This window comes from Polypterus senegalus, chromosome 15 (genome assembly GCF_016835505.1).
Source record: "Polypterus senegalus isolate Bchr_013 chromosome 15, ASM1683550v1, whole genome shotgun sequence".
In the NCBI taxonomy this organism is placed as follows: domain Eukaryota; kingdom Metazoa; phylum Chordata; class Cladistia; order Polypteriformes; family Polypteridae; genus Polypterus; species Polypterus senegalus.
In genome coordinates, this window is record NC_053168.1 from 71,711,851 (window position 1) to 72,835,375 (window position 1,123,525).

Genomic DNA, 1,123,525 nt, shown 5'->3' on the forward strand with positions numbered 1-1,123,525 from the left:
CATGTCCATAAAAGAGTCCGGATGAATACTGCCATTTTACATCTGAGATTTTAATCTATACTAATAAAAGGCAAAGCCCTCACTCACTCACTCACTCACTCACTCACTCACTCACTCACTGACTCATCACTAATTCTCCAACTTCCCGTGTGGGTGGAAGGCTGAAATTTGGCAGGTTCATTCCTTACAGCTTCCTTACAAAAGTTGGGCAGGTTTTATATCGAAATTCTACGCGTAATGGTCATAACTGGAAGCAGTTTTTCTCCATTTACTGTAATGGAGATGAGCTTCAACGCCGTGGGGGCGGAGTTTCGTGTGACATCATCACGCCTCCCACGTAATCACGCAGTACATAGAAAACCAGGAAGAGCTCAAAAAAGCGCTTAAGAAAACATGCATTATATAATTGAGAAGGCAGCGAAACAATAAGAAGCGAGCGAGTGACATATACAACCATGTTCATGAGTTCTGCTACTTCGGAAACGAAGCACGATGTAAACCTACACTTTAAATTAAGTTCATAGACAGGCTGCCGCTGGCGTTTGTAATTTAGTGCCTGCCCATATAAGGCCGTCCGTCAGCGGCAATCCAATAGCAAACTCCCACTAAATATTCACGGGTGAAGGACTGTGTTTATGGAGAGGAAGATGAGATGGTCAGGGTGGTGTTTGACACAAACTCAGCGAAACTGCGAGAGAAAGTTTTAAGTGCCAGGACTAAGGTAACATTAAATACAGCCATGGACATAGCACGAGATGGCACCAGCACAGCTGGGAACCTTCGATGCATGTACACCGAGCGGCTCACGTGAACTGACGCAGTGCACAGATAAAGGCAACAGTTCCAAAAGAGCTGAACAAAACCGAATTACACAATTGAAAAGGCAGCAAAAATATGAAGCGTCTGATAAGCATATTCATAAATCCAGCTACTGCGGAAACAAAGCACACGGTGGAAAAAGTCAATGTCCGCTAAAGGAAGACAGTGTAAAAAAACCCGTGCATGCAGTGTGTCAGGTCTCAGATAAAGAAGAAGACGAGCTGTTTATTGATGCAGTAAGAAGCGAATCGATGAAAGAAACCTGTCATCTTTACAGCGATTGACAAACACGGAATGTAACTTGAACACAACACATCCTACAAATACGAACCTGATTGAAAGAAATAATGATAATCAAATCCTTGATGACAGCAACACTCAGTAACACTCACAAAACAAATACTGTATATTGACAGTCATGTTACGTTATTTTTAAAATGTTCCCTTTTCTTTTCTAGCTTTTTTAACACACTACTTCTCGCTGCGATCGCGGGTATATATATATGTATATATATATCCCGATCTACATACTCGAATAATGGATACTTTATTAGCCATCAATGATTGTTTTGGTAAAGCCATACTCAGTGTATTCATTAGATGAGCGGTAAAAAGTAAGAGCGAGGGAGGATGACTTATTGAGGCATGCAGGCTGTAGTCTTGCGTCAACTCTATCTGAATTGCGCGATCACATTTCAAAAATATATCTTTTCAAGTTCTATTTAGTCCATATTTGTCAAACTCAAGGGCCACGGGCCACATCCGGCCCGGCATGTAATTATATCCGCCCGAGATCATTTTATATACTGTATTATTGTTATTAATGGCCCAGGTATATGAAGCGCTGGTAACACAATAAACTACAGATCCCATAATGCAGCGCTTCAGCTGCCTTGCCGAACACTTACCACGTTAATCAAGTCTAGCTTATGATGCTGCAAGTTATTGCGAAGCTAGCTCACACGATGCTGAGAGAAAAGTTCATTCTGAAAATAGAGCCTTTAAAAAGCGATGGGAGGCTGAGTTTATGTTTACTGAACCCGTGTGTCTCATTTGTGGAGCTAATGTGGCTGTAATTACAGAATTTAATCTAAGACAAAACATCAGGGTAACCTGAATGCAATGCACAAGATACAGAAAGCAGAATAATTAAATAAGAATCTGACACTTCAGCGGACGTTTTACCGTGCACAATCACAAAGTGATTTCAAGTGAAGCTGCTTTTATGGGAGACACAAATGCACCAGTGCAATTTGCCCCACTTTCCCTGTTGCCAAGTAATGTTAAACCAAGTCGTCACTATGGTGTTCCCAAATACGCACTTTGCTGATAAACTGGCGCACTGAGTTTGCACGGCGCTTTGGTGACTTTGAAGAACAAAAAGTCCGTCTACATGCGGCTCGAACCTTGTGCATGTTTGGTAGCACATATCTGTGTGAGAAGCTCTTCTCAGTGATAAAGACTAACAAAACAGCACACAGGAGTCGCCTCACTGATGAGCACCTGCAATCCATCCTGAGAATCTCCACAACACAGAACCTCACACCAAACATAAACGAACCTGTGGCCAAAAAAAGATGCCAGGCGTCCAGCTCTAAAATGACATATGAGCAAAGACAACTGAATGATTTGATTTGTTATTGCTGAAAGGAACACATTTTATTTATATTTCCAGGTTTTGTTATGCAGCATGTTCATATTTGAATTTGTATAATTTTGACAGGATATATTTTTATGGAGAGCAAAATCTTTTGGGATATTTAAAATCTAAGTTTATTTTTATATAAAATTACATAAGAGTAAAGAAATTTGAATGTTTCTTCTTTTAATGTTTACTTTATTTCTAACTTGTATAATTTAGACAGGATATATTTTTATGGAGAGCAAAATATTATAAGTTGTTTAAGGTTTGAGTTGATTTTTTAATAATTATAATAATATTCCTGTCTGTCTACCAAAGATATTTCTGTCGACTAAATAAAAATTCCTTCTATTTAAAATTTAAATAGAACTTGAACAAATCTGATAGTTCATAATATCCACAGACTTGCACGTAAGGCGGAGTCATCCGTTTTAACAAGCAGCGTATTGCACTGATCCGAAATAGCTGTGTGTATATATATGTAGATATGTATGTATATGTATATATATGTTTATATATGTGTGTGTGTATGTATGTATATATATGTATTTGTGTGTATATATGTATGTGTGTATGTATTTATGTGTGTGTGTATATGTATGTGTATATATGTAGATATATATATGTATGTATATATGTGTATATGTATAGATATGTATATATATATGTTTATGTGTGTGTGTGTAAATATATATATATGACAACAACACTCATCACTCACAACAGTGACAAAACAATTACATTGACAATCATGTTACGTTATTTTCAAAATGTTTCCTTTTCTTTTCATTGCTTCTTTAACACACTACTTCTCCGCTGCGAAGCGCGGGTATTTTGCTAGTATATATATATATATATATACAGTATATATATAAGAGCATTCTTCAAAACCATGTTCACTGTCACACATCACGGCTTTTTGACATGGAGTGTCGTCTTCAGACAGAAATAAATCATCAACTTCATAGAGGAATTCCACAGAGTTGCATGATAGGGCAATTAAATTTAAACAGCATTTCTTAGAAATCATAATTGATTATAGACTCGCTGGTGGAACAAGTAGATCAGCTTCAGCCCTTCTCTGGAGCACTCTAACCTTTTAAAGAAATGAATCCTCTTCAGCAGATACCTATATAGATATGCTTATTAATGCACTTTTGATTCAGGGTTCTGTAATCGAATAAGGCAATGATATTACTACTGTAATAAATTTTACTTCATTTGGCTGAGAGTATTTACGAATGAAACACAAGTATGTATATATGAAATACACAGTACAAATAACAATGTAACAACAGATAATTACAAATGTTGAGGCCATATATACCGGGTCTTGAGTTTAAATAAGTTAAATTTGTGCATGAAAATAATCAACCTTTGGTCTTATTGGCACGTAAGTACAGGACAATACAGGGCTAAGTGCAGGCAGGAAAATGTCTTGAACAGTAATGACTGGAACAGCTCAATGAGCACATGACGCCATATTGGTCCTACTATCAATTATGCTAACCTAACGGCATATAATATTTCAAGTGAAATAATATCATCATGAGAACATTTTGGCCAACGCAATAATTAGTTACACAAAGTGTATATGGATTTCACTAATTAACTATTTTATGCATTCACTCTGGCAGTGATTTGTCTGTGCCACCACCACCTGATCAAAGTCCTGTGCAGCCATCAGTGATGTGTGAATGAAAGTTGATACCCCAACTTGCCACGATGCCCACTGCATCGAATCTTCTAATATGACGCCTAAAAGAACAATTTAAGAACATTTAATGCCCAGTGAGTGCTGGGTGGTCTTTTGGTCAGGAACTCCTACAGATTGTGTTTATTTTTTTCTCCAGCTTAACTGGATTTTCAACAGTTTTTTCTGTCCACCCTGGCCATCTGACCTTATCATCGAACCCGTGTTTAATCATTTAAAAAGCAAATCTATATTTTACCCTTTGAATACTGTTCTTCCCAGCATTTTGGCACTGTAACCCTAACCTTCCCTGAAGTTTCAACAATTTCAAAAAACAAAACTTTTTTTATTTTATTTTATTTTTATTTATTTAAACAATTTTATATAATGATTATATGATGATAAGCCATAATGTTATAACAAAAGATTGATACTATAGAACAAGTCTCACACAGTCTCACAGTTTTTAGCATTTCCTTTTCTACCATTCATTGTAAGGACCTAAGACTAAAACTGTACCTTTGAGTAATATGCAGTTTTTTGTGCCAGAAGCAAAGCACAAGATCACTTAACACAATTTTCACTATCTTCTGGTGGATCTCCCTGTGTCTTACTGCTCCACGGGACTCTTGCTTCTGACATGAAGCAGCTGAACTCCATCGGGTGCAACCCACTCCAGGGACAGTGGCAGGTGGAAAGTTTAATTGGGGAGGTGGACCTGTCACACCATAACGCAAATATCCTAAGATGAGCTTATGGAGGAAAGAAACCTCCCATGGAGCAGAAGGGCAAAAGCTCTCTTTGCCTTCTTGTACGTCTCTGTGCGTAAGCATCTATTGTTCTGAGTTGATAAAGTACAACTGAAATCCTTTCCATTTTCTCCTTGAAACCTAAAAGAAAAAATGAAACTGACCTACATCTATATAAGTAATGTAACAGCATAGTTAACTAGTGGTATATTATGTACATGATCTCATATAGGTATTGTGGCCAGCCAGGTAATAATGACAGAGAGATGTACCAGCCTTTCAAGACTGCGGTGGACTGCAAGATTTAGGGTGTAGAGTAGTATAACAGTAGCACAGCATAACAGATATGTGTAGCCTATTATTTGGGACAGTGGGGTTATGACGATAGACAGGTGGGTTGTAACACTGGCCTTTGGGGTATATACTGCAATGCTGCCTACCCAAGAACCAGCCTGCTGGGTTCAAAGGTTAAGGACTATATGTCTCTTAATTATATATTGCTCAAAAAAATTGAACACTTTTTAATCAGAGTATAGAATCAAGTCAATGAAACTTCTGGGATATTGATCTGGTCAGTTAAGTAGCAGAAGGGGTTGTTAATCAGTTTAAGCTGCTTTGGTGTTAATGAAATTAACAACAGGTGCACTAGACTCTGTACTGACCCCTACTCTCTCTTCTGTTTCTTTTTCCGGTTTCTATGTGGTGGCGGCCTGCACCACCACCACCTACTCAAGGCATCATGATGCTCCAACATTGATGGACTGGAAGCCAGAGGTCTACGTGACCATCATCATCAAGTCCTTCCATGAGAACCCTGAATACAAAGAGGACTGTTTCATTTATGTTAGGTAGATTGCCCAGAGGGGACTGGGCGGTCTCTTGGTTTGGAATCCCTGCAAATTTTATTTTTTTTCTCCAGCCGTCTGGAGTTTGTTTTTTCTGTCCACCCTGGTCATCGGACCTTACTTATTCTTTGTTAATTAATGTTGACTTATTTTTATTTTTTATTGTGTCTTCTATTTTTCTATTCTTCATTTTGTAAAGCACTTTGAGCTACATTTTGTTGTATGAAAATGTGCTATATAAATAAATGTTGTTGTTGTTGTTGTTGTAGAGGGGCAACAAAGAGATGACCCCCAAAACAGGAATAGTTTAACAGGTGGAGGCTATTGACATTTTTCCCTCCTCATCTTTTATGACTGTTTTTTCACTAGTTTTTCATTTGACTACGGTCAATGTCACTACTGTCACCACGAGGTGATACATGGACCCTACAGAGGTTGCACAGGTAGTCCGACTTCTCCAGGATGGCACATCAATACGTGCCATTGCCAGAAGGTTTGCTGTGTCTCCCTGCACAGTCTCAAGGGCATGGACGAGATTCCAGGAGACAGGCGGATACTCTAGGAGAGCTGGACAGGGCTGTAGAAGTTCCTTAACCCATCATCAGGACTGGGCAAGAAGGAACTGGATGAGCACTGCCAGAGCCCTACAAAATGACCTCCAGCAGGATACTGGAGTGAATGTCTCTGACCAAATAATTAGAAACAGACTTCATGAGAGTGACCTGGGGGCCCAACATTCTCTAGTGTGCCCTGTGCTCACTGCCCGGCACCACAGAGCTTGATTGGCATTTGCCATAGAATACCAGAATTGGCAGGTCCACCACTGGTGCCCTGTGCTTTTCACAGATGAGAGCAGGTTCACCCTGAGCACATGTGACAGACGTGAAAGGGTCTGGAGAAGCCGTGGAGAATTTTATGTTGCCTGTAACATTGTTCAGCATGACCAGTTTGGTTGTGGGTCAGTGATGGTCTGGGGAGGCATATCCATGGAGGGACACACAGACCTCTATCGGCTAGACAACGGCACCTTGATTGCCATTAGGTATTGAGATGAAATCTTTGGACCCGTTGTCAGACCCTATGCTGGTGCGGTTGGCCCTGGGTTCCTCCTGTTGCACGACAATGCGCAGCCTCATGTGGCGAGAGTATGCAGGCAGTTCCTGGAGGATGAAGGAATACCATTGACTGGCCCCCACGCTCGCCTGACCTAAATCCAATAGAACACCTCTGTTATGTTTCAGTCCAACTGATGCTGCCAGGTTGCACCTCAGATCGACCAGGAGCTTAGTGATGTCCTGGTCCAGATCTGGGAGGAGATTCCCCCAGGACACTATCTGTCGTCTCATTAGGATCATGCCCCTCTGATGTTGTCAGACATGCATACAAGCACGTGGGGACCATACAAACTACTAAGTACAATTTTGAGTTGCTGCAATGAAATTTCAGCAAAATGGACTCGCCTGCCGCATCATTTTTTTACTTTTATTTTTGTGGTGTCTTTGAATTCAGCCCTCTGTTGGTTGATAATTTTCTTTCCCATCAAATGATGTGGCATCTTTTCGTTCCTAACACATTACCCAGCCTATATCAGTATAGATATCCAGAATGATTTTTCCCTTTGAGACCTGATGTGTTTTCATAGTGTTCCTTTAATTTTTTTGAGCAGTTTTATATCTATCTTATGTATGTGCTTTACTTATCTTTTATATAAAAGATAGATAGATAGATAGATAGATAGATAGATAGATAGATAGATAGATAGATAGATAGATAGATAGATAGATAGATAGATAGATAGATACTTTATTAATCCCAAGAGGAAATTCACAATTTAGTACTCTCAACTAATTTAAATAGTTTTTTCTTTGCTTGTAAATATTTTTGACACCCTGCAAAGCACTTTGACATGCTTTATATGAGATTGTGCTTTAGAAATAAATGTTGTTGTCAGTTGATTTTACCAGATAATAAAAAGTGGTCATTGGCTATATGACAAAGTATGGGAAGACAGTGTGTAGATTTTAAGTATTACAAATTTATCATGTCAAATCATAATAACCCACTATACAGTAGATTAAAAATGTGAAAAGTACTATTATACATTTTACAGATTTTAAAATTTATATTTGGAATAATATAAATCTCATCTCACTGTAGCAGGAAGTTTTGCTTTTGGTCACTGTATTTATAGAAATCAATACTTAATGATAATTCTAAGATTATTTTTTTCTTGCTTCAGGTTAGACTAACAGCAAACGTGTCTGACTTTTGTCTGTAAAAAGGAGCATTGATTTCTGGGTCAGGATTCTACTTGTCTGAAACCTGGAATACAAGAGCTTAACTTGAAATTCACCTTGTGAACACATAAGCAAGGTTATCATTCAAAGTTGGCTTGATGGAAAAGAAAATCTTTCAAAAGTCTTTCAGAAATTGATGCATTTTTTTATTCAAGTCAAACCTCTTAAATGGTAAGGCCTGTTCTCTGTGATATAAAGAGCTAAATGAAATGGCAACATTGATGGTTTTCAGAGCACAAAAAAACCTGGAAGGTTCTTGAATGGAAAGATGTTAGTAATACGATAACAGCATTATTTGGTAGTCCCAATAAGCAGATATGTTCATAAGATGTATTCTACTTCCACGTTCATTTCCAGGCATAGGTTTTAAGAAATCTAATTACAAGCTATTTATTTATTTATTGGGTAGACTTACTGTATTTGATATTCAGTTTATTCTCTCCATTTGCACCCACAATTGTCTCAGTACATTATGTCATGTAGTTGACGGAGCTCAAGACATGCAGCACGGTTATGACAGTCCTTTGGCTGCAAAACATTCCATAGCAGTTGCAAATGCATTAGTGACAGATTCATATTCAAAATTGCTCATTGCACCTCATACTTCCACTATAGTACTCTCATTCATTATTAGTATTGACCATTTATTATTTTTTGCTGCCTTAACATACAGTATATGTATAAGCATATTTTAACTGTTTCCAAATTCTCCTAAATAGTGGTTGACAGCTTTGGCCTTGGTTGGCAGCACTTCATCTTTTCAAGTATTGTCCAAATATTAAATAAAAAATGGAATATGTGTCTCCCTCTCTCTCTCTTACTATACTGGATTGGATGAAACCTTAGGGCATAACAAGGAGAAAGAAAAGCACAGGTAAGAATCTCTGCCAATCAAGAAAAACAATTTCGACAAGTAAATGGATTACCAACAACTTGGTGACCATTGGAAAAACTATGTTCTTAGGCAAAACAGTGACCCCTAAAAGCAAACAGGTAATGATAGTGGATGGAAATATGAAGGAAAACATTATTGTGCAAGTTGACTTGTTTTCCACATAACGTTAATAAGTGGGACTGAATTGTTTCTATTGGGATTGCACCATCTTCCTGTCTTATGTGTTCTGTGCTTTCCAGTCTGATATCAATGTCACTCAGTACTTATCTTTAATAATTACGGCATTGTTTTTAGAGCTTTGTTCTTTTTTGTATTTGTTCAGTTTTTTTACTTTAAATCAACTGAATTAGCATGACCCATTATTTAAGTTTATCTTGGGGTGGGCTGCAGGTGTAATTGTATATGAATATAACCATCATGTTAGGTATACAGGGAGTGTTGAGCAGACTACTGAATATACAGTCGTTAATGTATTCAGATTTGTATTCTGATTAAATACTCAAAATGTGTAACTTTAAAACCACCATCTTTGCCTGTTATGATTGTTCTATTGTTGGCCTGAAGTCTATTGAGACCTGTTTTATGGAGTCCACCTTTCAATTTTGTCAGCCTAATTCAAGTATACTGGAGGCTGCCCCAAAACCTCTTCCTGTGTCTGTCCAATCTTTTCACAGCATATAACCTACATACATTCTCATGTGTTCTTTAAATAAAATAAAGGATAATTAGCCATTATTAGCTGTTCGGAGGAGCAGACTATTTATGTTAACAAGCCTGTGACAGGATATAAGTACCAGCATTACCTATTCAGAATACAAAAGTAAGTATTCAGGATTCAGGACCTGGTATGTTTCTAACAATGTATTCAAGAATACAGTTACTTTATAAAATTTGGTGTAAATATAAATTATGGCTGACTGTTGTCACACACGTGCACTTGGGGATCAGCTTACAGGCTTAGTTGATGACAATATTTCCCTGGACCACCTGGGGGTGGTTACTATAATGGTATATCTTCTTCTTTTCTTGTAGAAAGAAAGATTGAAGGACCGACATCCATGACGTCACTTCTGGGTACCAACCAACTGTACCCGTCTCTTCCTCCGAGAAACCATCACAGCTGAAGATACCGCCATTTTGGGGCAGACTCGATTTCCACACGAATAAGCACTGTACCACTTATTTTATTTTGCACCTTTTATGCACCTTTCAACATACATGGTTTGCCTTTGGGTGCCCTAGACCCTTTATGAGAATCTTTTCTGTTTTCTCTTACACTGTGCACACCAAGGTATTTGTGCAGATCACCATAAGCTACATAAGGAGAAGACATGTTAAAAAAATGATAGTTAGGTCTATTAAAACAAGCTTATAATCCAAGTGAATGAAGGAAATCAGGCTGTAGGTCAAAAAAGTTAAAAGCAAGGTAATACAATGAAACAATCCAATAAGGGAAAATAAAAAAAATAAATAAAAAAGTCCTAAGGAGGAACCCAAAGCAGAAAAAAATAGTTAAGAAATTGAACAGTAGAATACAGATCAAAAACACACAAAAAAGACAAAATCAAGAGGCGCTCTTGGTAATAGCTGTTGTAAAGGTATTAACACTAATATTCAAGCAAAGGTACTAACTTTGACTTCCTTCTGATTTTCATTGCTCTTCTATTATGTGCTTGCCATAATAAAAGATGCAGGAGGGCCAAAGCTTGGAAGCATTCCTGGATTTTCCTAGCTTTTGTTGCAGTCATGGCTCTCAATCCAAATGTATTTGGAGAATGGAAGGAAACTGCTGCAGACACAGGAAGAACATGCAAACTCCACACAGGGACGACCCAGGATGCAAACCCTGGTCTCCCTAAGGCAGAAATGCTACCACTGTGCCATTGTGCTGCTTTCTAAAACTTCATCAATTAATACATTCATTTTTTTAAACTAGTCCTGCGGTGGGTTGGCACCCTGCCCAGGATTGGTTCCTGCCTTGTGCCCTGTGTTGGCTGGGATTGGCCCCAGCAGACCCCCCGTGACCCCGTATTCAGATTCAGCGGGTTAGAAAATGGATGGATGGATGGATGGATTTTTTTAAACTAAGCTTGGTGGATTGACCCTTGTAAGAGCATAGACGCTAGGCAGTACCATTGCCCCTTTTTCCCAACAGACAGACGCAGGACACAGGTTAAAATACCAAGAAGCTGTTTAATTTCTTTTTCCTTCTTGTACAGTGCCCCAAGCACCTCCGTCACAATAAACAAGCAATGAACCACCAATAATTCAATCAATCGCAATATTCTCTCCTCCACCCCTCCCACCAAGCTCTGTCCTACTCCTCCCGACTCCGCCTCACTTGCTGGGTCTCCAGCAGTCCTTTATATAGTTCCTTGACCTGGAAGTGCTTCTGTTCTTCCTCCTGCATGACTTGCCAGCACGTCAGATGGAAAATCCCAATTTATTATTTATCCTGGAAGTACTTTGGTGCTTATGTTCTTACGACCTCCTAATACTTCCAGGCTGCAAGGGAAGCATGAGTCCCCAGAACCTTTCACAGCTTCCCCTGGCGGTACCCATGGCACCAAACAGGGCTGAGAAACCAGACTCCAAGTTACAGGATGCCCTGAGGGAATCCGGGACACCGCTACACTCCAGGGGAGCTGCCAGTGTCCTGGAAAAGCTGCCTTCCCCCATCCTGCCATCTCAGGGGTGTCATGGCAGGGTTGTGTAAATTTACTTATTTTTGTTCATACAGTACAAGTTTAATGAACATGTAGTTTCCCAATTTCCCAATTTGCACAATTCTTATCTCATCTTCCCATCCACTTTGACTGGTGGGGTCAAGGTATTTGCACAATTAAAGGTGGAAATTAATAGGTGTATTGTTTTTAAGCATGCCTTTTTCTAAATGCGCACAAGTAATAAACAATGAAAAAATAAATGTTAATGCTCTTTGTTGACAAAATGCATAACCTTAATAATCAGATTAAGAGCAAATAACAAAAAAAAAAATGTTATTCCGATATTGGGAATTAGGAGATTGTGATTTTCTGACTTTGGGCATAGTAGAATGACATGATTAGGGTAAATAAAGTGAAACTATTAAAAACAATTAAGATTTTAATCAGGTAATATCACTATTTTTTAATTTTTTTTGGTTTAAGTTAATTACTCTAAATATTATTTCCCCCATTCAACATACAGGGATTCTGCATTACAAAGTTTCCTATCTTAACCTTTAATGTTAAAAAAAAGTCAATAAAATTATTTGCGTGAACAATAGCATCTCCCACCTAATATTCTCTTTCTAAAAGAAAGATCCTGGGATTTATATATGATTTTTTGAGAAAGTAGGTGAAGTACAAGTGCTGTATACAAATATTTGTATAATTTGTGTAATGTTTGTATGAAAATGTGCTCTAGAAATAAGTGACCTTGGGTTTGTGAAAGGCGCTCTATAAATGCAACCTATTATTATTATTAATCATGGAAATCCACAGGCAACTTGACAAAATACAGAATACTAGTTGGTTGCCCTGGTATATTTGTATAAATAGGTTAAGGTATTTATGTTTTTTAAATGTTGACCCTTTTGTCAGTGCTGGCTGAAATGTAAGCAATGTCTACAATACCTCTTTTTCAAATTCCACACAGTGTTCAGACGCCATTTAAAGGGTAAGAGAGTGTTAGGTTATTTGTAGAGTTCAAGTCCATGGAGGTCATGCTGGAGATTTATAATGGACTAGTAAGGCCTCATCTGGTGTACTGGGTGCAGTTTTAGTCTCCAGGCTACAAAAAGGACATAGCAGCACTAGAAGAGGTCCAGAGAAGAGCAACTTTAGCGCTACAGTGGATGAATTAGGAAGAAAGATTAAAAGAGCTGAGCCTTATCAGTAAAAGCAAAAAGTGATTAAGAGATGACATGACTGAAGTGTTTAAAATTATGAAGGGAATTGGTAAAGTGTAATGAAATTGTGACTTTAAAATGAGGTCCTTAAAGTGCAAAATTAACAAATAAAAATAATGTTTAACAAGAACACAATTGGTTGTTAAGGTAAAATTCTGCACAAACAGGAAGCTTCACAAAGAAAACTGTAGACACATTGAATAAGTTACCAAGTAGAATGGTAGACAGTAGGACTCTCGATACCTTCAAAACTAGGCTTCATTTTTTTAGATGAATTAAGTGGATAGGACTGGTGAGTTTTGTTGGGCTGAATAACCTGTTCTCGTCTGAATCATTCAAATGTTCTAATGATAACTATCAATTTCTCTGCTCTCTTTGTGTATGATTGAATTTCATAAGTACAGTAACTCCTTGCTGGCTTGGAACCATGTGCATTACTTCTTTGTAATTCCTGGCTTCAAAAACTGATGTTTAATCTCACATTAATAGACTAGATGGCTTGTTGAACAGCTGAATCACTGAAATCTAAATAATATGCCCAACTCATTACCATCAGCTGAACTTTTTTTGCCATCATGTCATGATTTGTTTTTTCACCACCTAAACCCTCCTTTGCAACCTTGTTTCTTGATAAATCTTTTGAAAGCCTTAAAGTCTAGATCTTAAGGTGTAAAAACATATGCAAGCAAAATTTTATGATCTTTGACTCTAGAGTGATCCATTTTTTAAGTCCCACTCCACCTCATTACAACCGTCTTTCCCTCCATTACAGTCATGCATCCTGATGAAAGTTTTAAAGTGCCATGTAGCCTGGATTTTAAACTGCTTCACTTTTATCATATGTGCAAAATTTTATTAATACAGTCTTAGCTGTTTTGGAACAATGTGCAGTTTTTGCTTCCTACAACCCAACCCCTGGATAACAATCATGTGTCCAAATTACATTTGTGAAATGCCACATTGCCTGTATTTTAAGTTATATCGACGGTAACCTATGAGGTCCTTAATGTGCAAAACAAACATATAAAACCAAACAAAGCCGAAAATTTCAAAAGACAAAGGGTAGCCTACTATGATTTTATTTATATACAGTGTAAGATTCTAGGAGTTGCTGTTGCCCCTTTTAACCCAACAGACAGACACACTGAACACAAGGTAAAATGACCAAGAAGGTATTTCATTCTTTTTCTTCTTGTTACAGTGCCCAGAAGCACCTCTGCCACCATAAACAGGCAAATCCAATAATAGATAGATAGATAGATAGATAGATAGATAGATAGATAGATAGATAGATAGATAGATAGATAGATAACTTTATTAATCCCAATGGGAAATTCACATAATCCAGCAGCAGTATACTGATACAAAGAAACAATATTAAATTAATAATAATAATACAATGGATCATCACAAATATCTCATCACAAATAACATAACACTCTCTACCTCCCAACTCTGGCTCACTTGCTGGGTCTCCAACAGTCCTTTATATAGTGTCTGACCCGGAAGTGCTTCGGTTCTTCTGTCCATGTGACATTCCCACACTTCCAGGTCAGCTGGAGAAGTTGAGTTTCCTGTCAGCCTGGAAGTGCTTTGGAACTTCTGTCCCCGTGACTCAACAGTACTTCCGGGCTATGGAAAAGATATGAGTCTCCAAGTCCCCCTGCAGCGTCTCCCGGTGGCACCCACGGCATCCAGCAGGGTTGAGAAGCCAAACTCCACATTCCATGGCACCCTGCGGTAATCTGGGGTACTGCTATGCTACAGGGACATCACCATCTGGTGTCTTGGGGGAGGAAGTGACCCTCCGTAGCTGCTCTTCCCCATCTTTCTCCTCTTTGGGCATCCCGGCTGGGTTGAGCAGCCGGCCGGCCCCCACAACAAGCATAATAGCACAGTTCATTAAGATTGCCTCTAAGAAATAATCTCACTTTTATTGCACACTGTATAAATGAACACAAAAATGTACTCAGATTAAAGAAGGCCTCCAAAATAACAATTTTTAAATCTCCAGGTTAATTAAAAGAGTGGTTGAGTTAAACTAGCTTTGTTTCATTGGAAGATGTACTAATATTCACGTTGGTCAGTTGTAGCGATCTGATTCTGCTTTTGAATTATTGCTTCTGTTATAAATTGTTTTCTAATAAAAGTGCCAAGTCTACAAGGTTTGTAAATTAGAGCACATATCTTAACTTATTAGCTTACCCTTAATTTCCACACATATAATATTAAATATCGAGTAAGTAAAGCTTGATCATTTTGCTGCTATCTCCTGCCCAAATTTTAAATTCAGTGGAACAGTACACACCTCTCCTGCATTTTACATTCTAGGTCTGTTTTAAATATAATGTACAAATGTCAACCAGCTGAGGAAATGAAGTCTGATTAACACAACAGTGCAGTGACAATCCTGTGACTAGAAGACTGGATGCGAAAGAAAACTGCGAACATTGCAGATCTTTAGCCACAGGATTACCCACTCCTATTATTGGCATTCAGTGTAACTTTTGGATTGAATGTCATAAATATTCTTGTCATTTCTAGTTATAATTTGGATTAGCTGTGTTAATGGAGCTAAAGTTAACCTACTGTAAAAGCAGCCTCTGTGCTGTAGGATGAAATCTAGATGGTCCAACAAGAAGTTATTAAAATAAATTTTGCATTACAGGTAGTCTCCAGGTTACTGACCTACAACTTACGAACGGGGTCACAGCTGCGACGCATGCACCTCAGTAACTGCCGCTCTGTCATCTTCGGCCTGGGGACACTGCAAGCGGTGGCTGGATGGAGGCTGGAAGGGAACGATTTTGCTGCTCGCGCAGTGTAGTGTCCCTCGGGCGGCTCCATAGTCCATAGTCATCGGGGCCACAGCTATCGCTTGTGTGCAGGTCGGAGGCTTGATGGGGCGGTTTGCTGCCTGCCCAATATGCTGTTGCAGCTACTGCTCCTGACTGGATGCAGGCTGAATGAAGTGGAGGGGAGCATTTCACTGCCTGCCCACCACACACAGCTGCCCCATTCGTTCTCGGTGGGCGGCTGGTAATGCTGCAAGCGGTGATCCGGTTGTGGCTGAATGGAGGCCATTGAGGGTGAATGGGGCGGCGGGGTTAGCATTGTAGTGTGCCTTTGGTGGCTGCCTATTGAAGTGGGGCAGTGGTGGGCAATTCACTACCTGCCTTTGGCCGCACCGTTTGTTCTCAGTGGGCGGACGCTGCAGGCAGCATACTGTAGTGGAGGTGACTGTGTGGTGGGTGGGTGGTGAACCGCACCTTGCCACCCCCATTCATTCTCAATAGTAAGCCTGCTTGTACTGTTGCGCACATAGCAGGAAGTTGTCTCTTGTTAGTACATCAGACTTTTTTTTTTTTTTTTTATTAATTTTATTACAATCCATACACAGCAATCAAGTTTTTACAAAAAGAAGAATTAAGTTAAGAACAGATCGATCCCCACCCCTGAGAGAGAGAGCAAGCCAAACTGGGTAAAATTTAAGGCTTGTAAACATACCTAAATTAATAAATTCTCTGTGCTTTATAAACTTATTTTAAAATATTACTGATTAGATCCTGCCATGTTTTGAAAAACGTCTGTACGGATCCTCTAACTGAGTATTTGATTTTTTCCAATTTCAAATAATATAACACATCAGTTTCCCACTGACTTAAAAGAGGAAAGTTTGGGTTCTTTCAGTTTATCAGAATGAGTCTGCGTGCCAAGAGTGTAGTAAATGCAATCATAATTTGTTTGTCCTTCTCCACTTTAAGCTCCTCTGGAAGAACCCCAAACACAGCTGTTAATGGGTTAGGAGGGATTGTGAGTCCAAGGCTGTCTGAAAGGTAATTAAAAATTTTTGTCCAGAATAATGCTAATTTGGTGCAGGCCCAGAACATGTGACCCAGTGAGGCTGGGGCTTGGTTGCAACGTTCGCAGGTTGGATCATGCCCTGGAAACATTTTGGAGAGTTTTAGTCGAGACAGATGTGCTCGATATATAATTTTGAGTTGTATAATTGTATGCTTTGCGCATATGGAGCTTGAGTGAATTCTCTGCATTGTTAATTTCCACTCCTTTTCTGATATATTAATTGAAAGATCTAAAGGAAGGGATTGTAAAATGATTTTATATATTGTAGAGATGGAGTCTAAGTCCTTGAGATTGGGCAATATTTTTTCCAGCATTGATGAGGGTGCAAGATGAGGAAAATCTGGAAGGTTCTGTTTAACAAAGTACCTGATTTGAAGATAGTAAAAGAAATGTGTAGCTGGAATGTTAAATTTGGAATGTAATTGTTCATAGGATGCAAAGACGTTGTCTATATAAAGATCTCTAAGCAAGTTAATTCCAATTTTTTCCAGATATTAAAAACTGCATATGTTTGTGAAGGTTGAAAGAGGTGGTTCTCTTGCAGGGTGCCACAGATAGAAGCTTCTCCGTCTTAAAATGCTTTCTACATTGGTTCCAGATTCTAAGTGAGTGGAGCACAATTGGGTTATTAGTATATTGCCGATAGCGTGTGTTTATTGGAGCACAGAGCAAGGAATACAAAGAAGTACTGCAGGATTTTACTTCTATTGCGGTCCAAGCCTGTGTATGTTCTTCTATTTATGTCCAGGTTCTTATCACCTGTATATTTGCCGCCCAGTAATAAAACTGGAAGTTAGGTAGAGCCATGCCACCTTCTGCCTTTTGTCTTTGTAGGGTCGCTCTTTTGATGCATGGATGTTTTGAATTCCAAATAAATGAGGTTATTGTTGAATCTAACTGCTTAAAGAATGATTTATTAATGTATATTGGGATGTTTTGAAATAAAAAAGGGCTTAGGAAGAATATTCATCTTAACAGTGTTAATTCTTCCAGCTAGTGTGAGATGAAGAGTTGACCATCTATGCAAGTCTTGTTTAATTTTTTCCATGCAGACGGCAAAATTTTGCTGATATAGAGCTTTATGTTTACTTGTAATGTTTACCCCTAGGTATTTAAACTGTTCTGCAATGATAAAAGGTAGGGTGTCTAATCTAATATTATATGCTTGAGAATTCACTGGAAAGAGTACACTTTTATTCAGATTAATTCTGAGACCAGAGAGCTTTTGAAATTCTGTGAGTGCTGCTAAGACTGCAGGCACAGAATTTTCTGGGTCCGAAATATACAGTACCATATCATCTGCATACAGTATAATGAGATTTTCTCTTCCAGTCCTTCTCTGCTAATCCCCTTTATCTGATCAGTATTTCAACAATGTATTGCCAGTGGTTCAATGGCAATCGCAAACAGCAGCGTGACAAGGGCATCCTTGTCTAGTGCCACGTTCTAGTTTAAAGTAGTCTGAGCAAATGTTATTGATGCAAACTGAAGCTTCTGGGTTAGTATACAGTAATTTAATCCATGCACAAATGTTTGGGCCAAACCCAAACTTCTCCAATATAGTAAAAAGGTATTTCCATTCAATCATGTCGAATGCTTTTTCTGCATCCAATGATAATAATATTTCTGGGGTGTTTGATTTAGTTGGTGAGTATATTACATTAAACAGGCGTTGAAGATTTGAAGATAAGTGTCGGCCCCTAATAAATCCAGTTTGGTCTTGTGATATTACCGAGGGGAGCACTTTCTCCATCCTTCTGGCTATGATTTTAGAGAGTATTTTAACATCGTTATTCAGAAGTGAAATTGGTCTGTATGATGCACATTGTAATAAGTCCTTATTTTGTTTTGGAAAGACAGTGATTAATGCTTGGCGAAAGGTTTGTGGAAGAAATTGGTTATCTCTGGCTTCTGTAAATGTTGCTAATAGAAGGGGAGCTAGCTGAGTACATCAGACATTTTGACGATGGGTGCCTTCCTGCTATGATAGCGTGTATAGTGCTGTGCAGAAGAACTCATCTTAACCTTTTTGTCTTCACCCTTCAACAATGTCTCTGAAACACAAATCTGATGCAAATGCTGGTGATACAGTAAAGAAGAGAAAAACCATCACCATTGAAAATAAAGTAGAAATAATAAAAAGGTCAGAGAGAGGAGTATTTGGTTACAGTTGGTCAACAATAGCATTTATTAAAATAATGTACCTGTTCCAACTTACATACAAATTCAACTTAAGTGCAAACCTACAGTCCCTATCTTGTACGTAACCCGGGGACTGCCTGTACTTAGTTTTGAGAAGATCTGAACACAAGTACATGTATATACAGTACAGGTGCATAACTAATTAGATAAACATAGAATTTATGTTTCTCAAAGAGCACAATTGGGAGGGCATAGTTCTCAGTTTTTAGAATTTAAAATTGTGATTGCCATAGGATAAAAAACATCTGCAAATCTTTTTGTTCTATCTTTAATGCTCTTGTACTGCCTTGTGGAGGGTAGTTACATGAACAGTGAGTGGCCAGTATAGGAAGGGTTTTTAATGATTTTACTGACTCTGTAGAGGCATTGGGCACTGGTGGTCTCTTCCAGGGATGGCAGAGAGCAGCCAATGATTTTCTCTGATATGAATATTAACCTCTGCGGGGCTTTCCTGTCTTCTACTTTACAACCAGGATGCCACGTTGAAATATAGTATGCTAGAACATTCTTGATGGTTGAGCAGTAGAAGGTCAACGGCAGCTTCCCCTTTATTTCCAGTCTCAGGAAATGCAGTTGCTGCACCTCCAGAGTGTTTGCTGTCCATGTTTCTCAGAAATGCAAGTTCCCAGGAACTTAAAGGAGGTGACCCTCTCCATCCGGTCCCCATTGATGTATAGATGGGCTGACTCTGCTCTGTGTCTCGTGAAGTCAATGAGCAACTCTTTAGTTTTGCAAGTGTTGAGGGTCTGGATGGCATAACAAACAAGAACAAAAATGCAAACAAAAAGTGAAAAGTGATAACAAAATCATCCATTCAATAACAGGGTGACACATCTTTATCAAATTTTGACCAAAGTATTTAAAATTTAAATGAAAAAATCCTTATTATTTAGTAAGGATTTTATTGTATAAATGCTCAAGCGTCAACCATATTAGAAAACATCAATGTTTAATTCTGTTTTAAACTTTGCCAACTGATGACCAGGCTAACTAAACCCATTTGCACATGTGTCATTCATGTAATATCTGTTTCAAAAACAAAAAGGAATGTTGGAGAAATACTGATGTGTTCTTGTCCCCAAAACATTTGGTTGGATAACTCAGAAAAAATAAATTCAGCTCTGGAAATGACTGGTTTGGCAGAACCCAAACAAGCCATAGAATTAAATAATGGATTTCATTAACAGCTAGGTGGGAAATTAGTCACTGGCTGCTGAAATAGTTTTTATAGAGCTAAGTTTGTTCAGAATGCCGCTGCAAAAATTAATACAAGAACAAAAAAATATGAACACATAACTCCAGTTCCTAAGTCCTTACAATGGCTTCTGGTTATGTTTAGAGCAGATTTCAAAATCCTCCTTTTAACATATGAAGCCTTGAACAGATAAAGCCCTGCTTATTAATCTGAACTTTTCATCAGTGGCGTAGCTAGGGGTGGGCAGAGGGGGCGGGCCGCCCCAGGCAGCACATTTTTAGGGGTGGCATTATTAGCCATAAGGCTCAGTACATTTCATGTGTAAGCTGCAGGGTTTGGAAAAATATCACTCATGAATGAAAAAAGTAAAATCATCTGATTTATATCCACAAATACTTCAAAAATAATTTTCAGACTGTCCTTCTGTGATGACATCAGACACAGCAGTTGAAATTTATGAGGCAATAACAAAAATAAACATAAACATTACACCGATAATAATTTCTAGGAAGATAAACAGATAATTTACAATTTATAATTCAATCTGAATGCGTTCTTGTTCTGCGCACAAAACATTCCCACCTATTACTTGTACACTACACTGGTTCTAGTTTTCACAGCGTAATTATATTAAACTAATAATTAGAGCACGGCTTATCAGTGCATCTATACTAAATTCTTGTTTAGTTGAAGCTTATAAATAATAATATGTGAAAAATGATTGCTGTTTCTCTATATATGAATACAGCTATGCAAAATTTATCTTAATTTTTCTCTATATATTCTTTTAATTTTCTATTTAAATAGGTTAACATATCCAGATATGTTGGAGGGTGGCAAATTGAAGCACCGCCCCGAACGGCATGAACTGTAGCTACGCCACTGCTTTTCCTTACTTAAAAACCAGAGTGCACATTATGATCTCAAGATGCCAGCCTGCTTATGATTCCAAGGATTAACACAATAACAGTGGGAGGTTGAGCTTTGAGTTACAAGTTCTCGAATCTGTGGAAGGGTTTGCCTGCTACTATAAGAGGTGCTCCTTCAGTCTCTTGTTTTTACATCCAGGCTGAAGACTCACTACTTACTTACTCACTACATACCCTGAGTTAAACTGCTAATTAGTTCTGCATGCTCCATCTTTGCTGTTAGTCATTAGTATAAAAGTAATATGAAATTTATAAACTGTTACTAACCTCTCCTATTTTGTTTCTTTTCTCAGGATCCTCAACTGCCAAGTACTTTGTCGGCCATGGAAAAATCATCAGAGATAAAGAAGCACTGGAATCCTAAGGTAGAAGGGTCCTTTCATCAGATTGGCAGGCCTGCACTGACTCACCTGTAGAATGGGAGACGGTGGCTTGTTGGCTGAGGTCTCCAGGGCTCTGTGCCTGGCTTGTTTGGCTCCTTTTCTGCAATCTGACAATGGTTCTGCAATTAGCTGACGGCCAGATATTGTTGTTTTTCATTTATGTTAATTAGTTTCTACTTTGTTTTTGATGTATTGTAATATATCTGTATTCTTGTCTATGATAGTTCTGTATTTAGTGAGTGGTATAATCCATTCTTGCAATTTGCCTTGAGAGTTGTTATGGTGCTCCTCGCCTGCACTTGGTGAGGAGCTCTGCGCAAGAGGAAAGTAGTTTTTACTATTGTATTTCTGAGGTGGCCATCTAGCTCTGTGAAGAGGATTACTTGTGTTCTTTTTTGGGTATTGTATTTTTTGACACCCATTGTAGGCCCAACCTACCTGGAAGTGAGTCTCTCTCTATGAATTGCGTTTATTAAGATTTTCTTCCATTTTTTTCCCCTACAAGTGTGTTTGTTTCGGGAGTTGCTTGTTTTTTTATGGAATCAAAGGCGATAGGGTTGTCAAAAGGTAGCCTGTAAAAGTCATTCCTTGTGTGATTTTGGGTTACATAAGAAATGCATTGTTGCTGTTGTTGTCAGAATGAAAAATTGTTGGGACTCCTGAGTTTTCTGGTCATCTGTTAACTTGTTTTGCATCTCTTTACTGTTTGGCAGCCAACTAGGGCAGCAAACGGTTAGGCAAGTCAAACATAATTAAGACAAAAGAATTATTGTAAATTAGCAGCAGTAACTGGTTACTAATGAAGAAGGTGGCTGGAATGAAAACCTGCAGCTACTGTGGCCCTCCAGGATCTGAGTCTAACAACTCTGCTATACACTCACAAATACAATAAAATTAGTACACAAAGTAATGTGTAACGAAAACACACACGTGACGGCAAACGCAAAAATACCATGCAATGTATAGTAGTACTAGCAGCAATAGCAATATTATGGTGTAAGTAGAGTACTGAGAAATTTTTACTTAAATGTTGTGAGATGCACATGATGGAGAGTAGAACTAAGGGAAATTGGTGGCGCAAACCCGGACACCCCGTGTATTGCCTTATCCAAAAAACCTAACAAAAATGAGAGCTCAGTTGTGCAACTGAAAAAGGCACAACAGTTGTCTTCCTAGCTTTCTTGAATAAATTGGCTTTCTCATGCAGGTCTGGGTTGGTAAACTTATTCATGTGGGACTGCATTCTTTAGACTTCTGGGAGGCTTTGATTTTATATCTTTCCCACTGGAAGAGGGATGGATTGGCTGATGGTAGGTGTGGATTAGGTGCCGTCACTTTTCAGAGATACAGAGGAGAAAAGAAATGGCATTGTTCGAGATGGCGCCCACTCCTGCCACAAAGGGGTATTGCATATCTTGTCTGAGCCTGGATGTTGATTCTCAGGTGCACTTGTGTGACAATGTCCAGACTATATGGAATATACTGACAACTTCCGAAACATTGATAAATAAAAATGCACTAAAAGAGATACAGTAGCTCCATTTTTTTAATAGAAAACACAAATACTCTTACCAGACATTCACATATGGTGATTATGAGAGGGTGCTTAATAAACAGAGAGACAAGATTTTAAATTAAACATGCTGGTCACAATTTACCAAATCAGTTTAAATCCATTTTTTTATATACTGAAGTGTTAATAAATCAGTCAATGACCTGGTCTTGAGGTGATGGTCCTTCATTCAAAATGAAGATTAGTGAACTAAACTCCAAGGAGGTGAAACCAGAAGGAGAGGACTTTCAAGTCTCTTTTTGGGTTGTGCCCTGGTGCCAGTTGTCCTTTGTGAGTATGGCTCTGCTGGACACTTGGCACAGCTGCTTCCCTCTCATGGATGTGTGCCAGACAGCAAACTTAAAATTGCTTCCTGTAAAGAACTGAACAGGCTTTGAAGTATTCCAGATCGTGAGGTTTTTCTTGTGCTGCCTGTTAGTTTTAAGTGAAGAACCTGAGTGATTTGTAATAGGATACCAAAAGTATTAAATGCTCTATTGAAGTTTCAGGGCTTGTAAAGACCAGAAATCAGGACAAATCATGTGAAACATTTTTCACTGTTAATAAAACCAATACAGAATCAGAGAATGAAATGGACAATTTTTAAGAAAAATTATAAAAAAATAGGTTGTTTATGTGTTCACATCCTGTATAATGGGAGCTGTAACTGTGCTCAAATTTAACCATTTACATTCCAAATCATTCACAGAGATATTTTTCTCCACCTGACATCAATAGAAGTGATTACAATTAGCCTTGTTGGATTTCCCTGAAGGTTTTTTGGTTGTATTATGCAGTGATAACCTTAGACTTAATCTAACAGGATATATGTGACCTTATTGCTGAGAAGTATAGATCAGGAGAAGATTATAAGGGGATTTTGAAGGCATTACACATATCGAGGCACATTTTGAAGATCATCATTAAATGCAAACAATACAGCACTACCAGTCAATTGCAAAGATCCGTCCATAACAGGTGACCAGACAAGGAGAACGCACATCATGTAGGCTACCAGGAGCACAATGGCAATCTTAAAGGAGTCTAAGGAATTTATGTTAGTAAGTGGCCAATCAATGCATATTACATCCATTTCTCATAATTGGCATAGGTCTGAACTATAAGGAAGGATGATCAGATGCAGCCTGTTTTTCTAAAAAAAGAAAATATAAGCCTATATAAATAAGAAGCCACTGATTATTCTCTGGTTATGTCAGCATTTGTGTACAATTTACATATAGTAATACTGCTCCATTTTTGTTCTGTCTCTCTCTCTCTCTCTCTCTTTCTCTGACTCTCTCTATCTCACACACACACACACACACACTCACCTGTTGGACAGGATAAGGGGCAACAATATACCTTTTAAGCAGTTTCATTATCATAAAGCTATATATGCATAGTAAAGATAAATTGAAAGTCATACATAAATGGGAGAAAAAAAAGAGCTGTGCACCTAATATTATCTTTTAGAATTATAATTAAATATATTTACCGTACCTTGGTTTCTGCATGCCATTTGAAGATTGATTATGTTGTTGTCCAAAATTACAGTAATATAATTTAGAAATTATACACAGGAATAATGACTCTGTAGGCTATGGAAAAAAACCCACACAGAATGTAGTAGGCCACATGTAGGTGATGTTAAGGGAAAAACTATCATATGATTTCAGTGGGCATCTGTCATTAAATAACTACGTCTGCGCTACAGCCTGCCTGACTGATTAATCAGGTTCCAGATCTGATCAGCCAATAATGGGGATCAGTAACCTAACTGGCAGAAGTGATGCTGATCAGGGTCGATGAAGTGTCAGCATTTTCAGTAAGGGAGGTCATCAAAATGCATTGGATCGCGGTGTGATCCTCAAAGTGAAGGTAAGTGCAGCTGAGAAAGTTCCTGATTTCATACAGTAAGTAAACCTTATTTGTTCTTTGTGCTGGCGAATCCCAAACAGGTTTTGTAAAAGAACTGAGTGGGCTGCATAAACATGTGCATCTGTCTCTGTTGTTTTTGTCAGAATTGAAAAAAACTGTCACAAGTACAGCACCTGATCTTTAACTGTTATTCCGTTTGCATGACAAATTTATAATATGTTATGGTAGATGCACGTTATCATTAACAATTTCTGAAAGGCAGAAACTACTTGGTGGCTGCGCAGCTCACAGCCTGCAATTCTGAACAAGCTTAGTTTTACTCAGGAGTTTGAGGAATTGGAGATGTTGAAGTATTTTAGTGCTTAGACTATATGAAACATTAGAAATGATTGCTCTACCAATAATAAAGACCCTATTAATAATAGGATTTTCCAAGGCTGTCAGATTATATAAAAATGTGGTTTGAATACTCAAATTAAAAAAAAGTAAATCTTTGAATATATATGAAAGTAGGCTACATGAATGTTTGTATTTAACATGCATTTGAATGCTTTATTATTATTAATAGTTAATTATTATTTATAATTAATAATAAGAATATGTCCATTAAGTCCGTGTGCAATTTAAAATAGTTGTAACTTTGCAAGTATATGTGATAGAGAGAATTCATAAAAAGGATTAGAAAGTTTTATTTTTGCCATATCTGGGGAACTGAAAATCCACATGAGTCTTTTGAACATGAAAGAGATTCTCCTAAAGTTGATGTGTGGCGTGCTTTGGTAAAAAATTGAATCGTAGCGCCATTCTTTTTAGAAGGGCGTGTTGCTAATGGTGATAGCTACTTAGAAATCTTGCAAAATTAGTTTATTCCTCAACTTGAACAATTAGGACTGATAGAGAATACAGTAATTCAACAAGAGGGTGTGCCTTGTCACTTTGCTTTGCATCTTGCAAGTTTCGACATGAGAAATTCCCTAACAGAAGGATTGGAAGCGGTGGACTATTTTCTTCGCCTCCATATTCGCCAGATTTGACTCCATTGGATTTCTTTTTATGGGGACATGTGAAAACTAATGTTTATTCAACCAAACCTCGATCTTTAGAAGACTTGCGAGCTAGGATAATTGATGAGATGGCTAGTATTACTGAAAATTAACTTGAAAATGTTTTCTGAGAACTACAGAATAGTATTACCCTTTGTATTAGTAATGATGGTGGACATGTTGAAAATTAACAAGAAGAATAAAAAATTTAAGTGTTTCTTCTTTCTAATCCTTTTTATAGATTCCTTCTATCACATATACTTACAAAGTTACAACTATTTTAAATTGCACACAGACTTTATGGACACCCTGTTTTGCATTTTTGCGTCCAGTATGTTTAATGAAATATGGAGCGCTAATGACTTGTGCACTTCAGCCTTCATTTAAAATAAATCACCCATCACAAAAATGGGATTTTCTCTGCATGGAATGGGAAATGTTCAAAGAGAAATTTGAAACCATAACACTTTACATGCCTGTATGTATATGTGAAACTCATACAATATCGCTCCTGATTACTTCAACACATTAAAAACACTTGTTACTTTAGTTTCCCACACCTCATCCTGCCCTCCACTCCACTATTTGCCTTTCTGATGGTCTCTGTTCAGGCAAAGTGATATTAGTCTTATCCATCCTCATCAGTGCCAAGTGAGCAGGTGCTCACTGTTATTGGCAACATTTATGAGGGCAAGAAGAGAATTCTCGATGGTGCAAATGCAGAGAAGCTGTGTTTCCTGCTATATAACAGCCATGTAATGAAATGGTAGTATTAGTATGACTATGTTACTCATATTAGCTGCCCTTTACAATAGTTGAGTTTTATTGTTTTATTTATTGTTTTGTAAACAACACAAAAATTTTAAATATAGTATTGTTTCACAATTTTGAATACTGTCTTAAATTATACGGACATAGTTTAATTCAGTTGTATTGTTATGGTTATATATACTGTTATTATTTAATTTTCTGAATAATTGTTAATTGACATTTTTGTACGTAGTTAAAACAATTTAATTTGCATGCATGTTTTGTTATAAAATATAAAACATTTATTCAAATATTTTTGTACTTCATTTTATTTTGTTGGTCCCAGGATGACTGGCTATTTATCGGTCACTAATATCGCTTATCACATCTCATAGATTCTTTTTATTGGAATTGCTATTGATGGCAAATATTTTTTGATCAGTTCGGCTCTATTCTGCATGTGATTAATAATAAGTTGCATTTATAGAGCGCCTTTCACAAACCCAAGGCTGCTTTACATACAGAGTAAAAAAAATCACAGAGAAGACAAAAAGTCGTAGAACAGGAAAGGTTTAAATTGAGATTTATAGGTGTTGAAAGAGGAGCAATCTCTGAGAGACTGAGGAAGAGAGTTCCAGAGTTGAGGGGCCATAGCACTGAAGGACCTGCCTCCCAGTGTAGAGAGTCTGGTGTGTGGGACAGTAAGGAGATTACTGCGCGAGGACCTGAGAGAGCAACAAGGAGTGTAAGAAACTAGGAGCTGAGTGAGGTAGAGAGGGGCAAGGTTATGTAGGGCTTTTAAGTTGAGAAGCCGAATCTTGAATTTAATCCTTGATGGCACCGGTAACCAGTGAAGTTGGGAGAGAACAGGGGAGATGTGAGTAAAACACTTTCAGTTTGTTTGCCAGCAATGCCTATAAAAGTATGTTTTGATTACACATGACATATGAAAATAATATGAATGGAGTATTCATGTGCTGTTGGTGCACATTTTGAATCACTGGAGATGCAAACAGATCAGATGATTATAGAGCATACTGACAGCTCTGCCGCTATATCAGACACTTGGCACTAGTTTGTGCAGAAAATCCATGATACCAACCATGGCAGAATGTAACCATTGAAGAAAATGAACTATACACACAAAAGTACATTCTAAAAAAATTTTTTTTTTAAAGGCACGTTATGGTTCTTTACTGGGTTGTGTGGATCCTTGTAAAAGCTATCGCTTGACAAAGCACTATTTCATTCTGGAAAGGGTTCTTTGCATATGATGTTGGTTCTGTGTACTTTGAAAAATACTGAACATGGTAGGCTACATGGTAGGCTGCCTTTCAGGAAACCGATAGATGAAAAATCTGGACTTAGCCTGTGTTACTGTATGCACCATGAGTTCTTTTAATATCAGGAACCCATTGGGATTTAACAAATCTGTTGCAATCTTTACATGGAAAAATGTACTGTATGGACCGGTTACAGGTTTAAAAAAATAAAGGTTCTCCCTTAAACCTTAATGTGGATGGGTCGTTTGTGAATCAAACATGGTTCCCCTATGAAGCCACAACACTTCTCTTGTGAAAAGAATGTAGATAAATGCCATCAACTCAAAGAGGGACAGGCAAGTTTGATCTACCACGTGAACATCACTGAGAGAATAAAACTGAATAATAAAAAAAACAAGCACTAACTATTACACGTATTTAATTTATACCGGGTGGTATTGACTCAAATCAAATGTATGTTTTTATATAATAATAATATTAATAATAATAGCAGCTCAATACTCAAAGCACCCGGTCTCAAACCCAGGACCTTTGGGTTATAAGGCAGTGGTTCTTACTTCTGCACCATTCAAGAACACGTATAAACTCCCTGTCGATTGACAGTTGAGCTTGGATTTTTAACTCATTGACAGCAACACGTAAATCAAATGTTTTTTTTCTTTGGTTATATTCTTGAATAAAATTGCATGTGTTTATTTGATATTTGGACTAAAGTCTTCACACATTATATACTTCATGTCATTATTAGTATAACATGGAAAAAGTTTGTGCTTTAAGTATGTGTTCAGTATTTCTTGCTCGGCATTTCCTTTCATCCTACACTTACCCAGATCTTTGTAGACAAAGAACACACATCAAATCCATGTATTCCAAATAACGATATACTGTATTATTTACCCTATACAACTTCAGGAACCTCACACACAGATAAGGAGCCTTGGCTTGAGCTGGGAGAACTTTTTGCTTGTGAGCTGGGCTCCGTCAAGACAAGGGATGGGACAGCAGGCTGCTTGCTGCTTGTGCTGATCGACATATTTACAAAACAAAAGACGCTGACAGAGAGGTGCGAAGGGATTTAAGGTTGGCCAGAATTACGAGTTTTTTCGTAGGCTTCAGGAATTCTGGTGTTATGGGCTGGTAATGCCAGTGTGGCACATTACCACAGGGCACCTGTGGAAAGTGTACAACACTCCATCCATGGCTTGCTGCGAGCAGATGAACAATCAGGAAACTCACCTCAAGAAAGCAGTACCAAGAATTTGTGACAAAATGTATTGTTTCCAGTTTACTTTTGTTATCACAAGCATTCCTCAGAAACATTTGTTTTCATGTTTGGACCTGGCCCCATCACCTGCATTTTAAGACAAGAGAAGAGGCAAGGTTTTTTTTTTTGAATGTATAAATAATGCTTTACTTTAGAATACAATTTTATGTGGCAAATAATTATAAACTATGACAGTTAAGAAATAATATTAACTTGAAAAATACCAAACTAATCCTGTAAAGGCCTCACCTAGTTAAAGTACTGAGGCATCCCGTACTGATGGCAAACTCTTTAGCCACCTAGAAACAACAATTCAGCCCAAATGTCCCAGGGTATCCCAGAACATGCATCCTTGACTTTCTTTTTAGTTTCGCTGACAGTTTTATTCTCAACTGGCAGCACTGTTTTTTGATGATGTAGTAAAACAGATGGTATCAGCATTTGAGAAGCATGCAGAAATAAATGCTTATTTTTTTTCATTCTTAAATAAAAAACATTTGATGTATCATCAGCTGGCACATTTGGTATGACCATGTCTTATCAATTGGACTGAAATTGTGTGAGTTATGTTTTTTGGCTTGTTATAAATCCTTTTTTTTGTGTGATGTTAAAATAATGTTCTGTGCTCTTTAAAGGTTTCACTATTCTGTGTTGTTTGTGGGAGGAGTCTCAAAAGGTGGGACCACCCTGATGTCAGCACTCCTGAACTCTCCCTAAGTGTATTTAATACCAGTGATGGGCATTTTGATTCAGTTTATGAACTGATTCTTTTGAACTACCTATTTAAGAGATTAAATTCTTTTGATTCATTTGATTCACTTTTAGGGATTGCTTCTACTCTGGTTCCAAACCCATTCTCATTTCATCACAAGTCAGTCAGAGAGTCAGTCAGTCATTATCCAGCCGGCAGTAAGTCGAACCCGTTTCCAGTGAGAGTTGGACTCCGCCAGGGCTGCCCTTTGTCACCGATTCTGTTCATAACTTTTATGGACAGAATTTCTAGGCGCAGCCAGGGTGTTGAAGGGGTCCGGTTTGGTGGACTCAGGATTGGGTAACTGCTTTTTGCAGATGATGTTGTCCTGTTTGCTTCATCAGGCCGTGATCTTCAGCTCTCTCTGGATCGGTTCGCAGCTGAGTGTGAAGCGGCTGATGAGAATCAGCATCCGAGACCATGGTCCTCAGCCGGAAAAGGGTGGAATGCCCTCTCAGGGGAGAGATCCTACCCCAAGTGGAGGAGTTCAAGTATCTCGGGGTCTTGTTCACGAGTGAGGGAAGAATGGAGCGTGAGATCGACAGGCGGATCGGTGCAGCATCCGCAGTGATGCGGGCTCTGCATCGGTCTGTCGTGGTGAAAAAGGAGCTGAGCCGTAAGGCAAAGCTCTCAATTTACCAGTCGATCTACCTTCCTACCCTCACCTATGGTCATGAGCTATGGGTAGTGACCGAAAGAACGAGATCGCGAATACAAGCGGCTGAAATGAGTTTCCTCCGCAGGGTGTCTGGGCTTTCCCTTAAAGATAGGGTGAGAAGCTCAGTCATCCGGGAGGGGCTCAGAGTAGAGCCACTGCTCCTCCGCATCGAGAGGAGTCAGATGAGGTGGCTCGGGCATCTGATCAGGATGCCTCCTGGACGCCTCCCTGGTGAGGTGTTCCGGGCACGTCCAACCGGGAGGAGGCCCCGGGAAGACCCAGGACACGCTGGAGGGACTATGTCTCCCGGCTGGCCTGGGAACGCCTTGGGATTCTCCCGGAAGAGCTGGAAGAAGTGGCCGGGAGAGGGAAGTCTGGGCCTCTCTGCTTAAGCTGCTGCCCCCGCGACCCGTTCTCGGATAAGCGGAAGAGAATGGATGGATGGATGGAAAAATGGTTATTCAAAAATAAAAATATCGAATCGTTCACAAATCGCCCATCACTAATTTAAACTAAAGGAGACAGCAGACGGGTAGGAATTATGTATTGTTAGTATCGTTTTTATGATTGGATATTTCTGCTTTTTTGATTATTCTTTGCTTGTTTTAAGAATTCTGATTACTGGACTGTGCATTGGGACTTTGCTTGCTTAGAATTATCTTTTAGGTAACACTTTTTGCTTCTTTTTGAACATTTGTGGAATTTCTGCTTAATATTTATTTATTTATAAGGATTCCTTGCTTAGTGCATCTCTTCATCCAAAGTGTTTTACGATGTCCTTCTTTGAGAGGCACTTTGATATATCAGACATTTAAGTTTATTTTTGGGGGTTAAATCCTTTTTAGTCCTGAAAAGCCTGAGGTAGGCCAGTGGAGTTGGATTAAGCCTGTTGGGGTTATGCCTTAACCTGGCAGGAGAAGGAGGCTTGGCCCAGTCAGTGAAGCCTTTATGGGTTTACGATTACTTGAGGTGAACAAAATGAGAGGGTGGCTAGAAGCAAAGTGATGGTGATCTAATTAGAGTACTTAGGCTGTTAATGGAGAAGAAGGTAAACAAATGTAGTCTAGTTTGTTGCAAGCCATGGATTTAGTGAACAATATACCTAAATATTATCAGACCACCATATCTCCCCACCAAAATACAAAGTACTTGCACAAGTTCATCAAAAGATGACCAACTTCATCAAAAGATTGTAAAGTCAGGAAACCAGGTTACAAAGGCTGGTAGACATGCCTATTCTTGATAAACCTAAGCCATTTACATGCTGGAAAGACAGTGAACAGAAGATAGACAGGATGCAAGATTTTGTATGTTTAAGACTAAATGTGTATTAAGTATGAATGGTGGCCTGAAGATTTCTTATGTATGCCCAAAATGCAGAGTAGCACTGGTGGACACTTGAATCTGTTCTCAATAGGGACACCACTTTGTAGGTTTATGGCATAGCTCCAAGGCCACGGTCTACAGAAAAAAATTAACTGTAGCCATATTTGAAGATTTATTTTTGAGAGAACCAAAAGGGGATAGTTTTTGGTGGGACATCTGAAAGGAAAGTAGGTCAGCTGCTCTTTATCACAATTTATGGATCTGAGGTCCTTAATACAAGAAGACTCTCAATGCCTATAGGTGATTATGTTCTGCTAAGGTAAGGCATTGTACTGTATTTTTTCCAGCGTATGTTTACCTTTTTTCCTGAAATGAATGCTTTCTGTTTTTAAGCATTCTCTGTCCATGTCCGCACTGAACTTTGCTCAGTCGTCTGAACTATTGAAGACATAGAGAGAATTATACTTCCTCATGGGATTGTTTGACTGTCAGGAACCTACATTTTAAGTAACAGCTAAGGACAGAACTGTAGTACTGTCAAATGTCATGCCTGAAGAACTGCAGAATTATTTATGTGGCAGGACTGAGACTGACATAGACTGGTTACAGGCTCTGAAGAGCAATACATTGTTATTCTATAGATGCACTGAAATGGACTGGGACTACTTCCTACTTCCCTGCAAGCTCATTCAATTTACATAAGTGCACCACTCTCTCAACAATATTTGTGTCTCAGGTAGTCATTCTTTGTATTTGTATTTGTTCACCTTGCATCACTTGAATTTTATGCACATTTTCAATAGTTTATACCCTATCAATGTGTTCTGTGGCATGATCTAAAGTTATTTGTTGTGATTTTATTACTCACATTACTGCATGCATAAAATTAAACAATGCATCATGGTAGCACTGTAGTTCGTCCTACGACGTCACAAGCTGGATTCTTATCCTTCCTATACAATGTCTGTGTGAAGTTTGAGTTTTACTACAGGCACTGCAGTTTTGCTCTTGTCTCACAAAGATGTTTATGTTAGTTGAAGACCACCTCTAAACTTCCTTGGTATGTGTTACCAGTATAGGCTTCTGCCCACAATGGCTCTGGATTGAATGAGAAAATATGCATATTTGCATTTGTGTGTTTGTGGGGCCTTCCTGCATTGTTGGGAATTAAAATAATCAGGGCGTTATATTTTTATTTTTTTCTACATGCTCTTGTGAATATGAAGAATGAGGTAACCAGAAAGAGCATTGACTGTTACATGGATGTTGCAGTGTGGTCGCTGTAATTGGCTTCATTCACCTGTCTGTTATCTTTTTTGAGTGACCTTAACTGTAAGGATTGATTGCTCTGCTCCTCATGGCACCTTCACCCCTTGGGTATTATTGTATTATAACTGGTTGGAGCTTATTGTTAGACACAACTAGAGAGAAGCCACTGCTTTATATTTAAAGAGCACTCTTTGTAACGCGTTCCCCCAGGACGAGCTGCAAGTTGTATGGAGTATGTACTGAATGTACTTAGTATGCTTTTCGTACATGGATTGAAAACAGGAAAAAAAAAGATGTGGCGGCATCGACTAACATAAGGAACACTGACTGACGACTTGCAGACTACGAGCTGCTTTGATCCCCAAGGACGAGAGGAGATCCGATCTCACTTTTGGAAGAAACAGCAGCGGGCAGACCACAGAAGCTCCCAAAGCGCAAAAACGCCCACACAACGTCTACCCAAACAGACAGCGAGGCAAGGAATCTCCGTTCATCTACACACTGCCCTACCGATTAATCCAGAAGAACGGATACGGGCAGAAAGTCGTTCAATTTATAAAGGCATAAAGATGCCGCTTCCTCCAGTTACCCGTGCATTCGGTCGCTCCCAATCTCCCGTTATTTGCGTGCGGTTTTCTGATCACACGCCTCGCCCTAGTGGCACCGAACTATTACACGAGGTTTGCCTCTCAGTCATCTCTAAAGCGTAAGCCTATGAGAAAATGAAGGAAAGCAAAAATGTGACGCTGAATAGTTGCATGCAGCATTGAGGAACTGCCAGTAATATGTCTCTCCATAGCAAAGCCATGTTTTCATTCTCAAAATTAGAATATAAACTGTATTTTACGTGCAAGTATATACTACTAAAAAACAAAGATGAACCATCTAAAAACCATTGCTCTTTGCTAACACGATCCCTTTGGGGAAGTTACCGCATCTCTTTTAGACAACTGATGAGAGATTGAACAATCCCTGCTTACTTTGTGACAGACAGACGCAACGCCCTCTTGCGGACTTTATTTACTTTAACCATCCAATCGTTAGGGATGGAGGGCGGGAACTATCAGGGAAGCGCGTGTGTTTTTTTTCCCCAGGAGAATCCCAAAAATGACATCCAGGCTAAAGCGGAGAAGGCAGGCTGCAAGAGCTGCTGATGTGCAGACCATTCTCTAGCAGTTTTTTTTTTCGTTGAACGAGTTGTAAAGTTTTAATCGCTGACTGGTTTTGTGTTAGAAACGCTGCTTTTTTAGGAGGAATTAAAAAAACAAAAGATGAATCGTGCAGGTTCGGAAACGTGAGGAAAAGTAAGAGGATCGATGCATCTTTGGAACGTGTATTGTTTGCAAAATACATTTCCTGTGTTTGACAGCCAAAGAAAGAGAGGAGGAGGAGTAGAAAAAAAGAAGACTCTCGCTTTCAAAGTTATAATTGTGGATAATCACATTTCTTTAAAAAATATTTTTCTTTAAAAAATTGCTTAGAACCGGATCTGTTTCTGAAAGTGTCCTCTTCAGTTTTGCTTCTAACTATTTTAAAGGAAGGTTACAGTACAAATGTGCGACTTGATGCCATCAACACAGCCTACCGAAAAAATTGGCAAAATGAAAAAACTGAGAAGAACTTTATCGGAGAGTTTTAGCCGAATTGGTAAGTATATCCGATTATTACATCTTTTTGTAGAATGTTACCGGCTTCATGCGAACGAAGACTTCTAACAAAGCGATGAATATCGTTATCAGCCACATTGAGCGCAATGCCAGACAGTCCCATGTTAAGTTTACTTGATGACTGCAGACTTTAGTTAAATATTTACTTATATTTTATGTGCTATATCGCATCCTGTTCCGATCATGAAAATATATTTTTAATCAAACTCAGATTAAGAATTTAAATCATACTTTATTTTTAGGTGTCTACTTAAAACTGTGTTTAGTGTTTTGCCATCAAAGCCTAAACTAAGTGTTATAGAGAAAAGTCTTTCAGAATCATTACAGTTACATTTTCCTCATTTATTTCTAAAGCGTCAAGTAAAAGGATAATGAGGTACGTTTATTATAGGGCGGCAGCAAGAATTAGCCACTGTTTCAGTTGTGTGTTTTTGCATCAGGTTTACTTAACGTGAAGCTCTGTTTGTCGTATATAGCGCCTTTCATATCAGGCATTTGCGTGTGTCAGTGTATTTGACTATCATACAGACTTCTGTTACAAAAGAACCAATGTACACTGTTGAGTATCACACTAGGTTAGCCTATAAATAAAAATGTGTCAGGCCACTTCCACAAGTATTCTCATTCCATTTTATATCAGGAAACCATAACACGAACAGCTAATCTCTTTGCACTCTTGCTTAACTCATATAATGATAAGTTATAGGCAAAAGCTTATATCTCACTGTTTTCTCAGCTCACTTATTTGAAGTTTATGTTCGCGAGCCCAAGGCAGGAACCAACTCTGGTCAGACGCCAATCCGTCGTAGCACACTGAACCACACACCCACTCGGGGCCAGTTTGGTGTTGCCAGTTAACGTGTCCTGCACGATCTTGTGTTGTATATACTGGTGCAAATGCTTGTGCAGAGGACGGGAGAAAGTGCAAACAGATTAGAAATCAGTTCTCGTGGAAATGGGAGGCAATCGTAACAACAATGCGTTGCTTTGCAGATCTCTCTGTCGGTCTGTATGACTTACAAGGATCTATCTATCTATCTATCTATCTATCTATCTATCTATCTATCTATCTATCTATCTATCTATCTATCTATCTATCTTATCTATCTTATTTCTGTCTGGTCTTGTGTCATCTTGTCAATAAACAGTGGATTAATGGAGGGAGGGTGAAGCGGAAAGGGAAATTATTCCGCTAATAGCTCATCGCTGAAGGACCGCTATAATGAATAAAGAGGTAGCAAAACATCGAAAAATAAACAACGCTAAAGAACATAACCCACCTGATAAAAGTTGCGTAAAACGTAGGAATAATGAAACTATCATATAGATCTAAATTACAGTAATTTAGAAAGTCAATTAAAGTGACACTTATACGGCAAATTGGCATTTATGCCGGGGTGGCGATGTAATGTTTGTTTGGAAATATAAATACATTATAGCCAAACGAAATGGAAGACGATTTTCCAATAATGCAGTTACGCTTCACGCATTTGGAATTGCTGCTGAGGCGAAGTTCTGTGAATTAAAACGAGCGCTAAGCATTTCTGTGTTTGAACTAGTTGACTTCACAGCCTTTTTCTTTTCTTTGTCGGTGACAACTAAATTATGGATTTGAAGAATTTGGAGGAAAACTTTGAAGAGTCGTGAATTATGATCTCAGTGTCTGAGTAGGTGTTGATGTTTGAGTGCTGTTCGATTTGAACTCTTCGTTTCCAAACTTTCCTTGTCCTTATCTGCCCTTTTTCTTTATTCCTTCCTGAACTGCACTCTGAGCTTAACCTATGTCTGCTGCAAGTCGATACATCATTTTATTGGACAGTATTGTTTATCACAGTATAATACGTTTGTAGAAGCAGTAATCCATGAATTATTTACAAATTTAGTATGTTGTCAGAAGTGTATATTTAGCTGGTTAATACTCAAATAATAGATGCAGTATTTCTGCCACCAAGCTAGTTGTCATAGAAATGTGCCTGTGATTACAGGTACCTGATCTGTGATCAGCACATTACTGCAAATCATTTTTTACGTTCTAAATTCATTTTAAAAGGCCAATGAATAAACTACCTGAAAGCTATATGTAATCAAGAGGAAAACATATGATGGCTGCGTTTTTCTTTATTTTGTGCTGTTTCCATGTTTATGATCAATGTTAGACGAGGCGACAGGATAGTATTACTTATTACAACTGCTGCCCACTGTTATTACTTCTGGCTTCAGCTTAATAAAGTGTATTTTATTCGAATTGTGATAACGGAAGGTTATAGTTACAGCTGGTATACTGCAATAGTATTTTTTTTAACTCATTTGTGCATTGCTTTCACATTTCCCATGTAAATAAAATACTTATAGGATAACATTTGAAAAAAAATCATAAAATAAAAGTATTAAAGAGAAACACAGAATGCTAAATTGGACTGAGATGGAAATACTCAGACCCAACATAAATATACCCATAAATGTTTAAAGTGGAGGTCTTCGTTAATGTGATTAATGAATGAGTGCATCAAAGGATATAAATGACATGATCAGGTCAGGTAAAGCACTGACTGCTATAGCTGGCACCTTAGAGAGAACACCTAATATGTGAACCAAACCTCCTGTGTCCATACATTGATTCTTATCAGTGACATGGACTCATTTGAAGCAGTGATAAATGTTAGAAGGACAGTATTAGTATGGGAGGCCTCTGCAATGATTGATCTGATAGGGTAATGACCGTGACACTCTAGAGTATTTTTTCTGAATTCTTCCAAACTTTTTTTTTTTTTTTACAAATTTAGGAAATTGCACAGACAATTAAATAAACAATCACTGTAGTGAATACATTGTTTTCACCATCATTTTTTTATGGTAAGGAACGCTGCCGTTAAGGAACATGGTCCCATTTGTTTAATCTATATAAGCCTTTTTAAAGTGCAGCCTAGCATCGAATTACATATTTTAATATAAAGGCCATTTATCCTTCTACTTATTCATTCAGTAGACCTGGTTTATCCTCGTTCTTATGTATGATGGGGAGTCTTAGCCAGTCCTTTGTAGCTAGTAGTGCAACACATAAGCAGACCTGGAAAGTGGACAGTCAGTCCTGAGGTAATAATTGTTTGTTAAAAAATAGGTTTATTTTTAAGAGCACTTGACCTAATCAAGAAGCTATTACTGCGTTTTAGAAAGCAATTGATAATCAGGTACCATTCACATCACAATGTCACATCCTTGTTTTATTTCTGTTATTTTACAGTGGAGATCTTTGTACAAGAAAACAAATGCCAGTTTCTCACTTTAAAATGTGCTCGCTTACCTTCCTCTTCCTCTTAATTTTTTTTCCCACTTCTGCATGGGGTTGATGTTTTATATGATTCGGAGTGTTTTTTATCAGTTTTTCATAACTGCCTCTATCCCAGTTGGTGACCTGAGGTGGTTAGTCTGTAATATTCTGTAATATTTAAGATTTTCTTTACTTTTTCATTATTTGCTGTATTCATATTATTATGTTTTTATTTGTTACTGCATAATCATCATTTTTGCTCCACTGTAGTGTCCTTTTTAACATTTTCAGCCAGGGTTGCTTTGTACAAAGTCTTTCTTCCACTGTTACAGAACATGGTTTTGACTTCCAATTAAAATAATTTGATGTGTTAAGAATATTGATGTCCCTACATACAGCTGTGCTTTTAGCAGAATATAATGCAGACCAAAATTTTATTGTACGGAGTGAAATTTAAGAATCAAAATGTATTTTGTCTTATGAGCTGCACTTGGAGCACAAATATGGTCAAAAAGCACAAAGTCATTATCTCTCTACAGCAAAATCTACAAGAGAGATTTTTCTCTAAATCAATAGGCTTCTAGCAGTCTACAGTGCTAACAACCAGGACAGGTTTCATGTGGATTGACAGATCCATTTTTATGCTATTATGCCAACAGAATTATATCCTGACACACAGACAGACAGCACTTTGGGAATGGAAAATTCATGTTTTAGTGGTGGCTAAAATGTGCAAAACCATACATCTAACTATAAATATATATACACTGTATATTTTAGTGTGATGAGTAAGACAAAAAATAGTTGCGGTGCAAATGGACAAACCCCATTTAATTTGAAAAAAAAAAAAAAAACTAAACAAAAACACAAACATGATGGTGTTTTTATTTTTCTTGTGGAAACACTGTTCCACCATTTCCCACATGCACAGCACAGTCCAAAGCACATTAAGCACAATAAAAGCATCAAGCACTTTGTCTTTGCCTTCTCTTCTGTTCTCTCTCTCTCTCTCTCGCTCTCTATCTCCTGCCTCCACTTATCCTAACAAGTGTTGTCCTCTCCGTCTTGACTCTGCCTCCTGGATCAGAGACGATGGGCTCCTTTTAGTCTTCACCAGGATGTAGTCCTGGTGGCCTGTTATTGTAGCCTGAAAGCACTTTCAGGTGAGGCAGAAGCCTGACAAACTAATGCTTCACAGTCCCTGCAGCACCCCCTGGCGGCACGCACGAAACCCAACAGGGCTGATTTACAGAACTCCAATTTCCATGATGCCCTGTGGGAAAGCATGGCACCGCTGCAACCCGGGGGGGCTGTCATCTAACATTCCGGGGGAGATAATGCTCTGTATGTGTTCTCTCCCCTGGTCCTTACATGAAATAGGTGTCCTTGTCACTGGCCGTCCACCACTATCTATCTATCTATCTATCTATCTATCTATCTATCTATCTATCTATCTATCTATCTATCTATCTATCTATCTATCTATCTATACACAAAAAGTTAGATCTATGTTCAAAAAGTTTCCGCACTTTTGTATTTTCGTTGGAAACTGTGAAGGTAGGAGTAGTAATTGGGCATTAAAAAGTTGGTATGACGCTAGGAAAATTGCATCGCAAAGGAAGGCAAGTATATAGAAGAGTGATGTAATTTGTTTTTATAAATTCTTTATAAATAGAGTTCAAAAAATTGCAGAAACTTTTTGAACGTCCCTCGTATATATACATACGCACCCACACACACATACATATATATGATCAAGACCTTCCGAACCCCACCTTACTAATCCACACCTAACCCCCCCTTACAACCTCGCCCTCCATCCCCACCCTTCGCCAGGTATATGTTGCCTTTGATTCCTGTATGTCTAGTCATTTTCCTCTAATGATGAGACCTGTCAGGTTGTTGAAAGCTTAGGAATAAAAAACTATTTATGCGGATCTGGACGATCTGGATGACTTTGATTTATGCAGGGACGATTCCAGTTCGGCGCAAAGGCAATTCTTCATGTCGTCAGTTCGCATACTTCTCGATGGTCCGGGATTTTTCAGCTGATTTTCTATGTAATAAACTTAATAAGTTATAGCATAATGAAAATTGCATAATTAGATCTGGACCATATATATATATATATATATATATATATATATATATATATATATATATATATATATATATATATATATATTGTGGAGGACTGCCGGCTTTGTGCTCCGGCCCTCATCCCCAGGCCGCCAGGAGGAGCTCTCCCGACAGCAGGATCGTGCCCCGAGTTCCAGCAGGGCCTTATGGATTATGTAGTATTTTTACACAGCCCTGCTGGATACCTTGGGGGCCACCAGGAGTCGCTGTGGGGGGACTTATGGGCTTTTTTCTGCCTTATGACCAGGGAGTATGTCACGGTCATGTGATGGGAAGGAACGACGTGCTCCCGGGTTGAAGTAAAGGACTGATTGCCCTGACCTAGAATGAATAAGGAACTGTGGACTGTTGGGACAGGAACACCTCCGGGACAGGGGCTATAAAAGGGCGGTGCCTCAGTCCAGACAATGAGCTGAGCTGGGAGGTAGAGGAGCAAGTGTCTGGGTGAGGAGGAGAGTTTATTGTTGGAGAGAATAGTGTTGTTTTGAATGAGTAGTGTGGAGGATGCTTTGTGCACATTGTTATTAAACAATAAAAAGTCTTGGACTTTTACCTGGTGTCTGGAGTTGTACCTGAGGGTTCAAGGGAGCACTAGCGCCCCACTATATATATATATATATATATATATATATATATATATATATATATATATATATATATATATATATATATATATATATACACATACATACACACACACATACATACAGTATATATTCAGACTGAGTTTATATATATATGTATATTTTGAAGTTATCATGTCAATGATATTGCATCCTGGCTCTTGACACACAAACACACACGCACACACAGACATCATCGTGACAGTTGTCAAACTATGTTCAGGGATGCCTAAAATTCAAAATTATGTTGAAAATTCAAAGATAATATTTTTGACTTTAGTGTAATGCTTTCCCTGTATAGAAATTCAAACTGGAGTGTAGTAAAATACGAGGACTATATGAAGGGAAAGTAAAAATTCTTGTCATGCAGCCTTTGAAAGAAACACAATTTTGAACTGTAAAAACGTGTTCATTTCAAAACTAAAATGTTTTATACTTTTTGTGAAAATGTTTCTTTAAAGAAGATTACATGAATGTGCTATCACTGTTTCTAAAACAAACTTTTGGGAAAGAGTTGCTAAGGCTGTTTGTGTTTAGATGCACTGATATCAGGGAATTGGAAATACTGTATAAAATATTTGACAGGAAGCTAATTTTGTGTGGCTTGTGACAACAGTGGGCTTCAGTTTGCCAACATTAAGAGGTTTCCCCTAACATTGAAGTGATTGTGCCTTAAACTGTGTGCTTAAAAATGTTGGCTGGGACCTAGTGGCATATTTGTCATGGACAGTAATTCTTTGTTAGGTTCTGACATTAAGTGATTAATTTTGCTTTGTCTAGGTAACACTCTGTCCTCAATTACTTGCATTATGACTATTATTCTAGCCTTTAGCAGCAATATTATGAAGAGGCATGTTGTAAATAACAGACTTATGAAAAGATTTAAGTTTTAAAATTGACGTTATGCTGTTTTTTTAACTCACTCAAAATCTCCCTTTTCTTTCCATATCAGCATAGTTTTGCATTTTATGATGTATGTATTCTTTTTGGTTCCTGTTCTGTGCCTTTCTTAAAAGGAAGATGCACTGATTGGAATCTTTGAGAATATCTATCAGACTTGCCAGTTATATTTTCTAAAATGATTTCATTGTTCAGAAGGCCTTCCACAATGTCATTTTTCATGTCAACAGTGATTTGCTTTCAGCCTAACTCAGCATGCATTGAATAAGCCCAGTTGTGCTAAGTAAACAGCTAAATTGGTTCTGCATCAGCTTCTGAGGTCAAAGACCAAAGCAAGAAAGAAGTAGCAGCTCATGAAAACAACACTCAGATTCATTGGCTACAAAATCCTGCATTTCAGAATGTAGTTGGAATCTTTACATCCATCTTGCTTCTAACAGTTTTTAGATCCTTTCATTCTTATTAGGATCACACAGCCAAGGAGCAAATCTGTCAATATTCATTCCTTCTTTATTTAGATTAAATATTTATTTATCTATTTAGCCTGTTGGGTAGCCCTAGAATGCTGCTTAAAAAGGACAATTCTTTGCCTTCTTGTAGTAATCAATGCATATTTTGTACTTTATTATGCTATTTACTGTACAGTAATTATGAATCATACTTTATAGAGAAAGCAGTGAATTAAATTAATCTCAGAGGATAAAATGAAAAAGCAGTGCAATGCTGTGTTGCAGGGAAAATTCAAATGAAAGAGTATAAAGAATCTGCATTATGAAATGATGAGAAGCAAAGCACTGTAAAAGTAAAACAATATGCAGACTTTGTTTATATAGTGCTATCCTTGTTGTGCACCATCTCATTCTTCTTTACCTGGGCAGGTTGAAATTTTAAAAGACTAAAAAAACATTTTCTGATTTTGCACTAATGTTGAGGGAAGTACTTGACCAAGGACAAAGGATTAACCAGAGACAGACATTAAGCCTACAACCTTATTAATTTTAGTCCATCGCCTTAAACACACAGTTTAGAAATGATGAAGTAACATTGCAAGGTTGTATTTTGAACACTGTGAAGAAGATGGGCTCCTTCTTAACAGCATGTAGTCCATCCAATGTCCATTAGTTATACCCATTTATTCCGGATCGGTGTTTTTGAAGGCAGAGCATGTTTCAAGCCAACCAACTATGGACAGGACCTCAACTCAACTCAAGGCACAGTCACTCACACACACTACAACAGGGCAAATTTAGAATCACTAGCAAAAATAAACACATACATCTGTGGAATGTGGTAAGAATCAAGGGAAAAAATTGTGGAGTTTTATTGGTAATGGGTAAAGAGAGATTGTTTTAGAGAAGTGTGTGGGGCTTTATATAAACTTTAGTTGCTACTATTATAATTAACTTAACTCTTATTTACAGTACTAGAAAATGGCATTATTACGTTTTGTATCTCACAGTTTTTCTATACTCACACCCTACTATATTCTATCAAAATTCCATCTGAAGAAATTTTAGAGATAGCGTTACATATTTTAAGTCTTCTTTAAATCTTTTAGAAAAATCTCTGAATTATAATGTAGCTTCTAAGCAAGCCACTGTGGACAATGTGTACATGCTTGTTCATATGCAAAAAGCTCATGCAAGGACTACAAATAAGTTTTGAAGTCAAGTTAAGCTTATTATAATGTGCAGATTTGTTTGACCTGGCGCATCACAAACATTAACAATGCTTTTACAAATGGCATGTAGCAGAGCCATAGGCACAACTAGTAGGTATATGTATATACAGGCGAATTTCTCGTTATATGTATATACAGCCCCTGCGAATTTCTCGTATCTAGAACAAACTTCCCCATTGAAAATAATGGAAATCCAGTTAATCCGTTCCGCACCCCCAAAAATATCAACATAAAAATCAATTTTCCTAACAAATAACACTGATAAATAATACATTAAAGTGGAACCTCGGTTTGCAAGTAACTTGGTTTACGAGTGTTTTGCAAGACAAGCTAAATTTTTAAATTAATTTTGACTTGATAAAACGAGCGATGTCTTGCAATACAAGTAGTATGGATACACTTTGTCTGCTGAGCGTCATGTGAGCATAACTGAGCTGATGGTTCTTCTCTCTCGTGCATCTCTCTCTCCTTATCTCTCTCGCTTGCGCACGCGTCTCTCTCTCTCTCTCTCATATCTCTCTCGCTTGCTCACGCGCCTCTCTCTCTCCTTATCTCTCTCGCTTGTGCATGCGTCTCTCTCTCTCTCTCTCCTTATCTCTCTTGCTCGTGTCTCTCTCTTTCTCTTTATCTCTCTCGCTTGCTCACGCGCGCCTCTCTCTCTCCTTATCTCGCTCGCTTGCTTGCGCGCGCGCCTCTCTCTCTCCTCTTGAGGGCAATCGTCTCCTATTCTCCGTCTGCATGTCCGCGATATTTTTGGATACGCTTATACAGCAAACTGCTACAGCAAAACAATGAAATCACAAGTGCACAAACGCATAGATCCTCACATTACGGGAGAACAAGGAACACTGAGTGAGCTGATGGGCTGGCAGAGTCAGCTTGGGTGAATCCCCGAGGCGGATCGGAAAACGCATAACCACAGCCTAGCTCGTGGCTTGTTATGCGAGCCAATGCTCGTATTTAGATCCAAATTTTTCGCACATACTTTCCTCTTATGTTGAATTTCTCGTATACAGAGGTGATCGTATCTAGAGGTTCCACTGTATATATATATATATATATATATATAGTAGCAAAATACCCACACTTCGCAGCAGAGAAGTAGTGTGTTGAAGAAGTTATGAAAAAGAAAAGGGAACATTTTAAAAATAACGTAACATGATTGTCAATGTAATTGTTTTGTCACTGTTATGAGTGTTGCTGTCATCAAGGATTTGGTTATCATTATTTCTTTCAATCAGGTTCGTATTTGGAGGATGTGTTGTGTTCAAGTTACATTCCGTGTTTGTCAATCGTTGCAAAGATAACAGGTTTCATTCATCGAAGTGTTCACCACCCAAATCGCTACTTGTGAATCTAAGATGTTTAACAGGCATTCCCGGTATTAACTTGTGGATTTGCCTGCGAATATTTAGCAGCAGCGTGTCTATGAACTTGTGGAATTGCCTGCGAGTATTTAGCGACAGCGTCTCTATGAACTTGTGGATTTGCCTGTGAGTATTTAGCGGCAGCATCTCTATTAAGTTGTGGATTTGCCTGCGAGTATTTAGCAAACAGCATGTCTATTAACTTGTGGATTTTTCTGAGAGTATTTTGGCGGCAGCGTCACAAAGTTTTTTCCGTCTAGCTGCATCAGAAAATGTACTTTTTTACTGTTTTCTCACAACTTGGATTGCTGCTGTCATAATCGGTTTGAGTTTCATGGTTTGTTTCAATTACGTTAGTATTTGCCGGACTTGTGTTGAAGTGACATTCAGCATCTGTCAAGCGTTGTAAGCATACAACCGGCTTCATCTATAACTTCGCATCCAGCTTTTGAGAGTTGAAACATTCATAAACATCAAAGTGTCCACTGCTCAAATCGTCACCTGTGAATCTAAGATGTTTAAGAGGCATTGGCGGTTCTCCAAAGGTGTAAAATATTTGGCCATTTCGGTTCACTTGATAGTGACAACCAAACAATTCAGCGGCAGCCATCAACTCACATGCAGAAGCATAGGTGAAGGGCTTAAGCATTTCACTCTTATAGTGCCCCTGTGTAGTATGATTATCTCCTGTATCGTCATCAGTCCACACCTTGAACCTGTCCCAGTCATTCAATACATAAGACACAATGTTCCTCCGGATATCAAGATTAAGCCTGATATGGCTGTGCCATATGTAACACAGAGAATGTAAAAGGCTGGCCGCATCTCCGGGCATGGAAACCACTCGGTAAGTGACAGTTCTTTGATCGATGGTGATCACCTTGATAGACATGTTAATGGGGGTACGGTTGAAACGATAAAGGAAATGGGTACCAGAACAGTAAACTAAGTCTAAAATACCTACACAATAACTATAATCGTAATAAACAAACAATAAAACAGCAGAGAAGCCATGGATTAAATAAAAAGGCTGCAGTTATCAGCAGGGAGATGTGAATACCGTGGCGAACCAAGGAAGGGAATGAAGAGACCGGAGTGAAGGGCGGCCTTATATGGGCAGGCAGTCAATTACAAGGGAGGCGTGTGGATGGGGGATGCAATATAGGTAGGCAGCCAACTATGTGGCAGGCATGGTGATGGGGGACGCAATGCCACAAGGAAATGGGTACCTGAACAGTAAACTAAGTCTAAACTACCTACACAATTACTATAATCATAATAAACGAACAATAAAACAGCGGAGAAGCCGTGGATTAAATAAAAAGGCTGCAGTTATCAGCAGGGAGACGTGAATACCGTGGTGAAGCAAAGAAGGGAATGAAGAGACCGGAGTGACGGACGGCCTTATATAGGCAGGCAGCCAACTACGTGGGAGGCGTGGTGATGGGGACGCATTGCCGCCTCACACGGCGACCGAGCTGCAGGCTATGGACGTATATATGTACGTAAGTAGGATTCAATTATGACCGTTACGCGTCGAATTTCGAAATGAAACCTACTTAACTTTTGTAGTAACCTGTAAGGAATGAGCCTGCCAAATTTCAGCCTTCTACCTACACGGGAAGTTGGAGAATTAGTGATGAGTGAGTGAGTGAGTGAGTCAGTCAGTCAGTGAGTCTACTAGTTGTGTATGGTCATGCTATAAAAAGTTTTGCCTCCTAGAAACTATTGAAATCATCAGAAAAACAATAGAAATGCAAAGTCGGTGGTTTCGTATTGTGGACATGCTCGCCCCTTTGTCTATCAGCAGCTAAGTGAATTTCTCTCTCATTTGTCTTTCCTCTGTGGTTTGATTTTGGTGACAGAGTCGCTTTCTTTCAGCTTCATGCTGTAGCTACGTCCTTCTTTCTTCTTCTGACTCATTAACGGGGCTGCCTTGCCGGCTCTTTGAGCTTCATGCTGTAGCTTCTCACTTCCTGGCCGGATAGGCATTCAGACACACTTCCATGCAGAGACATTTATATATAAGACTAGAGGGCTCCGCCCCTTGCTCGCTTCGCTTGCCAACCCCTGTGTTTGGTTAATCGGATATACAATTTTAAAAGCTTTTTTTTTCTTTGGAATTGTTTCAATTTCATTATTTGCACTTTTACTTTAAAGCTTTATTAAAAAACAATATTTGGAATGACCTTTTCTTCAAGATCACATTGAATTTTGATTCCATTTTTGGAGATACATTGTGACAATGCAACATATAACTGCCCATGAGTGAATATTGTTTCTTTTTCTCTAATAAATAATCCGACTTTTTCTAATGTTTGTCCCTGTGATTTGTTAATTGTCATAGCAAAAGCTATTCTCACGGAAAAGTGTAAACATTTTAATATGAATGGCATAGAAAGATCTCCTTTGGTGTATAATGTTATTCGCGGAATTTATACTACATTACCTTCCTTGTCACCTGTTAAAATTTGCATCGCTTCTCCGTGATCATAAATATACTGTACACCTGACCGAATTATGTTTTCTTTGAAATTAAACTTTCTGTGCTGGCTGGGATTGGCTACAGCAGACCCCGTGACCCTGTGTTAGGATATAGCGGGTTGGGAAATGACTGACTGACTGACTGTTTGTGGATTTCACTTTTCCCAAATATCAAATCATTTAATTCTCTTGGATATGCCTCCTCATTGTTAAGAAACAATACTTTTCCCTGATGGCAACACGAATTAGACGATCTACAAATCTCTGACTTCAAAGCCTTACAATATTTTCATACTTCTGACATGTCACCTATGTCCACATATTCAATCTCAATTTGCCTTTCCGTTATTTCACTGAGTAATAATTTCTCTTTTGTAGTGCTAATGCGATCTTTATCTTGTTTTGATATTTTTGAGTTTTTCTGCTTTTATATTCTGTAACTTGCTCTGTACAGGGTGGTCCAGATCTAATTATGCAGATCCAGATCATCTGGATGACTTTGATTTATGTGGTGATGATTCCAGTTCGGCGCAAAGACAATTCTTCATGTCGTCAGTTCGCACACTTCTTGATGGTCCGGGATTTTTTGGGTGATTTTCTATGTACAGTAATGCCTCCTCGATCGTGGGGGTTGCATTCCAGAACCCCCCGCAATAGATGAAAATCCGCGAAGTAGAAACCATATGTTTGTATGGTTATTTTTATATATTTTAAGCCCTTATAAACTCTCCCACTCTGTTAACATTATTAGAGCCCTCTAGACATGAAATAACACCCTTTAGTCAAAAGTTTAAACTGTGCTCTATGACAAGACAGAGATGACAGTTCTTTCTCACAATTAAGAGAATGCAACCATATCTTCTCTTCAAAGAAGTGCCGTCAGAGAGAGAGAGCGAGATAAAAGCAAACAATCAAAAAATCAATACGTGCTTTTAAGTATGATGAAGCACCGCGATAAAGCGGCATTTTGTAGAGGAGCGTCCGTATCCTCTAGGCAAACAGCCTCTGTTCAAACAGCCCCTCTGCTCACACCCCCTCCGTCAGGCAGAGAAAGTGAGAGAGACAGAAAAAAGCAAACAATCAAGCACCGCGCAGGAAGCACATTGTATATCATTGAGGAGTTTTATTTAATATGCTCTGATTGGGTAGCTTCTAAGCCATCCGCCAACAGCGTCCCTTGTATGAAATCAACTGGGCAAACAAACTGAGGAAGCATGTACCATAAATTAAAAGACCCATTGTCCGCAGAAAGCCGTGAACCAGCGAAAAATCCGTGATATATATTTAGATATGCTTACATTTAAAATCCGCGATAGAGTGAAGCCGCGAAAGTCGAAGCGCGATATAGCGAGGGATTACTGTAATAAACTTAATAAGTTATAGCGTAATGAAAATTGCATAATTAGATCTGGACCACCCTATATGTACTGTATATCGCGCCTACGTTTTTGTGTGTCTTTTGAATTCCACTGTTTTCATTATCTCTAACCTGATGTGTTTTGCCTCCTCGTATGTGAACCTGTTTATGACGTTTTACTTTGTTTTCTAGTCTTTGCCTTTTATTTCTGACCTTGCTTTGTCCTGCTAATTTTTCAATTACACCTGGTCCTGACGATTACTTTCTTTTTGTTTGTGCTATTGCGATCTTTACTATTTTACTTGAACAATCGCCGACTTCGTAACCCCAAACAACTTTCGAGCACCCTCTCCAACTCCTCCTTCCCCGGGTCTTGCCCCCCTTACCGCATCAATCAATACCCTGCTATCAGTCTTCCGTGCTGTACTCCGCCCTTCCCCTATCAGACCTAAGAGTCACTTAAAACAAAAAAGGCTTCAACCTGGCTGGGACACTACAATACTTTCAAACTTAACTGATTTCATATTCTTTACCTTTTTCTGCATGTGTATCGCACCATCATTTGTCTGAGCCTTTCGAATTCCACTGCTTTCATAATCTCTTATCTGCCTTTTTTTGTCTCCAACGCTTTTGGGTCGCTTTTATCCGCGCTGCTCTTTCTTCTTTGCTTAGTCGTTGACGTTTCATCTAGAATGTATTGTCCTTATACACTTTATATGTGCTGAGAGCATGGTATCTGTGTGTACTACATGCCTTTACACAACTGAGTGTTTTGCTGGCCGTGCTCTTATTTGATATTGGTTGCAAGTGGGGTGTGTCTTGCAAGAACCTCATGTTCCACGTCCCCGCGAGACAGTCCTGGGACAATGTCTTCGCACCAAGTCCCATGTTTACGGTCCCCGCAAGACGCTCTGTGGCCAGTCTCTTTCGTCTTGCGGGTCTTTTAAGTGTCTTCCGAGAACTTCCAAGAAAATCACGTCTTGTTGTCTTTCCTTTCCAGGATTGTTTTTATAATAGAGAGATATACGTGTATATGAATATGTGTATAAATGTAGGGAGCACTGCTGGGAGATGAGCTCCCTAATAAGTGGGACTTCCATATGACCCGGAAGTACTTCCATCAGGCAGTGGCCCTGGCACTGGAAGTACTCCTGGGTCATTAATAAAAGGGACCGCACTTCCTTCTCCAAGCTGGGAGGACATAACACAACACTTGACTGGAGGAGAGCAGTTCAGTGATGAGAAAATTGTGGTTTGTATAATGATTTATTTGAATCCAAGCGAGATTTCAACCTTTCGAAGCACCTCTGGAAATCGTTTTTTGTCAGTGTGTTCAAGACGTTGGTTGTTACCGCTTGGATCTCCTCCACCGTCTCAAATCAATCTGCATCCCTTGAGCCTCATCCTAATCTTAGGAAATACAAATAAAACAGACAACGCTAAATCAGGGGAGTATGGAGGGTGGGGAATGGCAGTAAACTTTGTAGAAGCCAAAAATTCGTGCACAGTCAGAGATGTGTGAGCTGGTGTGTTGTCGTGATGCAAAAGAAGTGACTTGTCAGCCCACATCTGAGGACGTGTTTGGCGAATTTGATTTCGCAAATGCCTTAGAACATCCCTGTAGAATGCTCCATTCACCGTCTGTCCTTGTGGCACAAATTCCTTGTGGATGACACCCTTCACATCAAAGAAGCAAATGAGCATTGACTTGGTGTTGCTGTGAACTTGTCAAGCTTTTTTGGGTCTTTCAAATCACTCATTTTCACGAACAACCCTTCACAGACACAACTGAAGTTTAAATGAGAACTGTGAGTTGAAAAACAACTGTGCTGACGTTATAAAACGTGATAACAGCTCTCAAGGAAAACTTGAACTGCTATCTTGTGGCAATTGATATAACCAAACCCTTCCAGCTGCAGAATAAATGCACTCTGGGAACTTTTGGATCTCACCTCGTGTATATATATATATATATATATATATATATATATATATATATATATATATATATATATATATATATATATATAGATATATATATATAGTGACAGACAGGGGGCGCTATCGTTCCCTTGAACCCTCCAATCAAATGTCAGACACCAAATAAAAGTCCAAATGTTGACTTTATTAATTCTGCACAGTGAACAAAGCATCCTCTCCTCCACAATACTCATAAACAAACACCACTCCCAGATGCGTTGCCCTACTACCACCCAGCTCAGCTCGCTGTCTGGGAGCTGCCACAGTATTTTATATTCCCTGACCCGGAAGTGGTCCCAATCCCCAGTCCACAGATTCTTTATCACTTCCTGGGTCAGGTACAAGTCCTTTTCTTCACCCTGGAAGTACGTCGCTTCTGCTGTCGCTCTGCCTGTGACGCACTTCCGGGTTATAGGGCACACATGATTCTCTATGCCTCCCTGCAGCGTCCTCTGTTGGCCCCTGGGGTATCCAGCAGGTTTGTAAGGGAAAACTCCATAGTCCATGATTCCCTGCTGGCATCCGGGGCACCTCCATGCTGCAGGGAGAGCTCCATCTGATCACAATATACATATATATATATATATATATATATATATATATATATATATATATATATATATATATATATATGTACTGTCACTTTAGAGCCCTGAATTGATCTGAACCAGATTCCAAAATGTCAGTGATGAATAAAAAATTGCGTAATATGTAGCATGGTAGTAATACACAAAGCACAGATTAGTTACATGGGAACATGAAGTATATTTTGTGATATAAAGTATGTTATTGTGTGTGTATTGTGATGTTACAGGTTAAGTCTTTAATGAAGAACATTTTTAACCTGTAGAACAGTTCTCTGAATGTTGAATTTGTGTTGATCCTATAATATTACACACATCCAAACGGTACAAGGTGAAAACAGTGTGCTATAATGGAAAACAATTACGGCTTTAACTGGCTTTTGTACATGAGACCACCAAGAGATACTGTATTTTTCATTTTGCATTACTCCATGAAATTTCCATTGTTGATTGAATAAGTGAGTGATACTTGGAATTGTTGTGTCATCTGTACTTATTTTAAATGCTCATATTAATGCAGCTTGTTAAGAACAATTTACATACTGCTTCTTATTAAGCCTAAACTAGAAGATCTCGAAGCATAACATGATATATAATCCTCAAAGGATTTCTGAATTCAAGATGTAGGTTTAATTGTAATGAATATCAATTTTATAAAATTAATATACAAACTAACAAGCATATATTTTTCATTGAATATTCAGGAAGGATTTAGCTTAATATGCATAGTATTAACGTCAGTTCTTTTGGAGATTTCTGCATTAGTATCTGTCTATTTTCTGGGTACTGCTCTGTTGATCCCTAGTGATTTAGGAGGGTTTATTGTGTTGATTGTAAATCTGTCAATGAATTTTTGTTAAAAATATTATTAAACATAATTAGGAGGCCACACACATAGCTTGTGGAACTTATATGGTTTTGCTTGGTCTATTCCTTTTTCATCTTCTAACATGTATCACTTATTTCATTTAGTGTTTAGTAGGTAGAAGTTTTCAAACATTTTATTTTATTCAGTTTTATAGAAGGTTATGAATATGTGAACTTTGATAGAGACTCAGGTTAGCACTCTCTACTCCTCCTAGTTACAGAAGCATAAAGTTGACTCTTAGTTTGGTCACTCTTTGTGTGGAGTATTAATGGGCTTTCCCATATCTTTGTTGTTTCTCTGGGTAGTCTGATTTTCTTCTCACTTTTGAAAACTACATGCTTGGTTAGTCGGAGAGTCCAAATTGTCCCAGTATGAGTAAAAGGTTGTGTGTGTGTGTGCGTGAGTGTTCCTTGCAAGGGACTGGTGTGCTGCCCTTGCCTGATTCCTGCCTTGGAATCCTACAAAACGGATGAATGGATGGATGTATAGGATTTCTCATTGAAATATGATGGCTTGAATTCTATTCAAGAGCCTACTTACAGTATGCCTTTTTTAGAATTATTTATTTCAATACTAGGGGGCTTTGCTACACACTAGTCTCTTTGCAGTTCTGCTGCTCGCATATGGGGTTGTGGAAGTACAATTTAAACAGATTTTAATTTTCATGTGAAGTGTTACATTTGCATCCACACAACGTATAACTGCTCGTGATTGCATTTCGTTTCTTTCTCTCTATTAAATAAAATTACTTTTTCGAATTGTTTAATACAAATGGAATATCAAGATCTCCTTTGTTGTCTAATGTTATCCACGGGAGATCTACTACATTACCTTTCTTGGATACATCCTTCTTTCTACAGTAATTCGTGCGGTGGAAGACCGGATGGTGTTAATGGTTCTAGATATTCTTCGTGATATTGTAAGTTGTTGTTTTCATCTTCTGCACAATCACTACCAACTGTTTCAGCCTTGTCTATTGATACTAGGGGTGGGCGGCATGACCAAAATTATATATCACGGTACTTTTCTAAATTATCCCGGTTTCACGGTATTCAATGGTATTTTTTTCCCATGCATGAGTGGATGCTAACCATATTTTCCAGAGCAATTACTGCAGTAGACTGGCTAAGAATAACCTATTCCACTGTCATGAGCATTGTACAAAAAAAAACATTTTAATGTGCACACAGGTATTAATTCAGGTTTGCATGGCCCCATAAAGTAATAGTTTTCAAGGGGGTGGCACTAATGAAGAGGAGGAATCACACTGCATGACAGATGCAGTCAAAATATAGAACCTGTTTATTGAACAAATTTTGCAAAAACTTAAACTATAATTTTGACAACGTTTTTACAACCATCCGAAGAGGCATTTAGACATAGTAAAATATTCACAGGTGCTTGTCAAAAGTTGTATTGCACAGAGCATGTCTTAGAAAAGGAATAAATAGTAAATATTTTTTGTAAACCAGCTACATTTTTTGTTAATGTTAACAATCTCTGTCCACTGACACATTAAAGTGTCTTTTTAAACAACTTTACCATCATTAAACTGCATAATATTTAAACTAATAAATAATAACAATAAAATAATAATAGTGCAACTTCCAGTAATAATACTATTACATCAAGACTTCAAGCCCAGGTGCATTACACAGTATTCACCAAATAAAAATAAAATAAAACAAGTTCAACTTGGAGATGACATCTTTACCAACTGAACCATCATTTAGGCAAATTGCATTAATATGGACCTTGCTTCAAGCTCAGCTATATACATAAATAAAACTGCAACTTTCATTTATAATGCTATTTGTGGTATAGCCCTACGGAATCGTATTAGGGCCATGGTGAAGAAAAAAAAAATATGGACACAGGGATGAAAAAAACAAAGTATATGTCGAGAATAGTGTTGACACGTTGAATTTATTCTCGACATTTCCACTTTAATTTTGATGCTTATGTCGAGATTAAAGTCGACATTTCCACTTTATTCTCGCTGTTTATGTTGAGGTTAAAGTCGACATTTCCACTTTATTCTCATTGTTTTATAATTAAAGTAGAATGTCGTAAACTAAACTTCATCCTAAAATAAATGTTTAATTTACTAGATTTTCTCAAACCCCGTCATAAGTTAATGTAGCACATGAAATGCTTTGTGTTAAGTAACTAAGAGGAGGCGCCGGCAGCGATCACTGCACAGAATCCATTCACTTCATGATATTCCTGCTGTCTGAAAATTTAGAATGCTAAGATATATACTTGATATCATTTTCATGATGAAATGGATTAAAGCAGGTATTAAATATACACAGTAGTGTGGCGGTAGTCGCAGGGGTCCCTAGGTGTATGTTCAGTGTAGAGAACTTTATGGCAGGTGTGATGAGGCTCCAAAAAACTGGCTGTATGAATGGGTATCTCACAGGATTAACTTAAATATTGTGTAAATGTTGGGTTTGTGATCTGGTGGTCAGAAACACGAACACAGAATTCAATGGATGTTCTTCTGAGCGGGCTTTCTTTATTGCATGTGTGCTGTCTGTCTGATGTATCAAACCTTCAGGTCCTATCCTTCCTTTTTCTTTCTCCATCTAACCAATCACCACACAATAAACGTCTTTGTGAAATTACAACTAGTTATAAACTTAGTCCACGAAGTGTTCAGAATTTTAAAAAATCTTCATTACACATGATTAATTATGCCATCCATTTAGGGTTGTGTCTATCCCAGCAAGCATTGTGTGCGAGGTTTTAGCAAATCCTGAACGCCAGCACATCACAGGGTGAATATGAGCATAACAGGGTCAATATAGCATTACAAAACCCCACATCCTACCTGACTTTGAAAGGAAACTGAAGCACACCAAGTAAACCCACCAGAAAAACATGCAAATTCAAGGCAGGGTACACCTGAGACCCCCTTGCTGTGAGGCAGCAGTGTAACCTCCACACCGCCGTGCCCCCACATGATTAATACATGCTTTAATGCATTTCATCATGAAAATTATATGAAGTATTTACCTTAGCATTGTAAATGTTCAGGGAGCATGAATATCATGAAGTGAATGTATTCTGTGCGGCGACCGATGCCTCCTCAGTACAAGAGGAAGTCAGTTTAAGAAGCACGTACCAATCTGACATGGCTCTGGGAACACTTAACACAGAGCATTTAATGTGCTATGTAACTTATGATGGGGTTTGAGAAAATCTAGTAAATTAAATATTCATTTTATGATTAAGTTTAGTTTATGATGTTCTACTTTAATGACAAATTGCGAGAATAAAAGTCAACATGTCGACTTTATTCTCGTCATAAGCGTCAAGATTAAAGTGGAAATGTTGAGAATAAAGTCAACGTGTCGTCACATTATTACACAGTACCCAGGTACATTACACTGTATTGAAAAAAAATAAAACAAGTACAACTTGGCTTGCAGTATTATCCAGTAGTATAGAAACAGTATTCACACATTTGAACATAATGGTCCACATCTGACCTTTTAAAACCAACGTATCTCCAGGCAATGGACGTGACTCCTTTTTTTTTCAGCAAAAGTTCTTCTGTGTCAACATGTTCAACTTTATCGTCAGCTACAGCTTCAATTTCAGAATGTTCTCTGTCCATTTTCACCACGCATTACCTACACTACCGCATGTACTCCGTTGTATGCCTATTTAGCGCTGTAGCAGTGAAAAAGAGCCCCCGTGCAACACCTCCACTAACACATGCACTCCATTGTATGTGATTAGCGGTGTAGCAGTGAAAAAGGTCCCCCCTTGAACAGTTTCTCTCTGTTCTGAATGACGTTTAGGTAATTTAAACCGGTGTTGCGGTATTAGAAAAATCCATATCATAACAAAAATAAAAGACGGTTTTCGGTATGAACCGGTATACTGCCCAGCACTAATTGATACACATTTAACCATTTTGCCGTGTTACCGATTGACATTTTTGGTGTAAATTTCATTTGACTTCCTCGTTTCTAGGTGCTAGGATTACCCATGTACTAATTTTTTCTGTTGATAACCCTTTGTGATGAAATTCTTCAATAAGATATGGACATAATACGTCTTCTTTATTTGGGAGCTTAAAGTGAGAAACACGTTAAAATTTATAAGAGCTGAGAGCGCAGGAAGTGTGTCTGACAAAAGCATTCACAAGACTGAGAGGTGAGAGTACTGTGGTCTTGTTTAAAAATGGTTGCTAGGAGGGTGTGACTTTTAAAAATATGGCAATATTCTTGTCTTGCAGGACTTGAAAAAATCTTTTCCAAAAAGTCTAATTTCGTCTCCTAAAATGTCTTGTCATGTCAAAAGATTTTTTTCTATAATAGAGAGATATTTCTTTGGTTTTTTTGTTTAGCCCTATGTAGTCTCGTTTCATGGCATTCCTTTTAATTGACGATTATGAAGAAAAACCTTGATTTCTATGAAAAGAAAGATTGATCTGTTTATTTATTGTATAATGCATGTATTAAAGCATGAATCAAACAGTGTGATAGTGCAGTGGTTACCACTGTTACCAAACAGCTCCAGAGTGCTAGGTTTGAAATGCTATTCAGGCTCTGACTGTGTGTAGTTTGTATATTGTCCATGCAAAATGTTTTCTGGATGCCCAATTCTTCCTCCCACTTCATCAGAAGTGTGTCTTGCATTGGAATGGTGCCTAATGTGGGGTCAGTTCATGCTGGTTTAGGTTCTAGTCCATGTGATCCTGTATTAGAATAGACTGCTTTGATATTAGATGGATATGGTGGACTCATCCATAAATTCCAAAGCAGATGTGACATTTTCACACAAAAGCAGTAGAATATAAGTCTTTGTCATTTTCAGTGCTTATAGGTAACAACTCCTATTCCCAATAATACATTTTCCAAAGCATTATAATACAAGCTGAATTGTTTTTGGATTTCAAATGAATGAAAGTGAAGTGCATGAATTGTTATATACTGTATAAGTTACTTTTATCATGCTTGCCTGTAACAACATGTTTGTAACACAGTACTAATGTTAAACTATTTTGATATTTGTAGAATCTTTAACATGTTTTTAGTTTGGCATCTGTGTACCACAGGATTTCTCAATAGTAAAGGTATGAAAATGTTCTGTGCCTAAAAATACAGTAGCACTTGATTTCAGATGCATGCCCTTCACTTATTTAGAGCCCAGTAGCATTAAGTTTCATGCTTCTGGTGAGGGTGCAGGGGATCTGAGAGTGCAGACCTGAGAGTGCTTCTCTGTGTTATATTTCACCCAGGGTTTCTCCCCTTTTTTTACCTTTCTTGCTTATATTTGATTCATTTGTTTATGTTAATTATTTTCATTATTCTGTGTTCTTTAATGTTGTGCATTTTTTAATCCTTATGTGTCTTTGCTTTTTCAGTTATCTTCCATGTGTTTTGTGGGAGGTTCCCCAAGGGGCAGGGCCTCCTGTACATCTCCATCAAGCGGCTGCCTTTAACCTTATAAAAGCTGAGGGAACAAACAGCCCCTTGTGGTTCATTGTATGCACTTAGCATTGATGAGTTCTCTGTGATTTTTGCTGTGCTTCTGTGATTATTTGGACTTTGACCTCTTTTGCTCTGTTTTTTGGCCTTTCTGTGGATATTGGAACTTGTTTGCTAATAGATTTTCCTGTTTTTGAAGGCCAGCCTGTGTCTTTTGTGCACCTTGGATCTGCTTTTGTCACATTTATGAAAATAAACAAGTTATTTTATAATCATTTTTTGTTTACCCTTTGTTACACAAGCCGGAGGTTGACTTACATATCCTCTTGTGGTGTTTTTGCATCATTTTTTTTTTGCCATTTTGTGTGGAGGGTCTCCCAAGTTAATGACATTCTGCAGCTGGATGCTTAGAGTGTATCTAAATTAGAACTATATGTGTTTTCTGGATTTGTTACTTATAAAGTGATGATCATTGCTTTTACTTTTAAAGTGTGGCATTTAGTTGTGTACTGATATCTTTAAACAGTATTACAACATAAAGAGACAAAGCAACAAGTAATCTTTGTTCACACACTTTCTTTGCTGCTGTGCTGATATAATCATGTTATCTTTATATAATGGCTAGCTGTCCTCCATGGCTCCGCCTGTTTAGTAGTGAAACAGGACAAACTTTAAAACAATAAACAAACAGGTATCACTAGCTAAGCAGAGGCAAGGTACACTCCAAAACGTGGCCAGAGGTAGACCGACTTGAACGGAGGTTGGCGTGTGAGTGAGGAGGGCCCGGCCTGGCTCCCCATTCCTTTCGTCACTCTTCTCTCCCCACCTTGGCCTGCAGCCTCTGTTTTGGATTAGCGTGAATGTATCACTCCTGCTATGATACTTAGCGTGATGAGTGAAGTCGCAAAATCAACCGGAATGTTCAAGCAAATTATGGAAATAAACCCTATCTAAATCTGCAGTTCTCTCGTGAAAAGTGGAAAGACATATGGACAGATGTTAAATTTTATATAACAATATATAGAGATGGAGCAGCCTGAGTTTCTGATAGCTTTAGTATGACCGGCTATTTCTATAAATGGAATAAAAAAATCTTAGAAATCATTTGAAATTGAAAAATCTTGTTTCTGTTTTCTTTGTTGGAGTGTAAATGACCTATAATTTTGTATTTGCGATGGTTATTCTGTTTTAATGTTTTGAAATACTTGTTTTAATTCTTTTTAAAAAATGAAAGTGTACAGCAAAAGGATTTTGTGCAGGCTGTTTGTCCACTAGTGGATGGATGTTGGTGTGTTTTTATCTGTTCATTTCATTGGGATCAAATGATCAGCCCTGTTTTTGAGTACCATATATATTTGCGTTGAAGTCGCGTCTTGAACCTCCGAAAAATCGATCATAAAATCAGACCCCAACTTATACGCCTGTTCAAAAATACGACACTTTTTTTTTTTTTTACATCTTCTTGCTTCTTCCAAAGGGCGGCACGGTGGCGCAGTGGTAGCGCTGCTGCCTCGCAGTTAGGAGACCCGGGTTCGCTTCCCGGGTCCTCCCTGCGTGGAGTTTGCATGTTCTCCCGTGTCTGCGTGGGTTTCCTCCGGGCGCTCGGTTTCCTCCCACAATCCAAAGACATGCAGGTTAGGTGGATTGGCGATTCTAAATTGGCCCTAGTGTGTGCTTGGTGTGTTTGTGTGTGTCCTGCGGTGGGTTGGCACCCTGCCCAGGATTGGTTCCTGCCTTGTGCCCTGTGTTGGCTGGGATTGGCTCCAGCAGACCCCCGTGACCCTGTATTCGGATTCAGCGGGTTAGAAAATGGATGGATGGATGGATGGATGCTTCTTCCAATCTCGCACCAGTTTCTCAGATACATTGAATTTTGTTGCAGCAGCGCAGTTACCAATTTCTTTTGCAACTTTTATTTTCAAATCAGATTAATGTTTTCTTCTGATGGAACACTCCATCGTAGATAAGGGATGCTCTTACGATAAAGGTGTATGAGGGTGCAAGATACAAAAAACACAAAACAGTGCAAACGTTGCTTCGGAATAGTTCGGGTATTACCATGTGGTCATTTCTATAGAAAAAAAGGCAGTGTGCTCTGTGGTTACTCTCTTAGGTGGGTGTTACCATATCATAATCTCTTGGACCAATAATGTGAGTGGGAGAACTTAAATGTGAGTATATGCAGTAAATGTAAAATAACATTCCAAACCAGCTTAATCCAGTTTAGGGTCGCAGGTGCTATAGTCAATACAGGGAGCATCGGGTGACACCAGTCTATTACAGGGCACAAACTTGGGTACACCTACACTGGGCCATGTCAAGATTAATATAACATGCCCATTTCTCTGGATATGTGGGAGAAACACTGCGGATGCTGGGAGGAATAACTATGCATACATAGAAAAAACATGCAACTCCACAACAAAAAACAGTTAAGTGTATCACTCTGAGACCAAAGTCTTAAGCAAAATACTCTAAAGCAGATACAGGAGTTGACTTAAATTATGCTCCCAATAAAATCCCAAAATTTCACATATCTGTATAAAATATAAAACCCATGAATACAGCACAAAGTGAGAACATACAAGCTGTACAGCTGGATGCATGATTTGAATGAAGACAACAAGTCTAACCACTGAGCTTCTGTGCTCCTCTTATAAGTAAAATGTACCTTAATTCAAAAAAAAATCTTTAAAATGTATTTTGGATAGAGAACATGCCCAGGGTGTGATCTTATTCCAGCAATGTTTCAGCAATGTTACAGCTTTGAGTTTTGCAGCTTAGTATTGTCAGTGAGTAAATAAATAAAGGTCTAAAAGGGAAAAGCTGTTTGTTTCTGTGATGAAACATATAAAAGAAGAATAAAAATGTGGTTTATTTAATAGTTTGAAAGCTTTTTCTTCCTGGAATAGGAACAGAGTTGTGATGCAAAGGTTTCATTTAAGTTTTTGCATATAATATTTTACAAACGATTTAGTACAACATTTCATTATTCATTTACTGTATGATGGGATGTTGCTGCAAGACTAAGAATAAAAAAAATCCTTGTTCTTTTATTGTGCATCTTGTAATCATATAATTGGTATAATAAGGATAATTAATTATTAATGCTTTGTCAAGCCCTTGCCCCTACTTGCAACCTTCTAGTTTGTATTTTGAAATGCTTTGGTATAAGCCATTACATTAACAAAAAATAACTAATGGAATGGCAGTCTGAAACATGTTAGTATAGTGGTTAGCACTGATCCCTGAAGTCTTCAGGTCCGTGGGTTCAGTTATTGGCCCATCTTGCGTCTGTATGGATTTTGCATACTATGCTTATTTCATAAGTTTTCTTTTGGGACAGAGGTATACAGCCTCATCAAATAGGCAATGGCATGGTTTGGGTGCCAATTAGCATAACATAACATTCTTAAACCCACTTAATCCACTTCAGGATCGTGGGAAGCCAGCAGCAGCCCTGGCAGCATCAAGCACAAGGATAAGGCACCAGTCTAGTGTCACATTGCAATTGTAAATTACCCCAATATGAAGGAGTTTCAGTATATGTGCGAAAGGGCTCTGTGATGGACTGGTAGGTTACTGTTGGTGCTGTTGATACAGAATGTAACTGTCTGTGACTCGGTAAAAAATGTGGATTTAGAACGGCAATCATGGAAGTCTGCTGTATGTAATGACTTAAATGCCTATGTATTTATTACATTTCACTAATATATGTTTTTTTTTTGTTTTTAAGCTTTCAAAAAAGATGACAGCGGCTTTGACGAGGTAAGAACTATTTAAACTTTAAAAGTTTTTAAAAAGATAATATTGAAAAAAACATTGGCAATATATTATTTTTTGCATTGTATATTTATGAGACTGCATTGCTGAATTATATTGCGAAGGATACTGATGTAGATTTTTAACGTAATTGGTAAAATACAGTTAACTTTGGCTTCCTCTGCATTTGATTTGTTAAGGTATCTGTGAAGAAACTTTTTAAAATGTGCTCTTTGTCATATATGCACAGAATTAGTGTTTTCAGTTTTACACCATAAAGTTCATTATCATCTTGTGCCACACAATTTCAAAATATCAAGGAAAATACCAAAATAAAATATGCAAAATGTCTGTATGATGTATGCCTTTTGCATACAGTCCCTCTGTTTTGATGTGATTTGGAGCTTAAACATACTTCAATCTGACCAGTTTGTTTCGCTTTCTTGAACAAATGGCCATAAGACCCAGAGGTCCCAGAATCACAGACAAAGATTTTAGTGTATTGTGCAAGAACTTTCAGACAACCTGGAAATGCATGACACTTTTTTTTGAACGAAATTATTGTATTTTATTCCCCGAGGATGTACTTCACTTTGACTGCCAGTTCAACTCTGTCTTTGGTGTTTTTCGCATCTGTAAAACCTCACTGACATCATCAGTTCATAGATAGCCTTTTTCCATCAACTTGTTTGTAAACTGAAAATCATGACCATCAACATTTTTTGCTTACAAATTTTTGTTTCTTTACAAGAGAGTTCTGTCAATGGTTTTGCAGTATAATTGATACTTGCACTATAATGCTAAATAAAATGATAGACAAGTTAGAAAACAAAGAATATATAAACCAAAATTCAGAAACTGAATTTTTTGTGTGCACCATTTTGTAACTTGCTTTTTGCCTTGAAATCCTTTAAGGTAATTTTGGTATATGAAGTATTTGGATAGATTACTCTTAAAAATAAATAATTAAGCATACATAATTCCACTCTGTGATGGGCTGGCATGTTCTCCAGATTTTTTGGACTTACTCTCGGTGTTGCTGGTAAAGACATTGTCTCCCTGCAATGCAGAACTGGATAAGGTGGCTAGAAAACTGATGGATGGAAAAGTGTTTTCAAGGCTAATCATTTACACTTACATACAAATAATTCTCTGGTTATGAAGCTATGCTAAATAAATAATTTCATTTGAGCGCTATCTCTATGTACTTTCTCTATGTGTCTTGACTCGTTGTGAATTTTTCTTGTCTGTAGCCCGCTTAAACTTGAGTGTGTTATGTTAATTGGCAACCATAAATTATCCAGATGTGAGTTTGTGTGTGGCATCCAGCCCAGTCATGGCAGGTTCCTGTCTTGGATGTAGTGCTTATGTGATAGGGTCTGGTTCCTCACAATCCTAAAATTCGATTCAGTAGGTTTGGAGGAGGAGGAGGAGGAGGTTAGGAGCACACGCTGATACAGCGCATTGCCACACCCACCACATGACAAACCACCTCAGGATCCCAGATTAGGACCAGCCATGAAACGGGTGACACCTCAGCAACACACTAGTTCAGATGGAGTGGGACAGCGTGAGGTTTTTTACAGTGGCCGGAGTGCCAATTCTGCCACCAACCCCCAAGTTCTTCCCTGGAGGTTGGAGGGCCTACATGCAGGGCTGGATGCAGATTAACATCATACCCAGGACAGAGAAATTGTAGGTTAAGGGCCTTGCTCAAGCACCCTGCAGAGTAGAGTCACTTTTGGTGTTTTACGGGATTCGAACCAGCAACCTTCAGATTATCGATGCAGATCCCAAGCCTCAGAGCCACCACTCTTCCCGATGTGGAGATGGGTCGATGTTAAATAAAATTCTTGTTAATGATGGTGTATCCTAATGACATTTCAAGGAAGTTATTTAAAAAAGAAAAATTATTAAAGATTTTTTGATATCAGGAAAAAAAGCATCATCCGTTAATTGACGCATAGAAATCAGATTCAGTGGTTTGATGGCTGCAGTAAAAGGATTAATTTGAAATTACTGTATATATAACAGAAAAAAAAAACTGGTTCTTATAGTTTGTACATCTTCTTTCTGGAGAAATTTGATATGTTGGTAATATTACTAATGTGATACAAGACATCCATCCCTTCTTTTTCTTTTTCTGCTACATCTTAAAAATGCATTTTTGGTTGAATTAATGTGAAATACGTTTCTACTGGGATGAATATGAAGCTGCAGAGATCAAATCACCAGGAGATCTAACTAATTATAATTATACTTTGTCTCTGGACCTTCCTCCTATGAGTTTAAAGCCCTAGCTACTGAGTAGCATGACCTGTCCAAATACCCACATTCATATACTGTCCACCAAACTCTTCCTTCACTGCTAGTCTCTTCATACCAGTCTGACTCAGACTTCTTTTCCTTTCATCAGTTCAGCTCTTGCCAGCCAAATATTCATGCCCCGGATTCACATTTTTTTGTGCTCCCTGACGTCCCGGTACTCATGAGCCTTCCTTATGGGTTGGGTCTTCATGGCAGCACTCTAGCTGCTTCTTTCCTTACTCGACTGTGCACAATCTACAGACCAGAAGATCCTGCCAACTCAACTACTTACATTTTTTATGGTGCTAATGCTCCTGCTTATAATACTTGCAAGGTTCCCCACATGTACGCTATACGTCCTTCTGGCAGTGACCGCACTATTGTAATTACAGCCCTGTACAGCTCTGTTCCTGTCCTTTATCAGCCTAAAGTAATTACAGTTTCAGTCCTAACCAGTTCCTCCACCATAAACCTACCTGCGGCACTTTGAGAAATCACAAGAAATGCTATAGGCCAGCTTGATGTTAACAAGGTCAAGTAAAAATCCAGGCAGTAAATATAGCTGACAAGAGTTAACCAGGTTGGTTAGGTGTTATGAAGTTAGAACTAAATACTGTCACCCTTGATTTAAAAATATGCTTGATATTTTTTCACGGTGTTTGGTTTAGGTTACTGCAGCCTTTTGAATACTGATAGCAATAAGCAATGAAGAAAATGATAGTATAAGGAGCAATACCAAAAATATGTTAAATATAGCAACAATTTTAAAAATAGATAAATAATATAGTGTAATACATTTTGGGGATGTCTGTCTCACTATTTTATAGCTGCAGTTTACAGACTTGTTGCAGTATCTTATTATTTTTTTTGTTAAATGTATATATTTTCTGAATGGGTATGACTATTTAATAACTGCATATAAATTAAACTATATACAGATATTACAAACATGTGTAGCCTTCTGTTTGTTAAAGAGTGATAAGCTACAGCACTTAATGGTTTAAAAAAGATTGTTATATATTTTCCCCCAATACAATTAAATATGCCGTCATAGGCCAGCTTACAGCTTTGCAGATGAATAAGGCACAACAGATGTTCCATCGAAATGAATACGCTGCAAAACCACACAACAAGTTTTAGAGTCAGTCCTCAAAAGTAAGGCTGCTTGGTAATCCGCAGACAATCAAACATACATGTTGTCACCTTCAGCCAATCACTTTGTCTTATACTGTCATCATGCATTATCTTTTCCATATTTATCTTCTTTGAATTGGCCAGCTGTTCCCATCATCCTTGAACTCCTTCTACCTGAGCCCGAGCACTCTTAAAGAGATAGGTAACCCACTTGGCCACCGTAATACGTAGCAGGGTGCCATGTTTACATTAATATGCCTGACAGAGGGCGGCGCAGTGGGTAGCGCTGCTGCCTTGCAGGTAGGTGACCCGGGTTCACTTCCCGGATCCTCCCTGCTTGGAGTTTGCATGTTCTCCCCGTGTCTGTGTGGGTTTCATCTGGGTGCTCTGGTTTCCTCCCACAAAGACATGCAGGTTAGGTACATTGGCGATCCTAAAATTGTCCCTAGTGTGTGTGTGCCCTGCGGTGGGCTGGTGACCTGCCCGGGGTTTGTTTTTTTACTGCCTTGCGCCCTGTGTTGGCTGAGATTGGCTCCAGCAGATCCCCGTGACCCTGTAGTTAGGATATAGCAGGTTGGATAATGGATGGATGGATGGATGCCTGACAGACCAGGGAACATTTATTTAGTTAGCAAATACCAGATTCAGGTGTCCCTGCTGCCTACTTAAGTCCCAGCATACACTTAAAAAGATACATACGTGATCACGTGATACATAGCAGGGGGCCACATTTTCTTTAATAGGCCTGACGGACTTGGGAATGTTTATTTAATTAGTAAATGTTCCCACACTGACCTGTTCCTATTTCAGTGGCCCTGAAGTTTTTTAATTCTGGAACATGACCTATAAACATAAGCACTACTGATTCTGACAATATTTAATTTACCCAACTTGCTCTCAGTTGCTCTCAATCCTTTCCTAGTGCCATTGGGGCAATTGTGCAATTGTATTGTTACACAGTTTGTCATAGTATGTTATGCAAAGCATAGTAAATAGAATAGAATTTCTATTCTTTGGTTAACCTTGGATAATAAAGTCACTGAACTGTCTACAGAACTGAGTAGATAGCTTCAGGAATGACACATTTATAAGGAGCTAAGAAGAATGGCTGTTGCATGTTTCTGTCTGTCATCACATGCACATCAGGTGCGAGTTTATATCAGAATGAATACTTTTTGATTGTGAAAATAATCTGAAAGGATTTTTTCAAACTGTGTCTTACAATATGACTATTGTCAAACCAAATATGCATTGTTAACAGGGTATGTGTTAGAAGTGTGGAAACATTCTTGAATTGATTGGGAGCTAAATTAAAAGCACTACCAATTTAATTTATTTTGCTGATGCTAAAATAAAGTCTCAACATTTCAGCATTAATATGCTTAACAGCTGGATACAACAATTTTTTTGCAAAAAAAAAAAAAACTTCCACTGTATGTTATGTGTGCTAGACTCACAAACCTAGCTTCATCACCACATTTTACAAACCACAATGAAAAAGGACATTCAGTGACATCTCACTGCTGAATCTACATACTTTAGGCAGATTGTTCTCCCAGCTCACATTGCTTTAGTTCAAAGCAGATTATAAAATGAAGGGAGGCATTGCAGTTTGGACAATAACCAGATCCAGCACTGATAAATAACCCTGTGCTATACCCCTAGGATGTTCTTTGAAGAGAAAAGCAATAAATAGCCCTGGTCGTGCTTATGAAGCTTTTTCTTATCAGGAGTGGAGTCAATCAAAAAAGACCCTGATTACTTTTCTACCCCTGCTCGGATTTGGGTAATACTTTTGGCACAAAAAGGAGTAGAAAGAAGCCTTTCTGTTACAGCAGTATTGCGGTTTTGTGACCACTGAACTGATTTGTATTTCTAAAAAGAGACAGAAAAAGCAGTTGAACTGGAACTGCAACAGTGACTTAATATATGTCTGTGGTCTAACATTATTGAGCAAGCTCTTTGAACAGCCAAACAGCTTAGCTTTCTTGCTAACGGGAGTGATACAAATTATTTCTGCTGTAAGTAACAGTCCTGACATTGCTAACAGACTGTGACCCTGGCCCATTACCAAACCTCACAGAAGAACCGTCATGTTTCACTGATCTAAATGAATCGCTTTTGCTATTTGTTTAAATTACACTAATTGCAGGCGGCCACTCTCTTCACTTCTTCATAGTTATTCAGCGTGAACCCTCCTAGAGAAATATAGTACAATTCTAATTAACTCATTTTCAATGCACAGATTTCAAAAACTTAACCCAATGATAGGAGGAAATATATCTAAGCTACAAACTGCCATCAGTGGCCTCACTGCTGAAGCTGCTTTGTTTTGTATTTTTGATTTTGTTTTTGGAGATGTCTCTTCTCTGATAAATTATATGCAGCAGGCAGCCTTGCCATAGCCTTCAAAAGAGCCGCTCAGCTGTGCCTTGCTGTCTTCATCAAGACATCACCTTTGAGACAGGATGTTATTCATCACATTTAGCTCACTGCTATGCAGATATATCAGCTTTTTTGGAGTTTTATCTTTTTGTGGTAAATATATCAAAAAATATCAAATACCTTCAGATAATTCTCAATACTCTTTTTTGCATATTCTTACGACTGAAAAAGTTTACAATATCAGTGACATGTTGTAAAAGATAAGGAAAAAAATTGAAAACAGATGCTTAAATAGGAGTACACTCCAAATTATAAAGTAATATGATATTAGATTATATCCCCAAACTCACTTTGGAAAAAGCAATTCTTCCACAGTAGAGCCTGTCCCGACAGCATCTGGTACAAGTCTGGGACTATCCTGGAACTGTTCATTTAAGGGTCCAAATAAATCTCATACCCAGGACCAATTTGTAATTGCAGGTTGACATAGCATGCACATCTTTGTGGTGGGGAAACTCAGGCAAGCAATGACAAAATGTGCAAACTTTACGCAGACAACAATTAGATGTGGGATTCAAACTGACTATCCCCTCCCAGTTGGAATGTGAGATGGGATGATAATGAGCTCAGGATGTCTCATCCAGTGGTGTAGCCTCACGAGCCCCAACCTTGTTTTATAATCTGTGATACTGTCTGTGTGGATATCGAATGTTTTTTTTTCCCCATGTATGTTTCTTAAAGCAATTCCTGATTCTCAACACAGTCCAAGGGTCACCTGGCATCTTTAAATTTTGTCTGAAAATGTGTGACTGTGCTATGCACCTGTGGTGGCACAGAAAATTCAGGCTGTGTACTGGACTTTCATTGACGTTTAGGGCAGATTTATAAATGGCACCTATTGCTGACAAGGATAAGCACGTTTGGGTGGAATTAATTATTATTTTTCTTTGGATAGCATATAAGAACATTAAGAAATCTAAATATGTTCATGATTTCTGTATTTGATTCATTGGTACAATTCCATGTTCCCTTTTGGAATGTTCAGCTACTGCTATTGTGTCAAGAAAGAAAGGCTTACTCATGCATTGAGAGCCCAAATGGACCCAAAGCTACTCCTAATCACTGAAAATGCGGTGTCATTTGCCTGGGGTTTTCCTGACTTCTTCCACTTTAGCCAACATTGATGGAACATTAATCCATTAAATCTAATTTCCACATCCAAGCTTTATGTTATGTGGCACACATAACAGTCAAATGAATTTGCTGAAGGGGAACCTAAACCTGACATATATCGGCTTGTCATGTGTGATCAAGTAAAGCAGCTTTTCTCTTGAACTGTTCCTCACACAGAGGCCATGGTTAAGGTAGCTAAAGTCTAGCATGGATTCCAATTTTAGACCATAGTTTAAAGACATATTGTCATGTCAGCCAGTGATTCTAAATTATAGTAGAGGAATTGATGACACATTGATTAGAGCCTACTGATAGCTCAAGTAAACACAGTTCAAATCTCAGTCCAGTCACTGTCTATGTTTTCATTATTCTTTTGCCTTAATTTCTCATTCTAAATACATGGCCTTTAGGTTAGTTGGTGACACTAAAGTGTTTAAATGTGCACAGTGCAGTCCACCCTACTTGGGTGCATTACATCTTGCCAAGAGACCTGTTTGGCTTGAGATTGTCAAGACCTGCATAAGGTGGTAAAGGTGGCACAGAATATCATCATCACCCAGCTGCCACCAACTGAAGATATACACAACACTCACTCACTAAAGGCAAACAGGATTATTAAAAACCACAGCCTTCCTGCACATCCTTTTCTCATTCCTCCTTTCTGGTAAATGATACAGAGCCATTAGCAGTGCACCAGTAAATTCAGGGATAGCTTCTACCCACAGATTGTAAGATTGTCAAAATAGTCAACCATAAGAATTCAAATATTTTAAAATAACAGACAGTGTGTATAAATATATATAAGGTCAACTATATACAGTAACTATATCTATGTATATACATTGTAATAAACAGGCAGTAAGAGTAAGATGTTTGAGGCACCCATAGGTCAACCCTGTATAACCAGAATCTCAAAAAAGAGAAAATAACACGAGTAACAATGTTACGAGACATCTTTTCAGATGGGTGTTTTGTTTCGACTGCCAAAGATGATGGTTCTTCTGGCTATGAGGTTTTCCGGCAGGAAGAGGTAGGTCCAGGCAGATGGACACAGAAAGTGACACCTATGGTGGAAAATTCATCAGTCTTACTGTCTGTAGAGGGAGGAAAAGAACAGGCCAACTCCTGGAGCAGTGGAAAATTACTGTCACCAGAGCCCTTAAACTCTCCCCCATGCACATGTGTATGACAATATATATATGCAGTGCTCTCCACTATTATTGGCACCCCTTGTAAAAAATTAGTAAGAAGGATTAGAAAAAAAATCCCAGTCTACACTGAAAAAATTAGAAACATCTGACTTTTAATTGAAACAAGTTCATTTTAAGAAAAACAAGGCCCTCATCAAGAAATCAAGATTCAGGGATGCCCCTGCTGCATATGTTCTGGGGGAGCAACCATGGGCAGCTCAATACCTCTCCCCAGGACGCTTGGTTGCAGCCTCCCTGGCCGATGGTGATTCCTCAACCTCCCGCATAGCTTCATGGGAGATGGAGTCCTCCACAGCCTGGTTGGGAGCTGGGGTGGCCGGTTGGGGGTGCTGCCTGGAATCAACAGCCCGGCTGGACGAGTCTTCAGCTCCACTCGGAAGTGCAATCAGGACCAGGTGGGCTATAAAAGGGGCCGGCTACCACCACTCGGGAGCCAGTCGGGAACAGGAGGACTAAGCTTGAGGAGGAGTGGTGGTATAAAGAGTGGGTCTGTTGTGGGTCTTGTTGTGCTTTGGGACTGTGTATTGCCTGTGGGGTTCGCGAGGAAGACGTGCCCCACAGGTGAAGGAAATAAAAGTTTGTTTATTTTTATACGTGCCTCCGTGTCCATCTGTGTTGGGTCAGGAGCCTATGTAGCGCCTTTGTTACTATATATATATATATAGTTTCGCTCGCCAACTCCTGTGTTTGGTTAACCACGTACACAATTTAAAGAGATTGTTATTTTCATGGGAATTGTTACATTTACATTATTTTCACTTTTACTTTAAAACCAGTTTAAACAATATTTGGAATGAACTAATTTTCAAGATCGCATTGAATTTTGATTCCGTGTTTGGATTTACATTGTAACAACGCAACGTATAACTGCCCGTGAGTGAATATCGTTTCCTTCTCTCTAATAAATAAACTGACTTTTTTGAATGTTTGTCCCTGTGAATTGTTAATTGTCCTAGCAAAAGCTTTTCTCACAGGAATCTGTAAACGTTTTAATACGAATGGCATATCAAGCTCTCCTTTGGTGTCTAATGTTATTTATGGAATATGTATTACATTACCTTTCTTGTCGCCTGTTAAAATTTTACGTTAGAATTGTTCAACCAATTTTTAATACAATTAATGTTGTTCCATTGCATAGTCCATCACTCAGACATAAATTACGCAATAACATTATGATACATCCTTCTTTCAACAGTAATGTGGCAGGTGGAAGACCAGATGGTGTTAATGCTTGTAGATATTCTATGGGATATTGTAAATTGATGTTTTCATCTTCCACATGAACACCACCAACTGCTTCAGCATAGTCTACTGATACGCATTTAATCAATTTGCCATGTAACCAATCGACAATTTTCACATTAGTTAGGTTGACTTCATCGTTTCTTGCTGCCATATTTAGATGAATGGGTGATTTTAAACTGGATCTTTGTAAGTGTGTATGTTCATAAGGTATCCCTTTAATGTATTGGTGTCTGTCTTGATAAGTGCCGGAATGTACTTGATGACCGTGGTCTTGTTTGAAAATAGTTGTAAGGAGGGCGTGACTTGAAAGAATCTCATGGTAAAAGTCTCCGTCTCACAGGACTTCCTTCCAAAAAGTCTCTTTAAAAAGTTACATCTCGTTGCAGGATTTTTTTATTACAATTGAGATATATATGTATATATATACTGTATATATATATACTAGCTGAAATACCCAGCATTGCCCGGGAGGAAAATAAAGTTTTTTTTAAATAGTTTGAGAAAAGCATAATTAAAAAAAAACAAAACTTTAAAAATAAAAGTAATTTAATAAACAATAAACCTGGGTTTGTTTCCCGGGTCCTCCCAGTGTGGAGTTTGCATGTTCTCCCCGTGTCTGCGTGGGTTTTCTGCAGTGGGCTGGCGCCTTGCCCGGGGTTTGTTTTCTGCCTTGCATCCTGTGTTGACTGGGATTGGCTCCAGCAGACCCCCGTGACCCTGTAGTTAGGATATAGCGGGTTGGATAATGGATGGATGGATAAAGGCTCACTAATGTGCTTGTCTTTCGGTGTTGTATGTATGTCATCATCCAGTTGATGTTTGGAACCAGCCAACTGTATTTAATTTGAAAAGCAACAGGGGCGCGGTGGTGCTCAAACGTAAGGAATGCTGGCAGTCGCCTCCAGTTCACCCTCTGGTGGTCGTTCTGAGTGTCAACTGAATGATAACATGCATACAAGACTGCAAGATTATCCCCCCACCCTACCCAGAATGGAGTAGGTTAGGGCTGATTTCACCCTACAGTATTTTTAGACGACCAATGAGGAACATGTGTACCAAGTTTCATGAAAATCACACCCGGCCGTTCAGACATGATGCTGGAACATACATACACACGTTGACTTTTATATATATACAGTATACTGTATATATATATATATATATATATATATATATATATATATATATATATATATTACAGTATATATATATAGATATTGTTTTTTTTTTTTAAGTGTGAATTGCAATCTGATTATTAGGTGGTTACCTAACAGGTAACACTTGTGGTTGGTCAGCCAGTTGGCAAACATCTGCCACATCCTCTCAGTTGTGAGAGCAGCCCCTATATGTGATACAGTATCTGTCAAATAATTCAAAGAGTATATGACACATGTTTCGTCCTTATTGGGGCTCATCAGGCGTATGCACTTTTGCTTCCTCTTACGGGGATATAACCTTCTCTGTAAGCTTCTGAGGTGATGCCTCTGACGCTGTGACATGGCGGCTGGTTTGCTTATTTGGCAGGATGCAGAATTGCGTGCGCCCCAATAAGGGCGAAACATGTGTTGTGTACTGTTTTACGCTTAGAATTTTATTTATGTTTTTGTGGTGTTGTTTTATAAGCTGCTATGAGGAGACATGAAAGCATGAATTTCATTGTACTATGTATACATGACAATAAATGTGATTTGACTTAAGTAAGTGTGAGTGTGCGTGTATGAGTAGGCCCTGTGATGCACTGTCATCCCTTTCAGGGCTACTTCCTGTTTTGCATTAGATGCTACTAGAATGTACTCTTGTTCCTGAATTGAATTCAGGGAGTATGAAAAGGATCGATAGACTCTGCGATATGTGTATAAATATGCCTTCTTGTACCTTTCAAGAATGTTATGTGACCAGTTGGATTCACCAGCGAGCCTCTAAACCCCAGACACATATGACCAAACTCAACTTTGCGTTGAAATACACTAGTATTTAATTCCAGCAGTACTTCACATACAAAAAATAGGCAAAAAATTAACACAGTCAATAACCTCAGTCACAAAGTATGCTTCCTTCTCTACTCCTCACACTGAGTATCGCCTGCTGCCTCCTTACTCTGACTCTCCAAGCAAGGGCAGTGGGCTCCTTTTAAGGTAAACCCAGGAGCACCCTCTGTCATCCCTCAGTAATTCCTATAGAGCTGCACTTCCGCACTACCAGGTCCCATGCAGCCGTGCGGGTGTCCAAACTGGGACACTGTATGAGGGGAATATCCCACCTTTAATAGTAGGGGATGAACTGCTCCCTGCCATCCTCTCTTGCTGGTTTCTGTAGCTTTTCAGTGTCCCAATCAGGATGGGAATCATAAGATTTCCCAAATGGGTATTACCCCCATTTAGTATGACATCCTGGCTGGGTAAGGAAACCGTGGGACACCCATCTGTCCTCTGGGGCATCTACAGTTCCATCTTATGTTTATCATTGTTATTATAGAATCAGGCTCTCTGTAACATTTAACTGGATGAATGGGTCAGAAAATGGAGTCTTTGGATGTTAATATAGCTTTGTCCAGATTACGTTCCGGATTACTAACTGTGGTGCAGCTGCATTGGTGTCAAAGACCTCATTAGAGTGTTGCTAGTCTATAGAACCTCCATATGGGGCCTATCTGGGGGCAAGCAGGTTTAAACATTTCCTTAGGGCAGCTGTTTTTACTACTCCCACTGGGGTCTTTTAGATTTCAGAGTGGGTATTCCTTGTTAATTCCTGCTGGCAGAAGCAAATGTGAAAATAGAAACATACAGTGACCCAACGAAATATTTTTTTTTGAATACTACAGTTTCTAGAGCAGTTAGAATCTTCATTAGCTTTTACTCTTTTTAAACTGGTTTTGTTTTCTTACTTTTTATACGGTTAAAACAATGGCTTGCACTGCTGCCTTAAGGATGCTGTGTTTGAAACCATGCCCAGTTACTGTATGTGTGGAGTTTGCATGTGGACTCTTTATGTTTTTCTTCAGGCACTGTGGTATTACTCTTACATCTCAAATACATGCATGATAATTTTAAATTGGCCTCATTGGGAGGGCATTTGAGTGAACCTAATGATTGACTGGCACCCCATCCAGCATTCCTATATTGTGCCTGATTCTTTTGGGACAGACTTCTGCTCCCTGTGATTCTGATTTGGATAAACTAATACTGTATTAAGAATGTTATATTATTTCATATGTGCCTATGAGAGTTGCTTCATTTAACTCCTCTTATAATCTTGTTTGTTGCTTCACCCAACATTTTGTTGCCTACATAGCCTAGGTGCTATGTAATGACTGATGTGGTTGAGTTTTAAAATGATTGATATACTCCAGATTTAACAGAAGGGTTTGTTTTTCATTTTTTCTCAGGTTTTTGACCTGTAAAAAAAGGCAGTAAGGTATCTCAGGCTGCCCTTATTGTTATAGTAATGTACCATGTTAGCCATTTATGGATGCAATGAGAAGTGAAGTAAAATGATACCTTTTTTTGGCGAACTGAGTAGATTACAATATGAAAGCTTTTGAGGCAGCTCAGGCCCCTTTTTTGGGCAAAGTAAAGTTGAGCTGATTTGAATTGAATTGAAGAGGGGGGCTTGAATGCACCTCGCCTAATGAAAGGCTCTGAACTGCCTCGAAAGCTTGTATATTGTACTCTCAAGCTGTCCTTAAAAAGTCTGTTCTGTTCATATTCTTCTTATGCCCAATCTGAGGCACACATATATACTTGTAACTTGCTCAGGAATCAATGGATCTTGATAGAATTGTAACCTAAGTAATACTCAACTGGATTGTGGTTCATTGAATCCAGAACACAGTCAGTATAAAGTAGGTACATGAAGAAGTGCAGATTTCAATCCTCAATCCATTTTCTATACCCAATGAACCAGAGCAGGGCAGCTGGAGCCATTTCTAGCAAGCTTTAAGTACAAGGCAGGAAAAATCCTTTAACAGGGCACATACAAACATCACATCAGAGGCCAATTTAGCTTTTCCAATACACCTACCCCTCATATTTTTGAAAGGAAACCAGTGAACCCTGAGGAAACTCGTGTAGATGGGGAGTACATGAAAACTCCATGCAAGGAGCACCTGAGACTTAACCAAGGCCACCTTGTTGTGAGGGAACTATACTTTCATTTAATTAGTTATTCACATATGACATATTGTCATTGTTTCACATTTCTCAAGATCTGTTTGTACATTTAACTAGATCCTTCCAAAATAAATTATCCATATACAAAGTATATAGATAGCTTCCATTCAAGATTTCTACAATATTAAACCTGTAAAAGCAATAATAATAAAAAGACAATGTTTGATATTCTGGCTATCAATATTGGTCTTTTGTAAAGCTTTCTTTATGAACATCTTTAACTTGCAGGATTGTGACAGTTTTTTGTTTGAACTCTTTCTTCAGCAACCTAGGCCATTCACTGGGACTCTGAAAATACTAAAATTAAAGTAGATTAAAACTAAAGAAGATTTTAAAAATAATAAATTAAGGAGATAACATCAGAATATTTACCAATCAGTTATCCTAGTTACCTCTAAGCTCCCAAACATGCTTACCACATTCTTGTATTCAACAATTTCTAGCACTGGTTACCTTAATTCTCTGATAGTAAACCTTATAACACCAAACCTTGGGACTATTAATACCAAAACCACACCATGAAGAGGGAGAGTCATCTTTCCTGGAATCAAGGTCAGGGCCCAGTTCACCTTATCTCCCAAAGTGTTGTACCTAATTGTGGACTTTAAACATATTGCATTACACTCAAACCTGACTCAGAGCTTCCACCTCTCAAACGTATTTCCATTAGATGCTGTCAGAAATATAGCCCAGTAAGCTTTAATGTCATTCACAGGTAAATTAATGGAAGGAATTATTAAGGAGAAGATTGAGTGGAGCATGGAAAGAACAGAAACTTTAAACAGTCAGCATGAACTCAGGTGGGGAAGTAGTGGTTTACTAATATCCTGGAATTGTCTGAGAAAACAACAAAAGATACACTCAGAGATGTGCATATGACATCATTTATCTTGACTTTCAGAAAACATTCGAGAAGGTACCATATGAGTTGGGCACCAAACTAAAAGAAGTACAGGTTCAGGGTATAGTGCATAAATGGATGCAGAATTGGCTAAAAAATAGTAAGCAGAGGGTTATGTTGTGAGGAACCTTATCAAAATTGGGCATTGTTAAGAGTGGTGTCCCTCAGGGGTCAGTACTGAGGCATTTGCTCTTTTTAATATATATAAATGATCTGAACAGGAATATAAATAACAAACTGGTTAAGTTTGCAAATGTTACCAAACTAGGTCAACATACAGATAATCTAGAACTTACTGAATCATTACTTACAGAGGGACTTGGATAGAATACAGACTTGGGCAGATTTGTGACGGATGAAATTTAATGTCAGTGAAAGTATTACATATAGGAAGTAGAAATGTTAGGTTTGCATACACAATGACAGGTCTCAAAATTAAAAGTACACCTTATGAGAAGGATTTAGGAGTCGTTGTGGACTTGACACTATCAACTTCCAGACAATGTTCAGAAGCCATTAAGAATGTTAACAGAATGTTAGGTTATATAGCACGATGCATGGAGTTCAAGTCCAAGGAGGATATACTCAACCTTTATAACACACTGGTGAGGCCTCATCTGGAGTACTGTGTGCAGTTTTGGTCTCCAGGCTACAAAAAGGACATATCAGGGCTAGAGAATGTCCAGAGAAGATTACCTAGGCTGACTCCTGGACCTGCAGTTTTGAAGGAGTTCAACCTTTTTGGTTAAATCAAATGCAGTTTAAGAGGTGACATGAATGTGAAGTTTTTAAAATTATGAAAGGAATTAGTATAGTGGATCCTGGCTGATACATTAAAATTAATTTAACAAGAACACGATGGTCCACAGTTATAACCTTGCTAAGGGTAAATGTCACACAAATGTTAGAAAGTTTTTCTTCATGCAGATCCATCAACACATGGAAGTAGTGTTAACAAGTAGTATGGTAGACTATAGGACTTAGGGGCATTCAACCCTCGACTTGATGTTAGTTTGGAGGAATTTAGTGGATAGCATTAGTGAGCTTTGTGCGCTAAATGGCCTATTCTTTTTGGAATTTTTCTAATGTTTTAATGCTTGTGTAAACTTTTTACATGATTCCCGCATCCATTAGCACATTCTTATAGAAAGCTTTAATGTCTAGTGGGCAACCTTGAAGACACTCTGTCTGACATATAAAGGACCCAAAATGTATTCAGCGGACATTGCCGTTGGATTTCTGGTGCAGAGCTTCACGATAATCTATTTGTGTCTACTTTTACGGATCAAATAGCCTCAACATTGAAATCTAAACTGAAAAATGGCTGCCATTAAAAAAATAAATTCTGTCTGTTTACTTCTTTTTCTAGCTCCTATATTTCTCTTTTTTCTCTAATGATTTGTGTTTTTCTTTTGTTTTGTATTTTTAGTATATTCTTTATTTAAATTTAAAAAACGTGATGATAGTGAAATGTTATAAATTATTAGCCATAGTACCTATCGAAGAGTGGTAATAAAATAAATTAAATATATTTGCCCTATATGTTCCTTCAATGCCTTTCCTCTATATTTGCGTGTGTGAACATCTCTTAGCCAGCGCTCCCTCTTTCAAGCTCATGCCTGTTTCTCTGACTCTGTTATTATTTTTGAGGCACCTTCCTCGTCCCTGTCTAGTTTCATACTTGCAGTATTCTCTCAGTGTCTCTTACGCCTTTACTTCTCCTCCTGAGTGACATGCTCACACATCCTCTTTTTTCTCACCAAAGCCAAACTAAATAACCACAGTAAAGCCAAACTCTCCAATCAGATTGCTCATAAGTACTGTACACACAGATCTTAGTTTTTTAGTATAAAGTAGGTTTGTAGACACTTCTAACTAGGAAAAACAGTCCTAAAAAGTGAAAGTTGAATTGATTAATTGAGTGGCCTCTGTTACTAATTCTGACATACATCGAAGCAAACATTCTGTGTATGCCATTTCCCAGACAGTAAACTAATCTCATCAATCAATCAATCAACATTTATTTATATAGCACATATTCATACAAAAAAATGTAGCTCAAAGTGCTTTACAAAATGAATAGAAAAATAGAAGACACAATAAAAAATAAACGCAAGTCAACATTAATTAACATAGAATAAGTAAGGTCCAATGGCCAGGGTGGACAGAAAAAAAAAAACAAAAAACTCCAAAAGCTGGAGAAAAAAAATAAAATCTGTAGGGGTTCCAGACCAAGAGACCACCCAGTCCCCTCTGGGCATGTCCTAAGTGTTGTCTCTGTGCTGAAATTCTTAAAACCAACTCGTGAAATGCCTTAATAGTGGGGAGTCTTGTATACTATGGTTTTTAAAATGCACTGTTTTTCTGTCCTGGAAAGAGCACTCAGTAATGAAAAGTAACTTATTTACCCTTAGCTGTTACCTTTTCTTTCTGTTTTACCATATAAGGTAATCTTTTTACAGTGGTTCTTTGCAGCACTTTACTGATTTCATTTTAACTATTGTAAAAGACAAAAAATAAGATACTCAAAGACTTACTTAGTCAATCAATAACAAATAGTCTCTTTAGTCTCTTTAATTACTGACCCATCTATTCGGTGATTTGTTAGAGGTAATTCAGGCTAATTAGTCTTTCAATCCATTGTAGGGTCCACAGACTGGCAAATGCACCCACTGGAGTAATTTGGTGTCATTGGCTAGTCTATCAGCATTCGTGAGCACCTTAAATGGTGTCCCTTTGGGGACAAGTAATTGTATCAGGGACTTAACAGCTGCTTCATCAAAGACACCAAGTCATCTTCATGAATATTAAAACATTCTTGATTTCAAATACTTTTCTTTCATTCAACTTTATGTCAGTTTTTATATTATAATTTCTCTGCATTCATTTTAATTTGATAATCATCATATCATGTTTTGGAAACAGTGTAACAGAAAATTTTGCCCAACCTCAAAATATTTCTCTTTATAGGCATGTATTTAAAACAAAACTAGCATTCCTAAAAAGAGCACTAGTAATAATGTAATACTTTAAACATTCCCAGATGTGTTTTTATTTTATGAAAAGAAAATGTGATGACTGGCTTACTAAATTAATTAAGCTCAATGTTTGAAGCAAGACAAAGCAACCTGTCCTATTGTTTAAGCTGTTCATGTTCAGCCCAGTTCAGTTCATGACTGACATATATAATAAAGTGCTCTGTTTGCTAAGGCAGCCAAAGGGTATAAGAGAATGCTATGATTTCGATTTGGAGCAAGGATGGACTGCTTGAGGATAAATCAGAAATAAATGGGACTTGGCAGTTAGGGTCTGCTGGAGGACTTTGCTTGTAAATTTTGATGAAAATTCTTGGTACACGTTTGGGTTATGATTGTGCTTTGATGTTTCCTGTTATGACCTTAGCTTTGGTTTCCCTACATCTCTTCTGGTTCTACTCCTAAAGTGCTAGTAATCCGCATTTAGTGTTATGCTTTGTACTGAGAAAGGTGGATTGAAAAATGGGGATGACTGGGAAATGCATGCCAAAGGTGAAGTCCAAACCACAGATCTGTTCTGTCATTTACTTTCACTAAAATGCTCAACAAAGAATCATAGTCAGGAAGCAAATCAAAGAATGAAAAACTTTAATAACCGTATGTCTGATGCGCTAGTTAGAAATGTAGAGTTTTTTCTCAGTTCTTGTGCCTAATGCTGGTGACACATAACACAGTTTCTTGTTGAAATAATGTCATACTTAATGACTACTGTTACTGGATCTCAATGTCTTCAGATTGTCAGATTACAGGACTAGGAGTCACAGGGAATGACAAACTCAGTGCAGACTTTTCAACACAGTCTACATTTCCAAAGTATCATGAGTTTGGAGTGTTCTGACAGCCAGTAAAATACAACTTAATAGCATTTGTGCATGTATTGTTTTTTTTATTGTGTTTTTGTAAATGTGAGACGTCAAAGATACAAAACTCTCTTCAGTTTGCGCGGTGCAAAACACCCATGATCCTTCTGTCCTGTTGAGTGTGTTGAGTGTGTTGCATGCATTGCTTTCCTGGTGTGTGCTCATTCACAAGTCTGCCCTTACAACTTAAGACAACAATAACAAAATTTATTACTATAACACATTTTCATGCATAGGATATACATGTAGATCAAAGTGCTTAATAAAATGTGAAAATAAAATAAAATAAAAACAAATTTAATAACAAGAATAATAATGAATAAATAACAAAAACAGGCTTACATAAAAATAGATATGTAATTAGTAGAAAGGTAGAGCCCTTCTGTATAGTATCATAGTCTAAAGATGAGTGCGATGGTAGGTCAGATGGCCGTGAGGACAGAACAAAGAAGAAAAAACAAAATCTGCAGGAGTTTCAAGGCCAAAAGACCATCCATCCCCCCCAGGCATTCTACCAAACATAAATTTACTTAAGTCGCTCCTCAATGTTTCCAGGCTTCATCCAAGAGGATTCGATGCAGAAGGTCTTGTGGACAGCCGTAGCACCCATTTGTTAAACAAGCTGCTGTTTTTGTTCCACTGAAGTTCAGCGACCTCTTTACTCTCCTCTCCATTGCTTCATCATGTACTAACCTTAACAATGCTTTTGTTATTCTGTTAGTTAGAATTGACTTTGAATTATTGATAAACTGATAACCAATCAGTGGTGTCAACTACTATTCTAATCACACACAAGCCTTATCACAATTTGAACCCTGGACACACTGGAAGCTGTTGCGGAAAAGTGGATGATGGCAAAAGTGGATGCCATCATAAAAAATCCTCTACACCCCTTCCAGGAGGCTCTCTCTTGGAAAACATTTAGCCACAGGCTCATTCTACCACGGTGTGCTAATAAACGCCTCTGAGAGTATTTTCTGCCCACTGCAGTCAGGCAATTCAATACTTCCACCGAATGTGTTTGTTAAATTTATTTATTTATTTGTTTGTTGTAAACGCTAGGGGTCGCTGTTGCCCCCGTTAACCCCAACAGACAGACGCTCTGGACACCGAGTAAATGTCCCAAGAAGTATTTTAATATTTTTCCTTCTTAGCGACAGTGCCTTAAGCACCACAGCCACAAATAAACACAAGTAAATCATACAATAAACACAATTCTCTCTCTAACTCTCCTCCACACCTACCAGCAAACTTTGTCCACCTCCAACTAACTCTGGCTCGCTTGCTGGGCTTACAGCAGTCCTTTAAATAGTCCTTCACCCAGAAGTGCTTCTATTCTTCCATTCACGTGTCTAATGAAGAACTTGCTGTTTTCTTCAGCTCAGGAGTACTTCAGGGCTATGGATGAGGTATGGCTCCTCTGGTCCTCTCTCAGCTCCTCCTGGCGGCACGCATGTTACAGTGCTGGGATACCAAACTCCAAGTCCCAGGATGCCTTGCGGGAATCCAGGGCACTGCTACCCTCCAGAGGAGCTGCCATCAAGTGTTTTGGGAGAGACAGTATCCAAACGTCAATGCCTTCCTCCATCCTTTCATCCTTTGGGCGTCCCGGCCAGGTTGAGCTGTCGGCCATCCATCACATTATCTATCGATTGATTGGCTGTATTTACTATCCTGAGAGTCTGTATCCTTTTTTTTATGCTGTATGCATTTGAATTTCCCCATCGGATTAATAAAGTTTATCCAATCTAATTTTTGCTGCTATCATTTATTAGCTTTTAAGTAATATTCTATGTTTTCTCTCTATCTTAGGCAGATTAATAATAATGATATTATTATTATTATCCATCCATCCATCCATCCATTCTCTTCCGCTTATCCGAGGTCGGGTCGCGGGGGCAGCAGCTTAAGCAGAGAGGCCCAGACTTCCCTCTCCCCGCCACTTCTTCCAGCTCTTCCGGGAGAATCCCAAAGCGTTCCCAGGCCAGCCGGGAGACATAGTCCCTCCAGCGTGTCCTGGGTCTTCCCCGGGGCCTCCTCCCGGTTGGACGTGCCCGGAACACCTCACCAGGGAGGCGTCCAGGAGGCATCCTGATCAGATGCCCGAGCCACCTCATTTGACTCCTCTCGATGCGGAGGAGCAGCGGCTCTACTCTGAGCCCCTCCCGGATGACTGAGCTTCTCACCCTATCTTTAAGGGAAAGCCCAGACACCCTGCGGAGGAAACTCATTTCAGCCGCTTGTATTTGCGATCTCGTTCTTTCGGTCACTACCCATAGCTCATGACCATAGGTGAGGGTAGGAAGGTAGATCGACTGGTAAATTGAGAGCTTTGCCTTACGGCTCAGCTCCTTTTCACCACGACAGACCGATGCAGAGCCCGCATCACTGCGGATGCCGCACCGATCCGCCTGTCGATCTCACGCTCCATTCTTCCCTCACTCGTGAACAAGACCCCGAGATACTTGAACTCCTCCACTTGGGGCAGGATCTCTCCCCCAACCCTGAGAGGGCACTCCACCCTTTTCCGGCTGAGGACCATGCTCTCGGATTTGGAGGTGCTGATTCTCATCCCAGCCGCTTCACACTCAGCTGCGAACCGATCCAGAGAGAGCTGAAGATCACGGCCTGATGAAGCAAACAGGACAACATCATCTACAAAAAGCAGTGACCCAATCCTGAGTCCACCAAACCGACCCCTTCAACACCCTGGTTGCGCTTAGAAATTCTGTCCATAAAAGTTATGAACAGAATCGGTGACAAAGGGCAGCCCTGGCGCAGTCCAACTCTCACTGGAAACGGGCTCGACTTACTGCCGGCAATGCGGACCAAGCTCTGACACCGTTGTACAGAGACCGAACAGCTCTTATCAGGGGTCCGTACCCCATACTCCCGAGCACCCCCACAGGATTCCCGAGGGACACGGTCGAATGCCTTTTCCAAGTCCACAAAACACATGTAGACCGGTCGGGCAAACTCCCATGCACCCTCCAGAACTCTGCTAAGGGTGAAGAGCTGGTCCACTGTTCGCGACCAGGACGAAAACCACACTGTTCCTCCTGAATCCGAGGTTCGACTATCCGACGGACCCTCCTCTCCAGAACCCCCGAATAGACTTTTCCAGGGAGGCTGAGGAGTGTGATCCCTCTATAGTTGGAACACACCCTCCGTCCCCTTTTAAAGAGGGGACCACCACCCCGGTCTGCCAATCCAGAGGCACTGTCCCCGATGACCATGCGAAGTTGCAGAGCGTGTCAACCAAGACAGTCCTACAACATCCAGAGCCTTAAGGAACTCCGGGCGTATCTCATCCACCCCCGGGGCCCTGCCACCAAGGAGTTTTTTGACCACCTCGGTGACTTCAGTCCCAGAGATGGGAGAGCCCACCTCAGAGTCCCCAGGCTCTGCTTCCTCATTGGAAGGCATGTTAGTGGGATTGAGGAGGTCTTCGAAGTACTCCTCCCACCGACCCCAACGTCCCGAAGTGAGGTCAGCAGCGCACCATCCCCACTATATACGGTGTTGACACTGCACTGCTTCCCTCCTGAGACGCCGGACGGTGGACCAGAATCTCCTCGGCCGTCCGAAGTCGTTCTCCATGGCCTCTCCAAACTCCTCCCATGCCCGAAGTTTTGCCTCAGCAACAACGAAGCCGCGTTCGCTTGGCCTGCCGGTACCTATCAGCTGCCTCCAGAGACCCACAGGACAAAAAAGTCCTATAGGACTCCTTCTTCAGCTTGACAGCATCCCTCACGCCGGTGTCCACCAACGGGTTCGGGGATTGCCGCCACGACAGGCACCGACCACCTTGCGGCCACAGCTCCGTCAGCCGCCTCAACAATAGAGGCACGGAACATGGCCCATTCGACTCAATGTCCCCCACCTCCCTCGGGACGTGGTTGAAGTTCTGCCGGAGGTGGGAGTTGAAGCTACTTCTGACAGGAGACTCTGCCAGCCGCTCCCAGCAGACCCTCACAACACGCTTGGGCCTACCAGGTCTGACCGCATCTTCCCCACCATCGAAGCCAACTCACCACCAGGTGGTGATCAGTTGACAGCTCCGCCCCTCTCTTCACCCGAGTGTCCAAGACATATGGCCGCAAGTCCGACGACACGACCACAAAGTCGATCATCGACCTGAGGCCTAGGGTGTCCTGGTGCCAAGTGCACATATGAACACCCTTATGCTTGAACATGGTGTTCGTTATGGACAATCCGTGGCGAGCACAGAAGTCCAATAACAAAACACCGCTCGGGTTCAGATCGGGGGGGCCATTCCTCCCAATCACGCCCTTCCAGGTCTCACTGTCATTGCCCACGTGAGCATTGAAGTCTCCCAGCAAAACGAGGGAATCCCAGAAGGTATGCCCTCTAGCAACCCTCCAGAGACTCCAAAAGGGTGGATACTCCAAACTGCTGTTCGGGCGATACGCACAAACAACAGTCAGGACCCTTCCCCCCACCCGAAGGCGGAGGGAGGCCACCCTCTCGCCCACGGGTAAACCCCAATGCACAGGCTCCAGTGGGGGCAATAAGTATGCCCACACCTGCTCGGCGCCTCCACCGGGGGCAACTCCAGAGTGGTAGAGAGTCCAGCCCCTCTCAAGGAGATTGGTTCCAGAGTCCAAGCTGTGCGTCGAGGCGAGTCCGACTATATCTAGCCGGAACCTCTCGACCTCGCGCACTAGCTCAGGCTCCTTCCCCTTCAGAGAGGTGACATTCCACGCCCCAAGAGCCAGTTTCTGTAGCCGAGGATCAGACCGCCAAGGTCCCGCCTTCGGCCACCACCCAACTCACATTGCACCCAACCTCCTTGGCCCCTCCCATAGGTGGTGAGCCCATGGGGAGGAGGACCCACATTACCTCTTCGGGCTGTGCCCGGCCGAGCCCCATGGGTGCAGGCCCGCCACCAGGGCTCGCCATCGAGCCCCACCTCCAGGCCTGGCTCCAGAGGGGGCCCGTGACCAGCGTCCGGCAAGGGAAAACGTTGTCCCAGTTTTATTTTTCATTGGAGGTTTATTGAACCGCTCTTTGTCTCATCCCTCACCCAGGACCAGTTTGCCTTGGTGGTTCTACCAGGCATAAAGCCCCGGACAACATAGCTCCTAGGATCATTGGGACACGCAAACCCCTCCACCACGATAAGGTGACGGTTCAAGGAGGAGTATTATTATTATTATTATTATTAACTTCTACCTTCAGTCAATGCCAGATGGGTTAGTTCAGAGACATTACTGTTATTAACAAATGCTGTTATTATCATAATTAAACTGTTGCTTCAACACATAGGGGTGGAGTGGTGGCTCTGAGGCTAGGGATATTCGAATCTCATAAACACCAGAAGTAACTCTACTCTGTTGGCCCCTCAACAAGGCCCTTAAACTGCAATTGCTTCGTCCTGGGCATGATGTTAATCTGCATCCAGACCTATAAGCAGGTCCTCCAACTTAAAGGGAAAACTTGGGGGTTGGTAAAAAACCTCACACTGTTCCAGTAGGATGCTGAGATGTCACCTGTTGCACTCAGGTCCCAATCCAGGTGGTTCATCGTGTGGTGGGCGCAACAACACACTATCAGTACATGCTTCCAACCTCCTCTCACATACATATGTGGTAAGTTGTTCGGCTGCAATGAATGAGCCATTCATTTTACTAAGTGTCATGGTTAATATATTTTAACGGCTGTTTATTACTTGTAAGTGACTGTGGTCCGACCTCTGTAACTGATAGAAAACTAATTTGCTTAGCTGCAAGAGTTCACGATGAACTGAGTAATCACAAAAGTATAGCAGTAACAAGCTGTATTTGTAGCTGTTAATTTTTAGATGTTTCAAAGTGTCTTTCCTTTGAAAGCAAAGTAGAATCTCATGCATTATTAAATGTAGCTATTTTGGAAGCTCAACTTCTTATACACATTTGATAACCTTAGAATTTTTTTTTTCTGATTTAGTTTTTGATATTTATTCATTATTATTCTTCTTACTTAATTTGTTTTTATTTTCTTTTAGCTATTTCTTTGACATTTCATTAAGCACTTTGATCTACGGGTATATCCTATGCATGAAAATGTGTTATAGTAATACATTTAGTTATTGTTTTAAGTTGTAAGGGCAGACTTGTGAATGAGCACACACCAGGAAGGCAATGCATGCAACACACTCAATTAGTGCTGATTAAAACATGACAGGAAGAGGCATTTGTAATAAAGATGATTGAGGGGATTATAATAATAATAGATAATTATTTACATTTATATAGAACTTCTCTCCACCAATATGTGACACCTGCCTGGATGATGCAATAGCAGCCATTATTGCACCAGTACATGGGTCAGTACATTACTGTTAGGTGGTGAAGTGGTGAGACAGAGGTAGCTAACTAGAGACAGAAGATGATTGGGGGACATAATGTTTAGTTAATGGAGGGCAATTTAGCTAGAACATCAGGATACACTCTACTCTTTTTGAAAGATTCCTAGGTATCTTTAATGACTACAGTCATGTCTCACATATATCATCCGAAGGACGGCACCATATTTACAGCAAAGTGTCGTTGTCACTACACTGGGGCTTTGGTATCCACATATAGACCAAAAAGGTAAGCACCAAAGGAGCCTCAACATCACTTCTTCCAGCTGCAACCCGAGGTTTTCTTAGGTGGTCTCCCATCATAGTACTGACCAGGCCCAAACATACTTGGCTCCTGTAAGAATCTTATAGAACCTTAAATCAGTGTTTGCACTCAGAATTTGGACACTTGCATTGTTTCATTAAAACAAATGAGAAAAAAATATAACCTTTTGTGACAGATTAAATATATGCAAGACTTTAGGGCTCATTGTCTCACAACAATTGCATCAATCCATTTATTCCAGGTGCAAGGTTTCATGGGGTGAGAGCTAATGTCAGATACATGAACTGGGCACCAGTCCATTATACGGTACATTTACTGTTTGTCCTAACCAACATTTATACCCACCCAACCACAGAGAGGAAAACTGGCACATGCAGAGTAAAACTATATATATACAGTGGTGTGAAAAACTATTTGCCCCCTTCCTGATTTCTTATTCTTTTGCATGTTTGTCACACAAAATGTTTCTGATCATCAAACACATGTAACCATTAGTCAAATATAATACAAGTTGGCCCACTCATCTTTGCAGAATTGTTGTAATTCAGCTTTAATTGAGGGTTTTCTAGCATGAACCGCCTTTTTAAGGTCATGCCATAGCATCTCAATTGGATTCAGGTCAGGACTTTCACTAGGCCACTCCAAAGTCTTCATTTTGTTTTTCTTCAGCCATTCAGAGGTGGATTTGCTGCTGTGTTTTGGGTCAAAATTGAGACGAGCCCTAATGTTCTTTTTGCTTAACAGTGGTTTGCGTCTTGGAAATCTGCCATGCAGGCCGTTTTTGCCCAGTCTCTTTCTTATGGTGGAGTCGTGAACACTGACCTTAATTGAGGCAAGTGAGGCCTGCAGTTCTTTAGACGTTGTCCTGGGGTCTTTTGTGACCTCTCGGATGAGTCATCTCTGCGCTCTTGGGGTAATTTTGGTCGGCCGGCCACTCCTGGGAAGGTTCACCACTGTTCCATGTTTTTGCCATTTGTGGATAATGGCTCTCACTGTGGTTCGCTGGAGTCCCAAAGCTTTAGAAATGGCTTTATAACCTTTACCAGACTGACAGATCTCAATTACTTCTGTTCTCATTTGTTCCTGAATTTCTTTGGATCTTGGCATGATGTCTAGCTTTTGAGGTGCTTTTGGTCTACTTCTCTGTGTCAGGCAGCTCCTATTTAAGTGATTTCTTGATTGAAACAGGTGTGGCAGTAATCAGGCCTGGGGGTGGCTACGGAAATTGAACTCAGGTGTGATACACCACAGTTAGGTTATTTTTTAACAAGGGGGCAATTATTTTTTCACACAGGGCCATGTAGGTTTGGATTTTTTCTCCCTAAATAATAAAAACCATCATTTAAAAACTGCATTTTGTGTTTACTTGTGTTATATTTGACTAATGGTTAAATGTGCTTGATGATCAGAAACATTTTGTGTGACAAACATGCAAAAGAATAAGAAATCAGGAAGGGGGCAAATAGTTTTTCACACCACTGTATGTGGTAAGAACATGCATCACACAGAGCATGACTGAGCCGAGATTTAAACCTAGACTCCTACAGCTGTGAGGCAGCCATCCAAATAACATTTTTCAATTATGTACAAATTCACTTTCATAGATTTCTGTCTAATAAGTGATTTGTTTTAGTAATAAAAATGGTTATCACAAAAAAAAAACTAAAACCTTCTTTTCTACTACATAGGTTGTCTTCTTTTTACTGTGAAATTGACTTTGCAGAACGCTAACAAAATCAAATTTAAAATTGTAATACCAAAGCTGTTTGGAGCAAAATGTGTGGACACACACACACACACACACACACACACACACATATACAGATGAATGCACACACAGTGGAAGATGTGCGAACTTTACTATTAACAACCTTTCCTATTTCAAAATGTGCCAGACAGTTGACACTTCAGATAACAGATGCTGCTTGTCTTCTGTCTTGCTCAAAAACATACTACTGTAAAAGATTAGCGAGTGCTGCTGAGTTTTCTCCCTTTAAACCACAGGATTTGCTTGCGTCTGATTGCATGAGGCATGGGATCAATGCTCTCCTTTCTGCATTAATGTCATCTGATATTAAGGCCTTGTTGTATTGGGCACTGCTGTGAAGGAATAAATTGCTACCAGTTAGTAGTGAAGAGATTTATATTAGATATCTTGTTATCTAATTAGATAGCACTCTCTGAAACAAGCCTGTTCTTTTTTTGGACAACTTGAAGTGACATGATAGCTTTTGATACTTGAAAGCATTTCTACTGTTTTAACAGAATGCGTGCTTTGTTCATTTTAGTGGTTCTTAGACTTGCACCAGGTTAGCAATTAAGGATAAATAAAAAATGCTGAACAATTACTCCAAAACTACATGATTGACCTTAAAACCTAACACTTGCTCCTCAAGCCTTCTCTATTACTTTTCTGGGATGCGTTTGTAAAACTGTAAAGTGTAAAAGCTAATCTGCTATGTGTTTCTTCCCCTATTCTGTGTTGTCCACATTATCTTTTATGACCAAAAACTGTCTTTCTAGAACCAAACACAGCATTTGATGCTCTGTTCTTACCCAGGCATCTGATATCAGTTTTAAATGTGAATCCAAATTGATTGCATGAAGCTAAATGATAGAACGTTTTGATGGATGAACACATATAAGTTAACAGAGGGCATAATTAAATGCTAGATTTTAAATGAATTTAAATGTAAGTGTAGCTAGCATAATATACTGGAGGGAAAGGAAAGTTTTCAGGCACAATTTAATCAGAATCTGACTGATGCAACCTTATGGGCATACATAAGAATCGTTTATCCATCAATTGTCAAATGTGCTTATTTCATTTTAGGGCTGAGGAGTGGAGGAGCCATTGCTGGCCACATTAAGTGCCATTAAAAAGGAACGATGAGCAGGGAACCGAATGATTCCTTCATTTTTTTTTTTTGCTTTAATTATAAGTAGGTGACATTTTTACTTATTGATCGGTATTAAGTATACTTGCATAATTAGAAAGGCAGAAATCAACCCTGGATAGGATTCCAGTTGATACCTTACAGTCAAGCAATAAAATAATAAGTATATCACAAAATAAATTCTCATACAAATGACTTAACAATAAAATCTGGTGGTTCTCCAAGGATTATTATCACACAGTAATTATTTTCAATGCTCTGTAGACCATTAATAATAATAATAATGGTTCTTTACATTTATATAGTACTTTTCTCACTACTCCAAACACTTTACATAGAGACTGGGGGGCCACTTCAACCACCACCAATGTGCAGAATCCACCCTAACGATGCGACGGCAGCCATTTTGTGCCAGTATGCTCACCTCACATTAGCTCTTAGGTAGTTAAGGGGAGGGACAGCCAATTAGAAACAGAGAATGAGTCGGTAGCCAAAATGACTAGTCCACGGAGGGCAATTTAGCTAGGACATCAGGATACACCCTGCTGTTTATGAAGGTTGTTCAATAATCTTTAATAACCACAGAGAGTCAGGACCTCAGATTTGCACCTCATCTGAAAGATGGTGCCATTTTTTATTGCACAGTGTCCTCGTCACAGCACTGGGATCACAATTCAGATCACAGGGTAGGCACCCTTTGTTGGCTTCTCCTATAACTCTTTGATCAATCAATCATTCTGTTTTCATTTTAAGAAGGTACATTTAATAACGAAGACAGGCTTAAAGTGCATTACAAAGTAATTTAGATTACTGTCGTAAAGATGTAATTGTTACTAATAACAGTGGTGTCGAGGATTGCTCAGTTTTACAAAGAGTCGTTTTTTCTATTACAGTAAATATTTCCCAATTGAAAAGAATTTAGATGACAGAAATATCTAGACTGGCAATCTTTGCAGGTGTAGTCTTTGTTGTTCAATTTCAAAAATGTTTGCCTCTGTAATAAATATTCTAGACATGAGTTCTTTTGAAATGGTGAGGTCATGTGTGATAGATGACACTTCATAAAACATTCACCCCTGCTGTTAACCAGTTAAACTGAAATGACATTTTATTACTCTGTAATATAGGACAAAAATAGCAATGCTGATGTTCTGAAAGAAGTTTGAATGCAGTCAGAATTCATAATATGTACTGTTGCTACATTTCTTTAGAATTAACCAGTACATTTGGAAAGGTCATGTGAAACTGAAAATGAAGAATGGGTCTCATCTCCTTAAATGGATAATTGTGAACTTCCCAGGACCAAAAAATATGTGAAGCATGCAAGAGGAAAAGGAGTCATTTCCTGTGGTGTAAAATTAGCCTTCCAGAGATATTTCATTTTTCTGAATTATAACTGTGACATAGTGGTATAACATCTGCCATTAAAAACATAAAGTACAGCAAAGGATGTCTGCTTTTCCTTATTCATTTTTTTATGATTAAGAATCTTTGAATTTGAATAAGATGATTCAGTCTGGGTGAAACACGAATTGGAGAGATGTCTGCAGTCTTTCTATTGGCATAATGTTTAATTCTTCTGAACAGGACAATGCAGTGGACAGTAAGTGTAACTGTGAGGAGGCTGAGGGGTTGTGCTTGTTTTGGCTGTAACAGCTTTGTAGTTTTCAGTATGCATTTGCTATGCGCGTGAGGCCAGCTGTAAAAAGCCAAACAAGTGAAATCCTCCTGCTACTCAGTTCACTTTCATCAGAGCCTTAGCACCACCCTAAAGTACCTCAGTAACCCTGTGTAACTTTAGAATATTAGCACTCCTCCAGATGAAAACAGGAAGGTTTAACATATCCGTCTTCCTACTGTATGAATACCAATTATCAGCCCCCTAGGGTCACAGCACAACTTTCCCATGTTGCTTGAATCCACGCCAGCTGCCTTGTTTCAACGGATCTTTACTGCCAGCTTGCACTAGACTAGTTGGTGAAGGGGTATCACAAAGATAAAAACAGATTGCTCCTCATCTTTACCCTGTAGTGTGTTATAGCCGTATAATGTGTACTTGTCACCTCGAAATGTGTTTTTCATTTTGCATCTTATCCACAAAGTAAGTCGATTCAAGCATTTTGTGGAGTCAGATTACAGTTTCCATGGAAGAAATTACTAGAGTCAAGTTGGCCTTTATTAGGTTATGTGGTAAGGGCTAAAAGTGATAATTGGATGGAAATGCTTATGGAAATATTTGTAAGGTAATCTTGTAAAATTAGGCTTGCCAATACCTTAACCAGCCCTGGTTTTTCTGCATGACTCTTTTAAATAATTTTCTTCAAGTTTTCAGGCCACATCCTGCATTTTGCTCTGCTCATTATTCTTCAGAAGACTTCAGCATAATCAATAGTAAAACAAGTCAAATACAATAAACCTCTGCACCAGATCAAGCCAGAGGATTGTTCAAATGATTAAGAAAGAAGGACTTGAAAAAGAGCATTGATTGGCCTGAATGCAAAGCTGCTCCCCTTTATCTTTTTATCAATTCATTTTTACATGTGAAGTGCAGGCAAATTAAGAGGACTTTCATAGGTCCACACAGAGTGTCTGTGATGAATTTTGTAGCTGCAACTTTTCTAAAAATGCATATACCCTGTATATATATACAGTGGTGTGAAAAACTATTTGCCCCCTTCCTGATTTCTTATTCTTTTGCATGTTTGTCACACAAAATGTTTCTGATCATCAAGCACATTTAACCATTAGTCAAATATAACACAAGTAAACACAAAATGCAGTTTTTAAATGATGGTTTTTATTATTTAGGGAGAAAAAAAATCCAAACCTACATGGCCCTGTGTGAAAAAATAATTGCCCCCTTGTTAAAAAATAACCTAACTGTGGTGTATTACACCTGAGTTCAATTTCCGTAGCCACCCCCAGGCCTGATTACTGCCACACCTGTTTCAATCAAGAAATCACTTAAATAGGAGCTGCCTGACACAGAGAAGTAGACCAAAAGCACCTCAAAAGCTAGACATCATGCCAAGATCCAAAGAAATTCAGGAACAAATGAGAACAGAAGTAATTGAGATCTATCAGTCTGGTAAAGGTTATAAAGCCATTTCTAAAGCTTTGGGACTCCAGCGAACCACAGTGAGAGCCATTATCCACAAATGGCAAAAACATGGAACAGTGGTGAACCTTCCCAGGAGTGGCCGGCTGACCAAAATTACCCCAAGAGCGCAGAGACGACTCATCCGAGAGGTCACAAAAGACCTCAGGACAACGTCTAAAGAACTGCAGGCCTCACTTGCCTCAATTAAGGTCAGTGTTCACGACTCCACCATAAGAAAGAGACTGGGCAAAAACGGCCTGCATGGCAGATTTTCAAGAAGCAAACCACTGTTAAGCAAAAAGAACATTAGGGCTTGTCTCAATTTTGCTAAGAAACATCTCAATGATTGCCAAGACTTTTGGGAAAATACCTTGTGGACTGATGAGACAAAAGTTGAACTTTTTGGAAGGCAAATGTCCCGCTACATCTGGCGAAAAGGAACACAGCATTTCAGAAAAAGAACATCATACCAACAGTAAAATATGGTGGTGGTGGTGTGATGGTCTGGGGTTGTTTTGCTGCTTCAGGACCTGGAAGGCTTGCTGTGATAGATGGAACCATGAATTCTATTGTCTACCAAAAAATCCTGTAGGAGAATGTCCGGCCATCTGTTCACAACTCAAGCTGAAGCGATCTTGGTGCTGCAACAGGACAATGACCCAAAACACACCAGCAAATCCACCTCTGAATGGCTGAAGAAAACAAAATGAAGACTTTGGAGTGGCCTAGTGAAAGTCCTGACCTGAATCCAATTGAGATGCTATGGCATGACCTTAAAAAGGCGGTTCATGCTAGAAAACCCTCAAATAAAGCTGAATTACAACAATTCTGCAAAGATGAGTGGGCCAAAATTCCTCCAGAGCGCTGTAAAAGACTCATTGCAAGTTATCGCAACCAGTTATTAGGTTCAGGGGGCAATTACTTTTTCACACAGGGCCATGTAGGTTTGGATTTTTTCTCCCTAAATAATAAAACCATCATTTAAAAACTGCATTTTGTGTTTACTTGTGTTATATTTGACTAATGGTTAAATGTGTTTGATGATCAGAAACATTTTGTGTGACAAACATGCAAAAGAATAAGAAATCAGGAAGGGGGCAAATAGTTTTTACACCACTGTATATATATATATATATATATATATATATATATATATATTGTCACACACGTGTGCATGGGAAGCAGCTGAAGGGCTTAGACAATACTGTTTATACATCTGCCCAGGGCGGGTACGCTGACGCTCTTTCTGAGTTCTCTGCAGGTCTTACCCGGAAATCCCACCAGGAGCCGCCATTTCCAGGAAGGACACACCACCTCCGGTTCCGCCCCAAGAATGAGGTCACTTCCGGTTCCGCCCCAAGGGTGATGTCACTTCCAGTTCCGCCCAGAGGACGACATCATTTCCGCCCTCTGAGCTATAAAGCTCACTGCCTTTGCTTAGGCAGGCAGTTCTGTTTTGGACTCTGTTGTGTAACAACTGTTTAAATATGCCTCAAAGACTTTTGCAGCCGGAAACCGATTAAACGGGTGGCTGCCCCAAACCTTTCACGCCTCTGGTCTCCATCTTACAGTGGCGTAGTCGGCAGGATGGTGTCCCGATGAACCGGGACACGAACTTCATGGAACCAGGTGGGTGAGTACCGGGCCGAAGTTTCAGGGCAGGGAGTGCCGGAGGGTCAGGAAGGACGCGGTGCAGGCTCTGCTCCATGAGCATAACCCGGGCTGACCACCCATCTCGTGGAGAAGGTAGAGGGGACCCACAGGCGTGGGCTGGCTTCTGGGGAACACACGAGTGGCTCAGTATGCTCTCCTTGGCAGGAAAGCCGAGCTGCCCATCGGGACCAAGGTCCCTGTTAACGATGGGTTGTCCCCAGGCTGGCAGGTGAAGAAATAATAAACTGGGAGTTTAACCCAACAAAGGGCTGTCAGAGCAGGCTATGGCTCTCTGGCAACAGGTGGGTGAGTGGCTACGCCATTTGAGTTGACCCCTACAAATAGTGCAGCAAGTGGCCTGTTTTTGCTGCTAAAAGCTACCCAGGAATTTGCCCAGCCGCCTGGGGCGAATTCCATTCTATGGACGAGCTGCTCAAACCTTGCAACCCAGAGGCCGGCTGTGAAACCTGGGAGGCAGAACAGCCGCTCTGTGGACTACCGGGAGCTATGTCCTACTAAAGCAGTCCCTTCCACGCAATCCAGAGCCTGTTCAAGTCGCCGGGCCGCCTGGCTTGCGACCTGTCGGGAACAAGGCGGACCGTAGGGGACAATGGCGGGTTGTTTGTGTGCCCTTAGCAATCCCTGGCGGATAAACATACGGGGAGCTTATTATTAATGGACATAAATAACAGCGCTGTTCGATTCCAGCAGTAACGTGTCTGTCGTTGCTCGCCGTTTTATTCTACCGCAACAGTGGATTAAAAAGAAGACCAGTCTAAAATGTATACACGGAGATATTCGCTCGTACAATACCGCCCGGTGTTACGTATGTCTCGGAGGAACCCTTCGGCGGCTTACCGTAGCGGTACACCCGGATCCTCCGCTTCCGTAATCCTCGGGCGGACTGGTCTGACAGTAACGCGTAGTTTAGAAAGCATTCCCAAAAGCTTTTGGCCTCGTTATAGATGATAAAGACTCATCTCAAGCTGCTTCCACACCGTAATCAGCCGACAGGGAGTGGGGCGGTAGGCCAAGAGAGTGACGAAGATACTCCCGGACCGTCGCGGGCTACTACGCCATCCACTAGCGCCCGCAGCGAGGGAGGATTCTCCGCCTTGAGGTCAGACCGACCCGCTCTCTGAGTTGCACTTTCAGTTTAGAGCGACTCCGGCTTCTTTCAAGAGAGAACAGTGGAATGACGACTCTCTGAAGCACATAAAGAATGCAGTGGTTCTCGTTAACGCCAACGACGATTTGCCCATGCCACAGGGACCTCACTTTGTCATGGATAATGAATTATTGTATCGGGTTGCTGAACATGAGGGGAAGGTCCGAAGTTGTTGCTAGTCCCGCGGACCTACCGGCGGCAGGTTTGCGAAGTTAGCCCACTCTCACCTTCTTGGAGGCCATCTCGCCCGATAAAACATTAGAGCGCATTAAGCTCCGTTTTTTTTGGCCGGGGATTAATGAGGAGGTTCGCCGCTTTTGCATTTCCTGCCCGGAGTGTCAACTGCGGCAAATTCCTAGGAAGGACCGTGCTCCTCTGATTCCCCTTCCCCTTATTGACGCTCCCTTTGACAGGATTGGGGTGGATATAGTAGGACCCTGGAGCCCTCAGCCCGAGGATATAAATATATACTCGCCCTCGTGGATTATGCAACCCGATTCCCTGAAGCCGCTCCATTGCGCCGCTACCACTAAAAATATTGCACGGAACTAGTAGGAGTCTTTTCACGTGGGCATTCCTAGAGAAGTCCTGACGGACCAAGGAACGCCTTTCACCTCGGAAACGCTCAAGGAGACTGCCAAGTTACTGAAAATAAAGCATTTAAAACCTCGTGTATCATCCTCAAACCGATGGGCTAGTGGAGAGATTCAATCAAACTCTAAAGCAAATGCTACGTAAGGAAGTCAGCAAGGATGGGAGGAATTGGGACCAACTCCTCCCCTTGTCCTCTTTGCCTACCGGAAGTCCTCAAGCCTCTACGGGTTCTCTCCCTTTGAATTACTATATGGAAGACAGCCCCGGGCTTATTAGATATTTTAAAAGAGGGCTGGGAAGGGGAGGCACAGCCCTCCACTAACATTTTGGAGTATATCGCCCAGTTGCGCGATAGATTTGATGTAATAAGACCTATACTAAAAAGTCATATCGAGGAGGCACAATCAGCACAGGCCCGCCTGTATGACCGTGGCACGACTCTCCGGGAGTTCCAACCGGGGATCGCCATGGTATTGGTTCCTACTTCACACTCTAAACTGCTCGCACATTGGCTAGGCCCCTCTGAAATTAAGGAGAGGAAGGGATTGGTCGACTATTTGGTGAAACAGCCCAATCGCCACCAGCTGAGCGAATATATCATGTAAACCTGCTGAAACCGTGGAAGGAGAGGGATCCCGATCCCTCCTCCGACAGCCCTGCTCTCTTCGGAAGTAAGTGCCCTTAATTTCGCGAACAGCTATCTCCCAGACAGAGACAGGAGCTCAAGCAGCTATCCGCCGTCCCAGAGGTGGTAAGTGAACAACCAGGTCGGACCTCTCTGATTGCGCGACATAGTGACTGACCCGGGGGTGATCGTCCGTGAGCGACCCTACAGACTCCCGGAGGCAAAGAAAGTAGAAGTGGAACTGGAAATCAAGCGAATGCTGGCACTAGGAGTGATCGAGGAAAGTAGTAGTCCCTGGTCCAGCCCCATCGCCTTGATTGCTAAGCCTGACGGCAGTTGGAGGTTTTGCAATGACTTCCGCCGGCTCAACCAAGTTTCCGATTTGATGCTTATCCCATGCCTCGCGTGGACGACCTCCTCGAGACTGGGACCAGCCAAATTCTTGACTACACTTGACATGACAAAGGGGTACTGGCAGGTTCCTTTAACGGAGTCCGAAGGAAAAACCGCTTAGCACTCCTAGCGGACACTGGCAGTATCGTGTCCTTCCATTCGGGTTACACGGGCCTGCGACTTTTCAGCGCCTGGTGGACAAAGTGCTCCGCCCCATAACTCGCTCTGTGCTGCCTATCTGGATGACGTTGTCATCTATTCCAGCACCTGGAAGGAGCACATACAGCAGGTCACAGCAGTATTACGGACATTGGGAGAGGCGGGCTCGCATCAACCCCAAGAAATGTTACTTGGGTTGAGAGAAGCCAAATATTTGGGCTACCTAGTGGGCGGGTACTGTGAGGCCACAGTGTTCCAAGTTGCAAGCCATAATGGCCTGGCCCGTCCAAAACCAAGCGGCAAGTCCAATCCTTTCTCGGTTTGGCGGGTACTACCGCCGGTTTGTGCCTCGCTTCTCCGAGAGAGGCGCCTTGACCGACTTGACAAAGAAAAGAGCTCCTAATACGGTGGTATGGTCTGATAAAGCGGGGCTGCATTCAGTGACTTAAAAGGGCTCTGACTTCAGCACCTATCTTAATCTCCCCTAACTTCTCTCTCCCTTTTGTCCTCCAGACGGACGCCGGACACAGGCTTGGGAGCCGTGTTGAGCCAAAGCGCCGACGGTGTTGAACACCCGTTATGTACCTGAGCGGAAACTGTTGGACCGGGAGACCAGGTACGCGGCGGTGGAGAAGGAGGCTTTGGCGATCAAATGGGCGTGACGCAGCTGCGGTACTACCTCTTGGGTCGCGTGTTCACTCTGGTGACGGATCATGCGCCTTTAAAGTGGATGGCCCTTCACAGGGAGTCGAATCCGCGGGTCACGAGGTGGTTTCTTGACCTGCAGCAGTACAAATATACGCTCGCTCATCGACAGGGGTCCCTTCATGCCAACGCCGATGCCCTCTCCCGGCCCACGACCTCGGTGCAGGTCGCCCGACCCACGGGTCTGGGCTGAGGGGAGTCTTGTCACACACGTGTGCATGGGAAGCAGCTGAAGGGCTTAGACAATACTGTTTATACATCTGCCCAGGGCGGGTACGCTGACGCTCTTTCTGAGTTCTCTGCAGGTCTTACCCGGAAATCCCACCAGGAGCCGCCATTTCCAGGAAGGACACATCACCTCCGGTTCCGCCCCAAGAATGAGGTCACTTCGGTTCCGCCCCAAGGGTGATGTCACTTCCAGTTCCGCCCAGAGGACGACATCATTTCCGCCCTCTGAGCTATAAAGCTCACTGCCTTTGCTTAGGCAGGCAGTTCTGTTTTGGACTCTGTTGTGTAACAACTGTTTAAATATGCCTCAAAGACTTTTGCAGCCGGGAAACCGAATTAAACGGGTGGCTGCCCCAAACCTTCTACGCCTCTGGTCTCCTCATCTTACAATATATATATATATATATATATATATATATATATATATATATATATATATATATTGTGAAGGACAGCCGGGTCCCATGCCTGGCAGGGACGCCCCTGCTGCTTATGTTCCGGGGGAGCCGCCATGGACAGTCCAGTACCTCCCCCGGGACGCTTGGTGGCAGCCTCCCTGGCCAACGGTGTTTTCCCAACCACCCGCAGGGCTCCATGGGAGATGAAGTCCTCAACAGCTTGGTTGGGGCCCAGCGTGGCCGCTAGGGGGAGCTGCCTGCTTCCCACAGCCCGGCTGGACGAGCCTTCAGCCCCACCCGGAAGGGCAATTAGGACCAGGTGGTTAATCACCTGGAACGCTTCCGGGTGGGCTATAAAAGGGCCCAGCCAACACCACTCGGAGAGCCAGAGTTGGGAGGAAGGAGACGAAGCTTGTCTGGGAGGAGTGGTGGAGAATTGTGGTTTGTGAGTTTTGTGCCTGGTGATTTTGGGACTGTATTTGGGCTGTATGGCACGGGGAAGACGTGTCACACAGCTGAAGGAAAATAAAAGGCGTTGTACTTTTTATACGTGCCTCCGTGTCTTTCTGTGTCGGGCCAGGCGCCTATATAGCGCCTTTTCTATAATATATATATATATATATATTGTGAGACATGCCCGGACACCACCAGACTGACACCACATCTTTACACAAAGCAAGCGCTTATTTAATATAGTCACGCACAACACAAAGTGCTCCCAGCAACAAACACTCCTAGCACGGGCCTTTCTCACACTGTCCTTGGACGTCCTTTCCCTCTTTCCATGGGAGCTTCGTCCTGCTCCCACTCCCGACTCTAGCTCACTGATTGTATGGAGACAGCCCGTTATACCCACCTGGATGTGCTCCAGGTGCTTGATGACATCCTTCTGCCAGCACTTCCTGGTGTGGCGGAACTGCTTCCCTTGCACCTGGAAGCACTCCGGGAGTCCCTGGAAGGGTCTTCCTCCATCTTCCCGGGTGTGGCAGAAGTGAACGTTTCCCAGGCTCCATGAGGCTTGGGGCGCCTCCCGATCCAGGGTGGTTGCCCCCTCGTTGCCCCCTCGTGGCCCAGAGGACGCATGTGCCACCTCCCAGTCCTTCCAGGCATCCCGTCTGGGTCTGTCCCCCAGCCTCCTGTGACTCATGAACAAAAAACTACTTTTGATACGTGATTCATTTTCTCCTTTGTGGATGTCCAGCTGCAAATATGCAAACTGTATCACAGACCTTCTCTTCCATATATATATATATATATATATATATATATATATATATATATATATATATATATATATATATATATATATATATATATATATATATATATATATATATATATATATATATATATATATATATATATATATATATATATATATATATATATAGGGCGCACGGTGGCAGTGGTAGCACTGCTGCCTCGCAGTTAGGAGACCCAGGTTCACTTCCGGGTCCTCCCTGCGTGGAGTTTGCGTGTTCTCCCGTGTCTGCGTGGGTTTCCTCCGGAGCTCCGGTTTCCTCCCACAATCCAAAGACATGCAGGTTAGGTGGATTGGCGATTCTAAATTGGCCCTAGTGTGTGCTTGGTGTGTGGGTGTGTTTGTGTGTGTCCTGCGGTGGGTTGGCACCCTGCCCAGGATTGGTTCCTGCCTTGTGCCCTGTGTTGGCTGGGATTGGCTCCAGCAGACCCCCGTGACCCTATTTGGATTCAGCGGGTTAGAAAATGGATGGATATATATATATATATATATATATATATATATATATAAGGCTACAGGTCCCTGATTAACACAATAACTGTAAGATAAGAAATTCTTAGTTATTTGCAGGGATCAATCTCATATCCAACCAAGAGGCTCAGAAAAATCCAACCTCGCAAAAACGTTCATATAATCACAAAAGAAAAATGAAGAAAACTGCAATGAAGTTTCACATTTAATAGTTGAAAAGGGAAATATTAGTACTGTGGAGAATAGTGCAGCTGGTGGCATTTTCAAATGAAAATTGATGACATTATAGTTAACATTCTGTCTATCCTTTTTGTCTTGATCGTATTTATGTATGTCATTAGTATTCTATAAAATTCTCTCTTCTTATATGTACTATCATAATAACTGTGTTATCCATTCCACATGAAAAATGAATTTGGTTGCAGAATACATGCCTTAATTACTACTAGTACTTACATATACGTTATTTATTTTGGTAATATGCAACAATTTTAACGGCTTCCTATTTGGCAGCATAGTTACCGTGTCTTGGTTGCAGGTCCAAGCAAGTGTTGGGTTGATAATTAAAATTTTCACTCCAATACCGATACCAGCTTTTGCACTTCAGTACTGGTATCAAAACAGGATTGTAGCAGACCCCAACAAATACCCCTTAGGGCTCACCTCTGCTTTTCCCACCCCAGGCTTTCTGCTCCGCCACACTCTGCTTGCCCAAACTTGGAGACATCCTGCGAGTGCTGCTAAATGCATATTCTAATCGGGATGTTTGCAAACAAGCTGATATACACGCATAACGAAGACCAAGAGAGTGGTTCTAGCATGCTAATATACAAGCATTACTTCAAAGAACTGGGGTACATTTTGAAGGGTAAGGGATGGCGAGACATTTCCTTGTTGATCAGAGTATGAGATACCTCTAGGCAACTGTTTACCTCTGCTGTTAAAATTAGCATGATGCTTGTATAATACCATTTTGAAAATGTGGTATTTTGGGACGTTTTCAGTACCGGCATACTGCACAGCACTAATCCTGAACCTGGCACTGTCTGAATCATCCATTTCCATGTAGTTTTTCTTATGCCTTCCTAAAGATGTACTGATTTTAATGACAGACACCTTTGTTTAGGCAGCCCAGGCATGGTTGAGTTGGCTCTTTGAAGAACTAATGCTTTGTACAGAAACTCAACAGATTCTGCCTTGATTTCAACGCTGCTAGGATGGGTTCTGGTTCCCTGTGAGCTCCTATTGGAATAAAATGGTTCTGGGAACAAATATATTGAAATATTTGTTATAGAAATCATTCTTTACATCATTTTGTTTAGTTCATGTGTTCAAAAAACTTAAACAGCCTGTAGTGGCAGTTATGTTTGGCTGGATTCAAGTCAGCCTCTGTTCACACAAAGCGATAATGTTACATTTACAATTCCTCTAACAGTGTTACTTGGAGTAATATCAGATTAGAGACAACACTCTGTCAAGAAAAATCTTGTGTGATCTCTCACACTCTATTGCTGGCTTGTTGTCTTATCTTACTCATTTGCAAGAATCTTATTTCGAATTCAAAAGCTAAGTATGAAAATTGTCAAAACAATTTTACTTTGTCAGGAATAGTACTTTTAGAACATTGTAAGTATTCATTAATATTGTATTCAAATAAAACAGAAAGTCCTCTAGTAAGCTTGTTGATGTTCCAACATATAGGAAGTATTATGGTATATTGGCGTTTTTGTTCACATACTTCTACAAATTACATAGGGGAAGGGTGCTGATATTGATTTGATTTAAACTAATGAAATGTAGAATGTACAGAAGTAGCATTGATTGAATTCATGTTTGTTCTGAGTCTAATTCATTGTAATATCATAAATTCATAAATTAATGCAATTAAACAAATAAAATGAGACTGAGATTTTCTCTGCATAAATAAAAAGAAAGAAAAACACTTCAATCTAAATATCTTCAATAAAACCAAAGAAAAATCATTCTTGACAGGCCTAGTCATACATTTCCCTGATGAGAAAATGTCTTTATTTTAAATTTCATTATTAACTGTGAAACTGATCCTGTCCAGTGTAATATTTCTCAGAAAATAATACACTGCTTAAAGCCATGTTCCCTTAGGAGAGCAGCAGAACCATGTGTTGGTCCCCAGCTCCCACACAAATGTTTTTTGCAATTATATATTTGTATTAATGCTACAGAAACATTCAAATTTATTTTTTTAATTGTTTGGGCACTACCCTAGTGAAGAGTGTGCTTATTCTAACCTCAGGTTTCTTTTCACTTTAGAAAGATATGAGTGTTAGATTAACTGGCAGCTCTGAATTAGCATAGTGACTGCATTGCCCTGCAATATAATGAGACCTCATCTAGGTTGGTTCCTGGAATACACTCCCTGATAACAGAATATAGAAAAATGAATGAATGAATTATTAGTATTATTTTTTTTTTTGCAAAATCATAAGAGATTATGTACAAATTTGAAGGAAGATAGTGAGAATATAACACTTATGTGGATGTTGTGTCAGTATAATTCTAAGATGTGGTCTGATAGATACTAGACACGTAAATAATCTGATCAAGAATCACCTGAATTTAAGACGTGACGATGAACACGCTGGAAGGAGAGAGGTGAAGAGGATGATGTCAAAATTGGAGACCATTATAAAAAAAATTATACTCATCTTATTCATTTTGTGTTGTCCCAGAGCACCTTCAACCATTGATTTGTTCCACCGTGGTCTGCTAAAAAGTGCTCTTTATTTGCCCACAGCAATCAGACTGTATAATGAATGCCTCTTCCCACGTCGTCTTCACCTTAGTCAGCTAATGTATAACAGACAAACTGCCACAGGGACAGCATTTGTTTCCAGAATTTTATTGTTATGTTTTGTGCATACATTTGGGTTTTGCTATTTTTTATGACCTGTGTGGGTGGGGAAGCAGGGGAATTTCCCGTTGAGTATTATTAAAGCACATCTATCTATCTATCTATCTATCTATCTATCTATCTATCTATCTATCTATCTATCTATCTATCTATCTAGAAGTAGTACATTTGATTTGAAGCAGTAAATATTATGAAAATATACATTTTTCAAAAAGTTACACTATTGATTTCTGTATATAATTATTTAATAAGGTCCAGTGCTTTTGCTGTTAAATTTAAATGAATTATGAGTTGAATTTTAGAATGTGTGTAAGTGGATGCTATGATGGATTAGTGTTCAAGCATTCCCAGCCTTGTGTTAATTTTTACTATGAACTCCAGATCATTGCAATAGTGAATTAGATGAACCTTATTTGAAAATACAGAATTTGACTGTGAGTAAATCCTGTGGTCTCATAATTAGGTGGCTCATTGTTGAAATGGAGAGCTCTACACCACCTTTGTCATGGGATTTTACCAAGGCCAGCATTTTGTTGCAACTCTACAAGAGACATGTTAAGAAAATCTACTCCAGCTGGCCTGCCCTTATTGCACTGCAGGCACTTTTCACATTGAATAATTCAGAAGTGAAAAAAGGGCAGTGTTTCTTAGTAAGTGTTAAGAAATAGGAAGTTTCCCCAAAGCTTTACAAATTTTAAAGCAATAAAAAAATTCTTTCTTTCTTTCTTTCTTTCTTTCTTTCTTTCTTTCTTTCTTTCTTTCTTTTCTTTCTTTCTTTCTGCCTACATGGTGATCCTTAGATTTCCCCAAATAAACCCCCCACCATGTCTGTAAGCCTGTTGTGTGAACATGGGGCTTTGTCCACCTCATGTTGCTGAAACGTGAAATCTATGAACCCAAGAAGTGTAAGAAATCCCATTTGCACTACAACAGCTACAGCAGGGTACCATAACAAGGACAATGTGGCATTCCTGTATACGCCTGTGAATATAAAGTGCTGTTTTTACCTCTGTTCCTTTAGGCAGCACAGTTGTTTTTTTGTAAGGAAATTCCTAAATCCTGTTCTATTAGAAGGAAATACTTCATGAGACTTGCTGCTCATTGGAAATTTATGTGGTTCCAAGTGTGTGTGGTCCTTTTCAAAGCTAATAAGAAGAGAATAAAGACCATTCAAAGATTGAAAACAGCCTTTACATTTGCTGAAGTTAAATACAATTTTTACAATGTCAATGTGCTTTAAGCCAATTAATGTGGATTTGGAAATTCCGCACTTTATTGTGTTGTGGATTTAATCTTAAATGGGTAAATTTCCATTTTTGCCCATAAATCTACACTCAGTAACTCATAATGACACAGTGAAAACATTTTTTCATTATGCTTGAGATATGCCTAGAACTTGAGTGGAATCCACCTTTGGCAAACTGAATTGAATAGACATAGTTTATAAAGGCATGGACCTGTGTATATAAGTTCCTAAAATTCACACTTCATGCAATGACACAAATCAAGCCATGAAGTCCAAGGAACAATTTCTATATACATCTGTAATCAAATTCTGGTGTGACATAGATCAGGGCAATGGTATAAACCCTAAAGCTTTGCTTCCAGGAGCACAATGGCCTCAATAATTGTGAAATGGAAGAAGTTTGAAACTACCAGGAGTCTTCTTAGAGATGACCGTATGGCAGAACTGAGTAGATGGGCAGAAGGGGCCTTGCTCAGGGAGTTGACCAAGAACCCAATGGTTGCTCTAACACAGCTTCAGAAGTCTTCTTCTGAGATGGGAGTACCTTTAAGAAAAGACTATATGAGCAGCACTCCATCAATCAGGTATGGGGGTGCTTCTCAGGAACAGGGATAGGGAGACTGGTCAGAATTGAGGGAAGAGTAAATGCAGCCAAATACAGAGAGGTACTTGATCAAAACCTGTTCCAGAGTGCATGTGACTTCAGACCGGTATGATGGCTCACTTTGTAGCACTACAGTGACCCGAAGCTTACAGCCAAGTCAGTACTGGTGTGGCTTAGGGATAAGTCTCTAACTATCCTTGAGTGGCCCAGTCAAAGCTCAGACATTAACCCCCATAGAACATGTATGGAGAGACCTAAAGAGCCCAGTTTACAAACACGTCCCATCTAATCTAATGGGGCTTGAGAGGATTACCCAGAAACAATGGCATAAATTGCCTAAATCTGGATGTGCAAAGCTTGCAGAAATGTACCTAAAGAGATTTTAATTGCTGCCTATGGGGCTTATACAATGTACTGAATTAAGTGTCTGGATACATAAATAAAAGAGAGATTTCAGTTTTTGATTTTAATAGATTTCCAAACTATACTAAAATATGTTTTCACTTTTGTCTTTATGGGATATTGAGTGTAGACTTATAGGCAAAATGGCAAATATATCTGTTTAAAATTAAATCTACAACACAGCAAAGTGCAGAGAAAGTGAAGGGGTCTGAATACTTTCAGACTCCACTGTATCTTCTTTTTCGCTGGCATTCTCATTTAGAACCATCTTTATAAGATAAAACTAAACTATTTAGATTTTCACTGATGACTTTTTCCCTCATCATAGCCAACAGCCTAATGTATGTTTTCTTATATTCTCTCAATATTTAATGAATTTTGCAGACTGTGAAGGCTAGTAAGTGAGTTATGTTGTTTTTAAAATAATCTGGCATTCTAGGAAGGTGCTGTATAAAGTAATGATTCATTGAAAAGTAAAACATTATTTCTAAGATGCCAATCGAAAAATTGTAATAATTTTCTCTCACAGTATTAGTGCGTGTCTCAACTTTTATCTATACCTTTATGTTGATTTTACTTGATGTTACCAGTTCAGACGATTCAACTAACTGTAATTTTACTTAAAGGGCTGGTAGGTCAGGAGTGTGGCACAGTGATTAGCAGTGCTGCCTTACAGCTCCAGAGGACTGGATTTGAATTCCTGTCTAAGCAATGTTTGTGTGAAATCTGCATGTTCTCCCCCTTGTCTGCTCGGGTGGTCCACTCTCACATCCCAAAGAAGTGCATAGTTGGTTGAGTGAGTGAGTGCTCTGTGCGGTGGACAGTGAAGGTTCCTTTCCTGGTTTAGCTGCTCCCTGGATAGGCTTTGGCTCCTTGCTACCCAGAATTAGATTTGTTTGGCTGAAAATGATTGGATGGATGGTAAGTCAGGACACGAGTAGACAATTCTGCAATTTTCTTTTCACTGCTAAACTGATTTATGTGATGAATCTGGATGTGCAAGCTAGAAACTGGGTACACAGTAAAAGGTGATTTAATTTAAAATTTCATTCCTTTTTATATAGGTCTTGGAGTGTCATAACGTCCTTTGAGTTTTGGTTGCTTTAAGGGGAAACCCTTCTTTGTGGAGGGCAGTTGCCACAACAGGGACTGGTGCTGTCTGATTCTTCCTCCATGTTGAAGAGATGGCACTGTTTTGGCTGAAAGGGTGATCATAACAATACGCACTTGTTAAAGTTTGCATAGATGTCACTTCCCACTCTCTCCACCCAGTATGTTCAAGAAAAACTCTATAAAGGAGAAATATATGCATATTTTGGGCAGTGGCTGTGAAATGTGCTTAGTTGGTGCATGTCCAGGTAATTTAATATACTGAAAGCAGAGATGTGATTCTCTCTATTGCAACCCATCACAGTATTTACAAATGATGGCCACCCATTGTGACAAATACTTTTAATGTTCTGTGCAGCTAAAGTTGAGGTTTATTCTAGGAAAGACACAGTTACTTACCTGCAGAGATGTTTCTTCTACCTTTAACCTTTTTTCACATCATGATACCACCCTTTCACTTCATTTTATGGTAGTTTGTATAGAGTAAATTATGAAAGAATGAGGAAAGCATATATAGAGGAGGGAGTAGGTTAAGTAAGGAAGCTGCAGATATATGCCACGTGAGAGAAGTGTAAAGATACGTGCAATTTTCCAAATCGTCTGACACCTATCTGAGAAGCAGGGTATGCAACTGATACACGGTTTCCGGATGAAAATTCTTGTACGTGTTAGTAAAAGTGCTTGTCTTTAGTTGTGTACGGTATTTCTTCAGCTGTCAATGTAGTCTTCATGTCTGTAGGCGAGTCAATACTAAATCTTATTTTTAAGTTCATGTTAATATAACTAAAGCTGCACTTTCTACCAGAAAGGTATTGAGGAATTGTGACCATGATGCCTCATTTCTGTTTTATAATAAATTCTAACAGTGCATACTTATTGCTTATCTTGCCGTGTCGAAGAATCCCGTGAAGTTCTCAGAACAAAGCCACAGGCAAAATAATTTCCCAAAAGAAACTTCTTAAGCTTGTAATGATTTTTTTGTGTGATTTCCACATATAAATGTACAAATTTGGGTTAAGGTTACTTGCTGTAATATTTTCCTATAACCGTGTATTAGAAAGGGTGGCTTTGGAAAATTAATAATTGAATGAATGTGAATGAATGTGGTAGCCAAAAACTACTTTTGACCTGTGCCATCTATTGCATTCTAACTCTGGATGTCAACCTCCAGGCTCTTCCACAAGGGGAATAGCTTGTTTATACACTATATGTATAAAGTGGGCCAAATGTTTGTGGATACCTAACCATCAAACCTATACTGTATGTGCTTGTTGGACATCCCATTCCAAAACCATAGCCATTATTTTGGAGTAGCCCTGTACCCCCACCTTGTAACGATAACAGCATCTGTTCTTTTGGGAAAGATTTCCACTAGATTTTGGAGTGCCCATTTGGCCAAAAGAACGTTTGTGGTGTCAGATGTTGATTTTGAATAAGAAGTTCAATTCAGACAAACCCAAAGGTGTTCAATGGGGTTGTGGTCAGGGATCTTCCTCCACACCTAACCATGTCTTTATGGACCTGTCTTTGTACACAAGGACACAATCATGCTGAAACAGAAAAGGGCCTTCCCTAAACTGTTGCCAAAAAGCTGGAAATTAATTGTCTAAAATGTCTTTGTATTGCCACGCTTGGGTCACAGATTTGCACAGAAAAACAGGAGGTTGTAGAAACAGGAACTTTATTTAAACACTGCAAACAAACATCTGTTTCTTTTTCAAAAGTTTAAACGTGCTCCATGACAAGTCAGAGATGACAGTTCCGCCAGGAGCAGAGAATGTCAGAGAGAGAGAGAGAGAAAGAGAGATAAGCAAACAATCAATTCCAAATCTGCCAAATCCCGTGCAGGCTTTTAAGAAAGCGGAATACCGCGCTAGAGGCTTATCAGGCTACAGAGCCGCCAATAAGGTAAGGAGCAATGTGAAGGTAGTCTGTCAAGGTTTTTCAGGGGTTTTCCCAGGAACGTCTGTATTCTCTGAGGGTGCAATCAGCCCCCCACCTCACAGTATGTTGTAGGATTAACAGTACCCTTCTCTGGAACCAAGGGGGCTACCCCAGACATGGAAAATCAGTCCAAGATCATTATCTTTCATCCACCAAACTTTAACAATCCAGAAGGTAGCGTTCACCAAACCAAGATTCATCAGTCAGACTGGCTGATAGTGAAGCGTGATTCCCCTCTGCAGAGAATACTTTTCCATCGCTCCTAACTCCAATGTGGTGCTGTACTTTACACCACTCAGGTCAATTCTTGGCATTGTGCATGGTGATCTTAGGCTTGTGTGTAGCTGCTCAGTCATGGCAATCCATGTTATGTGCTGATGTTGCTTGCAGAGACAGTTTGGAACTCTCCTGTGAGTGATGCAACAGAAGATAGGTGATTTTTATGCATAATGTACTTCAGCACTCTGTGGCCACCATCGTGGCTGATTTGTTGTTGCTTTTAGATGCCTCCACTTCACAATAATAGTAAATATCTGTACAGTTAACCAGGTAGATCTGGCAACCCAAAAAGTTCATTTACTGACTTGTGGAAAAGGTGGAATCCTATGAAAGTGCGTGCCTAGTGTACGACCCAGTCTACTGCCAGTATTTATCAATGGAGATTACATGGCTATGTGATTGATTTTATGCACCTTTTAGCTGAAACACCTGAACTCAATAATCTGACATACTTCTGACCATATGGTATATCTGGTAAAGGTTTTGTGCTTACAACATTTGAGTCTCACACATAAAATACTAAAATATTTTTCTAGTTAACTGGTAAAGCTTGCAAGCTTGCAAGTCCTATGGTAATGCACTAGTGGTTCAAACCAGATTTATTGTTGGATTACGAAAATGAATTAATGAATGGAATAATCATCACCAGTATCATCAACGTGTTGCTCCCATTTTCCACACCAGCAATGTAGGTAATTGTCTGGGGCCCCTGATTGGGAGGGGGCTACTAAGGACATCCATTATTCATAGGTACTCATTGCAATGACAAATTGCCACAACCCCACTTGAAAGCATAGCACTGACCCTCTATAGCAGCACAATCGCAAACCTCTCTAAGGGACACCCTAATCTCTATTGTGAAAGTGTTTAGTAATGGTAAATGGAATCTGAGCAAAAACTGGATTGACTTGGTTTGTTTAGACAATGCGACCATTACTGATTTGGCTTCAGTCAGTCACTCCAGACCTTTCTGTAGTCCCGTGTTCAGCCAAAAGCAACAGCGCTATTTCAGCCACAGGGTGAATGAGTAACAGTAAGACGAGGGTGTAACACATTAAAATTTTGTCTCTCGGTATTCTTGGCTCTTTCTGTCACTGTTGCCTCTGGTGAGAGAAATTTTTCATATTTAGAGCTGATTAAATCTTACTTGAGATCTTCCACGTGCCAGGAATTTACATATATATACTGTTTTTCACTACATTAAAATAAAGGGTTTGTGTTTATTTAATCATCATGGTTGATCCTATTAATTTACATTTTGTACTTGTCACAAAAACCAGACATAAGAGCAGTGGCATAGCGTGGGTGTCAGCCGCCCGGGGTGGAGGAAAATTCTTCTTTAGGTATTTCAATTTAAAAGACTAAAATATACAGTAATTCTTTGCCGCCCCCTAAAAGTGCCGCCTGGGGCAGGCCGCCCCCACTACGCCAGACCACTGCATAAGAGTCATAAAAAGGTTTGGGGCAGCCACCTGTATATTGGTATCCTGGCTGCAAAGTTGCAAAATGTATAAGAGCAGTGATGTGCACAAAACCGAGTCCAAAACAGAACTGAGGGAATAGGGAAAAGGTGGAGGCTTTTAAAGGGGAAGACAGGAAGTGAGATCAAAGGGGTCAGGTTCATAGGGGTCTTCAGCCATAGGCTCGAGCCTGGACGTGACATCACAGGAGCCAGAGCTGGCAAGGTCTTCTTCCATAGGCTCGGACCCGGAAATGACGTCAAGAGGGTCAGGTGGAATCTCCTGTGAATGGTCTGCAGGAAAGGGAGAAAAAGAGTCAGCGCACTCTGCCACACCCTGGTCTGATTCGTAAATTGCCTTTACTCAAGCCCTTTAGCTGCCTCCCCCATGTGCACGTGTGTGACACACTAAAATTATGGTAATAAATTTTAACATATTGAGTCTTGGGGTGGGTGAGTTGGATGGCCCCGTTGAGTTTTTTTGCCTGGGACCTCCAGAGTCCCTTTGATCACCTCTGGCTCCAGGGAAGCTGAAGTCTATCCCAATAGCATTTAATATAGTAGAAAAATGAATAGTGTTTGTCACACAATATACTGTACTTAGGTTCACACCCTTATGCAATAGTAAAGCTTGCAGTTAATTTAGTATTTCTTATGTAAGAAAACAGTTTCATCTATGGAAAACATAGACAACAACAACAACAACAACATTTATTTATATAGCACATTTTCATACAAACAGTAGCTCAAAGTGCTTTACATATTAAAGAATAGAAAAATGAAAGACACAATTATAAAACAAAATAAATCAACATTAACATCGAATAAGAGTAAGGTTCAATGGCCAGGGGGGACAGAAAAAACAAAAAAACTCCAGACGGCTGGAGAAAAAATAAAAATAAAATCGACAAACCGAAAAGGATTATGTAAAGCCAAATACGGACAGCAAGTTTGATATGGCATATGAATGAATATGCCAGACCATATTTATTAAAAATAAACTACACTCTACTTCCAAATACTGGACCCATCCTTAACCCATTTATTCAATATATGAAGTGAATTCTTATATTCTACTCCTGTTGTGGTAAACCTCCCATCTGGGCTTTACTATGGTTGTGGGCAATTCGGTGCTTATCTAAGTCAACATACTATCCTCTGTTACACTACAGATATGCTCCTGCAGTAAAGAATAAGTGAGCAAGTCATGCTCACAGATAAATCCAATTAAAGAGAAGCTCTATCTTAAGAAACATTACAAGCTATCTTACCAGTTTAGTTAAATGTTTGACGAGACAATTGAAATAATCAAACCATCAGCTATATTTTGTGAGTAACTACAACTTTCCTTGGAGCTCAGTTTGATATATAAGTAAACTGAAAGTCACTTTACTTACTACACAGAGGTTGGTCAATTGTAAAAGCACTTTATACAATGCTTATTAAATTAAAAGTTTATTTTCTTTGTTTAATTTGCTTATTGCTTTGGGCCACACTCGGACTGCATCTTGCTTATAAAACTGTGCAAAATAACTAGATACATGTCCCATATTTACATTTGGTTTACTGTATTTATTATTAAACTATACATGTATAAATCTAATAACTTGCCATACAGTATATTGTACTTATAACTTGTAATTGGACATGTAAAAGGGTGCTAGGTCAAGACCGTTATTGCAGCCAACAGAGAAGGCCTTGTTAAATGGATTGAGCCGTATGTGGCTTGACCTTGGAACAGATAGTTTTAGCAACGTGCAAATAGTAGGGGGTGTAAAACCTCAGATACACAAGACCCAACACAACCATGGGTTTAATAAAATTAATTTTTAGTCCACACAGGTCAGTTATTACAATTTATTGTAGCCAATGCACAGACTAAATTGTTTGTGCTGTCACTTTTCTCTCTCTCTGTCTTTGCCCTTCTCTCCTGCAGTCCTTATTCTGACTCTGACTCCTGGATGTGGGAGGCTACTCCTTTTATATAAAACCTGGGAGCACTTCTGGTGAACTGATACTGGGAATTCTTCTTAGTATGTCTGGAGCCTGGTGAATTACAACTTATACATACTCTCAGTGTCCCCTGGCAACACCCATGGGCTCCAACAGGGTTGACCAAAAGAACTACAATTCCCAGTATGCCTGGCATGTCTCTGTAGTCCCAGGAGGGCTGCCATGTATGGTGTTGGGGAGGACAATATCCTGAATAAATTGTCTTCCACAATATTAGCATTCTGGCCGGGTAAAGATTCCAGTTTTGCTCCAGCCAGGATGCCAGTCCCAGCGTGCATCTCTCTCACAAAGGGCAATAGTAGTGGGCATGGTAGTAGCATAGAGGAGATGCAAGGGATTGGTAGTGAGAACCTTGGAAGCAGTCACACCTTGGGTAAATTGAAATAGAAGGAGGCTGAGGAATAAAGGCAAGTACAGTACAAGAGGAGTCCCTTGCATCTCATATAACGTTTTTACGTTGCCTTTTTACCAGATATTATGAACAAAACACTATATACATTTGAATTAAAACTTAAATGTGTGTTTTCTGTTATTCCTCCAAACATTTTCTTTCTCTGCTCTGTACGGGTATACCAAGGGAGTTGCAATGAATATTTCCTCCCTCAGGATAAGAATGTTCTTAACAGTGTATAAGTAACAGTTTGACAATTCTGTTTTCTAGCACTTGGCAAATTGAATGCATGCCTAATCAAGTAAACTGACTGCCTTGACGTGCTCATTGTGTGTGAAGGTGACTAATAATAAATATAATAATGCATTTTATTTATATAGCATCTTTCCCATGCTTAAGGCACTACTTCTCAGTTAACTAATGTTATGACTAAGTTACAAAAATAAAAAATCAAATAATATGAATGTGCTTTGCCATTTGTCTTATTTTTTTCACAGTTGCTAATGGTGATAAGATATAAATGTATGTCATCTATGTGCAGTGACATTGTTGAAATTGCTTTTCGATTCCTATATCAAATGGTCTATTCAGAACAAGGTATAGCAAACATTCACATGGAAAGACATCTCGTAACATTTCAATTCACCCAGGTAAGATGAACAGTTAAATTATTTTTTTGGTCATTCACTGAAGTCCATATCCAAAATCTAAATCTCTACCTGTTATCCAAGAGTTGCTGAAAGGCTTTTAATTTTAACTCTTGAACCCTTCAGCCACAGGAATAATACTTATTTGAGATGACATATATTTTAGAATACAATACAGTTTCTTACAAATATTTTTTTTTACAGTGACAGCCCAAGCAGGCTCATGACTTTAATAAGCTCACACAGCAAGGCAGGTGCAGGGATTGAACCGGCAACCTTATCAGTTCAGTACTCTACCAAGTAGGCCACAATGCTTTCTTTTCTGCCTGTCTTAATTATATAAAATCCCTTTCATAGTCCACAGCAAGCATTTTACTGTTCAGTTTACATTAAATCACAACAAGTGGTGCCTGTGTTATATAATGCCAGAAATGTACAGCAGAATCACCAAGATAAGACATTCATTAGGCAGGAAAAACAAAAGAGAAAAAAATGTCACAGTTTGTGCCTTGGTTTGATTAATGAAGCAGTGTAAAAGTTTAAATATGGGTGCTGATGGAGTTTCAAAGAGTTGGCATTCTTGAAAGTCAGAGATATTTTGCTTGTCCTCTTGGAGACCTTCATTTTTTAAATTGTGCAGTGTTGTACATGAACAAACATTTTCATTACCAAATAGTAATCAGAGGCAAAATTCTGTTTTACTATCCAATTGTAATGTACAGAAATTTGACTCCTTTCTTTCATCCGACCCTTGAGGACTGGGCAGTGCATTGGAGAATCACAAGTAACCAGAAGGTACTGGGAAAACTGAAGCACATCATTGTGTCACTTCCAAACTATTTCTTTACTTGCTGGATAAAGTGACTCATGTCCAGCTGCTCAGACAGTTTATGAAGAGTCATATTGTTGAATACATCTTCATGCCTTATTTAAATTTTTTTTTAGTATGGAAACAATATTGTTTATTGTTCATTTAATCTGCTTAAAAGTTAAAACAGATTACTTTGCTTTTTCTATAGTATGTGCTGCATATCTTCTTATACTCATATTAGACATGAAGTGAAAAAAGAACCTTTCTGTTTTTCCACCCAATCGTCCATTTTCAAACTTGCTTAATCCAGTTTAGAGTTTCAACTTCAGGCACAGGGCCAGAACCAGCTCTGGGCAAGATGGCCATTATGTGTAGCTGCAGAAAAAAGTGTATGTTTTTTAAAAGAGATTTTTTTTCCAAGGCTTCATGTGATCGTTACATTCTTTTGGAAGGGGCTTAGTGTTAACACTTGTCTATTGGTAGGAGTTTATAAAAGGACCAAGGATGCCTTTACTTTATGTATGCCCTATGACTTCATTTTTGCTTGTTCTAGTTCACTGAATATTCAAACTGTATTTCAGACTGGTAATTAACTATTGATGTTTATTAATTATTAGTTTAGTTTTTTTTTTTTTTTTATAGTTTTTTGTTTTTATTTATATTTGTATTGGCAGTGTAAGCCTGTGCTGTAAAAAGTCCGGGGTCCTAGAAACTATTGAAATTGTCAGAAAAAAATTGAAATGTAGAGATGTCAGGTAATTGAAAGGAACTAATCTGGGCATCTCTCTCCTAGGAGGATTCATTTTGCCGACTTGCTCGCCTCTCTTGTGCATTAGTGGCATTAGGAAAAGTAAAAGGGATACCATTTTTCCAAAGTTGGAGGCTAAGTGACTTTGTCTTTCTTCTGAGGTTTCGTTTAGCTGACGTGCTGGCCTCGCTTGTGTTATTAGCGGCTAAGCCTCGGAGGCAGAGCCCTTACCCTGACTCCATCTCTCACTTCCGGGTCAGACAGACACACACACTTCCACGTGTAGACGTTTATATATAAGATTCGTAAATTCAAACATAGAAAAACATGGATAATTTTTTGCAGAGTGAATATCTGCAGCCTTGACATAATGCAGATCATCATAGGAAAAAAAACCTGAAAATCTGATTAATTCTTGCTATTACTTCATATACGTAGTTATAGATGGCACCCCTGTGCAGCAGTCATTTCTAATACTTTACTGTTCCAGAGGCTGTGGTTCCATGTGCGGCCCAATCACTGCCTTTGTGGAATTTGCACATTCTTCCTGTATCTGTGTTGGTTTACTCCAAATTTTTTAGTTTTCTCACATTTCCTAAAAATGTGTCCTAGGTAAAATTGGACCTCAGGAATAAAAAATAGACTGTATTCACTTCTGAAGCTGAGGATTGTCTGTGTAGAGCTTATAGGCTTTCCTTGTGTCAGTAGGTTTTCTCCTGGTACTTTGGTTTTCTTCCTGCCCCCCAAACAATGTGCAGGTTAGAATAACTGATATCTTTATATTAGGCTGGGGACGGCACGGTGGCGCAGTGGTAGCACTGCTGCCTCGCAGTTAGGAGACCCGGGTTCACCTCCCGGGTCCTCCCTGCGTGGAGCTTGCATGTTCTCCCCGTGTCTGCGTGGGTTTCCTCCGGGCGCTCCGGTTTCCTCCCACAGTCCAAAGACATGCCAGTTAGGTGGATTTGTGATTCTAAATTGGCCGTAGTGTGTGCTTGGTGCGTGGGTGTGTTTGTGTGTGTCCTGCGGTGGGTTGGCACCCTTCCTAGGATTGGTTCCTGCCGACTGCCCTGAGTTGGCTGGGATTGGCTCCGGCAGACCCCCATGACCCTGTGTTCGGATTCAGTGGGTTGGAAGATGGATGGATTGATATTAGGCTGGTGTAGCTGAGTGTGAGCATACACATGAGTGTGCCCTACATTGGACTGGTGTCTTTCCCAGTGTTAGTTTGCACCTTGTGTTTATTGCTGCTAAGAGGGCTTCTCGCTTCCATTAACCTAAATTGGATTTAAAGAGTTTTATGAATGGATAGGTGATTGGAGATTGTGGTGAAGTGAGGTAAAGGTCAGAGTTTTGAAATAAAAAGAGTGTACTCAGGCTTGAGGAAGAAGTGGAGTGGTATTGGGGGAATTGGTGGAACACACTTCATTTGCAGATGCGTGTAGCTCGGCTGGTTTCCTCATTACCTCTCTGTTGTTGTAATTAAGGCACCTACATGCACAGTAGTATAAGGGCCGAGGGGGGCTCAGTAGACTACAGGGAGAGAGATCAAACATGGATAGAAAAAAAATGAAAAAACGGAGACCAGGAGGTTAAAGTAAAGGGAAAGAAAGAAAGAAAGAAAGAAAGAAAGGCATGATCAAGGCTGCGCCATTGTTGTAGTGGGAAGACCAGTAGTCAGGAATGATGCCCCAGGTGGAGTGAGTAGATGGCGCTTAGAGGGAAGGGTTGTTGGTGTTGAGCACCCAAGGTGTTGAGCTACTCCTGCTGAATGCCAAGAGATGGCAGCTGAATAATTCCATACTGAGAGATGGTGGTGTGGACATAATCCTGAATTGGATTTAGTGGATTGGAGAATCATGTTATGTACCAGACTTATTTGATATGATAATTGAATTATCTCTAGACGATTTTGCAGGGCCATAATATCCAATCACATTGCCTTATTATGTTACGATCCCATCTGCCGTGCCAGAGTAACTGTGAGAAAAGAACAGTCTCTCGATGAGGAAGTCATGGCTGGGGTTAGGACATACATGTGTGAAAATGTCATTGATGGGGAGGAAAAACACAAGAATTTGTTATTGAATAAGGAGTAACTTTCATGTAATACCTGTGTGTATAGCACCACATCTGAAAGACTGTTCACAGTACAGTGGGTAATCCATGGGTAATATATATATATATACTGTAAATGGAAAATATTCTCATTTTCACAAGAACACATAAAGGTGGCTCAGATTCACAACTTGTCTATTCATTCTCTTTTTTCTTTCTTGTATTGGGTCAAAACAAGACTTTTTACTTGATTTGGCAAGTAATGCTATATAATTTTTTCGTCGTATGCTATTGAAGGTGTATTGGTCAATTGAAGTTTTTTAGGAAACACAGCAAGTAAATTAAAAAGGCTCATTCAATATTAGTTGCCTCACAAATATGTTTTTTTACCTGAATTCTTTTAAGATTCATTCCAGTTACATAAATATGTTGCATGATGAAGCTTGACTGTGCCACTCAGTGACTGTACTGTAGGTGGTATTTTTCCTTCTGGACAATTACATAAATATTCGTGATTTTCTTCCTAAAGACAAATCATCACCAACTGAAAAGTCAGTATCACACAAGACTATTATGTTATAAAAAACTTACCGTTCTCTCACTACATTAATCAGAGATGTTTCATTCATTTTTAAAAACTGGCCTTTGTTATTTGTTGAGTTGATTTTTTTCTTCCATTAACCATGGGAAGATCTTTACTGAGCCTAGTGTGAGTAAGAGTGCCTTGTCATTTCACAATGCCTAAATTAGAGTTACTGGGAGCTTTATGTTCTGTAGTGTTTGCCTGGAGCTTATTAAGTTGTCAAGAGCCGTTTGTTGGAAGACAGATACCCTATGAAGTGAGTAGTCAGTGACTTCTGGCATAGCTCTAACGTGTGATTGGCTAGTGAGCTGAATGCATTGGTGTGCCATGAAAATGTATCTTGCTGTCAGAATATGCACAAAGATACTGTATCACATTTGCTAAAAACAATCAGTGAGTGCTTTTAATCAGAGCAAATAGATTTTCAATGAGAAACTACTGCCCTGCCTTTATCCAAAGGCCTGTGTAATATTCATTTAAAAGTGGCAGAAATAATTAAATCCTTTTTGTAATTAGTTATTTTAAAGGAAACAACTTAGTTTAAGAGGGTTGTTTTCTGTAAAGTGCGGCATTCTAAAAAATATTTTTTAATAGATAGTGCTCCGCAAAGATCTAAAGCAGATCATTGTATTACTGAAGTTCCAGTTTTATTAATGGGTTGTGAATAGTCATACTTTTAGACTATGGAACTAATCCAAAGGTACCAGAACAGCACCTATGTGGTAAACTTTATAAAGGAAATCTTGTTTTGTTTTGTGCATTAATAGTTTTCACCCATTTACCAGCAATCCAGAAGTGCATCACTCAATAAAAATATGAACCAAAATAGGAAACACCTTAAACTAGAGATGGTATTCTCTGCTGCTCCAGTGCACAACAATTATATATCTGAGCCATCTTTGACATACATAGTGTTTAAATCATAGAAGTCATTTATTATCCAGACTTTCAGAGACATCTAAGTTGACAATGTGATTGCATCCTTTGGTTAGCTGCTGTACATGTCACATATGGAGATTCCATCAACACACTCAGTTATTATATACAAATTTAAAACTTTTGTCAATATATACTGTGAACTTGCCCGACACAGACAGGCCTAACTTATTTACAGAATTATTTACAATAATTTCATATTCTCAGATATAGTCACATGCATGTGCAAATTTTATCTGGTAATCATGCTAATATTGACAGTATTTCTAGACTTTATCGACAAAATTTATAGTGACCATTCCACACAGTATTAGGCAAAGCTGGATAAAGGGTTACCTCATTTAATATCTGAGACATTGAAATGGAAGTATCTTATTCCTAACATGCATTCTACTTTAATCTATGTGAAGCATAGTGTAATTCAGGTTAAAATCATACATCACACACATCTTTAAGACTAAAATGATGACAATCTACTAGGAACAGGAATCCTATGAATGATGTCATCTTAATCCAGCCTTGTTAAATATTGGCTGTAATGGTAGAAGTGGCAATGATTTTAAAGTAAGGGACCAGAAGTAAGTAACCAGAAACTCAAACAATCAACAATTCAAAGCAAACTCTAATAGGTAGTGGGGTAGAAATGTATCCTTTAGCAGGACAAGTCGGTAATTAGGCAGGAGAAAAGGTTGTCCATCTGCATCATTTATTACTCTTCAGCTAATTATAACAATGCAGATTCTTGCTTCATGTTCTGTTCTTACTTTTATGGAGCCTCTTAAATTCGACACCATCGGTAATGTAACCAGATGAGCTGGACAATGAGGACACCAAACAAAGCAAGGGGCAAAGTGTAAACAGTGCTTTTGTTAACATTTTATATTAACATTTTATTTTATTTTAGGGTTAGGGTTATACCACACTAATGCTTGAACAGGGAGCATTCTTCTACAGCACGATCAGAATGGCCAGAGAAAAAAAGGATACAGGTTAATTTTATAAACTATTGAATTTACATACAGCGTCAATCAATGCATACATTTTATTCTTTGTTATTTATTGGTTTACACTGAAATAACTTATATAAAATGAAAATCTTTTTTATTCTTATTATTCTCATATCCTTTGAGTTGAGTCACCATCCTTGAAATTTCTGTTCATTCTGGTTGTTCGCAGGACTTCTGCTGACTTTTTTTTTAGTTACAGTATGTCTTAGTCATCTTTCAGTACACTTTGTGTATTACATACATTTTAGTCTTTGTTTTTCACTTGACCTTAATCTGGTCTGGTTACCTGATATGCCTGATGTTATTTATTTAAGATGAATGCTACTGTATATTTTAATATGGAAAGCATATCAAAACACTTTATCCTAAATGACTAGGCGATCCCTAAGTCAATTTTTTCTTCCCCAGTAGTCAAATAAATTCCAAATAAGGTATTCAAACAACAATGAAAGCATGAGAGAAATGCTTAGGTTATCCACTATTTTGGACAATCACAAAGTGTATGATGCTGACTTTTACATGCTTGACCCAGTGATATCACACACAGCACAATTCCGGATAACCCGACCTAGCAATGATGTAGAAAACAGTAAAGAAATTATCAAAAAAGGGTGATGTTTTTCAAAAAATAAAATAGCTTAGCTGGATAATTCATTTTATCTTTAACATCATAACTCAGAAAAAATATAAGTGATAAATATGAACTGCATATGTTTCAGAAGTCAAGTATAAACATATACTTTTTTAAGTGAAACCCAATGGAAAAGCCAGAAAAAATTAAATAGTACCTTTGATTGTAACACATTAGGTCACAATATGGGAGGGTTTCACAGTAACACCATCGTGGGGAAAAATATTCATATATTTATTAGAAGCAGCTGGGGCTTCATGTATACACAATATGTACGCACAGAAAGGTTGCGTAAGAACGTTTCCATGTTCAAATCGCGATGTATAAAACCTAAACTTGGCGTAAAGCCACGCACATTTCTACGGTACCTCATACCCTGTCGTACACAAGTTCTCCGCTTGGTTTTGCAGACTGCCGGCACCCAGCGTCAAGGCAGCACTGCTGTTCCTGTGTGGTTTATCTTTCTTTCTTATATCCACATTCCTGATGCGGCTTTATAAATACACTGAAATTAACCGCATACTGTTTATTAGTGTAATGCATTTGACTGTAATTAACTTGTAACAATATAATGGTCCAGGGAATAGCCATAGTATTCCAAATACCATAACTGCTTTAGTGTTGTTACTCTCACTGCGCCTTCTTCTTTTTCTTCTTTCAGCTTCTCCCGTTAGGGGTTGCCAAAGCGGATCATCTTTTTCCATATTATTCTCACTGCACCACTTGGAGTATTTATATCACTGTATCTGAGTGGGGAATCACAGCAGCAGCTGATCGGAAAGAGAATTATTGGGATGCAGCATCAAGCATACGCTGCCTCAGCCACAGCAAAATGCCTTTCCTGTACGGATCTCGTGGTTCAGAAACAGTTTCATCCCAAGAACTCTAAATGCAATCAATCAGTCCATCATGTGCTCCTTGTAGAACTGTTTGTACTTATAAGTACAATCACCTCACTGTAAACTTGCACTACAGTTATAATATTGCATAACCTACGCCACTTTATAAAGCGCGTATTTACATATGATGACAATATCATCTTTAAGATGAAATGCAGCAAAATATGTTGATTATATTATACAGATAAAACTTTAACTTCATTTAAATAATCTGTATTGTTAATAATTAAACATATGAGGACACGGTGCCACAGCGCTAGCAAGTTCACGGATTGATCCTACCTCGTGCTATTCTTGCTGGGCTGGCACGACACTGGAAGGAAAGATAGATAGAATTATTAAACATATACTATGAAGATATTTCAATGTTGTAATCTTACAGATGGCTAAATGTCTGTTACAGAGCTGATTGTGTGGCGATTGGGTATTTGGAGAAAGAAAAGTAAGGACAGTAATTGGAGGTTAGTACGTTTGAAAAAAACAGTACTACTGCAATAATTTCATCTAAGGTCGCGCACAATCACCGCACCATCGTGTCCCCATGTTAAATAACATGCTTTCATTCCTATCATCATGAAAAAGATATCACATATACATCTCAGTATTTTAATTATTCAGAGAGCTATAATATTACAAATGTAATGGATTCTGTGTCCTGTTGGAGAAAGAGAAAGCGTGGAAACACATAGTGATTCACACACATAGTGCACATAGAAGATCAAATACAAAACAAAGCATTTAACATGCTACTTTAGTTATAATGGGATTTAAGAAACTAGTAAATTAAACGATTTTAAGATGAAGTTTATGATATTCTACTTTAATGACAAAATAAACTATGTGATTAAAGAGGAAATTTCGAGATTAAAGTTGACATTTCGTGCTTTTTTCCCACTGTGTGTCTATTTTTTTTTTCTCTGTACCCTAATAAGCTTTCATATGACACTCAGACGGTGGGCTAAGACTAGCCTTTTCACGGCGACTTCGATATCTGACAACTTCTTTTTTATTTCGGGCACTGTGTGACTTTGTAAACTTGAGCATTTGAGTTTCTCCGATACGCTATGTCACTCGATCAACTTCCTTTTGCTGATTATACCACTGTTTAAACCAACAAATAGTATGTTTTTCCTTGCCTCCACTTGGTATTCGCTGAAATTCTTGTATTTTCCCCCGTGCTTTTCCCATTGTCTTTTCACAGAACATTGAGCTTAAGGGCTATTTATTTTGATTTGCATATTCAAAGAGGCGTAATTCTGGGAGGAGTTGGGGCGGGACAGCAGGCGCGTGCACAAGCGTTACTTTTCACGCTGATCGGGATTTATGTAGCGGAAGAACATGGAGATTCCTGCATCTGGATTTTTCTGTGTGTACGCACATTCCCGCTTTTGCACTTACGCCTTGTTATAGTGTGAGTTCTACGCCATTATACATGAGGCCCCTGGACTCATAATTGATCCTGATATCCTAATAGCATTATTTTGAGTAACATCGGATGAGATAAGGTTATGTGACAATAAATTTACGGTGATCTCCAACACCACACTGCTCATGAGCCAACTTATCTTGCTTCCGACCCACTCTCTAGAACTCAGCTGGAATGCAGTTTTTTGTATTATTTTAAAGCAGAAACAAAATAAAAATTCCTAACAAGTTATGGTGTAAACATTTTTCAAAATCTGGCAAATATAACTAATACTGTTTAAAAATTGCACTTCTGGCCTCAGCCTGTGACTCTTTTTTTGTCATCATTAGATGTTTTAATGTATACTACCTATCAAGAACAGGTAACAGAATAATTAAAAAATATTTGCTGTCTTTGCCCTATGTGTAGTTTCAAGGCCTGTATTTGCTCTGTATTTGTGTGTGTCTCAATACCTCTTCTCCAGCATTACGTCTTTTGAGCGTGTTCCTGTAGGGTCTTTGAGGTGCTGTTTTCATCCCCTGTTTGGTTTTATACTTGCTGTTTTTGAAGGCGACTTTCTTTCTTTCTTTCTTTCTTTCTTTCTTTCTTTCTTTCTTTCTTTATTTATACTAATGCACTGCACAAGTTGTTCTTTAACCCTTGGTTGACTGAATTTGCTGGGCAAAGCTGAGGACTTAACTAGATCATTCTGTTGGAGGATGGCTTTTATACAAGGTGTTTTTTATTTTCCCTTTATGAAAACGTTTAGGATAAAGATACAGCAGGACATCAATTCTGAGAAACAGATATCCATAGTTGCTAAATAATTTCTTTTATTTTATACTTTTATTTTTACTTTTATTTTAGCTTAAGTTATAGTGGATCATGTATACCAGGCCTGTCAACTTTCATGGTGGACATCACTGAAAAAAGTCAGAATGGCACTGTAGCAAGAAAACCATTTACGATAATTACCATATATACTCTCGTTCAAGTTCTCCTGCGGATAAGTCGGAACTTGATTTTACCGTATAATTTCTTGTATTTTAGAATTTCGGTCGTATAAATTGAATGCTTCTACATGCTTCCGTTAGGTCAGATTATCTCAGGGCACAACGTGAGCTACCACAGCTATGCTGATGACACACAGCTGTACTTATCAATAGCTCCTGATGACCCTGATTCTATTGATTCACTAACAGAATGTCTGACTAGTATCTCAGAATGGATGAATAGTAATTTTCTCAAGTTAAATAAAGAGAAAACTGAAGTTTTGGTGATCAGCAATAATGGATACAATGAGGCTATTAGAAATAAACTGGATACATTAGGATTAAAAGTCAAGACGGAGGTAAAAAGTTTAGGGGTGATTGTTGACTGTAATCTGAATTTTAAATCACATATTAATCAGATCATTAGGACAGCATTTTTTCACTTAAGAAACATAAGTAAAGTTAGACCTCTTATATCACTGAAAGATGCTGAGAAATTAGTTCACGCATTTGTTTTCAGTAGACTAGATTACTGTAACGCACTCCTCTCAGGACTACCCAAAAAAGATATAAATCGTTTGCAACTAGTGCAGAATGCAGCTGCTAGAATCCTAACTAGGAAAAGAAAATCCGAACACATTTCTCCAGTTTTAATGTCACTACACTGGTTACCTGTGTCATTCAGGATTGACTTTAAAATTCTGCTTATGGTTTATAAAGCCTTAAATAATCTCGCCCCATCTTATATATCGGAATGTCTGACACCTTATATTCCAAATCGTAACCTCAGATCCTCAAATGAGTGTCTCTTTAGAATTCCAAGAACAAAACTTAAAAGAAGTGGTGAGGCGGCCTTCTGCTGTTATGCACCTAAAATCTGGAATAGCCTGCCAATAGGAATTCGCCAGGCTGATACAGTAGAGCACTTTAAAACATGGCTGAAAACACATTACTTTAACATGGCCTTTTTATAACTTCATTTTAATCGTAATTTAACTTAATCCTGATACTCTATATGTTCAATCTCCTCAAAATAACTATTCATGGTGGCTCTAAAATTGGTACTGACCCCTACTCTCTTTTCTGTTTCTTTTTCCGGTTTCTTTGTGGTGGTGGCCTGCGCCACCTCCACCTACTCAAAGCTTCATGATGCTCAAACAATGATGGACAGATTAAAAGGCAGAAGTCTACGTGACCATCATCATCATCAAGCCCTTCCGTGAGAATCCTAAATCCAAACAGGACTGTTTCATTTATGTTAGGTAGAATGCCCAGAGGGGACTGGGCGGTCTCATGGTCTGGAATCCCTACAGATTTTATTTTTTTCTCCAGCCACCTGGAGTTTTTTTTGTTTTTTTCTGTCCCCCCTGGCCATTGAACCTTACTCTTATTCAATGTAAATGTTGATTTATTTTGCATTATAATTGTGTCTTTCATTTTTCTAATCTTTAATATGTAAAGCACTTTGAGCTACTGTTTATATGAAAATGTGCTATATAAATAAATGTTGTTGTTGTTGTTGTTGAATGCGGAAAACTCACACTATTGGTCCAGGAGATTATGATATGCTAACGCCCACCTGTGAGAGTAACCACTGAGCACACTGCCTTTTTTACCAATTTATTGTGCCTACATGACCACATGGTAATAACTGAACTATTCCGAAGTGATGTTTGCACTGTTTGGTGTTTTTTGTGTCTCACACCCTCATACACCTCTATTATAAGGGCATCTCTTATCTACGATGGAGCATTCGATTAGAAGAAAATATGAAGCTGGTTTTAAATTTAAAGTTGTTGAAGTAGCGAAAGAAATTGGTAACTGCGCTGCTGTAACAAAATTCGATGTGTCTGAGAAACTGGTACGAGACTGGAGGAAGCAAGAAGATGTTAAAAAAAACGTGTCGTATTTTCGAACGGGTGTATAAGTTGGGGTCTGATTTTATGATCAATTTTTCGGGTTTCAAGATCTGACTTATATGCGAGTATATGTACATTATGTAAAGAAACAACAACATTGTGTAGTCCAATAGTAATTTTTAAAAGTGATGAGGGGAAAAATCAGATTCCTAACTATTAATTAGCCCTTTTCACACTTCCATATTTCTTAGTAGGTAAACTCTTATGGTTATCGAAAATAATAGTAGAATTATGAAACAAGACCTTCTGTGTTCACATTTCAAAACAAACAGAACCTTACCTGATTTTACAGCTTTTAGATTGATGAAGCACAGGATCGAACATTGATCCCATTAATCAAAAGTGGGGAAGAATCCAATATTTTTATGATTGTAGCTGAACCTCCGATCTGAGTACAAAAAGATTGCATCCTGCCTTAAAATTGACGGTATGTCAAGCCTTTTAACTATATCAGCTTTGGCAAGTGCTTGTCTTGGAGTTAGAGTGTACACTGATTGTAAAACACCATACCAGGTAAGTACCTCCTTAAAGGAATACAGCTATGCAATGACAAGTGCTCCAGGTTAGTGTACACAGCGTTACATAACATAACTGTGATGTGCTTAAATCAGTTTTTTTCTGAACAATAATATAAACCATGCGATTAAAACCACATCTAATCCTGTATGTCCATGCATTTAATAGCAGGGGCTTAATTACTCATATACAACAAACATAAAAAACCTCTTGAAGCAATAGGAAGTTAAATGGACACCACATAAACATAGAACAAATACAGTTAATTTGTAAGATTTCAGCTAAATTACCTTGTTTATTCTATATTACAATATATTGACATCTGTCAAAATGGTTAAAAAATAAAACAGATTAGTTGAAACTGTTAGCATACAGGCACATGAAAGTCAACAAACTTACATTGGGAATTATAGGAGAGTTCCTCCATGAAAAAAGTATGGCCTTTGTCCAGTTTTGATATTACTGTTGTCGGGTGCTTTTCAACAATATTTCATATATTGCTAATATCAATTTTTGGAAGTGAAAAGAGTGGTGGAGTAAACACGATCCATTGCTGGACGTCAATTAGGAAGTAGTTTTATCTGTCAATGTGTCACTTCTGACTTTTGCAAAAAGAGCTAATTGTTCATTATTGTGATGGCCAACACTTTAGCATGTCACTGTCTCAGATTTATAGGTCAATGATGCTTTTCTCGGCTGGAATTATTTCTGTTAAGACTTTGCAAAGGATCATGCTCATTCAATCCATGGACAATTCATCAGGTAAGTTAGTGAAGCTAAAATGTTTCGGTGAGTAGTTTATGGTTGTCTGCCGTGCATTTCAGAGTGATGTTGTGACCAGAAACAACACTCTTGTATGACATAAGCATTTTTTTTAAAGAGACTGTGAAATATTACGTTTTTAGGTACCAGGGTTGATTTTTCGTTACTTTTTTTCTTATCTTTAACACAGTTATGTTAAAGGAATCTTTGTATACAATTGTCACAGTTTAAGATTTACTGACACAATTCTTTTTTTTAATTTTCTTATAAGCGTGAATGTTTAACACTGTGATGATGGCACATTATCTTAGTTTCACAACTTTGCTTTTGACTGGCTGTTCTGTTTCAAACACATAACAAGAATCATGTTTAAGGTCTTGCCAATCATTTCATAGCAATAAGTCACTCTTACTGTAGAAAAACAGTTCTCTTGACTGCCAACTTTAACTGAGAAGACTTCTCTGAGGAGTCAGAATATTTCTTTGGAAGCAGCTGAAATTAGGTGGGACCCTTCTGCTGTGAAGATAGTGTAGAATTATTGAAGTATATTATTACATTTTTATGGCAGAGGAAACACATTTTACTTGTTTACTTTTCACATAACCTCTGTATTTTCATTACCTTCAAATGCTATAGATTTTAGAGCCATGATCTGAAATGCCCAACCATCCATTCTTTGTTGAACCTGATTAAACAAGTCCAGGGTTAGTGGGGCTGGTACATGTTGAATAGCAGGTTCGATAGGCATTCATAAAAGTATGCTGAAATAAATTATACTGTTGAAATGCTTTGTGTTTTTATTTATAGCTAAAAAGTACAATTATGACCAACTGTTAAAGTACAAGAAGAAGAGAATTCATGGAACACTACACTCAGCGGCATATGATCACAAGTCTTGTCATATGATAAAAATTCTTCTCTAAAGAGAAGAACGTCAGTAAACCTTTATACAGCAAAGCTCCCTTTAAGCTCTCACCCTTCTTCTAGCTGCTAACAGTCTGGCTGTCAAGAAAGAATACAGCTAGTCTCCAGTGTATCTTGGTTTGACCTTACAAGTTCCAAAACTGTCACTAAGAGCATTATGACTGGAGGAAACCTTCTCCTTGCTGTTTGACTCACTTCCTTTTCATTACGAAGTTCAAAGCAGATCACTCCAATAAAGAGCATTAGTCACCAAGAATAAAAGGAAGCACAATGACATGTTGGCTGCTGTCTTTTATAAACCTTAAGAGTATCACTCAGCCACTCACTCATCTCTACGTCACTCTTTATGATTATAGATGCATGCACTTTGACACCAATTATTGTAATAGTACCCTGCAACAGTTTTGGAGGAATGGTCATTTCTTGGTCTGAATTTGCTGGGCTTGCCAGTCCTGGACAAATTAGCAATCATTTGAAATCTATACCACTTGTAAATGATTTGACTTTCAGTGGAATGATTGATTTCAAATAATTTGGTGATCTTTTATAAGTTTATATATCCTTTGCAAGTCTCATAGGCACCCACAACCTTCCTTCTGAAGGCCTTAGAGAGCTCTTTTTAACTTGGCATGATGACGCCTCACACATCAATAGCAAAGACAACACCAAACCATTGATATGTGTGGTTCAACTAAGACTCCCAGAGGAAGTTCTAATCATTGGTTCCTAACCTGGAACAGTTCATTCTAATTTTACGGCTCTGAGGTTCTGATAAGTGTAGGAGTATACTTATTTTTTCCATGTGACAGATCTGCATTTTTGTTAATTTAGATTATGCAAATGAATACATCATGTTAATTTTATGTGTCATTTGTTCAGTTATTTCACCATTCTCAGTAGGCACTCTTTACATGAAGATCTGTTTGCCTGTTCAAATATATTGAAAAAGTCAACAATTTCTATGGGGTTTACTTCTTTTTTCACATGACTGTAGCTAGGCAGAAATGTTATGGTTTTTAAACAGGTTAATTATTTACCAGGCCCCTGGAAGTGACTCAGCTACCCACACTTGTCCCCTCTTACCTTTGAGGGTCAGAGACCAGGTATTGTGACAGACCTTGTGCTTCACATGCGGTTTTAGCACAATATGCATTTTTCGTTAATGCTCTAATGATCAGTTGTTTTCAAAGCACAGCAGGCACTTTTTGTTCAGGTATTAATCTGTTTTGTACAAATAACAGGATTACAATATCAGTTGAGGTTTACAGTTTCCATGTGCAAGGTCTAAACATCACATTTCTTTTTTCACCAAGCATTTATTATTGGTTTCAATATTTTACATTTATTTACAGAAAGGTTTAATAATATGGTATAATTTTTAGATTTTGAAGAGCAATAATCATTTCAAGGTGGTTTCCATGTCAGTTTGTGCCAAAGGGGATGCTCTAAACCAAAGGCATCCTTGAACCAAATAAAGACACAAAATGGCCAAATGTTTAAAAACGGGAGAAATTTATTATGAAGGAAGATGAAAAAAAAAACACTAGATACAAGAGCAGGGAAAATAATACATAAAAATAATAAAAGACTTAATGTCCTACAGGACCTCCTATACACATAGGGTCTGGAACAAGAGGCTAAATAAACACAGCCAAACTGACAGAAGTTGGTGGTTCAAAAGAAGCAATACCATACCTTGGGCTAGGCAGCTACAAAAGGACCTGTAGTGAAAAATGGAGAAAGTTACGCATTTGCTGAAGGATTTGAAGCCAAGCTGGAATTGTAAATACTGCTTAGTATATCTTTTGTGACAGGCGCCTGGCGTCCATGCCCAGCCGGGACGCCTCTGCACGCTGTATTCAGGGTGAGCAGCCCTGGACAGTGCAATACCTCCCTCTGGATGCTAGATGGCCGCCCCCCTGGGCTGATGTAGTGCCTCGGTCTCCCACAGGGCTCCCTGGAAATTGGAGTTGGGGGCAGCCTTGTTGGGTCCCGCAGGTACCGCCAGGGGGTGCTGTGTTTGGGACTCCTGAGCCCGTGTGGGCAACAGCTTCATCACACCTGGAAGTGCCGCCGGATCTTGGTGATCAAACACCTGGAGCACTTCTGGGTGACCTATAAAAGGGAGCCAGCAACCACCACTCATCGGCCAGAGTCGGGTGGAGGAGGACAAGGTTGCGAGGGAGGAGTGGTGGTGCCAGGGAAGAGAAGAGTGTTTGTGCTTGTGCTGTACTGGTGTTTGTGACTGTGTTGTGGCTGGGGGGATTACGGGGAAGACGTGCCCTCCAGCTGAAGAATAATAAAAATCCTTTTATTTTACACGTGCCTCGCATGTCCAATCTGTGTCGGATAAGGCACTATATAGTGCCCTTTACACTTTAAAATATTGTGGTATGCAGTTTTATAGTTTAAGCATCATAAGTTCAATTGCCATATCTGGACACTGTCTGGTGTACTTTCTTCCCTTGCTAATTTTATGAGCAGTGCTCTTCTAATTTAAATTCTGAAGTACAATTATGCTGTACCCGCTCATGAGCACATGAGGACCCCACCCAACTCTTTGGATTGTATTGCGCCATACTTTGCCACACCATGCCATGCCACCACTCACAGTTGCACAAGGGATCAGATGCCACCGAATCACAGCACATGATCTTTCACAGGGGACCACTCTTCAATTGAATGTCAATGAATCATGCTGGGCCACACAATGCCACCGCTTGCAGGTTCACTGTTCCACTTCACTGTTTCCGAGTATGTCAGTTTTTGACTTGAATGCCAGAAATCTGTTGTATAGGTTGATTCGACTCTGTGTGAATTGTTAAGGTGCATTTGTATTCCCTGTCCTGGTTTGCTTCCTGCCCTGTGCCCAGGGCAACTAGGAAGAGTGTTTTTTGTTCTTGCCTTGTGCCCAACCTACCCAAATCCCAAATGTGACGGTCTGGATGTAAGCAGGTTAGAAAATGACATGATTATATATTCAGGTAGCACCTTAAATGCATTACTTTACACAAAACATTTTTTCTTTTGTTACTCAAAATGGTTAAAACAATGAAACTTGCTTTAACTGTGCCATTCCATGAAACATGTGTCCAGGAAGCCATGATCAGTCTACAGTGTACATCAGCCACTTTAAAAAACCTTTAAGTGTTTTCAGTAACCCTTTAATTAGAACACTATACTACTACTTTGTTACTTTACTGCCATACTAATATCGTTACAATATAGGGCCATAAGTAGTCATATTTCTATTAGATTTCACTGACAAAGTAAAAGAAAACACACATACATAATCAATAGACTTTTATTGAAGACATTTGAGATCAAGTATAGTATTTTTAAAAACTTTTCTTTTTTATCTTTATGTAAAAAAACATGAGGCATCCATATATTCTCACCATGTAACACGTAAATGTACATAATTGATATGTACAGTGTGGTCAATTGATAATTGTAGGAAATTATATTATTTAAATTTGGCATGCTTGTTAACCTATATCATTAAATCTATTGAACTGCATTGCTTGCCTACAGTAGGAAAGACACTGTATATATGTCTAGTTCTTGCCTTTAGTGAATGGTAACATTTTGTTGATGGTAATAACTGAAAGAGATGATTCTTGGCTGAGTGTAGTGTTTAATTGTATTCCCAGCAGATTTTCTGATCTGTATCATATTGAGGACCTCAATGGAGTCCAGTTTCAGGCCTAAAATCTTTTCTGCGGTCCAAATAACACTCTTCAGTTTGTTTTGAGTGAGCAGATGCAATGCCATACAAAATTGTTATGGAGAAAGGATGCTTTCAATGACAGCTCAATTGAATTGTACCAGCACTGATTGCGACAGATTAAACTTTTTAAGTTGATGGAGAAACAACATATGCTGCTGTGCTTTTTTTGATAAGAGCAGTTATGCTTTCATCCCAGTTCAGACTTTGAGTGATAGTTGTGCCAAGAAATGTAAATGATTCCCACCTCTTAGCAGTGACATCATTTATAACTAGGGTAGGAGTTGAGGAGTATCTCCTTCAATCCACAATCATTTCTACTATTCTCAGGAAATTCAAATTAAGATTGTCGTGGGTGTTCCAACTGGCCTGTTGATCCACCTCCCCCTGGTGTGGCACATCATTCATTAGCAGTTTAACTGAGAAGACAGACCACAGACCTAAAGGGGCCCTAACTGTGAAGTCGTCTTCACTGTTTAATATATGCTCCTTAGAAAGTCAAAGATCCAGGGACATGAGGCACAGTCCATATTCACAGTGAGAAGTTTGCTGTGGAGAAGCTCTGGTATGGTAGTGTTTAATGCAGAACTGAAATCTACAAATAAAATCCTGGCATAAGTAGCTAAGTTGTCTAAATGCTGCAAATGTGGTGGAGAGCCATGTTTACTGCATCCTCAACTGACCTGTTAGCACTGTACATAAACTATTGTGAGTCAAGCAGAGAGTTTGTGACAGATCTGAGATGTTGAAGAACCAAACATTCAAATATTTTAATTATCACAATGGTCAGCAACACTGGCCTGTAATCATTTAGACGGGAAATAGTTTGTTTCTGGAGCACAGGGATGATTGTGGATTCCTTGTAACAGACAGGGACTTTGCATTGAGCCAAAAAATTTGTGAAAATTTCTGTGAATACAGGTGCTTACTGATCAGAACAATGTCTCAGTATGAAAGGAGACATGGACGAGAAACTATACAATGTATCTGACTCTGAAAGATCAAACAGACCTCAAGGTCAGAAATATGTACAGGGGAGGCACACTTGGAACAAGAGAATGATAAGTCAGGGGGTTTAAAGTCTTGAGTGTTGGAAGGGGAATTAAAAGTTAATCACCTGGTCAGGTAGAGAGGGATTACAGTAGTCTTTATGTTAAATTGGGTCCTTGCTTTTTTACCCAGTAATCACTTATAAAGCATTCCAGACAGAGGAACAATCATTGTTGGAGAAATTCTTTCCTAGCTTGACCATATATTTGCTTTTGACACCCTTAATGGCTTTGTGTAGTTGATATTTAACCTCTTTGTAAGCAGCCTTATCCTGTAACCTTATTTCCTGTTTAGCTTTTCATAACTTTTTCATATTTTTAGAAAACCATAGTGTGTAATCATTGTATTTGGTGATTATTTCAGTTGGAATACAGATTTCTGGACAAAAATGTATATAAGAAGTAACTGTGTCTGTATATTCATCTAATCCATCAGAGGCATTTCTGAATACCTGTCGTAATACAAGTCCAGTGGGTATTTTGATAGTTTCATTTATTATTGATTTTAACATGTGTTTAGCATGACCCTGTGGTTTAACTGCGGACAAATGGCTTGCACGTGAATACATACAGACATAGGGATTTAGTTAATTATTGGAGGAAAGGTGGAGAGTTAAATTAATTAGCTTGCTGGACTTGCTATAAGAGGGTGGGTCAGTGCTAGAGATGAAACTAGGAGGAAGAGAGAATGGAAGATGAATAAAAAGAGAGAACAAGCAATCAAATATTCGGATGCAAAAGAACAGGATATGCAACATGGGTTCTGTTGAGAAGAAGGAGGACCATGGCCATGTAGAGGTTTCAGAGCGTGGTGATGTTGCATCTGCGGAACAGTGGAGCAGATGAACTAACAGAGATAGCCCACAGGGACATAAGTGGATCCACAGTATGGGGTTATCTGTAGGGAGGAGAAGGTTCCTTGGTGAGGTGAGGGTTAGTGGCTGAGGTGGCATTTGGGTCTGCAGGTATTGGCCGATGTGGCAGAATGGGAAATGTTGGACTAGCGAGTTGGATTTTAGAGGATATCCTGATGAGGGAAGGAGTACATCATGAAGGATTGCTGAGATTTTACAAATATGTATTTATTTATTTATTGGAGCACTCAAACACATTGTTTTGTTTTAAAGGCATGATTTTAAAGAAGACTGTGGTTGGGCAGTGGAAAGACAGACTGGAGACAGTCGAAATGTTGGGATGCCAACCAGGTCGTCCCTTTTAATTGTCACAAGAAGAAACAAACAAAAATGAAAAATAATGAAAAAACACGGCAATGCGCTATTTCTGATCAGGGATTTCTCCTTCTTTAAAGACTTTTGAGAGTCACGTGCTCCGCTGTTCAGGTCTTCCGGCAAAAGACGCCTTTTTCTTGGTCGCCGCTTCTTTTATAGTGAAACTTCCGGACAGGGCAAGGTTAAGTGCCCTTACTAGATGGCTTCTCGGAGCTGTGAGGGAAGAAGAACAACAGGACAAAGTCAGCGGTAGCCTCCCCTCTCGTCATGGCGGGTTATTGCATACCATTCCCCGGCCCTCAGAGGAGTCCTCCGATGCCCATGCGTGACAAAGACATACTTATTGATTTAATGAATGCATCATTGCAATTTTGGACACTTCTTTGTTTAACAAATTTTTGCTATACATTTCAACTAAAGCCTTGCCTTTATACTCACTTTTCCTGCTCCATCTCGCTACCTGACTACTGATGCCTCAGCTGAAGGTGGTGCCAATGGCTGCCACCATGGGACATCACAATACCTCCCAGAGTAGAATCCAGTCCATCCTGCAGTCCTTCCACAGCTGTGGAAATCTGACATGTTAAACATTGCTCCATTCAGTTTACATTCATTAAGTGTATTTCAGCACAGCACGCTGTACACTAATTACAAATAAATTATTGTTAAAATATAACAAAAAAGGCACTGCACTGTGCTAAAAAGTGTGTTCAGTTTTCTTTCTAGAATTTATCTTGAGTGACTCATATGCAGCCGAGTAAATTAAGAAAAGTTTTTGTTCACCAGATATTAACTATGAAGTAGCTACTTCCTCTAGATTTGTTTTAAGGCCTTCACCAGACGTTTGCTCTTAACAGCAAACACTCTTAACAGCTGACAAATTGAATTGAACTTGTAAGTGTTCCTCCAAGTGGTTAGATCACATGAGCTGCTTTCAGTGCAACACGATTCTCCCAGATTTCATGAGCCTGATGAAATTTAAGCTCACTCTTTATTGGAATGGCTGTAAAATTGATGCATTTCTGTAGCCTTTGTATTTCGTAATATTCCTCAGCAATCATTGTGATTAATGGAATGCTTTGTGCCATGTGAAATCAAAGCTACATCTTGGAGTCAAGTTACTCAAATTTGACATACAAGCAAAAAATAAAACAAGCTGGCTATAATTGTAATGTTCAGTGTTTTTCAAAGACTGCCACTCAGTGACACAGAATTATTTTTAAGCGAATCTAAAAAGGAAATGCAGTTTTACTGCTATTAACATTGTTTATAATGGTAGCCTGTTTAAATAAATTTACTGCTGTGGAAAAGTAGCTTCTTGCTCGCAAACGATACACATTGGAGAATGTTAAGGGATTCATTGAAAACCAGAATTATCAGCAATGGTATAAAGACAGTTGTTATTTGAAGAAAAACAGAAGGAAAATAGTCCAGTCAATAGGGAGAAATAAATGATTTGATTTAGCAACATCAAGCAGTCAACTGTCTTTTTCTACTTTAGAGTACAATTTATTTACATGTCATTGGGTAAAGGCAAAACAGGAACATTGGTTAGAAGTGCAAAGGTGAAGGTCTTAGCCTGTTCACCATCTAGATGAAGTCTGAAATGGTATCTTAGCACATTTACATGCACACATAAAACATGGATAAGATGAAAAACCTGGTTAAGACAAAAACCCAGTTTCTTATAAACCTCTGTTTACATGTGCAAGTTCACTTATGAAGTCCTGCTTTGACAAAATGCTCCAGCGTCAGTAGACAGTGCAAAAAAGAGTTAAACAATGTAGCGGAGCCACATAGGTGTTGTTGTGTTTTGTGTTGCACCCAGTTGCGTCTCGTCTCAGCATCCCATTTAAACTAATGTGTGTCTGTTTAAATGTCAGAATCTGGATTTTAATAGGTGCATCTGGTTCATCACTTTAAAAACCATCAGGAGGGAAAGAAAAAAAAGGAGAGAGACAGAGGTTTCAAGTACCGACAACCGATCCACATCACACTATTTTTTCATCACGTCTGGTTCCAGTTTGATTCTTACTCCTCCGAAAATCACATCAACACCATCATCACCAGGAAACCCCGGGGTTGGATATTATACTCCACCATCCACCGAGAAAGCACGGTGAGGTTGTTCTGTTTTTCGGGAAATTCAAACACATCCATTTTGATCAGTCATCTGTATTCTGGACAGTGATTTTCATTGTTCATTGTTTCATTGTCATTCAGTACTCATACATCGCTATTATTTGTGTGTTGTGTTTGTTATACATTTGCAGGGGCAAGGGAGGTTTTGTTATTGTACTGGTGTTGTTTCACTTAGCTACTTTGGTGGAAGGATATATATATATTTATAAAAGTAGATATATTTTACATCATGGATTTATATTCTTGTATTTTTGTCGTTGTATTGTGTTTAGCATATTCCACACTTATTTTACTTATTTGCTTTCATTTGCTAGTCTTTAACCGTCGATTGGGGAGAAGTGAAAAATTATTATTTGTTAGAGGTACGGCTTGGTATTGATAGGTTATTCTCGGTAATTCTTCGAGGCCACAGGTCCTGGTAGTGTGGCTGCCGGCTGGGTAGGAAGTTGGCCGTTACAACATCATTTTCGGCTGCCATATATATGAAAACAACCATGAAGGCTGTGATAGTTTTCTTTGTTTTTTTGTAAATACGTCCTTCATGTACTGTGATGTAAATAACATGCATCCATTAAGTGCCTGAAAGGTGCTAATAAAATTATTATCATTGTTTTTATCCCCTTTTTATATTCCTGACCTGAGCCCCGAAAGATTCGGCATTTGGACACTGGCTACTGTGTCACCTTATCACACTAATTCAATATATCTGTAGGAATTAAAACTAAACTGACACTTTATTATTATGTTTGTGTCAGTGGATTCCACATAGGACACTCTTTTCTGCTTGGTTGTGCGATTGAGCCCTATAAAAGATCAGCATACCGGTACAAATGTTTCTGCCATACACTGCTGCTCGGTAAATAATAACACAATTAGTTTTACTTCAATAAAATAGGTATGCATTAGGTTACTCATTACTTTAGAAAGTAATTGGACAATGTGATGCATGAACCTTTTAATGTGTTACTGCCAACGCTGCTTCCGAGATTGTGCTGATGAGTTTAGCACTGCATATTCAGTTTATCAGCATAAATATAGGGATGTCTGAAATTTTGAGACCAGTAGAATGAATAATGTGATTTGCCTCAGGTAATTTATCTTGTGGACATTTCTACCTGTGGCTCCTGAAAACATCTGCAAAGCTAACACATGCTGAGGCAAATAGAGAGCAGTGGACATGCGCATACTACAAAATCCTTATCTGTAACCTGGTTAAAGGTTTACACGGCTAAATAACTGAGATATGTGCATAGATATCTATGTGTGTTAACCCTGTTTCTCATTAACATCTTGGCTTCTCATGTAAGAGTTCACATGGAATTTTTAAAATGTATATAAATGCACTCATGGTGTCTAGTGGAGTTTTTTTTCTTTCTCCTGAAGACTACAGTTTAATTCCATGGTTGACCGGCAACTGTAAACTGGCTCAGACTGAGAGGTGGGCAGTAGTGTGCTCTATGATGCCATGTCATCTTGCCAGGACTGTTTTCTGACTTGTGCCTGGGACTGTCAGGATAATCTCAAACTTTCTGTGAATTATTAGTGGTCTTGCTGGCTCATTCTTGTTCACTGCATTATCCAAAGCAAGGAACTTCACCTTTAACAGTTTGTAATGTGTAGTCAACTGTATTCAAGTTATACATGTATATTATCCCTTACATTATAAAATAAAGAATTGTGTCTTGTGTTTGATTAGATTTACAGTATTTAGTATATCCCAGGCAGAGAAGCTGGTTTACAGAAGAATACCGACATCTAGTGTTGGTATTTACTTTATATTTTCAGACCAGAAGAGGTAGCATTTCAGGTGAGGTGGGAGTGATTTCATGTCTCTTCATTGTTGTCCTTTTCAACTCTAAGTGTGGAAACGGAGGGGCAGGTAGAGGCTGTGTGTCGCTCTTATTCTGCCTTGTTATGAGGAGTCACAAACATAGTGAATGGTGCCTAAGGCCTCTTAAAATTCCCAAAAAGCAGGCCAGGACATTCTCTGAACTGTTTAGAAATGACCGTACACTAGGCAGCTAGCCTCCAACTACCACAGATAGACTTCTGCCTGCACAGGTCCAGAAATGGGAGCTAGTTTTAAAATACACAAAATTGCCTTATGAAAGAGAGCAACCGTAAAACCTCTGTCTTGATCAGATAAGTCCCACAAAGAATCTTTATACATCAGGTATTTATTTAAATAAATGTGTTAAGGCACAAAAATAGCCAAGGCAAATAGGATTTCCCTAAAAAGGCAATCCAAAGCAAAGTAGTATCCATATTAAATTAGAAAATGAGTAACCCAAGGACAGGAGAAATTATGTTCCAGTCTGGACTTATGTGTATTTTTTTGTTTTATTGTTGTTTTTGTTATTATTAAGTGGTTATTTTAGATTTTTCTATTTACCTTTGGTTAAGTGTATTTATTATTTAGCATTGTACTGTATCTTAAATGTTCATGCGTGTTGCTTGGAGTTATCTGTGTAACTATGGTTTGCTCTTGATTCTCTGGTTTTGTGGATTCTTTGTTTTGTTGGTTGCCTTTTCAGCCACATCCTTTTTGCCCTATCTTCCATAATTTTTATATCCTTCTTTAATGAACTTTTTTGTAATAAATAGTTTATTTATAAAGATTCTTGTCTTGGACTTGTCTACTCAAGCCAGAGGTTTGATGGCTCCTCTCTCTTGAAAGGCATTTCTGTGCATTTTAAACTTTCAAAGTATATTTTGAACTTCGTGAGTCTATTTTTAGGTCCATGTAGGCCACAACCTGCAGGTAGTAGGTGAGGGCTGGCTAACTTGGAGTCGGTATTATCTGGGCAAGCTAGTGAGGGTCCCAGCCTGCATTGGGGAGAATTTTGGCAGGTCTCATACTGCCTTTTTTGCCATGTTCCTTTCTCCATATTACAACAGAAGCAAATAATCAAAAACACAGAACTCAAAGGGAAAATAACTCTCAATGATCCACTGCAAAATGCTTTCTGTGACCTCATTATAAAGGTAGAAGGATGACCCAGCATCAGTGACATCATGGTGCCTTTTACCAGACATACGTGTTGGACACTGTGTAGTGGTCTTCTGTGACTTCTGGTAACCTATGCTTATTATACTGCATACCATTGCTGGAATAGTTCCACATTCTGTACTGGCTGAAGTTTTAGACTCCTCTTTCTGGGTAAATATAAAGTCTGCAACCATTTACATAACATATTTTGCTCTGTTGTAACTGGGGAAGTCAAACGGAAATCACCAGAATAAGCTGAACTCCTGGCTCTATGGAATCTCATTTACATGACTGTGTTTCAAGATGGTAAGAGAAAAACCTGTTCTGTCTAATACATTTTATATTTTTCTTTATTTTTTGCATAAATCCATTTTAGCCACGAAAGGAATAACTGTACCATATTCAGAATTTTACCACTGCTGCTATGAAATATCTCCGGTTTCATAGTTACTCTGTGTTTGCAGGCACACAAATCTCTGTAATTTGCAAAATGTCTTTTAAACTCCATACAGCACTGCCATGTAAATTTAAATGTTTTACATGGGCAAATATCAAGCTAAGCGAGTTATCAGATAGGAAGAATAGCACAAAAGACCAGTACTTAGTGATACCAGCGTGTTTGGGTGTGCAAATCAGGAATACAGTGACTAACCCATTTGTGGGTCGTGTTACTAATCTTTGTTTTTTCTGAAAAGAAAATTTGGAAAAATCAATGTGATGGCAAAACAGTGTGCCCTATTTCCTTGAATTGTACAAGATCAGTGCATGGCTTCCAGGCATATCTCAAGAGAGTGTTCAATGACTTTTGAAGAAAATGAAAAAAAAAAAAAAGATTAAAAGTTGACAACACAAGTTAGAATCCTGACAAAGACTAGCACTGCCAGGATTGTAAAGTTTCTTTCTTTGCGTTCAAGTTCTTTTGTAAATTTGATCTACCCTGGAGAAAATCAAATCTTCCTTCACAAATGTATTCAAAACTGCACCTTATTGTAACAATATGGAAAGCAGAGAAACATGTGCAAACATTTTAAGAAAGGTACTGTCTTTTTTATTTTTTAGGAGATTGAGAACAAACCTGTTTTCTTGTAAGAGAAGAACACCAGCATGCCCTCTGTTACTAAATTCAAATGAAAGAAATAGTGCTGGTAATTTCCTATAGTAAATAATGTGAGAATTGAGCTTACCTTTTTTTTAATGGAGTACATCCCTTTGACCGAGTCTTTCTAACCGTATATGGGCACACAAGAGGGATTTCTGCTTGGGTTTTATGTTGGTTAATTGACAGTGACCTCACAGTAGTTATGGCGGCAGGCCAGCATCTCCAAGAACAAATAACAGCAAGGCTCTCCCATTGAATTTTCCTGGAACCTTTTACAGGACTTGTCTGCTGCTGCTTTGCAGCGTACTCTAATGGGTTTGTCAGACATTTAACATCTGGTCAGAAACAAAACTATAAGACGTAATAGTCTCACAGGACAGCTCAGGACTTTACAATATGTAAACGTTCTGGGTGTCATTCACCAAGGCACTTGGGTGGAACATGCATGCAAATGTTTGGTGGACCACTAACTAATACAAAAAGGTGACTGTGCCAGTTAGACACATTAGTTAAGCAAAGTTCACAGGAGTACCAGTATTTTTGCATTTAATTTCTCATAAAAAAAGCTGTGTTGTACTCCTTTCGATCGGGTCATTAAATTGCTCGAAAAAAAAAAGGTCTAAATGTTAGTTATTGCAGTGGGAATGCATGAATGTTCTGCTACAGGATGTATGTAGATATAATGTACTGTATGTCATTATTTAAAACATTTAAGTTAGCTTGAGGTCAGATCTACCTTATTAAAAGCAGTTCTGAGGGAACCAAGAATAATATTTAATACAAGAAAAGCAGGCAGCTTTTAAAATGCCAGACAACAGCGCAGCCGAGAGCAGCAGCCAAGCAATAGCCACATGGTTGTGGTGCTATATAAATATACCAGATAGTATGTGGAATTTTTAAAAAGCTTTTCCAGTCTTGAATTAAGAGGTTTAGTGTTTTTTTTTACCTACAGGCTCAAGCATGTTTTGCTTAAAATTGTCTCAGTAAAGGCTATCAAATACTATCGCATTTGTTATGCCCCTAGCCTTTCTGCCATGGTTTGATAATATAACACCTTTTTTGTTTGTTATAGAAAATCTTAACTTTCACACCTCATTACTCAGAAATGATTGAGACAGGAAAAAGGTGAAGTTTGCTTTATAAAACAAGTTTCTAGTAATCATCTTCTGACCCAAGAAAATCTAGCTTTGATTTAGGCTGCATGCAGCTGACATTGGGATGTCACAATCATTCATCTTGCAAGAATATAACCCAAGGTTACAGAGAATCATTTACCAGTACTGTCTTAGCTTTTAATATCTAGATCCCCTAAATAAGTAATGCAATCAGGGACGAGGTACAGTAAATTTCTCATATCCCAACAGATCATTGTGTGCTTTTATTTGACAGGATCATATGTTAAGTGCCCTCTTCCCTTTCATTGATAAATGTATTAATTAACAGTATCGGGCACTTCATTGTTTTTCCAATTTAGTTGCCCAAAATGTCGTAATGCCTTAATAAAAAAATGTAATCAGAGAAGAAAAGTGAATGGTAGACATCTCTCTAAAGGAAAAGCATAATCAGCATTGTAGGATTCTTTACACTGAATAGGCAAACAGTCAGCAACTAAAACAAAAAGGCAAAACAAGCCATAATCACTCAGCAGGCAAAAAGTCCAAACCTTTACCTAAAACAAAACATGTTTGTGCTTAAGAGACTAGCTTTCTCAAGCCAAAGAAATATTTAATTATTTAGAACAAAGTTTGATCAGTTGTCCATGAATGAGATGGATGTCAGAACATCACACTTAGCAATTCACGGGGTCACAGCGACCACTCTCAGTACCAATGATCTCAGTGAAATCATCAACAATAAACTTGGGACAACAAAATAATAACATTATTTCACTTATTAATCTCAATTTACAGTCAAGGGAAAAATTATCAAAAAAATATTAAATAAAAGCAAAACATGACATTTTTTAAAGAGTGAGAGAAAAGAGAATATCTAAACAAATACAAATCAGTAATTAAAAGAAGGTTTGTACCTGCTTTAGCATCTTGTACATTTAGCTCTGTGAAAATGGATTTAGCTGGTTAGATGGATTGAAAATTACATATTTTAGCTTTTGGAGCATTCTCTCGATTAGCCTTCAGTCAATTTTAACTACAGACCCACCAGCATGGAATGTTTTATTGCTTTTGTATGGTCTGAAATAATCAAATGATGTTGTCTTCTTTTAAACTCAGTTGATACCTCACCCTCAGACTTTAGGTAGTCATTTAAAATGATAGATGATTTTTTAAACTCTGTTAATCATTATTCTTATGGAAATAATGTTTGGAGTACAAGCTATTTGACTTTTATCCAGTCCTGTGTCCCTGTATTAGCCGTTAGTTCTGAAAGCTATGATATTATATTAAGTATAGCTCCACCTAGGCTCTGGAAAAATCTGTGTTTCCTTTCCTGGTGTCATTATTGATGGGTTATTGATCCTTTGACTTCACTTTGCGAAATGTTTTTGATTGTGTTTAACTTGTTTAGATCTTAACCTTCATCTTTTTATTTTTGTTTGTATAATCATTTCCTCCTTGTGTTTATTTTAACCAATCGGAAAGAAATCTTTTTTTCCACTTTCCACTGAATATGATAACATGATTGAGCCTTATCATACAAAGGTCTGTGTAGCTCTTGAAGCCTGCAATGCCCTCTGTGAGTAAAAACCATGATAGTGAATGTAGAATTTCAGACATTAGGGCAAGAGATAAGTCCAAATAATTATATGTATCTACATGATTTAGAGTAACTGTAAAAAAATAAACAAAATGCCTCATTTGGATGCTTCTTCTTATGATGTTTTTGCTAAGGTCATGGTGAAGCAAAGAGCGTTTAGACAGAGAAAAAAAAAGAGTGCAAAAGGACCAGGAGATAAAAAAAGCGAGCTGTATCATGGTCAAGTTACAGGCAAACGCCAATCCCTTGGTGTACACAAAACATTTTGCATTTCAGAAGCTCTACCACTAACTTGTTTAATTTTCCCCTAATCAAAGACTTTTAGAAATCCATCCATCCATTATCCAACCTGCTATATCCTAACTACAGGGTCATGGGGGTGTGCTGGAGCCAATCTCAGCCAACACAGGGCATAAGGCAGGAAACAAACCCCATGCAGGGCGCCAGCTCACTGCAGGGCACACACACACAGACACAAAGCACACACCAGGGGCAATTTAGAATCGCCAATGCACCAAACCTGCATGTCTTTGGACTGTGGGAGAAAACCAGAGTACCCAGAGGAACCCCATGCAGACAAGGGGAGAACATGCAAACTCCACGCAGGGAGGACCTGGGAAGCGAACCCCTGCGAGGCACCGTGCCGCCCTATGGCTTTTAGAAATGACATCTAAAATTAGGATGCTAGCAGCTGCATGCTGCCATCTTAAAAAGACAGAGCAGGTGACAAATGCATCAAGTGACTTATGTGTCCTGCGATCAGCAACAGGTATACAAACAGTAAACAATATGGCCATGGTCATGCAATAATTGACACAAAACTCTATCAAAGGAAAAAGTAAAAAGATTCACTAAAATAACACAAAAAACAATCAGAAAAGCAAGCCTAATAATTAGAGAAATTAATCAAACTGATTATGGAGATGTGAAAACCCACCTTTATCGAACCTCATAAATCTGTGGATTTGATTAGTCTCATTTGTTCCTTAAAATATACAGGATCACTTTAGATTAGTTGTCCCTAATTGCACTGTACTTACCATGTAATTACCTGTAACTAGGTGTAATTACGTTGTATTTACTGTGTAACACAATGTAATGCTATTGTTGAGCACTTAATTGTAATTTTTATTCCGCAATTTATATACATGCTGTATGTACTTATAAAAACTGTGGAATAAAAAATACAGATGAGCACTTAATTTTAGCGTTACACTGTATCACACAGTAAGTGCAAGGTAATAACCTAAATATGAGGGACGTTCAAAACGTTTCCGCATTTTTATATTTTCGTTGGAAACGGTGAAGACGGGAGGAGTAGTAATTGGGCATTAAAAAGCTGGTATGACGCTTGGAAAATTGCATTGCAAACGAAGGTGACTATGTACAAGAAAAGTGATGAAATTTGTTTTTGAAATCCTTAATAAACAGAGTTAAAAAAAAAAGTGTGGAAACGTTTTGAACGTCCCTCGTATCTAGTTACTCTGCAGTTATACAGGTAATAAATGGTAAGTACGTACAGTGTAATTAAGCACACCTAATCTAAAGTGATACTAAATATACTTTAATAATTTTGATGTTATTCCTACCAGTCTGCCTGTTTTGAGTGACCCATATGTCTAACCTAACGAATATTATTTTCTCCTTTTTCTTGGCTCCAGGTGCCTCTTTGCCTTCCTACACATAATCTTTCATATCCAGATAGTCTCAGATGGTAATTATCCGTAATAATTAATTGATAATTAATGATAATAAAAATGATAATTTAGGGCCTTTTCTGCTAGCAGTACTATTTTGCCATTGTTTAAGTGAAATGGTAGGCTGTCCTGTCCCAGGCCATCATCTCGAATCCTTACACCATCATTAACCTGCCCTAGATTTGATATCCCATTTATTTCCATGTGTAATGAAATGTATGCCTTCTAATGTTCAGACAATATCCCCTTCACATATAATAGAGCCATCACTATTTTGATTTAGCATGTGACATTTGAAATATCCAATAAGAAATGAGATCTGATATGACTGTAATGTGAAATGTTTCTAATACAGTATCTTAGTTCATTGTTAATAAAAAACTACAATATAACACAATATCACACCTGTAATAATGGGAAGATGGATGGATGGATGGGTGTGGCTAGATGTTTGACTTATTTAGTGGTGGATTTGAGGCTAGGGATCTGCACTGGCAATCGGAAGGTTGCCGATTCGAATCCCGTAACTGCCAAAAGGGACTCTGCTCTGTTGGGCCCTTGAGCAAGGCCCTTAACCTGCAATTACTGAGTGCTTTGAGTAGTGAGAAAAGCGCTATATAAAAGCAAACAATTATTATTATTTACATGATTTATACATTTAACATTAATAGGTCTAAAGCTTTATAGACTATGAGCTGCATAGTTTTGCATTGTTAATGCTGCTGCCTCACAGCTCTAGAGACCTGCGAATTAATCCTATCTTGGGTGATGATATGTGGAGGTTTCTCATTCTTCCTTGTCTGTGGGGGTTTTCATTGGTATACTCCAATTTTCTCATCTCATTCTAATGACCTGTATGCTAGATTACTAGTCTACTGTAATCTGGCTCTCAAGTTGTGTGAATTGTTGTGCCCTGTGATGGACTGGCATCTTATTCATGGTGGATTCCCACTTGTGCCCAATGCTACTAGTATACAGTGATTCTATTCTAAGTTATATGCATGAAGCATAGTGTATATTTTCTCTCTTAGGAACAGCTATATATTTTTAAACAGGGTGCAGTTCAATACAGAACATAAAAGTAAAGATTTGTTTTATTTTTAATAAAATGAAAAAATTTTATTATAAACTAAAAATATAAGTCAAAGTAATATTTGGCTCTATGTGTGCAGTTAGTGCTGAATTTTAAAGAAGATATAAAAATCTGTTTTTGTTAGCCCTGAATATCATGCAGGATGGCACAATGGCTGAACTTTACCTCAATGACACATGAGAATCTGAAACTCCTGAGTTGAAATCTGCAACTAGTTCTTAAAGTAGTAATTGGCTAATCCTAGTAATTTGATCCTTATAGTATAGTAAACATTACCCACAGCCCAGAGGCCTAGTTTATAAAACTTTATGTGGATTTGAATGTTAAAAAATGTGCACCATAAAATAAAAAACAGGAAAATAAAATCAGATTCTTAAAACCTGACATATGCAGGTTTATGCAAGTTGCGCAAGTTACCCTTTATAAATCACAATCGCCTAATAAACATGCATTCATAAACATGCTTCAATGCTAATCAACCTTATACATATACAATTACAATGCTGTAGAAGTTCATCAGTTGGTAGAGTAGCCTTCCTCCTTACGTGTTTAAATCCTGCCACCTGCATTCAAGCGCATCTGTGTGCGCTCTGCAACTAAACGGGTATGAGCATGCACGGCATTATAGTGCCTCTTCTCTGTGTTCTAGAGTTGCGGAAAAGGGTTATAGTGCCGGTGTCTAAACAGGTAGCCGCTGTTATCTGGCACAAGTAATAACACAATTCTTGATACAATGAATAGCATAGGACCTATGAAAATCAGGGCTGCAAAAGCTAGTTTGCTTCAAAATAATGATCAACGTTTCTGTCTTGCTGTGGTTGCCAGATCACCCGGAAAACAGATACAGTGTGTTGTATCTTCCTCAAGAAGTTATAAGGACCGGCCCCATGCACTTTCCAGTGAACTTATTATGGATAGATCCTTTGTGAATTTGCAAGCCTGTTTAGTTTATTGTTTTCTGGTTACAGATTGTAGTGCTACAAATTTTCAACTATGAATCTGTAGTCTTGTTTAGGCTTGACAACAGATTGAATTGACTTTCTGGTTCACAAGCTTGGCATCGCTCTAAGGATGTTAGAGAAAATGTTGGAATTCTTTTAAGAGGCATGGTACAGTATTAGGCAAAAGCCTGTCTTAATCAGAAACCAAAATAAACATTAGAGAAATCAAGTGCTAATTTTCAAAGTGTAATTTAAAAATGTATGTTCCAAGAAACAAATCAGAGGTCCTTTTAACTAAATATCCTTACCTTTAATAAGCAGTTGTTTATGAATACTGAAAAGCTTGCAATACATGTTACCATCTTATATAACGGCAGTGCATTGACATGAGATTCCACCTTCATTTGATCTGCAGCAGATGTCATACCCATATCTACCATGTCTGCCTCCAAGCAAATTGAAATTAAGTTGGCAGCTCCAACACAATTTAAAATGGTACTGTGATGACATAAACATTAATGATACAAATGAGTAATAAAAAGAAAACCAATGATGATAATGACAAAATTAGTCTAGAAAAAGTTAACAAATGTGTTCATGACATTAATATCTATGCACTAAAATTAATGACCATAAAGTATAAATCTCTTTATTTACATTTACAGGTGAATCAACTGTTCAATCCAGGTAATTAACTATGATCCTACTTCGTTTAATAAATGCTCCAGATGTACTGCCAAAATTTTAGAAAGTGGCAGGCCACAAAGACAAAGAAATATGGGTTAGAAGATGAAATGTAAAAAGTAAAATGTGATGATGTCAAAACAAAAAAAGCAACCTTATCTTTTGTCTAAAGTAAAACATAACCCCAAAAAATTGAATTTGGAAGTTGTTTAATCATTCTCATAAAATATAAACCAAAAATACATGGATCCATTTGGAGAAGGTATCCACAATCTTAAAAAATGAGAGCTTCTTGCTGCCAGCTTTACGTTGCTGTGCTGATGACGTAAATTCCAGGCATTGTCACTAAGGAACCCAAGAGTGTGCCCTAAACCACGGGTGCTCAATATAGCAGTGATCAAAATGAGAATGGTGTCACAGCAGCTTCAATACACAACAGAAAAAAATTCTATAACATTATAGCCTCTAATAAAAATCATAAGCACATATACAAAATCTTTAAATGACTATGTTAGAGCTATCATCAAATATTCTTTTTTTATTTTTATTGAATTTATTAAAATCAAATAACACTCCACACACATAACTCGAGTTTTACAAAAACAAAAAAAAAAAAAAGAAAAAGGTTTGAAAAAAATCAAGCCTCACACCTGAGAAAGAGAGCTAGGCCAGCAGTGGAAAACTTTACGCTAGTAAAGACAAATTAATAGATAAAATAATAAATGAATAAAGATAAATGGAATAAAAGAGGGGAGAGAACCTGCTTCCTCAATTTAAATGCTTATTCTAAAATGCTATTGATTAGATCCTGCCAGGTTTTGTACAGAGCCTCTAAGTGCGAATTGGATTTTTTCAGTTTCAAATAGTATATAACATCAGTTACCCACTGACTTAGAATAGGAGAGTTAGAATTCTTCCAGTTGAGCAAGGTAAGTCTGCATGCCAATAGTGTAGTAAAAGCAATCACAGTTTGTTTGTCCTTCTCCACTTTAAGCTCATCTGGAAGTCCACCAAACACAGCTGTTAAATGGGTTAGGAGGGATTGTGACACCAAGGCTGTCTGAAAGCCATTTAAAGATTTTGGTCCAAATTTATGTTAATTTGGGGCAGACCCAAAACATGTGGTCCAGTGAGGCCAGAGCTTGATTGCAGCGTTTGCAGGTTGGATTTTGACCTGGAAACATTTTGGACAATTTTAAATGAGAGAGATGCACTCGATATATAATTTTGAGGTGAACAATTCTATGCTTTGTACATATGGAGCTCGAGTGAATTCTATGCATTGCTGCTTTCCACTCCTTTTCTGAAATATTGAGTAACAGATCCTTTTCCCACTATTCTCTTGGATCTTTGAAAGGGAGGTGCTGTAAAATAGTTTTATATATTACAGAAATGCTGTATGAGTCCTCGAGACTGAGCAATATTTTTTCCAGTATAGAGGTAGGTTCTGTTTAACAAAATTTCTAATTTGAAGGTAGTGAAAGAAATGTGGTAAGTTCAATTTGGAGTGTAATTGTTCATAGGATACAAAAACGTTGTCTATGTACAGATCTGTAAGTGATTATAAAAAATATTCTTTGTTTCAACAAGGTTTTCCTGAAGTAGAAAAGAACAGACTTCCTTGGTCCCATCACTAATAAATCTGGCCTTTAGATTCATCACACTTACTTTCTTTTGGAGATTTGTTTGCACGTTGGCTGAGCCTCACAAAAATTTCATCTCTTATTCCCCTCTGCCTGGCAAAAGAATAACTGTTCTATTGTGGAACTAATTCATGAAAGTCTATTTTCTCAGTAATTGGGCCCAAGGCTCTCAAGTCTCAGATGAAGCAGTTTGAAGTGATTATATGTGATATACTGTATGTTAAGAGCTTCATGCAAAGTAATAAAACTAAAATATACAGCAAAACTGAGTGATCTTACTTTTAAGACATCACTGTGGGTTGGTGCTCTCTTCGTAGTGACACAAGCATCAAGGGAGTTTGAGTAGCATGGAGTGGCAATTAAATGAGTTAATTGCACAAATAAAGGTCGTTCTATCTATCTATCTATCTATCTATCTATCTATCTATCTATCTATCTATCTATCTATCTATCTATCTATCTATCTATCTATCTATCTATCTGATTTGCCATGGTCTGCAATGTCTAGTAATATTTTATTAATGAAATAAGATAGAGAGGGTCCCTTAATTGAAAAGTGGTGCTAATATGAAGCCACATCAAATGAAGAATATAATGCACAAAGCTGCAGGCCACATGATTTTCCATCTCCTCCATAGGCTCCTAATTGACGCACTTCTATCAGGTTCTATTTTAAAATGTGGTAAAAAGATCAGAGCTATTCTTTGGTGATTCTTCTTTCATAGCACTTTTGAATTCCTAAGTACGAACAAGAAAAGCAAGTGTAATTAAAAACATGTTCTCTATGCGAACACAGCTTGGTCACTCCCTATGTAGCACTTGTACAAATACAAGAAGAAGTGAAAAAATGCAGTTGTCATTAAAATAGAATAGAAGTTCAAATGCCCTGTTTTAGCCAGTGCAGCTAAACTATTTCAGTATGAACTCAAGGTCATCCTTAGCAGTTTTATTGAACAGTCAGATGACCTCAGGAACAAATGTGAACCTGAACCTATTAGCTATATACTTGGAGAGATGTAGTATGTGAGATCTAAGATTAAGTAATTTAATCTATTCTAGTTCTGCTTGACATAGTTAATATATCTGTGCTAGTTTCCCAAGCAGGGCATTATTTTATCTGTAAGTATTATGTGCAGAGTGCTCTACAAAAATGTACAGTGCAGCATTCAATTAATTTCCTTCCTACTGTAATCCATGCACACTTTTTTTTCTTTTGGATAAAAGTGTTAATTTGTCAGTGGCTAAATTTGAAACATTCTTCTGAGCAGAGGATTAACATTCATCTGCTGTCTTATATTGGTATGTGTAACATTTGCTTTGACCCAGGGAGAAGTAAGATGCCATTATCTGTACATGTTGGTGTTTTAGTATTATTTACAGGTTATATGTATACATATGATGTCACTTCAGGGTCACAAAAAATACCAAATTCCTGACATCGTGAACATGCTGAAATCCTTAGAAATCTAAACAAATGCAAAAATAATCCATCTGTGAACCATTCATTTTCTAGCTGGCTTAAGTCTATTCAGAGTCAGAGTCAGCAAAGCCTGTATTCGTAATAACTGAAACATTTGAAAGTTTCTCCCACTTGTGTTACACTGACCTGATTACAGCTAGCTTGTCTCGCTGTCGTTGAGTTGGTCTGGTGCCTTAGTTGTCAAAGCAGATGATCCTGGAAATATTGTTAAAGTTTTATAGGGACTTTGTCGCATGGAAAAATTCTTGACCAGTTTCTGCATTCCAAAGGGATTCAGTGGATTCCCCATTGGATCTAAACAGCAGGAAAAAAGAACGATATTTATTTATATAGCACATTTTCATACAAATGATGTAGCTCAAAGTGCTTTACAGGATGAAGAAAGAGAAAAATATAGAAGAAAATAAAATTACTATAATAATTAACATTGAATAAAAGTAAGGTCCGATGGCCAGGGAGGACAGAAAAAAAACAAAAAAATAAAAAACCTCCAACGGCTGGAGAAAAAAAAATACAAAATCTGCAGGGGTTCCAGGCCATGAGACCATCCATCCCCCTCTAGGCATTCTACCTAAAATAACTGACCTCAATCAATCCTCATGATTTTCAGGCTTCACATGGAAGAACTTGATGATGATGGTCATGTGGACTTTTGGCCTTTAATTCATCAATGTAGGGACATCACAGTGCTTTGATCAGGTGGTGGTGGTGGCACAGATCGCCACCACAGAAAACCAGAAAAAGAACAGCAGAGAAAGTAGGGGTTAGTATGGATTTTGGAGCCACCAAGAATGATAATGATAATTAATTGAATATACAGAATATCAGGGTTAAACTAAAATGAAGCTATGAGAAAGCCATGTGAAAATAATGAGTTTATAGCAGTTTTAAAAGTGCTCCACTGTATTAACCTGGCAAATTCCTATCGGTAAGCTATTCCAGATTTTAGGTGCATAACAGTAGAAGGCCGTCTCACCACTTCTTTTAAGTTTATCTCTTGGAATTATAAGCAGACACTCATTTGAAGATCTAAGGTTACGATTTGTAGTGTAAGGTGTAAGACATTCTGAAATATAGGATGGAGTGAGATTATTTAAGATTTTGTAAACCATAAGCAGGATTTTAAATTCAGTTCTAAATGACACAGGTAACCAATGTAGTGACATTAAAACTGGAGAGATGTATTTGGATTTTCTTTTCCAAGTTAAGATTCTAGCAGCTGCATTCTGCACTCGCTGCAATCGATTGATGTCTTTTTTGGGTAGTCCTCAGAGGAGTGCATTACAGTAATCTAGCTGACTAAAAACAAAAGTGTGAACTAATTTCTCAGCATCTTGCAATGTTATGAGAGGTCTAACTTTTGCTCTATTTCTTAAGTGAAAAAATGCTGTCCTAGTAATCTGATCAATATGTGATTTAAAATTCAGGTCAGCACCAGCAACGTTAAAAAGCCCAAAGTATACATGTAAATTAGTTTGGTCATTTATGGTATGGAGGAGCTCATGGTGGTGTTCATGGATTTTTTGGTGATTTAAATGATGGGTCTGATGAGATGAGGTTTTGAGTATTTGGAAACAATGGCTCTAAAGTGGTGTTATTGTTATTTTATGGACAGTTTCCATAACTGCATTGCTCCCAGATCTAGCAGACCCAAACACCACCAATATAATATAAATGGAGGTGGTCATAGTATATACATGGTAAAAAAATCATTCCTTAACTTGTTCTTCAAAGAAAAAGAGCCTACGGAATTAAATCTCAGGTTGAAAAATTTGTTGTGTGTGTGTTTTTTTTTTTTTAGTAAATATTGACAATGGATCTCACAGACCCATTTCTCCCATAATGACAATGTAAAACCGAGTTTTCAAAAATGTTTACAAGTTTTTTTAAAAGTCAAAAGCCAATATCCCTCATTCATACTGTATATAAATTCAGATTCTTAATTCAGTACTTTGCAAAAACCCCTTTTGGTGGCAATTACAGCTTGTAGTCTTTTTGGGTAAGTCTCCACAAGGATGGCACACCTGGCTTCTTCCTGGCAGATCCTCCCAAGTTTGGATGGGAAGCATCTGTAAACTGTTATTGTCAGGTCTTACACAGATGTTCTGTTGGGTTTCAGTTGGGGTTTGGCTGTCACATTCAAAGAAAGTTACAGATTTGTCCCAAAGCACCTCCAGCATTGTCTTGATTGAACGCTTTAGATGACCTGTCTCCCCAGGCAGAGGAAGTGTGCACTCTGGGGCAGGTTTTCTTTTAGGACCTCTATGTATTTGGCTGCATTCATCTTTTTCTCAATTCTGACCAGTCTCCCTGCCGTTTAATCTGAGAAGCACCTCCCATAGCATAATGCTGCCACCACCATGCTTCACTATAGGGATTGTATTATCCAAGTTGATGAGTAGTGCCTGGTCTTTGCAGACATAGTGCTTAGAGGTCTGCCCAAACAGTTAATTTTTTTGTCTTTCGGACCAGAGTCCTTTAAAAGCTATTTGCCAAACTCCAAGGGGATTGTCATATGCCTTTTACTCAAGAATGACTTTTGTCTAACCACTCAGTCATAAGCACCTGACTGAGAGAGTACTGCAGATATGAGACCAGCTTCTCAAAAGATTTAATGGCAAAAGAAGTTAAGATGATGGTTCTGTCTAACACTGTAGTGATTAACTCAATTAACAATATTTATGTTGTATTGGAAGATAATCCATCAATCAAGATTTGCTGTCATAGTAACGACTTCCTCGACGCTAATTGAAAGAAATTTATGTGCAATAGCTTGTGACTGCCACTGAATGAAAACAGATGGAGACCAACGTTATTCTCCGAGGTCTGACCTTCCTTCTCCAGAAATGGACAGAGTTGAAAAGTTTTCTTCACAGCAAAAACATTGCAGTCTGGCTTTTGATTTTTAAAGAGAATATGTTTTTGTCCATTTGATTATGTCAGAACTTAGGCAGTAGGCTGTATTTACTTTATCCAACTTTATTGTCAATGCCCAGTGAGGGTAGTGTTGGGCTGGCATCATGTGCAATGATAACAAAGAATGTTTTTGACTTAGTGAAAGTAAACATACAGACACAATCTGGCAAAATTAAAATATGAGCATCTGCCTTATAAGAAAGAGCACATGGACCTGGCAGCAGGGTCCCCATTTCATGGCCAAAGATGACAAAGATTGTTGTGGAAACACAGAGCATGCGATATGGGTTATGAGGTTTGGGATTCTGTTCCTCAGTAACAATTTACAGCCAAAACTGGCATGGCCGCCGGCAATTAGAAGCAGTTTTGGGTTGATATGGAGCCTGGGAGAGACTTCCCTGTTTTTCTGGCCTGAGCTTCAGTCCTGTCTGATAGGAATGGATTGAATAAAATGGATAAAAGGCTATCAAGATTAATAAAATTGGAAAATATATTCATGTATACACTTTTGGGTGATGTGGGTTGTAGCTTGTCAGCAAAAATGATGCCTGGTGTCTGCTGGCTTTACTCCAGGAAGGAAAATCTAATCCCATCAAATGCAAATCAAAGCATCTTAAAACCTGCATCCAGTATCCTACAGCTCCACGCCTTGGTATTGTTATATATTCAAAACAAGTCTCCTAGAAGCATCACGAGCCTGGTGTCTGAAAGGTAATCAAATCTGAACGTTTTCAAATTAAACCCCAATCTCCTGGTGTGTTCATTTTAAGCTTTCGGTACATACTGTAATGTACATATACAAGTCATTCTGGCTCTGTCTTGTTTAAACTGTGTTTGCAGTGTTTTATTTAAGTCACCTATCCTTGTATTTTTTACTCTGTATGTTCTGGATAGCAATGCCAAGATATCTAAACTTTTAGTTTTTTTTTTTTTCCTCTGGGCTTTTGTGTACAGCACATCAATGGTAACTCCGATTCGCTTCATAATACTCTTGACAGCTAAGTGACTTTGGTATTGATGCACTTGTCTTGAGAAGCACCAGGTGTAGATTATGTTTTGCTCAGTTTTGCAAGTTGGTGAAGGTGTTGACAGTTGTTTGTGCTCAGCTGTCTGTGCATTGGCTCTGTTTACATGTTTCAAATGAGCTACATGTGCAAGGTCCAATGCAGTAATGAATTGAAGTCTTACTTCTATTCATTTGTTGTCTTGTTGTCCATATGGTGGCCGTTTTTAAACACCTTGTCTGAAGTCATGGTGTTTCTATGAAGCATCAGATTTGCACTTTTTTGTTTAGACCTGAAAACTCAATTTTATCAGGTTAAAAAATTGTCAAGTTGAATATTTGTTTGTTCTTCAGATTATTTTTTTTGTTCATCTGGTGAAATATATTTTTTTCTCTTTTAAAATGTGTCGCATAATTTTAGAAAATCCTACTGCCAAATAATGAGTTGCTAGGGAATTTTGTCTGGTTGCTACGGACCACCTCCCAGACTTGCGTCCGAAGGCCAGCTATAAATTGCAGAGCATCGCAGATCAATAAACATGGCTAGATAGTCTTGATTTCGATACTCGGTTTTCGTATTTATCTATGACTTTGAATAAACCCTCTCGCTTAGACAACAATTCATAACCGCCAAAAAACAGTGTCCATTTTATTTTGATTCTGTTGTCAAAATCTAAGAAAGACTACTCTTATTTTTGATTTTAGAAGCACATAATCTCATATTGACTAACAGTAGAAAAGAAAAAGTCCATCTTAACAGAAGGATAAGTGTCTGTGTGTCCGTCTGGTTGCTATGCCTCTGTCATCCCAAAAGATGGTGCATCACAAGAATTCTTAGTAATAAAATGCATTGCGTTTGTCATTCCAACAGATGGCACATCAAAAGCATTAACACTGTTTTTATGAATTCTTTACCAAATCGCATGTGATGGAGACATATGTATTACATGGGGCACTGCAAACGATAATGCTGAAGTCTACGTTTATTACATAGATTGCACTCTGTCTTGGGTAATACAGCTAGTACCTTTATAATAATTTTCAACAGGAATTTATAAATCAAAGCAACTGCTGACACCTTGCCCTTTTTTAATAGTCCATAAACTGATCAAGATTCTGAACCTACTTAAACTGATAAGTGGTTGCAGCCTAGACTGAACCTATCACAAGAACAACGAATGCAATGCAGAAGCCAAGCCAGGTGTCTGCACCAGTCCATAGCAAGTCATGATTACCCACAGTTCCTCAGACCATGCCAATTAAGAATCAGTAGACAGGATAACTTGAATTTGTTTAAAATACATAAGGAAACCCACTCAGATCTGGCCTGGTATCTCTGGCTAGCTGCCTTAAATATCTTACCAGATTAGTTGGTTTGGGGAAAAGATGTGAGGTGACCATTCACACTGCAAAGCTGTTAGTCCACTTTGTGCTCTCATATCTTGCATGACAGTTGTGAAGGAAGTAGTCTAATATTAAGTGACCCACCATCACAGCAGAAACTCTACTCAAGCAGTGCTATGTGCTCATATAGAGGATGTGAGTGAAGTTCCACTAATAAAAATGATATTTTAAGGACCATTTCCTCATCACACTAAGCTAAACCTAGTGCTTAGTTCCCCCAACTTGTTCCTGGGGTTAGCTGTTTAAGTTGAGTTGCCACTAGGATAGATCCATCCATTCATTCAGTTCCTGAACCCATTACATTCTATCAGTTTCAGGAACAAGACAGGAACCGGCCTTACTCTACTTTGTAGGGTACACTAACTCAAGCAGGACAGTTGGCAGTCACCAAGTACCCTAACACTTGTCTTTCTGATATGGGGGCAAAACAGAAGTGCTCTGAAAAAACTCTGTCAGACATAGAGAACGTGCAGACTCCGCAGAGACTTTGACTCCCAATACTCTTCTATTTCAATTATTCTGATGATTTCATTACTACAAGTCTTCTGTGGTTACGGCAAAGGTTCACTGTATATTCTGTAAATGTCAGTAGACTTTTAAAGTTAATGATGGAATGGACTTTTTAGATTATTAGATTAATGTCAACTAAGCAAAAACACAAGTAAAATGTCAAAGCTGCATTAAATGTTGAATGATTTGAAACCAAAAATATTAGGAATGATGTTACATTCATAGAATGAAAACACAATTATCTCCATCCATTTTCTAACCTTTTATCATTTTTTAGGGTCATACAATATGGTCAGCATAGCCTACTCCAACAACAACTGGTACAATGCAGCAATTGACTGTGAGTGGAGTGCTAGTACATTACAGACCACTTTCACTGGCAGTGCATGAAAGGAGAATCACCAGTCCACCTAACCTTCATATGCCCGCAATGGGAAAATATACTGGAAAATGCAGGCAGTCCTGGGGAAAAACTGTAAACAAAATATGGATGGTGTCTGATTGAATTTGAACTTGGGACTCCGGAGTTGTAACTCTTACTCCACTACAAAATTCCTTTAAATTATGCTGTCTAGAAGGTGTCTGTGGTCCACATGAAGTTTTACAATTATCCTTTCAATTTAATAATGTTGAAATGTATAACATAAGGTAACTGGAGACTAGGCTAGAGTTGCCTTTAAAAACAATTATTTGTGTTGACTGCATGTGGAGTCTGTACATTAAGGGTCCTTGCATTTGTGAAGTGTTTTCAGGGCTGAGATTTTGTTCTTTTGTCTTTCTGCTGCGTCTCTATAAAGCTGTGGAGGTGGCTTAGAATTAAATATTAATTTTGAAATACTGTATAATTTAAATGCTGTAAACAATTTTAGATTACATCAATACAGAAACATACAGAATCCAATTATAAAGTATCACTGTTTTTTTATGGGAAAACTAGTACATTTATCTAGAACATGCTGGCAGGAGAAAAAGAAAAGCAAATGTATTTTTAATGTATGTCTCAACTGAAGTTGTGCTACTTCACTGGCCTAGCTAGACTTATGGATCAAACGCTGATTACTTTGCTGATATAACATAAAGCCTATACAGAACTGGCAAGTGCCGTAATTAATAATTGTGGTCATTAATGTTAATGTTGCTCACCGTCTCAGACGTATTACTGCAGCGTTTCTTTTTCAGGGTAGTGCGCATGTGATGAAGGTGAAATTTCAAAGTGCTCTGTACAAGATAATAACCCCATCAATGTCAAGTTGAAATAAGTTGTGTCTGGTGTCAAAAATTCAGTGAGTGACCTTTTTCTATCTTAGAAAATTAGAATAAAGTAAAGGGCGTATTTGCTATGAATATTTGATGTATTTTAAAGCAGCAAACTACATGTTTAATTAGATAAGGGCAAGGACAAGAAAACAAATTTAAACAGGATAGTCCTTAAAGGAAAAATACTACCCTTTTGTGCTTATTTTTCTTTTTTTAGATTCATGCTTATCTGACATAGCTTATTACCAAAGCTTATTTAATGTGTTTTAATCCTACAATCACTATTCAGTTTGCTCAGCTTCTACATTATGCTTTGAAGGTATGCTTAATATTGACTAACAGTAGAAAAAAAAGTCCATCTTAACAAAAGGATAAGTGTCTGTGTGTCTGTTTGTGTGTCCGTCTGGTTGCTATGTCTCTGTCATTCCAAAAGATGGTGCATCACAAGCAATTTTAGTAATAAAATGCATTACATTTTTCATTCCAACAGATGGCGCATCAAAAGCTTTAACACTGTTTTTATGAATTTTGTACCAAATGGCTTGTGATGTAGACATATGTATTTTACATGGGGCACTACAAATGATAATGCTGGAAGTCTTCGTTGATTACTTAGATTACACCCTGTCTTAGATGGGTAATACAGCTAGTTCCTTTATAATAATTTTCAACACAAATTTCTAGATCAAAGCAACTGCTGACACCTTGCCCTCTTTAATAGTCCATAGACTGATCAAGATTCTGAACCTACTTAAACTGATAAGTGGTTGCATTGCAGACAGAACCTATCACATCAACAACAAATGTAATGCAGAAGCCAAGCCAGGTGTTTGCACCAGTCCATAGCAAGGTATGATTACCCATAGTTCCTCAGACTATGCCAATTAAGAATCAGCAGACAGGATAACTTGTATTTGTTTAAAATACATAAGGAAACCAACTCAGATCTGGGGAGAATGCGCAAACTCAACCGGCATAATGTAAATAGTGATCAAGCTAGGAGTTGAAGTGAAGAATCTGTGCTGTTACACCTTAGAGTACTATGCACATTTATAGATTCAGTACGGCTAAAATAAATCTCAAACTACCATTTATTTAAAAAGTTTTAATATTCATGCACTTTTTTGAATCTACTGAAACTACTTGTATCATGACAGGGTTGTGGGGATCTATAATCTGGTGAGATTAGTATTACTGTAAAGTATCACTTACATCTGGCTAAGTTGTATCCACCATTCATGTTAATGTACAGATCTTTGAGAATAGTGTTCTTTAGTAAGTATAATTTATTTTCCTTATGGTATTTTAGCTGTGAGGTAGTTTTTGATTGAACTTTTTTTTAGTTTTGAATGGTTTAGAATTTTGATGGCAAGTAAAAATGAGAACAGTCTTTTTAGTATCCTTAGTCTATAAATTAAAATACGCAATGCCCCATACCTAGAATGATGCCAGGGAGGCCATATTAAAAAAAGGTGTCTTTGTTTTTGACAAACCACACAGGTACTGTTAAGCAAACAATCTTTATAAACTACAACTAAATCAAAGTAAAATAAAACTCTGCTGCCACACTCAGCCTGCATGTCTCACTATATCTTAGTATTTGTTTCTCCCTCCTGTAAGCTGATATAATCAGTCAGTCATTTTCCAACAGTTGTCAAAGCAGATGATCTTGGAAATATTTTAAGTTTTATAGGGACTTTGTCGCATGGAAAAGTTCTTGACCAGTTTCTGCATTCCAAAGGGATTTAGTGGATTCCCCATTGGATCTGAACAACAACAACAACATCCATCCATCCATCCATCCATCCATTACCCAACCCGCTATATCCTAACTACATGGTCACGGGGGTCTGCTGGAGCCAATCCCAACCAGCACAGGGCACAAGGCAGGAAGAAATCCCGGGTAGGATGCCAGCCAACCACAGAAGCTCATATAAATTTAAATACAAATAATCATCTTTTATCTAATTTTGGGCATTCCAAGCTCCTGCAAGATATACACTACCTATTATTCTCTCTCTGTCTGTCAGCCTCTTAAGGCCATGTATGTAGTATAAGAGCTAAGAGAAAAAACTTGAGGGAAAATGTTCCAGGTTCAAAATACAGCTTAGGATGCCTCTGTTGATGTGGAGACTGAGCTGTTTCTCACCCCATCTTAGAAAAATAGAGAAGTATGTGAAGTCTGTGAGAAGTATGTAAAGTTCATGACAATGAAAATTGAGCCATTAGAGCAATGTCAAAAAAAATCTAATTAAAAATGCAACACCAAAACACAGCACACTGTGTATTTAAAGCAAAAAAAAAAATCTATGGAAGTATTTTAAAATAAGAGAATCCAAATGAGTGATTGACACAAACGTTTGTTCACATCAATGGTGTATTAATGAGGAAAGAAAACTGACACTATGGTGACCACAAAGTAGCTGTAAAGTACTAAAATAATTATTTTCCTGAAAAAAAAATCTGGAGGAATAATAGCACTGGGTATTTGAATTTATGTTGGTATCATGCAAGTGTATTTGATATTAATGGCAATTGCCATTTTCCATTTTATTACTAACAAGAAAGCCCTACAGTGTCCTGGTGTGTTTATAGAATGACTATTTCCGTGGCACAATGAGGCAGTCATGGACACTGTAGCATAATTATTTACCAAGTGCTTTACTTTCATTTTTAAAGGCTAATCTGAAACTATCAGTACCTCCTGATGTATAAATAGATATGCTTGTTTAAAAAGAAGAATGTGGAAAGTAGTCAGTGATGGTGGAGATTTCAGTCAGTAAAATCCTGTTCATACCTGACCTTTCAAGTTGTGTGCTGAATAAGGAGTAAACCTTACCGAGCTTTATTTCATTAACAACATATGCTTGTTTGAAACTGTTTCCTATATTTTTGTCATTCATCATTTAAATGTGTAGTTGAATTTCAATAATAATTAGGTAGGTGAATTTCTAGAATGTTAACGATTAATTTGGGAATTTGTTATGCTACATTCCTATCAAAATTAAGAATATTTGCTTTGTTACTCTGTTGTCTTTTTTTAGAAATACACTCTCTTTACACTACTTAAATCATCGCTCCCCAGGTATTCTAAGTCAGGTTTTCAACAGGCTAATTAATCATTTAATAGAAATAAAAGAAATTACAGTTTTATGTTGTTTTACTAAGGATTAAGTAATAGCAGGTTGTTGTACCATGTTAGCCATTATGGATACAATGACAAGTCAAGCAAAATGACACTTTTTATTGGCTAACTGAACAGATTACCATATGCAAACTTTCAAGGCAGCTCAGGCCACTTCTTTAAGGAAACATGCCTGAAGAAGTAGTCTGAGCTGCTTTGGAAGCTTGCATATTGCATTCTGTTCAGTTAGCCAATATAATGATTAAGTAAAAAAGACCAACTATAAACTTCACTTCTCTGAACTGCTCTTGTGAACTTTATAAGTAAAAGTTTTAGAACTCTTAGCACATCAGTGTTCAATCCACTGCAGAATATGGGAACATATAAAAGGCCTTGCAGCAACTTTCTTTAAGGAACTGCTGAATTTATTGGCGTGATACTCTGTTTATGCAGTGGCATGAAAAAGCACTCGCTGCCTCCCTGGTTTCCTACATTACTGCAACGTTTTGACACTATATACTTCTAGATGTTCAGTCCAAAGCTAATGTCAAGCAAAGGTTGCCTTAGTGAATAAATATAACATTTATTTAATCCTAAGTCATTAATTGAATGAACAAAGGCATTGTATGAAAAAGTAATTGCCATCTTACACCTAACAACTACCATATATACTCACAGATAAGTTCTCCCGCGGACTTGATTTTACCATATCATTTCTGGCATTTTATAATGTCGGCCATATAAATCGAATGTGGAAAACTCACGCTATTGGTCCAAGAGTTTATGATATGCTAGCGCCTACCTGAGACAGTAACCACAGAGCACACTGCTTTTTTTTCTATGTATTGTGCCTACATAACCACACGTTAATACCCGAAACTATTCCGAAGCAAGATTTGCAATGTTTTGTGTTTTTTGTGTCACACACCCTCATACACCTTTATCGTAATAGCATCCCTTATCTTCGATAGAGCATTCGATCAGAAGAAAATATGAAGCTGGTTTTAAATTGAAAATTGTTAAAGTAGTGAAAGAAATTGGTAACTGCGTTGCTGCAACAAAATTTGATGTGTCTGAGAAACTGATGCAAGATTGGAAGAGGCAAGAAGATGTAAAAAAAAATGTAAGTGGCGCATTTTTGAACGGGTATATAAGTTGGGGTCTGACTTTATGATCGATTTTTCGGGTTTCAAGACCCGACTTATACATGAGTATATACGGTAATTGCACCTATTGAAGCTGCATTAACTCCAACCACTTGCTTCCTGTAATTCAATAATAGTCTTCCACATCTCTGTAGAGGAATTTTGGCCTTCTCTTCCTTGCAGACTTGCTTTAATGGACAAACATTGTTAGCTTTTCAAGCATGAACTGCTCATTTCAAGTCCTGTTACAGCACCTCTTTTGGGTATAGGTCAGGATTTTGACTAGACTATTCAAAAGCTTTCATTTTGCTTCTTTTCAGCACATTCTGATGTGCACTTGCATCTTCAGTTGATACATAGATGATAAGACATTCTCGTTAAGAATTTTTTGAAGGCAGAATTTGTGCTTTCTTTGATTATGTCAATCACCTAGATCCTTAGACCACCCATACCATTGCAGTACTGCCACCATGTTTAACTGTTGCATGATGTTCTTACTTTGCAATGTATTGCTTCCTTATACCTGATATAACGGGAGCTCTGCCATCCAAAAGGTTTACATTTTCTGCTGTCTGTCAATAAAATATTTTCCCAAAAGGCTTGGGGATCACTCTGTTGCTTCTGGGAAAATGAGTGATTATCATTTATGTTCTTATTGGTCAGCCAGTGGTTTCCATCTTTCTATTACTCTCCAATGAAGCCCATTTTTGCTCAGCATCTTCCAGATTGTGGAATCATGAACGTTGACCTTTGCGAAAGTAAGAAAAGCCTACTGTTTTTTTAGATGTTTTAAGAACGGTTGTGACTTGATGGTTTTAATTTGCAGGCTGGTCACTTCTGGGAACATTGACTATTGTTCCAGTGGTTTTACATGGGCCTCAATGTGGTTAGGCGAAGTCCCAGAATCTTAGAAATGGTTTTGTAGTGCTTTCCAGACTGATAGATATCAAGTTCCTTTTTCCTGAACCCTTGATAAGACCCGTGGCCTGGCCGTGGCCTAACCCTAACCCTAACCCTAAGTTGAGGTGGTTAGACTTGACAAACTGTACTTTTTCCAAATAAACTTCCCCAACCAACGATCAAAGATAAGCCAAAAGACAAACAATATGTAAAATAATACAGTAAGTATATATTAATAAAAAAAATAAAATTAACCAAATCCAAACAATATATATATCACACCCCAACCAGCCCCGACATAACACTCAACCCCAAAAGTGACTGGCGGAATGTAATAATAAAAAGGTGCAGCAAAATGTTAATTTACAACACAACCCTCCTGGATTCAGATGACGGGATTGACAGGACAAATTATCATGAGGGACCACAGTTCCACGGTGTTATCCTTCTCCCTTTGTTTCCAGTGGAGCATATTTACATAGATACACAGACCACGTAAACAGGACAATGCTACAAAAGATGGGACTCAGCACAAAATACATTTATGACGACATTAATTATGTAGCTCCGCTACAATGTAAGCTGCTGCCCTTAAAACAAGCTCACTGTCCAATCTCAAATGGTACCCATTTTGCTTTAAAGAATGAAAAAAAAAAACGTCTGAATTAATTAAAGTAGCTTTTCTTGCCATTTGTCTATTTGTATAGGACAAGTTATCGGATTCATTTTTTTCAATTTATTACTCTACTTTCTTTAATATAAAAGCTTATATTCCAATCACCACTTCACCCTCTGCTAAAACAAGCCTCAGGAGACTTGCTGCTCTTTATTTACACTACAGAAAGTTTAAAAAAATAAAAAAAAAAACCCTGCTGGCTCAACAACCATAATACTTTGTATAAAGGAGCACTGCAACTAAATTACTGTAAAAACAGGGGCCAATCAAGTCTTGTCTTAAGCAAAAATCTGTGGCTGATCCCAAAGATACACCCAAAGATTGTAGGTAAGTTTATCTAATAATGTAGCTTTTTATTGTATGTATACAGAATGTATGAGTTTTTCTCTAAATTATCACACAATTTTAAATTGTTACACATATTTGTATTTTTTTCTTCTTTTGTATGTCTTGTAAGTTTTTGATTTCCATTGTAGTTATAGTACATTGTTGATTTTATTGATTTTTTTTCGGGCCACTGGCCCACATTCATGGCTGCTTGCAACATTCTTGTTATTTTGTCTTTATTCCTGATTAGTTGTGGCTGTTCTAAAACTTGCACTAGTTCAGATTTTGTAAACTGGTGGAAGAACTGAAATAGATAAAGATTTACTGTACACAATCAGAACATTTACATATACACACATTGGGTTAAGGTGAATAACCCAATTAAGGCAGAAACCTGTTTTTTTTTTTTTTAATAATTCATGTTTATATGCACAGTAATCTTCTGGAGTTCTCCTTTGGCAAAACTCTCAGACATTATTAGACTGCAAAAAAAAGTTAAACGTCCTTATTGGCCACCATGAATTTGAAAATAAGCATGATGCCTGTGATAATTTTCTTGTGTTTTATAAATACGTTTTTAACCAAATTGACAATTTATTTATAGATTTCAGTTTACAGTAGCAAACTCTTCAGCTTGGCTGTGTGACTGAGCCCTTTGAAGGACCTGGTACGTACGCTTTCTGCCTTTCAGATAGTGCTGCTGGAATAATAATAATAACACAGGTATTTTTACTTCAATAAGATATGCGTTAGGTTACTTGTTACATTAAAAAGTAACTGGACTACGTAATGGACGTTACTTTTAATGTGTTACCCTACTGCTCTCAAGATGGTGTTGCAGAAGTTTATGTGCAGCTCATCAACAAGAGTTTAGAGATTTCTGAAATACTGAGACAGATTATTCCAGCCAGGAGAACTTTCTGTCTCGAAACTCAAAGTCATCTCCTGGTTTGTTGGTAATAACAGGTAGCATTTGATCTTCTTTCATTTTGTCAGCACACTGTTTAAAGAGGGCAGCTTGAAATAAAAGATGAGCAGAGGGCATCAGTTCTGCAGTCCTGCTTAGCCACTTTGAGTACCTGACATAACAGTCCATGTCTGTTTTGCTTCATATACTCTGGCTTTCCTCAGAGATTCCTGAAGATGTTTGTTTCATTGGTGCTCAATTCCAAATCAACCCTGTGTGGATGTGTGTATGAGTGGTCCCTGCAGTGGAATGGTGCCCTATACTGCTTTCTGCCTTGCAAGTGGTGCTGCTGACATAGGATTATTGCCAATTTAGAAAAGTCAGTTGTTAGCCATATTTCCCATGTGAAAAGTCCACTTCCTCTGGCGCTTCTGTAAAGATGTTGCTCAGATTGTCACCACAAATCATACTGTCAGGACAGAGCAATTCACATTTCTGTAAAGGTTTAAGGGGATTTCTTGGATATGTCTACTCCATCAAATGTCAGATATGGTCGTCTTTTGGGCAGTGAACTCAAAAACTCATGTCTTATGGGCATATTAAAAAGTAATGAGATCTAATGTTGGAAATCAAATGAATTAATATGATTTTCCATTTAAAAACAGCTAACAAGAAAACACAGTAAAAATTTGTCAGAGTTATCTGTTTTAAAATCAAAAATTCAAAAATGTCTTATTTGTTTTAAAAAAAATACCAAACAAGGTAAAATGTTATTTGCAGATTGTAGCACGATATTAAGAAGAAAATTCTTAATTGTTGTTTCAACAATTCTCATCATTATATATGCTTCCTTAGCTCAATGGATTAGGTTATTTATGTGTCTGTTTCATTAACAACAACAACAACATTTATTTATATAGCACATTTTCATACAAACAGTAGCTCAAAGTGCTTTACATAATAAAGAATAGAAAAATAAAAGACACAATAAGAAAACAAAATAAGTCAACATTAATTAACATAGAATAAGAGTAAGGTCCGATGGCCAGGGGGGACAGAAAAAACAAAAAAGAACTCCAGATGGCTGGAGAAAAAAATAAAATCTGTAGGGATTCCAGACCATTAGACTGCCCAGTCCCCTCATGACATGATTTTGAGTCCAAAGGGCGTTTTGTTTGTTCCATTTGGGGAAGAGCAGCATGTTGTGATATGAAAAATGTCAATTTCGACTGTAGCAGGCTTAGAAAATGTGTGGTTGTTGGATGTGTCTGCCCCTCCTGTTATTTTATCAGTCAAGACCTAGTTGATGGCATGTGATTAACAAATGTATAAGTAATATTGCATTCTATTTTCTGCAATGAACTACAGTAATAAATGTATATAAAACACATAGAATGTCATAATTTAAAAATTAACATGTTTAATCCCAAAACACCTGCACATTGCCAGCATATCTGCATGGGTATTTTTTAGGATACTATCTGACTCTCTTTTTGCTGGCCGTATAGTATATTTTGAATTTGTGTCATTATGTTTTGTTTTTTGATCCCAATATACAGTTGTTCTGCTATTAGTACTAGAATTACCAAAGCCTACGAAAAAACTCGTAATCCCTGCCCACCTCAAATCTCTTCGCACTTCTCCGTCAGTGCCTTTTGTGTTGTAAATGTGTCGATAAGCACAAGGACCAAGCAGCCTGCAATCCCATCCCCCCACCAACGCAGAAAGGGCAGGAAGTTCTCACAACTCAACTCTGTTTATCTGTGTGTGAGTTGCTTATAGTTATATGGAGTAAATAATATATCATTACTCTATAGTTAGGATATAGAGGGTTGGATAATGAATGGATGGATGGAATACATAAATTTCATGTGTGTTCCGTGTCTACAAAAATCTATGTAAACACATGTCAATCAAACACTCTGCAGCCTACTTGTGACTTGATGCTGTTGGAAGGTAAGTAAATAAATCAAGGTAAATAGGTAAATAACATTCAATCTGGCTTTTACAGTTAATATAAAGTACAGCGAAGGCAAAAGTGTGACATGCATTCTTTCTCCATTATAGAACCCTCATCATCATCTGATTTCACCTCTGCAAACTTTTGCAGGTACCATAAATTTACAACTGCTGTTACAGACTCAAATCAAATGTATGTTTTTATTCTATAATAGAAAGAATAAGAGCAGCTCACTTCTGAAAACGGAGGTGTCCGGGGTCAAACCAGCAACCTTTTGATTACCAGTCAGCAGTTATTACCACTGCACTGCCAAAGCAGTTTTATTAAGGATGTGCCAATGTCTCAACCTAACGCGGGTTCTTTTTCTGCAGTTATATCCTTGAATAAAAGCACACTTGTTTTGTTATACTTGTACCTTTTATGAAAGTGTTTATTTGTTATTTGGACTTCAGACTTCACACATTATTCACTTCATGTCTTCATTTTGTCAATTATTACTAAAACATGAAAAATGTTTCTGTTTTAATGATGTGTTTACATAGATTGTTGTAGACAAGAGACACACATGAAATGCATATATTCCAAATAATGATATATTATTTAACCTATACAGCTCTGGGTACATCACTCCCAGATAAACAAGGCTTGAGCTGAGAGAGCTTTTTGCCCTTTCTGTGGTGGTGGGGGGATGGGATGGCAGGCTCCTTGCTGCTTGTGCTTATCGACACATTTACAAGACAAAAGACGCGGATGGACAGGTGCGAAGGGATTTAAGGTGAGCCGGGATTATGGTTTTTTCATAGGTTTTGGTAATTCTAGTGTTAATCAGAGCAGGGGTTCCCAAACAGGATTACACAAAATGGTATTACAGGGGGTGAAACAAAGAGTAAGGCTCCATCAAGATTCACCAAAATTGAATGAGCTATCTAACTTTATCATGGTGGAAACGGTGTCTTGTGGCATATTATCATTTGTAGGTCATTCATTAGTTAGTACTGTTTTATAATATGAGAAGAATCGAGCATTGCATGCGCAGTTGACGCCAGTGAATTAGCCGCTGAAATGCCCGTTCTTGAGCGCATTTGTAAAAGTGAATAACTTTTTTTTAGAGATTGGAATTAGGACCTTGCAATGATCCATAGAGAAGGATAGGGTCTAGTATTGATTTCTGTGCAAGCCCTGATCATGAAACGTAACTAAATTCGAAGTTTGATTGACATTTTTGCCAGTGGAGGACAAGAGGGACTGAATTAGATACAACACCTGTTGCTTATACTCAGCCAGTCTCTCCTGCTGGCAGTCCAGGCAGTAGCAGAACTATTTTAACTGTGTTGTATATCTCGTATTGAACTGCAGTTGCAGGTGTTATTGGGGGACAAAGCTAGTTGACTGTGTTTCATTGCTTCATGGGCGTCTCCAGTCCATCAGATCCCTTGATTGTTAATTGTTGATCCTGTGTATTTCTTCATGGCATATGATGCTCTGTGGGATACCCAAACCAATGGATCATCAATAAAGTGTCTAAGCTTTATAGGAGAAAGATTTTTAATATTATTGAGATTTATAAAGGTAAATTGCTCAATTTATATTTAAATATAATGCACGGAATGAAAAGGTTATTTTTTTAGTTCAATCTGTTAACCTGCAGTATTCTATGTGGTTCAAAAATAAGAAGTTTAACTTTTACATCTTCATATTTAATATTAGTTTTGAGGGGTGTGTATTATCGTGGTATTTCCCTCTACTTGCCCTTTTACCTGTTTCCTCAAGAGTAAGTGTTCTCGTCAAGTTCGTTATCGGGTTGGTCTACTGTTGCACTTTAAGATGAACACACACATACATAGCTATACGCATACACACAGACCCTATCCACAACAGTGCCCCATGAATGACACACACACGGTTATTAACCCCTAGCACTTTAAACCACACAAGTGCTATAGGAATAACAGCCTGTCATTCAGCACTTCAAGAGACTTACTTATTTCGGCACGAACAACGTACGATGTTTTAGTGGTATCTCAGACCTAAATATTACTTTTCGTCTACAAGAATACATTTAAACATACAAAGACTCAGCACAACTCTTGACTATAGGCCATTTATCAGCCAAAAATGCCTTCTTTTCGTATTGTCCCTAACTATTGAGTGGCGCCCTCACTCTCAGCCTTATAAACCTCGCGGCACAGAAATAATGGCAAAAATCCAGCTACACTAGGTACTCAAAGAAATCTAACTTATTAATTCAATCACTTTAGACATTAAGACAAAGCATAGGAAGTTAAAAGCAGCATGGTATTTATTACAAGAATAATAATAATATCTCTGGAACAAAGAATACTAGAAAATAGGTACTGATAGGAAAGTCTGAATATACTGTATATAGTGTTTAGAAAAAGCTTACGAAAAAAGGTAGAGATGACAAGGATGAATGTACCAGGGTGGCGTTTGATTTAGCAATCAATGTTCATGATGCCTTTCTGACGACCATTGCCGTCTTCATCCATTCCTCTTCTTCTCCTTCTGTACTTTCTTCTTCTCCTTCTTCTCTTTGCTTCTCTTCTGTCTCAAACCAAGGCATATTTATTATGAAATGTCATGTCTTGGTTTCACAACACATGCACCTGATTGGCTAGCTGTCAATATAATCGATGAATTTTGCTCCTCAGGTAATAAAGTTCTTTGATATTGCCTCAGATTTTCCTTTCCCAGGCCGTAAACCCAATTGATGTCCCAGATGTCCATCTGTAAAGTAATCAATAGCCTGAGGTATCAGCTCAGGCTTCCTTTCCTAGGCTGTAAACCAAATTAGCACTAAGCTATGAACAACTGTTATAAACTGGTATAAGAAAGAGGATATGTCTTTTTTATTATAATGCCTCCTACATCAGAATTCATCTTGTTGGGACTGAGCATAATATAATACAGAATAAGATGTAGATTTTATACACCATAACAGGGTGTGTGGGCATAAATCAAACATTTTCTAGGAGTGCAGGGCATAGGAAAGGCTGAGGACCACTGAAGTAGAATAACTGAAATAGTTACACAGTAAATACTTCGTTTCACACTTTGTCTTTTGAAAGAAGCCACAAATTATAAAAAAAAAATATTAAAGAAACTGCAAAATTTTAAAACATCTCAAGCTAAAAGTTGCTTGAGGATTTAGATCATAATACAAATGTAATTTGGAAAAGTTTTGTCTTAAATTAGAGAATCTCATAAAACATTCTATTTTTATACTGAATATTGGGCTGCTAGCTTCTTACTCACACAATAAATACTGTAATTAAGCTCTGTTTTATTTCAGTTCAGTGGCAAATGTGTTAATTAGCATTGCAATGTTGCAGCTTAACTATTGGTAACTTGAGACATCCACTCAGAAGTAATTGTTGGTATTTACCGCTGTTCTGACATGACTTTCTATGAAGTGCTCAGAGCCCTTTACCCTTTGTTTGAATGCAAATGTTGTTTTTATAATTGCTGTTCATTCCCTAACAAGCAGTATAGTCTTGCGGCTAAAGCAGAATAGTGTTTGTAATGGTGGGAGGTATAGTTTAAATTCCTGACAATCTACTTAGTCAGTGTGAAACATTTAAAAGAAGGTTATGTCAGGTCATTTAATTGTCTTGTGACCATGGTTTATGTTTGCCAACTACAAAATCTCTCATAAACATCTATCACAACATGATAATCTATCATTACATTTTTTTGGTATCATGCATGGAATTCTCATTCACTTTCATTGGAAAAGTGGAACAGACACATGCAAAAGCTCAGTATAAAAATACCCTATATTGTGCTTGTGACCTTGTCCTTTTGGCTTAGGCTCCTTGCATTTCATTTAGATTGAATGGTATTGAATCAAAAAAGTAATTCTCATAGTGCTGCTAGCTTTGTCCAGGTGTATCCTCCACTCCAGTCTTTGTCAAATAGGCAAACTGCATTGGGACCAGGTGGTCTACCACAAGTGGACTCATATAGTCCAAGACCGGTCTCTCAAAGGTGTTCATGATGTGAGACATAAGTGTCAGTACTCTGTAGTCATTATGAGAAAAACCACCAGCCTCATTTGGAACAGGAATCAATGCAGGATGTTTTCCACAGCCTTAGGGACAGACAGAACTGGTGACAGAGGACACCACAAAGTTGGTCAGCATAAGCCTTAAAAACTCTAAGGCTGTAAAAAGAAAAATACGAATGAGGTGTAATCACTTCAGATATTTATCGTCATGTGTGCAAAGTGCAGTGGAACTCTTATGTGCATGCTTGACCGGCAGGCACCATGCTGCCACTCATCATGAGTCTCACACTGTAGGATATGTAAAATATAACAACACAAAATGTAATAGATTAAAGGCAGCCCCTGCCACAGTCACACTTCGTCACGGCTTCTGCAGTTCACAATTTCCATTTGGTGACGCTATTTAGAAAATCATTTGTGGTAAATATCAAAACTCAACCCCATGATGACCGCTTGGAGCAGACAAGTGAATAAAAAGATATCCTTACCTCAAGAAAATAGCACCAGGAATTTGAGATAAATATTATTAGGTCATACACATGCCTCAGAAACACTTAAATCGAAATCATTGCTGCTTCAAAGTGGATGTACTTGGTACATTTTAAGGCTTCTGTTTTCATGTTTGGAATCCTGCTCCTTCAACTCCATTGTAAAACACAAGTACAGGCTAGTTTTTAAATTAAAAAAATACTTCACTTTTAGATCACAATTTCTTGTGGCAAATTAATACCGTAATTGTAAAGAAATAACTAACTGTAAAAATACCAAACGTATCCTTAAAATAAATGTTAGACCAGGAGTTGACTTCTTTTTAAAATCAAAAGACAACTGGCAATTCTTATGTCTTGGAAGCATTCGACACAAAGATGGGAATCATCGCACCACATAATCAGCTCACCTTATATAGGTTCACGCTCCTCGCTGTCTTTCTGAACTTAGCTAACTCATGTTCCATTGTCTGCAGATTTATTAATCTAAGTGAGAAACTGCATTATTACAGCAGCCAGCACATATTAACGATAGAAGTAACAGGAAAACTACATTCATGTCAAAAAACAAGGGCAGAGAAAGATTTTCAGATTCTTTTTGTTTTGCTATTTTAATATTTCACAGAACATATGTTGTGCACACAATTAGAATGTGTTGAATGGGAGCAAAAAAGTTATTAATAAACACAATCATGACTGAGGAGGAGATGAACCGTTAAATACAGTGCTCTGGACAATCAGCGGCATCACATGTTCAGTGAGTGGCTTTTACTTTGAGGTATATTGAATGCTCAGTGAGGCTTGTTACAACCACCAACTGCTTTGTGAGGAGCCAGTCTAAAAGTGGAGAGTGCTGTAACATCTGGAATTGCTTTTTTAATCTGTACAGATTATATGATGTATTTTCCATCCAACCAGATTCTGACAAGCAAATATTGTTAATATGTCAACATAATAAAATGAACTCTCTTGTTTCTCCAGTAATCTAAGGTAAGGTCAGCATCAGGTGGAGGGCCAAAGGTGGTGATGCACCTCAAACAGTAAGAGTACTGAAAACAATAGCACAACGTAAAAAGTTGTCACCCTAAAATTAAGCCCTAAACAGGCACAATGAAAACTCCCAATACCTCCATATATGCCTAGCAAAATATTTTAGTACTTCCTGAGATGTGCGCTCTTCTTTTCAAGTTCAGTTTCAAGTTTAATTTTATTGTTATAAAATTGCTTATACAAATTTATACTTACATGTTTCCCAAAATTAGAGGTTGTAGCGTGCGGGTGGGGCTCTTGCCCGGCTGGGATGCCTCCACGCTGAGCAGACTGGGGGAGCAAGTGTGGACTGAGCGTTACCTCCCCTGGGACGCTAGATGGCAACCCCCCTGGGTTGCAGCGGTGCCTTGGCCTCCTGCAGGGCTGCATGAGAGCGGGAGTCTGGTGCAGCCCTGTTGGGATCCTCAGGCACCGCCAGGGGGTGATGTAGCAGGACCTGCTGAGCCGTTATGGGCAGTTCTTCCGCCATACCTGGAAGTGCTGCTGGAAACGAGTAATCAAGTACCTGGAGCACTTCCGGGTGCATTATAAAAGGAGCCAGCAGCCACTACTTGGGGAGCCAAAATCGGGAGGAGGAGCGACGAAAGAGAAAAAACATATAGTGTTGTAAGCTGTGCTTGTGTTGGGACTGTGTTGGGATCTGTATTATACTTGTGGGGAACGGTGAAGGCGTTTCCCACAAGGGATAAAGGAAAAATAAAACTGTGTGCCGTGAACTTGTGTCCAACGCGTGTCTGTGTCGGGTTCAGCTGGCAGTGCCAGCTTGGTATTCTTACAAGGTTCTCTAGTAATACAATACCAACAAAAGAAATATAATACAATTCATAATGATAATAATGTGCTTTTCTCTCTCCTCAAAGCGCTCTCCACACAGGGAGGACCCGGGAAGTGAACCCACAATTATTTTCCCATCTTATACAGTGATTGCTGTGTTATGTCTTGCTTGATCAGAAGGCAGCTGTGCACCAGTAATGTTCTATGCAGTAGTCATGAGCTGAGCTGGTGCCATACCAGGATGTTTTGCAGGAAGTGCGGATGAACTGACTCTACTATAGGATTTGATGAGCACAGATGGAGACATCCAGGCTTTCTTTAGACACTGAAGGAGGTAAAGACATTGGAAAAACCATCTTGATTCTAGCCAAGATGTGCTGAACTCGCTTCCAGTTCAGAGTCATGGTGATTTCCAAAAATTTAAAGCTGATGGCACTCTCCATAACATCCCCTCCAATATAGATGGAAATGTTGTCTGCCCTTGCTTCCCAAAGTCATTAACTGCCACCCTTGCTTTACTAACATTAAGAATGAAGTTACCGTTCTGATAATACTTTGTTAAAAGGCAAGTCTCTTCTGTATAAGCCATTTCAACATTGTTGATATGTCAGGAAATTATTTCTTGCCCCTCCGTTCATGCAACTTTGACCTTAGTAGGTAATATTTGAGATGATCAGTGTGTGACTGTAAAGGCCATGGCAGAAAACAATGACATGCATGATTTCAGGATATATTTTTATATAATCTGTATGTAGTACCAATAACATGACATTCTCAGTCTCCCTAAATCCAGTTTATGGTCTTAGCAGGCAGTAACCTATCCTCATAGCAAGTTTTTGGCAAATAAAACCTTGTGCTGCTTTGTTGCTACATGTTTTGGTCATTTAAATAAAAAAAAGTTAAAGAATAGGTTCATTTTACTCTAAGTAAATTCAAAGACAATGCTGCGAATGTTGACTTTATTCAAAGGGTATTCACTTTAATAATACATAATTAAGGACATTAAGGAGTGATTAATGTAATTAAATTAATGAATGGAATAAAACAAATTATGCCCAAATCATTAGATTTTAATGACCAGGGGCCTCATGTATAACGCCGTGCGTAGAACTCGCACTATAACATGGCGTAAGCACAAAAGCCGAAATGTGCTTACGCACAGAAAAATCCAGATGCAGGAATCTGTGCGTACTCCAACTTCCACGTTCTTCCGCTACATAAATCCCGATCAGCGTGAAAAGTAACGCTCGTGCACGCGCATTATATAACGCCCCAAATCCTCCCAGAATTACGCCTATTTGAATATGCAAATCAATATAAATCGCCCTTAAGCGCAGCCTTCTGTGAAAAGACAATGGGAAAAGCACGGGGAAAATATAAGAATTTCAGCGAATACCAAGTGGAGGCAAAGGAAAAACATACTATTTGTTCAAATAAACCGTGGTATAATCAACAAAAGGAAGTTGATCGAGTGACATAGCGTGTTGGAGAAACTTGAAAGCTCACATTCACAAAATCGCACAGTGCCGGAAATAAAAAAGAAGTCACATATCAAAGTTGCCGTGAAAAGCCGAGTTGTAGCCCACTGTCTGAGTGTCATATGAAAGCTTATTAGGGTACAGAGAAAAAAAGCACACGGTGGGGAAAAAGCACGAAATGTCAACTTCAATCTCGACATTTCCACTTTAATCACGTAGTTTATTTTGTCATTTAGTAGAACATTATAAACTTCATCTTAAAATCGTTTAATTAACCAGTTTCTCAAATCACATCGTAATTAAAGTAGCACGTTGAATGCTTTGTTTTGTATTTGATCTTCTACTCGTATGTGCTCTATGTGTGTGAATCACTACTTGCTTCTTGAACCGGCTCTCTTCCTCCAACTGGACACAGAGTCCATTACATTCGTGATATTACAGCTCTCTGAATAACTAAAATACTGAGATGTATACGTGATGTCATTTTCATGATGATAGGAGTTAAAGCACATTATTAAACATGTGTTTCACTTCGATGAAATAACTTATTGCAGCAGTACTCAGGGGCGGCTCTAGGCTTGTGGTGGCACTGGGCAGAGGAAGAATCGGTGGCTCCTTCGTCGGCCAATGTCAGTAAGGTAGCTTATGCATGGTGGATGGCCATGTCCGTTGCGGACACTGCATAGCAGCCTCGTGCTCATGACACAAGCATTTAACTTTTGTTAAATGTTGGTGAGGGCGCAAATGTGTGCGCTGCAAATAAAATATATATTTTTTTACTATATTTCAATTTAATCAGAGTGCCATTGAAAATCGTTTCAGCATGCATGCTGTAGGTTGCCGACCTCAGCTTAGACAATTGCCAGCTTTTTTATGCAATTAACACTTTCTTATTATATAATCAAGTTGAACAGAGTTAAAGTAGGTTTTTTTTAGAATTTGGAGTTTCCATATCAGATACTGCAGTAATTAAAGAATTAATTCAATAGCATGGTTTTGTTTTACAACTGCTTTCTCCGAGTAACAGTCTAGGCCCAGGCCAAGACATCTGACAAACGTAATCCACCCAAAGTGTTCCTTGTTCACCTTTTGACCTCCTCCCTGTAGTCTATACCTACTATGCTTTCCAAGGGTGGCATCAAAGGTGGTCCTCATGAAATTCCAGAATAAGCTCTGCTGGGTCTTCCATTAAATAGCAGCTCTGCTCTGAGATCCTCTAAGACTGTTGTAATCAGAATACAAGTTTAATGTCACTGTGCTCTGTACAAAAATAATTTTATAAATCTACTCACATGTACAGGCCAGGACAAAGTTAGCTCACAGGGGCTTTCAGCATTTAGAACTGCTAGGCAAGCATTTGAAGAGAGAAGGGGACAACTACAAAAATGGGTATTGTACTATTTCTGTATGTTAGAGATGAAATTGAATCCTCTCCTTGCCTTGTTTGGAACCTAAGTAAGGGCCTGCACGTGGAGAAAACAGTATAAAAGACTTGGACAGCAGCCAAATACGTCAAAGCTGATGGGCGGATGGGTGATAACGTCATCCGTCCTGAGAATCCTTCCAGTGCAGCGATGAAAAATGACAGACTGTATACATCAAAATTCCACCTTGGTAATTGTCATGCCATTTGGCTTCCTTCGTCTGTAATTCCGCTTAAATCGTCATTGAAGAAAGCTAAGTTATTTTCTGTTATGTGATTTCTTACCGCCTTATCACTATGGGAGAGGTATCGCCTTTTAATATCATATCTATATAGTTGTTGGTTACTTAAAATGGCTCAATTACAAAAGAACTTATTCCAACTAGGGAGCTATCGCCCCCTACAGGAAATAACTGTCATACGTCTCACCTAGTCATGGAAAATGTACCTTTAGCAGAAATGGAATTTGTACACAGGAAAGGAAGCAAAAGTTGTTCAAAATCCAACTTATCTAGATTTATTTTAAAAGTACACATGCAGACAGGTGTTACTCCACAAATACTGGCACTGAATGCCATACAACACTGGCCACCAAAATAACCCTTGGGGCATTTGATTATATGTTTTCTGTATATCCACAAAACATGTGCAGAAAGGATTATTTGATATGCACGACCCTTCAAATATTTGTGCAAAGGCAAAAAATTGACACATTTGTTCCACTACAGTTATTTTTTCTGTCAGATCCCCTTAATCCAGCTTCTGCTCCATTTAAAAAAAAAACAAAAAAACAACTTGGCCATGTGAGATCAATTCAGCTTTGTGTAGTAAAATTTGAATCACTGTACATATATCCTAAATGGCAATTGCTTTTCATGACACAATTAATAAAAATGAAGTAACAACACAAAACTTTACAGTAGTTTTCAAAATATTTTGATTGCAACTGAGTATTGGAAAGCGTATCCCTAAATCTATAACACATTTCTTTTTAAAGTTGATAAAGTGGAAAATGTGCTTGAAACAATGACTATAATTAAATCTGTTAGATATATGCTGATATACTGGGGATTGTAACATGAACATTTAAGCTATATGGAACTGAACACTGTGCTTTCTTTAAAATGTGTTGTGATATAATGGAGGGGGTCTTGTACCAGCTCAGTACAAACACTCACCAGAACAAATTCACTAACAATAATTTATTTATTAGACTTGGTCAAACTTTTCAACCTGACCTTCTTTCTCCCAATATTTTGCTGTCTCCTTTCCTTCACCTCATGCCAGGCATTGCTTCAGTTTCCGGTAATGCCACTCTTATTCTCTGGAGTTTGATCTCATCTTGCTTTAGCACAGAAGCTTCTTTTATAGATCAACCCAGGAGTAGACTCTGTACCATAAGTATAGCCATCAGTTACACCTGGGTCAGATAAAGCAACTGAGCTACACTGAACAGTCTCTGACATATTACAATTCCCAGGCACCAATGAGGTAACCCAAACTAGAGCCGGTAGTGCTGCCCTGTGGCTCGAGGGAATACATGACCTTGTATCTCTCACAAAATATAAAGGTTCACCAAACATGCTATAACCCCAATTGCAATATGCATAACTTTAGTTAATTCACTCTCAACACCCATTTAATCCAATATAGAGCTGCTACATGCCAGACCTTGATCTTTCAGAATCAAGTTTAAGTCTCCAACATCTCATAAAGAACAACAGTTAATGGCAGGTCACACTGACAAAGAATCACAGTATCTTACAAGGGGCCTGTTTGAAGCTAGTAAATAATCCAGCACACACATCTTTAGGATTTGGGAAAACCTAAATCCTCAGAGGAAAATGTATCTAGACATTAAATATGAATTTTTATCCTGTATATTGTTTTTTGTAGATAGTCAGATACTGTTTGGTCACTTGTTTGGTATAACACCGTGCGTAGAACTCACACTATAACATGGCATAAGCACAAAGCAGGAATGTGCGTATGCAGAGAAAAATACAGATGCATAAATCTCTGTGTATGCAAACTTCCATGTTCTTCCGTTACATAAATCCTGGTCAGCGTGAAAAGTAATTTGTTGGTTTAAATAGTGGTATAATCAACAAAAGGAAGTTGATCGAGTGATAGAGTGTCGGAGAAACTCGAAAGCTCAAATTCACAAAGTCGCACAGTGCCTAAAATAAAAAGAAGTTGTCACATATCAAAGTCGCCGTGAAAAGGCGAGTCGTAGCCCACCGTCTGAGTGACATATGAAAGCTTATTAGGGTACAGAGGAAAAAAAAATAGGCACACAGTGGTTGATCTTCTATGTGCTCTATGTGTGTGAATCACTACGTGCTTCCAGGCTTTCTCTTCCTCCAACAGGACACAGAATCCATTACATACGTAATATTACAGCTCTCTTAATAATTAAAATACTGAGATGTAAACTCAGCAAAAAAAGAAACGTCCTCTGACTTTCAACTGTTTTTACTTTCAGTAAACTTAATGTGTAAATATTTGTATGAACACTAAAAGAGTCAACACCATAAGACATAAACTAAAAATGTTTCACAATGTGTCCCTGAATGAAGGGAGGCTCAAAATCAAAAGTACCAGTCAGTATCTGGTGTGGCCACCTGCTGCTTGAAGTACTGCAGTGCATCTCCTCCTCATGGACTGGACCAGATTTGTCAGTTCTTGCTGTGAGATGTTACCCCACTCTTCCACCAAGGCACCTGCAAGTTCCTGGACATTTCTGGGGGGAATGGCCCTAGCCCTCACCCTGCGATCCAACAGGTCACAGACATGCTCAATTCCTTCGACGATAAACACAAATCCGTCCATCACCCCTGGTGAGACAAAACCGTGACTCATCAGTGAAGAGCACTTTTTGCCACTCCTGTCTGGTCCAGCGAAGGTGGGTTTGTGCCCATAGGCGGCGTTGTTGCTGGTAATGTCTGGTAAGGACCTGCCTTACAACAGGCCTACAAGCCCTCAGTCCAGCCTCTCTCAGCCTATTGCGGACAGTCTGAGCACTGATGGAGGGATTGTGTGTTCCTGGTGTGACTCGGGCAGTTGTTGTGGCCATCCTGTACCTGTCACACAGGTGTGCTATTCGGATGTACCGATCCTGTGCAGGTGTTGTTACACGTGGTCTTCCACTGCGAGGATGATAAGCTGTCCTTCCTGTCTCCCTGTAGCGCTGTCTTAGGCGTCTCACAGTGCGGACATGGCAATTTATTGCCCTAGCCACATCAGCAGTCCTCATGCCTCCCTGCAGCATGCCTAATGCACGTTCATGCAGATGAGCAGGGACCCTGGGCATCTTTCTTTGGGTGTTTTTCACAGTCGGTAGACAAGTCTCTTTAGTGTCCAGGCGTTTTTAGAACTGTGACCTTAAATGGCTACTTTCTGTAAGCTGTTAAGGTCTTAACGACCATTCCACAGGTGCGTGTTAATTAATTGATTATGGTTAATTGAACATGCATGGAAAACATTGTTTAAACCCTTTACAATGAAGATCCGTAAAGTTATTTGGATTTTTAAAACATTATTGTTGAAATACACAGTACTGAAAAAGGGACGTTTCTTTTTTTGCTGAGTATATATGTGATATCTTTTTCATGACGATAGGAACGAAAGCATGTTATTAAACATGGGAACACGGTGGCGCAGCAATTGTTCATGTCTCACGCAAGATGCTTGCTGCGCCATCCATGAACTTTGATGAAATAATTTATTGCAGCAGTACTGTCTATTTCAAACATACTAACCTCCAATTCCTGTCCTTACTTTTCTTTCTCCAAATACCCAATCGCCACACAATCAGCTCTGTAATAGTCGTTAAGCCATCTGTAAGCTTAGAATGACGATTCTTCAAAACTTTTAAGGAATATTGAAATAAGTTCGTAGTATGTGTTTAATTATTCTATCCACCTATGCTTCCTGTGTCGCACCAGCCCAGCAAGAATACATTACGAGGTAGGATCAATCTGTGAACTCCTCGCTAGTGCTGCGGCACCGTGTCCTCACATGTTCAATTACTAAAAATACAAATTATTTAAATGAAGTTGAAGTTTTATCTGTATAATATAATCAACATATTTTGCTGCATTTCATCTTAAAAATGATATTGTCATCATATGTAAATATGCGCTTTATAAAGTGGTGAAGGTTGTACAATATTATAACTGTAGTGCAAGTTTACAGTGAGGTAATTGTACTTATAAGTACAGACAGTTCTACAAGGAGCACTTGATGGACTGATTGACTGTGTTTATAGTTCTTGGGATGAAACTGTTTCTGAACTGCGAGGTCTTTACAGGAAAGTCTCTGAAGCGTTTTGCCGTGGCTGAGGCAGCGTGTGCTTGATGCTGTATACCAATAATTCTCTTTCCGATCAGCTGCTGCTGTGATTCCACACTCAGATACAGTGATATAAATACTCCGAGTGGTGCAGTGAGAGTAATATGGAAAAAGATGATCCGCTGTGGCAACCCTTAACGGGAGCAGCTGAAAGAACAAAAGGAAGGTGCAGTGAGAGTAACAACGCTAAAGCAGTTATGGTATTTGGAATACTATGGCTATTCCCTGGACCATTATATTGTTACAGGCTAATTACAATCTGACGCATTACACTAATAAACAATTGCAGTTAGTTTCAGTGTATTTATAAAGCCAAATCAGGAATGTGGATCTAAGAAAGAAAGGGTAATCACACAGGAACAGTAGCACTGCTTTGATGCTGGGTGTCGCCAGACTGCAAAACCGAGTGCAGAACTTGCATACGCCAGGGTATGAGGTACAGTGGAAATGTGCATGGCTTTACGCCAAGTTTAGGTTTTATATATCACGATTTGAGCGTGGAAACGTTCGTATGCAACATTTCTGTGTTTATGCACCGTTAACACATGATGCCCCAGGTGGCTTTAAGTCAATATAGGTGACATTGTTTTTACATTTGGAAAAGAAAAACTTTAATATTAATTTATTGGTGTCTTAATTTAACAACCTGAAAGACATCCTGGATAAACATGCTTTAAGAGTCCTGAATGTTTAAGTCATATAAAGCAACTAGCAACTAAACTGTTTACTGTGAGACTTCAACCTATGTGCTCATTCAGTTTATTGGATCCACGGAATTAAATTATTGTAGTCATTGTAAGTTAACTGAATTAGGACAAAGCAAAAATGCACAATGAATGTATTTTAATAAGAGTTTTTTTTACCTTATTGTCTTTATCTAAATGTGCCTAAAGTAATGTGAATCTGCTTGAATTTCTCAAACGTTTATAAATAATTGATAAAAGATTTCTATGTGTGCCCTTTAATCCCACCTAACTTTTCACAGGGCTGCTTTCAAAACAATAAGACACTTGAGGGCTACACTTTAGAATGATACTGCCCAGGCCTGACACAGGCACTTTGTAGTCTTTCTCTTCTGAGACCTTTTTTTGTTAGCCATGTGGCTTAGTATTATTTTTTTCTGTTATTAGAATATGATCATTACTTTATACCCATCTTTAAACTGTAAATCTCTTTACTAAAGCATTCAGTATGTCAGTAGCTGATAAAATGGAAACTGCTAAAAAAAGTCTATGAGCTTTAATAGAAATAAAAAAGACAACCTTAGAAATCTTATTTTTTCTCTGCTTCTCCACACAATCACCTCTGACCACAATGCACTTTTGCAATCTGTGGATCCATTTTTTAAAACACCCTCAAAAATCATTTGTTTTTTTTTTCCACTTTGCCAGCTCTTCATTCACTGCCTCGCTCAATAACTTCTCGAACCTCGTAGAATTTTTCACACATGTTGACCTTGATTTTGGGGAGAAGCCAGAAATGACCAGGGGGTAGGTTAGGCAAGAAGGTCTTAGTCGGTGTGTGGTCGCCAAGATGAGCCTCCAGCTTCTTGAAGCTTTATGTCAAAGATAAACCTCAATGAAAATATAGAAGAGCATGAGCACTTGTTTGCTCTCATTAAAAAATTTGCTTGCAGGCATATACCACCTTCACTTCCTCCTTCGTTTCTTATCTCCATGAAGACCTAGAAACATGAAAATTTCAAAATATTTTTGTAAATAGTTTAATATGATTCACTGAAAAAATCAACTATAGGGAACAAATGCCAAAGCCCATGTGAACATAGTTTGTGAATGCCACTCATATCTATTGTAATTTATTAAATGTCAGGACAGCAGAAGCTATGAGAACAGTTTCAGTTCACTTTTGCATTAGCTCTAGGAGTGCGTGTGATTGCATTAGAGGCATGCAACACCATGTTTACTTAGGAAATACCACTATGTGAAGCTATGATTATGGTGGTGATAACAATGCTCCAAATTACTTAACTGAGCTGATATGTGGTGAATGAAATGGCCATGTTATGGCATACATCACAAAATACTCTTCAAACCATTTACGAACTACTCATGACCTGTGACTTGGGGCCTTGAAGGTTCTCCTACATTCAGAAAAAAACTTCTTCTCCACAGGACAAACATGATCACCCTGAATTGTTTTTCATTTATTTGCACTTACTTTTGCATTTACCTTGCTCTTGTTGAACTAAACTTTGACAGGAATGTTTATACGGTCAGGTCAGGTCAGTTTGGGGAGCATGCACTGATAAACAGCGGTCTACTTCCACTCACCAGAAATGATCATCTATGTGCTGCAGCCATGTGTTACATGGGTATTCTCTTGGTCTGGTCCATCCTGATCCTCAACAATGAGGATCCTGCGAGCCAGATCATCCTAAACCACATAACAATAGTGCCATAACTGACCCTCCCTCACAATGCAAGTAATGTGCTTTATTTGGGACTCCATTAGCAACCACTCGTTCAACACCAAGTCAAACCAGCAGTACTCAAGGATTCTCTGTAGAGACAGTACCAAAGGAGTCGAGTCTTTGTCTCAGGTCACTGGATAACGTCCATGTCTCGCAACCATATCGTAAGAAAGGAAGCACCAGGACTCAAAAGAGTTAGACCTTCATTCTTTTGCATAGATATCCGGAGCACCAAACACCCCTTTCCAGCGACCTCATGACCCCCCTGCTCTCCCAATCCATCTACCGACTTCACAGGAAGAGTCACCAGAGAAATGAATTTCACTGCTGAGATAAGTAAACCTCTCTATAAGGTCAACACTCTCTCCGAAGACAGACACATTGCTGACGGCTGTGCTCAAAAGGTCATTAAAGGCATGGATCTTGGCTTTGATCCAGGATGCTTGCAAGCCCAGACACACAGACTCCTCACTCAGTCTCTCGAGAGCCTCCATTGATTCTGTACACTCTGTTTGGTGAGAATCCTACGTGTACTCATCTGCTTGTGAAAGCAAGCAAAAGTAAGACCCATCTAACCATTTTAACACTACTTAGTAGAAGGTTGCTCGTGTTGTTTATCCCACTTTCCTTGCCGAAATGCATTTTTAGGTGTAAGAGCTGGTTTAACCCAAACTTAATATCTCATTATCTCAAACTCTCTTTCCTTGTCATACCTTCAACAGGCATTTGTAGCTGCTTGCATGATTTCCCTTGCATCTTCAATTAATTCACAAACACCACAATTGTTCCTAGATCAAGATGCTCTTCCCTCCAGTTTCTGTACAGTGTTACCTTAGCCATTGTTCTTTAACATCAGGAATTTGAGAAATCATTGTGAGTAAAGCTTCTGCCAAATGTGCCCCAATGATCAAGCTGTTTCACAGATTTTCTGATATTCCTGTTTTGAACCATGGTGGCCAACATGATTAGCAAAAGAGTCTGCTAAGCATTTTTAATAATGACACTAAGCATGATGGGGTGGTAATTACTCTCAGTGAGCAGACCCGTGTTGAAAGGCTCTACTTTGAGTAATTTGTGTCCAATATTTTTTCAGCTTTTATTTTATCAGACAAAACCACAAAAAGTAACACTATCTAAATTGTGTGCGGTAAGAATAAGATAATTGACAGGAGAAGAATGTGCCTGTTCTTTAAGTGATATTTCCTCTGAATATGTGTATGAATTTAATGATATATTTTTTCTCACAAATTTGTGTAATGGTGGCACAGTGGTTAGCACTGCTGCCTTACACATCCAGTATTTTCTCTTACATCGCCAATGGTTTGCTGTTTATATTAATTGGCAATTCCAAATTGGCTCTACTTTGAGAGAGTGTGGGTGTTTGCATATCCAACCAACATGCCATGGTGCCATGATAAACAAGAAGAAATATGTGAAGTCCCCAAAAGACTGTAAACAATTCTTTATCTTTTCAACTTTAAAATGCCTAGGGTTTATCCTAACAAGTTTGTAAGTGATGCATTTCAAAAATACAGATTACCAGTGGGACTGAATTCTTTCCTATAATTCATGAATATCTTGCTTGTTGTATACACTGCTCTGCAGTATTAATTCCATTATCCCTGCTTTTATCTTGGCTTGGCACGGTCCAATTACTTTGTGTTCCCTTAGTGATTGTTGACTAAACAGATTTTGGCAGAAGACACCCTTCTGAGTTTTTTTCTTTTTTTTTTGATTTTTCAATTTTTCTTTCATGTTGCATTTTAAGTTTATTCCTACAGAAGACACCATGGCTATAAAACTACTTCATTATTATTTTAATGAATTAACAGCTTTTGACAAAATTGGTTCATCTGTCACTAATGGAAGAAATATGGACAATACATTTTGTGTTTAATTTGCAGGTTCAATGGCTAAAAATACAGGGCATATATTAAAACTGTGTCACGGTTTGCAAGGCATATACAAAGAAGAGCTTGCTAACTTGCACACATGAACCCACATTTCTGGGGTGCATAAGTGCATCATTGGAAAGACCAAAGTCCAAACTCTTGAAGACCCTTGTTTATGGCTGAGATTTTGTAAAAGCTTTTGGCTCAAACATAAAAAGAAGAAAGCAACAATGATATGAGATAAATCAAAGTGCCTAAAGTGAGACAATTGTTAGTATTTATCATTTATTATCTATGGCAAATTTATATTAAGCGGTGCTGCAGTATGCTTGGGAAAACAACTTACAGTAAGAAACCGGGGATAACCCTGGCTCTGTAAAGTCAATCAACTCTATAATGTAAAATGCCTAAATCAATGCTATAGACAAATTAATCAAATTTAGGTTTTGATATTGGAGACAACAAAATAGGAGACACTGTTGAATTTGTTCAAATTCATGTGTGCAGAAGTGTTTTGTTTTGAGCATTGTTGCTGAGCATAATGTATGTGAAATTTTATTTCTCTACAAACTTTTGTTCAGTGCATGCAACTCAACATTCACCTATATACCTACAACATGGTCACACCTTTGGAAAGTAATTTTTAGCATTCACCTATATACTCACAATATGGTCACACCTTTGGAAGGTCATTTTTAATGTCCTTCTTTTCATAACGTATGAATTAGCGTATGCCAGATTTCATTTGCGTAAACTGCAGGGTACCCCTAGATTATGAATGCAGGCCTTTCTGATCCCACATTTACCAACACTCCTTGGAAGAAATATTAACTGAACATTATTTATATCACCGCAAGAAGGGTGGCATCTGATTCCAGAAATATGGGATATGTGCATCTCCAACCTTGTTTTAGTAAATGAAGTCCTTGTTTCTATTGACTTGAATAAAGTTGATTAAACACATCATTGTTTTCATCATTGGTTTCATAAAACCACGTGCTTTTATGAATGAGAACCTATTATAATAGGGACATTGAATCTTTAGGACACATAAAAACTTACATGATGGATATTGTTCACTAAGAGAGTGCCACTTGCCACTTGCACACTAATAAAAAGCACTCATCCATACATTGTGCATTTCCTGTTTAGATGAATAGTTGCTTACCATGCCAGAACACTGTTAAAGCAGTGGAAATGAAACAGTATTTCAGTTGTTTGTTTTTGCTATTTTTAGGGGTTCCTTCAGCATATGTTATATTTTGTCTTTATTTTCTTTTCTTTAATTACTTTCATTGGCTTCCATAGATATTCCTGTGACCCGACATTTGCGCGATAGACAACAACAACAACAACATTTATTTATATAGCACATTTTCATACAAACAGTAGCTCAAAATGTTTTACATAATAAAGAATAGAAAAATAAAAGACAATAAGAAAACAAAATAAGTCAACATTAATTAACATAGAATAAGAGTAAGGTCCAATGGCCAGGGGGGACAGAAAAAACAAAAAAAAAAAACTCCAGACGGCTGGAGAAAAAAATAAAATCTGTAGGGATTCCAGACCATGAGACCGCCCAGTCCCCTCTGGGCATTCTACCTAATATAAATGAAACAGTCCTCTTTGGATTTAGGGTTTTCACGGAAGGACTTGATGATGATGATGGTCACGTAGACTTCTGCCTTTTAATCCATCCATCATTGTCGGAGCATCATAATGCTTTGACATATGAGCGCAGACATAAAAAACGCGGCGTCAAAATCGCACCGACAAAATCGCAAAAGTTTCATTAAATATGAATTACTAGTTTAAAGCATATATAATAATGTTTATTTTAGAAGTCAATATTATGAGACGCGGCATGCCATCAGCACGGCACGCAGATAGTCCTTAAGATCACGCCCTGCATATGTAGGAAGAATTGCAGCAAGACATCTTGATAGTTGAGCGTATTTAGGCTTGCTGGCTGCCTGACTGCTGGTAATTCCGCTTTGTATACGACGCGTTATGCAAACCCTCGACTGAGTTATTTGTTCGCGGCATGCCATCAGCAGTTATAACAGTTATAACCTAGCACATAAAGTGTACATAATGCGCACGTACGCGTCCCACTGTCTTGGCCTCTCTCGCGATTTTGTCGGCGCGCATTTGTTGAAAACCAGTTAGTGGGTTTGTCGGCGCTCATTTGTCCGTCACAGTTTTGTCGGTGCGCATATGTCTATCGCGCTTTTGTCCGTGAACCAGATATTCCCATTTGTATATGGAGTTGGAATGTTTTTGACTAGACTTCTCCAACAGAGGTTTCGCCATTATCCAGCTTAGTCAAAAAGTAAGAATATCAGCGGATGAAAATTGGCAGAAAAATAATAATATATTCCTTAGGCTGTTCATTTTATTAGTATTTTTTTGTGATTGTGGCTGCTGCATTTGTGGTAAACACTTTTCATTCTAATAGAACATGGCATTGGCATTTATTGTCATGCAGTCAGTGCGAATGTGTGCTCTGTTACATCACAGGGAATTATATACTGTACTGGCATTAGTGCCATGGAATATATCATGTGTTCTTAAACATACACCAGTTTACTGTACACAAAAGTATTTTTGAATGGTGAGTTGCCTAATTAGTTTTCATTTTTATATTCATATCTCTGAAAAAATATTTTCTACGTTTATCTTTTTCATATGTTTAGAGGCCTGATTATTTTTCTTTCAAAGTATCAGGCTTTGTTGTGTATCTTAGATGGGTGAAATCTGGATATTTCTTGATTTGATATAGCGATAGTCACCGTGAGTCCAATTAGTAAAAAAAATGTATTCTGCTCAGCTGCATATGATTTAGCTGTCATTAGTTAAACTGGCGGGGCATATATTAAACCAGCGTGACAATGTGCTTACATTACTATAGTGTCAAGCAAGCCTGTTTGCCATATGTTTCCATTGCTGTGACAAAAGGAGAAACTGTAGTTGTGTCATTTATCAGTAGATAGCCAAGTGTCTTCTCTCTGACTTGCTCTTAGAAATTAAACTTTATGTTGATCTATGTTTCTGATATGAACCCTTTCATCTCATTGGATTATATACACTATCACGGTCAAATCACCTCATGTCCTGTGTGTTTTGTAAAATTCAGTCTTGGTGTCCACATAATTAATTTATAAATGAGGATATTGTTTTATTAATTAAAGACATTCATTAGTACATTCCATCACCAGAGGGCAGATTTTGATAATTTTATTATTGCACTCCTTGAGGCAGTACATGCTGGGAAATGGAATGCTAGTCTTTGTAAATATGATCAGTCTGGAAACAGAATTGAGCTCTTCATAAATTGCACTTAAATATATCATTTTATATGATTGGTTCAGCATTTCTGAAGTTTGGCATATGGTGACATTATTTACCAAGACTAAAATAAATACATATTCATATTTGGAATATGCATGGTTGGACTGATTTGTCTGTCATTTGTAACATCACATTAATTTATGCTCTACACCAAAACCATAAGAATTATTTGGTGAAGTTCTTGATTTAAATCTAAAACAATAATTTGTGTAAAGTGAAAACTGCTATCAGTCCATGATTTTCCTCAACCTTTACATTCCATTGTAAGGCTGTGGGAAAGCAGAGCCATTCTCTATAGTGTCAGTGCCACATGGGTTGAACGGGCATTCTGGCCAGGGGAAAGGAAGGAACCAGACCCAAGAGAGATGGCCAGAAGGGATGGATGGACAGCCAATCAGTTATGAAAGATGCTGCAAAGGATGTGTTATTCACCCAGAACGCTAGATGGCAGCAGCCCTCTGTATTGGTGCCCATTTGGGAACCAGCAGGGATTGCTGGGAGATGTAGTCCAGCAACACAGCCCTGTTGGGGACCATGGGTGCCGCAAGGTGCCACTGCAGGGAGATGAGTGCCCTAATAAGTGGGACTTCCGTATAACCCAGAAGTACTTCCATCAGGCAGTGGCTCTAGCTCCGGAAGTACTCCTAGGTCCTTAATAAAAGGGACCGCAGTCCCTTATTCTGGCGAGTCAGAGCTGGGAGGATGTGAAGCAACACTCAACTGGAGGAGGGCAGTGCGGCACTGAGAGATATTGTGAGGAGAGGTATTGTGGGAAAAAAAATTACTTGTGTTTCTGTGACTTTGTGAAAGAATTTGGTTAATAAACCATCCTTTATTTGAACCCAGGACACATGCGAGTATTCCTGTTGGGGTTTGGGGCTTGCTGATGCCCCTGGTTCTATCACAATAGTAATAGGTGCATTGCAGAAACCATCCCTGAATAAATGTCAGCTAACTGGGGTACACTCTTGGTTTTTAACTTCAGGTTGACAGTCAGCCTAACACATGAGGAGAATGTGCAAACTCTATGCATATAATGATCACGCAGCTATTCAAATCCACATTCCTGGACGGACTGGTGGTATGACCAGTGGCGCTGTTAGGTGCCTTCCAAGGTTTTAGTCATTATCTGAAGCATTTAGCTCCTGATCAACTGGAACCCTTCCCTTTATCTATTTAATGACAACATGCTTCTATCCCCAGATCTTTGAGAACCTAGTATTTGTTCCTTCTGTTTATGGTTTTAATTGTAGTCATAGAAAGCACTAAAACTTCACGAGGGAACCCTACAAGTTGATGGCGCATTAACTCCATGGGGGAATAAGTCAACAGTGCGAAAAGTCACACTTTTCTATCCAATTATTGTGATGAAGTAATGGCTTTATCAGAAGGGGGGTAGACTATGACCCTAATAAGTGCTGATGCTAGCGACACCTCTGGGTGTGACTTTTCTTCTTCATGTGAACGTATAAATCCAAAAGTTCATTTTACAATATTAGTAAATTTTTATTTTTAAAATTGCCATAGTAAAGCTTTCAAAAGCGGATCAAGTTGTGTTTTGAAATATATGGCCCCTAATGAAACGCTTAATGTTTTTAGGCATTTGAATTCAATATGGGGGCGGCACGGTGGCGCAGTGGTAGCGCTGCTGCCTCGCAGTTAGGAGACCCGGGGTTCGCTTCCCGGGTCCTCCCTGCGTGGAGTTTGCATGTTCTCCCCGTGTCTGCGTGGGTTTCCTCCCACAGTCCAAAGACATGCAGGTTAGGTGGATTGGCGATTCTAAATTGACCTTGGTGTGTTTGTATGTGTCCTGCGGTGGGTTGGCACCCTACCTGGGATTGGTTCGTGCCCTGTGTTGGCTGGGATTGGCTCCAGCAGACCCCCGTGACCCTGTGTTCGGATTCAGCGGGTTGGAAAATGGATGGATGAATTCAATATTTTGGATTTTTTAATTCCTGCTCACTTTTTGGATTACTCACTTTTTCTTCTACTTTAAGCTGATCTTCACTGATCAGATATTGATCTTTGTACTGTTGTGCCTAAATTCGAATACTTTCGAAATATGTCTTCAGCTACTATTTCCCATTAAGACAGTGCCATGCATTCTCATGTGGTGTCAAAAACTATACTGCTTTCTAATGGCATGAGTGCTAAAGTTGAGATGAAATACTGTTGCAGGTGGTGCAGGCCTATGGCTAGAAATAATGTAACACCACTGAAGATAAACTCCATATCAGACCAAGCAGCCTGTTCTAATTTGAAAATGAAAATAATTTGGTATTTTTTAAAATGTTCAGCTTTCTTAGAATGCAGGTAAAGTAGAATAATGCCTTTTTGGTTTCTCTGTAAACTAAAAAGTAGAATGAATTAACTGATGGAATGTGAGCTTTTCCCTAAGCGGATGTTGACTCTTTTTGTTTACACTGCCAGGCTGCGCTTCAAGGATGAATCTTAATCTGGCGATCCATAAATAAACCTTTATCTAATTGTGTGAAAGGTTGTGTACTGTTGAGCTAAAATTCTTTAAATGGTGTGATAGGACAGATCCCCAGAGGGCTTAAGTTGCTTACTTGGGGTAGTTTGACAGTGTGACAGTGATTTGTTCCATAAGGCCTGTGATCATGGGTAATGAAAAATAGAAATAGGTAAAGAAAGCAGTGGAGCATTAGATTTACTGTATGATGTGATTTTAAATGCTTGTAATTTAATGACATCAGAGTGAACTAGATATAAAATTATTATTTTAGATATTCAGTATACTACAGGTTGCCTGTTGGCATGGTATGTCATGGCATTGCATAGTTCTCTAGCTGTTTGTTTTGCTATATCAGTAAGCTTATGTCCTGATAATAAAATGGTGCTAAGATTACATCTGTATGGTGGTAACATGTCCCCGCTAAATATGTTTACATATTTGTCTGTGTTAAATGAACTCCTGCCTTATTCCCATTGCAGGTACTATAGCTTTACCCTTGTAGTGATTATTAAAGGGAGTTGCGCATTCTAAATATATAATTCATTGAAAGAGCTTCAAAAATGTGAAATAAAACAATAGGATCCACAACAGATCTTTGTGTTTCTTTTTTTTCATTTTTAAGATACCTGTAATACTGCCCTTCCCTAACGTCTGTTTACAAGCTACTGAGGAATGTGTTGACTAAAATGATTAGTCAAAGTGACAGAAAATCTAGAGTTTTTTTTTTTGCCTCGAGTCAATAGGAAGTAAAGATTCATTAAGTTTCATTAGTGTGATCTTGACTGTTGTAGGAGTACATCCCCTGAGTAAATTAAGGGCTTCATTCAATTGTGAATAAATCGTAAAGGAGGAATTGTGGCTGCTGCTATCTTTCCTAGCAGAGAGGTAAGAGTTCCCTCCAAGTTCAGAAAGCCATTGACTACTAACCGTTGACTGAGACACAGAAGATTGATGCTAAATTAAATGTTAGATAATTCATGCTGCTTCACTATCAAGATAAGCAGCACTTAATGTATCTTCTCCCTATACTCATTCTTACATTTTTGTTCTCATTTGAGTATTTCTGTGAGGCAAGTGTGTTTCCTGGTTTACTCTCCATCCTTCTTTGCCCTGTTTTTCCAACTTATTAGAGAAGATTATTGCTATGGATGCAATTTTGAGGTTTCTTCTGGGTACTCCGGTTTCCTCCGACAGTCCAAAGACATGCAAGTTAGGTGCATTGGTGATTCTAAATTGTCCCTAGTGTGTGCTTGGTGTGTGTGTGTGTGCCCTGCAGTGGGGTTTGTTTTCTGCCTTGCGCCCTGTGTTGCCTGGGATTGGATCCAGCAGACCCCCGTGACCCTGTAGTTAGGATATAGCGGGTTGAATAACAGATGGATGGATGGATGTATTTCTGAAGAAGTCCTTTGAAATTTGCTTCTGTTCTTTGCAATTCCTCTGAAGTTTTTGCAGTTGATGGTCTGCTTTATGTATTTAAAATCAGTCTTTTTGCTTTGCAGATATAAAGTTTACTGCTTTATGCCAATTGTCAAAGTCTCTGTCTATGAAATATTGTTGTGTCTGAGTGCAATTTAGGTAACTTGTCTCCCATTCTGGTGTCCTGTGCCTGCCAAATTGATAGATGAATAATGATGTATAACTTGGCTTTACGTCTTTCTTTGAATGTTTTTCCCACTTTTGATGCAGTGTTGTATTCTGTTCTTTTGATCCTTGTGTGACTCTTTACCCTCTTTTATTGAATAGTCGTTCTGCTAGGACGCAGATCTTTAAGCAGAAGCCTAATGGAACATATTTTGTCACAGACAGAGCATTTCAAAATATGATTTATCTCATAGAATACATTGTAACCTACTTGAGCATAGAAAAGATGCTATATAGATAAAAGCTTTTATTATTATTACATGTCACTGCTGACTATGAAATAGTGTGTGATGGAAGGTAACACTATAGGTCAGTGCTTTTTGATAATTTTTCCCATCTTTGCACATAATGCACTACAGTAGATTCCTTAAACTGTCCTGCTCCATAACAGTAGAGGTTAATACAATGGGAGAATGAAAATTCAGAACCAATGAGTTACTTTCTTCTACCTTTTCTTCTTCTTCTTCTTTTTCTTCTTCTTCTTTTTCTCCCCTTCTTCTTCCCTTTGACTGTGTTGCAAATGGGACTAGAGTTCGTAGTTTCTGTTGACCCATCATCTAGATGTAATCCATAGATCCATCAGTCATGGATTCCCAAAGTTGAAGCCATATACTCAATAATGTAATGCTTGGAATGCTTTTTTATATTACAACCAGAGTTTGTTCCCTGGCTTATGTTTATTTTCTGTTTTAATATTTTTTGTGGTTTGATGAATAATTATTTTTCATGTATTTTTGTCATTTTGTAATTTTTGCTAAATAATTTTATTTAAATAATAACAAAATATTATATAATATAATATAATGAAATATTATATAATATAGTGTTTTGGGGCAGTTTTTGACATAATATTTGATTCAGTTTATAGTCTTGTTTTCATTGTTTACACAATGCCCTAAGCAGTGTCACATGAAAGTTCAGTCATGTCATTGACGTCAACAGATTGCATGCTATAAATATGGCAGCTTTGTATCAATAGAGTGGAATCTCGGGTCACAACCATAATTTGTTCCAAAACTCTGGTCATAACCCGATTTGGTCGTGACCCGAAACAATTTCCCCCATAGGATTGTATGTATAGTAAATACAATTTATCCGTTCCAGACCGTACAAACTATATGTAAATATATTTTGTTTAAAGATTTTTAAGCAAAGAAATAGTTAATTATACCATAGAATGCACAGTGTAATACTAAACTAAATGTAAAAACATTGAATAACACTGAGACAAACACCCAAGCTCCCTGCTCAACAGCTCGATCAGCAGCTCACTCACACTCAGCTGCACGCGAGCCTGCACTCACTCTCTCTTTCTCTCTCTCTCTCTCTCATTCTCTTTCTTACTCTCTCTCTCTCTCTCTCTCGCTTGCTGTTGCTGTCTCTCTCTCTTGTGCGCTCTCGCTCTCTCGCTCGCTCTCGATCTCTCTCGCTCTCTCTCTCTCTCGTGCTCGCTTGCTGTCTCTGCCTCTCTCTTTCTCCTCCTGCCTTCTCCTGCAACCTCCCGTTCTTTCCTGTTCTCTTCTTTTTCCCTTTAGCCAACAACAACAACAACATTTATTTATATAGCACATTTTCATACAAACAGTAGCTCAAAGTGCTTTACATAATAAAGAATAGAAAAATAAAAGACACAATAAGAAAACAAAATAAATCAACATTAATTAACATCGAATAAGAGTAAGGTTCAATGGCCAGTGGGGCTGGAGAAAAAAATCTGTTGTGGTAATGCAGATTTCTCTAATAACTAATTAGCATTTTTGCATGACTAATTAAGGAAAAGCGGAGGGAATTTACTATTGAGACACTGAAGGAATGGCTGCTGAAAATGAGCGTTGCATTCCTTTACAAATAATACATTAAAATTCAGTCATTTTAAGCAGTAATAGCCATTAGAAAAAATAATGTCTTGGTTATATTTTGAATGAATTTAATGGTATCTTGATAAAACAGGTATCAATTTCTAGCAAAAGCATGAAAATTTCTGGTAGTTTCCAGCCTTTTAATCGGTAGTCTATGTATGTTTCATGAGTATGTACCTTATTTTCTGTGGAAGAAACCTCAATAGGCAAATCCCCCTTGATACAACCTCTGTAGGACCACCCTCTGCTTCTATATTTCAGCCAAGACCTAAATTCATTGGTGTTTGCGGTGTTTGGATCGTTAATTGCAAATACTGTTCAAACGTTTGGTTTTTTTTTTATATTCTTGCTTCTGACTTGTGATTTTGCCAGTGATTTACGTTAGCCTATTTAGGAAAACCCTATTTTCCCCCTTACTTTTCCATTTTTGCTAGTCTTTTGTTTATAGAAGAAAATATTTTATTAATAAAGAAGCTTTGTTTTTACCATTTAAGACGGGGATTTATAGTCATCTTCTCCACTTATATAACATTCCTGTGCATCTGGGACACCTAAAAGCGTGTTTGAACTGTTTAAAGCCAGTATCCAGTTTGGGACCTGTGCTGGCCTTGAAGACTTCTGATTGAGTTTTGGGGCTTGGCTGCCTGGGGTGAGTCCTGTCTTTAGGTAGACTATCAAAGGTCCTGGGGCCTCATGTATAACGCTGTGCGTAGAACTCGCACTATAACATGGCGTAAGCACAAAAGCCGAAATGTGGTTACGCACAGAAAAATCCAGATCCAGAAAAGTAACTCTCGTGCACGCGCCAACACCTCCCAGAATTACGCCTCTTTGAATATGCAAATGAATATAAATCGCCCTTAAACTCAGCCTTCTGTGAAAAGACAATGGAAAAAGCATGGGGGAAAATATAAGAATTTCAGCGAATACCAAGTGGAGGCAAAGAAAAAACATACTATTTGTTCAAATAAACCGTGGTATAATCAACAAAAGGAAGTTGATCGAGTGACATAGCGTGTTGGAGAAACTTGAAAGCTCACATTCACAAAATCACACAGTGCCAGAAATAAAAAAGAAGTCACATATCAAAGTTGCCTTGAAAAGCCGAGTTGTAGCCCACTGTCTGAGTGTCATATGAAAGCTTATTAGGGGTACAGAGAACAAAAGGCACACAGTGGGGAAAAAGCACGAAATGTCAACTTCAATCTCGACATTTCCACTTTAATCCATCCATCCATCCAATGTCTAACCCGCTGAATCCAAATACAGGGTCACGGGGGTCTGCTGGAGCCAATCCCAGCCAACACAGGGCACAAGGCTGGAACCAATCCTGGGCAGGGTGCCAACCCACCGCAGGACACACACAAACACACCAAGCACACACTAGGGCCAATTTAGAATCGCCAATCCACCTAACCTGCATGTCTTTGGATTGTGGGAGGAAACCGGAGCGCCGGAGGAAACCCACGCAGACACGGGAGAACATGCAAACTCCACGCAGGGAGGACCCGGGAAGCGAACCCAGGTCTCCTAACTGCGAGGCAGCAGCGCTACCACTGCACCACCGTGCCGCCCTCCACTTTAATCACGTAGTTTATTTTGTCATTAAAGTAGAACATCATAAACTTCATCTTAAAATCGTTTAATTAACCAGTTTCTCAAATCACATCGTAATTAAAGTAGCACGTTAAATGCTTTGTTTTGTATTTGATCTTCTATGTGCTCTATGTGTGTGAATCACTACTTGCTTCTTAAACCAGCTCTCTTCCTCCAACTGGACACAGAATCCATTACATTCGTGATATTACAGCTCTCTGAATAACTAAAATACTGAGATGTATACGTGATATCATTTTTATGATGATAGGAGTTAAAGCACGTTATTAAACATGGGTTTCACTTCGATGAAATAATTTATTGCAGCAGTACTCCGGGGCGGCTCTAGGCTTGTGGTTGCACTGGGCAGCAGAAGAATCGGTGGCTCCTTTGCCCGCCAATGTCAGTAAGGTAGCTTATGCATGGTGCATGGCCACGTCCGTTGCAGACACTGCATAGCCGCCTCGTGCTCATGACACAAGCATTTAACTTTTGCCGAAATTTGTCACTGCGTTTTTAGCTGTGTTGTTATTTTCTCTTTCTGTTTTATATTCAATATATATTGGCGTAGCCGCCACTGCAGTCCTTGCTTTTCTTTACCCAAGTAACCGATCGCCACATAATCAGCTCTGTAATAGAAGTAAAGCCATCTGTAAGCTTAGCGCCGATTCTTCAAAACGTTTAAGGAACATTGAAATATCTTCGTAGTACATGTTTAATTATTCTATCCTTCACGAAACTCCCAGTGAAGAATATAGATTATTTAAGTAAAGTTAAAGTTTTATCTGTATAATTTAATGAACATATTTTGCTGCATTTCATCTTAAAAATGATATCGTCATCATATGTAAATACACGCTTAATAAAGTGGTGCAGGTTGTGCGATATTATAACTGTAGTGCAAGTTTACAGTGGGGTGATTGTACTTATAAGTACTAACAGTTCTACAAAGAGCAATTGATTGAGTGCGTTTAAAGTTCTTGGGATGAAACTGTTTTTGAACCGCGAGGTCCGTACAGGAAAGGCTTTAGAACGTTTTGCAGTGGCTGAGACAGCGTGTCCTTGAAGCTGTATACTGATAATTCTCTTTCCGATCAGCTGCTGCTGTGATTCATACTCAGATACAGTGATATAAAAACTCCGAGTGGTGCAGTGAGAGTAATATGGAAAAAGATGATCCGCTGTGGCAACTCCTAACGGGAGGAGCTGAAAGAAGAAGAAGAAGAAGAAGAAGAAGAAGAAGAAGAAGAAGAAGAGGTGAGAGTAACAACGCTAAAGCAGTTATGGTATTTGGAATACTATGGCTATTCCCTGGACCATTATATTGTTACAAGTTAATTACAATCAGATGCGTTACACTAATAAACAATATGCGGTTAATTTCAGTGTATTTATAAAGCCGCGTCAGGAAAATAAGGTGTAACCACACAGGGACAGTAGCACTGCTTTGATGCTGGGTGCCGCCAGTCTGCAAAGCCGAGCGGAGAACTTGCGTACAACAAGGTATGAGGTACCGTGGAAAAGTGCGTGGCTTTACGCCAAGTGTAGGTTTTATACATCGCGATTTGAACGTGGAAAAGTTCTTACACAACATTTCTGTGCGTACGCACCGTTTATACATGAGGCCCCTGGTCTGCTTTTGTATCAAATGTTAATTTAACAGTAACTTCAGAATAAGAACAGGCCTGTGTGCCAATTATAGCTTAGCAGCAGTTAAAATTAGAATAATTTAAAACATAAAACTATCAGTTAATGGGATCCCTACACCTGTTCTCCATTCCTGAGCTCTTCTGTCCTCAGTTTGCATGTATTAACCTCGAGCCATACGTATGCCCTGGAGTACCCTGTAGCAAGTTGGCTTCAAGTGGAGTTAAAAATAAACTTATGGTGAGAAATCATTCACTCACACGAGTGTGTAGAGACAACTTCAGTCAACATTGCCTATTCAGCCTTTTTCAGACAGTTATATATTCTCAAAATGATTACAAACATCTGAAAATGTTATTTACATCTGTCTCAGTCAACGTTATTTTTTCACACATATGGTATACATGCATTCGATATGAAAAATTGTGTTCTAAAGTTAAGCATTTTTTTATAAATCTAAAAAATATATAGCGTGTCCTCACATTTTATAATGGAAGTCATGGGGCACAGGACAGCGCTGGAAAAGAAAAGCATAAAAACTCAACTAATTACTGAACGTTCATTTTTCAAGCCAAGAAACTTACTCAGCATTGATCCACATCTTGAGATTACACATACATTGTTAAATAGTTTATACATATCATTATTGAGCAAAACAGCACTGATATTTTGAGATTCAGCTATTTTAAAGGAGGACCAGCTGTGCATGCTACCTCAGTGCTTGACTTCCTCTGCAATAAACACTTACCCCGAGTGGTTTCCTCTTAACAGTTTGTTGGTCCCTGACATTGAGTGTCTTTTTTATGGATATGCTTGCTCTCTCTTCTTGTTCATAAAGTTTCTCATGGAGTGATTGGGTCTCAGCACGAAGGGTATGTATATCAGCATATTTCATGCTGCTCCACTTAAGTATGGACCTGTGTAAAAATTTACAAGAGTTTCTGTTGTTTGTTTGTGATTTTGACAATATCAGTATGAAAGTCAGAAAAACGTCTCCGTATTGACTCGTTCATGGTTACATTTAGAGTGGCATTTTGCTCTGATACAAAGTCCTTCAATTGACCAACAATCGAAACTGTTCCATTGAAGTCCTCTGGGCTTTCTTCACTGTGCTTGATTGCAAAGAACCAGGCTGGTTTTTCTGACCTGAATGGTGCATATGTAACACAAGCAATAAAGGTATGTTGAGGCTTTGATAAGAAATGTTTGAGGTTAATTGAGAAAAAAGAGTAACTGCAGGTTTGGGTCATGGAGCAATCGTAGAACACAGCCATACTTCATCGGTTTTCACAAATAATAAAATATCTTTAATCCTTGCAGTGATTGTCTCCAAATAAGTTCCCAAGCACACCGAAGTCTTCCTTAATAAATTTTCGTTAATGAAAGACATTCCATGTATGGCAATATGGCGAGCATATCTGCAACATGCTCACTAGATTATATGAATTTTGTCAGTGTCATCCTTGAAAGTTCTCTGATGCTTTATTTAAAGAAATTACTACATGCTAGACATTCGACAGAGAACACTCTGATAGCATAATGTCCATGCAGCAGGATGCTTTTGTAATAGAAGATTTCAATTTTTAGCCAACATTTGTATGACAGCTTACCTTAGCCTAATAAACTCTTGATGCATACTGACTATACAGTAATTCTGACTGACTGGTTAAAGAAATATTAAGTAGGAAATGCAGGCAGATTGTAGTCATTAGCACCGATTTATCTATCATGAGAAATATGTTCTGGTTATAAATGTTCTTTTTTTGCACTGACCAATCAAAATGTCAAACTTGATATCGGTACCAGGGATTGCCACCCCCTCCACGCTTCTATACTAGACCAATGTAACATTTCAGCCAACCTAGCATCAACCAACCAACCAACCAACCATTATCCAAACTGCCATATCTTAACTACAGGGTCACGGGGGTCTGCTGGAGCCAATCCCAGCCAACACAGGGAACAAACCCTGGGCAGGGCGCCAGCCCACTGCAGGGCACACACACACCAAGCACACACTAGGAACAATTTAGAATCGCCAATGCACCTAACCTGCATGTCTTTGGACTGTGGGAGGAAACTGGAGCACCCGGAGGAAACCCATGCAGACACAAAGAGAACATACAAGCTCCACACAGGGAGAACTCAGGTCTCCTAACTGCGAGGCAGCAGCGCTTACCCACTGTGCCACCGTGCCACTCAACCTAGCATCATTTAGTGCAAAAGTTAACATTTCAAAGAGATGGACATAACTCTTAAAATGATTATTGAACCTCTCCCAGCAGGAGGTGCAAATAACCTTGTCTTCATCCAAAGAATTGGGAAAAATGTTTTAAGATTAAACCCCCACAATCTCTTGTTGACTGTCTGGTTCTGTCATCTTTTGTCACATCTCACAGTTGGATAAGACTTGAAAGTGTCCATTTAGAAATAATTGTCATATTAAAAAAAAAGCCTCCCCTTTGCACAAAGAAAAAAAAGTCAATGAGATGAAAAATATAATTGCCCATGTGTAAGACAGTTGGTCATTAAGTGTCATATGTATGCATGGGGGAAACTGTGAAAAAGAAAAAAAATGTAACTTGCGTTAACAATAGTGTGTTAAAAGTAGCAATGCTGAGATGCATTTATAGATTTATTCATCATAAACACTTTGGTTATCATGTATTGAGAGTAATGTGTAGCAGTCGTAAATACATAACAATCAAATACCAAATAGGAAAACAGGGAAAATACAGTATAGGAAAATAAGTAAGCTGATCAAGGACCTATCTGTACAGCTCCTCTTCTTTACTTTGAAGGTGAGGTGTCTAATCCACTTGCCCACAGTACCACAAACAGTACTCCTCTAACTATCTTCCAATACCTTATTTAACATCTTGTCCCTCTTTTCCCTTCCAGCTGAGCGCTTGCCATTAACTGCTGTCCTGACCGAGGTTCAACTAAGAAAGAACCAGAAAAATATTTTTGATTAGTTTAGAGTTTGCTAGAGTTTCCTGTTATGCTACAGGAACTGATTACCATTGCTTATTTTATATTTAAATAAGATGCGACATTGTTAGCTTTGGTTACAATCTTTTGTTCTTAGGTCATGCCACCATGAATGTTTGGGTCATTACGTCACCAGAATTGACTGCATGCCTACTGTTTCTTATCCCTTGGTGGCTGAACAATGTTTTGTTAGGCTCTTTTAGTGGATAGTTAATTTTATTACAAGTAAGTCTATGGCTAAGATTTTTTATTTTGTTTATGACTTGTATTTTGCTTTTTGATTCATATATTTTCTGCTCAGCCCTTTGACCCTTGTTTACTTGGTCTTGTTTTGAGGTCTCGGGTTTCAATTTTTACCTGTTTTTGAACACATCATCATCATTTGCTTTCACAATATCCCTTAGACTTATCAAAGTGTTTGTAACACTTCCAAGTTGCCCTCCAAGGCCACTTCCAGGATGAGCAAAAATGGGGATGTTTTACTAGAACCCTCCCTGGTGGCACCAGATTTCGCTACATTCCTGTACTCCTCTAGATCCTTTTAGGGACAGGCCACACAACAGTTCAGTACACTGTAATAGCTAAGAGGGGTCCACATAATTTTAATGCATCTATCTGCCAACTACTGAGACGGAAATGTGTATTCATTTAGGAAACGTCCTCCACTGTATTTCTGTTATTTTAATGTCACTAAGATATGTACATCCAGGGTGCTTTCCATTGTTTAGGTATGTAGCTTCCCCAAGGAATGTTGCCCTAGAAATAATGGCATGGCTATTGGAGTTGCCATTGCAGTGAACTTGCAGCGGGGACATATAAAGACGTACCTTCTGTCCTGGATCAAGCCTGTTTTTTTTTTTTTAAGACAGATTGTATGCAGGGTGGCACAATGGCGCTGCTGCCTCGCTGTAAGGAGACCTGGGTTCGCTTCCCGTGTCCTCCTTGCGTGGAGTTTGCATGTTCTCCCCGTGTCTTCGTGGGTTTCCTCCGGGTGCTCTGGTTTCCTCCCATAATCCATAGACATACAGGTTAGGTGCATTGGCGATCCTAAATTGCCCCTGGTGTGTGTGTGTGCGCCCTGCAGTGGGCTGGCGCCATGCCCGGGGTTTGTTCCTGCCTTGCTCCCTGTGCTGGCTGGGATTGGCTCCAGCAGACCCCCGTGACCCTGTAATTAGGATATAGCGAGTTGGAAAATAACTGACTGACTGATTGCATGCAACTTTAGCTCTTCAGTGATTATAACAAATGATTGAAACCTTGCTATAATGAACCAGGAATTGGTGAAGTGAAAATTGATTTAATTTTATTTTAAAATTTATTTATTTGTACTATTTTAATATTATTTGGGAGAAAGAATTAAAACATTAATCAAATGAGTGCTTGAAAGTCAAAGGATTTATATTCCACTAGACTTCATAGAAATAGGTCTTAAGTGTGTGTGGCCCTCTGGCAAAAAAATTGAAAAGCTGTACAAATGTTAATTAATTCTGAATTAATTATTGCAGCAGTGGTAATTAGAGGATTGTGTTTTGCATGATTTAAAGAAAATGCTAAATGTTTGATTTCTCTGGCTGAATTTTAAGTCGTAAATACTTTTTTCTAGTATTATGAAAAGGTGTCCAGGGTTGAGTGAGTGTTTATTGGGCACAAGACAAAGGAAAGTCCAAGCAAAGGTCATATGAAAAAAGCTGCATTCTATACACTATATAGCCAGGTTATGTTCATGAGTATAGAATATGAGATCTGCAAGTGGGGCTTCAGTGGCCGCATGTGTAAGGAAGTGGACTGCCAAAGTGTGTTTGTATATATTAGTGCTATCACACTATAAAAAGATACTACATTAAACAAATAGTTCAACTAAATTCTCAATTAAAACATTTTCAATTAATAACATGCTGAAAGTTATTATTTCAAGACAAATAATGTACAGAAAGATAATTTCAATGAAATAAAATTATTTAACAGTATTCTGTCAGCCAGTGCTCTCTTTCAGGCTTCTAGCAGCTTTGGGAATATTAAGATTTCACAGCTGTCAATCAAACTGGCAAAATCATCTATGTTCTCTTGTAAACAAGAAAACATTTTTAGTGGGTAACCAAAAGGGTATAATTGGTTAGCATTAAGCTGAAGATCAGTCCCTGGAATACCAAAAAAAAAACAAAAACAAAACTTCACAGCAGCTTGCTGCCTTGATCAGTGCCTTTACAATTTGAAAACATTCATAATTAACTTATATAAAATAAATTCAATGTTTTAAAATATGAAGGCTAATCGCTGCATTCATTTTCTGACTGTTGTTCCTGTTCATGGTAATGGGGTCAGGAGTCTATCCCTGCAGCATCAGCTGCAATATGTACACACACAGAAAGGAGGATTAGGACTGAAAGAACTGTGTGTGTGTGTGTGTGTGTGTGTGTGTGTGTGTGTGTGTGTGTGTGTGTGATCGATCTGAAAAAGAAAGTAAAAGATGTAGAGTCTGACTTGACCAGAAAATGATTGCTGGAAGGACTGGGTTAGGGCTGTAGCAAGGGCAGGATACCTTACAGATGGATAGAAAGATAGATTGGTAAATAGATAATATTGTAGTGACCCTTAAAACCACACAAGACACCGGGTAAGCTTTTTTTGGATGCCAGAGCACTTTACTTTATTAATGCAGTGCAGTTCCTATCACAGTTTTTCTCTTGTCAGCCCATGTTAAGGTCCCGGGCACACCATCAAAACAAAAAACTCAAAAGCGCCCACGGCCTTGCTTACTACTCGAGCTACCACTGTTTTCCTCCCTATCTCTCTCTATTCTGTATCTGCTACCCTCCCAAATCTCCTGCGCTCCTCAGCTACTCATTCTTTTTTTTCTCCCAGGCTGTGCCCCCCCTGCTTTGCTGCTTATTTCATCTATTCTCTGACAGGCTTCAGTTCAGATGCTTCTTTTCCACTTCTGTTGTGGGTGCTCAGGGTGGGGAAGCCCAGTCAGTGTTACTCTATTTAATTAATCCCCAGTGGGAAATTTACTTGGTGTGCAGCAGCATAGATTATTATGTACATTTACATTTATTTATTTGGCTGACGCCTTTATCCAAGGCGACTTACAACATTTATGATACAATTGATTACATTTCTTTTTGCTTTCCAATTGAAGCACAGGCAAGTCAAGTGACTTTGTCGTGGTCACATAGTATCAGTAGCAGGATTTGAACCCACCACCTCAGGGTTTGAAGTCCAAAGTCTGAACCACTATGTAGATGTCAGGTGACCTGGAAGGAATGTAAGTATTGCACCACCTAGAGCAGGGGTGTCAAACTTAGATCCTGGTGGGCCACAGAGGTTGCAGGATATTGTTGCAGCCTTTTTCTTAAGTATTAACCAGTGTGATAGACGGCTGGCAGCTCAACTTGGCTGGGACGACCTGAGGACAGATGGATGGTGAGGGCAGCAGCTTTTGGGCACTGGCATATCCTGGGATATAACAGTTTCCTGGATTCCCACAGGGAATGCATTTTCTTAGCCCTGTTGGGTACCATGGGTGCTGACAGGAGGAGCTATAACAGGACCAAAGGAGCCATGCCTCATTCATAGCCTGGAAGTACTCATGAGTCACGAGGATGGGAGCTCCGATGTTCTTCCAGGCTGAAGAAAACTCAAGCCCTCCATCTGACCCAGAAGTGCTGGCAAGTCATGTGAGAAGAAGAACGGAAGCACTTCCTGGGTCAAAGACTATATAAAGGAGTTGGGAGGAGTAGGACAGAGCTTGCTGGGAGGTGTGGCGGAGAGAATTGTAGTGATTTATTATTGATTTACTGGTGTTTATTGGTGGCTGTGGTGCTGAAGGAGCACTGCTTAAAAGAAGAAGCATTAAAATATCTTCTTAGGGCTTTTACCCTGTGTCTGTGTGTTTGTCTATTGGGTTTAACAGGATGACAGCGACCCTTAGCATTCTTACACCAGTTACTGCTGCTAACTGAACAAACTGCTTTTGGTTAATTTTGATTGACTTGCTTGATAAGACTCCAACCTTTTAATTGTTTCTTATTTTTTATAAACTATGTGCTAAACAAAAAAGAGATGCAAAGTGACCCAACATAAAACTACCAAAGACATAGACCTCAAAATCTATGTTCTTTCTATGTTGTGTGGCTTTTTTCAGGGTGCCTTGCAGCACGTTTGAACTGCCACACAGCTGTTACCATGTTGCTCACTCCCGCTCACACACAGCAGTTTGAAAGAGCCACGTATCTGTTATCATGACCTTTGCCCGTGCCTTCAGAAACTCCACATGGAACATCTCCCCGACTCCTAAACCCCAGTTGGTGTTCATTAGTTTGCAACTCACATCGATTGATACTTCATGAAGGACATAGTGTAGTGTTATATAACGATGCTTGTAATTTTATGGGGGATGGAAGAAATCAGTAATGGTAAATGCCAGCTCATCTGTTAGTCACACATGCCCATCAGTAGAAAACAATTTGAGGAAACATTGCTGAATATCCAAACAATTTCTTAATTAGAAGCCAAATCTTTTGTTAGTGAAACCAGTTATTTAATTCCATTCCTTATATCCAGCAACACCAGACATTTTCAGTACTGATGATCTTTTTTTCTGATGGCACCATTAAAATGTGTTGTGGACCAAAACAGATCAGTATTTCTTAGACTTTCACCTTAGCTTGTTGTGTTGGCTTACTTTGCATATCATTATTATTTGATTGCTAATTAAGGAAAAAAGCAATTAAGAATTATGAGGCTTAAAAAGCAAGTCATTTAAAATTAAGGTAAAAATGTATGTTTCATTATCAATAGCAATTGGCTAGTAAATACAGCTGCAGGAATGAAAACTTACAACCACTGTGGCCCTCCAGCACTGGAGTTTGACACCTCTGCCCTATGGCATATAATACTGACAGGAGGTCAGGGACACCAGGTGCCATTGAACAGCATTTGACGTGACTCTGTGACAGCGTTGAAAATGAACACTGGGAAAGTCTAATGCTACATCTACATCAGAAAACCAGATGAGCTGGAGGTAGGAGAATAGCTACAATTCGATCCATGTGGCTGCAAGCTAGCAGCATTTGTTGGAGGTTCCTACTTCAGGGCAGGTTACAGAAAAGCCTAGAAAGCAGCATGCTGTGTCAATCATCCTCTCCTGTTTTTCAAAGAAAAGCTCTGTGCTTTGAAAAAAAATGTAAATAAAGAAAGAAGATGGAAGGGAAAAAAGATATTCATGGCATGAGGCACGATGGCCTGCCAGTCAGCTTTACAACACCACTACTCTGTTCAGATGATTGGCAATTCCTTCAAGGACTTGTTGCTTTTATAGAGGTTTTTGAACTTCAGGGCTAAACTCCTGGTTTCAAATTTCTTCAATGACTTTAATGGTCACAAGTTATTAGCACATATACTGTTTTTCCCAAATGTATTACTTCTCACTGGTTTCTCACTGCAGAAAACAAACACAAAGACTGCACTGTGTAATGCAGTGGCTTTAATTCATTTTTAGTAATCAGTCTTAGTTCCGTTTGGCAAAAGAGATTGTTATCCACATTCAACCTTGGGAAAGGGCTATTCTAGATAGTACTATCAAAATCATGCATCACAAATGTCTAATCTTATGGTCAGAGGTGCTATAGCATGAGACAGCAGGACCCAACAAGTTATCATTGAGGTTAGCTTGACTGCTAGTTGTATGTGCACATTTTCCATCACAGTAATCCATGGCTGCAGACTACTGGTAGCACAAGACACCATAACCACTCAGGGACCTATCCGGTCTCCCAGACTGAATCTAGTTGAATACATTTGGGACATTGTTGGAAAATACCAAAATTCTTCCCCTCATCGAATCACACCTATTGCTTAACTGACCAGGAAAGTCAAACAAACATGAAATAGCATCCCATGGGAATGCATTCACATCCTCATTGACTGCAGACTAAGTGTGGATATGCTACAAAATACCCAAGAATTCATCAAGTGGGTTTTATATACAAGCATTTTTGTGGTATATTTTGTTGATATATAAGATCACCTTCATGGTGCTATAACTTTCAGTTTTGCCAGTGTTTATATTAGCTTTCAGTTATTCTTTTATAACAGATCTATATAGGTGTTCAGTTGTAATTTGGCTATTTAAAAGAATGAGCTCATTGTAGAGCAAAAAAACATGTTACAGTATTTGAAAACAAAAGCTCATATTCAAATATGAAAGAGCAGTTGTTTATTTTACCTTGCACTAATTTTGGCATCATGTTACTCCAGATGCTGTTTAATACTGATGTATTTTGCAGATATGTTTTTCCATGTAACTTCCATGATCACACATTTTTTAATTTTGAAAGGTTATCTTTTGCCGTCATGCATAAAACAAACATGTTTGTGCTTCTTAAACACACACACCTTCACAACACAGTTTGGGACAGATTTTGTACCCCTCTGCATTTTGATCACTAGGTGTTCTAAGAACAGATTTTAAAAACACTTCTCCGACTTTCTAAAAGTACCATTCTACTCCTGATTGTGTTCAAGTTCACTCTTAAACCTGAAATCCCTGACTTAAAAACTTAAACTGTTAAGCATCTTATATATAAAAGTCTACGCGTGGAAGTGTGTGTTTCTGTCTGTCTGACCAGGAAGTGATAGGTGGAGTCGGGGGTAAGGGGTTCGCCTCCGAGGAAACAGAAAACTTGCTCAGCCGCTAATAACACAAGCGAGGCCAGCATGTCAGCAAAACGAAACCTCAGCAGAAAGACAAAGTCACGGTATCCCCTTTTACTTTTCCTTCCGCCACTAATATACAAGCAAGGCGAACATGTCGGCAAAACAAATCCTCCTAGGAGAGAGATGCCCAGAGTAGTTCCTTTCAATGACCTGACATCTCTAAATTTAAAATTGAAGATTGTGGTTTAAAAAGCATGCTGTTAACATGTTGTAAATGTGTTGTGTTAGCTAAAGGCACATTGGGCACATTAATCACATTCTTAATCCAAAACCTTTTTCATTTTTTTTTTTAATAGTTGCATTTACAAAAAATGTATATTGTTAGTGTAACATATACTGTATATTATTAGATCCATTTACTTTAAAGAAATACAATAGTTGCCTGTTCAATCAATCCATCCATTTTCAGGCACAGCTCAGTACAACTTTAGACACATATTTGTTTTTACTGAGACCTATCCTTGATACTACGAAAAAGAGGATATGCAAAATTTGCACAAATAGCATGGTAGCCTGTAATTAAGCACACCAAGCACAACCATACATCCATTACATCTGTTCTGTAGACCTCATTAATCCACTATTAAGTCATAAACATAATGGGGGTGTAGGCACAAAGCAGGAACTCACAATGAACAATAAGCAAGTATGTCAGATACTTTAGTGCTCGTACACAGCTTTTCCCTGCTTTAATAATACTCATCATACTATGTTTATTTATATTCATTTTCAAACATATAATTTAAAACAATAAAATAATTGTCTTTTGTTTATTTCTTCTTCTAGAGTCAGTATCAGCCTTCACGCTAACATCTTTTGTTTTGTAGATAAACAGGATTATTAAAGTTCCTGCAGCTGTAGATATATTTTCAGTGCTTTTCATGAAGCAAAAGAAGGCAGAAGACAGAACTTTTTTCTTCTCTTCCTGTAACTTTCTTTTGATGTCTTGTAAAGCACTTTGAGCTACATTGTTGTATGAAAATGTGAAATATAAATAAGTGTTGTTGTACACTGATGTGACCACAAGGGGGGCGTTCCTGCATCCCAAACCTCAGTCACAACCTCACAGACACAAGTCCCAATATAAATAAAGAGTTTATTAATAATAATATCTTACAAAAAGGCTTCACAAATGGCATGAACATGGTAACATCTCTCTCTCTCTTTTGTTCACCTCCACATCTCCCAGGTGAGCTTTGTCTGTCCTCCACATCTGACTCCAACTAGATGAGGTTGAGCATCTTCTTTTATTTTCGACCTAGGAATGCTTAAAGTGCCAGATCGTAGCCCTGCTAGGGTTTCAGCCTGAGTCACAGGAGAAAGATTTTTGAATCTACATGCCCTAAACTCGTAAGAAGCAAAGTCACAGTTAGCTGGTTGATAAGGTTGCCGATACTTGTTTCTGCCTTCTGTCTGTGAAGAGTGTCTGTCTCGAGCCGGAACAGTGCCTCCAGTTGTGCCTCAATTTGCGACACTAAAAACAGGGTCCTTGGGGTTTGGTGCATTTTCTAGTTCTACTTTTGAAGCAGAGAATGAACTTGGCAGTTTTTTAAGGGTTTTTCTATCTTGCTTCTGCTTTCCACAAGTAGACAAAACCCAAACAGGTAGAGACATACAGACACATGACCTCAATAAGCTTATCCCATTGGATACATTCCCCTTGTTGAGTGCGCCCCTAACTCTGCACAGACTCCCCATTATTCTTTGTGGCCTTTGGGCAGGTTGATCAATAGGCCCCTTTACCATTTTTGTGGCTTTTATTACAGGACGAGGATGTTTCAGTTTCACATCCTCAGAATAAGCACTTATTGGAACAAGCACTACTCAGTTCCCTTCAGATATGTCCAGGACCCCATCACACTGTGTCCCCTTTCTGATCTCAGCAGTCTGACAAGCAGTTTCTATGACTTGAGGATCAGACAGGAGTAAAGTTTCCAATATATCTGACACAATTGTTGAAACAAATGCTACTTTTTTCCCTTCACTTTCTTCCAGGACCTCTTCAAACTGTATTTCTTTATACTTTACAGCACATGACTTCATCATATACAGCTGAATTGGCTATTGTACCAGCCCCAGTCCATGACTTTGCAATTATTTTTATATCACTTTGACTGTAGCCTAATATGGTTAAGATAAGGGTGTTCAATGCCTTTAATACTTTAATACTTTACTACTTACATTTATTATACTTTATTTATATTTACATGATTACTTTATACTTGCTCTTAGTGTAACATGTCCCTTGTCTGTTGTTATGTTGTAACATAAGTAATTTCCTTCAGGATTAATAAAGTTTTCTGATTCAGAATCTAATTCTGATTAGCAGTGTATGTAGTGGTGTTAGTAACATTTCCAAGTCTTTGGAGTGAATTTGCTGCTTGCGAGTTCCTTCTTTGGTCGGGGAAAACTTGGGACATTTTCTTTGCTTTTTACCAACTTGACAGACTTGCTTTTCTTCTGCGCATGCCCATTCATAACTCCAGATACAATATGGGAGATGTATTCCAGGTATACCTCAAGAGTACGAGTCTGGTTTGATGACATTGATATTTGGCTGAAAAGCCAGACACATTTCACAGTTTTCTTTATTTTCTTTAGAAGAAGAAATTTTTCCACTCACCAGCTGGGGTTTTAAAGCACTTCCCTCAATGCAGTATCCTACTGGATGTAGCTGCAGGCTTTGGTCACCATATCGGTTCTCTCTGAATGCTTCGTAATTCCCCAGGTGATGAGATTCAGACAATGGGTCTTCTGTCATATCACTACCTATCTGGTCCTTCATCACATTGTAGCCGTGTTGTCTAGGGGAAAAGAAGAAATGACAAAGTGCAGCTTTGCCATTCTCATGTTGGAACTGTGCATATAGTTAATATCTCCTTTTTTAGTCCCTGCTCTCTGATAGTATGTAACTCAGTCTTCCATCTATCGTTATAATTGTCACCTAGACTGTTTAGCAGTGTGCCACCACCAAAGTGCTCCATCTGATCCTTTGGCTCGTTTCTGAGTTTTCTAAGAAGGAATCTGTTTTCTTCATAATTCTCCCAGCTTTTACTCAGGCTCCAGATGCCTACTGAAAATCTGTTCCCTGCAGGTTTTCCATTTTTTCTGGCCATTTTCTTTCAGATTATTATTGGAAAACATTTAATGTGAGGTATTCTGTGTTCTGTGTGTCTGAGGTGCTTTTTGACAACAAGAATTTTTTTAAATGCAGGTTTTCTACCAAGCAGATATCCAGAAATCCTGTTGGCTGTGCCTTTTATGACCACCAGGAGGCGTTGCAGCATCCCTAACCTCAGACACAACCTCACAGACAGTTTCCAATATGAATAAAAGGTTTATTTATAATAATACCTTACAAAAAGTCTTCAAAAATAGCATAAAGCAAAGTACAGTTCTTCTTTCCCTCTCTCTTTTCTTCACACCCATACCCAGGCTTGCTTTGTCCATCCTCTACACCTGACCTCAACTTGTCTGGATGAAGTCGAGCTGCTCCTTTTGTCTTGGACCCGGGAGTACTTCTGGTGCCAGGACATAGCCTGATGGAAGCATTTCTGGGTCAATGAGAAGTTTCATAATGTAGGGAACATAAGTCACTGCTGCACTCATTGACCCCATTAGGACTCCTTCATTGCACTACAGTTCCCAAGATTCCCTGAGGGTATCTGAATGGGTCTTGAAGCCCAAGGATGCTGTCATTTAGTAGGTTGGGGGAGCATGTAGCTTTAAAATGGAGCCTACCACCATCTTTCTGTTACATTGGTCTCCCAGCTGGGTTAAGGGAATGGGAACAGTCCTGGCTGGGATGCCAGCTTATGCGGGCTGACCTTTACACAGTATCATTTCTTTGTGAATTGCATGATATGGAAAATTTCACAGTTTAATCTCAGAAATTTGTAATGTTTTGTAATTCTTTGTGTTGCACTTAAAATGCATAAGAAAGCATTGATTTGATTTCTTTTCATAAAATTCAAAAATAGCTGATGTCAGTGGAAGTAATCTTTTCATGCATTGAAAACCATTGGAACTTATTTTAGTGTTTCAGCCAAATTGATTGTTGTAATTTAAATTTACTACTTCCCCTGTAGGGTTGTACCAACAAGCATAATTCCTGACTAGTTGAGGTAAAAATTGTGTTAACTAAGATTAATTAGCCAATTAATCTTACTTTCCATTCTTTACTCATACAATAAAATGGACCAATTTATTTTTTTTGTTAGAAATAATACAGAGGTCAAATTAAGGATTATAATATCCTATTGTGGAAGGTCCATCCCTTATTAAATTGACTTAAGTTCAGGATCTGTAGCCTGTCCAGGTATTTTGGGCTCAAGGGAGGATTGGCCACTGGATAGGCACTCATAGAGCATGTGGTTGAAATGGGTTGATCTAGGGTCACTATCAACTCAACATGCATGTTTCTTGTATGTGGAAGTAACTAGGCAGTTTATCTAATCATTTTAATTTGTTAGTCATATAATCCTTTATATCTTCATGCCTGTCTAAAGTTCAAATTTTATTTTTAATCAATAAGGCCCTAAATCTTTCATGGATTTGCCACTGGTAACAGATAAAAATGTTGAAAATGTGGAGTGAATTGTGAGGGAGAATCAAAGAGTGATGGTGCATGAAACACAGGAAACTATAGATATTAGTTATCTGTTAGTTGAATTCATTTGTATAAAAATTAAGCAGGAGCAAGGTATGTGTACATTGGGTGCCCAGAATATTTTTTTCTGTAATGTCATAGTGTTCTAAAGAGAGTTTCAAACTTATAAATTCAGGCCAGGTGAAACTTGAGAAGAGTTTGTAGATCGTAATGAAAATGGGGTATATTGGTGTGACCCAGAGTCCAAATAACAATCAAAACAATATCATGTGCACAATTTCTAATGATGCCAGCCAGTCAGTCAGTCAGTCATTTTCCAACCCACTATATCCTAACACAGGGTCACGGGGGTTTGCTGGAGCCAATCCCAGCCAACACAGGGCGCAAGGCAGGAACAAATCCATGGGCAGGGTGCTATCCAACCGCAGTTCTAATGATGTTCAAGGTGTAAGTCATATTTATTACATGCCTGAAACCATTGTTTTTTGCAGAGCGAATCAACAAAAGAATTGGAGAACGCTATCAACCATCCCCATCAACCTGCTCCATAACAATATCCCCTGCTATGGTTCATTTGGCTTGTAAAACCTCAGAATGGTTGTTGGCCTCAAAATGAGAATCGGACTAGTATTCCCATATTTGTTTGAACAGAAAGTATAGTATTCAACTGCCCAAATCAGTCTAATCCCCAAAGCTGAGAAGCAGCCTTTGAGGCCAGCACAGACCACAATAAACCAAGGCTTAAATTAAGCAGAAACCTGAGATGGAAATCTGTATAAAACCCCAGGCCCACAATAACTAAAATAATGTTCTTTACTAATTATTTTACTAACAACAATTAAAAACAAGAATAAGAAGAGTCGAAGAAGATTAGCCTGAAAGAAGCAGTCCCAGAAATTTACAAAGTCAATTCCACAAACCAGAATCAAGTCATCAAAACAGAGTAAAAGTCTATAAATCAAAAAATCTGAGAAAAGTGCACCTACAAAACTGAAATACAAAATTAAAATCCACAATTCCAGCTAAAGAGCCAAATAACAGTAAGGAAACTAATGTCTCAGTAAGAGACCATAAAATCTTAGCCCATTATAAAGGAAAGTCATGTCTAAATGATTCTAGAGAACCCTTTTCTTAATTAATGCCCAGTTTTTGCTGCTTATTAACTTTTGCCTGAATTGTAATTGACTTGCTTATTTTTTTCTTTTTTTCCCTAAATTAGCAGCCAAACAAAACTGAGATGCAAAACAAGCCAACATGAGAACAGCTAACCTGTGTCCATCATACCATAATTGAAAACAAAAGATCTCAGTAATGCTCATGTAAGCAAAACATTTTGCCAGTGCCATTTAAAAAGAGAAACAACAGTTTTGGAAATGTCTGGCGTGGTAGAATGAGACCACCAACAATCCGTGAAATTAAATAACTGGATTAATTATCAACAAGAATCAGTTTCTTATTAAGAATCTGGTTGGAATTTGAGGTTCCCATTTAGAATGTTACCTGTTGGCTCACTTCACATCTAATTTTTGTTTGACTGCTATTTATGAAAAAAAAAGCAATTCAGAAGACTGGGTATTGAAAACCAACGCAATTAAGACAAAGGGCAAAGAAGTCTATTAAGAGCAGAAATTTGTCACTGATTAAGAAAGTGGCAGGAAGGAGAATCTGGAGCTACTGCAGCCCTCCAGAATTGGAGATGGACACTCCTGACATAGGCTGAGGTTCGTCCCTCAACTGCACCAATATGGCAATCCCACTTGTTTGGGTTCAACATGCAGACAACAAGGAATATAAGATAGGGAACCAAGAAATACACAGTTAATTAATCAACAAAACAATATTAATTGAAGTATAATAAAATATAAACAAAAATAAAACAAACATATTTAATAGCGGATTTCACAAAAGACAACAAAAAATAAAAAGAAAGACACCTGAGCCAGGGATGAAACCCTTACAGTATCATAGCAGCTCCTACTCAGGTGGCATGGGTTGCAAAGGCTTTTCTGTGAAGCTGTACATTCAAATAGATGCCACCCTATTTTCCATACCTGGCATTGTGCAACTATCAGCTGTTCCACACTCTGAGAGGCTATCTTCATGGTGTACAATACATTATGCCATTATGTCAGGTACATAACAACAAGCCCAAAGATTTAGTTTAATTGCTACAGAAAAGTTTGTGAACATTAAAATAAGTGTATTAATGTTCAGTAACCTGGAGTTTGTTGCATACACTAAGTATGGTGTGGTTGGCAGTTGTTAATTCACTTTTTTCATTTCCTATACCAGTTCTCAAGGTCACTGAATCCATTTTTCCATATTTCCATCAGCTGTAATGATGTTAAATTATTTTGCGTCCTCCAGTACTCCATTTTGCAAGTCAAGGTTGTCACCATTTTCTACAGGTTTGTATACAGGTTGCTGTGTAGTTGCCATGAGTGCTTCTCCCACATAACGTTACAAGTCATTACGTATAAAAGATGGTAGCTTTGACCTTTGACTTATCTTAGTTTAAGGATAAACCTTAAAACACTTCAATGGTTTCGTTCACAAATCTGCTGTTATGTCTTTTTTTGGTTATGATCTTATTCTGGTTCTTGACTGTATTGGATTTGCCGATAGATTCCCAGTAACAACTTTAGGCTATGTTTGGCTACTGTTGTTCTCCCAACCCTCAGTCTCTTGCTAATGTGGCATGTTTTTTTTATCGGCACATTAAAATACATATTTAACAGATATTTTTGACATGAAAACTAGTTGACTTGTTATGAATACAACATTGTAGTGGTTTATTTAAATTAACAGACTATGGTCTGGAACCACGGTAATAGACAAGTATAGTTATATAACTGAATAGACAAATACAAATATAATGTATTTAAGTATTAAACATTGCATTTTGTTTTAATTTTATATTGTATATACAGTATGTAGGTACTTTTTGCACAAGTACACAAAAAACAGTCTGTTGACTTGCTCCTGCAGTATCAGAACAATTGACCAGTTTTCTGCAGTAATATGTCAAAATTCTCATTTTCCCTCACAGTAATTTTGCCATTTTGTTTTTGCAAGTTAAGTCTTTTATGTTATCACTCTAAACAGCTGAGTGGGCTTTGGAAGGCAGGAATGTTTCAAATCCTTCATCAGTTGATGTACTCAGGAACTGACAGGTGCTCTCAAAAGGTTTAATATCTCTAGGCATTGCAAAACTCTTTATTTATACATCCAGCTGTTGCACAAATCAGATATTCAGATATTTCAACACCTTGAGAGAAGCAAGAGTTTTAAAGATATTCCAATGGCTATAGTGCGGTCACCTTGCTTTCTGACTTTCACCACATTTTGGAGTAATCTCCTGGATTTCTAAGAAGTTGGCTACATAAACTTTGAACATGACCTCAGGTCAGTTGCTGATATGTGTTTATGACCTTTTCTCATGACTGTTGTTTCTTTCTTAATGAAGTCCAACAAAAGTCTAATTCCAACAAAAGAAAAGTTATTCAGATGCGACTAGAGGCACAGGGAGAACAACTAGCCACATCGGCTGTAGTTACACTAAAGAACTGCACAGTTGATCCCAGAGTTTTTGGAATTAAACATAAGAATTGTTTTGTGAGTGTGGATGCCTATATAGTTACTCCTAACCCTTAAAAAGATTCCCAGATTTTGCTTTTGTATTTCCAGTGCTCAGCCTTGCGGTAGACTGGCCATTATAGATGCACACTATGTTTTCATGTCTACCAAAACCTGTGTGCTCTGTAATGCAAGACTATATGTTTCTTATTTGTCCATGTTGTAATGTTGAGCAGGGAAGAGGGAACTAATAGGCAGTTGTTCACTTTTTTAAATTATAGTGGAGCTTGATTATCACTGCTGAATGGGTCAGAAATGGGAAAAAATCTGTTAGGTGTCCAGGAGCTCAAAACTGGAAAGAAGGAATACAACAGCTCTCTAGCCGGTTGAAAGAGTTCAGTGTATAAAATAGTTAAAAACAGCAGCAATGCTTTTCTTTTAGTGCCAGGAACCACTAGGATGAGTCTGACAGCTTGGTTCCAAGTATTAAATTTACAATGACTGCATAGCTTGTACTTGTACCACATCGGATATAAAGTGCAAATATTTGCATTCTAAGCACACAGATATAGATATAGAGAAAATGATTGTAGTGATTTTTTTTTTTGTTTTTTACAGCCTTGCATGAGTTTTTGCTTTTCTCATAGCACTTTGCTGTGCTTCACAGGACACCAGTTTCTTTTACCTTCTTTATTTGCCTAAATTTGGTGTTTCAGCATTATGGATCTGAGTTTACACTCTGAACATTTAATATGTGCTTTCAGTTCTGATTGGATGTCCTTGTTATTCCATATTAAGAAAAAAAGTATTGTATAGAAAAAAAATTCCAAACAATAATGTAAATCACATAAAATGAAGCCTCCATTATGCAGTTGTAAGGCTCTACAAGCTCCAATTTAGAGTACAGAAACCAAATGTGTTGAGAAAATTCACTGTTTGTTCAAGCGATGGAAACCAAATCTTCAGGTTTTGCTTGTTTCCTGGTTGCTAGTGGAAAAACTAGATAATTGTTCCCATGCAGTACATGTTGAAAGCTTTAATGGGACTTCACAGCATCACAGGTTTAGGTTCAAACAGAGCAAGTAGTGCTAATTGTTGAAATACAACACATTTCCCCTTAGTAATGTTTATAAAGAAATAGCCATAAACTTTGGTTTCTGGCCATTGTCCTAATGTCACTGAATATCCACGGATCAATAAAAATATCCTTTCAGTAGTTCATAAGTGACCACATCTGCTTAACTATAAAGTAAACATACCTCCTTAAGGATGCTAATCATGACAATATTTTTGTAAATGAGTCTTTTCCTTTAGCCATCTCTTAGGATTTTTCTTGATTCTTAGGTGGTAAACACTTTACATAGAGTTTATTACAAAATTAGAAAGGAAATTGAAATCTTACAAATACGGATCACTTCATTATTTCAAATCATCCTTTTATGAGATGTCTAAAATTACTGCCGAGTAATATGTTGTTAATAATGATTATAAGTGTTATATGACATCAAGTTCCCTGCTTGTCTCCTTGCATCTGCATTTAATGAAAAATGTCTGGTGTATAATGGCAGTGTTCAGCAGAGACCTTGGTTTTGTTTTTGATTCTTTGATCATAAATTAACCCCAGCACTGCAGCAGCACAATTGGTTATAACTGATACTCACATGATAGAGGGATCCCATTGATCTGCAAGAATGTTTAACAGAGCAAATTGTTTTGAATGCAGACACTTAGCCTTTTAAAGTATCCCCACTAGGTTCAAACAAATATGCTGCTTTAATGCTTTTACTCACCTTCCTCACTCTTGGAATTACCACTTTACCCTGAAGAATGCTAGAAACCTGACCTTTCACCCTGTAACCATGTAACATATTTTTCTTTTCTTTTTTTTTCTCTTCATAATGACATTCCTCGAATAAGTTATTTCTGTAAGGAATCACCGTATAGCTGTCCAAACTGGAATAGGAGTGTGAATCACTTGGGAACTGAAAGGGTGAGGAAGTGATTGTATTGTTAAGAAAACATTAAAAAAAAAACAACACAAGAGGGGCTTTTCCATGTAATTGAGAACATATCAAAATAGAACAGTGAACACTTTAAATTCTTACTTATCTAGTAGGGCTTTTGCACCGATACAGTAGGCATTTTATTATTATTGCCTAACTGTATCTCATTGTGCCAACTGCTTTGACCAGCAAACCAGACCCACCTCACTCTATGAACCTGCTCCTTTAATTTTGCATGCTGTATTTGCTCTTTTATAGAGAGGGCATACTTAGCAGATGATGTTCATTAATAATGCAGAGTGGATTAAGGGTTTCGGGGATTGACTTTTCCTATCAGCACTGACAGTTGTGTGGCATCATTGCCAAATGCTTCACTCTAGTCCTCCAGTGATGAAAAGTGCAGTGCTTTGTATTTAAATGTGAGCAGATGAGTAGCAACAACTTTAAAAAGCACAACTGGGCAATATGATGGCTTTCAAGTTTTGCATGTTTCCACACATAAGATTGAATTACAGTGAATGTAAGACATTTGACCTTTTTTGCTTGAAATTGTTTTGGTTGCATCGCAAATGCTGGAGTAAGCTTGTTTAGTGATAATTAAAGTGCAGTAAGTGATACGAGCATGTCTGATTCATCATAATGGCTTGTGATTACACATTAAAGAGTCATTGGTACTGGAAAAAGTCTGTTGTTTGCCAGAGGGCTAAGAGTTACTGCTGTGCAACTAGCTTATTGTAAAGAAAATGAAGAGCAAGTAATTGTACATATTTGATAGTTGAAAAGCGGTTCACTTTTATTATTATTTTTTAATAACAAACAGGTATTTCTATAGGTTTTTACCTTACGAATAAATAGTACATTTGTCGGGACAAGACATCATGGGGCACCAGTCTAGCTAAATTAACACTTCGGTAAGTTAGTAACAGCATTAAAATTTTTAAATATCTTGTTTGTTTCCTGGTGTATCATGGGGTCTTTCATACCTCAGATTTTCTTAAAAGCTCTCTTAACATAAGCAATGTGAGTGCATCAAACAATCGATACTGTTAATGAGGCTTCCAATTGAGTAAAATATTTATTGCCATAGACCACCATTATTTAACACATTTGCTGGTTAGCATTACCTTGATTAATACTGTCAGTTTCATGACTAACATCATAGTCTCAAGAATACTAATTCAGTTTAGGGTCACAGGGGTTTAGAGCCTCCATCGGGTACAAGACAGAAACCATTCCTTGATAAAGTGCCAGTTCATCAAATTCCATACCCATGGTAGATATACTATGGAAAAGTTTCCAATTCACTAAAAACCACAGCAAAAATAAAATGGAACAAATGGCCCATAGATATATCAAAACGTAAAAGCAAAATGAGAAGGAGGTAGGTTTACCAGTTTCAAGACACTTCATGGAACCCAACTGTTGGGTTGATAATTTAAAATACACTGTCTTGCAGATTGTTAACCCACACCCAAGGGGCGATGACTAGGCTCTGTTACATAGGAAAGGCTTCTGGGTATTTTACTTAAAGATTTTGAAACTGATTGGTTTAAATGAATAATTTGACTTGGAGTGCTCCCTTTGAAATGTATACACTTCTGTGCTGATTTATTTCTAACCCTAACCCTAAGTACACTGATCACCAGAACATGTTGGCCTCAAATAGCTAATATTTTGGTTAGACTCTCTTCATAGAAGTATGCATCCTACTTTATTGTTATTATTTAACATATGTATGCAAAATATTGTTAACTTTTAGTAATTCTATATATCAGTACAGTTTTAGTATCAGTATTGTTAATGTTACTTGTTTTGGAATCTGGATTGTGGTTATATTCTCTTCTTGTTCAGTTTTCCTTGCTGTATAAATGAATACATATTTGAGTTACACTGTACATATGGGTCTGTCAGTATATTGAAAAGTACAATGTGGTTTTATTATGACTCCCAATTTGTTATGTTTCTGAAGCTAATGTCTGCAGCTACCTATTTGACATCACTGCTTAATTAAGGGACTGAACTGATTCTAAAATGCATAGGAAAATTGGAGGTGAACTTTAACCAATCTGCGAGAGAGGAAGATGGTTCTGAATCATGCTTGATTAGAGATATAGTCCTATGACTGTGGAGGCCAATCCCCATACTCACAATTAAATGATTCAGAGTTTGTAATTTTCGAGGTGTGGCACTGATGTTTTTCTATTGGTCTATTCATTCATGACAAAGTGTACTTCTTTATGGGTTCTTATTTTGAGCTCTATCCTTTACTTTAACATATTAAGGTTGTAGTCATCTCCAATAAAGCTCTGACTATAACATTACTCTGTTTTTTTTATGGTTGCATGTTTACTTTGCACTCATTTATCATTTCATACTCTGTATAAGAAGCTTCATAATGACAACTGTACGGGTCAATTACTGAGCCTATAATGTTCAATAACATTGAAAGAGCAGTAGTGACGAACTTACGTATAAAATTAAATAGCAAACCTAGGAGTAATATTAAAAGGTTCTGTAGGTAACATCAGAATAATAGATATAGAATATAATAAGTAAGCATCATTAAATTAATATAGATATGGTAGGTACCAAATGAGTTTTACATTAAATTTGCTGATTTTAGGGAATTCTTAGATAAACATACACAGTGAATTCCATATAATTGTTGCCACAAAGAAGAATGAACATTAACAAGGAGTCACATAGCAGCTCTTTGGAGACTAAAGCGGTCAGAAAATCTAACATTTTGTGTTGGTTTATATGGGTTTAGCAGCATGGGATAATCATAAATATTAAAAAGTAGCATGAAATGTATAGGACTTTGAGTCACACCTGTTGTAAGAAATTCAAATATTTCTGGTGGCTGACGGAGGCTTGAAAGCACCATCAGCACTTAAGCTTCTCGCCTTCTTTTTTGGATAAAAGTATCTGGTAAACAAATAAATGTAATTGTAAATGTTCTTCCACATTGACACCAAACAAATCTCATGAGTTTGGAAGGTGTTTATCAAAGTATCAAAGAGAGTAGTGTTCTGTCATTTTCAGTACTTGTGATTAGCATCCTTTCATAAACAGATCACTATCAATAGCTTCCTTGACTTAAAAAAGTAGAATCAGCCACAGCTGAGGAGGAGCAAGATTCGACCTATTTGATTCTCTATGCTAATTTTCTCTACCTTGTTTAGTTATGTATTAGCGATATTGGCTAAAACTCTCACCCCTTACATTGAAGGAAATTACTTCAGCCACTTACATAAACATGTGTTCAAAGAAGGCTTGTGGCCTTGAGTTAAATTAAACATATTTTATGTTATCTTTTAATTAAGAGAATGGCTTTTGGGATGAGTCAGTTCCAAGTTACAACAGTAAAGTTACAAATGATTGACAATAAATATAAACCCAGACAGTAAGTACAACACCACAAATGAAATAAAATGTCACATAATATATGCCAAATTATTACTTATATTTGCTTGAGATGTGGTCTGACTTAAATAACACCACCACATCAGATCCCATTGTACTGTTAAGATCTTGTGTTCCATTTACAGTATCTACTTTAAAATATGGCTCCTGTAATCATTTGACAACAGGGGATGCTGCTTACAGCTGAGTGAAATAAATTTAAATTCACTTTTTTATGTCCTCTTCCATAAGTTTCACTCATTGGTCCTAATAGTAATTAGACTTAAATATACTTGGCATACCATCATAGTCTTTTGCACTATTCAATGTGAAAAAAAGGTTTATAAAATAGTTTTCATTTTTGATGGCAAATGTCGGGATCACTCTGAGCTGTCTTGCCTATATTCTTGGTACTGTATGTTCACACAGTATTGGTAACTAACCACCAGATTGTGTATATTGGAAATGGTCCCAAAAAAATCAAACAATCTCAGTTAACTGACAGCAATTTTGCATCAAATACATTTTAAATCACTATTGAAAATATGCTTTTCTCACTGCAGATGGTATGTTGAACTATAATAAATATATTTTTGGAACAGCAGTCAGTATTCTTCAGGAGAGCTGAACTTTTTCATGAATTTAAAATTGTCATGTCATAAAAAATAAAGAAGAAATAGTCAACATTTTAGAGGCTATTTGTTGGATTCACCATTCTGTTCAAATATATCATGTAACTAGTTAATGATCAGATTCCCAATAGTTCCCTGCTGTTCTGTCCCACAAGTCTCTGTGTTGGTTTGTCACGTGACTTACAAAATTGGCCTTCATTTCGGCACAGATTTGCTGTTGTTTCTCAGATCTAGATGATTATCACTCATGGTTATGCTGAATAATTCTGCTTCAGTGATTTGTGATAGATAATTCCATGGCAAGGTGGTGCAGTAGTTAGTGCTGCTGTCTGACAAATCCCTGGACTGATTTTGCGCATTCTTGTATTTTCATGAATTTTCATCTGGATATTCCAGTTTACATTCCATACTCCTGTCAAGTTCAGCAGTTTTCTTTCTTTTTTTTTTGGTTTAATTCTTACTTTTCCGTTTATCTTTCCTGGCAGTCATGTAGTTGACTATAGCTATTGCACTGTTTCTAGGATTATATAGCTGCTGACTATTTCCTCAGTGCCTGTTGCTGTTCATGCCTTCACATACTCCATGGAGTGCAGAGTTGTTGCTAAGTGGGATTTTGTCTCAGAGGAAGCTTTTAAGACTTCTGCAGTTGTGGAAGAAATTCTACATTGTTAATATAAACTGTTCAACAAACCTTTGGTCTAATTTGCCATTGTGTCTTGGAATGTGGCTCATGCATTAACTTTTGTATTTATTTGTTCTGTTTGTGTTATTTTCTTTTACTTGCAGGAACCAGATATCATAGACAGCTGCCTAATCTAGTCTCATTTAGGTCTAGTTTGGTCAGGCGAGTTATATAGGGTGCAGAGTAGAGTCCTGTATTTTGTAGAAGTAAATAGGGACCTGATAGTGAGCAATACCACTGCTTTTCTTTAAAACCTCTTGACTGAACAATCTGTATCTCTCAGGTCTCAAAATGATCTTTCCCTTTTATGATATAATCTTCTTAAAAGACAATGCCAAAGCAGTGTGTTAGGTTCATTGGTTAATCTACATTGGCCTGATGAGAATGTGCACTACAATTTGGTGGCTCCTCTCCTAGGTTGATTCCATACCTTAAATCAGTGCTGTCAAGATAGACCTCCAAACCAATAACCATGCAGTTTAAATGCACACATATACAGGTGCCGGTTATAAAATTAGAATATCATGACAAGGTTGATTTATTACAGTAATTCCATTCAAAAAGTGAAACTTGTATATTAGATTCATTACACACAAACTGATGTATTTCAAATGTTTATTTCTTTTAATTTTGATGATTATAACTGACAACTAATTAAAGTCCCAAATTCAGTATCTCAGAAAATTAGAATATTGTGAAAAGGTTCAATATTGAAGACATCTGGTGCCATACTCTAATCAGCTAATTAACTCAAAACACCTGCAAAAGCCTTTAAATGGTCTCTCAGTCTAGTTCTGTAGGCTACACAATCATGGGGAAGACTGCTGACTTGACAGTTGTCCAAAAGACGACCATTGACACCTTGCACAAGGAGGGCAAGACACAAAAGGTCATTGCTAAAGAGGCTGGCTGTTCACAGAGCTCTGTGTCCAAGCACATTAATAGAGAGGCTAAGGGAAGGACAAGATATGGTAGAAAAAAGTGTACAAGCAATAGGGATAACCGCACCCTGGAGAAGATTGTGAAACAAAACCAATTCAAAACTGTGGGAGAGATTCACAAAGAGTGGACTGCAGCTGGAGTCAGTGCTTCAAGAACCACCACGCACAGACGTATGCAAGACATGGGTTTCAGCTGTCGCATTCCTTGTGTCAAGCCACTCTTGAACAAGAGACAGCGTCAGAAGCGTCTCGACTGGACTGCTGGGGCCTCATGTATAAACGGTGCGTACGCACAGAAATGTTGCGTAAGAACTTTTCCACGTTCAAATCGCGATGTATAAAACCTACACTTGGCGTAAAGCCACGCACTTTTCCACGGTACCTCATGCCTTGTCGTACGCAAGTTCTCCGCTCGGTTTTGCAAACTGGCGGCACCCAGCGTCAAAGCAGTGCTACTGTTCTTGTGTGATTACTCATTATTTTCCTGACGCGGCTTTATAAATACACTGAAACTAACTGCATAATGTTAATTAGTGTAACGCATCTGATTGTAATTAACTTGTAACAATATAATGGTCCAGGGAACAGCCATAGTATTCCAAATACCATAACTGCTTTAGTGTTGTTACTCTCACTTCTCCTTCTTCTTCTTCTTCTTTCAGCTCCTCCCGTTAGGAGTTGCCACAGCGGATCATCTTTTTCCACATTACTCTCACTGCACCACTCAGAGTATTTATATCACTGTATCTGAGTGTGAATCACAGCAGCACCTGATCGGAAAGAGAATTATCGGTATACAGCTTCAAGGATACGCTGTCTCAGCCACTGCAAAACGTTCTAAAGCCTTTCCTGTACGGACCTCGCGGTTCAGAAACAGTTTCATCCCAAGAACTTTAAACGCACTCAATCAATTGCTCTTTGTAGAACTGTTAGTACTTATAAGTACAATCACCCCACTGTAAACTTGCACTATAGTTATAATATTGCACAACCTGAGCCACTTTATAAAGTGCGTATTTACATATGATGACGATATCATTTTTAAGGTGAAATGCAGCAAAATATGTTTATTAAATTATACAGATAAAACTTTAACTTCATTTAAATAATCTATATTCTTCACTGGGAGTGTCGTTAAGGATAGAATAATTAAACATGTACTATGAAGATATTTCAATGTTCCTTAAACGTTTTGAAGAAACGGCGCTAAGCTTACAGATGGCTTAATGTCTATTACAGAGCTGATTGTGTGGCGATCGGTTACTTGGGGAAAGAAAAGCACTGACTGCAGTGACGGCTACGCCAATATATATTGAATATAAATCAGAAAGAGAAAATAACAACACAGCTAAAAACGCAGCGACAAATTTCAGCAAAACTTAAATGCTTGTGTCATGAGCACAAGGCCGCTATGCAGTGTCTGCAACGGACGTGGCCATCCACCGTGCATAAGCTACCTTACTGACATTGGCGGGTGAAGGAGCCACCGATTCTTCTGCTGCCCAGTGCCACCACAAGCCTAGAGCCGCCCCTGTGTACTGCTGCAATAAATTATTTCATCGAAGTGAAACACATGTTTAATAACGTGCTTTAACTCCTATCATCATGAACATGATATCACGTATACATCTCAGTATTTTAGTTATTCAGAGGGCTGTAATATCACGAATGTAATGGATTCTGTGTCCAGTTGGAGGAAGAGAGCTGGTTTAAGAAGCAAGTAGTGATTCACACACATAGGCACATAGAAGATCAAATACAAAACAAAGCATTTAACGTGCTACTTTAATTACGATGTGATTTGAAAACTGGTTAATTAAACGATTTTAAGATGAAGTTTATGATGTTCTACTTTAATGACAAAATAAACTACGTGATTAAAGTGGAAATGTCGAGATTGAAGTTGACATTTCGTGCTTTTTCGCCACTGTGTGCCTTTTTTTCTCTGTACCCTAATAAGCTTTCATATGACACTCAGACAGTGGGCTACAACTCGCCTTTTCACGGCGACTTTGATATGTGACTTCTTTTTTATTTCTGGCACTGTGCGATTTTGTGAATGTGAGCTTTCAAGTTTCTCCAACACGCTATGTCACTCGATCAACTTCCTTTTGTTGATTATACCACGGTTTATTTGAACAAATAGTATGTTTTTCCTTTGCCTCCACTTGGTATTCGCTGAAATTCTTATATTCCCCCGTGCTTTTCCCATTGTCTTTTCACAGAAAGCTGAGCTTAAGGGTGATTTATATTGATTTGCATATTCAAAGAGGCGTAATTCTGGGAGGTGTTGGGGCGTTACATAAAGCGCGTGCACGAGGGTTACTTTTCACGCACGCAAGTTGGAGTACGCACAGATTCCTGCATCTGGATTTAAGCACATTTCGGCTTTTGTGCTTACGCCATGTTATAGTGCGAGTTCTACGCACAGCGTTATACATGAGGCCCCTGCTGAGTTGTCCAAAGTTATGTTCTCTGATGAAAGTAAATTTTGCCTTTCCTTTGGAAATCAATGTCCCAGAGTCTGGAGGAAGAGAGAGGCACAGAATCCATGTTGCTTGAGGTCCAGTGTAAAGTTTCCACAGTCAGTGATGGTTTGGGGTGCCATGTCATCTGCTGGTGTTGGTCCATTGTGTTTTCTGAGGTTCAACGTCAACGCAGCCGTCTACCAGGAAGTTTTAGAGCACTTCATGCTTCCTGCTGCTGACAAACTTTATGGAGATGCAGATTTCATTTTCCAACAGGACCTGACACCTGCATAAAGTGCCAAAACTACCAGTATCTGGTTTAAGGACCATGGTATCCCTGTTCTTGATTGGCCAGCAAACTCGCCTGACCTTAACCCCATAGAAAATCTATGGGGTACTGTGAAGAGGAAGGTGCAATACACCAGACCCAACAATTCAGAAGAGCTGAAGGCCACTATCAGAGCAACATGGGCTCTCATAACACCTGAGCAGTGCCACAGACTGATCGACTCCATGCCACGCCACATTGCTGCAGTAATCCAGGCCAAAGGAGCCCCAACTAAATATTGAGTGCTGTACATGCTCATACTTTTCATGTTCATACCTTTCAGTTGGCCAACATTTCTAAAAATCAATTTTTTTGCATTGGTCTTAATTGATATTCTAATTTTCTGAGATACTGAATTTGGGACTTTCATTAGTTGTCAGTTACAATCATCAAAATTAAAAGAAATAAACATTTGAAATACATCAGTCTGTGTGCAATGAATGAATCTAATATACAAGTTTCACTTTTTGAATGGAATTACTGAAATAAATCAACTTTGTCATGATATTCTAATTTTATGACCAGCACCTGTATATATAAACACATATAAATATGTCCATATACACTAAACACTGTATGCCATTCAGATCTGACCTAGTTATGTTTATGTAGTATTGTATGCACATAGATACAGTATATACAGTACATATATATACTGTATACTTTTTATATATTCCTGACACCAACACATAAACACCTGAATGCATACTCTACTACAGGTATAGACTTTACTCAGCAAGCACCTTTCATGAATAAACCATTTTAAAAGATTTAGTCTAATTTGTTGCAATAGGGAGCAGAAATCTGATTAGATAGTTACATTTTAGGTTGTCACCCACCCCCATCACTTAAATTGACTACAGCTCATTGCTAATAAAATTGCCTTGAGCTCTATGAGCATGGGCAAAGTGTAGAATCTGAGTAGTGCAGTGTTGCAAATCAATATCTTTTTAAGAAGGCATTCTACTGTAAATTGCCTAGATAGCATACGCATGGCTGCAATGATGCTGCATAGACTGCCTGCTTCAGCTTCCTTGCTACTCAACAGGCAATTCCATCTAGCTGCAGGGTTCCTGTACAGTAAGCCTCATTTGATTTCTAGCATTTGAAAGAAAAACAAACACAACTGCACTGCTTCTGGATTACTTCTGTAAGGTGTTGTGCCATTTTGAAGCTGTGTCCATCTCATCCTCATTTGCCAGTGAAGGATTAGTAAGCACTCTTTCTTTGATTTCCCCCTGTTTTGCCAGTCTTAGTATATCCTTGCGATCTCTGCCTGCTTAGTGCAGAAAGATGTTTTGAGTTCATTTGCTGAAAGTGATTGGCCTGAATGCATTTCATCAGCACATGAGTTCACAGGTGAGCTGCTCCTGTAAACAGCTTCTGCATTAAGGTAAGATGAGCTGTTTGCCTTTTTTATTAATTGATTCTGTGTGTGTGTGTGTCTGTGTGGGTGTATGAATGTAAGGATGAAACGCGTGCTTCCTGGAGCTGCCTAGCACTGACAAGGAATTCCCTAGACAGATTACAAGCATATGACATAAACATTGCAGATTGAATTAAACAAAATCAGAAGACCACTTTTGATTTTTTTGATCTGCACACAGGCCTACACTAGTTCATTAGGTCTGTGGGAACTTTGACTTTTAACTGTAGTTTGGGTTCTTGGGCAAAGGAGATGGCTTAGCTCTAGTGAGCATTCTTTACAAGTGTTATTTAATAATTTTTTAATCTAGAGATATTGTCAGTTTTTCTCATGCAGAAACTAATTAAAGCATTTATTTGGTCTGATGCATATTAGAATTACGAACCACTCTGACCGGTGTCTGACAGATTGCTAACTGACCATACCTTTACTTTGCCACCTTGAGTGTAGTGCACATGCTAGCATGTGTACGACATAGGTTTGGTGACTTGCTCTGTAAAGTCTGAGGATAACATTGCCAGAGGGTTCTGTGTGAAACATTAGCCGAGTTCCTGAGCCCATTTTGCCAGGTTATTGTTGCTATTGAAGCAGAAATAATGCTATGCAGTGGCTTTTCTTTTCATTGTTACAAATGTGTTTTTTTGTGATGGCCATGTTTTTATACACGATTAAAAAAAATCAGCCGCTTTTCTTTTTTTCTTGGTTTAATAAATGGATGTATTGTGTGAGAACAGCAGATGTATTAGCTGCAAGGGAAATCAGATTGAGTGTTGTGTGTGAATATACTGGAGAAACAGGTTATCTCATATGTACAGTAAAGATTTCAGTGGTCAGCTTGTAATTGGCAGTATAAACATGTAGAGAGAAGAAATGTGCACATAAAGTTTTACTGTTTAATGGTAATTTCTAAAAAAAACAAACAAAAAAAAAAAAAACAGCCAACAGTTGATGGCTGTTCAATAACAAATTCTGCAAAAATTCCACAGTTTGTATCATTCTGCACTTCCCCAGTTTGTGAATGTCTTATAACTGTTTGGGTCATCTTATTATGCAGTACATTATGTAATGGCCTAGTCATACAGCCTGCAGTGATTAAGCTAGAAATGCGGAGTTCTGTGTTCAAACTAGCATGTCTTGATTGCTTTCTAAAACACTTTAATATAATGCTCAAAATAAAGATTGGTTGATCACATGGTGTCTTCTCTGTTTCTGCATCAAACTTCGATCCCAGGCTGAGACTTTTTCATTATGACATTAGCATATTCACTAGATTGTTTGTGCGGCTTGTCACATTTCAAAGATGTACAGCTAAGTGGACTTTCCAAATGTCTCTAAAGTAAGTGTGACTGTATGTCTGCTCTGCATCCTATCTTGTTCCTACCTTACTCTTTTTGTTGCTGGAGCAGCCCACAGCTCCTTGAACCCCAACAGGAAGGTAATTCTAAAATGGATGGACGTGTGATACATTGCTTGACACTTAACCAAAAAGGATCATTTTCTCTGGTGGCTCCCAGCCATTTGACATTTCCATTCTCCTATCTTTGGATAGTGTGATTTGCAATTATGTTAATTTACATATATTTTCATAATGACATATACAGGGGACAAATATGACTTTCTGTTAGTATATTAGTACAGAAACCTGAAATGGTTTCTAGCAAAAAATGTATTACTCTGATGAATTCTACTCGATCATCTACCACTATTTGTGGTTTTGTTTCTGTTTTATTTGCCTGCCCCTGTTTGGCTTATCTTAATGGTGTTACAGGGTCCCTGCCAACTCATTTCATTTTTGTTCATTTTCTTTTCAGATGTAATATTATTTTTGCTATCCGCCTAAGTGCTTTGTGGTAGTGTTCAGTATGACAGACATTGTTACACTCAAAGCCCAGCATTCTTTGTCTATCTATCGCTCTTCTGGTCGTGTTGCAGATCCAGCACTTTCTCACAGGGTTACAGAATGTCTACTATTGCTCTAATTACAGATTTATGCAACAGAAAGATAACAGAGAAAACTAGTAATACATTACATCTGCAAAGCTTGTAATAAATATTCTGACAGGAGGCACAAGGTTTCTACTTTATATCAGGTATCATGAGAAGACAACAAAACAGAAAAGTCGCTGTGAATACTTAAGACATATTACTAGTTCTAAGGAGAGGCCTGCCTTGTGTTTGATAGTGTTCATGGAAATCAAGACCAGACAGTTTTATTTTAGACACATCAATACAAGAAAGCAGTGTAGTCTACTGTTTGTTGATTGCTTGTCTGTGGTGTACATCCACCTCTTCTACAATTTAGGGACATGTAGAGTCTACTGATGGTCTCATGAACATGCTTGGAGAGCTCAGCAGTTCTGATAATTTGACTGTATACAAATGGGACATGGACATTTGAGCCAGCACATTCAGTCTTTTGATAAAATCTGTCTTGTCATCGAAGCGGAAATGGCCAATACTCAACGACAAGTAAGACCTGACGCTCCGTCAAGTCGTCACCTATAGGCATGTGATAGACTTTAAGCTCATGTAAAAAAGATTGCTATTTCAGAACAACAATTCAGCTGGGTTTGACAGCTTTCCATTATACTTCTCACTACTCCATACATTTTGATAAACTACTGCATTACAAGTTTTCCTTTGGAATCACACTTTAAGAATTATTTGTCAGTTAGCCTTGTATGAAGTTTTGCACTGTTCTGAATATGTCATGTACAGTCATCTTTTACCCAATTTTATTGAATGGAATGTATTTCATGGAATAAAGTATGCTTTTAATCCATTCAAGTTAATTAACTGTACTTAAGAAAAGATACCTCTGCTTATTAAAAGTAATAAAGTAGCAATCCTTAGACTTGTCAGTCCTTGCTAGAAGAAGGTCCTCTGCTCTGTGTTTGTGACTACTGTTATATTCAACCCAACATGAGAGCATATTAGTTTTTTTTACCGCATTTCTTCAGCGTGAGTGTCCGGATTCCTTTGCTTTCAGTTATCTGTGAAACCAGAACCATAGTGAGTCTTAAACTAAAGATACATAATGACACAATTATAGCAAGACAAGTTCAAATGTATTATGGGTAAGAAGCGCACATCATGATGGCCGACCAGCCCCTTATGTATGCCCAAGGTAACACTTGCAATCAGAAGTGCTGTTCCTCACCAGTTCAAGTTCCTGACATCTGGTTCTCAGTTTCACATCCTCCCTGGCGTTGTGCCATTCCGTAGCTTAGTATTTAAAAGGCTTAGTGCTTCATTAGTAGCTACACCTGCGACAGAGATGAGCACATGCACCAGGGGGATTCAGTAACCTGGAGTTTTGTGTTTCCTTTTAAGAATATAACTAGCCAAATAAATAGGTCACAGCCATAAGCCTCCAGGGGAGAAACAGCCTTTCCCCCTTTCTTCCTTTGCCCTGTATGTACATTTTGCAGTTTTTTTCCTAATGTTAAAAAGAAGGATGAATTAATTGCAAACATGTATACCAAGAAGATCAAGAATACGTTATGTTAAAAAATCTTTTCTCCACTCTGGTGTTGACCATTTATTTACAAAGAAGCAAAACAGTTTTATTTGCAAGCCATGATTTTATATACATTTTAGTCAGAACTTAAAAGACTTTGCTCTAATAAAGTATATTGCTTTGTGTTGTAATGGGAACATTTTTTGTAAATCAAATATAAAAGTATAGGTTTCTGCTGTATTTGTGCAAAAATGAATCGATGAAGAGTTTTTCCAACTTCATGTTTAAACAGAATATGCATTAAAGCGTGCGTATTGATCAAAGGACTCTTTATATCCATCGTTAAGTTGCTAACTAATAGGATGACAATATAAATGAACTTTTCAAGTAAAACAAGGCTGATGTCACATAGTGGTTCAGTGGTTTGTGCTTCACTCAGTGCATACTCACTTGCATGCACACCCTGGTGATTTAGAGCTGTGAACAGAAGAGTAGCAGAGAATCATGTAAAACCAGAGAAGTTATGCAGACTTCTTCAAGAAAGCAACCCAGCTGGGAGCTGAACCAGTGTTTACGAAACACACCATCACACTCCTTGCTCCTCCCACCAATATTATTGAACTGCCTACTGTAAATAGTTGAGAAGTAACTTGCGAGGTATATAGTTTTTATATCTCATGTATTTTCATAGTATTTGTCAGATTAGGGCTTTAGCTCCAAACAGCCCTGCAGGAATGTGGGGATCACAAAAATGATTTACAGTATTTACTCACATAGAAGTCTGGTCTTGAAACCTGAAAAATCAATCATAAAATCAGAACCCGACTTATACGACCATTCAAAAATGCGACACTTTATTTATTTATTTTTTTTAACATCTTCTTGCCTCCTCCAATCTTGCATTAGTTTCTCAGACGCATCGAATTTTGTTGCAGCAGTGCAGTTACCAGTTTCTTTCGCTACTTCAATGACTTTAATTTAAAACCAGCTTCACATTTTCTTCTGATCTAACACTCCGTTGTAGATAAGGGATGCTCTTACGATAAAGGTGTATAATTGTGTGAGATACAAAAAACACAAATCAGTGCAAATGTTTCTTCAGAGTAGTTCGGGTACCATGTGGTCAGGTAGGCACAATAGAGAGAGAGATAGAGAGAGGTTAGGAGCACATGCTGATACAGTGCATTGCCGCACTCACATACTGTAGATGAAAAAGGTAGTGTGCTCTGTGGTTACTCTCTCAGGTGGGTGTTAGCATATCATAATCTCTTGTACTAATACCAATGGGTTTTCCGCATTTGACTTATATGACCGACATTATAAGATACCAGAAATTATACAGTAAAATCAAGTCTTATCGTATCTGCGAGTATATATGGTAACCTAATATGTCTTGGTGAAGTCCTTCCTAAAGCACTTTATACAAACCTTACAGTCCTGATTTCAGTTTCACAGAAGTGTACACTCAAACTGATGAAGCACAAGCAACTGCCTTACTGAAAATGTTCTGTGAGGTAGTAGTGGCATTTAAAGAAAACCTGCAACCTGGTTAATAGTGTAACATGTACTGCTTATTACTGTATACAATATTGTTCACAGAACACTATACACCATATTTAGATATTAAATTAAAAAAATATGTACATTTTATACCCAAAGGGCATTCAGTTACATTCAGTGGTCCCAGGAATAAAACAACAACTTAGTCATACCCAAAGAAAAATCTTTAGCCCTGGCAGTTGCTTTCTCATTTGGAGCTTATCTTTATAATTACATATTTTTCTGTATTATGAGAGATAAAAAGGTCAAGGATTTCATGCATTCTGTATTTTGTTCTTTAAACATTATGAAGGAAAAACTTAAAAGACAAGGGAAAAGACTGAGGTCTCAGTGAGAACACTCCATTTATTTCCAAATGGCAAGATGTAACTTTATTGCTTTAGTATTTTAATACTTCAGAACAACATGGATGGTTCCTTCATCTCCTGTAGTCACTACTGATGCTATCTTGTTCGGCACAGCTACATTTATTATAGATGAGAAGAGATGGGATGCAGGGAGACACCAATGGTGTAACTGTTCACCTTCTAGAGTACTGATGTCCTGAATGGAGAGGGAAACAAAAAAAAAACAACTTATGAATCACCATGTCACTGCCACATCCTTCCTGTGTTCTTTACCAAATCAGCGCCTGTAAGCTCTGTGGTAAAATCACAGTCTTGACAACATTTAAAATAAATATAAGCCCATTCATGGTGGAAAATCTTCCATCATCTCATAGTGAAAATCCAGGTGTCCTTGCTAACTGGTAGTTGTCCACCGATTTTTTAATTTTCAACAGATCAGAAAAAGGTCATCTGGCATTATTCTCTTTTACCTGACAATATAAGAATGCTTCTTTTCATTTTGTTTGATGAGTATATAAATTAAAGATTAATAATAATAATTAATCATTTGATGGTCTATGGGGTTGATAATGGGTTTGAATAAGTTTCTCCAACCCTTCCACCGTATTCTTTTGGTAATTACCAGCTCTAAATTGAGAATGTTCTCCATCTGGCAAATATCACTTTGTGGTATCTCACCTTGGCTCTCAAGGTATATCTGATGGTTTAGTTTGTGACTCAGTACAGGCCTGCAGGCGAAAAAGCCATAAGGAAACCAATTAATGTGTAAGGCAAATATGATTTGATGGATCTCAAATAAAACACGAATTAGATCAGCTGTGTTTGGCAAGGTAGTATGACAATAAAGATTGTATTGTTCCCCACATAGGTTTTTATTCACTCTGAATTAAATTAAGGAAATATATACTGTCCAATTTAGCTGCTAAGCTTCTTTTACAGCTGGGTGAGCCTGATTTCATAAGAATGATGCATTTTCATCAGAGGATAAACCTAAGCAAAGATTATGCTAATAATCAAGATATAAGGTTTTGTAAGAATCATACTTTAATAGGTTCAGGATTGCCAAGGTGTAGATTTACTGTGCTTATAAGCTGATTTGAATATATAGGAAATGCCATCTTGTCTTTTAATAAAGTGTGGAGTTCACAGTCTGGGATAGAACAAGATATAATGATTTATTGTAGACCTATGCTGTTCACTTTCCTACAAATCCTATGTTTTGAAGAAGCAGCTTTTCTCTTATATTAAATATTATATGTGGAGCACTCAGTGCTCTTACATTGTTGTAATGCCAAAGGTGAGGTTGACTGAGCGGATTGTGTGGTATACTGACTAAGGCCTTCAAACTCTGCAGTGGTCAGTTCAATACCTGCCACTGACACACTGTGAGACCCTTCATAAGTCACTTCATCTGCCGGTAGGTTTAAATCAGGAATCAGTTCTGGATACAATGAGAGTCCATCACTCATTTCTTAACGCACAGATTAAGTGTGTCAGTGAACCTAACAGCGAAGTATTATTCATGGGTGAGCAAACTGGAGAACACTGAGGAAAAACACAAAAATGTTTAAACTCTGCACGGGCCCGTTACAAAACTTAGAATTGAATCCAGGATCCAGGAGCCGTGAGGTAGACGGCATAAGCTCTAATCTGTGTTACACTCTAACCCACATTTTAAAAACTATTTCACAATTTTATTTTGATTGTCATATGGAAGTGTTTTTGAAGTCTTCAGTTTGGATCTGAATATTAGAACTATCAGGGCCATGTGAACAAAATGTGTGAGACTTAGGATTAATACTACAATGTCATGTTAAAGACATTTTGTATCTTGCATGCTAAAGACAATATAAAAAATATAATTATGATGAATCATCACTCTAGTCTTTTCCCTCTGGACAAAATGAGGTTATTTATACTGTATGTGCCTGAGTTTCTTACTGGCTTCTGTCCACTTTATAAGGCAATGCAGATTTATTTCTACAGATGACTTAATGCAGAGCACTTAAGTTGATTAAAGCCATTGCGGCATAGAGAAAAAAATTACAGTCTTAAGCTGTCAAATGATACTTTATAAACTTACGTGATTTTTTTTTCTTTTCTCCATTCCCTGAGGTGATTCATGCCTGCATAGCGTGAATCTACCACTCCTCCCAATAATCACACACTACACTTTGTAAATTAGAACTACTTTCCTACATGTTTTTGTAAATGTTGCTAGTTTCTTTCATGTTTAAATTCTTTTTTAGATAATTTAAATACCTGTGCATCTATGCAATATACTATGCATGCCCATTACATTCAGGGCAAAGCCAAAGATCGTTAAGTTTGGTTTTAAGACATATTAGGTTATTTCAACTGTAATGGAAAGGAAATAATTAATTGTACTGGGTGTCCTCAATGAGACTTTCCTCCCATTTGTTGAATGTTTTGGAAAAGCTGCTAAGTGGCGGTAGGAATTGTGCTCAAAGAAATCAAAATTTATTATTAGTAGAAAATTATAACATACTGTATGTGACAACAAAGCCAGGCCATGTTGAATGTACTGAGATCCATACATTAATTTAATGACATATTTAAATATATGAATATGGACATGAGTGCTAATCTGATCAGATACTAAAGTAGGGGGAAATTTTGGTTTATTCTCCACTTGAAAATTAATTCAAGCCTGAATACAAAACAGTGATTTTCTGTTAGGAATAAATAACATGATAGATTGACAGAGATGACAGAAAATGTAATAGATAGAGGGCTGTTCTTATATGCGAAATGCATGTACACTCAATTTTAACAACAGCTGAAGGTAAAAATGATTGATGGATTACTGTTTATCATTAATTTTCCTTATAAAAGGCCCATTACATATTTTTAGTTATGACTGTCCTTGAATGCTATATTCTGTAGGTAAGTGGTGGGCATTGTAAAGTAAAAAAACTTTTCTGAGGTGGTATGGTGGCTCAACAAATAAACACAAAGTGCATATCTATATCCAACGGTTACCCATTTTATGTGAAGTACCTGCAGTAACAAATCTAGTGATAAATGTTGTAAAAAATGTTGATATCTAAAGCCAAAAATAAAAACTGCATTTTTTGGATCTTTTGTCACTAACTGGACATATTTTTATTTTCACCTTTCCCTTGTGATTCACCCAGTCTTACAGGCACAATCTCTGTTGTGTGGAGTTTGCGGCGTCTGCCTGGGTTTGAGTGGGCTTTTTTCCAGTTGTTTCAAGTCTCCAATACAATTGAAAAAAATGTTCTTAATAGGTTAGATTGTCCCAGTATATACAGTACAATATATGCATGTGGCATGTCATGTATTACTGTGTTGTTCATTTTAGGTTTAACTCCTGCCTTTTACTCAGTGCTAAACCCAATACTCAATGAAAGTATCATCCTTAGACAGTGGATAGATGGATGGATTTTCCATTTCTAGTATAGTTAACAGCCATTTTTTTCTTTGCCACTCACTTTTATGATCAGCAAATAGCAGAATGCCCAGTGTTAACACTTGTTAACTTCTACATTCTGTGTATATGTTAAGTTTACTGGTGACTCTAAATTGGGCCCACTCTGAATTAGTGTGGTTGTGTGCATGAGTGTGCCTTGTAATGGTCTGGCACCCTACTCAGAGTTGATTTGTGCCTAAGCTCAGATCCCATTACACTGTGCTGTATTAAATGGGTTTGACAATGGATGGCAGAATGATTTATTCATTCATTTTCCACCACTTTTCTGAAACCAGGTCTCAGGAGCAACAGTCTTAGCAGTGAGGCCCATTTGTCCCTTTCCCCAGCAAACTCATACTATGGGATCCCAATATGTTCCCAGGCCATCTGGGAGATATAATCCTCTCAGTGAACCTTGGGTCTTTCCTGTGGTCTCCTCCCAGCTGGTCATACCCATATCAGATCCTCGAACCACCTCAATTGGCTCCTCTTAATGTGGAGGGTCTACTCTGAGCCTCTCCTGGATTTCTGTTCTTCTCTCCCTCTCTCTCAGAGAGAACTCAGCCACCCTGCATTGAAAGGTAATTTCTTCTGATTGTACCTGTGATCTCATTCTTTCGGTTATTACCCAAAGCTCATGACAGTAGGTGAGAGTAGGGAGATAGACTGACTGGTAAATAAACTGCTAAGCCTTCTGACTCCGCTCCTTCTTAACCACTACAGATCAGTATAGCGACTGCATAACTGTGATTGCTGGCCCTATCCATCTGTTGATCTCAATATCCCTTATTCAAGTTCCCAAGGTACTTAAACTCTTCCACTTGAGGCAGTAGCTCACCTTCAACTCGGAGAGGGCAGTCCACCTTATTCCTTCTGAGGTCCATGACCTCAGATTTGAGTGAGTGTTCATTTATTTATGAGTATACCTGGTAGCCATCACTAGTGTAGAATATAATGCAACTTTAAGTTTTTGCAATTGTGTAACTGTTTTACATTTAAACTGAATGAAGGCTAACATCTTTGTTAAATGTACTCAAATGTTGTCTGCTTCTATATAACCATTTTGCAATGCACGATGGGATTTGTAGTTTCGTTTTTCCAGGTAAAAGATGATTTTCTACTCCAGACTGTGCGATATCTTCTTCATCTTTCTTGCTATATAAAAGCGGTCGGGATTGTCCTTCCGTCCCGTGAGTGGAAAGCGTAGTGGTATTACGCTTATCACAGACTTACTACTTGCAGCTTGCGGTACGAAGCGACATGATGTGAGCAGAGTTCTGGTGCTCCCATCGTTCCCTTGCTTTTGTGCGCTGGAAAACTAGACAAAATTATGTCTCTGGAAATAATTAATGTTGATGGAGTACAAATGCCTCACCGCGTAGTAAATATCAGGGGGGTTCAAAAGGGCGACCTCAATATTGAAAAAAAGTTTAAATTTCATCACAAAAATAACAGAAACTACAAGTATTAAAGTAATACCGCTCAAATGCAATATAACCAAATTAATGAGTTTGTATAAAATATCAAATTGATCTACATATTGAATTGCCTTAAGAAGTGGTCAACTTAAAAGGCGGGTCAGCCTAGTATATAAATAAAATGAAGCCACTTTAAAATTACTTTCACTTATTTAACTAAATAAATTTCCTTTACCAAGCATTGGAAGAAGGATGACATGGTGATGTTGTCTCACAGATCCATCATCAGGATTCAAATTCTGTGTCTGGTTGTTGTTTGTGTAAAGTTTGCACGTTCTCCCCATGTCTGCATAGGTTTTCCTCCATGTACCCCCATTTTACTTCTCATAAGACAGTTGTACTCACTAGTTATGGTGGCATAGATTGGCAAAATATTACATGTTGATTAGCACATGCAAATTACAATTTCATTATACTCTGTTCACATGACAATAATGCCCTACAAACCTATAAACATTCCTAAAGTTATGCTGGTTAGGTTCTCTGAAAATCTAAGTTGGATTTGTGTGAGTGTGCATAGACGGGTCTTGTAATGAACTGGTGGCCTGTCTGGTCTGGTTCTTGCCTTACACCCAATGATGCTGGGGTAACCTCTAGCCTCCCAATGACCTCAAACTGGATTAAATGGGTTTAAAAACGTTAAAACGTTAGGAAAAGAAAGTCTGCCTTAGATTTTCAACAGAAAACACAAGAAAGGTCTTTCTTCGTCTCAAACAAAAAAACTAGATCTGAAGTTTTTAATATCTAAACTGTTAAGTAATCCCTAGTTTACAGTTTTTTTAAGCTATATGACTTTTTTTAAGCTATATGACTTTAAGCAATAGCTCATTAATCACAAAGCATTGGACTGTATTTGTAATGGAAGTCTCGCCAGTTAAATAAATTTATCAGTTTAAAAATACAGAGGTTCCGCCTTTTTCAGGCCTTTTAGTATCCGTAGCTACAGCATTGAAGTGTTCAACAAAGAAAAACAAAATGCCTAACTCAAAAGCCATTTTAAACAGCTCTGCAGAGTTCAATGTATTCTGCTCCTGCTGGGTCCGTAAAATTTGTTGCTTTGTAATGATTTTATTTTATGATCAACAAGTCTCAGAAGTTGCATGTGGTGTGATTAATCTGATTAAAAAGATAAAATGAGTATGTTTATTAGATAGAAATGACAATTAAAAACATTTTATATGGTTCATAGAGCTGAATGTTTCTGGACAATTTGGCTAACTGTTTTTCAAAAGATGGCAGTATAATGTATTAGAAAGTATTAGAAGAATTTAACAAAACCTCAGATCTGAGATGGAACGTTCAAATTATATATCTGAGATGCAGAAGAAACTCTGTGTTAAAATAGAGTGTTATTTTTTTGTTATGTATTTGTTTTTAATTTTTGATAGAAAGTGAATGAATAACAATGTAAGGAGGTAAGTAGGTACAGTTCACTAAATTAGGGGAGCAATTAGCCATTTTATCAGCTCGCCATACTCCCCACATCACATCTATATCAATAGTGTGCACTCTCCACCTCATTCTGCCTGTTTTCCGGTTCTCCCAACCTCAAGCTGACAATCTGACTGAATCTGTCTTTTTTTATTCTGTTAAGAGATGCAAAGTTAGAGCGTATCATCACCTCAGAAGTCCTGAGGCCTTCTAACATCCATTGTCTCATTTCTGACGCTGTCTTGATTTAAAGGGGTGAAATGTTCATACGTCAGTGTGTCTGACTAAGCAAAATCATATCACTGTATATATGTTTATATTTCATTCTGAACCAAAGTGCATCATCCTTAGTAAGGCTATCAAGCACTCTAGTTTTCAGTTCCTCAGATAAATTCAGTGTCTCCTTGCCTCTATGAGTGGAGGCGCCTTTATCACACATTATCAATATCTGAGCTTACTTGTACTTCTGTTCATTTATTTACCTTATTTGCGTATAAGTTGGGTCTTGAAACCCGAAAAATTGATCATAAAATCAGACCCCGACTTATACGCCCATTCAAAAATATGACACTTAAATTTTTTTTTTTACATCTTCTTGCTTCCTCCAATCTTGCACCAGTTTCTCAGACACATTGAATTTTGTTGCAGCAGTGCAGTTACCAACTTCTTTCGCCACTTCAATGACTTTTAATTTAAAAACAGCTTCATATTTTTTTCTGATCGAACGCTCCATTTTAGATAAGGGATGCTCTTACGATAAAGGTGTATGAGGGTGTGAGATACAAAAAACACAAAACGGTGCAGACATCGCTTCGGTATAGTTTGGGTATTACCGTGTGGTCACGTAGGTACTCTCTCAGGTGGGCGTTAGCATATCATAATCTCTTGGTCCAATAGCATGAGTTTTCCGCATTCGACTTATACGACCGACGTTCTAGGAAATTATACGGTAAAATCAAGCCCGACTTATCCGCGGGAGAACTTAAACACAAATATATACAGTAAATGCTTTTGGATAGTACTGAAATTTTCTTATCCATTTAGTATTTCCTATGTTGCCTCTTTTGTGAAACAGAACCATTTTTTCACAGAACCATTTTGGGTCCATTTTAGAGGGCTATGACAGTAAATACTGTACACTCTGTACAAGACCATGTACAGCGTATGGGGGTCCATGTAGTATATGTGACCTCTGAGCAATCAGGCTTTGCTTTCTTTGTCTTGCTCTTGTTCAAACCTGTTTATTTGCTTGTTTAGCTCTGAGCCAGGATCAATACTGTGGTTCTTTTCATAGCTTTTGTAAATGCAGTGCACTGTTTACTGTATTTTGGTATATACATTGGTATATAAGATAGAGGGCTATGTAGGAATAAGAAGAGATTTAGCTTTATTAATTATCTGTCTTGCTGTTGGTAATTAAGTAAATAATTCAGTAAGGTATCTACTTTATTTACCTTACCCATCTGTGTTGTAGGGGGCAGGTCTCCAGCTGTTGGACTTAACTGTACAGGTACAGTATATCAAAGTAACTAAAGCACACTTGTATTTAAGAAACATAATGATATAATTTATTGATATGCACAAGGATTACAGAAATATGATAACTGAATATATAGCCACCGAATGACTTCAGACCAGTGGCACTTACGTCTCACATCATGAAAACCTTTGAGAAGCTGGTCCTGGACTATATGAGTCCTCTTGTGGTAGACCACCCAGACCCACTTTAGTTTGCGTGCCGGACAATGGTTGGGTGGAGAAAGCAATTGTCTATCTGCTCCACAAAACTGGCAGCACTTTGAGGATTATGTTTTTTGATTTCTCCAGTTCTATCAATACCATCCATCCATCCCTGTTAAGGTATAAGCTCAGTGATATGCAGGTGGATTAACCCATAGTGTCCTGGATAATGGACTATCTGTTGGGCAGACTGCAGTTTGTGAGACTCAAGGACTGTGTCTCTGGTGTGGATGTGAGTAACACTGGAGGACCACAAGAAAGAGTCCTGTCTCCTCTTCTCTTCACTCTGTACACTTCAGGCTATAAATATAACACCAGGTCACGTCACTTGCAGAAATACTCAAATGATTCTGCACTTGTGGGATGCATTATTAAAGGGGACGAGAAAGAGTACAGGAGTCAAGTGGAGAACTTTGTTTGTTGGTACTAAGAGAATTATCTGCATCTTAATATCAGCAAAACGATGGGACTAGTTATTGGCTTTCTCTGCACCAAAGAGGCTATGTGCCTTGTCTCTGTCCAGGGAGAGAATGTAGAAGTGGTGCACTCCTACAAGTACTTGGGGGTCCACATCAATAACAGGTTGCACATCTTCTCCCTGACACACTAACAATGCATACTTTCAGCCAACAAATTATTGTCAAAAAGTGTGTCAAGAAATGACTTCTTGAAGTAATGGCTGCTTCTCAGTCTTCTCAAACTGTTGGCACAGGCACAGATACAGTTTGGCTACCTAAACTGGATTTCAGATTTTCTGTCCACCAAGAGAAGAGATTGTCAGCTTTGAGCACCCAAAGGAGGGAGCGGCTTGTCATCTTTTTGCCTTCAGAGAGCAGTTTCATAAGCAGCAGGTCATTTTGGAGAATGTAAGAGCAGAGTGCTCCTCTGACAGTTTCTTCAGAGTACTCTCAGAATTCTCTTTGAGAGTTCCTCAGAGTGCCCAGAGAATGGAGTGTCCCGAGAGATGAGTGCGGCTTGTTTTTGAATTAATCAATAGCTTCTCCTGATTGGATTAAACTCACTTCTAGTTACAAAATCAGTATGTTCTCATTGGTGTGTTATTTTCTCTATTAGAATTGTCTTTTGTTGAATTATGGCTCTTTGTCCTTGGTGTCTGTTTCACACCTTCTAGTCTGTACAATGAGCCCTCTGCAAAGATGTTAGGGCAACTCTGATTTTTACCTTTCTTATCAGATGAAGAACAGGCTTGCTACTTTGGAATGTAGTTGGGGGTTTGGTGCAGCTGGATGTCTACATCCCTGTTAAATCTATTGTCTTAACAGGCTGCCTGGTGTGCCACTAAATTTGAGCAAAGTGGGTAATGCCCACTTTGTCCTACAGCAGCACAGTGTCTTGAATCTCAGTTTTATTCCTGACTGGGGTGATTTCTATATGGAGTGTCAATGTTCTTGTATTTTTGCAGATTTTCTTTCATAGACGGAGTGAATGTGCCCAGTGGTATAATTTGATTGGTCATTCTCATTCTACTAGCTTTAACTATGAAAATGGATGAATGGATATTAAAGAAAATGAAAAATATCAGATGGCTTGTATGCTTCATTTTCACTGGTGCTAATGGCCAGCTTTAGTTAAATGAATATATTTAAAGTCATTACCATTATTTTAGTAATGTCAAGGTACACCATATTTTTTGTGACTAGTTTCTCTAATTATTTATGTCTCTAGTTCTATAATTATTGGTTGTTTAACTTATTTGCTAATTACTAGTTTTCCCAGGAAAGTACTGCTTTCCTGTCTGAATTATGTTTGATTTTTTTGAAAACAACAAACTTACACATTTGATATTGTGGACCACCAGGGGGCATACCAACCACCCCTGACACAGACAGGCAGACACAATTACTGTCCAGCACAAACATTTATTTTCTTTTCTGTGTGGGAAATGCTTTCCCCCATTCCCCACACTCACAGCAAAGTCATTATAGGACCATTAGCAAAACATTGTCCCATCTTCTCTTCCTCTGCTGCCTTCACTCCTCTCCCAGCAAACTTCGTCCACCTCCATCCGACTCTGGCTCCTTGAATGGAGTGAGGCGGCCCCTTTTATAGGGTACCTGGAAGTGCTCCAGGTGCTCCAAGATCTTCTTCCAGCAGCACTTCTGGGTGTGGCGGAAGTGCTGCAACCCAGGGCTTAGGAACTGTCCAGGCACCCCCTGGCGGTGGCCACAGACCCCAGCAGTGTTGCACTTCTAAGCTCCAAACCTGTGGCCCCGCTGTGAGCCAGGGGGGTTGCCCTCTTGTGTTCTGGGGGAAGTATTGCCCTGAATATGTCCTCTCCACCGGTCCTTCCATCACAGGGGTGTCCTGTTCTTAGTCCAAGTTAATGGCTGTAGTCTAAATTGGAGGTGGAGGAACCAAGAACAAAATGTCCAAATAATATAGAATTCAAATCTTTGCAACAAATAAGTGTTCTGAAAAACATTTGCCAGTATGTATGTATATTTGACAGGTCTTGTCCTTAATACGTCTTGTTATCTATAATATGGAGTTAGATAAAACTTCTTAATGAACTTAAAATAAAGCTTGTGTTGTACAATGTACCTGAAATCTATGCCTGAAGTAAAATGTGTCATCCTTTGGCACTCTAATGGATAATATATGGATGGCTATAAAGATGGCTAATTCTTTTAACATTTTTTCCAGTTTAAATCCATTTAGTAATTGTTAATTAACTGTCTTAATAATATTGGCGTTAAATATTAGAAATCGTCAAGAAATGTACTTGATCTCTGTAGCTGGAAACAGTGGCCTAGAATCTGTGAGTGCATTGGTGTTAGGCCTCAAATGTCTGCTGAGTTCGGCCTCATAGACAGATAGTGTAACAAAAACACAATAAGATCATAAAGGGTTGGGGCACCAGCTAGTGATCCCAGTATAATTACAGCAAGAAAATAACAAAGCTAGTTGAACAAAAAAATTATAACGTCTTTTCGGACGTCCAAGGCTAGACTGACTTAAGGTTGAGGCGGAAGTGGTTATCAAGCAGGATGAGCTGGGCTTAGGTGATCAGAAACCAGAAGTGACATAATAGGTCTTTGGGCAATCAGTCTTCTGACATGTAGTTGGAGGAAGAGGAGAGGCATTAAAAGACTGTGTCAACCCTTGACTCGGGATGGAATTATCTGTCAATGAACCCTGCAATTGTCTCCCATGCGCACATATATGACTATAAATAGATAGATAGACAGATAGATAAATAGATAGATAGATAGATAGATAGATAGATAGATAGATAGATAGATAGATAGATAGATAGATAGATAGATAGATAGCCCATTAGGGGTCTATGGTGGGGCATGATTTTTTTTTATATATATAAAAACAATGACACTCAATATTTGTGGGTGTGCAGCTGCAGGTTGTGCAATGGGGAATTGATTGATTGCTAGTACATGTACAAGCATGATTAGCCTAGCCATTTCTCATTGACCTGTTGTAGGTTGTTAAGGCAAGCCCCTACACTCACAAAGTATAAAAGGAACCTGAGTAAGGTAGGAAGGGAAAAGAAAGGAAGAACATAAATGGGAGCAAATCAAGGAGTGAAATCAGATGATTGAACCATGGACATGAGTCAAGGCAGTAGGTTGGCCTCTCAGGGAGCAAAAGGAACGTTGGTCCATGGTTGGGTCACTCTTGTTGACCATTTAAAGGAGTAGAAGTGACTAATGCCTTTGAGGGTCATCTCACATGTACCAAGGGATAGTGGTGGAATTATGGTGCCCGGTTATGTGCATCTTAGTGGGTTACTGGCTGAGTGGCTGAGACCAAAGCTGATGATGGAGGACCATGCCTTCTGGTGTCTTGTCTATGCTGAACAGCACCAAGGGAGTGAGCAGAGGAGATGGGAAAGGGGGATGCACTCAGAGGGAGAGAAATAGACAACTAGACTTTAACTTAGTGGTTTTATTCTTGATTTTAATATGTTCTTTTTTTTGTTTATTGGTTTTAACTCCCACAAGAACTGTTGTTTATATGGCTTATTTATTTATTGATGAATTTGCAATGCACTGTTTCTGGGACAATGCTTTGTTTTGGAATAAACACACAATTCACTTTGCACCTATCTTGTTGTTTATGTCCTCATTTCACAAGTCCATCCTTGGTACATGACTATCGATGTTCTGGGAAATGGATAACGTCTAAGCTATGGGCACCTAGGGCAGCAGATAAGATTTATTTGTACCAAGGGGTCAATTCATCGTTTTAGAGAAGCTCAATAAATATTATTAGAATATTATAAGAATCAACAGCAAGAGTCTCTCTTTTTTTTCTCAAAAATAAACAAAACATCTGACTTGTTGTATAAATTAGCCCCAGTATAATTTTTTTGCATTGTGGTATAATAATTCACTGGCTAGAAATACTCATTGATAGTGTGTTAAAGAGTGGATGTGTAGCATTGATTATAATGGCACTAAGTTTTGTCTTTAGTCTCTCTCTCTATCTATCTATCTCTCTATCCTCTAGTGCCACCTCCTGATGGTTAATGTTTGGCATTGTAATTGTCAGTGTTGCCAGTTCACTCTCTGCCACTGGCTTATTGTGAGACCCTGAGCAAGGCATGTATTCTGCCAGTACTCCAGCTGGATTAAAATATATAGACAGATCTAAAATTTTGATTGAAAAGGTGCTTTGAGTAGAAGCCCCACCTAAAAGTAGATGTGAACATACTGATCAAGAGAAACAATTAACAAAAGACTCCTTCACATGGTTGGTGGTACATTGTATGACTAATATAATTATACTATAACTTTCTACCTAAAGGCTAGAACTATTGTATTTTGGAGAACAATCTGCTTGGATTTTTTTCCACATTTCATATTTGTTTAACTCTTAACCCAAACTCCAAATTTACATTTAATCAATTGTCCATTTACTGAGTCACTAAATTGATAAAATGCTGTTTTTCATTTCCAGATTTTGTGCCGAGAGGGATATATTTTCTTTCTGGGCATATCATATTTGCAAAATATTTTAATGACAGTAAAGAAGGCATTAAAACCCTGCTGCATGACTGTGTGGGTGGAATTTGTAGTCTTGTGTGAATTCAGTTATATTTAGCCTACTGTACATTATATTGTTATGTCTAAGCATTTGTAGATTTTGGTAGGCTGTTTTCATTTACTAAACTCTCTGCATCTTGTTGTTTTATTATTTTAAGATAGGTGAGTTTCCCTTTAAATACCAGAAATATTTATTGTGCTAAACTAATTTTATTTAATTAAGAAATTAGTAATAGAAAGAAACACAAATATGAATGGCTTCTTTTAATTGTTTTCCATTTTTATTGTGCCCATTCTTTATACCCTTTTACTGTACTACAAATGGCCACTTATCCTGCCCCTGCTTTACAAAGCACTGACCCTCAATGTCATGCTCAACAGGGTAGCTTACAGGCAGTAGCATTATATGCCACCATAATACTGTCCTCTCTCTTTCATGGACTGAGCACACATAATTTCTTCAACTGTCTTTCTGTACCTGTATGAAGCCTCAATTTGATAAAATTACTCATAATAACAAATGCCATTTGGGAAGGGACTCCTGACCCTCCTGGCCTGCTGTCTATTTCACCTCTTGAGTGCATGTTCTGCATCATTTTATTTGCTGCCAGGAGAAGATACTCTCCCTGTGGTGTGTGCTTAAATACAGTACATGTAGTCATTTCAAGTGTTGTGTGCTGCAATGGTGACAGATGGTGGCTGACTGGAAAAGATCTTGGCAAGTTCAAATCAGTAAATATAATGCATGGTGCAGCCTGTTAAGAAGTGGAAATTGTGAAACTTTGTATGTGATGCTTTAAAAGTGTTGGTTTTACACCTACAGTAACACCTTGAATATTTACTACATACTCAGAGTAGAAGACTTATATTTTTCCCTTTACCCATGCATAATCATTATGACACTTCACAAGTGTATTTCTGCGTTCAGTAAAATATGTTGATTAGTTTGTTATGCAGAACTAAATGATATTTACACATTTAAATAATACATCTGAAAACATCAATAATGTTTGCATAAAACAAATTTTTGCAAAAGTACTGTATATGTCTTGTTATTTTTACATTATTTCTGCTTCCTTTTAATTAAGTGTCATGAAAACATATCTGGAATCATTTTGTATTATTCTATAGGCAAATGTAGATGTTTCTGCTCTGCTGATTTTTAACTATGTATATTTTATGCATTATTTGAAATACAAAATGAGGAAAGTGTGTTTCAGATTATTTCCTATTCATTAATTAGATGTAGAATAAAAAGAATTGCCTCTCCTAGAACTGTGACATTTATGTGTTTCATGTACTTGTATAGTTTATTAATGATCCACAGAGCTATGTTGTCTGGGTATACAGTGTGTGTTCCTGATAGGAGAGTGGCCAGATAAAGATCATTCCAAAACAACCTTCTCAAATGTTCAGAGTCAGTACCAAGAGAACCCTGCCTTGGACAATTACAGTCGGACCCAACGAGTGCCCAGAGTCCAGATCCAGCCAGAAATGGGCAAGACACTGTATGTTGTAGACTGTTTGGTTAACACTTCTTTTCAATGTTGCCTACAAGCTAAGAAAGGTACCTTGACATTGGCTGATGTGGGTCTAAAAACCAAAATGAGACAAAAAGGATTTTACTGAAGAATTATATTTCTCTACCACCCAGGAAAAGCCAGTACTGAACAGAGTTGAGACTCTGTTCAATGGCTACAGTAAATCTCATATCTAGTAGGAGTAATATGAACTGTGTCTTGGGCATGGCATGGCATGGGGTGGTAGACCAACACTTTGTTCTTGTGCACATATTTCTGAGGGGCATAGAATTTCACCAGTTCATTCAATGTGTGCTTTGTGGACTTGGAAAAAAAACATATGGTCTTGTAACTCTGGGTTATTTTGTGCTATTAGAATTTGTGGTTCCAGGTCTGTTGCTGGTTGTCATTTAGTCCATGCATAGTATTTACATACTATGCTTAATGTGAATGTTGGACTCTGCCAAGTGTAAGACTTTTCACTTTTCCTATAAATCAGGGGTTCTGAACGTCGGTCCTGGGGACCCCCTGTGGCTGCAGGTTTTTGTTCCAACCAGATTCCTAATCAGTGACAACACCTTATAACGCTGATCTCATTTAATTAGCTGGTATTTTTTTTTTCTTTTATTCAACATTCAAAAAAGCATAGCAGCATGATTTTTACATTTATAAGACATTTATAAACATTTCTGCTTTTGCTATAGATTTAAATGCTTAACTCTGTTTTGTTTATTTCATTTTACTTTGCCCTTTCTCTGTGCAGTTTTTCCACCTTCATTGTATCTTAATAATGACAATTTAAAACAAGCAGATCAGACATCCAGACAAACAACACTGAATAATCAAAGGCTGCAGATACTTTAGAGTCAGACCCACTAATTAGTAAATAATGGATTAATTAAACAATTAGAACACCTAGAAAAGTAGAATGAAAATCAAGATGAAAATACTGTTAAAAAGAAAAAAATACATTATTCCTATATAACTGCTTGGTACATTTTAATATTTTTTTTTTTAGCAAACTTAGTTTTCTAATTAATTTATTGTTCCTTAAACACAGAACTTGGGAAATATCAGTTCACTTAATTAGCCCAGGAGTTCAATTAAAAACAGAAGCTGGTTGGAACAAAAACCTGCAGCCACAGGGGGTCCCCAGGACCGACGTTGAGAACCCTGCAAATGATTTTCAAAAACACCATTTCAAGGTGCAGCAAAGGTGCGGCGATTATCATCTCTGGTGATCACTTGAATGGTTTGCATTTGAATGTGGTGCAGCTAGAATGAGAATTATCACCTCCAAATCTGAGGTCTTGGTCCTTTCCAAGAAAAGAGTGGCTTGCTCCTTAAAGGTACAAGCGCCTGTCCTAAAGTGAATGAATTTAAGTGCTCACAAGAGAGAGTAGTGTTTATAATGACACTGACCAACAAGTTGGTTCTCGGCAATAGTTTTGTTTACTATAATTTCTAGTACAGTAAATGATACCCTGCATGACCAGTCTAATAGGAAATCTACTTGGAATATAACTATATGAGTAACTAAGGAATTTCTTAACATTTTAACCTGAAAGAACAAAGAACCATGCAGTGCATCTAGATTTGGTTATAAAATTGTACACACTGCATATATATGTATGTGTATATATATATATTTATATATATATATATAGGGTGGCACGGTGGTGCAGTGGGTAGTGCTGCTGCCTCACAGTTAGGAGACCCAGGTTCGCTTCCTGGGTACTCCCTGCATGGAGTTTGCATGTTCTCTCTGTGTCTGCGTGGGTTTCCTCTCACAGTCCAAAGACATGCAGGTTTAGGTGCATTAGTGATTCTATATTGTCCTTGGTGTGTGTGTGTGCACGCCCTGCGGTGGGCTGGCGCCCTGCCCGGTGTTTGTTTCCTGCCTTGTGCCCTGTGTTGACTGGGATTGGCTCCAGCAGACCCCCATGACCCTGTATTTAGGATATAGGGGGTTGTATAATGGATGGATGGATATATATATATATATATATTATATATATATATATAAAATCCTAAGCCTAAAAGTGCAGCGATTTTATGTGACGTGTTTATGTCGTTTTTTTCAGGCTTATTTTAAAGCCTACATATATATATATTTGGTATCATTCTTTTCAGAATTTATTGAACTTTAAGGTGATGTTGTTAGATTTTGAGATTCTTATTCTGTTTTTAAATTATAAGGTAAAAAATATCAAGAACTCACATCCCGTGAGATGAGACTTTGTGCCAACAAATTTAACCACGCCTTGGACTGGAAATAAAAGACAAAGAGCAGATGACAAAAACAGCTGCTGTACAAGCTTTTAAATGTTCAAAGTGCTGCGTGACATACAGGTCACCTAGTATGGCAGCAGCAGCAAGCCAGCAGCTGATCGAGCAAAGAGGAGGTAGGAAAAAAAAACTATATTTGTTTCCCATTGTATCGTCGTTTAAAAGGGGGTTTTGGAGGAGCGATTGCATCTCCTTGGGGTGGGTTCAGCCCGCGTCTTCACAATGTGAGCGGCAGAGACACAAAGTGGCTGGCACATAGCATAGGCCGAGGGGGGTGGGGGGTCTTGGCGAGCGAAGCAAGCAGGGAGCGAACCCCCTAGTATATGTATATGTAAGAGAGACTAAGAGAGAGTATGAAAACTCAAATCATTCTACAAGAACTGTATTTGAAAAACAAAAGCCAATAGTCAGGAACTGAGAAGTCAATAAAGGAAATAATGAATCTGCCCAAGTCATAATGACGGTTTCATCATGACAATCTTTATCCCGTTGCACAGATGACGTTATACATGTAACTTCCGGGACCATTCTCCATGACAACTGTCAAAGAGAAATGACTACCGGGAGACAAAATGGTGACAGAAGACAGTAAATTGAACGATGAATCATACAAAAGTAATTAATAAACATGAGACAAAGACAAAAAACACAGGCCTAAAACCACCAATGGATGGGTGACAGTCCATTGCAGGACACATTCACTCACACTCCAACACCAACCTAATCATGCAATTCTTTACTATGTGAGGGCAAAACCAGACTGGAATACAAGGTGTTAAAAACACACGTGGAAGATGTTCTTACTGCATAGACAGTGACCAGACCATTTATTTGAACCCAGTCATTGATAGTTGAGAGGCACACACGAAGGTTTCCATTAACAGTTACTGTATATGCTAGTTTTTTCTAACTATCAATTTGCCATTGTAAAGTGCAAGCAAAGATAGGTTGTTTTTGCTTTTATTATTTTGTGCCTTATATATCAGTTTCTCTTTCCTGTAATATGTATGAATTTTAAGAAACTGCTGTCTATTTATGGTAGTCTAAAATATTGTTTAATAGTATAACTGATTTCACAAGTAGCATTTTAAAGCGTAGTTCTTGTTTTTTTTCTGCCTGATAGCACTAGCCAATGAATTCCTATTCTTTTTTTTTTTTTTTTTATTTATTAATTTTATTACAATCAATACATAGCAATCAAGTTTTTACAAAAAAAAAGAATTATGCTAAGAACAGATCGATCCCCACCCTTGAGAGAGAGAGCAAGCCAAACGGTGTAAAATTTAAGGCTTTTAAAAATACCTAAATCAACAAATTCTCTGTGCTTTATAAAATCATTTCAAAATATTACTGATTAGATCCTGCCATGTTTTGAAAAAGTCTGCACAGATCCTCTAACTGAGTATTTGATTTTTTCCAATTTTAAATAATATAACACATCAGTTTCCCACTGACTTAAAAGAGGAGAGTTTGGGTTCTTCCAGTTTATCAGAATAAGTCTGCGTGCCAACAGTGTAGTGAATGCAATCACAGTTTGTTTGTCTTTCTCCACTTTAAGACCCTCTGGAAGAACCCCAAACACAGCTGTTAATGGGTTAGGAGGGATTGTGAGTCCAAGACTGTCTGAGAGGTAATTAAAAATTTTTGTCCAGAATAATGTTAATTTGGAGCAGGCCCAGAACATGTGACCTAGTGAGGCTGGGGCTTGGTTGCAACGTCGCAGGTTGGATCATGCCCTGGAAACATTTTGAGAGTTTTAGTCGAGACAGATGTGCTCGATATATAATTTTGAGTTGTATAATTGTATGCTTTGCATATGGAGCTTGAGTGAATTCTCTGCATTGCTACTTTCCACTCCTTTTCTGATATATTAATTGAGAGGTCATTTTCCCAGTGTCCTCTTGGATCTTTGAAAGGAAGGGATTGTAAAAGGATTTTATATATTGTAGAGATGGAGTCTAACTCCTTGAAATTGAGCAATAATTTTTCCAGCGTGGATGAGGGTGCAAGATGAGGAAAATCTGGAAGGTTCTGTTTAACAAAGTTCCTGATTTGAAGATAGTGAAAGAAATTTGTAGCTGGAATGTTAAATTTGGAACGTAATTGTTCATAGGATGCAAAGACGTTGTCTATATAAAGGTCTCTAAGCAAGTTAATTCCAAATTTTTCCAGATATTAAAACTGCATATGTTTGTGAGGGTTGAAAGAGGTGGTTCTTTTGCAGGGTGCCACAGAAAGAAGCTTCTCCGTCTTAAAATGCTTTCTACATTGGTTCCAGATTCTAAGTGAGTGGAGCACAATTGGGTTATTAGTGTATTGCCGATAACGTGTGTTTATTGGAGCACAAAGCAAGGAATACAAAGAAGTACTGCAGGATTTTACTTCTATTGCGGTCCATGCCTGTGTATGTTCTTCTATTTGTGTCCAGGTTCTTATCGACTGTATATTTGCGCCCAGTAATAAAACTGGAAGTTAGGTAGAGCCATGCCGCCTTCTGCCTTTTGTCTTTGTAGGGTCGCTCTTTTGATGCGTGGATGTTTAGAATTCCAAATAAATGAGGTTATTGTTGAATCTAATTGCTTAAAGAACGATTTATTAATGTATATTGGTATGTTTTGAAATAAAAAGGAGCTTAGGAAGAATATTCATCTTAACAGTGTTAATTCTTCCAGCTAGTGTGAGATGAAGGGTTGACCATCTATGCAAGTCTTGTTTAATTTTTTCCATACAGACACGAAATTTTTTGATAAAGAGCTTTATGTTTACTTGTGATGTTTACCCGAGGTATTTAAACTGTTCTGCAATGATAAAAGGAAGGGTGTCTAATCTAATATTATATGCTTGCGAATTCACGGAAAGAGTACACTTTTATTCAGATTAATTCTGAGACCAGAGAGCTTTTGAAATTCTGTGAGTGCTGCTAAGACTGCAGGCACAGAATTTTCTGGGTCCGATATATACAGTACCATGTCATCTGCATATAATGAGATTTTCTGTTCCAGTCCTTCTCTGCTAATCCCCTTTATCTGATCAGTATTTCGACAATGTATTGCCAGTGGTTCAATGGCAATTGCAAACAGCAGTGGTGACAAAGGGCATCCTTGTCTTGTGCCACGTTCTAGTTTAAAGTAGTCTGAGCAAATGTTATTGATGCAAACTGAAGCTTCTGGGTTAGTATACAGTAATTTAATCCATGCACAAATGTTCGGGCCAAACCCAAACTTCTCCAAAATAGTAAAAGGTATTTCCATTCAATCATGTCGAATGCTTTTTCTGCATCCAATGATAATAATATTTCTGGGGTGTTTGATTTAGTTGGTGAGTATATTACATTAAACAGGCGTCGAAGATTTGAAGATAAGTGTCGGCCCCTAATAAATCCAGTTTGGTCTTGTGATATTATTGAGGGGAGCACTTTCTCCATCCTTCTAGCTATGATTTTAGAGAGTATTTTAACGTCGTTATTCAGAAGTGAAATTGGTCTGTATGATGCACATTGTAATAAGTCCTTATTTTGTTTTGGAAAGACAGTGATTAGTGCTTGGCGAAAGGTTTGTGGAAGAGATTGGTTATCTCTGGCTTCTGTAAATGTTGCTAATAGGAGGGAGCTAGCTGAGCGGAGAATTTCTTGTAAAACTCTGCAGGGTAGCCATCAGGGCCTGCTGCTTTTCCACCTTGGAGTGACTTTATAGCATCCAGTAATTCTGATAATGACAGAGGTTTATCGAGCTCCTCCACACTAATAGCGTCAATTTGTGGTATCTGTAATTTATCCAGAAATGCATTAGATTGTATATTGTCTTCTTTAAACTCAGTAGTATATAGGGATTTATAGTAGTCTCTAAAAGTGCACATTATATTTTTGTGTTCGATGATTTTATCTCCATTCGTGTTAGTAATTACGAGATTGCGCTATGCACTTCTTGCTTGTGAATTTGTTGCGCTAAAAGCTTATTAGCTTTCTCTCCATGTTCATAATAATGATGTCTGGATTTGTAAATTAGTTGTTCGGTTTCTTTAGTTGTCAAGAGGTTTAATTCTGAATGTAGAGCCTGCCTCCTCTTATGTAGAGTCTCGCTTGGTAGTCTGGCATGTTCTTCATCTATTTTAGTAATTTCGCTTTTATCTCTGCTACTTTCTTCGGATTTATTTCTGTGGGAAAGATATGAGATAATCTGTCCTCTTAAGAAGGCCTTAAGAGTTTCCCAGAGTGTTCCTGCAGAGATCTCAGGGGATGTATTTGTCTCTAGAAAGAATTCAATTTGTTTGGATATAAATTCAGTACAATTCTCGTCAGCTAATAGAAGCGGATTGAGACGCCATCTGCGGGTGAGTGTATGGGGCTTAGTAATTTCAGCTCCAAGATCATCGGAGCATGGTCTGAAATAACAATAGCATCGTATTTACAAGATTTAATCTTAGGCAAGAAGTTATTATCTATAAAGAAGTAATCAATCCTTGAGTAGCAATGATGTACTGGTGAGTAGAAAGAATATGTTCTTGAATTTGGGTTTAAAAACCTCCAGGGATCTGATAAGTTGTGATCAGTTATAAACTTTGTAATTATCTTTGCGGTGTTAGTTGCGTTCCCCTGTGGAGGAAGTCTTATCTAAAAGTGGATTTAGAACACAATTAAAGTCCCCAGCCATTATAAGTTTATGAGTGTTCAGATTGGGAATGGATGCAAATAAATTTTGTATAAATTCCTTATCATCAACATTAGGTGCATAAACATTTATCAAAATCATTTTACAGTTAGATAAGTCTCCCATGACCATCACATATCTCCCTTCAGGATCCAATACTACATCTGATGCTACAAATGGTACTGTTCTATGTATGAGAATTCCCACCCCTCTAGTTTTCTTTGTAAAACTAGAATGGAACATTTGGCCAGTCCAGTCTTTTGCAGCGGAACTGATCCTTACTTAGTAAGTGGGTTTCCTGTAAAAATACTATTTTAGCATTTAGACCTGTTAGGTGAGAAAGTACTTTCTTTCTCTTTAATTCGTGATTCAGGCCTTTAACATTCCAGCTTACGAAGTTAACTGTCCCATCATGGAGACACTGATTCTGAGTTTTTGGTGTCATATTATAGTCTTAACTGGAAGTGAAATAGTTTAGGTCTTAATTTCCTATTCCCCCAAGAGTTGTTGCCATGCAGCTTATTATTACGTTGATAGTTATAATTATAAAGATTGAGATGATAGATTAGATATAGATCAAGCCTGCTCTCTTTCTCTTCCCCTTAACCCCCACCCTCCCTTTTTGCCTCCCCAGGTGAGGCTAAAACCCACTTCATGCAGTCCCAGTCCTCTGACATACCCAGAGACAGAGCACGTCCAAAGCACATCAAGCCCCCATGCAGTGGCGCTTTAAGGTTAAAAGATAGAGATATCTGTTACCAATATAGTCTTTAAAAGAGGAAAAAAAAAAGAAAAGAATTTTGCACTTAATATACATATATATATATACATATACACATATACATATATATATATATATATACATACATACATACATATAATCTTCATCAATTTTAGTGCATTAAGATGATATCCCCAGATAATAAACCCAGGTGATGGTGTTAAAGATGTGTCCAAAACAAGCATAACAAGTCTTAATGCAGTAATAGCAATAACAGCAAACCAAGGGTATGATATTGAACAGTCTCATTTAGGGTACACATGAAATAATTAGAAAAGAAAAAAAAAAGAGGAGGAAAACGTAATTAAGCACAATAAAACACAAACATTTAGCCCTAGTAATACTAAGTAATGATAAGTAATAAGTAAGTAATAATAATATAAGAATATGAGAATATATGCTGATAAAAACCCGTATTTTAGAAACAAATAGATCAGACAGTAGATTATTAATCCTAGCTTTATCATTTACCGCCATGACTCACAATTATGTATCAGAATAGTCCGGGATCAGCTTTCTTAACTCATTTTCTGCCTCCTCCTTGCTAGCGAAAACATAGAAATGCCCTGCCATTCCACTTTCAGTTTTGCGGATACAGGAGGCCGTATTTGACATTGGCTTGCCGTAGCGCTGTTTAATATTATAGAAGGCGGCGTTTGATAGCTGTTGCTGGAGAGAAGTCAGGGAAGACGCGAATTTGGCAATCTTCATATTTAATATCTTCCTTTTTTTTCCTGAGGAGTTCCATCACCTCTAACTTAAATGATAATCGTTCAAAACGGACTATAAAAGATCTTGGTCGGGGTCTGACGGTGTTTGATCAGCCAGACGCTGTAAGCCGCTGCTATCTCAGATTCTGCTTTAAAGTCGCCCCGATTATTTTAGAAAAAAGTTCAGTTGCGAATTTCACCGGGTTTAAACTTTCTCGATTCTCCGGCAAGCCTTCAATTCTGACATTATACCTTCTATTCCCATCTTCTAAAGCAGCCAGTCTGTCTCCAAGTTTTTCTCCGAGTTTTTACATTCAACTGACATTTACTGCTCTTTCCTCGGCACTGGCAGCTAGATGTTCGGCTATTTCGATCCGATTCGTGAATGTCTCACTAAGATGCTCCAATCGATCAGCAAGCGTGCTCAGTTTAGCGAGTTTTTCTCAATGCGCTCTTCAATTTTACCCAGCACCTGTCGAAGTTCAAGCTGTACCTCTTGAGCCTTTCATTTGCCTGTTGGATTTCCTGTCGCAGACATTCATTGGCCTGTTTCATCTCCTGTTTCAGTCTCTCATGTGCCTTTGCCGTTGCTTTCTCATTAGCCTTCTCGCTTTTCTTTATATCTTGCCTGAGGTCAGCGAGCAACACTTTCAGTTCAGATAGCTCAAATGTGCCTTCTTGTACCGTAGATGAAGCAGCAGACTCTGCTGAAGCGGTGTCCCGCTGCTCCAGTCCAGCGTGATTGCGTAACTGAAGCCGCGGACCTCCCGGCCTTTTCCAGTTTCAGGTAATCCTCTCCAATCGGCGAGCTATCCACATCTGCACTCACGATCGCACCTTCGCTCCCCTTTTCGCTCTCAGCAGGCGACGATGTAGCGGACCGTGGTCCCGAGGAGTCTGTACTTTCGCCCATCTGATCCAGGTCTGTCTCTGAGAGGCCGTATCTCGAACTAGGGCTTGCTGATCGCAGCTTGGATGTAGCTTTAGTCTTCGATTCTTTCGGACCCCCCTTCTTGTTGGCCATGTTTATATGTGTTTACATATACTGTAGCGGTCCCTCTCGGGTTGAATAAATACAGGATATCTCAGAATAATAAGCAAATAATATGAAAAATAGCACCACTGCTAGCGGAGCTCCACTTCAGACGTCCATCTCTCGCATCGGACGAGACCATCTCCAATGAATTCCTATTCTAAATTACTAATTGTATTGTACATAATAAGTACATTTCTTTTTTATTTAATCTATTTATTCATTTTGAGCCTTATTATATAATAATTATTTAAATGAATCTTTTTGTTGTTGGATAAGTCCACTGTAAATGCAATAGCCTCATTTGTAGGTGCTGCACAATCATGAGATAGTATATGTGATCATTTCATAACTGAAGCACACACTCTTTTAGTACTTTTTCTTCACAACAAGAAGAATGGAAAAAGAGAACACGGGTGAGTTGAATAGCAAACAATTGATTCCATTAACAGCTTAATGAACACAATGGTTAATGTGTAATTAATAATTTAATGTGTTCTTCAATCATTTTCAGAAATATGTAACTACCTAACATTTCGATCTATGGATAATAATTAAACCATTTTATCATTAAGGATTTACATATATACTTTTACAAATATACTTTTAAAAAACTCTTGTACTTTAGTTGTAGAATATTATCTAAAGGTTTTCTGTATTTCTAAATTATTATTATTTTTTTACTTTTCTCACTGCAGCATTTCTGGCCATCTTTACTACCTTATATTTAATGTGTTTAGTTGACTTCAGAATTACAGGATCACTTTTTAAAATTTTATTTTAGAACAGCACTTATGATAATCAGGAAACACAATTCACATGGGATTGAGTTTTTAAATTGAAGATTACCCTCTTTCCCTCATTCACTGATCAAGACTGTGCTTATCTTTTCCAGAAGTATCTATTTAACAACATTTTAGCAAACAAAATGTAGGCGTTTTGCTTGTGTTTGTGTACAAATGACTGTATAACTGATATGTGGATTATGAGACATGAGCAATGTCAGATTTTTTTCTTTCCATGGAATTTTCTTATCATATCCCATTGTACAGCATTGGTCACCATTGGCTTGTGAACTTTCTTTTTCAGTTCCCCATGCAAGCATAAGATTATTTTTTTATCTCAATCATTAGTACAGAACACATGGTTTAGTAATGTATCAAAAATATAATTTTTGGGTAAAATATTAATTTAAGACAAGAAATAATCTAAAGGGTAGTGGGGTATGAAAAGTGGGTACAAAATAACAAAGAACACAAAATGATAGATCAGAGTAGAGGATGAGCATTTTATCTTTTTTAATACTGAAGGAAGATACACTTAGCTTCTAATGTTCAGTGTTAGTTTAATGTAATATACTCACCCATAAAATCTAACACACCACAGATCTTATTATCTTTGTACAGAGAAAAAGCATTTGACAGTTGAATGGGACTACCTATTCACCACATTGCATGAATTTGGGTTGAATCCAAATAAATGTGCATGGATTAAACTACTTTATATCAGTCCAGAAGTCTCTGCCTGTATTAACAACATTACCTCAAACTACTTGACAAGGATGACCACTATCAACATTGCTTTTTGCAATTGCCATTGAGCCACTGGCAATTCACTTCTCAAAATGTATCAGAGATAAAGGGGATTCATAGAGAAGGACTTGAACAGAAAATATCATGCTATGCAGAGATGCTATGGTACTATATATATCAGACCCACAAACATCCTTACAAGTAGTCCTTAATGCACTAGCAGAATTTCAAAATTTTAAGTGCAGGGATCTTAGCTAACATTAAATAAAGCCGTGGACATCGCAACATCACACAAGAGAGCAGCTCACTTGAACTGACTGAACAGATGCAGTGACCACTTCCATGCATCAAACCTGTTCACAAAACGCATTTCACAATTGACAAGGTGGGAAAAGAATATGCTCCGAGCTGAGCTCCACAGCTAACGTGGTCTTGCGGAAGCAACTTCGTCCACGCTGCCACCAAATACTCACAGAAAAATCCACAAGTTAATACACACGCTGTCTCTAGAGTTTCTCCACACTCAATGTATTCCTCGCATCCCTGTTACACCCTCTGATCTCCCATTTCAATTCAGATGCCTCCAATTTCCAGTAAGGCTCTGCTGCGTGATGACAAATAATAAGTCTCAGGGACAGACCCTACAAAAGGTTGCCATTGATTTGAGGCAAGATTGCTTTTCTCCTGGACAACTATACGTTGCATTCTCAAGAGTGAGCTTGCGCAGCTTCGTCATATTACAACCAGAGTGCTGAACTGACAACGTGATATATAAAGAGAACTATAATAATCATAATAAACGAACAATAAAACAGCGGAGAACCCATGGATTAAATAAAAAGGCAGCTTCCTTGGCAAATCAAGGACAATGGATGACTTTATATGTCGTTCGTTTATAAAACAGCGGAGAAGCTGTGTGAAGGCTGCTTCACAAAAAACCAGAGGAGCACCTTATATGTGCAGGCTGTCAGCTAAAGAAGAGAATCAATAAATATCTATATTCGTAATAAACGAACAAAAAATAGCGTACAAGCCGCGGATTAAATTAAGGAAATGGGTACCTGAACAGTAAAGTAAGTCTCGCATAGCTACTCAATAGCGATAACAATCGTCATAAACGAACAATAAAACAGTACAGAACAGCAAAAGCAAGGAGAAACGACGGCCTTATATGGCGTTCATTTAAAGGGCAGCGGAGAAGCTGTGTGAAGGCAGCTACACAAAAAAACAGCAGAGCGCCACACTCTGAATGTATTCCTCGCATTCACCGTTATACCCTCTGATCTCCCATTTCAATTCAAATGCCTCAAATTTCCAGTAAGGCTCTGCTTCGCGATGATAATTAATAAGTCTCAGGGACACACCCTACAAAAGGTTGCCATTGATTTGAGGCAACATTGCTTTCCTCCTGGACAAAACCATACGTTGCATTCTCAAAAGTAAGCTCAGTGCACAGCTTGGTCATATTACAACCGGAGTGCTGAACTGACAACGTGATATACAAAGAGATCCTTAACAGATAGTTATTGGTATATTTTCCCTCAGTTTAAAAAGGTTTTCTTTTCTTCTTGATAAAAATTTAAAAGCAGTTCTTTGTCACTGCGAAGCGCGGGGATTTTGCTATATACAGTATATATATATGTAGATATATATATATGTATGTATGTGTATATATATATGTAGATCTGTATATATATGTATATATGTGTAAGTGTGTGTGTATGTATGTATGTATATGTATGTGTATATATATGTTGATATGTGTATATATGTATATATATATGTAGATGTGTATATGTATATGTATATAGATATGTGTATGTGTACATATGTGTATATGTAGATATGTTTATATGTATATATGTATATGTATATATGTTTATATGTGTGTGTATATATATATATATATATATATATATATATATATATATATATATATATATGTATATGACAGCAACACTCATCACTCACAACAGTGACAAAACAATTACATTGACAATCATGTTACGTTATTTTTAAAATGTTTCCTTTTCTTTTTCATAAATTCTTTAACAGACTACTTCTCCGCTGCAAAGTGCTGGTATTTTGCTAGTTTCAAATAAAAAAAAAAGTTCTTAGAGATATGATTAATATTTTTCCCAGATAGTCACTGCCCATATTGAGTTTTCACCTTCTCACTTTATCTGCAAACATTTTCCTCCCACCACTACATATTAGATTAATTGGCAATTCTAAATAGACTCTGTATGTGTTTGTGTGAGTGAGTGTGTGTGTGTGCGTGCACCCTGTGATGGACTGGTAGTTCCTGGCTAGCACCAGTTTCTGCCAGAAAAGACTGTCTCACACAAGATCCTAAATGGGAATTAAGTGGTCTTGAAAATGTTGTACTTTTCCTTACCTCTTTATATTCATTTTTGAGACATTAATCTGCAGTTTTACTCTTAATAATGTATAGATGCAGCCGATGACTGTGTCTACTCAGTGTCACAAACTGCCACTAGTCTTTTAAATTTCGGCAAATTTATCACATATGGTAACCCTTTCTAGCTGGCAACTATATTTTACATTTATTTATGCAACAGCACAGACGCTGGTTTCATAAATTTCTGTTGTTTTGATAAAGAATGATAGTATTATAGAAGCACTCTGCAATGCTTGTGTTTTTCAAACAGCTGCCAAAATACTCATCTTGTAGTAATTTGGTTTGAGAAAATGCTAAGTATTCATTCTTGTCTTGATTGCATCTGACGATAGAGACGAACAATTACATGATTTATAATTGCAGCTCTCTCATGAAAGATGATATAAAAGCTGTTAATCTCAGCCTCGGTAGCAGAATTGCGCTGTACTAATGAACTGATAAAAGGATTCTCATTCATGTATGGTAATAAGAAAAGGTGCTTTATTAGCTTTTTTAGAACTTTGTTGTACACATTGACCACAGCATGTTGAAGATAGTCCATGGTTTCTTCAAGCCTGGCCTTCACATTTGTTTCTTACAAGATTGTACTCCTATTTTCTGTTATTAACGCAATGTTATTTTCTCAGTATTAAAATGGATCACACACTTACAGTATGAGGTATCTTAGAATTAAAAGTGGGTCACGTCAGTACAGAGAATTGAAAGAAAGGCTCAGTATTCCAAATTTCAGAAATAACTAGATTTTATTTTATTCAGCAAATATATGACATTCAAATTTTTATTTAAATGCAATTTAAGATATCACAAGTTGAATTATAGATATGTCAATATGTTTTTGATCATGTGGGGGTCCAGGGCACCCTATTCTCCTCTTTATACTTTAACAAAATGTCCAAAATCCCATAATAGTACCACACTGGCAGGTATTGTAGTTCAGCACTTCCTCTTCCTTTTTATATCTGTAACCCCCAGGTAATAGATACTGTAGAATGAAAGGGCAGGCAGGAGAAAGTTACATTTGTACTTATGTATTATAGATAATATGCACAAAATAATAAACAAAGTACAAATATGAGTGTTAAATATAACCCAATAGAGCTAGAAATGTAGCATCAGGTGAACATAAACTTTGAGTTACACTTGATTCTTCTTTTTAGCTAGTCCATTACCTTCACAGGGTCAAGCAGCCTGCCTTTTTCAATATGGCTGCTGCATTAGATTTGGTCTTCTTCAGATGTAGAAATGGCAAGACAGAGATAGAGGCAGAGAGACCAAATCTACACATCTGTCACAAGAAAAATGGGCATCATGGTACAGAGTGGCTGTCCAATTCAATGACCAATCCTAAACAGCCACAACCCGGTCCTCCAGTCCCACACCCTTCTAACCCAGCTTGGCCTCCTGTAGGGAAATGAACGTCATAAATTCTACCAACCTATGCCTTCCATACTCGGCTATGCCAGCCTGTTAAACACTGAGTTTAGTATTTTTCAAGTCAAAGTTGTGTTTTTACAGAATAATTATTATATATTATATTATATTATAGGTATATAATAATTTCCATCTATCCATTATCCAACCCGCTATATCCTAACTACAGAGTCATGGGGGTTTGCTGGAGCCAAACCCAGCCAACACAGGGCACAAGGCAGGAAACAAATCCCAGGCAGGGCACCAGCCCACCGCAGTGCACACACACCCACACACCAAGCACACACTGAGACAATTTAGGATCGCCAATGCACCTAACCTGCATGTCTTTGGACTGTGGGAGGAAACCGGAGCACCTGGAGGAAACCCACACAGACATGGGGAGAACATGCAAACTCCACGCAGGGAGGACCCGGGAAGCGAACCCAGGTTTCCTAACTGCGAGGCAACAGCGCTACCCACTGCGCCACCATGCTGCCACGTAGATAATACCTTTGTAATTTGCCACATAAAATTATGTTTTAAAGTGAAGTATTGTTTAGTAATTGTTATAAACACCTTTTCTGTTCTTGCACCTTACAATAGGGCTTATGTTTTACCCGAGTCCATGCAAGAAAAAAAATGTTTAAAGTTACCAAATATATCCACTTTAAACCAGAAAAGGTTTTGATTTAAGAAAAAGCATCTTCCACATATATGAGGCATCCTTGTGATAACAAGAGGAAGCCAGAAATGATAATTTTATCACACATTCTTAAACAATTTTCCTTGGGGTATCCTGTTCGCTCGACTGCTCAGAGCAGTATATTGTCGTGGGTGGAGTTTAAACAAATAAGGCAGTTGATCAGTATGAAACCAAATATGTCTCTGAAGCTGATTAGAGCAAATTGGTCTTTTGAGAAAATGGTTTGAAAATGCACATATACAGGGTGTAAACATAAATTTAGAAAAGAAAGTATTTATGGTTTTCATTGACTTCCTTATGATACCTTATAGTTATACTGCTTAGGTTGGATGTGAGCAATTGAATGGATGCCTTACTGGAAACTGACCTGTGAGTTTGTATCGTTTATTTTTCCGGAAAATGTGTTCCTTACTATCCATCATTGAAACCAACTACAGTTCCAATCATATTTCAGGTGAATCATTTCATCTGAAGCTGGCTGAAATGTAAGCTGTAGAATAATAGCAATGGCAATGTCTTTCATTGGCAAACTGAATTCTGTATGGGTGATTAGCTCTTATGTAGGGCAGCAAGGTAGGACAATCGTTACTAGTACTGCTTTACTTTTATGGGTTTGAATAGTGTGTCTGGTTGTTGTCTGTGTAAATAATAATAACAAACTGCATACATTCATTCGTATCTCTCTCACATCAATGATAAGTATACATTTAACACTACAAAAATCTGGTTTTCTGCGCCATCACCACCTAAATAAAGCACCATGCTGTCCGTACATTGATGGATTGAAGGCTAGAGGACCACATAACCATCATCGTCTGATTCTTCCACGTGAAGCCAGAAAACCATGAGGACTGATTGAGATCATTTATGTTAGGTAGAATGCCTAGAGGGGCCTGGGCTGTCTTGTGGCCTCAGAACCCCTGCAGATTTTGTTTTTTTCTCCTGCCCTCTGAAGTTGTTTTATTTTTTCTGCCCTCCCTAGCCATCGGACCTTACTTTATTCTTTGTTAATTAGTATTGCCTAATTTTTATATTTTTTTCTATTTTCTTTTTTCATCTTGGAAAGCACTTTGAGCTACGTCATTTGTATGAAATCATGCTATACAAATAAATGTTGTTGTTGTACAAAAAATAAGAACAATGAGCAAATTTACTGTAATGAAAGCTTTCCATTTATAATCAGTTTGTGATTATTTCTTTCGATATAATTTTTGAAAGTGGAAAAATGTCTCCAGAAGTCTGTGATTTGATAGCTTGTCCTCATCTTTTATACCTACTGCAGCCTCACATACCAAAGCAGGCTCACACTCGATACATTTTCCACTTCCTGCAACAGTGGCACTCTTTCTCTGTAGGCATAACTTCACCTTTACCACATGTGTACCACCAATCATCATTTGTCTGTTATATTGTCGCACCTTCAAGTTGCATATTTTGCTGTTTTTGTCTCACCAGTTCTGCTCTCCTGTCTGCTATTTTCTCTTTGATCTGTTGGATCTCGTCATTAGTATATTCTGGCTCGTACAAATAAAGTTTAGTGATGATATAAATATATTCTTGTTTTCATAGTCAGAAATTCTACCAATTTCAAACAAGAGCTTATTTGTCTAAATCCTGAAAGAAAACGTACCCAAAAGTAATAGATTCTCAAAATGAAAGTAGTGTGTGTGGCATTCAAAACGGTTATTGTGGAGGGAGAGAAAATGGATAAGATGAGGTGCAGAGCTTTTTTTCTTTTAAAATGGCTGAATATCACTAATACTTTGTTTATTTTTAAAATTCCTTTGTAAAGCGACATGGAGCGACAATATTTGTGCAATGTCAAGATTTGGATTAATATCATTCTTCCCTTAAAAAATTGACATATTTTGTGAGTTTAAGCCTTACAAAAAATGTTTGGACCAGGTTGCCTTACGCCTTATTTTAAGCTGCAAGAACATACAAGTTTTTTTTTTTAATATTTATAAAAAAAAATGCTTCACTTTAGAAGACAAATTATTATTGTAAAGAAATAACTTTGACTTGAAAAATATTAACGTTATCCTCTAATGGTTTCTTTATCTCAGCCCACCACTATACATTTCAAGATATCTCAAGATTAAGATTTCTTGAAATGCATAGGATTTTTTAAGACATTTCAGAATGCGTTTCAGATATCAATGTCTGGATGCTTTTTTAAGATATAGATATGTAGTCTAGATATCATGAAATACAGTATATACTGTACCGTTATTGTCATATTGACTAATATTTAAAGTAGATAATATGTAGTGCCTATAGTTTTCACATTTTATTGTTATACAACATTGAATCACAGTGGATCTGTTTTGTCTTTTTTTGATAGTGACTCAATAATGTTTAAGTGAAAACATAGTGAAATCTCTGCAAAATGGTCTAAATTCCTTGCAAATATAAAAAACAAAATACCGTATATACTCGCAGATAAGTTCTCCCGCAGATAAGTCAGGACTTTATTTTGCAGTATAATTTCTTGTATTTTTTAATGTCAGTCAAATAAGTCAAATGCAGAAAACTCACGCTATTGGTACAAGAGATTATAATATGCTAACACCCACCTGAGAGAGTAACAACAGAGCACAATGCCTTGTTCTTCTATGTGGGTACAGCAATGCGCTGTATCAGCACGTGCTCCTAACCGCTCTGTCTCTATTGTGCCTACTTGACCACACGGTAATACCTGAACTATGCTGAAGGAATGTTTGCACTGATTTCTGTTTTTTGTATCTCACACCCTCATAACACTTTTATCGTAAGAGTATCCTTTATCTACGATGGAACGTTTGATCAGAAGAAAATATGAAGCTGGTTTTAAATTAAACGTCGTTGTAGCGAAAGAAATTGGCAACTGCGCTGCTGCAACAAAATTCAATGCATCTGAGAAACTGATGCGAGATTGGAGGAGGCAAGAAGATGTTAAAAAAAAAAATGAAGTGTCGCATTTTTGAATGGGCGTATAAGTCGGGGTCTGATTTTAAGATCGATTTTTTGGGTTTCAAGAACCAACTTATACATGAGTATATATGGTAATGGATTGCATAAATATTCATCTCATTTAAGTCAGTATTTACTAGATGTACCTTTGACAGTCATTACGCACTACACAGGTTTCTATCAGCTTTATCTGGTTTTCCTCAAGGACTTTCCTCGGTTTTCCTGCATTCGTTGTACCCTCTACCCTTTGACATTAAATTTTTTTTTGTTGATCAGTCAGTCAAATTAAATCTACTGTGATTTGATTTTGAAGAACAATAAAATGTTAAGTCCTTAATAGGGGGACGGGTGAATACTTTATGCTGGCACTGTAAGTGCTATTGTCAATACTAACTGAAGAAAGAATAATAAATATTTACAATTTACAGAATTATTCTATCTTACATTTTTTGATTATTTATTTAAGAAATACCAGAGGAGGGAGGTAACTACTGTAATAAATTTGTTAGGTGCCTCCTTATATTCAATAAACTGGTTCTGTAAATGTGTAGAAAATCTGATAAAAAAAATTCTAGTAGACATCAAGTAATTAGCAGCGTCAACATCAGGTCTCTTCAACTAATGTCTAGAAAACAGTAAATGCTGCAACTCACTTCGTAAACACAATTAATATATTAGTAAGACAAAACAAATGTTTCATGGAAATTGAAAGTTTTAGGTAGTAAATCATGTTGATTTTTATTGTATGTCCTAAAGGAGACATAAAGTACTACTCCACTATGAATGTCATGACAACTAATATTTAAAAGCAAAGTTTACAATTACTTTAAATCTAAAACAAGAAGACCTAAAAAAAAGGGGGCCTAAGGAAAATTAAAAGAAGAAAAGTTTAAAAAAGAATTTAAATGCCACCATATTACATATATACTGTACATGTGGTGCTTTGTCCTCAATCTTTGAAGTGATGTATGTATGTTCCTGTATTATATAAATAATTATTACTTCTTTAATATGAATACTCTAAATGCTACTTCATCATAAACACTTTCAAAGTTGGAAATTGACTTGCTTGACTGGGCCGCAATGTTAATCATAGGAAAAATATGGTTAATCATATAAATACAGTATGAAGCAAGTACCCTTGATCTGTTTGTCATAGTTACCCAGAGTCTAATTTAATAAAAATGTGGAAGGAATCCTGGATACCATTCTGTCACAGAGAAATTAAAATGTTCTCCTATACAGTTCCAGGTTAGATTTACTATACACACAACTACTGTGTCTCTTGGAAGGAAATGAGGTTTAATGAAAGAATCATGCACATCCTTGTTAAAGGCTCAGAGAATGTTTTGAATAAGTGAATCATGGTAGATATCCTTCCAGAAGACATAAATGATGCTGATGCACACTGCACATTTCTGCATTCTTCAGTAGTGGGTTGTGAACAACTTGTGAATAGTTTAATGCAAGTATATACAAACAGCATTACTAAGTATGTCTTATTTGGAAGTATGGTCGGCACGTTTTATGCAGTTGCTAATACTGTCATGACCATCGGGATATTTCCATAAAAATCCTGACAGACCATGTTTATGAAACTGGGTGACAGAAATTAAAGGAATGTTCCAAAAGATGGCCATACATAGTCAAGGGCAAAACACAGTAAGGAGATCAGTCATCACGTTTAACGGATTTTGCTAACATTGCAGTTAAGAAATAACTACATGTTAGTAGAATTTCCTAAGTAGTTCAGTACTCAAAAACAACGTTTTGCTGCAAAGTTTTTCCTTTTTCGTATTTTCAAACAAACTTCAGACACCTCTTTTTATTTTTCAACAAAGTTTAGACATCACTTATTGCCTGGCTATCTTTTTTGCCAGTGAAAGAAGGCAGAGGAAAAATGTCTGAAAATAGACTAAAAGATGGCTTTGGCAAAAACCTAGAATTAAAAATATGCAAAGCATCAAGTACTGGGACATTGAAGTAAAAGAAATCTTAGTCTGAAACAGGCCAAAACCCAAAAATCATAAACTGAGAGAACTAAATATTGGTATAATAATCGCTGACTGAATTCCGAGACTACTTTAAACATAGTAAACACACTGTCATGAATACATTTTTTTTTGGAAGTGGAATAGTTCAATCATGTTCTTTTAAACTTTCTGTACGATCACATCATCATTCCTCATTTACTGCTGTCACGTGATGGCATCAACTTATTGTTGCTTTCAACAATATGGCTGTCGATCCACAAAACATAAAGAAAGTAAAAATAAATACAAAATTTTATAATGTACCAAAGTTAGAATAAAACACAAAAAATCCACTAATATGTTGTAGGTTTACGATATGGTTGCCATAATGTCATGTGCACTTGCATCACATGTCTAACAACTGTCTTGCATCATAGCAACTAGACAAAAATGTCTCTGTCCATAAGTAACAAATGCACAAAGTTAGGAAATAAAGTAAGAAATTGGTGTCAAAAAGACATTTCCCACAATAACAGAAAATGTAATAAATTACGACACAAAAACAGGCATTATCTGTGTTTATATATAATACGCAACTGTGGCAGTTTGTTTCTCTGTCAAGGATTTTAAATCACCTGTAGCTTGCAAACAGTTTGACCTATTGACCTGAAATTTGGTACACATACTGTATACTACGTGACATTTATTACCCGCTTTCTGGGTGATGATTGACCTCCAAGGTTTTTCCTGTTTTTATTTTTATTTTATTTTATTGTAGAATCAACTCTCAGCAACGACATGCGTATGGGGGCCATTCTCCTCCCTACCAACAACCTTCGCCATCCCTTCCCCTACCTCTTCATACCTTAAATCATTCTTGAGGCAGATTGAAGCTGAAAAGTGCTAGCTTAAGTGAAAAATTAAAGAAAATGTACTAAGTGATTGCAACTCAAACACTGACTTAATAAGTTTCAACGCAAAAAGATGCTGACGAAAGAAAAGAAGAAGCAGGCCTCTAGGCTGGAGAAAAGAAGAGCAGTTCAGGAAGCAGCAAAAGCATCAACCTCTGAGCAAACAAATGCTAAATGTACAGACAGAGAGAATAAAAAGTATGAATGCTCAAGTCAAGTGTTTTTGTGCAGTGCATTGTTACTGATTTGTAATACTATTACTACTGCTACTACTACTACTACTACTACTACTACTACTACTACTACTACTACTACTAATAATAATAATAATAATAGTACATTTTATATAGCAAGTTTCCCATGCTCAAGGCACTTATGTGTTAATGTGATACCTGTAAAACGGATGCAGAATGTTCTCAAAGAATATTCCCATTGTAAAAGATTTTTCAATGTGCATTTGAAACATAAACCCAATTCTTGCCCTTAAAAGGATTGACCTTAAAAGGGCAGTTGAGAAGCAAGCAGAGGATGATTAAGGAAACGAGTGGTTAACAGTTCATGCAGAAATCATTGCCAAAAGCCAAAATCAACAAAACAAGTCCTTCAAATACCACCTGCCTGACCAGATATACAGAGTCTAAGTGAGAGAGTAATGTTTTTAATGTAGAGATCCAGGAGATACAGTATGTGTATTTAAAAGGGAAGCTAAGGTCAGTAACAAAAGTCAGTTCTATCTTTCAAACAAACTAAAGGCATAATTAGTAGTCAAAACCAAGAGTAAAGGATCAAAAAACTGGATAATCAAAAGGAGTAAAAGTTTTTTTAAAAAATCCGTAAAAGTCTAATATTTTACAGATGTTTGGAGTGAGCTTTAAACCATCACTCCATTGATGCCTCAGATGTTGCACATCCTACAGAACGGGATAAATGCTCTGACAACCGGAGATGCAAAATACCCTGAAACAGAGATCCCATAGGAAACAAATCTGGCGTTTTGGACATTATGGTAAAAAAATTCAACAAAAACTAATGAGAAAAATATTAATTCTTGAGAGATAAAACCCCTAAATCAGTGTATAAATTATGTAAATTCATTCTGGAAATCTCATAAAAAAATTAATAAAGGTACAGATCACAACAGTGGAGGAGTGGTTTCTGAACCTCAACTGTCAGGATTGCCTGGAAAATGATTGTGTAAACAAGACAAAAAATCATGAGCCTGGAGACCAACAAAGCAAACCCAAGATCAATCTCTAAGGCCATACTGCTACCATTGAATGAGGTATTCAACAATGAGACCATGACTGCATGAATTAAGGATAGATTGGATGTTGAGCTCATCTGAGCCATGCTACCTAACAGGATGGGTATGATGCACATCATAAGGACTGGAGTGAACAGGTTTCATCCTAGATGCATTAAATGTTGTATGAATTTTAAATTAGCTGGCAAAGTCAAACCATAAGACACAGGACCCACTCTTCTCCAAATCACATAAGAACCAATATAATGTGGTGCTAATCTGTGAGAAGGAACCTTCAGCCCTATTTTAAAAAGTGGGGCTGCTCTCCTTCTCCTTCAGACTCCCAATGGTTTGGTAGAAGCTTCTATCCTCACTAGGTTCTATGGTGCTAGCTTTCGCATCCACCACAACCCAGTGAAGTAATCTGACATGTTGGAAATGGATGAAGACCAAGAAGGGATGAATAAAAGATGAGGCTGGGATCCAAAAATCACTGAAATGGTGACGTTTTTAGTGTAGTATAAGTTAACACATTCTTAGAAAATACTGCTACAGGCAAGAATTCACTCCACAATTCTTGATGTGAATCAACTGTATAACATGGAGACTTCTCTAAATCCTGTTTAACTTCCTGTTTGGCCTTTGTCTCTATGAAATTCACATTTCTCCAATTCACAAAAAGAAGGTTTACTCTTAAAACACTTTTTTTAAATGTGTTTTATGTGTTTCCAAGTCTTTACAAAAAACATCAGAATATTGCCAATATATACCGAGATACACTGCTCAAAAAATTAAAGGAACACTTTAAAAACACATCTGATCTCAATGAGAAAATTATCCTGCTGGATATCTATGCTGATATGAACTGGGTAATGTGTTAGGAACGAAAGAATGCCACATTGTTTGATGGAAATGAAAATGATCAACCTACAGAGGGCTAAATTCAAAGACACCTGGGAAATCAAAGTGAAAAAATAATGCAGCAGGCTAGTCCATTTTGCCAAAATTTAATTGCAGCAACTCAGAATCGTACTCAGTAGTTTGTATGGCCCCCACATGCTTGTATGTATACCTGACAACGTCGGGGGATGCTCCTAATGAGACGACGGATGGTGTTCTGGGGGATCTCCTCCCAGATCTGGACCAAGGCATCAATGAACTCCTGGACATTCCGAGGTGAAACCTGGCGGCGTTGAATGGACCAAGATATAATGTCCTAGAGGTGTTCTACTGGATTTAGGTCAGGCGAACTTCGGGGCCAGTCAATGGTATCAATTAATTCATCCTCCAGGAACTGCCTGCATACTCTCTCCACATGAAGCATTGTCATGCACCAGGAGGAACCCAGGACCCACTGCACCAGCATAGGGTCTGACAATGGGTCCAAGGATTTCATCCTGATACCTAATGGCAGTCAAGGTGCCATTATCTAGCCTGTGCAGGTCTGTGCTTACCTCCATGGATATGCTTCCCCAGACCATCACTAAACCACCACCAAACTGGTCATGCTGAACGATGTTACAAGAAGCATAACGTTCTCCACGGCTTCTCCAGACCCTTTCATGTCAGTCACATGTGCTCAGGGTGAATCTGCTCTCATCTGTTAAAAGAAAAGGGCACCAATAGTGGACCTGCCAGTTCTAGTATTTTATTTCAAATGCCAATCAAACTCCATGGTGCTTGGCAGTGAGTACAGGGCCCACTAGAGGGCGTCGTGCCCTCAGGCCACCCTCATGAAGTCTGTTTCTGATTGTTTGGTCAAAGACATTCTCACTAGTGGCCTGCTGGAGGTCATTTTGTTGGGCTATGGCAGTGCTTATCCTGTTTCTCCTTGCCTAAAGGAGCAGATACCAATTCTGCTGATGGGTAAGGACCTTCCATGGCCCTGTGCAACTCTCCTAGAGTAACTGCGTGTCTCCTGGAATCTTCTCCATGCCCTTGAGACTGTGCTGGAGACACAGCAAACCTTCTGGCAATGACCATCCTGGAGAAGTTGGACTACCTGTGCAGCCTCTGTAGGGTCCAGGTATCGCCTCATGCTACCAGTAGTGACACTGACTGTAGCCAAATGCAAAACTAGTGAAGAAACAGTCAGAAAAGATGAGGAGGGAAAAATGTCAGTGGCCTCCACCTGTTAAACCATTCCTGTTTTGGGGGTCATCTCATTGTTGCCCCTCTAGTGCCTGTTGTTAATTTCAATAACACCAAAGCAGATGAAACTGATTAACAACCCCCTCTGCTACTTAACTGACCAGATCAATATATCAGAAGTTTCATCGACTTGATGCTGTCCTCTGATTAAAAAGTGTTCCTTTAATTTTTTTGAGCAGTTCTGATATTTTTCAAGATAGTAATATTGCCTGTAATGGCCTTTTACATTATTTACCATTTTTGGTGTTTTGTCTCCATCCATACTAAAAACATATTCTGGTTTATTGTCCAACATTATTTGTTATACCATCCTAATGTGGGCAGCATGATGGCCTCACAGTAAGGAGATCTGGGTTCTTTCCTGGGTCCTCCCCGCGTGGAGTTTGTATGTTCTCCCCGTGTCTGTGTGGGTTTCCTCCGGGTACAGTCCAAAGACATGCAGGTTAGGTGCATTGTTGATCCTAAATTGTCCCAAGTGTGTACTTGGTGTGTGTGTGTGCCCTGCAGATAGCTGGCGCCCTGCCTGAGATTTATTCCTGCCTTGTGCCCTATGTTGGCAGGGATAGGCTCCAGCAGACCCCTGTGACCCTGTGTTAGGATACAGTGGGTTGGAAAATGACTGGCTGACTAACCACCTTATTGTTCAATGATTTATTTCAATATTGCACTTTTCTTTTGTTTTTTAAACATAACGTAGCACTATTGTCGATAAAATGTTGATTGAGCATAAAAGGTCGTTGCATCTCTTCGCCAGTTTTTTACTGGATAATCTTTGAAGCATTTCCATCATTACAGTACATATCAATTTTATTTAAATGTTTTATGTTTGAAATACTGGAGGGAATAGAGAATTACTGTTCTCTTTATTACAATAATTATTTGAAATAATATAACTGCAGTTCCTTTCCTCTATTTTGCCTAAAGGTTGTCTCATTAATACATTTTCCTGTTAGTTTTAATGCCTATATCTGCTATAATATACTCTACATATAATATTGTTTTGTCCTATACAATATTCATTCAATTAGCATTTGGAAAAGGTGTTGTGGTAATACCCCCGTGGAAAGAGCTCATTAAAATCAGAAAGTGATTGATGATTGATTAATACTTAAACTGTTTAGGAAAGAATAATGATTTTTCCTAAATGAACATTGCATGCTGTTGTGTGCCTGCTCGCATTACGTATTCTTGTGTAGATTTACACTAAGTCTGTCACCTTTTATTTTATAGCCAAAGTAAGTTTTCACTCACCTGTCATTAATGACAGATGAAATTACAATGATGATGCTTCTATCCCAGTATTAACTGAGAAAATTAGTATGCTGTTCTTCCATAACCCCTTAACTATCAGAGAGAAAAGACAGAAGAGTTCCATGTCACTGCGTCAAGAAGCAGTTCAGATAAATTAAAGATCTGCAGCCTCACTCATCAAAATGAGCCTCCTGAATATGAACAAGTTATTAAATTTTCATCAGAAACACTCTCTCTCGAAAGCTGAATGCAAAGCCTAGTCATCATTATCCACCTTGCTAGAATGGTAAGGTGACTCAACCTGGATATATAGTGGTAATTAGAATTCCACATTCATACAAGTGGTAGTATTAACTTCTAGGCCATTTGAATCGTTAGTAAATATTTAAACAGGGAAGGCAGAAGGCAGTAACTACTTAGACTACCAGACTTTCTGGAAGTTGTCATCCTGTATTTGTTTCAAATCTGCGGACAGTTACTCACAAGCGGACTGACTGGTATGTTTATAAAGTGTCATCACAGCACCTTTACCTATTGAGCAGTTCTGAATTCTCTAAGGTGTTTAAGTTGCTGCTGGAATGTTAATGTTAAAAATGTTAGATTGGAATGTTAAAGACTGTGTTATATACATTTTCCATAGCAACATAATATTTTAAGAATGAACTTTTTGAAATATCGATCACCGTAATGTTCACTTATTGTGGTAATAGATTTAAAATTACAGTTGATTACTATTTTATTTGCAGATATGTGTCACAAAGATGTCTACTCGAAATTGTCAGGGAATGGACTCGGTGATCAAACACCTGGACACTATTCCTGAAGACAAAAAGGTCAGGGTGCAAAGAACACAGAGCAGCTTTGATCCTTTCGAGAAACCAACAAATCAGGTGAAGAGAGTCCATTCGGAAAATAATGCCTGCATTAACTTCAAGGGCTCCTCAGCAGGGAAAGAATCTCCAAAAGTACGGCGACATTCAAGTCCGAGTTCGGTAAGTGACACCTGCCTTGATTTCCAGCTGCTCAGCCCGAATTCAATTTATTTATTTACAATATTTGATAAAAGAAGAGATATTATTTAGACCTACCTTCCAATTCTATTCTATCTGGGTAAATTATTGAAATTAATCTGTTCAAGGTGCACATCAAAGAACAAAGAGAAAGATAGTATAATATTCTAGTGTATCTTAAGGTGTGCGAATCAATTCCTGAAACACTCCTATAAATCTATAGTTGTGTGATATAATCACTGGAAGCTAAATGAATAAAATTATTAAACTGGAAAATATTTTCTTTCTTAAAGTGTCTGTATTTTTTTAGGCTGTCCTTTTATAATTTTGTTCGCTAATAAAATAACTCAGTACCCGCAAAACATCTTGTCCTATTTGACTTTTAAATTGCAGTTTAAACACTGAATCTATTTAGAATGTCCCTTATTTTGAACTGGAAGATTAAACACAGTACAGTTTGCCCATATGGTGTGGCTGCCTCATGGGGTCTCTTAACACGTTTCCAACAGATGACCTTTTCTGTTAAAGTGAAAGAGTGAATTTAATCCTTACCAAAATAAATGCTATATTGTAAGACAATTTTGAGACATGTCTGCCACAGTCATTTACATTTCTGCTTTAAAAAGATGAGTGTTATTGGATAGCATCTTGCAAGCACAATTATTAGTCAATTTATCATTCTATTGCATTTTTGGTTGTCTTCTCTATTATTAGTAAGTTTTTTTGTACATTTTCCAAGAACAGTAATTGAGCCATTGAAAGGTACTGTTACTGCTGAGATTAATGCCTGAAGACCTCTTAGTCAGATGTGGATTCATGTATTTAATTTGTATTCAAGGTTCTATTCACTATTTTTATATCAGTATTAGGCACAACTGGTAGAATGAAAATGCACGTGGATTGTCTTTGTCTATTTTCTAATCTGACAAGTTCATGGTGTTCAAGGTGAACAGGAGCCTCTGTGGCGTCAGGTTCACGGCAGCAGTCCATTATAGGACGTCTTCCTGTACACACTGACACTCACTCAAACTTGTCCAATTAAAAATGTCCAGTGAACGTAACCTGCATTTTTTGGGATGAACGAGGAAAATTTACAATGGATTTAGAAAGCATTACAATTCCTTCACTTACTGTACACTTTATTATATTGTAAATTTAATTTTAAATAGATAAATTAGCCATTTGTGCCCATCAATCTGCACTCAAAAACCCATAATGACAAAGTGAAAACATGTTTTTAGAATTGTTTGCAAATTTCATTCAGACATTTAATTTGGTAACTTTGTAGGTGTCCCTTAGGAAGCAATTACAGCTTTGAGTTTTCTTAGGAAAGACTCTATAAACTTTTCATATTTGGATTTCGGCAGATTATCCCATTCTTCCTTTCAGATCCTCTTAAGTTTCATTAGATTGTATGGGAAACATCTGTAAACCTGCCATCTTCAAGTCTTTTACTGGTTTTCTATGGGGTTCAAGTCTGACTTTGTCTGGGATACTCAACGATACTTAGTTGTTCCGAAGCCACTCCAGCATGGTCTTAGTCTTGGGATCCCAGTATACTTAAAGGTGAACAGTTGCTCCAGTCTGAGGTCATGTGCACTCTGGAGCAGGTTTTCATCACGGTCCTCTCTGTATTTGGCTGCCTTCATTCTTTCCTCATTTCTGACCAGTCACCCTGTTCTTGCCGCTGATAAGTATCCTCATAGCTTGATACTGCCACCACCCTGTTTCACCTGTAAAACAAAAAAGAGGAGACAGAAAAAAGTTGGTCGATGAAAAGGTGAAACAACAATAGGTCTTTACAGACTTGAGTCCAAAACAAAAGTGAGGCAGAACTGACGTTTTTATGAGGTAGATTCTTATGATGGCCTGCAGTGGGAAAGAGGAGAAAGAGTTAGAGTACAGCACCATCCCCCTGTTTGGTGGAGAAACACATTTATTTGGGCCTGCAAACTGGTGTGTGACACACCATAGAGATTATAATAGGCAGGTTAAGAGCAGTGCCTAGTCATCACCAGACATAGTGCTTGGAGTTCTGCCCGAAGAGTTCATTTTTTGTCTCATCAGACCAGATAATCTTTTTCCTCATGCTTTTCAATCTTGAAGCCGACTGCCATATACCTTTTCTTAAGAGTGGCTTCAATCTAGGTACTTTACCATAACCACCTGATTGATTGGGTGCTACTGACAAGGTTCTTCCATTTGAATAGAGGACTTCTGAAGTTGTTAGAGTGACCAGTGGGTTCTTGGTCACTTCCTCATCCAAGACCCTTTTTGCCTGGTTACTCAGTTTGGCCAAGTAGGAAGTCTAGGAAGTGTTGTGGTGCTTCCAAACTACTCCCATGTCACAATTATTGAGGTTACTATGCTGCTAGGAACACTCAAAGCTTTAGAAAGGGATTTATACCATTGTCCTGATCTATAGCTCACCAGGATTTTATCACAGACGTCCACAATGTGTTCCCTGGACTTTATGGCTTGTTTTTGTTGTGACAAACAGTGTAAACTGTGTGACTTTCTATACATAGGAGTGTACCTTTCTTAAACTATGTCCAAATAATGCACTTTGCCACAGGTGGACTCCAATCACAATCTAGACACATCTCAAGGAGAGTTAAAGCAAAGATGAAGCATCTGACCACAATTTGGAGTGGCACGACAGAGTCTGAATATTTATATGCATGTGAGATTTCATTTTTAATACATTTTCTAAAAACATGTTTTCACTTTGTCATTATGGATTATTGATTGAGATTGATGGCCAAAAAAGGCAAATTTATCCAGGTAAATTCAATATACATCACAGAGGGTGAAAGGGTCTGAATAATTTCTGGATCCACTTTACCTGGAAAAAATCAACCCAGCAATTGGGGGAACATACCTGTGAGACAACAGTTTATACTCCTGTCCCCACTTGCCTTCATTAATTCTTAATTTTTGTCTTGAATTATTTTATATTCTGAAATATCAGTCTCTTACATTTACTAGAGTATGCTCCTCTCTATTTAGATCTGGAAAGAATAAACACACAAATTGTACAAGCTTACAATAAATAGGTGTTCATTTATCTCCATTTTTTTCCTCAACCTGAGCTGTGGATTAGATTGTATCAACAGTTGAGTAGAAAACTCAAATGCTTGTAATCTTAGATAGGACACCAGTCCATCACAGGACATATCCACACGTACTTGTCTTTGGGATGCCGAAAGAAGACATATGAAAATATGGAGAACATGTCAACTCCACACCAATGGTATTGACTAAAAACTGTATGCTTAGAGCTTTGAGGCAGTGCTACTGGAAAGATCTGGAAATTAAAGAAGGTGCTTTTTTAAGTTAAAAAATATTAAAATGAAGTATCTGACTTACCAAGATCATGTTGTAAAACTCTGCTGACTAAATCAGTGCTGTAAAAATGTAACAAGCAAGAAACTTGGGGAATGAGGGAGTTTTGTCTTTTTTGTTGTTACCATGCAAAGATTGACTTTTTGGCCCAATTTTCTTTTGTGAAGTTGTATTTCTTTTTGGTAATGCCAAGATTATAAACTTTGTTTAAATGTTTTCACTTGTCACTATTTAGTCAATTTTTCATTAGTCCTAAAGTGTCATAAATTTATAAGTACGGTATATACTCATGTATAGGTCAAGTGTCATAAAATCAGACCCTGACTTATACACCCTTTCAAAAATACGACACTTACATTTTTTTTTACATCTTCTTGCCTCCTCCAATCTCGCACCAGTTTCTCAGACACATCGAATTTTGTTGCAGCAGCGCAGTTACCAATTTCTTTCACAACTTCAATGACTTTTAATTTAAAACCAGGTTCATATTTTCTTCTGATCGAACGCTCCATCGTAGATAAGAGATGATCTCACAATAAAGGTGTATGAGGGTGTGAGATACGAAAAACACAAATTAATGCAAATGTCGCTTTAGAATAGTTCGGTTATTACCGTGTGGTCATGTAGGCACAATACATAGAAAAAAAAGGCAGTGTGCTCCGTGGTTACTCTCTCAGGTGGGCGTTAGTATATCATAATCTCTTGGACCAATAGCGTGAGTTTTCCACATTTGACTTATATGACCAACATTATAAAATACCAGAAATTATACAGTAATATCAAGCCCAGACTTATCCACAGGAGAACTTAAATGAGACTATATACAGTATCTATAACTTGTGGACAAAGTGTCCGCAGCACAAAACAAGGGTAGGCCTCACGAATGCTTTTTAAACAGATGGAGGAATGCTCCCTTATAACACAAGAGAAAAAGGAACTCAGCAGTTGGCATGATGGCTGGACCTTGAGACCAGAGATGGCAACATCTTCTGGCGACTAGAGGGCACACAGCCTGTTTTGTAATGTGTGGGGCCACTAACCAGGAAGTGTTGGAGACCGAGAGGAGATTAAATGCTTGGCCATGCAGGGACAATGCAGTAATAAAGGATGTTCTAGCCCAGTTTCCTTGATGGTGAAAAAGGCTACTCTGAGTTTGAAAGTAATTGAAAAACTTGGCCGAAGGTGACAGCAGGAATGTATTTTATCATTTTGTTCTTTATCATGGTGCAGGAGAGCTCGCGGCACATGACAACACAACTACTACTATATTACTACTATTAACTGATACCCGAACTTCACTTTAAAATGTATTTTTAAATACCTGATCTTACCTATTCCTTACAAAGCGCAGACAGTAAAATGGTGTATACAATATGCCATTAAAGGCTATTCATGTGGTAGTGGAGCTAAAGTCGTTGAAAAGTTATCTGTTATGTCTTCTACCAGCAGGAGAAAAATTCAAAGAGTGTGGTAATTTGTAGGTTGTGGCTTTTTATTAAAAGACAGACTTGAAGATCTGTTTGTGTTTGGCATTTTCTGAGATAAACTGCTGGAAGGTTCTTTTTTTCTGTCTGTCTCAGTGGATATGGCCACCTATCTCTGTGAACACCTTCGCACACTTATTCAGTTTTTAGGAAATCACATTGACATAAGCAAAACTGGTTTAGTTGTAATTTGTCAGTTTTTACACAAGCAAGAATACAAATCAATTCTCCCATGCATTATCAGAACAATTTCCAGTATTCCTCAGATGATGAATATAGATTATTCATCACCTGCACCCTTGTGGCTGCTGTCTATGAGATGCTTAGAGACTTGCACCTCAGACATATTTAGTCAGTTTGCTTTTCCATTCCTGAGGCAGTACAATATGATAATAAGTATTCATTTGGGAGACAGACAACCCTTAGCACCTCTTAAATATCAATGTTTTACCTTACATAGATTATTTCTTGACATTTTTAAGTGAATAAAGCTGGAGCTTTTAAAAAGTATTAGGGACCCTGTCTCCAGCTCATTTGTAAAACACATTTTAAAACAATTGAATCAATTAAATATTAATACTGGAGTGTTTTTTTTTTTACATGCAGTGAAGGATAGAAATTATCTTCATGAATTGTAACATGTCCTGAGGAAGAAAGAATAAGACTGCTGCTGGTAACGGAATGAATTACGTGCAGTTACTCTTTATACAATACACAGTCTACAAATACGTTAAGGCACATATAAATTACTTGTAGAAACATATAAAAATGAAATATTGGAATTCTGTAAGTTTTCAATACAGTTTTTTAAAATTCAGATACTGTCTGTATGCGCCATGGTTTCCTGTGAACAAGTAGTCGAGCCAATCAGAGCTCATTTTCTGGCACTTTCTAGATTGGATGAGCTTGTAGGCAGCTGGATTTCAGTTTCAGGTTACATTCTTCAATTCTGTAGATTGAAAACAAATCCCTGGGTTATTCAATAGTGTACATGAAAACTTTGAAGCATGCCATGGCCTTAACAATATGTGAAGGAAACTATGTATGAATGGACAGAAGGAGCCACTGTGCAAATAACTGTATATAAGGCATTAAGGAAAGATGAACCCAATCCATACGTACATTCAGACTACTGTATTAAGTGTCTATTTGGTGCACTTGTGTTGGTGACACCCTTGATTAATTATTACAACTTACTGATTGATTGTCTTCCAATAAGGTAAATGTTTTTGAATTTAGAAAAATAATAGCTACATTAGCTGTCATTATGAACTTGTTTTTGTATGTATGGAGGCAATTGCAAAGACCTATCTCACATTCAATTGTGTAAACACAGCTAAATAAAAAAAACACCTTAGATACATAAAGGTATGTCTATTTAAAATATAGCTTACGCAGTCAATAAATCATTTTAAAGTATACAAAAAATTCTGTATTTTTTCATCCCGTATGAAAATGAACAATTCTTTGTTTTTTTTTTCTTAATTTTCTCTTTTTTAGTGTCATTTGGGTACCTGTTTAGCCATTTGACTTTCTAATGGGGGCCTACGCTAATGAAAGGTCATCTTTGGCAGAATTTTTTTTTTATCATTTTTATCATTCTTTACTTTGCATCACACAACATCCTTCTTTTTCAATTGATATTAATGATATACGTTTCTTCATAAATGTCACCATTTCTGCTCTGCTGACTGGTGTCTGTGTAAACTGTTGAATTTTAAAAAAAATAAGATTTGCAGTCTCAATGGATGTGACCTTTTCAAAAGGGAATTCCAAATGTTTTCCAAAAGAAGAGCTTTTCTTTTCCTCAACTCTGCCTGCCAGCAAATGTGCAATAATAGGCTTGTGCTTGGAGCATAAAAATTAGCCTACAATTTTGAAGTATTGCGATTTAGGTTGATGTTGCACTTGGCTGCATTTTATTTATCTGCTTACAGTATGAGTTTTGTAATCCTATAGCTCTGTATTTTCACTGGATAAATAAATACAAAGAAAGGTAAAATCATACATTATACTTATACAATACAAACTGAACATACAGTACCTAATCTTAAATTCCAAAATCAAAAACGTTTTGAGCGCAGACATGATGCCTTAAGTGGCTAGTTGCACCGTGTGGGGCTATGACCAATTTTCCTTCTTTTTTTTAACAGATGAGTGGCTGTGAATCCCCTGTAAAGTATCCAGCATTGTGAGCCACCAACACACAAACAATGAGCAAGAAATGGGGTGGCGTAGAGTTTTGAGAGTTGCTGGTGCAGTACCAAAATGTTTGATAACAGCCGTGCGGCACTTCCAAACTGTTGTGCAGAGAGGAAGGAATAGCACAATAACAGCGGCATGGCACACAGGCACACCACTTAGAGGAAACATAGGCTGTGATGCTCTTTTGATGCCAGTTTGTGATTAATTATCATCACCACCAGATCTACATGCAGCAACCTTTTAATCAAAACACAGCATTGTAGGTGGAGGTGGAGATTGAAGCCTGCCATTTTGTGTCGTTGCTGTTGTTTAACAGCTGATACAGATATTCTGCTGATGCTGCTCTGCCCAAACTTTGGTTCATCCATCCATCCATCCATTATCCAACTCGCTTTATCCTAACTACAGTGTCACGGGGGTCTGCTGGAGCCAATCCCAGCCAACACAGGGCACAAGGCAGGAAACAAACCCTGGGCAAGGTGCCAGCCCACCGCAGAACTTTGGTTCATTTACAAAATTATTAAAAGCTTCAGGCTATGTGTATAAGGTGTATATAAAACATAAATTAATTTTGTGTTTAGATGAGGGTCATATCCCCAAGATATCTTATTATGTATATGCAAATATTCCAAAATCTGAAGTACTTCTGGTCCCAGGCATTTTGAATTAAGAATGCTCAACCTGCATTCTCATATATTGTCTATCACCTCTGAAAAAAACACAATTTTGTATACACTTGAATATTGGAATCAGAATTCACTTTACCAAGTAGGTACACTAATGTGTACTAGGAATTTGTCTTGATAGATTGGGTGTAACATACAAGCACAACACAAAATACAGTAACAACATATTTAACACAAAAAGACCAACAAAAGACGGACCACCAAACTACCGTTACCGCCATCCTAGGTGCCAGTCAGAGATGGACATGGAATGAGTGAAGAGCTGCTTTGGCGTGCATCTGATAAAACAAAATTAGGTAAATGTTAATCTCACACTGACTACAATGAAAGGAAAGTTAGAAACACCATTTTTCTGCTGTATAGCCTTCATCAACACAGCTGAAACAATATAATAAAATATAATATAACTAGGGCGGCACGGTGGCACAGTGGTAGCGCTGCTGCCTCGCAGTTAGAAGACCCGGGTTTGCTTCCCGGGTCCTCCCTGCGTGGAGTTTGCATGTTCTCCCCGTGTCTGCGTGGGTTTCCTCCGGGCACTCCGGTTTCCTCCCACAGATGGATAATATAACTAGCCATCCCCTGTGGCTCTACCTGTGCAGTAGTGAAACAGGACAAACTTTAAAAATCAATAAACCAACAGGCATCGTTAGCTAAGCACAGGCAAGGTGAGGAGGGCCCTGTCCCTACTCCTGACGTCACGCTTCCTCTGCACACAGCCTCTGTCTCAGATTAGTGCAAATATATTGCTCCTGCAAGTGAAGTATGATTCTTAGCACGATGAGAAAAGTCACAAAATCAACCGGAATGTTCAAGCAAATTATAGAAAAAAAATCCATTTTAGTAGTCCTCTCATTCGCTAGCTAAGCGGAGGTAAAGTACACTCCCTGACACCGGCGAGTGAGTGAGGAGGGTCCCACCCCCTGCCCCCCTCCCCTGGGTTCGCTGCGTCTCTCTCTTGGATGCACACAAATAAATCGGTACCGCAAGCAAACTATGATACACAGTGTCATGAGAGAAGTCACAAAATCAGCTGGAAAGTTCAAGCAAATTATAGAAAAAAACCTGATCTAAAAATGTTAAGTAGTTTTCTTGTGAACGCGGACAGACATACAGACAGACAGATGTTGGATTTTATATATGGAGAGATATAATATACAACCTCAGCTCAGATGGAATGACTTAGAAAACAAGTACAAATAAAAACAGTGATTTCAAAATTCACTGCAGTATAAGGACAGTATATTTAAAGTTTAGTTTGGTCAACTTCATTTTTTTGAAAAAATATTCATTCTTACCATTGCGGGCCTGCAACACGTTACAAAAAAATGTGGGTTGGACAATTTTAGGTCAGTAATGAGTTAAATAAAAAAAAGAATGCCGTGAGTAGAAACAGATGATGTTCAACAGGTGATTGTAATCAAGCTTTGGTACAAAAGCTGCATACAGGAAAGGGTTAATCCTTTAGGAGCGAAGGTGGGCCGAGGATTTTTCCACAGATGTGTGAGAAAATCATTTAAAAGTTTAAGAACAGTGTTTCACAAATTCAAATTGGAAGGGATTTGGGTAGTTGATCCTGAGTAATACATAATATAATTAAAACATTCAAGGAATCTGGAGACATTTCAGTGCATAGAGGATAAGGATGCAAGCTTTCACTGACTGCCTTTCATCGATCCCTCAGATGGCACTTCAGTAGATAATCAGTAGTTAATATAACCACATGGGCTCAGGAGTGCTTTGGCCAACCTTTATCAAGTAACACAATACATAGATACATCCACAAATTAGGGTTACAACTGTACTATGCAAAAAGGAAGCCCTACATTAACAGTATCCAAAAGCATTACTGACATGAAAAGCAGTTAATGATTTGGTTGATATGTTTTAAACTATGACTTGATAAAACCATGACTAAGTTAAATGCACCACATTCATATGCATTACATTGCAATGTAGTTGACATGTTGGATTACATTTAATTTTGTCACAAATATTCTTCAATAGTTACCAACTCCAAGTCCAGAAGCCAGCATCTGTGATGGTATGAGGTTGTGTCAGTGCCCTTGGCAAGGGTAATTTGCACTTCTGTGAAGACATCATTAATGCTGAAAAATACATACAGTTTTTGCAGCAACATATGCTGCCTTCAAGTCAACATCTCTTTGATGAACTCCCGTACATATTTCAGCAAAGACAAGGCAAAACATTATTCTGCACACATTAAACAGACATAGCTGCATAACTGTTCAGCGTGCAGTCATGACCTGTCCCCAAATGAGATTGTGTGGCACGTTTTGAAAGGCAAAATGCCACAATGAAGACCTCATACTATTGCTCAACTTAAGAGTTGTTTACAAGAAGAACAGGAAAACAATTACACCTGAAACACTCAATAATTTGAATCCTTTAGTATCTAAACATTTATTAAGGGTTGTGAGAAGGAAAAGCAATGTCACAAAGTGGTAAATTCTTTGCTGTATAAACGTTTTTGGAATGTGTTGCAAGCATCAAAATTAAAACAAGTGCTTATTTTTGAAAAAAAAAACCAACAACAATAAAATTCATTAGTTGTAACATCATATAATGGGCTGTTATATTATTTTCAGGTAAAGATCATTTACTATCATTTATTAGTCGCTGCTTTCTGATTTTATTTGCATTTTCTATACTGTCCTAAGTCTTTCCGAATTGGGATTTTATTCTATTCTATTCTAGCACAGTGGCTCCTGAGTTCAGTTTTTTAGTCCAGTCAGTTTTTGCATGATTTTCTCCAGATACTCTAATGCCTTCATGCATTTCAAATATGTTAGAATAATTGACAACTCTGAATTGTCCCAGATTATATGCTGTATGTCTTATTCCTGTTTTTCACCCAATTATGGCATAATTATCTCCAGTTCCATAGGGGTATGAACTAGAAAGACAGGGCTTAGAATATGGAGCTATTGGAATTATTCAAGACATTATGGTGCATTGGTTAGCATTGCTTCTTTCCAACTACAGTCTCTGTTTATATGTTGTTTACATCTTTTTCCTTCATCAGACTTTAGCTGTCTGGCAATACAACAAAATCAATGAATGGTGGACAATGTGTTGTAATACATATTGGATATTCTTTCCTTACGTCCGTTTTTTATTAACTGCACATTCATGTTAGTTGTGTGTCTTTACAACACTGGGCATAATAACACCAGAATGTAGACTGCACCTGAATCATATAAAATTAACACAATAATTCTTTAATCACTGCACACAATTTTTTTTTGGGTGCTGTATGCTGACTAGTAAACTGAGCTACCACATCGCCACTGTAAATCAGTACGGTAAACACAGTGCTGCTCAGTCATCTTTTCAGTCAGTAATAGAATGAATGTCTCAGCTGTCTATGAGCACTATAGAGTAGAATTGCTGTTGCTTTGGTCTAAGAGGAGTCAGTAAAGGAGAATTTGCCATTGTAAACTCTGCTCTATGTATCCTTCTGGAAATGTCTAACTGATAGCTATCAGAGAACCAGGGAATTCTGTAAGTGAAGCTTTAGCCAGAGAAAATTAGGTCTAAACTATTTACCTCAGCCTTTTCACACCGCAGCCCTTTCAAAGGCAAATGGTAAAAACATATTCAGGTAAAATAATTTAAAATAACTGCATAATAAATAGTTGATGTATACTGCTTGTCTCTGGTCCATCCATTGGTGCAACTGCTTCTGGCTATATTTCCCAGGCACAACCCCAAATAAGGCCTACAGATGGCATTCAGTTTACTAATAGTAAATGCTGAATGGGTTGATATTGGCAGCATTATACAGAGCAGTTTGTCAAAGGTTATTCCTTGCTGTTAACTCTGCCATTTAATTGTCTGTTCTTTTTTTGTACTTCACATTATCTCTAGATTGTATCCTGGGGTGTTGAAATATTCTAGCTTTATCTTATCAGTGTTTATTTTATTAACTTAACTAAAAGACATACACCACTTCCTGCTTTTGTAGTAGTGGAAATATTACTTCCTTCCTTTGTTTCTTTGTGACACATGATGCTGTGCACTCATGGCTTTTTAATGAAATCAGTTCTTTACTTTTCCAAAAGAATTCCCCTTGCTGTAGGTGTTAGATTCGGGCAGGCACTCAAAAGGATTTTGTGCCGGATTACTGTTTCACAATCTGCCTATCTATATCAGTTATTCCAATTCAGGGTCGTGGAGGCAGGGGTTGTAGCCTGTCCATGTAGCATTACATACAAGGCAGGAATCAAGCCAGTACTTTGTCATGATCATTTTTATAATATACCAAAAAAGATCAATATGTAACATTAAGACGTGACTGTATGTAAAAAAATTTAAACCCAAACAGCACCCATTACGCACACCTTCCACCGTTGCCCACAGTCTAGCAGGAACAGCAGTGATGCTACCTTAGCACACCACCACACTCAACCAGAGGGGGCCACCACATAACAAATTTGACCAGAAAAGCACCAAAATCTCAGTTTTGGTTGGATTGACTGGATGCTCTGTTATTTTATGACATGAAACAGCTTTAACTGAACCAACTGGTGGAATGAGTACAGAAATCTTTTATTGGGAAGCAACAGCTACTCTAACCTAAAGCAGATACATTTATATAGACAAACATGCAGTACACTACATATAATCTCTTGTTAGAGGAGTAAGACATTCAATTGATGCATTTAATGAGGTTTGCTTTTAGGACATGTTTTTTAAGTACATAGTAAGTCTTTAGTATTTTTTTTTAGTTGTTGTGTTTAGTGTAAGATTGGAGCCATGTGTGGAGAAGCTATGTCGATGAATCCGAAGATGAATTGCTTTATATCAGGGAGCTCTTTGGATTAAGAATGTCAGTTAAAGAGAACTGATAAAAGATATGTTTACTAGGCATACCGATGGAACTGGTGCGCCATATAGTTTCCTAACTTTGAGATTTTGGCGTTTTATTCAGTTGATTGTAAGCTCTCATTAAATTCACAACATTTTTTGACCCTTCATTACCTCTGTCTTACATAAGGGCAGTGAAAGAACTGAGAAACAATTTTTACCATTGTTTTAGAAGCATGCAGTATGTGTAAAGTAGTCCTTTGTTTAATTGTTTATTTGTTAAAAGATGATGATGTTAATTTGTTTTCTTGCACTTTCCTTGTTACTACTGAATCTGTTACAGTTATCATGTCAAGGGACCTATGGTTGAGGAGGAGAGACCTTGTGAAGAAATGGGGAAGGAAGAAATTTACAGAACAAAAGGGAATTCCAGTAATTTAAAGGAAACTGTTGCACACAGTGTGTAACCTCTGGAGTGTAGAAGAAAAAGAATGGTAATAGACAAAATCAAAGAAAATATGATAGACACTAGAGACTAGAAAACTAAAACAGGAGGACATCTGCATGCTGGGAATACCAAAAAACCAAGGATCTGAGTGAGATCCGAGGCAAAGTACAATTTAGTGTAGTTGGTGAAGGGTTAGATAAAACCTAACAAATGGTTAGGGATCCTTAAGAAGTATCTAACATTTTTGAAGATGTATTCCAGCAAGAAAATGAGGATAAGGTGAAATCTCAAAATCACTGAAAGGTAAGAGGACTTATGCAAAGAGCAGAGACTTAAAATGGGCATTTTGGAATATGAAAATAAGCTTGTAAGGCAAAAAGCAAATGGCTCTTTAGAGGACATATGTTTGAGACTTCATTGACCTTGTGTGCTGGAAAAATATTGCAGATAGAAGAAAAAAGAAAGGAATGGAATGTCAAAGCATTACTGGAGATTTTGGAATGACTCAAGCCCAGAACTCCCAAACAGATTTTTCAGTATGCTGATTCCATCCCACATCTGGGATGTCCACTATTTAGCAATGCATGATTATTAAATGTAAGTTTATTATGTTCTTTGTGGATATACTAGACTGCCTATCTGTTATGTGCAATGCTTGTATAGCATATGTGTAATGTTTCCCAGGGGAAGTCAGAAGGTCTTCAGATTGAAATTGGCACAAACAATTATATTATCTTTATAGGGAAGGGCAAATTTGGACCCCTTGAGAGCCCAGGTATGAAGGACAGTTCCAGCTTGGACGTAGCACATGGCATTGATTATATATCCAAATCTGGATGTGGAACACCTGCATTATACCTATTGTGAATTAGAACAAGTGTTTCTACCAAGGGCTCCTGCCATTTCAAATATATTTAGAAAACAAGGACCAAAATTGTGACCAGTAAGAAGGGGGAGGAGATAGAATCATAAATGCTGAGTCTTAACAATGGCTATGATGGACTGAAAAGGCAAAGGAAGATTTAATAATGATTGGATCGACTTGTTGACACATTTGAAGGAATATACTCATGTGCTTAGGAGGATATGTCGATGCACAAACATTTGAATTGATCAATAAAATGGATAGCGGTTATAGAAACTGTGGACCAGGCTTTGGGGTTAAATGGTATCAGAAAGGACTTCAGCCAGTTCATCTTAAATTCTGAGATGGTTTAGAAAGATTTTAAAAGGTGTGACACATTTAGAATCATTACCTCGATACTGAAGGGTGGCATCAGCATAAAGAGAGATTCTGTAGTTTATATTTATATTGTGAAGTGTGTGAAATGATGCCATAAAACAACATTTGTAATGAAAAAGTATTGGATTTATTAAATCCCGAGAATTATTAACAACCTGTAAAGCTTTCTTAGGGTGTCTTAAGGCTCCTGCAGAACAATTTAAAATTCATTTTGGAGATGCAAGTTTCTCTCCTGCTTCTTATGGGATCAATCCCATAATAAACAAAGCAATTGAGTTTCTGAAAAAAAACTGTTACCAGCAATTTACCATCATCATCCAACTTTACTTCTGTTATCTAATGGTGCCACACTATTGACTCACTGTGCCAGGATTAATTTTGCCCTGCTATGCTTTATGATTTAAGAACTGTAATATCCAGTGCCTTGGAATGATTCATTTAATGTTTTTGACCTTAATGTTTTTATTAATCTACTTGTAGAATATTTAGTTACTGGAAAATGCATGTTTTTTTTTTTTTACTTCCGACATCCCATGATCCATTCATTGCATTTAGATGCTTACCCTTAACTCCACTTGCTCCCTTTTCAAATTTGCATCTGATATAAATTTACTTGACTTCTTTTGGTTGCTGGTTGCTTTTACTCTTCCAAACACCACTTCCATTCCAAACTAGACAATATCTTTGTTTTGTGTTTGCTTTGTCCATGTCTGACATTATCTTTTCTTGAACGACCATAAATGTGGTCTCTAATTGGAATGTGATTTTTATGAATGTTACATTAGTATCTAAGAGGCCAACATACCCAGTTGCACCGCTTTTATTTAACTCCCAGCAGATGCTTTTCCATGTCGTGTTTTTTTTTTTTCATGATCCGCTTTGTTATTGTTGTTCTTCTAAGTTCCTAGGTACCTTTCTGCACATGTTCTGGGAAAACCCCATAGTGAGACTTTTCTGGCATACTGTCTCATAGTTTATTTAATTTATTCTTTCCTACAAAATCCTCTTCTTCCTTCAGATTTTCGTTCTTTTAAACTTTTCTGCTGTCTCTCTTTCTCACTAGGTTCCATCACAAGCTGTTCTCAGTAATGACTGCTAAATTGCCATTAACATTTTGCTAGCATGTTATCCTTTAAATTTGGCAAGTCTCCTATCAATCTTATACTATTAGAATTATCTGTGGCAGAGACCGAAAGCTGAGTCCAGCCCCTGTATTTTGAATTGATAGTCCTCTATGTGACTTATTTGCAGCCATATAGCCATATAGAAAGGAGCTGTGATTCTGTCTTCACGGAGGGTTTTTTTCTTTCTTTTCTTTCATTTTCTATCCAACATCGTTGCACTTTCCCCCTCAAGGCTTACTTAATTTATACTGGGCTAGGATGGGTAGAACTTGGATGGCTGTCTTTCATGAGATGAATGTTTAATTGTTTAATTGTACTAAAATTACAATTTTAGTTTATATGATAATTTTTCATTTTCATTTCAGTAATAAAAAATGATCACAAAATTACACAAAAAAGCACAACAAAACAATTGGAGTCTTGTCCAATAAAATCACTGTAATCTTTGTGGGCCAATTTATAAACAACACATTGACGTTAGCAAGTTTAAAATTTTAGTATCTTAATTCATTAAGGATAGTGGTCTGAAACTCTGTCTAAGAAGAGACAGATAATTGCTGCATTAATGCTACAGTTTAAATAATGAGAGAAAATGGTTGTGTTCAGCATTTGAATGAGCAGAAGAGAATATTGTTTCAAATGTTTGATAAGAATTTTTTGATTACACTGAAACCCAGGAACCTTTTGTTTATTTATGAAGCTCCGAGCTTCCTTTAAATGTTTCAAAGTAATACGTGAACCCAAATGCAAAGCTCACTCTTAACCGAAAAAATTTTGTTTAGTAATTTAAAAAGTCTAGTAGTTTGCTTTGGGTTGCCTATATTTGACCAGAAAGAACCTTGAAATGGAATTAGTGTCTGTTATGCTGAATATGTGCATGTCCCATCTTGTCTTCCTCCAAGAAAATTAAACTTGGCTACACATTCTTCAAAACGAAAATAAGCAACCTATATTTCTTCACAGGAGCCGATAACAAGTTTGTAATATATCTGTTTTCAAAGTGCCTGACATCAGGCAAAAAGAAAGTACAGTTCCTGAAATAATGTTACTTCAATATGGTGGCAAAGAAATAGGTCAAGACAGCAAAAATGCAAGTTGTAGTTTCAGGGCCCAAATACTCCATAAATAAATAATGAGATTCCATAGTTATAGTAAGAGGAAAGGGCTGAAAGAAACAGGCTTCCTGCTACGGATCATGACACCTTAAGGCACAGTACAGAACTCAGGACTTTCCACCCTTCACATATATCTCACAAATCCCAAGGGGTGAAAAATGAAACTAAAGAAAGAGTGCATCTGAAAAACTGTAAACGTCTCCTTCCTCTGCTCCTCAAAAGCCATCGACCCGAATGCAAAATGAAACAGAAAGATAATACGCATATTGGAAGTACAGCAGTATTTTCATAGGAGACCAATGGAGGAGGAATATGTTGCTTTTAATGTGATGTCAGGCAAAGCTCATTGAAAAAGGCCTATGCAAAACAAGAACCGATTTTGTAATAATTCAAACTGTTATGAACCAGGGGGATTACAACTAAATTAATCAACCAGTAGTAACCTAAGCAGCTTTTGGTCAATATTCTTCATACAATATTGATTATAAATGTGGTATGTATTCTCTGTATGAGTATCAATTCATGTAAGGCCTCATTTTTTGTGTCTTTACATTAAGTTTTGGATCGTACTTTACAATCAAAAATTGGAAATTGGACTTTCAACTATAATCTGAGTTAAGAGCCATCTGGGAATTTGAAATCACATATAAAATAAAATATTACTACTATTAAAAATAATACGCACAGTTATGATTATTTTGTGCTGGTATTTTTTGTGTAGAAAAATATACTTACTCCCAGTCCAACTAAATATTTTAACAGTTCAAAGTATAATTAATTTAAATGAAAGATCCTTGAAAACTGCAAGGTGTGTGGGTTAAAGATAGTAATTTCTTAAACAGAATGATTTGTTAGTGGTTAAATCCAGTGAGACCCAAAAATGAAATAAGCAGGTTATACTTAGAAGTCAGTACTTGAAGGCTTGTCTTAATTTTTATTTTCTGTTTAAGGGCCTTGTACTGGAATGCTAGTCTACTTTCTCAATGGAAGGTGTTTATGTGGCCACATAACACTTTTGCATTTATTTGTGAATAATTTAAAGCAAACTTATGCTTCATTTTCTTCTTAAAGAGTAATAATATATATTAGCCAGCTCCATGATATGAAGTATGCTTTTAAGAATAGTCTGATAATAAATTAGGACAATATTCTTAGTCATCCATTTTACTTTAAATTCTAAATGAGCCGTTACTGTATCAAAAATTTTTTGAAGAGCCTATCCCAGCTAGCACAGGACACAAGACAGGAGAAATCCCATGCAGACATGGGGAGACCACGTAAACTCCATGTAGGGAGAACATGAGACGTAGATCCAGGCCTTCTTACTGTGAGGCAGCAATGTCTTAACTGCACCCCACTGTGCCAGACATTATTTAAAGTAGTTTTACTGTGAAATATTGTGCTCAAATAGTATTGATTATTGCTTTGAAACAAAATATCATTTTTGAGCAATTTAGCAATTATAGATTATTATTTTTATGAAAACGTGGATGTGTGTTTATACCAAGTTACAGTAGCCCATTAGGTTAAAGAATCTTCTGGTTTAAAATAAATGATATGCATATGCTAGAAGTTGAAAGGCTGAAAATTCTCCAGTTATGTAATATTGACATAATGTAATGCCATAGTTGCATAATACCACGCTAAAACACTCAGGGAGTTTTTTAAAACAGTATTTGTTAAGCCTTGATTCCTCTTCTATAATAGTCTTGATATGGGTCTGTGTGTCCCTCCTAATTACAACTGATGGATCCAACTTAATGTTAGAAGTGCCACACATTTCTTCCGTACTAATCTGCCAAGACACGCCAAGTGGCATCTGAATCCTTTTGTTCTAACTAATGGTCCATCATCTCGACATCCTGATGATGCCTCTCTATTGGCCTATGTCCAAAGGCCACAGATAGCCTAATACAGCTTGAGTGAATGTATAAATAAATAATTTCTTGACACAAGGTATAATATGTTTATATATATTTTCACTTTAAATGTTAGCATATATTTTAAATCAAAAAATAAAAACACAGGCGGCAGAAAGCATTTTTAGTATTTATTAGTGAAAAGCACTAATCACCTAGGCACATAAATTGGAAACTAATCTTTTATTGTGACACTATACATAGTTTTATTTTGTCTTATAGTGCATTCTTCAATTTTGCTGTGCTTCTGGGAGCAAAAACAACTCAAGGGATGCTGTGTCAATAACAGCCTTCTCTGATTCAGCCTAAAACCACTTTAGTATTAATTCATAATGTTCTATTAAGTCAAAACAATATTTTTCTGTATATAGTAAATAGTTTATAAAATTACAGCATTACTTACATATTTCACAGATTCTGTAGGTAAGTGGCCAGCAGTATGAGGGGCTGACTATAATGCTGCCCACATCACCAGTCTGCTATCATTTTTACAGCCTGAGTGGCTCGTGCACCAAAAGGGGTGCACTGAATTCACTTTGTTTTGCTGCTTGTGTGTTCTGCATGGCTTCTCCACATTATCAGTGTCTATCTGTCTCATTGACCATTGTAAGACACTAGGGGGCGGACTGCCGCCCTAACCCCCAACACAGACAGGCAGGACACAGATTCAACTCAACACCTGTGTTTATTTACAGTTTATGCACCAATCACCAACACCGCAATACACAGTCTATTCCCTTCCTTGCCGCCAGTCCTTCTGCCTCCACTCTTCCTCAGGCTTTGTCCACTCCTTCCTCCTGACTCTGGCTCCTGAATGGTGGGACTGGCCCATTTTTATAGGGCACCTGGATGCACTCCAGGTGCCTAATGAGCTTCTTCGGCCACACCTCTGTGTGTGGCGGAAGTGTGGCTAAATAAAGCCCTGAAAAGATCCATCCGCTCCCTGGCCCGTGGCCCCACTGGAAACCAAAGGGGCTGCCCTCTATCGGCCCAGGGGAGAAACTGTCCCACAAATACTCTTTCCCCCGGTCCTTCCACACTTTGGGCGTCCTGGCCGGGTAAAGATTCTGACCACCCGCCATACTATGTTTTGTGTCCTTTCACAGTGGGGTGGCAGCTCCTGTCTAATTTTGTTTAAAGTTTGGTACTGGGCAAACGCTGTCTATTCAGCAAGCAGATTACTGTACAGTATATGCCATGTAGTCTTTGTTTGAAGATAAATAAAAAGAAATATCAGTAGTCCCTTTTGTGTGGACTTCTTCATCCTCCTCCTTTATAAGTAACAAGGTAAGATCCGAGCATGTGCTGATATATACATAAACTATTTTGGGGAGCAACGGGGTTTCCCTCACTGAAAGTAAAACGTCCACTATGACTATTGTGTGTACACACATACATTGCCATTACCCCTAAGCACAGAAAATGAAATTCCCCACTTCATACAGAGAAAAGTGATGTCTACATATTGTCAACAGTGATTTATCTTACATTGTTTGTGAAAGGCATCAATAGTCACACTTTATTTCCCTGGCAATCAAGTGTGATCTTTCTCTAAACAGGCAATAGTATCTAGTTTGTTACTCACATCAGCAGTAAAAAATTGATTCATGACTTGTCAGGTTCCTTTGACTTCCACTGTGTGAAAGACCATCAACACTTCAAGTGCTCAATGAGTATGTCTACCCTAACTTATAATGCATAATTCAGTTCTGTACAAAGTGCTTGATATAACCTTCAAGCTTTTAGTATACAAGTGTACAGCCCACGTAATTTCTACATGGAGAAAGGAGAGCATGCAAAACAGCACATTGTGGATGGTGTGATCTGTGAGTGAATGAAGCTCACTTGTAGTGTTTTCTCAGACATGGCAGACAATACATGGATGAACTGTTGGTTTTCTTTGCATATGCACACATCTGCCATCAAATACATGTATGTAATTCAACTTGAAATTATGTGTATGTGTAATTGAAAATATGTGCCAGCATTTCATTATAACTTGTACTAGACCGGCACTTCTAAGTTTTTAGCAGTTGACGCCGGTAGTGTTTTGTATGTACAAACAATGTTTTTGAGTGTACTGGCTCACATCACACGTATCCACACTCTCCCCAAGGATCTTTAATCAAATGTTTGTGTATTGCAGCGGGCATATATCTAACCCACTCATCAATTCAATTTCATAAATCGGTTATTACACAGAGAATATTGGCACTTATGTTTATCTACTTCAGATTCTGACTATAGCGGTACTTAAACCAAAGGCACATCATTTAAAGCCAAGGACCATGTTCAGTTTTCACAAAGAAAGCCCACCATTTATTTTTGCGTTTGCAATCAGGTCTGCTGAGTCTGTAAAAGTCCACTGCTGCATCCACTACATGTCACTTCCTGCCTTCCCCATGTAAAATTCATGCTGGCTTTGTATTTCATATTCTACCATATGTAAAAAACACGCAATGTCTTTTCAAGTGAGTTTATAGCTGCCTATAAAAGTATATATAGGCAGTATATATAAGTATACTGGCAAAATACCCATGATTGTCAATGTAATTGTTTTGTCACTGTTATGAGTGTTGCTGTCATCCAGGATTTGATTATCATTATTTCTTTCAATCAGGTTCGTATATGGAGGATGTGTTGTGTTCAAGTTATATTCTGCGTTTGTCAACCATTGTAAAGATAACAGGTTTCATTCATCGAACTGTTCACTACCCAAATCGGTACTCGTGAATCTAAGATGTTTAACAGGCATTCCCGGTATTAAGTTGTGGATTTGCCTGCGAATATTTAGCGGTAGCGTGTCTATGAACTTAATTTAAACTTAAGCTTTACACCTTGCTTTCCTATTGATATGTCTACAAAGGCTTGTTCAGATTTAGAGGGTTGTTCCTTTGTTACTAAATCAATAAGCAGCTCGTCTTCCTCTTTATCTGAGACATCACACACTGCATGCACGGGTTTACCTTTCCCAGCCCTGCAAAGTCAGTTCATGTGAGCCACTTGGAGTACATGCATTGAAGGATCTCAGCTGTGCTTGTGCTATATCATGAGATCTTGCGATGTCCACGGCTTTATTTAATGTTAGCTAAGACCCGGCACTTAAAAGTTTCTCTTGCACTTTTGCTGAGTTTGTGCCAAACACTAGTCTATCCCTGACCATCTCATCTTCGTTTGCGTAAGCACAGTCCTTCATATTTCGCAGCAGCATGCCTATTGGGTAGCTGCTGATGGATGTTCTTATATGGGCAGGCACTCAATTACGTGGGAGGTGCAGGCTATGGCCGTATATATGTACGTAAGTAGGTTCCAGTTATGACCGTTACGTGTAGAATTTCGAAATGAAACCTGCCTAACTTTTGTAAGTAGGCTGTAAGGAATGAGCCTGCCAAATTTCAGCCTTCTACCTACACGGGAAGTTGGAGAATTAGTGTAAGCATGTAACATGGTGCATAATGTGGCACACAATCGTGGCTTGCCCGTACCTGAAGAGATACAGAATGATAAACGTGACCCAGCAAATGATCAGCCAAATTGGACAGCGATTTGTTTGAATGTATTTAGCAGAAAGTAAAAACAAGTAATCAGATGCAGCACTTATTTTTTACCCAACTCATTTAATTTATAAAGGGAAAGTTCATGGAACTTCGCGTTGTGCAGGATGGCCGGTCATTTATCCCGGCCAGTACCCCCAAGCCACCAGGTGGAGCCCTCCTTGCAGCATGGAGGTCCCCAGAAGACCAGCAGGGCATCATGGACAATGGAGTTTTTATGCACCGCCCTGCTGAATGCCATGGGGGCCACGAGAGAGAGCTGCAGGGAGGACCGAAGAGTTCTTCGTGCCCTATGACCCAGAAGTTCGTCATAGGAAGAGCGACGGGCTTCCGGGTTGAAAAAAAAGTACTATTTACCCTGACCCGGAAGAAATAAGGACTTGTGGACTGTTGGCTAGGAACACTTCTGGGTCTGGGAGTATACAAAGACTGTGGGAGCTCCCAGACGGCGAGCTGAGCTGGGTGGAAGGGTGGCAACGTGTCTGGGAGCTGGAGGATTGGTTTATTGTGTATTTGTGTTTATTATATAAGTATTGTGGAGGAGAGTGTGCTTTGTACACTGTGGAGATTAAATAAAGTCAAAGATTGGACTTTTATCTGGTGTCTGGAGTCGTGGACAGGGGTTCAAGGGAGCGAGAGCGCCCCCTATCTACCACAGCGTACACACAATTTTATACATCCAGATTTGTTTGTGCATATGCACATTTCCAGTTTTTTCTCCATGCATTACGTTGTAGTCTGAATTCTAAATATGGCATTATACATGAGGCCCAGGACTTCTGCCTATATATATCAAGCATCTCAGAGTTAGAAAATGGTCCTAACTGGCACCAGAATGAAACTAATTTGGTCTTACTCTTAGGAGTAGGTATAATAGCATTAACAGTTTTCCTAATTTGGAAAGTTACTTCAAACTTCACCAGGATTTTAAAGAGTTCTTGAACTGCCGTAATTGACCAGGAGCTATCAAAAGATGGTTTGACAGAAAAGGAATAATATTTATAACAAGTCTTGTAAGTTATGTGATCATTGCATCTATGTGCGAAGCTAAATGATGTCAGCCAAAATGAAACTGTTGGTAACAATACATTTTTTAGCCACAAGGAAAATTCAATTTGTGGTAGCAATGCCTTATGTATGTCATAACTTACCATGTCTCGAATTTTGTACCAAACTTTGAATGCCCTTACAAAGCTTGAGGTAATACAAAAATGTATATGTTTTCCCAGTATTTCATAACAGATAATATTAAAGCAAGCTGCAATCATGCAGATCCCTTGCTTTCCAAGAGTTGTTTGTGTGATTGATGGGTTAAAGATCATTGCCCCAAGTGTGGAAGAGTTTGTACATGTGAATTGCAGTGATATCACGGTATCAACACACAGGTGGTCATAGATGCAAATTGTATTGTAGTAGCCAGCATATTACCGTAAAGATAGGCGGGGCTGGAATGAGTGATTGACAGTGAAATGTCTCCCAGGTATGTTGAGCTCTGCATTCCAAATACCCCTGTAACATTATTATTACATTTTATAAGCGCAGGATGGTTCAAGAATGCAGGCAGAGACACCAGAGCATTATATAGACAAGAGTCTTGAAGAAGATAAGGGGAATGACAAAGAGGGGCACAGCACATGAGTCTGGAAGTGGGAACACTGAAAAAGTGCACGCAACCTCAGAATCAGTGCTGGAAGAACCGTGGCTAGTTTTTGAAACTGTTATTTTATAAGACGTTTCCCGTGGTCATAAGTGTGGGAAGATGATTGTTCTGGACATGTGGCTGTGGATCAGCCATTGTTAAATAAATGTGCCCCATTAATGGGTTTAACTCTCATCTGATGTGTGTGTGTCTTGGTCTTTCCATCTTGGTGCTCATTGCAGTATTATTACTGAAGTTGTTCCAAAAGAGCAAACATTTTGTTCAACTTAGCACTTATGTTTTTTTCTTCTGTTTCTTCTCCTACTACTTCATATTAATAGTATTGTTATTATCATCATCTTTATGGTGATGCATTTGTGTTATTATCAGCAATCTACAGAAACTTCATTATGATTTCCAGGGATACTACTAAATGGCAACATTATACTACTAAGTGCCATTTTGTGACTCAATGTGCCATAAAATTATGAAACGCGAACTTCTACTCCTTGCTGGGAGTGGGTGTAGGACGTTGTTGTATACTGATACAAAAAAAAATATATATTAAATTAAAGAGTAATAAAAATGCATGTAAAAACAGACAATAACTTTGAACAATGTTAGTGTTTACCCCCCCAGGTGGAAATGAAGAGTCGCATAGTGTGGGGGAGGAACGATCTCCTCAGTCTGTCAGTGGAGCAGGGCAGTGACAGCAGTCTGTCACTGAAGCTGTTCCTCTGTCTGGAGATGATCCTGTTCAGTAGATGCAGTGGATTCTCCATGATTGACAGGAGCCTGCTTAGCGCCCGTCGCTCTGCCACAGATGTTAAACTGTCCAGCTTCATTCCTACAATAGAGCCTGCCTTCCTAACAAGTTTGTCCAAGTGTGAGGTGTCCTTCATCTTTATGCTGCCTCCCCAGCACACCACCGCGTAGAAGAGGGCACTTGCCATAACTGTCTGGTAGAACATCTGCAGCATCTTATTGCAGATGTTGAAGGATGCCAACCTTCTAAGGAAGTATAGTCGGCTCTGACCTTTCTTACACAGTGCATCACTATTGGCAGTCCAGTCCAATTTGTCATCCAGTTGCAATCCCAGGTATTTATAGGTCTGTAATCTGTAGCCTGTATCTTAGTCAGACCTTTAGTGCATTTCCTAGAAGTAATCCTGAGAAGCTTCATAAATATGGGTAATGGTTCCCACCCAGGCTTCTCTGCCTAAGACTGAAAAGTTTGTAATTCTTTTAGCTTGTTGGCATAGGACAGACCCATACCTGCTATGTCTGTTTTGTAGCGTGATTACCATTACTGCACATAGTATTTCACATGTGGTCTCAGTAGTACAGTATATAATAGATAGATAGATAGATAGATAGATAGATAGATACTTTATTAATCCCAAGGGGAAATTCACATAATCCAGCAGCAGTATACTGATACAAAGAAACAATATTAAATTAAATAGTAATAAAAATGAAAAGAATTAAAATAAAATTAATGTTCGCATTTACTCCCCTGGGTGGAATTGAAGAGTCGCATAGTGTGGGGGAGGAACGATCTCTTTAGTCTGTCAGTGGAACAGGACAGTGACAAAAGTCTGTCACTGAAGCTACTCCTCTGTCTGGAGATGACACTGTTAAGTGGATGCAGTGGATTCTTCATGATTGACAGGAGTTTGCTTAGTGCCCGTCGCTCTGCCACAGATGTTAAACTGTCCAACTTTAATCCTACAATGGAGTAATAATATAAACACAACATTTCTTGATTTATATAACAGATTTTATATATAAGCTAACTTTCTTTTTCTTTGTAGTTGCACCCTAATGCAGTTCTTCACTAACTCGATAACATTTCATTTGCATTTTTGTTACATGTGTGCATTATCGACACCAGAGGTTCTTATTCCTTCAAGGTCCCCCAGTGTACCATGATTATATGTGAGGAACCCTACATTGACCATGATGTGTTACTCTATTGCACTTTTGCTGCATTGTTACTTACATTTTTTAACAAAGGCATACTTGTCGCTACTGCTATTATACTGCATGTATTTTTTTTTAAGTATAATATAAAGCTAATAAGCATTTCAAATACAGCCTGTATATTTAATTAAATAAAATTTGTTTTATTAGTGCCAGAAGTTTTTAATCATAGCACAGAATGAGTTGGCATTTTTTAAAAATCAATAATAACCAGTAGTTACCAATATTCAGAATTAGTTACTGCAGATATTGGGCTTAAATATTACTTTTATAAATTATGCTTGGCTTTTCTGTATAAATTATGCATAAAATAATTACATATTACAGTAATTCCTAAGTAATTTTTGAAATTTAGAATTAGTCAGTCTAGACATTTTTTCATAACTTAATTACAGAACCTGCTTTGTTATCCCCTGGATTTAGCACTGGAGCGTAGCCACATATAGCATGAGTGGAAATGCAGATGTGTGTTACCTCTGGAAACAACAATTAAGTCGGCATTTAAGACAAAAACATCGTATAGGATGGTGGCAACAGTCTGTGAAGCTGCAGAAGGGTGGCTAGCCCTGACATCTGTGCAGCTTTAAAAAGTGAGCTCAGTGGCAGCCGCAGCATTCCTTCATGAGACTGTCAGATCTTTGCCATCATGTTAAAACACTAGAGTTCTTTATTGGAGTGAGACGTATCATGTTCTTTTTACTTTTTCTTGTTGGGTCATTATGAGCAGCCCATTCCTCTTTCCAAGTACAGATTTGCTGGTGCTGTGTACTAAGCAGTGCAGATAAAGGCAAATGACCTCTAAACCCCAAATTGTTGTGTGTACTGTATGTGTGGCGTCCATCCAATCTTTATATCAACATAATGCGGACAATGGATATGCAATTTAAGGACAGGTGTAAATGTAATCCAGCTAAGCTATATACAGATGCAGTCTATTTATGAAAGACATTTCAAAGGGCATTTTTGAGAAAATTAACATTGCTGGCTATGCATAACATGTTTTGAATACTGATGAAACAGGCTGCATTAAGATTCCAGGCTTGATATTTGTGATTTCATATTTTGCTGCTATTTTGTAAATATTTTCAGTTATCTTGCAGCATCCCTGGAAGTTTACTTGAGTACTCTAGTGGGCCACAGCCCCTGGATTGAGAACCACTGTTCTAGACAATGAGAATGTTTTAGCAACATAAACCCCTAAATATTTTTCAGAGGTTGCTTCTTGTAGGTCAGTGTTGCCCATCTTGTATTGATAATTAAAGTTTTGCTTTATTCTACATTAAAAAGTGTTTTTAAGATGTTTGCCCAATTTTGAAGTTTGTCCAGGTCTGTTTCTGGTGTTTTACACATCTACTGTCTAATTTAGGTCTGTTCAAGTCTTGTAGTTCTTTGGCGTTGGTGACAGTAACCGTAGCAATATTTTTATGGTTTACAATATTTTTTAGGTAGAACATTAAAACAAATTTCTCTGATCAATGTGTTTGTAAAATATCAAGATGGATTTTTCCGTTAAAATTATCCTCAATGGCCCATATGGCCAGAATGTCACCCATCTGTTATCCCTTAGGTGTTTTGATATCAGGAAAGCATTTGCTCATTTTAATACAAGCAGGATAAAACACTTACCCGTTTTTTGAAGTTAAATCAGCATGGCTTGTACTTTTGTGCAATTCCTGACAATTAGTATATTCATCAAGATCAGGAAAATGAGTGACATTAATTGTTTTTTTTTTCACCTGTTAGATATGCTGCTTAAAAATGTTTGTGTTTTATACAGAAAGCTGAACAACTGTCAGTGGATATCAGTTCAGAAAAATGCACGAGAATATGAAGTGTGCCCTTCTCAGAGGAATCCCTTGATTAGCAATTTAAGCAATTTTCTGTGGAGGACCCCTTAGACATTCAGCAGCACTGGGCATTACTTCAGAATAAATTACAGACAACAGTAAGACAAAACAGCTTACTGTGGTAATAAGCAATACAATATGTGTTTATTTCCCTTCTTGATGCAGCTTTAATCCTATCAGGTCAACTGCTAAAAAGCTTATTCAGTTTGTTTATATCGGCTTTGTGATGTTGCTGTATCTTCAGGCTAATGGAGCATCAACACAGATGTTTTAATCAGCTAAATCTCTTTAGGAAGAATAATCACAGCTGTGTGTCTCAATATTCACCACAGCTGGGAAGGTCAACAGAAGATAAACAAGTGTCGAAATGTACTCTGCAACCTGCTTCTGTACTTTTAAATGCTGATTGCAACTATTTAAAGGTAACTCTGTACTTTTTGGGTAAAATAGTCCAGGCAATGGGTAAAAAGATTTGTATTCAACATAGCTTTTGTTCCTATGGCCAACATGTATAAAATAGAGGGAGGAAAAAGAGATACTTATTACTGAAAATAAATCGATACATAAAATACAAATCCAGTTAAGTGCTTTGTGGAATCAATATTCCCTTCTTCACAATTGTTGATCAATTTAAATTTATGTCTGTTGTGATTTGCAAGGAAAACTCAAAAAAGGGTTTAAATTCAAAAACTATGCCTCAAGATTCAAATGAGACCTAGTAACATTAAAGATACCCTGCCCAGAAACTCGTAAACAAAAGGCAAGCTCACAGAAATCAAAAATGGAAAGGGGAGCTGTGAAAAAACCCTGGCCTTTTGGACAAAATAGTCCTTCTTAAACAATAAGAAAATTTCTTGAAAATACAGAAATGGCAAAAAAACAGGGAAAAGGGAAAATGAAAAAAATAATGAAAATGTAGCATTGCAGAGGCAATGTCAAAGTAACCAAAAGTAGCCAAGGAAAACAGCTGAAAACACAAATGGTGAAGCCAATGCCTTGGCTTTAGATTGAGATTATTTCAGCACTTTAATTAAGCTAAGAGCAGTTTATTATTTATTTGTCTTCTCTTGCAATACCATTTTGTTTCTTAAGGAATAATTACTTTGATGTTTGTTATGCACTTACCAACAGCCAGCATCAAAGGTCATGAATTAAATGATTTTAGGGCTCCCTCAAAGAAATAGAAATTTCAGACTCAGTTCTGATCTTTTTCAACTCTTGAGCTTTCCTTCACATTTTGGATTTGTCACCAAATTCTCTTTTTGATCTCTTGGTCTTCTGACTTTACCTTCAGTATTTACTTCCCTTTTATCTTGCAACAAATATACTGTAGAAAAAAAATAAATCTGTCGTAAATACTTGTGGATAAGTTCTCCCGCGGATAAGTCGCAACTTGATTTTACCGTATAATTTCTGGTATTTTATAATGTCGGCCATATAAGTCGAATACAGAAAACTCACGCTATTGGTCCAAGAAATTATGATATGCTAATGCCCACCTGAGAGAGAATCACGGAGCCCACTGCCTTTTTTTTGCATGTATTGTGTCTACGTGACCACATGGTAATACCCAAACTATTCCAAAGCAACGTTTGTATCGTTTTGTGTTTTTTGTATCTCACACCCTCATGCAACTTTATCGTAAGAGCATCCCTTATCTACGATGGAGTGTTCGATCAGAAGAAAATATGAAGCTGGTTTTAAATTAAATGTCATTGAAGTAGTGAAAGAAATTGCTAACTGCGCTGCTGTAACAAAATTCGATGTGTCTGAGAAACTGATGCGAGATTGGAGGAGGCAAGAAGATGTAAAAAAAAAAAAAAATTGAAGTGTTGCATTTTTGAATGGCATGTAAGTCGAGGTCTGATTTTATGATCGATTTTTCGGGTTTCAAGACCCCACTTATACGTGTTTATTTGTTTTTGATTTTGGTGTAGTTTTCAACATATGTTTTTCTTCTGATCATGAGAATACTTATCTCACTGCAGTATGTTCAGAAATTAACACCTTTTTAGAGAGGTTTTCAAGAAATTATTTTGACTGTAACAAAAAAGAGAGTCAAGCATCTCTGTGCAGACAAAGTGCAGTGTGTTTTGATTCTTGTACAAAAATAGGTGAAGAATTCAAAAAGACGCAGAAAAATAGCCCTGAATCCTGACTGGCCTACTCAAAGCAGGTCTCTCCAATAGTCAAGCCTCACCCCAGGCAAATGGGAGGCTTGAGGTCTGCCTAGGCCTCAGCATGAAGAACAGGCTTTGAAAGATTTAAAAATTACAACAAAATATTATAAAAGTCCAATAAAGAGGAGCGTGACCAAAATCCCCTTCTTGATTTATTAACAAAAAACAAGAAAATATTACAAAATGTTCAAAAGAGGCAAAAAGGACTTGCCCAAAAAGGCAATCCTTAGCAAATAAGTCCAAAAACACAATCCAGAAATCAGACTCCTTAAACAGAAGCAAGAAAGTTAGCAAAACCTGAAAAATCCAAAGAAAACAGCAATACACACAACCTTCTAAAATGTACTTAAGGGACCACAAGGTACTCGCTTTATAGCCTGCTTTCTATGAGCTGGGGACTCTCCCTAGTAATGATGCAAGGGTTGGTCCTGTCGCTTGGGGTTACACCCACAAAATATAAGGAACACATTAGAACTTACAGTAATTACACACATTAAAGCTAATACATAAAGATACACAATTAAATAGATAATAATAATTTTAATAAAAACCAGGGGAGGAACCCTGGCTAAAACACAACACACTACTATTACATATTAGGGGTAGGTCTGAATTTTCTTTTTCTTCATCCTGAAGGAATTAAAAGTTAATGGTTCCATATATATTGATATAAGCCAGACCAAAATGGAGCTAATTTTTAACTAGTTCTTTAAAATGGGCTCAAAGAGTCTGACAAAACTATACTTATGGCATCCAAATGAACTCGAATTGGATTAAATTGGTTTGGAAGTCAATGGTTTGATGGATAGTTCTGTCAGTGCAGTTGTCTCAACACTCTCAAAGGAAGTGACATAGAATTTCTTCTGGTAACCCAAACAATATTTAGATTATGTTTCCTTTGGAAGTGGGAGTTTATGTTTGTGATATTGGAGAAGGGGCTTTTCTGTAATAAAGATCACAAGAGACACAAACATTGCACCTTTTTTTCATGTAAGCTATACCCCACCAAATTAAATTTTAATGTTAGAAGTTGAGAATTGCTGACAAGTAAGCTAACACTTGATGAATGGATACATACTAATTACCCGTTGGTTGTGTCCTCTGATCACTTAAATATCTTTTACAGATAAATACAGACTGCAAGGAAACTGATCCCCAGACAGGCCAGTTGGTTGCTTTGTTTGGCTAGTTTTATTTTGTAATCTCTTATGGACCAGATCCTAAAAACACTAAAGCTATGTCGTATTTTCTCAGCTCTGTTATAACTATATAGACTATATACTGTATAAGGAATCTGTACTTGAAGCTCTAAAAGGTGTACCGACAACCATTTGTTAAGCAATCAGGTAGGAAACGCTGTATGTGAATTTCGCTTTAATCCTAAGAATTAACATTAAGCACAGTTTGTTCTTTGATGTTTACCTGAGTCAATTCAACAGAACGCATTGTGGCCTACTGTATCTCAACATATTGTACTTCACAATCTGTGCAGTCTTGTGAAATTTGGAAAAGTTCAAGGAATCTATGTTACTCAGCATGCCTTTTGTATTCCTTGTAATGGCCCAAGAGAAGATTGTAACATTTATTTTCCATCCTTAAATGAAAACATCAGTTTTGTTTTTGCGATTGTTGATTCTTTTTAAAAAGTAACACATTTCTTGTCATTTGAAAACTATTTTTTATTAATCATGCATTTAGATCACATTTTTGATACAAGCACATTTTCTGATTTTGACTTTTGGAATGTGTTTTTCCTGAATTTAGACATTGTTGTGTTGTACCTATAGCAGTGTTTGACTCCTGCCTGTTGGGGTAAGCGTTTTAGCTTTCAACTAAGTATTATAGGACAAGAATGAGCATCCCAGCCAGGATGGATGAGCATTCCTTACCTAGAGAGGAGGCCAAACCGGAACAGCAAACGAATTGACCGGCGGGTCAGAGAGATTGCTTTGAGTCCGGCCGGTAGCATTTAGTGGATGGACGAGTGGAAGCCGAGAGTCAGGAGTGGTTCCATCCTCAATACACCAGGTGGCAGTGATCCTTGTATGGTAGCCCAATCAGGACACCTGCAGGGGTGCTTAAGACTTGGAGCCCAGAAGTGCAACCCTGTCGGGGTCCCTGGGGATTGATAGAGGGCACATCAATGAGTCAGAGTCAAGAGGCAGCGGGCAACACTCAGCAGAGGACATAAGGAGGAAGAATTATTATGTATTTGTGTGATTATTTATCATTGTGGCAAATAACTGGAGTGAAGATTGTGAAGAGGTGCTTCTGTAGAATAAATGTCCTTTTTTTTATTCTAAAATCAAATTGGAGGTTACAGTGTTTTGGGTTAGGGCCTCACTGGTGCCCCCTTGTGGTCACGGTATCTTTTACTTTGTGTGCATTCAGAAGACACTGACACGTCATTTTCATGGATCCACATTAAACTATTGACAGCTGAATTAGTTCCGTCATTTACAGGTTAGCCCCCATTGTTTGTAGAAGGAGCCCCCATTGTTTCTTATTTCATTGTTCACAATGGTCGTGCATGCTTTGTCACTTTTAAATAAAGCTTTTCTGTCTGTTCTGGTTGACGGGCTCCCAGAATGTTACGTTCAGAAATATTTAATCTTTGCCATTCCTTATAAACTAACGTAACTGTCTTGGCTGGCATCTGTGGATGCTGCCTATTTTGCCTTTTTGCTGCCACCCTTAAGATTTCCCATTATTAATAATGCTCCAACAGACCCCCGTGACCCTGTAGTTAGGATATAGCAGGTTGGATAATGGATGGATGGATGTTACATACTGTATGTACAGTATTTGTCTGTTTATAGCCTCAGTTTTTTTAAGTTTGTGTTAGATATAGTTTTTTCCAGATGGCTTAAGCAGCAGAGAATAAATTTTGTTTTCAATGGTTAATTTAAAAGGATCATCTGAAAAATAGGCAAATACATGTCAAAATACAAAAGCCAGGCGACACTAAAATGCCTAAATCAATATGTAAAGCAAAACTCAATCAAAATGGAATAGTCATTACAAACAGAACTGGTATTATTTGATATTTAAGATGCAGAAACATTAGTATTTAGTAAGGTATTTCCTTAGATTTTAACACCAGCAAGACCAAGGAGCTGGTGGTGGATTTTAGGAGGCCTAGGCCCCTCATGGACCCTGTGATCATCAGAGGTGACTGTGTGCAGAGGGTGCAGACCTTTAAATATCTGGGAGTGCAGCTGGATGACAAATTGGACTGGACTGCCAATACTGATGCTCTATGTAAGAAAGCTCAGAGCAGAATATACTTTCTGAGAAGGTTGGCATCCTTCAACATCTGCAGTAAGATGCTGCAGATGTTCTACCAGACGGTTGTGGCGAGTGCCCTCTTTTACGGTGGTGTGCTGGGGTGGCAGCATAAAGATGAAAGACGCCTCACGCCTGGACAAACTTGTTAGGAAGGCAGGCTCCATTGTAGGATTAAAGTTGGACAGTTTAACATCTGTGGCAGAGCGACGGGCACTAAGCAAACTCCTGTCAATCATGGAGAATCCACTGCATCCACTTAACAGTGTCATCTCCAGGCAGAGGAGTAGCTTCAGTGACAGACTTTGTCACTGTCCTGCTCCACTGACAGACTGAGGAGATCGTTCCTCCCCCACACTATGCGACTCTTCAATTCCACCCGGGGGAGTAAATGCTAATATTAATTTTATTTAAATTTTTTTTTCATTTTTATTACTATTTAATTTAATATTGTTTGTTTGTATCAGTATACTGCTGCTGGATTATGTGAATTTCCCTTGGGATTAATAAAGTATCTATCTATCTATCTATCTATCTATCTATCTATCTATCTATCTATCTATCTATCTATCTATCTATCTATCTATCTATCTATCTATGTTCAGACAAATTACCAAGCATACAGTTAGCTATTACAGCAATGTCATGATGATGGCATTCTCATATGTTATCAGAAAATGTAATGGGCAATGAACATTGTTACCATGCACATTATTAAGGATTTCCTGAAAAGCAACTCAAAAAAATGGTTATGACCTTACAAAAACAGCAAACAAATTGGTGGCACGATGACATCATAGGAAAAAGATAAAAATTATGAACATGAATAACAATAGATTTAATGAAAACAAATCCGCACAGCAATACGTAGATTGCTGAATACAACGGCATTTGATATTGGAATCTCTGCAGCAGTGCAGAGCAAACTGAATCATTAAAATCTGTATCCACACCACTTTTACTGTTTAGCTAGGAATTAACATTCAAAACTCAAGTTAAATGTCACTTATTAAAATAATTTACCCACAAAAATGTCTCTTTCAAAATGTCCTAGTCATAAAGGTGATACTGAGAAGAGTAAAAGGAACTTAAAAGTATGTCCATATAATGACATCTGTAATTACAAGGTGGCACCACTGAGCCCTAAACCCCAGACACAATTATAACCAACACAGTCACAGGTTCAAATAAATATTGTTTATTTATACAGCACTTTCACTAAACAGTCACCATCCAAATTATAGTCACTACAATTGATTAAAACTTTCTTTCCTCATCTTCCACTCCTCCAGTGAGTTTCAACTCATCAGTCAAGGCAAAGTGGCTCCTTTTATCTTTGACCTGCTAGGACATGATCTGTCAGAAGCACTTCCAGGTCAGGTGGAAGTCACATTCCACATAATATCTTTTTGCAGTGCCCCCGGCAACATCCACAGAACCCAACAGAGCTGCACTCTGGGACTCCAACTCCCATGATGCCCTGTGGTTATCTGGAAGGGACCAGAATCCTAAGGGTTGCTGTCTCCTAGCATATTGAGGAATACAGTACCTGCATGGTGATATCTCCCCTGGTCCTTCCAATGTACTGGCCACCCTGTTGAGTAAGGACTTGTGTTCTCATTCAGTCAGAAAGCCTGTCCTTCCTTTCTTCTTTATTGTGGCATCCTGTCCAGGCAAGGAACCAATGTTTTCACGCCCATCTATCCCCAGTGGCACAGACACATTTCTTCTAAATTCTCAGCCTGCAGTGCAATCCCTGTCATTAAAGATTCCAGTGTGAGGTGCCAGTATCTTTAGCATGACATGACACTTTCCATGAATCTTATCTACCACAGTCTGAAGGCTGATGGAGGAAAATACTCACCAGTTCATAATACAACAAGAACAAGCAACAAGTACTTCCCTGCAAACTAATAAGGTGTGATAAAGCCTTCACTGATAGAGAGGTTTTATTTTATTTTTTTTTTTTTATTAATTTTATTACAATCAATACATAGCAATCAAGTTTTACAAAAAAAAAAATTATGCTAAGAACAGATCGATCCCCACCCTTGAGAGAGAGAGCAAGCCAAGCGGTGTAAAATTTAAGGCTTTTAAAAATACCTAAATCAACAAATTCTCTGTGCTTTATAAACTCATTTCAAAATATTACTGATTAGATCCTGCCATGTTTTGAAAAAAGTCTGCACAGATCCTCTAACTGAGTATTTGATTTTTCCAATTTTAAATAATATAACACATCAGTTTCCCACTGACTTAAAGAGGAGAGTTTGGGTTCTTCCAGTTTATCAGAATAAGTCTGCGTGCCAACAGTGTAGTGAATGCAATCACAATTTGTTTGTCTTTCTCCACTTTAAGACCCTCTGGAAGAACCCCAAACACAGCTGTTAATGGGTTAGGAGGGATTGTGAGTCCAAGACTGTCTGAGAGGTAATTAAAAATTTTTGTCCAGAATAATGTTAATTTGGTGCAGGCCCAGAACATGTGACCTAGTGAGGCTGGGACTTGATTGCAGCGTTCACAGGTTGGATCATGCCCTGGAAACATTTTGGAGAGTTTTAGTCGAAACAGATGTGCTCGATATATAATTTTGAGTTGTATAATTGTATGCTTTGCATATGGAGCTTGAGTGAATTCTCTGCATTGCTACTTTCCACTCCTTTTCTGATATATTAATTGAGAGGTCATTTTCCCAGTGTCCTCTTGGATCTTTGAAAGGAAGGGATTGTAAAAGGATTTTATATATTGTAGAGATGGAGTCTAACTCCTTGAAATTGAGCAATAATTTTTCCAGCGTGGATGAGGGTGCAAGATGAGGAAAATCTGGAAGGTTCTGTTTAACAAAGTTCCTGATTTGAAGATAGTGAAAGAAATTTGTAGCTGGAATGTTAAATTTGGAATGTAATTGTTCATAGGATGCAAAGGCGTTGTCTATATAAAGATCTCTAAGCAAGTTAATTCCAAATTTTTCCAGATATTAAAACTGCATATGTTTGTGAGGGTTGAAAGAGGTGGTTCTTTTGCAGGGTGCCACAGAAAGAAGCTTCTCCGTCTTAAAATGCTTTCTACATTGGTTCCAGATTCTAAGTGAGTGGAGCACAATTGGGTTATTAGTGTATTGCCGATAGCGTGTGTTTATTATGTTTCCTTTGGAAGTGGGAGTTTATGTTTGTGATATTGGAGAAGGGGCTTTTCTGTAATAAAGATCACAAGAGACACAAACATTGCACCTTTTTTTCATGTAAGCTATACCCCACCAAATTAAATTTTAATGTTAGAAGTTGAGAATTGCTGACAAGTAAGCTAACACTTGATGAATGGATACATACTAATTACCCGTTGGTTGTGTCCTCTGATCACTTAAATATCTTTTACAGATAAATACAGACTGCAAGGAAACTGATCCCCAGACAGGCCAGTTGGTTGCTTTGTTTGGCTAGTTTTATTTTGTAATCTCTTATGGACCAGATCCTAAAAACACTAAAGCTATGTCGTATTTTCTCAGCTCTGTTATAACTATATAGACTATATACTGTATAAGGAATCTGTACTTGAAGCTCTAAAAGGTGTACCGACAACCATTTGTTAAGCAATCAGGTAGGAAACGCTGTATGTGAATTTCGCTTTAATCCTAAGAATTAACATTAAGCACAGTTTGTTCTTTGATGTTTACCTGAGTCAATTCAACAGAACGCATTGTGGCCTACTGTATCTCAACATATTGTACTTCACAATCTGTGCAGTCTTGTGAAATTTGGAAAAGTTCAAGGAATCTATGTTACTCAGCATGCCTTTTGTATTCCTTGTAATGGCCCAAGAGAAGATTGTAACATTTATTTTCCATCCTTAAATGAAAACATCAGTTTTGTTTTTTTGCGATTGTTGATTCTTTTTAAAAAGTAACACATTTCTTGTCATTTGAAAACTATTTTTTATTAATCATGCATTTAGATCACATTTTTGATACAAGCACATTTTCTGATTTTGACTTTTGGAATGTGTTTTTCCTGAATTTAGACATTGTTGTGTTGTACCTATAGCAGTGTTTGACTCCTGCCTGTTGGGGGTAAACGTTTTAGCTTTCAACTAAGTATTATAGGACAAGAATGAGCATCCCAGCCAGGATGGATGAGCATTCCTTACCTAGAGAGGAGGCCAAACCGGAACAGCAAACGAATTGACCGGCGGGTCAGAGAGATTGCTTTGAGTCCGGCCGGTAGCATTTAGTGGATGGACGAGTGGAAGCCGAGAGTCAGGAGTGGTTCCATCCTCAATACACCAGGTGGCAGTGATCCTTGTATGGTAGCCCAATCAGGACACCTGCAGGGGTGCTTAAGACTTGGAGCCCAGAAGTGCAACCCTGTCGGGGTCCCTGGGGATTGATAGAGGGCACATCAATGAGTCAGAGTCAAGAGGCAGCGGGCAACACTCAGCAGAGGACATAAGGAGGAAGAATTATTATGTATTTGTGTGATTATTTATCATTGTGGCAAATAACTGGAGTGAAGATTGTGAAGAGGTGCTTCTGTAGAATAAATGTCCTTTTTTTTATTCTAAAATCAAATTGGAGGTTACAGTGTTTTGGGTTAGGGCCTCACTGGTGCCCCCTTGTGGTCACGGTATCTTTTACTTTGTGTGCATTCAGAAGACACTGACACGTCATTTTCATGGATCCACATTAAACTATTGACAGCTGAATTAGTTCCGTCATTTACAGGTTAGCCCCCATTGTTTGTAGAAGGAGCCCCCATTGTTTCTTATTTCATTGTTCACAATGGTCGTGCATGCTTTGTCACTTTTAAATAAAGCTTTTCTGTCTGTTCTGGTTGACGGGCTCCCAGAATGTTACGTTCAGAAATATTTAATCTTTGCCATTCCTTATAAACTAACGTAACTGTCTTGGCTGGCATCTGTGGATGCTGCCTATTTTGCCTTTTTGCTGCCACCCTTAAGATTTCCCATTATTAATAATGCTCCAACAGACCCCCGTGACCCTGTAGTTAGGATATAGCAGGTTGGATAATGGATGGATGGATGTTACATACTGTATGTACAGTATTTGTCTGTTTATAGCCTCAGTTTTTTTAAGTTTGTGTTAGATATAGTTTTTTCCAGATGGCTTAAGCAGCAGAGAATAAATTTTGTTTTCAATGGTTAATTTAAAAGGATCATCTGAAAAATAGGCAAATACATGTCAAAATACAAAAGCCAGGCGACACTAAAATGCCTAAATCAATATGTAAAGCAAAACTCAATCAAAATGGAATAGTCATTACAAACAGAACTGGTATTATTTGATATTTAAGATGCAGAAACATTAGTATTTAGTAAGGTATTTCCTTAGATTTTAACACCAGCAAGACCAAGGAGCTGGTGGTGGATTTTAGGAGGCCTAGGCCCCTCATGGACCCTGTGATCATCAGAGGTGACTGTGTGCAGAGGGTGCAGACCTTTAAATATCTGGGAGTGCAGCTGGATGACAAATTGGACTGGACTGCCAATACTGATGCTCTATGTAAGAAAGCTCAGAGCAGAATATACTTTCTGAGAAGGTTGGCATCCTTCAACATCTGCAGTAAGATGCTGCAGATGTTCTACCAGACGGTTGTGGCGAGTGCCCTCTTTTACGCGGTGGTGTGCTGGGGTGGCAGCATAAAGATGAAAGACGCCTCACGCCTGGACAAACTTGTTAGGAAGGCAGGCTCCATTGTAGGATTAAAGTTGGACAGTTTAACATCTGTGGCAGAGCGACGGGCACTAAGCAAACTCCTGTCAATCATGGAGAATCCACTGCATCCACTGAACAGTGTCATCTCCAGGCAGAGGAGTAGCTTCAGTGACAGACTTTTGTCACTGTCCTGCTCCACTGACAGACTGAGGAGATCGTTCCTCCCCCACACTATGCGACTCTTCAATTCCACCCGGGGGAGTAAATGCTAATATTAATTTTATTTAAATTTTTTTTTCATTTTTATTACTATTTAATTTAATATTGTTTGTTTGTATCAGTATACTGCTGCTGGATTATGTGAATTTCCCCTTGGGATTAATAAAGTATCTATCTATCTATCTATCTATCTATCTATCTATCTATCTATCTATCTATCTATCTATCTATCTATCTATCTATCTATCTATGTTCAGACAAATTACCAAGCATACAGTTAGCTATTACAGCAATGTCATGATGATGGCATTCTCATATGTTATCAGAAAATGTAATGGGCAATGAACATTGTTACCATGCACATTATTAAGGATTTCCTGAAAAGCAACTCAAAAAAATGGTTATGACCTTACAAAAACAGCAAACAAATTGGTGGCACGATGACATCATAGGAAAAAAGATAAAAATTATGAACATGAATAACAATAGATTTAATGAAAACAAATCCGCACAGCAATACGTAGATTGCTGAATACAACGGCATTTGATATTGGAATCTCTGCAGCAGTGCAGAGCAAACTGAATCATTAAAATCTGTATCCACACCACTTTTACTGTTTAGCTAGGAATTAACATTCAAAACTCAAGTTAAATGTCACTTATTAAAATAATTTACCCACAAAAATGTCTCTTTCAAAATGTCCTAGTCATAAAGGTGATACTGAGAAGAGTAAAAGGAACTTAAAAGTATGTCCATATAATGACATCTGTAATTACAAGGTGGCACCACTGAGCCCTAAACCCCAGACACAATTATAACCAACACAGTCACAGGTTCAAATAAATATTGTTTATTTATACAGCACTTTCACTAAACAGTCACCATCCAAATTATAGTCACTACAATTGATTAAAACTTTCTTTCCTCATCTTCCACTCCTCCAGTGAGTTTCAACTCATCAGTCAAGGCAAAGTGGCTCCTTTTATCTTTGACCTGCTAGGACATGATCTGTCAGAAGCACTTCCAGGTCAGGTGGAAGTCACATTCCACATAATATCTTTTTGCAGTGCCCCCGGCAACATCCACAGAACCCAACAGAGCTGCACTCTGGGACTCCAACTCCCATGATGCCCTGTGGTTATCTGGAAGGGACCAGAATCCTAAGGGTTGCTGTCTCCTAGCATATTGAGGAATACAGTACCTGCATGGTGATATCTCCCCTGGTCCTTCCAATGTACTGGCCACCCTGTTGAGTAAGGACTTGTGTTCTCATTCAGTCAGAAAGCCTGTCCTTCCTTTCTTCTTTATTGTGGCATCCTGTCCAGGCAAGGAACCAATGTTTTCACGCCCATCTATCCCCAGTGGCACAGACACATTTCTTCTAAATTCTCAGCTATAGGCATTTTATCGGAGTTTACTAGGAATAAATCAATAGATAATGTTATTGACTATATGAAACAGTTACCTCTGTTATCTTCAACTGCTGCACATCTTATTGGTGCTTTGGCAGAAGACATACAAAGTTGAATAATGGATGCTGACAGTTAAGCTAATCATACACTTTTAGAAGTTATTATCTATAAAGAAGTAATCAATCCTTCCCTGCTATTCATGAGAGGTTTTAAAGCAATGCATTATAGGCATTTTATCGGAGTTTACTAGGAATAAATCAATAGATAATGTTATTGACTATATGAAACAGTTACCTCTGTTATCTTCAACTGCTGCACATCTTATTGGTGCTTTGGCAGAAGACATACAAAGTTGAATAATGGATGCTGACAGTTAAGCTAATCATACACTTTTAGCTATTCATGAATTGACAGAAAACACAGATGTGGTGAAACTTTGCACTTTATGTCCATATTTTGATAGATTAGAATTCAGAAAGGAAATGCAAGCACATGGCATTGTAGTAAAAACAAATTCTCTGTACTAAAATTTAGTATGATAGTATCTGTTAGCTTCTTTGTTTAATGAATTGATAATTTATTATGACATTATTAATCTCTGCTCAGACACTACACAATATGATTGTACCATTGTCTTCCTCCAACTGCTACCTTCCTTAACAGATTATATTATATTATATTATATTATATTATATTATATTATATTATATTATATTATATTAGAGCACCCTGATGTTTGGTGGAGGAAGGGCTAACATTCAGATACAAGCAATGGTTAATGGCCCTTCGAAGGATCATTTATTAGCTGTTTGGGGATCCAGACTAACTTCCACTGCTAGCCTAAGATGATGGCAGGTGAATTACCTGCTGTAAACGTCTTCAGGGGAATCATTGTCCTCATGAGTTCTCTTCTCCATGAAACCCATCTTCTCCTTCTTTTTCCAGCTGTATTAGTTCAGCTCAGTTCCTTTTATGCCACTCCAGCACCCAAGGGTGTTCCCCTTCTGCAGAGTCTTGCCTGCGTATTTCCTTAAAAGTCAAAGTCACAACTGTATTTATAAATGTTAGTGTCAAACAGGGGTTCTCAAACTCAGTCTTGGAGTCCCACTGTGATTGCAGGTTTTTCTTTCAACCAGGTTCTGTTTTTAATTGGACTCCTGGACTAATTAAGTAAACTGTTATTTCCCAGATGGAGTGTTTTGGGAACAATGTAGAAATTAGAAAACTAAGCTTGGTAAAAAATATATATATATTAAAATGTTAAAAAGTAGTTATATGGGAGTAATGTATTTTTTCTTTTTAACAATAATTGTATCTTGTTTTTCATTCTACTTTTCCCGGTGTTCTAATTGTTTAATTAATCCATTATTTTTTAATTAGTGTATCTGACGCTAAAGTAGTTGCGGCCTTTCACGATTCAGTGTTGTTTGCCTGGGTTCTTGCTCTGCTAATTTTTAATTGTTATTAAGATACAATGAAGGTAGTAAACTACACAGAGAAAGGGCAAAATATATATATAAAAAAATCAACAAAAGAGAGTTAAGCTTTTAAATCTATAGAAAAAACAGAAATATTTCTAAATAACTGAATGTAAAAATCAGGCTGCTGTGCTTTTCTGAACGTAGAATAAGAGAAGAAAAGAAAAAGATACCAGCAAATTAAATGAGATCAGTGTTATCAGTTGTTGTTAGTGATTATGGATTTCACGGGAACAAAAACTTGCAGCCACAGTGAGCCCCCAGGACCAATTTGAGAACCCCTAGTGTAAAATAAATGTGTTATATGTGAAATATCCACATCTCATTTGGAATGAAGCTCAATTCACTTACTAAAAAGCAATACAGACTAAGAACAAAAATAAAATCATCAGTAAGCACTGGTACACAAACGCTGAGAAATGACCACTAAGGATTGCTCCAAAACTACAAAACCAACTATTTTTATTCTCTTCTGTTGTGTTAAAATGTGGAAAAGAGTCATTGTACATTGAGTAAATGAGCACTTATGTTGCTCTGAGCTCACAAGATTCAAGTTAAGTAAGTGAAAGTTTTTAGAAAGGGGGGTGCCCTTGGCTCTGGACCTGGCCTGGCCTGGCCTTGCACCAGCCTGTAGACCACTTATTGACAATCCTGCCCATATAGTGATGTTTTTATTAAAGATTATAATGTTTGATTTTCAACTTATTTAGCTTTTACTGCTTTGCTGAGGAGTCAGAATGCAAATTATAGTGGGAAGATGTGCCCTGATAAACAAGTGCTGTTGCTTGGCATTGGGTAACCGTTACATAATGTCTTGTAGCACACTGCCAATAATATAAAGTTGGCACACTGGCTGCAACTGCCAGCTTGGGCTTTGAGCTTTGTCCTAGAAATTCATACTTGGCTTTCTTCAATTGAAAAGTTTTGCTTTGTTTTTTTGACCTTGGCATATTATGCCTATACTCTACACCCATTGTTTTGTGTAGTCCAAGGTTTTCTCTTGCTTTTCATTCAAGAAAGTAATGTTCTAACCAATGTTTCAAATCCAGTGCAGGGAATAATTTAGCATGAACATCTCACCCTGAAATACCTAAATGATTCAATTTGGACTATGCCTTAGAAATCCAGTATAATGTTACTGTAAAGCAACAATGTAATAATGAAGTAAAAAAAAATCCAATATATTTAAAATTCTCTAAAGCACAGTAAACAAATTAAGCTTGAAAATCTTCCATGAACTTTGCATCGTCCAACATTTAGCATTGAGGTGCAAAGGGCTTTATTAATGGAGGATGCATCGAGTCCCATGGCAACTTTAAGGAAGTTATTGTTTTCCAAAACTGAGACTGCAGAAATTAGATAGATAGATAGATAGATAGATAGATAGATAGATAGATAGATAGATAGATAGATAGATAGATAGATAGATAGATAGATAGATACTTTATTAATCTCCAAGGGGAAATTCACAGAATGTAAACTATGGGAATTTCTTCATGGGAGAAGAGCAAATATTTAGATTATTGTTGTTAAAAACATACCAGTATCTATTGTCCCGAGACAAGCACTGTTCCTGTGAATCATGGAGGTGGCAGTATCATGCTTTTTTGCCTTACACTGTGGAAGGCATATGAAGACAGATGCCATAATGTACAGAGAAATATTAGACAGACGTATCTTTCAGCAAGGCAACAGCCAAATACATGTAACCCTAGCTTTGCTGAAGTGGCTGAGAAAGGAAACAAAAGACTTCTGCAGTGGTCCAGTAGAAGGTTTTTAATCCAGTTAAAATATTTGATAGTTAATATGTGCTCTTTACCAGTAGTTGAAGACAAAAGGGTAGCAAAAGCAATATCCACAAGTACTGCATAAAGTGATCCAAAAAAGTCTCTTCACATGCTTTGATGATTTTTGTCACTTTTGATCTCCTGTTTGGTGTTCGGATTTAGTATTTTGTTTTCTTTTTTGGATACCTTGACCTGTTCATGTTACGATATCTTTTAAAACATCTCACTTGATGTTTGGAATCTGCTTTTGTATTTTTCTGTAGTGAGATGTGTTGCTCCTGCCTATTGACCTTGTGTCTGTATTTTGATTTTTACCTTTTGAATTGTAGACCTTAAATATAGTTAATGTTTTTTACCTGAATGCCCTGGCTTCGACTTTTCCATTTCTTAATGACTGATTTAACTTGACTCCAAAGGTTATTCAGTGACTTGAATATTTTCTTGTGTCCATTCCCTGGCGTGTGCATTTCCTTTTCACAGAGTTCCTTTGAGTGTTCTTTTGTCTTCGCCGTGTTTAAGTTAGGGCACCATACGGACTCATCATACCGTAAGTTAGACCTTCCAGATAAGTTGCATTTATGCAAAAATCGATTAATAAACCCCTGACAGCTAGTCTTCATTTTGTGACTCCTAGAAGCAGTTGATTTAGGTGTGTGATATTAAAGGGGGTGAATTCTTATGCAATCAAATATTTTGCGTTTTACATTTGTAATTAATTTGGGACACTTTGCAGAGATCTGTTTTCACTTTGATGTTAAAAACAAAAAAGTCAAATAAAGTCATTGTGATTTGATGATGTACATCGATAAAATGTAAAAACTTCCAAGGGCATGAAAGCTTTTTATTGGCACTGTACGAAGCGTTTTTACTGATGCCTATTGACTACCCATTTATGACCTTGTATCTGTATTTTAATTTAGTTTTTCTGGTTTCTGGTTTTCACACTTGTATAAAGTACTGTGCTGAACACAATTTTCATGTACATTTACTTTTATTTGCTTGACAGATGCTTTTATCCAAAGCAGCTTACAAAAGTGGTAAACATAATTGAGTAACATTAGGCTAGGGCCTGTTTGTTCAGTAAGTGGACTAGCACAGGTTGCAAAAGTTGATTGCCATGAGTTAAAGATGTAATAATTTATAAATGTACAATCATAGGTTGCAATTAATAAAGCAAATAAATTAATTTAACAATAAATTAACCAACAATATAAAATATCACAGAGCAGAGTTTTATCCAAATCAATTAGGCAGATATTCAGAGAACAGATGAGTTTTCAATTCCTTCTTATATACATTGAGAGAGTCTGCAGTTTGGATGGAAGTGGGCAGCTTCCACCAACTAGAAACTCCACTGGAAAAGAGAATGGATTAAATCTTATTACCTCACAGAGGCACCATCACCAGATGCTGTTCACTGGCAGACCTAAGTGGACAAGGAGTAGTACAGGACTTTACCAGTGTCTTCACATACTCAGGTGCTGACTCATTGACTATTCTGTAGGCAAGCATCAGGGATTTGAACTTAATGTGTGCTGCTAAAGGGAGTCAATGTAGAGACCTGAAGAGAGGAGTGACATGTGCCCATTTCGGCTGGTTAAATACAAGATGGGCCATCTGCACAGGCTTGATAGCACATGCAGGTACTTCTGCCAGAAGCGAGTTGCAGTAGTCCAGATGTGACAAGATCAAAGCCTGGACCAGAGGTTGTGTTGCATACTCTGTCAGATAAGGTCTGATCTTGCAGATGTTGTACAGTGTGAACCTGCATGAACGAGAAACGAAGTAGAAATGTGGTCAGAAAAAGATAGCTGCTCATCAATCATCACCCCAAGGATGTTAACTTATTTTGCAGGTGTTAGCAAGAGTGAGCCAAGCTGTATGGAAATAGGGAGTTGACCAGACTGATTGGCTCACAAGAAGCTTGGGTTTTGCTAGGTTGAGGTATAGATGGTGGTTCTTCATCCAGGTTGAGATATCAGTAAGACCTGCAGAGACTCTAGCTGATACCATATTGTCCTCCTGAGGGAACAGCAAGTATAGATGTGTATCATCTTTATAACACTGATAAGAGAAACCATGGGATTGGATGATGGAGCCCAGCGAGGTGATGCACAGAAAGAAAAGTAGAGGACCCAGCACCAATCCTTGGGGTACACCTGTGTATATACACCCCCTGGATTTGTTTTAACTGTGTTATGACTGTTAGAAATTGCTGACACTGAAAATGCAAGGTATAAGGTATTGTGTTTGGGTGCATTACTTTACCATCTGAGGGCTGGACTTCCCATCTAGCATTGGTCCTGTACTTCTGCTGTGATATGCTCCACAGCTACTAGACCCTATATTAGATACTTGGATTCAGAATGGAGGTTTTGAATAGCAAATGTGTTAATGGAATGTGCTCCATAGAGCCCCTAGCACTAATTACCAGTATGAGTAAGTCATTTAACTGGCACGTGCAGCACTTCCATAATAGGAAAACAAGTAAAGTAGGGTATGTTAGTCAATCTACATAAAGATAACTCTTTATAGTATTTAATATTCCTTAATAAATCATTGACAAATCTTTACTGTATATAATATGCTACTGTGGCTGTTCGTTTGTCTGTTCAGGATTTTAAATCACCTGTAGCTCGCAAACCGTTTGACCTATTGACCTGAAATTTGGTACGCATATACTACGTGTCTACTATCCACTTTTGGGGTGATGATTGACCTCCAAAGTTATTCCTCTTTTTATTTTTATTACATTTTATTGTAAAATCAACTCTCTAAAGCAGCCAGTAGGGTGGCCGTGTGGCGCATGCGTACAGGCGCCGTTTTCATTCCCTACCACCTTCACCGTCACTTCCCCTGCCTCTTCATATCTTAAGTCATTCTTGAGGCAGATTGAGTGCCACATAAAGTGAAAAATTAAAGAAAACGTAATTGTTGCAACACAAACACTGACTTAATCAGTTTTAATGCGAAAAGATGCCAACGAAAGAAGAGGAGCGGGCTGCTAGGGTGGAGAAAAGAGCTGCTCAGGAAGCAGCAAGCACACCAACCTCTGAGCAAACGAATGCTAAACATACAGAGAAAGTATGAAAACTATGAATCCTCAAGTCGATTGTATAACATGCAGTGCACTGTTACTGGTGTTATATAATGCTTAACAGATTATTAGTTTATGTACCTTCATATAATCCTAAATCTCACAAAATGGTAATTCATATATTAGTAATATTTTGTAATACCTTTTCTTTTTTACGTCATTAACAAAAATCTCACAATTTTTACAAATTATTTATTCAATAGTTGTATGTCGTTTGTCATTACCTAATCTAAAGCTGAAACCCTTCATCTATTGTGAAGTTTTATTAATAAAACTAATTTAATTTATTATATAGTGTTACCAACCAATTTTAGTGTGCAAGTTGCAATGGATTAATGGTCTATAGTTGAAATAGGAACAGCACCGTCTCAAATTACAGAAAACAGTTCCAGGTAAAGCCAATGAAAATTCAAGAGACTAGAAGTGAGTCTTTAAACAAAATGGGCATTGAGTCCACTGATAGGGCTTCACAAATAGACAGAGGGAGGGAATTCTAGACAGTAGGAGCCTTGAATGATCACCAAGAGGTACAAAAGAGAGCCTTTCAAGTGGCATCCCAGGATCTCCCCTATCTCAGTGATTGGTATCATGTAGGCAATAATGACTGGTAACCCAGCATGCTAAAATTAACAGTGTTATAAATTATGAACATATTGTGGTATTGTACAGAATGCCAGTAAGCTAGATTTGGAGGAGGATGATGTATTCATTACATCTGGTCTGTTCTAGAGTTCTGGAAGAAAGTTTTAAACTTGTTGTAATCAAGTGACACTTCAAGCAGGGCGAACACTGGAAAGAAAATAAAATGGTGTAAATTGCATGCATGGTGGACTATGTCTACATCATAAAGGAGAAGAAGGTCACATTCTGACAACTTTCTGTAAGTGGTTGAAAGAAGATTTGACTACTCCAGAGCTTTTTTTTTTCAAAATTTCAGTTGTTGTCTAGAACACCAGCAATGGATGATGGTACATGTTTTGTAGGAAAAGCATCAATTGAAAAGTAAAACATTTCTTCATCTGACCAGGAGATCTTGTGAAAATCAGTTCCACTTTGTTTGTACAGTAGTCTGTTGTAGGATATCCATGCATTGATGTCTTTTAGGCAGGCAGCAAGTTTGATCATACCTGATTTACAACAAGGAGAGGTTTTATGTAGGGTTAGGAAATGGCGGTTGTCTGAGGGGCACATGAGATCATCCTGGTAAGTCTTCTAGCTTAATGGCAAAATATAGATATTGAAAAGAAGCACTGGAAAGTGAACAGCGCGGCTGGAAGAAGGTTTCTTGCAGAGAGCTCACTTCATCTCTAAATATAGCAGAATGCATGTAATCCTGAGAGGAAGGAGTGCCTCCAAGAGAATCTCAAGGGGCGATTAGCAGATGAATGCAGTTGAGTAAATGCTTGATACACAGTTTGCTGACACCATTGTTCATTATTACTGGCAACAAGGAATTCTGGTATAGTATCTAATCAGCTCAGAAACACAAAGCACTATAGAGACTCGCTTCTGTTCAGGGCATTTATAACACTTCGTAAGGTAATGTCATAATCCTCTTTTGTCATGAGTAGGGCTTTTCTGAGGTATGTTGGTTGCAATTTGTGAATTATAATTCATATCCTTTACTACATTATTACTGAAAAATATATCATTGCAGACAATTTTGATATCTTGGTCACTTCTTGGAGTAATTTCAAGATAAGGCGCAGAGCTAAGAACACTGTTTCATATTTTGGGCGTTCTTTAAAAATAACTAGGAATGTTACAGTCCCTCCCATTGCTCTTTCATTTCATTTACACCTGTAACATCAAATGTTATATTCCAGCTCTTGATGTTTCAGCCAGGGTGAATTCTTATTCACCTTTGAGATGTCTATGTTGTAAGGCCCTTGAAGTTTCTACTTTCAGACCCAAACTAAAAATGTTCTTTAGCAAATTCAGGGTAGCTGCTTAGAATCCACTGTTTCAATCAATACGTGAGGATATGAATTTCTATGGTTATTTTATATTGTCCAAAAAAATTAGTCTTTGACCATTTTTATGTGCTGAAATATGCCACCCTATAGTCTCATCTCTGTTGTTTTTTTTTTTTTTTTTTGCTAAATAATGTGAATATTGTGAATTGTATTTGTGTAGAACAGTGTTTCCCAAACTCGGCCCTGGGGACCCCCTGTGGCTGCAGGTTTTTGTTCCAACTAGCTTCTGTTTTTAATTGAACCCCTGGGCTAATTAAGTGAACTGTTATTTTCTAAATTCTGTGTTTTGGGAACAATATAGAAATTAGAAAACTAAGTTTACTAAAAAATATATATTAAAATGTACCAAGCAGCTAAATGGGAATAATATTTTTTTCTTTTTAACAGTAGTCTCATCTTGATTTCCATCCATCCATTATCCAACCCGCTATATCCTAACTACAGGGTCACGGGGATCTGCTGGAGCCAATCCCAGCCAACACAGGGCGCAAGGCAGGAAAAAAACCCTGGTCAGGGTGCCAGTCCACCGCAGGGCACACACACACACACACTTGGGACAATTTAGAATCACCAATGCACCTAACCTGCGTGTCTTTTGGAGGAAACCTGAGTACCCGGAGGAAACTCATGCAGACACAGGGAGAAAATGCAATCTCCACGCAGGGAGGACCTGGGAAGTGAACCCGAAGCTCCTAACTGTGAGGCAGCAGCGCTACCCACTGCGCCACTTTGCCACCCTCATTTTGATTTTCATTTTACTTTTTAAGGTCTTCTAATTGTTTAATTAATCCATTATTTACTAATTAGTGGGTCTGATGCTAAAGTAGTTGCGGGCTTTAATTATTCAGTGTTGTTTTCCAACGTGTCTGCTCTGTCCATTTTAAATTGTCATTAATAAAATACAACAAAGGGGGAAAACAGCACAGAGAAAGGGCAAAATATCATGAAATCAACAAAAGAGAGTTAAGCATTTAAATCTATAGAAAAAGGGGAAATATTTCTAAATGTCTTAAAATGTAAAAATCATGCTGCTGTGCTTTTCTGAATGTAAAATAAAAGAAAAATAATAGCAGCTAATTAAATGAGATCCGTGTTATCAGGTGTTGTCACTGATTAGGAATCTGGTTGGAACAAAAACCTGCAGCCACAGGGGGCTCCTAGGACCGAGTTTGGGAAACACTGGTGTAGAAGGTATGTGCCTGTACTATAAACCTGGTATTTTCAGCCTTAATCCCCTCCACTGACATAAGATTTAATTCTAGGCAAGCCACTTAACCCACCTGTGCATGAATCCTAAAAAAGGGTTTGCATCCCAGGTCCTTCCTATTTGGATGCATGTGTGATCCAAAATTTAAAAAAAGGTGTGTTGTTTGAACTTCACACAAATAAAAGTATTATTATATGACTTGATCAATTCTGGCATGAAATTTAACTTTAGTCTGAAATAGGTATATAGTTGTTTAGAAATAAACTGGTAAAGAAATTCTAAAAGCTACAATGGTGATTTTTTAATTAAAAAAAAGACAACACATATTGTAAATTGATTGGTACAATTTTGTGGGATTGACACCCTTGTTCATTTCCTGGCCGGAGTACCTTCTTTGTGAAATTTGAATGTTATACCTATGGTTATGTGTCTTTTCTCCAGAAATTGTCATTTTGGTCATCTAGGTTTTCTGAATATTATTCCCATAGATGGTGGCAGGATGCTGAAGCCTGCCCTGAAAGCAATGGAGATGATGTAGCATTTTTGGATGAGATGCCAGCTTGTTTCTGGGTTCATTCACACACACTATAAAATAAGAAAACAGAGCACATATATAGAGATGGATTACTGGGGGTGACCACCCTATAAGTTGCCTTGCATTGGTAAATGCTGATGGTGACCAAAATAACAGATTCTAGCCTCACTGATGGGCTTTCATCCACAGTTGTCCCAGACTAACAGCATTGTCTTCTTGAAGGGAACTTTGAAACTCTGGGACTGGAAGTCAGAGGCTGGAGAAAGTTCTACTTGGTCTACTAAGTTGTCTTCTTATCTGACCTTGTTTAGGGGTTTGGCTAGGGGCAGAGGACAATGTGCATGAGACTGTGCCACATCGACATCCTTACCCTTTTCTGTACCAGAAAAATAAATATGTTGTACTTGTAATCGTCCTAGTGTGGCGGACGGCAGGAACGCCACCACGCTGAGAGGACCGGGGGAGCCAGCCTATCCAGAGCGTTACCTCCTCCAGAACGCTAGATAGCAGCCTCCCTGGGTTGCAGTGGTGCCTAGGACTCCCGCAGGGCTTCATGGGAGTTGGAGTTTGGTGCAGCCCAGTTGGGATCCATGGGTGCTGCCAGGGGGGTGCTGTAGCTGTTGCTGAACCCTACACAGCTGCTCTTCCGCTACACCCGGAAGTGCTGCCAGAAATAAATCATCAAGCACCTGGAGCACTTCTGGGTGCGTTATAAAAGGAGCCAGAGTTGGGAGGAGGAGCAACGAAGCTTGACCCGAGGAAAAAAAGGAAATAATAAAAAATCAGTGTGTTCCTTGAAATTGTGTCCCATGCTTGTTTGTGTTGGGTTAAGCTGGCAGTGCCAGCCTGGGTGGTCCACACTGTATATAAAGAGCTTTGCTTTTTAAATGGAAATGCACTTTCTGAGAATGATTTGAATGATATTCACAGGCAGGCTTAACATGCTTTTCTGAATTGGCTTGAACAGATCTTTAATAGCAGTTGTTAACCTTTTTTCTTAATCAATATAAATATATTGCAATGCCCTGGGACCCTGTAGTGGTGGGTTTGGGAGCTGAGCATTAGAGATTTGTGGGAGAAGTGAGCTTGACTCTCCCCTCTCTGCTAAATTTCGTTCAAAATTAAGCCACTGGTGCACTCTATCTGTCCCTCTACAAATGGTGTTCCACAATCCCCTGGTGTTTTGTGACCTCCAGATTTAGAACCACTGGAATGTAGCATAAGCATCTGTTGCTTTAGACTTATGCATACCAAGAAGTTAACTCATGCCTTTAATGTGAGGTAAACAAACATAATTAGGCAAACACCACAAAGTAAATATTTAGTTCAGTGTATTCTTATTATATCTTAAAGTACAATAAAATTTGTTTAGGCCTACTGGTGCAATTGTAATACCATGGCAGAAGATAACAGCAGATACAAATTATACTGAACAAGTATAATTAAAAACACTAAATTTCAGTAAATAACTTACTGTGTTAAATGACAAATTAATGAGAAAAAAGCAAATGATTAAATATCTCGTATATAATGTTAGATATATCTTATTCTCAAACCTATTTAATTCACTTTGATTTTGATTGACCCTTCAAGTTTGCTTTTCAAAACCATAATTTTGCCAATAACCGTAAGGTAAAAGTTCTTCGCCTTGTTCCTTTACTGCCTTTTTGTTGCCCATCGCCTGTACTGAAGTAACATAACATTAAGTTACATTCTCAAACCTGCTTAATCTATTGTTGCGGAGAAACAGATTCTATTATGACACATTATTATTACTTATTATTTCGTTGATACCTTTAACCAAGGCAATTTATAACATTTGAGATACAGTTGGTTACATTTCTTTTGTGTTTTTCAGATTGGAGCACAGGCAGGTGAAATGACTTGCTTATGATTATGTAGTGTCTTCAAAATTTGAAGACCAAAGCCTTAACCAGTACACCACGCTGCAACCTTCTGAACAGAAACTAACCAATTAAACTACAGGGTGCCAGTCCTTTGCAGAGCTCACTCATGTGCAATATAGATAAAATACACGCTTCGTATGAAATGTTCTCCTTTCGCAGGAGAGGTGCTCATATGTGTAAGGCTTTACTTCACTGTGCCCTGTATTTAACTGACATCCTCCCTTGGGCTTATTCCCACTTTCAACCCACTGCTGCTAGGATAACATCTGGCTGCAGTTGACAATCTTTTGGAAAGGCCAATAAAAATAAGGAATAGATACATTAAAACAAATTACAATATATTTTGTGCAGATGCTGTACATCTGTGCCAGGGAAGATGCATCTCTGTTTGACCTCAGTTAGGTCCACATGTTTATCCCTCTCATACTGCACAACACATTCAAGCTTGGCAGTTCTCTGACATATAATTCTGTGCAAATACAAACCTAAAACCTAGGAAGTTTGTTTTTTTATTTAGCTTTGATGATCACAATTTTAGATATGGTATTATAATTTTAGAGTGCTGTTACACCAGACCCCTACTTTAATTACCAGCATTGTTAAGCACCCTCCCTGCCTTATAGATTAGTTAGCACTGTAGGTGATCTCACTTGAGTTGGAGGACATCTAAAGGTAATTACACTACCCACATGAAGAGCTTAAATTATACCGTTTTTCTCTTAAAGCAAACATGAGTATTATAAAGTGAACTTTCTAATCTTAAAGCTTCAGAAACAAAAGATCATTGTTTTCTGCTTATTTTTAAATACAATATATGCCAAATTATGACAAAGTACATAGCTTGTAATCCATTTTTGTAATATTATGAATGAACAATGCGAGTAAAGCAAATGACGATGATTCAACTTTATTGTCATTATACAGGTACAAAAAGTGTAGTTACTGTATCTCCTTCCCCTTGGGGTCAGAGTGCAGGGTCAGCTATTGTACAGTGCCAGAGGAACAATTGCAGGTTAAGGTCCTTGCTCAAGGGCCCAATGGAGATGAATCTCTTCTGGCAGTAATGAGATTCAAAGCTGCAACCTTCCGGATACCGGCACAGATCCTAGCCTCAGAGCCCATACTCTGCCTTCTTATGGGCCTTTGTTTTTCTTTATTTTTCTATGCATAATGGAAAATTTGTGTGATCCCTGTAAACTAGATTATTCTTTCACTTTTGGAGCATTTTGTTTTGGAATTTTAATAAATGCACATTTTGATTCATTTCTGCAGGGCAATAAATTGGCCATTGAGTTGGAGATAAAAATACATGCATAGTTTGCTGCTCCACACTTTTACCACTTTCCATGGTATTGAAATTAAAGAGAGTTTATTAGTCTTTTGATTCATATTTTGGGCTCTGGAGTGCAGGGACACATGGGCCAACCACATGGAATTCTGGTAAGATGGCCACAAAACTTTCAGTGGGTATTCCTAACTGTGAACGTACTTCTGATGGTTACCCTGGAAGGTATCTCTCTGTGGTGTTTAAAGTCATCCTTGATTCTTTGGCCCCTTTATACTTGGCATTAACATGTATTTTGTATTAGGTTTGTATCTGGATATAATTTAACTAGATTATTTCTATGTTTGGCAGTAAAATGTGTGTCCAGTGTCGGCAGTGTGTCCAGATAGAAATTCAGTGTTAACTTCCCTGTAGAAAATTCAAATCAGCTTCCACTTGCATGACTGCTTTAAGCAGACAGTAAAATGCATTTGCATTTATACGTGAGTTAAATATGGCTGTTTTCCAATTCTGACAATCTCAGAATGTGGTCTGAGTGATTCGAACAAAATTCATTCACAACTGTGATGTATTTTTAAAGTGGTTAAGTGCCATCTAATCATATTTGGATGTTTGAAAGTGTATATTAATGCTATGTGTAAATTGGGGTAGAGAGTCTGGTAAGAAGTGAATGGGGACATTTGTCTGGCAGAACAAAAAAACGAACGATGAGGTAAAGAGAGCACTTGGTGCTAGAAGCACATTCCTTGTGTGTGGGCAATTGTACAAGCAACCCTTACTTGGCACTTACTTACCCAGGAGAGACTGAGTTTCAAACTGAGACTATGTCTAACTTTGTCTTGGGCTTAGTGTGGTATCAGACCATGGACCCCCCAATAGGTTTATTTTACCCTGAGATGCTGCTTAGTGGAGATCTGTGTTATTCTCTTCCATTGTCAGCTGAGGGTACATGTCTGAAAATATTATCAGATATAACGTTGTTAGGATCCATTTATGACAAGCAAATTTGAAATTGTTTGCTTTAATGTGTACTCAAAACTTAATTTATGTTTAAAAATTCAATTTAGATACATCGAAAAATACCAACTCAGTTTAAATAAGTTCCTCTGACCACAGTGGAAGGAATTAGGTAAATGTCATTTATTTGAGTTATTCAGATGTATCTTGACCGAGAACTGTGAACCTTAAAAGTTTTGTGAAACCAAATTACTGAATGTTATCTTAACAAAATTTAAATATATTGATTGCACGCATGATAATTTCCTTATTATTAAGTAAACACAGAAAGAATTTTTTTTTTAGAAAATGTTGATCACTAACTAACCACAAACACAACCAGTTGATTATAAAATAACTAGGGGGTTCGCCCCCCTATTCGCTTCATTCACCAACCCCCCGGCTAGTGCTATGTGCCAACCACTTCGCATCTCTGCCGCTCGCGTTGTGAAGAGGGTGGCTGAACGCACCCCAAGGAGACACAGTCGCTCCTCCGAAACCCCCTCTTAAATGGTGATACAATGGGAATGCAGTGCTTCGAACGTTTAAAAGCAGCTGTCCTACTCTTTGTGTTTTATTTCTGGCCCCGGGCGTGGTTAAATTTCTTGGTACAAAGTCTCGTCTCGTGGGACGTGAGTTCTTGATATTCTTTAGTTTATAATTTAAAAACAGAATAAGAATCTGAAATTCTAACAACATTACATTAAAGTTTGATAAATTCTGAAAAGAATGATACCAAACATATATATGTTGGTTTTAAAATAAGCCTGATTTAATGCATGACAAGATAAACGTCACATAAAATCGTTGCACTTTTAGGCTTAGGATTTTATATATATATATATATATATATATATATATATATATATATATATATATATATATATATAGATAGAGTAGATATCAGCAAGTAACCAGTTCATCACCATCACAAGGAGAAGAGAACCCTGATGTACAATGGGAAATACGTTTGCCAGGTTATTGAAGACAAATGTGCCCAAAGCCACCTTCATAACCACACAAATCTTTAGCACTTAAATTACTGTTAAACTTAGCCTTTATCTTTCTCTTACGATACAGAAATGAGTGGAGATTGCTATATCTTTACAGAAAGTGGCGGTGTGATGTCCATTAATTAACTAAACCTATGCTAATAATTCTTTTTTGAGCACAAATAACCCAAAATTGATCCAGCATTCTGGTAAATATCCAGAAAATGTACAAAAATAAATCACCTGATTAGTCAACATTGATGTGTGGTTTCATTGATGCCAATGAAATTCATTTGCTTTTTTAAATGTCAATTAACCTAATTATTATGACATCCAAACTAATTATGTCATTTGTACTGGAAAAAGATACATAATGCCAGCGACCATGCTCATTTTTGTTTGAATCAACTTTATTGTGGCTGTATAATGACAGATATTCCAAATAAATTAATTTGTAACGCTCAAAAACATATTAATGTTGAGTAAAGTCAATGTAAGGTAATTAGGCAATAGCAATATGCCCTGGAAATGATTTAATTGAGAGGTGCCATTAAATAAAGTAATAGATTACATTCATATTTAATGTTGCACCAAGAAATATGTATCATTTGTACTAGACGTGTCTCTTTTAATTAGTTGAGTAGTAGCAATGTGCGCCAGGATATTTTTTAGTATGTATTTGACCTAATCTGTAGTCTTGTCAGCGTTATTTGTAAAAATGTGCAGTTTGTATTTAACCTGTAAACTTTCAGCGTTTTGAGCCAGTAGTCAGTGAAGAGTCCTTTACAAAAATAAAGTGAATTACAATGGAAACACAGCAGATAAGGAAGAAAGGAAAGAAGGCCCGTCTTAAATACACTTGGGCGGCTACTGGGGATTGTGTTTTTATTTTCATGTTGTACTTTCAGTACTCTGTGTTTATCTCTTCATATGATTATTTCATACAACAAAGTCTTTGCTGTGATACTTTGGCCTCCTTGTGATGACAGCACCTCTTTAATATATACACTCAAGCATTTCTCATATACAGTATGTCCCTTCATTGACAATACATGATATAACTCATTACCTGACTAAAGAAAGGATTAAAAAAGAACAGTGTGTGCCCCAGTGCGTGCAAAAAGCACAGCACATTTGGACTGGTTATCTCACAGTTGCACTGAAGGGCTAATTGTAATAATAAAACAATCTTCACAACACTGTCTCCAGAATCAATATTGCCTGATCTTGGTTTTAAATAAATAGATTGTACTTTCCCAGACCCATCAAAGATGATTTAAAAGGCTAAAACGGTTCTTTCAGCAAGTGCAAGTTTAAAAATGTACTTTACATTTTTCCTCTACTGCCTTTATTCCCTGTACTGAAATAACATCACACAATACTATGCTAACATAATATATATATAATACAGTACTGTATAATAATTACATAATATAATAATAAAATCACATAGTATAACATTGTCAAATACACAATCAATTTAATGTTACAGGAGACCAGAGCCAGGAACCAGCTCTGGACAGGGTACCAGTCTCTCACATGGCCCACTTCACTCACACTCAAACCGAGGTTAATTTAGAATTGCCATTTCATCTAACCAGTACGTCTTTGGGGATGTGGGTGGGAAACTGGAGATCCCAGAGGAAGACCCTCTCAGATGTAGGCTGTGCAAATTCCACATGGCCAACTTTGAGCAACAGGAATACTGTGAATAAAAGAATCTGGCCAGACACCAATTTGTAGGATGAAAAGAAGAAACATATTTCATATACGTTAGTGTAAAATAATATTGACAAAAAGTATTTTTGTTTTAAAATCAGTAGTGTTATATTAAGAATGCAGCAACAACTGAATGTAAAATTCTAAATACTATGAATAAATGCATGCCAGAATATTGGGGAATTTGATCCAATGTTGCAATGGGTTACAGGGGTGAAAATAGAAATCAGAAGTTAGCGGAAACAGTTAAAATAACCAGCTGCATCAGTCTGTCGTGGTGAAAAAGGAGCTGAGTCGCAAGGCAGAGCTGTCAATTTACCAGTCGATCTACGCTCCTACCCTCACCTATGGTCATGAGCTATGGGTAGTGACCGAAAGAACGAGATCGCGAATACAAGCGGCTGAAATGAGTTTCCTCCGCAGGGTGTATGGGCTTTCCCTTAAAGATAGGGTGAGAAGCTCAGTCATCCGGGAGGGGCTCAGAGTAGAGCCGCTGCTCCTCCGCATCGAGAGGAGTCAGATGAGGTGGCTCGGGCATCTGATTAGGATGCCTCTTGGACGCCTCCCTGGTGAGGTGTTCTGGGCACGTCCAACCGGGAGGAGGCCCCAGGGAAGACCCAGGACACGCTGGAGGGACTATGTCTCCCGGCTGGCCTGGGAACGCCTTGGGATTCTCCTGGAAGAGCTAGAAGAAGTGGCCGGGGAGAAGGAAGTCTAGGCCTCTCTGCTCAAGCTGCTGCCCCCGCGACCTGATCTCGGATAAGCGAAAGAGGATGGATGAATTATTAGGAATAAGACTGAGCAACACCTGGCAATAACGAGGATTTTACTGAATAGTCAGCATGGGTTCAGACAAGGAAGGTAATGTTTTATCAACATGCTGGAATTCTATGAAGAAGCAACAAAACGATATATAAAAAATGGGTCATATAATGATATTTAATCTTAACTTTCACAAAACATTTGATAAAGTCAAATATGAGAGGATGGGCAACAAACTTAAAGAGGTGGGATTTCAGGGTGTAGTGTGTCATTAGGTGCAGAATTGGCTAAAACACAGGAAGCAGAGGGTTAGGGTGTGATGTACCTTGACAGAATTGGCTGATGTTAAGTGTTGGTGTCTCTTAGGGGTCAGTGCTATAGCTGCTGCTACTATTTTTAATATAAATAAATTATTTGAATAGGAATATAAGTAACAAGTTGGTTAAGTTTCCAGATGGTAACGAGCTAGGTGTTTTGGCAGATAATCTAAAATCTGTTGACTCATTACAGAGGAACATGGACAGCATCCAGGCTTGGACAGATTAAATGTAATGTAAGTAAATGTAAACTATTACACATAGGAAGTAAAAATGTTAGGTTTGAATAGAGAATGAGTGGTCGCAAACTTGTAAATACACCTTATGAGAAGGATTTGGGAGTAGTAATGCAAATTTTCTAAAAGTGTTCTAAAGCCATTAAGAAGGCAAAAAAAAACATTTGGTTATGTGGTACGATTTGCGGAGTACAAGTCCAAGGAGGTTATGCTGAAGCCTTACAATGCACTGGTGAGGCCTCATCTGGAGTACTGTGTACAGTTCTGGTCTCCAGGCTACAACAAAGTCATAAAAGTGCTAGAAAAAGTGTAGAGAAGAGGGACTAGAGGGCTGCAGAGGATGAATTATGAAGAAAGATTAAAAGAGCCGAGCCTTTTCAGTTTAAGCAAAAGCAGACTAAGAGGTAACATGATTAAAGTTTTCAAAATAATGAAAAGAATTAGTACAGTAGATCAAGAAAATCAGTTACTTTAAAATCAGTTCAAGAACACAGTTTGAAACTTGTTAAGGGTAACTTTTTATTATGGAGATTTTTTAAGTGGATAGGACTGGTGAGCTTTGTTGAGTTGAATGGCCTGTTCTTGTATAATTTGTTCTAATATATGTGGATAATGCTACAACAGCGTTTCTCAACCTTTAAGTATTTGTGACCCGAGTTTTCATAACAGTTTTAATCGCATCCCCCCTAACATTTTTTTGAAATGTAGATGCATATTTTATTATACCTACTTAACTTTTATCGACATTTATCTAACTCTATATTTATTGTTCTAGTATCAGAATGTAATTTAAGTTAATTTGTTTTGGTTTCAACAAACTTTTTTTTCATATTTTTGATTCTTGTTTTCTTTTTTTCACATCTTCGCGCCCCCTGTTTGTTACTTCGTGCCCCCCTGGGGGGCCCGCCCCACAGGTTGAGAACCACTGTGCTACATGTCAATATGCAAAGAATTAGGTTACAAGTTTTACAAATAAGTAGATTGGTGTATGTTTTTCTGTTTGGCTATTGTACAGTGTGTCTCCATTTTCATTTTTCCTTCTTTTACTTGTGTACTGGCCCATCTTGTGTGACTGCTGCAATACATTATGATGCTGTCACAATTAATTGTAGCCATTCCTGACATGGTTCAAATTTATTGTTGCAACCCTAAGGTACACACTGATTAAGACATGTTGTTGCTTCAGTTTCAAACTCAGATTTCCCTGCACTACTAGTGTCTTCTCTGCTAAGATAAATTAAGATTTATAAAGCCTGGAAAGTAAGAGAGAGTTTTCTTCACACAATAGATTACTCATCCACCTCCAGCTGCTATCTGTTAAACTGTGCAATACACAAAGATTAAAATGTAGATTAGTTTTATGAATAGACAAGCCTTTTTCGTGGTAAGGTGGATTAAAAAGTTGCTGAAAAGAACAGAGCCAGTCCAATGCCTTTAGTTTTAATTGCCCTTAGGGTGTTTACATCAATGAACTCTCTTTCTTTCTTTGTCTTAAAGAGTTGTACTCATGAAAAATTATGTCTGCTTCTGTAGTACTATGAGAATAAAGCAAAAAAGTAACCACAATGATGTTTTAACCTTTACATAGTGTTGGCTGCAGTGGTAATGGCAAGTGCATGTAAATGTTGTGTGTGTAAACTGCAGCAACAGAGGTTCAAAACGGGTCTGATCAATTATTGTCGTGCTATACCATTGTTAATAATAAAATAATAATAATACATTTTTATTTATATAGCACCTTCCCATGCTCATGCTCTTAACATGCCTTCTCCCATTTCCATTTGAATGCTGGCATCTATGTTTTGTGGACTAAGAAGGAGCAGGAGCACAAATCCATTGTTGACTTTCAGCACATTCAAGAAGTACCTGAATTAACAACTGAAGTACGAATGATGTGAAAAGTTCAAGAACAAGTGTCACAGATGAAGAACGATTAGGTTGCCTATTCATGTCCACTTCTGCTGACAATACTTACGAATGTGGCCATAACAGGCATATGGCTGTTGGAAGAAGTGTATTAAAAATCTATGTGAAAAAATTATGCTCAAGTAAATCCAGTTTTTTTTTTCATTTTTGAAATACATTAGGAAACTTTTGGACGCAACTTTGTTGTACATTACATACATTTATTATATTATGCAACAAATATGGTAACAAATATACACAGTAAATCCTGAGAATATCATGGATGATTATGTTGCAGCTCCACCGAGCCAAAGACATCTGTGTCAATTTCTTTGTCTTGGATCTTTTTGGGTACTTTTGTTGCCTTTTACAAGAATATTACACATTTCACAGTCTGAGAGAAACAGGTGTAATAAGCTGTCGTCTTGTAACCCTGTGTTTAAGCATAGCAATAAAAGAAATAAACAGGTTCACAAAATAAAGAAACTCAACATTTTAGGATTTGTTTTGACTGTTTAGCTATTTCTATTTCAAAGGGAAAGAAAGAGGATTTAAAATGACGGTAGACTCAGTGGGAGCTAGCTTGAGTTTGATCTTGGGGAAAACAGTGGGAGAGCGCACAGAATTTAAATGCCACGAAACTGTGGGAATCACAGTGTAAAAAAGAGCTCACCTCTTCTCCAGCTGGAGCTGCTCTCAAAGAGATGCTTAGGAGACTATCTCTGTCATGTAGCCATGTAGCTGGCTTAAAAAAAAGCATACGTCTTTCTTTCTTTCTTTCTTTCTTTCTTTCTTTCTTTCTTTCTTTCTTTCTTTCTTTCTTTCTCATTTTAACAATAATATCTGTCAAATGTTTGATTAAAATATTTATTCTACAAATTAAATATAAACTGTGAAATTTTAATGTGTTTTTTTCAACAAATTGTGTATATGCATCCCTAAAAAGTAATCATCCTTTTGTATAAACTCTTCGTCTAAATGAGGCTCTGATGATAATCTGAATCTAGTAAATTATTAATCAAAATTAATAAAAAATATGCATTTCTATTATCATTCAGTTCCCCAGTGACAATTATTGATTCCAGCACACATTGCCTTTTTTATACGTCCTCCAAAGTCATACAGAGAAGGTCATACTGAGAATCAGTAGGTAATAAGAATCAGTTTTGTCCTTTGTACTTGATTAATTTTCGTGTTAGATATTGATTAGGGATTATCATCTTTTCCATGTTTTTCTTTCTATTTTATGAACAATATTGCTTTTTATCACAGTGACAAGGAGACTTATCTTAGCAACAATAAATACAGGGCTATTAAAAATGAAATAGCAGATTTCAAAAATGTATTTGAAACAAACTGTATAAGACAGAAACACATTCCACACATCACTGGATAAAGGTAAGTTCAAAGTTTGGTCCAGTGGTCCTTGAGGTTTCATGTACTCAACATGAGCACCATATGTAGCGCGACAAACATCAAAACGGTAGACCATTTCTTGCCACACACGAGTCAACTGGTCCCTAGTTACTGAATTCACAGCTTCCTCAATTCGAAATCTTCAAGATTAGAGGGTATAGGTGGAACCTTCCAATCCATTGTCCTGCAATGGTGTTGTTCAGATAATGTCGGACCTTCATGTAAGATGTTGCTCCGCCTCATTTCCACTTGGAGGTCCATTCCAGGACGATGGATTGATGGACAACAAAATCTTGCTCATAGTCTACGGCCTCTTAGGGATTTTTATCTATGGAGGTACCTTAAAGAAAGAGTGTTTGTTCCACTATTCATTTTGAATAGCCCTGTACAATGCCAGAAATAGAAGTGGTTAGGATTCTGTCCATTTCTGGGATCTTATACATAGACTTATTTACTTCAAGCCATCTTAGAGACTACAGTTAAACAAACAGTGTGGTTTTGGACAGCAAGACTAAGCTCACACATAAACAGGCAAAAGACATCATCAAGGAACTGAACCAGGGTTCAAGTATTTTGAGAATACAACTGTTGGTCACCAAAGTTAAAGTATAAGAAATGTTGTTAACAAAGATTATTTTTTGTAACATGTACAATGTCTTTAAAAAGTATTAAGACCTCTTCACATTTGTCACATTTTATTATGTTGCAGCCATGTGCTAAAATCATTTAATTCAATTTTTTACCCTAATCAAACATCACTTAATACCCAAGAATAACAAAGTGAAAGTATGATTTGAGAATTTTTGCAAATTTATTAAAAAAAACCCCATAAGTATCCCATTGAAACAAACATTCAGACCCTTTCCTGTGACACAACATTTGGTTCAGGTACATCCCATTCTGTTGATCATCGTTGAGATTTTTCTATGCCTTGTTTGGAGATCACCTGTGGTCAATTCAATTGATTAGACATGACTATTTAAGGTCTCATGGTTGATAGTATATGTTAGAGCAAAAAGCAAGCCCTGAGGTTGAAGGAATTGCCTGTAGAGCTTCAAAACAAGATTGTGATGAGGCAGAGGTTTGACCAAAACCACAAAAAAATGCTGCAGCTTTGAAATACTGTATATTTGGAACTGTTCCTAGAGCTGACTGCCTGGCCAAACTGGGAAATTGAGGAAGAAGGACCTTGGTAAGAGAGCTGAATGAGAACCTGATGGTCTTTCTCAAAGAGCACCAGAAAACCTGTTTGGAAATGGGAGAAGCTTTAAAAAGGATAACACTCACTGCACTACTTAACTAATATGGGCTTTATTTCATAGTGGCTAGGTGAAGCATGGAAACCCATTTGAAGTTTGCAAAAAGGCACCAAAAACAGCTCTCAGACAATGAGAACCACAATTTTGCTGGTCTGATGATACCAAGATTGAACTTTTTTTCAGTTCTAAGCCTTACATTTAGAAGAAACCAGTCACCATTCATCACCTGTGCAGAAGCATTCCAACAGGAAAACATGGTAGTGGTAGCATCATACTATGGGGTATTTTTCAGTGGCAGGGACTGAGAGACTAGTCAGGATTGAAAGAAAGCTGAAAATGGAGCAAAGTACAGAGATATTCTTAATAATACCCTGATCCATAGCAGCATAGGAACAACTCGGTGAATGTTCTTGAATGGCCCGTGGAGAGACTTGAAAGTAGCTGTCCACTGATAGTCGCCATCGCAACTGACAGACCCTGAGAGGACCTGTAGAGAATAATGGCAGAAATTGTCAAATCCAGGTGTGTAAAGCTTCTCACATAATACCCAGGAAGACATCAGGCTGTAATTTCTGCCAAAGGAGCTTCAACAAATAACTAAGTAAAGGGACTGAATACATGCATCAGCTTGGTTTTTATTTTTAATAGATTTGCAAGCATTTACAACCAGTAACGGCACACTACATGATAATGTGCAGTGAATACACTTGAGTTGAGCATTCCTAGTTTTTATACTCTTTCTCTGTACATTTAGTTTTTGTTTGCTCAAAGGTTCATGCGCTTGCTGCACCCTGAGCAGCTCTTCTTTTCTGTACCCCAGTGGCCTGCTTCTTCTGTTCTTTCATCTGCATCTTTTTGAGTTAAAACTGATTAAGTCAATGTTTGTGTTGCAATTACTTGGTACGTTTTCTTTAATTTTTCACTTAAACTGGCACCTAAGTGTTCAATCTGCCTCAAGAATGATTTAAGATATGGACAGGTAGGGGAAGTCACAGCGAAGGTGGTAGGGATGAGAATGGCGCCCGCACACATGCGCCGCACGGCCGGCCTGCTGGCTGCTGCCAAGAGTTGATTCTACAATAAAATAAAAATAAAAAGAGGAATAACCTTGGAAGTCATTTATCACCCCAGAGGTGGGCAGTAGACATCACGTAGTATATGTGTGCCAAATTTCAGGTCAATAGGTCAAACGGTTTGCGAGCTACAGGTGATTTAAAATCCTGGACAGACAAATGAACAGCCACGGTAGTGTATTATATATAAAGATATCTTTTTTTCTCTTTGTCATTATGGAGTGTATTGAGTGTTGTTTGATGAGGGAAAAAAGTGAATTTAAATGATTTTAACACAAGGCTGCAACATAATAAAATGTGAATAAATTATGAATGTGTATGGTGTTACTAACTTAATTTTTGTGCAGTGCAATAAAATATGTGTGAGTTTTTCAGCATTTTAATTAAAGTAGTCAGAAGAGAAATGAAATGGAGAACTCTTCCACAGTAGTTTTTTTTTAAATTCAATGTTGAGGAAAAAAATTAATATTTTAATTGTTTTATTAAATTGCACAAAGTGATATACTTTGAAAATTACACATTCCTTGTTTTTTTTTTTTAAATTTCATTCCTTGTAATACGTGGTTTAGGAGGCTACAGAACTAGGCACAAGGCTCAAACAAATTGTACTCTGCCATATTTTAAGACATTAAATATTTATTGCTTTCACAATGCAATAATGCAAATGAATATAATTTTAACTGTAATAATACTTGTATGCAACATTTATATTTAAGCTTGGTGCTCTAACGAAACTATCATTTTTTGATGAAACCTTGTTATTGCATCCCAGAAAGTCACATTTTGGGAAGATTTCTGACCATTTTTTAACATTTGTAATATTAGTTTAATAAGTAATCTTGGTAGTCTTGATCTTGTACTCATTCAGCTTTGTTTTTTTTTTGGCATTTTTTAAAATTAAAGAAGGTAATTGTAAGGATTTTCCCAAGGTTATCTTTGACTACAATGTTTGTTTAGAGTATTGACTTTGATGCTCAATTTGATTAGCTTCTTGATACTCTGACTCCAGCCTGGTTTTGACTATGATTTTGCAAAACTCTGTTGTGTTTTCCATTTTCAATTACTGCTTGCGCTCTTTAAGGCATCAAGGATTTTCTAGCAGTTCACAACACATTTAGCCTTGGAGATGTCTATAGCTTTTCTGTGTAAGGTGGAGAATTTACTAAAATGAGATGAGCATCAATGACAACAGCAGCCTTGATTTACATTCTGGTTTTAATTATTGAAATGAATAGTGTCAGAAAACAGAGACTTGCACAAAAAAGAACAAGTATTAAAGTTGGGAAAACATGTCAATCCCAGGAACAGGCAAGGGCATGGTCAAGTTCAGGTAATAAGTCACATCCTGAAGTGAGGCAGAACTCGGGTAAGGGTGTAAAGTGAAACTGAAGTCTAGAAGTCCATGACAAAAGTACAAAATATGAGGATTAGCAACAATGAAACTAGAACTTTTACTCCATAAAAAGTGCAGTCTAATTGAAAAGAGTCTGATTAGTAAATACAGCAGTAACTACAGCTGAAATTAACCTTATTTAACAGAAGTTGGCTTAGAGTACAACTCAGAACAAACCATGATAACCTCTTCACTTCTTCATTTCTTTCCTTTTGCTTTGCATGTCGACTCTCACTCACTAGCTGAATTTGTGCCATCACACAAAGTTTCTCTAAAATCTACACTTACCTTCTTCTTATTTAGAGAAACTCCATATATCTACTTGATCCTTATCATCGCAGTCTTTGAATCTTTGTTTGGCTTGATGTCTTGCTCTCACTCGCATGTAATGTACACCTCCTCACAAGGCTTACATAAGCTTTTCCCCTCCTGTGCTGGAGAAGCAACTTTGGAAGCCAGAATATCTCTCACTTACTCTCATTGCCAAATCCCCACTATTCTGCAAAGTCAATGTGCCACTTAAGTAGATAAACATATTTTCTTTCTCTGAAAAAAAAAATGTATATACCATTCAGCACCACTCATGTACACAAGATAGACTGCTGAATGCTGCTCACACCACTACATTTTTTAATGAAATCACTTCTGTACTTTGAGAATTGAACAGATTTTTTCTCAACAGCTTTACTCCAAATCCACCCTTACCTTATACCCCTCCACGTCTATGCCTCCTGGCCCTTACTTTATACATCACTCTATCTTTCTTGTATTTACATTTCTTTTTTTTGTGTGCAACCATTTTTCTTTTTCTTTGAGCTCCCATGGCAGTCCCCTTCTACCCACTACCTCCAGTGTCATTACAGGACATTAAAAAATCTTGTGTAAAGCCTCACATACATTTCAGGTTTTTTTTTTATTATGCCCACACATCATCTTTCCTCCTATATTGACATTGTGTAGATGCTAACAATTTATCCAAAAACATGCTCAGGGCATTTTTCTAATCAGAAGATTGAAAAATAGAGAAACTAACTCAGCTATCAGAGAAGGCTGTGTTTCTTACCTTTTTGGTTTTGTGTGTATTATCTGGTTTTCTATTTGCTTGAATACTTTTTATTTATTCTTCCTCTGTGATCTCAAAATAAATTATACTATTTTGTTATGTTGGACTGTTCGGACATTTTTCCCCTTAGTTAGATGTTATGGTACACATTCTTGTTTAAGTAGCAACTTTGTGTTTTTTTTTGCATTGTCTCAAATCTGTCATACTCCTAACACCACCAAGTTCAACCATTATTTCTATCCTTTCTTCTTTCACAGGTTGTTGTGTATATTCCTAAACTCTAAATTTCACTTGTCCGCTAACTCACTGTTAAGTGTGAGCACAAATCACTTCTTATTACCCTCAAGATGCCCTAACTTAGTAGTCACCAACAATAGTTTTTCCAAAATGATTCTCTTAAATTTTTCCTTCTGCCAACTAATGGAAGGCTTGTTGAGACAGTTGTCATCTGTCTTTTACCAACAGCCATCATTGAAACCTCAAGACGTTTGCTCACCATTTTCACCTAAACCTAGCACACCATGTCAAGTATTGCTCTCACTGGTCCTCCACCTGAAAAAAACCTGCACCCTCTCCCATACTCTCACACCATTTTTTGTACAACACTCTTATCTAAAGTATTCTCCACTTTTCATCATCTCCACCATTTTACCCAATTTCATGTTCATATTCATAATCCTCAATATTATCAAATGTAATTCTCTTGCTTACTCCATCCTTTTTGGTACTCTTGGGACCAAGCCATCCTCCCTAATATGCATAAGGTTATATTAAAGAAACGCAAGATGACTATAAAGAGTTGGGATTCCAAGGTGAGATCTATTGTTGTGCAAGTTCACACCTCAAAAGAGCTATCTCTAAGTTCAGTTCACACAGATTAAAATGAATAAATTCAAGTTCATAGTTCACCATTTCAATTTTGAACTAGTTCATGTTCAGTTCATTTTGTATTTTTTAAGGAGTGAGAATAAATGACCCATGAGTTTACTTTTTACAATTTTGCATGCCTTGTATTAGGCTATTACAGTGTTCTTTATTAAAGTACAATAATTTTTATTTAAATACACTTTATTGAGTTATATCCAGCAACAAACATGTATAACCATATACCTGTATGCTAATATCTTTCTGGTCAAAAAAGAATTTCACTAGATGCTAGTATACATATAAACTTCTGCTGTATTTCCAACCATGTGACACAAATGGTGAACTAACCTATTACATTGCCGGTCAATATTCACGTCACATATTGCATGTCCAATGGGGAAAACTATAAAGTGGTCTCGTGAAGTACAATGTTTTCCTAAAAGCGAAAGCGGAGCTTCACTGCATGCTCATGTCAGTGGCGGTCCAGCTTAAGCACAAGCAGGCAGACACAGACAGTGCCTATTTGATTTCACGTTAGTTCTTCCAAATACAAATAAATTGCAAACAATTTGAACAAAGTAAATATTTGTAAAAACCCACTATTTGTGCTTATCTGAATACCGTACCCCTACATTACAGGGTAAGGCAAAACGTTTAATCTGGACACTAACCAGATCCAGAATGTCACATAAAACTGAACTAGCAAATAAGTTACGTTAAGTTCACCGTTCTTAGAAAAATGAGCTTGTTCACTCTTTTGATCTAGCTCATACACAACACTGGTGAGATCATCCATGTTTATTATAGAGGTTAACGTTAGAGTGATACGTGAGCACACCACCTATGATGCCTTCCAAGACGGTATGGAGTGTTCTGCCAAGAACCGGAGAGTAGCATTTTAAAGAAAAGGGACTGAGAAATAAAATATTGTCAAATAAATACTCTAAAGTCTGTTACTTAGAAACTCTTCAGTCAAGTTATCTAAAGCAAAGCACAAAACAAAACTATGGTCAGAATCCAGTAGAAAAACACTGAGAACCAGGAACACTAAATAACAAATATGAAGTTTATTCTTTTATGTCAAAAAAGTATGGTTTTAAAAAGGCTATTCTGTGCCAGAGCTAAAATGTTAACTCTTTGGTCTGGCATTTATTTGTACGTTGTTTTTTTTTCATAATTTTTCCCCTCTCCCTTTGTGTTAGGGCAGAACCAGTAGGAGTTTTTAATGTATCCAGAATTTTCAACAAAGCGTCACAGCATGCCACCATCTTAATGATGTGATATAATGCAGTTTCGAGGACATGGCCCCTCATAATGGGAGCAGTAAACGGCTGTGCTCGTAAGGCAATGAAATGGCATTCCGGTATCTACAAAATATGATGTTAAAATGAAGTCAAACTTCGTATGGTACATAAAAAGTCAAAGTAAAAATGAACTCTCGATATTAACATTCCAAAATAAAAAAATTACACTCACAAAGGAAAAATTAATTTTGTTATCAAATTGATCAACTATATCTCACATATCCAAACCACAAGGAGATGAAAAACAAAATAAGGGTGAAGCGAAGGAATGTTTATAGAAGTGGACTGACTATATGAAAGACATTTGGACACAGTCTGATCATATTGTGGAGTTTACAATTTTAAAATGTTTTCCTAGGTTTAATTTTTCTTTGGGACTTGATGATTTTTGCTGTGGCTTTCAAATATGTAGAATTCAGTTTTGTACTGATTTTGGTTTTTTATTTTATCTTTAATGTTTTGAAAATGCCACATTGCCGTTTTGTTTTTTATTGGGCCCTACTGTTTTGGATGTTCGTTGCTATGATGCTGTTGACTTGTTGTTAGGGGGTGTGGTTCCTAGAGTCATGTGACATGAGATTTAAACTGGTGCCGCCTTTCTCTGTATGTCTGAGTTTGTGGATCTTGTCTAAACTCTTTATGAATACTTCTATGACGTTATTTTTTATTAAAGTCATTTTTTGGCTAGGTTCAATAAGACTTAATTTTGGTTTCTGTAATGACCTCTGTCACAAAATTTTTTGATTCCTAGTTTTGATTTCTGCTGGCCCTCTGGTTTAAGATTTCATCTCACGGTCCATTGTTTTCTTTTGCCAGTGTGACTTGCCAGTTACATCTGTAGCAGAACAGGTCAGAGTCAGACTTCTCCTTGAAGATAAGTAAATTATGGGCTGTTGGAGCACCAGACAGATAAGTCATTCTTCTGGCATTAACTCTGACTCCTTCTTGAGTACCTTTAAAATTAGTTCCTGTAAACTCAGCTGTAATGCTCACACTCACAATATTGGTTTCACCCTTCAGCTGTGATGCCACATCTTTTCACAAGGCAGTTTAGTTGTGTTGTGGTTCTCAGGCAAATAAATAGTGTAATGGTGTGGGATCACCCATGTCTGTGATTGATTCCGGGAGCTGCTAATTGCTGGACCAGTGCCACGTCCCCACTATAAATAGGAGACAGGGGAAAAAAGGAAGAGAGAAAGAAAGAAAGAAAGAAAGAAAGAAAGAAAGAAAGAAAGAAAGAAAGAAAGAAAGAAAGAAAGAAAGAAAGAAACAAAGAAAGAAACAAAGAAAGATGGAGGTTATGTGGGAAGAAGGCAGGATGCGAAGAAGCTGGTGCAGTAGCGAGCAAGTGTAGGCTCACTGTAATAAGGAGAGGCAGCTGGGAAGCAAGCCATAGTGGGGCGTTTGGCTGGCACCCGGGGGAAGGTGGATTGGGTCAGTCCTGCTGAGTTTTGCAGAGGAGCAGGAGTGACCATGATCATGGATGACTTGCCGCGTAAGGTCACGGAAAGCAGCGGGAGTCTGTGGCTTGGGAGGTGGAAGCCCCAGTGCGAGCGCCCTGGTCACTGGGGAACCCAAATCTCAGTCTGGCAGAGTCCTACGGAGCCAGCGATTGAAAGACTTCCAGACCAGAAGAAGAAGGTCAGCTGTAGGTAAGGCAACTCCCCTGGTGCAGGGCCTGGATAGGAGAGGCAGGTGAGCCACCAGCTAAAGAAGGCACCGGGTTTTTAAAGGACTGCTTCCAGCCGTTGTTGTTTTAACATCGTTTTTAAATGGAATATTTATTGGATTATTTTAACCTCCACTTTGGATCACCCTGTTTTTAATGGATTATTTATTTAGTGACATTGTGAGCACTGCACTTTCTTTTGACCACTGTTTTCGTGTTGTTGAAATAAAAGCACTGTTTGCACTTTGCACCTTCCCCTTGGTTTGTTTGGTGTCCTCATTGTCCAGCTCATCCAGTTACATTACCAACGGTGTCAGGTTCAAGAGGCTTCCAAAAGGCAGAGGAAAGCATGGAGCAGAGCTTGTATCGTCACAAATGGGAATTACAGAACCATTAAAGAAAATGAGCAGGAGATGGAAGAAGCAAATCGAAGCTGGTATAATCATAGTCTAGGTATAAACAAGAGTTAGAAAAGCAAATGAAGACAGCAAAATTTTTCACCAAAGCCAATACAATAAACCAGAAATCATATCTGAAAATAAAGGGGCAAAGTCCTTATACTAGCTTTTCCTAAATGGCCCCAAGTCTAATCTTTGTTTTTAGTTTTAAGAACATGATACAATTCTTTGATGCTAGAAGCCTTGTAGTGCTGCCATCTTATGTGGATGCATATTGATGACAAAATATGTCAAATGAGCCACAAAAGGCATAGCAAATACAATATCACCACAGCAATGGAAAGATAGAGACACAAAATGGTGGAAACCATACCAAGACAAAAAACAAAATGTCAGCACCAGAACTATGATAACAATAACAAACAACAAGAAAAAACAAGTCTGAGAGGTCTGAATAGAAATTAACAGAGTCCAAGATACCAGTAGGTTTTATTAATTAGAAATGCACTCATAGAGTATTCAGGTTATCACTTGTTTTGGCATTAATATATCTGAGCTGAGGTTTTAAGCCTTGATGCCCTTCCTGATTTCAGCATCCTTTAGACTCTTTTTACAATATGCCAGGCATAGTTCCCCTAAGTAACACTAATAATAATGTCAAATAATTTTAAGAATAGCAGCAGCTGATATTCCCCATTTTCTAACAAGGCTTAAAATCCTAACTAGAACCTAAGGACCTTGATTTACAACACAATGAAATAAATATGGTGAGCATAAGTGGGATATTCTCTGATGGTGTTTTAAAAAGTGTGTAAGATTGCTGAGGGAGTACATTTTAGAAAGCCCTTCCTCATTATAGTAAAAAAAAAAATACAACAAAGCAACTGTGGGTATCAAAGGAGTCTGCTTAGAAAGTCAGTTTGCTTTGGAAGGATACTCTGATGAAAAGCATTGAAAGCTTCTCGCTGTTGGAATCCTCTGCAAAAGCAGAGTCATTTTTCTGGTCTGTTTTATTAAGCATAGCCAGCCGCTCTGTCTTATTTTTTTTTTTGGTATGTCTGTTTTTGATGTGTATAACTTTTAAATAGAAATGTCTGACCAAGAATGTAATAAAATGGCTCATTTCACTTTTCCCAAGGTGGAGGTGCACTGTACTCAGTAAAAATAGTAGGCAAAGCAATCCATGTGGTCCATTAATACCATATTTTAAAATCATATGTTAAAATAAAGGACCTTAAGGCAAGATCACACCGATCTAATACTGTTTATCTACTGCTTATCAAGTACAGGCACTGTAGTATCACCTTTATTCAGACCAGTTTCAGTTTTATATGACAGTGTAGCTCTTGTTTCAGCATGTGCATGCACATTGGCCCATCCATCTCTGTTCTGGGCCCACTTGTTCCAATACAGGGTTGAACCTCTCCCAGCAGCATTGGGACCCAAACATAGACAGGAAGTCAGTCCTTTTGTAAACACACCTCCACGCTATCTTTTGCGAGCCAGTTTAGAGTGACCAGTCAGCCTAATATGCATGTTTCTTTTGAATATGAGAAGGAACCATGTATCATAGAGAAAACCAGTGGTGCCCTCGAGAAAACACACAACTCCACAGGCTGATAGACTACGATGTGTGGAGGCTGGCCCGGACACAAACAGGCAGACACGTTCATGTCACCCAAAACATGTTTATTATACATTATTTACAAGTTCAGTTAAGTGCACACAAACCCCACAAGTCCCCAAAGTCCTGGCCACAATACCAATGCCTTGCTTCTTCAGGCCGCCTCTTTGCCTCTCCTCCAAGACCTTGTCTCCTACACTCCCGACTCCAGCCATCATATGAAGGGAGGCGGCCCCTTTTATAAGCACCCGGATGTGCTCCAGGTACTTTCCGGCAATCTCCCATCGACACGCCCCAGTGTGGCGTAAGTGCTGGCTGCGTACCCGGAAGCACTCCGGGTGTCCCCAGTATTCTTCCCCCCCGCACTTCCGGGAGTGGCGGAAGTGCTGAGGTCCATGGCTTCAAAGGCATAGGGGCACCCCCTGGCAGTGAGCACGGGCCCCTACAGGGTGGAGCTTCAAAGATCTGAATCTGTGGCCTGGCCCCAAAGGTACCAGGGTGGTCGCTCCCACATGGTCTGGGGATGGCGCAAACCCTCCTCCGGTCCTCCTGGGTGTCCTGGCTGGGTCGCCACCCTAGCCATTTCTGACAGATGGGATATAAACAAAGATACTACTGCCATTCATATACACATTTAATTCATTGATGAAAATGAAATACCTGGGTTCGCTTCCTGGGTCCTCCCTGCGTGGAGTTTGCATGCTCTTCCCGTGTCTGCGTGGGTTTCCCCCAGGTGCTCCGGTTTCCTTCCACAGTCCAAAGACATGCAAGGTAGGTGCATTGGTCATCCTAAATTGTCTCTAGTGTGTGATTGGTGTGTGTGTGTGTGTGTGTGCCCTGCCCAGGGTTTGTTCCTGCCTTGCACCCTGTGCTGGCTGGGATTGGCTCAAACACACCCCGTGATCCTGTGTTAGGATATAGCGGGTTGGACAATGACTGCCTGACTGACTAAAAATGAAATATGACAGAATTAAAATGATGCATCATCAAAGCAAAACACAACAAAGGAAAAAAGTGTGAATTACAAGCCATAGTGTGATGGTGCTCATGTACTGCCTTCTTTACTTTCTACATCCCAAAAATAAGTGTAACATAATACAACATTCTCAGACCTGCTTAATACAAATTAATGGCTGGATGGGACAGAGCCTGTCCCAGCAGCATCAGATGCAAATGAAGAAGGAACCAACTATGGATACTGGTCACTGCATTTTGAATCACCTGCAGTGGCTTGGTGACACATGCCAGAGCTCCTGGCAGAGTAGAGCTGTAGCAATCCAGATGTGACAAGACCAAAGCCTGCACTAGGAGCTGTGCTGAATATTCTTGCCACATACAGACTAATCTTGCAGATATTGTACAGAGTAAATCTGAAAGAACTAGCAACCATAAAAACATGGTCCCTAAAGGACAGCTGGCCATCAATCACTTATGTGGTAGGTTTCAGCAATAGTCAGCCAAGCTGAACTGTAATGGGGTGCTGAATAGAAGGATGAGCTGGGATAGCAAGAAAGTCCATTTCTGCCAGGATGAACAGGAGGTGATGTTCCTTCATCAAGGTTGCAATATCAGCGAGGCATGCAAAGATTATAGGTGATACTCTATGGTCCTCTGGAGGGAACAACAGGTGTAACTGTGTATCATCAGCATAGAACTGCTATACGATTAGTGCTATTACAAATGTAGTACAGTTAAATTAAAACTTAGATGTACTTGAGAAGACAAGAAGTACATAAACAATATTGAACACAACAAAACTACTAGTAAATTTCTTAAAGTATTACAGATTGTAGTTTTAGATAATTTGAAAGGTCTTCCTGCAGCCTATACATGCTATGGGTGCACTGAAATGAAACACAGCACTGTCAAAAATCGATGACTTTGGTAGGATACCAGAACTGGGACACCTTGACTGAACCTTTTTTTGTGTGTTAAATTCATTTTTTTTCTCATTTCCCTCTTTTAGATAATTTAAGAATCCTAAACCCAAGGATTTTTTTTTTTCTGTGTAGGTGTCAATATCATTTTGATCTGGGTTGCTCTGTTACTAGAAACCCCCAAGAGGTATCATGGGCCATGTCATGGTGCTAGACTTTATAACCCTGCACAGCACTCAGTACAGTGTCCGAGATTACGAATGAAAGCCTCACACAATCTCTGTCTTGTACTCGTAGTAGTGAAAGATGTCTGGTCAATGACTTATAGCATTCCTTTTCTTGGTTTGTGGTTTTAGCATATTGAATCTGTGACAACTCATCCTTTGATTTGATTAAAGGCATTTTGTAATTCTTGATCAGACTTCACTCACAGTTTTGTTCTCAGGCTTTTGACAATTGCGTTTCAGAATCTTAGATATTGATTCTAGTCACTGTTTCTTGAATACATGTGCATTTCCTTATTCATTTAACACCATCCTCGTGGTTATTCACTACCTATATTGCTATCAGACAATTTGGAGATGTTGACTAGAACTAAAAATCCAGGTGCACCTGATCTATGCCCCTATCTAGTCATGCAACATTGGACACTCATGCCTGGCAGATCAGTAGGGATAACAAAATCAAAATGATATCGACATCATATGCTGCTATATGACACAGAGAGAGAAAGAGATAGACTTAGTAACAGTCAATGAAAGGAGTTACTGAGGTGATTGGAAAACACCTTGAACTGCTTCATAGGCAACAGTAAGAAGTCTGCTGTGCTTAATTATACATTGTGAGGACTTCCTCTTAGAGTTTCAAGCACAGCGATACACTAACATTTAATCAATGAGTAGGGTGGGAGGTAAAGATATGTGAGGTGCATGCTGGTACACTCGAAAGCACTGCTGGGACACAGCAAACAATGATGGTACACAACCGCTAAAAATTAAGAAGTACCGGTACTCTGTAGTGGTGTGTACCAGCCCACTTCAACCACTGGAAATGAACTGATTCAGTAAAGTAAGGGGGGCTTAGTCGTTTTCAATCCCATACATAAAAGTGGATTTTAGAGTTACAATTAGTTTTACCTGAAAACAAGTGTGGTGACATAACAACAGGCGTTATTTAAATGTGCATCACAGTTCTAATTATAATACTTGATGCTATGTTTTAAATTACTGTAGCTGTAAAGTAGTAAGAAAACAATTTTAACAGGCTGTTCATAAAGCATTAAAATAGTCAGCTCTACTTGATACAAATAAACAACCCAGCGTGTAAAGCTTCTGTATATTGAGAAAGATTTCATTTAGTACCGTATATGCTTGACTATAAGTCAGGTCTTGAAACCTGAAAAATCGATCATAAAATCAGACCCTGACTTATACGCCCGTTCAAAAATGTAACACTTCATTTTTTTTTTTACATCTTCCTGCTTCTTCCAATCTCTCATCAGTTTCTCATACGCATCAAATTTTGTTGCAGCAGCGCAGTTACCAATCTCTTTTGCTACATCAATAACGTTTAATTTTAAACCAGCTTAATATTTTCTTCTGATCGAACACTCTATTATAGATAAGGGATGCTCTTACGATAAAGGTGTATGAGGGTGTGAGATACAAAAAACACAAAATAGTGCAAACGTCACTTCGGAATAGTTCGGGTATTACTGTGTGGTCATGTAGGCACAATAAAAAGAGAGAGAGAGAGATGTTAGGAGAAAAAAAGGGCAGTGTGCTCCGTGGTTACTCTCTCAGGTGGCCGTTAGCATATCATAATCTATTGGACCAATAGCGTGAGTTTTCCGCATTTGCCTTATATGACCGACATTATAAAATACCACAAATTATTCAGCAAAATCAAGCTTATCCGCAGGAGAACTTATCTGCAAGTATATACGGTAATCAAATAGAAAACTTTTTAGTTAAACTCCTTGAGAATAGGAAAGATGCTATAGAAATAAAGTGTATTATTATTATTATTATTATTATTAGTAGTAGTAGTAGTAGTAGTAGTAGTAGTAGTAGTATACTGCAACTCATCTTTATAAAAGCAGACTCATGCACAAACTCGGTCTCAATTAATTTTAAAGACCAGTTATACTTTTCTACGTTAACATACAGAAATGATATTTGTTTGAGGCAAGTAAATCTCTCTGTTTAGCAATAAATGTCTACCATTTAGTTGGATGTTGGATATCTAACATCTTCTTTGGATGAAGCATTATCTTGATCAACGCTGCCTATGTTACACTTAAATTAATTTATTAGCTGATAATAGGATAGAGTAAGCCATGGATATTAAACAATCTGTGGCAAGTCAAGGTGAGCATTCATTTGTGTTTCAGTCCATTCCTTAGAATAAGGATCCATTTTCAATCTGATCTGTTCTAAATTTTGCTCTTCTACGGTTTTATAATTAGAGGCCAGCTGGAGAACATGTGCTGTTGTACTTGTTTCTTGCAGCAAAATAAAGCTTCAAGTGTCATTTAGTAGTATACAGAATGCACACGGCATGCTTCATGGCTCTTGATATAAAGAATATGCTGTACTGTGCGCATTATATATAATTTGTGATGCAGGGGTTTGTTGGAAAATCACTTTTGAGTGGAGAAGTCATTACTGTTTCAAGCAGTAAGCACAGTTTATTTCTGGACATTGTGTTATTCTGTACCATACCATTATCTAAACCTGCATAACCCTTAGAGGTGTCATGGGGGAGCTGGAGCCTAAGCCAGTAAGCATGAGGAGCAAGGCAGGAACAATCCGTGGACAGGGCACCAGCCCAACGCAGGTTTAACAGACACCACTGACAGTTTAACGTCAGTAGTCCACCTAACCTGCATGTCTTTGGACTTTCGTAGTAAACTGGAGCACCTGGAGGAAATCCACACAGACACAGGGAGAACATGCAAATTCCAAGCAAGGAGGACCCAGGATACAAACCCTAGTCTCCTTACTGCAACAAAGTCACTTTACCAATGTGCCACTGTGCTGCCTTTATTATTTTCGAGTTGTGTAAAACCAAAAACAGAATTTATTGTGCCAAAGGACACATGGCAATCCCAACACTGGCCCAGAAGATATTAAGGAATGTGACACTGTCTGAGGTTAGCATGGCTGACTTTCACTTATACACTTTCTGAAACCAACTTGCACCACACCACATAGACTGCCTTCTTAATTCAGCTACAGTCCAAATTTTTGGTGTACCCCCACTCAGTCCAAATGCAGGCTTTTTTTTGACTTTTGTGTAAGATGAGGAGATTGGACCTCACTTCTCTTTTGTCTAGGTATATCTGTTCATTTAAATTCAGATAAGGTTTTAATTGTTGAAGAATAAATAACAGATAAAATATCATGAGAAGTCAAACAAAATGACACCTTTTATTGGCTAAAATCTAAACTTAAAAGATTACAATATGCAAGTTTTTGAGGCAACTCAGGCTCCTTCTTCAAGCAAGATTTAACACAAGAGACTGAAATTCCTTGGGCTAATATATTAATAATAATCTGCTTGTATTCATGTCAGTCAAATAAGGCAGACAATGCATGTGTTTATATTAACATATAATAAAGTACTTAAAGATAAAAATGATAATAAACCCTTAAAGATAGGGTGAGAAGCTCAGTCATCAGGGAGGGGCTCAGAGTAGAGCTGCTACTCCTCCACATCGAGAGGAAGATGAGGTGGCTCGGGCATCTGATCAGGATGCCTCCTGGACACCTCCCTGGTGAGCTGTTCTAGGCACGTCCAACTGGGAGGAGGCCCCGGGGAAGACCCAGGACACACTGGAGGGACAATGTCTCCCGGCTGGCCTGGGAATGCCTTGGGATTCTCCCGGAAGAGCTGGAAGAAGTGGCCGGGGAGAGGGAAGTCTGGGCCTCTCTGCTTAAGCTGTTGCCCCCGCGACACAACCCCGGATAAGCAGAAGGGAATGGATGGATGGATGGATGGATAAAGTACTATTAAAATAGTGAATCCCAGAAGACTAATCACTAACAAGAGTTCATTAATTACAGTTAAAGGGGTATGCCACTCATTGCCCTTTCTAGGAAGTGTTAAGTTTTTTCATCTTCAGGGACTGTCCTATGTCACAAGCAAAATTACACTTTGATTACTAACAGTGGTGTCCACATTACAGCATCTTGATTCATTTAGTGTTTGCATCCCAAGTATTTTTATAGACTGCTGCTTGAACAGAAGTGGTCTTATTGTAACCACAGTCACTTCCTCAAATTACTTAAATTCTCTGATTAAGGTTCGGCAGTTAAGTATAATCCCCAGCCCCAGTCTAACTGGAGTCATTCCATCACTGTGAGCAAAAAGTAATACTTTCTAAAAAAGTTTTTAACCAAACCTTTCCTTTTTATTTTCAAATAAAATCCCTTTACTGGATCCAATGTCATGGATGTATGACATGGGTAAGAGTCTGCAGAAAGCCAAACATCTGGAATGCTAAATGATGCATAGTTGTACGAGTGTTACTGAAAACTTAGTGTTAGCTGTTAAAATAACAAATCAAAGTAGCCACCAACATAACTAGCATGTAACCTGATAACTGGAAGTCTTCACAAAGCAGTTTCTGAAATGTCAATGTGTTATTATTTTTATTATTATTATTTCAAAGCTTTAGTAGCGAATGCCTCATTATTAAATATATTTTCTTTTTTCCCCTTTGTTTTAGCCGACAAGCCCAAAGTTTGGGAAAGCGGACTCTTATGAAAAACTTGAAAAATTAGGTGAAGGCTCTTATGCCACGGTATACAAAGGGAAAAGCAAGTAAGTTCTTTAAAAATATTTATACTGTGCTAAGTGTGGGAAAAAAGAGGAGTTGGTACATTCTGCCTCAATTCTTTCTATTTCAAACGAATGGTCTGCATATCAATGTGTGGATTAATTATGCATGCCAACGGATTTTGGGTGAATGTGACTTGAATTTTTAGAGTGACTCTTAGAGCATCTAATGTTCACTGGTTTTGATCTAAACGAACAGCTTTCTTAAGTGACTTTTTTTCCCTAGCCCTGTTAGATAACTGAATTACAGATACTCTATAACAGTTTACAATGGGAAAGAACTTCTATAAGGTTAAATATGGATAAAAGCTACTCAGTTGAAGGCAAATTTTTTAGAAGCATTTTATAAGCATCTGGTTTTTTTTTTTACAAGAAAAAAGATTCTGTGCTTCTGCAGTAGGATTGTGTATATAAAAAAATGCACCCTGGAGTAGAAATGCCTGTTGTTTTTCCATAAAGCTTGTTATTTTTCTCATGCATGATGGTAAAATCCTGATGCCTATTCATGCCAGTTAATCCGAATTTCTGCTTTTTTATGTAGCTGATTATGAACCACCCCACTTCTCACAGTTGCTTTCTCTTACTATACAAGTACACATTTACTGTAATTTAATTTTTATTTTTGATTTCAAACAAACATTTATCAGTGCAACATGGTGGCACAGTACTTTGTGTTGCTACTGTAAAGCTCTAGCCTACTGAGTTCAATCCCTCGTCTGAGCACAATCTGTGTTAAGTTTGCATGTTTTCCTGCCTGTACAGATATACTCCCATATTCCTCATAAATACCAAAGACACTTATGTTGTGTTGACTGATGACTCTGAATTGCCCTGATTGAGTAACTCCAAGTGTACCATGTGATAGACGGGCACCATCTCTTGTGTTGTGTAACAGCCTTGGGGTTTTTTTTCTCTGAATTGTATGTTCTATTTTATGGCTGGTTTTGCTAATTGCTAACTACTAATTTTCCTGTTATTGAATTTTTTTTTTCCTGCTGTTAATGATTTACTGTCTCTTTAAATGAGTTGCCATTTCCTGCACTTTGTGGGTGGAGCCCCAGGAGGCGGAGGCACCCTGACATCACTGTTGCTTGGTCCGCCTTTTGGCTTTTTTAGTGGACCAGATGAAGAAACCCAGCAGTGGGTTATTGAGTTTGTACTGTAGAGTTAAAGTGAATATTGTAATTTCTTTGATATATTAATGGTTTCTGGATTTGACTTTGGATTTGTGTATTTTGCCTTGTTTATGCTTAAATTTCCTTGTAGGCATATCCTTTGCTGTACTTTTGAGCATTTCGGTTATTCATAAATATTTCTTATCTTCTTATATAATACACTTCCGTGGCTGTCCGTTTGCCTGTCCAGGATTTTAAATCACCTGTAGTTCACAAACCGTTTGACCTATTGACCCGAAATTTGGTACACATATACAATGTGACGTCTACTATCCACTTTCAGGGTGATGATTGACCTCCAAGGTTATTCCATTTTTTATTTTTATTTTATTTTATTGTAGAATCAACTCTCGGCAGTGGCCAGCAGGGCAGCCATGCGCCGTTCTCATCCCTACCACCTCTGCCATCACTTCCCCTACCTCTTCAGATCTTAAATCAAGGATGGACAAACTCAGTCCTGCAGGGCCGCAGTAGCTGCAGATTTTTGCTCCAACCCAGTTGCTTAATTAGAAAACAATCCTTGCCAATAATGAAATTTCATGGCTTGTTAGTGCTTTAACTCTGCCATGTCAGGTCATTCTTAGATCCTAGATATCCTAGTCTAAAATGGACTCAGTCTTTCACTTTTTTCTCTTCACTTTCCTTCCAAATATTTAATTAAACTAAATAGTGCACAATAAATACATACAGGTGTAAATGGTAACAAGTTAAAAGGAGAAATGCTGGTTTATTTTGTCATTTGTATCTTATTGCTGCTGCGGTGGGCTGGCGCCCTGCCCAGGGTTTGTTTCCTGCCTTGCGCCCTGTGTTGGCTGGGATTGGCTCCAGCAGACCCCCGTGACCCTGTGGTTGGGATGTGGCGAGTTGGATAATGGATGGATGGATCTTATTGCTAATAAGGAGCCATTAAAAACCAAGAAAACAGCTGTTTAAAATAAACAATAAGGGCTCGAAATCTTAACTACCGAAGCAACTAAAATAAAGCAGAAGTGTTACTTGAGCAATAAGTGCTTCTTATTAAGCAGCTGGGTAGGAACAAAAACCTGCAGCAACTGCGGCCCTCCAGGAATGATTTTGCCCACCCCGTCTTAAATCGTTCTTGAGGCTGATTGAAGACTTAAGTGCCAGCTTAAGTGAAAAATGAAGGAAAACATACTAAGTAATTGCAACACAAAAACTGACTTAATCAATTTTAACACGAAAAGATTCCGACGAAAGATGAAAAGAAGTGGGCTGCTAGGGTAGAGAAAAGAAGAGCTGCTCAGGAAGAAGCAAGCACATCAACCTCTGAGCAAACGAATGCTAAACGTACAGAGAAAGAGGATGAAAACTAGGAATGCTCAAGTCAAGTGTATTCACTGCACGTTATTGTGCAGTACGCCATATCTGGTGTGTGATAATTGTGATAATGCAGAGTCTCTAGATTTATTGTGAGTGATGTAGGGTCAGGAAATAATAACGTACCAGAATCAAAGTGAGTGCCAGGCAGAAGGTCAAAATTGAGAGATCAAAAAATATACTGCGCCAGCTAGGAACTAAGGCAAACACAAAATCAAATACAAAGAAATGATCAGAAATCTTTTTAATTAATCTTACACTTGGCCTGTTTAGAATTGAAACTGATTTAGAATTGAAGCATGATTGTCCCCACTCCCTACTTCCCAGCTGGCCTGCACTCACACTACGCTTTAACATTCTGGGTAAGGGGCACATTTTCATTGTCATCATGTGACTTTGTATATGACAGCATGCATTTCAGAATGCTTTTAATTATTTTGTGTTTTTCTTTTTTTGGAGTTGTGTAGGATAGGATAACACTTTATTTTCTTACAGATTTATTGAATGTACAGCATGACATTTTTTAGTTAATGGTGCTGCATCTACAAGGACATTTTTACAAAGACAAATAATGTTAAGGGAGAAATTTTCTGCTTTTCTTGCCAACCACAATTCACATTCATTTATAAGGTGAGAATAAAAATCTGTTTTTAAATCAGATGGCATCGAATGAAATGATTAGCATCATTGATGTCATGTCTGTGTTCCGTGCTTGGGCACATTTAGTGATCACACTGTTCATGAATCCTGCTGAACTGTGCCAACTGAAGGATAATCTTGACTTGAGCCATAGCTGTATTTATACCAGAAGTTCTGGGTACATCACAAGCGAGGTGATCGTGGTCATGTGACCCATTGTTTGTATCATGTAAATTAATAAGCGTGAAAAATAACCTAAACTCAAATCATTCCCAAACAAGTTACATTGAGGCAGATGCCTCACTTCTAGTGTGATGAGAATTAGTGATTAGTGTAGTTTCATGACCTCTGGCAGAGAGCAGTGTTTTCTGGATGCAAGTTAAATAGGGGAAAGTGTGTCTTTCAATATGGTAAGTTCCTGCAGCTCTTATAACCATCACCGTGCTGTTTGTCTGCTCATACAGTATGCAACAGAACAGGAAACAGTTGATGTAACTTTGCTTAGCAGGAGCCCATTTTGCCAAGGGGATAGTAGGGCACGTTACAGGTACTGCACGTGCCTGGATGGCCTCTTCATGTGCCGTAAGGATTCACCTTTAGATGTTGGACTGCTTAAGCTGTCAACCAAGTATCGCTCTGAGACAATAAAAGTCTATATATCCTGTCCTGGAAAAAGGAAACCATTTGCAAACAGCAGAGCTAACTTTTACCTGTTTTAATTGCTTCTTTTTGTGATCCTTGCTGAATTTTTTTCCACACTCATCACGACCAGGTAACATGGGGGTAGCTGACGTAAACATGCTTAGTAAAAATGGTGGAGACTTTGTGGATTTATTTAATGTTCTGAAGAAGTTTTGGAAAATCAGATAAAAGTTCTGAACACCTGCATATTGGCACCTGCATAAGGATTTTTATTAAACATTGAATCAACTCCAAAATCTGATATATTCGCCAGCCCTAACTGAATCCCTTTTTTGTGAGCTGACAAATGGTAACAGCACCAGGTTGGAGTGTGCCCTTAGGTGACACATTCTGAGTCAGACAATTCTTTACTGCTGCTTTAGTTTGCCTCGTACCTTTCTGCTATTCAGCTAGTCATTTTCTTTGTTGTATTTGGAAGCTCTTTATTTGTGGAGGGCAGATGACTTCTGAGATATGGTGATATATAAAATAACCAACTACAAAACAGAAATTGGAAAGCAATATTATTTGGAGTTATTTCTGTGCTGCAATAAACCCTGAGAATCTGAGTTTAGTCCTTTGCGATCCATTGCCATATAATATAATGCATGAAGGACATCCTTTCTTCTTTTGAGAGGAAAGCTTTGTGCAGCTTGTTCAAGCAGCTTTTCCTCTCGGCCATCTGACTGAAGCAATTTCTAAATTGGACACCTTTTAGATAACATGCTAGCTTGCAAAATTGTAATTTTCACGCGGTCTTCCTATGGATTAGAATGCCCACATGCCATAACACTCCTTCACATTAAGGGATGTGATTGCCAGTCTCCTATCTACACATTAGGGAATTATGCCTTTTTTTCTATTTTTCTGAGAGATAGACCACAGCAAGCTGCAGTGGAGAAATGTACTTAATGGATTTAAGGAGAGCGAAAATGTGGAGCAGCAAGTGGTATTGCCACTTAGTTCCTAGCTGGGGTGACATCTGGGTGCATTTTATATGTTGTCTCATGAGTTATTTGATTATCTTTGATAATCCTCAGGATCTAATGTTCTTTAAGGTTAAATGATAGGTTTAATTTGCTCTTGTGCACATACTGTACCTATGTAGATGGATTATGTGTGCCCTGTCATGGACTGATGTAAGCCAGTAATGGATTTTACTTTGTACATTTTGCTTCCAGTGGAGCTTTTTTCTCATTTGCAATGGTTTCTGTCATTATTATTACATAGCAAACAAATATCAAAAAGGTTTGGGACTCCATACAACAAAAAGCAAAATGAATGAAAAGCTTGTGTTTTGCCAGTTGATACTGATGTCATCCTGCTATTTCTTCGAGGAAAAACTGTCCTGGGGATTGTAAAGTACAATGCAATTAGCAGGTCAGGCCTCAGAAGAACTCTTCTGTTTTGTAGTCCTCCTGGCTGTAGAAGAAAAAGAAGATGACAAATAGTAAGTTCACAGTGTCACCACAACATTTTTCCCAGTGATCCCTCAAACTTGGCCCAGTGAAATTCCCACACAAATGGCAAGTGCTTTAAAAAAGTATTTTATTCATCTGTCTTTTTTTTTTTTTTTTTTTACAAGAACAGGGCATTCAGCTCAACAAAACTTTCCAGTCCTATACACCTAAGTCATCCAAATTACCGTATATATTTGCATATAAGTCGAGGCTTGAAACCCAAAAAATGTATCATAAAATCAGACCCCGAACTTATACACAGGTTCAAAGATGCGACATTTAAATTCTTTTTTTTTTTACATCTTCTTGCTTCCTCCAATCTCGCACCAGTTTCTCAGACACATCAAATTTTGTTTCAGCAGCGCAGTTACCAATTTCTTTCACAACTTCAACAACTTTTAAATTAAAACCAGCATAATATATATATATATATATATTAATTAATTTTATTGTAATCATTCCATACAAATCAATCAATTTTTACAAAATGTAGGATTGAGAACAAGTCGACCCCCATCCCTAAGAGAGAAAGAGCATGGCCAACGGAGTTAAATTTAAGGCTTGTAAACATACCTAAATTGATTAGTTTGATAAGCCAATAGAGATGAATGGAGAAGAAAAAGAAATGCAGAAATAATTGCTTCCTCTGTGCTTTAAGAGCTTATTCTAAAATATTACTGATTAGATCCTGCCATCTGTATAGATCCTCTGAGTATTTCATTTTTTCCAATTTCAAATAGTATAAAACATTGGTTTCCCACTGACTTAAAAGAGGAGAGTTAGGATTCTTCCAGTTTAGCAAAATAAGTCTGCGTGCCAAAAGTGAGATGAATGCAATCACAGTTTGTTTGTCCTTCTCCACTTTAAACCCATCTGGAAGAACACCAAACACAGCTCTTAATGGGTTAGGTGGGATTGTGACACCAAGGCTGTCTGAAAGGTAATTAAAAATTTTGGTCCAGAATGATGTTAATTTGGTGCAGGACCAAAACATGTGATCCATTGAGGCTGGGACTTGATTGCAGCGTTCGCAGGTTGGATTTTGCTCTGGAAACTTTTTGGAGAGTAGTGATTTCTTTCACTACTTCAATGACATTTAATTTAAAACCAGCTTCATATTTTCTTCTTATTGAACACTCCATCATAGTTAACGGATGCTCTTACAATAAAGATGTATGAGGGTGTGAGATACAAAAAACACAAAACAATACAAACATGGCTTCAGAATAATTTGGGTATTACCGTGTAATCATGTAGGCACAATTCATAGAAAAAATCAAGCTTAGATCTGAAGGTCCCTAAAGTGCTGGGGCCTCATGCATAACGGCGTGCGTAGAATTTGCACTATAACATGATGTAAGCACAAAAGCGGAAATGTGCTTACGCACAAAAAAAACAGATGCATAAATCTGTGCGAACACCAATTTCCACGTTCTTCCGCTCCATAAATCCCAGTCAGCGTGAAAAATAACACAAGTGCATGTGTTTGCTGTACCGCCCCAGCTCCTCCCAGAATTACGCCTCTTTGAATATGCAAATCAATATAAATAGCCCTTAAGTTCAGCATTTTGTGAAAAGGCAATTGCAAAAGCAAGAGAGAAAATACAAGAATTTCAGTGAATACCAAGTGGAAGCAAGGAAAAACGTACTATTTGTTGGTTTAAACAGTGGTATAAACAACAAAAGGAAGTTGATCGACTGACATAGCGTGTTGGAGAAGCTTGAAAGCTCACGTTCACAAAGTCGCAAAGTGCCCGAAATAAAAAAGAAGTTGTCACATATCAAAGTCGCTATGAAAAGGTGGGTGGTAGCCCACCGTCTGAGTGTCACATGGAAGCTTATTAAGATACAGAGAAAAAGAAAAAGGCACATAGTGGGGAAAAAAAGCACGCAATGTCAACTTTAATTTTTTAAATTTCCACTTTAATTATGTAGTTTATTTTGTCATTAAAGTAGAACATCTTAAAACTTAAAATCATTTAATTTACTAGTTTCTCAAATCCCATTGTAGCTAAAGTAACATGTTAAATGCTTTGTTTTGTATTTGATCTTCTATGTGCTCTATGTGTGTGAATCACTAAGTGCTTCCGGGCTTTCTCTTCCTCCGACTGGTCACAGAATCCATTACATTCGTGATATTACAGCTCTCTGAATAATTAAAATACTGAGCTGTATATGTGATACCATTTTTATGATAGGAATTAAAAGCATGTTATTAAACATGGGAACACAGTGGCGCTGTGATTGTTCATGTCTCACACAAGATGCTTGCTGCGCCATGTGCAACCTTCGATGAAATACTTTATTGTAGCAGTACTGTCTCTTTTAAACGTACTAACGTCCAATTCCTGTCCTTACTTTTCTTTCTCCAAATACCCAATTGCCACACAATCAGCTCTGTAATAGACATTAAGCCATCTGTAAGCTTAGAACGCCGATTCTTCAGAACTTTTAAGGAACATTGAAATATTTTCGTAGTATGTGTTTAATTATTCTATCCATCTATCCTTCCAGAGTCACGTCAGCACCAGTGAGAATACAGCGCGAGGTAGGAACAATCTGTGAACGGAGCCCTAGCGGCTCGCTAGCACTGCGGCACCGTGTCCTCACATGTTTAGTTATTAACAATATAGATTATTTAAATGAAGTTAAAATTTTTATCTGTATAATATAATAAACATATTTTGCTGCATTTCATCTTAAAAATGATATTGTCATCATATGTAAATACACTTTTTATAAAGTGGCTCAGGTTGCAATATTATAACTGTATCGCAAGTTTACAGTAAGGTAATTGTACTTATAAGTACAAACAGTTCTACAAGGAGCACTTGATGGACTGATTGAGTGCGTTTAGAGTTCTTGGGATGAAACTGTTTCTGAACAGCGAGGTCTGTACAGGAAGGTTCTGAAGCATTTGCCGTATGAGAGCAGTTCAGTAGACAGCATGGCTGAGGCAGCATGTGCTTGATGCTATATACCGATAATTCTCTTTCCGATCAGCTGCTGTTGTGATTCACACTCTGATACAGTGATATAAATACTCCGAGTGGTGCAGTGAGAGTAATATGGAAAAAGATGATCCGCTGTGGAAACCCCTAACGGGAGCAGCTGAAAGAAGAAGAAGGTGCAGGGAGAGTAACAACGCGCAGTTATGGTATTTGGAATAGATTGACTATTCTATTGTTACAAGTTAATTACAATCAGATGCATTAAACCAATAAGCGATATGCTGTTAATTTCAGTGTATTTATAAAAGGATGCTCTATTATTTCATTGTTTTCTATTATTTCACTATTTTAATTTGCCCTTAATAATCCTGATAGATTTTACCTCCTACTTAACTGAAAGGAGACTTCACTTCTTTATTTGGTGTAGTATGCTGTCACACATGGGCACCTGAGGATCACCTTCTAGTCTCAAATAAGGTGTACAATACTATCTCTTTTCTCATCTATCTATCTATCTATCTATCTATCTATCTATCTATCTATCTATCTATCTATCTATCTATCTATCTATCTATCTATCTATCTATCTATCTATCTATCTATCTGTCTATTATCTGATGTCATTATAAGCAATGCAAGGTTATACTGTAAGTTCCAGACATAAAGCAGCAGCCAGCCTTTCACAGCACATCAGCCCATCACAGGACATGTTTTTATATACACTGACATTCCAAAAGGTTATTTTAACTCAATGTAAATCTTTGGACTGCACTAAGAAGATAGGGTCCATGGAACAAACCCAAGTGCAAATGGTAAATACGCACAAACTCTAAACGAAAATGGCACGCCAGCCAGAAATTGAGCTCGAGTAAAATTGCTGTGAGGTGCAGAATTGGGTCTCAATATTTAATGTTCACCTTTTTATTATGGTGTAGTGTGTTTGATATTTTTAACAAAAAATTAGATCTCCAAGACTTGGCAGGCGTATGGAAAGTCTGATTAGCCAAGTTCAGTAAACCTTTAAAAGTGAAGCTAATACATGCCTTTTAAATTGTGCCACTGTTTATGTATTATCTTTAAAAACTACACAGGATCCTAGATACTAATACTAACAGAGAATAAACAATGAGAGATATGGGCTTTACTAAATGAACACAAACTGAAGGAGTCCAAAAATGAGAGTGAAAATAAGCAAAACAGAAAACCCTGTCTGCCTAACATCAATCATACTTACTTTACATTGCTCTCCACCACTAAAGGAATGTCTCGTCTTTGGTTTTTCTCACCATCACCTTTCTTAGGACACAGTTGTCGCCTCAAGTGCACTGTTGTTTTAGCCTTTATAAAACACCCTGGAAGGCTACAGATATCTATACCACCTAATCACCTCTACAAAACATTGTGTTAATGTGGTCTCTGAGGGAGTGCTCTGTTCTACTGTAAAAAAATACTTTTAAATTCAGGCTGACCACTATGCATCCACAGTATTGATTCTGTCTTCTGCTTCAAAACAGTCATCCACCTGGGCCAAATAAAAGGAGCATTAGGCTTCTTCTTTAGTGACAAACATGTACCACTCACTGGACATTTCTTCTTCTAAGTTACAAGGTTTTTAGAGTCGCTTGAAAACACAACACAGTTCACATGATATAACAAACATCCCCAAATAAACCGTTGAATGTGCCTTTAGGTACACAGTTTTTATTTCAATCATAATGAAAAATCTGGTTTACTGATTGTTGGAGTAAATCACAATATGTAAATCTGGATAAAATGTTCACCTTAACATAAGCTTTAAAAAAATGGGATAGATTTAGGTGGCAGACCCTTCTTCCTCCCCTTTCTCAGATGCAAATTATTTTCAAGACTGTACCACTCTTTCAGCAAAATTTGATTCATTCTCTAAGCATGCTTTCCATGATTTGTGTATGTTTGACAATACTCCCTTACTTATTTCCATCTATTCGATTCTGTTACCATTTTATCATTGTAAATCAATGCATGTGCTCATAGGCTTTCTTCTAAGAAGCCTGCTATATATGATAAAATTGATTTGAGCTGAAGCTATCTCTGCTGTTCTTTCAGTGCCTTCTGCTACACACCAATCCCCCTGTACAATTCCATTTCTTCTAGCCTGCCACTACACCCATAAATTAAGATACCTTAGTTTCTCTGTCTTAAATAAAATTGCATCAGTTAAGCACAATTTCTAGCCAAACAACAAACAATTAAATGAAAGTTCTGAATATGAAAGTTTAAAGTAAAAGGTTTTCATAATATAATATAATATAATATAATATATCCATCCATCCATCCATCCATCCTCTTCCGCTTATCTGAGGTTGGGTCACGGGGGCAGCAGCATGAGCAGAGATGCACAGACTTCCCTCTCCCCGGCCACTTCTTCTAGCTCTTCCGGGGGAATCCCGAGGCATTCCCAGGCCAGACATAGTCCCTCCAGCTTATCCTGGGTCTTCCCTGTGGCCTCCTCCCGGTTGGACGTGCCCAGAACACGATGCGGAGGATCAGCAGCTCTACTCTGAGCCCCTCCTGGATGACTGAACTTCCCACTCTATCTTTAAGGGAAAGCCCAGACACTCTGCAGAGGAAACTCATTTCAGCCGCTTGTATTTGTGATCTCGTTCTTTCGGTCACTATCCATAGCTCATGACCATAGGTGAGGGTAGGAACGTAGATCGACTGGTAAATTGAGAGCTTTGCCTTACGGCTCAGCTCCTTTTTCACCACGACAGACCGATGCAGAGCCTGCATCACTGCGGACGCCACACTGATCCGCCTGTCGATCTCACGCTCCATTCTTCCCTCATTCATGAACAAGACCCCGAGATACTTGAACTCCTCCACTTGGAGCAGGATCTCGCTCCCAACCCTGAGAGGGCACTCCACCCTTTCCAGCTGAGGATCATGGTCTCGGATTTGGAGGTGTTGATTCCCATCCCAGCCACTTCACATTCAGCTGTGAACCGATTCAGAGGGAGCTGAAGATCATGGCCTGATGAAGCACACAGGACAACAACATCATCTGCAAAAAGCAGTGACCCAATCCTGAGTCCACCAAACCGGACCCCCTCAACACCCTGGCTGCGCCTAAAAATTCTGTCCATAAAAGTTATGAACAGAATCGGTGACAAAGGGCAGCCCTGGCGAGTCCAACTTTCACTGGAAATGGGTTCGACTTACTGCCGGTAATGCGGACCAAGCTGTGACACCGGTTGTACAGGGACCAAACAGCCCTTATAAGGGGGTCAGGTATCCCATACTCCCGGAGCACCCCCCACAGGATTCCCTGAGGGACACGGTCGAACGCCTTTCCCAAGTCCACAAAACACATGTAGACTGGTTGGGCAAACTCCCATGCACCCTCCAGGACCCTGCTAAGGGTGTAGAGATGATATATGTAATATAATATAATATAACATAATTAATTTTTTATAATATAATATAATATAATATAATATAATATAATATAATATAATATAATATAATATCTCTCTATTATAAAAAAAAAATCTTGGAACGGAAAACCAGGGAGACGAGACGTGATCTTCTCGGAAGTTCCTGGAAGACACTTAAAAGACTCACGAGACGAAAGAAATTGGCCACGGAGCGTCTCTCGGGGACCATAAACATGAGACTTGGTACCAAAAGATTGTCCCAGGACTGTCTCGTGGGGACATGGAACATGTGATTCTTGCAAGACACGCCCTACTTACAACTAGTATCAAATAAGACCACGGGCAAGGCAAAACACTCAATCGTGTAAAGGAAAGTAGCACACACAGAACCTGTGTTCTCAGCTCATATAAAGCATATAAGGACAATACATTCTAGATGAAACGTCAACAACTAAGCAAAGAAGAAAGAGCAGCCTGGAGAAAAGAGATCCAAAAGAGTTGGAGAGAAAAAAATGCAGGTAAGAGATTATGAAAGCAGTGGAATTCGAAAGGCTCAAAAAAACAATGGCGTGATACACATGCAGAGAAAGGTAAAGAATATGAAAGCAGTAAAATTCGAAAGTATTGTAGTGTCCCTGCCAGGTTGAAGCCTTTTTTTTTTAAGTAACTGTTAGCTCCGATTGAGGGAGGATGGAGTACAGCACAGAAGACTGACAGCAGGGTATTGATTGATGTGGTAAAGGGGGGGGGTGAGACCCGGGGAGGAGGGGTTGGATAGGGTGCTAGAAAGTTGTGTTTGTGGTTACGAAGTCAGTGATTGTTCAAGTAAAACTTTTGTGCGACTTTACTACGTCAGTCTGTTTTTTTTACTTTTTATCTTTTCAAGCCAGATATGGAGGTCGCTACAGTATCAAAAAAAAAGATAGTAAAGATCGCATTAACACAAACAAAAGGAAATTAATCATCAGGAACATGTGTAATTAAAAAAATAGCAGGACAAAGCAAGGTGAGAAATAAAAGGCAAAGAGTAGAAAACAAAGTAGAACATCATAAAGAGGTTCAAAAACGAAGGGGTGAAACACAGGCAGAGCAGGCTAGAGATAATGAAAACAGTGGAATTCAACAGACACAAAAAAATGTAGGCACGATATACATACAGAGCAAGTTACAGAATATAAAAGCCGAAAAATTCGAAAGTATCAAAAAAAGATAAAGATCGCATTGTGGCTAAAAAAGAGAAATTATTACTCTGTGAAATATCGAATATATGGACATAGTTGATATGTCAGAAGTTTGGAAATATTGTAAGGCTTTGAAGTTTAAGTCAGAGACTTGTAGATTGTCTAATTTGTGTTGCCATCAGGGAAAAGTATTGTTTCTACACAATGAGGAGACATATCCAAGAGAATTAAAAGATTTGATGATTGGGGAAAGTGAAATCCACAAACAGTCAGTCAGTCAGTCATTTCCCTAAAATAGGGTCACGGTGGTCTGCTGAAGCCAATCCCTGCCAGCACAGGGCACAAGTCTGGAATAAACCCCGGGCAGGGCATCAGCCCACCTCAAAATCCACAAACACTACAGGCAAAATATACAAGTCTACAATAATCTTTTCGCCTTCACATCATTCAATACACAAAACGTAGATTTACACAATAATGGACCATATGCTATGAGAATCTGTAGTCCTGCAACAGTTAAAGCAATTGCAAGTTTAATTTCAAAGAAAACACAATTTGGTCAGGTGTATATTTATGATCACAGAGAAGCGATGCAAATTTTAACAGGCGACAAGAACGGTAATGTTCCGCGAATAACATTAGACACCAAAGGAGATCTTGATATGCCATTTGTATTAAAATGTTTACAGTTTCCCATGAGAATAGTTTTTGCTATGACAATTAACAAATCACAGGGACAAACATTAGAAAAAGTCGGATTATTTATTAGAGAAAAAGAAACGATATTCACTCACAGACAGTTATACGTTGTGTTGTCTCAATGTATCTCCAAAAACAGAATCAAAATTCAATGTGATCTTGAAGAAATGGTAATTCCAAATATTGTTTTTACTGAAGCTTTAAAGTAAAAATGCAAATAATGAAACTGAAACAATTCCAAAGAAAAAAAAAGCTTTTAAAATTGTATATCCGATTAACCAAACACAGGGGTTGGTGAGCGAAGTGAGCAGGGGTCAGAGCCCCCTAGTAATATAATATTTATTTTGGAAACAAAATTCAAACTTCACAGAAATTAATCTAATGATGATATCTCTTTCTAGATATGATAACCCTTCATCATAAAAAAGAAACATTACCGTTAGAGACATTTTCTTACGTAATTTACATAATATACAGTACTCAAACCTGCCTAATTTAATTCAGGATTACAGGGGCTCAATCCCATTATAATGCTGGGTTCAAGGCAGAAAAGGGCCCCAGTGTGGATGTCTGTCCAACACAAGGCCTACTCACACACACACAACTTTACCCAGGGCTAATGTGCAATTGCCAGTTACGCTAACCAGAATGTGAGAGGATAACTGGAGTACCCAAAGGAAAACTCACTTAGTCATGGACTGGAATGGGATGCTAAGTCTAAATTGTGAACCAATAAGGTGACAGCCCTACCCACTGTAACACAGATGAGTGCTGATTCCAACCTTGAATTTATATGATGACAGCAGTGGAGTCACATTTGGTTATATGTCCTTACACTTACTGCAGTGGGTACAGCAACATTTAGATTAATGAAGGAGGTTCTGTTGATTTTGTAAAGAGTCGCCTTTTCTTTTTTTCCATGCACTGAACCTTGGTAGCAGTCCGATTTTGAAATTTGGTGCCTCACACAGCTCATCACTCCTCCTCCATGTTCTTACATTAAATGCTGATAGAAAGGAACATTCATCCCCCTGATTGTGACTGTTTTGAAACAGAGTGTCTAAGCTTCCACAGTCTTGTGTTTCACATGCCATTTATCTTTACGCTCCTATCTGCTAAATTCTCTTTTTTAACACTAGAATTCCCAGAGCCTACGAGAAAGCTCGTAAATCTGGCCCACCTTAAATCCATTCTCACCTCTCCATCAGAGTCTTTTGTCCTGTAAATGTGTCGATTAACAGCAAGCAGCCTGGTAACCCATCCCCCCGCCCACCGCCGCAGTTCATTTCGCAAAGAAGTTTCTCAGTGCTCAGTGTTTATCTTCAAGTGAAGTGTTGGAGCTTTATAGGGTAAAATAGCACATCATCATTTGGAATACATACATTTCATGTGTGTTCCATGTCAACAACAATCTATGTAAAACGTAGTTAACACAGAAGCGTTTTTCATGTTTTAGTAATAATTGAAAAATGTAGACATGAAATGTATAATGTGTGAAGCCCTTAAATACAAATATGAAATAAACACTTTCACAAAAGGTACAAGTATAACAAAACAAGTGCACTTTTATTCAAGAATTTAACCGAAGAAAAAAGAAAGCAGGTTACGGTATGGCGGTTGAAACGACAGCTTGCGTGGTGCAATGCTAAGAACTGCTGATTCCCATTCAAGAGCTTCTGGGATGGATGCTGGCAGCTTCTCAAGTTTACCGTTTTGAGTAGAGAGCTGCTCTTATTGTTAATATTATACAATAAAAACATACATTTTATTTGCGTCTGTAACAGCCGCTGTAAATGTATAGTACTTGTCAAAGTTAGCGTCTTTTTTTTAGTTTTATTCTCACTCACGTTTATGCTCCCACAACACCTCCCTGACCCCCTCCCAAACCTCCAATCTGATGCTGTTTTACAGGGAATTCTCAAATGTCTTATATACCTAAGTCTCTCTTTTTTTGTCAGTACGACTTTGACATCATGGATCAGAAGGCGCATACTAATTCAGCGTGAGCAGGAGCACTCAAGAATAAAACTGATTAAAAAAAATTCACATCCACAGTCATTCTCAGTCACACACAACACTCACATCTATGTCCACAATTTTCACAGTCTTGTTCGCGCACAAGATCTGACATGGTTTCCAAATAAAGAGGGTGTTACGTAACAAGTTTGTACCACGTCTTTATTTGAAAACAGCATCAGATCGGAAACGTCTGTGTCTGGAAGCTTGAATGTGAGTCAGATAATAAAACTGGGGGGCTGCACTGAATAAGCTCCAGTTTTATTCTCTCAATCACGATCATGCTCTAATACCCCCTCCACCTCTCCTGATCTGACTCTAAGTAACACCACCAGCGTAAATTCAAACCCGATCTGACGCTGTTCGTTTTCAAATAATATTGCATTAGTGCGATGATGTTTTCTGATTCATTTTATACCCAATGTCCCATATATTTGTCTCTTTTTTTTTTTCTCCATGCTGCATCAACATCATGCACCAGAAGGCGTGAGCTTATTCAGTGCAGCAGGAACACTCAATAAAACTGAATAAAAATAAAATAAAATGACAGTGAGATACAAAGAAGGCAGATTCACCAGCGTTTGTGTTGTCAGCTTTTTATCTCACCAGATCAGAGAATGTCCAGTTCCATTGCCTCAAAACACCACTCACATCTACAGTTATTCCCAGTTTCAAATAAAAACTAAAAGCGTCAGATCCCTAGGGCGGTGTGTGTATGGTGATCGTGACTGAGAGAATAAAAGTGAAAAAAAGGTAACTTTTACAAGTACAGCACTATAAATGTACACAGTCTGTTACAGACGTAAACCAAATGTATGTGTGTACTGTATAATATTAACAATAAGAGCAGCTCACTAGTGAAAACGGCAAATATAGTAGGCAGTCAGGATCGAACCAGGGACTCTTGATTCCAAGTCGGCAAATCTTACAGCTACGCCACAAAAGCTGTTGTATTGTCCTTGAACCTTTTGTGAAAGTGTTTATTTGATCTTTGGAAATCAGGTTTAACACATTATACACTTCATGTCTACATTTTGTCAATTACTACTAAAACACGAAAAATGTGTCTGTTTTTACAATTTGTTTACTGTACATAGATTGTTGTAGACACGGAACACACATGAAATGCATGTGTTCCAAATAAAGATATAGTATTTATAAAAGGTGTGATTCTGCTTGACTTCTCACTCTATACAACTTCAAGCAGATGACACGCAGGTACACAGACTTGAGCTGAGAAAACTGTGCACCGGTGGGGGATGTGATAGCAGGCTGCTTGCTGTTTGCTGCTTATCAACACATTAACAGGACAATTAAGACGCTGATGGAGAGGTGCAAAGCTATTTAAGGTGGGACAGATCTACGAGTTTTTTCACAGGCTCTGGTAAGTCTAGTGTTAAACACCTGTAAATACTAAATAAAATATGTTTTACTTCAGAATAAATTATCTTAGTGATATGGATCAGTATGTATTTTATATAGCATACTTACTGGCAGGTGGCATGTTCGGGCATGGGCTAGAAACCAGAACTTAATTCCAGAGTGTGTGTTCTTCGCCCTTTCTTTTGGTCACATATTCAAATATTCTGATATCATTCCACATTTAATAGTTGGTATGTTAGATTCATAGGTTACTTTAAATGGGCCCAATTTATGCACATGCATGTGTATATTTTGTATGCACTGTGAGAGAAAAAAGTGGGTTGAGAAATGTATGAATGGACTTTTGTGGTGCCCATTGTGCCATAGCACTTCCACCAATGGTAAAACACTACTTACAGAAATACTTATTAATAAATACCACTGATAGTTTGCCCAGGATGACGTGGCCAAGAATAGGATATGTCTCCTTTACTTTGTGATTTAAATGTTATGGTGATGTTAGCCAATAGACTACATTGCTGGCAGACCATGTTGTGAGTTTTATATAGTTACTGCTATATTATAGATAGATGTATATGTTTATATGGAACTACAAGTGAAACTACATTTATTAGTGTAGTGTAAATGTTGACACATGTTTAAATTTGCATTAAGAACTGTATTGCCCAGAATATGATTGCTTTGCGTGGGCAGGTAAGCTGACTTTATTACTTTATGTTACATTAACATTAAGATGAGTTACCAATAAAAACCTTTGACTTCATAAATAACAAGGCATGGCTCACTGTTCTCAAGTTCCATTTGCAATATCCCATATCCATCTGCATTGTACAAGCTTAGACACGTATGCCTAGACATTAGTCAGTCAAGGGCTGCATGTGCAGGATTCATGCTGGTACCAAAACAGGATATACTGTACTATGTTCTTTCTGGCTGGGACAATAATATTGTCTTTTGTTGATAAGGAAGCTGAATTATTTTTAACAAGTAATTAAGTGACCCAGATGTCAATTTAACTCAGTGCAACTATTTGGGAATGCCGATTATTCATCCATTAATCCAGTAATCTTATTTACTAATATTTGTGTCAATAGTAACATAAAGAAATCAACAAGTTTGTTGTTTTACATTTTTGTGATCATACGTTTATTAAAAGTTCAAATGAAAGACAGTAGTCATGTGTAAAGATCACCAGCATACCAGGTATAAAAACAAATAATAGCAAAAGCCCTCCATGATGACCATGTAAAATCGAACAAGATTCCAACAACACTGGAACACCAAAGGAGACAGGGGAAATGTATTAAGATTATGTGAAACAAACAGCCGGATACACAATGAAGGTTTGGGGCAGCCACCCGTATAGTTTTTCTGGCTGCAAAAGGCTTTAAAGTAGCATATAAAATGTACAAACAGAACTGTTTTAAGTATGGAGGATGAGGGGTATTTATAGGTGGTTCACAGGAAGTGACATCCTTGGGTCCGGGACAGGAAGTGACATCCTCGGGGCCAGGACAGGAAGGATTTCTCGTGTTTGGTCTACTGAGAGAAAAGAGAGCGATTTAGGGTACCCTGTCACCCCCTGGCCTGGTGTGGTATTGGCATTTCCTTGTTCCTTTGGTTGACTCCCAAGCGCACGTGTGTGACAATTAGAAGCATGGCATGGACCATTATTCCAAACACAATACCTTGTCACTTCTCTAAATAGGAGCTTGATGATCCCTGAATCTGTTCTGCCAAAAGTTTAAATGAGGCTAGGTTCAAGAAAGAGGATTTACAGAGAGAAACAAGAGATTTCCAGAACAAAGCTAAGATTATTTTTTAATGATTGTACCCAGAAAAATAACCTCTGCTGGATAAAAGTGAAAGTGAGAGTGAGAATAGAGAGATCCAGACAAAGAAATGTATAAGGTAAAAGGGAATTTAATTAGAGTAAAATTCTTTTGTATTATGATAAACAAGAGGTCAAACACTATTATAACACTCTCATTAGGTGATTTAATAGTAGTAATAAAGATTCAATAATAAAGAAACTCCCAAAAAAGAAGATTGAAATATGCTGTTAAATGATCTGCAACAACTTCAAGAGGCATAACAGGAAGATGAAAACAAAATTGAACAGCTTGTGGTTATAAAAAATCTTATAGTCCCTAATGTTAGTCTAATAAACAGTGCCAAAGACTTCACCCGAATTGGCTGTATTTTAGTACTAACATGGAAATGAAAACAAACAAAACAGCATGCTATTCTAAAAAAGACCCCAATGTGAGTCTAATAAATTAGCTAAAAAAATCAGAATCACATAGAACTTCAAGGGTCAGTTAAGGGCACATGAAAGCACCATGAGGGATAAGCCAAAATCACACAAGAAGGAAAACAGAAAACAAATGATTAAATGAGCACACAAAATGAGAATTAAAGTTTAGAAAAAAAAGGAAAGGTCCTAATTGGTGGAGTCAGTGGCATGTAATTCTGATGGGGGTACATGGACCTGCGGGGAGAGATGATGATTTGGGGGACAGAGCCACCCTGAGAAGCCATGCAGAAGGTGTGTTTGCGTGCGTATGTGTGTTATTGAGTGTGTAAGAGAGACGATCAAGCACTTAAAAGACCAGTACTTATTTAGGATGGTCTGGATTGGCTCCACAACCCTTGGCAGTTCTGAAACCCAGATAGGTCAATAACATGTCCGAGGATAAGCCATGCATTGAGGATACATAACAAAAAGAGATGGTGCTTTTGTTTCCTGTACTCACAAAAAAACAAAGTGCAGTGCAATCTTCTGATAAATAAATCATCAAAGCAGGTGTTCAGGTTTAAAATGTACAAAAAAACAAATAGTAACTTATCCAGAAAAGAAGGTTAAAATCCCAGGCAGAATCTGACCGCCCTTTAAAATCAGGCATGAGCCTTTGTGCTTCTATAACAGACATCTCCTCTGCCTACTGACAAGTGCAATCATCCCTTTTTCTCTTCAGCCATAGTCCCTCGGGTTTCTGGGAGAACAATCTTCTGTTCCCTGGTGTGCTCGGCCACATATACTCTGTGGGTTTCACTTTCACAATCGCACACCTTCTCTCCAGATTTGCACTGGCTCTCTGATTTTGTAGTTCTCCTTTTCCTTTCACTTTTATTTTAACCGCCTGTCTCTTTCCTTTTTTGATTATCTTCGATGAACTGTTTTCTTGCTCAGGCAAGAATTTTATCCTTCTAGGGGTTTAGGTGTGCTGATGCTAATTATAGACCCCAAAGCAGAAACAAAGCAACTGACCAAACTGCATATATCTACATGTGAATGGCCAATTGCCCCCTCAACCTCCAGAGCTGCTCCTTCATGCTACCAGGCACACCTGAGTGCACTTTGATTTATTTAAAACTTGCACTTCTACAAACCTCTCTCAGACCTAAAATGAGACATAATCCTTTGCTTAAACCCTTTGGTCTGAGTACGTGACCACCAACAATGGCTACTGGATCATTCCTAAGATTGGCTCATAGATCTGGGGAAACAGAATGCAGATAATGGTGTCTCTAATCCGAAGCAAGTGGTATGAGGTTGATCTGTTGGCATGAATGAGCAGACAGAGGATTAAGGAGTGTTGGTAGTGGCATCGGAGGGTGGCCAAGGAAGGAATGGCCCTCACCACATCTCATGTAAGTAAGTGAGGTGAAGACACTGCTAGCACCAATGATGATAAAATATTGGTCAAGTAATGTCTTAAGAATATTACATATCTATTGGTTTTGAAAATCAATTCCTTGTACCATGGGAAGTGATACTGAAATGTGACACTTCTTACATAAACCCTTCAGACAAATTAAACAAATACATTTATCATTCCCCTGTGGTAAAGTGCAACTCGCTCCAACTACCTTATTAACTCCCTGTGGCCATGCATTCGCACCCACGGAGAGCAACACAGCTCTATGGATTTAAAACTGGCCCATTATTTTTAAGCTGCGGACCCACTATACCACATACCTCCCCCCTTAAGCCCCAGCTGCACGGGAAGGTTTCACCACTACTCAGCCACACTACTACTGCACTAAAACCAGCACAAAAGTAATAAAAGCACTAAAACAACCCTTTACTAAAAACAACCCAAGCCCCCTTTGTAAAATCATGACATCAAAAGAATTAGAACTTCTAAAAGACAATAAAATAGGCAATAAATAAATGTCTCTTACAGTTTTTCTCAATTGCTAAAACACAACTTCTGAAACCTTGCTCCATTTTCTGAAACCATTAAATGCAAAACCTTATCTTCAAGCACTATTTACAAAACCTCTGACTCCTCTTGCAAAATGAAACTTTCACCTAAAAACAGTTTTACCTGTGTTCAAAATCAAACACTGCTCTCAAATCAAAAACAAAGTGATCAAAATGATATACACTATCAAGCAGTCAGTAAACAATACAACAAAAAACAGAAAACACATTATTCAAAACATATACTGTAGTTCTCAGGGAGAAGCAAATTTTAATCTCAATGTTTTGGGCCATACAATTTGTTCATTGTACAGTAAACAGCATATAATGCACTGTACTACAGTATACAATACTAAAAGGGACAAAAATCAAAGGAGTAAACGTGATCAATTTGCTTCTTCTCGTCTTTGGGCTGGGTTAGGCCAGAGCACTTCGTCAACATCACAAGCAATATTGTCCCTCCTGAGGCAACGGGGGAAGAAGCCTCTTGTGTGCCGTATCCAGCCCTGACATGATTCCTCACCTATATCACCACAAGCTAAATCCATGGCTTGCAGAAGACTTACTCTGGTGTAGGGTTGTCTATTATACACTTTCCATCTCCAAGAGGAGAAAAACTCCTCAATCGGATTCAGGAAAGGCGAGTATGGAGGGAGGTACAAGTTCATAAACTGCTCATTGATGTTAAACCATTCCCTTACCGGAGCAGCTCGGTGGAAACTGACATTGCCCCACACTATCACATAGGTGGGAATGGGATTCTCATTTAGCTCTTGACCCTGATGGTATTGAACCTGCAGCTCAAATAAATTCTCTCTTAGATTGGCAATAAATCTTAGAAGGTGCTGGGTGTTATATGGCCCGAGTGTAACATGGTGATGTAGAACACCATGGTTGCTAATAGCAGCACAGATGGTGACATTGCCACCTCGTTGACCAGGGACTTCAACAATGGCCCGCTGTCCAATGATGTTTCGGCCTCTCTGTCTCCTCTTTGTTAGATTGAAGCCTGCTTCATCTACAAAGATGAAGTCATGGGGTCTGTCCAAGGATTCCAAGTCAAATATTGTCTGTGTAGAAATACAATATACTGCATTTAGAATTTTGTAAGTCATACAGAGACAGTGCTATACTGTAGAGTACAATTAAGCCTACTGTATGCACTTCTGATTCACATACATTGTATGTACTGAAGAGTATTGTCATTCACATAGTATGTGTTAGTACTGTAGAAAATCTAGATTACAGTAAATGTTTCTGAATGTACACTTACTTGCACATACTGAGCTTGCAGTTCTTTCACCCTTGGTGAGTTGCGCTCAAAGGGTACTTTGTATACTTGTTTCATTCGCATCCTGTTACGATGGAGGACACGGTCAATTGTGGAAATGCTCACACTGTTGATTCCCTGGAAGTGTGTGTTGTCTTGTATCACTCATTCCTGGATTTCTCTGAGTCGTATTACATTATCTTGAAGGACCATGCCCACTATAACTGCCTGTTGCTCTTGAGTGAATAAAGCCGTCCTTCCACCTGCATGTGGCAGCCTCGCAATTCTACAAAAAGTAGATGTGCAGTGGCCCCCGGCCGGGGCTGGAGCCCGGCCGGGGCGCCCAGGAGGACGTGAGGAGGGCTTGTGCCTCCTCCAGACCGCGAGGCGTCCGTCCTGGTTCTGTTGGGGGCCACGGGTTGAGGGCATGGAAGCCCTTCCCTGTAGGGGCCCGTGGTCACCGCCAGGCGGCGCCCCGATGCCGGTTTATCCCGTCGGTTGCCGGTCGGGGCGGGAGCCCGGCCGGGACGCCTTGGAGGACCGGAGGAGGGCGAGTGCCTCCTCCAGACAGAGTGGGGGCGTCCGTCCTGGTTAGGCAAGGCCTCGGGTACAGGGCTTTGAAGCCCAGCCCTGTAGGGACCCGTGGCCACCGCCAGGCGGCGCCCCGGTGCCTAATTATCCCGGGAGCCCGGCACTTCCGCCACACCAGGAAGTGCCGGGGGGAAGACTTTGTGTGGCACCCGGAGAGCTGCCAGGAAGACGGCCGATACTTCCGCCACGCTTGGGCGTGGCTAAGGACGGAAACACCTGGGGCTCATCCGGGGCATTATTTAAGGGGCCGCCTCCCTCCAGTCGGGGGTGGAAGTCGGGAGGAAGCGGACTGAGCTGGAGAGCGAGGACAGGAGGCGGCCAGGAAGCAAGGCACAGAACTGTGGGCCCTGGACTTTGGGGAAATCGGTGCAGAGGCACTGGGGTTGCGTGAGTGCACTAAACTTGTAAATAGTGTAAATAAAGTGTGTTGGGTGTAAAACATGCTGTCCGTCTGTCTGTGTCCGGGCCAGGTTTCACAGCAGTTACAACAAATATTCATGCAGTACTATACATACAGTGATGAACTTTACAAATGTCTATTAAAACAGTTGCATATAGTGTAGTACAGTAAATTTGCAATTACAAAAATAGAGTAGTATACTGTACCTGTTCTCTTCTCTGAACGTCCTTACTATGGTGGACACAGAAAATCGGCTCAAATTGGGTTGCACTATTAGTCCTGCTTCCCTCATTGTCAGTCCATGGACAAGAACATGGTCTATGACTGTTGCTCGAATTTCATCAGATATTTCCACTCTTTGTCTTCCTCCTCCTCTTCCTTGCCACCCTCCTCCTCTACTTTGCCCTCCTCTTCTTCCTCACCCTCTTCCTCTTTCTTGTCATCCTCCTCCTCCACCTCCTTGTCGCCCACCTCACATACGCACTCGTCCTCTCACATTGTTTCTTCTATCCATGCTCAGACTTTCTTCTTTCTACCTTCAACAACCTGTTTGCTCTCTGAACTGGCTTGTATTGGTTGTGTCACATCATTTGAAACAGGTGACATCAATTTTAAGTGGTTGTGTTCAATCAATTACATGTTTTCTCTAATTGTATTTGAGCGTTGCTACTTGTGTTTACCAGTATGGATGACGTGTGCATTAGAGTGTAGAATGTGTTTTGAGAATGAGAATGTGTTTAGAGTTTTGCTGAAAAGTCTAAGTAAGATCTGCATATTGTGTTTTACCATGCGAAATGGTTTAAGGTATTGACAACAGACTGCACAATTAGGTAAATGAGGTCAGGCAACTGAGAACTTTCTTCAGCCAATGGGTTTTAGTGTTTTAGCAATCATACGGCACCAATCCCGCTGGCTTATTGATCTTCTGCTCTTCGGTCCCCACTGCCAGCTCATCCCACCTCTGCCACCAAATTATGACGTTGCTGGTCCACTACAGACTCCCTCTTTTAACATGGGATCCTGCGAACCAACACCATCAATAGTTATGACCGAGATGAGCTGACAAATGAATACAATTCTCAAATGAAGCCAGGGGATAGTGCAAAAAGTATATACAGTAATCCCTCGCTATATCGCGCTTTGACTTTCGCGGTTTCACTCTATCTGGATTTTAAATGTAAGCACATCTAAATATATATCACAGATTTTTCGCTGGTTCGCGGATTTCTGCAGACAGTGGGTCTTTTAATTTATGCTACACGCTTCCTCAGTTTGTTTGCCCTGTTGATTTCATACAAGGGACGCTATTGGAGGATGGCTTAGAAGCTACCCAATCAGAGCATGTATTACATATTAACTAAAACTCCTCAATGCTATAAGATATGCATCCCGCGGGGAGCTTGATTGTTTGCTTGTCTCTGCCTCTATCTCACCCTCTCTGACATTCTCTGCGCCTGACGGAGGGGCTGTTTGCACAGAGGTGCTGTTTGCTTAAAAGATACTGACGCTCCTCTAAAAAAATGCAGCTTTATTGCGGTGCTCGGCATATTTAAAAGCACAAAAGCCCACTTATTGATTTTTTGATTGTTGCTTTAATCTCGCTCTCTCTCTCTGACGTTCTCTGCGCCTGACGGAGGAGATGTGAGCAGAGGGGCTGTTTGCACAGAGGCTGTTTGCTTAGAAGATACTAACGCTCCTTCAAAAAATGCCACGGCAAACTTAAAAGCACATATTGATTTTTTGATTGTTTGCTTTTCTTTGCGAGCTCTCTCTCTCTCTCCCTCTGAAATTCTCTGCTCCTGAAGAGAAGAAGATCTATTTGCATTCTTTTAATTGTGAGAAAGAACTGTCATCTCTGTCTTGTCATGGAGGACAGTTTAAACTTTTGACTAAAGGGTGTTATTTCATGTGTAGAGGGCTCTAATAATGTTAACAGTGTGGGAGAGTTTATAAGGGCTTAAAATATATAAAAATAACTACACAAACATATGGTTTCTACTTCGCGGATTTTCGTCTATCGCGGGGGGTTGTGGAACGCAACCCTCGCGATCGAGGAGGGATTACTGTATACATATATACATACATACATACAGATAAATATAAATATATATACACACATACACATACATATATACAGTAATCCCTCGCTATATCGCACTTCGACTTTTGCGGCTTCACTCTATCACGGATTTTAAATGTAAGCACATCTAAATATATATCACAGATTTTTCGCTGGTTCGCGGAATTCTGCGGACAATGGGTCTTTTAATTTATATTACATGCTTCCTCAGTTTGTTTGCCCTGTTGATTTCATACAAGGGGCGCTATTGGCGGATGGCTTAGAAGCTACCCAATCAGAGCATGTATTACATATTAACTAAAACTCCTCAATGCTATAAGATATGCATCCCGCGTGGAGCTTGATTGTTTGCTTGTCTCTGCCTCCATCTCACCCTCTCTGACATTCCCTGCGCCTGACGGAGGGGCTGTTTGCACAGAAGCTGTTTGCCTAGTGGATACGGAGGCACCTCTAAGAAATGCCGCTTTATTGTGGTGCTTCCAAAAGAACACATATTGATTTTTTGATGGTTTGCTTTAATCTCGCTCTCTCTCTCTCTGACGTTCTCTGCGGCTGACGGAGGAGATGTGAGCAGAGGGGCTGTTTGCACAGAGGCTGTTTGCTTAGAAGATACTGACGCTCCTCTAAAAATGCCGCCGTCAAACTTATTAGCACACGTATTGATTTTTTGATTGTTTGCTTTTCTTTGCGAGCGCTCTCTCTCTCTCTCTCTGAAATTCTCTGCTCCTGAAGAGAAGATCTATTTGCATTCTTTTAATTGTGAGAAAGAACCGTCATCTCTGTCTTGTCATGGAGCACAGTTTAAACTTTTGACTAAAGGGTGTTATTTTATGTCTAGAGGGCTCTAATAATGTTAACAGTGTGGGAGAGTTTATAAGGGCTTAAAATATATAAAAATAACTACACAAACATATGGTTTCTACTTCGCAGATTTTCATCTATCGCGGGGGGTTCTGGAACGCATCGAGGAGGGATTACTGTATATATATATATACACATACATACATACATACACACACACATATATATATATATATATATATATATATATATATATATACACAGACACATATATACATATATATATATACAGATCTACATTTATATACATATATAGCAAAATCCCCGCGCTTTGCAGTGACAAAGAACTGCTTTTAAATTTTTATTAAGAAGAAAAGAAAACCTTTTTAAACTGAGGGAAAATATGCCAATAACTATCTGTTAAGGATCTCTTTGTATACCACGTTGTCAGTTCAGCACTCCGGTTGTAATATGACCAAGCTGTGCACTGAGATTACTTTTGAGAATGCAACATATAGTTTTGTCCAGGAGGAAAGCAATGTTGCCTCAAATCAATGGCAACATTTTGTAGGGTGTGTCCCTGAGACTTATTAATTATCATCGCGCAGCAGAGCCTTACTGGAAATTTGAGGCATTTCAATTGAAATGGGAGATCAGAGGGTATAACGGTGATGCGAGGAATACATTCAGAGTGTGGCGCTCTGCTGTTTTTTTGTGTAGCTGCCTTCACACAGCTTCTCCGCTGCTTTATAAGCGAACGGCATATAAGGCCATCGTTTCTCCTTGCTTCGCGGTTCTGTACTGTTTTATTGTTCATTTATTACGATTCTAGTTATTGTGTAGCTATTCGAGACTTACTTTACTGTTCAGGTACCCATTTCCTTTATTTAATTCGCAGCTTGTATGTTATTTTTTGTTCGTTTATTACGATTATAGATATTTATTGATTCTCTTCTTTAGCTGACTGCCTGCTCATATAAGACGCTCCGCTGTTTTTTTGTGAAACAGCCTTTACACAGCTTCCCTGCTGTTTTATAAACAAACGACATATAAAGCCATCACCTTGTCAATTGTGTAATGCGTTTTTTGAACAGGTTTGATGCATGGAAGTCATCACTGTGACTCGCTCAGTCAGTTCACGTGAGCTGCTCTCTTTTGTGATGTTGCGATGTCCACGGCTTTATTTAATGTTAGCTAAGACCTGGCACTTAAAAGTTTCTGGCTACACTCCGGTTGTAATATGACAAAGCTGCGCGAGCTCACTCTTGAGAATGCAACGTATAGTTGTCTAGGAGAAAAGCAATCTTGCCTGAAATCAATGGCATCGTTTTGTAGGGTCTGTCCCTGAGACTTATTACTTGTCATTGCGCAGCAAAGCCTTACTGGAAATTGGAGGTATCTGAATTGAAATGGGAGATCAGAGGGTATAAAGGGGATGCAAGTAATACATTGAGTGTGGAGAAACTCTAGAGACAGCGTGTGTATTAACTTGTGGATTTTTCTGTGAGTATTTGGTGGCAGCGTGACGAAGTTGCTTCCGCAAGACCACGTTAGCTGTGGAGCTCAACTCGGAGCATATTCTTTTCCTACCTTGTCAATTGTGTAATGCGTTTTTTGAACAGGTTTGATGCATGGAAGTGATCACTTGTACTGCGTTCAGTCAGTTCACGTGAGCTGCTCTCTTGTGTGATGTTGCGATGTCCACGACTTTATTTAATGTTAGCTAAGACCCGGCACTTAAACGTTTCTCGCTACAGCAATTTTAACTCCGTTACAAAGTGATCTAAAGTCTCATTTATACCTTGTGTCTTCTCATTAAACTTGTATCTCGTGAATAGTATTCAGCATTTTTCTTCAGCGCTCTTTGGGAGCTCTTCCTTCTTTTCTACATACTGTGGTCACAGTCAGTTCACGTGATTACGTGGGAGGCGTGATGATGTCACACGCAGCTCCGACCTGGCCATAGAGCTAACGTCCTTTACAGTATATGGAGAAAAATAGGTTCCAGTTATGACCATTACACGTAGAATTTCGAAATGAAACCTGCCCAACTTTTGTAAGTAAGCTGTAAGGAATGAGCCTGACAAATTTCAGCCTTCTACCGACACGGGAAGTTGGAGAATTAGTGATGAGTGAGTGAGTCAGTGAGGGCTTTGCCTTTTATTAGTATAGATTGATAATTTAGAGCACTGTATTTGGGGCACTTGTTTTGTGAATTCTTTATAATAAAAGCACTTGAACACGTTTACACCTTCCCCTTGCTTCATGTGGTGTCCTCATTTGTACAGCTCATCTCTGTTGTGATTATCGACAGTGTCAGGTTCAAGAGACTCCCCAAATGATGAGGGGGAGCATGGAGCCAGACCCACATTGTCACCATCCCTAGTTGAATTACAGTTAGTCAATGAAGCTATCATCCTTTATTTTGTAACTCACAAAGTAAAGTGTTACACAGTTTTCAGCTTTGTGCTCAGCTAAACCAAACACTATGTATGCCACCTAAAGTCATCTGGTTTTCTAGTACCTTTTGAATATGGTTAACCTTCACAATTGACCAGTCTATAGCAAGTCATAATATCAATTTGTCATTTAATGATACAATACATTTGAAGATTGTCCAGACAAATAGTAAATAAATATAATTGTCTTAATAATTTAGTGATTTTCACTGTACATTTAACTTAGAATGAGATTTAGTAACTATCCACATTCACACTAGCGCTACACAACTAACCAGAGTCATTCTCTGGAGCAGCCTGCTGTGTAAATCTCATACTGTGTGCTTCTCCCAATTTAATGATATAACCAGCGTTTGTGAAACATACTGCCAGTTGTACCATTGCATGGTCTCTGATCAGCTCCTGCAAAAAATTCTACTTGTAGGAGTTGGCAGGCAGCTTGCTATGCAGACAGCAGCTGAGCCTCCACAATACACTGAGTACACTGTGACTTTTCTTCTGCATCTGTGCACATGACTCAGTGTAAAACCATAATTTTGTTCTTTCATAAGCTGTCTCGTATTACTACATTCATCTTCTACCCACTTTGTATACTTAATTTCTGCTATCTACTCCATGTCCTATTTAAATTGCTGCCACAATTATTATCATTATTATTATAGGCAATGAAAAAATGTAGCCAACAAACAGTACCTGCTTACCTTTAACTAACTCATAGCTGGCAAAACTGGCACTGGTCAACATGATAGTGAAAAATGGTAAAGGAAAAAAATAAATTAATACTGCTGAATGCCCTGATATTTACAATATGAACAGCTGAATTAACAGTTTCACAGAGCATACCATATCTGAAGAGGCTCTGGCAGTTTCCAGTAATATTTGGTCGATATGGATTTTTTAGAACAATAATGATATTGATAAGTGGGCAGGAAAACTAACCAATTACATATTTTACTGATATTGCTGGTTTGTATCAGTAGTAGGTTTTCTTAGAAGAGGAAACTCATTTTTTCTCTGTCAGGCGTAGGGTCTTCATATGCTCTTGTGAAAGAGGAAGTATATTGGCTTGTCTACCACTTTCTTTTGATTTTTGTGGCACATGGCAATTTATAGGTTTTATACAAAAATTATTAATCATACCATAGTTTTACAGGTAGATGAAAAAACTAACTGCACATGATAGATAGATAGATAGATAGATAGATAGATAGATAGATAGATAGATAGATAGATAGATAGATAGATAGAAGGATAAGATAAAAGGATAAGAAGTGAAAGTAAAAACATACAAGTAAACACAAAATCAACATCTAACTATATACTCCTTCTTGAGTGCTAAGCTTAGTCTATTCTGCTGTTTCTTCCAGTGGTCTCAGTGCCTGCTCCTTGTCTGATAGTCAGGTGAATATTTAAATAGCATTGTCTGTCCACTAGAAAGTCTTTCTTTCCTTCTAACATTTTTCAGATGGGCAGATCGCTTATTTTTCATGTTATTCAGTTCTATGTCTTCAGTGTCCAAAATGCATGCACTTTTTTCTAAAATATTGTTAAATAAATACTTCCAGAAAGTTGGAGTAGCACATGGACATAAAGCATGTTGAATCAAGACAGAGCTTTTGAATTGAATACAGAACTCTTGACCAATGAATGAGGAGGAGAGGAGAATCAATAATTCAAAAGCTTGATTCCATCCATTATAACCATGGGTGTAAGGCAATGCTTTTATTTACTACACAGATATACTCAGTGCTGAATCCTCACCGCAAATGTGTAAAAGTCTAATCTTGATCACTTCTTACTTAATATGTCCATGCTGATCCGTAAATCCAAGTACATAACATGTTAGGCAGGTGATCCATTTCCAGTCGTGCAATCATCCAGAAGAAATTAAGGAGATTTTCTGTACTGATTGGTCTAACATGAACCTTCTTCTAAAGTCTCATTTGAAGTTAAAGAACCTGGTGTTCTTCTAGAATCTCTTAACTCCCCCAGAGTGGACTAAAATGCCTTGATCTAAAGAGTTACTTCTAAATTGAGGGGCAAGAAATTGTTCTTTAATCCATGCTTTGCCAACACAGTAGTAGGTTGTTAGATGACATATATACACACACATTAGCCTAGTTAAGCATTACCATTTGGCCTTAAGTAAATCTTTGTAGGAGGAAATTAGACTGAAGCCTAAAGCTGCCTTTTTGATTATCAGCAAGTGCTGGATGAATAGCACATTTTATGACTGTGTTGTTGAGTTTATTTGCTGCCTGTTTCAATAACATCTTTCATTAAGTGAAAAAAGCACCACCATCTATTGTCAATGTGTTGTATGCTTAGGGGTTCCGGTTTATCATAGTGACATAATGCAGTGAATTAAACTGTGTTATCATATCTGATCTGAATTTTGTTGTATTTGCACCATCATTAAAAGCTTTCCTATTCTCAAGTCATTCAGCTGGAGGTTAATTTGTCCTTTTCTAGTGAAATGGATGGCTGGCATTGTCTGTCATCCTTGCCAGGATGGTTCAAGATTCCTTACCTGGCTGGGTGGCAGGACCACCAAATAGGCAGGGTGGCCCATGCCATAGCCAGAAGATGGGCAGAAATGGATACACTGGTATCTCAGAGGGACTTGATAAAGGATCATTACCTGGCCAGGATGCCAGTAGAATAGAGGGCCAGGGGGAGGTAAATTACCTGGGTACCTCTATGGATACCCACAGCGCATGTTGGGAACTGTGGGTGCCACCAGGAAGTGCTGCAGGGATTAATGGTCCCTACTTCATGGGACTTCTGCCTAACCCAGAAGTGCTTCCATGGGACAGTGTCATGGCACCGAAAGTGCTCCTGGACCCTGAATAAAGGAAGTAGCTCTGCTTCAGAATCGGGAAAGGAGCCTCCACTCACTAGAGAAATGTGGAGAAGAGAAGAAAGGAAGAGAAAAGATACATTGTGGTACTGTGCTGTATTTTATAGAGAGAGTGACCTGTCAAAGGTAGTTTATAAAATAAACGTCCATGTTTGAACTCTGGACTGTGTTTGTGAGGTTGGGTTTGGGGTCTGGGATACTGTTACTGGTCACACTTGTTTAACAAGACCCTTCAAGTGACTCCAAGCTGAATTGTTATTTTGGACTGTTGCATTTTTATACAGAATACTTATGTTGTTTTCAATGAAAGTCTCCATTTTGTTCCCCATTTTGCATTCCACCTTTTTATATACTTTCCACGCAGAAGTTTAGACTAAAATTTGTGTTTATTTTCAAAAAATTGAGGTTCCAGACCTGGGAGCTATTCTCCAGTGAGTAAGAAACAGTGATCAATGCTGGCTGATGTAGGCAGTGTGATTGTTTTAATGATATTTAAAAAACTTATTTTCATTGCACTATTTCTGTATATTACCACAAGCAAGTTAATTTTCATTTATTTGTCACCTTGTTACAAAAACAGATATTGTAGAATTAATGCATGGAAAAAGCAATTTAAATAAGCCTGACTTACATAGATTCATTTTGTTGATAAATGACTTATTTTACAATTCAATAGTTTTTGTGTATTGCGGCTGATTTTTTGTAATAATTATGTACCATGAGTCTCAGTTCATTGCTTTCTTATAACATTTTAGATAATGCAAAGATGGTAATATTTTGACATTTTTGGTTATTAATGTCTTCTAAAATAACTTCATGTTCTTTTTTTTAATTAGGGTAAATGGGAAGCTAGTTGCACTGAAAGTGATCAGGTTACAAGAAGAGGAAGGCACGCCGTTTACTGCAATCAGGGAAGGTGTGTGTTGTCATGCATGTCATTAATCCATCATTTTTGCTGCATTGCTGATGCTTTTAGACTAAGGTTATTGTCTTACTAAATGTCTCTTTTCAGACTTCATATCAAAAGGGGCAGAACTCTTATTGCTAAAACAATGAATATTTTTAAAGATGTTGGTTAATTCTAACCGCTTCATGTACTCCTTATCAGTAATTCCAACCAAATCCAGTAATTTCAGTATAGCACACACATCTATTGTGATTTGTTTAAAAATGATTTGATGGTCATAAGACACTATTAATTTAGAAATAGGACACCTCAATGTGTCATATTTTTAGCATGTTTCTGTCTTACTGTATAGCATTGATCAAACTAACTGTAATACTTCTGGAAAGCTGCAGTGCCTTCTGTTTTCTTCAAATTCAAATTCAAATGTTTTATTCCTCCATAAGGCAAATATGGTAGTCATCAAAGCTGTTTTAGATGGAGTACACTAACCAATCATATACTACCAAACACAAACACATTGGGTGTAATATTGAACTGATTGAGCAAAATGAAAGTTAATCCAGCATTAACAACTAAACCATTGATCAGACCGAATGACAACTATAGATACCAAGTGTTAACCTAATTATCTATTAAAATAAACCTCATTTTGAATATTAAGAAGTAGCTGGAATTATAGAATGCTTAATCTACTGTAGTTACTTTTTATTCTCGGAAACTTGAATCTGTGACCTTGTGGATTCTAAAGGTAATAGGAGAGTTGTGGCTGAGCAGATGCCCCCTGATTTCCAAACCTCTTGCCACTGGTCCTGACAGAATTGACTGTTTGGGTTCTTACTATTTCGCTACCCCATTTCACCACTTAACACATCCAATTTTTGTTTCTAACATTCTCGTTTCCAAACTTAGATGGTAGTACCCATTTTAAATGTGAGTTAATAGAGGTTTTATACCTCAATTTTATATACCTTGCTGCGGTCTATGTTTGTGTTCTGACTGAAAGCCAAGTTTAAGTCTATAACTGTCCTACAGGAAGATGTTAGTCTTTAATCTCGTTCCCTTTCCATCTTATCCGTATGTTATTTCCAGGTTGTATTGAGGCAATCCTGGCAGTAGCAGGCCTAAAAGGTGACCTCAGAATAGACAAAGTGAAATGAAGCTTACATTGCTATTACATATGCTACCCACATCCTCTCTGGACTCTAATTGTCATCATAGTTTAAGAAAAAAGCTGTCACATTGATTTGTGACTCTAATTTGCCCTGGTTTGAATGCTGAGCAAGAATTTGAAATTCTAAAGATTGCTAACCTTTCCAGAGCTTCCCCTGCTTTAAGTCCTCTGATTTTGAGATATGTTCACGTGTATTACAAAAGTTAACGAAAAAGAACAGGTATGTGAAATGGGTGGATATGTAGATTCTTCCTTGTTTGAATAAATGTGTCCCATTTTATATAATGGCTGAGACTGCAGATTGTTCATTCAAAAAGAAAAACAGCGAGTGATGTCACAATTTGAACTATGCATCTCTAAAATTCGGGACATGTAGTTGTTGACTAACAACTATGTTTGGTTCTTATGGACTTGTTGTAAGTAGATCTGGACGTAAGATGGATCAGTATATATTCAAACCTGACTGTATGCATAGTACTGTATAGTAAGTTCTTTAATTCATATTGTTTGCTTTATAACCTTTTTTATCATCATTCTTAGCAGATGGTTTAGATTTTCTATATTTTTTGTGTACATTATTCTTCTTATTTTATTGTTTTCTTTTATTATTACTATTGCTTGCATGGGTGCCAAACCTTTAACAGCTTCAGGAATTCTTTCCTTGTCTGTGTTATGTTTCATCATTAGTGTTCACCTCTCCAAGTGTTCATTGTGTTAATAACTGTGAGAGGAGGAATTGTACCGGCATAATTTGAGCACTCATATGTTTTCTGTTTTAACATTTCAGCCTGTTAGGAATAAACATTAACAGATAAAGGAATTCAGTGTGGTTTCATTATGCGTTTGTGGCGGTTCACACAAAACAGCACATCTTGAGTCGCATTGCAGAAGCTTCAGTGGTTAACCAGATTCAAAACCAGAGTGGAGCTGAACACCGGTTACAATGGGATAACTTAAAGTCACATGCGACCGTATTCGCTTTCTTTACTCACTCATACTGCTTCACCACCTTCATTTTCATGTAAAGATTATTTGCCTTTTTTCCTGTAAATATAAGACAAACATAACTGAATATAATCGAAATCTCTGCAGGTAAACTGAGTTTGAGATGAATGAGTCACAGCATTCAGAGCTGGTGTGGCGAAAACTGCCATTTCCACATGAGACACAGTAGTCGTCGTAAGTCGAATGGTTGTAAGATGCACAGGTTGTAAGTCAATGACTACCTGTATATGTAATAAGAGGAGTGTTTTGATTTCAGGCCCCAAGACTTCAAAAAGTCCTGAAAGTTAATAAAATAGCCCCGAAAAGACAAAAATCCTCAAAAGCAGGTGTAGGGTCTACATATTCAAAAAACAGCATGGCTTTAAAATCCCAAGCGGGAGAGATAAATTGTAAAAAAACAAATCCCTGCCTGAAGAATAAAACTAATATGTTTTAGATTTGAAGGTTTATTAACAAAAATATTCAAAAGAAAACAAATTCCTACTTCTGTAAGAAGATATTCAAAACCAAAAGCAAGACTGAAATTAAAAAAAAAAAAAATCCAGATGCAAATTTACCAAATCTTCAAGAAGTATCACAAAAGTTAGCATCATAAAATAAGCAGGAGCTAATGCTTCAGCCCATCATGTCCTCAGCATATTAAGGAAAAGGAAAAGGAACAAGGAAAAAAAATATTGACATAATTAAAAGACCAAATGAAAATTACAAGATGATTGAAAAACAGAAACGTATTTTTAAAAAACAATTATCAACACTTTCGCATACACCAAAGTAAATTGCAAAAATGAGTAAGAAAGGTCTAAATTAGCAGAAGCCACCCAATTTTGGGGTGTTCATAAGAAATGTAATGATTTACTTTATGAGGTAGAAGTACAAAATAACAAGAACAGTTGCATTAGATATTTGAAATACAAAAATGTATGCTTCCATTTAATTGTTTAAAGTCTAAATATTTTCAATTCTAATAGATATGTGTTATTTTTTGCCTTCTGATACAGGTTCATAGTAAAGTAAAGGATGAAAAATCAAAAATGACATCCTATTCATAATTACTGACATTGAAATAGTCTAAAACTATACCTCACATGCTTATGTCTAAAGTTTGTCATTTTAACCATTTAGAAGTGGTTTTTAGAGGGCTAGGACTAGTGGTAAAGACTCAGATATCAAGAATATTATCATATTTATGATTGAAATAACATAAAACACCACTTCATATGCCTATTTTACTGATCCCCATTTTTCAAAGTTTTGTAGAAAGGAGTAACTTTGACCACTGGTTTCTCATTAGGAGTGAACTCCTGGGGTCAGTTCATGTGGCAGATCCTTCTGATCATTTTTACTAAAGACACCTTTTTATCATAAAGGTGTAATTTCCTGCACAATATATAATTAAAAAATTGCCTAAAAATAAGGGGTTTTGGGTCTAGAGTACCAAACATTGGGGGGAAACCTCAAAAAGCTTGATATCTTGCATAACTAGATATCAAGATAAGTAGATCAATATATCATGTGTGGGAGTTTACTCATGCCAGGTTAAGTTGTGAGGCACCAGACAAATAAAACTGAAGTGATTTCAAGGAGTTCCTAAGTAATTCTTATGATGACAATAAATCAAAAAAGGTTGAGAAAGTAAACTCCAGGGGTAGAACTGGGATTAAACCATAACAGTAATGTAGTTTCACTGTTGGTAAATTGCATTGGTATTGTAGTAAGATGAGTTTAACCACTAATTTTTAAAATCAGTTAGTTGATGTTGTCCTACTGGCTATATACAGTATGTACTGAGTGCAAGAAATGCAAGCAGTTCAAAAATTAAGAGCAAAGATCAGGAGAAAGCATGGAGTCAAATTCAAAACAAAGGTCAAGACCAGAAGAGAAAACAAAAAGACATCAGAGCCAAATTGCAAACCAAAATTCAAAGTCAAAAAAACAGAGCTTGATTCTAGAACTAGTAATCTAAAAAAAATCAAAAGAATCGCAAGTTTTGTCCAATCTCGGATGCAAAAAGGCCATCAAGACAACCTATTATCCCTTTACCAATTAATTGCTCAAAGTCATGACTCAGAGAGGCATCATGACTCGGGACCTGCATCTTGACAACAGAATCCACAAAATGGCGACACCCATCATCAAAATCAAGTGCCATCCGAAAAGACATTAAATTAAATTAAAGTTCTAAACAAATGTTCAAATCAATAAAATGACCACAAAATTGAATTCCCCAAGCATAACAACCTTAAAAAGGTTGATAGATGATTTTTTATAGATTAAAATATAACATGAAAAAAAATTAAAAAGAAACTCCCTTCATAACAATATATTGATAAATCAAATGTCAGTTATTCTTTTACCATTTTAGAAAAGGTTTGGTTTCCCATTCAAACTTGTCCTGTGAAAATGGTCTGGTTAGGAGTGTGCTTTTCAAGACACTCCAGTAGTTTAGCAGTGAATGAGAAGCTTAATACGTTTCAAAAGACGCAATGTGAAGAAGCCTTTCTAAACACACTAAATTTTCAAAGACTATTGGGAAGAAAGCAAGGTTATGTGCACCTGGTATTTGCTCAGCATGGGAATGGTTGGGGATGATTCAGTTCTTTTTAATTCATAAAAATTAAACACACAGTGAAACAAAACTTTTTCAAACTGATTAACGTAAAAGGGTCCTAATAATAAATGTCCATTTTCTAGGCATGAGACTTATCCTATGATACAATTCATATTGAAATTCAGGTATAAAAGAAATGTGCTGTATGTTTAGAGTTACTATTAGACATTCATATATCTAAACATTACAAAATACTGTACAGTAATCCCTTGCTATATCGCGCTTCGACTTTCCCGGCTTCACTCTATCACGGATTTTAAATGTAAGCATATCTAAATATATATCACTGATTTTTTGCTGGTTCGCGGATTTCTGCGGACAATGGGTCTTTTAATTTATGGTACATGCTTCCTCAGTTTGTTTGCCCAGTTGATTTCATACAAGGGACGCTATTGGCGGATGGCTTAGAAGCTACCCAATCAGAGCATGTATTACATATTAACTAAAACTCCTCAATGATATAAGATATGCTTCCCGCGCGGTGCTTGATGTTTGCTTTTCTCTCTCTCTCACCCTCTCTGACATTTTCTGCGCCTGACGGAGGGGGTTTGAGCAGAGGGGCTGTTTGCACAGAGGCTGTTTGCCTAGAGGATACGGACGCTCCTCTACAAAATGCTGATTTATCGGCGGTGCTTCGGCATACTTAAAAGCGCGTATTGATTTTTTGATTGTTTGCTTTATCTCTCTCTCTCTCTGACATTCTCTGCTCCTGCCGGCGCTCCTTTGAAGAGGAAGATATGTTTGCATTCTTTTAATCGTGAGAAAGAACTGTCATCTCTGTCTTGTCATGGAGCACAGTTTAAACTTTTGACTAAAGGGTGTTATTTCATGTCTAGAGGGCTCTAATAATGTTAACAGTGTGAGAGAGTTTATAAGGGCTTAAAATATATAAAAATAACCATACAAACATATGGTTTCTACTTCGCGGATTTTTATCTACAGTATCATGGGGGGTTCTGGAACGCAACCCCCGTGATCGAGGAGGGATTACTGTATATCCAAATCAGGATGCAAATATGCAAGTTTTAACATTTTTTAAGTGTTTTCTTTTCTGTTCAGATAAAATAAAATAGTCTTAGAATCACCAAGATAAAAATTCACTCACCAAATGATAGTTAACCCAAGAATGTGTGCATTTCCTTAACAGTGAAAGATTGAACACTGGGAAGTAGCACCTTCTCACTGTTATGATCATAGGAAACGGCATAGGCATGCCGACAAAGTACATGTGCATAATGAAATAAATATAGGTAAACAACATTCGATGTGGCTTTTATGTAAGTAGCATATACATTTTTTTATATAAATGCCATCAAAAAACATAATTGCAAACAGAACTTTGCAGGATACCTTGGCGAGCTCTGTAGGCCCTGCTGTTTCATTGATGGACATGTGTGTGGCAGATTCACTGGCAGGATGATGCCCAACCTCATGCTGCATCCAAACGGTGCCATCTTTCATTTTTATGCCTAGTGCAGCTGCTTTGTTCTTATATGTGAGTGGATATTTCTTGCAGGGAGGGCTTCTGTTCTCTTTCTCCGATGTAGAACTTTCACCATCATCTGAGTTCACCTCTGTTATACCACGTCTTTATTTGGAAACTAACAGTTTCAGATCGGGGGGAGTGTGAATGTGACTAAGAGAATAAAATTGAATAAAAGTACCATAAATTTACACCGGCTGTTACAGACTCAAATTAAATGTAGGTTTTTATTCTATAATGGTAACAATAAGAGCAGCTAACTACTCAAAATGGTGTATGCAGGAAGGAGCCAGAATCAAATCAACAATTTCTTGATTATGAGACAGCAGCTATTACCACTGCACCACCCAAGCGGTCATGTCAGTGTCATACCCTAGCCTGATTTCTTTTCCTTTGGTTATATTCCTGGATAAAAGTGCACTTGTTTTGCTATACTTATATCTTTTGCAAAAGTGTCTATTTGATTGTTGGACTTCAGTATTCACACATTAAATACTTCAAGTCAAAATTTTGTCATTGGTACTATAATGTGAAAAAAGATTCTGTTTCAGCTATGTGTTCAACATTTCTTGCCTCACAATTTCTGTCATCCTACATTTACACAAATTGTTGTAGACATGGAACACAGATGAAGTGCAAATGTTCAAAAGAACAATATATTATTTACCCTATACAACTTCAGGCACCTCATATCCAGATAAATACACTTGAGATGGGAGAACTTTTTGCCTGACTTGAGCTGTATTTGGGAAAGGATAGCAGGCGGCTTGTGCTGACTGACACATTTACGAAACAAAAACACTGTTGCGGTGGTGCGAAGGAATTTAAGGTGGCCCTGGATTATGACTTTTTTCGTAGGCTTCAGGGATTCTAGTGTTAACCTGCGGTCCCAGCTAACTTTTATGTACAGTGATGTCTGTTGCATGCCGACAATTTTCACCTTCACATCATTATATTGTCAATGAACTGCTCAGCCAAAGTTCAGTCAGTTTTTTACATTATAGTTCTAGTTTTTTAATCATATGTTTTTAAATTCCCTGCTTTTAAGGAAAGACATTTTTATTTACCTTTATCTTTCATATCAGTCATGTGGTAATGTCATACAATTCTCAATACAATGTCATATTTCTTATTAAAAGTGTTTTGTATCACAAAATTTGATCCAAAGAAATTTTGTCACATGCTTACCATTTACAATATATTATAATTCAGATATTGCCAGTTGTCAGTAGAGGAGAGAGTAATGAATACTTTCAGTAAAAAGCATCATGTGAGAAGATAATCCTCTGGACCACTGAGGGGTCCATGGTCAATTAAAATATCATGTCTAATACAATCCGTCAATAAGGGCGCGTAAATAAAGGCGAGTTTCAAAAGGGCGACCTCAATTGGGCGCAGCGAATAAAGGCAAACGCAACAAAATTATTACAGAAAATGTATTAGATAAAGGCAATGATTGACCATATAAAAAGGCGAAAGCAAAAATATTAAAACATCCAATCAATTAATGCATGAACTTCTAACAAACTATTTCTAAAGCTCTCTATATTTCGTTGTTTTCTGCTGTTACTCATTGCTGTGTTACACTTGAAGCTGTAGATTATGTGCAATGTGTAGCCTTCAACTACGAGTAGATCTGCACCTTTGTTGCTCTTCACATATTCCAGAGCCATTTGAACTAAATTATCTACGAACGCCTTTATTCGCCTCGCTCAATTGAGGTCGCCCTTTTGAAGCTCGCCTTTATTTACGCGGGCCTTTATTTGCCGCACCCAATTGAGGTCGCCCTTTTGAAGCTCGCCCTTATTGAATAGAGCCGTAGAGACCTACGTCCAGCTGGCTATCCACCCCATTCAGGGCATATATGGCTTAGCTTTTTTTGATTTCCTGTTTAGAATTCAGTTTGAATGCAGTGGATCGATCTGTTGATTTATCAATAACACAAATTCTTCTCCACTTTGCTGCATGGGGTGCAACCACCATTGTGAGTGCAAGTGGTTTTGTTAATTAATTGAATTTTCAGACTTTTCCTTATGATGTTACATTTTTACCACTTCAATGTCTCTTTTATAAAATTAAAGGTCTGGAAAATTTTAAAGGATGTATACAATCCGTTTTAAAATTGAAGGAAAAAAGTGTAATTTCTATCAGTAACACCTGGAATTAGATCTATGTTTATTTATCTGCTTAAATTTTTTCCTGTTACTGAGATGTCAAACGGTAGGCTAATCATTCCAACCACTTCTGAATTTTGCCAATGGCCATTGTAATTATTTAAGGGTAATCAGAAAAAAACTCTATGTTCATTTTCTTTATGATTTTTGTCACTGTGTTTTTTAATGTGGATTCCATGTTTAGTGTCCTTCTTTGATTTTTTGCAGATTAGAGATCAATTCATTATGATATTCTGCCTTCTTCTAGTTGTTGCCCATTTGCAGGCACTAAAGCTCTAAAGAATGAGTTCACTTATTATAAGCTATTCACTGCTGTTTTTATTTCTGCTCTTAATGTGATTAAACATCACTAAAACCAGTTACTGTTAATTTTTTTGTAAAAGCACTAAGTGAGTATTATGTCCTGTAGAGATTGTTGTAAGAAGGTGTGTAAACTAACAAGAGATATTTAGGCATAACAAAAAATATTTATGAGTGTTATTTTTAGCATTTCCACAGCATCTTTGTAGAAGTTGTCAAAATATTTATGACTAAAAATAAAACCTGAATTATAAACCTTAGTAAACATCACAGTCTCTCAGAATTGTTCAGTACCCATTCATTGCATCTTCTTCCCATTTCTTTTCTGAAATACAAATACCCTACAGGTATTTGTAGAGTTGTTTGATCTTTTTCATTTTTGTCTTCCCCTTTCCTGTAGAAGATGACTGCCTGTGGAAACAGTAGCATTTATCTGTCTCTCAGCTCCTACTGATTTCAATTTGTCGACAAGCATCAGTGCAATTTGCTAATTAAAGAAAAACCCTAATCACTCAATTAAGCAATTAAGAACAAATCGTTCCTATTAACCCAACAAACGATGATACAATTAGCATAATAATTAAGGCTTTATCATTGCATAACTTTCACAGTGATTGATATGGAACAAGACAAAAAAGTGATTTTCAAAACTCTTGGCATTGCAGAAGTTCAACACATAATTTAATTCTAGTAAATCAATAGTGTATTTCAATTTGATAATGCATTCTGGATGAAAAGGAAAGAAATGGTACAAAATAAAAGCATTGCTTGTGAAATACAGGTTTGTCAGGATTTCCTTTGCCTGTTGTTGGTACATTTTGACCCTAAATGTGTGGTATCTTGTCAATGTCCTTTAAATAAATCCCATTGTAGAAACTATACTCAAGACAAGGAGATGCATGACATTTAGGAGGCTTTCTTATTTATTTATTTGTTTGAGAAGATTTTGTTTTTTATTTTCTGTCCCATTCTCTCTTTTTGTGACACGACTGGAGTTTTGTCTACGTCAAAGTATGTGACGGTATAAATATGGCAGTGGTTTCATCATGCTTTATCTCTCAGTTGGGTAAATCTCTAATTCTCTTTCTAGTGTTAGTTAGATTTCAAACACGTAGGCCTTACTGTCAGGTTCTGTTTTATTTTAAAGCTCTTTGATTATTTTACTCTGTTTCTCACTTTGGCCTTGTGTTTTGGTTGCCTGATCATTTGTCTTCTTCGATTTGACCTAATTTCTCTGTTTTGACGTTTCTATTCTCAACTAATCATCTCTTTGGAAATAGTTTAAGTTCTCTCACAAATACCTTCTGGCTGTTGCCATTATGGTAGTCACCATACCTTCTGTCTGAAGGCAATGAGAGAAACGTATGATAAAATTTTGTCAAAACAGAAATTAGTCAAAACCATAAAGACCAAATTGTAAACACCAAAGTCTAATCACAAACCACAAATCAAATATGAGAGAAACAGTATAGTCAGAAACGGTGTCATGTCACGTAAACTTCCATGGCTACTTAGAGCCATGCGAACAGGAATAATAACTTGGTTGCACCTGATTGATGAACAAAATAACTGTGAAAAGTTAAACATTGCATTCAGGAAACATGTAACTATGAAGATTCTAGAGAAAATGCAGCCCACAAATTACATAGTATGAAGGGGGACCCAAAAATTAGTTTTTTCTAAATTGTATATCTCTCAGAACATTTCCAAAATTTAATCACCCTCAAAATATTCTCTTGTCCCATCGCATTTTCCATTCTTCAAAACTGTTTTGCTTGTTCTTGACCTCCTCTACATCCTGAAAATGCTTTCCTTTAAGGTCCCTCTTCATTCTTGGAAATAAGAAAAAATCGCAGGGTGCAAGGTGCAGGGAGTAGGAGGGGTGGGAAACTGTTGTCATCCCGTTTTTTCTTGAGAAACTGCCACACACTCAATGCTGTGTGGACGGGAGCTTTGTTGTGATGCAGAAGCCACTTGCCTGATCGCCACAATTCGGGCTGTTTAATCTGCATTGCATCATGCAATTGCTTGAGCACATCAAAGTAAAAATGCTGGTTAACCGACTGACCTTGTGGTATGAATTCAAAATGTATAAGTCATTTGATGTCAGAGTAGCAGATCAACATGGTTTTCACATTGGATTTAACTTGCCTTGCCTTTTTCAGTCTTGGAGACGCTGCACTTTTCCACTGACTTGATTGCTGCTTCGTCTCCGGGTTGTACCCGTAACACCTTGGTTCATCTCCTGTGATGATTGTGGACAAAAATGTCTGGATCAGTTTCCCATTGATCTTTCAGTTCATAGCACGCATCCAAGCAGTTGGTTTTCTGATCCCCAAAAGGAAATAGAACTTGATGCAAACATTTTGCTCCTTCAAGTCTGCCATCACAAAATTGATGAAGATGGTAACAGAGGCTCAAGAAAAAAAATTACATTGACCTTACAGACCTTTCCCTAAGAATGCCACTTGGCCAAATGATGCAGTGGGTAGTCTAGTACACGCACTTAACAGCAAACGTGGGAACTAATGCCCCTCCATCCTCCAGAAAAAAATGCTTGTTATTTTTGGGTCCCCCCTTGTATATTGTTCTAAACATATTTTAAGAGGGGCAAAAATAATTCTCAAAGTCCATAATTCATACCACTGGGGGAATATTGTCTCTGTAACTGTCTCAGATTGATGCCTTTCACTTTTTCCCTTAAGGCCACCATATCATATAGCGTCTGCTGTCCCCTAATGGCCCCTAATCTCTCTCTCTCTCTCTCATTTACTTGAGATCTTGTGCAGGGCTTTTCCTTACCCTGTGACACATTGATTGCGCCCATGCCACTGGTACCCTCATGCCAGCCTAACACCATATTGCTTTTCATCAGGGAGCCTAACTTTTAAAGTTAATCCTTCTGTATTTGACACATTTTGCTGCTCTAATCAATATGTCTGCTCCTCTGCAAGATCCTGCAGTGGATCAGGATGGTTAGAAAGTGTTTTCAGCATCATTAGAGGTTCATATGTTGGTAGTTTTATGGACAGGGACTTAGAGATTACTGGAAGTAGATAGAAATTCTGCATGTTTCACCATGCATATTTAACAATTCATCTCACAATATAAGTTGATTTCTATAGAATCCATACACCTACACAAAAATGAAGTTGTTTATGCATTGAGTCAACTGCAGCCTAAGACCAGCCTTGGCCTTCCAAAAATAGTTGGAAAATGTGCCCTTGGAGACATGTTTTCAGATGCCATGATACCAGTATGATACTGAATTGCTGTCCATTTATAACAGTTGTCGTGTTCAGTTACTCCCAAAAGAAATCTTTCAGAATGTGATAGAGATGAACTGCAAGGAACTGCCATGGTAAAAAAAAGAGTCAAATAAGAAAAATCAATTGACAGAAATATAAACTCATGTCAGATATTCCTGCATCTGTCAAAACAACATGGCAAACATTACTAAGACCATGTAAGGTGTCAGCAAATATAAAGGGTTTGACATAGGATGTGGAAGACGGTGTCTGCTGTTTGGGTGAAGCCTTCTATTAAATTCTGTCTGAATGGATTTTAAACATTTCATTTTAAACTTCTTTAAAAAAACAATAAAACACATCTTCTTGAAGAAGAAATTGCTAGCATTTAGTATTCTATTTACAGTTTTATTGCTGAATTAATAATAAACATTTATTCCTTATCTAATAGCACAGTTAATAGTTCTAGTGGCCTGGGTTTGTATTTTAGGAAGGACTTGCATCCTTTTTGTCATTAAGTAATGCATATTATATATATATATATATATATATATATATATATATATATATATATATATATATATATACAGTATATATATATATAGTTGAATAGTTTTACTGTCAAATAATGCAATGAGTACGCGACACATGTTTCACCCTAATTCTGGGCTCATCAGGCGTACACACTCACTGCACCCCCTCTCAGAGAATCGAACCTCGGACGTCAGCGGTAGAGGCAAAGCCTCTTGCGTTGCGCCACGGTGTGTGGGTCATTTATTTGACAGTATGTAGATCGGGGTAGTTACATTCATGGCATTCGTAGTCTGAATCACAATCTGATTGTATGGGTGGTTACCTACCAGGTAATGCTTGTGGTTGGTCTGCAAGCCAGTAAACATCTACATACTGTCAAATAAATGAACCACACGCCATGGCGCAACGCAAGAGGCTTCGCCTCTGGTGCTGACGTCCGAGGTTTGATTCCCCGAGAGGGGGTGCAGTGAGTCTGTACGCCTGATGAGGCCAGAATTAGGGCGAAACACGTGTCGCATACTCTTTGCATTATTTGACAGTAAAGCTATTCAACCATTCTATGATCTGCTTCTCGCAACTGAAAGATGGCACCATGTCGAATGTTTGCCGGCTTGCAGACCAACCACAAGTGTTACCTGGTAGATAACCACCCATAAAATCAGATTGTAATTCAGACTACGATTGCCAAGAATATAAATATATTATATATATATATATATATATATATACTGTATATAGACGACACTCTCTCTCAGTCTCTCTCTCTGTATATATATATATATATATATATATATATATATATATATATATTGTGGTAGCCGCCCGGGCACAGACAGGCGGACACGTTTGTAACATCCAAAACACGTTTATTATGCATAGTACAGTGCAACACAAGTCCCCAAACAACACAAAATGCCTCACTTCCTTCAGGCCGCCTCCTTGCCTCTCCTCCCAAGCTCCGTCCTTCTCCTCTCCCGACTCAAGCCAACGAACAGAGGGAGGTGGCCCATTTTATAGTCACCCGGATGTGCTCCAGGTGCCTCCCAACAATCTTCTGCTGGCACTCCCCAGTGTGGCGGAAGTACCGGCTGTGCAACTGGGAGCACTCCGGGTGTCCCCACTCCTCTTCCCCCCAGCACTTCCGGTAAGGCTTTTAGCAGACACAGATCCAGGGCTCTCAGCGCATATAAAGCATATAAGGACAATACGTTATAGATGAAATGTCAACGAATAATTAATGAAGAAATAGCAGCACAGAGAAAAGAGACCCAAAAGCATTGGAAAGAAAAAAATGCAAAACGAAACAGAATAATCTATGTACACATTCAGAAAATAAGGAAAGTAATAATCAGCCTGGAACAAGTGGAATTGAAAAACAGCAGGTCCAATCGGGCTGAGAAATAAAAGACACAGAGTAAAACACAAAGTAGAACTTCATAAAGACATTCAAAAACTTTGGCGCAATACACATGCAGAACAGGTTAGAGATTATGAAAGGAAAAGTAAAGATCGCATTGGTGCAAGCAAAGAAATTATTTCTCGGAGAAATAACGGAAAGGCAAATAGAGATCGAATATATGGACATAGGTAGAAGAAGTATATAAATATTGTAAGGCTTTGAAGTTTAAGTCAGAGACTTGTAGATCGTCTAATTTGTGTTGCCATCAGGGAAAAGTAGTGTTTATACACAATGAGGAGGCGTATCCAAGAGAATTAAAAGATCTGATGTTTGAGGAAAGTGAAATCCACAAACACTACAGGCAAAATATCCAAGTCTACAATAAACTTTTCGCATTCACATCATTTAATGCTGAAAAAGAAGATTTACACAAGAATGGACCATATGCTATGAGAATCTGTGGTCTAGCAACAATTAAAGCAATAACAAGTTTAATTTCGAAGAAACCACAGTTCAGTCAGGAATATATCGGAGAAGTGATGCAACATAGAATCGAAAGAGTTAAATGATCGGACGTATTAAAAATTATACAGCCAATACTGGATAAAAATCCAGATATCCAAAAGTATTGTACTTTACACGAAATTTATCTGCAAAATATGAACAAAGAAGTTTTCTTGGATTTTTATATGAATCAGAAAGACCACGCACGCTGTGGACGCTGGACACACACAGACGGACATCATTGTTTCACCCAACACACCCTTCATTTACAATATTTAGAGTTTAGTTCAATCAGTGCACGTCCCAGTGCCTTCAGGACTGTTCCCCCAAAGTCCAGGGCACACAGTCCAATTGCCTTTCTGGCCGCCTCCAGTCCTCTCTCCAGCTCCGTCTCTCTTCCACCTGACTTCCGCTCTCGACTGAAGGGAGGTGGCCCCTTTAATAGGAACCCGGATGGGCACAAGCTGCTTCCCGGCATTCCTCTTTAGACACGCCCCAGCGTGGCGGAAGTGCCGGCTGCACACCCGGAAGCCCTCCGGGTGTCCCCTGTCTTCTTCCCCCCAGCACTTCCTGGTGTGGCGGAAGTGCTGGGCTCCAGACTACTACAGGCACCGGGGCGCTGCCTGGCGGTGGCCACAGGCCCCTACAGGGCTGGGCTTCCAAGCCCTCTACCCGTGACCCCCAACGTAACCAGGGCGGGGCTGCCACAACGCATACATATAATAAACCAACATGTGACGAATTATCAGCGATAATAGTTACAAAAGACGGAGATATCAAAATCAGAGTTAATATTCGTGTTTATCCAAAAGCAAAACATGGATTGACATTTCTGTCTAATAATTCACCACATTCCGATCCATTATGCTTTTCTTTGCTTTTCCCAGATGGAGAAACAGGACGTCATACAATATGAAACAGACAAATTCAAAAAAATGAATAACACCAACACAATATTTCATGGCAAAATTAGCAATACGTTTCAATGTATTTAACCCACTTCTGTCATCTCAACGTCTAACGCAACATTACATTATTAATGCGTATCTAAAAGTCAAAGCTAATCATCTGTTCTTTATTAAATCGAATCAAGCAACACTTAGGTACTTCGGCTCAGGATATTCCGACTTACATAAGTAGATATACAGTAAGTAAATTGTTTTATCAGAAAGTCTTAGTTTTATTGAAAGAACTCGAAACAGTGTTCGGTCAAATCCAAGCATACATTTACACGATTGAATTTCAAAAATGGGGTTTACCTCATATGCATTTATTGGTTACTTTGCAAAAAAAATTATTAACTGCTGATGATGTAGATCGGTTTGTCTGTGCTGAAATTCTAAACAGAAAATCCTATCCTGAATTATGGCACAAAGTCATTAAACACATGCCTCACTGACCTCATTTAAAAGATTCAGCATGTTGGGACTCGAAAGAAAGAAAGTGTTTAAAAAAATTTCCAAAAGCTTTTGTTCAAAAAACAGATATGACTAAGGCTGGCTTTCCAAATTATCGCCGAAGAGATAATCGTCACAAATAACACACTTATCACGGAAAGAAAGATGGAAAAATTGTGATGATCGATAATTCAATGATTGTACCATATACCCCGTATTTACTAAAAAGATTTGATTGTCATATTAATGTTGAATATTAAAAGTGTGTATCCGGAAAACCAAACACGGGGGTTGGTGAGCAAAGTGAGCAGGGGGCGAAGCCACCTAGTTTATATATAATATACATTACTCAATGACAAAAAATATATATATATTGTGGAATTTAACCCGACCACAGACACCGAGACACAAGTCCCAAAAACACCTGCTTTTAATTCTTCTTCTGCCTTTATACAACATAGTGCACAAATCACCCACGGATAACTCAGTCCTTTTTTTCCTCTCTTCTTTCTCTCTTCTCTCTTTTCTGCCACCTGCACTCCTCTATATATATAGTGACGTGTCAGTCAGTGACTTACACACCAAAGACGAGGCTGAGTTTCAGTACTTTAGCAAAACCACTTTTGTTACACTCGAAACAGGAACAGCAAGTTTATTTTAGTGTGTGTGTGTGTGTGTGTGTGCGCGCGTGTGTACTATATACTATTATGCTAAATGTATAGTAACCACAAGCGATGTGGCACTGAGCTCACAGACTCAATGTTACCCAACACAGTTTCAGGTTCAAATAAACGATTTTTATTTGTTACCAACCTTCCCAAGTAACAGAGACAATAAATGCACAATCACAGTTCTCTTCTTCTCCTTTCACCCTTGTGGTGAATGTCACCCATTGCCTTTCAATTCTGACTCTGTCAGGCTAGTTGTCTCCCTTTTTCTTAGACCCAGGAATACCTCAGAGCACTTCCTGCCTAAAGCATTTCTGGGTCAAATGGAAGCCCAAAAACGTAGAGACTGCAGATATTTGCAACATCCTCTAATAGCACCCATGAAATACAACAGGGCTTTCTTGCTGGACCACAATTCCCAGCAACCTCTGTGGGTTTCCATACAGGTAGCTTCAGCCGCACATGCTGCCATCTGGTGTGTTGGGGGAGTAAATTGTCCAACCCCCCCATCTGTCCATGGTATTGGCGTCCCAGACAGGTGAAGATTCTTGATTCTTGCTGGCACTATTTTCCAAACTCCTGGCTGTGGCAGGGAACTCACTCCATCTCTTCTTGGTTGTTCGCTGGCGTAGTTTGCCATCCAAGTTGGGAACCTTGAACCATCACGGACCAGGATGCCAGCCCATGACTCCTGTACATTACAATATATAAATCTGTAGTTAAAAATGAAACCAAGATAAACCCTGCCAGAACATTCTTGCAAAATTGCAATCTATACAAAGACAGTGAAAACAAATCAAACTGTTTAGTGGTAAAAGTAAAAAAAAAAATCTAATAAAAACCTGTTTGCATTAGTGTGCCCATCATTTAATAATCAAGGAAGTGGCTGCATTTGGAAATTTATATTAAGTCTCACCTCAAATAGTAGTTAGTATACACCTGGCATCAATTAAAGTGGCTCTGATTGAGCTCAGAAAAAGTTTGGCTGTTTCTGTAGGATTATTCTGATATTTCAAAAGCCATGGTCTGCAAAGACCTTTTAAAACATGAACTGGATCTCATCATTGAAAGGTATCAGCCAGGACGGGAGTTAACAAAGTATCCAAAGCATTAAACATCCAGTGGAGCACAGTGAAGATGGTCATCAACAAGTGGAGAAACTATGGCTCAACAGTGACTCTACCAAGATCAGGATGCTAACCCAACCACCACCAAGGATTAATATGAAGACAAAGAGAAATCTTGTCAGTGAGGCCTACAGCAACATTAAATTCCTGGCAAGTACTGGTTGTTCCCTGCATGTGACAAAAATCAGTCATATTCTTCATATGTTGTCGGGTAAGTTAGCAAGACAAAACTCTTTTGTCACAAAGAAAAACATCCAAGCCCAGCTAAACTTTGCAAAAAGGTATACCCAGTCTCCCACAGCCATATAGAAAAATGTATTATGGTCTGATGAGACCCAGGTTGAACTATTTGGACATAATGCCAAAAGGTATATTTGGTGCAAAAATAACACAGCACATCATCAAAAGAATATCATACCCATAGTGAAGCATGGTGGTGGCAGCATCATGCTTTGGGGGTGCTTTTCTTCAGCAGGCAGGAACTGGGGCCTTAGTCAAGGTGGATGGAACCATGAATAGCTCCAAGCATCAGTCTGTTTTTGCACAAAACCTTCAAGCAGCTGTTAGGGAGCTGAAGATGAAAAAGAACTTCACTTGTCAGCATGACAGTTACCCAAAGCATACATCAAAATCAACAAAGCAATGGCTTCATCAAAGGAGAATCAATGTTCTGGAATGACCCAGCCAGAGCCCAGACCTTAATAACATTGAAAATCTGTGGAAGCCCTGAATAGAGCTGTGCACAGGAGATACCTTCATAATTTGACAGATCTAAAAAAATTTTGCAAGGAGGAATGGGCAAAAATTGCCAAGTCATATGTGCCAAACTGATAGATTCTTACCCAAAAAGACTAAGTGCTGTAATAAAATCAAAAGGTGCTTCAACTAGTAGTTTAGGGGGTGTACATACTAGAGTAGCCAGGTTTTTATATCATTTTCTTTCTCCTTTTTTCACTAAACAGTTTCTGATTTGTTTTCACCTTTTTCTGTATAGATTGCAATTTTGCAATAAAGGTGGAACACGTTCTGACAGGATTTCTCTTGGGCCAGGGTGTGTAGACTTTATATCCACTGTATATAAAACAAATTCTTCCCAGTAAATTGACTTGAGAAGGGCTCATCCTGGTCTCATGTGTACAGATTAGAAAACTACTTTGAAATTGAACTAATTCAGCAATTACAGAGCTGGATGGCCTCAGCCAGGAACGTGAAATGAATTCAAGTGTGCTGCTTGAAAGGAAATGAACTTGCACTGAACAGGTTCTAATATAAATGGACAGCAGGAGAGGACTGTGAGAGGACAAATGCTTCATTATCCTCATCTATCAATCCTTAAAAGCAAAAGGGAGAAAAGCTTTAATGGCAATTTCTATTCTCATTCCTTTACTGTTGAGAGATCTTTTTACACCTGCACGAAAATGAGATTATTATTGGGAGAAAACGGCAAGCAATATGCAGGAATTCACTAATACATTATCTTATATTGGTTATATGCTGATATTCATCACAAGAATATAATGTAATGAAACGATCCTTCTTCGAAAGAAATGCATTATAATAAAATCTGGAGGAAGATGGTGAAAATACTGCTGGCCTAAAAGCTGTTGGTTTCAGGGGGCTTTCTTTAGTTAACATTTAAACAACAAGGCTGCAGATGCCAAATTATGATCTGTTCCTACCTTAGTTTGTAAGGTAATGGGGTTTAATTTGACATTTGGTCCCTCTCAGCTAAGCATTTATTGTTTTATTTCATCATTCAGTGTCCATGTATCTACTTGAGGAAAATATGAATATACAATTAATACAGGCTAGTGGCAGCTTTACCTCCATCTCTAACGTGACCAAAGCTGTAATCAAGTACTGGAGCACAGATTTCCTTCTCATATTTTCCCCTGTGGTGGCTGGGATTGGCTCCAGCAGACCCCCGTGACCATGTAGTTAAGGATATTGCAGGTTGGATAATGGATGGATGGATGGATTTTCTCCTTTAATTCTAATCCTGAAAGAGCAACATGAGATCATATGAGATAGAGAGGTCTGTTTGCTTTTATCACACCTTCAAACAAGTTTAGTACTCTCAGCCATCATTGGCTAACCTCATGACAGTGTTACAGATATAAGGCAGTAATCATGCTCACACACACCCACACATACACACACACACAGCAGAGGCATAACAGAAGTTCAAATTTATTAGACTAAATATTCTTAGCTACTACTCACATACATATTGCTTCCCTCAGCCTGCTTTTTCCTGTTACAAGATGTCAGGATGGGAGAACTGATGCCAGCACATATCAAAACCCAAACCCTCACAAGATGATAGTTCATGAAACGACACACTCGTTTCCATCCTGACATGTGTCCATCCTTTTTTTAGAGTCGCCATTAACCTTAAACACTAATCTTTGTGCTGTTTGAGAAAATGTCAAGTCCCAAAATTCCAGCCATTTGTTATTTGTCAAAAATTTGGTAATTATTCTATAAAGGACCTTCATCTTCTTCTTTGCGTACTGAAACAGGTGCAAAAAAATTTTAATATTCAAATAATAAAATGTTTGTGTAAAAAGTGTTTACTATTAAGTGTGCAAGATCTGCTCATAAGCATTTGTGCCCTTGAGCCCTTTCCATAGTAGCAGCTGGTGAACATGAATATATTTCTTAGTTTTAGCTTACTCTGACTAAGCTTTTGGAAATTTACTAGCAGAAGTTTGTAGTACTGCGGTGGGCTGGCACCCTGCCCGGGGTTTGTTTCCTGTCTTGCGCCCTGTGTTGGCTGGGATTGGCTCCAGCAGACCCCCGTGACCCTGTAGTTGGATAATGGATGGATGGATGGAAGTTTGTAGTACTAGGGTGTTGTACTGTGTTGACACCTTTTATTGGCTAACTAAAAAGATTACGGGCCTGAGTTGCCTCGAAAGCTTGCATATTGTAGTCTTTTTAGTTAGCCAATAAAAGGTGTCATTTTGACTGACTTTTCACTACTAGCAGAAGTTTGCAATTTATCAGTACAAACATTTTGATGCAGATTAGATTAGATACACTTTATTATTAAAAAACACTTTAAAGTGCATATGCATAAGCTCTTAATAGATGTGTCCTCCAATGTCTTCTAGACGTCTTATAACATCTTCCATGTTAAGTCACAACCATAGTTGCTCCTACTGGCACTTGATTTTTTCAGATGTAATCATTTTAAAATTCTACCACTTCAGCATGTTGAAAAGCTAATTTAATATTAATTATAATATCAAATATCCATCCAAGCTGAAGGCTGACCTTAGAGAATAGAGCTTAAAGCAGGAAGAAAACCTCCGTGGTTTGTCAGTCAGTCAATTGCAGAGCTCTCTCACTCACATGCTTAGACTAGCCCACTTCGGAGATATTAGTCAACCTAGTATGCATATATTTGAAATCTAGAAAGGAAATTGGAATATTAGAATACTTGAATATTTGACTATCAGAGTAATCCTATGTAGACAGAGACAGAATGTGCAAGTAGCATGAAGACTGACTAAAGGCAGTAGTCTAACTCAGGTTCCTATAGCTTTGAGACAGCAGAACTAACCTTGCAGCTCTTCATGCAAATAATCTTTCAAAATTGAAAGAAAGTCCGATCTTGGCAGCTCACAGTAAAAGTGTGGTACTTTCATGATGGCATTACAGATCTGTAAAGCTCCTGCTGTCCTGCACATTAATTAGTATAGCAGGACCCATGGCAGAAGGATGTTAAGGCGCAGCACACAGTCTGCCTTGAAACGCTCTTGTGTTCATTCTGTATGTCCTGTAGATAAAACGTCCTGTCAAAGACATGGCTGACTCACTAAAGCTCAAATTTATTAGCACATTCTTTTGCTCCTAAACATGCAATGCATTCAATGTTAACCCTCAACCCTTTACTTTACCTTGTAAGGAACACTGCTTGCCTTGACATAGCAAGTAAATCATATTTATAGACAAAATATTCTACATATTTTTCCCCTTACTTTAAGTGCTTTAAATTAATTAATTATATAGTGAACCTGCTGAGTTTAAACACTTGGCATCACAGAAGCAAAAATAAATGTATCTTGAACTGATAAAGAAATACTGAATTATTTTCACAGATAAACAGGTGGCAGTGTTAGAAGCTGAACTTTTTAACTGTTTCCTTTCCTATAACTTGCTGCACTTGATAAACAAATACTTGAATCAATGAACAAGCCAATCCAGTGACTGCCATTAGCGTAAAGAAAGAGAGTGGCGACTTGCTGATATTAAAGCATATTTGAACAGTCAGTAAAGTGAACCCTGATGCCAAATTCAGTTTACAAGCATCCCCTGCAGTAGGTGGTATGGAAAAGCTACACCTGCAATGCAGGAATCACCTTATTGAATGTAATTGGCAGTGTAGACAGGAGATCATAGGCAACCCTTAATACAAAGGACTTTACCTGGACATTGGGCCTATATCGTCTGTTCACTGTCGATGTACCACGACAGGTCCACATTCTTTAAATGAGCTGGCTGTTGAGTGAAGTACAGTCACTAGGAGGGTGCATCACTTGGTGACCTTGGGACATTTAAAGTTTTCCTTGTATGTCAGGAAAATTTCTAATGACTGAGCTTGAAATGTTTCCCTAGGTATTTAATTGTATGAGTAAAATGAATCTAAACAAAAAATGAATAAAGACTACATATTAAATTTCAGCAATTTAGCCAGTCTAGCCAACAGCCTGCTGTGAAGTGTGAGATGTATTGGTTTTTTTTTTTTGTCTTGTTTTGCTTTACGTTACTCTCCTCTCTTATTACTTCAAACAAGGAAATGAAACTGTTTGAGTTGATACTGCTCCCCACTTCAGATCTTAGCACTGGATCATAACTCTCAGGAAGCACATCACCACAAAGTAACTAAGCTCTGTGGTGCAATCATATGGGTGAAAAGGCAATAAGTGATCATCAGGAACATTACCACAATCCATCTAATATATAAGAAAATATGCATACAGGAAATGACTATCCTGTGACCAGTGCTGGTTGGATAGGCTTTTTGTCTCTATGAACCTACCATGTTCACAGCAGCTTTGGTAAATGAAGCAGAAATTGTATAGTAATTATGGCAAAGAAGGGTATATTTACATACTGGCTGTCCAGTGTACTCTTACGCAAACAGTAGGAGAGGCCAGTGAATAAAAGATGCACATCAAGAAAAGCAATCCTGAATTTAGAAGCAACAAGGAAGAAATGATGAACACAACAGGGGCATCACCAACCACCAGAGTGAGAATTGTGTTATAGAGGAGCGCATGAACTGCATTCATTGATATTGATCTTACATACTGTGACCTACAGAAGGCTTCTCACTCTCCAGACCCCAGACACAACTCAGGTTTTGGAACAAAAAGTCTCCTTTATTAGGAATCAGAATCTTTCATACATGTGAAACTCACTCAGAATTATGACATTTCACATAAAGCAGCAAGTACATTACTCCTTCTTCTATCTTTTCCTATTCCTCCTCTTCTCTTTCCCCAGTGAGCTTTGTCCCCGTTCTCTCCTGACTTTGACACCATGGGTGAGGAGGAGTGCTCCTTTTTAAGCTGCCCTCAGAAGCACTTCTGGCACTTTAGCTCTGCAGCTAGGAAGTGCTTCCAAGTCAGGCGGAATATCCATGTAACAGAGGAGTCTGCCACCAACAGCGGCACACAAGGACCCGAGTAGGGCTGCCATCCAGAACTACAACTCCCATACAGGCATGCAGATCTCCAAATAGGAGCTAATCCAGAGGGATGATGTCACCCAGCATACTGGTTGAACGCATGGTTCCAGGAGGCAGTCTCCCTCTGGTCTTCCATTATAGCAGCCTCTGACCAGATTAGTGTACATCACCCATCCAGGATGCCGGCCCATTCATACTGTCTGTCACAATAAATAACTCTGGGACAGAAAGGAAGCCAATGTAGGGAGTTATGTGCTTGTAAGGTTTATTTGTAAGTGACATCCACAAAGGTCATATAAAATGAGTATGACGTTTACGGGAACAATGTAACCCTTATTCAAATGAAGGTCGCAGTAAAATGGCTAAACGCACTGCTGCAACACTGCAGATCATAATGAAATAAAATGACCATCAAAATGGTCATAATTTGATGCAGTATTTGCCCTAGAGGACAGCACTGAAGCTTCCTGGGTCTGGCACTCTAGGTTTTATTTCCTGTGTTTGATTATGTTTTGTATGAAATTCTCACATCCTCCCCATATCTGCACTGATTTTCTTCTCCAGCTATACTGGGTTTCTTTCCACATTCCCAGAGATATGTTAAGGAAACAGTTGGCTCATAATTTGGCAGTGTGGCAGTATCCAATGGTCTAGCTGCTCTTAACAGCCTTTAAACATCTTATTAACCTTAATGTGATATTAACAATAATCAATTAAGACTTTTAAAATAATGTTGCTAAGAATTTTTATTGTTTTATAGATTGATGGAAATTTATTTGTCTCTAGGGGCAAATTTAGCTTTTAACAGATGCTCTTTAGATTAATAAATAAATAGATAAATATATACACACATATAGTATAGTCTGAATGTGCACTAGAATGACTGAAAAGGATGAAAATTACAGTGAAAGAAAACTTCTGACTTGGCAGTCACAATCCCAGTGAGAAATTATTCAGCCGTATTGCTGTTGATGTAAAGGACCCCTAGCAGTGTTTCTTGGCACACCTCTGCTGAATAATTCGTGGTCTGAAAGTCTTCATTGTTAGTGTGTCAGAGTGAGGATGTGCAGTATTGTTCATAATGGCACTCAGTTTTGTTTTCACTCTTTCCTTTGCTACTATCTCCAGGGGGTCCAGAGTCTGTTCCATAACTGAGCCAGCCTGTTGTAAATAGCTTGTTGATTTGGTAGGCCTCTCTTGAAATGATGTTACAAGCCCTGCACACCACAGCATAGAAAATCTCACTGACCATCACAGAGCTAGAGAAGATGTGAAGGATGTCACTTCCCAGATTAAAGGAACACAGTCAACTAATAAAAAAGACCTTTCTTATATAGTTCCTCTGTGTTATGAGACCTGCCCAACCTGTCATTGATGAGATTCCCCAAGTACTTATAGGGAGTGTATCGCTTCTACGTCCACTCCCTGAATAATGACTGGACATTGAGGCTCTTTAATGAGGCAAACGTAAATAACCAGTTCCTTAGTTTTGCTGATGTTAAGTGGCAGACAATTCTTTCTGCATCAAGAAACAAATAATTTATATCATTGTAAAAAGTCTTACATGATATTTAATAACATGCAGACTGTTAAGAGCTACTTATAATCAATAGCAAAACTGTTACCTGCTTCAGCCACACTGCTACACACAACAGGACTAAGCAAGTTTAAGAATGATGTGATCATACAATGGACAGATGTGCAAGCAGTTTTGTAGTCTTAAGTAACAAAATAGTCTAATTTGTACAATACATGTGTGAACCTGAAACCTCAAAAATTTTTTTAAAAATATCAGATTTTAAGCCCTTTAGCCATTCTATGAAGTTAACTAAACTGTAACTACTATCAACCATACCATCATCTTTTTATTCTACTCCATATTTTACTCCTTTTTTTGTGTGGCTACTATGGTAAAATCCACAATTAGCTCTGTTAGTAAAAGCACACTTAAGCCCTGTTTTCAGTATAATTAGAAACAGTTCCTTTTCTGCATTAAATAAGATTTGTTTCCATGGTGTTTAAATTTCATTTTAAAATTAACTTTGGTTTTCTGTAAAGCTACTGCGGAAACAATAAGGCAGTAGACCAGGGATTAAATAAAGTGAAAGTTGTGCACTTCCAATGAATTTAATAAAATGTATTAACTAGTTGGAGCCATTCCGCTGGTCTTATGTATTCTTACAGTGGCAGAATATAATTAGGCAATTGGTTCTCGTAAGTGCCTTGTGTCAGTGTGCTTTTGCAGACTGAACTAAAGTAGTAAAATGCATGTTTTCCTGTGTGACTGAAATTATATTCAGAGTGAGCTCCAGCCTAGCACCAGTTATAAATGGGATAGACTCAAGCTCCATACTGAAAATAGAAAATTTAGACAATAGTCTTCTTAGGTACATTTTCCATTAAATAGTTATTTTCCAAGTTAAAAGACTGAGTCTTAAATTACTGTAAATCTTAACCATCAACCCATAAAGACTTTCCGTTTCCTGCTCAATATTTTCATACCATTTCCAGTAAGCCTGCTGCTCAGTGTTCTGCCTTAACCCAGAAGTTGCCCTGTGAAACTACTTGGGGTCTTAGCTATACGTAAACAGCCTTCTGCTCTCTTGCTGGACTGTAGCTCTGCACTGACTGTTGGACTGGTGTTTACAGGTGTCCGACATAATCTTACTTTATGTTGGACTCTTGTGTAATCTTACAGCTAGGTGCCACCGAGGAGAGGAGGTAACACTGATACCTCGTTAGTGAAGAGAAAAGTCAATTCAAATTATACTTTTCAGTCAATATCATGAAGAACATTAAACTTTAAAGTTGATATTAAAGTGGACTTTCATGCCTCTAATACCTTGGTTCATTTGAGCTTTTCTAAGGGTCCATTTTTATATCTGAAATTAGTGCGGTAAGACATACAGCACTTAAGTAACCTTGATGTAAGTGTAAATCTTGCCCATATGTCAAAATCCATTCTAGCTACGCATTACTAACATACCACAGCCCTTGACAAGACTATAATAGATACTGTAAACTGATAAATTGCTTAAATCTTCTCACATAGTAATTTCAATAGTTCTAAATGAAATTATACTTTCTCTTGCATATATTTATAAAACTTACAATTAACCTCCTTAGCATTACGTTTCCACCCAGAAAAATGTGCAAAAAAAGTCGAGTTTTTTTCAGCAAGAGAAAATGTTACTTCTATATAATTCCAATAGGAAAGGTATATCAACTGTACAATGCTGCTTTGTATGCAAATGCAGCACACATTCTTCGTGTGATATGTTTTGAAATAGTCACCATCCCACAGCACAACATTGCAATCAGAAAAGTAGAAGTGTGTTTCTCTGCACAATTTCTTCCCTGACTCATCACATTTTGAGTAACAAACGGCACACGTTTGTGTAGGATTCTGCTTCTTTGCTGTTGGCTTGCAGTAGTCGATGTAACATGGACCAATCAGACATTTGGGACGCACACATGTTGTGTTTCAATGACCCTCCATTCCAGATGAGGTTTATAGCTGGAGGCCCTATAGAATGCTTTTTTCCAGCTTCCACATGAAGTCTACATGACTTATGACTTTTTTAGTAGTTCTTTTGTAGGAGACAACGCATGGCTGCCAACATGGTCGGTTATCCTGTAAGTGATGGACTTGTCAGATAACACTCTAGTAATTAGAGGTTTATTTCCTCTAGAAAGGCACTTTCTAGTATTTAGGTCATTTGGAAAGTGAGAATTTTGATGGAATGATTAAAAATTCAAAATAATATGTGTAGTAAATTTGTGTTTTCTCATCTTTTGATATTATCTTAATTCTCGACCATTTGTGTTTGTTTTTGTAGGGGGTTATTTTTTTTTATCTTTTTAATTCATTAATGTGGTTATGCTATTCTGTATTTTATTTTGTGAGCGTGTATGTGTGTGTGTGTGCTTGTCACCAATTTATGACCTTCTTTGCTATACTTGTTGCCAGTAACATGAAGTAATGTGTCAGCAAGTCCCACTTATATAAGATGGTGATGCACAGCACTCTACATTCAAGCCTAGGATACACTATCCATCCATCCAGCCATCCACCATCCAACCCGCTATATCCTAACTACAGGGTTCACGGGGCTATGCTGGAGTCAATGCCAACCAACCCAGGACGCAAGGCAGGAAACGAACCCCGGGGCAGGGTGCCAGCCCACCACAGAGGATACACTATACAAAAGGCAAAAATGATTCTAATTAGCTCGGGGCAAATAAAAACAAGTTTTATTTGAGGAATTTTGCATCATTCTTTCAATTTTTGTTTTTGGTTGTTACTTTGATACAGTATATGTTTCTTTCTGCCTTTTACAATATTCTAACCCCCTTCCCACTTAACAACTTAGATTTTGCATTCTTCTGCTTGTTTCAGTTCATCTCCAGGTTATTTTCCTCTTACTAGTCCCCTTTGGACACTACTTCTTTCACAGTGACCATAACAATATTTAAGTTAAATTAGTTCAGGCACCAGTAAGCATTACCCAATTGTCCAAGTGCTAATTTTTTATTTATGTTTCAAAGGTGCACATGTTTAGTTAATAGGTGGGCAGTATGGATATGTGTGGGAGTGTGTGTTAATGTGCCCTGCTATGGACTGGCACATTTTTCAGAGTAGGTTTTCACCTCGAACCCAATGCTGCTGTGTTCCCGTTGCCCTTGAACTGGACAGTTATTTTGTGAAATGGCTGGGTAGTTTTTTAAGAGTTATTTGCTGATTGTTAATTCTTTAAGCAACTACTATTCATGTCTTCTTTTTAATTTTGTCTGACACATCTCTGAAAATCTTGATTAAAATTTCAACCTAAACCTCGTCTATGTCTAGTTTCCACATTCTTTTCATGTTCATAGTGTTTTCACTATTTTCAGTGTCATCCCACATTATTAAAATATATATTAATACTTGGCTATTTAGCCCAACATGAGTGTGTTAAATTGTGTTAGTATGTGAGCATGGCTTGTGACAGACTGATGTCCTATCCAAGGTGGATTTTTCCCAAGTCAGTTCAGGAAACAGATGAAAGGATCAGGGACCCATTGGGCTGTTAGGTGAAAAATATCCTATGGCAGTCTATATAGTGTCTCTCACATAATAAATAATAAACTTGCCTTTATTGTTATGATTGTTGTATTTGTATGCTTTGACTTTTTTAATTAATTCTCTAAAATGATTGAATAATAAATCCTACACTGAATTTTGTAATCTGAAATATTTAAGCTGTATTTAAATGTTAATACCTTTAAATATAAACTTTTGGTACATCTGGACTGAGAAGTATTTTTTATGCTTTCTTCTTAAAAACAGTGTACTTCAAGCACCACAGCCACCAATAGACAATTAAATAAACAAGCACAATATTCTTCTCTTTCTCCTCCACAACTCCCAGCAAGCTTTGTCCATCTCCACCTGACTTTGGCTCCCTACTGAGTCTTTAGCAGTCCTTTAAATAGTCCTTGACCAGGGTTAGATGAAGATGTTGAGTTTTCTTTAGCCCGGAAGTACTTCTGGATTTCCGTCCTCATGACTCAATAGTACTTCTGGGCTATAGGGAAAGCATGACTTCCCAGGTCCCCCTGCAGCGTCTCCTGGCGGCACCCACAGTACCCAGCAGGGTAGAGAAACCAAACTCCAATTCCCAGGATGCCCTGTGGCAATCCAGGGCACCTCTACACTTCAGAGAAGCTGCCATTTAGTGTTTTGGAGGAGGCATTGCCTACAAGTAGCTGTCTTTCCTGCATCCTTCCATCTCTTGGGCATCCCAGCCGGGTTTGAGCTGCCAGCCATCTCTTACACCTGTTATTGTTAGCTCTTTATTATCCAAGCCTGATTGCTTATGTGTCTTTCGGGGGGTTGGGGGTGTTGTTTGTTTATTATAATATATCATTTTTTTTCTCTTCTCTTGAGGTTTCCCTTGGGGGCAAATAAAATCTGTCTATCTATCTATCTATCTATCTATCTATCTATCTATCTATCTATCTATCTATCTATCTATCTATCTATCTATCTATCTATCTATCTATCAAGGATTTTAATGTGTCTTAGTTTTATGTTAGAAAAAAAGAAATATGTGGTTTGCATACATATTCAATCTTTTGTTTTGCTAGATGCTTTAGGTCAGGGGTGTCAAACTAGAACCCTGAAGGCAGTCCTCATATTTTAATTTTAACCACTTGGAACACTGCTTGTGAAACACTCTTCTTTTTCCTTAAACTTTAATAAGTGCTTTTTAATGTTTCAGATCCCTTAATTGTTCTTTTTTTTTTGTAACTCAAAGCCGAAATATAATGAAATACCAGCAGGCTGACAGGTGACCACCTGACATGGGGGCTCACAGTCAGTTTCTGGAAGGTAACCATTTTTTCTCCAACCATTTTTTGTTAATGTAATAATTATTGCATTCTGTTATAATTTTGTTATACCAGATATTTCCAAAATTATTTAAGAGCATCATCCAGATTTTTTGTGGACCAGAACAGATCAATATTCCCGCAACCCTAAATTTGTTATTCAATTTTATATTGAAACAGATATTGTTTTATGGACATGTAAGTTCAAACTGGATTTAAATAGCTGGTCATTTGTTGGCTTAATTCGTATTTCTTTTGTTCTTTGGCTGCTGGTTTAAAAAAAATAAGAAGCAAAGGTTTTGAATCTTAAAAAAGTAAGTCAATTAACATTAAGGCAAAAACAGTATGTTGAATTACCACCTATAATTGGATACTTGTCTGTGCAAGCAGTGAGCTTCTTCTGCTATTAATGAGTAAGTTATTTTCACTATATTGATAAGGTTAAATGTTATTTTGTGCTTAGTTTACAAAATGTTTCTATTTTTTTTAATAAAAATGCTATTTGATTTCAGTCAGTGGAGGCAAAAACTACACCTTACAACACTTTTCTACCTTGAGCACATGCCACCATCTTTGGGTGCAAGGCAACAAGTAATACCAGTTTGTTATACAGTCAATTGTTTCAGTACTGAGTTTATCAAATAATTTAAAATTCAGTGGGTGTGGATATAATAATGAGTGCATTGATTTGATCAGGATGTGCTATATAGCTAAGTGTGCAATTCCCAAAGCCAGTCTCCATTGCAAGTCCATCTAGGTCTTTCCCGCCTATGCCTGCCACTAAACTGGCATCACAATCAACCCCTCACCCTTGGTCTTAAATGTGGTGACCCAACAAGACAGCCCTACTTTGTTGTTTCATGTTGATTAATGAAAAGGGAATGTGAGACTGACGAGTAGATTAGAGGAGTGGCAGTTTTTCTATGGCCGCTATACTGGTTTGTGGTAATGAGGCAGGAAATGAGTCTAAATACAAACCTTTCAGTTTTATCAGTCAGTTTACATCCCTGTCCTCACTTACAGTCCTGAGCTGTGGGTAATGACTGAAAGAATAGGAAAACAAGTACAAGCAGCAGAAATGAGGTTTCTTCACAGTGTGGCTGAGCTGATAGGGTGAGAGGATCAGCGATTCAGAAGACCCTAGGAGTAGAGTGGCTGTGCCAATGAATTAAGAGGAGCCAATTGAGGTGGTTTTGGCATGTCGTAAGAATCCCACTGTGTGAAGACCTTGGGGCAGACCCAGGACACGCTTGGAGGGTCTGTCAGCTTGCCTGCAAATTTACTACGAAGAGCTAGAATCTGTAGCTGGGGACAAGGACGTCTGAGTGGACCTGCTTGGCCTGCTTCTACCCTGATCCTAACCAGAAAAATTCTTTTGAGAAGATGAGATGAGATAAGTGTGCAATTCTTTTAGATAAAAATCTAAATTGTTTATATTGTACAGGGATTGTTTGGAATTACATTTTTTGGTAACATGCAATCTGATATAAATAAGTTAATTACAATAGAATCCCTCAAAATTGTAGTTGTGCTTCTCTATTCAGATAGATAGTTATTTACATCTATAGCACTTTTCTGTTTACTTACAAGGTTATCGCTGTTTTTCAAATCATGGAATGTCTAAATTGAAAGACTGTATGGCTCAGAGCTATTGTGCTGATTTCTTCCATTTTGTTTTTTTATGACACACTGTTAGAGTCACTGTTCTGACTGTGAAATATTAGTTATCTTTGGAATGTGACTATCTTCATTGTGTATCGGATTTTGTTCTAATTAGCATTTAGCTACCATGTCAGTTTAGACACATTGGTAGTGAAGCAGAAATTTGCATCAGAGTTATGACCTTTTTTCACTCCTATTCAAGAAGAGACTAAGTATTTTATGCATATAATTTTCCTATTATTTCTGCACTACGAGAATTCTCTTGTGACATTGTTCACAGTGTGACCTTTTTGGATCTGAGTGGCCTTTACAAACCACTAATGATATCTTTAAAATAATTTGAATTATGATTGTTAACCAAGCAGCTTAGCTTAAAATCAAATTATACTGTCTAAATGGGAAATTTTGTGGCTTTCAAGGTGATATTTCAGATATTGCTAAGCTTGTTTGCTGAGAAATCTATTTCATGGTCAACAGAAATAAACTCGTGACTAATATGGTTATCTTCAGTGAAGAATGAAATTAGGATGGACACTGTATGGGGAAGTTAGCAAGATGGACCGTACAATAAAAAAAGAGTCTGTATTCCCTACTGTGGACATAACACATCCAGGGCATGCACTGTGAAGTTTTTGGGACAAACAGAGGAAAGTGTTTATTACATACAAAGACAATTTTTCCTCCCACCATTTGTTTTGTTCTATTAAATCACCCTTATTAAACATATTCTTCATCTAAAAATAAACTTTATGCTGTTTTGATATAATTTATTTAATATAATTTTCACTAACGGCAAATCTGTTCTAATCTAAAGAATAAAGTGGGTTGCTTGATGGGATAAATTAGACACTTAGGAAAACCTTTAAGGTCTCTATCATAAATACATGCTGAGTGAAAGGAATGAACCTGCAGTGATTAAGGCCCATGTCTTCAAAATTTGCACATTCTGACATTTGTTTTCAATTGTCAGAGATGAGGTTAGGAATTCAAGGTGATGTCTTTGCTCGTCTTGCATTAAAAAAAAGAAAACATTTTTCCACTAGGTATGTGTGAGTGAATTTTGCAGCAATGCAGAAATGCTTTTAGTTTTGTTCTGTCTAGCAAAGCAAAGCATTAACATATGCAGTACTGCAAGTCTTGGAGCAAATCACAACTGTTGTCTTTTGTGTCCATATGCCTCTAGCGACTTTAGTAAGAGGCTGGGGCCTCAATTATAAAACTTTGCGTTGATTCAAGCATGAAAATATGCACACACCATTAAGAGGGAAATGTATGTGCCAAAAAAAAAATCTGATTTACAAAACCGGCCACGCTCACATTTCTATATCATTTACTCCTTATAATCACGCGTCTCCAATGCCGCCCTGAAACATCCATAAATGAATCATGCTAATCAACCTGATATATACACAATCACAATGCTACAGAACTTCATTGGCCAGTAGAGCAGCTCACTCCTGATGTGTCAGCCCCTCAAACTGTATTCAAGAATATCTGGATGTGCTCTACAACTGACACTACAAGATCAAATAAGGCATTATAGCGTCTCTCTGTGTTCTGGAGGTCTGAGAGGTCTGAGTGGGTAGCTTATATCACCTGGCACATGATTGTTATTACAATGACTAGTATAGGCCATATGAAAATGAAGCATTCCGCCAATTACCTTACCAACAAGCTATTCACCATGCACAATACCATCATGTCTGCCAAAACTACTTTGACTCATAATAAATGAATCAAGAGTTGACCCAGGCCACTGAGACACAACATTTGCCAGCCACATCATGCCATGGCATTTCAGATGGCCTGTGCATTAATGGAATTTAGCCACTTATAGTTTAAAAAGCAGCTTCATTTTTGCTAGATACCCTTATTGCAATATGAGTGTAGTCAATTGCTCCAATTATGTTAGGAGAACCCAACATTGCCGCAAACTGCATTTTTCTGTTGGCAAAAGTATTTTATGTTTTATGTATGTACACCAACACGATATGAAAACTGGATGTAGTGCCACATTGGTTACTTAATGGCTTCAAGCACAACAGGCATTATGGAGTGAAGTTTGGTTGAGATACTGTTAACCTGTTGGTCAGTTCCCTGAAAAAGTTACAGCAAGTAGACGATATAAACTGATGAAAAACTAAAACAGTTCTTCAATGCAAATACAGTACCTAGCATTGGCCCTCTTAAAATGGAACTAAAATATAGTCTGTACTGTACATCATATTCATCGTTTTTGAGGTATAATATGTTTGTTACATCAACACCAGAAGTGGGTAGAGTAGCCAAAAATTGTACTCAAGTAAGAGCAGCGTTACTTCAAAATAACATTACTCAAGTAGAATTAAAAACTAGTCATCCAAAAAATTACTCAAGTACTGAGTAACTGTTTGAACATAATAAATGATTTATTCTTTAGAAATGTAATAAGACAAACAAAATTATAAAATAATGTGTAAGTTCTGCTATTTCCAAATAATAAAATAAAAATGAGTAAAAATAAATAACATCTTTACAAAATTAAGATGCACAAATAACACAAAGTTCCAAATCACAGTTTTTCACAACAAAGCTTTTGAAGCCAATGCCTACAGTAGGTAACATGTATGTTTGAACAGTGCAAACTACTTACAGTGACAAGATGTACTGCACACTGACAGTATAATACTGCATATATGGAGTAGCATGTCCGCGGCTTCAAAAAAAAAAATAAAATAAATGCCAGTTTCAAATCCATAAAGCCGTGTCACTCTCAGTGGGCGCAATTGCATGACCGCGGGGAGTTAATGAAATAGTTGGAGCGATTTGCATATGAGTGCGATCATTCTCAATTGCTTCATTGGCTTCCTGCAGCGTGTAATGAAGGCCCACGGAGACGGGAGTGTATATATATGGGTCAGCACAAAAAAAGAAGGGGGAATCAAAGAAAAGGAGAAAAGAAAAAAGGTTACAACTCATGAAAGACAGGCTTGGGAATGACAATCTGGCCACCTGAAGGGAGGATGCAGTGTGAGCTAGGGCCCCATGAAAGAGCGTTAGCTGTGGCACTCTAGGGGCTAATTCACTCCACTGAACATTTGGGTGGAGTGTGGCGAGCAAGGCAGGTGCCCTCCCTAGGCTTCCGAGGTGTGACAGCGTGAGCACGAAGGAAGAAGGGAGGAGAGCCAGCCTCAGATGGTCTGGCCATGATGCCTGGAGGCAGCCAAGACGAAAGTCAGTCGAAAGGAGCTTGTGGCTCCTGAGTCTCTGCCGGCTACGTGAGCAACGCGTGAGCCAGGAGAATGAGAAGGAGGTGGGCTGAGACCAGGAGGATTTAGTGTACATTTTAACCTCGGATTTTTAACGGATTTATTGATTTTTTTTATCCTTACTTTTCACATTGATTTTTATGGATTTATATATGTACTGTTTTTTAGAACACTGCACCATTGGCACTTTTGTTGACTTTACTTTTGTTTTGACGGTTTTTTAATAAAAGAACTTAAGCACATTTTCCACAATCCTCTGGCCTCATCAGTGAATTATCCTCATATGTCATAACTATCGACAGTGTGGGTTCAGCAGACTCCCATGTGGGAAGAGGGAGTCTGTAGGGGACTGTCATCATCACAAACTTGCCCTCCAAATAGCACAGCTGATAGAAAATAACATTAGAACAAGGCAACTTGCGCACATACAAGAAGGCTCACTTTACCATGATCTGGAGTTTAACACGTGGACCTCAGTGTGTGTAGTGCCTGCAGACTTGGGTGAAAGAAACACAGGAAGACATGAGTGTGAGGTATAAATAAAGCAAATCAAGTATTTACAGTACCAAGTAATTCTGTTTTTTCTAGCACAATAATAACTTTGTGTGGGCAAAATAAAAGCCCTTTCTTCCAGTTTTTTTTTTTTTTTGTTTACCTGGTTTGACTTTGCTCTGCTCCAGTTAAAGAACTTTAGTTCTCCTGTCAAAACCTGGTTCTGTTATCTGCATCACCTGGTTATCATTACTATTTTGTCCCCCATAATTTGTCACATAATGGTAATGGTCTTTCTGGTTACAAGCATTGCTTTGAATGTCAAATACAGATTTGTCTGTAATGTCTGTAAACTGAAGTGGTGAGGATGGCAAATGACTGTTTCTTCATCCAGTTTATTAAAAGCTCAATACTGAGCTGTGTTGACTCTTTGCTAGATATCATCTTTTCAAATAATAAAGAGTAATAAAAAGAGAGGTTGTTGATACTCTAAAGCAACAGTGATCGCAACATGGTAAAATTTGAAATTATCTTTGAAAACATACAAATGTACATCAAAATGAAGACTTGAGAACTTGAAGAAAGCAAACTTGATAGTGATGAGGAAATATCTATAAAACATAGAATGAGAAAGCAAAACTCATCAACTGTAAATTGCTATAATTATCGCTTAAAATATGTTTATTCCACATTTCTTTCACTATCTTCAAATCAGGAACTTTGTTAAACAGAACCTTCCACATTTTCCTCATCTTGCACCCTCATCCACGCTGGAAAAAATATTGCTCAATCTCAAGGAATTAGACTCCATCTCTACAATATATAAAATCATTTTACAATCCCTTCCTTTCAAAGATCCAAGAGGACTCTGGGAAAAAGATCTCTCAATTAATATATCAGAAAAGGAGTGGAAAGTAGCAATGCAGAGAATTCACTCGAGCTCCATATGCGCAAAGCATACAATTATACAACTCAAAATTATATATCGAGCACATCTGTCTCGACTAAAACAAAATGTTTCCAGGACATGATCCAACCGCAACGTTGCAACCAAGTCCCAGCCTCACTAGGTCACATGTTCTGGGCCTGCACCAAATTAACATTATTCTGGACAAAAATTTTTAATTACCTCTCAGACAGTCTTGGACTCACAATCCCTCCTAACCCATTAACAGCTGTGTTTGGGGTTCTTCCAGAGGGTCTTAAAGTGGAGAAGGACAAACAAATTGTGATTGCATTCACTACACTTTTGGCACGCAGACTTATTCTGATAAACTGGAAGAACCCAAACTCTCCTCTTTAAGTCAGTGGGAAACTGATGTGTTATATTATTTGAAATTGGAAAAAATCAAATACTCAGAGGATCCGTACAGACTTTTTTCAAAACATGGCAGGATCTAATCAGTAATATTTTAAAATAAGTTTATAAAGCACAGAGAATTTATTAATTTAGGTATGTTTACAAGCCTTAAATTTTACGCAGTTTGGCTTGCTCTCTCTCTCAGGGGTGGGGATTGATCTGTTCTTAACATAATTCTTCTTTTTGTAAAAATGTGATTGCTATATATGGATTGTAATAAAATTAATAAAAAATATATATATATATGTTTATTCCAAAAACCAGTAAAATAAAAAGATTAAAAAAATAGCCAAAATGGATAGATAGGAGCATTGTTAAGAAAAGTAAAACTGAAAAGATCACTGTAAAACAAAATTAAACAAAAGCCATAATTCTGACTTAGAGGAGTACTGGACAGTACATAAAGAGATAAAAAAAGCATTTGAAATATCAAAAGAGAAAACAAAATAAAAATGAGTGAAGCTAAGGCAAACGGCAAGCAATTTATTCAGTACTACTCCAGTAAAAAGACAATAAAAAAGAATTTAAGAAACCTTTTAGACACAAATGGAGAAATCAATGGAATTGAGAAGGAAATGCCACATATTTCACCCAGGTATTTATAAATGAAGAAACACATGGAATTCCTCATGCAGAATTAAAAATAAATTCTAAAATAGAAGTGTCAGATGTGCTTCAAACCCTCAGAACATTGAAGACTAATAAAACTGCTGGACATGATGGGATTTTACCAATTGAATTGAAATATGTCCTTTAATAAACCGTTTATTAAGAATATTTGAGCAGTAACTTCGGAAAAGAGAAGTACTTGAGGATTGCAAAGTTGGAAATGTGACTCCAATCTTTAAGATGGGAGACAAAATGAATCCTAGTAATTACAGACCAATTAGATCTGAGCTACACAAAATTATAAAAACTACAATTAGAAATAAATTAGAACAGTACCTAAATTAAAATAACATACTTAATAACAGCCAGCATGGGTATATGAGAGGAAAATTCTGCCAAACCAATCTTTTAGATTTTTTTGAAGAAGCAAAAGGAATAGTTGACAAAAAAAGCATACAATATAATTTAATTCAACTTTCAAAATGTTTTTGATACAGATCCAAGTCAAAGGTTAATTCTGAAACTAGAAACTGTAGGCATCAGAGAGGCAAAACTAGATCTCTAGTTGTTAACCAACAAGAGACAAAGTGGAGAATGCTCCACATTGGCCAAGGTCATCAGTGGAGTCCCTCAGGGGTCTGTCCTTAGAGCATTACTTTTTCTGATTTATATTAATAACATTGATTCTGGTATAGTTAGTAAACTTGTGAAATTCACCAATGATGCTAAAATTGGAGGGATTGTAGACACTGAGGAAGCAGCAAAAAGAATTCATAAAGATCTAGACAACCTTCAAAACTGGATGAATACCAGGAAAATGCAGTTTAATGTAGGAAAGTGCAAAGTACTTCTTGTGGGCAAAAGGAACATAAATTATAAATACAAGGTGGGAGAAATAAAATTAACTAAAAGTACTAATTAGAGCTCAAAGCTAAACAGAGAGTAGTTAACAAAATAGAAACAGGGATTCAATGTAAAAGAGGAAAAGACAGAAGCCAGAAATGGTCAGTCTAGAATAAAACTCAGGTGAAGCTGAACCCTTTGAAATCTTCCATTTGTGGTATTCCATGTATGGCAAAATTAGAGGAGTGCCTGGAGCAGACTCAGTAAAAGCTGGAAGGATTACTTTCCACATCTAGTAAGAAGTGTTCATGGAAATCTTATAATAATGACTGGATATTGTTATTGAGAAAAGGAAAAACAGGTCTACCTTACTCAGTTTTTTTTTACAAATGCAAACCTTACCAGCCCATTTTTGCAGCAAAATGAATGGTTAGATGAGATTTACTGTAATTTAGTTCAGGTCAGGTCAGATTTGGGAGGATGCACTAGTACAGCATGTTTTTGCACTCACCAAATGACAAAACAGCTTAGGATCCGGTTGGCATTCCCCCAGGCAGACACATGTTACAGTCCCACCCTCCAGAAATGACTATCATTCTGCCGCAGCCAGGTGTTATGTTGCTGTCCCCTTGGCCTGGTCCAGCTGCTCGGATCCTCATGTGAACCGTATCATCTTTAGGGAATCATGCCTCATGGTGCCATAACTGATACTCCCTTGTAATGCAAGTAATGTGCCTAATTCGGGACTCCATGAGCACCTGCTTGTTTGACACAAAGTCAAACCAACAGTACCGAGGATTCTCCGAAGAGGCATAGTACCGAAGGATTCTAGTCTTCATCTAAGGTCACTGGATAGCGTCTGTGTCTCACAACTATATAGCAAAACAGGCAGCACCAGGACTCTAAAGACTTGCACCTTCATCCTTTTGCAGAGATATCAAGATCGCCACACACCCCTTTCCAGCAACCTCATGAACCCCTATGATCCCCCAGTCTATCTACTGACTTCATAGGAAGAGTCACCAGAGACATGAATGTTGCTGCAGAGGTAAGTAAACCTCTCAAAGAGGTTGACGTTCTCTCCTCAAATGGACACACTGCTGATGGCTGTGCCCAAGAAGTCATTAAAGGCCAAACACTCAGACTTCTTGCTCACTCTCTCGAGAACCCTGATCAGAACTTCCATTGACTCTTCGAAGATCACAGCATTGTCAGTAAAGTCAAGATCAGTGAATCTTTCTACACCAACAGATTCCTCCTCAGCCACTGGACCCCATGACCCTGCCCAACACACAGCCCATGCAAGCAGTGAATAGTGTAGGAGCAAGAACACCTCCCTGATGAACGACAAAATCAACTGGGAAAAACACAGAGGTTCTGTCTCCACTCTGCATAGTATTCACAGTACCAGTGTACTGGCCAGCCATGATATCTTGCAACTTTGAGGGCATACGCAAAGTCACAGGATTCCCACAGGGCAGCTTGATCAATGGAGTTGAATGCTTTATGAAAAATGAGAAAGGCTGCAAAGAAACTCTGAGAATTTTGTATTTGCTCTCGATGAGAACCATCAGTGCCAGGATGTTGGCGATGGTAGATTTCTTAGGCGTAAAACCAGACTGTTCCGGTCGCTGGTAGGTGAGCAAGTGATCATTGATTCAAAGTGGAAGTAAGGATTGCTTGCAATGCCAGGAGGACAGCCTTACCACCAACCTGGAGTAGTTCATCTCAGATATACCACTGATCCATGCAGCCTTCCCTCACCTCTGCTGGTTCATCACCTGTGTAATCTCAATGAGACTGGGTGTTTCACAGCTATTTGGAGGATCAGCCTCAAGAACCGTGGACCCAGAGATGTCCATTATGCTGCTTTCAAAATTTGCCTATAAGTATACATGTTTTTTATATTTGTTGCAAGTTTTGTTTTTCCTTCTAAAAAATAGGAGGCTTATGACTGGGATTTTAATAAGTTTTCTATTCATAGCACAACTCTTTTAGCTGTTTGGTTTTGCACATTCTCACTATGTCTACATGGGTTTTCTCTATGTACCCCAGCTCTCGTCCCATATCTCAAAGACATGCCTCAATATTGATTGTTATTCTGAACTACCTCAGTATGAGTTACTATATGATGAACTGGTTCCATATCCAGGGTTGGTTCTCATTTGGCACCCAATGCTCCTACCATCTCGACCCTGAACTGTGGAAAAGAGCTATAAAATCGATGAATGTCATTCATTCATATCTCTAACTTACCTGTTTCATTACTCGATTATGATGAATGAAAGTCTGGGTAGCACCACACCAAAGGCAGTAACCAGGCTTGGTCTGGGCACCCATTCATCATAGATTATATTCACATATTAATACTGCACCGCTAGTCAACTTAATATGCATGTCTTTGAGAAGTTTAAGGAATTTGGAGTACTAAAGAGAAAATATCAGAACTTGCAACTTCCACGCAGTCACTGACTGAAGCAAGCTTAAAACTGACAGTATAAGGTGATCTCTCTAACTACTGAGCTGTCTCTTTTTTAGTATTATAGATTATAGATTCTAAAATAATAGTACTCATTAAAACACTGACTTTTAATATTACTATTTTGACCCTATTAACCATCTTTGTAAATGTAGTTCCATCTAAAGCTATGATGTTTACTTGTCCTCACACCTGAGCCTGTCATTAGTGTATACATTGATCAACATGTATATTATAATGTCTTGTCAGCAGGTGAGGTAGATGTGTCAAATTAAACAAATTTATCCAACTCTTAATTTTTGATCCTTCTTTCCCATTAACATTGTATCGGTGAGCCAGAGGTTAACTTGGCAGTATCAATTGATTTACAACATTACGTTCATCATTATTAAATAGGGCCGGTGTCTGACCTTTACAAATTCCACCTGACAGCATGCAAAGGAGATGCCGATGTGTTCAAAATACACTGCGTGTTACATAAACAACTCTGAAAGTGCAAGATGCAAGTGCTCAGTGTTTTTATTATGAAACTGAGACATTACTTCAAGCGCAACACCTTTGTAATCTAATTCCTTATCAAGTTAATGGCAGATTCAACCAGTTCATTACCAAACGCCAAACTATTTTAGAGGTCGGTTCATAAAATGAATGATGAATGACCAAAATCCCATTGAGATCCACCTTTATGTCCTTGCTGTCAGTCTATCAAAAGTCAGGTCAGCATTCTGTTTATTTGCTATTGAAAATTAAATACACTAGTTAGAAAACTAGAATTGGATTGGAGTGTTCATGTGTACCTTGGTTTAAAAATGTTTACTCTTGTATGTGTGTATGTGTCATCTTCAAAGTATAATCAGATATATAACCATATCACCAAAATAAAATTTTAGTAATCCTCTGGATATTTCTATGTTGAAATCGGCTGAAAAAACCATCACAAGTTCACAAACTAGTAGTGTAATTCCAAAGCTGGTGGGATGACACAGTAGCTAGGAATACCACTTTGTAGATCTCAGACCTGGTGAGAATGATAAGTTATGTGTGAGTGTGCTACCCAATAAAGTGATTTGTCTATGAATTGGGTCAGATGCAATTGGTATGGGCTCTTGCTCCATGCACTAGAAAGAGTGTGCTCACAAAATCAACATATCGATGTGCCTGTAAGAAAGTCTTCATTGTAAGGAAAAAAGTGGAAATAATCGTGTGCAGTTTACTTTTATAATTGCTTTATGTTACAAGTTAATCTTAGATGTCTTTAAATTTCAAGGTAGTCATACATGTAACAACTCCTCAACTTGTTTTCAATGTGTAATTCTTATTGTTCATTATTTTTCTTCCATTTTAACCCATTCTCAAGTTTTTAGATATGTGATGTCTAACAATCTTATGGAAAGTGCATTTAAGTTGATGTGTGTCTTTTGTGTTCCTCTTTCTAGCCTCACTTCTGAAAGGCCTGAAACACGCCAACATTGTGCTGCTGCATGATATCATTCACACAAAGGAAACCTTAACGCTTGTCTTTGAATATGTGGTAAGTTTGGTCTTTCTTGTTGTAAATATGGGGGCATTCTTGAAAGACACAATATTGTGTTTAAAAAGATTACAATGAGAAGAGTGCATCAGGTTGTTAGTGATAAGTCTAAAAGAAATACACTGATTTGAGAGCATTGAGGAGAAATATTTCAGCATTTCAGTAGCAAATATGAACAAGCACAGTTATAAAAGCAAATATTAATGTAGTTTATACTTGATTTAATTTCAAAATGTAATATCTTTGTGGGCATAATGCTGAAATGGAATAGAGGAATATAGAATTCTATTTTGAACTGCAGTTCTAAGCAATTACAATATGTGCATTGGAATGGTACCCCACCCAGCATAGGTTAATACTTTGCACTTATTGCATATCTTTTAGGCAAACTTTCAAATTAAATGGTTGGGTAGTAATGGTAAAGATTTGCCTGAATGACAGAGGTTGACCAAGGGTAGTAGGTGAATGGTCAAAAAGTGGACATATCCAAGAGCAGTCCAGGATGTTGCATTTATAAGTTATTATATATTACATGGAAGGGTAACCTGCCTTTCAATATCACTTCAGAAGAAGAAGAGCTAAATCCAAAGAAAGTGCCCTAGGAATGGCCTGATGTTCTCCTAGGAGGTGCTTGCCACTTGACTATCATGATTATTAACTGTTAAGATCAAATGAAGTTCATAAAGGGCTAGCCTTCCAAGTTTAGGTTTAGAATCTAATGTGGAGGAAAAAAGATTTTGAGAGAGAATAGTCAAGCCAGGGAAAAGACAACTCTTCACTAGACTTAATGATGAAGAGTGCAGACCCGATACTTATAGGTGCTTAAGCAAGGATATTAGATTAGGCATAAGATCAAGTACTAGTAACATTGAACATCAAGCTTACACTTAACTCAAAATACATTGCGGCTTCTAGGTGGCTTTTTCTCTGGGAATGCTGCACAGATGTCCCTACATGAATTAAAAATTAAATAGTCCAAACAAAGATCTCAGTTGTGCATAGCATTTTTTATAATTTTCCAGTCTTTCATTTACTCCAAAATACATATTGGAGAGGTACGTGGCAGAGGGAAAATGCAGCATAGTCTCTACTAGAGCAGGGTCTGCCTCTGTATTTCAGTTCTGTTGTTTTAGCAGAGAGGGTCTTATGTTCCTCAGAAAATTTAGGCAAGAAACGTAGTGCTCACTTGATACCTGTACTGAGTAAAGCTGATGTCACATAAGGCAGGGAAGCATTTATTCTACATACTGTATGATTTATGTTCTTTCCCTGTTACTGTCCCTTGCGTTTAGTTTGAAAATATAAAAACCTTTGTATTTTTGTGTTTAACCTGTGTTTGTGATAAAAATCTATGGCAACTTCCTTGACAATGCATATTCTCACAAAAAAAATCAAAACAGCATTTTTTGGAGCTTATGCCATACTGGAAATAGATATCCCATTACAATGTCCCAGCCCTCTTTTATATGAGAACAACTTGTGTTGGCATTGACTCTGGCAGTCATTGAAACCCAATGAGCCATGGCCTTCAGGCAGAATTTAGCAGCTATCACAACATGTGGAATTAGTCTTAAGAGAGAACAAATGGTACATTTTGGTCTCATTTGAATAAAAGGTTACCATTGTTTAATTTCCATGTCCTAACACTACACGATGCTTGTTCCCCCAAGTGTTATACCACTGCAAAGATTTCACCAAATGCGTCCTGTGACTTTTTATGTCCAGAAATAATTTCATCCCCTTTTGGAAAGATAATGGAATTTATGCACCTGGGTTTTAAATGCATTCATATTTAATGCTCAAAATAACAGCAGGTTTGAATACTTTGGCAGCTGTCTGAAGAATTTTTACATGGTGCATTGTTTTTTCTTGTTTTCTGATTTTTTTTTTTTATGTGACAACAGAGGCTTTTCATTATCTGAATACATAAACCAGAGCACTGAGCAAGGCCTGCATACCTAGTTTTCTCTTAATATTCCATACATAATCATGGATATTTTCATGGCATGGTAGCATTTTATTACTACTTCAGTGTTAGAATTTGGCATAAGAAAACTTAGTTGTTGAAGCATGAAGTTTTAAACAGTGTGATACTCTTGGCTCCTTTTCAGGCACACAACTAATGTAATTCAATTCTATACAAACCAAAGCTTTCAAGGGGGTCACTCTCAAATTAGATGGTAGTGCAAGGAAAAAAGGAATGAATTCTTCTTGATGGGTTTGGAAAGAACCTGCATAAACAAGGACTGGCTTATACTTTTTGCACATGCTTATTTTAAAACATGCTTGATTATATATAGTATAATATGAAGAATCATCAACAAGCTTCAAGTTATGTGATTGCCTACTTTGCTGAAGAAAGAAAGAAAGAAAGAAAGAAAGAAAGAAAGAAAGAAAGAAAGAAAGAGAGTGGTCTGAAGTGTATGAAAGCTTCATGATTAGAATGTAAATCTATTCAAATGATAAGTTTTGCCACTCCATTATTGTCACAACTACCACTGGAAGGTTTTTGTCAGATTCACTATAAATAGAATTTCCACTGCAACAAACTTAACACTCTTCTGCAAGAATTTGGAAGGCTCAGAGAAACGACATCACAGGAAGAGCAATGAATCAGGTGTTAGACAATCAAATCACCTATAACTCTCCATGAACAATTTGCAGAGGTGAGAAACCTCTAACTTCTTCCATTGTTAAGGAGTGCTGTTTACCAATACATCTGACCTCATGCTGAGCTCGAGTAACCTTGACTTCCTTGGTCTGCTGTGCAGTCATCTTTCGCGATCATTCCAGCTTCTCCCTTGCGGCAAATGAATATCTCTCATTAATTGCGATGACACAAGCATTTGTTCACTCTATCGACACAACAGCAGAGCAATAAAAGTCATAATATAAGGTGCTTGTTAACCATTATTTGACTTAAGAGCAGAGTTTGAATTTTACTTGGAGCCACACAATTTAGGATCAAATTATTATATGTTATAAATAAAAAGGCTCAATTTCCTACACATACCACATCAAGAAGCAAATTGAATCATCTGTAGAAGAGAATTTGTATCTGTAGAATTGAAGAACAAAGCATGATGATCACATGGCATCAGTCAATCCCTTGTGAATACAATGACAACCTTACCCTCATTCTAAACAATCTATTAATGCAACGTAAACACCAGCACTTCTCATTTCAAAACACAACTGCATTAAGAAGCAACTCAGATCTGCCTTATATTGAGTCCTCGTAATATTTATATATTTATATCTGATATACTACATCTTGCCTGAAGAAGGAGCCTGAGTTGCCTCGAAAGCTTGCATATTATAATCTTTTTAGTTAGCCAATAAAAGGTATAATTTTGCTTTACTTTTTACTGATATACTACAGAAAGCAATTTCTTCCTTTCAGTTGTGCTTTCTAGTTATGTACAAAAGGTACAAATTAGGTTGCCAGGCATAAGCAGGCTGGTGCTCAGCAGTGATGAGTCACGAGTAAAACCACACTAGTAATGGGCCACGCTCTTCTCATGCCATAATGTGGTGGCAGGAGCTCCCAGGGAATGGAAACCTTACACATGTATTAGATTTCCTAAAAAGGAACACCAATGAAAAAGAAAGTTATGTGCTTTAAAGAAATGGGTAGTGCTAGAAAGCAGGAGACTCGGCAGAACCGCTGTCTAGAGAGAAAGATAGTGGGTGATTGAATAAGTTGAGGGAAAGCAAGCTAGATAGCAATAAGACCTCCTGGCAGAAAGATGGCACTTTTGTTGAAGAACTAGCCAAAAATTAATCCTCAATCTTGAGAAACCTGATATTAAGCTACGGAGTCAACTGTGGCAAACATTCAGAGCTCCACAAATGCAAGTGAAGTCAACTTTGGTTGACAGTTATCTCGCCCCTAGATACACCTACAATGCCTCTCATTCTCGAGCTCCAAGAGTATGATGACTTGCAAGTCAACCAAGTGACATAAATGTGCAGTCTAATTGGCTGTTCAGCGGAGCTCCTGAATCATGATTTTTGGGCCAGTACAGTACAGAAGAAACATATGTTTTTTTCCTGTTTTTTTAATGAAAAATGATTTTGTTGTAATGAATTTTGCAGATAAAATGGACTTTACTTAACTATTTTTTTTAAATTACCATATGTATTTGCGTACAAGTCGGGTCTTGAAACGAGAAAAATCGATCATAAAATCAGACCCCGACTTATACGCCTGTTCAAAAATATGACACTTACATTTTTTTTGTTTTACATCTTTTTGCTTCCTCCAATCTCGCACATTTCTCTGACACATTGAATTTTGTTGCAGCAGCGCAGTTGCCAATTTCTTTCGCCACTTCAACGACTTTTAATTTAAAACCAGCTTCATATTTTCTTCTGATTGAACACTCCATCGTAGATAAAGGATGCTCTTATGATAAAGGTGTATGAGGGTTTGAGATACAAAAAACACAAAACAGTGCAAATGTCGCTTTGGAATAGTTTGGATATTACTGTGTGATCACATAGGCACAATACATAGGTAAAGGGGCAGTATGCTCTGTGGTTACTCTCTCAGGTGGACGTTAGCGTATGATAATCTCCTGGATCAATAGCGTGAGTTTTCCGCAATCGACTTATACGACCGACATTATAAAATACAGGAAATTATAAACTAAAATCAACGTCTGACTTATCCGCGGGAGAACTTAAAAGCAAGTATATATGGTTGTTTTTATAGAAAATTGTCCAGGACCAAAAAAAAAATAGTTGAAAAGGAATTTATTTGTTGCAGTGGAATTTGACCTGTACAGTATGTAGAATTGTTTGTCTTTTTCTGTTTTCAGTATAAAACAATTGGGAACTGATATTTAACCATTGACAAAAATATTAGCCTTCCTAAAAGAATTATGTGCATACTAGTAATTCATTTTTTGAAGCCTTCATATTTTAAGTAGTAGCTGCTACATTATATGCAGTGTGTATTTCTTTTGGCTAATCAGATTTACTCCGAGTTTCACTGCACTTCCTGTGTTTATGCAAACTTCTTGCTTCTTTGGTCTATAATGCGAGTCATTAAACATTGAAGACATGATATCCTCATATATTATAATTTATATGTGACATAGAAATGGAAGATACCCAAAACTTGTTGATTACTGGGAAATATATAGTATTGAAGGTAAAATAGTGATCCAAGAAAACACAGTCTGAAAACAAAATCCTAAACATCTTGATCAATTAAGATTGTAAAGAATGTAATCTAGAGTTATGCTCACTAAGTTCTTAATAGCAACGGGAAAAAGTCTTACAGGGTGGCATGGTGGCGCCATGGTAGCGCTGCTGCCTCACAGTAAGGAGACCTGGGTTCGCTTCCCGGGTCCTCCCTGCGTGGAGTTTGCATGTTCTCCCCGTGGGTTCTCCGGGTACTCCGGTTTCCTCCCACAGTCCAAAAACATGCAGGTTAGGTGCATTGGCGATCCTAAATTGTCCCTAGTGTGTGTGCCCTGTAGTGGGCTGGCGCCCTGCCTGGGGTTTGTTCCTGCCTTGCGCCCTGAGTTGGCTGGAATTGGCTCCAGCAGACCTCCGTGACCCTGTGTTAGGATATAGTGGGTTGGATAATGGATGGATGGATGAAAAAGTCTTACAATAAGCAAGCATCACAAAAGCTTTGCTGACTTTGTATTCACTCTGTGCAATGATCTCCCTGCTTGTTAATCCTGCTATTCGCAAACCCATCTAATTTATTATAAGCATGACCTTATCTGACATAGTCACACATAGGCTCACTTTTTCTCCTCATTACAACCAAAAAAACACATCATTGTCTTGTGCACACAGCACAATAAGATGCGCACTTGCATTTATCCTACAGACCTTTCACAGCAGGATATTAGAAAACAATTCAACAGCAAACAGTGAATGCAACTCCAAGCAATAAAAATATAAGCAATAACCTCAATGTGATGTAATATATGCCACAGCGTGTAGCGGCAATCCAGTAAGTAATAATGGTAATAGTAATAATAACTAATAATTAAACATTTTCAAAGCCCCTCACAAATATTCTAAAGGGTACAATAAGAATAGAAGGACAAAGAAGGCTCTATAAATAACACTGAATAGAAACAAGTAGTGAGACATTAAATGCCAAATAAAAGCTAAATATACATATTAAGCACAAAAGTCTCAATGAGATTAAGAATGAATATACAAGACTCTTTCAAGAAACTTTTCAACCAGCTGGAGCCAAGATGACAGATTAGAACAAGAACCTACCAATAGAAATTTACAGTAGTTCTGTGCTGGAAAAGGACCACAATGATCAAACAACGCACACTTTCTTAATGTGATTTATGTAAGTTGAATAAAAGAGTGCCATCACTTAGACAAAATGGAAAGGAGATAATTTTCTTAAGGTGTTTAGTGCCAGTTAGCATGACTTTTGTTTTGTTGGAGTTTAATTTTAAAGAGTTGTACTGCTGTGCATCACTGATCAGGTCTCTCATAAATATCCACTTTTAACATGTAAACAGATGTAAGTTATCATCTGCATAAAAATGATAAGTCAGTCCAAAGGTACAAATAAGATCTCCAAAGGGGTGCATGTAGATACATAACAGCAGTGAGCCAAAGACAGAGTACTAAGAACTTCTTATGAAACTGGCACTAAGCTACGACAACAACAACAACACCATTTATTTATATAGCACATTTTCATACAAACAGTAGCTCAAAGTGCTTTACATAATAAAGAATAGAAAAATAAAAGATACAATAAGAAAACAGAATAAGTCAACATTAATTAACATAGAATAAGAGTAAGGTCCAATGGCCAAAAAAAAAAACTCCAGACGGCTGGAGAAAAAAATAAAATCTGTAGGGATTCCAGACCATTAGACTGCCCAGTCCCCTCTGGGCATTCTACCTAACATAAGTGAAACATGGAAGGGCTTGATGATGATGGTCACGTAGACTTCTGCCTTTTAATCCATCCATCATTGTTGGAGCATCATGAAGCTTTGAGTAGGTGGAGGTGGCGCAGGCCAAACCGGAAAAAAAAACAGAAGAGAGAGTAGGGGTCAGTACAGATTTTAGAGCCACCATGAATAGTTATTATGATGAATTGAACATACAAAGTATCAGGATTAAGTTAAATTAAGTTAAATTGAAGTTATAAAAAGGCCATGTTAAAGTAATGTGTTTTCAGCAGTGTTTTAAAGTGCTCTACTGTATTAGCCTGGCGAATTCCTATTGGCAGGCTATTCCAGATTTTAGGTGCATAGCAGCAGAAGGCCGCCTCACCACTTCTTTTAAGTTTAGCTTTTGGAATTATAAGGAGACACTCATTTGAAGATCTAAGGGTACGATTTGGAATATATCGTGTCAGGCATTCCGATATATAAGATGGGGCAAGATTATTTAAGGCTTTATAAACCATAAGCAGTATTTTAAAGTCAATCCTGAATGACACAGGTAACCAGTGTAGTGACATTAAAACTGGAGAAATGTGTTCGGATTTTCTTTTCCTAGTTAGGATTCTTGCAGCTGCATTCTTCACTAGTTGCAAACGATTTATGTCTTTTTTGGGTAGTCCTGAGAGGAGTGCATTACAGTAATCTAGTCGACTGAAAACAAATGCGTGAACTAATTTCTCAGCATCTTTCAAAGATATAAGAGGTCTAACTTTTGCTATGTTTCTTAGGTGAAAAAATGCTGTCCTAATGATCTGATGAATATGCGATTTAAAATTTAGATTACAGTCAACAATTACCCCTAAGCTTTTTACCTCCATCTTGACTTTTAATCCTAATGTATCCAGTTTATTTCTAATAGCCTCATTGTATCCATTATTGCCAACAACAACAACAACAACAACAACATTTATTTATATAGCACATTTTCATACAAACAGTAGCTCAAAGTGCTTTACATATTAAAGAATAGAAAAATGAAAGACATAATTATAAAAAATAAATCAACATTAACATCGAATAAGAGTAAGGTTCAATGGCCAGGGGACAGAAAAACAAAAACTCCAGACGGCTGGAGAAAAAATAAAATCTGTAGGGATTCCAGACCATGAGACCGCCCAGTCCCCTCTGGGCATTCTACCTAACATAAATGAAACAGTCCTCTTTGGATTTAGGGTTCTCACGGAAGGGCTTGATGATGATGATGGTCACGTAGACTTCTTCCTTTTAATCCGTCCATCATTGTTGGAGCATCATGAAGCTTTGAGTAGGTGGAGGTGGCGCAGGCCACCACCACAAAGGAACCTGGAAAAAGAAACAGAAAAGAGAGTAGGGGTCAGTACCGATTTTAGAGCCACCATGAATAGTTGTTATGATGAATTGAACATACAGAGTATCAGGATTAAGTTAAATTACGATTAAAATGAAGTTATAAAAAGGCCATGTTAAAGTAATGTGTTTTCAGCAGTGTTTTAAAGTGCTCTACTGTATCAGCCTGGCGAATTCCTATTGGCAGGCTATTCCAGATTTTAGGTGCATAACAGCAGAAGGCCGCCTCACCACTTCTTTTAAGTTTTGTTCTTGGAATTCTAAGGAGACACTCATTTGAGGATCTGAGGTTACGATTTGGAATATAAGGTGTCAGACATTCCGATATATAAGATGGGGCGAGATTATTTAAGGCTTTATAAACCATAAGCAGAATTTTAAAGTCAATTCTGAATGACACAGGTAACCAGTGTAGTGACATCAAAACTGGAGTAATGTGTTCTGATTTTCTTTTCCTAGTTAGGATTCTAGCAGCTGCATTCTGCACTAGTTGCAAACGATTTATATCTTTTTTGGGTAGTCCAGAGAGGAGTGCGTTACAGTAATCTAGTCGACTGAAAACAAACGCGTGAACTAATTTCTCAGCATCTTTCAGTGATAAAGAGGTCTAACTTTACTTATGTTTCTTAAGTGAAAAATGCTGTCCTAATGATCTGATTAATATGTGATTTAAAATTCAGATTACAGTCAACAATCACCCCTAAGCTTTTTACCTCCGTCTTGACTTTTAATCCTAATGTATCCAGTTTATTTCTAATAGCCTCATTGTATCCATTATTGCTGATCACTAAAATTTCAGTTTTCTTTATTTAACTTGAGAAAATTACTATTCATCCATTCTGAGATACTAGTCAGACATTGTGTTAGTGAATCAATAGAATCGGGTCATCAGGTGCTATTGATAAGTACAGCTGTGTGTCATCAGCATAGCTGTGGTAGCTCACGTTGTGCCCTGAGATAATCTGACCTAACGGAAGCATGTAGATTGAGAATAACAGCGGACCCAGGATAGAGCCTTGTGGAACACCATATTGGATATCATGTGTCTTCGAGTTGTAATTCCCACAACTAACAAAATATTTTCTCCCTGTCAGGTAGGATTCAAACCAATTTAAGACACTGCCAGAGAGGCCCACCCATTGACTAAGGCGATTTCTAAGAATGTTGTGATCAATGGTGTCAAATGCAGCACTCAGATCTAAGAGGATGAGAACAGATAAATGGCCTCTGTCTGCATTTACCCGCAAGTCATTTACTACTTTAACGAGTGCAGTTTCTGTGCTGTGATTTGTTCTAAAACCTGACTGAAATTTATCAAGAATAGCATGTTTATTTAGGTGGTCATTTAACTGCATAATGACTGCCTTCTCTAGAACTTTACTTAAGAAGGGCAGGTTAGAGATGGGTCTAAAATTTTCAAGAGCGAGGGTCAAGATTATGTTTCTTAAGTAGGGGTTTAACTACAGCAGTCTTAAGACAGTCTGGGAAGACCCCAGTATCTAGTGACGAATTTACTATGTCAAGAACATTATCAATTAGCACGCCTGATACTTCTTTGAAAAACCTTGTTGGTATCGGGTCAAGGACGAGGTGGAGGGTTTTAATTGAGATATTATTTTTGTAAATCAGGTAAATCTATCCTAGTGAAAGAGTTTAATTTGTTTATAACAGGATGTTGGGGTTTAGGGGATCCTTAGTGTTGGGGAGATATACTATGTTATTTCTAATATCATTAATTTTTGATTGAAAATACAGCGACAGCCTCACAGGTTTCACTGGAAGCACTTAGGAGGCATTCCTTTGAGCTACCTGGGTTTAGTAGGCGATCAATTGTTGAAAATAAGACTCTAGGATTACTAGCATTGTTATTTATAATATTAGAGAAATAGCAGCGTCTCTCAAGACGGACAGTGTTATTGTATTCTGTTATTTTGACTTTTAATATTTCGGGGGTGGTTGCTCCTGCAGCTCGGGTGGCATGGTGGCGCCATGGTAGCGCTGCTGCCTCACAGTAAGGAGACCTGGGTTCGCTTCCCGGGTCCTCCCTGCGTGGAGTTTGCATGTTCTCCCCGTGGGTTCTCCGGGTACTCCGGTTTCCTCCCACAGTCCAAAAACATGCAGGTTAGGTGCATTGGCGATCCTAAATTGTCCCTAGTGTGTGCTTGGTGTGTGTGTTTGTGCCCTGTAGTGGGCTGGCGCCTGCCTGGGGTTTGTTCCTGCCTTGCGCCCTGAGTTGGCTGGAATTGGCTCCAGCAGACCTCCGTGACCCTGTGTTAGGATATAGTGGGTTGGATAATGGATGGATGGATGAAAAAGTCTTACAATAAGCAAGCATCACAAAAGCTTTGCTGACTTTGTATTCACTCTGTGCAATGATCTCCCTGCTTGTTAATCCTGCTATTCGCAAACCCATCTAATTTATTATAAGCATGACCTTATCTGACATAGTCACACATAGGCTCACTTTTTCTCCTCATTACAACCAAAAAAACACATCATTGTCTTGTGCACACAGCACAATAAGATGACTTGCATTTATCCTACAGACCTTTCACAGTAGGATATTAGAAAACAATTCAATAACAAACAGTGAATGCAACTCCAAGCAATAAAAATATAAGCAATAACCTCAATGTGATGTAATATATGCCACAGCGTGTAGCGGCAATCCAGTAAGTAATAATGGTAATAGTAATAATAACTAATAATTAAACATTTTCAAAGCCCCTCACAAATATTCTAAAGGGTACAATAAGAATAGAAGGACAAAGAAGGCTCTATAAATAACACTGAATAGAAACAAGTAGTGAGACATTAAATGCCAAATAAAAGCTAAATATACACATTAAGCACAAAAGTCTCAATGAGATTAAGAATGAATATACAAGACTCTTTCAAGAAACTTTTCAACCAGCTGGAGCCAAGATGACAGATTAGAACAAGAACCTACCAATAGAAATTTACAGTAGTTCTGAGCTGGAAAAGGACCACAATGATCAAACAACGCACACTTTCTTAATGTGATTTATGTAAGTTGAATAAAAGAGTGCCATCACTTAGACAAAATGGAAAGGAGATAATTTTCTTAAGGTGTTTAGTGCCAGTTAGCATGACTTTTGTTTTGTTGGAGTTTAATTTTAAAGAGTTGTACTGCTGTGCATCACTGATCAGGTCTCTCATAAATATCCACTTTTAACACGTAAACAGATGTAAGTTATCATCTGCATAAAATGATAAGTCAGTCCAAAGGTACAAATAAGATCTCCAAAGGGGTGCATGTAGATACATAACAGCAGTGAGCCAAAGACAGAGTACTAAGAACTTCTTATGGGACTGGCACTAAGCTACGACAACAACAACAACAACATTTATTTATATAGCACATTTTCATACAAACAGTAGCTCAAAGTGCTTTACATAATAAAGAATAGAAAAATAAAAGACACAATAAGAAAACAGAATAAGTCAACATTAATTAACATAGAATAAGAGTAAGGTCCAATGGCCAAAAAAAAAAACTCCAGACGGCTGGAGAAAAAAATAAAATCTGTAGGGATTCCAGACCATTAGACTGCCCAGTCCCTCTGGGCATTCTACCTAACACAAGTGAAACATGGAAGGACCTGATGATGAAGGTCACGTAGACTTCTGCCTTTTAATCCATCCATCATTGTTGGAGCATCATGAAGCTTTGAGTAGGTGGAGGTGGCGCAGGCCAAACCGGAAAAAAAAACAGAAGAGAGAGTAGGGGTCAGTACAGATTTTAGAGCCACCATGAATAGTTATTATGAAGAATTGAACATACAGAGTATCAGGATTAAGTTAAATTAAGTTAAATTGAAGTTATAAAAGGCCATGTTAAAGTAATATGTTTTCAGCAGTGTTTTAAAGTGCTCTACTGTATTTGCCTGGCGAATTCCTATTGGCAGGCTATTCCAGATTTTAGGTGCATAGCAGCAGAAGGCCGCCTCACCACTTCTTTTAAGTTTTGTTCTTGGAATTCTAAGGAGACACTCATTTGAGGATCTGAGGTTACGATTTGGAATATAAGGTGTCAGACATTCCGATATATAAGATGGGGCAAGATTTTTTAGGCTTTTAAACCATAAGCAGAATATTAAAGTCAATCCTGAATGACACAGGTAACCAGTGTAGTGACATCAAAACTGGAGAAATGTGCTCGGATTTTCTTTTCCTAGTTAGGATTCTAGCAGCTGCATTCTGCACTAGTTTCAAACGATTTATGTCTTTTTTGGGTAGTCCTGAGAGGAGTGCATTACAGTAATCTAGTCGACTGAAAACAAATGCGTGAACTAATTTCTCAGCATCTTTCAGTGATATAAGAGGTCTATGCTATGTTTCTTAGGTGAAAAATGCTGTCCTAGTGATCTGATTAATATGCGATTTAAAATTCAGATTACAGTCAACAATTACCCCTAAGCTTTTTACCTCCGTCTTGACTTTTAATCCTAATGTATCCAGTTTATTTCTAATAGCCTCATTGTATCCATTATTGCCAGTCACTAAGATTTCAGAGTTCTCATTATTTAACTTGAGAAAGTTACTATTCATCCATTCTGAGATACAAGTCAGACATTGTGTTAGTGAATCAAGAGAATCGGGGTCATCAGGTGCTATTGATAAGTACAGCTGTGTGTCATCAGCATGGCTGTGGTAACTCACGTTGTGCCCTGAGATAATCTGACCTAACAGAAGCATGTAGATTGAGAATAACAGCGGACCCAGGATAGAGCCTTGTGGAACACCATATCGGATATCATGTGTCTTCGAGTTGTAATTCCCACAACTAACAAAATATTTTCTCTCTGTCAGGTAGGATTCAAACCAATTTAAGACTGTGCCAGAGAGGCCCACCCATTGACTAAGGCGATTTCTAAGAATGTTGTGATCAATGGTGTCAAATGCAGCACTCAGATCTAAGAGGATGAGAACAGATAAATGGCCTCTGTCTGCATTTACCCGCAAGTCATTTACTACTTTAACGAGTGCAGTTTCTGTGCTGTGATTTGTTCTAAAACCAGACTGAAATTTATCAAGAATAGCATGTTTATTGAGGTGGTCATTTAACTGCATAATGACTGTCTTCTCCAGAACTTTACTTAAGAAAGACAGGTTAGAGATGGGTCTAAAATTTTCAAGAGCCGAGGGGTCAAGATTATGTTTCTTAAGAATAATCTAGTGTACAGTCTTTACAGTCTTGCTGGACCTAATGTTGCCAAAACTAGCAAATTCATGGCTCTCAAGTTACTCAGTTAAAAGTGATTAAAAGTTTAGTATTGAACACATGTCTCTTCTTTTTGGTCCATAGGCTTAATGCCCATAGAGGTGTCGACCATCTGCTGCATCAGTTTGTGCCACTTGGCTCTGTCTTTTGCTATTGTTGTCAGTCTAGCAATATCAACACATTTGACCAAGCCTATATAAACACCTCAGAGTGGAATATAGAGAAAGTGAGCACAAAAGTAATTTATGTGCAATATTCCATATAGGTGGTTATGATGTTCATGAGGAACTATCTTGAAACTGTAGTAATGGCTATTTACTGTCTGCAAGAAGGGAAAATGAAAGAAACACATTGTGCAGGATTGCTAGGCTTTTGTAATATGCTGAATTTATTATCTTCTCATTTACGTAGCAATCATTAATTTGCCTGTACCTACAACGAGCAGATTTGCAAACTGCAAATGATGATGTTATATGACACTTGCAGAGAAGAAATTTAGTTAAAAAGCCATTAATATGAAAAGCCTAATGCTTATTTTTGCCAGTATTTAAGGGTGCTAACCTGTCAGTAAAATGTTCAAACTACTGGTTAGTTTACATTCCCATCCTCATCTATGGTCTACATAGTGACTGAAGGGGCAAAAATTCAGTTCCTGTGCTCACTCTTGAGAGTACAACTACTGTTTCTTCAGATTGAGAGGAGCATTCCTCAGTGCCTCAATAAATTATCATTGGCCTAATGTATTTGAATCTATCCCATTGTCTTATGATCGTGCTTGTTCTAGGACAGGGTAATGAGTGCAAGGCAGGAACCCAGCACTGAATAGGACATCAAGTTCATATTTCCATCTCGCTGTGACCCTGTACTAGAATAAGCAGCCCAATAGATGGACAGGTTTGCAGTTTTATGCTTATACTTGATTAAATCAAACAGCCTGGGTAAAGTTTTCATACAAAACTTGTTTCAAATTATCATTAATACATTCTTCTTAGCTTTTCCATATGCTGTTTATAGTAGGGATGTCTCGATACAAGAATTTCTATATTCAGTACCAATGCCAGTGAAATTTCACGATTCTTCATACCTATTTGAAAGCACAGAAAAATAGGAAATCCCATTCAATGGATTTTATTAAAAGTAACCCCATTATTCAAGTGAACAATATTGTGCCTTTTCCTGTAATATAATATAAAATATATAAATACTAATAATAACAGCTTTAAAATTGTGCTATATCTGTTAGGTTGTTACAGATATATCATCTTAGTTAAGTAGTATTGGTATTCATAAATATCAAAGTACATTGCAGGGTTTCAGTTTGACTTCATATAGATATGGGGATTCCACAAGTGTAACAAAAATGGGGGCTTTTTATAATCCTGGGAGGATTTCAGTTTAAGGTTTATAAAGAATTATATCACGGATCACCCAATTTATCTTACTATGTGCTCATACAAAATTAATTCTGTGATATTTTCTCTTCATTAACGAAAAATTCTGCTTATAATCAGTACTAAACATAAAATTCCAAACATATTTACTGTATATCTGTATCGATTATTTAGTAAATTCTAAACCCATTCAGGAGTTTTTCATTTTTAAAAACTCTTAACAGCTATTTTTGTAACAAAATGTTAGACTTATAACATTTTCTGTTAGAATATTTATATTTACATAATTAGCTAGTAAAAAAGTTACTAAAGAGTAATATTTAACAGATGAGTGAAATTGATTTAAATTTCAAGTGTAACAAACCCCTGGTGTTTAAATTTTCCAAATTTATCCATCTTTTTCACATTTGTCCCAGTCACAGCTTTATGGATTCCTGTATGACGTCAGAATGGTCAGTTTTACATTCACTCTTTATTTCAAAACATCTGTAACACAGCCTTTGTTGTGCTGTTTTCATGATAACATCAGTAGACATGCTCATTACAATCGGAGAATGAATTTAAGGCCTCCATTTGCTTCCCAGGACTGTGTTGGAAGCTGCATTAAGAACCAAATTATCTTGACATCATTTCATCTTCGTTGTTCAAATTCTTGACACTACAAATGAAATGAGTACAGTTCATATTTGACCGATCACATCATTGCACTCTCAAATACACACACTTTTGAAATACAGTGGAACCTCGGTTTACGAGTGTTTTTCAAGACGAGCAAAAATTTTTAATAAATTTTGACTTGATAAACAAACGATGTCTTGCAATACAAGTAGTATGGATACACTTTGTCTGCTGAGCATTATGTAAACGAACTGAGCTGATGGTTCTTCTCTCTCTCTCTCCTTATCTCGCCGCCCTTGTCTCTCTCTCTCCCTTATCTCATCGCTTGCTCTCATCTCTCTCTCTCTCTCCTTATCTATCTCGCTCGCCCGCCCAGCGCGTCTCTCTCTCTCTGGCAATCGTCTCCTATTCTCCGTCTGAGTCTGTGTGCCTCACTTATATAGTCAACATCCGTACGAGCATATACTGTTTACTACAGCATTGTGACTGTGTGTGTGTGCGCTGTGAAGTGTGAGTCCCCATCTTGCTCCTCAAAACACAAAGCTGAGTCTCAGTACTTTAACACCAGCTTTATTCAGCTTGAAACAGCTACAGCGCTGTTATTTATTGTAGTGGGATCTTTATAATGTTCCTTGTATGACCCATTGACGACAGGCGCTTATAGAATGTCTGCGATCTTTTTGGATGCACTTATACGGCGAACTGCTACAGCACTGGGAGACTGCGATTGCTTTGGGACGCTCTTCCGCGTGTTGTCCCATTGGGTGGAATCCCACATGAGTTTAGAAACTCACACCAGCCATGCTTCTTTATAAAGGTAAAGTGCAGGTTAATTTGTATATTTTGTATTAATCATTTTTATATGAATAGTTTTGGGTTGTGGAACGAATCATCTGAGTTTCCATTATTTCTTATGGGGAAATTCGCTTTGATATACGAGTGCTTTGGATTGCGAGCACGTTTCCGGAATGAATTACGCTCGCAAATCGAGGTTCCACTGTAACTTCAACTTGGGATACAAGTGGTAGCAATGGAAGCCTGTGTGCATCTGTGTTTTGCCTTTTTTAAATAATAATAAGCAAAATTCCTGTAAGCTTGCACTGAAATTCTCCAACCTTGAACACAGAACACTTCAACACATGATTTGTTTTTTATTTTGTCATACGTTAATGCAGTGCTGCAATTATCACTGTGGAACATTTTCACATGTAATTTTTATTCATGTTTTTCGTGTATTATTGTACCTTCTGAAGTAATTCATCTTTTGGCAGTCTGATGTGAGTATAGTACTAACTTTCACTCGAAACTGCTGATACTGTAGAAAAAGCTAGTGCCATTATATTTTTGAAATTTTGATATTGACTGTGTACTGCAGCATCAGTTCTTGTGACACTACTAATTCATAGTACGACTAGCCACAGTACCCAAAATACCCATTTGCATAATGGGTTAAAGTAAGAAAGGAAATATGTTCCTTAAATTTTCAAAAAGAGAAAATAATGGACTATTTAGAGAAATCAGGATATCTCATGAGAAGACTAACCAAAGTGGTAGGCCTATGTCTTTTTTATTGTATTATTCCTCATAATAAAAAAAATACTCCAGTTGCCTCTGACATGTGTGTATTAGTTCTCACAGAATGAACTGATCTCTTGTGTACTTAACGCTAATATGTAAAATCTTTGGTGCTGTTTAGGCTCAGATTTAAACAGAAGTAGGCCACTGTCTTGGACAAATCAAAGACATCTAATTAAGTGTGCAAGACAGATGTAGGGGCATAAAGCAAAACACAATTAGAAAATACAACACAAAAAAAATAAAGGCTTTCTGCTTTGTGACCCAGTCACATAATCTACTGTAGGAATGAATATCTACGTACACCGATGCCTCAAAACACCAATTTTTTTCTCGCTAGTATCTGTCATGAACCCTCAGTCTCTTCATATTATTGGAAAGGCTCACTGAAACCTTGTGTGTGACCCCTTTTATATAATTGCCTGTGTGGTTATGTGATCTCTCTAAACCCTTGGAGGGAATATGAGAGTGTGTTTTGCATTGCAAAAACAGGACAGGAATGTGTCATGTGACAGGTCTCTTCTTTAATAAGGCTGTGTTTCCTCATGTTATGGGTAAGCAGCATTTAGAAATTAAGGGGATACGAGTCTCTAGTAGAGTTCTGGTATACATTACACTTATTTAAGCAGAGTTTTGTATAGGAAAAAAATAATTTAGTATGCATAAGGATTGATTTTCATTTCCCTGCGAGATACACCTCCAAAAAGTCAGTGAGTTGTACTGGTAGAGACTTGATTACACTGGATAACAATTTTTTATTTCTCTTACATGAATCAATATACATATACAGTATCTTGCAGTATTTTGTCTGCAGAATTCAAATATTTAGTCAGACTTTCTCTATCACACAAAAATTTTGAGTGGCACATGGTTAAAATTTACAGTAGGCATATATTTACACTATATATACATGCTAGGAGTGTCTCATCTAAAAAGTAGAAATGCCCCATTATCTGCTGTAAATGACTTTCATGAATATCCCTGTTAAGGGTCCAGCAGTAGTCAGCAAACATATTGGATTCCACTTGCTTTGGGATCACTTTTACATTTCAGAAACATTCCAATGAAACTGTTTGCAATATTTGTAGCTAACTAATCCAAGATTTCTCAGTAAAAAGTCTAGAAGAGTAATCCAAGAAATGAATTTTTAAAGAGATGTTACATCCAATGGCTTTTTACGACTTCAAAAAAATCATCCACTCTTTCTTGGTATTTGTTCCTAAGAAGTTCCTGCAAATACTCTTAAAAAACTGCCATTCAGCTTTTTCAGCCTGGTTCAACTGGTCATTGAAATTCTTATCTTGATTCAGTTCTCTTTGAGGTGCTTCATAAGTCTGAGCTTAATGTAGAAAGTTATAAAATGTTCACAAACTGCAATAAAACATGGTAATTCTCAATTTAACCTTAAAAAACTTGTATACCTTAATAAGAGTTTATATTCTACATATACAGCTTTAAAAAACAAGAAACTATAGGTGAGAGGAATCTTTGTTGTCCAGTGTTATTGATTACCTTATGATAGAGCTGATCATGACTCCTCCTGAAACAGAGTAAAGAGCCCTCAGACTGTTTAAATTACCACCCTGTTTCTCAAATAACACCAAAGTGAAGCTGCTGGTGAAGCTACATGCTTGACATTTAAAATAATAATAGTAATAATAAGTTGCATTTATAGAGTGCCTATCACAAACCCAATGTCTCTCTACATACTGAGGGAAAAAAATACACAAAAGTTTGTTGAAGAGGAAATTTTTGAGTTGAGATTTAAAGGTAGAGAAAGATGAGTAAACTCTGAGAGACTGAGGAAGAGAGTTCCAGAGTTGAGTGACCATAACACTGAAGGACCTGCCTCCCAGGGTGGACAGCCTGGTGTGTGGGACAGTAAGGAAATTACTGCACAAGGACCTGAGAGAGCAACAAGGAGTGTAAGGATCTGAGTGAGGTAGAGAGGGGCAAGGTTATGTAGGGCTTTGAAGGTGAGAAGCCGAATCTTGAATTTAATCCTTGATGGAACCGGTAACCAGTGAAGCTGGGAGAGAACACAGGAGATGTGAGCAGAACTCTTTGTGTGGGTGAGGACTCTGGCTGCGGAGTTCCGAATGTACTGTAGCTTCTGTATAGATTTTGCAGGGAGGCCGATGAAGAGGGAATTACAGTAATTAATACGAGACATTGTGAAACAATGAGGTAGAGTTTCAGCATCATTAAAGAACAAAAATGGACAGAGGTGCGCAATGTTACCGAGATAATGGAATGAAATTTTGGAAAGAGACCTAATTTGTAGCTTAAAGGAGCAGGTTTGACAAGTGTATCATCAATAAGAACAGAGAAGTTAGATGCCTTAGAAAGTGGGGAGTTTGGCCCTACCAGTAACATTTCAGCTTTATTGGCATTAAATTTGAGAAAGTTATTTTCCATCCATAGTTTAAGATCAGAGATGCGGTCACTGAGTGTGCTGGGAGGCGAGTGTATAGTAAGATATAACTGCATATTGTTTGAATAGCAGTGGAGGTTAAGGCCATGTCTGTGAATAATCTGACCCAAAGGAAGGATATAAAGTAGAAAGAGTAATGACCAATCAATTGGTCTGAAATTAATCTGTCCCTAATAGACCAATTGTATTCATTCCAGCCTTGCTGTGGACAATACCTACTGTCCACCATGTTATAGAGGCAGCTCTAACTTTAATTTGTCCATCTTTCATTCACTAGGAGTGTTACACTCTATTACTTGGGCCTTTTTGTTGAGCATTAAGTTCAAAGGGTTTTGGTGTAGGATTTATTTATATGATTAAGACTTTTTATTTCTTTGTTGTAGCAATCATATTTACAATAGTACAGTAATTTTTGTAATTCTGTGAGTTTGAGACTTTTTTATTGTTCTTGCAAGTTATAATATTTCTATACTTCCTGAACGTCTATCATAGTGCCATTCATATCTATCTATCTATCTATCTATCTATCTATCTATCTATCTATCTATCTATCTATCTATCTATCTAATTTAGATATGTTCTATCTTTACAAAGGTGCCAGACAAGGCTGCCTTTTGTCCACGTTACTCCACTTTCAGTCTAACCCTATCATTATACGTCGTGTTCCCCAAAATAATCTTTTTACAGCTGTACTGTGATAACAGTAAGGTATTAAACCTTACAAAATTTGCATGTGTAAACACCTTGGTAAACAAACAGTAAAACAGAAATAAAATACAGCAACTTGTTTATCTTTTCATACAGTTGGGAGAATAAGTTGCTAAAGAGCCTACATCCTGGAGTTTTAAATGTCATACTTTCTTAAAAAGTCATTATTCATTTATACTTTGAGGAACACAATCTTTTATGCTACATTTAGTAATCTTACAAACAGTGGCATAAATGGTTACCAATTAATGATAAACATAATAAAGAACCTGAATCCCTGTTATATATTTATTTATGGATATATAATATGCAAGAAGTAATAGCTTTATAACATAATAAAACATAACATTCTCAAACCTGCTTAATCTAATTCAAAAATGTCTATGCAGCATTACGTGCATTCCAGAACAGGATGTCAGTCAATTCCCACTTGAAAATACACACACATTTACTGATTTACAAAGGACCTATTTGGAAATGTCAGTTAATATAGTATGCACCTTTTTAGGATCTGAGAGGAAAAGTGAACTACACGGGTGAAAACCCACCATTGCACCCAAACAACGTGCAGACTGAACATAGACAATATCTGGGACACTAGATCTATGAAACAGTAGTACTAACCAAAGATCAGCCTTGCAAAAAATAATCCAGTGATCTAAACTGTATCAGAAATGATAGAATAAAAACCTGCAACAGCAAAAAGCATTTTTTACACTAGGCCAGGGTTTATATCTTAATATGAAAGTATTGAACTCTCCAGGGTTTGTTCTTTTCTTGCATCCTTTGTTGTTTGGATAAGCTCCAGCCCGGTGACCCTGATTTAGGTTAAGTGTGTTGGATAATCAATTGGCTCAATACTCTGTATATAGGCAACTGTCAGAAGGGGTGGATACCGCATGATCAAATGATATCTAATGTATGCAGTGCACAGTTTGAGTTACATTACATTTCAACATTTTTAGCTTCCTACTAAAGCTGCTTGTAACTGTTGTTGCATTAAGAGCAGCAATAAAATAAAGACAAGAAATTACTGTTTTGGTGGGTCTGCTTATCTCACATCTCCTTCATAGTTGTAATATTGCACTTCAGGGGTTCTTTCAACCTGTTATCTCTCAAGACAGCTATTATCTTTCTTTCAGCTTCTTTGCAGTGAGAGTTCTAATGAGCATCCTTGTGAAAACTGCCTAGCCTGTATCCTTATCAGAGTTGATTCTTGACTTGGATTTCAATCCAGCCAATTTAAAAGCATTTTATAATGTATACTCCCAAAGAAAAAATCACCTAAAATGTATTTTTTTATTGAATTGTTTTTATTTTATTTGTTGGTTTGAGAAATGCACTACAGATCTCTTAGGCAGATCTAGTCATTGAGAGCTGGAAGTCCAGAATGTAATCATATCAAGCTATCCCAAAATTGGACACAAATATCTAATAGGAACTCTAATGCTTTGTTTTATTTTATCCTTATTTTTAAAGCCTAAAATATGTTCACTGTTAAGGCTTCAAGCACATATAAGCTACAGTTGCAAAGTTTAGATAGTATCTTCAGACCATGTAAGGATTTTCAAACAGTATGCGACTCGATAATCTTAGTGGTAGGAAAGGGTCCTTTCAGTTAGATTTTCATTTAACAAATGGAACTCAGCTGTCGATAAAATATTCTGTTCCAGAATTTGGTAAAAATGGGGTTTAACTGAACTTAGAAATGTGCATTACACAGGTGTTTCTTGACTCTTGACCAAAATGTTTCCAAATAGGCATGAAGCAATACACTAAGCCCATGACACAATTCATTTTCCCCAAAGTCTAAAATTTTCATAAATGAAATGCATTGAATGTTTAATGTTACTTCTAGATAGACAGTGTGAGATATGGCCGGCCGTTCATCCCAGCCAATACCCCCACGCCGCTAGATGGAGCCCTTCCGGGAGCATGGAGGTGCCCCGAATTCCAGCAAGGCATCATGGATATTGGAGTTTTCCTTCACAGCACTGCTGGATACCATGGGGCCGCTGCAGGGAGGCTCAGAGACTTTTATGTGCCCTATAACCCGGAAGTATGTCCTGGTCACAGGGATAGAGGAAATGACGTACTTCCGGGATGAAAAAAGAAGAGTTTTGATCTGACCCGGAAGTGCTAAGAAGTCACATGGATTGAGGGTTCAGAAGCACTACTGGGTCATGGACTCTAAAGGACTATGGGAAATCCCAGACAGACAAGCTGAGTCAGGAGGAAGGGTGGCAACGCATCTGGGAGTAGGAGGAATTGTAGTATTTATTATTTATTGTGATTTATATGAGTATTGTGGAGTGGAGGATGCTTTGTGCACTTTATTATTATAATAAATTCAACATTTGGACTTTTACCTGATGTCTGACGCTTGATCCGAGGGTTCAAGGGGACGATAGCACCCCCTATCTGTCACAATAGATAGATCTTTATTTGTCTCCAGAGATATATTTCGCTATTCACATTTATTATTAGACAAATTTATAAGTCAAAACACTACAAAATAAATTCATACCATACACACACACAATTAAACATGTTTTTGTATGTTTTTATATTAAAATAATCTTAAATATTAGCATATAACATTTGAACTACAGTAACATAAGAGAAGTTAGATAGCATGTGTAAGTAATAATTTACTTACTCTATACATGTGACAGTAATGATCCCATAAGGCTACAAAACCTATAATATAAAGCTTCTGCTGTGCAGTGTTTTTGAAGTTAACATCAGACATTGCTCCAACAATGATTGTCCTTTTATTTCCTGCTTTATTACCTTACTGACCCATTAGCTGTGGGCCCTGACTGGACCTCTAAAGAACTTATAATCTTATATTTTATTTTAAGAAAAATGAGAATGTCAACACACTGCATGAAGCTGAGACCTCTCTACGTTGTCTCTGTGACAATTTGCCCTGTAGTTAAAAACACTCACTCATTGGGTACTAATGCATATCAATGTTCCAAGCACTCATTTGTGATAGCTACAGCTTGTTGCTTCCAGTTGTGTTGGCGTTTATCTGTATATGCTGTTCTGATACGATGACGACATTTGTGCTTTGGTAGTCCCAATAGAGGCTGGATTGAAAACAGGCCTGCAAATGTAGTGGTGAATTTATAAAACCGTGCTGCGATTTGCTGTGGTCTTCTGAGGATTCGACTCACTGCATCAAATGTGTGTGTGTGTGATTGAGAGTGGGAAACAGTTAATCTACTGTCCCAGTCCTCTTTCATGTACAGTGATGTCTATGTTGTGTGCTGATAACGGTCACCTTCATATTATTATACATACAATGGACAACAGTTGTACTAAACGAAAGTCAATTTGGCATGTTATACTTTAGTACTTATTCTTCAATCAGATTTTTAATCCCTTGTTTTCATCAACAGACGTTTTAGTTTGCCTTTGTGTTTCATTTTAGTCTTGTGGTAATGTGGTATAATACATTATACAGAGCCATATTTTGTATTTGTAGTTTTGTGTTACAGAACAATTTTTTCTTGTGCATATATCAGAATCTGAAGTCTAAATGTGAGAGACATCATCGGGCACCTGCTTCACTGGGCCAAATGTTTTGGTCAGAATTTACTGGAATAAAATCTTTCCTTATTTATCGGGCTATCTTGGGCTCACAGTAATACCTAATACTCTAACAGATTTGTTTGGGATAACAGAAGATGAGGCATTACTGGTAATGAATAATCTGAAGTGGTAACTTACATACTGACTTTTCTTGTTCAGGAGGAAGAATTACAAAACCACCTACCAGGGCACAATAAAAATAAATAAAAAGAAAGTCAATTTATGAAGAACTGTTCAAACAATGTTAAAATCTGGCAAACATTTATCAACATTGTTCTCTTTTAACTGTTGTCAGAATTTAGACAGTAAGGGAAATAAAATAGTCTTTTTTGTTTTTAGTGACAGGGAGAGTCAGAGACCACATTGCAAGCCCTGAGCCTTACCAGAGAATTGCTTGTGAGTGTACAACAAAGTGATTTGGAAATGTCTTCCTTTAAAAAGCTAGAGGAACATCTTACACTAGTGTGGCTTTAAAGAAAAGACAAAACAGCAAAACACAAGGAGAAAGAAAACAACACATGGTTAATGGTAAGCAAAAGAGAAGCTGGTGGACCAAGCAACAAAACAGTACGCTTCTGGAAAACAAGAAGTATCACAAAGACAGTCTGTAGCTGTTCCAAGAAATGATTAGGAAAAATCCGACAACTCACCTGCTACAGATCTGCACTTTTTAAATATCGAATTTAGTAAAATCACACGCCCAGTATGGTGGAGCACCTGCATTGGCACACTCATAGAGCACACACAAGACTCACAGCAGGTCAGTCCTGATATTATAGCAAATATGAAAGGTAGGAGGCAAGCACTGGCAATGTACTGTGAGTAATACAGTAAAATAAATAAATAAATAAAGCACCTGGCAAACACTGCCATCCCTTACAGCTGCATATTGTGAAGCATTGCTAGTGTTTTTGATATTTTGGCATCTTTTACTTTGTAAATAAATCTTTTTCTTTCTTTGCTTTCTAGATGGATATGGGAGAACACATCTTGCCTTTTTTAAATTAGATGTAGCACGGAATGTCATACTGGCTTGTAATGTGTTCATCATAATGAAATCTTTTAAATCGATACAATTAGGTTGCTAAATTGCTCAGTGAATCTTTGTTTTGTGCTATTTTAACATTTCTACTTTTTAAAGACTGAGAGAAGAGTGAGAAATAGTGATGAACTGACAGAAAAGCAGCTCCTTCGTTTTCGTTCATACCTTGCATAATATGCCTTTCAAAATACAAAAGAAAAAAGAAATTTGACAGTCGGTACTTTGTTGTAAAATTAACATTACAGTTATGTTCAATAACGTATATTCTAACAACAGTTACTTTCGCAAGCCCAGCATACTATACATCATTGCAAATGCATTCATATGTTGACCCTTTCATTTTTCTGAAAATGCTTATTTCAGTTATTATTTTTAATGAGGGTTATAGCCCATCCCAGCAGTGTCAGACACAAGGCACAAACCATCTTTGACAGGAACACCAGTCACTTATATGATGCTGTCACTCATAATGGACCAAATTAGAGGTGCCAGTTAAACTTGAAAGAGGCTGTAAAACTCCCTTTGGGAGGAAACAAATTGTTAAACGTTTAAAGAAAAGTTTTTAGGTGACAATTATTATTATTGGTGCAACAGGCTTGTTTAGACCCCAGCCTTCTCAAGTCTATTTCTACAGTATCTTCCTATTTGTAGACTCCTTTTATCAGTGTTTTTAGACCCACTACGCTCACTCCATCCCTCCACCGTAACTTTGGTCTTCCTCTGCATGTGCTCCCTGTCAACAGGCCCATCAACATCGTTTTTGGTGGGGAAGTCATCATTTTCTCTCAATATGTGTTCTGCCCATCTTACCCTACGTATTTTTATTAGGTGCACCACATCTTTTTCTTGAGAAATTTTTGCATATTTTGCGTAGAGCTCATGATTGTATCTGTGGCGCCAAACCCAATCTCTGAGTTGTATGTTAGCAGAGTTAGAATTAGGGTTTTTTTTATTGCTATATATCTTAGATTTTAGAGAGAGTTATTTTTATTTTTGAAATGTTTGCTCAGTCCATAGTAGCATTGGTTTGCCAGCTGTGGTAGCCGACCCAGACACAGACAGGCAGACAGTGGTGTTATGGGTCCACAGCTCGCTGAGAAAAGGCCATTTTAAATAAATAATCATTGTGCTCGCGGCTTAGTGAGGGACGTTGGGCCATAGTGGGCCGTGGGACGATCCGTAGGGTGTGGGCGTTTTCACCTAGTGCACAGGTGAGGAACTGCCCACATTCATGATTGTCCCGCTAATGCTGCAGCTGCTGTGGCCCTCGTCATTTTAAAAAGAAGCGAGTCGGTTTTAGAGGGAAGAAAAGAAACGCTCGGGAAGAGAGGGAGAATCGATCGGAGAGAGAAAAGAAAGAAACGATCGGAGAGAAAAAGGAAAGGAAAAAAATGGAGAGGAAAAGAAACGATCGGTAAAAAAAAGAGATGAGGAAAGAGGACGGAGGTAACAGGGAGCGAGGAAGCAGGCGGTGCGTGAGTGTGGTGAGCGCGATCGAGCCGTGGGCAGCTGAGAAAGCTGGGTGTTAGGCCGACACCCAGGCGTTTGAGTTGAGGTTGCTCCCGCTGAGTGACCAGGTAGCGGGAGTGCCTAGAGGAAAGCGAGCCGCAGAAGGCCGTGGAAAGGCAGCGAAGTCGAGAGGCTTGGTGGTGGAGTCCCCAATATGTGCGCCCTGGCTATTGGGGTAATCAAGTCTCGGGGACTGGGATGAGTGCCATACCGGAGCCAGGGATCGGGAGGTCTCCAGTCTCATGCGTGTGTTGTAGGAGGGCAGCTGCAGAGAGCGTCTTGCCTGCTGCTTGGCCCAAACGGGATTAGCAGGTGAGACGCTAACAGAAGAGCACCAGATTTGTTGATTGGTTTTAAGACTGCTTCCTAAAAAGATTTTAACCTCTCGTTTTTAAGGATTGTTTTTTCTATATATTGGTTTTACTCCCACGTTCTTTTATGGGTTATTTATTTAATGAATTTGGAAGAACTGCACTATTTATGAACACTTGTTTTGTTGGTTTTTAATAAAAGCACTGTTACACTTTCTGCCTTCCCCTTGCTCAGTAATTTGCCTCCATTGACTAGCTCACTCGGCAACATTATCGACGGTGTTGGGTTCAAGGGTTCCCAAACATCAAAGGGAGCGTGGAGCCAGAACCCACATCACACACAGACACGTTCATGTCACCCACAACACGTTTATTTACAACCATATTTACAAGTGCGCACAACCCTTAAGTCCCCAAAGTTCTGGCCAACACACAACGCCTTCTCTTCCTTCAGGCTGCCTCCTTGCCTCCTCCAGAGACCTCGTCCTCTTCCACCCGATTCTAGCCATTGTATGAAGGGAGGTGGTCCCTTTTATAATCTCCCGGATGTGCTCCAGGTGTGTCCCGGCAATCTTCCACCGACACACCCCAGTGTGGCGGACATGCCAGTTGCATCCCCGGGAACACTCTGGGGGTCCCTGCTCCCTCCAGCACTTCTGGGTATGGCGGAAGTGCTGAGGTCCAGGGCTCCAAAGACATAGGAGCGCCCCCTGGCGGTGACCTCAGGCCCCTACAGGGTTGAGCTTCAAAGCTCTGTACCCATGGCCCCCAAAGGTACCAGGGCCGGTGTCCCCACATGGTCTGGGGAAGGCATAAGCCCTTCTCCGGTCCTCCTGGGCTTCCCAGCCGGGTCGCCCCCCAAGCCATCTCCGACACAGCATAATTCTACTTTTGATTTCTTGAGATATGGTATTTGTTGGATTGATTAATGAGCCCAGGTAAATACATTTTTCAACCACTTCAAAGGTATGGCCATCTGCTTTTATATAGTCAGTTTTGGGTGTTTTTCACAGGTTTAATATTGTGGTTTTAGTTTTTTCATTATTTATTTGCAACCCTATCCCTTCTGCTACACTTATTATGCTGGTAAGATTATCGTTCAGGCTTTCCCTGGCTCTGCATATCACGTCTTTATCATCAACATATGTTAGGATTTATTTTGATTTATAAAAAATGTTTATTTTCACATCTGCATCTTGTATTTAACCTAAGCAAAGAATAAGGGAAAAAGATCTAAGGATTTCTACATGGAATGTCAGGACATTATGCAGGACAATAGAGTTAAGACTACTTAGAGAAGAGCTTGTTGAATGTAAAGCAGGCAACATGGTGTGATGTGTGAATCACAGACTTGCACAAGACAGAAAATGGTGAGTTCAGATTTCTAAAAAATTGTCATCTCAAAGTTGTCCAAACGGGAGCTGTCTTTTCTGCACTCACAAAAAATCCCAGCATGTACGCAGTGATGCTGTCATCATCCTGCATTCGCTCCCATCTCAGCTTAAAACAGTAGACAAGCTTCATGCACAAGTGAGAAAACAGAAAGTGAACCTATGGCCAAGTCGTTTTAAAATGTTCCCCACATCAATCATCGGGTGACAGTCTCATTATGCACCGAGCCTCTGAACTTGCAGTTGCATCAGCGGTGGATATGCAATCCCTGCCAGTGTTAACAGAGATTCGGCACACAGTGCAGTAGGGTCTCAAAAATCTCACAACGGCAATTCAAATAAATCCAATGGACAGGATGAGATATGTTTCAAACTGGTGGCAAAAGATCTCAAAAAAGCATGAAAGAAGAATTAACAGATTTTTGTTTTGCCTAGCCCAACAGTAGAGAGAAGAGAAAGAATGTCCATATTCGCAGAGGTTTAAATAGACAGTACGCAGTTCTGCTGTATGTCTCCTGTCGAAAGCATGTCAGTTCTTTAGCATATTATTGTTTCATTGAGAATATAACCGATACATTCAAAAATATTTAAAGCTTATTTGAATAAAACTCCCAAGCTAGGTGACTTTATCTTATCAAATAAGGGATTTCAAAGAATTTAGTGTCAATATCATGAAAAGCAACCTAAGCTCGAGTTTTCAAATGACAATGCTATACACATAATATTGCACAATTTTGTATCCAGTGTTGAGCCCTGCCTTGCACCCAGAGCTAGGACAGGCTCTGGCTGCCCATTACTCGATACTGAGCTAAGTAAATTAACAATAATTGTATGTACAGTACTTATCAAAACCCAGTGATTTTCATTGAGTGTGTTTGTATGAAATGCTTATGCATTATCATTTCAGGATGATGCTGCTGGTTGCCTCCACTTTCTTAGGAAATCTGTCAGTTAAAAATGACATCACATATGTTAAGAGTATTAACGGTAAGGCCTGTATCACAGGCTAGGTAGCGAGGAGCATTCTTTCCGTCCTTTTTATATAGTTTTGCTTTCTTCTTGATTTCATTAAAAATATTAAAATCAAATGACAATTTATAATATGGGGGTTTTGATACCCTTCAGTGATGCCCAAGATTAAAACTCAGACACATTCCCTGTCTCACTCCTGCAACCATGCCTCTCACACCAGCAATTTTAGGTACCAGTGTCATCAGTGCTATCATTTCGCAGAGTGACATAAAAGTAAAACTGATTAACAAGACTTAATGAAGCCCTTTGAGCATGGGAAAGATGCTATCCATCCATCCATCCATTATCCAACCTGCTATATCCAAACTACAAGGTCACATGTGCTGCTGGAGCCAATCCCAGGCAACATAGGGCGCAAGGCAGGAAACAAACCCTGGGTGGAGTGCCAGCCCATCGCAGGGCACCCACACACCAAGCACACACTAGGGACAATTTAGGATCGGCAATGCACCTAACCTGCATGTCTTTGGACTGTGGGAGGAAACCCACGCAGACACGGGGAGAACATGTAAACTCCACGCAGGGAGGACCCGGAAAGCGAACCCAGGTCTCCTAACTGCGTGGCAGCAGCACTACCCACTGCGCCACCGTGCTACCGGGAAAGATGCTATAAAAATAAAATGTGTTATTGTTATTAAGATTATGTTAATTTTGTATATTTATACATTTTTATATGTATATTCTGGAAACATATTCAGATTAAAGATACATTTATTCTGAAAAATCTCTGCCAGTTCCACTAGAATAAGTAAATCAAATTAAATACACATTCAAGTTGCTGACAACCTCTTGCATATTTATGTATGTGATCTTGTGAAAAAGCTTCATTCAAACAATGACAGAATATTTAAAATGTCAAGCGCTTATTAACAAGAGGCAAAGGGAAAATCATTGAGTCAGCAGAGTTGATGAGGCATAGAAAAATGCCATCTGTGCATGTGCTGTACTTTTGTAAAGTGGGCTATTTTAGTGTTTTAGTTCACCCTGTCCAGTCTGTGATATCATTTAGCCAGATGTCATAAAAAATCTTTTCAGTTTTAATTGAAACATTTTTAGTTTGACTAGAAACAATTATGGCTCAAGCTGTGTGTTCATTGTAAATTTATGGCAACACTTAACATACTGTGCTTATTATTTTTATACTACATTTTGGCAGACACCTTTATCTAAGGTAAAATGCCAGATCAGGATTTATTAGAACTCTGTACAGATATTGCTGTATACACAGGTAAAATGATTGAGTCAAGAGTCACACAATGGGGTAAAGGCAAGAGCTGTACCAGCCTCCCTGTCCCTTAATGTCACTGGCCTTAGCCAGTATGTCTCATATCCTGCTGTGTTCACAGATCTTTATACTGGAATGCAGATATCATGGTGGTAGTGTAGTTGGTGCTACTGTCTCACAGTTGCTAATAAATGGCTTCATATGCCTATGTGGATTTCTTCCTTTAGATAGATAGATAGATAGATAGATAGATAGATAGATAGATAGATAGATAGATAGATAGATAGATAGATAGATACTTTATTAATCCCAAGGGGAAATTCACATAATCCAGCAGTATACTGATACAAAAAACAATATTAAATTAAATAGTAATAAAAATACATGTAAAAGCAGACAATAACTTTAAATAATGTTACCGTTTACTCCCCCAGATGGAATTGATGAGTCGCATAGTGTGGGGGAGGAACGATCTCCTCAGTCTGTCATTGTAACAAGACAGTGACAAAAGTCTGTCACTGAAGCTACTCCTCTGCCTGGAAATGACACTGTTCAGTGGATGCAGTGGATTATTTATGATTGACAGGAGTTTGCTTAATGCCCGTCGATCTGCCACAGATGTTAAACTGTCCAACTTTACTCCTACAATAGAGCCTGCCTTCTTAACAAGTTTGTCCAGGTGTGAGGCGTCTTTCATCTTTATGCTGCCTCCCCAGCACACCACCGTGTAGAAGAGGGCACTCGCCACAACCGTCTGGTAGAACATCTACAGCATCTTATTGCAGATGTTGAAGGACGTTGAATTTTATCCACATGTTTTTCCTTATCATTTCACTGATATGTAATAACATAACTGGTGATTCTACTTTGACCCCGTTGGAGTTATTGTGAGTATGCCCCTACTAGGATCTGGAACCCCATTTAAGAGTAGTTCCAGCTTTACTCCCAGCACTGCCTCAATAGCTGTCTGCCTCTTATGCTCTTAAAACTGGATTGCATCAGTTCAGTGTATAGATGGATTGATGAAAACTGGAACGTGAGTTCAATCTCAGTTGAAGGCACTGAATAAAATTCTAGGAATGCCTGATTCCTTTAAATGTTGCAAGCTGAAAATGAATACTGGTTTTCTAAACCTTATTTAAGGTTCCTCATGAAGGCAGGAGCGTAGAAAGGGATGAAATCCTATAATTGCATTAAGAATTCCAGTCATGTCACTGTTTGCTGTTTTTGCAAAGGTTAGAGCAGTTCTTGGTTTTCTACCACTTAATTGAGCAACCTTTTTGTTTCTGAGTGCATATTTTCACTGCATACATTGACTTAATATGATGCTGACACAAGCACCTCAAATTTGCGAAAAGGACAAACATTGCAGGGAAATTGCAAGCATATATAATTTCTGTAATTTTTGCAGTCTTTGTTCTGTGAAACAAAATTTAAGTTGGATTTTTTTAAGAATTTTGATATAAAATGTAGAGTAACATTAATTAATATTTTTTCCTTTTTCATTTTGTAATGCAGAGTAAAGATACAATATATTCCTAAGAATACTTAAGCTCTTTAGAATTAGACAAAGCCTAAAATAGCATGGATTACTATTTTCTCGCTAAGTACCTGAGTTCAACTGCTAAACTTTGAACATGCAAATGTGATATTTATTATGTGACGTGAGTCTTGCATGCATTGGGTAGCTGGAATTTAAGAAAGAGCACTGGAGTATCTCATTGTCGATATTTTACAGTGCATACAACTACTAGGGCATCATGGTGGCATACTGTTTACTGCTGCTGCTTCACAGCTCCAGACACAAATCTCTGTGTGGAGTTTTAGTCTTCTTCCAGTGCTTGAGTGAATGTTTTTCAGGTACTCATATTTCCTTTCACCATCCAAAAGATGTTTTATGTTAACTGGCAACTCGTGATTGGCTTTTGATTATGCTATTATGTGTTGCCCACTGGTACTCTGTACAAGCACTTCTATTTGTTGGCTTTATTATACCAGTAGTTAATGTACAGTATGTGTGTAGGAGGAGGAGGAACAAATCGGAACCAAGTCTCGACACTCAGCTGCGCTTCAGTTCCAATGCTCAGTGTCACAGTGATCTAGCTGTGAGACCACACCAACAACAACAACAACATTTATTTATATATCACATTTTCATAAAAATGGCATAGCTCAAAGTACTTTACAAGATGAAGAAATAAAAATTTATATGAAACAAAAATAAGATTAGGCAATACTAAGTGGAAGAGAATAAAGTAAGGTCAGATGGCCAGGAGGACAGAAAAAAAACTCCAGATGGGCTGGAGAAAAAACAAAATCTGCAGGGGTTCCAAGGCCAAGACTGCCCAGCCACCACTGTGCATTCTACCTAACATCAATGATCAAAATCAGTCCTCATGTTTTTCAGGCTTCATGTGAAAGAATTTGATGATGATGGTCATGTGGACATCTGGGGTACTTCCTTCAATCCATCAATGTAGGGACTGCATGGTGCTCCACTAATGTCTTGTCTACTCCATTCTCCTCTCACTTCCACACCTCTTTGAGCCAGTCCATGCCAGGATGGGGAACACTTGAGAACCATGAACTAAGATCAATGGAATTTTACAACAGAGAGCAAGTGCCTCAGCCGAATGCTGTCTTTGCTTACCCCGACACCCTCTGAAATGTGGGCTGCACAACATGTTTGTTTTTCTCTCTCTCTTTGTCTCTCTCTGTCAGGTCTGGTTTTCCACTATTGCAAGATTTTTAGGTTTGATTAACTAGTGTTTTAGTCGATTTTAACTAATCGATTTTAGAACAGTTTTAGAAATTGGCAGAATAAGTCAAATCACAAGCAATGAAGAACTAAACAAGTAGATCACATTCATTTTCATGCAAAATTTCGGCAATATATATATATACATACACAGATAGATCCATAAATATTTGGGCAGAGAAAACTTTTTTCTAATTTTGGTTCAGTACATTTCCACAATGAATTTTAAATGAAACAACTCAGATGCAGTTGAAGTGCAGACTTTCAGCTTTAATTCAGTAGATTGAACAAAAAGATTGCATAAAAATGTGAGGCAACTAAAGCATTTTTTAAAAACAATCCCTTCATTTCAGGGGCTCAAAACTAACTGGACAATTGACTCAAAGGCTATTTCATGGGCTGGTGTGGGCAAGTCCGTCATTATGTCATATCAATTAAGCAGATAAAAGGCCTGGAGTTGATTTGAGGTGTGGTGCTTGCATGTGGAAGATTTTTCTGTGAACAGACAACATGCGGTCAAAGGAGCTCTCCATGCAGGTGAGAGAAGCCATCCTTAAGCTGCGAAAACAGAAAAAACCCATTCGAGAAATTGCTGCAATATTATGAGTGGCAAAATCTACAGTTTGGTACATCCTGAGAAAGAAAGCAAGTACTGGTGAACTCAGCAACACAAAAAGACCTGGACGTCCACAGAAGACAACAGTGGTCGATGATCGCAGAATCATTTCCATGGTGAAGAGAAACCCCTTCACAACAGCCAACCAAGTGAACAACACTCTCCAGCGGGTAGGCACATCGATATCCAAGTCTACCATAAAGAGAAGACTGCATGAAAGTAAATACAGAGGGTGCACTGCAAAGTGCAAGCCACTCATAAGCCTCAAGAATAGAAAGGCTAGATTGGACTTTGCTAAAGAACATCAAAAAAAGCCAGCAGAGTTCTGGAAAAACATTTTTGGACAGATGAAACCAAGATCAACCTCTACCAGAATGATGGCAAGAAAAAAGTATGGAGAAGGCGTGGAACAGCTTACCACATCATCTGTAAAACACGGTGGAGGCATTGTGATGGCTTGGGCATGCATGGCTGCCAGTGGCACTGGGACACTAGTGTTTATTGATGATGTGACACGGGACGGAAGCAGCCGAATGAATTCTGAGGCGTTCAGAGACATACTGTCTGCTAACATCCAGCTAAATGCAGTCAAATTGATTGGGCGGCGTTTCATGATACAGATGGACAATGACCCAAAATATACAGCCAAAGCAACCCAGGAGTTTATTAAAGCAAAGTGGAAAATTCTTGAATGGCCAAGTCAGTCACCTGATCTTAACCCAATTGAGCATGAATGTCACTTGTTGAAGACTAAACTTCGGACAGAAAGGCCCACAAACAAACAGCAACTGAAAGCCACTGCAGTAAAGGCCTGGCGGAGCATTAAAAAGGAGGAAACCCAGCATTTGGTGATGTCCATGAGTTCAAGACTTCAGGCTGTCATTGCCTGCAGAGGGTTTTCAAACAATGAACATTTTATTTCCAGTTATTTAATTTGTCCAATTACTTTTGAGCCCCTGAAATAAAGGGATTGTGTTAAAAAAATGCTTTAGTTTCCTCACGTTTTTATGCAATCTTTTTGTTCAACTCACTAAATAAAAGCTGAAAGTCTGCACTTCAACTGAATCTGAGTTGTTTCATTTAAAATTCATTGTGGTAATGTACAGAACCAAAATTAGAAAAATGTTGCCTCTGTCCAAATATTTATGGACCTAACTGTATGTATATATATATATATATATATATATATATATATATATATATATATATATATATATATATATATATATATATATATATATATAAAAATATATATATATAATATATATATACAGGTATATATATATATATATATTTTTTTTTAGTGGCGTACGGCTAGCCCTCTCCCAGCTGGGTTGCCAGGGGAAGGATTGTATCCAGAGCATTACCTCCCCCAGTACCCTAGATGGCAGACCCATTGGATTGCAGCAGTGCCTCGGACTCCTTTTGGGTTCCATGGGCACTGCCAGGGGTGCTGCAGCATTTCGGCCACACCAAGAAGTAGGTCAAGAAGCACCTAGAGCACTTCCAGGTGCCTTGTAAATGGAGCCAGCAGCCACTACTCTGAGAGCCAGAGTCGGGTGGAAGAGGACAAAGCTTGCTGGAGGAGGAGTGGCGGCAAAGAAAGAGAAAGGAACCAAAGAAGAAGTGTGTTTGTGCTTTTGTATAGTGCTGAACTGTGCTGTACATGTGGAAATGGGAGAAAGCATTTCCCATGGGAAAAACAGGAAAAAAAATTAAAGCATGTGCTTGCGCTTGTGTCCCACGTCTGTCAGTGTTGGGGTTGGGGTGGCGGTGCGCCCCCCGGTGGTCCACAATATACATATGTATACTTTTTAGAAAGGCAATGAATCACCATATTATACAAACAAGCACAAGGAACTCTGTGCCAGACTATAATTAAAAAGAAATCTCTCCTAAACAACATAATATCCACAAAATAATGAAGAAAAATGGAAACATCTGCACTGCTTACTGAAATCCCAGTTGTAAGGGAGCGAAGGCATCCATCCCAATCTTTTCTGTTTGTCACCAAAAGTATTTTTATGATTTTTGACAGTGTTGCTAATATGCCAAAACATTCCATTCCTAAATGTCTTATTTGGTATCATTGAGTCATCGAACAAATGACAGGTGTGTTAATAACAGTACATGTTTGCTAATTCATAGCTATAGTAATCGATGGCACCAGTAAAATCACACAGCTTGAAGGTCTGAGTTCTGCTTTTAGATTCTGTAGACTGCCTGATGTGATTTAATGCTTGTGGTTTAAACCTGCTATGGAGTGTTTGCCTTTCCTTAAATTTCGGTCTGTATTGAGTTTGTAGTAGAGCTACATATTGTTTCTGTTATAAAATACTGAATATACTTCTTGTCTTCCATTGAAGCTGTACTTTAAAAATTAACTATAGAAAAGGCAGAAATTTCTGAAAAGGAAAAGTAAGCAGATGTCATGATGCTACTGTACATATCAGCTATTTAATCAGCTATTCCATTTTTTTCACTATTTTGCCTCCTTTGTCTCATTTGTGTATTTTTTTTTACTGGCTATCTACTAACATCCTATATTATAATTGATTAGATTTTTTCATTAATGTGTGGTGTTATGTCGGCATGATCACATGGTTTTGGTGCCTATTTTGAGAGACAATGTAAGCATACTTGCAATGATGGTCAGACATCAGTTGTCCTCATACTCTTAGAAAAGCCAAACTGTTTTTTTTAAATAAAAATTCTTAATTACCGGTATTTCTAAGTAATTTTATCATCTGTGTTTATGTCTTGCCACATTAAATTTCTTACATTTTCAAGCATGTTTTGTCCTTCAGTACTTTTGTTTTTACTTCCGTATAAATGTGAAGTTTGTGAAATTTAGTATTGAGTTAATTTAGCATCTGACTCTGCAGTGTTTAAAATATCAAGAAAAGTTGATTTTAGCATTGTTTTTGTGTATGTGATTGTGGAGAATCAAAACTGATTTTCATGTCTTAAAATTACAATTTTTCACCAGAAAATTGTGTTTTTTTGCATTATGTAGAGCTCCTGGACGACTACATCACAGCAAATTTTAGAGCAAGGAGTTTCCCAGATATCCACCCAGAATGACCTATTATGTATACAATGATAACTTTTGAAAAAAGTAACCTGTCTCCTTAATACACTGTTTGTCTTGTTACAGACTTCAGGTCTATTGTTTTTAGTCCAGTCTGGTCCAGTAAATATTCCTATATCCTTCAAAAACTGTTATGTTAGAGCTATATTATGATAGAACTTTATTATTATTTTTGTCCCCAGAGAGAAATTTCGCTTTTTACATAAACTCTTTAGGATAGATAGATAGATAGATAGATAGATAGATAGATAGATAGATAGATAGATAGATACCCTCAGGGAAAGTCAGGCATCCAGTAGCTCAAAAACTTTAGAAAAAATTGTTAAAAATTGTTATAAGCGCAAAGAGAAGAAACATAAGTAAATAAACAGTCTGCTCTATTTAGTCTTGGGACTAGGTTTATTGATTTAAAAAAAAAATACATAAATAGTTTCTGAAATACATCATTTATTTAAATGTACATGTATGCACACACAGAGGCACACACAAGCACATGAATGTCCAAACACACACACATACACACAAAGAAATGTATAAGTGAAGATAGCTGACAGGCCGTTTGCTCTCTATGAGAACATTTGATTGATGATGAAGAGAAAGAAATGAACACACACACACCTACACACACAGACATCTATATCTATAAAGTGGCATTCAGCCACCTCTGTACTAGTTTATCCATCTATGCCAGTGAAAGGCAACCTTTTTCGAGTTCTGGAGCACTAAGTCCAAAAAATTTCTTTTGCGGCACACCGGAGGGACTGCCCATAAATAAAGTTGTGACGACACAATCTATGGACAATTGCCAATTAAAACAGTAAATTTTACAAGTTTGAAAGACATTTTATTAATAAAGGAATCAAAGGATAAATCTTAAATTTAATTAATGTGAACGTTGAGATTGTTTTTCAGCACATTCATTCAATTTTCGAAAGACGGACGCACATTTTCTTGTCGATCATTTGAAGTCTCTTGCGTTTCTTAGACTTCATTTCCGTAAGTGTTTTGTTATCTGTTTTTCCAACATAAAATATTTTTTTTAAACATTATCTTTTTAATCAACCAAAAGTTCAAAAACACTAGCAATTTTAAATATTTTACAAAAGTTTTCGTGGCGCCCCTAGAAAATTCCACGTGTGCACCGGTGCGCTGCAATGATCTATGCAGTTGTGTACTTTACTTGACCCAATACGTGTACTTTAAAATTAAATATCATTTAAATTGTTCACTTAATTCAATTTAATGCTAATTTTACTCTACATTTATTTGTTTACATAATAAATATTATGTAAGTTAATATACTTGATTGTATATTATTGTTCAGTACAATTGGTTATATTGTGTTGTAAAATCTCCTGCGGTATAAAATACACATGGAATCTTTGTTTGGACTGTTCCATTCTGATTTTTTTCTTTTGTTTAACGTATGTTGCTTTTTCTGGTTATTTTCAGCGTCATGTTGTTGAAGTGCTTGTTTAGCAGATAGATAAGTAAGCAGAATCCCATGCCAATTGTGACAGAGTCAGGGATAAAGCAATCTCTTGTGAGCTCATGGTAGTCTGCCATTGGGTTCTCAGGGCAAAAGGTCCTACATATTTTAGTATGTAGACGAATTGTATCTTATCTTAGTCTCTTTAGGATGCTTGAATTATAACACTTGTAAAAACAAAATTAAACCTTAGATGGTGTAAATAAAAGGGGACATGCACAAATTCATCCCTGGAGGGTGTAAATTAAAGGGGTCACGCATTTCGATTAATTTTAGTCAGATTTGCATTGTGTTAAGTAAAATACAAACTGACAGCTCTCACCCAGCCTTCCAGGTTTTCAGTAGAATAAAAGGAGGTAAAAGAGTACAGTTTACTGTCATCTTGCACTTACCCAGGAATAAACAAGGTACATTAAAATGTGATTAAGGTTACTGCACACTCCAAAGCATGATAACAGGGGAGATTTTCTTATTAGTAAGTGCAAGCGCTTGTGAACTCATTGGAGTCTGCGATTAGGTTCCTGTTTTTTTGAGGTAGTGATAGGGCCTGTTATTTTGTTGGAATATGTGCAGTTTCTCCATATTCTTATCTCTCTATCAATTCCAAAAATTACTTAACTTTGCACCACATTCATAATCGTTTTTATGTTATTTTTTTGAGGCTTCTAAGCAAACATGTGTCATCAGATTCTGATATTAAGCCTGAAGAAAAGAGTCTGTTTTAGTGACTTTTTGGTAGAGTTTGCAAACGTTTAGGGCTCTACAAAGTCACAAGTGAGTGCCTACCTGAAATACACTTGTTCTTGGTGAGTACATAATTAAAAAATGCTAAGATACAGAAAGACAAAACTGAAAAAAGCATATAAATTGTTAAAAAAATAACTTTAGAAAAAAAAAAAATGTAATTAGCATGGAAATGAAAACGACTGTTGCATTTTACTGCCAGCACAGGGCAGCAGCATTTTAAAGTAGGATGAAATCAGAAAATGGGTCATGAATGTAATAAGAAGTCAAAGTCGGAACTGAGAGAGCAGAAAAAAGAAATAAAGAGATGCCGTGATGTGAGACGAAATTGTAGAATGGGAAATATTGTGAAAGAACCAGAATTTTACACATAGCCAAAGCCAAAATGCAAGATGTAAATCAAAATCAAATAACAAAAAAGAATTGGTACTTTTCTATTATCGTGATGCAAATTGGTGGGGCCGCCACCCCGGGTACTTAATTTCTGGATTTTAAATTATTAGACTGGCCTACCCCAACCACAAATACTAACTTTAAAATTAGTGGGGGTGAAGTTCCTAATGTTAATGTTCCCTTTGGATGCCTAATCTTATAAACAATAATACAATTTGTGTCATGACAATAGAAAAGTACCAAAGAATTCATAACAAAAGAAATCTTAAAAATTATAGTGTGTATGCTTTTTTTTTTGGATTTTTTCACAAATGTGCACCAGTAATAAACAAATTGGTACTATGGGAATATGTATTGTACAGATTATTTATAGAGACCAAGGAAAAGGCTGAAAAAATATTAAACAAAATCCAGATTATGACAGCCATGAGCCCCACAGTGCTTCAATTAAGTCAATCTATTTGTCTTAATAGTCAATTAAGCACAAAGTGCCAGAGTAATTAAATAGCTAATTTAGCAGCCCCTACTTATTCGTTTTTAAAGATGAGAAGAAAATGAACCAAGAAAATCACCTATTAACAAAACATAAATAAATATCGCTAATGAACCTTCAAGGTTTGAAATGAAGAACCCAGCTAAGACACTAATCACATTTACCATTCTAAAGGCTTTTTCTTTTTCAATAAAGAATGCAAGGGGGTACGCCAAAGGAAGAGAAGCTCCTTATAAATCACAATGCCTTCAATTCTAACGAATGTAGATCTCCCTGCGAAGGGAACAGCAAACCCCCACCCAAGACACTCAACCACAATTTATTTGTGACTAATAATAAGAGAAAAATTCCTGAACTTATTTAGGATAGAGCCCAACACAGGGAAGTGCAGCCAAAGATACTCTGTTCTCCAGAAGTTAAACTGGGGCTTGAGGAGCAGCATAACTGCATGATCAGAAGGCTCCTCACTGTCTAGCTCAACTTTTAAAACAGACAATAATGAAGACATGAAAGAATAATTATACTTTAAAGCAAAACTCATTGGGAGGCAATTAGCAAAAATCTGAAAAAATAGATATTTCAAACATTTGCATAAAACAAGCACAAGGACAAGGACAAAGACAAAAGAAAAGTAAAATTCACAGGAGAAGCCCAGCAGTGTCCTGACAGAATTGTGGTCAAGTATAGAATACAAAATGTGTCACCAAGGCAGTCAATGTGAAAACGTTGAGAGTAAACCATCACAATGACATCATCAGGTTACAGTTCTTTAAACCCCCAAACATCTTGTAAAGGAAGGAATGACTCTATGTGATGTCACACACTGCTGTACATGTATCAAATATCAGGATTGTGTCCTTGATTGCTTTTATTTGTTGTACTTCAGATTTTTTTGACCATTCCCACTGTTCTTAATAAGTACTTGCCTTTTATGTTTACTGATACAACATGTTGCTTTGCTCAGATGTACTATAAAACAAGGAACTCACACAGCAAAGCATCTGAAATTTGACCATTTAAAGGAGAGACATTGCTAGACACTAGGGCCCACATATTTAGAAAGCAATTAGGTAGTGAAAATCGGGTTTTGGCCCCTTTGTTATTTTGTAACTTTGATTTTCCTTGATCAAGGATCTCTAACTATTTCAGTATACTGATTTTGCTGGCATTCCTATCTGTTATTTTGTCTACTCCAGATTGAAAGACCTTTTCGATCTCTGCCACTCCACTTGTAAAACAGGTTTGATCCCTAAGGCCAGGTTTATACTTCACACAATGCGATACACGATCCAGCGGATGCCCCTGCTAGGCAAGCGTTTTACTGTTTATACTTGCGTGTATACTTTATGTAAATCTGGAAGAATCCACCAGGTGGCAGAGCAAGATATTATCAGGGTGAGAGCAGATTCGGCATCGCTGTGTTGTGAACTGCCTGGAACACCCATTAAATTCTGATGACACCTTACCTCAGTATCTCTGAAAAGGATGTTTAATGATTAAATCCATCAATCCAGGGATGTGTCCATTTCAGCAAGCATTGGGCACGAAGCAGAAACAATCCCTACACGGGGCATCAGCCCATCGCATGGTGAATACAAGCACTCACACACACTAGTGTCACCAAATTTGCATATCTTTGAAAGGAAACCAGAGCACACCAAGAAAATCCAGCAGGATAACATGTAAACTCCATGCAGGGAACACCAGCGACGTGACTCCCTGCAAGACAGCAGTGCTACTGCTCCGCCACCATGTCACCCCCATGTGTGTAATTACTAACAGAATTCATTCTTTAAACGAAATTAACGATTTATATGTAAAATGTAACATACATACTTTAATGCATTTCATCATGAAAGTGATATCAAGTATAAATATAAGGATTCTAAATGTGCAGAGAGTTAGAATATCATACATTGAAAGGGCTCAGTGTGGTGATCTATTGCTGTTTGCTGCTGCTGTAAGGTCAGGAGAAAGTCCCAGAAAAAAGAGACGGCACAAAAGATGGTATGTCAGTCAGTCAGTCATTTTCCAACCCTCTATATCCTAACACAGGGTCATGGCGGTCTGCTGGAGCCAATCCCAGCCAGCACAGGGTGCAAGGCAGGAACAAACCCAGGGCAGGGCGCCAGCCAGCAGGGCACACACACACCAAGTGCAATTTAGGATCGCCAATGAACCTAACCTGTAAATCTTTAGACTGTAGGACTGTGGGAGGAAACCAGAGCACCCAGAGGAAACCCATGCAGACATGGGGAGAACATGCAAACTCCACACAGGGAGGACTCAGTAAACGAACCCAGGTCTCCTTACTGCCAGGCAGCAGCACTACCACTGCGCCACTGTGCCAGCCAAAGATGGTATATGAGTCTTATAAAATGTATGGTGCCATTACGATCGGGAATATGCGATGCTTGAATATAAACTCACCACGAATGCATCTATATGTCTGCGTTTTGCTTCACCACATCAAACCATTCATCAAACATCGAAGTGTGCATAGAGGCTTTCTGTCACATGTGGATAGTAAACAGAGAGTCTGACATCACATTCCAACTTTTATCACATTGCGCCGACTTTTTGCTGGTACTGCAACTTACGCACGCATCACGTTAATTTCTGAGGACCTGCTCAGAGGACGTGTCAAATGAATGCTGGGAACGTGTGACATCCACGATGCGTGCGCAAATGCGTTCTGAGCATGAAGTGTAAACGATCCCTAAGACGTCCGTCTGTCCTGGTTAACACGTTACTGAATAGCGTAAGCACAATAATTGTGGCAGAGACATTACAATGGTTCAGACATCTGGGACACTTGCTTGAAGTCTTCCAGTAAAATGAAAAATTAAGAAAAAAACATTCAAACACATACAACAATGTTAAATATATTTAATTAGCTGTGAAACCTTACAGGATTATGGCTGCCTTGCAATTTTGTAGCTAATCCGTGGCAAGAGAGCTTTTTATTTTTATATTGATTTTGTATGTTTACTTTAGGTTGAGTTTCCTTATTGCACACTAACCTTAGCAGTAGTTGTAATAGTAATAGTAATATTATCATGTGTACAGAGTGCAGTGAAATTCTAAAAAATAGTTGGAGTCTAAGACTGTGTAGCAGTGTATGAGTGTTTCCCTTTAACTGAATGACATTTAATCAAGTGTAGATTTCTGCCTTGTGCCAATTGGTTACATGATAGGTTTTGACCCCCTATGATGTTGTATTGATTATAAGTGTCTTAAGCATGAGAAAGGTACTATATAAATAAAATGTATTATTATTTTTATATTATTATTATTATTATTATTACTACCGTGGTGAAAATGTTGTCCTAGTAATTTCCAGGAGGCCTCATAATAAAAATTGCCATACTATTTTTCTACCATCACGGTTATTTACAGGGTATGTGACACTAAGGGAAAGGAATCCCTGTATCTAGAAATCTAGTCAGTCATTGTACCGTCTATTGCAGGACAAGACAACATTAATTTTTAGATGTGTAAACAGTTTAATTGTAACCATAAACGTGGTTAAAGTTGATACAAGAAAATCGATCAGTCACAAGAACGCTAAGCAAACTTGTTATTGTTAATTGATCACGAAGAATTCTTAGACCATAAATGACTCAGAAACACCAACACACTTAAATTTTACTAGCCGCAATCTCAGATGCATCAGACCCGTGATGCTGACTATTTAAAGCCTTGTGTCGGTAATGTCATGCAACATGACATCCTTGCAACTGAGTAATGCATTAAGGTAAATATTTCCCAAAATATAGTTTTCCCTTTTTAGTCCCCATCGTTTTGTATCATAAACATTTAGTTGAATTATTCTAGGTATGGAAGGATGCCATGAAGACACTCTGTTCTTTTAGACTATGTGTTAGACTGATTTGTATTGTATTTGTGATGATGTGCCTTGTATAAGATGCAAAAATTATTAAGTTTGATGGAATGACTGATGGCAGCTAACTTAGAATTCTATCTGGCAAACCATTAGATACTTTTAACAAACTATGATTACTTTTTTCAAACAATTCTATTGCTTAGCACTTTGCATAATTTTAGTGAAGGTTGGATGTTGCCTTGAAGAAGTATTCAGAGATCACTCAGGGATCTGGTATATACCGTACTTAGCCCGAAGGACTCAAAACTGTTATTGCCATAAAGGACGGGCCTATAAAATATTAAGATTTAGGGATTATTAACAGGGGGTGCATGCTACAAGGCTGAAACACAGAGAGACAGCTGTTGAGTAAGAAGCCCCACCACAGAAGCCTCATGCTTTGAAAAAGGCTCAGTTTACAATATTAAGCCTCACTAGAGGAAGTGCAAACAACCAAGAGGCCTTATCCATGATGGTAACCCTTCAATGAAACATGTCAGTTTCCCTTTAATTTCTGAGCTCATGCTTTTAGCGCTGCAAGTGTACTGATGTACTGTATTTTCAATCCTCTTTCTTTCTTGCAGCACACTGATTTATGCCAGTACATGGATAAACATCCAGGGGGTCTTCATCCTGACAATGTAAAGGTAAGTGCAAAGACTTATGATGAACCACGTGGTTTATTTTTTAAACAAAAGCTGTCTGTAAAAGCCATTTTGTTTTCCACAGTGCCTTAAGCAGTGTTACAGATTAACTAACCATGTTAGCTAGCAAATGCCTTTTTTTTTTTTGCTTGCTTATTTATTTAAAGAGATTAGTGTCAGATTGTGGGTGAGTTCTTTACAGTCTTGGTTTTATAATTCTGTAAAATTAAATTTCATAATTGTTTAGTTTATTGTAACTGGGCTCTAATTAGAATTCCTTGTAGAAATGGCCATCACGTTCCAGGACCAGAGAGGTTTATTTCAGCATGTAGAGAATTGTATCTTATCTCAGTCCTTTCAGGTTGTTTGGATAGTAACATGTGTAAGGCCAAAATTAAACCTTGGAGAGTCTAAATAAAAAGGTCACTCATTTAAGTGGATTTTAAGCCAATTTCCATTTTGTTAAGTAAAATATAAGTTGATAGCTCACATCCAACCTTCTAGTTTTTCAGCAGAATAAAATTCAAGGCAAAAGATTACTGTTAACTGTCATCTGGCACTTACCCAGGCAGTAACAGGGTACATAAAAATGCCATCAAGGTTACAGTGCAAACCAATGCATGATAACAAGGTAGATTCTAGTACAAGCAAGTGGTAATATTAGGCCTGAAATATAAATCACAGATGATATATGTTGACATTTGGAAGACCTAAAAAATCATATTTTGGCATCAAACTCATAGATTCTTATATACCTGATGTGAGTGCTGTACAGGACAGATGGGTATCCAAGCTGGATGGTGGCATGTCCTCTTGCCAGATTGGAAGGTGCTATGGGATGGATGAGCAGAAGTCAGAGGCCAGTGGCATTTCTATCCCCCATCATATGTTAGGTGGCAGTGGTCTGTTGCAGGCTTCCCAGCTTGGACACGCACAAGGGAAGTTGGGGTCCCTGGGTGCCACACGGTGTTTCAGGAAGATTGCTCTGGTTTCCCAAACAACCCAGAAGTGCTCCCCACAAGTCATACCAGGTCACTGGGCACTGTTCTAGGACCAGTATAAATGAAGCCCTCTGCCTTACCTCGACATGGCAATTAGGGACACTCAACTGGAGGATGAAGGAGAAGAAAAAGGTCAATTGTTTTGTGTGATTAGTGGCTGTATTTTATTGTATACAGTGCTTGGTGGATTAAAAATCCATTATTTGAACCTGTGACTGTGTTGGGCATTATTGGGACTGATAGTGCCCCCTACAGGTTACAATGCATACTGCAGTGTGGTCTGAGGTGTGACTGTGGCATGCAGAGTTTTTGTTTGGGGCTCAATGGATTTGTGAAAGACGAGCAGTCCTGTACCCAGAAGTACATGAAAGCATGAACTCTGAAAAGAGAGCAGTACAGTTTCAAAATAATATATGCTTTATAAGTAAAAAGTTGAAAAAATGATTTGCTAGGACTGTAGATTTTTCATTTGTTTACCACTGAGATGCCTCGTTTTTCCTAGTGAGCTCAATTCCACTTTCAGCATTTTTGTGTACACTTTCCCTTTTTTCTTTTTACTCTGTTGGCCACTGCAGTCCTCTTAAAATAACCTTCTGATACCAACTAAGTCCAGTTCATGAGTTACTGGGACCCACAGCCAGTCCCAGCAGCTCTAGGTGAAAGGAAAGAAGTAATCTTCAACAGATTGCCAGCCCATTGCATATAGATATTTATATAATGAGCTGGATACATTTATTTGATTTCATAAATATATAATGTACAAAATGTATTACTTGCATATATGAAATGTGTTTTATATATTGTGGAGTTTTCAATAAAATATAAGGCATTGAAGTTCATCTACAATTAACTTCAGGAGTTCTGAAAGGGAACCTATTCCCATGTGTCATATTTATTATAAATACACACATTAATAATATACACTGAATGCTTACAGCCCCATGACTATTCACCTCTTAGGCCTGTTTGGTCTAAACATAAATCTCCTTTGGTGTCTTGAATGAGAGCCTGGCCTAATTATTACAGAAGCCAGCAGGTTCTTTACTCACTTAGTCTGTAGTCATTTGGTGTATAGGGGCTTGCTCTGTGATTCCTTTTTATTTTAGAGCTGAAGACATGCTTATTATCTTGTATATGTCTAAAATTGATATGCATTAGTTAGCTAGGCAGAATGCAACTAAGCTCTTTGGATATAATCTTTCTTTCTTTCTTTCTTTCTTTCTTTCTTTCTTTCTTTCTTTCTTTCTTTCTTTCTTTCTTTCTTTCAATAAATTTCCCTGCATGCTCACCACACTTTTTGTTTATTGACAATAAAAAGAAGTATAATGTTTCTGAAAGACATAGATTAGCAATTTTCTATTTGTGCTAAGGATTATCATTTAAACTCTTGTCATGATTTTGCCTCATTATTACTTGTTACTTTTTTATTCTTTTTTTTTTCAGCTGTCAGATTGGTCATAGAGTAGGTCTAGACAGCTGATATTCTGCGAAAGTTTTGCTGCGATATTAAAGGTCTCCCGCTGAGACTGTGAAGCTTAAATCAATAGGCCTGTTTTTTAGCTCTCGCCAAATGACTGCCCTGTTATTTTTCATTCAATATCAGTAGCTGCATTCAGCTGTTTCTTTTTTTAATAAAATATAGTTTCACATTGCATATTCAACATCAGACTGCCTGGTTATTTTAAATTATTAGGTGTAAACTGGTGCTAATTGTTCCAATGGGTTTCAAACCTGAATCTTACCACTTAAATCCTGGACGGAAATAGCAACAGAGGGAAAGTATGTAAGAAGAAAAGGCCTGAAGAAAAACAAAAGAAAAGCAATTACAAGCGTAATGGTATTTACATCATTTTAATTTCATGGTGTATTTACTTATTTCATTTTTTTTGGTATTTACAACATTTTCACTTCACATTATATTTAATTATGTTTTTTGAAGTCAACGTTATTTTTTTCACAGTCATTGCATACATATGTTTATATGAATTATTAAGTGAAGCACAATTTATAAATTTAAAAATAAAACAATCTGTCTTTCAGCAGGTTTTAATGGTTTTAAAAATCAAGGTAACACTTTAGTTTAAGTACTGCAAAAATGCATTAATTACTCATTTACTCTTATATAACAAGATCTTAGCAAAGGCTTCTTCATAACTCTTCTAAAACACCAGTACTGTAGATTGGTTATCCATCTCTGCACAGTGTGGCATGGTGACATGATGGTAAAATTACTTGATAATATGGAGGATGCCCAGGTCTTATACTAAATATGGACTATCAAGAGAAATGTGTCACAGTTAAACCAACTCAGACAAATTCAAAGTGAGGTTTTGTTAGTAGATTATATTTCCGAGATGAATAAACAATGTTTTACAAATGTTACAAAGACCCATGGAAGCATTTGTTAAGATCTTGTTACATAAATGTAAATGAGTAATAGATGCATTTTTGCAGCACATAAACTAAAGCATTGCCAAACCAAACAAAAATGTTAAAAATAGAAGAAATGGATTAATTTCAAAGCAGCAAAGGTTCAGACTTCAGAGGAAGATTTCCTGTAGTACTAGCGTGTTGTACCGTGTTAACCGTTAGTGAGAAGTCAAGCAAAATGACACCTTTTATTGGCTAACTGAAAAGATTACAATATGCAAGCTTTGCATGAAGAAGGGGCCCGAGTTGCCTCCAAAGCTTGCATATTGTAATCTTTTTAGTTAGCCAATAAAAGGTGTCATTTTGCTTGACTTCTCACTATTTCTGTGTTTTAGAAATATATTAATGGCGAAACATTAGATTCTTGGCACTATTTTTCCTAGATGAAGAATACATGTTCTGATCTCTTGATGAATCAATTTTCATATAAACAACAGATAATGAACAGGAAGTTAGGGTGGGATATCTGGGATATGAAAGTAAAATGAAAGAAAAGTATCCGTAGTTTACAATGACCCCTGCTTTCAGTACACTATGGCTTATAGCACAAAGATGGGAGCTGTGAGGCATCGGTGGTACAGTAAGCAATGTACCACTGCTACTATCAAGATCAGTAAAATAAAAAATAAAAATCTAACAAAATTTTAGTTAGATCTTTTTCGCTTTGATCACTTCATCCATCCATCCATTACCTAACCCGCTGAATCCGAATACAGGGGTCCGCTGGAGCCAATCCCAGCCAACACAGGGCAGGAACCAATCCCGGGCACGGTGCCAACCCACCGCAGGACACACACAAACGGGCCAATTTAGAATCGCCAATCCACCTAACCTGCATGTCTTTGGACTGTGGGAGGAAACCCACACAGACACGGGGAGAACATGCAAACTCCACGCAGGGAGGACCCGGGAAGCGAACCCGGGTCTCCTAACTGCGAGGCAGCAGCGCTACCACTGCGCCACCGTGCCACCCGCGTTGATCACTTCCTATAATTTAATTTCAGAAAATGAAAAATAAAATCTGACTGATGAGAACTGAAAAGTGATCCCCAACTGGCAGCCCTGCATGAAAAAGTAGGCCGTTCTTCAGATATGTTTAATGTTTCATGTGGTAGTAGCAGTAAGTCTTGCTTTCTGCATTTTACATATGTTGTTTTATCTCTGTCTTTTTTGCCACCCAAGGTGAGTCCGTTTCACATTTGAACTGTCTTTTTTTTCATTTTTTGGGGATTTTTTATGTTTTATGGCTTTGGCAAAGCCATTTTGTGGTGCTCTGTTTTTTGAGTGAACACCATTATTTTGTGACAATCACCACATAGCGGTGACCATATTGTTCACTGTTGGTCATTGGCAGTCATATTTTGTTATCAAATAGTAGCACACAAATTCTGGTATCCATGTACCAGATTCACTTTTAAAATGATGTCTTTTTCACAGCGAGTTAGTGGAGCATAAAAAAATTTTTTGGCAGTATTCTTTGACTACCGAATTCTAGTTTACATCTCTGGTTTCGTTTTGTCGGTTCTTGTTTATTCCACTCAGTATCAGACCCCCCTGCCTTTAAAGAAACTTTGTATGATTGTTATACTCTTGGGGGCAGTATTCCATTTGCTTCCATGCAGTCTCATTCAGATCACAACAATGAGCACCACCATCACTTCTTGATCTGCGCTCGCCAACATTTTCCTGCCTCTGTCTCACCAGATCTTTCTCATTTATTATTTTTTCTTTCATCTACAATCTGCTGGAGCTATTGGATGGAAATTGCCTCATACATATCAGGATGGACATGAGGTTAAACATTTAGGTGCTTTAGTAATGTTATTCTTAAAACTTGGTTCCAGGATTATTTCAAAGCCTGTTACATCATTATTTAGCAAGATGAGTACTTCCTAAATAGAAGAAATTAACTCCTTTCACACATTATCATGGGTGGCAGTCAGGCTTATCTTAATTTATACTATCCAATATCAGTCTTGATTCCTGTCTCTAATATTGTTCAGATGTTTGTTGAGAAGAACTTGAATTGAACATTAACCCAATAAATAATTAACCAGATTGTAACTGGTCACGGTCCAATGTCAGATGTGCTCATGGGTGTATTCCCGCTGTACTGCTTTCCAGGTGCTGAGTGACATCATTATAAATGTTGGCAGAAGACACTATTATGGGGCCATTTTTAGCTCTCCATCCACAGCAGTTCTCCTGGCTTGCTTTAAGAGCTTTTTTCTTGGCCAAATAGGCTGCCCATAATGATAAGAGTCTCACAGAGTTCAGAATCAGGGCCAATTCTTTCTTCCATTTTCATTATTACTATTCATTATATTTGTAAGCAAACAATACTTTTCATACACATCTGTACATTCCATGGACTTTGCTGAAATTGACAAAAATAAATCCTGTGTTTAGTTCTTTTGTCTTGTTATTAATACCAAAAAATAGATTCAACGTCTTTGCTCATAACTTTTTCCCAAACAGAGGAACAGGTTATCTGTCTGGATTTTACTGTAAAGGCAAGTATGTTTGACATCTCTCTTTCCGTTCATAAATTTGTTAATTAACTACAGTTATAAGTCTAAACTAGATGAAATGTTTATCTTTTTTTACCTATTTTACTGAAGGTATTCTAATGACAAATATTATTCTCTCAACTGTCGCTTTTGGAAATATTTTCTGAAAACATGTGCCTAACTGTTTCTTTCATAAACTGGATGCCATCACCCATAAGACCATCTGTTTTTTCTCTCATGTTCAGTTTTATACACACCACTGAGATGTTTATGTATTAATGAATATGACATCTTTAAATACAAGGTGACAGTTGTATTTATTTCAGTTTATTTTAAAATCATTAATAGGAGAATCACCTCTTTCTTTGTATAAACTCTTGACTGTTCCAGCAGTCATTTTTATTTCCTTTCTGGGAAATAGGTTACCCTTGTCATGTACAAATCCTAAACCAAATATGGTTTATGGAAGCCCATCCAGTTTTCTGCCCCTAAAGACAAGAACAAGCTACAAAAGAAACCCAAGTGTTCTGTTTTTGTCACACATAGTTTACTGATGAAAATACCCAGTATATCTTTTAAAATATGATCGGAAAATCTGTATACAGTATATAAAAGTCAATGTGTGTATGGATGTATGTTCTAGCATCAGTTCCGAATGGCTGGAACGATTTTCATGAAACTTTATACACATGTTTCTCATTGGTCAGCTAAAAATACTGTAGGTTGAAATCAACCCAAACTTACACTCTTTCTGGGTAGGGTGGGGGTGATCTTGAGGTCTTGTATGCATGTTATCATCCAGTTGACACTCAGAACGGCAACCAGAGGGCGAGGTGGAGGTGACTGCTAGCATTCTGTATGTTTGAGCAGCAACGCACACCTGTTGCTTTTGAAATTAAATAGAGTGGCCGGTTCCAAGCGTCAACATACATACAAGACCGCAAGACAAGCACATCAGTGAGTCTTCATTGTTTGTTAATTTATTTTTATTTTTAAAGTTGTGTTTTTTTTATTATATTTTTCTCAAACATTAAAAAAAAAAAAAAACACATTTTCATTTTTATTTATTTTTCTTACAATTTGGCTAGGTCTTCATTGTAAATAAGAGTTAGAAGTCAAATGACATTTGTTTAAAAACAGGCAAAAAATGACTTTGTGGCAAAGAATAATTAACAAATTAATTTTGCTATTCTACTCACTATGCAAATTAATTTGCCATAATATAAATGCTTTAGTTTCCAGACAAAAATAATTAAGATTACAAACTTCTCTCTGAACTAACAGAGGAGAGGAAAGTTAGTAAATGGCGGGGCCCCAAGTTATGATGTGTTACTCACGTAATAATGAAGCGATAGAAACAAAATAAATACAGAGTTCATACCTTGATAGATGTTTAAACAATCCAATCACATTTGGTGTTGGAAATGGTTACTTTCTTCTTGCAAACACAGATCAACACGGTGCTCTATATTGGAAAAGGTATCTGCAAGCATTGTAGGGGTGATGGCAGCAATCTCCTGTCCGGCAGACAAATGTCGATGTTCTGCCACCTGCCGACAGTCTTAAGCACACAAGGTGGCTCCTCCAATTTCGCCCCTGGCTCCATCTTTGACTTTGCACACAGCAATACACTCGACATTCTTCCCTTCCTGACACCTTCCTTCCTCGTGACTTCTTGCCTTTACTGCTGCTTATTTAATACTCAACAGCTCTCACCACAAAATCACCGAAAAGCTCCTCCACATGAACTCGTCACTCTGGGGTTCTCTGACGCCTTGCTCTTTCTGCTCTCTTGTCTTCTGTCGAACTGTCATTTCATTTTTCTTTTTCTCTTACTCATTTTCTCCCTCCCTCTCCACACTAGGATAAACCTGCCTTAAATCCCTTGAGCTAGTTAGCACTTGCTTCGACATCAGTTCAACCAGCACACAGGGTTATGCACTAGTCAGCTCCCTTTTCACTTTGCTCATGACACGAGGTGTCACACCACACCACAAGCTTAACAATCACAGGAGAACCACTTGTCATACTGTGTCTGCTTTGACTAGAGATGATGTGATTGGTGATCAAAAAGCAAAGCACTTCACCACCAAATATAGTGCAGCAAAGTCTTTTGTATAACAGTATTCACAGTAAGAACATAAGAAAAGTTTTCATGAAAAAAGGCCATGCAAGCCCAACATTGATTCTCAGTCTCCATTGATTCTCAGTCTCAGTGATTTTTGCAAAATATATATCCTTCCAAAGTATCATCCCCAATGTTCTCTGAGTAAATATAAACATTTTCAAATTATTATTATCATTATTATGATTCTTCAAAATATTTTCTAGGATTATCCCATTGCTACTGTCTCAACCAGACTTATGGCAGTTTTATGCTGTATGTATATGTGTATATGTGTTTGTGTTAGGGAATTTCCTCACTATGTGACATATATTTAAAATGGCCTCTTTCTGTAGTTTTACTTTGTATATAGGTATTGATGTGTGTGTAATTTCTATAGGCTATTGTGTAATGTAAGAAAAAACACAGACAACTGTGAAGTGTAAGGGCATCCGAAGCAGACTCTTTATAAAATAGACTGCTTCAAGATGGCGAGGCTTCCATTTTAAAAAGACTTTCGGTCGGAAGATGCAGGTCCAGGTAGGCTGACACCAGAAGTGACATCAAAGATGGTAAAGGGTCAATTTTCCAGTCTGCTGAAGGAAGAAGAGATAAGGTATTAGTTGACAGTGCTCTCTTGTGTTCCAGGGGAAAATGATCATTATCTGAGCCTTTAAACTGCCCCCAATGCACACACGTGTAACAATAGTGTATACGGGATGATACCAGTGGCGGATACAGCAATGGGCACAGTGATCACCTTTTTCACTCTTTATTATTATTATTATTATTATTGTTCTTGTTTTTATTAATAATAATAATAATAATAATAGTGTCAACCCCATACAAGGGACCAATGTTTGTGGTTTTAAAGGCAGGTTATCGTTTTATAAAGCTACTCTCATAGAAAACAGAGGGTTCAGTAGAAATATAAATAAATATTAATAAAACAAATTGTGTTTCTTAGTGAGATATTTATATGGTGTACATGTCGTACACACTTAAAATCAGTATAGCTAGGCCTGGTACTTACTCAGGTGCTTATCTTTGTTGTTCTCATGCAACATTCATGAAATGCAGTAGAAATTAAACAACACAGTAAGTTTCAAAAGAAGTCTTTATGAGGCCATTGTTGTGTATACCATGTAATTTAACGTTAACATTAAAACCACATGGAGGGTGTGCACCAAATCCCAAATGCAGACTAGGTTTTTGGTTTGAAGCTAGCCTTGAGCCAATATTAAATATTCAGCTAAAGTGCCCAATAAAGAGATTCAAAGTCTAACATATGTAATGTTGTTGCATGAGTATAATCTCATGACAATTGCACACTTCATATGCCCCATTGTGTCTAGTTCCTTTTCTTTGTTGTGTTTTGCTAGCCCTTTCGGGTTGTGTTGCTTTTAGACATTGACTGTGTCTGTCAAAATTACAATAAATGAAATGCCTTAATGAAATAATATCCGGGGGGCATCACAGTGGCATAGGGGTTAGTACTGCTGCTTTATAGAGCCAGCTGCCTGGTTGCTTTTCCGATACAGTTTATGTTTCCTTTAGTTGTCTCAGTGGGATTTGCTCCTAGAACAACAGGGGCATACATGTTAGGTTAATTGTTGATTCCAAATTAGTTTTGTAAGTATGTCATGTGTGAGCGCCATGATGGACTGGTGAGATATTTAAGGCTGGTTTCTGCCTTACTTCACTTTATGATTTTTTTTGATAGGCTATAGCCCCTTACAACCCCGAATTGGATTAAGACGTTCTTAGAATATTATATTATTTTGAATTGAATGAAAACATTTCATGTATGTATATCATTTAGTCTATTGTTTTTTTTTATTTCTCTTTTAAAATTATTGTGTATAAAAATTTAACTTGCATACAAAGAGGAAAATCTGCATTTAGCTAAACTATAGCTGGCACATTTAACATATGGTGCACTTAATCGAATGACTATTGACCCGCAGTGCTATCATTTTTCTTAAATGTATTGCTAATGTTAATTGCATAGCCGTGGACCTGATTGCTCTTAAATAAGTTTCTATCATTCATTTACAGCTCAGGGAACATAGCAGGTGTATTGCTGATAGAGTAATGTTACGCCAGATTAAGATTGTCTTTTACAGATGGTATCACGAGCAGGGTACTAAATGGGAAAGTCATGTGTTTGGAAACAACAGATGTGGTCTCATTTTTAGTCCGTTTAATGTCAAAATGACAGGGATTTTTCAGCAGTTGCTCAATGACCAATCTATAAAATCTCAGTTTAAGAATGATAAGCAAACAATATCAGCGGAGTGCTTTCTCCTGCAGCCCTTTACTTAATAACACATAAATACTGACTGCACTTTCTGAAAACACAAATGAATATTGATTGCAGTTTAACTCTCTTGGGTTTTCAGGCACACAATGTTAAGTTTTCTGTAATACCTTAAAACTGTAGGTGGGTTAGTGTTACATACAGTGCTAGCCAGTAACCCACAGATGCCATATGTTGTAATCCAATTGGGGTCTCTTTTTAGGTGGCCATCATTGTGGTGGTATAATAATAATAATAATAATAATAATAATAATAATAATTTATTTTATTTATAGGCGCCTATTAAGCCACACAATGACACCTTACAGAGCACATTAATAACAACAGTCACAACATAAAATTAATAAAATATTAACAGTACAATAAAACCAGAATAAATGCGGTAATAAAATTAAATTTAAATTTACCAGCTAAAATTATCAGACAAAATAAGCCAACTTAAAAAGATGTGTTTTAAGATGAGATTTTAAGGTAGGAAGAGAGTCGATATTATGAATGTCTTATGGGAGAGAGTTCCAGAGGCGAGGGGCCACTCGACTGAAAGCTTCTAACTACATGGTAGTCAAGCGAGCAAGAGGTATAATAAGATTGATAGAGGAAGAAGATTTAAGGATACAAGAAGGAATGGAGATGTGAAGAAGATCAAAAAGATAAGGAGGTGCCAGATTATGAAGGGTCTTGTAAGTAATAAGCAGAATCTTAAAATCAATGTGATATTTGTGGCTATGGCTAGGCATTCCTGGCCTAGCTGTTTGATGCTGCAAGGAAAGGAGGAAATACTGTTAAAGTCATTACACCCTGTTGTCCCGGGGTGGTACTGCTTACCTCCTTAGAGCCTGGAGATGGTCCCCAGGTGTGCATACATGACACGATCAAGACAATTTCAGCAATTTAGTGGGGTGATTTTATAAGCATCTGTGGTGGTAAATGGAGGCTAAACCATGGAAAGAAGCTGATGATTTTTCTGGTCAATCTATAGCTCCATTCACTCCTTTGGTCCTGAGCTCTGATTTAGTTTGTTAATGACAACAGCCAAGCCATATGTAATCTTTGCTTAATCTTGTCATTTTGCACCAGTGCAATTAATTTGTGCACAAAAGAATCATTCTATACACTGACAGCCATTTCTTACAGGATACCCAGTCCCTCGCTGTAGCTGCCTGCTTGTTCCATCTGCAGTCAAGATCACCTATGCTGTGTTCCCTGCTTCTCTTTATATTACATGTGTACGCTTTAAGGAGTGCATTGAAGGGAAACATTTCTTTGATTGTGTTTAACTGTTGCAGCGTCATGTTATTTGAACCTAAATTCTAGGTAGAGCAAATTAAGTTTGTTTAATGTTTCTGTGAACCATGGCAAGGTAAAAAGAAGTAGCACAGGGAGCTCAGTCTAACTTTTATGGAAGCTTAGTTTCCTTTAAGCTAGTCTGGCTGGTGCTTTCACTGAAACATACTACTTATTCATATGGCAAAGGCCATGATTTGCAATGCATTATATCTTTTCTGTCACTCTTCATTAGAGTACACAAAGGCATGGCTTTCATGAGATTTCCTCTCACTGAATGATTATGTTACTCTTTGTAAATGTTAAAAATGCCCACAAATTAAGCATATGCTAAACATGCCCTCACATTTCACTTGACTATTGTTTTGTTAATGGGAACCTTGTTGCATCTTGTGGTGTCATAAAATAACATTTTGAATCAAAAGAAGGTAAAGAATGATTATGCTGCATGTTACTTGTCATTTTGTATTCACTTATTTTGTTTCTAAAATAATCTTGACATAGAATTTCAAGCTTCCCAAGCTAAAACTTGCTGTTTCATTGCTAGATATCTGCTTTCATTTATGGCATCGTAATTCTCTGGCTTAAGAAATATTTTCTAGCATCTCTGTCCATGCTTGTTAAAGGGTTTTAAACAATAATACAGCTGGTATGAACTTTACCTCTTTTCCTAATTTAAATTTTAAGTTCCAGAATAAGACTTCCCTTTGATATCATTATTTCCATCATAATAATAAGGAGTCTAGTGCTGTACACATTATTACAGATGTGGTCTCAGTAATGTGCCACAGTTTACATGCAATGTTTTCAGAATTGGACTAAAATCAGAATTTTTTCCTATTACCTTTGTGGGGTTTCTGGAGGTTGGACAAGATTCATTTTAATTGTCTTAAAGAATTCTGGATTGATTTTCAGTTGAGAAATGAATTAAACCAACAACGATTTGGACATCATTGGCCCTGTTATGTCTAGAAAAAAGCTAACTCTGCATTCCACAGTATGAACAGTTTAGCATCAAGCCCTAGACCGCAAGCCATCTTTTAAGGAACCATGAATTCAGCATTGCATCAGAGGCTTTGTCAGAAGGATGTCAAGTCATCCATTAAAAGAGCTGAAGCATAGATAGATCATGCACTAAGACAAAGATAGATTTCAGAAGACATCTCCTTTCCCTACATGTCTGGCTATAAATCACATCACTGTTAAAATGAAGGGATTATTTAAATTCCTAGGCACCACTATTACTCACAGTCTACTCTCAGATGAAAACATAAAAAAATGGTGTATGTTTTTCTGCTTTAGCTTAAAGGGTTTAATCAGTGCTGGCACAGTTCTACAGAGTAGTCATTGGACACTTGCTCTGTTAAAGGTTTGGTGTACATCTGTTCACTCACACATAAAGTATAACAGGTTGTTTAGACAGCAGAATGTGGTAGGAGATTTCAACCTGCACTAGAATGAGGACCTACTCTATATATACACTCTATATGTAGAATTTGAAAATGACCAGGCAATGCAGTGTTTCACCCAGGTAAATTTCTCTAGCAGTTAATACCTTCAGAAAAAAATTGCTTTGCACATCAGATAAGAAGAGCTCCACATGTCCATAGTTTCTTTCCTATTGCAATCACTCTGGCCATTTATAAGTACATGCCTCTTCATGCCTCTTTCCCTCCAAGATGTCCCCAGTCCATTCTAACAAATGAACTTTATAAATCAGAATCATAAAGACAAAAATATGATGTATAATTGCATGTCTTCAAGATGTCATATTGATTGCCTTATCTTTTAATGTGCGTCAAGTTTTAGATTATTTGGTGTTGTTTTCCTATGATGATATAATGTAATATTTTCAAACCCACTTAATCCAGTCAACATGTGTAAGTGCCAGGAGCCTATCTTGGCAACATCAATAACAAGCCAGGACATGGCTTCAGTGTGTCGCACAAATCACTCATTCATACACCCTTAGGGCCAACCTAACTTTAATACGTTTGGGATGCAGGAGTTCAGACATGGAGAAGAATGTGCACACTTTTCACGGTCAATGAGTAGGTGTGATATCTGAACCCAGAATGTTTCATTTGTAAGCACTCTGCTACTCCTAATCCCCAGATGTTAATGAATAGTTGTGGTTTTAGCTTTATTTGTTTATTGATTTATATTTTTTGCTATAACACCAAGATGGGTTTCTAACATTTATATTTTGTGGTAATAATGAACATTCATTCATTCTTTCTGTAATACATAAGAAGTCTACATCAGAATAATTGGAAAACAACATCAAGTTATGGAATGGCATAGCAAAACTATAAGCCTGTACTCTACTAGGATGTTGTGGAAGGACCTTAAACGGTCAGTTCATGCTTATCAACCCACAAAAATTGCTGGGCTGCAAAGAGAAATGGGCCAATAACTTATCATAGTACTTGTAAGAAAACAAACGACAAAGCATAAAAGGTTGGGGAACCAGAGACAATGCCCATTTGATTGGCTGAAAGTCAAAGGAAAATAATTAATTAAATTGATTCGGTGCTTCCTACGTAGACCTGAGTCTCAGATTGACTGACTCCATTTGTGCGGGTGTATCCAGCAGAGAGCCTTAGCTCCCTGGGAATGAGTTCTGTTGTAATTGTGCCTTGTTATATAACCCAAATCTATATAGATGTAATATAATATAGTGATACGGCAGTAAGAAATCACATAGGAGAAATAACTTAGCTGTGTTTAATGACGGCTTACGCTGCATAATAGACGAAGGAAGCCAATGCCAAGAACCCAGTTCGGGAGTGGGGACCCGATGTGTAGAGTCTGCCATTTTTGCTGTGCAGTGGAAGAATTTTCAGGATCGGATGATGTTATCTTCCATCCGTCTGTCGGCTTCAAGGGCGTGCCGGGCAATGTTCCAAGGCTTTATAACTCTTTCTGCACGTGCAGGCCCCCACATAGGTGACTCATGCCATTCCAAACAAGGCAAAAGAGGATACAGTTTCATGCTCACTTTGGCATAAAAAAACAGTATACAATGGTCCATTTTTAACTGTCTTGTCTTATAATGCTTGCCTAGCAGTTCTTATATGGTGAACCCCTGTGCAAAATCTGGCTCTGTGTCAACTGTGCATGAGAGTAGAAAAATGCAGATTTATAAAATATATTTGCACAGAGCACAGTGACATATTAAACCTATACACGTATTATGGAGGGGTGGAACTTATATGGCACCTGGGGCCATACCCAAGCTGCAGAAGTTATGTCAGAGCTCCTCTTATTGATAGTCTGCAGATCTGAAGGCAAAAAGGAAAGAGACGTATGTCACAGCACCAGCCCATGGCCTGGGGTGGAATTACAGGTTTTAAATATTACAGAAGCCCTGAAGATGTCCCCTACTCACTCAGGTCTGACGCACTATTATTGAATGACTATTCAATAATATAGGAAACAACAAATTGCATTATTTGCAGCTAAAGTTGGAATAACTGTTCTTTTATAATAAGTGTATCTTTTTTGAATAGGAATTTTAAATTTTAATAATTTCATATCACTGTACAATGAACAATCTCCCAGCTCTCAAACAGTGACTTGTTTTAGAGAATGTGCAGGTAAACATAAGTAGCTTTTGCAGTAAAGACCCCAGTAATATTTAGACTATTGGAGCAGTTTACAATATTGATAAATTTAACAATTATCTGATATCGAATCAAAGTTAAAACATTTTGTCATGGTGAACATTAGTGTTTTTATGGTTTTTTTCTACTAAGAGATTTACATATTTTTGTTTTTTTTCATTAAATCTGGACAAGGTTTGTAAGTAGTGTGAGCATAACATGGCATCAATAAGTGAAAAATAGGCACTGACCCTTGTCGGGATGCTGTTTTTTTGCACAGCACACATAAAAATACCATGTCACAATGGAGGAAATTTTAGAAACTGATCTATCATTTGGTTGAGAAAAGCTTAATCTCACACAAGCATTGGCTTTTCTTGGAGATAAAGAGACCTCAACTGAAGGCAGGAACAAATTCCAGGCAGTTTACCAGCCCACTGCAGGGTACGCACACACCCCCACACACGAAGCACACACTAGGGACAACTTAGGATCACCAATGCACCTAACCTGCATGTCTTTGGACTGTGGGAGGAAACCGGAGTACCCAGAGGAAACCCACGCAGACATGAGGAGAACATGAAAACTCCATGCAGGGAGGATCCGGGAAGCAAACTCAGTCTCCTTACTACGAGGCAGCAGTGCTACCACTGAGCCACCATGCTGCTCAAATAAATAAATTAATTAACTAAAACTTGCAAGGTTTTAAATTATTCAGGATGCTATTTTCTAGTAAAATCATTAACTTTTGTTTTATTTCAATTTAGAAGTAACTTGCATCTCTCTGCTAGAGTAGTTGGTATATTCTTATATGGACAGCATGAACCAACGTCATCAGAGGTAACCCAACATAGCAGAATTTGCAAACTCAACACAGAAAGCACTGCCATGTGGAATTGAACTGGGGTTCAATTGTCATATGACAGTGTTATTTCATAAGACTATATTATCCATCAGTCCATTTTTATAGCAATTAACAAATCACCCAGCTCTCATTTATACTGGGTCATTTTAGTGATGCTAATTATCTTCACTTACACATCTTAGGGATGCGGAAAAAAGAAGAAATACAGAGAAAGAATAAGCTTCATTTAGACAGCAATTAGTCTGGCAATTAAACATGGACCCCTTGAACAGTGAGACAGCAGTCCTAAGCACTGTGTCATCATGCCGACCTAAATGAAGAAATGCTGGTAGTATTCAGTATTCGATTAAATGCATGTTAAGCAGTAACCTGAATTATTCCTTCTTTATTTATCATTTTGATTGTTTAATTAATGTCTGTTTGTGTGACTGGCATAAAATGTCACTTGCTGGACCTGTTCATTTGAAATCCCATTTTCAATTATTAGGCCTGAGACCTCCTGAGACTCTCAGTAGACTCTTCTTAAACATTCCATAAGAGGACATCACAAGTGCTATCAGGTGATTACCCAATGTGCCCCCATCCAACCTTTAATTAAAAAAGCACAATAATAAATGTTTTCTTTAAAACTAAAATATGAAGATCTGAAGCAAAAGTAAATCTAGCTCTATGAAAAAAATGTAGTATTTGCAAACTTGTTGCAGACACAAAGATAAAGGTTAATTTTTCTTTATGATAACTGACAGTTGAAAAAAGAAAAAGAAATAAATTGGCTTTGTCTGAAAGTACATTTCAGTGGTGTAAATCCTAAAGTCAGCAGCATTGCAACAGGAATCCAATGAATTTGTTAGCTTCTTGATTTATGTATTGATAGACTAGTCAGCAGTATGTGCTGTGTGATCCCACAAAAGGGAAATCGCAATGATTAACTATCAGCCTCAGATGTATCTTTTTAAATTTAGTCAAAACCGTGAAATGCTGGCATGACGGTCAAGCTGCTCCTCAAATAGAGTTTATGTTTCAAAAGAGGTAAAGAGACTGATCATTGCTTGATAAACACCATAAGCATTATCTATCCATCTATTATCCAACCCGCTATATCCTAACTACAGCGTCGCAGGGGTCTGCCGGAGCCAATCCCAGCCAACACAGGACACAAGACAGGGAATAAACCCTGGGCAGGGCACCAGCTCAACGTACCATAAACATTATTTGGTGGCCGATTGTCTGCCTTTACATCTTCATAATTGTTATGACTTGTGGAAAATGGAAGGTTTCTCAATTGTTTGGTTTGAATGTAAACTAAATTGAATAAACAGATAAAGGGTTGGGGGTACCACGTATGAGCCTGTTTAATGTCTTGTGATGAGAAGGTCTGATGCGTTACTAATGATGTTTTGGTTATTATCAGATGTTCACTTTGAGAATTTATGTCTCTTAGAAATAATGCTTCCAAGCAAAAGTATACATGGAAATATGGGTTTCTTCATGTTATTATCAGATGTACTTTGAGAATTTATGTGCTTAGTTACCTTTGTAATATAATGATCCTACCGTAGTGATTATTAATTTCACGGTGCCCCAATGTTACCTTATTTTGCATAACGGTGCCGACATGTTATTATTCCCATATCTGCTCCCGGTTGCCAAAGAATGTGGTTGCATCATTAGTCTTAAATACCAGTGTAACAATTAATTTGTATCCTTTATTTGGGTAAAGAACTCAGAGGAACATAGTGCAAGTTTCTCCCTTGAATTACTAGTTTCTGAACTTTTGGTTTTCTCTCTAACTTTGATTTTTGATTATCGATAAGGCTTTTGTGCAATTGGTTTTATCTTTTTGGTTTGACTGATTTCTGGTTTTGACTACATTTCATCTCCTAGTCCTCTTCCAGTCTTACATCATAATACTGGGAGCTTATTGCAGCCTATGAAACTCTTCCTTCCAGGAAGAGATCCTTTCTGATCAGTTGTCTGGTCCAGAATGATGTTGGACTTTCTGTGGTGACGGATTTTGCAGTGGAGGAAGTAGAAGGGGCAGAGCTGACATGGTCAAGGCAGGGAGTGATGCCAGTAGTCCTCTGGTGAGTCCTCCTCTATTCTTGGGTAAATGGAAACTGTGTCAAAAGCAGAATCACACCTAATTTATTATAGAATTATTTAAGAAGGAAATACAAGATTAGACTGTTCAGTCCATTTATACTTGATTCGTTAGGCAATATCTAGGTTGTCCTAATATCTCATATAGATACTTTCCCATGGTTTCTACTTCAAGTACATGACTTGGTAATTTATTCCAGGTTCCCGTAACTTTTGTTGAAAGAAGAACATTGTTGCTTCCTTTTAATTTCCATCTGTGTCCTCGAGTATGTGATTAGCTATTTCATTGAAAGGATTCTGCTGGATGAGATTTAGGGATGCCTTAGAGAATTTCAAAGTCCTAGATTAGGTCTCCATGCACCCCTTTCTTGCTCAACACTTGTAAGGAGGCTGTCAGAAAGGAACACGCCCTTTAATCAGCGGATTCATTTTGTTGCTGTCCTCTGCTCATGCTCTTAAAATATTTAGAAGTGTTTTCTGCACATATCATTTTTTAACATAATGACCATCTATTTCATCAGCAATTAACAACAGAACTTTCTCTCCTTCTTGGACCATTGTGAATCCTGCAGTTTCAACCACTTCTTCATTAATCGTATCAGTTCCAAACCAATTTAAACTAATGGCATCTTTGAGGGCTCCAAACACATACTCAAAGCATCATGATGCACCAACATTGATGGACTGAAAGCCAGAAGTCTACGTGACCATCATCATCAGGTCCTTCCATCAAAACCCTAAATACAAAGAGGACTGTTTGATTTATGTTAGGTAGATTGCCCAGAGGGGACTGGGCAGTCTCTTGGTCTGGAACCCCTACAGATTTTATTTTTTTTCTCCAGCATTTGGAGGTTTTTTTTTTTGGTTTGTTTTTTCTGTCCAGCCTGGCCATCGGACCTTACTTATTCTATGTTAATTAATGTTGACTTACGTTTATTTTTTATTGTGTCTTCTATTTTTCTATTCATTTTGTAAAGCACTTTGAGCTACATTTTTTTGTATGAAAATGTGCTATATAAATAAATGTTGATTGATTGATTGAATCTGTAGGGGCAAGATCTCGGCTATATGGTGGATGAGAAAAAGTAGTCCACTCGAGTTTTATGAGTCCACCCTGTTTAAGCAGCACATAACCACACAATACCATTTTCATGGTCGACTTCGAATATGCTAGAAAAAGAGTTTTTTTTGTGGTTCTGCAGTAGGAATGTAGACATTTTTTATTAATTATACAGTTTGCTGCAAACATTTCCTGTCTATCTTGACTATGGTATAGAAAGTGTTACATATTTTTTGAGAACCCATCATTTCATATGCACATACTGTAGGTATATTAAAAGCATGTAAGTCTGTATTTAAGCTATTTTATTGTTAAATATGTACAGCAAAATCCTTATAAATCTGAATTAGTCCCAATTTTTCTAAAAGGTTAATGCCCTCATATTAAACCTATTGATTACAGGAACTGATGCATACAGTAGAAAAAAATTACATTATGTGCAAAAAAAAGTAAATGCCAGATTACTTAATTTCCTAAACTGAATCACATTTGGCATTAGAGCAGATGCAGATGATTAGTAAATGACATGCTTTAACTGAAGGTCCAATTGTTCATCTGTGTAATCCAATTCAGAATTGTGTGGAGCAGATGTCTATCCAGGTAGCCTGTGGCACAAGGCAGGATGTCTCAAGGCACATTTAAGCACAGAACCACGCTCACTCATGTAAGGCCAGTTTAGAGATTCGACTGTAGTTAGTCTAGCTTGCTGGTCTTTGAAATGTGGAAGAAAATGGAGTTCCCAGCAATAAACCCACTCAGGTATTGGAATGATATGAAATATTGACATAGATTAAGCTGGCATTTGAAGCTATAGCACAGACATTCGATCTTCCCTAGCATGACAAGACGTCCCACAACATTCTAGGGTAGATGAAGCTTCCAGAAGTTCTCTGAATAAATCTTACTGATGTATCTGTAAGAGTTTACAGAACAACTTCAGACAAATATACAGAAAATACATTCATTCCACAGCTGGCTGTTTATAAAAGAGGAAAACTCAACATATCAGTTTGTCCCATTAAATGTACACATTGGCTTAAAGGAGGCCAAGACAGCCTGCATGACAGCATTTAAAGGGGTCTCTGGCTAAGTCAATGGGTCATTTTTTCAGGATGAAAATAAAGCAAACTCAAACTGTGTGTGTAGACATTTATCCTTTCATCCAACTCTTCCTCCGTTGTATCCACCTTCTAAGTGCAATTCAGTATCAATGGAGTCTATCCCAGCAGATATCACAAAAAAGAAAGAAGAAAGGGTATCAAAATTAGAAGCAATAAAGGCAAAATAAATTTTACTGCCAAGCTGCGACCATATGAACAACATATATTTCTATAGCACATTTTCATACACTGCGGTGGGCTGGCGCCCTGCCCGGGGTTTGTTTCCTGCCTTGTGCCCTGTGTTGGCTGGGATTGGCTCCAGCAGACCCCCGTGACCCTGTAGTTAGGATGTAGTGGGTTGGATAATGGATGAATGGGTGGATTTTCATACACAGGATGAAGCTCAAAGCACTTTACAGGATGTCAAAAAATAGTTGCAACAAAAAGAAATAAATCATAATATGGTAAAGAATAATAATGAATAATAAACAAAATAAATCAAAACATAAATTACATAAACTATATTATATAATTAATAGAAAGGAAGAGTCCATATATATATATATATATATATATATATATATATATATATATATATATATATATACAGTATACTGTATACTGATACTGATGCTCTGTGTAAGAAAGGTCAGAGCCGACTATAGTTCTTTAGAAGATGCTGCAGATGTTCTACCAGACGGTTGTGGCGGTGGTGTGCTGGGGAGGCAGCATAAAGAAGAAGGACATCTCACGCCTGGACAAACTTGTTAGGAAGGCAGGCTCTATTGTAGGAATGAAACTGGACAGTTTGACATCTGTGACAGAGCGACGGGCGCTAAGCAAACTCCTGTCAATCATGGAGAATCCACTGCATCCACTGAACAGTGTCATCTCCAGGCAGAGGAGTAGCTTCAGTGACAGACTTTTGTCACTATCTTGTTACAATGACAGACTGAGGAGATCGTTCCTCCCCCACACTATGCGACTCTTCAATTCCACTTGGGAGAGTAAATGCTAACATTATTCAAAGTTATTGTCTGCTTTTACATGCATTTTTATTACTATTTAATTTAATATTGTTTTTTGTATCAGTATACTGCTGCTGGATTATGTGAATTTCCCCTTGGGATTAATAAAGTATTACCTTATTATTATAGTAAGACCTTATTACTTCTCATCACCAGACATTAAACAGGCTCATACGTGGTACCCCCAACCCTTTATCTGTTTATTCAAATTAGTTTAATCTATCTATCTATCTATCTATCTATCTATCTATCTATCTATCTATCTATCTATCTATCTATCTATCTATCTATCTATCTATCTATCTATAATATTGTTTTTTAAGTCTATAAAGGTAAGTCCAATGATAAGGGAGAACAGAAAAAATAAAAAAACACTTCAGATAAGCTGGAGAGAAAAGCAAAATCTGCAGGGGTTCCAAGGCCATTTGACTGCCCAGCCCTGCCTGGGCATACTGTGTAACATAAATGTTCTTAAATAGTACCTTATTATTTTTCAGGCTTCATCCCAAAGGTTTAAATGGAGTGGGTCTCGGACAGTCAAGGCACCGTGCTTTGAGCAGGTGGGGGTGTCTTCACAGAAAAACCAGAAAACAAAGCAGAGAAAAGTACAGATTAATAACAATAGCAAACCCATGAAAAATATGATAATTTTATGTTTGTATAGTCTATTAGGACAATAACTAAAATGTAGCTACAAAAATGCTCATTAAAAACGTGATCCACAGTATTAGCCTCTATTGGTAAAGTATTCCAAATTTTTGGTGCATAACAGCAAAAGGCCATCTCACCACTTCCTTTATGCCTAGCTCTTGAAAAAATACACAGATTACTACTAGTAGGTCAATGGTTATGACTATAAAGGTATGGGGATGGGCATTCCAAACTAAAGGAAGGAGGAAAATTATTTAAAGCTTTATATACCATTTCCAAAATTTTAAGGAAAATTCTAAAGGATGCAGGTAATCAATGTAAACTGGTGAAATGTACTCAGATTTTCTTTTTCTAGAATTTCTGCTGCATTCTGAATTAATTGCAAGTGATTGGTGTCTTTCTTAGGTAGTCCTGTTAGGAGTGCATTACAGTAATCTACTCGACTAAATATAAAAGTGTGAATTAACCTCTTAGTATCATGCAGTGTTATAGGAGGTCTAACTTTTGCAATAAATTTTTAAAATTTAAAAAATACTATTTTTAAATAGAAAAATGCAGTCTTAGTAATGTGGTTAATGTGTGATTTAAAGTTTAGGTTGGAGTCCTTGATTGCACCTAAATATTTTACTTCTGCCTTGACTTTTAATGGTAAGGGATCAAGTTTATTTCTAAGGCATTCACTATTTTCATTTTTGGCAACAATTAAAATTTCTGTTTTTTTCCTTACTTAGCTTGAGAAAATTACTACTCCTCCATTCAGAAATACAAGAATGACAATGAATCAGAGAGCCTAGAGTATCAGGGTCATAAGGTTATATAGAAACGTAAAGCTGTGTGTCACCTGCATAGCTGTAGTACTTTAACTTATGTTTCGATTGATTAATTGAGTTAACAATCCTATGGCTTGCTCACTTACTAGCCTCACATCACCAAGATACTCTGAAAAATCATGGCTGGATGAATGCCTTGCTTTTGAGCATTCAGCCCTGCTTATCTTCAAGCTCAATTGACACTGAATGAAATTGAGCATTTATACACCTTCCTGCTAATTTTGTGTGGAAAATCCAGTTTCTATCAGGAAATACCCCTTAAAGTGTGTTATATTACATCATTAATGCTTGATCCTAATTAAAAATGAAAAGCACCGTGAACTCCACTTGTGCATCTACCCTTCTGTTAGAGATAATTGATTATAGTACCCGCTTTTAGCTCAAGAGACTAATGCTAGTGTTTACCAGTATTTCACCACAATCCATTTATTGTGATCTCCCCAGGCAAACCCATAAGGCCACATGCGACACACAAACATAATGTTCTACCATTCATTTGTGACGCCTATTTAACGTCACTGACTTATGGTTTTTTATTTTTGGGGTTTTTTTTATATACGTATTAAGATTTTTTTTTTGCATATACCTCATTTCTTGTTCTCATTAAATCATATTTTGTCCCTCGTACCAATACTGGTAGATTAATATGGTACAAAATACAAAAAGTACTTGATAAATCCAAAATATATTATTAGTCATATCAGGATAGTTATGCAGATAGCCAAAATAGGCAGCTTGCGGTATATTAAATCTTTACCACTAAAACATATCCTCAGCTCTACTTCAGAAGGACATGTGAAGTACAGTAGCAACAGTCTTAAAGTGCCTCTGTCACAGGTTTAAGTGATAATCCTGTTCAGTTATACCACCTCAAGTGACCTAGCTAGTGCCTCTCTTTTAATACATTCTCATTTTTAAAGGGTTTATTTAATAATAACTGTTATTGTTTTTCAGTGTTAAATAAAGCAGGATAAAGGATTGATCTATCTTGCTAGCTCAATCAGAATTCAAGAGGCAGATAAGCTGAGCTTGAATGCTGCTTTTTCTTCTTCTGTTTCAAGCAATATACTCATAAAGGGATTCAAGCCCAAGATTGGAACTTAGGTTTGGGATTGATGTTGTTAATAAAGCTGACTACGCTTGACTGTCTCTGCTCATTTAGGACAATTCACTCCATAATTCAATATCAGATGTGCAGACAAAGAAAGAAAATCAATTGTGAAATAGATTAAGTACGCTGGAGCAAAAACACATAGAATATTTCAGTTTAGTGCAAACTATTTTTAAAGCATGAGGCCTGAAATGGTAAATAAATAAATAAATAATAAAAGCAAGAACGGAATAAGAGGTGCACATTGTGCTTTATTCTGTGATTATCCTAACTTTCTTTTCAGTTTTCATCTTCCAGTATTATGTGTTCTGTATCATAAATATTAGGAGCTTATGCCCCATTTAATGTTGAATTGTGTTTTACATCTAAAGTTGACCCAGAAAGAATTAATCTGATTTCAAAAGGCCATACAAACTGTAGCAAAATTACCAAAAGCTTATGAATAATATTTTATTTTAAATAAAGTTAATCACAATAGCAAATGGTAACATAATGCAACTATGTAAGTGTACAGTTCATGTGAACAGTATTAAAGTAAGCAAAGACTGATTGATTGATTTTTTTTATACTTAATTGTTGTACTCTCTTTAATAATCCTGTGGGAAATTCAAAATGCATACAGCAGCAGAAACATAAAAAACAAGGATACAGACTCACAGGACAGAAAATGCAGCCAATCAATCGATAAATAAGTAAATAAATAAATAAACTTAACATGTACATTGGGTCGAAACACTGAATTGCCTGATAGCAGTGGGCAGAAAAGACACCCAGAGGCACTTCTTAGCACACCATGGTGGAATGAGCTTGTGACTAAAAAGTGCTCCAAGACAGTGCCTGTTGGAGGGGATTGAAGGGATTTCTCATGATGGCATCCAATTTTACCATCATCCTGTTTTCCACAATGGCTTTCAGTGCCTTCAAGGTTCGCCCTGTGGTGGAGCAGGCTTTCCTGATAAGTATTTTCAGGCATTATGCTTCCTTTGAACTCAAGTTGTTTCTACAGGAGACTGCAGCGTAGAACTCCACAGTGGCTACTATGGACTGATAGAACACTTGTGGGACATTTTGGAATATTCGGGGACTTTGTGATTAGGACCTCTGTAGTTCACAACACTGTCTATCTATCTATCTATCTATCTATCTATCTATCTATCTATCTATCTATCTATCTATCTATCTATCAAATAAAGGCACAAAGATCTAAAGCATAATGCAATTAGTTCTGTCACAAGCTACTTCCACTGCATAGAGTGAGGCATTCATGTACTGTAGCTTGTAGCCATGCCTTGTCAAATATTGTTGCTTATTCCTTAGCCCAACATTCCAAAAAGAAGGAAACAGTGGCTTGCAAAAGTATGGGCACCCTTGTTTAAAATGCCTGTTGCTGTGAATAGTTAAGTGAACAAAAGATGACAGAAAAAAAATTAAAAGAGCCTGAAGCAAAAGTTTGGGCAACCAACACAGTCAATATTTAGTAAGACTCGCTTTGGCAAGGGACATTATGTTTTGGGTCCATAATGACACCGCCATGTTGCACCTCAGACTGTCCAGGAGCTCAGATCTAGGATGAGATACCCCAGGACACCATCTGTCATCTCATTACGAGCATGCCCCCTCCCGACGTTTTCCGGCATGCATGCAAGTACCTATAGGCCATACAAACTACTGAATACAATCTGGAGTTGCTGCAGTGAAATTTCGGCAAGATGGACAAGCTTGCCTCATCATTTTTTCACTTTGATTTTCGGGGTGACTTTGAATTCAGCCCCTCTGTAGGTTGATAATTTTCATTTCCATCAACTGATGTGTCATCCTTTCATTCCTAACACATTACCCAGTCCATATCAGCATAGAGATCAAGCATGATTTTTTTCTTTCCATTGAGATCTGATGTGTTTTCAAAGTGTTCCTTTAATTTTTTTGAGCAGTTTATAAACATATAACAGAATGATTGAAAAGGAGGAATATTAAAAAGAAAAAAAAAGAAAATATCTGTTTTGTGAGGCATTATGCAGGCATATTGCTGTTGATGTAAAGGAGCCCCAGTAGCATATCTTGACACACTTCTGAATAATTCATTGACTGAAAATACTCTGTGTTAATGTGACAAAGAGAAGATGTGCAGTATTGTTTATAATGAAACTTAGTTTTATTTTAATTCTTTCCTTTGCTACTATCTCCAGGGGGTCCAGAGGACGTCCCATAGCTGAGGCTGCCCTTTTAGCTAGCTTGTTGATTTTGTGGGCCTCTCTTGAAGTGATGTTATTAGCCCACCACATTACACTGGCCATAACAGAGTTATTAGAAAATGGGAAGGATAACACTTCCCACTTTAAAGGAATGCAGTTTCCTATGGAAAAAGAGCCTGCTCTGCCCTTTCTTATATTCTGCAGTTCCTCTGTGTTATAAGACAAGTCCAACCTGTCATTTATGTGAACCCCCAAGTACTTGCAGGAGTGCACCACTTCTACATCATCAAGTCTATGGTTGAACATTTTGTTAGGTGCCCTGCCTTCTCTTATAGCGTGGCTTTGTTGAAGTCATTTGCCACTGACACATATGTCATGTTGCCCAGCATTATGCCATTCCCTCCACCACAAAATAGTTGCAACCATGGTTTTAATCCATGTAAAATGACAACTCTTGTGTGAAAGAATTATGGAAAAAAAGATGTCACCAAAAAAATAAGAAATCAAAACATAAAGAAATAAGAATTCAAAATTAATTTGAATAAAAGTATGCTTTTTCTAGTGAACTGTCTGGCACACAATATTAGACTGGACACCTTCCCACCTAGAGGTAAACATCACAAATAAATATAAAGATTTTTTTCAAGAAAATTTTGCTATCTGCATGGAAAAAATGAAACAAGATGTGAACAGATGGTCTACCCTCTATTTCACATTAGCTGGGAGAATCAGTACTGTCAAGATGAACATTCTTCCAAAGCTTCTATTTCTATTTTAGAGTATCCCCACATACATTAGCAAATTGTTCTTTAAGAAATTAGACTCAACTATAACCTCAGTTATTATTTAATGTGAATCATCCACTCATCCAAAGAGTGACTCTACAATGACCGAAAGCAGAAAGGGGCATGACACTATCTAACTTTCAATTGTATTATTGTGTGGTACATATACAAACTATAAAGACCTGGGGCCTCATGTATAAACGGTGCGTACGCACAGAAATGTTGCGCAAGAACTTTTCCACGTTCAAATTGCGATGTATAAAACCTACACTTTGCGTAAAGCCACGCACTTTTCCACGGTACCTCATGCTTTGTCGTACGCAAGTTCTCCGCTCCGTTTTGCAAACTGGCGGCACCCAGCGTCAAAGCAGTGCTACTGTTCTTGTGTGATTACTCATTATTTTTATGACGCGGCTTTATAAATACACCGAAACTAACCGCATATTGTTTATTAGTGTAATGCATCTGATTGTAATTAACTCGTAACAATATAATGGTCCAGGGAACAGCCATAGTATTCCAAATACCATAACTGCTTTAGCGTTGTTACTCTCACTTCTTCTTCTTCTTCTTCTTTCAGCTCCTCCCTTTAGGAGTTGCCACAGCGGATCATCTTTTTCCATATTACTCTCACTGCACGACTCGGAGTATTTATATCACTGTATCTGAGTGTGAATCACAGCAGCAGCTGATCGGAAAGAGAATTATCGGTATACAGCTTTAAGGACACGCTGTCTCAGCCACTGCAAAACGTTTTAAAGCCTTTCCTGTACAGACCTCGCGGTTCAGAAACAGTTTAATCCCAAGAACTTTAAATGCACTCAATCAATTGCTCCTTGTAGAACGGTTTGTACTTATAAGTACAATCACCCCACTGTAAACTTGCACTACAGTTATAATATCTCACAACCTGGGCCACTTTATAAAGCGCGTATTTACATATGATGACATATCATTTTTAAGGTGAAATGCAGCAAAATATGTTTGTTAAATTATACACATAAAACTTTAACTTCATTTAAATAATCTATATTCTTCACTGGGAGTGTCGTGAAGGATAGAATAATTAAACATGTACTACGAAGATATTTCAATGTTCTTTAAACGTTTTGAAGAATTGGCGCTAAGCTTACAGATGGCTTAACTTCTATTACAGAGCTGATTGTATGGCGATCGGTTACTTGGGGAAAGAAAAGCACTGACTGCAGTGACGGCTACGCCAATATATATTGAATATAAAACAGAAAGAGAAAATAACAACACAGCTAAAAACGCAGTGACAAATTTCGACAAAAGATAAATGCTTGTCATGAGCACGAGGCTCATGAAACACATGTTTAATAATGTGCTTTAGCTCCTATCATCATGAAAATGACATCACGTATACATCTCAGTATTTTAGTTATTCAGAGAGCTGTAATATCACAAATGTAATGGACTCTGTGTCCAGTTGGAGGAAGAGAGCCAGTTTAAGAAGCAAGTAGTGATTCACACACATAGATCACATACGAGTAGAAGATCAAATACAAAACAAAGCATTTAACGTGCTACTTTAATTACGATGTGATTTGAGAAACTGGTTAATTAAACGATTTTAAGATGAAGTTTATAATGTTCTACTAAATGACAAAATAAACTACGTGATTAAAGTGGAAATGTCGAGATTGAAGTTGACATTTCGTGCTTTTTCCCCACTGTGTGCCTTTTTTCTCTGTACCCTAATAAGCTTTCATATGACACTCAGACAGTGGGCTTACAACTCGCTTTCACGCGACTTTGATATGTGACTTCTTTTTATTTCCGGCACTGTGCGATTTTGTGGATGTGAGCTTTCAAGTTTCTCCAACACGCTATGCCACTCGATCAACTTCCTTTTGTTGATTATACCACGGCTTATTTGAACAAATAGTATGTTTTTCCTTTGCCTCCACTTGGTATTCGCTGAAATTCTTATATTTCCCCCCGTGCTTTTCCCATTGTCTTTTCACAGAAGGCTGCGCTTAAGGGCGATTTATATTGATTTTCATATTCAAAGAGGCGTAATTCTGGGAGGATTTGGGCGTTACATAATGCGTGCACGAGCGTTAGTTTTCACGCTGATCGGGATTTATGTAGCGGAAGAACGTGGAAGTTGGAGTACGCACAGATTCCTGCATCTGGATTTTTCTGTGCGTAAGCACATTTCGGCTTTTGTGCTTACGCCATGTTATAGTGCGAGTTCTACGCACGGCGTTATACATGAGGCCCCTGGAAATTGAAACTAAATGATTAATATACACAAGCCTGGTCTGGAGTAGAAATAAAATCTTACTGTACTTTTTTATATGCCCTGCTTTGTGCCTTAGTAAATACAAATTATCATAAATATACTAATAATCCAATCACTGGATTGTCCATCAATCACTCAGAACATGGAGCCAGTGTAAGAAGCACTTTAAGGCAGAGAAGCTCTTATCTGTTTTGTCTTTACATGATAATCACCTTTTTCTGTCCTCTCAAACATACACAATGTTTAATGTATGGAAAACATCCAGGATTAAAACACTTAGAAGATTGTATATAGATAATGTCTTTGCATCTTATGAACAATCACGCTTCAAATTTAACTTCCCATCAACACAATTTTTCTACTAGTTTCAAATCAGAAGTGACACTAAAAGGAACCTGCCCGATTTTCCTCACCTCCTACCCATTTCGATTCCCGAAAAAACACTGATCAGTCTCAAAAACTCAGACAGCAAATGGTTTTATATTTAGTAACATAAAAACATTTTAAAATCACTTCCTTTCAAAGATCTGGGGGCAGTATGGAAAGGATCTTTGACTTAACATCTCTGAAAAAGAGTGGAAGGCAGCCATGCACAGAATACACTCTAGTTCTACATGTGCAAAGCAGGCAATAATTCAACTTAAAATCTTTTATCGAGCATATTTATCTCTTTGAAATTTTTCCAAAATGTATCCCTGGCAAGATTCAATCTGTGAACATTGCAATCAAGCTCCAGCCTCACTGGATCACATGTTCTGGATGTGCACCAAATCAACATCATTTTGGACAAATGTCTTTGAATGCCTGTCAGATAGTCTTGGTGTCACAATCCCTCCTAATCCACTAACAGTTATGTTCGATGTACTCCCTGACAACCTTAAAGTGGAGAAGAACAATTTGATTGTAATTGCTTTTCCCACACTACTAGCACAAAGACTTTCCTTACTCAACTGTAAGAATTCATCTTATAAGTCAGTGGGTAATTGATGTTCTGTACTGTTTAAAATGGGAAAAAATCAAATTCTCACTTAGTAAATCTCTTCAAAGATTTTTTTTAAATATGGCAAGACCTAATTAATAAAATTTTAGAATGAGCAAATATATCTGGGAAACTGATGTTCTCCCTTCTTTGTTGTTTTTAAAGATTTACTCTTGCTTTTTACTCTACTCTCTCTCTCAGGTGGGGGATTAATTCCAGTTTAAGTCTGACTTGACTGTATGAAATGATTTTTTCTTTGTTGTGAAAGTTAGTCTTGATCGTATGTAATGTCATTTTCATCAAATAAAATTGATTAAAAAAATAAGAAAATAAAAATAAGAATAAATAATATCCTGATCCTGACATGCTTCATTACAATTGGATGACATTGTTATGCCTTTCATTATTTGTTCTTTTTTGCATTTTGTATTTTCAGATGGTATTGATGTGACAGGTGATGCAATACCAGTTGAGTCAAAGTTTGACATCTTGTTAGCCATTTCAACAAATTATAAAAACATGTCTAGTGCAATAACAAGATTGTCAGTTTTTTTTTCTTTTTTTTATTCATTTGAAATTGTTAGGCTCTGTCTTTTTGAAGTATTTTTTGCCATTGAACATGTTTATTTTGGGCCTTATTTCTTTGTTTTTTTTTTCCTTTCTACCAGCATTGTGGTCATTGTATTAGCTTAGAGCCAAATTAAGAAGGTGCTTATGCTGACTACACACAGTCAGCTCAGCTAAGTAGGCCTTAGTGAGCGTCATATAGGGTCTTCATTATTAGCTCCGTTATTCAAGACCAGCTATGCAGGCCTGTGCTGTAAAAAGCCCGGGATCCTACAAACTTTTGAAATTGTCAGGAAATAATTGAAATGTACAGATGTCAGGTAATTGAAAGGGACTACTCTTAACATCTCTCTCCTAGGAGATTTCGTTTTGCTGACATGCTCACATCTTTTGTGCATTAGCAGTGGGAGGAAAAGTAAAAGGAATACCGTTTTGCCGATGTTAGAAGCTAAGCGACTTTGTCTTTCTTGGGAGGTTTCATTTTGCTGACGTGCTGGCCCTGTTTGTGTTATTAGTGGCTAAGCAAGTTTTCTGTTTCTTTGGATGTGGAGTCCTTACCCCGACTCCACCTCTCACTTCCGGGTCGAACAGACACACACACTTCCACGCGTAGATGTTTATATATAAGATAGTGATAGGGCCTGCCAGGGCTTCTAGTACCACATCCAATTTCTGAATCTCCATCTTGCTGGTATAATTACTGGTGATTTATTGACAGATTTTGTCAATATCTACATTATTGCTTATATTTTAACATGCCTGCTGGCCATCACAGCATCAATCTGCTTTTACACATGTCCCTTACATGCACCTTAGCAGCACTGTATATTTAGTAATGTTTATTATTTTAATTTCAGTGGTTTACCATGAATTAAGATGTCATTTAGCCCGAGTGAGCCCTTAATTTCCATCCATCCATTATCCAACCTGCTACATCCTAACTACAGGGTCACAGTGGTCTGCTGGAGCAATCCCAGCCAACACTGGGCACAAAGCAAAAAACAAACCCCGAGCAGGGAGCCAGCCCACTGCAGCCTTTCATTTTGTTTTTATTATTAAATACCGCAATACCTAACATTTGTAATTTAAAAAGCTCCTGAGAACATCCCACATGCCAGAACATTTTCTTTTGTCTGTACCGATCCTTGGCTAAGCCTCAGCAGCTTGAATTAATGCCACTCATGTTTAACTGAACTGTCAGAAATCTCATTTTCAGGTGAATAATTCCTAACCTTGTGTGTTTGCTTTCTCTTCTCTCCTGCAATTCAACTCTGATCTCATGGTTAATTTTTCCCATCAAAAGTTACTTCTCTTTCACACAGTAAGAATTTCCCTGTACTCTGTACATGTGACAGTACTACTACTACCATTTCATAATGTTGTTCGGAAATGTACAAAGGACAATTTGCTGCTCATGCCTTAAAAAGATTTACATCATTTACAGTCACACACAATTAATTAATTTAAACTGATGCATTCTTCACAGACACAAGTTATAAAGGAGCAAAAAAACTATCATATAGGAAGAGTCATCAAGGTCAGTAGTGGCAAACAATGGTGTAATATACTGTAGAACAGAGAAGGGAGCAGTAGACCACAGAAATTGTAGTCTTGATAATGTATTGCTGTAAGTGGCATGTAATGAGACTCCAGTGTGAAAGAGGCTGCCAATCTCCATTAAATCCAGTCATGCATTTAAAGGCCTAAATATGAAAATGGTAACAGACAGATTTTATATTTCAGATATTCAACTTCTGCCTTCCCCAGCAAAACCAAAGATTTTTAATTTTATGCTTAAGTAAACCAGTGAAATGTTTCTATAGAACAGACGCCTTTTTAAGTGATTATCTCAACCACTTTACTTTTAGTGCCCGGTGCCCCATTAAATGCCTGTGAATTACAATTTGTTAATTCATAAATACAGTGTTTTGTTTTATGCATGTCTGTACCAGGTGCTGGTGGGGGTCCTTGGTAGGCTTGATAGCATAAAGCACAAGTCAGGAAACAGTCCTGGGCTGCAAGTCCATCACTTACAGTTCATAGCCTCACTGACAGCCAAACTCACCCCATAAGGCTATTATAAAATCACCATCGAGTCAAACCAGGCTATCTAGCGAGCAGCTATGCAGAACAAGAACAAACATACAAACTCCATACAGAAAGTAGCCAATCTGGCTCTTATATACAAAGTACAGCAATGGCAAAAGTGCAAGAATGCAGTTAAATGGTACGAGAAGGCAGGTAAACTTTTTTTTGGGGCACATGCACCGTCCAGATCTAAATACTAGCGTTGAAGAGTCTATAGCTGCCGGTGGAAGCTGCCATCGTTGTACTTTGTATATAACAGCCAGATCGAATGTTATTTACTGATTTACCTTGGTTTTCTTACTTACTTTCTACAGCATAAAGTCACAGGTAGAGTGCAGAGTTATAGCGTGTCTTTATGTGAAAACAGCAGTATCATACATTTATACTGGCTGTTACAGACTGAAATCAAATTTATTTTTTTATTCTAAAATAGTAAGAATAAGAGCAGCTCACTTCTCAAAATGGACTCGTCAGGGATCGAACTTGTGAAGTTTTGATTACCAGTCGACAGTTGATACCGTTGCACCACCAAAGCAGTAGTAGTAAATGCATGTCAATGTCGCACCCTAACGTGGGTTCTTTTTCTGCAGTTATATTCTTGAATTGAAGCACACTTGTTCTGTTATATTTGTACCTATTGTGAAAGTGTTTATTTGATATTTGGAAATTAGGCTTAACACATTATACACTTCATGTCTACATTCTGTCAATTATTACTAAAACATGAAAAAAGTTTCTGTTTTAACGATGTGTTTACTATACATAGATTGTTGTAGACACGGGACACACATAAAATGCATGTATTCCAAATAACGATATAGTATTTATAAAAGGTGTGATTTTGCTTGACTTCTCACTGTATACGACTCCAAGCAACTGACACAGGTACACAGACTTGAGCTGAGAAAATTTTGCGCCGGCGGGGGAATGTGATAGTAGGCTGCTTGCTGCTTATCAACACATTTAAAGGACAAAAGACTCTTATGGAGAGGTCCGAAGTGATTTAAAGTGGGACGGATCTATGAGTTTTTTTGTAGGCTCTGGTAATTCTAGTGTTAAAAGTAATTATTCTCCTTTATACTAATCTTGAGTGTTTGTGTATTTATGATAACACTGGTAGTCAGTTGTTGTACCTTTGCTTATTTTATTGAATCTGTGTAACAATATCTTATGTTTTTATACATTCCTGTTGCAAACAAATTTCCTTCTGGGATAATAAAGTCTACCCAACTTAACCTAATACGTGAGATACAGATCAGTCAAGGATATAATCAGCACTACATCTCATGCATTCATGTTTAATTTCAATTTCTCTCTACTTTTAGTATATCTTTAGGGCTAACTTTAATATATGAAAAATCATCTCTTTAATGGATACTCACTGAATGCATTAAAGAAAATGTGCACCGTCAGAACACTACTGCAGTGTTTAGCTGTACAATGAGGCACACAAAGTGCTTGATGCTCACATTGTAATTTTTTCATCAGTATATTGTATTTTGATACCTTTGAACTAAATTGACCATGTAAGCTTAGCCATACTGCTGTACCATTAATTATAGATTATAACACCTAGTTATGCTGCTCATGGTACTGTTTCATAGCTGTAATCTTCAGTGAGTTTTTAGGCACTGCTTAATGGACATCGATGAGCAAGTTATCAATTTTTGAAATCTCATATTTTCCTTAGGTGTTCAACCTGAGTATAAATACTAACAGTTATTTTAATATTATATCTAAAAGCAACATTTGCTTATTATTGTAAAATAAAAAAACACTTTCATACCATCACAGACTTAAATTGATTTAATTGTACATACTGTATTTGAACTACAAACAAAACCTAAATTTATATGCTGCAGTGGTAAAAACAAAGCAGTCATATGTGTAAAATAAAAATAAGTTTTTCCCCGCCAAACATTTACAGTTATTTAATATAGTGTAATTTCACTTTTTTGTCAGTTTTCTGTCTTGTTTGAATAATTTATAGGTGTAGCTTCAGAGGGAACTAAGGCTTGTTTTGGAATGGCAGCAACTCCTGCCTCTCTAGATGCACTTGATTCCTGCAGAACAATACTGCCTGTGTTAAATGAACACTTACTGTAAGTGTAAAGACTTTGAATGGTTATTTTAACACTAGAGGAGTGGTTGCCTCGATTGCAGTAACTACAGGGGGATAACACTGCTCTCGTGCAAGATAAGGTCCTTGCTAGAGTCATCATCAATAGGATCTGTGATCACTTGCTCACCTACCAGCGACCAGAGCAGTTTGGTTATACACCTAAGAAGTCTACCATCCATCACATCCCGGCACTGAGGGTTCTCATGGAACGCAAACGCAAATATTGGCAGAGTTTCTTTGCAGCCTTTGTCAATTTTCATAAAGCTTTCAACTCAGTTGATAGAGGTGCTATGTGGGACATTCTGAGAGTTCTTGGGATCCCTCAAACTTGCTGGATATCATGGCTGGCCTATACACTGGTACTGGGAGTGCTGTACTAAGTGTAGGCAGAACCTCTGTGTTTTTCCCAGTTGATTCTGGGGTGTGTCAGGGGTGTATTCTTGCTCCTACTCTGTTCAGTGCTTTCATGGACTAGGTGTAGGGCAAGGTCGTGGGGTCCAGTGGCTCTGGGGCATCTGTTGGTGAAAAATTCACTGATCTTGACTTTGCTGACGATGCTGTGATCTTCACTGAGTCAATGGAAGTTCTGATTGGTGCTCTTAAGAGATTGAGTGAGGAGTCCGAGTGTCTAGGCTTATGAGTGTCCTTGATAAAAACCAAGATCCTGGCCTTTAATGACCTCTTAGGCACAGCCATTGACAGTGTGTCTGTCGACGGGGAGAGTGTCGACCTTGTCGGGTGGTTTCCTTACTTCGTCAACAACATTCATGTCTCAGGTGACTCTTCTTATGAAGTCAGTAGTCGGATTGGGAGAGCATGGGGGATTTATGAAGTCGCTGGAAAGGGGTGTCTGACACTCCTGATATCATTGTAAAAGGCTGAGGGTCCAAGTCTTTAGAGTCCTGGTGCTGCCTGTTTTGCTATATGTTTGAGAGACATGGACAATATCCAGTGGCCTGAGACAAAGACTGAATTCTTCAGATGATCCTTGGGCACTGCTGGTTTGACTTTGTGTCGAATGAACGGATTCTCATGGAGTCCCAAATGAGGCACGTTAACTGCATTGTGAGGGAGCGTCAGTTTCGGCATTATGGCCATGTGGAGACAAATGTGATCTGAAGGTGATCCGGCTTGTATTATCCTTATTGTTGAGGACCCAAATAGCTGGATCACCTGACTACACCAGGTAGATGGTCATTTCTGGAGGGTGGGACTGGACCACGTGTTCTGCCTGTGGGGTTGCCAACAAGGATCCTGAACTGTTTCATCATGTGGTGAGTTCGGCAATGTGCTGTACCAGTGCATGCTCCCCAACCTGACTAACCTGACTGCTAAAATGAGCACCCATAGAAATAAATTGCCAGGACAAATAACAATCATGAAAAATATGAGGAATTTTATGAATTGTCTTACAAATTCTTTTATTAGAATGTTTTGAAATTCCAAATAATTATTTGGTTCAACTAACAGAATAACTATTCACTTCACTTACAAATATATGAGAATATTACCAGCTCTTTTTATGGCAACATAATAAAGTAAAATATATGAATAATGCAGTAATTAATTCATATTTTATTTTGTTTTTCAGTTATTTTTATTTCAATTACTCCGTGGATTGTCCTACATCCATCAACGTTACATTCTGCACAGGGACCTGAAACCTCAGAACCTACTCATAAGTGACACTGGAGAATTAAAGCTGGCTGACTTTGGTAAGAATAAAATTTCTATTTTGTGAATTTATCTTGGAAAACAAATCAAGTTAGATATATTTGAAAACAAAAAAAAATAAATAAAGATTAAGGTTAATATAAATGCTTTCTTGTTCAAAGAAAGTAATTTTAAAGCTGTCACTGCATTAGGTTTTAAGGATATTTAGTTTCTGGATTAATGTTATTAATATGCAATACATTTATCTTTTATGATTGAGGTAGCTAGTATGGCCCTAGTCCACTTGTAAGTCCAGATGTTTGAATTCTATCTTGGTTTTTAGTTTCCTCTCTTGTTCTAAAAAATGTGAAGGTTAAATTTATTGGCAACAGTAAATTAGCCTTTTTGTGCATGAGTTTGCCCTATGATGAACTGATGTCGCATCTGAAAATGTTTCCTGCCTTGGATCCATTGTTTCGGATATAAAAGCAACCTCCAGCAGACCTAAGCCTGTTGTGGGTAGTCTATCAATATCCAGATACATGGAAATATCTAGCACAGGAAAATTAACAGTACATGTGATAAACTGGAGCATTCAAAGCTATTTAATAATTTTGCCAGTTAAAATTATCTAATTAAAATTTAAATACAGGTTCACACATTGACATTGGCATTATTGTAGCTGCTTCACAACTTCAGATACCTGCATTTCAATGTAGGCGAGTTTTTATCTGTGTGAATTTTGCATGTTCTTTGTTATGATACTCAAGTGTGAGTCTTAAGAGGATAAGTGTACTGGAAACTAAATGGAACCTGAAGAATTAGCTGTAAGTACATGGATGAGTATGCAATGGGCTGGTGTCCTGTCCAAGGTTGTGAAGTTCTGAAGGGTTCCAGCACTCAAGATCCCCGTAGGGGAAAAACCAGTTTCCGAAAAGTGAATGGATGGTTGAACATTTAAAATTCAATTAAGAAGAGATTTTATTTAAGGTATATGTATCAAGTGTTGGTATTTACACCTCACACTAGCAAAAATATATAACATTTACATTTTTATTTAATATTTTATACTTTCTCATTATAGCTCTGAGTAAATCCTTGAAGTACAGTTGAGTCAAAAAAAAAAAATTAGCATTCTGCTGTCAGTAAGTGTTTTAGAGAATGGATGCAATACTGAAATTCTGTAGCAACATAAGTTTTGTGGAAGCTTATTTAATTAAGGGAAGAACAATTACACAGTGTTTAGCAGCTCTGTCTGAGAGATTGAGTGCCCTGGGTTTGAATGCTACACCCAGTCACCACCTGTGTCAAATCTGCCTTCTTTCTGTGTCTTTGTGGGATTTATTTCCATAATCTCCATCCAGAAAATATGCACATTAGTTTAACTGGCAGCTCTGAATTGAATATGGTTTTGTGCCTTGAGTGGGACCTGCTATGGACAGTCTAAACGTTTCTTCCTGTCTTGCACATGACCCTGAAATGGAATAAATGGGTCTGAGTGTGTTATCATATGTCAGGTTTACTCAACAGAGCATCGTTTAAAAAATAATTAAAGGTGAATTAAGTATAATTGTGTTGATTTCCAGCTTGCTCATTCTCATATTCAATGATTCATGAACAGTCAGGTCACTGCACTAGGACTCAATGTAATCAGCACAAAATATGCATAGTAAATTGTCTTTAAAAGGTTACCATGCTGGCCCTTGATTTAATAGTGATAGAATGAAAGAGGCTGCATACTCACTCTGTGTTATAGTATGTTTAAGAGTTCATGAATTCTTCTACTTATATTTTTAGAACTCTTTAAAAACTACATTAATGTCACTTCATTCAGAATTATTGAATATCAAAGTATTTCAGCAATTCAGATCATTTTTACTTTGTTAAATTTGCTGTACATACAGAAGAGTGGTGTTACCACAGCTCACCTGAGAATTTTACCCTTAGTTTTCTTTTGGGAGACATGTTAACTTGAATTTAGCTAAGGTAATGTATATTTCAGAAGTTTAGACTGGTGTACACAACTACATAAAATGATAAAGTGTCATGTGCCAGTTATGGAAATATATCTGCATGAATATTTACTGGATATTTTAATATACTATCACTCTGGATAATTAGAATATAGCATGCTCAGAAATTAGAACATGTAATACGATTAAACACTAATTTTAACTAAGCACTTGTCTTACTATGTGATTCTGTACCTAATAAGATTTTTTTTATTTTTAAAGTATACTAGGGGGTTTGCCCACTGCTCGCTTTGCTTGCCAACCCCCACGGCCTGCGCAATGCGCCAGCCACTTTGCGTCTCTGCCGCTCGCATTGTGAAGAGGGGGGCTGAACGCACCCCAAGGAGATGCAGTTGCTCCTCTGAAACCTCCTCTTAAACGGTGATACAATGGGAAACATATACAGTTTGTTATTTACCTCCTCTTTGCTCGATCAGCTTCTGGCTTTCTGCTGCTGCTGTCGTGCCATGTGATCTGCATCTCGCACTGCTTTTCAGACATTTAAAACTCTGTACAGCAGCTGTCATAGTATTTGACTTTTATTTCCAGCCCCGGGCGTGTTTAAATCTCTTGGCCCAAAGTCTTGTCACGCAGGATGTGAGTTCTTGATATTTTTTAGTTTATAATTTAAAAATGAAGTAAGAATCTGGAAATCTAACAACATCACATTAAAGTTAAAGTTAAATTCAGAAAAGAATGATACCAAACATATATATGTATGTTTTAAAATAAGCTCAACTTTAAGCATGACAAAAAACGTAACATGAAAACGTTACATAAAATCGTTGCACAAAATCGTTGCACTTTTAAGCTTAGGATTTTACTGAATGGCACTGTTCCTTAGATAGTTACAACATTAAGATGCACCGAGTCTTATGTGTAACCACTCCACCAACATAAAATGACACCCTGAAAACCAATGTCAAAGACTGAGTGGAGAATTAGCAGTAACAAGCTGTGGTTAAAAAGGATAAAAGAAGAAGAGGGCAAAATGCCAAACTTGTGTCATCTAGTAGCATAATGAATAATGAGCATGGATGGGCATAAACTAATAAAGTGGGCATGACTGAAGGGTGATTATACAAAGGTGGCAAAATGCCATTATGTGTTGCCCATTTGCATAGCAGGGGTGTCGAGGCTTCTTAAGCTACGTATAAAAATGTCTCTGTGGAGAGACCATGGCAGCTTATTGTCTTTATTAAAAGTCTAAACTGAAACCAGAAGGCTTTTAGACTCTGTGTGATTTGTAGTCTTTGGATATTATTGGTTTGGAGTTTTATTCAACGACAATGTCCATCAGTTTAGCTGTTTAGCTTTATTCTGTACCTTGAAATAACTAATGAAAAGGTACATTTGGTGCTTAGTTATATTTGACAAATGCTTTTAGATATGAGACCAAGGGACTTGGACATCATGACACAAAATATGAAAAAATACAAAAAAATAATTTTTTGTCAACTGTCCTGAGGATACATGCAAGTAAGAATTTCATTGTACTATGCATACATGACAATAAAAGTGAACTTGACACACAAGCAGAAAATATGAATATGGATTGCTGGTTATTCTAGGAATAAAAGGAGCAGATATGAGCTACTTGTGAAACTCTGGCAACATGTTCATCAACTGATGCTACCCAGTATCCTTATTACAAATATTGCTAAAACATCACAAGTCCATATATCTCACTTGTCAGGTGTCAACCGTGTATGTTGTTGATGACAATGGAATGGAATGTGTTTATTTGGCATACATTAAACCCTTAATGTATGGAGCCAATTTAACACCATGAGATAGCTGAATGTCTCGACTGATCACATACTGTACATACAAGTATCTTTGAAGCAATGGTATGTGTATCCGGATAAATTCTTTTTCTGCAGAATAATGGTTTATGGAACACAGCTAAGGAAGTTCTGTAATGATTCCATAAACATCACAGCGAATTTGAGCTTGTGCGTAAACTTTCACAGTCCATGGGATGAACTAGAATAAACTATTTGAAGTAAAGATTCATCAACAACTAATTTGCAGTTGTTAACATAATAAATAGATTTAAAATGAGTCAGTATTCCCATGAAACATTTTGAATGCTTACTTCAGATAATATTAAATAGACAGTATTGTGTGAAATATTAATATTATTTTGAGGTCAAATAAATTTCAAATTAAGTATAGCTAACAAAATATACTGATGTGTTCCAGTCTGGTGATAGAGGACAATAAACTAAATGCAAGTATAAGAAAGGAAAAATGGGACATAGCAGCAAGCTGGAAACACAGTTTAGCAGTACATCTGGCAGGATCTTCAGCCTGTCACCAATTATAATGGGAAAGCAATCAGTGCAGTCACTGCTACTGACACCTCACTTCCTGGTGTGCTGAATGCATTTTACAGGAATTTGAAGATCAAAAAACCCAGCCGCCTATCAAAGCTGTCAGTGAACCAGTGGGATTTGTACCACAACCTTTTAAATGGGATCTATTCAGTTAATGTAACATTACCTAAAATTCTTAAATCTTCATAATTCAATTCAAGAGCCCAAGAGTTCCAGGAACTAAGTATACCACTGGGTGCATAGTAGGTATCAGTCCCAGTCCATGCCAGGGGCCATTCATGCTGCTATCATTCTCACAAACACAACTGGGACATTTTAGAATCACATTACACAACCTTAAGTCACAGGGAATGTCAAAGTTGACAATTGCAGCTGCTGATCTTGTCATTTGAGGATGTCAGATTACATGACTAGGAATCACAAGGCACAGCAAATTACACGTCTCCAGATCAACCTTCTAGCTCAGTTTCAAATTTCCAAAGTACTGCAAGGTCACCACACACTGACAGCCAACTAATGGGCTTCCTGACAGGATTAGTGCATCTTCAAATGTTTGTAAAATATTGCAAGTCCATGAGCTTTTATTTTTTTATTCTTCTTACATTCTTTTAGGGACATCAGACAGATGAACCTCTCTTCCACCTATGTGGTCCAAAACACCCGCATTCTTTATTCCTTGTTGCTGCATTTTATTTATTGCGCTTCCAGGTTTCAACTCTTGCACAGACAGGCCCATCCTTACAATGCAAGACAAAATCAAACCTTTTTAATTTAATTGGAGTGAGCAGAAGACCAGCCTGATTGAGTTGCTGGGGATATCAAACTTCACAACTGGTTTTCATTTGAATGTGCCGTGACTCTCCCACACTCATCAAGATTATGTAAATGAGTTCTGCAACTCAAAATTTCCGGAAACATTGTGAAACGTGATGGGTCTTAATACACATGTTTTTTCAAATTTAGAAATAAGACTGCTGTTCTCCCTCCCACCTCAAAATACACACAGAATGTTCAGATTTCACACAGACAGTCACTGGGCTCAGCATTCTAACTAACTCAAGCTTAGGTATTGCTGGGCTATCTATTACCATTTATGTAAGATGCAATTTCTCTGGAAGAGTGCATTGTCCTTGAACTCCATGCCTGGCAATGGTATATTAATGCATGAGGTGCTGGGGAAACATTTAATCATCACAATTTTGAATCACCTTTGTCTGTGTCATGTTTTGCTGTGGCTTATTATAACGTTCAGTCAGTTGTTCAGAACAAGTGAGGTGGAAACTGAGATTAAGTTAAGAAAAATTTGCAATGAATTTCAAAGTTGTCACACTCTTTTACAAATCCCTGCTTTTGTACATTAGCACTGCAGTATATGAAAATCTGTTGATTTCATATATTTGACATCCTGACTGGAACAAAATTGTTTGTACTTTATGCAATTAAAAAAAAAATCTTTTTTAGCCACTGAAGCTGATGAAGAGCTCCTTTTACTGCAGTTATTACTCTTGTTTTTGACTATGAGTGCATATTTGTCTTTGTATATCTGCCTTGCTACATCAAGAAAACCAAGATTGAGCGCTTTTATAAAAAAAATCTTAAGATGATATAATATGTTACGGTGTGTGGCAGAAACATATTTGCAGTGGAAGTTTTTATTTTCATCACTAATAAACTCATCATATGTCTAGGTCATAGCTATAAATCATAAATGAGACTGAATTGCAGGTTTGAATTTCTGGTTAGGTTCATGAGCCGTTATTTGAAAAGGATATTACTACATCAGAAATATTAACAGTAACTTACAAGATTATTTTTGAAGATTAAACAGTTATGCTTAAGAAGTATTCAAAAAACAAGGAAATTAAAACTGCGCACAAACTGTCTTCTCATTTACGTTTTTTTCCAGCCTGCAGTACCACAATATCATAACTGAGATCGTTGGTTTATATACACAAGTATTTCACATCTTTAATGAATGTTTTCAGATTTCTTAGCTACTCTATCTTTTTACCATGACCGACACATTTTTGCTTTTCAGTATGCATTACTGTATTGCTTCTTTAAACTCTTATTTATATAATGCTAAAGGTTGTGTCTTCCTCTTACACAATTATGCACAAACTATTGGGGCTGCAACCTTGATATTGGTTTTAATCGAAAGTTTATGATGTGATACACACTGCTGAATAAGAGATGTGCCTAATGGCAACCTCCGCATTATTATTCAAATTTTTCTTTCCTGTGGCAAACTGTGTAGGGAAACTGATTGAGAAGGTGACATGACAAAGAAAAAGAAGAGCAGGAACGTCTGCTGAGCGTGAAGCAGGTTGCAGAAGCCAACTACATGAAAAGTGTTATGAACCAGAGAGTTTCTAAACACAGCAAGTCCCAAACTGTCTCAAAATACCCAATAAAACCATCTAACCTTGTCTAATCACAGAAAAGGGCAAATGTAGAATTGTTATAAATAAACAGCAGTCCAAATACAGCCCATTCCCAATACAGAAATCCCAAAAATGATCAAAAGACATAAAGACAGAGGTCATAATCCAGAAAATCAATAATCTAAAAGGAAGTAACAAATCACCAGAACTCACCAACCCCAGCGCATTCAATGAACCCCAAGGGACTCCTTGTTTGCTTAGGCTTTATTGAGTTGACGCTTGACATTGATGAGTAGGTGGACCACCAGTAAAAGACATTGCAGATAATAAAAACACACTGACATACACAAACTATATAATCAACAATGTTAACAAAATAAATATAAATGACATATTTGAATTTCAGCCGAGGAGGCTGAAACATCAAGCATGTGTGGTGTGGCATCATGCTGGTACTCATGATGTACTGGAGCTGGAAACTTGATCTCAGGAGGACTGGAGGTCCACAAGTTTGTAGTATTTTATAATGTGTGATTGTACTACATAGATTCCATTTTTATTTGTTGCCACTTTTAATTCCTTTTGGTTTGACAGGTAAAGTGGCCTAATGGCTGTGAGTCCAGTCCTCATCAATGAAATAAGGAGAAAGTCTTTCAAACTGCTACTGAACAATGTGTGGACATTTGTTATTTATTATACCTGTATCACTACATAGTGGTCAGTAGAAAGAATGTGATAATCTGTTGTTTTTGCCAGTTTTAATGTGCATGATTACGTTTTCAAAATCATTTCCTTGTAGTTCAGGAAAGTTGGTATTTAAAATATGACACTATTAACTTTACGTAACATAATATAATTTATTGAACCCAGTTAATCTAATTCATGTCCATGGGGTGCTCGAGCCGACACCACGTGTCCTGGGAGAGAGGCTAAACAAAGGCTGTGGATGGGTCACAGTTCAAACTCATACTAAAAGTAACCAGCCTAGGCAGTGTGGCTATGAGGATGCAAGAGGAAAGTCAGAGTACTTGGGTTTGAGGGGGGATTCCATGCAGACAGGGGCAAAATGTACAAACTCCATACAGACATTCTAACCAAGGGCACTAGATCTGTAGAAGGCAATTCTGTTAAATTAAAAATGTAATAAACAGTGACAAGAAATTTTTCAAATTATAAAACCGTGTATTTAATTACATCAAATTGTGACTTCATTATGCATAGAGTCCCAAGTTCCTCTTGAAAGTAGATCATTTCTCCAGTGTATGTAACCTCTATTAAGTATTACATTTTTAATAATTATTCAACTGTAGAAGTTGCTCTGGCTCATTACTAAATTACCACTAATTACAAAAGGCATACACTATACATTTTACAGCAAGAAATGCAAGTCCTGGATTTGTAAAAGAAGAAGAGGTATGTATGGTCTAAAAATATAGCTTGTTAAAAAAGCAAATGAGAATATTAAATAATAATAATAATAATAATAATAATAATACATTTCACTTATATAGTGCCTTTCCTATTGAGAACAAATGTTCATGTTCATTGGCCATTGGCGCTGGTTACAGGAGTTCTACCTTACATCCTGCTCTCAGTACCACTGGGCCTTTAAGTGGGCCCAAATCTTTAATAGCATCAACAGGCTGCCCTCCCTAATTAGACCTGATGTTCAGTATGTTTTTAAATTTTTAAAATGAACAGGCCAATTAGTGTCATTTCAAATTCTGCAGGGCTCCCAAAGTCATATGCTTTCCCAAATAGGTTACTGTGATACAGGGTGCTGTTGCATTAAAAATAAAAAGTGCAGAAAAACCAATTTAAGGCTGTGTGAAGAAACAAAATAGACAAAAATATCTTTTGGAGCCTTTGAGGTGAATTCACACAACATAAATTGCCTTTCTCAGTGCAAGCTGTCTTCTGTGTGTTGTGTGGGTGGTGACTCAACTCTGTTTATTCCTCTTTATTCTTTATAAATGGATCCATAATAGGTTGTGGCCACTGTTTTATATATATATATATATATATATATATATATATATATATATATATATATATATATATATATATATATATATATATATATATATATATATATATATATATATATATATATATATATATATATATATATATATATATATATATATATATATATATATATATATATATATATATATATATATATATATATATATATATATATATATATATATATATTCCTGTGTGCTTGCTTTATCCTTCAGAGAGTATACTGTTGTCGGGAGCCTGCTTATACCTGTCAGGTCAGAGTCATTGAGTGCTATAAATGAGCTATTGTATTAGCCAAGACTGTAATATTAATGCAGTTTTCAAGGACTTGTTTGGAACATTTGAAGCAGACCTGGTGTTGAGCACATCTATGCCTTGCTAAATAATTTAGTTTTTTTTTTTTTTTAAGAGTTTAATGTAATACTACTAAGATATTCTCCTTATATTAACAGTCTTTTAATAATATTTTTTAAAATTGAATTACAAATATTTCTGAAGAAATATTATAGTGCTGAGCATTTTAAAATGATTAGACTGGAAACATAGTCTGTGGCAGTCTGAGGAGTACACACTCTTAAAGACAGAAAGGATTTGTAAATGGGGTGTGCTGCTGCTTTATTTGATGCAGAAAGTGGAATTCATTTAGTTTAGATGAAACAAGTACCTCAAGTCCATTTATTCTAAACCGGATTTTGGTTTTCTGCTTTCATCCTCTGAATAATGAAATTAAATAATAAATGGAAAAATAAAATCAATCAGAAGATTTTGTTCGCCATACCCTATGCAGAGTGTGGTGTTTCTCATTACAAAACGTATTTTTCACATTTTATTATCAAATCTACAGGCTACCTCAGCGTTTTCTGTATCTTCAGATGTCATACATTAGTTAGTACATTGTGGGTTTGTGAGTTCTGCTATTATATGCCACATTCTCTCTGATCTGTTGAGATGATCTGAGTTGTTGAAGGAATGCTTGCTTTTTGTTTAAATGATTAAACGGATTATAAAAAAGATGCTTATCTATCCTAATGTATAATAGATTATATCAAAACATCTTACAGTGTAGGTAAACAGGAACAGATGGGATTATTACAGATAAAGTTTTGATGTGACGTGTTGTGTTTCAAGAACAACAGGCCAGTCATGAAAAAATAAAATATTAGATGATTTATTTTCAGCAATTTTATTCACTAAAAAGCAATGACAGAAGAAAACTTGGTAGTGCAGTTTAGTGGTAAGGAGGGATATATTTTTAATACCATCTGACTTTGGCAATGCAATAAGTTTATTTTTATTTTGTAAGGAATCCAAACAGGTGATCATCCATCATAATAACAATCATGCAGGGTAGGGAATAGATATTCTGCATTATTTTAGACAGACATCTGTTCATGCCTAACTCAAACGGTGCCCAGATCTCATACTTAGAGAAGATGAAGCTTATTGTTTTTGACTAGTCCTTAGCCACACCACATGTCCTCCTCCTTTTAATCTTCACCATTTTCCCTCTCCCACCATGTTTTCATCCCTTTAAGTTTCTGTGCTTGTCACTGTGCTTTTATGCCGCTGTTATGTTTTATAGTTTTCTTTTACTTGTGGGGTTTCATAGTTCTGGCCATCCTCCACACACATGCATCAGCATCTAATGTTGTGGCAGGCATCATGTCACTTAAAAATCTGGAATACAATAAGTAGACCGTCCACTTTTCTGATTCCCTTTGTGAATTGTTTGATGCTGTCTTTGTGACATTTTTCTTAGTGTTTGCTTTTTTGTTCTATGTATTGTATGATATTCATGCTTGTAATTGTGTCTTTCTGAAATTTTTCATGTTAGTTTCTCATTTGTAGTGTTTAGTGTTTCATTCTTGTGTTTTGAAACCTGGTGTTGTGTGCTTTTCTGAGCAAGATAACTCTGTGGCTTCATAAAACTAAAGAGGAAAAGGAAGTCCTTCAGTTAGCTTTTTACTTTCAGGCATATCATTAGAGCTCATTGGGAAATTATAGGGCTTTCTAGCACAAACAAGTGTTTCTTGCTAATTGCAGGCATCAGTTTGGGTTTGCCTGGTCTCAGATTGGACCCACCTTCGCCTGTGCTCTTAGTGAATGTTGATGTGTGGTGATCCATTTCTCTAAATCAAGTGATGTACAAAATTCACCTAAGAACAAGGAATATGCTTTTGGAGGTCTGAAAATGTGTATAACAGATTTGCTTGATTTGATTTTAAAATTCTTATTCAGATACCTAAAAAGATGTTGTATTGAATCAACTATTTACAAATATTTGAAGTTCAGAAATATCAGTACATTTTTCTTCTTAGCCCATATAGCGCATGATGGTAAAAAAAAATAACAGATGAAACTTTTTCTAAGGCAATGAGTAAGAAAACAGAGATTTGTATATTTAAAATGAGTTGCAATTGTTTCAACTTTAGTAGCAGTAGTAGTATTGTCACGTGTACAGACTACAGTGAAATTTTTACTTGCAAGTCTAACCAATATGCTGCATGTCACCACTATTTAAAACTATTATCAAGCCATCAAAGGAAGTCATCTTTTTAAAGTTATTTGAAATTCATAGTTAAAAATGTCCAACTTTCTGGGCTTACATCACTTAATTTGTGCAAGAAGTCAAAATCATCAGGTAAAGCCTAACCTAAGGGAATAATATGACATTTGATATCATCCTCTGGCCTTAAAGCAGTTCAAGTTATTGACATTATTTAATTTCCTAAGAGTCAATGTTTAAAAGGCAGCATTTAAAGGCTGGCGTTTGTTTTGTAGTTTTGAGGCCTTTTTACAGTATGTCACAGATTATTTAAACGTGCATTCCTAATGGAGAATGAGAGTTACAGACATTCTTCTGCAATCTTACAGTCCATGTCTGTAACCAACATTTAAAAGAATGCAATATAACTGTGCTAGGATTCCTGATGTAATTCTGAAATTTTATTTTTGCTTTTGTGCATAATGATATGAATCTGCACTCGGTGAACAGCTCTATATAAAATAATCTTAATAAAAATAAGTTTAATTGAATTATTTTTTTCATTGCTGAAACAACAATAGTAGCACCACTACTACTACTACTACTATAACATGCGGAATCATAAGGAAACAACTTCAGCATCAAATAGTCTGACTGTTTTAATTACACTCTCACATTTTTATAACTTGGAATTCTGAAAAGTACAAACTATAAGAACACCAATAATGAAAACCTTTTAACACCAAGACATGCTACTGTGTGTTGAATAGCTATTCTGGGTCTAAAATGGTGACCTTGTTGCCAAACGTCTATCTTTTGATTTCCTAGACCCACTACTTACTTTAACTCACTTACTTAGTGATTGATTGTTATTAATTTAGGTTAAACATTCTACAGGGTACACACAAATCTTGCAAGGTGCTCCTAAATCAAAAGCATAACGTCAAATCATGATCTACATCATATTCTGCACATCCACTGCTAGACAACATCGAGAGGTTCGCTGACACATGGTGATGAGCTCTGGACTAGAACTGATTTTAAAAGCAGGCTGTAATTATAATGAACATGGGGACAGATAGGATAAACTGAAATAAAGATGGCTCAGTACAAAATTCAAGTATTCTCATGATTCTGTTTTATTTTGTTAAATTCTTCTGAGAATTAATTTTTTTTCTCTGAGATTTGGATATAGTATACTGTATATCCATCCATCCATTATCCAACCCGCTATATCCTAACTACAGGGTCACGGGGGTCTGCTGGAGCCAATCCCAGCCAACACAGGGCACAAGGCAGGAAACAAACCCCAGGCAGGGCACCAGCCCACCGCAGATATATTATATATTTTCATTTCATTTTGTTCAGAAATTTTGTTTTTGGATGCCACCCAATTAAAGCCGATACTACTTGTGGATAAATTCTAAAACCATTATATAGTCAGCCAACAAAGGGCGCAAGGCTGGAACAAACCCCGGGCAGGGCACCAGCCCACCGCAGGTTGCACACACACACACACACCAGGGACAATTTAGGATCACCAATGCACCTAACCTGTATGTCTTTGGACTGTGGGAGGAAACCAGAGCACCAGGAGGAAACCCACGCAGACACGGGGAGAACATGCAAACTCCACACAGGGAGGACCCAGGAAGCGAACCCATGTCTCCTTATTGTGAGGCAGCTGCGCTACCACTGCGCCACCATGCCGCCCACCATTATAGAGTATATGATTTTCTAAATTTTTTTTTTTTTTTTGTCATAACCACTTTCTGGCTTAGTTATTTTTGACTTTGTCTTGATTTCAAATATTAGGTTTTGTCTCTGTGTCATTCTTACATCCTAGTTTTGACCTACACTAGTATACTGAATTTTTTTTTTGTCGTACAGTTCTGTTACTACAAGTATTATTCCTAATTTGATGAGAAATACTGACCAATGTTATCAGCTACAATCACTTGAGAATCAGTCACTAGGTGAGGGTTTAGGTATAAAGTGAAAAAAGTCCTGGATTTGAATCACAACTTGTTTGTGTATCACCTTTGTGTTCTCCTTTAGTCAGAGAAGGTATTTCCTCACTTAATCTGTTTTTTTTTTCTCCCATATCCTAAAATACATGATTGTTAGGTTAAATTGCCACTCTAAATTGACCCCATATGATTGACTGAGAGTATACAGTATGTGTGAGTCTGTGATGAACAAGCTTCCTCTCTAGGGCTTCTTCCGGCATTACTCAGCTATGAGTGAGTGTTGCATAAAACTGGTTGGAAACATTTCGACAACTCAGCCAATATTAAGGCGGTGCTCCAAGTGGAAGCGGTGATTTTGAACTGCAAAGATCAGAGATGCTCTTGTTAATCTTGTCCAACAGAGAGCAAGCTTCTGTTTACGATGAACGATCTACAGTCCAAACGTCTCCTACAAAAACCTTATTAGACATAAAAAATATGTGTCCTGTGTGCAAAGAGTGCATTGCATGTTTTACAAATTAGTGTAACCTGATGCAAGCCGGATGCAACCTTTCTCTACAGCCTCAATTAATGAATTGTAAACATGAATGACATGGTGTCGCAGGTGTTGTGTCCTCTCTGTTGTTCAGCATTATGACAATAATGTAGGAGTTGATGTAAACTTGAAAGAATTGTCAGCTATAGTCATGAATATGCATTTGAAGTAAATGGTGTATCACACCCTGTCAAAAGGACTGCCATTAAGAGGGCTGATAATCAAGAGCCTAAGGGGATGCAGATTTCAGTACTCAAAACACCCAGATCATCAAATCTGCCTAATTGCACCAATAAAATCAGGGAGAAGGCTGCACACATCCACCTGCTGACTGCATGTCTAAACAAGTAACTAAAGAAATTCAACATTATTATTTACTTGTAAATGTAAATATGCTGTGACAAAATAGCTGCTGCATTTAACGCGTTGTATATCCATAGAACACAGTGCTTGTCTAAACTCTGTTTGCTGTTGTTATGTGATATAGTGATGTTATAGTTAAAATGACAGAAAGATATTGTAGCAGACAGGAACTTTTTAAACATGTGGAGGCCGGTATCTACTGTGGTCTACATGTGTGTGTGCGAGTCTGTCTCCACTGTTTCAGTGCTCATTACAACGTGCAAATGAATTATTAAGTTTCAGTTACCTTGTGGTACTGAGCTGCTGAGTGGATAACAGCAGTTTTAGCTTTTTGTTTTCCGTCAGCATCAAGTGTTTTCTTCAGTACCTTTTGCTCTCTCCTGAAACCCCGGTAGCAGTTTAAAACACACAGACTGGAGAAATTGGAAGTGTGTTTTTTAGAAAGAAGGGTGTAGTCTTTGCAGCACAGGATTTCACGCTACTCACTACACACTTCTTCACGGGTTGTCCCCAGGTTTGTGTTCTCATTTGATAATCACATCTGGCCCTATGAGACTACTTTTAACCATACCGGTATACACTCCAGTCCCTGGGATCCTGAACTGCATTAAATAGATTTAAGAATGGATGGATCGGTGGACTTCAAAAGACACTATTGTTCAGAGCATTTTTAGGTGTATCATTGCAAATGAGGTGAATACTTGAGGAATTAATTATTTTTTGTTCCCTAGAAATTATTTAAGAGGGCAAAATATAGCAACACAATTTCAAAGGACAAATATGACTTGGGCAGACTGGGGATGTTTTCTTTAATATAACTAAAACTTCAAAACTCGTTGGTGCTATCAGCCACACAATATTGTTCTCCCAGGTGATGTACTTTTAAACTCTTATGTGTAGAAAACAACAGCATTTTGAAAATCTAAATTCATTATTTGCATTCTGTTAGATTTCTTTGTGCTTAGCTTTCTTGTAATAAATAATTAAAATGAAGAATATGTAATTAATTCATCTAAATTTTATGCTAAACTATATATACTTGTTTTTCTGGTTATTTATCAGTATTAATAATTTAAAGAAATAGATGAGAATTTAATGTAGCCCAAACCTGATGCCCCAATGTACAGTAAACCCAATTAATCCAGTGCCACTGTATATTAATAAACTGATATGTTCAATGTCAAATCAGAAGTGTATTATATTATCATTTGCATTTGTTGTTTCTGTATTTTGTCTACAGTACATAGAGATGTTTACAATTTCCCTTTTTTAAAAGTGAATTAGTGTCAGGCTGTCAGAAATTGTATTAATTCTGTCAGGAGCAGAATATGATGGATGAATCTGCATTTGTTTAATAAGCTTGATATGTGACTCTAGGCATACCATTCATTTTTAAAACATCATTTATTAAGTGTTGACAGGAAAAAATATTAAAAACATAAATTTGTGAATGCATTTTAATGTATGTGTGCTTATTAATATTATTTAGAATTTAAATTATGATTTTTACAAAAAACACTAATATACTATAATTCAGTGCAGTTCAATTTATTTCTGTATAGCGTCCTTCAGAATAAACTGCAGAGTACTGAGAAATGCACTCAAATGAAAGAGTTAATACAAATGCTATGAATGTTAATTTTTCCATTTCGGTCATAATAAAGTTTTTTTTTGTTGTGACCTAAAAGGGGACTAAGGGTGAATGGCATTCAGCTGTTATAAAGTTCCGTTACAGTGCCTCCTTTGAGGGGGGCTACCAGCTATTCCAGCAAAAAAGACTGGAATGGTTAAAAATAAGAAATGTCGAATTTTGGAATGGTGTGTTTAAAATCTAGAAGTAATATCCAATGGGAAGCTGTGTCATGACTAGAAATGCAATATGTGCTCAAAAACTAACAAGTAGTAGTTGTAGCTGTAATAATGGTATTGTCACATGTATAGACTGCAGTGAAATTCATATTTATACAGTGCTGCCTATAAAAAATAATATTGGCCCTCTTGGAGTTTTTAACATATTATTGTTATTCAACAGTGGATCGAAGTGGATTTAATTTGGTTTTTTTGACATTGATCAATAGAAAAAGTTAATGTTCACCCACTTTAATATGAAACACTTAAATCATCAAGGTGTAATCGATTGGTTTTACATGTCCCCTAGAGATCAGATGTCTTATGTCAAGGGGTTTTCAGTTGATTGTAATATAAATGCCAGTTTATCTGGAAAGTCCAACTTGTGGTGAGTCACCATTATGTCCACATCTACACAATGAAGAGCAGAGAACTCTACAAGTAACTCTGTGAAAAGGAGATTGAAAAGGACAAATCAGGGGAAGGAGACAGAAATATCCAAGTCATTAAATATCCCTTGGAATCCAGTTAAATCAGTCATTAAGAAGTAAAAAAGAGTATGGCATAACTGTAAATCTGTCTAGAGAAGGCCACCCACAAAAACTTAGTGATCGTGCAAGACGAAGACTAGTGAGGAAGGCCACCATGAGACCTATGATAACTGTGAAGCAACAAGCAACAACTGATAAGAGTGGATAGATTGTGCATGCAACAGCTGTGGCCCAGGTGCTTCACCAGCTGCAGTTTTATGGGGGAGTTGCAAAGAAAAAGCTTCTTGGCTAGACTTCCCCAGAAAACTCATTGCAGACTCTGAAGTTAGCTGGAAGAAGGTTCTATGATCTGATGAGACCAAAATTGAGTTGTTTGGCCATTAGACTAAATGGCATGTTTTGTATAAGCCAAACACTACTAATTATTAAAAACACTCCATCTCCTCTGTGAAGCATGGTGATGGCAGCATCATGCTGGGGGAATATTTCTTCACAGCACGCCCTGGAAGTATTGTGATAGTAGAGGGTACAGTGAATGCAGCAAAAAAACATGGAAATCCTGCAGGAAAACCTCATGCAGACTGCAAGAAACTTGCTCACTGGGAGAATATTTGTTTTCAAGCAAGATGACAACACTTGGCTTAACAAGTGCTAAGCCAAAGCTCCTCGGGAATGGCTTTATACAGCAATGTTCCTGATTTGAAGTGCCTGAATCAGAGCCCACATCTAAACCCAAGTGAGAATTTGAGGCTGGACATGTAAAAAAGGCTGTTCAGTCATAATCCCTGTGCAGCCTGGCAAAGCTTGAGCAGTTTTGTAAAGAAGAATGGTAGAACAATCTGCAGTGTCCAGATGTGCCAAGCTGATAGAGAGAGAGGCCTAAGCAAACAAACTGAAGGCTGAAATAATTACCAGAATTGCATCTACTGAATACTGACTTGATAAGAATCTATACTTATCGATTTAGTTATTTTGTACTTTATCTTTGTAATTAATTTGGATTACTTTTCAGAGATCTGTTTTCAATTTGACATTAAAGAGCCTAGGTCCATTAAACAATGTCAAAAGGCATGGTAAATCTACTATTTTTCAATGTTCTGTAATAATACATTTGCCAAAACTTCCAAGAGTTTGAATACTCTTTATAGGCGCTGTATCTCCAACAAAACATACAACACATTGTCACTCTCCAGCAAATGTCACTTACTGTAGAAATGTAAGAGACTAAAAAACTGTATTAACTGATATCTAGAAATGCTTCAGCAAGGCCTTATGGTGACATGGACCAGTACCACCAATGGTAACTGATGAATCCCACCATCACTGTACTCCTTGACTCTTATTTTGATAGATAATAGGTAGGGACAATGATAGTCTCATTTATCTGCTCATGCGTGCCATTAATTAGACGGTAAAGAGAATTGTAGTTACTCCTGTAGAGAAGTTTTAGGCTTATGGGATACTCTGAATTGGCCATTTTGCATGATGAGTGTACAATATGCAGTTGCGAACCTCTAATAAACTAACCTGATATAGAAGATGGATGTATGGATAATCTCTTACAGAATGAAATACTGATTATGATAGCAAAGACTAGTTTAAAAAATGAACTTTTTATCATGACATTAATCATATTCTGCATTTTTCAGATTTTTTTTTTTCCAAAAGAGAACAGTTTACCCTTAAAACTCTAGACTGCAATATTAATTTAAGATAATGTCAAAAAAACTGTGAACAGGAAAATCCTACTAATCAACTGCATGGTATTTATCTTACATTTTCTAAAGCGAGGCTATGACAGGCTATCACTCATTTCTATTATATTTGATTTACAGATGCTTAATTAGAAAGACCTCAAATACTGGGTTACACATTCATAGATGCACCACCTCTCAGTAGAGCTGAAGGGTGACTTGCATTTCTTTATTTAAGCAGATTAGTGATAATTGATTTTGACAATTATTTCAAAATGATTGGATTATAGTCAGTTTTCAGTTCAATTTTATTTATGCTTATTAAGATCACATACACTTAATGAGCCTTGTGCAATAACATACAATAGAATAACACACAATGATACAAAAACATTTATTTATATAGCACATTTTTATATAAACAATGTAGCTCAAAGTCATTTACAAAATGAAATAAAAAGGAAATTAATATACTCTATAAAACATGAACAAACAAGACACAGTTGTTTCAAATATAATATGAGAAAAAGAAGAGCAACATAAAATTGAAACATCATGCTAAATCATGAACAGAGGAACATTGCATAATATTCAGTATATGAAATCATACATTGCATATATGTAAAGTGTATACAGAGGGTGGTTTTAAATCAAAACTCCAACTGTCTTAGGTCAATTACTTTCTAGAAAGGATCAACAGAGAGTAGATAAATGAAGACAACTGCAGTTGGATAGAAGATGTCTGAAAACAGGTCTATCGTATTTCATGATGAATTCACTCCAAGGCAGACCATGAACACTGAGAAAACAAAGAAAATATAAAAGACTTAATAATGAAAAGCAAAAACAATTCCAAAATTATTTGAAAAGCAATATAGGAGAGCAAATCTGAATTGGCTCTGTGTGAGTGTGAATGTGGGAGTTGACAGGAGCAGGAAGCCAGCACAGAACGACACATTTATTTTTGAAGCCCACTTTTACAGTAAAGGGGCTTATGGAGCTGAAGTCTGTGCCCTATACTAAAGGAACAACCAGCTCTGGACAGAAAGCCAAACCATCGCGAAATATGTTCACATAAATGTTTGTACTCAAACTTACTCGATAGAGAAAAGTAATGGATGGTTTCTGTTCAACCCCACTGTATGTCTTCAATTGTGCAACTGAATATTATTTGAGTATAAAAATATTCAACAAGGAAAAAGGTGTTACGTAGCTATCTATCTATCTATCTATCTATCTATCTATCTATCTATCTATCTATCTATCTATCTATCTATCTATCTATCTAATTAAACTTTTATTTGTTCATTTGGACAAAGTGCCCTTGTCTGGAACATATTAATGGCAATAAAAGGTGAAACCTTTCAGTTGTTACAAAGTCGGCTGTTGCTCTCTTTTGTGAACTGATAGAAATCTTTGTACTTTTTTTGACTACTTTAAAGTTGACATGAAATAGGTATATAGATGTCAGCTCGTGAGCTTTGTCCTTTTCTTGAAAGAGAATGTGGCTCTCCCTGCCGTGTAACTATGACAACCACCCAGGGATCACTGAAGAAGGTTACTTTGCCCGCTGAGCTGATTGAACCTATCATACAGTTTCATTCACCCTGAGGATGCTCTATATAAATATTATATCCATTAGAAAAGCCTGCAAAGACCAAATTATTAAATATGCTCTTAAGAGGTGTAGAATTATAAGACTTAACATTTATCACCACTGACCTTTGTTCTGTTACCATAAAAAGAACCTTAACATTTATTGTTAGGTCTCCCACAGAGGAAATAAGCCCTTTCTCATGGCTTTGACCTTTGCCAGTGTTTTTAATTAAAACAAGTTACTCTGGGAAAATATAGTTTTTCCTAAAAAAAAGAAAAGAAAACGTCTCCACTTGAATGAAAGGAACTTAGTGACGGAACTGCAAGAAGCTGCTTTTGCTCTAGATCTAGATCTTGACAATAGTGAGTAACCTGCTGTATTTACAGTTGGATGGCACTTTTCCCTAAACCACAAAGAACCACTTCTAGTGAAATAATGTAAAAGTGCATGTCAACCTATGCACATGCTTCTTGAAAATGTAAGTCTGGCAGTCTTGCAGCATATTATTACGCAAAAACACACCTCTAAAAACACATGGCAGTTGATGAAATACTGGAACATTAGGAGAAAATGCACTTATCCTGTCTTTTAATGCTGGTTTAACTTTGAACATACATGCAGTCATAGAGACAAAGAGTCCATTATACTCATCATGATGTAATCTTTGTCTTTTAAGTCTTTCTATATGTACCAGTCTACAGGTGAACATTATAAGTAAACTTTGAGTAAAATAATTCTTCAGAAATGCTCATGCTGAGGATCTGTACAAAACTTAATAATAATAATAATAATAATAATAATTATTATTTGCGTTGATATAGCGCTTTTCTCACTGCTCAAAGCGCTCAGCAATTGCAGGTTAAGGACCTTGGTCAAGGGCCCAACAGAGCAGAGTCCTTTTTGGCATTTACGGGATTTAAACCAGCAACCTTCCTATTGCCAGTGCAGATCTCTAGCTTCAGAGCCACCACTCCATCACTTTTTCAAAACCTGGCAGGATCTAATCAATAAAATTTTAGAATAGGCATTTAAATTGGGGAAGCGGATTCTCACCCCTCTTTTTCATTCTACTTATTTTTATTCATTTATTAATTTATCTATTTACTTATTTTTACTTGTTGAAAGTTTTGCTCTGCTGGCCTAGCTCTCTTTCTCATGGGTGGGGGTTGATGTGTTTCAAGCCTAGTTTTGTTAAACTTGACTTGCTTGGGTGGAATGTTATTTGATTTTAAAAAAATCAATAAAATGCAAAAAAAAAAAAAAAATGCTCATGCTATTGCCACAAAAAAGAAAACTTGAACAGTTGCTTAAAAGGATGGAAGTGCTTATTAGGCTAATTAGCATCTCATGGAACTCTTAACTTTTATACCTGTTTTTCTATTTTGCCCATCAGAGGGTTAGCAGAAGTCAGAGCCTATCTGAGCAGCACAGGGCACACACCTGCTGTATATTACTGTTGATCTGACTTCTCAGTGAGGTTCCTAACATGGTTGTATCCCTTAGAGGCAGCACAAAGCTTTCTGTGGAACAATCAAGTGACTTTTGAGCAGGCAAACAGTCATCAGTACACGCGAAAACCCACAGGGCCAGATTATTGGTGAGAGTCATTATTTCAAACATAACCCATTTTCCCTTGTTGTCCAAATGAAATATATTCCCTTGGCAGCTTTTGGCTATAAATACTGAATCTAAGATATGAAACTGAAAACCAAGAGAGAAAAAAGTACACTATTTAACATGTTGATATTCTCCATTTCTTATTGCAGGGGTAATCAATATGCAAGTAAATTGATGTAAACATGCAGTGTAGATGCCTAGCAAGAGACATGATGTACAGCACATTTTAGTATGACACATCATGATAAAATGTGAAACATAACATAGCACTGTTAAGCTCACTTATTTTAATTCAGGGTTGTGATGACCCAAAGCCTTTCCCAGCAGTACTGGGTGTAAGGCAAGAGACTGGTCTGGGCAGAGACCACACAGACACCCATACACAGGGTCAGGTTAGAACAACTGTGTACAGGTTTCAGGCCCAGGATATTACATGAGACACAAACACTAAACACTGCACTGCACTTCCAGGCTACCGAAGTGTGTTCAAGTAATGCTCATTTTATCATAGGGTTTGTGTCTTGATAATGAAAATTATGCTGTCAGTCAGTCATTTTCAAACCTACTTATTCCAAGGCAGGGTTGTGGCTTTTGGATCGGGCATCAATCTATCACAGAGCAAAAATATACTGCTCTAAATATTTATATCATATAATTTATCTCCAGTTGTGAGGGCCCTAAAGTGTAAAATTTACAGCAGTGTAGAGTTGTTACATAATATCACTGTACTCTTGAATCAGTGCATCATACTGTATATATGATATTGACTTAAGCATTTTTTTTATAGATCACTTCTAATAAAGGTGTACTACTGTCATCGTTTTTGTTCATGGTAAAAATACTGCAAAAATTTTAAATTTATTGTTTTTTGCAGTAGGCTAAGAAATATCGCCGGTGGACAAAATAACAAATATCTAACGGTATATTAATAACAAGGACCAGGGCTGCTCTTTGCCTTCAGAAGAGCTTCAGTCATTTTTGGTGTTCTGAACTTTATGTAGATGGATATGGAAATTGCATTGTGCTTCTAGAAGAAAAGTGTTCAGTGCTTTGAGGGATGAAGGAGGTGGAAATCTCTTTGCACGCTGTGCTCTGGAACATCCCATGAAAGGTTGATCATGTTTAGCTCCGGTAAATGTGAATGCAATTGAAGATACTCAAGTTAATTTTGTTGTTTATGAATTCAATTGTGCATGGGGTAGTATCATTCTGAACATGGAGAGCATTACAAAGGAACATTGTTTGCAACATAGAGTCCTCCTGGCCCTATAAAACAGCATTATATTCCTTGGTAATGATACAACCATACAGAAGAACCAAAAAATCTTCAAATCTTCCCCCAGAATCACTGCCCATACCAATGTGGTCCCCCACCATGTTGGGCCATTGGCAACACACATTGTGGGTGGAAGGCATCCTTTGACTGTCTTCAAACATTATGCGATTTGTATGCAGGAAATGTGATGAAGGATAATTCATCAGGCCACATTACATTTTTCCATGGCTTGGGATTCAGGTTTTGTGCTCTTTTGCCCAGCATACACTGTTCTGTTTTTAGAAATCTTGATCAAGTGACTTTTCACACAATATAATAGAGTTTCCAGTCATTTTTATGCTCAGACTGCAAAAGCACGTTCTGTTCAACGGACATACCATAAAGTGGGTGTTCAGACTGTACATATACATGGACTCAGCAGACAGTTCTACTTATTGACATTTTGCAATTAAGTGTTACCCATACTAAAAAGAACAAAACAGTATGACCACGGGCTTATTGTGCTCTGAAAGTAGAAATAAAAGAAAATGGCATGACTGGATGTATGGGTGGTTGAGATGTGGAAAATAAAGTTAGTCTCTTTTACAGAGAGAATTAGAGATATGGTTAATCTGTGTCATTTACCATTGTCTGTGTTTATTTCGGGTTCTTCCAGTAAGCGTTTCCTAAGATGCTTTTGTCATTGGCCATTTAGTTGTATGTGTTGTGGAAACCAGGGGTGCACCTACTGCCTTGACCCGACACAAACAGACAGAGACACCAGTTCAGTCCAACACAAAGCCTTTTATTGAGTGAAAGGTTCCTCGACCCATACCAACAATCACAAGCAGAGTAGAAGTCCGTCCCCTCCCTTCTTCACACCTCATAGCCGAGCTTCTTCTACCTCCCCCCGTTTCAGGCTCTCTTCTGTAAGGTAGCTGGCTCCTTTTAAGCCGCACCCAGGAGAACTCCATGTGGCTCATTAGGGTGACCTGGAATTACTCCCTGGTGTGGCGGGAGCTCAAAGTAGGGCTCTCCAGCTCCTGCCTTTCTCCCTGATGGCATCCCTGGAACCCAACAGGGCTGAGCCGACCAATACCAAGTCCCATATAGCCCTGTGGGACTCCAAGGGGCTGTTACACCCCAGTGGGACTGCCAAACAGCAGTTTGGGGGAAATAAGGCCCTTCACAAGTCATCTCCCCCTGTCCTTCCTGGTTGGGTAATGGCACTGGCTGCCATTCGTTACAGTATGTTGCTCTATGATAGTGTTTGGAAATCAAAACAGTGAAAATGAGCATGCCAATGGCAACACCCAATGTACAGTGTTCTGTGGTTGGTGAACAATGGATTTCTGGAAATTTGATAGCAGCATCAGAAAATCGTCTCGAAGGGCTGCTCACACTACAAGACACCCGACTGAATTTTTGGCACGACAGAAATTCTTCTGATCGTATGACAGCCCAATTGTAAAATGCAATCGGACATCGGAGCCCCTCTCATAATGTATGTGAAATAACAGCAAGGGAAGCTAAAATCTGAGCCAACTCTGATAAAGTCCATCAGCAAATGCAACTTCAGCTTAAAATCATACCAAAATCGCACAGTTTATGCTCGCCATTACACCAGGTTATGCATCTTTTTGAGATGGCCTTGGACAAAAGCAGATTTTAAGTGGCCATCACTGCCCCAATTTTGAGCTTTGCAAAGCTCATAACATCCATTTATGTCAAGACAAGTTCGCAGAAGTGCCTATTCAGTATTGCAGAAATTGTTGAGACTGCACTTCTGTGGCATTTAGCCACTGTCCTGAGCAATATACAATTTAGAAACACCATTTAACAAATTAAATAAAATATTTATACATTGTACCATTTTGCACTTTCTGTTTAATTTAAATAAGGACTGCCATGCTAAATTTAATGTCATTCAGGTTTGTCATTATAGTGCATTGCATATTTTAAAATCAAAAGTATAAAACAAATCCTACCACAAAACAACACTCCATTTTTCTTTTATTTGAATAGATAGATAAGCAATTAATGCATAAATTTTACAAGAGCGGGATCAAGTGAAACATGCTTAAACATCGGTCAGGCTGGTGCACCTAAGGAAATAAAAGATTAAATGTTTGTTTTAATTTAATTTACATGATATCATCACAGCAGGGTTTAAGTAATAAAAAGGTTAGCACAGTGTGAGGCGCTTTTTGTTCGTTTTTCTTTTTAATATGTGCTCCCAGGCTACGATTTTGCAGCAGTAGAGCTGAGAGATATGGAATGCTATTCCCAAAGGTAAAGAATTGGGGCTTTGAAATCTCTTTTGGTTTGGATGTTTGCTTCTTTTATTCAGATTTCAGGCTTTCCAGAAACATTCTACTTGTGAGCCTATTTTTCTTGATGTGGGAAAATGTAATGCCACCCATGCATGCTGAGGCTGTGCTGTGTGCAAACTCTTTTGAGTTTGCTTCCTTTGCAGGCTTAGAATTCAGGCAGCTGTGGCCAACAGACGAATAGTGATTATGGGAATTTGTAAGCAATAAAGGAAATAAGGAAAATGGCGAAAGAACATGCAGCTAAGGCTTTTGAAATTCTTACAGCCACCTTTGTTGCAGAAGACTGTCTTAATTTGAAGTTAAGCATTAACATTCAAGGTTTATTCTATAGTGCATCTTGCCGGGTGATTACCATGACAATGTGCTTTATGTAATGTGTATTGGTATGGATTTTGTGTAAAATGACTAATGTAAGACCCTTACACAATACCTGAGATTGGCAGAATTATATATTTTATTTTTCAGAAGGAACGTACACAACTGTTCTTATAAGAATAAAAACACCATTTTGACCCTCACTCATCCTGCCATTATATTCCCTTCATGTATCATAGACATATGTAAACTAAGTAACTCAGAAGAAAAACAAATGATGTTACACTTGCATCCCTTCTTTTGAAATATTTTAGTTACATAAGTGATCTTGTTATCACGTAAGGGAATTGTCTCTCCTGAATGCCTCTCATATCATAACCAAACTCAACCTCTCTATTTGTTTTGTGTATTAAGCCCCTTAAGACAGGTAAGATTTAAAAATGAAGCAGAACCTTCTGCAATTGTTCTTGTTTTGTGCCTCAGCATTCTTTCTGAAAACATTACAGTTCAGAATTGCAGTACTAAAGATATTATAGTAACTGTGATTATTAATCTTGTGTTTTGTCCATTGTATACTGCCTTATTGTGTTTTCACCATAGGTTTCCTTTTTATCATTTTGTTTTACCTGAAGCACTGATTCTTTATGGCTTATCTCTCAATGTCTACTTAAAGATAACACTGGACTTGGCCTTTTTAATGTCTTGTGCCACTTGTCTGCCAACTGGTTTCCCCTTTACCGTCAAAGTTACTAGGAGCTAGTCTGCCACCCTATGTGAGTAACACTCCTTGATCAGCCTGAGTAGGACAGTTGTGGGCTCCATTAAAAGTAGGTTGAATCCAAGCTGATTAAGATTTTTTTTTTTTAGATAACTTGTTATCCATATTTAAAATTCCTAATGAACATCGGCAACTAGCTCTACGCAAACACAAGATGGACGTAAGAAGTGTTGGAGTCCCAACAGGTATAACCCCAGGGCAAAACAAGAAACAAAAAAAACATTAGCAGCCCTAAGCTTGGGCAGCTTTAAAAAGTAAACATCATCTCTTTTAGGTGAGGTGAGCTCTTCCTGGATGCTAATTCAAAATAAACCCTGAATTTAGATGGAAGCATTTGTTTTATGTAGGCAGAGCAGAAGAGGTGGATCCTTGAGGTGGAGAGGAAATGATGTCAGAATTCGTCTGAGATGTCCTCCTCCACTCTAAGGGCAGAAACATAAGAAATGTCAGAGACTGTGTAGCACCTTTTTCATTCTCCTTGTCCTTTTTAAAAATTAAAAAAACTATAAGGTACTCACCAGACTCGCATGTTTAGCAACAGCAATTTGTACTGTTTAAAAGGATACAGAATACTTTATATTATACAACTCAAATGCAGCTGACATATTCTATACCAGCTTCTGGTAGACAGAACATTATAAAAAAAGTTACTAATACTGTATATGAAATTACTTGTTTATTATGGTAAGAAATAGTAATTGTTAAATCTGTTTAAGAATTAAAATCATCTAGTTTGAAATTTCCTTTCTAGTAACTTTACAAAATTTTTTATTTAATCTTAATTAAGAGTGACTTACAACCTGGCTGTTTCTAACTGTACAAAAAATATTTTGCACTTGAAAATGAAAAAAAAAAATAAATGAGTGAATTATATAACAAAAAAGATGGCAAAATATGATGGATTATTTAACAATTATGGTACATTGTAATACGGACACACTCTGTTCATGCCTTCATTATAGTGTCATATCAAGTTTCATATTTCCTCCCTTGGAAAGATGTATTTGATATACAGTATATTCTTGAAATATAATAAGTAGCAGCATTTCCGTTATTTTTGTTTTTCCAGTGTTCTAACTTTTCTGCTCAGTAATAATAGGGTAACTCCTTTAGTATTGAATTCAATTATCAAAGTAAGTTATGAAAAAATGTTTAACGCTTTGATGTTCAGTAGACTGAGAAAACATTGTATACAGTATTGTTCTGATGTCGCCAAGGTAGCACTGTGGCACATGGATTAGTACCAGTGTCTTGGGTTCAAATCCCAGCCTGGGTGTATTGCTGCGGTGTATGGAATTTCTCCCCATGTCCATTTGTTTGGAGAAATGAATGAATTATTTTAGCTATACAACTCTTCAGCTATCTAAATACCCACTTTTTCCATCACAGGCTACCAAGCATTCAGAGCCTGTTGTAGCTGCATAAGACAAAAGGTAGAAGCAGTAAGTGCTGTTGTAAAATGAGAAAAAGGAATCTGAGGAAAGAAATGGCAGTCTAGCTATGTAACAAAGAGTGCAGTGTAAGAAAATAGAGGCATGTTTTTGGCAGAATTTAAAAGATAATGAATTTAGACCGTTTTCATTTTTGTTCAGTAATTTAAAGGACCCTTCTTCTCTAAGTGTGAATGGCAAGCAGGGTTGTGTTTAGTATAGTAGCTCGCATTTTTACAAAATAAAAAACAGATTAAGAAGAATCTGCCCTTGCTGCTTAGTAAACAATAGGCTTCTCAACCTAAAATGTAAATATGCCAATTTTAAATGCAAATTTGTTAAGCATATAAACATTGTACCATCTTCATAAACTTTTTACTGGAACTATGTCTTGTAATTGTGACAATTTTATATTTTTTCTTTTATGGCATGTGTATTATTGATAAATATTTCACGTTCATGTTTTATTAATTTAAAAAAGTATGTTTTAAGGAGATTTTATTTACTATTTCTACAGTCATTGAGCAATAAGCCTTTAGAGGTTCATTTTGTTAATAAAAAATGAACAAGTAATGCTTGTGGTCTGCAGTTTATTTGTAAAAATCTGACTTTAAAATAGAACAGAAGGCTTCTACATGGCTGGTTATTAAAAATAAGGATAAATAAAACCAACTGGAATTGAAATTGTCCAGTTCTAGTAACATGCAATTTGTGATTGGTATCAGACCTAAAATAAAATAATCAAAAAATCCCTAATTCTTACAGTTAAAAATCTTTAGGGATATACAGTTCATAGTTGCAATGCAATTGCACCCAGGACTGTGATCCAGTAGCTTCAGAGTTCATCCAGGTATATCTATCACTACAGTTTATTTCTTATACCCTCGATTAACCTAGCTGAGAAAAGATCTTTTTCTCAACCCCCAGTGATAAGATAGAACAAAATATACAAGAAGGATAACAGGCTTAATAAAGTTTAATCTCTAAATATTATTGTCAAATAGCTAGTGTCATTAAGAAAAGCAAAATAAAAGTGTGCTTATCCACACCATACAACGTGATAGTTTTAGATGTTGCCTCTCAGGCAGTGCTTATACTTGTAGTTACAATAAACCTCCCTTCTCTTTAGTCATTTCCCTGGTCAGCTCTCTCTGTCTGCTATCTCTCGGGTCTGCTCTGTCCCTAGAAACTTCATCATTTGACTCTATACAGTTTACTTTCATAATGGCCATGCCCCTGACATTTTTGTCCTGACTTGTAGATCTAAAATCCGTCTCTCACCCCCCTCCACACTTTCTTCTTGGAGAGAGAGCGGGTGCTCAAGCTTTTCAAACCTATCTCTCTTTCTGAATTAAATTTTACTGCTCCTTGTCTCCAATGTTTAGAGTTCATACAATTACGTCCATGGTGACATCATAGATAGATTATCGACGTGACAGCTTTTCATTCTTTATGTTAGGAACAGCAGCTTCACATTTAGCGGTGGTGGTGGGGTTACAGCGAAACTCTCTTAGGCAACCAGTTACTAGGAAATCTCAGAATGCTTTCAACCTCTTTACACTTTTCACTTTGTCTATATGCTTATGTCAGAAAGCTGCTTCTTTCTTTTTAAGCAACCAGTTCAGACAGCCAATTCTAACACAAAATGTTTGGTATTACAAATACACAGCAACAAAGTGAAACAACAGCAGAAAGAACATTATTTTTGCAGTCATTAACACAATTCATTTCTCTTCCTTTCTGAGCATTTCTAGTTCATTACATTGACCAAAAGAATGAAATAACAAATATAAGATGCCATCATGTGATTCTCTAATATTCATGGATGGATTCACTTTACTTGATATGGTGATAAGTTAACAATGCAGTAGAGCCTTGCAGAAGAACCGATGCCTCTCTTCATTGAGCGGATTCCCAATGCACGCGGGCAAAAGTTAGTGCCTTTTAAATGAGTAGGCACTGTTTTTGTAATGTTTATCAGTATAATTGCTTAGATTTTCAGCAATCAGGTAAATTATAAAACCATCAAGTCACACTGTAATTTTGTTGTTTTGCAAAATATTCCAGATAAACTATAGCATGCAACACAGGCAGGATGCAGCGACTACCATATTAGTCAATCATGAAATCAGACCCCGACTTATACGGCCATTCAAAAATGCGACACTTAAATGTTTTTTTCTACATTTTCTTGCCTTCTCCAATCTGGCATCAGTTTCTCAGACACATCGAATTTTGCTGCAGCAGCGCAGTTACCAGTTTCTTTTGCCACTTCAATGACTTTTAATTTAAAACCAACTTCATATTTTCTTCTGATCGAATGCTCCATCGTAGATAAGGGATGCTCTTATTATAAAGGTGTATGAGGGTGTGAGATATAAAAAACACAAAACAGTGCAAACATTGCTTCAGAATAGTTTGGATATTACTGTGTGGTCACATAGGCACAATACATAGGAAAATAAAGGCACTATGCTCCATGGTTACTCTCTCAGGTGGGCGTTAGCATATTATAATCTCTTGGAGCAATAGCGTGAGTTTTCCACATTTGACTTTTACGACCGACAATATAAAATATTGGAAATTATATGGTAAAATCAAGCCCCGACTTATAGTATATACAGTAACTGCATTTTGATCTGTGACTTTCCATGGCAATTTAAAACCCAGTTTCATTTCAGTTGCATGTCAAATCATACAAGTGTAATGCTCATATTCTCATTTTTTACCATTGGTATAACGAGAAGGAAAAATAGGCAGTCACAAATTAGCACACCTCAGTATTGAAGAAGTATGTAAACTTGTTGGCTTCAATATGAAAACATGAATGGTCCAAATTAAATTCATATTAAATAGTAAAGCTAAAGTGTGTAACCAATAACATACAGTATTTAAAATGATTTGTTGTTCAGAAAAGCTCCTTATATATCGCAATGTTATCCAAAATGCTGAGTTTCAAAAAACAATGATTTTCTGCATTTTTTGCCTTAATGTTCCAAAATAATATAAACAGATTGCCATTAAAGCCATAGTTGCATATGATTATCATGCTTTTTTATTACTTAAGCTATTACATGAAGTAAAATATTTTTGACTTATATTGTCTTAGAGAAGTGTAATCCAAACTTTAAAGTCACAAATCACCCAGTAACTCAAAGCAGCACAAACGAAAAAGAAGCAGATAATGGAAAAAGCACTCTGACAGAATAAAAATCCATGACCTGATAACAGGGTAAACAAGCTCCTCTGATATGATTGTGGAAGTGAAGTATCAAAAACGGCAGTTGCCTGAACACATGCTGCAGCAAGAAGAATGGATTATTACTGGATGAAGGTATGTCAGAACTGGATCCCAAGAGAAAAGGAGACAGTAATAAAGAGTCCACACAGAAAATGGAAAAATGGAATGAGGACGTGTGGAAGCTCGGTGCTGAAGAGAGAAAATTATACGAAACCTTAGGGAGAATTTGTTCTGCGTTGAAATGAAATAGGCTGAAGATGAAGATGAATGACTGAAATCTGTGCTTAAACAATGCAAACCAATATATCAAGACACATGCTAGTGTGATGTTAACAAAGAGTATGTCCAGAGGTGCTTTCTTAATATATCAGCTTTTGTCATGAAAATGGTTTATCATTAATATGTGGCATTGACTTTGCGGTATTTATACCAAAGAGGCACTGTACTAGGCACAGTCCCGGGTTCAGATCTCATTCAGGAACCTTTGTGGCTGTGTGAAGTTAAAATGTTCTCCTGCTGTCTTAAGATTTTCCACCCAAATTAGAAAAATGATTGCTTAAGTGTTTTTTTTTTTTTTTGCTTTTTCTGGTATTATTGAATATATACATCTGGGGTTTGGTAAAAATGGATGTGTGGATACATTAAGATAATATTTAGTAGTTTCATGTAATAAAATGTTCTAATTTTTAAATAAGAGACTTAAAGAAATACTGTAATACCATAGGAAAATATGTTCAATTTTAAGAAAATACCTGATTGTTTTGTCAATATCATAAATAACAGTGTTCCTAAATATTCTTGATACTTTAAGTGACAGCTTTCAAACAAGATTAAGACACAAAAATGTGTTTCGTGTATTTATTTAAATATTTTAGTAAAAATAATTATAATAATTCTTTACATTCATATAGTGTTTTATTCAGATAGCTTTGTGGGTCTTTAGAAGTCAATGACTTCATTGGTCACATTTATTTTTTTTGCTTAAATTCGTTTTTGTCAAGGTTAAAAATCAAATGCATTTTTTTCTGACCCCATATTGATTATTTTATGGGTTCTGCCAGTTTGTGCTGCTGTTGACTGGTCAACATGTGCAGCATGTGACATTATTAAAGAGACTGGATAAATGTCAGTGTTATGCATTTCCAGGCTGTCCAAGTTTGCAGATTCTCACTCACATCTTAGCGTGTGCTAAAAAGTTACAAGTTCTGACCCTCTGGTTAAAAATTAATTTTGCCTCAGACTCGGTTTATGTCTTTTGTTTCAGCCTTGCTTACATGCTTTCAACTGGCTTCTGACCTTTTTACTACAGTCCAAGGAGGTTATGTTCAAGCTTTATAATGCACTGGTGAGGCCTCAACTGGAATACGGTGTGCAGTTCTGCTCTTCAGGCTACAAAAAGGACATAGCAGTGCTAGAAAGGGTCCAGAGAAGAGCGACTAGGCTGATGCCAGGGCTACAGAGGATGAATTATGAAGGAACATTTAAAGAGCCGAGCCTTTTCAGTTTAAACAAACGAAGATTAAGAGGTGACATGATTGAAGTGTTTAAAATTATGAAGGGAATTAGTACAGTGGATCGAGACTGTTATTTTAAAATGAGTTCATCAAAAACACGGGAACACAGTAGAAAACTAGTTAAGGGTAAATTTCGCACAAACATTAGTAAGTTTTTTCTTCACATGAACAACCATAGACACTTGGAATAAGCTACCAAGTAGAATAGTAGACAGTAAGACTTTAGGAACTTTCAAAACTTGACATGTTATTTTGGAAGAATTACAGTGCATCCAGAAAGTATTCACAGCGCATCACTTTTTCCACATTTTGTTATGTTACAGCCTTATTCCAAAATGGATTAAATTCATTTTTTCCTCAGAATTCTACACACAACACCCCATAATGACAACGTGAAAAAAGTTTACTTGAGATTTTTGCAAATTTATTAAAATAAAAAAATTGAGAAAGCACATGTACATAAGTATTCACATCCTTTTCCATGAAGATCCATGAGATCAGTTGCATCCTGTTTCCCCGATCATCCTTAAAATGTTTCTCAGCTTAATTGGAGTCCATCTGTGGTAATTTCAGTTGATTGGACATGATTTGGAAAGGCACACACCTGTCTATATAAGGTACCACAGTTGACAGTTCATGTCAGAGCACAAACCAAGCATGAAGTCAAAGGAATTGTCGGTAGACCTTCGAGACAGGATTGCCTCGAGGCACAAATCTGGGGAAGGTTACAGAAAAATTTCTGCTGTTTTGAAGGTCCCAATGACCACAGTGGCCTCCATCATCCGTAAGTGGAAGAAGTTCAAAACCACCAGGACTCTTCCTAGAGCCATCTAAACTGAGCGATCGGGTGAGAAGGGCCTTAGTCAGGGAGGTGACCAAGAACCCGATGGTCACTCTGTCAGAGCTCCAGAGGTCCTCTGAGGAGAGAGGAGAACCTTCCAGAAGGACAACCATCTCTGCAGCAATCCACCAATCAGGCCTGTATGGTAGAGTGGCCAGATGGAAGCCACTCCTTAGTAAAAGGCACATGGCAGCCCGCCTGGAGTTTGCCAAAAGGCACCTGAAGGATTCTAAGACCATGAGAACCAAAATTCTCTGGTCTGATGAGACAAAGATTGAACTCTTTGGTGTGAATGTCAGACGTCACGTTTGGAGGAAACCAGGCACCGCCCATCACCAGGCCAATACCATCCCTACAGTGAAGCATGGTGGTGGCAGCATCATGCTGTGGGGATGTTTTTCAGTAGCAGGAACTGGGAGACTAGTCAGGATAAAGGGAAAGATGACTGCAGCAATGTACAGAGACATCCTTGATGAAAACCTGTTCCAGAGCGCTCTTGACCTCAGACTGGGGCGATGGTTCATCTTTCAGCAGGACAACGACCCTAAGCACACAGCCAAGATATCAAAGGAGTGGCTTCAGGACAACTCTGTGAATGTCCTTGAGTGGCCCAGCCAGAGCCCAGACTTGAATCTGATTGAACATCTCTGGAGAGATCTTAAAACGGCTGTGCACCGACGCTTCCCATCCAACCTAATGGAGCTTGAGAGGTGCTGCCAAGAGGAATGGGCAAAACTGGCCAAGGATAGGTGTGCCAAGCTTGTGGCATCATATTCAAAAAGACTTCAGGCTGTAATTGCTGCCAAAGGTGCATCGACAAAGTATTGAGCAAAGGCTGTGAATAGTTATGTACATGTGATTTCTCAGTTTTTTATTTTTAATAAATTTGCAAAAACCTCAAGTAAACTTTTTTCACATTGTCATTATGGGGTGTTGTGTGTAGAATTCTGAGGAAAAAAATGAATTTAATCCATTTTGGAATAAGGCTGTAACATAACAAAATGTGGAAAAAGTGATGCAATGTGAATACTTTCCGGATGCACTATAAGTGGATAGGACTGTCAAGCTAAGTTGGCCTGAATGGCCTGTTCTCATTCTGATTGTTCTAATGTTCAAAATAATAAGTATTGTATTTTGACTCTAATTTCTGGCTTTTTCCCACAAAGATTGTCTTTTTGTTAGTCAGTCATTATCCAACCTGCTATATCCTAACACAGGGTTATGGGGGTCTGCTGAAGCCAATCCCAGCCAACACAGGGCGCAAGGCAGGAACAAATCCCCGGGCAGGGCGCCACCCCATTTTAGGGCACACGCACACACACATACTAGGGACAATTTAGGATCGCCAATGCACCTAACCTGCATGTCTTTGGACTGTGAGAGGAAACTGGAGCACCCGAAGGAAACACATGCAGAGACGGGGAGAACATGCAAACTCCATGCAGGGAGGACCCGGGAAGCAAACCCAGGTCTCCTCACTGTGAGGCAGCCGTGCTACCACTGCGGCACTGTGCTGCCCGATTGTCTTCTTTGTCAAATTGTAATAATTCATATCTCCTGACTTAAATAAAACTTCAAGACTGCTTTGCTGTTATGATAATGACAAAATACATCACGTGATTGACGATAAGCAAAGGAACAGTAAACAATTTGGCTGCTCCCAAGTTCAGAGTGGAAGCACCCATGAAAACAAAATTCTTAATTCTTGATATCATCATTCTGAAAAAAATTATGAGCAATCACAAAAACAACAACAACAAAAAAAAAACAGTTAAAACATTAAATAAACTGAAAATCAGAAAACAAAAAACAGATTTGTCACAAATGTCTATTATTTGGTTTTCAGAAAGGTTACCATTCAAGTGCAAATTTATTGAGTTTTCTTTCATAGGAGACTCATTGTTCTCAACAAAAATCCTTACTATTATGCCGTTATCACAGTAAAGCAACTGTTTTGCATATGGTAGTGCCAAGTACCAGAACATTTTCCAAAACTCATTCAAAGTCATGTAGTTTTGTTTTCTTTGGAAGAATTGCATTGTGCCTTGCATTTGAACAAAGAGCAAGACATGCTGGAAGATGTATGGTGGATCTTCAGAGACATCTTTAGAAACAATAGTGCTAATATCATAAGAATCTTTGCAATTATTTACAAATGTCATTGACATGATTGGGGAATACATCAGAGAAATGCAATCCTCATCCAACCTACAGCATGGTTACCAATAATTATGCAATATATTACATGCATGCCCTTCCCTAGAGAATACAATGGCAGAGTAAATGACACCAGCTATGAATATGACAGGCCCTAGGGGTGAACCAATAAGCAATTTATTGTAAGGATAAAATCCCAGGGGAAGTTTATAAAAAATGTAAGATATATGAAAATAACTTCACCATTGAGCAACCATGCTAAGAACTCCCAAGCGTTTAGTTGATCTAGAGGCTTTATAGTATTTGAGGAGCACTATGATGACCAGAAAAAAATGCTTCTTATAAATTAAAATTGTACAGAATATTGATGGCGAGAAAAGGTGAACAAAAATAAGCAGATGAATCAAAATGATAAAAAGAAAATAATTTTACCTCATGGTCCTACTATATATCATTTCCATTTGATTTTGTATAACTGTTATTATAATGCTACTATGCTTATGCTCCTTACACAATTTGCAAACAGTAAAAATATACATTACAGAATAAATGGAACGTATGTTTATTGGTAGACTGGAATTTATCTGAAGTATTCTGCATTAATAAAGAAAAAATAGCAATATACTTATTCTGACAATAACAAGCCATCCACTGCAACATTATTTATAAGTTCAAGTAAATGTGAGCGTACGACAAGACCATGTGCAAATATATTTTGTTCACCAAGAATAAATAAATTAACCTGCTCATTTTTCCCATTTTTGGTGTTAAACAAAGTGAACATACATGTTACAGTGATAATACACTGTTAAATCTCCATATATTGTATACATGCTACTTTACCCTGTCCTTCAGGAACTGTTCCTTATGGTAAAGTATTTCAGAAAATTTAAAATAATATTAACATTGTCAAGCCTGCATAATCAAAAGTAAAGAAGTGAGGTTCAGCTCTGCAAACAAGGCAGGGAACAGCCCTGGACTGGGTGCCAGTCCTTCACAGGGCCCACTCCCACAAATATCCATCACTCTCACTCACACAGGAGCAATTTGGAATCACCAATTAACTCTAACCATCACAACTTCGGGAATGTGGGAGGAAATCCCATGTAGTCAGGGGAAGCCTGCATACTGTAAACCCCACACAGATAATGACTGGGCGTAAAGTTTGAATCTAGGTAGCAGTGCTTAACAATGTGAAACCATACCATAGGTTTTAAACAGTGTTGGGGGCAACGTGTTAAAAGTAATGTGCATTATGTATTGAGATTACATTTTGAAGTAATGATTAACCTAATCCAATACTTATTTTATTGAAGTACAAATATCTGTGTTACCTAAAAAAACACATCTGCGTTACTATGGGAGCTTATTCCGGTCACTCTAAAAATAATAATAATAATAAAAATAAAGTAAAATTGTGATATTTTGCAGAAGTACTACCTTTTTAAGTCATTGCATACTACTGTTGGTGTAACATTGTGCAAGCATGTGCTCCAGCCATCTGGTATCAGCTTTTGAGGAAAAGGTTAAGCACACGCGTAGAATGCAATCAAGTGAAAGGGACTTAATAAAAGTTATAATTATACATTTAATCCTGCATGTGGTTAGCGGTAAATTGAATTTACCCCTGTTTAGGGTCACAAGGATCCAGTGATCATTATGAGTGTAAGGCAAAAAGCAAATGTGCTACAGTGTGGTATAACAGATCCGCAGCTCAGAAAAAGTTGGCCGATTTTTAATAATCGTGCCCTGAATGTGCAGTCTTCTATCGGGTGGAAGCATGAATACGCTTTGCTCCGAGGATGGCTGGGGGGTGCCTGGCTGATTGTCAATTCATGTGCAAGTGCAAGTGTCAGTCAGGTGCCTCATTCATTCCTCAGAGAGTGCAGCACGTTCACACCTGTGCCCTGTTAAGTGCGTTAGAATAAAAGGAGCTGGCACGGGACAGAGAGGGGACAGAAAAAAGAGAGGAACCAAAGAACACAAAGGAAGGAAACGTGCAGAGGTTAAAAACAGAAACTGAGGGAAACAAGCCAGAGTAAGCCAGAGCTGGTGCAAGATGGGAGGAAGCAGGAGAATAGGAAGGGGAGCACCAGGAAGTAGCGTGTGGTCGGTGCTCAGGAGGGGGCTGAGGGGTCTATCTTGTTCAGTGACCTTGTAGCAGGAGTGGCCATTATGCTCAGGGGTGCTCTCAACAAATTTGAAGTGGTGGGTGGACAGCGTACTCTTGCCAGGAGGAACCAGATATCAGCAGTGATGCAAGAAGAGAATGGCTCCCTGCTGAATGCTGTGGGACTGGTGGTAGGGACATGGGCTGAGATGTAAGTTTGTCTGTGCTTCTTGGATGAACGTCTCCCCATGCTGTGAGCCTCGATCAGGGTAAGACAGAGAGATGTTAGTTTTGAAAGGAAGGCACCAGAGCTGAAAATTGTAAAGGACAGTTTCCTGCCTGTTTTCACCTCACTTATAATGAATTCTCTATTTATTGAACTTTTTAACCTCTACAGAGACACTCATTTTTACTGGATTATTTATTTATGGACTTTTAAAAACTGCACTGTTTTGGACACTATTTGTTTTTGATTGTTTTAATAAAAGCACTGGCACTATTTCACCTACCCCTTGCTATGTGTGTGTGTCCTCATCTGCCAAGTTCATCCTGGTCACATTACAGATGGTGGCAGGTTCAAGAGGCACCCCTAGGGCGACAGACACCAATCCTGTGCAGGTCTCATTCACAAAGCTATTCACTAAAGAGTGTGCTGTGTGCAATCCAACTCATGAAACTCATGAACATATTATCATTTTAGTTTTATTTATTTAAAAATTTTTATTATTGAAGAAAATAACATTCCATACAACCAAGTTTATCAGTTTAGTTTTAATCCAGTTATTTGCTATAGATATTTTGAAACAGTGTGATCTTGTAGTGCAGTGGCCAGTGTTCATACCATAATCTTTGGGGGCTCACTTTTGGGTTGGAAAAAAGGGATGGATGTTATTTACTTTGCTGCACATGAACAACTAAACGTATTTATAAAACACAAGAAACTTTTCAAATTTGGCTGTGTTTGTGGTCAATTTTGTGAAAATTTATATACAGTATTGGCTTAGTGTTCAATTAGAAATACTGTCCAAGGAAATATGCTGTAAATGCAAGGTGGCATTGTTGCCCCCTTAAACTCAACAGACAGACACTCAGGACACCAAGTAAAAGCACCAAGAAGTAATTTAATTCTTTTTTCTGTGCCCCTAAGCACCACAGCCACAAATAAGCAAGCAATTAATGCAATAATAGTCATTATTTCTCTTCTTTTTATCTCCTCCACACCTCCAAGCAAGCGTTGTCTACAACCTCCTGACTCTTGCTCACCTGCTGGGTGTTCAGCAGTCCTTTATATAGTTCTTGACCTGGAAATGCTTCTGCTCTTCCGCCAATGTGACCTGCCAATACTTCTGGGTCAGACGGAGAATTCAAGTACTTTAATCAGTCAGGAAGTACTTCTGGGCATCCGTTCCCGTGACCTTCTAGGCGAGCATTTCACCCAGCGGTACCCAGCAGGCCTGTACAAACGAACTCCATGTTCCATGGTGCCTTGCGGAAAACCGGGGTACTGTTACAGTCCAGGGAAGCTGCCCTCTAGCGTCCTGGGGGAGGCAGTGTCCCAAAGTAGCTGCCTTCCCCCATCTTTCCACTTTTTGGGTATCCCAGCTGGGTTGAGCTGCCAGCCATTCATTACAATGCAAACAAATGAAGAAAAAGTAATGCATATATAATGCACTGTTTTTAGTGCATTACATTTTATAATAAGTAATTTCATTACATATTTAGTTACTTTTTTATAAGTAATAAATAATGTAACTTAGTTACTTTTAAAAGTAATGTTTCCCAACTCTGGTATTAAATTATTATTACTGCATGGGCTGCAGAACATTTTATTTACATATGCAGTCCGCATTCAAGTTGAATTGAAACAGTATATTACAGTTGAAAACCACCCATCCAACCATATTCTGCAGTACTGGACCATGAGGAGCCCAAGCCTATCTTGGCAGCAATAGCAGTTAGTCCTTGATGAGATGCCAGTGGGTTTCAGGGCAGAATCCCACATGCTTTGACACTGGACCAGCGTAGAACCACCCTTTAAACTAACAGCATGTCTTTGGAAAGAGCGAGAAAACAGAAGAAAGGCCAGCTAAACATCAGGAGGTCATGCAGACTTTACAGACGGAGCCGCCCAGCTATAAACTCAACTAGGATGCAATTCCGGTGTGACAGAAGCGCTACTCACTGAACTTTCATGCCTCCCTGACAAAAACTAAGTGCTGCTTTTTAAGTTGTTCATAATCAAAGCCCTGGTACAAACATTTAAATAAACATCTTGCCAGGCTTTAGAAGACACACAGAGAAGTGAGAACCAACCATGGGGCAGCAACTTCAATTTAGCTAATAAAAGCAAAATCGAAAAATAAAGTAAGTAAAATGGTGCTATATATAAGTGATTTAATTTAACACAAGGCAAACATACACAGCATTTACTGTATTCATAATAATCTCTTCACTCAAAGTGTTTAAGCTCATGCAGTGCTTACATCAGAGTTGCTTTTAGTGAGTCCACAAAGCATAACACCCTTTGAATTTCCACACAAAAAGACTGAAATCTGTAGGACTAATGAGATTCTGATTAAAAAGCATTAAGCAGTTTGCCTTTCCAGATTCTTCTTTTGATTGCTAGAAGGAGAAGTGCTGGCCCTCCCTGTAAATATTAAGCTCTAAAATATAGCTTTGCTGTGTGCTTATTCATAAATGTTGCATGCAAATTGGGTAGGATTTTATATCTGAAAAATTGTGTTTTAGTTGTAATTGGTGAATAACATTATGCAAATTGCCCATGGCACTATGATACCTTTGACATTGGTTCTGCGGCTGAGCACCCCTGTGCTCCACCATCCAGGATTGCAAGGCAACCATTATTCAATTTTGATGATCATAATTATCTCACAAATGAGAAAGTAAAACACAGAACTAAGAAGATAGTCAAAACCAGACAGATTTTTATCTTAACAATAGACTGAAAGTTAGAATTTCGTATTTTCCTTCCTAGAGTGCAACATTACCTTTGTTTAAATTCCTCTTCTGTATGTAGCCAAGGCCTTATTTAGTATACTGTTTTGTTATTTTCTCAGTTGCTTTTGTATTGCCCAGTTAGTGTTTTATAACCATATTGTAATATTTCTTAGTAAAGCAGCTAGTAACAATGTATGTTCTCAAAAATCTAATATAAAAGAAAAATGTACTGACTGATAGATAGTTTTTATCAAGTAAATGCCATTTAACCAAACTTCCGTATACTATAATCTAGGTTAACACTATTGTGGTGTTTTCAGTAGACCCAATTTTAAGTCTTGCCAGATAAGGGACTTCATGTTAAAGCTGAACTGGAAAAATATGACTTTCACTTACATTTTTAAACATGTGAGAATAGCAGGATGCTTGGGTATATTTTTCAATTTCCTTTTCCTATTTTAAATCAATATATAATTTTGGATCAACACGCTGGATAATATCTTTTTGTGCCTCTTGCATGAAGTATGGCAATTTATTCTGCAGAATAAATATTTTTACACCTTACTCTCTTTTTATTTATATGCCGCCGTGACCATGAATTTAAACTTTGCTATTGTAGACTTCCATGACAATATACTATTCATGAAATTGCTTTAGAAAATGGAGTATGAAGGTTCCCAGCACTTTGACAAAGTGAAAAGTGCAATATTTATTTTAGACACACTGAGATATTGTAATAGGATGAATCTGTGCTCAGGGGTCTAGGCAAGGTCAGAAATTGTTTTATATAAGCATACTTAATCTGTGTTTCTGTTTACTGTAATGGTAGGACTTAAACTGGAACTTTCTCTCTGTGCTAATGTGTTGTATTTCAAAATAGGTCACCCAAAGAAAGCTTGCTTTGAAATAAATCTTGAAATTCAACTTCAGAAAATATATAGATCCTTTCAATGGAGATTTTAGAAAATATTGCAAATAGAGTTTAGAAAAGAAAAAATGCAGTTATTATACATATTACAGTAACACAGAAAGGGTGATAACAATGTTATTATATTCACTAGTAACTGTAAGAATGTTCTTAGATTCATATTATATACTGTGTTTATATAAAATCCTAAGCCTAAAAGTACAACAATTTTATGTCACATTTTTTGTCACACTTTAAGTCTGGCTTATTTTAAAACCTACATAAATATATATATATATATATATATATATATATATATATATATATATATATGTTTGGTATTATTCCTTTCAGAATTTATCGAACTTTAATGTGATGTTGTTAGATTTTCAGATTCTTATTCCATTTTTGAATTATACACTAAGACATATGAGGAACTCACATCCCACGAGACAAGAATTTGTGCCATGAGATTTATCCACGCCCACTACCACAAATAAAAGACAAAGAGTAGGACAACTGCTGTACAGGCTTTTAAATGTTCGAAGTGCTGAGCGAGATGCAGATCACGCGGCACGACAGCAGCAGTAAGCCAGCAACTGATCGAGCAAAGAGGAGATAAAAAAAAAACTGTATTTGTTTCCTATTGTATCACCGTTTAAGAGAGGGATTCGGAGGAGCGACCACGTCTCCTTGGGGTGCGTTCAGCCCCCCTCTTCACAACGCATGCAGCAGACTTGCCGCAACTGGAAGTTAGGGTTGCCCCCCTAGTTTAGATAGATAGATAGATAGATAGATAGATAGATAGATAGATAGATAGATATGTGTGTGTGTGTGTGTGTGTGTGAGTATATATAAAGCCAAAATCCATAAAGGACTTTCTATACAATATGGAGACAGTATTTCACCAAGGCAGAGTGTTTACAAATAAATTGACAAGTTTAACAATGGTAAGACATTACTTGGTGTGAAGAAGGAGCAGGCCACTCATTCACTTTCACTAATGATGACAACATTCGTCAACACTATACCATGATTCAGACGAATTGACAAGTACTTTAGCCCATGGTACACTTTCTGCCCATAAAAAGTGTCTCACTGATTGCTGCATTTCTTTGGTTCAAACAGAGAGCAGGGTGGCCATGCTTACCCCTGAAAAGCGACAAGAGAAACTAACGGATCAAAGGAATGAGGAAATAGGGAAAAGGTGGAGGCTTTTAAAGGGGAAGACAGGAAGTGAGGTCAAAGGGGTCGGGCTCGTGAGGGTCTTCAACTCTAGGCTCGGACCTGGAAGTGACGTCAAGAGTGTCAGGTAGAATCTCCCATGAATGGTCTTTAGGAAAGGGAGAAAAAGAGTCAGTGCACTCTGCCACATCCCGGTCCGATTCGTAAATTGCCCTTACTCAAGCCCTTTAGCTGCCTCCCATGTGCACATGTGTGACAACATACAGTATATATAATACATGTTAACATGTTTGCCATATTTTGAGAAAAGATAGACACAGGCTGTTTAGTTTAAAGCATGATATCAATTATTGAGAATCTACTGAAATGGATATTTGTATATAAATTGTTTATGTCTCCCCATATCTACCAGAAATCATAATTCCCAAAACTATGCAGCCAGCTTGTACATTATGTCTGCTTCATGGCCACCTAATGACATCTTACTTTCTTCTGTTCTGAGGAAAGGGCAGGACTTTTGTTTAGGTAGCAGAGGAGTGAAGCTTAAGGCAGGGGGTACGTACACACAACCAAAGGGCCAAACACAGTGGTAATGTTATAATTGTAATTGATGTGCATTTTGAGATCTTCCTTTCTTTTCAGGTAGATCCTCTGTTTTAAGAGTGCTTATGAGGTCGTGGTCTAATGTAATAATATCTTTTGTGTGCAAGACAGTTGAGGTTTAATTTCTTTGATGCATTAAGTGCTCATATTTTGCAGTTCTTCTAAATGCATCAGTGTGTAGGCAGTGCTGCCATGATATCACAGGTATAAACCTAACATTTTGTAAATTAATTTAATATTGTGTAAACACACCTAATATTATTTCAAATTTGTGTGCGTTAAAAAGTTAAACTATTTCATAATATTAATTGGCCTGCAATTTAAAACTGATGAGAGTATATAGAATAACACTGTATATTTTATTGTTTGACAACATCTTTTGTAGGCAGTTTTATTCCTGTATCCTAAAAACATTTGCTTTATGAAGTCATCAATTTGATGTTTATAAAGAACAAACCTGCTACTTTTACTGCTGCTAGATTGTCATTTATATGTTTATGTTGCTTTTTTTGCAGGCCTCGCCAGAGCCAAGTCAGTCCCAAGTCACACCTACTCTAATGAGGTGGTCACTCTGTGGTATAGACCTCCAGATGTCCTCTTGGGCTCTACAGACTATTCCACCTGCCTTGATATGTGGTAGGTGCACCAATCGAATGTAGATGTAAAACACTGGGATTACAAGTAAAGGTCATAGATGTCTATGGAGGTTCACTTGTTTTCAATGAAAATATCCATCATAAAATATGAGAGTATTGTTTCAACAATCTGGTACATGATAACAAATTGTACTGATTTCCTTTTAGTCTCTCTAATGATTTGCTAAGAAAGAATCATTAGTTACGTATAGCAGCCTGATCTGTTTTAATGTCATATATTATGCTGTAAAATGTAGACAGATTTTGTACTTTGTGTAGTTTTGTACTAAGCACTGTTTTCAAACTGTAACAGCTCAGTGTAGAAAACATGATTAGCTTAAAGGCTAGGGGTTGCATGCTGCTGCAAAATACGGAAAACATGTTTTTTTAAATGAAAGCTAGAAGACATGGATCTGATGCTGAGCAAATCAAAAAGCAATAAACTTGGTTTTATCAGTGTAGGTATGGAGGAAAAAAAAAAAGAGTGAAATGTTAAAATGACTCTTGGGAGCCATGGAGAATTTGGGCTGGCATTCCAGCTTTCAGAAGGTGCTATTGGGAATCCCCAAACCCCTTCCTGATGAGAAGCTTCAGTGATGATAAATGAGTATTGTCACTGGCTGAGAGAGCTGTCACTGGTGACGCCTCAGCTTCCAGAGGAGACCAGCTGTATCAAACCATAGGCAATTAGCGACCGTTTGGGAATGGGGAAGCAGGTGGACGTAATGGCAGGCTGCTTTTACACTTGACTGGGAAGAGCAGGAAATGTAGAGTATAAGTAAGAAGCAGTGTTGTGTGGTTTTGATTGCCTGATGCTGACACGCAGACAAGCTGTCATCATTTTGCTATATCCCTAATATGCAACCTTTAGTTTGTTTTTTTTTTTACTAAATGTAAATCAATCTGTAATCTTAGTAAATATGTTTGCCAAGACATTTCTTGTATTTTTCCCATTGAAGTATTTATGCAGGTTTATCAAAAGTAACACTGAATCATAAAATGCGTATTAGTTGAATTGCACTTCATTGTTTAAATGATCATGACATATGGGAGACGATATTGATCTGAAAAGAAAAATCAATTTTCAATTAATAAAAATATTCATACTTTAGGTATATAGACAACATCCATTCAATTTACAGCAAAGTAGGAGTCTTTACACTTTCGGAACGGAATAAACTCTGTTGAAATATTCAGAATAATTGCAGTGATTGTGGGCTGGAAATATTTCACATCCCATTTGGCAATTAAGAGATGGCTATTATATAACACACCATTCTCAAACACACTTACTCCTGTTTCACCTTTCATGAAGAACTAACTACTTTATGAGATTCTATTTCAGTCATGTGTAATAAGGATCTCTAAAACGTTGTAAGCAGATTTGACCGGGACCATTCACGTAAGGTCATGGTGAATCATTAGTATGGTGAGCTGTGGTATGCAAACATGAATTATATAAAAATGAGTAACATGTCTATATATAATTTTGTATTAATAGTTTTACACTGTATACTGTACATTTTTTGTGGTTCCTGGTGTGTAAGCCTTCCTCATGGAATTAGTTATATATTTTACTTTCTGGAAATTAGTACATTTTTTATTTTCTAGAAAATACTACACATTACTGGATTTATGCTCATTTGTGGCAGTGGTTAGTGCTGTTGCCTCACAACTCAAGTAGACTGGATTTGAATTTCAACTAGACATTACTGTATCGGTGTGGAGCTGGGATATGTTACCATTCCTGTGTGGTTTTTTTTTTGTCTCTGTATTTTCTCCCACAATTTAATTGGTGACTCTGAAGTGTTTTGGTATCAATGAGAGTTGGTTGTGTATGTGACAGTATGTTGTTTAGTGGACTGATGCAAAATAAAGGACTGGATTCAGCTAACTACACAATTAATTTTAAAATAAATGCATTTAAAAATAGGTTTATAATGAAAATGTTATTTATTTTTATGATTCAGTGTTACATTTTAAAATTTACCTGAGAATAATGAAACTGACTTTGAGAAGGAGCTATTGTGTGGTATATTTTTCCCACATATGCTGTATTTTCCAGATACATAGTTTGATTTTTCTTTTGCTTTTATGAGAAGGTTCAATGAATGACATTTATTTACAGTAATAGGCACTCTACGTTTATTTTGGTGCTCTGGTGAGAAATTTCTAATATGAGTGTTTTATTATTTTACACAGTATTCATTTAAATATGTCATTTGAATAATACAGTAAGCCAAACGTCTTTTTGTATACTTTGTAAAAAGACAAAAGGCACAAAAGAAAGGGTCTGGGGCACCTGAAGGCAAACCCCGTATATTGGAGAATGCAAAAGGTGTAAAAGAAAACATGTAGTACAATGCAATGTTGAGACTTCATCAATTCTCTGATCAGTCTCTCTAAGATGCTGTCGCTTCCCATTATGTGGAATTCTGGGAGGAAGAGGCGGGTCCAGGTGGTCTGACCCTGGAAATGACATAAAAGTGGGAGAGATATCAACCTCCCTTTCTACAGAGGGAGAAGGAGAAGAGGGAGCATTATTGGACAATGCCCCCTCATGTCTTGGTGGTAAATCACAGTCACCTAAGCCCTTAGGTTGTTTCCCAAGCACACACGTGACAATTTCTATACGATTACTGCAGATGCTGTGAAAAATGTGACTGTAAACTATTTTAAAAAGTATAACTATTTTTTCTAAATATAATAATAGATTTATAGGATTGTTATTGTCATGTGTACAGAGTACAGTGAAATTTTTACTTGCATGTGTTAATCATAATGCAATACATCAAAACTCTCCTGCACTATTATTAGTGATTGTAAGCTACCTTAAATGTCTGTCTTTCCTACTTGTAAATGACATTTAACAAGTGAAACAATTACATTAAATCAACACATGCACATCTGTAACAAAAACAAACATAGCTACATTGTTTTTCTTTTAGATAGATAGATAGATAGATAGATAGATAGATAGATAGATAGATAGATAGATAGATAGATAGATAGATAGATAGATAGATAGATTATTAATCTCAAGGGGAAATTCACATAATCCAGCAGCAGTATACTGATAGAAAGAAACAATATTAAATTAAATAGTAATAAAATTGAAAAAATAAATAAATAAAGGTTTATCTTCACCTGACAAGAATGAATTCTGGCTGCTTTTTGCTGTTTCTTTATACTTATGCAGACACCAAGTAAACACGTTCTTAATATATATGAACATAACTTACATATAGTTGCCCGTTCACATTTGCAAATTTGATGTTTGCAGTTTCAGTTATTCACAAGTTGTCCGTCAACAATTAAATGGGAATATGTTTGGAGCCTGCCAAAAGATTGCAGAAACTGACAGAAGATGCCAAGTCAAAAATGTATAAACAATGTTGAAAATAATTTGTATCACATAACATCATACACATATTAGTCTTTTTTAATATTTGTTAGTTTAAGTGCATAAGATAACATTAGAATTAAAAGTTATCTTTGGTAAAAAGGAACTATGTGAGATCTCCACAAGGTACCTTCTCCCTTCATTGTTCCCTTAGGTTTTCAGTAGATCCGGTCATAACCTCCCAGCTGCCGGAAACCTATATAGACCTTTAGACATTCTTCTTGGCTGTCGCCTTTCTTGAGCTTGCGCTAACATCTCAATTTCCTTTCTCCTAATTTGTTTTTCTCCTTTCTTACCTGTCCCTCTCCTTGAAGTCCATATGGCCAACCCTAGCTGATTTTAGGCACTTATCATGTGCTCTACCAGTACGGTAAATAATAAAAAAGCAAAAACCAGTTAATAAATTAAACCACAGAAATACCCTACTTTGACACACCGCACCACAGTTAAAGTATTATTTGCAAATTTTGACATTCACAGGGGTCTTCCACCCTTATTTATATATATATATATATATATATATATATATATATATATACATACATATATATATATATATATATACACACACACACATATTTTGGCAGATGGCCAGGGTCCATGCCCGGCCAGGATGCCCCTGCACTCTGTATTCAGGGGGAACAGCCCTGGACGGTGCAATACCTCCCCCTGGATGCTAGGTGGCCAACCCCTGGGTTGGAGTGGTGCCTTGGTTTCCCGCAGGGCTCCATGTGAATTGGAGATGGCTGTAGCCCTGTTTGGTCCCGCAGGCATTGCCAGGGGGTACTGCAGCTGGGACTCCTGAGCCTGTATGGGCAGCGTATTTGCCACACCCAGAAGTGCAGCCGGAACTCAGCGATCAACCACCTGGAGCACTTCCAGGTGGAATATTAAAGGGCCCAGCAACCACCACTCATCGGCCAGAGTCGGGAGGAGGAGGACAAAGCTTAGAGGAGGAGTGGTGGTGCCGAAGGAGAGTGTTTAAGTGCTTTATTTGTGTCTTTTGGGACTGTGTTGTGCCTATGGGATCACGGGGCAGATGTGCCCCACAGGTGAAGAAAAATAAAAGTTTATTTATTTTTATACATGCCTCCAGTGTGAGTCTGTGCCGGTTCCTATATAGCACCTTTGTTACAATATATATACATACATTTTTTATAGCTAGAAAATGTATCACGTAATTTAAAAGAGTCTTTTATTCCTGAGCTTTCAGCACCAATCAGGTGTCATCATCAGAGAAAAGTAATTAGACATTAAGGTATAAAAGGCAATATACAGTATAGCAAATGGGGGGGATGTAGGTGTAAGGGGGTGGATTAGTAAGGTGGGGTTCAGAGGGTGTTGGTCTTAAAGTCTTTTTTATTATTTAGAAGTTCTTATTTTTATTTTTAAGCCTGCATATGCTGGGTTCATGACCAAGTGTCTTTTAATGGTGTTTTCATTAGAGAGTCATGATTCAGCCAGTTCTCTGGCACTCTTAGTGTTTGCCCTGAATCTTACCTACACCATGTGCCAGTTAAATGTGTGTATATGTGTTGCGAGTGTTTTAGATGTTTGTCGTGTGTATACAGCTGGGCATGTACTGCATGGTATATATACTGTGTACTGCGTTTCGTGTCTCAGCTACAGATTTCTTGCTTTTGGCATTAAAGAGAACTGTCCGCAGTGTGTTTCCCTGTTTATGCGGAACTTTAATGCCTGATCTGGATAGGATGCATGCTGAGGTTTCTAAAATGCAACGGTGATAAGGAAAGTTGCACCAGGCAGATTGTAATCTCTGTTGTCAGGACTCTTAGCCCAACTTGTTATGCAATGGTTCGAAAGCATGGCTTTAACTTAGTTCACTCCTAAACTTTGGATACACAATGCCAATGACACATTTGTCATATTAAACAGTGACCAGCTAAATTAATTCCACAGCCACATCAACTCAGTATTCCCTGCAATTCACTTCACCATGGAAAGAGACAGTCAGTTTGTGTGATTATTTGTCCTTATAAACAGTTACATTTTACCACACATGGTTAGTTTTGTTTTACAGAATCCATAACATGTTTGCAGAACAATTGTTGCTGGAGGCCACACTGCATGCAGTCCTGCCTCTACGGCCATGCGAGTTGATGTTCTTGTCAGTGTTCTGTTCTCATTGACAGTGTCATTAGCGTCTGAAATAAAGAGAAGCTCCTAATGACAAACAGCAGAACTGAAAACTATGTACTTGCTGCATGATGAAGTTACCTTAAGCCTGTATATGAAAGACAAACAGTATAAGATAGCACAAAAGGAAAAATAAAGTAGTAGTAGCAGTAGTAGATAGCCTAATGCACTTATTTGTATTGTTTTTCCAATTTCATTAATTTACAGGCTTAAAATAAAAATGTAGATAGAGAAACTGTGAAAGGTAAAGTAGGCCAGCATTTGTAGTGTATGACACACTAACAAATGTTCTGCGCCCTTTCTGTGATTGATAAGGCAATATTTTATTAATAATGCAATGTTTGGTCACCCTGACTCTGGTACTTATGTCCTTCAGCTTTGTGTTTTAAAAGATTTTTCTGCTTGTCCTAATTTCAGTCTATTTTTCATATTTTTAGTTTACTGATCTTAATGATTACAGCTTAATCTTAAATATTTTACCCTCACCATGTCTTATTTTGCCAGTTTTATCTTTTAAATATGCACAGTCTATTAAGATGTGTTATATTTTTTTAGATTACAGGTAGGATTTTATTCATGCATGTTTTGTATCCAGCTCTTCTGTCTTCAGGATAATCAGATATTATTTGATTATTTGAGCAGTGTGTTGACTGTCAGACTTTGAACTACTTGGCCTCCTTTTTGTGGTTTTAGTGAGATGCTTGGTTAATTAATTAGCTGCCAAGTCTGTAAAATGTTCAGAACACTGCAAAGCTGAATTACAAGGTCTGAAAGTTTAAAAAGACTGGTTGTCTCCCTAAGGTTTTTCAGATTGTGGGAAATTTCATGAAAGTAATTATAGTGGGAAAAGATTTGAACTTGCCATATTCCAAGAGTGTATTTACCTAATTATTGTAAATTTAAATGTAGCTGCACTACCAAATTATTTGCATGTCTTAAAGGAATTGGATGTGTCTTTTTAATTTTTTGCAAAACATATGTTGAGCATGAGCACAAAGGTGTCTTCCTTACAAGATAGAGATAATCATTTTCTCCTTGAGGGATCAAGAAAGAAGATGATATTCTAATGTTTGCATGCTGATTGCTATCAGAATTTTCTTCTGATAGATATGCCATTAGTTTGTTTACAATAAAGCAAAGATTATTCAAAGTGGAAAATAAGTACCGTGTATACTCATGTATAAGTCGGGTCTTGAAATCCAAAAAATCGATCATAAAACCAGACCCCGACTTATATGTCCGTTCAAAAACGTGACACTTAATTTTTTTTTCACTTAATTGCTTCCTCCAATCTCGCACCAGTTTCTCAGATACATTGAATTTTGTTGCAGCAGAGCAGTTACCAAATTCTTTTGTCACTTCAATAACTTTTAATTTAAAACCAGCTTCATATTTCTGTCTGATTTAACACTCCATCGTAGATAAGGGATGCTCTTACAATAAAGGTGTAAGAGGGTGTGAGATACAAAAAACACAAATCAGTGCAAACGTCACTTCGAAATAGTTTGGGTGTTACTGTGTGGCCACTTATGCACAATACAAAAAAAAAAGGCAGTGTGCTCCGTGGTTACTCTCTCAGGTGGGCGTTAACATATCATGGACCAATAGAGTGAATTTTCCGCATTCGACTTATAAAATACTGGAAATTATACGGTAAAATCAAGCCTCGACTTATCTGCAGGAGAACTTAAACGCTAGTATATACAGTATTTTAAAAGTAACTGACCAAGTGCCTGTAGCATGGTATGGGAAGAGGAGTTGTTAACAATAGAAAAAAAAAAACCTTAAAACCAGGTTTGTGCCATTTCTGTAGTGAACAGTAAGTAGCTACCCTCTGCTTCTTGTTTTATTTGGTGTGTACTGTACATGAAAAGACAGGCAGGTCATGTAGGGTTTGGACACCAGCAGGTGATCCCAGAACAACTGAAATCTGGAAAAAATTTGGGATTAACTTGCTTAGAGATCTTTATATAGACAACGTCTTTGCATCCTATGAACAATTACATTCCAAATTTAACATTCCAGCTACACATTTCTTTCACTATCTTCAAATTAGGAACTTTGTTAAACACACCCTGACCTCATTGATATGGAGCCAGATGGCTCCACTCTGTACCCACCAACTGTAAGGTAGCGTGAGGATGTCATGCAGCATTTGTAAAAGTAGAACAACCAGGTGCGTGGGAGTTTTTGCTAACAAGATCTTTTCATGACTCAGATATTTTTGTTAGTAGCCCCTGATTTACCAGAGCTCCTGGCACACTTCACATTTGCAACATCTGTATCTCTGGACTGCTCTGGCATAATGCTACATAAAAAAGCATTTCCAATTACTGATGCCATTTGCAGCTCAAAATCAGAGAATGTAAATGTGCTTTTTCATACTCCTGCAGCACTTGCACTCTGTCACCCTGAGTTCGAAACGTCTTTTTTTATTTCAAACATTGTGTGCCATTTATAGCAAAAGTAACATGTTGCCATTCAACATATCTGCATTTGTTTGTGACACATTTGTTTGGCGACTAAGTAAAGGTTCCTTGCATGCCTCTTCTTCAAAAACAAGAACTTCTGTCTCGTACACCTTACGTTTTTGCTTTTTGCCACTCTTTTCTGTTTTTGCCATGGTCTTAACCTACTGGTAAATCTGTACATTATATATGTACAAGGCTGTTTCATGGTGGTAAATGGGTATTGTTTAAGGCACATTCATGTATGCATATTTATAAGATGACTGTGATTTGCGAAGGGTAAATTGCATACAAATGTGTGTACACCAGGTTTTAAAAATCTGATTTTTTTTCCTTTGGCAGTTGCTTTTTCCTGTTTTTTCGACATGCACATATTTTCATGCCTACATCCAAGCAACATTTTATAAATGAGATCCCTAGTCCTTTTATAAAGTCTGCATGAAGTTTTTCAGCAGCTGCACTTAGTTTTCTTTATGGTTTATCTTTACTTGCTAATCCTTTGTGAGGAAGTTGTGTGTTTGCATGTCACACACTTTTGAAACTGCTGCGTAAGTAGCACTTTTCTGAATTAATGTTTGCTTTTATTTTTACTTTCCTATTGAATTTAGAAGCATAAATTGCTTTGTCCTGATTGTCACAGAAGCTATAAACAACTTTTACTTGGTATATGTGGAAGGATGTCAAGTGCATTTTGTCTTTCTTTGTCAAGATACCATTCTCTCTCCTTCTAAGCTTAAGTGATACATTGTATTTTTGGGCTGTTCTGCAGTTAAAGCCTTTGATATTTTACATACTGAGGTCCTCTTTGCCCAGAATAAAAATTACATCTGCTGGGAAGTCAGTGATCAGTTGACTCCTGTCATCAGCAAGGCTAAAGGGGTGTCTCTCTTTCTTTTGCACCTCACTGTCCTTTAGCAAGGCTGATCTTATTGTGCCCACATCCAATTCAGTCTTCCTTTCTTACAGACATGCACAATCTTAACCTTTAAAAAACAGGATCTCTAAAGCCTTTGTTACGGTCACACTTTATGCAATAGATGTTCAGCTATAGTGCAGAAGTTAAAGCAGGCAGAGAGCACAAATCTAGTTTCTGTAATCAGTACTTATAAAATGCAAAGTTAAATGACTGACTGACTCACTCACTCATCAATAAAAACACTATTTCCCATTTAGTTAAAAAGCAGAAATGTGACAGAATCAAATGTAGTAGGTATCTGCTAAAAAATGACATATTGGTATTTAAATTTTTATGGGTGAAAACAACCGCTACAATAAAAAAATATTTGAGTGATTTGTTTGAAATTAGGGTGATGTAAAGAAAATTATCCAACTCATGTTTTATTATTTGTCAATAATAATACTGTAGCAAGCAGGCAATACTAACATAACATGTAGAGTTTTCAGCTGAGGGATGAGAAGGAATTGAACAGAGAAATAGGACTTGCCACTTTATGCAAATGAAGGTCACCAGCAGAAGCGAAGCTCAAAGATGATGAGGTTAACAAACACACTGTAAAGCCTGGCTATGTGTCAGACGGTATGGCTGTGAGCATAGGTGTTGCTTCGCCAGAAGAAAAAAGGAAAAGAGAGAGAAGTAGAGGGTTAAGTGGCATCCACAGGTATATGCAATAGTCCCTACTCGCAATGAAGTTTGAAATATATACAAATTGTCTCCCTTAGATTATCAAGCATGCTAATATACATATATTTTGAAGAATTTGGATCCCTTGATGGTAAAATATATCCAATATTATAGAGAAGTGGGGTGTCCCCTTGGAGGTCAGACTGTAATGTGCTGCTTCACTCTGGTTTGTAAAGCAGAAACAGAGAAGTGCTGGTACAGCATACCCTGACGGCATGCCCTGGTCAGTTTAAATGCAATTGCAGCTCAGTAAAGTGGTTCCCCATGGCCCAAACACAGAAGGGGTGGACATTGTACATAACTTCACAATATAATTTCTTTCCAGCTGTTCTTTTCTGTACATTGCTTAAAATGTTCAATTTATTGCATGGGCCATGTAAATGTGCAGCCTGTAAATGTCCATGCTGTATTTAATAAGTTAAAGTAAGCCATGATTTAGTGCTACAACTTTACTGTCTGGCTGTGGCATTCTGGTTAAAGCCAGAATAATAATAGTACTGCAACTACATACTAATTACTTGTTTGAATTCAAAACAATGCAGTTTCCTATAAAATTGTGTTTTTCCATGACCATAAGCAAATGTCAAGGAAAAGCACGATGTTATCTACCGCAGGAATGTTTTACTCATTGGCAGTTGTATGTAGCATTTTCAAGAGTAAGAAATGCTAGTGAACTAATAATATTAATCCTAAAAAAAAAATTCCATTACTTCTGATACATCCAGTTAACTGATGACACTATAACTGAGGCCCGTTGTTTTGAAAAATTTCCCAAGCGAAACCAGGTAACACAGCTAGTGGCTTATAAAGGAAGGAGTGGATCAGTTGTCATTGGTTTCTTGGGTGATAACTGATGCAGAATTGTGTCCATCCAGGTTGGCAAAGGTTTAATTATGGCCTTTGTTCACTGACCAATTTTGGTAAACAGTGCAAAACTGAGACATCTCTGAGCTGTTACCAGTGTCATTAAACTGTACTGTAAATGATGGCAGCAGAGATCAATGCAGTGGTACCATGAATCTCGTTACAACAGAATTTCATCTGTATTCTTTATTTTGAAAGAGCTTTGACCATTGCATACTTAAGGCAGAAATGTATTACTTTTTCAATCCATCCTTTTCTGGTTCAGCATAGTGTGCTTTATAGAACGTAGCCTATTAAATTAAATATACTGTAATGGGATAAAACACAAGCGAAATTGTCTGGGGCACCCTAAGGCAAACCCCGTCTATTGAAAATGTGCAAAAGGCATAAAATAAAACGCATGTAATAGCACAAAGTTGAGATGTCATGCATTCAAACAGTCAGCCTCCCCAAATGGCGTAGTTCCTTCTTAAGATGGATTCTGGCAGGAAGTGAAGTAACATCATGGTTGTTTAAGTCTCAATCTATCTTTCTGCATGAGGGGAAAGAGAAGAGAGAACGTTATTACACAGTAACCCCTCATGTCTGCGGTATTTATAGCCACACGATCCTTTAGGTTGTTCCCCAAGCAATCGTGTGTCACAATACCTAAGTTTCCAATGAAGAAAAGGCATCTTGTGTTCAAGTTTAAATTTGTAATCATTTGCATTGCATTATTATTCACAGTAAAGGCGTACTACACGATACCATACAGTAAATATACCTGACTTGAGCATTCATAGTTTTCATCCTCTTTCTCTGTACACTTAGCATTTGTTTGCTCAGAGGTGATGTGCTTGCTGCTTCCTGAGCAGCTCTTCTTTACTCTATCCTAGCGGCCCGCTTCTTCTCTTCTTTTGTCAGCATCTTTTCACGTTAAAATTGATTGTCAGTTTGTGTTGCAGTTACTTAGTATGCTTTCCTTAATTTTTCACTTAAGCTATCACTTAACTGTTCAATCTGCCTCAAGAATGATTTAAGATATGAAGAGGTAGGGGAAGTGATGGCAAAGGTGGTAGGGATGAGAATGGCGCCCGTACGTATGCGCATCATGGCCTCCTTGTTGGCTGCTGCCAAGAGTTGATCTATACTAATAAAAGGCAAAGCCCTCACTGACTTACTCACTCGCTTACTGACTGACTCACTGACTCATCACTAATTCTCCAACTTCCCGTGTAGGTAGAAGGCTGAAATTTGGCAGGCTCATTCCTTACAGCTTACTTACAAAAGTTGGGCAGGTTTCATTTCGAAATTCTATGCGTAATGGTCATAACTAGAACCTATTTTTTCGTCCATATACTATAATAAACTTCTGCTGTAACTCTGCCTCCCACGTAATTTAGTGCCTGCCCATATAAGGCCGTCCGTCAGCGGCAATCCAATAGAAACATTGCCGCTAAATATTCACGGGTGAAGGACTGTGCTTATGCAGAGGAAGATGAGATGGTCAGGGTGGTGTTTGACACAAACTCAGCGAAACTGCGAGAGAAACTTTTAAGTGCCGGGTCTTAGCTAACATTAAATACAGCCGTTGACATTGCACGAGATGGCACTAGCACAGCTGGGAACCTTCGATGCATGTACACCGAGCGGCTCACGTGAACTGACGCAGTGCACAGACAAAAAGCAACAGTTCCAAAGAGTGCTGAACAAAAACCAAATTACACAATTGAGAAGGCAGCAAAAACATATGAAGCGTGTGATACATACAAGCATATTCATAAGTGCAGCTACTGCGGAAACAAAGCACACGGTGGAAAAAGTCAATGTCCCGCTAAAGGAAGACAGTGTAAAAAAAACCTGTGCATGCAGTGTGTCACATCTCAGATAAAGAGGAAGACGAGCTGTTTATTGATGCAGTAAGAAACGAATCGATGAATGAAACCTGTTATCTTTATAACGATTGACAAACATGGAATGTAACTTGAACACATCCTACAAATACGAACCTGATTGAAAGAAATAATGATAATCAAATCCTTGATGACAGCAACACTCATAACACTCACAAAACAATTACTGTATATTGACAATCATGTTACATTATTTTTAAAATGTTCCCTTTTCTTTTTCATAACTTCTTTAACACACTACTTTTCCGCTGCAAAGTGCGGGTATATATATATATGTATATATATATACCCCGATCTACATACTCTCAAATAGACAAACCACACGCCGTGGCGCAATGGTAGAGGCTTCGCCTCTAGCTCCGTGGTTTGATTCCCGAGAGGGGGTGCACTGATTATGTACATGCGCTTCCTGATTCATTTTACCCTCGCATCCCCTTGGTTTGAGACGTATGAAAAAATATGCGGTTAACGGAGAAAGACAGATCACCAATTGAAGCTTTATGAATAATGGATACAAAGTGCGTTCCTAAGACTGATCGGAGGCAAATTTCATTTTAAAAGACTACCCGACAGAAGCTTTGATAAAAGCGTGGTTTTGTGCAAACTGTCCAAATACTAACCTGATTGAAAGAAATTATAATCAAATCCTTGATGACAGCAACACTCATAACGGTCACAAAACTATTACATTCACAATCATGTTACGTTATTTTTAAAATGTTTCCTTTTCTTAGCACAAGCACAGCTGAGAAGCTTCGATGCATGTACTCCATAACGCGTTAAAAAAAATAACGCATTTAATCACACTTTCAATTCCAAGCAAAGGGAACTTTTGTCAATGCATCATTTCCTGGTACATCGATTACATTGATGCACACATCAGAGCTACAAAAATGTTAGAGTCGGAATAAAGTGCGTTCCTACGACTGATCGGAGGAAAATTTTATTTCAAAAGACTACCCGACGGAAGCCTTGATAAAAGCATGGTTTTGTGCACACTGAAAAGCAAGCAAAATTAGATGCATTACAGAAAGCAGACTTTGTGGCTCTTACTGGGGATCATTGGACTTCCGTGACCGTTAGTAATTCTAATTACATCTAATTACAAAATGTTCAATGATCACACTGTTTTAGCCTAATGCACAAAATAATTTTGGCAAAGGTTACTCAGAGTTTAAAGGTGAAGCTGGTCAAATTACCTTTTCTGTTTCTGCCTTATTTTTTTAAGAAGAAAAACTGCACTTTATGTTGAAATTTTTGTTATTATTATTTAAAGACAATACCATTCTGAAAATGTACTTAAAGTACTTAAAATACCACTTTATTTTTAAGTCTGCCCAATTTTAGCCAGGGATGATATTTTTGTTTCTGTTTTGAATTGAAATGCAGTTTAAAAGCATTTTTTTTTCAGAAATTAAAAGAGCTCGAGTTTACAATATTCATGTCCATGTCTATTATTTGATTCTGTCGCCCACTAAAACCCTTTTAAATTAAAAAAAAAATTTGTGATTTGGGGCAAATTTTCATGTGTGATTACATACGATTAATCAAGATTAATTATTACACAGCCTCTAATTAATTAGATTAATTTTTTTAATTGAGTCCTATCCCTAATATATATATATACTGTATATATGTAGATTTGTATATACAGTATATATGTAGATATTTATATGTATATATGTATATATATGTGTGTGTATATATATGTGTATATATATGTATAAATATATCTGTATATATGTATATATTTGTATATGTGTATATGTATGTATATATATATGTGTGTGTGTATATATATATATATATATATATATATATATATATATATATATATATATATGCCAGCAACACTCATGACAATGACAACACAATTACATTGTCAATCATGTTACGTTATTATTAAAATGTTTCCTTTTCTTTTTCATTACTTCTTTAACACACTACTTCTCCGCTGTGAAGCGCGGGTATTTTGCTAGTTCTACAATAAAATAAAATAAAAATAAAAGAGGAATAACCTTGGAGGTCAATCATCCCCCGAAAGCATATAGTAGACTTCATGTAGTATATGTGTACCAAATTTCAGGTCAATAGGTGAAACGGTTTGTGAGGTAAAGGTAATTTAAAATCCTGGACAAACAAACGGACAGCCACAGTAGCGTTTTATATAAGAAGATTACATTAAAAGTGTAGCATAGCAGTAGAAGGATAACAGCTGTCTTTTTCAGATAACGTTTTTAGAATATTTTTATAAATCATGATTCATAATCTTTAAAAATAGCTTCTAATGTCCTAAAATTAGGAAGTTTTTATTGGCAAATTCTAATATGTTGGGTAGTTCCCATTTTATTACCATATGTTTATTTGTATTTATTTTTAGATCATCTATATTTGTATAAAAGCAGACTGCACTTAATTAACTTTGGAAAAATAACATATTTATATTTGCAGCCCCAAAATGCCTAATTAAATAATTTGGAAAAATATTGCCTTACTTGGAGTCCTGCCAGTGTAGAAGGAGAAAAAGATGAAGCTGAGCCGAGCTGTTGTATCAAATCAGAGGTTGCCAGCTGAGAAACAGATTAGTCTTAATTCACTTTTTGACATTTGAATTACAAGGAGGGTAAAGCCAGGGAGAGCTAATAAAATATCGAACATATAAGAAATATTAAAACATTTTTGCAAAGGATCTCAAGATATTGTCCAAAACAGTGCCTTTTTGCATGTGCATAAAATGACATTATCAGTTTTACTTTATATTTGTGAATATGTGGATGTAATCATTTACTGTGGACCAGCATATTGTACTTAAAAAGTATAATATGTGATCTGGTAGTCTGAAATGAGGAAAATGATGTGCCTGGTATGCTATTCTCCTGGTGAACGTCAGAAATGACGTATGTCAAAATGTCATACCAGATTAAATACTCAGCAAAACGCAAGATAAAACTTTTTTTTTTAAACCTAGGGACATTTCACCTATGTGGGCAGTCAGAATCCAATTATAGCGTCTACATTTTGCTGTCAGAGCGGAGATAATCACACAGACGTCCAAAATTGGCACCAACTGATTTCTTTTTATGTGTGAAAAACATTTTTGATCCTGAAAATATATATGAAATGAACTTGATGCCTGTTTCACCATATTAGTGTTGGCTTTCTGTGGGTACTTCCATTTTCTCTCAGTTCCCAGGTACACATGCCTAATAAAATAAAAACAACATGTATTTCAGTAATCTTAGTAGCATGTTAGGCTCCCAAATCTAATGGAAGAGTTTCAGTGCAGTATGGCGTAGATTCTACAGGTGTCTAAAACTGCTTTGGAAAGAAGCAACATCATTCTTTCAGTGGGAATTTAATTTGATTTCATTTAATTCATTTGTGTTTTGGGGGAATAGGAAATTAAAACCTAAACTATCTCACTTTCAGTTAACTGGTTTGTTCAGTTTCCACCCCTTGGAATATAAATTTGCTGCAGTAATGAACAAACCTTTCCTTTTAAACTATAGCTATTGTGACTAGTCCTTATTATTGCATGACTTGTGGACTTGTTACTCACTTAAACCCCAGTAAGTGTCTTTTCTTGCTGTCTCTTCAGTTCTTCTTCATGTCTTTGTCTTTGCTTTTTGTCTTTGTCGTTTCCTCTTTCTTTTTTTCATTCTGCTATGTAGGCAGGTCTGCAAAATGGAAGGTGACAAAGCAGTTTCTGTCCATCTCATTTTCTTGGCTGTCGACCTGGTGCCAAAACTCAAACTTTGCTTCCAGGCATTCATTGGAACAGCTTGGCACTAGTGCCACGCCACTCCAATGTGCCAATGGTAACCCGATCTCCTGCATGGATTTTACTCTGCTAATTGCCTTCACTATTTATTACCTGCACCAAACCAAAGTCCATAAAAACCTTACAATAGAAGTAGCACTATTGCAAAAGGCCAGAAAATTGAAACAGAAATAACTATTTTCCTTTCCTGTCTTCCTGCTACCCTTCTATTTTTTCATTGCCTGTGTGTCCTTTTTTATTGTATGGTAACTGCTACCTGAAAGTGTGGACTGAAGCCTCTCCAAACCCAAGTTCTAAATCCAGCATTTCTGCTAAAACTGACCTGTGTTCTTTACTAAAGACCAGCTCACTTTTCTCCATTTTATTGCATGGAGAGTCATAGGCTGTCTTTTTGAACAACTGGTCAGTCAGGTTTCGAATTACTGAACCTAAGTGTGTGTGCTTTTAATTACTGCTGGCCCTAGCACAGCTGTTAGGCACCTCACACCCCTGTGCATTCCTGGCTTCCTGCCTGAGCTTGTAAAACTTCCTGCTGCACCATCCCCCATCCTTTGTTCTTTGGCTTGTCCTGTTTCATTCAAACCAACTCCTAAACTGGTGCACTTTCTTTCCAACTCAGCCATTCTTGCACTAGCACATTCAGACCTTTCACACACAAGCACTTGAATTCCTTTCATTTCCATTGTTCTTTGTTTTAATTCCACACTTTCTTTACTCAGTATCAATATGCCAATATCCAGTTCATGCCCTCTAGTCAACAATTGCCATTCACACTCACCAGCTCCTCTGCCTTCTATCTGATCTCTTTGTCCTAAATCAAATTTCAATGCAGCACTGGTTACCTTTCCTAACAGTGGTGAAATATCTATCAGTGTAGCATGCTCTTTAAATACTGGACAGGCCTCAGAATTACTTGGAGATTGTGGTGCAGTGGAGAATAAAGGAAGAAAACACCCTTGCTGTTTTCCTTCCTTTCATCTCTCTCCTTTTCCTCACACTCACATTCCCACTCTTTATCTGAGCACTCATCTGTCTCATGTAAGTCACCCACCCATGTTTTAGGGTTCCAGTCTGATCTGGTTACTGTTGCCCTAACTTTCACCATGGGTGGTTTTCTCTCTTTGTTTCCACTTCTTTCACTGCTTTCTACTTTAGCAGCGGATGTTCTACATGCTAACACTTCACAATTATCACACCAACTGTTACATCTTTCAAAACTCTCACTCAACATTCCATAACTTTCACTTTCATTCACTTTGCTATTTTCTTCCTTATCATGATCTTCCTTATTACCAATAATACAAGCTAGTAAACCTCTTATAACAGCAGCTGTCTTCTTTAAACCTGATCTCTGTTTTCTTGCTTTTAATCCTTCCAGCCCCCTTCCATTTTGTGGCACACTCAGCTCAGCTTCTGCTTTCTCTACCTGAACTACAGGTTTCCTAGCTTTAGCCTGCTTCCTCTGCCACTCCACTGGAAGATGGCTGACTTTAAAATGAACTTAGGCATTTCTAAGTCTACAAACTCTAATACAATTTGCCAAATTCGTTATGGGTTGGCCTACTTTTGCCCCTGTAAGCAAACATACACATACATACACAAAGATTCTAAACGAATAAGTACCGTATGAATGACGAATGCATGTCCCATCACTCCCTAGCACTTTAACCACTTAAATGCCGTATGAATGACGCATGACTATCCACCGCAAATGACATCAAAAACTCAGAATCAGTGTCTCCATGATGGGACAGTTAACAATTAGATGTAGTAAAAGACAAGCGTAAGCTGGAATGTTAAAGGCCTGAATCACAGTTACTTAAAAATTAAAGAGAAAGAAAGTACTTTCTCACCTAACAGGTCTAAATGCTAAAATAGTATTTTTACAGGAAACCCACTTACTAAGTAAGGATCAGTTCCGCTGCTAAATTATAAAAAAGACTGGACTGGTCAAATGTTCCATTCTAGTTTTACAAAGAAAACTAGAGGGGTGGGAATTCTCATACATAGAACAGTACCATTTGTAGCATCAGATGTAGTATTGGATCCTGAAGGGAGATATGTGATGGTCATGGGAGACTTATCTAACTGTAAAATGATTTTGATAAATGTTTATGCACCTAATGTTGATGATAAGGAATTTATACAAAATTTATTTGCATCCATTCCCAATCTGAACACTCATAAACTTATAATGGCTGGGGACTTTAATTGTGTTCTAAATCCACTTTTAGATAAGACTTCCTCCACAGGGGAACGCAACTAACACCGCAAAGATAATTACAAAGTTTATAACTGATCACAACTTATCAGATCCCTGGAGGTTTTAAACCCAAATTCAAGAACATATTCTTTCTACTCACCAGTACATCATTGCTACTCAAGGATTGATTACTTCTTTATAGATAATAACTTCTTGCCTAAGATTAAATCTTGTAAATACGATGCTATTGTTATTTCAGACCATGCTCCGATGATCTTGGAGCTGAAATTACTAAGCCCCATACACTCACCCCGCAGATGCGCCTCAATCCGCTTCTATTAGCTGACGAGAATTGTACTGAATTTATATCCAAACAAATTGAATTCTTTCTAGAGACAAATACATCCCCTGAGATCTCTGCAGGAATACTCTGGGAAACTCTTAAGGCCTTCTTAAGAGGACAGATTATCTCATATCTTTCCCACAGAAATAAATCCGAAGCAAGAAAGTAGCAGAGATAAAAAGTAAATTACTAAAATAGATGAAGAACATGCCAGACTACCAAGCGAGACTCTACATAAGAGGAGGCAGGCTCTACATTCAGAATTAAACCTCTTGACAACTAAAGAAACCGAACAACTAATTTACAAATCCAGACATCATTATTATGAACATGGAGAGAAAGCTAATAAGCTTTTAGCAACAAATTCACAAGCAAGATGTACGCAACGCAATCTCGTAATTACTAACACTAATGGAGATAAAATCATCGAACACAAAAATATAATGTACACTTTTAGAGACTACTATAAATCCCTATATACTACTGAGTTTAAAGAAGACAATATACAATCTAATGCATTTCTGGATAAATTACAGATACCACAAATTGACGCTTTTAGTGTGGAGGAACTCGATAAACCTCTGTCATTATCAGAATTACTGGATGCTATAAAGTCACCCAAGGTGGAAAAGCAGCAGGCCCTGACGGCTACCCTGCAGAGTTTTACAAGAAATTCTCCGCTCAGCTAGCTCCCTCCTATTAGCAACATTTACAGAAGCCAGAGATAACCAATCTCTTCCACAAACCTTTCGCCAAGCACTAATCACTGTCTTTCCAAAACAAAATAAGGACTTATTACAATGTGCATCATACAGACCAATTTCACTTCTGAATAACGACGTTAAAATACTCTCTAAAATCATAGCTAGAAGGATGGAGAAAGTGCTCCCTCGTAATATCACAAGACCAAACTGGATTTATTAGGGGCCGACACTTATCTTCAAATCTTCGACGCCTGTTTAATGTAATATACTCACCAACTAAATCAAACACCCCAGAAATATTATTATCATTGGATGCAGAAAAGCATTCGACATGATTGAATGGAAATACCTTTTACTATTTTGGAGAAGTTTGGGTTTGGCCCAACATTTGTGCATGGATTAAATTACTGTATACTAACCCAGAAGCTTCAGTTTGCATCAATAACATTTGCTCAGACTACTTTAAACTAGAACGTGGCACAAGACAAGGATGCCCTTTGTCACCACTGCTGTTTGCAATTGCCATTGAACCACTGGCAATACATTGTCGAAATACTGATCAGATAAAGGGGATTAGCAGAGAAGGACTGGAACAGAAAATCTCATTATATGCAGATGACATGGTACTGTATATATCGGACCCAGAAAATTCTGTGCCTGCAGTCTTAGCAGCACTCACAGAATTTCAAAAGCTCTCTGGTCTCAGAATTAATCTGAATAAAAGTGTACTCTTTCCGTGAATTCGCAAGCATATAATATTAGATTAGACACCCTTCCTTTTATCATTGCAGAACAGTTTAAATACCTCGGGGTAAACATCACAAGTAAACATAAAGCTCTTTATCAACAAAATTTCGTCGCCTGCATGGAAAAAATTAAACAAGACTTGCATAGATGGTCAACCCTTCATCTCACACTAGCTGGAAGAATTAACACTGTTAAGATGAATATTCTTCCTAAGCTCCTTTTTTTATTTCAAAACATACCAATATACATTAATAAATCGTTCTTTAAGCAATTAGATTCAACAATAACCTCATTTATTTGGAATTCTAAACATCCACGCATCAAAAGAGCGACCCTACAAAGACAAAAGGCAGAAGGTGGCATGGCTCTACCTAACTTCCAGTTTTATTACTGGGCGCAAATATACAGTCGATAAGAACCTGGACACAAATAGAAGAACATACACAGGCATGGACCGCAATAGAAGTAAAATCCTGCAGTACTTCTTTGTATTCCTTGCTGTGCTCCAATAAACACACGCTATCGGCAATACACTAATAACCCAATTGTGCTCCACTCACTTAGAATCTGGAACCAATGTAGAAAGCATTTTAAGACGGAGAAGCTTCTTTCTGTGGCACCCTGCAAAAGAACCACCTCTTTCAACCCTCACAAACATATGCAGTTTTTAATATCTGGAAAAATTTGGAATTAACTTGCTTAGAGATCTTTATATAGACAACGCCTTTGCATCCTATGAACAATTACATTCCAAATTTAACATTCCAGCTACAAATTTCTTTCACTATCTTCAAATCAGGAACTTTGTTAAACAGAACCTTCCAGATTTTCCTCATCTTGCACCCTCATCCACGCTGGAAAAATTATTGCTCAATTTCAAGGAGTTAGACTCCATCTCTACAATATATAAAATCCTTTTACAATCCCTTCCTTTCAAAGATCCAAGAGGACACTGGGAAAATGACCTCTCAATTAATATATCAGAAAAGGAGTGGAAAGTAGCAATGCAGAGAATTCACTCAAGCTCCATATGCAAAGCATACAATTATACAACTCAAAATTATATATCGAGCACATCTGTCTCACTAAAACTCTCCAAAATGTTTCCAGGGCATGATCCAACCTGTGAACGTTGCAACCAAGCCCCAGCCTCACTAGGTCACATGTTCTGGGCCTGCACCAAATTAACATTATTCTGGACAAAAATGTTTAATTACCTCTCAGACAGTCTTGGACTCACAATCCCTCCTAACCCATTAACAGCTGTGTTTGGGGTTCTTCCAGAGGGTCTTAAAGTGGAGAAAGACAAACAAATTGTGATTGCATTCACTACACTGTTGGCACGCAGACTTATTCTGATAAACTGGAAGAACCCAAACTCTCCTCTTTAAGTCAGTGGGAAACTGATGTGTTATATTATTTAAAATTGGAAAAATCAAATACTCAGTTAGAGGATCTGTGCAGACTTTTTTCAAAACATGGCAGGATCTAATCAGTAATATTTTGAAATGAGTTTATAAAGCACAGAGAATTTGTTGATTTAGGTATTTTTAAAGCCTTAAATTTTACACCTTTGGCTTGCTCTCTCTCTCAAGGGTGGGGATCGATCTGTTCTTAGCATAATTCTTTTTTTTGTAAAAACTTGATTACTATGTATTGATTATAATAAAATTAATAAATAAAAAAAAAAAAAAAAAAAAAATCATTTGTGTTTTGATGATTAAGCTACAGCCCTGAATTTGATGAAGCACGTTTGATACTGGATTCATGACGTTGGTGGAAAACACTTGTGACCATCACAGCATTCCAGCCACACGTTTATTTCAGCGGGGAAGCGTTTTTCACCTCATTCCCCATAGCATCACTTATTATGACTCAGGTGCCGCCACGAGTGGCAGCCTTTCCAGCAGCTCCGTGTATGACTTTATCTTTCTACCTTTTTCTCTGTTTTTCTCTATTTCACTGATCACTCCTACCACTTTCTTTTATGTGGACTTGTTCCCTAGACACTTTTTACTACTTTTTACTACTTTGAAATGGATTTTTACACGCCAAGACTCATCTATTCAGGTAGTCAACTTCAAGCACTGAGAACAAAGGCCCGTGACGGTGTGGTTCCCTATTTACTTGACGAGGTAAAAAGGTTGTATCGTGGCAGCAGAGCCGGCGCTAAGCTAAATGCAAAGAGGCTAATGAGAAAGTGGCGATGTAAGCCTTCGGTGCCTTCTGTGATCCTGGGAAATGTGAATTCACTACCAAATAAGATCGATGAACTGGCTGCGCTGGTGAAAAACGTCAGGACCTACAGAGAATTAAGTTTGTTGTGTTTTTGTGAAACATGGCTAACAACTAACATCCTAGATGTTAAAGTGGAGCTACCCGGGTTTAGCACAGTTAGAGCGGACAGAGAAACAAATACCTACGGGAAGCGGAAAGGAGGAGGACTCGCTCTCTATGTGAATACAAGGTGGTGCAACTCTGGACATGTAAACGTCAAAATCTCCACTTGCTGCAGGGACATTGAACTGTTGGCCGCAAGTCTATATCCCTATTACTTGCCCAGAGAGTTTGGACACATCATTGTTGTTATTGTTTACATCTCTCCTGATGTAACGTGGACGTGGAGATAGCGGGTGACATTCTGCAGTTGCTAAACTACAAATGCAGCACCCCGAGGCGCTTGTGCTAATTGCTGGAGACTTTAACTATGTGACACTGGACAAAACATTACCTGCCTTCTCCCAGTATGTGGTTGGTAACACCCGGGGAAATAGGACTACAGTATTGACCTACTGTATGCAAACGATAAAGATGCATATAGCGCCACCCCGCTGTCTGCGCTTGGGAAAGCAGATCATAACCTGGTTCTACTTCAGCCTCAATACAAACCAAGAGTGAGGGAACTACCTACAACCACACGCTCATTCAGGAAGTGGCCCCCTGAGGCAAAGCAGGCTCTGAGAGACTGCTTTGGAACTATGGACTGGGATATCCTGCAGGGATAATATAGTGAGAACATTGAGGAGGTTGTTGATTGCACTACTGACTACATCAACTTCTGTATGGACATTGTAGTCCCAGTAATAACAGTACGATGCTATGCTAACACAAGCCATGGATTACAAGTGACATCAAGGGCCTTTTGAACCAGAAGCAAAGGGCTTTTAAAGGCAGTGATCAGCAAGAGCTCAAGCGCGTGCAGAAGGAACTCTGAGTCCAGCTCAGGGCGGCGAAGGAGCAGTACAGGAGAAAGCTGGAGCAGAAGTTGCAGAATAACAGCATGAAGGAAGTGTGGGATGGGATGAAGATCATCACTGGCTGCAGCTCAAAGTGGGGTGCCACTATTGAGAGAGACGTGGAGAGAGCAAACCAGATGAACAACTTCTTTAACAGGTTTGACCACCCTAACCCACTCTAACCTCGGAGTACTGCACCCTCCACCCATCCTTCTGCTGATATCAGCATAGAAGAGACATCCCCACTCACAATTACAGCAGTCCAGGTAAGCAGAGAGCTGAGGAGATTTTGTGCCAGCAAAGCAGTGAGTCCAGATGGAGTATCACCACAACTGCTGAAGGCCTGTGCGTTGGAGCTGGGGAGTCCTCTACAGCGCATCTTCAACCTGAGCCTGGAACAGGGGAGAGTCCTGAGGTTTTGAAAAACATCTTGCATCATCCCAGTCCCAAAGGTATCACGTCCTAGTGAGCTGAACTACTTCCGGCCTGCCGCTCTGACGTCACATGTGATGAAGACCATGGAGCAGCTGCAAATTCACCACCTGAGGCCACAGGTCCACCACTCCCTCGACCCCCTGCAGTTCGCATACCAGGAGAAGGTGGGAGCCGAGGATGCCATCATTTATATGCTACACCTATCCCTCTCCCACTTGGACAGAGGCAGTGGTGCTGTAAGAATTATGTTTCTGGACTTCTCTAGTGCCTTCAACACCATCCAACCTCTGCTCCTTAGGGACAAGTTGACAGAGATTGGAAGTAGATTCATACCTGGTGGCATGGATCGTGGACTATCTTACAGACAGACCTCAGTATGTGCGTCTCTGGATCTGTAGGTCTGACATTGTGGTCAGCAAAACAGGAGCGCTGCAGGGGACTGTACTTTCTCCGGTCCTGTTTAGCCTATATACATCAGACTTCAAATACAACTCGGAGTTCTGCCACGTACAAAAGTTCGCTGATGACACTGCTATCGTAGGCTGCATCAGGAGTGGGCAGGAGGAGGAGTATAGGAACCTAATCAAGGATCTATCTATCTATCTATCTATCTGTCTATGTCTGTCTGTCTATCTATCTACAAGCAAGAAGCACAATTCAACACAGTCCTTTCTTTTCTTCTCTCTCTTTTTCTCCTTCCACCCCCACTCCTCAACTGGCAAGCTTCGTCTGTCTCCCTCCTGACTCTAGCTCCCCGTGTGAAATGAGGCGACTCCTTTTATGCCCCCTGGAGTGCTCCAGGTTACTCTTTAACCAGATTTGGAATAACTCCCTGCTATGGTGGAGGCCCAATGTAGGCCTCTGCAGCTCCCCCTGGCAGCCCCCACAGAACCCAACAGGGCTGTCCCGAACTCCCATGAAGCCCTGAGGAAATCCGTGGAGCCACAGCAACCCGGGGCTGCTGTCTAGCACTCGGAGGGAGGCATTATTCTGTGCACATCTGCTCCCCTAGTCCTTCTGGTATATTGGCCTTCTGACTGGGTATCCATTACACACTGCCTCAGTTGTCGTTCCAGTTGGCTTTTGTATTTGGTGACTAGGGTGGCCATAGTGTATGGCTTGTATCCTTGTTATGCTCCTCAAACCATTTTGTGACCACTAGTAACATGTGGATTAGAGGACAGTCAATCTGAAAGATTCCATTACCAACATGATTGAAATGCTACATCATAAAATAAAAGTATTGAGGCATGTAGAGTTCATTTGTCCAGCTCTGTATTTTCATTCATTCACTTATTGATTCATTTACTTTCAGCTGAGCAGACCTTACTGCTTTATGAAATGCATTTTTGGTATAATATGGTGTGTACATCACAACCAAAATATTATGTAGCAGCACTCTCAATGAAGTTCTTAATGGCCTGTCCTTACTGAAACTTCCATCTTAGTGCAAGTGAGTGCTGATGTTTTCATGAAGGTGCTCTTCAATGGACTGGCACCCCATTTCCATTCTGTATTGCAGTTAATATTTCTGGGAATGGCTTCAGCTTCAGAACCATATGAAGCCTAAACTGTATGAAACAAGTATTGAGGCATGTACAGTACACTTCATTTGGTGAGCACCATATTTTCATTTATTCACTTGCTGATTTAGTTCTTTTCTACTGAGCAGAACACTGCTTTATAAAATGCACTTTAGGTGAAATATGGTTTATACATCACAAGCAAAACATGCTGTAGCATCACTGTCAGTGAAGTTCATGATGGGCTATTCTTACTGAAACTTCTATCTCAGTGCAAGTGAGTGTTACTGTGTTCAAGAATGCGCCCTTTAATCGAATGGCAGATCATCTCCTTCCAGCATTGCATTTAATAGTACTGGGAATGGCTATAGCTCCTCTTGAGTCTTGAGACTAAGTAGGTTGATATTAGGAATTATTTCTATTCAGATTATTCCCTATCAATGTATTTTGTATTCATTTTCTTTTTAGAACTATGGAGGTTCTTTTACTATTTACTAGGATATGAAGTCATCAATTTATTTCCATTTTTATGGACCTTTTTCAGGATTTTGCACAGCTTGTTACATCGCAAATTATGAATGGCAAAAAAAAATCTTCAGTAGGAGAGGAGCTCTGTATTAATAGAAAACATTCATCATAAATGAGGTTTTTGTTTGTTTGACTAAGATTTATCTTGGCTCTCCGTGCTTAATGGAGCTGTAATCAGAGTAAATGATGAGTGGCAGCAAAGTCAATACCTTTCTTTTCACGGCAGTGAAGGTGACAGACAAAGTATAATTCCTTTAATCCCCTTCTTTGTTAAAAAGCTCCCAGGGACTGGTTCCAGAGACTGCTCATTGCATTGTAGACGATGCAAAATTTGTAACATTTTCTAATTAAAAGACATTTGTAATAAGTGGATCATTTGCATTTTAATGAAACTGCATCTAATTTTGGACAGGTATTTAGTTTATTCCACAGCGGCTGTACAGTAGAGTTATGTCTTCATTTGCATGAAAGGATTTAAGTCATTAACATTACTGGAAAGAAGCTGGATCTGATAGAAATGGTAATTCTTAAAAAAAGATAAAAAGACACATGCCGAATTTGTTTCATTATAGGAGCAAGTCAATAATTGCATTTCTTTTTTCCAAGCTCACCCATGCAGGCAAGCAATTTTTACTGTATGTTAGAAGTTTTTTTCTTTCTCATTAATAGTTATAACTAGAAAGGAATATACAGTACAACTATGATTTAATACAAAACTGCTTTCAAGGGTATTATATTACAAACTGCATTATAAAAGAGAAATACAATTTTTAACCAATCAGAGTATCAAAAGCTAATATCAGTATTGGTAAGACCATTATTCAGCAGCGGAGCCCCAAATAAAACAGCATATACAAAGTGATTGCACACATTAATACAGTGTTGACAGACAGGTAGTAGAATATCAAGGTTTTCTCCAGAGGTCACTCATGAACTTAAATTCATCCATGAACTAAGACAGGACCACATTGACCTTGAATATTTAAAGGCACTGGCCTTGTGTTTTGCTGATTGATATGCCATAAGAAAGATGAAGAGAATTAGAAAAGTAGAGGCTTGTAATTTCAAAGACTGCTGTTTGGAATAATTGCTGCTCAAGAGGTGAATACATTTTGAGAGAGATGAAGCTGCACTGGATGTACATTGTATTTAAAGGAAATTTATTACCAAAAATATGTATTATTTAAATGAAAAAAAAAACATGCATACAGAGCAAATCTAAGGTAGAATGTTCAAATATACTATATTTACTAACATAAGAAAATTTTCCATAATGTATTTACCTTTTCAGGACATCTGCCTGCCTTATTTATACAGCACATTTTCATATAAACAGTGTAGCTCAAAGTGCTTTCCAAGAAGAAATAAAAATGAAGTTCATATAAAACATAAACACGATTAGGCAATAATATTATACAGTATGTTACAAAGAAAAAGGTTTGGTCAGATGTCCAGGTGGACAGAAAAAACAAATTAAAAAAAAATAGCTAGGTTGCAGAAAAAAACAAAATCTGCAGGGGTTCCAAGGCCAAAATCCTGTCTTGCCCCAACTGGGCATTCTACCTAACATTGAATTTCTAAATCAGTCCTCATGGTTTACAGCAGGGTTACTCAATTACACCTTAGTGGTTACGGGTTTTCATTCCAACCAGTTTGGTAATTAGAAGCCAGGCCTAAGTGATAACAAAACTTGAAATTTAATTATATGCTTCATAATGTATGCACACAGGTTTAAATGGAAGCAGGTTGACTGGAGAGCGGGGGGTTCCTGTGTTATTTGCACCACATTTTAACTGATGGCTGGTAAGAAAACAGGCAATAGTTAAAACCTTAATGCAGCAGTTTAAAACTAAAATCGGCAATTAAGGGTTCTGAATTAAAACTAAGCCCAAAAAATATTGTGTTATTAGTAAATAAACAGGTTCAAATTAAGATCGAAGTTAAAGTGAAAACCTGCAACCACTGCGGACCTCCAGCACCATACTTGAGTACCTCTGGTTTACAGGCTTCACATGGAAGAATTTGATTATGATGATCATGTGGATATCTGGGACACCCACCATTCAATCCATGAACACAGGGGGCAGCAATGGTACCTTGGTCAGGTGCCACCACAGAAGAATCAGAAAAGGCAGCAGGGAATATTACAGTTAATGTATGGAATTGCGGAACCCAGAGGAAAATGATAACTTAATGTCCATATGGACTAATAGGGATGCAACTAAAATGTAGCTACGAAAAAGCCATTTTAAAATAATGGGTTTTAGCAGTTTTTTAAACTGTTCTACAGTATTAGCCTGGCAAATTTCTGTTGGTATAGTATTCCAGATTTTAGGTGCATAACAGCAAAAGGCTGTCTCATCAGTTCTTTTCAGGTTGGCTCTTGGTATTATGAGCAGACACTTATCTGAGGTTATGACTTGGAGTTTAAGGGACAGACATTCTAAAATATAGGATGGGGGGTGAGATTATTTAAGGCTTTGAAAACCTTTAGTAGTATTTTAAAGTCAATTGTAAGTGACACAGATATGGAATGTAACAACACTAGAACTAGTGAGATATGCTCGGATTTTCTTTTTCTAGTTAGGATTCTTGCTCCTGCATTCTGTACTAACTGTAACCGATTGATGTCTTTCTTAGGTAGTCCTATTAGGAGTGCATTATGGTAATCTAGATGACTGAAAACAAAAGAGTGAACTAATTTTTCAGCAACTTGCAGTTATAAGAGGTCTGACTTTAGCTATATTCTTTAAGTGAAAAAATGCCATCCTAGTAATCTGACTAATAACAGATTTAACGTTTAGGTCAGACTCAATAATTACCCCTAAATTCTTTACCTTTGACTTGACATTTAAGCTTAAGGGATCACATTTATATCTAATACCCTTACTATGTCCATTTTTGCCAATAACTAAGATTTCTGTTTACTGTTTTCTGTCCAGTGCTGCCTCACAACCCTGACTTGAATTAAGTGGGTTTTAGAATGTTATATTATGCTCTGTTATTTCTTTCTCACCTACCTATACAAGTAGTATATGATACTATTCTTATGCATTCTAATGCACTCTGAAGGTCACAGTTTTATGAAGCTAGAGATACAACATTATGTGTAAAGAGCAGTGGTGCTGTTCTTAGGTACTCGAACTAACTACTCACCAATTCTTATTTGTACCATGATATTGTGCTAATAAAATTATGATTAGCAGTGGAGATTCACTATTGTTCAAGTCCAATGAACATAATTAAAAGACTGTCTAATCCAATATGCAAACACAACTAATTCTTCACATACAGGAATTGAAGAGCACACAGCAGCAAACCTGGAACTCTTGAAGCACCTGAACACTTGAACCCCTGAAGTGCATATGTAGCACCTTCTACACCATATTGCAATTTACAAATCCAAGCTTTTCTCAAATCGCACAAAATACATATACAGTGATCCCTCGCTATATCGCGCTTCGACTTTCGCGGCTTCACTCCATCGCGGATTTTAAATGTAAGCATGTCTAAATATATATCATGGATTTTTTGCTGGTTTGCAGATTTCTGCGGACAATGGGTCTTTTAATTTATACAAGCTTTCTCAGTTTGTTTGCCCAGTTGATTTCATACAAGGGACGCTATTGGCAGATGGCTGAGAAGCTACCCAATCAGAGCACGTATTACATATTAAATAAAACTCCTCAATGATATACGATATGCTTCCTGCGCAGTGCTTCGCACATTTGAAATCTCTAACAGCCCTTATTGATTTCTGATTGTTTGCTTTTCTCTGCTCCTGACGGAGGGGTTGTGAGCAGAGGGGCTGTTTGCACAGAGGCTGTTTGCTTAGAAGATACGGACGCTCCTCTAAAAAATGCTGAAAAGACTACCTTCACATCGATCCCTTCATTGCGGCGGCTTTATCGTGGTGCTTCATTTACTTAAAAGCCCAACAGCCCTATTGATTTTTGTTTACTTTTCTCTCTCTCTGACATTCTCTGCTCCTGACGGCGCTCCTTTGAAGAGGAAGATATGTTTGCATTCTTTTAATTGTGAGAAAGAACTGTCATCTCTGTCTTGTCATGGAGCACAGTTTAAACTTTTGACTAAAGGGTGTTATTTCATGTCTAGAGGGCTCTAATAATGTTTAAATCTTATTTAGAAAGTCATAAACAGGTTTTCTATGCTCTAACTGCAAAAATATTTATAAATAATGATTTATAAATAAAGAATCCTACTTAGTGGAAATTCATTTATCTGTCTGGAGCCAATTAACCTCGATAAACAAGGGTTTACTGTATAACTGTGCGGAGAATATTTATAAACAGTGTGGGAGAGTTTCTAAGGACTTAAAATATATAAAAATAACCATACAAACATATGGTTTCTACTTCGCGGATTTTCACCTATCGCGGGGGGTTCTGGAACGCAACCCCTGCAATCGAGGAGGGATTACTGTAGACAGAATTGACAAATGACCCCTAAAATATCTGTACAGATGTAAAATGTTGGTCCATTGCTCCATAGCCAGGACTGAATCCATGTTCTTCCTCCTGAACCTGAGGTTCAACTATCAGATGGAGTGTCTATTCCAGTACATCAGTATGTCTTTACCAGAGAGGCTGAGGAGTATGGTTGTTTGGTAATCAAAATACACACCCCAGTTACTCCCTGTTTAAAAATCAGAGATACCCGTTATATACTGTATGTGTGGTACTTAAAACTCTTTCATGATATTGACTGTTGTTTATATTTCTGGTTGGATCTGTCTCGCTCCTGCAGTCCTTGCCACAACTAAGCTTTTTAATTACCTTGGTGACTTCTGCCACAGAGATGGACATAGCCTCAGCCAATACTTTCTGTTGCTACCACTTCTAAGGAGGGTTTAGGAGTTCCTCAAAATTCTCCTACCACTGTTCTTTGCAGATTGAGGTCAACATTTTCTGACAGTTGCGGAGAACAACTTGGGCAATATCTCATCTACTGTACCCATTTCCTGTATTTAACTTGTTTGTCTTTCAATGCCATCCGAAGTCATTCTTCATCACCTCATCAAATTGTACCCACACATTATCTCTTGCATTTGCAACTACTGTAACTGGTGTTCTTTTTGGTCTGAGTGTACCTTTCAGTCAAATCTTGATACCTTCCTTTACAGAAGGTCTCTTTATTCAAACATATTCTCCTGTTATAGCTGGTGTGCTCCAACATGCCCTAAGATTGTCACCATGACAGTCACCAACAACATTCTAATCAAGACTCCTTGTAGCTGCCTCCATGACTGAACTGTTGAACATGGCCCATTCAGACCCCATGACCCTGATATTTTCTGAGCTGTAAGAGAAGGTATCTCAGAGGGCACAGTTAAACTCTTCCTGTACAAAGGAATTCAACAAGTTATACCCAGCAAACCTTTAGAATTCTTTGGGATTTCCAGATCTCTGTAGTACATTTGCTCTGTCCACCTCAGCCAGCTTACCACCAATTTGTTCTGACTGTTCAACACCTCCTTTTACCAAAGTTGCCAAAACATATAGATTCCAAACGGATGACAGAATTATAAAGTTGAACATTGAGTTTTCACCCAAGGTCGATCTGGTGCTACTTACACTCTCTAATGGCCTATCAGTTTGGCATCCTAATAATGTGTCCTTACTGTCCTACCCTAAAAAACTCAGAAATAGTAAACATAAAAAAAATAATTTCTTGGTACACAGCATATATTGTTTACAAATATTTTCACTTTAAATTGTCAGCATATATTTAAAAAAATTAAATAAAATAAACTTCCAAGGTTGCATGGCTGCAGAGCAAAAAACTGCCTCAGTCTTTATTATTGAAAAGTATAACAGCACATTTCAATCAGCTGAGCACTTAGAATAATTCATAAAATAGAAACTTATTTTTTATGGTGACACTTCACTTAGTCTTCTTATTGTTTTATGTTCATTCTCCAATTTTGCACTCTTTCATTCTACTGAAAGTGAAAACAACCCATAGGGAAGCTGTGACACTCTCAACTTTCCAAAGATGATCTCTGACTTGGCATAAAGCCATTTCAGCATTTAAACGTTAAAGAAAAATTACTTTTTTCAATCAGCAGGAAGCAAAAAATGTTAAATTAAGCAAAAAACAATATTTTTATATATAAAGTAAACAGTTTCATAAATGACAGCATTACTGACACATTTTACAGATTATGCATGTAAATTTTAGGCAGCATTATGGACTGAGTATAATGTTGTTCACATCACCAATCTGCTGTTATTTTTGCAGTCCAAGCAACACACATAGAAAAAATAAATGCACTGTATTCACTTTTGTTTTGCTACGTGTGCATTGTCTCATTGCCTCTGCACTCTGCACACATTAGTGTCTGTCTCCTTGACCTCCTACTCTTTCCTTTCACCCCATACAGTTTGGTATGCAGCAGACTTCTGTTTGGGCAAGTAGCTTGTTTGCCATGCAAAGTGATGTGAAAATGTTGTCAGCAGTGAATTTTGTCATATTACCTGTGAAAGGTTCAGTGGGTCACATCACCAGTCACATTGTGTATCCCTAGCAATCGATATATATATATGATGCATGATGCAGTGCTGCACAAAGATTGTCAAGAGTCTGATAAAGCAGCAAGTCTATCAGCCAGCATCAGTTTTACATAGGGAGAGGAGAACACACGGGATGGCACATTGTGAATTGACCAATTCGTGAGTGAATGCAGCTTACTTGTTATGTTTTCAAAGACAATATTTGACAAATACAATAAACAGTTTTCTTTATGTGTGTATGCATCTGCTATCAAAACATATATTTGATTAAATACGTGTGATTTTCTGTCTATGTAAGTCAATACATGTGCCATTGTGTTAAAATTTCTGTATAGCTTTACTCAAATAATATTTTTTTCCCTTAAAAGACACCACATTTAGGGTCAAGTACCATATTGCAATGGTCCTTCAATTTTTCACAAAGAAAGCACGCTATTTGTTCTCACATTTGCATTCATCATCAGGTCTTCCGTGTCTGATAAAGCTTTGAGAGTGAGCTGCCATTCACTGCTATGCTCTTCACTCGTGGCTCAATTGCTCTTTCCACCATATGCCATTTTGCATGTTCTCCCTTCTCCATGTCAAATTCATGTTGGCTGTGTTCTTCATTTTCCATGATGGTGAAAAACATTGAAATGCCATTTCAAGCGAGGTTATTACTGTTTTTTACCTAACTAAACTAAGAGGAGCGCTGATGGTTTTCTGATCTGTGTTCTTCTTCATCTTGTGTAGTGAAACAATGTGAATCATTATAAGTGTGATATTTTTTCATTGGTTATTGAAGTGTTGTGTGCTGAAAATAGATATCAGCTCACATCTGGGGAATGATATTTAGGATTGGCAGTGACAGTGGCTGGAGAGGATTTGAAAAAGATATGTAAATGCAGTCGAGTGTGACACACCTAAGGAGAGAGACAGCAATTCACACCTAAATACTAACATTCAATTGTGTTGCTTGTAGTGGTAGTAGGGGATCTTTCGTGTAAAAAAGTGAAGAAGAACATCAATCATGTTTTTTGAATGGAATTTTAGAGTTGCAACAACTTGGGCATTTGATGTGCAGCAATTTCTGAAAAGTCCCAGAAGGACAGGAGCATGACATTGCACACTGATAAAGTCATTAAAGATTTAATAATACAACACTAATTAGCATTGAATGTGGCACTTCTAGTGTTAAATACTGCATAATGATTTAATAGGTACAAACACACCATCCTTCTTTAAATGTTAAAGTACAAGTGACATGGAGTTAGTATGTCTAGTACTGCTGCCTCACACCCTCAGTGACCCATCTCAGTGTAAAGTTTCCATGTGAAGGAGGGCTTTTTGAGAGTACTGTGCTTTTGTTGCATATCTTTAACATACCCAGATATGGTTAAATGGAGACTCTAAATTGTCCTGGTATAAGTTAGCGTGTGTGCTTGTACAGTCTGTTTTGAGCAAGATGATGCCAGAATAAGACCCAACTTATAGTGACCAGATAATTAAAACAGAGGAGATGAATATTAGTTTGCATATAAAGTAAGTATAAGAATTTCCATGCAGCTTACATTGAGGCCCTGCACATTTTTTCGACTAAATGTTTCTGCTAGGGGTGTAAAATTGGACAGTTGGTGGTGGGGTATAATTTATCTTAATCTGAGACTATAGTGACAGTAGGCTTCTTTTTCATTTCCCTGTGTACTGTATTGTACTGGCAAGACTCCAAATTGAACTATATTCTCATTTCAATGGGCACTTCATTTCTGCTATTTAAACACTGTTAGCAGTTTTAGGGCTTTTTCATTTATATTCATTATCATCTCTATGACTTTTCATGGAATTAACTGTGAACGTCTGCCAAATTTAGTTAGGTTTCTCTTTCTGCATTTGGATACAGATACAGCATGTTGGAGAACAATGAGTGTATTTGAAAAGCTGTACATATGGATCCCCAACTCATTAAACCAGTTTTACACTCCCATACATATATTTATGTATTTATTTATTTTTCAGAATTTGTCTGCTTTGTGCTATATCTTACAGTGGATCTGCTTATACCTTGTGTAGTCAGACACTCTGTAATGTTTATAATGAGCATCTGTACCATAAGAGGTCATTGATAATCACTGCTTACTGCATTTTGACTGCCATTTGACACACTGACTGACAGTGCTGGTGGCTGCACAAGTGTTTTCCAGGTATGGCAAGCTCAGCTGTAGTCTCTGCCCAAGTTTTTCATTTTTCCATTCTGTTATGGTATGACAAGTATGAGACATCAGATAAACAAGCCTCTTCTTATCATTTTGACCTCGCTTGAAACAGATAATTCACTGCTTATTCTGACTCCCCACTTCAGCTGGCCTCTTGCAGGCCCTTTCTGTAGCCACCAACATTTCTTGTACCTTTTAACTAATTTTCATTCCTTGCTTCTTTTATTTTCTAACCGGCCCTCAACCGGAAGGTGCTCTCCCTTCTCTTTCCTTTTGGGTTATTAAATACTGGTGGTTTCTCTCTGAGCTCAATTAAAAAGAAATATGCTACATGCCTTTATTTAACTGTTTACTTGGCATACCTGATTCGTGTAAAAATTCACACCAAGTTTAATGCTTATAAAACTTCATGCTAAGTTTATATCTATTTGTGCCCATACATGACTTTTTATTTTCTATTAATAATAATCTTATAGATCCTGATAGCTGGGTTCTGTTTCCGACCCTGTCTTTTTTGTGCTGAATTTGCAGTCTGTGGGTATTTCATACCATACCTGAAAGGTTAACTTTTGGTTGTGCGAAAGAAAATGTAACTGCTTGCAAAGCTATTAAGTGTTAAAAGCTAACAAAGTTGTTTTGCAATAACGGCAGGTTATTCATACAGGCGTTTGTCATAAGACAGGCTGCAGTTAGCTGACCTCGGACAACTTCCTTTTTGAGGAATGTGTCTGTTACAAGAAAGATGACCTTTCCTTCTTTAGGGCCACTCTGACACATACACAAAACAGAAATGGTTGGCTGAATTGTGCAATATAAGATGAAATACTATTATGCTTTTTGATAAGTGAGGGGAAGGGGATGGGAGGAAGGAAAAAATAAAAAGCCAACTGAAAAGCGGAAATTCCCTCCTTTGCCTTGCAACGCATGAATCTTATGTACTCACCGGTGCCTGAATAAAGACTGATTGATTGAACTATTCCTGTCTTCCTCAGGGGTTACTTCCACAGTTGTATATTTGCTCCTTGATCTTGTAATGTTTAATCTGAATTCAGAAAATAATTGAGTAATTCAAAATTATTTTGAGGAAGAAAGATATTACTGAAAATATCTAACTGAAATTTGGCTACATACTGTTTGCATATATTTCTAAAAACAAAAGTTCAGTCTGTTTTTGTGCATATTTCTCTTTCAGGGGTGTGGGATGTATCTTTGTAGAGATGATCCAAGGAGTCGCTGCATTTCCCGGAATGAAAGATATCCAGGATCAACTGGAAAGAATATTTTTGGTAGGTTTGTCTTTTGTTTTTGTCCTATAAATTGAATGCAATTGCTTTCACACAATGATGCACTCTGAGTGCTGCATTTATAGTAAATCTGAGGAATATGTAGATATATGATGTTTTTCCTCTATCAGTTCAGATTTTTCTATAAAAGGATTTGCTTTTAACAACCTTATATTCTCAGTTACTTAACAATAAGAAACAAAAGTAACATACTACCTGTAACGGCAAAAAAATGTAAATAATGGTGGCTACATAGTCTAAATTATTGGTGTTTAAGGAGAACTTTCCTCTTGTCCTTTCTAGCTCAAAATTGGGAGTCTGAATCAGTTAATTTTGGATTACAGAATGATCAGCTGACTAAATATTACTACTCCTGACTGTATCACTAGTTACAGCATTTATATAAATTCAGTTAAATGTCATTCTCGTGAAAGACACTTTCACTTGTAATCAAAGTGAACTACACACTCATTACAAATCTCTTTAAAGAGTGTCTTCTCACAGTGCACCATCCCTGGACAACACACCTACAGTACATATAGACATGTGAAAAAGTAAGTACACTCCATGGAAATTGACATATTTGATCAGGGCAAACAGCTGATCATCATGCAAACAGTGTCTACAGATAAAGGTGATATACTTTGTGGTAGATAGGGGGCGCTCTCGCTCCCTTGAACCCCTGTCCACAACTCCAGACACCAGGTAAAAGTCCAAACCTTGATTTTATTCAATTTCCACAGTGCACAAAGCACACTCTTCACCACAATACTCATATAAATCACAAATACTACACAATAAATCAATCCTCCACTCCCAGACGCGTTGCCACCCTTCCACCCAGCTCAGCTCGCCATCTGGGAGCTCTCACAGTCCTTTTATATTCCCTGACCCCGAAGTGTTCTCCATCCCCAGTCCATGTGACTCTTAATCACTTCCGGGGTTCAGGTACAAGTTCTTTTCTTCATCCCGGAAGCCCGTCGCTCTTCCTATGATGACCTTCCGGGTCATAGGGCACGAAGAAGTCTTCGGTCCTTCGTGCAGCTCCCTCTTGTGGTCCCCATGGCATCCAGCAGGGCTGTGCATAAAGACTCCATTGTCCATGATGCCCTGCTGGTCTTCTGGGGACCTCCATGCTGCAAGGAGGGCTCCACCTGGCGGCTTGGGGGTATTGGCCGGGATAAACTGCCGGCCATCCTCCACAACTTGAATAATAACACAAGGAAAATTTGCCTTTTAAATTATTTATTCAACAAAAATGCCAGTAGATGTAAAGGTCTACAGGGGAAAAAGCAAGTACACCTTTGACCTCAGAAATTTATATTGCCTCCATTAGCATGAATTACTTATTGTAGGTGTTTTGTTTAACTTTCCACCAGTCTCTGAAATCAGTTCAATGAAATATGAAAAATACATTTATCTATGGAAAATACATTCATTTGCAAGATGTTTGTAGGTTTTCTTGCTTGTATATGTTATGAGTTTTTTCTCCTGAAATGCTGTCCTTAGTTTGCACCAAAACATGTCTGCTGTTCCTTAGCTTAAACAGCTCTTATCTTTGATTTATCCGTCCAGATGCGTTGTTCCAGAAGGTCTGGTCTTTGTCTATATTTATTCTTGTTTTTGGAGAGCAAATGCTCTTGCACACCTCACATGTAGGTCATATTTGTGCAGTCTCTTTATGATTGTGTAATGCATGCACTTTGACACCAACTTTTACCAGAGAGACCTACAGATCCCGTAATGAAATTATGGGGTTCTTAGCAACTTGTTTTAATACTAAACAATCAGCTCCTGGGCTGAATTAACTGGGCTAGCCAATTCAGTACAAATAAGCAGTTTGAAATCTAAGTGACTTATAGAAGAGTTTCCTTACAGCAGAATGACTGATTTCAAATAATTTGGTGCTTTTTAAATTCCTTGCCAGACTCATAGTGATCCATTACTTTCTTTCTGAGGGCCTTATAGAGTTCTTTGATCTTGGCATGATGATATCACACACGTCAATAGCAAAGAGAACAATAAACCCAAGATATCTGATTTTTAAATAAGACAGTGTCCATCTACATACTCCCTAAGGGTCTACTCATTGGCAGATAATCTAGTTTAGATTATGAGAATGATTTCACCATTTCAGTTTTAACTATCATTTGTTCAAGTATATCACCTTCATCTGTAAGCACTGTTTACATAAAGATCTAATGTTTGCCTGCTCAGATATGTTGAATCAACTATTTGCATGGGTTGTACTTACTTTTTAACATGACTTTGTTGGAGAAAAGATACAGCTATTAATATTTGTTAATGAAATTCTAGTATACCAAACCATTTTATGAGTTATACTCCTGAAATAAACCTTCTTTTCTTTTACTTTACTCTTTAAGTTGATCTTGGGGCCAATGCTGCACGGAGTGTTTTTCCACACATTAAGAGTCTAGATACCTCAGACTTGATATGAAACAGAGCATTCCTTTGCTTTCTTTTTCTTAAAGCTCTGTCTCAGCAATAACTGAAAATATTCATGCTAAAATGTTTCAGCTTGTAAAAATGGAAGTAAAATTGGTGCTGATGGTGATGATTAGTGTTGATCAGTGAATTTAACCCAATGTTATTCGCTACGAATTTGCTGCATTCCCATTCGCCCTTGTTGGTCAAATTATTTATTGATAATTTGGCCAGTTTAGGGGAACTTTTTTACCCAGTACCCCATAATGCTTTGCAAGGCCAGCATGACATCCCCTGGAGCTGTAACAGCCAACATTGGATAGGACCAGCCCCCGAGTATATAATGCTGATCACTTCCATTACAGACTCTGTGGGACTTAATTAGTGGTAGAACAGATAAGTAAACAATGCAGGTTCTAAAAAAATTATTTTTATGAAATATATGCAGCATAAATAACAAATTCTGCGGTGGGTTGGCGCCCTACCCGGGATTGGTTCCTGCCTTGCGCCCTGTGTTGGCTGGGATTGGCTTTAGCAGCCCCCGTGACCCTGTGTTCGGATTCAGCGGGTTGGAAAATGGATGGATGGATGGTTTGTCACCAGATGCGCAAGTCGATCTTCAAGTTCCTCTTCAATATAAGAGAAGGCGCATGCCCTATGCATGCATAATTAGCCAAATAGAGATAAAAAACAAACCTTGAAGGAGCCTGATACCAAAACACAGGAGGCACTATGAAATAATAATAATAACGAAAGATTTAATACTATTTACAAGATGTTTCTATCTTTTAGATAGAAGAAAAAGTGAAAAACATCAGCACAGACAGTTTGGAGAGCCTTCAGTGCAACTTCAAAAAACAGAATGAGCAAACGGCTTCAATCATGACATCAGTCAGTCAGTCATTGTCCAACCTGCTATATCCTAACACAGGGTCACAGGGGTCTGCTATAGCCAATCCCAGCCAACACAGGGCGCAAGGCAGGAACAAATCCCGGGCAGGGAGCCAGCCCACCACAGGGCACGCACACACACACACCAATCACACACTAGGGATAATTTAGGATCGCCAATGCACATAACCTGCATATTTTTGGACTGTGGGAGGAAACCCACGCAGACACGGGGAGAACATGCAAACTCCACGCAGGGAGGACCCGGGAAGCAAACCCAGGTCTCCTTTCTGCGAGGCAGCAGCGCTACCACTACGCCACTGTGCCACCCTTCAATCATGACATACCTCTTTAAATTTTCTGCCTTTAAAAGACCTATGTATTTTTTCTGACTTTTAACTACGATTTCAACGTTTACTCTTTGGTTTGATGAAATATTCAATTGCACATCTCTGACTCTGATCTTTCTTCTTTGATCACATGGAGACAAAGTAGTGCGGTGGTTGGCACTACTGTCCCGCAGCTCAGGTTGCCTTTTTCGCTACAATAATCAGTCCAGTTTAGTTGGCAGATATTTCTCTAGCCCTCGGAGATACTTTAAAGATAATTGCACCATTATAATCCATTCAAATCTAGTTCAGTTAATCCTTTCCCATTGAATTCAATGCATTTTGCAGAGTTTGGCAATATTTGTGAACACTTGCGTGATTTCTCTGAACGTGAGGCAAAGCGAACACCTTGGAGTTCATTCATCTCTAGTGATGATCATAATAGTCAAGTCATCTTAACCACTTCTGCATGAAACATTGACTACTCTGTGTTTCTTTCAACAACAATGACAATAATAAGGTTTTATGCTTGCTTGTAAATTTTGCCAGAAAGCCAATTAGCAGAGTGTACACAACAATTTGCACGCCCCTGGGACGGAACCTTTTCTTTACAGTGCTATGCAGCCATAAATTTGGTCAAATTTAAAATTATCTCCAGAGCTCAATTCTAACACCAGACATCATTATAGACTAGGCCATCTTCCAGCTTACAGACCTGTCACCCTAATGAGTTTTGTCATGTGCAGAATACATTTTAAATTAATCCTCTGTAGGTGTAGATTAGCATTATAAATAATTTAGGAAGGGTGTTACGATGTCTGGAAGCCCCAAGATCACCTTTGCTGTCATTATTTGTTCTAAATTGCCATCATTTATTATGAAAAGATTTTCCACGTTGGTTTCCCAGGAATGTAGAGTAAATTACATCTCAGTGGTATGGGCCATGTAAATGTATTTAAAGTTAAAAATCTCAAGCTCAACACTGTTTACACCTCAGTATGGTACATGTTTTGTTTTTTTTGTTTTTTTGCTAAAGTGTGGGTTTTCATTCATTTGGCTTGTTATCACTCCATTAAATCGATGTTATCAATGGTATCAACTGCTGTACTGGTTGGAAGAAAGCACAGATAGTGGAAAAGATTTATTCCTATATCTTAACTTTTTTTTCTTAAGAGCAGCTTGTGTGCATATCTACTAAGCAACAGAAAGAAACAACTGCATTGTACACCAAACATCCTCAGGCTGTCAACAAGAATGAAGTCTGTGACTGATTTATTCTTGAGATGCCTTTTTTCCACTAAAAAACGCAAAGTAGCCTGAGATATATTGCACACTATGTTGGTCTTCAGTAATTTGTAACAGTGCCTTTTATTTAACATGTAAAGAATTACCAGAGGCACAGGGACAGGTACAATGAAGGGACACTGTGCATACCATGGTAGCTATGACCCCCGGCAAAGGTATTTTATACAACTGAAGTGTGCTTAGATGGTCTCATTAGAATGATGGTCTCATCAAAAGCAGGCTGTTCCATTGACTGATTGTTCTGGACAGCAGAACAATGACTGGTGGCTGTTGCACATTTGAGGTACGGCAAGACAGCACTGGTGTATAGCTGCAAGTTTCTGGTTATCCCAGTGGTGACCATTTTTTTAGGGCCAGATATACACTAACTATGAAACAAATACAGACTGGTAGACTACTCGCTGAACACACTGCTTTCAAGTGACATTAGGATGATCTGCATCTAAGGCACATGCATAGCGTTCTCCTCTTTGAAAGCAGTCTAGCACGTACAAGCCTGTGGAAGGACCCCCATTCAATAAAAGAGAATAATATTGTATTGTTGCCTGAACAAGGTTTTTATATGCTACCAATGGGATTTAAGGAAGTAACACTTAGCTCTCTCAAAAGAGGAAGTTGAGGTGCTTCCCTTCTCTAGTAGCTACACATCTGATGTGACATTCAGGAGATGGTTAAGTCTAACGGCAACAAGAGTTAGATAAGAGTGGCCTCATCAGCCAGTGTACAATTCTGGAAGACAAAGGCAGGTTGGGCTGTCATGGCGTATGGGAGCAGCTGATGGTAAGAACCCATCTGATGGTCTTCCCAACATTAAATACAACACATCAAGACTCATCCCATTCACCTGTCCTCGAGAGGTCTTCATTCAGTAGGCCAGCAATGCTACAACAAGCAGCCATGAGCTGAGTCACTTGGTGTAAAGTGGAGTCATCTTTTAAAGATCAGGCTTTATGGGGTCATTTATAGATGCTATGAAGAGAGAAGATTGTAAGATGATGTGTTGGGCCACAATGATATTGACAGTATGAGTTGTTAATTCCTGTCCAGATATTACAGTTAAATATCAGAGATTGATGAGGAAACTGCTTAAACAACTGTTGAGGCACCCTGTGGTATAGCGGGTCCACAGCTCACTGTGCAAAGGCCATTCATTTTAAATAAATGATCACCGCGCTCGCGGCTTAGCGAGGGGACGTTGGGCCATAGTGGACCGTGGGGCGATCCGTAGGGTGTGGGCGTTTCTCACCAAGTGCACAGGTGAGGAACTGCCCACATTCGTGATTGTCCCATGGCTAATGCTGCAACTGCTGTGGCCCGCGTCATTTTAAAAACCGCGAGGCGGCTGAGGGATGGGAGGAGAAAAGAAAGAAAGGAAAGGAAAGAGGACAGAGGTTACCGGGAGCAGATGAGGAGGCAGGTCGGTGAGAGAGAGAGAGCCGCGAAGAGTGAGCAAGCGAACAAGCACTCACGGCGTTGGAGTTAGATGTCGCTCCCGCTGAGCGATCAGGTAGCGGGAGTGACCAAGGGAAGGCGACTGGCCACAGAGAAGCCATGGAAAGGCAGCGGAAGTTGAGAGACTTGGTGATGGAATCCTCAAAGTGGGCGAACTGACCGTTGTGGAAATCCAAGTCTCTGAGGCTGGGATGAGTGCTGCCTGAAGCCAGGGTTCGGGAGGTCTCCAGTCTCATGAGTGAGAAGTAGAGGGCAGCTGCAGAGAGCTTCTCGCCTGCTGTAAAGCCCAACCGGGAGAAGCAGGTGAGACGCTAGCACAAAAGAAGGCACCAAGCTTGTTGTTGTTTTTAAAAAACTGTTTCCTGAAGAACATTTTAAACCTCTCGTTTTAAAGGATTGTTTTTTCTATTTATTGATTTTAACCTTCTACGTTCTTTTATTGGATTATTTATTTATTGAATTTTGAAACTACTGCACTATTTATGAAACACTGTTTTGTTTTGATGGACAGTTTTAAATAAAAGCACTGATGCATTTTTTCAACCATCCCCTTGCTCAGATGTTTATTGCCTCCACTGACTAGCTCACTCGGCAACATTACCAACGGTGTTGGGTTCAAGGGTTCCCAAAATCAGATGGGAGTGTGCAGCCAGAACCCACATCATCACACACCCTTTGATACCATTTACCCCAAGCTTAAACAGCAGGCCTCAACATCACACACTGTTAAAGAGTCGTAATATTTTTAACTCTGTAAAATTAGACATTAATAAGCGGTGACTTTTTTTTCCTCAATAGCCTCTCTGCTTATTATAGTTGAGACTGTTCATGTGCAGTAATATTGCATATATCTACTTAACTTCTTCATCTATTTAAAAAGCACTTTGCACTAAGTACAGAGTGTGTTCTTTTACAGAAAGCAATGATCAGAGCATTTCTTGTAATTTTTTCTTTCAAGATTTTATATTAATTATCAGGTGTCTTCTCAAAAATGCTTTCTTAAGTCTGCATGCCACTAATCCAAGGGGCAGTTTTTATGCTTAAGCCATCAGACTACTCATACGCCTAATGTACCCGATGTTCTTATACTGTGTACTGTATATTGTTTGATGTTGTATCTAATGTATAATGTATTCATTGTCTGTGTTTCATTCAGTGCCTGTTATTGGTATTATACTACTGTCACTACACTGTTGGACAAGAAATTTTAATTGTACTATTTACAGTATATGTATATGACATTACAGTTGAGTTTGAACTTGTAGGCAGGCAATATGATATTAACTGGTAAGACAAAAGATTATAAGCCACAAGATTTCTGGTTTAGCCTCCACCACTGACTCACTTAAACAAACTTACCTGCTGTATAGTTTTGGTCCTGTAAAGAATATTTGGTGTTCACTATAGAAAGACCTGTATCAAAAGATGTGTGCCAAGAGATATGGAACTGCAAAAAAGTACATTCTGTGATTTGAAACAGTTGATAATATAGTTGTGCTTTGCCATAGCAGTGTTACTCATATTAGTTCATTTACAGTACACTTTTTCTAGATGAATGAGCTTTAATCACTACCTAAAGGCATCAGAATTCCTAGCAGGTGTGGCATAACGGCACAGTTTTGTTCCCGGTCTCTCTCTGTGTGATATTTGAATGTTCTCCCTGTATGTGCATGCATTTCTTCTAGGTCCTCTAGTACTCTGTCACATTCCAAAGACATCCATGTTAAATTGATTTGTGACCCTAAATTGGCCCAGTATCAGTGAAAGTATGTGTGTGAGTATGTTCTGTGATGACTGACATACCACTTTGTTGATTTCTATTTTATGCTCAGTGACTAAAGAGCATAGTTGGTAGAGTATCAATAAAGGTGTTATTATTACTTGTACATCTAAAAGCTAATCATACATTTCTGCTATGCCAAAAGCATACAATATTCAATACAGTGGAACCTTGGTTTGCGAGCATAATTCGTTCCGGAAACATGCTCGCAATCCAAAGCACTCGTATATCAAAGCGAATTTCCCCATAAGAAATAATGGAAACTCACATGATTCGTTCCACAACCCAAAACTATTCATATAAAAATGATTAATACAAAATCCAGGGCAGGAACCAATCCTGGGCAGGGTGCCAACCCACCGCAGGACACACACAAACACACCCACAAACCAAGTACACACTAGGGCCAATTTAGAATCGCCAATCCACCTAACCTGCATGTCTTTGGACTGTGGGAGGAAACCGGAGCGCCCGGAGGAAACCCATGCAGACACGGGGAGAACATGCAAACTCCCGGGAAGTGAACCCAGGTCTCCTAACTGCGAGGCAGCAGCGCTACCACTGCGCCACCGTGCCGCCCTTAATACAAAATATAAAGTAAAATACATAATTCAAATTAACCTGCACTTTACCTTTAAAAAGAATCATGGCTGATGTGAGATTCTAAACTCATGTGGGATTCCACCCAACGGGACGACATGCGGAAGAGCGTCCCAAAGCAATCGCAGTCTCCCAGCGCTGTAGCAGTTCGCCGTATAAGCGCATCAAAAAAGATCGCAGACATGCGACACGCCTGTCGTCAATGGGTCATACAAGGAACATTATAAAGATGCCGCTACAATAAATAACAGCGCTGTTGTTGTTTCAAGCTGAATAAAGCTGGTGTTAAAGTACTGAGACTCAGCTTTGTGTTTTGGGGAGCAAGATGGGGACTCGCACTTCACAGTGCACACACACACACAGTCACAATGCTGTAGTAAACAGTATATGCTCGTACGGATGTTGACTATATGAGTGAGGCACACAGAATCAGACGGAGAATAGGAGACGATTGCCAGAGAGAGATGAGCGAGCGAGATAAGGAGAGAGAGAGAGAGAGAGACGCTGGGCGAGCAAGCAAGCGAGATAAGGAGAGAGAGAGAGAGAGATGCGCTGGGCGAGCGAGCAAGCAAGATAAGAAGAGAGAGAGAGAGAAGAACTATCAGCTCAGTTGTGATCACATGACACTCAGCAGACAAAGTGTATCCATACTACTCGTATTGCAAGACATCGCTCGTTTATCAAGTCAAAATTTATTAAAAATTTTTGCTCGTCTTGCAAAACACTTGTAAACCAAGTTACTCGTAAACCGTGGTTCCACTGTACTTAGAATGTGCATGGTATTGAGACCTTCAGTGACTTGCATACTGGTAACACGATCTCATGCTTTGAACAACTTCATCTTTCATCACATTATGTGATATCATCTACTGTTGAATTCTGCTCTGTGTTTGTAATATTTGTATTGCACTATTATATTGTATTGAAGATTATTTGTGTTCTGTTCTGTGTATTTTATTGCATTTAACCTCTTTGTTTACTCCAACTGCACACCTAACCAACCTGGAAAGAGGTCTGTCTTTGAACTGATTTTCCTAAGGGTTCTTCCATTTTTTTACCACCCAAGGGTTTTTTTGGGAGTTTTTCCTTTTCTTCTTAGAGAGTCAAGGCTGGGGGTGAATGTCAAAAGGCAGGGCCTGTTAAAGCCCAATTCTTGTGTGATTTTGGGTTATATAAAAATAAATTGTATTGTATTGTATCAAAACATTTCTTCAAGGCTGAATAGAGATCACTCAATCTGGTTAATTTTGCTAATCTTCTGTAGAAAGTGTAGTCCCTAGCAGCTAAACAGATGTTTTGTATGTCTCAAAACTATAGCAATACTTGCAAAACAAAAGACCTCTAGAAAGTCTGCGAAAGTATTAGGAGCATGGCTTCCTAATTAGGTTTCCAGATTATGAATGGAAATTAGTCCTAGATAAAATCATTTTCAACATGGTCTAACTCAGATCGAAATTTTATGTCACACATTTCTTTATTTATTTATCCTGCAGTCTTTGTGATTAAAAAAAACTCCTAAACCTTTAACAACTCTATGTTTAGTACCATGTGATGTAATACTAACGTGTAAAAAACACTTTTTTGTGGTAACTTATACTACACTCCTAGCATGCTGTCCCATCTTACTTCAGCTGGAAGAATCCAAACTTGCCGACAAAAATACGTTGTACCCTGCATTAGTACCTCCCATTCACAAAATGTTACTTGAATAGGCTCAGGTTTCTCGTGACACACAAGTGCCAAAAACAGGGTAGAAAATGGCTGTTAGGTGGATGGAACAAAGCTCAGTTTTTCCCCCACTAACACCCATAGTAGACCTTAGTAGACTTCTGTGCACAACTGAGTTAATACATTTTTCACTGAAGATATTTTGCAGATCTTTACATACTGTTTACATTTTGACATCAAGGATATTTGAATATGGAGCTCATGTTTGAGCATTAAATGTATAATTTTTAAAGGAGAAATTTTCAAACTGCAATTTTTCTTTGCATTCTTCATTGTTCATTCACATTAGAATTTTTTTTGCATACATTAAGTTTGTTCTAAATATGTTCCACTAAGTTTAACATGTTATGCTTTACCATTATCTCGCAATTTAGGTATAAAAAATGGGAGGTCTCGAATACTAGGACAGTAGTAATATAAAATATGCATTAGTGTAATTTTCTCTCTGGTACAACTGAAGTTCACCGTATACCATCTGTGTTATAAATATTAACAGGACGCAGATATTAAGGGTGAAGAGTGCTTCCCCTTTCTTGCATTATCCTTTTAATTAGATTTCACATGGAATCTGTCAGGCAGTATCATTAAGTCGCTGTCCATTAGAACGATTCAATCGCAGAAGAGATCCTATGGCAGTTACCCAGCAGGGAAAAAAGAAACAACAATGCATTTGAATTTTAATGCAGGGTCAGCAAGAGATGGAGAAGATATATCTTTGTGCTGACATGAAACTGATTGCCCATTGGAAATGTAATATGGATGTGGACAGGTCTATCAACTGCAAATAGCTAACCGAGTGTCTGTATTTACACACAGGACAATAAGCCTTTCACGTTCTGTTAGAACGCTAACACATTTGGATTCCCCTAGACAGCCTGTATATGATCCTGTTGTGTGTACAAATTTTAATAGTCTAGTAGTACTGAATGAAAGCAATATACCAACAAACATAGAAAGATAAATGATAGATAGAAAATCAATCTATCTATCTATCTATCTATCTATCGTATAAATATAAAACTTATATAAAATTATATATAAATATTTAATATTGCCTTGCTAAATGTATTAGACATTATATAGCCATGATGAACAAGTGTTCTAAAAATAAAAAACGTTATAACGTATAAAAGGAGTAAAACATAATGCCCATTGCCTTTAAAATTAAAATAAATAACATAAGGCAAGCAGTTTAAATTTGTCAGGCAAAATCTGACTTATGATTTCTGTGGCTTCACTGGTGAGCTAGTTGTGCATCCATTTGTAATGCCAATGGAAAAGGTCTTTTCTTTTATATGTGTTTCTTTGAAGTATAGGCCATCAGTTAGTACCAAAAAGCAAAAGAAATTTAACATTTTTAGGATTTATTTCTAAATTCATGATGTCTGTTAATAAGTATCTTATATAATTTAGAAATTTCAGATAAAATAAAGGGAGTGACCAAGACATATATAATGTTCTCCATGTGCACTTTTGTTACATACTACTTTTGTTCCCTTCAAGAGAATTATGATTTAAGAGGGGAGGTAATAAAAGTACAGAATGTTACCCTTCTTTTCTAGGTATTTCTGTGTAAATATGCATTTTGTTTCACTCCCCTGTTTGTGCTGGGACAAGTGGCACTCAGGTGTTCTTTCTTTATCAGGTATATTTCATGCATAGTGTAGCGTTAGACCATTACTGTTACATTTGCAATCAGTTTTTGTAGACTTTTATCTTAAACCAATATGCCTATAAAAGAAAAATTCAGTTGGAAATATACATTAAGACAGCGTTTCTCAACCTTTAAGTATTTGCGACCCGAGTTTTCATAACAGTTTTAATTGCGCCCCCTAATGTTTTTTTGAAAGGAGCCCACTAATACCAATTTGTGCTTTTTTTAATTAATGATATATCATAGATGCATATTTTATTATACCTATTTAACTTTTATCGACATTTATCTAGCTCAAAATGTAGTTTAAGTTAATTTGTTTTGATTTCAATAGATGTATTCTTCATATTTTTGATTTTTGTTTTCTTTTTTTCACATCATCGCACCCCCCTTTTTGTTACTTTGCGCCCCCCTAGGGGGGCCTGCCCCACAGTTTGAGAACCACTGAATTAGGACATAATGTGAATATTAAAGAAATTAACCATTTCTACTGTCCTGAACAAAAAAAAATCATAGGTATAGTTAGGAATCAGCAGTGAACAGACCAGTCAAGGAAAACAAATGCACATAATCAAAGCAAACATACCAGAGCTGTGAGGGAAAAGTCTTAACACAAATGTTGTTGAAATCATCCGCAACCTCAACACAATATAGACTCTTATGGTATGGATGATGTAGATGACTTAAATAACTGAAATAAAAGGCTATTCTGCAAGGTACTACTCAAAACAGAAAGACGTGATTGAATTTGGTATAAAGTATGGTGAAGAGCCAATGTTCCTTCATGCAGCATGACCCAAATGGTAACTGACAATGAATGCTGCACAGCCTTGGCTAAGCCGTCCTAAAGAAGGCCCGAGAGATTTAATGTTATTAGGCAGTTTGTGTAAGTGTAATGGATCTGCAACTGAGTACCACATTTTATATTACAAAGTATTTTAATTTAATTTTTCAGAGTTCTTACAGTATGCTTACCTGAGAAGCAGACTGGAATATAAAATAGAGTTATTCAATAATGTTAAATAATGTATATGTAGATGTATCCCAGTAAAAAAAATTACATTTGTTACCAATTCCTCCCATTCATCTGTATATCCAACCCTGTATACAGAAAAACAGATTGTTTTACTTTGCTACCCTATTCTTAATACATATATATACAGTAGGTTTAATTGACTATACTAACTTATTTCAATACAAGTTCATTTTATTTTTTTTTCTAATTGGCTCTAGAACTCATTATTAATGTCATATGCTACTGTCTATTGGTGGCCCTTTGTCAGTCTCTCACCAGCAATTCCAGCTTAAGGGCCTTAATTTTATTTGAAATTTGTTGAGCAGACTACAAATGCAGCACTCCATCAGTCTAATAAGTTTTAGACTTTGCCTAAAATATCTTCTTATATAATACGCTACCATGGCTGACCGTTTTTCTGTCCAGGATTTTAAATCATCTGTAGCTCGCAAACCGTTTCACCTATTGACCTGAAATTTGGTACAAATATACTACGAGATGTCTACTATTCACTTTGGGGGTGATGATTAACCTCCAAAGTTATTCCTCTTTTTATTTTTATTTTATTTTATTGTAGAATCAACTCTCGGCAGCGGTTGTGGCTGTGTGGGGCATGCGTACGGGCGCTGTTCTCATTCCATACCATCTTTGCCGTCACTTCCCCTACCTCTTCATATCTTAAATCATTCTTGAGGCAGATTGAAGACTTAAGTGAAAAATTAAGGAAAACGTACTCAGTAATTGCAACTCAAACAATGACTTAATCAGTTTTAACGCGAAAAGATGCCAACGAAAGAAGAGAAGAAGTGGGCTGCTAGGGTGGAGAAAAGAAGAGCTGCTCAGGAAGCAACAAGCACATCAGCCTCTGAGCAAACAAATGCTAAACGTACAGAGAAAATGTATGAAAACTATGAATGCTCAAGTCAAGTGTATTCACTGCACGTTATTGTGCAGTGCACCGTTACTGGTAAATAAGAATTCACTACACTATAAATGAACACGATCTATTAAATAGCCAATCGGTCCTGACGAATGTTTGGTTCCATACTCAAAAATGATATTGATATTTGATTTAGCTTTTAACACAGCGATACCATCTTCTGGTTGTTGTGATCTGAGCATGTTATTATGTTATATTTTTCTGATGTTAATATTATTATTTATAATTTCTAATGTGACTCCATTTTGTTTTCTGTTTCATGGTGGCTGCCATATTGTTTTGACTTGTTGCCAGGCACATGACCTGATGTTACATCATTGTGGCAAAACATATAAAAGATGGTGGTGCAGGTCATCCAGTGTTAAAGTTTTTGGATAAAAAAGTTGGGTTCATTTAGCTGTTATGCCAGTTGTGACTATCCAAAGTGGCTCAGCTGGGATGCAGCACAGACCCGGTCCACCTGCTTTTATAATGCCAGCCAACCTGTCTGAATACAGAGTAAATGTGTAACTGTGAGTTTGGTGTTTAAATGAACCAGGAGATGCACATGTATTCAAGAAACTGCGATGAAAACCAATATCAAAACTCTGCACAGCTTGGTTAGAGAAGGACTGTCCAGGAAGACATTTAATCCAGTCTTGATGAAATCAAGTTCATGACCTTCAAGAACTCACCCGTGACAACTACATGTGCAGTAGCAACCTGCACTCAAAAATGATGAACATTTACAACAACTGATACAAAATATCTGAAAAAATACCAGACATAGGATAACTCAATAATAGTAACTAATAACACTCATTAGAAATCATTCCAGCATGCCATGGGTGTCCAGATTTTTGAATGGAACTGCGCCTATATAATAGGTATGCACTGTTGTGGGGTGTGGAGATATGCCAAAAACTGCATTTTTCTTTCACAATTTGAACCCAGCCTAAAACAGACAGCAGAATGGAAAGTATTGATAAGCAGTAAATATCATTGTTGAATTTTCCACTTTCCAATTCTCTTGAGAAACAGTAAAGCACACCAGTTAAAATGGTTTTCAGTGCAGATTCATTCCGTAGGTGACAGGTGTTGTATGCACAAGTTTCAATAAATCTTCAGTAAATGAATCTTCTAAAGTAGAAGTGGGTTCAGAAAAGGAGTGGAAAGATAAATGTTAACATTATTTACCACTGTTATTAGTAATGATTTTGAAATGCAGAGGAGTGAAGTTGGTTACTCCATTTGTTTTTTGGCATATAGCGAAAGGAGGATAGTACCACTAGCACTCAGCTTACTCTTTGTGCCACAGATACAGCAGGAAAAGTCACAAATAAGTGTAGTTCCAGGAGACAGGGGGCTGATTTTTTAAAGGTCACAATCTTCTGAAGTTGCTCTGTGGCTCTTCCTACTTTTGCTTTGCATTTCAAGGATGTACTTGCTTAATTACTAACTTGAACCGGTGTATATGAGTGTGTGATTGACCGTGACCCATTCTGGGCTGCTTCCTGCTTTCCCCGTCTCCTGCCAATATAGGCCCTGGCTTACTACAACCCTGGTATCGGAATTAGGATGTTCATAAAGTGTGGATAGATAGAACAAATGAGACTTTTCAAAATGAGAGCCAAGATATACCAATGACATTTAATCATTTTCTTAACAAAATGCAACATCTGTTAAAAGGAAAAAAAGACAAAGAACCTTTAGTATTCTTGGAATTGCAGAGTTTGGCTTAACTAATTGAGAAACCATGTACCAGAGCCGGGCCTAGAGATATTTTCACCTGAGGCAGGAGGATAAATTTGCGACCCTATGTATATAGTTTTTTATTACTTATAAGTATGGTATTAAAATAAACAAATAAATGATTTTGAGAACAAAATAAATATATTAATTATTAAATAAAAAATCACAGAATGCAGTTATAGTACAATAGTAATAAGAACATAAAATTGCACATATTAAAAATAAAGTCACATCAACCTTAACAAAAGAAAAACAAAATAAGTATTAGACATGAGATGAATACTAATACTACAAATTTTTATAATAGAGAACTTATCTTAAGTTTAGCATATTTAAAATAATAAATTCTGCTTGCTGTCATACTAGCACACTACACAAATAATTCACATTAATGTACAAGCATGTTTGTACTATACCACTTACTAGGGTGATATCATACGAGGAAACGAATGTATCGAGTGAGAGCGTCCGATGCAAATCATCAGTTTGCTTAAGGTATTTGACGAACATTGCAATATACATTTAGCTTTTTTCTTTTTTTTATTTTGCAATTTATTAATTTTCATTTTTCACCATTTTGGCGCCCTTTGCCATTGTTCCCCCGAGACAAGTGCCTTGTTTGCCTCACCCTTGTCCTGGCCTTGCCATGTACTTTTGTTTAGCTGTGTTTTGGCATGGTATTTAGATAATATGTATGCTTTTTTTGACATTAAACATTATTGTATAGACATTAAACATTTAACTCAATAGTTTTGATATCCATAACCTCTAAAGATAATTTTGTATAAAGTCATGATCCAGATTAATTATAATCTCCAGCATTGATTTGCCTACAATACAAATCCCATTAATTTGTTAGAGCGAGCATGAGAAAATAGGGTCATGGAGGCAAAAAAGGTTAAGAACCACTTGTCTAAAATAATAAAAATGTGACTGATTTGAGTGATGTTTGAGTCAGTACTCCAGATACAAATACAGTAAATGAAAGTGCCTTTATTAAAAAAAGTAATTTGTGAGGCAAACCATTTTAAAGGGTTTATTTAAAACATATTGGATTTTATTGCTGTGGTTCAATTCGTTATATATTTGCACTATATTTAATATGTCTCAGAAACATAAAAAATTGAAATAAATTACAATATTCTGTAACATTTGTGTAGAGCAAAATGTTTCCTATTTAAGTTATGAAATTTGGAAAAACCTGCGTACAATGTACAATTAGATTAATATCGAAGACTAAAAAAAAAAAAAAACTACTCCATGCAAATTCACAGTTTTTTAAAATCATTTCTTATTTTATTTACTAGTTATTTTTTTAAGTCAATCCTGTATTTTCTCTCCCAAATGACACACTACATGCTGTTGGGCATAATTTTGAGTACTTATTTTGACTGCGTAGAACCGCTAAAGCGGTAGAGCTTCACATGAGGCTTTGTGGGTTCCGAGTGATAACACATTGCTTAATGCTAAAGGTCTTGTCTTAACGTCTGCCTTTCAGTTAGAAGACCAGACTTGGACAGGAGCCAATTCTTCTTGCTGCCAACATTAGTTGCCGCCAGCCAGGACAAAAGAAGCTGCTGCATGCAAATTAGCATAGCTCTAGACAACACGGGGCAGTCGAAACAGATTGGTGGGTATTCTTGTGATACAAACTCGCAGCTAACCCACTAGACCAGTGCTTATGGTTTGTTTCTGTAAGAATCAAGTAAGCACATTCTTCAAAATACTCTGCTGGAGTCTAACCCCAGAATAATAAGAGTCTACCGTTGCCTATTATTTAATACAAACCAGGATCCTTCCAGCTCATAGTGTTTTTAAGAATTAACGTCTTTACACGTTTACAGAATTCAATAACTCTTGATGATGCAACTATGTTTGAAAAATAAAGACAGCAGCCATTCATAAATGATTGGTTTATTTTGGTGAATGAAAAGAATGCAGTGTGGTCCAAAAGATATCACGAGAGTTATTATGAAAGTACCATTTTCATTATCCAGTAAAAATAAGTCTAGAGCTATACAGAAGCTGTGCCATACATAATGAAAGACTGCAGCTCAAGTCACTAATCCTTACCAAGTCACAACTTTTACATAGAATATGAAAATAATTAAGACAAGTTTATTGGACTATAGGCTTCAGACTACCAGTGGCCCTTTTCTGAAAATAAATTAAAGTTTTGAGGAATAACATAATGTGTGCAATTCTTTATTTTTAATTACATTTTGCTCTTGTCATGTTCTTTTAATTAGTGCTTGGATGATCATTTGATTTTATGCTGTGATATTCGTCAATTTCAGCATGTTTTCCTAAATACTCACATACACAGTTAAACTACTCTTTGGTTATCACAATAGGAGAGCTGAGGGATAAAACAGACCAGCAGCTAATATTACAACCATCTGTCCATTTTTAGTACCTTGTCCAAGTCATTGTCTCTTGGGGGGCTGGGTAGTCCCCGAGGCAGGAAACAAACCTGGATGAGGTGCTAATAGCTAATTATATTTGTCCCTTATTGCCAGTTGAACTATGGTTCATGATGTGCATGATGTGGAAGATATTATCCAAATTACATTTTTCTATATGTTCATGTCTTCTCAGGTAGACATGGTGGGTTTTATAAATACGGGTTCTATTTGTAGGCCCTATTCTGACATCATCTGGTACAAGGAAGATACTAAACCTGCATGTACTATCAGTCTATCAGAGTGCACAGTCACTGATACCTTACCTTAGAGCATCTGTTCAATCTAGCAAATTAATGCCTGGGAATCTGAAAGAAATCTGAATTAAACAGATAAAAATCCATAGCAGAATGCATGCTGGGATTGTGCAAATTGCACACAGACGTTGAGCGGGACTGGATTCAGACTCCCTTAGAGTTGTGTATGAGAAAGTGCTATCCACTGCACCACCATGCTAACATTTGGACATATGAGTTTGGTGAATAAAAAACAGTTTCTCTGGGCTACAGAGGAGATAAGAGATGGTGGCATTAGTTTTGGTGCTCCCTCTTGTTCCAGCAGAGTATTACATACTTTTTGTGAACCTGGAAGGTGATCCTCAGACGCCCATGCATGACTATATATAAGTCATTATTGTCCCATGTACAGAGTGTATGGGTGGTATTTTCTGCAAAAATGAAAATGAAAATTATAAAGTGAAAATGCAATCTTTCTTTTGCAATTTCATTTTCAAAGTCTGCATTAACAAAATGCTGCAAAAATAAAGTCAGCAGTGGCACAGCATATGAGACTGGGACAAACATAAAATTATGTTCTTTCAAATCAGAGGTAGTTGTGACTAAAGCAAACCAAATATTGTCCTTTAAATCAAAGGCAGAGGACATCTTCTGGACACCTGGATACACATTATAAATTGTATTACAATCCTCTTAACTGTAAGATTAAGCAAGTGCTCAGTGATAAGATCGTCTGTTAACTGCCTTTATCTGAGATATCACACAAGTAAACGGTTTCCTGAAGTCGTTTCTTGTCATAGAAAAGCTTAAAACAACATGCCCTGGGGATACCTTTGTGTAGGACATCTCAAGGTTTCTACAGTGCAAGTCTCCTCTGGCGACATTATTATCTTACTAATGTTGTAGATTGTAAGATTTTTTTCAGAGCTCTGCTAACAGATATTAAAACTGCCAATGTGTCAATTCTTCTTCAGGTAAAAATATATATATATAGTTATTTCAATGAAGCCAATCAAATAATTAATAATTTTGAAAGATTCAGCTTCTGTTTTTTTCTTTTTGTTTTGTTTTCTTTCTGTTTAGGTGGACTTTGCTGATGTAAAACAAGAGATTAAGCATGTTTATTTGGTCATAAACACTATAGTATGTTAAAAAAGGACACAATGTATAGAGACTAATGACAATTCAACTAGTGCTATATAAAATATAGCACGGGGGCCAATTTCTACCTAAGGGACCTCTTCAGTTTCTTTTTGCATTGTTTGAGTCCTAAACTTCAGCCTCCCCTTATGTTGTCAGTTGCAACTGCTGTTGCCTGACAATCTCAATTATCTCATTAGCCCTGACACCTGGTCTGTCATAGCTGAGTATATTTAAGCAGGAACTTATTTTACATGTGATCACCAAATAATTTGCCCAATCACTTGATTGTTTTGAATTTCTTGTTTCAATTTAAGTTTAACCTTTTATTCTTAGTGGTTTGGCTGTAATATTTTGACCTTGTCTCTGTGTCTTCCTGCTGTCAGTCTCATCCAACCCCTTCTCAAACACTGTTAGCCATGCTTAGTCTAAATACTCACATATGTCAGTACAACCAACCACTGGAAAAAATGAGAGTTTAGGAGGAGAAGGAAAAGGATGTTATCTCAGAGCAGAGGTCGAGTTTTTTCAGATTTAGAAAGAAAGCGATTCTGTGCTTATTTGGCCTCAGATTAGTTCTGACAAATTAAGTTGCCTGTGAATTAAGCAACAGCTAGTGTACCACATCTCACAAACAAATCTTAGGTTTCATGGTTTGCCTGAAATGTGCCAGGAGAGCCATACCAGTTACATCACCACAATTTAATATAGAAGTTCTGGATGGAACAGGAGCTCTCTCTTTCCTATTGTTCTGATCTGTTGCTGGACCAAAGGTTTAATATGAAATCTATCTTGATTAGAGATCCATAATTGAAATAATCATAAGCAGCAATGAAGCCTGTCCAAAAAAGTACAACAAAAGAGGACTTTCCTGCATTTTCCTGGAACCTTGCCTCTTTGGGAGGTGATAAATACCAAGGATCCAGTAAAAAGAGTTAAGCCTTTCCCAGGAGAATACAGTTCACTGCTCTTTCCAGTATACATTGCAGCAAATCCCTAGGGGGTGAATTAACATGAAGAAAATAGTTTTGAGGTTTGTAGTGAAAACAACTATATTGAACACATTGGCGTGTACATTTAAATAATTTAATCTTTAATTTTATCTTGAGTGTTTCAGTACATTTTAGAAGTTTTTTGTGGTCTACCCTATTTGCTTTCAATACATTATATGCAGGTTCTTCCATTCTGCAATTTATATTTCGTCCAAGAAAACAAATTTTCCTGTGATGATTTGGAAATCCTTCCTAACTTTGTGACAAACCGTTTTTTTTCACATCTGCTTCTAATACTCTGGGGGAAAATGCATATGCATACATATACATACACGTATACATATTGTGACAAAGGCGCTATACCAGCGCCTGACCCGACACAGACAGACACGGGAGGCACACTTATAAAACAAATAAATGTTTGATTTTTCTTCGCCTGTGGGCAACGCCTTCCCCATTCCCATAGGCACAACACAGTCCCAATAAGCATCAAACACAATCACCACAATACTCTTTTCTTCTTCTTTTCTCCTCCACTTCTGCTGGCTCCTTATATAACACACCCGGAAGTGCTGCTGGAAATAAATCATCAAGCAACTGGAGCACTTCTGGGTGTGGCAGAAGAACTCCTCTTAAGGGCTCAGCAGCTTTTGCTGCAGCACCCCCTGGTGGTGCCTGCGGGTCCCAACAGATCTGCACAAACTCCAACTCCCATGGAGCCCTGCTTGAGTCTGAGGCACCGTTGCAACCCAGGGGGGTTGCCATCTAGCATCCCTGGGGGGAGGTAATGATCTGGCCACACTTGCTCTCCCGGTCTTCCCAGCATGGAAGTCCCGGCCAGGCAAGGCGCAGGTCACGTGTTACAATTTACATATACATATACAGTACAGATACATATACATACACGTATAGATTCTCAAACCACTTAAACCAGCTCACGAACACATGTGTAATGAACTTTGCAGAGTTTGCAGAATTAACAGAAGAACTGGAAAACTGGGTCAGGATGTGAAATAGGCTTTAAGGGAGATTAAAAAGAGTAATCAGAAAACAGGGAACTGGTATAAACTGGATGCAGCTAAACTGAAAATCAAAAACAAAATCTCACTCAGAATATAAACAAAAGTCCTGTTGTTTTGGGTGGGGGTGGAGATGTGCCTCCATCTTAAATATTGATTGTGTGTTGATGTTATACATCCTGAAAATGAAAATAATTTGGCAGTAACACAACTTGGCTGCTATCCATCCATCCATCAATCCATCTTTCAAACTCACTCTGTGGCTATGAAAATCAAATGTAAAATGGTGGCACTTGGCTAACATCACCATTATAACAATAACAATAAAGTGAACAGTTTAACGACTGAATAATATGCAGAAATAATCAGACATTAAAACAATGCATGAAAAAATAATATTCATGGAGAAATCCTGACATCATAGTTGTATCAGGGGGTCGAAGGGGACCATTGCTAAGAATGAACACATAAAGTACAGCATATACAGTACATTAGTTAACTTTGAGGGTGATTTGATGGAAATTGCTCAGATCTAGTGACAAAGGATGATGATGTGTGTTTATTACTGAATTTTACCTCTCTAAAGTGAACCTCTTTAGGTTATTACCATTAGTAGATCAGTAAGGATGAAAAGATTTTAGAAGAAATTCTTTTATATGGATATTCCACAAGTTTTTTCATTATGGGTATATTGGACATGCTGGGAGGCTGTGATATAAGAAGAGTCCTGTGTTACTCTGTCTTAACAACAAAAGTTTTCTATTTGAAACACCTCTTCACTGTTGTTACTGTTCTCTTCTCCAGGGACCAAGAGTTAATTGAAAAGAATAAAATTAAACTAAAGAAAGAAGTTTTCTACATTGTAACCAAATATAAGTAAGTTCTACTTAGCAGTGAAAACAAAAACAACAGACAACAGAATTCTTCGTAAAAGCAAACGCCTGGAGAGTCCACAGATCTTTGTAGCAGAACTAGGCCCACTGGCCACTCTCCTCTTTTGTGAATTTGACAGTTTTATACGCCAAATGCTCATCTGTATACACTACAGTATACATCTGTAGTAAAATGTGATGGTCATTCAATGTGAGTGGTCCATTATCTACCTATTGTCAAATCAGAGCACTCCTAAAATAGCACTTTGAGACTTTATTCAACATTTAGTGGAAATTTATTTCATGTGACATTTAATGATGAATAGATGTAATCCGTCACAGCTCCTTTTCATTAGCTACCATCCGTACTATTGCAGCCATAACTTTTTTAGAGACCTGAGTTGATTAATATACAATTCTCATTACTTAAATTGATGTGTTTTTCTTCAGATATCGTGGAAGATATTAGTCATTTCTAATTGGCTCAGTTTTTCTCCCTATTCTAAAATACCATATAGTTGCTTATTCAGGAACAAGTGGGCTCCAAGCCAAATGTGCCACCAGTAACCTTTTGTTATATTAGCAACAGTCTATACAGTTAGCAAGAGGAGAAAATGACTTTTGTTTCTTAAGCACTTCAGCTGTAAAATGGATAAAGCATATCATCTATGGCAATGGTTAGCATAGCATTATCTTTTATGCTATAAATGCCATGTGTGTCTTTGTAGAGTTCAATGAGTGTGTTCAGTGAAGCTGAACAGACCTTCATACGGCTCTCAGCCCAGAACAAAGTAGATTTGGGAAAAACTGGTAAGATTTATGAGATTCATTTATTTTGTGTGGACTGAGCAAACAGAACAGAAATGTTAAAGTGTAGGACCAACTATGTTTGAGGAAGTTTTCCTCTTCGAGCTGCTGCTTTAAAACTATGTTGTCTACTGCATTAGGGATATATTGTTTTTTTTTTGAACTGCAGTGTTTTTCTTATTTAGGACAGATAAAAAAGGCATCAGATTTGAAAAAAGAAAAAATATCTGCTGTATATTTGTAGAAATTAAATCAAAAGTACTTGAAAGTGCCTAGTGCTTCACCTCTTCAACACATTTGATTTAGCATTGTGTAAACTTCTGTATATTATCAGGGGTAAAATACACTGATTCTGTCAACAAGGACATAGGCATGTGGTGTCACCTTAAAACATTTTTCATGTGCAAACACATGATAATCCAGGGGTAGCAGGACTGCTAAGTGTGTGGGCAATGGGATGTGGATGACTTGCAAAGTAAAAAACTGCAAAACTGATTCAAATAGACAGATATGTTCACACAAGTCCAAAACAGAACTGATTTAGTATCAACAAGATGGCGGCTTTAAAGGACAGTAAGGGAAGTGATCAGGACCGGAACCGGAAGTGACGTCATTGGCTGCCCCAGAGCCAGGTGGAATTTCCCTTGAATAGTCTGTAAGAGGTCTAGAGAGAAAATTAGTGCACTTCGCCATCCCCTGGTCGGGCGTGGAATTACATGTACTCAAGCCCTTTAGTTTTCTCCTAAACACGCGTGTGTGACACCATGTAATAACAAAACGTATCTTGCACATTTTTTTGTTATTTCAGCTTTATTTGGACTCACAGCATCTCAAAGTAAGATATGTATTCATTTTTTATTTAACCAAAGCAATTCGCAAGTAATATCTGCATGAGGATTGTAACTGTTTTTGTCAAGGATTTCCAAATAGTTCAAAAAAGTTCAAATGCAGCTACCAGAAAGGCATTCCAGCACTAGTATGACTCGCCATACATAAAAAAAAACCTCCACAGTCCAGGTGTCTTCATTTTGAAGATTTTAATAAAGAGTTCACACAAAAAAATAAGGGAAAAAGTTAATAATACACAAAAAAGGAAACTGATAAAACTTCTTGTCTGTGGTATTTGGCTTGAATCTAGGTATCTAGTTTACATTTCTTAAGATTTCTGTTATCACGTACTCTAAGACCTACAGTTGACTTAACGTACATAACATATATATGCCTTTAATGCCTGTGTGTCTAACAGTTTATGTTTCTTTGTTGTTGTCTAACTACGATATAAAAGCTATACTACACTCACGCTGAGCAGTTATTAAGAACAATCAATTACCTTTAACATATATTAGGTTACATTAAACTTTATCTGTTATCCATTATCCAAGTTAACATTACATTAAATTCAAGTTCAAAACTAAGCAAACTATTTTAAATTTAACGTTAATATTAATTTAAACGATTTGTCTCTTACAGTGACAAAAAGTACAAGTGTTAACTGTCTGTATAAAAGTGTTTTTTCTCATTCTTTCTACTGTTACCGTTTCCTTCCACATCCCAGAAACATAAAGGTTACGTTAATTGGTAACTTCCAATTAATCTAGTGTACCCTGTGATTGGCTGACACTTGTCCAGGTGGGAGATGTCTGTTTCATGCTCCAATTGGGATAACAGAAATATGAGGCGGTGTGTTCGCTCATAAGTTACTGAAAGTCTACACAAATCAACTTTCACTTTCTCTGTTAGTGGTTCAAAAGTGGCAATAGACAGTGTTTCAACAAATAGCCTAAACATGCTGATGTTTTTGCCTGTAAAGGGACAAAGCAGAAAGATTTATGTAATTAGGAATCAGGAGGTGAAACATAGTCAGAAATTGAGTAAATGTTCATAACCAAGAACCAGTCTTATATTTAGCCAAAACCTAAATCTGAAAGCAAAAGTCAAAGCGAGGCATCTTCATACTGGAGGTCAAAAATAAAGCAGCGTTTACTGCACATTAAAATAAATTCAGTCCTGTGTGACCCAGGAGTGCACAGTGGTGACCTTTCACTTTTACATCTATGTGCAAAGACAACACACACCTGTACACTCTCAATCGGTAACTATAATAATAAAAGATGCAACAACCACAACAACACTTAAAAATATATATATGAAAAAATGTAAAGGACCTTATGCACATTTTAATTATTTTTGAAAGCAAAATCAGATTCAGTATTAGACAAAAACTTTATGGCAAAAAAAACATACTAAATAATCAGGAAAATTTTTTAAAGGGACCAGATAACAGCTGGCTGCAGTAAACAAAATAAACAACAGTTTATTCATCACATAAGAATAACGAAATATAAACATGTGCAAATGTTTACAGACTGAAGGCAACAGCAAAATGTAAATTTACAGTATTTACAGTTAGCCTGGTTTGATCTTTTTCTCACCTGTGGAAAAGGCACAAAATGCATGAATTAAAGGTAGTATAATTACAGCGAAAGATTCTGGTTGTCATACAGTTGTATTGTAATAAAATAATAATTTGAAATTGAGTGAATGGAATAATTGTAAAAATGTTAAGAACAAAATGACTCCAAATTGTGAAGTATAGATAGTTTAAAAAAATATTCGGTGTGGCCATCACATGGCTTTCTCTGTATTTACAACATAAGTACAGTAGATGTTGTGAATTTATTAAAATACTGTATATGTCAGATGCAATCCTACTGAAAATTATTTTTCATATTTCAGTCCACTTTAATGGAGAATCTATTTAAAAAAAAAAAGTATGTAACTAAAAAATATATACCACTAGAACGTAAATAGTTTGACTTTAGCTTGAGCAGTTCATTCATGCATAATTTCACCTGTAACTAGGTGATTTTTGTTTTTTATTTCTTTACTCATGGGTGGGTCATCTAAGATGTTAAAAATCCGAGGAGACAGAGTAGAAACACACCCCTCCGCAGAGGTGTGACCATAACATCATGTGTGGGTGGGCATTTGGCTTGTCTGGGGGGGGGGGCAAAAAATATCCATCCATCCATCCACCCCATTTTTGTAGGGGGGTCAAATAATAATAACAACATAGTTTTATATAACATATAAAAGCAAAAATTGTGGCATAAATCATAACCTATTGTTCAATACAATTAACAGAGGCAATGGAACTTTTATTTTTTGTGAACAAATATAGAACTACATCTGCAAGGTAAATATCAATAAAGTCAAATGTATACAACATATGAGAGCAAGAACAGAAACGTGGCTCATTGTAGTCATTAGGGAGGCTATAGGATATCAGTTTCCAGTGTTTACCTGGATATTATCTACAGGACCGGTCTGCAGTTACTCTTGGCAAATTCTGAAATAAAGTCATTCATGTCTAGATTTTCTGTGATGTTTTTCTCATGTACCAGAATGACTACATTTCTCTTCCTTGAATGCAGCATTGTTCGGCAGAGTGGAGTGAGAATGCAGTTCAAAGTAGAGAAAGAGCTTTCGCATGCAGTTGAAGACACACCAATGATGAGTGCTGTGACATATATATAGCGAATGCAGCATAGGGAAGGCCTCTTTGTACTGCTTAATGCATTTGCATGCTTCAGAGAGACTAGCATCAGCTGGCAGTTTATTAATCAACATTGCTTTTGCCACAGCAATTTCATTTTGCAAGCTGTTTTGCTCTGTGCCTGCAAGTACCTGAAGTGGTTTCAGGAGAGAATGATCAAGAAATAGTTCTGATTTTGGAAGGAGAAGTGATGTGGCCTTCAATAATTCAACATTTCTCTGAGAGAATCTTGTCTCTATTTCCACAATAGCTCTATCAAGAATGCTGAACATAGCCCTTTTAAAAGTCTGATTAGGAGCAATTTGTTCATCAGAGTCACCATGCCGAAGCGTTGACACGACAATACTATCATCAAGCTGTGAATTAACTTTCCGTTTCCTTTTGAGCGAATTGGTAGGCCTACTTTCACACTGAGAGAAATGCTCCTCCCAGAATGAGTCACATCTCATCTCCTTCAGTGTAAGGCCAGTGAAGTTGTCACCACCTCCCCAGCAGTGCACAAATCCACTGCATGTGCCTGTAGAATTGCATTGGCTGGTTTCAGCACACCAAGCACATGAAGGAGGAATTTTCCTGTATTGAAGAAATTCTGCTTTTTTAATTGGGTCAAAAGACCACATGCCTCTATGCAAATGTCAAAAGGGGCAGTGTCAGCCTCTGTTACCTCTGAGAGAAGCCCCTTATAGCTTCCTCATTGTTGGCGTGTTTGTGAAGCCACCGTTTTTTTCTAGAGCATTTTTTCCAATTATTATAGCCGTGTTTGGTGAATATGTCCTCGCGGTCCGAATTAGAAACACTAGATTTGCGGCAGGCAAAACAAAAGCTGGCATCACGGACAACAGAATATTCAAGCCATGGTCGAGACTGATACCAGCTTGCACTAAAACATCTGAGTGTCTTTCCAAATGTGCGCTTGGGATAATTAATTAAAATGGGCTGGGATGGGCTATCCGTATTTAAGTCAGGCAGACCGGACTGTATATTTTGTTGAAGGCAGAGGTTTGGAGTACCCGTCACGGGCGCAGAGCTGGAGGATTGTGTACGCTTATCTACATCTTTTGGAGGTTCAGTTCCCGACGTGGATGCGCTGTGCTCTGTGTTGGTAGCAGCGGTGCCGGGCTGAACCGTGGAGCCAGCAGCTCGCGGAGGGACAGAGGTTGAAGATGCCTGCTTTTTAATAAGCCGCCTATGCAGAGCCTTTGGTGTTACCAACCAGAAAATAAAAGAAGAATGGAACGTATATGCTGTTTTAATTAAAGAATGCGGTCAACAGATTCAAAACGTGCTGCAAAATGTGCGGCGAAGTGAACTGTGAAAATTAAATGTTATTCTCCTCCAGAGTTTTCATTGGACAGACAGAGCATATCGCAGGGTGGGCACGGCTTGTCTCTGGGGGGGCAGTGCCCACCCCATCCCTCCGTGGTCACGCCTCCGTCACGCAGCATCACGTATCAAGCACTTCCAACTCACAAACTGAAGGTGCCACAGAACTCGAAGTAGCTGCCACATAGAAACCGACTTCCCAGTAATTAAAAAAAGTAATAAAAATGAAGGTAATTGCAATGTACATGCTGTATATCCTGCATTTGAAAATTTAGAATGTAACATTCGCAGTCATTATTTCAAAGTGCTAAATCTTTGTGCTATTTTTAAAATTTCTTAGAAGTGACTTAACTGTTATCTGTGTCAACTTTAAAAAATGTAAACTTAAAGCTTGAAGGTGGAAGACTGGCGTTCATTCAAATTTTATTCTGCTGTTAAAACTAACGAGTACAAGTTGCCCACAAAATTTCCTAAAAATCAGCCCATTCATTTTCAAGTTACATTTTTACCTGAGACACACAAATACACAGGCACACATTTCCAAAAAATACTCAGAACATTCTCTAAGGATTTTAAAATGTGCTTTTATATTGAAAAAACCCAGTCAATTTTTTCATGTAAACAATAATTCCACCAAAAAAAAGGAAACACTAAATTTAGTTTAGGAACTGCAAAAATGTATATATTACTAATTTCCTGTTATGTAACAAGACCTTGACAAAGACTTCTTTTAGTCATAACTATCGTTATGAAGCATCAGTAAAGAGGTTATTCATCTCTGTACAGTGTGGCATTTGATATGCTGGTAAAATTACTCATGAATATGAGGGATTCACTTTAAAGCATAAAAATATCAAATGACTTCTTCTTCTCATTTAAGCCACTTTGGACCACTCCAAGGTAAAGTTATTTTAGTAGGCCATATTGCACAGATGAATAACCACTTTACTGTTGTTTTCTAAGTGTATTATCACCAAAAGAAGCCTTTGTTAAGGTATTTTTACATAACAGGAAATGAGTAATAGATGCAGACACAGATAATGTATTACCAAAAAAAAGATATTGTTTCTGAATGATACTGTAAGTTTTGTTTTTTGGATTGTTTTCAAAGCATGTCATTTACCTTGCTGTGCTACACCCATTTATTATTGTGTTGTGTTCTGCTGTAATGTTTTGTTTCCAAAAAAGGCCTAATAAAAAATTACTGTTTCTTTCATTTGCTTGAGAACTAATTCTCTTGCATGCTGTATGTCCTTTCTTAGTCTCATCAAAGCTCTGGTGCTGACACAAGATTATAGTGCCCAGAGTAATGCATTTTAACAAATTGAAACAATAAAAAAGTTAAATGTAATAATATGTCAGACAGGATAGAATGTGACATTGTTAATTACTGCTGTGTTGCTGACACCATTATATTCCATCCAAAGAATGACACTAAAGGAAATGAAGGAATTTACTTAAGATCAGTACATAAGTCACTGAGAAAGTATAAAGTACCAAGCATGATTATTTTTTTTTAACAGTCACTGTTGTGTAATTGGGTTTTTTTTTTTACTCCTTCTTACTGTTTTGGGCCCTGTGTTACTTTCACTGCCAGATGTGATTGTCTAGCCTTCCAGGCTGTAAAATTCAGCTTCACATTCATTTTCACCACTGCGTAAAGAATAGCACATTTGGGAAGGCCAGCACGTCTGTTGTCTAGGCAGCTAATGCAATGGCTTTGCCAAAGTGTTTGTTAACCATAGGCAATGGGACAAAATCAAGACCTACATTCTTAAACAGGGGCAACTTCCTGGCGTGATGCCTCAGGGTTGAGCCAACTTGGCTGTATGCTGCCTGGTGGGGATGCAGGGGAAATCTGGCAGAGGGTGATTTAGCAGACCAAGTGGGAGCAACACCCACCCCCATGATTGGCAAGACATCTGGCTTAGGTACCAGTAGAGCACAGGGTGGTAAATGGAAGTAGCAGATGGTGAAAACAGAGTTGGTCATTCATTATTGATTCTCATATGCAGACATATTGAACTGAAGTATTAACATACACAAGTATAATAAAGGGAAACTCTGCATAAGCTTACAGAAGTACAGTTATTTTAGGAATAAATTGTTTCTGAAAATTCAAAGAAAATGAATGCCAAAGTTAAGGTAACAGAACATAAGAAAAATGTGGACAATTAGATTTATTGTTTCCATTCATTAATAAAATAGACTTGAGTTATAAAACATGACATATACCGTAAGTTTAAAAAGACAGATTCTGTCTTCAGAACCACACACACACACACGCCTCACTGCTTTCACCGTACTTTTATTTTGCATTTGGGAAAACTCTGTACAGGAAAACGGTGAATAACAGCAGCTTGGCGGAAATTGCACCTGACTGTGGTGGCAAAGCAAGGGCTAAGTCCTTGAATTAAATGTTTCATTAACTGGACAGTCTACATCACTATTCTCACAAGGTGTAAGTAATGGCTGAAAGAATGAGATCACAATTACAAGTAGCTGCAGTTAGGTTATTTCACGGGATTACAGAGTGCATGCTATGTGATAAGAGTTAACAACTTACTAACTTGGGAGGTCCTTGACTTAGAATCACAGTTGAGATGGTTTGGACATGTAGTAACATGGCTCCTGGACATCTTCAATGGGTTTGACCCACTGGAAGAAAATCACAAGACACTTCCAGCTGGAGGATGTTGTAGTGCCTGTATTACATGTTGCCACCCTGACCTTCACTAGGAACCGTAGCATATAAATAATGACAATCATGTTGATTTATAACTGAACTGCAACAGTATACGCAGGTGCCATCTTTCATGTACAATCAGATGCATAGGTCATTATGTGAAGTACTTTAAAGGCGGCAGAATTTCTTTCAAATGATTTTCTTCATTCAAAGTCACTCCCGGTTTTATCAGTTCTCAGTCTGCAATCTTAGAAATTACCAGCAGTCCATATTTTATCTGAATGAGTTTGATTATTTGGTATTATTTGAAAGTGCCTTGCAATTTAATTTAGTTAATTTGATTTATTAATTAACTAATCAAGACATTTTAATAAACCTATTGCAAAACTTATATACACACATATATATATAAATACAGTATGTATACAAGTAGGTCTCAGGTTATGGCAGTCTTCAATTACAGCAATTCCGCAGATACTTGCAAGCACCCAAAATGATCTAGTGACTCCTGTTTTTTGCTTACAAACCAAGCAAACTATTTTTAACATGGATGAATACATAGCCACCCTCAGTAGTGCTGAAGTACAGTGTCGTATAGTACGTAGTTTGTCACCATTTTCGACCATTTTAGGATTCCGTGCAAACAAGAAACTGAGTGTAACTCAAGGCACCTGCAGCCACACAGTTTGTGCAGTCACAGGAATCCAGCTAGATTAGCAGCTGGCTATTTAGGTGAGTGATAGAGTCCACTGCTGATAATTGTTGCATCCTAAGTACGTGTCTCAGCCTTGCCCCACCATCGTAGGAAGTATAGTTCCTGGAAGATAAGTATTCAGTTTATACATGCTATCAAAGACATATTTATTTGTGTGCAAAGTGGCCAATGGGGGAACTCAACTAACCATAGAATTTAACATTCTGAATACATTTTTCAACAACTATTTGGTAAGCTTTTAATGCAGTCCTTCGCAAAACTGTTTATAATAAATCAAGTAAGCATTGTCCATAACAAAGTAAAAATAATGTATTTTCTTGTTGAGTTATCAAAGATACTGTATTTCTGTTTGTGATATTGTCCCAATGTTTTTGACTGTTCTAAACTGTTGTTCAGCATTTCACAACTGTTCCATTCCTTTTTTTTTTGAGTTTGACCCTTGATTACGCGATGGGGTGAGGTTGAACTAAATAAAATACATGGTTTTGATCTAACTACTCTTGCAACACTTTCTTAAAGGTGTGGTTCCTTTCTTAGATATGTCATTCTTTACCATTTACCAGGCTTCTTCTGGAGAGAAAGAAGAACTGTTAGGCCAGACTGGAGTACTCCATACAGCCTGGATATTCTCCTCTTGCCTTTTAATTTGTAACTGACCTTTTCAAGTAGGATGCTGAGAAAATTAGTTAGGTGGTATTAGCAACAGACCAAGATATGTGGGTGGCTTTTAAGGCAGTAACTGTAACATACAGAATTCTGAATAGATTGTGGACTGCTGTAAAAAAAAACAGCGAGCTTAATTGCTAGGTGTCATTATACTCAAACAAGAATTGATGATGTGAACTTGGCCCGGACACAGACAGGCGGACATGTTGTTCTTCAACCACCACACGTTTATTTACAGTATTTACAATAATTATAATGGTCAGAAAGACCCCAGTCTATTGGTCACTCAGACCCAGTCACGTGCACAAACCCCAAACAGTCACAATCCTGGCCACAATGCCTTGTCTTCGGGCCGCCTGCACAGCTCCTCTTGCCTCGTCCTCCTTCCACCCGACTCTAGCCTCGAATGAATGGAGACGGCCCCTTTTATAGAGGACCCGGATGAGCCGCAGGTGTTCCCGGCATTCCTCCTCTAGCCACGCCCCAGTGTGGCGGAAGTGCCGGCTGTCCTCCCGGCTGCTCTCTGGGCGCCGTCATCAGTCTTCCCCCCAGCACTTCCTGGTGTGGCGGAAGTGCTGGGGTAACAGGTCCCCAAGGCACTGGGGCGCCTCCTGGCGGTGACCACGGGCCCCTACAGGGTAGGGCTTCCATGCTCTGTACCCGTGGCCCCCAAAACAACCCGGAAGGCAACCCCCACATGATCCAAGGTGGGTGCAGACCCACATCCGGTTCTTCCTGTTGTCCCGGCCGGGTCATGGCCCCTGGCATCCCTGATAATAGGAATCATTATCAAGAACAATTCAAATGGAGCCAATACACTAAGATTATGAGTTCTTAACAGAAAATTAGAGCCAAAGCAGTAAACCCACACTTGTTCAAGGTTTAAATCCATTATCTTGGACAAAGAGCCAATAGTGCTATGATGGGACTTATAAACAACTCTTTGTGATGCAACCTGTGATGTCTTGTTTAAGGTGGTTCCTAACAACCTAATTACCTACTCGCTAAAATTCACTAAGTGTGACACACTTATGAATAATCCAAAAAAACTACTGTTTCTCAAACAAAGATGTTGAATTAAAAACACACGAAAGTGTAGCTTTTATATTCAGCTATAATTTAGTCCAATGAACAGAAACAGTTGCGTTGAAACAAACAAGTTTACTAAGAAGTACATAGAGGTTTCCAATTTTTACTGAAGAAAATGCATCATCATATTTTTTTGTCCTATCTCCTAAGGTCCCTTTGCTTCTGTCTCAACACTCATGTGGAGGTTGAGAGAATTGGAACTGAATATGCACATGTACTACTTACAAACAGGGCACAAAATTGATTGTAGTCCATTAGTCCAATGGACTTGTAGTTTTGCCAGTACTAAGAGATGGATGAGCTACTAAATTTTGTCATTAATAGCACTTTCTGCAAATATCCTGTGATTAGGTTTTATCCTTTAAGATGTTCTCCTTAAAAAAGTTGGATAGTTTACATGTTGGAAGCATGTGGTGACAAAATACGATAGGATGGAGGATAAGGCTTGCAGTATGCTACTGAATGTGCACTAAGCTCTATGATGTGATTGTGTTTAGATTTGTCAGTAACATATTCCACTAAATATTCTTCTTCAGGAGTTGCATTTAGCACCTTAAAATCCTGTCACATTGAAGTGATTTTCTGCCACAGACTCCATTTACATAATCTTAGTGAGTCAGAGACAGGAACAATGCAAACCCATGACCATCAGTTGTGTAGTCTGTGATACCCAGCAACTTACACCAAACTGTCTATGTGTATGAGAGTTGGGAACCAATGAGCACTCAGCCAGATGAACAATGCAATTACGTGGAATACGGAATCGTGTTTTGGACTTTGTAAATAAAAGAGGAGCTCATTTGTCTGAGTTCTTGTGCTTTACAAACCATGACAGAATGGAAAAAAGAAAAAAAGTATCAAAATTGTAAATTAACTCGTCATACCTGGAAAGCATTCATATCATACCGGCTCTGTCAAGTAGCACTAAATCAACTGAAGAAGAGATGAGCTTGCAGTATTTTAGAAATGTGAAACTGTACTGGAAAGTCTTCACAGAGTCATGTAATTTTTCATACCCTGAGATATCTAGTTGTATAATCTGAAATTTCCAGGTGACGAGATCAGCAACTGTCTAGTTTGAAAAGTTGTCGTATGGCAGGAACTATTAGAAATAAATAAATAGTGTAACAGGCAGGTGATATACAGTATACAGTGGTGTGAAAAACTATTTGCCCCCTTCCTGATTTCTTATTGTTTTGCATGTTTGTCACACAAAATGTTTCTGATCATCAAACACATTTAACAATTAGTCAAATATAACACAAGTAAACACAAAATGCAGTTTTTAAATGATGATTTTTATTATTTAGGGAGAAAAAAAATCCAAACCTACATGGCCCTGTGTGAAAAAGTAATTGCCCCCTTGTTAAAAAATAACCTAACTGTGGTGTATCACACCTGAGTTCAATTTCCGTAGCCACCCCCAGGCCTGATTACTGCCACACCTGTTTCAATCAAGAAATCACTTAAATAGGAGCTGCCTGACACAGAGAAGTAGACCAAAAGCACCTCAAAAGCTAGACATCATGCCAAGATCCAAAGAAATTCAGGAACAAATGAGAACAGAAGTAATTGAGATCTATCAGTCTGGTAAAGGTTATAAAGCCATTTCTAAAGCTTTGGGACTCCAGCGAACCACAGTGAGAGCCATTATCCACAAATGGCAAAAACATGGAACAGTGGTGAACCTTCCCAGGAGTGGCCGGCCGACCAAAATTACCCCAAGAGCGCAGAGACGACTCATCCGAGAGGTCACAAAAGACCCCAGGACAACGTCTAAAGAACTGCAGGCCTCACTTGCCTCAATTAAGGTCAGTGTTCACGACTCCACCATAAGAAGAGACATGGCAAAAACGGCCTGCATGGCAGATGTCTAAGATGCAAACCACTGTTAAGCAAAAAGAACATTAGGGCTCGTCTCAATTTTGCTAAGAAACATCTCAATGATTGCCAAGACTTTTGGGAAAATACCTTGTGGACTGATGAGACAAAAGTTGAACTTTTTGGAAGGCAAATTTCCCGTTACATCTGGCGTAAAAGGAACACAGCATTTCAGAAAAAGAACATCATACCAACAGTAAAATATGGTGGAGGTAGTGTGATGGTCTGGGGTTGTTTTGCTGCTTCAGGACCTGGAAGGCTTGGTGTGATAGATGGAACCATGAATTCTACTGTCTACCAAAAAATCCTGAAGGAGAATGTCCAGCCATCTGTTCGTCAACTCAAGCTGAAGCGATCTTGGGTGCTGCAACAGGACAATGACCCAAAACACACCAGCAAATCCACCTCTGAATGGCTGAAGAAAAACAAAATGAAGACATTGGAGTGGCCTAGTCAAAGTCCTGACCTGAATCCAATTGAGATGCTATGGCATGACTTTAAAAAGGCAGTTCATGCTAGAAAACCCTCAAATAAAGCTGAATTACAACAATTCTGCATAGATGAGTGGGCCAAAATTCCTCCAGAGCGCTGTAAAAGACTCATTGCAAGTTATCGCAAACGCTTGATTGCAGTTATTGCTGCTAAGGGTGGCCCAACCAGTTATTAGGTTCAGGGGCAATTACTTTTTCACACAGGGCCATGTAGGTTTGGATTTTTTTTTTCTCCCTAAATAATAAAAACCATCATTTAAAAACTGCATTTTGTGTTTACTTGTGTTATATTTGACTAATGGTTACATGTGTTTGATGATCAGAAACATTTTGTGTGACAAACATGCAAAAGAATAAGAAATCAGGAAGGGGGCAAATAGTTTTTCACACCACTATATATATATATATATATATATTATATAAAATCCAATGTTTGTCTGTCTGTCCACTTTTCACGAGAGAACTACTTAATGGATTTAAATCGGGTTTTTTTCATGTAATTTGCTTGAACATTCCAGTTGATTTCATAACTTCTCTCATTGCGCTATTTATCATAGTTTGCTTGCAGTACCAATTTATTTGTGCAAATCTGAGAAACATGGCGTGGGCCAAGAGGATGGGGGCAAGGCCCTCCTCACTCATGTGACCAGCCGTAGGGTGTAATCTAACCTCCACTTAGCGAATGAGAGAACTACTTAACGGATTTCGATTGTTTTTTTTTTCTATAATTTGTTTAAACATTCCAGTTGATTTTGCAACTTCTGTCATTGCTCTAAGAATCATAGTTCACTTGCAACGATAAATTCACACTAATCTGAGACAGATTCCGCGGACTATGGGGAAGCATGACGTCACTGTCCTGTTTCACTACTACGTGAGCGGAGCTACAGGGGGCAGTTAGTGTGTGTATGTATAAACAGTATGTGTGTGTGTGTGTGTATATATATACGTATTTATATATTTATATATATATATATATATATACACACACATATGTTTGTATATTTTTGGTGGTGATATTGTAATTTGCTTTTTTTTCCAAGACTGTCAATCACAATGATTTTTTCAAAATACCAAGACCCATTCATTCAGACCTTTAAGTTTTCTCTCCTTCATTTACTTGCACTTTAAACTTCCTATGTAGAAAAAGAAGAAGAAATAGTTATTCTTAAGGCAAATCTTTATTAGCATTTAATGTCTTTATGTGGTTACTCATAATTATATTGTGATAAGCCCAGAAGATACCTAAAATATAATTTTTTACTACAATACCAATATTTATTGCTATAGCACATTTTCTTTAGTTCAATGTACATTGCAAAAAAAGAAAGAAAATTACTAAGAATAAATTAAATAAATAGTACAGAAATAAATGCCTTGCAAGACTTCTCAAATCAGTGCAAGGATCGCCTCCTCCTTGGAGTTGCCTGCAGGTTTATATTAATATTTACATTTGAAGAACGTGGTGAATCGTGCTAGATGTACTATGTATATTTCATCCAAGAATGGGTGGGAGGGTTTTGCAATCTCACTAATAAACGATTAAGCATGAGGTGCTTGACAACTACCATTTACTTCCAGTTCAGAAATTAATGAAATTTAAACCCATTTAGTAACCCAAACAGGGTTTTTCTTTACTTTTTCAGTTATATGCTGTGCATATTGAAACATCTGCACTCTAATTTTGACTTATATATATATATCAATATATTAAAATGATAGGCTATTTTTGATTAAATTTGCACTAATTAGAGTTGCATTTTAGATATCAAAAATTTCAGTTTAGATTACTGTACAATGAAGATGCATGCTTATTATTTAGACTAACCAAGTATAATTACAGATATCATCAGAATTGTGACTAGTAATAATAATAATATTAATAAATCTGCAATGTAGCGGGGGCGCGATAACTGAACCGTGATATAGTGGGGGATCACTGTATTTTCTTTTAATGTTTTATCAAACTATACTCACGAGTCAGTTAATGTTCTATTGGGTTGCTTAGATTTATTCACTTAGTACGGGTACGTTTATGTACTTGGATGTACTTCTGACTTTCGTTACGGGTCAACTACAGTACTTTTAGCATTGCTTTTCATTAGTATTATCATAATAGTGCTCAACCAGATAAATACTATTAATACAGACCAATAAATAATACACTCAAATACAACACAATGTAGTTGCCGAATTTGCTTGTTTGAAAATAAAAAAAGATTATTTTGTGAATTTTGTTAAATAGTTTACTAATATTTAACATGTATTCTATAATATATACAGTTACATAAATATAAATAAATGTTATTTTATAATATAACACTCTATCCATGGTGCATTTTGTGTTCATATTTGGTTCATATTTAGTTATACATTGATCATGGCATTCTGGCACAGCCAAAGAAGCAGTGTTCTTGTACAACTGCTGTACATTTCAGCTTTTGAATACTAATCTTTTGTATTTTTGTTGGTTTGTATTGTTTTTACCAAATAAAACTAGTTTTGGTATAAGCAAACTTGTTTATTTCTTATTAATAACTTTGAACATAAACTATAAAATGATACTGGAACAAGTATAATTGAAAACCTAAAAAGGTTATAGCTACGTGCTGAGGTGAATTTTTTAAAAAGTTTATAGTACTAGGTTGTTGTACCGTGTTAGCCATTATGAATGTAGAGAAAAGCCAAGCAAAATGACACCTTTTATTGGCTAACTAAAAAGATTACAATATACAAGCTTTCGAGGATAGTAGCAACTGGATAGTTGCCTTGAAAGCTTGCATATTGTAATCTTTTCAGTTAGCCAATAAAAGGTGTCATTTTGCTTGGCTTTTGTCTACATTAAAAAGTTTATAAAACAATTGTTAAAATATTATGTTTTATTGACATGTTTATTTAACATAACATAGTTACTTTAACAGAGAATGAAAAAGTTTCATTCATTTTATATAAAAAAATTATGTTCTTTTACCATATATTAATTTAGTGCATTAAGCATACTTAAATTATTTTTGATAAAAACTATTATATTATTTGCAACCAATGTACATATATTTTTTTTATTTTACTCTGACATGCTGTTTTTTTCAGTATTGGGAATGAATGGCACAGTGGTAGTGCTGCTTGTAATAAAGAGACCAGGGTTCGGTCCTCAGTTGTTCCCTTTGTGGCGTTTGCACGTTCTCCCTGTGTGCATGTGGGCTTCATGCAGATAATTAGATTTCCTTCCACAGTCCATAGACATGCAGGTTAGGTGATTTGGTGCTGCTAAATTGGTTCTAGTGTATAAGTGTGTATGTGTTTGATCTGTGATGGACTGGCACCCCAGTGACTTCTGGGATAGGCCCTAATTGTCCTGCAACTCTGCCCTGAATAAGCAGTTCAAGAGCAATTCAACATCTGATGGTTATTTTTAGAATGGAACAAGAACACTTAAAACGTTAAAATGCAATGCAGTACATTGGAGCATTGGAGCTGATTGCATTATTTTTTGCAGTAAGTACACAAAGTTTGGCACACTGTTTTTATTTTATTAATAGTCTACAGACTTTTTAATTAACAACTGAAATAAAATAAATGCCTGATGCAATTTATATCACAATACTGTTTTTATTTAAAAAAACATTTTGGCTAGTTCGTGTGGGCTCAAGCATATTTCAGGATGACTCAAGGATCCAAAGGCAATTTATTGTGTGCTAACATATGACAACAGGATCTTAATGGGAACTCATGCAGTAAATTATTGTGTTCCCTCTCAGTGTAATTAAGAGAGGGAATTATTCTTCTGGGATCCTGCCAAAAGCTAACATCAGTTTGTGCCTTTGGGGTAGGTAGTTTACCTTGGACTGACAAGAGAAAGCAATGCTCTCCCTTTGTCTCGGTTCCAGTGCTGGCAGTGCCGTCATTATACAATCCCTGTTGGCCTCTCAAAGAAGATTGAGCTTGGGGGGGTGGGTTTTTTTTTTATAATGTCTTAAGAAAATACTTTTTGTGGAGTACTTCAAGATCTCAGACAGTACAAGTTCAATATTTTATGTTCACCTATATTTTGTTTGAAATTTTCTTTATTGTTTATTACAGTGAAAGATGTGAAAGACATATCTAAATTTTATAATAATATGGATATATCAAGTTACTTTGGAAAACAAAAGAAGCATTTCACATTGTCTTTATTTAGTGTCTATTATGATTATAAACATTAAATCGGTCAACAGCCATATTACATACTCTAGAAGAGCTCCAGTATGTCATGTAGTTAACCCGAAACAAATTACAGCCATACTGTCTGGATAGCAGTGAGTTGGCCCCCTCTGCTGGATATTCATGAGTATAGCTCATGCACTGAAACTATAAATAGGTCCTTATGTTTCATACCTAAACTATTTTTTGCCTATGGGGATACTGTATATGACATATATAATATATAATGCAATGAAAAGGTGACTCTATGTACATTTGACTATATTAAAATGTAGAAATAAATAAGCGTTTGAATTTCTTTTGTCAAATTGGCATGTAATCCTAATTCAGGCATATACAGCATAATTTATTTTTGGAATTCATTTTGTTCTTCAAGGTCGGTGTGTTTGTGTAAAGTGACAACTTGGTTTACTTATCCAGGCCTAGTTAACACCAAAAAAGAAATTCAACATATGAGAAATGATGCACATACTTTCAATGCACATTATTAAGGACAACCCAATGAAAGTGTCAAATAGGATTAATTAATCATTAGATTTTATATTATGCCACTATGGATTGGCCGACTTTTTATATAATAATCTATATTGGTTAAAATGAATGTAAAAAGATCCTAAAATTGGCGTATTAAATCAGTTATTAAACTAAATGCTATAACAGAAGCAGAGTTACTAAGGAACAGGAAGAGCAAAGTGTGCTGCTGTGTTTAAGCTGGACTTCTCTGCCCTTCTTAAGAAAAAGGAAAACTGCATTGCTGTAGTAATGTAAAAACTCTGTAATGTGACCTGCACTGTCATTTTGATTCTTTACTATAAACTATTGAACATTTGAATAGACATTAGAACACACCTCTACCCAAGAAACAGGGTTAGGGGTAGGGATGGGGTTAGGTGTTAGGGTTATACAGAATAGATGAATACTCACAAGGGAAAGTGCAAAATCAAAAACATGAGGAGACTTCAAAGTATTTGAAACAACAAAGTCTCAAGTCTAAGCAAAGAAGAGATGTGAAAGCCTTCTTCACACAATCCGTAAACAATTTATTAAAAGCTGAACTCTAGTAGTGGATTTCAGGGTCCACTCTGTATTTAAAAAGAAGTGACACTTGAAAATGACTTTATCAAGGCTTTACAAAATTAAAATATTTGCACTGAGCTGTCAAAGCACTCAATTGCTGGCTTTAACGGAAGCAAATAACAGTGGAAAATTCCTGCTCTGGTGCCAACATAACTTTAAAAAAAAAAGAAAATGCAAATTCCATAAAGTACGTTTAGAGTATTCTTGGATTTTTTTTGTAGAAAATCTTCATGTGTCTTCTAATGGTCATGCTCGTAATAATTTCACTGTATTCTACACAAGTGACTATACTACTGCTACTATTTAACTCCCATGTTCGCCTTGTGTGCTCACACTCGCAATGATCTGTGCTAGTTTACGGGCCTTTGTTTCTAATTCAGGCTTCTAACTGTTCTTCCTTTTCCTTACCTCTTCCATTGCCCTACATAGTCTTGCAAAATGCATATTAGCAATGAGCGCACCAGTCAGCATCACTTAAAGACTTTACTATGCTGCCTTAAGTACTGCAGCTTTTCCAGGCTCATTCATCCAAGAGATTCATAAGATAAAAGATGCACACCAAAAATGGAATCTTAGTAAAATATAGTATGACTTCATTGATTATGTGATGCTGTTTAACTTCAATTTTGTTTGAATTGCAGTAGTCAAAGACCTATAGCAGACACACAGTCATAATACTGCACATGTTTAAATCTGTCCTGTTATGGTTACATTTTTAAATTATGCTTTCTTGCAGTAAAATCAGTGTCTGCTCCATTGCATTTTGCTTTTGAGAAATTAAACACATGAGGAATACAGTGCAGCATATGACCTATCCTTTTCATTAGAGAAGGTTTTAGTTAATTTTGATTTGATATAGTTCGTGAACATCTAACTAAAAAGATGGAATTTTATTCCAATAAAACACTATTTGCCTAAATGATGTAACCTTCATTTTATATTCTGATTCTGTGTGCATTACCTTTGGCCCAGCTATTCCAGAGGTATGGATAGAATTACTTTTTTTTTAATTGTTTTTATGAATGAGTGGAAGATCACTTCTTTGGAGTTTATAGTGTCTTTGGTTACACACAAATATGCTGGCCAGCTATTTCTTTGCATCCTATGTGTTTTTATAAAGAGTAACAGCATTTAGCAGGCCTAATGGTAAAGAGGCAAAATAGGAACTCCTGCTTTATCACACAGATGGTGTCAGTAGTGTGGGTGACCAGTTTACTGCAATAAACATTTTCACTGTTTGTGAAGTAATTTCATGCCCCAGCATTTACTCAGCCGTTCAGTTTTAGCCCAGAGGAATGCATTCTGTTTTGTGTGATCTTAGCTGTCTCTTTGCCTGATAACCAGAAGCTCTGTCTTCAGAAGAGATAAGCGTGTTAACTGCACAGCACTTAGATAGTGGAGGAGCGAATGACCAATCTCCTCTGTGCGATGCATGCAACGCCATGGAATTAAACAGAACTTCCAAATTACTGGAATTCTTTGGAATTCCTTGCATATCACAGTTAGCTATCTGAACTCTTAAAAAAAGTAGCAAGTCAATTGTTTGCAGGCTGTTTACACATATATATAAATACACACAGACACACACATTCACACACGTGTATGTATATATATATATATATATATATATATATATATATATATATATATATACAGTATACTATATATTGTACATGTAGTACTAGAGTGTTGTGCCGTGTTAGCCATTATGAATGTAGTGAGTAGTCAAGCAAAATGACACTGTTTATTGGCTAACTAAAAAGATAACAATATGCAAGCTTTCGAGGCAACTCAGGCCCCTTCTTCAGGCAAGATATGTATGTGAATGTATCTACAGATATAGGTATAAGACCTATATGTACTTTATATAATTATTTATTTTTTTATGAAATGTAATTCAAAGTTAACCTCTTAAAGCAAAGGGTGGGTATGCAGTATTGCTTTTAACACCTGAAGATATTTGTGATACACATTGTGTAGTACTACTTTCTAAAAACGCACAATAAAAATTTATCATTTTCCCCAATTACTATAACCTTAAATATGCATAGAATCTTTCAAGTTATGCACCATTCAAAAACAATCCTTGTAACCCACACACCTTTCAGAAATACATGCTATTCATTTAGAGAACCTGCGAGTAATTTGCTTGTTAATTTGAACCTACAACCTTGTTGTTTTCACTCACCATACTGTAGTTGCTGCTGAACCACACTATCTACCTTCAGCTAAAAAATTTTAATTAATTCATGACACAATAAGCATTGATAAATTATTAAAAAAAACAAACAAGGAATGCATCTATTAAATTGTATTAATCCATATTTCCAATTGACAGTTTACCTTATATTGCAGAAAAAAGAAACTATCATGAATTTGCCAAATGCCCACCTCATATCTTCTTATCTTAATAAATACCATGTACTGCAGTGATGTTATAACTTAATTGTAGGTAAAATGACATTTTATTTGGTATGTTTTATAGTCATGAGATTGTTCTTCTTAGTGTTGTTGCCAGTTTATGGTGATTTTGGCAGCAACCAGTACAGGGCAGGGTTTTCCCATAGATGGCACACAAGATTCACTCCCAATGCTATATCAGAGGCATCCACGTGCTACCTATGTCACCATACCATTCATACGTATTCCCTGCAATTTTAAATATGATAATAAAAATAAAATATAATCTGTATTTTTTATCATACATACTGTATGTCACTTGTCTTAATGAGCATGGGGCTAGAATTTGTGCACTCTGGGTGTTGGGTCGCAGAGACGTTTGCAGGTCATGATTGATTTTTTTTTTTTAATCTATTTGTATTTTGACTTTCCTGGTATAGCATGATTACAAGATGTTTTGTTTTACATAGGTTTTGGGCACACCAAGTGAAGATACGTGGCCAGGAGTTCACTCTCTACCACACTTCAAACCAGGTAAGTGGAAATCTAGTTGATAGCTGTAATAAGCATAATTTTAATATGTCACTGTAGTCTGTGCAAATATATTTTATAAGTCTTCCTTTTTCTGCTCACGTGCACAGTTGACACAGAGCCAGATTTAGCAAGGGTTCACCATATAGAACTGCTAGGCAAACAGCATGACATAAGACAAGACAGATAGACACAACTGGGAAACGGGCGGTCAGACTGATGACCATTGTATTCTATTTTTGTCTGTCAAAGTCAGCATGGAATTGTATCCTCTTTTGCATTGTTTGGAATTGCGTGATTCACCTAAGTGGGGGCCTGCATGTGATGATAGAGTATAAAGCCTGGAAAAATTGCCTTGCACACCCTTGAAGCTGACGGGCAGATGGGAGATAACATCATCCTATCCTGAAAATCCTTCCACTGCAACGGCGAAGATGGCTGACTCTACACATCGGGCCCCCACTCCCGACCTGGGTTCTTGCCATTGGTTTCCTTCATCTGTTATACAGCATAAGCCATCATTAAACAATGCTTAGTTATTTCTCTTATGTAATGTCTTATCACTAAGGGAGGGGTTTTGCCTTTTTATATTATATCTATATAGATTCAGGTTATGTCCAATGCCGCAATTATAAAAGAACTCATTCTCATGGAGCTAACGCCCCCTACTGGATACAATAGCCATTCTAGTAAGTATGTTCAACAGGAAGAGTGCTCATTCTATCATAAATGGAATTTTGATTTAGCTTAGTTTGTGTGCCTCGTTTTGAATATACTAGGAATATTCAGAATATAATAGAATCCACATACATACAGTAATTTTACTTGACTTTATTTTCTTATTTTTCATGAGAAAAGTGCTGAATTGGAAACATTAATAGATTCAGAAAATTCTGCATTTTCTCATCCGTTTCTTTTTAATTATGATTTTAGAGTTTGTAAAGCTGCCAAATAATAAATTATAATAAGGACCTGTTTTTTGTAACAAGGCGTGCTGTAAACATTTTTACCCCCTCAGTTCACTTATTCACATTATCTGTGGTTCTTATTTAAAAGCATCAGTGTTACCATCTTCTTATACACCATTCATTGGCTTTTTATATAACACACCATATATCGAAAACATTTTTTTGTTCATTCTGACAGGTAAAAATCTGACATCATTCATTGTGTTAGTAAAATATTTTGGAATACTTTTGACTCATCATGAAGAATGGATTGATATTTTATTCATTTTATTAATTAATGTCAGTGCTGAAGGTGTAGTTTAAAATGCACCACCATTGTGAAAGTCAACATAATCCCCTTTGCTACTGCTTTTCTTTTTTATGTCACATCTACTCTTCAATAACTGTATGTTCTCCCGGAAAGATATCTGAAAAAAATAATTATTGGGTTCGCCAAATCCTGGATTTTTACTTTGTGGTTTCCTTAGTGTGAAATTCAAGTATATGGTTATACAGCTTTTGGACCTAAGGCATAATAAAAAAAAATAATTCTAAAAAGAAATAGGTTAACATGGTCAAAATAATTAGAAAGCAACAAAAGCCTTAAGTCTCTGGGTCCATGCAGTGGATGGTCCACTTGCCCTGTTATATCTCCTGCTACTTCAGGTTATCCATTGCTGCTCACCCAAAAAACATGACCAGAAGGAGCTTTTCAGCTTCCTTCTAGGATGTGTTACAGTTTAAACCTTTGAACCACTTCTTTAGTCAGGAAAATTCTCCTAGCCCCATGGTAGCCTTAAGATACTCTATCAGTCCCAAACCCCATTCTATCATAGAAGCTCCAGGTTTTAACTCTGATTAAGAAGCAGAAACACCACATTTAACACTACATGTGTCCCTGCTACCATTTTCCAATCTGGGAGACTATTAAACTATCATCTAATACCCTCTATTCTCTTTCCATTAATATACAATTACTGGAACATTTATTCTGGGATCTTTCCATTATTTACAGTATGAATTTGGCATATCTGCCAGGATGTCTTATGATTATTGGTCAGCACATAACAGATTGCAATTCACAATCTTAACGGTAACAATTTTATAGGTTGTTTACTTTATTATCTAATACTTGAATTTTTAATTATGATTGTTACATAGCAAGGTGTTTTGAAATTAAATGGCTGTGTGGAAAAAACAGGTCCTGAGGATAGTTATATTGACAAATGAATGTGAAATGCACTCAAACTCCCAAGATCATCTTTTAAAAATGATAAGCATTTACAGTATATGTAAAAATGCATGCATTCATCCAACCTTGCTGCTGAAAATTCAACATTTCTTTGTTTCATTGTTATTAATTGCAATAATCATGCAGTGAAGAATTTGTTGCCTTTTTATTTATTACAATATTTAATTCAAGTCTTTCAAGCACACTTTAAAATGTTTTAACTTAGTTAGAGTTTAAAGAAAACCAGCTCCTAGTCTATTTTCTTTTTCTGCTAACTTCAAATGATTTACAAACTACAATTTCCTGAAAGAGATCATTTAAAAAAGTTTAAATAGTGTCTAATATTTGCTAACTTTTATGTATTGTTTGGAAAACTTCCTATTAAGAACCTAAACTGTCTAAACAATATAGCCAAAATGAGTAATAAAAGTATTGGTTTGCTGCAGTCCTTTTTCAATGGGTTTATCACACCTAGGTAAGAAATAGGGCCAGCTTGATTCTGTCAGATATTAGCTGTTGTCTGGCTCATAATTTGTTGCAGTCATGCTATGGATTTGGGTCTGACTAAGGTCAGTAGTTAAAGATTGCAGCCCCATGACCTTGCAGCCCTAGAATTTTGTAAGGGCATTCCACTCCTTGGCATCACCTGGGTTGGCACTACAGTTAGGCAGTGTGCAGAAGCAAAGATCTGAATGATCAATAAAACTACAGATAAACATATTTATTTGAAAGAGAGACAAACCAGTGAGTGACAGTGTTTTAACAGAGGTAAATAAGGTGGACAAGTGAATGAGTCATCTCACTAGTCGGAAATGCTCTACCTGCATTTAGATAGGCCTGGCTGGGCTGTAACAATAGTTTTTATTTCATTTGCTACGCTATGTTTAATGACTTTAATTATACATACAGTACTGAGCACAGAGTTTTATAATTTGTTTTATGGTTGGAGGTGCAGAGAAGTGCCTCATATAACAATGGTGTACATGATCACATGATTTAATATCTTAAAACTTAAATCACAAATAGAGAGGATATCAGTAAATTGTCACACTACTATATTAATTATGAGGCTGTGTTGCCTTATATTATTTGGCTTGTATTGATTACAATTGATTTTATCTATAAAACAGATAATAAGAAGAGTCCTAGTAATTACAAAATAACATAATAATAATACGTTACATTTATTGAGTGCCTTTCACAAACCCAAGGTCACTTTACATACAGAGGGAAAAAAAAATTACACAGATGACAAAAGTTCGTAGAAGAGGAAAGTATAGAGTTGAGATTTAAAAGTGCAGAAAGATGAGTAATATCAGAGAGACTGAGGAAGAGGGTTCCAGAGTTGAGGGGCTATAACATTGAAGGACCTGCCTCCCAGTGTAGAGAGGCTGGTGTGTGGGACAGTAAGGAGATTACTGTGCAAGGACCTGAGAGAGCAACAAGGAGTGTAAGGAGCTAGTGACTCAGTGAGGTAGAGGGGGGCAAGGTTATGTAGGAGCTTGAAGGTGAGAAGCAGAATCTTGAATTTAATCCTTGATGGAACCAGTAACCAGTGAAGCTGGGAGAGAAGAGGGAGATGTGAGCAGAACGCTTTGTGTGGGTGAGGACTCTAGCTGCAGAGTTCTGAATGTACTGTAGCTTCTGTATAGATTTTGCAGGGAGGCCGATGAAGAGGGAATTATAGTAATCAATACGAGACATTATGAAACAATGAACCAGAGTTTGAGCATCATTAAAGGACAGAAATGGATGGAAGCGGGCAGTGTTACAGAGATGACAGAATGAAATTTTGGAAAGAGACCTAATGTGTAGCTCAATATTAAGTGATGAATCAAACAAAACACCAAGATTTCTGACAACAGAAGCAGGTTTGACAAGTGTACCATCAACAGAAACAGAGAAACTGGATGCCTTAGAAAGTTGGGATTTTGGACCTACCAGTAACACTTCAGTTTTATTGGCATTAAGTTTGAGAAAGTTATTTTCCATCCATAGCTTAAGAGCAGTCAGAGATGCAGTCAGTGAGTGTGCTGGGAGGTGAATCTGTAGGGGAGTGTGTACTAAGATATAACTGTATATCGTCTGCATAACAGTGGAAGTTAAGGCCATGTATGCGAATAATCTAAACCAAAGGAAGGATATAAAGTAGAAAAAGTAATGGCCCAAGGACTGAACCCTGAGGGACACCACACGACACGGGTGAGGTGGAGGATTTATATCGGCCGAGTGTGACAAACTGTTGTCTATTAAAAAGATATGATGTGAGCCATTGAAGGATTAAGCCAGAGATGCCTACAGCAGAGAGACATGACAGGAGGATTTCACCAAATATGACCACAACCTTACAGAAAGCTACATATAAGACAGAAGTGCTGGGAAACGTCGAGAAAAGAGCAACTGGGCTACAGGAGACGGGTTATGAGGAAAGACTGAAACAGATTAAAAGGTGATATAATTGAAGTGTTCAATATTATGGACAGAATTAGTACAGTGGATCAAGACTGTTGAGTTTATCAGGAACACATGGACACATTTGGAAACTTGTTAAGGGTAAATTTCACACAAACATTAGGAAGTTTTTCTTCACATAGAGAATCATAGACACATGAAATAAGCTGCCAAGTAGTGCAGTAGACAACAGAACTTTAGAGACCTTCAGAACTAGACTTAGAATCAAGTAGATATTACTGGCGAGCTTCGTTGGGCTGAATGGCCTGTTCTTGTCTAAAACTTTCTAAAGTTCTAAAGGTAGACCCACAGTTCATGAACAGTATATGTTGAAAATAAGAGTAGCGATAAGGTCTTAAAACACTAAATATGTGAACAATTTTACTGCATTAGTCTGTGGTCAGTGATACAATCAATCAGACAAAGTAGCTTTGATTTTAGTTAGCCTGTTAAATAGTTTTTAGATAAATTAGCTTTGGTCTGGTTTTAGTTAACCAGTTTAAACATAACCAAATGTTTAATTATTTTACAATATGTTTTTGTATAAGATGACTATTGGTAATGAAATAGAACCTTGCTCACTAGATGTAGCTGATTTATTAAAAAAACGAAAGCACTAGTAAAAGTATTAAAAAACATCTGCTGTTATAAGACATTTCTGCACATTTTCTATGTAACTTTATTTTGGCATAGGATTGTGTAGTGGCAGCAGGATATTTGGCAAGAAACAGCCCTAAGCAGAGTTATATTCCACTGCCAAAGCGGATCCTGGCAGCAAGGTACTCTGCATGAGACACCAATCCATCCCACAGCACTCTGGTAGAGTATATATAAAATACACACACACACATATTATATATATGTATTGAGATAAGAGGTGGGCTTCATGGGGGACCTCCGCTCCAAGAATGGCTGATAGGAGGCCAAAATAAAAAGGTGCCGTTATTACATGAAATAAGCACATGGAGGCACACACAAAAGGGAGAACTCAGAGAATAAAATGATTAAAACAAAAAGCCTGCTTTCCATCTGTTACAGAGTAAATGGACTATGAATCTCTTTCAGCCCAGTGAGATGTCCACTTGTTCACCAAAGTTCTACTCTAACACACACTTCTCACCTCACTCTTCTCTTTCAGGGGTGCACACTGCCCCAGTAGCCCCCTGTGGTTTTATGATGACAATTGCAGGACCTGTCCCACTGCCAGTGTGGCTCTCTTTCTTGCCTGGAGCCTGTCTATGGGATTTTTCCGGTGCTGGATTCTTTTCTCTAGGATCCTCTTGCCATTTGGGCGTTCCCTCACATTCTCCTAACTATGCAGCATTGCCTCTCAACTCTGCTACTAATAAATATACACTGAATCTGCTACTACTTTCTGTTGGATTATACTGCATGCATAAGAAGCATATGTTAGTTTAACACAAAAGAGTTATTTGCAGTACAAATTATGTCCATGTTTCTTATTGGTCAGTTTAATTACTCTTTCATTTGGCTTATTTTTACCCTAATCAAAGTAGTTTATTACTAACCCTAACCCTAACTTAAAAGACTAAAAATGATAAATACCACATTGATCCATTATTTAGTCATCTTGATATATCCACTGTTAAAAAAATGCATTTATTTCTTAAAAATTGTAATAATTATTGATATATATTGCATACTTAAAATAACAAATGTCATGAAAGACAAACCTCAGTTCTATTAAAAATCAGAAACACTCTTGAAGTTATTAGTTTAAAGTTCTTAGTAACTGATGTTCTGACATTTGCAGCAGTTAGTAAAGATTAACAGAGACACTCAATTTCACTAAGCCCATTCTTCATTTTTAACTTCAGAGGTATAAAAAACAATCTAACCAGAATCAACATCTTAAAGGTACAAAAAAAAAAACGAAATTCTCAAAGTTACAATATAAATTATAGTGTACGGTGGTTAATGTTGGCAGCCCAACAGGCACTGTGTGTAACTCTGAGTCCAGGCACAACCTATGTAGAGTTTGCCTATTCAAACTATGTCTGTGTGCGTTTTTCTTTTTTGTCTTTCTGGTTTTCATCACACATTCCAAAGACCTGCCTGCTAAGTTAACTGATGACTTTGAACTGACATGATGTGAGCTACTGTAGCTGTGTGCATGGATGCCCAGCGATGGAATTTTCATCCCTTCCAGGGTTGCTTTCCTCTCCGCTGCTGTAAAAGGCCATGGCTTCCCTCAGCCCTGACTTTCACTAAATGGATATTAAAAATAGAGCTTGGATGGGAGATAAAACTTCAATTGAAATGCCTGCTCTTTTGTGGCTTTCATTAAAAATTGGTAGACTGATGTTAAAGATATTCTCAATTCATTTTAAACCTATGCCCAATTAAATCTCAGTTTTCTAGAGAAAGGGCTATTCACAAAATATTATTTGACTAAATGACCTGTCATCGCACTTTTACATTTTCTGAAAGCCCCAATTTATAGAGTGAAGAATATCCACTCTTTAGTATAATTTATAGAGTCACTGAGCTGTTTCTAATCATGTGTGAAACAGCCTCAAGGCAAATCTAAATTAAGCTAATATAATAGAATAAATGAAACATTTTGCCAATGTAATCCATTTTCTTTCCAAAACTCTTTGTAAGTAAATTGAATTGCATTGGAATTGTTTCCCATGAAAAACACTATAGCTAGACTTTTATTATCCCAGAAGTAAATGTGTTTGCAGCAGGAAAATACAAAACATAGGAAATAGTTACAGAGGTTGGGTCATGTTGGAGAGTATGCACTGGTACAGTGTGTTGCTGCACCCACCACACAACGAAACGACTCAGGATCCTGGTTGGCAACACCCCCCCAGGGAAGACATGCAGTCCAGTCCTCAGGGAAATTACATATATCTGCCACAGCCAGCTGTTAGGTGGCTGTTCCCTTGCCCTGGTCCAGCTGCTCGGGTCCTCAGCAATGAGATCCTGTCAGCTGGATCACCCTCGGGAAATGGCTGTAGTCCTGTAACTGACACTCCCTCATAATGCAGGTAATGTGCCTTATTCAGGACTCCGTGAGCAAATGATCACTCAACACAAAGTCAAACCAGCGGGACCCAAGAATTCTCCAAGGAGACACAGTACAGAAAGAGTCCAGTACTTGTCTCAGGTCACTGGATAGCGTCCATGTCTCTCAACCATATAGCAAATCAGGGAGCACCAGGACTTTAAAGACTTGGACCTTCATCATTTTGCAAAGATATCAGGAGTGCCACATAACCCTTTTCCTTGTGACCCCCCCATGCTCTCACAATCTGTCTATGGAATTCACAGGAAGAGTCACCAGAGATATGAAAGGCGCTGCTGAGGTAAGTAAACCTTTCAACGAGGTTGACATTCTCTCTGCAAACAGACACACTGCCAATGGCTATGCCCAAGAGGTCATTAAAGGCTTCGCTCAGTCTCTCGAGAGTCCCAATCAGAGCCTCCATTGACTCCGTGAAGATCACAACATCATCAGCAAAGTCAACATCAGTGAATCTTTCTTCATCAACAGATCCCCCACAGCTGCTGGACCCCACAACTCCACCCAGTCCATACAAGTATTGAACAGAGTAGGAGTAAGAACACACCCATGACAAGCAGAATCAAATGGGAAAAATGCAGAGACTCTGCCTCCATTTTGCACTGCACTCACAGTACCAATGCACAGGCTGGTCATTATATCCAGCAACTTCAGGAGGATCCCACAAAGTCTCAGGATATCCCACAGGACAGCTCGATCAACTGAGTCAAACGCTTTCCATAAATCGACAAAGGCTGAAAGAAACTGCAGATATTCACATTTGCGCTTCATGACAACCCTCCGTGCCGGGATGCAGTCGATCGTAGACTTCTTAGGCATAAAACCAAACTGCTCCAGTCACTGAAAAGTGAGTGAGTGATCAAGTTACAAAGATCAAAGAAAATAAACCAAGAGACAACTTGTGACAACCACTGCTAAAATGTGTAAACACATCCATAAGATTTCTACAAATACAGTGGGATGCAAAAGTTTGGGCATAATAGTCATTATTTTCCTGTATAAATCATTGGTTGTTACGATAAAAAATGTCAGTTAAATATATCATATAGGAGACACACACAGTGATATTTGAGAAGTGAAATGAAGTTTATTGCATTTACAGAAAGTGTGCAATAATTGTTCAAACAAAATCAGGCAGGCGTATAAATTTGGGCACCACAAAAAAGAAATGAAATCAATATTTAGTAGATCCGCCTTTTGCAGAAATTACAGCCTCTAAACGCTTCCTGTAGGTTCCAATGAGAGTCTGGATTGTGGTTGAAGGTATTTTGGACCATTCCTCTTTACAAAACATCTCTAGTTCATTCAGGTTTGATGGCTTCCGAGCATGGACAGCTCTCTTTAACTCACACCACAGATTTTCAATTATATTCAGGTCTGGGGACTGAGATGGCCATTCCAGAACGTTGTACTTGTTCCTCTGCATGAATGCCTTAGTGGATTTTGAGCAGTGTTTCGGGTCATTGTCTTGTTGAAAGATCCAGCCCCAGCGCAGCTTCAGCTTTGTCACTGATTCCTGGACATTGGTCTCCAGAATCTGCTGATACTGAGTGGAATCCATGCGTCCCTCAACTTTGACAAGATTCCCAGTCCCTGCACTGGCCACACAGCCTCACAGCATGATGGAACCACCACCATATTTTACTGTAGGTAGCAGGTGTTTTTCTTGGAATGCTGTGTTCTTTTTCCTCCATGCATAACGCCCCTTGTTATGCCCAAATAACTCAATTTTAGTTTCATCAGTCCACAGCACCTTATTCCAAAATGAAGCTGGCTTGTCCAAATGTGCTTGAGCATACCTCAAGCGGCTCTGTTTGTGCTGTGGGCGGAGAAAAGGCTTCCTCTGCATCACTCTGCATACAGCATCTCCTTGTGTAAAGTGCGAATGGTTGAACGATGCACAGTGACTCCATCTGCTGCAAGATGATGTTGTAGGTCTTTGGTGCTGGTCTGTGGGTTGACTCTGACTGTTCTCACCATTTGTCGCTTCTGTCTATCCGAAATCTTTCTTGGTCTGCCACTTCGAGCCTTAACTTGAACTGAGCCTGTGGTCTTCCATTTCCTCAATATGTTCCTAACTGTGGAAACAGACAGCTTAAATCTCTGGGACAGCTTTCTGTATCCTTCCCTAAACCACGATGGTGAACAATCTTTGTCTTCAGGTCATTTGAGAGTTGTTTTGTGACCCCCATGTTGCTACTCTTCAGAGAAAATTAAAGGAGGAGAGAAACTTACAATTGACCCCCTTAAATACTCTTTCTCATTATAGGATTCACCTGTGTATGTAGGTCAGGGGTCACTGAGCTTACCAAGCCAATTTGAGTTCCAATAATTAGTTCTAAAAGTTTTGGAATCAATAAAATGACAACGGTGCCCAAATTTATGCACCTGCCTGATTTTGTTTGAACAATTATTGCACACTTTCTGTAAATCCAATAAACTTCATTTCACTTCTCAAATATCACTGTGTGTGTCTCCTATATGATATATTTAACTGACATTTTTTATCGTAACAACCAACGATTTATACAGGAAAATAATGACTATTAACAAGGTTGCCCAAACTTTTGCATCCCACTGTAAATCACAATACAAACAATAAATCAGAATTCAGTAGGATCCATGCAAATACTTGAATTCAAAATACCAATAGCTCTGGAGATGAATTAGCCTACTTATTGTTTTGAAATGGAAAGTCCCTGTGATAGTTTCTAAGCTGCCTGTTCTCTTAACACACAGGAGGAAAAAGGGAGGCTTCCTTCCAGTCTACTGCAAGTTTTAGAAAAGGCCTTCCCGTTTACTTATACAGTGTCATCTGCCCTCTAGTGGCTCACATGTACTAACACAGGTCTTAAAGATGCTCTCCATTCACCTCAGTTCTTGAATGCCCACTGTTTTATCTTTCCTTATGCTGTGCTTGTTCTTCACCCTTTCAGCTTGGCAATCACTTATAGTTGGTTTTAAAGAAAAAATAACATAATGACAATTACATGAAAGTACTCTTATGGGTACTCATAGTGTTAAGATATTTTTCCCTGAATTATTTAGAATAAATAAGATGGCTTATAAATTAAATATAAATTAAAATACATTTACTTACAGTATGTGTCACATATACATCAAAGCCTGTGTAAAACAGTAGGGAGCCGTATAGCAATATCTGAGAGTGGTGAAAAAACATCCACTGAAGAAAAAGAGTCAAAAAGCAGAAGTTTTCTATTAGTTTTGTGACACTCGCAAAAATAAGAAAGGTGATACATAAGATAAACGTACGGGGAAAATAAATATACAAAATTAAAAAAGCAAAATAAAGTTTGTTTTCTAGATTAGTTTAACTCTATAAGATTTACTCATCTTAAGTCAGGTTTCTTAAAGTTGCGTGTAATGGAAACAGGTTTTTATTCCATCCACTTTGTTAAGTAGTAACCAGTTACTGCTGCTAGTGGAACACACCTCTTCTGCTTTAACTTTAATTAACTTGCTCTGTAAGAATTAAAAACAGTAACTGAGATAAGCTAATAGGTGACGAGCTAACTGTTTTCTTTTTTAATTAGAAGCTATATCTTACATTTAATGTAACCCATTATGGGGCTGGGTGATATACTGTAACATATATTGAGGCTATATTTATAAATTTTTACATTCTCAGTTTTTGGAGGATGTATATCGAATTTTTTTGTTTTTTTGAGCTCACAGTGTTCATGCGACAGTGCTGTGTAGTACGCAAAACTTAACACTGTTGTTTGTGTATTTGCACTTGATCACCATGACACTGTTGCTAATGTATGATTGACCTTGCTATTAAAATCACCTATCTGACATGTGTATACAATCTCGTCTGAATCACTGAAGATCAAGTCATCTTCTTTTAACTTGTGTTGGGTTTGTTTCCCATGTAGGTTTCATGATTTGCGCCTCACACATCTGAGCTCATTCTGCCAAAATGGAGCATAGTGAGCTAGACCACAAAGCTATCAAGTTAGTCTAGAGGAGGACAGTACAAGTGATGATGTTATCTGTAAATAGCACACGTATGGATCTGTTGTATGGAGGTGGTTCAGTTTCAAAATCATGTAAACTATGCCTACAAAATCACTATGAAAGCTAGCAGCATTACAAATCTCATCTATCATCTTAAAATACAGCATGCAATTCAGGATGAAGAGTGCATAAAATTCTGCTGCACAGTCTTTCTCCAGCATTGCCAAACACCAGCCTGCTGTCTTAAAACAAACTACATTAGAAGCTCCATTTCCCCATTGTGTGCCTTACAAAACAGATCATGTAAAATGGAGAGGTATTACTACCACTGGAGCATATTACATAGTGATGGACATGGTCCCCGTCTGTGTAGTCAATGAAACAGCTGCTTAAAAAGACGTATCCTAAATATGAGTTACCCAGCCATACATTTTTTTTTCTGCTAAAGGATTACCAAAGGTATATGCCGAGGTCCAAGAGAAAATTACTGAAGAACTTCCCAATGTTGCATACTTTGCGAATACGACAAATTTGTGGTCTAGCAGAACATGTGAGCCCTACCTGAGCCTCACTGCACGCATTTTTATTGAAAACTGGGTTTTTAAAAAAGTGCGGATCTACAAACAAGCCACAAGCTGGTCACTCATTTTAGTTAACCAGTTAAAGTGAAATCATTCAATAGGGAAACAAAGCACTCAAAATGTCTTATTTTGAATATTGGCATTAACCAATGGGCTTATTCTACAAATAAGCTATTGAATTTTTGAAATATTCTTTTTCATTTTTAGGCAGTTACATATTTTTGTCTGCATTCTTTAGAAAGGACTAAAGTATGTGTTTTTTATGTTTATATCTGTTGTCATTTTATGTTAAGTTCAACAGATGTTTCTCATTTGAAAAACACATTTTGATGTGACAGATGTTCATTCTGACATGAGACGATAAATGAAACTTCCATCCATCCAGTATCCAACCTGCTACAGTATATCCTAACTACAAGGTCACGGGGGTCTGATGGAGCCAGTCCCAGCCAACACAGGGCACAAGGCAGGAAACAAACCCGCAATTTAGATTCGCCAATGTACCTAACCTTCACGTCTTTGGACTGTGGGAGGAAACCGAAGTACCGAGAGGAAACCCACGCAGACACAGGGAGAACCATGCCACCTAAATGAAACTTATACCATAGCATTTTAGAAAAAATAAAATATTGATACTTATTGAATACACACATGACCTAAGAATACCGAGATACAGTTTTTTTAGCCATGTCACCCAACTGTAACCAGTTATTTAATTCTATGTCTATTGTAGTTAGTGCTTTCATTCTGTCATAACAGATTCTTCTAAAACTGTTGAGCTTCATTTTTCTGAGAGCACCATTAAAGGTTTTGAGAACAAGAGCAGATTGATATTTCTCAAATGTTCACTTCTTTTCTTTCCAAAAGTTTAATTGAAAAATATATTGTATGATATACACATAGGTACAAATTGGATCAAGTTTTCTGTTCATTTAGTGGCTGGCTTTGCATCTCATTTTTCACTTGCTTCTGGTTAAGAAAAAAAAAACTGTTAATAGTTCTGAACCTTATTAAGCAAATTATTTATAATAGAGGCAAAAGAAGTGAAGTGTAATCCATGAATAGCAGTAATTGGTGGCTGGAATAAAAACCTGCAGCCACTGTGGCCCTCCAGGATCTGCGTTTGACGCCCCATTTGGTGGGCAAGTAACTGGTGGAGAGGTGCTGTACTTGACCACCAAAACCTGACAAATCCAACAACTTCCATTTCTAAATAAGGTTTGTACCAAGTTACCTTACTAGTACTGAGCCAGCAGTGTCATTCATCTGCTCCATTTAACTTATTCACGTGTTCCGTATATTGCCTTTAATTCTAAATATATAGATTGAAATGAAAGGGGTCACACTATTTTTCTTCCTTACACATTTGAAATATTTATTTTGTTACAAGATAACTAATGAATGTCTTTGTTTGATACATCCATCCAGTATTCAACCCGCTATATCCTAACTACAGGGTCACGGGGGTCTCATGGATCCAATCCTAGCCAACACAAGGCGCAAGGCAGGAAACAAATCCCGGGCAGGGTGCCAGCACACACACACACACATCAAGCGACACAATTTGGAATTGCCAGTGCACCTAACCTGCATGTCTTTGGACTGTGGGAGGAAACCAGAGCACCCAGAGGGTGCCCACACAGACACAGGGAGAACATGCAAACTCCATGCAGGAGGACCCAGGAAGCGAACCCGGGTCTCCTAACTGCGGTACCCACTGCGCCACCATGCTTCCTGTTTGATACATTACATGATAAAATACTTTTAATAGTAATACTTTACATTTATATAGCACTTTTCTCAATACTTAAAGCACTGTCCACACAAAGAGGACCCAGGAAGCGAACCCACAATCGCCTTACTGCAAAGCAGCATGCACTAACACTGCGCCACCTGCGTGGTTCACCTAGACAGAAATCCATTATGAAATGATCCCCTGAACCTTTAATTCAATTTTGTATGTTTATCTTTTGTACCCACAATCCCCATGTATAATCCCTTACCTGTAGTTTCAGTCTTTTTAAGACTGAAAGAGTGAGAACTTAAGGACCCTGAACCTACAGTACTACTTGTCAACCTCCTATTGCCAGCTTTCAAGCAAGAAGTTATCACAGGAATGGACAACTAATGTCTTTTGACTTTTTTCCTGGAGCTTCCATGGGGTTCTGTAGTGTCTGAGATATATTATGATTATTTCACAGCCAGAGATGCCTAGTTTTCAAATGCCTTATACTGGTAGTAAAGGTTTTGAGTTACTGGACAATTTGTATTTTCAAATAAGTAAAGGAACAGAAAAGCAGCAAATGACGCATGCACACAGTAGACCAATGTGACGACAGATCTGCTACGCCTGGTCCATTGGTTGGTGGGCAGTATGATGCTATGAAAAGGCTCAGGTCACCGTGGCCTGTGAAAGAGTTTCCCCCATGTGGTATAGCAGGTCCGCGGCTGAAAAAGTGGACGTTTTAATTAATAAATAAATAATGAATGCACTCACGCTGGGGAGGGGGGAGCAGGTGCAAGCGATCTGCTGGGAAGACGCCCCATCTCCGGGCTGGTGCGAGGCAGTCAGCTGTCAATGCGTTGTCTTACCGGCACATGTGAGCAGTCTGATTGCCTTGTTATCAGCCTGGTTGTTGCAATCAGGCGATCGCACCTGCAAAAGCTCTCCAGCCTCTAAAAAGGATTGCAGGAAATAGAAACAGAACAAAGGAAGGAAGATCAAAGGTTTTAGAATGGAGAGAAAAGCAGGAACAATAGTGAGCCAGAGCTTAGGAGAGAAGCAGGTGGACAGGAATGGTGCCCCAGGAGGTAGCGCGTGGCCAGCACACAGGAATGGTGCCCCAGGAGGTAGCGCGTGGCCAGCATTCAGGAGGGGGCGTGAGTATCACTCCTTCTGAGCAGCCGGGAGCAGGAGTGATTGTTATGCTCAGGAGGATCCTCTCACCGGGTGAAGCTTATGACCGGCAACAGTGGCAGGACGAAGCACTTTCGCTGGGTGAAGCCTGGATTGGATGCGAGAGCAGGGTCTGGTGGCTCCCTGTGGAATGCCATGGATTAGTCGGTGTGGAGACAGGCCAGTTTTGAAGGATGTCTGCGACTGTTGGCGGACATCTCTCCATACTTCAAAGTCCGAGTAGGGTAAGCTGGAGAGGGATCAGTTTTCAAAGGGAAGCACCGGGGATAAGAATTTTTTTTATTTATTCAGATTTTAACCTCCACCAGCACTTTGATGATGGATTATTTATTGAACTATTTTCTGAGCACTGCACTTCTGGAACACTTGTTTTTTTGTTTCCTATAATAAAATCACTTGCACTGTTCACCATCCCCTTGCTTGGTGTGTTTTGTCCTCATCAGCTCAGCTCATCCGGTTACGTTATCAAATGTGTCGGGTTCAAGAGGCTTCCATTATGGTAGAGGGAGCAAGGAGGTAACCTGCACCATCACACTCCAAGAGTAAAACTGCTGTGACAACAAATTAAGAGAAGAATTTCTAAACTGTTGCATTATGTTAGTTTAATTGTAGTTCAATTGTTAGAACAAACATTTTACTGAGTTTGTACCTCCATCCCTGTCGCTGTGCGCGTGGAGTTTTCATGTACTCCCTGTCTGTGTGTGTGTGTGGGTTTAGTTCATTGCGCTTTAAGTTGAGTGGATGTGCTTTACAGGACTGGTTCACTGCCTTGCACCCAATGTTTGGTGGGTAAATAGCTTAAGATAGTGAATGTTTAGATTTCAATAATACACTTTTGGCTATGCTATTCTTAATTTTTTAAAAATACAGAATTCAAACCTCTCACAGAAGCCAGTACTTGAAACGTGTTGTGGGTGAAATAGAATGTTTAAACTCTTCACATTTTACCAAGATGGGTTTCAAGATTGTAGTGAATTTGTGTTAAATATCTACGCAGATGGAGTTGATTAAATTGTAAAACATATGTTAGGAAATCTTTTATAAGCTAATTATATGATGGGGTGGGAGTGTTTATTTTCTTTAAAGCTTAATGCACATGTTTAGTGTGTGTGTTACCTCCCTGATTTGTAACACGAGCCTCGCCATCACACAATCGTGATTTAACAGTCGTGGAGTACTTAGCACTGCCAACTCACGGAGTCATCCAATACTTGAATTACACGCCTGGCTGCTGTCTGTGTGGAATTTGTATGTTATCCTCCATCGTCCTCAAAGACATTCCAAAGTGATCCCTGTGTGACTATCTGTGTGAGTGGATATTCTTCTTTGTACCCAGTACTGTAAGGCTGTCCTCTGGACCCTCACGACTGTGAATGGGATTACACAATGTGATAGACAGCTGGCAGCTCAACCCGGCCGGGACACCCTGAGGATGGACGGGTGGGGAAAGGCAGCGGCTTTTGGGCTTTTGCCTCCTCCAAAACGCTAGATGGCAGCTCCCTGGAATGTAACAGTGCTTCAGATTCCTGCTGGGAATCCTTGGGATTATTGGAGTACACTTTCTCAGCCCTGTTGGGTACCGTGGGTGCTGCCAGGAGAAGCTGTAACAGGACCAAAGGAGCCATGCCTCATTCGTAGCCCTCCATCTGACCCGGAAGTGCTAGCAAGTCACGTGGATGGATCGGCAAAAGCACTTACGGGTCAAGGACTATATAAAGGACTGTTGGAGACCCTGCAAGCGAGCGGGAGTCGGGAGGAGTATGACAGAACTTGCTGGGAGGTGTGGAGGAGCGAATTATTATTATTATTGTTATTATTGAGAGTTGTATTTATTTACTTGCCTGTTTACTGTGGCTTTGGTGCTAGGGGAACACTATTGCAGTAGAGAAGAATTAAAAATACTTCTTTGTGCTTTTAACCTGTGTCTGCGTATTGGGTTTAACTGGGCAACAGTGACCCCTAGTGTTTCACAATGGCTTTGAAGAGGATATGTGTAATATTAATACAAACAAAGCAAACATTAGTGTCTCGGTTTGATTCACAATGTTGTCCACTGCTGATGTTGATCTTGAAAGTTGTAGTTTCCAGCCCAACAAATCATTGAGGAAGTCACACTGCCAGCTAACAAATGCAGAGATGAAATCTCTTCTCAAATATAAAAATGAGTTTTCTTAAAAACTGAATGGCAGATTATTTTAATTCAAAGCATAGTCAATAGATGATATTCTTTTCTTCAATTTCTAAAAATCATGATTTTTATACTACTATGGTGTTGTTAGCTATTATAGATGTAGTGACTAACTAGAAGAGAAGTTAAGCAAAATGACACCTTTTATTGGCTAACTAGAAGGATAAAGACTAAATTGTAATCTTTCTAGTTAGCCAATAAAAGGTGTCATTTTATTTAACTTCTCACTACATCCATAATAGCTAACAAGACTCCCTAGTACTATAAAAATAATTTTAAACAGTTCCTGTGCTTAAGTTAGAATCAGTTTAATGTTCCATTCTCATAGCTTGTCTGTTTCCTACTACCTTATGCTCCTATGTGTAATTATTGTTTGGTATGGAATCCTTCATACTTTCCAGTCTCACTTTTTGAGGAGCATACTAAACTAATGTGGCCCTGCAGCTCTGTGACCTAAGTGGGAGTCCTACTGCATTGTTTACTGACAACAAGACTGAATATGCAGCAAGACAAGTTTTCTCAATTGTCACAGATAAACCTTGCCCCAGGAAACCATCTCTGTTTCTCACGGCCACCCAGCATAATTTAGGTATATCATGTTCTTTTATCAGCTGCAAGAGCTGCAGAGCAAGTTATCACTGATCAAATCAGGTTTGTTAAATGCAACCCTGCAAACTTACTGTATGCACTACTTTAAAATCTCAATGTGATATTACTGTTTTACCAAGTCATCTCATGGTTAATATTTTGTAGAGTTTCTATTTTATTGTAGGAGGAAATTTGGGATTTTAAAAAAAGAAAAGAGAAAAAACTAAAAGAATGAAATTCACTTTTGTGACAGAAGGGGGCAGTAAAGCCCAAACATTCAACTTTTTTACTTTCACTTTAATACTCATTACTGCTTCTTTTTCACATTGCAATGTGTGAATTTTTATACCTACATGTATGTATGTATACATCACACGTAGACTTATGCAGTATATTACACTCATAGTCATTTATATAACACACACACACACATATGTATATATAATCAATAACACATCTATATGAGTGAATATATAAAATAACACTCTCAATTTGGAATATGTCTATTTTGGGATGGAAAAAAATTATCTCTCTCTCTCCCTCTCACTATATATATATATATATATATATATATATATATATATATATATATATATAAGAGAGAAGAAAGAGAAGAAAGAGAGGGAAAGGGAGATTGAAAGGGGAGTAGGGCGTGGTGGTTCATTTCATAATCTTCATAATCTTCCATTCATGTTTGCACAGTTGTGTATGAGCTGATGAGATGCTTATACAGCTGACAGATGGCTGCCAAACACTCAGAGTCCAGGAAAAGTCGTAAGAAATCCTAATCATCATCACCACCAGGAGATTGCCATTTTTATATAATTGAACAGAAGTAAATCAAATTCCTAGGTTGCATTTTTGTAAGAAATTCATCTATACATTTTTATTCCTCCCTCCCATCTCCTACTCACCTAAATTAAAACTCTTCGAACAGAAGATGTAACAATACGAATAGCACAGTAGGGGGGAGCAAACAAAATTGTCAGGAAATCAATTCTACAAATTCCCATTACAGAAAGGGGATCTCTCTTGTGACTGCAGAGTCTTTTGCCTTGACGTCCGTTGGAATAAGAAATAAATGGCAAAGGAGTTGCAGCGCATGTGATTACAGATGATGAAAAGAAGAAAGTCAGTCTATTGTGCATTACTTAAAAGTCCAAGTTCTGCTTTTTTAATTCTCATTGAGGGCTGCTGGTTCTTCAGCGGTCTTCTAATAAGCTCACCAGTGGCTTTGACTGTAGGTCTCTGCAGTTTTGCGGCTGTCCTTGATGTGCAGGGGGTTGGGGGGTGGCAGGGCAAATGGATTGCACAACTGATTATTTGCTTCTAGATAATGAAATCCATGAGTGAAAACATTTAGGTGCAGGCAGCCGTGGTATCCTAATGATGTTTAGCTCCCTACCTAATCAAATTGGAGATTTTCATTTGCTTTCAGGTATGAGTAACTAACAAGCAGCAGAGGCTGATGGCTGTTCCGAGGCCTGTGGGATAGCACAGCTGCATGAATCTCAGTGCTTTTTAAAAGCCATTGCAGCTTTAAGTCCAGACCCACTGCTGTACTTCAGGAACTGGTGGATTCTCATGAAAACACTTTTACTGACTGTTGAGAATGTAAAAAGAAGAAAGGGCTTTGAAACAGTTCCTCAACTCATTAGCTTCTGACTATGAAATAAATAGACTAGTTTAGCCCATGTATTGACATGTGGAATTGCAATCGGCATTCATACGACAAATGTTTATGTACATGACCCTTGGCGGCGGTGCAGGCTGCAGTGGACGTGCTCTGTTTCACAAGAAATCAGGGGTCTAATTTGCAGTCGTCTTTCCTTTTTCTGCAATGACCAATGAGGCAGCTGGTATTCTCTTGCTTGTCATAGTTGATCAATAAGCAGATTTAAATAACTGTTTGATATAGAGTATATTTTAATGGAATTTTTTGGTTATATTTTAAATTTACGATTATTTTTAATTAATGTGCATCACGTAGTCCCCAAACGATTCTAATTAAAAAAACAGATTTGGAAAACAGATGGATGAATTTTTTTTCCTGTTTTTTTTCTTTTTCTTTATTACTTTGTTCTGTATTTATTCAGTGTTTTCATTTATATATAAATTAACTGGGTATAAACATAATAAATATTTTACTGAGGTGATAATGCAAAAAGAAAGCTTACCTTTTAAATATGTTAACATAGTGGAAGTGCATTGTATTGAAAGTCTGGTTTGGATGGTCTTACAAGTAGCATACAAGGTGTGGCAGAAAAGTAATAAGACTGGCAACACTGCAAGCGATCTGGCAACGCTGCGCTGTTGTCCTTGATAGAGCACGTGTATCAGTACCCTCCCATAGCTCAGTGCGAGTTTCAACTCCTTCCGTTAACTACGTGATTTTTGTGACTGCTATTAGCGAAGTTGTGTTTTTGGTTGTGCGTCACGCAAAATGGAACAGCAGAATTTGGAGCAACGTTGTGCCATTAAACGGCAAGTGTGACGTTTGAAAAGTTAAAACAGGCCTATGGGGAAAAATTTTTATCCCAAGCTCAAGTTTTTCAGGGAGGCCTTCAACTTTGAAAACCAATGAAAACATCGAATGTGTGAACACTCTTGTGAGATCAGACCGTCGTTTAACATTAAGAATGTTGAGTGAACAATTAAATTTGAACAGATTTACCGTTCATCAAATTTTGACTGAACATTTGCACATGCGAAAAGTCTGTGCAAAAATGGTGCCGAAAAACCTCAAAATTGAGCAGAAGGACAATCGAAAAAACGCATTCCTGTGCCCCCTTATTCACCTGACCTCAGTCCGTGTGACTTTTTCCTTTTTACTAAACTGAAAAATGTCTTCAAACGACGTCATTTCGGGACTTTAGAAAACATCCAAAAGAGTGTAACGGACATGCTGAAGACCATACCGGATGAAGACTTCCAGCGCTGCTACCAACAGTGGGAACAACGTCTCCATCAGTGTGTAGCTGCCCAAGGGAAATACTTTGAAGGGGATAACATTGATGTTTGAAAAAAATAAAAACTTTGGTAAATAAAAAATCAGTCTCATTACTTTTCTGCCACACCTCGTAAACTCAGATTTTATTACTTTTCCACCTCGTAACTGCAGTCGATTTTACACGATTCTCAGCACTCTCACTCTGGTTTTATGGAAGATGCATGTCTCCATTGGGGCTTTCTCCACGTTTCCCCCTTTTCCCTACTCCATTCCAATGTCCTGCTACTTAGAGATACTCCATAAAATAACATTATCAAGTTAGATTATTCCAGTTCAAGGTATCATGAAAGAATTGGCCTCAGAGCTGGAAACAGCCATGGACACGGGCGCTGGTCCATCTCATGGTCCACTCACGCACGTCCATGGTCACACTCACACAAGACCAATTTGGAATCTCTAGTTAACCTAACACGCAGCTCTTTAGAGATGTAGTTGGAGTCCTAGAGTAACATGAAGATAACCCAGACAGCCACAGATAGATTGAGCAGATTCCACACGGACAGTGAATGTGTGTAGGGTTCAAACTCCGGATGCTAGATACTTGAGCCAGCAGCACTAATCAATGAGCTACCTTGCCCCCCACCCAAAATAAGCAGGGCACATTCACAGTAGGGTTCCACTCACTCAGTCTATTCAGATTTAGAGTCCCTCAACAACTTAACCTGTGCGCCTTTGAGAAAATAAATGTAGAGACAAGGAGAACATGCAAACCATGCACCATGACTGGCCATAATTAAGTGTTTTTTTTTTCTTTTTCTTGACTTATATCAGTGTAAATATTTGCAGAGCATATGAAATACACACTCTTGCCTTGATCCTTCTGTAAGTGAAGTGGGCCTGCCACAAGAAAACCCTGTCACTTGAGTGTAAGATATTCTCCTTTGGCTCAGTTGGCTGACATTTGTTTTGCTCTTTAAGCCCAGGGCAGGACTATAGGTCAGATCCTGGAGGAAAGTTCCTTATGTGAAGTCACTGGCTGTACTAAGAGGTCATAGTGTAGTATAGTATTAATCAGGACATTGCTCCTGATAATATGGCAGACAAAGAGAGCATATGCATAGACACAAGCCACAGCAAGCAATGGAGAATTTTATTTAGCTGCACTGGCATTGCATATTGAACTGTTTGAATGTGTCCTACAGCTGCTAGAAACATGCATGCTGTACACAGTGTCTCTCTCATCTCGGTGCTTGTTACAGTGTTTTTTGGTCAAGTACGTGTAGCCATCAACCATGCGTTCATTCCACTTCTTATTAGTGTGTATTCCACTGCTTGCCCCTAATTCCATTCCTAACCAACATTTTCAACATTGTGTCAAGTGGCTTCCATAGCAATCAGTGTGGCATTTTCAAGACAGCACACAAACTATAAGTCCTTTCTTTATGAAATAGGACTAAGTTGTGTAATTGAAAAATAAAGTAAAAAAGAAATGATATTCAAAATAATAATGAGTAACATTACAAAGACATCAGCGGAAAAGCATTTAATAGGCTGCCTGACTAGACTTTCTAGCCTTGGAAAGTCTAAATATATCTACAAATCAGGATTGTCTTCTCAGTTGTTTTATTCACTTCATTAATTAATGGCTAAATCTGTGCAGTATCTCATCTGCTCAGTTTTGAAATGACAGCAGGGTGTCTTCATCAGCGACATGACTAGGCAGTTTGTTTCAGACTCTCATTACCTCTCAGTAAAGAAGTGCTTGTCTGCACTTGGCCCACTTGCCTGACTCCAGAACAGAGATGTCCCTGTGCTAGATAGACAGACTTTCTTTGCTCTCATCTGTCAGTGCCAGCTTTAAAATTATTTGGTATGGGCCTTATAATTAAATATACAAACTGCAAGAAAGTAAATCATCCACAAGACACAATCAGATGATGAAAATCAGTCTCCTGTGTTTCTTCTCAATTCTGGAAGGGGCCAGCAGCTTGGTCGGTGTCAGAGGGGCTCATAACATCAAGCTGAAACAACATGTAATGTACAATTTCGTTTAATGCCAAGTACATCCACTGCTAACGGCCTTTGAAGGTGCGTTAGTGGAGCTGGGGCTACTGCATACCCTTAATGGCAGAAGCCATGGAATGCTGCCTTGAAAGTACACTCTCCTTAAAGCTATTACTCATCAGTCAATAAAAACAGAAAAATCTTGTTGGTTTGAGAAATCTGTTTATAAGTAGCAAACAAGTAGCAAATACCATATTAAATCATAATAGACATGCATCTCCTGTGCTAAAAGAATTGTACATTTTGCATAACATGCAAACATCTGGACATGCTAAAGGCATAGAACTGTATTTTATGCAAAAAAGTGCACGCTGTAGGTCCATGTTTTAAACTTTTTCTCTACTTTTCCTTTTGCAGATCGGTTTACCCAATACAGTTCCAAGAAACTTAGACAAGCATGGAATAAGTAAGTATCTCACATGTGTGGTATTGTGCAATATATTTTAATTTAAATCTTCTTTTATTCATTTTAGTATGCTTTACACCTTAATCTCTCAACTTATGATAAAAGCTCAATTGATAACACAGGCCCATGTATTTCTAGGATACCATTTTTCATTTTGGGTGAAGGTTAAATCCTTCTTTTCTGTGAACTTAGGATCATTCAAAGATACAGTTTAAATAAACTAGATTTCTAGTAAAATGCAAGAAAATATTTTTTTTTAATCAATAAGACTGATACTACTGATTAGATCTGAAACACTGAATGTGAAAGCTATACCATACCATCTTCTAAGCCCGCTGGAACCTATTCCAGCAAGCACAGGGCACAAGGTGAGAGCAATCTCCAGGACAGGGTAACAGTCCATTACTGGTTGAGCACACACACTCACATGCACACACCACACTAGGGCTAATCTAGCGTGCCAGTCCACCTAACTTGCATGTCTTTGGACTGTGGGAGGAATGTGGAGCCCTTGGAGAAAACCCACACAGATATGGCACTGGAAGAACATGCAAACTCCACACAGGGAGGAAGCGGAATGAGAACCACAATGCAGCCATATTGGTGATGATTTGATGTGCAGCATGAGATTCACAGTGCTTTTAGAATTTCAAAGAACACATTGCCACATGTTTTATCTCTTTGTCTGTGTTTACTTTATATTTTTTTGCCCATTGTGTTAGTTTTTTGGCATGTTTGAAAAGAATATTCATTTAAATCCTTAGTAGCTCGTGCTGCTAACGGCTGTCCTAATGTGTTTAAAAATCTAAAGCCAACAGGCGGAAACTTTGTTTCAGAACAACTTTCAAGCATCAGCATTCTCATTTGTAAATTTGAAACTCGACATGGACTAATCATACGATGTGAATGTGAAGAAAGCTGAGGAATGTTTAAAAACTACTTTACCATTGCTTTAATCATCGATAATGATTTGCGAAAACTTCATAATAAGGCCCAGTATTTTTATATACAGTATGCTTAGAAATGTGAAATATTCAGCAATCAACATTTCTATTCTTTATTTTTTCATTCAAAATCAACTATCTACGTCAAACAATGAGCTAACAACCCTCAAGCCATTTGCACAAAATAAACGTTGGGAAAAACAAACCAATTACTCTGTTGCTGCATGGGGTAGAAATAGGAAACAAACAATTTTTGTTCTTCACTTCAGTTGCCTTTGCAGTCTGGTTCTGTGGTTTTTAGTCAATTGATCTTTATTTTATATAAAGCCTGTCCACAGTTTGCATTGTCGCAGTGTGCCTTTAATCAGGGGGTTTTCTGGACAGTTATGTTATTAAGTCTTAATTTCCATCACAAGCTCTACTAGGGTGGCCGTCTTTGAAAAAGGAGTCTGGGATTTGTTCATCAAGTAGTATTGTCTGAGGATCTAAAAACCACTGTAAAGTGTGTATTTCAAAACCATAAATAGTACGATCAGCTCTTTACCACAACTGTGATGAATGTTTTTTTGCAGAATCTCCACAGTTTGTGGCATTTTCTGGTATAAATCATTTTACTATGTGAAACTGAACTCAGGCATGTTTTATTACAAAGTCATTATTGATAATGGCACATTTTATCAAATTGTAACAGCGCTCCTCAGAATTTAACGTTATACCTTAATTGGTCACAATATAACCATTTTTTTTCAGCTCTTCAATTGGTCACTTTGTTAGATCAGCATATCAAGGTGGGTTGTTTATGTGTGCTGTGGCTCCTCGTAGGTCAAGTTAGATATTATTGTATAATGTTGAGTGCAAATGATATAAAGCCATACCATGCAGAGAATGATCTCAAACTTAAGCTCATTTTCCATACAAAAGTTTCAGGACAATAGAATGCCTACTTTCCTTCCTGGGAGCTATGACATCAGTACAGTGTACAGTGTGATGTAGCTTATTTAAAAATTCTAGAAAACTATGTCTTGAGTATTACGCTTCTTTACAGAATGGCATTTAATGTTCCATTTTTTGTTTTGTTTCAATATGTAAAACAATAAATACGTTTTTTTCCATGTTGTTTCCTGAAATTCCAACCATAATTTTCAATATTCTTGTTTTTCTCTGTTGCATTGGGAGACTGATGTAGTATCTGTGGAAAAATGAAAAAATAAATACATATCTGTTACCATTTAACACGGCTGCACCATCCAATATGGAGATTTTGATATGAGCGTTTCTAGAATACAATATTACTGAAGGTAATTTTCTTTATCAATATGTTTCCAAAAGAAACATTTAATTTGTTGGATATATCAGCATTGTAAAAATGCTGAAGACAGAGAAACAATCACATTTCTGCAATGTGAATATTACACATCTAAGTAAAGTTTAAAGACCAACAATAGCCCAGAAACAATTTAATGCTTTTATTATAGGCACAATTTACAGATACATTTCATTTATTCATTCATAGTCTGTTTTGTCCAAAAAGACTTAAAATAGAGGTCAAGATAATCAAGTAAAAATTAGTCTGGGGGTGTTTTGAAACAAGTGTTACAAAATGAGGTTATAAAATTGACCACTGTAAGTGAAGAACTTTTAACCAAACAATACATAGCTATGTCAAACACTACTGGGGACATATACGTTTTGATGTCCGTAATGTGCGTGAAAACATCCTCCTTGGAGTGAGGGTCTGGACCTGGATCAGACAAATGTGATGGCTGTTTTGATCTGTTTTTGACTGTAATATACAATCTGTAGTGTCTTTATGCCCATTGTAGGCCACTGTGTTTATTATCCCCTTAGGGTAGGTTTGGGACAGAATACACTGTAAATGATCCAAGCAGTTGGGTTTATACTGAAGCAAGACGCCCAGACTCTTTAAATCTGTGCCAATTCCATTATACTAGCCATGTCATCTGCTTTGGAATGCATTACCACCTACAAAGGCGCTATACAAGAAGAGGTTAGTCAAGAGATTAAAAAGAAAGATCAGTGTAACTTCAGTCAATTCGTAATGATTTTATGTGTTGACATTCACATTGAATGCCTATTAATGCAGTGTCTATCACCCCATGAATTCATGTCTATTATTTGCATGATAGGCAATGTGTTTATAAGCTTTACTGTTCATGTAGTGTGATGTGGAAAGCATGCCCACTCATAAAGGTATAGTATAGTTAATTTCACCTTGTGGGTATCTATCTATCTATCTATCTATCTATCTATCTATCTATCTATCTATCTATCTATCTATCTATCTATCTATCTATCTATCTATCTATCTATCTCAGTGCTGATCCATTTAACTACCATGGGGCTATAACCTACCCTGTATTTTGACATTGGCACCCACACTCACACAAGGCCAGTTGGTGTGACACATGTTTTTAGCAGAGTTTCTAGAGAAATAAAACACATGGAGACAAGTAGGACATGGAAACTCAATGGAAACTCAACGCAAACAGCAACTGCGGTCACCGCGTTTGACTCCAGGACGCTACTTCAGTGAAACAGCAGTGCTAACAACTACACATTGTCTCACATACTTTAAAATGCATTAAAGTGATTTCAGTCAATTATTCAGTCATTATTTTATATAAAACCCTTCTACAGTTAGCAAAACCTGAAGATGTTTTACTTAGCACACAAGAATACAAAGCAAGTGAAGGCAGAAAAAGCAGTAGACAAAATGAATCAGAAGTACTGTAATTATAGAAAGACTGAGAGGAGCCTGGCACTTCATCATTACAGACAGTTTAAATCCTAATGATGCTACTAATTAGACCAGATAATAGCAGTACTCCATGGATTCATTTGTTTTCTGAAGCTGCTTTTTCCAGTATGGGAGTACAGGGATGGATGCAAGTCAGGAAAGTAACCCTAGACATGAACGCCCTGCAATGATTCATTTTAGTGCTAACCTAACGGTTTGTCTTTGCACTTGGATGTGAAAATATAAAGTACAGCTTGCATGGAAATTAACATGAGATGCTGTGAAGCACTTGACCCACCGGGTCTGGCTACACCATTGTCCACATATTGTTAAATTTTTCTGATTTTACTACTTTCATTACAGGGTCACTAGCTTAGCTCAGGAATATTAGGTGCAAGGCACCATTCACATTTACATACAATGACAGACCACCAGAAAAAACCTTAATGCACACATACGCACACTTATGGTGTTAATCTGTTTTGGGTAATGGACAAAAAATAAGCAGCTGACTAAAGCAGCAAAAACATGAAGAGAATGTGCAAACGTCATACAGTGAGCAATAGGCTCAGGAATCAAGACTTGGATTATAGTGTCATTGCTGTCAACATGTACAGAGTACAATGAAGTTCTCACTTGAATTAACACAGCACCATGATTCGTATAACTATGTCACCTCAAATCTTCTTTCTTCCTTACCTGAAAAGTCTCAGAACATCTATGTCATAACCTAACAACAACATATTAAGTACCAAATGCAGAGGTCATAACAACTCAGAAGCAGCAACAAATACAAGTCAGTAGAGAGCACACAGAGAACACTTACCCATACATCCACACACACTAACACTGCCCCAGTTTAGACTCTCCAATCACCCCATCATTCACATCTTAGGATGTTAGATGGAACCACACTACCTGAAAACACAAAGAGAGTCTGTAACCTGGACAGAGTCAGCTAGGAACTGAGCTCATGTCCTTTGAACTTAAAAGCAATAGCCAATAGAAGTTAGAGTCAATTCCTGCAGCATCAGACACAAGGCAGGGACCAGCATTTAATGGACACCAGTTAATCACAGAGACCACTCTCTCATACCTCAACCCCGACTCACTCATATAGCCCCAGTTTAGACTCAAAAAGTAAAATGGTATGCAGATCTTTGGAATATAAGAGTAAACCAGGATATCTACAGAACAAAAGTCTACGGATATATGGAGAGAACATGAAAAGTTATCCCTGTCAGAACAGGATTCAAACCCAGTAGTCTTGAGTTGTAAGGCGGCAGCACTTAACACTGCTCCATTATAGTCATTATTCTCATCATCTATTTATTTGCATTTACTGTTTTCTGCTGTTGAGAGTTATCCATCCATCCATTTTCCAACCCGCTGAATCCGAACACAGGGTCACGGGGTTCTGCTGGAGCCAATCCCAGCCAACACAGGGCACAAGGCAGAAACCAATCCCGGGCAGGGTGCCAACCCACCGCAGGACACACACAAACACACCCACACACCAAGCACACACTACGGCCAATTTAGAATCGCCAATCCACCTAACCAGCATGTTTTTGGACTGTGGGAGGAAACCCACCCGGGTCTCCTAACTGTGAGGCAGCAGCTACCACTGTGCCACCGTGCCACCCTCTGTTGAGAGTTACAGTATGTAAATTGTAATAATATTTAAAAAGGTGAGTTGCAGTTAACTTCATCTGACCTTCTCTTATCTTGGCTGGCTGCATAAACATCTTTACTGATATTCTTGCAGTTAGTAATCTCAATTCTTGCAGTTAGTAATCTCACACACCCTTTAAATCCTTTTCATCTTAAATAAGTCGTCAAGCCAAATTTTTCAGTAATTATTTTTTGTCATTTGTTTTTTTGGTTTGTGGTGGGATATGTTTTTTTTTATTTGACAAAACTAAATTACTCTAGTGTCAACAAGCATTTTCATTTTAATAAGAAAAGAGGCATATGAGTGCATATGATGCAATTTATGTGTATTAAAATTAATTATCACAAAAGGTCAGAGAAGGGAAAATAAAAATCTGCCTAAAAATACTCCTTTTTTAAAAAAATGTGTCTTTTATTAAGAACCAGCGGTCAGAAAATTGGATAAAAATCCTTAATAAGGCCTAGCAAACCAGAGACATATTGCCTGGTGCTGGCTTAGGATGCACAAAATACAGGCACTTTGAGTTATGTCTAATTACGAAGTTTAGAGAAATCTCCACTGCTACAAATTGATCCCTGAAAGGATATTTGGTGGTTTTTTCAGCAACATGTATTGCTTTAACAAGGGTCTTTGATTAGCAGCATTGAACAGAGTTTGGAATATATATGTCATAGCCAGAGGGTGGGTGACAGAGCACTCTACCTGGTGAGCCGCATGGATTACATGCCCTACAGCTAGAATTCATTGAAAAGAAAGAAGTCTTTCTCAAGGGAGACTGAGCTGTGCATTAGCACTGGGTCAGCATAGCATGAGATAAAATGTGGGCTGTCTCTTTGCTTCACGGCATGTTTAGTAAACAGATTTGCCTCTGTTGAACTAGGTGCCAGATGCCCAGTGGTAAGCACTTTCAAGTTGCCCCTGTGGCATCCTTTTCAAAGAAGGCTGTTCGACACTATAGACTCTTTCATTCTGGTGTTTTAGTGCACTCAGCTCAGCATGAGTGGTAAACTCCACGTCCACTATTATTTCATACAAGGCAGCCCAGGAGAGTTCTCCTGTGAATGAAAAAACAAAAGAAGGCAAATACATGAATGTAAGTGTGTAAAAACAAATTGTCAGATTTTGTCGACGTGAAACAAAATTAATTCTTGAAATCAATTGTATTTTTAATTTTCCTTTTGCATTTTCTTACGTTCATTTTTTTTAACTCTCTATCTATTCACTGAATAAAACTAATTCAACTTTAATGTAATGTGGAGCTGGAGCTTTTTCCTGAGTCAAACACTTTCTACAAAAGTAAAGCTAACCTTTAGGAGGTCAGTGGTCTACTGCAAGCAACGCTTACTCAGAGAGGCCAGTTTAGAGTCAACAAGCAACAAAATCGGCACATCTATGGGAAACTTCATAAAATCCTTGCAGACATAGAGAATATACAGAATGACGAGATGGTTAAAGAGCCAGAATTCACATCTCAGTCTCCCAAAGCTCTGAAACGTTTGCCACTGTTTTCTTACATTTTTCACTCGTTGTCAAAAGAAGGTTGGATTGAGACTTATCTTGTGCCTCTTCAGTCCAAGGCACGTTCTGCTACTGTCCACTCTTTGTTAGAAAGGGTTAGTAAAGAAACCTCATTATAAAGGAAAGAAAATTGTGACTTTATTTTGGATTTTCTTGAAAAACAACCTTTATTCTTGGAAAATTGCCCTTAAATGAAAGCATAATTGGCATTGTTTGAACTTAAGGATGCTGTCAGTAATACTCTTATCTGCAAGAATAAATAAGTTTGGCATCAGAAGGTGGCACCAATACGTGCAGTACAGAGTGACAGGTAAAATAGTGGAGAAAACATTTTGGCACAGAAATGAATGAGATCTATGAAATGATAACTAGCATTTCAATCTCTAATTATAACCGCTGCCTTTAATCATGTGCTCCAACTTGAAAGCTCACAACGTCAGTTTTGTATGTCAGAAAATTTTGGAGTCACATTTATTTGTTTGGCCGATCCTTTTATCAAAAGCAACTTACAACATTTGATTACATTTTGTTGTCAATTAGAACATAGGCAGATGAAATGTCTTGCTCAGGGTCACACAGTGTCAATAGCAGGACTTGAACCCGTAACCACAGGGTTTGAAGTCTAAAGCCTCAACCACTGCACCACACAGTTATATTGATGATGATGAGTTGTATTGATGATCCTATCCCTTTATAATTAAAGAATAATTTCAATAGGGGTGCAATCCATTATTTTTATTTTATTTTCCGGTGACACAATGGCATAATGGGTAGTATTGCTTATTCTGGACACTGGTTTGTTCCTGTACTCCATGCTGTTAAGTTCTAAATCTAAACTTACCCAGATGGCGTAACATGGGAGGGTATGTGCTGTGGAGAAATGGCACCATGTCCAGTGTAATTCCTTCCTTGGGCAAATAGGTGGATAGTGTGCAGCTCCGCATTATCCTAACCAGGAAAAAAATGAAAAATGGACACAAGGATAGAGCACTTCTGTTTTCTCATAGTGCTTAGTGTTCAACATATAAATGGCTTTTTCCTTACACATTGACAAAGTAAAATGCACATGTATAAGTGGTTTATTAGACAGGCCTTCATTATTTTTTGCATTATATAAAATAAAAAAATACTAATGTTGTAAGATCTCTGGCTTCAGTAGAAGGGAATATTGCTCCATAATAAGAAGACATTGTTTTAAATGTTATATGGAGTAAAATTGCTGTGTAAATTTGTTTACCATACATACTGTGTGAGTAAACCATTTACAGGAGGTACCTTTTTATATCCATGTTGTTGTTATTGATAGATAGATAGATAGATAGATAGATAGATAGATAGATAGATAGATAGATAGATAGATAGATAATACCTACAAGGTGAAATTAAATATACTATACCTTTAAGAGTGGGCATGCTTTCCACATCACTTTACATGAACAGTATCATGTTAAGCCTATAAACACGTTGCCTATCATGCAAATAATAGACATGGGTTCATGGGGTGACAGGCACAGCATTAATAGGTATTCTTGACTAACTCTTGACTAACCTCCTCTTGTATAGCGCCTTTGTAGGTGGCAATGCATTCCAAAGAAGATGATATGGCTAGTATAATGGAATCGGCACAGATATAAAGAGTCTGGGCGTCTTGCTGCAGTATAAACCCAACTACTTGGATCATTTACAGTGCATTCTGTCCCAAACCTACCCTAATGGTATAATAAACACAGTGGTCCACAATGGACATAAATACACTACAGATTGTATATTACATTTAAAAACAGATCAAAACTGCCATCACATTTGTCTGATCCAGGTCCAGACACTCACTCCAAGGAGGATGTTTTCACACTCATTACTGGCATCAAAACGAATGTGTCCCCAGTAGTGTTTGACATAGCTATGTATTGTTTGATTTAGAGTAAAACAGCCGTCCAACACTTATTTTTACTTGATTACCTTGACCTCTATTTTAATTCTTTTTGGACAAAACAGATTATAAATGAATAAATGCAAATGTATCTGTAAATTGTACCTATAATACAAGCATTAAATTTGGAACTTATTTAGCCATTCCTAAGCTATGCCATAGCAAAGTGCACATTGTTAGAAATTACAAGACATTTTTTCTGGGCTATTGTTGGACTTTAAATTTTACTTAGATGTGTAATATTCACATTGTTTTCAGCATTTTTACAAAGCTGACATACGGAGCAAATTAAATGTTTCTTTTGGAAACATGCTGATAAGCAAAAGTACCTTTAGTAACTTTACATTGTAGAAAAGCTCATATCAAAACCTCCAAATTGGATGGTGGAGCCATGTTAAATGGTAACAGATACTGTATGTACTGTATTTGTTTTTTCATTTTTCCACAGATACTACATCAGTCTCCCAATCCAACAGAGAAAAACATAGATAGATAGATAGATAGATAGATAGATAGATAGATAATTTTTGTCCCCAAGGGGAAATTAAATTTTTACATAAACTCAAATAAATTACCTCACTGTAATCAACTGTAATAATCCTTCCCATGACACCCCTTGAATAAGCTCCTTCACGCTCCTTCTTTTTCTGTGTCACTGTCTTCTGTGCTGTCTGGACTCTCACATTACCTGAATACCTTAATCCCATTCCGGCAATAATTAGACCTGATTAACTGTCAGGAAGCAGACTGCCTAATTGTGATTATTGTTGTGATTATTAAAGAGATGGGACATCAGACATCAAGCTAAATCCCTCTGTGACAGTAAACATAGTGGATTAGAAACTGAACTCTGAACCTCATGGTGCTGGTTCACTCTGTGTCCCTGTCTAAGTCACTTAACAGTAAAATATATGGATAAGCAATTGTACTATGGAGTTGTTCTTGTAAAGTGCTTTTTTATTGTTTGCTATTGGAATGCCTTGGGCGGGCCTTCATCCATTGTAGGGCACACACTCACTTACCAGGTCATCTGTCTGCCTAGCATGAACATGTTTAGGATGGCAGAAAGAAGTTGGAGTATCGGGAGAAAAATACAAACACAAATGTGCATAGTGAGACTGGGCCAGGATTCAAACCCTGTAGTCTGGAGTGGCAGTTCTAACCATTGTGCTATCATAGTAGTTTGTTGTTATTGTTATTATTTTCATCATTATTATTAATAGTAATAGTAGTAGGTGTAAGTGTAGGGCATTTATACCTATAGGTTTTAAACATAATATATTTAACCATCTTTCATTTTCAGTGTAGAAATAACCTTTACATGTTTTTCTTATAAGTAGTATTAGTATTAAAAATAAAAATGTTTGATTATTATTAAGTAAAATTTGAAATTAAATGACTATTTTTTATTTTTATTTTTTTACCATTTCCTTAAGTCAGTTTGATTTTTTATTTATAGTGTTAGCTGCATTTCTAATTCTGTCATCATTTCTGTCTTCTGAGTTATTTTACAAAATGTGCATCTAGAGAAAATACAAGGAAATAAAGTTTGTCTAACCACAGCTAATAATGTGTGAGATTTTAGGCCCTTAGTTTTTTTTTGTTTGTTTGTTTTGTTCTCTTTCTAACCTTCTGCTCACTTAAACTGCTGCTATAGCGGGCTGTTGCAGCTTCATTTATCAGGCAAGCATCTGTGATTTTCCCAGGCTGAAGCAATTCCAAATGTTCATTTGTATTTGCCTGCCTATCCCTGGTTTGCACACACTAATGAAAAGATTGTTTCCGAATGACTACTGTGAAGCCCAGATGGAATGTGGGGAGATCAGTCTGAAATGCAGCTCTATCCAGAGGCGCTCTGCTGTGGTGGAACCTGCAGACTTGCGAAAACCGCAAATCCTTTTGGAATAGATCTGCTGGAAGAGAGTTGCTTGAATTTTTGTCTGTGTAGGAAACACATATTGTGTTGTTTGAAAAGTGAAAGAAATGAAGAAAGTGACGTTACTTATGTGCTAATTGTCTGTGACTCAGAAAAAAATAAGAAGCTGCCGTATGGTTAAATGATTCATGAAGCAAACCAAAAAAAAAAAAGATAATTATGTTTTGTTTTTCTCTGTTGTTTCAACATTTCACTGAAATAGATGATCACATGTAGTGGATAAATCTACCACACCTGTTTATGCTTTCCAGCATTTGCAGAGGAGCTGCTGCAGCTGGAACTCCCTTTAACATGCCATAAACCTCTTAAACATCAACATTCTGCTTTGTCATGTTTTAGTAAATTGAACCTCTGCCATTGCCCTCATTAATTGTGGCCGAGTGGTTAAGGCGTGGGACTGACATTGTGGTGTTCAATTCATTTCAAAGTAATAATAAATACTATTAAAAGGATTCACGTCAGCATCCAAGCTGTAAATACAAGATAGAAACTTCATAAACATCCAGCTTCGTCTGCTTGCTGACGTTATCTAACGCAGGTTGGGCCTTAAGAAGTGGGGCTGCCTACTGCTTTGGAGTCCTCATCCCAGTACAGTCATAAGTAATGGCAATGTGGCACTCAATGGCCGAAACTTTACAACCGTTGAGTCACCAATCAGAAAACAGTACTCACTAGAGGGTGCCGTCTCAGCTTTCACAAGTGAAAGTGACGGTTTTCATTTCAGGGCCTGTTTCATGTTGCGTGTGGTATCACTGAAAGACATAGGAACAAATAATGAAATAAAAAAATAAAGAAAGAAGGCAGCCATTTCATATTGTTATTATTTATTAATTTTCTCATTTAGTACATATATTTTTTTACGTGTTGATTATTTAATTTTGTCCAAAATTATTCTCCATATAAACCAAATTTATCCCAATAGTAACCAACCCAAAATAAGATGTGAGTCCAGTGCAGGGCAACTTTCACACACACATCCACATGTCCTAGTTAAACGTCACCAAGTAAGCGTAACTTATAGATTGCACCACCCAGGGAATAACTAATGCAGACACTGGGAAAATATGCAAGCTCTACACAGAAAGTGCTGAAGGCAGAGTCTGGGACCAGTGTCCTGGAGTTGTAAGGTGTTCATCTAATCATGCCTATTATTATTAAACTTGGTACAGAAACCTTAGTGCTTAAACTGCTGCCTCTTCAAATATTAAAAAGAATGTCTGGAAAAGACCCATTACTAAAGTATTTATTACCAAGTTATCATGAAAATATATGCACATCACTGTCCAAGCATTGGCACCACCTACTTTTCATATCTGGAACTCAGACAGCGCCAAGTAATCTGTTAACAGATCATTGCTGATTGTGCCTCAGAACTGATTATTGATTCATCTCTATGTACTGTCAGGATAATCTGATGCTTTATAGTAAAATTTTATGAAAATCCAAAGGTAAATTTTAAATGAATATTAAATTTCCAGTTTTTTAGGTTTACAAAGTTATCACATTCTTTCTTTCTTTCTTTCTTTCTTTCTTTCTTTCTTTCTTTCTTTCTTTCTTTCTCCCTATTACCATCCTAAAAGTTGTAGTAATTTTATTTTAAATTTGTTTTAAAAATGATGTCTTCATGGTGGCGACCATCATTAGCGATACACTCTTCGAGACGATTTCTGAACGCTTGTATGACTTGTTCGGCCATTTCAAGGGGAATAATTTTGTGGCAAATAGCATCCTTGAGGTCTTCAAGGTTTTGAGGTCAGTGTGTGTATTACTTTGACTTGAGATAGCCCCAAAAAGAAGAAATCACATGGAGTGAGATCGGGCAAAAATGAAGGCCACCCAACATCGTCATGCAGGGAGATCAACTTCCCTGGAAACATCTCCCGCAAAACTTGCATGGATCTCCGCGCCATATGAGCTGTTGCTCCATCCTGTTGAGACCAGGCATCCACCACTTCCAATTCTTCCAGCTGGGGCTTCAAAAGGTTCTCTAGCTTTTCAATGTAATGTTCTGAAGTGATGCACACCATTGATTAAAAAAAAGTAACCACGCACCAAGCTATAACACGCTCACTCTGCAGGGGTCTCTGATGAAGTTCACGAGGGTTGGTTTCAGCCCAATAGTGAAAGCTTTGCTTCTTTACACATTCATTCAAATGGGAATGTCGCTGTACATGATGATGGCATCCTGATGAACAGTTTGCAGAATGTTTGCACACAACTATCTATGGCTCTCCCAGTCTTTCTCCATGAGTTCCTGCACTTCCATCATTTTGAATGGATGGAAATTAAGGCCCTCATGCAAAATCCCCATCAGAAATGTGTTAGAAATGCCAAAGGCAGAAGTATGTTTGCGCATGGAACATTTAGGAGACTACAAAATTGATGCCCTTACAGCTTGGATGTTTTAAGACATATAGTGCAAGGATGGCCTGGAGATTTTCTGTTCAATATTAAATTGAGCCACCCATTGAAGTATTGTTTTCTGATTTGGGACATCACCGTTAGGTGGAATGCATAGTGATGATGGATTTGTTATTTTTGAAAAACGCTTTGACAGCGAAAGCACTGTGAACACCTGACCAAGGCATGTTGCTGACTGAAAACTACAAGGGATCACCTATCAAAGAACCCCTACCCCAATTCACTCGGCTGCCTCTATCTAACGCAATGATTTTGAGAAATGTTGTACTTCATTTTGGATCATCCTTGTATGAGGCTGACATGTCCTGGTGATCAGTGTGTTTAGGGTTAAGGTTAGGGTTAGAAAAAATCAAAATGAGCATGGAAGTGCATACATTTCAAAGGGAGCTCTCCAAGTCAAATTAAACCAATCAGTCTTTAAGTAAAACACCCAGAAGCCTTTCCTCTGTAACAGAACCTTCTCATAGTCATCGCCCCTTGGATGTGGTTTCACAATCTGCAGTACAGTATATTTTAAATGTTTGACCCAACGGTTGGGTTCCATGAAATGTCTCAAAACTGGCTGATCTACCTCCTTCTCATTTTGCTTTTACGTTTTGATATTAATCTATAGGCCATTTGTTCCATTTTATTTTTGCTGTGCTTTTTAGTGAATTGGAAATTTTTCCATAGTATATCTACCATGGGTATGGAATTTGAGGAACTGGTGCTTTGTCAAGGACTGGTTTCTGTCTTGTACTCGATGGAGACTCTCAACCCCTGTGATCCTAAACTGGATTATGGTAATCTTCAGAATATTATTTTATTAATGAAACTGACATCGTTAATCAAGGTAATGCTAACCAGCAAACTTGTTCAATAACGGTGGTCACGGCAATGAATATTTTACCCAATTGGAAGTTTCATTAACAGTATCGACTGTTTATAACATAACCTAACTAAGCACAACATAAAATATTCTAAAACCCACTTATTCCAATTTAGTTTTACATTGGGCAAAAGGCAGGGACCAGTCCACTGGGAAAAGCTACTATCAAGAGTCTTAAAGGTCTTCACATAAATTAAAATTGCCACAACAATAACAATTATTCTTACTTTAGAAAGGCCATTTAATCAAAAATTCTGATCTTACCAGAATTCATGTAAATGCTTAACAAAACAATGCCGCGTTCTTTTTGTCAGTTCTTACACTGAGGCTAGAAATGACACATGTAGTGTTTGCTCTACATCTCAATATGATGGACATAGTGATTTACTAGTGAATAAAAGTTCATTGGCACCCTGTAAATGTCATTATGTTAAGATGCAATTTGTGATGGGCACTGCAGTGATACTAGCGTCTTTGATTGAATAGTTGTATAATCATCATGACTACTTCTTCCCAATGGGGGGGCCTTACCCTGCAGCAGCAGGACGCCACCTGTTTTTAATATGCATGCTTTATGAAAGCACCATTGTGTACATTCATAAAGGCCTAACCACATTACAAGGCAGTCAGAAAGTTAGGGAAATACTTGGTGACACTGCAAACAATCATTGCTGATTTGGCAACAAAAAACAACTTTGTCTCAACTGTGAAGTGCACGCTTTTGTTTTGCATCACAGGAAGAAATATTCAAGTCGAGGAAGTTATAGTAAAGAAACAGGAAACATCCTGTTTAAAGTGTCTCATTATTCCTGGTTGGGTTACAGGAGGATTATTGCAGTCATTGTTCTGTTCTACTTTACAAACAAGTAAAAATCAATATATATATATATATATATATATATATATATATATATATATATATATATATATATATATATATGTATTTATATAGTATTAGTCCATATAAACAAAACCTTGTCATAAAACAGGAACTGAAAAGAGACAAGGAGGCATAGATGAGAAAAAACAAAAGCTCTTTGCAGCAACTATCCGGAGGAAATTAAATCCAAGTGTGAGGCTGCATTGATTACCTTCCCTACAGCTATTACTACTAGAAAAGTATGAAAAAAGGGCCTGTAGAAAGATTTCAAGGGGGGTTTTGACGCTGGTGGCTTTCAATCAAGAGTACTGTAGTGTCACATTTGAGGTTCACATTGTCTGGGGGCTGAAGAGGGCATTCTAAGTCATTACTCTGCTCAGTGCTGAATGAAATTACAGCACACAGTAAAATGGCGACAGTCAAGGTCCCTGAAAAAGTGAGAAACACACACTTTGCTGTTTGTGGTTTGTTAAAAAAGGTTGCAAAAACCTAATTGAAAAATAAAGAAACAACTGACCAGTCATCTTAATGCAAGGCAGATGATTCCACAGTCTGTAACATGCGTGATTTTCTTGTGAAATTCTGAAACCACCATATATCCACAATATTTCATTGTTCATAAATTAGTTTGACAAAGCCAATGACGATACTTTGTCCCAAAGGTAGGAGCTTTGCTTTCTGTGTTTAATAAAGTGTGAGGCTTCATCACTCACTTGATTATTGCACTCTTGCTTGTTTTAAAACTATTTTTTTTTAGATTTTTGCCATATTTGTTAAAATATGCAATATATACCCTAATCAGATATAGCGTTGAATATGTATATTGAAGGCATCATGGTGGCACAAAAGCTAGCACTGTTGTTTCCAAATCTATTGTCCTATATTTTAATCTTGTAATTAACTGCTATCTATGTGAAGTATCATTGTTCAGCAGCCACACCACATGTATTTCAAAACTGGTAATCCATCTGAAGTTAAGCATGTTTGGGCCTGGCCAGGACTTGGATAGGAGACCATCTAGAAACTGAGTTGCTGCGGAAAAGATGTTGGTGAAGCCAGCAGGAGGTGTTTACCCAGTGATCTGAATGTGGATCCCAATACTGTAAGTGCAGTGATGGGGACACCGTGCTGTAAATATGGTGGTGCCCTTCAGATGAGACATAAAACCAAGGTCCTGAATCTCTGTGGTCATAAAAGGTCCCTAGGCATCTTTCTTAAAGAGTAGGGTGTTTCCCAATATCCTGGCTAAACTGCCCATTACAGCTTGACCATTCTGGCCCCCTAATCATCCCCTGTCCCTTACTGACTAACTATCTCACTCACACCTTCCCCACCTGATAGCAAATATGTAGTGAATGTACTGTTGCAAACTGACTACTATCTCATCATCCAGGTGGATGCTACACATTGGTGGTGGTTGAAGTAGCTCTCACCTTTCTATGTCAAGAGCTTTGAGTGTCTTGAAAAGCACTATATAAATCCAATGTCATCCTCGTCTTCTTCTTCTCTTCCTCCACCTCCTCCTCTTGGATTTTTCTCCTGACACTCCCAATGTTCCTCCCACATCCCAAAAGATATGTAGATCATAGCAGCTGAATGCTCTAAATTGGCCTTGGATTAATGTGAGTATAAGAGTACTCTGCATTGTAGTGGCACTCACCTCATTCATCGTGTTCAGAAGTATTCCTTCCTTGCATCTGAAGCTGTCAGGATATGTTCTTCTTTTTTTCTTGACATTTTTACTACTGTAAGGTTAGAATTTCGCTGTGCAATACACATGAAGATAACTTGAACTTGGGCATGAACATGAACTGGGAGTACAAGATGAAGGTTGGCAATACAAAACAGTTACAATCAGCGTAGCAGGAACAAAAGACATCATTAGAGACTAAGGTATTGTAGTAAAAAAAAAAGGCAGAGAAAAGGTCAGTGTAATGCATGATTTGAACTGAACCAAAATGAAGTTCTGTGAACAGATCTACGTGGAGAGCTTCACAGAGTAGAAGCCACAGCACTAAGTGAACAGTGTCCTAGAATGGAACAATGAAACTTCAGGATAGCAAGAAGGCTGGACCCACAGAATCTCAGGGGTCAAGTAGATATGACGTAAGCAATGACAGCAGGTCATTCTTAGTGTTAGAATTAACAGGATTTTAGGTAAGTGGAAGAGTTTTCAAAGTAAAATAATATCAGACAGGTTGCCAGTTTCATCATGGCAGTTATGGGGTTGTGTGTCCATTATGTTTGTCCTGTGTTAGGACTGTTGCAGAGGGATTTACATTTTGCTAGGACTTTGATTAGGAAGATCCTTAACAAGTGAGTTGCACTTGACCGTTAGAAACACAATAAACCTGTGACAGAATATTTTCCATCAGAAGAGGATATAAGTGCAGTGCTCTGTAAAGCATAGAAAACCATCCTGAGTCCTGCACATGCAGTATACCACCTGTATGACTCACAGTGCTGTCTAGCAAGACTCCAAAGGTAGAGACAGAGAGAATGATGAGAAACGTTCAGAAGGAGCTGAGAGTTGGATAGAAAAGTTCAAACTTTTTGAGTTAAAGATACAATTTAGTGGTTTTAGTGGTCAAGGATAAGGAACCATGTCCATGTACTGTCATTTTATCTGACAGTGCTACAATTATTTCATATACATGTAAGCTTCTGTTATGTGTCCAGTTCCTGTAAATGGCCATGGCTAAGGGTGTCTTGTAAATACACTGCATTAATAATATCTGAATTGTATCATTATAATTGCAAAATGATCCAAAATGTGAAAACAACTTTTACTGGTCTGTCGTAGTGTGCACTAGCACCTTGCCAGAGGCAGTTACTGCAGTGAAATGAGGACATGCTAATTCAGGCCAGGCGTAGAGAAAACTGCGCTGTTGGTTGGTATAAATTTATATTGTGTACGTTTCCCATTTTCATGTTGGTTATCTTTAAACTGTAAAGGAAACAAACCGATGCATCACTCTTACAGTTCTAACTACACCCACCTTCCTGACCACCCTTTAAGTTATTTCCCATAAATCCTGTGGAATGATCACATTGATGACTTAGTATAAAATAACAGAAGTGTTAATGCACTAACAATGTGAAACAGAAGGCATCACCTTCTTTTCCATAGAATTTACAGTGAAGTAATTGTCTTCATATGTCATAGTTTTGAGGCAGTGTGTAATACATTAGGCACAAAGGCAACACATTATGACATTATCTGCTATGCGGAAATGTCTAAGGTAACAGAAGTTGTTAAAATTATGGAGAATGTTGTGTATGTGAACAGCAATTTTTTATAGAAAACTCTGTTGCCCATTTTCTCTTTTAAGTTTGTGTTTCTGCCTCCAATAGTCCATAAGGCCTCTGTTTCTGTTTTACTTAAAAAGCTTCAGACCTATTAGATTGTGGCTTGTTTCCACCTACATCACTTCTTAAATGTATCCACAAAGTCCAGCCAAATGTCTTGGCAGGCTTATTGATAACTGCTCTTCCATATCATTATTTCACTCTACCAAATCATGGTTATTAAAAGCAGACTCTATTCTTATTTAACCAGTTGTCTTTGGTAAATATTTCATTACATGTTGATTAACACATGCAAATAAGGATTCCAATGTACTTTGACAATAATGACCTTACAAACCTATATATTACTTCACGAAAATATGTTTTATATTTAATGCTTGGTAGAAGAAATTTATTTATCCATCCATCCATTATCCAACCCGCTATATCCTAACTACAGGGTCATGGAGGTCTGCTGGAGCCAATCCCAGCCAACACAGGGAGCAAGGCAGGAAACAAAGCCCGGGCAGGGCGCCAGCCCACCTCAGAACTTTATCTAAGTAGAGTCTGAATATTTTTTCATACTTCTCTGACATTGGCTTTTAAAAACATTTTAATTTTGATGATGTTTCTTTAATACAAGCTCTTTTTTTTGGTGGGCCAGAAGTTGAAAGGTTTGGACCTTATTGCTCCTATAACATGTTGTGGTTGTGCAAGGTATGACACTGGATCACAATAAATGTTGGGCCACCTCCTGGGTTGCCTCATTTAGCTAACAAAAAACACATGATTGTGCATATAAAGCATAATAAAGAGCTACTGTCACTATTCTATAGCCTTTCAAGTCTGTTTCGGAGCTCCATCTCTGTTGGTGTCAATCTAGAATGAGATGTCACCTTCTGTGAGTGCCTTAAATAAATAGTCTTCCGCCCAGAAGGAGCGGAATCAGTTACCCTCATTAGGTGCCTCCTCTGTGCTATGGGAAGAGAAAGGTAATACTGATAGCAAAAGCGCCTTGGGATTACTTACCAAGGAAGAGCCAGTAGGGTGATTATCAAATGTGCATGTGTGACATTGTCATCATAAATAGGTGTTTATTACCTTGCGAAACAGGAGAATTGTATGGGGAATGCACTCAGTGCTAATTTGCATGTAGAATGGTTATTACTGTACGAAAAGTGCCAAACCGTGGGGCTTACAAGTACATCAGGGCAACCCATTTAAAGGGAAATTAGAAATGTTAAAGGACCACAGTGTAAGTAAGAGAACATCTCTGCATATCAGTGTGGAAAGGCAGAGATCACTATGAGGATATAGACATTTACTTATTTGGCTGATGATTTTATTCAAGGCAACTTACATCATTTATGATATAATTGGTTCCATTAATCATGGTTTTTCATTTGGAGCTCATGCAGGTCAAATGACTTGCTCATGGTCACACAGTGTTAGCAGCTATATTTAAACCCACAACCTCAGGGCTTGAAATCCAAAGCCTTAACCACTGCACCACACTGCCTGTCTGTGTTGTGCTGCATAACCTGTTGGATAAGGTCTGATCTTGCGAATGTTGTATAGCTTAAATCTGCATGAATAAGAAATTGTCCTGTCAATGTGAAAGGAGCCTTGAAGGAAAACTTTAATGGGCACCAAAGTGGTAGTCGATACTACAAGTCAAGCTATACAGGAAGGGATGGATGGCCTGACACTTTACTTGGAAAGATAGAGAGAAAGTGAGAGGCAGAGGCAGAGGCAGAGGAATCACAGACAGCTGAGGAGAGACAACAACAACAACATTTATTTCTATAGCACGTACAAACAATGTAACTCAAAGTGCTTTACATGATGAAGAAAGAGAAAAAAGACAAAATGAATAATTAAAATTAGGGAACACTAATTAACATAGAATAAAAGTAAGGGCCAATGGCCAGGGAGGACAGAGTAAACAAAAAAAAAAACTCCAGACGGCTGGAGATAAAAAAATAAAATCTGCAGGGGTTCCAGGCCACGACACTGCCCAGCTCCCTCTAGGCATTCTACCTAACATAAATGACCTCAATCAGTCCTCATTGTATTCAGGGATCACATGGAAGAATTTGATGATGATGGTCATGTGGACTTCTGGCCTTTAATCCATCAATGTAGGGACATCACGGTGCTTAGCTAGAAAGCTAGGGCCAGATTGTTCATTTAAGAATGAGCCAAGGGAGGGCTTTCGGGAAGCCAGTATTCCTCTGTTTGTGAAGGTTCAGTGTAAGGTTTCAGAATGGAGTAAGTAAACGGGCTCACTACATTAAAATATACAGCAGGGTAGTTGTCCATCAAATGATACAGAGGGTCAAAAGGTATAGGAATTTTTTCAGCCACTAGACGCAGCCCTAGCCAGTTATCCTAAACATAAGTGAGGAATGAACAACGGGAAATGCACAAAAGTAACAATCCAAACAGAAAACAAACTTCTCCCTCTCCAGGTCTATGTATACAGGTTCAGGTTCTCTTTGTGCCACACTGGATGGCCCACTTAGTTGCCTCCTTTAAAATTACCTTGCAAAAGAACTGTCTTACTCTTTCATTCTCCACCTCTGGACTTTTTTCCTTTCAATAGCTGAATGTTTCCCCCAAAAACATCACTCAGTTTTACATTTATTGAGCCAGTGTGCTCAAGGCTAGTTCTAGAATTACTTCCAGTGCAAGTGGTGGCCCTACATTTGCTTCAGAGACACCAGGTTAGAACTGGTCTCTGGTGTCCCTGCATGTCTGAGCCTACAGGTAGCATCGGGCAACTACTGTAGGTAGCATGTTCCCATGCATTTGCCATTAATATATTATGCCAACATCTATTCCATTTTCCTGTAAGGACTTTGTAAGGCTATGTCCTTGTCCGAGGCATATGTTCACTATCCTGTTTAAATACAGGGCTACTCAAAATTAAAGAGCAGATTTCAAAAATTTATTTCAAACAAACTACATAAGACAGAAACACATTCCTCACATCACTGGATAGATGAAAGTTCAAAGTTTAAAATCCCGCCTAAAACTACCAGTGAATGCCAACAAGCGCTGACTTCATTTTCATGCAAGATGGTGCCCCCCTTATTGCCACTTGGAGGTCCGACGTTACCTGAACGACACCATTCCAGGACGATGGATTGAAAGAGGTGGACAACAAGATCTTGCTCATCGTCAATGGCCTCCCAGGACCTTACCCACTGCGATTTTTATCGATGGGGGTACATTAAAGAAAGAGTGTTTGTTCCACCTATGCCTGCTGATCTTCAAGATTTGCAACACTGAATTGAGGAACCTGTGAATTCAGTAACTAGGGACCGGTTGACCCGTGTGCGGCAAGAAATGGTCTACCGTTTTGATGTTTGTTGTGCTACACATAGTGCTCATGTTGAGTGCATGCAACCTCAAGGACCATAGGACCAAACTTTGAACTCTCCTCTATCCAGTGATGTGTGGAATGTATTTCTGTCTTAAACAGTTTATTTGAAATACAGTTTTTAAATCTGCTCTTTTATTTGAATAGCTCTGTATATACCCAAAGAAACTTAAATCAAATCCCAACGCAGTCATTGCCTGAGACTTTTTTGCATGATCTTACTGTGACTATGTAGCTTTCATCCTAAAGAGAATCATGCTGTGTTGACTGGCAACTTTATTTCCAGCGCGCATGTATATACAGTATATGCCCTACAATTGCAGGACTTCCTATCGTATATAGGGTCTTAGGTCTGATGCAGCCTGGCTAGACTCTGCAAGTCTGAAATTTGATTAATCTTTTTCAGTAAATGAGCAATGTATAAGGATAATTTGATTGGCCTGGTGATGGATATGCTCTTTTATAACTAGGTAGTCTATATAAAACTCAAAAAAAGTCACTAGACTATGAATACACCTTATCTGGCATAACACTTTAAGAGAACACTTTAAGATATACAGTAGATGGAGAAACAATCAGAAAATTATTGAAATCTGAAGACACTTCTAAATGTGAATTTCCCCTTGGGATTAATAAAGTATCTATCTATCTATCTATCTATCTATCTATCTATCTATCTATCTATCTATCTATCTATCTATCTATCTATCTATCTATCTATCTATCTATCTATCTATCTATCTAAATGAAAGTATTTTGTTTTGCTGAGGTTTCTCTTCCTATGTCGGAGATGGAGACCCTCATACAACCTTTTGAATAAATCTTATCAAATAGTGACCTACTCTATAAGATGGCTTCAAAGGCCAGTTATGCTCAAACCAGGAGCCTACCAGTTATGTTCTTGCACTTTATCTGATTGTTCACTTCTTTGTGTCAAGGCGCTTCATCCTGGTGTTATGTTATATTTTTATTGGACTCCTTCCCCAACTGTACTCGCACTTTGCCTACATATTAATCATATCAAGTATTAATCTTACAATTAGGCCAGTCACACTGACTCTGTGCTGCTGAGCAATAATGACATCTTAATAATATGTACTGTAGATGTTATGAACGATTTCCCAGTTAGTAAGAGGATGGCAAAGGGAAATAGTGACAATGACACCATAAGAGGACCTGCACATGCAGTGTGGCTCTTTCTCATCTTTCGAACACCACTAAATGGCACAATGACATAAGAGATACTAGTTAGAGGAGTTCTGAACATGTCCATGCAGCGCTCACTTATCCTTCAAGATCTTTGTCCTTCCTGTATATGCCCTTGTCACTATAACAGTTCTCACTGAATAGTGTATACTACACGTATATCTGTGTCAGCATGTCTATAGAGTACATAACATTTCTGTGAATGCGCTATGCACCCATTCCAGTTTTCATTGGACTTAGATCAAAATTGTAAGCGTGCTCAAAAAAAATAAACAAACAAATAAACCCACACTTTTTCATTTTATTACTATGCATTTTTTGAGGCTGATAATAACATATAAATGTTTTTTAATTCTTTCTCTTATTGAGAGAACTATTTTTTTATTATGTGGTGAAACGATGCATCAGTATGCATCTATGGAGAAGCTGCCATAATTAACATTATATTTATTAAACAGAAACAAAAGAGAGTGGCTTTGTCCAAATAATTGATCTTTATTTTTATGGAGTTAAAACTTTAATTTCTTTCCCTCATCACAAAATATATTGCAAGCTCTCTGCACTGCCTGGAATACTGGCATTCAACCACAACAAAGCAATTTGGATTGCATTTGAAAGATTTTTCTGGCAAACTTGCAAGGGCTGTGAAGGACCCAACTTATTTGTCAGTGTTTGGACTCCGGGAGGTAAAACTGGAATGCCTGAAACCCCTCTGTTGCAAGGTTGAGGTAGTAATGAGGTAATTAAACTCTTATAAACCTAATTTTTTCCAGGTTGTGGCATTGCCACTTAGAGTTAAGGGTGAGGAAATTCTTTCCCAGTCGTATCATCTGTGACCAGTTGTAGCTACCTAAAAATTTGCAACCTGGGCTGCATTTTGAATTTTGTTTAAGCCTTTGTAGATTTGGTGTTAATCTGTGCCTTTGCATGTTTTTAGTTTTTATTATTATTATTATTATTATTATTATTATTATTATTAGCAACAGCAGCAATAGTAGTAGTAGTAGTAGTAGTAGTAGTAGTAGTAGTAAGGAAAATCTACAATGTTGGCTTTCTCACACTGCTTTTTGTCACAATGTCATACATTCTTTTCCGATTTATAAAGATTAACTGTTAAGCATTACAAGGTTAATAATACCAAAGTTCATTTAATGGTCAGGGCACTCACTTTCTTGGCAGTTAACCTCTCCTGCAAACATTTGCTATGTGGGTCTGGAGAAAATGTGCAAACTCCGCGCTGACAGTGAGCAGGCCAGGAATGGGACCCATGTAACAGAGATAACCAGTAAATCATTATGATGCACCTCATAAAATAATTAATATTGATAATACATTTTTTCAATTTTTTTTTCTGTCCTGCCAACCATTGACATGGAATTGTAAGTAGGGATTGTGATATTTAATATTTTAAATCTTGGCAGAGCACTAGGATGTTCAGACGTTAGCACAATGATCCTCTTTGAAGAGAAACATGCTGCTGTCCATATTTAGAAAGTAGTAGTAGAAAGTAGAAGGTTGGTTAGTCATACAGTCTGATGATGATTTTCCGTTATGGCAGTAATACAGTGCATTCAGAGTTGTTGTTCAAGTAAGTGACCAGTGAGTAAAGTGACCAAGCCTCCAGGATGGTTTTCAGTTGTCAGGATGGTAACAGCTAAGGCCAAGATAAAATAAAGAATAAGTCTGAGGCTGTCGTCTGGTTCAAGTCAAAGTTGAAGAGGCTCTTTGATCACAGCTGAATAAGTGCGTGTCAAGTTCTAAATCCGATATGCATGTTCAGTGTCAGTAGCACCACAAATGGTAGAAAAAAAATACAAAAACATTTCTGATACCTTTTCAGAAAGAGGAGGATTGCCAGTAAATAATGAACTGAAACCCACATCTATCTGATAAGGCAAGTGTAATGAGCAAACTCAAGTAAATAAGTTTGTGAGTGTGTGTTCACAACAAGAGATAGAATTTGATGAGGTGCGCTGTTTAGGCCTGGCATTTGGGCACCATGTGAAAAGCAGTGTATCTGAGTTTCAGATTCTTACTTTTCAGGGTTTGACAAATGCAAGAACATACTTGTAGGGTAATTGTGATCTGCCTCTCCTGCCTAGAATGGCATTCGGAGTAAGAGCACTTAGAGGATCCTGGCAGCGCAGAAGTAGAACAAACAGACCAGTAGTTCACCAGCTCCTATTTACATTATAATGAAAGTTTGATTTTTCAAGTCCATAGCTCCTCAAGCTGAGGCAGCGTGCTTGGTATCAGTGCTGACTTTTTTTTTTTCATTGGTCCTTTGCTTTTTTAAAAGGGGGCTGGGAACACATTGAGACCTAAAGAGATACATGAGCCAGCAGACAGCTGCATTTTTACACTTATTTAAAACAGAGAATTGACTGCTTCAAAGCTCGGCAGATGCTTCTCTTGGCCATTAGAAACTGAGACGCTCTTTTGAGATGAACATTTGTGGAAACCTTGCAAAAAACTGACCACATGGCATGCCAGGGCTTTATTTCAGTCCTTTCGCCCCTTTCACTGCTCTTGCGTTTCTTGTCAGCTTGGCCTGCATCCAGTCTATGAGGAAATAAATATGCGAGGAAAGAATGCAGAGGAATGTTAACTACTGAGGCTTATTTCCTTGCTTTCATGATGTGCCAAGTTTCAATGAAGATGACATAAATTCAGAAGGCCTTTCACCAAAAATAACAGAAGGATGGTTTTCTTCCACCGGTCTCACTATTCAAGGTGATTTTGTTACAGATTTCAATCATGGCCTGCAAAAAGTAAAATGCATTAATCATAATAGCACTTTCAGGGTTCCTCTCATTTTGGATTTTACTGGGATATCAAGGTTTGAAATACACCAGGTCTGTTTGGCAACATTTCTTGTAATGTTGTTGGTGATGGTTTTTTAACGTTACAGTCTCGTGATCCCAAGTTCAAATCTGGCCTTTACCGTCTTTTGCAGTTTTTTCCTGTGCCTCTGAGTATTTTGTTACTCAAGTTTCACTCCCCTCATCTTTTATACAGTTTAGATATCCCTTGCTTTCATTTAGAGCCATATCCCACCATCAGTGATATTACCCTTTGTAGAGCACCTGCACTGGTGCCAATGTCTAGGAGATATAAGGAAAAGCTCCCTGCACAACATGTACCTGTCATGTGACTTGTGTCATCTTTTTGCCACACCTCCTGCATTTGCTCTGCCTTAACCTGAGGCTTATTCAAGCCATTTCGACTTAGTTACTGAAGTGCTGAGGTACAATCTGTAGATTTCTATAAGATTGTACTTCATCACAATTCCATGTACTCCTGGATGGGCATTTAAAATCCTTATGGACCAGATGGTGGCCTATTTACAGCAGCATGCTTCTACCATACCCACCTTTCTTTGTGCTCTATATGCTGCACATTGCTGCTCATTGTTTTTTGGACAATTTACTTTTTTGTTATTTAAACTACATTTAGTGGTGGCTAAGTGATTAGAATTGCTCTATGAATCTGCCTTTCAGGGTTTGTGTGGAGTTTGCATGTTCCCCTGAAGCCATACCACATGCTCCTCAGAACAGGTCATCAACCTGAACCTAAGCAAGTGGTGTTTGTCAGGAGGCACTTACCTTGTGGTCTGACTATGGATTCCAATGCCCCAGTGCAGTGATGGGGACACTGTGCTGTAAAAGTGACGCAGATTAGATGTATAAGTCCTGACTTTTTGTGGTCATAAAAGATCCCTGGGCATCCTTTGTAAAGTGTAGGGTATGTCCTGATGTCCACCATAGCCTAGTCATTCTGACCCCCTAATCATCCCCTGTCTCTAATTTACTATCTGTGTCACCACTTCACAAATTAAGAGCTAACTAGGCTGACCTGCATTTTAAGGCGACCGACTTTTAAGTTGACCACTTCTTAAGGCAATTCAATATGTAGATCAATTTGATATTTTATACAAACTCATTAATTTGGTTATATTGCATTTGAGCGGTATTACTTTAATACTCGTAGTTTCTGTTATTTTTGTGATGAAATGTAAACTTTTTTTCTATATTGAGGTCGCCCTTTTGAACCCCCCTGATATTTACTACGCGGTGAGGCATTTGTACTCCATCAACATTAATTATTTCCAGAGACATAATTTTGTCTATTTTTCCAGCGCATCGCGCACAAAAGCAAGGGAACGATGGGAGCACCAGAACTCTGCTCACATCATGTCGCTTCGTACCGCAAGCTGCAAGTAGTATGTCTGTGAAAAGCGGAATACCGCTACGCTTTCCACTCACGGGACAGAAGGACAATCCCGACCGCTTTTATATAGTAAGAAAGAAGAAGAAGATATTGCACAGTCTGGAGTAGAAAATCATCTTTTACCTTGAAAAACGAAACTACAAATCCCATCGTGCATTGCAAAATGGACGGGGTGTGTGTGAAACTCCGCGCCTGCGTAGCAATCACGGGACAGAAGGACAATCCCGACCGCTTTTATATAGAAGGATTTGTGGTGAGTGTACTGGCACAAAAATGGCTGCCGCTGCATCATTCAGGTAGATGCTGTACATAAGTGGTGATTCAAGTGGCTTCCCACTCACTGAAGCAAGTGCTATGAATACTTAGAAAAGTCTATATAAATGTAAAGAATTATTATTACTCTTTTTATTACAGACATTATGTTAATTTGTAACTCTAACTGGCCTTGTGTGGATGTGTGCAAAGTCTTACTGCTGACACTCCATCGGATAGTGTGCTCTCTTTTTATACTTTCAATTCTCAATGCTATTCATTTAAGAATACTGTTGTATTTATTATAAATGATGGAAGCCTCCTTTTCTTTTTTTCAGTATAACAGTTGTAAAATAACATAACATAGTGGTCTTAAACCTGCTTAAACCAGTTCAGAGTCAGAGGGGGACCAGAGCCTATCCTTACAAGTAATGATGAACTGTAGTGATGGCCAGGGCCAGATTAAGTCCCACATAGTCCTCTGGCTGACTTAGCTCCTTAACAAAGAGTATATCATACGTTTAACAATGCAGAGTGCGGACACGTGATTTTGATCATTTCATAATCCCCCTTTTGGTCGTTTCATTGGATGGGGGGGTCCTCCTTGGTCATTTCATCTCACAGATACTCAATTGTTTTATCAAGCATTTCTCTTTGGTCATTTCAATTTATAGATACTCAATTGTTTCTTTTAATGTTTCTGTTTGGCTACTTTGACTTGCAGATACCCGATTGCTTCATCAAGCTGGAAAATTGGTAATCAGGGCCTTTGTCGTCATGGGCCCCCAGGCGTGCACCCTGATGGTAGATCCGCCTCTGGTGGATGCTTGGCTCTTGCATTATGCTCAGATAGACTAACTCTTGCAACCGTAAACAGGACAATACAGGTTATAGAATAGATGGAAGACAAATAGCATCTTTATTGAAGTATGTGTTCTAAAAGCAGCTCTTGATTTAAGGCAGGGCTTAGTTTATTAAAAAATATACAAAGCTGACAATGGTTTATGAAATAGCTTCCTCATAGTAGGAATGTGGCAGTTAGCGCTGCTGATACTGTATCATTCATTCATTCTTCTTTTATATAGAAGGTAACATACAAAAATGCAGTACAAGTTCAAGAACATCTAAACACTGCCTGAAAAAGAACTTATTTTAAATTGATGGAATTTTTTGTTGGTATTCATACACATTTTGTACATGGTCCATCAGGTTTCTTTTCGATATAGACCTTTTAATACATACTTTATATACATATTTAAACCAATTTAGCTTCATGAGGGACCACAACCAGTTCTAGTAGCATCAGATGCAAGGTTGGAACCAACCCTGGACCGAGTCCCAATACATTGCGTTATCCATTTCTGCACACACTAAATCTGGTTCATAGTTATAGTCATGAATATCCACTGGGGGGACAATGAAGGGAGGTGTACCCCTGGAGAACCAGGGCATTACTTCTGTAACCTAGTAGATTTTGGTCTGAATTATTTTGGCCAAACTATTAATTATTTTGACTTCTCAATTTTCACGTTTCGATATGCCAAGTGCATTCTCAGGTTTTACTACTTAGCTCTGTTCTACTGGCATCACACTACACGATTTAGAGTTGGACAGCATGTTGGCTGCTGAATCGCATTGCTTCTGAGGATGTCATTCAGATTATTAAACAAGATTACACAACTCCATAATGACTTTTAAACATTATTTTAAAGCGAGCATTATCACAAAGGAGTCAGCAGGTAAAGTTGTGATTGAAGCTGTGTATCACAACATATTATCTACACTGGTAGCTGTAGTGTCACACTGCAATGGTGTATCATGGATTTGTTTGTGAAAATTTGACAATGTGGTCCAATTAATGAAGTAGCATTTCCTTCAAACAATTCATTTCAACTGGAGAGCTGGAGAGCCTCAAACGGTACTTGTAGCAACTGTATGTTACATGCCTGTTAGGGCAAACACCTATGAACATAATATTAGCAAATTTTATGTTGAGCTGTGAATGCTGTAAGAGGCTACCAATTTAGCTAAATTAGTGAGGATGTTGCCATTTGTGTCATGATTCGAAGTGCTTGAAAAGTGAGCCTTACTATGTTCTGATATATATATAATGTATGGTAGGAGCTTAAGCTGTAAGCTGCACAGCAGCCTACTATGGCTAATGTGTGATCTTTGATTTTCCCTTTTTAATGCATATATCGCTATTCTATATACAGTACATTCTCGTTTTAATTGTATTTGAATGAAAAAAATTACACAAATACAACAAATTAGATGTTATTTGGGGTTTCATTTCTATTAATAATGTTTTATGCCAACCTAACATTTATTAAAAAATTATTACCACGCTTATTATTATTATTATTATTATTATTATTATTATTATTATTATTATTACCATGCTTATTTTAACTTCACCTGTTTTGTTGTCTGGTACAAATCTTGTAATCGTTATTTAACCCACTTCCTGTTGTCCAAATGACTTGAAGTTATGCACACTTACTCACTTCTGATGACAATACATGAATCAATAATCAGTTTCAGTAACTGATCAATTAATCCATGTTAGAACATTAGAACACTCTAGACGAGAACAGGCCATTCAGCCCAACAAAGCTTGCCAGTCCAATCCACTTATTTCTTCCAAGAAAACATCAAGTCAAGTTTTGAAAGTCCCTGACATCTTACTGTCTACTACACTACTTGGTAGCGTATTCCAATTGTCTATATTTCTTTGTGTAAAGAAAAACTTCCTAATGTTTGTGCGAAATTTACCCTTAACAAGTTTCCAACTGTGTCCCCGTGTTTTTGATGAACTCATACAAGTCTCGATCCAGTGTTCTAATTCCATTCATAATTTTAAACACTTCAATCATGTCACCTCTTAATCTTCTTTTGCTTAAACTGTAAAGGCTCAGCTCTTTTAATCTTTCTTCATAGTTCCTCCCTTGTAGACCTGGAATCAGCCTAGTCGCTCTTCTCTGGACCTTTTCTAGTGCTGCTATGTCCTTTTTGTAGCCTGGAGACCAAAACTGCACACAGTACTCCAGATGAGGCCTCACCAGTGCATTATAAAGGCTGAGCATAACCTCCTTGGACTTGTACTCCACACATCGTGCTATATAACCTAACATTCTGTTAGCCTTCTTAATGGCTTCTGAACACTGTCGGGAAGTTGATAGCTTAGAGTCCACTATGACTCCTAAATCCTTCTCATAAGGTGTACTCTTGATTTTTTTTTTATTAGCGGTTAAGAGAGTTTTCTGTTTCCTTGGAGGTGGAGCCCTTACCCCGAATCCACCTCTCACGTTAATTAAGAAATTAATTTTTCATATGAAGAATAGTTAAAGATTTCACCAATAGATGGCGCTAGTAATGGATAGAAATATTAAAGGAAGTGTTAAAATTTTGATTACAAAATTATATTAAAACAAACCCAAGACTAAAAAGTTGAAAATAATATATTAAAAAATACTTTTTAAAAACCACACTTATATAAAGCGCCCACGCTTTTATATTACGAGTGATGTATGAGAGACTTATTTTTTACTTTTTAGTACACTTTTTAACTTAATATAAGCATGGTTTTTAAAAAGTATATATATATATATATATATATATATATATATATATATATATATATATATATATATATATATTATTGTGGTTTACAGAAAATCTTCACCCCTGTAAAATTACATATAGAACCAGACTCAGTGCAAGAACCTATTCATTCCACGGTTCATTTTTAGACATTCTATAAATTTACAATCAAATAATCATCTTTTTTTTCTTTAAGTTCTGTAAGATGTGTAGTTTTCAGCATCATACGCATTGGATTGAGCATTTGCGCATTTTGTGAACTACATTCACCTTTTTAAATGCAGTAGTTAAAAAGGTTCATTTGTACACAAGGTTATTATTAGTCATTTAGCAGATAACAATCTCCAGGAGAGGCTTTAGTTAATGGCTAATACTCAGCTGAATAAGGTAACGTTAACTTGCACTCATTTGTGATCTCGAAAAAATGTACAACTTTGAGCATTTAGACCGGAGGGGACTGTCTTCTGTGTGCTCAGCTCCTTCCGCTGGGCTGATTTGCTTGATGGATGGGATTCTCTGTTAAGATATTGATCTTAGTCATCATTAAGTGAATGACATCTGCACAGCTGCTGAACATGAATAAGTTCAAACAGGTCAGCTGTATTAGTTAGCTGGAATGCACTAAATCTACTGCTGCTCCCTGCCTTTCATGGCACATCCAAAGATAACTATCAAGGGAAACCATTCAGCACTTAATAACTGCATTTCTCTCAGCATAAAAACGATGGCTGAGTTTTTCAAGCTTTGAGAACATTCTCACCATAGTTTTATTTTGACTTTACTGAACAAGAAAAATACACTTTGTTTGATTGCCAACCAGCCACCCATTTTCAGAGCTCACTTCACCTCAGTTTAATTCTGAGGATGGCAATAGGTTTTGGAGTTTAAACCCTGAGGTTGTGGGCTCAAATCCCTCTACCGAGACAGTGTGTGACCACGAGCAACTCACTTCACCTGCCTGTGGTCTGATTGGAAAATCAAAAGAAATTTAACCAATTGTATCTGAAATGCCGTAATCCGCCTTGGATAAAAGTATTAGCCAAATAAGCAAATGGAAATGGAAATGCAATGGAGAAGTCAAAGTCTATCCAAGCAACACTTTGTTCAAGGCAGGAATCTTTCTAAGACAGAATCAGTGTGACATTTACCCAAATGTTAATGTTCCAGTGGAAAAAAATAAATAAAACTCTGTTCCTCTTAACATCAGCTGTGAATCTTCATGTCATTTTAATATTTTTAGCCCTTGGACTGGAGCATTTGTTACCTGATTTCTGATTAATTGTTTATATTTCAGGGATTTCAAGTGGGGGCGGCATGGTGGCGCAGTAGGTAGCGCTGCTGCCTTGCAGTTAGGAGACCCGGGTTTGCTTCCCGGGTCCTCCCTGAGTGGAGTTTGCATGTTCTCCCCATGTCTGCGTGGGTTTCCTCCCACAGTCCAAAGACATGCAGGTTAGGTACTTTGGTGATTCTAAATTGTCCCTAGTTTGTGCTTGGTGTGTGTGTGTGTGTGTGTGTACACACCCTGCGGTGGACTGGTGCCCTGCCCGAGATATATTTCCTGCCTTGAGCCCTGTGTTGGCTAGGATTGGCTCCAGCAGACCCCCGTGACCCTGTAGTTAGGATATAGCGGGTTGGATAATGGATGGATGGATTTCAGGTGTTCCAAAATACACTTTATTCATTCACGTTGTTGCCACAATAACTAAGTAACTTGTTACTGTAGGCGAAAAATGTGTTAACTGCATGATGTTTTTACTGGCATATGCTTAGTAATCAGGACCTGACACAGAATTTCAACGCTAGTGTCTTATCACGGCTTATTTGTTTTATTAGCTTGTGTCTTAATTGCGCCTCTGAATTTTTTTTACCCCACCATGGTTAAGCTCCCCAGGGCAAATAATGTTTACTGCACATGCTCAGACTGAATCATTGTGCTTTGCCACCCCCAAATAAAAAAAAGAGAGTGACAGTTGAAAAATTAGAAACCAGACATCCAATTGAGATTTAACTGCATCAATCATCACCTGCTTTTTAATGTTTCTGATAATAACTGAGGACACAGAAAGCAGTTTATGATGGGCCATGCACATCTGCTCAGAGCTTTATTCCTGCTGTCATGCTCAGTGGCTGTGACGCTGCGATTAGCATGACTGTAGCTAAGGTATGAATACTCCGGCTAACCCTGTCACGCAAGCCCAACTGTAAAAAAAAGTTGTAATTGGACCTTAAACAGAAACCCCTTTTTGATCTGACAAAGTAAAATATAAGTTAGAGTGGGGAATATAAATTATTACACAAGTGAGTATCTATAGGCAGGGAAACCTATGGAGGTTTATTTTAAAATACCATTTTCACTGTTGTGAATTAAAAAATATATATTTTCAAAGCTGCTACAAATACATATATTCAAAAATCACCATTATTATATGAAATCACCCCAAAAAGCCATCCTTTCAGAAGTCCAGTATAGGATAGCAAGGCCAGAAGCCTATTTTTGCAGCATCATAAACAAGGTATGGTGCAGTCACAGATGCCCACATTCAAAAGCAGAGTCTTTGAGATGTTTAAGAAAGCCATCATTCCATTTATTCATTCATTCCTGAGCCTTCTTAATCTTAATTTGGGATGATTAAGGGGTCAAGGCCTGTCCTAGTAGCATCAGAGGCAAGGCAGGAAACTTGCATTGTTTTTGTAATTTTGATGATTACTTTTTTCCACCAGAGGAAAGCGTAGCTGTGCCGTAGTTATGTGCTGCTGACTCACAGTTCCAGAAGTCTGCTCTTGAATCATGTACCATTCACCATCTGTGCAGATTTTATATGTTGTCATCATATCTGTGTGGGCTTCTCTCTTGGTACTCCAAACTTCTTCCTGAATCCCAAAGGCATTCATGTTAATATAATTGGCAACTCTACATTAGTCCAATTACAGAAAGTGTTCACGGCTGATGCTGTCGAGATAAACTTTAACATTCCCATACTCCTGGATTGGGTTTTTCGTGTTTCATAAATGGATGAAGCTATCATTTTAAAAGAGAATGACACAACATAATATTGCAGTATTTACATTTAAGAGTGATGCATGCAACAGGTAATTCAAAGAGGCTTTTTTTCTTACTTTTCACAGTACAGGCTGTTACCAGCTTTTTTATCATTGAAGGGTCCAAAGATGAGCCTATTCCCACTTTTGGACTCTTTATTACGTAAAAGCACTTTGAGCTACTTTTTTGTATGAAAATGTGCTATATAAATAAATGTTGTTGTTGCTGTAAACGTGTACCTGTACTGCTGTGGCTAAGTACTTACCCCTTGCTCTTGCATCTATAACCCGAGTGGCAAGAGCACCAAAACAAGCAGCAGAGAAGGTTTACACTTTTTATTCATGCATTATAAGTTAATGTTTTCAAACTGAAGGTTCCTAATGTGCCTAAAACAGAAGCAAATTAGAATTAGTGTGACAAATTATCAGTGCAACCTGGATAGATAGGGGTTCGTCTTGCTAGGAGTCTAGGCACGTAGTGTGCCTGAATGGCAAAATGGCTCCTTGTAGTAAGCTGATCGATCTCCTCATCTTGTGTGGTCTCTGGCTGAAATGGTGGAGTTGAAAGGACGTGGGTTCTGAGTTTATGCCAGGCTTATGCTTTACTGTTGAGTCTCTTGGATCATTGATATGACATACTGTAGATCAAAGTTCTTCTCTCATGTTCAGGCCTTGTGTCATTTGATCATTCCTGGCTAAGAATGACTTATGTCCTGGAATTTTCTACCAATGCAGTATTTCACCTGTAACCCTGGGATAGGGCAAAATATGTGTTTTGTCCTTGCATACTCACAACCTGTGATTAAAGGAAATGTTTGATATTTTTCAAGTTAAAGTTATTTCTTCACAAACTTGCATTTGCCATGCAAAATTATATTCTAAAGTTTTCAATAAATTAAAAACAATATCTTGCCCTCATTGGCACTTTACATTTGAGGCTAGTTCCCATTACACTACAGAACAACTGCAAAATAGCATGGTGGATCCAGAGCAAGGAAACCTGGGGATGCACTTTGCTATCTTAAATAACTGTGATGTGAAGATAGTCCCCATATCACCATAACAACCTATTGTATGTTGATTAGCACACACAAGTAAGAATTTCACTGTACTGTATAAACCTACAAATGGGCACCATGGTTGCAACATGACAAGCAATATGACCACTGTCATGAACTGCAATTAAAAAGAATGAAGCTTGCTAAATCTTTAATAAAAAAGGTAATGTGATGAGTTAGGAGATACCAAAATTGTAAAACTACAACAAACACTTAGAGAGCATTTAAAGTAAAAATAATAATGTCCCCGTATAATATGTTACACATAAATTGAGGGATATGTGCTTCTCTGCTTTGAAAACATCAGCAAAAAGCTGATGACACTTGACAGTTTTGAAACAGTTTATAGGCCTTGTGACAGATAGGGGGTGCTATCGCTCCCTTGAACCCCTGTCCACGACTCCAGATAAAAGTCCAAACGATGACTTTATTAAATTGCCACAGTGCACAAAGCACCCTCTCCTCCACTATACTCATATAATAAATCACAATAACACAATAATCCAATCCTCCACACTCCTAGACGCGTTTCCCTCCTACCACCCAGCTCAGCTTGCCGTCTGGAAGCTCCCACAATCCTTTTGTATTCCCTGACCCGGAAGTGTTCCCAATCCCCAGTCCATGTGATCTTGTATCACTTCTGGGTCAGGTAAGAAGTCCTTTTCTTCACCCCGGAAGCATGTCATTCCCCTTGTCCATGTGACTTGGACGTACTTTCGGGGTGTAGGGTAAATAACCGTTGTTCCCCCCTGCAGCATCTCCTAGTGGCCCCCATGGCATCCAGCAGGGCTGCGTATAAAAACTCCAGTGTCCATGATGCCCTGCTGGTCTTCGGGGAACCTCCATACTGCAGGGAGGGCTCCACCTGGCAGCTTGGGGGTATTGGCCGGATTAAACGGCCGGCCATACACCACAGCCTGTAAATATTCTCTTGTGCACTTTCTTTGCAGACTCGTATGGCAAACATATTGGAGTAAAACTGGGTTGTGTTCAAATTGAAAAACTTTCAGTCAGTGTTTTGCAGTTTGATGCTGCAACATTGTGTGGTTGCCAGTGACCACATAAGGATACTTTTTATACTACGGACTACATTTCCTGTTTTGTTCTATAGTACAGGGTGAATTAAAAAAAGCTTAATGAGTGGGTTTCACTATTTCATCTTAAATTTCTTGGACGATTGCTATATTATTTAGTACTCTGTTTTCACAAGATTAGGAAATCTATAAAAGATATTCTTCACTAAATGATTTTTGTCTTTTGCTAAATACAGAGCGCCATCGTACAGTTTCTCAAGCAAGTTTGGTTACTCTTTCATGCAGCATTATTCAAATCAAGGTCCTTTGCTATTAATCCACAATCTGTAGCAATCTGTCAATCAATGTTCTGATCCTAAATTGTCCAATTCCGGGTCATACGTGCCGTAACTTATCCCGGGAACATTGGATACAAGGTATGAACCAAGCTCAAGAATTAAACAGTGAAAGGCCTGGCCTGTGAGATTAACGTATTTCTTTACATTTCAGAATTGAATAACTGCTATAAAACTTGAGTCTTTTATTAGCAGGGTACATTTAAGTAGCTAAAATATTACAGCGATGACCAATAACTATCCAATATGTGTGGTTTGAATGAATGTAAAATGAACAGAATGCATTTCTGCAGAAATTCATTTTAAAACTTGTTTTTATTTAAATTTTTTTTTTCGATATGCTTAGTCTTTTGCATTTTTTAAACTGAATAATTCCATAACTGTGCATTACATTAGAATAGATCATTTGCCAAATAATTGCATAGATCAAGTGAATACCACCAACCACACAAGAAGCTATAGTTCAAAATAATAGAAAATTACACCATTCTGTGCTGTTGGCAGCTTTTTAATTTTGCATGCTTATATTTTAGTGCATGGTTTTATAATTGTGCATATTTATCACTTGCTGTAGTGCTGTATTTGCAGATTTCTTTAATGCATATGAATTTAATTTAGTTAAAGAAACACGGCCTGGTGGTACCCAGGAAGGTACTGCCTGGTATTTCTTAAATCCTGGAATAATGCCGTAGTGAGACTCCAAACTAGAGCACTAATAAAAAAACATATTGCTGGACATATCTCTATCTAAAGTCTTCTTCCTAGTGAGTCACTTCTTATCTCCTGACTCAATAGACCTCTGACAGAGGTTTGAAATGCCATGTAGTAATCGGTGGGTTACATTAGTGCTCCACTGTTGGCTAACACTAAAATCTTACTCTGGTACTGTGGGATATAAAATAAATTAACTATGGAGTATTCTTTCACTTTGTATATGTCTAGTTATAAGTAGAAAAATGTCATCATACATGGATACACAATCTGCAAACAAGAGCCACACCGTCTTGTACTTCTGAGCAACATCCCACTGGATAGACACATTGCATGACACATACAACTTTGATTTGGTGTGTAGAGAAACTGCTGCAGCTCTTCTCTGAACTATTTCCTCCATATGCCAAGTCCTTTAAAAGTGTGTGCCAATCAAGACGTCCGTCCGATGGCTCCTGTTCCCTCCTGCTGACTGTTGGGAATTGAAGTCTCCTCAAAAACACTGCTACAGGATCATTCCAGTAATTGTCATATTTATGGAACAACAATAAATAGCAACAATGTACCCTAGGACCCTAAAGAGATTAATTAATTTTCCAGTTTTTTACAAGACTCAGGAAGTGCCTCTAACACAAGAAATACGAACTGGTAAGAAGATATGGCTAAACTCTTGCTACTCCCAAGGTGAACACTGTCAGTGTCAGTGCAGTGGTAATAGCCTATATGTTCTTCATCATTACTACTGCTTGTGTGGGACTACGATTTATTCTTTTACTATGAAAGTCTCCTTCTCTTTCTTGAGTTCTCTGGTGTAAATGTTCTGCCAAGAATATAAAAAAAATGGAAAACCAATTAGGCAAAGTAAAAAAACAAGGTTTCAGGAGAAATTGTTACCCTGAAAACACTCAGGGTCAAAAGCCACTCACTCTAAATTAACCAAAACCACGAATGCCTGTTTACTAAAATTCATGGTCAATAAAGGGGATCATTAATTCAAGACTGTTGATCAAACAAGCACGGTAGAAATTTGGTAGAGTGGCCACAATCTTAGATGTCAATTGGCACTCTGCATTGGTTTATTAACTGTCATGTAGATAATATCATGAACTGCAACTTTTGGAGCAGCACCACTAGCAGCAAACCATTGTGAATTGACAATGCAACCATAAAATAGGAACAACCAAAATGAAATAATCCAGCCCTGTCCAGTAGCGTGAAGTACTCACAAGTGCAGTCTTCCAGCCCTGTCTGTAAAGAGCTGTTAGCAATATGCTACAGTTTTTTACGGTATTCTGTAAAGTCGGTAATGGGCAGTGCATGATTTATAACACTATCACATGCTTTAAAAAATATTCATTCAGGTCCGAAACTTTCCAGGCCACCCTGTATTTCTGACCTACCTTCAAGCCCCAGGGTTGACCATCTAGATTTACAAGTTAGATTGCCCTTTGGTGGCATGTTCTATCCTTTCACCCTTTAGCTTCCAAGCTTGTGTTCAGTTTTTTTTCTCTTTTTTGGATGCAGTATTGCATATATATCAGGCAGGCTATTTCTTAAGTTACCGTATGCTGGCCTCTTGGTATGCCTTCAAGCCTCTCACTGTCTGTAGTCTCCTCAGCACATTCAGTATAAGACACTGTTTATTGTAGCAGGGCTAATCACCTCCTGGGATTTTTATCTCTTGGGCAGGTCTGTTTTGGCATTGTTTTCTGACCTGAGACATCATTCCATGTTTGGCCCTGACAATCCATTAAATTATGAAAAATAAGGAACAATAATGATTGTGTAAATGCCTCAATAGCAGTTTCAGTCAAAATTTGGATTACTGTATTGCCTTTTCAAGCTTTAGATTTCCACAGTAGATGCATGAATTAATTCAAAATATAAGCTTGAGAAATGATAACACAAAGGTACAACCAAAAACCAATTTCACTGCTACAGGAGTCAAGGTCTATTATAGCAGCACTGAGTACAAGGCAAGAAACAACCCTTTTTGAAGGACCAGTCTGCTAGAGGGTACACTCAAATCCAGACCCTTACAAAGCCAATTTAGAACAACCAGTTATCCTTAAAAGAACTTGTCTAAAATGTGGAAAAAGAAAGCAAACCTCAGGGTGGTGGAAACTACACATATACAGAGACCAGGCTGGACTTTCAACTTTCAACAAAGGAACAACCTGAACATTATTTAATAACTAGGGGGTTCCCCTCTTCTCGTTTCACTCGCCAACCCCCCTGCTTGCTAACACCCCCCGTCCTGCGCTATGTGTCTCTGCCACTCGCATTGTGAAGAGGGGGGCTGAACGTACCCCAAGGAGACACGGTCACGCCTCCGAATCCCGCTCTTAACACAGTGATACATTGGGAAACAAATAGTTTTTTTTTACCTCCTCTTTGCTCGATCAGCTGCTGGCTTGCTGCTGCAGTGCCGCGTGATCTGCATCTTGCGTGGCGCTTTGAACATTTAAAAGCCTGTACAGCAGCTGTCCTACGCTTAGTCTTTTATTTCTTGCCCCAAGCATGGTTAAATCTCTTGGGACAAATTCTCATCTCGTGGGACGTGAGTTGTTGATATTTTTTAGTTTATCATGTAAAAACAGAATAAGAATCTGAAAATCTAACAGCATCACAATAACGTTTGCTAAATTCTGAAAAGAATGATACCAAACATATATATGTAGGTTTTAAAATAAGCCTGATTTAAAGCATGACAAAAAACTTGACATCAAAACACCACATAAAATTGTTGCACAAAATCATTGCACTTTTAGCCTTAGGATTTTATATATACTGTATATAGAGTAGATAATATATTTGTAATTTCGTGCATTAGTATGATGAGTTTGGAGAAGAAGATAAAACCTCTAGGAAATACAGTCCCTTCATTTACAATATTTCAGCAGCTTTTAACAGTGAAAAATGTGCTCAATTTTAGGCTTAATGCTTTAATGTCACCACATTGATAATAACTATTCAGTATGGACTGACAGCCCATAATTACATTTATTAAAACTCTGAAATTTGCAGGCTGATTATGTTTCAGTGAAATCCTGAACTCTTGTGCTATTTACTTCATTCCACCAATTAGTTTATCATTAATGACATTCCTTAGTGATGCATTGTAGTCCACATAATATTTTATTCTAGTGTATAATTATTTTTTCAACATTAACAACAAAAATGTCAGGATATGGTATTAATTACATGATTATCCTGTTAAAGAAACATATCAGTGACAATATAATATACATTATTTGGTATGATGCAGTAAATGCCAATTTAGTAAAATATTGTAATGACCCAGAGATGTGGAAAGAATGAAGTTATCCTCTTACACTGAGGTGAGTGGCCCTAATAAGGACCATTTGGTTTCTTCAATGACGATTACACCATACTGCTCAGGTCTTCAGCAGTGACACATGTTCACAGCTGCTTTGTCCCTTTTCCCGCTAATACATGCCACCCAGCACTGCTTCACTTGCTCACCCGGGGACAGAGGCAACCTGTATGGCACTCTGTTCCCCCAGTTCTCTGTGAGATGACCCAAGCCCTGGGTCTAATCTGAGGATTGCTGGCAGCCAAGCACTTGAGCTGTTGGGCTTCAGGAACCCTTTAAGTGCTATATCTCTGTCCCCTGCTTACCCACTGCTCACGGGCTGCTTCATAGCCATCTTCTCCAGATATTCCTGCCCCTTCTGGCATTCTACAGCCAATCTGAAAATCAAAAATGGGTGGAAGAGGTCAAGATTTATGTGAGAGAGAAATACATTAAGTGGTCTGGTACTTGGTAGATGGGCAAGTAGGTTATCCTACCTACCTAATAGGCATCCCGTAAAAACTGGTCTGCACGATTTTGGTGTGACTCATTACTGTATGTCATTCCATTTATATTTTTTAAAAGTACTTAAGATCATCAAAATAGCCAACAAAATAAGTTTCCATTTAGGCCTTAACTGGATATTATGTGTGTAGCTTCCATAATTCCTTTGCCCTGATCTTATTTATTTAAAGCTTTTCTCAAACTCTTACCTGAAATTTAAATGGGTGGCAAATTTTGAACTGCCCCAGGGAGTAGTTAAGGTGAGAACAATGGAGGTCAACTGAAGCTGAATTATCTTCTGGTGGCACAGTCATAAGAGTTGAGCAACCAAGTATTTTGTGTAATTTGTGTGACAAATAAAATTTTATTTGATTTGGTGCTTCAGTCCCATATCCTATGCACCTATGATAAGGTAAAAATGCAAAGTTTTATACAAGCACAATCCAAAGAAAAGCAAGTGTATGCAGCTAGGTATGAATGACATTTGTAGGATAATTTAAATATTACATATGTTGAAGGGGGAAAAATTGCCTGCTTTTGTTGTGATTTATGGCCTGAGAAGCTGCTAACAGAGGATGAAGGACTGAAAAACAGAAACCACTACAATGGGCTTGAAAAACAATGGCCATAAACATCACAACCACTATAAGAAAAAAATGATCTTCAAACCACAAAATATAATCCAAAAATTATATGTCAAATACTTAAGTCCTAAGTTTAAAATTGCTTTACCTTACTTCTAAACCAAAAAAAAAAATCAAAAAGGTTTTATCCTTGGTCCAATCTGTGGATGCTTGAAACAGTGCAGTGAAAACATTAAATCTGATGACACACAGAGATAAAATGTCATAACATGGGGTAACCATGGTGCACAGTAACCAAAAACAACATGGCTGCAGGCACGCCAAAACACAAAATAGTGGTGCTTGTAAAACAAGTCAATAGGAATGTGCCTCAAAGAGGTTATCATCAACACTAAAATAACTAAATCATCTCCAGACAGAGGAGCAGCTTCAGCGACAGACAGCTGTCACTGTCCTGCTCCATTGACAGACTGTGGAGATTGTTCCTCCCCCACACTATGCGACTCTTCAATTTGACCTGCTGGGGTACACGTTAACATTATACAAAGTTATTGTCAGTTTTGCCTGCATTTTTATCACTCTTTAATTTAATATTGTTTATTATCAGTATGCTGCTGCTGGAGTATGTGAATTTCCCCTTGGGATTAATAAAGTATCTACAGTGGTGCTTGAAAGTTTGTGAACCCTTTAGAATTGTCTATATTTCTGCATAAATATGACCTAAAACATCATCAGATTTTCACTCAAGTCCTAAAAGTAGATAAAGAGAAACCGGTTAAACAAATGAGACAAAAATATTATACTTGGTCATTTATTTATTTATTGAGGAAAATGATTGAATATTACATATTTGTGAGTGGCAAAAGTATGTGAACCTCTAGGATTAGCAGTTAGCAGGATAAGAACCTTATCCCATCTGTGAAACATGGTGGTGGTCGTATCATGGTTTGGGCCTGTTTTGCTGCATCTGGGCCAGGACGGCTTGCCGTCATTGATGGAACAATGAATTCTGAATTATATCAGAGAATTCTAAAGGAAATGTCAGGACATCTGTCCATGAACTGAATCTCAAGAGAAGATGGGTCATGCAGCAAGACAACAACCCTAAGCACACAAGCCGTTCTACCAAAGAATGGTTAAAGAAAAATAAAGTTAATGTTTTGGAATGGCTAAGTCAAAGTCCTGACCTTAATCCAATCGAAATGTCATGGAAGGACCTGAAGCAAACAGTTAATGTGAGGAAACCCACCAACATCCCAGAGCTGAAGCTGTTCTGTACGGAGGAATGGGCTAAAATTCCTCCAAGCCGGTGTGCAGGAATGATCAAAAGTTACCGGAAATGTTTAGTTGCAGTTATTGCTGAAAAGGGGGTCACACCAGATACTGAAAGCAAAGGTTCACATACTTTTGCCACTCACAAATATGTAATATTTGATCATTTTCCTTAATACATAAATGACCAAGTATAATATTTTTGTCTCATTTGTTTAACTGGGTTCTCTTTATGTCACTTTTAGGACTTGAGTGAAAATCTAATGATGTTTTAGGTCATATTTATGCTGAAACATGGAACATTCTAAAGGGTTCACAAATTTTCAAGCACCACTGTATGTATCTATCTATCTATCTATCTATCTATCTATCTATCTATCTATCTATCTATCTATCTATCTATCTATCTATCTATCTCAACTAAAATATTTAACATAAATAAAATACACTAACCTTCTGATCACAACAGCTTTCCCTTAGGCTTCTCAATCCTCCTCACTTCTCTTCCTCAGTTTCTGCTCCTGGCTTTCTCCTCTCATCTCAGTTTTAATTGTCTGCCCACACTCCCTGACAGCTAGAGAAATCAACCACTACCTGAAGTGCTACCATTAAAACTCCATTATGTCATCTGGGTTCCAGTCCAAACTACCCTGTCTATCTTCCAGATGTTTACATCCCATAGTTATGCATCTGCACCACTGCCTACACTACACTATCTTTATATGGAGCCTGAGTGATAACACACATGCTGTGTGCCAGTGTTCACTCAAAGATTTGCAGAGGTTCAGTATATACTGTACAGTATTGTGGGTGTAAAACATACTGTATATAAGTAGGTTTATCTCATTTCACTACATAACTTTCCAACTTGGCACTCTGGAGAGTCATTTCTCCATATTGTTTATCATTCATTGTGTTAGTTTTTTTTGCATATTGTTTCTAATTGTTACATAACGAAGCATCAATTCATGTCAGGAGTATTTTTGATGGATTGAATATCAGTACCTCAAGCCCCCACTTGTGTTTTGTGTTAAATAAAATTGTGATTATTTGTCATGGAGCCAGAAGGTAGCAACAAGTTGCATTTTGGTTGGACATTTAAGAATTTCACTATACTCTGTACACATGACGCTACTACTGCTACCTCAGCTTCTACTTAAATTAAATCCCACTTTTGTATTATTTAAAACATCCAGAATGTCTTACATTAGGGTGATGCATGAAGTGTTTCAATTTCATTGCAGTGGTAATTGTATGATGTAAAAACCATATCACATTCAGAATGAGCAGTAAGTTGGAAGACTTTTTCTCAATTGCAGACTGTTGGAATTATGGATTCAATTTAGAGTTTCGCAATTTAATTAGTAACAGTGTGTTTAAACATAATGTTTTTATATTATCTTTGGTTTTTATTGGCTTTTCTTTATTTAAAATTATTTATCATGTGCCTTTTTGATTAAATACTCTTAAGTTGTGGGTGGCAGCAAGAAAAAAAAATGAAAAACAATTATTCATTTTAATGTTTCTGTATAGCCTGGAGAGATAATTAATGACTTTGTTTTGATGTAAAATCCTTCTTAAGGTAGAGACCGTGCGGTTCCAGTAGCTTGCTGCTTATTAGTGTGTTTCTTCTGTTTCAGACTAGGTTATGTGAATCATGCAGAGGAGCTTGCCTCCAAATTTCTTCAGTGCTTCCCAAAGAACAGGCTGTCAGCTCAGGCAGCCCTGAGCCACGAGTACTTCAGTGATCTTCCCCCTCGGCTCTGGGAGCTTCCTGACAGTGAGTGACTGTTTTTGCTTCATTACGTTAGAGACAAATAAAATGGAAATTTATGTTAACCAGGTTTTTGTTCCGCAAGTGAAAACCTCTTATTAGGCATGGCATTAGAATTTGGATGACAGAACTTGCATCTCACTTCTGGGTTTCAACTATGAGCGAAAATTTGAATAACAAGTATATAACTGTTGAAAAGATGTATTGCAAAGATGTAGCTAATTGAAAGTAAAATAAATGCTGAAATACTGGATATAAAATTTGCTCTCTTGACTGGCTAATCCATGCTTGATTTTTTTTTTTTCAGGAGATGTGTAATTTTGTATTTTGTACTTCAAAATCCTGTTCTTGTGATATTTACCTCAAAAGATATTTGTAAAGTTGTCTACTTCGTTATGTACTAGGGATGCTGAACAGGCAATGCCAATCACCGCTCAATAACACAGACAAACACCTCATTTGATTGAGTGGGTCTCTCATACGAGGGCTTTTGAATCTCCACTGTGCTTGATTGTCGGACTATTGAGCTCTTCAGTGAAGCTACTATGGCATCCTGCTGAAGCTACAGAATGAGGGTATCAATCTGGCACTTGATTGCGACAAGCATCCCTTATTGAACAGCACAGTGAAACCTTAATTGTGCATTCAGAACTAGAGAGAAATTGGAAGGCATTTTTCTTGTGGAAAAGAGCTATTCTTTGAGAAGGTCTGTTTATATGCAATGAGTGAACACTTCTTCCCGCATAATAGACACAACAGATACTTAGCGTATTGTAATTAGAATAATACAATTTGTAATATTTTGGCTATAGGTTACACATTAAGTAGAAAAGACAACAATATGCCTCTGTAATTCTGTTGTTCCTTCTTAGTGTGTCTGCAGAAAGCACAGGCCTCTATCCTTTAATAAACACTTTGGCCATTTCATTGTTTAAACTAGTAAGGGTTTTTTACCCTTATTGTCCCATCTATCTGTCATCTCTTCAGATGAAGCATTCACTGATTGTACTTAAGCCATTTTAAGAAGATTTTTAACAAAGCGGAAAAAAATGAATTTTTTCTTTTATTTAAAAAGTGACTTACAAGTTACAAAAGCATGGATACAATTTTTTTAAACTTTTCTACAGCTGCCCTGTAGGTAGTTCACAGGTTAATTTAGCGGTGGAGTTCTCTTCGGGTTAAGGAGTGCACTAGGCCACAGTCCATACCATGTGCTGAAGTACCGTAAAGTAAAATACTACATTAAGTATAGTAATTGCATGGTCCTCACCCTGAGAGGAGTGGCGCTACTCAAAATAAAGATTGATTAAACTGAACAATAGGATTCACATTAACGTAATTATATTCCATGTCACTTCCTTCCTCTATGAAAAATTAACAGTCCAGCTAAAATGGTATTCAAGAGCCCAGAGAGGATTGTCACTATTTGCTTTTAAATTTAAATGTAATCAGTGCACAATGAATCTTATAATAAGTTATGCATTAATTTTAAAAGCTGTAACCACTAAATATAATCAGAAACATATGCCTGCTAATGATAAACAGAAGGCTGCTAAAAGTCACTGCATGTGACTTTTGTTAATAGACACTTTAATAAATTTGTTGCTTTAACTGTTTTGTACTCATCTTAAATTTCTTGTTACCTGAGAAAGGAAAATAATTTTGCTTAATCCTAATCTTTACTCTTTGGTAGAAGTAAATTCCTTTTCTCCTAGTGCAGTAAGAACAGCACAGAGAAACAGAAAGTGGAGCATCACATAAATATTAAATATGTAAATGGATCCAAAAAGACACAACAATTGAGTGCAGTCACAACAAAAGAGCCTCCACATCTGGTTAAGATCTGGTCATTTTTGTGCACTTCTTATATATAAACGTCTACATGTGGAAGTGTGTGTGCCTGTCCGGCCTGAAAGTGAGAGGTGTAGTTGGGGTAAGGGCTCCACCTCCAAGGAAACAAAAAACTTGCTTAGCCGCTAATAACACAAGTGGGGCCAGCATGTCAGCAAAACGAAACCTCATAAGAAAGACAAAGTCGCTTAGCCGCTAACATCGGCAAAACAGTATCCCTTTTTCTTTTCCTCCCACCAGAAATGAATAAGCGATGCGAGCACATCAGCAATACAAATCCTCCTAGGAGAGAAATGCCCAGAGTAGTTCCTTTCAATTACCTGACATCTCTACATTTGTTTTTTTTCTGAAGATTTCAATAGTTTCTAGGACCCCAGGCTTTTTACAGCATGGGCTTACACAGTTAGTTGATGATAATTATTTTAGTCATTTTTTTTCACAATTTAGACATAATAATGTCATCAGGACCATAGAATGGGATACCATTCTAGTTAACACGTGAACACCATTGTTTTGTGTGTGAATGTCTGCCATTTTACATAACAGCTGTCAGAGATGGCTGGGGGGGCGACCCAGTTGGGACCCAGGAGGACCGGAGAAGGGCTTACGCCTTCCCCAGACCATGTTGGGGTGACTGCCCTGGTACCTTTGGGGGCCACGGGTACAGAGCTTTGAAGGAAGTGCTAGGGGGAAGAGGAGCGGGGACACCCAGAGTACTTCCGGTTGCACAGCCGGCACTTCCACCACACTGAGGAGTGCCGGTGGAAGATTGCCGGGAGGCACCTGGAGCACATCCGGGGGACTATGAAAGGGGCCGCCTCCCTTCATACAATGGCTGGAGTCGGGTTGAAGTGGACAGAGTCTTGGAGGAGAGGAGAGGAGGCAGACCTAAAGAAGAAAGGCATTGAGGAGTGATTGGTGCTGCGGCACTGGGTTTGTGTGTGTTCCACCTTTGTAAATAGTGCACAATAAACGTGTTGTGGTGCTTAACATCATGTCTACCTGTCTGTTCCCCACACAGCAAACTTTAAAGGGAAAGCTAAATAACTGGTAGAACCTTTATTTAAAGTATTCAAAACTTCCAAAGATTTGACTTCAAAACATTTTGTAGACTCTTACTTTTATTGTTCCCTAGATTCTGACAACCAGTTTGTTGGATACCTGGTATTTGATATTACCTGAAAAGCCTCCATGACTTTGCTACCAAATACTATCTCAATCAGATTTTTGGGTACATCTGTAAAATATTAATGCTGATTAACTAGACAGTGAGAGACATAGCAAGAAAGAACAAGAAAAACAAATATTGTAGAGTTCAGATAAGACCAAAGGAAAGGAAGGGAAAAAGATATTTTTCTAAACCTTGCCTCGGATATCTTCTAATGCTGGCAGACTCTCATTCACTTATATTCATTTGGCTCAAACAAATGTTTTATGATCTCTTTTCCAGAAAGTACCTTAGGTCTCATATATGCTATGGAATTATTCTTTTCCTCAGATATGACAGCCTGAACTAGGCTTTGCTCCAAACATGTTGAAGCTACCAGTGTTTTCAGTTTTTTTTTTTCCATATTCTGTACATTTAAATAACCAAATAGCTAAGCCATTGTCACAACTGGATACACCTCTCCTATTCTTCTTCCTAGTTAGAACTGAGCCTTTTTCACCCTTCACATTCTGCTCACAATCACAAAACACAATATATTGAGGGCTGACCACAAAATATGATTTTCATTTTAGTGTTTGAGTATTTGAGTTAACGATAACAAGTTATAATAATTAGATGTTGATATTCCACATTTTCCATTTCCTAAGTTTTTTTTCTTGGTCTGGTTTTATTGTTACCACATAGACATCAACTCTCAACAACCCTTCATGGGACTAAACAAATTAAAAACTGCTTAGATAGGTAGGCACCCCATATATTTGAAAGTTGGTTGATGAAAAAAGCGGAAGACAACTGCAATAGGTCTTTACAGACATGAGTCCAAAACAGAACTGAGATACATTGGAAAAGATGGCCAATATGTAGCTGACTACTAGGAAGAGGCAGGTTTGGAAGCAGACCAGATGTGGAAATTATTTTTCTAGTAGGCAGGTTCTGAGGGACCGCAGGCAGAAATGACGTTTTTTTGATGGTCTGCAGATGGAAGAAGGAGAAAGAGTTAGAGTACAGTGCCATCTCCCTGTCTAGCAGAGAAACACTTTTATTTGAGCCTACAAGCTGTCACTTGTTGATTCGGTGGGCCTCTGTACCAGCCCAGCACACCACAGTGTAAAAGATTGTACTGCCCATCACAGAGTTGTAGAAGATATGAACGATGTCACTTCCCACTTTAAAGGAACGCATTCTCCTGTCATTGATTTGGACCCCCAAGTACTTGTAGGAGTGAGCCACATCAACATCCCCTCCCTGTATAGTGACTGGACATAGGGGCTCTTTGGTGCGGCAAAAGTCAATAACCCGTTCCTTGGTTTTGCTGATGTTAAGATGCAGACGTATGCAGATGTTTTTTGGTCTTTAATACAGTCAATGAATAATAGAAATATAGCTTCCATATAAAATAATGCTACAAACAAAAACATGTTTTAATCACAATGGTACAAATTCAATTTCTTAATATTTAGACCAAAGAGCAACTTCTCAGTCTAAACTGGCCTTCTATTCATAAGTAATCATTAATCAAGCCAATACATTCATGTAATTTGAGGTTCAGTTGCATCATTGATTAAAAATAACTGTCATAAACAGACATAAAGATAACATTTTCAAGAGAATCATTTTGAACTCTTTTGCTCTTATAGCAAATATAAGCTTTTTGACTTGCTGTTCCATTATATCAGGAAAGACACAGATTTGTATATTAGATGGAATTAAAGATGTTTACTAAATTAGACTAATTTCTTTAAGGTTAGCTCTTTTATATTTGGTATCATTTGCATAATTTTTCAAAGGAAAAATGTTCCAGATTCCCAAAACTCATTGCAGAAAGACATCTTAAATACTCTTCCCATTTATTTTCATTGTGGTCCATGAGTAAATGAGCACTGTTTAGTTGAAACAACTCTGTTGGGTCCATTTTATTGACGCCTTTGACAATTTTGAATATCTGGATTAGGTTTCCACATAACCACTTCTAATCTGGCCTAAACAAGTTTTAACTCTTAAGTCCTGCCTTTGGTTGTTCTCCTCTGCACAGCTTCATGTGCTGCTATGTCTTTCTTGGAGTTTGATGACCAAAACAGCACACAATACTCCAGATGCAATCTCACTGAACATAAGTTTTCTGATTTATATTTCAAAGCTTTTACAATACTGTATAACCTAACATTTTATTTGCCTTTTAAAATACTTCTGCATGTTGTTTAGACAATGAGAACTTTACATCAACATAAGTCCCTAAATCCTATTCAGAGGCTCCTTCTCATCTTGTATTTATAATTAACACTGTTTTGCCACCATGCTGAACTTTTTAATTTTCTACATTAAACTTCATTTCCAAGTGTTTGTCCGCTTCTGTTATATCTGTGATTTATTGCTTCTTGAGAAATACTATTTTTCACACGTCATCATTTTTATTGCATGTTTTTTAGGCTTCAGAATACCTTTTGACTATTTTTTATCAAATAACATTCATTTAAAGTAGTAAAAATATTCTTCTTTATATATACAGTATATATTACATGGTATGTAAACTTTTTGTTTGTGTTTTTCTGATATTGTTGTATATTCGGTTGTTCTGATGAGACATGCAAATAAGAATTTCATTTTACGAAGGGTGTTCAACTATAAACAGGAATTTTCATGCTCTGTTGTTATAAATAGTACAAGGTAGACCTGACTCATTGGACAAACACATGCATATATGAACTTGTCGTTAGTAGTGCTAGCTGCTCTTCCACCCCATCCTGTCAGTTGTAATCAACATGTTGGAGCAGGAGGTACACAGTAGTGTTGCGCAGCACATTATTATTCAATTTTTGACAAACGAAGGAGTCATTCCATCTCAGATTTATTCGAGACTTAAAAAACAGTTTGGGGAGGAGTGTCTCTCTCTCTCAGTCTAGAGTGTATGATTGGTGCAAGTCATTTAGAGACGGACGACCATCTCTTCGGTCCACTTAAGGAATTTTTAGGAGGGAAGAAATTCAAGCTGAATGAGAAGGTTATTGATGCTGTGCAGTAATGGGTCAATATGCTGTCAAAAGACTTCTACTCTTCTGGGATTAAGAAGCTTCCTGAGCGCTGGAACAAGTGGATTGCAGTGGCAGAAGACTATGTAGAAAAACAGTGTGTTAAGTTGTTTCATTATATTCAATAAATAGAGTATAGTGAATAAATTCATGTTTATATTTGAACGCCCCTCGTACTATGTACGCGTGACAATAAACCTAAACTTACGACAACTTGCCATTAACAAGCAAGCATTGCATAGTCATATCTTTAACTTTTTTGTTATAACTTCTTCTGTTTTATTGCTTGTGATGTATCTTAGGCTAAATGACCTAAAGTTAGCAGAGTCAGTCCCATCACCTTCTTTATATAACAGAACAACTTTTGCCAGAATCCAATTTGTTCTCTAAGTAGCATCTTTGAGCACTTTTGGGTACATGTTGTAATGCTTCATTCTCTCTGCTCCCCAGATCGTTTGCAGTTTTAATAAAATTTCTAGTGGCTGCTGGCAAATCTCCTTGAGGGTGAAAGGCTCAGATTGTATTAACGCCATGAGTATTTGTTGTTTCTTTTTTTCCTGTATAGTTAATTCCAACCTTGATTTCAAAATAAACTTTACCTACACCCCATAGGAATGAAAAACCAAAAAAGAGATTTCCTTAATGTATTTTTGGTTTCTCCTCGACAGCAATGAGATCCGAAAAAATAAAATATAGACATTGTCTCCTGTCTCATGCTTCTCAAATTTTACTCCTGAGAAAAAAATACCCTAAGTATACTCACAAGTGTCTCCTCTTGAGTTTAAGTGGAGATCTCAGCAAAGTCACAAAATCGGCTCAGATCTTCTAGGCACTGTCTTGACATTTTTTGCAGTTTGAAAGTATTTGTATTGTATGCTTATTAATATATGGTGAACTGTATGTATGGTAGTAATTAAGCACTTTACTATGATTACAAAGCTGTAGTCCTTGCTTCTGAATAATACTATTAGTTTCTCTGATTTAAATCTCTGTTTACCAATTTGTTCCTACTCATTCTGAAAATAAAGAAGGCAGGCAGGGTGGCATATCAGTTAAAGCTTTGGCCTTTAAGCCCTTAGGTTGTGGGTTTAGATCTCACTGTTGACACCTCTTTACATGCATGTGCTCCAATTAGCAAAACAAAAGAAATATAACCAATCATGTCTCAAATGTTGAAAGTCACCTGTAAAAAGGCATTGGTCCAATAATGAATAAAAAATATGAAGTCTTGAAAGAGATTTCACAAACTATAACATGATTTTTGGAAGTTTACCTCAGCTGTCTCTTTTTTGTCTAAAGCTGTTTTTCCTAAGGAATTCTGTGACAAAGTTGATTCTTAAATGAAACATCAGTGTGAATCTCTGTGAAGTCTCATGAGCCATCAAAGATCAACCTTTGACAAATAAAATTTTCCTATGAGACCTTTACTGACCACTTCCTTCTAACACATGAAAAGTACATCTTGGCGTTTATCTGATGCAGCATTATCAATATTTCTATGCAGCTTCATCATGACATTTTTAATTTCTCTTTTAATTACCAGTCTAAAGTTTTCCTAAGCCTTAGAGTGGAGGGTGGTGGTGTTATTTTTCTTACATCCATTACAGTGCTGCCTTTTCTTGAGTTATTTGTTTCTTTTCTTATATGCTGAGGAAATGTGCCAGGTTTGAAGTATGCTTTTAAATCTATACCATCGCTCCTCAACATTGTACAAATACATAACATTGCCCTAGTTTATTTCTGTCTTTTTATATTTCTTCAGAGTTTGCCTTCCTAAAATTAAATTTAATTCTCAAACTTTTTTGTTTGTTTATTTGTTCTGTCAAAATATGATCAGTGAATCCTTATAGTGCAACAATGTCTGTATTCTGCATTCTGTTTTGGTTATTACTAAATATGAAAGTTCAAACAGGTTTGCCCTCCTGCTGATGCTTTGACACACTAAGATATAGTAATGATCAATCACAGATCAGGTCGTTAAAATCACCTGCTACTATAACACCCTTTCCTTGCACTAGCATAATGATATGATATTAAAATGTACAGAAAAGTTGTCATGCTGTTGAATTGGTAGCTCTCAGCTCCAGAAGATTGGGTTTCATTCTTGGCCTAGGCATTGACTGGGTGGAGTCTGCATACTCTGTACAAATCTGGGTTGGATCTCACTAAGTATTCCAGTTTTGCTCCCACATCCCAAAGATGTGTTGGTTTAGATGTGCATTAGGATTACTGGTTGTGTATATTAGTGTGCTCTTGAATTAGATGCCACTGTCTCCAGGTTTGGTTCCTACCTAGATAGATTTTGGGCTCCCTTGACTCTGAACCAGATTAAACAGTTTCTGAAATTAATGGATCAAAGAAGTGATTAATAGCACTTTTGTCTGGTATGCCTCTGTTCATGCAGCTCTCTGTCCTACCCTACATTTTTTTAATACATGTGACAAGCATTTGAGCCACCATTAGATATAAATTCTCTATGAATTATCTGACCACTTCTCCAGGTTTTCAGAGTTGACAGTTGTTACATCTGTGGTGGGCTGACGCCCTGCCCGGGATTTGTTCCTGCCTTGCACCCTGTGCTTGTTGAGATTGGCTCCAGCAGACCCCATGACCCTGTGTTAGGATATAGCAGTTTGGAAAATGACTGACTGACTGACTGATATTTGTTACATTTCATGTATGTCCTAAGGATTTAAGCGGAGTGGTGACTCAGGCTAGGGATCTGCGCCACTAATCAGAAGGTTGCCAATTCGAATCCCTCAAATGCCAGAAGTGACTCTACTTTGTTGGGACCTTGAGCAAGACCCTTAACCTGCAATTGTTTTGTCCTGGGTATGACATTAATCTGCATCCAGCCCTGCAGGCCCGCCACCAGAAATATTTGGGCCCCAGACAACTGGGTACATGTGGGCCCCTCTGCCTTCCCCCAGGTCCCTACATGCCAAAACCTTCAAATACGTATACTGTACAAAATGATCGAAATGTATTTTATCCGACAGTGACAATGTTGCATTTATGAATACCATACTTGATGAGTTAAGCCTTCTCGCACATCAAAGTTTGACTGCGAGAAGGAAAGCCAGTGCTAACGGAAGCTCATAGCGGAATTGAAACAATACATTAATGAGATAGGCCTATGTATTATCTAACATGTAACGGTACAATTATACTAATGCAATGAATAGGAGTAACATCTGAACATTTTAATATATACTAACGGTTAGGGTTATCTACATGGTGTACAATCAGTATGGTAACTTGCTGTAACAAACTTCAAAGTATTCAAAAAATCCGGGTGATCCAAAATCTTTAGTGATACACATAAAACCAACGCACACTTGTCACTGCTTTAAAAGCAACAATAAACACCCATGCGAATGAATTATCAAACTATGGAGACAGACATCTGCTACACTATACACATCAGCATCCACAGTAGTGCACAACAATATCACTGTTGTCTGAGATAGAACAGCGCCTGTGTGTGTGAAACGGAAGTATTCAATTACAGCGGTGAAGTAAATCCCTTATCCACATACCGTATACAACAAACATACTACTCAACGTCAAGCACAAGGACGTCGGCGTCGGCTCTCCTTTGTCTTTGAGAAGCGTGCCGCTGCCGGCCCCCTTTGACAAGCGTGCTTCACACAACACGAGCACGATATCTACTTGCGTGGAGCGTGCGGCTATTGAAACACTCACTTGTATTGTTGTAAGCTAAATGATTTAACTTTTCTATTACATGTAACTTGAATAATTATCCGAATATATATCTATGCGCACATCATCAGCATAATAAAAATCAAGCGTGAAGGGGCCCCCTTCTGTTAGGGCCCAGGACCAGAGTCCCGTTTGTACCCCCCGGGCGGCAGGCCTGAGCCCTGCAAGCAGGTTCTCCAACTTAGAGAGAAAGCTTGGTGCCAGGATAGGCACTCAAGCCACCATTAAAATCCTCACAATGTTCCAGTGTGGTGCTGAGGTGTCACTCACTGCACTCAGGTCCCAATCCAGCTCAGTTTCATGTGTTTCATTGTTCAGATTCTTAGCACTAAAACAGCCAATTTTTAATGTATTATTATTTCTGTGCTTGAAAGTTCCTAGCTGGTTAGACATTTGCATGTTTTATTTGATCCATTAAATTTCTATTTTTTTGCACATATCCATTGATATTATGGGGAAACATTCCTAAGCCCTCTGCCACTCAGTCTCTATTTTTACAGTCCTTATCTGTTCTTCCCAGTATTTTAAAGCCTTTTCAGTTGAGCTGCAACACAACTTGATGGTATGAGTCCCATCTGCTCCATGGGGGACCTACCATACGCTAAACATGTTCTCTGTATTGTATATCCAGCTTTGAGCTACATATTAACCTAACTTTTTCTTACTTAGAATAGCATATGGCAAAGGAACAAGTTCAGAGGGGACTATCTTATTAGTTCTACCCCTGAGCTTTTCACCAAGTTTTTTAATCCTATGTTGTTTCATTTGGGCCCAGGCTGAGGGTCTTCATGTCAAGTTGTTGAATTAGCTGGAACTTCTTCATGCTGTAGTCATTCAGTAAGTTTTCAGCAGCAAATTCAAACACCATCCTGGGCTTTCATTGCGATGGTCTCATCTCTATATATATGTAAAACTCAATGTCTGTCTGTCTGTATGTCTGTCCGCTTTTCACAAGAGAACTACTTAACGGATTTAGATCAGATTTTTTTCTATAATTTGCTTGAACATTCTGGTTGATTTGTGACTTCTGTCATCATACTAAGAATCATAGTTCATTTGCAGGAGTGATATATTTGTGCTAATCCAAGACATAGGCTGTGAGCTGAGGGGAGAGTGGAAGCATGACATCAGGAGTAGGGAGCCGAGCTGTCCTGTTTCACTACTACTCGGGCGATGGCAAGTTGTTATATATTTTTAACAGAATTGTTTTAACTTGATAAAAAATTTTAATGTTAATCTAAGCTACTTTTTATTGCAAAGGTTAGTGCTGCTGTCTCACAGCTCCAGAGTCGTGGGTTCAAAGCCAAGTCAGTACAACTGCCACTGTGCTTGAGCTGGTTTACTTTGGTTTATCTCCCACATACTAGGCCATGTGTCAATTAGTATCTCGATATTTGCCTTTTATGAATGTGTGTGCAGTTAATTCATGTCTGGGGTATAAGGTCTAGCAATGGGGAACAAAGCAAAACCCAGCAGTAGACAAAGTGCTAGTTCTTCACAAGCCACACTCCTAAAAACACTCATGCTTCAATATATTTTGTACAGTACTGGGTATGACAATGAGTTGTAATGTGCAAGAGGAAACTTATTAATCTTATTTTATCTTTAGCTTTTTTTAAGCTATCCTTTACCACAGAGAAGTGCAGTATTTTATTAGGAAAGATCATTTTCTTGGAAATGGAATCTAAGGATGAAGCCATTGGAATTTTTTACATAAAAATAATTCCAATGGTTTCTCAGAGAGTAATGGATGAGCTTTGATTTTGAATGGTCTTCTTGTGGTGAGTATTGTGTTTTTATCTGTTCTGTAGTTTGTGTGTGGATATAAGTTAAATCAAGAAAGAGCACTATTTTCTTCAGGTATAAATTCAACAACAACATAATAATAACATAACAGCATTCTCAAAAAGGACCAATCCATTTCAATGTTACTGATGTCCTGTTGGTAGGAACCAAACCTGTACGGCATGCCAGTAAAACACGGCCAAGTCACGCACATGCCCACCCAAAAGCATTTTGGAATCATTGGAAAACCGTGTGCCAAGGCTGCATTAGTGCCTTCCACCTGTTTATTTTATATTTTTCCTTTCCCTTTCTTGTATTTTATTTATATTTTATTTTGTACCATACAACCCTGATTATCTAAGGTAATGTGGACCAATGTTACCTCAGACAACTTAAAACCTGAATAAAATGGATGGCCACAGCGATTTCTGATTAAAATTTATGGATATTAAAGGTTTTCACAATTTGTAATGTACAGTATCACTTTTATGCCTTTTTTTATACCTTAGTGGTTTTAGATCGGTACTAAAATTTGAACTTTATTATCGAAACCACATCATCTAACTCCATGTTCCTCAGTGCACTACACAACACTACACCTGGTGCCCTATGCCAACACACTGCACTTTGCATCATTTTCCTCTTGATTAACATCATGATAGTCATTGAAGTCCTCTTGATTAACAACATTGATAGTCATGAAGTCTCAATTATGTCGAAGCAATAAATACAAAATCCCTCTGTGTTACTTCAGTCTCCTTGGTGCACCACGTCTTTTTATTACACTACATATCAGTTTCCCACTTGACTGCCGGGAAGTCCAGGTTACATTGAAGCAATAAATTGTTTCCTGTGAAGTCCCAGTCACGTCAAAGCAATATGTTCTTGGTTCAGTATTTGCGACAAAACCTTTATGAATTACTGCATAAGAAAAGTAATGTATTACATTTACAGGTTTGCCTCGGATAATGAGGCGCCTCGATCAATTAGGATTCTACTGTATTTTTATCTTTACCCACTCCCTTACTTTTAATGTTGTCCTGACTTCGTTGGGGCAGGACCTCAAGTTTGGATTCATTTTCGCAGGTGCTGCAGTCACCTGACAGGACTACAAAAGTTGTAACTAGCGACAGCTTTTGGCTGTGACATTAGAATATATTTACCTAATAAGTTTTTGGCTCATTACTTACTCTTCTCTCGTCCGGAATTTGTTAAGCGTTTTGCTTTGGTCTTATCTCTTTTGAGACTATTGGTTTGAGTTATTGTAAATTTCCTCTTGAAAATGTTATATATGTAAATATTTTCCAATGAAGAATAATAGTTTTGGAATTAAGGATTCTGAGTTTTGGATTTTTGTTTTAGGCTTGGGAAATCTCATCTTTTCTCCTGATCTTTTCTTGTTTTTTAGAAGTTTATTGTTTTTTTAATCAGTTTAGTTCTTCCTATGTTCTGTTTTGAGTGGTTTACTGGTTATTTTTCATTGTTTAGTTAATTAATTGCAGAATTTACTTGCTTTGAAATGTTAAATTAATCTTTTGTTTAATCTAATTCATTAAAAATCTTATGTAAGTTTATTTAAATGGCTTTACTGAGTTTTGAGAGGGTTTTTGCATTTTTGGGCTTCCCTATTGGGATTTAATAATAACACCACATTGAAACACAGAGAATGTGCAAAGTCCATTGTGAAAATAATCAGTCTCAACACAAGAAAAAAAAAAATATATATATATATATATATATATATATACCAACAAAATACCAGCTTCACAGCGACGAACTACTGCCTGAATATTTTTATTAAGAAAAAAAGTAAACATTTTTAAACTACAAAAAAAAAAATATATAAAAAATTAATTGTTAAGGATCTCTCTGTATACCACGTTGTCAATTCATCCCTCCGGTTGTAATATGGCCAAGCTGTGCGCTGAGCTTACTCTTGAGCATGCAACATACAGTTGGCCATGTGAAAAGCAATCCTGCCTCAAATCAATGCCAACCTTTTGTAGTGTTTGTCCCTGAGACTTATTAATTGTCATTGCGAAGCAGAGCCTTACTGGAAATTGAACACTTTTGAATTGAAATGGGAGATTAGATGGTATAACTGGGATGCGAGGAATAAAAACTGTGTCACCTGAGGCACTGCCAGTAAAAATAGTTGCTTCAATTAGGTTGTTTTGTAGAGAAGTGACCTGAAGTCTTGTGCCGTTACAAAGTTTCGGTGGCTGTAAGTTACTCAGTAACATTATTGGTGCCCCAACCTTCAAAATGAGATTATGCTCAGGAGTGCCTGGAGGATTTAGAGTGTTGAGAAACTCTACTTGATAATGTACCGCATCTTCTACTTCTACAACTGAATCAACAGATTGATATGTTTTTGTTTGTGCAGGTAGTTCTTGAATTGGTGTCAGGATAGCTCTCTCTTTTAACCATGAGACGTCATTTTGTTGAGATTTCGTAGATCGGGGTAAACATTTTGAAGAATGCTTTGTAAGGTATTCACGATGAGACAGAGATTTGTAGGAATATTTTTTTTGCGATTTTCTTGTATGAAGGTGCCATCACCTATACTCATCAGAAGAGCAGAGAACTCCTTGGCTTTTTTGTCGCCTTTCAAATGAACTCCCATGTTTATTTTTAAAGTAACTACATTGATTTGTGGCCTATAGGTATGAAGATTTCAGAGATGCTTTAACTTCATCAGCGCGTGTTCCTCTGGGCACGACTGGTAGGGTTTGGAAGTCTCCAGCCAGTAATACTGTCAAGCCTCACATAAGTTTGTTGGTGTTTTGGATGTCTTGGAGAGTCCTGTCTAAAGCCTCAATACCTGCTCTGTGTGCCATAGTGCATTCATCTCAGACAATAAGCTGGCAATGTCGCAGCACTTCAGCCATGTTGCTCTGCTTTGATATGTTACACATGGGGGATTCAGTATGGTTGAGCTTCAGAGGGAACTTGAAAGCTGAATGAGCAGTTCTTCCACCCTCTAGAAGAGTTGCAGCAATGCCAGAAGAAGCCACAGCAATGGCAATGTTACGTTTTGCTCGGATTTTTGCAAGGAGAAGGTTTATTAGGAATGTCTTACCAGTTCCTCCTGGAGCATCAAGGAAAAACACTGTGCCAGTGGCTGATGCAACGCTGCTCATGATTTGCTCATAAACTGACTTTTGGTCACTATTTAGCAACCACTCGTTATTTGTGACTATATTGGCCAATTGCGAAGTGTTATAAGATGTCTCTTTCAAGTACTCGGGATTTGACATAAGTTGTGCCAGTTCTGTTAAAGGTGAAGGCAAACCGTAATGATGAAGAGATTGACCTCCAATAGCAATTACGTAGTTTTCAAGCAACTTTAGACACTTGTTATAGATCAAATTTAACCACTGGTGGACTTCTGTTCGTATATGATCTCTTTCAGTCTGTCTCCTAACATCTTCTGCTATGCTGTCTTTATGTTTTTACCATAAGTTTAAAGGGTTTTCCATTTGGCAGAATACCAACATGACAGCAAACAGTTCACGGATCTTTTGAGGTGAGCGAGATAGAGCAGCTTCCTGTAGAGTCTCGTCCCAGTTGATATCGTCATGTAATAAACCGAGTGCCCTGCAGGCTGACTTATAGGTCGGATGTAGGACACCATCAACTGTTCTGAGAGATTTGAAAGATGTGGGACCTGTGATTTTGTTGAGCAGCAGTCGAAGATGGTAGCATTCAGAGTTATTCGGGTGTACAGTGTAGACCCGTCCCAGTACATTATCCTTTTTCACTCCCGAATATCCTGGTACAGGGTTGCCCTGTTTTCTTCGACAAAACATGTTGTTTGCCCACACATAATATGATGGAATTTCATTATAATGAAGTTCTTTAGCAAAATCATCGTGTTTGCAAACGTCAAAGAACGCCAAAAGGGTCGTTTGTGGTGGATTGTGTACTTTATCAGCAACACTGCCTTCTGTGAAATAAATTCTTTGTCCATTCTCAAGATGCACAGCAAGATGAACGAACGGAGGGAAACATTCGTGAATGGGAAAACAGAAAATGCGCCAGGCTGCTTCAGAGCTACTAATGTTACGACCAGCTTCGTATCGAGATACTTCGTCATTTTGATTTTGTATTGTAAATACTGCCTGGTCACTTCCCTAGTTAACATACTTGCAGATGTATTTGATCGATTTTACTGAATTGCAAAATTCAACATTGATGTGAGCATTGAAGAAGCGGGACAGCACAGGGCTATAAGGGATCACCCATCTGTTGTCAATATCTACTCCTTTGATGTTAATTGTATGACCTCCATCAGCAGATGCGCGCCGGCGGTACTGAGGGTAACCATCTTCTCCGGTCTGAGTTTCTGAGATGAACGGACACGGGTACTTCTTAGTGCATATTCTGTTCATCATGCAGGGTGAGTTGATATTATGAGATCCACATGGGCCGTGAATCATGGTGGATTTTACTATTTTGTGTAGGGCAGGGTCAGTCTGTGGATCAGGAATTTCCGCACGGATGAGTTGATTGATGAGAGCTGGTTTAATCCTATCCTTTAGCCACAATAGAATGTGTGCATGGGGAATACCTCGCTTTTGTCACTTTATTGTGTACATGTAGCAATTTGTACAGCCGAAAATGTTACTCTTCGTGAGCAAGTCTATCATTTTGCGAATCTTGAGATGAAATACACGACTGATAAGGTAGTGACGATCGTGAGGTTTTTGACATGGAAGAAGAATTTCAGTGATGTCAGGCCATTTAGGATTGCAAGTAAATGTGATGAATAAGTCAAGGCGGCCATAATGACGCACATATGTCATTGCGTCTTGTGTACGCTCGTGCATATAGTGAGGTCCTCCAGTGAAGGAAGATGGTAATATCACAGCTTGACCAAGTTCTGTTAAATCAGTGTCTTTTTTGTCAATAGCATCTTTTAAGTGAACGTAATTTTCAGCCCTTAGTTTTTTTGATTTAGTCTGATATAATTTAGTGTTTTGGATTCAATTTTTGCGTACATATCAACTAAAAACTGATTTAATAAAGTTTGGAAGAAAAGGATAGTATTATCATGATGTTGTCTGATCATAAGCCGGTATGAATAGAAGTTTGCTGCAGAGACGGTTTTGTTCATAGGTAACTTACTGGCAGCATGAACTTGAGGTATAGACACAGAATAGCCGTCTTCACCATAGCAGAACATGAGAGGATATTGAAGTGCATCATAGGATCTGTGGGTTTCCTTAATGCGTTGCAGTTTATTGTCTCTGGTTTTCAAGACAATATCTCTATTGTTGAACGTTTGCCCAACGATGACAACACCAACTTGATGAACTGTGGGTTTATTAAATCTGCCTTTGTGTGCATGTAATGGTTTTTTGTCTGCGTGAATGACAACTTTGAAGTATTTGTCATCATCTGAAATAGTGTCAATTGTGGAGTGGAAGTCCTGGATGTAAGTGTTACAGTCATGGAGCATTTTTTGTAATTGCTTGACCAGGGGCATGTTAAGTCCAGAAAAATTAGCGCAGCAGATTTGTGCTTTCTTTTCATCGTCCCCGACGAAATAAATTTGCAAAAATTTGTGTTCCTCACTTGGCATAGGTAAAAGACTGCCAATCAAGTGATACACTTGTCCCTGAACTTTAAATGAAGGCATAAAATTTCCCTGAACGATTTGGTTAGCACCAAATAACGTCATTTGAAATGCGCTATTGTACTTTCGAATGTTGTTCAAGAAATGCTCACTTTGAGGATGTTCGCCATTTAACAGGCCCTCAAGAAGTTCAGGAAGCTTACGTAAAGGAGTGAGAGAGACTTTACCACCGTTACAGCACAAATCAGGAGACTCACATTTCCGCTTCTGAGCTTGACAATAGTCACAGTGAACATCCATGGATCCAATGTGTACTGTTTTGTCAGACTCATAATGTATGTTTGGGTCGTACGCAAATCCACAATTGGCTTTTTTGAGTCAAACCTGTTGTTTTTGTATGAGCCGCTTTTCATTATTGGGATTGTATCTATAAACAGAAGCTCTATTAACTTGTGGATTTGCCTCCGTGTATTTTGCAACAGTGTCCCTATTAACTTGTGGATGTGCTTGCGAGCATTTAGCGACAGCGTCCGTATTAACTTGTGGATTTCCTTGCGAGTATTTAGCAACAGCGTCCTTATTAACTTGTGGATTTGCTTTTGAGTATTTAGCGACAGTGTCCCTATTAACTTGTGGATGTGCTTCTGAGTATTTAGCCATAGTGTGTTTATTAACTTGTGGATTTTTCTGTGAGTATTTGGCGGCAGCTGCACGAAGTTGCTTCCGTCTAGCTGCATCAGAAAATCTACCACAACGTCTGATACGCCTCCTTTTTACTGTGTTCTCACAGCTTGGATTGCTGCTGTCATAATCAGCTGGATTTGTGTTGAACTGACATTCGGTATGTGTCAATCGATGTAAGCATACAACCGGCTTCATCAATAACTTTGCATCCAGCTTTTGAGATTTGAAACATTCATAAACATCAAAGTGTCCACTACTCAAATCATTACCTGTGAATCTAAGATGTTTAAGAGGCATTGACAGTTCTCCAAAGGTGTAAAATATTTGGCCATTTAGGTACACTTGAAAGCGACAACAAAACAATTCAGCGGCAGCCATCAACTCACATGCAGAACCATAGGTGAAGGGCTTAAGCATTTCAGTCTTATAGTGCTCCTGTGTACTATAATTATCTCCTGTACCATCATCAGTCCACACTTTGAACCTGTCCCAGTCATTTAATACATAAGACACAATGTCCCTGCGGATATCAATAGTGAGCCTGATATGTCCGTGCAATATGTAACACAGAGAATGGAAAAGGCAGGCGCCATCTCAAGGCATGAACACCACTCGGTGAGTGATAGTTCTTTGATCGATGGTGATCACCTCGATAGACATGTTAATAGGGGTACAGTTGGAAGAATACAGGGAATGGGTACTTGATCAGTAAACAAAGTATAAAATACCTACACAATAACTATAACAATCATAATAAATGAACAATAAAACAGTGGAGAACCTGTAGATTAAATAAAAAGGCTGCTTACTTGGCGAAGCAAGGAAAAACTATGGCCTTATATGGCGTTTGTTTATAAAACAGCAGAGAAGCTGTGTAAAGGCTGCTTCACAAAAAAACAGCGGAGCGCCTTTTATGGGCAGGCAGTCAGCTAAAGAAGGGAATCAATAAATATCTATAATCGTAATAAAGGAACCAAAAAATAGCGGAGAGCCCGCAGATTAAATAAAGGAAATGGGTATCTGAACAGTAAACTAAGTCTAAAATAGCTACACAATAACTATAACAATCGTAATAAATGAACAATAAAACAGTAGAGAACCGCAAAGCAAGGAGAATAAAACAGTGGAGAAGCTGTACGGACTTATATGGCGTTCGTTTATAACACAGCGAAGAAGCTGTGTAAAGGCTGCTTCTCAAAAAAACTGCGAAGCGCCTTATATGGGCGGGCAGGCAGTCAGGCAAAGAAAGGGAATCAAATAACTAAAATCGTAATAAACGAACAAAACAACAGCAGAGAAGCCGCGGATTAAATAAAGGAAATGGGTACCTGAATAGTAAACTAAGTGTAAAATACCTACACAATAACTATAACAATCATAACAAATGAACAATAAAACAGCAGAGAACACGTGGATTAAATAAAACCTACACAATAACTATAACTATCGTAATAAATGAACAATAAAACAGCCGAGAACCCTTGGATTAAATAAAAAGGCTGCTTCCTTGGCGAAGCAAGGAAAGGAATGAACACACCGCAGCGAAGAACAGCCTTATATGGGCAGGCAGTCAATTACGTGGGAGGTGTGCTGATTTCCGCAGCAGCCGCACTTATGATTATGCTAAGCACAGTCCTTCACCCGCAAATATTTACCTTATATGGTCAGGCACTCAATTACGTGGGAGGTGTGATGATGCAAGACGCAAGACGCAACCGCCTCACACGGCGACCAAGCTGCCCGCTATGGCCGTATACAGTATACGAAAGTAGGTTCCAGTTATGACCGTTACGCGTAGAATTTCGAAATGAAACCTGCCCAACTTTTGTAAGTAAGCTGTAAGGAATGAGCCTGCCAAATTTCAGCCTTCCACCCACACGGGAAGTTGGAGAATTAGTGATGAGTGAGTGAGTGAGTGAGTCAGTGATGGCTTTTCCTTTTATTAGTATAGATATATATATATAAATATATATAGTCCCTGACTGCAAGCGGGTATTTGAAAAAAAGCAATCATGTGTACTTGTCGAGTTCCAAGATGAACTGTTTTTGTTGAAAACATTGCGGCTTTAAAAGTCAGGACCGGAAGAGATATAGCACACTAATTTCCTTGACAAACAATTGTACCAAATTTTGACAAAATCATCCCACTGGGAGCCCAATTGTTTCATGCGGTCAGGCAGACATGACAAGGACAGTGTGTACATTAGATGTGAGCACATCAAAAGAAAACCGGGTTAATTTATTTTCACTGTCATAAAGGGTGTCAACAAGGTTATTCATTTACCCGATGACAGACACAGGCCTGCAATTGTACATCTCCTAGAAATGTGGTTTTAGGTTCACTTTTAAGAATGAAGTGTCAGAAACATTTTGTTCTGTTGAGAATGGACAGTTACTCCCATTATTTTCACAAGCTGCCTGGTAATGGGCATTTAAAGTTTCACTTGTTTTGCTAATTTATAATAAAGGTTTATGTACTGGGGTGGCACGGTGGCGCAGTGGTAGCGCTGCTGCCTTGAAGTTAGGGGACCCGGGTAGGCTTCCCGGGTCCTCCCTGCGTGGAGTTTGGATGTTCTCCCCGTGTCTGCGTGGGTTTCCTCCCACAGTCCAAAGACATGCCGGTTAGGTGGATTGGCGATTTTAAATTGGCCCAAGTGTGTCCTGTGGTGGGTTGGCACCCTGCCCAGGATTGGTTCCTGTCTTGTGCCCTGGGATTTGCTCCAGCAGACCCCCGTGACTCTGTGTTCGGATTCAGCGGGTTGCAACATGGATGGGTTTATGTACTACACACTATATGTGATACACTGAAATACTTTTAACCAATGGTGTTGTGAAATGTCTGTACAATTTACAAAGAGATTCTTTGCTCAAAGTAATGTCCGGTTCTCCTCATATTACTAATGACGAGGTTGATAGGACTTTTATACAAGCGGTGTTTAAAGTCAGGTAGCACCTAAAATGTCTTCCTCTAGCACAGTGCTTTTTTGCCCTTTTTGTGGCCCTAATGGGCATATCAATTATGCAGCCTCCATAATTCTTCCCCCCTCTGCTTAATGTGGGCTGGGGGACCTTACTAGCTGTGGGGTCACTTAGCCCACTTATAATAGGAAGCAGACCTACTCAAATGAGCAGATACCCCTTAGAGGTTATCTATAGTGACACAGCTGCCATTTTCCTTATAGTTACAAGGGAGCTCCGCATCCTGCTCGCTTTGCCTCTCAACCAGAGAGGTTAACCAGGTTAACCAGATATACAATTTAAATAGATTGTTATTTTCATGGGAATTGTTACATATGCATTATTTTCACTTTTACATTAAAACTTCAGTTTAAACAATATTTGGAATTAACGTTTCTTCAAGATCGCATTGAATTTTGATTCCATTTTTGGATTTACATCATGACAACGCAACGCATAACTGCCCGTGAGTGAATATCATTTCTTTCTCTCTAATAAATAAACTGACTTTTTGGAATGTTTGTCCCTGTGATTGATTAATTGTCTTAGCAAAAGCTATTCTCACGGGAAACTGTAAACGTTTTAATACGAATGGCATATCAAGATCTATTTTGTCTAATGTTATTCGCAGAATATGTACATTACCATTCTTGTTGCCTGTTAAAATTTTACGTTAGAATTGTTCAACCAGTTTTAATACAGATAATCTTGTTCCATTACATAGTCCATCACTCATACATAAATTACGCAATAACATTACAATACATCCTTCTTTCAACAGTAATTCAGTCGGTGGAAGACAGAACAGTGTTAACAGTTGTAGATATTCTACGGGATAATGTAAGTTGATGTTTTCATCTTCCACACAATCACCAACAACTGCTTCAGCATAGTCTATTGATGCGCATTTAATCAATTTGCCATGTGACTGATCAACAATTTTTGCGTTAATTCATTTCACTTCATCGTTTCTCGCTGCCATATTTTGATGAATGGGTGATTCTAAACTGGATCTTCGTAAGTGTGTGTGTGTTTATAAGTAATCCCTTTAATGAATTGGTGTCTGTCCAGGTTAAGTGCCAGAAGGCACCTGATGACCGTGGTCTTGTTTAAAAATAGTTGTAAGTAGAGCGTGACTTGAAAGAATCTCATGGCAGAAGTCTCCATCTCGCGTTACTTGTTTCCAAAAGTTGTAAGTATGGCATGACTTGAAAGAATCTCATGTTAAAAGTCTCTGTCTCGTGGGACTTCTTTCCAAATAGTCTCTTCAAAAAGTAATTTCTTGTTGCAGGATTAATCTCGTCTCATCCCAAGATTTTTTTTATTATATCACAGAGACTTGCACAGAATCCACTGCACCTTAATTATACTTTAAAAAGTACATGTGTCTAATCTAAAAGTTACATTGAATTCAATCAGAAAACAATGCAATTTAGGAAATACAAAAATAAATTGATGCTATGTGATAAAAAGCCTTTAAAAATGGTTGAATCATTCATTGATCAATGGATAGATGAATAAAGGTGTATTTCTCAATGCTGTCCCCTAAATACAAACCATTCATTAACTGAAAATTATGAAATAGGGAAATAAAATGTCTTATTAGGGCAGGAAGTGAACAACAAATCAGAACAGAGACCAGCACCTTACAAGAAAAAGCTGTGCCTAGAATGATTGTCACTTTCATAGAGGGAATTTAATTTTACTGTAACCAAATGTGATTGTGTGCTTCTCCACTTTGTTTAAGAGGAAGTGTAAATCCATTCATTTGCTGGTGACGTCTTTATATTATCACTGTCCATCACCACGTCTAGCCAGGATTTTGATAAACCCATGGGCCGTGTGTGTCTGAATATTATACCAGGAGTTCTCAACTAATATAGGCTTATTACACAGTTGCCACTTAATTTTATCAGTCAGTGGTTAAATCCAGATCTGTCAGAGAAGTAAATGCCTCCACATTATCACGCTGTAGCAGGCTGCCAACAGAGAGAGGCTTGTCTGAGTCATTAATGGGCACAATATATGCAGAGCACCAGAGGCGAATTAAAAGCAGGAAAGAAAATACCTCAGGGGTGGTAATTTTAATATGAGAATTTAATTTGTAATTTCACAGATTAAGAATTTTTCCTGTATTAATCCTTTTATCAGCTCACAGCAGGTTATTTGCACAAGCATAACTATAAGGCGATATTCATTGGCAGAAACACATCTTTGCATAACGCTAAACACTGGCAGGAGCTGAGTCTTTTGAAGGGAAGAATAAAGATGAAATAATTTTATTTTTAAATGAAGGCTGCACTAAATGCCTACAGTAAAAAAAGAGACATTGAAAAAGAAAAAGGAGAAAAAAGAGATCTGCAAGAGCATGGTATCTGCTGCTAGAAGATAATTATAACTAGACATGAAACACAATTTGTTACACTTAACCATGTAAATACCAAGCAAAGAGCTTTTTTGGTTGTCACCAAACCATGTTTATATATCACACTTTCAAAACAGACAACCCCTGGCTAAATGTGTAAAATGGTAGTGTGGACACAAACAAGTGCGACAATCTTAGTAAGATACGAAAAATGTATAAATAATTGCATAACACTTTAACTATGTTCTTCAAATAAGAGTTCTGTAAGGAGGAAAATCTCATTTTTCAATTGAGATGTCATATAATATTTCTTGGTTTACATTAATAACGCATAGAATGTCAAATAATGTATACTCTAATATGTAAATAATGGAAGGATAGGGGTAACCAGTGTGAATCAGTATCTGCATAAAAGTTTCTTCATTTGAAATTGTTGATTTCCTGTGTTTAAATAAAATCGTATAAAGTATGTGTATATATATATATATATATATATATATATATATATATATATATATATATATGTGACAGATAGGGGACGCCAGACACCAGGTAAAAATCCAATATTAATTTTTATTCAGACCAAAATGTGCACAAAGCACCCTCCACTCCACTATATTCATAAACAATAATCTAATCAATAATCAATACAAATACCAACAACAACAACAACAACATTTATTTATATAGCACATGTTCATACAAAAAAATGTAGCTCAAAGTGCTTTACAAAATGTAGAAAAATAAAAGACACAGTAAGAAAATGAAATAAGTCAACATTAATTAACATAAGGTCCGATGGCCAGGGTGGACAGAAAAAACAAAAAAAACTCCTTTTCTCCCAGACGCATTGTCACCCTGCCACCCGACTCAGCTCCCCCGTCTGGGATCTCTCACAGTCTCTTATAGTTCTTGACCCGGAAGTGCTTCTGAACCCTCAGTCCATGTGACTTCCTAGCATTTCCGGGTTAGCTCAAAACTCTTCTTTTTCATCCCGCACGTACTTCATTTCCTCTGTCGCTGTGCCTAAGATGTACTTCTGAGTTATAGGGAAAATAAACATCTCTGAGCCTCCCTGCAGCGTCTCCTGGCGGCCCCGATGTTATCCAGCAGGGTTGTGTATTAAAACTACATATTCCGTGATGTCCTGCTTGAATTCGGGGCATCTCCATATCATAGGAAGGGCTCCCTCTGGTGGCCTGGGGGGTATTGGCCGGGATGAATGGCCGGCCATAGTCCACAATATATATATTGTGAGGAAATAATTGATTAAGGGTTGGAGATATGTCCCTGTATACTGTCTGTGGACCAGATATTCAGTTGACACTGATACAAACAGTCAATTTTGCATAAAACAGTTGACAACCAAGCAAGGATAGATGGAGCAATTTATTTGTTCTGTATAGGAAGTAGGCAGAAGGAATGGGGTGATGTGGACAAATGGTGACAGAGGTGACATTATCAGCATAGACTAAGGATGAGGACATCGGAGGGCGACCGGAATTCATCAAGGAAGGATGGATGGAATGCGGAAATTGTTCAGGTGTCGAGACAGCGTTTTTTCGCGTGGAATTCAAGATGCAGAATGTTTTAGTTCTTCGTGTTTTCTGGTGAGAATAAAAAGAAAAGCATTAATACTCTGTCTTAAACTCCCATCTGGCGTGCTTTCACGCTTCATCGGGCCCTTTAGCTGCCCCCTAATCGCATGTGTATGACAATGGGGGGAAGAAGACCAGGGACACCCAGAATGCTTCCGGGTGCACGACCGGCACTTCCGCCACACTTGGGAGGGCCGGCAGTAGGTTATCGGGAGGCACCTGGAGCACGTCCTGGTGGATATAAAAGGGGCCACCTCCCTCCATTCGATGGCTGGAGTCAGGAGAAAGAAGGACAGAGCTCAGGAAGAGAGGAGTGGAGGTGGACCTGAGGAGAGAAAGGCATTGTGAGGCCTGGACTTTGGGGGTGAAAGTGGATTGTGTGCTGTGTTTCACTATGTAAATAGTTGTAATTAAACGTGTGATGGGTGCTAAAACAACGTCTACCTGTCTGTGTCCGGGCTGTTCTCCAACTTATATATATATATATATATATATATATCTATACTAATAAAAGGCAAAGCCCTCACTCACTCACTCACTCACTCACTCACTCACTCACTCACTCACTGACTCATCACTAATTCTCCAACTTCCCGTGTGGGTGGAAGGCTGAAATTTGGCAGGTTCATTCCTTACAGCTTCCTTACAAAAGTTGGGCAGGTTTTATATCGAAATTCTACGCGTAATGGTCATAACTGGAAGCAGTTTTTCTCCATTTACTGTAATGGAGATGAGCTTCAACGCCGGGGGAGTTTCGTGTGACATCATCACGCCTCCCACGTAATCACGCAGTACATAGAAAACCAGGAAGACCTCAAAAGCGCTGAAGAAAACATGCATTATATAATTGAGAAGGCAGCTAAACAATAAGAAGCGAGCGAGTGACATATACAACCATATTCATGAGTTCTGCTACTGAAACAAAGCACGATGTAAACCTACACTTTAAATTAAGTTCATAGACAGGCTGCGCTGGCGTTTGTAATTTAGTGCCTGCCCATATAAGGCCGTCCGTCAGCGCAAATCCAATAGCAAACTGCCACGGGTAAATATTCACGGGTGAAGGACTGTGCTTATGGAGAGGAAGATGAGATGGTCAGGGTGGTGTTTGACACAAACTCAGCTAAACTGCGAGAGAAAGTTTTAAGTGCCAGGACTAAGGTAACATTAAATACAGCCATGGACATAGCACGAGATGGCACCAGCACAGCTGGGAACCTTCGATGCATGTACACCGAGCGGCTCACGGAACTGACGAGTGCACAGATAAAAAGCAACAGTTCCAAACAGCGCTGAACAAAAACCGAATTACACAATTGAAAAGGCAGCAAAAATATGAAGCGCCTCATACATACAAGCATATTCATAAATCCAACTACTGCGGAAACAAAGCACACGTTGGAAAAAGTCAATGTCCCGCTAAAGGAAGACAGTGTAAAAAAAACCCGTGCATGCAGTGTGTCAGGTCTCAGATAAAGAAGAAGACGAGCTGTTTATTGATGCAGTAAGAAACGAATCGATGAATGAAACCTGTCATCTTTACAACGATTGACAAACACGGAATGTAACTTGAACACAACACATCCTACAAATACGAACCTGATTGAAAGAAATAATGATAATCAAATCCTTGATGACAGCAACACTCAGTAACACTCACAAAACAAATACTGTATATTGACAGTCATGTTACGTTATTTTTAAAATGTTCCCTTTTCTTTTCTAGCTTTTTAACACACTACTTCTCGCTGATACGCTGGTATATATATATGTATATATATATAACCCGATCTACATACTCGAATAATGGATACTTTATTCGCCATCAGTGATTGTTTTGGTAAAGCCATACTCAGTGTATTCATTAGATGAACGGTAAAAAAGTAAGGGCAAGGGGAGGATGACTTATTGAGGCATGCAGGCTGTAGTGCGCGTCAACTCTATCTGAATTGCGCGATCACATTTGAAAAATATATCTTTTCAAGTTCTATTTAGTCCATATGTGTCAAACTCAAGGGCGGGCCACATCCGCCCGGCGTAATTATATCCGCCCGAGATCATTTTATATACTGTATTATTGTTATTAAAGCCCGGTATATGAAGCGCTGGTAACACAATAAACTACAGATCCCATAATGCAGCGCTTCAGCTGCCTTGCCGAACAGTTACCGTTAATCAAGTCTACCTTAAGATGCTGCAAGTTATTGCGAAGCTAGCTCACACGATGCTGAAGAGAAAAGTTGATTCTGAAAATAGAGCCTTTAAAACCGATGGGAGGCTGAGTATATGTTTACTGAACCCGTGTGTCTCATTTGTGGAGCTAATGTGGCTGTAATTACAGAATTTAATCTAAGACGGCACTATAAAACAAAACATCAGGGTAACCTGAAAGACCTGAATGCAATGCAGAAGATACAGAAAGCAGAAGAATTAAATAAGAATCTGACACTTCAGCGGACGTTTTTACCCGTGCACAATCACAAAGTGATTTCAATTGAGGCTGCTTTTATGGGAGACACAACCACTTGCCCCACTTTCCCTATTACCAAGTAATGTTAAACCAAGTCGTCACTACGGTGTTCCCAAACACGCACTTTGCTGATAAACTGAGCGCACTGAGTTTGCACGGCGCTTTGGTGACTTTGAAGAACAAAAAGTCCGTCTACATGCGGCTCGAACCTTGTGCATGTTTGGTAGCACATATCTGTGTGAGAAGCTCTTCTCAGTGATAAAGACTAACAAAACAGCACACAGGAGTCGCCTCACTGATGAGCACCTGCAATCCATCCTGAGAATCTCCACAACACAGAACCTCACACCAAACAGAAACGAACCTGTTGCCAAAAAGATGCCAGGCGTCCAGCTCTAAAATGACATATGAGCAAAGACAACTGAATGATTTGATTTGTTATTGCTGAAAGGAACACATTTTATTTATATTTCCAGGTTTTGTTATGCAGCATGTTCATATTTGAATTTGTATAATTTTGACAGGATATATTTTTATGGAGAGCAAAATCTTTTGGGATATTTAAAATCTAAGTTTATTTTTATAAAATATAAAATTACATAAGAGTAAAGAAATTTGAATGTTTGTTCTTTTAATGTTTACTTTATTTCTAACTTGTATAATTTAGACAGGATATATTTTTATGGAGAGCAAAATATTATAAGTTGTTTAAGGTTTGAGTTGATTTATTCAGGAATAATATTCCTGTCTGTTTTTACCATTCCTACCAAAGATATTTCTGTCGACTAAATAAAAATTCCTTCTATTTAAAATTTAAATAGAACTTGAACAAATACGATAGTTCATAATATCCACGCAGACTTGCACGTAAGAGCGGAGTCATCCGTTTTAACAAGCAGCGTATTGCACTGATCTGAAATAGCTGTGTGTGTATATATGTAGATATGTATGTATATGTATATATATGTTTATATATGTGTGTGTGTATGTATATATATATGTATTTGTGTGTATATATGTGTGTGTATGTATGTATGTGTGTATGTATATATATGTGTATATGTATAGATATGTATATATATATGTTTGTGTGTGTGTGTAAATATATATATATATTTATATTTATATTTATATATATATATATATATATATATGACAACAACACTCATCACTCACAACAGTGACAAAACAATAACATTGACTATCATGTTACGTTATTTTCAAAATGTTTCCTTTTCCTTTTCATTGCTTCTTTAACACACTACTTCTCTCATGAAGCTGGTATTTTGCTAGTATATATATATATGCCAGCAACACTCATGACAATGACAAAACAATTACATTGTCAATCATGTTACGTTATTATTAAAATGTTTCCTTTTCTTTTTACTTCTCCGCTGCCAATCGCAGGTATTTTACTATATATATATATATATATAATATAAATAGATAGATATGACAACAACACTCATATCAATGACAAAACAATTACATTAACAATCATCTTACGTTATTTTTAAAATGTTTGCTTTTCTTTTTCATAACTTCTTTAACACACTACTTCTCCGCTGCGAAGCGCGGGTATTCTGCTAGTATGGGATATAACACACACACACAAAAATATATATATACCTATATATACTATATATATACACTATACACTCACCAAATATATATATACATATACATATACAGTCATATGAAAAAGTTTGCCTGCATAATAATTTACTCTACTTTCAACAAAAAAGATAACAGTGATATGTCTTTCATTTCCTAGGAACATCTGAATACTGGGGTGCTTTCTTAACAAAGATTTTTAGTGAAGCCATATTTAGTTGTATGAAATTAAATCAAATGTGAAAAACTGGCTATGCAAAAATTTGGGTCCCCTTGTAATTTTGCTTATTTGAATGCATGTAACTGCTCAATACTGATTACTTGCAACACCAAATTGATTGGATTAGCTCGTTAAGCCTTGAACGTCATAGACAGGTGTGTCCAATCATGAGAAAAGGTATTTAAGGTGGTCAATTGCAAGTTGTGCTTCCCTTTGACTCTCCTCTGAAGAGTGACAGCATGGGAACCCCAAAGCAACTCTCAAAAGATCTGAAAACAAAGATTGTTCAGTATCATGGTTTAGGGGAAGGCTATAAAAAAGCTGTCTCAGAGGTTAAAACTGTCAGTTTGAACTGTAAGGAATGTAACAACACGGTTTGCTGTTAAACCCAGGTCTGGCAAGCCAAGAAAAATACAGGAGTGGTATATGCATAGGATTGTGAGAATGGTTACAGACAACCCACAGATCACCTCCAAAGACCTGCAAGAACATCTTGCTGCAGATGGTGTATCTGTACATTGTTCTACCATTCAGCACAATTTGCACAAAGAATATCTGTATGGCAGAGTGATGAGAAAGAAGCCCTTTCTGCACTCACGCCACAAACAGAGTCGCTTGTTGTATGCAAATGCTCATTTAGACAAGCCAGATTCATTTTGGAACAAAGCACTTTGGACTGATGAGACAAAAATGTAGTTATTTGGTCATAACAAAAAGCGCTTTGCATGGTGGAAGAAGAACACCGCATTCCAAGAAAAACATCTGCTACCTACTGTCAAATTTGGTGGAGATTCCATCATGCTGTGGGCCTGTGTGGCTAGTTCATGGACTAGGGCCCTTGTCAAAGTCATGGGTTGAATGAATTCAACCCAGTATCAACAAATTCTTCAAGATAATGTTCAAGCATCAGTCACAAAGTTGAAGATATGCAGGGGTTGAATATTCCAACAAGACAATGGCCCAAAACACAGTTTAAAATCTACAAAGGCATTCATGCAGTGGAAGAAGTACAATGTTCTGTAATGGCCGTCACAGTCCCCTGACTTGAATATCATCAAAATCTATGGGATGATTTGAAGCAAGCTGTCCATGCTCGGCAGCCATTAAATTTAACTGAATTGGAGAGATTTTGTACAGAGGAATGGTCAAAAACACCTCCATCCAAAATCCAGACACTCATCAAAGGCTATAAGAGGGGTCTTGAAGCTGTTATAGTTGCAAAAGGATGCTCAATTAAGTATTGATGTAATATCTCTGTTGGGGCGCCCAAATTTATGCACCTTTCTAATTTTGTTATGATGCATATTGCATACTTTCTTTTAATCCAATAAACTTAATGTCCCTGCTGAAATACTACTGTTTCCATAAGGCATGTCATATTAAAAGGAAGTTGCTACTTTGAAAGCTCAGCCAATGATAAACAAAAATCCAAAGAATTAAGAGGGGTTCCCAAACTATTTCATATGACTGTATAAGAGGAGACCCAAAAATTCCCAGCATTTATTTATTCACCTTCAGAATACTCTCCTTGAGATGCAATATACTTGTCCTCAGCTTCACCCATTCCTAGAAACATTTCCTATATTCATCTTTTGTTATCATGACCACGGCCTCCTCACAGAAGTGATATCTGGCAAATACAGAGGTTGCAAAGCAAAAACCACATTGTTTTTGGTCAAAAATTCTGTTGGTCTGGCATGATGTGTGCAGGTGCATTGTCATACTGCTAAATCCAGTTTTACGTGTGTCACTTCTATGTGCATTTTTTACTTGATGCTTTCCTGCAACCACCTCAGCAGTTCAATGTAATATTCATCCTCATATCTATCTATCTATCTATCTATCTATCTATCTATCTATCTATCTATCTATCTATCTATCTATCTATCTATCTATCTATCTATCTATCTATCTATCTATCTATCTATCTCCTCTGAATTGCTTCATTTCTTTCCTGTAATGGCACCCAAATAGAAGTGAAATGTGAAGTGAGTGAGCCAACAAACGACCAACTAAGTCAGGGCCTGAAACTCCAGCCAATTTCACGGGTGGCTGCCCCAAATCTTTATGATGTCTGTGTTGCATTATTATCACTATATATATATGTTGTAGCAGATAGAGGTGTGGTCCACCTCTAACACCCTCAGGTACCACTCTGAACACCAGGTGAAAGTATAATAACTATTCTTTTTATTATTATACAGTGCACAAAGCACCCTCCACTCTACACTCATAAACCACAAATAAACCAACCACAACAACACTATTCTCTTTCCTCCTCGCCCAGACACTTCGCCTTCCAACCTCCCAGCTCAGCTCACTGTCTGGGCTTTCCCACAATCCTTTTATACACCCTGACCCGGAGGTGTACCTTTCCAATCAGTCCACGGTTCCTTATTCCTTCCGGGTCAGGGTAAACAGTCCTTTTCTTCACCCTGGGAGCACATCATTTCTTCCTGTCACATGACTATGACGTACTCCCGGGTTATAGGGCACATGCAAGCCTACGAGCCCCCCCTACAGCAACGCCTGGCGGCCCCCAAGGTATCCAGCAGGGCTGTGTATAAACACTACATAGTCCATGATGCCCTGCTGGAACTCAGGGCATAATCATGCTGTCGGGAGAGCTCCTCCTGGTGGCCTGGGGGTGAGGGCCGGAGTAAAATGCCGGCAATCCACCACAATGTGTGTATATATATATATATATATATATATATATATATATATATATGATGCAAAGTTGACTGATTCATTCAGTCACTCACCACTCACTCATTAACAAAAACACTATTTGCTGTTCAATAAAAGACTAGTGGGTATCCACTAAGAAAGGACATTTAAAGATATCAGTATTTTGGGAGTAAAAGAACACCCTACAATCGAAAAACTAAGTACCCCAAAATTTCAAAGATTCTTTGACTGATTTGATTGAAATTTGGTGATGTTATAGAAAAAAGAAAATTTGCTGACATGTTTTTTATTTGTCGATATTTATTAATATTATTCTGACTTACATGGCTCTGCTCTGCACTTAGAGGTGGCTATAAGCAAACAAATGATGCAGCAGAGGAGACTGACAGTTAGACTAACCTGAAGGAAGATGCAAAACTCAATGGTTAGAAAATACACTATAATCCTTCAGTGCTGGTGCCAGGCAATGTGGCTATGCCTGCAGATGTCCGGGGGAGAGAAGCAGAGGTGGAAGTAGTGTCCTCGGATTCAAGACAAGGGAGACAGAGACCATAAGTTTAAGCTTAATGTGTCCTCCACAGGCTACTTATTGTAATATATATTCTCATCTACTGCCTTTGAAAGGGGACCCCAACCTGCCGCCAAGATTGTTTACTTTTACACACACATCTTCTTACTTTGAACCAGGATGCCTCACTTCCCCTCTCCACTGCCTTCCAAAATTTTTTACATGTACATTCACGTCTGCGAACTTTAAAGGGAGACCACCGAGCATTTATAGAGCCTCCAAAACGAAACTATTTCCTTCGACTTCAAGCATTACAGAATGATGATTGCAGTTTTATAAATTGATGGACTTGTTAATAAAGACTTTCCCCATGAAGACACTATTAATAGCAATATTACACTGACCTTCTGAGGCATCTGCAGGAAAGCATCAGGATAAAATTGTCTGGATCAGTGGTGCACAGAAATTTTGCACCATGGCAGCACACCTTGAAAACAATGTGGTTGTTACTTTTCACCCCTGAGTTTGCCAAATTTCACCTGTCACTTCTTTTTGTGTCCACAATTAGAATTGAGACTGAAGGGGAGACAAATTGGTACTGTGTTAGCAATCTAGGAAAAAAATTACAGGAGGCTCTAGAATCAGTAACAAACGATAACTAGAGGAAGTATTTCTTAAATGCTGGGACAAATATATTGCATCTGAAGGGGATTATTTTGACAGTGATGGAAAGGGAATTGCCGTCAATTGTATAATAAGGGTCTTTTTTTTAAAACAGTTCCAGGAATTACATAATTAATTCATACTATATAAGCGTCATAGTTATGTAATGGGTATTTACTAGTGTTTGCCAAAGCATTTTTTGCAGTGAATATACTGTTTTCACCAGTGACCTTGCTCACCAAATATTCTCCTGTAAATTCACCTCATGATGCTTTGCAAGGTCAGCATGACATCATAGAGCTCTAACAGTCATAATCAGAACTTCCATGCAGGTGTTCTGTAAGATCCCTACCAAGCTGCTATGATATATGATGTCATGACCTGACCAGTATCCCAGTCTTCCACCCTGCTTGCATTTAAAAAAAAATCTTTGCTGTATTTTTATTTGAGGGGTGCACTAGCAAACCATACTAAGATTATTCAGAGTATATGGCACCAGATGTATCACGATGATCTCTGTGTGATTTGCTTGTATAATTAGCCATATGCTGAAGCTATGATGCAAAACAAGCCTTACACCCCCCACCCTTCCTAAGAAAGAAAACACGGATGACCTTGTGAAATAGTAATAATAACAAAAGATTTATTACTGTTCAAAGCCATTTCTGTCTTCTTCACGAAAGAAAATATTGCAAAGTATCTGCACAGAATAACAACAAAGCCACTATTTCCAACAATGTATTGAGCCAATTCCCACACCATCGTTTCATGGCATGGCTAATGTGTGTACTCTGGAACTGCATGAATACAATTATATGATTTTTTTTTACTTATTGGTAGTTTTTGGCCATTTCTTGTATTTTGTTTGTAGTTAAAGTTTTATCTGTGTCTTTTGTTGCATGAGGCATGGTGGTATGCAGTAGTTAGCACTGCTGCCTTAATGCTCTTTCAGATCACATTTTTGGTCACAATAAGCATAGACGCTTCTGTGGTACTCAGGGACAATTACAGCATCACTGCACCATTATAGGCCAGCCAAAACTACTTCATTTCCTCCTTCTCCATTGACTTTAATGCATTGCTTGGAGTTTGGTGAAGTTCCTGAACATCTGACATGATTTCACCGAACTCATGGAGAAGTGAACTCCATTTGTTTTGCTTGTCACTAGTATTTATGTACCAGAATCACAACACAAAATTCTAAGTCATCTAATATGTAAAAGATCTGTCCACTTTATACTCTGTCTCCATTCAGATTATTTAATATGCTGACACATTATTGAGCTTTGTTGTGTAAAGTGAGCCAAGAAGTATAGCAGATATGTTACCTTCTGCTGTGTTTTTATGTGAAGTAAGTAGTTGCCAATATCTGAAATTCTTTTTTCATTGCATTTACTCTTAAGCAGTCATTTAGTCATTTTAGCCGAGGATTGTAAAATTTCATATCGATAGTTTTGGCATTACTACTCTTTTACCCAATTGTTTAAAAAAAAAATCTAATTTATTTGTTCCCCTCAAAAACTCAAGTTTATTACAGTGACAGTCTCTCGATGTACTTCACTGTCACAAACGGCCTTGTGAATACTGTTGCCAGAGTACCAACTAGGCTCCCTTTGTCTGACTCAATATTCCTCTCAAGCTTATGAATTACACTGTCGTGACTAGAACCTTGCTATTGTAGGATGTGTTCCCCATTTTAGGCTGAAAGCAGACTGTTTTCTTTGCGATAAATTCTGTTTCCCATGAGATATTTCCAAGCTTTCTTATGCATCTTTTTTAATATGTTTCAACTTAGCCAAGGTCCTCGTGTTACCTTCATATACTGTGATGCCTCCACATAGCTCACTCCAGGATTCATCTTGTTCATGGACATATTACTGTCTAAATAACTAGGTAAACATACTTTCTTCTTTGAGGTCACCACATACATCAAAAAAGACTGATCAATCATATGTTATACCAACTGGGTGTATGTTGTCTGTTGTCTACAGATTTCAGTTATTGTTCATAATGCCTTAAAGTTTAAATTACACATTTTAGCAGCTGTTTAAATCTCATTTTACCTTGTACATAATATTTTTAAGAGCCTGCCTCAGATGCAGAAATACTTGCCATTCCTCCTTTACTTCTTGCTTGAATTACTGCAGCTGTGTCTTCAATCATCTTCATATAAGAAAAATAAACACACTACAATTTGTCCATATTGTCAGCATTAGTCTGACTCTTCACAAATACCATGACCATATAAGCCCTTTGTTGGCCAAGATGCCTGTCCATTACAGAGTCAATCTTTAAAGCCTCGCTCTTTAGATATAATGCTCTGAAAAGGATCACCTTAGTGTCTCCATTGCTTGCCCCATATACAGTATATTATTCTGGTACTGTATGTGAGAGCTTCTGAAGCTTAATGTACTTTGAGTGATTTAGAAAACTTTATTGCCATTTTCTCAGTCAACTTTTACTGAGCCTTCTTATAGCCTATTAAATGGAAATAACCATTTCTTAAACTCTGTCGGAATGATTATTAAAATCCACAGTGAACTGTTAATGTATTACTTTTGTATATTATCCATCTATTATCCAACCTGCTATATCCTAACTACAGGGTCACGGGGGTCTGCTGGAGCCAAGCCCAGACAACACAGGGTGCAAGGCAGGAAGCAAAACCCAGGCAGGGCGCCAGCCCACCGCAGCTTTTGTATATTAGTTTGTAAATTTTATTTCTAAACACTATTGTGGTCTGGGTTTTGTTTTTAATTTTCTGCAGCTGTTCCTTGGTCGGGCGGCATGGTGACGCAGTGGTAGCACTGCTGCCTCCCAGTTAGGAGACCTGGGTTCGCTTCCCTGGTCCTCCCTGTGTGGAGTTTGCATGTTCTCCCTGTGTCACGTGTGGGTTACCTCTGAGTACTCCGGTTTCCTCCCACAGTCCAAAGACATGCAGGTTAGGTACACTGGCGATTCTAAATTGTCCTTGATGTGTGTGTGCCCTGTGGTGGGCTGGCACCCTGCCTGGGGTTTGTTTTACTGCCTTGCGCCCTGTGTTGGCTGGGATTGGCTCCAGTAGACCCCCATAACCCTGTAATTAGGATATTATGGGTTGGATAATGGATGGAGGGCAGCACAGTGGTGCAGTGGGTAGCGCTGCTGCCTAACAGTTAGGAGACCTAGGTTCACTTCCTGGGTCCTCCCTGCGTGGAGTTTGCATGTTCTCCCTGTGTCTGCGTGGGTTTCCACCGGGTACTCCGGTGTCCTCCCACAGTCCAAAGACATGCAGGTTAGGTGCATTGGCGATTCTAAATTGTCCCGTGTGTGTGCTTGGGTTGTGTGTGTGTGTCTGTGTGCCCTGCCCGGGGTTTGTTTCCTGCCTTGCGCCCTGGCTGGGATTGGCTCCAGCAGACCCCTGTGACCTAGTAGTTAGGATATAGCGGGTTGGATGGATGGATAATCGATGGATGGGTGGGATATTCCTTGGTCAACAAAATTAACTAAAACATGATTTTGGGGATTTTCACAACTAAGGTGTCTAGTGGTAATGTTTCTTTTTTTTCCATTTTAAATTCTTTATTATCATAAAATAAATTGAAACCTCCAACTAAATCATTTATTTTTTGAGTGGGTGCCACCATTTTGAGACATTTGCTGCCTCTGGTTTCAATGTTATTGCTAGGAAGGATGACTGGATGTGTGTGATATGTAACATCATTACTTTGAAGAACGTATGGACATGAAATATATTAAGCCCATTTGTTTAGTTAATAGCTCAGATATCTCAGCATCTCATCCAGATACTTCTTAAAGGTTGTCACGGTTTCTGCTTCAACTACAGGTCTCTCTGGTTTGGTTCAGAGTCCCACAATTCTCTGTCTTAAATGCACTGATGTCCTTGAGTATGTGATTTACTCTTAAGCTGAAAGAATTCTGCAGTATCTACTTTATCAATTCTTTGAGAATTTTAAATACCTGGATTAGGTCCCCACTCAGTCTCCTCTGCTCGAGACTAAACAGGTTTAATTCTATGAGTCTGTCAGAGTAGGACATGTTCTTAAGTCCTGGGATACACCTGGATTGCTATCCTCTACACACCTTCAACTGCATTATATAGTCTATGTATAACATTTCGAGATGTATATTTAGAAGATTTTACAATATAACAATATTTTATGTGCCTTTTTATTAATTTCTGCACATTGTTGAGACAAATAAAATATGTGTCAACATAAACCCCTAAATCTTTTTTAGTGTTTGTTTCCTTTAGGACGATGCCACCCATCTTGCATGTGTAATTGGCGTTCTTATTGCACACATGTAACATTTTTGGTATTTTCCAAGTGTTCACTCAGTTCTGAAGCTTGTCCTTGTTTTTTTGGAATTCTTTGTGTTGCCTCCTCAGTGTCTGCCATTCTTCCAATTTTAGTATCATCTGCGCGTTTCAGAGGTTTACTCACTATACCAGTATAAATGTCAAGAATATAAATCGGAAACATTAATGGTTCAAGGACTTGGAAAAAGTTGACAGAATAAAGTTCAGCATCTTGCACTTTCTTGTTATGGATATGCTCTAAAAAGATTTCATTGCACGTACTGTATTTCAATTACTGAACTAGGCTGATGCTTCTTTTTTTGTTTGTTCTGACTTTGGTTTTCAGATTATATTTTGTTTTGATATCCAATCTATTGAATTCCCGTTTTGTTATCATTATTAGTTTTGCCAATCAGTATTCCAGTTATCTCAGCCTTTATTAAAACCTTTCTTACACTTGCAATAAATGACAGAATTCCTTATTATAATTAATCTTAATATTCTCAAGAATGCTTAATCCAATTCAAAGGTCCAGGGCCTATCACAGCAGCACTTGGCACAAGACAGAAGACAGAAAACAGCCATAGTAAAGTGAATGTCATCAAACAACCTAGTTGTGCAAACACCCACACGGGGCCAATTTGAAATTGCTAATTAACCTGGCACACACATGTTTGAGGATTTAAGAAAAAAACAGACCAAAACGCATATAAGCATGACTACATCATGCAAACCAGACAGAGGAGTGACATATAATAGAAAGTAGGTCTGATAAAGTCATTGCTTTAAAAGAAGATCTGGTGACTAGATCTTCTCCAAGTGCTAAGGTGTATAATTAGGTACTGCTAGTGTTTATATTGCTTCCTGAAAGTACCTACTCTGAGAGTACCACAGTGAGAGAGAGCGAGAGAGAGAAAGGTCATGGGGACCTGTGAAACATTAGTAGAATTGTAATATGTCAAGAAAAGGATCCTGCCTGGGAGCTGTGCTACATTATGGATGTTAGCTACCAAGAGTAACTGGCCTTTAAATTGTGAATTGAGGGTTTAGAGGCGCAGGAGTACCTGGGACCATTAAAGGGAACTCTTAATGTGAAGCCTTATGACACTCAGAGTGTTTTCCTAACACTGGAAGTAGCCCCTTGGTCGAGTATTAACACCATTTCTATCCAGTGGCTCTTTGAGCTTGTTTTCGGGTTTTAAGATGGAGGGTCAGATAGCAAGCAGGTACTGTAGTCAGAGGGATACAGAAATTAGTAATAGAGAATGACAGAGTTTGAGAAGTTGGTAGGGGAGAGTTTTGTGTTGGAGATGCTGTTGTCTTAAACAGTGTTCAAATGGTTAAGCCTTCCTACCTGATAAGTAAGGACAATGAGGCCTAGAGGGTATTTTTTGTCTAAGTTGCAAATCTTATCACCACTCCCCCTTTTGTGTTCTACATTAATAAAAATAAAATTCATGCTTGTGTTAACTATCCATATGCAAAGCAGATTTTAACCTATGTTACCTTCATTTTGCTATTTGTGTAACTAACAGAAACTGCACTTTATGAAATAAAACTCTGCTTCTGTCTTTACTGTTGCACTGGGTTTTGTCCATAATGCACATAACATACAGCTTATAGCTATAACTTTCTTTTTACGTCCTTCAGCAGCTGAGTCATAGTAGCTTACACTAAATGCATCCTTCCATTTTTCAGATGTGATTAGCATACAGTAATTTATGGTCATTGGGTAGCATCAGGTACTGTATATGAGAGGAGACACCAGTGGACAGGGCCTCAGTCCATCACAGAATATTCACACTGGAGAAAAAGCAATAATCCCAATTAGCCCACTTGTACCTTTTTAGTATTTATTTGTGTTTGATCTCTCTATCTATCTATCTATCTATCTATCTATCTATCTATCTATCTATCTATCTATCTATCTATCTATCTATCTATCTATCTATCTATCTATCTATCTATCTATCTATCTCAGTGCTAATCCATTTAACTACTATGAGTCTATAACCTATTTTGGCATTGGGACTCACACTTACACAAGGCCAGTTTGGGTGACACAAGTGTTTTTAGGATGTAGGAATAGAACCAGAGTTTCTAGACGAATAAAACACATGGAGACAGGTAGAACATGGAAACGCAACACAGACAGCAACCAGCTGTCACCGCTTTTGACTCCAAGACGCTAGTTCAGTGAAACAGCAATGCTAACAACTACACATTGTCCCACATACTTTAAAATGCGCTAAGATGCATGTTTTAAGGGTGTGGGCAAAAATGGAGCACAAACACATACAAATGTGAAGAGAACTTTCACTTGCTGAAGTAATTTCAAGGTTAAAAGATTAACATTAACAAACAAATATTTTTTATAGATAGTGATATCCATCCATCCATTATCCAACCCGCTATATCCTAATGACAGGGTCACAGGGGTCTGCTGGAGCCAATCCCAGCCAACACAGAGAACAAGGCAGGAAACAAACCCAGGGCAGGGTGCCAGCCCAATGCAGAGATAGTGATATATCTTCTGTCATCAATGTTAGATATGTTTTCCATTCTTTAAACAGTTTTGTAAAATCTACTTTTCTGATTATAGAAATTTTGTGACATTATAGAACATACAATAATAAATCACTAAAAAAGACCGATGAATAAAATGCACCTTGTGCCAAGTCCTGTAAAATGCATGAATTCAACTTTTTCCTTCAATTCAGACATTCTGTTTTGATTTTTGCCTTTTCTTCTGCTTATCATGTTAGAAAAGTTTCAACGTATTCAGTGAGATGTAAAGAACAACTAAAATAACTGTTGTGCTTGTCTTTCTTTCTTTTAGTGTCATCTGTATTTACTGTTCCCAATATCAAGTTGCTTCCTGAAACAGAAGACAGTGTCAGGGTCTGTGGGAAAACCAACAGTAAAGGTCTGACCAACAGCAAGCACTAACAGCCTAAGGGATCTTATCAGGGCAGGAACATAGGTAAGAAAACTGCGTCATTTTGTGTTGGGTCGACGGCTTTATGAAGCACATTAAGTCAATGTGTTAATGTGCAGTACTTGCTTATCAGTATTGTAATAAAAAGATTGCTCTATGAATGTGTATATTTTTGTGCGCACTTCTGTGTTGTAGCTACTCGATCAACCTCCCTGTGGCATGCTGATGGTTTTAGCTTGTCTAATGCACATAGTAAGGCAGATTTAAAAGGTCCTTTTCATTTTCTGCCTGTCCGATTAGATAATTTGTATGGCTTGTACACTTTTTGTTTTGTTTAATAAATCAATCCTGCTCTCCAGAATAATACGGTACTTGAATTCAGCACCAGCTGGGTTTTATAAGCAGCTGTTTTACTTGATGTTTTCTTCAGTTGAGTAAACACATTTAGTGCCACTATTCTGTCTTCCTTACATTCTTATGCAAATGACTGAAGGTAACTAAGGAAAAATAAGGCTGTTGACAACATTTCTTGCCATAGTTCTAGCAAAATGAAGTGTCCTATTCAGGGACTTTTTAATTAAGTAGATAATAGAACTAAATTTGCATAAAATTACTTGAATGAAAAGGCTAATCAAAGATTTCAACACACAGCTGCAAATAATTTTGGTTTTAAAGTCCGGTAATAATAGCACTGAGTGAAGTTAAAATGACTACATCAAGGTGAGGATTATATTTTTTAAATTACTGGCAGGTGTACAAAGAGATTTATTGAGTTTTTCCGTCTTGGGGGCATTTATAAGGACACCCCCCCACATCCCTAATTCACATTCACTAATGCACTGTTAAAGTGATGTCAGTGGCTCCCACTGTGTTGATGTTAGAATGAAGGATTTAGAGGGATAGCTTCGCCAAGGAGACCTAATTAAAAAGATTACAGTCTTTTTGGAGGGAGAGTTCAGGGCACCACTGCGGTTATAGCTCTGTGTAATGATGTATACCTTGGAGTTAGATGTCATATTTGAGTCGATTTTTAAGGGTGAGGGTGTTGTGACATGACTTGTCTGCCTGTAAATGGCCCTGTCAATCCATCTAGGGGTTAATCAAGAAAGATGACAATTCCAAATTTTAATACATTAACCGTAGAAATGTGTTTGACAATCACTGTGTGTTGCTTCTGAGGATAAATGTTTTTTTTGGAGCCTTAGAAGTGCAGACATGAAATCAGTATGTCATTGTTAAGTAGGAGCAATTTTTTCTTTTAAGCTATATTTTTACGGCTAAAATGAGAAAACCATTTAGCTTATTTTTGTGACAATTCACTACAACAAGGAGTATTTCATTTTCATTCTGTCCGGGGGCAAATGCATTCATGTGCAATGAAAGAGGTCATAGGCTTCTCCACAGCACCTTTATGCAGCATTTGATACTTAAGTATTTTTTTCATAGAATTTTGCCTATTACAGTATATTTATACAATCATTTTAGGAAAATTATAGACATGTGAAATAAAAAATGCAATATGATACATACTTGTTTGAAATATAGTATGTTTAAAAGTCTGTATGGAAAATACATATATATGGTACGATAGATAGATAGATAGATAGATAGATAGATAGATAGATAGATAGATAGATAGATAGATAGATAGATAGATAGATAGATAGATAGATAGATAATGAAACTTCTTTAAACCACAAGAATTCTAGTTATAGACTCAACTCTGCCTCAGTGTGTGAATCTGAGTGAATCACTTGTGCTCCAAATTTATAAAATACTTGTAATCATTTGTAATTTATCTTTTTTTGCTTGTTTCCCTCAATTGAGGCCAAATATAAAAAAATATATATATTTTTTATTTTGATTGCTTTATTACTACTTAGATAATTTGCATTCCATAAGTTACTTTAGTGTATGCTTAGTATGACATACAGTAAATATTGCATATTTATGTCATACTAAAAAGAAGAACTCTATTTTAATGTTCTGTTTTTGTGTTCAGCTATGCAAAACAAATAAGCCAAATGCAGGAAAAAACAACTCTATACAGAATAAAAAATCATAATAGGCTTTCCTTTTAAATAATAGATTTGGTGTGTTAATTAAATGCATATGTACTCATCTGACAGTGGAATGCCAAATGTCCAACTCCAGAGAAGTTTGAGCTGTGGATGAATCTACCAGGACCAATGTGTGTTTTATTGTATTATTTATATTAGGGTTGCAGCCAAACAGGGCCTGCACGAAATTCCCAGCAGACTGCTTTTGTGCTCGGCTCTTGCTTTCAGAACAACCTGTATAAAGCCTCTATAAAAGGCTGTCTGAGCTGAAGTGGGCTGATAGCCTCCATAGAAGCCTGAATACACCAAGCACAATGTCATAATAACAATGATCAGAGCAAGCGCAAAGGGAGCTAAAAGATGTCCCTATTTAACTCTGGCTGGTCAGTCCTCATTTGAAAACCGCTCTGATTTCTCGTAACTCTTTATCTACAGAAATGAAGTCCCAGAAAAGGGGAGCATTTTCCAACAGCTTAAACAAATCAAAAAGTTTTGTGTGACTACGTAGTCTCTTGTAAAAATTTGATACAAGCATTTGAAAAACAGAAAAAAATATTCATCACCATATTATTTTCTCATTGTAATAGCAACCATTTTTTAGTCTCCTATGTGTGAATTGTCTATTAGCACATTTTACAATTAGTGGATGTATGTTAACAGGCTTTTGAGAAGTAAATGGGGCCCCTGGAAAGGATTTATAGCTGTGTTGTAAGTTCAGTGCTGTGGAGACACTTTTGTTCTTTAGTGTCGTGGAAGCGGGAGAGCGCTACTGCACTGCCTCAGCAAAACATCAGACGCTAACAAGGACAGAAGCGATACTTATTTAATTAAACAATCTGATCTGTGTCTGCTGTTTATCTCCACTCCTCAAAACAATTACTTGATTAAAGATATCTTTAGACAAAATGTAATATATTTTCCAAAACAGATTTCATAATTCGTTTAGCAGGCAGGTTTGTCATCTCAGAGCACTTGTATTCTTTTCTCCATTGCTAACATTATGCGTAGATTTGGTATGTTCTTCCCATGCTTAGACACTAGACACATAGTCCAAACATGTCACGCAGATTATCGAGTATAGGGTGTACCCACTGTGATGAATTGTTGTCTAATCTTGAGCTGGTCATTTCTTAAAGAAAAGCCCAATCAGTCATTCTCAAACCCTATAAGTCCAATTCAGAGTGTAATGGTTCTGGTCCATTTGGAACTTGCCAGTAACAGCCCATTGGAAAACCTGTGGTCTTTGTATTTTGCAAGGCATCAAATACCCAGAGCACCTCATCAATAATCAAAGTAATCAAAGTCTTGTCTTCTTAAATGTACAGTGCCTATAAAGTGTATTCACCTCTTGGAAGTTTTTACATTTTATTGTTATATAATATTGAATCACACTGGATTTGAATTGTTTTCTTTGTTGACCTTGATCAATAGAAGAAAAGACTCTTTAATATCGAAATGTAAGATCACTGCAAAGTGGTCTAAATTAATGACATCTATAAAATATATATAATTGATTGCATAAGTATTCAGTGAAGACACACCTAAATCATCACTGGTGCAGCCAGTTGGTTTTAGAAGTCAAACAATTAGTGCAAATGAAATCAACTGACTGCAGACAAAGGGGTTTCAATTGATTGACGTATAAATTGACCTTTCTGTTTGAAAGGTCCAGCTTATGGTGAGTCAGTATCATGGCCTAACTTAGACAATGAAGACACAAGAAACACTCCAAGCTACTCCATTGATAGATGATTTAAAAGCACAAGCCAGGGTATGAGAACAAAAAATACCCAAGTTACTGAGTATCCCTTGGAGTCCAGTTAAATCTCATTAAGAAATAGAAAGAGTATGGCACTGCTGTCAATCTGCCTAGAACAGGTCATCCACAAAATCGAAGAAGAAGACTAGTGAGGGAGGCCACCAACAGACCTATGATAATTTTGAAGGAGTTACAAGATACAGCGGTTAAGATTGGAGAGATGGTGTGTACAACAACTGTTGCCCTGGTGCTTCACTCTTTGGGAGAGTGGCAAAGAGAAATCTACTTAAAAAAAAAAAGCACGTGACATCCCAACTAGTGTTTGCCGGAAGGCGTATGGAAGACTGTGAAGTCAGCTGACAGAAGTTTGAACTTTTTGGCTCTCACACTTAACACCATTGCCTACTACACATTGTCAAAAACACACTATCCCCACCGTGAAACATGGTGATGGCAGCATCATGCTTCTCTATATGATGTTAGAGTGTAAAATGAAAGCAGCAAAATAAGGGGAAAACCTAATGCAGTCTGTAAGAAAGACACACCTTGAGAGAAGAATTGCTTTCCAGCTTGACAGCTACCCCAAGCATTAAGTCAAAGCTACACTGGAATGACTCAAAAATGACAAAGTTAATGTCCTTAAGTGACTGAGTCCATATCTCAGTCCAGTTGAGAATTTCTGGCTGGACTTATTTAAAAAAAGCCTGTTTACTCCCCATCCCCGTGCAGCCTGGTAGAGCTTGAGGAGATTTACTAAAAAAGAAGGGAGATAAACACCAGTGTCCAGATGTGCAAAGCTGATAGAGTCCTGTCCACGGAGACTCAAGACTGTCATGGCTACCAAAGGTGCATCTGCTAAATACTGGCTGCAAGGGAGTGAATACTTATGTGATCAAACGGTTTATGTTTTATATTTGCAATTAATTTAGATCAATTTGCAGACATCTGTTTTCCCATAGACATTGAAGAATCTTTATTTTTTGATCAATGTCAAAAAAATAACAAATTAAATCCACTGTGATTCAATGCTGCATAAGAATAAAATGTGAAAACTTCCAAAGGCATGAATATTTTGTTTAGGCCCTATGCATTTCTAGCTATACTAAAGCATAAATGATAGGTTACATTACAGGTGTTTCAATAAAACAATCTACTTTCTAGCACCTTCATAATTGTCATCAGTTCCTGTTTCATCTCACCCATAAAAGAAGAGTATTTGAAAGTTTGTGTCCATCTTGTAAGAGCATTCAAAAACATTCCACTGTTATTTTTTCTGTACTTTCCCCTTTAATTCTCTGCTTAACCTGAAGGAGTTACCAGCCTGTCCTCTCAGTATAGTGACCAGAACAGCACAATACACTCATCCACAGAATTTGAACCCTATCACAAATGCCTGCAAGACAAATACACCAAACTTAGACTTCCCTACTTTCTGATTTCAAGTTTGGATCACCTTCTACATATCCCTGTGCCAAGGACCATCCACAGTCTTCTTCTCTCCCGCCTCCTTAAGTATAGCGGATCTTTTTATATCATTAATAATCATCAAATTAGGTGACAGCCTATTCAATCCTTAATGCCTTCATAAAGGTAGACCATATTTATGGCGTGGCAGAGTCTACCCTGGCATCACTGGGCAAAAGACAGGAAACAGCTCTGGACAGGGCACCAGTCCATTACATGGTCCTTTCATACACCCCTTTCAGCTAATTCAGAGCTGGCCTGAACCCACTTAGGGAGGTGGGTGAAAATCCTTCATAGGAACTGGGAAAATGTGCAAATTTCACACAAGCAAGAACAGGGTGTGGGATTTGAACCCAATATTCTGGATCCATTTAGCATTTTTCTGGAAAGTTGAATATGTCAAACCTATGAAGGTAAAACAAATACATATAGCCTAGACAGGCCTTCACAAGCAAGTGTAGCTTGTACAAGATACCAACATTTACAGCTGGAAATAAGAAAGAGCAACACCACAAAGAGGAAACAAAAGCTACTTGTGAGTACAATTAAAATTAAAAGAGCAAAAAGAAACAATATCGACAGAGAGAGAGAAGGACGTGGCATGGGCTTAAAATCAAAACCATTCGTCAACTCAGTGTCAAAGGAGAAAAATCAGTTGAAGCATGAGAGGCTATAGCATATTGAAACATTTTATAGTTCATTCTAGAGAATTAGTACTGACAAAATAAGGCATGACTAGCGAGATGAGTCCTTGGCCTTCACCTTAACCTCACTGCCAGAACAAAGTAAAGAGTTGCACAGAGTAGACGCTTCAAAACTACAGTAATGAATGTTCCCCTAGAGCAGTGGCCTTCACTGATTATTTTCAAAGCAGCCACATTTGTCTATTATGTCTTATATCTGGGCTCTTCTTTATCAGAGGTTAGTTCATTTCATATGTTACCCTATAAGGTGAGTCTTGATTTCCCATTTCTAACATAATGTTATACTGTTACAAATATTTTTTTATATCTTACTTTTTTTATTAAGTGCTGTATATATTTCATATACAGGGAAAACTTTTGGCTCACTTCCTTGTGATTATTTTACTTGCTGTTTTCATGTTTCCGTTAAAATGTTCTTCCAGCCTGCATATGTGACTGCTGCTTTTAGGACTTCACATCCCTTCAAAAACACGCAATCAGAGGGGAAAAATCTCTGTATTTTAATTAATGCATAAAACCAATCATTTAATAACTTAGTAGTTTCAGTGACCACTGAACAGCATTAAAGGTAATGTTATATCCCCAGAGCAATTTGTGTTTAAAGATTTTAATCAAGCAGAGTGGTTAGAAATAATTAAGAACATTACTAAACAAGCAGCACTCAGTACTGAGAAAACGGAGGTAACTACACTGCCAGCATCTAGGAAACAGTAGAGTATCTATCAGTGAATACCTAACTCAGTGTATTAATAATAAAAACATACATTTTCAAAGTGTAATAATTACAGTAAAACTACTGAGCTTTATTAAGCAGTGTTAGGGTTAAAGATAGTACTGTCAATAAAGTCCTAAGCTCATATTCCTCTACTTTTGAATGTGTGCCTTCTTGCAAAATATTTCTTTCAACATTGTGTTCATTTTCCAGTAAACATCCCTCATACACAGCAATCAGAGATCAGCAACTGACTAAAACATTTTTTTACATTTGTTAAGGAAACTTTATGGTTAAGGACATGTCCTACTGTGACAGACTCAGAGAATTAAACCTGTTTCGTCTCGAGCAGAGGAGACTGTATGGGGACCTAATCCAGGAAATCCTCAAAGGCACTGATAAAGTAGATCCAGTAGAATTCTTTCAGCTGAAGGCTGAATCACGCACTTGAGGACCCCAATGCAAATTGAGGGAAACTGAGTTTAAGTCTGAAGTCGGGAAGTGCTTCTTTTACACAAGGAGATTTGAGAATCTTGAACAAACTATCGATGCATGTGGTTGAAGTAGAAACCTTGACAACTTTTAAGAAGTATCTGGATGAGATATTGGGATAGCGTAGGTATTAGCTATTAGTAAAATGGACTAAATGACCTCCTCTCATTTGTTAGATTTCTTAAGTTTTAGGCCCACAATCAATGGAATGTCCTTTTTAGTAAATTGATTATTAAGATATGTGTATTATTTGTAAACATAAACTGGATACATTTTTTACCAGTGTTTAAATGTCTGATGCTTTCATCCTTTGCAGACTTATGTATTATCTTGTCCTATTTTACTCACTTATGTTGATAACTTTTAGGATATCAGCAGTTAAATGCATGTATCTAATTTTCTTTTTACTGGAAATATGAGTTCACATCATTGTTTGTTGAATTCTGTTTTGGTTAATCCAACATATTAGCACTGTCCCATCACAGTACGTCTTTGCTTGCACTCAGTATTACCAAGCAGGCTTCCTACAACCCTAAACTTGGGTTAACCAAGTTCAGAAAATGGGGGAAATTTCATGTTAGCACACAATGTTAGCACACTTAGTTTGAAAATTTTAAAAATAAATGACTAATGTTCCAGTTAATTTATTTTATTTTCATTGTACTCATATGAGTTATTATGGTGTGATTAACACTACTATATTTCGATTTATTTTCCTTCCTTCAGTCTTTTGAAACGAAGTACAGAGTATCTATAAGCTATATCTTAAATTATATAGTTTACAAAGTTAAACTGTGGAAAAAGGTTAAAAAACAGTCATCATTCTGCATCTGAAAGATACTACTCTGTTTTAAGAATGCCGCCATATCACATGTGGGCAGTAAAAAAAAAAAAAACGGTAATATAAATCATTAGGAATCTATATAGATTTTAAATTTTGGATAACCCTTGTTGACAGGGCTGGTGGTGTTGAGATTTGTGTTTGTACCTCGCAGTTTCAGGGTCCTGGGTTTGAATCCCATCGGAGATGCACTGTGTGTGGTTTGTACATCCCTTCCGGGTTTTTGGGGTTTTTCTCTGCATACTGCAGTTGGTCAGAGTTTATGTGACAGTCAGCAACTGTTTTTTAAAAAGAAAACCAGCTTTGTGATTTGACTTTGAAACCTTCATTTGATAAATAAAATAAAAAAAAAGAAAGGCCATGATTTCGCCAAAGACGACCATATTGCAGTTAACAATGTAACAAGCACAAGCAAGTGTCTTTACGACTGGAAGCCGCCTGGACAGTGGATCAATAAACACTGCAAGCAGTGACTTCGAGAGATAACTGAGAAATTTCTAGTCTACTATGTCATCTATTTGCAGATCTTTTATAAAAGAAGTTTGCAAGTGATCAATCAAACAATCAAACAATCTTTATTTTATGTAGCACCCTTTACAGAGCATATCATCTCGATGTTTTACGAAGAAATTAAGAACTTAACTCAAAGCAATTGGTTTAAAACACAAATTTAAGCAAATCATAGTATATTATAAGAATACAGACCTTGTACAACCCCACAAGTAGACATTGGGTTAGATTACAATATGATCACACAGCATATGTGTCTGCTTTAATTTTATTTGCTAAATGTTTTTTTTTTATTATTGATTTTATTGTAATCATTCCATATAGATACAGTGGAACCTCGGGTCACGACCGTAATTTGTTCCAAAACTCTGGTCGCAACCCGATTTGGTCGTGACCCGAAGTAATTTCCCCCACAGGATTGTAAATAATAAAGGTTTGTATGTAAATAAATTTTTTAAAAGATTTTTAAGTACAAAAATAGTTAATCACACCATAGAATGCACAGCGTAATAGTAAACTACACTGAGAAAACCTTGAACAGAGAAAACTAACATTACAAGAGTTCACGCTACATCCTCACAAACCGCTCTCTGTTTTGTTAATGAGTTTTAAGCACAGGGGAAAAAATTAACATTTGAAAAATCTGTAATTTATACAAAAACTAACCATAAACAACCAAGGAGACTAACCTTGCATGGGTCAAGTTCTGGCATGAAGGAAGTGAGCAGGAATCTGAGTGGAGAGGAAATTACAGTTTTGAGGTAAATTCCCTCTGCGCGATGCACATCTGACCTAGAACAATGTACTGTACAGGGAGAGACTGAACACGTGCGTAAATCACCGGTGCGTATGAACCGGAAGGGAAACGAAATAGAGCCCAAAGACTTCACAGCAAATGCACAGGGAGAGACTGAACACATGCAGAAATCATTGGCACGTATGAACTGGAAGGGAAACTGGCTTGTTCGTCACCTGAGTCTGTGGTCATGAACAGATGCAAATGTTTGGTGAACTTTTTGTTACAATTTGTATGTGTTCCGAGATGTTTATGACCCGAGTTTCCACTGTAGATCAATTTTTACAAAAAATAGGATTGAAAATAAATCAATCCAACCTCCACCCCTGAGAAAGAGAGCATGGCCAACGGAGTAAAACTTAAAGCTAGTAAAAATACATAAATTGATGAGTTTAATAAGCGGATAAAAAAAAAATGGGAAGAGAATCAATTTCCTCAGTGCTTTAAGAGCTTATTCTAAAATATTATTGATTAGATCCTGCCAGGTTCTGAAAAAGTTCTGCACAGATCCTCTAACTGAGAATTTAATGGCGATAACTTGCATTTATTGGGGCACAAAGCAGGGAATATAAAGAAGTACTGCAGGATTTTATTTCTATTGCTGACCAAGCCTGTGTATGTTCATCTATTTGTGTCCAGGTTTTTATAGCTTGTATGTTTGCTGCCCAGTAATAAAACTGAAAGTTAGGTAGAGCCATGACACCTTCTGAGTTAGGTCTTTATACGGACGCTCTTTGGATATGTGGATGTTTTGAGTTCCAAATAAATGAAATAAATGAATCTAATTGCTTAAAAAATGATTTATTGATGTATATTGGAATGTTTTGAAATAAAAAGAGAAGCTTAGGAAGGATATTCATCTTAACAACGTTAATTCTTCCAGCTACAGTGAGATGAAGGATTGACCATCTATGCAAGTCTTGCTTAATTTTTTCCATATGGATGTCAAACTTTTGTTGATAAAGAGCTTTATATTTACTTGTGATATTTACCCCTAGGTATTTAAACTGATCTGCAATGATAAAAGGGAAGGTGTCCAATCTGATATTGTATACTTTTATTCAAATTAATTCTGAGACCAGAGATCTTTTGAAATTCTGTAAGTGCTGTTAAGACTGCAGGCACAGTATTTCATGGGTCTGATATATACAATACCATATCATCTCCATATAGAGACATTTTCTGTTCAAGTCCTTCTCTGATAATCCCCTTTATCTGATAAGCATTTCAACAGTGAACTGCCATTTGTTCAATGGCGATTGCAAATAGCAGTGGTGACAAGGGGCTTCCTTGTCTGGCACCACGTTCTAGTTTAAAGTAGTCTGAACAAATATTATTAATACAAACTGAAGCTTCTGGATTGGTATACAGTAGTTTGATCCATCCACAAATGTTCGGGCCAACCCCAAATTTCTCTATTGTTTTCTAAATGTTAGACCAGTATCAAATGTGTGTAGGCATATTCAGGATAGTTTAAACACAAGTGAATTTACACTAATAAATACCTCACTGAGGAATATACATGTGTGTATACTAACACACCACACTTACCAGCCCTTTGTGTTATTTTAATCAGAAGTGAAGGTTGCCAGGTGCTCACTTTTGGTGTCTAAGCCTTCTTTACTGGTTTCCTAGTTCAATCAAAAATGATTAAGCGTATTTATGAAATGCTGATACATTAGGAGTGCAGTAAGTAGTTTAAGAAAAGATTCAGTGAAGGCCACTAATGGCTCAGGATGTGGTCACTTGTGTCATTCTTACCAGGGCAAGTGTTTTCTTTATCAGAAAAAAAAGCTACATTGTCATTAAACTAATACTTTTGAGTCATCTAAATGCACAATTTTTTTGAAGACACTTTAAAGTTAGTCTATTAGTACTGTGACTACTGGCAGGTTAAGCAGTAGGGAGCATGGAGGAAACGCTAACCCCATTTAATTCCTTCTTTCTTGGTTCAGTAGCTCTTAAAGGACTTGGGTCGGCAAACAGATGCCACCTTCCTCGGTCAAAGTTTTATATGGCGGATTGACCAGAAGGAGAGGGTCTTAATCTGGATGTCATAGCCAGGTGGGAGTGCCCTCACTGGGCGTCTTCTCTGGTATGTGGAAGTAGGACGAGGATACTATTAGACAGCACCCCCTGTTCCTCCGCAGTGGTAGTGCTTTCCTCAGTTGAGCTTGTCACCCATGTGTGACAGTATCTACTGTATAATTATTTAAGGTTGGTAGGATATTAACACTTCATAAACATGTCACTATATTTTTCCTACTTGGAAATAACCTTTACCAACTTTCTTCTTGCACAGATAACCTTTGTTAACTTAATATAAATACTGTATAACACTTTTTTGATTTAAGAGCAAAGTAAAAATTTCCAGCTTGTAGAAAAGTATTTACCTGTTTCTAAGTTGTAGTTTTCTGTAAAGGAAATTATAGCGCTTCAAGGTTTTTTCTGTTGCTGTTAGCAGTTTCTATTTCAATCTAAAGAAGAATAAATGACCAATTTATTAAGCAATTTTGCATGTTTTCTTCACTGAAAAGTTATTTATTTATGATATTTGGGAATTGTGGTCTTGGGGATGGCTATTTGACACTGCAATAAGTAGAATTTATAAAGCATGATTTCTTTTTGTTCTGTTTTCACAAATGTGTTAGCAGAGTACCTAGACCATCCCAGTTTACTAGTGCCTTTTATGATTGTGCCATTAAGCCTACTTAAAAAGTCCTACTTAAGCAACTTCTATCCACCCAAACACCTTTTTTCTTAACACAAATAAATGCAGGCAGCCAATATCATAACAGCAATAGTTGAAAGGCAGGAGTCACTTCTGAGAAGGGTGCCGGTTCATGGCTTAGGACACAGACTCCTATTCACTATGTACAACCCACTGCTTTTATTAACTGTGTTTTTCTAGAAAAAACATTCATTTACTTGTATACTGTGTTTGATGATTTAGAATCACTGCTTAGATGATGTTAAATCTTTCTGCAAAATGTTTTGTTGTTCTCCATCCATTAGTCCATTTTTGTACTTGTTTCTTCCTGGTCATGTCTGATATTAGGCCATGTCCTTTTCCATTAGTAATGGGTCCAAAAATAAATGAACAGAGTACAAGAGAATACCTCCATGTAACATATGAAACAAGCAAGCTCCACAAGGAAGGGAACACTTGTGGGAACTGAACCAGAGTTAAAATTGTGGTGGGTACACTATCCACTTGCACTGTTGTACGTTTATAATGTGGTTTTGCTAGCACTGTTGTTATGAGTAGATAGATAGATAGATAGATAGATAGATAGATAGATAGATAGATAGATAGATAGATAGATAGATAGATAGATAGATAGATAGATAGATAGATAGATAGATAGATAGATAGATAGATAGATAGATAGATGCTTTATTAATCCCAAGGGGAAATTCACATAATCCAGCCGCAGTATACTGATACAAAGAAACAATATTAAATTAAATAGTAATAAAAATGAAAAGAATTAAAATAAAATTAATGTTCGCATTTGCTCCCCCGGGTGGAATTGAAGAGTCGCATAGTGTGGGGGAGGAACAATCTCCTCAGTCTGTCAGTGGAACAGGACAGTGACAAAAGTCTGTCACTGAAGCTACTCCTCTGTCTGGAGATGACACTGTTAAGTGGATGCAGTGGATTCTTCATGATTGACAGGAGTTTGCTTAGTGCCCGTCGCTCTGCCACATTGTTGTACTGCAAAATTGATCACTATTGGGATTTAGTGAATCCCTTGGATTTCCCTTACAGCCGTTCACTTTTTGTTGTATATTCATCTAGAAAATATTTTATTTATTATGGATATCAGTAACCCATCAATGTGTGTCTGGCAAATCTCATCATTCAAAGGAATAAAAAACTCCTGAGACCTCTTGAAAATATACAAGTATGACTTCCCTTTTGGCCCCTAAAGTTAAAAGTATAATGAAACTCTTTACAGCATGCATAGAATTGGTGTGGGATATCTAAAAATACTAAAAATGTATATTTTAAACTGGTCTAAGGACTTAATATTATATAAAACCTTCCAGAAAATCATAATTGTTATTTATGTAAACCATACATCTACCTCTGCCACTTTAGTCATTGCACAGCCAGTAAGAATCAGCAGACCACAAAAGCTGCATTAAAAGTAAATGATGGAAAAATTTCAAAACTCAGTATGCAAAAACCATAGTCAAAGACTCATACAAGAATCCTAACTTTCTTAAAAATGTTGACAAACTAACCTTGAGAAGCGGGTGCCGTCATCTTCTTATATAATATGCTACCATGGCTGTCTAGGATATTAAATCACCTGTAGCTCGCAAACCGTTTGACCTATTGACCTGAAATTTGGTACACATATACTACGTGACGTCTAGTATTGGGTGATGATTGACCTCCAAGGTTATTCCTCTTTTTATTTTTATTTTATTTCATTGTAGAATCAACTCTCAGCAGCATTCTCATTCCTACCACCTTCGCCATCACTTCCTCTACATCTTCATATCTTAAATCATTCTTGTGGCAGATTGAAGACTTAAGTGCCAGCTTAAGTGAAAAATTAAGGAAAATGTAGTAAGTAATTGCAACACAAACACTGACTTAACTAATTTTAATGCAAAAAAATGCCGACGAAAGAAGAGAAGAAGCGGGCCGCTAGGGTGGAGAAAAGAAAAGCTGCTCAGGAAACAGCAAGCACATCAACTTCTGAGCAAACGAATGCTGAACGTACAGAGAAAGAGGATAAAAACTATGAATGCTCAAGTCAAGTGTATTCACTGCACGTTATCATGCAGTACCCCATTACTGGTGTTGTATGATAATGACGGACTGAGGGACGGATGGACAGACAGACAGATGGAACAAATTAACTTTATTTGTCCCTGGGGAATATTTGGCTTTTTACAGACACTCAATAAGAAAATATATAAATACATACATTGTGGAACATGACCCGGACACAGACAGACGGACATTGTTATGTCACCCAACACACACGTTTATTATATAAAATATTTTATATAAATATAAAATATAAGTCCAGGCCACACTCTCCAGTGCCTTCCTTCTGGCCGCCTCCATTCCTCTCTCTCTGGACTCCAGTCCTCTTCCACCCGACTCTTGACTCTGAATTAAGGGAGGTGGCCCCTTTTATACCAGCCTAGATGGACTCCAGCTGCTTCCCGGCACTCCTCCGCGGACACTTCCTGGTGTGGCGGAAGTGCTGAGGTCCAGGGTTCGTCAGGCACCGTGGCGCCCCCTGGTGGTGGCCACGGGCGCCTGCAAGGTTGGGCTTTCAAGCCCTCTACCCGTAGCCCCCAACACAACCAGGGTGGTCGCCTCCTCGTGGTCTGGAGGAGGCGCAAGCCGTCCTCCGGTCCTCCTGGGCGTCCCGGCTGGGTACCACCCCCAGCCGCCCGCCACAACATACATAAACATTATTATATTACAACAAACAGCATATCCCTCTCAGACAGAAAACAGAATGACTACAAAGAAAGCAAACTTCTGTTGTTATCTTGCCTTTTCAAAAAACTAAAAAAAAGGGTGAAACATTCAGGGGATTGAAAGCAAGACCTGTACTCCTATGCCTCACCACTCCCAAGCAGCCTCTAAATGCAGGTTTATGATCTGAACAGGCACAGTAGTCAGGCAAAGGCTTTAAAATCAAAATCTTTCCAAAAAAGAGGAGAGGAAAACTATAAAACCTCTTACATAACAAAACAAAACAATGATCTTTTATAATTATTGGAGAAGATTAAAAAATAACAAAAGAGAAGACATAGGCAGAAAAAAAGAAAAAAATTAAAGATATAAGTACCTAAAGATGAAAAAATCCTAATCCATAAACCAAAAATAGTGCCTTAAACCAAAATCCAAAACATTAATAACATTGTGAAAATAAAATATCATACAAAATGAGCAATCAAAATGCAATCTTAATTGAACTAAATCCAAATGCATAAGATCCATCCGCACAACACCAAGATTATTTTACTGTGTATGGCTTTTTTTAGTTATTTTTTATTTGAAGGCTTTTTGCTCGGAATCATGAATGAATGTTGAGAATCATGTCTAGCAGACAAGTGGGACAAAACGTAAAAGTGGACTAGGGCTGTTCACAGATCTGTAGACCAGCCTGGTTAAGTCATAGCAGGTAATTTCATCATCCCATTCTATCTATCTGAAGTTTAATTTTGATGTACAGTATAGTATCAATCAGATTTAAGCACTTTGAAAACTCATTTGTCTCAACAAGTATCATACATTACAATGAAAGGATCACATTTGCTTACCACCAACTAAATAACTGATCAAGAAGATTTCATTGAAAATATTTGCTGTTTTACTTGTGAGTGGTCTGTTATGTCTTTTAGCTTAATGGGCACAAAAGCCATATACATTTCTCTTGAGGGATAATATCATTATATATTGATTGATTGATTTTTTTTTTTTTTTTTGCATAAACGGAAAAAATAGATGCAATCTTCAGTGAAATATTAGTAAGGAGAACATTCTTAGCTTTTGCCTCCTCCTGGAAAAATTTTTTGTAGAGTTCCTGTTGTATTTTTCTCACCTTATACCTTCATCAGAAGTAGCAGATTGTACTTCCTGAGCATTAAGAAATGTTTAGAGCTAAGTAATGTGTCTTGATTGTGCCCTGAAGATGAGGAAAACCACTAACTAAGCATGGCAGGGCTATTTGGCTTATTGAACGTCTCCAGATGTTCTGTGAATTAAAATACACATGCCTAAAATGATGGGCTGGCCATGAACTTACCACAAAACCTCAGTGATCACAGGCCTGACTGCTGCATCTCTTCTTCTTTTTTCCCCTAAGGTTTAAACAGTTTTTTTTTTTTTTTTATCAAAAACCAACTCTTTGTCAATTCCAAATCAATGTTAAGGCATATTTGCATTTGCTGAGAAAGAGGAGGTCAAACCCTGTGGCTTTAGTCCTTGATCTAATGCTCAAGCTACTTTTTTCATATTTTTCTTACTTTCATCTGAAAGCCAGTGTAAGCCACAAATGTTTGGGCTAATGATAAGTATCAGTTTTATTAGCTTCTTCACGTGGTTGTCTATCAATATACAAGTCCTGCCCAATCCAGTTTTAGAATTGCAAGGAGTCTATCAAGAAACATCCTGGCAACAAGGCAAGATATCCCCAGATGGGACATCAGTCCATTGCCAAGTACTCTTATATACATGGGCATATTCACTCATATGAAGCCAATTTAGAGTTTGTCAGTCAGTGTATGTTTTGGGCACTCTGGACAAACAAGCTGCCCACAGAAAAATCCATGTGGAATAAAAGGAAACATGCAAACTCCAGACAGTTGGTAAGTGATCCACAATTCAAATCCATTTTCCATGAGCTGTGAGGCAGAAGCACTAACCACGGTTTCAAGATGATGTCCCACTGTCACATACTGTATACTGAGCCAATTTAGAGTCACCAATCAATCTAACACTCAAGTTTTTAGACTCAAGTCCGAATGCAAGAGTACTCAGAAAACAGACACTAAAACACAAACTCTACCTCTACAGAAACAATGCTTGGACTGGAAGTTGAGCACTAACAGCTACACTGCTTTGCGTGGAGTTGCATGGAATAAAATTATTTTTAGACCAGAAGCCAGGATTGTGATTTATTTTTGTACTTTTAATTTTTCAAATTAAAAAATTACACAATTAAGAGTTCCACTAATCTAAATTACAATCAAAACTAAACATACGGTTTATGGAAAACTTTAAGTGTAACATTTCATAGAACTTCACTTTTGGAAATCAGATCGCTGTAGATCTTTAACATTAGCTTTAAAATGCTACACTTTAAGTTAGCTACAAAAGCCTGAATTGTTTTAAGCTGCTATGCCATTCAAAAGGCTTTTCTTGGCTCCAGTATCATACTCCTGAATGCATAAGTAACTAACTGCCTGCAGAAATGACATCTTCAGTCTGTACTAGTGGAAAAAATATTTCATATTGTTTTATTTGGTAATATTGATCATTACTCTGGCAAGCTTTTTATTAATAGGATGTGATTGATGGATGACAATATATTATATTAAAGATGATGAATGTTTTAAATTGTAAACATTAAAGAAATAAAAAACAAGGGTGGCTTATTTAAGTATTCAGACTTTCTCTCTCGGTTTCTAATGCTCACTGTAGACTTTAATATTAACGGTCTGAGATGTTAATAATAAGTTTGACAGGAAATGGTTTTGGAAGATGTGTTTATCTTGTTGCAGAACAGCACAGTCAGAGCAATTAAGCTGCTGGAGGAACTTCCCCTCAGCCCACACTTTAAGACCCTACTATGTTTGGACTCTTTTTTAGGCTCATAGTCAGATCATTTTTCTATCTAAAAGAAGAATCTAGTGCCAGTTTCCCTTCTTTAGAGCCACAGGTAAACGGACAAATGTTTGTATTTTTTGCACCTCAACTGCTTCTTGGGTATATCTAGCCAACTATCAGCATAGCATACCAAACAGTTGTTTTCTTTTGTTTAGCTTCAGTGTCCAGAAAAGAATGTACTGTATGTCAAAAACATAGAAGGGCTTCAGGGTACATGTTAGTAATTTTTATTTCTGTTACTGTTGCCAAATATATATACAGCTCAATACTGAGTAACTCAGTTTAATCAAGAAACCTTTTTAGCTATTCCAGTATAGCTTGAATTCTTTGATATTTGTCATTTTTTCATGGTTTAGACAGTGAGGGCGGGTGAGTAACCATTAGATTATAGGTCTGACTCACAGTGAATGGTAACTTTTCTTTAGCCTGCAAGTTTGTTTCTGTTTGTCTCTTCCAGTGAGCGCAAGTTTTCTTTTATTGTCATTTGTCAGTTGACATCCTCAAGCAGTGTTAAAGCGATAATCCGCTAAGGCAGGGGTCCCCAACATGTCGCTCGTGAGCTACCAGTAGCTCGCAACCCCTTTCCAAGTAGCTCGCCAGAGGGTTAATGAATCCTACATAAATTTGAAAACTTGATTAATCAAATTAGGGGTTTGGCGATCTTTCCAAAAAATCATATCACAATCTTTTTAACACAAAATCATGATCCACAATCTGAATTGCAATCCATCTTTTCAATGTGGCATACTCTTAAGACTCAAACTCGCCAAGACCTAAGTAACACTTTATTTTAAATATCAAACAAAGTTGCATTCAATTGTTCTCTAATTCGCTAGCTAAGCGGAGTTAAGGAGCATGCGGCGAAGCTGGCGAGTAAGTGAGGAAGGCCCCTCTCCCTCGGCCTGCTGCGCGTTTCTCGGATTTGCGCAAATAAATCAGTACTGCAAGCGAACTATGATACACAGCGAAATGAGTCGCAAAATCAACTGGAATGTTCAAACAAATTATAAAAAAAAACAGTCTAAATCCATCCAGTATTTATCCCATGAAAAACGGACAGACAGACATTGGATTTTTATATATTATATATTAGTAAACTGGAAAATAATGTGCAGTTAAAGTCTCAACAGCATTCTCAGAATTTTTGGAGCTTAGTAGAGCCAGATAACGATAGGCATCTTCACCAAGCAGCTCTGAAAATGTCTGCTGTGTTTGTGTCTCCATACCTCTGTGACTCTGTGACATGAATGTCATGAAATCAAAGTTCAGAACAAGACTGAGAGATGAACATTTAAATGACTCCATAAGAGTGAACCGAAGTGGCTACACTTCACCATACACCTCAAGACAAGTCATCTGACTAACTGAAAAACACATCACACATGCAACTGGACATGTGAATAAAGTGAAACAGTAACAGGGAACAAAATGACAAATGAATAAGGAATATCTGTGTATTTAGAATTGCATTGTTTTGTTTTAACAGCATTCATGGTTTAATTCAGTAGTGTGAGATACACCAGAAAATGCACACAGACATACAAAATGCACTTGCAGGTCAACTAAATATTTTTTGTGATGTTTTATTACAAAATGTGAGTTGTGGACACCAACATTTTGTAAATGTTCAAGCAAAACAAGCGTATTCAGTTTGTTTGGGTTGAAATAAGCTATGAGAAGAAACGTTAGAAAACACAAGGCGCTCTCGGCCATTTTCATTTTGTAAAAGTAGCTCTTGTCGTGACGAAAAATTCATCATCAGAAGGCTTTTTACCTAAAAATAAAGGCTATTAGGACTCGAGATAAACAGACAGAGTTTTAAAGCTTTATTGCAATAAATCAACCACACGGACTCAACCCAATTCGGCCGAATGAGATTGAGCCCCGAACATTACAGCAATTGAAGTTTTTATAACAATTTCTTATCATTTTTACCTCGTTCGATTAGCTCATTCTGTGCCTGGTTTTACTGTCTATTATTCCTCTTGGTGTCTGTTCGGCTTATTTTGATTTGTCTAAGACTGGGTGGATGGCTTCCTCTTACCATCTTTGGGCTTTTCTTATGTCATTTCCTATCTTTTCTGACCTCGCTCGAATTAGCTCTCTTGCCCATCTTCTCCGACTCCCTTCTACTCCTGTCCGGCCGAACCTTGAGTTTCCATGGGAACCCTTATTATCTCCTTACTTTCCCATCACTGGCCCCCTCGTGGTATTCTTATTTTTCTATGCTGTTCCCATTTTCTCTAACTGGCCAAGGCTTCAATTCCATGTATGAGTTTCCTCTCATTATTTTCTTTCTTAAACCTTCCAAACTTTTTATAATAGTGAACTGAAGCTTAAGCTTTAATTAAAAAGAAGTATAGTATGTGCTTTCATTTAATCATTGCTTGGCATGCTTGATTTGTCTTAATTTCTACACTAAAGTTAATTTCCAAAATATTCTTCTAATATTTTTGCTAATGCCTGAATTTACTAAGATTTTCTCTTCATGCATTATGTCAGTGTGACCTTTTATCTGCTGATTCACCAATCCAGCTGGTCTATGTGCCTTTCAGAGCCATCTTTATCGCTTCCTAGCCTTGAATCACAGTTGTTCTCAAACTCTTATCTTGTCCTAAACTGGTTTCTGTGCGTCAATTTTCTTTTCTTACTCTGGAAATTTTACTGTAAGGCTAAAAAATAATGCAATATAACTGATTTTTTAGTTAACTATTTGCTCGACCTATATTATTTGCTTAACATTCTAATTTATGCTTAATCTAATGTTTTAGAAGCTTTTAATTACTTTTTATTGCTCTTTGCTATTCTTTATGTTTATATAAAAATTTTCCTTCTACACTCTCAGGGGAAAATAGGTTGGAGACCCCTGCTCTAAGGCAACGTTCACACTGCAGCTCAATCCTGACTTTTTTTTTTTTTTTACTTGCGATTCTGATTAAAGAAAGAAACATCCTCTAATAGGACAAATCCGTAATCGGGCTGGCGAAAATCTGTTCATGGTATCTTTTAATTAGCCCTCAGCAAAATGCCTTGAAGGGAGCATTCATCAAAAGCAGTCTGGTCAGAATGGTCAGAGAAACAAAGAACAGAGATTAATTTTATAAACTATTGAATTTACATACAGTGTCAATCAATGCATAAATTTACTCTGATACATTTGTTGGTTTACACTCAAATGACTTACATAAAATAAAAGTCTTGTACATTATATCCTGATTCTTCTTATACCTTTGGAGATGAGCAACTACCCTTGAAATATCTGTGCATATAACCACTGTCCACTCTGGTTGTTTACTGGACATCTGCTGGTTTCTTAGTCATCTTTCAGTACATTTTGTTGTTCACTTGACCCCTAGCTGGCCTCCTGACATGCTTGCGAAGGTTTCTGACATTCTATAACCCTTTATGCTATCTCTTAAAAATATAAGCTATGTTACCCTAAAATTGTTCTTCCACACAGTGCATGTATAACATCTGTCCGACCTTTTAAGAGATGTGTAAAGAGCAAAAAAAAAAAAAACACATGGAATCAGAAGTGTTCATGTTGGATTTATACCACTTGGTACTAAATCCAGTACAAAAGTATTCCATTTGATAGTGACCTGCCTTTAAATGCTTGGATTCCAATTGTCTGGAAATCTACTCTCCCCATTTAATTTTACATAAATGTTTACGCAATCTTTTTCATGCAGTATAAGATGGATTACAGTACTGACTTAGGATGAGTCAAAAGAGAGAATAAGGTGGTGGAATTAATAAGAATTTAGGGCAAATATCACCAGCCAGTACAACTCAGTTGCTAGCATTTTCTAACGAAAATGGCGCTTCTCAAGAACATCTATGTGGACAGACATTGAGGTAACCAACTGAATGCCCCTCTGGTTGTTTAGAAAGTTTCACACTACATTTTTTGATCACATCCCTTCACATCTTCCTGTCACAAGGCTTGGCTCCTCTATTGTGCCTACAGGTTTCTATGTACAGATATGACGGTGACAATTACAGCTTCAATTTTTTGTATTCCATTTTTGCTTCTTGCCATCGTGTTTAACTAATTTAAAAATGCCCTGCACTGAAAAAAACGTGAAGTAGTGTCACAGCCAGCACTGGTGTTTATGGTGGTCTGTTTGACTATTTGTGCATGCAGGACACATTCAGCATAGATAATTGAACATATTCCTATTAGATTTAGATCACTTGTAAAATTAATTTGAACAAAAACAAAATTAGACAGGAGCTAAAAATCGGAATTGATTCACTCCTTGCGACAGTGTGAACACAGCTAAGTGTGGATGCTGACAAGCTATGGTGGCAAACACAAATGAAGTGGTGTTCAAAGTGCCATCATATCTGAGTAAACTGTTCTTTGAACTGCTCAGATACATTAGTGCATTATGTATTTACGAGATTTTATAATTTCAATATGTGTTTTGTTTGCTTCCATAAAACACTCGCCCATTACCCTATGTCACAGCATGGCCTTTCTATCATCAAGTCATTTTATCGTGATCACGTAATTTTTTCTTGTTCACTTGTAAACTTCAGTTACTTTTAGAAAATAAAAAAAAATAAATAAATGTCAAAAATATTTCCAATTTACTACTTTGCTTTTTGACTCTGCATTTTTATAGTCCCAAAGGTTTTGATGTTTTATAAACTATTGAATTTACATAGTGTCAATCAATGCATACATTTACTCTGGTTGGTTCATTGGTTTATGCCCAAATGACTTATATAAAATAAAAGTCTGTTATATTTTATTCTGGTTCTTCTTATACCTTTGGAGATGAGCTACCACCCTTGCAATTTCTGTGCATATAACAATTGTCAATTCTGGTTGTTTACAGGACATCTGCTGATTTCTTCGTCATCTTTCAGTACATTTTGTTTTGTATTGTTGGCGAGTGGCTTTTTGACTACATTATTTATTTAGAGTTAAAATCGCTCCCTGTCCCTCACATATCTACGTAATAACCTCAGTATACAAATCTATTTTATGGGTAAGACTGACAAGTGTTTGGGCCATTTCCAGCACCTCCTGTACACAAATGTATCGTCTTCTTAATCTGGAAGAGATTATTTGCAGCGTTTATGATTATCAGATGAGATGTACGCAAATTTGTATTAGCAGTTGAGGTAAATGAACACTGAAACCGAGTAGCCAGATATCCACATGTCAGTGATTGTAGCATATGTCAACAGTTTTACAAAATTAATTAATTTATTGCTTTTTGGTTCAGGAAAATTAGAAACATAGTACAGTTTAGAAACATAGTTGTTGATGGTTATTTAAGGCTGGGAAATTTCATAACTGGAAACAGGTGATGCCAATGGTACTCAAATTGGCTCCGCAAAAACATTCAGGTGGACCTCCTGCAACAAGTTAGTTTTAATGATTTTAAGGGTGGTTGTAATTGATCTAAACTATATGCTTTTGAAACGTTGTATGAATGTGAATAAAGTGATGGGTGTCTCTTTTTAATGAATTGTATGAAACAAATTTGATTAGCCATCTGGTCAAGTTTTCAAAACAGTTCATTTTTTCACTAATACCATACCACCAGGAAGCAGAATGAGACTGTAGTTAGTTGTTTTTTCTGTAACATGTTAGAAGTAAAAAAAGAGGTGTTTGTTACACATGCATAAAACATAATTGATATATATTTGTGTGCTTATTTACAAAGTAGATGTGAAGAAATTGGATAACTCTTGTTTTTTGATGTCTATTGTATACCCTTTTTAGGTACATTCACATATAATGTAAAAAGCACCTACTGCGAGTGGCATCGTCTGGCTATCTGTTCATGATGAAAGTGTGAGAGACCTCCAAAATAAGTCCCAAAAGCATTTCAGGACCCTCACTAAAATGCTAAGAAGAGGGCCACTGAAAGACAGACTGTCCCCAGTTGCTACCTGCAGGCTTCTTCCTAAGCAGAAGTATAAATGGGGAGTTGGTTTTAAAAGTGAAAATACAAAAATTCAGATTGAAGTGTCCTAGATTCGCTTAACAATGTCTGTATGTGCTTACACTTGATTTTTTATGTAGCACACATTATTCCATATTACATAAAAAGCAAGCTTTGCATAAAATAAGTGAACTTGGTAGAACTAAAGCTAGTATTTAAAAACAGAGCGCAGAGAAATCAATCTTCTAATACTTTCATCTCATCAGAATGATGACACAAGTAGTAAACCAACCAGTGACCACCACACATTTAGTGGAGGAACTCACTGAGCCATAAAGTTTTGTGAGTGGTTTTAAGAATCTTTTACTAAAGACAAGGGTGGAACCAAAATGTGCAGTAGGACTGTCTAGCGCAATAGTGACACTGAGAAACAGTAATGTTTGCTTGCTGTACATTCACTGCATTAGAAGCTCCTGAACTTTTTACCCATCACATTTAGGAGAATGCCAGAGTTTTACCAAGAATTTAGCAGTTCCAGCTCTCATCATTTTTTTTGAAAAGGAAAAGCAACCTGTGACCTAGCTGTAGGACTGTTAAAAAAATAAAACAAGAAAACTAAACTGGTAAAGGTATGGATCATCTTATGGAAATTAAAAAATGTCCAGTTTCCTTTACTTCTGCAATGTTTTGAAGGGCTGTGGAAATTGTTGTCCCCAAGTAATAAATTAATGAGGTTCTGTTTAAAAAGCTCGAATGGATCTGGACTTGTAAAAATATGTCCGATGCAGTATGTCTGTGCAGCCCACTTGTTAAACATTTCAGTAAACTTCTAGTAAAGAGGGAGGTCTGTTTTAATTATTCCCATGGGTTTCAATATGTTAACTTTAATAGATACAGCACACCAAGGAATTGTTGACTTTTTTCTTATAGTTAAGTGCATTGACCCTATGAAATAATAAGAGAATGTTGTCTTTCGAACTGTACGGCTGGTATCACTCTTTAGTGTGAGCAATTTACATTATTGTGTATGCCTCAAGCCTACCTGTCGTTGATGTATCCTTATATTTGCATCCATTACCTACATAATTTATATATTTTTGTGTATGGCTGCTTCACCGCCTATGTATTATGCACAGCCATGCCAACCACATTTCAGAACAAGTAATCCACCTGAAGCTAAGCATATTTGGACCTGGCCAGTACTTGGATGGGAGACCAACCAGGAAAACTGCTGCTGAAAGAAGTATTACTGAGGCCAGCTGGGGGTCCGTACTTTGTGGTTAGTGTGTGAATCCTAATACTGTAGTGTAGTGACTGTGACACGGTGTTGAAAAAAATGGTGCCATCCTTCAAAGTGAGTCCTGACTCTCTGTGGTCATAAAAGATCCCTGGGCATTTTCCAAAAAGAGTAGGGTATACCCTGATATCCTGGCTAAACTACACACTAGAGCTTTGCTCATTCTTGCCCCCTAATAATCCTCTGTCTCTAACTTGTTTACTATTGTCTCTCACCCTTTCCCTACTTTATAACTAATGTGTGGTGAGCATACTGCTGCGATAATGGCTGCCGACAAATCATCCAGATGAATGCTGCACATTGTTGGTGGATGAAGTGGATCCTCATTCTCCATGTAAAATGCTTTGAGCAGCTAGAAAAGTGCTGTATAAATGTAATTAATTCTTCTTAATATTAAGTACAGTAAGAAAACCTTCTGGTTGTGCCCTCTAAGATTCAACACGAAATGAAGAAGGTAGCTATAAACAGAAAATACATTAATCTGCATGAAACATCTCTCTTTAGTGATCATTTTAATGTTGCTGCATTTGTTTCATTACATGTTTGCCACCAAATTTTGCTCAAGTGGAAGAGCCCAGTATTCCCCTGTATTGTAGCAGTTCTTGAATTCAGCTTCTCATCTTTAGCCTCTAGAGCAATCTCAGATCATACACCTTTCTCTTCTGCTGTTTGGCTCTCATTATGTCATCAACTTTAGGAAGGCAGGGAATGGTGATTAAAGTAAATGGTAAAGTATTATTGTAATGTTTTGGTTTTCAAAGACAGATTTAAATAAATAAAGTCCTACAGATACAAAAGAAGAATAACAATTGAGATGAACAACAGTAATCTAACTCAGATTTTGACATGTTATATTAAGCAAAAGAGGCTTTATACTATAGAGAAGGATGTTATATAATATGAAAATAGGAATAAAGATCAGATGAGAATAATAAAAAAAGCACAGAAAAGGTTCATTTGTAACAGGCCAACTGAATCTCTGAATCACAGCCCAGTCACTGTCTGTGTGGGGTCTGCATGTTCCTCCCTATGTCTGCATGTTGTTTTTTCACTGGTATCCCATTTCTTGAAAGACACACATGTTGAGTTGATTTCCAACATTAAACGGACCATTTCTGAGGGAGTGTAGTGTTCAATGAGTGTGCCTGGTGATGGACTTTCTTTCCCTGTCAAATGTTGGTTAATACCCTTAGCCAGAAGCTGCCAGGATTGCCTCCCGTATTTTCTACCTTGTACTTCTTTAAGCAGGTTAAATAATGGATGAATAGTCTGCTGTGTATACTTTATATAGTAAACTGTTGTTGGATAACCAATAATCAGAGCAATATACAGTCTGTTTAATGCTAAAACTGGACAAATCCAAAGGCAGTTCCTACAAACTTTTACAAACATAAAGCTCATGAAGAATATTCTGATAAATTATGCAAGGCATTAGTAACTGACTTTACTGTACTGAGGTATTCCGATATTGATTACAATTGATGCAGTGAATTTCACCATTATTACTGAGTTTCCTTAATGTCTTTATTTCCATTAGTAGTGGAAACTGTGCCTGACTATTTATTTTGTGATTGTTCAAAGCAGTTGCTGTCTAATGTTATTTGCATTTTTTATTTGTCTTTTTACTTGCTTTGTATTGTAAAATACAATGACTTGAGTGAATCGTGTACTCAAGGACATCAGTGGAAGTTAAGGGGAAGTGTTTTTGTGACTGAAGCCATAAAGCACTTCTTTACGCAAAGAGTTGTGGGAATCTGAACAAACTACCAAGACATGTAGTTGAAGCAGAAACCTTGTCAGCATTTAAGAAGAATCTGGATGAGATATTGGGATAGCTTAGCTATTAGCTAAACAGACTAGCTTAATGGACTAAATAGTTTATATCCATTTGTCAAATTCTTTATGTTCTTACACCTTTTTCTTGTTATTTGTTTTAAAGATGAAGGCCTTTTCTTGCTGTACCTATCCAGCCTCCTAATCATAATTATCACTTTGTGTTTGTTTTCAATTTTTTATATGTTGTTTTAATTTGCCAGACTAGGAGTAAAGTTAACCTCTTTGGTTTTAACCCTCTGAGTGTGACTCGGGCTGTTAATTCTATGTAAATATGGTTATTCCCGAGTCTGACTTGGGGTAACATGTAATGATACACTTTATAGTGTTAAACCTGAATAACACTTAGGAAAGTTTTCTGTTGCCATCTAGTAGATGAAGTAATATCATGCTGCAAACAATCATATTTATATGGATTTTGTCACTTTAAGGTAATTCAACAGCATTCATCAGTGGGGCAGAGCCTTCAACCAAAACACAATGAGGTATAAACAAGAAACCGCAAAACCAGTTATAGAACAAACTTAAATTGAACCAAGAGTTGAATCAATAGATAGAGATGACATTGTGAAATGGTCATCAGATGTTGACATGGAAACTGAAACATGCATACAGCACTGTATGACCGAACCGCCATGATATGCCTGGTGAATGTGGTCACCTAAAGGTTTGTAGTAGTGTAGGTAGGTACATGGCAAAAAGGCAAAATAATGGCAATCAAGGAGAAAGTCATTAGCCCCCTAAGCACAGTTCAGAAAACAGAAACTGTTGTTCATGTAGGGGTAAAGTCACTATAATGTGGAAGTTGTTAAACCTTGTGCTGTGGTAGCTGTCAATAATACATGGGGGACATCGATCATACATGTCAGGCACTGACATTCTATCCTCTCGTGCTTAAGCAACATTAAAAATATTATAAGAATAGTGCAGAAAGAAACACACTCTTAATGTCATGATTGCAACACAGGGCTGTGCATCAATGATTGTCTCAAAATAGATCACACAAAGGACATGTACTAAATCTGCATTATGTGGCATGGCATGTCTGCAGCTTAATAATCAGGACCTATTTTAATAAATAAATAATTAATTGGCCAGCTCGATCTCCGTGGATGTGTGTGCTCGAACAACTGCAGGAGGCTGGTGAAGTAATTTGTGTGAGATGCACCTGCACGTGAGGGTGTGGTCTGTCTCAATTGCTTCAACTGGTTCCTGCTTCCGACTGAGATGCTGCACCCATGGAGGCATATACGAATGAGCCGGCATGAATAAAGGAAGAGGAGAAAATACAAGAAGGGAAAAAAAGAAGAGGAAAATGAAAGGAAAAATAAAAGAATAAAGAACGGAGACTAAAGGAAGAAGAGAGAAGGCAGGAGATGGAGAGAGCCAGTGCAGGTGAATTAGACAGAAAGAAAGCAGGCAGGTGAGTGGAAGCTCAGGGCAGAAGTAGGCCACTTCAGTTGAGCGATCAGGGAACTGGAGTGACTGAGATGCTGCTCGGTTGGAGCGACCCTGCTTAAGGCCGGGAGAAAGACACTGGGAGCTGCAGGTGAATTTGAAGGCTCTGTGAGGCCTCATGCAGGGAGGCCATGGACTGCAGGGATATGAACCTGGCAGTGAGACTCGGAGGCTTGGCATGATGTCCTGCCAAAGCGACAGAAGGCTACAGGGGTCCAAGACTATGTGCAGACAGAGAAGTTTGGCTGAACTGCCAATTAGGCGTCTCCTTGGTAGCAAGGACCTGTTTGGAGACTTCCATTTTATGGGGTGGCACTAGAAAATTAATTTTAAGAACAGTTCTTGCACTGTGTTTTTTTTTACTTTGTTTTAATGGATTATTTATTTGACTGATTTTAACCTCTACCTTTACTTTTAATTGGATTATTTATTTATTTATTGAACACTTAGAGCACTGCACTTTTGAATACTGTTTGATTTTGGTTGTTTTTAATAAAAGCACTTTTGCACTTTTTTGTATCTACACCTTGCTTTGTGTGAGTGTCCTCATCCACTGGCTCATCCCTCGAGTATGTTGTCAGCAGTAGCAGGAAATAGGCTCCCTAGAGCAACTGGGAGAGTTGAGCCGATCCACACCGTCACATATCAGTACACCATTGCACCCTAGACATACCTTTCCTATGGTATTTACATGTTTCGGTTACACATAATAACATTTTTACTGTCGAATAACGGAGATTAATGTGTGCAGAAAAAACTCAAGTGACACTAATTTGCTTGGCATTCATTTCACCAAGTAGACAACCAAATCAAGACTGAAGGAGATCAACCCAACATGACTTGACCGAACTTAACTAACGATCACTCGACAGTAGCACATTTTATGTGATTCTGACAAACTGAAAATTTTGAAACACTTCTCACAGCCACCATAAAAAAAACTCACACTCCTCCATTTTATCTGAATTAGTGTGATGCTGAGGTGTCACCCATTGCATGGCTGAACTCGGGTCCTAATCTGAGATCCTGAGTTGTTTTGTCATGTGGTGAGTGCGGCAATGCGCTGTAGGAGATATTCCTAACCTCTCTCTCACTCAACGTCAGCTGTCATCTTTTTTTGCGGTAGTTTTGGTTTCAAGCATTAGCTTTCAATTTTTTACTTTAGGTGTTGCTTTGTTCGGAGGGTATCAGGAGAATGGTGGGAATAAGTTTTAGTAAATAAAGGCTGTTTGCAGCAGGAAGTCTTTGATTTTAAGCACAATTCCAAAGATGTTGTTGTGTGTTTTGGGGCATGTGTCCTTCACCTATTAACATAGCAATCAAAACCCTTTCTAGTTGCAAATAGGCACTTCACTAACCACATCAGAGTCGAATAACCCTGATAAAGAGATTGCTTCTTTTCTACCTTGCTCATTAGAGCTTATTGAAGGACTAGAGCTGCTTATTCAGATTCCTACTTTATGTTAACAACCAGTAGTTCTTAATTATTTTGGTAACATTTTTGGAGTTTTTTTCTTATTAAGTCCAATCATTCTCTTTATATCAATTTTTGAAAACTCCGTGGTACAGGTAGAATCCCATTATAACGAAACTCACGGGTCAAAAAAAATATTTTGTTATAACGGAAATTTCATTATAACGAATATGGGGAAATATATATATAGTATTGTGACCAGGGTCGCCATATTCTAATGGCATGCGACGCAAGCACTGCTCTGGAGCTGCTCTGCTGCATCTGGTAAACAGTAAACCAAAGGCAAAGCAATTGGTTGTCCTCTGCAGGATTATGGTTAGCACGTGCTGAGCTTATCGCACAATGTTTAACATTTAACGACGGGCTTTGATCTGCTCTTCCTCATACTCTCCTGATCTGTTTTTCCAGACTGCGTCTGCCACATCAGTGATTCCAAGCCAATGGTGTTCTTCTAATCTGAAGATGGGAGCTAAAGCAAGACGATCTCCCGTGCCGCAGCTCCTAACAGCTCCTATTCCAAATGAAGTCTTGTGACTGTAATTGCCTTCTCTATACAGTAATAAAGCACCTCTATTTTCCCTGAAAATCTGGACTCATCTTACTGTCTTTTGTTCAGCTCTGTGATCCACGCTTGACAATATCTGTATAAAAAACCGTGCTGCAAAAAATGTTTTACTTGAAAATGAGATGTTAGATGTAACTTTTTTTTAATAAAAATACAAGTATGAAAATACTGAATGAAAACAAGATGTTACATTTTTTTAATAGAAATTCAGGTATGAACACAGCATGAAAACAAGATATTAGACATTTTTTTTTAATAGAAATACAGGTATGAAAATACAGAGCGAAAATGAGTCGTTAGATGAATATAAAGGTGCGATTCCAAAATTCTTTTGCCATGTCATTGTTCTTCATTCCATAATCAACTTTTTCCAGGATTGTTAATTTTTCTTTCAATGTAAACTGATGCCGATTCTCACTTTTTTTTGTTCATCTCAAAGTTAACTTTGAGAAGCACTATGAAACTCAAACAATATGACATCCGCACACAACACAACTACCCATGCAGACACTCGGTGGAGCACTGACTCCGAATTCGGCTGTGTGTATGATGTCGCACCTACATTCTTGCAAAACCTGCCTGAGACTGGAAATTTAGCTACAGGCTGTCTGTCTCTTTGAGACAACCTGTTGCAGGGTTCCCAGGACTCGGCATGGGAAATGTTGGATTGGTATTCAATATTTTTTGCATTGCATTATTATCTTCAGTAGTCTTTTTGTTTGGTCAAAAATCGTTCGTGATGCTGAGATTTACATTTTGTTAAAATAGATTAATTTAATGTGATGTTCTGCAAACGTTTCTCTGTGCCCACAAAAAGTATTCGTTATTCTGAAAATGTTTGTTACTTCGGTGCTCGTTATAACGGGATTTAACCTATATTATTTTTCTGATGTTATAATCTTTTTGAAAACACACAAAAAGTTGTTCTCAGAAGATGCAAATGGTCACTCTGTTGTATACATAATTTAAACCCTTAGCTTCACCTTAATCAAGCCCAAATTGGTCCATTCATAGGCTACTGCTCTTAATCTCATCTCTTAATCTTGTGACAGATTAGGGTTTTCTCGCACCCTTGAACCCTCAGACCACACGTCAGACATCAGGTAAAAGTCCAAATAATTATTATTTATTATAATAATAAGTGCACAAAGCACCCTCCACTCCCAAATACTCAATAAACAATACAATACAATAATCCAATCCTCCAATCTCCCAGACGTTTAGCCACCCTGCCTCCCAACTCAGCTCGTCCATCTGGGATCTCCCACAGTCCTTTATAGTCCTTGACCCGGAAGTGTTTCTGAGTCCTCAGTCCATGTGATTATCCAATACTTCCGGGTCAGGTAAAAACTTCTCTTTTTCTTCAGCCCGGAAGTATATCATTTCTTCCATTTCCGCAATCATGAATTACTTCCGGGCTATAAGGAAAGTATAAGTCCCTGGGCCTCCCTGCAGCGTCCTCCGGTGGCCCCCATGGTATCCAGCAAGGCTGTGGTGAAAAACTCCAAGTTCCATGATGCCCTGCTGGAATTCGGCGCCCTTCCATGTTGCAGGGATGGCTCCATCTGGCGGTTTGGGGTTGTTGGCAATCCCTCACAATCTGTAAACTGCATTTTTTGTTTAGTAAAGAACACTGTTTATGTAAGCAGGCAGAAGTTTGTTTACTTGCCTGAGTACATATAAGTTTCTAGCCTTTCTTCATGCCAACTCACAAAAGTGGAAGAATGCAAATAAGTTGTATGTCTTCAGCTGAGAGGCTGGCTTTTCTCTAAAAAACAAATATAAAATCACTAAATGTCAAACCAAAAAGGCAGACAAAAGTGATATGGTAAATATTCTCAATATTAAAAACCTGCTGTTAGAACTATTGCTTCATTGTGCATCTATCATAAACATCAATTTAAAGCAGAATTTCATAATTATGATCAGTAAACTGTTAATGTTTTATTCAGCAGGTTTGTGTGTTTTACCAGCAGTTAGAGTGATTAGAATAAGACCAGTTGATCAAAGTAAGGTCAGCTGATGAAAACAAAAGTTGTTTTTTTTTTACATTTACTTTCTGTAAACAGATTATTTCATTATTTTAGGCTTTAAGATGGAAAAAAATAGCTTGAAATCTGTACTACCAGCGCAGATGGTACAGATTGGAAATGCAGTGAATAAACTGAAATGCTCTATTTCTTTCTTTGGAAGTTAAAGTCACTGACAAAAAAGAAAAAGTGCTCTGTGGCCTATTTCAGTGCTGTTTATTTTATTATGTTCAGTTTTGTTTAACCAGCACATTTCCTGTGTGTTGCTCCCACAATTACAGTTTAATGGACAAAAACCTAAGTACAGAGATTCTTTTATTTCTGCCTTGATTTTCCAGCTATAGTTTTGGTGTTTTCAGCAGCTTTTGGAACCTTGAAGAAATTCTCATTAACAGGCTGCAGGAGCGCTTTTTTTTTCACTTGCAACCACCAACCCCCCCAAAATCCCCCCTCCCTCCCCCATTCCTGCTTCTCTTTCTCTCTCTGTCTTATTTTTTTTCTTTCTTTTTGCCTTGGGAGTGACTGTGAAGATCTTTTGCTGCTGTGATTGACAGGTTAGAGGATTCGATTTGATGAGTTTCTCTTTCTGTAGGTCAAGAAGGCTAGTTAGCAGGAGCTGTTGAAAAATGCTAGCAGCATTCGAAATGGGATGTGTCATGACTTCGAGGCAGGTGGTGCCCTCTGAAACAGGAGTCCCCCAGCTCATTAGCAAGTTACAGGATGGAGGCTTAACTGGAGGGAGCAGGGGAGAAAAGATAATGCCCAATAGGGAAAATTATTGTGAAAAGGAATTGATTTCATGTATAATTTGTTTATCACTAGAGGGGACAAATGCCGTCCTCCTGACATGTGCAGAGGAGGTTTGACTATGAATGAGCCAAAATTAACATAATCTGTTAGCAGATCTTTTGCAGTTGTATGAACGTGTGTCTCTCTAAGTAATTATAGACTTGTACAGTCATCGTTTGATTTATCTAGGACAGTCAGCATTGATAACACAAATACAGAGATGTGAATGCTGACAACAGTTTAAATGTTGAATGATCTTTGACTTTTTCCTTTGTCGAGTCCAGTTTTTATGTTTTTTTTTTTTATGACTGCAAATTAAAAACTGAAAAAATGCTCCCATTTACCACAAACATGCACGTTACTCTTATTGGCCTGTGATTTACTGGGACTCAGTGCAGGGTTGGTTTCTGCATTGTACTCAGTATTGACAGGATAGTCTCTAGCTCTCCATGACTCAGAAGCAAATTTAGTAAATGAAGGGATGGAGGAAGTTTTTATGTGAGAATATTCTCTCATAACTTCTAACTTTCATTACTGTATATTCATTCATTACTGAAAGTCATATTAGATATATTAGTACATGGTGGTTTTAAAATAAAACAAGTTAAAAAGACCCCCATTCCCAACATCCACTTCATCCTGAGCACATAATGTATATCATAAAATGTTTAAATGTATAAAACTGATAAATATTAAGTAGTAAGTATTGATTACAGGCAGTATGGTGAGGTAGTGCCTTTCTACCTCATAGCTCCTGGGTTTCACTCCTGGCTGGCAGGTGGTCTGTGTAGAGTTTGAACTAAATCCCCATGACATGTGGATTTTCTCTGCACTCTCTTCCTTCTTCCCACAATTCAAAGATGTTTATATTGAATTCATTGAAAAGTCTAAACTGGTATGCTTATGACTGTGCACATCTACATTTACTGACAGCCATGCTGCTGGAAATAGTTTTGCCTTGTGAATGCCCATTTAATATGCCTTCTAGAGAGGGAAAAGCAGCCATCTATTGATCACACTGTATGGGAAATTCCTTATTATCGGTTTATAGCATCTTTATTGTCCCATATACAGAATACAGTGAAAATATTATTTGCATGTGCTAATCAACATGTAACATGTCGCCACTCTTCAGCACCAATATTTGGAAACATGACAACCTTACCTTGAAACTTCTGTCTTCGTAACCTGGAAAGCTTATAACACAAATTCAATGACATATTATGAATAAGAGCTGCTGCAACTAGTACTTTATTGCTACCCCCATGGTTGCTTGAGGTTTCATTCAACCCTCTCCAATTGTGAGTAGTAGACATTTAACCTCAACTTACTGTCTCTTTGTCTGCAACATATGTGCTTCCCATGTGGTGCTATGAATTACCATGCCATCTAAGTCATTATTGCATGCATTCTCTGTAGTTTTAACACCAGACCTATCAGCATCCTAAGGGTCGTAGTAGCTCTACAAGCTCCCAGTGGGGACACTTTATACTAAAATACCTCCTCCGGGGGGAAAAGGCAGTTGTTTCTTACGCCATCTGTTCTTAATGGTTCTTGCTAGCATTTCAGCCAGATCAATAATGCTGAAATAGTGAGCCATCCGTTATATCCTGTTTAGGAGCAGATATCAGGCTAGTGGATAAAACCATATTTTACACTGTTAACACATTTTGCCTCTGGCACCAGTACCTGGAGTTTAGACCATTTTCTGTCACATTTTCACTCATTTCTAAGTGATATATAGCTTTGGTTTACACTGGGGTAGGCCACTAAGTCACAGCCTGTCACCTGTGTTCTAGTAACCAGTGGTCTCATAAAGAACTTGTGTTCAAACACTCTTATTCAACCACTATTCACAAAAACCTATATATTATATCTGCACTGATACTAAATAAGTAAAACTCTGTGTGGTGTGCTGAGCTGGTAACATCACTTCAGGAGAAGCCAACCAAATCAACAAGCTAATTAAAAGGGCAAACTCAGTTATGGGACATATTCTGGATCCCCTGGAGGTAGTAGCAAAGAAGAGAGTTTAAACAAAACTGACTGTCATTATGAACAATGCTGCACATCCTCTCTCTGACACACCAACACTGAGGACTTTCAGCCAATGAATTATTTTTTTTTTGTATCAGTATACTGCTGCTGGATTATGTGAATTTTCCCTTGGGATTAATAAAGTATCTATCTATCTATCTATCTATCTATCTATCTATCTATCTATCTATCTATCTATCTATCTATCTATCTATCTATCTATCTATCTTTTATTCAGCAGAAGTGTGTCAAGAAATGCTACTGGGGATCCTTAATATCTGCTTCAATACAGATTTATACTACCCCACTGTGATGGTGACAGCCAAGTCAGAGGTTTTCTTTCTTTTTAGTCATGTGTTCAGATCATATTGTTTGTGTACGTATAGTATATATTTATTTATTTAAGCAGATTCTGTAAAAAGCCAAATTTCTCCTGGAAACAGCAGAAATCTAGTATCTAGTCGAAATCAGTATTTGTCTTTCTGTCTGTCTGTCTATACGTTTGGCTTTTCCAAAGGGGCAATGAGACCTGTGTTTGCCCAGAACTTTTCTCCCCTCGAGCTGCTGGATGTGAACTTTGATTCTGTCTCATGCTTTGATTCTGATCTCATTTCCTATCTTCTTGGCAATACTTTTATGCCACCTCAACTTGCTTATCTGGCCCTTCTTAATTATGCTTTTGTTTCTTTTCACTACCTTTACCTTTGCAATCCTGTAAGCTTTTTGTTTCTGTAATAGGTCACTTGTTGAGCTGTAATTATTCTGCCTAGTGAAGAATAAAGCCCATCTTTTGACTCCTTCAAACCAAAAACTTGTACTTTAATGATCACAGTTTCCTCATCACCCCAGGCATGTTTTGTCTAATGTGGGGTGTTTGTTCATTTTTTCATGTTGTAGGTAAATATGCACAAAATGCTGATCTCATCAGATAAATCTGCGCACTTTACTCACTAATGTGTAAGATCCCCTCACTACCCACAGATAATTAAGATAGATTTCTCACAGGTAGAGTTTCTATCATACTGTCCATTTTTCGGTGTTCTTTTTTCACCCCAATTAACTTGTACTGTTGCGTGTTAATACTCTCCAAGAGCAAAATGTAAAATGGGAAGACCTTTCAAGTAATCACAGGGTACAATTTTTCTGTCTTATCCAGATATGCGCCCATATATATAGCCTTTATGACATGGAAATTATTGCATGAAATTGGTATCGTAGGACTTTATTTCTCTATGCACACAAGTAATGGAGGAGTTTTGGGGTTTAGGATTAGAGTTCAGTGTAGTCTTTGAAATACCTTTGATTTTCATGAAGGTTATAATATTTTAATGAAGGTTATCTCACTCCTCATTTCATGTAAGTATGTTCATGCTCATATTTAATTGCTCTACACAGACTTGCCCAGGACTACTTTGCAATTGCTTCATATGTTTGGTTTGATTTTTTTTCTTTTTTAAAGGGTACTTCATAAAAAGCATTTCAGCCAGTAACAGCTCTACTTGGTTGAGCCAATAGAAAATTTACCAATTAGTTTATCTCTGATTGTGTTGGTATGGAAGGATGAGCTACCAATTCAAGAAAGAGTAGTGCTTGAACCAGTCTAGAAAATATTGTAATTTTTTAAATGTTCAGGCTTGAAGCCATAGTAAGATATTGTGTACTTATGTGTGAAAATAACCATGTCTTTCTGCAGCCAGCCATTTCATTGTGTTTTTCTATAAAATGTTTTCATCATCAAGATGAAAGTTTCATACTGTCCTACATCTTGGCAGGTATATGTAAGCATTCATAGCAGCCATCCACTCTAATTAAATTCTTTCCCTCTATAAGCAGTTTGGTTTGTTTCTTTTTGTTGAGTCATTTGCAGTTAGGTCACCTTAATCAAAACAGTCAGCCAGTTCCCTGAGAAATGACAACTGACAAATAACCAAAAACGTTCCTTAGTATAAATACGCAGCATTGACCCTCCTAAAAAAGAACTGAAATACAAACTATACATCATATTCATCACTTCTGAGGTGTGATGTGTTTGTCTGGTCAGTGCACATTATAATAACAGTTTTGTGATATGAATTTTTATTCCTGCAATTCATCATTTAGCTGGTTTGCCCTCATTGCTCTACTTGATTAAGGGCGTCGTCATTTCCCAGTTTATTGAAAATGTTGCGTACGCATGAGTTGCTCTAAATATATACATGTTCCCCCTGCCAAGTTTTCTTTTGCAAATCCAGATCATTGTGATAAAAGTTGTGTACTCGTATTTTTAGCCTCTTTTTGTTTGTACGTAAGCTTTGTAATTCAGACCCCAGGTGTCCTAATATTTACTTCAGTCACTCAAGATATACACTCACCTAAAGGATTATTAGGAACACCTGTTCAATTTCTCATTAATGCAATTATCTAATCAACCAATCACATGGCAGTTGCTTCAATGCATTTAGGGGTGTGGCCCTGGTCAAGACAATCTCCTGAACTCCAAACTGAATGTCAGAATGGGAAAGAAAGGTGATTTAAGCAATTTTGAGCTTGGCATGGTTGTTGGTGCCAGACGGGCCGGTCTGAGTATTTCACAATCTGCTCAGTTACTGGGATTTTCACGCACAACCATTTCTAGAGTTTACAAAGAATGGTGTGAAAAGGGAAAAACATCCAGTATGCGGCAGTCCTGTGGGCGAAAATGCCTTGTTGATGCTAGAGGTCAGAGGAGAATGGGCCGACTGATTCAAGCTGATAGAAGAGCAATTTTGACTGAAATAACCACTCATTACAACCGAGGTATGCAGCAAAGCACTTGTGAAGCCACAACACGCACAAACTTGAGGTGGATGGGCTACAACAGCAGAAGACCCCACCGGGTACCACTCATCTCCACTACAAATAGGAAAAAGAGGCTACAATTTGCACGAGCTCACCAAAATTGGACAGTTGAAGACTGGAAAAATGTTGCCTGGTCTGATGAGTCTCGATTTCTGTTGAGACATTCAAATGGTAGAGTCAGAATTTGGCATAAACAGAATGAGAACCTGGATCCATCATGCCTTGTTACCACTGTGCAGGCTGGTGGTGGTGGTGTAATGGTGTGGGGGATGTTTTCTTGGCACACTTTAGGCCCCTTAGTGCCAATTGGGCTACCTGAGCATTGTTTCTGACCATGTCCATCCCTTCATGACCACCATGTACCCATCCTTTAATGGCTACTTCCAGCAGGATAATGCACCATGTCACAAAGCTCGAATCATTTCAAATTGGTTTCTTGAACATGACAATGAGTTCACTGTACTAAAATGGCCCCCACAGTCACCAGATCTCACCCCAATAGAGCATCTTTGGGATGTGGTGGAACGGGAGCTTCGTGCCCTGGATGTGCATCCCACAAATCTCCATCAACTGCAAGATGCTATCCTATCAATATGGGCCAACATTTCTAAAGAATGCTTTCAGCACCTTGTTGAATCAATGCCACGTAGAATTAAGGCAGTTCTGAAGGCGAAAGGGGGTCAAACACCGTATTAGTATGGTGTTCCTAATAATCCTTTAGGTGAGTGTAAATACAAAGAATATAAGTGTAATAGCAACATGGTATTTATTAAAGTACAGGGTGGCCCAAAAAATAGTGGCCCGACTCCACCGAGAGAGCAAAGAGTGTACATGAACATGCTGAAACAGAGATGTATTGACGCACAAGGAGATCACTTTCAGCATCTTCTGTAAATGTGAGTACCAAATCTGATCATTTTTCTCTTCACCGTGTAATGCAGTCATCTCGATGGAGGCAGGCCACTTTACTGTGGGCCACACTGTATAATAATACATAAAAGAAAAGTATACTAGAAAATAAAATCCGCAACTAAAATCTCAATATAATCTTACTGAAGCTTACTTAAAGTTCAGCATTGTCAAGGGTGGATGTTGTACATAATGCATATGTTTTTGTTCTCCAATGTCCAAACAAAAAGGCCTCTCTCTTTCTTTCTGAAGTGCCTTGACATCAGTTCCTATGCCGTCACTTTCCTTGTGTTGTTTCTTCTGTCCTTCAGACATTCCATCATTTATGTTGAAGTTCCTTGTGGGGACACCAGGACATATGACATACCTTGTGATGAATGAGTCTGCTCAAAGTTGTGTAACTTTGTTTAAAGGCTGTTCTGTATCGTTTATCTGCATATTTCATATGTATATTTTTCATCTTAATGTTTTCAAGCCTGCTTGAAAAAAAATTACACACATGCCCCACTGGCTGCAGGTTTTCATTCTAACCCTTTTCTTAATCAGTGCACTGTTTTTGCTGCTAATTAACTTTTTTGATTTAAGTTTAATTGACTTGTTTTTTAAGATTTGTTCCCCTGAATTTCTTCCTTGTTCCTCTAAATTGCTTCATTTGTTTCCTTTAATGGCACCCAAACTTAAATGAAATGTGAAGTAAGTGAGCCAATGGAAGACCAACTAAGTCAAGGCCTGAAACTCCAACCAATTCCACTCCAACCATTTGCTTAATTAGGTGGCGAGTCTTGTTGTTAATTAAACCTGTTCTTTAATTCCATTGCTTGTTGCTTCCCTAATTGTGCAATAGCAGACATTTCTGAAAGTTTTGATTTTCTCTTTTCTAAAAGCACTGTTAAAATGTTTTGGGGGCCTGAGCAGATCAGCATTCCTGAGACCCTCATCTTTCTTTATTTTCAGATATTGCATGATGGACACAGTTGGCTGGTCATGTTTTGGTTCATTTTATATCTCATTATTGTTTGGCTGCTAATTAAGGAAAAAGAAACGGTTAAGGAGTCTGAATCTTCAAGAGCAAGTTAAACAAAATTGCTTCAAAAGAAATTAATTAGCAGCAAAACAGGTCACCAATTAAGCACAGGATTAGAATGAAAACCTGCAGCCACTGGTGCCCTCCAGGACCAGAGTTGGGGACCCCTGCTCTAAGTGTTTTGTTGCTAGAATTACTACATATGATTAAGAATGTTTTGCCTTTAAGACAAAACCACTCCAGTGTCTAGTTGTATGCGAGAATAAACTAACTAAGGCTACCATTCTAGCTAAATACTGTACTTATATTTTTTAATTTGATTTCAGGCATACCTGACAATATTGTACTATCACCTTGCCTGTTCTTCATACTTTTCCTTGTAGTAGAAGAGCTCAGGTGTTTGAGTTATACAAATATACATATGTCATGTTTTTGTGGGAAGTTCACATTGCCAGCAGTTTCACCATGCCCTTTAATTCCATTATTGGTCTGATGTCTCCTGCATATGAACATTCAAACACTGAGCATTGATTACATGCTATGTAATGACAGGGTACAGAAATTTTAATAATATTCTTTAGCCTTAATAGATATTTTTTTCTTGTCACTACTGTTATTCACAACTTTTTTTTTATTACTATTGGTAAAGATGGACACTGTTACTTTAGCTTTTTCAATTCAAAACCCTTGTGTTCACATTTACTCCTTCCCTATTCAGAGCCAAAAAAAGAACATGGTTAAGGTGTTGTTTTTACTTTTCTCCGCAATACCTCAGTAGCAAACTGTGAAGATGTAACAAGCACCCCATATAAGTGGATTTTGTATTGTGAAGTTGATAGTGATGTGAGTGAACCTATGATGTGAGTGAGCCTATGTGGAAGCTTTAGTGTAGTTCAAAAGTATCACAAAAACTTAGTCATCCATCCATTTTCTAACCCGCTGAATCCAAATACAGGGTCACGGGGATCTGCTGGAGCCAATCCCAGCCAACACAGGGCACAAGGCAGGAACCAATCCTGGGTAGGGTGCCAACCCACCGCAGGACACACACAAACACCAAGCCCAATTTAGAATCGCCAGTCCACCTAACCTGCATGTCTTTGGATTGTGGGAGGAAACCGGAGTGCCCAGAGGAAACCCACGCAGACACGGGGAGAACATGCAAACTCCATGCAGGGAGGACCCGGGAAGCGAACCTGGGTCTCCTAACTGCGAGGCAGCAGTGCTACCACTGCGCCACCGTGCCGCCCAACTTAGTCATTAAGAGCTTATTTAATTAAAGTGGACATGTTGCAAATAAGGTTTTAAAGTGTAATATATAGTAAAGAAACTGGAGCTGACTCCAGGCATGTTATACTGCTGTCACTTAATTTTTCTGATTTCAGTTAAGTCGTACTCAAATTGAGCTTAATCAAATTTCACAGTGATTATGCATCTGTACTTTTCAGATCACTACGATTACCACTACCAAAACCATTTATAAAGAAAGTTACAAAATTAAAATTGAATAAGTATCAAATGATATATTGATATCCAGTGCTTGGGAAGCTGAAAAACAAACAACATAGTAACCAACAAGAGCACAAGACAAAATAAATGAAATAATTTCAGGTGCTATAAAATACAATAATGGGTTATCCTAATGAAATCACTAAGAAAAAAAGAATGTTAATGTGTTTCATTTATGTAATGTTAATGAATGCACAACCCTTCACATTAGTAGCCATTTTTATTAGATTAGTTTTAATAATAATAATAAATTTTACATTTATATAGTGCTTTTCTCACTACTCAAAGCACTTTGCATAGTGAGTGTGGAGCCACTTCAGCCACCACTAATGTATAGCATTCACCTGGATTATGGGATGGCAGCCATTTTTACGCCAGTAAGCTCACCACACGTGAGCTCTTAGGTAGTGAGGTGGTGAGAGAGAGAGATAGCCAATTATAGACAGGGGATGATTACACAGCCAGAATGACTAGACCATGGAGGGCAATTTAGCCAGGACATTGGAATACACCCTGCTTTTAATGACAGATGCCCAGGGATCTTTTATGACCACAAAGAGTCAGGACCTTGGTTTTACATCTCAACTGAAGGACAGCTCCATTTTCACAGTACAGTGTGTTCGTCACTGTATTAGGCATTCAGACCACAGGGTTAGAGCCCCCTCCTGGCCTCTCTAGCACCTCTTCCTGCAGTAACCCAAGTTGTTCCTAGATGGTCTCCCATGCAAGTACAGGCCAAGCCCGAACATGCTTAGCTAATATTTTTCAGATTTAATAAAATTTCATTATTTGCAGACTCTGATTTGTATTATTAAAGCATGGGAGCTTTGTTATATGTTAATGGCTTAAGCATGTGTAATCAAGTTACAGGAACTGAACAAAAGTTACTTTTGGTTTTAATCAGTTTAAGATTTGGTAAGTTTAGCACAACTGATTTAACATAGGCAGAGTGGTAGAGCAGAACTAGTATTCCTTCCACACAGTGCCAGGGTCTACATGGAGTCTGCACTTTCTCCCAATGCATTTGTGAAATGATTGGTACAAGTGAGTAAGCTTTTGACTGCAAAGGACTACCCTTTTTAACATTATATACTGGAAATGTGTCAGTAATACTTCTCAAGTGCCTATAAATGATTAGTCCTTAATGTACAGTAAATAATATCCATCTCCTTTTTTCCTTGTTCAGGCTTAGGCCCCAAAGATTCAAAGTGTGAGCACTAGCTACAGCTCCCCCCGATCAACTTGTTTCAAAATAGTATCTATAACAAATTGCTGGATTTAAACTAAAGTGATATTTTACTTGTAGGTTTCTGTTAAAGCAAACTCTCCTTCGTGGTCGAACCATCTAGCATGGTTGTTTCTTGCCTTACACTCAGTGCTGCTGGCCTATTCACTGCCACGTGAGACCCCAATCTGGCCAGATTAAATGTACTCATTGGGACATGTAGTATTAAATGTTCAGTATACGCCTGTAGCATCTGTGCAGTTGCTGTTACTTGAATTCATGCTATGCACGTGCCTTATCTCTCCCCTACTATCTGTCACTAGACAACAGGAGCATACGCATGCACAGTGATACTGATGCCAGCAGGCAATAACTTTGCAAAATAACTCAGAAATTAGTGTGGGCTGAAAAGAGGGGGAATCATCATGTCTGGATTACTGTAAACTAAATGAAAAAGTATTGCAAAATGACACAATTTTTTTGGAAAATGACACAATACACATTATAATTTGGAAAACTAGGGGGCTCTGCCACCTGCTCGCTTCACTCGCCCATCCCCGTGCAGGCCCTACGCGCTAGTCATTTCCTGGATCTGCCACTTGCGACGAATCTTGCTGTGCTTTTAGATAAGCAGGAATACCAACTCTGTCTTTGATATCTCCGTCTTTCGAAACTATTATCGCTTACAATTCATCACATGTTAGTTTATTATATATGCGAGCGTGATCTTTTGGATTCATATAGAAATCCAAGAAAACATTTTTGTCAATGTTTTTCAGATAAATTTCGTGTAAATTTTGGACATATGGATTTGCATCCATTATTGGCTGTAGAATTTCTAATATGTCCGAAATTTTAACTCTTTCAATTCTATGTTGCGTCGCTTATCCGTGATCATAAATATAAACCTGACTGAATTGTGGTTTCTTTGAAATTAAATGTGTAGTAGCTGTAATTGTTGTGGTACAGAAAATTCTCATAATGTATGGTCCTGAATCGTTTAAATTTACGTTTTGAGCATTGAAAGATGCGAACGCAATCAGATTATTGTAGATTCGGATATATTGCCTGTAGTGTTTATGGATTTCACTTTCACCAAATAACAAATCTTTTATTTCTCACAAATAAACCTCTTCATTAGGAAGAAACACTACTTTTCCCTGATGGCAACATGAATTAGACAATCTACAAGTCTCCAACTTAAACTTTAAAGCCGAACAATAGCTACATACTTCTGTCATATCACCTATGTCCATATATTCAATCTCTTTTCGCTGTTCCTTTATTTCACCAAGTAATAATTTCCATTTGTTTGCACTAATGCGATCTTTACTACCATTTTTTTTGAGACTTTTGAATTTTAGTACTTTCATTATCTCTAACCTGCTCTAAATGTGTATCGCACCAACGTTTTTGAACCTCTTTACGACATTTTACTTTGTCTTCTACTCTTTGTCTTTTATTCCCGGCCCCGGGCGTGGTTAAATCCCTTGACACAAAATCTTGTCTCATGGGACTTGAAATTACCTCTCTGAAAAAGTCTGGTCTCGTCCCAGGATTTTTTTATATGATAGAGAGATTACACAAATTATACAGTAAATTTATATTTAGAATAATGGGAATAAACTTCTTTAGGTACGATTTAATAATCTAGTAAAAAATCTTTTTTTAAATTTCATATTTATTTAAAAGATTTTAATTGTTCTTAGCTCCTACTCTTATGTGCTGTGATAATTTATTTTGTAACAGAACTATGATTGTTATAGATATTTGCTATTATTTAAATATGCCATTTCTGGAATTAGACCTTTCTTTTTAGAATAAATCTGTGTGTTTAAACTTTAAAAACTGATGTTGATCTGATTTAACTATGAGCTTAAAAAACAAATAATTAAAAATTGGAGTTTTAAATTTTAAATGTAATGCATTACTCAAAAATCAAATTAATATTATAAAGGGAAAAGGCCCCTTTTGCCATCAGTGGTGTCCATTGCTTGGTGATGATATGTGTGGTATGCTCTCATGAAGTTGATCAATATGTAGGCTGGTTATGTAAATGTTTTAGTTTGTTCCTGATTCTAAAGGTTTCTGGTCTTTTCTTTTTTGTGGTTTCTTTGTCTCATGTGTCAACTCGACTCATTTCTACACTTCTTGTGTTCGTATTGTGACCTGCCTCTTTAGATGTTTTAATTCTAGCTTCTCTATAGAACTCAGTCATTCTGTTCTCCATCTTTAATTCCTGCCTGTCCTTTTAGCTCATTTTGTTTGTCCCAGTTACTTCTCTTGTTAATCCCTTACTTGCCCACATTTTCATTTTGAATCCTGTTGATTCTGGTGTTCAGTCCTACATACAGATGTAAAATAAAAACAAAGTACTTCGTATCTGTCAGTGCAATAGTGCTTAACACAACCACAGCATCATTACAGCTTTATTTTCAAAGCAATGACTTACAACAATTAAATAAGTGAAAAATAAGTCAATCCTCTGTCATAAAGTGCACCACCCATGTCTAAATTAGAGACCATGGCAATAACAAAGAGGACAGGACTCAACCACATCTTGGGAAATGCACTTGTGTGCATTCTAAATAAGCATTTTCATGTATAAGGTCTACCTTAATAATTTCCACCTCAAAATTCAGATAATGGCAGCTGTACTTCGGAACTCTAGGCATGTGGTTTCTTATTTTGTCTGGAACTTTCTAAACAATATCATTTGCAATCCATTTAATGCAGAAAAAAATACAAGTTATGTAACAAGCAATAAATAAACTACAGGATGGTGCAAATGTTCCTGAAAGGACTAAAGGCACTGGAGCCTGTCATTAAGATTACCGATACATGAGAACTGTTGTTGGCTTTAGGGACAGCATGGTGGAGTAGTTCTTAATGCTTATACTTCACAATTGAGGATCCTGTGCTCCATAGCCTTACCTGTGCTTTTTTGTATTTACAGCTCACATGTCTTCCCGCTGCCCACATGGGTTTTCTCCGGGTTATGCAGGCTTAGTTAATTGATGACTTGAAAGGTGAAAGTGGATGTGTGCTTGAATTGGTCCACATGGTGATGGATAAAAGAGATGAATTTAAATAGTGGAGCTGATGAACTGATGGTCTTTTTCAATCAAATCATTCTGTAACGGAAAATGCACAAAGTGATTTTGACCTCTTTGCATTTATGTTTTTTACATTTATTTTAAAAACATCACCTATACTCACAGTTAAAGCACAGCAGAAGCACAGCATGGTGTTTGTCTAACTCTGAGATGTTATCTTTTCTTGAATGAACAGCACAGTGCAGCATTGCATTGTTGATGTGAATTGCCGATATATATTACTTGTGAGATTTTTGTCACCTTTCCTGGGTACTCATTTATAAAACTTTGCATGGGTTTGGGTATGAAAATATGTGCATGCCAAAAAAACAAGAAAATGTGTATGCTCAAAAAAAAATTTACAAAACCTGACGTACACACATTTCTCTGCAATTTGTCATTTAATAAATAACAATCACCTTGTAAATATGCATATGTGAGTGCGCCTCAAACTCTGCCCTGAAACATCCATATACTTAACATGCTAATTAACTTCATGAATTTGCAATCATAATGCCTGCAGAACTTCATTGGCCAGTAGAGCAGACTCTCACTCCTGACACATCGAGACCCATCGAGTATCTAGCTGTGCTCCACAACTGAGAGTGCAAGATAATGTGCGGCATTATTGCACTTCTCTTCTGTGCTCTAGGGGTCCAAGAAAGGTGTAAGGCACCATCATCTGAGCAGGTAGCCACTATTACCTGGCACATGGTTGCTGCTACAATGAATAGTACAGGCCATATGAACCACTGAGGGTTCAGTAAGTTGCCTTATCCATAAGCCACCCACCACATACAACACCATCACATCTGTTGAAGCTATTTTGACTGAAAATAAATTCATCCAGGTGACTGAGACACAATGCTTGACAGTCTCATCTTGTACATTAATGAAATGTAACTACTTATGATTAATAAAAGCAACTTCATTCTCGCAAATTGCATTATAAGTGCAGTAAATTGCTCCAGTTACATCTGGTGAATCAGACTCTGCTGTAATATTGCTTTTTTATGTTGGGAAAAATAAATGTTTTCAAGTATGTATACCCTGCGGTACTCTGGCACCCTGCCCGGGGTTTGTTTCCTGCTTTGTGGCCTGTGTTGGCTGGGATTGGCTCCAGCAGGCCCCCATGACCCTGTAGTTAGGATACAATGGGTTGGATAATGGATGGAAGTATGTATATCCACAACATATGAAAACTAGATGTAGTACCTTGCTGGTTGGTTAATTGCTTCCAGCACAGAAGGCATGATGAAGTGACGCTTCTCTGAGGTATTCGCGACCTCTTGGTCAGTTCCCTTGTGGCCGGTTTATACTTCATGTTCGGAATGCTTGCATGCATTCATCATGGCTGCCATTGTTCCCAACATTCTTTTGACTCTTCCTCTGAGCACGTCATCAGAAATTAACATGACGCATGCACAAGTTGCAGTACCTGCAAAGATGTTGGTGCCGTGTGCGTTCAAATTTTAGCACATGACGTCAGCATTGTTTACTGTCAATATGTGATTGCAGCTCCAGCTTCACTGACTGATGAATGATTTGATGCAGTAAAGCAAATCATCAAACTTAAATGATGTCATGCAAATGTCTTCATGGTGCTTTTCTTCCTTCATTTCTTGCATAGGCAATACAAGCATTGCATATTCCCCATCGTAATGATGTGATGTAATTAAATGTTTTACATACCATCTTCTGTGTTGCTGTATGGCTGTTAACCGAAAGGTTGGTGGTTCAAACCCACCCTGGGATGCCAAAATGCCCAGAGGGGACTGGGCGGTCTCTTGGTCTGGAATCCCTACAGATTTTATTTTTTTTCTCCAGCCTCTGGAGTTTTTTTTGTTTTTCCTGGCCATCGGACCTTACTTATTCTATGTTAATTAATATTGACTTATTTTTATTTTTTATTGTGTCTTCTATTTTTCTATTCTTCATTTTGTAAAGCACTTTGAGCTACATTTTTTTTGTATGAAAATGTGCTATATAAATAAATGTTGTTGTTGTTGCCATCTTTTTTTTTTGCCACCTTCTCAACAGCATCAGAATGCAAAAAATCTATATTTTTAATGTCTTCCCTCAAGTCACAACATATCGAAACTGAACATTGTTTTCCCACCATTTTTCTAATTGCCACCTGGTGGAATCCTCCAGATTTACTTAAAGTACACATGCAAGTATAGTCAGTATACTGCTTGCATAGCAGCACTGTCCTCAAGCTCACGCGTCATGTAGCATTATGTATATTCCCGGCATAAGAAGTGACAGCAGGCAGCTGATATAAACTGACGAATAACCAAAAATGTTCTTCAGTGCAAATATGTAGCTTTGGCACTTTAAATAAAAGGGTACTAAAATGCAGTCTGTACATCATCTTAATCATTTCTCAGGTTTCACGTCAATGCACATTATAATAATTACTGAGTGATATGAATTATTATGCGTGCAAGTCGTCATTTAGCTGATTTGACTGAATTTCCCTGCTTGATCAAGGGTGTCGTCATTTCCCAGTTTCTCTGAAATGTAGCAAATGCATGGGTCAGAGTTGCCATAAATATACACAAGCTTTCACATCACGTTTCCTTTCATAAATCCTGACATTTGCATGAGAAGGTGCCTACGTACATTTTGAGCCTCTTTTTGTGTACGTGCAAGCTTTATAAATGAAGCCCCTGATTTATGATAAGTCATCAGCCATAATTGTAATTATATCTTCCATTAACATGCTGTACAGTGTGAAGTCAACTTTGGGAGTCAGCCTGTGGACATTTTAGCACCAAAAAAGTTTTAAATATCACCTCCATTTGCTCTCTGAACACAGCCTGCTAAAGCAGCAGATCAAAAATAACCAGATGAACCATGATATAAAAGCTCACTGTAAACTCAGATGCATTGCTTTTAAACAGACGTGCAGTGACACCGCCGCAGTTACAATTGATGTTTTTAAAAAGTGAGATGCTTTTTCTAAAAATATATGTTTTAACTTTGTGGCAAATTTGAAAGGGCATCTTTTTTAAAACTAGAAAACTACTGAAAGCACAGATATTTAAAATAATCAACAGTAATAGTGGATTACATTCTCCTAGTCATGTCCCAGCCAGATGGCCTAATCCCTAAACAGAAACACAATTGGAAGCAGTTTAAAGCCTGGTAATTATTTTCTTCTTATTTGTAGAACTGCTAATGGTAATTATAGGAATTATAGGAGTGTTCCTGCATGAAATTTCGACATTCCTTTGCAACGGAGGCAAAAATCGCTTCGATTATTTTTTTTTTTCTTCTCTTTTGCATGGCACAAATACCGAACAGTAAAGGCATTATAATTAACAATGATTTCATCCAAATCTCGCACAAATGCACACAGCTTGGACACTAGAAGTAGCTGCCTGTGTATTCATTCTGCTAACATATGGGCTCATCTAATGAGCCATGCTTGCAGATTTTTGTTTTACCCATTACCAGAAAATCAGATCCTTAGTTACAGAGCCAAGAAATTAATTGTAACTGTATTTGTTTATCTCTGTATTTGTTTGTTTTATTTATTTATTTTTTTTTTGTAATTAAAGACATATGTACTTGCGCACAGTATTAGTAGGTAACGGGCAGCTTGCAGAGCATTCCCTTTCCTCTTTCTGTGGCCTTGCTGAAGCAAATCTCCCCTTTGTTTGTCAGATGTTGGACTCTGGGCTTTTTAAGTCGCGAATATTGTGGTTGATATTCTGTGGCTGTGTCTGCAATGTTACTAGGAAGTGAGCAAGACGGAAAAAAGCAGGAGAGCTCTTGTTGAATTTGAAAAAAAAAAAAAAAATTAAAAGAAAGCCGGCATGAATACATCGGTTGTTAGCTTTTACCACAATTACCATACCTTTGGGAATTTGCAGGGAATAGCTAATTATGACTAAATGAGCTCTTTTTAGAACCAATGGCAGGCTTCAGGATCCAACTGTCAGGACTGTGAAGGATATTGAATTGGAAGGCTGGTCCCCGTGTCAGCCAGTGGGATGGGCCGCTTGAGATGTAAAATAGACAGAGAAAAGATAGCTATTTTCAGGGAATTGAGAGCTCCATTTGCATACTTTTCATCCACTGGAGGGAGGGGAGGAAGGGGGAGGGCGGGGGCTAATCCAAGAAAGAAGATTTCAGTATTGTCAGCCAAGGCTTTGTTCAAGGATGAAGTATGGTAAAAATGCTAGTGTCTGAAAGCCAGAGTGTTAGCCCAGAGATTGATCTCATCTAAGGATATGATCACTATAAGACTGGAGGCAGGGGGAGGAGGGGGGTTCAAAAGTTTTTCTTTCAAGTTTGGTTCCCTTACTGTTTTCCAGTTATGTAAACTGAAACAAATCAAAATGAGTTAGATGGACTACAGTAGCACAGACTTTGGGGTTTTCATTTATTCCAAATAAGCCAAAGCATGGAGGGCTTCTTTAAAAATGATGCATTTGACCAGCTTCTTAAGCAACAGTTTCAAAATGGTGAGCCATCTCTTAGCTGCAGTTATTGGGGTCTAACGGATATACTATATGACTGTCAGATCAATTCCCACTTCTGCTTGATTGTGTTGACCCCACATAATTCAGTTAAATCTGTCACTTTTCCAATGGTAAAAAATGTGTCCCGATTTTATAACTCAGCTTATCCACATGTAAATAATCCTAAATTAAACAAAACTAAAGGTGTTTGCCCAATATTGCCAGAATAAACAAAAACGTATTTTCTCTCATTACTCCATGTACCATTTTCAGTCTCTGGGGATATTTATTTTGCTGCCGTCTTAAATGTACCTTTAAGGTGGCAATGCAAAAATAAATTATTTTTTTTTTTACTTTGAAAATTTTCAAACGTTTTATAAATATGCCTTTGGGGGTGAATTCCCCATAGCGGCCAGAATGCCCGATTTAAAATCCTTTGTGATCCTAGAGAGAGTAAATATGAATATAACACCTATTGCTGTCGTTTAGGTTAAATTGACCATGGAGGCTTCTCCCCTTCAGAATTTCATTTGGGTTAATCTTTTTTTTTTCTACAGACCACATGCTAAATCTTTGAAAGCAGAAATGAATTTCTTGCCTAGTGGGTTAATCCCGATCATCAGGAGGCTTAAGATAAATTAGCAGTTGAAGGCTAAGTGCAAAGTATTAATTTAAAGTATATAAAGAAATTATATGTATAATGCAATTGTGAGATACTTAAAATTCTCCAGTTAAAAAAAGAAAAACAAAAGGCTCTTGTATGTCGGCACCAACATTGATAAAAGTCATTTGAGCTGTCCTCTTGGAAAAAGCAACATGACACAATGCACCGTGTTTACTTGTCTCTTTGGTGCCATTACAATTATAAAAGCATTGTTTCCAGCTGTGTTTACATCCCCACAGCAGTGCCAGCCACTTTGACCTTTCTAGCAAATATTAATCATCACCAAAATTCAAAGGCCATAGCTATATTCATGGAAGACAACTGACCATGTCCTAAAGTTAGTCACAGGGCAGAAGACACTTACAGGATAGCTGTGTGTGCTTTCACTGCTGCATGCACCTAAAGGTTTCTGATGCACACTCACTTTTCTGTTCTTTTTCATTCTTATTTATTTATTTAGTTTTATGTAAAAATTGCCAGAAGGGTCTAAAACTGTCGAATTCTAGCAGTGTAAATGAAACCACACTGTGTTTTAGGTCCACTGAGCTTTTTGTAATGTATTCATATTATAAGTTCTTTGTTGCTAGGCATAACCCTCAGCGCTTACATGTATTCTTCGCTACTTTGTCAGCTGGAAGTAGCCAGTTCTTTCTCAAGGCATTTTTCCTGTGAGAAGCGTGTCCGAATTTTCGGGGGTCTAAATATGTTTCTTTGTTGCAGAGCTTGTCGGGCACAGCGCGGAGTTCCCTTTCCCACCAGGAAGGTCAGCCTGCTGTGGGCCGCTCTATTTACCGCTGTGATCCCTACTGTCTAGCAGGGCTGCCCTGACAGATTGAGCCAACACTGGCCTTGTGTCATTGTGCTTTCACTTCACTGGAGAAGGGCCTTCTGATTCAGCCAGAGTTCAAAAACTACTGACAAGAGATAGATTAAGGGAGGTGGGAGCTGAGAACAATGACGGGAAGAGCTAAGACAGGAAGGCTTTTCATTATGCCGAAGCAACTGGAGTTAGATTATTTATTGATTTCTTTTGCTGTTGCATTGCATTTTAAAATGAATGATGGAGTTTTGGTTTGACTGCTTGAATGTGGTTACCTTGATTTATCTATCAATTTATTTATTTATATTGCAAACACCAATGCAGAAAGCATTGTTTCCATTGGCAAAGTTCATAAGTAAAAACAGTATTTCATAGGTTGGACTGTAGTTCTAAAAACAACATAAAACATTTTATATTGTTACTATGATTAGTTTAGTTTGGGCAAAAAGTTCATACTAAAATTTGAGGCAGAAACAAACGGTCCTTTAATAGTCTTAGGTCCACTTAGATCTTTTTTACTCAATGAAAACTCTCATCTATCGAGTGTACTGTAATTATTTCACTCTAATCTATTTTAAACACAGCTGGGATTAACTTTTTATTTTTTGTTTTCAGCACAAAATATCTAAATTATTGTTTTCCGCATGTCTGTTTCTCAGGTTTTACCCTCCAGGCTATGTACAGAAACAATTAAAAAGAAAAAAATGTTAGATTATTTTGCTGAAACTGTTGAATATACATCAAGTGATGTTGTGCTGGAACTCTATAGGGGAGAGTGAGAGAGTGAGAGAGCCCACACCCAGGGTGCAGTGGGAAAATTAGGGTACCACTGTGGAAAAACACATTGCAAACTGGGAGCTGTACAAAGTGGAGCAATTAAAAGTAACTCTGGACCAAAATGCATATCCTACATCTCCTACAGGTTAAGACAACTAGGTATTTTGGTAACACTTTAGCTTCAGTAGTGCAAAAATGCAACTATTAGTCATTTATACTTATATAACAAGACCCTAACAAACACTTATTTGGATCTTCATAACACTTACCAAGCTTCAGTAGAGTGTTTATTCAACTCTGCAGTGTGACCTGCTCACAAAACTTTACCCTGGAGAAGTCTGAGGTGGCTTAACTGATACACATTTCTCTTGACATTCGATATTTAGTATAAGACCTGTGAATCCTTCACATACACAAGTAATTTTACCATGATGTCAATACTCCACACTGCACAGAGTTGAATAACCTGTCTACTGATGCTTCATAAGTGTTATGAAGCGCAAAAGAAGCCTTGACTAAGTCCTTGCTGCATAAGAGTAAATGAATAATAGATGCATTTTTGCAGTATCTGAATTAAAATGTTACTGATATGTTAATGATTCTTGTATTTTTGAGGTAGAGCACTGAAGACAGAAACCACAAACCTCTTCTGCACACAAATCCTCTTAGGCAGGTCATGATCACTTTTGAGATTAAAAGGAATGATTTCACATTTTTGTAATATTCTTGTTTTTTTCGTTGTTATTTTGTTGATCTCATCTTTTTGCCATTTTGTTTTCAGTTTTTCTCATGTGCACCCCCATTTTGTGCATCATTTTCATGAGTGCTGCTATATTGTTGTTAGTGATGTGGCCACATTGTCATTATCAAAGATAGAGCGACACTTTAAACAGCATCTAATGTTTAGATTCTCCAAAATAAATCAACAATTTGAGAGCATTCAGTTAGGAAAGGGATTATTAGGGAGAATTAATGCAATGTTTACTGCCTTTGACCTTTTGTTTTGAACTTTAGGGCGGCACAGTGGCGCAGTGGTAGCGCTGCTGCCTTGCAGTAAGGAGACCTGGGTTCGCTCCCCTGGTCCTCCCTGCGTGGAGTTTGCATGGTCTCTCCGTGTCTGCGTGGGTTTCCTCCAGGTACTCCAGTTTCCTCCAACAGTCCAAAGATATGCAGGTTAGGTGCATTGGCGATCCTAGGTTGTCCCTAGTATGTGCTTGGTGTGTGTGTGTGCCCTGTGGTGGGCTTGCACCCTGCCTGGGGTTTGTTCTTGCCATGCACCCTGTGTTAGCAGGGATTAGCTTCTGCAGACCCTTGTGACCCTGTGTTAGGATATAGCGAGTTGGACGATGACTGACTGACTGTTTTGAACTTTGATGATCTGTTTCCTCATGTTTATTTTGGTTTCTGACCCCAGCCTACTGTCTTGACTATTCTTCTAGTGTTCCCCAAAAGATATATTTTTTTATTGTCTGGTCAATTTAACTGACCTTTTCCTTATGAATGAGCACTTCAATTGTCATCTTGGTCATGTTACATAGATAGATAGATAGATAGATAGATAGATAGATAGATAGATAGATAGATAGATAGATAGATAGATAGATAGATAGATAGATAGATAGATAGTAATGTTGTTAAAAAGTAGACATTGACAGCTTTTTAAAAACCTGTGGATGACATACTGAGACAAGATAGTTATTAGCTCAATAAAGGATTTTAACAAACCGAATAATCTTTCTTCATTTTTTGAAGTGTATTGTTAGTAGGCTTTTCAGTTTGTGTTTAGAGGAGGAGAAGAAAGGAAGTGTTTACAAATATGAAATTTGTAATGTGCTGACAGTGTAGAGCATGAACAGGTTCCTTTTAGGCAGGGAAAGTGTTTCTACAAATGGATATGGGGCTACAGCCAAAGGTGATGAAGACAAATATAGAGTACTGGTTACAAGTGATGATCTGATTGGTCTTTTGGGTTAAATCTAGTGTTTCCACTGCCCACTTTTTTATCTAGCAGTTCTCTTTGGGTAACTGTTCTCCCTATTTATAGCCATGTTCCACTCTACCTGTCCTAGAGAGGGTTCAAGTGTCATGGTAGTAAAAGGTTGAGCAAATTGGATTAGACCTTCATTTCCTCAGATGAAGATTCCAGCTGTTTATGGCAGAGTATAATCTAATGTACTGATAAACCAATTTAAGGTTTGGAGCAACATAAAACATTATCCAAAATGATCTCTCACGTGTCTTCTAATATAATACACTACCGTGGCTGTCCGTTTGTCTGTCCAGGATTTTAAATGACCTGTAGCTCGCAAACCGTTTGACCTATTGAACTGAAATTTGGTACTCATATACTACATGACCTCTTTCAGGGTGATGATTTTTATTACTCATTTTATTTTTATTTTATTTTATTGAAGTATCAACTCTCGGCAGCCGGGCAGCCGTGCAGCGCATGCGCACAGGCACCATTCTCATTCCCTACCCCAGAGATCTCTGGGCCAGCAGCTTGAGCTAGTCCAACCATACAACTTGATTATACTTCAGTCTAAATGGCAATGTGGATCCACCATTTAATGTCTTGGATATGATGTCACTCATTTAACAGTCATGAACAGCACTCACTTTAAAAAGGCAAATTAAATTATCCTTTTTGAAAGATCTCTATTTCCTTCTCACAAATAATTTCTCTTCCAAAGGCTCTTTTGAAATTCAGTTTTTTCCAAACATAATGATAACACGTGGACAGTTTCTGCTCTTCACAGTTAATACATCTGTCTGAAGTTAGGAATCTGTACAGCTTTATTTATGGCAAATACTAATTTTTCTTTGTTGTACCTTCTCCTTGGAACTCCATTACCATGTCTGTTCATAGAGAATTTCAGATCTTATATTTAACCAAACTGGAAACCAAACTTTTCTTCATTATATTCTGAAACTAACATTATCTGTGACTATTGATTGAATCCCTTTGTCTCCTTCATGGATTGTTATGGCTCTTCACTAGATTCTATGATAATTTTATACTACTTTTCACTTTAGAAAGTGGTTTATAGTAATAATCTCCATGAATGATGACAACTTGCATACAGTATAAAGTAAATATTAATTAAATTGTTAAGTGTTTGAACAAAAATTATAGAGTCTCTGTTTTGCCACACATAAAGTTGGAATGTATAGCTGTTCTCCTGGGTGTTCATATTTAGTATTTACTTCAGAAGCTGAGGTCTTGAAATGGATTTAGAAATTAATATATTCTAATCAGTTGAAGAGTTGTATGTCCACTGCAAGAATTATACAGGAGAAATATCCCATAAGTGAAAAGAGAAGAAAAGAAAAGAAAAATATTTAAAGAGTAAATATGGAACATTGAGAAAAACATTCAAAATAAAAAGACAAATAGTGGACAAAAGTGCAAAAACATTTAGTGGAGCACTAAATGTGATAACAGAAAAAGCCTGCCTCTCAGGAATATCAAAGATATTCTTACACATAATGGTTTAAATTGAAGTGTCTTACTATATGCTTGCCAGTTTGAAAATGTTCCTCTGATGTGTGTTTTCTGTTTTGGCTGCAATATATAAATATATATTCAATTAAAATGATATATTTTATTGTTTTTTGCATACTCACAATATAATTCTGGTAATACCTCTTGAAGTTACAATAGGAATCCTTGGTCTGTTTTAATAAATCATTTCTAGCATGTTTGTGTGACAGATTGTTCAACTTAAGAAGACCTTGTTCTCTGCAATCTCAACTATTATTACCCCTAAAGGTCAACACAAAAAACATTCTTAAATGTTTCTGTGAAAATTCACCAAAATTCTAAATACTGTATATTAAAGGGACATGGTATGTTTTTCATTTCATTTTATTTGAATAAAACACCCTAAAGTACTGATGATTAAGCAAGTGTAGTAAACAGATGGACGGTGGGATACATTTTCCTGTTAGGGTCCATATATTCATTCTTTAATTATTGAGCCCATTAAAGTGCTTTAAAGCTTATCTGTAAAACCTCTCTCTCTCTGTCTACCTCTCTCACTCTCTTTCTGACACTTAAACTGTCATTTTGTGGGCTCATAGAAGTTGGCAGTTGCCCCCAGATTTTTGGAGCAGGAGTTTTTATGGCCGGATGGCCTGATGCCAGCCTCTCTTAGTCACCTATTAGGATATACAAGAGGAATGGCGACCTTATTCCAGACTACTGGTGTCAGGGGTTCTTATTTGTAACACAAAAAATAAGAAAAATAATTTATTGCAATACTAAAATTAGAGTCATTTGTATTCACTATACTTTTGACATTTAATATTCAAGTCTTCCAGGGCCAGTCCCATCAACTTTGGGTGCAATTGAGGAAAAAACAGTTCATGTGCCTTAAGTCCATTGCTATGTACGTACCCAGTTCCCCCCACAAGCCAACTTACCTTCAACATTGTTTTTGTGCTGTAAAAAGAAACTAAATACTTGGAAGAAATCAATTTTAAGAGAGAGAGAGAGCTTGCAAATTTTACACAGAAATTTGCCATTCCAATAGTTAGACTAGTGCCCGCTGCTATAAGATGGCCATAGTTCACTCTGCACTGTAACTGCGATGCTTTGTTTTATTTATTTGCAAGTAAAAAAATTCCCTTTTCAACTTTAATTATAGTTTCAAACATTTTAAAATTACTAAAACATTTTCACTAGGCAGAAATCCATTTAGCCCTAGGTACAATGTAATTTTCTCTTTTCAAGCATCAAACAATAGGCTGACTCTGGTTTTGCTGTTCTTGTTTGACAGCTCTCCAATATTAACACTGAATTCACATTCTGTTCACCAGGCCAACACATTATAAGTTAATAAATTGTTCGTTGCTTGCCTAATTGATTGTTTATTGTAGATGAGCTGTAGACATGTTAAACAAACTAGTGATACTTTCAGAGTAGTCTGTCTATTGCTGTTGATTGCTCCTGAGTAGTCTCTATATTGCTTTTAAAGGTTCAAGGGTTCAAGGTTTCTTTATTTGCCATTTGTGTATAAAACCATCACTCTAGGCACATTGGAATTCTTGTGCAGAGCTCTTTCAGAGTCATGATAGTAAACATTTAAACAATAAAACAATATAATAAATAATAAGAATTATACCAACACTTTACAAAAAGGTGGTAATATCTACACAAAAAATACAATTATATTGCAGATATTGCACAGCTAAATATTTCACATTTTATCACTCGTCATTTACATGACAAATGAAGTGAGGTAGGGTGGGGTTATTTCACATATTCACTAATTTTGTTTTGCCATCAGTCTAACTGTGGCGGGGAAGAAGCTATTGAAAAACCTGGAGTGAAAGTAAATGTTCTATTTATACTGTATATCTCACTTTCAAAACACTTTCTAGCAAGTAGCAGTGTTGTATAGTATTAATATTAGATAGATAGATAGATAGATAGATAGATAGATAGATAGATAGATAGATAGATAGATAGATAGATAGATAGATAGATAGATACTTTATTAATCCCAAGGGGAAATTCACATTAACAAGATTCCATAGAAACACCCATACATTGATCTTCTGTAGATCATTCATAATTATCTTGGTCAGTAATGTTTAGAGAGAGGAATCAATCTTGAACCCTCTACCAACATTATCACACCTGGATGCTGGCTGTAAATAAAAATGGTTAAAGAAAAGCAGTCTGGAAGAAGCTGTCTCACTAAACATTACTTGTGGCATCAGGCATCCAACTCACAGTCTTACATTGAAAGGTTGGTGCCATTTTATGTTCTTCTTCCTTGTTGTTCCTGTCTTTATGTTTGGTTCTGTGTTTTATATGCAATAGAGACATTTGCTGGAAAATCAGCACTTTAACTTTCACTATTTAGCACTGGGAACAAGTGTAGAGATAACAAGCTTGGAGAAGTTTCTCTTTTCGTTGTAAAGAATGGTGTATTGGGACAAGGCACCATCATGAGGACAGCCCTGTGGAGTTAAGAAGCAGTAGATGTTTTCAGTTATTTGCCTGGTTATTAAACTTAGCAGTGACATCAGCTGAGGTGTTTCACTCACAGAGTATCCCAAACCTCAGGAGACTGATGCACAATTATTCGTATCAATGAAGATGGCAAGGCAACTGTCTTGAAGAAAAAATGGCAAGTTGACTGGCTTCTCCACACTGCTGTTTGTGAAAAATCATTAAGGAGCTTGTTTCTTGAAAACAGAGATGCATGTGACCTCTTTAAATAATGATCTATCACATTTTTGATGGACATTATTTTGGATTGTATAGTGAGCGTCGGTCACTTCTGGTAAATTATGGCAGTTGGCTCAATGTATGTACCGTACGTAGAGGTTTATGTTGTTTCTATGTTGTTGACTGTTTACAGGTGGACAATAAAATGAGTCAATGATATATTGATTTTGCCGCAGGGAGAGTGATCTACACAGAAATCATCTTTTAGGCATCCCAACATGCACAGTATGATATTTGGACTAAGGTATACTTCATCTTCCACTTCCAAAATTCACCGCTCTGGTGGGGATAAAGGGTTATGGTTTCAGTTTATTTTTTTTTTTTATGATGACAATGTCTGTATTACTGCATTGATTGTACCTTTGATGGAACTGGGTGTTACTGTTAGTATTTTATTCTGTTCGTAAAAGAATCACAACCAATAACTCAGAGTAATTTTCATCTCTCATGAATTAGAAGTATATAATGTTTATGCATGATGCAACACTACTGAACTTTGATATTTTTACATGTGAAAGAGAGATTTGTGTTTAGGTGGTCCATGGTCACTTAACCAGTGCTGTGCAAGTTTGCACCGCACAAGCTACTAGCACAAGCTACAGTAGCTCTAAGTTTAGTTCACACAGATTAAAATGAACTAACCTATTACTCTACCGGTCAAAATTCACGTCACATATTGCATGTTCAATAGGGAAAAATATAAAGTGGTCTCGCGAAGTATGTTTTCCTAAAAGCTAAAGCAGAGCTTCACTGCATGCTCATATCAGCTGGGGTGCAGTTTAAGCACAAGCAGGTAGACACAGAGAGTGCCTATTTGATGTTACATTATTTTTTCTGAATACAAAAAAATTGGCAAAAATTTGTAAGAAATAAATAATATAACACAAAACTGAACTAGCTCATGTTCAAATTCTTCACTTGCAAATACGTTACGTTAAGTTCACCTTTCTTCGAAAAATGAGCTTGTCCAATGAACGCACACTTTTGAAGTAGTTCATGCACAACACTGCACTTACCCTAAACCTTATAATATTTTGTAGATTCACAAAGACTATTACTATCATTTGCAATGGAAAGTAAAGTAATGATTCCAATTTTACTGTCAAATTTATTGGGTTCAGTAGTTTATCAGTAAGTGTCTTGGCCAAAAAAGATTGACTACTAAGTAAACTGTCATAACAGAGTGGCAGGACTGCCCACTAAGCCAGCTTTTCTACTTTAGAATGTACTAATTCTGTTTCTCTTATATCCATCCCTCTTCTGATCACTGTAATTAGTCTTAACTAATACAAGCTGTACAAATAATATGCACATGTTATGAACATGGAGGAACAAATTTCATAAATAAATATTTTTTTTAAATATATTGCTATTTTTTTTTTAGCGACTATTGAGTTGGTGTAACCTTTCACAGAGCATCTATCAATTCTTTGATCTATGAAACTACAGTCCAGAGAAGCAATAGGCTCAAAGGTGGGCATCTCACACTCCCTCCCATCAAGCCAGAGTTGTCAATTTAATTTACTAATCTTTGGGATATAAGAGGAAACCTAGTGCACTGCAAACATCTAAGAACTCCACATGGTTAGCAAATAGACCAACATTCAGTCTCAGTGTCCTGGAATAGACCGGAAATAGAAAACGTTTTTTCTTTTCCTTTTTTTTTTTTTAAATGTGTCATTTTAAATTTATGGTTGAAAAGGACTTATGGTAAGGCCTTGCATGTGAGAGTTCTATAGAGTCAACAAAGTGAATGTTTGGTGAAAGTATTGCTTTGGAAGTTTGTTATATTAGGAAGATATCGGACTGAAGCCATCACTTATTAGACAATTTCTTTAGAGTTGACAGTGAGCCAGGTGTTTAGTATTTGTTAGATGTGCAAGTTTATTTAAAGATAATTCTGAATGACAATGAAATCAATTCAAGCCAGTTGAGGGGTGCTGTTTTATTTAAATATATTTTAAGTGTTATTTCTGTGACTTGAATAAAGATGCTGACCTTATCCATTTAGACTTGAGAAGAATCTGTCTTTTGTAGCACTTGTGGCCTGAGATAATGATACCTGTGACCTCCAGGGGGCGTAGCAGCACACAAATCCTTGACACAACTGACAAGAGAACAGTCACAGGTTCTTTCCAGTAATTTTACAGGGCCTTCTAGAAGTATCATTCTGCATAGCACAGCACACCACAACAACATCCTACTCCACATCCTTCAGGCAAATATTGTGCTCTTCCTCCCGACTCCAACTTCCTGAGGTGATATGTAGCAATTCCTTTTATCTAGGACCCAGGAGTACTTCTGGTGTTAGGACACAATCTGTTGGAAGCACTACAGGATCATGTGGAAGTCCCACAAATTAAGGTTCACAGATCCTTGCAGCACCCCTTGGCAGCAACCACAAAACCCAAAAGGGCTACCCTGCCAGACTATAGATTCCAGCATGCCCTTCTGGGTGTCCATACAGATGCCATAGGCCAGGGATGCTACCATTTTGCATTTCAGTGGGGAGCAAACATTTCATATATTTTATCTCCTTCTGTTCTATGGGCATGATGGCCACCCAGCCGGGTAGTGATTCCAGGATGCCATCATCTCCACTGCTTTGCTGGCACCTTTTGGCCATCTCTTGGTTGAGGCAGGGAATGCCTTGCCTTTGTTCCTGTCCCAGTACTAGTTTGGCTTCCTGGCTGGGGTTCCAGCCCATGGTTGCCATCGTTTACATACCAATAAGAAAAATGGCTGTTCCTCAATATCTAGCAAGGCTACTGTTAACGGCATAAATATCTGTCACACCGCGCTTCACTTTTTTCTCTAATTAAATGAAATGTTCACTTAATTTTTTTCTTTGGGTGGTTTCTGTGACATTAAAACGAGCCATAAGCTTTGTAATAAAATGTGCCCTATGTATGCAAAATGCCATTGGCTTACTCAGAGGCATGTAGTCCTGGAAATATCAGTAAATACTTCCTTCTGTTAGCATTCCTAGGCCTTATTCTTAATTGCTTTTTTCTCCTAAAGACTATACTACAGAAGCAGGAGCAAAATATTAAACCAGTTCATGATGACTTTATTAAATGCTGTTGTAATCATTTAAATTGACACACAGGACTATTTATACAATAATGTCAAATTTTTGTTTGAATCTCTAAGAGATATTGTGCCAAAAAAAGGAAAAACAGGTAAGTTAATCAGTTCAGTAACTTCAAAACAATTCAATTACATTGGGTAATTGTACCTTAAAGTTGATACAATATGCTTAACATGCATATTTTTGTTCTGTCACTAAATCACATATTCCGTCAAGGATATTACTTTTTAGGAGCTTGTTAAAAAAAAATAGAATATCTTCTTTTACATAATCAAATTTTACTTACATGAATGCATTTCTCAGACAAAGACTAATTACTTAGCACAACAACCTCAGCTGAAAAGAAGAGGATGGATTCTTAAGCAATGGGTATTAAGCTTATGCATTATTCATCTCTTGATAAGGATTAATTAAAACTGCTTCCCTGCATTGTGTGGGGAATGAATGTGTGTTTTCCTAGCTGTACGCGCGTTATTCACGTTAGCTATGCTTGAATAATCAAAGGCGGTCCCAGACTTTGCATAATGCTGTAGCTTGGGTGATATAATTGCTCCAGCACAGCACTGGTACAATTTAATAGAGTTTTAGGCGAGATGAGGAAAGCATTTACTGTACTAGATCATGGCAAATAAGGAGTGAGCCGCAACAATACACATTCTTACATCTCACTCACAGGTCTACCCTTACATTTTTGTTTTTGTGGTCTTCAGAGTGTCTTTGCTGTTCAATTCTATCATTATTTAATTTAATTCTAGTTTCAGAATTAGAAGATTAAAAGTGTTATATATAATTAAGGGTGTCCATTATGTATTCCATATGTATGTATGTATGTATGTATGTATGTATGTATGTATATATATATATATATATATATATATATATATATATATATATATATATATATATATATGTATGCATGTACTTATAAATATATAGAAAACACCTTGTATATTATTACAAAAGAAGACATCCGGCTTAAAAATCATAATTTTGTAGAGTATTCAATGCCCTTAAACTACATGGTTTTAATGAAAAAAAGAAAAAAAAATAGATTGACTTGTAGCTCAGAGATTGAAGTGCAGTGATTTTACGCTCAGTTGCTGTCTAACAAGACACTGCAGTCACTATGCTGCGAGACCTTATTGGAAGAGATGAGGAATTGTGTGTAGTCTTGCTGCCAAGGTTACAAAGCGGGAAACATAAAGGACTGCGGGGCATCATGGGTGAGGAGGATTGTCTCTGCCCAGCAGGTGAGGAATAGATCAGCACTAAGGACCTTGTGCACAACATGCTGACTGCTCTAATTCCAATTCATAAAGCGGATAAATTAAAAACACAACAGGAGTATCTGAGAAGAATGAGTGAGTTATTAACCCTTGCAGGAATCAGCACAGCACTTATTATCAATGTAGAATTTCAGTATGTCATTAATTAAATGGTTTTAACTGTAAATCCAGTATGTGCATTGATACAGTGTGTGTCATGTGCAAATTGATATGTAAAAACTTTCGTCATGAAAAATTAATGCATGCCTCATGACCTTAGGCTTAAATTACTATTGCATCTCAACATATGGTGTCTTTTGTTGTTCATTACATTTATTAATTCACCCCACTGGATCCCTGATACTTTAGCAAAATTTAGACTGGGCATCTTTCCATCACTTAGTCCCACTCTGGCTTCCAGACCCCTAAAATGCATTTCTGGGTACTTGAAAGTCATCATATGCACAGCAAAGTCAACAGTGTTGAGTCTGAAATTACTGTAAATGTTAAACATTTGTCCTGGATTCATTAGCTTGCCAGCATATACACGTAACAGCTGAATGTTTAGCTAAACGACTGCATGTTACACATGCAAAAAAAAAAAAAAATTAAACACCTAAAGTTATTAAATACATATACAGTTCAAAACACATTTACAGGCTGAAGCTAAAAAAAGATGAAAGGGAAACTGTAAAAATGGTCTCTATCATGCAACACAAAACAGTACAAAAGGTTCCACTTTGTTCATCTTGTAATCATTTGTTATATTGCATGGGGAGTGGCGTATTGTCATCATTCATCTACTTAGATCTTTCAGCGTTCCCCAAAAGAAAAAAAAATGAATAGGAAATTCTTCTGCCTAATGGAATATGTGACAGCAGGGTTAAAGGAGCATTTTGCAGGTGTGGTGTTCTCCCAGGTTTTTTAATGTAAGGCTGTTGTATACTCTGTAAAACCAGCATAAACAATTCAGTGTTGATCATTATGTGATGCATATAATTAAAGCAGGAAAAAATGTTAAATTCTTTTATAATACATAATAATAATACTTGAATCCATTTTAAGGGCCAGCTTTTCTGTTTTGAAGTAATGGTGACCTTCAACCTAACCCAACAGCAGTGAAGAAATGGGAATGCAACATACAGTATGCATATCAGCAGTATCAGCCATCCTTACCTTATGATTAGTGTAACACAGAGACCATTAATAATAATAATTCTTTACATTTATGTACCTCTTTTCTCACTATTCAGAGTGCTTTACATAGTGAGTGGGGAGACACTTCAACCAATGTGTAATGTCCACAAGGATGATACCAGAGCAGCCATTTTTGTGCCAGTCATGTTAGTCAAAAATGAAACCTTTGGCCCATTTGTCTGATGTAGCAGCACTAGAAAAGGTCCAGAGAAGATCGACTAGGCTGATTCTAGGGCTACAGGGGTTGAATTATGAGGTAAGATTAAAAGAGCTGAGCCAATAGAATTTTAGAATAGAATAATAGAATAGAACTAAAGAAGATTAAGAGGTGACATAATTGAAGTGTTTAAAATTATGAAGGGAATTAGTACAATGGATCGAGACTGTTATTTTAAAATGAGTTCATCAAGAACACGGGGACACAGTTGGATACTTGTTAAGGGTAAACTTCTCACAAACATTAGGAAGTTTTTCTTTACCTAAAGAATGATAGACACTTGGAATATCTACCAAGTGGTAGACAGTAAGACTTTAGGGACTTTCAAAACTCAACTCGATGTTTTTTTGGAAGAAATAAGTGGATAAGACTGACGAGCTTTGTTGGGCTGAATTGCCTGTTCTTGTCTAGATTGGCCTAATGTTCTAATGTCGTCAAAACCTCTGCCCAACCATTTACCAACATCACTTTTTCCATTATATGGTTGTGATAGAGAAATGGAGCGTATCCTGGCACACTGAATGCTAAACACAAATCTGCTTGGATGGAATGTAATGTTCTTTCATGATGCCCATGTGTACACCCCAAATTAACTCATAAGTGCAGAATTGCCAATCAGCAAAACACGTACACTTCTGGGATAAGAGAGGAAGCTCATGCACCCTGAGGAAATTCTTACGCAGCCACACACACCCTCACTTGTGGTCAGTTTAGTGCATTCATTTTTGGAGGTGGGAAGTTAAGTAGTATAGCCAGGAAAAGAGCAACATGGGGAAAATGTGCACACTCCACACCGATATCAACCAGGAAAAGAATCGAAACCTAGGATGCTGGATCCATTAGGCAGTAGTGTAAACAACTACACTGGCATGCTGCTCAACTAAGAAAATGCAAAACCACGTTTTACTGTATGATAATATTTGAGGGCAAACTGTCAGGAAAGAAGAGGGTCTAAGTTGAATAAAAAAAACTGAAAAAGAATACAGACCTCAAGGGTGGTGAACCGGAACCATCGGTCTTGGTAAGTGGAGTGGAAATAACTTCATTCACTGGTTGGCTGCATATTGTCAATTTGCAGAAATAAATATATATGCAACACTTTTATATAAAGTGTCTGTGATTTGCTCATAATTATATTCTAAGGTGATGTAGTCCCTGCTGAATCTTTCAAATGTGCATGAATAAATCATGATTGTTTTATTTACATGTTCATAGCATCAGTGTTTGTTCTTAATGAGATAATGCTCAGAATAGCCCTAAACAGAGTATGTGTGAGATTAATCACTTCTTCATTTGAATTCAGCATGTCATAAAGCATTAAACAGATGATAACTTGCTCAACTTAAAAAAAAATATCTGAATTTTGTTGAGGGTTCTTTGAAATGCTAGTTGAGTAATGGAATGTCCTGAAACTGCATAAATAATGCAGCATAATGCTCATCTGTTTTAGCTACCTGTAAAACTAAAAACATGCATTTCTTTTCCAGTTGAAATTGAAAGATGGCTTGTGCACTTTCTACAATCAGTCAGCAGCCTGTTTGTTTATATTTTCATGGCTAAAAATAACACGGATTGCCATCTATGTATTATTAACATGTCTGTCAATTCTCTTTCTATCCATTATGTCTCTTTGACCCTTCCAGAGTCTACAGTCAGTAGGTTAAAATAAACCCAGCTTTCCTCACGTGTTAAAATTTATAAAACATCTAGCAAACTGTATATAAATATGATAGACAACATGCAGTATACTCCATCGTTGCACGCCCTCAAATCAAGGGGAATGAAAAGTTGATGGTTCCTAAACTTTACACTGACAGAGCATAACCATTTTCTCCTCTACAAGTGTCAAGCAGATTTGCCCAGCTGGAGAGAAAAAAGAGAGAAAGACCAACTCAGCCAAGGTTTCATGGGTCACTGGCTGTTTATTCAGGGTCAAAGTACATCACCATGGCCAAAATGGAAATGTTTGAGGGTACAACTATATGCCAGTCACTTAAGCTAATGCCTCAGATACATGACTGAAACAGCGACAGCAGAGCAGAGGCTATTTTTTACATTGTACGCTCATTATTGGAGAGTGGTATGGGAAGGTTGTAGGACATGATGATTGAACAACAGAGGGGGGTCTTTCCTCATAGTTTTATTCGAAATCGTAGCTGCATTTTAGCCTTTCATTTAGAAAATGTGACCAATGAAATGTGGTCAAGCAACCAGATTATCAGCTTTTTTGCTTTTGGCACTAGATACAATTTCTTTCTTAGATGCATAAAGAAAATAAATATTCTACTGGCACTTCTTTTCCAGTTCCCAGTTTAGAAGCCCTTTAATTTATCTCAGTTCACACAGTCATGTTTCATTGCATTCAACAGATGAAGTAACCAATAAATTTTGTGTTTTTTTTTTTCCTTTTTTGAATCTGAATCAATTTCCTTAGCTTTTTCTTCCCTGTGAAAATTTTGAATAGTGAGGAATGTGTTTCTGTTATTGTTTTGGTGATTTTGAAGCTTTCTGTGGGATTTAAGATTATTTCACATAGTAACAAGCTGCCATATTGGCTTTCTATGGGTGCTGCCATTTTCTGTATTGACTGCTGCCTAGCCTGGGAACCGCAAGTCACATGGGAAGAGACAGTATGTTTTTGAATAATCAGAACCAGGAGGTCAATGCTGTCAAAAACAAGCACAGGTCAATACCAAAAGTCAAGAGCAGCGTTTGGGGGTGGCAAGTGGGGCGACCGTCCCAGACCCCGCGCCTAAGAAGGCCCCGTTTTTGAGGTCCATGTGTCCTGTTCGAGTGGATTTGTCAAGTTATATTCTCCAGTTATATTTTGATATAGTTTGCGTGTTATCTTACAAAAATTTAGATGAATACTGTAATGAGAAAATCCTGTGCATGTTAACATTATTTTTATTAAATTTGTGTGCAAGTTTATACAGTCCAGACATACCTGTAACAGCGTTTAATGTAACTGGCCCTGCGTGGGGTTGGTCAGCCATAGGCCCCGCACACACCTAAGGCCGCCTATGCCAAAAGTCAACGAATACCAATCTGTCCTCCAACTCAAACTCGAACACCTTTAACAGCAATTTGATGATCATTAAGAATTTAACTTGGATGTTAAAAAGAGATTAATCTGTAAGTGTTTGATAACAACAGGACATCAGTGGCAACATTTTGTCCTGTCCCTTTGTTAACGTATGTGGAAGACGAATGTTCTCTTCGTTCCCTTGTACTAATTCATGTCTGAGAAGTAAGCTTTACGAAACCAAGTAACAGCATGCTTTGTTTTAGCAAACAGAAAAATGTTTGTGCACAGGACTCAAGGTCTGAGCATTTCACACATGAGTCTGCCTTATCACGTTTTCCCTTAGCTTACATCTGAACGCCATAACAAAAGGGGCCAAGAAATCAAGTTTTACAAGGGACATTAAAGGGGCTAAAGGTTTGTGTATAATAAATGTGTTGACTGTTGCATTTTATAATGATATTAAATCACGCATTCTAGGGGTATAAAACTGGACCCCACCCAACAGACGGGGTTCAGAAGAGCCCTGACTCTGTCATGTATATTTGATTGTCTGCTTTTCTGAAACTCTTCTCACCGTGACTCTGCAAAATAAAGCTGCTTTATAACCGCACCTGCTGTCTGGTCTGAGGTTTCGTCCACACGTAACACACATCACACATTCCATGGAATTCTGGAAATGATCACCTAATAAACACCCAATGCTTTTGCTCTTAAATTGTATTACGGTATAATGGTATATTTGTACAAGTTCTTTAATTTTCCATGAAACCAAACAGTAATGTTAAATCCTGAATCATTGTGTCACCTAACATCCTATAAAGATGTACACTCACCTAAAGGATTATTAGGAACACCTGTTCAATTTCTCATTAATGCAATTATCTAATCAACCAATCACATGGCAGTTGCTTCAATGCATTTAGTGGTGTGGTCCTGGTCAAGACAATCTCCTGAACTCCAAACTGAATGTCAGAATGGGAAAGAAAGGTGATTTAAGCAATTTTGAGCGTGGCATGGTTGTTGGTGCCAGATGGGCCGGTCTGAGTATTTCACAATCTGCTCAGTTACTGGGATTTTCACGCACAACCATTTCTAGGGTTTACAAAGAATGGTGTGAAAAGGGAAAAACATCCAGTATGCGGCAGTCCTGTGGGTGAAAATGCCTTGTTGATGCTAGAGATCAGAGGAGAATGGGTCGACTGATTCAAGCTGATAGAAGAGCAACTTTGACTGAAATAACCACTCGTTACAACCGAGGTATGCAGCAAAGCATTTGTGAAGCCACAACACGGACAACCTTGAGGCGGATGGGCTACAACAGCAGAAGACCCCACCGGGTACCACTCATCTCCACTACAAATAGGAAAAAGAGGCTACAATTTGCACGAGCTCACCAAAATTGGACAGTTGAAAACTGGAAAAATGTTGCCTGGTCTGATGAGTCTCGATTTCTGTTGAGACATTCAAATGGTAGCGTCAGAATTTGGCGTAAACAGAATGAGAACATGGATCCATCATGCCTTGTTACCACTGTGCAGGCTGGTGGTGGTGGTGTAATGGTGTGGGGGATGTTTTCTTGGCACACTTTAGGCCCCTTAGTGCCAATTGGGCATCGTTTAAATGCCACGGGCTACCTGAGCATTGTTTCTGACCATGTCCATCCCTTCATGACCACCATGTACCCATCTTCTGATGGCTACTTCCAGCAGGATAATGCACCATGTCACAAAGCTCAAATCATTTCAAATTGGTCTTTTGAACATGACAATGAGTTCACTGTACTAAAATGGCCCCCACAGTCACCAGATCTCAACCCAACAGAGCATCTTTGGGATGTGGTGGAACGGGAGCTTCGTGCCCTGGATGTGCATCCCATAAATCTCCATCAACTGCAAGATGCTATCCTATCAATATGGGCCAACATTTCTAAAGAATGCTTTCAGCACCTTGTTGAATCAATGCCACGTAGAATTAAGGCAGTTCTGAAGGCGAAAGGGGGTCAAACACCGTATTAGTATGGTGTTCCTAATAATCCTTTAGGTGAGTGTATACTTTGTAAATATTTCTTTAGGAAAACAAAAAAATATTAATCATAACAGTCACAATGTATGACGTTGCTGTTACAATACTGTTATGGTCAGAGACATGCACTTCCTGATTAACAAAGATTTTGGATATTAATATTATTTATTTATGTATTTTAGAAGTGAATTCATAGTCATGTACAAATCTTCAGATTGGTTTTCTTGACTGTTCTTTTGGGTTTTCTTTGGTAAAACTAATTTAGATATTAGTCTGTGCTTGTATTTAGTCCATTAGTCTGCAAGTTCAAAAATAAAGATCCCTTTTCTGCATTTTCCATCAAAAGCAGACCAATTATAACTAGTGGCAGAAATTTAAAAGGTCTTTCATTGTAAGCAAATCGGAATAATTATCTCTCGTTAGCTGGGATCAATACACAAAAGTTATCTAATCTTTCCAGTCTAATGATAAGCAGCTAAGCCAAAGTTGAAGTCAAAACAAAACGAAGTTTAAAACCAAAATGTTTTCCCTAATATGTCTGTTTAGCTGCTGAAGCACTAAATTCCTTGTGAGGAATCTCCTGTAATGCAATCAGAGTCCAGACCTACTGAGGTGCACTCCACCAGGTGTCACACGACACATGTGCCACATATCTATAAACCATGTAAGTCTAATAAACAACCAACACACAAAAAGGTGGCACCCATGAGGCATCACCAAAATGATAATAAAAAATATGAACAAGTTCAAATAAAAGTTAGTAGAACTTATAACCGTGAGCAAATGTAATTATGAAAAAATGCAAAAGATTAATTGATAATTCGTTCCTGACGTGACAAAATGATAGTCTCAAGGCAACTTTGCACTTGCAAAACCTTCTAAAGAGTTTGTTTGGTGTGTTCTAGAGTTTTTTTTTGCTGGTGGAAAACAAAGAGTATTATTCCCTAAAGCCCTGTTCAAACTTTTGTGTTTACCTGTGTTCTTTTGTGCAGCTATGTAAACCATTTAAATCTGTACACCAGTGTAGTCCATTCTATTTGTGACTCTCATTCACGTCACAAGAAGAGAACTGCAGTATGTTTTTTAAAAATGTGTTACATCCAAAGACATACATTGTACACGTTTCTCTGTTTTCCCCACTGGAAATCTCAGTGCATGGAAATTCACTGCTGCCAACTCCTAGTTGAGGATATGCACACTTCCTTTTTTTCTTCACTAGAAATTAGTATTTGTATACTTTGAATACTAAATGACAGGCAGACGCATGTGGAATTAATGCGTGAAAACGCTTCCAGGCAGTAACTAAATGCTTCTCTTTTTGTGTGAGTAGCAAATATGTTGCTGGAAGCAAAACACAATTTATGACGGGTGTTCAAATATAAAAAGAAATTTATTAGCTATGCTTTACTTATTGAATACAATGAAACAATTTACAGATTATTTTTCTATATAGTCTCCTGCCACTGCAATCCACTTGTTCTAGTGCTCAGGAAGCTTCCTAATCCCCGAAGAGTAGAAATCTTTTGACTGCATTTCCTTAAGTGGACCGGAGAGATGGTAGTCCCTCTATGAATGACAATCATACACTCTAGACTGAGAGAGAGAGAGACACTCCTCTCCAAACTGTTTTTAAGTCTCGAATAAATCTAAAATGGAATGACTCCTTCATTTGTCAAAAATTGAAAAACAATGTGCTGCACAACACTACTGTGTACCTCCAGCTCCAACATGTTGATTACAACTGAGAGGAAGTGGGGAAAGAGCAGCTAGCACTACTAACGACAAGTTCATATATGCATGTGTTTGTCCAATGAGTCAGGTCTACCTTGCATTATTTATAAGAACAGAGTATGAAAATTCCTTTTTATAACTGAACACCCGTTTTTAGTTTTTCAAATGGCAACACTGAGGTTTGCTACCAGTTCACTTTTGCACTAATCATTTCACTCATCACTAATGTAAACTGAGTGGTTATCGTCTTTCTCTGGCTTTTTCAGTGGAAGGGAATATTGCTCTATAATAAGACACCATTGTTTTAAATGTAATATGGAATAAAATTGCTATGTAAATTTGTTTAACATATTCCGTGAGTAACAAACCTTTACAGGAAGTACCCTTATATAGCCATGTTGTTATTAATAGTAAATAGATAGATAGATAGATTGTTGAAAGCAAGCTGACTGTTGTGTTGCACATTGTTAGTGTGCATTTCCCCTGGGTATTACAGATGTGCATCTTTAGGGCTATTTGGGAATTTCAAAGTGACCCCATATGAATGTTTGTGTGTGTGTGTGTATGTGTGTGTAAGTGGGCCCTGTGATGGACTGCCATTGGTTCTTGCCTTGTGTTGGAAGCTGCTGGGATAAGCTCTGGCCCATGATGCCCCTGAATTAGATTAAGTGGGGCTGAGAATGTTCTACTATAATTTAACATTTCATCAGTATTGCAGCTTTTTTTCTATGTGTATTCCAAAGTGAATATTAGAGAATCTATGTTATTAAAACTATAAGAGTTTTTTTGGATGTTAATATCTTACCTAAGACCATAGCCGAGTAATATACTTTAACTCTAAAATTTGAAACATTTCCTTTGTAAGTATGTATATTTCAGCTTCTTGCATTATTTTCTTTCATCTGTAAATGTAGCTAGTTACTATAGTTACTACAGTTGATAAACTTGTTTCACTTTCCATGATTCTCAATTAATGACATCTGTAAATATGCAGTCTTTTGGAGACAATGCCTCTCCCCTTACCTAACTGTTTCATTGTTATGTCCTTTGTTCTGTTCAACAGCTTTTTCAGACTGAGGTGTTACCAGCAGCAGCCCTTGTGATTTTTTAATATAGCTTACACTTGGTCACAGTAAGTCCTCACCAGAAAGCTGCCGCCCCCAACCACACACTCAGTTCTTTACTCTTTAGATAGAGGAGAAAAAAGATATCTACCACTCAGGATGGGCAAAGTAAGAAAACACAGTTTCAGTGCTTGAGCCATTGTGCCAACTGTCAGTTAGGATGACTCCAGGATCACAAACAAATAAACAACTTATTCGTATGCATAGCTTAATTCACATGTAAATGAAGCTTTTGCCACTTTCCTCCAGCTTCTAAGGGAAAGAATATTCCCCAGAGAAAGAGTGAAATCAGATATACGCATATGCTACAGTATAGTTTTCCTGAGCTTCAGTGTGAACAACGAGGGGGGGGGGGTGTCGTCGTGGCTCTCCTCCCAGCTGAAGGGATTACCGGTTTGTGAGGCTTATGGGGTATGCTTTAAGCTGTATAAATAGTGGAAAATGATTTATAAGGGTGATTGTGGAATGGGGAGGAAGAAACCTTGGAAGCAGCAGGTTTTAATTAGTAATATGTGAGACACAATAGCTGGGTGGAAAGAAAAATGGATGGTTGAAATGAAATACTTTATACACACTGCAAGACCTCCCCCCCAATGTGTGGGCAAAAAGAAGAAAGTATTTGCTGCCTTTTCATAGCTGTGTAGAGTTAATGTGAAAATAAGTTGTATGCTTTGTTGCAAAGAAAAGAGAAAACATGAACAAGTGAACCCAAATTAACAGAAGCTGGTGTTATTTTGACTAAATATGATGTCAGTATTAGCGTTCAGTGAACAAAAGGAGGAGTAGGTTGGGCTGAGTGGATTAAGCAAAAATTACAGATCAGATTTTTTGAATTTGAGTTGATGAATTTTAGACTTTATTATATTTCAGATTTTAAATATCAGAATTGTCACAATGAGATGAAACACATAGGCATAACCTAGGGATTTTGAGCACCTATAAAATATGCAGTTCATTTTTTGTATATTTTGCATCCTCCAATGCCTTGCCTCATTGTTATTCATATTGTAAAATTCATTACAGTCCCAGAATCATTATGCTAACATAAAATCAGCTAATTAATACACAAGACAATATGTTCTGTGTGATTTACATAGCTGCTTGGTTAAATCTTAATTAGGGTGGTAAACCAGGTGCTTTACATGGTAATAATATTTGCGCCCCTATCTCTCCCTTGGCTGTCAAGAACACTCCCACATGTTGGTTCGTCTCTAACAATGCCATTATTTTCCTATTGTGACATGTCCCTCTTTTACACTAGTAGGATAAGTGATGACAATGTGTTTTAATCATTAGTGGCAAATGGTCAGTTGGGAAAATGGCTAAATGGACTTGCCAAAAAAAATCCATCTTAATGATACCTAATGAGTGGCACATTAATTCACATTTTGAAGGTGTTTTTTTTTTTCCTCTCAGTATTAATTGGCCCCCCAAAGGAGTTGTGAGTCCTAGCTGCTGTTGCTTCTGGTGCCCTTATCTGATGTTAGGGATCAACTGCACACTGAATAGCTCTCCGATTCCCATTATTCAGGGTGATCGCCGCCATCAGCTTGGAAGAAGAAGAGGGAGTTCATGTTGTTTTTCACTTCCCAATGTTTTATATGGAAAGGTAATGAAAACTAAGTCACAAATACCGTATGAGTAGACCTCTCTCTTCTTCTCTTTCATCCTAAGCAAGAACATGAGCTATAATTTGCTGGTGCAGTGATGTGACAGCTTTAGGTTAGATGTCTTAGTTTTTCACTACATGTGCAGTTCTGCGCTGGAAAAAAAAAAAAATCAAAAACCTTTTGAAAACACACTGTAGCATGTAATATATTTACACAACTTCTGAAGTTCTACTTTTTATTGCCATGCAAGAGTCTGCTTGCAACACTGTGCCTTTGTCTTAGAAAAAATTAAATGCCTGGTATCCATGACAGCAAATATGATATATTTTGATGTTACATATTTAAGAATTGAGTGTCATTGCTAAACTAGACAAAAGTGCTCTCTCACAAGTATAAATTCCAAGGTTCAGGTTCTGGCTTGGTCTTTTTCTGTCAAACTTTTACACATTTTGCCCATGGGTGTGGGATACCTTATCCATAGGTTGTTCTTGTTTGGGTTCAGTGATGTTTCTGGCTGTGATTGGGTTAAATTTGCTTTGTTATATTCACTGTTTTTATTTGTATTTTTGTGTTAAGCAACGTTAACATCTATTTAGTGGTTTTGTAACTCCAGGGTTGTACAAATACCATTTATTTCTTCATACAAAACATTTTAGGAAAATGCGAAATTGTAGGGTTATGTGACAACGTCATCTTGTGTGGTGTATGGGCATAAATCATAAATCACCATGAATCCCATTATCATGGTGCAGCTCCCAGTTTTGCCATGGAGTGTGATTGAGGAGGTTGTGAAATCTGAACTCATTAATGCAACCATCTTAATGGTAGGCACTGGCGGGCATGCTATCAGCCAAGTGTGCAGGTATAATCCTTGTGTTAGTGTGTGATTCATTTGGTGATAACTAACTTCCTGGATTTAGAACTTTTTTTTTTTTGCTACCTTGATTTTTGTTTGCAATTTAAACTTGATAACTGATTGACTTGACTTTTGGATCTGATTTTGGTTTGCTCCATGCCTACATTTGATCTCCTGATCTTAATATTAAAAATTTTATTGTATCGTTCAGCCAATGATTGCAATTCAAGAACCAAATCATTATGGAAGAAATAATTAATAAAACCAACAAACTAAGTTGTTATGTTTTTTTAGCTCTGAACATGTTTTCTAGTGCTCTGAGATTAATGCTGTAATATGTCCAAGGACAACAAATGCAGCTCAATTTTATTGCTCAAAAAATCTTTTTAATATGTTTTACTTTGTTGTAATTTTATAATGACGAATTTATAGATACATTTAAGCTAATATATTAACATTTAAATCAAGCAGAAAGCACCTTGTGTTCCACTAATTCATTTTTATCCAGATGATATCAATATTGTTTTCCCAGTCTGTATTATATATTTTAAACAATTTCTGAAATTAAATGTCTAGCTCATGCAAGGCCATCCAAAGAGCAAGAATCGTGATCTAATGTTTAATCTGGCAACAACTTATTAAAATTTTAACTGCCTTCTTAGGTTTTGCATAGTACAGTTGTGTATGAAAGTTTGTGAACCCATTAGATTTTCACTCAAGTCCTAAAAGTAGATAAAGAGAAACCAGTTAAACAAATGAGACAAAAAAATTATACTTGGTCATTTATTTATTAAGGAATACGATTGAATATTACATATTTGTGAGTGGCAAAAGTATGTGAAACTTTGCTTTCAGTATCTGGTGTGAGCCCCCTTTGCAGCAATAACTGCAACTAAACGTTTCCAGTAACTTTTTATCATTCCTGCACACCGGCTTAGAGGAATTTTAGCCCATTTCTCCGTACAGAACAGCTTCAGCTCTGGGATGTTGGTGGGTTTCCTCACATTAACTGCTTGTTTCAGGTCCTTCCACAACATTTCGATTGGATTAAGGTCAGGACTTTGACTTGGCCATTCCAAAACATTAACTTTATTCTTTTTTAATCGTTCTTTGGTAGAAAGACTTGTGTGCTTAGGGTCGTTGTCTTGCTGCATGACCCACCTTCTTTTGAGATTCAGTTTATGGACAGATGTCCTGACATTTTCATTTAGAATTCTCTGATATAATTCAGAATTCATTGTTACATCAATGAAGGCAAGTCGTCCTGGCCCAAATGCAGCAAAACAGGCACAAACCATGATACTACCACCACCATGTTTCACAAATGGGATAAGGTTCTTATACTGGGAGGCAGTGTTTTCCTTTCTCCAAACATAACGCTTTTCATTTAAACCAAAAAGTTCTTTTTTGGTCTCATCTGTCCACAAAACATTCTTCTAATAGTCTTCTGGTTTGTCCACATGATCTTTAGCAAGCTGCAGACGAGCAGCAATGTTTTTTTTGGAGAGCAGTGGCTTTCTCCTTCCAACCCTGCCATGCATACCATTGTTGTTCAGTGTTCTCCTGATGGTGGACTCATGAACATGAACATTAGCCAATGTGAGAGAGGCCTTCAATTGCTTAGAAGTTACCCTGGGGTGCTTTGTGACCTCGCCGACTATTACACGCCTTGCTCTTGGAATGATCTGGAGAGGGTAACAGTGGTCTTGAATTTCCTCCATTTGTACACAGTCTGTCTGACTGTGGATTGGTGGAGTCCAAACTCTTCAGAGATGGTTTTGTAACCTTTTCCAGCCTGATGAGCATCAACAACTGTTTTTCTGAGGTCCTCAGAAATCTCCTTTGTTCATGCCATGATATACTGTACTTCCACAAACATGTGTTGTGAAGAGCAGACTTTGATAGATCCCTGTTCTTTAAATAACACAGGGTGCCCATTCACACCTGATTGTCATCCCATTGATTGAACACACCTGACTCGAGTTTCACCTTCAAACTGACTGCTAATCCTAGAGGTTCACATACTTTTGCCACTCATAAATATGTAATATTTAATCATTTTCCTCAATAAATAAATGACCAAGTATAATATTTTGTCTCATTTAGTTAACTGGTTTCTCTTTATTTACTTTTAGGACTTGAGTGAAAATCTGATGATGTTTTAGGTCATATTTATGCAGAAATATAGAAAATTCTAAAGGGTTCACAAACTTTCAAGCGCCACTGTACAAGCCATAATTTGTTAACTTTAATAAGTTAAATGTGATGCTTTTCTAGGATTTGTTGAGAACGTAACTGATTAATATTGGTGCCAGCTTTAGATTTATGTAAATAAACACAAATTTTGTAGCCAATTCATTTTTGCTATTAAATCTGACCAATTTTTCAATTGGTCCACAGTGTATATCTGTGTACACGCCACATCTTGGCCGTGATGTTGCCGCAGGTGTGCTTTAGATATTCAGTTACATATATTGCTAATGGTATATGCTAATGAAATCATATTTAAGAAATTTTTACTGTATGCCACTACTCTCCACCCCACCATAAATCCATGTATCTCCTAGTATCTGACCACTCATTGTACATTATCTTACTGTAGACTTGACAAAATGACACCTTTTATTATCATGAACATGGTGACTGTATTGACATTCCAGGCAAAAACCATGGTCAGTAGCATAGAATTATTCTAATTAAAACAATTTGATAAGTCAGTTTAACTTGAACTTTAGAATATTAATTACCTTATAGCATGTCATCATGACTGTAAAATAATTAAGACTTCAACTCATATAATTTGTTTATTTCCTGTAGAGACTATTATGCTACACTTTGTGGTTATAATGTACTGTATATGACCCATTATTGGGTGTATGGATTGTGAACATGGCACTGTCGATATGAATAACAATCTCTACCTCTATCTCCACTCCTGTGACATAAAGCTAAATGCCTTGTGGAGAATCAGCCCCCAAACACAGACAGACAGACACCAAATGTCCAAAATCACAGACATTTATTATTTTCACTGTAATTTTCAGCACCTAACCTTAATGCTCTAACCAACCAATCTCAGTCCCTTATTTCTCTCTCTTCATCTCTTTCTGCCGCCTTCACTACTTCACACACAAGCTCTGTCCTCTTCCACCCAACTCTTTCTCACTTGCTGGGTCTCCAACAGTCCTTTAAATAGTCCTTGACCTGGAAGTGCTTCTGTTCTTCCTCCCACGTGACTTGCCAGAACTTCCAGGTCAGCTGGAGAATTCAGGTTTTAATCAGCCTGGAAGTACTGCAGGACTTCCTTTGTCATAGTCCATTAGTACTTCCGAGCTAGGTGAGAATTTATTCTTCCTCCAACTTCCCACAGCATCCCCTGGTGGAATCCATGGTACCCAGCAGGGCTGCGTTGCCAAACTCCAAGTACCATAGTGCCCTGCAGGCATTCCGGGGCACCACTGCAGTCCAGGGAAGCTGCCATCGTCTTGAGGTAAGCAGCGTCTTTGATAAGCTGCCTGGCCCCATCCTTCCATTACAGGGGCATCCTGGCCAGGATAAACTGCCAGCCCTTTGCAGACAGGAATAATACTTTGCTTCAGGAAGAGTTCCATTTATATTACATAAAAGTTTAAAGTCTTGCAGTGAATGACCAAAATATCTCCTTGAGATCCTTGTGCTGGAAACATGGATCACATCGGAGAAGACATAGTGATTGCCAGGTAGATAGAGTCTTATGTAAATATGAAACAAAAAGGTCAATCTAAAAATATGTAAAATAGGGAAAGATTAGTAACCAAAATAAAAATCTCAGGTAATATGCACCATATGTACGAACACTTGTTTATTGTCTAAATATGGTGATGCTATCATCTACCACTAGCCTTTTCCTCTCCACAAAGCAAGTAGGAAAACTGTACTAAATGAAAAGGTAAACTAGTGAAAAGTGTAACATTAAGTTTATAGGCTTCATTATATTGAGTATTATGATTTGGGGTATTTGTTCCCAGTTATTTTTCCTGGTGTTTCACCCCATAAACATGTTTTGACTGTGTTAATGTGTTTTATTGTTATATTTATGATGTCACTATGACGCCATTTTGTAGATGGTTTATGGTTTTGAGCATAGCTGCAGCCAAACCTTCAAAGTATGGCTTCATTACAGTAACAAAATGTAAAGGTTGTATACTAGTCTTGCCCTCCAAGTTTTTAGATTCATGTGCAAAATCTCTCAGTGCAATTATTTAGTAATTAAATCTTTTTAGGGAGCTAAAACCTGGGATTTTTTTTATTGTGATTTCAATATTTTTTAATTTTTATGGGGCTTTCATGTTTTTTTCTTGGCTCTGACCAACTTACCACTTGTTTTTGATGATATTTCTCCTCTCATCTCCCGATCCATCACTCTTTCACTTTTTGGTCTTATGACCTGCTCTTTCCATTTCTTGCAGAACATTGACGTTCTTAGAAGCGGTTCATAAGTATGAATACAATTATAACTCCTCCGCAGTTTAAAATGGAAATGACCCAATACTGAAATATTTACAGAAAATGGTTATATGTCTGTCCTGAAACTTTTTAATATTTATGATCACTGAAATCCATTTGTTGGTTCTTAACCCTTTCTGTTTTGCAGGAGATTCCTTTGAATGTAGGACCCATATAGTCTAATGAAGTGCAACGTCTTCCTGTAAAACAATGCACTGTTTAAACTACTAGAATTGACATTCCAAAATGATTGTTAGATAAATCTGTGCCACCACATCTTAGTCCCATTGACATTTTCTGCATTACTCAATTTGGCATTTGTAATTTGCTAATTATTGTCACTGAACATTTACCCATGTAGAATATTTCCTTCCATAAGTCTGATGGTACTGAACAGATAGTCAGTATGCAGAAAACTCACCAATTATCAAATAACACCAAAGTAAACACTCTGAATATGTCAAATTGCCATTGGGCAAGGAGGGAAAGAAGCCATAACACCTAATTTGATCGCTTGGATGAATGTAACAACATCAGAGTCTAAACACATCTAGGAGACAAAATCAACTATGTGCCCAACTGCATCTTTGCCACCATAACAAATATTAAATATATAAGCTTTTCCAGTGACGTGTCTGAGAAACAGATGATATATATAATATATGTAGGGCTACAGCCAGATGCTGGTCTGCTTTGTACTCATTTACTCATTCATTTTAAGACCTTTTGTAATGCCTTGGAGAGGTCAGTGAGGTAAAAACTGCCAAAGTCGCCAAAAAGAGACTGAAATGATAATGAGTTAGTAATGGTATAAAAATACTTTGACACAGACACCATTAAATAGCATGTGCTGAAGTAGGATTCTTCCAACTGGCAGAACAAATGAAATTTTGTAGCTCATGCTTTCTTCATCCCCTTAACTGTGCAGGTCACAGGTAGAGATGAATGCATTCAGTTTTTCTATTACTATGTTCTTCACGCTGTTATAAAAAATTCAAAATTTACACTAAGCAATATTTAAATATGCTGCCAGTCAGCAGAAGCATTTATTCCTTTAAATAGAAAACCCATGTTTCATTTCTTTAAATCTTGTTGACCTTTATCTCTTATCATAGACTTTAAAAGCAGTATCAGGAGGAAAAATTCTCTAGCTATGGGAGTGGGAAACATCAATTTTAATTGACAGATACCCTGTACCTAGCATGCGTGTACGTCTTTTCTCTTTTGTGCCTACATCTTTAACCCAGCTGAGATATAATAGGTGTGAGAGGTATGCACTGTCTAGATCCAGCTTGTAAAAGATTAGTTACCATTGCTTCACACTTCAGTGCTGCCAAGATGGTATGACAGGTATGTGGAAAGCATTCATTTGGTTTACAGGAACTGAAATGAGACTAAAAACAGTCCCCCTGTCTTTCGTGACCACACAATACTGAGGAATGATTAAAAAATGATTGGCAGCTGCAGCCTAGCTGCCAATAAGCATGCAGGCTGATGTATAAATTATTTTCTACAGAAACTCTTTGGCATAGACATAGTCTTGCAGTGTATGGCAGACCTCATCTTTATATAGTGAAACTGTTAGAACAAAATGCAGCTGAGCGTGTATTGATCAGTTAAAAATTTTAAATTAAGTCTAATATAAAACAGAGAGATGATTGGGAACAAACATTATTACAAAAACAAATTAGAGTGCCAAAATAGTCTCCTGCATTTGAAATATCATTTGTTCTTACTAAAACATTATTTAACTCACAACAACATTCCTATATCTATCCCTGGTGTGTTCCTGTGCTTCAGTGTATCTGCTGTCTTATAATTTGGGCTTGAAGTAGGCTGGTACCAGCACTTCCGATTTTTAGCATTTACAAATTGGCAATGTTTTTGAGCATATTGACATTCATCACACATTTCCAATCTTACCCCAACACTTCTCAATATCTTATCTTATTGCAGTGCTCAAAACTTAAAGGGGGTTGTCACTACCCTCCTCAATCAAATGTGAAGTTATCATGGTGCTCCAAAGGGACCCACAATGAAATGTAAATCTATCATGGTGCTCGAACTCCACCTGAATAAATCGATCCTAAATAAAAAGTATCAGCACTTACATATATCCACTTTGAGAACTGCTTATGCTGTAATATACTACACTTGCATGTATATATATATATATATATATATATATATATATATATATATAGTGAGACTTCTGAACTCTTTTAAAACCCTCCCTAACGGGACAACACACAGAAGTGCGACTGCTGTATCTCCTCAGGATTGCTTGCCTGTTGCCGAGGCATCTGCAGGTTCACAGCACCACAGAAACAACCACAGGCTGACTGCTGCCACATGCAAAGCACCTGTCACCTGATGGGTGATGCAGGGAACATTATAATTTGGGCACACATGTCTGTTTGCTGTGTCTGTGTTTAGTAGAATGGTAGATCCCGCTACAATAAATAACCTTGCTGTTCCTGTTTCGAGTGGAATAAAGCTGGTTTTTCTAAAAGACTGAGACACACTCTCATCTTTGGGGTGCAGGACATCGACTATATATTGTCACAAACACAAGACAGAGTCATATAAAGGTTTGGGGCAGCCATCCATATGGTCTGGTTTCCTGGCTGCAAATTAGATTTTGATAGATACAGCACTAATGTGCACAAAACTGAGTCCAAAGCAGAACTGAGGAAGTAGGGAAAAGGTGAAGACTTTTAAAGGGGAAGACAGGAAGAGAAGTCAAAGGGGTCGGGCTCATGTAGGTCTTCTGTCATTGGTGCGAGCCTGGACATGACATCACAGGGGCTGGAGCCGGCAAGGTCTCCTTCCATTGGCTCGGTCCCGGAAGTGACGTCAAGAGAACCAGGTGGAATCTCCTGTGAATGGTCTGCAGGCAAGGGAGAAAAAGAGTCAGTGCACTCTGCCACATCCCGGTATGTCTCAGAACTGTCCTTACTCAAGCCCTTTAACTGCCTCCCATGCGCACGTATGTGACAATATATAACAAACAAACTGTAAGAACAAAAGGACACAATGATGGCAGAGCTTCTGGTTATGATGATTTCCAGCAGAAGGACGTGGGTCCAGATAAACAGACACCGGAAGTGATATCCTAGGTGGGAAAGCCATCAATCTTTGGTCTGCAGAGGGAGAAAGAGAGAAGGTAATGCACACAGCACCAACCCCTAGAGTTGCAGAGAAACTCTATCACCAGAGCCCTTAAACTGTCCCCTAAGCACATGTTTATGACAATATATATACTGTATATACATAATTAAAATAAGAGCAGAGTTTATATTATCCAGTAACAAATCACATTATAGTTACTGTCTTAACCTCCGTTTTGTTACTTACCTTACACATACAGTATGTTTCTAAGCAGATAATTTGTACTAAATGTATTAAAGGACAGGCATTCCATCTTACATAGCATTCGATGAGGTGATTGTGAAAAAACATATCCTCATCCCTTGCTCGATTTGCTCTGTACATGTGCATTGTTAAACGCAGGCATAGAGCACATTGAATTTTACAACATAGTCAGATGTGTGTTATTTTATGAAATTACATTATACTTCCTTTTAGTCTCTGATTTTGTTAAAGTCAACTTTGTCTTTATTAAGAAATAAAGATATTAAGCTTTGTTTTGAAAAATATCAGTTTTTCAGCTTTAAAACACATTAAAAGTATATGGTTAACGGAGGGAATTTAATTCTAGTTTAAGGGAGATGGAGCAAAATGAACAACAGTGTGTATGCGGGAGCTTAAAATTAAACATTAACTGCATTTAGAATTTTTGTTCATTATGCTGTATGGTGTCTCGATCAGAGAGCTAATAGAAATTGGATTTTCCAGAGGCAAAAAGTCCTCAGCATCAAACCAAATGACAACACTATAAGCGTCAACATGCATTTGATTTTTTTCTGTCACATCTCTTTAATACTAAAGCAATAAAGAAGAAGTCTGTGCAGAAGTAATGTAACTGAACCTGTACTTTAGTGAATGTAACATTGTTAATTACAAAATATAAATGCTTTCCTTTTGATTAACATTTGACTTTTTGATAGTATAAAATGCAGGAAAATGGCAAACACAGAGGGACAAGGAGTACTGATTGTGTTACACCATAAACACAAATAGCTGGCCCTCCCCGATCAATAAGTGCTCTGGTCTGCTGGCCCCTGCACTATAATCATTTTGCAGTTTATTGTCTCAATGTTTGCAAATGGTTAAGTCTATTTTATTATTAATTATTAAGATCTATATTTTTTATTAAAAATTCTGTTTGTCAACTATTTACTTCTATTTGATGACTCCATTGTTTGAAATTGTACAGTGCTAATGTAGAGCATGTAGTTCACTTGTTTAACTGCTGAATTCATGTACAGTATACTGTTATTGGTTATTAACTCATTTGTAAAATACTAAAATGAAATTTGGTGTCATCCTTGTATTTTCCAATTGATAAGTATTTGCTTGGGTTTAGAGGGTAACATAGAAGTATTGTAATTAGTAATATGATTACTTTTCAAAGGAAGTAACGAGTACAGTGATCCCATTTCAATTTGAAAGAATTAATTTTGTAACATTACATTTTTGAGTAACTACCCCTACTCTGTATATAAAAATATTAGAATATTATAAAAACAATTTAAAAGGTAGAGTCAATTCAATGGTTGTCATAATATCCAAAACTGTTTACCAGAACTACAAATGCCTTTGATCAGCCTAAAATTGTCTGGTACCTGGTTCACATTTAATAAGGTAAATAAGCTACCATTGTGTATATGGCTTTACATTTTAAATGGTTCTCAGCTCAAAATGCAATCTCCATACAGTGATAACACAATTGCTTGCTTTGCTTGAAGGCAGTATTGTAATGAATATAGAATGCTTCTTTTTGTTTATTTTCCGGCTAGACTTTAAATCAAATTGTAGTTACTCAATAAACATTGGGTGATTTGGGCTAGTTTAAGTTTAAACAATGATCCATGCATTTGTAAATTTAAAAGGTCAATCAGCAGCATTTCCCTTAGTGGGCATATGCTCCTTGATTAGATGGTTGTCAGAATGTGCATTGTATACTTGTTCAGGGAAAGGAAATAGTTAACGGGGCTTGGGAAGTGATTAGCCTAAGAATAACATTGTAAGAAGTGACTGCCATAAAACTGACACCCTTGATAAATTAATGAGCCTCTGGCTTGCTCCAGCCAAAGTTTCTCTTAGAAGTAAGACCTCCCTAAATTACTGCACAGGGCATCTGAGACGCTGTCACACTGTTTCACAGACTATGAGTCCATGTCAGCATGTCACACTGAAACAGTGTTTGGAGATGACATTTGTTTCATTCATTGTTTGCCTTTTTTCAAAACGCCAGCATGTTAAAATTAATTCTTCTATGGTATTCAGAATAAGCATGGCCTCCTCATTTAATTAGAACAATCAGAATGATCAAAAGTAAAACTTGGATGATAGCGAGTTGTTTTAATTAGTACACGAGGGCCACTGGCCCAAGCAGATCAGAAATAACAGTCAGAGGGCTACAAAAATGTTTTCTCTTTTAGATATACAGTATATAATATCAAATGTCTCTTTATTTATAAAAGTAGGGAGCTGTGTTATTCAGTCATCAGAAGTAAAACTCAAGTTTACAAAAACTATGTTATATGGGTTATATGGGTTGGAGACGGTGGCACTGACCCGAAAGCAGGAGACAGAGCTGGAGGTGGCAGACTGAAAATGAAAAGAGGAAGGCCTAAGAGAAGGTTTATGGATATGGCGCAAGAGGACATGCAGGTGATGGGTGTAAAAGAACAAGATGCAGAGGACAGAAAGATATGGAAAAAGATGATCTGCTGTGGCAACCCCTGACGGGGGCAGCTGAAAAAAGAAGAAGACAAAAACTAATAATTCAATTTCGATAAAGTATAACAAACTTTAAATATGAATAGGTTATTTTAATTGAATATTACTAATTTCCATAGGCATGCTAAGGAATATATCATTTTTTGTTGGAGTTAATTGCTGTGCTCTAGTTTGTTTTAATAAACAAATACATTTTGAGACAGATCAGACAAGCTGGCTTGAAAATATTATTCTGAAATTAGTAAAAAATATTTTATAAGTAGAAAGTAGCAAGCAGTTTAGAATATGGGCCTTGCTTAAAAAATAAAAAAGTTTATTATGAATATACTCCAAGAGGCAGAATAAAAGCTATTAAATATTTATCCTTAAGCTCCTAAATTATCAAAGTTTTTAATGCAGTTCAGGGCAATATTGAGGGTAGAGCTTATGTAGGCCAGACTGGGCTGACGTCATTTAAATGACTTCATATCTCAAGCCAGTTTTAGATAGATAGATAGATAGAGGTTCGCTTACCGGGTCCTCCCTGCGTGGAGTTTCCATGGTCTCCCCGTGTCTGCGTGGGTTTCCTCCGGGCACTCGGTTTCCTCCCACAATCCAAAGACATGCAGGTTAGGTGGACTGGCGATTCTAAATTGGCCCTAGTGTGTGCTTGGTGTGTGGGTGTGTTTGTGTGTGTCCTGCGGTGGGTTGGCACCCTGCCCAGGATTGGTTCCTGCCTTGTGCCCTGTGTTGGCTGGGATTGGCTCCAGCAGACCCCCGTGACCCTGTATTCGGATTCAGCGGGTTAGAAAATGGATGGATAGATAGATAGATAGATAGATAGATAGATAGATAGATAGATAGATAGATAGATAGATAGATAGATAGATAGAAACTTTTTTAATCACAAAGGAAATTGCAGGGTTACAAATTCAGTCAAAGAAAGGCACAGATATACATATAACAAGAATTATAATAACTGTATGTATGCTAACAATGTGCAAGTACACATATAACAAGAATTATAAGGAAATTAAAGTGTAGGGATTAACTTAGTGTAAAGTGATTACGATTACACATATTTATAAACTACAGTTTTACAGTACAGGATATCAGCCATTGGAGCATTATATTCCAAATATCATCATTGTCTTTTAAGATTTCTACTAGACCAGCTCAGTACTACACAGCAAACAAGGAACAATGTGACCTTGGCCAAGGGCTGATTCGTTATAGAGCCTAATGGCTGAGAGTAGAAACGACCTCACTTAGTCTTAGTCTGTTACTAAATGTGCTCCTATGTTTAGCTAAAACTTCAAAAAAGGGCCGAGTGTCACTGTCCGGGATAGTCAGAAGCTTCTTGAATGACCTCTCTGTTATGGTTTCCTCCAGTGAATCCAGCATGACTCCCAAGATTGAACAGACCTTTTTAATCAGTTTATCTAGGTTGTTGGCATCGCCAGCACTAATGCCATTTCCCCAGTACCCTTCCCCATAGAAAAATACTGTAGCCACTACAGACTGGTAGAAAACATGTAAGAGTGGTCTACATACACCAATAATCAAGTATGGAAATTCAACCAAAGCAGACTCATGAGTATAATAATTCACATCACCAAGCTGTTATTATAATGTGGATTGACTTGAGAAATTTTACTCCTTAAAAATGTTTTAATATGATTTAAAGACAATATTTTAATTCTCTTTTAAGAGGACCAATGCTGTATATTTGCACTGAAGAACTTTTTTGGTTATTCGTCAGTTTGTATTATCTACCTGTTATCACTTCTCAGGAAACTAACCCACAGGTCAGGAATATCTCAGCCAAGCATCACACCATCTACGTCCAGTTTTACAGGTGTGGGTGTACAGGCATAAAACATAAAACATAGTTTTGCCAACAAAAACGTCAGTTTGCAGCAGTATCCAGTTCGCCCTTGCAGAAATGGATACACAGGCTACCTGTCTGGGTAAGAATATTTGGGTCGGGTCACCCGCCAATGCACCCCATCCATCACAATATGGATGGAAATAAAGTTTCTGTAATTGGTTAATTTAATTATTGCCCAGCAAGAGTCAAGTTCGGATGCTAACATGAAAAAGAATGGTCCATTTATTACTGTAAAGCTGTTGTTATGTTAACAGTATTCTTAATGTTGTACATTACTCGTGATTTCTGTAACAAAACTAGAATAAAGGTAACAAAAGGCACCTGATGTCACACAGCTGTTTATATTTTTCTTTTGCTAACTTTTAAAGAAGTAAATGTAGATATCCTTATAAGTCAGTAAGGCTAATATTTGATTCAGTGGTTTTTGAGGCTGTATGCTCAGGGCATAATTCATGGTTTAGACTGGCATACCCACTTGTTATGCCTGGAGCGGGAAATTTTTGCTATTGATCAACTTTCTTTTACAGAGTCCATTAAAAAGAGTCCATGCATCAGTTATGGAAAATATCTGTGGTGATGGACTAAAAGCTTTAGAAGTAGTTTAATTAAGGTTGCATGAGAGCAAAAGGATACGATCAGGACTCAATTTATTCTGTTAATGAGTTTCAGTCTTGTATTGTGTCATTTGCTTTGTAATAGTACATAGTTTTAATGGCCCAGTATAAAATCAAGATAGCCAACGAGAAGTTAGACTAGAAACATGACAAATTCATTTTACTGGCAGTTTTGGTAATTTGATTTTAAAACAAATTTCGTTATCTTACATGCTGTGCTTTACTCCATAGTTTGCTTTACAAAACTATAAAAATACTGATATCTGACAGGTCATGTCAAGTAAAAAGATTTCTTTGATCATTTGTTGTATAACAAAATTCATCTGAACTGGAAATACTGGGCCTTTTTGCATTGTATACTATTATGTACAGTGGCATGCAAAAGTTTGGGCACCCTTGCTTAAAATGTCTGTTACTATGAAGAGTTAGATGAGCAGAAAAAGGGTCTAAAGTTAAAGATGACACATTTATTTAATATTTTAAACAAGATTACATTTTTATTTCCATTATTCACAGGTACAAAACACCAAAAAAATAAAAATGGCCTGAAGCAAAAGTTTGGGCACCTGACACAGTCAGTACTTAGTAAGACCCCCTTTGGCAAGTATCATAGCTTTTTGTAGTCTTTCAGTTCTTACTTGCTGTGTTTTCACCCATTCATCTTTGCAAAAGTCTTCTAATTCTGCCAAACTCTTGGGCCATCTTGCAAGCACTGCTCTTTTGAATTCTGTCCACAGATTTTCAACAATATTTATGTTGGCGGACTATCAGGGTCATGGCAAAACTATCAGCTTGCGCCTCTTGTGGTATTCCATTGTAAATTTTGAGGTGTGTTTCAGATCATTATCTTGCAGGACCCATCCTCTTTATAACTTCAACTTTTTTACAGATCATATGATGTTTGCTTCCAGAATTTGCTGGCATTTATGTGAATCCATTCTTCCCTCTACTAATGACATTGTCCCTGTGCCACTGGCTGCAACACAAACCCAAAGCCTGATCAATCCACCCCCATGCTTAATATTTGGAGACGTGTTCTTCTCCTGGAATTCACCACCCCTTTTTTTCTCCAAACATACCCTTGCACATTGTGGCCAAAAAGTTCTATTTTGACTTCATCTGTCCACAGGGCTTGTTTAGATGTTAATTTGCAAACCCGAGGCACTGAATTTTGAGGCTAGGATTCAGGAAAGGTTTTCTTGTGCTGACTGTACCATGAAGGTCACATTTGTTCAGGTGTCGCTGCACAGTAGAGCAGAGCACCACCACTCCAGAGTCTGCAAAATCTTCCTGAAGGTCTTTTGCAGTCAAATGAGAGTTTTATTTGCCTTTCTAGCAATCCAATGAGCAGTTCTTTCAGAAAGTCTTCTTGGTCCTCCAGACCTCAACTGGACCTCCACTGTTCCTGTTAAACTGCCATTTCTTAATATCACTAGAAACTGATGACACAGCTACCTGAAAACTTACTTTCTTCTTGTAGCTCTCTACGGCTTTGTGAGTATCAATTATTGGGAACAGTTATCTGAGTCCTCAAATATCTTGAGGTGCCCAAACTTTGTGGTGTTGCTTTCCTTTTTCACTGTACAATTATACAAAACAAAAGCATAACACTAATCTTGCATGAAATGCTGAAAAGAAGCATGTCATCTTTAACGTTATGCTTTTTTTGTTAATCTTTTGCTCACTAAAATATTCACATAACAGACATTTAAAGCATGAGTACCCAAATGTTTGCATACCACTGTATTTCTTTATTTTTTTGTATGTTATTAAATAATTAAAATTGTTTTATAGAGTGAACAGTTTAGGACTGGGTCAGTTTGGGAAAGATATGTATAGTGCATTAGGCTAATATGCCCACTTTTGATGCTGGTAGCAGGCCCTTCACTCCAGTCAAAATATTCATTATGCAGATTGTCACAGTCTGCTACTACTCAGGTACAAGTCGCATGAATTATATTTGACAGTAGGCTCAATGACCGAGAATGTGCTCAATGTAGGTATATCCATATTCTGAGTCTGTGCCCGTTGTACTACATGGCTGACAAGCACAACTTTCATATTAAAAAGGAATATACTGTATGTTCCTTCAGCGGTGGGCTGGCGCCCTGCCCGAGGTTTGTTTCCTGCCTTGCGCCCTGTATTGGCTGGGATTGGCTCCAGCAGATCCCCATGACCCTGTAGTTAGGATATAGCGGGTTGGATAATGGATGGATGTATGTTCCTTTAATTATTTGGCAGATATCATTTTTAACATTAAAATATTAGTACTTCCAAGTAATGTCTCTTCACATTTAAACCTTCTCAACATTTTTTAAAACTTTCAAACATACTGGAAAGGTTAGCACTATGGGATCTGATGGGACACAGTGTACAGTAAATATACTGTTGTATATGTTCTCGGGGTCTTCACACACTAGAGATTTAAAATAAGTATATTTTGATTCTTTGTACTTTTACACACATTCTGGTTTGAGAATAGAGAAATTACAAACAATAAAGTACAGAAGAACATCAGCCATCCATATTTTATGATTTGCTTTGAAGCTTCCTGGATGCATTGACTTATCAGGAGGAGCAGAAGATCACGCTTCTTTACATCCAGTTGTCCTTAACTACTCAGCCCTGTGTTCAAATCCTTTTAAAATAGTAATGCTTATGCTAGTTATCTCACTTAAAAAAGCCAGTAGCTGCCTTGTAATGCTGCATCCTGCTGGCCTCTTAACAGGCATGCAGTAATTTTAAGGACCAAACAGCCTACAATGCTGCTGTGTTAAGGGAGGGGGACTGTTACACACTGCTAAACTCAAACCCAGGAGTGACAGCAAGAGCAGGACCACCAAGTACCACTGAGACTTTAAGTTGGGAAGTGACAGCCTAGAAGCCACCTGAAAAGCTGCTAAGCCACGTGCCTATCTATCCTCTCTTTCTTGTGGTGAAAACTCTCTTGCTCTTTGCTCTCTGCTCTTTACAGAGATAAGGTTGTTGATTCTGGTGTATATAATAAATAAAAATAAACAGAGAAGCTAAACTAATAGACATGCCTGGGCTCAGACAATAATCATTTAGGAAACAGAGTGCACTGTTGCCTATTTACATTATAGCTAAAAATGGACACTTTAGGGTTACCTCATGTTAATGAAGAACATAACTGAATCCTTTCTTATTCTGTGTTTATCATTATGACAGTGTAACTAAGGAAACAGCACATTTCTTGAAAAAAGATCTAAGGAAAAATCCATCCTTTACTGCCAGGTTATATTCTCCTGTTGAATCATAAAGATTTGCTGTGCTTTTAGTTTTTGGAGTGTTTTCAAACCTTCTGTGTTTTCCTTCTTTTGTAGACAAAGGAAGTTCTTGGGTGGTACAGAGTTTGGAATTCTGGGTTCATTTCTGATTTTAGTGGTCTGGTTTTGTGTAGTTTGCACATTCTTGCTGTATTTTCCTAATACTACTGGACTCTGTGAATTACACTGTAGGCTTATTATTTGTTCTGCAAAGGCTGCTACTGTATATCATTTCAGGTGTGTGGTCCTGCCTTGCGTCCCACGTTTGCAGTGCCTGGCTCCGGCTGATGGCCACCTTCTTAAAGATTAAACAGGAAAGCCTTAGTGAATAGAATTGCCGTCTTCTGAGAGTAACTAGGAAGAGTAACTGAAACGTGCTTTGAAAAATAACCAAATACTAAGTTATATGTGAGGTTTTATTAAACCCATGTTGTCTTGGAAATTACTAAAACACACTTTCTTCCTAGTGGTTTTCTGAGGGGATAAGATCAATGATTTTGTATTAGCAGGGGTGAGATCACCAAGGGTAAAGAGCAACACTGCACATCTGAGTCCCGTGGAGGTTTGACTTCTTTGTCTTTGTTTATCACACAAGGCTTCACTGCAAGAAGGGTATTTGATTTTTAGAACTCTCTGCAGACAGACAGCACTTACAAATTCACTTTATAAGTTGACTTTTTCAGATATTGATTGACCAGTCATGTTCTTCTGCTACTTACAACAGCCAGCAAACTTGGACCTGTCCTTTGCATAAATTCAAAAGATTGGTATTATATTTATATTATAGCTTTAGAACCAAGCTAAAGTATATATATATATGTGTATATATATATATGTATATATATGTGTGTGTGTTGAGTGTGTGTGTGTGTGTGTGTATATATATGTATATGTATGTATGTATACAGTAATCCCTCGTTTATCATGGGAGATAGATTCCAAGGCCGGCCGCAATAACTGAATTTCCGCGAAGTAGGGACACCATATTTAGTTAATAATTTAACGTGTATTTGGACGTTTTTAAACCCTCCCTGTACTGTTTACAAACCACCCTTTACTCTATTAATAACAGGGACAACTGTTAAGCAATATGAAATCTGTAGATAAGTTTACAGTTACTGTATAGCGAAGTACACGTACCTATATATGACGTGATGATGGTGATAAATATGCTGTGCAGTAAAAATGATGACAATGAAGGTGATGATAACTTTTACTGCACAGCCGATGACTGTATTTTATGTCTCTTCAGACGGCGGTGCCATTTCCTGGGGCACCTCTTCCACGGTTTCCGAAGGTGTATCTGTAGTAGTAGTAGGAACTGGCTCTTTTTTGCAAGGCTGCAAAAACATTGTGATTGGCAGCTGCTGCCGCTGGTTTTTTTTCCAGTCGAAGAGCAGCTTGTAGGCGGTCATGACGTCGTCGACCTTGTTGCAATTATATTGTATTATATAAGAAGATGTGTGTGTGTGTGTGTATATATATATATATATATATAGTTGCATGTGCATGTATGTATATATAGAGTGGCCCATCGGGGGAACCATCAAGCCCCAGTCATAGGTTCAAGTGATTCTTGTATTTGTGACAATAACTTTAACAGTTTTCCTCTAGCCTCAAGTAACAACACACACAACAGTTTAACAACAGTTCTTCTGTCTTCCTGTCCTTCCACACCTCCCAGCAAGTGTTGTCCACTACCGCCCAACTCCACATCCCAAATGCAGGTGAGGCAGCTTCTTTTATGCCCGACTTGGGAGCACTTCCGGTGCTATTGCATTGAGTAACAGAAGAATGACTTCCAAGTCCCCCCAAAGTAGGAACAATGTTCTACTTCCCTGGCAGCACCAAGTACCCCAAGATGGCGATCCATCAGGACTACATCTCCCAATGTGGCCTCCCATTGGTTGTCCACAAGAAGGATGCTGCCATCCTGTATAAAGGTGGAATACATGGCCCTTGGAAGCTGTCTTCCTTTTGCCTTCTGTTATTATGGCCTCCCATCCAGGAAATTTCCAGCAACTAACCCAGTCTGGATACCTGTCAATCCATGTATTTTTATAATAATGAATGTCATATAAAAACCGAATTACACAATTGAGAAGGCAGCAAAAAAATATGAAGCGTGTATATATATATATATATATATAAACTTTCACTTCGCTTTTGCTTAGCTGCTGAAAGACAACGGGGGTGAACACGTCCGCAAAACAAAACTGCCGGCTCTGCATTTCAATAGCTTTTTGGAGCCCAGGCTTTTTACAGCACTCACCTACACAGCTAGTGTATATATATATATATATATATATATATATATATATATATATATATATATATATATATATATATATATATATATATATATGGTCCCTCTCCAGACCGAGAGGGGGCATCCGCACTGGTTATGTTGGGGGCCTCGGGTTAAGGGCTTGGAAGCCCAGCCCTGTAGGGACCCGTGGCCACCGCCAGGTGGCTCCCCAGTGCCTGGATATCCCGAGAGCCCAGCACTTCCGCCACACCAGGAAGTGCTGGGGGGAAGACTTTGGGTAACACTCGGAGAGCTGCCGGGAGGACAGCCGGCACTTCCGCCACGCTGGGGCGTGGCCAGGGGAGGAATGCCGCGAACACCTGGTGCTCGTACGGGAGGTGCATATAAAGGGCCGCCTCCCTCCAGTTAGGGGCAGAAGTCGGGTGGAAGTGGACGGAGCTGGAGAGAGGACTGGAGGCGGCCAGGAAAGAGAGGCACGAGAGACTGTGTGGCCTGGACATTGGGGAATCGGTGCTGGAGGCACTGGGGTTGTGAGTGCACATGAACCTTGTAAATAATTAGTGTAAATAAACAGTGTGTGGTGATAAACAACATGTCCGTCTGTGTGTGTCCGGGGCCCCCTATATATATATAGTAAGAGAACAGATAGAGCACGATAAAGAGGTAGGGCACCATGGTGGTGACCCTATATAACTGGAATGTAACTAACAAAAAAGACATCATACAGTAATTGTAAAGACATTTGTGAGTTCCCAACTGTCTCAAAATATCGGAACTTGTGGTCTTAAATCCTTTCAGCAAGGAGAAGCGGATCCAGGCGGACGGACACCAGAAGTGACGTCAGAAGTGTTACAGCAGTCAATCATCTGGTCCACAAAGGGAGGAAGAGAAAAGGCATTAGGACACAGCACCAACCCCTGGAGCAGTGGGGACTTAAAATCACCAGGGTCTTTAACCTGTCCCATATGCACATCTAGCTGTGACCAGCACAGGGTGCAGTCACGTGCACTTCCACACTCACACTCACTTATTCTGGGCCAGTATAGTGTCGCTAATCAGAGTGATCAGTTGGAGGAAAACATCCTAGAGAAAAGTGTATGCAGATGTGTTGAAAACATGCAAACTGTACACAGATGGTGACTGGGGCTTGGATTAACAACATACCTGCTATTGCTTATTTGATAGTGTTTTATGTGACATGAACAAAAGCAACCAACTTTTGACTTTATGCTTCTTATTTGAAAAATCTTACTTGGGGTTCTATTTAATGTGACTTTCACCCCTAGTAATTTCTGTCACTTAGCATGTTTTTCTAAAGGGAAATATACTTTATAGTCTTTTACTATAGCACTACTGATAAATTTGTATATTGTTACATTCATTTCTATGTGATCTTCACACTGACTAAAGACGTCGACATCACTGCATCTTATTTTCAGCTTTCAGTTAAGTAAGTGCTAGACACACTAGAGACATAGTGTTAATTCAATGAAAGAATTAATCTGTTTTTTTTTTTTTTGCTAGGTTTACTTATATGTTAAAAATATCCATCCATTCTCTAACATAATAAAACTAGTTCAGAGGCTCAGGGTGACAGAACCCAACAGCAGTCCACCACAAAGGACACTCACACACACACTGTCACTCGGACACTCATCCAGCATGAAGTCAAATAATATATCAAACCACTTTGGAACCGGTTTAAAAAAAAATCTGTAAATGAACCATATTTTTAAAATATTTTAATTATTTTATGAAATTTCTCTGAAACAACACAAACACTTTTTATTCACTGTATAATTACAATAGTCACCCTTTATTTTTAGATAGCTATTCATACTGCTTAACATCCAAAGAACGTTTATGAACTCAATAGTACAACATAATTGACAATGATACATTTGTTCACTGCTACAATTAAAACACCAGCACAGTAGACTGAAAGACTGAACGTGAGTCACAGTGTACTAGAAGTTAGATATGGTCCCACCACCGTGATGTTTAAGACTTACAGTAGCACATCCACAAAGTCACATTTCCTGTCTGCCTATACAGCTAAACAATATATTCACTGTTATATGTTAAGTAAACACAGACATTTCCACTCCACTGCCCACCAGCTCTAGAAATGTATTTGCATTTTCTGAACTCGCTCATTTGATATAAGGTTGTGTGGAGTCAGCAGCTATTCCAGCAGCATGAGGTGCAAGGTAGCAGCCAACCATAGACAAGTCTGCAGACTTCACAGGCCCATCTCTTTCACAGACCCGCACTTTCTCATATGGGGTTAATCTGCTGTTGCCATTCATTTATGCATGTAGACAATGTGCAGATTCAACGAAGACAGCGAGCAGGCTGAGTGTTGATCCCTAGATCACTCATCACTGTGTCACCATACTAGTAGCATGCATTTTTTAAATGTACTGCATTTTCCAAACCAGGTCTGGTAAGAGTTACTGTCAAAGAAAAGTATTTAGTCTAAGCAAATTGTAATTTTACATTATATGTACCATTACTCTCAAAAAGCAATAATCAGAATTGCAATACATTTGTTTAAATTTTCACAAACCCTTAGTCATAATTAATGCACTTGAGCATTGCTATTGGCATTAAATGTGTGAAAATCAATCTCCCATCCAACTGATAGACTTGATAATTAGTAACTAACTCCTTTCTAATAAGAACAAATCATAAACAAGTTTACAGAATATTTATCTTAGTAGTTCTGGGCATAATTCTTGTAATAATCGAAGTTAAATGGTATTTTAAAGAATCCATGATTAGTCTATTATTTATGTATGTACTTCTTATAGACACTATCACGTTTTTTAATGTTTGTATATGTTGGGGGTCCAAATATGTAGACAACAACATGAAATCCATTAATTACCCCACAGGAACACATGTTGTTTGCCAGGCCACTGAAGCTCTCAGTGCCTGCAATTCTTTTAGAACCAGTAAACCCCTGATTCTCTATAGAATTGCAAATCCAAGAATGGCAATCACTTTCTGTTCCCTCCGATCTTTGGAGGGATGAAAAATGATGGAGGGTGGGAGCGTCCTGGGAAAGTTTTCATTTAATTAAATAAATATATTTGTACTAAAATTAACCAATTTATTAAAACTAAAATTGAAATTTAATTGTTATATTATTTAAGTCCAAAATGTCTTTGAGTTGCTGCACTAATAAGTAAAAAAATATCGGAGTGCAAAGGTTTAAAATGAAATAAATTGGAAACAAAAAATTCATAAAATGGTAAATTCAAAATAGTTAATCAGAAATTTCTATATAAACAACATTTTTGGTAAAGATGGTTTTCTGTCCTTGAATTAGCTATCCCTGGTATGGAGTAGTTAAAACCTTCACTTTAACGTCACACGAACGGCGGACTAAAGCAGTGTTGGTCTTTTGTTGAAAATTAATTAAATCAAAAGTGGAAGAAATTCCAGAATGTTCCATAAATACTTCAGTAATTTCCAGTATGGCAACTAAGAAGGCCACAGTACATGGAGAACTTTCATTAACCATTATTACTAAAATTATAATACCAAAATATAGCGTGGGTTCAAGGTAGAAAATTTTTAACAAAGTGATGACCTGAGTGTTAAGCTTTCAGCATAAATATAAGTGTTCAACATAACATTATTTTAATAAATCACTTAATCTAGAGGGTATATAATAACTTGAATAATTAAATAATGTTTTATGTATTACTATACTACTGAAAACCTCAATAAATTATATTGTACAATTGTTTAGCTGTTCTGATTTTTAACAAAGTGGACTATGCAGTGACATCTGAATAAAAGGCACTGTTTGAAATGTATTTTCAGATGTTGTTTAAATGAATTAAATGAGAGAGTAAGTAAAAGAAAACTTGCATGGTTGACAAAGGGCACTTCAGAGGCAAAGTGCAATTTCTATGTGAAGGAAAGTGGATAAGAATTATTCATCCATTAATTTCCAACCCAGTAAACCCAATTCAAAGTCACAGAAGTCTGAAAATCATCACATCCATACTGAAATACATCCTACTGTATGTCTACAGGATCGATAGCTAAACAGCACTATCAAAAAAGAAATGAAAGCTGTTTTGTATTAATCATTAACCAGACTATGCATTACTACACTATTGGCACGTAGACTTATCTTGCTCATCTGGAAGAATCCTAACTCACCTATTCTAAGTCAGTGGGTAACTGATGTTATATACTATTTGAAACTGGGAAAAATCAAATTCTCACTTAGAGGATCTGTACAAAACCTGGCAGGATCTAATCAATAACATTTTATAATAAGCATTTAAATTGAGGAAGCAGGTTTTCTCCCCTCTTTTTTATTCTGTTTATTTTTATTTATTTATTAATTTATCTATTTACTTATTTTTACTAGTTTAAAGTTTTACTCTGCTGGCCTAGCAAACTTTCTCATGGGTGGGGGTTGATTTGTTTTGAACCTAGTTTTGTAAAACTTTACTTATTTTTATGGAATATTATTTGATTTTAATAAAATCAATAAATTCCAAAAAAAGTGTACATTACATTGTAGAATGGTTAAACATATTAAACAAAACTGTAGTACAGGACAGTAGATTAAAGCAAATCTTTAAATTCAAAATCAGTCCATGCAGGCAAAGTATATCTCTGGATTCTCAAACTAGTAGTGGACCAGTTATATTTGTTATCTGAATGTTCAAATGTTCTTAAAAATTATGAAAAGTATAAAAACAAATTCAAGCACAACAGGTAAGAGAAATATTGTAGCTACTGGTGAGACTTAAACACAGGAATTCTTTGAAACAGGAAATGATATACACAGCTCTGTTTATGTAGTCTCAGTGAAGTGTCAAGGGTCTAGTCTGTATGCCCATGTCTTTCAAGATATACATCTCTTAATTTCCCCAAATAAATTCTTGCAAAAGAGAAAATGGTTTAGACAATAAAATAAAGATGTGTATTTTTGGTTAAAAAAATAAGACTAAAAAAATAAAACTTTAAAATTGAAATCTATTTTGTGCGGTCTTGCCTTACATCCCACTTCTACAGTAGCTGGCCATGTTCTTAAGGATTAAACAGGAAGACCATAATGAACAGAAGTCTAAATTTCTGAAAGCATGTTCAATCCTGAAGGACTGTCACTAGTTTTCACTTATTGGTCCATTTTAACATGACCTCTGTTGATCCCTGAAAAACATAAATTTGCATTGCCTGCTCTAAAGAGTATAGTTTATTATGCATGTGCTACCCATTGCTCTAAACAGAATGCTCACCCAAAGTGAAAACTTAATCCTAAATACATTATGCATGCCTTATTAATGCACCTCGCTACTTCACATTTCTTCAGTAGTTCTAGTAATTTTTGCAGAATATGAAAATAATGATTATGTATACCCATTTATGTGACGTCTGATACAGATTAGCTACCAGAGAGGATCAAACTGTTTGGGTCGCACTCTTGTAATTGGCAGAGAATACAGTATTTCATCCCTCTGCATGTGAAGAGAGAACATCAAAAACAGTCAATCACTAGCCAAAGTATATATATATATATATATATATATATATATATATATATCTATTATATAAAAAAATCCTGGGACGTGACAAGACATTTTTGCCTGGGACAAGACGTAACTTTTTCAGACAGATAATTTCAAGTCCAGTGAGATGAGACTTGTGCCAAGAGATTTAACCACACCCTATAAAAAAAAGAGTAGATGACAAAGTAGAACGTCATAAAGAGGTTCAAAAGCATTGGTGCGATACACATACAGAGCAGATTAGAGATAATGAAAGTACTAAAATTTGAAAGTCTCAAAAAATGATATTAAAGATCACATTAGTGCAAACAAACAGAAATTATTATTCGGTGAAGTAACAGAACATCGAAAAGAGATTGAATATATTGTTCAGATTTAAACTGAGACTTGTAGATCGTCTCATTGGTGTTGCCATCAGGGAAAAGTACAGGGTGGTCCAGATCTAATTATGCAGATCCAGATCGTCTGAATGACTTTGATTTATGCGGGGACGACTCCAGTTCGGCGTGAAGGCAATTCTTCATGTCGTCAGTTCACACATTTCTCAATGGTCCGGGATTTTTTGGGTGATTTTCTATGCAATAAACTTAAAAAGTTATACTGTAATGACAATTGCATAATTAGATCTGGACCACCTTGTAGTATTTCTTCCCAATGAAGAGGCATATCCTGGAGAATTAAAAGATTTATTTGGTGAAAGTGAAATCCACATACATGAGCAGCAGAGACGCAAAGTGACTGGCACGTAGTGCAGGCCGGGGGGTTGGCAAGCGAAGCAAGCAGGGGGCAAAGCCACCTAGTACACATATATAGAAAGAAAATTCCGGATTAGTGTAAATCTATAGATTGAAGTATCTTCAAAAATAGTCGATTTAAATTGTGAAGTCATATTAGGATAATATAGAGTTGCCAAACAATTATGGGGCAATTGGCTACACCTTAAAATTCTTGTAAACAATGGCTGGACACTCAGACTCCACACTGAAACTTACCAGACTGGGAATCAAACCCAAGATCCAAGAGCTATGAAGGAACCATGCTAACCATAGCATTACAGCGCTCTCTTATATGGTATCTAGTCCCAGAAGTCATCTTTCTGTTTTCTGTATTTCTTGTCAAAATTGAAAGACGCCATAGCCTATATCACTGGAAATGTGTGCAAGGCTAACAAAAAGAGCAGCAGGTTCTCTGCTTGTTCATAGTGCACAGAATTTGGCAGTTCAAACCTGTCCAGTGATTTAGCAATCTCTCTTTGGTTTTTGGGAGGTAAAAATATCAATAATTTCACAAGAAATGTATTATTTAAATGGAACAGAACTGGATATAGGCCAACTAGCAAACATTTTCTTTGTAGGAAAAATGAAATACGTTTCATGGGCTTTGCCAAGGTGTTTTGTTAGTGCCTGTTTGATTTAGCTTTCAAAAAGTAATTTGACCAGTCAGATGTTCAGGACTTTTCACTGCCCCCTGTTTGAGCTTATTTAAACAAAATAAACCTTTGACACACAAGATAGACTTCATTGCAAATAGTGTGGAGGAAGAGGCAAAGTGGGCCAAGATCCTCCCAACAGAGGAGTTGATGCACTTTCAGTGTAATCTCGCATGAAAATAATTAACTGAATTTCCAGTAAGTGCTGTGTTTCCTTCTTGAATAAATAAAGAAATAAAATAGTCAAATAAAGCAATAGTTTATATACTAGTCCATTTTAGCACTATCTAGCAGGCTTTCTTTATTAGTCATGACTGGATAACAAATTATTATTTGAAGATAACAGAAATCTTGGGAGATTTAGGAAGTAACAGGCAGTGATTTACAATCTTTTACAATGTGCAATTTACAAAAAAAAAAAAACTATTAAAGGGGTCGACAGCAGTTGTTTTGTTTTTTTTTAATTAATGCATGCTTGTGATAGACAGTTTCTACCTCAGGAAAGTTTCATACATATAGGTATTGCTGGGAGTTTTGTTGTCTTTTCCAGTCATTGTTTTAATTTTCTAAGTACTGTATAAATGTAGTTACTTATATCAGTGTGAGTTGAAACCCTGTAAATGGCTGTCTGCTTTTGTCTAACTGTAGAAATGGAAAATGCTAAGTTGAGTTCATTTTAGATAGTCTTAGTCTTGTCTTAAATCAATAAACTTGAATAAAAAAATAAAAAAAACTCTTCCAGAAGCAGTAAAGTTTGCATAAGCAAGAATGCAGTGTGGCTCATGTTTAGGCTACAAACTACCATGTGTGAATTCAGTTGATGTAAGAAAAGCAGCTGCACATATGACATAGAGAATGTCCCTTTTTGGGGTGAGAGTCTATTTTATATGTCATAATGCTGACATGCCACCTCAACCATCAGACCTTAAAATGCAGAGGAATGTAAGTGAAGAAAACAAATGGAAATGCCAATCCTGACAGTTTGTGCTGCCACAGTGCTCTCAGCGAGGATCTTCCATTCATCTGACACTTCTCTCCAAGAATTGTTTCTACTTGTATGTCTGGCATGGTTGTATAGAACGTTGTATAAAACATTCTCCTTAGATAGAAATTCTATGCCAAAATTACTATTTTAGAAGTGTGCCACTTACAAATAACAAGACATTTTAGACACAGAAGACATAATTCCTCCATTAACATGCTTGCATTTGTGTAAGACACGCATTGCATGATTTGATATAATGTAGCTGGCTATTTGTACCTACAGTATAAAAAGTATATAAAAAGGTATATTAAAAATATATATTTTTATATATACAATGAATATACTATATATATATACAGTATATACAGTTTATATATATAAATATATATATATATATATTTATATATATATATATATGGAAACATCATTTAATCCAGATCAGGGTTGTGGAAGGATGGAACATATCATGGCAGCACTGGGTGTAAGGCAGGAAACCTCCCAGGGCGTGGATTCAGTCCATCATTAGGTACATTTACATGCACACTTACATTCACTTATATATATATATATATATATATATATATATATATATATATATATATATATATATATATATATATATATATATATATATATATATATATATATATATATATATATTGTAAAAGACGAATCAGGACACAACATAAAGGTTTGGGGTTTCTGGCCCCGTATACTGTCAAATTCTCCACAGTATAAAATAAACAAAGGGTCAAAATACATAAACAAAAACTTCACATATGCACGACATTCATTCATGGCTTCGGCGGCCATTTTATGAAGGAGGAGCCGGAAGTGGAGGAATGCTGGGAAGGAACCGTGAGGTAAGATGGGATTGATGACGTCAGGGAAAATGGAGGAGGAAGGGCGGAAGTAAACGAAATGCGGGCAAACCTGGCTTATGGTGGCGGAGCATCTTTTTTTCTGTAAGAAAGCAGAGGGAGAAAGTTAGTACCCCGCCATTCCCTTCCGGCGAATGTCTTCCCAGTTGTGTTAAGATCCGTCCGCGGTCTCCTACTCGTGCGTGTGACAATATATATATATATATGTATATATATATATATATATATATACAGTACATACATACTAGGGGGTTCCCCCCTGCTCGCTTCACTCACCAACCCCCACGGCCTACACTATGCACCAGCCACTTCGAGTCTCTGCTGCTTGTGTTGAGAAGAGGGTGGCTGAAGGCACCCCAAGGAGATGCGGTCACTCCTCCGAAACCCCCTCTTAAACAGTGATACAATGGGAAACAAATACAGTTATATTTTTACCTCCTCTTTGCTCGATCAGCTGGCTTGCTGCTGCCGTGCCGCATGATCTGCATCTCGTGTGGTGCTTTGAACATTTAAAAGCTTGTACAGCAGTTGTCCTACTTTTTGTCATTTATTTCCGAACCCGGGGCGTGGTTAAATCTCTTGGCACAAACTCTCATCTTGCGGGATGTGAGTTCTTGATATTTTTTAGTTTATAATTTAAAAACGGACTAGGAATCTAAAGATTTAACAACCTCACATTAAAGTTTGATAAATTCAGAAAAGAATGGTACCAAACATATATAAGTAGGCTTTAAAATAAACCCAATTTAAAGCGTGACATAAAAATGTCACATAAAATCATTGCACAAAATGGTTGCACTTTTAGGCTTAGGATTTTATATATAGAGAGTAGATATATACAGTATATGTGTGTGTGTGTGTTATGTCCACTAGGGGGCATATCAGAGCCCCAAACACAAGACACAATTGCTAACACACAGTCCTGTGTTCAAATAATGTTGTTTTATTTTACAGAGTATCTTTGCAGGATTCCTCCAATCATTCCAGTAAAGCAAAGCACGATACAACACACTACAATATAATACGTTCTGATATTTTCCCTTTCTCTCATTCCACTCCTCCCAGGGAGTGAAACCTGCTGACATTCACCAAAGGGTTTTGGTTTGGGAACAACAGTAAGGTGTTCAGGTATTCTTCTTGCACAAACTTTACCTAACCCAAGTCATCATGGACTACAGTATGGCATGTGCTGATCCATAGCTGATATCTAAATGTGCAGCAGCAATGGACAACAATGGACAACGTAATCCGCATTCACCATGTTGATGTGGGTTGATGTGTGCAATGTTAACCTTAAAATAAAAGACTTTTGAGTTTTGTTTTTCTGACCACAGTTTTTGTTTAATCTTTGGGTTTTGGTGAAAGATAGGGCTGATTTGGGGTTTAGAATTTAGCTTGATTTACTGACTTCTATTCTCCTCATACCTTCACTAAAATTGACTTCCATTTCCATCAGGCATAATGCTATGCATTATGGCATGGAACCATCCAGGTACAACAGTTTCCTAAAGGAGACAGTGGACAGTGGACTGCATTTGAAATTCTGAAATGTCTCACATATGAGGGTTGGAGTGTTTGTTTTAGTGATTATGTCATGTTTAAGAATGAAGTCTGTTATTTGAAACTGACAGGACGCTTTCAGGGAACAGTCGAGCAGGAAAGAAATTAAACCCTATAGAATATATAAAAACAAATAAAATTGCTGAAGAAGCTACAGATAAGTCTGATGAGTGCAGATTAATATCTTTCTTTGAGAAAACAAATTACAGATGGTAATTTCACCATGTCTTGTTTTTTTAAAAAAATGGCTGCCATGATGTTGCCCATTCACAAATGTTCTCTATCAACACACCTCATTATCAAAACAGAAACACAAAATGGCATTAGTAATGATGTCACCAATCAAATTCCTGACCGGGATGATTAGTGTCAAGTAAAATCCTTACAGTTGAGGATGTTATGCATTGTGGCATCTGCTTCTTCTGAGAGGCAGGTGTCTACAGAGCATGTGGAGTGCACTCTACCTGATATTCTGAAAGGTCCCATACTTCCTGTATTGGGGACAGTGACATCCAAGGCAAGAAGGCGGCAGGAATGTGTTGACAGGCTCTGCCCTATTGTAAAACAGCATCAGGTAGGACAGCCATGAAAGGTCATATATTGATAAAGCCAATTGAATCCTGACTCCCATCCAGACCCCCAATCCCCTTTGCTTCAAAGCAGTGGCTGACAGTTGCAGGTCGGTTGATAATGAAAAGCACTGATCTGTCTGTCCTACTATAATATTCTTCCTAGGGAGCATAAGGGTGAAAGAAAATAATTATTTGTTTGATAATGTAAATTCATACCTTACATGCTGCAGATCTAAATAGGCATGTTTAATGTCTGTACAGAGAAATATTTTCAGCAGCAAAAAAAAAATTATAATAATATTCATACTATTTACCTAATGAGCACTCATTAATTTTTTGAGACTTTTAAGAAGGAGAGTGCTTTTTCTAACTCAGTATTTTTCTGAAATCAAAATAATTTGCAGCATATTATATTTGCAAAGGAATTTTTTCCTCAGCATTGCTGTCACAGAAAATTAAAACCTTGACCAATGAAGCTTGGTGCCTGTGTTTACAGTGAAAACGTAAAACAAAAAATGCCTTTCCCTCAGTCCTCCCAGTGGATCTGGCCTAGTTGAATATAAGAGAGGCATTGAGGTAAAGGCTTCTTATGAAATAGGCAGTGGGGTGTGATCTGAGCAACCAGTGAGTTAGAGGGCAATAAAATGGAAAAAAAAAGAGAAATATTTGGGTTTCAGTAATAATATAATTTATTGCTGCTGTTAAAAAAAATAAATCTCGAACAGCGGACATCTTATTTTATAATGCTTGAATAGTTGATGCGTGGACCTCCCAGAGACAGGTTAAAACCATATGCTTCTTGATATGCAGCTCCTTCGCTCCAGAAAGGCCTTTTGCGTAGTTTAACTGCACATTTACCGCTGATGCAGACCTTTAAACATATCCATTAGCATTCTGCACTGGGCACTCTGGCTCTGTAAAACATTGGAAATTTTTAATAGTTTCCTAAAGAAACCTTTCATTTAAGGAAGGTAACATTAGGTAGACGATGGAAGCAGTACACCACAGTGCCTTCTTACAAGTCTTCATTTACAGTTTTTACAATTCTTCTTTGCCAATGTCATTTTTTAACCTTGCAATCTTCTTGTAAACAGTTTGCCTTCTCCTTCTGTTCACTTTCTGAACATTGTCCATTCTAAACAGAGCTGTAGTGATGCCACAGATGCACACATAATGTATATTGAGGGGTATAATATTAATAGCAATAGACAAAATATTAGCTGGAGTGATGACTTTCAGCATGGAGGCATAATAGAGTTGGCAGTCTGAATTTGGACCACTGTTATACATTGTGCAATGTAATGGGATTGTTATTCTTGCTTGACAGATGACTTTGAGCAAAAGGAATTAAAAGATCAGGATAGATAAGAGCTTTTAACATAAATATGTTTATGTCTGGAGTACCGTGAGAGCCACATACGGTGTGTTGAAGGATACCCCTGAGCAGGCAGTCTTATTGTTTAAAGTCCTGTCTAATATGCCTCTTTTGGTTTAAATGTACCAGAAATGATCTACCAAGGTAACATGACGCCTTACAGAAGATCCCAGATTAAACCTGACTTGTTAGTAGCCTGAACTTCACGTAGACTTAGACAAGCAAATGAAGATATTCCTACTGATACCAATAAATATATGCTGTTTTCGGGGGAACCGTGCCTTAGGACCTAAGATGTTTTGACTATTTCCTGGAATTTGATTTTGCCAGATGAAATTAAAATTACAAAATAGGTGATTTTATAATACTGATTCACTACATTTTTTATTTCAGGATTATCATGGTGCTGTAGTACCTTCTTTCTTCTTCTTTTTTGGGCTGCTTCTGTTAGAGGTCGCCACAGCGGTTTCATCTTCTTCCGTATATTTCTGTCATCTGTATCTTTTTCTGTTACACCCATCACCTGCATGTCCTCTCTCACCACATCCATAAACTTTCTCTTAGGCCTTCCTCTTTTTCTCTTGCCTGGCAGCTCTATCCTTAGCATCCTTCTCCCAATATACTCGGCATCTGTCCTCTGCACATGTCCAAACCAGCGCAATCTCGCCTCTCTACTCATTTCTAGTCATATCCATCCTTGTCACACCCAATTCAAATCTTAGCATCTTTAACTCTGCCTCCTCCAGGTCTGTCTCCTGCTTTCTGGTCAGTGCCACCATCTCCAACCCATATAACACAGCTGGTCTCATTACCGTCCTGTAGACCTTCCCTTTCACTCTTGCTGATATCTGTCTGTCACAAATCACTCCTGACACTCCTCTCCACCCATTCCACCCTGCCTGCACTCTCTTTATCACCTCTCTTCCACAATCCCCATTACTCTGTACTGTTGATCCCAAATATTTAAACTCATCCACCTTCACCAACTCTACTCCTTGCATCTTCACCATTCCACTGACCTCCCTCTCATTTACACACATGCATTCTGTCTTGTTCCTACTGACCTTCATTCCTGTCCTCTCTAGAGCATATCTCCACCTCTCCAGGGTCTCCTTAACCTGCTCCCTACTATCGCTACAGATCACAATGTCATCAGCAAATATCATAGTCCACAGGGTCTAATCTCGTCTTTCGACCTGCCCATCACCATTGTAAATAAGGAAGGGCTCAGAGCTGATCCCTGATGTAACCCCACCTCCACCTTGAATGCATCCGTCACTCCGACTGCAGACCTCTCCACGGTCACACTTCCCTCGTACATATCCTGTACAACTCTTATATACTTCTCTTCCACCCTCGACTTCCTCATACAATACCACAACTCCTCTCGAGGCACCCTGTCATATGCTTTCTCCATGTCTACAAAGACACAATGCAACTCTTTCTGGCCTTTTCTATACTTCTCCATCAACATCCTCAGAGCAAACATCACATCTGTGGAGCTCTTTCTTGGCATGAAACCATACTGCTGCTCACCAATCATTATGTCACTTCTTAACCTAGCTTTCACTACTCTTTCCCATAACTTCATGCTGTAGCTTATCAATTTTATCCCCCTGTAGTTACTACAGTCCTGCACATCCTCCTTATTCTTAAATAATGGAACCAGTACACTTCTTCTCAACTCCTCAGGCATCCTCTCACTTTCCAAGATTCCATTAAACAATCTCATTAAAAACTCCATTGCCATCTCTCCTAAACACCTCCATGCTTCCACAGTTATGTCATCTGGACCAATGGCTTTTCCATTCTTCATCCTCTTCATAGCTGTCCTTACTTCCTCCTTGCTAATACATTACACTTCCTGATTCACTATTTCCAAATCATCCAAACTCCTCTCTCTCATTCTCTTCATTCATCAGTCTATCAAAGTTGACTTTCCATCTGCTCAACACACTCTCTTCTCTTGTGAGTACGTTTCCATCTTAAACATTTATTACCCTAACCTGCTGCACATCTTTCCCAGCTCGGTCCCTCTGTCTAGCCAATCGGTACAGGTCCTTTTCTCCCTCCTTAGTGTCCAACCTCTCATACAACTCATCATACACCTTTTCTTTAGCCTTCACAACCTCTCTCTTCACGTTGTGCCTTATCTCCTTGTACTCTTGAATACTTTCTGCTTCTCTCTGACTATCCCACTTCTTCTTTGCCATCCTGTTCGTCTGTATACTCTCCTGTACTTCCCCATTCCACCACCAGGTTTCCTTTTCCTCCTTCCTCTGTCCAGATGTCACACCAAGCACCCTTCTTGCTGTCACCCTTACTACATCTGCTGTAGTTTCCCAACTTTCTGGTAATTCTTCACTACCACCCAGAGCCTGTCTCATCTCCTCCCTAAACTCAACCTTGCAGTCTTCCTTTCTCAACTTCCACCATTTGATCTTTGGCTCTGCTCTAACTCTCCTCCTCTTCTTGATCTCCAACATCATCCTACAGACCACCATCCTATGCTTCCTAACTACACTTTCCCCTGCCACCACTTTGTATTCTTCAATCATTTTCAGATTTACTCTTCTGCATAGGATGTAATCTACCTGTGTGCATCTTCCTCCACTCTTGTACATAACCCTATGTTCCTCCCTCTTCTTAAAATACATATTCACCACAGCCATGTCCATCCTTTTGGCAAAATCCACTATCCTCTGACCTTCTTCATTCCTCTCCTTGATGCCATACCTACCCATCACCTCCTTATCTACTTTGTTCCCTTTACCAACATGTCCATTGAAATCCGCTTCAATCACCACCTTCTGTCCCTTGGGTACACTGTTCATCATTTCATTCAACTCACTCCAAAAATCTTATTTCTCATCCATTGCATACCCAACTTGTGGGGCATATGCATTAACAACATTCATCATCATACCTCCAATTTCCAGCTTCATAATCATTACTCTGTCTGACACTCTTTTCACCTCCAAAACACTCTTGATATACTGTTCCTTCAGATAACCCCCACTCCATTTCTCCTTCTATCCACTCCATGATAGATAGAAAAATCTGAATTCACCTCTGATCCACCTAGCCTTACTCCCCTTCCATTTAGTTTCTTGCACTCACAATATATCAACATTCTCTCCATCATATCTGCTAACTCTCTCCCCTTACCAGTCATATTGCCAACATTCAAAGTTCCTACTTTCAGTTTCACTCTCTTTACCTTCCTCCTCACTCTGGAATTCTCCTTATTCTTCTTCGGCCAACAGTTGTCCAATTTCCGCCAGCACCCTGTTGGCTAACAGTACTGGTGTCGGTCGTTGTTAACCCGGGGCTCGACTGATCCGGTATGGAAATTTCTTTGTTGTCTGCATATTGATTTGCCAATGTTTTACACTAGATGCCCTTCCTGACGTAACCCTCCCCATTTATCCGGGCTTGGGACCAGCATGAAGAAACACACTGGTTTGTGTGTGTGTCTGGTTGCTTAATTCCAGAGCCTATGTCTGCATTGTTCTTTTTCTCTAATTGCTCCATTTTTCTATCGTACTCCACAGAAATGCATGTTTAGGGTAAGTCGTGACACCAAGCTGACCCTGCTTTAGTGGATTTGCACATGTGCATGAATAAGTCCAGGGTAGGTTCTTTCTCTGCACCCACTGCTTCCTGAATGGGTTCAGCTTACCAGAACCATATGAAGAAACAGCATAGTCCAGAAATGGATAAATTAATCCTCTCATAAATAACATTTTTGAGGCTATATTTAGTTTTGAATTAGTAATTCTTTTCTCATTTCAGTGATGCCACACTTCAAAAGTATGAAATATATTTAAACCCTGGGAAAATGGTGTGATTGCACCTGCCACTTTAAAGGCATCTGGCATCTTATTGGGTCCAGTGAGCAACATCTCACCTTACAAACACTCCCATAACAATAACAAACCTAGCACGCAGAAGTTTGTACTCTCATGTGAAGTGTACAGTGAAATTTTTATTTGCATGTGCTAATCAACCAGCACCATGATCATTGAGTATGACTACATTACCCTGATGCTTCTGTTCTCCTTACTTTAAATATTGTGTATATTTAATAGGCCATTAGACAAATAAACAAACAAAATACTATCAGCATTGCAATAAATCCACCCTAGACATATCATAAAAAAATCCACAGACCAAATACAATGCTCAGAAGCCTCTCATGATGTCCATAAAAAGTTAACACATACAAAAACCAAGTTCAATCAGTCCCTCTATATCTACCTGCATGAAGCAGGTTGAAAAAAGAAGGATATTGGTAACAAAACACAGCCAAAAGAAATGAAGTATTTCTCTCCTGCTGGTATTCTTTGGTCTTCAGGACTATGACACAAACCTTGTTCAGAGACCAGTTGGTAGTCCTCCATGTTTCTCTGTAATGTCGTAGTAGCAGCACTTTGGAATCCTAAGCTTGTTGTCACCTTCCGCACAGATCTCTCCTTCTTGTCCCTTTTCCAAGTACCTACGTTTCCTCTGATAGTCATCCTTCCTTTGCTTCCTTAAAGAATTAGGCTTTAGATTTGACATCTTGAGGTTGTAGGGTTCAAATAATGCTGCAGACACTGTGTGGCCATGATGAAGCCTCTCACCTTCCTGTGCTGCAATTGGAAAAATATATAGTATATTCTATTCTATTATATACTAGAATTGCACTAAGGTTTGCCATACTAAAACAAATGCAAGATAAATATTTATTACATTTCACTTTGTAAAATGATTTTCACGGTATGTCACATTTTGTTGTTGTTTTGTGTTTTTAGGTGTGGTAGCGGGTTTGAGCTCTGAGCTTTGCCTTTATCACTGAGAACTAGGCCTAGGCTTTTGGTTTTAGTTATTGGAGTTTTTGATTGTATGGATTGTTTTTTGGTTTTAATTAAAATCATTTAAAAAAATGTAAAAATTTGGAGTTCTTGCCCTTTTTTGGCTTTAGATAATTTACGGTCTTTTATCCCTTAAACCTGTACGTATTCATCTCCTGACCCTTACCCTCTCTGCCTACTGGGCCTCCAATCCAGTTAACATCTTGACATAATATATTATTTGTGTTGTCCATATCCACTTTATTTAATACTTAATTTTTCTCCTAAACTTGGTTGCTTTATTTGCATATAACAAAATAAGCTGGAAGCTGAAATATCTTTCCATGTAAGTAAACATGTCTGTACAGATGTTTCGATCATGTCTTTAAATGCATTTTTAGAATTTTCAGTGCTGATGTCTTGTGGTCTGTTGGGTGCGGCCTAATGATAAATTGCAAGCTTTTCAGAATAGGTTGCCTGCATCTGTGTTCAGTCCAGCAGGAAGACATTGCAACACTTTTAAACATAACTTTTGATAAGGATTGAATGTCAATTTTGATTTTTTAAAATTTTTTTGCTTTTGTCTCTATTGAACAATTAGTAAATATTCACAAATAAAAACATTAGAGCTTGTGGGCAGTTGTATTATTGACAACTTGCTGAAATAGCAAGCATTGCCCGGGAGGGAAATAAACTGTATTTTTAATTGTTTGAGAAAAATATAATTAAAAAAACATAACTTTAAAAATAAAAATAAATTAACAAGCAATGAAGACTCACTAATGTGTTTGTCTTGCGGTCTTGTATGTATGTTATCCAGTTCACACTTGGAACTGGCCAACTCTATTTCAAAAGCAACAGGCGCACAGTGGTGCTCAAACATAGAGAATGCAGGCAGTCGCCTCCAGTTCGCCCTCTGGTGGTCATTCCGAGTGTCAACTGGATGATAACATCCATACAAGACCGCAAGATCACCAGCAACCCTACCCAGAAGAGGGTAAGTTAGGGTTTATTTCACACGACCAATGAGAAACATGTGTACCAAGTTTCATGAAAATTGAAAAAGTGATGCTGGAACATACAATCATACACAAACACATACATTGACATTTATATATATAAATGTCAAAGCTGATGGGAAGTTTCATCAGAGACGTGTAGACCATAAATGCTAAACCGCTGAGCAGTACTGCAGATCGTCACTGTCACTGTCATGATCGTATAGGCCTGTCCTTGAAAGCTGCCTGATCTTAGACTTTGCTGTGGGTGGCAAGGGTTAATGTTAGAAGACTGGACAAATTCAAATCAGCAATAATTTTATCAGATTAATTGGGTTTTTATATTAAAATCATGAAATTATTTATTTAATTAAGCAGAAGAAAATGCATTTCCTAATTATGTAGTTTCCCATTCAACATCTGCAGCTCACTGTTAAACAAGATGGCTACCACAATGTCACAAATGAATGCGTGCACACACATCCCTAGCAGTGGCTACAACAAGAAAGGAAGATAGTGATGTCTGACATTTCAAAAGCTAAATTTAAAAATTAAAACAAGCCAGGAGAAAACAGTAACAGCAAGAAAATAAAATAAAAAAATGAAAAGAATTACTACCACCAGTCTGTCAGTCTTGTGATCAGCATTTTCACCAGTTTATATGAAACTGGTTTAATTTTTTGTAATCCTTCTAAAGATAAGGATAGAAATGTTTAAATTCTGAAATATTGAAATAAAAAGAGAAACATGTTTCAGCTGCTGAGCCTCACTCACTTTATTAATTCTTCATTGTGCACAGCGAGCATCATTGATTTGTAGGCAGTTCAACTTTGGCACTTATTTCTGAAGCCAGGCTTTATGACCCTTAAGTGGGCCCTTCAGGTAGATAATATAGTCAGATACTCCTGCTGTTTATAAAAGAATAAAGACAAAGAAAACAGTATGATTCCTAGAGAAAGATCTCTACTGGTCTTATTGCCTAAGACACCTTGCAGAAGTTTTTTTTTTTTTTTGCTTGTGTCAAGAGAAAATTAGTATAAAATAAAAGATGTGCAGCACAACAAGATATGCAGAAAATCTTCCTTTAGAAGGTCTCACTTAAAGCAAATTCTTAAGCCTACAGAGTGAGTTAAATTGAACCAAGCTGACATGCACTGGCATAAAACGAGAGGTTTTGACATCTTTTTTCTGTTTCGTGTCTGTTTAATGAAATTTTTTTCTTTTCTTTTCTTTCCTTAAATACTGTTTCTTGTTTATTCTTCTTTTATGATGTTTCTTGTGATGTTTCTGCAACTTTCTGACGTGAAAATTATATAAGAATAAATGTTGGCAGTACAGTAAAGCAGTTTTTCAGCATTTCAAAGTTCCACTTTATTAACACCCGCAGATAGGACAGTGAAATTCTCCTCAGAATAGTGTGAAAATGATTCAATATCAACAGGATGACACACACTCAAAATACATATTAGATATTTGCACTGTATAAGTATACTAGCTGTTGAAATCAAAGTAATTAATACAGACGTCATGTTTTTTATTTGATACATTGGTTGTCTGGTCTGGTATAATAATACGCACCTGATCCTTTTCCCTAATGGTGGTCTTTTCCTTTTTCGGAAGAGCTACCTGTTTTTGTCACTTCCTCTCGCCATCACTCATCAAAACGACCACTCTTAGACTCAAAGGGTTTTGTTGGGAAATGCATATTGGCCTGGTTTAGCGACTCTAGCCTAGATTTGCCATAGCTTTGGTTTCACAACCTGCACATTAAATTATCGTTATTTTCACTTATCCATTGGCCACCATTTAAAGTTATTCAGTCATTAGCATTACAGCAACAAACCTCATTCATGTGGCCCAAGAAAATCTCTACCATGTTGCTGTTGCTGATACATAAAATCAGCCTACAGAATAGGTTGATAAGTTCAATTTTCTTATCTAATCCTAACCCTAACCCTTATTTGATGTTTTTTATTATTATTCTACATTTTTTGATCGTTTTCAAGTTTTTCTCCCTAACCATAGTAACTGGATGGACACACAGACATAGACACTTTTTATTAAGGTAGAACAAGCTGATTTCTGTCCATCCAGCAGTTAGTCTCTGTTGAATATATTCAGCATTAGCATTTGCTATCTATTGAAGATTATTTGTAGTACATGAGGTAATAAAATGCATTTTTTTCATTCCAACAGATGGCACACCACAAACAGTACCACTACTTTTATGAATCCAATACCAAATGGCATATAATAGAAACATAGCCACTGGATTAACATACAGATTATGGGAAAGGTGCTATATAAATAAAATTTATTTATTATTATTATACACACACACAGACCCATGTCCTTTTATTAAGGTGGATATTTATATAGTATATATGACAGCATTTGTTTTTATACCTGTCTGTTTGGCAACCTTACACTGTGTGAAGAGAAGTTCTTTGAATCTGCCAAAGTGAGTGCCAATGGTTCTGTACTGTTTGTCAGTGGGAAGAAGTGAGAAAAGTGACTGTGCAGGATGGTTTAGCTTTTTAGTTATATAGTTTTCCATTCTAAGGCAGCAAATGTTTTGTATATCCTAAACTCAAGGCAGCTGGGTGCTGGTAATATTCTGCGCCACCTTCCCCACCCACTGCAGGGCTTTACGATCTTCAGCTGAGAAGGTGCTGTACCATGACATGATGTAGCCAGCGAGGATGGACCTTACTGTACCCATGTAGAAGTTTGTGGGCACAGTTGGAGAAATACAAACTTTCCTCAGATGTCTAAGGAAGTAAAGGCATTGGTGGGCCTTCTCGAGATGAGATAAAATATATTATGTCCACTTCAGTTTGTCAGTGATGATCACTCCAAGAAATGTAAAACTCTTCACCCACTCAACAGTATCTCCTCTGATGTGATGGGAGAGTTGCCTGCTTTCTGTTTCCTGAAGTCTGTGAAAAGCTATTTGGTTTTGCTGACATTGATGGAAAGATTCTTCTGGCACCAATGTGTTGGCACCACAGCTTCTGATTGGTAATCTTGTACTTGCTGTATTCATCTATTGTCAGTACCAATTACTACCTATCCAGTTCAGGGGGGTGGTGGTCTCAGCAGCAGTTGGAGTAAGGATGGCATCTCTAAAAGAGTAATCCTTTCACTGTAGAGCATTTGTACGTGCTCAGGTGGTAAATTATTATGGGTATTGTAAAACACAACATTGAGTTTGATTAATAAAAGACACACCAAGAAGCTAATGTATAGACACCAGAGGTCCTTTTGTCTGCTTATAAAATAAACACATATTATTTTCGTGTTGCCATTACTGCGGACTACAATCTGAGCATTCTCTCTTCTACGCCTCCTCTTCTTAAAGTATCTAGGATCCAGCACAATGAATGTATGGTCACCGACCCTATCAAACATGCAAACTGCTGACAGCAAATAGACACAAAATTAATCTAGCGGCCATTCATCCCACAGTAACTGTACTTTGAACATTTTCAGTACATACAGTATTAGTGGAGTGCTTTGCAAAGCTTTAGAAAAAAAAAAGGTTTACTTTTAGCTGTCTTTGATAGACATGGCCTAACCCCGCGAGCTGCCTTGTGTACCCTGACCTGTAGCTCTGTCAGTGGCCTCTCTGCAGGAACTCTGAACTGTTGATGGAGTCCGGCAGTTCTAAGGGCCAGCAGTGCCAAGTTGTTGAGTCTTTTCTTTGGTTCAGACAGCTGCTCGCCATGTGTAGAGAAAACCTCAGAGGCACATACCGCCAGGATAAAACAAAGACTCAAGTTATAAGGAGCTGGAGAACTCATATTATTACCATTGCTTGCTAATCAACAAGAGCTCATGGAATATTAATAAGGAAAATTTCTGCATATATGAGTGTACATTATCCATTTCTGTATAGGTGTTTGTTGATATAAATACATAAACATAAAAAGCACACATGTATACAGTATATATAATGTGATAGAAGAAGCCCCCCTGTGGAAGCAGTCCACATCCAGAGAAACACCAGAAGGACTGAAAGGTAACTCAAAACACTTGAGAGAAACATTAATACTGGGAGAACACAGACTACATTTTAGAAAGCAAAGCAAGTTCAAGTTTATTGAATTGTGTACAGAGCACGGTGAAACCCTTACTTGTATGTTTGACCACCTTGTAAAACAAAGACAATCTGCAAGCCATGATCAGTAGAAGTCCTTCAGTCACTCTGGGCCTACTGTTCTTAAGTAAGCAGTTTTCCTCTGACTATCAGATGGAGTGGCTTGTCCACTCGCTCGGCTCTCTTACATAATCATTCACTAGACCTTAGCCTGTTCTCCTCCTGCTGTTTGAGCCTTTACTCTACATCTGACTCCAACTGTGAAAGTGAAACTTAAGTCCTGGTTTAGCGTGACCCAACATATTTGCTGAATGTCCTGAAAAGACATTAGGTAGGAGCACAAGTGACTTGAGCGAGAGAGAGAACAAGATTAAATGTATTTAACCACAGGATGTTCTGAGGACATACACCAGTGACAATGTCATGTCCTTTTTTCTGAAGAGCGAGTAGCACCACACACCACAGAGTGGCAACACTTCCTTGTTTCTAGAGGGTATGCAGCCCGAGACAGGAATTTGTGGACTGCTATGCAGGGACACAATAAGAGTTGCTACAAAGACCCCTAGCCTGAAGGTCCTTTTTAACATACAGTACATAGGGTGTACTGCCCCCTTGTGGCCACTGGCCTTCCAAAATGGCAAAGATATGACCTCTTCTACACCCAAAGTCACTTTTTGTTTTCCCTTTCTCAGGGGCTTTCACCTTCCCTGTATACCCTTGTTCTTGGCCAGCTCTAGCCAGTCATGCACTTCCCTACTATGTATACTATACTGTATCAATGTTTGCCAATATGTGTGTACTTATATATGTGTATGTTTCTGCATATGTGCAAAAACCCTATGATGGAACAAAGCCCCACCTACCTTTGGTTCCTGCCTGTTAGCTGATGCTGTTGCTTTAAGCTTATTATTCACAAAGTTAAGGGATCTTAGTACTGTAAATAGAAGGATGCATAGAGATCTACAGTATGTGTTTTTATCCATTTATATACAGTCCCGATCAAAAGTTTAAGACCTAGAAGGATGCATAGAGATCTATGTGTTTTTATCCATTTATATACAGTATGTGTGTGTGTGTAAGTGCCTTTGCACATATGTTGAGTCAAGGGCAAACACTGTATACTACCCTAATCTGAAACAATAAAGGAGAAAATAAAATTTCAATAGTTTATATAATAATGATATACTTCACAAACAAATACAAAGGTGGGATGGTCAAGGAGAGAAAGCATAAAACCAATAAGCACAAAATAGGCCTCTGCTGCCTCTCTGCCTCTCTCTCTCTCTATACACATTTCAATTCCTCAATTTTCCATTGAGTGACTGGCCTTCTTTCCTAACTACCCCAAATACTGGAGTACAAGCACTAAATAAGCTTCCCAGTCACCTCTCAAACTTTTTGTCCAAATGCAAAACACAAGAACAAGATCTGGAAATGATGTAGTTTTCCGATCCATCCCGAGGCTAGTCACTAGAATTACATCTGGGATCAAAAATGTTTTTGCAAGTCCTAACCATAGCCACCCCTAACAGCCACCAGTATTCCTGAATCCCTTACCTCACATGTAACTTAAAGGCCCAGGCACCCTTAGTGCACCTAAACTCTTTAATTCCTCCTAATAGAGCCCAGAGTTGCCCTAGTACTGTGTGGGGACACTGTGCTCCTAACTCACCTCACCTCAATACACCTAAACTATTACAGAACATTCTTTGAACCCAAAAAACACAGCATCTCCTACAGGGACTGCATATAGTCCGGGTCTGTCTTTTGCAAGATGGATAATCAGGCTGGTCTCCTCTCTTGACAATGCCATATGCTCCCTTAGTCCCTATCACTGTCTTGTTAAACCCACTGCTTGTCACAATACATGGATCTATTTGTGTATGTGTGTTTGCATATATTGAAAGAACAAAAAAGACACAGTAGGGAGTGTTGGTCATGGGCACCTGTGGGAAAACCACATATAATTGATTTTCAGAAAAGAAAACAAACCGCGATTAACTCTGTTAAATGGAGACCTTTTTTCAATCAGTAGTCTAGTTCTGACTCATCAGAAAATGGACAGAGCTTCTAGTTATGTGGACTTCTGGTGGGAAAAGGCTGGTCCAGGAAGATGCGCACCGGAAGTGATGTTCGAGGTGGAAAAGTCGTCATTCTTCCAGTCTTTAGAGAGATTAAGAGAGAAGGTGTTATCACATAGTGCCAAACCTTGGAGCGGAAGAGAATTACCATCATGACAAGATAAATTGACAGGATATATTGTACATACTGTGTGTGTGTGTATGTGTGTGCGTGTGCATATATTGTTACAAAAACCAGACACAAGAGTCATAAAAAAGGTTTGGGGCAGTCACCTGTGCTCAGAACGGAGTCCAAAACAGAACTGATGTAGTTGGCAGAATATGGCGGCTTTAAAGGCCAGAAAGGGAAGTGAAGTCCATAGGCTCGGACCCGGAAGTGATGTCATCAAAAGGGCCAGATCCTGGAAGTCTCCTCATCATCCATGGGACGTCATCAAGGTCGGAACTGGAAGTGACGTCATCGAGGCTAGACCCGGAGGTGACATCATTGGGGCCAGGTGGAATCTCCCGTGAATGGTCTGCAGGAAAGCAAGCAAAAACGTCAGTGCACTCAGCTACCACCTGGTCTATCGTGGAATTACTCTCATTTAAACCCTTTAGCTGCCATGCACACGTATGTGACTATATATTGTGAACTGGGACCCGGACACAGGCAGACGGACAACATAGTTCCACCACACACTATTTATTTACAACTATTATATACAATTCGTGCTCACAAACCCCAGTGCCTCTTGCACCGATTCTCCAAAGTCCAGACCACACTCTCAGTCACTGTGCCTCTCTCTTGACCGCCTCCCGTCCTCTCTCCAGCTCTGTCCTCTTCCACCCGACATCCACTATTGACTGAAGGGCGGCCCCTTATATGGGAACCCAGATGGGCTCCAGCTGCTTCCTGGCACTCCCTCTTGGACACACCCCTGTGTGGCGGAAGTGCCGGCTCTGCACCCGGAAGCTGTCTGGGTGTCTCCCGTCTTCTTCTCCCCACCACTTCCTGGTGTGGCGGAAGTGCTGGGCTCCAGGGTTCCTCAGGCACCGGGGCGCCGCCTGGCAGTGGCCACGGGTCCCTACAGGGCTGGGCTTCCAAGCCGTTTACCCGAGGCCCCCCACATAACCAGGGCAGACGCCCCCTCACGGTATATGTATGTATGTATATATTCATAGCATCCATAGTCTGAGTCTAGATCTGATTGTATGGGTGCTTACCTACCAGGTAATGTATGTGGTTGGTCTTCCAGTCTGCAAACATCCGCCACGGGCTCTCTCAGTTGCGAGAAGCAGATCATAGAATATTACATAGTTTACTGTCAAATAATGCAAAGAGTACGTGACACGTGTTTTGCCCTTATTTGTGCTCATCAGGTGTACACACTCTACTGCACCCCTAGTGGGGATCGAACCTTGGATGTCAGCATCAGAGACAAAGTCCCTTTATGCTGCGCCATGGTGTGTGGTTCGTTTATTTGACAGCCTGGAGATCAGAGTAATTACATTCATTGCATCCGTAGTCTGAGTCTCGATCTGATTGTATGGGTGGTTACCTACCAGGTAACGCATGTGGTTGGTCTGCCAGTCTGCAAACATCTATGTAACATTCTATGATCATTCTATGATGTGCTTCTCGCAACTGTTGAAAAGAAATACTTGAGTGAACGACATAAGCAAATGAAACCATCTAATAATGAAAATAATATAGACCCAGAATTCACATTATTCCTACTGATTACCCCATTCAATTCAAAAGAATACACTTTCCTGTAAAATTCTGTTTTATAGTGACCATCAACAAAATCCAAGTCACTAGAAAGTGCAGGAATTCATCCAATGTAGAAATGTTTTGCTCATGAACAATTACATTTACTTATTTGGCAGATGTATTTGATTTTGATGTAAGCAATGTAATTATTATTGTTTATTTGGCTGATTCCTTTACCCAAGGTGACTTACTACATTTATGATACATTTTGTTACATTTCCTTTGGTTTTGCAATTGGAGCACAGGCAGGTCAAATGACTTGCTCATGGTCATACAGTTTTTGTGGTGGGATTTGAACCCACAACCTCAGGGTTTGAGGTCCAAAGGCCTTAACTACTACATCAAGGTCACACAGTGTCAGTAGCAGGATTTTAACCCACACCTTAGAGTTTGTAGTCCTAGGTCCAAAGCTGTACCCACTGACTACACCATAATGCCTGTTATTAATATTATCCCTTGATTTAAAAAAAAACTACAAATATTGCCACTATACCTCAGACCCATTGTCTTGCCAGGCCAGATGAAAGGTGAAAAGGTAAGAGTAAACATGGAAAAGTTGTATTAAAGATGAAGGGAGTAATTAAAAAAAAAATCATTTGGACTTTAGGACCTGGAGATGATCCCAGGCTGAGAATGAGCTTAGCATTTTCTGTTTTTCTTTAAAAAGTGTCTTTGAAGCCCTGGAAAAGAACACAAACAGAGTGGTCAGTGTGGCTATGTGAAATGTTCTACAATAGGCTTTGTAAAGTCTTTGATTTTAATGGCTTGAACATGCTCCCTGTAATGGTGTGCAAGTTGTCTCCCTATTCTGCACAACAGAATAATAAGATAAAAGTGTTAAATCCAAAACAGATTCTTCACAGTGGCTACTTTCTGTCTTGGTGGCAATTTTTCACACCCTTGTCATTCTGTCAGCCATCTTTATGAGGCAGTGACTTGAGGTGTTTTTCCAACAACCATGAAGAATTTCCCACATATGCCTAGCAGTTATTGACTGATTTTTCTTCATTCTTTGGTCAATCTCATCCTAAAATCATCCCAATACTTTGTATAGTTCACTTGACTGTAAAGGCCAGGTCATCTTCTTTAGCACCCCGTCACTCTACAAATTGATCATTCCAAGAGTGCCTCACTGTGCATTTCAAACACAAGTGATGATGAACTAAGTGCCACACAGATGTGATGGCATGTTGCTCCAGTAGACAGGCTGATTAAATGTAAAATTTAGTGTTCAGTTCTAGCTAAATCACGGACATTCTCATGAGCAAAGCACGCCACACCATCACATCTCCTCCTCATGCATCAATGCTGAATCCACCTATGCAGACATCCTATATTCAACTTCTTTGTGTCTCATAAAGCACGGTATTTGAAACCAAAAAACTCAAATTTGGACTCATAGGACACATTTCCGGTGGTCTAATTCTCCTTCACTAGCGGTTTCTTTGCAGCAGCTCTACTTTGAAGGCCTGATTCATGCAGTGTTCTTTGAATAGTTAAGGTTGAGATGTATCTGCTGCTTGAATTATGTGAAGCGTTTATTTTGGGGGTAATCTGAGAGGCAGCTAATTGGCGATATCTAATACTGGCAGCTCTTATAAAGATATCTTCTTCAGCTTAGGCAACTCTTGCTCTGTCTTTTCTATGGTGGTTCTCATGAAAGCCATTATCATTGTACCAGTTGACGGTTATTGTGACTGAACTAATAAAATTGTTTAAAGATCTTGACATATTCTGGATCGATTGACCTTTATTTCTGTCATTTTTCCTTGCTAATCCAAACTGTGCTTGCCATATTATGGACTACCACAACCAGAAATAATGGCCTTCAGCCAAATTTGTCTGTTTATACCCCTGCTGCCTTGTTACAACACAACTAATTGGCTCAATGTAATAACAAGAAAAGGAATTACACAGATTAACTTTTAAAGAGGCAGACATAGTAGTTAGGATGATGTAATGATTAAGGTTCATCATTTTCCAGCTGTAAATTTTACTAACGTCTTACATAAAAACTACTTGTTTAGATGAATTTAAAATATATATATTTTTTACATATTGAAGTTTTGTTCTGAAAGAAAGTTTTTGTACATAAGCATCAAGTTCAATATTTATTTAAGCACTGTGTCTTTTAGATCAGGGGTTCTCAAACTCAGTCCTGGGGGACCCCCTGTGGCTGCAGGTTTTTGTTCCAACCAGATTCCTAATCAGTGACAACACCTGATAGCACTGATCTCTTGTAATTAGCTGGTATTATTTATCTTTTATTCTACATTCAGAAAAGCACAGCAGCATGATTTGTACATTTATAAGAAACTTAGAAATATTTCTGTTTTTGCTATAGATTTAAGTGCTTAACTCTCTTTTTATTATATTTCGCCCTTTCTCTGTGCAGTTTGCTCCCTTCATTGAATCTTAATAGTGACAATTAAAAACAAGCAGAGCAGAAACCCAAGCGAACAGCACTCAATCGTGAAAGGACGCGACTAGTTTAGCGTCAGCCCCACAAAGTAGTAAATAACGGATTAATTAAACAATTAGAACACCTAGAAAAGTAGAATGACAATCAAGATGAAAATACTGTTAAAAAGAAAAAAATACATATAACTGCTTAGTACATTTTAATACTTTTTTTTTTTTTAACCAAACAGTTTTCTAATTTGTATATTGTTCCCAAAACAGGGAATCTGGGAAACAACAATTCGCTTAATTAGCCTAGGAGTCCAATTAAAAACAGAGGCTGGTTGGATCAAAAACCTGCAGCCACAGGGGTCCCCCAAGACTGAGTTTGAGAACCCCTATTTTAGATGATGTGCAAGATGCGTTCAGTCAGGTGTGTCGACACTTTGGTACTGTATTTTCTTGTGTGTATAGGAGTGTAAAATGTGCATTTTACTTTTATTTCTTACAATAGGGATATGCATGTCCTTCTTATTGTTTTACAAATATTATTTATAAAAAAAATCACTTTTATCTTATTCCAAGCTCCCATGTTCACTTAATTTGTACTCCCATCTGAGTGCCACTGAGGGCCACTTTTTTCAAGATGCATGACCTGAAATGCTGACAAAAGGTATTCTGTTTGGACATAAAAGGCTTCAATTTTCAAACATTTTTTCATCCCTCTGGTGGTCTTTTTTCTTCATATAAATTTATCTCTTACCTCATTCGTTATTATTGCTGAGGCTCAATGTTCTTCAAATGGTGTATGTAGAATAAAATGTTCCCACTGATTAAGCCGTCTGAAGTTGGAGGAAAGGTTTCACCTTCAGCGTTCCGTTATTTCTGGCACTTGAACTTTCAGTCCTTTCTTGTGCTATGTTTTACATTCTCATTTCTTGAATGTGGTGGGTCTTTGGGAAATAAATTAGAGCTCAGTGACCTCCACAAATCAAAACTAAGCCAAAATGTGTGACTGCTGGGGTCACTTAGGGCCTGTAATGATTATAAAGTAATGCATAAAAGGACCAGGGTATGACAATGAAGCTAGGAGGTAAAACAAATCAGGACTACAGAAACGGCTGCAAAACATTGTTCAAGGGTATCCGAGCTTAACAACATGAGATTTCTCTTCTTTCGTCTGGAGTTGCTCAAAAGCCAGCGTGATGTACTTTATGAATTGTTGGCCCACATCAGGAGTTTAGCACAATGGGAAGTTGGCCCAGCATAGCACACAACAGACTAGTGTTTTTGGTTAGATGAGCCGTTGAGAACCCTGGCTGACGGCTTCTCTGTCTCGTTCCTGAATGGTAGAAATGATGAGTTATGCTGGGACAGTTTCATCTTGTTTTAATTTCGGGAATAATGTAGATGTAACTTTTGGATTAAATCTGTTGGCAGAATAATCAGTTAGAAAGCTGGCAGAAGTCTGGTCCCAGTTATGTTTATTGAAATTAAGAGCGGTACAGGCCAGGAAATGTGTCACGGAGTAAGGTTTTAATAGTTCGTATTTCTGTGCATTCTTTCCATCATTATAGTGATCATTTTCTAATGTTTCATTGTCTGGCCTTTGAATGTTTTCTTTATGTTTTAGAAGTCTTTGTTTTACATTAGCATTTGCATTATCAAGGCATTCAGTCTATTGGGAAGACTGAAAGAAAAATTTATAATAGAAAAATAAATAAATAAATAAATCAAGCAGTTCAGCAAACTCTTGCGTAAGTCAAGTCACAATGACCTCAGATGTAACAGAATGAATTCTCACTACGTGTATTTTTATAGCATAGCATTCTCTTGCTCATTCATTGCAGGCTAGAACCTTGGGTGGGCTAAAGCTTATCACAGTGTCATTGGGCTCAAAGCAGGAATCAGCCCTGGAGAGGGTATTTGTCCTTTGCAGGTCTGAAGTGCTCATACACCCACAACTACACTAGACCAATTTTGTGTCATCGGTTGACCTAACCAACGTGTCTTTATCCTAAGTTGCTGTGATGTAGCAGAAAAATTGAAATAGGGAGAACATTCAGACTACACATGGACAACAAACAGGAGCGGGATTCCTGCCTAGAATGCTGAATCCATAAAGTTATAATGTTTTACCCTTCCCTGGATCCTACCCTATAAGTCACCATGCTTTTGGTGATGTATTTGATTTGGACAAGAGGTCATCCCTGCCCATAGACCCCTTCCAGTGATAATGGCAGATTAAATTAGACGATTAAATTCATATAAAGAAAATGACCCAGCACATCAGACAAAGCAGAGAACAAATGTAACAAATCAATTGTATACAAATCAATAAAAATAACCACACACCCTACCACCCCAACACATACAGTATACAAATAACACATAAGGAAAAAAATCTTTGACACAATGTCTCTTCTTAATTAAAATTGTAGTCTTTTTATTCTTTCATTTTGAGTTTCCAGATGCACTATCCCATAACAAAAAGACTGTTTATAGCTCACCCAATCTCTATTCCCTTAACTGTCCTGTCTGTTTCTTTCTGTAGCACATCAACTCAAGAACAACTGTACCAGGAAACTCTCGTAGAGGGCCACCTCCAAACTGGCAAGGGTTTCGACCTCTAAGTGAGGCAATCTTTTGTCTGGCCTTGTATAGTCCACATCAGTGTCTTCCCCATCCTCTGTATTGTTCTACTTTTATTGCCTTTTAATTGTAGATTAGCGTCCATTACCATGGCATTGTGCCTAAAATCATTGCAACTGACCTCCCTATTGCCGTCTGCCCAACATGCTTGTGGTATTCCTTCCAATTTTTAAAAACACTACCACTCAAAAGTTTTAGAACACCTCAGTTTTTCCAGTTTTTCTTCAAATTTAATCACTTGAAGTACAATGAATGACCTAAAATGGTGTAAAGGTAAGCAGTAAACTGCCAGAGGTTTAAATTTCAATTTTAGGGTAGCAAAAACTGAAAAAAAGGAAATTTCAGAATATTACAAATGGGCCTTCTTCAGGGAACATCTAATAAGCTACAACCTACAGTTGTTCTGCAGCAAATAAGTAAATTAAGATTTGCAAGTTGGAGCAAACAATTTGTACAGGTGTCCCAACTTCTGTTGATTACTTAAAACTCCTCTGTCTGTCTTAAAGCAGAGTTAGAACACACTGTGTTACTGTACCCTGTGAAGTACTACTTGGACAATATTCCAGTGATAATGGCAAGAAAACTGCAATTAACAAATAAAATGAGATAGATAGAGCATTATTGCCCTTAGAAGTGTTGGTATTTCATTAAGAGAAACTGCAAAAAAAAAAAAAATCAAAGTGTCAGTGAGTATGGTGTTCTACACAATTCAAATACAATTGGAAACTGGACGGATCTCTGACAGGAAGAGATCTGGCCAACCCAAAGTCACAACCCAATCAGAAGACAAGTTTCCGTGACAAATAGATGCCTTAATTTACTTTAATTGCTGCACATCATCTGTAGGTAGTTGTTCCCTGAAGAAAGCTCCATTTAAAATATTCTTATATTTCCTGTTTCATTAGTTTTTGAAAACTTAAACTTTAAATTTAAACCTCTGTCAGTGTAATGCTTCTCTTTTCACTATGTTATGCCATTCATTGCATTTCAACTAATTATATTTGGAGAAAAACTGAGGTGTTCTAAAACTTTTGACCCGTAGTCTTAGCGCTTGGGTTGAGATGAAGTTTACATTGAGGATGACACAGAGAGACAGAAGACTAACTATAAAACTCATTATGTGACAGTGCTACAAGATCATCAAAGGGTGAGGCCGACTTCGCCTCACCACATTTCTTGCATGTAGGTTTCTAAGTGACATACTCCTAGGGTGTTGTACTGTGTTAGCCATTATGAATGTAGTGAAAAGTTAAGCAAAATGACACCTTTTATTGGCTATCTAAAAAGATTTCAACATGTAAGCTTTCAAGGCAACTCAGACCCCTTCCTCTTAATCATTGATTACATCTTGCCTGAAGAAGGGACCTGAGTTGCCTCAAAAGCTTGCATGTTGTAATCTTTTTAGTTAGCCAATAAAAGGTGTCATTTTGCTTGACTCTTCACTATGTGACATATTGTAATTTAGTGTTATTCATTATCATGGAAGCTAGGAGAATGTGGAGATAGTGTCTCTTTCACTGCATTGGTGAGAAAGCATCCATCCATCCATCCTCTTCCGCTTATCCGGGGTCAGGTCGCAGGGGCAGCAGCTTAAGCAGAGAAGCCCAGACTTCCCTCTCCCCGGCCACTTCTTTCAGCTCTTCCCAAGGCGTTCCCAGGCCAGCCAGGAGACATAATCCCTCCAGCGCGTCCTGGGTCTTCCCCGGGGCCTCCTCCCGATTGGACGTGCCCGAAACACCTCACCAGGGAGGCGTCCAGGAGGCATCCTGATCAGATGCCCGAGCCACCTCATCTGACTCCTCTCAATGCGGAGGAGTAGCGGCTCTACTCTGAGCCCCTCCCGGATGACTGAGCTTCTCACTCTATCTTTAAGGGAAAGCCCAGACACCCCTGCGGAGGAAACTCATTTCAGCCGCTTGTATTCGCGATCTCGTTCTTTCGGTCACTACCCATAGCTCATGACCATAGGTGATGTCCTTGGACCGTCACCTTATTGTGGTGGAGGTGTTTGCATGTCCCAATGATCCTAGGAGCTATGTTGTCCGGGGCTTTATGCCCCTGGTAGGGTCACCCAAGGCAAAGTGGTCCTAGGTGAGGGAAGAGACAAAGAGCGGTTCAACAAAACTCCAATGAAGAGCAAAAACTTTGGACAACGTTTTCCCTTGCCCAGACTTGGGTCACCGGGGTCCCCCTCTGGAGCCTCTGGTGGGGCTCGATGGCGAGCACCTGGTGGCCGGGCCTGCACCCATGGGGCTCGGCCGGGCACAGCCCGAAGAGGTAACGTGGGTCCTCCTTCCCATGGGCTCACCACCTATGGGAGGGGCCAAGGAGGTTTGGTGCAGTTAGAGTTGGGTGGTGGCCGAAGGCGGGGACCTTGGCGGTCTGATCCTCGGCTACAGAAACTGGCTCTTGGTGAGAAAGCAGGAATGGCTTGTTTTATGGAGCAAATCACCAAATTTTATGGACAAAATGTAAAGGTAAACATTCTTTTATATTTGTTTAATTAATTTTAAACTTTGTGAGTGACTTTAAAGAGAGAGAACTCAGATCTTCCAAAACCCCAGGGAAAATAACTCAGTTGGACTCGATTTTCAGACACCAGTGTGTTCACTTATATGATATTGTCACAAGGATAAAAGCATCTGCTAAGCAAATAAATGTATTTATGTATGTAAAGCATTTCAAACTCAAGTCTCCCATTAGAAGGACATTTTATTACACTTTCATACTGGTGCCTTATTTAATCCATGTATACAAAAATTGTCTTAGTCAAATTTTTTACTTTGTTAATAGTATCATTAAGTGTTTTTCAGAATAGTGTAATATGCTGTATAGCAATTAATCATTTGTTATGTTAATGTCTACAGCATCACAATGCAGTGTACTTAACATTTAAAATTAAGTAGTAGAAGAGCTTAGAATCTATTCATCCATCTATGCATTACTGAACCAGTTCAACGTTAAATGTTTCTGGTGTCTGTTCAGACAGAAACGGGTGCAAAGCTGGAACAACATGGAGAAGGACATACTCACTCATACAGCACTAATTTAGAGTCTTTATAACATACACTTTGGGATGGAGGAAGACATAAAGAAACAGTGAGAATATGCAAAGAAATAAAACAACAGGACTAACCATAATGCTACAAGAACAATTAATATTTCTTCCAAAATAGTATTTATACCAGCAGTGTCTAATGTTAGGACAGATCAGATGTAACAGTAAGAACTAAAACGCACAGTATTTAACTAGCAAGCTTAAAAACAGTAGAGAATGTTGATGGGACATTTTGTAGGTCTACTAAAATGACAGAAGACCTAGTGAGGTCTTAGACATTTCAAATGAATTCCTTTTTGTTTTTTTTTTAAACCATAATAATAGTACAAAACTTGAAAAATATTTCACTTTACTAATAATCACAGTCCAGCTATGTAAGACTATAGAAATATCTCTGGTTTCTTGGTACTTAACAAAACATACAAATGGGCAATTTCAAGTATGGAAAGGGAGAGCAGAAGCAGAATTTAAATTCATATAGTGCCTCTTTGACAACTTGCCATTGCTAGGGAGGTCCACCTGATCAGACAGTGAAACGTCGTAGGGTCTATCTCCAGTAGAAAACTCTTAGAATGATAATGGCTGCAACACAGGACACCATTGAAGTAGCTGTGGTGCTAACATTGCTGCTCCTCAGGTTGAAATGTTTTAGTGCTGCCATACCCAGGAAGAGTTTTCTCTACCAATCATGGGGGTTTCTTGACTGCTTTTTATTCCCTTCCAACTTGATTGGTTTCAAAACTGACTGACATTTCACAAAAAATAATAACTAAACTGCTAATATAAAAAACAACAAATAACATTATGAGGTAATGTAAATTGTATCCAGTGTAACTACTTTATTACAATTAGTACATCAGTGTTTGTTATCAATCTAAAGCTGTTAAAGAAAAGCATGCATTTGTTAAAAGAGATATAAAAATTGTATATTTGTCCTACTGTATATTGATCATATTGTCATAGTTTTGCATCAGGTTTCTAGGTGGTGCAGTGGTAGCATTGCTGCCTCACAACAAGGAGAATAGGGTTCAAATCCAGGGTGCCTCCCTGCATGGAATTTATTTGTTCTCTCTGTGTCTGCATGGGCTTCCTCCCACAGTCCAGAGATATAACGGTAATCCTGTTTATGTGTTCATCCTAATATGGATTTCTTCCTTGTGCCTGATGCTTTCTGTGATAGTCCCCAGCTCCTCCGTGATTCTGCTCCAGATAAATGTATAAAATTATTCAAGGGTTTGTATGATAGAAGTCATTGTGATTGCAAATCACTGTTTATCACAGCAGTATACAACTTTTTCAACTGCTGTGTAGCTTCAATAATTCTTTTAATAATTTATTACTCACACTTATTCAGAAATGGATGGTTCAATAATGGATGGAATCCATACAGAATGAAATCTATGGAATTTCAGTGCAGATCATCTCAGCACTGCAATTCAGTTCTGTACCCTTTCTGGACAGCAGCATCCTTGCTGCGTTCCACAGTCTACAGTTTTTTGCTAAAAAAACTTTAGGACACAAAAGTTAAACTGATCAAATGCTACTTAAATGGTACAGTTATTCCTGTAAGTGCATTGTAAATAGTACATCCCCAGTGTCTAGGTCTGGATTGGAAGCATCCAGTGTTACATAAGATTGTCCTACTTGTCTGAAAAATGTCACAATTGTGAAGAATGGTCAATCAACCTGTGTTTAGCACTTTTTTTTTCAAAAATATATTGTCACTTGTCATTTTGTATGTGAATTCGTTATGATTTTTCTATATTTTATTATATATTGTCTGTGTGTATGTGCTTATGTACGTGCATGTGTAGGTGGGTGTGCATGTACGTGCATGCATTTTGTGGTTCTTTCTGTAAAGAACAAAGACCAGAAGTTGTTTGGCCCAGTTTCTGTGTATACTGTGCCAAAAACATATCCATAACTTACCAACTCTTGTTAAAATGAATGCTGTCATGTTCTCTAAATTCATCTTTGTTCTTCTCTTTTGTTAATTTCTGCTGCTGAAATGAAAAAAAAAAAACAATACTAATCTGCCAAATACAGATGATGAACCTTGGCTGTTGATCACTGGCAACCTAACTTGTAATCTTTCCATTCAATTTCAAACCCACTTAATCTATTTCCAGGTTAGGAAGTCCAGAGTCTATCTCAGCAGCAATAGACCCAATCCTGGACTGGGTACCACTCTGTCAACCCCACACACTCACATGCATACCCACTTGGCCAATTTAGAAATTCCAATTCATTTTCGGAACACGTCTTTGGTCTGTGGCAGTAAAACCCACACAAACACATGGATTCAAATCCATTGACCATGTCTCAAACTACATCAGGAACAACGGGTAACTTCATTCACTCTTTTAAACCCTTTTGTTTCTTAAATTGTACCTTAAAGTTGGGTGTCATGGTGCACACTATCATTAAATACTTTCAGCCAACGGATTATTTTGTAAAAGTATGTCAAGAAACACTACTGAGGCTCCTTCATACCTACAGCAATGCACCTTGGACTGAACAGCGGTTTCTCACTTTTGTTTTCAAATCTAGCTACACAGCCACAGCTTTTATAAAGCCTCATTGAAACAGTGACTGCTCTTTTATCTTTAGCCAAGGCAGAAGTTTTGTTCTTTTTAGTAATTATGTGGTTTTGAGATGGGTTGTTTATTATACATTTCTTGAGCTTCTGTAAAAAGCTAACTTTCCCCCTTGGAACAAATAAAGTACTATCTGCCTATCTATGGTGGTGCTTTGGTTACTGCTGCAGCCACTTGGATCCTGGTTCAAATCCTGCAGCCAGTTATTTTCTGTTTGGTTTGCACATTCTGCCCGTATCTGTGCTGGTTCTTCTTCAAGTACTCAGGTTTACTTTCTCACAACATATCAAGATATCCCATTAATTGCTGATTTAAAACTGTCCCAGAGTGAGTGACTTAAGAATGGGTCATATGATGGATTCACACCTGATTTACTGGCTTGTGCCAATTCTACCAGGACAGGCTTTAAAACCTTGTGACCCTGAAGTGGCTTAAGTGATTTTGAGATGTTACAGTATGCACCTCATTGTCCTTGGCCAGCTTCTCCAGCCCTGTCTGAGCTTAGACTGTTCCAGGCTAAAAAATTTAGTGGTTTCTCACTTTTGTTTTTAAATCTGGCTACACAGCCACAACTGAAGTACATCACTGAAGTGAAGACGAGACCGCTGTTACAAATGTAGTGTGGCAGGAAACCAAACCTCTTTAGATTTATCAGTGGTTTTCTAGAAATGTAACTTCTATAGCTTTTTTTTCACTTTTTGGGTGGGGGTGTTAATAGTTTTTATATGAAAAGCATTTAGATCATTTTAAAATATGAAAGATTTACCTTGTTCAGTGTGTAAGTCTGACAGAATTCAACATTAGTAACCCTACACAGGGGTTCATGGGGAGAAAGGCTTTACCTCTTACAAAAACTGGTTAGCAATTCTAAATTTGGCTTGTGTGTCCATTCCAGTCCCCATAGGAGGCAGTAATCCATGGTGGTCTAAAAGTGGAGTGACCCACCTGCTTAAGAGAAATTATATGGCCAATCCTGCTAATAGTAATTAAAATCCATTTTGGAAGACAATAGACATTGGGTCACCTAAAGAAATTAATGGTAAAGACAGTAAAAGAAGTTAAGGATTTTAAGATGAAAGGCAGTGGAAACAAACAAAAAAAATGTGGTGATGTCTGACTAGAATCGTAAGCTGTCCCCAACGATAGACAGGAATCCTCAATGTTTTATGGAGAGCCAATGCAGAAAACCGAGGTGTTGATTGTTTTGTATTTGTTGTGTTTTCATCTCCTTGTAAACTCTTCTGTGTTCAATAAATTGTTCACTTTTTAAAGAAACTCTTGGCTTGCGAAGGGCGTGACATGGCCACACGCCGTAACATCTGTGCTCGATTAAACACTTGCACCTCCCTGATAAATTGTCGTAGGAAGGAGCTGAAATATGTTTTCTTCTTGTACAGGCTAGCCTTCTAAAGACTAAAAAGTAAATGTCTGTATGGAGCAAATCAAAATAACTAACTTGCTGTGTTTCATATATAGGTATGCAATACTATTACAAAGACTGTTTAACCCAAGTAACTTTCTGAATTCCAATCAGGATTGTCAGTTTTCACTCAGAATGACATACCTTCTATATACCTTGGCTTACTATACAATATACACTAATATGTACAGTATGTTCCTATTAGCTTCAAATATTCCATAAATTGAAATGTGTTAAGAAGGTCTTGAAATGATTTTCTCCTTTTGTACAAAATTAAGTATGTGAGTTAACATAATAAAGCATTGCTTTACCTGCATAATCTAAAGTAGGGTCATAGATTTCTATAGCGTATCTCAACAGTATTGGCCCATCCCAATCTTACAGGTAGATGGGAAATCAGTCATTCTGTGAGACTCAATGATACACAGAGCATCATGAGATCAATTTAGAATTGTCAATTAATCAAACCAGCATGTCTTTGGCATGTGGGAGGAAAACTGGGGAGCCCAGAGAAAAACCCAACACAGATGTAACAGAATGTGAAAGGTGGCAGTAATCAAAAAGAGTAGGGCTAGTTGAACAGGAAAGAACCATCTTGTTGTGATTAGAAGACAGGAGGCCTCCAAAAGATCCCTAAAGCAGGCCAGGGCCTTCACTGGGCAATGCAGAAGAGGCTCACCCCAATCAATCCAGTCTCCCCACTGATACCTGCAGGCTTCGGTTGATAAAGGCCTAGAAATGGGAAGCTGGCTTTCAATACTTAAAAAATTCAATATAGCCTCAATATTAACAAAAAATCCTTACACAGTAGACAAATTATGAAAATAGCTGCCTTGCAGAGACAATCCAATCTTTGTAAATAAAGAATTTATTTGAAAAAGCAGCAAAATGTAATGTTCAAAAGAAGAACCCACTGCACCAGCGTAGGATCTGACAGTGGGTCCAAGAATTTCATCCCGATACCTAATGGCAGTCAAGGTGTTGTTGTCTAGCCTGTATAGGTCTGTGCGTCCCTTCATGGATATGCCTTCCCAGATCATCACTCACCCACCACCAAACCGGTCATGCTGAATGATGTTACAGGCAGCATAACGTTCTCCACGGGCTTCTCCAGACCCTTTCACATCTGTCATATGTGCTCAGGGTGAACCTGCTCTCATCTGTGAAAAGCACAAGGTGCCAGCGTTGGACCTGCCAATTCTGGTATTATATGGCAAATGCCAGTTGAGCTCCACGGTACCGGGCAGTGAGCACAGGGCCCACTAGAGGACATCGGGCCCTCAAGCCACCCTTAAAATCTGTTTCTGATTGTTTGGTCAGAGACATTCACACCAGTGGCCTCTGGAGGTCATTTTGTAGGGCTCTGGCAGTGCTCATCCTGTACCTCCTTGCCCAAAGGAGCAGATACCGGTCTTGCTGATGGGTTAAGGACCTTCTACGGCCATGTCCAGCTCTCCTAGAGTAACTGCCTGTCTCCTGGAATCTCCTCCATACCCCTGAGACTGTGCTGGGAGACACAGCAAACCTTCCGGCAATGGCACGTATTGATGTGCCATCCTGGAGAAGTTGGACTACCTGCACATCCTCTGTAGGGTCCAGGTATCACCTCATGCTACCAGTAGTGACACTGACCGTAGCCAAATGCAAAACTAGTGAAGTAACAGTCAGAAAAGATGAAGAAGGAAAATGTCAGTGGCCTCCACCTGTTGAACCATTCCTGTTTTGGGGGTCGCCTCATTGTTGCCCCTCTAGTGCACCTGTTGTTAATTTCATTAACACCAAAGAAGCTAAGACTAATTAACCATAACCAGGTCAATTGAGTATTCAGATTATAGCTGTGTTGTTATTGTTCAAGAGTGACAATGAGTATAGAAAATGAATCTGAGCCGCCATGGTGTACCACCTCCATTTGGGTGACCATTGTACTCTGTTAATTTTAGTTTGAATTGCTTTACGTTTAATTAACTTAAGTTGATGTCTATTGGTTTATATTTAAATTTGTTTCTACTCTTACCTTAGTAATACTTATACTGGACTGGTTTTGTTAGAGCTTTTCTTTCTTGTGCTGTGTCTTTTATCCTCTCGAGTTCCTTTATTTAATAGAGATGGCTGCGCCAGTGTTGGAAAGTAGAAACCCAGATGGAAATTATCTGAAGGCAGGAATATCTTTTAAACTTTTCACCGATTGTACTCTAGCATCCAGTAGAATCACAGTGCAAGTTTCAAACATTTTAAATCTAAAGACAGAAAGAGTGTGTACATTTTTCACAGATGGTACTCTATCATGCAAGTTTTAAATGTGTGTTGTTATGCTTATTAGGATTTTTGTCCTGGTGCTGCTAAGAATTTACTACTACTGCTTTCCTTACAATGTTCATTAAACTAAGACAGATACCGTATGTCACTTATTAAGATTTCGTGGCTTGGTACAATATATTATTAGACCTTTCCACAGGATTTTCCTTGGCAACTCGTTTCAAACATTCACTAAGATAATTGCACCTGAACTCTTGGATTGTCCTTGGGTAGACAACTGGCTCCTAGTATACTATATGTCTTACTCCCTGCTCCGTGGACTTCATTCCTGTTCTCTTGCTGAGCAAACTGACTTATAAAACTCTACAGGCTGTTTATAAGAGAGCCTTCCAGCTTTTCAGCATGTCATCAATAAATGAAAATTATCAGTCTCCTGCACATTGTCTGGCTCTCTGAATTTGCCATATACACTAAATTAAAAACAGAACAGCCAATGAGTTTCCCACGCTTACTTAATGTACAGATTTACATTTCTGTGTTCTTTTTGGCTTTCTTCAGCTTTATGCAGAATTTCCAAATACTGTTTTTTTACTACCCATGGGCTCATGTTGAGTTTTATTTTTCTACCACACAAGAATCATAGCTCTCCAATCATACAGACACAATGCAGTCCAATGCCTACACATTCCCAGAGATGCCAAGGCATTTGGGTTACTTTGACCTTTATCTTCTCTACTCATATTCTAGACATCATCACTTGTACTGACTTACTTAATCATCAAGCAGTTTTATTATTACTTTAAGTCTATCTTTTCATCAAGCATTGGGACAAACTGAGGTTGTACACTGCTTTTAGCTTTGAATTTTGTTTGCTACTATGAAACTTTCTAATACTGTAACTCATATATTATATATATATATATATATATATATATATATATATATATATATATATATATATATATACTGCTCAAAAGAATTAAAGGAACACTTTTAATCAGAGTATAGCATAAAGTCAATGAAACTTATGGGATATTAATCTGGTCAGTTAAGTAGCAGAGGGGTTGTTAATCAGTTTCAGCTGCTGTGGTGTTAATGAAATTAACAACAGATGCACTAGAGGGGCAACAATGAGATGACCCCAAAACAGGAATGGTTTAACAGGTGGAGGCCACTGACATTTTTCCCTCCTCATCTTTTCTGACTGTTTCTTCACTAGTTTTGCATTTGGCTACAGTCAGTGTCACTACTGGTAGCATGAGGCGATACCTGGACCCTACAGAGGTTGCACAGGTAGTCCAACTTCTCCAGGATGGCACATCAATACGTGTCATTGCCAGAAGGTTTGCTGTGTCTCCCTGCACAGTCTCAAGGGCATGGAGGAGATTCTAGGAGACAAGCAGTTACTCTAGGAGAGCTGGAGAGGGCCATAGAAGGTCCATAACCCATCAGCAGGACCAGTATCTGCTACTTTGGGCAAGGAGGAACAGGATGAGCACTGCCAGAGCCCTACAAAATGACCTCCAGCAGGCCACTGGTGTGAATGTCTCTGACCAAACAACCAGAAAGACTTCATGAGGGTGACCCAAGGGCCCCATGTCCTCTAATGGGCCCTGAGCTCACTGCCCAGCAGCATGCAGCTCGATTGGCATTCGCCATAGAATACCAGAATTGGCAGATGCACCACTGGTGCCCTGTGCTTTTACAGATGAGAGCAGGTTCACCCTGAGCACGTGACAGAAGTGAAAGGGTCTGGAGAAGCCATGGAGAACATTATGCTGCCTGTAACATCATTCAGCATGAGCAGTTTGGTGGTGGGTTAATGATTGTCTGGGAGGCATATCCATGGAGGGTCACACAGACCGCTACAGGCTTGACAAAGGCACCTTGGCTGCCATTAGGTATCAGGATGAAATCCTTGGACCCATTGTCAGACCCTATGCTGGTACAGTGGCTCCTGGTGCACGACAATTCCTGGCCTCATGTGGTGAGAGTATGCAGGCAGTTCCTGGAGGATGAAGGAATTGATACCATTGACTGGCCACCACACTTTCCTGACCTAAATCCAATAGAACACCTCTGGGACATTATGTTTTGGTCCATCCAATGCCACCAGGTTGCACCTCAGACTGTCCAGGAGCTCAGTGATGCCCTGGTCCAGATCTGGGAGGAGATCCCCACAACACCATCTGTCATCTCATTAGAAGCATGCACCGATGTTGTCAGGCATGTATACAAGAACACAGGGGCCATACAAAGTGCTGCACAATTTTGAGTTGCTGCAATTAAATTTTGGCAAAATGGACTAGCCTGCCACATAATTTTTCACTCTGATTTTTGGGGCGATTTGAATTCAGGGCTCTGTAGGTTGATCATTTTCATTTCCATCAAACGATGTGGCATCCTTTCGCTCCTAACACATTACCCAGTCTATATCAGTATAGATATCCAGGAGGATTTCTTTTTCCCATTGAGATCTGATGTGTTTTCAAAGTGTTCCTTTAATTTTTGAGCAGTATATATATATATATATATATATATATATATATATATATATATATATATATATATAGTGTGTGCTTTTAAATTGCCTTGGATTAAGGCACCTACTAAATAAAGAATAACAGTGATAATAATAAAATGATTAGAAAGCAAAACAGAATAAACTGCTGGGCCAAATTTACTCTCCTTTTAAATTTCTTGTCTCATTCTCTCGAATCTCCATACTGAAAGTAGCAGTAGGCCATATAATTAAGCAAGGCATTTAGTTAAAGGTATTGTAACAATTGGTCTCTGATTCAAAAACGGTTTGAAACAAAACCCAGCAGCCACAGACGGGACCCCATGGACAGGTCTGAGGGTCAATAGTGTGAAATGTATATGTGTGTGCTGTCACTCCTTTCAAGTCCATCAGCTCTTGGCATGCTTGATAAAAATGTGCACACAGGAAAACTGCAGACACAGCAAGGTGAAAGAAGTTTTCTCTTTCTTAGCCTGCTTTTTTTGGAGATGTGAAAAGGTTTCTTGGAAATCATAAATATGCAGTGTAGCTATAGCTGTTGACTACAGAAGCTAATGTGCCACAGAGCAGATCTCAGGTGGATTTCAAGTTCATACAGGAAATTGTGCCAGGCATAAGAGCACATAAGAGTTACCTTATGATGCTGGCAAAACTTTAGCCCTAGAAAAACTTGTGTGTGGATGTTGGAAATGATGGGAGGTGGGTATATAACTCCTTCTAAACCATTTCACTAACTTGATCACTCCAATGTTACTTTTTTGTTCATTCCCTGACTTTACTTTCTTCCTGCTGTCTAATTAGCTCTGCTGCTACGAAAATGGCAGCATACTGTATTTTGATTAGTGTCTTTTATTACTGAGCATATTGCGGATCTTTGCATTGACGTGTTGATACTCCTGACCTGCTTTTTTTTCTGCCGGACTGGATACAAGGCACAAACCAGCACATGATCGTACACCAGTCCATTTAAGAACAAACTTACACTTAAACACCAGCTTACATTTGTTATGTGGAACAGAAACTAAAGTCTTCAGTGAATTTTCATTAATGCACACTCCACACAATTGTTCATAATCTTGGTCATTAGGAGTCTCCCGGGAAGAGGCAGACCTTTGATATATAACTCCTTAACCACTACTGGCAAGTTTAATCTTATTTACAATATCATTCATTAAAAGTAGCAAGCCCATACTGTCATACATTTTGCTTCAATCTCACTTACTCTTTTTCAAATATTCTCTAAGCTCCAGTTTTAAGCCATTTTTAAAACATTTTTTAGAGTTACCCAGATAGCTAGTACCACCTTCTTTCAGTTATAGAAGAATAGTGTGGTCAATGAAGAGAGAAATACTCTTCTCTGGAGACTAATTAATCTAACATCATTTCTGCCTACTTTCAACTATGTACCACAACAATCTAAATGAAATTAATAGCCTGATGCATGGTAATTTAGAGACTGAGTCTGCTTAAGAGTAGCATGTGCTTTAAAGTTTTGGGGTTTTTTTTCAGAATGTTTCGCAGACGTTTGGGCATGCTCAAATTCCAGACAGCAGGAAGAATTTTGCAACCGCAAATGGCTAAATTACTGCATGATAGCATAATTTATTCTGTAATACAGATATTATCAGAGTTTTCTTTGCTATCACTTTATATTACCTTATTACATTATTTTCATTAATAAACTAAAAGCCTTTGCAAATGATGAATAGTTTCAATGTTAGATTATGCCCTGCAAAAAGAATGAATAAATGATTTGTAAAGGTGTAAAATGTTTCTTAATTATTTATTTGCATAACCCATGAATGAATTATCATTTATTGATATTTATAAGTATATGAATGTACGTGAACTAATAATCTGAAGGACTAAACATATTTTATTAATTGAAAAGTGTCACTGACACATTTCCAGTGTTCATTGTTATAAAGCAGGTAACCTTCTGCAGTTAAGCACAATCCAAATCTACAGACCCTGGCACTGTGAGTGTGGCAGGAATGATACCTTTGTTAAAACATCTGTAGAAAAACTTGACTAAACTTTAGCTTGATTCAAACAAAATGTAGGCCTATAATGTTTGACCTCTCCCTCAATCGAAAGCACAGACATGCACAATGACAGCAGTATTTTTCCTAGTTTTAATGACTTGCTTCACTTCTAGTTCTCCCAGGAAGACCTAGTAACTTCCTGTAAAAATTTTGTAACCAGCGATTTACAAGCATTACCATTCATTTTAATGGAACAAGCATTTTGGCTGAACGCGCTTGAGAACTGATGAAGACAGCAGTTTTGTAAACCACTCAATGGTAAAACACTTTGATGCGAATAGTCAGTCAGTCATTTTCCAACCTGCTATATCCTAACACAGGGTCACGGGGGTCTGCTGGAGCCAATCCCAGGTACATCTCAAGCAGGACATGGAAAGGGGCAGGGCCGGATGTAGGTGGGATTAAACATGTGTTACCATACAAGAACGGTAGGACTTTTGATGTGTATTTATTTATTGAATTCCCTAATAATGATATTCTTTAATTATTCATTATGGTTGTATTGATATTGTTTTTTATTCATCACAGTAAAAGGCAAGTACCATGTCTTATTGTTTGAATGCAGCAGTAGGTCTTGTTGTATGCTAACAGTCTGGATTCTGTCTCCATCCCATCCTGCACTTGTCACTGTGGCTGTGGGGTGCCTTGTGTTAACATGCTTACAGCAGCTTGGTTCTCTTGCTCTTTGAAGTCAGAGCAGGTAAGTGGCATGATGATCATGTCCATAAAAATAAAAACAACTTAACTTATTGAGAAATGTGTGGAAGATGGCTTGGTGGCACTTTTTATGCTACAGTGTATAAACATTTACTCAGTTTTTCCGTTAAAATAAAAAACAACCTCACAGCTGCATTATCTAAAGGCCATAATGATTCAATATTTCTCTGACACTGTAATTTATTGGCAGTGTGCCACAATGATCATCTATCTGTAATGTTGGATGCAGCCAACAATTTTAACTTGAGAGTTCAGCATAGACTTAAAACATGTATGAATAATATCATTTTTGAATACATATGAACTACAGTTAGACACAGACCCTCCATAGCCAACAACAGTACATGAATCTTTTCATCACTTGAGTTGGAATCTGCTGTCTATGACGGAAACTTCAATCACAAAATGTTGTAAAGCAGTATTAAAAAACATGTTTTATGTACACTGCTAGTGCACGTAATTGTATTCTATAATGAGTAATATTTTTAAATATGACACACTGTTACAAACATATGGAATTGACAAAATTGTGATAACAAACTCTTTAATGAAGTGTTTAGAAATGTTATAAATGTTTTAAGATTCAAACCAACCTACCAAGTCTCTAAATGCACCTGAATGTTACACCACACATACATTTTCTTGCTTGTCATTCATTAGCATTCCTCTTTACATTGTTACTTATTTTATTATTTGTATAGCTATATATTCCCTAATAATCTTTATTTTATTTATCTATTATTTGGTTTCTATGTGGGTAATGTTCTCTCATGTCCCTTGTGTTTCGTGGGTAGACCCCTCAAGAGGTGTGGCCAATATTACCTTATGGCTAAAGAAACACCCCCAGCCTGTAAAGGCAAGCTGGGAAAGTAAGTTCCTTGTGGTTCATTTGAATGTGCTTTGGTGGAGCAGAGATTTGTTTTGTGAATATTATCAACCTTTTGATTTTCTTGATTTCCTTGAATTTTTTACCTGTTTTTCAATTTAATTTACTGGATTATTGTACAGGGTGGCCCACGAAAAAGTAGCCCACCTCCCTGGTGAAAAAAGGCGCCCTTCCATAAAGAAAGAAACTTGAAATGCAAAAATCTTTACTCACTCTTTACAGAAAGTGCTGAAAATGATTCTTTGTGGAATGGAATACATGTCGCTCAGCTCGTGACTCACACGCTTGCACACGTCTAAACAGCTTTCGTGATGAGGGTAGTCAATCGGCGCGCCACTCTGGCAGGAAGGCAGGCTACTTTTTCGTGTGCCACCCTGTATTAGGACTTGGTCACTGTGCCGTTTGCCTTTTTATATTTTTAAATATTGTGTTGTTTTTCTTCATTTTTGTTAATTACATCCTTCTTAATAAAAATTCTTTTGTTTACACTTTATTGCACAAGCCAGGGGTTTACTGTAATCCCCTCCAATTTGGACATTTTACATATTTTTGGGACTTTACTATTATTCTTGCACTATTTGGCCAGTGTAGGCCAAAGCAAGCCAGTCAATTAGGCAGTCAGTTGTCTTGGAGTGTATTTTATCTGGAGAGGCTGGTTAGGATTCTGACCTGTTTTGTGGCTCTGTTTTGGATGTATCTTTGCCATTTTGGTGTGCTGTGAATTACAGCAAACACCAAATCGAAATTCAAAACTATGAGAAAATTAATAAAGCACAATAAATCACCAGAAAACAAAAAAACTACTCAAATTCTCCATAAATTCTTACCCACAATTAAAAACTATTAGATCTCTTAGAAATTTTTTAACACTCAGATACAAATTATAGTCATAATACTAAGGAACATAGACTTGTTTAAAAGACTGAAACAATGAAACTGGAGATGAACTAAGAGCAAAGGAGCAGGCAGGAATCCTGGTCAAAAAGCCAGGCTGGGTTGTCTGCCTAGTGACCAAACCAAGAAGTCATTGACAAAAGGCAATAGTCGACAGCACAAACATCCTGTAGCCCAAAACAAAGTCTCAAGCATGTAAAGAAAAATCTTTGAATGTCTGAATCAGTGTGTAGCCATCTTCGATAGGCAGGGAGCAATAACATGATATGTCTAGAAACTAGCATAGAGACATTAACATGATGGCTGCCCCATGAATCCATCACAAAATGGCTGAGGTGAAACACAAATACTCACAAAATGGCAGTGTTATGACATTACCGAACAACAAGTCTATATGCAAAAATAATAAAAAGTAGAAAAAGTGTTACAAATTACAACTATCACTAATTTTCTGAGTTGGTTATTTTCGTTTTTATATCAACCTTAAGTGAATGTGTGATTATAGCTGATAAAAAATTCCAAAGTTCTTTAAAATCTCAGATATAAAGTAATCATTTTCCCATTATGTTCCACTGTGTAGGTTGTTACATTAGCACAGCATGGGCAGTCCCTCTCAAAATGCGGCATATTAGTCATCAAGACCCCAAGTTTAGAAGAATCCACAAGTCTTTTTCATAAGCTTTCTATTTGTAAACCTTTAATTAGGTACACATAAATAATATTTTTCATTCCTAGATATAAACATTTTGCTTATAATAAACATCTCTGGCCACATATCTGTCTAATTATGAATTCTGACTTACTGTAATTCACAGAGTGGCAAATACTGCTCTGGGCTGCCTATATTTCCGAAATCTTGAGGCGTATGCTTATGTGCAGTATGCATTGTTGTCTTCAGCAGACTTGGATATCATTCTGCATTTATTAACTTTGGAGCCTACATCTCATATGAAAAAACACAGCATGTTTACCTTAAGTATATAAATTTGGGTTCTATTCATCTTTCATGTCACATGAAAGGTTTTCAAAAAAGAGTGACACAGTCATTTGCAGTGCATCACAACAGCCTGAATTATAAGTCAAGACTAAAAGAAATAAACCAGGTCACTTTTAATATGGGCTGCTCTTCAAAGAAAAAAAACAACTTTTTTTACAACAAAGTATATAATCTCCATATTTTCTTATTCTAGATGGATGGTATTTACATGTAAGAAGTTTGATTGGTTACTTGTGGCTACCTTAATTTAAATATCAGATTTTGATTTAAATGTTATTATTCTTACTACAAGATGACTTTTCTTTCTGTGGGCAAAGAACATTCTTATCATTACCAGCCAGTATTTTTCCTTGAAGGTTTTTGTTTTTTAATTCTGTTTTAATAAAATCAGATTTTGTCATCCCCAATATATTCTCATCCAAAACAACTATTGCCTTAGTAAAATGTTTTTTGTTTTTTTTTAAGATCTCATCCATTTTCTGAACTTGCTTTTTACATTGTAAGGTTGGAGTGAAATAGAGTTTGCCTCTGCAGTAATAGAAGCAAGAACCAACACTGGACAGGATATTGCTCGTGCAGGCACTTTGGTCAGTTAATTTGGCAGGTATATTTTCGGGATGGTGGAGGTAACCGAAGTTCCCTGAGGAAATCCATATGGACACACAGGGAGAGAATACCAACTTGATCCCTGGAGCTTTGAGGTGACAGTGATAATTTCTGCATCATACTATTGTGCTTTTTTGTCTGACTAAATGAAAATATCAGAAAATGTAGTATAATATTCGTATCAAAGCGGGGGGAAAATGTATAAATACTGGCCATTGTACATTATTTAAAGACCACCCTTCTTCCCAGCTGTTATTTCAGCTACTGAAATATTTTTGTATTTTACCTGTTTTGTATACTTTTGGAGTTTATTGCGGAATGTAAAACTTTTAATACTTATTTAAGAACAAGAGTTCATGTTCGCATAAAATGCTTCAAAGGAATATGCCAAACACACAAGAAGGTATTTCAAACAACAGCAAAAATATTTTTAAGCAAACTTCATTGTTAAGTAAGAAATTAACAAATAGTAATGTTAAGAGTTGTTAGGTGTTTTAGGGAAGGCTTAAAGGTAAAAAGGATATGGTGGAAGATGATAGAGAGAAGATTCCAATGGGCTGGACAAATATGGAGAGAAGAGGAAAACAGGTTGCCAAGACAGGTATTAGAGCTGGCGCTGACAGGAGTCAAAAGATGAGGGAGACCAAAACAAAGGTAGAAGAATGTACTAGTGAAGGAGTTTGGGTGCAATAAGGAGATGGCTGAAAATAGAAGGCATTGAAAAAGAGACTTATACCTATACCTATACCTATATATAACCCTGCGGAAAGGAATAACCAGTTGGAGAGAAGTTTAGCATGCAATCTCTAATCGCATAAATTGCACCCAATAGCACCTGAATCTTATCTGAATCAACCATTAAAAGAAAGTCCCTTATGGTTTTTGGTTAAGATGAAAGACCTTTATGTAAATACCATGGCAACTTCTGTTGATGCTCTGTCTTGGGTAAACACGGTTCAGGGTTTTAAGATGGCATTCCTGTAGTGCTACACTATAATAGTTCTTCCTGTCATGCAGACTCACACACACTGGTAGTTCAATTTATTTGTAAGAGAACCAGGTTCAAACCCCAACCATTTTTTTTTCCATTGTTTTCCTTTAACTTCCCAAAGAAGTGCATGGTAGGTTATTTGGTGATTTCACAATGACTGAGTGAGAATTAGTTGGTGGCTATAAACACCCTGAATGAGTATGAGTGTGTGCATAACCGTCCCCTGTGACAGACTAGTTTTCCTTCCAGGATTGGCTGCTGAGGAAGGTTACTGTAAATGATGTACTGAAAACCTAACATGGAAACTGTGTACACTTGTAAAGAATGGAGCAGAAGATAAACTGATGAGGGAGCAAATGAAGATCATAGTCAAAGGTCAAGCAGGTTTATTAAGTTAAGGGCAAAATAACTACCAAATAACTAGTGACCAAAAAAAAGGAAGAAGCAGTAGTTAAGAACCAGAACTAAGCAGAAGCAATAAATACCTGAAAATTAAGCTGGAAGCATACAAAGATGATTTTTGGAAGTTGCTCAATAGCTTGGATATCTGTATTATCAGAATATCATCGTTTATATCGATCATGTGATTATACTATTGCAGTGTAGGTGATCATGGGGGGGCAGAATGAGCCACAGCCATACAAAACGAGAGTGAAGTAGTGGTGCCCACGATCCAAATTTTATATATACTGTAGCAGGGAAAAATTAAGAATCACAACAAGCAAATGGATAAACAAAAATGTCTGTGTTCTTCGCTCACTATACTGTATATATAGTACTTCAAAATGAAGATCACTTATTCTAATCACTCAGATCAATAACATTACTAATGCTAATACTGCGTAAACTGTAAACATAAATTGTAGTATAAATACCAAAGTAAAAACAACACAAGTATCTTTTATGAAACAATTTGTTGCAATATTTATCTTTTTTCCTTTCAGACAATTCCCTACATATCAGACAGTTCTGGGCAACCTACATGCAGAAAAATTTGATTTACACTGCAGTCAGAGACTATTACAGTGTGTATACATTTTTGTGTTATGCCTGTACCTGACATGCATATAAAGGTGATGGATTTTATTTTCATATCTCCAGTAATGAAATACAGCTGTGTTACCATTACCAGTGACCTACAAAATGGAAAATAAGTCTCAGACGCGCAGTGTCTTATGATTCCTCCCTTTTTTAAAGAAACAAAAAACTAAAAGAATTACACTGTTTCTGTGATAAAATCTAGTGAGTCAAAACATTAGATTTCAGGAGCAAAGTTTTCCCAAACATGCTTTTCTTATTGAAATAATATTTTCCAAAATTATAGAACATAAAGCATATCAAATTGTTAAAAGAATTGTCAAGGATTTTAATTATGTCAATTGCATTGCTTAAATAGATGAAAATTAAAAAGATTTGAAAGATTTGTGATGAAGGTTCAGCTGCTGGCCTTCTCTACAGTATGAAGAGGGCTGGAATTCTGCCTGTCATTTGACTTCTTCATCTAAACAAAGAGGGAAAGTTAAGAAACTGAGAGTTTTAACAGTGTCTTCCTCCAGTAATTAAAGATCCACGTGGACGGAGATTACATTCACAAAACTGGAAAAGGAGGTTGGGAGCATACGCTGATAGTACGTTGCAGCAGCCATCACATGATGAACCACCTGGATTGGGACCAGAGTGCAGTGGGTGACACCTCAACACCATACTGGAACAGTGTGAAGTTTTTAACAGTGGCTGGAGTGCCAATCCTGCCACCAACCCCCAAATTTTCCCTTGCAAGTTGGAGGACCTGCTTGCAAGGCTGGATGCAGATTAATGTTATACCCAAGACAAAAGAATTGCAGGTTAAGGGCCTTGCTCAAGGGCCCAATGGAGTAGAGTGGAGGATGAAAAAAGATCAGGAAAGGCATATTGTTATGAAAATAAAAATATGAATATGTAAATCACATTATGAAAGTAGGTTTATCAAAAAAGCAGGAGAAAATGTGTGTTTGTAAACTGGAGCTGGAAAAAATGATTGTGAATACATTTCACTGTTAGCTTGGACAAATTAGTGAGTATAAGATCACATGAAACTTATTGTATCTGGGAATATCTGTAATGAAATTTCAGTCACATCATGCAAAAAAGTTTGGAAAAGAAAGTATAGATGCTTCATTGTCATGTAGGAGAAATAAGAAGGAATAAGACAGAAAATTAGACGGCCTAATAACATCAAGCAACTTAAAGAATCAATCTTGACTTCCGAATAGGTGGATATTCACTACGTCTCCATCCTTAGTTAAATTACGGTGACACACAGCCCTCCCACCCTTCCATTATGTAGGAGGAGGGAAAATGAAGTCTATCCTTATAGCACTAAAGTCAATTTAGGATGCAGTCCTCAACAGAATTAAAATCCACACAAGACAAGCTCACTCATTGACACATAATTTTATAGTCAACAGTTAACCAAACTAACATTTATTTCTGGATGTGGGAGAACAACCTGAATACTAAGAGAAACCCCCAAGGAGGAAACATGTACACTATAACATTACTAACGGAGTATGAACTCAAAGTCTAGTCTGTTCAGCTGTGAACCTGCAGTGCTACCCATGCATCACTGTGTGTGTTTAGGTTTTAAGACACATAAATGGAGAGACTGCGTATTGACAAGCTCCATAAATAAAGGGACTTCAAAGTGTAAGTTTCCAGATTCTTAAAAAGGTTTTTGCATGACTTTCACTCTTAGCACTAACCATAATTTAACTGAAAACAGCATGATAAATTCTAAAAGAAAGTCCACTTTTTAAAGAAATTGAATATTAATGCTTTGCCGATTAATAGATCACACTTCTTCTGCATACACACATACTGATAACTAGTCAAAATACATTGCAAAGCTTATCCTCTTCCAGCCTGGTTAGATATTTTTATGTCTTTACCAATAAAAAAAGTGAGCTGTATCCTGGGCTGGAGTATTACAGGACAAGAAACTTTTGACTAAAATAAACCTCTAGACTCATGTTTGTCAACTGTCAACAAGACGTGAAAAAAGATAATAGGAAAGTAGAGCAAAAAAATATACAAAAACTGGAGATGGAAAATCCACATTTTGTATTCGATGATTAATAAATATTGTACAAGGTGAGGCTGTTTCTTAAAATTATCAAATACTGAATAAATGTAATCATTTTTAATTCTTTGCTGCAAAATATTTTACATATCTGTCAAATTTCTCTGAAAGCCAGCAAACAAAAGAAGTGTACGTGAGAATTATTATGTTTAGCTTACTAAGTATACGGTCAACAATGATAATTTTAGCTTTCACATTTGTTAAATCACCTGAGACTTTTATTCACAGTGATTCACAATCAAAAGGGAAGTATTTTTCTTATTTATGGTTTCAAAAGTCACTAGCACCCTTTATACACAGATGTCAGGATGTACCCACTTTTAAACATGCCTGGAATTTAGTGGGATTTGGGTTTAAACGTACATCAGGATGAACATGTAATTTTCCACGTCAATCACATCCACTTATCACAGGAAAAGGAGGTTTCTGGAAGTCGCAAAAAAAGGTTTTTAACTATTGACGTCACAAAACAAGTTAGTAAGCTGCAGTGGTTTAGAGCGACATTTGTTCTATTACTCCTGTTTTTCAGACTAATGCATTTTTTGCACAATATACTATAATGACAAAGACACATTCAAGACATAGCTAACTATGGAATGTGATGTTGCATGGATCCTAAAATGTTTATATTTGCATTCTTTAACTATTCATCAAAAGCGGAAGAAAGATGGGTTTCCATCTTATGAACACCATGCACTGTCTCTTTCTATGTTGTGTGTATTTTAAACTGCTTCTGTGTAATAATAGTGAGAAAGATTGAAATTGGACTTTGTGTGGCCACATCATGTATTTATCCAGACCTATAGTTTCATCCTCACCTCAGGTAAGCAAGCAAACATCTCAGAATTTTGGTGGAAATTGTAAAGTCATAGACTTAACAGTCATTACCTGTAAAGATTCCCATGACTGGTTCGTTTCCATCAATGTTGGTGCATCTCAAATAATGTTTAGCATGCTTGGCCAAGTAATTTTAGTTGTTTGTTCACACCAGTAAAGTTTCAGTAATTATATTAAGTCTGTATCTAGGAAAGTGTTGTGTGGGTTTTCCAAGGATTAGAACGTTAAAGTAATTTTAGTGAGAACAAGTCATTCACCTTAACACAGTTTGTCGGCCCTATTCACTTAATTTCTCCAACATAACATTGAGTCGAGTTTTGCAGATCTTTAAGTAACTTATCCCATGTGTCTATGGTTGTATGTGACTTCAGCTCTGATGAGGTAAGCGATACCACTCCAGGACTACAGGGGGCACTGGCACTAACTGTGCCTTCTCTTTCCACCGCCGTTATGAGAAAATGCCCACTGTGCCCGGGGCTGACTCCTCCTGTTCTGTCTAGGACTCCATTAAAACCGACATTCCCCCAGAAGATGGGTTCAGTCTGAACCCGCAACCCTCAACATGGACAGAGCTCTCTCTGACAGACCTTATTTTGGGAAATAAGAGCACTGTTCTTTTGTTATTTTGTGTGTGCCAATTAAACAGGGCAGCCCTTCAGTTGCCCCAACTGTTATTTTGGCATCCTTCAATCTGGTCACCCAGTCACAACAGGTAACGCGGTTTTGCATTCCTGTGTATTTTCTGAATTATTTCACTTTTAAAATGTATTATGCTCAGAAATCACTTTAGGTAGCCAGTAAATAAAACTGGCTCTAATTTTGTAAATGTATTTATTTATTTTTAATTATTTTGGTTTACAGTTTTTCATCAAGTAAGACCATTTATGTGTTCACAATATAAATTGGAATCAAATGGGTGCATTTTAGCTAAACTTTTTGGTTTGACATAAATTGTTTGACTACAGGCTGGGATAGAACTGCTGACTCCAAGATATTTTTACTGCTTAGAGTAAACTTTGCCAGGTCATTGGAAAACAGAAAACACATGTACAGTATCTGTACGTAGCATTCACTGACATGTCTGACTCTCTGTGTTTATCTGCAGCCGATTGTTCCTCAAAACCATTTAAATTCCACCAAAAAACAGTGGTGCCAGTAGTTCAAATGCTTCATTTTTCAATTCATGTGCAGCTTCTATGGCAACACAAAGGAAACACCACTTCAGCATCTTCTTGCTGAAGTGTAAGTGCACGTTGTTGGCCTTTTTTCCTTCTTTGATTTGGACTAACTTAATTTTACTTGTTAGCATTTGTAGTTGCCGAAACAATATTTCTTTATTTAACTTGCTTCTTTCATGGTTGGTCATTGATTATGATGACTTTTGTCAGCTAAGCTAACCGCATTTAATTTTGTGTTCAACTGGAGTACGCTTGTTGTCATACTTAAGCTTAATGAGCACTTTAAGGCAATAAGTACTGAGGAAGCAGAGGCGTAGCTTTCCAAAACCCGTCTTCTTTCATTTATTAAATATTTTGCAATGTTTTTAATGGAAAGCCAACTGGGCGTTTTATTGTTTGTCAGATGATATTATTTCAATCATCACAGTTTTCCGGTCTGTCTCCCTTTGTTCTAGCCTGTGGGATATTTTCTGAATTAACACCAGCTTGGAGCTACCCCAAATTTTAAAGTGGTTGGACGAAGGGTAAGCGAGTCAGCTTGTGATTATGAAGAAGTCACAGAAAGAGCAGTTTTAATATGAGCATTCGAAATGAAGAGCAAATCCTGTTATCAGTTACTCTGTAGTACAACAGAAACCGTTAAAAGTTTTTGACTTCATTTTTGGCTCACAGAAAGAGAAGGAGGAAAAATATGTGGGGATCTTCTGGCGGGGGTTAATGAAAAATTCCCCAGCTGCCATGGAACAATCTGACCCGGTAAAAGATATCTGGGTCATCTTTTAGGGGGAGTCTCTGAAGTGAAGGAAACATAACGGAGGTAATTCTTTCTCTGGGGTAAAGTGGTTTTGTATGGGGAATTATTCTTAGCAAAAAAGGTTTAGCCCCATGTCATATTGAAGAATCTATTTTAAATGTATACAGTGAAGCACAGCGGCGGCCCTGGGATTTAAGATACTGTTTCAATTACATGCATATTCACAGCCTAAGAGGTGATATGCTTTTCACTTTTCTCATCAAATAAAAAAGCCAGAGGCTCCATAAAATTCACTTTCATTTTCACTTTTCATGTTCACTTTCATATTATGAATCATATTAAGCAGTGAGTAAATTAAACCAAAATTTAATTAAGAAATAAGCCTTACAAAGTATGACCAGAACTGAATGTTTTTATTAAGTTCATTTCTATCTTTGTTTTCTTTGGCTGAAAACTCTGCAGGCTAGGGACTGACAGGATTTGTGCACTGGCCACATAATAGGAAGGGCTTAGTTCTAAGACCAAGTATATGAGACTGTTTTATGCTGAGCAAACATATGCAGGAGCTCGTTTTTTTAGCCCATTTCTTTCCCCTGAAAGATCAGCTAATGACAATGCAGTGAAGTTCCTGTTTGGAACATAGTTTTCCCACCTAACCAGTAATCTGCGAAAAATGTGTGAAAAAAAAAAACCATGAGGAAATCCTTCTCAGGATATGCTAATACACCAGAGCTTTGTGTTTTTTTCAGCAGCTTAAATTTAAGATCAGGCATCATAAATACGTTATTAACATGGTGCATTCTCGTGCATTTTCTGATGTATAAAATTAGAAACAGTTGCTTTGTTTATGTGGCATGACTGACAGCACCGTGAGGTGAATCCCAGCTCGGTCACTGTCAACTGTATGCCACTCGTACATTCTTACTTAGTATGTCCTGAATTGTTCACTGAGTGCTCCAGCTCTCCTTGTGAAAACGATCTGTGTTATGTTATGTAGCTGCTCTAGACCTGGCCCAATTTTTGTTAGTGCAAGTTCAATGGACTGGTGCCACATACAGGGTTGGCTCCTGCCTGGTCCCTAATGCTACATGGACAGTTTCCAGCCCCCAACAGCCCTATAATAAAATGAATTGGATTAAGCAGATTTATGGATTTTTTTACCTAAAGACATACAAATGTATTATACCATCATTTGTGGTTTGGGAATGAAACTACTGATGTAATAATATTGTGACTATCCGAGTATATAAGAACAGGAGCATTCACAACTGTCAGGTCCTCTTTGATTTTATTTTGTTTACTCGGTTCTTATACGAAAATGGAGCACTCTCGTTGACTCCACAGTTCTGGGGATCCTTCACCCAGCACACCTCCAAAAACCAAAAAAAAACATCCTCTCCGAGGTGTGTCCACCCCTTACAATTACAAACTTCCTCTTCCCGCCCTCCCATCCCCTCAGACAAGGTTAGAAAGCACTGCCTGCATGTTTCAATATAATCAGACCGAGCAGAATAAAGATTTTGGAGCACCAGCAAGGTGAGCCTTGTTTAATTGGCACACCTATGAAATAATACAAAACAAAACTCAATAAAATTAGCTACAGGCACTTTGAAAGTCCATTGTCTCCTCATAAGGTAGCTACTGGAGGCAGAGTCGTCTTGTCACAGTTGTGGTTTCCTCACTGAACGCTGACATCCGGTTATTGCTCTTCTTATATGCAGACTGCAGGGTGGAAGAGGAGTATCCTGCCGAGGAACAGGCAGGTGATTTTTTTTACTGAGAAGTGCTTAAAATTGTTTTTTGCCATAAGCATATTTTCATGCTTGAATCCATTTAAAGTTTAATAAATGACACCTCTGCTCTGGTTTTGCCCCGTTCTCTATATGTCGTGTTGCAGCATCACAACATGAAGTTGTTGTTCCAGGTGTGTCATTCACCTTTAACCATTCATCTTTAAAGGTAGTATCTGGTATCATAAAAGGGGGGCTTGATTTAATATTTTAAATAAGTGATTTTAAAAAAAAAAATCTGGTTTTCTTAGTAACGTAAACAACGTGAGATTACGCCTATCTAAGCTCTGAGGATACTATACACAATGTGAAAAGTCCAGTCCTTTTTTCAGCAACTTCTTTTTCATGAACGTCTTGATTTATGATGTCAAAGGTCAAGTTTCGTGTTAATTGGCTAAAGGTGAATGCTTTTCCTGAAACAGAAATTTTAATGTTTAAGAAACCAGAGAAACTCAATGGTATCACATGCACTATACTGCACAAGAGATACAGACATGTGCTGCTATTAAGTTGTGTGGAAGTATGCCTTGAGGAAAACAGGAATAGTTTAATCAATCAGTCTTTATCCAGCCACCGATAAGTACATAGGATTCATGCTTTGCAAAGCAGAAGAGTGAAGATCAGCTTTTCAGTCGGCTTTTTATATTTTCTCCCTCTCCCTTCCCCTTACTTATAAAACAAGCATAATATCGTTTACCCAAGTATTTCATCTTGTATTGCCAAATCTGCCAACCGTTTCTGTTTTGTGTATATGCCAGAGGGATCCAAAAAACGGAAAGGCCATCTTTCTTGTGTCCAACAGACACTTTCCTAAAAAAAAAGGAAGTTGTCCTAGGTCAGCTTACTGCACCCTGTCTTATGACAGACACCTGTATGAATAACCTGCAGTTATAGCAAAACAGCTTTGTCAGCTTTTAACCCTTAGTAGCTTGCAAGCAGTTAATTTTTCTTTCACAGTTGCTTTGTCCTTTTTCAGTCCTATGACATACTTTCATGTTTCAGTCCCACACGAAATACACAACATCCCAAAAAGGTGCCCCTACTACCCTTGGTGCACTATTTACTGTAGTACAGATACCAAACATGCATAGTTGTTATGTATGCATAAGTGTATTGTTCAATAGTTGGTCATTCTTATATACTGTACAGTGATCCCTCGCTATATTGCGCTTCGACTTTCGCGGCTTCACTCCATCGCGGATTTTAAATGTAACCATATCTAAATATATATCACAGATTTTTTGCTAGTTCACGGATTTCTGCGGACAATGGGTCTTTTAATTTATGGTACATGCTTCCTCAGTTTGTTTGCCCAGTTGATTTCATACAAGGGACGCTATTGGCGGATGGCTTAGAAGCTACCCAATCAGAGCATGTATTACGTATTAAATAAAACTCCTCAATGATATACGATATACTTCCCGCGTGGTGCTTGATTGTTTGCTTTTCTCTGTCTCTCTCACTCTCTCTGACATTCTCTGCGCCTGACGGAGGGGGTGTGAGCAGAGGGGCTGTTTGCACAGAAGCGGTTTGCCTAGTGGATACAGACGCTCCTCTAAAAAAATGCCACTTTATCGCGGTGCTTCGGCATACTTAAAAGCCCAAAAGCACGTATTGATTTATTGATTGTTTGCTTTTCTCTCGCGCATTCTCTCTCTCTCTGACATTCTCTGCTCCTGACACGCATTCCTTTGAAGAGAAGATATATTTGCATTCTTTTAATTGTGAGAAAGAACTGTCATCTCTGTCTTGTCATGGAGCACAGTTTAAACTTTTGACTAAAGGGTGTTATTTCATATCTAGAGGGCTCTAATAATGTTAACAGTGTGGGAGAGTTTATAAGGGCTTAAAATACATAAAAATAACCATACAAACATATGGTTTCTACTTCGCGGATTTTCATCTATCGCGGGGGGTTCTGGAATGCAACCCCCGCGATCGAGGAGGGATTACTGTATATGATTTTTCTTTGTGTTTTTTCCATTTTACTTTCTGATCAATATTTTAATTTTTTTTTTTTTTAATATTATTGAATTTGAATGTTATTTGGAAGCCTCTTGAGCCTCATTCATTGCAGTAATGGAATTCAATTTGACATATAGTTAGATTGCAATCATATGCCAGTTAACAGTGTAAACCATTGTGGTTGGTGTTTTTCACAGCCGGACACTGGAATTTGCTGTCCTCCAAACATATCAGCCAGCACAGCTAACAACACAAGTGATCCATTGTGATGGCAGGAAATCATTCTGTATGATTTTACTTTTATTATATGGATATAACTGCGGGTTCATATTAAAATGCAGTATTTAATGAGACACAGAACTGCTCACTTTATGTATTTGCAGCCTTAATGGATGCCAATCCTCCTGTTTTTTCTAAAGCTGTCCTCTATTTTCCTTATCATTGAATATTATTCAGTTATTCTTACAGTTGTACTTAATATTACATGCAGTAAAAACTAAAGGTTGACTGACTTCCATTAAAGAAACCAGTGCTTTACAGCTATTTAAAAGTAAGAGTGTGAACATTCACATTATGCTAGCATACTGTACATTCACCTGCTTATTAATGGTCATACAATAATTATTCTAGGTTTCAAATGCAGTGTTATTTTTAAACTTACTGTTTAAAAGAATGAAGCTTTATTACTAGATGATATATTTTTTCCTTATTTTTGTTCTCTGATCTTTTTCCTGTGGCACCAGTCAGTGCATTCGTGTATATAAGGGTTGCAAGGTGGTGCAATGGCTAACCATGCTGCCTCATGGATCCAGCACCCTGGGTTAGAGACACAGGTGTTGTCTGTGTGTGTTTGACACCTTCTCCCCAATTCTTCACGGGTTTTCCTTCCACATCCCCAAAGATGTATGTGATGGGTAAAATGGCAACTCTAAATTGTCCCCAGTGTGAGTGCTTGTAAATGCAGTATATGTGTACTTGCATGTGCCCTGTGAAGGACTTGTGCCAAATTTATGAGTTTCTTGCCTTTTATCTTTGAGATGAGTTTGAATGGCCTGTTGACAACCATTCAGTTCATAGCAACTATGCAATTTAATGATTTCAACATGGTACATAAAGCATTCAGTATGTTATAGAACCCATGACAAATTCATCCAGTTCTGAAGGTGGTACAGTGCACTACTCGATGGTGTTCTTTATAAACTGTGTATATAAATTGGTAGATACAAATATTCCTATCTCATTGATGCAGCATCCTCAGCTCCAGTCCCACACCAAGTCTTTGTCTGTATGGACTTGGCATCTTTTCCCAGTATCTGAGTGGGCTTGCACTGGGTTATCTGTCTTTCCTCCCACACTTCAAAAGACATTTATGTCAGGTAGATTGGTGATTTCACATTGTCCTTGCGATTGTAAGCATGCATGTCTGTGTTTCAGGAGTGCCCATGTTTGTGTTGCTATGCATGGAAAAACATGTAATACTTCTATTAAGATAATTAAAAGAAAAATTAAGAATGTATCTTACTTAATTTATTCATATGTTCACATTTTAAGTCAACTGAAAAACTGAAATAAATAAGGAAGCATGGCAGCCTAATTCTTCTGATTCTAAAGCCTTTGCAGAACTTTGTATAAATTGGTCAATTGCCAGTTTATGCTGCTGCTTCTATGCACTAATTGCTCTTTAATAGTACAAATTATGGCTGGTCACGCAGTTCCAATTTAAACTGTGCCTGCACTGAAGCTATTTAGAATCTTGACTGTATAAGGAACCTGGGCATCCAATCAAATTCACGAGACATGTCAGACAGCTCTGCTTCATTTAAATATTTACTGTTTAATTTAAGCTTAAATGAAAAATTGCTCGGGAAAAATTTGTTTTCTTTGATGTTTCCGCCTTTGACATTCTTTAAAATTCTCAGTGTGTTCAAGGACTTGCCCCAAAAGTGATGCTATTTTTCTGATTTTGAGTATACACAGACCAGCACTCTTCCAAAGAATACAGAATTAAACCTTTTATTACTTTCAGAAGAATTAGAGAGTTTATGATTTAGTTCTTGATAGTTTTATATGTCATGTTCACAAAGATCAGTGTTAAACTGATTCTTCACCAGGTACTCCAGCTGCCTTTCCTTCTTTTCTAAATGGAAAAACAAACCATTTTGAGAAGACAGTACAGCATCGCAGAAGGTAGCATTGCCTCCTCAGCACACTAACATTTTTGCATGACATTTCTGCTATTAATGCTATTATACTACCTGTACGGTTATGCTGTGGCCTGTTACATTCTATGCATAGGAACAAATTTGGAAATATCTATACACAAGACAAACTAATAGCTATCACTAGGTATTGAATATTTTCCTTCTTGAACACTGTTGGGCTTATCTTATAAATTTAGGCATGCTGATAACGAAGATCAACTTTAAATGTCCATGTCACATACTGTTTTCTTGCAATCTCCTATTCTTATGATTTCCTCACATATTACAAGTATATATCTACTCTATATATATATATATATATATAATCCTAAGCCTAAAAGTGCAACAATTTTGTGCAACGATTTTATGTGATGTTTTTATGTTACATTTTTTGTCACGCTTTAAATCAGGCTTATTTTAAAACCTACATACATATGTTTAGTATCAATCATTTCAGAATTTATCGAACTTTAATGTGATGTTGTTAGATTTTCAGATTGTTATTCCGTTTTTAAATTATAAACTAAAATATCAAGATAGTCGTGCATCGAGCATAGTGGACCTCAATTTAATGGGAATACTCCAATTGGTAAGAGAGTAAATATTTTATTGTCATTTCTTGAATTTTACACCGTTAAATAATAATTAATTTTTCTTTTATATATTTATAGAATTTCGTGATTTTGACTCCAGTAAATAATTATTTTTCTTTTGTACATTTACAGATTTTACTAATATTCTGGCCGCAACTGGGGGTTGGGAGCCAGGGGGGCTTGCCCCCCTAGTATGTATAATATATGTAGATTGTGACAGATAGGGGGTGCTGTCGCCCCCTTGAACCCTCAGATCAGACGCCAAACACCAGATAAAAGTCCAAATCTTAAGTTTATTTGGACAAAATAGTGCACAAAGCACCCGCCACTCCACAATACTCATATAATAACCAATACACACTAAACAATAATCAATCCTCCTACTCCCAGACGCGTTGCCACCCTTCCTTCTGACTCAGCTCGTCTGTCTGGGATTTCCCATAGTCCTTTTATAGTCCCTGGCCCGGAAGTGTTTCTGATCCTCTCAGTCCATGTGATTTTTATCACTTCCGGGTCAGATCAAAACTCTTCTTCTTCATCCTGAAAGTACGTCATTCCCCTGTCGCTGTGACTAAGACATACGTCCGGGTTATAGGGCAAATAACAGTCCCTGGGCCTCCCTGCAGTGTCCTCTGGTGGCCCCCAGGGTATCCAGCAGGGCGGTGAAGGAAAACTCCAATGTCCATGATTCCCTGCTGGCATTCGGGGCACCTCCATGCTGAAGGGTGGGCTCCATCTGGCGGCCTGGGGGTATTGGCCGGGATGACTGGCCGGCCATAGTCCACAAGATATATACAGTACAACAACTACAACCAGAACATCTGAGGTGATCAGAATGTTGTGGCACTGTTACTGGCACAGCCATACTGAAGAGCCTTAAAGAACTGACCACTCTATAAGCATTTGACCCTCAGGCAGAAAAGTGTGGCACATAAACCACTATCAATGCAACAAATATATTTTTGCCTCCTTGTCATATAAAACTGAAAAATTTTGTGAAAGCAATGAACAAGGAAGATGAATGAATTTGATATTTGAGACAGATGTTTCAACAAATAACTGATACTAAGATTAAGAAAGGTATTTTTGTTGGCCTACTATTCTGACATGTTAACAATGACTAGCAGTTTGAAGATCTGCTAGTTAGACCAGAGGAAATCGTATCGAAGGCATTCAAGGATGTTGTTGAGAATTTTCTTGGCAAGTGCAGAGCACCATACTACATTCAGCTGGTTGACAGTGTGCTTAAAGCAGATAAAACCATGAAGTGTAACATGTGACTAAAGTTTTATTTTCTGCTTTCACACTTGGACTTCTTCCCTGTTTATCTTGGTGTAGTGAAAGGTTTTACCAGGATATTGCAACAATGGAAAAGTGGTATCAGGGCAAGTGAATTCATCAATGCACTCTGATTATTGATAGACACTGAAAAGAGAAGCATCAGATGCTTCATTACTTTTGGATCAGCTGAACTAATGCAATGTGTCAGTACATTAAGTGACTAAAAACACTAAATTTCATAAATGTTAATTTTATATTTCTACAACTTCTTACTTTATAAGTCAGTCTGAAATTATAATTCTGTTTATCGTGAAGTTTGCATAAGATGGGTACCCAAACAGCAAAATGATCTGCCCAAGCGAACATCATTCAATGAATTTCAGCAGCTTTCACTTCCTCTACCTAAAGAAGTCTCACTGTGGTGCATTGTTCAACAATGGTGATGTAATCCCCCAGCAGATTGTTCATGTTCTTTTGACCTTGGCTTCAACTAGACTAATGGCAGAAGTGCTACGCTGTGTGTGTTTGAACTACCCATAAACTATCGTGAAAGTTTTGCATTGCATATTGCATTGATTTGCCTTCATATTATTTTTGGAAAAATGTGAAAAAATGACAAGGATTAGCTTTACATCAATAAAACACATACAACAGTCACGATAAACAATACAGATGTATAAATTATTCACCATTTTTGTTTGATCCAAATATTTGTTATTGAGCTTATGATTGTGAAATTGAATGTGTAATGAAACTCGGCTGATTTGCTCATCCCACCTTGGCAGTTTTCAAAATTCTTCCTGCAAGCAAAAAGACACCTTCATTTTCTAATTAAAAACATATGTTGCACAACTAAGAGACATTTAACAGACATTGTACCTGTGACTGATAGATTAATATATATTCTAGAACTTACCAATTGTTTTTAAAATGACAACCAAAGTATACACAGTACAACATGTGAAGAATCAGGTATATGGACATCAAAATCAGTTAGTGATATTTTGATGTCTGGATGCTCGCAGTGCAGCAAAGTGGTATGAATCAGTTCTTAGACATTTGAAACTTATAAAATGAAAATATTTCTTGCAGTTTTTAAAATTGAGTATATATATATATATATATATATATACACAGTATACCGTATATATATATTTTACAACAACAACAACATTTGTTTATATAGCACATTTTCATACAAAAAATGTAGCTCAAAGTGCTTTACATAATGAAGAATAGAAAAATAAAAGACACAGTAAGAAAATAAAATAAGTCAACATTAATTAACATAGAATAAGAGTAAGGTCTGATGACACCTTATTATATTATATTAGGCACTTCACATGTATGTCATCCTTATGGTTCACACTTGCCCCTCATTATTTATATTATTGTTTTGTAAAGTAAAAAAAAATACCCTTGTATTAAAATGCTACCTTGAGCAAAGTGCCTCCTGAAGCAATCACCATGTCGCCTTACCCTACACACTGGCCCAGCAGGATAATATAAAACAGTATTACTGGTATACACACTACTACCCTTCATAAGTTAGTACAAACTCTGAAAGACGGCTGCACAATCTATAGCATTCTGTAGAAAACATCAAATAGTGGACATTTCCCTTTGCCTTGAGTTTGGATTGAAGGATTCTGTACAAGCATGGTCAAATCCTGGAATGTGAATCTTGATTCAATTGGTTACATGGGCAGGTGTGGCTATAATACTGTCATGTTCTGCTTTGTGGAGCTCAAGCTCTTTTGCAATGGTTCACAAGATTCCACGAAAGCCATGGGGGTCCCAGCAGTTCCCAGAGCTTAGTGGCAGTTCCATACACATCGATTCCTTTTAAATTATTTCTGGTATTGTAGTGAAACAAAGCTTTTTCTGTACTGTGACATTTACTCCAGTTATTCAAAGGGACTTGTGCAACTAACCGACGTTAAAAAGCATATTACAAGCTCCCCATGTAATGGTGGCCTTCTAAACCAAGAAGCAGACAGTAGTAAATTTAAACCTGATTACACCCATTCATTCATTCTTTCAGTACACTCATTCATTCATTTATTTTTATAACTTCTTATTCTAATTTGACACCAGGGCCACTGGGTGTTTCATCATATTAATATAGAAATCATAAGAGGGAAAGTGTTTGTCATTTGAAATGAAGTGGTCCAGCAGCTCAACATTTCCAGCTCCAGGAATCTTACTTTCTGTCTTTGCAGAATTTTCAGATTCTTCTTATACCCACAGGGGTTTTATTTGGTTAATTGGCATATGTGAAGTATTTTAATAACAATGTACACAGTGGACTGACATCTTGTCCAAAGTTGGATCCTGCCAGCACAGGTTTCAATACTCCATGACTATGCAAAGGAAAAAGAAGGACCTGAAATCAGGAGATGGATGATTTCCACTAAGTACATTTTACATAATTTGTTCATGGGTACAAGTAAAGAGACATAGTAATGAAGTCCAAATGTATTGTGAAAAGTTTCTATCTATCTATCTATCTATCTATCTATCTATCTATCTATCTATCTATCTATCTATCTATCTATCTATCTATCTATCTATCTATCTATCTATCTATCTATCTATCTATCTATCTATCTATGATGAGCTCATCCTATTTATCTGTCTCTGAGTATCTCATTCTCTCTATATCATTGCATGATTAGTTCATTCTATATATCCATCTATGTAGGTCATCCCATCTGTCAATTTTCTATGTATTATAAGTTCATCCTACCTATCTGTCTGAGTATCTCATTCTCTCTATCCATCTATGTCCTACCTATTTTTGTCTATGAGAGTCTGACCATATTTGTCACCCTATTTGTCTATCACAACAGCTAATCCTACCTACCTGCCTATCTATAATTAGCTCATCCTATCCATCTATTTCAATTTAAGATCTTATATGAAAAAGAAGAACATTGGTATCCATTTACACATTCAAGGCAAAATCAGAAAATTGTTTGTCAATTCATTTATGGTCTGACCTGCTTTTTCCAGTGTAGTGTTGTGGTTAGCTGGAGCCTATCCCAGAATTCTAGACAGAATTCAGCCCTGGATAGGATGTCAGGGCACATTTACTCTCACCAGGCTAATTTAAGGAACTGTGAGCCATCAATGCTAAGCACTACAAAGCAGAGGATCGCAATAAGCAGTAGCCCTTGAGTAAATTTCAGTTTCTAAGGAAAAAAAAAACAAAACTGTGGATAGCAATAAGGGTTTTCAGCTTTTCAGTATGGCAGTTACAATTGTTTGGTCGCTGCCTATGTGTCTGTTGTTTTTGTCTGTTAACCTTGCCTTTTGCAACAATATGAGGAAATTTTTCTTTTTAACTTATTTATGTTATTTGTATGTGATGTTATGTTCTGTCGCAAGCAGCTCCAAATCTACTAAGTCAAATTCCTGTACATTAAGTACTGGCGAAGAAAAGTGATTTTGATTCTGATCTGATTCTTAGTGGCATTAGCCCTTTGTCTGGAAATCATCTTAGCTAAGGAGTAATGTGAGGTGAAGTCAAACAGACTAAACTTGCCTATGAAGGTGTCATTAACATGTTGATGTTTTGTTTAAATAGTCGTAAATGTACCAGAAGATTAGTAAATCTCAGGCTGAACTGCAAGCATGATGCATCCTGCAGTCCTGGACACACACACGTGTATAAATTGCCACATGAAAAACCATTTTAACAGCTGTGTGCAATACATTGATTCTTTAATGGAGCCCATTTACCAAGAGAAAATGGCAGAGCTGCCTATAACAGAGTAAGTGCAAGTTCTGACACTATGATTCAAACAAAAAAGCTGCAACACCGCCAGAACTCTCACCACCTGTTCTGTCCGTCTGAGAATTTGCTTTTGTCACACAAATGCAGGCAGCTTCATTTTTTCGTATGTGACCTTGCAGGTTTGTTCTGATGTCGCTTACCGGTTCCTTTCTAGCCCTTGCCAGGTTTAAAGACAAGGCATAGCTTTCTTTTCTCTTTCTCTCTCTCCCTGTTTACCATTTTCTATTGTTGAAAGCAGCTGGCTAAATGGGAAATGCCACGCCATGACCACCACCAGCACCTCCTCCTCCTCCTCCTCGCACTGAATTCCCACCCACTCACTCCATCTGGGTCCAGTCACAGGTCTTCTTTGATCACATTGCAGCAGGACTCTACATCTGTTCTTACTAAGTCAGACTCTGAAACAACAAATTCCATTGTTGACATTCTCAGTGTGAGTTACTGTACTGCGCCTTCTACAGCCTGCCCTGAAGCTTTCGGCTGTAAATCATTTTAAACACGGGAATCAACTCGTGGAGATCTTTGTGCTTCTGATTTGAATCCTCTCAGCTGGAGTGAGGGTTTCTTCACACATGCCTTCATTTGCAGTGGTGCATTACCCCCACTTTCAAGGAACACAGTAATAAATATGAGTCTGTAAATAAAAGAATTGTTAATGGGAGTCAAGGCAGTATTTTGAAGTAAATCAAGAGCATCCAGGGAAACTACATAAAGGAATATTATGCCCTTAGCTGCATTACGTACTTTCCACCATTAGCTTCTATTTCTGGTTCTTAAGAGATTTTCTGCTATTCTGAAACTGAGTGAACAGTATTCCTTTGTTTGGTCATTCTGGGCTTATGCATGACAGTTAAATGTCAATTACTTTTATGAGTATGATATGTTTACTTTCCTGTTAGGACATCTAAACAATCTTGTAAGCCCAGCAGCATCATTATAATAAAGATTTATGCCATGTACTTAGTGGGAGGTATGGTGGCACAGAGCTGCTTTTTAGTTCAAGAGTTTAGATTTTTAATCAAACCTGGGCAGTGACTGTATGTTCTTATGTTTACATGAGTTATCTCTAGATGTTATCACCCCACATCTCAAACGTGTGCCAGTTTTATTAACTGGTCATTCTATGTTGGCCCCTTCTTTACAAGTTGGGGTTTGTGTGTCTAAGTCTGCTCTCAGATGGACTGGCACACTGCTCAGTGTGGGTTAGTGTCAGGATCGGATCCAGCCTACTCTACCCTTTAGTGTATTAAGAAAGTAAGGGTTATTTATAGGTGGTCATCTGTCCTGTCAAATGCAGTTACAAGATACCAAAAAATGGGGACACGCCTCCCAAAATCAAGAGCTAGGCGTGAGACCTACAATTAAAAAGCATCTTTTTCCCTGACTATAAAATACCATATATACTCATGGATAAGTTCTCCCATGGTTAAGTCGGGACTTGATTTTACTGTATAATTTCTGGTACTTTATAATGTCGGTCGTGTAGGTCGAATGCGGAAAACTCATGCTATTGGTCCAAGAGATTATGATATGCTAATGCCCACCTGAGAGAGTAACCACGGACCACTCTGCCTTATTTTTCTATGTGGGTGCAGCAATGCGCTGTATCAGCGCGTGCTCCTAACCCCTCTCTCTCTATTGTGCCTTTGTGACCACACGGCAATACCCAAACTATTCCGAAGCAACGTTTGCACTGTTTTGTGTTTTTTGTATTTCACGCCCTCATACACCTTTATCGTAAGAGCATCCCTTATCTACGATGGAGAAGGCAATAAGATTAAGTGTTGTATTTTTGAATGGGCATATAAGTCGGGGTATAATTTTATGATCAATTTTTCGTGTTTCAAGACCCAACTTATACATGAATATGTACGGTAGGTGTCAGCCTATACAGATACAAATGGGAAAAGCCCAGTAACAAAACACTCCTTTATCTTCAGAACATCCTAGAATTAATTACAAGAGAATCTGTGCAAAAACTTGGGCTCTTTACTAAAAACTACAACAATTATAAAGAATAAATAAATACAAACATATCAAAAAAGGGATTAAAGGTATGCCTTAAAAGGTAACCCAACATAGATAAAGCCAAATCCACAAATCAGAAATCAGTAATCAAAAACCAGAATAAGAAAGGATCTAAATCTAGAAAAATTCACAAAATGATACAATTGACTCTCCAAAAATACAATGCTGGTCTAGAGGACCTGATCTTCTGGCTGGGCTTTTATAGGCAGAGAATGTTCCCCCAACTATATGTTATAGTGGTCCTGCCCCCTAAAACTCAACTTTAAGGGGATAGGACGCATAATGTAACTAAACAAACATTATAAATAATAAAAACAATATTCAACATAGAGTATACAAAAAGATAGTTTAAAATAAAACATAAAAACAACATATACAGACATGGACAAATTTGTTAGTACACTTCCATGAGAGAAAAAAAACCTAGAATTGTCTCTGAAATAAGCTGAAGCTGACAAAAGTAATTGACACCTCTCATGGTTTATTCTGTATTTAACAAAAATCAGACTTCGTTTGAGAGTTTTGATTCAAAAGAATATCTCATATAATAACTTAAATGAAAATGGTATGGACAAAAATGATGGGACCTTTAACTTAATATTTTGTTGCACAACCTTGAGAGGTAATCACTGGAAACAAGCGATTTCTGGAGCTCTCATTGAGACTTCTGCACCTATCAACAGGTAGTTTGGCCCACTCTTCCTGAGCAAACTGCTCCAGCTGTGTCAGGTTTTAAGGGTGCCTTCTCCAAACTGCATGATTCAGTTCTTTCCATAGATGTTCAATAGGATTCAAATCAGGGCTCATAGAAGGTCAATTCAGGAGGGTCCAATGTTTCCAATGTTGTGTTCTTAGCCATTCTTGGGTGCTTTTAGCTGTGTGTTTTGGGTCATTATCCTATTGGAGGATCCATGACCTGCAACTGAGACAGGGCTGACAATGGACAGTACATTTTACTTTAGAATGTCTCGATAGTTTTCAGATTTCATTGTTCCCAGCAAGGCACCCGTGCCAGACACAGCATAACTGAACCTCCTCCAGGTTTCAGTATAGGTTGTAATAAATAAAGAGTCTTTCAAAATAGAAAAAGATTTGGGATCGTCCCCATATATTGTCGTCCAGACAAAGTGAAAATATGGTTGATTCAGAATGACTTTTCAGTACAGAATGAATCAACCATATTTTCACTTTGTCTGGACGACAATATATGGGGACGATCCCCAAATCTTTTTCTATTTTTGAAAGACTCTTTATTTATTACATTGGCATAGCGGGCAGGATACTTTTTCAACATGACCGAAGAACAGGACCTCAACACTGTACTAAATACAATTATGGGAGATCTACAAACTCTGAAGATTCAGATGGGGGAAACCAGGACCCAATTAGCGGAAACCGAGGCTCGTTCCCGTGCTGGTGTACGGACGGAGGTAGCTCGGTCACAGCCAATTCAGTTAACCCCCTTGACTGAATCTGATGACATTGAGTCTTATTTTTTGATTTTTGAGCGCACCGCTAAGCGGAATGCGTGGCCGAGGTTGGAGTGGGCGTACCTACTGGCTCCCTATTTGAAGGGAACGGCGCAGAGTGCTTACTACAACTTAACTGAGGAGCAGGCGGCCAATTATGATGCGCTAAAATTGGAGGTGTTCAAACGCTACGGCGTTTCACCGGAACAACAGGCGAGAGAGTGGAGGGAGTGGCAAATCGATCCAGAAAGGCCGTTAAGATCACAGGGCTTTGAAGCCTGGGGTAAGGTGTGTCGCTGGCTACGGCCCGACATCAACTCCTCCCACAAAATGGCTGAGCTCCTTGCCTGCGAAACATTCGTACATGCCCTCCCTGACCACATCGCCCAACAAGTATGTAAGCACAGTTACGAGGATATGGACACCTTAATTCAAATAGCGGAACGTCATTGGGCAGCCTGTAAATCAGGGCGGTCGGAAAGGTCCTCTCGCCGAACCCAACAGATACGTGGGGCAGCTCCTGAGCCCCCTCAACAAACTCCGAACCTGCCGTCGTAGAAGGGACAGACTAGCCGGTCCCCCTCGCTGTTTCAAGTGTGGGGAGATCGGGCATCTGTCCCCGAACTGTGCCTACAATCCCATGGACTTTAAACTTCTTAATAATATTTTCAACCATCGTCACAGGAAAATCGAGCTGCTTTGCCTTTAACGTGCTTGCCCATAATTTTCTTTCTGATCTCTTCTGACATCTCTCTACTTTTCTTTCTCTGGTCCATTTTCAGTATGGGATACAAAATGATACCAAACAGCAGAGTTTAAATTGGCTGAATGACTGATTGCACAATTGGAGACATGTGTGACGCTAATTAAAGAAAATGGCTAGTTTGAAAAATCACTCCAATACAATTATTTATGATCTTTTCTAGGGGCACTAACAAATATGTCCGGGACATTTTAGAATATCTTGGTAGAATAAACAATACTTCATCTGTTTTTACACTTGCTTTGAATAGAATACAATTGTTCTGAATACTTAAAGAATAAGAGATTTCATTTTTTGATTTTTAATAAACGTATAAACCTTTCTGAAAACATGATTTTGCTTTGTCATTATGGGTTAATGAGCATAAATTGATGGGCCAAAATGGCAAATGTACCCATTTAAAATTAACTATTATAACTCAATAAAATGTCCAGAAAGCTAAGGGATCTCAATACTTGCCAAATCCATTATAATGTCACTTCTCTGTCTTTAGCACATCACCTTAAAACATGCAAGTTGGACTGCAACAGCATAATAACCTGAGCGATGCAAAATGACCTTCTGGTCAAAAACTGAATTTTCATTACCCTGCAAAAGCTTACAGAACAGGGATGGATTTACTTGAAATTGAATTGTACAGAATGAGGGCTTTCTACTTGACAATCACTGTATGAAACCTGATTGAGAAGAACTCTTTGCCAATATTAAACACACAGAGCTTGAGTGTTCAGTTTTATGCTGAAATGTTGTAGAGCCCAGAAATTGCATATCAGAAAAAATACGTAAGACAAGTAGAAAATGCAGTGATTCAGATAATATGGGCTCTCTCAGGGGCTCAAACTGAGCAAATTAGGTGTCAGTGGGGCGCAGCAGAGACAGTGCTCTCCCTAATTAGTCTCCTGAGTCTGGTTGGTGGCAGGTTTTGCATGAACTAATCAATCGGTCTGAGTGTACTGATGTATGTGAGAATTTCAGAGCCAGTGCTGTTTCATACAGGTCATTTCCCTCCACAGTAGGAATGCATATCATTTTCTTGCCTTTTTTGTAACAAGCCATATCACCAGTCAATGCCTTACAAGAAGCACTAAATGTGTTGCATTCATGGGGCTGGAATGGTCGAATGACTGAATTAGCTTTTTAAACTCTTCTCCTCACCCCTAGCTGAATGGAAAGTGTCACTAGGTTACCTGAATGGATATGAAATAAAATACAATCTGGTGCAGGAATTAATAGTGCATTTGGTTAGATGTTTGAATTTTTTTGGTGTTCAGATAATTAAACCGATTTATGTCCATTTACTTCCTCCATGCATCTGTTTTCCAAGACACTTTATCCAATTATAACATCATGAGACTATCATGATGCATGTAATGTCTTGTAAAATTTGAGGACAGCCAAAGCATAAATAAGCAAGTACGAATGCAAGGCTAGAGGCACTCCTTGACAGAATACCAGACCCACAATATATGTAAGAACATAACAATTAAGACAACAACAGGCAGTTCAGTCCAGTGTACCTCCTCATTCCTTATTCACCTAAAATTCACAAAATGTCACTAAGATTTGAAGGTCCTCATAGTCTACTGCCCATGATATTACTTAGTAATACACTCCATGTATCTGTACTTCTCAATGGAAGAAAAAACATTTGTGCTAAATTTACCATTAATCACCGTCCATCGTTGCCCCTGTGTTGTAGATGTGGGTTTGCTTGTCCACAACAGGATTTTTTTTTTCTTGCAACCTTTCCATACAAGCCACATTGTGATGCACACAATGAGCAATCATTGCCAAAAACTCATGTAACTGCTTCAAAGTTGCCATTGGCCTCTTGATATCCTCTCTGACCGGTTTCTTCCTCGCTCTTCCATCCAGTTTGGAAGGACGGCCTGATCCGGGAAGGGTTCTAGAAGTACCAAACACTTTTCACTTCTTGATTATGGACTTTACTGTGTTCCTAAAGATTGATAAAGCCTTTGAATTTTTTTGTGTCCATCTCCTGGCTGTATCAGTGCATGCTCCCAACCACCACCACCACCACCGCCATTTCCTGACTTGTGTCTGTCCGCAACTTTGACCCTGAGATCTTTTGACAGTGCCTTGCCAGCCGTAGTTGATTGTTTGCATTCAGTTGCACTTCCAAGGAATGGAATGCTCTAGGAGTTGCTGTTTTATGCTGAACTAATCAGAATGATTACAGTTGATCACAGATAGAAGCCAATTAGCTTGGTGTGCAATGGAGAAGGTGATTAAGTTACACCTGATTAAGTTTACAATATTTTTTGGAAGGGGGGTGATCATTTAACCATCTCAATAATTCTGTTTTTTTTATTTATTTTTTTTCTCTGAAATGTTGCCATTACATCTTTCACTTGGCTGTTATAAATGTAATTGAGTAAATACAGCTGGAGAAGTATTTTTTATATGCGTCTTCATTTCAGGCTGCAAAGCTACAAAATGTGAATATTTTGAAAGGGAGTGATTCTTTCCTATACTCACTGTAAAATAGAATCATTGAGAGTGTAAGGGTAGCATGGTGCTGTAGGCAAAATAGTCTGGAGACCCAACTTCTGTCCATGCCTTCAAGTTACCGCTGACGATTCTTTTAACAGGTTCAGGTTGTTTGACAAAGCTAAAATATAGTTGATAGGAAATTGTGTTCATGCTGTGGTGCCATTTTGACAAGCATTTATAGGTAAGAAGGGGATAAATATATTTTAGAGTAATTTGTCATGATTTGAAAAAAAATAAAAACTGATGCAGTGTGATAAGACTTAAGTAAGATAATATCATGAAGTGTACAAATCATAACAGTGGCAGTTGCATAATAAACAAATAATACAATTTGTAACATTATTGCACACAAAGAAAGAAAGAAAGAAAGAAAGAAAGAAAGAAAGAAAGAGAGAGAAAGAAAGAAAGAAAGATCTTAAACATAACGTACATTTTAGGCACACTGTTATACTTACATCAAAACTGTTGTGAGTCATAAGCAATATGGTGTGTTCTGCTACAACTGGAAAAGGCAAAACATAATAATGTGCAACACCAAGACCAAGAGATAAGAGCATAAACCTTATTTGAAACAAAAGTGATAAAACAAAAGACTCGTTGTAACTGGTTGGGGTACCTTGGTGAACTGTGTAACTGAAATTGGAAATAATGAAGTTTGTGGAGCAAAAGAAAAAAAAAGATGGTAGTCTTCTACAGACTGCCCCAAGATGATGCTGAGGCCAGTTTTCAATGGGAAGACCCAGAAGGGGAGGAGTCAGGAAGGCAGAAACCAGAAGTGATGTCAGAGGTGCATCCGTTCTGCAGTGGGATGTAGAGAAAAGGCATTAGACAACAGCGCCACCCTCTGGTTCTAAGTGTAACAATCTTTAAATGTGTGACACAGGCAAGAATCTAAAACTTATAAAAGATTGTCAGACAAAGCTACTATATAGCACAACACACAGAAAGAAAATTCAAGATAAAAACACATCTAGTAGCTTAACGCATTGCAAAGATTTTTGAGATATCCACAAACTTGGAAACTAGTAGTAATGTGCTGCCATATTACATACTATTAGCAAAATGGCGACATGTGTCATACTTTTTGTCACAATGTGGTGGTAATAGGGAAGCCATTGCAAAGAACAATAAAGCTATGGCCATTGGAAAAAATACACAAACTAGTGGGCACGGTCAAAATTTAATGTTACAAAAATGGTATAAAATAATAATGAAAACATTATGTAAGAAAATTAGAAAAATAAATTCTGCAAAGTGAAAAATTCTTCAAATGAGGACACATTGCTGTTTGCTTTTAGAAAGAAAATGCTTAACTGGTAGATTTGGTAGAAGTTAAACATTTATACATTGGAGCTTTAAAATTTTCATGTGTATGTTCATTATAGGTTTCTGTGATACTGAAAAAGTACAGACATGGATAAGATTTTCCTACATTTACCCAAGTGTTTAAATAATGCTTTATGTATTCTATTGACATATTTTCACCAGGCTGGAATATTTCAAACATTGTTGTTTAACATGGCAATGAAGAGTGGTGGGGTGGTGCATGGTGGTTAGACATGAAGTTAACAATTTTACTGCTTTACCCTGGGTACTCAACACTCCTACTGCGCGTTTTTTTTAAGTTGATCAGTGAAAGAAGGAAACATAAAAGAGGATGCTAGCACTGTTATTGGGGAGACAATTTAAAAACATACTATTTGGTATATGTGTTCTGAGTCTACTGACCTAAGTATGCTTGAGTAAATGTTTCCTGTTGAAATGGTGTCTCTCTCTAATATCAAATTCAAAATATGACGATATAAAACACAAACCTCAAGTAAACTTTTTTCACGTTGTCATTATGGGGTGCTGTGTGTAGAATTCTGAGGAAAAAAATGAATTTAATCCATTCTGGAATAAGGCTGTAACATAACAAAATGTGGAAAAAGTGATGTGCTGTGAATACTTTCTGGATGCACTGTATATATTTTAATACATTTCATCTTTAAAATGATATAAAGAGCTCCACGAAGATGGGTCCTAAAAATCTAAATCGACTTAGAAGCCAGTCATCATTATCTGTAAATACGCGCTCGCTCTCAATTGATTCAAATTCTTATATTGTTATTGTATGGCACAATAAAATCCTCCATGAACCTATTTTCCTATAAAATGGTAAAATAACAACAACAATAATAATAGGATAAAAAACAGTGAAAAATATACAATATGAAAGCATAAGTGGCTTAGGTTCTGTAATATTACAACTGTAATGCAAGTTTATAGTGAGGCAATTGTACTTATAAGTGCAAACAATTCTCCCGGGAGCACTTGATGGACTGATTGAGTGCATTTATAGTTCTTGGGATGAAACTGTTTCTGAACCGTGTGGTCCGTACAGGAATGTCTCTGAAGCGTTTGCCAAATGGGAGAAGTTTAAATAGACTGTGCGCATGGTGTGTGCTAGAAGCTGTATCCTGATATTTCTCCCCACTCTGGACACAATTTGCGGTAGAACTTTCCGATCAGCTGCTGTACAGCTGTGATTCCACACTCAGATACAGTGGGTTAAATACAGTGCACTGACAGTGACAATGCTAAAGCAGCCATTGTATTTGGAATAGTTTGGCCATTCTGTGTTCCATTATATGGTTGCAGGTTGATTACAATCAAATGCCTTAAATTAATAAAAAATATGTGGTTAATTTTAGTGTATTAATAATAATAAAGCCACGTCAGGGATATGAATCTAAAAAATAAAGGAAAACCACACAGGAACAGCAGGGCCGCTTTGATGGTGGGTGCCGCCAAGTTTGAGCAAGGGATTGGCCTGGCGTGAAAATCTGCGTGCCTTTACACCAAGTTTAGTTTTTATACATCGCAATGTGAGCGTGGAAACGGACATACGCAACATTTTTGTGCATATGCATCATTTATACATGAGGCTCTAGGTTATATGCTTTTTAAATCTGACATGAGGACATTAGATTTTGATATTATGGCCTAGAATATTCTTTTGTGACTAATGCGACATGAAAATGTGTGCCTCAGAATGAGTGAGTATATTACTGTCATGTGTACAGAGTGCTGTAAAGATATGTGTGTGATCATATCCTGGAATAGAAATGTTCTTGGTCTTACTGTCACTCCTTCATGTAAGAAGAGGGTTGAGATGGGTGATAAGAAATGAGTTAGTAAGCTAAATAACCAAAAAAGTAAGTGCTGCAAATGACAAAGGAGGTGCTTATAAATTCATGTTTTGCAACATTTCAAATTTTCTTATCTTCTTCTTAGGAAATGTTGCACAATCTTACAGGTCTTACTTTGGTCAAGATAGCAGGTATGTTTTCACTGCATTTAGTACAGTTGCAAGAGATAATGCCTTCACATCCTGAAACTAAAAATGATATCTTGAATTTTTCAGTCCCTGTAATGCAATTAATGTGGCCATTGGTCATGACAGACATTTTCAGTTTGCTCTGCATAGAGGTAACTAGTGACCTGAGATAAGAAAAAGGTCACTGTTCCTCTTGTGTATCATAAAAGGCAAGTAAAGAAAGCTGGCATCAGGATGGCCATAGAAACTTGCCAAACCACTCAAAATTTGGGGAACAACCATCCAACCTGGCTAAACAGAGAAAATGAAAGAGGAGAAAGAGTGAGATCTGTACAGCAGCAAATTGATGAAATAAGTGCAGGGCTATGTGAGGCATTTAAAAAGTAATCACTAGAAGATTAGCACATATATTGTTGAGAGTCTGTATTTGCTATGCCTGTGCAGTGCATGGAACCGATAAAAAATTTCACATTCTCAAAAACATACAGCATACTGTAAGTATCACATAAACTATAAGATGGCATGTGTGCTGTTGCACATTCATAAGAAGGACAAGGCACTTTCCTTCAGTAGTATTCTTTCAGTTATTTTAAAGAACTGAATTTGTTTTTTTAAATATCAACGAAATTGAAAATCACAGAACAAAACACAATTCTAAATCCATATAATCACTTCATCTCTGCATGAGTCCTGTATGAAAACTGAACCTTTGTTAAGACCTGTGGTAGCACCCATATGTCAAGCCCCATCAAGTTGGTGAGGTCTTAATACAGCTGACTAAGGACATTCCGATTGGATCAGACACGCCTGAACTGATCCTTCTTAGATTCGTTTACAGCAGGGTCAAATGTGCACCTCCCAATATTCTTGGACTTTCATAACCTCTTCTAACCTACAAGCAAGAGGCACACCACAGATTATGCGAATATAGCCACTTGAGCAGAAATTGTTTTCCTTGTCCGATTCCAATTTTTGAAATGCAGACTGAAAATGCATCAGATAACTGACTTGGAGAATGTATTATGCAATTGAGAACTGTTATTTAGAGACAAAAAATGCATACTATTAATGTTACAGTCTAACATATATTTCACAAAATGTATACAGAACAGTGGGCTCGAACATCATTTTAATTCCTGAGTAAGTGGCCATTTGTCCTTTTCTACACATGTGTTCCCTGCGGCTGGTAACAGTTCAGCCAGACTTCCCGAGATGGTGCCTCCTCTCTCTGACAAACCCTCTGCAGTGAATTATGATTTGAATGGAAACACTAGCTGGGCTAATGAACTTGCCACACTTTAAAATATGAGTATATAATTATGCAAGATCACCAGCTTTTTGACCCAAAGGCATCACACTGGACTCTGTTTCCTGTGTGCAATGTGGAGTTTATTAAACAAAAATCAGCAAAGCTGGGATAATGTCTGAGTTTTATTTATTTTTGAAATGATTTATTTATCTTCTGTGTTGCAGTGTGTGCAGCATTCTGTAAGGCTGTAAAACTCCAATATAAAATACAGTAAAAACAGAGAAGTCAAAAAATTGGTAGAAGAAAATATAGAACACAGCTATGTGGGAGAACAATGATATGAATAAGAAACTCCTGTCTGACTGAAAGAATTTATGTTCTTATGTTATTTTCATGATCTGATCTGGGGGCTCTGGAATGTTTTTATGCAGTTTCCACTATTTTAAGTCTCTGTTTTCTCTGATTTTTGTGTGACTGTTGTGGCTGTTTATGGTGTCTTGATTGTGTTTGGACCTTGAAACATCAAAGGTCAGAGGACTTTAAGGGTACTGTACAGTCTACCCGAGGCCATCTAAGAAGCAGACACTGATGGTTTTATTGGGTCAAAGCCCGTTAATGACTAAATGTATTTAGCAACCTCACATTCAATGCCCCCTCAAGGTAACAAAACCCTCCATGCCAGATGTTACCCTTTTCCTTCCTTCTCCATGCCTCACATCTGGCTTACATGTACAGAGTAAGAAAAGCTTCAGGAGACAAAGTATTGGTGGATTGAGGTCTGAAGTTGACAACGCTGGAAATAACAAGGATAGGAATGGGACAGGTGAGGTATAAGGAGAAACAGAAGCACAGAGAACAGCAGAGCACTAAGTCAAAACTGAGAATCAACGTCAAAATAAATTTGAAAAATCAGAAGAAACAGAACCCTGGCTCAAGAAGACTGAGTAATAAAGCACAAAATCAGTTCATATAAGAAGAATATACAGTTAATAAAAGAATCTTTTGGAAAAAAAAAACAGTTCCAACACTCTTGCTGGTTTATTTATCCATCCATCCATCCATCCATCCTCTTCCGCTTATCCGAGGTCGGGTCGCGGGGGTAGCAGCTTAAGCAGAGAGGCCCAGACTTCCCTCTCCCCGGCCACTTCTTCCAGCTCTTCCGGGAGAATCCCAAATGCGTTCCCAGGCCAGCCAGGAGACATAGTCCCTCCAGCGTGTCCTGGGTCTTCCCCGGGGCCTCCTCCCGGTTGGACGTGCCCGGAACACCTCACCAGGGAGGCGTCCAGGAGGCATCCTGATCAGATGCCCGAGCCACCTCATCTGACTCCTCTCGATGCGGAGGAGCAGCGGCTCTACTCTGAGCCCCTCCCGGATGACTGAGCTTCTCACCCTATCTTTAAGGGAAAGCCCAGACACCCTGCGGAGGAAACTCATTTCAGCCGCTTGTATTCGCGATCTCGTTCTTTCGGTCACTACCCATAGCTCATGACCATAGGTGAGGGTAGGAGCGTAGATCGACTGCTAAATTGAGAGCTTTGCCTTACGGCTCAGCTCCTTTTTCACCACGACAGACCGATGCAGAGCCCGCATCACGCGGATGCCGCACCGATCCGCCTGTCGATCTCACGCTCCATTTTTCCCTCACTCGTGAACAAGACCCCGAGATACTTGAACTCCTCCACTTGGGGCAGGATCTCTTCCCCAACCCTGAGAGGGCACTCCACCCTTTTCCGCTGAGGACCATGCTCGGATTTGGAGGTGCTGATTCTCATCCCAGCCGCTTCACACTCAGCTGCGAACCGATCCAGAGAGAGCTGAAGATCACGGCCTGATGAAGCAAACAGGACAACATCATCTGCAAAAGCAGTGACCCAATCCTGAGTCCACCAAACCGACCCCTTCAACACCCTGGTTGCGCTTAGAAATTCTATCCATAAAAGTTATGAACAGAATCGGTGACAAAGGGCAGCCCTGGCGGAGTCCAACTCTCACTGGAAACGGGCTCGACTTACTGCTGGCAATGCGGACCAAGCTCTGACACCGGTTGTACAGAGACCGAACAGCTCTTATCAGGGGTCCGGTACCCCATACTCCAGGAGCACCCCCCACAGGATTCCTCGAGGGACACGGTCGAATGCCTTTTCCAAGTCCACAAAACACATGTAGACCGGTCGGGCAAACTCCCATGCACCCTCCAGGACTCTGCTAAGGGTGAAGAGCTGGTCCACTGTTCCGCGACCAGGACGAAAACCACACTGTTCCTCCTGAATCTGAGGTTCGACTATCCGACGGACCCTCCTCTCCAGAACCCCCGAATAGACTTTTCCAGGGAGGCTGAGGAGTGTGATCCCTCTATAGTTGGAACACACCCTCCGGTCCCCCTTTTTAAAGAGGGGGACCACCACCCCGGTCTGCCAATCCAGAGGCACTGTCCCCGATGTCCATGCGATGTTGCAGAGACGTGTCAACCAAGACAGTCCTACAACATCCAGAGCCTTAAGGAACTCCAGGGGTATCTAATTTTTTGACCACCTCAGTGACTTCAGTCCCAGAGATGGGAGAGCCCACCTCAGAGTCCCCAGGCTCTGCTTCCTCATTGGAAGGCATGTTAGTGGGATTGAGGAGGTCTTCGAAGTACTCCTCCCACCGACCCATAACGTCCCGAGTCGAGGTCAGCAGCGCACCATCCCCACCATATACGGTGTTGACACTGCACTGCTTCCCCTCCTGAGACGCCGGACGGTGGACCAGAATCTCCTCGGCCGTCCAAAGTCGCTCTCCATGGCTCTCCAAACTCCTCCCATGCCCGAGTTTTGCCTCAGCAACAACCGAAGCCACGTTCCGCTTGGCCTGCCGGTACCTATCAGCTGCCTCCAGAGACCCACAGGACAAAAAAGTCCTATAGGACTCCTTCTTCAGCTTGACGGCATCCCTCACCGCTGGTGGTTTATTTAGTACTAGCAAAATACCCCTGCTTCGTCAATGTAATTGTTTTGTCACTGTTATGAGTGTTGCTGTCATATATATATATATATATATATATACACACACACACACACACACAGAAACACACACATATAAACATATATACATATCTACATATACACATATCTATATATATACATATACACATCTACATATATATACATATATATACACATATCAACATATATATATACATACATATACACACATACATTATGAACTTGAACCCGGACACAGACAGACGGACATCTTATGTTCACCCAACACACCCTTTATTATATACAATATTTACAGTTCTACGTGCACTTAAACCCCAGTGCTTCCTGCACCGATTCCCCCAAAGTCCGGGCCTCTCACACACAGTCCTTTAGCCTTTCTGGCCGCCTCCAATCCCCTCTCCAGCTCCGTCTCTCTTCCACCCGACTTCCGCTCTCGACTGAAGGGAGGTGGCCCCTTAAATAGGAACCCGGATGGGCTCCAGCTGCTTCCCGGCACTCCTCTGCAGACACGCCCCAGTGTGGCAGAAGTGCCGGCTGCGCACCCGGAAGCCCTCCAGGTGTCCCCTGTCTTCTTCCCCCCAGCACTTCCTGATGTGGCGGAAGTGCTGGGCTCCAGGGTTGTTCGGGCACCGGGGCACCGCCTGGCGGTGGCCACGGGTCCCTACAGGGCCTGGCTTCCAAGCCCTTTACCCGTGGCCCCCAACATAACCAGGGCGGTCGCCCCCTCGCGATCTGGAGGAGGTACAAGCCCTCCTCCGGTCCTCCTGGGGTCCTGGCCGGGCTCCAGCCCCGGCCAGATGCCACAACATACACACACATATACATATACACATATACACATACATACATACAGATAAACATACATATATATACACACATACACACACACATATATATGTATATATATATACACACAGACACATATATATACATATATATATATACAGATCCACATATACATACATATCTACATATATATATACACATACATACATGTCTACATATATATATACATATACATACATATTATATATATGTATATATATATATACTGTATATATATATATATATATATATATACATATCTACATATATATGCTGTATATAGCAAAATCCCCACGCTTCGCAGCGACAAAGCACTGCTTTTAAATTTTTATTAAGAAGAAAAGAAAACCTTTTTAAACTGAGAGAAAATATACCAATAACTATCTGTTAAGGATCTCTTTGTATACCACGTTGTCAGTTCAGCACTCCGGTTGTAATATGACCAAGCTGTGCACTGAGATTACTCTTGAGAATGCAACGTATAGTTGTCCAGGAGAAAAGCAATCTTCCCTGAAATCAATGGCAACCTTTTGTAGGGTCTGTCCCTGAGACTTATTACTTGTCATCGTGAAGGAGAGCCTTACTGGAAATTTGAGGCATTTCAATTGAAATGGGAGATCAGAGGGTATAACGGGGATGCGAGGAATACATTGAGTGTGCAGAAACTCTAGAGACAGTGTGTGTATTAACTTGTGGATTTTTGAGTATTGAGTATTTGGTGGCAGCGTGACGAAGTTGCTTCCGCAAGACCGCGTTAGCTGTGGAGCTCAGCTCAGAGCATATTCTTTTCCTACCTTGTCAATTGTGTAATGCGTTTTGTGAACAGGTTTGAAGCATGGAAGTGATCACTTGTACTACGTTCAGTCAGTTCACGTGAGCTGCTCTCTTGTGAGATGTTGTGATGTCCACAGCTTTATTTAATGTTAGCTAAGACCCAGCACTTAAAAGTTTCTCGCTACAGCAAATGTAACTCCGTTACAAAGTGATCCAAAGTCTCGTTTATACCTCGTGTCTTCTCATTAAACTTGTATCTCGTGAATAAAGTATTCGACGAAGGTATGACAAACGGCAGCGGTAGCGTGTCTATAAACTTAATTTAAACTTACGGTTTACACCGTGCCTTGTTGTTGCTGCACTTCTGAATAAGCTTGTATGCGTTTTTCTTCAGCGCTCTTTGGAGCTCTTCCTTGTTTTCTACGTACTGCGTTCACAGTCAGTTCACGTGATTACGTGGGAGGCGTGATGATGTCACACGCAACTCCGCCCCCCACGGCCATCGAACTGAAGTTCATTACAGTATATGGTGGAAAATAGGTTCCAGTTATGACCATTACGCGTAGAATTTCAAAATGAAACCTGACCAACTTTTGTAAGTAAGCTGTAAGGAATGAGCCTGCCAAATTTCAGCCTTCTACCTACACGGGAAGTTGGAGAATTAGTGATGAGTGAGTGAGTGAGTGATGAGTGAGTGAGTGAGTGAGTGAGTGAGTGAGTGAGTCAGTCAGTCAGTCAGTCAGTCAGTCAGTCAGTAAGGGCTTTGTCTTTTATTAGTATAGATAAATGTGTTATGCACAGTTTGTCTGAAAATGCATTGTGGTAAGCTGCTGTCACATTCAAGGTTGGTTCCGGACAGAGGTTGGCTCATGGCTATCTTGACACTAGCAGGTTCATAAAATAAATGAACACAAATGTTGTTTCTTCTATATGTCGTATAAAGGATGGGATAGGTAAGGCCAATTGAGTTTTGATAAAGATTGGTGAATTGTATTTAGAGTGCCCATAAAAAATAGAAGTTATCACATTCTATTATTATACAGCATTGAATCACCAAGGAAAATTTTGGCTTTTTTAGCAATGATCAACACATAAAAGACTCTTTAATGTCAAAGTGAATACAAATATATGCAAAATGGCATAAGTTCATTTCAAATATATTAAAACAAAGTAATTACCTATGTATTCACTTCCTTTAAGTCAGTATTTAGTAGCTGCACCTTCGACAGACATGACAGCCTTTGAGTGTGTGTGCCCAACTCTCTATCAGCTTTACACATTTGGACCCTGCCGTAGTTCCATGTTCTTCTTTGAAAAACTGCTCACGCTCTATCAGATTGTATGGGTTTTATGAGTGAACAGTCTTTTGTCAAGTACAGTCACAAATTCCCAATTGTACTGAGATCTGGGCACTGACCTGGCCACTCTAGGACACAAACATTTCTATTTATAAGCCATGCCTGTGTAGCACTGATTTTATTCTTGGTGTCGTTACCTTACCAGAAAACTAATCTTCTTCCAAGCCTCAGGTTTTTTGCAGACTGCCTCAGCTTTTCCTTGTAATTTCCTTTGCTCATTTTACTTGCTGCTGTCACAAGTCTTCCAAGGCCAGCTGCAGAGAAGCTTCCTCACAGTATGATGTTGCCACCACCACATTTCATCCATCCATCCATCCATTTTCTAACCCGCTGAATCCGAATAGGGTCACGGGGGTCTGCTGGAGCCAATCCCAGCCAACACAGGGCACAAGGCAGGAACCAATCCTGGGCAGGGTGCCAACCCACCGCAGGACACACACACACACACACACACACACACACACCCCCACACACCAAGCACACACTGTATGTCTTTGGATTGTGGGAGGAAACCGGAGTGCCCGGAGGAAACCCACGCAGACACGGGGAGAACATGCAAACTCCACACAGGGAGGACCTGGGAAGCGAACCCGGGTCTCCTAACTGCGAGGCAGCAGCGCTACCACTGCGCCACCGTGCCGCCCACCACATTTCATGTTTTTGAAAAATGTGTAGGATTCAAACATGGTGTTAAGTCTAATAGCCAAAAACGTTAGTTTAATCAGACCATAGAAAACTCTTTTGATAGACTTCAGAGTCTTGCATATGTCATTTGATCATACTGTATGTCATATGTGTGTTTTCTGTTTTTTCTTAACAGTCTCTGTCACTCTCCCACAAAGCTATGACTGGTGAAGCACCCGGCAACAGTTGTGTGCTCCCTCCAGTCTCAGTCACTTATAACTCATTCAGAGTTCCCAGAAGTCTCTTAGTATCATCTTTAACTAGTCTTCTTGTTGCACAGTCATTTACTTTTTGTGGACTACCTGCTCTGGTTAAATTAGCAGCTGTGCCACGCTTTTTCCAGTTCTTAATTGATTTAACTGGACTCCAAGGGATATTCAATCACTTGGATATTTTCTTGTCTCCTTCTCCTGACTTGTGCTTTTCAATCATCTTTTAATAAAGTTGCCTGGAATGTTTTTTTGTCTTCATTGGGTAGGTTAGACCACAATACTGACTCATCACAAGTGGCACCTCCCAGATTCAGGGACATTTATACTGCGGCCATATGAAACAGGTCATCTCCATTCAACCAGTTAGGTGGCTTCTAAAGCCAATTGGCTGCACCAGTGCTGCATTGGGTGAATACTTACATACTCGATTATTTTGCGTTTCATATTTTTAAATAATTTAGACCACTTTTCAGAGATCTGAAATTAAAGAGTCTTTTTCTGTAGATAAGTGTCAAACAGGCTAAATTAAGTTCACTCTGTATAACAATAAAATGTGAAAACTTCCAAAGGGTGAATACTTTTAATATAAAAAGTATATTTTAATATGTTTATCAAAGGAGTACTAAATTTCTGTTCTTTTTATTTTTTACAGATTCATGCTGTCGACAGTATCAAGGATCATCAAGCAGCAAGAAGAAATGTTGGATGATGAAAAAATACATTTTTCTCATGCCATGTTTTAGTTTCTAGCTAAAACAAGGTGGCAAACCTTTTGGCTTCCCTCCTATGTATCTGCAGATGTATTTTATGATTTTGACCGTCAAACCCCAATGCGCATGGAACTCCTCTGGCTTTTCATTGGTCGATTGTTGAGTTGGTTTACTATTTTCTGGGATGTACTTTTTTGCTGCTTTTGCTGCTCTATCGTAAAGTGACTGACAAACTGTACTTGAGTGTCATCAGTAGGCTTTCCCATGACACCACCCACTGTGACAAAAGGTGTTACTTTATGGATGGTATCTTTTTTTAATTTATTTATTTATTTTTTGGTTTTGTCATTAACCAGAATCTAATCATGTGAGGAATAACCATTGCTCCCAATAGAGCAGCCGAAGAAATATCAAGGCAATAAGAATTTCCATTAAGTACAGTATAAATGTTAAAAAATGAGCAACATTATTTACACATTAGCAAATGAGTCAGTGTTTTTATTTGGAGTCGGTCCATGAGGTTTAACCAATACTACTTTACAGCTAATGTTTAAGAGCTGATTTGTGTTTGAAGTCGCACATCTTTTCAGTTAAATTTTGTTTCCTGTGTTTAGAAAAAATCCATTTTAACACTTTTATTAAATGTGTGTTCATAGTTGGCATGTTTATATACAGTATCAATGCACACAGATTATACTGTAGGTGTACAGTATAGATTTAATGCACTGCTTTTAATAATTGGTAAAGTACTGTTGGCAGTAAACAGTAAAACTTCTTCCCGTCATGCCTGCAGCCTCCCAGCTGGCCAGAAGCTGCACCTCATTCAGCCTCTGCAGGGGTGACTTTCCATGGTAATAATTTTTTTTTTTTTTCACTGCCTAACTCTCCATCATACACACAGAAGTTGAGATTTCATCCTGAGATGTTATATTTGAAAGCTGTATTTTTTTGAATTTACTAATGTTGGGATTTTTGCAATTTTATATAGATAAATTGCTTAAAAAAAGCAACATATGCATTTTTAATATTAGAATATTAATTGCGTCCACAGCTGAGTTTTTGTTTTTTTAACAAAATTAAGGAAAAAGCAATATGTATTTTGCATTACTTTAACTAAGTCCTCTTCAATAATTTTATATACTAAATAGTTTGACCCCATAGCCTTTGGATTCACTTGATAACATTAACAGCTGAGAAAATGCATGGGATTTTATGTTTAACATCTTCTGTTGGCAAAAGCCACTCCTGTGTTCTTTAGGCCTACTTATGGTTCCAAATAATTAACGTTCATAAAACTTAAATTTATGTGGAACAATACAGCTTTTCGTCAAATTATTGTATGTGTGTTTTATACACCTTTACAAGGTCACTTTCAGTACAGTTGTTGGCAATTCAGTGCCTTACTTTAATTCTCATAAGGAAAAACCAACCAAGTAAATATCAGAATACAATAGTGACATTGTGGTGATTGCATTACTTTGAACAGATTATTTTCATATTCTAAAGAAAATTTATTACATTTCCATTATATTATGTTTATTTGCATAGCTCTTTAAATTTTTATTTCTTTTACTATTTCATCTAACTGAATGAATGCTTCACTTTATTTTCATTAGGTTTGTAGTGGAATATACCGGTATAAATTAAACTAGTCAACCATTTGTTAAACACTTCTGTTCTCAATTATCTATTTAAATGGCAATATAATTAATTTTGCAAATATTATGATGCACACTTAGCAGTGATATTGGACTCATTTAATTCATCCTTCAGTTATTGTACACCGCCAAGTCCTAAGCCAAGTGGCTTGGCCACATTCTGGCATTATATTGCAGAGAAATAAGCTGTTGCATAATGCAATAATATAGAGTAGTTGTCTATTAGGCTATTTCTTGGGGTATTGCAGTTTTCTCTAAATAATGTTTGTGTTACAATGGGCTGGGCCAGCACCCCATTCTGGATTGATTCCTGTGGATGCTGCCATAAAAGGTTCCAGTTCCCACCTGCCTTGTATTAGACTAAGGGGGTGCTGATAATGGATGGATTGGTAGATGAAATATCAGCTGGAGAGCTTCCCAATGGTGCATTGATCACCACTGCTGCCTCAGGTCGCGATTTCATTAGGAATTGCCTGTTTATCCCATGTCCATGCAGGGCTTCTCCACTACTTCCTGATATCTCCAACATATTGTTATTTAAGTAAGTTGTGACTTGTTCAGAATTAGTGCATGCAAAGTTGTGCATGTGTGAGCATAAACTGCCATGACCTCCCATCCAGGGATAATTCATGCTTTATGTCCAATGCTGTCAAACTAGATTTCAATTGCTTTTGGTTCTGTATTTGAAAACAAATACAAGTTCAGACAGCAAATGGATGGTTTTATATTGCTAGCCTCTCAATAAAGCCAGCATCATTAATAGGCTATAATTTGTGTTGCTTAATACGCAAGATTCATTACATATATCCAGAGGCTATAGTAAAAGAAATCAAAACATAAACAAAAGCTTGACATGTTTAAAATTTAACATCTTGGCTGGAAGGTGTAAGGTAGGTGCACAGTCAGGTGCACGGCTCATGTCTTCCATACAACTGGAAGATTGCAGTCTTTGATTCTGTTTCCAGGATTAAATCACCTCTTTTCCTTTTTGTGACGAGCCAAACACTAATACAGGGTGTAAACTGAAAATGAGATTATTGTTTGAATAGAGGGATGAATCAGGTTGCTGTAACAAAATGGGAGAAAATGTAAAAAACGACTTTCTTCCTCTGTTCAGAGGAAAGAAGAGTTACAATCTTGAAACCCTATTTTTTTGTTTTAGTATAGTTTATATGCTTCTTTACCAAAGCACTTTTATCAAAAGAAAAAAAAAAGTTAATACTGTACATTCCACTTTAAAATTAGGTCAGTGTGAACCTAAATCATTTTTAAAAAAGCAATGTATTATTTGAAAAATAAAGTTATGTGGTACAAAAATATGTACTTTATTCATTACTATTCATCTAATGGATCACATTTTAAATGTCTTAGAGTTCATACATGTGATGCTTTAAATGGAACTCTCTTCAAATTAAGATTTTACTCAGCTTAAAAGCTGGGACAGTATTATTGCATATACAACAAGCACGTGTGTATATGTCTATTTATATACTATACATATATATATAACAGTAGGTCCCATATCTTTGGGTTTCTTTTATTCCAGAATTTCATCATATTTGCTGTTCTAGGAGAATCTCTCATTATTTCAATTACTAGGGTAAGAACTGTTATTAAATGACGTGAAATTCTGTGTTTTTGTCAGTAAACTACATGCATTATGATGTCAGCGGCTCATTTTTGTGGAGGAATATTTCAGATGAAATTAACCAAACAAATTAATACACAAATCAATAAATGTACTGTGAAATGTGAGAATAAAAATGAAAATGATATATGAGCATAAGTTGTTAAATGTGTAATGATATATGTGTTTTTGTTGTTTATTTATCTATGTATTTAATTATTACAGCAACATACAATTCAGCTTGAAATTTCATCCATCACAGTTGAGAGGGTGGGCTCTAGTGAGTACTGCGTTTTGATTGGTGAATCTTCAGTGAAGCAGATGCTCAAAGTTGTGACTGTGCACATCTATGGCAGATACGAGTGCAAGAAAAGTTAACCAGAATTATTGTGAGAAGTGGCTACTTTAAATTGAGAAGCTCTGAATTCATCACGAGGAGTCAGCATATAAATGTGGCCAATGATAGCCGAATATTTACATCCACCCTACTGAAAATTCACCAATCAAAACACAGTACTTTTAAAAGCCCACCCTCTCAACTTTGATGGTGGAAAATGGCAGCTTTTATTTACAAGACATATTTCTTATTGAATGCAGAGTCACTGAAAACGTTTTTAATGAAATTAAATTCATACATAAAGAAATAAGCCACAAAAACATATTTCATGAAACATTTTTTGTATTTATGTTCATATATAATTGTATTCTTAATACTTTATTATCACATTTCACAATACATTTATTTATTGGAGTATTTTCTTCAAAATATTTCTCTACTGACTTTAAAGTAAAAGGTTCAAAGTGAATAACAGTCTGAGATTAATAATATTGATGTTGTTAAAGTAATATTAGGAACCCCATGATATCAGATCATATATAAACACAGTCCTATACACAAACATGCAAATATAATAATTGTTGGGAATTGCTTTTAAATGCAACATTTCCCTTTTGAGCCTATTCACTATAGTCTGTGCATTCACTCAACTGTAGAAAATGTATGTAAAAATCTGTGTAGTGTTTACAAAATGTGTGTCGGTGTATGTTTAAATTGATAATGTTTCCAATGCACACAGGTATCTGACTTCTAAATTTGGTATATTAAACCTGCCTGAGATTTTCTGGATATTTAAGACGCACAAAATTTGCATCATACACATGTACCCAAAAATGATGTACAGGCAAGTAAAATGTCACAACAATAAACCGAAGCCGCTAATACTATGTTTAGAAAATAGGAAACTTCACTTTGTATCCCTTCAGACAAACTTTCTGGAGCACACAGTGGGCTTATCTCATTCTCCTGTCTCTCCGTGGTGTACTGCCAACACTTTCTGACCATAAAATCAGTAAGTGTGAGCAAAAAAATAGTAGTGTATTAGATGGTAAAAAAAGGATTTTGGGATCAGAAAAATAAGACAAGACCTAAAACACATGTGGATGTGTGTACGGCCAACAACACCAAAACCTCCTCTGTATGATGCAAATGTCTCACGACTCTCTCAGTCAAAACTGGTAGCTACAATCATGCAATCATGCAGTGCACTTTAGACACATCATTCCAGGCAGGTTCCAAAATTCTGTCATGCTGGGCAAATAAAAATGTTCCCCAATACAACTTTGGGTTATCATTAAATTTTACTGACAAGCTAGTGCAAAATCTCAGTTATACTGAAAAATATCAAATAATTTAAATGGTTGTATAAAATTTGCTTAATGATAGGTGACCAGACGTCCCTTTTGTCCAGGGCAGTCCCATTTTCGGGCTCCTGTTTAATAAATGAAATATAACCAAATGTCCCGTTTTTAACAGACCAACTAACTATATGAACAAGCACGAAACTCCAAGGGGACTCCACACCACCACCTCTTTGCTCATCGTTTTAATATACGCTTAACAATGCACTTGAAACTCCAAGGGAGACCTAATTGCTGTTTAATCACAGGATTAATAAGTTGTGTCCCAGCTTGGGACTTTGAAAATCAGGTCACCCTTCTTAATGCTGTATATGACTCAATTAGACACTTCACCTGCAGCATAAATCCAGGAACTTGTAAGCCAGGTGATGTGGAGATTTAGCTGGTGTGCCATTTTAGGCTTCAGGGTTTCTGTGCAGACATCGGTACAGCGTATACAGTGCCTTGAAAAAGAGCAGCATGTGCAAACTTGACAGACACTCCAAGAGACGTAAAGCTTTTTGTAGTGATGCGTGCTTCCACCAAATATTAAAGTTTGCACACAGAATATTTATGTAAGAAAACTGGTTTTTATTATTAATATTTGCTGCCTTTACGGCCTTATACATTTTAAGCATAAACATACTACATTCTTAATATGGTTTTCTATGATCTTAAACACAAAACTTGCATAGCAAAAGCTTCATATTTTGTCATCACTTTCATAAAATTTGTTGGACTTGTACTTTTGAAATAACTAATAATATAAAACTAATTTAACCAAAAAGTCTGAAAATGTGAGATTTAAGTATCTGAACCAAATCGGCAATATGTCATTTTAACCAGCAAAATTTGAAAACTTTTGCAAGGCACTGTATGGATGCACACATACATTTTTTTGCACATTGCAGGTTTAGAAATACGTGTTTCCACCTCATTATTCTTTGAATTAATAAAACACATATCATTAAAATTTATAGTCACATAAAAACTGAGATATTGTGCCATCTCTAGAGGATGATTTTGTTTTGCTTGGTAAATGATGGGATTTCAAGATATAATGAGTATAACGGATGCATCCAAAATATTATGCATTAGAAAATGCAAATAATAAGTTGAGGTGGTCATGGTGACATAATCATACACGTCATAGCGTTTAGTGTTCACTGCCCCATTACAGCTCATTATTTTACCATCCTTTGCACGATAGATGATGGTACTTTTTTTCTAATCAGGTGACGTCAACACATTTTTCTTATTTTACACATAACCATACTGTTGACCAATTCATTTTAATCCCATTGAAGATGATCTTATTGTCTCTGTGAATATGCGTTTCCAAATGTTTTCCATTTGAAAGGCTTTCTAAATATGAAGGAAGAGTAATAAAACTATGGAGTGGCTGTATTATTGCACATTAGCACTGTGACAGTTATGACACGTTACTGAAAGTATAATTGATGATTTTTCTTTCGATTTCTTTAGAAAACTTTTACAAAAAGATATTTAAAGCAATCACTCCTGTGATTTATAAAGTTGTTTGACATGTTATGGAATGTGATGTCAGTAATATGTTATTCTTGTATACTTATGTTTATCTGTGAATATTTAAACATTTTGTAACCTTTGTTATATACTATTAAAGCTGTATATATAAAGGGGGTGTCAGTTCCCCATTAATCTGCATACTGGTAATGCTTTAGGATGTCGCATTTTGGGTTATGAATGTCCTCCTCTCATCATCAAGTTTTGAAAATTAAGAGGAGAACACCATAGGACTTTATGGCCTTATACTGTACATTTTAGGCATAAACGTACTCGATAGGAAGGCGGACGTTCTTATTATGCTTTCCTGTGATCTTAAACACAAAATCTGCATAATGAAAGCTTCATATTTTGTCATCTCTTTTATATAATGCGCTGAAATGCATACTTTTGAAAAGTGGTTAGAAAGCATTAAAAAAGTGGTGGTGCAATGCAAGACCAATACACTTTATAAAGTCTTTAGAGTATAGTACGATAGCATAAATGTTGCATTATTTGTTACAATCTATATGTAGTGTAATTATGGAAGATGTAATGTCCTTCTGTATCTGTTGTTTATTGTTACATAAGAATAAAGTCTCTTAATGCCTTGGATGACTTTGTACTTAATTGTGTGCTTTTCCCTTTTTTCTCCACTAATGGCACTGATTAAGCAGTGATTTTTATTTTTGTAACACAGATCTATGATTGATAAGTTGAAATCCCCAGAAGGTATGATTTAAAAAAAAGAAATACACTACTAGTTTATCAAAAAAAAATGATAAAAAACACAGAATGCTATACATTTAAGCACCAAATCACCATTCAATCTATTAATTCACGTATAATATTTGCTGGTTTGGTTTGGTACATGATGTGACAATTTGTAACAATATAGTATTGTTCTGGAAAAGGAAGAAAAAAGGTGATAAGCAAGAAGTTAAATGAAGTTGAAAACAAAGCATGGGTTAAAACCAAAATAATCAATCCTGTCTATCACCTTGCCAAAGAAGATATTCAAAAAGTCAAAGAACAGAGAATAAGGTCGTAGGTGAAGCAAAATTTGGACAAACCAGGCAGATGACCTTTTGATATTATGCATCGCAAACCTGCCTAGCATAAATATAAATATATATATATATATATATACTGTATATGGAGGCAGCCAACAAGCCCTGAGGTGAGTAAGTTATCGCAAGAGGAAGGGTTGGTTAAAGGTATTAACATCTCTCTATCTCTCTCTTCACACCCAAAGAAGAAAAATAAAATATCGACATTTACACCTAACTCCATTACAGAACTTCAGTGCTCCCAGTTGATGATGTCATTTCTGGTCTTGCTAATTCTACGTCATTTCCGACTCCCTGTTTTTGATGTCACATCCTCTTATACCATTTCCTGTCAGTATTTTTATCTACTATAAAAGCACCTGCAATCATGTACTGTTTGTCGAATGTTTATTTTGATCTGTGTGCAATGAATTTTGCATCTGTCCACTGGACATTATACGTGGTTATTCCCCAACTCTTTACGACACGTTGGTGTCAGGTTATTTGCTTTATTACTATATATATATAGTAACAAAAGAGACAACAGAGCATAAAGGTTTGGGGTTTTCCGGCCCCGCATACTGTACAGTTTGCAAAAATTATTCTCCAGGTCAGTGATATTGCTTTTAGCATTACAACAGACAACATGCATATGATGAGGGGGACTTTTGATACATGATTCATTTTCTCCCTTTGTGGATCTCCAGTTGCAAATATGCAAACCGTATTACAGACCTTCACTTCCATTCATACAAGCTTTGGGCATGAAGACCTCCAATGTATTAGACGATGGGAAACTTCGGCAATCCGTGAAGCACACACCTATCAAAAACTCTTCTTCCTCCATAGTTGCATCAGGCATGATGTAACTCCGAAATATTTACGATTCAAACCACCAACGAACACCCTGAAGATGTCAACCATCATGCAACAATTTACAAAACGAGTTTTACATGAAAATTCAAGGCCAGTATGAAAAGTGCCAGAGAGCTGGCCTAATCTTGGTTATCAAATGAGAACGCCATCAATAGACACTTTAAGTAAACTTTTTTCACGTTGTCATTATGGGGTGTTGTGTGTAGAATTCTGAGGAAAAAAATAAAGTTAATCCATTCTGGAATAAGGCTGTAACATAACAATATGTGGAAAAAGTTATGCACTGTGAATACTTTCCGGATGCACTGTATATGTATAAATAAATATATATATATACCAGAGAGCAATCCTATCTATCAGCTAAACCAAAATCATATTCAAAAGTTTTTTTTAGCCATAAAATTCAAAGAAACGATCACCAAAGAGTTCACAGGTTTCTATCTAGCCTCGGATGAAATGCAAGTAAAAACAACAATCAGTAAATAGTAGTTTTGATGGCTCCATCATTTGTCATCCCGGTGAATTTTGGGAAAAATTGCCTAGGCAGCAAATGACATGAACTCCACAAAGTAATGGTGCCCATTGCCCATACAAGATGACTTTAAAAGATAACCTAAAAATCCTTCATGTAAAAAACAAATTAAAGAAGCGGATTCCCTGGGTCTGAAAACTCCCAAAAAGACACCCAGAAGACCTTGATCACTTGATCAACTTCTAGTCATAATACAAAGCACAAAATGGCAGCCCCCTTTCATTTTGAATATAGTGAGAAGCATATCAAATCCAAAAATAAATGTACTAACTAAAGTCTCTGACCTGTAAAACTTAAGTTTACACTAAAGGAAATGAACAGAAAAATGAATGATGCAAAGAAAAAATTTAAATCAATGCAAAATCTGAATTAGGATAAGCTAAAGTAATGATTTACTTCATGGAGTAGAAGTACATAATAAACAAGAATAGTTGTATCACATATTTGAAATATTAAAGTGTGCTTCCTTTTAAATGTTTAATTATTGTCATAGGTAATACTTATGAACACAACAATAGCAAGTTGAATTGGTTGGGCTGAGGTAGAGAAAAAATAAAGTACCAAGAAGTATTTAATCAGTGCAGTTTATTTAACTTGTCTTATTCACTGCTCTGAAATGTTTAATCCCATCGATTTGTCTCTTACTTATGAACTCCACTTCCTGCCTCGCTAGTTTGATATTTTCTAGCATTCTTACCGTTTTGGTGGTCCAACAAACATGTCCTTCACGCTACCAATAGATTGAAATGTGTCAAACCTGTATAAAATTGCATTAAAAGAAGGCATTTTTCCTTTTCCTTCCTTTAATAGAAAATCTTTGAATCTCTGCAAGAGCTACAGATTTAATGTATGCTGAAGCAGCAACTATGCAATGAGTCCATGGCCACTGACACTGCATTTAGGATACAATACAGCCACGCTACTATTTACCTACAGCTTGCTCGCACCCTAAAAAGCAATACATCCTCACGCCAAACCCATTACATACTATTCATCTGCAGACATTGTTACAGTAGATTTAAGAGCTTTTTGAAAATAATTTATGTAAACAAACTAAACCATTGACTCACCTCAATGGTATTCTGCAAAGTATTTCAGTGTAGACAAGCATCCCTAAATCTGGTGGTGTATAACAACAATCTGATGCAATGTCTTCCTCCAGTGAAGTCATGCACTGAGCAGTCATATTCATATTTCAAGTCCATAAGGGATCATTTGGTCAAAGAAGCAATAACAGCAGTGCCACCATGAAACATCAAGGAAAAAAGACAATGAGAGAGACTTAACTACAGCCGATCAAAATGGCTCCCATGTCCATTAAAAGACAATATGAACAGTGTCAACTTTGTTTAAATGCCGAGATAATAATATTATACTAATATTGGAAGGTAATTATTGCAGAGTGTGAGGGGCCTATAATTAATGGCTGTGCTTCCCATTGTTAAATCCCTTCACTAATTATCTAAGTTAACGAAATAAAATGTCCTACATGGTGAGAGTGGGTAGTATGACCTAAAATACTGGTGTAACTGAAAAAATCTTACAGTCTCACTACTTGTATAATGCATTTGTATATACTTTTCAGACTGAAGCTTACATTAAAAAATAACAGATATAGTACTAATTAATTACTGAATAATGTAATTAACACAGACATGCCTCTTACCCATCGAATCGCTTGTTAACACTCGGCATTTCAAATGCATTCAACTGCACTGCTTCACTGCTGTTGCTTTGTTCTCTCTACCATTCATTTGCTCAAGCCACCAGTGCCAAGCAAACACAGAACAAGACACAGTTTCTTTCAACCCCCCCTTGCCACGCCCCCTTGTTTGCATTAATTCATCAATCAGGTTGAACCATACAGCAATCTGGATAATTCTCTTAAAGGCATAGACTCAGTTATTACACACAGTTCACATATTAGTCAGTACACAGAGACATTAACTTTTTAACACACCAACCCCATATCATATTCCCCATTTTGTTTAACATATGCATATCATTTTATGTTTAAATGTATTCACAAGATTATTACTCATTTTTATAATTATTGTTTCCTCAAACTCCATGCCAGAAGGAAAATGTCATCCCATTCAATATACTGGATCAACTAGCATATTGCTCACTACTACTACTACACGGAAATTTTGTTCTCCGTTATTCTTATTTCAAGCAGTTAAAACCATTCAAAATAAAAGACAAAGGTCTCTCAAACTACAAAGCAAAAATGAAGATGCATGAAATATGAAAAACTTTTCAGAAGAGTCAAGATGGTATGTTCAAGCAGCTATTTTTTAGGTTGTTGTCATGTCCAACAATTAACAACTCAGCTCCCAGAGAAACTCTTAGCATTAATTTTGATATGTTTATTCTTTGTGATTTTTGTCAGCATAGTTTAATTTTCATTGAGATATCTCAAACAGAGTGCACAGTGCAAATGTCTGTAGTTTCAAAAATTCCCACTTAAAAAGCATTCACAATTTTTTGGACTCATCACTGTTAAAACAGAGAAACATTCTGTGGCGACCTCAATTACTGGTTCATTTTTTCTTACATGTTTACCTTGTGGTGTGGTACTTTCAGCTGTAAGTACTGTAACTGTAACTGGTCTTCTTTTACATGCCAATATCTGCTTCTCTCAGCAAAGCAAATCTCCAATGCAAGTTTTTAAAATGCTGGCAGGGTCACGTGAATGGCCGAGAACTTGTCCTCACGTCAGCTGCTTGTGTAACTACAGGCAGACATTAGCAGATATTTTAATTTTTCAATAAGTACTTCTTTCAAAGATTTGATTTTTAGGAAAGTTGAATAATTACTCAGACAATGACTGACAATAGGACAAATTGCACTTTTCCCATCCTGTGAATTTGGACTCTGCTGCCTGTGAAAGCCTACAGTATTTTTTCGCTCAATAATTAACAGAAGGCGTTCTTGGGCTCAATTATTGTAAAATGCAATTAAAAATGTATTTTATGTACTTTACTAATGCATTTCATTAAATTCCACATTGTTATCTTACAATACGTTTAATAAAGAAAAATGTAATATTTCTGTTTCATACAAAGCAAACAACTAAAAACCAAAAATGTTCCAACTTTCCAAACAATGAACTAATTTCCTGAAGACACCTAAATGTTATGGCAGGCATGCATTTTATAACTTGTTTTAAAAACTACAGGCTTTTCTTTAAACGAACAATTAAAAATGATTTGAGAGATGAAGGGGAAAAAAACAAAAGAAAGGTTAAGGTCGATACCAAAAAGACTGTCAAGCCAAAATGAACCAAAAGTCAAACAAATATAAACAGATGGTCAAAACAAGCATAAGTGAAAAATTTTTCAAATTTCAATGCTAGCATGCAGATAGTACTGCGCTGCCATCTTTTATAAGCAGAGGGCACTGATGCAGTATGGCAGTGTAATGATCCACTCACTCAAAATGGCCAAGGTGATGTAAGACCTCCAAGATACCCAGCAAATCAGGCCAGAATCTCCAATGCTCTGCACAGAGGGGTGCACATAAAGGCGGCATGAGATTTACCAAGATTGGCTGGCGTTGGCCTATACCAAAGTGAAAATGTGCTTATAAATCAAAGATCAAAAATATATTCTGAAATGTCCCAATACATCACAAATGCCCAACTAGAAAAGGAATGACAATAAACCCTTGGCAAGTAGACCGTTATAGCAAACAAAAATATTTATAAACAAAAGACTTATTTCACAAAATGTTCTGTATAACAAAGAAAACTCAAAGAGCAGAAAGGCACAAAAGGAGTTGCATAAAAGAAAGGTCAAAACAGAGTCTGAATTGAGTGGTCAAAAACCTGTGCAAGAAAGTGAAAAATCACATAATTCAATAAATACAATAAGCAAAATACAAGGGAACACACCAACATCTAGCGCATACAATGTACTGCATTTAACTGCCTGTCTCCTCAGCATTTACAAACCTGTGGGCAGGGCTATCTTCACGTATGGGCACAACGGGCACTGGCCAGGGGCCCCCGATGTTTCTGATGCCTATGTATGATTCTGTTTTGCTTCTGGTGCACTACTCTGGGGGTAGATAAAATGTGAATGACAAGGACATCTCAAAAAGACCCCCACAGAAAAACATGGGACATTACAAATCAGCCAAGTTGTAAAATATTCACTAAGGAATTACCATCAATACCCCATACTTGGTGTTGATTCTACTGCTTAGTTGATTTCAGCTGAGAAGCTCTCCCTGTACTTTATGGTACTTAACAGCACCAACAGAAAAATCCTGACGTCACATTACATTCTTTAATGTATTACAAGGATTACATTACACTAGATATATTGCCGGACACTACTGTGACTGTGAATTACAGCTTCGGGGCATAAAATAATGAAGCTGTGCATAAAGATAGTACTTTTTTCCATCAAATAGCCCTGAAATTTCAATCAGACATCTTGACAGTTGACGAAAAGAAGAGCACTTTAACAAAGCTGAAAGACTTTTTTTCAATTCACGAGTGAAACGAGAATACTTCACAGACATCCTGGTCCAACGTCAAGCAATTTTCTGTCATTCACTTGAAAACAAAATAAAGAAGTCAATATGCTGGCTAGTTTTATAATGAAGGGGACCTGAAGAAACTATTTGTGTTTAATTATACTGTGTTTTTCTTTTTGCTTTTTCTTTAAGTAAATAAATGAAAAAAACAAATCTCCCTAAAGCATATCCTTCTGTTTTTGTTATGTGAGAGTAGTGTGGTCATATTTAGTAGTCTGCACATAGCAGAACACAAACAAAAATAATAAACTCAACTGAATTTATGTTTGCAGTCCATTCCCAAAATGTTGTTCATAGTTCACTCTCAACCCCACTTTATGCCCTCAATTGGTCCACACAATTCACTTCAAGGTCCAATGCTGTAGCAAAAGCATCTCCCTGTATTCCTCTCTACACATGGAATCATATTTAATCTTTCATTTTGAGGGAACCAGCTAAACATCAACAAACCATTTTCTGTTACATTATTTAGAGAATTTAACTGGGTTTGAGTCCATAATCGATTATTGGTTTTTGCCATCACTATTCTCATGTGTTTAAGTACAGCAAAATTCTTACTTGCGTGTTTTAATCAACATGCAACACATCACAATTGTTTAACACCATGATTAGGGAGTAGAACTACCTTAACTTGAAACTTCTGTTGTTCTCACTGGAACAATCTCTGAGTAAGCAATTACAACAGAGCATTGCAGAGCCATCTTATGCTCATTTGTACATGAAGTCACACATGCATGTTTGGAGATCGCCATCCAGGCCCATCACAGGTATTTACGACCACTACTACTATGGTCGCTATCAGTAGACATCCAGTGAGGGCAATTGACCCCATCCATTCCAGTCCGAGACCTATAAAGCCTGGATGTCCGCAGAAGGAGGGGTCTCATTTTGGCTTTGAGTCACCCACAAGGAGCTCCATCAAGTCAGACCCGCTCATTCCGAGCTACTGAAATAGAGCTATGGAAGGTTGTAATTTCATTTTTTTATGTTATTCCTTACCACCGTTCTCCTGTTTTATTTTCTGTTTGCACCAGAATTAAACAGGTTGACCCGGCTGACAACCCAATATTTCTCTGGTTTCAGTTCTTACTCCTACTTCACCACATGGGCCAGTATAGAGATGGAATTAACACATAGTTGGGGGAAAACCATAGTAACTCATTAAAATCCACAGGATCACAGGGAAAGCTCCAAACACATAGTGACTCTCCTGAGATTCAGATTCCATTCCATTGATCTGTGCTGCATAATGAACCTAGGAGTTGGGAAATGAACAGCAGTATGGGCACATCATCTGAGAGAGAGAGAGAAATGAGAGGAAGAATTGTGGGGTTTGGCATTGGAGGTGGGCAGAAAGATGAGACATCACAACAGCAGTGAGGAGCAATATATTCATGTTCTCATGGTGCTTGAGAATGGAGATGTGTCACATGCTGTTCAGACACTCAAGTACAATATCACTTTACTCGGTACATGTGCTAAAAATACCCTTGAGCATTTATTTTATGTCATTTTAAAATACTGTTTTGTACAATTATCCTGTTATTTAATTAAATAAACTTTTATTTAGTTTTACTGAATCAGCACACAACTTAGATATTAAAAACATACATTACAAAGCTATACTAAACCTGCATTTTCCAGCTTAAAAATGAAAGTTTCTAAATAAGAAGGATAATGAGAAATTAATTCATACTGTTATTTCTACAAGGATCGACTACTATTATTTACAGGCTGTTCAAATTGTTCTTTATGCAGCTTTCAGTTAATGCAAGAATCATTAGAGGATCTAGAAAGAACAACCTCATCACTCCAGCTCTTAAGTCTTTACACTGGTTTTCATTTAATATTTGATCTGATTTCAAAATAATGCTTCTTATGTATAATGCCTTAAATAGCCTGTTTACTTATCTGAACTTATTATTTACAAACCAGTGCATGCATTAAGATCTCAAGATTCCAAGAAGAGATGCCTATTTAGTCTCAGCTTTTATATCTATGCTGAAGACTCACAGCTTCAGTCTAGCATACCCTGTGTAGCTGCACTTGTCGAGGGTTTCCAAATTGATCAGTTCAATATAGAGAAAACAACGACCAGACAGGCATTCCAACAGTTAGTATGACTCATTGTACTCAAAAAAATTCCATAGTCCAAGTGTCTTTATATGAAAAGCTTTTTTTTATGAAATTCAAAGCAAACAGTTCACAGAAAAATATAGAAGAAAGTTAATAAACTTACAGTAAATGTTCTATTTGAGGCTTAAGTGGTTACATTAGGTTACATTTCTTAAATTTTCTATCTCTTATAACATCCACTAGGATATATGTTTGACATACATACATACAGTCAGATAACTATATTCCTTGATACCTTTCTGTCTAATAGTTCATGTTTCATTCTAGCTGTCTTACTTCAATCTGAGATCATTCTATTGTCTAAATACAGAAATATAGCAAAGCATTAATAACATTCCATTAAATTGTTAGCTAATAGAACAGAATTTTCTATTATCTATGTAAAAGCTACATTCTTTTAAAATTAAGCAAAACTAAGGTAATTTACTATTAATATTAACTTCAAATATTTGGCTCTTACACCCTGACTAGAGCTGCTGATAGCTGTGTATATTGCATCTGTTTGTTAGTCATTCATATTAAAATATAGGTAACACAATTATCATGAACTGTTCTGTTCTGTATGTGTTCTTGGTATCCTGCTGTGGCATATAGTTTCACGCTGCTGTACTTCCAAATTGTTTTTCTGGCCATGTAAAAAACACCTGAGATACTGGGGCTCTTGGAATCAATGGATGAAAAGATTCTGCTGTCATAGTAAACTGCCCAGCCCAGACTTCAGGAGAATGTAGGAGGACACTTTACCAAGGTCTCCAGGACTGTGACCATAATAGACTTTGTCTATGATAAATTACCTTGGACCCCCTAGAGGTTTACTTTATCCGGAGGTAATTCTGACTGAACGTTTTTTTTTCCTCTTATCCATTGTCAATTGGCCATAGTTAATGGACAGATTATATTAATGAACAGATATTGTAAGGTTGCATTTATTTTAATCAGTTTGAAAGCACTTTATCTTTCTGTCTGTTTTCACAAATTTGAGTCTTTATGTGTACTCGGTATGTAATTAATAAATTGTAATGTTTGTATTTATGACTACCATTGAACTTTTCATAGTGCTCTAAGCTTGCACTTAGTCAAGAGAACTTTACAAAGTAAACTGAATCAAATTACACTGCGTATTTTGGTATCTTATACTGTAGTTATATTGTATTGTCCCCATAATTTTATGATTGGCAGTTTTCCAAGAGGATTCCAAACTTACCAACCACCTCACTGAAGTAAAACCTAAATCCTTTAACCAGGGAGGAATCTATTGCTATTGATTGCAAAAGCAGTGGGGTATGCTACCTTCTGAAGTAGACCCACAAAACCCCCAAATAAAGATCTCAGCACCAACACTGCTGTATAGGAATTCTGCTAACTCCTGCCCCAAGGTAACTCTATTATTGGAAACAATTTCACACTACTTTTATATCTATTAAAAAAAACAGCCACAAACTTTCTGTGATAGATGGCTATATTCTGGATTTGCTAGCTTGGGAGGTTTCTAACACTATTGTTTGTAGCACCATGACATCAACAGCAGGCTTAACTTGTGAATTACTGCAAAATGTCAGCCAGGCTTTTTGGATGCCTGGCACCCACACTTGACACACTCTGGTATAGAACAGAACTGTTCATCAAGCAACTCCTGGCTGAGAGCAGATGGAAGTGTGGAGTGGGATACTTCATTATAGGAAAGCAGGGGGCAAGAATTAAAAAATTGAAAGTAATAAGAGACAGGGGGGGGGATAATTGAGTCCGAGGCAGGATGACAAGGTGTCAAAACTGTCCCTGGTATATTTATCTGGTGCCTTCTTCAAAAGAGTGGAGCAAGATAAAGCAGAGCTGAAGAAAATAAAAAGGGGGACCGGAGGGTGTGTTCCAACTATGGAGGGATCACACTCCTCAGCCTCCCTGGAAAAGTCTATTCGGGGGTTCTGGAGAGGAGGGTCCGTCGGATAGTCGAACCTTGGATTCAGGAGGAACAGTGTGGTTTTCGTCCTGGTCGCGGAACAGTGGACCAGCTCTTCACCCTTAGCAGAGTCCTGGAGGGTGCATGGGAGTTTGCCCGACCGGTCTACATGTGTTTTGTGGACTTGGAAAAGGCATTCGACCGTGTCCCTCGGGAATCCTGTGGGGAGTGCTCCGGGAGTATGGGGTACCGGACCCCCTGATAAGAGCTGTTCGGTCTCTGTACAACCGGTGTCGGAGCTTGGTCCGCATTGCCTGCAGTAAGTCGAGCCCGTTTCCAGTGAGAGTTGGACTCCGCCAGGGCTGCCCTTTGTCACCGATTCTGTTTATAACTTTTATGTACAGAATTTCTAGGAGCAGCCAGGGTGTTGAAGGGGTCCGGTTTGGTGGACTCAGGATTGGGTCACTGCTTTTTGCAGATGATGTTGTCCTGTTTGCTTCATCAGGCCGTGATCTTCAGCTCTCTGGATTGGTTCGCAGCTGAGTGTGAAGCGGCTGGGATGAGAATCAGCACCTCCAAATCCGAGCATGGTCCTCAGCCGGAAAAGGGTGGAGTGCCCTCTCAGGGTTGGGGAAGAGATCCTGCCCCAAGTGGAGGAGTTCAAGTATCTCGGGGTCTTGTTCACGAGTGAGGGAAGAATGGAGCGTGAGATCGACAGGCGGATCGGTGAGGCATCCGCAGTGATGCGGGCTCTGTCGTGGTGAAAAAGGAGCTGAGCCGTAAGGCAAAGCTCTCAATTTACCAGTCGATCTACGCTCCTACCCTCACCTATGGTCATGAGCTATGGGTAGTGACCGAAAGAACGAGATCGCGAATACAAGCGGCTGAAATGAGTTTCCTCCGCAGGGTGTCTGGGCTTTCCCTTAAAGATAGGGTGAGAAGCTCAGTCATCTGGGAGGGGCTCAGAGTAGAGCCGCTGCTCCTCCGCATCGAGAGGAGTCAGATGAGGTGGCTCGGGCATCTGATCAGGATGCCTCCTGGACGCCTCCCTGGTGAGGTGTTCCGGGCACGTCCAACCGAGAGGAGGCCCCGGGGAAGACCCAGGACACGCTGGAGGGACTATGTCTCCCGGCTGGCCTGGGGACGCCTTGGGATTCTCCTGGAAGAGCTGGAAGAAGTGGCGGGAGAGGGAAGTCTGGGCCTCTCTGCTTAAGCTGCTGCCCCCGCGACCCGACCTCGGATAAGCGGAAGAGGATGGATGGATGGATGAAGAAAATAATAAGTGTACCCACCTATAACAGTATAAAAGTACATACACTCAGTTCCAACTTTATTAGGTACATCTGTTGATTACCAGAACAAACTCCTTTGACTGCCAGGACAGCCTAAATTCTTCAATTCATTTTTAATAAGGTGCTGGAAACCTTTCTAAGGCTCACACTTTAGTATTGTCCTACTTATTCTTCTGTGTAACACACCAGTACAATCCATGATATTGTGTGGCTCTCATTCATATCACCAAGTAGGAGTAGAGTGCATTTTAAGGGCCAGTACACAAATGTGTTTTAATGAAGGTGTTTTGTTATGTTGTCACATGTATTTAGTGTGTATTAACTCACATATGTTTATTAATTAGTGCACATTAATGCACTAATTCTGCATGCATATGTCTATCATTTTATGTTTACAGTTCTCAAGTTAAAAACAAAATCAGTGCGGTCATGCAGGCATCTTGTTATCCCATGTGACATGTCTTGCAGAATTTTCACCTGGAGCCATGTCAATGGTCCTAAAGATGTGTCATTGACAAGTGTGATACTGGGGATTAAGCTCTCAATGGACAGCACAATACCCTACTCCAGGAGTCGGCAACCTACGACACGTGTGTCAAGCGTGGCACGTGGAACGATATTCAATGGCACTCTGATTGAATTGAAATCTATATATATAAAATTCTTTTTGCGTTTGAAACGGAAATTATGTATGACCACAGAACATATTATAATACAGGAGCTAATCACTTTGTTTGTGGACGCCATTTTTATATCGTCTTTAAGAATTGTTATTATTTGTGTGAGAGTTATTTTACTGATATTGAAAAGAAATAAATACAAACACGGCGATCTATCCCATAGAAGTTCACCCCACGTCACCCTCTCCCAGCCCTCCTATCTGGACTCCAGTGCTGAGCCGTTCGCTGTCTGGCGCGTTCTGACAGAGAAGTTTTATTTATTCGTCCATGTCACTGTCGCGGAAACTGCCACATTGTAACTTTTTTTTAATTGGGAGTACTTGATAGTAGAAGAGATGAAGAAAACAGCTTTGCATCTTTCTACTTTTTAACTGCGCCGAGCTGTTGACAATGTGAAGACGAGATCACCTTCAGAGTCGACAGGTCGTGAGAACAAAGTGGATGCTGAAAGGCGTGGAATGTCGGGCTCCTCCACCGGGTCGAGAGCTTCGCAGTTTCGGGCAGTGTCCTCTCTTCTCACACTGTTTGTGACACTTTGAGTGTCCCGTCGGTTCCTGGGAAAGTGGAAATCTTTGCGAATGAGAGTAATCTGCACCATCGAAGCAAGACTCTCTTTATAAATTGTGCTGCATGACTACTTACTGTCCCTTAATGTGAGTTCGGGTCACTAAAACCCCGCAACATTCAAGGTTGCTTTTGTGATGAATTCTTTTAACAACATGTAGGGTTTACATCTAAGAAGATGTACCGACCTCTTCATGTAAAGTATTGGACTTGGGAATTGTTTGGATCTTCTGCCCGTTAAGCACGGAATGGCAGCATCCACATTTCTCAGAATAATTTTTCTCTTAAATCACAAGCACATAGTGCAACGTTGTCAGGCAGAAATTTGGAGGATCACATACAAAATGTTATTTCTATACCACACCGGTCGTGTAGCACCTTTCACAAGGGATCTTCTACTGAGAGATTATCCAAATACATTTAAGCTGCTGTTAGTACTACTTACCTGTTGTGTTATAGCGCTTTTAAAATGTACTTTACCCTAAAGCACTCCAGTAGTGCTCAATGTATCTTTACTTCGTAAATGTTTATGTTTTACTGTTTAATAATTTATATACTGCATTTTATTTTTGTCCCTTGCACTCAGTGAGCGAAGCCACTGGGTAGTCAGCTAGTATAGTAAAAAAATTATATTTTAATTACAGCGCACGCTTTCGTGCCATGACCTACATTTTGCATATGTAACTCACATGTAAATGAGAACCATGTGTTCAGTGCAGGTCATGGAACGTTAAAATAAATCTCGTTATTATATTTTAATTACAGCGCATGCGTTTGCACTCCGCGTCCCCACCTACGTTTTGCGCATGTGATTCAAATCTAAAGTGTTCAGTGTGGTATGTTAAAACAAACCTCTTGTTATTATTAATTAATATACTGCCCTAAAATGACTCACAAAAGATAAAAACGTGATGTTTGCTCTTTTCACGACTTCTTGGAAGAATGAATATGGATTTGTACAACAAAAGGATTGTGCTGTGTGTGCGATATGCTGTGAAAGTGTCATGTGTCATACGTCAAGCGTACAAAGACATTGTCAAACTAAACATCCATCCACATTTAAAAACTCTGATAAGAAAAGTGAAACTATAAAAAGGGCTGTTTCTGGCTTTAAGAAACAAACTTCTTATTTTAGTTATATAATTGGAACCAAAAATAAAGCCACCAAATGTTGTTATAAAAAAAATTGACAAAGCATTCTTTTCACATATGATCCTATTTATTTTAAAATGTTGAATGAGCAATAATATAAGATCCAGTTATAATGGGCTTCAAGAGTGTATAATTTTAAAGCCCATCGGACCAATTTTGATACTATATATAACAAAATTAGTATAATTATGTCGCCATGTGGAATAACATGGTAACATAGGATTGCCACAACACCGCTGAAAGGTTGCCGACCCCTACCCTGCTCCACAGTGATTGGTGTGCTCCTGTGATCAAACTCATCTGCCAGCAATGGGAACCAGGAAGACGTGGCTGCCAGGCAGTGGCTTTGGATGAGCTATCTATGTTGTGCATTTTCATTTAGAAAAGATATACTAATGTGCATGATGAGACATTATAGTGTGTCTTCAGGTGGGAGATATGTAGCATGTCACGCATTTCAAAAACATGCTGTGCTAATCAACAGTCTTGTGATCAGTAATTTTACTGGTGTGCTATGGATTATCAACATTACACATCTGCAGGAAAAACACAAGAAAATACACAGGTGTGAGCAAGCCCTAAAAATTGTAACTTGTGGTCTACTGCTCCACATGAAGATACATAAAAATGCATCACTGTGTAGCTTTGCAAGAAAATATATATAGATTGTAAGCCTGTTTGTAGCCATTCCCCAGCAGTTGTCCTCACCGGCACATACTGTTTCTGACGCATTAACATTGATACCTCTCTGTAAGCTCTAGAGTGGTCCCCAAGGTCTTCCAAATTTTTGTTGGACACCATAGCATAATATGCCTTTACCTATGTAGCTAGATTTCAGTAATGCACTTGAGGGAAAAAAAGCCATGTTTACATTTAAGAGCAAAATTTTTAATGCAAGATTTTCTGCAGTTAGTGACTCACATATCACTGGTGAGTTTTACAAATTTCCTTGATTATTTGGTCAAATCTGAAACTAGTTAGTTCATATTTTTTCCATCAATAATTTGTAAATTTTCTGTGTTTTGATATTTTTATACAGTACCATATTTTTGATCTTTCTTTTCTTATTAAAATGGATTTTAAGGAGCCTTTTCAATGTCCACAATGCTTATTTAGCTACCTCAGCAAAAGCAAACCTGAGACAAATATATATCTCAGGTAGCTGTTGCCTTCAAACACAATGCCTAAAAAAGGCATTATTAAAAATAATTATGAAGTACATCTGTATTTTTTCCTGTAAATGTAAAGGAGGGAAAAGGGAAATACAATTAGTTTACTCCGGTATGCCATTCATTGATAACTTCCCATTGATAGCATCCCATGTGGAAAAGTAGCAAGTCGGGTCCTATATATACACCTGATCTGTTATCCACAGGGTTCATACTTTTTAATAGAATCCTGTTTCTGTGAATAACTATGTTTTCACATGTTGTGAATAGGCAACACAAACATGGTGACAAGGGCAAAAGGCCTCCACAAAGACTCACAGACCAGGGGCCTCATGTATAAATGGTGCGTACGCCCAGAAATGTTGTGTAAGAACTTTTCCACGTTCAATTCGCAATGTATAAAGCCTACACTTGGCAAAAAGCCACGCAATTTTCCACGGTACCTCATGCCTTGTCGTACGCAAGTTCTCCGCTCGGTTTTGCAGACTGGCGGCACCCAGCGTCAAAGCAGTGCTACTGTTCCTATGTGGTTACACCTTATTTTCCTGACGCGCCTTTATAAATACACTGAAACTAACTAACTAACTTACTCTAACTGCACCTTCTTCTTTCAGCTCCTCCCATTAGGAGTTGCCACAGCGGATCATCTTTTTCCATATTACTCTCACTGCACCACTCGGAGTATTTATATCACTGTATCTTAGTGTGAATCACAGCAGCAGCTTCAAGCACACGCAGCCTCAGCCACGCCAAAACGTTTCAAAGCCTTTCCTGTACGGAGGCATTTTTACATATGATGATGATATCATTTTTAAGGTGAAATGCAGCACAATATGTTTATAATATTATAAAGATAAAACTTTAACTTCATTTAAATAATCTATATTCTTCACTGGGAGTGTCGTGAAGGATAGAATAATTAAACATGTACTACGAAGATATTTCAACGTTCCTTAAACATTTTGAAGACACGGCGCTCTAAGCTTACAGATGGCTTAACTTCTATTACAGAGCTGATTGTATGGTGATTGGATATTTGGGGAAAGAAAAGCAAGGACTGCAGTGGCGGCTACGCCAATATATATTGAATATAAAACAGAAAGAGAAAATAACAACACAGCTAAAAACGCAACGAAAGGTTAAATGCTTGTGTCATGAGCAAGAGGCGGCTATGCAGTGTATGCAACGGACGTGGCCATCCACTGTGCATAAGCTACCTTACTGACATTGCCGGACAAAGGAGCCACCGATTCTTCCTCTGCCCAGTGCCACCACAAGCCTAGAGCCACCCCTGAGTACTGCTTCAATAAATTATTTCATCAAAGGTCGCACGCAATCACTGCGCCTTGAAAGCCATGTTTAATAACGTGCTTTAACTCCTATCATCATAAAAATGATATTAGGTATACATCTCAGTATTTTAGTTATTCAGATAGCTGTAATATCACAAATGTAATGGATTCTGTGTCCATTTGGAGGAAGAGAGCCGGTTTAAGAAGCAAGTAGTAATTCACACGCGCATAGAAGATCAAATATAAAACAAAGCATTTAACGTGCTACTTTAATTACGATGTGATTTGAGAAACTGGTTAATTAAACGATTTTAAGATGAAGTTTATGATGTTCTACTTTAATGACAAAATAAACTACATGATTAAAGTGGAAATGTCGAGATTGAAGTTGACATTTCGTGCTTTTTCCCTACTGTGTGCCTTTTTTCTCTGTACCCTAATAAGCTTTCATATGACACTCAGACAGTGGGCTACAACTCGGCTTTTCACGGCGACTTTGATATGTGACTTCTTTTTTATTTCCGGCACTGTGCGATTTTGTGAACGTGAGCTTTCAAGTTTCTCCAACACGCTATGTCACTCGATCAACTTCTTTTTGTTGATTATACCACGGTTTAATTAAATAAATAGTATGTTTTTCCTTTGCCTCCACTTGGTATTCGCTGAAATTCTTATATTTTCCCCCGTGCTTTTCCCATTGTCTTTTCACAGAAGGCTGAGCTTAAGGGCGATTTATATTGATTTGCATATTCAAAGAGGCGTAATTCTGGGAGGAGTTGGGGCTTTACATAAAGCGCGTGCACGAGCGTTAGTTTTCACGCTGATCGGATTTATGTAGCAGAAGTGGAAGTTGGAGTACGCACAGATTCCTGCATCTGGATTTTTCTGTGCGTAAACACATTTCGGCTTTTGTGCTTATGCCATGTTATAGTGTGAGTTCTACACACGGTGTTATACATGTGGCCCCAGGCCAAGACCTTTATATCTTAGAGACAGGCATCACCGCCAGAAGCCTCACCCCAAACTTCACGGGCTGGCTTTGGCCTCCACAGTCTCAAAATGAGGAACTGGCTTATTGAGTTCAAAATATGCTTTAAATGTTCAAAAATGACCCTCTGTGTACAGAAAGCCAATAAAGCTCTGGCTTGAAAGATAAGGCCAAGGAAGAATCTTCTCAAATGAAGAAATGTATTTGTATAAACTAAAAGCACAAAATTAGGTCAAGTAAAGAAAAATACAAATAATTTCAAAATGCATATGCCAGAAAAAGATACCCAAAGCAAACTAGTAGAGTTTGTAATACAATAAACCAAGGAAAAATCCAAGAAACTATGAGAAACCAAACAATATGTTATAAATATGCATTTCACCACACTCAATGACACTAAGAAGTGATGTAATGATGGCCCTGCTTCTTGGGGTTCCACCCACAGTATAAAGAGAAAAGGAACTTAACATAGTCCATAAAAAAATACTGAATAATATTTAAATAAAACCACATTAACAAAATTACAAAACCACATGAAAAACAAATAATAAAAAGGAAAATATATTTAAGTCATGGAACAAGCAACCTGCTTCTGCAACATTCCAAAAATTGCCTCTATTTCATCCTTTCCAAACAGTGCATTGTTCCAGTTGCAAAGAAGGCAGGCACCCTTCTCCTAATGACTACAGACCAGTGGCACTTACATCTCACATCATGAAGACCTTTGAGGGACTGGTTCTGGCCTATATGAGTGCTTTTGTTGAAGACCACCTGGACCCATTACAGTTTGCCTATTGGACAAAGATTGGAGTGGAGAATGCAATTACCTATCTGCTCCACAAGGCTCATTCTCACATGGACAAAGCTGGCATCACTGAGAGGATAATGGGGATAAGCTCGAGATATGCAGGTGAATCAGGCTATGGTGTCCTGAATAACGGGCTATCTGTAGGGCTAACTGCAGTTTGTGAGACTCAATGACTGTGTTTCTGAGGCAGGTGTGAACAACACTGAAGCATCACAAGAAATTGCGCTGTTTATTTTTCTCTAGGAATAAATCGATATGGACACAGGGAACACATGCAAACTCTGCACTGACAGTGAGTGGGCTAGAACTCTGTAAAGCCACAGTGAGGTAATCACTAATAATAATTACTTTTAGTAATAAAAGTAATTAAAAGTAATACTATAAGTAACAATTAGTTTGATGATTAGTAGTAAAAGCCTATAATTTTTGATAAGAAGATAGGGACATGATATAGAGGCAGTATGCAATAATATAGTACTGCATTTATGTGGACACAGTTAACAGTAAACAAAAAAAAAAAGATTGTAAATGTTAATATATTGTATTACTATTACTCTCATTCAGGAATAACAGTGGTTTGGAAGAAGGAGAAATAAGAATGAAAACATATGCTTTCTTTAACACTGGAGATTTTTCAGCATATGGTGATTCTCAGCATAAATAAAGTTTGCCTTCCTTTATTTGAATGTGGTAAGCCTGCATTATGTGTATTATGTTTCAAACCTGTTACACTGCATCTGTTTTTCTTTGCGTCTCTAAGGTGATGCGGCTGGGAAAGTATCTTGAAACCAATGGAAAAACCCCTTGGCTGCTCCTGAATTGCAGCTTTTAATGAATTGAAAAACCTCCTCCTGACTCTGTTGGGCTGCCGTGTTCTCGTTTTACATCTATCCAGAGTGACTGGAATTTTTCAGGAAATAAAATGAACTAAAGAAAGAATCCTTTACAGATATCTGTAAATACACAGATACTGTATATGGCCATGCAGATTGGAATGTATTTGCTAACCAACTGGCAGTTTTATGAGCATTCAGTCATATTATACAGCGATCTCAATTAATATACATGAAGGTACAAAAATGCAAAAAGTCTCTATGGAAGGAAACCTACCGTGGATTTAGAAACTATTCAGATTCCTTCACATTTTTGGCATTTTGTTATGTTTCATCCTTGTACTAAAATAATTACATTTTTTGCTCCACATCAAGCAACACTCAATACCCCAGAATGAAAAAGCGAAAACTGGATTTTAAATTTTTTTTTAAATTTATTAAAACACAAAACACTGCATTATAAAATTGACATATGTAATAAATGTACTGTGCAAGTATTTAGACCCTTTGCTATGACACTTGGAATCTGGCTCTAGTGCATCCTATTCTATTGATTATCATTGGGATGTTTCTACACTTTGTTTGGAGTCCACCTGGGATCAATTCAATTGATTGGACTACATTTGGAAAGCCACTCTAGACGGTCCTACAATGTGTATCAGAATAAAACTAATGCCATGAGGTTGAATAAGTTTAGAGACAAGGCACTGATCTGAGGAAGGCTGGTCTGCTGCATTGAAGGTTCCTAAGAGCACAGTGGCCTTTATTATTCTTAAAAGGAAAAGGTTTGGAACAACCAAGACTTTTACTAGAGCTGGCTACCTGGTCAAACTCAACAATCAGGGAGAATGACCTTGATAAAAAAGATGATCAAGGACCCAATGATCACTCTAGCTGAGATCCAGAGAATCGTAATAAAGATGCAAGAAACTTCCAGAAAGACAACCACCACTGCAACATTCTTGGCTTTATGGCAGAGTGGTCAGACAGAAGATTCTCCTCAATAAAAGACACATGGAAGCCCACTTTAAGTTTACAAAAAGGCACCTAAAAGACTCATCAGACTGCGCACAACAAGATTATCTGGTCTGATGAAAGATTAGCATCACTTCTGGAGGAAACCAGGCACTGCTCATCACCTGTGCAATACCATTCCAACAGTGAAGTATGGTGTTGGTAGCATCATGCTATGGGGATGTTTTTCAGCAACAGGGACTGAGAGACTGGACAGAGATGAGGGAAAGCTGAATGGAGCAAAGTTCATTCTTAATGAATACCTGCTCCAGAGCACTCTTAACTTCCGACTGGACAGGAAGTTCACCTTCCAACACGATAATGATCCTAAGCACAAAGCAAAGAAAACAGAGGAGTTTCTTAGGGACAACTCTGACCTGAAAATACAATCCCTAACCAACAATATTCTCCTTTCAACTTGACAGAGCTTGAGAGGATCTGCAGGGAAGAATGGCAGAAAATCCCCAAATCCGGCTGTGTGAAGCTTGTTGCATCAAACTCAAGAAGACTTCAGACTGCAATTGCTACTGCAGTGGCTTCAGCTAAGTACTGAGTATAGGGTCTAAATATTCGTGTCAATGTGACATTTCAGCTTTTTATTATTAATAAATTTGCAAAAATTTCCAAAATCCTGTTTTCACTTTGTCATTCTGGGATACTGAGTGTTGCCTGATGTAAGAAAAAAATAATGTTGGTGATTTCAGAACAAGGCTGCAACAAAAAAAAAATGTGAAAACAGACTGTATCTAACATACTTTAAACAAATTCCAAACTTCTGTGCCAAAGATGTTTAATTGCACTGCTTTATGTTTTATTTTTAGTTTGAATACTAATTTTATAAAGACAAAGACAAAAAGTACAGTAAAATTTACAGACATAAGACAACAAATACTTATCTTGCAGTCCATTTATACTGTATTTGTTCAAAAGGCATGTATTTAGAAACAGGTGCAGTTTTAACTAATAAAGTTAGGTACTCGATGTCCATTCCTTTATCTACCTGAACAGTTTGGTTCCCACAGCTTTCTCCCTGAATACCAATTCCCAACCTGGGCTGTGGTTCTCTTACATGAGCCCTTGCAGAGGCTGTGCCTGCCATTCCTACATGTACTTCTTTCCATGTTAAAAGGTAGAGGAGAAGAAGGAAGAAGTGAAGAGAGGGGTTGAGGCATTCCTGACACGTGTCTACCAGTATATGAAAATGAAAATTTACATAGAAGCACCTTCTGTCACAAAAACCACAAAATGTAACATATTTGAACATTTTAATGTAGACAAAAGCATCTTTTAGAGTCCATGTGTAGCGGTGCTACATAGGCGGTTTAATTTGTTTATGGGTATGTCTTGTTTGCTGATTGTTAAATGTTAATAACAACGCCGATTCCAACAGATTCTTGTTTGTAAATACAGTGGAACCTCGGGTCACGAACTTCTCGGACCATGTACAAATCGGGTTACGACCAAAAAGTTCACCAAACTTTTGCATCTGTTCACGACCACACACTCGGGTGACGTACAAGCAAGTTTCCCTTCTGGTTTGTACGCGCCAATGATTACCGCATGTGTTCAGTCTCTTCTTGTTCATTCCCTGTGCAACGAGCGAGAGAGTGTGAGAGAGCGAGCAAGCAAATGAGAAAGCGAGCGTGAGAAGGCATTTAAAGATGGCAGTAAGGCCAAGAAGGCAGTTAAAGAATGCACCGGGCTTGTTTTTAAAGAGACTGCTTCGAGCATTGTTTTAATCTCGTATTTAATGAAGACTTTTTTCTATTGGATTTTAACCTCCACTTCTCTTCTATTTTTATGTGATCATTTATTTATTGAAGGATTCTGAAAGCACTGCACTTTATTTAATTTGGACTTTGTTTTTGATTGTTGTTTTGTTGATTTTAATAAAAGCACTTGGCACTTTTTGCACCATCCGATTGCTCCATTGTAGTGCATAACTGTCATGCTCATCGGTAACATTACCGATGGTGATGGGTGTAAGGGTTCCCGGAAGTGACATGGGAGCATGCAGCGAATCCGCATCATCACATACTTTACCTCAAAACTGTAATCTCCTCTCCACCCAGTTCCTCCCCACTTCCTTCATGCCAGAACTCGACTCATGCAAGGTTAGTTTTCTTGGTTGTTTATGGTTAGTTTTTGTATAAATTATGGATTTTTCAAATGTTCATTTTTTTTCCCTGTGCTTAAAACTCATTAAAAATAGTGTTTACAGAGAGAGGTTCATAAGGCTATAGCATGAACTCTTGCAATGTTAGTTTTCTCTGTTCAAAGTTTTCTCAGTGTTATTCAATGTTTTTACATTTAGTTTACTATTACACTGTGCATTCTATGGTATAATTAACTATTTTTTGGCTTAAAAATCTTTAAAAAAATATATAATTACATACAGCTCGTACCATCCGGAATGGATTAATTGTATTTACATACAATCCTATGGGGGAAATTACCTCGGGTCACGACCAAATCGGGTTGCGACCAGAGTTTTTTTTTGGAACGAATTACTGTCATGACCCGAGGTTCCACTGTATGGGGTCTTTATCTTTAAGCAGGTTTGCAAAGATGCAGAGAGGCTTGTGGGATTTGTAGTTTAGGATTTGTAGGCACTGTACACATAAATCCAGAAGAGGAGGATGTGGCGGGGCTTTTTGATTTGTTCATTTTTTAACCAACTTCAACTTCACCAACACCTAAACCCTTTTACCAACTGGACGTTTGCAGTGGAGAAGGACTGTGCACGGCCAACAGATTTAGGAACGGCAGTGGGTTCTTTTTTCCCCAGTGCAGTCCACTGATGCTCTTTGTGTGCTCATTTATCGTTTGGACTCTGGTGGTAGCAATTTACAAAAGGGGAGTATTCTGTCATATCTTTCCATCCATTAACCGGTGATTGCACTTCAAGATCCACCTTCATCACTTACCGTGAAGACATTTCCAGGATTGAAAATAGCATCGGGGTTGGTTTGTTCATGGTGTTTGTTTTTTACTTTTAATCATTAGCTTTCTTTGCTGGAGTATAGTAAATAATGAATATACATATATGTGTTTGCTGAATATTTCTAATCTAGTTGGCAATTGTTTTGGTGGGTTGTTAATATTGGGGTGTCTGGGTGGGAATACTGTAGGGCTTAGGTGTTGGCCTGATTCTATCCGTTCCTCAGAAACCACTATGATTATTTGATGGTAACCTCTGCACTCTTCTAGAAGTCAAGGTTTATTACAAATTACTTTCTGAAATTTAGGGCACAACAGAAATGTGACTGACTTTAAATGTTGTATGTTCCACCATAATGTTAAAATAAAAGCAATGGTTTTACTGTACAACTTGTGACTGATGAGAAAATTATGTTTGTCTTGATGAAAAACTTAATTTCATGCACAATGGCCAAATTTTAATTTTCCAATTAACTTACACACCTGTGGAAGTTGGAATAAAACCTGAGCACCCAGAGAACAACACCAAGGAAGTGGGGAGAACATATAAACTCCACACAGTCTATTATTGTGCACGAGATTTGAACGCAATGGATACTATATCCAAAAAATACAATAATAATTAAACAAAAATGCAACCCAATACAATATTAATATCATTGTTCACAGTTGTACAGACATGTTCTTCAATAGTTTTTAATACTATGACAGCAGCACAGATCATATTTAATGTATACATTGGAATAATCTAAGACTGTTTAGAACCACAAGATGGTGATACTTAAGAAGATCTATCATTTAATGCACCCAGGCACCCTGGAAATCCCCTCTACTGGATGGTCATGAGGATTCTAGGGTCTCATCTTGAAATGTGTTTAATTTGCCCATAAAGGAAATGAGCTAAGACTACCTGTGAGTTAATCTATATCATACCAATCACAAATCATGTCTCCTCAATATTTCTCCTGAAATAATTTCTTCCTCATAATTTTATAGATGGTCCTGTGATTTTTAATCATGTAGACAGCAATCCTAATATCAAAATCACTCCTTGATGAATATTTAAAGTAGTTTAAAATTACTTGTACTTTACTGTGACACCATCTTGTTTCAACAGAGTAGAATCTAGGATCAACGTAGATTGTAGAGGGAGGACAGGGAGAGAAATGTTAATAAGTCTGCAGGAGATCAAAGAACAAGGAATAGACTAGCAAAATATAGCGACAAAGTGTTTAGAGGATCTCATACAATCTCGGATTTCACTTGTGATTAAGTGTTGGCTTTTAATACCACCACACTTGTGATGCGACTTACCAAGCCACGCATCTAGCATCTACCATGACAACAGCCGCACAACAGGATGGTACCAATGCCAAAACAAAGTGGCATTGCAGTAAAGTATAAATAATTTTCAAGTACCTTAATTAGTGATCAAGGAAGTATTTTGACATTAGGACTGTAGTCTCCACGGTTAAAAACACACTGGACTATCTAGAACAGGGGTGGGTAAGCTCAGTCCTGGAGGGCCGCAGAGGCTGCAGGTTTTTGCTCCAACCCAGTTGCCTAATTAGAAAACAATCTGTGCCAATACTTTAATTTGATGGCTTGTTAGTGCTTTAACTCTGCCATATCAAGCCATTCTCATATCCTAGATGTTCTTCCCCTTTGTAAGGATATCATCTAAATAATTTGAAGGCTAAAATGGAGTAATACTCAATCTTTCACTTTTTTCTCTTCACATTCCTTCCAAGTATTTAAATACTAAATAAAGTAATTAAAGCCAATAGTGCATGATAAAAACACACAGGTGTAAATGGTAATAAGCTAAATGGAGAAAAGCTGCTTTCTTTTGTCATTTGAATCTTATTGCTAATAAAAAGCCATTAAAAATCAAGAGAACAGCTGTTTAAAACTTAAATAAGCAATAAGGGTTCAGAATCGTAACGAGTGAGATAACTAAAGTGAAACACAAGTGTTACTTGAGCAATAAGTACTTCTTATTAAGCAATTGGGTTGGAGCAAAAACCTGCAGCCACTGCGGCCCTCCAGGACTGAATCTGCCCAGCCCTGATCTAGAAGAATCTGAGGAAAAATGTATTTCAGGAGAAATAAATTTCCAAAATAAGGTGAATAATAGCAATTATAAATAAAAGTAGTGGACAGCCCAAGACTACTTTAAGTGTCCTCTGTCCTTGTTTAACAGCTTTATCAACCCGATACCCACAGTGACCTTTGGATGAGTTATCGTGAAGGAGCATATTTAAGCTTGGCCTATCTGAATCAATCTGTTCATTTTTTTTTTGTTTTCTTTTTAGTCAATCGTGTCCTCACTATTAAGTACATCTTTTAAACATGCTTTAGCTCTGAGATTTCACTTGTTTGTAGGATGAAGAGTCTCAGGTTTTAGATATAATTAATTGGTCACATCCCTGTCTGAGTCATTAAAGGTCATCAAAAGAAGAACAACAAATGTTGTGTGTTAATGCCATCAGTATTGTATGCCATTCTTTTGTCTCGCAAGCAAATGGTTTTCTGTTGGTCTCTCCTCTCAGTCCTATCCAGTAGCACTAGCTTTTTGAATAACTTACAGAAAAAGTATAATGTGGTAATTACCTTACTTTACAATTAACCTAGAAAAATGTGGCTTATAACTACAGATGGTCTATTGACGTAATAATTACAGGTGTGCAGAAATATCAGAATAATGAATTAATCTCTCTGTATATATTAATCCTCTTTAAACGGTTAAAGCAGGAGGAGCTTGAACATTAACTTGCCAACAGGAAGAAAAATCTCTAGCCTTGACTTAATTATCACCCTTTACAAACCAGCGAGACAGAGCTTTGTTATGGACTAAACAGTATATTACTTCACACTGGCTAATGATTGTAAGTTTATTCCATCTGTTTTAATACCTTTTTAGGTTAATGCGTGACACAAAGGGCATCTCCACACAAGAAGCTCACGGAATTATGCAAGACACCTTTGCTAACCCCATTGTGAACAAAGACCTATGACACTTTGTTTTATTTGTAAGGGATTAGTAACATTTATTCTGCAAAGCATTTAAAGACATTTAGAATCATTTTGTTTTAGTTCCTAGTATACTATTAAGCCGACATGCATTTCTCCTTTGAATGAAAAGGGACTCACTGAAATTCAATACTGGGGGCAGGCAATCTCAGTCTTGGCAGCAGCTCTTTGTTGTAGCCAGTCTATTATGTATTGGTTAACTCACACCTGCAAATTACATCTTAACTTTGTGTATTTTTGACCCCTTTGACGCTTACAGCTAAGGTAAACTCAGGGTTGTCTTGGGGCCACAAGTGTGAATGTTCCCAAAGAGTTTACCTTGCTTTGTGCTCAAAAGATCCTTTCGTTTCAAATTTAACATTTCTAATTAATATTAGCATAGTCTTTCACAGTCTTCATGGGGACGATATCAATTAACAAAGATTGTGGATTGTGCTCAGTCCACATTGTTTATTAATTGCTGACTTACTGTGCTGTGAAACTCAATGTAAATGTTCAAATCTACAGTAGATTGTCTGTTTGTTTCTATATAAAATTACAACTATGTATAAAATGTTTTATTAATATTAGGTATTCCATCTATCCATTTTATAACCTATCAAATTTAGGGTAGGTAAGAGTTGGTGTCCATCCTGGCAGCTTTTGGGTAAGTCCTAGACAAGCCATAAACAATTTAATGCTTATACAAATTCCCGAAAAATCAATATTGGCTTAATAAATCACAACTTAACTGATGGTCATTGGTTAAGTAAGTAAAGGGTTTTGTGCATGTTTTGTGCATAAATTCCTGACACCCCATGGTTGGTCATTTAAAAATAATGATATACTGATTCATTTAGAATATGAATTACTGCTCAATACTAAATCCATCCATCTAAGTGTTTCTGAACCTGCAAAGGAAATAGGCCCTGGAAGAGCATGCCAATCCACTGCTAGTAACTGCTGACAATGCATGTATTTGAGATATGGGAGGAAGACCTGCGCAGACATGGAGAGAACAAGCAATCTCCACACAGATTTCCCTGAACCAAAGTAGTACGTTTAGATTCACTACTATAACGCCGACAGACACAATGAATACAGATCTCAGCTCACAAAGCACTAGGTTAAGCCCAACAACTCAATTAAAAGCCATACTACATGTATAGTCTCAAAAATGCATACAAAGTTTGTACTGTCCTACGATTGTGATGAGCACTGCTTGAAAGCAATGGGTCCATCAGCAATCCGCAGCCAAATTTAAATGTGTAATTTTACATACACTGAGCTCTCTCTTCTTTAACAGATCAGATTTCCAAGGCCATCTTCAGAATGCAGCTTCCTTTTGATTATTTCTTGTTAAAATATATCTATCCTCATAATGTTAACTCCTATTTGGGACCCTGTGTTGACTGTGCTTGTTTCCACTATCCTTTCCAGCCAAACCAAAATTCCCTTTACCTCCATTTTGGTGTATTTTTCCATATGGTGTATCCATTTCCGGAAGGCCTTTCTCTGCCTTTCTTTGAAAGTATAGCCTCCCAAATGCATTTCAAATCAGGACAAAACTATGTAATCACATATTTACATAAATATTTTATTTTATTTACATAAATTTGGGTGGAGTGGTGGCTCTGAGGCTAAGGATCTGTGCTGGTATCCCGAAGGTTGCTGGTTTGAAGCCCCGTCACTGCCAAAAGAGATCCTACTCTGCTGGGCCCTTGAGCAAGGCCCTTAAACTTCAATTGCTCCAGGGGCGCTGTACAATGGCTGACCTTGCGCTCTGACCCCAAGGGGTATGCAAAAAACCAAGTAATTTCCTTCGGGATTAATAAAGTATAATAAAATAAAAAATAAATAAAAATACAATAAGGAGCACAAACAGACAATAAAGGTTACCCATGAGGCCCATGACAAGGTAATGCCCAGGCCAGGATTTAAACCCAAGAATCTGGAGTTGGGAAGCACCACTATGCCACCCATAAAAAAATGATGAGACCAATGCTTATTAGATTGGCACAGTGGTTATTACCATTGCATCATAAATCTACAGTCATGGGGCAATCCTGCAACTGGCATGACCTTTGTATGATTTCCCCATGTTTGTGTGTGTGTTTTTTTCTGCTACATCTCCAAATGTGTATGTGTTAGGATAAGTGGCAATTGACCCTGTATGATTGTGTGGGACTGTGTGTTGAAATGATTTATTTGCACCCGGTCCACGACTGGCATCTGCCAGGATAGAATTTGCAAACCCAGGACTCTGAGTTGGATTAAGCATAATTGAGAATACTACTTTACTAAGTCATATTAAAAATACATACATAAAAACTTATAAGATGAAATAAATTATGAATAAATTTAGAGAATGATTTCAGTGCCAGGTTTACTTCCTCTAATGATTTAGCTATCCATCTTGTTAAATACTTGCTCAGCTACACTTGGCTTTATTTCCAACATACCTACTTAAAGCAGAACTGTGCTTTGATTTTTCTAAACTTCACCTCCTGTAACTTCCACATACAATATATGGAATACATACAATATAAATATGTTATGAAATATTTGTAAAATGCAAATACTGTTTCAAACATGTTTGTTCTTCATATAAAAACTGCCAAGTGGATTTGAAAAAAAGTGTAGATGGATGAAATATCTGCTGTGAATATACATATCATAGCTAGTACCAGACAAGCAGGCGGATTTTCTTCAATATCTTTAATGATTGTAAATCTTTTGAAGCATTTGGATCGTGCTATAGATTTCCGATGAGATACCAAGGGTTCTTGTTTATATGGGCATCCTCTTGGGACCTCACTTTCCTTTAATTGGTGGCACTAAATTGGGCCAATGTGACATAGCCTATGTCTTCTGCGTCTCATCTGATAAACTGCCACCCTTTTATTCACTAATGCTGTCAAAATAAACTTTAGCTCCTTGCAAGTCAACACTAGAACCCATGGGTCCAAAAAATGGATGAATTAATCAATCAAGTCCATTTTAAAATAAACACCTAGCAAAAATCTTACATGTGCCCTTTATGCATTCTTTATGATTGATTTTTGGCTTGATGAAAAAAAATCTGGGGGGAGTTAGGTAATCATGCAGTATTATTATTAAGAAAATGTGTAGTAACACTTGCCTCCAGCCTCCTGTGACCCTTCAATGGATTAGAAATGATCAAAAAAGCAGACTCAATGGATAATTATGCAAACAATTTTCTTATCCTGAAATATAGCAGATGTGTTTAGAAACTTTACAACTGACATTCTGTATGATCCGTAGGCTCTAATAATGTTAATAATAACAGCAATACTCATCAGCCATTAATAAAATGTAAGTAAATACTTAAATGTGCCTTTGTCTGAATAAAGCATGTGTCTTACATTACCCACTGCAACTATCAAGTGGCTTTTAAGCATTTTTTCTTTACTTATATTACGTTATCCAGTGGTGGGTGTCCTACTTACTACTGACCAGTTTCACATCTGAGAGAGAGCACAAGAATTCAGCCATATCTGCACTCAGCATTCATTTGGACTGAGGTAGCCAGTCAATTTAGTACGCAGACTTTTATTGAAACTAACTTTATGTCTTCACTCAGTTTTCGTTATGAGTGAATCAACTTCAAAAATGTATTATGGGTCTAATATTTTTTTTTCTGCATGAGACTTTTCCTTGTTGAGAGTTTTGGATGTCAAAGATCATCTGTGGAGTTCTGTTTGGTTCATATATGTAATCTTTGAAATTAAGAATATTTTATTATTAATAATTTGTGTGTTACCGTGACACCATTTTTCTTTTGTTTACAGGCACAATTATTTTAGTTTTCAAGACACAGTCCTAGTTGCTGGTTGGTTTGGTGCATGATATCCGATATGGTGTTCCACAAGGCTCTATCTTGGGTCCACTGCTCTTTTCAATCTACATGCTTCCATTAGGTCAGATTATCTCAGGTTACAACGTGAGTTACCACAGCTATGCTGATGACACACAGCTGTACTTATCAATAGCACCTGATGACTCCGACTCTTTCAATACATTAACACAATGTCTTACTGATATTTCTGAATGGATGAATAGTAATTTTCTCAAACTAAATAAAGAGAAAACTGAAATCTTAGTAATTGGAAATAATGGATTCAATGAGGTTATCAGAAATAAACTTTATGCACTAGGATTAAAAGTTAAAACGGAAGTAAAAAACTTAGGGGTAACCGTTGACTGTAATCTGAATTTTAAATCGCATATTTATCAGACCACTAGGACAGCATTTTTTCACTTAAGAAACATAGCAAAAGTTAGACCTCTTATATCATTGAAAGATGCTGAGAAATTAATTCACGCTTTTGTTTTCAGTAGACTAGATTACTGTAACACACTCCTCTCAGGACTACCCAAAAAAGATATAAATCACTTGCAACGAGTGCAGAATGCAGCTGCTAGAATCCTAACTAGGAAAAGAAAATCTGAGCACATTTCTCCAGTTTTGATGTCACTACACTGGTTGCCTGTGTCATTCAGGATTGACTTTAAAATACTGCTTATGGTTTATAAAGCCTTAAATAATCGCGCTCCATCTTATATATCGGAATGCCTGACACATTATATTCCAAATCGTAACCTTAGATCTTCAAATGAGTGTCCCCTTATAATTCCAAAAGCTAAACTTAAAAGAAGTGGTGAGGCGGCCTTCTGCTGTTATGCACCTAAAATCTGGAATAGCCTGCCAACAGGAATTCGCCAGGCAAATACAGAAGAGCACTTTAAAAAACTGCTGAAAACACATTACTTTAACATGGCTTTCTCCTAACTTCACTTTAACTTAATCCTGATACTCTGTATGTTCAATTCATCATAATAACTATTCACAGTGGCTCTAAAATCCGTACTGACCCCAACTCTCTCTTCTGTTTCTTTTTCCGGTTTCTTTGTGGTAGCGGCCTGCGCCACCACCACCTACTCAAAGCATCATGATGCACCAACATTGATGGACTGAAAGCCAGAAGTCTACGTGACCATCATCATCAGGTCCTTCCATGAAAACCCTAAATAAAAAGAGGACTGTTTGACTTATGTTAGGTAGATTGCCCAGAGGGGACTGGGCGGTCTCGTGGTCTGGAACCCCTACAGATTTTATTTTTTCTCCAGCTTTTGGAGTTTTTTTTTTTTCTGTCCACCCTGGCCATTGGACCTTACTTATTCTATGTTAATTAATGTTGACTTATGTTTATTTTTTATTGTGTTTTCTATTTTTTTATTCATTTTGTAAAGCACTTTGAGCTACATTTTTTGTATGAATATGTGCTATATAAATAAATGTTGATTGATTGATTGATTGATAGAAATCAAGTCATGTGATGTCACCCATATGATACTTTATAAATTAATGTGACAGACTCTGAATATATAAAAAGAGTATTTGCCAGTTTAATTAGTTTGTTTCTAGGTTCAAAATTATTGCAATAACATTTGGACTTCAAGTTTGATTAGCATTCTGATTCTGGCCAATGTTTAAACAGAATTCCAAGTTACAACTCTGCTTTGATTTTATTACACTAGGCAAGCTAGCAAGAATGTTGATGTAGAAAACAAGAGAAAAAAGTTAAGTCAAAAACTGACCAAAATAGCAAAACCAAATCACAAGATAAAAAAGTCAGTTTGGAGTTAGTTTGGAAGTAGAGAAGCAAAACTTGATAGGATTTCAAGGCACAGAAAGCGTTTTTTTGAATTCACAAACTTGGACAGCGAAGTGTTTCCAAAGATGCCATTTTAGGCAATGAACTGCACCACTAATCAGAGGTCACAACTCCACAGGACAACACGAGAGGCTGCCCTAAAGATGGAATGTCAAAATAGCGTTGATCATGAATAAGCAAAAATGGTGGGAAAAATCGCCAATAACAAATGACAAAACAAAAGTAAGTTTAATTCAGAAAACTAATGTCAGACTCACATTCTAGGATTCAAGAAACCTACAAAAGAGTGATTGATCTTGTAAAATGATAGAGAACAATGTGTAAAAATCAAATAATGTATCCATTTATAATAGGTTTTTGACTATGTTTCATTTCATGGTCCTTGCACATTCCAAAATCTTCAGTTCTTTGCACTAGAAATACAATATTCCTTTCATTTCACCATTGATAAACACATATGTAATCTTCTTAAGTATATTTTACGAAGTGAAAAAACAAGTTCAACTGTCAGTAATGACAAACTGGCAATAATTTAAAAAAAAAAAAAGTTACGACGGAATTGACATCCTGATTTAAGAACAAAAATCTGACCTAATCCACATACATATATTATTAAGATTAATTACAAGTGACCAAATATTAAAACAGCCATTAAAACATATGCTCTTAATTTAAAAATAGCATAAAATTCCCATTATCAAAATATTTAAAGGTGCACAGCAAGAGACACTGGGAAGATAGCAATTATTCCTCAGCAGTAAGACAAGTGCATGCTTCTTCGTATTAGGATGAAAATGGACGCAGCTTACCATCTGTGAATCTAATATTTTAAGGATGTACAGTATACAAATGCACAGTATTGGAGAAATGTGCCTTTTCTGTTTATCTTTTATGCTGTGTTTTCCGAAAGTAAGTATTAATAGTGTTTAGCAAAAAATGCACATATTTTGCATGTTTTGAGAATACAAATGGTTAACAGAAATATGGATTATTCAACATGAGTTACGTGAGAATTGTTTTTTCTTTTCTTCATGGACATTTATCATATTTTTTGCCATTGTCCAGGCTTGGTCACCTTAGGGTTCCATTCCATTTGAATGTGTATGTGTTTTTTCTCTAAACAAACATGAGACTGCATTTTTTCTCAGCCACCACTACAAGCTACATTAGGCAAGCAACATATTAAAAATATTTTTTTTGGTATATTCCTTTAAGACACATTGTTTGCAAAAATTTGATCTGATGAAAGACTCTACTTTCAGACCTGTACACTAGTAGTGCAGGTACAATCATCTTGATATCATGTTCCAACATGTAATGTTAGCTGATGAGATTTATTTACTGATTTACTATTTAAATACTGGATAGTATAGTGCGGAATTGTTGCCATCTTCCATCCCCTGGGACCTGAATTCCATTACCAGCTTAGCAATTTTTGTTGACGCATATTTATGTGAATTTTTTACAAGCCCTTCTGTTTCTTTCTGTATCATAAAGGCCCAAATGTTAGTTTAACTGGAGTTTCTAAATTTGGTTGAGATGTAAAAGACAGCACTTTGTTTTGTGATTTATTTTCTTATGTGTTGGGAAAGCTTCAGAAAGTCCAAAAGGTTGCTGCATAAGTAGTGATGAGATCCAAACCTTATTGTTGCATCTCCTATATTAGCAAAACCTTCAGGGATTTAGTACCACAATAATCTTAAAATATACTTTTTTGAATTTAAAGAATGCTATACTGGTGCTCCACCATGTATCTCTGATGATTCACAGCATGTCACTGTACGTCTTTATATAATCTCACATCCTTGGTATTGTCTATATTATTAAGTCAAGAATTGAAATACTTTGGTGTCACACTACGATGCAGTCCTCATCTAGATGGAGCTACTGGGGGTAGGTAGGTTAACAATCATGAAAGATTTACTTTTTAAAACTAACTTTTAATAACGTTTTACATGGCGCTATATATGTAACTCATTCTGTGTGTGTTTCTAAAAATAACGTGAGGATAGGCTCCATTCCCTGACGCTCTATCATGGAAAAAAAAATTTAAGAAAATGAAACCAACTTTGCATACTACACAGCAAATACTGTACAACAGCCTTGGCAAAGCAAATGACTATGGGATAACAGAAGACATGTTGATAAAAATGTAAACAACAACAATTTGATACATTTGTCCTGAATATAAGGAAGTATGGCATTTAGAAGAACAGGGTCAGAGGCTGCTTGTAAGAAGCTAAAACACTTGAAAGAAGGAATGGTAATTTTTCCATTCATACTTCCACTGCTTCCTTTGTGCAACACTTAACACTTGTCTCTGTGGAACGCTACCATTACAATTTGCTTCTGTTCAAGTCTTGTTAATAGCAGGTATTACAGGAAACTGAAACTTTATCGCCTGCTCAAGATACAGCATTTTAGTAATCTTTATGCACTATGGCCTTACAGGTGTACTCTTCAGCAAATTCCTTGCATAGTCATATGCTAATCCAGAAATCTTATGGGTGTATTGAAAAAATAAGGCACCAAGTGGAGGGAACAAATAAGCAGTTTATATGAGGTAACAAAAACAAAAGATAAAGTAATAAAGTGGCCCTTTTGGGCCTAACTAAACAAGTAGGGATACTACGTAACCCCTCTTTGCATATGAAAAGAATACATCACCACAACTTGCCCTCTTTTTAAATGATGTTCCCAAACAATACTGGCCTCTTCCTCATCATCAACCTCCTTTACGCTTCTATCAGCTACTACTTCCACACTACAAGCTGTCCTGGGAATGGGCTGAAAGGCTCTTTCAAAGTCTAGCCTGGGAGTAATGTTGGTATCATCATGGTGTAACCATGGAGCACTTCAGCATAAGCCAGATTCTGGGAAAAAGTAGTAAAGCCACTTTGCTGTTGTTCCAGGCTTCACCACTGACTGACATGCCTGCTTGAACTACAACTCCCAGACAGTCTTGTGAAAGTTTGAATCAGGGTAGCCACAATAAACTTCTGCCATCTGTCAGACTGGGAAATTACATTCAGTGACCTACCCCACTAATTATGCATTATGTCTTCATTCTTTCCTGGGAATGTTCTAATAGGCATCCCATCTTGGATGTTACACCCCTTGCAGTTAGCACTCTCACTACTGTTCCCCATATAGTACAGACTGAGACTTTGCAGTATTCCACAAACAATACTGTACCTGCCTGTTGTTTTTTTTTTCTCTCTCTCTGTTATTTGTATTGTCACAGTTGCTGTACAGTACTCAAACTTTTTTTACTGTCTTGTGTTATGGGTATATACTGTCTATAGTACAATATGCAGCATGCAATTAGTAGAATTCTAAACAAGATCTGATAACACTTTACTCCTTTCACTATTGGTTAGTGTTTCATAATATCATCCATGTCACCCATTTATTATGTAAGCTTAATTATTCCATGTCCATCTATTGTCGATACTTACTTAATCTACTGTAGTTCAAGATTACAAGGACCTGGATCTGTCCCTATGACACCAGGCTCAGGACAGAAGGTAACCTTGAATGTTGATTCAATCCATTACACGAGCACATCCATACACATTCACCCATGTTGGGCTAATTTAGAGTTGTCCATTAACTTTAAAGAAATACACCACCCAAAAATGATAGTTTCATAGTTACTTACTCCATGTCCTTTGTAATGGTGATCAAGAATAAAATGTAATCTCATGCTTTCATGCAGAATGGAGAGAACAAAGTTTATGATATGATAGAGGCCAATAGAAGCCAATGCCATAAAACGGCAAATAATGTGAAAAGTGTCCTTGGAAAAAAGAAGAAAAAATCTCAGGTTACTCGTGTTGCATAATCCATGTGTCAGTTTTCCAGCTGTATGCTCAAAATGAGCAAAACACATGCTTTTTCACTAAAATGTTATTAAATAAATACTTCCAAAATACTCAGTACACATCATAAACAGGAAACTAAAGTCTCATGGGTGCCACTTTTGAAGTGAAGAGAGGACTCTTCACCAATGGAGGAGTGGGAGAGCAAGGTCTTCAGTTCAAAAAGTCAGTCCTATGTGGCTTTAGTTTTCTGTTCATGATGTATGCTGATTATTGTGGAAGCATCTATTTAACAATATTTTAGCAAAAAAGCATGCATTTTGCAAGTTTTGTGCATACAACAGGAAACAGACACACATATTATGCAACACAAGCAGTATGAGATTTTTTTCTTTCTTCCATGGACTTTTTTCGCATTGTTTGCCATTGTACATCATTGTTCACTATTGATAACTATTATACCATAAATGTTTTTTACTCCATTATGCATGAAATCTTTAGATTCAAAAATTTTCTTGGCCATCACTACAAACTACATGAAGTAAGTAACATAGAAAAAAATATTATTTTAGGGTGAAATATTCCTTTAACACACATGAGGCTAGGATACTGAAGGAAAGTGAAACCATCCCATGAAAAAGCCCCACACAATTATTCTAATCAAATCATGTTTTTAGTCCATGATCAACCTTTTCAGAAGACTGAACATAAGAAATTTCTACAGAATTTAGAACAGATTTGACTTTAGAGGCATGAATAAGCCTCCTATTGAAGAGTTAATTATACTGAAAGGCAACAAACAGAAGAAAGGTGTGGACAATTGAACGAACGACAGCAATTTTCAGTAGAACAAACACCTGATATTTTCTCTTAGTCTAATATATACAACCTTGTGGAAAATGCATAATGTAGATTAAACCTCAAGGTTGTTGGTTAAATTTCTACATTTGACTCACTGTGTAACCCTGAGCAAGTCACTTGAGCAAACTGTAGTCCAAATGTAAATATACAGGTATAGATATCTGTAGAGGATTCTGATCAATGTAAGTAGGCCTGCATATGGATGTCAGGCAAATATACAAGAACAATGATAACATATAATCTGGGAACACAATTTTTAAAAATGATCACATGTTCATAAAATAATAGTGTCATTCTAGGGAATTTGTCAAACATTATTAAAAAAAAACATGAATATATTCAATCACGCACAAAGTCTTAACGAAATCAGCAACAGTTTTGAAAATAAGTATACTGCTGATATTGCATGGGGTGAAAACAGTCAAACGTTCTTCAAATAAGTAAGATGATTGCATGTTTAATGGAAAACCAAGATCATTTTTATTGGTATCCACCATGACATTTGTAGATGTGTATGTTTATTTTCCTTTTACTCTGGACTCTTATTTATAGATCTTATTGCTGTCATTGAGAAGATCATAATATTATTAGCAGCGGTGGTAATGATGCTAATTGTGAAGCGCCATTATTGAGATACTCACTACCATTAGCATAAATTAATTCTCAGGGTCAGAGAATGAAGCCGCCCAGGCAGAAGTAACACGCTTCAGCTATGTTTGTATGTGGGTGTCTAGCTGTGAATAATCAATTGAATGGTTCCGGACATGTGTATAAAGAAAAGCTTCTCTTCTTTCTCTGACGAGGCTAGAAACTATGGCAGCATTCATAACATACTGTTCTGCACTTGCTTTAAATCCTGCTGTATTTCAACCACGTTTAAACGAAAAGGTCAAAAGAAACAAAATCCTAAAAATAAGTGGTAAACACAAGCCGCCGCATTCCAAGCCATCTGATTCAGAAGCAGTAAGTTTGCCAATTGCAACCACAAGATGTGGCTCAAAAGCCGGCTTTTGAGTTTATCGATCCTTTGTGTGCGTGCACGCGGTGCCCCGAAGAGGTGAAGGTTAAAATGGCACTACATATATTAATTAATTATCTCTAATGAGGTGACCTGTGCTATTCCCTTCATTCTTAATTTGGCTGGTGATCATAGTACAGAGAAGGAAGACTCGATCCCTTTCTTAGATTTGCTTAATACAACTTTTACACTAAGCCTACATTTGTGAAACGATTCGGGGAAAAATGTGGAAACGGGCAGTTTGTTTCGATTACTTTCATTTTGAATGAATGTCTCCCTCAATCACTAGCAAGCGGCATGGTGAATTAACCGACTACCATTTATTTTCTGCTTTGTGATTATTTTATTTTTATGATTGTTTCTTTCACGCGTTTAACTTGAAATGAAACAATTATGAAAAATGACACCTAGCAAAAACTGGCCTAGTGTGAATGGGTGCGGGAATCGTAGCGGCTGACAGGCGTTCCGTTTGGGCTTTGCTCCTGTCTTGTGCCCAAATGGCCGGAAAAAGCTGTGCCTGTCCCCGAGCTTCAGGCTGGATTAAACGGTTTGAGGAAGTGAAAAGATAAGAGAGACAGAGAGACACGTGACAATCAAAAAAAAAAATGTCATTGGCCTATTTAAATTAGAATATTATTGGGTTAGAATGTTTAAGGTATACTTAATGAATACTGAGACATTCAATTATACTTGTACAAAATAAAGACTTATATTCAAACATTCATTTAGTTCTCCAGCTCATAATATATTGTGTTAATAATAAATTAAAGCCCAGTCCAAATTCGATTCTTGCCTTGGACCCCATGGCGCCCGCATAGACTGACGGCGCCAGAAGATCTTGAAAGTATTTTATGTTATGATATAATATTCTGACATCTACATTACAGTTAATATATTTTGTGGGTATCGCAGTGGCAAAGCGGCCTCGCGGGTGCAGCGTCCCAGGCTCGAATCGCATTCCCGGCCACGCTCGGTGTGGTGTTGGCACTTTCTTCCAGTGTTTTTTTTTTTTTCCTAAACATGGATATCGCTTCCACGGGTCACGAGCACAAAAGGTTTGCGTCCCATTATTATAGACCTAATAAATAAAATTAATTATGAGGCACTTACTTGCTCTTGGCATATGGCATAAAGAGTGTTGGCGAAGGGTTTAAATGAATAATCATAATTTTATATGAAATCTGGAGTCACTTCAGTCGCTTTAAGTATAAAATGAAAATCTGTATTTGCTTTCACGTGCGTTTATCAGAACAAGGGATTGCCTTTATTCACTTTCTCTTAAAAATCACGAGTTTTCGTTGTTTTCCAAAAGTAGTGGCAGTGAAATTATTCCAATCACAGCATTCCAATGTCAATCCATATCGGAGTTTCGAGCCAATAAACGCGGCTTGGAAGTCTATAAGAGGGCAATCGGCCTTAATTTGCTAAGGGGGAGTCTCTGTTTTTTTCAGTTAATCTTACAAACGTAAAAGTGTGCTTTTTATTTCTGTGCTTTAACCCATTCTTAAATATACTGATTTAAGAAAATAAACACTAATACTTGAATGGTTAACATGTATTTGTATCTGTGATTTTTTATTCGAGGGAATATTTATAGGGCATCCGAACTTCAAAAGAAAAAGTCACGTAATTAGTGAAAAACGTACCGCTTCTAACGATATAATAGTATAGCGATGCATTCACTACGTAGCGAAACCAACGCACGGCTAATGATTGACAACGATGAAAACAATAACAGCAATAAGTAAGCGTGCAAAATGCCAGCGCAAAATAAGTGTTTCATTTTCAGAGTACGACTTGATAAATCTATAAATCATTTTAATCGCACATCTTTATTAATCTGTAGCTCTCCACAGTTAAGATCATGCGGACCGGCCCTGCCGCTTCATGATTAAAAACATTGTCGTTTTATTAGCAGGAACCACATTCCTGTTTCGCAATTTATACGAATTTAGATTTGCTTTTTTCATTAAATTCTTTTTATACACTGTCAACTTTTGTGAAATTAATGAGCTGTTATTGTCTCTGGGGTTTTAATTTCCCCATTTGATCGTACTTAACTTTCAAAAGCAGGCGAATCTGGATTATTTTCAGAAATGTTTACACACTAAATTAAAAAATGCCTGATCGGGTGATGGGGATAACACGTTTGCACTTAAGAGACAAACACGGTTTTGCGATTTTATAATTTCTTCAACTCTGTGCATGTTTATCTGCATTTAGAACTACTTCCAATGAATGAAACAAATGTTCACCTCTTTGAACTCTCAAATGTCATTCTGCGGTCTGTTTTAACATATATGATGCAGCTGATCTAGCGATTGCAGCCTGCAAGGAAGAAATGTATACCTGGTCAAGACTGAATCCAAAGTTGAACACGGAAAATGTATGACGTTTGTGAGATATGTAAAAGCATTATGCTCGCTAATTTGTCAGAGCCTGCTAAGTACGTGCCGACTGTACTGTATTCTAAAGTATTAGTGCACGCTGACAGTTGCCCAACACATAGAGACCTAAAGTAGTAACTGTAAACTTTTCGCATAATCATCAAGTGAAGCGCAGTTAATGAGAGCTTTGTGTCAGTTTTACAAATATGCATATCTCAGAGATCGTGGAACTGCTTTGCAAATGTAGGAGTAAAAAGTGAAAGAATGATTTACTTTTTTTTTTAAGAAATGCTAATGTCTTTCTTTTTTTTCTAAAATGTATTCATTTTTAATGGATTCGGAGTCTGTAACTCACAATAACCTACACCAGTTAACCCGAAACGTGAAAATTGCAGACGATCCCTAAAATTTGCCATCTGTTTCAAGGCCACTCCCTCTATTCCATATGAAGAGTAGACTGTGGGGCGCCTGGAAACTGGTCTGAGCAGAGCTGAGGGATTGACACAAATGGTCGGAGTGAGAGAGAAACTGCGGGGTGTTGCATCGCGTCTGCATCTGTTTAAATTCTGGTTTCACCTAGAAATCATCAGGGAGAGGAAAGGACGTGGGTATCAGAGTGGCCAGATGTGCGGCTGTTGTGATCGCTAAAGTTTACCTCGGCACAAACACGACAAATCTGGAAGAGAAGGAAAGAGTCGGGGAGAAGAAAGCAAAGAAACTAGTTTTGAAAGACTCGCAAAAGTATGGCTGGGCGCAGTTACCCTATGCTGGATTTTCCAAGACTGACGCGAATGTTCTGGCCGCTAGTGTATATCTTGTTTTGGGGACTTTGGGGCGCTTGCGGACAGTATAACAGCGAACGAGGCATTTCAATCCCGGAGCACGGATTTTGTCAGCCGATTTCTATACCCCTTTGCACGGATATCGCTTACAACGAGACCATTATGCCTAATTTACTGGGCCACACGAACCAGGAGGACGCTGGGTTGGAGGTGCACCAGTTCTACCCGCTGGTGAAAGTTCAATGCTCGCCCGATCTCAAGTTTTTCCTGTGTTCTATGTATGCCCCGGTGTGCACGGTACTGGAGCAGGCGCTACCCCCTTGCCGGTCACTATGCGAGCGGGCGCGGCAGGGCTGCGAGGCGCTCATGAACAAGTTCGGCTTTCAGTGGCCCGACACCCTGGCATGCGAAGCGTTCCCAGTGCACGGCGCCGGCGAGCTGTGCGTGGGGCAGAACAAGTCGGACGGTCCCACGCTGTACCCCACCCCCTCTGCTCCCGAAGGCACTATGAGCCCCAAGGGCTCCAATGGACAATTCATTTGCCCCCGAGCCCTGAAGGTACCCACCTACTTGAACTACCACTTCTTGGGACAAAAGGACTGCGGGGCTCCCTGCGAGTCTTTGCGATCCAACGGGATGATGTACTTCAGCCAGGACGAGCTGAAATTCGCCCGCATTTGGATTGGGATATGGTCCGTACTGTGCTGTGCGTCCACCCTTTTTACTGTGCTCACTTACCTGGTGGACATGAAGCGCTTCAGCTACCCCGAGCGCCCCATAATCTTCTTGTCTGGCTGCTACACGATGGTGGCCATCGCCTACATCGCCGGCTTTCTGCTGGAGGACAGAGTGGTTTGTAACGAGAAGTTCGCGGACGAGAGTTACAGGACAGTGGTGCAGGGCACCAAAAAGGAAGGTTGCACCATCCTCTTCATGATGTTGTACTTCTTCAGTATGGCAAGTTCCATATGGTGGGTTATTTTGGCTTTGACTTGGTTCTTGGCGGCTGGCATGAAATGGGGGCACGAAGCCATCGAAGCCAACTCCCAGTACTTTCATTTAGCGGCGTGGGCAGTGCCAGCTATCAAGACCATCACCATCCTGGCAGTGGGGCAAGTCGATGGAGACGTGCTCAGCGGAGTGTGCTTCGTGGGCATTAACAACGTGGACGCGCTGCGAGGTTTTGTGCTTGCACCCCTCTTCGTTTACCTGTTCATCGGAACCTCTTTCTTGCTAGCCGGCTTCGTGTCCCTGTTTCGTATCCGGACGATCATGAAGCACGACGGTACCAAGACGGAGAAACTGGAGAAGCTCATGGTGAGGATAGGCATCTTCAGTGTTCTCTACACCGTGCCGGCCACTATCGTTATCGCCTGCTATTTCTACGAACAGGCGTTTCGAGAACAGTGGGAGAAAAGCTGGGTGTCTCACAGTTGTAAGACCTATGCGATCCCCTGCCCGTCCAGCACGCACCCCCACATGACTCCGGACTTCACGGTTTTCATGATCAAATATCTTATGACTCTTATTGTAGGAATCACTTCGGGCTTTTGGATTTGGTCCGGCAAAACGCTCAATTCGTGGCGAAAGTTTTATACGAGACTGGCAAACGGTAAGCAGGGGGAGACGACAGTGTGAAGTCGGGCTCCCCTTGGCGCGAGCCGCTACGGACAGACTGGCATTTTTTTAATGTTGTATGGTATGTTGTACATAGCAGCCGTGAGAGTTTTTGTAACTATATATTTGTATTTAAAACGAACAAAAAAAAAAAACACAAAAAAGGAAAAAAAAGCAAACAAGACATTTTCACCTTTTCAAATTGTTTTACGTTGTTTTGTAAAAAAAACATAAAACAATATATAAATATATCTATAAACTATAGACGAGCAGTTATCGTGTTCTTCCTGTACTAATAATGGGTTCCAATATTAATTCCATTGGCTTGGAGAGACTGCACACTGAAGAGCCAAGGACCCCCAGTTGGATTGGGGTGTTTTTTTTTTTGTTTTTTTTTAACAACCTGTGCCGCTTTTTTTACTTTTTTTTGTGTGCAAACAAAAAAAAACAATTATTCTATTTTTGCCTGCTTTTTTGATTCAGTTGGAGTATTATGGGCCCTGAAGTCCGCTTGGCCCCTTAAACTCCCCCCACACCCCCAATAATGATGAGCGTGTGTTTGTATGCAAGAACCTATGGCTGTATACTTGTTCTTAACACTGTGTCTCTTTCTTACAACATGTTGTATGACTGCGTACATGTTTGTCTTTGCATAGATCAGTAACCTTTGTGTAAATATAAAGTGCGTTAATCTCTTCTGAGAAGGGAAGAATACAAAAAGCTATGTAACTCCAGAGTTTGTTAATCAGCTTTTTGCAAAGTTGAATGGCACACTCTGTTTAACAGTTTTTGCCTGCATATCCCCATAGTAGCTCCATTTACACAAATAACTCCTTTTCAGATATTTTTGGGGAAGAAACACTGCTTTGGAATCCATATGGTGTTGAGCAAAATGCCTGCAATGTCTTCATTTGGATTCCCTCCCTCTTTTCCTATTGCAAAACAAACAAATAAGGTTGTAAAAGAAGCTTGTGGTATTCAACTTTTTTTTCCCTCCCCTTTCTTTAAATCCTATTAGCTAATGTGTACTGGTAAAGTCCTCTAAACAATATGCAAGTTGCACTGTCGCCATCCAAGACCTTTTTTTTTTTTTTTTTAGCCAGCAACACATTTTTTCCATTTTCATACAATATACAAAATAGCGTTAGCTGATGAAATATTCTCGTAAATGTCCATTTTAAGAAATGTTTTAAGAATGGGTTAGATGTTTCGTTTTTAAGCATTAAAATGTGGCAGAGATTTTTTGCTCCCCCATGATATGTTTATGAAGGATGCTGAGTCTTAACTTGTTCACTTTTTTTATTTTTTGTGTTCTTTGGAATATCATTATAGAATATGTTAAAAGGTTGAATACCTAATAAATTGAACACTCAAAATACTGCGCATCTGAACACGTTTATATATCAAATGGGGTGATGTGCGAATTCCAAAATACAATTTTTGTATGTGGACTATTTTAATTTATGATACTATTTTTTGGCAGTGTCCTGATGTGGATTTTTTTTTTCCTCAAAGAAGTAAACAAAAGTATTGACTCTGGATACTGCTTCGTGGCATTTTGCACTTTCTAGATAAGTAAGTGGGGTACTCGCCAATTGAGCAAATATTGTGCCTCCTATTTTCTGTTGAACTTTTTTTTTTTTTCTTTTACCCCAAGACTATAATATGAAAAGCAGTCTGTCCTTTCAGCGGCTGCCGAGAAGGCGTTAGGACCTTAGGGAGAGGTCTTTTGTTAGCTCAGCTTTGTATTGCTGCACGTTAAGTTCAAAGACTTGTCTTCAGTAAAAGCTAGCTGATTTGTTGCACAAATCACAATATGTATATCGAAACACACACACACACACACACACTTTCTAATATAAAGCAGTGGATCTTTTAATAAGGATGCACCTCTTCAGTGATTTTCTTGATGTAAAAGGAAGTTTTTTTTCTGAAGAATCTTCATTTTTCTCTTGCTATTTAATATGTTTGTTTGATTTGCTTTAAATGCTCTGTTGCAGTTGTCTTTTTTTCTTTGTTATTGTAAAAACTATCATGAACTGAAAACACAACTGCCACATCCATATTGAGCAAAAACATTGGAAAAATGTTTTTTCCTTTTTTCAATATCAAATATTTTATATTTATAGAATGATAGGTTTATATATTCAGTATTTTTAATTTGTTTAAAAATAAAAGAATCCAACTTTTGTATAAAAGAAAGTCGCAGTGTTTAATTCTTAGCCTATTGTAGGCATTGTGCCTTAATGTGGAAATGAATATTACTGTTGTAATTATTTTCAAGCATAATTGCTTATTAAGTGGGGGGTGTTGGTGGTGACTACACTGTGTAACACCTTTTAAGTGATGGAACAGGAAACACAAAGCAGGTTTATGGAAAATACTGACTGGGTAGTGCATTCCCAGACACTGTACAGATTTGAAATGTCAAGAGTAAACCACATCTGACTGAGTTGACTATGCAGATATTCTACATACAACTTTGTCTTTCTCTCATCTCTGTTGGTTTGTTTTTTATTTCCTTCGTTCAGAATCTTGCCCACTCTATGCTGGAGACCCCCACCCCTCAAGGTTTTGTTTTCCCTTAAGTAACAATACCTTTTTAGGTGACTAGATGCTACAGGCTTGAGTGCAGGTGCTTTCTGCCAGAAGGTAATCTCATGTGAGATCATCAGTACAGAAGTGAGATTTTACTCTCCGTTCATGTCCAGAATATCCATTTAAATATGTGGTCTTAGTTATATAGACAAGTTCTGCGTTGTGGCTTTTATTTTTTTTTTTGAAGTTGTGTTTGGAGAACAAGAGTGATACTAGGTACAGTTTTTCCTAAGGTTTCCTTCATTTTTATGTTCAGTTATTTTAAAAAAGCATCCCCACAAACTTGCAAAAATTTAAGCTGAACTTCAAAGAGCCATTGGAACATTTTGTAATGCTGAAATTTGGTTTCACCTTTAATTAGTAATTTTGAGTTGACTGGCAGTATGCCTTTTTTTATTTTTTTTACATGCTGCCACAGTGGCTGATACATTCAAATGAAACATATTCACCAAGATAAGTATTAAGCTGTTTTTTTTTAATATTTGAACTTGCAAGTTTTTGAGATGTTGTTGTTTTTTTTTTTTTTGTTGAGGGAGGTTGAAATGTGTGCTAGATTTAAACATCCAAATGGCTACTTAAATTTTAATCTTCTACTTTTGTAGATTATTGGTTTTTGAGCTTTGATCTAATTCAGCAAGTGTTAATCTTGTTGAGAATTAATCTGATTTAGTATGTTATGCAGTGCCAGGAAAAATAGGCACAACTCTGCTGATTGATCTGGTGTTGTTCAGAAATGTAATTTTCTTTGTTTTATAAAATGAGAAAGGTTAGAGTGTATCTGAAACCATCACCTTATTCAAGTCAAAGCACTACAGCTCTCCTAAGAGATGACTCTTTCTCTGAAAATGTGCAGACGGAATCATCCGTTCCTCCCCCAATGTCTGTCTCCCCTACCTCAAGAAACAGTCCTGTGTATATCATTTAATGATGTTTAGTTTTTTTGGCCCAGTGAATTTCATTATTTTAAGTTCAGACCTTTTTCTCCCTTGTTTCCTTAAGTTGACTCATTGAGGCTAGCAGATAGAGAAACCACATTTGCTTTGGCCTTCTGTTTTCTATCTTCTCTGCCTGATTGTTAGTCACTGTCACCCAGGTTATTATAACAATAAAAGGTTTGGCAGAAAGTGTTTACGAATACCAGGCAGTGGAGTGTTTGTGTTTGTCATTCCTGCCCCTTCTGCCGTGTTTCACCACTGCCTTGGAATTTATTGCCTAACAAAGGGAAGTGAAAAGAAGATTCCACCCCCCTCCCAAATACAATAAATCAAAGCACAAACCATTTTTTAAAAAAGTTTCACTAAAGCATTAGGGGAATGTTTTGTGTTGTACCTCTAAGTTTGTTTACCTCAGTTTTAATGTGTTCATTTAGCCATTTTTTCTGGTAACCATACTGCTCAGCTGCCATCTTCGGGGGGAGGTCAGTATGCTTAAAAGTAAGTGAGAAATATGAATCTGTCTGTACAGTAGATAGGTGTATATACTGCCCTTATTTTTTTGTGCATGTATTTATCACCTAGGCCTTGTAGGAGTGTGACTTTGGTGTGCTTTCAGAGCATTTGTGGATGCATGGAGCTCTGTCAGGAGTCCTGTATTTCTGGCAGGGTGTCCCCATGGTGAATTGGTTTAGGGAGAAGAATCAGACAAAGGGCACTCTAAACCTCTGCTTGTCAAATCTTGCCTATAGCAGGACATTATAGTCAGTCATATAATTGGGGGGGGGGTTGGGGTTTTGATTGGGTGTTTGCTTGCAAGAAGCCTGGTGGCTTGCTGACCCAAATATTAAATTTGGCTTCAGTCAAAAAAAAAAAAAAAAATTAAATTAAATTGCGACATAAAATTGCTATATGAGTTCTCCATTCCCTAGCCAAAAAGTTGGCATCAGCTATGACACAATTGAGGTGGACGGTATGGCATGCAGGTGACAGAATCACATTTGATATTTACAGTCTTTTAAGTTCTCTAGCATATAAGGCCCCCTTGAGAACGGAGATTAAAAATTCATCTCTGATGGGGATTAGCCTTGTCTGCTTTTTAAACCTAACTGAAGCTCAGGCAACCTTGGCTTAGCTCTTAATTTATTTGCCGATTTTTTAATTTTTTTTAAAGTCAGCTTCACCTCGCCCATCCGTTGTTTTTTTATGGCAAAAAAGTTCTGTTTGCTTCATTGATATGTATATCTGCTGGAGTAAGAAATTAATACAATGAAGGAAAAAAATAGAAAAACTATTTAAAACTATTTGAAAAGACTTTTTTTTTTTTTTTTTGGCTGTCAATTATCAATTTCAGTTAACCTCAGCCCCATCATGACAACACCAAGGTTCATCTGTCCATCACAGGGTACAAGTTACTAGCCTGGGTAAGTATTAAAGTTGACAAATAACCTAAAGTGTTTGTGTGGAAGCACCCTACAACCCAAACGCTGCAGGAATGTGCAAGGTTCATGCAGTGACAAGACTGGATGCAAATCCGAAGGCTCAGTAACTAAAAGGCAGCAGCGCTAAGTACTTCACCTATTTACCACCATTTTTTCTGTGTTTTTAATTTTGTAAATATGGGAATAGCATTAGTATCTTACTAAAGTTTCACTATTGCAGTTGATTTGTGTCCAAGGAATTCAGTTAGCCAGTATTGGCATAATTCATTATTTACTTTTATATCCGTGAAAACCAGTTGTCATGAGCCCTGCTGCTTGCTTTCAAAATGGATATCGTGTTCCAGATGATCTTGCATACAGTATGTACAGTGGAACAGGTCAAGTCTACCTGAGCACCTACCCTGTATTGATTGCTTTATTTTTATGCCAAAAGGTTCCTATTTGCTTTGGGAAAATCTGTTTTCTTTTACTGGTCTCCTAAAAGTCTGAGGCTGAGATCAGTTTCTTAATGTGATTCTAGCCATTCTACCAAATTGAAATGCTTGTTTGATTAAAACCTACCATTTCTTGTCATCTGAGGTTTACATTTTTTTTAACAAATTATTTTTATTTGCTGTCAAGTGAAGATAATGATTTTATTTTATAATAGATCACACTCTTCAGTGAGTACAAGCTCAGAGCATTGCAGCAAGTTTACATATATAAATTATAATATTAATAAGATAATTATATACATGCAAAATGCAGATTTGGTTAAATATACAGTAAAATTTAAAACTGATTTCACATAAATGGTTCCTAAAATAAATATGTACCTAAATGCTATGGGATAGATAAGGCCAGGTTGCAACAGAGGATAAGCAAACTCTAAGCCAGCAGCGGCTCTGGAGAAAATAAACCTTTGGGTTGTGTACAGTTACTTATAATGCAACATGTGACACAATCCTAGTTTTTTGCTGACATGTAATCTTAATAATTGCAAAGCAAATGTTAGAAACCAAACGTCCTACACTTTAGCGATTTCACTTTCACTTCACCTGGTAGGGAAGGATCCTGGAATTTGTAGTGCAGGCTGAAACTTACAGTGTACATGTAGTCGCAAATACTGGCCTGGTTGCTTGTGGAGTCAGCAAGTCTGTGGGTTTTCGTTTTGTGTTTAAATGACATGCATGTTAGACTAATCATCTGCTCTAAATTGGCTTTTTAATGGTTAGTGTACCTGGCAATGGACTGGCCCTGCATGCACCAGGGGTGTGTAACTCCTGGCCAGCTGGCTGAATCCTACCCTTTTATAAGTTGTCTGCTTCATCAATATATAAAACATGTTCAATACAGCCCACAATGACCATGAGATTTCTCAAAGACATGTGTTAATGTGAGATTCAGATAAAGGTCCTAGAAGCTTCTGTGGCTTGCCTGTCTGCTACTTACCCCCTTTTATATGATTCTTTTCTCTTTTTTGCTGATTTGATTGTTATAAGGGGATAAAAATGCATTTGGATTTCCACTCATATTAAATGTATAATTACTATCTATCTTTGACCAACCCCACATGTTGTCTGTGTGATCAGTCACCAGTGCATTTGTAGTCCTTTTAGGTGATCCACTGCCTTCTAATTGCAAAGCTTGGTAATGCAAGTGGAAATGTATGCACTTTGTTTTAGTTACACATACTCACATATGTTCAGAGCAATTTTAAGTGCCCCATGACCATTGGATGTTTTCTCCTCCGCTGTAATGTCCAAGGGAAGGAAGCTGACGAGGAGTGATTACAGTTTCAAAAGAGATGTGAGGCAGAATATGCAGTTGTGATGAACTTAGAGAAACTCATGTGTGTTATTTGTATAGAAAATGAGGTGGTAGTTGTTACATAAAATATTCTGTCTTACATTGGGTATATAAAGTGTTATTATTTTGAGCTTCAGAAAAATTAAGTTTGACACCCCTGGTGTAAACATCTCATTCCTGCTTTGCACTCAATTTTGCTTTTATAGACTCTGGCCTTGCACAGTATGAATTTAGATTGTTTGTGTTTCAAAATGGTCAGATGAGTATAAATGTACAGCATTTCTTTTTGTGGCAAGAATGTAGATGCTTGCATGCCCTGGGATAACTCGAGTCAACTTGGTGTGACATTAAATTGGCAGAAGTGAAAGCTTTTACTTTGGCTTGGTAATCAATATTCCGAGTTCTTCTTTTTCCAGGAGATGGTTATTATGGTCCACAGACTAGCACATCTGCTTAACTAAATTTTCCTGTTTAGAAGCTTTTTTGTTGAGGTGGTAATAGTTGACAAGAAGGCACTGAGTAGTCTAAATATAGGGGGACCTCCTGTCCAATCTGAATTTAGAATGAGTTTATTTGGATTTGGTAATCATGGCTTGTCCACTTAAAAGTGCCTGGTACCTTGGCTCAGGTATTACCAATCAACTTTGTAGTTATATCATCCAACCCAAGACCTTTTTTTGTGCTGCCAGTCTCTGTTTTGTGGCTTGTAGTCTTCATACCCCTACATCAACAGAAAGTCTGCTGTGAACAGCTTGCTGCTACCTCATTTTATGTTCAGTTCAACATGGGGAAAGGTAATTGGAATGGAATTTGTTAAATATTGCCATTAGAGGCAGCTGATAAGAGCTTTTGTTGAAAAGTTGAAATCGTAATCTGAAGAATATTGTGGAAAAGATACCAAGTTGAAAGGAAAGGTCTTTAATTTTAGCCTCTTTGATTCAGGGATAGGCCAAGAGTATGACCTCTGTATCAGTGGCCAGTTTGTAGAAAGGTTTGGCTTGGCCAATGAAGAATGTCTTAAAGACCACCATTCCTGGTAAATTATTCAATGACTCAAAATTTGACAAAATATCACCACGTCTGTTCTTGTCAAAACTTACATCGTGACTATGAGCAATAGTTGAGAGGAAAACTGTAGAAATGCCTTGTGAAGAGGATCAGATACAGTCATTTGGAGGAGTAACTGCTTTGAAAACATCTGCTGGGGTATGGCCCATTTCTGTTGATGAGGTTCTGAATATTGGCAAGGCGGGAAAGGTAGAAGAGATGAGGACACAAATGCTCAGGCTACTAGATATTATTGAAGTGTCTTGGTTATCCTCCACCTTTAGTGTTCTGTGGAAGGCTAGGAGAGTCTACGAGGTGGTCCTACATTTACAAAAGAGGATCCAGAAACTACATTCCTTTTTTTTTAATTCATTGATTTAAAAAATCACAATTGCTACACATCTGCAAGCCATGAAATAGTACATATTAAAAAAACATGTTGCATCTCAAAAAAGTATAATCTACATCCTGTGGAACTGCAATCTTTAGCTTCACTGTAGAATCTTTTAGTCCTATGCCAGACATATTGCAACTAACGGTCAAAGCTCAAACTGTGGATGAACAATGTGGCTTCTATCCAGGCTTCAGAAAAAGTACACCAGCTTTGTGTCCTTTTATGGATATTGGAAGTGTTTTTTGGAGTTTGTAATTGTTCCTCATTAGCAATAGGCTGCAAATCAAAATGGAACCAGCAGTTTTTCCATCGAACTTGCTTCCATTTACACCTGATTGTATTCATCCTGAATCATCTTGTATAATAAAATATTTGGAAGGAAACTGAAGAGAAAAAAGACAGAATTACTTGTCAGCTTTAGGCTACAAATCATTCAGAGAATATCCTTGGAAAGGAAAATATCTGTGATACAAGAATAACCTGACATATAAAAGAATGAAAATACTAATAAGCCATAAAATTAACAAAAATCTGTTATTGGCAAGGATTAATTTCTAATTAAGCAATGGGGTTGGAATGAAAACATGCGGCCACTACTGCCCTCCAGAACCATCTTTGCAGACCCCTGCCTTAGACTAGTTATTTAAGCAGCCAACTGAAACCAAACCATAAAACAACCTAGTTTTAGAATTACTTGGAATGTTTAAAGTGGGTGTTATGCAGTTAACTTTATATATAGGTTCATTTTCATCACTTGATGGGAGACATTGATTTTTAGTCTTGTAGAGATTCCTAGAGCTGTTTGTGCCCATCATATGAGTATATGATCTCTTCTTGTATAGCAATATACTGTATAAGTGTGTGTGTTTTATGTCAACATCAAACTAATTTGTCTTAAATCAACAAAACCTTGGCCCTCACTTACTCTTTGTTGTCTGATAAACAAATTTTATGTGATTGACAATATTATAATAGCTTTTAAAATCTGTAAGCAGTTCATTAATGTTTCAGTAGCTTATACCTATACAGTCATTCTGTCTGGTTAGATACCCTGTGTAATCCAGTTAAACACAGGAAGCACTTCCAGGTCAAGCAAAATCACTCTGGGACAGGGGATTCTCCTCCAAATAGCTCCTTCTGGTGGCACCCGCAGTGTATAATAGGGCAGCCCAATGGAATCCCAACTTCGGTTTTGCCAAGCAGATATCCAGACAGTAACTTACCAGAAAAGATGCTGCCACCTAGGATACTGGGGCACAATATGAGCATGGGAGATACAGTCCCTCATTTATATTGGCATTCCAACCAGGAAAGGAAATGTTAACCAGTCCAGTTGGGATGCTCCTATATTGTCCACCGACTACATTGGACTCTCGGATAGGTAAGGGATTTTCACCTATCTCTGACAAATTTCCAGTTTTGCTGCATCTTTTGTCACACTGGTCCTTGATGCCATCCCCTTACCAGAAGCCATCCGTTATGTTTGCTTCCTACCCAGGCAAGGAAACAGGGATCCATTTCAGCCAGTCCATCCTTGACTGTGTATGTTTGGTGTATGTAAATGTATGTACCATACCATTTTCTCAGCAGATTTGAAAACATCTTCTTAAGGACAAATCAAGAGAGTCCTCTGTATTGCATGTGATATGTCTTTTACTTTTCAACATATCGTTGACCACAACGTGTCCAAACCGAACTTCAAATCAAATCAGGATGCTATTCACAACTAGCAATTCCTTCAATAAAGCATCACTGAGTTACAAACACAGACCAAACTTTAAATCAGAACAAAACAATACTCAAAAGCGAGCAATTAAGTATTGACATGAAGCTTGGTTGCTTTGGTTTTCATGAGTGCGGAGTCTCTTAATGAAGTCTTCACTTTAGAGTGGTCTAAACTTGGACATTCCTCAGTGTATGCAGTCTTCGTTTATAGTGAAATCATGATGCCATTAGGCAAACCACAACAACTGCATCATGTTGGCACACAAAGTAAGGTTCCAAAAAGTAACATGAATAAGGCTAACACGTTCCTGACGGTAAGCAGTGTTAATTAAAAGTTTTACCAAAGTTCTTTTCAAGGCTGGAATATCTACCATGTGAATTCTTTTTCTCTCTTTGTGTCTGAGTTCTGTCTATTTTCCTTTATTTCACATTGTCAAAAAACATACTCTGTTCATTCAAATGATTATTGTAAAAGATCCTGAAGTGTTTATTTTTTTATGTTCTTTTCAGTCAAATGATGTTCTGTTGAACAGGTACGTTTCTTGTTAGGCCGGGGTTATACTTCACGCGACGCAACACATGCTGCAGTGGACGCTCCTGCTACGCAAGCGTTGTAGTGTTTATACATGCGTGCGTTCTTTACGTAAATCTGGAGGAATCCACCAGGTGGCAGTGTGAGATATTATCACGGTGAGAACATGTTTGGCTTCTCTGTATTGTGAATTGCCTAGAACAACCTATTAAATTCCAATGACACCTTTCCGCAATATCTTTGAAAAGAATATTTATTGATTAAATCCAGGCATGTGCCCATTCTAGCAAGCATTGGGAATGAGTGAGAAACAATCCCTGGACAAGGCCTCAGCTCATCGCAAGGTGAATACAAGCACACACATACACTAGCGTCATTTTAGCGGCACCAAATCCCCAACTCTGTGTATTTTTGGAAGGAAACTGGAGCACAGTGTGGAATCCAAGCAGGGAATACCAGCAACATGACTCCCTGCGAGACAGCAGTGCTACCGCTCCACCACCATGTCACCCCCATGTGTGTAATTATTAACAGTATTCATTATTTAAATGAAATTAACGGTTTATCTGTAAAATGTAACATACACACTTTAATGCATTTCATCATGAAAGTGATATCAAGTATAAATCTAAGGATTCTAAATGTGCAGAGAGTTGGAATATTATACATTTAATGTGTTCTGTGTGGTGATCTATTGCTGTTGCCGTAGCGATTAAAACTGGGATGATGTTTACGATGGTCTGCTTTAATGATAAAGTAAACTGAGGTTAAAGTGGACATTTCAAAATTAAAGCCGAAATTTCCACTTTAATCACAAAATACATGTTTTCACCATGTCCTTAATTTTTTTTCTCAGTTGCTCAAATACAGCGCTGTACATTATGTTGCTGTTGTGAATTTGCAAAAAAAAAAAGACGGCATAAAAGATGGTATGCAAGACTTTTAAAATGTATCGTGTCATTACGATCGGGAATATGCAACGCTTGAATATAAAAGCACCACAAATGCATCTGTATGTTGGAATTTTGCTTCACCACATCGAACCATTCATCAAACATCAGAGCGCGTACATCGATCCCCATGGATTTGAATAGAGGCTTTCTGTCACATGTAGATAGTAAACAGAGACTCTGACGTCACATTCCGACTTTTAGCACAATGCTGGTACTGCAGCTCTCGCACGCATCACGTTAATTTCTGAGGACCTTCTCAGAGGACGCGTGAAATGAACGCTGGGAAGGCGTGGAAGCCATGATGCGGGCACGTACACGTTCTGAGCGTGAAGTATAAACGAGCCTTTAAGATAGGCTCTGGCTCTCCTCAATCCTGAATTGCTTAAGAAATAGATGTACCTAGACTAACATAAACATATACTATTATTGATTTACCGTATATTATCTGTCTTTCTTCTTATTAATGCCTCTCTACTCTAGCTAACTATCTGTGCGTCGCTGTATACTATATACATACAAACAGTATGGTAAAGCTTCTCAGGCCCAGTACTGCACAGTGTGATCACTGACTTTAGTTTTAGCCATTTCCATCTTCTACTGTAATCAAGAGGTTCTCAGTCTCGGTCCTGGGGACCCCTGTGGCTGCAGGTTTTTGTTCCAACCAGCTTCTGTTTTTAATTGAACTCCTGGGCTAATTAAGTGAACTGTTATTTCCCAGATTCTGTGTTTTGGGAACAATATTTAAATTAGAAGTTTGGTAAAAAAAAAATTATTAAAATGTACTAAGCAGTTATATGGGAATCATGTACTGTATTTTTTTCTTTTTAACAATATTTACATCTTGTTTTTCATTCTAGTTTTCCAGGTGTTCTAATTGTTTAATTAATCCATTATTTATTAATTAGTGGGTCTGACGCTAAAGTTGTTGCTGCCTTTTTCGATTCAGTGTTGTTTGCCTGGGTGTCTGCTCTGCTTGCTTTTAATTGTCATTAATAAGACACAATGAAGGGGGGAAACTGCACAGAGAAAGGACAAAATATAATGAAATAAACAAAAGAGAGTTAAGCATTTAAACCTATAGCAAAACCAGAAATATTTCTAAATGTCTTATGAATGTAAAATCATGCAGCTGTGCTTTTCTGAATGTAGAATAAGAGAAGAGGGAAAAATACCAGCAAATTAAATGAGATCCATGTTATCAGTTGTTATCTCTGATTGTGAATCTGGCTGGAACAAAAACCTGCAGTCACAGTAAGCCCCCAGGACCAACTTTGAGAACCCCTGTTCTAACCCTTTATTTTAATTTCTACATGAAGTTTAAAGAAAGCGAGAGATTTTTTGGAGAAAAATAAGAAGAAACTTTATATTTTTTCACCTTGTTATACTAAAGTAATGAACTTTTGTTCAATTTAATAAAAAATCTGAACATTTTCAACAGCAGGTTCCTTTTCACAGCACCATATGCTTACTTGTTCCTTTCTGAGTTCCTCTGGTATTGCACGTTTTTAATACTCAATGTTTTTAGTTCTTCAACAAAAAATTCTAATATTAGTTAAAGGGCATGTGTATTTATATTTATGCCATTTATCTAATGAGCAAAATTATTGTACACCAACTGAGCCCTTGTTAAATCAACTCCATTAAAGGAATAATTGGAGTCAGCTAACTCAACACAGCCAGGCTTGATTAAAGTCAGTCATATAAACCTCACTTATTTTGACCTTTGCCATCATGGTCAAACTGTCAGCCGAAAGATTCAACAAGCACATAATGCCATAATCATTAGACATTCTTGTTGAGTTAAGACAAAAAGCCGTTTATTTATTAGTCTGGAAAGAGCTACAAAATTTTTCAAAGGCACTAAGATTGCAATGAACCACAGAGACAAAATAAGTAGTGGATCTTCCCAAGAGCGGCCGGCCTACTGATATGAAACCAAAGACACTGCTTATAAAATAAAGTACTGTAGGCATCACTGGCTTGAATGGTGAGCAGCATAACAGACACCACTACTAAATGTGAGGAATTTAAAGCTCAGTTATCATTTCCCAGAGAGCACCTGGATGATTCCTAACCTCGTGGGTAAATGATCTGTGGATGATGCAAAAGTTAATTCTTTTGGACAACATGGGTCTTATTATGTTAGGTATATAATCAACACCTTATTCCAAAGTAGGAACATCTTAGTAATGGACAAACAGTGCGGTGGAGTGTTGTAGTGTTGGGATTTTTTACTACCTTAGGATATGGATGACTTGCATTAACTGAAGGAACTGCAAATTCTGCTTTCTGTAAGGAGAATGTCTGGTCACCCACACATCGGCTAAAGCTGGAGCATAGTTCTGTCATGCTGCAAGAGAATGACCCAAAACACAAAAGTGAGTTCACATTAGAGTGGCCGGTGTTAAAAGAACAAGACACAGAAATTTAAAAGGTGCAGAAGAGTCAGAAAGTATCTCCATTTAATTGCTGTTTGAAGGCTGGATGTTAAAGTAATTGAAAGTCATTTGTAATAAATGTTAGCAGGAGTCGCCACCAAATGTCTGCTTGTAAAATATCAGAAGACCGGAATGGGTAAAGTTAGAGGTGGGGCTGAAATATCTATTGGTCATCATCCTGGTCTTACAAGTATGGAGGTGGAAAGGAACCTACTGTATGTAAGCAGTTATGTACATTTCAATCCCCGTAAAAGTTGCACTGTGCCTATGCACTGAAAGGATGCATAATTAAGATAAGGGTTACTTACTTAAATTGGATTGCTGATTGAAATGCAGTTTATTACACTCCCTGACCTAAGATATGATCATATCTTCAAATTTGGCCACTCTCTGTTTCAATAATCCCCACATTTTTTTCCCAGACCATTAATAAATAATAAAGATAAGTGTTAAAAAGCGAACGGTGAAAAAACAATGAAAAAAATGGTGAATGCCATTTGAAAGTCAGTAGACGGTCCATTTCTGTCTCTCGGTCGACTACTTTTCCACCATATAACTAATAATGTGATGATAATTAATCAGGAAATCTTAACTCACTAGGACAAACACGGTGAATTACTGTTATTGCCCTCGTTAAAAACAGGAAACATTTACCCATATAGCACTACATACATAAATTAAAGGCCAGCAACAAACACTATTATGGAACTGTAGACACACAACATTATACGTGTGACACCACTACAAGTTTTGGGCTGGCTCAATCAAAGTCCAGACGAAAACTCCAAAGAGATGCTGTACAATTAGTTTATGCACAAAAACCTGCTGGTGCTTGTTCTGCTTGGGCTAAGACTTCTACACAATGATGTGGAAGATTAACATTCAGTAATAAGCATTTGGCTGCAGTTACTGCTGTTGAAGGTGTGAGGGATAGCTAGCAGCCTAACCCGGCCGGGACACCATCACAATGGGGAGAGAGTGTGTACAGCGCTAGATGCCAGCTCCACTTTGTTGCAGTGGTGTCTCAGATTCCCACAGGGCAGCATGGGACATGTAGTTCTTCAATTCAGCCCTTTTAGGTTCCATGGATGCCACAAGGGCTGGCACAGGGACTGGGGAACCCTACTTCATTTAGTTTCCATCTCACCCAGAAGTGCTTTCGGACCACATGTGCAGGAAGACCGGAAGTACACCCCGGAGGGAGATAAAAGGAGCTGCCTACCTCACAAGGATGAGCCAGAGTTGGGAGGAAGGTGAACAACACTTGTGAGAAGGAACAGAGGAGGTAGTGGAAGAGTGATCAAGAGAGAGAAAAAGACAAAGCACATACTGTTTTGGATGTTGGATATTGCATGGACTTGTAGCTGTGATGGTGGGAAACACTTAAAAAGAAGAGATTCGCACATTAAAAGACTTTGTGCTTTTAACATGTGTCCGTGCCTGCTTGTTTTGGGTGTCTGGGAAGCTGGAGCAAAGGTTATTAGCCAGTTAAATGTAAGGGGCAGTTACTTTTTCACATAGTACCAGTTGGTGTTGGACAACTTTGCTCCTGCAATAACTGATTATTTTATTTCGTTTGAAAACATTCAGTGTCAAAACTCTTTGTTATGGGTTTATCACATTATAGGGTAACTAATCTTATGTGAACACAGAATAGTGAAATTTTTATAAATTGTTAATAGGGGAAGAAAAATAATTTGACAGTGCTGTAATTAAGGAAAGAATAGAAAATGAAAATGGCAAGGAGTGTAAGTAAAAGCAAAACTTAATGCAGAAAGAAAATAATGGGTAAGGCATAATACAGTGCAAAATGACAGATGATCAAATACCATGTGGTGGAAAAATAAAATTAAATGTAAGGTATAATCAAACAATAAAAATAAAGAAAGTGAAGTTTACATAATTATAAACCAGGCCAAACACAGCAAACAGGGTAGAAAAAACAACATGTATAGCACAGGCTTATTTACAAAACAGAAATATTAATTTATACAAAAAAATGTGGCATATAACTGTCTATTTTTTGTATTATGCTCAATATTAAATAATATGGATCAAAAGGATTTTCGCATCTTAAAATGTCCAATGAGCTAAGTGCCATTTATAGGTCTAACACATTGATGTACTTGAAAAGAGTGAGCTGCAAAGAATACCCAGCTTGGAGCATCACACTAAATGTTTAATTATTAAAACCTTTATCTTTCTGGCACATGATTTTAATTCATATTAAAAATGCTAACATTCCAAGAAAGGAACAGTGATGCCTTTAGGCAGAAATTGGAGGCAGCTGTAAATTAGGAGGTTTGGAAAATTTTGGAGTTTTTCTCTTACAGTTTTTGTACTTGTCAGCTCCATATGATAAATAATACATCATATTAAGCAGTACTAGAATTGCTATGATAATTAATGGGGATGTAGTGTACAGTGTAAAATGGAGATGATATGCATCCAGAGAGAAAAATGACACATTACATATCATACATAGGTCAAGAATCCATCCGCCAATTTTAAAGTGGGTGCTGCCTGTTGCACAAAATCGATGAAGAGGAGACAAACACACTATGACAAAAGGAAGAAGCAATAAAAAGGCAAATTCAAGGAGTCAAGCAGGGATTTCAATCCAGGTATTGGAGAATTATTCACTCCGCACCTCAGCTTTCAAGTGGTGCCCCGGTATATGACCTCTAATGAATCCAGAGTCAATTCTTTGATTGATCACCTTCCCAAACTTTCTAAACTCCTGCAGCATTGTGTCAGTCAGTCATTGTCCAGCCCGCTATATCCTAACACAGGGTCACGGGGTTTCTGCTGGAGCCAATCCCAGCCAACACAGGGCGCAAGGCAGAAAACAAACCCCGGGCAGGGCACCAGCCCACCAAAGGCAGCAGTGTGTGACTTCACTTTTTGTTGTTCCTTTTGAAAGAGTCTGCATGATGTACAATAAGGACAGGCTAGACAGACAGAATTTAGAATTTGTAGTTTGAGTATTTCAAACTGGAAACAGACTTAAAAGCATTCAATTGAACACCTAAATTTGCTTTCTGTGCGTAACTTATAATGTGTTCATTAGGCCTTTGTTGTTTGTCTGTTAGCTAACTAAGGCTTATTCCACACTATTGAGAACACATTTGAAAACTGTTTTTTTTTTAAAGTTTTCTTCCACACAGGAGTTTTCAGATCATTTTCTAAACATTTGTCATCCATTCTGATATGCCAAAAACATGTACATGTTTCATATTTGGTTTGTGGTTTGTCGGCCAAAAGCAATGTTTGTTTATAGAACGAATCCAAAGTAAATCAAAATGTTGAAAGAACAAGTACAATTCCAACCAGTCTTCTTTGTCTGGACAGACAATGAAGTAAAACAGCTTTTAAAAGTTACACATGAGTATAAAGTTGCCAAAGCCTTAGAAATATAGATTGGAAGTCCTACCAAAATAAATGCAGTGAAATATTTCAGTGTAGTAAGGTATAGTTAGCATTCAGTTGATGCGGAAAATGGAAAATACTATCCAAACAGTAAAGATGAGATCACAAAAAACTAACATCAGTGCTTGATCGTGTGACAATTACATATTAGAGTTTTCAAAAAGTGTAGTTTTTCCTATCCACACTGTTACATAGGATCTGGCATTTTCAAATGAACACATTTTTGGAGACCGTTTTGAAAAAGGTTCATTTTCAGTAGTCAACAATGCAGTTCCAGAGTTCAATGAAGGAGAAACAAATAAAAAAGATGCATTTTCTAAGGTATCTGTGTTACTGTGGGCCCAGTGCTGAATAGATCTGTTATTTTGAGTAGTGAAATCCAAATTCAAATATTAAATCTTCAAATGAGTGTCTGCTTATAATTCTAAGAGCTAAACTTAAAAAGAAGTGGTGAGGCAGCCTTCTGCTGTTATGCAACTAAAACCTGGAACAGCTTAACGATAGAAATTCGCCAGGCTAATACGGTGGAGCACTTTAAAAAACCCATTATTTAAATATGGCTTTCTCATATCTTCATTTTAGTGTAACCCTGATATTCTGCATATGCATATCATTTTTATCATGGCTCCGCAATCTGTACTAACCCTTACTTTCTCTACTGTTCTTAATCCGTTTTTTCTGTGTTGGCGATTTGCGCCACCACCACCTGATCAAAGCACCGTGATGTCCCTACCTTGATGGATTGAAGGCCAGATGTCCACATGACCGACATCATCTAATTCTTCCTCGTGAAGCCTTAAAACCATGAGAACTGATTGAGATCATTGATGTCAGGTAGAATGCCCAGTGTGGTTTTTTGTGGCCTCGGAGACCCTGCAGATTTTTTTTTTTTTCTCCAGCCCTCTGGAGTGTTTTTTGTTTTTGTTTTTTCTGTCCTCCTGGCCATTGGACCTTACTTTATTCTTTGTTACTTAGTATTGACTAATCTTATTTTTATATTTTTCTTTTTTCTTTCTTCATCTTGTAAAGCACTTTGAGCTGCATCATTTGTATGAAAACGTGCTATATAAATAAATGTTGTTGTTGCAAAAAACAAGGATCTCCTTGCATCCTCTGTCGTCAGCTGCATTATTGAACAAAGGTTCTATAATAGTGTCTTTTTCTTTTTAAATATCTCTAAACCCAGGATCCAGCGGAACATGCTGACCAAACAACAACCTTTTCCACCAGCTATTTTGTCGTTGATAAACAAAGATGATTAGAAACTTGTTAATTTGACTAAGGGCAATGCAATGTGCGATCACATGAAGAAGTTTTATTGTGTAATGGGTCAGAATTATTTATTCATTCGTTCATTCAAACCTAGTCTCCTACAGCTGTAATGCTTACTATCATTCCACAGTCTCACCCTCTACAAATTAGTTCTATTAATTAATCTCTGTGGTATGACACTCTAATAAAGGAATTGGATTAACAATTATAAACAATAAAACAAAATCCTCCCTTATGCTAATATAAACTTAAGTATTGCATAGGTCATGATTTAATTTCCCAGTGTACTCCACATTAACACAAGATTTACCTGTTGCTTCCTGCAGGTTTACTAATCTTAAAGAACCACCATCGTCTGGATCCCCTTAAAGAATCTCTGGTAAGTGTTGTTCAGGGTTGGGGGGGTTGGGATTTGGATTATGGGGTCCCCTTTGAACAATTACCAACTAACGGTGTGCGACCCAGTTGTAGATACCTCGTGACCCATAGTTTAAGAAACATTGGCAGTGACTCTGATTGGTCTTCTGCTGATGGTGCGGGAGCTGTTGGGGACTAGAAGGCCAGTGTGAGATTTAAAAGGAGGCCAATTATACAGAGAAAAGAAACGGTCAATTTGTTGTTTTGTGTCTTGAGTTACCTGTCTGTTTGCCTTCCCTTTCCTGCCTTTGGATTCTTACTTTGTCCTGGATTATCTCCTGTGCATGTGTATGGACTGTCTGGTGTCTGCCTGCTGTGTGAGGACTGATTTGGATACTATGTCGACCATCAAAGAAAGGAGCGCTTCTGATCCCATCATTCGTCATCTTCAGGAAATACCAGTAGGACTGTCTTTACATTCACACACAGCGTGCTGATCTCTGGATTATTTACTGTACCTCCATCATTTCATTACATAAGATGCCGTTTTTCATGGACTTCATTATGTGTGGCTTTTGTTAGTTGCTCATTATTGTTGAATTTGTGTTTATTGTATATAGCCGTAAAGGGAACTGGGGTGGGATCGCTGTAGTTTGTACAATCATATTTCATTTATTATTATTTAATGCAGTCTTTAATTTCTGTTTTATTACTGATTGCTTGTTTGTCTCTGTGAGGAAGTGTGTGTTAGTTGGGTCAAGGCTGGGTGCGTTCCTGGGATCCCCACCGAAAAAATAAATAAATTCCTGTCAAAGGCGGTGAGAATCTTAGCAGGGTGTTTTAGTCTGCTACAAGCATCTGTTTTGACCTAGCAGAAAATAAACTCAATATGATAAATATAAAAATTCACAAATGGGAGTGCAACTTGACCAATTTTGGTGAGGCACATATACATCCAAAAGTGGCCAGTGATATCTACACACCCTTGATAAAAAAAAACACACACCTATTTTGAAACCCTTTTAATCTAATTATAATGTCAGGAGAGACTGGGGCTGACGCTAACCTGTCGGGACTCAGATTTTGTGTCTCCACACAGAGTGTCCTAGCAGATACACCATAACTGATAACCACTGCAGAAGTAAGCGGAAAAGGTGCTTGAAGGCTAGAGACTAGAGTTCTTTTATTAGTACCAGCTGGGAGAGTCCCACCAAAAATAGGGCTCCCTAATTAATAGTAAACAATTATTAATAATACTAATAATACTAATTACTAATAATAATAAGGCTAATTAATAGTAAACAATTAATCCATCTCCTTAAGGCTCAAGGTCCCTTTGTGCTCTCAGAGTTATATACTGTAAGGCAGTCACTAAGATTTTAGCAGTTCTGTACAGATGTGAACCTGTACTTCTTCACGTGCATAGTTACTGTAGGTTCAGCACATTCTTTTTCTTGAGGAGACACAATACAAATTCAGTATTAGTGTTCCAAATGTTGTTTCTGGGCTTAGTGATCTTGGGATGATCTCCCAAGTGACTACCTGTCCAGATATTGAGATCAATTTGTGAATGCTTCATGATATAGATACAATTATGGGGGACTTCAGGGAGAGCCTCAACCATCTGTCTCCTACCCCATAAACTCAGAGAGTCAAAACAAATCTTGGCAAAGAAAAGTATTCTCAAAGCATGGTATGTCAAAGCATTTAGGCCATCCACAAGATCTTCAATTATATAGCTTGTCAGCTCAAATACACACACTCACTTTTGTAGCTCTAATTTTTACTTTAATGCTTATTTTTGACTCCTATCTCAGAGCTTACAGGCATTTCACACAGAGTACACTATATATTGTATAACTTTATAAGCATTACTTAATTTCTCATTTATTGATTATGTAGCCTTATTGGTTATTAATTTGGTAGAAATCCCCCAGATAAGGCACAAATTCATTAGAGGGCACATTCACACAAATACCTACACCAACCAGTTATATTCACATGTTTGCAATGCGAGAGGAGAACTGGAGTAACTGAATAAACAATTACACAGATACTTATCAGAAGCTGACCAGGCTGGGGTTTGAACCTAATCAACCAACAACACTAATCAGTGTGCAACAACAAACTAACAATATCAATATCAGTTGGGTACTTAGAGTAACTTTATCACTTGTCTTACATAAGAGTAGATTAGGCAAAACCCCAAGAAAGACATCATTTTTGTCCAAATAGCAATAGTAGGGGACCAATTGATGTGGCACAAATGGTTACTGTCCCTAGGCCTACTGCATCACTGTGTCACCCTTTGATCAAACCAAGAAGGAAATAACGTCTGCATATTGATTTTACAGAGAAGCGCTATATTTTTCCTTGAAAAATTTGAAATTAATTTCACAGTTAAGAAACATTTCAGTTATTAGTAAATTTTAGCACTGAATACAGAAACATTTAGCAACACTATAGTGCAGTTGTTAGCATTGCTGTTTCACAGATATAGAATTCTGGGTTCAATTTTGTTGTGGAAAATTATCTTCTGTATTTTCAAAGAAGTTATTCATGGAAACCAAATGAGAATGCAGAATAATTCTTTATTTGCGCAGAGATATGCACAAATATCTCTTTTGGTCCATTTGCTTTCATGCTTTTCTGCTACCATTATCATGTCTAATACATCATGTCATCTGACTCTTAATATGCATAGCTTCATTATTTCATCCAGTGCCACCAGTATTTTCTGACTCCTTTCAACGCCCATATTTACCTGAATTCTGCCTCGTAAATAGGGGTGATCTGCAAAATCTATTATTAATCTTAGCACAGCTTTATATATATTGGGATTCCCATTAGTTTTTCCTCAATTTCTAAAGGGGTGATTGTTTCTCTTTTACCTCATTCTAACCTCGGAAAATCAACCTGGTTGTTTTGTCTGAGATGAGGCAGAGACCACACATGCTCATGCATTAAGCTATGTTTAGTTAACCCTTTAGTTACCTTCAGTCCTTTTCCATTTGTTTTAATGATTCATTGTTACAACTTATTGTGAAGCCCAGGGCATGTACAGCCACCCTAACCCGACACAGACAAGCAGGACACAAGTTTCTTCAAACAGCACACCTTTATTTATAGGTGGGGAAGCGCTTTCTTCGCTCCCTACAAAAGCACGATGTCCACAACACCAGAGCACAGTCCTTTTCCTTTCTTCTCTTTCTCTCTCTTTTCTCCACCTCCATTCTTCTCCCAGCAAGCTTTGTCCACCTCCTACCGACTCTGGGTCCCTGAATGGAGTGAGGTGGCTCCTTTTATTCAACTCCTGGGAGTGCTCCAATTTGCTCATCAGCGTTGCCTGGAATCACTCCCAGGTGTGGTGGAAGTCCACTGTAGGGCTCTGCAGCTTCCCCTGGAAGCCTCCATGGAACCCAACAGGGATATGCCAAACTCCAACTCCCAGTGTGCCCTGCAGGAATCTGTGGTACCACAACTGACCAGGAAATCTGCCCTCTAGCATCCTGGGGGAGGTAATGCCTTGAGGATGCTCTCTCCCTCAGTTCTTCCACTGTCGGAGCGTCCCGGCCGGGTAAGGGCCCCAGGCCATCCACCATAGTATATACTGTAATAATTTGTAGATGATTATATATATTAACAAAAAATTCAAAAATTTCCATTCCCATTTTCTTTGTGGGTTTTCCTTTTGCATGCCCAAAGACACACAGATGATGTTGATTAGCTCTGTGTGACTGGGCCCTGTGATGGACCCTGCTTCCTACCCTTTTCCCTGTTACCCTAACTTGGATTAAGTGGGTTTGAGAATGTCTATGACAAACATTTTATCAACAAGCAGTGGAACCTATCTATGCTAAATTGAGAGGTAAACTGTGTTGTGCCACAGGGATGCTTATGGGAGCTTGATATCAAACCCACCACAAAATAAAGCCACAATATGATTATTAGTCTACCGCAGACACAATTAAACATATTTGTTTATACATTTTGAGCCAAAATTTGTTTTATTTAGTTAAATATTTTAACTTCAACCTGAACGTTTTGCTAGGAATGCGTCCTTTGATTTGTTTTTTTCTTAGCCCCCCTCAGAACTATTTCTGCCCACCCACACATTCCTCTTTGAAAACCTTCTGGTACCCCCTTTGCAAATTTGACAAGAGATATTTGGCAACTCTGGTAACAGTCTAAAGAACATTTCATTTTTTTGGCCAAATTTCAAACATTAGAGTTATATTAGGAAACAGTTACATTCTAAATGTGGTAGAAAAATAAAAGAAGATGAGACCAAACATCCTAGAAAAAGGGAGAAACTCTTTGAGTGTGTGGGCATAAAGAAGGACTGAACCTCATTACCAATTAAAGTACTGTCATGTGCAGTCAAAAGGGGGCTCAGAATGAACTGCGACTCCTCACTTTCCTTCCATGTTGCCTTTCTATATGGGTGAGCCTCAACATTTCACTGTGTGACACAATCAGTATTTTTGTGGGCATGTGTTTTAGCAAGGATAAGGAAGGAAGATAAGCCACTGCTCTGTTAACACTGACCCTGTGAATATTTTCAGAATTTAAGTTGCATGCAGTTCCTCTTCAGAACTCAGAAGTGCTTTAAGGGGTACCGACTTTCACTTTCAATAGTCAATTTTTTAACTTATATTCCTTCATGTTTTCCTCTGATTAAATACGAGGGTAAATCAAAAAGTGGAGGCATTTTGAAATTTATGGGGTTATTGCAACAGATAGAAGCTAATGCAGCACAGTACGTTTGTCATTGGTTATAAATAGTTCGAACACAGTCACAACGCTCTGCCTAGTTGAGGCTAACTTCAAATGAACATGGACACACTGCTGCGGGATTGCACCATTGTTAGAATACGTGCCACAGTGAGATTTCTTTGGATAGAGGGAGAGAAACCTGCTGAAATGCACCGAAGAATGTTGGCTTGTGTGCAGATCACTGAGCCATTTGGGTACCTGTCTTGCGCAAACTTTACGATACCCCCAAGTCATCATGCACTATGGCATGTTCAGATCCATAGCTGATATCCAAATGTGTAGCAGCAGCAGACAACATAATCAGTAAGTCTTCCCTGATGCAGGCATTTACCATGTTGATGTGGGCTTGTATGCACAGTGTTAATGGTCGGCCAGATTGAGCTTTGTAGGTTACACTTGTTCTTCCTGCTTTAAAACTTTTTATCCATTCATAAACTTTTTTGTTAAGTCATGCTGTTTTCACGTCTGTACTGAGCCAACATCCTTTGGTGAATTTAGACAGGTTTCCCTCTCTCAGCCCAAAGAAATCTCACTAGAATACATTTTTCAACAAAGTTGCAATCCCTGAGCAGAGTGTCCATGTTCATTTGACATTGGCTTCACCTAGACTAGACTAACAGCAGAGTACTGCACTCTGTGTGATTAAACTACCCGTAAGCCATTCCAAAAGTGTTGTATTGCGTCAGCTTCAATCTGTTGCAATTTACAAATTGCTTTTACTTTTGATTTCCTGTCGTACTTTGGAATGATATTTATTTCCATTTTTTTTCTGATTTAATTAGCATCCATAATTTCATCCTCTAGATGTCCCTTACTATTCAAGTTTCTTTCCTGACTGAGATAATGGATGTATTACCAATGGGAGCTAGGTGGTCTTTTGGCCTTGGAACCCCTGCAGATTTTGCTTTTTTCTCCTGCCTAACTGGAGTTTTTTTTTGTTTTGTTTTGTTTTTTCCATCCTCCCGGCCATCTGACCTTATCACGAGACTCATCTTTAGAGGCTTACATTATGACATTATATTTAAGGATGCTGCTTTTCTACTTGAAATGTATCTGTTTTTTAAGATTATATAGATTTACTAGGGGGTTTGCTCACCAAACCCCCTGCTCACTTCACTCACCAGACACTTTGCACCTCTGCCGCTCGTGTTGTGAAGAGGGGGGCTGAACGCATCCCAAGGAGACACGGTGACTCCTCCGAAACCCCCCTCTTAAATCGTGATACAATGGGAAACAAATAGTTTTTCTTTTTTACCTCCTCTTTGTTCGATCAGCTGCTAGCTTGCTGCTGCTGCCGTGACCCGTGATCTGCATCTCACGCGACTCTTTAAACATTTAAAAGCCTGAACAGCAGCTGTCCTACTCTTTGTGTTTTATTTCCGGCCTCGGGTGTGGTTAAATCACTTGGCACAAAGTCTCGTCTCACGGAATGTGAGTTCTTGATATTTTTTAGTTTATAATTTAAAAACGGAATAAGAATCAGAAAATCTAACAACATCACATTAAAGTTTGATAAATTCTGAAAAGAATGATACCAAACATATGTCAGTTTTAAAATAAGCCGGATTTAAAGCGTGACAAAAAACGTCACATAAAAACGTCACCATTGCACTTTCAGGCTTAGGATTTTATATATAGAGAGTAGATTTGTTTTTTTCTTTAATATTACTGCCTAATCTTATTTGTTTTTCTTTTCTTGTAACTTTCACACTGACATCTTGTAAAGCACTTTGAGCTACATTGTTTGTATGAAAATATGCTATATGAATAAATGTTGTTTCACGCCGGAGTTCTGCTACATCATAATTTATAGAAATGACATCCTCATACTGTCTGTACTTGGCCTCTACATCCTAGATATCTTTAAGATTTCACATCAAGCATCACTTAATGCCAAAGAACTAATTACTGCACATAATTTTTATTAATGGCAGATATTCAAGTAAACATTGGTAAATAACACTAAAGATAGTGATGATCTTTGGCTTTGTTTGCAAATTCATATGCCAGTAGTAATTAAAATGTGTTTTTTATTATGTCTAATTTTTCTTTCTTGTTTGAAATTAAGAAAAAAAAAAGTAAAGCATTTTGCATGGGTTAGACACAACCCACAATCCAAAAGGAGATAAAGTGAAGAAGAGAAAAATGACTATTTCCCTTGTAAAAATGAAAGGTTCATTTTTTCGGTAAACTCTGCTTAATCACTTTTTTTGACAGCCACCTGAAATTGGGATGACTAAGGTGATGATCTTCATTTCTTTTTCACAAATATCTTTTAGCCAGAGCACTGCTAATGTTTTGCAGCAGTTTCCTTGGAAATGGTATCTGCAACAAATTGGTAGGCGACAGTGCAGGAAAACACTGTCAGCCCTTAAATTGTAATCTGACAGCCAACTCATTACCAAAAGGGAGTGAATAGCAAAGAAGTGAAATGATGGCAAGGGTGGGAATTTGATGATGTTAATGCTGTAATTATTGATAGCTGGTGAGGTTGAGAGGTGATTTTAGCATCAATCAGTTGGTCTTTTTTTTCTATAGGTCCATGCCTGATATATGCATTTGCAATTCTGATACATACTTTATTACTGGAGCTCAGTTGGATTAAAAACCTTTCCCTGTATCTCAGTAGCACAAAAGTCAAATTAAAATGGGAATTCACTCCACCCTTGAACTCACAACTTAACATGGATTTAATTTTGCTTGTCATTGTATAGTAACATTTACCAGGGCCTTTTTCAGTTACTAAGGAATATTCATCATTTGTTGCTTGAATTTTTAGTAATACGTGTTTTTGTTCATTTTTAAAAGTGACCTAAAATATCCAAATTTTTATTGATTTAGAATACTAGTACCAGCAAAGAGAATGTGTACCTTCTTGGACTGAAGGACACATGAATTAAACCTCATACATCCTGAGCACAGGAGACTACATTGCTATTTCATTTTGGTCGTCAGCATTCTCAGAGGCATCAGTAAAGCTCAACCATTGAAACTCAGTTCAGTTAAATAGTGAATCACACTAGGTCAGTTGTAGACATTAAGAAGTGCACTGAAAAGAGAAGTCAAGAGGCACTTCTTCACTCATCATGCGAATTTCAAACTACCATATTGTAGAAGCAAAAACCTTGATATTTTTTTTAAAATGATCTCTTTCATTTATTTGGATATCCTAGTTATTATCTAACCAAATTAGCTTCATGAACTCCATGGTATCCCTACATTTGTGAAACTTTCTTATGTTGACATTGTATTTCCAAAAATAAAAGAGTCAGTGATTTAAAAAATAGGCAAAGACCCTTGTGTTACTAGCAATAATTAATCTATCTTCTTTCATACTAACAGGACTTGGACAACATGGCATTTTTTTACTCTTACTATTTTCAAAACACACAACCATGCTGGATACCACCCAATAATATATTTGTACTTTAAAATTTTCAAAATCTGATTATCAGAGACAATGACTACATTGTGAACTACTGGAATCATTCATGAGAAAAATATCATGCCTCCTATCAGTTTATTACTAGGGATAAACAAAACAGCAGAGTTTAGTTTTACAAATTTGCCCCTAAAACTTCTTTCACCCATGTGAATAACTCAGAAAGAACGTAAATAGTGTTGGGGTCCCAGCCTGGAATCCCCATTTAATGTGCAAGACAGGTTAAGAAAATGTTATTAACAAAAGAGAAAATTAAATGTGTGAGCCTAGCAGTTGCTTCATGTCATGACAACTGTGTTACCTGCCTTGGTCAAGTGTAGGTTGAATTTAAAATCTATGGACTGTAAGGAGAGGAGACAGAGATATGACATCAGCCTTCTCTGTATGGGACTTCTTTTGGCTTTCGAACAGGAATTGAAACATTTCTGAGGCAGAAGTGCTGCCCTCTTTTCCATGCCCCTTAGTTTCAGTAAAACCATCCCCCATAAGGCTCTTACAAGACTTTGAAACATACAATTTTGCAAATAAAATTGCAAAACTCTCTAAAATTAGGTTTGGGGGGTGATTAAATTGTTTAGGATAGAAAAAGGAAAGGAAATTTATTCCACAGCTACAATTACTATTTCCTTCCTCGACTGCTCTCTGTTATGTCATCAATATTCAAGATGGCTTAGTAGAACCATAGACACAGACATGGTCCATCTGCTTTTTTTATTTCCAGTTGCCCTCTGCCTGTTCACTTGCAACCCATGTGAACAGAACAACAGAATTCACTAATACTAATGCAATTACAAAGGTTTCTCTAATAACCAATTAGCATTCATTTAAGAGTAATTAAGGAAAAGCAGAGGGAGTTGACAATTGGGACAATAAAGGGATAGCTGATGAAAACTAGGCGTTGCAGTCATATGTGAATAATTATTTAAAAAAGTAAAAAGTCATTTTCTAATAGCCATTAGAAAAACTAATAATATGTTGGCTATATTTTAAATAAATTAAGTGGTATCTTGATAAATAGGTATTGTAGCAACCCGTGGTTGAGTATTGAAGTTTTCGGAGCCGAACTCTGCCGTGCACTTCCCCCAAGCTATCGGCTAGCGGAATGCCAGCGTCATGCACGCAGCTGTACCCAGCTCATTAAGTAGGCGAGCACTCGTGTCCCATACACCGCACGACTCCGAGTGTCTCCATAATAATTGCATAGATGAAATCTAGCAACACACAGCTCTGTCCTTTTGTATCTCTTTATTAGAGCAGATAGTCAGAAACAAAGCTCAACATATTGCAAGGCCATTGCCAAGGTCATTTCTGAAGACATCTTTCTCATTGATGGTAACTGTTACACTTATTATACTTGGGCTACAAATGTCCCAAACCCCCCAAGCAACTGCAACACAATACACATATACATTCCCAATACAAAAGGAAATCGACTGCCTTGCTTGCCCAGCGCAAACAGTGAACATTACAGAATTACCCACAATGCACCATGCCGCCAGCACTGACTGCCGGGTCATTACAGTATCAATTTCTAGATAAAAGCATGAAAAAGTTTGGTAGTGTATATACAGTATTTTACAGCATATGTTGTGATAAATAACGTTCACAACACGTTTCAAAGGTTTGGGGTTTTGCCCCATATAATCTCGGGTATCCAAATTGGTCAAATTGTAACGAAAAAATACATCAAACATTCGCCCTCAACAATGGTGCGAGGCTCGTTTTTATACAGAGGAAAAAAATGGCTACAGGAAATGATGTGACAGGAAGTTAGCTGAGACTGGAAGTGGTGTCATTATAGCGGGGCCGGAAATGATGTCATCAGGATTGGTTGGAAGTGACATCATCATTACTGGACCAGAAGTGACATCTTCATATATGGCCGGAAGTGACGTCATCACCGAGGGACCAGAAGTGACTTCATCTGCAGCAGACGGAAGTGATAATGGATCTGAAGGAGTTGTTGTTGTGGAGCTCTTTTCGAGTATTGGTATTGATAATGGCGATTGTGTTTTGTTATTTGTCCTCTTTGGTTCTGTAAAGGTAGAGAGAGAGGCATCAGTACCACCATTCAACCCTCTGTCAGACAATATATCACTCACCTCCGGGCTTATTGACTGCCTCCTAAGCACAGGTGTGTGACAATATATATATATATAGTGCCTTGAGGACCTTGGGGAAGACTTTGGAAGACACCCGGGGAGCTGCCAGGAGGACAGCCGGCAGTTCTGCCACGCTGGGGCGTGGCCAAGGGAGGAATGCCGGGAACACCTGGTGCTCATCCGGGGACAGGATAAAAGAGGCCGTCTCCATTCATTCGAGGCTGGAGTCGGGAGGAGGCAGGACGAAGCACAGAGGAGGTGTGGAGGCGGCCCGAAGAGAGGCATTTGTGGCCTGTGTATTGACTGTATTGGGGTGAAGGTGTGCACTGACTGGGTCTGAGTGACCATTATTGGGGTCTGTGTGACCATTGAAACTATTGTAAATATTTTAAATAAAACGTGTGGTTGTTGAAACAACATGTCTGCCTGTCTGTGTCCGGGCCAAGTTCACAATATATATATATATGCAGGTTCGAGTCCAAAATAGAACTAAGGCAGATTGTCAAAGATGGCGGCTTTATTTGCCGAGACAGGAAGTGACGTCATCAGAGGGCCCAGCACCGGAAGTGACATCAAATGCACCGAAACCAGCAGTGACATCATCAGAGGTGCCTGAACTGGAAGTGACGTCGTCAGAGGCACCAGGAACCGGAAACTGATGTTGTAAGAGGCTCTGGAACCATGTGGGAGTTCCCGTGGCTGGTTTGCAAGAGATTTTGAGAAATAAAGTCAGTGCACTTCACTGCCCCCTGGCCTGGCATGAAATTGCCATTATTCAGGTCCTTTAACTGACTCCCAATCGCACATGTATGACAATATATATACACACACATACTCACAGGCCACTTTATACACTATGCTAGTACTGGGTTGGACCCTTTTTTGCCTTCAGAAATGCTTTAATTCTTCATGGCATAGATTCAGCGAGGTGCTGGAAATATTCCTCAATGATTTTGGCCCATATTGACATGATAACATCACACAGTTGCTGCAGATTTGTCAGTTGCACAGCAATGATACGAATCTCTAGTTCCACCACATCCCAGTGGTGCTCTATTGGATTTAGATCTGGTGACTGTGGAGGCCATTTGAGTACAATGAACTTGTCATGTTCAAGAAACCAGTTTGAGATGATTTGAGCTTTGTGACATTGCGTGTTATCCTGCTGAAAATAGCCATCAGAGGATGAATACACTGCAGTCATAAAGGGTTGGACACGGTCAACAACAATACTCAGGTGGGCCGTGGCATTTAAATGCTCAACTTGTACTAAGGGGCCTAGACATTGCCAATAAAATATCCCCCACACCATTACACCACCACCACCACCAGCCTCAACTGTTGATACAATGCAAGATGGAGCCATGCTTTCATATTGTTGACGAAAACTTTCACCCTACCATCTGCATATCACAGCACAAATTGAGACTCATCAGACCAGACAATGCTTTTTCCAGTGTTTTATTGTCCAGTTTTGGCGAGCCCATGTGCATTGTAGCTTTAGTTGCCTGTTTTTAGCTGACAGGACAGGCACTGGGTGTAGTCTTCTGCTGCTGTAGCCCATCTGCTTCAAGGTTCGATGTGCATTCAGAGATGCTCTTCTGCATACCTTGCTTGTAATGAGTGGTTATTTAAGTTACTGTTGCCCTTCTATCAGCTTGAACCAGTCAGGCCATTCCCCTCTGACCTCTGACATCAATGAGGCATTTTCGCCCAGAGAACTCCCGCTTACTGGATATTTTCCATTTTAAGGACCATTCTCTGTAAATCCTAGAGATGGCTGTTCATGAAAATTCCAGTAGATCAGCAGTTTCTGTAATACTCAAAACAGCCTGTCTGGCACCAACAACCATGTCATGTTCAGTGTCACTTAAAATATTCTTTCTTCCCATAGATCGACTGACAATGTCCATATGCCTAAATGCATTGAGTTGCTGCCATGTGATTGGCTGATTAGATATTTGCATTAACAAGCAGTTGAACAGGTGTGCCTAAGGACCTGGAGCACTTCCGGGTGCCTGATAAAAGGGAGCCAGTGACCACCACTCAGTGGCCAGAGTCGGGTGGAAGGAGGACAAAGCTGTGGAGGAGTGGTGGTGGAAGAGAAAGGAGTGTCTTGGTGTTGTGTTTAGTGCTTGGGACTGTGTAGTGGCTGGAGGGATTACGGGGAAAACGTGCCCTCCAGCTGAAGAAAAATAAATAGTTTATTTATTTTACCCATGCCTCTGTGTCCTCGTCCAGGGGGAGGTATTGCACCATCCAGGGCTGCTCCCCTAAATATAGAGTACAGGGGAGTCCCGGCCAGGCATATATATCCATCCATCCATTATCTAACCCACTATATTCTAACTATAAATTATGGGTTGTGGGGGTCTGCTGGAGCCAATCACAGCCAATATGGGGCACAAGGCAGGAAACAAACCCAGGGCACCAGCCCACCGCAGGGCACACACATCCACATACCAAGCACACACTAGGGACAATTCAGAATCACCAATGCACCTAACCTGCATGTCTTTGGACTGTGGGAGGAAATCCATGCAGACATGGGGAAAACATGCAAACCCCATGCAGGGAGGACCCGGGAAGCGAACCCAGGTCTCCCTACTGTGAGGCAGTAATGCTACCACTGCACCACAGTGCCACCCTATATATATACACACAGTATATATATACACACACAGTATATATATTGTGGCAGACAGCCAGGGACCTTGCCCCACCGGGACGCCTGGATTAGGGAAAGACTGGGAAGGGGGCAATATCTTCCCTGGTTGCAGGAGGGCAGCCCCTCTGATTTCCATCAAGGACCAAGGATATGGAGCTTGGAAGCTCAACCTTGTGGGGGTCTGTGGTCCATCCAAGGGGCTGCCTGGAAAGTTCATGAGCCCTGAAGGACAGCACTTCCACCACATCAGGAAGTGCTGCCACTCCAGGAACTGTGTACGTCCAGAGTGCTTCTGGGTGGAAGGTCAGTACTTTCGCCACATCAAGTAGTGCTGCCGGAAGACCATCATCAAGCACCTGGAGCACATCCAGAGCATGATAAAAGGGGCCGCCTCACTCCCTTCAAGGAGCCGGAGTCGGGAGGAGAAAGACGGAGCTAACAAAGGGAGAAGTGGAGGCGACCAAGAAGAGAGGAAAAGGGACTGAATAACTGTGAGTTGGCAGAGTCACTGTAAATAGTGTATAAATAAACAGCGTGTGTTTTGGACATGGGCGGGACAGAGGCGCAGTGAGTAGTGCTGCTGCCTCGCAGTTAGGAGACCCGGGTTCACTTCCTTGGTCCTTCCTGTGTTGAGATTGCATGTTCTCCCCTGTCTACTTGGGTTTCCTACGGGCGCTCCGGTTTCCTCCCACAGTCCAAAGACATGCAGGTTAGGTGTATTGGCGATTCTGAATTGTCCCTAGTGTGTGCTTGGTGTGTGTGTGTGTGCCCTACGGTGGGCTGGCGCACTGCCCGGGGTTTGTTTCCTCCCTTGTGTCCTGTGTTGGCTGGGATTGGCTCCAGCAGACCCCCGTGACCTTGTAGTTAGGATATAGCGGGTTGGATAATGGATGGATGTTTTGGACATTGGTGTCTGAGGCCAGGCTATCCATCCATCCATCCATCCTCTTCCGCTTATCCGAGATCATGTCGTGGGGGCAGCAGCTTGAGCAGAGATGCCCAGACTTCCCTCTCCCCGGCCACTTCTTCTAGCCCTTCCAGGGGAATCCCGAGGCATTCCAAGTCCAGCCAGGAGACATAGTCCCTCCAGCGTGTCCTGAGTCTTCCCTGGAGCCTCCTCCAGGTTGGACGTGCCCGGAACACCTCACCAGGGAGACATCCAGGAGGCACCCTGATCAGATGCCCGAGCCACCTCATCTGACTCCTCTCAATGCGGAGGAGCAGCGGCTCTACTCTGAGCCCCTCCCGGATGACTGAGCTTCTCACCCTATCTTTAAGGGAAAGCCTAGACACCCTGCGGAGGAAACTCATTTCAGCCGCTTGTATTTGCGATCTTGTTCTTTCGGTCACTACCCATAGCTCATGACCATAGGTGAGGGTAGGAACGTAGATCGACTGGTAACTTGAGTGCTTTGCCTTACAGCTCAGCTCCTTTTTCACCATGACAGACCGATGCAGAGCCTGCATCACTGCAGATGCCTCACCGATCCACCTGTCGATCTCACGCTCCATTCTTCCCTCACTTGTGAACAAGACCCTGAGATACTTGAACTCCTCCACTTGGGACAGGATCTTGCTCCCAACCCTGAGAGGGCACTCCACCCTTTTCCGGCTGAGGACCATGGGCTCAGATTTGGAGGTGCTGATTCCCATCCCAGCCACTTTACACTCAGCTGCGAATCGATCCAAAGAGAGCTGAGGATCACGGCCTGATGAAGCAGCAGCACATCATCCCCACCATATACAGTGTTGACACTGCACTGTTTCCCCGTCCTGAGATGCCGGATGTTAGACCAGAATCTCCTCAAAGCCGTCCAGAAGTCATTCTCCAATGGACCCCCCAAACTCCTCCCACGCCCCAGTTTTTGCCTTTAGCAACCACCGAAGCCGTATTCCACTTAGCCTGCCGGTACCTATTAGCTATTAGTGGCCAGGCTATCTGTTATAATATATAAAGTTATCCAACACTAGCTTGTGCTGTGCGACAAGTAATTGCCCCTTATTAAATCACCCAATTAAAGAGATAATTAAAGCAGACTGATTAAACACAAGCAGGCTTAATTACTCAATACAAAACTCATTACTGTGTGTTGACCTACAATCAGAGTGAAGTTACCAACACTAAGATTCAACAAGTACATAAATCGAATAATTTGGCATTGAATGTGTTTCTATGCAGAGTGAGCTTAGCTTATGTTTATTAAAGTACTGTATACATTATTGCAAAATCAAGGAGTATAAACACAGACTAGAGTTATCAGTGCTGGCCCTGGCAACTGTTATATGCCAAAAAGGGTGAAATGTTTTTAATAAAACTTTCTTCACATATTACAATTTGCCTTAATGTACTGTAGAATTATTTTTAAAGGGAATTACTCAATGGATTCATAGAACCTTTGTCTTTGTTCTGCTATAACACTCTATCTCATTTAGAAAGGATGTCACACTGTGCTGCTAAGCATTCTTTGGCTTTTTTCCAATTTTGTTTTTAATTGACCGCTATGATTTAATTTTATGATTAGCTGAATATTTCATCTTACTGCTTACAGTCCTTTTCCCATTTACTACTGGATTAAAACACCTTCCACTTAAGATCACTAAAATTATTACAATACAAAATATCCATGGCAACAATTAATTAGTACTGGTAAGAAGACTGTATAAAATTGAAACTAAAAATAGTTGTAATACATTGGAAGGGTATGTATAAAAAAACTTCAGCTAGAGAAACTTGGGAAAACATTTGTGAACATCAAGGAAATTAACCAATAATTAAGGAAATCCTTTTTGGACTCAAGGTATAATAACCACGATTTTAAATTTCCATGTTCAACAAAAAATGAAGCACGCTGTTTCCATTACCATTTAAGGAAGAGTCTAAGCCTACTGTGGTAGCATCAGAAATCAACCCTGGGTCATGATTCATGTCTTATGAACTTTACAGTATGAATTCATTTTTGTGTTCTTAAGAATTACTTATGAACACTTTGAAATTACTCACTTGCACATATTTACTGTTTGACTTGTCTTAATGTCAAAATTTGAAAGACATGGGGCCTTTTGAGGTTTCCTCCTCTGTTTGTTCCTCTACGTCCTTAAAAAAGTCATTTTAAGCCATTTTTGGACCTTATTTTGTTTAGGAAATTACACCTTTATAATAAAGAGTAAACCAATAGGTTTCCATCCATCCATCTTCTTCTGCTTATCTGAGGTCGGGTCGTGGGGGCACCAGCTTGAGCAGAGAGGCCCAGACTTCCCTCTCCCCGACCATTTCTTCTAGCTCTTCCGGGAGAATCCCAAGGCATTCCCAGGCCAGCTGGGAGACATAGTCCCTGCAGCATGTCCTGGGTCTTCCCCGGGGCCTCCTCCCGGTTGGACGTGCCTGGAACACCTCACCAGGGAGGCGTCCAGGAGGCTTCCTGATCAGATGCCCGAGCCACGTCATCTGACTCCACTTGATACGGAGGAGCAGCGGCTCTACTCTGAGCTTCTCTCCCTATCTCACCCCCTCCTCGAACTGCCACCTTATCGTGGTGGAGGGGTTTGTGTGTCCCAATGATCCTAGAGGCTCTGTTGTCCAGGGCTTTATGCCCCTGGTAGGGCCACCCAAGGCAAACTGGTCCTAGGTGAGGGATGAGACAAAGAGTGGTTCAGTAGACCTTCTATGATGAATAAAAAATTTGGACGTCGTTTTCCCTCACCTGGACGTGGGTCAACAGGGCCCCCCACCAGAGCCAAGCCTGGAGGTGGGGCTCGATGGCGAGTGCCTGGTGGCCGGACCTGCACCCATGGGGCTCGGCTGGGCACAGCCCGAAGAGGCAACATGGGTCCCCTTCCCATGGGCTCACCACTTATGGGAGGGGCCAAGGAAGTCAGGTGCAGTGTGAGTTGGGTGGTGGCCGAAGGCAGGGACCTTGGTAGTCCGATCCTCGGCTACAGAAGCTGGCTCTTGGGAAACCCAAAGGTTTTTTCATCAAAAATGATTAGAAGGATGTGAAATTGTGCTTGTCACATCAACCAACCCAGCTAATGGGACACAAATGGTCAGAATTTCACAACACTTTGAAAAAACAAGAATCAGTCATGAACCGAGGATGTACCACAGCAAGTGAGGCAGACAAGTGAGACTTTATAATCAGAACATAGACAAAGGTCGTTAAAATAGAAAATTAAAAGAGGAAAAATTGTGGAAACAGTGCAGTCCAACAAATAGTTTTATAAATATTGCAAATGTATAACTCCAATAAAATATGTGTCATTATTTAAAACAAAGTCAGCATCTATAATACTAAATCCAATAAATACTTTGAAAACACAAATGTTGGAGAAATATTACCCTCTCTTTGCTTTCATTACTCAATCAGTCCTAGTCAGGAGCTCAGGACACAAAACTACAGCCAGCCAATTCCCAAGCTGCCACCTCTTTCAGTTACCGCAGTTCTGAAGCAGCCTCTTCTATCAGTCACAATAGCTCCCTCCAATGGCACCTTGCCCTCACTTAATGCATCTGTGTTCTGATCCCCTTGTCCAGTTGTGCCACTTTACATTTTCGTCTGCTCTTTCAGGGTAAATCAACAGACTCAAACTTTACCACAGCCAATCTCCCAGGACTCGGTCTTGCTCGTCTTTGAATAATCAGCTTGGCTGATTCTGCCCTTTCCCTTCACTTTACCTTTACCTCTCCATCCACCAATCTCTATCCCAACAAAAGAAACACTATCACTACCGCCTAACACTAAACCACTCTCCTTTATACTTCACTGACTCAGCTGGTCCCTGAAGATTTGTGTGATGCAGCCCAATGGCAGTGAATTATTTAAACCAGTGCACACTTTTATTTGCACAGTGTGCACTGGCACTAGCTAAGAATGGATTGTGTTTAGATCAATAAATGTAACAATTAAAACACCCACTTTAAAACACCTTTGTCTCAAAACAGTCAGTGATGATGAATATGATTTTATTTTTGACTTTGATCCTTTACTAGGGATCTACTATGGACCTCTTTTAGAAGGTGAAAAATAAAAAAATTCTATTACAATCGAGAATATTAGGACTTTAATCATTTAAATTGAAGAATACATTTAAACATTTCATATATGTGATGCAACTATTCTTATGTATTACAGTATGTGTTTCTACCTCATGAAGTAAACAATTACATTTCTTTTGAACACCTCGATTTAGAGTGGCCTACACTAATTCAGACTTTTTAAATTTCTGCCATGGTTTAGAGTTTAAAGTTTTAGAGTTAATTTGTTGTGTCACCATTTTCATTATTTTGTTCTTTGTTCTCTCATAGACACTTTGGGAACAGTTTAATAGCTATGGCCATATATATTATTTGTGGTTACTAGAATCATCGCTGGTCTCATGACACATTACATAATTATGGCCTGCCTGTATAGGATGGCGGCACAGTAACTTTGTTTTGAATAATGTTATGGATAAAGCCTCCTAACATACATCTACTTAATTAGCACTTAGATTAGTATATAGATAATGAACTCTCTGGCTTGTTTCTTTGACTGTGATTCTTGATATAAAATTTTGGTTTTGATAGTTGCTTCATTCTTTAACTTTCTGGTATTATCACATTTAGCCTGTTCCCAGACAATGATTTCTACTTGCTCCTTTATGTTCCTTTTATCTCCTTGTCAATTTGTAATAACCTGATATTTATTATCTACTTCGCAATCTACACTTTTCTATTTATCTACGGCAGGGACTAGGGAGACATTCAGCTTTATGATGGGGTACGAGCAGTGTTCTCCAGCAGGCCTGACCTGGGGGCGCACCTGACCCATCGCTAGAGCTGCACCTTGCTTAACTGCCGAAGGCAATGTTAAAATCCTTGCGGATACGCACCTCCCGTACTTCAACAGTTTAAATAGGTAAGTGGTTCTCTTTCTATACAGTATGTGAAAGTTGTCTTTACACTATTCTTAGACCTTTTTTTCTCTTTAAAGTAGTAATGCCTAGCAGAAAGATTACCACACTCGACCACTGTCTTTATCATGTCTCCCCTCTGCACCACTTCCATTAGATTCTTCTTGTGTGTTGCACCAACATAATATATTTTACAGTTCATGCTTAACACTGTGGATGCACTTTGTTTCCATCTTGTTTCCTGGAAGAAGAGTGTCTGGATTCCTTCTTACCATCATTTCTTTTATTGTCAAGGAAGATAAACTGAGTGAAGACCCTCTGATGAAATTGTATTTCTCTTGCTTCTTGGTCCATAAAATATTTGCTTTTTGGGCTAGATCCAAGAGACCTTAACAGGCCAACCAGACACTGGGGTGATGTTGCTAGGCATAAGACAAGCAAATGCGTGGCAAAGGGCTTAAATGCCCTCCTGCTGATAATGGTTGTGTGTGGCAGTGGACCATGATGGCTTGTTATCCTCCTTATAACCAGTAACTGCAGCTAAAACAGGCAAAGTTCAGCCCTCAAAGTAGCCAAAGATGTTGTCCTTTAATAGTGTACTCATATAGTATGCCAGTCACTTGCCTTTTGAAACCATTTCTTGCTTTAAGCACACATGGAGGCACTTACCTATGCTGGCATTTCACAGATTTTGTCGAGTTAGTCATTTGATTCCAGAGCCATAGTCAGCTACTCAAAGTATTCCCCAAACTAGAGGTGATGATCGAAATTAATTCTCACTGGATATGAGACTTATTAATACAGACTAGCCTCCTACTTTAGAATTTTCCACATCCTCAAGATCTAAGAGGGCATAGATAATTTATGATAAACCATGATTTCTGTGCAGAGGTTAACGCTGCTGTCCCTCAGTTCCAGGCACGAGGTCAGGCTCCATTGGAGTCACCATCCATATGGAGTCTGCATATTCCTCGTAGTGTCAACATGGATTTTTTTTGGCTAGTCTGATTTCATCCTTCTTGGCTAAGATGTGTAGGTAAGACTGTCTGATGATTCTAAAATGGCTGGTGTGCATGAGTGAACTCTTTACTGAAGTCTGGTTCTGCCTGGTGCCCAGTGATTCCAGTTATAACTCTGATGCCCAACAATGCTGTATTTGTCTAAGCAGGTATGGAAAATGAATGAATGATATCCATGGCTAGTAAACCAGCATAATAAATGTAGTCTTTGACACTTTTTATAATAATATAATAATTACATACAGAAAATCATGAGGCAAGGTCCAAATTTTAATCATTTTGTAAGGTCCCATATGAATTCCATTATGTTACATCTTATCATAAAATTTTCCATTAATACTGCCCTATGACAACATTTCAGAAAGAAAAAAACAAAGTATTGCCTTTAATTAGACTGAAAACTGCATAGACTGGTTTCATAAGCACATGTAATTCTTTGTCCTAATGGACGCGCCTTAAAAATTCAGCCTTGACTTTGAATTCACAAAATAAAGAAGCCATTAAAATACTGCTAGTGTGTTTCCTCTCAGGATTTAATTACTACCGTTCAGAACATTTCTGCAGAAATGAGTACATTCCAGAAGCCAATGTATTTCAGGAGCTGTTTTATATTCCGCATCAGTCCTTGTGGGAAATAATACCATTTTTATTTAATGGAAAAAAAACTTCTTGGCACAGTATTATACTGTAAAACAGCATATATATATAAGAAGTGACCGGGTAGCCAGACAACTCAGAGAAGCCAAGAAAGGTTGGGGTACCACTCTGGTAGCCTCATTTAATAATAAACAGAATAGACAGCCGAAAATGGCTCAAACAAAAGGCATGAATCATTAAACTTTCTGGCAGCAATTAGCAGTAGCAGCTCTGTACTCTGGAATAGTGAGTTTTATACCAAGGAACGCAAGGGACGGTGGACACGGTCAGTCATCCTTATTGGGCACTTTTTCTTGGCTGCAGAGGAGGTAGGTGAAGATAAGGTTAATGTCAGCACCCCCATTATTGAGGGGTGGTATTGCTTACCTCGTCAGAACCAGAAAGATGGTTCCCAGACGTGCATGTGTGACTTAACAGGGGTGGGCAAAAGTAAGTTTACAGTTGTGAGTATGCAAAGCTAGGATTTTGAGCACTTATGAGATTGTACTAAAGTGCACTGTGCCACTGTGACATTCTTTGTAGTTAACAAAGTTAATAAAGCTTTATACAGTATATACTGTATATCCAAACACACACACATATTAAATATATATATATATAGTAGCAGTAGGGGGCGCTATAGCTCCCTTGAACCCTCAGGTACCACGTCAAACACCAGGTAAAAATCCAATAATTATTATTTATTATAATAATAAAGTGCACAAAGCACCACCACTCCACTATTCTCAATAAACAATACACTAATCCAATAAATCACAATCCTCCACTCCCAGACGCTTAGCCACCCTGCCTCCCAACTCAGCTCGTCGTCTGGGAGTTCCCACAGTCCTTTTATAGTTTGTGACCCGGAAGTGCTATTTAACCTGCAGTCCATGTGACTTCCTAGCACTTCCGGGTCAAATCAAAACTCTTCTTTCTTCGTCAGCCCGGAAGCACTTTATTTCTTCCGTCCTCATGACCTGCAAGTAATTCCGGGCTGTAGGAAAACCAAATGTCTCTCTGTCTCCCTGCAGCGTCCCCTGGTGGCCCCGACGTTATCCAGCAGGGCTGTGTATTACAACTCCATATTCCATGATGCCCTGCTGGAATTTGGGGCATCTCCACATTGCAGGCAGGGCTCCATCTGGCGAATTGGGGGTCTTGGCTGGGATAAGCTACCAGCCATAGTCCACTATATATATATATATATATATATATATATATATATATATATATATATATAATCCTTGCTCTTTTTCACTGATCACAGGAAATTACGCTTAGACCCGATGATGTCACTTCCGGTTCCAGGCCAAAGACAACAACTCCGGCTCTGGCCCCAAGGACATCACTTCCGGGACAGTTTGAAGGACGTCACTTCCAGTTCTGGCTACGTCATTTCCGGATCCAGCCCTGATAACGTCACTTCTGGTACCTACCTGATGACATAATTTCCCGTTTCCACAATGTTTACCTGTTTGTGTTTTTCTTGATGTGGACTAAGATCTGTATCAATGAACCACAACTTTTGGTTTATTTGGCAGCAAAATTCAAGTATACAGGTGGCTGCCCCCAAACCTCTTTCTGTTTTGTGTGGATCTTAATTATATATACATATTCATCCATTATCCAACCCGCTATATCCTAACTACAGGGTCACGGGGTTTCGGCTGGAGCCAATCCCAGCCAACACAGGGCCCAAGGCAGAAAACAAGCCCCGGGCAGGGGGGCAGCCCACCGCAGGGCACACACACACACACACTAGGGACAATTTAGGATCGCCAATGCACCAAACCTGCATGTCTTTTGACTGTGGGAAGAAACCGGAACATCTGGAGGAAACCCACGCAGACACGGGGAGAACATGCAAACTCCATGCAGGGAGGAAGTGAACCCGGTCTCCTAACTGTGAGGCAGCAGTGCTACCACTGCACCACCATGCATTCCTGCAGTAATCAGCTCCTTCTTTTTCTAGTGACTGACCTTAGCTTTTGTTGATGAGCAATATGAAACACAATTTGTGTGTGTGTGTATGTTTGGATGGATAGTCCCACATCCTCAAAGATGTGCATGATAGTTTGGTTTTAAACTGTCCCTGTCCAGATGCATATTAATGAGGCCTGCAATGGCTTGGTGTCCAGCTCAGAGCTGGCTCCTGCCTTGTTGCTACAGGGACAGGCTATGCCCATTCTTTGACACTGATATGGACTAAAGCATGTTTGAAAATGTTAAGTTCTGTTATGTGCTGTACAGAGAGCAACACGAAAAATGTACTTGCCCTAGTCTGATATTCTGCACATTTTCACAGTGAAAGTTTTCCAAACAAATAGCAAGGATTTTGATGCTTAATTAATGGATATATAACATCCATCCATCCATTTTCTAACCTGCTGAATCCGAATACAGGGTCATGGGGGTCTGCTGGAGCCAATCCCAGCCAACACAGGGCACAAGGCAGGATCCAATCCTGGGCAGGGTGCCAACCCACCGTAGGGATATATAACAGTAATATACTATTCATTGGCCCATGTAAAATACTCCTTTGTACTCGAAATCCATTTTTTTATAATTACTGACTATTTGCTCATAATGCTTTGCATGCATTTAGAACAAAAGCTTTTACCCAATATTATTTCTGGCTTTACAGACATGAACTTGTCATCTCAGGTCCCACCATAACATTGTAGTGTGACTTAGTTCAGCATTTTGCCTAAGCAATACCTAAGATTTCAATTTCATTTTATTTCCTTCATTCTGAAGTTGACTTGGTCGTATACTTGGGAGTATTGCCGTTCTCTATGATCCAGATACACTTCTGCTGCAGCAAATGAATAGGTAACTTGATTTTCTCCCGAAGAGTCCCCTGATGCAGGGTTAAATTCATGATTTTTTTTAGTGATGGCAAATCATTCATATCCAATGCAACATATCATCCACAAAATGTGATTAACGCAACTTCCTCAGTCACCTGCTGCTTTCTGATGCCTGATTTATGAACAGCTTAGGCTATTTAACATGGTGGAGACCCAGCTGAGTATTTTTAACTGTTTCCTTAGATAACCTTCTAGATCCCTATTGGTAGCTTGTGGTTGTGTTTCCTGTGGATACTTGCTCTCACCTGCGAGTTATCTCTGATTTGTGCTTGTCCTGCGGGACTTCTCTACGTGGTTTTTCATGCACACACTACTATATTTTTGGACATTCTCGTGGAAAGGCTACCACTATGCCTGACCATTGCTATGAGATACTTAATGTGGAAATTAGTGCTAAAATTTCTACAAACACAACAGGGGCCATGTTGGCCAAAAATTCAAAATTGTTTGACTTATCTATCCACAGAATTTTTTTTACAATTGAAAATGACTCCGTTGTACTTGGGGAAACTTGAGGTGATTGCCCAAATTCACACAAGTAAGCAATCTTTAAATTTAGACTTACTTGACCAGCTTATGATATGGACAAAGTCACTGGTCACATTCAAAAGCCTGTAACAGCTGCTTACATCTGTATGTTTAAGGCTGCTCATGTCATTTCTGTTCTGATCTACATTCAATGTTTAAAGGTAAATTTTTCCAGGTTGTATTTCTATCACTTCCTACAATACCATTTAAGGAAGGTCACACAATATTAGCATTGCCATTTTCTTTAGATGCTGTGGTATGAACAACCCATACAATATACACTCACCTAAAGGATTATTAGGAACACCTGTTCAATTTCTCATTAATGCAATTATCTAATCAACCAATCACATGGCAGTTGCTTCAATGCATTTAGGGGTGTGGTCCTGGTCAAGACAATCTCCTGAACTCCAACTGAATGTCAGAATGGGAAAGAAAGGTGATTTAAGCAATTTTGAGCGTGGCATGGTTGTTGGTGCCAGACGGGCCGGTCTGAGTATTTCACAATCTGCTCAGTTACTGGGACTTTCACACACAACCATTTCTAGGGTTTACAAAGAATGGTGTGAAAAGGGAAAAACATCCAGTATGCGGCAGTCCTGTGGGCGAAAATGCCTTGTTGATGCTAGAGGTCAGAGGAGAATGGGCTGACTGATTTAAGCTGATAGAAGAGCAACTTTGACTGAAATAAGCACTCGTTACAACCGAGGTATGCAGTAAAGCATTTGTGAAGCCACAACACGCACAACCTTGAGGCGGATGCACTACAACAGCAGAAGACCCCACCGGGTACCACTCATCTCCACTACAAATAGGAAAAAGAGGCTACAATTTGCACGAGCTCACCAAAATTGGACAGTTGAAGACTGGAAAAATGGTGCCTGGTCTGATGAGTCTCGATTTCTGTTGAGACATTCAAATGGTAGAGTCAGAATTTGGCGTAAACAGAATGAGAACATGGATCCATCATGCCTTGTTACCACTGTGCAGGCTGGTGGTGGTGGTGTAATGGTGTGGGGGATGTTTTCTTGGCACCCTTTAGGCCCCTTAGTGCCAATTGGGCATCGTTTAAATGCCACGGGCTACCTGAGCATTGTTTCTTACCATGTCCATCCCTTCATGACCACCATGTACCCATCCTCTGATGGCTACTTCCAGCAGGATAATGCACCATGTCACAAAGTTCGAATCATTTCAAATTGGTTTCTTGAACATGACAATGAGTTCACTGTACTAAAATGGCCCCCACAGTCACCAGATCTCAACCCAATAGAGCATCTTTGGGATGTGGTGGAACGGGAGCTTCGTGCCCTGGATGTTCATCCCACAAATCTCCATCAACTGCAAGATGCTATCCTATCAATATGGGCCAACATTTCTAAAGAATGCTTTCAGCACCTTGTTGAATCAATGCCACGTAGAATTAAGGCAGTTTTGAAGGCGAAAGGGGGTCAAACACCGTATTAGTTTGGTGTTCCTAATAATCCTTTAGGTGAGTGTATAGTGTAATGTCCTGGGTGGCACTTTAAAATTTTCAGAAGGATGCACGTTCAGCATTACAAATCATATTAGAGTAAATTTCTATTCAGCCCTAAAAAGATCATCAAGCTTATTCACCTAATTTTGCCAAAACAGCTTTGAATCTCAAACAACTACCATTACATTACTTGATAACTTCTTCTTTACACAGACAGCCATAGACACACAGAATAACTTTCTAATGTTGTCTGAGATTTGCCCTGGGGACGTGTTCATGTTGAAGAGATTATTTTAAACTAACAGCTGGGAACTTCCACACTAATTCCCTTCATAATTGTAAACACTTGAATCATGTCACATCTTAACCTTTAATGGCTTAAACACAGAAGGATAAGTTCTGTGAAAGACTTCCTCATCATTGCTCATATCCCATAGTCCTGGATCAGCCAGGTTTCTCTTCTCTGGACTTTTTCTAGTGCTATTATGTCTTTTTTGTAATATGGAGACCAAAACTACACACAGTACTCAAGATGAGGCCTCACTAGTTTGTTATATTGCTTAAGCATAACCTCTTTAGACTTGTAATCCACACATCGTGCTATATAACCTAATGTTCCGTCAGCCTTTTAATGGCTTCTGTACATTCACCGAATGTAGAACATGAAGAGTGCACCTATGACTGCTTGGTCTCTCTCATAAGGTCATTGCTAGATACAAAAATCAATTTTACTGTGCTAGTTAAGAGGATTAGAAGTCAATTTTTAACATTGGATGAATATATAGTGTTTTTTAAAAAGCACAAAAGAAGTACAGTAGTGAAAAATGCTAATTTCTGTTTGTTGTGTTTATTTTTTACAGCAAATCACCAGAACAAATTAATTTGTACTACCAAACTTCCTTTAGCAAAAATGAATCTAAAACACTGTGCTGGAACACCTCTGGGCAGCATTCTACCATACATGAAGTTTTTTATTTTTCCAGATAGGTACAGTTTTGTGAAGTTTTCAGACTCATCATTTGTCCTAATGTTAAAAAAAACAAAAAATCTGGACTCAGTCCCATTACTGCCCATCACACCAGGCACCTTGAAGATGCTATTCAAGGCACTTTTATTAATTTCACGATTAAATGCTCCTGAACATTAGGACTCACTTTTGTAACTTCAGGGGCCATAGGATTAGTATGTGCTTTGTCAGTGCCAGCATCTTGACTAAAATGAATGTTTATACTGTAGCTTAACAGGTAATGAATAAGTTCATTTTTACAGCTGCACATCAATACAGGGTCACCCTTAGACTCACATACTACCGGCAACTGATCCCTGGTCTACATAGTGGACCCACAATCGACCATATCAGACAGGAATTTGTGTTTATCACCCCGTAATGGGCTTAAACATGAAATACCGTAATGTATGCTTAAATCCACCATCCACATTAAAAGGCATCATATACTGTAAATAACATTGGATTTTTCCATAAGCTCCAGTATAATTTGTTCTCCACTAGAATCAAACCCCTGCTCTCATACATGATTCTGAACAATGTTGGTCAACCTAAACCTAAACAGTATTTCAGCAGTCAGGACAGTTAGCATTGCTTTTGTTTATGCATATGCTGACTTCACTAACTTGCAATAAACCTGCACACAGAATACTGTAGAACTTGTCACCTCTCAAATTCACTGCATTCATCAATGGACAACCCAGTATTGACTCCACTATACGTGTGGTACGGTTTGCCCTTAATGACTATATTGGCTTATGTCCACCTTGAAATAAAACACTGAATCCACTGACCTGACACAAGAACCTGATCAACTGGACTCAAAAAGGATTGTGTAAGGTATGATTTCAGGATTGTAAAAAATCTTATTTTGAAACACTTACGTACATCCATTTTAATGGTACCTGAAGGTATGTACTGCATGTGTTTCTTCAAAACAAGATTATTGGGCTGCTGCCATTCTTTCTGTCCCGTATCATCCAAATAGATAGCCTAGGGGCTCTTGAGTCTTCATTTAAACTGCAGAATGTGTGGGCTGCTTCATCACAGCACACGTTGGGCAGGCTTTAGCCTTAGGGTCAAACTATAAAGCAAGTGTGAAATGGTTCTAGGTGAGATTGCTTTACGATGCCATTAATTAGGTTGGTAATTAGGCTACCTTACAAATTCAGAGACTTCTAACTGAATGGCTGGTCTTTATTTCAGCTCTGCAGTTCTGTACATTGTCCCTAATGCAAAATGCCCCAATTCACCCCTCTTTCATTTTTCATCAAGCTGATTAGCTTGCAATATTACCCAGATCCATTTAAGAGTAAGCTCAGTTACTCAGTAAGCTCATTCAAATTATTATTTTATATTTACGAAACTATTTTTTATTTTTGCTAAGGAATGGAGGGTCCACAGTGATTCATTGATCCATCCATTGGCCAAACCCTCTTAATTCAGGAATCAGAGTTTACTCCAAAAATATTTCAACTAGGATTTCAAACCACAGTAATGACAATTTTCCATCATGGATCACACTAAGATTTGGAGAAAAGAGTGATATTGAAATATTGATTAAAAGTCTGTTAACTTATTAATTATTTTTCCCAATCTGCTTATTCCACTTTAGGGTCATTTGTGGGCTAGAGGTAAATGTGACAACATCAGGTAAAAGGCTGGAACAAACCCTGTAACAAACAAGCACCATTAAAAGATAAATTCACTCACATGTCCACATCCTGAACGAACATGGACTTATCAATCAATGTAATCTGTATTTTAAAAGGAGTGTGAGAGAAAATTGGAGTGCCAGGAAAAATTTTATTCAGATAAAGAGTCAACATGCACATTTTGCACGGACAGACAGCAGACTAGGAACTGGATGAGGTAGTAGCTATTATGCTGCCATCTCATCATTTTCTCTTTTAATTCTTTTTTCTATTCAAGCAAAGATCATCACATAATTCCTCTGCAGCTTCTTGTTAAGCAATTAGTTCTCTGTGTGAAAAAAAGAATTATGACATTGATGTCAAGTTTAATCTCATCCTGTTTCCATTTTGAGTTTATGACCTTATTTTAAAGAAGCAGCTGACATCAGTTTAATTTAATCCTTTTATAGGTACAAGGGTAAGTAGAAAGATACTTTGCAGGTTGAGGTTAAATTTAGATAATTGTTAGGCCAGTGGAAGGAGAAAGGCAACTTTATTGTTTTTTGGTAAATGAAACATGGTCAAAACAAAGTCATGGCTGAAAAACCGAGAAGACAAGAGATCAGGACATGAAGAAAAGCTAAGGTTGAAAAATCAAGAGAGACTAAAACACACATTTAGGTTTTCTTTAAATCAGCACTCTCAGATAATCAAGAATTGTACTGCGCAACCTTTAAATAATTACATTGGTGATATCAAATGCAATACACATCAAGCTGTCCAAGCACTGATGAAACCACAGACAAAATACTCCAAATAATGATAAAGCCAATGAAGAGCACAATGGTGTCATAATAATATATTAATAAAGGGTCTCAGTACGGTTGCTTTGGTCCGTACCAGTGTGATTGGTATGTTCACACCCACCTAAACAATCCACATGGGATGTTTACCGGTATGTTTAGTTCACTTGAAAGTTTACAGTTTAAAATGCAACTGAACTAGCTGGAAATCAATAATAATAATTCTTTACCTTTATGTAGCGCTTTTCAAGGTACTCAAAGCTCTTTACACAGTGAGTGGAGAGCCACTTCAACCGCCACTAATGTGCAGCATCCACCTGGATGATGCGACAGCACTATTTCTGGACCAGTACACTCACCACATATTAGCTGTTAGATGGTGATAGGGTGAGAGATAGTCAGCCAATCAAAGACAGCGGATGATTAGGGGCTAGAATGACCAGGCCATGGTGGACAATTTAGCCTGGACTTTGGGGTACGCCATGCTGTTTACAAAGGATGCCCAGGGACCTTTAATGACCACAGAGAGTCAGGACCTCAGCTTTACATCTCACCCAAAGGATGGTGCAATTTTTACAGCAAAGTGTCCTGTCACTGCACTGGGTTACTGGGCTCCATATTCAGACCACAGGGTAGGCGCCCCCCACTCACCAACACTTCCTCCAGCAGCAACCCAAGGGTTTTTGTGGTTGTGGTACTGGCCAGGTCTGAACATGCTTGGCTTCAGGTGGATGAGCTCTTCTGAAGTGCATGTGGTATGGCTACTGGCAGAAAATTGGAAACTGTAAAAAAAATGGAAATTGAAACAAAGTAATGAAATGTCTTCTGATTTGGAACAAAACAAATGGACGATGAGTCTGAAAATGCCTTTAAATAACATGTTATTTAATAACTAGCTGATTACCCAGTGGCTTCGCTCACTGAGTGCAAGGGAAAAAAATAAAATGCAGTATTTATAAAATAAGTTTGTTAATTACCAATTTTATTTTTCAACAAATAAAGAGCACTTACAATAACATAGAAATCAATATAAACAACATTATTAACATCATTATCATATGAGAATATGAAGTAATATATAAGCACATTGCATATAAATTATTAAACAGTAAAACATTAACATTTAAGAAGTAAAGATACATTGAGTACTACTGCAGTGCTTTCGGGTAAACTACATTTTTTGTTTGCTGATTAGGTGCATAAATGTATACATTTTTTGGTGTACCCACCTGAGAACGCGCTACATACAGTATAACTGACCGTGGGAGAAGCATGGATTTTCTAAATTGATTCCTACAACTTTAAGTGATTTGCCATGTGCTCTATTTATTGTAATTGCAAATGCAAGGCGGACCGGAAATTGTAGCCTTTTGAAGTCAAATGGCATGTCCCCAGGGATGAGCAGGATACGTGGTATGAAGACACTATTCTGTCTACTGGCATTTGTCAAGATACGTGAAAAGAATTTTATATATTTAGATTCCGGTGATACGCACGTAGTGTATTATAATATGTTCTGCGGTTAGTAATACATATAATAACATATCATGGATACATACACATTTATTAAAATATCAAAGTTTTCTTAAATAATTACTTACCAAATAGGTGTTTACTTCTTTTCAATATCAGTAAAATAACTCTCACATAAATAATAACAATCCGTAAAGATAATATAAAAATGGCGTCCACAAACGAAGTGATTAGTTACCGGTACCTACACCGTTTTCATATAAAATGTAAGCGCTAGTTACGCTGTTTCCGGTCATACGCGAAAAGAATTTTATATATTTAGATTCCGGTCATACGCATGTAGTGTATTATAATATGTTCTGTGGTCATACGTAATTTCTCTTTCAAACGCGAAAAGAATTTTAGATATTTAGATTATTTTTTCATATTAGTTGTACCACAATACATTCTTCTAAATCTTCTTCTTCTTCTTTCGGCTGCTCCCGTTAGGGGTCACCACAGCAGATCATCTTCTTCCATATCTTTCTGTCCTCTGTACCTTGTGCTGTTACACCCATCACCTGAATGTCCTTTCTCACCACATCCATAAATCTTCTCTTAGGCCTTCCTCTTTTTCTCTCGCCTGGCAGCTCTATCTTTAACATCCTTCTCCCAATATACTCAGCATTATTAATTCTTCTTAATGAGTTTGCAAATTAATCAGGATAGCCTGTTTTTTATTTAACAATTCAATAAGCTGAGTACAAAAATTGAGCCATGTAGCTAAACTGTGCCTAAAATATATTATTTGTGTTTTATTCTAAAAAATGATATGTTATTTGCATTTTATATGAGTGAAAGGATAACCCTTGATGACGAATTCTGTGAAAAGTTCAGTCTGAACCCCCACATTACAGCCTGTCTCACCCTTTTTAGTTCTCACTGGTCCTTTTCTGAACCAGTAGACTGAAATGTATCAAATAACTTTAAAATAGCATTGTGAGAAGGAATTCTTCTATTCTGAGATACATTAAGCATAATTCAAAATCTTCTTTGCACCTCAGTTACTGATTTAGATTCAACCTGTGCTATACCAGCAAGCACCTGATGAGGCACCAACCAGTTGTGTGTGACTATTGAAACTGCATTTACAATACAACACTTTCATGGCACTATGTATCAATACTTCCACCCTATTGGCTCACTTTCACAACACTACTAAAAGCACCAGTACCACACCTGTTATTTTCAATTCAACATTTCAAGCGCTGCAGTCCCTTTACCAGTTCATCTGTCATTCCCTCCTCAATCCCCAATTTTCACATATATCTTTGCTTGTCAGTCATCTCAGTTTGATTGCGTCACAGGTTGCAAAAAGAGTGGTGGTGCCATGGGCAATGTGGTAGAAATCAAATGTGCTAATTAAAGAAAGAAAGTTATCCTGTACTAGGAAAAGTCTAATAAGTCCATAATCAGGCAGGAGAAACCTGTCCATTTTGTCATTTTTTTACTCTTGCAACTCCATGCTGAAAAGGGAGCATTCGTCACAGCAGTCTGTTACAAAATGATCAGGATGGTCAAAAAAGGTAAGGGCACAGGTCCATTTTACTGTATATACAAATGAATTTGCATATCAATACCAATCAATGCATAAATTCACTCTGATTGCTTCATTGTCTTACACCCAAATGACTTATTGAAATAAAAGTCTATCCATCCATCCATTTTCAAACCCGCTGAATCCAATACAGGGTCACGGGGTCTGCTGGAGCCAATCCCAGCCAACACAGGGCACAAGGCAGGAACCAATCCTGGGCAGGGTGCCAACCCACCGCAGGACACACACAAACACACCCACACACCAAGCACACACTAGGGCCAATTTAGAATCGCCAATCCACCTAACCTGCACGCCTTTGGATTGTGGGAGGAAACCGAGCGCCGGAGGAAACCCACGCAGACACGGGAGAACATGCAAACTCCACGCAGGGAGGACCCGGGAAGTGAACCCGGTCTCCTAACTTGAGGCAGCAGCGCTACCACTGAGCCACCGTGCCCAAATAAAAAGGCTATTTATCATACTCTTGTTCTTCTTATATCTATTAGGGTTAGCTATTATCCTTGAAATTTCTGTGTATGTTACAAATGTCCAGCCTTGTTGCTTACAGGACATCTGCTGTTTTCTTAGTCATCTCCTAGTACACTTTGTGTATGATATCAACTTTCCTCTGGCATATCACTCACCACAAAATTCACACTTGGACAAACTGATTTTATTAAACAATCATACAGCAAACAATCACCAACATGTCTGTGATGCAATTTAAGAAACAATCCAAAATGACATTGTGAATAAATCATAATAAGAAAAATAAATATCAATTACAATATGTAAAAAACAACATTTGGAACCATGACAAAAATATCTAAAAACTGTTTGTACCAGTCTTATAGAATTTATGAAGCACAAGCTTGTCATTTCCTTGTATTTAAGCACAACATTTAGCTCTGTTCATTCAGATGTCTTTGACTAGAGTTTGCCTCAAAATGGGTTTGCTTCATAGAACATAAATGAAAGATAACTAGCATGCTGGAATTCAGTTAGTGCAGATGGAATGCGTATGAGGTGCAAACGTTAATTAACAATTCAGCTTCTTATGGAGACAATATTCCGCCTCAGGGAAACGTCTATGAGAGGATTGACATTGTCTAGATAAGTATAACTGACAATAAAATTAGGCTATGAAGCCACCTTAACTACAGAAAAAAATGTTAAACAAGCCCTCACGTTGATCCTCATGAACAAAAGTGTAATTTTCAATGAGGAAATAAACCAACTGCAGATTAGTCACGGGTATGTAAAATCACCTGCAACAGACGTTCACTCAATAAAGTTTGTGTAAAGTGGCTTATGAAACATTTCAGTGACATTACCATCTCTAAATCTGCAGCTGCCTTTTATACCGATGTTAAGAGGAAATTTCTTAGAGATGAATTGTCATTTGTGATGAAATGTGAATAAATCTGGTTCAGAGTTTGGAATGGACACCACTAATATTTGTTAATGTTTGTATCTCCTGAGCCTTTTTTATTCAATGTGGTTCATCTTCTAGACCATGCAACAGTAAGGTCAGGGAGGAGTGCCATTGCATCACACCTATGCAATACTCACCAATGACATGTGAGAATAAACCAGAATATTCAAAGAAAAATCTGTGTAACATAGTTAATCGAAGGTACACCAGTAAAATCGCTTACATTATTTGGCTCACATAATAAAGGAGTGCAGTGCCTTTTTAAAAAAAATGTTATTGGTGTTCCTTTTCTGCATGATGATGCAAAATTCACCATCATATACTTTACTGCATTTTCTCTGTAGAAAAATTCACTAAATGGGATCTGCCGTGTTGCATTTATCTAGAAAATGCCCTTTATTTTAATCAAATTATTGCAGCGAATATAAACACATTAACTGGGGGAAGGCACAGTTTCTATCTTTGAAACATCTTTAGGGCTGTGATTGCTAAGACTGTAATAAAAATTGGCAAAGTGGGCATCGTACAACAATATAATTACAACATACTTTCCAACAGAATATCTAAACGTAATTACGTTGGGGATTTTTTTTTTAACTAGAGAACTTTATTTAAACAGTAAATGACAAGCAGCCACATGAGGAAATAGCACAGGGTAAAAACTCTAGACGGGGACTTAATCACCTTTCTTCCTATGTTAATGGCACAAATTTCACTGGTTGAGAAACATCATTTGTTTCACAAAATTTTCTGCGAAGCAAAACTCCATGTCTCTCTGCAAGCTTAATTTCATGCAAATTGTTTTGTTCATCATTAGTAGTGATGTGACACTGATTTACATCATGGGGCGGAGCTATGGTCAGAAAAAGGAAATGCAAATACACACAGATTGGCCAAGGAACAAACAAAAGTTAGAGGTTTTAAACAAAGGTGGAGAAGCATAATATAATATAATATAATATAATATAATATAATATAATATAATATAATATAATATAATATAATATAATAATAAGGTCTGTCCATCTGTCACAGTTATTTGTGAACTAATGGGGCTAGAACTTTGATCTTGGTCTTAATTGAAAAGTTATGACCTGTTATATTCTGGAAATTCAAAAAACTTTAGGTAACAGACACTTCAGCAAACTGACCTGTGGTAATGTGCTTAATATGGCAAAGTGATCACAAAAGCAAGTGACATGGCAGACGGAAAAAGAAGAGCAGCAACATCTGCTGAGCATCAAGCAAATGGCAGAAGCCAATTATACAATGAAGACCACCATAATTCGAAGATAAAGAAGAACTGCAACTAGTGGAGAGTTTACAGTTGTTTATGTCAAGCCTTTTGCTGTGTGTGAAAGGCTCATTACTTTGAGGTAAGATGTGGTTACACACTCCATGCGCATTATACACCTCGAGTGCAGCTGTCAGGCAGGGAGAGAAAAAAGCAAGTGGAGTTGGATTCCTTGCACACAAGGCAATAAGCCATGACTGACGGTGCTAGTGTAGCTCAGACCAAAGAATGGATGGACACTGTACACACTGCTGGTCAACCCATTAGGTGACACAAGTAGGTCCTATGCATGAGCATAACATCTAAAGGGACATAGCCCCATCTCCACTCCTTTTGATTTATTAAATCCCTAAACTGTATGCATGGACCCCACTCCATACAGATCTTTCACCTGCTGAACTTTGCCATCAATATACCCACATACACTATTGCTTATGGTACCAAAACTGCTGCCACCTGCACTGACTATGTACAGTATGTAGTTCACAATATTATTTCTTTTCTATAAGATGCCATTTATAAATTCAATCTTCAGAGTATTACATTGTATACTGTAACACTTATACTGTCGACTGAAATTAATACACAATATAGTAAAACATATACTGTATACTAAGATACATACTGTACATTATATAGTGAAATTTTGTCTCATACACCATACAATGAAATTCATAAACAATGTACTGATACATATACAGTACAATACCTGTTGTATTCATAAAAAGGTCAATGAACTTTGTTGCCTCTGTTTTCTTCCTCTGGTCGTGACAATACACGCAACTTATGTTGATATTTTGTCTCATACATCAGGAAATCAAGGAGGTTGTGTGTTATATGCTGTGAACTTCCTGGCATCAACTTCCTAGGCATGAGCATTACTTCGACACACTGTATCATGATACTGAAAATCTCATGACATGTCTTAATTTACCTCATAACATAGAAAAATCAGCTCATTGGTATTGTACAGATTGGTTCCATTAAACATACATTTATATTCCATTGATTTTTTTACATGTAATTCTATTTTAAAAACTGCTGGCATCCTGACTCAAGGAATGTTGGGGAGGGAGGTGGCGTTTAAGTATGTCATTGATGCATTTTAGTATAGAAAAATAAACATTTCAAACTTTTAACTCACTGCATGGGCTGCCTAAAGGTGCAGCATGTAAATACTATTGCTTATTGACTCTGCTAAAATAAAACATGATTCAGTGTTACAACTTTATTTTATGGCTATGGCTATGGCAGAAAAAAAAACTGAAGCCTGAAAATACAACTGACAAAAACATAAAAAGTAATATATGAGTGAATGATGTAAATAAATGAAAATGGTTAACGTATAATAATCTTATATATAAACGTCTATTTGTGGAAGTGTGTGTACCTGTCCTGCCCGGAAGTGAGAGGTGGAGTCAGGGTAAGGGCTCCACCTCTAAGGAAACAGAAAACTCGCTTCGCCGCTAATAACACAAGCGAGGCCAGCATGTCAGCAAAAAGAAACCTCTGAAGAAAGACAAAGTCGTTTGTCTGCAAAACGGTATCCCTTTTACTTTTCCTCCCGCCATTAATACACAAGCGAGGCGAGGCGAGCACATCGTCAAAACAAAACCTCCGAAGAAAGACAAAGTCGCTTAGCCGCTAATAACACAAGCGAGGCCAGCATGTCAGCAAAAAGAAACCTCTGAAGAAAGACAAAGTCGCTTAGCTGCTAATACAGAAGATAGGATAGTACATCTGCAAAACGGTATCCCTTTTACTTTTCCTCCCGCCATTAATACACAAGCGAGGCGAGGCGAGGTGAGCACATCGTCAAAACAAAACCTCCGAAGAAAGACAAAGTCGCTTAGCCGCTAATGCACAAGCGAGGCGAGCACGTCAGCAAAACAAAACCTCAGAAGAAAGTCAAGGTCACTTAGCCGCTAATATACAAGCGATGCGAGCACATTGGCAAAACGAATCCTCCTAGGAGAGAGGTGCCCAGAGTAGTTCCTTTCAATTACCTGACATCTCTACATTCATTTTTTTCTGACGATTTCAATAGTAATAATAATAATAATAATAATAATGATAATACATTTTCTAAACTTGTATCGAAGCTGGAAGAACATATCCCAGGTAACATAGGTTGCAAGGTGGGTGGACATAAATACTCAACATTTCCATTCAAATGAATGCAGTTTTCTGTAAAATTTTGTTTTATATTGATCATCAACAAAAGGCTAAGGTCAGTCACTAGAAAGAGTAGGAGTTGATTTACTGCAGGAATGTTTTGCTCATGAGCGGCCCGGTGGTGCAGTGGGTAGCACTGCTGCCTCACAGTTAGGAGACCTGGGTTTGCTACCCGGGTCCTCCCTGCGCAGAGTTTGCATGTTCTCCCTGTGTCTGCATGGGTTTCTTCTGGGTTCTCCGGTTTCCTCCCACAGTCCAAAAACATGCAGATTAGGTGCATTGGCGATCCTAAATTGTCCCTAGTGTGTGCTGTGTGTGTGCCCTGTGGTGGGCTGGCACCTTGACCGGGGTTTGTTCCTGCCTTGCACCCTGTGTTGGCTGGGACTGGCTCCAGCAGAACCCAATGACCCTGTAGTTAGGATATAGCGGGTTGGATAATGGATGAATGGATGTTTTGCTCATGGCAAATCGTATGTAGCATGTTTAACAGTAATAGCTCCAGTGAACTACTGTAATAATAGCAGTCCCTGCTAAAAGAAAAAAAAAAAAAACTACAAATGTTGTAAACAAAAAAGCATTTAGTTAGCTACATAGTACTTTTGATTCACTTGATTAACTGACAGAACTTTAACTGAGGCCCATATTTCCCTGCTAACATGTCAAATATTAAATAATATTCAGTGACTGGAAATCAAAACGTTGTTAAAGGAACCATGGGAAAGCAGTGCTTGCCATTGTTCTTGTAATTTGTCTCCTAAACCCCTTGTCATAAAATAAAGAAATAAGTATTGGAAAAACATGTGCTCACAGTTTTCTGGGATTTGTGGAAACTGACTCTTGATGATTATTGGGAAAGAGGGGACTGATAAGTTACAGTGAGACTCTGTTGTACAAGACGAAATTAACAGTTCAAAGTAAACATTGAGGGGAACTGTTGCAGGGTGTACTGTTACTAAATTACAAGAACCCCAAATCAGACTGCTGTTCAGCTCCTTAAAAGCTTCCAGCAGTGACATTTTGAGATTAATTCTTTGGACACCTCAAAAATGCTTTATAGCTTTGACTTTTTGCCAGTGAAAACTAGAAAGGAAGCAGTGCATATGTGGTTTGCCACTCAACTGAATACATTTATTTTCAGAATGTATTTAAACTTTGCGTGCAGTTGGTAAAAAGTGTTGAAAAGAAGGGGATTATTTTAAAAAAATGATGTGCTTGTGAGCACTGTTTGTTCCAGCATTAATAAAGACATTGTTCATACGTTTTGATTTTCCCTTTTCTAATTTCTAACATCAAATCTCCTTTTACTCTCAATCTGCTAAGGCTAAAATGATTCAGTTTTCCAATTTTTCTTTTATGTTCAACCCAGGCAACTTTCAACATCACATTCATCAAAACAGAAGACTCATAACTGTAGCTGTAGACAAACAATAATCCACATATTGTATTAATGTTTTTGGTTTTCTAGATTTAAAAAGTAATTTCTTCTGTAGTGACAAAGCCACTTATGTGGACCAGTATACAAACATTTAATATTAAAGATGTGATTGTCCATGAAAATGTCAAAATGATTTAACAAACGGATACATTATCCTCTTGCAATAATTTGAAAAATAGTTTTGTTTTTAGAGATGGATAGAATTAAAAGGGTTTCAAAAAGCTGTTTTTGTAAGGCATGTCTTCTAAGAGTTTTAACACGGAGTGATAACGGATGCTGGGATTGATACTTGCTGCACCATTTCCCTCCCATTCAAGGCAGTGCCAGACTTGGACAAGAAAACAAAGCCCTTATAGGAGATAAACATTCTTTTCAGACTTAAAAATGTCTGATAGTTTGATAACTCTGTAACAAACCTGCCCTCCATGCCCAAATGGGTCGATCATTATCGTTAACCTTTTCTACTTTAAGGCCGATGATAAAAGGCTAGGTCAATATCGCACCCTGCAGCGCACCCCCGTAAAATGCTCAGTTGAAACCTAATGACTGAGCATTTACAGTACGAGAGAAAAAAAATAGCTAGTGGTTAATATCCATAAACATGGAGAAATATATATCACAGAAAAGACAGGAGGAGAAAGAACCATAACAATCCCTTTCATCTGTCCCCCAACCCAACCCAACCCAAAAATAACCCTTATACAAAATATACGTATATACAGTAAGAATATGACTCCCCCAGTTCCCCTTCCGAAGCTCACATGTAAGTCCAAAGTTCCAGCCCCTGTTGGCAGCAGTTGAAGCGAAGAGTATAATTGGATGCCGACCCCAAGCAGTGAAAGTCTTAACTGTAAGAAACTATAAAGTCAGTCTGCGCCATGATAAAGAACAGTAAAGTCTTCGTGAAGCTCACCCGAGTCCATGGGAAATAACAGAACGGCAATTCACGAATCAAAAGAGAATCGCCGACTCTCCCTAACAGTTACATCTTTAGAAGCTCCAGGACCTCTTCACATGGCCCAGGCAGATGCTGATCTGCTTCATTCGATTTTCCCATCTTCTTCTAGGCTGTCTCCTTTTTTAATGGCGTGCTTTATGCAAATTGCTCCCAGAAAACAAAAAAAGGAAACCAAATGTCCCACCTCTGGGACACCGCTGTCAATTTCAGTCTGTACATACTATCCACACAAAACCCGATCGACAGCAGAAAAACATATTACTTTTGTTTATGTGGCAGCACTACAACTCACTTTGTTGCTTAAATCACTGAAGCCACATATGTGCTGTCAGACACGTGTGCACAGGGTGCGTGTTATGGGGTTGTGTTGAACAATTATGAGAAAGGACTACATTTACCCGTTTGTCTATATTCAAACCACTGTACTCAAATGAAAGTCAAAGAGACTGTCAGAGTCTACACCATCACCAATGAGCAGACAAATACTGTAAATACTGAACATTTTCTGACAGTGGGTAAAGGGAGTCTAGCACAAATGACCTGACCATTCAGCTGTAGGAGACATTTGTCCACTATTTAAGGAACCTTTGGATGAGATACTAGGACAATTTAGCAATTATCTATCCAAGAACATCGAATCTTCTCTTCTTATTGGTTTACATTCTTTCTTTCTGGAAGCATTTACTCATAGTGAATACCAAGCTGAGTACAAATAAAAGAGTGTAGTAAATACGCTGTCATTAAAATGACGTCTGAAGTCACATCTCAGCATATCGATCCAAATAGTCCTACCAGTCCCTCACCGTGCAAATTAACAGCTCACATACAGACAGACCAAACTCGAGGGAAACTGTATGTGATGGAATTTGTTAATTCTGTTTAGCCCTCTGCCTCAGGCTCCTCTCACACCCCAACAAGGATTCAATTGATACTAAAAGTGAAGGAGCACTACACATAAATTCACTTTTTTATTGTACATATGGCCCTGGCATCATGGAATAATTTCTGCTCTTTTACAATAAATTGATATTCTTAAAAACAGAAAATTAAATCATACTGTAGGTGTGAATATGTATTTACAGCACAACTGGAATTATTGTACACAACACAGCCTCTGGCTTGGACGAACATAATACTGCTCAAAAAAATTAAAGGAACACTTTTTAATCAGAGTATAGCATCAAGTCAATTAAACTTCTGGGAAATTGATCTGGTCAGTTTGTAGAGGGGCTACATAGTAATAGTATATTCTATGTACAGTGCCAGATTTAGACTTGATAAGGCCCTAAGCTATTTGAGACATGGGGCCCTTTATAAGTATATATGACAATTGCTCACTCGGACAATTTGTTTTGGGGGCCCCCAAGAAGGCAGGGGCCCTAAGCTATAGCTTGTGTAACTTATACGTAAATCCTGCACTGTCTATGTGTGTGCTGAGTGTGTGTTGTTTTCATTGTCCCGTTTACTGTCCGTCATGTGTACTTTAGTGAATGTTGTCCCCATAAGTGCAGTGGGGACGGATGATGGAGAGAGACCGCAGCCCCAGGACAGAAATCACCTGTTTACACACCAGTTACATCCGTGACATTTTACATTTAAAAAAGAGGAGCAAGAGGCGACAGGAGTGAGGCGGAGAGAGAGAGAGGAAAAAGAAAAGAAGACAATAAATTATCCAACCATCTACAAACTCAATACTGCTATTGATTACTTTATTCCACTGCCTGCTTTTTCATCTACCGATCATTCATCACGACAGCCAGAGGCGAGAAACCCCAGGGTTGAAGTCAGTCCAACTATTGCCAGGACATTTACGGTGAGGTAGTTTTGTTGTTGGGAGGAAGCACCATAACACCACAACCAGTTTCTATACTGCCGGACTTTATTTTGGGACACATTGTTTCACCACATTTTCAACTGCCATGTTTTTCAGATCTATATTTCTATTTGTGTTGTGTGCTTTTGTTAATTGTTTGGGGCAAGGGAGGGTTTATTGTAAATATTTGTGTTAATATATATATTAATTAGTCACTGGTGTTTTGGGGATAAGTGGTAATTTGCGCTCACTTATACATATTTATTTATTATTGAATGTTTTTCTGTCTTTCATTTTACAATATATCTTTGTTTGATTTGACATATCCGTTTAATGTCTCTAGTTATTTTGTCTTGTCGGAAAAATAAGACATCTTGTAAGGAGTACGGCTTGATATTACAGCAAGAAAGCTCAGGTATTCCAAGTTATAGTCTTGGTAGTATAGTGGCCGGTCTGGTTAAGAGGTTGGCCATTACAAGTTAAGCAGCAGAGGGGGTTATTAATCAGTTTCAACTGCTTTGGTGTTAATGAAATTAACAACAGGTGAACTAGAGGGGCAACAATGAGATGACCCCCAAACAGGAATGGTTTAACAGGTGGAGGCCACTGACATTTTTTCACTAGTTTTGCATTTGGCTACGGTCAGTATCACTACTGGTAACATGAGGCGATACCTGCACCCTACAGAGGTTGCACAGATAGTCCAACTTCTCCAGGATGGCACATTGTCAGAACGTTTGCTGTGTCTCCCAGCACAGTCTCAAGGGCATTTAGGAGATTCTAGGAGACAGGCCAGCACAGTCTCAAGGGCATGGAGGAGATTCTAGGAGACAGGCAGTTACTCTGGAGAGCTGGACAGGACCGTAGAAGGTCCTTAACCTATTAGCAAGACCGGTATCTGCTCCTTTGGGCAAGGAAGAACAGGATGAGCACTGCCAGAGCCTCACAAAATGACCTCCAGCAGGCCACTGGTGTGAATGTCTCTGACCAAACAACCAGAAACAGACTTCCTCTAGTGGGCCCTGTGCCCACTGCCATAGAGCTCGATTGGCATTTGCCATAGAATACCAAAATTGACAGGTCCATCACTGGTGCCCTGTACTTTTCACAGATAAGAGCAGTTTCACTCTGAGCACATGTGACAGACATGAAAGGGCCTGAGGAAGCCATGAAGAATGTTATGCTACCTGTAACCTCGTTCAGCATGACCGGTTTGGTGGTGGATGAGGGATGGTCTGGGGAGGAATATCCATGGAGGGATGCACAGACCTCTACAGGCTAGACAACGGCACCTTGACTGCCATCAGGTATCAGGATGAAATCCTTGGACCCATTGTCAGACCCTATGCTGGTGCAGTGGGTTCTGGGTTCCTCTTGGTGCACGACAATGCCCAGCCTCATGTGGCGAGAGTATGCAGGCAATTCCTGGAAAAAGAAAGAATTGATACCATTGACTGGCCCCCACGCTCGCCTGAATTAAATTCAATAGAACACCTTTGGGACATTATGTTTCGGTCCATCAGACGCCGTCAGGTTGCACCTCAGACTGCCCAAGAACTCAGTGATGCCCTGGTCCAGATCTGGGAGATCTCCCAGGACACCATCCGTCGTCTCATTAGGAGCATGGCCCAACATTGTCAGGCATACATACAAGCACTTGGAGGCCATACAAACTTCTGAGTACGATTTTGAGTTGCTGCAATGAAATTTCGGCAAAATGGATTAGCCTGCCTCATAATTTTTTCACTTTGATTTTCGAGGTGTCTTTGAATTCAGGGCTCTGTAGGTTGATCATTTCCATTTCCATCATACGATGTGGCATCCTTTCGTTCCTAACACATTACCCAGTCCATATCAGTACAGATATCCAGCATGATTTTTCCCATTGTGATCTGATGTGTTTTCAAAGTGTTCCTTAAATTTTTTTGAGCAGTATATTTTCTAAAGGCTTATTTTTTCCAATTGTCTACAGCAGGGTTTCTCAAACTTTTTTCTTTGCTGGCACACTTTATGTAATCAAAAACAACCCAAGGCACACCACTATCTTATTAACCACAAACACTTTGTATTTCATACATATGCTCAACTGTCCGAAGGGTTGTAACTACCAGAGAAGCCAGTAAAAAAGCAGATCTGAGATCAGCGGTCGCAAACACAGCACTTAGTGACCATTTTGCTGGTATCTCCCAACTGATTTTTCCCTTTGCCTGCCCCTCTCTACCTCAGAGGCAACTCGTACGCCCACTATCCACTGGTCCTAAGATACACGCTGGCAATCACACCCCCAGGGCAGATGGTCCCTAGCAGCCTGGAGACATATCTGAAGTGCTCTAACATGGCGATCAAAGGGCTGCTTTTATGCCAGGTGCGCTACATTCTTATCTACATGGCACACCTGAGTAGCTCTCATGGCGCACCACTTTGCCGTGGCACACAATGATCTACAGCAAACATATGCAGTCAGTTTGTATAATTCAGAAGATATATATTTAATAAAATCCATTGCGAAATGCTAAATATATGTAGGAAATATTGTCTGCTGCATGACAAAGGAAAAAAAATCAAAGGCACAGGCAAACCAAAGTGTTCTTTCCATACAAATGAACCAAACTGTATTACAAGTGACAAAACCATAAGAGCGTGAGGGAGTGAGTGAGCAGCCCTTTTTAGGTGTTACTTTGAACTAAGTCCTGGTCCCACAGCATATGTCTGGCATCCTGAGGTCCATTGGTATAAGAACGACAAGGTTAATTTACAGCTTTAGGTAACTAGAAAAGGAAATCCACATGAAGTAAGGTATCTGACATGACAGAGACGCCTCTCCTTTGAAAGTGTGTGACATCCAGCTAGTATGCTGATTTGAAGATAAGCACTGTCACCTCACTGTTGGTCACACAGTTTAAACACTTTTATCAGTTCCATGTGATTATCAAAAAAGCTCAGCACTGATGAACTTAAATTCTTCACAAAGTTCTGCTCTAAATTGAGCACAAAATTCAAAGACTAGGATTTTTAATACATTACAACCTTGATTTTCTCCAGTTGATGCATTATGTAAATATGTAGCTGTGACTAAAGTCTATATGTCTATCAGTTTTATGTTGCCCACTTGCCTGGTTCAGGATTATGAGGTGCTGAAGCCAAAAATGTGCATAAGTCAGAAAACAGTTCCTGGTGAATGTCAGGCTACTACAGGGTACACATAAATCACACTGAGGCAATTTAATTAATTTTTTTCAATTTTTCAATTTATACGATAGAAATAAAAATATTATCAGCACTTTAGTTTGACTGTAGTGTACTGATCTTTGGCAACAACCTTTCGACTTCAGTGTCTGGTTATTGTTTTTGAGTTAGATAAAAAGCAGGACTGAAATTCCAGAAACAAGCTTTGGCCATGTTAATAATAATGTCTCATCTTCTGGTCCATTCTGTTAAAAATTCTGTCATTCTGTCAAAAGAAATATATGACTTACTTCATGAGGTAGAGAGAGAGAGGTTAGTAGCATGCACTGATATAGAGCCTTGCCGCACCCACCACACGACAAACCACCTCAGGATCTCAGATTAGGACCCAAGTGCAGCCATGCTAGTTTGAATTTGAACGGTGTGAGGTTTTTTTTTTGCAGTGGCTGGAGTACCAATCCTCCCACCAGCCCCCAAATTTTCCCTTGCAAGTTGGAGGACTTTCTTGCAGGCCTGGATGCAGGTTAACATATTACCCAGGATGTTAAGAATTGCAGTTTAAGGGCCTTGCTCAAGGGCCCAACAGAGTGGAATCACTTCTGGCGATCACAGGATTCAAACTGGCACCCTTCTGATTCCCTGGCGCAGATCCCTAACCTCAGAGCCACCACACCGTCTATGAGGTAGAAGACCATAATAAACAAAAATAGTTCCGTCAAATATTTGAAATATTCAACTATTCCTTCCACATGCCAAAGATATCAAATCAAGCTGAATTGGCCTACAAAGGGCTGTTGCTCCATCCAGGATTAGTATGGCCTTATGTCGAGTGTAGCCAGAATAGTCATTGGCACCCTACAGCAAAATAAGCAAGTTAGCAAATGGAAAGATGGATTCTCAGATGGTTTTTTCAATATCATATTATGTTCTTAAGAACTTTCTAATATACATACACTTTGAAATCACTTAAGTTCATTTTTATCCGGTGCCTCCTGACTCACTAATATGAGAAAACCCTGACAAATGATGTACCATTCCACTCGTCTTGATGTCTTTTAATGCACAACATCAAGCGTTTGGGGTTCCTCCTTATTTTTGGTCCTCTAGACTAAACAAATAATAATTTTAGGCCATTTTTGGACCATATTTTGTGCAGAAAATGACATTCTTATGTTAAAGAGTAAAAATGGGTCTTCATTAAAAATGATCAGAAGGATTTGAAGCAGTGCATGCTACATCAACCAACACCAGAGGGATGGGATAAAATTAACTTCTTATCACAAATTCTCACTTAGAGGATCTGTACAAAACTTTTTCAAAACCTGGCAGGATGTAATCAATAACATTTTAGAATAAGCATTTAAATTGAGGAAGCAGATTCTCTTCCCACATTTTTTTACTCTATTTATCTTTTTTCATTTATTCATTTATCTATTTACTAATTTCTACTTTTTACTCCGCTGACCTAGCTCTCTTTCTCATGGGTGGAGGTTGATTTGTTTTGAACCTATTTTTGTAAAACTTGACTTATTTGTATGGAATGTTGTTTTATGTTAATAAATTCAATAAAATCCAAAAAAAATTACATTGGTAATACAGGTATGTAGAGTGTTGTTTTAATCAATTTTGAGGATGCTAAACATGAATAAGATAATATTTTTGATATTTGGTTCTTAACAGGTGGTCCTAGCCTTTTAAGAGTCACTTCCAGAAGGTTGAAGGGTGAAAATGATAGACTTCAAATGTAAGCATGTGGGGGTATCAGTTTAGATTATTGCAAGATCAGTGATTAAAAATATGGTGTTATGTTCAACTTTTGATCCTTTAATAGGGATCTAGTCCTCTATCAGAGAGTGTAAAATTGCAAATTTCTTTTACAATTGAGAATATTTAGACTTTAAACTTTTAAACTGAAGCATAAATTCCAGGTCTCCTTTTGTATCCCAAAAGAAGTTAAAATACACATGTCACTACTAAATACTCTGTACTCCCACATCACTATGGTAGATGGCGGTGTACACAGCCCAACATTGTTTCATGCACTCATAAAGTTACGTTCCTGGTTTTCCATCTAAGCCCAGGTTTGTCAGAGTTGGGGCTCCCTTGAGCATGCTAAAGATAATCTATCCAAGTAAATCTCTTCTAATGTTTGTCACCCTGCCAATATAAACACCCTAAAGTTTGTCTTACTTCAAGTCATCTATTTTCCCACCACTCTGATATTCTGTTTGCAGCACAATTCTACAACTCATACCACCTCCCAAGTCACTCTTGACAAGTGGGCTATGATCAATCAGTTATGATTTTATTCCTTATACTTCATAGCTGACTACATCTTTGTTGTACTAAGAAAAGTGTAGCAGCTTACATTTTGAGTACTGCCTTTTAAATGCAAAATTATAACACTTGTGATTTTATACCACTTATAATTTATTATTTCAATAGACTCAGACTATTAGGGCATTATGCTCAGCCAGTGTATTCAGTCCATAGTTGACAATGTGAGAATCACAGTTTTATACAGCTATGGGATGTTGCTGTAAATTCTAAGGGTGAAAATGTTATCACTTATGTTATGAAATTATGAGTATGAGAATTATGGGGTTGAAAACATTCTCGTGCATTATATTACATTGGTAATGCGACAAGAGGCAGAGGAAGCTGACCAAGTCAGAGATGTGGAGGGCTGAGCCTCAAAAGATTCAACTCAAGATAGTGTATGACGTGCTCCGCAGTCCATCTAACCTCTACATATGGCTCAAAATGAAGACACTAGCTTGCCCACTCTGCTCCACACATGGAACCTTAGAACACATTATGAGCAGTTGCTCCAAGGCACTTGATGAGGAATGATAGCAGTGGCTCCACAACTTTGTTTTGAAGATTGTGACATAAGCCATCAGCGAAAGGATTAAGTGGAGAAAACAGGTTTATCATTCTAAACAGGCTAACACCTTCATTAAAAGCTGAAATCCCCAGGCAAAAGGTCTGCAGGAATTGTGATGTCTGCAAGGGATTGACAGCTGATAATGAACCTGCAGTGACAGCTGAAGTTCCTCCAGCATACTGCAGTTACTACCCTAAAGGCAGATATTCTCCTAATCTCCAGAAGCCACCAAACAAGTTGTTCTGCTGAAGCTGACAATCCCATAGATAGACCATATGAAGGGATGGATTGCTGATTACAGACAATGATATGGGAGAAAAGATGCCTACCAGTAGAGGTAGTATGCAGGGACTTCACAGGATGATTCTTGGCCAGAGCCCTCACCTTACTGGGAATCAAAGGTGAGAGGAGGACAATAACACCAAAGCTATAGAGGAAGCCTCTGAATAGTTTTTGTTCAAGAGAGAAGATCCGTGGGGGTGAAGTAGCCTATTTTCTGTCTAGTCACAAGCAGTGGCCTGATCAGTGTTAGCAGGGTCTCCTGGAGGAGAGTAGGTGATGCTGAAAGACCATTTTTATCATTATTTTGCAGCCAGTACCTGGCAAGCCAAGGCGAGATAATTGACTTGCTTTATTGAACAGAAGAAGAGCTTTCACCTCTGCTAACATAATTGCAAGAGTTTCTCTAATAACCAATTAGCATTTAAAAATGATTGATTAAGGATGAGCTTAGAGAGTTAATGATTTGGACAGTGGAGTATACTGTTGAAAAAAGGACTTTGCAGTCATATGCGAGTAATATATTATAAATCAGTCATTTCTTCCAGTAATACGCATTTACAGCATTAATAATGTCTTGACAGTATTTCTAAATTAATTTATTGGCAACTTGATAAAAAAAGTTTACATTTCCTTCAAAAACAAACATCTCCAAGCAATTTCAAACTTGTGAATGCCAGCAAATGTATGTTGTCTGTAAAAAAAATGTGGTCATAAATTAACAGTACAATGACTGGCAGCTGAGCTGGCAATCATGTAACCTTCATAAAGCAGTCAGGAGCAGACACCAGCGTACAGTTTGTCTCAGTAACATTAATGCAGTCAGCAATTATAATTCTGTCATGGTTGAAACTAAATTGAACTGTTTCATTAACATCTTAAAATTATGTGCAACCAAACCGATTCAAGCTAAATAGATCAGCGATGTAAATTATTACTTACACCTACAATACACGGTCAATTGTCTATATGACATTAACAACATAAACTAACAACACTAAAATGTAAAACACAAATGTCAACAATTATTTTAGCCATTGGATGGAATTCACAGTTTACAAAATGTAATGCATGCTGTCCAGTGGTTGAAGGAAACATCACTTTTCTGATGTAGGGTGTTCTACTGTTTTGCCAGTGTAGTCAGCATAAATCAGCTTCTACAATTACAAAATCATTCAGAACACATTGAAAAATTATTTTGCTCTTCATCATTAAACTTTTGTTTCCCATTGTGCAACAATATTGCGCTTATAATTAAGAATTTGCAGCAAACGGGGGTGTTCCTTTATGCAAATATACTAACTTTATGCAAATTTAGAGTTCTGCACCATTATGAGTTTAAGGCACAGCAACAATTATTCTTCAATATTATTCAATGATGCGATTTTGTCAACTGATAAACTGCCTAAATGTACATTAACATGTATTTTTCTATTTACTATCATTATTTTAACCGCTTTTGTTTTACAGTTTTACTGTCAAAATTTTCGGTAATATAGTGTATATTTGGTGGATTTTTTTACAGTGTATATATACAGTGTATTATATTGGGGGTAACTAAAATGCAAAAAGTAGGGTATTTAAGAGCTTCAGCACTTCGCTGACGTCTAGAATAATTTAAAACCCGAATAAACGAATCTTTATCCAAGGGTCTACACGCAACTTACTGCGCTTTTTTCCCTTCAGAGCCTCGTGTCAAATTTCTAAGACTTATACTCAGGCTGCCACTCTTAACGCAATCGGGGCAAATAGAGACGAGATACAAAGCACAATACTTGAAGGACTTACATTAAAAAAATATGTATAAATATTAAAAAAAAGTTTTGTACGGCGGCGTGACAGCCTGACAAAGTGTGATAGCGCGCCGCTCTCGCCTGTCACATCTGGATGCTATTTGGAAGGAAGCATCGGAGGACGCGGAGCAGCCCAGCCACCCCCACAGTGCTCGGAGGCGCCCCTAATCCATGTTATACACACGCACGCTGCAGATCTTTTTAAAAATTGTGCCTGAACTGCCAGATTCCTAGAATTCATTTGTACACAACAGCGTCGACGACAGCGAGAATACTTCAGGGAGTTGCCAGGTCATTTGAGCTTATAGTAATTAAACTCCTAATTATTGCGGCTCCATAATTAAAGTCAACCTCCACGCCAGGCAGTCCCTGACGGAGGAAAAATATACTTAATTACCGAAAAGGCGGACGCAGAGACAGGCGGTGTGATCATAAATGAAGTGAAAGTGCCAACTTTATGACGACGATAGGAATCTGTAAGTGCGTGTCCACTTAAGGAGCTGCAAACGAACCACCAAACCTGTTAGCAAACAACGCCTAAACCCCACACACATATTCTTCTGTTTTTATATGTCATTCTCTTCATCTAGCTAACCTTTTTCCTAAACCATCTATGCAATTGTCTTTATGACGTTTAAGATAATAAAGAAGAAAAAAAAAATCGTCGAGACTTAAAAAATATTTCAGTGTCTGTGTGGGATTCCTCCCGTTAACTTTCCACATTTCCAGCAAGTGAAGGTCGGGTTGTACCCAAACCAGATTGGCAGGAGAACTTCGGTGTGCGCATGCGCATACACTGTGCTGGATATGCGTGCCTACTTCGAGACGGTCAGTATACCAATACTCTCCTTCTTGTCACAACCCTGAAAAAAACAATTGGCCGTTAAACATCTTATCTAGCTTTCAACATAGATGTGTGTCAAATTTGCTAGTGAATTCAATTAGGCCAGATATAAATGGCATGCAATTAAAATTAGAATCTTTATTTTTTTCAAAATGTTGCTCAAACTAACCACCTAATACCAATAAGCAGTTGGCTCTCATTAGCTGTGTGGATAAGTAGTTGGCAGCAAATGAACAGCAAACTTCTACCTCATCAAGCAAAGGGTGGTTACTGCCAATCTCGAGGTATTGTTGAGATAAACTCTGTCAGCTTAACAACACAACTCTATTTGTATGTGCAGGATTGCAATTTTACTCACTAGATGAATTATAATGACAATTTCAGTTTGGGTAACACCAGTCCTGGACCTTGTTTGTGTGGAGTCTTCACATTCTCCATGCATATGTATGAATTTTCCTTCTGATGTTTGGTTTTCCTCATACAACCTTCAAACACATGCTGGTTAGTTTTACTACTGATCAGAAACTGGTGCCTGTGGAGTGTACACGAGTATGCATGCGCTGTTTCCATGTCTTATGCCCAGTCCTGATGGTATCAGCCTTCCATGACCCTGAAATGGAATGAGTGGGTTTGCGTTATAGTTTAGCCCAGATTAAATGATCTTTCCATCTTCTCTGTCCATTTTCTCCATAGAGTTACAATCATTTTATTTATTGGAAATGAAAGAAACATAATTTTGAAATACTAACTGGTAGGTCTGCACATAGGCAGATGGATGGCTGATTCTGATAATCAACATTGATCCATCAGTTTAATACACAGAAAATATGCACAAGTCACTTGTATTTCTACATTTTTTACCATTACTGTGATGATTCTTCTTCCACTATCACTGGAGATATGACAGATTCAATTTTACTTGACAGCTGTTTTTATTGATATTTCTAAATTCATGTTAAAGAAAGTCTCACAGAGATTAATAGTATAACTTGCAGTCAAATGCTATCAAAACTCTAATACAAAATGAAGAATCCTTTGTGATCTAAAAAAAAGGAAATATTCTGGATGGCAAAGTATTTATCTACAGTAGTTTTGTTGCCTTACAGTTTCAGGTGACTATGTTCATATTTACTTTTTTTTTAAATTAATTTTATTGTAATCATTCCATACAAATCAATCAATTTTTACAAAAAGTAGGACTGAGAACAAGTCGACCCCCACCCCTAATAACGTTCATATTTACTTTGATTTCCATCCACATCCTAAAGAGGTGGGTGACGGGAGACTAAACTGGTCACATTTGAGAGAGTGGTTGTGTATGTTCTGTGACGGATTCACACTCTGTCTACAACTTCTTTTGTTTGTGCCTAGTCGGTCACTGGATGAGATGATTTGAAAACAGATAGATAGATAGATAGATAGATAGATAGATAGATAGATAGATAGATAGATAGATAGATAGATTTCCTAAGGGGAAATTTGGATTTTTACATACTGTAAGTTCAATAAATCAGTAAGTAAACTTTTTATTTGCTCTAAGACTCATGGGTGGGGTGGCATGGTGGCCCAGCAATAGCATTGCTGCCTTGCAGTAAGGAGACAAGAGTTCACCACCCGGGTTCTCCATTGTGTGGAGTTTCAAAATTGTATGTTCTCCCCGTGTCTGAATGGGATTCCTCCCACAGTCCAAAGAAATGCAGGTTAGGTGAATTGGCAATACTAGGTTGAACCTAGTGTGTGGGTGTGAATGTTCACCCTGTGATGGACTGTGTTTGGGGTTTGCTCCTGCCTTGTGCCCTATGATAGCTGGGATAGGCTCCAGCACCCCTCACGACCCTGTTCAGGACTAATCTGTTTGAAAATGACCGACTGACTCACAAGTATCTGGGAACGCTTTCTCAACAGGGTGCTTATTTTCACAAATTGTTTTCAAATTTGCTTTTCTACTTACTGTGACATTTTTTGGGTATCATATGTATATTTGGAAGTGAATTTTCTACCACCTTCTCGACCCAGAAATGTGAGAGGGGCATCTTTGCTTCTACTTTCTCTGCCCTCACTGTGAACTGAGTCTTTGCCCCTGGCTGTCCAGTGCACTTTCAGAAGGTAGACCGATCACTGCACTTGTAACTGGTGTTGTTCAGTGTTAGGGATTTTTGATTTGGATAAGACAAATTACCAGTCCTTAAACTATAGTCACCATTAAGATTGGTGATATAGTAAGGCTCTGCCCGAATAACTTAACAGAAGGAGCAAAGATTACCACACCTAAAGAGTCAGCAATAATAATTGGAGAAATGGGTGACCAACATTACTTTCCCACTGATCTCAACAATATGGCGGTATGAATATATATATTAACACTCTCAACACGTATACAAGAACATGGCATTGCTGTCAGAAGTAAGGGCCCACAGTTTCTGATATCTGCACATGCAAGCCCAATTGGACACATGTTGAACTGGGACACGGTACATTAAAATTCAGGGCTAACACTAAAATTGCCAGAGAGCTGTTGGAATCGTGGCTATCAAGTGAAAGCACCATTAACAGACACTTGGACATGAGCCCAGCAGGCTTAAAAAGAAACACATCCACATATTCAATAAGACTTTATGACTAACACACTCCAAACCCCACCTTATTAATCCACACCTTACACCCACGTACCCAATCCTCATTTGCTATATATTGTCTTTGATTCCTGTACATGTAAACATTTTCCTGTAATGATGGCTCCTGGTAGGGATTAAAAGCTTAGGAATTAAAAGCAATTTTAAGATACATGATTCCTGTTCTCCCTTTCGGGATTTCTAGCTACAAATATGCAAACCGTATCACAGACCTTGCAGTGGTGGTTGCAGTGGTGCCTCGGACTCCCAATGGGGCAACATGAGAGATGGAGTTTGGCACAGGCCTGTTGGGCTCCATGGGCACCGTCAGGAGGTGCTGCAGGGACTGTGGAGCCCTACTTCAATGGGCCTCCGCCTCACCCAGAAGTGCTTCTGGACCAGTCTAACAGGCCACTGCAAGTACTTCCAGGTGCAAGATAAAAGAAGCCCACTTCCATTGCTCCAGGAGCTGGAGTAAGGAGGTGGAGGACAAAGCTTGCTGGAGGAAGAGTGGAAGCGGGAGTAAGAGAAAGAGAGAGATGAAGAAGAAGAAGAAGAAGAAGAAGAAAGAAGAAACAACATTGCTCTGTGCTGTTTACTGTGCTGTAACTGTGCTGAAAAGCTGGGAAACAAGAGAAGCATTTCCCAAAGCCAAAATAAAAAAAAGCTTGCTGTGCTGTACTTGTGTCTTGTGTCTGCCTGTGTCAGGTTTTGGAAGCCAATATATACACAAACACACACACACACATATACAGTATATATATATATATATATATATATATATATATATACTGTATATATAGTATATAGTGAATTCAGAAAGAATGCAGATTCCTTCTCCTTTTTTACATTTTACTATGTTGCAGCCTTGTGCTAAAATAGTTTTAATTATTTTTTTTACAAATCAAACATTACTCAATAACCTAGAACAGGGATTGGAAACGTTGGTCTTTGACGGCTGCAGTGGCTGCAGGTTTTTGTTCCAAACGAGTTTCTTAATGAGAAGTCAATAAAGTGCTGTTGAAGCACTTATGGCTCAAGTGACATTTTGATGCTTCATTTTAGTGCTCTCCCTTGTTAAAGTTCCCCACCCTTAATTGCTTATTTCAGTCTTAAACAGTTACATTCACTGTTTTAATGGCTCCTTATTAGCAATAAGATACAAATGACAAAGGAGCCAGCAGTTTTCCATTTAACTTGTTTCAATTTACATGTGTGTGGATTCATCATGCACTGTTTGGTTTAATAAAAAAGAAATAGTGACAGACTGAAAAGGATCCATTTTAAGCTTCAACTCATTTAGAAGATATCCTTTGAAAGGAAAAAATCTATGATACAAGAGGTTAACATTGCGGACTAACAAGCCATAAAATTAAATAAGGTCTGAGATTGGCAAGGATTCGTTTCCAATTAAGCAGTTGGGTTGGAACGAAAACTTGCAGCCACTGTGGCCCTGCAGGACTGACGCTGCCTACCCCGACCTAGAATGCCAAAGCCAAAACAGGATTATGGACAGTTTTTCCAAATTGATTAATAATGAAAAAACTGAAATGTTACATTGGTACTAGTATTCAGACCCTTTACTCAGTACTTCATTGAAGCTTTGCCAGCAATTGCAGTTTGTAGTCTTCTTGGGTATGAAGCCACAAGCTTCACACAACTGCATTTGGTTAATTTCTTGCATTCTTGTCTACGTACCCTCTCATGCTCTGTCAGGTTGGATGGATATCGTCAGTGGACAGATGTTTTCAGATCTCTCCAGAGATGCTCTATTGGGTTCAAGTCTGGGTTCTGGCTTGGTATATTAATGAATTTACTGTACACTAAAAGAAACAAAATCAATATAAGTCAAAATTACTACAGTATTTACAGATGTCTGGCCTATAGTCATTCAGATGTAAAGGTGCAAATGATTGTACTCATGTGGGTTTTTGTGTTGGTGTAGAGGGGATCAAAAGGGTCAAGTCCATTAAGGAGAAGAGGCACCATTGCTATTAGAATTCTAAGCTTAGTCACTCAAGCTGATGGAGCTCTCCTTTAGGTTGGCTGGATAAGACGGTTGTATTCCCTACTCCATGTTGGGGTGCAGACCCATATTCAAATGCAGGGAGCCACGTGGGAAAAACTGAAGAGAGTTCCATTTGAATGAGGATCATGTGATTACATTAGCCTGTTGTAAAAGGACTGAAATGTGAGATGTCTTTAGACTTAACATTTACCCAGATTAATAAGAGAATAGTGTTTCTTAGATGGAGTGATTTTTGGGCCCGAGGACATGAGTTCACAACACTGTGATGGAGAAACTGGTGGCATGTTAAGCTGCCTATGAGCATGTAGCAGCATCAATCAACTGTAGGATTGCAGAAGCACCCTTTTAGCACAACAGACATACAGAATTGCTTTTTGCATTCCAGATATGACCTGCATTCATGTCTTGGTGGCATGGCATGGGGATGTCTGTGAGTACAGCACCATGACTGTTATCTTTGGCCTCATAAGCTCGATCTCATAATAAGACAAACTGGTGCCTGAGTTGAGTTACCGTTCTTGCAATTTATGCACTGTACTTTCTAATTGATATTTTTGGCCTTTCAATTATTTTATTTTTTTACTTTTATTTATTTATTTTTTATTTTATTGATTTTATTGTAATCATTCCATACAGATAGATCCATTTTTTCAAAAAAATAGGATTGAAAACAAATCAACCCCCACCCCAGAGAAAGAGAGCATGGCCAACTTACTAAAATTTAAAAATAGTAAAAGTGAATAAATTGATGAGTTTATTAGGCGGATACAAATAAATCGAGAAGAAAAATAAATGGGGAGAGAATCTACTTCCTCAGTGCTTTAAGAGCTTATTCTAAAATATTATTGACTAGTAATGGCATACTGCACGTTGCAGTGAATACACTTGACTTGAGCATTCCTAGTTTTCATCCTGTTTCTCTGTACATTTACATTTGTTTGCTCAGAGGTTGATGTGCTTGCTGCTTCCTGAGCAGCTCTTCATTTCTCCACACTGGCGGCCCGCTGCTTCTCTTCTTCCTTCTCCATCTTTTCGCGTTAAAACTGATTTGTGTTGCAATTACAGTAATCCCTCCTCGATCGCGGGGGTTGCGCTCCAGAACCCCCCACGAAAGATGTAAATTCGCGAAGTAAAAACCATATGTTTGTATGGTTATTTTTATATATTTTAAGCCCTTATAAACTCTCCCACACTGTTAACATTATTAGAGCCCTCTAGACATGAAATAAGACCCTTTAGTCAAAAGTTTAAACTGTGCTCCATGACAAGACAGAGATGACAGTTCTTTCTCACAATTAAAAGAATGCAAACATATCTTCCTCTTCAAAGGAATGCGTGTCAGGAGCAGAGAATGTCAGAGAGAGAGAGAGAGAGAAAAGCAAACAATCAAAAAATCAATACGTGCTTTTGGGCTTTTAAGTATGCCGAAGCACCACAATAAAGCAGCATTTTTTAGAGGAGAGTCCGTATCTTCTAAGCAAACAGCCTCTGTGCAAACAGCCCCTCTGCTCACACCCCCTCTGTCAGGCAGAGAGAGTGAGAGAGAGTGAGAGAGACAGAGAAAAGCAAACAATCAAGCACCGCGCTGGAAGCATATCGTATATCATTGAGGAGTTTTAGTTAATACATAATACATGCTCAGATTGGGTAGCTTCTAAGCCATCCGCCAATAGCATCCCTTGTATGAAATCAACTGGGCAAACAAACTGAGGAAGCATGTACCATAAATTAAAAGACCCATTGTGCGCAGAAATCCGCGAACCAGCGAAAAATCTGTGATATATATTTAGATATGCTTACATTTAAAATCCCGATGGAGTGAAGCTGCGAAAGTCGAAGCACGATATAGCGAGGGATCACTGTACTTAGTATGTTTTCTTTAATTTTTCACTTAAGCTGGCACTTAAGTCTTCAGTCTGCCTCAAGAATGATTAGTAAAGGTGGTAGGGAATGAGAATGGCGCCCATACTCATGCGCCGCACAGCTGCCCTGCTGCGGGCTACCAAGAGTTGATTCTACAATAAAATAAAATAAAAATAAAGAGAGTAATAAAAATCATCACCCCGAAAGTGGATAGTAGACGTCAAATAGTATATGTGTACCAAATTTCAGTTGATTAGGTGAAACAGTTTGCGAGCTACAGGTGATTTAAAATCCTGGACAGACAAACGAACAGCCACGGTAGCATATTATATAAGAAGATTAGATCCTGCCAGGTTTTGAAAAAGTTCTGCACAGATCCTCTAAGTGAGAATTTGTTTTTTTCCAATTTCAAATAATGTAAAACATTAGTTACCCACTGACTTTTAAAAGAGGAGAGATAGCCCATTCAATTATTTTAGAGTCAGTTTTTAATTCAATTTAATGTAAACTTTCCATGATGAACTCTATCTGTCCGAAAGACTTTAATCCATCGAGAAGATGTTTCCTCTTTACTCCATAAGCTCTATATTCAAACAATATATGGTACAGCCTTTCTGAATAAAGGTACAACTGCCTACTAAAGCCTGTATTATACTTATTAATCCTACACAAATAATTATTCTAGTCAGTGTATCCAAGATACACACATGTAATTACTACTTCTACCCTCCTGTTATTTCCACCTACCTTGTAGAGCTCCCAGTGTCTTCTGAATTTTACATAAATGCTTTCGTTCCTTTTCTTCTTTTCAACTTTGCTGTTACACTCATCAGATATACTTTGTAATCATGGCTTTTACCACCCCTTTATGCAAAGGCAGCACTACATTTATGCCCTTAATTCTTAGTGATTGTTTGTCTAGAAGATCCACTACCTCATTTCCTTCAACCTCTACGTGGGTAGGAAAACAAATGCCTAGAGTTTGCAGTCTGAACGGATGCCGTCCGACCTCCAGTTCCATTAAGAGAAGGGCTGCTTGTATTTTGAAATAGCCATGTTAATGCCTGCCAAAGCTGAAATGGAATAACGGTATTTAAATACACATTCAGGCTGTCTATGCACCTTTCTAAAGCAATGATGATGTTACATTATCTGGAAATTTTTACTTGATACTGATCTGAAACAATTGAATATAACCACATTACAGGATATAGGATTGCTTTGAAAGTAACTACTTGACTGTGGGTGTTAAGATTACAAAAGGGCTTCACCCCGCTTACATTTTTCTTTATATTTTTGTTTTCCCCTGATTGTGTGGGTGTTACATCTTAGATTTGTCTTGGTTATGTTTTGTTTTGTATTTGTATTTGCAATTCTACTCCAGCCTCTCGAGTTTCTTCTTTCTGCTTTCTTTTTTTTATTTCATACTAATTTTGCATATTTCTATTTATTATTGTTGTTTATTCTCAAGTTATAATGTTATATTTTTTGATGTATTTTTGCTTTTATTATTTTCTTTTGGTTGCTGTCATTTTGGGGAACTGATTTACAGCCAAGGTATGTTGGGTGCAGTTGACTTTTTCACTGCCAATTATGTAGCAATGATGTAATTTCGCAATACGTTTGTAATCTCAGAAGGGGTGTATTTCCTGAAAAAAAAAAAAAACAAGAGCTAGTCTGGGTCTTACTACAGATCTGTATCCAAAGAGCAGACCTCACCACTTCAGGCAGCCAAGCCCCAAAATCAAAAGGCAGGTCAACAGCCTGCACAGGCCCACACATGGAGGAAAGGTGTTTTAAGGCCACAAAATATGAAGAGAGAAAAACTATAAAAGTCTCTGGTCAAAGGTCAATTTTTTTTAAATGTAATTATTTTTTAAGAATTCAAAACAAATTAAAAATAGGCCAGGCAAAAAAAAAAAAATAAAAAAATAACAAAACCAGGTGTTGCCTTAAAGGCAAAACTTAAAATAAACAATCCAATACAGAACTAGAAAACAGTTCCTTAAAATGAAAGCATTATTTAAAATCCACTAAATCCACAGGGCAAACAATGCAAAAAAAAAAACACACAGAGAAATTCAAATCAAAAGCTGCTAAAGCATCATTAGCTTCAGCTTAAATACTGCCAGCCCCAACTGCATGATTAGTTGGCCTCCTAAGACTTAGGGTATATAATACAGAAAACTAACATATTCTAATGCCAGCAGAAAGGGTGATCAGTTCATAAAATAGGAGTAAGGTACAGGAGAATGAACAGACTCAAAATAAAGAGAAGGACAACACCAAAATTCAAAACAGAGATAACATCAGAGCCAAAAGGCAGAGCTTTGTTTCAATAACCAGTGATCTAAATAACAAGTAAGGTGAATTGCTATGCTTCATCCAATTTCAGATACAAAATAATCATTGAAATTATATTTTAACCCCTCACCAATTACCCTGATGTCATTAACCTAGAGGTGTCTCCCCTAGCAATGATGGCCTGAATTATGACAAGTGAAACCACAAAATGGCCACCCCATAGTTTAAGCATAATGGCATCTGAAAAGACATTAAATATAAGTTAATTTCCAAATAAAATCACCAATCAAAAAAATACCCACAGAATTAAATTCCCAGAGTACATAATCCTCAGAAACGACACCTTGATGAATCGCATAGCTTCAGAAAAGCCTGGAATAAATTAAAAGGAAACTCTATTTATAACACACATAATGTTAAATCAAGATAACATTAAAGCACTAAGTAATAAATAACACCATTTAAAACAAATAACATACAGATAGAAAAAAACCAAAAGCAGACTTAATCACAAAAATTCAAAATAATACTTGAAAGACAACATACAAGTTAAATAAACAGAAAAACACTCGACCCATGGAAAGAACCGTGACTGAATCATCACAGTTTCATCATCACTCAGCAAGTTTTTAAGATGGGAAATGATCATGGATAGGTACTGAACTTTTGCTTTGTTGATTTTGGCTTTGAATATTGGCTGTATGTTTTGGATTTGATGATTGGTTCCTCCTTTGATCTCCTGGTATTTTGACCTTTACCCTGTCTGTTGACCACATTACAGCTCATTCCACAAAACATAATCTCCTGGTCTATTTTTTCATCATTTTCCCATCTGTTTTTCTCTCTCTTGCAAAAAGAGCATAACTGGATGAGGCCACCATTAGAATTAATGCTCTCAGATACAGTCATCAACTTAGTGGGGGAGACGGGCTGGGCGAGGGGAATAAAAGCTGTTGCTACACTCTTGCTGCTAGTATTATCTGTTGTAGTTGTTTCTGAGATGTGAAAAAGTCAGGTCACAAAAATAAAATGTTTGAAAATGGACCAGAAGATGAGAGAGAGGGTCAAAATGTTTTTTTAACAAGCAGAAATCTGAGTGGAAAATACCCAAAATATCAAGATGCCAAAATCCAAAAAACTAAACAAAGATCTTTGTCAAAGATCAGGCAAGAAGTCTTAAAAATTTAAACCTAGCTACACACCACCAAAATTTCTTTTCACGTCCATAAGCATGGACATTGAAACAAGCATGTCACCATTTTAAACAGAAATGCTAAAATGGCAACTTCGAACGTCTACTGCTCACATGGTAGTAACATTGCAGCTTACAACAAAAAAGTCTGCAGTGAATCGGGAAAACCCACAATGACAGCTATGGATCAAAACACAATACAAAGCTGGTAGTGTGATGACACAAAAATAACGTAAAGAAAAATCAAAGAATTGTGCAAAATAAAAGCCAAAGCAAAATCGGGACGGTGAGAAACTAATTTACAAAAGCTATCACTTGTCACACATGTGTGATTGGGAGGCAACAAAAGGGCCTAAATAATAGTAGTTCCACATCAGACCAGGAGGTGGTGAGGTGCACTAACTGTCACTCTCAATCCTCTGCAGACTGTCCACGGGAAATCCCACACGGTGTCACTTCCGGTTCCGGGCCCAATGATGCCATCACTTTTGAGTCCAGCCCCACTGATGACATCACTTCCTGTCACGTCCCTTAAAGCCGCCATCTTTGCAACCTTAAGTCAGTTCTGTTTTGGACTCAGACCTATGAACATCTCACAATCTATTTAACCCATTTTGAAGCCAGAGCACAATATATGGGTGGCTGCCCCAATCCATTTTGATGTCGTTCGTCAATTCTTGTGACACATTAAGCAGGTAAGATGTATTTTTTGAAATTTTCATAGCATTACACAACACTGAACCACAGTGGATTTAATTTTGATTTTTTAACACTAATCAACAGAAATAGATTTCTTAACGCCAAAGTGAGAAGATTTAAGAAGAGAAGATGGCAGCGCCCGTGCAGGCTGCGGCTTACAAAGCTCCCAAGTCCACTGTGTTTAGTGTAAATCTTTGTTTGTCTTTGTCAACTAGTATAAGAAAAGAAGTAGATTTTAGTGATAGTGGTATGCAGACATACATTTACGAACGGCAAATCCTGCTTGATTTCCAAAGAAACTGAGCTGAAATATCCAGTGAGGTGACGGTGAAGCTGAGCTGGCGGAAAGCAGAAAGAGGGAAACGTGGCGGTGTTAGCAAAAGGCTAAAAACTAACCCCACCAGACCTGCGATAAAGTCCATTCTGCTCTCGAACATCTGATCGCTGGACAACAAGCTGGATTACATAAAGCTGCAGTGGGCCAAGCAGTGGGAAATGAGAGAGTGTTGCATCTTTATTTTCACTGAGACATGGCTCCAGAAAAAAATTGCAGACTCGGCCATCCAGCTGGACGGACTGACCATCTTCCGAGCGGACAGAGATGCCTCTTTGTCCAGTAAGACCCGCGGGAGGGGACTGTGTGTTTATGTGAACAGAAAGTGGTGTATGAACGCTGCCTCAGTCACGTGACGCTGTTCCCTGCTGATAGAGGTTTTATCAGTAACGTGCCGGCCTTTCTACCTGCCGAGGGAATACAGTTGCGTGCTGGTGGTTGCCGTCTACCTCCCACCTAGCGCAAATGCTAACCAGGCGCTAGCAGAACTCTACAAGATCATCACCAAACTGCAAACAACACACTCCGAGGCATTTTTCATTATTGCTGGAAATTTCAATCATGCCAACTTGAAGTCAGTTCTCCCAAAATTCTTCCTGAATGTGAATTTTGCTACTAGAGGGGGAAGCTGTGTGGACAATGTTTACACAAGCTCTCCTGATGCCTACAAAGCCCTACCCCGCCCCCATCTCGGCTATTCAGACCATATAAGCGTGTTTATGGTTCCTGCATACAAGTCTCTGCTGAAGCGCACTAAACCAGCCTGCAAGAACATCAGAGTGTGGAAGGTTGGTGCCATTTCAACTCTCCAAGATTGCTTTGAATTGACAGGGTGGCTGCTATGGATGGTGACTCCATCAATCTGGAGGAGTACATAGACTCTGTGACTGGCTACATCTCCAAATGCATAGAAGATGTTACTGTTACCAAGGCTGCAGGACCTGACAACATACCTGGTCATGTGCTCAAAGAATGTGCCATTCAACTGGCTGATGTCCTTACAAACATCTTCACCACATTTCTGAGCCAGTCATCAGTCCCAGCATGCTTCAAGTCGACCACCATCATACCAGTGCCGAAAACGTCATCAGTGACATGCTTGAATGACTACCGACCAGTTGCACTCATGCCAATCATCATGAAATGCTTCGAAAGGCTAGTCATGTCACACATAAAGACTAATCTTCCTGCCCCTCTTGACCCACTTCAGTTTGCATACCGCTCAAACAGGTTAACTGAGGATGCCATATGCTCTGCCCTTTACCTCTCCCTGAAACATCTGGATAAAAAAGACACATATGTTAGAATGTTATTCATAGACTTTAGCTCTGTCTTCAACACAATCATCCCTCAAAAGCTGGTTGTAAAACTGAGCAGGTTGGGCCTGAACACCACCGTCTGTAATTGGATCCTGGACTTCTTGACGGAGAGGCCCCAGTCAGTTCGGATGGGCTGCAACACTTCCAGCATCATCACACAGAGCACAGTGTTGTGTACTTAGTCTATTGCTCTTCACCCTGCTGACTCACAACTGCACAACACCAACCTCATCATCAAGTTTGTGGATGATATGACGGTGTTGGGACTGATAAGCAGGGATGATGAAACAGCATACAGAGAGATGAGGTGGAACGGCTGTCCACATGGTGTGAAGACAACAATCTATCTCTTAATGTCCACAAGACAAAAGAGATAATTGTGGACTACAGAAAATCACATTCTGCCCACATCCCACTCAGCATCAATGATTTAGATGTGGAGACTGTTAGGTGTACCAAGTTCCTCGGTGTGCACATAATTGAGGAACTTACGTGGTCGCATAACACCTCATCACTAATCAAGAAAGCCCAGCAGAGACTACACTTTCTGAGGTGGCTGAATTAAGCAAGTCTTCCCCCTTCCATCCTCACCATGTTCTACAGAGGCACCATTGAGAGTGTTCTGACCAGCTGCATCACTGTCTGGTATGGCAACTGCAATATATCCGACCGCAATCGCCTGCAAAGGATAGTGAAGACAGCAGAGAATATTATTGGGGTGCCTCTCCCTTCACTACAGGAGAAATTTTACAATCGCAGTGTCCGCAAGGCCTGCAGCATTGTGCAGGACCCCTTACACCCCTCACATGGACTTTTCACGCTTCTGCCATCCAAGTGAAGATACTCCAGCATCAGAGCCAGATCTGCCAGGCTGCAGGATAGTTTTTACCCCAAGCTGTCAAACTATTTAACACCATGCTGCCACCTGGGATCTTCCACACTGCCTCAACCACCTCTAAAAACACTTTCCTGCAAAGACTAGTGTGAATGTAGAAAAGAACTCAAAATCTCATACTAACCTTTAAGTATTTTGACACTCTTGATATCTTTCTGCTGTGAAACATTCTGACCTGAAATTGTTTACACATGTCTTAAACAACTATTATTATACACTGATAATTTTTGTATTATCTATATCTATTATTTATTATATTACATATTTATTGAGTATATTTATGCATCTAGATTGCAAATACCATACATTGCATCAATGTTCATATTGCTAACTACACGTCAATATTGCTGCTACTTCTTTGTTTTGTCTTTGCACAATGTCTTGTGTTGTTTGTGTTTAGTTTTAAGTCTATGTTTAATTTATTATTTGCACTTAACGTTATAACACTGTGGACCCTGAGCTTCGCAATTTCTTCTATCTGTATACTTCTATATGGTTGAGATGACAATAAAGTTCACTTTGACTTTGAAAACAGATCTCTGCAAAATAATTCAAATTATTATAAAGATAAAAAAAATATATTTGATCATGTGAGTATTCACCCCCTTTAATATGACACAACTAAATCATCAGTGGTGTAGCCATCTGGTTTTAGATGACACGGAATTAGTTCGATGGAGAGCATCTGTCTGTAGTCAAGGGGTTTCAGGTGATAGTCATAATAAATGCCCCTTATCTTGAAGGTCCAACTTGTAGTGTATCAGTATCGTGGCCTGGCATACACAAAAAGAACACTCCAAGCAAATTCATGAAAAGGTGATTGAAAAGCAAAGGTCATGGAAATGGATAGAAGAAAACATCCAAATCACTGATCCCTTGCAGTCCAGTTAAATCAATCAATTAAGAAAATGAAAGAGTATGGCACAGGTTGCAGGCTGTGCAAAAAAAAAAAAAACTGACTGACCATGTAAGAAGTAGACTAGTGAGGAAGGCCACCAAGACACCTATGAGAAAAGTTACAAGCTACCAAGCTACTGTGGATACGACCGGAGAAGCTCTGCATACAAGAAATGCTGCCTTGGTGCTTCACTAATCAGAGCTTTGTGTAATAATGGCAAAGGGAAAAAACATACATAACATCTCAGCTAGAGTTTGCCACATGGCACATGGGAGACTCTGAAGTCACCTGAAAGAAGTTTCTGTGGTCAGATGAGACCATAACTGAGCTTTTTGGCCATCAGACTAAATGCAATCTGTGAATACTGCACATTATCAAACACACACCCTCCCCACTGTGAAGCATGGTGCTGACAGCATCATGTCTTGAGAATGCTTCTCTGCTGCAGGCCTTAGAAGGCTTGGGAGGATAGAGGATAAAGTGAATACAGCAAAATACAAGGAGGAAAACCGGGTGTAATCTGTAAGAAAGCTGCACCTTGGGAGATTTGTTTTCCAACAAGACATCAAACCCAAGCATAAATTCAAAGCTTCACAAGAATGGCTTAAAAACAACAAAGTTAATGTTGTGAAGTGTCAGAGTCTAGACTTCAATCCAACTGAGAAATTGTGACTGGGCTTGAAACTAACTGTTCACTCACAATCCACAAAACATCCTGATAGATTTTGAGCAGTGTCCAAAAAAACCATAAAATTTAAATCCACTGTGATTCAATGTTGTATAATAATAAAATGAAAGCTTCCAGTTGAGTGACTACTTTGTGTAGGTATATTTCTTTATCAAATGAATATAATAATAACACAGTTGGTGTGGATTCCAGCTCACATTGTAATGAAAGTGAGTGTATTGGCAGATTTCGTGGAAAAAACAGGAAAAAAAAAGTGTGTCGAACCTGAATCTTTAGAACATAAAGTATTGTTATGTGCTGCTCTGGATATGAGAAGCAAAGAAAGAATCTTAGAGGGAAGTTTAACTTACAAAGTGTATTGTTTGAAGACTTCAAGGTGCATGACAATTATAAACAAACAGAACTAGTGTACAGATTACTTAAAGCATTTTAGTTTTTAAAATATACATACCAATCTAATTACTTTACATGTTTTTAATTATACGACTCAAAAAGTCTTTCATTGCCATAACTAGAAAAAGCAGAAGAAGAAGAAGAGGAATCCTTGTTTCAGTGGTATTAGTAAGCTTTAGTAGTTGTGTTTTAGACTTTTCTTTTTGAGCTCTAATTTTGCATTTCTATATATTTTGGCTTGTTGTTATTGTTCAGGAATTCCTGAGTGTAGCTATTAATAAAGATTACTGATTTTACTTTCAATTCTGGCCATTTTTTTAGCCCCTCTCTCTCTGTGGTGTGCCCTGTGTGTGGTAAGTGCTCTTTATTATTTGTCTGATTTCATCTTATTTGTAAGTTAGTTCACTACTCTTTTGCTGTGTTATTGTCTTCTTCTATTTATATATCTTTAACTTGAATTTTTTGGTTTTGTAGATTTTGATGTGCTGCTTTACTTATTTTGTTTTTATTTGATGAAGTTAGTTTTTTTTTAATTTCCTTTCTGCTTTGTTTTGTTCATGCTTCTTATTTTGGATTATTTAATAATACACTAATTTAAAGTATACATTTTGTGTTCTTTATGAGTTTTGGGAGATTTTTCTGCATTTTTTCTTTCCTGTTTAGGAAGTGGAGATAACCCATGAAATTTAATACTTCCATGACTTTTTATGGCCCTATATAATGCATGCATGCCACTTCTGAGACTTTGGAGGTTCTTCTACACACCCACTTTCTTCTTGTCATTGTCTGTGCAGATGTTTTTGCATCCATTCATTTTGTACAGAGATCTTCAAGCTTCTTATCTGATTCTTTCAGTAGGCCCTAAATTTTTCTCCTGGTCAAATATTCAAATTTTCTTTTGTTACAGCAAGACATGTGTTTTCAAGGTAACATTTTTCAGTAATCACTTCCCTCTTATGCAGTTGAGCTTTCGCTCCTTGGGGTCAGTCTGGGTCATGCAGGATCGTCCTTCACCTGCTTGCAATGCTTCAGCAGCTTCACTGCCCTGTATGCTCTCTCGGGCTCCTGAATGCACTTCAATGACATTGGCACTCGGTGAGCTCCGCTGTAAAGACACCTTTTGTCCACTCAACTAATCCCTTTTATTACTTTGTCTATGCATCTCTGTCTCTTTGTCTTTTACAAAGTGTTATTGCCATCTGACATGAATAATTTAACGCAATAAAAGTAATCTTTTTGTGTCACATTCAACAATTTGCTTGGATTTTTTTGCTGCATCACGTTGTTGCCTTTCTATCTTTGACTATTATCAGCATTTAATTTTTGAATTGTGTGGCACCCTTCCTGAAACCATCATAGCCAATATCATAACATTGCTACTTTCAAAGGACTAACATGTGAAGCAGAACATCAGGCAGACCACCCAGTCTCAGAAATTCAGCCCCTATTCATCTCACTTATATGTTTGACAAACACATCATGTAAGAATTCATACTAGCTGTACAAGCATCCTAAGATCACAGCACTCCATCTCTGTCCAGTTTTACTCTTTTATAAGAGAGCCCAAAGAATGAACATCAGTGTAACAGGCCTAATCATTTCCATTCATTTACACATATAACCAAGGCCAGCTCCTGTGATTATTTTCATACAAATTAAAACATTTCTGCTTATGTAGTTTGAACATTTCATCGTCCCTTGAAAATTCATTATTTGGTACTCTAACCCTGTTTATAACCCTTCTGTGTACACCTGAGCCTACAGTGCCATAAAAAATACTTGCCCCTTTCCTGATTTCGACAGTTATTGCAAATGTTTGGACATTTATAGGATTTTAGGATAATTATGTGCTAATTGTAAATAATCTTGGCAGGCTGGCTATTTCTGTAGAAATCACTACTGTTCCAAGTGTTTTCCATTTGGACATTATGGTGTGATACTCCATGTAGTAGCAAGGTGAGCACTAGACTACACAGTGGGCATCTTGTAGTTTGGGACTGACTGGGATCAGACTTGAGAGAAGTCAGACATGGAGATGGAGACACAGACACAAATGGGTGGTAACTTCCAAAACAAAAGTGGGTTTTATTTACAGGTGCACAAAACAATAAAATAAAGTCCCAATCAAAAACAGTGAATTATATTTACAGTGAAGTTGTCAGTCCAAAAAATGAAAAATAAAAACAAAAATATATATACAGTGATCCCTCTCTATATCGCGCTTCGACTTTCGCAGCTTCACTCCATCGTGGATTTTAAATGTAAGCATATCTAAATATATATCACAGATTTTTCCCTGGTTCGCGGATTTCTGCGCACAATGGGTCTTTTAATTTATGGTACATGCTTCCTCAGTTTGTTTGCCCAGTTGATTTCATACAAGGGACGCTATTGGCGGATGGCTTAGAAGCTACCCAATCAGAGCACGTATTACATATTAAATAAAACGCCTCAATGATATACGATGTGCTTCCCGAGCAGTGCTTGATTGTTTGCTTTTCTCGGTGTCTCTCACTCTCTCTGACATTCTCTGCGCCTGACGGAGGGGATGTGAGCAGAGGGGCTGTTTGCACAGAGGCTGTTTGCTTAAAAAATACTGACGCTCCTCTAAAAAATGCTGAAGGACTGCCTTCACATTGCTCCCTTCTTTGTGGCCGCTTTATCGTGGTGCGCATACTTAAAAGCCCAAAAGCACGTATTGATTTTTTGATTGTTTGCTTTTCTGTCACACTCTCTCTTCTCTCTGACATTCTCTGCTCCTGACGGCGCTCCTTTGAAGAGAAGATATGTTTGCATTCTTTTAATTGTGAGAAAGAACTGTCATCTCTGTCTTGTCATGGAGCACAGTTTAAACTTTTGACTAAAGGGTGTTATTTCATGTCTAGAGGCTCTAATGATGTTAACAGTGTGGGAGAGTTTATAATAACCATTAAATAACCATACAAACATATGGTTTCTATTTCGCAGATCTTCACCTATCACGGGGGGTTCTGGAACGCAACCCCCGCGATCGAGGAGGGATTACTGTACACAAAATTGTACTCTTCCTATGGAAAAAAAAAACAAGCAGGAAGAAACCAAACACAATGAAGACCAAAGAATCCACAAAAAATATTTACCAAAAAAAAAAAAAGTGTATATACAAGAAAAACAAAAAGTATACCACAAACCCAAAATCTATACAAATATCTCCACCAAAACAATACTACAACCAGGTGATATCTATACCACAAAAAGATATATACAAGTAAAGCAAAAGCTGCTGTTTGGTACACTAAAGAATAAGCAACACCGCCGAGTCTAAAGGACAACCCCTTAAGGCAGGAAGTGCCTCTTATAGTCGGGGAACAAACCTTCAGCCAATCCTGCGACACACTGTTCCCTTCCACCAATCTGACTGACGCAGGTGCCTTCCGCACAGTTGCTCCCCTCAATCCTTGCAAGGCAGGTATTAAATAGGGCTAGCGGCTTTGCGTGCATGTGAGCGAGCACAAGAGCATCCCGATGTGCTCTCCTCAGAAGAGCTCCCCCTTTCCTTGGGGATTCCCTTCTCACACTAATGCAGGTACAAACTAAATACCCCACACCTTTTTCTTTGCTTACGGTGGGAGCTAAAGAGATGCTCGTCTTTATGATGGTGTACATGCAGTGGCCTCCAGCAGGCCTGACCTGGAGGTGCGCCCGACCTGTCTCTGGTGTCTCGCTGTGTGACCCTGCTGAAGCCAAAGTTAAAAAATCTAGCAAAACGCACATCCTCCCTTCAGCAATTTAAACAGGCAAGAACTTTTTTTTATTTGTTTGGTGAAAGTCAACCTTTACCTATTCTTAGGGCATTTTTCCTTTAAGGTGTAAATGCCTGGTAGGCAGATTACCACATATAGATCTTATTGTGTTTTGGTGGAGTCCCAGACACTTCTGAAACAGCTTTATAGAAATTTCCAGACTAATACGTATGACTTTTTTTCCTGATCTTTTCATGGAATTTCTTTTGATTGTGGTTTATTTGCTTGTTGAGTCTTTGTGATAGCAACTTGACTTTAATGGTAAGGGTCAACATAATTGGGGTTTATCTTGGGCAGAACTGGCTGTAATCAGGGTTAGCTGTTGTGGTCTGCAAGGGGCTCTCCTGTTCTCCCAGCCTGACAGAGACAGATGTAGACACAACTTCCACAAGCACAAAACAGGCTTTATTCAGTGGGAAATGCTTCATCCCAAATTGTTTCCCACAGCACAGTTACTGAACAAAATACAAGAATAAAATGGCACACAGCATTTTGTCTTTTTGTCCTTGTCTTTATCTTTCTCTCTCCTTCTCTTCCTCCACTCCTCCACCGGCAAGGTTCATCTTCTCCCTCCTGACTCTGGCTCCCAGAGTAGTTGGCAGTTGGCTTCTTTTAACCTGCACCCAGGAATACTTCTGGCGGACTGTTAGCATGAAGCACTTCCAGGAAAGGCAGAAGGCCTAGGAGATAGGGCTCCACAGTCCTCGCAGCACCCACGGAACCCAACTCTTTTCATGGTCCTATGCTTTTTGGAATGACTTAAGTTGCTTCTGTATTGAGAATTACACTGAAACATTTTAACAGAACAGTATGATATATCGAACTTCCATTTCATGGTGCTTCCACAGGGGGTGACTTGGAAAAACTGTAATGATATGTCAGTCAGTCATTGTCCAACCCGCTACACCCTAACACAGGGTCAAAGGGGTCTGCTGGAGCCAATCCCAGCCAGCACAGGGCACCAGCCCACCACAGGACACACACACTCCCACACACCAAGCACACACTAGGGACAATTTAGGATCGCCAATGCATCTAACCTGCATGTCTTTGGATTGTGGGAGGAAACCGGAGTACCCGGAGGAAACCCACACTGCCACAGGGAAAACATGCAAACCTAGGTCTCCTTAGTGCGAGGCAGCAGCACTACCACTACGCCACGGTGCAGCCTGTAATGATATGTCTTTTCTGATTAATTGGATATTTAAAATAAGCATGAATCAGTCTACTGAACTTGTTTAATTACAGAGGTTCTTCAAAAAGGTTTAGTTTTCTAAATTTTTTTTGTTTGCATTTCAAATTAATTATTTCTTAATTCAGTCTTCCTGCTTCACTGCACACTTATACCACCAGTCCACCGACTTCTGAACAAATGTTTTCGTTGAGTGGAATACTACTTATACACTTTTTCCTTTATTTTGACCAAATCACTTTTTCTACCCAAAATGTAGTTTACCAGATTGTTATTTTTTTCAATGAGAATAAAAGTCCTCACCTTTTTTGGCCACATGTTTTAGTTTTTGATGCATCTGCCGTTTTATATCCCTCAGACTTGCCCAACTATTTTTGAACAAAAATGCTTCACTTCAGCAAGTTCAGGCATTGTCCTCATGTTTAGCACATAAACAATTATGAATTTTAGCCTTGTTTAACACTTTCTGCCCAAAAATTTGCTCAACACTTTTTTGTTCTCTTATAAATGTGCAGCCATGTTTATAAATCATTAGCAAGTCATACATTGACGGGAATGTCAAGAAACTAACGGGCTGTAAGGTTACATAATATCTGTGACCTCCCTAAAATGGAATGGAAACACAAAAAGTGGAAACCTTTTGAAGACCCTCAATTCATATTTTGGGTTGAAGAGATGAGAAAGCCTATCCTGACATCATTTGGTGGAAGCAACACAGAATGGAGTGCCAATCCATTGCAGGGTATGCTCAAACATACATTAACTCATATCAGGTTTTTTGTCTTTGGGATGTTGGAGTGAAAACTAAGATATCTATGGAAAACTCATAAAAACATCAGAGAAACAGGCAAGCTTCAAATAGTGAACAGGCTGAGAGCTGAACTTGACAATTTTGAGAACATTAAAACATTTGAAAAAATTGACAAGAATAGAATATTCAACACATCAGAGTACACCAATTCTATCCACCTAATTTCTCCAAAAAGGCTAACTGCTGCTCAACCATACCACCCTAACATGAATGTGCTTTGACATATAGTTCTTCTGTTTTTTTGTTAAAAATTATTATTTTTATCCAGGCAACAAAGTGCTACAGCAGGTTGTTTCTCAGCTTTTAAGTTTCTGAGGCTGGCTTTACTCCAGATGAGCATGTCTTCTTCATGGACTTTGCCTGTACAGTAGGTTTGGGTTTCCTTCCCTAATTGGTTTCCTTCAGAACTCATCCAAGATAAAGTCAGATCATGAAGTGAGTTCAGGTTGTGCAAAAGTGCAGCTTAGTTCTATCTATCTATCTATCTATCTATCTATCTATCTATCTATCTATCTATCTATCTATCTATCTATCTATCTATCTATCTATCTTAGTGGACCAGTATCCTTTTAGGGGTCTGTGTCCAGTGCTGATGGAATAACCTCAACAATGTATTTCTTGTATAGTCCAAAATCACACAACAAATGCCACGATGGACTTTAATAAGCTCTGTTTTTCATTGGACCCCCCAGCCTTGACTCCCTAAGAATACAAGAAAAAACTTCCAAAAAAGACCCTTATAGGGAAAAAGAAAATGGAGGAAATCTTGGTAAAGGCAATTCAGAGGGAAATCCCTTTCCAGGTAGGTTGAGTGAGCAATAGGTGCCAAATAATTGGGTAAATACAACACACATGACAGAACACAAGGAATCCTCTGCAGTCAGATGGCCAATCTGTCATTGCCACCTCATAAATACAATACAATAGTACAAACAACAAGGTAAAATTCAAGAATAAATTATACCGCTCACTAAATACAGAACTATCATTATGAGAATGCAGATTTCTTCAAATACTTCAAAAAAATCAGCCAATTGTAGAACCACTTCCAGACAGAAAAGGAGTCAGAAAAGCCAGACGCAGTCAGAGTCCTGGAGACCTCGGCCAATAAGCCACCTCCCCCCTACTGACCATTCTACAGGTGAGCCAGTCTGATGAAGGGACCCTTCTATGTGATGATTCCAGTGTTCCTTTATCTGAAATGACTTTTCCATAAGTGGGCAAACAACTTGGCAGTAGAGCAGTGACACCAAGTGCCACATGAGGATACCGAGAAGAGAAATAGAATGGTTGTAATAGAATGATGGTTATAATAGAATAATTAATCATAATAAACAGTAATAGTATTTGACATCCCTGGTAAGAAAGAAAGAACAGACGTATTTTTAATCAGTAGCATGGTGATCTTGCTTGCTGTATGTTAATACTGTTACACGCAATATTCATTTTTTTATTTTTTGAGTTTTAGAGTTTTAAACAAAACATAGTCCATTTCACACAGAAAGAAAGTTTAGGCATTTTTAAAGACAATCGCCGTGTCTTAAAGGATATTTTTCAAGTCGGAGTTGTTTTAAACTTCAAAAACAGGCACAGTATTTTTTTAATTTTAAAAAAATTATTCACTTGAACACACCGTTACCTATTGAAAATCATTGCATACCATGATTATGAAAAACTAACTTTCACTTTGAACTTTGCCTTTAATTCTTAATAAAGTCTGAGTTTTATTAAAAAAATACATAGAATACATTCTTAAAAGGGGAAGGAATTCAGTTGGACCTGTAATGGTAGCATAATTACTGTGTTTCTTGGACTTGTAAGAATACAAAAGAGAATGTGTAAAAGGTTTGGGATGCATGATTTTGGGGAACCTATTTAATTCACTAAAAAAAGCAAAATGTTAGAAAAACATTACATTGCTAATGAAAATAATAACTTGAATAACTTGTAGGTGACAGGTAATTATTAACTCTGACCTAAATTTTAAATCGCATATTAATCAGATTACTAAGACAGCATTTTTTTACTTAAGAAATATAGCAAAAGTTAGACCTCTTATAACATTGCAAGATGCTGAGAAATTAGTTCATACTTTCATTTTCAGTCGGCTACATTACTGTAACACACTCCTCTCAGGAACACCCAATAAATGACATCAATCGATTGCAACGAGTGCAGAATGCAGCTGCTAGAATCTTAACTAGGGAAAGAAAATCTGAACACATCTCTCCAATTCTGATGTCACTACATTGGTTACCTGTGTCATTTAGAACTGACTTTAAAATACTGCTTATGGTTTACAAAGCCTTAAATAATCTCGCTCCATGCTATATTTCAGGATGTCTTACACCTTACACGCCAAATCGTAACCTTAGATCTTCAAGTGAGTGTCTACTTAGAATTCCAAGAGCTAAACTTAAAGGAAGTGGTGAGGCAGCCTTCTGCTGTTATGCACCTAAAATCTAGAATTGCTTACCAATAGAAATTCGCCAGGCTAAAAGAGTGGAGAACTTTAATAAACTGCTGAAAACACATTACTTTAACATGACTTTCTCATAGCTTCATCTTAGTTTAACCCTGATATTCTATATATGCATGTAATTATCATTTTTGGTGCCTCCAAAATCCATACTAACCCCTAGTTTCTCTGCTGTTCTTTTTCCGGTTTTCTGTGGTGGCGATCTGCGTCGCCAACACCCAATCAAAGCACCATGGTGTCCCTACATTGATGGATTGAAGGCTAGATGTCCACATGACCATCATCATCAAATTCTTCCATGTGAACCCTGAATACAATGAGGACTGATTGAGATCATTTATGTTAAGTTGAATGCCTAGAGGGGGCTGGGCGGTCTCGTGGCCTGGAACCCCTGCAGATTTAGTTTTTTCTCTCCAGCCGTCTGGAGTTTTTGTTTTTTGTTTTTTCTGTCCATCCTGGCCATCGGACCTTATTTTTATTCTTTTCTTTCTTCATCCTGTAAAGCACTTTGTATGAAAATGTGCTATATAAATTAATATTGTTGTTGACAGCACTGTTGGGTCTGCCAAGGAGCTAGTCTTCATAGTTGTGCAGATAATGTTCGTTCACGTTGGATTTTATGTAATGGCACCTGAAGAGGAGGAGGTGGAGTTGTTTCGGGGAAGAGCAGTGTCACCGGTTGCCTTCATGGGTGGGCTCTTCAAAGCTGAGGGTGGAAGCAGAATACGACTTGAGATGGTGTCACACCCAACCCCTTCCCTCATTTAATCGTGAAAGCATTCTCTATATACGACTTCCCATGATCATTTGTGAGACACTCAAAATTCACAATTAGGTTTTGATTGTGTGGCTGAGTCAGTTTGATTATGTTTTATTTTTGTGAATATTCTTTTTAATACTGAAATGCTTCCATTTTATATGATGTGAATTTTGTTTAATATGAATGCAATCAGTGTATCTTTTGTATAATAGTTCCTGTTTGCCTGTTGTAGCAGGGGGGCTTTAATTAATGAAACACCCATAGGGTGCACATGTAGTGTAACAGCATACTTCTGGCAAAAGCTGGATGATGCTGTTGCAGGTAAGACACTTCTCTATGCTCTCTGTTTCTCGTGTCAGCTAACAAGTTTTAAAATGGTGTATTCTGTCTCAAACTGCATGGAAACATCACGTCATGTAGCTGTTGATGTATCTTAATGTTCTGTCGTCACTTTTGGTCAGCAGAAATGGACTGGATTTGATGAAGATCTAGCCTCATTAGCTTATTGTTTGGCTTACTACAGGAGACTGAGAGAGAGCCTGTTGCTATGTGTGTTGACTGTGTCCCTTGCTGCTTGTCTTATAGGTATGTTACAACGTTAATAATACTTTGTCCTGCATTGTTATTGTTAATATGCATTTAATAAATTTGTATGGTTTTGAGAAGGTTAATTTAGATAACAAAAAGTATTTTCGTGGAAACATGCACTTTTGTTAGAGGGAGATATTTTGCACTTGTTTTGATCAGGAATTGGTTTCTGTTGAAATTTATTTGTTTCATTTGGTGTTAATTTCATTATTCATTTTGTGTAATTTTGTTTTCATTGCATTCATATAAAATAGCTGGATGACGCTGTTGCAGCTGGATGACGTTGTTGCAGAATAAATGGCAGAATCTGGATATTGGTGTGTCTGTCTTCTTTCAAAGCATTAGCGACCATTTTAAAGCCGCTACAATTGCAGATCTTGATAATGTTTCTGAATGAATACTAATGTAAAATTGTAAATGCACAATTGTCTTTGTTTCATTGTTTACATGGTTCTTTTTTTTTTACCTATATACTAAAAAGTAAAATACCCCAAAACACTGTGTAATGTATATCTTGAAGTTATTAATAGACTTTTTTTCTTAAAAACCTCTGTATATAATATATGAACATTGTAATATACACTAATCAGCCACAATATTAAAACCACCTGCCTAATATTCTGTAAGTCCTCCTCGTGCCAGAACCCATCAAGGCATGAACTCCACAAGACCTCTGAAGGTGTCCTGTGGTATCTGGCAACAAATGTTAGCAGCAAATCTTTTAAGTCCGTTAAGTTGTGAGGTGGGGCCTCCATGGATCAGACTTGTTTTTCCAGCACATCCCACAGATGCTCAATCAGAGAGATCTGGGGAATTTGGTGTCAACACCTTGAACTCTTTGTCATGTTCCTCAAACCACTCCTTTGCAGTGTGGCATGGTTCATTTTCCTGTTGAAAGAGTCCTCTGCCATCAGGGAATACCATTGCCATGAATGGATGTACCGGGCCTGTAACAATCTTTAAGTAGGTGTTACATGTCAAAGCGACATCTATATGAATACCAGGTTTCCCAGCAGGATATTACCCAGAGCATCACACTGCCTCTGCTGGCCAGCCTTCATTTTATAGTGCATCCTGCTGTCATCACTTTCCTAGGTAAATGGCACACACATTTATGATATAAAAGGAAGTGATTTATCAAACTAGGCTGCCTTAGATTGCTCCATGATCCAATTCTTACACGTGCCCATTGTAGGTGCTTTTGGCTGTGGACAGGGGTCAGAATGGGCACTTTGACCGGTCTGCATGCAGCAAGCCACGATGCACTATATTTTCTGACACTATTATGCATGGCCAGCATTGCATTTTTCAGAAATTTGTGCTGCAGCAGTTCTTTTGTGGGACAGAATCAGACAGGCTAGCCTTTGCTCCTCATGTGCATCAGTGAGCTTTTGGCACCCATGAAACTGTTGCTGATTCACTGGTTGTCCTTCTTTGGACCACTTTTAGTAGGTACTGATCACTGCATACTGGGAACACCCCACAAGATATGCTGTTTTGGAGATGCTCTGACCCAGTCATCTAGCCACTGTAATTTGACCCTTGTCAAAGTCAATCAGATCCTTAAACTTGCCCATTTTTTCTGCTTCCAACATATTGCCTTCAAGAACTGGATTTTCATTTGCTGCCTAACAGATACCACCATTTAACAAGTCCCATTTTAGGAAGATAATCAATGCTGTTTCACTTCACCTGTCAATGGTTTCAATGTTGAGGCTGATCGATGTACTGTATGACTGTATTAAGCTAAGGCCAACTGGAAAGAGGGATAAAATTTCCATTTTCATAGGAGTCCATTGTTATTTGGAGAAATGCAGACCTAAATCTCTAAGGCATTAGAAAACAGACTATTGTTAAGTTCAATAACATTACACTTGCTTAGTCTGGACGTAGATCAATCTACGGCATATTCCATTCCTCGTCAGTGGATTTTGGCTCCGTGTCTATCTGAATAAAATTGTGTTCCTGTGTAATGCATTTGTTACTTTGTTTTCTATCGCTAGTATGTATGTTGCTATTTAGTGAATGTTTTCCCTTATGTCAATGTATTGTGAAAATGCATAGAGACTGGGGTCTTGTGCCCACTTGGTGGTATAGGTGTAGTATCAGCACTTTAGTGTTGTCCAGATGTAAAAGCAAAAATGTTTTGTCTTAAGTGGATCTTTGAGAAATTAGATTTCTAGTACTGTGCACAATTTTTACCAAAACGTGCTTGGAGCATTCTGCAGTGTTACCATAATAAAGCAGAATTGTACGGCACAAATCATATGCAACAGTGTGCAGTTACAAAGTAAAAATACAACCTGCTTTATCCTTTTCTGTAGTGCTTACTGTAATTTATGTTGTATTATTGTTCATGTTTTCTCAGGCAGAACTTGCTATGTTCTCCAGTATTCATGTTTTCTGCTTGAGTTGGAGATGTTTAGAAAATCTTGTCTAAAACGCCTGCACCACTCTTACACTTTGTCATAACCAGTGGGATTCTTTTCTGTAACACCCAGTGACCCAGACAGTACAGAAATGGAAGTGTAAGAACAATGGGTACACATTCAGTTCTGCACCCGCTCTCATGAAGGGAAATTTTCAACAATCCAAATGTTAAAAGACTTCACATTTGGTATATCTAAATGCAGACATGAACATATATTCTTGGAATATTACAGCTTCTAACTGCAATCAGGCGTGCTCCAAGTGGTAATTATTTTGACAAAAAACAGCAAAACCCTTCTGTTACTGAATTTAAGTGATTGGGAGTCCCAGAGCCCTGGGCAATGAATGGCAATTCAGAGTGATTTCCTCAAGTAGAAAGCAAATACACGCACTCCCTTGGGTTGTATTTTTTAAAGCCTTCATAAATATTTTTATGTGCTCGCTGTTGAAGAGAGTTATATCTTGAAGAATGGAGCTCTGATTTTCAATGCATTGGTTTTATACACCTAATGTACTCGGGGTGCCTGGGACTGATGAACGTACAGTATGTGTAACAATCCAGACTGCCAGGATATTAACCACATGTAAAACTTGTACCTTTGGCTCTTTTAACTTCAAATGTCAACAAACTAGACATTTTGCTTCTTGTTGTTCTTTTTTGGGTTTTAAGTTTTGAAATAGTACATTTTTGCTTAACTTACATTAATTGTACTGGATTACATATACCCAATGAGGTTTGCCCTGTTTGTTTTGTCTGGTTTCTGCTTGTTGGCTTGGGATGATTGTTTTATTTGTATTAGGATTTTTCTTCCTATTTTTGTCTTTATCTATTACAGGATTTTGGGTAGTGAAAAGGCAGAGAATATCCCAACAATTCTGTGCATAAAGGAGGAGATACCTCTTTAGGAATACCAATGGACTCAATATGCATAAATCTGGTAAATCGGAGGGAAATGGAAAACCTTTACCGTAAAGAGAAACATGAAAACCTCCACACTCATTTTGACCGGAAAAAGAAAAGAGGAACTGAGCCCAGGTTATTCAAGTTCTGAGGCACCAACAATGTACAATTGCTTTATTAATACTGTAACTCCTGTCTGTCATAAATATATTTAACATTTTTAGCATACCAAGTGCTGAGCACTGTTACTTTGACCATTATACATGTTATGGTCTTTAAAAAGTAATCAACATGTGTTTCAAGGTACTCATTTTTGTGCATTTGTTTTTTATTTAGGTTTTGGTTGAACAAGGAATTGATTCCTGATGTTTACATTCAATTTTAAAAAAGGATGTTTTGGTCACCGTCTTGTTTTCTTAGGTCATGTGACTGCAACAGACAGGATCATTATGTCACCTGAACTGACTGTATAAATATGGCTGCATGCCCATTGTTTCTTATCCCTCAGTGGATATACAGTGTTTCATTACGCTCTATTAGTGGATAGTTACATTTATTTCAAGTAGGATGTTTCTTTGGTTCGCAACTTACAGTAATTTCATTCTTATCTCACATATTTTGTTTTCAGTTCTTTGACTCTTATTTGCCTGGTTTTGTTTTGATACTCACTTCTCAACTTTTGTCTGTCTTTAACTATGTCTTTCCCAGAATTTATCATCTCCTGGTTCTATCACTTTCACAATAATTCTCAAATAACTTAAGGTGTACATAACAACAAGTTTTGAAAGAACAACGAAGACAGCTCCCTCATGGAGCTTCCTCACTTCCAGAATTATACCAAGGAAGCCTCAATTATGCAAAGATGTGTTTAGTTTACAACAATAAAGCACTCATGAGGCAATAAAATACATAAAAATGCAAAGTACAAAGATAAAAGACAAAAATCTGTTGCCCATTTGGGGCTTCTTTTTCAGGGGTTTACCTTCTCTCAGAGTGGCAGCATACATTATTACGATGGACAAATGTAGCAGGAGCTGAACAATAAATCAAGAAAGTGAACTGAGACATCATCAGGAACAGGCTAGAGACTGAGACACCAAGAAACAAACAATAAGCTGAATTTCAAACCCCAAATATTCAAGACAAAGATTGAACTCAAAAAATGTGCCAGCAAAAGTTGTAACACTACCTTACGGTTCTTATCCCAAACTATGCTAAGCAAAAAGCTGTCATTTGATTGGTTATAAATGGGTCCATACTGGGATACTGCTCCCACTTTGACGCCTTCTATAATATAGTGGTAGGCATTTTGATTCACTTTACTGATTCAGATCTTTCAGATTACAGATTACATCTTGCCTGAAGAAGGAGCCTGAACTGCCTTGAAAGCTTGCATATTGTAATCTGTTCAATTAGCCAGTAAAAGGTGTAATGTGATTGCATCCAAATGGCTATCACGGTGCAACTCCCTACTACTACATTAATGAATATCAATAAATATGGCCATTATTTTTTATTCTGCATTTAGCTGATGCCATTATTCAATGAAACTGAAAGATAACTACACATTTCGACTGTATACTTTCTATAGCAGTGTTTCCCAAACTCGGTCCTGGGGACCCCCTGTGGCTGCAGGTTTTTGTTCCAACCAGCTTCTTTTTTTAATTGAACTCCTGGGCTAATTAAGTGAACTGATATTTCCCAATTTCTGTGTTTAGGGAACAATATAGAAATTAGAAAACTAAGTTTGTGAAAAAAAAATATTAAAATGTACCAAGCAGTTATATAGGAATAGTGTTTTTTGTTTTCTTTTTAACAGTATTTTCATCTTGATTTTTATTCTACTTTTCTAGGTGTTCTAATTGTTTAATTTAGCCATTATTTACTAATTAGTGGGTCTGACTCTAAAGTAGTTACAGCCTTTGATTATTCAGTGTTGTTTGCCTGGGTGTCTGATCTGCTTGTTTTAAATTGTAATTATTAAGATACAACGAATGGGGAAAAACTGCACAGAGAAAGGGCAAAGTATAATGAAATCAACAAAAGAGAGTTAAGCATTTAAATCTATAGCAAAGGCACAAATATTTATAAATGTCTTATAAATGTAAAAATCATGCTGCTGTGCTTTTCTTAATGTCGAATAAAAGAAAAAAAAACAGCTAATTAAATGAAATCAGTGTCATCAGGTGTTGTCACTGATTAAGAATCTGGTTGGAACAAAAACCTGCAGCCACAGGGGGTCCCCAGGACCGAGTTTGGGAAACACTGTTCTATAGTTTTTGAACAAGCAGGTTAAGTTACTTTCTGAGTGTTGCCGAGTGAGTCACAGGCAGAAAGTGAACCAACAACCCACAGTATCAATGGACTTTGAAATTCATTGCCTTAGCCGCTACAATGCACTCCCTGCATATTTGGCAGCTCTCAGTGGTGCTTAAGTGATGTAAGGCCATTTGGCAATGGATAGCAGGAAACCACAATTTCAGATGGTACAGGTTCTGAATGAAATAAACCTGTGATGGGCCAGAGATTGTGGGAAAAGAGAACCAAGTGCTCACAATATCAATATACATTCGATTGTATTCTTTATTTGTATGTGAAAGATGTCCCAGTCTGACACCAAAATCTGTCATAATTGATTGCATCCAATCTGACATTATCATCCAATGCTAGGAAATAGTAGTAGTAGTAGTAGTAGTAGTAGTAGTATCATGTACAGAGAATACTAAAATTCCTGCTTGTATGTCCAACCAACATGCAACAGTACTAAGAGAGAGAATGGGTGAGATCTACTCACAGCTGGTAATGATGATTGCCACAATTACAGTCTAGACAAATAATAACATGCATTAACACAGTAAGAACACCTGCACCAGCTGTTCTAACAGTGGTTGGCTTTGCTAGAGATTTGGTACTTCAGCCTTAATTTAAAAGCTGACACCAATAAGGCATCTTGCACTTTGCTGTACAGAATTGTTTTAAGCGTTTAAGTACAGGATTTATGTTTTAATGCTTTTGCCTCCATATTTACGGCCTTGTAATCGTTGCCACCCTCATTATATAATGAGCAGCCATTTTATTAGGTACATGAACTAATACAGAGTTGCTCCCACGTTTGCCCTTATAGAATGACCTTAAATTTTTTGGATCAAGGTATTGAGCAAATATTACAGGAATGGCGGTTCTTATCGACTCCGATGCACCCCTTAGTAGTTGCAAATTCATTGTTTGTAGCGTTCAACATTGAGGATCTCATTCCACCTCTACTCAAAGATGTTGTTCAATTGTTTTCCTAAGGCAAGAACTTAATTCTGGGCAGCAGTGATCTGAAGTTTTCCTAAATGTCCCATATAGTCAAAGGCAAATCATATTCTAAATGAAATCAAATGGTGAGACAAAGCTGTAGGTCACTGAACAAAGTCAATGTCTACCAAATAATTCCTAAGTAAAATGTTTGATTTCTGTAAAGAATGTTAAAGGACCAGAGTGCAGAGCATGGACTCATATATAATGTGTACATTCTATGCCCAACATGCTGTACATCAGTCATCTAAATTCATGCTGTCACACACGTGTGTTTGGGAGACATCTGAAAGGCCTTAAGAATAGTACTACCATGCCAGACCAGGGTGTGCCAAGCTGCACTAATTCTCTTTCTCAATCTTCTGCAGACCATCCACGGGAAATCTCGCCAGGTCCCGGCACCAGTGATGACGTCACATCCATTTCCGGTGCCAGTGATGATGTCACTTCTGTCCCTGGCGCCATGGATGACGTCACGTCCGGTTCCAGTCCCAATGACGTCACTTCCGGTCCCATGCTTTAAAGCTGCCATCTTTTTCTGTTATATTCAGTTCTGTTGTGGACTCGAACCTGTGATCATCTCAATCAGTTTAAACCCATTTTCAGCCAATTCACAATATACGGGTGGCTTATGTCTGTGGTCTCCTTTTCTGACAACGCAGACATATATGGTTACACCCCAAACCATTTAAATACAATGTAAACAACCCCAAAGAAAGATAAACAATTTCAAATCAAACCAATTGGTGCGTGATTACTACCTGATAATATGGCTTCATATCAAAGGACTCAATATCAGCCACAAAAATGTATGCCATGCCATAATGCTGCCACAACCAGCCTGCATTGTTGATGCCTCATAAAATGGATTGCTTGACTTGAAGAGTGTCTGATTCTTTTGTCTGCATAAATCAACAAAAACTAGAATATATCAGATAAGTTTTTTCCATTCCTCCCTGTATCCAGCACGAGGTGCTAGCTCCCTTGTTGGATTGAGTTCTTTTTTAATTGCGGCGTGTTACATAACCTCCCTTAGTGATACGGCAGTAATTAATCATATAGGAGAAATAACTTGGCTTTCTTTAATGACTGATTTGCGGCATAACATACGAAGGAATCCATGACAAGACCTTCGGGAGTGGGGGTCCAATGTATAGAGTCTGATATTTTCGTTGCTGCGTTAGAAGGATTTTCAGGATTGGATGACGTTATCTCCTATCCGTCCATCGGCTTCAAAGGTGTGCCGGGCAATGTTCCAAGGCTTTATACTCTTTCTTCATATGCAGGCGCCCACTTAGGTGGATTATGCCATTCCAAACAAGGAAAAGGGGATACAGTTTCATACTGAATTTGGCACACAAAAATAGTATACAATGCCCATTTTCCAGGTGTCCCTGTCTTATCTTCTAATGCTTGCCTAGCAGTTCTAAATGATGAGCCCAAGTGCTAAATCTGTGTCCACTGTGCATGTGAGTAGAAAGAAACATAGACTTATAAAATATTTTTGTACAGAGGACAGTGACATATTAAACTTATGTTACACTCCCATCATAGAGTGAAATTTGGTTGACCCATTGATGGCAAGAATGTTAAGATGTGTATTTTTAAATGCCTCTTTTGCTACCTTTGTTGAATTCAGTTCCTCTGCACAAGTCCTGTTAGTCTTTGTTAGCTACTTTCATCAATGGTCTGTTTCTGATCAAAGGACTGTCATTGGCTGGATGTTTATTGAGTGATGGCCCATTCTTCATATGCCTTTGACACAGTTATGTGTGAAAATCTTAACAGAGCTGCTTTCTAGACTCATTCTAAGGTGTCTGCAAAAGGCTAATTTCAAAGACACTCAAATTTTTTGCTGTTTGCTTTTCAAAGTATTTTCAATATATAAGGTATCATGATATCACAGGCTGAGCATTAGTTTATGCCTAAAATGTGGGTGTACATTATAAAATGGTCGCTAGCTTCTATTACTTTGTATGATGAAAACTAGAGACCTCTGAATGCATTGTTGAGATTACACTGAACAACACATTTTTGCAAGTTTTCCTTCCTGAAAAAATTTTGATGATTATGATACCTGAACCAAATATAATTTCAGATTGACTGTATCATGTAGGAATTTGGAGAAACATGAAATTAACTTTAACTGAAAATATGGTAACTTTGATTCTTAGACTTTGTATTCATACAACTGAGCTAAAAATGTTTTGCTGCTGATTTTCATTTGTACTCCACATCAGATGCTTCTTGTTTCAATATCGAACAACAGTCAACCAGCATTGATGCATTCCACTTGCCTTGATATCACTTTTGCTTTGTTGCAGTGTCCTGATGAAACTTTTCACCATGTTTATCATTGACTTCCCCAAGATTAGCAGTCCAAGTGTGAATCCAGAAAATAAATCTCAAGGGATGTATTGCATGTTTGGTTTTGTACTCTTGAAGCATGTTGTTAACCAGCTTGATGTACTTTGAGGCCCTGTAGTTGCCAAGAAAAGACTCAACATCCTTGTATGTCTTTCATACAAATTCTTTGGGCCCCACTAGCATATCCTCAAACTGCTTGTCACTGATGAGGTGTCTTAATTGTGGACCAGCAAAAATGCCTTCCTTAATCTTGGCATCCGTTATTAATGAAATTCTTCAACTTCCTTGTTTTCCCTTTCATGAAAATTTTTGACAGTCCAAGTTTTATATGAAGAGAATATAAAATATCTTTGTGGTTGACAAGTGGTTAATGTGCCACAATTCTTCCCTGGAACCAAATGCTCACTGAGCAGTAGCATAAACAGAAATGTGTTGGTGGATAGGCATATTTAAAACTAGGTGAGTGAATAAAATTTCACCTAGATAAGATGGTTTATAGAACTTGACCATCACTGGCCAAATGAGGAGGATCCTCTAGTTAAACCCTACTCTGCAATGCACACAATGTTGGAAGACGCACACACACAGCTTCAAAGATGAAACTAAAAATCTATCCTTCACGGCTATTATAAGAAGAAAACTAAAAGTATGGACTTACAATGATGCAAAAAACAAACAAACAAAAAAAAAACATTTAACTGACATGATAACACCCAAAACTAGAGACACCAAAACAGCCTATGCTGAACAACACTATCAAGTGAATGTTTTTCTCTCTCTCACTAACTCAAGCTAGGGATGATGAATACTACTAACATAAATATCAAAACAGTTTTTCTATAAAATAAATATTATATATACATTTAAATTTGAAAATTGATTGGATGAGCAGGGGCTGAGAGTGGGTGGGTGATTGCCCACCCACACCTACCTTTGGCTATACTATCGCTTTAATGTAATGAGACTCTTTAGCATGGCTGTCCCATTTGAAAATGAAACAACAGGACTTAATCTATCCAAGCTGCATTCCTACTAACAGTGCTACCACTTTTAAACCATCATAGATGTTGTAGTTATACTATATATTGTCATGAATACACATGAGAGGATTACCCTCCCAGATATGTGATGCTGCTCGACACTGAGAGGGGGCACTGCCACTAAATATCTTGTCTTTTTCTTCTTTCACTGTACTGAGAAACCACCCAGTGAAGGCAACTCACTTCATCCTTTCTAGTCCCAGGGTTATAAAAACAAGACCACACGGAAGGAGGCATCGTTTCTGTCTAGAACAACCAGAGCTAAGAAGCTCCTAAACATTCCAAAGGCAAACCAGGAAGCCTAATTAATTGCAGCCACCTTCGTGGTGATTGTTTTTGTTTCGTTTTACACAACTTCATTTGTTTTTATTGGGACTAAGAAGTAAACAGGGATGGCTGGGTTGGCGCCCCAAAGATTCTCATTCTTTTGTTATTCACTCAGTCGACCACGATATGTATACTTATATTATGACAGGAAATCAGAAAAATAGCCGATTGTAGTAACATAGTATGTGCTAGGAAATTTTAAGATGATTTTTGTTATTAGCAGGCCAAAATTCATAAGATACACCCAAACCCAAAAGTGTTCAGGAAATAAAATCTCTGATATCCAGTTTTATTACAGAAGCTGAGAATATATGCTACATCTGTCTTATAGTTTTCGAGATGTTAGAAGGCCTCATAGCAGTGCAGGAGTCAGTGAGAGCACTCATACATGTGTGATACTTTCAGAGCTTATGTGGTTAGTTCCTTAAGAAAAACTGCAGCCATTGTCTTCACCCAGTAACCATGACAATGAAAGCTCCTCAAGACATTTAAAAAAAAAATTAAATTAAAGTTGCCATCCACTTGAACACTTTAAACATTAAAAAGAACATAAAGTGTACTGCAGAAATATCTTATGTGCAAAGTAGTTAATTAGCTGGCTAATTCTGTTTTTATTGAGAACGAGCTACTCCAGAAACAATACAAGCTTTTGTTTATCCATTTTTAAACATTTGCAATCCAACTTCAGATTGCTGGAAGCACACAGTAGGGTAGGAACTAGACCTGAATGGAGTGCCAAGCCATTGCAGATTGTGAAAGCATGCCATATATAATAAAATATCCAATCAATAGATCTGTTTTATGATGTATTTTATAGGTGTTTTCATATTGTTTTTGATGTTATACCAAATAAAACAGGCATCCTAAGAGGCACTTGTTTGAAAGAGAAAAGTCTGGTTGTGATGGTGTAGGTCGGCTCCATGTTCTCATTGCTCCCAGGCGCCTCTTGAACCCACCACCATCGATAATTTAACCAATGGATGGACCCAGCAAATGAGGACAAATTACACATAGTAAGGAGTAGATGCATAAAGGTGTTGTTTCTATTAAAACAATCAAACAAAACAATGTACACATAAATAATGCAGTGCAAAAGTTCTTAAATAAATAATTCCTTAAAATAGTGAAGGTGAAGGTGAATAAATAATCTAGTGAACAGATTAAAAGCCAGAGACAGTCCACAAAACTATGAGTCCCAATGCTGTCCTTTTACACCTTCCCTTATCCTGTTCGGAAAAAAGACACACCAATCGTCAGGTACAACCATCCTTCAAATCACAGGCCCAGGTCCCTGCTGCCTATGGCTCCACAGCAGGGCTTTCCATCTGAGGCCAGGCCTGTTCATGACTCTCAATAGGGCTCCCAAACCAAGCCTCACATGCCCCCTCCGTCGCCGGTTCCTCAGCATCTGCGGGTGACACCACATTTCAGCCCACTCCTACTCCCGTGTTAGCACTCAGTAGATGCTCCCTTTCTTCATCCTCAGGCTCCTGCATCCCTGAAGCTCACTCCAGACCACCTGCTTCTCTCTTTGCTGCACAGGCATTCTCACTTGCTATCTCTCTCTCTCTGCTTAACCTCTTTCTCTCCCTTGTCATTCTCCCTCCACTCTCCCTGGACATTTCTACTTCCTTTCTGTGGACTTTGGAAGGAAACAGCAAACTCACTACCATCCCCTCAATATACAGCACTCAAGTACAGAGGGTGGACAGTTTCAGATGCCTTGGTGTCCACAACATGGAGGCTGTGACCTGATCCCAGCACATTGACATCTTGGTGAAGAAGGCACAACGTCTCTACCCCTTCATATGGCACTGGAATTTCATGCTGCTCTGCCAGTTGCTAAAGAATTTCCATACCTTGTAAGAACAAAAAACAGAAAGCTCATGAAGGTTTGGGGCACCAATATAGAACTGTATAATTGCAAGATCTCAAATCAAGATGCAAAACAGAAAATAAATGCACACACAGATCGAGAACTGACTGCCCCAAGATTGTGGTGGAGCCAGTTTTAAGGGCAGGGAAGCAGAAGAGAAGGGTTCAGTTGGATGGAAACTACAAGTGACAACATCAGTGGAAGGTCTGTCAATCATCCTTTCTTTGGAGGGAGAAGAGGAAGAGGTATTAAGTGATAGCGCCAACAGAGTGAAATTACAGTCAGTCAAGCCCTGAAACTGCCCAATACTCACATGCATGTGACACCATCTACCATCGAAAGTATTCTGAAAAGAAGTGTCATCTCCTGGTTTGGGAACAGCAAACAACAGGACCGCAAGGCTCTACAGATAGTGGTGAGGTCAGCTGAATGGATCGCAGGTTATGCACTCACTAAACAATGTCGAGCTAGGGCAAGTTAAATTATTTGTGACAGCAGTCATCCTAACAATGGTTTCTTTTCTGTGATGCAGTAAGCTAAATGCTACTGCTGCCTAAAATCCAGTACACAGAAACTAATAAGGAGCTTTATCCCACAGTCCAGCTGCATGTTGAATAAGAAAACTGTCTGGAAATACATGAGGGCCTATTGTTAACTCTCTCACTTTGTTATTTAAGTTAAGTCATCTATTTAGTTATCATTATTGTTTATTACATAATTTTAATTATATTGATTTTTTCAATATGTATTGTTATTATCCCTTTATATTTGTCTCAAGGCATAGTCATAGGAGTTCAGCAACTAAATATTTCACTACATGTTGTGCTGTATGTTTAATTTGCATGTGACAGATTAAATTTGAATTGAGTTTAGTTGATGTAACACATAAAAATAACTATTTAGTACCATAATATGTAGTCAGTGATCAGGTTAAGGAATTCAGCAGAATCAAACCAGTAAGAAATGGAAGGATCAAATATAGTAAAAAAATATCAAAAACAAAGCACAAATTAGAAAATCACCATCAATAAGCAGAGCAAAAGGCACAGCGCGTAGCAGAAAAAACATGAAATTGGAGGATGGCTGTCAGCTCTAGATAAGAAACTAATGACCCAGGGGGTGCAAGAGATGAAAGAATGGATTCTGCCATATTGCGCCAAATCACTGGTATGGTCCTGACAAACACCTTAGGTTTCTTTAGCATGCCTCCACCACACGGTCAGAGTCTTCCTCTCACCCTGCACACATGTGCCTTGTCCAGCTCCATCTCACTCAACTCACCCAAGGTCTGAGGCAACGCGATTTCCACACTATCCCCCAGGTCCATGAGCCAAATTCAAGGCCGGAGTCCATTCAAGGCTCGCTTGTGGCCCCACTCACAAGCCAATAAGCCTTTGCAGCAGGGAGATGCATAAACTAAGTGCTTCTCACAATGCTGGATCTGCAACCGCCACACAGAGGTTGTGTTCACAGGCCACTTACTGTATGTACCTGGCTTCTTTGGGCATCCTTGCTGCCCTTGCAGTCCTTAGCTTCCTTTAGAACCTGTTAGATTCTGACCCAGGGTCACTACATTGCGCTTTCTTCAATTAATACAAAACACAGTCTTAGTTAGCTCATAATTAAACATAAAAATTCTCTGGAATATTTCCAGGTCAAATAAAAGTTTACTTCACTTTAAATGGTAAAACAGTGGTTCATCAATAGATTAATTTTTGTTTATATTTTAATGCCTTTTTTCATATAATTATTTTATCATTTTCACAGTGACATAATTCTGAAGCAATTTTTGAATTGGTCTTCATCAAGTTAACCACCATTTTACATAGGTTTAATCTTTACTGTGGATGTATTGATATAGCAATGTTATCTGCTGCTGGTTAGGTGATCACCGGTTATTTTAGACTAGCTGCGTGTGGTCCTCGAGACAAAAGAACAACCCAAAGTCTCCCTAGCAGTTTAAATATATTAGTGAAACTTTTAAGAATTACCCTGAGCAGAGGACGTGGACCCACCTGTTCTTGCTGCCCCACTGGCTTTTGTAAGAAGACACTGGCGATACCATATCTTAGCCATATCGCTGGCATAAGAGTCCTGTTAATCTTTGTCTTGAGAATATACCTCCAGATAGATAATATTTTTAGTGAAAACTTCAAGCCTTGCCCTCCGTTGCTGAGGTGTTTCACTTTCACATTGCGGAGCCGCAGCATTTTCTTTGTTTCAACGTTGTGTCTCTTCACCTGTGTCATTAGTACGATATTGTTGTTGCGTGGTGGCACTTACTGCACACAGGAATTTCATAGCAAGTGCTCAAAAAATTTGAAAGTGCATACATGCGCCATTGAGGGGCTGTGTTTGAGCGTAAGCAAAGCAGACTGTTCCATACACACACAAGTCTTTCGTTTATACAGTATATGTCTAATAATGGCGGAACCAAGTTGTCCCTGCTTAAAGATATTACAAACAAATTTGTAGTTTTTCTGTCAAACAATTTTCTAGTTAAGAACTGCCTTTGATTTCTGCCCTGTGTTAGGACCAGTGATTTTTGTCTTTTCTTTTGAACTTTGTCATTATTTTCTTCTAGTAGTCAACTCCTGGTTGTCTCCTTTGCGTCTTTGTGAACAGTTTCCACCAGAGTGATCCTCAACAACAAGAACCTGGAATGTTTTTTTTAATTTATTTTGATTTGATTTAGATATAAATGTATGCAAGTAATTCTGATTGCAATTTTATGTGTTCTATCTCTTAACAGTAATGTGATTCATAAAATTAAAAAAAAATGTAAATTAGACTGTATAGTGGTACAGTGGTTAGCACTGTTGTCTCTCGTGACACCCATTCCACACCAATGTCCATTAGGAGTTTAAACATTCTTCCAATTTGCACATGGGTTTTCCTGAAGTACTCTGGCTTCCTTCCACATGCAGTTTTGATTGATTGAGAGATCTAAACTGGATCTGGGGTCGGGTTCCTGACACATATCCGTCAGTTGTAATGGCTCATTTCCACATGATCTTGCAGAGGAAAAGCTGGTACAGAAAAATACATTTGCTAAAATATGTATTGCTAAGGGCCTTTGCCCATAGGTAGGTTTTGCCAGCAGTGCTTCTGTAAGATTGTATTAACTCAGAGGACGTTGGGATTTTTTATTTCAATATGCAGTGTTTTTGGTCTGGAATCATTTCACAAATGAAGCCACAACTTCCACAAGACAATAGGGCCATGCTGCCTGAACAGTTGCAGGACACAAGAAAATGCAGCTCTGGCCAGTGTGGTGTTCTTTGTATTCATTATCCATGATCCAAAGTAAATTTTTATATACAGTAAATGTAGTTCTTGGATGCTTTAGCAACTAGCTCTGCTCCTGTAGACCTTGAATTAGAAGCGGGGGATGAAAACCTAAATTGAAGGGCTTACCATTTTTCTTTTTACGCATCCACTTTCACATCTACTGCACACTCATGTATGTTTCCATGTGGCCAGGGTTGCTTTAAAGCGGCAGCCTAAGTATAGAACAAGTAGGCGAAGCTGCTTTAGACACACTCCATTACACTGGCGACATCACACAGATGGAAACAATCCAATACCACTACTGCACTTGATCTACAGTCGATACTGTAATTTAACACAAAGATTGACCATCATGGCTGACAAGAGCTCAAAGAAATGGAACAAATTAAAAAGAAAATACAAACATCTTTATGTCATAACACACCCCTCTTTCACAAGCCACATTAAGTAGTGCAAGTCTGTTACCCTAGTACATGTGGAAATAAGTAATAATGTTTCTTATACCGTTCTCAGCAAAGATAAGCAGATGAAAATTGAAAACATAGACAAAATGACACCCCTAACCTCAGAGCATTCTGACATTGCTCCAAGAAATAACATTCATGGAGAATATTACATCTTACCAGAACTCTGCCTTACATATGTGGATGTTATTCATCAAATAAAGACAACACGCCACCAAGGGTACATTATGTATTGAAGCATTTTTTTACAGTTAAATAAAATACAGTAAATATAGAATGTGTAGCGGTCACGAGCATTCTAAGTCTCAAAATGTCTGAATATCGTAATTTGTTTATTTTAGTTTGGGAATTCCAGGGACACAACCCGCCTTGACATGGCACTCACATATTCACACAGAGACACTTATAAGAGGGCTTAATGAATTGATAATAATGTTTATATAAATAAAGAAGACAAAAAAAGCCCCAACAAACAACGTGTATGCAAAAGCTGTCCCCAATACCCTGACAGCAATAATTACATTACAAATGCTGAAAAAAGCAAACCAAAGGAAACACTAGGCACTACACAATAAATGTTAAACACTTGCGATAAAGTCCTAATGCAGTCCAGTATAGAGGGTGTAGATGAAGATGGTCTGCCAAATGAAAAACCTCTCTGAACAGACCTTTGAATGAAATGTAAAGTTTTGTCCTACCATGTTCCAGTTGTTGTGTGAAGATTTGGAATGATTAGATTTTTTCCCCAGACAAAGATGTGTCCAACCATGACAAAATCACACAAACAAGCAGGTACAAGACAAACATATACATCCAGATAGAAACTCGAATCCATGGTGGTTGTATTTGTAATCCAACAGAGTGTGAAGCCTGGAAACAAATAAACACAGATGAACGTGATTCCTTTCAGCATTATTTGGCTCCTTTTTAAAGAAAGCACCTAATCATCCTTCTTCGCAGCCACCCCAATACACTGTAGCTGCCCAGTAGTAGACCATTCAGGTAGCACTGCTACAAATGTGTTAGAGTTCAATGTATGTAATGAAATTCTTTTTTTACTCATCTATAATGAATGTAGCAAATTTAGAAAGACATCACCCCACAAACCAAATGCATGTCCTAAGGTGGGTACCGTGCTAGTAAACCATCAAGCCTGAAAAGGCCTGCAGAAGACCACCAGGGCAGAGAGAGAGAGAGTTACACTGAAAGCAAGAGATCTCATGCCTATACCAGCATGGAAGTGAGGAGGTGTTGCCTTCTGTATGAATGCTGGATGCCTCTGAAACATAATAAGTGAGAGAGGTTTGCAATATATACATAAGCAGGTAGCGATTCCCCAAGACCTGACTTGAGGCCATGGAAGGGGTAGTCAGGAGACCACAGGACCTCAGGACCTGGCAGAAAATTGGAAACAAGTAGTAGTTACTTGGGGCCATGCTTTGTGCTCTGTGTGAAGTTGGGAAATACCGGCAGGGTGTTAGTGCTAATAACAACAACAACAACATTTATTTATATAGCACATTTTCATACAAACAGTAGCTCAAAGTGCTTTACATAATAAAGAATAGAAAAATAAAAGACACAATAAGAAAACAAAATAAATCAACATTAATTAACATCGAATAAGAGTAAGGTTCAATGGCCAGGGGGGACAGAAAAACAAAAAAACTCCAGACGGCTGGAGAAAAATAAAATCTGTAGGGATTACAGACCATGAGACCGCCCAGTCCCCTCTGGGCATTCTACCTAACATAAATGAAACAGTCCTCTTTGGATTTAGGGTTCTCACGGAAGGGCTTGATGAAGATGGTCACGTAGACTTCTGCCTTTTAATCCATCCATCATTGTAGTAGTCAGTGCACTGTCATTAAAACAGAAGGAGAGATACATTGTACATCCCATCAGTGAAAGAACATGTGAGAAATCAATCTTTGAGTCACATGCCAAGGACATGTGAGAAAGTAATCTTTGAGTCTCATGCCAAGGACATGTGAGAAACTAATCTTTTATTCTCATGTGTTTAAGAACAACAGAAGGTTCAAGGGAGTTGGAACACCATATAGCCACTAGAGAAAATTTAGCTTTGTGGCCCTTGAGAAAAAGGATGGTTAACCGGATAGGCCATATCTGAAAGTGTCCCCTGGAATTGCTTAAAGATATCTTAAAACCAGGGGCAACTGGGTCCAGTAGGAGAGTTTAGGGGTGGTAGCCTAGTAGATAAGAGGATGATGTCAGGGTTAAGAAAGCAATAGAGAGAGAGAGAGAGAGAGAGAGAAGGTGAGAAATGGAGTCATCTATGAACCTTTGGTGGGCAAGTGGTTGGGCCAAGCAACTGCACCTTATGAACAGGCTATAAAATTGTTGCTTTGCTAATGTTTGACAAAGGTAAACTTTTCTGTTTGGGGATACCACTAGGCACTACAATCACAATGTGTGGATGCAAACTGTATTGAAGTATTCAGCATATTGCCCTGAAGAGAGGCAGGGCTGAATGAATGATTGTCTGCAAAATATCAGACAGGTACACCGTGTTCTGCATTCCACAAACCCCTGGAATATTCTTCTTACATTTTACAAACCAGGGAAGGTTCAAGAAGGCAGGTGGACACTTGTGGGGCATTGGATAAACAGAGCCTTGTAGAAGGTAAGAGGGAGATCATGGACAGAGGCACGGCATGTAACTCTAGAAGTTGAATGTGAACACTGAGAGTGATTGTGACTTCAAAATCTTCGCCAGGATAACCATGACTAGTTCTAGTAACTGTTACTTGACAAGATGTTTCTCATGGCCATAACAGCAGGAAGATGATTCTTCTGAAAGTTTGGCAGTGGATCGTTAATTGTTAAATAAACCTGCCTGTTATCGGGCTTTACTCTCATTTTGTGTGTGTGTGTGTGTGTGTGTACCTCATTCTTTCAATCTTGTGCTTATTACAGTATTATTTTTGATGTTGTTGTGAAGCAGCAACAATTTTATGCAGGTTAGTACAATATCCTATCTTAGTATGCTTTCCTTATTCTTTTTTTTCTTCTTCTTCTTTGAATATTATTGTTAACATTACTAGCATTTTTGTGGTGAAGCGTGAGCATTAGTATCAGAAAACTATGAAACTATGAAATGTCATCATGATTTCTAAGGAAACTATAAAATGCCTTCATTGTGCATTGTGGGGTACCATAAAATTGTGACATCATTAATTATCAAATGCAAGCTCCAACTCCTAGGTGGGTGTAGGTGTAGGATACTTCAAAACTACTTATCATGTCCTAGTCTGTGGCAGGACAAATTCTTATTCTAATCAGATATTTAGTGGTATTCCTAGTCAGACTCCTTGGAGTAATTCTGAGACCCTTGAAAAATACAGGCACAGATCTCTGCAAAGTGGTCTAAATTAATTATCATTTTGAAAGAAGATCCACTGTTAATCAATGTTGAAAACTTCCAAGGGAGTGAGTACTTTTTATAGGCACTCTGTATCTGTGCATGTATATATACCATCGACTCAACCTGGTCACTCAACATATACAGTTTAAATGTTTTGCCTCCTACCCGTGAAGGATAAGAAACGGAACTGGAGATAAATCAAAGACATAAGTCATAAAAAACATGTTGAAAACTGGACAATGAAATAAATTTGTTACCAAAGCCAAAGTGCTAATTGAAATCAGAGTCAAAAAGGGAGTTCTAAAGGTTTCAAGACCAGAACTCACTACAATCATACACACTAAAACTTTTAGGTTTTCCATAATCTCAGATGAAAAGAGAACAGTTATGCTGGTATTTACAGCGTTTTGCCTTCTTTAATCAAGATACTGTATATGAAAAGCCATTTGCACTTTATTTTTCAAGAAATGTTCCCAGAGCTAGACTGGCCGATCCAGCCATCTTTAACCCCTCTGCTGCTATCCCTGAGTTACCTCGTCCACTGCTAGTCACATGCACGTACCAGAACAGTTTTTCATGACTACTCCCAGGGCAGAGGGACTTCCAGAATCCACCTCACCACAGTGAGACATTTTGTCTGGTTTCAACCTGGAAAGTAATTTACATCCACTAGGGCTCCAATTGGTTAGACTCTTCTGATTTTGTTCAGCTTTATTTACTTTGGGGTAGCTCTATCATTACCATTGATCATTTTCCATACAATTTACATTAAGGACATAGGCCACCTTCATCGTTTTCCACCATCTTCCCAGTCACTCTTTCAGTTCGGACATTGTGTGTGTTTGGGCTTTTTTTGTATGTATTGTGTGGAATGGTTATTTGAGGAAATATTTTTTTGTATAGACAGTAGAGCTAGGTATCACCACTGACGTCCTGACTTAATTTGACTTTGATTCACAATGGCATGATTCGATTCACTATTAATTTTATCGTGATTGAATTAGCTTGCATTAATATATTTGAAGTGCTAGCTTTTTTTAGAGATTGCTTAATCATGCATGGTGAACATTAATATAATGTGATCAATTTCAGTAACACTTTATTTGAAGGGTGTCTACATTGTGACTTCATAACATATGGTTAAGCATGGAATGACATTTAAGTAGCACTACTGTATTAGTAATAACAATTAAGATCAGTATTTGCAAGATGTGGAACAAAATATTATTGCTATAAAAAAAAAATTCACAGCACTGCACTCATTCAAATTTCACCATATATAATACAATATCAGAGTCCACACATATGGGGGCTCCTTGTTTTAATAAAATGCAATGACATCTAGTTTATAAAACATCTATATAATCTGGTGACTTAAATATTATTATAAAATAATCAAATATCGCTTCCTAAATAATAAATATTTTATTCAGTAACCTGTTCGTGTGTTATGAATCTCCATGTAGACATCGTTGAACTAAACTGTTAGCCAATTTTTTTCCTCTATGTTTAAAATAATCTTGAATTAGTTTAAATTAAAGATACAGTGGAAGGCTTTATCTATATCTTTAGTTGCTCCCGCGTAGAAGTCACATTAATCAATCTCGAAAATGTATTCTCACACTTCCTCCTCAGACAAAAAGGAAGCATTTTAAAACGAGGATTTAGATCTGATTCATGTTGACAGCAGCGCTGAATGAATGGATGATAAAAGACAAAGAAGCCTCCATCGTGACTGACAATACAGCTAATATGATCTGTGCAGTACAGCTTATGGAGGTACTTCATATTGGTTGCCTTGTGCACACACTCACTTTGGTATCACAGGCTGCTCTGAAAATTCCAACAATTGTGTGCTTGCTTGGCTGAGTGAGGAGCATTGCCAACTTTTTTCCACCACAGCAGTAGAGGTAGCCACGCACTTAAAGGGAAGTAACATTTATTGGACTTGCTAATACACAGACCTGTGATTGATGTGGTCCTGCAATGGAAAACAGCGCATTAGAAATGCTAGAAAGGTTTTCGGAACAGCAGTCAGCCATCTCAGCAGCAAGGTTGCTCCTGGTGTGACTAGCATTCAGCGCTCTTGTCTGCATCACATCCACTATGTTGGTGCCTGATTGCTTTTAATGTTAGTGACAAGAGACATGGCGATACTTTGCTTGAGATCTTCATAAAGCCTAGGTACTATAACTTCACTCATTTACTTTCTGATTGGAATGGCATACCACAGTTCCAAAACCTGTATCATTTGTCAAAAGCCCTCATTTTCAACAACTGTGCAGGGTCTCATATCCTTACAGATAAAAACTGCTATAAATTTTGCTATTTTCTGAGCATTAGACAAATTGAATGGAAGCATGGAGCTAAATGCCTTGTCTTCAGTGCTGATTGTTTAGGCTCTACTCATTTGGTTCTTGACTGAGATTACGTTAATGGGTGACATCGGGACTAAAGAGTTCTCAAATTGTACAGCTTACATATGGCTTTGCTTTTATCCAGTTGTTCTTTACTGATGCTCTGTTTGAATCTGTAGTAAGTCCACATATCTGATTTAAGTGTAGGCACTAATTTTAGTTGAGGAGGACACACCATTCTAATGCAAGGTAGTAAAGCGCTTTTTATGTTAAAAATTTTAAGAGCTGCATTAGTGACATCTGCTAGATCAACATGCCAAAAACAAAAATGAGCAAAAATCTACATATAGTAACTGAGCAAGCTAGAGATTCACAAGATCGATCTTGAGACTTTAAGAAACGATATTGAATTGTTTAAAAGAAAAATGGTGATTAATCGGAAAATCGATATTTTTACCCAGGCCTAATAGACAGTATGTAGTGTTTATTAGAGGAGGGAACAAAAGAGGAAATTTCTTTTTGTGTATATAAATATTTCATTGTTTTCCTTATTTATGAAATCACTGTATATTTTGTGATTCTTTTATATTTACATGAAGAATTCCTTATCTGCAGGTTATGCATCTGAAAATACAAAAAAAAAAAAATCTAAAAAGCTTCAAAAAGTAAAGCCACAGATTGAAGTGTGCTGAGCACTATACTGATCAACACGAAGAAGTCGATGGGAAAGCATATCTTACTATAGCCTCCCAAAACTTCCCAGATCCTCTCTCCAGCATTCATTGTTTACCTTGCATCTTTTTCGTTCGCTATATGTGTTTTATGCACCCTTTATTTCTGTGAAACATTGCCTCTAAACAGCAATTAAGTGGTCAAAGCAATCACTCAAGGGCTAAGAGGGAGTGTAAAGTGCTATCACTTGAAGAGAAAATAAGAATTTTAGACCTCTTGAACAGTGGCACTTCACTTGTGAGGCCTATGCATATCTTATTTGCAAAAACTATGCTATTTTATATAAGTAGTATGAACATCCTCAGATTTTGGTGTCCAGTCTCCTGTGGATACACTTTTCTTGAGAGCATATTCACCTGTCACTTTAATATTTTTGAATTTACTGTCTATTCACTATCAATTTTCAAAATAAGATATGGAAACGTGTGAGTGGATTATGGGGTTGACTTGGCCTAGGCTAGGCTTTTTCCATGCCCCGGGCCTGGGAGTGTAGCAACCAGTTGAGATATTTTGAGCCATTTGTTACAATTTTGCATAAAGGATAAACTCTCATGCCACCTGTTAATGTGAAATGCTTTAAAACAGCTTTGGGCAACTTTCAAAGCTGACATTCACTGATCTCATGTATGAAAGGTAAATGTATTATGATGATCCCTTACTGAATTTTATTCTGTTAGTGATATGATTTATAATGTACAGGGTCCAGAGAGAAGTGTGGTCTTTAATTTATTCTTCCATTCATGCATTTGCGCCAGGGCTAAACCTTGCCTAGGGCTGCACATGGACTTCAACCAAAACTGGTAATGGGAATCCCAAAATGGCAGAACCCATTCCAAAATCAAAATGCAGTTGAACTAAATGCTAAAATCAAAATAATCAAATCAAATAAATTTGTAAACATGACTAGCAGGCCAAAAATGATGAAACCACGATCTATAAAGTTCCAGGAATTGAAAAAGATTAGTGAAGGGCTTAAAGGCAAAAACGTTACTTAAAACCTCTCAGTTATAACATATACGTCTAAGAAAAGCTTGTAACTTTTTTTTGCTTAAATCTTCTTTGTTTTCTTTTGATTTAGATTTTCTCTCATTGTAAGTGTTTTTTTTTTCCCTTTTTGACTTTTATTGTTTCCAGATTAGGATTATTAGAATTCTATTTGGATTTGTTCACTTGGCTTTGCTTTTTAGGCATAGCCTTCCACACTCTTTTTGCTTTTGTTCATGATCACCAATATTTTTGTAACTAAATCTTTATATATAAAGGATTGTTATTTTGTTATTTTGGAGACTAGGCTTTTCTGTGGTTACCTTCTCCCTCAATTATGATATTTTCTTTGTCTGGTCTCTTTCGCCTATCTTATTCTTATTTCCTCCTGATAGGGGTTGCCACAGCGGATCATCTTTTTACATATCTTCCTGTCCTCTATATCTTGCTCTGTTGCACTCATCACCTGCATGTTCTCTCTCACCACATCCATAAACCTTCTCTTAGGCCTTCTTCTTTTCCTCTTGCCTGGCAACTCTATCCTTAGCTTGCTTTTTCTAATATACCCAGCATCTCTCCTCTGCACATGTCCAAACCAATGCAAAGTTGCCTCTCTGACTTTGTCTCTAAACCATCCAACCTGAGCTGACCCTCTAATATACTCATTTCTAATCCTCTCTTTCCTTGTCACAACCGATGCAAATCTTAACATCTTTAACTCTGCCACCTTCAGCTGTGTCTCCTGCTTTCTGGTCATTGCCACCATCTCCAACCCATATAACATAGCTGGTCTCGCTACCGTCCTGTATACCTTCCCTTTCACTCTTGCTGATAACCATCTGTCACAAATGACTCCTGACTCTCTTTTTCACCCATTCCACCCTGCCTGCACTCTGTTTTTGCACTGTTTATCCCACATATTTAAACTCATCCACCTTTGCCAACTCTACTCCCTGCATCCTCACCATTCCACTAACCTCCCTCTCATTCACACACATATATTCTGTCTTGTTCCTACTGTCCTTCATTCCTCTCCTCTCCTCTCTGTGTCATATCTCCACCTCTCCAGGTTCCAGGGTCATCAGCAAACATTATTGTCTATGGGAAATCCTGTCAAATCTCATCTGTCAACCTGTCCATCACCATTGCAAATAAGAAAGGGCTCAGAGTCGATTCCTGATGTAATCCCACCTCCATGTTGAATGCATCTGTCATTCCTACCGCAGACCTCACCATTGCCACACTTCCCTTATACATATCCTGTACAACTCTTACATACTTCTCTACCACTCCCAACTCCTTCATACAATACCACAACAGGTCCAGAAAGACACAATGCAACTCCTTCTCCATACTTCTCCATCAACACTCTCAGAGCAAACATTGCATCTGTGGTTCTGTTTCCTGGAATGAAACCATACTGCTGCTCATTAATCATCACCTCACTTCTTAACCTAGCTTCCACTATTCTTTCCCATAACTTCATGCTGCGGCTCATCAATTGTATCCCCCTGTAATTACTACAGCTCTGCACATCTCCCTTATTCTTGAATATCGGCACCAGTACACTTCTTCTCCACTCCGCAGGCATACTCTCACTTTCCAAGATTGCATTAAACAATCTGGTTAAAAACTCCACTGCCATCTCTCCTAAACATCTCCACCTGCTTCCACAGGTATGTCATCTAGACCAGCTGCCTTTCCATTCTTCATCTTCTTCATAGCTGTCCCTACTTCTTCTTGCTAATCCATTGCACTTCCTGAATCACAATCGCTACATCATCCAACCTTCTCTCTCTCTCTCATTCTCTTTATTCATCAAGTACTCTCAAAGTACTCTTTCCATCTGGCCCATTTCACTATGCAGACTGTATGTCCTGCTTATTGAGTTTTAAGTAGTTAAATGAGTGTAGATGAACCTGGCCATGAAGAAGAAAAGTGCACATATTGACACAAAAATAAACTTATACTTTAAGTAATTAAAATAAAACTTTGGATTGTAGTAAGAAATAAAAAGTCTATTTAGTTTAAACACCTGCATTCTCAAATCTCAGCAATAATGAGAAAAAAATATGTATCCATCCTGGGAGAAGAAGGACACAGGGCACTCACAAATACATTAACCTGCTCTCATGTTGAAGGCAATTTAGAGACGTGACCTATCATACATTTAGAGAGATGACTGGCATTCCTGGATGAAATATAAGTAAATATAGAAAAAAGATGCCACACAAAGAAAGTATAGCCTTGATTGAACCCATCATTGCTTGTGGCAGCAATTCTTCACTGTATAACAAATGATTAATTGCCATATAATTGGACAATGGTAGATGTGTAGCTTGAATTAACAGCATATAAGAAGCTCTCTGTCACTTTAACAGAGTTTTTAACCATCCAGTGTACAAAAGTGATTAGCAAGGCAGATTGGATTCTTCCTCGTCATGGAGGCTGCATGTCTACAGAAATGATGTTTAAGCTATATAATGCACTTGTAAGGCTGCATGTTAAATATTGTGCTAAATTCTGATCTCCATAACATAAAAAAAGCACAACAGCATTACAAAACATTCAGAAAAAAAGATATCAGAAAGAAAGGGTAGAGCATTAGGAACAGAGGAAAATATCTCATTTTGAATAAATCAATGAAAGTTTAAAAAGGTCTTTATTAGAATACAAAAGGTGACACTAAACTATGAACTTACACATTTAAATTGAAATTAAAAGAGCAAAGTGTAAAATAAGTTTCTAGCTGTGCACAAATGGGAACCTAACTGCTGTATTTATTTTGAAGACTATGGAATAATAAAAAGCAGGATGTACTGATGCTAAAGTTTCATCTTTTATTCTCCCTTTATGGCTACTGGTATTGAATATTACAGCCTATGCTTTAACTATCCTTAGCCTTTTTTTAAAAGTTAAATATGATTAGCCTAATATTGGTAAATCTGTTTAGGACAGAGTGGATAGCAGACATTCTGGGATTACAGAAGATTAAGATGCAATTGTCTGCAGAATAATGCTTGATATAAGGTTGATGATTTTCACCGACAATCAAAATCAGTTCATAGACACAATACCATGAACCTGCTGACTGTTAAAAGGTGTCCTTTGATAAGATATGAATCTATAACGGAAGTGATTCTAACAAGACAGATTAAAAGATCCATTTTCTGGTACATGTGTGTGAACCGTCCATACTGTTTTAAACACTGGAGGTCTTACTTTAATAAATTAGAAGACCGATTTACTGTACCTATTAGGGGCCTGTGGATCCAGGAGGAAATGGTGCCAAAACAATGTTTTTTATGCATATGCCAATTTTTTACAAAATTAATATGGAGCATTTTTTCAACCAAAAAAGATTATGGAGATGTGTATAATGGGGAGTGAATCTTACCAAAGCAGGACAGTACCTGTTAGATAAAGCTCTTCTGGCAAGGTTGTGATGTATGGAATGAATTCCTTGATTAAGGGTGATTTTTGGAGGTCAGAGACTTTATTTGTTTAGCTACTCTCAGCCTAATATTGAGGAATATAAAAACCAAATGCAGGGAGTCCTACGTCTTGGATTCATCCACCTAAAGATGTCTGACATGTTTTGTGGTAAATAAAACATTAATCAATAGGTTAGAATTTTGTGAGGAAGCAACACATGCAGTAACAGTAGGGCTTAAGGAATTATAAACTTTGACTTTTAAAAAGATTTTGATCAGGCACCACATGTGGGATGAATCATCAGACCACAAGACATGGGGATTCAGGGTGCGACAAGCAAAAGGTTAATGTGGTGGAACCAGACAGTAGACGCCACCAAATAGGCTAGGCCTAGGCCAGTATCAGGAAATAAGTAAGCAAAGCCCAGTTAATGATTTGCTGCATTTGTAAAAAAATTCAGCCATATTATGTAAAAATAAACTCTACATACATGAGATGTAGCTTCATTTTAAGAGACCAATCTCCTTTTTTCTGCTGTAGCTCAAAATAAAAGGGCCATATCATAAATAATTAATAATTACTGTATAATCAATAATAAAATGATTCATAATAAAATCTAGGGTCAATTTCCATCCTCAAAGAATCATGCCTTCGACTGCCACCCAAGCTGCAGGGCACCAGACCTTTACATTTCCTGGTGCAGGTGGTGGGCCCACTGAAGGACAGATCTATTTTGCTCCTTTGGGCTGAATCCAGCCAGGTCCCATTGGCAAAGCCCTGATGAGCTCAACCTCTAGGCCTAGGTCCAATTCAGGGCCCTGGTTTCCCTTTTCAAGGCAAGGTTACTGAATCCTTGATTTGACTTTTCAAAAGAAGTAATTGAATGCTCCTCTTCATTGAAAGGAACCATCTGAGGTGGCTTGGGCATCTAATTAGGAATGCTCCTGAATGACTCCCTGGAGAGGTGTTTCAGGCATGTCCAACTGGAAGGACACCCAGGGCATATTGGAGAGATCATATCTTCTTGCCTGGCCTGGAGCAGTTGGAGGAGGTGGCGTGGAAAATGCATGTCTGGGCATCACTACTTAGACTGCTTCCCCTGCTACTTGGATCCAGATAAGCAGCAGAAAATGAATGGATGGTGTTTCACAAAAGTAGACATTTAGTGTGTTGCTGGTCAGAAGTGCTTGGTATATGGCTTTTATTTGCAGATTGCAGAAACTTACTGTACATCAGGGGTCGGCAGCCTACGCTTGGCACGCAGAATGATTTTCAATGGCATTCTGATTGACTTGAAATATAGTAAAAAATTATATTTTAATTACAGCCCACACGTTTGTGCTGTCACATACAGTACATTTTGCATATGCAACTCACATGTAAATGGAAACCATGCGTTCAGTGCAGACCGTGGTACATTAAAACAAACCTCTTGTTATTATTAAGTAATATACTGCCCTACAATGACTCTTAAAAGCCAAAAACTTGATGTTCGTTCTTTTCAAGACTTTTGGACAAATGAATATGGATTTGTACAAGAAAAGATTGTGCTGTGTGTGCGTTATGCTTTCATATGTCGCACGTCAATTGTACAAAGACATTATCAAACTAAACATCAGTCCACATTTGAAAACTGATGAGAAAAGTGAAGCTATAAAAAGAGTTGTTTCTGGCTTTAAGAAACAAACTACTTATTTTAGTCAAATAATTGGAACCAAAAATAAAACCACCGAATGTAGTTATGCTGTACAATTGCTTCGCATTAATTAATAGCTCTAATAAAGAATGATTAATCATATTAGAATTCTTTATAATTTTTTCTTATTCAAACTATGTATTTTGTATTGAAAAAACGTTATAATTTGAAATACAATTTTTAATAAATATGTTGAAAATCAATTTTTGAAAAAACATTCTTTTCACATATGATCCTATGTAGTTTAAAATATTGAATGACCAATAATATAAGATCCGGTTATAATGGGCTTCAAAAGTATACTTATACTTTTAAGTACTTTTAAGTACTAGCTGTGTAAGCCCGTGCTGTAAAAAGCCTGGGGTCCTAGGAACTATTGAAATCGTCAGAAAAAAAATTGAAATGTAGAAATGTCAGGTAATTGAAAGGAACTACTCTGGGCATCTCTCTCCTAGGAGGATACATTTTGCCTATGTGCTCGCATCTCTTGTGCATTAGTGGCAGGAGGAAACGTAAAAGGGATACTGTTTTGCCGATGTTAGCAGCTAAGCGACTTTGTCCTTCTTCTGAGGTTTCCTTTTGCTGAGGTGCCGGCCTCGCTTGTGTTATTAGCGCCTAAGTGAGTTTTCTGTTCCCTCGGAGGAGGAGACCTTACTGCGACTCCACCTCTCACTTCCAGGACGGACAGACACACACACTTCCAGGCATATATATAAGATGCGTTTGAAGCCCATTATAACCAGACCAATTTTGATACTATTTATAACATAGGTTCCGCATGACACTGCTGAAAGGTTGCTGACCCCTGCAGTCCATGATTCAAATCATTCTCTAAAGATATGCATATCCTAAGTGACAGCATTCTCCAAGACATGTTCATACGCACAAAGTTTCAGAGGAAAGGTTTAGAAGGGAAACTGAGAGCTGCTGTCAACGATTATGAATATGAATGATGTTTTCACACCAGGTAGTTGGGGTTCGTGTACCATTAATGGCAGTGAAAAAGTGGACAGGAGAGGAGCAAAGCTCCTTGAAATGTCAAAGAATCAGCCATTGTGGGAATATGTTCAAGAGAGGAAGCGGAGGGCAAAAGAGACTGAGACACACGAGAATACTGTGGAAAGGGTACATGAAGAGCAAGAGGTAGCAAATATTAAAAAAACTATTCTATTACCTGTTTTGACAGGATAGGTACCTAGTAAAATATAAGCATATATTTATATACATGCAAAATTATAATTTGATTTTCTGCTTACTTTAAACATAACATGGGTCACCTAAAATATAATGTACTGTAGATATATCTCCATCATCCATCCCGCTATATCCTAACAGGATCACGGGGGACTGCTGGAGCCAATCCCAGGAAACACAGGGCGCAAGGCAGGAACAAACCCCAGGCAGGGCACACACATAGGACAATTTAGGATCGTCAGTTCACCTAACCTGCATGGCTTTAGACTGTGGGGGGAAACCAGAGCACCAGGAGGAAACCCACGCAAACACGGGGAGAACATGCAAACTCCACGCAGGGAGGACCCGGGAAGCGAACCCAAGTCTCCTAACTGTGAGGCAGCAGCGATACCCACTGTGTCACCGTGTCACCCTCTCTCCATCTTTTATTTATTCATTTTCCTCCCTGCCTTTTCCTAGCCCAAGGATGCAGGATATTATAGAGAAGTAGAACAAATCAGGAACTAGCCCTCAAAGTGAAAATTTAAAGGAATACCCCTCCCAAAAATTATATCTATTTTTTTGACATGTTACTTACACCATGCACTTTGTAGTGATGGTCAAGAAAAAATATTAATCTCATGTTTTCATACAGAAAGGAAATAAAAAAAATGTATGATATACTGTAATAGAAACCAATAGTGACCAATACTATGCAGCAGTAAACAATGTGAAACACATGAATGAAAAAAAAGAAAAATAAAGTCTAACTTGGCTCAGGTAGACAGGACTCTTGACCATCAACATATTAAGGAGAGAGGCGGGTTTTCGATTCAAAAAGGCAATCCCATGAGGCTTTAATTTACTACTAGTGCTTATGATGCATGCTGACTTTTGTGGAAGTATATACTGTATTTAACAGTATTTTAGCAAAAAAGCCTATGTTTTGCATGTTTGAGCTTACGACTTGATAACGGATGCGGATTATATGAAACTAATAATGTGATTTTTTTTTTTGTTTGTTTTTCTTTTTTCAACGGGTGTTTTTCACCTTGTTTGTCGTTGTGCATCACTGGTCATTATTGACTTCTATGACATCAAAATTTTTTGTAATGTAAGATTACTTTTTTTTCTTGGCCATCACTACAAAGTAGATGGCGTAAGTAACATAAAATAAAAAATATAATTTTTTGGTGAAGCATTGATTTAAAGTTCCCAGGCAACCAAAAATAATTCTGTAGGCTATGGGAGGAAGCCTACATGTCCATGAGAGAAACATGGAGGAAGAGCAAGGAACAAAGTAGTTACTCAGAGGACAACTCTCCCTGCTTCACTTTTATGTTGATCTGGTATAAAAAGATTCATACCATTGAAGAGATTGTGATTTATTTTTTGGTGGAGATTCCAGGATAGCACCCAGCCTTGGCCTGACCTGCACATACACACACACACAAGCAGAGACACAAAACCAACGAATGAATAAATAATATAATAAATGAAAACCCAATACGAAACAACAACAATCAGACAAATCTCCCCTTTCCCCTATGGCGATTCAGATAACAATGAACCACAACAAAAAATACTCTTGACAACATCCTTATACAGTCCAATAAAGCAAAAGCATGAGAATTCCGAGAACAGCTTCCGTAGAAAATGAGCAAAACAGTCCTATCGGTAGCCCTGAGAGGCGAGGGGTGAGATTTCCAGAAGCGCTCATTTTGAAGACGCGTGACGATTAATCCACCACTTTACACACGACAGGCAGGCACGAGACAGTCCATCCATCCCAATGGGAAACAATCCAGGACACGATAAATTTTTCAGATGACACGTTGGACAGGATACACAAAAACATGGATCTCCTGTTGCTCTGTCAGGCCCCCCTTTTCAACTTTCCTGCTGGCCTTTTTCGTCCCCACCAGTCCCTACTTCTGTTCCAGTCATCCTATGCAGGTAATCCCCCTTGGGCTGCTGGGAAATGGAGTTCTTCCCACGGTACCACTGCTACAATCTAATGCTGATTTTCCCATCAGAAAACTTTATTTTTACATTCAATTGTTTTTCTTATTCTGTTAAGCAAACCCAGTACTGTGGAGGCATAAAACAGCACTGCCACAATGCATTCTTCTTCTTTGATTTTCTAGTTCATTTTAAGTGTACTCTGTCAACACATCTCATATTTATTCAATGGCATTCTTAGGGCGACTCCCATGTGAAGTGCCAGTTTTTATAAACTGGGATTCAGTGCAAAGGAGGGCCCTCTAAGGCATGTAGTGTTACAGTTGGATTTCTAAGAGCAGCATAGAGAATTGAAAAGACTCAGAAAGATAGCCATATAAGTGAGCAAAGTAGAAATGAAAATAACACCAACAACCATGTCCCACATTTTACTAAAGAAGAAATAAAAGTTTATAAGTTGTAAAAGGAGCCACAGATGTCCTATTGCTTTTCAGTGCTATTGGAATTTTTGGAATTACCACTTGTTAGGATTCTGAGAGAAATGTGACGTCGTTGTTGATTTGCTATTCTTGTCATATAATAACTTACTGGCAATTTTGTTAGTGAGAATAAAACACATACTAAACACATTAAATCTACATCTCATAAATACATTAAATGTGTGTCATGTAGCTCTAAACATAGTCGAACTACAGAAATTGTAATTTTGACTGACCTCTCCTGATTATTTTACATTATCAAAAGAGATAAGGGTTCAGCATTATGCCACAACTTGGCATATTTGGGTAACATCGCTACCTCCCAGAACGGCACTGTTGTGAACTTTGTGACTGAGAAGTCCGTATTTTCTATCTGTGCCTTGGCACATGAACACAGCATAAACTCAAGAAGAGGCTTAGTATTAACAGGCTTTTTAATACTCCCGCTAATTAGTACACTTTTGAGTTCAGCCTGGGGCGTAACCTAACATCAAGAGACTCACCTTGTGAAGAGTAGCATGACAGGAACAGGTACAGAACATGACAGGCATTAGTTCATCTCTCTTTCTTTTCTACAGCATCTGTTCATGTAGAACTCTATCCTGAAGCCCTTCGCAGTAAAGGTCAAATGTAATTTCTACATTCCTATACTTAAAGACTGGGCAGTTTAATTGATGTGATTGTTGTGAGCAAGTGAAAGGACTTTAAACTCCAATTTGAAGTTTAGATTTCTGGATGTTCTTGGCAAAAGCTTTAGTCTGTTTTAATGCCTATGATTATGAGATGGTAAATGTTTGGGTGTAGGCTCCACTGTCTTGATCTAAAGGTTATACAGGGATTTCAAAATGAAATTCTCTTTAAATACTGAAAAAAAATGTAATTTTTTATAGGATATGTAGAAAATCTTAAAATTAAATGCCCTATTGTAAATGGTCTAGATGTCAGCAGAATTAGCACCTCTACATGCAGTGACTTGATTTGTCCTTAGTCATCTGTCAACACTGAAAGGAAAATATATGTGCTTTAGTGTACCACATCTTTGTGTGATTTTTTTTTAAGTGTGGGCTGACATTGTACTAATGTCTGAATAGACATGATTTTAAATGTAATTGTGATCAGAAGATGAGAATTAGCTAAATGCCAAACCTAATTTTCTAACCAATGTAGTAGTACAATCTTTCAACAAACCCTACACAGAGATTATTGATCATAGCAAAAATTGTTTTAATTGTAAATCTAAAAATAAGCAGACTGCAAATGAGTTTATTTGTTTTTTATCTACAGTCTTGGAAAATCAGAAAGTGCATAGTGCTGGCCTTTATACCATTGAACAACTGATGTGTACTCCCAGCCATTCCTACTTAGCAACATCTTGGATACAATTTACACAACATGGCCATTGTCATGCATGCGCATCAGTAGATTACTCTCTGGACTCATGTGAGGTATATAATACCACCCCAAGTCGAGTGGGGGTTGCTAACTATGTCCTCTTCTGTTCCTTCCACAGTAAAAGAAAAGCATTTGACTCTCCCCCTTCTTGTCCTCCTGCTATAAATCGACCACCAGAAGGAGGTGTCACTCTGTGAAAAGAGCATACAACAGGATGGAGCTCCTTCCTAATGTCATGATTTGGTATGATTTTGGGTCTCTAAAGGCCGCCAGTGTTTATTTCCATCATTAGCAACAACAACAACATTTATTTATATAGCACATTTTCATACAAACAGTAGCTCAAAGTGCTTTACATATTAAAGAATAGAAAAATAAAATACACAATAATAAAACAAAATAAATCAACATTAATTAACATCGAATAAGAGTAAGGTTCAATGGCCAGGGGGGACAGAAAAAACAAAAAAACTCCAGACGGCTGGAGAAAAAATAAGCTCCTCTCCTCTAAATTAGGTCCTCTTGATCATGATTATTGTCTCTTGTATTTGTCTTGGGTTTCAGTTTGCTATATACCGTATAAAAGCTGCTCAAAAATATTAAAGGAACACCAGCACAGGGTCTGACAATGGATCCAAGGATTTCATCGCAATACCTAACGGCTGTCAAGGTGTTGTCTAGCCTTTAGAGGTCTGTGCATCCTCCCTGGATATGCCTCCCCAGACCATCACTGACCCACCACCAAACCGTTCATGCTGTTACAGGCAGCATAATGTTCTCCACAGCTTCTCGAGACCCTTTTACATCTGTCACATGTGCTCAGGGTGAACCCGCTCTCATCTGTGAAAAGCGGTGGTGCAGGTCCAGTGGTGGACCTGCCAATTATGGTATTCTACGGCAAATACCAATCAAGCTCCACAGTGCCGGGCAGTGAGCACAGGGCCCACTAGAGGATGTTAGGCCCTCAGGCCACCCTCATGAAGTCTGTTTCTGATTGTTTGGTCAGAGACATTCACACCAGTGGCCTGCTGGAGGTAATTTTGTGGGGCTCTGTCCATGCTCATCGTGTTCCTCTTTGTCCAAAGGAGCCTATACCGGTCCTGCTGATGGGTTAAGGTCCTTCTATGGCCCAATCCAGCTCTCCTAAGGCGCTTTTCCACTGCATAGTACGGCACAGCACGGTTCAGTACAGCTCACCTTGGTTCGGCTCAGTTCGGCTCGGTTTGCGCTTTGACTGCAGTTTAGTACCGCTTTAGAGTGGGCGGGATTATTCACGTGTCGTTATAGTTGCCGCCTCTACTGCCGTGACACCGTGGAACTTTTACAACAACACGCAGACAACGACAACACTTTAGCTCGACGACGCGCAAGGGTAAGCATCTAAAAAAAGCACGTCACTAGCTAACTTTTATCACTGTTGCAAAGCATAAAATGAACTTAACTGCCAGTGTAACATTAAAATGCTGATTCTGTATATTACAGATCTTCCACATTTTGCAAAAAAGTCGCTGCAACAGACCATCTGTTTGGACATTTAACCGTGCTTCAGAGTGGTGGGATGTGATTGTTCCCGGTTTTACAAACACTCAGTGACTGGAGAACTTTCGAATGTCTGAAGAAACATTCATCCACTTATGCAACAAACTGCGTCCAGCGATGGAGAGACGGGGCACAAACTTCCGCGTGTGTGTACCTTTAAAGAAAAGAATAGCCAGTGACGCAGTAATGACTGGCCAATCAGTGACCAGCAGAGTTTACACGTCACGTTTTGGTAACCTCGGCTGAGGTGGTACTAAAAAAAGGACCAGGTACCAGGTACTGTTCCCAGTGGAAAACGCCCCAAAAGTGAGCTGAACTGAACCGTGTCGTGCCGTACTATGCGGTGGAAAAGCGCCACTAGAGTAAGTGCCTGTCTCCTGGAATCTCCTCTATGCATTTGAGACTGTGCTGGGAGACACAGCAAACCATCTGGCAATGGCACATATTGATGTGCCATCCTGGAGAAGATGGACTACTTATGCAACCTCTGTAGGGTCCAGGTATCCAGGTAGGCTCATGCTACCAGCAGTGACACTGACCGTAGCCAAATCCAAAATGAGTGGAAAAACAGTCAGAAAAGATGAGGAGGGAAAAATGTCAGTGGTCTCCACCTGTTAAACCATTCCTGTTTTGGGGGGTCATCTCATTGTTGCCCCTCTAGTGCACCTGTTGCTAATTTCATTAACACCAAAGCAGCTGAAACTGATTAACAACCCCCTCTGCTACTTAACTGACCAGATTAATATCCCATAAGTTTCATTGACTTGTTGCTATAGTAAAAAGTGTACTGTATATATATATGTGTGTGTGTGTGTGTGTGTGTTTTTTTTTTAGTTTTACCTACAACAGGTTTTGTACAAAAGTTTATCTGCCAGTTTGCTGACAGAGCACTTGGTAAATGAGTATGAAAAGCCTTTACAAAGCCTAATGGCTCCTTTTGATTTTGGAAATGTTTTGTGATTTTTCTCGCTTGTTTAACTCTAATCTATGAATGAGGGGGTCTCCAAGACCCCCAGTCGCAGATTTTCAAATTATTTCCCTTTCAAGGTAATACGACAGCCATTAAATTTTCTGAATTTTCCTTTTGTGTTGTCTTGAAAAATGTGCTGAAATACTTTTCTCAATAGCGTAATTCAAATAAGTGCTACAGTAGCACAAAGTAGTTGAGGGCGTCTCCGAGACCCCCTCCCCCACTCATGGAAACGTTACCATTTTTCCACAAGCGTTTTTGCTTCGTTTTATATTTTATAGTTTAATTTTCTATTTAAATGTGTATTTTCTTTGGTTTAGATTTTCTTAGTCCTGCCTAAGACATTGCTGGTGTATAGTTTGTTGAGGAGCAAGTCCAATTGATGTATTTATGAACAATGAGTCAACGACCAACAAAGAAATTCAATGCAAGTGAAGCCCTGGCTGAAATAATGAAGGAGTTGTGGGATTTTAATACATCAGACAACTCAAATGAAGAGGACAATGATGATGGAAGTGACACTGTGTCAAGTGATGATTAAACAAAAATTGATGATGAAACAGCCCTGTGGAGATGCAGCAAATGTAGCTAAGAAGCAATGCTGTCACATGTGCCCAAGGAAAAGGATAGAAAGAAAAGGGCGCTTGCTCCCAGTGCAAACTTCCGGTTTGCCAGGAACATTCAGAGCGTTCCCTTGTGTGTCTGGCCTGCAAACAAGTTGAAGTTGAGGCAGATTCTGAGTGACTGTTCTGTAGGCGAATCAGACGTGTAACTGACATCTTGTTTTAGTGCTACTATGACTGTATTTTATATGATTTGGTGAACACTGAACACTCATTACTATTACAAAGGTAACATGTAAACCACTTAAAATTTACATGACATTTACTTCATTTCAGAGGTAATGCAAATTTCTGAAGTTATTGTATTGCTTTTTAGGCATATTTAACCAGTTTAAAATGGTCTGCAAGACCTACCATCCATGGAAACATTATAAAAATGGCATTCATTGATGACGGTTAAATTGGGGAAAGCAGGTTGGCGCCACAACATTTTTCTTTGGACTTGCAGGTTCAACCACACCATGTATAGTACACAAGAAAGAAGTCATGGCATTGTGGTAAGAAAAAAGTATTTTCAACTTTAATAAAAACACTTTAAACCAAAAAAATAAATGTTGTATTTAGTTTCTTTCTAGTAAAACACATAAAGGTAACCGGACTTAAGAAAAAAGAGATACAAAAGACCGCAAAAAACTGTTAAAACAGAAGCAAATTACAACAGATATAGTGAACAGAGAATGTCCTGAAAGAAGGCTATCTACCTTAAATGTAAATACTACTGCATAATAGAAAACATTTGTTACAAATCTCTGTGATGCTGGCCTTGCTTAAGAAACGGAATTATAAAGAAAAAAAATAGTTTTAATATTTCTGTCCGTCTATTGCCTGTGTCTGCTTCACCCAAGGCTAGATCTTATCCCAGCAAACAAAGCATGGGCTAGCACTAGTCCATCTTAGATGACATGCTAATTCAGAGTCCATTTCAAGACTCAAATTATTATAACACGTATGTCTTATGGATATGGAAGAAATACTGAAACACAATAAAAAAACTCGCACTGATCCAGAGGGAACTTACAAAGACCTGACATTTACAGTAAATCCCTTCTCTTGAAGGATTGAGGCAAACCTAGCATGCTTCCAGCCTTTACATTGTCTACAGAAAAACTAGTGTTATACACTCACCTAAAGGATTATTAGGAACAGCTGTTCAATTTCTCATTAATGCAATTATCTAATCAACCAATCACATGGCAGTTGCTTCAATGCATTTAGGGGTGTGGTCCTGGTCAAGACAATCTCCTGAACTCCAAACTGAATGTCAGAATGGGAAAGAAAGGGGATTTAAGCAATTTTGAGTGTGGACGAGCCGGTCTGAGTATTTCACAATCTGCTCAGTTACTGGGATTTTCACGCACAACCATTTCTAGGGTTTACAAAGAATGGTGTGAAAAGGGAAAAACATCCAGTATGCGGCAGTCCTGTGGGCAAAAATGCCTTGTTGATGCTAGAGGTCAGAGGAGAATGGGCCGACTGATTCAAGCTGATAGAAGAGCAACTTTGACTGAAATAAGCACTCGTTACAACCGAGGTATGCAGCAAAGCATTTGTGAAGCCACAACACGCACAACCTTGAGGCGGATGGGCTACAACAGCAGAAGACCCCACCGGGTACCACTCATCTCCACTACAAATAGGAAAAAGAGGCTACAATTTGCACAAGCTCACAAAAATTGGACAGTTGAAGACTGGAAAAATGTTGCCTGGTCTGATGAGTCTCGGTTTCTGTTGAGACATTCAAATGGTAGAGTCAGAATTTGGAGTAAACAGAATGAGAACATGGATCCATCATGCCTTGTTACCACTGTGCAGGCTGGTGGTGGTGGTGTAATGGTGTGGGGGATGTTTTCTTGGCACACTTTAGGCCCCTTAGTGCCAATTGGGCATTGTTTAAATGCCACGGGCTACCTGAGCATTGTTTCTGACCATGTCCATCCCTTCATGCCCACCATGTACCCATCCTCTGATGGCTACTTCCAGCAGGATAATGCACCATGTCACAAAGCTCGAATCATTTCAAATTGGTTTCTTGAACATGACAATGAGTTCACTGTACTAAAATGGCCCCCACAGTCACCAGATCTCAACCCAATAGAGCATCTTTGGGATGTGGTGGAATGGGAGCTTCGTGCCCTGGATGTGCATCCCACAAATCTCCATCAACTGCAAGATGCTATCCTATCAATATGGGCCAACATTTCTAAAGAATGCTTTCAGCACCTTGTTGAATCAATGCCACGTAGAATTAAGGCAGTTCTGAAGGCGAAAGGGGGTCAAACACCGTATTAGTATGGTGTTCCTAATAATCCTTTAGGTGAGTGTATACCTTAAATTTGCTGATATAGTACGCTTTGTAATCCTAGCATTCATATCTCACCCCTGGATATTTTCTCTGCTCTCTGTTAGCTAAAAGCACATTTACGTTTCTTTTTTATTTAGGAAGAATGTGTTTCTTTCATTTAAATTCAGCATGAGTTTCATTTTGTTATATTAAATATTATTTCACATGGGCACTATTTTGCAAATGATTTATTTCCAGATGCTACTTTGTGCTAAACACGATTACCCAAAATTACAGATACAACAAATATATTGTTTGTTTCTTTGTGGTGTAGTGCTATTGCTGTTGTATCTTTTGCTTTCTTAAGTTTTTCACTTCAGTTTAGTTTTGTGTTTTTGGCTTTGCCAGCCAGTAGTTCTGATACCCTAGTATGACGTTTTCGCCTTTTTGTCTGTCCACGTCTCATCTCCTGATTCTGCTTTCCATCGCTTTACATAACAATGCAGAGTCAAATGGAGCAAATGATGCAAACAGCACTTCTTGCTTGAGTTGTTCGCTGTTGCATTAATTTGCCTCTGGGCACCTTCCCTGGGTCAGTAGGTTCTAAAAGTATCTTTAAAGATTTATTTTGTTCAGTCTTTCTTTTGGATTCATGAAATCTGTTTAGTTATGTTACTTAGATTTAAGTTTAGGCTTTGCTATATTAGAATTTAATAAGGTAATATTAGTTAAGATTTCTAGCTTTGACCATCCATTTTGAATGGTCAAACTTCAAATTTGGATTTTGGTTTTGGTGTATTTAATTAAGAGTTTGTTTTTTTCATTCTTTAGCTCTTCTGGTTCCCTATGTTATTTTTTGTTCCCCATTATATAAATAAATTTTAATTGATGTAATTAATTATTGCTCAATTAATCACTTTCAATAATTTGTGATTTGTTTTTGGGAATGTTTTATATGGTTTTGGCCTTCACATCAAGTATAACATATCATTTCGGCTATTTTTCAGGTTTCTTATTTTACACTGATAGGATAATATTCCTTAATTGTAAGAATAAAAATATCTGAGGCGAGCAGCATATTCAGTCTAATATAGTCTCTATTTTCATTCACCCAACAAATTATTAGATCTTCTTTCTTAATTATACTACTTCTTACCTTATGTCATGTATGTTTTTTGTGTAAAGAAGTATTTCCTAATTTTGGGATTGAAATTTCTTTAAGCAGCTTCAGTCTGTATGTTCATATTGTTGTTGAAGAAATAATAGTAATATTCAGTAGCCACTGTGTTGCCTCCCTTCATGATTCTAAACATAATTCTAAACATATCCATCATGTCACTACAGAATCTATTTAAGTATCCATCCATCTTTTATCCAACCCGCTATATCCTAACTACAGGGTCACGGGGGTCTGCTGGAGCCAATCCCAGTCAACACAGGGCACAAGACAGGAAACAAACCCCGGGCAGGGCGCCAGCCCACCACAGTCTGTTTAAGTAATATTTTAAAATTCATCTGTTCTAATGTTTCCTCATAATACAATGTCCATAAACCCGGGAATAAATCTAAAAATTCTTCTCAGGATGTTCTTGCTAGTTTGTTGTACTTGATATATGAGTAAACTATCTAGACGTGGCCTCTTATTTTATTACACAGCTAAACGATTTCTGACTTTCATTTAAAAAAAACATGCAAAAGTATTGAAATTTAAAGTGTCCCATTGCGTAAATAGTGTTAACGTTTGCAGTGCACTATGCAATGCATATGTCTCTGTTATATGCCATTTGGTATGTGTTGTGTAATAGTAGTGTTAATATTTCTAATGCACCATGTGTTGGAATGACCAATGCAATGCACTTTATTATTAAAAATGTTTGAGATGCACCATCTGTTGCAATGATAGACATATAGCAACTTGACAGACACACAGACAGATGCACGAACACATCCCTTTTTAAGGTGTGTGTGTATATATATATCTATATATGTAGATTAATTATAAATCTATCTTATGTGTGAATTATTTATTTGTATGTTGTTTATTCTTAATTATTCTTACTTAATATCAATTTGTTTTTCTTTGCTTATAACTATTTCTTTCTTGCATAGCACTGTGGCTTTCATCCATTCATATGAAATGTTCTATAGAAATACATGTAGTTGTTCGTATGTTAAAAATATTTATTTATGATAAACTTTATTTTCCCTGCAACTGCCAATATCAGGTCATCCATAGTGATTTATTGCTAAAAGGATATTGACTCCTCTAACTTTAAGTCATTTGTTAAGGCAGCTTATTTTCTAGTTTTATTTGTATCTGAATCATTTATATACATTACAATGGTTAGCAGAGTCTGTGATGATCCTTGCAGTGTCCTACTTTAGTCCTCAGCTAATACAATACTAAATAAAATACAGTATTAGCATATTTTTAGCGCATGGAAATGTATAGGAAATGGTTACTGTCACAATTACATTTACCTTTTTATGTCTGCTACATGATATTTCTGGGTATATAAACAGCCTGACTAAATAATAAAGGGATATAACAGACATCGTATTCTACTTGCCAATGGAGCAACAAAGTTTGTGAGCTCTAATTGAGTTGTACATAAAAAAAAAAAAATCACCAGATACAAGTTTATGTTAAAATATGATCAATTCCATCCTTTATGTACTTAAAACATTACACTGATATACTCATTTTATATTTTACATCTTAGGCACATTTTTAATGCGCTTTTTCCATGATTCCTAGATAATGCTGCACTTTGAAACCTGGAAAACATTCCAATGCCTGGTGACTTCTGTGGCTAAATCTGTTTCTTATTCATCATGGTCTTCAGTATGTCACTGAACACATATCTGTGTTTTTCTTTTTTTCATCCTCCTTATCTGCTTCACTAATAGCCACTAATGCTGAAAACATACTGCTTGCATTAGTGCATTTCATGGTTACATGCCCTAGCTTGTGCTGTTTTAAAATGCAGGCTGTGAAGATAATTGTTTTTTACGAGTGGGCCCTTTAACGTCATGAAAATGCCCTTAACACCTCATTGATCCAAAACCAAGAGGTGACAGTTCCCTGTGGTGAAAAGTCTTCTGACAGCAGTCAATGTTCTGATTTAATTTACCATCGGGTAATACAAACAGACTCACATAGGCTGTGTTTTCAGATTTATAAAATTGTGAGGCCCAGAATTTGTATATACTATAGCTGTGCTCAATACAGAGCGACACTATTTAGTAAACTGATAAGTCTACTTACTGTGATCCAAGAATAGTCAAGATTTTTCTCAAACTGGGAAATGAGAATTTGTTTCAAAGGTAAAAACCACCAATATTTTTTCTTCTGTAACAAAAGCTTGTGATGCACAGGCAATCTTTTATCATTGAAAGTTTCTAAGAGTCCATGGAAAGGGATTTCTGCTACATAAGAGACATGCAACTACCTAAAAATAGTAAAAATATGTGCCTTGTCTATAATAACTCTCTATCTCTTGTCTGCTGCTTATATGACATCCTCGCTTAATGAGTGCTTAAAACAATTTTTGCTCAGTATGTATGTGTGCCTGGGCATACTTCCATCATTTGATACTATTAATGGCAGTAAAGAATGTGTTCAATAAACAGAGATACAGTAGATGTGTCTTTTAAGCTTCTCTTAATGCAGATGTGATTACTGCTGGAAACACCTAACATGCTGCATTATTGGCCTTATTTTATTTTGTTTCTCTTTTGCTCAATTGTTACAATGTACTATTATTATTATTATTATTAATAATAAATACTAGCATTTTATTGTAAACGCTTACTCCTTTTCCTTCCCCTGAAATTAGTCCTGACTTGCGCACAGACACTATTAGTTCATGTGTTTTATCAGAAAAAAGTTGGGAAATATTTGATTTGAATAGAATATCCATGAAAGACTTACTGAAAGTTCAAGGTTTATTTCAAATAAAATAATAAGGCAATAGACCTGATTAACATATCTGATCATTTCTGAATTTAGAGAACATGACAAAAAATAGACCATGAGAGGGTTTTGGGGAACAACCGGTTAACCTGGATAAACCCATTACATCTTGCCTGAAGAAGGGATCTGAGTTGCCTCAAAAGCTTGCATGTTGTAATCTTTTTAGTTAGCCAATAAAAGCCAATGCTTAACTTCTCACTACATCCATAATGAATAACACGGTACAACACCCTAGTACTTGAGGATAAACCCAGAAAATGTACATAAAATCAATGATGATGATGATGATGATGATTATAGATACCTTACACCTAGTGTGAAAAAAATGTTCCACAAACGTATTATACTGTTAAAAAAATGCAAGTTTTATTTAGAAATAATAAGGTTGTCTTTCTAGCAAAGGTAGGAAACTTAACAGTCACATCTGGAAAATGTCAAACCTAAACAATGCTTTAAATACTAGGCCAAAATAATTTTTTGTACTACAGTATTATAACACATTATTAGTTCGTGGTTGGAAGTGTGAGACTTTTTTGAAGTTGTCAGAATGTAACATTAATGAATGTGAGTCGCTAAAAAGTCATTCTGAACCCTCAGGAACCTAGGTGACCAAATCAGGTTCTATATTTCAAACCAGTATTTCAGACTTGCTAACAATAATTTTCATATTCTTTCCTTCTCAATTATCCTTAATTGATTGTCCCAGTGTTCTTCTGGATAATCCATGTAATGTGGGCATCCTAGACTCAAGTTTTGAAGGCAGCCAGAAGGGTAAAACATCTTCTAATTTAATCTATGGTTATCTTGCATACCCGAGTCTTCTCCGGTTTAGGAATACCGGCATGAGTGAGAGTCATAGAAAGTGTAGGCTCATTTCTGGGCCTGTTTTACTTCTGCCCAGAGGGGACTGGGCTGTCTCTTGGTCTGGAACCCCTACAGATTTTATTTTTTTTCTCCAGCATTTGGAGTTTTTTTTTTTGTTTTTTCTGTCCACCCTGGCCATCGGACCTTACTTATTCTATGTTAATTAATGTTGACTTATGTTTTTTTTTTTTATTGTGTCTTCTATTTTTCTATTCATTTTGTAAAGCACTTTGAGCTACATTTTTTTGTATGAAAATGTGCTATATAAATAAATGTTGATTGATTGATTGATTCTGCCGCCTGCACAAGTGCATGGGTGATGACGAGTGTGAAAATTCTAACAGTGTTTAACTGGGAGTTGCGGCAAACTTTGCAATAATATCACCACCATACATTTGAAGAGCAATGGCAACCTCTTGGGCCAACAGCGCCAAGTATTAGCCTTCAGTTTACAGGGTTGGCTGAGAAACATGAGGTCACAGGACTAAGATTCAGATGAACATAATTTGTGGTTTATGGCATAAATGCACTGCTATATAAAGCCAATGCTTAACAATTTGAGCCATAGTGCAATCCCTTGAGTTTCAGAGTGACAGAAAATTGTGATGTTTTTTTGTGTCCATTGTGGAGGACTACCGGCTTTCCATGCCGGTCCTCACCCCCAGGCCGCTAGGAGGAGCTCTCCCGACAGCAGGATCATGCCCAGGTCCAGCAGGGCCTCATGGACTTTGTAGTATTTTTACACAGCCCTGCTGGATACCTTGGGGGCCACCAGGAGTTGCTGTGGGGGGACTTATGGGCTCTGTCGTGCCTTATGACCCGGGAGTATGTCACGGTCACGTGACAGGAAGGAACGACGTGCTCCCGGGGTGAAGAAAAGGACTGTTTGCCCTGACCCGGAAGGAATAAGGAACTGTGGTCTGTTGGGACAGGAACACCTCCGGGTCAGGGGCTATAAAAGGGCGGTGCCTCGCTCCAGACAATGAGCTGAGCTGGGAGGTAGAGGAGCAAGTGTCTGGGCGAGGAGGAGTGTTTGATTATTGTTATTATTATATTGTATATGAGTAGTGTGGAGGGTGCTTTGTGCACATTATAATAAATAATAATTGGATTTTATCTGGTGTCTGACGTGGTGTCTGAGGGTGCAAGGGTGCGAGCAAGCACTTAATCTGTCACACCATGAATTGAGTTAAGTAGTTCTGAGAATGGTTTGGTGTATTATGGCTCCATACAGTTTGTAATATATAGGGATGAATTATAATGAATTTCATTTCTATAGAATCCCCTGAATTTTTCTTGTTTTTGTGATTTAATCAAACTAAAACTAGACATGAAATCTCAAAATCTAGTATGAACTTCGGTAACTTTGTTTATTACCTTCCCCCAATGCAGCCTCTTAATGAATGTTACCACTTTCATAACTTTAGTTACTGAATTTTGGGCAGTGCTTCCATCTTGTCCATTTTCTTCAAGTCCTTTTCCTGTTTACAGTAAGAGAAGAAATGGAACTTATCTTGGTAGCAATGGTCACAATCACATCCTGGATAGAATTCTCTTATCTGGTATATCAATGATCACACCCTGAACAAAACTCTTCAATGTCAATAGTTGGTTTCATAGATTAAACAAATTGAAACTTTATCAAATAAAGGTTACAATCAGCTTGAGTTAATGATAGCAGAAACGGACATGACCACCCATACTGAATGGGTTTGCTACACCATCGCAAGGTTTTATTTATCCACTACCTGAAACTGCCTTATCAAGGACAGGATAACAAGGAGCCTGTGCATTACCCTTGACGTAACATGGAGGATTTGTTCCGAAATGCATCATTACTTCAACCTAATGTTTCTTCTCTTGATTCATCGATCTATTTGTTATCTGGACCTGCCTTATCTAAGCTAAGTCAAAGCCTAGCTTGGCAGCAAAAGTGATCTGCAGCAGTTTTTAGAATCCTGAATTTGAAGAAAGAACTGTAAAAGATTTAATTACTCTCCCATCTTTAACCATATGACTATATGATCATAAACAGGATGGAAACACATATTATTGTGCCCATGACCAATTGGAAAAAGGAGAAGAGAGAAAAGAATTTTAACAAGACTCTATAAGTCCTATTTTGTTCAGCTAACATTTGAAAAATAAACTTCCATCTTAAACTTTTTTCAGTTTTTATAAAGAGTAACATTTGTTTAAAATGAAAACCTTTCATTTCAGTGAAGTAATCATGCGCATTTATTTTATTTTATTTCATTTATGTATTTTTGGCCTAATATGATGATGAATCTAAAGAACATTAAGAAACTTTACGTCACCTACAATGTTGCTGCCCCACTACAGTATTATCACACTTTATTAGCTCCTGATTGGAAGTGTGAGATTTTGTTGAAGTTGTCAGAGTGTAACATTGAAGAATGTGAGTCGCTAAAAAAGTCATTCTGAACCTTTAGGAACCTAGGTGACCAGATCATTTGAACATTGAACATTTGAAAAAAAAAATAAACTTCCATCTTAAACTTTTTCAGTTTTCATAAAGAGTAACATTTGTTTAAAATTAAAACCTTTCATTTCAGTGAAGTAATCATGCACATTTATTACATGTAACAGGTACATTTACAGCACCACAATTGTACAAATAGATTCAATACATAATTATTTCCAATGTAGTGTTATAATTATTGATGTCAATATGTTTAAAGTTTTGCAAAACTGACACTAACATACGTTTTACAGACGATAGAGAAAAGGAAAATTTTAAAACTCACTAAAAAGAGTGGTTGGGAGGTATTAATAGAGTTTGTTTTGCAGTGGAAAGCAAATAATCTAAACCCTGTTCACACTTCCATGATTACCTATGCCCCTTCCCGCAGATGCTTAATGCCTCTAATCCATACCCCACTGGTAAAATCAGTTCTATGTACGCCCCTTATTCTCATCACCATAGAGGAGTACAGTATATTTGTGAAAAAACAAAACCTGACAAACTGCTTATTTTTCACACAAAGACACAAATGCACCATCAAGCACATTACTGTGTTTTCCCCACAGTACAATAGTTGCCGCTGCCAATGCCCAGTGCCTTTCTTCTTATATGAGTGGCACACATTTCAGTAGAAAAATTGTATTCACTTATCATTTCATAAACTTTTTGAAAAGCGAAACACAGAGTTTCCCTGTGAACTCAAGTTTTAGCAAATCGTTTCACTCATCATTACTTACAATGTATTACAATGTACTTACAATGGTATTAATAAAGTAAGGGGGTAATGCAAGGGATTGGCTTCAGCAGACCACCGTGACCCTATAGTTAGGATATAGCGGGTTGGATAATGGATGGATGGATGGTAATGCAATTGGGTTCCAATGAAAAATACCCCAATCAAATCATCGCCACACAGAGTTTGCTCACCACATAATCAAATGCAACATGATTGTGAAAGTGGGTGTAGATTTTCTTACTTTTGTGTTAACATTCAGAGCAGCAGTCCAGTAGATTTCAGTCTGATTAAACATCTAGATCTGGAAGTGAAGACTGGTGCTGCCCCTGGAGATTTTCCTGGGGACATTTTAAGGTATGATCATATATGCTTTTTCTAAAAGTCACCTTGTGTTTATCATTTCTCTAAGAAATTTCCTCCAATGCCATGAGATTTTTTGCTATTTCAATCTCCCAACCCTCCATTTTCCTCAGTCTGAAAACTTCATAAGGGTAACAAATATGTCCATGATATTATAATAATATATAATAAATAAATCCAATCCCTATACTTCTTATTAAAGGTGGGGTTATTTGTTGTGTTATTTTACACATGCATATGCAGCACTTTTTTAGTGATTGATTATTTTAGGAATATAAAAACAGATATCAGCAGTAGTTGCCAAGTCATCTGCTGATATGCAGACACTATTATCTGCATCCTGAAATTGAAGAATTTTGCACTAAAAAAGGGGAGCAAAAGTAGCAGTGGCAGCACATTTCTGCTCGGTACACATAGGTTGCATCCCTAAAAGGTAACTCCTATGTGGCCCCACAGTGACAGTAACTGGTGAATGTTTTCCGCTGGCCTTAGAAGTGGGAGGCATGGAGTCTAGAGAGTTTGGCCAGATCAACTAACAGATGAGGAATGCAGCAGATGTTACCAGTGGTTGAGTAATCTGCTGTAGACAAGACAGGGCAAAAAGTTCATTTAGCATAGCAAGCAACATTGCTGCTATGGAGAAAGACTCATCAATCAATCTTTATTTTAAATAGCACCTTTCACTGAGCAAGCCATCACATGGGACTTTACGAAGCACACTTGAATTCAAGTTAAAGTAAAGAGATAACAAACTGCAATAGAAAATTATTCAAATGCTTGTTAAATGACAGGAAACAAATGATGGATTGAGACTACAAAGTAAAAAGAAGCCTGAATGTTCGCAAAATTAGACTGCTGTGAAGGTCTATAAATAACATGGAATATTTTAATTTGTAGATAAATCTGAAAATGCAATAAATACTTGGATGGCTAATCTAAACTACAAAAGATAAAAGGGTTACTTCTCTTGTGGAGTCTGAACACAAACAGCGACAGGGCAGAGGTAGGGAGGGAGAGCCAGAGAGTGAGAAGTACAAACAGAAATAAGTGTTCCCTCGAAATTCTGAAGTCGGTGGTGGAATAGTGGGACTCCTGATCACCAGGAGACCATTGCTGTCTGGCATGTTGAGAGTGAGTAAGAAATGATGACAGGAATGCTGAGGTGTTGTAATTTATAGCTTTGAATGTCAGTAGCAGTGTCTTCAGTACTGTTTGATACATGACAGGAAGCCATTTGAGATGGGTATTCCTGGTCAGTATATCCCTCGATTTAGCCTGACTGATAGCAGCTCCCATTTGGATCCAGAGCATAGCTGTAGTTGTAGTAGCATGGAGAAATTGTTACATGCATGTTCAACCAACATTCAGAAACATTAATTAAAATGCATAACTCCATTTCATTTCCTAGAAATACAAATCAGCTTACCTGATGTATGTCTTCCATATGCCAGGTCCTAAATATTTGTGGAAAGGCAATCAAAAATGTATTTGTTATTTATAGGATTTGTTCAGAAAAAAAACATGCAATGCCTGTAATTTTCAAAAAAACCACATAGTCAAAATGGTTTGTATTAGATGTGCTTAGACGTGCAGCTTGCTCCACTACAACAACAGTAGCGTCCACCAACACCTGACCATATACTCAACACAGCTCCAGTTTTGTGTCTTGACCATTTATGAATTAAAAGAATGTATATCTGTACTGGTAGGCCTACAGAACTATGCCATCGTGATCTTTTCCTACAGTCTCATCACATTTACAAGCCAGACTCTCTTAAGTGGCTATAAGATGCAAGTTCTTGGCTTGCAGAGCTGCCAGGAGTTCCCAGACAGGTGTCATATGATGAAGCAAATCTGTGGCTTGTTGACACAAACATTTTAGGGAATGTTTACCCATTGCTGCATGGTTGCTGTGTAACTTAATAAAGGGCTGAAGGAACTGCAATAATTGAAGTAGTTAGAACTAATTTAATAATTTATTTTACTTACGATTTTTTTACTTCTTTATGCATTATCTTCATGATCCGGTGCTCAAATAATCATTTTGACACAACATGTCCCTATTTTTAGTGTTTTCATGGCTTTCTTGCATCTGCTTTTACTCTGGATAAAAATATAAAAATGAAATGCAAATGTGAAATATTAATGTCATTGAACATGTCTGTTAAAGGACAGCAATAAGTAAAATCTTTTCAGCTTGCAAATTTCAATTTTGTATCCCATTTAATCTTCTATAATTCTCTCCTCATAAGTTAGTCTGATGTAGAGAATCTGCACATGCACAGATTTACAAATATAAATTAGTAATGGAAAGCTGCAATCAGCTTTACTCAGGAGGCCATGCAGGTTGAAAAAATGTGAGTAAACTATTATGATTACAGTATAGCTCACAAGATGTGCATAAGAAAAGAATTAAGAATTTAATGCGTGTAACAGAACCCCCTTAATTCCATCCTCTTCATGCCGTATGTTATAAAATGCCCCATGCCACAATTTGAGCAGAATTTTCCATCTCTAAACATACAAAGTGTCAAACATGCACTTTAAATTTTCAACATGTTGCCTCTTCTGTTATTTAAGCAGTCTGATTACAACTAAAAATGACACATTTGTACTTTACAATTGGATTTATTGTGAAACTAGGGGGTTCGCCCCCTGCTCGCTTTGCTCACCAACTCCTCTGGCCTGCACTATGCACCAGCCACTTTGCATCTCTGCCGCTTGCATTGTGAAGACGGGGGCTGAACGCACCCCAAAGAGACTCAGTCGTTCCTCGAAAACCCCCTCTGAAATGGTGATACAATGGGAAAGAAATACAGTTTTTTTTTACCCCCTCTTTGCTCAATCAGCCGGTTGCTTACTGCTGCTGCCGTGCCGCTTGATCTGCATCTAACACGGCGCTTCAAACATTTAAAAGCCTGTACAGCAGCTGTCCTACTCTTCGTCATTTATTTCCAGCCCCGAGCATGGTTAAATCTCTTGGCACAAAGTCTTGTCTCACGGGACATGAGTTCTTGATATTTTTTAGTTTATAATGTAAAAACGGAATAACAATCTGAAAATCTAACATCACATTAGAATTCAATACATTCTAAAAACAATGATATGAATCATATACAGTATATGTAGGTTTTCAAATAAGCTAGATTTAAAGCGTGACAAACAAGTCACATAAAATCGTTGTACAAAATTGTGGCACTTTTAGGCTTAGGAATTTATATATATAGAGTAGATAAAAACAAGGTGGCAGTGGTGGAAAAAGAATAACAGATTATCAGTTTAGCAAGCACAGATCAGGCTTACTGAGATCACTGTACCAAATTCACAATGCATTTTCAGGAAAGCCAAATCTTTGCAACTAAAACAAGCTTTTAAGTGCTTCTCAAAATACCAGTTTAATGAAGCAGTCAACCTTCATGTTTAAAAGCACAGGAAAAAGAAATTCACAAATACTAAAATGAATAGTTAACAGAAGAATAATATAAAAGCAGATGCTTTATTTCATATAAGATTTGTTTTGTGAATGGCAGTGGTTAGCACAGAGCCTGGCTTCATCATTCAGTGTTGAACTCATATGTTCTTCCCATGCCCTTGTGAAGTTCACATCTCAAAGATGTAGCAGGCTCGATTCATTGACAACTTTTAATTGACCACCGTGTGGGTAGTTAAGCAAGTGAGTTTGTATTTTATCAAGTTACATGAACATACTGACAGCTATGGCTACTAGGGGGCGTCCAGCACCCCAAACTCCCAGACACAATTGAACCACAACAGTTCCAGTTCAGTTAAAGTGCTTTTATTCTAAACAATATCCTCAGTACAACATCAGCAATACAACAAAAATCTTGTCTTCTGTTTCTACAGCTTCACTCTCTCCTCAGCACCTGACTGTAACTCCCCCTGGTACATCTGGTTCTTAATCTATTGCCCCGGAAAGCACTTCCAGGTCAGGCAAGATCCCAGTGGTCCTTGTGCCATCAGTATCCAACAGCTCCCCCCGATGGACCCCACAGAACCTAGCATGGCACACCCCTAGACTAAAACTGCCATACTGCCCTGTGGGTTTTCATACTGGGGCTTGACAAACAGGATGCTGCCACCCAGTATACAGGGAAATGTTCTGCCCATTGCAGGCAGTCACCCACTGTCCCAAGTGTTCCAGGTACCCAAGTCAAATCAGAGTGTCCTTCCAAGGATGCTGGGATGCCAGTCCCAGTATAGCTTCTATGTCCATATCCTGGCATGGCAGGGGAATTTCTCCACTTCCCAAGTGTCCTTCCTGTCCCCTGGCCTCCTGGCCAGGTAAGGAAGCAGGATCCATCCCAGCAGGAACGCCTGTTAGTCCCTAACAGCACAGCAATGGATGCAACATGTTTCCTGCTATGTTTTTGCCTTGTGATTAAAACCTTTGGCTTTTGCAGGAACCAGAAAAATATTACCCCCCACACAGATACAGGAATAATGTTCAAATTCCACACAGACAGTGATAGGTCATGGGAGGTCCTGGGATGTGTGAACAAAAACACAAGCTGGATCTGTAGGTCAGCAGAGGTAACCACTGCATCAGCATACCACCATAGTTAATATCTTTCTCATGAAATCCATTTCTAGTTTTTCTGATCCTGTGTCAAATATTTAAAAGGTGGAATACAACGACTAAAAGTATGTTTTTAGAGGGTGGTTTCATTTCAGTTCAGTTTATTTGTGTACAGCACACTTTACTGAGCACAGGCGTACAATTAACAGTAAACTGTAACCCATGTGGTATTTACATACATAATCACTCAAATTACAGTAAACACACAGTAAAACAGAGCAGTTTTATTCATTAACATAAACAAATAATGGCCGTAGTAACTCTAATAATATTGCATTGCAATATGGCCAGTTGATATTAAAGAAAAGGAAAAGGAAAACTCCAGTCAGCGGCATTCCTAGAAAAAATAAACCTCTGCACAGTCAGTTTTACCAAAGTCCCAGTTCTGACGACCCAAGACAACTGGCCATCCAGCCTCTTTAGGATATTCTACAAAATTAAATGTATGTGCTGGACAGTGTGAAAAGAAGCCTATTAAATAATTTAATTGTTCAATCCATATGATCTAGATCTCTATGATATCACTTCTTATAGCCAGAACTTGTACTTTGGAAGTGAAGCAGTGGCACAGTAGGATACCAAGAAGAGAAACCCTAACAGAGCAGAGTCAGTAACAGTTCGTAATAGTTGCCAGGCTTTTATTTATTTGCAAATGACTAACAAACATAATTGCAGTATGAACAACTAATGACGTGCTGAGTATTCAGTCTGGAGTTAAATTCTGAGGCTGATGTGGCATCTCTTACATGAATAGACTGATCATTTCACAGTTTTGGAACCAGGTAGCTAAAGTTCAGCCTAACAGTATTTTTATTTATTTTTTTGAACTTTAGAAAAGCAGTATTAAGAGATTGCAAAGTCCTCTTATTCATGTATGCACTCATACAGTAAGTTATGTTGAGTAAATACGGTCCAAAACATTTAAAGCTTTCTACTGTATGTTAGAAGATGGGTTTTGAAATCAGCCCTAAACTTAAGACAAAGCCAGAATTAAAAGTTAAGATTAGAAATAATGTGTTCATACTTTCTAGTCTTAGTAATAATTTATGCAGCAGCATTTTGAAATAAAAATAATTAAAGTAGTAGTGTTGATGGGTGAGATTTTTGCAACAAATATGCTGTGTTTGTCGGTGACCCTATTTTCCAAATATTTTCCTGGAAATTCACCATGATGCTTTGCAAGGCCAACTTCGCATCACAGAACTGTAGCAGCCATGCACAGGACTTTCACACATGCTGTTGACTTGACCATCACGGCATCTCAAGCACACTAGGAAAAACAAACAAATCCCAGCTACTGAGATGCGCTGGAACACCCCTACCCACCCAGTCCATTGGAGAATGTTGCACCATATTATTCCCCCACACTCATTTCTTCCACTCACAGTTGTTCAAACACCTGGGCTCTTCGATTACCATATGTGGGTTTTCAGTGAACTTGAAGAGGTAAAAATGGGTCCTGAAGCCACAAAGGCTGAGAAATACTGCCAGATTTCTCTTTCACATGTGATTACTAGTACTGCTAAAAGATATATAACACTGATTACTGTGTAACACACCACCGCATGGCTAATTATGCATGCAAATTAGTGATCTGTTTAGCAACATCTTTAAAAGAGCCCTCCTCCTCTTCCTGCCTCATCAGAATACAGAAGACACACTAAAATAATAAAAACTAAAGACTTATTACTATTTACAAGGCTTTTTTTATTCTTGATGGAAGAAGAAAGTGCAAAGCATCTGTACAGATTTATGGTAAACAAATAAGACATTCCTGCTGTGCCCGGACTTCAAACAATGGAATAAGCCAGACCCACGCCACCGCTTTGGGGCATGTATATTGTATGTTCCAAAACTGGCAGTCTCTCTATGATCTACATTTTATTTACTTATTGCTAGATTATGGCAGTTTGTTATATTTTATTTGTGGTGCTTCTTTTGTTGCTTAAGGAAGGGTGGCACAGAGGTTATCACTGGTGCCTTACAGTTCAAATCACATATTTGGTCACAATAATTGGTCCAGAACTTAGGCAGACTTTTCCCTAGATCTTAATAAGGTACCTTCTCTGAATATGACATCAAACAAAATGTCTTTTAAGTTTCCCATATTTGTTGTGAAAAGAATAGGTTTTAGGCAGTATGCAAAAGTGTTCAGGCATACTGAGTTAAAACATGACAGGACCTTGGTGCGGTGTATATCAGTGATTTTCACGTTCTGTTTTGGGACTACAGGTTTTTATTCTAGTCTTTTTTCAGATCTGGCCATCATTCTTACTTTTGATCTCAATGTTTAGTTACCTGACCAACAAATATTATTACAAATCCATGTATTTCTTACCATAGCTTTTAACTCATACATTTATTTTGCTGTTTTGTTTTATCATTTCTGTAGTTTTACCTCTTAATTGTATTCAGTTGCTCATTATTAGCAACGAGCAGCACAGATATGGGTGTTAACAGCAATCAGTGCTAAAGGACAACAAAAATTTTGTTGCCATTTTCTCTAATTAGCTCATTAAAACAATGTTTTTGACAAATGATCAGATAAGTGAGTATGGCACTGAAGTAATTGCTTGCTTTAGGTAGTCAGTATTGTCAGAATTTAGATAATATTAAGGGAGCAAACAATAGAAATGTATGATTTAAAACAGCAAATTAATCTTAAGCATTTTAAGTTTTGCCAAAATGAAAGTCTGAATTGGCAAAGGCAACCCTAATTCAACGTGTTCATAAGAAATGTAAGGATTTACCTCATGAGGAAGAAGTAAATAAAGAACAAAAACAATTGTGTCAGATACTTGATATATTAAAATGTTTGCTTCTATTTAAATGTTCAAAGTCTAAGCGTTCTTGGTCGCAATAGAATTTTGTCATTTTTTACGGAACAGCGGCTGATCATCATGAACATCATCCTTCCCCCTTGAAGAATCACCATCGATTGTCATCATCACCCTTGGAGATTTGCCAACAAATGTCATCTGGGTGTGTGTATGGCTCTTGTCCCTTGAATAATTGGCACAGAAACAAAGTCTAGAAGGAGGGGCGGTGACGCATTGCAAGGCTTTTCACAAACTTGAAAACTTGAGTACGCTCTCACTTAGGTCAAACAAATTTTGCATACAAGTATTAGGTACAAAACATAGATTTCTATCAACTTATCAGCTATTTCTGCTAACTGGAAGTGGTACTTTTTTATTCATGCAGCTGAAGAGTTTGTTTTATTCAACTTTACTTTTATAATAATTGTTAAGATATTATTGATTTGATTTGTTGTTGATGGTTCTTAATTAACATAATATATACATATAATCATTGTCTGAGTTTACTCCTCAAATATCCATCCCCATGTCTGAATATATTGATATATATGATTCTGTAGCCTGGTGTTTAGAACATTTGCTGGAGTTTTGGCCTCATAGCGTTCCTGTTTCATTTCCAGCTCATCCCCCTGAAATGTGTCAAACCTGTAATATGAGACATACCTCAATGTGAATACAAAACGTCATTAGGGAAAGTTTTGTTTAGTATCAGCATGAACAAAAAAAAGCAACACCAAAAATGTATATAAACTAACCTGTCTTAAGTAAAACATCAAATTGCCTTTTAATGATCATTCATAAAGGGGTTATACCCCTATGTGCAGACAAAAAGACAAAAGTGCCAAATATGCATATGTATCTTTGTAGCTGACAGGTTATATGAAACAGGAAAGTATCGAGACAGAAAAATAATAGCTGATCAGATCTTTTCCTCCCTCCCACATCAACATAAGATACAAAAAATAAAATGCACCACAAAGGCACTGTTTACATCAGGATATAGACAGCATTTGTTCTGCTAATTTTTCCAGTATTTTTTTTTCTTTAAATGGCCTAGATCTGCCACAAACCAAATTGAGACATACATAGACACACAATGTAATACAATGGGAAAGAAAGATTAAGTATTACAATACAAGTCAAGGGGAGCCATGTCAGCAGAAATATGAGAAAAATAACATCATAAGCCAGTCAAAATACACACTGAATAGTCAAAAGCAAAAAAGTAGGATGTTTCAAATTAAAGACAGTTTGGAAAGAGCTGCATGGAAACTGAAAATGTTAGCCTGAGGGAAGGAAGCTTAATATCAGCTTTTCAGAGCATGGAACATTGGTAGGAGTATGGAGTTCTTAGTTGTTTTTGCTGAAACTCTCCAAGATGGTGAATACAGACAAAAAAAAAAAAAAGATTCTCTGCCATTGCAATTCTGGGAGAAGTAAGAGCACCTGTGAAAGGAATGAAAGGAAAGAGTGTGGTCGCATCTTCCCCTTTTGGAATAATGTCAATATGCACATCAAAAATGAGCATGCATAATATAATGTATAAAACATCTAGGATAGGGATAAATCGGGGATCATCCAAAGTATAATAAATAAAACAAAATTCTGCTGCCCCTCTGGACCTTTCTTTAACAGGCTTTCCTCCTCTCACCTTCAAAGCATCACACCAAGGGACACCGATCTTACCCCGCATACCCTGTCCGTCTTAGATAGATAGATACTTTATTAACCCCAAGGGGAAATTCACATACTCCACTCAGCAGCAGCATACTGATGATAAAAAAAAACAATATTAAATTAAAGAGTGATAAAAGTACAGGTATAACAGACAATAACTTTGTATAATGTTAATGTTTACCCCCCGGGGTGAAATTGAAGAGTCGCATAATGTGAGGGAGGAACGATCTCCTCAGTCTGTCAGTGGAGCAGGACAGTGACAGCAGTCTGTTTTTGAAGCTGCTCCTCTGCCTGGAGATGATACTGTTCAGTGGATGCAGTGGATTCTCCATGATTGACAGGAGCCTGCCAGTGCCCATCGCTCTGCCACGGATGTCAAACTGTCCAGCTCCGTGCATACAATAGAGCCTGCCTTCCTCACTAGTTTGTCCAGCCGTGAGGCGTCCTTCTTCTTTATGCTGCCTCCACAGCACACCACTGCGTAGAAGAGGGTGCTCACCACAACCGTCTGATAGAACATCTGCAGCATCTTATTGCAGATGTTGAAAGACGCCAGCCCTCCAAGGAAGTACAGTTGGCTCTGTCCTCTCTTGCACAGAGCATCAGTATTATCAGTCCAGTCCAATTTATCATCCAGCTGTACTCCCAGGTATTTAAGGTCTGCACCCTCTGCAGACAGTCGCCTCTGATGATCACGGGGTCTGTGAAGGGCCTGGGCCTCCTAAAATCCACCACCAGCTCCTTGGTTTTGCTGGTGTTCAGTTGTATCTTTGGCCTCTGTGTACAAAACAACTGGCTCAGAATCCTATTAAACTTCATTAATGGGGCAATTCCGGACCAGACCCTGAGAATCAGTTCCTGGGTTATAGGTGCTCCTCTTTGGTTGCAGGAGTGCCAGGGTATAGTTTTTTCAATAGGCTACCAGTGTTACTGCACCTACGGCCTGTGTAAGCCCAATAGGGCCAAACCTCTCAGGCCACTTCCAGGCTTACAGCCTTAATCGAACAATATGGTAACCCTTCCATGCGTGGACTGCATATTTTCACTTAAGGGACCAGAAGGCATAGAGGAAAGGTGAAACAGTCCCAACTTACCTGGCTAAGGATCATGTTGCACCACCAACCTGTAATGGGTCTCACTGGAACTAATGAGAAGTCAAGCAAAATGACACCTTTTATTGGCTCTCTAAGAAGATTACAATATGCAAGCTTTCGAGGCAACTCAGGCCCCTTCTTCAGGCTTACAAAGGCCACAATACTTCATACACTACTGACTATTTAAACATATTTTAAAAAAAAATATTTTAAATAATTCATTATTAACTTCTCCAGTTAATTTATGTATTCTGTGAGTTTTGTGGGACCTTCTGAAACTGATTAAATGCATTTTCGTTCATAATTTGAACAAATTGAACGAAACAGTTTTGAAGAGTCTTTTCATCATGCTTTTTCATAAACTTTCTTTTGTTAATGGGGTGTGTGAACATGAATTTTTAAAAACAAGTCTTTGAGTTTTTTAAATGTGCTAAAGAGAGAAAAGGATAGGCAGCAGTGGAACTTGAAGGACAAGAAAATTTGACATAAATGACTAAATACAAAGCCGCAAGCCATGGTAGTCTAATTTGTTACACTACAGCAAATTTATACTGGGAGTTAAGCCTCATCTCCTCGAGAACGTGAGAAATAAGTAGGATAAAATTAAACTGGTTCAGTAAATAATTCTCACTGACAAAGCAGTTCCTATTAACAAAGGATTCATGCCCTACATGTTCTCATGTCTTGCTGATCAACTCAAGCAATCTACCTAAACTCGTCCTTTTAAATATGGACCTCCAAAAAATATCTACCATATTATAAAACACTGGTCTGTGAATGTGTGTGTTTCTGGTCCCTCCTAACAATCTGATTGGTCAGTTTAGCTTTGGTCTAATTGGTCAGTTTCGTTTTGGTTCCTCAGTCAAATGCAATCAAGGCAGGAAGTGCTGAGTAAGGAACAACACAAATACAAAGAAAAGTCATAGGAGGCACGCTGAGAGTCGCCTTCAAAGATGGGCAGTAATCGCAAGAATTTGAATGATGTTTTCACAGCAGGTAATGGCAGACCATCTTCTATTAATGGTAGTCAAAAATCAGACAGGAGGTGAGCAATGTGTTTTGAAATGACTGAGTCTGAGAAGCAGGCTTTACAAGAAAGCAGTCAGGGGAGGAAGTGGCAGGCAGGAGAGGAATCTGAGACAAAAGCCATAGAAGGAATAACTAACAGTACATGAAAGAAAAGATATCCAATATTTTTAAATTTATTCTTTGACAAGCATAATGATTTAGTGTATTTATAAATCACTTTAGAATAACACACATTTTTCAGAACTTATATCAAATATATATTGAAGGATTAAATCAACTATACATATATGTTAGTTATGTCACCTGTCTAAGATGGGTTAAAATCTAAACAATCAAAGTGGATCTCAGCATTAATGTTTTTAGTACACTATCAGTTGGAATGTATTTTCCAATTCTTGTAGTAATAAAATGCATTTGTCATTCCAACAGATGGCGCATCACAAACATACTACAAAAGTTGGAATGACAAATGCAATGCATTTTATTACTACATGGGTTTGTGACAAGCCATCTGTTGGAAATCCAGAGACACAGCAGCCACACAGACACACAGATAGATACACAGACACTTGCCCTTTTTTTAAGGGGGATAGTTGAAAAGCCATTTTGAAGAAATTAAGTAAATAGAATCAAAAAGCATTTTTTGACTGAATGGCCTGTTCTCCTCAAAACATCTTTTCCTAAATTAACAAATCTATCAGGTCTTTGTGCTTTTATGCAGCCTCCTTTTTAAAGTTGTATGATTGGTCAGCAGTGTGAGTCGTCTAAAGTGATCTTTAACCGGCTAGCACTGGCATTTATTTCCCTATTCCCTATCCCTACTTAGCTAGCTACTTTTTCCTTATTAAATGGAGAGTGGGGACATCTTTATGTAGAACCATTCCTGGAAGCTCTGCAATACCAGGTTCAGGCCTTGGCCCAATAGAGTGAACCCCACATAGCAGGATCAGCATTCCCAAACATCTGCTTAATATTTCACAGACTACCTCAGATGAAGAAGTCCATCAGATATCAAACTGACAGGAATAAGGCAGCATACAAAATTGCAACCTAGTAAACACCAAAATGCAATGTTGGTTAGATGTGGCTAGACTGTGGGGGGTCGCTTCCTGCTGGCATGGACCAAGTGAGGTCTCTTACATGGGTTCATGGGAATCATAGTCCTGAGAGGACAACTCTGTCAGGGTCCTTGGGTACCACCAGAGGGCACTGCAGTGTAAAAGGACTTCCTGTTTCAGGAGGCTTTTTTTTCTGACCCGGAAGTGCTTCTGTCAGGCTTCTGGAAGTACTTCTGAGTCTGACATTAAAGTGAGCTTTCCAGCCTCCTCTGGTGAATCTGAGTTAGGAGGCAGAAGGCAAAGCTCACCTGGAGGGGGAAAATGAGGAGTATTTATTGCAACATTGTGGAATTGCCCTATAAAAAGGTACTTTGTGAAAATTAAAACCTTTATTTTGAACCTGGGACTGTTTAGTGTGGTATGCCAGGGGTTTTGGGGCTCTGTGGCACCCACTGCCTTTTACAATAAGAACTTTTCTATTATCAGTTGATTTGTTTATTTTTGTGTAATCTGTTTTGCTTTGATATTTCACTAAACAAAGTCACTTGATCTGTGAAATCATTATGTTTGTTAACGAGTCCCACTCATTGCCTGAACCCCATTAGAAAGCAGAAGCTGTGAAGGTTTTGGAAACCAGATGAATACAGCTTTGTTATCACTGAGTATATAAGTAAGATGTACAATGGTCTAAGCCAATTTGTAAAGGAACTCTTGCAGTTTTTCCTTACTCTTTCAAATGCTCAAAATGTACCACTTGTGTCACACTGCACAAGTCAATCCTGAAGTCTAACTCACCTTAGACCTTTTGTTGAATTTGATCATCAATGGCTGAAACTGGGAGCCATGACATATTCCTTCATTTCCTCAATTACCAAGATTTGGACAAAAATTAAGAACAACGCTACATTGTGGTGTATACTACATGTTCATATGGTACTTAGTCAGTTTTTTAAAAGTGTGCAATTTGAAACACCCTATATAAAGATAAAAATTTGGAAGTAGGCATTTTTTGTTAATTCAGTCAAAATAACCTATTATCATTTTACATTGCATTTTTTTAAATTTTCACCACCTATTGCTAGAGTCCAGGGTTAAACTCAATTCCAAATCATTATATTTTAAAGTCTGTGCAATCTTTCTTTGCTTGTGTAGGTTTTCTCCTAAATTTTCATCCACCGCCAACATGCCAAAGACAGGCTGGTTAAGTTGACTGGTTATTCTAAATTGAAACTGAACAAGCAGCTGATTAATTGTATGTCCAGGTATATGGGCTGTTATCCAATCCAGGGTTGGCAATTTCTTGTATTTAATGTTACACCCATCCCCTTGCAATAGCCTTTTTATAAGCATTATCAGAAAATGCTTTGTCAAGAAAATTATATTCCAAATTATACACAAAATTAGTTATTTAAATATCCATAGTAGCTATGTTGCTACTTTCATGATGTATGTAGAGCACATTGCTGTC

General features: G+C 38.0%; 2 protein-coding genes across 5 annotated transcripts; both read left to right on the forward strand.

Annotated features, from left to right (window-relative positions):
* Positions 1 to 34,296: 34,296 nt before the first annotated feature.
* Positions 34,297 to 926,260, forward strand: cdk14 (cyclin-dependent kinase 14). Of its 4 annotated transcripts, none has more exons than XM_039736967.1 (15): positions 34,297 to 34,826; positions 61,281 to 61,312; positions 272,835 to 273,080; positions 352,157 to 352,251; positions 384,713 to 384,792; positions 426,601 to 426,695; positions 471,110 to 471,172; positions 507,762 to 507,885; positions 551,329 to 551,449; positions 587,292 to 587,385; positions 631,335 to 631,398; positions 654,703 to 654,751; positions 699,139 to 699,278; positions 739,320 to 739,463; positions 919,102 to 926,260. In XM_039736967.1, the coding sequence occupies exons 1-14, from the start codon at positions 34,733 to 34,735 to the stop codon at positions 739,427 to 739,429; spliced, it is 1,407 nt and encodes a 468-aa protein (XP_039592901.1). In that variant the 5' UTR covers positions 34,297 to 34,732; the 3' UTR covers positions 739,430 to 739,463; positions 919,102 to 926,260. The 4 variants fall into 4 exon arrangements, with proteins under 4 accessions (XP_039592901.1, XP_039592900.1, XP_039592902.1 ...); XM_039736966.1 differs by lacking the exon at positions 919,102 to 926,260 and adding an exon at positions 769,504 to 769,776; XM_039736968.1 differs by lacking the exons at positions 34,297 to 34,826; positions 61,281 to 61,312; positions 919,102 to 926,260 and adding exons at positions 225,931 to 226,031; positions 769,504 to 769,776.
* A 40,418-nt stretch (positions 926,261 to 966,678) lies between these two features.
* Positions 966,679 to 968,670, forward strand: LOC120515446 (frizzled-1-like). Its single transcript, XM_039736469.1, has one exon. The coding sequence runs from the start codon at positions 966,954 to 966,956 to the stop codon at positions 968,628 to 968,630; it is 1,677 nt and encodes a 558-aa protein (XP_039592403.1). The 5' UTR covers positions 966,679 to 966,953; the 3' UTR covers positions 968,631 to 968,670.
* The last annotated feature ends 154,855 nt before the right edge of the window (positions 968,671 to 1,123,525 follow it).

Coding starts and splice junctions, on each gene's coding strand:
- cdk14 (XM_039736967.1), top strand. CDS start 34,733: ATGTGCGACTTGATGCCATCAACACAGCCTACCGAAAAAATTGGCAAA. Junction 587,386..631,334: donor AACTGGAAAGAATATTTTTG/GTAGGTTTGTCT, acceptor TGTTTTACATAG/GTTTTGGGCACACCAAGTGA. Junction 654,752..699,138: donor CTTAGACAAGCATGGAATAA/GTAAGTATCTCA, acceptor CTTCTGTTTCAG/ACTAGGTTATGTGAATCATG.
- LOC120515446 (XM_039736469.1), top strand. CDS start 966,954: ATGGCTGGGCGCAGTTACCCTATGCTGGATTTTCCAAGACTGACGCGA.